This window comes from Pelophylax lessonae, assembly GCF_965119305.1.
Source record: "Pelophylax lessonae genome assembly, chromosome: 3".
In the NCBI taxonomy this organism is placed as follows: Eukaryota; Metazoa; Chordata; class Amphibia; order Anura; family Ranidae; genus Pelophylax; species Pelophylax lessonae.
The window spans coordinates 599703094-600856526 of record NC_138770.1 but is presented as its reverse complement, the minus strand read 5'-3'; the positions used below and the strand labels follow the sequence as shown (position 1 = coordinate 600856526).

Below are 1153433 nucleotides of genomic sequence, written 5' to 3'. Positions count from 1 at the left end.
CTGCTGCGCTGCTCAGCTGTTTCAGCCCGGAAGTGACGAGGGTATGGTTTCTCCACGGGGTATGGTTTTTTAACGTTACACCGGCCGACATCAGTTGGTTCAATAAAAACTATCTGACATTCGGCCAGCGTGTAAGGCAGCCAGTTGGCTTCTGTCAGACGTGCATGCTGGAAAACCAGCAGACAACTGGCTTCCAATTAGCAATCTCGGCCAATGACTGAGAGTGCCAACCTGAAGGGGGGCTGTTTCCCTGTCAGAACACAACAACACAACAGCTCAGCAGGGGAGATTGCTGTACTAACGTTGGGTCATTAGTACAACAGCCTCCACCGGAGCTTACAGTTCTTTAACCACTTGCCTACCGGGCACTTTCACCCCCTTCCCATCCAGGCCAATTTTAAGCTTTCAGTGCTCTCACGCTTTGAATGACAATTGCGCGGTCATGCTACACTGGACCCATATGAAATTTTTATCATTTTTTTCACACAAATAGAGCTTTCTTTTGGTGGTATTTAATCATCTCTGGGTTTTTTATTTTTTACAAAAAAAAAAGAAAAAAGACAGAAAATTTTGAAAAAAAAAGTTTTTCTTATTTTCTGCGAGTAAATTTTGAAAATAAATAAGTTTTTCTCCTTCACTGATGTGCGCTGATGAGGCGGTACTGATGGGCACTGATAGGCTGAATTGATGGGCACTGATGAGGTGGCACTTATGGGCACCGATGAGGTGGCACTTATGGGCACTGATGAGGTGGCACTGATGAGGAGGTACTAATATGCCGCACTGATGAGCACTGATAGGCGGCACTGATAGGCGGCACTGATGAGCACTGATAGGCGGCACTGAGAGGCAGCACTGACGGGCGGCACTGATAGGCGGCACTGGGCACTGGCGGGTGGCACTGATGGACACTGATGGGTGGCACTGATGGGCAGCACTGATGAGCACTGATGGGCAGCACCATCAGTGCCCATAGTGCTGCCAGTCAGTGCTCATCAGTGCCTAGATGAGCAGGCACTGATGGGCACTGACTGGCAGCACTATGGGCACTGATTGTGGGCACTGATGGGGGGCACTGATGGAGGGCACTGTGTTGTTTTTTTTTTTTTTTTTTTACCTCTGTAGTAATCAGGGCACTGGTGATCGGTGCCCTGATTACATTTTTCTTTGTCCCCGACGGCTGATCGGTTCTCCTCCTTCCTCACACTGCAGTCTCCGTGTGAGGAAGGAGTGCTGGCGATGAGAGATGATCTCATATGTTTACATATGAGATCATCTCTCATTGCATGGGCCGATCACGTGGTAAATTGCTGCTGTGATTGGTCATTCACCACGATCTGTGATTGGCTGTGTCCAAGGGAAACGGCCAACACAGATTTTCCCCGATGCACGCTCGCGGGAGCGCAAGGGGAGCCTGTCTCTGGTAGGCCGTATAAAGACGGCCTCCCGGAAATGTGAGTCCGCGCTGTAGCCGTCTATCGGCTATAGCGCGGATGGCAGGAGGTTAAAAACTAATATTGTGTACCATGCTTTAGACAACTGTAGCCAGCCCTCCAGGTGGTTAGCAACCCTGGTAATTAGGGTGTGCCCAGGCACACCCGGCCTGTGTGCATAAATCTGCACTTAGCGGTTGTGGTACTCGGTTACTTGGAGAGCCACAGCCTGGTCTGAATACTACGTCCAAGTTTCAGGCAAGCTGAACCCTGGAAAAATGATTCAAAACCTGGACTGTTCGGGTGAATCCTGGATAGGTGGCAACCCTACCTCCAGGGCTTGACCAAGGAGGAAGCCAGAGATGGTGATGATGGAGTGTGGGGAAGGTAAGTAAACATTTCCAATTTTTTTTAAATACAGGGCTGGATTTTAAAATACCCAGGACCAATAGAAAAAAAAATACCGGAGCTTTACTTACCCAACAATCTTTACTTGCTATCTACCTAAATAATTATAGAGTACTTCAATTTTCATCTACCCTCTAAATTATTACATATCCTATTTTGGAAAACCAAAAATAAAGGAAAAATCCTGGTGAAAAAAATATCAGTTTAATTCACAAAAATTCTTCCATGTCTGCAAAATGTTGGATGTGTCCGGTATGTGTATTTTGGATGCGCACTTAGTCCTAAAAGGTGTCACACTTTCTTTTCCCAGAAATTTGGAAGGTTATCTCAAATCTACCACGTTGCTTGAAAAACAATAGAAATTAGTAGAAGCAGAAATGATAAGAGATTTCAAACAAAAAACAGTTCTCTCAGAGGATCATATCAGTTACATTGTTTTTGCAACTTCAGCAGATACCAGACTACATTATATTGCATTTCAAAAAAGCTGTACAGTAGCATTTTCTTCTATACCTGCCACACATTGCCCTCTAGTGGAAATTTTTCCAATTGCATGACTTAAAAAGAAATCTCAGGATTTCACAGCTAAATCCTAATAATCCATTTGTGAAATTGTCAAACTTTCCAGGAGTGCTTTGATCCTGGCCAGGTGCAATATTGCCTAGGATAAGGGCACCTCTGGAGTAAAACTGTTATGCAAACAGCAGACCCTACAGATTACAAACACAGAAAGTTTTAGTAACCTAGATTGAATTTACATTGTAACTTAAAGCGTAACTCCACTTTTGTTGAGAAAAAAAAACATTCCCCTCTGGGTGATCTCTGTACATTACAAGGATTATAACAAACTTTTTTGCAGATTCCTACCTTTTGTTATTCTGATTAAATCATTGTTTGTTCCTCTTTGCCTCTGTGCTGAGTGGGTCAAATGGAAGTGGTTCTATTATTATCTATCAGCTGTGGCAGCTGCAGGGCTCTGAGGAAAGCTGCTGGGTCTGCATCCCTTTAGATGTGTTCCTATTGGGAGTATCTCACCAACAATTATATTTTTGTTGCAGGGGATGCCAGAAATCTGACTTACATCTTAGGCACACCTGTCAAATTAAGACCTGCCACTATGTTTGTACAGCTGCTGCTTCCCCATAGAGCAGGGGTGTCAAACTCGATTTCATTGCGGGCCGAATCAACATCAAGGTTGCCCTCAAAGGGTCAGTTGTATCTGTAAGACTAGATGTCCAGAACTACCCACCCCCCTTACATGAGATGTCAAGAGCACCCCCCCCCCCACCATCAAAAGTCCCTTACCCTCCCTTACATCAGAGTGCACCCCCTTACCTTGTGCTGCTGCCTGGAAGAAACTGAGGTGGAACTGGGAAGCAGAAAGTGCTGAGTCTGGAGGAGGACCAGAGGAGGGCTGGAGTCTACTGAATGCTAAGACCAGGGGAAGTGGAGAGGAGGGGGTGCTGAGGCTGCGCAGAGAGGCCCAGGATTTGTAGGAGGAGTTCTGTCTTCCTCTCTGTTGCAGACTGCTGAGACGGGGAAGGGGGGGGGGGTAGATAGGAGCCTCTCTGTGGCTGCATGGAGAAGTGCAGGATCTGGTGGAAGAGTTCTGTCCTCCTCTCTGCTGCTGACTGCTGAGACAAGATAAGGGCAACAATGAAGGAGTTGTCACAGCTGCAGGAGAGCTGCGAGGGCCACATGAAATGGCCTGGAGGGCCAGATTCCACCCCAGGGCCTTGTGTTTGACATGCCTGCCATAGAGTAACAGGAGACTTCAGCTTAAAGAATAAACCACTCATTCACATAGCTAGAGTACCTGTGTGAATGAGCACTTAAGGCTCTTTCACACGTGAGGTTGAGGGACATTAAAACCCCATGGTTGAGCTGTGCTTTTAACGCTCCACAACTACTACCCTCTTTAGCTGCAGAGACAGCGGCTGGGGGTGCGTGTGCATTGCGATGAATGGTGGTGCACTCTGTCCCGGGGACACGGCGCATCACCAATACTGGTAAAGAACTGATGATAAGGCTCTTTACCCATGTGATCAGCTGTGTCCAATCACAGCTGATCACATGTAAACAAGGAAATGCCAGTTATTGGCATTTGTTTCTTCACACTGACATGTGTGAGGAGGGGAAAGCGCCATTTCCTCACAGGGGAGATCTGCACAGAGTGCACAGTGCCCTGAATATCATATCAGTGCAGCCCCAACAGTGCCCAGCAGTGATGCCAATCAGTACCCAGCATTGATGCCCATTAGTGTTCATCAGTGATGCCAGTCAGTACTGCCTTTCAGTGCCTGCTCATCAGTGCTGCCTATTAGTGCCCATAGGTGCCGCCTACCAGTGCCACATATCAGTGCCCATCAGGGCCACCTATCAGTGCAGCATATCTGTGCCACCTATCAGTGCAGCCTATCCGTGCCCATCAGTGCAGCCTCATCAGCGCACATCAGTGAAGGCGAAAAATTACTTCATTACAAACTTTTTACCAGAAATTTTTTTTTTTCAAAATGTTCGATCTTTTTTTTTTTTTTTTTTAGCAATAAATAAAAAACCCAGTGGTTTTTAAATACCACCAAAAGAAATCTCTATCTATCTAAAAAATATGGTAAAAAAATTTGTTTGGGTACAGTGTTGCATGACCAAACAATACTCATTCAAAGTGTGATAGCCCTTAAATAGTTTTTTTTAATTATTTTTGAGAATTTTATTTATTTATTTGTTTACATTACAGCCTTGTTGGGGGACTTTGGTGAAATATCAAAGGTCTAGACCCCTGATGTCTCACTTTTGAGACAGAAAGATTGAGGACACAGATTCCTCTGTCCCTTTATTAACAACCTCAGATGCACTGCAGGTAAAAACAGGAAGCACTCTGTATAGAGGCTCCATGTTGAATCAGAAACTGAAGCATAGTAAACACAGTTTATTATGCTTCAGTTATGAATGAACACAGGTATGTTCACTGCAATCATTTAAGAAAAGAACTCCTTTTTGAAGCAATCCTCCTGTGATCCGCAGCAACTATAGCTGGCAGTGGTGAGAAGAGGAGAAGAAAGCAGTGTTGCTGGGTGAAGGGCATACAAGGGGAATGGAGTAGCGGGAAGGGATAGTGATCAGAGCCGTGAGGGGGGGGGGAGGGCAAATACTGGAACCAAACTGCAAATCCCAAGAGGCACTAGGGCAAAAAGGAGAGGTGGTTCCCTTCTGTTTTCCCAGGCTGAGGAGAAGAGGGTGGAGGCTGTTCTGAGAGGACTGGTCACCCCTATACCTAAAAAGTAGAGAGGCACAATAACAGATATTCTGGAACATCAGAGAGCACCACATATTCTGATACGGCTTGCTGTCTAATCAAGGGAAAGGTTGCTGACAGGCTATGTTTTACACAGTATCCAGAGGGAGACCACCTGCTAACACAGGAAATTGGTAAGAGGCTGCTGTACAAATCCACATTACACTTTGACAAAAGAGAGACAGTGTTGCTTGTCACAGAGCCAGTGACTTTATAAGCACATAAAGAGACCAGAGTCAGTGCCATCATTAGTGCTTAAATGGTCTTTATCCTGAGCACTGTGACATAACAGCTGGGCCCCAACGAACTGGCCAGCAGAAGAGAATATATTGCACACTGCTAAACTGTTGTAATAGCATAATAATTCTCCTTAGTTAGGATTGCCCCACTATAGGGTTTAGTAGACTTTGTTCTGTACACCTATTGCTTGTTTTTACAGTGTAGCACCACCCCCGCAGGAGCTGCTGATTATATTATTGGGTCTACACCCTGCCTAACAACCCAATCAAATTGGCTCGATCCCTCCTCAGGCACAACTGACCCAGAATAGGACTGGACTATCAAATGGATACACAGATTGAAATACAATACTTCACTATGCAACAATACCTTGTTACCTTCTTGAATGGTAGTCCTTCTGGGTGACACAATGGAACAACGCACAGGATTGTAATTAACCAAACTTAGTTTACTATATATCAAATTGAATAGGGGAGATACAATACAATACAATACAAGTCCATAAAAGGTTATTTAAAACAGCTTTAAAAAGGTAAAAGAATACCCCCACACTCCTCCTGCATTAAGGCTAGACACAGTACCAGGTAGGTGGGCCTATCTGAGTCCCTCCCCCAGAGTTCTCTTCTTTCTTGTTGATCTTCGCTAGCAAGGTTATTGAATAGAGCTCATTTGTAATCCAGATTAGGAATAAAGATCAAGAGAGAGAAAACAACGAGCTGTTAGTTGTCACCGCAGGGTGTCTGCGTAACTGAGCAATAACTTCTGCGAGAGAGATAAGCCTCTGGCGACTCCTTTACAGACCTTATTGTTTGTCTATGAGTCTCCTGAGAGAGTATGGTGATAAACCCCGGGGTTTTATCACCTCCTGCTGCGCTACCGCTATCTGTAGATAAAACTGTCTCTTCAGCAGATAAAGTCAGTTATTGGGCATGTGCCCTCTCACCAACAGAAGTTTCTCCTTCGCGCGCTTCCACTGCGGTCTCAGTCCTTTGGCTATATGCCAGCCGCGCGGGGTCCTTCTGGCGGATGACTTCCGGTCTCGGCAAACAGCAGTATGACCTCCAGGAATGTGCCTCGTGCTTGAGATGGGACGATTCCACGTCGTCCCTCCAGGCTAAAAGGCTCTGGCCCAATATCCCGTGTCAGTCCTTCACTCTCGCTCGCTGGTTCCTCAGAGTCCAGCGCAGAAAGGCCCCCCTTCGCGCGCTTCTCTCTCCTTTAAATAACCTCCCCCATAGTGCCGTGCGGTGCAGCCGTGCACCCTGGATCTTGCAAAGCAGCCTGGGAGATGTAGTTTCTTCATCTTGTGAAAAGGAAGTCACAGCCCGGGAAATTCCATGCAGCTACCACTAGAGGGAGCCTAGTTCCTGGATCTTGCAAAGCAGCCTGGGAGATGTAGTTTCTTCATCTTGTGAAAAGGAAGTCACAGCCCGGGAAATTCCATGCAGCTACCACTAGAGGGAGCCTAGTTCCTTCCCACATATCAAACAGTGTCTTTAGGCATGTTTAACCCCGCTACACACTCCCCCCACTTGAGAAACTTTGGTCCCCAAAGAGGTCAACAGTATGTACCCTAGTGCATAGGTTGGCATTATACAACAAAAACATTAACATTTTGCTGAAATAAGTCAATCTGAATACATCCAATTTTGTATTCTAATAGCAGTGCAACAGTAAAACGATAAAGTGCAATTAATAAGCAAATAAGTGATTTCTACAGTGTTAATATTGTGCTGATTTCTAGTGCTTTTATATAGTGCTCCTTTAAAAAGCACATGTGCCTTTGCAATTTCTTAAACACTTACATCTTAAAGTTTGTGTTGAAAAAAAAACATCAAAAGGTGAGAAAGAGAAAAAAACATATAGTGAGGTCAGAGCAACAAAATGTGCGCAAACATTAACTCACAAAGTAAACCAAATTGTGAACATCAAAAACTGTGCTTATTATAATGGCCAAACCCAATATCCTTATGTACAAACTTAAATGCAAACGTTTTCTACTTCAATACTTTGTTCTCATGATCTCTCACAGACCCCCCAAAACTTGGGTGGCTTGTACAGTTGTGCCTGGGGGTGAGCTAGGGTTGTCCCCCACCAAATCTACAGTGGAGGAACTAGGCTGGTCAGGAGACCTTTTGGAGATAAAAACAGCTTCTTCCGAACATTCACCCAATTGATCATAGGTCAGTCTCTTAGGTGGGTGAATGACTCTCCTTTCCCTCTGTTCCCGTGGAGGCATGCTCTCAGAGGTACTAGGATCAGGCACTTCTGAGGATTCTTCCATGTCCCCCTCCTCATGTTCCAACACAGAGGCACCTGATGGTTCAAGAGAGGTCAGTTCTTCTTCAGAGAAGGGTGCAACCTCCTCCTCAGGATCTTCATCCTCAGCTGCTTCTTCTGGAAGCATATGAAAGGGTATGAATTCAGGGGCTTCTGCCCGAAGGGCTCCTCTATCAGCCAAGTCAGACGAAGACAGGGAGGCAGGTGTGGGTTCTGGCAACTGAGATGACCACAACCAGTCGGGTACCTCCTCTTCATCTTCCAAATCTTCAGATGGAGAACTTCCCTCTCCCTCATCTGGGAGCATCGTCTGAGATCTGGTAACTGGTCTGGACCGGCGAGAAGTCGAAGGGGCCGCTGACAAGTCTTCCACAGGGGGCATACGAACCGCTTCAGAGAGAGGCAGCAAATGGTTCCGATGCCAAGCCTTCAATGGACCCACACTTCCCTCAGGCCGAATTTGGTACACAGGAAGGTTTGGCAGTTGCTTACAGATAACATAAGGTTGGGACTTCCAGCGGTCTGCCAACTTGTGTTTTCCCGGGACACCCAAGTTTCTCAACAAAACCCTGTCCCCTGGTTGCAGGTCATGGATCCGAACTTTTAGGTCGAAATTTTTTTTATTCCGCAGTCCACGTTGATCAGATGTGGCCTGAGCCTTGTCATAGGCCGCTTTCAGACTCTTCCGCAGTCGGTCCACATATCCTCTATGCGATGCTGAAGAGGTATGATCAGGCGAAATGCCAAAGGCCAAATCCACTGGCAACCGAGCCTCCCTTCCAAACATCAGCCGATAAGGGGAATATCCAGTAGCATCACTGACAGTGCTGTTGTAGGCATGCACAATGGCAGCTACGTGCCTGCCCCAATGCTGTTTCTTCTCTGAGCTCAAAGTCCCCAACATATCCAAAAGAGTCCTGTTAAATCGTTCAGGCTGGGCATCCCCCTGTGGATGGTAGGGAGTGGTTCTAGTCTTTTGAATGCCTAACATATCTAACAGTCTCTTGATCAGTCTGCTTTCAAAGTCCCTTCCCTGATCAGAATGGAGGCGCTGTGGTAACCCATAATGTACAAAGAACTTCTCTACAAGAACTTTGGCTACCGTTGAGGCCTTCTGATCCCTTGTTGGGAATGCTTGAGCATATCTGGTAAAATGGTCTGTTACCACAAGGACATTCCCCTGGCCACTCAGATCAGGCTCTAAGCAAAGGAAATCAATGCACACCAGCTCCATGGGTCCCTGACTTTGTAGATGGCCCATTGGGGCTGCTTGACGTGGCAGAGTCTTCCTCTGTATACACCGGACACAAGAATGACAGTATCCTTCAACTTCGGCCCTCATACAAGGCCAGTAGAACCTGTCCCTGACAAGCTGAAAGGTTCTTTCGGGCCCCAGATGGCCATGATTATCATGAAGAGCGGCCAGAACTCCCTCTCTGTATTTAGCTGGTAAGAACAGTTGCCACTTCTCCTCCAGATCTTCAGATGGACCTCTCCGGTAGGCCACTCCTTCTCTGATCTGTAACCGGGTCCACTCTCTATGCAACAGACGGGCCCCCTGAGGGGAGTCAGTTAGAAGCAACTCAGGGCTCTGGATCTCCAGGGCTTCCAAGAGAAGTTTTCCCAAAGGGTCTTCCAACTGCTCCTTCCGCAAGTCCCTTTTGGACAGCCGGGGCAAACCCTCCCCTTCAACTTGGGTCACCTGGCAGTAGCATTTGGGTACTCCGATAGCCGAAACCCCAATCTCTTCTGCTCTTGACCCTCCTCGGGATCGAAATTCAGTTCCCTGATATAGGGCACGCACCCCTTCTGGAGCCAAATGAGTCCATTCTTCCGCAGGTTCCTGTGGAACATGCAACCTTCTGGATAGGGCATCTGCATCCCTATTTCCGATTCCTGGCCGATACTTCAGGCTAAAATTGAAGCTAGAGAGGGCAGCCAACCATCGATGTCCTGTTGCATCCAGCTTGGCCGTAGTCAACAGATAGGTGAGGGGATTATTATCTGTCTTGACAATGAATTCAGCTCCGTACAGGTAGTCTTTCAATTTGTCAACCACTGCCCACTTCAAGGCCAAGAATTCAAGTTTGTGAGTAGGATAATTCCTTTCAGCAGGCAGTAGGCTTCTGCTCACATAGGCAACAGGTCGCAGATGACCCTCATGCTCCTGATAAAGTACCCCCCCCAGCCCATCTCGGCTGGCATCAACATGCAGTTCATATGGTTTTGTGGGGTCCGCATAGGCCAACACAGGGGCAGTGGTTAGGGTTTCCTTCAGCTGGACAAAGGCCCCTTCGCATTCCGGGGTCCACTGATCCTGGATGGATTCCTTAGCCTTCCGGGGGCCTATGGTGGACTTCGCCGGCTTTACCAACTCAGGGACATCATCTTCTTCATTCTTCAGGAGCTCATTTAGGGGTCGGGCAATCTGGGCGAACCCCTCCACAAACCTCCTGTAATAGGAGCAAAAGCCCAAGAATGACCGGAGTTCGGTCACATTTGTGGGTCTCGGCCAGGAAGCAACAGCATCCAGCTTGTCCGGGTCAGTGGCCACCCCTTCTTCAGACACGATATGGCCCAGGTAATGGACCGAGGACTGATAGAATTGGCACTTCTCAGGAGAAAGTTTCAGACCTTCTTCATGTAGCCTCTTCAAGACCTTTTCCAACCTCTCCTCATGTTCTTCTAAAGTTCTGCCAAACACGATAACATCATCCAAGTATACCAGTACCTCTATCAAATTCATATCTCCAACGGTCCTCTCCATCAGCCTTTGGAAGGTAGCAGGGGCCCCGGACAACCCCTGAGGCATGCGATTGAACTCAAAGAACCCCACAGGGGTGATGAAGGCTGTTTTCTCCCGATCTTCAGGGTGCATGGGGATCTGATAATACCCACTCTTTAAGTCCATCACACTGAACCACTTCGCCCCTGACAGACTCTGTAGGGCATCTTCGATTCGAGGAGTGGTATACTGGTCTGGGATGGTTCTTCTGTTCAGCGTTCGGTAGTCGATACAAAGCCTCAAAGATCCATTTTTCTTCCGGACTACCACTATCGGGGAAGCATACGGGCTCCTGGATTCTCGGATAATCCCGATCTTTTTGAGCTCTGCCAGCTGTTGACGTAGATCTTCTAAGTCACCTAAGGGGACTCGCCGGACTCTCTCCCTGAAAGGCTTGTCCTCACTCAGGCGGATCTTATGAGTGGCGCTCCTGGCACATCCCACGTCAAACTCGTCCTTAGAGAATATTTCCCTCCATCGAGCAAGTTGTGCCTTGGCCCTCTTCACCCATTCCGGCAGGAGGGCAGCGTTTCCAGAGCAAAGCTCCTCTATAACCGCTTCACCCTGTTCCTTTTCTTTGAAATCAATGGGGGCAACTGGGGTAGCCGGGTTGACTTGGCCCAGGAGCACTCTGGCCGGTACCTTCACTGGTGTAATAGAGGTATTTCTGACACTCACTAAAACCCTTCCACGGTTTTCCTGTAACACCTTCAAAGGGATCACCTCAGGGATCACTTCTATCCCTCTCTGTCTCTCCTTTTGACCTGATTCAAAGATAATGAAGGGACCCGGCTGTTGCCATGTGAGTTTAACAGAAGCCTTAAAACAGGCCACCTCTCCTGGCTGTAAGACCTTTTCTGCTCTATCCAGCTTCCAGAGTCGTCCAACTCCTTCTGCGGGGGTCTCTTGCTCCAACACTAATCGTTGGTAGGCCTGCCGTAGCATGGGATGGATCCTTGGCGCCTGAGCATCTTGTCCCTGGACCAGTTGTATCAGAAGGCGCCTTACCAGGTCAGTGTTTGTTCCTACGATGAGAGAGCTTTTGTTGGCCCCTGGTGGACGAGGACAGACCACCGCTAAGGTGTCGAAGGTTTCCGCTTCACCAGCCACTGATGGATCAAAGGTCAACTTGATTGGCAGATACCCGTCATAGGGAAAACTTTGGGTCCCAATACCCCATATCTCCAGATCTTCCAACTTCTGCAAAGGTAGATGGGTAAGATATTTATCATAGAAGTCTCTATACAAAAGAGTCACCTGGGCCCCTGTGTCAAGGAGGGCTCTTGTGTAAATTCCTTCCACCTGAACCGAGACCACTGGGGAGGGCCCGACCAAGTTAGTTGGGAATTCTCTTGATGTAGCCTTGTTATCTGATTCAGTTCTCTGTACCCTGGCCCTCTTCTCCTTTTTCTTCCTTGATCTAGGCCCCCGCCGAATCCGGTGTGCATTGACTTTCCTTCCCTCAGTAACCCGGAGTCTAGAACTGGGGGTGTTATATTTGGGTCTGACCCCCTGACTCAGTTTCCCTGATCCTGCACCACTTCTGGAGTCCCTTAAGACTGGCGGACACCCGGTTGACTCCTTCACCGGTGTCCTCTGAAGTTTCCCGCTGGCTCGCGAGGTTTCGCGGCAGCATTTCCTGAGCTGGGACATACCCTTCTAACATGCCCAACTCCCCCGCAGTTGAAACAAGTTAACAATCTTGCAGGCCGTGGCTCTGGATCTGTGCTGAGACTAACAGGTTCATCTGGCCTCTCCGATATACTCCCCTTGGGTAGAGTGGATACCTGACCAGTCAGGATGGACACCATTTCTATCAACTGAGACACTTGAGTCTTTAGGAGTTCAACTTGAGAGTCACCCTCTTCCACACTTATCACTCCAACCCGGGCAGTTGAGTCAAACTGCCGACTTTTCTTCTTGTTGTCCAACATGACCTCTTCCTCTCTGACCATTCGAATCAGATCGGGGTATTCTAGAATGCCGCCATCTCGACGAGTTCGTAACAGTATGGCAATGGGATCTAAAGGTTGAGCCCCTTTCAGAACCTGTCGTGCACGAGTCTCATCTATTTTCCGGGGGTCTATTCCTTTCTTTAACAGAATCTGGTGGATAATCCTATCCAGACGTTTAATGAATTCGGACAACTTCTCCCCCTCTTCTTGATAACAGTGGTCCAACTGGTAGAGAAGTTCAGCCGCGTTCTCCGTCCGACCAAACACATCTTGCAGAATGTCCAAATAATCCTGTGCAGTGCAGTTCTTCTTGCTAAGCTTTAGATTACGTACAGCCTCTAATGCAGGTCCCCTTAAACTCTCTGTGATCCTCTGCTTCTTGTGCTGTTCTGGTACCTCCCATTCCTCCAAAGCCTGAGTGGCGGTATCTAGCCACTCTTCGAACCCATCTTCTGCTGAAGGCACAGGCTGTTTCCCAGAGAATGTCCGGAGCTTCCTATATCCAGTCATCAGATAGCTCGAGGAGTCCCTGCTACATTTTGCCACAATCTCCCCAAGAACAGCACACAGTTCTGAGCTAAAAGTCGACAAAGGTGATGACTCAGGATGCCCTTCTTGGACACCTTTTTCTTGGCTGGATACCCCAGGGGTGGTGGATGAGGGACCCGCAGTAGGAACTCCTGGATGTATCAGGAAAAGTTCTGTTTGGTCAATAGTTTTTACACTGTTTCCATTGAAATAATCAGGGACCCCTTTCCTCCACTCACACAGTACATACGTGTGTGGGGCAGTGGTGTCAGTTTTTATGTCAATCACCCAGAATTTCCTGTCTGTGGATAGTGCCCTTAAAACAGGGAGGAGCTTTTCTTCAGTCCAGGCTTCTCCCTTGATTTCAACCACCAGGCCATTTTCCACTATGACATTCTCTTCCTTGCACCACTCAGCAGCAGCGACAGGATCCATTTCTGCGTGGGAGGGGATTCTGGGGCTGAGAGGGTTGTGTTGCAGGACTGTAGAAATCCCGGACGAGCCCCCACGTGTAGCACCACCCCCGCAGGAGCTGCTGATTATATTATTGGGTCTACACCCTGCCTAACAACCCAATCAAATTGGCTCGATCCCTCCTCAGGCACAACTGACCCAGAATAGGACTGGACTATCAAATGGATACACAGATTGAAATACAATACTTCACTATGCAACAATACCTTGTTACCTTCTTGAATGGTAGTCCTTCTGGGTGACACAATGGAACAACGCACAGGATTGTAATTAACCAAACTTAGTTTACTATATATCAAATTGAATAGGGGAGATACAATACAATACAATACAAGTCCATAAAAGGTTATTTAAAACAGCTTTAAAAAGGTAAAAGAATACCCCCACACTCCTCCTGCATTAAGGCTAGACACAGTACCAGGTAGGTGGGCCTATCTGAGTCCCTCCCCCAGAGTTCTCTTCTTTCTTGTTGATCTTCGCTAGCAAGGTTATTGAATAGAGCTCATTTGTAATCCAGATTAGGAATAAAGATCAAGAGAGAGAAAACAACGAGCTGTTAGTTGTCACCGCAGGGTGTCTGCGTAACTGAGCAATAACTTCTGCGAGAGAGATAAGCCTCTGGCGACTCCTTTACAGACCTTATTGTTTGTCTATGAGTCTCCTGAGAGAGTATGGTGATAAACCCCGGGGTTTTATCACCTCCTGCTGCGCTACCGCTATCTGTAGATAAAACTGTCTCTTCAGCAGATAAAGTCAGTTATTGGGCATGTGCCCTCTCACCAACAGAAGTTTCTCCTTCGCGCGCTTCCACTGCGGTCTCAGTCCTTTGGCTATATGCCAGCCGCGCGGGGTCCTTCTGGCGGATGACTTCCGGTCTCGGCAAACAGCAGTATGACCTCCAGGAATGTGCCTCGTGCTTGAGATGGGACGATTCCACGTCGTCCCTCCAGGCTAAAAGGCTCTGGCCCAATATCCCGTGTCAGTCCTTCACTCTCGCTCGCTGGTTCCTCAGAGTCCAGCGCAGAAAGGCCCCCCTTCGCGCGCTTCTCTCTCCTTTAAATAACCTCCCCCATAGTGCCGTGCGGTGCAGCCGTGCACCCTGGATCTTGCAAAGCAGCCTGGGAGATGTAGTTTCTTCATCTTGTGAAAAGGAAGTCACAGCCCGGGAAATTCCATGCAGCTACCACTAGAGGGAGCCTAGTTCCTGGATCTTGCAAAGCAGCCTGGGAGATGTAGTTTCTTCATCTTGTGAAAAGGAAGTCACAGCCCGGGAAATTCCATGCAGCTACCACTAGAGGGAGCCTAGTTCCTTCCCACATATCAAACAGTGTCTTTAGGCATGTTTAACCCCGCTACAACAGTATATATCATTCTATTGTTCACCTATTTGCAATATATGCTATAGTTTAACTATTTGCTGTATCATTGCTGTTATTTCATATCTCTTATGCTACCAGGGTACTGCATATACATCTGAAAAAAATAATCCCCACCCAGCCAGATGTGTCAGAGTGTGTGGTTCTATTTATAGAGTGGTAGGCACAGGACAGGGGACCCAAAACAATTAGTGTCTCCTTTAGGGTAAGCGTCCGAGGTGCAAACTCAAGCTTAGGAGCAATCATTTCTCTATTCTGCCATGTCACAGAAAATGGAGAGTTGGAGCTGCATGCTCCGATCTCTTTGCCCATCCCCACGCCCTGCCTAAATTAAAGCATTCGAGTAGGAACCTTGCAGGCTCTGCTTGTGTAGTGTAAACGACTGCACGAGCAGAGAGAGGGATGTGAGCTATCTACTGACAGGTTACATGTGGTGGGAATATAAAAGGGGGCACATTATGTGGCCACAGTTTTGTCAGATAAAGCATAGGGATATAGGTTGTACAGGTAGGCTAGTAAAAGGTTAAGTTTACCTGAGCATTGCAGCAGGTATTAGCCATTCAGTGTGCAGGGAAGTTTCTGGCAGGCTGGGGCAGAGGCTATAAAAAATTGGTTTGGGCTAGAGTGCTTCCTTTTGCACCGAAGAGCAGCAAGAAGAAAGTTCTGCTGAAGGAGTCCAAAAGTTTCTATCTTACCTGCTGCCATGGAGGCCCTGCGGAGAGTGCGGGAGGAGAAGCGTGGCTGAGGCAGTGTCTCTCTGTGTCCGTAGCTGAAGAGCAAGTGGCGGTGGAAGTGCATCCTGCTCCTTCACAGGCAGAAGCGACTGCAGCGAGGCCGGGTGTCAGTACAGTGCGGGAGACGCGAGCGCGGAGGAGCCGGGCCCCAGAGAGGGAGAAGACGCCGGAGAAGCCGGCTTGTGTGACGGACAGCGAGCCGCCGTGCGGTGTCATGGCGGCGAAGGTGGCCCAGGCGCGCATGCGCCGTGCATCCAAGAAGAGAACAAGAGCCTCCCTATCTCCAAGAAGGGGTGGCGGCGGGCGGGCTAACAGCTGCCAGGCGGACCAGGAGAGGGAGAGAGGGCGTCTGCCATCTCCACAAAGAAGCATCCCTGTAGTGTCCAGAATGCCTGCTGTGGGAGTGGCTACAGCGCAGCATGGGACACAAGGAGCAGCTCCCAGTGTGCTAATGGAGGAAGCTGAGCAGCAACCTGTTCTCCCCCCCAGCAGCTGGTGAGTTGTGCAGTGTACAGGATTTGTCTTCATTAATTAAGTCTTTATCCTCTCTGGTGCAATCTTTCTCTCATGTCTCCCCTGCTGTTTCTCCTCTACCTGTTAAGCCTGTTTTGTCTATTCAGCAGCAGCCAAGCTGTGAGCTTAGTTTCTTTCCTGCAGTGACTACTGTCCCTAATGTGTATGGTGTTAATGTCGCAGATATTAATAGTAGTCATAGTATATTTAAAGAGGAGATTGTTATGTCTGCGCATGCACCTTTGCTGGGAGGTAGTGGTATGCTGGAGGTATGTATGAAAGGTGCGATGCCATGCGAGATGTCACCTTTGGGCTACCACCTGAGTGTAGGAGTTAAAGAAAAAATATGGAAGGGTGATTTTGTCGATTTGTTATCATTGTTACCTGCCCACAAGGAGCTGTCGGTTAGGTCGGATAAAAGGGAAGACAAGCAGGAGGAGGAGTGGCGCAGGGGGGCTCCTAGGTCTTTCCATAACTGGCTGCAGGCGTTTTGTATATTCGCTGGAGTGATGGCGGAAAAGCACCCTGAGGCACCTTGATCATGTCTTGGAGGCGTACAAGAGCTTCGGGGGGTTGGGCTGGTACTATTACGACGAATCTTTTCGTCAGAAGCTGTCGGTCCACCCCTCTTTAAGATGGGGTATGAAGGATGTGGGCCTTTGGCTGAACTTAATGTCCCCGCAGAGGCAGAATCCTGTTAGGCAGCCGGTAGGGAACACGCAGAATGCAGCATATCGCAAAGGTTGCTGTTTCGCTTTCAATGAGAGTCAATGTCGTTGGAATGCGGCTTGCCGTTATAAGCATGAATGTTCATTCTGTTCGGGCCCACATCCAGTGAGTAAATGTTTTAGAAAGAATGCTGCTGTTGGGCAAGCTCTAAAGGATATTTTTCCAAAAAGCCTGCACGCCTGTGAGGCTGGAAAGAATGCGTCCGTGGTTGGACAGGTACCCAAACAGGGAGAGGGCCCGTTTTCTCATTGAAGGTTTCGAGAAAGGTTTCCCTTTGCCTTCATTTGTGGGAAAGGGATGTACAGAGGTGGGCAATCTGAAGTCGGTGGAAAACTTTGCACAGGTGGTTAGGGACAAGATTTTTAAGGAAATCGAGCTGGGTAGGGTGGCGGGTCCTTTCGATCGGCCGCCTTTTGACAATTTTCGTGTTTCTCCACTGGGAGTGGTCCCCAAAAAGGAGCCGAATGAATTCCGGGTCATACATCACCTCTCTTACCCGAAAGGAAGCTCGCTGAATGATGACATTGATGAAAATCTGTCGTCTGTATCTTATGCCACGTTTGAAGAAGCCGTAGCTAAGATAAGGCTTTTCGGACAAGGAGCATTGTTGGCAAAGGCGGACATAAAGTCCGCATTTCGGCTTTTGCCTATATCACCTTTGGCATTCAATTCTTTGGGCTTTCAGCTAGAGGGTTTATATTTTTTCGACAAAAGCCTCCCTATGGGATGTTCTTTGTCCTGTTCTTATTTTGAAAAATTTTCTTCCTTTTTGCACTGGGTGGTGTCAGCCAAGTCAGGTAGTGTGGGAGTGCTACATTACCTGGACGATTTTTTGTTCGTGGGCCCACCGGATTCGGTTGATTGTCTGTCTTTGTTGCAAACCTTTAGGACAGTGGCGGAGGATTTTGGGGTTCCTCTGGTGGAGGAAAAAACTTGCTTGCCCGCTACAAAAATGATCTTTTTGGGCATTCAGATTGATACAGAACGCATGGAGTTTTGTTTGCCAGTAGATAAGGTGGAGAAGTTGAAATCTCTGGTGCAGTCATTCATGTCAAGGAGAAAGGTCCTGTTGAAAGAAATGCAGTCCTTCTTGGGTTTGCTAGCATTCGCATGCAGAATTATGCCCATGGGTAGGGTGTTTTCGATACGTCTTTACCTGTCCACTTCGGGCTTGAAGGCCCCCTTTTCCCACATCAGATTGACTAGCGACCTTCGGGAGGATTTGTCGGTTTGGGCTGAATTTCTCGAAGTGTATAACGGTCGTTCATTTTTTCAGGAGGATTTCATTTTTGCCCCGGATTTTCGCTTGTTTACGGATGTGGCAGGATCTAAGGGCTTTGGAGCGATATGGCAGACACATTGGTGTTGTGCAGGATGGCCGGAGTCGTGGAGGAGTAGAAAGCTGACGAAGAACGGGGTTTTGTTGGGACTGTTTCCGATATTAGTGGCATTGGAACTGTGGGGTTCATGTTTCGCGAACAGAAGGATTTTGGTGGAAACCGACAACAAAGGGGTCTTGTTTGCGGTGAACTGCCTCTCATCCAAGTCCATTTTTGTAATTAAGGTGCTCAGGAGGGTTGTCCTTTTGTGTTTGCAGTTCAATATATGGCTGAAGGCGAAACACACACCGGGTGTCTTGAATAATCTTGCAGACGCTTTATCTCGGTTTCAGATGGACCGGTTTCACCAGCTTCTGCCGGAGGCGGACGAAGAAGGTACCGAGATTCCGAGCCGAGTGTGGACAGTTGTTGGGATTTAGTCGAGAGAACGATCGTGGGATCAGTGGCCCCGAGAACATGGGCGAGCTACTCTGCTGCCTGGAAGAGTTGGTTGTCTTTCATGGAGGCGAAGGGCCAGATGGAAGGTCGACCGGAGGAATGTTGGGTTTTGGAGTTTGTAGGTTCTTTGATGCAGCGGAAACTGTCTTATAGTCACATGCGTAAGACACTGGCGGGCATTTCCTTTTTCTGCCGCTTGAAAGGTTTTCCGGCTTGTACATCTTATTTTTCAGTACAGCAATCATTGAAAGGTTATAGGAGGGAGGTGGCGGTAATAGATGACAGGAGACCTATTTCTATTGAATTATTAGGGGATATCTGCGGTATGACTTCATTAGTGTGTAATTCTGTTTATGAAGCATTGTTGTTCAGAACGGCTTTTGTCTTGACCTTTTTTGGGGCGCTGCGCATCTCTGAGCTGCTACGTTTATCGAAAAAAGCTGAAGGGGGCCTTTTCTATGATCAGGTGGTGGTGGGCAGGGAAGATATCGGGATTTGGTTACGGCGCTCGAAGTCGGACACCTTGGGTAGAGGTGTGGGAATTACTATTAAAGCTCAGCAGAACGAGGAAGTTTGCCCGTTGAGTATGGTAAAACAATTTTTGGAAGTAAGGCCAGTTTGTGGTGGGCACTTTTTGGTTCACCTGGATTCCACTCCACTCACGAAATACCAATTCGATTTCGTTTTACACAAATGCTTAGAGAGGCTGGGTTAAAAAAAATTTAGGTTTTCCTCTCATTCATTTAGGATAGAGGCAGCATTGGAGGCAGCTAGGAGGGGATTTTTGGATAGGGTAATACAAAGTATGGGGAGGTGGAAATCTAAATGTTTTAAAGTATATGTAAGGCCTAACTTGTTTATTTGAATTCTTCAGGTTCTCAGCGAGCAGTCTGGATCCTGGGACACTCATTTATTTTCTGGGCGAGAAAAAGAGCATCGCAACGTATTTACAGTACGAATTTAGCTCTACCTCCATAGTTTAAATTATTTTGGAAAGGAATTAGAGGCCTGCAGTGGCACCAGCTGTACTTTCATTTGTCTAGATTATTTCAAGTTTGGCCTCCTCCGGCCATTGTGATTATCCATGCTGGGGGTAATGACCTTGGAAATATTAAAACGTTGGATTTATTATTTAAAATGAAGCGGGATTTGCAGTTATTTTCCCTTTCTTCCCCTGGGACTGTGGTGGTATTCTCCGAGATAGTTCCTCGGCTTCCTTGGCTTTCCTCATCACAGAGGAAAGTTATGGAGAAGATGAGGAAAAGGGTGAATAGGGCGATGGAAAAGTTTATGCCGTCTATTGGCGGCCTGTCCTATAGACATGTAGATCTGGAGGGCGGCATCCAGGGGCTTTATCGCCAGGATGGCATTCACCTTTCGGATGTGGGGATTGACATTTTTAATCTGGGGCTGCAGAATAGCATTGAAAGGGCCGCGGTGGTGGGGTAGGGCCGTCCTTGTTGCTCAAGCCCAGCTGGTGGGGACATTGTATTTCGTATGGTATTTGATTTTATTGATGCTCGAGTTGTTCTATAACTGAGCAATTATAAGTTATTTCAGTTTGAGTGTTTTTTAAAAGCAAGTAATTGTTATGAATTAATTTATTTAATTTAAACCAATAAAGAGTGCCGCGGCCTTTTCTTTGCCAAAACTGGGGTCAGTGTTATTATTTATATTAAATTAAGTATGGTTAGGCGGGAGTGTGGCCTACAATTCCATATAAAAGGGGGCACATTATGTGGCCACTTGTGTGGGATTGTGGCCACCTGGTAGCAGTTTTGTCAGATAAAGCATAGGGGTATAGGTTGTACAGGTAGGCTAGTAAAAGGTTAAGTTTACCTGAGCATTGCAGCAGGTATTAGCCAATCAGTGTGCAGGGAAGTTTCTGGCAGGCTGGGGCAGAGGCTATATAAACTTGGTTTGGGCTAGAGTGCTTCCTTTTGCACCGAAGAGCAGCAAGAAGAAAGTTCCCCGCCCCCCCTTCCCTTTGTCGCGAGCACCTTTGTGTGGTTGGGTCACCCTAGTATACTAGGGGGGACATTGTATTTCGTATGGTATTTGATTTTATTGATGCTCGAGTTGTTTTATAACTGATCAATTATAAGTTATTTCAGTTTGATTGTTTTTTACAAGCAAGTAATTGTTATGAATTAATTTATTTCATTTAAACCAATAAAGAGTGCCGCGGCCTTTTCTTTGCCAAAACTGGGGTCAGTGTTATTATTTATATTAAATTAAGTATGGTTAGGCGGGAGTGTGGCCTACAATTCCATCTGCTTAGGGACAGACCTATGCTAGTTTCTAAAACAGAAACTGGCACGGGTGGCATAGATACACCTGAAACAGACGCACTCCACTAGTGACAGTTTTGTATGCCATTATTTTTTTATATTTATCATTTTATTTTAATTTCAAGGAAGGTTATTTACACAGCACACTATCATACACAGAATAAGGTTAACCAAATACAGAGTCATTATCTAATACAACTTTTTCTTATCTCTGAGATCTATTACGATCCTTTCTCGACTCATTTTCATTCTTTTAATAGATATTTGACCGGTGCAAGGTATTGTCAAGAGAGCAAGTCTCCTTCTCTATTCCTACTCATATCGTCCTTACCTCTCTTCCCTCCACTGGACGTAAATCAAATGACCCTCAACTCTTAAGTTATCTTGTTTCCACCTCATCTTTCTGGCCGTTCATCCCCTTCCCTTCCCCCTTTACCTCCTCCACCTTCCCTCCCTCCCCTCCCTCCATTTATACCCCCTACTCATACACTTCCATACATACACCCATACTTCTCAACCAAAGCAAACACGGAAAGAAAAAGAAAAGAGAAAAAAAAATATATATATATTAAAAAAAGGGGGGGCCCCTTCCTCCTCTCCCCCTCCCTCTCCATCCACCTCAAACTAATTAGGAATTCCCATCTCCCAGGACTTCCATATTCTAAGATGACGGGCTTAACAATTGTCTCCCCACATCCGAAGCTACAAATAAATTCCACTTTCTCCATATCGATTTATATTGTTCCTGTTTATGTTGTGAGGAAAGCACTAAATCTTCCATTTTATTAATGTGTTCTAGTTTCCTTGCCCATTCCTGCACCAATGGAGCTTGTCTCTTTCTCCAATGTTGGGGTATACATGCTCTTGCAGCATTCAACATGTGAGGCAATACTGATTTTTCATATTGCTGTACTGACAATTCTGATATCTGTAACAGGCAGAAGGCAGCATCTCCCTCAATTTTATGATCTGTTATTTTTTTAACTATATTTCCGATCTCTGACCAGAATTTTTTTATCCCCGGGCAGGTCCAAAAAATGTGGAATAATGTGCCCTCTCCTTCTTCGCATCTCCAACATCTGTCTGATTCTTGCGTATACCACCTATTTAGCTTATCTGGTGTATTGTACCACCTAGTTAAGATCTTATAATTTATTTCTTGAATTTTGGTACATTTTGTTGGTCTAAATATTGCCCTGAATATCCTCTGTTTTTGTGTTTGCGTTATGTTCATATTTAGTTCTTGTTTCCATCTTTCCAGCCATTTTAATCTTGGCTGGCTTAGTGGTGTAATCAATATTTTATATAAGCTAGATAGTGGCCGTTCTACCCCCCCTGCTTTCTCACATAATTTTTCAAAGGATGTCAATGGTTTCTTAAATTTTCCAGGATCAGGTAAAGTCTCCAGAAAATGCCGTAGTTGAAGTGCCTCCCACAAACGTAGGCCATACGGTCCCTCCTCTTCTGTTAACCTAGCGATTGTGGGCCACCCCTGTTGATTCACAAAAGACTTAATGCTTTCTTGCCCTGTTTCCCTTAATTTTTTGAAATGTTGTCTGTCCAGGCCCGGTGTAAACTCGGGATTCCCTAGGACCGGGTACAGCGGGGACTCTGTTGTAATTAGATTTTGTCTCAGGGACTGCTGATAGCCTATCCTTAATGTATTTCCCATTAAAGGGTGTATCTTTAAAGTTTTAGGGAGCATCTTATAACACCAAATCGCTCTTTTCAGTGATACTGTGGTCTGGGCTTGTTCTATTTGGACCCATCTTTTCACTTCCCCCTGATGCCACCAGTCCAGAACTCGATTCAAATGAATAGCATGATAGTACCTGCGAAGATCAGGAACTGCTAATCCACCCATGTCTTTCGGTAGTGACAAGCTATTACGAGCTATCCGCGGCTTTTTCCCCGCCCATATATATCTACCAAATATCCCGTTTACAATTTTAAAGAAGCTATTCGGTATTTTGATAGGGAGCGCTCTCATTATATACAAGTATTTTGGTAGAATATTCATTTTTATTAAATTTCCTCTGCCAAACCATGACTGGAGACCTCCTCTCCATTGTTCCAGCGTTTTCTTTGTCTCTTCAATCAAGGGGATTAAATTTAACTCATAAACTTGGGTTAGGTTTACCGTTATATATGTTCCTAGATACTTCACAGCTTTCTCTACCCATACGAATCCGAAATTACTCTTTAGTCTAGCCTTGTTTACCTCTGCTACTCCTACTCCCAGCGCTTCAGATTTCCCGTAATTAATTTTAAAATTAGATAGTTCTCCATACTGTTTAAATTCCTTCAACAGTACCGGGATCGAGATTTCTGGCTCTGTCAATGTAAACAGTAGATCGTCCGCATACGCTGCGATTTTGTATTGTTCTTTCTCTACCGTGACACCTTTTATATCCGGATTAAGTCGGATTTTATTCAAAAAGGGTTCTAGTGTGAGTGCGAAGAGCAGGGGGGACAATGGGCATCCCTGTCTTGTACCATTTTTTATGCTTAAGGGTTCCGATAATACCCCGTTCACTTTTACCCTTGCTGTTGGATTAGAATAAACCCTAGATATTCTTTCCCGCATCATTTCTCCTACTCCTATGTACTTGAGTACCGACTGCATAAAGGCCCACTCGACTCTGTCGAAGGCCTTTTCTACGTCGGTGCTCAGTATAACGCTCGGTGTTTCTGTTTTAGTGACTACATGAATAAAATTTAGAACACTCGTTGTACTATCTTTGGCTTCTCTCGCAGGCATAAAGCCCACCTGATCGAGGCCAATTATTTTCGGGAGTACCTTTGCCATTCTTGCCGCTAGAATTTTTGTGTATATTTTTAAATCTGTATTCAGAAGCGATATGGGCCTATAACTTCCACAGCTCGCTGGGTCTTTACCCTCTTTTAGTATTAATGTTAAATAAGCTGTTAACGTGTCTCTAGACAATGTCCCCCCTGGTCCACTTTTGTTGAACAGTCTTTCCATGTATGGTCCCAAAATAGGGGCCAATACATGGAAGTACTGTGGTGTCAATCCGTCTGGACCTGGTGCCTTACCTTTTTTCATATTTTTTATTGTCTGCTCTATTTCCTCCTGTGAGATATGTCTTTCCAGCTCCTCTCTCTCTTCCTCAGTGATTTTGGGTATTCCCGACTTAACTAGATACTCTTCCCTTTCTTTCTGTGTTTTTCCCACTTCCGGTAAATTATAAAGTGATGAGTAGAAGTTCCTAAACTCTTCTGTTATTTGTTCTGGTATTACTTTCTTAATACCTTCTGGTGATACAATCTGTGGTATATATGATCTTGTCTTTTGGCTCTGGATAGATCTTGCTAGGGTCTTTCCGCATTTGTTCCCTGACTCGTATATAACTTTCCTTGATATTTGTGTAGCGGCTTTGGCTCTATACTGCATTAGATCTAGTATCTGCTTTCTTACCACACTCAATTCTCCTAATGCTGTATTTACCTTTTTCTTTTTATGCTCAGTTTCTAGTATTTTCAGTTTATCTAATAATGTCAGTAATTGCCTATTCCTTTCCCTTTTTATTCTTGCGCCATGCTTAATTAATATCCCTCTTATCACTGATTTGTGTGCCTCCCATAGTGTGCCAATGGTGCATCCAGGTTGGTCATTGCGGTCGAAATAATCTTTAAGTTCCTTCTGTACTTCTATTTTTACTTCCTCTATCTGTAACAAGCTTTCATTAAGTTTCCAAAATCTTTGTTTCATAGATTCGACTGTAGAAGCACTGTAGACCATAGAGATCATTGCATGGTCTGACCATGAAATACAATCTATGCTCGTACTTCTAACCGCCTGAAGATGGGCATGTGGCACCAGAAAAAAGTCTATTCTCGAGTAACTCCCGTGTGGGTATGAGTAAAATGAATATTCTTTTTCAGTTGGATGCTGAAGACGCCACACGTCTATTAATTGTTCCTTATGCAGCGTCTTCATCATCCGTCTTCCTACCACTCCAGAGGCCCCGGATTTCGTTCTGGAGGTATCCACCATGGGGAACAATGGTGTATTAAAGTCCCCCCCTAAAATCAGTTGTCCCTGAGAGAAATCTCTGAGTGTATTTAGTGTTTTGGCGACAAACCTATCCTGCTGTTTATTAGGGGCATATAAGGTTGCTAGTGTCATCCGGGTTTCCCCCATTTTTCCTTTTAAAAAGAGAAATCTACCGCTTTCATCCCCTAGTTTCTCCTCTAGCTGCCATGGTGTTTTGCTATCTATTAATATCGATACCCCTCTTGATTTTGACTGTGTGTAGGTTGCATGATAAATGTATGGAAATGCATTATTTTTCAAGTATGGTAATTTATCTGTTTTAAAGTGCGTTTCCTGTATGAACGCTATGTTTGCCTTTACACGTTTAAGTTCTGATAGTAGTATCCGCCTTTTTTCAGGTGTATTTAACCCCTTTACATTAATAGAGACAATCTTTATATTCTCCATTTTGAACTATCCGTTATGAGGCAATCAGTGGATAGAGTAGATAAGAGGTGGAAGATTCCCCACCAAGGGGTCGAGGAGAGGGTGAGAAAAAAAAGAAGAAAGAAAGAAAAGAAAAAAAAAAAAAAAAAAGGGAAAATTACACACGCACACGCACACCTCTCTTCACAACACTTGTCACCAATCCGCTAGTCACTCACTTCACCTTTTGTACTCACACTCGTCTCTATCTTTTCCCCTCCTACCCTATTCCCTATGGATCCCCCCCTCCAGGGGAGATTCAACACTCACCCTGGTCGGGGCCCACAGGTCGGATTTTAAATCCTTCCAACACACGGCATTTTACTGCCACAGGTGTGTTCTTAACTTTCTAGGGGACAATGCCCAAAACGGCCATCCATGTCCTCGCTCCTCCCTCCCTACTCTACCTATCCCTTTATATATCTTTTATCTCCAATACCGTCTTCTTTCCTCCTCCCTCTCTCTCTCCTCATTATCTTGCTTCTTCCTAGACCTTCTCCCTTGCCTTCTTTAACCTCGGTATCCTCTCTATCTTTCTCTTCTATTAAATTTCTTCCTTCTCCTCCTAGTCTATCTTGGAGCCTTAATATCTGACCATACCTTCCCCCGGGGAACACAAAATATAAAGACCCTGATGGGGGTGACAAAAAAAAAACCCAATTATATCGTATGGAAAGTACAAGCAAGCGAAGTTCCTCCTCATGTTGAAATATGTTAACAACAAAAAAAAAAAAAAAAAAAGGAAGGGAGAGGCAAAGAACAAGGGGTGGGAAACCCCTCCCAGTGTATCAGTGTGTGAGAACCCTGATGAGGGTAAAAAGCCCCAGTTATATTGTGGAAAAACAAAAAAACACCCTCCCTGTGTAATATCTGTGAAGAAGGAAAAAAAAAAAAAAAAAAAAAGGGGGGGGGGGGGGGGAAACCCCTCCCAGTGGTATCAGTATGTGAGAACCCTGATGGGGGTAAAAATAACCCCAATTGTCTCGTGTAAAAACTAGTGAAAACCCTCCCCGTGTAAAAATATGTGCAGAAAAAAAAAAAAAAAAAAGCAAGGGGAGGGGGGTCTTTGCCCCCTTTCCCTTCCTCTCTTCCCTTCCTTACCCCGCCCAGTGTGTCAGTGTGTAGCAGACCCCTAATGGGGATAAAAGAGAAACCCCCATTGTCTCATGTAGAGACTGGAAAAAGTCCCCGTGTTGGGATATGTGCAAAGGAGAAAAAAAATAAAAAAAAGGGGGGAAAACCCCTCTCAGTGTATCAGTGTGTAAGAACCCTAATGGGGTTAAAGCCCCAATTGTATCGTGTAAAAACGAGAAAAAACCCTCCCCGTGTGCAAATATGTGCAAAAAAAAAAAAGCCCCTAAGCCCCCTATATTAACAGCATTAAACAAAATTAACATTTACAGAGGAGGAAACATGTATGTCACATAAAATACGAAATTATAATAGACAGTCCACTTAGATTGATTTTTACCTCCCAATTGCCATCTTGTCTATCCCCATGTCCCATACCCACCTGGGTCCCTAATAGCTGTTGATACGGGGACAATTATCTCAACAAGAAGCCGTAGCTCAACACCCACCTTATCCATTGTCCCCGTATCAATTTCAGCCAGCTGCAACTCCAGTCAAGCAGAATCCATAATAGCCCGTCAAGCATCTCACATTCCCTTCAATACTTAAAAACTTATGTGTCTAAACTTCACTAGGGGGTCTCCTTTGGACTCCACCATATACACAAAAAAAAAAAAAAAAAAGGGGAAAAGGTATCCCAGACCCCTACATTTCATCATGAAAAAAGGAAAAAAAAAGGGTAAGGGAGGGGGTAATAAGATCCCCATCAAGCCCACATCCCTATCCACATTGTATCTTGATAATCCAAAATAAATAATAATAGACCTCTATGTTTCACTGTGTAAAAAAAAAAAAAAAAAAAGAGGGCCCCTCCATTTCATCATAGAACGAGAAAAGGGAAAAAAGGGGGGTAATAAGACCCACATCAAGCCCAAATCCCTATCCACATTGTGTCTTAATGACCCCAAATGGGTAATATACAAAAAAAAAAAAGAAAAAAAGAAAAAAGGGAAAAACTACAGAGAAAAGATTTTTTGCTTTTTCTGTTTATAGATTCCCTATGTGGGTTGCTACTCTATTCCCAGAGTCTACTAATCTTAGGCCCCAACCTCTCTCCTCCCCCTATCTATCGAGGATTTGTATATTCTCTCGGCCTGGTTCCCTCAATTCTTCCCAGCCAGTTTGGGACTTCCACCGGTGGGTTTCCCAGAAAGTCAAATAGGGCCGCTCTATCCTGAAAGCCACGCAGAGTAAAAAATCTTGTAAGGGGGGATGGGTGCGCTGATAGTGTGTTGAAGCTGCTCCCGGTATTCAGTGCTTTTGAATATAGATAAATGTATATGTGGTGTGGGGTGCGCTAAACAACAAATAAATAATGAATATATAACATATATCTATGTGTGAACCAAATCAACAAAAGTAAATATATATAACATATATCAATCTGTGAAGCCAATTAATAATGCAAATCAATTGGTGCATAAACATAAAAGTTCATAAGTGTCCATAAATATTTTGCAGGTGAGTAGAATTGTATTCTATCCGAATAATACGTGTATCCACCACCGAGTGAAATTCATCCTTACCAAACGGAAATAAATAAGGTGCAACTATATTTTCTTGTGCTGAAAAAATATCCAATCTCCTTGTGAACAAATACCACGTGTAAATCACCAAGAATTAGCCTCTTACCAGATGGTAATAGGTATGCACTTGTTCAGTGAAACCACCGCCTTGCTTCCTCTTTAAAATCCTGAAGTGGGATGTAGAACCGCTCTACCTTTCTTTCTCCACTAGATGGCAACGAGTACCAGCAAGAAACACAGCCTCATCCTTCTTTACAAGCTCACAAACCACCGTGTATTAAAGGAAAAAAAGGGCTAATAGTGTATTACCCTTGAGATTTATTCAAAAACAGTTGATAATGCACTTACAATTAGATGTCTTGTATTCAGCATAAACATAGGCATACGAATTCCTGCAAAGGCTTGCGGCCGGCTGCAGCACGGACCGCAAGTTGTGTGTGACGTGTGCGCCTCCTAATCTGACCGGTTTCTTCCCATAGGACTTCTACTGAGACAGGAGTTCTTCCCATAGGACTTCTACTGTCTCAGTAGAAGTCCTATGGGAAGAAACCGGTCAGATTAGGAGGCGCACACGTCACACACAACTTGCGGTCCGTGCTGCAGCCGGCCGCAAGCCTTTGCAGGAATTCGTATGCCTATGTTTATGCTGAATACAAGACATCTAATTGTAAGTGCATTATGAACTGTTTTTGAATAAATCTCAAGGGTAATACACTATTAGCCCTTTTTTTCCTTTAATACACGGTGGTTTTGTGAGCTTGTAAAGAAGGATGAGGCTGTGTTTCTTGCTGGTACTCGTTGCCATCTAGTGGAGAAAGAAAGGTAGAGCGGTTCTACATCCCACTTCAGGATTTTAAAGAGGAAGCAAGGCGGTGGTTTCACTGAACAAGTGCATACCTATTACCATCTGGTAAGAGGCTAATTCTTGGTGATTTACACGTGGTGTTTGTTCACAAGGAGATTGGATATTTTTTCAGCACAAGAAAATATAGTTGCACCTTATTTATTTCCGTTTGGTAAGGATGAATTTCACTCGGTGGTGGATACACGTATTATTCGGATAGAATACAATTCTACTCACCTGCAAAATATTTATGGACACTTATGAACTTTTATGTTTATGCACCAATTGATTTGCATTATTAATTGGCTTCACAGATTGATATATGTTATATATATTTACTTTTGTTGATTTGGTTCACACATAGATATATGTTATATATTCATTATTTATTTGTTGTTTAGAGTAAAAAATCGCCCATCATTATTAAATGTTACTGTGAACGGGAAACCCCATCTGTAAGAACATCCTTTTTTTCTAGCTAGTTCCAAAATAGGTTTCAGTATAGCTCTTCTCTGTAGAGTCCCTTTAGAAATGTCCGAGAAAACCTGGATAGACATCCCCTCCAATTTCCATTCTCTAGTATCTCGCGCCATTTTCAATATCAATTCCTTTTGAGCATAGTAGTGTACTTTGCAGATTACGTCCCTTGGTTTTTCCTGGTCTCTTTTCATGAAGCCTGGTACTCTATTTATTCTGTCCAATTCTACCTTGCCAGGGAAACTTGACCCTAGGATGTCTTTAAATAGCCTATTGACTGTTCCTTCCAACTCCGTGGCTTTAATGGACTCCGTTAATCCTCTGATTCTTAAATTGTTACGACGACTACGATTTTCCATATCTTCGATCTGTAACTGTAACTTAGCATCTCTTTCCTCCTGTTGTTCTATCTTTTTCTCCATCATTGTTAGCCGTTCTTTTATTGCCACGATCTCTACACCCTCCTCCCTTTGTCTAATGGATAGTGCCTGTATCTCATTTTTAATAAGTTGAATTTCTTTTATATGGGTCTCCTCTACTCGACCTACTAGTTGTTCCATGTCGGATTTAGTTGGAAGTGAGCTAATCATGGCTCTAAACTCCGCTATTTGCACTGCCCACTGGTCGTTTGGGAAGGATGTACTCTTATCTATCTGGTTTTTGGCATTAGATCCCAGCTCTCTTTCCCCTATGGGTGACGCGGCCCCTGAGTCTATGATATCACTAGAGTCCCAGTCCGTTTGTGTGTCCCCCATCTCCGCCATTTTGTTTGCTGTTGTAGATTTTTGGCTTGTAGACAAAAATTTTCTTATCTCTCCTTCTGGTTTCCCTGGATTTTTTACAGCGCTTTTTTTGGCTTTCCGTTTTTTTGTAAGGGTCATATTAATTCTTTACCTTACCACGTGTAAGCCAGAGGTGTCTGACCAGGGGCTCCACCAATCTCTTTCCACTTTCTGGGGTGCTATATCCTCTCCTGTATGTCTCTTTCTTCTCTTAATTTATATGCCTCTCTCCATACGCTCTTCACATCACTTTCAAGCTTCTCTCTGTTTTAATATTCTTGTTACGATATCTCTATCTCCTGCCGGTTCCCTCTTACTCCTTGGATAGTTCCAGAGATTTACTTCTATTTATCAGTCACCACCTCTTCTTAACTTCCTCATGTCCTTCTACAGCTGATATATCAAGGTTTTTTCTATCCACTTTGTTCAATGGCATGTTCAATGGCATATAATAGTTTCAGAGACAATATAGCACTCCACTCACAGTTTGCTCGCTTCTCTCCTCCTCGGGGGTCTCTCTCTTTAGGGGGTGTAGCCTTCCAGGTCCCTTGCCGGTATCTGGGTCTTGCTGAGAATTCCCTCTGCGTTTACTGCCCTCTTGTGGCGATGGCTGTGCCACGCAGCTCCACTCTCTTACTCCCCGCCGACCAAGAGGCAAAAATCCCCGGCGAGATCACGGCCAGTTCCTTCCAGACCTTAGCCATCTGCCCGGCGGGTCGGGGAGAGCACGGTAAGAGCCGCTATTGCCCTCCCTTTGGACCAAGTGTCTGCAGCTCTCCCGTTCCACGCCGCCTCGCTCCGCCCGTCAGCGGCGTCTCCCACTCACCGCCTCCACACCGTGCAACCAACCCGCGAGAGTGCTTCCGGGCCAGGAGGTATGCCGCGATCGGCGGACAGGACACCGCCGTCCGCTAATAGAGAGTGTGGGGAGAGGGTCCGACCGCTTGCTCCATCTCTATCCCGCCGTAGTGCGGGTTTTCCCGGCTACCTTCGGGTAAGCTCCTGAGTAGGGAGGGAGTCTGCACGCGAGGCTCACAGAACGCTACCTCACATGACCGCTCTTTGTATGCCATTATAATGGCGCAGGAGCCCAAGTTAATTCATTAGACTGTATTTAAGTATTAGCAGCCATGATAGGATTCACAGACTACACACTTGAAGTTTTTACACGTTTGGTGAGAATGGTAAAACATAAAGGTGACTATACACTATACAGGCTTATTGTACAGTTTCTATCATCTATGTCATGCAAAGGCTGCCTGATTTGATACTAATTGAATGGACTGTTTAGATGTGTCCTCTTAATACATCTTACATAGTTTTGGTTAATATAAAGGAGGTTGTGCAATCAGATTGTATAATGTACAATACGTCCATCTTTACTCTACTGATGACTGATGTCCCCTCTTCTAACGTCCAGCTGGTCACTCTATAAACATGTGTAGCACCCTCCTAGGTAGGTGCTAGAGAGAAAGTATAGTTTTCAGCTCTGTCTGCTTACCAGAGGGACTGCAGGTAAATCTATATTGTTCTCTGCCTACCAGACAGCAGGATCTGTTAGTGAGGTTTGTTAACCACTTGCCGACTGCCGCACGTCTATCTACGTCGGCGGTCAGCCCCTCACAGGCAAAGTGACGTAGGGCTACGTCGCTTGCTTGTGAGGGTCTAGGGAGCGAGCGCGCGCCCCCGGAGGCGCGCTCCCGCGTGGTCACGGACCCCCCCGCGCGTGTGACCGGCGGATCTGATGTCCGCCGGCCACTCTGCGATCGGCGGGGGAGAGGGAGAAAGTCAGGCGGCTTGTGTAAACAAGCTGCCTGTCATTCTCCTCGGTGTAAAAACACTGATCACACGGATCTACTATGATCTACTATGTAGATCCGTTGATCAGTGTCCTTACAGCTCAAGCCACAGCCAATCACAGTAGAAAGCACGCCCCTAGGGACACACACAGCCCCTCCCTCTCAAATAAAGTTAACCCCTTCACTACCAGTGTATTTTTGCAGTAACAGTGCATATATATAGCACTGATTACTGCAGTAATGTCACTGGTAACCCCAAAAGTGTCAAAAATGTCAGTCAAGGGTCCGATCTGTCCGCCGCAATGTCGCAGTACCGCAAAACAAATCGCAGATCGCCGCCATTACGCGTTAAAAAAAAAACAACAAAAATGACAAAAATCTTTCCCTTTGTTAGTAAACGCGATAACTTTTACGCAAACCAATCAAAATACGCTTTTTGCGATTTTTTTTTTTTTACCAAACATAGGTAGCATAAAACAAATTGGCCGAAAATGTTAAAAAATTTTGATTTTTACATTTTTTTGGGGGGGAATTTCATATAAAAAAAAAGTGAAACATATTGCTATTTTTGCAAAATGTACGCTCTTTTTTTGTTTATAGCGCATGATCAAATACCACCAAAAGAAAGCTCTGTTTGTGGGAAAAAAAGGACGCCAAATTCGTTTAGGTACAGCGTCGCACGACCGCGCAATTGTCCGTTAAAGTCACGCAGTGCCGAATCGCAAAATACCCCCTGGTCAGGAAGGGGGTAAAATCTTCCGGGGCTTAAGTGGTTAATTGTGCTCAAGTGCAACTCATTCTGTCTGCAAAGTGTTACACACTGGTCCAATAGGGAGGTATATTGGACAGTCGGAGGAAATCTGACAAATGAGTGCACAGGTGTTTGATACAGCCCTGTTGATTTTGCAGAGGAAAGTGCCTCGGTGCATGCTGGAATACTGTATAAAAGCCAGGAGCACATGTGCTTGGGGTCTTTTGTCTGGATATTGGAGTCCCATAGGGAGGGGGAGGTTGCCTCCTCCTCTGTAGAGGTGCCATGTGACCTCTGGTAGTCGACCCGAGGGCCTGGAGAGTGCTAGTGAGGAACTAAACCCAGAGGTCCGGTGAAACTGGCTGAAAAGGCAGACACTGGAGGATCTGATTCTGCAGTACAGTGAGTACAGATCTGTGTCAAGGGGCCTTACCTGAGGGGAGACACCCCTGCAGCAAGAAGATTCAGTGGACGGGTGTCAGTAAAGGGGATGCTAGTGAGTGTTCCGAAGATAATGTAGATTCACCAAGTCTATTGCTGGAGAGAAAAGAGCAAAGCGACTTAACCCTTTCCATACATGTGGCAGTATGGTTCATGCAGTGCAGCTGCTTCCACAAACAACCTGGTGAGGCCAAGTGAGAGCTGTACTTTTCCATTAGTTACTGTTGGAGTATCACACTATTCCCTTCTCCCATCCAAGTTCCAAAATAAACATTAAAAACCAATACCCCTGGACTGTTTATTGTGTGACGAGCCATCGGGAGTAAGGAGTGATGTGTGCTGGTAATCAGAGGAGGCCCGACAAGTCATCATACAGCTAACCCTATGGGGACAATGTTACACATATAAATTCCAGCATGTGCTGTACAGTAAGCTGTAGGAACATGCCTGTCCGGAGTTCAGCCTGCTCTGTACTAGACATTCTTCTTTCCAAAGTCAGCGCTTCATCCCGCCTTATGCAATGCTGTGATTTTCTGCCTATAACTGAGGACAATGTCTTCACGTGGATGACGATTGTATAACTTTCTACAAATTGTTATTTACTGACTGCTATACAATTCTGAACACTGCCTGGAGCTGCTGACAGCAAAACATTACAAGATTAAAATGAAGCCGGTGATTTGGTTTAGAGTGGAATGGTAATGTCATAATTATTTCTCTTGTTTGTTGGAAGTTACGGTGTTTGTCTGTGAGCACATTCACTGAAATTATTATTTCATTTACTTTAACTCCTTCATGACCAGAGCTCATTGAAGTTTAGATACCCAGATAAAATTTTGCAGTCAGTATGCACTGAATATCTTGACACCAGGGAAATATGAGTTAAAAAAAAAACAAAAAAAAAAACAAAAAAAAAAACATGCAGCTAGGGGTATAAGAACAAAAAAAAAAAAATAGACACCAAAGCAAATGGGAAAAACATACCGATTCTTAGTAGCCACCTGGTGTTCACTGCACACCCCCACAATAAGTGCTCATTTTTGCTCCCGGGTTGCAGCCCTCAGGCACACTAATGCAGGTGGCAGATCTGGATACAGCAGGTACTGTATAATCACTGGAGACACTAGAAGTATAGGGGAAAAAGTGGTTAGCAGCAGTCCAAAACAAACCAATGTCGACAATGGTTCGTTTTGGACTGCTCCCAACCACTTTTTCTCGAATACTAAGTTTATAGGGATGTGGCTGATATATGTTCAGTAAAGTGAGCCAACAAACTCTCACCTTTCTACTAGAAGTATAGGGATCACTGGAGACACAGGGGCAGGGCCGCTGATAAGGCAGTACAGCCAACCCTCCTGCACTGGGTCCAGGCCTCACCAGTTCAAAGGGGGGGCCCAGGCACTTGCCAAGCAGGAGGGCCAGTAGTACTGCCTTCTTGTTGACACGTGAGACCCTTGTGAAGTGCTCTCGGCTTCTACTTGTCTTTTCTTTCTCCGGCTACACTGTAGGAGGATCAGTTCTAGTATCTGTGCCCCATTCTCCCTGCTGTGTGGGACCTCTGTGTGCCTCTTTCTCCTGCAGTGCTACTATATTCTCTCCTCTCCTCTCCCTCTAGCAGCTGCTGAGGGCACACAGATGGATTATTTCAGGGGGGGGGAGGGGATTTACTATCCTTAATCAACACACCATCCTGAATGAACACAGTGAGCGATCAGTGCCGATCACTCACTGTGGGGTGCAGATATTGCCTCTGTGCTGCAATTCACTTGAATGGGTCTTGTTCGACGGGGTATAATTTCTGCCATGGTTGCAAAGCATAGTATCGTGGGCGTTGCATTTTAGCAAAAATCTTGTTTGATATTTTTGGGGTAGGGGGGCCCTGTCAAGTAGGCTGTATGGGGCCCACGTGATTTCAATCAGCAGCCCTGCACAGGGGTCACTGGATGCAGAGGGGCGCAGGAGTTTTGGAAGCACTGGTGTCATGATCTGGAGATAGGCTCGGAGGCCAGAAGCTATAGCAGTGGAGCAGCACTCAAGCAGGACAGATATACAAGCAGGTCACACTGGCTAGTTTATAGAACTATAACATCGTAAAACAGTATACAAACTCTCCACTGCAGTATTCTGTAAATCTAAAAGTACTGTAGATATATGGGTCGATGTACTCTCACCATTCTCTGGTCCCCAGGTTTTGCCATTGCAGATAGTAATGTACACTCACCGGCCACTTTATAAGGTACACCTTGCTACTACCGGGTTGGACCCCCTTTCACCTTTAGAACTGTCTTCATTCTTCGTTCAATTCAACAAGGTGTTGGAAACATTCCTCAGAGATTTTGGTCCATAGTGACATGATAGCATCACGCAGTTGCTGCAGATTTGTCGGCTGCACATCCATGATACGAATTTCCCATTCCACCACATCCCAAAGGTTCTCTATTGGATTGAGATCTCGTGACTGTGGAGGCCAATGGAGTACAGTGACCTCATTGTCATGTTCAAGAAACCAGTGGGGAAATGATTTGAGATTTGTGACATGGTGCATTATCCTGCTGGAAGGAGCCATCAGAAGACGGGTACACTGTAGTCATAAAGGGCTGGACATGGTCAGCGACAATACTCAGGTAGGCCGTGGTGTTTAAATGATGCTCAATTGGTACTGAGGGGCCCAAAGTGAGCCAAGAACATATCCCCCACACAACTACACCACCACCAGCAGCCTGAACCATTGATACAAGGCAGGATGGATCCATGCTTTCATGTTGTTTAATCCAAATACTGACCCTACCATCTTAATGTCGCAGCTGAAATGGAGACTCATCAGACCAGGCAACGTTTTTCCAATCTTCTATTGTCCAATTTTGGTGAGCCTGTGCAACCTGTAGCCTCAGTTTCCGGTTCTTAGCTGACAGGAGAGGCACCCAGTGTGGTCTTCTACTGCTGTAGTCCATCTGCTTCTAGGTGCGACGTGTTGTGCGTCCAGAGATGGTATTCTGCCTACCTTGGTTCTTACAAGTGTTTAATTGAGTTACTGTTTATTGTCTGCCTATTCTTTTCTGATCTCTGACATCAACAAGGCGTTTTCTGCCACACAACTGCAGCTCACTGGATATTTTCTCTTTTTTGGACCATTCTCTGAAAACCCTACAGATGGTTGTTTTTGAAAATCCCAGCAGATCAGCAGTTTTTGAAATACTCAGACCAGCCCGTCTGGCACGAACAACCATGCTATGTTCAAAGTCTCCTAAATCCCCTTTCTTCCCACATTCTGAGGCTCGGTTTGGATTTCAGAAAGTCAGCTTCACCACTTCTAGATGCCTAAATGCATTGAATTGCTGCCATGTGATTGGCTGATAAGCAATTTGTGTTACGAAGCAATAGAGCAGATGCACCAAATAAAGTGGCCACCGAGTGCATGTCTTTACTATTAGACTTGGCTACCACCACTTTGTCCATATAAATGTGGCAGCCATTATACCTTTCTATTAAGCATTGGCAAAAATCTTTAGCCAGCAATGGATCCTTCTTCCAGGACCGCTGAGACTCAGGCACCCCCAAATGTTCACATATGCCTGTCTCATAAATTTTGTGATGTTCCAATTCCAATAACTAAAACCAAGGTTCTGGAACATAAGATAATTTAAGGCCACACAATTCCTGGACATAATGCACCAGATATAGGTGGAGCCGGGACCACCGGGTCAGTCGCTGACCCCACTGTAGTCCAGGAGTCCAGGAGGCAAATAAGGTATCAGCCAGAGCCCTAAATTCCCCTCAGGCCCTGCTCTTTCACTCTAGTATCACTCACTTTTGATGTAGAGATATGTCTCCTCAGTCACTGAACTCTCCGGGGCAGTCACCAGCTCACTCTTTAACTCCTTCTGGGGCTCTGCAGCAGTCTCTGCACCCCTCCAAGTATTCCAAAAAGCTCCCAGCCAGTCCTTGTGCACTGACACATTTTGTACTGAAGACAAGTCCTCTTTCTTAGGACTCCTAGTGTACAACTCTCATGGTTCTGACAACTGCTCTGAAGATGTCAATCCTCGCTGATCATCAGATGCTCGATCGCTGGTACAGAGGTTGTGACAGCAGGTCCTCATCTTTGGACTCTCTATGGAGTAGTTTGACTCTGATTTCTTCAGGGGAGCTCTTGTGCAGAACCTCCTCCACCTGCAGCACCAGTTCTGGAAAGCCTGGATGCACCTCCCTGTTCCATATCCTTAGCAACCCTGAGAACTTCCAGGTGGTGCCCTCCTGCCACAGCACCCACCACTCACAAAGTGCCTCTCCAGATGGGAATACATTGAATAGGAAGGTTGTGCATGCTCTGCAGTGCTCAAAAAGTATCAAAGCAGACATTAGGGCACCACATTTAGCACACACCTGAACTAAGGTTTTGGTTGTCCCTGTGCAACAGCCAGTCCATGCCTCTGCATTACTCTCAGTCTAGTTTCTAGCATGACGTCTTTAATGCTTGGCATCATAAAGCATAGCAGAGCCAAATTAGCCTCAGATACCTAGCACACTGGGAAGCAGGTGAGTGTACATTCTCCTATAACCGGGACTACCCACTCATAATTGTTTCATAGGAAAGCAAAGGTGGAATCTTCTGACCAGAAAGGGGTCTGACACAACAGATGCAGGTATAAGGTGAGTCCGCATTGGTTAGCTATTGGGGCCATGTGGACCCTTCTTCTTGCATAGGACTGTCACCCACTTGTTGTTTTAGTGGTCATCTTCTGGCCTGAAGACCGCTCACACACATTCTCACCCTGAGGCATGTAACCTAGAATAAACAAATGCCCAGAGAATTTGCATTTTCATTGTTTTACTAAACAAATCTAAATCTAAAAGGCGATTCCCAATGACTTCCTCTTGTGTTTCTAGAACAGGAAGAAATAGGACATTTCCCTAATAGGAGATAGAAAGATAAAAGTGAACCAGTCTAGCAATCCCCAAAATTGGCTGAAACTTGAGCCATGGGTGTCCCTGTTGGCACCACCCAACTTGACAAAAGGCAATTGTTTATTTGATTTTTGTTTGAGGAGTCAGGTAGAAAATATTTGGCCAAACAGCGCCTGTATCCATTCAGATTCAGGTATTGTTTGGGTATTCTGATAGCCATGGCTTCGGGTAGTAAGAATACAATATCCAGAGATTAGTCCATGGTTCTTTTTAGCATGGCTGGAAGAATCTGTTAGATTTCTCACCTGCAGGCTAAACAAAAGAAATCTATGTGTGTATGGCCATGTTAACCACTTGCCGCCAGCCGCACGACTATTTACTGCGGCGGTCAGCCCCTCACAGGCAAAGTGACGTAGTACTACGTCGCTCGCCTACGAGCCTCTAGGGGGCGAGCGCGCCGCCGGAGGCGCGCTCCCGCCCCCGCTCGTTTCCTGACATGTCCGCGCAAGTGACCGGCTGTTCTGATGTCCGCCGGTCATCCGCGATCTCCCGGTGCAGAGGGAGAAAGGCAGGCGGCTAATGTAAACACAGCCGTCTGTCATTCTCCCTGATCTAACTGCAGAGATCATACAATCCTGCCATGTAGGATCGTATGTCTCTGTGGTTACATCAATAGCCACGCCCCTTTACGGTTAGAAGCACGCCCTTAGGGACACACTTAACCCCTTGATCACTAATAAAATTAACCCCTTCCCTGCCAGTGTAATTTTTACAGTAACAGTGCATATGTATAGCACTGATTACTGTAGTAATGTCACTGGTACCCCCAAAAGTGTCAAAAATGTCAGTTAGGGTCCGATCTGTCAGCCGCAATGTCGCAGTCCTGCAAAAAAAATCGCAGATCGCCGCCATTACTCGTTAAAAAAAAATCAATAAAAAATTACAAAAATCTTTCCCTTAGTTAGTAAATGCAATACCTTTTGCGCAAACCAATCAAAATACGCTTATTGCGATTTTTTTTACCAAACATATGTAGCAGAAAACAAATTGGCCTAAAATGTTAACAAATTTAGATTTTTACTTTTTTTTGGGGAATTTCAAATAAAAAAAATGTGAAAAATATTGTTATTTTTTCAAAATTGTCGCTCTTTTTTTGTTTATAGCACAAAAAATAAAAATCGCACAGGTGATCAAATACCGCCTAAAAAAAGCTCTGATTGTGGGAAAAAAAGGACGTCAATTTCATTTGGGTACAGCATCGCACGACCGCGCAATTGTCAGTTAAAATCACGCAGCGCCGAATCGCAAAATAGGGCCTGGTCTTTGAGCAGCCAAATCCTCCGGGGCTTAAGTGGTTAAGGGTTCATTCACAGACTTTGTACCCACAGATTATGCTTTAATTACTGTTCCCCAACAGAAGTTTCACAGACGCATTTAAACCTCAGCAAAACGTAATCTGTTCCATTACATATGCTTTTCTATATAGAGAATGCAGACAGAGAAATAACAATTTTTCTGAGCCTCGGAACTACTTAAAAGCGGTTGTAAAGGCTTGGATTAAATAAAAAAAAAAAAATTAACAAATATGTTATACTTACCTGCCCTGTGCAAGGGTTTTGCACAGAGCAGCCATGATCCTCCTCTTCTGGGATGCCCCCTGGCGCTCCTCCTTTTCATCGGGTGCCCACACGGAAAGCCATTTTCCCTGGGGGCACCCGTGTGGGTGTACTCCCGAGTCCTGCTGCTGCGTCCATTGTCACACTCCCATGTCACTGGATTTGATTGACAGCAGCAGGAGCCAATGCACAGCGCTGGAAAGAAAAGGGCTTAGGTAAGAAAAAGGGGTAAGGGGGGGGGGGGGCTCTGGGGGCAGCTGTAGCAAAAAAGGTTTTTCACCTTAATGCATAGAATACATTAAGGTGAAAAACTTTGAGACTTTACAATCCCTTTAAGACCCGGCCTTTTCTGGAACTCTTTCTTTAAATGTTTAAACTAATATTTTTTCCTAGAAAATTCTTAGAACCCCCAAACATTATAAATCTTTTTTTAGCAGAGACCCTAGAGAATAAAATGGTTATTGTTGCATTATTTTATGTCACACTGTATTTGCGCAGAAGTCTTTCAAACACAATTTTTATTTTTTTTTTGGAGACTAAAAAAAAAAAACAGTAAAGTTAGCCCTATTGTTGAACTAAAAAGGAGCCCCGACCAAGTATTGAGTGCATACTATACTGTACATGGACATACTTTTCAGTAAGTCAACATTTCTGTATTAGGAATCCTTTTTTTTTTTTTTGGTCTTATGTAATATTCTAATTTTCTGAGATACTGAATTCTGGGTTTTCACTAACTGTAAGCCATAATCATCAAAACTAAAAGAAAGAAATACTTGAAATATATCACTCTGTGCGTAATGCATCTATATAAAATACAGTGATACCTCAATTCACGAACTTAATTCGTGAACTGACTTTGGTCGCGAACCGAATTGGTTGTGAACCGAGGCACATTTTCCCATAGGGTTCAATGTAAATCTGGTTAATCCGTTCTGACCTTTTTTTTTTTGTTTTTGAAGCACAAAAATATGAAACAAATTACAATACACATTAGTACAGTATAGTAATGTATAAAGAGAGAACACTTACCTTGCTTGAGATGACCTCTGGCATGGAGGAAGGCAGGTGGGAGGCTGTGAAATACAATACAGTAAGTACAGTATTGTACAGTAAAGTAGTACAGTACAGTACTGTTTGTGCTAAAAAGCACACCAAAAAGCAAAAAGTCTCTTCATAGTACTCACAGTACTTCTTTCTGTGTCTCTTCTTCTCTCCACGATCTTCCTACAGGAAGTCACGACCATGATGTCACAGCCTGGAAATAGCATTAAAATGGCCGCGGCTCCTGTTCGTGAACTGAAGCGGAGTTCGTGAACCGGAGCATATTTTTATGAACTTTTCTGTTCGTGAACCGAGTTGTTCGTGAAAAGAAGCGTTCGTGAACCGAGGTATCACTGTATACGAGTTTCACTTTTTGAATTGAATTACAAAAATAAATTAACATTTTGATGATATTCAAATTTTATGAGATGCACCAGTATAATGGATTTTTTTTTTTAACTAGTAATGGTGGCAATCAGCGACTTAGAGCAGGACTACTGCGGAGGATTACCAAACACTAACTGACACTTTTGTCACTTTGTGGGAACCGGTGACTCTAATACAGTGATCAGTGCTAAAAATATGCACTGTCACTGTTCTAATGACAGTGGCTGGGAACGGGTTAGACATCTAGGCCATTCCAAGGGGTAACTGTGTGCCTAGCCAGTGTTTGTGTGTACTGTATGTGCTGCTCTTACTAAGGGAAGTTATGGTTTTTCTTCCCTGCTTTGCAGGATCACAAAATCCATCTCTTCCCTCCTGTCAGAACAGAGTTCCGCCTTGTTTACATATGCTGACTAGAGCTCCATTCTGAGTATCTGCCCTAATATCGGAGGGAGCCTGCAGACATCCAGTGACCGGCACTCACAGATCAGCTTATGCTGTGAATATTCACAGCAGAAGCAGCTGCTGGTGGCGTGCCCCCTGTAGGAGGAAGTGCAGAATTACGTATATATATATATATATTTGTGTGATTCTGCACAGGAGAAATGCCCTGTAACAGTAAATCTACTAAGGGGCAGCCAGTAATAGTCAGGGAAATAAAGCATATTAATTCAGCAGTGCGAATAGGTCCAAGACCTCGTTCACTCAGGTATAATGAATAATGAATAAGTATGTGTGTTCTTTCCTACCTTTGTGTATTTTTTCTGTGTTGTATTGAACTGCATCAGATTACTATTTTTCTGTATCTATAAGTGGTTTAAAGCCACTACAACTTTATTTGATGCATGTGTTTTGATATTTCTCTCTGTCCTCCCCTCCTGTTTAGGCCTAGTTTCTTCCATATTCCCTTATGCCCCGTACACACGTGCAGATTGATCGGCCGATTTTCGGCTTGTTAGTATGATGCTTCCGACAGCCGACAGCGCACTTTCGGACGAAAAGAATCTGTCGTGCAAGCATTAAAATTTTTGTATGCCGACACCAGAGCGGCCGATTGTTCGCCAGTCAATACAGAATTCGGCCGACAGACAGCAGATTTGCAAGACTGGGCATGCTCAGAAAAGAAAAAACACAGGGAAAGTTAACCATCACATGACATCACTTCTGCAGTCGGTTGTAGTCGGCGGACAAAATTCTTGTGCAGTCTTTTGCATTTTTCAACAGACACGACAGCCCGGGGACAAAAGATGGCCGATCGTTCGGCCGACGATCTGCACGTGTGTACAGTGTTAGCACTTTGCAGAGACAGTGCTTAGGAAATCATTGGGGTTAATTTACTAAAGCTGGAGAGTGCAAAACCTTGTGCAGCTCTACATAGAAACCAATCAGCTTCTATTTTTTTTTTTTTTTTTTTCTAAAAGCTTAATTGAACAAGCTGCAGTTAGAAGCTGATTGGCTACTATGCAGAGCTGCATCAGACTCCACTGCACTCTCCAGTTTTAGTAGGTCAACCCCATTGTCTATCCTCTGTACTACAATTATATGAAGTAAAATTGCAATGGATTTCACTTCCATGTCTTATTGAAAAATCAAGCTGCCTGTAGATGGTCCCAATTAGCAAGTGACCATACAGCCTGGACAGACTGGGTCTAAGGAGGTACGTCAATGCAATAAATGAACAATGTGAACACTCGCTTCGCATTGATAAAAATCGCCAAAGCCTATGCCTGTTCTTTATACAATAGCAAGCAGCCTAACTCACATGGATTGTTTCCATCGCATTTGTGTCTCATTATGTTGACTTTGTTCTCGCTTTCAGTGTTTGGCAGGCATTGGCAATTTGCATAGTTTGATCTCAACTAAACTGATGTGCGCCACAAATGTTTTCTAAATGCTGCTAAGGCATTTGGCACATGTTTATGGAGTGCTTCAGCAAGGATTTTCCCTTGTTTTTCTCCCCAAAATAAAGTTTTTTAAATGTCCAAAACAAACATTTAGCCGGCAACTCGATAACTTCTTAGGGCTCTTTCACACGGGCGGTCCGATCAGATCCGCCTGTCAGTTTTTTAGGCGGATCTGATCGGATGCCCCATTCAGCCCTATGGAGCAGCGGACGTCAGCGGTGACATGTCCGCTGACACCTGCTGCCATCCGCATCTGATCCTGTCTGTGAAATCCGGACGGATGGAAACCCTATTTTCCATCCGTCCTGGGGATCGGATGGGATCGGATGAGAGCGCACAGGCGGTCCGCTCTCATCCAATTCCCCATAGAGAGCAGCGGGGCTCTGACACCTCCCTCTCCGCACACAGTGCGGAGACGGAGCTGTCATCCGCCTGCTCAGCGGGGATCGGCGGATCGATCCCCGCTGAGCAGAGCACGGTCCGCACCGGAACGCGGACCGTGTGAAAGAGCCCTTAGTATTATCCTTTATTTGGCTACATCATATATACAGGGTCAATGCTGACATGTTTTGGTCATTATAATAAAATGGAGTGTTGTGCCTTTAAATAAAAATCAATCAGTGTTCAAACATAAAAACATTCAGACACATAAAAAATGTATTAAAAATTAAACAAAGAGTCCAATAAAATGATTCCATAGAACAAAAAATTGTCCATAGTAAAATCACCAATCCAGTGAGTAAACAGCAAAGCAATGGTGTCCAATCAAATGTACCGCCACCAATGGAAAGATTGCAAACTCACCAGATAAAGCAGCTGCCGGTACAGTAGCAAGTAAGCCTCAAACACATGTGGAAATCCTTTCTGGAAATCGCACGGTTGATCGCTTTCGCCAATCATTCATACCAGGATCCCACTAGGAGTAAAAAATCTCACCCAGAGCCTAGAAATGTATTTGTAGTGTAGTAAGGTTTATTCCATAAATGAAATACACACCAAGTGCAAAAAACTAAAAAAAATAAAAAGTTGCATGGGTTACTGCTGGCGACCTGGAATCGCTCAGCAGCGAGACGCCAATGCCAAATGCCACACCCCCATATGAGTGAAGCTGTAATGGACGAAACATGTCAGCAATGATCCTGTGTATGTGATGTAGCCAAATAAAGGATATTACCAAGGAGTTATCGAGTTACTGGCTAAATTTATGTTTTGGATGTTCGAACAGGGGAGTGGGGATCCCCCAGACTGAGCACCAAATCTCAGCAAATATTTCTCAGTTCTGCGGGTAGCTTGGGTATCTTCGGCTTGTATAAAGCTATAAAAATGAACTAATACTATAGGCACTTAAACCACATTAGGACCGCTCACCGCACATTTACTGCGGCAGGCAGCCTCTCCTGCTCGAACCAAAGTAGCCCTACGTCGGTCACACGCGTGGTGCTAGGGGGCGAGCGAGCGCCGCCGGCAGCGTTACCGCCCCCACTAGGCAGCAGGGATGCAGATGCACTGGGCTGGAGGCCACTATTGCCGCCGGGAACTCACGATTGCTCCCCGCTTAGAGAGAGGAGCTGTTGTAAACACAGCAGACCGTTCTTCTCTCTGAAATGATCACAGAGCACCTGTGATCCTTCTATATAGGATCACAGGTCTCTATGATCATTTCACAAGCCCATCCCCCATATAGTTAATAAACACCCCCTAGGCTCATAATTAACCCTTTGATGAACCCTAGGTTAACCCCTTCCCTGCCAATGTCATTACTACAGTATCAGTGCATATTTTAGCACTGATTACTGTAGTACAGGGTTACATTCCGGACCCACCCGCGAAAAGTGAAAGTCAGCGAAATAGAAAGACCCTATTCAAATACACTCTAGGTATGTTTTTATAAGAGCTGGTTCACATAGGGGCGACCCGACTTGCCGGGGGGACCTATGGAGCGACATGCACGGACTTCATATCATTGAAGTCAATGCCGGTCGCTCCAGGTCGCCCCGAAGTAGTACAGGACCCTTTTTCTAAGTCGGAGCAACTTGTGTCGCTCCTATTAGAACGGGTCCTGTGCTAATCTATGGCAGGCGACCCACGGCGACTTGTCAGGCGACCAGGTCGCCTGACAAGTCGCCCCAGTGTGAACCGGCTCTAACTTTCACTGTACTTTTAAAAGCATTTTAAGGTCTTTAAACACACTTTTAAAACAACAGAAACACATTTAAAAACATAAAAGATACTGAGAGAGAGAGCAAGAGCAATGGAAAATACAAAAATATTTAATTAACAATGATTTAATTAGTAAAATAATATTAATAGGTCTTACAGAAAAAAAACACAATATACCGGGACCGCAAAAACTGAACCGAGATATAACGGGGGTTTACTGTAACGTCACTGGTCCCCCCCCCCCAAAAGTGTCAAAAATGTCAGTTAGGGGTCCGATCTGTCCGCTGCAGTGTTACAGTCCCACTAAAAATCGCAGATCCCTGCCATTACTAGTAAATAAATAAATAAAAATGGCATAAATCTTTCCCGTAGTTTGTAGATGCGACAAGCCAATCAAAATATGCTCTTTGCGATTTTTTTTTTTACCAAAAATATGCAGCAGAATACAAATTGGCCTGAAAGGATGAAAAATCCTGATTTTTAAATACATTTTTGGGAGAATGTTATATAGCAGAATGTGAAAAATATTGTTTTGTTTCAGAGATGTTGCTTTTTTTTTTTTTTTGTTTATAGCGCAAAAAATAAAAATTGCACAGGTGATCAAATACCACCAAAAGAAAGCTATTTGTGGGCAAAAAAAGGACATCAATTTTATTTCGGTACAGCATCGCACGGCTGCGCAATTTTCCGTTAAAATAACGCAGTGCCGATCCGCAAAAAATGGCCTGATCATTAAGGGGGAACATCCTTCTGGTCCAGAAGGGGTTAAATGACTTTTCTCTTGATGTCTGCGTAAGCCTACCCCAAGTGTACATTTTTATGTGAATAATACATTTGTAAAAGTTTTCTACTTTGTCAAATCTTATCACTTTGAAATATTGTCATTTTTATTAGTAGCATTGCTAACTAGTATCACTATTCTGGTTGTATTTCATCACACTGAGCACTAAATTAAACTGTCACTAAAAATCGAAACTGAGGGATCTGGATACATAGCACGGAATCATTTTCCCTGGAACTAACAGACCGCATAATGAGGGTAATTAATGCAGATATTTTTTTAGCTTTGCCCTAGGTGCATTTCATTTTTCTCTCTCTGATATCTGCAGACGCAGCTTCCTAAGAACTTACCTGTCCTGCCTTTACTTGTCATGGTCAGTTCATTTGAAGATGATGTGATCATGTGATATGTCAGCAATGCAATGATTCAAAGGAGAGCTGGAAAGAACACTTGACTGAAGATCAGAACATACTTTTATCCAAAATTCCTCTGTAATTTAATAACCCAATGTGTAAATAATATTGTACTGCATGTTCTTCAGTGCAATAGCAGTGACTGGTGTATCCGGCAGCACATACATTCATAACTTAGATAATCAGTAAAGGATATGTACACCCAACAATGAACTTCCCTTATTTGTTACAATTAGGTCTGTTAAATATATCATTAAAAGTGTTTTATTATCTGTTTGATAAATGCAAAAAAAAAAAAAAAAAAAAAATTGATCTGCCTGAAACCTAGAGAGCTGATCATTTCTTGTACTGTTGAATTTATGGGTAGTTTCGTTTTTAATGGGTTAATGTTATATTACCGTGTGATTTCTCAATAATTGAAATATGAATTAATACAGCAATTTGAGCTTTTTTTTATATAGGGAGTATTATGTATTGTTAGTGTGGGTTCTAAGCTTGGTTGGAAAACAATTTTCCATCGCTCTTACAGTTAACCACTTAAGCCCCGGAAGATTTTACCCCTTTCTGACCAGGGGGTATTTTGCGTTTCGGCACTGTGTGACTTTAACGGACAATTGCGAGGTCGGGCGACGCTGTACCTAAACGAATTTGACGTCTTTTTTTCCCATAAACAGAGCTTTCTTTTGGTGGTATTTGATTACCTGTGCAATTTTTTGATCATGCGCTATAATCAAAAAAAGAGCGGCAATTTTGCAAAAATAACAATATTTTTCACATTTTTTTTTATATGAAATTCCCCCAAAAAAATGTAAAAATCAAAATTTTTTAAAATTTTTGGCCAATTTGTTTTCTGCTACCTACGTTTGGTAAAAAAAATTACAATAAGCGTATTTTGATTCGTTTGCGCAAAAGTTATTGTGTTTACTAACTAAGGGAAAGATTTTTGCCATTTGTGTTGTTTTTTGTTTAACGAGTAATGGCGGAGATCTGCGATTTTTTTTTTTTGCAGGACTGCGACATTGCGGCCGGCAGATCGGACCCTTGACTGACATTTTTGTCAGTCAAAAATGTCTCACGGATCACAGGAGTGCAGTTCGTTCTATACTTCTGTGACCCGTTTTCAGCAGACAGCGGTCTGAAGTCCACTCTCTGCTGACGTCACAGAAGACGGTCCAGGCACTGTGTCATCATGACCATGATGTCAAAATCCGCCAGGTACCTGGACCGAAACCTGGCTCAGCCGCTGAGAGCCTGAGTCGGCTGCTCCCGCCCCCTCCACAGTATAGTGCTCCAATGAGCGAGGAGGGGGAAGAGCAGAGAGCTGAGACTGACAGTCAGCAGCTCTCTGCTCGGGGAGCTGTCAGAACCGAGCGATCTGCAGAATTCAGTCGCTCACTTCTCAGTGTAGAAGAGCTGGGGGACAGATGCAGCATTGGACCGATGCTGCATCTACTTAGGTAAGTATAAATGGGGAAAAAAAAGTAATCCCATACACTTTAAATCTGGCAGAAGAACCAAAGTGGACATATACAACTAATTTAGGAATATATTGTTTAAATTAGTGTCATATTGCTTTAGTGCCTGCTGGGTATTTGTTGGGACGAAATTGGAATTGTTATTTCTAACTTCATGTGCTCCAATATTATCACATGTAAGAACTGTAAGAAATACCTTAAAAATAAAATTTGGTTGAAATCAAATTCTTTGTATGGAAAACCAAAAACATTCAGGCTGGGTTCACACATGCGAGTTGGAAGCGGGTTTTCCCCGCATCCAGTTCTCATTACAATAGATTGTGACTGGCTTTCAATGGAGCCGGTTCACACAGCCCTGGGTCGGCCGCAGTCCGCACTGGAAAAGGATCCTGTGCGTCTTTGGCTCCGTTTCAGGTCCGAATTCAGACAAAAATTTGGATCTAAATCTCATCTGAGACTGAGAACAGGGACGCATCGGACTCCCTGCTGTGAGTCGCAGCCACATCTATTGTGAACCCAGCCTTAATGGACATCTGCACTCATCAGCCACTTTATTAGTTACACCTGTTCAATTGCTTGGTAACACAAATCACTAATCAGCCAATCATATTGCAGCAACTCAATGCATTTAGGCATCTAGACATGGTGAAGACGACTTACTGAACTTTAAACCTAGCATCAGAAAAGGGAAGAAAGAGTATATATGACTTTGAATTTGGCATTATTGTTGGTGCCAAACGGGCTGGTCTGAGTAATAAAAAACTGCTGATCTACTGGTATTTTCACACACGCAACCATCTCTAGGGTTTACAGAGAATGGTCCGAAAAAGAGAAAATAGCAGTTGTGTGGACAAAAATGCCTTGTTGATGTCAGAGGTCAGAGGAGAATGGGCAGACTGGTTTGAGATGATAGAAAGGCAAGAGTAACTCAAATAGCCACTCATTACAACCAAGGTATGCAGAATACCATCTCTGAATGCACAACACATCAAAAACCTTGAAAAAGATGGGCTACAGCAGCAGAAGACCACACGGGGTGCCACTCCTGTCAGCTAAGAACCGGAAACTGAGGCTTCAATTCACACTGGCTCACCAAAATTGGACAATTTGGATTAGAGAAATGTTTCCTGGTCTGATGAGTCTTGATTTCAGGTGCAATATTTGGGGGGTAAGCATGGATCCATCCTGCCTTGTATCAATGGTTTGGGCTGGGGGTTTAATGGTGTGGGGGATATTTCCTTGGCACACTTTGGGCCCCTTAGTACCAACTCAGCATTGTTTAAACCTGAGTATTGTTGCTGACCATGTCCATCCCTTTATGACTACAGTGAACCCATTTTCTTATGGCTAATTCCAGCAGGATAATGCACCATGTCACAGAGCTCAAATCATCTCACCACTGGTTTCTTGAACATGACAATGAGGTCACTGTACTCCAATGGCCTCCACAGCCACCAGATCTCAATCCAATAGAGAATCTTTGGAATGTGGTGGAACGAGAGATTCACATCATGGATGCGCAGCCGACAAATCTGCAGAAGCTGCATGATGTTATTATGGCAATATTAGGGGATATTATGATATTACCAATAATTAAGACGTGGGCAAGATACGCAAAAGAGGAGTAAATAAATGTATGCAAAGCTTTTTTCCAAGGAACTTAACCTACAATAACGCTAGATTCATATCTGTGCGGGTGGTTCCCGCTGCTGGTCTGCACCTGTTCCTGCAGCCGCAAGCCACCCACTCAGAAAAACACACTGGATGCGTGCTATTAACTCCATCGGCATGCCGCACGCACTGGAAATTACACCCGCACTTGGTGTAAACCCGCACATTCAGTTCCTGTGCAGGCTGCAATTTCTAACATGATGCAGGGGCCTTTTCCCTGCGTTTCAGGAGGCACAGCAGGCCATTCAAATGAATGGGCTGCTGTGCCCACGCCAAACGCATATGTGTGACCATGTAAGATGTTAGCAATGTTCGGTGCTGTAGTGAGCCTGGGCGGATGTAATACTGCAGCCTCAGGGGTTGTGTCCATGACAGCCTGGGCAAAAAGATGGTGGGTTGAATAAAGCTCTTTGTCATTGAACCTAAAAGAGGAGTGCCATCTAGAGAAGGAAAGAACTTTCTGCGGGGGACAACACCGGATTGAAGGGGATTTTTATATTGAAGGCGGCTTTAGTTTATTTTAACAAACGCTAGGCAATTAATTTTTTTCACGTTTTTAAAAAAAGTCATGGAGTTCTGCTTAAAGTTTTACAGATGCTGGTAGTGCAATCAAGTTCAAAACCTGAATGGCTGTGTAGACTCTCACTACCTTTATGATATCCCCCTTGTCTGTCTCAAGATATGGCAAAAACACAGTACATAAAATATGGGGAAATGTGTGAAATGTGCAGACCACCAGGCTTTTTGCATGACGCCTGGAGCCACTAATATGTGATCTGTCACCATAATTGCATATGAATGTACATTTCTCCAGTTGGCAATGACAATTTAACCAGGAAGGTGTCCCCTATGTCCCCAAGTGGCACCCCAAGAGTTTTTGTACTGCATGCAATGAATAACCTGTTTAGCTGGTTTCCTAATTATTATTTGTTCTGACATTCCAGTAGCTGACAGACTAATGCTAGAACATGTTTATTGCAGTTTGTGACACACAGAAGGCAGTTTAGCCTGAAGTCATTCAGGGCATAAAATGAATAAGTAAATAGAAGGTGTAGACAAGGTTGTCATATATACTTTTACAGTAATCAAGGTAATGTAGGTCAGTAGAGGCATCGCTGTTTCAACTGGTGGATGCCTTCATTGGAAGGTAAAATTAAAGTTAAATAAGAAATTAATAAATTAATTTACATTTACAAGATTTGAAGAAGCACAAAGGTATAACTAGGAAGCTTTTCAGCAACGCAATAGGCAAATGTCTATTTGTAGCAGCTGTAAAGGGACAGTCTTTGGTCCTAACTCTTCAGCCAGCTAGCACTGGGGCCCAGTTGTACCATTGATGCACACAAGCATTGTCCCAGTCAAGCCTGCATGCAGTGAAATAGCTACTAGATTGCTGTATGGTCAGTTACTAAAGGGCTCAATTTCTCCAGCAGTAAATTCCCATAGCAGCAGCAGCTCACCAGTCCCAGCGATATTGCAGCTCACCATCTTGCCATACACAGCGATTAGTCCACTCTCTGCTCTGCACCCAGGTGACTCTGCCCGTCGGCAACCCCGAACTTAGCACTCTGGATCCCGCTCAGATTGCCAATATGCATCATTGGTGGTGCACACTAGACAGTAATGTGCACTCTCTGGTCTCCCTCGCAGCAAGATGAAGCTGTGTCCTATACAGCCTGAGAAAATGCAGAACTTCATCCTCCTCCTTGCAATCTCTCTCTGGGAAACACAGTTCAAAAACCCTTGATTACAGTAGGGTCTCTCTTCTCTGGACTACAGTTCCCACAGTACAATGTTGCCTTATTTAGTCTATTGAACTCTTCCTGCTCAGTAGCTCACTCCTCTTGCTGATATAGCTGTTAACCAATTCAGCACCATAGGGCAGCAACTACAGAGAGCAGCTGCTGCATGTGTTCCTCTCACTCTCCATTCTTAGCCAAGCACCTGGATACACCTTAAAAACATTTTATTTTGCCTATTCACAGAACAGCCACAACTTTATACATTGAGGTTGATTTACAAAAGGCAAATAGAGAGTGAACTTTGTAAGTGCAGTTGCACTCTGCAAGGGCGTTTGTTCCATGCTGTATTTTGTTTTTTTTTTTCCTAGCTTGTAAATGGGTATTCTTTGCAAAGTAAAGCTTCACCTCACTTACTAAGCTCTGGGGCAAATGTCCTTGCAGAGTGCAACTGCACCGCCGATGTGCACAATCTATTTGCTTTAGTAAACCAACCCTAAAGTGTGAAAATCCCTAAAACTAATAAGCAAATGCTGGGTAATTTGCACAGAACAAATGTACATGCAGTTCTGCTAGACAAATTGCTATTCACAATTTATATAAACAGAACTCTAAGTAATTAGAATGCTTGTCTATTACTTGGTGTCATTGTTTACAAAGGGCACTATCTGCATGGACTTTGTGGGGTTCATTTACTAAAGGCAAACAGACTGTGCACTTTGCAAACTGCAGTTGCACTTCGCAAGAGCAGTTGCTCCAGAGCTTAGTAAATGAGGCAAAGCTTCACTTTGCAAAAAAAAAAAAAAAAACAATCAGGTGCAAGGGAAATAAAAAAAAAAAAACAACAGAATTTTTGCTTGCACATGATTGGATGATGGAAGTCATTCTGTTCATTTACTAAGCTCTGGAGCAACTGCTCTTGCAGAGTGCACAGTCTATTTGCCTTTAGTAAATCAACCCCGCAATCTTAAATCCACAATCCAAAATCATACTGTCAAGTTGACTACAAATTGGCACCAAGAGCTGCAAATTTCACAAAAGAGGAAAAAAAAAAAGGCACCAATAAAAACCTGGCTGAGGTTCTAACCCTTCCACAATTGGCGCATATCATTAAAAATAAAATTTAGATTATTTTCAGTGAAAACTGAATGTCAAGACAACCAGTGGATCCTCCAAAATTAGAGCTTGGCAATGTCTTCACTTAACAAATTAGTCCTGATCTCCACTGAATGCGGCTTTAAATTTCATGATTTCAAAGCCGCATGTCAGTGCAACTTCAGGTGCGACTTGGCTGACATCTGTGCGACTCCATGCAGAGATGTCTATGCAAATCACACCTGAAACCACCAAAAGTTGGTTGAACAGTTTAATTGCCGACAATAGGGTGCAACTTGTAATGTGATTTGACCTTTCATATTTATATTGTCAGAATGACAGCACTGTTTGAAGGAGAATTGTTTGTGTACATTTCTCTTTTTGGTAGTAGTTAAATAGTAATTTTAAATAGTAACTTTGTATTTGAAACACAAACAAGAGAAAGATACACAAACAATTCTCCTTCACACAGCGCTGTTATTCTGACAGTAAAATCTTGAATTGAGCTTTCTCAATTTTGACAGCAGCAGCAGTAATCAATTAGAAAAACCTCGGCGCGTTTCACATTTTCCTCTGATTTGACCTGATTTGACCTTTCAAATGGCATGACAAATTGCACCGCTGTGAATGGGGGCTTAGGGTCATTTTCATTTGTCAAACAAGTGACCATTGGCAGTGTTGGGGGTAACTAGTTACAAAGTAACTAATTACAGTAACTAAATTACTTTTTTTGGTAACTAAGTAAAGTAACTAGTTACAATACTAATATTGGTAACTACACTACTTTACTAGGCTATAAGAAGTAACTACACTACTTTACTAGGCTATAGGAACGCGCTTTCCTGCGTTACCCAAGCCGTGCGATACAATCGTTATTTCGAAGAGTAGAGAGGGATGAAGTTTATGACTTTTTGTTGCACTTTGTTTTATTCTGTTTTTTCAGGTTTTGTTCTCATGTTTCCCAAAGCCTGTGTTTATACAATAAACTCTATGCAGAAAGAGTGTCGTGTATCTTCTTCTACACGGTCAATTATGAAAGAGGATAGTAAAGTAATAAGTAGTGAAGTTACTTTTCAAATGCAGTAACTAGTAAAGTAATCTCATTACAATTTACAGAAGTAAGGCTCCATGTACACGGGACGTTGTTAAAAGTCCCTTTGAATGCTGGAATTTTTAGGACGTTTGAAACGTCCGTTCAGTCGCGTTTGTACCCGCGTTTAGCGGGCGTTTAGCAGCGTTTGCGGGCGTTTGCGTTTAGAAGCGTTCCTAGAGGTCAAAAAAATTATTCCCCTTTAAAATGGAAAAACGCGAACGCTAAACGCGGGTCATCGCGTTCAGATGCGTTCGGACGCGTTTAGACGCGTTCGGACGCGTTTGTGCGTTTGAAACGCCGGGAAACACACGTTCGAACGCAAATAATTGCGTTCTAAAAACAGTCCCTGAACGCAACTGCCTGCAAATGACTGTAAACGACCTGGTGTACATGGACAGATAAGATAAAATGTAGATGGGTTCAGGGGCTTCTGAAAAAAACGCCCAACTGCTCCTAAACGGCCATTTCCAGCGTCCCGTGTACATGGAGCCTTACTAGTAACTAGTTACATTTTTTGAAAAACTACCCCAACACTGACCATTGGGCACTGCTGAAAAGAGATTGCTGGCATTTAGACGAGGTTCACACATGCCTGGGCTGCTGCTTGAAGTCAGTATTTAAAGGGAGCTTTGTTCACCAATTTAGGTGCAAATTTTTACACAAATTCACACCAGAACCGGACCTAAAAATGCACAAGACTCTTTTGAACATGGACTGTGGCCGCCCCAGACATGTATGAACCAGCTCCATTGCAGGTTGGTCTGGTTCACATACGAATTGAATGCGCATGCAATATATGTGAATTGAGCCTTAAGGCTCGTACACACTTGACAGAAATCGGACGAAATATCCTCGGATATTTCTCTCTCATGCTCAGCGTTCATAACCGTTTTTAGTTGACAGTGCATAATGTTCACAACATTTCTCGTCCGATTTTTTTTTTTTCGGGACATTTGTTCCTAGACTTCCAGGTTGTCAGCAACTTCTGATCATGCGCGGTCTTTCGTATCCGTTTTTCACGTACGTACTGCATACACATTAAACTAAAACTGGTTGTCTGGGGACGGACGATAAACATTTTGGTGTTAGTCCCTCCGTTTTTTTTTAGTTGAAAATGACTGCATCGGTTGCTGAAAGTTGTGTACACACTAGCCGAAAATCGTACGATTTTACCTCGGATGGGAATTTTCGGCAGATTTTCTACTAGTGTGTACCCCAATTTAGGCAGTGCTAAGGATAGTGTGCTGGCTAGTGCAAACAACTGATGCCACAGTAATAGCTAGTAGGGATGATCGAACGGTTCGGGTCGACCATCGGTTCGGCCCGAACATTGGGTGTTTGAGGTTCGGCCGAGTTTAGAACTTTTTGCCCAAAAAGTTCGGAATTCGGCAACCAGAACCGACCAAAATGCAATGCTTCAGGAAAGGGGCTTTAAAAGCCCGTGATTGGACCAGAACCATTAGCAAAAGCCAATTTAGGGGGCAGGAGAATGCTAGGAATGTGATTGAAGTGACTAGGGGGTCCCTAGACCAATCATTAGTGAATACGTCCCCCAGTATATAAGATCGCCCCCGCCATATTCCTAGCATTGTTATACTGGACATGCAAGAGAGTGGAAGCAGTTCTGTTAATTTTACTTTAAAAGTGTCATTTAGCTATTTATTAGTGTGAGGAAAGGGGTATCTAGTCTAGTTAGAGTGCTCCCTTACACTTAAGTTAGCTTCAAAAATTTAGTTTCTGTAGGGAAAGTGTTAAGTGTAAAGGGACCGTAGTGTAGGGTTAACTGGCAGTGACTGCTATGGCAGGGTGACAAAACCCTTCCATAGCAGGGTGACCGCTATAGAGAAATGATCATTTCTCTGAATTGCTTCGGGACAGGAATATGGCTTCTCACCAGCCAAGCATTTTTTATGCTGCAGGGGCTGCCACTGCCAGTGCTTTTTTGAGGACATGTTTGATGTCAGACATGACATCTGAACATGTGTATAGGGGGTATATATACACATATATGTCTGTATATATACCCCTAGACATATATAGGTGTGATAGTAGCAGAAATAAATGCTTGCGCTAATGAAATCATTTACAGTAATATATTTCTGCTACTATCACACCTATATATGGCTAGGTGTCTATATACATATAATTATGTGTGTATATATACCACTATACACAAGTTCAGATGTTTTGCCTGCCTCAAAGAACCCAAAAAAAATGCCAAAAAACGCTAGCATCAATAAAAAAATGCCTAGGTGTGTTTTTGCTGGCATTTTTTGGGGGGTTTTGGAGGCAGGCAAAACATCTGAACTTGTGTATAGTGGTGTATATACACACATCCATATATTTATATACACACCTAGACATATATAGGTGTGATAGTAGCAGAACTATATGCTTGCGCTAATGAAATCATTTACAGTAATATATTTCTGCTACTATCACACCTATATATGGCTAGGTGTCTATATACATATAATTATGTGTGTATATACCACTATACACAAGTTCAGATGTTTTGCCTGCCTCAAAAGAACCCAAAAAAATGCCAAAAAAACGCTAGCGTCAAAAAAAAAAATGCCCAGGTGTGTTTTTGCTGGCATTTTTGGGGGGTTTTGGAGGCAGGCAAAACATCTGAACTTGTGCACAGTACCACTATACACAAGTTCAGATGTTTTTCCTGACTGCAAAGAACCCAAAAAAATGCCTTCTATTAAACCGGCAAGGTGTTACAGCAGCGAAGCCAACCCCCTGAGCTGAAAGTTTTCTAATACATACAATCCTTTTTTTTTTATGGTTCTGGACATGCTACAGAGCTGAAACTTCACATGTACACTTTTTAGACCCCCCAGATCTGAAATCCAAAGTAAAAATTAAAAAAAAAAATCTCTTTTTTTTTTAATTTTTTTTCAATAATTAGCTTTTTTATCAAAAATTACAATTTTTAAGAACTTTTTTTGTGTGATTTTTTGTCTGGGGGGTCTAAAAGGTGTACCTGTGAAGTTTCAGCTCTGTAGCATGTCCAGAACCAGAAAAAAAAGGATTGTATGTATTAGAAAACTTTCAGCTCAGGGGGTTAGCTTCTCTCCTCGATTTTCACACCTTGCCGGTTTCAAAGCAGGCATTTTTTGGGGTTCTTTGCAGTCAGGAAAAACATCTGAACTTGTGTATAGTGGTACTGTGCACAAGTTCTGATGTTTTGCCTGCCTCCAAAAAATCCCAAAAAATGCCAGCAAAAACACACCTGGGCATTTTTTTTTGGACGCTAGTGTTTTTTTGGGGTTCTTTTGAGGCAGGCAAAACATCTGAACTTGTGTATAGTGGTATATATACACACATAATTATATGTATATAGACACCTAGCCATATATAGGTGTGATAGTAGCAGAAATATATTACTGTAAATGATTTAATTAGCGCAAGCATATATTTCTGCTACTATCACACCTATATATGTCTAGATGTGTATATAAATATATGTATGTGTGTATATACACCACTATACACAAGTTCAGATGTTTTGCCTGCCTCAAAAGAACCCCAAAAAATGCCAAAAAAAAACGCTAGCGTCAAAAAAAAAAAAATGCCCAGGTGTGTTTTTGCTGGCATTTTTTGGGGGTTTTTGGAGGCAGGTAAAGCATCAGAACTTGTGCACAGTACCACTATACACAAGTTCAGATGTTTTTCCTGACTGCAAAGAACCCAAAAAAATGCCTGCTATTAAACCGGCAAGGTGTTACAGCAGCGAAGCCAACCTCCTGTGCTGAAAGTTTTCTAATACAAACAATCTTTTTTTCTGGTTCTGGACATGCTACAGAGCTGAAACTTCACATGTACACCTTTTAGACCCCCCAGATACTAAATCCAGAAATCAAAAAATCTCTTTTTTTTTTTTTTTTTAAATTTTTCAATAATTGGCTTTTTTATCAAAAATAACAATTTTTAAGAACTTTTTTGTGTGATTTTGTGTCTGGGGGGGGGGGGGGGGTCTAAAAGGTGTACCTGTGAAGTTTCAGCTCTGTAGCATGTCCAGAACCAGAAAAAAAGATCATATAGGTGTTAAAGGAGGGTCCCACATCCCTGTTCTACTGAAAAATTATCTTTTTTTTTTTTCATGGTTCTGGACATGCTACAGAGCTGAAACTTCACATGTACACTTTTAGACCCCCCAGATACTAAATCCAAAGTCAAAATCAAAAAATCTCTCTTTTTCTTTTTTTTTTTTTTTCAATAATTGGCTTTTTTATCAAAAATGACAATTTTTAAGAACTTTTTTTGTGTGATTAATAGTTAATGGGGCATGACCCAGAACCCTAGGCACTTTTTAGGGGCATTTATTGGGTTTTAGGGCTTAAAAATTGTGTTTTTTGATTGCCGAAGTTTGGGTCCCATTGATTTCAATGGGGTTCTGAAATCCGGCCGAATTTTCGGGAAGTTCGGATGTTCTGGCCGAACCAAACTTTTCAAAAGTTCGATCATCCCTAATAGCTAGCTGTCACTGTTGAATCTAAGATCACGCATGCTTGGGAATAAAATAATACATTACAATACAATGCATTAAATCATTGCAGGAAGTTGTATTCTGTCTCATTTAAATTTCCGTAACTTTAGTAACCTCTTTATTTTTGATATGAGACTAGCATGCAAAAAAAAAAAAAAAAAAACAGACAATCATCTGTCCAATATTCTCATCCTGTGTACGAGGCTTTACAGACCTGAATCTTATGTGTTGACTTTTTGGCGATGTGTTGACTTTTTGGCACAGCTAAATATAATCTGGTGTTGATGAGCTGAGTATAAAGCCTTGTACACACGTCTGAAAATTGGCCAAGATTGGTCATTTCGGCAGGAACCGAGCAGCTTTCAGCCCATGTGTACAGCTGTCTGTTCTACAGAAGTCGGTCTCACAACCATCTTCTGTTGGATGGGCATGCTGGAAAACCAGCATCCAACCTGCATCTGATCAGCACTGGCAGCCAATGGACGCACCGATCAGTGTGTTCTGGTGAGGGGCAGTCCCCCTGTCAAAACCCAAATACATAGTGGGGGAGATCACCCCAATAACATCACTGCTGGGTTGAATGAAAATAAAACTTCTAGTGTTTACTGTTTACCAGGGGAGGACTGGGCCAGGGGGCAAGGGGGAAATTGCCCCCTGGGCTGCTCTGTTGTCCTGTGAAAAAGCTGCACCGCTTCTGCCACAGACACGCCTAAAGGATTCCTGGTGAAAAGAAATAAAAAGTCTCTCCCACTGACCTTCTGAGTGCGGGTTGAAGACAAGGACATAGTGCAGACCTCCCTCCCAAGCATGGATGGTGTAAACTGTGTCTGAGCAGAGGGCGGTTCCATGCCCCACTGGAGATTCTCCTCCCCTGGGCAGCCCCAACCGAGCTGTCCCAGCTCCCCCCAACTGCCCCCTGCTGGTCAGGTTGGGAACCCAGATTTAGCCGGTGAGTAGAAAGTACCTGGAGCAGGGCTTCAGCCTGGAATGGGGGCAGGAGGAGGACATGAAGAAAGAGAGTGGAAGGGGGGCTGAATCGCTGCACCATGGGCCTCTGGTTTGTACTTGCCCCTGGGCCGAAAGTTGCCAGTCTGCCCCTGCTGTTTACCCAGTTCCTGCCCGGCCTATGGTCAAATGACGACCAGGCGGTAACTCTCTCGTTCCGGGTAGACATTATATCACGTCTTTCCAGAATGCGCCTCGCCTGCTGCCGGCACCATGTGATCGCTGTGACCAATCGCAGCAGTACACATGACAATTGTACACAATGGATGGCTTCCATTCATCCCATGTATTGTGTACACTTGTGTTGCATGTTGTGATTGGTCAGAGTGATCACATGGTAGAGACAGGGCCAATCACAGCCCATCTGTACCATGTGATTAGCTGTGGCCAATCAATTTCATTCAGTAAAAATGTTTGGTTATAACAGTGAAATTCACTGGTATAAGCAATCATAGTGTGTAAAAAAAATAAAAATCCTGATTGCCTCCCTCCCCAGAGTAGTACAGTGTTACTATGGCGTCCTGGTCAAAGTATGAAAAAACAAAAATAAAAAAAATAGTATAAAAAGAAAAAAATGTAATAAAAAAGAAAAAGAAATATTTCAAAATTTTAAAAATGATTAAAAATATATTCTTTTTCTTTTTTTTTTTAAATTTACTTACTGTGACCATTCAGTTTCCCTGATCACCACCACACCAGTCATACGATGTCGCTGTACTGCAATGGTGAAAGTATGTAAAAAAAATAAAAGTGATTTTTTTTCCAAAATTAGTGGCAAAAAAATTACACTTCAAAAAACTCACCATGCCTCCTACTAAATACCTCGGACTGCCTACTTTCTAAAAAGGAGTAATTTTGGGTATATTTGTACTGTCCTGACATTTTCGGGTCTCATCAGGATTAATTGATTTTCAGATATATTTTCCATAATTTGTGGACTCTATAACCTTCCTACAGACAGAATAATAATTTATGAAGAATGATTATTTATGCAAAATTATACAACATTTGGGTACAGTGTTACTTGATCGCGCAATTGTCAATCCAGTTGTGACAGCGCTAAAAGCCATATTTGATGCTGGTGAACAGAGCAGGGTCTAATCTGGTGGATGGGATCCAGAACTAAGTGTTATCTGATCTGATATTAGTAAACAGAGCTGGGTCTAATCTGATATGCGGGGTCCATAACTGAGTCTTATCTGATGCTGGCGAACATAGCTGGGTCTAATTAGGTGCTTGGTGTCCAGAACTAAGTCTTATCTGATGCTGGTAAACAGAGCTGGGTCTAATCTCGTTGATGGGGTTCAGCCAGAACTAAATCTTATCTGATGCTGTTGAACAGAACTGGGTCTAATCTGGTGGATGGGGTCCAGCACTAAGTTTTATCTGATGCTGGTGAACAGAGCTGGGTCTAATATGGTGGATGGGGTCCAGAACTAAGTTTTATCTGATGCTGGTGAACAGAGCTGGCTGGGTCTAATATGGTGGATGGGGTCCAGTCAGAACTAAATCTTATCTAATGCTGGTAAACAGAGCTGGGTATAATCCGGTGCCTGGTGTCAATAACTAAATCGTATCTGATGCTGCCGGTGAACAGAACTGGATCTAATCTGGTGGATGGGGTCCAGAACTAAGTTTTATCTGATGCTGGTGAACAGAGCTGGGTCTAATTTGAAGTATGGGGTCCAGTCAGAACTAAATCTTATCTAATGCTGGTGAACAGAGCTGGGTCTAATCTGATGCTGGTGAACAGAGCTGGGTCTAATTTGAAGGATGGGGTCCAGTCAGAACTAAATCTTATCTTATGCTGCTGAACAGAGCTGGAACTAATCTGATGCTGGTGAACAGAGCTGGGTCTAATTTGGTAGATGGGGCCCAGAACTAAGTCTTATCTGATGCTGGTGAACAGAGCTGGGTCTAATCTAGTGGATGGGGTCCAGAACTAAGTCTTATCTGATGCTGGTGAACAGAGCTGGTTCTAATTTGGTAGATGGGGCCCAGAACTGAGTCTTATCTGATGCTGGTGAACAGAGCTGGGTCTAATCAGGTGGCTGGTGGGCATTTCTGATTAAAGCCTAATGGCTAGTAGGTAAAGCTGAGTCTAATATGGAGCTGGTAGGCACAACTGAGTCTAATCTCATGGCAGATATATATATACCTGAGTCTGTCGTGGTGTGTATAAGGTGAAGCTGAAATTGATAGCTGGTAGCCAGGGGAGAGACTTTCTGTTTTTTGATAGGTAGCCTGTAACATCTATTCTCGGAATGGATTCATTGTGGGCAGCACTAGATTGGAGGTGAATATTGCAGCCAGAGCAATTTAAATTCCATGACATTATTTTAGGCCTAGTCGTGTATTGGGGGGGGGGGGGCAGATGCTATGCACTGAGGTGGCAGAGGGGAAGATGTTGTGTAGTGAGTGGTAGGGGAGAAGATGCTGTGTACTGAAAAATTATTGCATGTAATAAAAGGGTTAGGGGACAGATACTGTGTACAGAGCAGTTAAGGGGGGCAAATAAAGTATACTGTATATTGTGTATGAGTATACTGTGATGTATCGGGGGGGGGGGGGGTAGAGGTAGTGCAGTGTGGTACAGCTGTTTGAAAATAGCCCATAGAACTTTAGCTGAGCTGCGCCATAAAATACCACATTATATAAAATATAATGTCACATCTTTTTTAATTATAAAATTTAAAAAATAGGACACATCCCATGTTCTCCAGCTGGAGGGGAATCGCACAACAAGTGGGAGCAGCACCTCCACATTTCAGCAGAAAGAAACTGTTATGGGGGATCCCCAGGATTGGAGGGGCGACCTTATTACTACCCACTATATATAGGGTTGGAATCCATCAACCACTTGTCGGCCATTTTGTGAAGTGAATATGGCCCTAGGACTGGATTCCTGTGGTTTTGGCCATAGTGTGCTTGGTGTACATGCTCCCCTTTTCTAACTGATGTGAGTAGGACCTCCCCTTATGCCACCGTATGGGTCCGGGTGCTTCATGTATTTTTTCTTTTTCCCCCTCATGGATTTTGTACCAATAGGATCTCCTGAGGAAGCTATAAGCGAAACGCGTAGGGATCCATTGGCTTATGCGACTTGAGAATCCTGTTTGGCCCAGATGTTCAAAAGATCATCGCAGCACTTGCGTACTCTTTTATTAGATCTTAGTTTGAAACAGGCATATAACAGGTTCCTTTGCTACATACATGGGGACAAGTGCCTACACCGCTCATGCTGACTAGGAAGGCTCCAAATAACTGTGGGTGCACACCTCGGCTCACCCCCGCCAAACTTGAAAATACCAACGAAAATGGCAGCACTCCAACAGATGTTTCACGCGTAAAGACGTGCTTGTTCACCACCTACATACATGGGGAGATACTGTTTTGTATTTTCCATACATTTTTTTATATGATATGGTTTTTATATATTTTTAACATGTTGTCATAATAAACTTATATTTTTTATCTGTTGAGTACTTGTGTTTCCTTATGGGATTACCAGTGGCTACCTTTAAAGTCCTATTTATTCTTCTAGTTCTTCTGCACTACAGTTATATGTTCCCAGGTCAGATTTCATGAATGGGGTTTACATCCACTTTAAGACCCGTGTGCAAAAATGAATAAAATAATAAACAAATGTGTTCAGAGGGCATTCAGGTTGCAGTTAGGCCACAGGTGACAATTCAATATAAATAAACTCGTTGATCTTTTGATCTCTTCTGTATACATATTTTCTTAATTAGAGGAATGAGTAAAGCTTTGTATTCATTTTTCATTGCATAATACTTCTACAGTAATAAGGAGAATAAGCTTGTCTCCCACATAAAAGATAATTACACACTACTAGGCACATGAAAGGCACCAGGATACAAAGAAGATTCCCTGTCATTGTCAGATTTTAGAAGTTTAAGGTGTGTATTTCCTTCTACTTAGTTCCAGCTTGTCTCCATCAATACATTTCCCAGCTATGAAAACGACACAATTGGTAACAAAAAATCTTTTGAATTTTGGACGCTCGCTTGGACGTCTTTGTATTAAAAAACACTTTGTAAAGTTCTTTTTTTTTTTTGTTCTCCATATGAACTATTTACAATGCAAGTGAAGCTTTTTGCAGATCCATACCTGCTTTCCTTTAACCTTCCTAGCGGTATTCCCGAGTGTGGCTTGGTGTTACATTTCAGTGCCAAAGGCGGTAGCCACACTCGGGGTACCACCAGAAGAATCGCTGGATCCTGGTAGAGGGGTTACTTACCTTGTCACCGGGATCCAGCGATGTATGCGGGCGGTGTGCGGCAGCGGATCTTCCTCCCGATGCTCCCAGTGCCCTTTCCTGCAGTTTTACTGTACTTTTTATGTATATGTATATACATACATATATATATATATAATATATGTATACGTATATATGTATATATAAATACAGTATATATATATATATATATATATATATATATATATATATATATATACATACATACATACTTTAACTTATTTATAGTCATTTATTGTATTATAGTTTATGATTTTGTGTTTCAAACTTTATCATACCCGAGATGTTATAAAGAAGAACGCACAGTAAAAAAAAAATCATATGTAAATAGTTGGTTTGGGCTGCTCATTCTCAAGAATTACATGCAAAATAATGGTACCGCTTTCAGCACCAAAAATCGGAAAGAATCATACCGCCAGGGAGGTTAAAGAAAATGGTATAGGCCATACCATGTCCTTTCTCTAACTAGTCACTTCCCACCTTTATTATCCCCTCCTGAGCAGTCTCATTATTGTTATAAGGAAATAAAGAGCCCCAAATCTCACTAAAACTTAATGTCCCATTGTGGAGGATATCTGCAAGTTGTCTGCAAGCTCCATACTAATATATGACATGAATGAATGCAGCTCTGCAATCACTGATACATCATTAAAGCAGTTGTAAACCCAAAAATTGAAGAAAAAAAAAAAAAACCTGCAAGACAAAGGCATAATGAGCTAGTATGCATCGCATACTAGCTCATTATGTATTACTTACCTTAGAACGAAGCCTCGACGCGGACCCCCGGACATCGCTGCGGGCGCTGCCATAATCCCTCGTCGTCTCTTCCAGGTTCGGCATGCGCGCGGGAGTGATTTTCCGGCAAGCTCCCAGCAAGTAAAACTGAAGGTCCCCCCGGACCTTCAGAGCGCATGCGCCGCTCGCGTGAGCGGCTGCATGCACTGCAAATATCTCCTAAACCGTGCCGGTTTAGGAGATATTAATTGTACCTACAGGTAAGCCTTATTATAGGCTTACCTGTAGGTAAAAGTGTCAAAAAGCGGGAAACTACCGCTTTAAATGTTTGTTTTTTTTAATACAAACTGTGCAAGAAGCTGAATTTGGCTTGGCATGAGTCACTTGCAGTCCATGTACAGCTGAGCTCAGACTGGGGAAGGAAGAGGCAGCACAAAGTCAATCAGGTGTGTTGGAGTGCAAGAAACATGCTGATAGAAGAGTGACATAGAGATGAGCTCATCAGTCTGCTGCTTCTCCTTTCAGCTCCCATTGACAGGTGGGGGGAGGGACAAAACTTGTAAGCAGGGCTTTTTATTTAGCTGGAACTTGGTGGAACTCAGTTCCACCACCTCTGGCTCAGGCCTTCTGCTCACCACTATCACTTGTAAACACAAAGATCTGGCTTCTGTGTTTACAAGTGATAGCTTGTCTCACAACGATACCCACAGATCTGATCTCCTGAGAAGCTCCCACTAAGTGCAGGATGGGGACAAGGGAGATGCAGTTGCCCAGGGTGCAGTGAGGATGCCGTGAGGATGCCTACACCCCTACTGGATGATCTCCCTGCAAGTAAGAGAGGTAGCGCCACCTACAGTTTATGGAGATGTACTAGAGCTGGCAGGGTGCTCAATAAAGCAACAAAAGTAAGACATATGGAATATGGTGGAGTTTTTAGGTGGGGGGAGATGATAGGGGCAGTGGAGGGGAAATTGCATGCAGAGGTCAGAGCTAAAGAGGGGTGAAAGTACAGCATGGATGGGGGATGCAGGGGTAAGCAACTGTGGAAGAGGGCTGAATTCTGCATTCTGTATGCAGCGCACCCTGAACTCTACATAATGTATATAGTACACCCCTGAACTCTGCACTCTGTATGCAGCGCACCCTGAACTCTACATAATGTACATAGCACACCCCTGAACTCTGCCCTCTGTATGCAGCGCACCCTGAACTCTACATAATGTATATAGCACACCCCTGAACTCTGCCCTCTGTATGCAGCGCACCCTGAACTCTACACTATGTACATAGCACACCCCTGAACTCTGCCCTCTGTATGCAGGGCACCCTGAACTCTACATAATGTATATAGTACACCCCTGAACTCTGCACTCTGTATGCAGCGCACCCTGAACTCTACATAATGTATATAGCACACCCCTGAACTCTGCCCTCTGTATGCAGCGCATCCTGAACTCTACACTATGTACATAGCACACCCCTGAACTCTGCACTCTGTATTAACCCCCGCCGCCCCAACCTGAACTCTGCACTTGGTACCTAATGTATTCCTGGTATTTATTGACTATTTAAGATCCTCCCACTGTTAGTGAAATTTGACCACACCCACTAATTAATGCGATTTGTAAGGTGTGTGTGTTTGGGGAAGGGGGTCGTGGTTGAGTTCCTGCACCTATTTTCTGAGAAATAAAGCCCTGCTTGTAAGTGTTACTAAACTGCAGCAAAGAAAAAGCAGGTCTCCTTCATTGCCAGATGGGGTTGCGTTGTGCGGCAAAACTGTGTAAAAATAGGGACTGCATAGACAAAAATACAAGTATTGTTGCAGCTAAAACAGATTTCTATGTCTGGATTTCATCTGTGTGTAGCAGGGTTTCCAGGCCTGTGGCCTGATGTGGGTCTGCCATTAGTACCGGAATCCTCTCCAGCCCATGTGAGCTGAGTCCCCAGGTGTGACAACTGAAGCAGCGACAACTCCGACATCTTTGTTTGTGTTTTTTTTTTTGGAATTAGGGGATGGGAGAAGGGAATGAGTGGGATACTCCTTGAGGCTTAACTAATTACAATTAGTACTTTACTTCTGAAATGCCCATTGGCGCTTCCATGACGCCAGCCGGCACCAGCCAACGCTCACTGACATTGAGAATACTCTGTAGAACAAAAGAAGTGCTGAATCCTTGACTTATAGTCCAAAAGATCCAAGACTGAGAACTGTAGAACTCCTGACACTGTTGTACTGTGAAAGTCACTGAATCTGTGAAAGTTACTTCCCCCCGCCTGGCACAGCTTGAGGTAGTATGTAGTAGAACTCTGTATAGCTGTCACTTTAAATGGCACGCTGTAAGAAGAGGCTTGCTGTTCAAAATTGTGTTTCTGTTCAATCCCGCTGGGACTTGGCGAATGTGCGAACGCGCGTGCAACATGACAGATGCTGGCGCCAAATGGGCTATTTAAACCTAGCCTTTGCTCAGCTCCAGTGCTGCTTTGTCTTCAGCCTTGTTGACCTGAACCTGCTAACCTGTATCCTGCTTACCAGTACCAGACCCGGCTTGTCCTGACTATCCTCTGCTCTCCGCCTGCACTGACCCGACCTCGGCTTGTCCCTTGACCTCCACTCCAGTCTGCTCCTTCTGGCTCCTGTATGACTGTTTGGCTTCTGACCCGGCTTGTCTCACTACGCTCCTGCCACCAGCACTAGTTGCCTGCATACCTGCTCATCCTCTGGACCTACCTGGCTATCCCTGTCTGTGGACACCAGCCTGCTTCCAGCTACATCAGGCACTCATGCTACTCTATACTCCGGCGCCTCCTGTCTGCACTATCAGGGGCCCAGAGTCAGAGGCATAAGAGAGGCCTTCCTCACCGTTCAGGCTCACCTCCAGATACGTGATACATGCTCTATACAATTCAGGGCCCAAACTGCAGGTGCCCCCGTTGACTTTGAACTCTTCAGGGTCCACTGACTATATACCCCCTCTGTAGCTTCAGGGTCCTCAACCTAGGTACCCCCTTTACAGCTAGCTGACACTGGATCCCAGAACCTCTTCTGGAGTGGTCCCCTCTAACTTCAGGCAGACCCCCAGGGGCAATCCTCAGTACTCACAACCTGTGTAGGCTTTCCTGGGACTGGACCCCTCTCTCTCTCTCCGCAGGCTCTCGGCACACCGGATCCCCTCAGCTCAACTCAGCACTCTCTGGACACTCAGGCGACACCCTGAGACATCCACCTTCCTCAGACAGGAGGAGAGACAGCCACACTCTCCTTCCTGCGACTCTGCTCACGCCAAAGACACTGTGCCACGCACTTCCCCCCAAACTTATACCCACTCCCAGAATCCTTTGCAGCCTATTCTGCCTTCCGGGGTAGTTACAAGCTGGGATGTGTCCCCTGATTGGGCTTCCTACACTGCCCTATGAGAAGCCTCTCACAGGAGCCAGTGGGGATACTTCTCCCCTCAGCAGGCACATCTGGAAGCCCTGACACCGTAGCTAAATAAATCACAGCCCTGCTGTTAGGGCAATTCTCTTTTGCTGAAATCACTTACTTTGATTTTACTGCACACTGTAAGTTCTCATATTGCAGACAAAGCCCACCTAATTTCCTGACTGGGGTAGGTCCAGTATCATCTAGTGTTTTCCTCCCCAGCCTTATTGTCCCTGGTCCACCCGTTTTATTCATTGGATTGTGCTGGGTGCTGTGGTTTTTTCAGGAGGCAATGCACAGCCCCTTGCTGCCCCCAACAACCCCCCCCCCCCCTCCACCAGCCATTGTCAGGTGTCAGGCTTCGAGACCGGTAGCTATAGCAGTGGAGATGTGTTCGCACCAACCAGTAAGATAAGTACACAGGCAGGTCACCATTGCTGATGATATGGGCTCACCCGAGTCTAAGCACTAACCAGTCTTCACCATATCCTGATGGTAAAGATGGGTTTCCCTGTGTTTTAGTACCAGGTTGCGGCCCTCAGGTTCACCCCACCAGGAGGTGAGCTAACTGGGGGCCAGTAGCAGATGTTGCAGGTAGGGATCAAGCAGAAGTGTAGTCGAGGAACAAGCCAAAGGGCGGTAACAAGAGGTAGTGGAGATACAGACAACAGCAGGAGCACAAAAAGACAACGGCTAAAAGGAAGTTAATGGAAGGAGCAAGGAGTTCAAAGTTCTCTAGAAATGAGATAGAAAGCAAGGATCCCCAAAGGATCAGGCAAGGAGCTGTCCAGTATCTCACATGGCTCAACAGGAAGAGTTACTGCCAGATGCAGCAGAGGTCCTGGGTTTCAAATCCTGGGTCCTGACACATGGAGACTTCACAGGGATGCCTGTTGCTTTGCACTGCAAGCAAGAACATGAGAGAAAGGACACTAACACAAGGTAACAAGCCATGATTTTAATACAAGTAAAACATTTAACCAGTTGCTGACTGCCCTATATTGCTACAGGGCGGCCACACTGCACAGGATCACGTATATATATATAGATAGATAGATATATACAGGGCCGGCCCTACCATGGGTCCCAGGCGGCACTTAGAGAGGGGCGGCCCTGGCCGCCTCTTCTCTTCTAAGCCTATCGCAAAAAAAAGGTCCGCGGCTGGCCCGACATGCACACTGCGCATGCGCCGCTGCCGCCACCGCCGCTCGGCAAAGCCCGTAAACGTTCGGCTATTGCCGGGAATAGCCGAGCATGTATTAGCTTTCCCGAGCGGCGGCGGCGCATGCGCAGTGTGCATGTCAGGCCGGCCGCGGACGTGTTGATGTATGGTGCCAGGCGGCGCCATTTTTAAATTCAACGGCGCCCTTTAGGAACAGGTAAATGAGACTGCACACTACCTGTCATTATGCGGGGCTGCAGGCATACTACAGAAGATGCAGTGCTGCGGGCATGGTACATGCCCACAGCACTGCATCTCCTGTAGTATGCCCACAGCCCCGCATTCTCTTGTACCATGTCCGTCTCCTGTACCATGCCCACAGCCCTGCATTCTCATACACCATGCCCACAGCCCTGCATTCTCCTGTACCAGGGCCGGCCCTACCATGGGTCCCGGTGAGACCATGGGTCCCAGGCGGCACTTAGAGAGGGGCGGCCCCCGGCCGCCTCTTCTCTTCTAAGCCTATCGCAAAAAAAAAGGTCCGCGGCTGGCCCGACATGCACACTGCGCATGCGCCGCCGCCGCTCGGCAAAGCCCGTAAACGTTTGGCTATTTTCGGGAATAGCCGAACATGTATTAGCTTTCCCGAGCGGCGGCGGTGGCGCATGCGCAGTGTGCATGTCAGGCCGGCCGCGGACGTGTTGACGTATGGCGCCGGGCGGCGCCATTTTTAAATTCTACAGTGCCCTTTAGGAACAGGTAAGTAAGACTGTAAACTACCTGTCATTATGCGGGGCTGCAGGCATACTACAGAAGATGCAGTGCTACAGGCATGGTACATGCACACAGCACTGCATCTCCTGTTGTATGCCCACAGCCCCGCATTCTCTTGTACCATGTCTGTCTCCTGTACCATGCCCACAGCCCTGCATTTTCATACACCATGCCCACAGCCCTGCATTCTCCTGTACCATACCTGCAGACCCGCATTCTCCCGTACCATGCCCGCAGCCCCGCATTCTCCTATACCATGCCCGCAGCCCCGCATTCTCATGTACCATGCCTGCAGCCCCGCATTCTCCTGCACAATGCATGCCCGCAGCCCCGCATTCTTTTGTACCATGCCCGCAGCACTGCATTCTCCTGTACCATGCCCGCAGCACTGCCGCAGCACTGCATTCTCCTGTACCATGCCCACAGCCCTGCATTCTCCTGTACCATGCCCGCAGCCCCGCATTCTCCTGTACCATGCCCGCAGCCTTGCATTCTCCTGTACCATGCCCACAGCCCCGCATTCTCCTGTACCATGCCCACAGCCCCGCATTCTCCTGTACCATGCCCGCAGCCCTGCATTCTCCTGTACCATGCCCGCAGCACTGCATTCTCCTGTACCATGCCCGCAGCACTGCATTCTCCTATACCATGCCCGCAGCCCCGCATTCTTCTGTACCATGCCCGCAGCACTGCATTCTCCTGTACCATGCCCGCAGCCCTGCATTCTCCTGTACCATGCCCGCAGCACTGAATTCTCCTGTACCATGCCTACAGCCCTGCATTCTCCTGCACCATGCCCGCAGCACTGCATTCTCCTGTACCATGCCGCAGCCCTACAGGGCACTGTGGCACTATAGACAGTAGAAAGCCTGGTGCGCTCATCTGCCCAGTGTCTACTGCTCTGTCCTGCTCCTGCTGTCACTCCGTACACACTCACACTCCTCTGACTGCTTTCATAGTCCTATAAAATGTGGGGGCATCTTGGAGGGCTTGAATTTTTTTTTTTTTTGGGGGGGGGCAGCATTTCATTCTCGGACCCAGGCAGCACAATGTCTTGGGCCAGCCCTGGATAGATAGATAGATAGATAGATAGATAGATAGATAGATAGATAGATAGATAGATAGATAGATAGATAGATAGATAGATAGATAGATAGATAGATAGATAGATAGATAGATAGATAGATAGATAGATAGATAGATAGATAGATAGATAGATAGATAGATAGATAGATAGATAGATAGATAGATAGATAGATAGATGTGATCCTGCAATTCTGGGTAGTGGTCGCGAGTGCGCACCACTCGCAACTCACTCTCACTGTGATTCCACACAGCAGGACTCAATGTCCTCCAGCACCCGCTGATTGTTTGGTTCACATGCAGAGTGGCAGATTGCTGTTTAGTCAGTAAAGAAAGCATAGATCCTGTGTTCTTGCAAAGAAGGGACTCGGATTCATGCTTTCCTCTAGTAAAAGCCTCTCCAACACTACACTTAAACACTGGCTAGGCACACATTTAACCCTTTGATCGCCCTTGATGTTAACTGCTTCCCAGCCAGTGTCATTAGTACAGTGACTGTGCCTGTGCATATTTTTAGCACTGATCACTGTATTAGTATCGCTGGTTCCCAAAAAAAGTGTCAATTAGTGTCCGATTTGTGCGCAGCAATATCGCAGTCCCCCTAAAAGTTGCTGTGTCACCATTACTAGTGTAAAAAAATAAAATAAATAAAGATTTCATGAAAATTTAACATACTGTAGTTTGTAGACACTAAAACCTTTGTGCAAACCAATTAATACACACTTATTGGGATATTAACATATCTGGATGTTTAAAGATTTGCTTCTACATCACAACAATTCTGTACATGTTGAGATTCAAGCAACGTGTTTCTTTGATTAGTCACTTTGTCAAGGATACATGCGCAAATTGAATAGCGAGTTAAACAGAAAAACAGGCATGTCTCAAGTCACAAATCATATGTACAGTACTGTGCTAAAGTTTTAGGCAGGTGTAAAAAAATGCTGCAAATTAGGAATTCTTTCAGAAATAGAAGTGTTAATAGTTTATTTTTACCAATTAAAAAATGACCACACTAAGCAGAACACAGCAAGGTCTGTTCTCTAGCTGTGCTGACACATTGTCCTGATATGCCCCTCCTGCACAGCCTTTTACTGGGAAGCTCAGTGTGCTGTTACTTCTCCTTCCCCAGCTTTTATCTTATGCACCTGAGAACAGATGAAATAGAGGGGATGTGATCACTTCCCCTCTATTTCAAGGAAAACGGTATTTAAAATGTTTTTTATTTCTATAAAAAAAATGTTAGGATTTCATTTCTATTTTAGAAGCTGAATGGGTTGCTTTACAAGGTGAACATTTTCATTTTAAGTCTCTTATTCTTGTTTCCACATGGGTGGTATGGCTTTTTGGCTGCAATTCTTCCATGAAGATCACTTCTGGCCAGACTTCTCTGGACAGTAGATGGGTGTACCTGGGTCCCACTGGTTTCCACCAGTTCTGTGCTGATGGCACTGCTGGACATCTTCCGATGTTGAAGGGGAGTAAGCCTGATGTGTCTTTCATCTGCTGCATTACCTCTCCTTGGCTGACCACTGCATCTACGGTTCTCAACGTTGTCCGATCAATGCTGAGAATTGAAATACAGGCACCTACTTATCCATCGTGAGTTCAGATGAAAGAACAATTTTATAACTAGAATACAGATTGGAATTAAATGTTATAGAGAGGGATTTTATTTTAGTTATAGATAGACTGGCGATTATTTAGAACACCTGTGTGGGTTTTTATTGCTGTCTGTGTCATCATTAGGGAGATTCACACTCTCAATTTGTCCTTGGAGAAATCTGCCAATTGGGAACTCATGTTCTGGCGACCCTCAGGACGACCAGGAATTTCCTCACTTTGGAGGGGTTTCCTTCCATTTCCTGTTGTGGCTATGGGACAGGAAGTGAAGGGAAATCTCTCCAATGGGAACACATGTTCTGGTGACCCTCAGGACGACCAGGAATTCCCTCACGTTTCCTGTTGTGGCTATGGGGCAGGAAGTGAAGGGAATTCTCTCCAATGGGAACACATGTTCTGGTAACCCTCAGGATGACCAGGAATTCCCTCACGTTTCCTGTTGTGGCTATGGGGCAGGAAGTGAAGGGAAATCTCTCCAATGGGAACACATGTTCTGGTGACCCTCAGGACGACCAGGAATTTCCTCAGTTTGGAGGGGTTTCCTTCCATTTCCTGTTGTGGCTATGGGACAGGAAGTGAAGGGAAATCTCTCCAATGGGAACACATGTTCTGGTGACCCTCAGGACGACCAGGAATTCCCTCACGTTTCCTGTTGTGGCTATGGAACAGGAAGTGAAGGGAAATTTATCCAATGGGAACTCATGTTCTGGTGACCCTCAGGATGACCAGGAATTCCCTCACGTTTCCTGTTGTGGCTTTGGGGCAGGAAGTGAAGGGAAATCTCTCCAATGGGAACACATGTTCTGGTGACTCTCAGGACAACCAGGAATTCCCTCACGTTTCCTGTTGTGGCTATGGGACAGGAAGTGAAGGGAAATCTCTCCAATGGGAACACATGTTCTGGTGACTCTCAGGACAACCAGGAATTCCTTCACGTTTCCTGTTGTGGCTATGGGACAGGAAGTGAAGGGAAATCTCTCCAATGGGAACACATGTTCTGGTGACCCTCAGGACGACCAGGAATTCCCTCACTTTTCCTGTTGTGGCTATGGGACAGGAAGTGAAGGGAAATCTCTCCAGTGGGACACCGATGACCAAAAAAAAAAACTGATGGGGGTTATGATCCTCCCTTCCCTATCCAAAATATTAAAAAAAAAGTTCTTAAGGTTAAAAGGGAGTTAAATAGGAATATGTTTTATTTAAAAAAAAAAAAAACTTTACTTGTGAGGTTACTTTAAATGATGCTATATGCAGATCAGAGGCCCCGTTTTTGATCTATGTATGAATGAAATAGTAATAAAATAATAAATACTTGAGATTGCCACCTCTCCAAGTTGCCCGTGTGTGACGCCGATCCTGCGGTTTCTGACCTTTTCTGAGGCAGTGGCCTGGAACAAGCATACATGTTGTCAAAACGAGAGACAGGCAGACTATCCATGTATTTTTTTTTTTCTCGGTACAGGTCCCCTTTAAATACCTGATTTCCCATGCAGGTCTTTACAGGAGTTATATACATACTGGTTTTACTGGTTAAAAATAAAAAAAAATAATAAAAAAAAAATAAATAAATAATAAATACAATGAAACAATACTCTGTTACATTGCATTTCCCCAATGACACCTGCATCTAAATATCCAATGTTGAAACTGATCCTTTAAGTGTAGATGAGAGGGGAATTCCCGATTTGCTTAATCAAGCCAGTCTTTTTGCTGTGTCCTTTTGTTGTGAATATTTTTGGTAGTGCGACTTTCCGTGTGTGAGATCACAACCTCTGATGACAATATCGCACAGACAGAAATGGGTGTTACAGGGTGCACACAATGACCTTTCCAGTAAACCCCATTTACAAATTAAGCAATATGTCTCCGAGCAATGGTATTCTTTTATGATCTTTACATCCCTCAGATTTAATGTGTCAACAAGTAGGTACGAGGTCAGGTAAGTGCAGGTGATTGTCTGAGACTTTGAAGAGTTCCCTGGAACTGATAATTAGCACGCTTGTAAAGTGACAGTTCTGTTGTGTTTATCCTTCCAAAAAAAAGGCTTGAAGAAACATATATGGGTTTTATAGCATAAAGCAGGTCTTTCTTTACAACTGTCTGGCAAAGGCAAACATTATAAAGGAGTTCATGCATAAAAAGTAAATAGAAGCTGTTCTGGCAATTTATATTCTAAGCTGAATTGAATTGTAGCGGAGGCGGCCACCATTTCACATAATGTGCAAGTATCCACTTTAGGACCAGGCCTTTTCTGACACTTTTTGTTTACAGGTAAAAAATGTATTTTTTTGCAAAAAAATTACTTACAACCCCCAACCTGTTATATGTTTTTTTTTTTTTTTAAAGAAGTGGCCCTTGAGAATAAAATGGTGGGTGTTTAAATTTTTTTATGTCACATGGTATTTGCGCAGCGATTTTTCAAATGCAATTTAAAAAAAAACAAGAAATACTTTTTTTTTATTTTAATGTACATAATTATGCCTAATTGGCAAAATATAAAAATTAAGTTATGCTGAGTAAATAGATACCAAACATGTCACACTTTAGAACTGCGCACACAATGCAACAACGACAAATAGCAATAATTTTACTATCCCCATGCGATGCTTTAAAAGCTTTACAGATCACCACTTTAGATTTACACAGAAGAATTGGTACTACAATCACTACCTATGATCTGACATTCGCGGTGATACCTCACATGCAAGGAGCGATCGCTGTTTGTGCGTGTGTGGGACTAGCGCATGTGGGACTAGCGCATGCGTTCACCTTTGCACGCAAAGATGGAAGGACAAGAACACTTACATTTTTTTTTCCATTATTTTTACTCTGTTGCTTTCATTTTTTTTTTTACTTTTATTTATAAATATCCCCTGCGATAGCAATCGGCAGTGACGTTATGGGGAGATCTGGGGTCTAAAAGACCCCAGATGTTTCCTCTGCCTTTAAAAGCATTTGATCACACCAAGATCAGTGTCATCAAATGGTTTCCCTATTTAAAAATGTCTCTGTTTTCATCCAGAGGTTTCCTATACCATAGCCGTTCCAGCCTCTGATTACTCCTATGGTCAGCTGGCTAGTCACCTGGGTCTCCCAATGGGACGGGAGAGCCCGAGAAAGTTGTGGAAGGTGGCGGGAGGGGAGGGACATCCCCTCCCACTGCTTGTAAAAGCAATCCAGTGGCTAATTACCTGCAAAGATTGCTTTTACAAGAAAGGTGGGTGTTGGTTCTAAAAAACAATACTAGGATAAAGCCTGCAGCTGCAGGAATCATCCCGGTGTAGCACTACCCCGTGAAGGCTGCTTGAAGATACTTGACCCCAATGGTTGCGTTAAACTTGCAAGTCTCCTGACACCTCTGACACCCTGGGTTCAGTAATTTCATCAATTGTAAAGATGATGCACAGACACCAAACGTTTGTTGAGTTTTTACTTAAGGTTGAACAATTACCAGTATTAACAGAGAGTGGTTTACCACTTAGACCCCGTTCACACTGGGGCGACGCTACTTCCCGGGCGACCTGTGAAGTCGCAGTGCACTGCTCGCACCGTGACCTCGGAGCGGCCGGCACGGACTTCATATCATTGAAGTCAATGCAGGTCGCCCCAAAGAAGCTCCGGACACTTTTTCGAAGTCGGAGCGACTTGTGTCGCTCCTATTAGAACGGGTCCACAGCTTCTCTATGGAAGGCGACCTACGGCGACCTGTCAGGCGACCAGGTCGCCTGACAGGTCGCCCCAGTGTGAACGGGCTCTTAAGGACCAGACTTATTTCTGACACTTGTTGTTTATAAGTTAAAATCAGTATTTTTTGCTATAAATTTTTTTAGCAGAGATCCTCATCACTGCCCATTCAATGCAGCCTGATCAGTGCCCATCAATGCAGCCTCACCAGTGCCGATCCAATGCAGCCTGCAATGCAGAGAGAGGAGAGACGCCAGATTACACAGAGTCGGGATCTCCTGTTACGTGGAGTGGCGACATCACCAGTGTGCTGTCTATCATTGGAGCCAGTCCAAAAGCGTGACTTCGCATGACAGCGGCCGTGCTGGGTAAGTGAGAATACCTGCTCTGTATAATCCGGCAGTGCTCGCCCCCCCCCCTTCCCCTCCCAGGTAGCCCAGTGGAACCCATGGTATGGCCGGTCCTCGCCCCCCCACCTGTAGGCTGTGGCCGCCGCGGCCATGCCCCCGTCTTCCTTCCTCCACACAGCCCCTATTCCTGAGACAAACAATGGCAAGAGTAGTGCAGAGGGAGGGGGATGTGTCAGGCTCTGCATTCTTCTTGCTGTTGCTTTTTGTTGGGAACGTACTCACACACAAGACAAGCTGCAGCTATCAATCAACCGTCTTCTTTAAAGCTGTTGTTGGATCTGTCATGGCAGGAGGGGAGGGGGTCAGATCATAGAATGCATTAAGGTGAAAAACCATAAGGCTTTAAAACCTCTTTTACTTTTGCTTTTACTAGGGGAAGGTATGGATCGGTATTCCTGCCTTGCCATGTCTCCATTACTGACAGAACAGCAATCTGCCTTGTTTACATACTATAGGCAGATTGCTGTTTTGCCTCTGAACCGAATGATCAGCGGGTGCGTGCTGCGGACATCAAATCCACGGGACCCGCTGATTGGCTCCCACTGTGTAGAATCATCACAGTGGGAGCGAGCCACTGGCAGTGCCCATATGCGCCCACTACCCAGAAGTGCAGGATCATGTATAAATATTGCCAAAAAAATGTTGCCACCAAAAAAAAAAAAAAGGTCACATACTCTAATATTTCGTTGGCTTTGATTACGGCATGCATTCGCTGTGGAATTGTTTCTATAAGCTTCTGCACTGTTACAAGATTTATTTCCATCCAGTGTTGCATTAATTTTTCACCAAGATCTTGTATTGATGATTGGAGAGTCGGATCACTGTGCAAAGCCTTCTCCAGCACATCCCAAAGATTCTCAATGGGGTTAAGTTCTGGACTCTGTGGTGGCCAATCCATGTGTGAAAATGATGTCTCATGATCCCTGAACCACTCTTTCACAATTTGAGCCCGATGAATCCTGGCATTGTCATCTTGGAATATGCCCGTGCCATCAGGGAAGAAAAAATCCATTGATGGAATAACCTGGTCATTCAGTATATTCAGGTAGTCAGCTGACCTCATTCTTTGGGCACATGCAGTAACTATCAGATATGATAGTTACTGCAGTGGAGGTCCGTCCATTGGGGGCACAGGGGCGCCGCCCCCCCATCCATGCATCCGGCCCCTAATTTTACATGCAGGGCGCCGGATGCATGGATTCCAATAGGGGATTTCTTTTTTGAAGCACGTGATTAGAGGCAGAGGCTTTAAAAAAGGGTGGGCTTGGGGCGCAGAGCACTGTGCCCTGAGCCCACCCAGTTGTATGACGATAGCGAATGAATATTCGCTATTATCACAACGATTCTCCTCCCAGCCAATCAGAAAGCAGGTCGTGAGACCCCTTTCCTGATTGGTTGAAAAGAGAAGCAATTTTACTGGCCATTAGCCAGGAAGAGAGAGGAGACATAGGGCAGACACCAAAGGAGACTCACAGCCACTCAGGTAAGGATGCTGGCTGTCCGGCTGGGCAGCCAGTCGTCCGTCCGTCCATCCTGGGGGGTGGTAGATTTGACTGCTGACTGGCCGGCTGTCCTGCGGGGGTGGTGGTGGTGGATTTGCCAGCTGGCCGACCGGCCGTCCTGGGGAGGGGGGGGGGGTGTTGGTTTTGACGCCCCCCCAAATTATCATGCACCAGCCGCACTTACTGCATGCTTAGTTTAGTTTGTTGCTTAGGTAATTCCAGGTGGAGACTTTAAGTTAAGCTTTAAATCAATCCCTGGCATTGGATCTTTTTTTTTTTTTATACTTCATTTACAAGTTTTGACTCATCCATGTTTGAGAGACGGTGTATGTGAGAAAATGTATGAAAAGCTTTGTGTGTTAGAAAGTATTCCACAGAAATACACAAAGATCTCGCCTCAGGTGACAACACAACAGCGCACTTCCTAAGAAGTGAGAATATATATCACAGGTGTTTGCTTTGCACTGGGGCCCAGATTTTATCAGTCCTGTAAAACAAGAATGTCTGACATCGATAAATGAATAAAATGTTGAAATATAATGAAATGTTGGCAGTTAAAGATGAAATATGGCCCCAAATTATTTTTGGCCATTTGCCCAGTAAAAAGAATTCAGGCCTATTGATAATTGCCCCACCTCTGGCTGTTGCAGTGTTTGTTGTGAGCACTATATTGTCAAAAGTATTGGGACGCCTGCCTTTACACGCACATGAACTTTAATGGAATCTCAGTCTTAGTCTGTAGGGTTCAATATTGAGTTGGCCCACCTTTTACAGCTATAACAGCTTCAACTTTTCTGGGAAGGCTGTCCACAATGTTTAGGAGTGTGTCTATGGGAATGTTTGACCATTCTTCCAGAAGCGCATTTGTGAGGTCAGGCACTGATGTTGGACGAGAAGGCCTGGCTCGCAGTCTCAGCTCTAATTCATCCCAATGGTCGGGTTGAGGTCAGGCCAGTTAAGTTCTTCCAGTCCAAATTAGCTCATCCATGCCTTTATGGACCTTGCTTTCTGGACTGGTTCAAACATTTTTTTTATTGGATATGTTTTTTTAGCAGTAAAAATATTGCGTTTTTTTTTTTTTTTGCATTTCTGGTCTTTTTTTATTTTCATGATAAAAATGTAAAAAAACCCAGTGGTGATCAAAAAGAAGCTCTATTTGTGTGAACAAAATTATATCAATTTAATTTGGGTGCAGAGTTGCATGATCAAGCAAATCAAGCAAATACCAGCGCAGTGCCAAATAGCAAAAAAATGCCCTGGTCGTGAAGGGGGTAAATACTTCCGGAGCTTGAATGGTTAAACTTTGCCCCTCTTCTGTCCTCCTCTCCTCTTGCTGTTACACATTAGCAGAAAAAAAAAAAAAAAAGTAATTGTTTTCATTTTTTTTTAACCTGCTAAATCCTGGTCTAGGTGAGAATTATGCAATGTCCCCCATCCCCCCCGCATGCGCACACTCTCTGCGGGTACCTGAAAGATCTCTGGCAGAGACCCTATGGCATGTGTGCCTATGTGCGACATCCTGTAAACTTTCTCCTGGCATGTGTGATTTTGCCACCACAGAAACCACAGACACGCCATGGGGGCATTTGCCAGGTTCCATAGAACTGGCAGAGACTTGTGGTGTGTCCATGCATTTGCAGATCTCCATTAAAGATGCCGAAGAGGGGTGAAGGGGGGGCTTCAAGCAAGAAAACACTGGACTCCATGGTCTATTTGTTTTCAATTTTAAGATGGGGACAATTGTTAAGGGTTTTTATTTAATTTTTTTTTTTTGGTTGGGGGGGGGGGGGGGTAGGTAGGCAGAGTGAAGTTCCTCTTTATTGATGCTACAACTTTTTATCCCCAGCACTGCACCCTAGTAGTATGCAGACAGCTCTCCCGTTACCTGTCTTTGATTTAGACATATGTCATGCTAAGATCAATGACATGTACTGTCACAATTACCCCATCAAAATTTTGCTATGGGGCCCCATAATTCATAGTTGCACCCCTGCCAAGTTAGAATTTTAGTCAATAAAAATGTCTTGTGTAAAGACAAAAAATTACCAGCCGGAGGCCAGGAGTTCATATCCTCACCCACTGTTCTGTTTCTTGGGTGTGAGGTGGAGCACCTCCCCAGCCAGAACCGAAACAGCCCCGGGTACGATCATAAATCTTTAGCTGGTATTTCATAAATCTTTAGCTGGTATTAATAGAAAAAAAATATATATATATATATATATATATATATATATATATATATAGTATAAATAATAATGATATCATAATAAATTAATAATATTAAAATAGTATTAATAGAACAAACACATGAATATTTACTGTACAGTGAAAAATCTGATTACGGAAAATCAATATTATAGATCCTCAACATACAGAATCACTTTAAGAAATATTGTATTGTGTGATACTGTATAGAACTCATACATGTAATTATGCTATCCAGTATATGAATGTCTTGTTTTTTTTTATCTATCATACCTTTCTTTAAAATTTTCTCTGTATTTACATGCAAAACCAGTGAACCAGGATGGGAAGAACATTTTCTATTTTGCAATGTATACCTAAAGATCCCTATACAGTATACCATTTTAGAATGATAAAGGAAGGTATCTTTGGTAGAACTGCCCTCTAGTGGTTAGATCTTGCAGTAAAATATTAACAAGTATATACAGTAAACCCCCCTAAATTGCAGGGGTTACGTTCCGGACCCAGCCGGGAAAAGTGAAAATCCGCGAAATAGAAAAACCCTATTAAAATGCATTGTAGGTCTTTAAACACACTTTTAAAACAATAGAAACTCATTTAAACACATAAAAGATACCGAGAGACATAGCAAGAGCTATGGAAAACACAAAAATATTTCATTTTTAATGATTTATATAGTAAAATAACATTACAAAAAAAAAATTCAATACACCGGGCCTGCAAAAACTGAACCGCGATGGAGCGGGGATTTACTGTATACCCAAAAACAAAAATGTAATCTCTCCCCTTCCCCCAGAAGCATAAAACAAGCATTAAATGAGTTTTAATGTAGTAAAAAAGCTGAACTATTCCAGGCTCTCTTTAGTAGACCCTCCCATAGTGCGAGAAGCTCTTTTGGGATCAGAATAAGAACTGGGATAAGAAGGAACTGATATCAAGGGCCTATTCATATCATACTTCATTCTTTGCAGAATGCTTCCAGTATACTGTGTAGGAGGGGATGGGTGAAGGACCTTTAGTTTCGGCCTCCCAGAAGCTCTCACACCTATTTCTGCTACACAGAGTATACAGAACACCCATTCAATTACATCAGTGGGGAAGCAGAGACACCCCTTTATGTCCTAAATGTGAGACCATGGGGATCTCCTTCACATGATATGGAGATGCCCCAAGCTCTACCGTTACCGGACATATGTTAATGGAGTCATTCCAAGGATTAACTTCCAATTTACTAACTAGAGATCCTTGAGGAGGAAACTTTGACTCCACATGCACACGTGACGTGGCAATTCTGCGCCTACTGTATATTGCATGTAAACGTATTGCTCGTTACTGGATGTCTCCTCCAATCCCAACTAAGAAACAATGGATTGAACAAGTGAACATATACTTATCTGTTAGAAGTTGACATATCAACACAGAAATGCTTTCCAAAAAATGTTATTCTTTGTGGCAGCCCTGGTTGTATGTTCCAGAACTGCACCCCACCGGCTGGTAATGAATAGACTACTTGAGGGTTGAGGTTCATTGTGGAAGAGAGCTGATCAGTCAAGTATTTATAGATCTGAGACTAGTCTGCTGTTTTTTTTTATTTTTTTCTGTTTTTATTTTTTTCTGTTTGGCTTCTTTTTTTCTGCTTCCAATACAGTATATGATACGGGCACTGTATAATTCTATCACCGCTCACATTTTAATTTTGTATGATGTTTATATTGTCATGGAATTATGCACTGTTCTATGATATACATGTTGGTTCTTACTCGATAAAACCTTTTTTTTTTTTTTTTTTTTTCTGATCAGAAAAAAAAGCTGAACTATAGGGATGATATATGTTGTGATATGTAATCTTCCACGTGCCACCCCGAGTTGCTGCCCCTCTGCATAGTAACTACAGGGGGTCACTCGCTCAGTAGGGCTGCATTTAGAGAAGGCCTTGCATTTTTCTCAGTGAGCACCAATTTTGGTCTAATTGAATGATTTAGAGATCATGACATCATCGTTCCTCCTATCCACCTCTTTTTTTTTTTTTTTTTTTAAACAAATTTTATTGGAATTTTACAATTTTACAACAAAAATACACATACATAACAAGCAATGAATCCACAGTGAGGAGTATGAACTGCTATCAACAATAAGCCACAAAGTCAAAAGATGGGATCCACCAGATAGGAGAAGGGTAAAATAGGATAGGGGGGGTGAAAACCAATATGGGGGGGGGGAATACCTTGGCGGGGGATATAAACGAGGTAGTGAATCTGGAGACAGTCACTAGGGGACACAGCTAACAGTGGAGCTTACAGCACATCAGGTAGGATTGGGGATGGCCTATCCACCTCTTCTCGTCAGAGAACACTAAATGTGAGAGATATTTTAAAGTCCAACTCCAACCAAAACATTATATTTCGTTTTGGATAAAGTAGGAAGGGTTAAAACAGCTGTCATGTTTTTAATGCTGTGTCCCTATTTGGGAGCTTTACCTTCACTTCCTATAGAACCGGAAATACTGGATAATCCCCCCAGCTGGGAGGTCTAGTGTGGAGATGAATTAGAACTTCTGACAATGTTTTTATTGCTGTCTTGGCTTCCCTGTCAACCAACCCCTCCCCCCCCCCTACTTTCCTGTCTTGGGATCAAAAAGAAAAGCAGGAAGGGAATACCTCCCTAATGGGGTCACATGTGGCTATTTGGAAACCAGAAGAGGTACTGGCATTGGGTGCCATGCTGTAGGGGGCACAAATGGGGTGACTGTCACAGTGCCGTGTTCTCCCCATGTACTTACTTAACTATTGGTTTGACAACTCAGATTCTGCACTGCATTCATTTATTATTAAACACTACGATTGTAGCTTTAATTTAAACTTTACTAATATGTACACACAAAAAATAGAAATCATTTTATTTTTAATAGCATTTTAAACCCTTGCTTTAACCCTAGTTTTTATTATTCCTTCTTCCATTAGCAATTTTTATTATTATTTATTTATTTTATTTTTTTGCAGTTTTTTTTAATGATTTTTAAGCAAACCTTTTAAATTTGTGTTTGTTTTTACACCAAAAAATAGCTTGGTACCATAAACATGGTTTCAGTGCCTCCAAAGGCTAAAAGGCCACATGCACATTGTATTCTATCTGATGACTTTTCAGCAGTTTAGCAGCAGACAAAAACGTGATAAAAAGTTGTGCTTTGCATGTGCGTTCATGCTCATTTATGTATGTTAAAGCGTTTAGTGTTAATGAATTTTATTGGTCAGAATGTTCATTTATTCTGACCATTAGAATGTATTAACGCACGAAGGTGCATAAATGCAGCTTGCATTACTGCACATTTATGCATGTTTAAGCACATTTGAGCATTTTATTTTCTCCTGAATTCAGCTTTGGTGTGTTTTTTTTTCCTGCCTCTAAACTCCTGTAAATGCCTATGTTTACATGGACACACAGGTTAAAACAAAAAAGCTGAAATGCCTGTAAATTAGGTTGTTTGAGCTGCAGTATGCATGAGCCAATAAAAGAAGCAATTTGCATAGTACCTTTCTTTTTTTTTTTTTTTTTACTGTTTGTGTATAAAGATTTACAATTTCTGTTAGTTTTCACAGAATTATAGGGCTGGGAAAGAACAAGGTGGTTGCACTTTGGCCAAGCACTGGGTCACATACAAAAATACAAACCCTGAATATTACTCCTTTAGTAAAAAAGAAAAAAAAAAAAAAAAACAATAAAAATAATTGTTCTAACCCTTTGAAGGATTAAGGTTTTTTTTCAAGCTAGCGGCTACACAGATTTAAATATCTTTTATCTTTATATTCTTTCTCCTCTTTGCACTAGAGAATTTTAGAACTTGTAATGATATATTTTGTCTAGGGTTAGGATTTCTCAGGCTTCTTCCTTAGATCTTCCTTATTTTACAACAAGTCAACATTGGTTTACTATTGTATGCCTAACACAGAAATGTTTTTACTTTCTAGGTTTATGAGTCTGCCATGAGCCCAGCTTGCACAAGATGTGACTTGTAAAGCAAGGTTACATTCTACGGAGGGAGGGACCGTCCTGTCCTGTAAGCTCATTTTTCATTATGAAACAGGATGCTAATTACAGGTAACAGAAGGCGGAGCCACGCATAATAAGATGGCACGTCACGTCTCGTATATAAGCTGTGTGATTCAGTTATTGTGGAGCAAACACTGGAAAACTCGTTTGGAACTAACTGAACACCAAAGTACGGAATTCACCAACCAGGTCTGTCCCTTCCTCGGTTCATAACTTTTTTTTATTGGATTTATTATAGTCTAGTATACTGTTTTTAGAATGGATCTTTTTGTAGTTTGAGTTGTTTATGTTTGAGCGTCCTATATTGCTGGTTGCTGTTTTGCTCCATTGTATATTTTGAATTGGAGGATTTACATAAGTGCTCGTAGTTTAGAACTGAGGACGCTATTTGGACGAGTAGCGAGACCTCTTCAACATTACAGAACAAGTCCAAATGAATGCGACCAACTACTACTAGGTATTCCATGACCTGATAAATAGGAACTATCACAGATTTATTTATCTATTTTTTTATTCAATAGATTTTAATGGCTTTTCCAAAAGTCATTTTTGTTTTTAGAGACGATAAACATGTAGAAAATATGGTTAGTCATAATACAGAGCATGAGGAACTTGACTTTGTACAAAAATAAGTGGGCCACAGGAAAATACTTGAACAAAGCACCAATTTATTTTTTAGATTTAAAAAAATAAATAAATAAATATACATATATACATTTTTTTAAAATGTATTTACTGTATATATATATATATATATATATATATATATATATATATATTTTTTTTTTTAATTTATTTAAATTCCCAGGGACACCTTAAAAAAGTCCCAACATATACTTACTAACCTAATTATAAATTAGTATTTTTTATTTTTACAACCACCCTTTTTTAAGGTGGAGTGTATATACAGCTTGACTTTTTTTTTTTATAGAGTACAGAAGGATTAAAATCTACCTCTGTCAAGCTCCTGTTGCTGTCTGTGTCCCCCCGGGGGTTGGTTATACACCTCGTTTGTAATGTTTGTGACATTAACAATAGTTGTGTGTGTGTAAAAGGAAGCTGAATACTTTATTTCAAAGACAGTGTAGGATGTGCGGTGGATATCAATGCAGCCGGTGAAGTGTAGACACAGAGCTATGATGAAAATGTACCTGTTCAGCATTTTTAAATGACGTGTAGATTTAAATATGAAGCAGCTATTAGGTACCTTTTTTTATCAGTTCAGGGTCTCTTTTTATCTTTTAGATCTAAAACATAGGGGGAGATTTACTAAAACTGGTTTACTAGAATCTGGTGCAGCTGTGCATGGTAGCCAATCAGCTTCTAACTTCAGCTTGTTCAATTAAGCTTTGACAATAAAACCTGGAAGCTGATTGGTTTCTATGCAGAGCTGCACCAGATTTTGTATGATACCGTTTTAGTAAATAACCCCCATAGTGAAGGTATTTTTATAACTATTTTTTGCTGCTTGATGTAAAGGCAGATTACGACCCCACGTTAGTGATGTGGGTGGGTCAATAAGTGCATCGCGATTCGCGGCTTACATTGCCAAGCTTTCAATTTCACAACAGTTAAGTGGAAAGGATGCAGCTGACTTACTAAGAAGTAGAATACATAAATTTTGCAAAGTGAATTTTCAAATAGCTTAGTGAATATGGTGAAGCCACATTTCTTGGAGTTGGTTTACTAAAGATAAATAGGCTACTCACGTTTCAAGGGAATTTTCCCTTAGTTTAGTTAATGAGGTGATGATCTGCTGACTTCCAACATTATTATTATTATTATTTATTTTTTTTATTATTATTTTTATACAGGATTTATATTGCATGAACAGTTTCAGCCGCGCTTGATCATCCAATCATGTGCAGCCAAATTTTTTTTTTCCCCTTGCACGCAATAGGGAATTCTATGCAAATGAAATGTTCATCATGTTCACTAAGCTAAGGGAAAATTCCCGTGCAAAGTGAACAGCCTGTTTGTCTTTAGTAAATCACATAATGTGCAAGCAAAAGTGTTGTTCTTTTTAATTTATGTTGCACATGATTGCTTATTCAAAGAGAAGATAGCTTCACTTTTTTCAGTTATTCTACTCTTTAAGTGTATGAACCCAGAGCAGGTCTGATCAAAACAAGCATAAAAAGGGCAACATTTTCTAGATGAAGGCTTGCAAGTGGGATTTTTACAAATTAAAGTACATATAAATCCTAACTGAATGACATTTAGTTTGCTAAAGTGATGCATTATAAAGATACCCTTAACCAGTTCTGGACAGGGAGGATTTCCCCCCTTAATGAGCAGGCCATTTTTTGCGATTCGGCATTGCGTTACTTTAACGGAAAATTGTGCAGTCGTGCGACACTGTACCAAAATAAAATTAATGTCTTTTTTTTGTCCCCGAAAATAGAGCTTTCTTTTTGTGGTATTTGATCACCTCTGCGATTTTATTTTTTGCGCTATAAACAAAAAAAGAGCCACAAAAAAAAACTATATTTTTCACATTCTGCTATATAACATTCCCCCCCAAAAAAATAAAAAATGTCATCCTTTTAGGCCAATTTGTTTTCTGCTACATATTTTTGGTAAAAAAGAAAATCGCAATAAGCGTTTTTTGATTGGTTTGCGCAAAAGTTATCGCGTCTACAAACTAGGGGAAAGATTTATGTCATTTTTATTTTTTTATTTATTTATACTAGTAATGGTGGGGATCTGCGATTTTTTTAGTGGGACTGCGACATTGTGGCGGACAGATCAGACCCCTAACTGACATTTTTGACACTTTTGGGGGGATCAGTGACATTGCTACAGTAATCAGTGCTAAAAATATGCACTGTTACGGTAATAATGACACTGGCAGGGAAGGGGGTTAACCTAGGGGTGATCAAAGGGTTCAGTGTGAGCCTAGGGGAGTGTTTACTAACTGTATGGGGGATGGGCTTGTGAAATGACCATAGAGACATAGGATGACATGCGCTCTGTGATCATTTCAGAGAGAAGAAAAGTCAGCTGTGATTACAACAGGTGACTGTCCTTCTCTCTCAGCGGGGAGCAACCGCGGATGCCTGGCAGCAATCGCAGCCGCTGGCCTCGTGCATTGGCATCCCCGCTGCCTAGTGGGGGCGGGAACGCGCCGCTGGCGGCGTGCGCTCGCCACCCAGCACTACGTATGCGACCGACGTAGAGCTACATCATTTCGCGCAGCCGAGCCAGTCTGCCGCAGTAAAACTGCAGCTGGTAGTCGGCAAGTGGTTCAAGAAAAACAAACAAAATACTTTTCAACCGATTTTCACCCTTTGTTGCAGCTCAGTGCTGTTATTCTTCTGCAGCCTTTTTGCAGCCTGTTCCTATCTACATGCTCTCCAGTGCTGGCCTAATGGCATTTCTCAGGGTGGGTTTCCTGATGGTTACAACAGTGGACCTTACCTGTGCAATGTACATCGGTGCAGCTGTTTGTAGCCTTCATTTAGAGGGCATGCAACAGGGTGACAACACAGGTGACCATTTGGGAGACAGGGCCAGAGAGTTGTCCCCACATAACAGGAAGTGCCTTCATGGCAGGACCACCAAGGATTATTTTTTAATGAAAGCTACAACTTTTAAAAATATGATCTGTGCAAACACACAAGCACAAACCTTATTGGCTGGATGTCATGCCATTATTGCTGTCTGTATTTAAAGAACTTCACCATGTGATATCTGCATCTGTACCAACCACATAGAGGGCAACCGGGACCTTTTTTTTAATAAAAAAGTAACTGCTAATAAAGGTTCTCTAACAGTCATTTACATGTGGAAGAACTTAAAACGAGTAGCTATTCCTCATTATTTATTGTGTCCTGGAGACACAACAGGAACTAGCAGGCAATCTCTCCAAAGTGAACAGAATTTCTGTCTCAATGGTCACAGGAACAGGAGCTCTTATTGGAGGATTTCCTCTCCCTTCTTGCTCAGATGAGAACTGTAAAATTTTGGATTTCCCCAAATTTCCCCATATTTGCTGTCTGTGCTTGGGTTGGAGATTCTGCTTCATTTCTTCTGCTGATCACAATGATTTCACCAGGACAGGAAGTAAGGGGAAATTGTCTCAATGGAAGAAATAAAAACTTCTCAATTGTTAAAATATAAATGATAAAACAAAATGTAAACAATGGAATGTAGCGAACATATAGAAATGTTAATTATTTCTAAGAAGTGCCCTGAAAATTATAGCTTTTGTCTCCAATTCCTCCCTATCTATAAATAGCACTGCAATACCTGATATGTGAGTGAGCATTGGCATTCCTGTTCTGCAGCCTAGAAGCTGTATACTTGAAATATAGGATCTAAAGTAGCCCATAGATGAGTCTGTGTGTTGAACGAAAACAACTAACTAAATTCCCCCATCCATAAATTTGAGGTTAATGGGGGAAACTTCACGCTGAGCTATTGTATTCTGACAGCAGGGAGAGGTCCCCACCATCAGGATAGACTGATCAGTGCTGCAGTCTATAGACTGCAGTGCTGATCGAGTGGAGAAAATCCAACAGGGCAGTTGTACAGAAGTCGATCGGTACATTGTACAATCACAGTGCCCATACATGGACCGAAATTCGGCTGGTCCCTGTTGCACCTGCCAAATTTCGATTCATACATGGCCGGCTTTAGGCACTGCTGACTCTGTCCGCTAGTCTCATCAGACTTGGAGTGAGATTTGATGCTGTCACCTCTCTGCTACACGCTGTTCTCCGTGTTGGAGGTTCTGACATGAAGAAGCAAAGTCCTGCCTCTACAAATGCTGGTTGCCTGACCATGTCTGGCTTTAGTTCTATTTGGGTTACAGACCAGATAAAAGCATGGTGGAAATGCGTTTCACAACATTAGGGAGACCATCCTAGATCGTCTGTACTCAGCAGGTGACATACTCGGGTGTCTGGAGTCATTTTAACAGTTTATGGACTGCCCGCCGCATTTACTGTGGCAGGCTGGCCCTCCTGCGCGAACCGACGTATTAGTGCTGGAGGGCAGCGGGGATGCCGATACACAGGACCAGTGGCCGTGATTGCTCCCCGCTGATAGAGAAGGACGGTCAGCTGTTGTAAACACAGCTGACCGTTCTTCTCTCTGAAATGATCACAGAGCACCTGTGATCCTTCTATATAGGATCACAGGTCTCTATGGTCATTTTACGGGCCCCTCCCCCCACAGTCAGTAAACACTCCCTTAGGCTCACATTTAACTCTTTCATCACCCACTACTAGGTTAACCCCTTCCCTGACAATGTCATTATTACAGTAACAGTGCATATTTTAGCACTGATTACTGTAGTAATGTCACTGGTCCCCAAAAAGTGTAAAAAATGTCAGTTTGGGGTCCGATCTGTCTACAGCAAACGTCGCAGTCCCGCTAAAAATTGCAGATCACCACCATTACTAATAAAAAAAAGACAAATCTTTCCCCTAGTTTGTAGATAACTTTTGCGCAAGCCAATCAAAATATGCTTATTGCGATTTTTTTTTACGAAAAATATGTAGCAGAAAACAAATTGGCCTAAGAGGATGAAAAATTTAGGTTTTTACATTTTTTTGGGGAATGTTATATAGCAGAATGTGAAAAATATATATATATTTATTTTTCAGAATTGTTGCTCTTTTTTTGTTTATAGCGCAAAAAATAAAAATCGCACAGGTGATCAAATACCACCAAAAGAAAGCTCTATTTGTGGGAAAAAAAGACATCAATTTTATTTCGGTACAGCATCGCACGACTGCGCAATTTTCAGTTAAAGTAACGCAGTGCCAAATTGCAAAAAAGGGCCTGGTCATTAAGGGGGCAAATCCTTCCGGTCCAGAAGTGGTTAATAAAGTTTGCTGCATTACTAACACAGTTTTGTTTTTGCGCCAAATATGTGTCACTGAGAAGGATGGAAACGTGACAGATGTTGGCAGAGGGAGTGAAGTCACGAGAGACGAGTGGGTGTGGAGGTAGACTTTATTAAATTTAGATGTGAGATGGCGAAAGCCAAAAAGTGGAGAAGGAGAGGATTATGGGAGTGGAGGAAGTTGTGAGTAAGTGGAGAGGACACAACAGACGATGCCATGTGAGGTGCAAGGATCAAGGGAATCAATCAGGGTTGGATTTAGTATTAGGCACAGCCTGCTTATAGCTATAGGAGGCAGTGGGAAATAGGTGGCTTTCCTTTGTGCATTTAGTAGTGATCGACCGATATAGTTTTTTTATTGCCGATACCAATATCGATATTTTGGTCATCGCATATCGGTATCGGCCGATATTGGCCGATATCTTCGTACATTAAAAAAACATTTTTTTTACATTTTTTTTTTGACCGCTACTCTTGTGGAGGAATCTTGGGGTCTAAAAGACCCCAAACTCCTCCTATGCACTTAAAAGCATTCAAAACGCCAAGGTTGGCTGTTTTGAATGCTGTCATTTTTTTTTTTATTTGGCGCCGAGTACCCGGAAGTCACAACATCACTTCCGGGTTTTTACAAGGAGACCCGATCAGAGCTGAATGCGGCTTTGATCTGGTTTTCTCTTCGCCGGCCGCGCAGGCTGGTTGCCTGGGCCTCCTGGTGGGATGGGAGACCCGGGCGAGCCATGGAAGGCTGTGGGAGGGGAACGTCCCCTCCCTGTAACAACGGCTATGGACGCCGGTACCGGGGTGATGCCTCTAGCCGCAGGCATCACTCCGGTACATGCACTTTCCCAAAATATCGGCAATATCGGTAACCTCAGGGGCCGATTCCGATATATCAGGGAAAGTGCAGATCAGCCCCCGATATATCGGCTTTGCCGATAATCGGTCGATCCCTAGTATTTAGTGGAAACATCATTTTAATACCATTGTCAGCAGATATACGATTATCTCATGTTGGCCTGTTTATACATTGTATACACAACCCAAAAGTGGAACTTCCGTTTATATGCTTCCTTCCCCCCTCTGGTGCCACATTTGGCACCTTTCAGGGGAGAGGGGAGAACGGGTAGCTGTTTTTGACAGGTACGCTTCCCCACTTTCAGAAGACAGAAGGGCGGAGCTGTCCCTCGGAAGTTCGGCCCCCCTCCTTCTTTCTCCACCGCGGCAGTTAGAAATGTCAGCGCGCTTAGCGCATGCGCAGTAGGGAAACAGCTGTGAAGCCGAAATGCTTCACTGCCGGATTCCCTTACCCTAAATGGCGGCGGCACCCGAGAGTCGATATGAAAATCGGCTTTGGGTGCCAACATCGCGGGAACCCTGGACAGGTAAGTTCTAATATTTAAAAGTCAGCAACTAAAGTATAAGTAGCTGCTGACTTTCAATTTTTTTCCTGGGGGGCGGAACTCCTCTTTAATGTACTCTATCTACGGTGGAGCAGCGTTGTCCCTCTAGCACAGGGCTACAGAACACATCCCCCACGCCTCATTTCCACAACATAGGTGGGAGGTGTTCTGTACTCCACAGTAAGAGCTGGAACAGTGTAAGGCTTCATGTACATTAAAGCTCCTAAACCTGAGTTTAGGAGCTTTTGCTGTTTTTTTGCCAAAGCTCCTGAACTCAACTCCATAAGACTGCATTCACACCTCAGCGCATTAAATTGCATGCAGACTTGCCGCAATTCTGGCCACGATTTAAAAGCGCCGAGATGTTAATGACAAATAGCAGAAAGCACATTTTAAATGCAATTCATTTGAATGGCACCTAAAATCGCGTTGCGGTTCTGTAGCAATTGTCGCACGATAAATCACAACAACCCGCATCGCGTGAAGCGTGTCGCCCAGAAGTAGCTCCTGAACTTGGGGGACAAGCTATACATGATGTGGGTTGCCACAATTGCAGCGTGATTTATCACCAAACTATTAAGGCAGAACTGCACTGAAATTTTAGGTACCAGTTAAATGAATAGCATCTCAAATGTGTTTTCTGGGATTTGTCATTCACACCTCTGCGCTTTGAAATCGTGGGCAGAATTGTGGCAAATCTGCCTGCGATTCAAAACGCAAAGGGGTGTGACTGCAGTCTAAAAGCCTATGGGGTTGATTTACTAAAGGGAACAAGACTGTGCACTTTGCAAAGTGCAGTTACACTCTGCAGTTGCTCCAGAGCTTAATAAATGAGCAGAAACTCTGCTGACTTCTATCATCCAATCAGGTGCAAGCAAAAATGCTGTGTTTTTTATTTTCCTTGCTCGTGATTGGGTACTTTTTACAAAGTGAAGCTTTACCTCGTTTACTAAGATCTGGAGCAGCTGCACACTGTAAAGTGCACAGTCTATTTGCCTTTAGTAAATCAACCCCTACCAGGGGCAGACTGGCAGCTTTTAGCCCAGGGGGCAAGTACAAACCAGAGGCCCAAGGTGCAGCAACTTGCCTGCCCCCCCCCCCCACTCTCCCTCTTCCTGTCCTCCTCCCCCATTCCAGGCTGAAGCTCTGCTCCTGGTACTCTCTATTCACCGGCTGAATCCCGGTTCCCGAAATGGCCAGCAGGGGACAGTTGAGGGGAGCTGGGGCAGCTTGGTTGGGGCTGCCCGGGGGAGGAGAGTCTCAAGTGGGGCAATAAACATGACTTTGGGGTTGCAGCAGTGTGAAACGCTGTGGTCTTGAGGCCCCCCTCGGTGGAGGAACACCATGGCCTACTCGAAGTGGGACCTTTGTGACTCTGGTAGTTCCACCACTGACTCAGGGACGTTTTCTCAAAGTACAAAATATGTCCCTGAATGCATATAGGACTGAATGCCAGTACTAGTGTAATTCAGCTTGATTTTTGCCAAAACGAAAATGTTCAATCTCACCTATCCACCTATCCCTACTCCCCCCCATCTTCATTCCCTGAAACTTGGGCACTCTGCCAATCCTTTGGGTTAAAAAGCAGATCATACCTCTACCTATGAAGTCCTCTACAAACACCTTAAGGCCTAGTTTACACTTGCAGTTGGATTTTTATCACCCCCTAACTGCCCTCCTAAGCTCCAAAGGCAGCCATGTGGGGGGTATGCACATGCCATGGCTGGAACGCTTTGCATCATGGTGCAGCAAATGTTATTACATTGACACATTTGACAGGCAGTACCACCCACTGAACCCAAGCCAATCCAATGACTGGGGCTGCAGTATAACTGCCCCACAACTGCATTCAATGTGCACAGTTGTAGTGCGGTGGGGCGAGTTTTTAGGGGTTAAATCAGGTAGTGAGAAGGTTTCCCACTACCTGTCAAACCACAAATCGCTCATCAGAGGGCTATTGCTGACGTAAACAAGCTCTTCCTGGGAAAATGTTATTTTATTTTCTAATAAAAAAAAAAAAAATCAAAATGTAAATGAATGTTTTTTAAAGACAGAAGAGAGGCAAACAGTACAAATCAATCAGGCACAGAAGAAAGGGAAAATAAAAATTGGTTAGTAAGATTACATACTGAGAGGGGGAATTACACAATAATTAGTGACTGCATACCGTAAAGGGGATTTCACAATCGTGACTATTTCATACCAAAACTCGGATCTCGGGACCCAAAGTGCACCGAGTTCTAGGTGACATTCTGCTGCTACACGTGAGGAGTTGTGTTTTTTTGGATCGTACTGTGTAGTAAGTCATGTAAACACAATTTTCTGTGACGTGCCTGATCGGTGAGTCACAAAGGGAATCCGAATCCATCCTTCACCTCGCTGCCTCTCCGCCATTGCTCAGACTTTCTTCTGGTGACGTAATGACTTCTCACTGGAATAAAGTAAAAAAAAAAGGTAATGTACATGAATAGCCCAAACATAAAAAAAATAAAATACACTAATACAGTATATATATATATATATAAATAAATTGCAAAGGATTATAACCTCTGTCAGTTTTGTTTTACGCTGTCTGCATCCACACTCTGCGTAGATCTCTTTTCTCCTTTGTCATTGGGATGCAGCAGAAAATCTCTAAAATATTAAATAAAACCCCTCTTAGGCAGTTGTCACTGGAACAGGTGTACTCATTGGAAGATTTCTCTCCACTGCTTGTTCTGGTGACAACCGTAAAATTTTGGAATACTTTTAATTTTCTGTGAGGTCACCAGGACAAACAGGGGGCCAAATCTCCACAGAGAATCTAACTGCTCCACACTCCATCCAAAACTTAAAAATAATTTTGCTATAAATACAATTTTTTTTTTTTAATTGTTATTAAATAGTTATTATAAACAAATGTGCGGTCTTTAGATTTAGCCACTCTGGATGGCACAGGAAGTGAAGAAATTTCTCGATTGGACCCAAGGATAGTAGTAAAACTTAACAAGAACAATAACCCCCCCCCCCCCCACTCTATCCAAATTGAAGAAAAATAAATGTTGGCATGACATACACATCAAATTCATACCTGGTCATTCTGCAATGTAGGTCCTTTTTAAGACACTTCCTGTTATGGAGTGACAAAACTTTCTCCCAAGTGTGCCTCTGCGTTGTCACATGTGCACCTGGTGCAGCCTAAAAGTGGCCTTTAAAATAAATGTTAAAAATGTACCTAAAAATGGCTATAAATAGGATTTAGAAATAAAAAAATTTATATAATAATATATATATATATATATATATATATATATATATATATATATATATATATATATATATATATATATATTTTCTTTTATAACCAATAGCAACCACCCACACAAGATGAATTCTGATTGGTAGCTACACTTTCCTAGACATTACAGATTGTCATAGTTCTTTGCTCTGATATAAAATAAGGCCAAACATGCAGATGTGTAAGAAATGCATTGACTTTACAGATCTTTGCTTTTCAGGGCTGCTAATTATATAGTAAAAGAGGAATTAGTGAGGAGCTGACGTTAGTGACGGGGAATGATAAACACTTCATAACAGATCCTTTACAAGGTCTGCTGATCACAATATTGTCACACAAAGGGATTAACTACTGACACACTTAGATTACATTGCTTTATTATTTTTTATTCTACTTGTCATGCTGTAGCAGTACATGAAGGCTTCTCAGTCTGAATTGCATCAAATGTACAATTATCCAGTAATAAATAAAGGAAAAAAAGTAGTTTTCCAGCATTATGAAGTTGGTGACGAGCACACCCTAGCCTAGTGTGATCACAATACTCCTTTATAAAACACAAGATTAAAAAAAACGAGTGTCCTTCCTTGCTTCCATGTTTCAGCCCTATGTGGACCTTAATTATAGCCATGGCAGGTCTTTATTAAATAAAAGGAATGCATTTATCATTGTACATGCAAAGAAGAAAACTGTCATATTTTGCAGCTTACCAGTCCTTAGATATAATGGCTGCATTCATTTTATTTTTAAAGCTTTTTTTCTTTAAAGTAAAAAGAATAACCAAAACTTTTTTTTTTTTTCCCGATAGAGTAAAGCAGAGTCATAACCCCTGTTAGGCTGGTCATACATGGGTCGACTTTCAAAAGGATATTCTTTCGAAAATCAGAAATTTTGTGCGTTTTGTGATCCGATGGTGCCACCATTGATTTCGAAATTTGACCAACCAAGCCTTCATATTCACCTCATATTGCTACAGAAAAGAATTTTCATGACGGGGAATCTTCTTTTCTTTCCGGGAATTTTCTTTTCTTGCACTCATGCGCATTTCTTTTTCAATTTTATTTCTCGCATGATTCTCCCATCATAGATTAGAAAATCGCTTGTTTTTTAGAAAATTTCCAACATGCCCAACCACTCAAATTCGATGACCGCACGAAAATCGGCTGTTGCTACGGTCCATTAATGGTGTGAAATTTGAACATATATTCTTAAATAAGATTCTCGAAAGAAAATGATTTCAAAATTTCGACCCATGTATGTCCACCCTTAGTTTATTTTTTGCCATCTGTGTCCCATTGGGGAGATTTTCCTTCACTTCCTGTCCCATAGCCAAACAGGAAGTGAGATGATACCCCTGCAAATCAAGGGAAATTCTTGGGGACTCCCAGGTCACCAAAGGAAGATTTCCCCTCTATTACTTTTCTGGGGAACAACTTTAGGATTTTCATTTACTCAATGATAATGGTAAGCAGGACAAATAAGAGAGGGTGAAACCCTAACAGGGGCACAGAAAACAATAAAAACCTGACAGGTGTTCTAATCACTCTCCCCTCTAGCCAACACTAAAAATAAAAAAGTTTTGCCTTCAGTTGTACTTTATTGTCACCAAGCGATTCTGCTAGTAACACATTTCCAATCCTAGGGTGACAACACTTAGTCACTGTGCTGCATCTATGGAGGAACAGTGTTGTCACCTTAGGACAAGACTACAGAACACCCCCCCCTCTTTTCTTCTCCATAACATATGGTGAAGGGGATTGTTCTGTGTAAAGTTAGTAGGTAATGATTAGAGTACAGCAGAGACAGAGAGAACAGGGTGTTATCATCTTAATGGATTTCTGGCAGGATCAGGATGTACTGTATTTTTTTGTCCCGATATCGAACAGATATAACAAAACTCTTTTAAAAGTATATTTAACAGAACAAAATGAAGCAAATAATAGAAGTCAAATATGCTTTACTTCATCCATTGTATACTAATACTTCTCAATAACTCTGTTTACAGACCAGCCTGAACATTACCCTGCATGGTCCTGTGTTAACACCCCTTCACTTTGCTGCTTGGTGAACCTGATTGAACACTTTTTGACTGAAGCTCGGTGCTGACCTGAGCGATCTGATTGGTGGCCTGAATCAAATTGCCTGTCCCAAGGCCTCACTTCTAGCCACCATGCCTCGTCTCACCTTAATCTCTGGCGGGAAAAAGTCAAAACAAATATTGCGCACAGGGACACTTAGAAAGCCTCAAAAGCTTCTGAGCCAGGACTACCAGACCTTGTTGGAGAAGAGTCTGAAAAATAAGCAGCTGTTTATTGATGATACCTTCCCTGCTGAACTGAGTTCCATTGGCAGCGGAAACCTCTTAGGAAAACTACCGCCATGTGTGGAGTGGAAAAGACCCCAGGTAAATGCACAGTGGGATTTTAAATGCATAGCAAGAACATAAGATAATAAGGACAATTGCTACAGAGCCCAGGAGTACAGGGGTTTCTTCCCCAACTCTAGTCTATAGCATCATTAGGAGAAGAATACATTGTTTTGTGAATTTTTTTTTTTTTTTTACCCTAGAGCAAATTTTATTTTTTTTAACACAGAGGAACCCTTGAAATAAGTTTCTGGTCTCAGGGAACCCCTGCTAAAAATTACTATCTCTACGACTCCAGATACGTTAGTGTGATGGTCAGTGGAAAGAATGTTCCTTACACTGGAAGAAATCCCCCCTTACAGATAGCTAAAAAGATCAATGGTGTCAGTGGGAACTTATGTAAGGGACTGAAATTGCTCATTGCTCAAGGAACCCCTAGCAACCTCTGGGGAAACTCTGGTTAAGAAACCCTCCCCTTGAGGAACCCCTAAAAAAATGTTCAGGTCTTGGGGAACCCTTACAATGGTGGTCAGTAGGAAGAATGCCTCCCTTACAGTGGTGGTCTGAATACTCCCCCCTATAGACAGCCAAAAAGATAATTGGTGTCATGCTACTGGCTCCGTTAAGTGTTGTTGACCCCAGAACTATGCAGGCATCATCAAATGGGAGGTCAGTCAGCCGCAGCTCATGCGACCCCTATGAAGGAATGTTGAGAATGTAATAAAAATTTAAACCATTACTAAGAGGTCCAAATACAACTTTATCCCAATAAAAGTTGGGGGAAAATCCCAAAAAGTAGGGCTAGAAAAAATTTAAGGACATCTCCATAGCAATATGATATCAGTAGAATATCCCCTCCTTGGGGTCATATTTAAAACCAAAAAGCCAATAGTTTCAGTTAGATGAATTGAAATGGTATGGTTTTATATTCATATTCGCATATTTGTCTTAAGTTTTTGTATATTAATTTTGATGCATCCAATAACATTTGTTACCAGTGCTGAAATCCAAAACTTGGTGTTGTTACCAGAACAAGAATAGAGGGAATACTTCTTGAAATGGATATCCAAGATGGGGTTTATCTTACTTTGGAGAGTTTCCTTTTACCTCCTGTTGGGTCTTAAAGACATGATGTAAAGGCAAATCTCTCAAATGGGGCCGTGCAGACTTCTGGGTTAAAGTGATGAGTCAATGGCAAAAAGCTGTGGAATCTGGGAAAGTCACAAAAACAGTGCACTGTTGCTATGGCTTGCAAAGAAATGAATCCCTTGCCAACAGCCCTTTAACCAGAATGTAACCCTGGGAGCAAGGTCAGGCTTCCCCATCATATGAGCGCTGTGATTGGCTATTATTGTGATCACATAATCTGGAGCCCATCCCCAGCTTTAGATTATAAATAGTGAATGTAAGCTGTTGGTGACAACTCTGTCACTGTACTGGAAGTGCCCAGCATTGATCAATGGATGCATATATGTGACAGAAGAGTATTAAAGCTAGGGATCGACCGATTATGGGCAAAGCCGATATATAGAGGGCCGATATGCACTTTCCCCGATATATCCTGAGGTTACCCTGAGGTTACCGATATTGCTGATATTTCGGGAAAGTGCTTGTACCGGAGTGATGCCTGCGGCTAGAGGCATCACCCCGGTACCGGCGTCCATAGCCGATGGTCGGCTGTCTTGTAATGATAACCGATGCGGCTGAGAAGCCGCTCGGCTGTCATTACAAGGTGCGGGAGGGGACATCTCCCCCCTCCCGCCGCCTTCCGTGGCTCGCCCGGGTCTCCTGTCCCACCAGGAGACCCGGGCATCCTACCTGCACAGCCGCCGAAGAGAAGACCCGATCAAAGCTGCATTCGGCTCTGATCGGGTCCCCATGTAAAAAACCTGGAAATGATGTCATGACATCACTTCCAGGTACCCGGCGGCAAATTCAAAAAAATGCAAGCATTGAAAACAGCCAAACTTGGCGTTTTGAATGCTTTTAAGTGCAGAGGAGAGGTTTGGTGTCTTTTAGACCCCCAGATCCCTCCACCAGAGTACCTGTGAAAAAAAAAAAAATTTAAATTGTTTTTTTAAATGTCCGAAAATATCGGCCAATATCAGCCGATACCGATATCCGATGACCAAAGTATCGGTATTGGTATCGGCACTAAAAAAAACAATATCGATTGATCACTAATTAAAGCCCACCTCCATTTATGTGTGAGTCTAGCATCAAGAGGTTACATTAGTGGAGTTGTTTTGGTCAGTTTGAGAAACAAATACCTTTCTGCTGATTTAAAAAAAAAAAATTATTTAATAGCATTAAATATTACCAAGGTAGATGTATAGCAAGTATATACCTTACAGCCAATTTTTAAAGGAAAGTGGCTTTTCCCATACTCAAATCATTAACGTTAAAGCTATGTTAACAGCAATAATAATTACAAGGACATATTTACCTCTCCTGCGGAAAATGCTGCTCTGGGCTCCCTTCAGTACCACTCACATAAGCAAAGCCTAAGCCCTTGGATACATGGTCTTGGCTACAGGGAAAAATTTGAAAGTTTGAATGTTGACATCTTTGTGTCTAAAATGTCTAACAGGTAATCTATTTGTTAGTCAAGGCAACCAATCAAATTCTGCTTTTCATTTTCACACTTACCAGAGTATGTAAGGGTGCAGTTGCATAGAGAGCCACAACAGCAAAAAAAGCTCAGAGATCGGCTATTAGAGGACAGGAAAGGGTTAGCTTTCGCTTGCTTTGCACAGTTTTTAATGAATTCAAACAAAGTCACAATGTCGGCAAACACAGAACTTTAATGCAAATGCTCCGATGATTAAAAGTCAGCCTTTTGAATTGTTTTCCACTATATCTGTATATTTTATATAACCCAAACATTCTTGCGGGATTCGGCTTTAATACTCCGCAGGGAATAATTGCGCCACGATGGCTGTTGCAGCATTTAATATTTACGGCTTTCATTACTTGATCTGGATACCGACACACTTTAATTAAGGAAGAGATCTTTGTGTAATTATTACAGTGCGGAAAGGGACACACATTTGTAAAGCCAGCCTGATATTTGTGGGTTCCTGGGAAGATAAAGTGATGATTGCACTATAAACATGATGAAAAGTCAGGCCAATTGCAATAGAATAACCTCATTTGTTTTTACAGGAGCTGGTAAAGAATCCACAGTTTTTTGTTGATGATGCCAGCAGGTTTGATCTTCATCAAGGACTTACAGGTACTAATATGTCAAAGACCCACACTTAATCAGTTTTGTATTGAATAAAGTAGAACTCTCAGTAACTTCATAAATTTGCACTTTGAAAATTTTTACAAGTTTGCAAGAACTTTACAGCCATCGGGATTTACATAATTGTGCCTTTCTAAAATGGCATTTCAATCTAGAAAGTAAATAGTGACCCTAGATGATGCATGAAAAAAGCTGGTCAGGTACTGATGTTAGATGAGAAGACCTGGTTCGCAGTTGGCATACCAATCTCTAGGTGTAGAGTAGGGTCGAGTTCAGGGCTCTGTGAAGGCCACTTGAGTTTGTCCAAACCAGACTGGTCAAACCATGGAGTTGGCTTTGTGCACAGGGTGATAGGGTGATAGTAAAGCTGGGAAAGAAAAGGGTCCAAATTATTACCACAAGGCTGGAAGTGAACAATTGTCCAAAATGTCTTTGCATGCTCCTGCATTACCAGTACTCTTCACTTGAAACACCTAAGCTCAATCATTTGGAAAGGTGTCCACATACATTTTGGCATAGGGTTAGGTGTGATGGTCAGATGACCCCAACATTTTGGCCATATAGCTAATGCCACCAACATACTGTATAATTAGCTAGTGGTTGGTTTATTTATTGAGTTTTCACCTATAACTACACTATCTGTTAATAGTGGAAGACTCACTATGTATAATTCATCATCTTTAATATAGTATTTTGCATGAAAAACAGGCTTTAATACTTTTCCTGGAAAATGCATTTGGAATTCGAACAGCCTTGACATCAGATTATCTTTTTATGTATTTTATTATTACTACTACTACTATTCCTAATAATAATAATAATAATAATAAAAATAATAATCTTGTTAATTTAAAAGAATGTTACCCAAAGGATATTTGATGTACAACTAGGAACCCCAACATTGGTGCCACCACTTTCTTGACTCTCATCTAAGAGTCACTGCTTTGTTTCTCCTCTATGGAGCAGCTCTTCTCCTTTATACGTTTATGTGACCTTGTCATCTTAAATTCTTAATAAACCGTCTATCCTTTCCAGAAAACTGCTGGTTCCTGGCTGCACTGGCCTCAGTCACCTTCCACAAGGACATTCTCACCAATGTGGTCCCTGGGAAACAGAGCTTTGACAAGAACTATGCAGGAATCTTCCATTTTCGAGTGAGTAAAGCACATTGCTGCAAAAGATTGCCATAAACTGCTATCAATAAGAGACCCATATCTCTAAAGAATATACTGATAAGTAAATTGCCTTCCATGATCTCTGAAAGAGATCTCTTGTTTTTTATAGAGTTCTTTAAAGAATAACTCCAGCACAAAACAAGACAACACGTTAAAACGGAATAACCCTTTAAAAGATAAAATAACAAAACCAGACTTTTCTACAATATTCAGTTTCATTAAACAGATGTTCTCCGTAGTACTTTTGTAGCCACAAGATGTCCTCAGTCTGATGGACAGCATCATTCAAATTCCCCTTTTTTGTGAGCCCAGGTCATTCTGGACCCTCCTTAGCTTTTGACTGGATAGTGAAAAGAGAAGCAGCACACTGATGAGCTCATCTCTTTGTCACTCTTCTTTCACCTTCTATCTTTATGTTTTTTTGTCAGCACATCAACTGATTGGCTTCTTGTACTGCTTCTGCATTTCACATTCAAGCCCTGTTGTACGGGGACTGAAAGAGGCTGATAGCAGGTCAAATTCAGATACTTACATTGTTTGCAAAGAATGTAATGATGTGTTAGGGATTACAGAACGTCTTCAGACTGTGTTATTAAAGCGTATGTTACCTCAATGCTTCATATTGCTGATATGACCCAGCTCTACCATGTACTTGTATGAGAAATTATCCTGTTCTTTTTGTATTGCTTTCTTTATGTGAAATCCCTGGTGTATCTGCTAGTTGCTAGTCCCCTTGCTTTCCTATCAAAAACTGACCACACTAAGCAGGAGAAAACACTGTAGTCAGTTCTCTAACTATGCCTGCTCTCCTCCAATGATCAGACTTGTCTTGATACACCCTCGCTGCACAGCCATTTACTGGGAAGCTTAGTGTACTGCTGCTTCTCCCCCCCCCCCCCCCCCCCCCAGCTGTTATAAAGCTGGGAACAGGGAGAATATGATCACTTACAAAAAATGGAAAAAAGGATCTTATGTTTTTTTTTTAAATCTATACAAAAAAGTTTTGCCTTTCAATTCTTTTTTAAGCTGAATGGGTTGTTTTACAAAGTGATCATTTACAATTACTTTAAATCTGCACAGTTAGATGTCTGAAGCCATCTTTTTTTTTTTCCAAACCAATCAAGCCTGGATGACATTTCATGGCTTGAGATTTCCTGTTTCCATCATAAATCTAGCTGTCCCTCTCCAAATCTTTAGTGTTCACTTTATATTACCATTACGTTTCCTTTATAACCTAGCAGTGGCGGATATTAGCCCTGCTCACATACTTGTTGTTAGATATAAACAAAGTTCTTATTTTAATGGGATCTCCTGTATCTAGAGCCGGGAATAACGCCATTGAGTCTTGTAATTGACCTTACTCCTCCGTAGTGCGCCATTAGTGTAATGCTGAGGCCCGATAATGAACAGTTATTACAATTTATCGCTGGTTGGGTTGTAGCTATTATGAGGTACAGGCTCGTGTTCGGCAATCCACATTATAATCATGAGCAGTAAATAAATAGCGGTGTTAGAGCTCGGTGCAGAGATTGCTGGCGGGAGCCAAAGAGCAGCCAGGGAATTATCTGTGTAGGAAAATTATGTGTTACAAGAAAGCCCTGACCTCGGAGCAGATCTTCTACGGCCAATGCTAGTTTCAGGGAGTTGTAGCACCTAGGGATTAGGATTGAGTGAAACTGAGAGTTTGCATTTCATTTTTATTTGTAAGAGTTTTCATTTCCCTGAAATCTCAACGAAAATGAGGAGTTTGGAGTCACCTTTTCATCATTTTGGTGAACATCTTTGGAGTTAATAGGGAAGGTCGTTCTCAAGGGTGCAATGGGTTAAAATGGTTCCTGAGTATTACAGAAGCTCATGTCATCATATCATCTTGTGTGAAAACATGGTCCCTCATTGGCCTTATCATTTTAGTTTTTTTCTCTTTTTTAACAGAAGGATCAAAACATATAAGAAAAAAATAAATAATAAACAAAAAATAAATAAATAAAAACAAAGCAATAGTACATATTTAAAGAAAAATTGCACAAAAAAGGCAAATACAAAAAAGAAAAAAAAAAAAACATAAAATCATTCCACTCATTCATCCAGCTGCTCAACTCACCCTGCACCCCTCTAACAGAAATTAGGAGGCTTATAAGTCACTGCCTGTAGGGGGGAGCAGGGCAAGCTGAGCTGCTCATTCACTATTGGGAGGGGTTTGGATGAGTTGAGCAGCTCAATTACTGCTATGAAGTGGTAGCAGAGCAAACCGAGCTGCTGGGTTGCTGCTTTAAATCGTAAATATGGTGAGATGAGCTGTCTAGACCTTGCTAGGAGAGGGGAGCAGGAGTAGCTGAACTTCTGATTCACTCTTGGGAGAGTGAGCAGAATGAGTTGAACTTCCAAATTATAACTTGGATGGTGGAGAGGGGGAATTGGGTTGCTGAATTACTGCTGGGAGCGGTGAGCAGGGGGAATTGAGCTGCTGGGAGAATGACTTAATAGGTGCTAGGAATTTTGAGGATTCCTTTTGCCATAGTGCCTACAGCCACAGAGGTCAATGAGGACTTGCTTTAAAGCCCATGCACATGTACAGCTTGTGAACAAACTGCAAATTGCAACAGGTACTTCAAAGCTAACAAAAGATGATTCAAACTGGTAGAGTCCATAATCACAGTTCTCAAAGAGAAACAAGAAAGGTGGCCACACACCAAACGATGGCTTCACGATGAAAGGCTTTATTGAAAAATAGGATGCATGGTACAGCAAATGGATGGTAGACGCATTTCACACGACCCACAGTGTCAGAAAGGGGTCATATTTGCAAAAAAAAAAAAAAAGCTTTGTCTGCCTGGATGTATCAAAACTGGTAATGTGTTTAAAAGTGATCTTGCTGACTTGTTCTCCCTGGTCAATGAACAGTGATCTAAACACCAAATTATGGGAGGAGCTAAATAATTATATAACCATTGCCTGTGTGCGAATGACACTTTTATGGTTCAATTACAGTTCTGGCGCTTTGGCGAGTGGGTCGATGTGGTGGTTGATGACCGCCTACCTGTGAATAAAGATGGCAAGCTCTTGTTTGTGTCCTCTTCAAGGAAGAACCTCTTTTGGGGCCCTCTGCTAGAGAAAGCCTATGCCAAGTAAGTGTATGAATATGGAAAAATCTGAAAAAATGGATTGTCTGTATTGAACCCAGCAACCAGACTCTCCCTTTAGTTCTCTAACCGGAAAGATTTGTTTTCTATAATCAAAGCAGAATTCAGTATCAATACATACAACACAGTGTGGTTTTGTGTTTGTCCACAAGAGGGCAGTATTGCAGTGTCTTTTCATGCCAGCCAAAAAATATAACTTGTAAAACACTTAGCATGGTTTGGTTGTGGGTTTAAGGGGACTTGTTAAGACAAAAATGTGAGAACTGCCATTGCTGGATGAAAAGACCAGAGCTTAGAGGTCACCTTCCTTTGCAACTTAGCAAACCACTGACCTAAAATATGCAAGTGCAAATCATTTCACTAGTTGCATGAAGGTGACTCACTGCATATTGAATGCATTATCAGGATGACAGGATGACAGTCCTATTAATATTACTACCCCTGACAATGCAGAAAGCCAAACCCATCTTTGTCCTGTCATCATCGAGGGTCAATGTCTATTTCCTTGACAGACATGCTGGCTCAGAAATGACACACTCATGTAAAACCTGGTTCAGAAATGTCTGACACAGCGCCACCTTGTGACTTGTTACAGAGGCACAATGTTGCACTCTGATCAATGGGGGAGAGAAGAGACTGGGGAAATGCTTTCTCCTGCGTGCAGCAGACTGATGTCATCATCTCAGCCTAGGTGATATCACTAAACTGAAGCTCAAGAGTTATTTTTTTTTTTTAATAAAAGGGCTGCCTTTTTTGTGCAAATGATACTGTTGATGAGTGTGACAATTTATTATGAGTGTGGAATTTTTTTATAAGAGCAGATTACAAAAAGGTCCGCCTCAACTTATCTGGAAGCTTGGCTGGCACTTGTTCCTACGTGCTCCGTGCTAAAATTTGGCAAGCATTCATATATTACTGCTGGCAAACTACTGCTGAACAGACAAGTTTTAGGGTGTGACAAGTTAACTTTAATTAGACATGTGGCATTTAAATGGAAATGTTTTTTGATTCTTCGGAAGTGCTGTCGGATGAGTGTACCTCCAAATTAGATGCTAAGACTGTAAGATCATGGAAATGTCATGCATCATTTTAGCCCAAGCTCCATGTCACTTGAACACAAGCTTGCCCTAGAGCAGGGGTCTTCAAACTACGGCCCTCCAGTTGTTCAGGAACTACAATTCCCATCATACCTAGTCATGTCTGTGAATGTCAGAGTTTTACAATGCCTCATTGGACGTGTAGTTCCGCAACAGCTGGAGGGCCGTCGTTTGAAGATCCCTGCTCTAGAGAATATGTCTCTTTTTGAGATTTTCATACTGCCCTCTAGTGGTTGACTGTAGGTATAATCTTTGATTCTGCTGTGATAGGCTATGTGGCTCCTATGAAGATCTACAGATTGGTCAAGTATCTGAGGCTCTGGTGGATTTTACTGGCGGGGTCAACATGAGCATCAAGCTAGAGCAAGCTCCCGTGGACCTGTGGCAGATCATGGTACGGGCAGCATATAGCGGGTCCTTGATGGGCTGCCAGACAAAGGCAGGGGTAAGTACAAATTACAAAGGCCGTCTCCTATTTTCACATTGCAATGTTAAAATGCTATCCAGTTTTCAATGGCTGTACACATAATGGCTGAAAAGGTTTTTATTTTTTTACCTCTCATATATCTCAATATGATTTATCTCAATAGTTACAGTTGGAAAATGAATTGTTCACTCTAAAGTCAGACAAACTCAGGCATGTTTCAGGCACTAAAAAAGGTAGGAGAGGTTCTCTGGCTGCAACCAGAGTTCGGTATGCGTTAGAAAGCAGGGCACTGATCACATAAAGAATTGCACCCCCAAAAAGTATCATTTATGAGGGTAAAGCAATCACATAGGGAGAGCGACTGAGCCAAAGACTGGCTGTAAATAGACATTAATTATTTAAAGGTGGGTAGTGACTGTTATAACTTCTTCAAAATAGTTTTTCCTGTCTTGGTGATAGTCCCTCCAAAGCAAATTAATATGGAACTAGCCATAGTGCTATTACATTTAAGGCTCCAAACCAGGCCTAGAAAGGACTAGAAAGCAAGACTATTGGGAACCATCATAGGAGGTCCCCTTTAATTTATTAATTGGCCTAAAGGTAGACTGCAGACAGAATTGAAAAGACAGATTACCTACATGAACACAGGTCGCTGCCCCAAATTTTATTTTTTTATACAGGCATTGCTATAATGCTCCAGTCCAGTCACCGAAATCGATAAGCAGACTTTGTACTAATAACCTCTATTTTCATAGACTTATGTCCACTTTTCTTTTACAGCATCAGAGTACAATAGGCACCAGTTTAAAGGCCCATACACCCGATAAGAAAATCGGAAGTAAAATTTCATCCTACAAATGATCTGCCGATTTTCGGATCGTTAGTATAGTGCTTTCGACAGCAGATTACGAATTTTCGAACGACAAAAACTGAATGTGCAGTCTATAAAATTTTTATCGTACGTAAAAACAACGTCCGATTTTCGTTTAATCAGTACAATTTTCGTCCAAAAAAATCATAAGAGAAAGACTAAGCATGCTCAGAAACGAAAGAATACATACAATACAATTCAACACGTTACATCATTTCTGTAGTTGAATTCTGTCCTACGAGAATTTTCGTATGAAAATAACCTCTTCACTTTCAATATGAGAATAGCATGCAACAAAAAGGACGGAAATTCGTCCGATAATCTGACCGTGTGTACGAGGCCTTAGACCCACTGCACTCAGTAATCAGCACACATCTGCCACGCCCCCTTCTCTGCAATACAAGTCTGTGTGTGGTGGACACTTGTGTTGAGGGGTGTGGCCGTTACTCAGCTCTGCCAACACAGAACACTGGAGGGAGAGGCCAGAAAGCAACATTTCCACTGAGAGAAAAAAAGATGTGTTAAAAAATTAAAATACAGTACCTGAAGGGTGTGAATAAGATTCAGGAGGGCAATATTATCAAAATGAAGCTAAAATCAAGAACATGCGGATGTGCCCTTAAATTAGTGGGGGGAAAAATCGTAAACTATGTTTAGAGGGTATTCGTTTACTGAAAGTTTAATAGATGCTTGGAACAAACTTCAAGCAGAGGTAGTCAAAGGTAAGTTAATTTGAATAGGCATTGGGAAAAACATGGATCTAGACTTTATACTAAAAATGAAAAAGTAAACAAAAAGAAAAAAAAAAAAGTAAAATCATAAAAAAAATAAATGACTAAAATGTTAACAAAAAAAGTATAAAAAAGATTTAAAAAAAGGGACACATTTCATGGACCACTTTGGTCTTTTTCTGCAATCACTTTTCTTTGTTTCTTGAATCTCATTTTTTATGCATTTCCTAGCAAAACTTTAAAACTGTATTACTGGCAGTTATTTGGTGTTCAGGGAATACTGAATTCTGGGCCTGTGAAGGTGCAGACCTTGTGCTGCTTAACTCCCCCCACTCCAGGCCTCTTGGAATATAAAGGATTTATTAATAAAAGAATTATATTTCCTGACCTCTGACCTCATCAAATTAGCCTAATAGGAGTTCTAGCATTGCAATGTAGATCGCCGAGGCGTGAGCGGCAGACAAGAGCTCTGAGCTCCGCAGTCACTGAAACCGCATTAAACAATCCTTTAAAATCCTGTCTTTTAATGTGCTGAATGGCTGCGGCTCGGGTCTTATCGCTGACCTATTTTGTGATTCTGTTTTAGCCTGAAAGGGTTCTGGAGAACGGATTAGTGGCCGGACACGCGTACACGGTGACGGGAATCAGAAAGGTAAAAATCCACAATTATAAACCCCTTTGATGAATGTCTAGCAGAGCGATAAAGCAGCCTTCTCTGTTTGTGTACGATAAATGAATCAGGTTTTCCCATCTCTTCTCTCCAGGTGACCTGCAAATCTGGAACAGAAAATTTAGTCAGGCTGAGGAACCCATGGGGGAAGATTGAATGGAAGGGAAATTGGAGTGACAAGTGAGTAAAACTTTAAAAAAAAATAGAAATCTATTTTCTTTTTTTTTTAAAAATATCTTTGTATGGTGTGTCCTGCTTCCCTCTAGTGGTAGAAATAAGAAAGTGCACATAAAAAAAAAAAAAAAAATAAGATAGCTTGTGTAACCAAACTGGTATATTTTACTAGATTGAGTACAAGAGCTTGTTCTATACAATTTCATAGGATCTAAAGCCAAACAATGTAAACAATTATAGTTAAAATGTGAACAGCTGAGCTTTTTCATTCATGTGCAGTACCCCTTAGTTCAAACAGAAACAAAACTGTACTGACTTTTGATTTTTGATGCAGACACTTCCAATTTCAGTCTGCTGTAAACAAGGTGGGAATTTATATTTCCCATTTGCACCCTCTGCACTCTATTCCTACATATACTGTCCCTTTCATACCCTCTTCACTCCTCTCCTGTACATACTGCCCACTGTCATACCCTTCAAACTGCACTCCTGCACATACTGCCCATTGTCATACCCTTTAACCATCTAGGCGGTAATCCCGAGCATGACTCGGGGTGGATTTTTCATTGCAGGATCGATAACCCCGAGTCAACGCTGGGGGTGGATGTGCAGAGAGCGCAGCGGTGTTCTCTTACCTTGTCCTGGCGATCCAGCACATACTGCCCATTGTCATACCCTTTAAACTCCTCTTCTGCACATACTGCCCGCTGTCATACCCTTCAGACTCCTCTCCTGTACATACTGCCCGCTGCCATACCCTTCAAACTCCTCTCCTGCACATACTGCCCCCTGTCATACCCTCCAAACTCTTTTCCTGCACATACTGCCCACTGTTAAACCCTTTAAACTCCTCTCCTGTACATACTGCCCCCTGCCATACCCTCCAAACTCTTTTCCTGCACATACTGCCCACTGTCATACCCTTCAAACTCCTCTCCTGCACATACTGCCCACTGTCATACCCTTCAAACTGTTCTTCTGCACATACTGCCCACTGTCATACCCTTTAAACTGCACTCCTGCACATACTGCCCACTGTCATTTGCTTCAAACCCCTCTCCTGTACATACTGCCTGCTGTCATACCCTTCAAACTGCACTCTTGTACATACTGCCCACTGTCATACCCTTCAATCTCCTCTCCTGCACATACTGCGCGCTGTCATACCCTTCAAACTGCACTCCTGCACATACTGCCCACTGTCATACCCTTCAAACTCCTCTCCTGTACATACTGCCCGCTGTCATACCCTTCAAATGCCTCTCCTCCACATACTGCCCAATTTCAAACCCTTAAAACTCCTATCCTGTACATACTGCCCACTCTTAAACCCTTTAAACTCCTCTCCTGTACATACTGCCCCCTGCCATGCCCTTCAAACTCTCCTGTACATATTGCCCACTGTCATACCCTTCTAACCCCGCTCTTCTACAGTTTCATATCCTTTACATCCCTCTCTTGCATATACTACCTGCTGTCTTTCCCCTCCACACTCCTCACCTCCTACTGTTTACTGTCATAGACTATGAACTCATCTCCAGCACATACTGCCCTCTCAAACCCTCCCCACTCCTTTATTGCATATATTGTCCACTGGCATTCCTTTTATACTTCTCTCCTACATATACTACTTTGGCATCATACTTACTCTTCTGCACATACTACCCGTTGCCATGCCCTCTGCACTCCTTTCCCACGTATACTGCCACTTCCGTTACACTCCTTTTCTTCACATACTGCCTGCTGTGATACCCTAAACACTCTACTCCTGAACATTCTGACCATTTTTATACTTTCCACACTCCTCTCCTGCTTCTACTATCCAATATCATACCCACAGCATTCCTCTCCTGCTCCTACTGTCTGCTATCATACCCTAAAAACTCCTTTTCTGCAAAACTTTAATTTCCTTCTTCACTAGAAAGTTGAACAGTTTGTTTCCACTTCCTATTGACACTTCTGTGTATATAAATATATATATATATATATATATATATACACAAACACACACACACAAATACACACTATTGTCAAAAGTATTGGGACGCATGCCTTTACACACAGATGAATTTTAATGGCATCCCAGTCTTAGTCCGTAGGGTTCAGTATTGAGTTGGCCCACCCTTTGCAGTTATAACAGCTTCAACTCTTCTTGGAAGGCTGCCAACAAGGTTTAGGAGTGTGTCTATGGGAATGTTCGACCATTCTTCCAGAAGCGTATTTGTGAGGTCAGGCACTGATGTGGATGAGAAGGCCTGGCTCTCAGTCTCCACTCTAGATCATCTCAAAGGTGTTCTGTCGAGTTGAGGTCAGGACTCTGTGCAGGCCAGTCAAGTTCCTCCTCCTCACTAAACTCACTCACCCATGTCTTTATGGACTTTGCTTTGTGCACTGGTCCAAATCATTTGGTGGAGGGGGGGGGGGTTATGGTGCGGGGTTGTTTTTCAGGGGTTGGGCTTGGTCCCTTAGTTCCAGCGAAGGGAACTCTTAATGCGTCAGCATACCAAGCCGCTTTGGATAATTTCATGCTCCCAACTTTGCGGGAACAGTTTGGGGATGACCTCTTCCTGTTCCAACATGACTGCGCACCAGTGTAAAAACAAGGTTCATAAAGACATGGATGAGCGAGTTTGGGGTGGAGGAACTTGACTGAGAGGGCCAACTCAATATTAAACCCTACGGACTAAGACTGGGATGCCATTAAAGTTCATGTGCGTGCTAAGGCAGGCATCCCAATACTTTTGACAATGTAGTGTATATATAAAACACCTCTATGCATATTATGCATATTTACACTTGCCTAGAGTTACATTTACATATTAAAATATTAAATGCATTTTTCATGAGATCATTATTACAAGAAGCTCCCATGAAATTATTAAAAGAATGTGAAAGGAGTTTGTGTCAGAATTTCCTGCGCTGACACAAAACACAGCGTGAAACTCATTTCAGATAAGCCGTGGGCAGGATCGATTGCTTGCGCTTGTCTCCGCTGTAATTTATATGATCGATCTGTGTGCCCAGTGCCTTCCAGTCATCCATTTTGTCTTGTGACTTTGTTCCAGCTCCTTCAAATGGGACCAGCTCAGCCTGAAGGAAAGACTGCTACTGCGAAAGACGCGGGAGGATGGAGAGTTTTGGTAATAATATTACAGATGCCATCTTAGCCACTTTGCATTGCACTTTTCTTGGTTCTCAGTTCTCCCAGCTAAAGCTTTTATCATAACGATTATTATGTAAAAGTTCCAGGAGGGCATGTAGGAACCAAGAGAGGGAAAGAGCACCTGTACTGATGCAAGAATATACAACAGGAAGGAAGAGGGAAGTGTTGGAATATTTTGGCAGTTGAGGTCCTGCTCTGGTTTAGTACACCTGTTCTGGTGACAAATGCGCAGAAGGGGAGTGCTCCTAAATGTGGAGAGATTTCCACTAACATCTTGTTATATCTCCAGGACATAAAGTAACTGGAAATCTCCCAAATGGGACACAGAGAGCAAACAAAATGCCTAAATAGAGCTCTAACTCTTCCCTGCTCTATAAAAAAAATATATATATATATATATAGGCTTTGGTTTTAGATATACTTTTAGTGTGACACACTTAATTGTCATTCAGCACTTTACTCATGGAAGGGACACCAAACTCTTCTTCAATTCAAATCCAAAAGTGTGGTCATGGATGAAAGTTCAAACTACGGAGGCACATTCCTCTAATTTTAGTGAAGGTTAAAAACCTTTTAGGTTGTATTATATCTTATGCAATTTTGTTTTTAATAATTGGACAGCAGTTGACAGCAAAGACCAAAGATACAGTTATAAAAAACAAAAAGCAATATGGCCACCACTAAAGGTTTTAAAGTGGACCTTGCAGCGACTATACAAGTCAGATCAGGACCTAACTTCAATATATGGATGCTTGTTCAGAGTAGAGATGAGGGAACTTCTGAAAAGTTTGATCACTTGTGGATTGACCAAACCCTTGACTAGAATTTACAAGCCAGACATCCCAAAAAGAAGTCAACGGGATGCTGGCTCCAAAAATGTTGTGTTGCAGAGCAGAAAATTAAAAGGATAAAAAAGGATAAAAAAAAGTAAAGCTGCAACTTCAAGTGTGACCGACACCCCAAAAAGCAATATTATAAATAAGTTGCGCTAGAGATTGATCAAAGCATATAAAATGAAATATATCAAACAATAAAAGTGTAAATAAATTGAAATAATAGTCCAAAGAAAAAGTCTGTGAATAAATCCAAAAATTTAAAATGTGGTTTGGGGTAACCGTGTAGATGAAACGCTTACCAGATTTCAATTTATTTACACTTTCATTGTTTGATATATTTCATTTTATATGCTTTGATCATTCTCTAGCGCAACTTATTTATAATAGCGCAGAAAATTAACCTGTGTAGAACTGTTTGGGGAAACTCCTGGCAGCCTGATCCCCTTCATTTACAAATTCTACCAGTAATACTAAGACAGACAGATGGGACTTGGAGTCAAGCTAAGGGTGCTCAGGGAACAGCAGAAAGAGGTCTAAGGTATTTCACCCAGAAATCTTTTGGGAATACAAACCATTAATATTTGGGTTATCATAATTCATGAACTTCTGTCCAAATCTGACGTCGTCCAAATTTTGGGGTCAAGAATCAGCGAAGGGTATCGAAGCTAGAGGATCAACATGGCAGTGCATTATAAAAAAAGTGGCAACCACCCCAATCTATAACTTGCCTTTGCAGCAAGGTGCACATGGAAGGGTAATGCACATCACAAACAAACAAACAAACGATTCCCCAGCACATTTAGTGCCGGTTCACACTGCAGCGGCACGACTTTGGGGGCGACCTGTGAAGTCCCGTGCACTGCGACTTCGGCGCAACTTGCACGGACTTCATAAAATGAATGTCTATGCAAGTCGCTCCAGGTCGCCCTGAAGTAGTACAGGACCCTTTTTCTAAGTCGGAGCGACTTGTGTCGCTCCTATTAGAACCGTTCCTGTACTACACAATGGACTGCGACGGTCCGCGACTTGTCAGGCTGACAAGTCGCCTGACAAGTCGTACTAGTGTGAACCGGCACTTACCCACCAGCCGAAGTGACCCTGTCTAACAGTTTACATTAAAAACAGAGAGTTTGCACACATTTGCAAATATATGCGTAAACCCACACCAAGGGACCTCTGTATATACTGTGGTCCTAACTCTAAATTTCCAGAGCCTTCATAGTAGGAGCACATATAAGAATGGATTGATTAAAAGCAGGTTTTCCTGGATGGAGCCCACCACTCCTTAAAGTCACAGGGGTGCAAGTGACGCCCAGCAAGAGCACAATGGCATTCCATGTGTCCCTGCACCCATTGTGCAAAAATGTGGCAACCACCCCAATCTATATCTGGCTTTTGCAGCAAGGTGCACATGGAAGGGCAATGCACATCACAAACAAACAGGCTGGTCGAGAAGTGTATCTAGCACCTTCAGGAAGTCACACTACGTGTATCCTTAATATGTCATGCTATCCAACCTGGTCCACTGACTTATTTTGCTTGTGGATTGTTACAGGATGTCCATTGAAGACTTCGAGGCCCAGTTTGTGGAGCTGGTTATCTGCAAACTGACTCCTGACCTCATGAGCCATGAGAATGGGAAGGAGTGGACGTTATCTATGCAAACTGGGAAGTGGGTGACTGGAAGTACAGCTGGAGGGAGAATGACATATACAGGTAAAGGCACATGTTTGATCAGGAATCGATCAGTGATTTGCAGTAATGCATACAGATGAAGCCCCTCTGTATTCAGCGAGCATAAACCCAATGTATTCACTCTAAACTAAAATCCACATCTGGTTTGAAAGGGTCATTGTATACAAATCACAATTTGATGGTACAATTTCTGCACTATCTTCCTTATAATGTATGTCAAGAACTATGTAGTGCAATATCTTGCATCAATCAAGTTCCCTCACAACATATTGTTTTTGGTAAATCTAAGAGAAATGATATTGTAATGCCTGTGTCTAGTTTAAAGGTGGAACGTTTTTGAAAAGGTTTGGGCCACCTTCAGTAGGGTTTTATTTTTGTTCATTTATTTAATGTAATTTCTATTTTCAGCAAAGAGATTTTTACTTTCAGCTCTTTTTCTTGAAAATAAGGATTATAGCAAATAGGGCTCTTTATAATACAAGCGATTAAAACTTCAAAACGAGGTTTAAAGCCATACTAAACTCTCATAGTAAAAATGAAACAAAAATTCGCAGGTAGGGTTTTTATAACAGAGGAGACTCTAGTGGTCTCTTCTGGTGAAATGCCTCTCCCAGCATGTGCAGCTCAGACCAGATTTATGGCACTTGCTGTGTGCCATGGTGAAGTGACATCATCACAACTTGGACATTCAAGTGTCTGGAGAGCATTAACTTGAACTATATGTTGGCTTACCTGTCCTTAGATGCAGTGTCTGTATTCTTTTTTTCTTTTTCAGCTTTTGTTTCCTTTTTTCATCTGGTGATCTTGCCAAAAACACACTTACTATCCTAGGGTGACAATGCTCACTCACTGTACTGTATGTATAGATCAGGGTTTCTCAACCAGGGTTCCTCCAGAGGTTGCTAGGGGTTCCTTGAGCAATGGGCAATTTCTGCCTCTCAGATAAGTTTCCAATGATATCATTGTTCCTTATAGCTATCTGTAAGAGGGTAATTCCTCCCAGTGATGACAAGAGTAAGGAGCATTCTTCCCACTGACTGTCACACTAATGTATCATGGGCAGGGCTTTTTTTCAGCTGGAACTTGGTGGAACTCAGTTCAACCACCTCTTGCTCAGGTCCTTCAGCTTAATACAGCAACAAAAGTAAGACATGTGGAAGATGGTGGAGCTTTTAGGAGGTGGGGAGAGGATAGGGACAGTGGAGGGGGGATTGCATGCAGAGGTCAGAGCTGAAGAGGGGTGAAAGTGTGATGTGCATAGGGGATGTAGAGGTAAGCAGCTGTGGAAGAAGGCTGAACTCTGCACTCTGTGTGTAGCACACCCCTGAACTCTGCACTCTGTGTGCAGCGCACCCCTGAACTCTGCACTCTGTATGCAGCGCACCCCTGAACTCTGCACTCTGTATGCAGCACACCCCTGAACTCTGCACTCTGTATGCAGTGCACCCCTGAACTCTGCACTCTGTATGCAGCACACCCCTGAACTCTGCACTCTGTGTGTAGCACACCCCTGAACTCTGCACTCTGTATGCAGCGCACCCCTGAACTCTGCACTCTGTATGCAGCGCACCCCTGAACTCTGCACTCTGTATGCAGCGCACCCCTGAACTCTGCACTCTGTATGCAGCACACCCCTGAACTCTGCACTCTGTATGCAGTGCACCCCTGAACTCTGCACTCTGTATGCAACGTACCCCTGAACTCTGCACTCTGTATGTAAACACTCCCCCTGAACTCTGCACTCTGTATGTAAACACTCCCCCTGAACTCTGCATTCTGTATGTAAACACTCCCCCTGAACTCTGCACTTTCTACATAATGCACTCCTGGTATTTAAGTGAAATTTGACCACACCCACTATTTGATGCGGTTTAAAGGGCGGGGGGGGGGGGTTATGGTTGAGTTTCTGTACCTATTTTCTTAGAAAAAAGCCCTGATCATGAGTTGTAGATTTTAAATTTTTAGCAGGGGTTCCCGAGACCAGAAATCTATTTCAAAGGTTTCTCTGTGTTGAAAAGGTTGAGAAAGGCTGGTATGCAGAACACCTCCCCTTTGCCTCTTCTCCATAACATGGGAGGGGTGTTCTGTAGTCTGAACAGTGCTTATAACACCACAGACTGCACAGTACAGCACTGCATTTCTGGCAGGATCAACAGGTATCTTTTTTAACTTGAACATATATAATATCTGTCCTTGGTTTATAATTACATATGTGCATGGGGGAAACTGAGGAATGAGGACAATGTTATTTTAGAAACGATGTCTCGCACTGTGTCACTGTATTAGGGGATTCATTTCTGTCTTCTTTATATAGATTCATACTGGAAGAACCCCCAGTACCGACTAAAGATACTAAAGGGAGACAACATGGAGAAATACACAAATTCTTGCAGCGTCCTGGTGTCCCTTCTCCAGAAACAGAACCACAAGCACCGCAACCAGTGCCCGCCATGGTTCATTGGGATCTCTGTGTTTATGGTATGGAAACTTTTTTATTTTTTTTTTTCACTTCACTTTACTCAGAAAATGTAACTTTACTTTACACTCTAGACACAAAAAAACTTTTATTTAAATCTAACCCCCAATAGTCACACAGGATATAAATCCACTTACCTTTCTAAATCAGCAGTGACATAATCACTGTGGTATATATAGCCTATGCAGGGAGAAGAGATGTAGGAGGGGCCCAGCAGACCCCACCCACTACAGGCTGCCTAGAGAAAACTACAGATGGGGGCGGAGACAGGACCAGTCAGCCTGCACAAGAAGAGAGCAGCGGTGATCGGTCAGGAAGCTTCTGGCAAATAGACATGTGCATGATGAAAAAATGTGTTTAGATTCGTTAATCCAGTTATTTAGTTTTGTTAGATTCGTTCAATTCGTATTCGGGATTTGTATTTAGAATTAATTTTATGTCTTTTTTCAAATTTTCTTTAAAATACCATTTTTTTCAATTCTAAATGTTTAAACTGATAAGTTTTGAATCAGTTGAATTTTAAATTTTTAGATTTTTTTTTCGATTTGAATACGGCAAAGTGAAACGAATCGCACATGTCTAGAGGCAAAGTTTTACACTGGATTATTGCACACATCTGGAAGAAATACACGAAGCACACTGAGAGTCATCTAAGAATACACATGGCTCTTGTAATCAGACAATATTTGTTTTATCTGGAGTTCAGGTTTAAAATGTATAGACCATACATTTTGTATGAGGTTTTTTAAGGGTTAGAACCCGGCCAAGTTTTTTTTGATGTCTGTGTTGCCACTACCCTCTCTTTTTATTGTGGGGACCATTACTACTGAGACAGATAATAATGGAGAAGAACATTTTACAGTTGTCACCATAACAGGAATAGTGTGGAAAACTTCCAATAGGGACACCTTTTGCAGTAGCAGCTCATAGGGGATTTCCACTATCCCTGTAGAGATTTATTGAGCTATCTACTTACTGGCGGAACCATGCTGACTGTGTTCCTGAGAAGCTTTCTGTGAATGCAGAATATATTCCAGAATGAATTACAAGCTTCCATAAGACATTTGGAGTCACCACTTAGATGTAGCAATGATGTAATAGAGCCAGGAGGAGGGAATTGTACATTTGACTTTGTGTATAACAGTAACTGTACATTATGATTCATTTACTATTCAGGCTGTAACATCAATGGAAGAGTATTTTATATTTTGTGATAGGTCCTCTTTTAGAGAATGCTAAATTTATGCCTTGAATGGTGCAAACTATGTCCTCCTGTAGGGGGCACTGTTACTATTATATTATACTATTATAAAAATAATCTAATCGGTCTTTATTTTTTTCTTCTCTTGCAGGTGCCACTTGAGGTGAGTACCCTTGACATTTCATAACTTACTTTGAAGAGAAAAAAATGAATGCATGCAGACAAGGAACACGCTTAAAGCATAAACAGGCAACATACTGTACATTGCACAGATCCCTATGGAACTACAATTCCAAGCAAGCCCCATGTGGCTCTTTGTATTTGGAGTGACCAGAGCTTGCATGGGGCTGTGATACTTGAGCATACGATTGTCCCCAGGCTCCTCTATAGCTGTTTTGGACATTCTAACTGCAAGCAAAGGCTCAAAGTAAACTAGATTTGCTATGGTTGTGCTACTATTTCCATCACCCTTTAAATGATGAGGTGTCATGCTGATCCTTCTGCTTCTTCATCAAAGCTGACTGGATACTGTAAGATCAGTTTCAAACTGGCAAACTAAGACTGGGATGCCATTAAAGTTCATGTGTGTGTAAAGGCAGGCGTCCCAATACGTTTGACAATATAGTGTATATATAAAACACCACTATGCATATTTACACTTGCCTAGAGTTACATTTACATATTAAAAGGTAGGCATTCCAATACTTTTGGTAATATAGTGTATATATAATTTTCAAGGGACGCAGGGCTATCCTTTAAATCCGGCCTCCTACACTCTCATTGAGCCGAGCTCCTTATTAAACAGAGCTCTGTTAGCTGAGCACTTGCAGTAATGTTGAAATCAATGGAGTAATGCATTCCTATTGCCAAAAAATTGATGCCGCTGAGCAGCTGATATAAACAAAGCATTAGTCTACCCCGGGCAGGCGGGATTGCGTCAAGCAGTTGCTTTCTTGACTCCATGCTTCAGAGCTCTGTCATCATTTAATAATAATAATTATTATGTGTAATTGCACACTTGGCTGAGGGCACAACGACGAAGGCAGAGCCGACTTGATGAACGCCACTGTGGTTGGTGAGTAAAAAAAAAAAAAAAGAAGCAATGGCAGTACTCGGAGGGGTCAAATGCAGGTTTTATTGAACAGTGAGATTAATGGTGAAGGTTGGAAAAGCGTAGCTGGTTGTAAGCCGAGAAGGATAATAAATCCTCTTATTGACCGGAATCGCTAACCGGAGTCTTTTTCATTTATATTGCATGCCTGTGATGTTGATACATATAAGAAAAAAAAACAAAATATGGTTCCCGACTTTGGGGGGCTTTTCACGTACGGCGTTGCTGTCTTCAGTTGTAATCTTTATTAATGCAGAGGAAACTTATTCTACAGTCTGGAGAAATTGGAAACCAAACACACAAAAAATAGTACAACATGAACACAAAAGGTGCCCAAGAGCTTACACTTTAAGGCAGCTTGTTGTGTTAATATCTGCCTTGCATTGTGAGATTTTCACAGTGTATTAGAACCTGCAGCAAGTCAGATAGAGCGCGTCTCATTTCATTGCTGTAGGACGTCCAGCATCATCTAGTTGTGTCCTTCCCAGCCTGACTGTCCCTAGCCTGCTCCTTTCATTCACTGGAATCATGGGGGGGGGGGGGGGACCAGGGAAGATGAAATATAATAATATAAGCAGATTAAATGTTTGCTATAACCACTTCTGGACCAGAAGGATTTGCCCCCTTAATGACCAGGCCATACTTTGCGATTCGGCACTGCATTAATTTAGCAGACAATTGCGCGGTCGTGCGACGCTGGACCTAAATAAAATTGATGTCCTTTTTTTCCCACAAATAGAGCTTTCTTTTGGGGGTATTTGATCACCTGTGCGATTTTTATTTTTTGCGCTATAAACAAAAAAAGAGCGACGATTCTGAAAAAAAAAAAAAAAACAATATTTTTCCCATTCTGCTATATAACATTCTAAAAAAAAAAAAAAAATAACTAAAAATCTAAATATTTTAACATTTTAGGCCAATTTGTTTTCTGCTACATACTTTTGGTAAAAAATGTTTTGCAATAAGCGTATTTTGATTGGTTTGCGCAAAAGTTATCGCATCTACTAACTACGGGAAAGATTTATGTCATTTTTATTGTTTTTTTTTTTTTTACTAGTAATGGTGGCGATCTGCGATTTTTTGCAGGACTGCAACATTGCAGCGGACAGATCGGACCTATATAGAAGGATCACAGGTGCTCTGTGATCATTCCAGGAAGACGAATGGTCAGCTGTGTTTACAACAGCTGACCATTCTTCTCTCTCAGCGGGGAACGATCACGGGTGTCAGGCGGCAATCAGAGCTGCCTGACCTGTGCATCGGCTTCCCTGCTGACGAGCAGGGGCGGAAGCACGCCGCCGGCGGCGCGCGTTTGCCCCCTAGCTCCCTGCGTGCGACCGACGCATGCCTACGGCGGTTTGCCCAGGAGTGGCTGCCTGCCACAGTATAACTGCGGCGGACAGTCGTAAAGTGGTTAAAATAGATTTGTAGCCAAAACATGTTTTTCTTTTTCTGTCTTGGATACAGTGGAGAATGGTTAGAACCTTTTTTTCTCCCCATGTCCCATTAATTAGCTTTCCTTTGACTTACTGTCCTGGAGACACAACAGCAAGGGAGAGGAAATCTCTAAGGTGAAGGAAAAATTCCTTCTTGAACAGTTATCATATGGGACAGGTGTCCCCATTGGGCGATTGCACTTTTTGTTCTGGTGACAACTGTAAAATTGGATTTCTCATCACTTTCTGGTCCGGTAACAATGGTCACCAGGACAAATAGTGAGAGTGAATATCCCCAACAAGAAGACGGAAGTTCTGATATTACCCAACCCCATGCACTAAAATGTCTTTTCTAGAGAAAAGCTTTAAAACACACTTCACATAGGATTGGAAACGAGGACTTGTGGAGATGCATAGTGTTTTTTTTAATTAGTTGATGTTCCGGGGATCTGTGAACCTCCTGTGTTCAACTGATGTAATGCTGCAGAGATATTCCCAAACACACCCACTGCAGCCAGGTGCATCAAAGTTCTGAGCATCGCACCTATTAAACAGATTCAAACCTGCGCTGAAAGCGCAAATACGACTAGTGACAAAAAGAAAAACCCTTGCACCTTTATAACCCTAAACCTATAACTGATCCAGAGGAAGATATGAACCTATCATTAAAGGGTACCTGTCACTTATGCATCACCAAAAAAGTAACCCTTTTGGGTTGGCAGATAGTTAAGAAAAAGACAATATATAGTTTACACTTCTGACATATCATTTAGGTATAATTGTCTGTGACTTGTAATGTCCATATGGGTCTATATCTTGTTACCTTTTCTTTGCACAGTATCAAGGTAGAAGAAGTCGTCTTCCCCAAGAGTTTTTCCTGCACAGCCGCCCTGTGAACAACAAGTGTGTCTTCATTAATGAGAGGGAAGTGACCCAGGACTTCCACCTGGTCCCAGGATCCTACGTCATTGTCCCCTCAACGGCAGAGCCTGACCAGCAGTGTGAATTCATCCTGAGGGTCTTCTCCAGGAAACACCTTCTAGAGTAAGTGAAGCCTCTTCTCCGCAAAAATAGGTGTTGTCACCCTTAGAGTGTACCTAAAGCCAAAACTTTTTATGGTTGTTTTTAATAGAGTGCGAAAAAGGCTAGAACCTATGACAGTTTTTTTGGAGATTTATCCACTTTATTTGTCTTGGTGATAGGAAATCTTTAGTTTTACAGCTGTCACTGAATTGGAGGTAAAGACAGACAGGTTGGTAGCCTCAGCTTAGACAGCCAAGAGCCTCCAGCTTGATAGGTTCCTTGAAATAAAGGACCATTTTTGTCATAGGTGAACACCTTATTATTAGTAGGAGTATTATTAATAGCATTATTATTATTATGTATTTGTTTATTTTAAGACATACTGGTTCAGGATAGTAAATATAACACACCTTTGCTTTAATTACAGAGAACACGGAGAGAACCCCAGCCCTGTCCTATGTTGCAAGGTAAGCAGAGCAGAATACACAAACACATTTATTCCTGCCATTCCATGTAACCCCTTAAAAAGCTCTTAAATTCAAACTCCGGGGAGATTTAAAAAAGATTCAGCTCCAGCAGAACTCTTCCCGAGTAGAAGAGAATCTGTCTGCTTGTATGACAGGCCAGCTTCCCTGATTGCAGACTATCCTACTGTAATTAGCATTTTAATGAAGTTTGTGCATGTCGCAGTTGACAGATGTTATATAAGGGAGGGAAAGGGCTGTGAATTACATCAGAGATTTATTTGTCATAAATGGGGAGAAAGACTGAGCTTACATTGCCAGCAAGTCCAGGATCAAATCATCAAACCCTTTAATAGGACACTGTTATCAATACACTGTACCGGTCTATTACGACATCACTGCCAATAGATGGAGTGCAGCACCTTTGTCCATCTGTAAGACAGTAATGTGTCCATACAGCAGCAGAAAATGAGTATAGAGGATACTGCGAAGAAGAAGCTTTGTTTTTACGCAGGACTGTTAAGTGACTACACAGTACAAGCTCTGTTCACAGCTAAAGCTGAACTCCAGCCTTCCCTTCAGGCTTGCATAGTTGTACAGGCTTCTCTCCTGTAAAAAAGAAAATGCTGATTTTATTGCACACTGCGCGTTTCTCACAGTGTGCTTTAATGGCTGCAACAAATTAGACCCCTGCCTGCCCCATCTCCTGGCTGGAGGCCAGGCTTACCTCCCCACCCTTACTGTCCTTGCCCCCCACCACCCCTTGCATGCACTGGATTCCAGTTTCAGCAATGGAGTGTCAACATAACATGTGGGTGTTACATAGGGTGGTCTACTTTCAAATGCAGTCAGACTAGGAAGGCCCACTACTCCAGACTGACATCCACCTATCAAAGCACTTCTATATTTGCATAACTTCCCCAAAGAACTACCCTACTGCTAAAATCAGGACTGGTGGCTCTTGAGAGGAGTAAAGAGACAGAGTGCTGTGGTGTTTTCATGGCCCAGCTCCTCTCCCCCTCCCCCTCACCACCCTAACTTTTTATGTAGCTGCCAGGAGTAGAGTGAACAGGGAATACTATAACACAGCCTTTCTCAAACATTACCCAAGAGGAATCCTTAAATAATTTGGAGGTCTTAAGGAACCCTTGCTAAAATCAATTTGTTTGGGATCAGTGGGGAAAATATCCCTTATGTTGGTGATTAGTGGGAAAATCCCTTACAGTGCTGATGAAAATGCCACTTTTACAGGCAGATAAAAAGATAATCGGTGTCATGCCACTGGCTCTACTAAGTGGCACTGGTCCTGGAACTAAGCAAGCGCCACCACATGGATGGTAATAGGCCACAGGTCAAGGATTCCCTAGACACCTGTAGAGGAACCCAAGGGCTCCACGGAACCCTTGCTGAGAATGGCTGCTATAGAGTGTCAATTGAGTGACAGCTCTTAGTCTGCTGGGGCTACTGACATTACATCCAAGATGGTGGCACCCAATAGTAGTGTCAGGGATTTTGTATGTCTACACAAGGGAGGCTTTTTCAGGTCCATACATGCATAAATATTTTACATGTACATACAATTTTATGTAAATATTTATGTTAAAATAAAGGTCTTGCAACAGGGTATCTTTAACAATTGCTGAGGTTTTAAACAGAAATAAGCAATTCATTATCTTTTTCTTCATTTCAAAACAGAAAATTGTTGAGAAACAGGATGAGCTGGAAACTGTTATCTCCAGGTATTTTGAAAAGGTAAGAAGAAGAATTACTGACTTTCCAGTTATTATTGAGAACTGTTCAGTTCACTGATAATGATATTTAAAACAAAGATCATAACATGGCAAGATAGTCCCAAATGATTCCTGCACCAATGCATGGATGTGACTTGATACACACAATGGGTCTTTGTCACAATGAGCCCAATAACTGTCAGGCGTGTGATGTTAAAATTTGGCAGATTGTGACAAATAAACAATAATTCGCAATGCATGCTCTTACTGAATTGTGACATGCGCATCAAAATAGAAAAATCTCTATTTGAGACATTTTACAGAAATGTTGCAGTTTGTGTGATATACAGTATTATTAAGACGATTGCATGTTTTGGGTACATAGAATAAGCATATACTTGTGCCAAGCAGTAGTTGATGCAGAACTCCCTATAAACTATGGCAGATATTGGATCCAATCCAAATATTTTGCAAGCGCTAAAACAGGATTGCATTATTGGGTTCAGCATGTTATCTTCTTTGAAGAGCGCTTGAGGACACCCAAGAACAGAAAGCAAAGATATTCTTATTTTGCTTAAGCTATAGAGAGTCTTGTGATTGATTTAAATAGTATCTGTATTCCCTTGTTAATGCTTGTTTGCATAAAAATCTAACATCTGGAGATAACCACAATTTCATAATGATTGATTTGGTGGTTCCTTCAGTCAAGGTGCCTGGGATCAGTAGAGGGCATATTTTATGGGGTTATCGGGGGGAACCAAAGGGAAAGGTACCTTGTGGTTCTGGCTCTTGGGGCACATTCGCCCCCTTTAAGCCATGTGAGTGGGGACTGCCCTCAAAGGACTGCCCTTGGCAAGGCAATAGGGCAAAATAGCTTAGGTTGAATGTTGTGGGGGGGGGGGGGTCACATACAGTAGGACATATAGGGGTTGATTTTCTAAAAACTGGAGAGTGCAAAAGCTGGTGTAGCTGTGCATGGTAGCCAATCAGCTTCCAGGTTTTATTGTGAAAGCTTAACTAAACAAGCTGAAGTTGGAAACCTATTGGCTACCATGCACAGCTACACCAGCTTTTGCACTCTCCAGTTTTTTTAAATCAGCCCCTGTGCTTTTAGTTAAAAGCAAAAGTGGAAGTTAAAGTGTATTGCTGACATTATTAAGAATTTAGTACCGATAAAAAAAAAAAAAAAAACGAAACTCTATCCTTTTCTTCTCTCAGCACCCAGAAATAAATGTCTCCCAACTACAGATGCTGCTGAACAAAGGAAACTGGACAAGTAAGTGTTCAAAAAGTGATATCACTTCCTGTTAGAGAATATTTTCTTTGCTGTCATGGTGCAAGCAACTGCTAGAGGTTCTGTTTATGCCAAATGAGACCATTTGAGGGAATGTTACCTGGGATTGCTGAAGGCGGCGAATCTATTAGATGAGACCAACTAAGGGGCCAAGCCCAACCCCTGAAGGCAACCCCACACAATATAATCCCACCTCCACCAACTGATTTGGACCAGTGCACAAAGCAAGGTCCGTAACGACATGGATGAGTGAGTTTGGGGTGGAGGAACTTGACTGGCCTGCACAGTCCTGACCTCAACCCAATAGAAGACCTTTGGGATGAATTAGAGCTGAGACTGTGAGCCAGGCCTTCTCCCCAACATCAGCGCCTGTCCTCCCAAATACGCTTCTAGAGAAATAGTCAAACATTTCCATAGACACACTCCTAAACCTTGTGGACAGCCTTCCCAGAAGAGTTGAAGCCGGTATTGCTGCAAAGGGTGGGCCAACTCAATAATGAACCCTACAAACTAAGACTGGGATGCCATTAAAGTTCATGTGCGTGTAAAGACAGTCTTCCCAATATTTTTAGTAATATATTGTATGTACTGTAGCTATGTAACTAATAGACAGGAGACTGCTAGGGAATCCTGTTGAGTTTGAAGGGACCTCTAAAGGTTGAATGAGAATTAGAGACCACTGTCATGTACCCTTCTTGAACACTAAGCAAAGGTTTATGTTATGTAGGTAGAAACAATGGACCAACCCTAAATTTATCAGTTCCTTAACCTCACCCTTGGTCCAACGATAATAGCCTATTCACATTGTGGTAACTGCCCGATTTAGACGGCATCCAATAGGAATTTTTGTGTTTTTGTTTATGCAAAAAAAGGGTGGGGCCTTTACAGAAGAACATCACCATTCAAGCACACTAAACATATTTTAGACCCAGTGACATCATCTCTTAGTCTCTGTGCTTCCCTATGCCATGCAGACAGATCATGGCTGGTGCGAGGGCTGGCAGGGTGCTATACATAATTTCCTGAAAACATCACAGCCCCCTGCCTCAGTACTCCTCTCAAGAGCTCTCAGTCCTGATGCAAGTAGTGGGTTGACTCCTAGGAGTTATCCAATATCAAAATGCCTTGATGGATGGATGTCAATCTGGAGGAGTGGGAATTCCTAGGATGACTGCATTTGTATGCACATCACCCTAGGTAATGCTCACATGTGATACTGAGCGCTATAACTGAAAGAACTGAAATCCAACAGAGATGGACCAGGCACAGTAAGGCTGGGGTGGTTCTTTGAACTATGAGAAGCTCACAGTGTGCAGTGAAATCAGAGTAAGCAATTTCAGTACAGAAGCGGAGCAAGCAGAGAAGTGGGAGTTCAGCTTACATGAAAAATTGGGTGGGCCTATACCAAAGAGCATCATCATGTCTTCCTACAGCCCTGCCTGAATCCCTTGTGACTCGTAGACACCAATCAAAGTTCTAAATTTATCAACACACTTATTAAGTCAAAGTTCCTTTAATTGATCTTGCTTTGTAACAATTCAATAATAGCTAATTATCTTGATTTATGAACAAACACAAGTCTCCTGGTGCCTGATTCCTGCTCCTAGCGCAGCTGTTCATCAGTCTATCATACATTTAATTGTGAGATCCCCGGCCGATGCTTCTTTTCCTTTACAAGCCTTTTATGTTTTGTTGGTTTTAAATGCGATCACATTAATTTAGCAATCATTTGTTTGTGACGAAACCGTAATGTGGATCTGTGCGTTCTCTCCTAGGTGCAAGGCAAGCTCCGGTGAAGTTTAGCTTAGACGCCTGCAAAGTCATTATGGCTCAGTTGGACGTATCCTTTCCGATTTGCGAAAATGCTTTGATTTGTGAACTCCTTACGATGCCCCAGGGCCCCGTGAAATCATTACACTGAATCATAGACGCTTTTATTTTTCTGAGAACTGAACGCAGCTTTTCATTAGTTGGGGTATTCAGAGAATGGACGGTTTATGGGATTCTAATTCAAGTATCTACTGCAGAGGGTTTTGAACTTAAGCATACACTAAAGCCATGTTTCTTTTTTTTCTATTTTTTATAAAATACTTGTTTTCATCTTATTTGCCCCTCAGTGCTGCTGATTTTCTGCAGCCTCTTTATAGCTCCTTCATACCTTCTAAAAGCTGCATACAATTTTCCAAGATGGGTTTCCTAATGGTGACAGCAGTGGATCGTTAAAAGAGAAGTATGGGATTGTTTTTTTTTTTTTTTAGAATACTTACCTAGCTGGATGCAGCATTGGTCTGATGCTGCATCTGTCCCCCGCCAGCTCTAAGAATGGGAACTGAGCAATCAAACACCCCAGATCACTCGGTTCTCAGAGCTCTGTGAGCAGAGAGCCGGTGACTGTCAGTCAGCAGCTCTCTGCTCTGCCCCCCCTGCGTTCACTGGAGCGCTCGGCTGTGGAGGGGCGGGCAACGGCCAACTCAGGCTCTCAGATGCTCACTGAGAGGCTAAGCCAGGGGCCAGTCCAGGCATGTGGGCGGATCCCAACCATATGGTCGCAATCTTTCCTGGACTGGCTTAGTGACATCAGCCAATATCGGGCTTCAGCCCGCTGTCAGCTGAAAATGGGTCACAATAGTTCAGAATGAACTGCACTCCTGTGATCCACAGGAGAAGTACTGCCAAACAAGCTTTGGCTGTACTTCTCCTTTAATGTTTCTTGAAACGCCCACTTGTAGTCTCTAGCAGAAGCCCATGTTATAGGGTGACAACCCGGGAGCACAACAGGAGGTGGGGACAGAGCTTCATCACATATAATAGGAAATTCCTGAACATGGTTCTTTATGTCAGGATCATCAAGCATTCTTTTAGTAAATGCTGCAAATTTACAAACATTGAAAACAAGTATTAAAGAAGTCTAATTTCTATTAATAACCCCCTAATGCCCTTAAAATGGGCTTTATACCTGGGAAACGGTACAGCTTCTGTATAATATGACCACTGTGATTGGTTCCCACAGTGGTCATAATATTGGGAACCCATCCCAAGGCCTCCCAATCAAAATTCTTGGTGACAGCTCAGCCGTTGTATTGGGAGCACACAACCTCATTCTATCATGGACATGTATGTGTGGTGGCTGTTTCCATGCCACCACATATAGGCTTTATGAGGTCGGCAAGAGGTTAATGTATTCTGTTCCCCCATAGTCAAAGTATATGTGGTTCTTTGTCCCATCTTTATTTGTACTGTCTAAGGTTTGTTGTGAGGTTGGACAAGGCACCCCTTCTCCCCCCAAGGCCATCTGACAACGCAGCTAGTGCCTGAAGATGGAGTAAAGTGTTGTTTATCAAGCTGTCTCCTTGCTAGCTGCGTTGTCAGACAGCCATGGAGGGAGAAGGGTGTCCTGTCTGACCTCACAACTAGCCTTATGCTGGCCATACACTAGCCGAAAAATTGTTCGAAAATCTGTCATTTGTTCGTTTTTCGTCCAGGTAATGGGCACAAATAGAAAATTGGTTTTAACTTTTCAGAGCTGAAAAATCGAGGGAACAGTTTGGTAAATTCTGCCGAATGAACGATAAATTGAATGGTTAATGTGTTTCTCGCCTAAACTGTTTGCACTAGGCATATGTGACAAAATGAAAGAAAAAATGATTGATTTATGTCCATTGAACGATTTATTAATTAAAATTTGGTCATTACATGATGGCACGATTGTCTGCTCTCACGGCCGAGTGTTCGTATTTTGAAAATTATTTTGAGCAATTTTTCGTATAGTGTATGGCCTGCATTACACTACACATAGGGGGAGATCTACTAAAATGTACAGAATCTAGTGTAGCTGTGCATAGCAATCAATCAGGGTCTAGGTGTTATTGTCAAAGCTTAATTGAGCAAGCTGAAGTTAGATGCTAATTGGTAGTGCACCATTTTTTAAAAATAATCTCCCCCATAGTACTCTGGCCCTTGGGGAACAGAACACAGACAAAAAAATGGAAGTGAGACTTCCTAAAATGAAATTAACATGCTAAAACGTATATGAGATTTTAGTGATTGGGTTTACATCTACTTTAAAGCTAGACTCCACCTTTCTACCTAGCATGTCTCTTCTGCCATCAGGAGCCTGTCTGCTCGCAATTTTTATTTGTCAGTTAATTCCACTTTAACAGGTGCTGTGTAGCCAGGCTTAGGGAGAAATTGCCCCATTATCAGCCTATTATTCATCAATCTTTCAGTAATTAATTCATTTAAATGAATTATTCACATATCCATAAGGTTCTGTGCCTTAACTCATGATACAGGTCAGCGCATCTGGGACCCTGAACATGATAGAATTTCACAACCTCTGGAAGCGTTTACTATCATATCATGTAAGTACTGTGTGTGCATCCCTAATATTTTTCAAGTGTATGTCTTTCCAATAATTGTTATTTTAATAATAATAATAATATATCATTATATCTTTTTTTTTTTTTTAAGTTTTGAAGTGAACAAGGAGTAATTTGAATCTCTTTGGGGTTTTTTTTTTGCTGTCTGTGTCCCTAGAAAGATTCACTCTATGTGTGCTGGTGACCATTACCACTAGATCAAAATTGAAAAGAGAGTCAAAATATTATATTTGTTTACCAGAACAGCAAGGGAGGGGATATCTTCCAGCAGGAACCCTTTTCTTGTGTCAACTATCTATAAAAGATATTTTCTGCTGATTTTATGGCAGATCATATTATATACAGGGCCGCTGATGGGGGGGAGGGGGGCCACCAGTCCTCATGTAGGTGGCCCAGGCACACAGGGGGGGCCCCAGCAGCACAAGGAATCAGTGTGGTCGGGCAGGGGGGCAATTACAGAAGGAAGGAAGGAAGAAGGAAGGTGAGGGAAATCGCATGCGATTCGGACAGGAGTCACATCGCAGAGCATCGGTTTTGGTATTGGGAGCCTTTTCACAAGTAAGAGAAATGCTTAGCATCAGCACTGATACAGATATAGGTATTGGTGCATCCCTTGTAGACAGGACAAATAGAGAGGGTGAATCTCCTTAAGAGGGGCACAGACAGCGATAAAGACTGACAGGCGTTTTATTCTCTCTTTACGATATCCAAAACAAAAAAAAAAAGGATTTTGCCTTTAGTTACACTTTAATAACTGTAGAGAAATAATTGTTCACTTTAAAGTTTGGCTTTCTGTTCTGATTTTTCAAGTAAACAGAATTACGCTACAGTGCCGTTTACATTAATATACCCTGTTAGCCTGCATATTGCCCAGAATGTACATTTAGAATTTTAATTACAATCATGGTACCGTTGACACCAGCCAGTGTTTATGATGCAATTAGGTAATAAATAGGTCCTTGCGGTATTAAATCAGAAGATATACCCACCACGGGCATCGGTGACATAAATAATCTTTTATCTTTCGCCCCTCGCTCTCAGAGTAATAGAGGAAGTCGAGGTTTACCCTTGTAGAACACGCAACCATCATAAGGTCAATCCCAGCTAATCTTCCCAGATGCATTATATAATGTTCTGTTTGCTCAGACTGAAATTGAGATTTATGAGCACTGCTCACTCCACTCGGAATAAAACATTTCTATTTTTAATGCGAAAAAAAGAAAGAAAAAAAATTCCAACCTTGTAATCTCATTGTTTTCATAGGAGATTTTCCAAAGGAGAGACATTGACAGATCGGGATTTCTGAAACTCAGTGACCTCCAAGTTGCCGTACAAGAGAAAGGTAAAATTTCTTATGATTCACCTTCATGAAAGTCAAACACAAGGATATGGCTGGTGGATTGGTTATGCTTCCTGCAACCAAAGGATTGTTATCTTGTTGCTGGTGCTCTACGTCAACTGTCCCTTTAAGGACTGCCATGAGAAGAATATGTGGTCTGTTATTGTTGACATCCTTAATTTAAAAAATGTATAAGCCCAAAAAATCGATTCAAATGGGTAAGCTCGACCACCAAATCATTATAGTTTCCCTTTATAGCTTTATTCCAACCCCTTTTTTTTCCCAAAAACTTCAAGCCAGTCACATGATGTACAGAGTCATCTTCACCTCTTCTCTGGCAAGGAGCTTGAAGTTACTCAATGATACAAGAGTGCTGGTAATTGGAGAATATAAGCACTGCTTTCTGCATTCTTAAATTGTGAGTGCAAGGCGATGTGGTGTCAATGACCCCCTGCACTCCATGAAAGGAGTTAAGTAAGGCTGGGTGTCATTCAACCTGGAACAGGATCAATGCTGAATCACAGAGAGGACAAATCTGTAGGTGGCAGAGCCAGAACAAAGGCTGATTATTACAACATATACAGAACTGGAATTGAGCTTTAATGTCTCATTCAGATTTCTCCAAATTTGCTTATGTCTGAAATGCTTTTCTGCCCCTTACAAGTCAATAATGAATTGCAAAGGCAAGCACTTTGCAGAACTCAGAAGCAAGGCAAAACCTGCTTATAACAACATAGAACCAAACTGCAATCAACCAAGTAATAGCAAAAATGATGTCACTAGATAAAACCAACTTTATTCCACAACCAAAAAATGTGATTGCCATCTCTATGGGAAAGCCCATAGGGGTAAAACGCGTCAATTGGCCTCTTTGCCAGTCTATTGTCAAGTATAGATTACTAGCATTGTGCAGTAGCCTTCTCCTTTTATGCCTTAAGCTTCTTTTACTTTGTATCTTTGCCAGGATGTACCTTGAGAATAAAACATTATATTAGCCCTTTCATTGCATTGGCTAGCTTTCCTGTCAATGAACTATTAGTTTAAAAAAAACTTCTGGTACTGAGCTATAGCTTTCTCCTAATTTCCCTGAGCCTCTGTTATTTTGTGTTTTTGCACTGAGGAGGTATCAGATATTTGTATCAGGTATTTTTGCATTGAGGAGGTATCAGGTATTTGTGTCAGGTATTTTTGCATTGAGGAGGTATCAGGTATTTGTATCAGGAATCGAGGAAGTGTCTTATCGGGTTGATTTACTAAAGGCAAATAGACTGTGCATTTGTACAAGTGCAGTTGCTCCAGAGCTCAATAAATGAGGGAGAGCTTTGCCGACTTCCATCGTCCAATCACATGCAAAGAAAATTAAAAAATGAGTTTTTGCTTGCACATGATTGGACGATGGAAGTCAGCAAAGCTCCCCCTCATTTACTGAGCTCTGGAGCGACTGCACTTGCAAAAGTGCACAGTCTATTTGCCTTTAGTAAATCAATCCCATCATCTCCAAGCTGCCTGTCAAAGGCCCCTGAAAAGTGATCCATCACTAATCATTCTTCAGAGGGATGATATACAACACTGCACATGTATTAAGAGGACATAACTAAGCAATCTATTTCATTAGTATCAATTCAGCCAGGACTTGCACAACATAGTTGATCGTAGATCTAAAGGAGATACCTGAATCAAGTTCTATAGTGTATGCTCAACCCAAGAATAGAAAACTTTCCTAGAGTAACTACAATTTTCAGCATGCATTTCTAGATAGAGAGGAGACTTTAATAGTCATAGGAGTACAAAATGCTTGGGCTTGCTGTGGCTGTAAGCATGAGCATATGTTACGGCTGGCTCTTTTACTATAGTACTGAATGGTCTATATTTAATAGCAGACATAGTTAGAAATAGATAGCCTCAGTCACATTATTATTTTTCTTTTTGTTATGTTTTCCTTTTATTATTATTAATTCCAACTCTCTTGCCTTCTTTTTTTTTCCTCTTGCCCAAAAGGAGTAACATTAAGTCATCAATTTTACAACCTAATAGCGCTGCGATATGGCAACTCCTCTCTGAAAATCAATTTTGAGAATTTTGTCTGCCTCATGCTGAGGATGGAGATCAATGGAGGTACGTCAAAGCACAGCATGACCATGGGACAGCATTGATCGCCCCGGGTGCTTTCTTCTCTCCTGGGATGTGGGAAGAGAAGGGGGGGGGGGGCACACTTGATAAATGGTGGCTAAGAGAAGCATGTGAATATAATTTAGGACCTTAAGTAATACTTCAGTCACTGAATACTACAGAAGAGACTATTTATTTTGGGGTGCAGATATTCAGGTTATACCAGGAATCCATGACCTCAGAATGTCAGCTTGTGAGTCGTACTCAGATACAGTAAGTGTCGGAGAGCCGTGCTTGCATCAAGGAACAATGCATAACCTATTGCAGCTAATCTGCAAACAGCTGACTTCAGCAGACTGATTGGCTGCTATAGATTCCTGCGCATACTCAGTACTCTTAGCACTGCCTTAATGAACAGTTTATTGTTATTCATCTTTTTTTTTTATTTCATATTGTTTTATTATATTTATTATTCATTATATTTTCATCATAATTTGTGAGAAGGATGATGGGTCTTAATAATGGAAATGAGTAAGAAAGGAACTGTTAAAAGTTTATTTTCTAAAGAGTAGGACTGAACTTCAGTTCAAATCAGCTAAATACTTTCCCCAAGTATAGTCTTAGAGCACGTTTACACTACTGCATATAATGCACTCATTCCAGTGCGCTAAAATACATGTGTATTGATTCCCCTTTATATAAAATAATGCTGGTAAGCAAGTGCAGTCTGTACTCCCTACTGTAGATGGCGGTTGATCGAAGAGGCAATGCAGAAGGGGGAATGATCTTAGTTCTTCTATGGGTTCCTGCGGTCACCAGGGGAACAGCTGTCTAATTGTTTCCAGCGCACACGTTGCTGTAGAAATGGCTGTGCATAGAAGTGGGTGCTAAATCGACCACCGGCTGGAAACAAGTCAGAGCAAAATAACATCACCAGCACACCAAGGATCTCCAGAGTGGATCCAGAGCTTTAATTAGCGATTACAGAGTTACAGCAGATTGGAACGTTTTTGGAGCCACGCAGGACTCCTTCATCTCATGCCTGATGAAGGGGTCCTGCATAGCTCCGAAACGTGATCGCTGATTAAAGCTCTGGATCCACTCCAGAGATCCTTGGTGTGCTGGTGACATTGTTTTGCTCCAGCTGTCCGATTGGATGCTGGCACTCCACGTGACCTCAGTGGCACGCTTAGATCAGGGCATTGCCTATTTAAGATTCTGGATCCCAGGTTTGGCACACTTTGTGCCAGTGGCTAGTGTAGGGACAGGTTCTCCGCCTGGCATGGACAACTCATAGCAGCAGGGAAAGGTTACTGAGAGGTGAGGAAAGTGCAAGGGACTACATTTTCCTCCCATTTGGGTGTAGACTCGCCAGGCCGCATTCCCACTCTTCCCTGCAAAAGCTGTCAACATCATTCCAAGATTACGATCCTCTGCTACTGTTTGTAAGTGTTTCAGGTTGGCTGAATCTACCCGCCGGGTCTGATTGTACATTGTGGATGTTCCCATCCACCTCGGTCTTTGAATGTATTTGTTGCTGCCGGGGCACCCCGCTGCTCCCTACCCATGTTTTTTTTAATAAAAATACAAACGGTTTATTTATTTCTACGTTTTAGTGCATTGGGAGGCCCATAGAAGTCAACGGCAATGCTTCAAAACACATAAAGCATGCGTTTTGATGTGCTGGCAACAGGTATATGCAAGCTTTGGTCAACGGCTTATTCTATCCTCTACAATTCAAAAATATATTGGAAAGCGTCAACAAACGTACATCAATAACTCAAGTCAATGCAGAAAGGAAATGCACGTTGATGCAGGACAATGCAGCTGCCTAATGTTAAAAAAGATCTAAATGAGCCCTCACAGTTGGTTTTCTTTAGAAAGTCTGAGCAGAAAAGAGTAACCCATGCCAGCATGCTGCAGAGAAGGACCCCTGCTCTCTGTGTGGATGCATTGGCTTCTTTGCAGAGGTCCGACATGCCCCCTGCTAGGTCTGAGCTAGTACTCTCCAATCAGCAAGAAGTATGATATTTGCTGATTGGGGCCTGCTCTGCAGCGTGCTGGCAGGGGGGAGACTTTTCTGCTAAGGATGTGGCTGTTTGCCAATTAAACAAATGTTACATCTTTGCCCATCTTTTGATTTATTGCACCTGGAATGTATTTAGCTGATTTAAACTGAAAGTTCAGCTGAGCTTTAAAATTCTTTACAGTCCACCTTCTTTTTTACTTAGCATTTAAATTTGTAGGAGTTTGCTTTAAATGACAACCTGGATATTATTTTTGCTATTTGGACATGATCCAACATTCATTTAAATTTCATATCGTTCACCTATTTGCTGCAAATCATCTTCAGTAGTCCTATTGTCTAATGAGATCTCTTGCAAGTGTTCAGTTCTAGGTATACAAAATTACTGAATTAATGGTAACCAGGAGACAAGGCCTGGAGTCTGATGGGAATTATCGTCTGCAGGCTAATGCCAGCGGTTCCATGGGGGGGAGGGAGGAGTCAATTGGGAGCAGTACTGCCCCCTGTTGTTGGCAGCTGTGCATTATTTACTAATGCAAGCTGTGCTCCTCCTCCCCTTTGCAGGGTCTCGTTCTCTTCGCCGAACCTTGTCCTTGCCACCGGCTCTACGATCATCTGGGCGTGCCTCCACCAGCCCCTACCCCACTTTGTACTATCGTCACCGCCCACCAGCGGTACAGGTATGACGTGGGGAAGGGACATTCATGAGATTTTTGGAAAATGTAGGAAATGTTAAGAGGCTTATTTATATATAAAGTGCAAAGAGCAAAGTCATGCTATTAATTATAATAGCCAATCATATTAGTCAGTTTACAGTATATCCACCAGAACCATGAAAAAAAGGGTTCTAATTGGTTAGTAATTGATAGCATGTCTTGCACTTTGTGCTTTGCCTTATTGAAGGCGGCACAGTCAAAGAGCTTATTCAATAAATCACTGCAAAGTTCAACAGTGAAGTTTAAATTACCAAAATTCATAGTAGCCAAAAATATATTTCTATGTAATTGGTTCTATCTCTGAATGGCTTCTATATTTTACTGCACTTTTCACGATGAGGTTGGACTTAGCTTTGTTTTATTGCATAAACCTACGAAATTGAAAAAAAGGGTAAACCTACCAATGATATTTCAGTCCAATTGCTTTGCTATCAAAGGCATGTTAGCCACACATCTAAAGTATGTGTGAATTTAAATGGTCAGTCTACCCAATAGTAATATTTTAGCCCCTATCTCTAGCTGCTTACAGTATACGTCTTGGGTACTCCTTCAGCAAGATCTCCCTGCCAACATTTCTGACACTCTCCACATCATGTCAACCTAGGAGTTTCTCTGTTCATGTTCACTTAGGAGTTTTGGGTATTCCTGCCCACCCTTGTACGTTCCAGTTCCTTCTGTTACATTCTCAAAAATATATAAAACAAATAATTGTGGGAACACCTCAAGAACCTTAGCTTGTAAGCACCTTGAGGGTAGGGACTGGTGTGAATGTACAAATTATATGTAAAGCGCTGCATAAATTGCCAGCACCAGATCAATACCTGTAATATCAATAGGCACAGCAGGTGTGCTCAGTGTAGATCTCACCAAAAGAGTCCCTGAGAAAAGGAACCTTGAGATGGTTTAACTCTCCAAGATGTATTAAAAACTAAAATATCAGCATTGGGTGGACTGACCCTTTACTCAACTATCCAGTGCAATTTCTACCGCAATCAATCCATCAATCTAAGCAAGTCAAGTTGTTTGGTGAATAAATCCCTGCCAATCCAAGTTAGTAAAGTGCATGAATTAATTAAACCCAATCAATCCTTCTCCTTTCTGATTAACTATATGATTGCTTGTTAATAGTAGGGTCAGATGGGTGCTTTCAGAACCATTACATCATGCAAAAGTGATTAAATGTTTAAAAGTGATCAAATGTTTTAAAGTAGCCTTTCTCAACCAGAGTTTCGGGAAGCCATAGCTGGCCATAGATGGCTAGAAATTTAGCTGGTTCACCAGGGACTGGCCAAATTTGGATTCATCTACTATATGGCTGTTTCTGCCAATCAGTTGCAATAACAGAGCGGGGCGATTCCTCCATCCAACTCAATTGCGTCTGGCTCAGGGAAACCCATCCATCTATGGCCAGCCATAGAGTTCCTCCTGTGCTTGCTAAGAGATCCTTAGGCAACCACCAATGTAAAGGGTCACTTCTATACTGACCACTAATGTAAAGAAACAGATTTTTTTTTTTCAAAATTATTACTGAAAATGTTGTATTGCGCAGGGGGAGATAAAAATGATCTACCCTGGGTGTCAAATATGCTAGGTAGGCCAGATTATAAAATTCTTTATTTAAAATGTTCTACAACTTACTGATTATGCTAATGTACCATTAGCTGTAAGTTTATTTATTTTTAACATTTGCTCCTCAAGACCTGAACATTTTTTTAAGGGTTCCCCAACAGTAAAAAGTTTGAGTAAGGCTGCTTTAAATGATTGGTACATCAATTAAAAAAATCAAACAGAGGTTTAAATCAAAAAGTTTGGGCTTTAAATAAGCTTGTATATTGTGTTCTAAATGATGGTGGAGGGTAATTTCCTTTGGTTAAAACAGGAGTTAACATGGAACTATGATTTCCATGAAGGATAAACCTCAAATGATGTACCATAAATCACCCAATCACCCATCTAACCGTCCTAAAAGCTTTGAGTAGACATTGACTCAATTTTGCAATTTATTAATTTTATTCTTTTAAGCAAGGTATTGAGTGCTGTTCTTGGGGGCCCCATAGCAACAAAGTGGCCATTGCCATTCATTGTGCTGCATGCTGTGCACCAATGAATGCTGAAATTTGGTTGATTGCTATGGATGGTTGGTCACCATTGCTGTTTGCTTTCTCTTTAATATGAAAAAAAAATCTGCTTACATAAACTTTCTCTTGATTGCAGAGATGTTTAAAAACTTAAGTCAAGATGGAAAAGGGATCTATCTCCAGGAGGCTGAGGTATGCACACTTTATTTTTTAATTTATTTTTGCAATTCTGGATATTAATCTTTCACTGGTGCTGTAGACAATGTGGAACATTGTTTTTAATGATGTGCATTCCTCTGGGGGCTCCTCTGCTTCTAGTTATATAGTCAAATGATTTCACATGCTGCCCCAAGCTTCTATGTGTGCAAAACCATAGCGCATAATAAAGCTAAGGGTCAATTAACTAAAGCTTTAGCTTAGTGTCTCCCAATTTCTGAATGTGCAAAACAGTATCCCATTAAATAGCTTTGCGTTTTTCATTTGTCCCAAATACATGACTAGGTTATGGTGTTTAGTAAAATATTTTGGTCACGAGTTTTAACAATCACTGTCTAAAAGTGTTCACTAGAACAGGAGTGTCCAAACTTTCTAATCGAGGGACCAGTTTACTGTCCTTCAGACCTTATGGGGGCTGGACTGTGGCCATTGGGAGTAGGAAATGTCCTGGTGTCAGTGGGAGGAATAGTGCCACATCATTGGTGTCCATGGGAGGAATAGTGCTACTTCGCCGGTGTCAGTGGGAGGAATAGTGCCCCATCATTGCTATCAGTGGGAGGAATAGTGCCCATCATTGGTGTCAGTGGAAGGAATACTACCACATCATTGGTTCCGGTAGGAGAATTAGTGTCTCATCACTGGTGCCAGTGGGAGGAATAGTACCACATTGTTGGTGTCAGTGGAAGGAATAGTGCCACGTTATTGGTGTCAGTGAGAGGAACAGTGCTTCATTGTTGGTCTCAGTGGAAGGAATAGTGCTCCATTGTTGGTGTCAGTAGCAAGAATTATGCCCTTTTTGGTGGTGTTAGTGGGAGGAATAGTGTCCCATCATTGGTGTCAGTGGGAGGAGTAGTGCTTCATTGTTGGTGTCAGTGTCAAGCATTATGCTCCCATTGTTGGTGTCTGAAGAAGAAATAGTGGCCAAGGTCCAAAAAAGGCAAGCAAAGGGCCGCATCTGGACCCAGGCTGCAGTTTGGAAACCACAGATCTAGACGAATACAAAATAAAACACCAATAAGGCAATAGCTTATTTAGCTTTACAGGGCCGTAAAATAAATTAAAGTGGACCTATCAAATATACAAGTCTGCATGAGTACATTTTGAACATATTACAATACAGATCAACAATATATGTTTTAGATAGGCTTCACCTAATGTCTTTAAAAAGACAAAATCAATGACTCTGAGATGATGCCATCAGTTTGCTGCAGGTAGGAGGAAGCATTTGTTTAGTCTCCTCTCCCCCAATTATCAGAGTGCAACACTGTAACATTGTAGCACATCACAAGGTGAGAGGCTGAAGCAGGGACTGATGTGTGTGTTGACTTTTGTGAATATAACCAAGAACATGCACAGTCACCAGGATTGACAAGATCATGTTATCTGTAAGCTGGCATCTTAGTCAAGGATATAGAAGGTGACCCTGGAGAATTGTCAGGGGGAGTACTCTGATCTCTGGGAGAGGTTACCAATACCTGGACATGTGAAACGTAAACATTACATAGCATGTATGAAGCCATAGTGACAATATATATTTAGTATCTGATGGTAGGTCCACTTTAATTATTAACCCTGTCAATGGCAATCAAATTGTTTCTTGGCAGCAAATGCTTTAAAGCGATTCTGAACTTTTTCTATTTTAATACCAGCTTAAAGTTTTAACTCAACCTACTGGTAATAGTATAGCGGAACATTATATGCTTTTCATAAATCCTCTAAATGTGTTTCTGACATATCGGATCATGCAAAGTAATGTAGGATATTTTAGCGATGTCACAGGAAAGCCACAAGGGCTGAATATATCCCAGTCTAAAGTGCAGAGCTCAACGGTGATTAGTGTCTGCGTGATTCATACGGTATAATTAGTGGATCTTAATAACTGTGTTTTTCTTTGACTTTCAATTTATCGAGTCAAAAGGTGAAGATGAATGGCCCTCTATAGGAAAGATCTGAGCACAGACCGAGTGTTATGTGTCTGCACAGGGGCTGTATTGACGTATTAAGGCATTAACATTTTAGCATGAATGGTTGCAGTATTGTGAATAATTTAAAGGCTAAAGCTACATGATTTGGACACTTCATTATTAGATAGATATGTCACCTCCTCGGCATCTATAGTGATAACCAGGCAAACCATAGAAATGCAACTGCTTTGGGGCCCAACACATAATATTGTATATAGGTAGCTAAACATTCAAGTAGTACATAGCAGATGGGATAGTGGTACAGTATTAGGCCTGGTATGTTACCTGTGGTGTATGGCATCTTCCAGTTTAGGTTGTAGCAGGTTTTGGTATGGCCATTCCAGGATAAGTGCAAAAGTTGGTAGGTTAAACAAACAGTGGTGTTCTAACAAGTTGACTTAAATATGAGGACCTCGAATAGATGGTAACATAAAAAGACTAAAAAACGTTTTCCCAGGTCAAATAATTTTACATTCAGAAAAAAGTGTGTTTGGGTGTGTGTGTATATATATATATATATATATATAATGTGTATATTATATATATAAAAAATGGATATATAGGTGAGGAAACAAATTGCGGTAACATCTAAAAATCCTTTTTCTGGCTCCCATACTTATTTACACAGCTCAAAGAAAATACATTTTTGGAAAAATTAGAAAACGTCTGAAAAATAACTGACAAAATCCCAACTGGAAATTGTGATTTTATTTTACAGAAGAAAAGAGGATAAATATAGTATATATAAAATTGTAAATCTAAATTAAATTTTAAAGCTAATGACTTTGACTAACAAATGTAATTATTTTTCTTTTTAGTGGATGATGTTGACTCTGTATGCTTGAGGATGACAATATGACCCTGCTCCATTCTGATCTCAAACCAGCAATATGAAGACTATTGCAAACATTTTTTTAAGTCTTTTTTTTTTTTTGCACAATTTTGAGAAACGGTTTATTGTCCGAAGACATTTCAGCAAACCAGCGATTTTTAAAAAAGATTATTATATTTGTGTTTTTGTTATATATTTATTTTTTATATATTTATTTATTTTTGGAATCACCTGATGCAGCGTGCCTTATGTCTGTAAAGGTGAGGGTTTTTCTAGTCTTTATTATTGCTATAATTTATTTAATATTTTACTAAATACTTACAGGTAGGATTAAAATCTGTCTTCTGTTAAAAGTGAAACTCCAGGCAAGCAGCTAAATACTCAGTTGAAATATATATTTTTGTAGTCTACTACGTCTTGGTTCAGCTGTACAGTTTCCTGCATCTTCCAGTCCAGGTATCTGTAGCTGGGTAAACAGTTACACATACCGAAATTCAGCTAGTAAATGTGTGAAATAGATTTAATAGCACAGCATCATTCTGCTGATGCAAAGTCTGTTTTCCAAAAATCTCTACAGTAAATGACCCTCATGTCATCATCTTCTAGTTGCACTCTTTGTGATTAAATAAAAATCTGAACCAAAAAAATTGCACTAATCTTTTAACCGCTTGCCGACTGCGCACAGTATATTTACTGCGCCAGTCAGCCCCAGCAAGGCAGAGTGACGTAGATCTACGTCGCTAGCCTGTCACCGGGTTTTGAGCCAAAAGCCGGCGAGCACGCGCCCGCTGAGGCGTGCGCCCGCCTCGGCTCGTTCACAGAGGAGTCCAGGCGTGTGACCGGCGGACCGCGCAGTAAAAAATCGCAAAAAACCCCCTGGTCAGGAAGGGGGTAAAATCTTCCGGGGCTTAAGTGGTTAAAAACTTTTGAGTTAAAATCAGAGCTAGTTCTTCCAGCCCTCTGAACTAAAATCAGAGTCATGAAACAATATTTCAGATTTGTAAGCACAAAAAGTACTAATGCTTTAGACCTCAGAGAAAAAAAAATCTGAAGTTTTAGTTAGTGCTTCACAATAAAATCAGAATTTTGAGTTAATTGTTCAGACTAGAAAGTTAAAATCAGAATTCTGACCTAAAACTTTTGACCTCTAAGAAAAAAAATCTGAATAAAAAAAATTTGAGCGCATACTTTTCACCTCTATGACAAAATCAGAATTTCGTTCTTCTGAGCTAGACATATAATGGTCATCTAATATTTTAAACTTCTCAGCTGAAATCCAAATTCTGATCTACTATTTTAGACCACTGAGTTCTAATCCAATAAATCTGGAGAATTTAGCTTTCAGAATTATCTTAAATGTCTGATGTATTAGCTCAGAATTTAGATTTTTAGCTACGAAAAAAAAAGGTTTTGCCCAGAGATACCCTTTTGGGGTCTATTTAAAGATAGTTTCACACAAGATTCACACAGCTTTCACCTAGGATGCAGTTTTAGATGAAGGTTGTGTGAAAACATTTATAAATAGTCCTTAAAAGAGGGGTTTAAAGGAGAAGTATTGGTTTGTAAAAAAACTAACATCCATACTCACTTCTGTGTTGTAACATCAGTGTAATGTGCTGTCCCACGTCAGCTCTAAGTCCGAAAACTGAGCGAACACATGACCACTAACCGCCCAGTGCTCAGTCTACTTAGTGCAGAGAAGAGTGACTGTCTGTCACCGCCAGTGTCGGCTGGTACTTCATGGGCCGGGGGGGACGGCAGACGGACCGCACCATACCCCCCCGGACCACAGCGAGACAGGAGAGAAGGGTGACAGGAGAGGGGAGAAAGGAGACAGGACAGGACCCCCCCTCACTCACCCTGCCTGGATGCAGCAGCAGGCGGCGGCTTTGGCTTCTTCTCCCTGTCTTCTGCGTCTCCTCCCTCCTCCTCCATGCCCAATGGCATGGCTTCTCCTTTCGGCCAATCGGGAAAAAAAACCCGCCTCCTGATTGGTCAGGAGGAGGATCCGTGTGATAATAGCGAATTTTCATTTGCTATTGTCACACAACTGGATGGGCTCGGGGTGCAGTGCTCTGCTCCCCAAGTCCACCCTTTTTCTAGCCTGTGAGAGCCTCTGGCTCTAATCACGTGGTTAAAAAAAAGTCCCATTGAACTCCATGCGTCCAGCGCCCCGCATGTAGATTAGGGGGCTGGACGCATTGGATAGGGGAGGCGGTGCCCCTGCACCCCATGTACACCAGTTCTGGTCACCGTTCTTTGCTGTGTTCCTCTAGTGCTCCAGGCATTGGAGGGGGCAGGCACAGTTGGCTCCTGGCTTCAGACACACGCTCAGAGGCAGAGCCAGCTGTCAATCAGACAGCTGGGTGAATCCTGGCAATATGGTCAGGATCCATTCAGAGCCACATTAGCTGATAGAGGGCAATAGCCTGCTATCAGCTGATGTGGGGTCACAGGAGAGCAAAAATGAATGCACACCTGTCAAAAAAATGTACTTTACCTTACTTTTCACTGTAACCTGTTGACACTTATGGAATAATTTAATCTGCCCACAGTATCTCTAATACCAGAGAGATGGACAGTAAAAAAAAAAGGTTTGCAGCATTTGAGGTGGACACAAACAGAATGATAAATTTGTTAACTAACAGAGGAAGCCGGCTGCTTAAACCCATCAGAGTTTAATTTGGCATATCCAAGTGTAGACTCAGCAAGGCCCCCTCATGTTTGTCATCTCCTGTGCGCCTCGGTGCTGAACCAAGCAGGCCCCGGACTCTTCATTTAAATGTTTAATGTTTGTTTTCTGCAGAAAAAAAACAAGTCGATGCCCATGAGAGTGGAACAAATGTGAAGAGCCTCCGAAGCAGTTTAATAAGTGAGGAACTGCGCAGCGACACGCAGATCACCATCCAGAAACGTCTGCTGCATTTCCAGCTTCATTAGAAGTGCAACTGACTGTAACATACATGAGAAATATGTATACATTTATGGTGTGCAGATGTACCTTATACCCAGAGAAATGTACATACATGTTATATAATGATTTCAGATATTTCCAAAGATGCTGGTTCTAGGCTATAGGAATGAGAGATTGCTTGTTCAGTTTTTTGGTCTGTTTATAATATAATTATGTACTGTAACGGTATTGCACTGTGAATTCTGCTTTTTGATTAATATTGTATTAACATGTAAGGGGATGTACTGACAGTGATCTCCAGCAGTCTCTATCTAGTACAACATATTCTCACTCACAACCACACTTGTAGCATGTCCACAGTCTCTGACCATCTCCTGTATTAGGCCTGCTGTCCCTGACTATCTCCTGTAGTAGGTTTATGATCTCTGACCATCTCCTGTAGTATATCTGCAGGCTCTGAACATCTGTTGTATGTCTGCAGGCTCTGACCACCTCCTGTAACATATTCACAGTTTCTGACCATCTCCTGTAGTAGGCCTGCAGTCACTGAATATCTCCTGTAGTATGCTCATGATCTCTGACCATCTCCTGTAGTAAATCTGCAGGCTCTGACCATCTGCTCTAGCAGGCCTACAGGCTATGACCATCTCCTGTAGTATATCGGCAGGCTCTGACCAGCTCCTGTAGTATATCTGCAGGCTCTGAACATGAGTGGTACGGTACGGTTCGGTTCAGTACGGTACGGTTCGGAACGGTACACATTGCGTTTCCACTGCCAATAGTACCCTTTCATGATAGGCGTGGTGTAGCAGGAAAGCTGTGATAGACGATTCTCTGTCAACCAATCAAAGTTCTGCAGAGTGTAGCTCCACCCTGTTGGTACGGTACTAATGGGCTTGGTACCCCTATGAAAGGGTACCAAAAAGTGGTACGGTACGGTTCAGAATTAGGGTACCATTCATAATGGAAACGGCATAAATAGCGTACCGTACCGAACCGAACCGTACCAGAAAGCTCAGTGGGAACGAGCAATAACAGGCTATGACCATCTCCTATAGCATGTTCACAGTTTCTGACAATCTCCTGTAGTATGTCTGCATTTATGGACCATCTTCTGTACTATGTCTGCAGTCTCTGACCCTCTCCTATAGGATGTCTGCAGTCTCTGACCGTTCACTGTAATATGTCCATGGCCACCGACCATCTCCTGTAATATGTCCACAGTCTCTGACCATTTCATGTAGTATTCCTGCATTATCTGTCTTATGTAATGTATCTGCAGGCTCTAGTGGCTACCTACAATAACAAAACATACCTATTTGTCTATTGTAGTCTACCTCCAATAACAAAAACCTACCTACCTGTCTATTGTAGTCTACCTCCAATAACAAAAACCTACCTACCTGTCTATTGTAGTCTACCTCCAATAACAAAAACCTACCTACCTGTCTATTGTAGTCTACCAACAATAACAAAAACATATACAATTGCGCACATTTAGAATTGTTTACAATACATTCATTAAACATATACTGTACCCCCAAAAAAACTGTGAATATATATTTTTATCTTTTTGTTTTTTTCACGCTACAATTGGTTGGTGTTTTTATTTCTGTATTATTCCGAATTGTTTGCATATTTGTTCTTTGTATCTCTTCTTTTCATGTGTTATATTTGAATGTGTCTTTTATAAGATTTAATTTATGTGTTTACTGTTATTTTGTGTCTGTGATTTATTGTATTTTACATTTAAAAGTTATTTTAATGTAATGGTGCTTCTGTATTTTTATTATCTATTTTAATAAATTATCTTTTTATATTATTTTAAGTTGTGGATTGAATTGTTTGATGCTATTAGAAATAAATACATTGTAAAGAAGGCCCCCTGGGGAGATCCATACATGATGTAATCTAGCCCTCCATAAGGTCCAATGATAACAAAACACGTAAAGCTGAAGTAGTGACGCAAATTGTAATTGTGTCTTCTGGTTTGTGTCATTGCGGTCATCATTGTCATAGCCCTGGATGGGTCAGCAATTTTTCAGTCCACTGTGTAAATTGCTAATCAGTCATTGAAATGATGATTACAGTAGAATATATATAAAGTATATGTAAAGGCCTTTAATTATTTAGTATGCAAGTGTTAAATATGCAGTAAGTTCTTTATTAATGTGTTCTTTCTGGGGAGATTTATCTCTCAATTGGTCCTGATGACCATTGTCTTTTATTACAGAAAGTAATAGTAAGTAATAGTGGCTGTGCGGGGGGGGGGGGGGGGGGTGTCAGCAAACGTCTGATCATTGGAAGACAGGAAGGCTATGCTCCCAGCACCCCCAGAAAACTGACCACACTGGGAAAAGCAGGGGGAATGAGAGGATTTGTAACTATTGACTTTTAAATTCCTTATTTGGGGGGGGGGGGGGGGACTGCTTTAACATGGTTCTAAAGGCTCAAGATTTTCACTTTCATGCATTCAATGCACGAAGGTAATAAACCTTCTCTGTGCAGTGGCCCCCCTCAGCTAATACTTACTTGAGCCCCATCGCAAATCCACGATTTGCACAAAAGCCTTTGTTCTCTAGGGACTCTCTAGGGACAGCAGTGGGAGGTAATCACAGCCAGTAAGCCAATGAGAGAGAGGGGGCAGGGCCAAGCTGTGGCTCTGTGTATGGATGGACACACAGGGCAGAGGCTTAGGAGCGAGCCTGCTTGGGTTTTCCCATAGCAAGCTGCATGCTTTGGGGTTACTCGGGGTGGGGAGGGCAGGTGGAGGACCCTAGAAAATGAGGATCGGGTCTGCTCTGTGCAAAGCCACTACACAGAGCAGGTAAAAATAACATGTTTGTTAAATAGAGAGAATCGGCTGGGGTGCTGACATTGCGGGCTCCCCCTGGACAGGTAATTGTCTATATATATATATATATATATATATATATATATACACAGTATTTGTAGCCGCTGACTTTTAATTTTTTTTCCCCCAGCTGGAACACCTCTTTAAGGTGCAGTTAGACCTCTTATTACTTGGGGGTCTAACTTTCTGATAAGTAGCTACTTTTCGGCAGTTGCACCTTACAGTATGTTGTAAAGATGATTTTTTTAAATTAAAAACAATAAACATGCTAAAAGGACCTGCTTCTATGCAAGGGTCTTACAAAGCGTGGCCCCAAACCTACTCTTATCAGGTCCCTGCCAGCGCTCTAGGCTCCTTCTCTTTTTGGTGCACCACCATAGGAAGCTGCTTCCTATAGTGGCACACCTGCAGACTCATTCCTAAGCCAGGCTCTCTGTGTCTATAGACACACATAGCGTGACTCAGCCCCACCTCCTGCTCCCTCCTCACAGGATTTGATTGACAGCAGCAGGAGCCAATGGCTCCTACTGCTCTCATTGAGTCCTGTGCAGAAAGGAAGAGAGAGCAGAGCTGGATCAAAAAAGGATTCATCACCTGCTCATGGTGTAATACTCCTCGGCCAACCCTTTTTCACAGACTGTGGGAATGCCCCCCTATCGCTACATTTTGGGATCAAGTACTGCGCTATATCTCCAAAGTCACATCTCTATGTCTCCCGACAGAACCACTTTTATGCCTTTTTAGCTATATGTCGACGGCCAAATCTTCCTCGGGAACTATCACGCCAACTCCGCAGTGGGCTCATATCTGTCTTCTTGCGGCTCGCAGAGCTATAATGCAATCCTGGATCCATCCTGCCCCCCCATGGCTGGCGCTAGTTAAACAGGCTCTTCTCAAACTTTTCCTACTGGAAAAAACTGACTCCATGACCCAGCCATCTGGAAACATGAAGAAATTTGAACGCAGATGGCGTCAGTTCATGGACTACTCTCTTCCCTCAGAGGAGCTTTCTCTTCACACATCCTCCTTCGCATTCAGTAACTGGAACACCCGTATGGACTTTGCAAGCACTCAGAATATAACAGGGTCTACTTCTCTACCTTAAGCCCCTGCCATACGGAACCCCTGTTGCATTCCATTATCCTCTTATACATTACCAATTATTTCATCGCTACCAGTCTCATGTTTGGCAGTCTATTCGTGCCTACCCAGCATCTTACTTCCCTCATTAACCCAGATACCACGTACTTTACTCGTTCAGTGTTCCTTAATTTGTTTTGTACCGATTTATGCTTACCCCATTGCGCCGGGGGGCATTAGGTCCCTAGGCCAACTGTACCATGTGTATTAACCATGCTGTTTTATATCTTTTATACCCTTTGTAAAAAGAGTTCGATCTCATGTTTATGTTTATATGTATTTTTCTACAAATCTCAATAAATATAGTATAAAAAAAAAAAAAAAAAAAAAAAATTCATGTAAGTATTGGGGGGGGGGGGGGCATTATAACCAATGGGAAATTATTTACCTTAAATTGATTGTAAACAATCAACTTGTAAACCAACCCATTCAGTTTAATATGTAAAAGAAAAGCAAAACATTTGTGTATAGATATTTTAAAAAAATGGTAAATACCCTTCTTCCCTTTTTATTTTTAAAGTGATCACATTTCCTCTGATCTCAACTGCATAAGAGCTGGCGAAGGAGAAGCAGCAGCACACTGAGCTTCCAAGTGAATGGCTGTGCAGGGGAGCATGTCAGGACATGTCTGATCATTGGAGGAGAGCATACTGAGTTCCCAGCATAGCTGGAGAACTGACCATGGTGTGCTCTCCTGCTTAGTGTGGTCTCTCTCCTTGTGCAGGGTGACTGGTCCTGTCTCCATCCCTTTCTGTAGTTTTCCGAAGGCAGCCCATAGTGGGTGGAGTTGCTGGGACCCTCCCACAGTTCTGTCCTATTTACAGATTATGCACATCACAGTGATGACGTCAACGGCACACAAAGTAGATTTTTTATCCTTTGTGGTTATTGTGGAGTCAGTCATGTAGCGTGGGTTGTCAGTACCCGGGGCAAGGCAACTAATCCACCCTACCCTGTGGACATTTACATACCCCCACCCTAATCACACACCCCCAGATACCCCCACCGTGATCACACTTCCAGATACCCCCACCCTGATCACACCTCCAGATACCCCCACCCTGATCACACCTCCAGATACCCCCACCCTGATCTCAACTCCTAGATAACCCCACCCTGATCTCAACTCCCAGATAACCCCACCCTGATCTCAACTCCCAGATAACCCCACCCTGATCTCAACTCCCAGATACTCCCACTCTGATAAAATCCCCTAAATACCCCCACTCTGATCACACTCCCAGATAACCCCATCCCAATCACACCTCTCAGATACCCCCACACTCTGATCACACCCCCAGATACCTTCACCCTGATTAAACCCCCCCCCCCAGATACCCCCCCCCCACTGTAATCACCCCAGATACCTTCACCCTGATCACACCCCTCAGATATCCCCCATTCTGATCACACACCCCAAATACCCCCACCAAGATCATACCCCCACATACCTCCCCTCTCTAAACACACCTCCAAATCCCCACCAGATACCTCCACTCTGATCTAGGGTTGCCACCTCATCCATTTAAACCAGGACACATATTAATTACACAGGTTCTGTGGCTGATATAATGCACATAAAGCACCAAGTGAGTTTAATTACCACCTTAATCAGCCAGAAAACCTGTGTAATTATTGTGTGTCCTGGTTTAAAGGGGTGAGGTGGCAACCCTAGTCTGATCACACCCCCCAGATACCCCCCCTCCCCCCTTCCCCCATTACACACACAACCCCCCCACATCCCACTGGTCCTGCAGCACCAGGGACAGTAGGGTTAGCTGTGTCCTGCACAGACATGAGAATATCTCCAGCAGGATTTCCGGTGGTGGGAGCAGCTACAGCAACCAGTGGGGAGCCTCCTCCACCCTGACCTCCTACTCCACCGGAAACCCCCCCTGGCCTGACTCCACCCGCACAATGTGGCACTCACTGCCTGCATACACTTGGGATCGGGGTGCGCCCACTGCCCCGCCATCCTCTGCATGCTTGCATCCATTCTCCCTGCTTTCTTGGTGACAGCAGCTATACAGCAGGTAAACTAAAACCTTAATGCTGCTCCTTCTCCCCTACTAGGCACACAGCCTGGAGGTGGTTTTAGTTTGTCTGCTGGCAAGGCCGGTACAAGGGGTGGGTGGAAGGGAGGGTTTGCGTTGGGCAGAACAATTTATTGTAGTTTAGCACTACTCCCTTGGGAGCTGCTTGAAGCGGGTTTCCCTGGGTTACCCATAGCAACAACTTATGAATTCCTAATACTTTAAGTGTTTGGCTCAATCAGGAAACAGTCCAGGGGATTTGGTTTTTTAATTATTATTAATTATACAGGATTTATATAGCGCCAACAGTTTGCACAGAGTTTTACAATATGAGGGAAGACAATACAGTTACAATACAATTCAATTTACATGAAAAAATATATGCACACATCTGCTGTACAAAATATACATAGAGTGCATTTTAAGAAAATGCACCCCCCGCCAAACAATCGCTGTTGCACTCTTCCTTTCACGGCAATCTCCATGTTGCTTCTCCGCACATGTGTCTCCCTCTCAGCCACACCCAAAGGAGGAAGTAATTTATGGACTTCCCTGGTCACTCTTCATTGGCTGGGCGTGAGCCATGTCTCCACCTACATTCCTTTTTTGGCGGTGGCTCCTCCTGCTAAGCAGAACTTTTCAGTACGCGCTTTCCCGCGTGATGCAGTAACCCCTCAAATGCCGCTCTCTCTCACCTCAGCCAACTTGGAAGTTACTGCAAAGTGGACCATGTCCCTAGCCAGACATGCATCCACTCCTCTTGCTTGTAGCAGGGCCCCAGATACGCCTCCATCCCCTTGAGCCAGCTGTTCCTCTTTGCCAGTCCAGACAATTTTCCCGCTGTCGTATGCACGTTTAACAGTCCCCTTCCCAGCACATGTACAAGCAAGGCCCATCACCATACTGTCTCCGAAGAAAGCTCGACTACCCTTCCCGGTAGGGCTGACAGCTATCTTAACAGTATTGACACTGTCACTATGCAGAATAAATGTCCAACTGTCGTATTCATTTGCAAAAAAGAAAAACAGGGTTGGGACTTTATATGAGAGACATGGCAGTGACCAGGCTTGCACAGTTGAAAAATCATGTTTAATGGTGTAGCATGAAATACAAACATGATAAACATAATAAAACATGATACATAATGGCAAATAGCTAAATGATCAAAAAGGAAGAAATTGATTCCTAAAGCAGCTTCGAAACAAGCCAGCATGGCATAATACACAATCTAAATGAGTAATAGGTTTATTCGTAGTAAGTTTGATCATAGCATCCATTGACTGACGCGTTTCGTGGACTTAGAATGCCACTTCTTCAGAGTCGATGCATGATTCATGTCTACAATAAAAAATGCGTATAAGAACATTGCATGAGCTGGTGGTTAATGGAAGCTGATAAAGGAAGGAAAAGGGAGGATTAGCCCCACAGTTCCAAAAACTTACATATTAGTCCTGGCACAAGCTGGCAGTGGAGGTAGGGGCATGAACCCAGGTGCCCCACCCGGGAGCTGAGGACGCATGGGGTCAGCGGCATCGGCAAGAAGCACCACACACAGAAAAGCAATTGAGTAGAGGAATAGTCTGAATGTTGATGGTAATGTATCTATATCAAATAAGTAATAGTAGCTTTTACAAATTATATGTAAATGTATATGACAAGAATAAATACAATAACAATAGATAGTAGGTATGTAGATATATATACCATTATATGACTAGTATGCTATGAGGGGAAAGAGAAAGTTGGATATAAGAAATAGTTTTAGATGCAAAAGTATCTGAATCAGGAACAAAAATGTATGTAATAATAAAGAGGTATAGATTAGCTTGCATAATATGAATGGATATGAGAGGGTATGTGTGTGAAAAGGACTGTGAGATGATGAAAAAGAAATAGTAGAGAAGAAAAAGGTGCAAGTGAAGTGAGGGAAAAAGGCACTGAAACCGAATTGTGTAAAATATGTGAATAAGTGAAGTGAAACCACAGATTATCAGTGAGAGTAAAGTTGCCATGTGAAACCAATAGAGGAAAGGAGGGAGTGAGATGTTGTACTCCCATAGGGGACTGGGTCCAAGAAAAAGAGAGAGTGGCTAAAATGGAAAGGGACTAGATAGTAGCCCGGAAGAGTAATGACGATAGGAAGAAATAGGGAGAAGTGCTAGCTGAAGTGACATATAAAGTGTGCAGTGTGTCTGCCAAGTACCGTCGGTCCTGTAGCGTCCAGCGTCACGTACAGTGCAAGCAGGGGGAGCCGTGGGGACGGCCGAAGAGGCCAACCCGTCCAACCGGCTCCCTTATGAGCACTGAAGATGGAAATCAGCTGTCGGCGTGTGGGCGTCACCCGACACCGCACGACGGCGCGAGGCGTGACGCCGATGTGCGGTGTGCGGATGTCCCCCTTTGTCCCCCCCGGGAGCTGCGATGTGCGCTGTATGCCTCAGCCCTTTCTCCCTCTCTCCTGAGCGGGGGATCGGGTGGGCGGAGCCACCGCACATCGGCGTCACGCCTCGCGCCGTCGTTGATATCTCCATTCCCAGTCGATGCCTCATCAGGGGAAACGCGTCGGGGAGGAGAAGTCTGCGCCATTACCACCCGTGGTCCGCGCTGCAGAGCGGCCACGTTTGAATTTGCATTCGCCTATTTAACCAACTTAACTGACTTAACGACTGCCCGCTTGATGGATAATATCTAATGAGGAGGAGTGAAGGATCCCGGCTTTCCAGGGCTTGTGCCATTAGCGCTTTTGACCTTTGTAATGAGGGTCATTGGGATCTGGTAAGGATCAGTGTGTGCGGGTGCCTGGTGGTGGTTTCCCTCGCTGAGGATCTTCACATCTCTCCCCTTCTTTTGGAAGTTTTTATTTATCCATGGGAAAGAATTTGAACTGTTGCTTATTATCCACTAATATCAAAGATTTCTTTGATTAATCTTACAAGATTAGCGCCACATTTGTATTTCTATTGCTATTGATCTTTCTGTTTCCAAAGATTTGTGTTGGCTGCTTTTCGCATATTGAATGTTTTATATTATATTCTAGCGCAGCAATATTATGTTTTATATAATGGTATATATATCTACATACCTACTATCTATTGTTATTGTATTTATTCTTGTCATATACATTTACATATAATTTGTAAAAGCTACTATTACTTATTTGATATAGATACATTACCATCAACATTCAGACTATTCCTCTACTCAATTGCTTTTCTGTGTGTGGTGCTTCTTGCCGATGCCGCTGACCCCATGCGTCCTCAGCTCCCGGGTGGGGCACCTGGGTTCATGCCCCTACCTCCACTGCCAGCTTGTGCCAGGACTAACATGTAAGTTTTTGGAACTGTGGGGCTAATCCTCCCTTTTCCTTCCTTTATCAGCTTCCATTAACCACCAGCTCATGCAATGTTCTTATACGCATTTTTTATTGTAGACATGAATCATGCATCGACTCTGAAGAAGTGGCATTCTAAGTCCACGAAACGCGTCAGTCAATGGATGCTATGATCAAACTTACTACGAATAAACCTATTACTCATTTAGATTGTGTATTATGCCATGCTGGCTTGTTTCGAAGCTGCTTTAGGAATCAATTTCTTCCTTTTTGATCATTTAGCTATTTGCCATTATGTATCATGTTTTATTATGTTTATCATGTTTGTATTTCATGCTACACCATTAAACATGATTTTTCAACTGTGCAAGCCTGGTCACTGCCATGTCTCTCATATAAAGTCCCAACCCTGTTTTTCTTTTTTGCAAATGAAGTTAGGGATGGAGACGCACGGCCAATCCCACCGTGCGCCTCATTTAAAGTCCCGCCCTCCCCCCCTCTTCCGAACCGAATTAGGGATGGAGAGACATGATTGCCGTGCCAGGTCTTTTTACGCTATTACTCTTTTACATTGACCAGTAGCAAGGGCTCATTCTCCTTAGCCTCATACACTGTGTCAATAACAGACTCCCTCCGGATCAGTTGGAGGCTCTGTGTATACTCAGTTAGTTACTTGCACAGGTTGATATTTAATATCTGCATTATAACCATTACATGTTTGATACATTGTTTGCCTGTTTGTATATTATATTGTGCTTATTAGCAATCATGCGGTGATCATCCTACATGGACATCCTGGCTTTGCTGACTGGTTGTTCGGGATGTCCCCCTTTGTCCCCCCCGGGAGCTGCGATGTGCGCTGTATGCCCCAGCCCTTTCTCCCTCTCTCCTGAGCGGGGGATCGGGTGGGCGGAGCCACCGCACATAGGCGTCACGCCTCGCGCCGTCGTGCGGTGTCGGGTGACGCCCACACGCCGACAGCTGATTTCCATCTTCAGTGCTCATAAGGGAGCCGGCTGGACGGGTTGGCCTCTTTGGCCGTCCCCACGGCTCCCCCTGCTTGCACTGTACGTGACGCTGGACGCTACAGGACCGACGGTACTTGGCAGACACACTGCACACTTTATATGTCACTTCAGCTAGCACTTCTCCCTATTTCTTCCTATCGTCATTACTCTTCCGGGCTACTATCTAGTCCCTTTCCATCTTAGCCACTCTCTCTTTTTCTTGGACCCAGTCCCCTATGGGAGTACAACATCTCACTCCCTCCTTTCCTCTATTGGTTTCACATGGCAACTTTACTCTCACTGATAATCTGTGGTTTCACTTCACTTATTCACATATTTTACACAATTCGGTTTCAGTGCCTTTTTCCCTCACTTCACTTGCACCTTTTTCTTCTCTACTATTTCTTCTTCATCATCTCACAGTCCTTTTCACACACATACCCTCTCATATCCATTCATATTATGCAAGCTAATCTATACCTCTTTATTATTACATACATTTTTGTTCCTGATACAGATACTTTTGCATCTAAAACTATTTCTTATATCCAACTTTCTCTTTCCCCTCATAGCATACTAGTCATATAATGGTATATATATCTACATACCTACTATCTATTGTTATTGTATTTATTCTTGTCATATACATTTACATATAATTTGTAAAAGCTACTATTACTTATTTGATATAGATACATTACCATCAACATTCAGACTATTCCTCTACTCAATTGCTTTTCTGTGTGTGGTGCTTCTTGCCGATGCCGTTGACCCCATGCGTCCTCAGCTCCCGGGTGGGGCACCTGGGTTCATGCCCCTACCTCCACTGCCAGCTTGTGCCAGGACTAACATGTAAGTTTTTGGAACTGTGGGGCTAATCCTCCCTTTTCCTTCCTTTATCAGCTTCCATTAACCACCAGCTCATGCAATGTTCTTATACGCATTTTTTATTGTAGACATGAATCATGCATCGACTCTGAAGAAGTGGCATTCTAAGTCCACGAAACGCGTCAGTCAATGGATGCTATGATCAAACTTACTACGAATAAACCTATTACTCATTTAGATTGTGTATTATGCCATGCTGGCTTGTTTCGAAGCTGCTTTAGGAATCAATTTCTTCCTTTTTGATCATTTAGCTATTTGCCATTATGTATCATGTTTTATTATGTTTATCATGTTTGTATTTCATGCTACACCATTAAACATGATTTTTCAACTGTGCAAGCCTGGTCACTGCCATGTCTCTCATATAAAGTCCCAACCCTGTTTTTCTTTTTTGCAAATTAAGTTAGGGATGGAGACGCACGGCCAATCCCACTGTGCGCCTCATTTAAAGTCCCGCCCTCCCCCCCTCTTCCGAACTGTCGTATTCATGGTCAACGTTATTCCATGTAGTCTTGACACACACGCGACCCCCTGCACACGATCCACGTGCCCTTGGCCGCCATTTTCTCCATCCACACTTGCACTTTTTCCTGTTAACCACTTAAGCCCCGGGAGATTTTACCCCCTTGTTGACCAGGGCCTATTTTGCGATTCGGCACTGCGCGAATTTAACGGACAATTGCACGGTCGTGCGGCGCTGTACCTAAACGAATTTGACGTCCTTTTTTTCCCACAAACAGAGCTTTCTTTTGGTGGTATTTGATCACCTGTGCGATTTTTTGATCATGTGCTATAAACAAAAAAAAGAGCGTCAATTTTGCAAAAATAACAATATTTTTCACATTTATTTATATGAAATTCCCCCCCAAAAAAAAGTAAAAATCTAAATTTTTTAACATTGCAGCGGACAGATTGGACCCTTGACTGACATTTTTGACACTTTTGGGGTTACCAGTGACATTTCTACAGTAATCAGTGCTATACATATGCACTGTTACTGTAAAATTACACTGGCAGTGAAGGGGTTAACTTTTTTTGAGAGGGAGGGGTTATGTGTGTCCCTAGGGGCGTGATTCTAACTGTGATTGGCTGTGGCTTGAGGTGTATGAACAGTGATCAACGGTCCTACATAGTAGAACCGTATGATCACCATTCATACACAGGGGAGAATGACAGGTGGCTTGTTTACATTAGCCGCCTGCCTTTCTCCCTCTGCACCGACGATTGCCGAGTGCACCGACAATTGCCTCCGGGGGCTCGCGCTCACTCCCTAGACCCTCACAGGCTAGCGACGTAGTACCTGTGAGGGGCTGACCGCTGCAGTAAATAGTCGTGCAGCGGTCGGCAAGCTGTTAAGCAGACAGTCCTTTTTCACGACCAGAGGCCGTTTTCCCGCCTCCCAGTACTTCACAGAGACATACATTTGGTAGCTTAAGTAGAAGATTCCCGCCATTGGTGGACACATATTGCAATTCTGACTGAAATTTCTGTGTTGCCAAGGGCAACCTTCAAGGTGCACTTCTATCTTCATCCCACTCTCCCTATCTCCTGTAAAGCAGGCCTCACACTTGGATTGAGTATTAGAAAAAAGTCCTGGCAACAAAAATGGTGTTTTTGAGAATTTTCTTGGGCCGTTGCCCTAAGCAACCAGGCCGGTAACCCATGGCGACATCCCAGACGAGCCCCGAAATGTAGCACTACTCCCTTGGGAGCTGCTGGTCACGGGTTCCCCTGGGGTACCACTAGCAACAATAGAGCAGTCTGGCATTTTTCCAAGTGTTTTACCTCAGACAAGAAGCAGTCCAGTATCTTTGGTTTTTATGTTTTATTTGGAACTTGGATAGGAGAGGGAATGAGTGGGATACTCCAACTTAACAGAACTATGCACAAATATGCTGGGAAAACTTGAATAATGCTGATTAGCGCTGAGTAACGCTGAGTTGAGCTAGTCACGGCTAGGCCGCTGCTTCACTTTGCCCTTGGCTGTGAAAGGAATTAACTGAGCTTCCTGAGGTAAACTGCATCCTAAGGCAAGCTGTAATCTGAGGTAGACCTTCCTGGCACCCCCTTTGTCCCTTTAACAAAGATACTGTATGTAGCAGAATACATTTTGGCCTAAATTTATGAAGAAATTGTTTTTTTTTCCATTTTTTTTTATTGGATATGCTTTATGGCAGAAAGTAAAAAATATTGTTTTTTTTTTTCAAAATTTTTAGTCTTTTGTCGCTTATATAATAAAAAATAAAAAACGCAGTGGTGTGCAAATAAAGAAAGCTATATTTGTTAAAAAAAAACAATATAAATTTTGTTTGTGTACAGTGTTGCATGACCGCCCAATTATCAGTTAACCGGTTGCCGACCGCCGCACGACTATATACTGCGGCGGTCAGCCCCGGCCAGGCAGAGTGACGTATCGGTACGTCACTCGCCTGTCACTGACTTGCGAGCCTATCGCGGGCGGGCGCGCGCCCGCCGAGGCGCGCGCCCGCCGCGGCTCGTTCACAGGCAAGTCAGTGCGTGTGACCGGCGGACTCGATGTCCGCCAGTCACACTGCGATCGCTCCTGTGAAGGGAGAAAGACAGAGCAGCTTGTGTAAACAAGCTGCCTGTCAGTTCTCCCTGTGTAAAAGTGAAGATCTGTCCGTTCTACTATGTAGAACGGTGGATCTTTGCTTTTACACCAATAGGAATGTCCCTACACAGTTAGAAGCACGCCCCTAGGACACACTTAACCCCTCCCTGTCCAATAAAGTTAACCCCTTCCCTGCCAGTGTCATTTTTGCAGTAACAGTGCATATGTATAGCACTGATTACTGCAGTAATGTCACTGGTAACCCCAAAAGTGTCAAAAATGTCAGTCAAGGGTCCGATCTGTCCGCCGCAATGTCGCAGTACCGAAAAAAAAAATCGCAGATCGCCGCCATTACGCGTTAAAAAAAAAACACCAAAAATGACAGAAATCTTTCCCTTTGTTAGTAAACGCGATAACTTTTGCGCAAACCAATCAAAATACGCTTTTTGCGATTTTTTTTACCAAACATAGGTAGCATAAAACAAATTGGCCGAAAAATGTTAAAAAATTTTGATTTTTACTTTTTTTTTTGGGGAATTTCATATAAAAAAATGTGAAAAATATTGTTATTTTTGCAAAATTTACGCTCTTTTTTTGTTTATAGCGCGTGATCAAAAAATCGCACAGGTGATCAAATACCACCAAAAGAAAGCTCTGTTTGTGGGAAAAAAAGGACGTCAAATTCGTTTAGGTACAGCGTCGCACGACCGCGCAATTGTCCGTTAAAGTCACGCAGTAAAAAATCGCAAAAAAACCCCTGGTCCTTAAGCAGCCAAATCCTCCGGGGCTTAAGTGGTTAAAGTAGAGAAGTCCTAAAATGGACTGGTAAAATCTTTCAGAGCTCTAGTAGTTAATCAACCTAGTGGGTAAATAATTACCCACTCTAGCCAGTACACATGGGGAATCACAGACACTGCCATCAGTGCTGGGGGTCAGAAGCGTAGAACCTTCAGGGCCCCGGTGCAAGAAACCATGAAGGGCCCCCCGGACCCCTGGTCGGGGCCCTTCTCTTCAAGCCTGGGGCACTTCCCACTGATCCTGGGGCCCTTTACTCTCGTTGTGTGGCCCTTTTTTACAGTCTCGCAGGGGGACCCTTTCACAAGTTCTGCAGTGGGCCCCCATCCTGCCATCTTGGGGCCTCCCCATGGTAGTGGAATGCCAGGGTGACCTTTACGATCCTGGAAGTTCACCCACTGGTGTCAGTAATTTTTGTTGGTATTTTAATTGTATTCTTTTTTATCTTTTTTTTAATTTTTTTACAATGTCACTGACTATGACTCTGTCCATTCAGAAAAGGAAGGAGCTGGTAAATTACATATTTACCGACCCCTTCCTGGTTCTCTATTGTGGCACATCCCCTGCAGCAGCCGGCAGGAGAATGAAGGGAGCACATTGGGGGGGGCAGCATAGTGGGGAGGGACCAGGGGAGCACATAGGGGCCCAGACACAGCAGAACACAAGTGACCTGGATAGGAGGAGTGGCGGCGGCAGCATACAGAGTAACCAATCTCCTCCATTTTCCTCCTGCAGCTACAGGAGGAAAAAGGAAGACAGTGATTTCTCTACATGCTGCCCCCGCCACCCCTCGTATCCAGGTGTACAGGGGAGCCGCATAGGCCCCCTGGAGCATGGGGCCTGGTTGCAATTGCAACCCCTGTAGTTACGCCCCTGCTGGGGGTTGTTACATATGATTAGCACTATTGCTGGGGATTATTGTTGCAGAAACTGACACAAATGCTGTGGGTTATCATTGCCTAAATTGGCTGCTGTTTCTTAAACTGGCACCAATGCTGGGGATCGAATTGTAGAAACTGGCACTGATGCTGAGGGTTATTATTGCGGCTGCTGACACCAATGCTGTGGATTGTTATTTCGTAAATTTGCACTGATGCTGGTGGTTATTATTATGGAAACTGCCATTTATACTGAGAGTTGTTATTTTCTAAACTGGCACCGATGCTGGGGGATATAATTGCTGAAACTGAGACTGATGCTGGTGGTCATTATTATCCGCTTGCTGACCGTATCCCATGTACGGTGGCTCTGCTGCACTGAATCATGTACTAGGTACGTAATCCGGGACCTCTAGGTAGGATGCAACACACATGCGCGCCACCAGCTGTGCTGGGTTAATACACAGCAGATGCCGATCAGCGTGTGCTGGTCTATAGAAGACCACCGGCACCCACTGATCATTGGGAAGAAAGACAGGACAAACCTCTCTCTATGTAAACAAGGCAGAGCTCTGTCCTGTCAGCGGGAAAGCAAAGCTGTGTTATTATTTCAAAGCACTTTAACCTCCCTGGCGGTATGATTATGTCAGGAATTACATACCAAAAGCGGTACAATTGTTTTCATGGAAATTTGGCGTTATGTATTATAGGCCTACAATTCTTAGTAATTACTGACTTAAACCTGACCAAAACAAGAGTCTAGTAGACATCCCAGATGTGATAAATTTGAAACACAAACGCGTGAATTATAATCGAATCAATAATATTATTTTATTATTTAATATATAATATATATAATAAAATAATATTATTGATTAGATTATAATTCATGCATTATATATTATATATAGATATATATGTGTGTGTATATATATATATGCATATATATATGCATATGTATATATGCATATATATATGCATATGTATATATGCATATATATATGCATATATACATATGCATATATATATGCATATATATATATATATATATATATATATATATATATATAATATAAAATGTGTTTTGTGCAACGTTTTTTTTTTTTTTTTTAATTTCCCTCCCTAGTTCCGTTCCCATGCAGCATTGCTGCTGCAGGGAACGGAACTAGGAAGTGATCACACCGATGGTGGACGGAGGAGCGGCGGGACTCTCGGCTGGCGATCTCAGCAATGAGAGATCATCGCTGGATCGCCAGGATAAGGTAAGAGAACACCGCTGCGCTCTCTGCACATCCACCCCGAACGTGACTCGGGGTTACCGCTCCTGCAATGAAAAATCCACCCGAGTCACGCTCGGGATTACTGCCTAGGTGGTTAAGTACCTCTAAAAAAAAAACATACATTTAAAATGTGTGAGCGAACACTGTTTTTATCGAATTAAACCTAATTTAATTTGTATTGTTTTAGGTATTTTCTTGTTTTGAAATGACACTGACTCTTGCTTTATTTATTAGTTTGCCATCTTAACCCTGGGCACTGGATGACCTTATCTCAGCACTGCCTGCTGAGGGGGACAGATATTTTAAAAATTCAAATCCCCAGCAAGTGTGTATTTTATTCATTTGGGTAAATATCTCCGCCTCCCAGTAAAAAAAAGAAAAAAGCGGCAAAAAAACAGAACTGAGAGTGTTAACAAAACAATTGCATGAAAGGTAATGAAGCATGCAGAGCCCTGCAGAGTCTCTGAGAGCATCTCAGTTTGAAGTGCGCATCAAGCTTTTGTGCTTTGGTTCTCTTTGTGTAATGGCGAGAGTGCACTGTCTGATGTGCTTCTTATCAGCGGGACAATCGCCGCTCGCCACGCGGCATAATACACGGACAATTCACTGGCTGCCACTTGAAGATTGTTCAGATTTCAGCAGACTGCCTCTTCCCCTCTTGTTATTTCTAACATCTTCATAGCGCCAAATACCGTTTTCTGCCTTCTTCCATGTACAGCGGGAGCATCAGACGTGTTAAAGTAGATGTAAACCGCAACCGAACGACCGTTTACCAAAGTGCCGTCTATCAGAAACCACCGGCATTTTTTTTCTAAATTGAATACCTGTTACCAGGGCTTTCTTCCCAGAGAATAGGTGCAGGCACTCCCCTCTTCCGAGTCACACCCTTGTCTCCGCCCCCTACCCACCCCCGAGCACCACCCCTTGGTTCCACCACCTACCCACCTCCCGAGCACCGCCCCTTGTTTCCACCACCTACCCACCCCCGAGCACCGCCCCTTGGTTCCACCACCTACCCACCTCCCGAGCACCGCCCCTTGGTTCCACTGCCTACCTACCTCCCGAGCACCGCCCCTTGTTTCCACCACCTACCCACCCCCGAGCACCACTACTTGGTTCCACCGCCTACCCACCTTCTAGCGTTGCCCCTTTTAGAGAATACAGAACCAAGTATCATGTATTTTTGGTGCTAAGTAGTTTATAAGGAATTTGCCAATGAAAGGCAGTAAAATAGGTCCCCTGCAGCCACTAAAATAACCCCCCCAACAACAATAGACCCCCTCAACAACAATAGGTTTCAGCAACAATAGACCCCCTTAACAATAATAGATCCCAGCAACAATAGATCCCTCAGAGCAACTATACTCCCCCCAGCAACAATAGACCCCTCCAGCAAGAATAGACCACCCCCCCCCCCAAAACATACAACAATAGATATGATGAAATGAATTAAATTTATTTTTTTTCGTTGTTTATTTTGTAATTGGGATAGAAGAAGGGAATAGTGGGATACTCCAACTGAACTATTCACATAGATGAGGACTTCTATCTTCAGAAGATCTTTAGTGATCAGGAACAGCCAGGCTGTTAATCCACACTGCCACAAGTGTAGATGGGGTTAAGTCTCTCGCTCTCTTTACTCTTTGACAAGATGACTTGGTGATTGATATCTTATCTTCAGGACACTCTCACTAGCATCCCCTTTCAGCTGATACACGTCCACTGACTATTCTAGGAGCAGGGGTGGTCCCCCCTCAGGTCAGGCCCCTTGACACAAGTTTCTGTACTCATTGTACTGCAGAAACAGGATCTCCAGTGTCTCCCCACTCAGTCAGCTTCCCTGGACCTCTGGGTTCAGCTCCTCTCTGCTACTCTTTGCTACTCTTCCGGCCCTCAGGACAACCACCTGAGGCCGCATGGCACCTCTACAGAGGAGGAGGCAGCTGCCCCCTCCCTCTGGGACTCCGCTCCCCAACGAAAGACCCCGAGCACATGTGCTCCAGGCTTTTATACAGTATCCCAACATGCACCAAGGTGACTTTACCTCTGCCAATTATCAGGACTGTATCAAAAGCCCATGCACCCATTCGTCAGGTTTCCTCCCACTGTCCAACATACCTCCCTATTGGACCAGTTTGAAACACTCTGCAGACAGAATGAGTTGCACTCTGAGCACAATGAGCAGACCTCACTAATAGATCCTGCTCTCTGGTAGGCAGAGAACAATATAGATTTACCTGCAGCCCCTCTGGAGCCCAAACTATACTCCCTCACTAGCACCTACCTAGGAGGGAGCTACATATACATAAAAAAAAGTATAATTTCCTTTAAAAAAATAATAATAATTACAATAAAACCATGACCTAACTTTTGATTGTAAAGTGATTTTCCAGCAGCTGAAAAGACGTTTACCTCCTCCTCCTTAATCTCATTTGAAGTATTTGTTGTTGATAAATAAGGAGTGTGCTGGAAATCATTCATAAATGGGGAGGCCTCTGGAAGTCATTTTAATGTGCAAGAGAAGTTTATGCAAGGCTGGCATCTTTGGATATTAAACGCCGAGCGAGTAATGGGAAAAGAAAAATGCCAAATCAACACATTTCACAACGTAACAAAATGGAGGCAGAGGCATTGAAAATGGGAAAGATGGTAATGATATTCTACAAATACAATCTCCACGGACCGGCTAGGTTGTCAATAACCAGAATTTCCATTAGATGACATTTATCAGAAAATAACTCACATAATTTGCTGTACTGCCTGTGTTCCGAAAGAGCACACAGTGTTTAAGGAGGACTCCAATGTAAGCACTTTCTAATCACAGGCTTTAGATGCCTAAATAAAACCTGTTAACCCTTCTTGTCTCTGGTAGGGATGCTAATATACAAACCCAGTGATCATCTAAATCCTAATCCCATTTGTGTTGAAGCTGAACTCCAGCCTTCTCTTCAGTTCTGCACAGTTGTACAGGATCCTCTCCTATAATGAAATTCTGCACCATGATTTCACTGCACACTGTGAGCTTCTCGTAATGTGCATTAGAAGCTGCAGCTCATTCCTGGATGAGGATACCGAGCATCATTTAGTGGATCGCTGTAGTTTAGGATCACACGTAGGCACTGACAGCTTATCATGAAGGTATTTGATATCTACCAAACTCTTACCAAAAGCCAGCTTACTGAATACATCAGGGCTGAGGGATTTTAAGAGAAGTGGGGCTGTGATGTTTTCAGGAAGCTTCGTAAAGCACCCTGCTGGTTCCTCCCAGTAGCCATGATCTGTAGGCATTACACAGAGATGCACAAAGACTCAGTGATGGCATTACTAGGTCTGAAATATATGTAGTGCCCCGTCCAAGGCTGGAAAAAATTTAGTGTAGCGCACCCCCCCAGGGAACCCGAAGTAGAATGGGATCCCCCACCCTGCACAGCCAGGCACACCAAATCCTCACAGGCACACTTGAGTCAGAGAACAAACCAGTGCTTAGTTTTTGTTATTTATTGAGGAATTAGAACTTGGATAGGGATTGAGGCATTATGGGATGCTAACTTAACTTCAAACAAATTCAGGGACAACTTTCCTATTTACAGTTTATATACACTCCTTCTCTTCCTCCAGCACTAACTTGCTTGCAGAACTCCAGCTGGCACGCTGTTTGAAGAATCTGACAAAGCACCCGAGGCCCCCTTTAAGTGTGTAGCAAAAAAAAGTCAGTGCCCAGCTTACATCCCTGTGGCTACTGATCCCAGCACCACCTCTTCAGACTGATAACGCACCAGCCCACCAGGCTGACTTCTCAGGAGAACTCCTGGATGTACGGACCTGCTCACGCTGTCCTGTTCTTGCTCCCATGCCTCCAGGAAGGCTTTCCTCCATGTGTTGAAGAGGGTCCCTCTAGCACCCGAGCCCCAGGCCTGAGGTCACCCCCGCAGGCTAGGGGGCACCCTCAAGGGCCACTGATAGCCTCCCCAGTACTCCTTCTCCATCCTCAATGTGACTGCCCCTGCTGGCATAACCCATGAGTACTTATGAGGTGTCTGCCCCCACCAACCCACTTTGCTGGGGATTGGCTGGGGCCCTCATCAATACTCAAAGCAGCTCCTCCCAGACTCCACCCTCTACTTCTAGAAGCTTCTCCAAGGTCCCAGAGAGCAGGATGAGTTACCAGAGGTGCTGCTTGCTGAGTCATCCAGCCTCCCTGAGTCACTCAGCTCTGACACAGATTCAACCCAGGCCTGGCTCTCAGCCAGGCCAAATTTTCCTACACTAACAAATATGTACACTAGCCAACACTCAAGGGTGCTACATAAGTTTTTGACTCGGTTGTACCCGGCTGAGCAGCAATCTATTATTTAGGTCTGGTCAGTTCTATTCTTAAGTCTGCTGGTCGATTGCTCCTGCCTGCCTCTTTCAGAAATAGAGTAGGAGGGTCAGTAACCGAGTTATGAATATTTAGCTGTTCTCAGTCAATCCTTGGGATGCGGCACACAGAAGGTGGCTGGGGAGAAGACAAATGTTCAGGGCTTTTTCTGTCTAGACTTATAACATACAAGTGAAAGATATAACACCAACATGCCAAAAAAAATAAATAAAAAATTAAAAACAGATTCACTGAGTTGGAAAAGGATCATCCCCTTATGTCAGTATTTTGTTGGACCACATTTTGCTTTAATTCCAGCCTTTAGTCTGTTGGGATCTGTCTCTACTTACTTTGTACATCTAGACTTTGCAATATTTCCCCACTCTTCTTTGCAGAACTGCTCAAGTTCAGTTAAATTTGATAGTGATCATTTGTGGACTGCAGTGTTCAAGTAATTTCACAGATTTTCAAGGGGGTTTAATTCTGGGCTCTGACTAGGCCATGCAAGGACATTCACCTTTTTCTCCTTCAACCACAGTGTGGGAATTTTTGCTGTGCTTTGGTTCATTGTCATGTTGGAAGGTAAACCTTCTTCCTATTAAAAACTGTCTGGCAATGGGCAGCAGATTTTCCTCAAGAATTTGATGGTATTTTGCCCCATCCATTTTTCCTTCTAACTTGTCAAGTGATCCAGTTCCCAGCTGCAGGGAACTAACTGAAGATATTGGTCAGATCAGTGAAAGGTTAGGCCGACATCCCAACATAATTGGAAAAGAGGACAAGGGTTCCCCACTACGGAATTTTTTAGGTCAATTCTTCTCAAAATACACCAGTCTTCTGTTAGAAGTTTCTAAATACACATTTTATTGAGAACAATGGTTAAAATAAATCAGGCTGATATCATGAGGCATGAACATTAAGCAAAATTATACACAAACCAATACTGTACACTGTCAATACAAGACAAGTTGTATTTAAAGGGAAAAAAAATGATGTAAGATATCACTAGATCCCACTATAGGGGTCTTTAGGATTACCCGCATGCAATAGTGCAAGCCTAGGCACCTAGGAGTTTATATATAAAGTAAAAAAAAAAAAAAAGCAATGTAGATTGCCAGTCAAACGAAATCAATTTACTGCAAGGAAAAATGTATAGACTTGCATTATTGATGGCAAGAAGGCAGCTAACATGAACTAGCTTAACGTTCCTTCATCTTTTTATATTAGCTGGTGTCTTTCGGTACAGATTGCATATACAAATTTTGAGACTTTAATGCAGATATGAGACATTGTAAATGTACATAGTATCTAGCAGAGCTCAAAATTTTTAGGGGGCGCAAACAGAAAAATGTAATAGGCTTTGCGGCAAAAAACTCTGTAAAAAATTGCTTGACTTTGAGGTTGCAAAAGTGTGAAAGGGGCCTTCAGTAAATAAGGTATAGTGAGCCCCCTTTCAATGCAGAGTGACCAGCGTGCCCCCTTTCAATGCAGAGAGACCAGCGCGCCCCCTTTCAATGCAGAGAGACCAGTGTGCCCCCTTTCAAAGCAGAGAGACCAGCGTGCCCCCTTTCAATGCAGAGAGACCAGCGTGCCCCCTTTCAATGCACAGTGACCAGCGTGCCCCCTTTCAGTGCACAGTGACCAGCGTGCCCCCTTTCAATGCACAGTGACCAGCGTGCCCCCTTTCAATGCACAGTGACCAGCATGCCCCCTTTCAATGCAGTGACCAGTGTACATGCCCACTTTCAATGCAGTGACCAGCATACATGCCCCCTTTCAATGCAGTGACCAGCGTACATGCCCCCTTCAATGCAGTGACCAGCGTACATGCCCCCTTCAATGCAGTGACCAGCATACATGCCCCCTTTCAATGCAGTGACCAGCGTACATGCCTCCTTTCAATGCAGTGACCAGCGTATATGCCCCTTTCAATGCAGTGACCAGCATACATGCCCCCTTTCAATGCAGTGACCAGCGTACATGCCCCCTTTCAATGCAGTGAACAACGTACATGCCCCCAATGCAGTGACCAGCATACATGCCCCCAATGCAGAGATCAGCGTGCGTGCCCCCTTCAATGCAGTGACCAGAATACATGCCCCCTTTCAATGCAGTGACCAGCGTACATGCCCCCTTTCAATGCAGTAACCAGCGTACATTCCCCCAATGCAGAGATCAGCGTGCGTGCCCCCTTCAATGCAGTGACTAGCATACATGCCCCCTTTCAATGCAGTGACCAGCATATATGCCCCCTTTCAATGCAGTGACCAGCGTACATGCCCCCAATGCAGTGACCAGCGTACATGCCCCCTTCAATGCAGTGACCAGCGTACATGCCCCCAATGCAGTGACCAGCATACATGCCCCCAATGCAGAGATCAGCGTGCATGCCCCCTTCAATGCAGTGACCAGCGTACATGCCCCCAATGCAGAGATCAGCGTGCGTGCCCCCAATGCAGTGACCAGCATACGTGCCCCCAATGCAGAGATCAGCGTGCATGCCCCCAATGCAGTGACCAGCATACATGCCCCCAATGCAGAGATCAGCGTGCGTGCCCCCTTCAATGCAGTGACCAGCAGACATGCCCCCAATGCAGAGATCAGCGTGCGTGCCCCGAATGCAGTGACCAGCGTACATTCCCCCAATGCAGAGATCAGCGTGCGTGCCCCTTACTTACCTGGAGCAGCGGCGGGCGGCTCCTCATCAGTGTCCCGGCGGCACGTCTCCTCCAGTCCTCCCGCTCCCGCCTCCTCCTCGGCCAATGGCATGGGGTTTGCCTTGCGGCCAATCAGGAAGCGTGTATCAGACGCGCTTCCTGATTGGCCAGGAGAAGGATCGGTGTGGCAATAGCGAATTTTCATTCGCTATTGTCACACAATGGGTGGGCTCGGGGCGCACTGCTCTGCGCCCCGGCTCCACCCTTTGCATCACCCTATTAGAGCCTCTGGCTCTAATCAGGTGCTTTAAAAAAAAAACCCATTAAGCTCCATGCATCCGGCGCCCCTGCATGCAGATTAGGGGGCCGGACGCATGGATGGGGGGGCGGCGCCCCTGTGCCCTCAATAGACCGGCCGCCACTGGTATCTAGAGTGCCAGGATGGGAAGCTGGAAAATTATCTTGCAGGGAAATACACATCTAAAGGACCAATAATGCAAAGAATATATATAATGTTGGCAATATGTCAGCAGCACATACAGTGCATGCCAGGGGTAAACAGGACAAGGGGTTGGCAGGAGGGTTGGTTGCCTTGGGCACAATGGTTTATTGCAGGGATGGGGGGGGCACCTTGACTCTAAACCTAAGGGAAGAAGGGGGCGCAGTTTGGCATCCTTGCCCTGGGCGCTGGATGACCTTGTCCCAGCACCGGGGGTAAATAATGAGTAAACATGGAACCAAAAAAGTGTCCTCATGCAGTAAGTATTACACAGAACTGTACATTACATTGCCAAGCAGATTCATACATAGATAGATCATCTTTTTTTTATAGTGGGATCAAAACCAGTGAGTACCATACCTGAAGGGAATTAGCACATTCCCGTGCTTGCCCTGGGAGAAATAATAAGAAGAAGGAAAATAAAATGCGTCTAATGTCTAAGATATGGTTCCAGAGAGAGCTTTTCCCACCAGAGCCAAACTGCTCCCTTAAATAAGGAAGTATGTGGAGGCGGCCCCATACGAAAGGCGGGAGCACACTGCCATGCCAGAGTGTGTTCTATCAAAGATCCCCTCTATCAAAGAGTGGCGCATGCCGTAACCTCACCCAAGGGGTGGGATGACTTCCGTATTGCCACTCTGCCGACACACCTAGACGGGAGGATAGAAATCCAAGACATGGCTCTCGCTGCCCCTGGCAGGATGGTCAGAGGGTGGGGAGGGGCCTTGTGATCTTACTGCTCCCCTGGTATTTGAATGGATACTGCTGCAAGTTTTTATATTTCTTGCCTGCTATTACATGTACATGGAACACTATGTAAGTAAGAAAAAGAGAGAAATTTATTGTAATGTTATTTGTTTGGTCAATTTCGTGATATTGGTGACTACATATGTATGTTTACCTCTAGAAGTGTTTCCGGTCAGACCTGCTCCACAACTGATGAAAGGATAAGAGCCTGAAATGCATCGGGTGTTATTATAGGGGACTGCCACCACACAGACCACTGTTGGATCACAACTTGTCTTGTATTGACAGTGTACAGTACTGGTTCATGAAAAATTTTGCTGACTGTTCATGCCTCATGATATCAGCCTGATTTCTTTTAACCATCTTTCTCAATTAAATTTGTATTTAGATACTTTTTACAGAAGACTGGTGTATTTTGAGAAGTATAGGCCTTAAAAGTCTCGTACTGGTGAACCCTTGTCCTCTTTCTGCTGCAGAGAAACACCCCCATAACAGGATGTTACCACCTCCATGCTTTATTGTAGGAATGGTGTTATTTGGATTGTGAGCTGTATTGGATTTCCGCCAGACATGACGTTTGGTGTTTAGGCCAAATAATTAAATTTTAGTCTCAGCTGACCACCTTAAATGCACCTTTAAGATTCTGAGGCCACATGTAAAAAGGTGTTACTGGTCCAAATCATTTGGTGGAGGGGGGATTATGGTGTGGGGTTGTTTTTTAGAGGTTGGGCTTGGCCCTTAGTTCCAGTGAAGGGAACTCTTAACGAGTCAGCATATCAAGAAATTTTGGACTATTTCATGCTCCCAAGTTTGTGGGAACATTTTGTGGATGGCCCCTTCCTGTTCCAACATGACTGTGCACCAGTGCACAAAGCAAGGTCAATAAAGACATGGACGAGCGAGTTTGAGGAGGAACTTGACTGGCCTGCGCAGAGTCCTGACCTTAAACCAATAGAACACATTTGGGATGAATTAGAGCGGAGACTGCGGGCCAGGCCTTCTTGTCCAACATCAGTGCCTGACTTTACAAATGTGCTTCTGGAAGAATGGTCAAACATTCCCATAGATACACTCCTAAACCTTGTGGACAGCCTTCCCAGAAGAATTGAAGCTGTTATAGCTGCAAAGGGTGGGCCAACTTAATATTGAACCCTACAGACTAAGACTGGGAGGCCAATAAAGTTCATATGTGTGTAAAGGCAGGCATCCCAATACTTTTGACAATATAGTGTACACAGTAACCCCTTATTTTCAGTTTGTAGAATAACATTCCTCAGCGTGATGCCCCATGCAGTGGGAATGTTAATGTACATTTCCCTTTACAGGTATGAACATGCAGCGCTGCGTGCTTCTAGCTGTAAGACCGCAATATCACTGACAGCTCCCAGCCTCTGCTACCGATCGGGAACCTGTGCGGTTTCCAATTATGTGATCTCTGTTGTAGATATGACACACTGATCAAATCGCAATGTTAGTAGACAGGTGTCAGTGACAGCTGCCATTGGATTTCCTTCTCTGCGACTTGCTGTGCACAATAAACAAGTGACTTTTTTGAAGTAGACAGTACATTTTTTTTTTCTTATAATAAAAGATTTTTTTACATGGTTTGTCAGCCAATAATACTAAACACTGTATCTGCAAGATGATTATTCAAACATACAATGAGATAATGCCTCCTCACCGCTTGTCAAATGCTCTCTGAAGAGCAATTCAAACAGAGATCATTCTTCAGACATCAAAGCACATGTGAACAAGCCCTTACTGACGTTTGCTCATGTGATATTTAAGGGTCTTCGCCCTGCATTCCCTAGTTATCCTCACCTTACTTACAATGCCGGCAGTAGCTCTCCATGGTGCTGAAATTGTGTTTATACTCCAGTAGCTTTTTGAAAGAACGCCTGTACAAACATAAGAAAGTTCTTATCAGTACATTGACTTGACTTGACAAATGTCATTTGAAAGTACTTCAAAAAAATTTGCTTTTAACATTTGATTTTGTAAGTGAATGGACTTTCCTGAATGAAAACCACATTTTACTGTTAGAAAAATTTTCCATCCTGCCCCTTCAAATTTTCTTGTCACTGCTTAGAAAATGAATGCCGATTTGACTTACTAAAGATTAAAAAACGAACCAACTAAAACTACATTTTTTCTAATTAAATTCTTGTAGTGTAAGGCCAGCTTTGAGCTGCTAAATTTTATCTATGCATGTAACCATCAATGACCTCACCAAAGGGTTAAAATCCTGCAACAATTAACAACTGATTTTGCAATATGACACTATCAGAGATGTATATAGGAGAGTCTGAAGAGTTAATATTGTGCTTATCCACTACTTCCCATTTTAGCAGCATTCTTGCTGGTTTTATATCTCAGCTTGTGTGTTGAAGATGTTTGTAGGCAGGGACCGGTATTCTTCCAAACTGTAGGTGTCTCTGTGTCATTGTTACAGGTGGAGAGGAGTCTGTTAACCACTTTAGGACCAGTCCTTTTCTGGAACTTTTTGTTTACAAGTTTAAGTTTGTATGTCTTGCTTGAAAATTACTTGTAGAACCCCCAAACATTATATATATATATATATATATATATATATATATATATATACATACACAGTGCCTTGCGAAAGTATTCAACCCCCTTGAACTTTTCGACCTTTTGGCACATTTCAGGCTTCAAACATAAAGATATAAAACTGTAATTTTTTGTGAAGAATCAGCAACAAGTGGGACACAATCATGCAGTGGAACGAAATTTATTGGATATTTCAAACTTTTTTCAAAACTGAAAAATTGGGTGTGCAAAATTATTCAGCCCCTTTACTTTCAGTGCAGCAAACTCTCTCCAGAAGTTCAGTGAGGATCTCTGAATGATCCAATGTTGACCTAAATGACTAATGATTATAAATAGAATCCACTTGTGTGTAATTAAGTCTCCGTATAAATGCACCTGCACTGTGATAGTCTCAGAGGTCCGTTTAAAGTGCAGAGAGCATCATGAAGAACAAGGAACACACCAGGCAGGTCCGAGATACTGTTGTGGAGAAGTTTAAAGCCGGATTTGGATACAAAATGATTTCCCAAGCTTTAAACATCCCAAGGAGCACTGTGCAAGCGATAATATTGAAATGGGAGTATCAGACCACTGCAAATCTACGAAGACCTGTCCGTCCCTCTAAACTTTCAACTCATACAAGGAGGAGAAGACTGATCAGAGTTGCAGCCAAGAGGCCCATGATCACTCTGGATGAGGAGGGAGACTCTGGCCATAGGACAACAATCAGTCGTATACTGCACAAATCTGGCCTTTATGGAAGAGTGGCAAGGCTCCTTGACTAAGGCTCTTCTCCCCTGATTGCTCAGTTTAGCCGGGTGGCCCACACTAGGAAGAGTCCTGGTGGTTTCAAACATCTTCCATTTACGGATGATGGAGACCACTGTGCTTATTTTTATTTTTTTTAAATTTGGAAAGATTTCAAACAAACTTCTTTCATGTTGTCATTATGGGATATTGTTTGTAGAATTTTGAGGGAAAATATTGAATTTAATCCATTTTGGAAAAAAGGCTGTAACATAACAACATGTGGAAAAAGTGAAGCACTGTGAATATTTTCTGGATGCACTGTACATTGTGGATTAAAGGTGTTGATGCCTGAGCATCTATCCTCGGGTGAGTGAGCTCATCATCCACTGTCTTTGTTTGAAGTCTCCTGCCTCCCTTCTTTCTCTCTCCTGCCTCTGAGTGAGTACACTAGGATAAGGGGGACCCAGATGTTAGGGGTGCTCTGCATGCAGACTCTGATGTAAGGGTGCATTGGGAACCCTGATTTAGAAATACCTAAATCTTTGATGTAAGTAGGGGCTTTGAGTTCCCCTTTACACCAGACCACAGTGTTCCCCCTTAAAAAACATTTTTAAAAATAGCTGTGTGTCCTGTTAAAGTGTTTAAGTGATTTGACACATCTGTGCTAACCAGGGGACTGCTGCAACTGCTCTGGAAATCAGGATGAGGATACAAAATCAGCAATGTCCCTCCTCAGGAACTGCTCCTTGAACTAAGTCTCACCCTAACAAGAAGGGTCCTGTCCCTGACCTAGCCACTATCAAAAAACACACCAAATTGAGCCGGACAATCCTACTTAAAAGGACTGCTCCACGTAAGATGGCCCACAAAGATCACAAGGGATGGCAGCATCCAATCAGATAGTTATTATCCCTGAGACAATTAAGGAGTCTGCAAAGGAATAATGTTCCTCCAGCCTCCACTCCATTACTGGATGGAAGACACCTGCCTACATGGTGGTCAAGAAATCCAAAATGTCAAAAACTGTAATTTGTCACTGTGCACTGCAACTCAACAGCTTATACTGAAAATAAATATATTTTTTCCAGTAGGCACATTTTGCTTCTTTTAAAAATGAGGAAATCACATGGCAATGTATTCTGTGTGAACAATCGGGTATTATTAGGCCTCCTGTGCTATCATCTACATCCCATAATATAATGGCCTTCAGAAAATAACATTACCAACAGGTAATTTTATCTAGCTTAATGGCTTAGCCTATACCTCCAAACTGCCTGTCATTACAATGCACAACTCTGAGGTAAATAACAAAATTGTATGTTTTAGCAAAGTTCAGAAAATTATCTGTTTCTGGCTTGTCTTAATTTCACAAATGTCTTCCATAATTTCCAAACTCGTGTTGTTTTCCCAGTTCCTGTACTTGCAACACCAGACAAGCGCAGAATGAATGGGACATACAGGCAACGAGAGTGTGGCACTTTAAAATTGAATTCAAGATAAACTCCTTCAACCCTAGTCTCCCAGCCAATCTCTTCTACAATCCCAAGGGGACCTTTGTGTGTAGTTTATGCTTTTTTTTTTATGTACTTACCTTTTTCTGATGTCTTAAGTCTGGTCATGTAATATTCAGGGTTCTCTTTCTATTAATATCCCCTCTGGCACTGAACAGACCTCTATAAACTTAAGCCTCGTACACAGGGGCCGAATGTCAGGAGACATTCGGCCCCTGTGTATGGCACCTTGTCTGTAGGACGAGCATGCTGGAAAACCAGCAGCCAACAGTTTTTTTTGTTTGACCCGCTGGGTTGAACGAAAAAAAAATACACATAGTTTGTGCCAGGCTTTAGCTGCATATTATCACAATATTGTAAACTTGATTGGGACCAGTAAAACAAACAAATGTTCTGATTGTGAATGACGTGACCCCAGCAGAAAGGTATTGCTTTGGACAGCAAAGGTTGTGTGTCCACAGGCTCCACTGTTGGAAATCTGGTCCTAGAAATAAGTAGAAGAAATGTAAAGAAAACCAGCCAGAAAAAAATGGGAGAAAAAACAGCAGAAAAAAAAGAGAGGAATTGAAAGGAATGGAGGTAGACGAAAGTGAAAGAAATAGAAAAGAAGGTAAAGAAAAGTGAGAGAAATAAACAAGAGGTAGAGGGAATGGAAAAAATGAAGAAGGGGGCAAAGGAAAAGGGGGAAAAAAAAAAGAAAAAAGGCGGGAAGAAGGGAATAGAATGAAAAGAAAGGGAGGTAGAGAGAAGGGACAGGAAGAGAGGCAGATGAAAGGGAGGGGAACGGAAAGGATCAGAGGCAAAGGGAAATTAATGCATTGGAAAGGAAGGGAGGTGAATTGAAAGTAGAGGATTGGACAGAAGGGAGGTAGAAAAAGTGAGAGGATGGAAAGAAAGGGAGTTGGACTGAAGAGAGAGAAATGGAAAAATAGGCAAATAGAGGGAAGGAAGAGAATAGGAATGAGGGTGGAAAAATGGGGAGGATTGGGAAGAAAAGGCCCTAGAGGTAAAGGAAAGAATTGGTAAGGTAGGAAATTAGAAGGATGGGTATGAAATGGAAAGGAATGGAGGTAGAGGGATAGGTGATAAATAGAAAGGAAGGGAGGCAGAGAGAAGGCAGAGAAATGGAAAGAAAGGGAAAGAAAGAGAAATAGAGGGGTAGGTGATAAGGGTGATGGGTGGAAAGAAAGGGAGTTGGAGTAAAGTGAGAGAAATGGAAAATACTGAAAAATAGGGAAGTAAGAGAATAGAAAGGAGGGTGGAAAAAGGGGTGAGGAATGGAAAGGAAGGGCACTAAAGGTAAAGGAAAGAATGGAATTTGAAAGGAAGGAAATTAAAAAGATGAATGAGAAATAAAAAAAATGAAGGGAAGTAGTGGGAGAAGTGATAAAAAGAAAGGAGGGATAGGTGATGAATAGAAAGGTAGGGAGGTAAAAGGAAGGCATAGAAATGGAAAGAAAGGGAAGTAGGGAGATAGGAGGTACATAGAAAGAAAGGAAGGTAGAAGGAAGGAAGGGAGAGAATATAAAAGAAAGGGAAGTAGAAGGATGGGTGAGAAAAAAAAAAGAAAGGGTGGTAGGAGACAGGGAGAGGGATGGAAATAAAATGAGGTAGAGGGAAGTAAAAGAATGGAAAGAAAGGAGGGTAGCAGCAAGGGAGAAGAATGGAAAAGAAGATAAGTAAAGGTAAGGGAGGGAATTGGAAAGGAAGGGAGGTAGAAGGAAGGGGGAGAAAATAGAAAGGAAGGTGGAGACAAGAAAGAGGAATGCAAAGGAAGTTATAGCAAAAGGAGAAAAATATAAAGGAAGGTGGAAATAAGAAAGTTGTAAGAAAGGAAGGTTGGTGGGTAGGGGAGAAAATAGATAAGAAAAGAAGGTGAGGAGAGCAGAGATGTATCGAAGGAAGATAGGTAAAACTATAGGAAAACTATAGGAAGAGCAATGGAGAGAAAAGGAGGTAAAGGGAAGGCGGAGAAGGAAAAGGAATGGAGGTAGAGGAAAGACGGAGGAATGGGGAAAAAGATAAAATGAAAAGTAAATAAAGGGTAAATAAATGAGAAAAAAAAAAAAACAATGTGATAGGGCTATTTTAGCAAGGGAGATAAAAAAGCAGTGTATACAACAACAGAGAAAATGGAAGGTGACCTAAATGAGAGAAAGGCAAAATATTAGATATACAGTGGTGAAAGAAAGGGAATTAGAAAGCAAATAAACGGGATCGTAAAGTAGAGGATGGAAGAAAAAATGAGGATATGTTTTAGAAAGAAGACAAAAGAAGAAAAGTAGGATAGAAGGAAGGAAACTACAGTGAAAGGATAAGAAAAGAGCAAATATGAAATGGAGGGAGGAAAATAAAAAAAGGAAATGAACAGACACAGACCACAGGTGTGTATAACATAAGATAAGATAAGGAACAGGTCAAAGAAAAGAAAGAGAAAGGAAATGGAAATTGAAGGGATCTTTGTATGAAAAGATGGGAGGTTTAAGAAGGGGACAGAAAACAGCAAAATGAGAATAAAAATATGTCCACATTTTTTTGTTTTAGATTGACTTGGAAAAAGTAACTTAAGTACTTCTATCAAATCAAATCTTTATTGTCACCAATGACCTTGTTGGGGAGTGTTCATCCCATTTCTTGTACCTGAGTAGGCTGCAGGACCATTCACAAATCGTTGCGCAAACTCACACATGAGCAGTGGGAAGCCAGCTGCGATTCCTGAGGAAGCCAAAGTCTGCTTTCCATATCCAGTATGATGGCGCCGGTGACCCATGGCAGTAAGTCAGCAGCTACAGTATTTGTAGCTGCTGACTATAACCAGTTGCTGACTGCCTGACGTGTGAGTACGGTGCAGAGTGGCTTTTCTGTGCCGGATCATGTTATCTAGTATGTGTTCCAGCACTTCCCGGTAGTGGGCACACCCGCTGTGCTGTGATTAGACACAGCGGGTGCCTGCGGTGCTGGCTGATTGGCAAGGAGAAATACAGGACAGAGCTATGTCAGTGTAAACAATACAGAGCTCCCGTGCATATTTTTAGCACTGATCACTGTATTAGTGTCACTGGTTCCCACAAAGTGTCAGTTAGTGTCAGAATTAGCGCCACTGCTCACATTACTATCACAGTCCCACTATAAGTCACTGATCGCCACCATTACTAGTATAAAAAGAAAAAAAATTCCAGTGTATATACCATAGCTTGTAGACTCTGTAACATTCGCCTAAACCAATCAATATATGCCTATTAGAATTTTTTTGACCGAAAATATGTAGCAGAGTACATATTGGCCTAAATTTATGAAAAAAAATTGATTTCCTGACAGACTCCATGGCAGCATACGTATCGGGTTTAGCCCCGCCTCCAAACCTACCCTATAGGACACCACTCCCATAAATCTTTGCACCTGTTCAGCACACATGTTCCTTTTTTGTCCTCCAAAGGATTACCTGTATCCTACCTGAAAGCAGATCCCAGTAGATGGATGACTCTACCATTCAGGTATTGAGTATTCTCCAATAAGCCCGAGCTGCTGCGGGGTATGGAGTAGGGGTGAAGATTTACTTATATGCAGCCCTTGGCCGAAAACCCAGCTGCTGCGGGTGGCCTGCCCCTAAAAATGTGAAGTCCGGTGTGTGTTCCATCCATCCCTGGTGGCTAGCGGTCTGTGAGTACCCCTTCTGGTTTATTTAATCCATGGCAGCTGTTTTGTACATTTATATTGCAGGCTGTGTGCTTACCTGTGTTTTACTGTTTTCCCTGGTGGCTAGTGCTCCGGGGCGGTCAGCGTCTTACTTCCTGACCGGCCGCCGGTTTGTTGCTACTGCGCATGCGCGAATGCCTCCTGAACGACGCTTGGTTCTCGCGCATGCGCAGTGACATCAACAGGGCGCCATATTTAAATCCCTCTGAATGTCAGCTGAGTGTGTTGTATACACACTCTGCTACTGGAAGACGTCCCTTTGCATTCCTGTCGTTTGTGGTGTCCTGTGAAAATGTTTTTTGCCTACTGCATTGCTGCTGCTCTGCATTGAGCCCACCTTGCCTTCCTGGTGAGTATTCTGGACCCCAGGATTGGGAATCCCCCCCATCTCCACTTCCTTCTCTGATCCCGTTGTCTGGCTCATCCCTGCAGGTCAGCGCCAGAATGGAAACCTCTCCGCCCTCCTGTGGTCAGCCCGCCCTTAACAGGTACTCAGGGCTTTTGGGATTGGGGTGTGTGTAGGGGGGGATTGGAGCACTATTCATCTTCCTGGCTCCCTGTCTGTGTTTTCTTTTGTTTCCCTTGTTTTTCAGCCCTTCCCGTTCGGATACTCATCACTCCTCATCGATCAGGTTCACACCACCGGCACTCTTCAAGATCAGCTCGGAGGTCCCCTTCGGGCTCCCAGCGTTATAAGAAAGCGTCCACATCAGCTGGCCCCTCACGAAAACCTGACAAAGCAGGTTGTTGGGGTTGTGGCACCCGGGTCCCTGAAAATAAGTCCTTATGTGACAAATGCTTTTTCCAGGCTGGGGGAGAAAGGGATATCTCTGATCAGCGCTTTAAAGCCCTTGTGAAGAGGGTCGTGAAGGTCTCCTTGGCTGAACTAGGTGTCGGTCAGACCCAGGGCCCTGAAGGGATTCCTCCAAGTTCTTCTCCTGTGAGAGTACAGCCTCAGGAAGATTTTGAGTCCTCTCATCTGAGTCATCAGTCAGCTCTCCTTTCTGATAGCGACTCTGAGGCAGAGGACCCTTGTCTGTGCTTTGAATTTGCCCTAGTCCCTTCCCTTGTAAAGGCGGTCAGGGAGACCTTAAATTGGGAAGATCCAGCTGTATTTCCTCCCAAGCAAAAGATGTTTTTCAAACAGCTCAACAAGGAGCGCCTTAACTTCCCCTTTGGTGAATTGGGAGAAATTATCTCAGCGGAATGGAGTAAGGTGGAGAGGAAGAACTCCATGGTCTCCAAGATGTCCAGACTGTACCCGTTTAAAGAGGAAGATGTCAAAAATCTAGAATCTCCTCCTCTGGTTGATGCAGCAGCAATTATGAGACTGGTCAAGCATGTGACCCATCCGCTGGAAGATACGGTCTCTTTCAAGGATCCTTTTGATCGAAGGATGGATTCAGATCTGAAGAGGATCTACTTGATGGAAGGTATGACCTGTAAGCTGGCCTTAGCCTTACCGGCCCTGTCGAAGGCTATGGAGTCATGGGCCGATGTGGTAGACGAATCCTTCAGAGGGGTGTCAGAGGAAGTGGCCAGAAGTTCCCCGATCCAGGAACTAAGAATGGCTTTGTCGTTTCTTGGGGAGGTTTCTATAGACCTGATCTGTCTGCTGGCTAGAGTTATGCTTTCCTCAGTTACAGCAAAGCGGGCTTTATGGCTCCGTCCCTGGGTGGCTGACCCGGCATCCAAACAAGTTTGGTGCCGCATTCCCTTTGATTGATTGATTGATTCCCTTTTAAAGAAGGGGCAACCAAGCAGGAAATATGTTCCAGATCGGGCCAGAGAAGCTCGTACCTACAGGCCTGGCTGAGAATTTGGCCGTAATTGGAGGTCAAGGCAATCCTCCTCCCGGAAGACTTCAAAAAATGTTACCTCTGGTGACCGTGAACCCACAAAGTCTTTTTGAAATTGGGCCCGCTCAGGCATGTCGGGTAGGGGCACGGCTACTATGCTTCCGTCATGTTTGGGCGACCTCGATTCGGGACCCCTGGACCGTCAGGACAGTGTCATCAGGTATGTCATTGGATACCCCATTTGATCAAGGGGTTAAGTAGGATAACAGTGCCTGTTCTGTAGACAATTTTTCAGGAATCACCTGAGGAAGCGACCGAGCGAAACGCGTCGCGATTCCACATTTACCACAAAAGAACCCCATATGTGTATGATCTTATATCATGATTTATCATGATCTGGTATATACCTTATATTAGTTGCCCTAGTCAGTAGAGGCATTTGGAGATCCAGTGGTTAACCAATTTTGTCTTATGACTTATATGCATGTACTTATCATGTTTTATTGAATACTTTTGTACGTATATATGTAATAAATTATATAATCTTTTTTTAACAAAAACGACTGTTGCATTTTGTTCCCATCAAGATCAGCACCTACCTATAGCCTATAAAGTCCCAACTTACTCGAGAGGTTGAGAAATCCCATTTGTGGGATTCTCTCATTCCCCTCCTCTCTGCTTTTACTGCCATTACCTAGGGATGGGGCAATAGTGGGTCTCAGAGTATGTCTTATTTACTTCACAGTGTCATCAGGTCACAAGTGGGTCTTCAAAGAAATCCCCAGGTCAAGATTTCTGCCTACAGCTCTACCATCTTCAGGAGAGAAGTGACAAGTACTGCTTTCTTACGTAGAGTCTCTGGTGTCTCAAGGGGCTGTTATTTCCATGCCAGAGCCCGAGCGAGGCCAGGGAATTTACTCCTCGCTTTTTCTAGTCCAAAAGAAAAACTGCTCATGGAGACCGGTTATAGACCTGACTTTCTTAAACCAGTTCATAAAGAAAGAAAGATTCAAGATGCAGACTCTTCTATCTATACAACAGGCAGTACAGCTGGCCGACTGGATGGTGTCCATCGTCCTAAAGGACGCGTATTTTAATGTCCCTGTGGCAGAGGAGTTTCAGAGGTATCTCCAGTTCGCCGTAGGCCACTCACACCTTCAATTTACCTGTCTCCCATCCGGCCTTTCCACATCTCCACGGATCTTTTCAAAAGTCTTGTTGGCTGTGGTAGCCCTGTTGAGAACAAGAGGTATTTGACTCCATCATTATCTGGACGACCTCCTCCTTCTGTCTCAAGACAAAGACCAGTTGCTAGTTCATCTAAATCAGGTTGTGTCTACCCTCCAGATGTTCGGTTGGCTCTTGAATGTAGAAAAAAGCCATTTGACCCCAACTCAGTCCCTCGTCTACCTTGGTGCTCTGTTCGACACAGCAAGGGCAACACTCTCTGTTCCAGAGGAGAAAATCGTGATAGTCAGGGACAGAGTTCGTCACACCCTCTCGTCTTCCCATCTCCAAGCGCGTCAATGCCTGAAGGTGATCAGGACCATGGTCGCAGTAGTTCCCATAGTGAAGTGGGCCTTGTGGAGGATGAGACCCTTTCAGAAGGGATTCCTGCAACAATGGGACACATGGCATCTGGATCAGCCTATCTTTCTGACTCCAGCTATGAGAGCGAGCCTTCCTTGGTGGCCGTGCCGAGATCACCTGTTGAACTGCCATTCACTGATACCAACTCCGTGGATAGTGGTGACTTCAGATGCCAGCAATACAGGCTGGGGCGCCCACTATCTCATGGAAATGGCTCAGGGCAAGTGGCGCTTTCCCTCTCAAAGGATAGTGTCCAATGTCCTGCAATTACGGGCAGCATTTCAAGTGCTGCAAGCGTTCTACCACCTGACAAAGGGTCTACCAGTAATGCGCAGACTGGACAACACCTCAGCAGTCGCTTATGTGAGACGGCAGGGTGGAACACGCAGCTGGTCCTTGCTGAAAGAAGTGGCACCTATCATGTCCTGGGCACAGAAGAATCTATCCGATCTGTCGGCAGTCTACGTGCCAGGAATCCAAAATGTCCAAGCCGATTTTCTGTCTCGTGTGGAATTGGACAACAACGAATGGTCCCTCCACGAGGAAGTATTCAGCTGGATCCTGTCCCTGGGGTTCTCTCCAGAAGTCAACCTCTTTGCCTCCCCCTGCAACCACAAGCTACAGAAATATTACACGAGGTTTAGGGATCCCCAAGCTCTCGGAGTGGACGCTCTCTCGGATCAATGGAGGTTCCACAGAGTGTATGCCTTCCCTCCAGTGCCGATAATATTGCAATTTCTTCGGAGGCTCAGGTCAGTGGCAGTAGAGATAGTAGCGGTGATTCCATTTTGGCCCAACAGGCCTTGGTTCTACCTTCTGACACTTCTCAGTGTTCAAGATCCAATTCCGCTGCCCATCAGACTGGATCTGTTATCTCATGAGTCTGTACTCCATCCGTGCCCTGCTCGTCTACACTTGAAGGTGTGGCTGTTGAGAGGAGGAGGTTGCAAGCGTTAGGTTGTCCTGAAGAGGCAATTTTTACGCTCCTAAGTGCCAGAAGAGACTCGACAAATAAAGTATACCAAAGGATTTGGGCAAGATTTTCCTCACATCTGGCTGCAAGGCCCGATCCTCAGTCTTCTATTAAAATCCAGGATGTACTGAGTTTCCTACAATCTGGTTTGGATCTCCTTCTTTCAGTGAGCTCTCTCAGAGTCCAAGTTTCAGCCATTTCAGCCTTCACGGGTATTTCTTGGGCCAGTCATACCTTGGTACGCCAGTTCTTTAAGGGAGCAGTTAGAATCAGACCTCAGAGAAAGCCAAGATTTCCCAAATGGGACCTCCCTTTGGTGCTGGATTTCTTAGCACATCGCATTCAAGATATGTCTGAGTCTCTTACCATAAAAGAGCTGACTTTGGTGACAGTCTTCCTAGTAGCCGTGACTTCGGCAAAAAGAGTGTCTGAAATTGGGGCCTTGGGGGCACAAGAGCCTTTTCTGACCTTTTTTCCAGACAGAGTGGTACCATTCCTATGTTGGATGCAAGACCGAAAGTTACCTCTGTCTTTCATGAGAATGCGGAGATTGTGTTGCCTACCTTCAGGCAGGAGGAAGGCTCTCCAGTCCACCCACTGGACGTAGGTAGCTGCATCAAGAAAAATCTGGATGCCACGGTTCCCTTCCGAAAGTCGGAATACCTTTTTGTCGCCTTTCATGGGAAAAATAAAGGCTCAAGAGCTTCCTCGAGGTCAATCTCCTCCTGGATCATTCAGGACATTCAATGGGCTTACAGAGCAAAGGGCTTGACCCCTCCAGTGGCGGTTACGGCTCACTCGACTAGGAGTGTTTCCACTTCCTGGGCAGTCTCCAGACACGTTGCTCCTGATGTAATCTGAAGAGCAGCATCCTGGTCTTCCATTAATACCTTTTTGTCCCACTATTGTGTTGAGCCAGTGGCTCTTTCTTCTGTTAATTTTGGTTTACAACAAGTCCTGTCAGTTGACAGAGTAAATTAAACTTTTGTTCAGCACCTGCCCACCCTGTCTGTGTACGGTGAGTTATTTCCCGATATGTATGCTGCCATGGAGTCTGTCAGGAAAATGGAAAATTGATATCAAATACTTACCAAAATTTTCCTTTCCTGATGGACTCCATGGCAGCAGGAGTTCCCTCCCGGATTCTGTGGAGGATAGTTACAGAACATGTGTGCTGAACAGGTGCAAAGATTTATGGGAGTGATGTCCTATAGGGTAGGTTTGGAGGTGGGGCTAAATCCGATACATATGCTGCCATGGAGTCCATCAGGAAAGGAAAATTACGGTAAGTATTTGATATAAATTTTCCATTTTTTGACATTATTAGAAATGTTTTGTTGCAGAAAGTAAAAAATAATGTTGTTTTTTTTCATTTATATATCGCAAAAAATAAAAAACCTAGTGTTGATTAAATACCACTAAAAGAAAACTCTATTTGTGTGGAAAAAAAAAACGATATAAGTTTCGTTTGTGTTCAGTGTTGCATGACTGCACAGTTGTCAGTTGAAATTATGCAGTGCCAAAAAGCTAAAAATGGCCTGGTCATGAAGGGGGGATGTAAACTTTCTGGAATTCCTCCCAAAGGATTTTTTTCCTTCTCTACTGAAGTACCTTCCAAAGGCCTATTTTTTGTAATGTGAGTCACTGCCAGGGCCGTAGATCAATTTTTGTTCTGGGGGGGTTCAGCCGTAGGTACTAAGTAAAAGCCTTTTTAAATAAAACAAATTGGGCCAAATTAAAAAAAAGCTGGTAAAAAGGAAAAACGATGTGTTGATCATAGTAAGCAATCCCATTCTTAATTCTATTTTCTCAGATCCTCTTGACAATTGAGCCTGATTTCAGTTTTGCTTTCTTCCAGTTCTTATGAACATTGCCCAGTTTGGTTGGCTATTGTCCAGTCTAAAGCTGGGTACTGGCTGAAGGAAAAAAAACTGACAGATCACTGTACTAAAACTCGCTGTGTTAGTACAGCGATCTCCCCAGCTGTGTTATTGTGTTCCCCCCCCACCAGAAGTGGACAGTGCTCTCAGCCATTGGACTGCCCACAGGGTGGTGCACTGTAATAGCCAATCTTACTGGGCAGGTGCAAAGGGCACCATCTTGTGGAAGGAAGCACTCACTGATTTTTTTGTTAACCTAGCATACCAGACAAGAGAAGTGGCACTGTGCATTGTTCATACATACAGAACATACCTGATATGACAGGGAGGAAGTGACTTGCGGCGCGCGTAGCGCTATGCAGCAAAAAAGTGGGTGTTGTAAAACATTAGAGTGGGAGGGTCTAAGGGACATGGTTAAACAAAACCTGGGCTTCCTTGTACCTATAAAATACATTGAGGCCAGGGCCTCCATAATTGCTGTTGTTTTTGCCTGTTAGGCCCTGACTTTTCACATGTAGCAATTTGGGATCTTTACTGGGCAGATGCAAAGGGCACCATCTTGTGGAAGAAAGCAGCAAAGCACACACTGATTTTTTGTTAAACAGGCATACAGGACAAGAGAAGTGGTACTTTGCGGACACCGCAGAGTCCATACATACAGAAAAAGAGAAGATACTTAGAATGCGGTGCACCCAGGAAACACAACAGTATCACAACAACAATGAAAGACTCAGCCCAGCCTTAGTTGATGTCATTAAGGCCCTGTTTTGGGATCATGGGCTGGCAGTATCCCCGTGATTCTGCCTGCAATTCCAAATCACACTGCAATGCTGGCAAAACGCAGCACCTGTGTTTGTGTTCTATTCATTTTTAGTGGCACCAAAACATGGTGTGGTTTTGGATCCTTGTGTGATAAATCGCTCAACAATCACAGCAAAACCACACCACATTTTGATGTCACTAAAAATGAATAGAACAAAAACACACATGCTGCGTTTTGCCAGCATTGCCGTGCGATTTGGATTGGAATCTAGGTGTGGCGGCAGGCGAAATCACAGGGATATTCTTCCCACAATCCCAAATTGCTACATGCAAACAGTCAGGGCCTAACAAGCTAACACAACAGCAGTGATAGAAGACTCAGCAACCAGCACCTCATTTAACAAACGTTGCCAGCAGTTCCCACAATCTCAGATACCTAGTTATAGTATGAGTCAATGACAGGAAGAAATTCTGCACTGCAGTTTTGGCCTGAGGAGCACACAAGAGAAAGAGGCACACACACACATACATACATACATACATACATATATATATATATATATATATATATATATATATATATATATATATATATATATATATATATATATATATACATATACATATATATACACACACATACATACACATATATATATATATATATATATATATATATATAAAATTTTAAACTGCGCTTGGAAAACATTATTATTGAAATCATAACAAATTGGTGATATAAGCAGCGACTCTGCTCTGCTGTGAGATAATTAACACAGAATACATTCAAATATGTAACAAAAGAGTCGTGCAAAAATAGAGTGATAATAAAAAAAACGTGATAATAATAATAATTATAATAATAATAATGTACGCGATGCGTACTAGCACATTATGCCATTATATTTCAGGGAGAAGATTTTTTTGTGGTTTACTACCACTTTAAGCTAAGACCAGTAGGCCTAGCATCGCATGGAAAGGATCAACAACTTCCTCAGCAGGACTACAATGTGTTAGGCTAGCAGCATATAGGGATTAATAACCTTCAGGGCAACATTCAAATGTAGTAGCACAGCACTCCATACAGCTAAGGGTAAATCTCAGAATGTTCCCACTGTTATGTGAATGTGCCGATAGCACGCACATGGGGAGAGAGAGCCTGTTCATTTGTAGGTCTCCTTCCTTTTTTTCAGAACCAATCATAAAATACATAACACAAGAGCAAAAAAGAAATAAATAAATCCATCCTGTCCACTGTGATTATATTCATAATGGCAGGATTGGCTTTTGTAAGAGATCATCATCAACCTTAAACCTATTTTACACTCTAATGTAGAGACTGAGGTATGCATTGCAAGCATGAAATAAGAGGAGGATAAGAAGAGATATTATGAAAGAGTTTATAAAAGAACAGAAGAAAAAAACTGAACTCCAACTGTTCTAGCAGCCCTGAACTTGATCCATGGTTGAAGTTCAGATCTAGAACACAGCACACACCTGGTGGTTATTGGTGACCTGTCCTTCTGGAGTTAAGGTTAAGGTCCAGACTCCAGCACAGCACAGACCAGCAGCACTTCAGAGAAAATTGAGATGATCCTTCCACGTGGTACTGGCAAGCAGGCAGGCAGGCAGGCAGGCTCAGCTGAGCTAACAGCACTCAGACTCAGGCTCAGGCTCAGGCAGCTCCTTCCCCAAGCGACAGCCAAAGGCAGGAAGTGGCAGCTCGAAGAGAGGAGGAGCCGATCTTTTGTGTCAGTGGGCGGGACAGGCACTACCCACTCCCTGGAAGCTTCTGTAACTGGCTGGACAAGTCAAGACATGTCTCTGGAGTCTCAGTCTGGACTAGAGAGAAGATGTGGAGGTGGAGCAGACAGGCAAGAGCACTGTCAGCCAGAGCCTTCCTCATCCCAAGCCAAGCTTAGAGCCCGGGCGGCGCTCCAGGTGGTCAGGTGGAGTAACAGCAAGCAGCAGCATGAAAACAACAATGCATTAGTGCCTGGTGCGGAGCAAAAAAAAAAAAATGTTTTTTTTTTCTATGTATATTGTACACTGATGCTCGGGAGGGGGGGGTGTTTCAACCCCACTACCCCCCCCCCCCCTTATCTACATCCCCGTACGTACCGCACTTGATAAATTTCACTCCATACTGCAAGAGCAAAATCACTTTGGACCATTGCCTCCAATCCATTCCTTCTTGATAGTAATGATAACCTGACAAGGGTTTTAACCCCTCCCTGTTTATCTGTGGAAAAAGAGGTTCAGTAGCAGTCTTTGTCCCTTGCTGCACCTACTTAATGCCTAGGCTCACAGTACTGCTGCACATAATGACCCATCCATGCTTATACCACCAGATTAAGTTTGGCAATATTGAATAATTAAATTGATATAATGCTGTGTGAACGGCTATAGATATTTTGGCTTCTGGATTTCATCCTGCAGATATCCACTAATATAATATTCTTTGGGCACTCTGGCCTCAAAAGATCTTCATATCCCCAGCGGTCCCCCTTTTCCACTTATTAGTGTGAGACTGGATTGTGTACTTGACTGGCTAAATGCGAAACCAATATAATCTACTACCTTTTTTTTCTCCTGAGGAAGTGGATTTAATATCTGGGAAAATCGTTGAGAAGTGATTTCATTCCTCTGCAATTATCAGCTGGAGAATTGAAAGATAACTGAATACTCAACATTATGAAGTAGATATATGAGCCCAGCAGGGGGGTTTGGGGATTGTAGGAGGTTATTGCTGAGAAATCTGTATACAGAGAAGTAAAGCATTGGGTAGTGGCACGCAATTCTGTAAAATGTGCTTTTAACACTATTTAAATATGAACAGGAATAAAATATTGCAGGCTTTTAAAATAATATTTTGTTAGTGTATTTAGTATTTCTAGTACCCTTAAAACCTCTATTTTTTTTAAAGACAGGTGCAGATAGGGGATTGGAATTGGACTTTAAGGCCGGGTTCACACATATGCAGCTGGGGTTCATGTCTGGGGTCCGGTGCGCCCCTGTTCACCGGTTCAGGAGCGAATCAGGTCTGAATTTTTGCTTGAATTTGCACCTGAATCGGACCCAAAGACACATGCACAGGACTCTTTTTGAATGCGAACCGGGGCTGTCCCAAACCTGTGTGAACCAGCTCCATTGAGAGCTAGTCACACTCGCCTGTCATGTGAATTGGATGCGGGAAAACCCACATTTACGAGCGAGTGGTCCTTTTCGGATCTCAGTTCTATAACTTTGTTTCTTGTGCTTTTTTTTCTTTAAATGCTCTGATCCACTTTTGTTTCTCATTGGTTGAAAGTCTTTGCGTCTCATCCCATGAATCTGGCTCTGGTTTTAATGCTTTGCAGTAGTAGTGCTATGAATAGCATAGGACAGACGTTTGGCTGGGATGCCTTTATTGCTTCTGGTGGATTTCCTGATTGAAGCCTTTTATGTCCTGGTTTCTTCTTTTAAGTATTTGAATTACTTGTGTAATTTCTTTTTCAATGTCACTTTGTTGATTATCTTTATGTGACACTGATGTGGAATTGTGAAATGTTTGTGTTAGTTCATGAAATTGTGAACACACTGAAGTTATATCGACAATTACTCTTCTAATGGTGGTTACCTTAGTTGTGTCTTGGTGTAGAATTCTGTATCTCTTCTGAGATTCACTACACCCCACAAGCACACCTTTCTTTGCATCACATTTTGTCCTTTTTTCTTTTGGGATGTGCACATAGGCTTTGCTTTCAAAAATGTTTAGATGGTTCAAATTCGAGGTCTTTCCACAATAAAAGTTTTGGCTGGAGTTGGATTTTAAAAATTAAAAAAAAATAATGGAGACATTGAAGCTCGGTTTACTATGGAAGTTCTGGAAAAAGGACGACAATGGAGAGCAAAACAGAGATTCGGAAAGGAAGTGGTATGAAATGGAAGGGGAGGAATCTGAAAGTAAACAGAATGGGAAAGATGGAAAGAATTACAAGGGCTTATTGAATAAGACAAAGTACAAAGACTATGTGCAAAGGCAAACAGCCCACAGAAACCAAACAGAATAATCTGCTACTGCTCTGCATAAAGCAAACGTGAAATTTTAATGCAATTTGTATACAAACACTTCACTCTCTGCAGACTTATTAAATAAACCAGAAAATGTGCCTCTATCTGTGGAAAGAAACGGTTTAGATTGCAAACATTACAATATTTAACCAAGAAAGAAAATTCAAGCCCTTTTTTTTTTTTTTTTTTTGGCTGTCATTGTACCTCTGTGTACCCGCCACTAACAAAATTAGGCTTTGACGAAATGCTTAAAAATGAAATGGTGTCAAAACGGCTTCTGCTTGGCTCAATCAACGCACGTACCTGCCTGGACCCCCGCTGGGCTCCTGGTTGCTATGGCAACAGACTCCTCACCTTTAACATGTAAACATTATCAGCACAAAGCAAACAAATGGAAATGGAAACAAAACATCTGTCAGGTTTGTCGCACAATCATTCAGAATAAATAAATTTTCTGCAGCGGCAATTCAATAGCTTTTGTTTTGCTTTCAGATGTAAACAAGCAAAATGTACAGTACGGTATACATTAGATGGAGAGAATGGAGCATGGCGGGCGGGTTGGATTCTAACGCTCTGCTCTGGAAATATATCTCAGATGACAAATGGGGGTATGTGTAGAAAAAAAAACATTTGTTTTAGCTGCATCAACAGTTACCTGTTTGCATATGGCAGCTGATGTAGTTTTATTTATACTTTTAAAGCTGAACTAAACCGACCAATTTAACGGTTTACCAAAACAGTTACATTAAGGCCCCTTTCACACTTGTGTAACCTAAAAGTCGCGCAATTTTGCCACGATTTTGACTGAACTTGAAGCAATGCCTGTGTAATCTTGAGGTCTATGGACCTCAAAATGCATTAAAGTTGGACAAAAGTAGTGCAGGGACTACTTTGAAGTCGCACAAATTTGAATGGTTCTCATTGGAAATCATGGAGTATGACAGTCCCAAATCGCAGGACAAGTCATGCAAGTGTGAAAGGGGTGTTAAGGCCGATTTCACAGACATCCATGCGGGTTCCTGCACAGATGTCTATGGAAATCGCTCCCCCCAAATCGCCAAAAGTAGTACACAGAAAAACAAAATTCGGTGTAACCGAAAAAAGAACTGCGCAAATGGAGTGATATTTAACAATAAATATATAAATGTGAAAAATTAGGGAATTTCTTCCTCTAGCGAGCAGCAATAAAAACGTGAAAACGCAATATGTGATAGTGAATGTGGGTTATTGCGCTCAGCAGTATACTCACAATAAAGTGCTAATGCATAAATAACATAAACATATGAACCAATTATTTAAAGGTGAATATTCCAATGAATATAGCAATAATAAAAATAATAAACATAGTCCTTGAAAAGTGCTCGGTGCAAACTTTAAGTTCCAGCAGCAAATACAATTGGACTTGATGTGAAATGCCTTCACCAATCACCATACACCCAGTGCTCGGATAAAATACTTCTTACCAAAAGAAGTTGACCCCTTAATTATAGGGGGTCATGATCGCAATGTATCTCCACAAGAGCTCCAAAATCTCCTATTACAGTCTTCACATCCAGTGTGTGATAAGCCAGAAGTAAACAGATGACTCCGAGACTCCGGACTTTGCTATAGTCATGCAGCTGTCCTCAGGTGCTGCCCTGTACACGGCCCGCTGCAGCACTGCTCTGGGATCACCTTCTTTTGGTAAGAAGTATTTTATCCGAGCACTGGGTGTATGGTGATTGGTGAAGGCATTTCACATCAAGTCCAATTGTATTTGCTGCTGGAACTTAAAGTTTGCACCGAGCACTTTTCAAGGACTATGTTTATTATTTTTATTATTGCTATATTCATTGGAATATTCACCTTTAAATAATTGGTTCATATGTTTATGTTATTTATGCATTAGCACTTTATTGTGAGTATACTGCTGAGCGCAATAACCCACATTCACTATCAAAAGTAGTACACAAACTACTTTTGTGAAATATTATAAGGAGTATGGCGCCTCCCCTGATCTTAAGACATTGTGTTAGGTAGAATGTGGAAAAAAGTGCAGCGCTAATAAATACTAGCAATATAAACGTGTATATATATAAACCAAGAAAGGTAAATACAAATAAATAGCAAAATGAATAAAAGTGAACATCAAATCAACAGTCCCATATGTGAAGTGAAAAAAACAGTCCACAACGGTGATAATTGAAGTGCTCACTGGATCCCAACACCAACAAGATATAGAGATATATTGTGCTCACCAGAACGATAGGACTCAAAATGCCATATAGCATATGAGTCAAATCAGCTTGTTGTACAATGGATGGATAATCCGAAAGGGATGACTGAGGTCACTGATGTTGAGGTGAAGAGGTAATAGCAGATATGAACCGTCACACCAGAGAGGCTCTCACTCCGTCAGATGGCCAGAAAGGAACCAAAAAACAAGGGAGCACAAAATAGTGTAACACTGCTAAAATTTTAATTAAATAAAAATACACCAAATTGCACTTACAAACATCTCGTGGTAAAGAGCGTATACAGATGCAAAGGTAGGCTGTCAGCAGCGTGGCCTTGACGCGTTTCAGCATAAATGCTTTTTTCAAAAGATAGTCTATCTTTTGAAAAAAGCATTTATGCTGAAACGCGTCAAGGCCACGCTGCTGACAGCCTACCTTTGCATCTGTATACGCTCTTTACCACGAGATGTTTGTAAGTGCAATTTGGTGTATTTTTATTTAATTAAAATTTTAGCAGTGTTACACTATTTTGTGCTCCCTTGTTTTTTGGTTCCTTTCTGGCCATCTGACGGAGTGAGAGCCTCTCTGGTGTGACGGTTCATATCTGCTATTACCTCTTCACCTCAACATCAGTGACCTCAGTCATCCCTTTCGGATTATCCATCCATTGTACAACAAGCTGATTTGACTCATATGCTATATGGCATTTTGAGTCCTATCGTTCTGGTGAGCACAATATATCTCTATATCTTGTTGGTGTTGGGATCCAGTGAGCACTTCAATTATCACCGTTGTGGACTGTTTTTTTCACTTCACATATGGGACTGTTGATTTGATGTTCACTTTTATTCATTTTGCTATTTATTTGTATTTACCTTTCTTGGTTTATATATATACACGTTTATATTGCTAGTATTTATTAGCGCTGCACTTTTTTCCACATTTTTCTATTCACAATTTTCTTGTCAGTTGTTTGGTGTAGCAGCTTTTTTATGGTTAGCGCAATATTTTTTGCATTTCACTTTTATTGTGTTAGGTAGAGCTGCCTTCAATTTAAGTGGTAATACTTTTTTTTTTAATTTTTATTGATTTTCAAAGATTACAATACAGATAAAAGGAATACGATCATTGCATAGCAAAAAGTAGTACAAAGAACAGATGTACATAGCTCGTGAATTAGCTTCATTCACCCTAGCACGGGAATTTGGAGTCACCCAATTTTAGATTGCTTAAAGTAAATGTTTACAGTGTCATGTATTTACATGTATTACACCAGTAGCAGCGCCTCACTACTTACCTTGTTTGACATTTAAGTATTATAAACTACTTTTGGGAATCGGTGTGGCACCACAAAGTCGTCGTCGCACCGATTCAGACAGTGCCATTGACGGCAATTGGCTTTGATTTGACATGCAATTTGACATGTCAAATGGAACCAATGCAAATATAGGCAAAAGCCCAACTCATTTTGTCCAGGGGTGAACATAGCCAATTGCACATTCGCAGCTCAGTGTACAGGCAGATAAAGAACTTTAAATGGTAACTTCATTTTTGTTGAGGAAAAAAAAACATTACCCTCTGGGTGATTTATGTATATTGCAAGGATTATAACAACCTTTGTTGTAGATTCCTAACTTTTGTTATTCTGAAGAAATCAGATTGTTCCTCTGTGCCTCTGTGCTGAGTGGGTCTAATGGGAGTGGTTTCATAATTATCAATCAGCTATGCAGCTGCAGAGCACTAATTAGGAAATCTGAAATCTGCTGGGCCTTTAGACGTGTTCCTATTGGGAGTATCTCACCAAAAATGACATTTTCGTTGCAGCAGCACCTGAAATTTGACTTGTATCTTAGTGCAGACTTCTGGGAAAATTGGTGAGCCAATCACACAAGTAGGAAATTATGTTTCCGGGGTGTGGCCAGTACACATTCTATGTACAGAACAGCTCCAGGTAGCCATATTGCATTGCATTTTCAGTGAAAAGGTAATTTTTAATAACATAGGAGAAATTGAACTACCCAAAAGGTGCCATCATCCAAAAAATTGAGAAACAGAAGCAATTTTGTGAGAATTCATACGTCTGGAAAACCAGATCATTTTGAATTATCACAGAAACAAATGACTGGACTTTCTAAGGAACATCATAGAATGAATCAAAATGACTCGTGTATTATAAAATATATCCACTTTATTTGTTACAAAAAATTAAAATGAGAACAAAAAATACACACAGAACTTGTCCTCTTCAAGAGGTAACAATCGACATAGATTATTAAAATCGCATAGCCCAAGACAATTTTTATCGAGATAGACCATTGGGTAACTGGAAAAGTTGTGTGGGCTATGATGCATTCATAATGCGTTCACAACAATAGTTTAACAACTATAAATTCGTATCTGATCTTTGGGTCTACGCGTTTCGCAGCGTGCTTCTTCAGGACCACATTTTAACATCAAATAAATCTTAAGAAAAAGAGAATGTTTCATTAGTACACATATAATAAAGATAGTATTATGTGATGCAGTTTGTGTGCACATGGTCTAAATAAACTCGCACCTTATGGGTGTAGCCAGTGTCTCCCGGGCGGACATAGAGGATGCGATACAGGACGATCAAGGCAGAGTTAATGATTTTAGCAATATCTGTTATAAGATCTAGAAATGTATATGAAGTATGATTTAGAACATTTGTCATTAATCAATTAATGTTAGTTGTCTTATTGATAATGCATACCTGTAATTTATTGCTGTATGTATATATAGAATAAATCTTGGGCAGTCATGAAGTGCAGCAGAGGGTATATCCCAGGATCAATAAATCTTGGTCTTGGACAGAGCCTGATATAAGGTAAAAGGGAAGGATGAGTGATTTTTTTATATAAATTCTACATATAGAATGGACAGGGTGCCCATAGATGTTTTTAATTGTTACCTTAGGGGAATATCTGTGGTAACAGATATAATAGTGTATAGAGCCTCCTGGATGTTGCTCCTATAATCCCAGGGCCCAGAGGAGGAATATCGAGCCCAATCCTATGGAACACAGGGTGATTACTATGACTTAATAGACATCTTATGAGCCATACCAGAGGGTATATATGGTGTATTACCTTATTGGTCCGGTAGTCAAAGAATCAGACCCCTGGAGAGATTTAGTGATCAAGGTGACCGGTTCAGAGATATTGTAAAGCCTTCAGTCCTAATGGGCCATATGCTTAGATTACCTTTTAGTATCTATAAGGATATATATATACAGTATTAGGATAGCTCATAGTAAGGGGCTAAAATGATCTAGCATTCTTAATGAATAAGGATATCCGGTTTAGGTAACATACCGATGTTGTATATGGGTATTGAATATACCCCTGAGGTCCGATCTGGCTGGCTGGTAGCTAGGGTCCTGGATATGGAGCCGGAGGTTCTGGCCTGTAATGTATCATAGGTCAGTTTATATTTATCCCAAAAGGGTAAGTAGTTGAGTAAAAAAGTCCTCTGTCTGTTACCTGTGCTGCCACTCTAGCACGAGTCCGCCACCATATTGAATACTCGGCGGGATGGGTCCTTAAGTATCGCGCCCTCCACACCGCCACTGGTGGATCGAGCGCCTGGGGGCGGATTCCCCAATGACGCTACATCCGGCGTAACGATGCCTACATCCGCCAACGGCGATGCGTGCGCCTCACCACACTCACTTCCGAAACCGGAAGTATTGAGTGCAGGGAGGTGATCGGGCGCCAGCTATCCACCCGTTTTTGTTTTTTTGAACACCCATACATTGTCATAATCATTTCCCTACTACACTCCCCTTACCCGGAATTGGGAAATAAAATTATATTATATACCTATTTTTTGATATCAAATATATAAGCATACTTCCAAAATGACGGACTATATGGGCACATCATGGGATGGATTTATGAAAAAAATACACAATAATGTTCAAGGAGGTCAGGGAGGTTCAGTAGATATAGAAGTTTTCTTTCATAAACTAAAAAAACTGTTGGAAAAAAAGTCAAACCTACATTGGCATACAAAATTCTTTGAAAAGTACAATGAAGAAGGCCTAAACCCCATGGGATTACGTATACAAATCTTTCCCAATATTAGGAATATCACACCTGTGTTAAAAGATACATGGGAGGCCAACCTTAATTCATGTACTAAAATAATGATCCTAATCCTGCTAGATCAATACAGAAAAGAAATGACAGAATTAAATGATGAAATTACTACACTATACACGAAACATCAGGCATTGACTCTACTCCCCGAATATACATCTAGAAATGCGAGCCTCCAGGAATACCTGGAAAAATATAACATGGACATTGTCCATAAAAAAGAACAGAAGATGATGAGAGATAGAGTAGCCTTTGGGAATAATATGGCATATAAATGGCCTATAATAGGTCCACAAAAAGGTCGTACATTTAATAAACCTAATAGAACCAATAATATTCGGGACTATGAAAGTATTGAATCAGATTCCTCTAACATGTCATCTCTTTCACAGAACTCATATACATACCAAGCTAACCACTGGAGACACCGACAACCTCGAAAAAGAACAAAACATGGTGATGGTAATGGCGCACCGGGGGGTGTGGGTAAGAAAAGAATGCTTGAACACGATGCACAATCTAACAAAATAGCATCAACACCTTCACAGTCACAAAATAGGACACAAGCACCTACGAATCGCACGGTTGGTGATAATGGTGATGGAGCAGTACGCCCGAGAAACACTTCACAACCACAGGTACAAACTCACACTAAACAACAAATGGGATTAGAGGCTAGTCACAATGAAGAGGACGGTTTTTTAGTCCTACCAAACACAGAAACACTTCAGGAAGAATTATCACAAGACAACAAACAAATAAAGGGTCCATTGGACACCCTCTTTGCCAAAATGAGCACAACACCACGAAATTAAATATTATCAATCTTTCAGCTCACATTCTCACTCCCACAGAAATAGAAGTTCTTTCACTAGGATTATCTTTCTGCCCTACCCAGGAACTAGACCATTTTGAGTTCATTAAAGACCTTAATCTCTTTGGGAGAAAACTTACATATAAGTATCTATATGACTGACAGAAAGAGGAAAAAACAGGAACTAATTGAAAAAGAGCAATGGAAAGACTTTAAGGTACGTGACTTCCGTGCTCTTAAAGACCTAATGGACCTGTTAGAGGAAAACGAAGGATTAGAGACAACTAACACTCAGCTCGAACTAGACACCAATGTAGGAGAGGCAAGTAATTATGACTTAAACACACTAATGCCAACCCCTATTATTAAAAAGAAATCAAACAAATTCCCGTCGCTGCAAACAAATCCCAATATAGCTACCTTTATAACGCACTTAACCAAACAAATCCAAGATGTAAGAACACACAAATGGGCCACCCAAAATCTTACCTGGGATCAGAAAAAAGCATTAACAAATTTAACTAACAACAACCAAATAATAATAAAACCATCAGATAAGGGGGGGAACGTGGTTATCATGAGTGTAGAAAAGTACAAAACTATGTGTCTAACTATTTTGAATAATCATGATTGGTACAAACCCATTTCAAAAGAGGAGTCGATTAGACTCCAAACCAAACTTATCCACGTAATTGGAGAAGCATATCATAAGGGAATTATAGAAAAAGCATTATATGAGACACTAATTGTAAAAAATCCACGTACACCTACGTTCTACTCCCTACCGAAAACTCACAAAAACCTTGATAACCCCCCTGGTCGGCCCAACATCTCAGGGGTTGGCTCATATACTGAACCAACAAGTCAGTTTGTTGACCTTTACCTTAGACCACGTGTCACAACCCTACCCTCCTATGTTAAGGACACACCTCATTTACTGAAACAACTTGAGGACCTACGGGTTCCCTCTAATACAATCCTAGTCTCAATTGATATAGAGGCCTTGTATAGCAGCATCCCCCATAACAAGGGAATATACATTGTTAAAGCGTTCCTAAGGGAAAGACCCTTGGAAGCGTGCAAACAAAATGGATTTGTCTTGGAGGCATTATCATGCATATTGACAGGAAATTTCTTCATGTTTGACGAGTCCCACTACCTCCAGGTACAGGGAGTAGCGATGGGGACCTCATGTGCCCCATCCTACGCTAACCTGTACCTGGGGGGGTGGGAACGTGCCATCTTTTCGGATGAGGTGATGTCACCCTATTTTTCCTCAGTCCTCCTCTGGCTCCGATAAAAAGATGATGTGTTCATGCTGTGGTCGGGGCCGGAGGAGGACCTTACCATGTTTTTGGATCTGCTAAATATCAATCATTTTAATTTGAGAATTACTCATCAATATAGTCACCAAACTATCTCATTCTTAGATATTCAGATCTACATTGATGAGGAAGGAAAAATAGGCACCACCCTGTATCGTAAGCCTACGGCAGGCAATACGATTTTGCATGCTACCAGCTCTCACCCTAAACCCCTAATTCAAAGCATCCGTTATTCCCAATTCCTACATTTAAAACGAATCTGCTCGAACCAACAACATTACCAACAAGAAGCAAATGCCTTACGTGACAGATTGCTAGCACGGGGCTATACAAAAATATGCCTCCGAAAAGCCTTCAACAAGGCCTCTAAAAGAACAAGAGAGGACCTTATTTATAAACCCAAAAAGAAAGACAACACAGAGGTAGTCCGAATTATCACCCCCTACAATCGACAACATAATATTGTTCGTCAAATATTACAACAAAACTGGCACCTACTCACTAATGACCCTATACTAAGCAAATATGTTAAAGATCATCCTGGGGTCACCTTTAAACGAGCTAAATCTATTAGGGACAGAGTGACTAAGAGCCACTTCGGTAGGAGTGAAAATTATGAAAATGAGGAAGTAAGAGGTACATGGAAATGCGGCAAATGTAATTACTGTGATTGGATTTTTGAAAATCAATCCATGTACTTACCAGATGGCCGCTTACATTCCATCCTACATCACGTCAATTGTCAGACTATAGGCATAGTCAATATTATGTACTGTGCATGCGGGTCATACTATATAGGGAAAACAAAAAGACCCTTCTGGAAGAGAATCAAAGACCACATTGGATATGGCAAAAACAACCAATTACTAACCCCGATAGGGAGGCATCTGGGGGTCTATCACAAAAATGACACCTTGGTCATCAAGTTTGCAGCGTTAGAAAGAATCTTGGAAAACCCTCGCGGAGGGGAATTTGATAAAATAATTCTACAGAGAGAGAGAGTAGATGGATATTTAGCTTACAGGCTACTAAGCATCCGGGCTTGAATGATGCCCTAAGTTACAAGCCCTTTCTATGACATTTATACACAGAATAATTTTATCTCCAACTCTCTCTATATATATCTCTCTTCCCCCTGGGCTCCACCCATATGTGCACCATAAATAGTAAACACAGAATACCTTCTGTGTAGTCGGTCATGGAAATATATTTATCATTACAACATGAGGTCTTTTAGAAATAAAGACGCCCCGTTACCTATTATTGCATTGTATTACATATATGAATCTTTATTTAATTCCATAATTGACAATGTCTCTGTATTCTACATATTGTAATCTTGAGTATAAATGCCGAAAAAAGTGTTGGTATACTATCTCCATACACTACAATTAAATTGTACTTGTGTGCAGTGCTCTATTAGGCTTCCACAGGGTGGCGCTTTTCTCTTTTCGGGCGGCATATGCGCCTCTGCGGGGAAACACCCTTGGATGTCTCCTCGATTTCGGGAGGGATCGGATGTGATCGGGATATCCTGTATGTGCCGGCGCCCGATCACCTCCCTGCACTCAATACTTCCGGTTTCGGAAGTGAGTGTGGTGAGGCGCACGCATCGCCGTTGGCGGATGTAGGCGTCGTTACGCCGGATGTAGCGTCATTGGGGAATCCGCCCCCAGGCACTCAATCCACCAGTGGCGGTGTGGAGGGCGCGATACTTAAGGACCCATCCCGCCGAGTATTCAATATGGTGGCGGACTCGTGGCAGAGTGGCAGCACAGGTAACAGACAGAGGACTTTTTTTACTCAACTACTTACCCTTTTGGGATAAATATAAACGGACCTATGATACATTACAGGCCAGAACCTCCGGCTCCATATCCAGGACCCTAGCTACCAGCCAGCCAGATCGGACCTCAGGGGTATATTCAATACCCATATACAAGATCGGTATGTTACCTAAACCGGATATCCTTATTCATTAAGAATGATAGATCATTTTAGCCCCTTACTATGAGCTATCCTAATACTGTATATATATATCCTTATAGATACTAAAAGGTAATCTAAGCATATGGCCCATTAGGACTGAAGGCTTTACAATATCTCTGAACCGGTCACCTTGATCACTAAATCTCTCCAGGGGTCACATTCTTTGACTACCGGACCAATAAGGTAATACACCATATATACCCTCTGGTATGGCTCATAAGATGTCTATTAAGTCATAGTAATCACCCTGTGTTCCATAGGATTGGGCTCGATATTCCTCCTCTGGGCCCTGGGATTATAGGAGCAACATCCAGGAGGCTCTATACACTAATATATCTGTTACCACAGATATTCCCCTAAGGTAACAATTAAAAACATCTATGGGCACCCTGTCCATTCTATATGTAGAATTTATATAAAAAAAACACTCATCCTTCCCTTTTACCTTATATCAGGCTCTGTCCAAGACCAGGATTTATCGATCCTGGGGTATACCCTATGCTGTACTTCATAACTGCCCAAGATTTATTCTATATATACATACAGCAATAAATTACAGGTATGCATTATCAATAAGACAACTAACATTAATTGATTAATGACAAATGTTCTAAATCATACTTCATATACATTTCTAGATCTTATAACAGATATTGCTAAAATCATTAACTCTGCCTCGATCGTCCTGTATCGCATCCTCTATGTCCGCCCGGGAGACACTGGCTACACCCATAAGGTTTATTTAGACAAACTGCATCACATAATACTATCTTTATTATATGTGTACTAATGAAACATTCTCTTTGTCTTAAGATTTATCTGATGTTAAAATGTGGTCCTGAAGAAGCACGCTGCGAAACGCGTAGACCCAAAGATCAGATACGAATTTATAGTTGTTAAACTATTGTTGTGAACGCATTATGAATGCATCATAGCCCACACAACTTTTCCAGTTACCCAATGGTCTATCTGGATAAAAATTGTCTTGGGCTATGCGATTTTAATAATCTATGTCGATTGTTACCTCTTGAAGAGGACAAGTTCTGTGTGTATTTTTTGTTCTCATTTTAATTTTTTGTAACAAATAAAGAGGATATATTTTATAATACACGAGTCATTTTGATTCATTCTATGATGTGCCTTAGAAAGTCCAGTCATTTGTTTCTGTGATAATTCAATACGATCTGGTTTTCCAGACGTATGAATTCTCACAAAATTGCTTCTGTTTCTTAATTTTTAATAACATTAAATTACAATATGAATGCAATAGAAAAAAAACAGAATAGAATATACAATGAAGGAATGGAATAGAAAACATTAGACTAGAATAAAATAGGATATAAAAAATAGAAAAAAACAGAATAGAAAATAACGTAACAGAATGGAATAGAATAGAATAAAACAGAATAGAAAAGAATAGAATAAAATTGAAAAGATTGGAATAGAATAGAATGGAATTGAAAATAAAAGAATAGAATTGAGTAGAAAAATAGGAAACAAAAATAGAATAGAATAAAATAGAACGAATAAAGCCATCTTCCAAAATTCAAATTTCAAAATTTCAGAAGATGGATATATTGATGCTATTTTGTTCTATTCTATTCTATTATTTTCAAATTTTTTCTATTCTTTTCTATTTTATTCTACTCCATTCTATTATTTTATTTTCTTATCTATTCTCTTCTTTTCTATTTTTTTTATTTTCTATTCTTTTCCATTCCACTCTATTCTGTTCCATTCTATTACATTCCTTTATTTTTTCTTCTATTCTATTTTGTTTTTTCTATTCTTTTATTTTCTATTCTATTCCATTTTATTCTATTTTATTAAATCCAATTCATTTTTTTTATTCTATTCTATAAAGCAGCCTAAGTAGGAATCATCATCTTATTTCACATGTATACCAATTTCCAATGAAATCAGTGATCACCATTGTCACTAAATTCACAGCCAGTGATCAATTTTTTTTCTACCTTACCGTCATCTTGCATAGATTGTTTATTTGATAGTGTGCAGGATCAGAGCGATCAGATAACAGCCTACGTGGATCAGAGCTTTAGCATGTTGTTATCATGCGTGTTAGCACCAGGTCATAGTCCTCAGGATTGCCCACCAGGTGGTGAGCAAGCCAAGGTCCAGTAGCAGATATAGCATACCACCCAACCGTCCCGGGTTCACTGGGACCGTCCCGGGATTTGATGTAAGTCCTGGCGAATCAAGGCTGAGTTCTGAAGTGAAGCCCAGTGCCTGAACACGTTCAGGCACTTGGTTCCATTGACTTGTCTGGCAGGGGCACGTTGGTTCCCTCTGCCCCGCAGTTTGTATGGAGTGTATGTGATACCACATACTGCGATCCAGTCTCGGTATTGCAGCTGACTCACATTACTGTGACAGGCAGCTGGCGGGGAGATGTCGTTTGCAATACAGAGACTGGATCATGGCATGTGGTATCACATACATGGTGTATCCCCAGTGGCTGCTCCCGCTCCCTTCTCCCTCTGGTTCCCCATATACCTTCTCTCTGAAGCCTCCCTTTGTCAGTTGCAGTGCCACCCCAGGGCCACAGTGATGTACCCTAGCCGTTGTCACTCTTCCCTGAGTGGCAGCAGGGAGCTGTCAGCAAGCTGGGTTCCCGGGAATGAATTGGCTGAGCGCCATGCCCCCAAGCCCCACTTCCTGCACATACACAGCAGAGGATGGGAAGGGAGCTGTTGGGTGTGTGCTGCCTGTGTGGGGATCTATAGAGAGCTGGGACCCTGGTGACACACTATGCATACATGCTGACTACCCTGCTCCCCTGGATGAGGTCTGCTCATGGTAGGCAACCTGATGATCTATTCTCTGGGTCTGACAGGTCATATGGTAAGTGACAGCACCCAGCTGTGACCAGGGGCAGGAGCACTTCCAGGAAGGCCAGGGTGGGAAAAGGGTGGAGAGGGCATGTCACCTGCACCCAGGGAAGTTCTTTCCTCTCGGCTGATGACATTAAATGAGAGAATTAAGCACAAGGATCAGGAGGACTGGGTTTTCTCATCCTCCCAGCCCAACCTCTGCTTCTTCAGGACTGACTCCTTACCCTTTAACGCCCCCTGTAGTAGCCCCGGCAGCATCGCCAGTACTCCAGAGCCCAGCTTGAGTCTGCACCACCTCCAAGATTACCTCCTACCCTACAACCGGAGCCAGAACATTCTGGGTGGGGACAAACAGCAAGAACCAGTATTAAACAGTTTTGTTTTTCTGGGTTTTTTTCAAATATGTTCCCCCCAGCACAATTCTGTGCCCCCCCCTCCCCAGTATGTATCTGACCCCGCAGGACAAGTCCATACCCTTCCCAAAGTCCCCACCCCCAGCATTTATCTGATCCCCTCCTCTGCCCCACCTTCTAGCACAAGTCCTCTCCCCTCCCCTCCCAAAGCACCTCTTCAGTTTATATCTTTCCCCCACTTCACCCCCCATTCTTGCACAAATCCTCTATCTCCCAAAGCGACCCCCCACCCCGCATATACTTGAAGCCTGGTTTTTGTCTAATGATGACATTAAGCCCCTTCCACTTTAACATTTTGACACACCCATTTTTTTTTTGCTGCAGCACGCTTCGCACGCAGGAGGCTTCTATCCCCCTCAAGTGTCTCTCATTCTCAAGTTTGAAAGCTGGGAGGTATGGATATAGCAGGTAGGGATCAAGCAGAAGCATAGTCGAGGAACAAGCCAAAGGTCAGTAAATGAATAGTTTCAGGTTGGGATTAAGCAGAAGCATAGTCAAGGAGCAAGCCAAAGTTTGGTAGCGAAGGTGTATGCGGCAGCAGGAGAGAGAAAAGTGAGATATTGGCTGGAGAAGGCACAATTTTTTGGCAACCAGGAAGTGCAGAGACATGGCTTAAATCAGGAAGTTTATGGGAGGAGCAAAGAGTTCAAGGTAACTAAGATTCACGGCAGGATCATTCAAGGAATTGTCCAGGGAACTGTCCAGCATTCCAGGTGGCTCAGCAAGCAGAGACATTACCAGACACAGCAGAGGTCCCAGGTTCCAGTCCAGGTCCTGACAGTATTCCCCTCCTCCCAGGATGTCCGCTGGACATCTTAGAGCCAGGTTTAAGAGGAAACCTCTGGTGAAATTCTCTTGTCAATCTAGGAGCATGAAAAATCTCCTCAGGCTCCCAAGAATTTTCTTCTCGTCCATATCCTTCCCATTGAACCAGACATTGTAATTGTTCCTAAAGATCTTGGAATCAATAATTCTCTCCACCACAAGTTCTTCTTCACCCTGTACCTCAACAAGTAGAGGAGGTGGAAGAAATCTTCCCGAAAAAGGATTTTCATTAAATGGTTTGAGTAGCGATATGTGAAAAACTGTGAATTTTCATACTGTCAGGAAGTTTTAAACAGAAGGTGACTGGGTTGATCTGAGCAGAAACCTGGAAAGGTCCAACAAACCTTTGTCCCAACTTTGCAGATGGAACATGGACCTTCAAGTTTTTGGTCCATAGTCAAACTTTGTCACCCACATGAAAGGTAGGAAGTGATCTGTGATGCCTATCAGCAGCCTTCTTGTAACATTCCTGAGACCTCCCACAAAGTCTCAATCAATTTCTCCTGAATCTCCTGCAACACAGTTAATCTGTTGGTAACAGCAGGAATTGGAGTTGAGATAGGGAGATCAAGAATAAAAACTGGATGATTCCCATTGTTTAAGAAAAAGGGTTTTTAAGAGGTTGAGCTATGTCTAGAATTGTTATAATAAAATTCTGCCGTAGGAAGATAGTTATCTTCAGGAGGACTGGGTGGACTAACAAACATCGAAGGTACTGCTCTAAAGTTTGATTGGTCCTCTCTGTCTGACCATTAGACTGAGGATGAAAAGCAGAAGACAGAATAATTGCTACTCCTAAGCTGAGCAAAAGCTTTTTAAAATTTTAGAAGTAAACTGTACTCCTCTGTCTAAATGCGTGCACAGGTCAAGCACGAGGCTATATAAAACTTTTGACCTCTTTCTTCTACCCAGGCCACCAAAAGGAATGTGATAAAAGTTCCTCTGTTTTAGAAACTCCAAAATGTCCAGCAAGTTTAGAGTCATGAATCAACCGGAGGACTTCAACCCGAGCAGATTCAGGTACATAGAGGCGATGTGCTTGAGTCCAACAGCCATTTTTGTAGTCAAGGTTGACATCCATAGGAGAATTATTGTGGAGCGAGTCCTTCTCATACCCTTCTTTGAGGAGACTCAAGAATGCCTTAGAACTTGTGGTCCCCAGGAAGTTCTTTTGAGGCAGGATTGTACATTCAGAGTTGTTTTCCTGGAAAGGTCCAGACAACATCCGTGATAAGGCATCAGTCTTACCATTTCTTGACCCAGGTCGATACAAGGTAAAATTAAACTTAGAAACGTGCTTGTTTAGAAGACAATCTTTTGGCAGAACAAATTAATTCTAGATTTTTGTGATCAGTGAGAATGGTCACAGGAGGCTTAGTACCTTCTAGCAGATGCCTCCATTCAGAAAAGGCTTCCTTAATTGCCACTTGCCAATAACTCTTAATTCCCTATGTCGTAATTCCTCTCGGCTGAAGACATTAAATGAGAGAAGTAAGCACAAGGATGAAGCTGCATCTTTTCCCTGCTTCGTTGAGAAAGGATAGCTCCCACATCAGAGTCAGAAGCATCCACTTCCACTACAAAAGGTAGCTCAGGATCGGGATGTTCTAATACTGGTGCAGAAGTGAAAATAGTCTTTAACTTAGCAAAAGCAGCCTGTGCATCAGCTGACCACACAAAGGGCACCCCTTTCTTTGTTAGCTGTGTAATCGGAGCTATCACCTTAGAGAAGTTTCTATGAACTTCCTGTAGAAGTTTGCAAACCAGACATATCGTCTAATTTCCTTAACGTTTCCAGGGAGAGGCCAATCTACTACTGCTTTATTCTTCTCAGGATTCATGCTTACTCCATATATATATATATATATATATATATATATATATATATATATATATATATGCTATTTTGTCTTTCATGGTGATCGGACATCAAATGTTTGATGAGAGGACGTGGCCATTGATTGACTGACTGTACATCAGTAAGGATGATCGAACTTTTGAAAAGTTCGGTTCGGCCAGAACATCCGAACTTCCCGAAAGTTCGGCCCAGATTTCAGAACCCCATTGAAATCAATGGGAACCGAACTTCGGTAATCAAAAAACACAATTTTTAAGCCATAAAACCCAATAAATGCCCCCAAAAAGTCCCTAGGGTTCTGGGTCATGCCCCATTGACTATTAATCACACAAAAAAAAGTTCTTAAAAATTTTCATTTTTGATAAAAAAGCCAATTATTAAAAAAAAAAATAGACTTTTTTGGATTTAGTATCTGGGGGGTCTAAAAAGTGTACATGTGAATTTTCAGCTCTGTAGCATGTCCAGAACCATGAAAAAATAATTTTTCAGTAGAACAGGGATGTGGGACCCTCCTTTTACACCTATATGATCTTTTTTTTCTGGTTCTGGACATGCTACAGAGCTGAAACTTCACAGGTACACATTTTAGACCCCCCCAGACACAAAATCACACAAAAAAAGTTCTTAAAAATTGTCATTTTTGATAAAAAAAGCCAATTATTGAAAAATTAAACAAAAAAGAGGTTTTGGATTTCGTATCTGGGGGGTCTAAAAAGTGTACATGTGAAGTTTCAGCTCTGTAGCATGTCCAGAACCATAAAAAATAAAAAATAATATCGTTTGTATTAGAACACTTTCAGCTCAGGGGGTTGGCTTCTCTTCTCGGTTTTCACACCTTGCCGGTTTAATAGCAGGCATTTTTTTGGGTTCTTTGCAGTCAGGAAAAACATCTGAACTTGTGTATAGTGGTACTGTGCACAAGTTCTGATGTTTTGCCTGCCTCCAAAAACCCCCAAAAATGCCAGCAAAAACACACCTGGGCATTTTTTTGTTGACGCTGGCGTTTTTTTTGGCATTTTTTGGGGTTCTTTTGAGGCAGGCAAAACATCTGAACTTGTGTATAGTGGTGTATATACACACATACATATATTTATATACACACCTAGACATATATAGGTGTGATAGTAGCAGAAATATATGCTTGCGCTAATGAAATCATTTACAGTAATATATTTCTGCTACTATCACACCTATATATGGCTAGGTGTCTATATACATATAATTATGTGTGTATATATACCACTATATACAAGTTCAGATGTTTTGCCTGCCTCAAAAGAACCCCAAAAAATGCCCAAAAAAAACGCTAGCGTCAAAAAAAAAAAATGCCCAGGTGTGTTTTTGCTGGCATTTTTTGGGGGTTTTTGGAGGCAGGCAAAACATCAGAACTTGTGCACAGTACCACTATACACAAGTTCAGATGTTTTTCCTGACTGCAAAGAACCCAAAAAAATGCCTTCTATTAAACCGGCAAGGTGTGAAAACCGAGAAGAGAAGCCAACCCCCTGAGCTGAAAGTGTTCTAATACAAACAATCTTTTTTTTATGGTTCTGGACATGCTACAGAGCTGAAACTTCACATGTACACTTTTTAGACCCACCAGATCTGAAATCCAAAGTAAAAATCAAAAAATCTCTTTTTTTTAATTTTTTCAATAATTGGCTTTTTTATCAAAAATGACAATTTTTAAGAACTTTTTTTGTGTGATTTCATATCTGGGGGGTCTAAAAGGTGTACCGGACAAAAGACGGCCGATCGTTCGGCCGACATTCGGGACGTGTGTACGGGGCTTATGTATGTGTTTTGTCTGTGTATTTAGCTGTTTGCTTGAAGTTCAGCTTTAAATAAGCCTGCATTTGCCAATTCCTCTCTAATTAGGTCTACCCCAGGCAGCTCGTTAACAAGGTTTCACCAAGATGCGTTGCGTGATCTCATTTGTCACCGCGCCTACGCAATAAAAAGACCTTTTAAATTAACATAATAACATTCGACTAAACACAGATTGACACAAGTTTTTATTTCTTTCCCCCATGAAATATGTTCTATTTTAATACATATTTTAACAGTGCTTTTTATTTCCCACTGATTGAGTTAATTGAATTTTATGTAAATTCATTCTGAACGCTTGTTTATACTAATGAAGATTTTTTTGCGTGCCTAATTCCTGCAGCTGAGTATTGACATATGCTGCATGGGATCTGCTTTATTCTGCTTTTTATGCCTGCCTTTTCATAGCTCATGAACTTCTGGGTAGAGCCCTTTTTTTCTTTTAAAGGGAAACTATATATTCCCTAAACAGGTTTTTAAGAGATATGTATATTTATATATACAGTATAAATATAGTATGTATATATATATATATATATATATATATACACACTTACTTTTTTTTTAAATTAGAAATTCCAATACCGAGCATTTGCATGACTATTGGTACTCGCCCAAATGCTCTCGATACCAAAACTTTCCGGTCCAATTTGTGTCAATGCAAAATGAATGGGCACAGATCACACTGCAAAGAACCACATGCGATTTGAACAGGAATTTGGTGCAATTACTGTCCGAATCGCATGCGATATTCCCCACTGATCGTGTGTGTGTGTGTGTATAGAAAGGGAAAAGCGCCATCTAGTGGGCAGTAAAAAAAAATGTTAGAACTCACAGTACATATCTGGCCACATGCAAAATAATCTACATAGGTATCCCAGTCCGCCAATGATAGCAAATCACGGCTGCTGGAAGTGCTCACAGGGCTGGAGGAGATATAGAGATGTTCCGCCCCCAGGCTGATATCATTTCCACCCTATACCCATGGGGTCCTGGAACTTCTCCTCCAGCCCTGTGAGCACCTCCAGCACCCTGATGTTCTATCATCGGCGGACCAGGACACCTATGCAGATTATTTTGCATGTGGCTAGATATGTACTGTGAGTTGTAACATTTTTTTAAACTGTACACTGATGCTTTTCCCTTTCTAGGGTCTTGTCTATATTCCCATCGCACATACAGCATTCCTGGATTATAGACTTCTCTGTAGAGGTTGTTGTGGAATGCATTAAGATAAAATAACCTTCAGACTTTACAACCACTTTAAGCCACATTCTTTGTGATACGCTACACAAGCATTGCCCTCTGTTAAGTGTGTCCTCAAGTAACTTCATAATAGCTGACAAACCATAAACATTCTTTACTGAAGTTGTTGAAAAGTAACAAATAAACATTTCACACAATAGCTTCAATATACATTCCTGTACATGTTCGGTAAGTGCCGGTTCACACTTGTGCGATGCGGGAAGGCTGTGAATTCGCAGCCTGTTCCCGCATCGCAAACGCACATCTGGCAGTTCACACTGCCATATGCGATACACAGGGGGTGTCAATTAAATGTTAACGACACCCCCAGTTTGATCGCATATCGCAGTGCGATCTGACAGTTCGCACAGGATCGGATCGCACAAGTGTGAACCACTGTGCTATCCGATCCTGATGCGGCTGAAAAAAAGGGTCATGTGCGAGTTTGGTGCGGATACAGTGCAACTTCAGCCATACAAAGTGTATGGCAGAATTCGCGTCCGCACATCAGATCGCATGTAATGAAGGAGCAGTGCGCTCCGAATTATATGCGATCGCCGCACTCGCAATAATGTGAACCGGCCCTAAGTATCCAATCCTAGTGTAATCTGTTCTCCTGGTGCCCCGAATGCCCATGAGGTAGTCATACCTTATAAAGGTACGAAAATCCTTAAGTCCTAAAGTCCATTTAGCAGTGGCATAAGTCCACATCCCTGGAACCCCAACTTGGTTCCCACAAGGGGTGGTTAAGTGCAAAAGTCATTCACCTCTTTAGCAGCATTCTGCTCCTTAAATGGGGAGACCTGGAACCAAACCTCAGGCCATCTTACTTATTGTGGCACGCTCCAGAGGTGATTTCCTCCCTTTTTATGTTTTTGCCCCAGCAGAGGGCAGTACTTCCCCAAAAAGTCCACGAAAACCTGGCCAGCAGAGTCAACCATTGCCTTTAAGGCAGTACCTCCTCATCAGAGAAAACGCAATTCAGCAGTGTAATTAACTCACATTAGAATATACCGTTTTATAAGGACATGCAAACGAAGTAATCAACCCCACAACGGTCAAGAACATATTAAAAAAAAAATATACACTGCAGTAAACCCCTTGGATGCATCTGCTTACATGCTTATCTTCTAAAGCGTCTTTTAACCACTTCAGCCGGCATGTGCTTTAAGCATCTGCTGCACATCATTGTTCTGCCTGGCTTCTTGATGGTGACAACAGTGAAGAATGCCTGTGCATTGAGTGTTGGCACAGTCGCTTGTAGATTGCACCAGGTGGTCATGTGACAGGATGACAATCTCCTTATAACTGGAAATATTTGAACATGGACCATTGTGACAGCATCCTCTGGGTAATATTTTAATGAAACCTGCACATTTAAAAAAATTGAAAACTTTTGGAATTACATTAAAGAAGTCCTCCAGCCTTATTAGGATATAAATATATAAATTACCTCAAAGGGTAACTCCACTTTCGTGGGGGAAACAAATAGCCAATCAAGAAAAAATAATATAGCGTATACAATTGCATCACAAGTCATATTGTAATTGAATGTTATTAAAAATGACCTTTCCTTTTTATTCTGCAGCCTCTGTAATTTTCTGAAAATGCAATGCAATAATGCTACCTGGAGATGTTCAATACACAAAATGTATACTGACCACCCCCTAGAAGTGTAATTTCCTGCTTGTGTGATTGGCTCATCAATTTCCCAGAAGTCTGCCTAAGATACAAGTCAGATTTCTGGCATCCCCTGCAACAAAAATTTCATCTTTGGTGAGATACTCCCAATAGGAGCATGTCTAAATGGATGCAGGCCCAGCAAATATTCTCATTAGTGCTTTGCAGCTGCTGCAGCTGATTGATACTTATGAAACCCCTCCCATTAGACCCACTCAGCACAGAGACACAGAGGAAGAAACAGTGATTTTCACCCAGCGGGGAATGTTTTTTTCTTAACAAAAGTGGAGTTACGTTTTAAAGGAGTCTGTGGGGAGGAATGGTCAGTATTTGTATAAAAGCCCCCAACTGTGATACAGATAATCTCTACCATTCGTTGATAGCTGAAAGGCTCATTGTTGAACTTATACAATTCATTAAAGTTTAGATTGCAAAAATGATCATTCTGATCAATGCAAGTTGCTAAGGAAATCTGTTTGCTTTTGTTTTAGGTAGATGCTGTAGGTCATAGTTTGCCTTCAAATATTTCAACGTTTTTGCGGTCTAAAGCTTGATATTGGTGGTCAAAACTGCTACATGTATAACCAGAACAAAGGGCACCAATGTTGAAGCTGTCAATCAGCACATCTTTGCTGTGCTTGACAAAAAACCACAGAGGAAGGAGGGCGGAGATCTGCTTTAATGTAATTCCAAAAGTTTGCAATTTTTTGAAGTGTGCAGTTTTCATTAAAATAGTACCCGGAGAATGCTGTCACAGTGGTCCTTGTTCAGGAATTTCCAGTTACAAAGAGATTGTTTTTTTATATAGTGTATGGTCATTTAAAGCCAATCCTTTTGTCCATCTTGGATAGAGTAAGGCCCCTTTCACACTGTGTGTCCGTCGGACGGACTCCGTTTATCTCAGCGTGGGATCGATCCGCCGATCCCCCGCTAATCAGGAGGATGACAGCTGTGTCTCCGCGCTGTGTGCGGAGACACAGCTGTCAGTTCCCCATACATCTCTATGGGTCCGTTCTCATCCGATCCCATCCGATCCGCTGGACGGATGGAAAATAGGGTTTCCATGCGTCCAGATTTGACAGATCGGATCAGATGTCAGCAGACATGTCTCCACTGACATCCGATGCCCCATAGGGATGTATGGGGGAACCGTTCAGATCTGCCAAAAAAACGGACAGGTGGATCTGAACGGTCCGGCTGTGTGAAAGAGCCCTAAGGGAGGGTTATTGGTCCTGTCAGTTTTTTTTTTTTTATTTGTGTCCTCATAGGGGAGATTTCTCTTCACTTCCTGACCCAGAGCCAAAACAGGAAGTTAGAGGAAATCCATCCAAATAATCAGAAATTCCTGGTTGTCATCAGGATCACCAGAACTAGTGTCCCCATTGGAAAATTAACCCTGTATTCTTGTCCTGGTGACAACCAAAAATGTTAGATTTTCTTTCACATTTTCACTTAAAGCGGAGTTCCACCCTGGATTTATTTATTTTTTTTTAAATACCCCCGGGACAGTCAGGGCTAGTACATTCCACAATGGCTAGCCTCTGATCTGTCCCGGGTTGCACTTACCTGTTAGGACAAATACTTACCTTGAAAACGTCTTGTCCAGCGCTGCCATCTCAGATGTGGGCAGCTTGAAGCCAGCGAGATCCCCTTCGGCGTCTTCTTCCGCCTTCATCGGTCCCACGATGCTCTGCGCCGGCCCCGACGTCACTTCCGGGTCGCTCGCGTCATCCCTCTACAGCTTCTGGGCATGCCCAGAAGCTGTTTAGAAGGGGATGACGCGCGCGACCCTGAACTGACGTCGGGGCCGGTGCAGGCGCAATGATTCCTGGGAGCTATGAGGTTCAGCTCCCAGGAATCATTGCAGAGCCAGGAAGTGACGACGGGCCACGGCCGAGGATGGAGGAAGAAGGAAGTAAGGTAAGTATTTTTTCTTCGCTACGAGGTAAGTAAAAAAAAAAAAAAATATGCGATTATCCATTTCTTTTTCAGGTGACCCGGAGCGAGAAGATGGAGGTAAGTATTAAATTATGGTGGAACTCCACTTTAACAGGAAAATAGAAATGGTGGATCTCTTTAACAGGGCAGCCACTCTATCCAAAACTATATATATATATATACACAGTGAGGGGAAAAAGTATTTGACCCCCTGCTGATTTTATTATAACTTTTTTAAAATGCGTTATCTGGATATTTTTGTTGTTATTCTGTCTCTCACTGTTAAAATAAACCTACCATTAAAATGATAGACTGATCATTTCTTGGTCAGTGGGCAAACATAAAAACTCAGCAGGGGATCAAATACTTTTTTCCCTCACTGTATAAATAAATATATATATATATATATATATAAATTTATCATGTGCAAGCAGCGTGAGATGTGCAAAACACTGACATCTGAAGGACTCACTCCCTCATCTTAATTACTAAAGACAGGCTATCAACAAGTAAGCAGACAATGTAAAGGAGGCATGTCCAACCCACGGGCCGCATACTGTCTGGAACCGCAGGCAATGCCGCCAACCAGCCGCTGAACTCCAGACAGTCTCCCGCCTTTGGCCGGCAGCTCATGGACACCCGCATGTGCCGTGCGATCTCCCGGCTGCCATGGGAGACTTAGGATGTCTGCAGTCAGTGACAGAGCCGCTGCTTCCTGTATAGTTCTGGCTTCTGTCACGGGCAGAGTGATATGAAATGCACTCCGCCTGTGACAGGAGCCATACAGGAAGCAGCGGCTCTGCTCTCTACTGCAGCTGCTGCTTCCTCCAGCAGTACCAGATGTCATGAACAGCAGTACCCGCATGACCAGCATTACCCGCCAGCAGTGCCAGCAGTACCCACCAGCATTACCCTGCAACAGTAACCACCAGAATTACCCACCAGCAGTACACACCAGCATTATATTACTTATATACCCTAACTATAGTATATATTTTATATGCAACCCGAGAAAATTTCTCTACACTCAATGTGGCCCAGAGAAGCCAAAAGTTTGGACACCCATGATGTAAAGGCTTCTTGCTGGAAAGCTCAGCATGCTTTGCTTACTGATATAATTTACAGCTAAAAGTGAGTGGACATCTGACTATACACCTATACGAGTGTGTCAGACATTCATTTCCAAAACCAGGTGCATAAAATAAAGCTCAAAGCCATGCAATTTCTATAGACAAACATTAGTCTACAAAGACATTTTAGACATTTGTGAGCTTTTAACCTGGTGGTAACAGTTTGGGAAAAGCTCTTTTCTGTCCTGGCATGACTGTGCCCCTGTGCACAAAGCCAGATCCAGAAAGACATAGAGTGACCAGTTTGGTGTGGAGGAACTTAAGTAGCCTACACAGAGCCCTGACCTCAACCCTACTGAGCTTTACCAAACCCATCCAAGGTGAAGTTCCATTTTAAAGTATAACTATAGGCAAAACATTTTGTTTTCATATTGGAGAGATCAAATTTAGGTTATAACCCTTGTCATATTTTTTTTTTCATCATCTTTGTCCTATTGTGGAGATTTCCTTTCTCTTCCGTCCTATAGCCAAACAGGAAGTGAGAGAAAATTCCTGTAAATCAAGGGAATTTTTGGGAACACCCTGGTCACCAGAACTAGTGTACCCATTGGAAGATTTCCCCTCTATTACTTTTCTGGGGACAACCCAAAATTTGGGGAATTTCTTTTACTTTCACTTTCAATGATAATGGTAAACAGGAAAAATAGAGAGGGTGAATCTCTCTAACAGGGGCAGAGACCTTAATAAACACTGGCAGGTGTTCTAATCCCTCTCAACTCTATCCAAAACTAAAAAAAAAAAACAAAGTTATACTTTAAGGGTAGAGCAGGTACCTGCAAAACCCACTTCCACTCAAGTCGCCTAAGAGAGAGAGAGAGAGAGAGAGAAGACTATGACACACAAGTCTGCATGGGAGGAAAGACAGAGACAGCCAGCAAGATGTAGGAGAGTGTAGCTACTCCTGATTTCCTTGCTACTCGTCTGTGTCCAGGAACCAATGTAGGAGGATTGCAGGGACATACAGTTATCCAAGAAGCCACCAAAGTATTGTAGCATCACCTTAATGGACTATCCTGATTATGAACTCTTCCATGATTGGACTCTTTCCTATGAATGTATGCTGGGGCAGCCACAAGCCTGACTTAGGAACTAAGAATGTTAGGGGAATGTCTGCACTTTATTCAAAACTGATACTTGTGATTGTCAGCATGTTAATTAATTTTTTAAGTAATGCTTTTGAAATTTTGTCTTTTCATGGTCTGCAGTTATTAAAGGGGTGCAATGTAAGTAACTGGCACATAAAGTCTACAGCTCTGGTCAATAAACACACTGGGGTATGAAGATATCAGTGTAAGGAGTTCATACAGTGTGACATACAAACAAGTGGTTAACAAGATTAATCTGCAAAGCCAGGGCCCTTATCCTGTACAAAAGGTAGGGAAGTACACGCATGGAGTCCATGCTAGGTGCACAGCAAGACCCCATACCATTACAGGGAGTGAGGAAGCAGTAATATGTTGGACAGGTGGAGACAGGTGGACATTGGCTCCCTATGTTCCTCCTAAATGCACAAGTGACTGTGTTGGTGTATATGACAACAAAGGAGTTTACTAGAGTACGTTCGTGTTTGCCATCTACGGGGTCATAAGCGTGGCTCAGGTAAAGGTACCCCATGTGTATGGCAGTGACCCTGTACAAATTGCCTAGCGAAGCCCAGAAGAACCCATCCCAGGGTATGCCTCTCATGTGACCCTTCTTTGGCACCCAATGAGGAGGGACACATGGAGGACATGACGACCACCATGTCACCCTGACCTGCCCACATTCTCCAAGATTTTGTGAAAATTCTTCCCAGAGAAGTGGAGGGGGGACTATCACAATATTATGGCCATGGTTTTGGAAGGGGATGTCCAACAGGTTCTTATAGATGTGATAGTCAAGTGCCCAAAACTTTGGCTATTTATTGATTAATCTGGTAATAAATGTTGTGCACAAGTAATGAAAAGCACATATGAAACTTGTATAGACTTGTAACACTCAGGGGGTGGAGGGACCCAAATACAAATACCCAAAATACAGACTTAAGCACAATTTTAATGTTTTCTGGACAGAATTTGCAGTTCATTGGCTGACAGACGACACATTGCCTACGTTTGCGCCTGTTTCCTTATTTAACCTAAATTAAAACAAAATATAATTTAGCTATTTCTTTTTTTTTGCGTAATTAATGAAAACAATTTCCATTTTTGGATGATGTGACTGCTTTGCAGACGCCAGAGGCGATGTACTTCATCATTAAGCTGCTGATACCACGTCTCCAAGGAAGGAGATTAAATTGATGCAGCCCGGCTAAGTGAATGAAACTCCGAGAGAGGAAAAAAAGGAGCTTTGAACAAAAGGATCCATCAGCAGAGCTGTGCGAGATGGATTTTATTCTGGTGTTCCTATCTGAAGGCAGTGCTAAGAGGATGCATTAAGAAGACAGCTTGCTTGTGCCATTAAAATAATGCATACATTTTTTACATAATGCCATAGCTGTATTTCACCTTGATGAAGCGTCTTAATATAAACTAAACTATTCGTTCTCAGAGATTCTACTAAACGATCAAGGGTGTGATTTTTGCAAAATACTTTCTTTTAAAGGTATATTCCAGGCAGAAATGAAGCTTTCACATTGAAATGCCTCTAGGGAATTGCCTACCTGCTCGTATAAAGTGACTAACACTGAAATAAAGAAATATACAGACGGAGGATCTCAGTGTCTCTTCTTCTTTTTTGTGCTTTGTTCAAGAGCTTCAGCCACCCGGAGCATCTTCACTTTCCAGGTGTGTTGGACTCCTGGTCAATAGTATTGTGACGCCCAAAGCAAAGAGGTCCTGTATGGTATTCCGTCCACAAATGTATTCCTAACAGCAGAAATACATACGGTGTCTCATGTAGGACTATTCACACATTAATATTGTATTCTAAAGTGTGAGGTACTAAAGGGAAGATCAAGGCAGTGTGTGTAACACTCCTGCGTTTTTTGTAGTAGGCTGGATTTGCAGCTGCAGAATCTCCACTCAGTAGTCATGTAGAGATGTGTTGAATAACCAGATCCAACTCTCCAGACTCATCACTGTGGGCCCGTCAGCTTCAGCATACAGATATACACACACTCAATAAGATGTTCCTGGAGTGATAGGATGTATATGATAGTATGAAGGTGATGTGCTGAAGGGACAGGTGTGAACAGTGACAGAGATGGTAAGCACTTGATAGAAATGTTCAGGAGAGTATTAGATGGTATTTAGGTAGAGTGCAGATAGGTTAGTAATCGAGTATGGTAACAGGTGGTAAGGACAGCAGATGACAAATACAGGATAGGCTAACCCAGTGCAAGGATAGATGGTAGTAGACTCAAGAGCTAGCAATCTATGTAACAGTGCAGATGATAGAATTAGTATGCATAGATAGTAACAGTCCTTAATGTGCAGAGGTAGGTAGTGTAAGTTAGGTTATGGAGGATTCCCCTGTGTTGTACTTATCACTAGTAAGGTTAGTAGTAGAGGGGTCCAGTAGTGAGGGAGTGATCCGGTAGTGAGATACAGGGATCAGTAGCGAGGTTCCGGTCTGTTCCAGGTAAAAGTAAATAGCTGGAGGTTCCGGCAGCGAGACAAGCTTGTAAGCATGTAGACACACAGGCACATAAGCACAGGCACAGGCACAGGCTCAGGCACATTGAACGAACAAGGTGAGAGAGAACGCCGGCGGTTGAAATAGCCGCTCAGAGCGGCGCTCGGCGATGACGTCATCCGTCTTAAAGGTGTATGCGTACCACCTAATTAGAAAGGTGGGACGCATATTGAAAGAAAATGGAAATTAAGGGTACCAGAGGTACCAGAATCTTACAGTACCCCCCCTTAAGGCCGGCTCCGGAAGGCCTATAGTACTGGTTTCTCCGGGTATTTCGAGTGAAACCTTCGTATAAGCCTAGGTGCGTGAACATCAGAGGTATCCAACCAGGTGTCGTCTTGGGGTCCATAGTTCTTCCATCTTATGAGATACTGGAGTCTTCCTCTGTGGATACGAGAATCCAAAATCTCCTTAATCTCATATTCTTCTCCGCCTTCAACTTGTACTGGAGGTGGAGGCAAGATGGTAGGCCTTATTCCTTGGTTAGGAACATGGGGTTTCAGTAGCGACACATGGAAGATGGGATGGATCTTGAGATCTGCCGGTAAGGTGAGCTGTACTGCAGCTTTTCCAATAAGTTTCTTAATTGGGAAGGGTCCCAGAAATAAAGGTCCAAGCTTTTTGCTAGGGATCTTTAACCTTAAATTTTTTGTCGATAGCGAAACGAGGTCCCCAATAGCATACTGAGGAGAAGGTCTTCTACGAAGGTCGTAGTACCTTTTTTGTTGACTATGAGCGTGTGAGATAGTGGTATTAGGTAAACCCAGAGAGTCTTTTATTTGGGTAAGATAGTCCGAGGCTACTGGGTTACTTGATGGTAGGATGCGTGGTGGAAGAAGTGTGGGATGAAACCCATAGTTCAAGTAGAACGGACTTTGCTTAGTAGTACTGTGAGTTGCGTTGTTATAAGCAAATTCCGCCAGAGGGAGAAGGTCCACCCAATCATCCTGTAGGTATGATGTGTAGCAACGCAGATATTGTTCTATACACTGGTTGACTCTTTCAGTCTGTCCGTTGGACTGAGGGTGGTAGGGTGAAGTGAGCTTTCGCTCAATCCGTAATATTTGACAAAGAGCTTGCCAAAATTTAGAGATGAACTGTGAACCACGGTCGGATAAAAGAGTCTTTGGAATTCCATGTAACTTGAACACATGTTTCATCAGTAGTTCCGCTGTTTGTTTAGATGAAGGTAGTCTACGGATAGCGATGAAATGTGCCATCTTTGTCAGGTGGTCCACTGACACTAGAATGGTATTAAATCCTTTAGATGGTGGTAGTTCTACTATAAAGTCTAAGGACACAACTTCCCATGGAACCTGGGGTATTGGTAGACTGCAGAGTAGACCAGATGGTTTGGTAGTGTTAATTTTGGACCTTGCACAGATGTCACATGAAGAAACAAATTTTTGTACAGACGTCTTCATATCAGGCCACCAAAACTGCCTGGTAAGCAAATTAAAGGTTTTTGTCATACCCATATGTCCTGCCATGGGCACATCATGTGATAACTCCAAGATCTTGGTGCGCATAGTAGGGGGTATGTAGAGTTTGTCGTTGTAATAGAGGAAGCCTTCTGCATCAGTACTTAGTTGTGGTGGAGGTGAATCCAATCCTATACTGTGCAAAATCTCTTCCTTCAAGGAACGAACAACACCAATAATACGTTCATAGGGTATTATAGGAATAGAAGGGATTTCGGCGCAGTTATCTTCGGTTAATCGTGATAGCGCATCCGCTTTTTTATTTTTGTCTGCAGGCGTGTAGGTCACTAGGAAGTTGAATCTTAGGAAGAATAATGGCCATCGGACCTGCCGGTGGGAAAGAGTTTTGTTAGTCTGGAGGTATTGAAGGTTTTTATGATCTGTATATATGAGTATTGGTAATTGGGTACCTTCAAGTAGATGTCGCCAATTCTCCAGTGCCAGTTTTATGGCAAGCAACTCCTTTTCACCCACTGGGTAATTCACCTCTGGGCTGCTTAGTGATTTTGAGAAGAAAGCAACTGGGTGGAGTGGTGAAGTATTTGTTGGTCGTTGGGAGAGAACTGCTCCTACTGCCATATTTGACGCATCTACCTCCAGAATATATTGGAGGGATGGGTCTGGATGGCATAGTATGGGAGCAGAAGTAAAGCTTGATTTTAACAAGCAGAAAGCTTGATTTGCTTCTTCTGACCATTTGAATGGTTTCTTTATACTTGTCAGTTGTGGGAGAGGTCTCACAATAGCAGAAAAGTTCTTGATGAACTTCCTATAGAAGTTTGAAAATCCAAGGAATCACTGTAATGCCTTACGAGTTGTTGGTATAGGCCAGTCCAGAATACAGGATATCTTGCTCATATCCATCTTAATTACGGTTTTGGATATAATGTATCCTAGGAATAATATTTCTTCTTTATGAAATAGGCATTTTTTTAATTTCATGTATAGATTGTGTGCGAGTAATCTGGATAACACAAGTCTTACATGTTTTATATGTTCAGACAGAGATCGAGAATAGATAAGTATATCGTCCAGATATACTACAACACAGACATCAAGTAAGTCTCTAAAGGTGTCGTTTATGAACCTTTGGAAAGCTGCGGGAGCATTACACAACCCGAATGGCATCACAAGATATTCGAATAATCCGTATCTGGTTCTGAATGCTGTTTTCCACTCATCTCCGTCACGGATTCGGATTAGGTTGTATGCCCCTTTTAGGTCCAATTTAGAGAAGTAAGTAGCCCCACGCACTTGTTCGATGAGTTCAGGGATGAGCGGTAAAGGATAGCGATCCTTTATCGTAATCGTATTTAATTGCCTATAATCGATAATAGGCCTAAGACTTGAATCCTTATTGCGGACAAAGAAAAGTCCTGCAGCTGTGGAAGAAGTAGAGGGTCTGATGAACCCTTTTTTTAAATTTTCATCTAAGTATTCCTTGAGATGAGAAAGTTCATCCTGTGAAAGAGGATAAACATGACCGAAAGGCAATTTGCTGTTAGGGAGTAGATCGATAGTGCAATCATAATCCCTATGGGGAGGCAACACTTGAGCATTTTTCTCAAGGAATACTTCGGACAGATCCTGATAGCATAATGGTGCAATCTCATCTGACACCACAGACAGGATCTTTCCAAAAGATGGGAGGTTACACGTAATCTCGCAATAGTGAGAAGGGAAAGTTAAAGTCCGTCGGTTCCAATCTATGATTGGTTGATGTGTGTGTAACCAAGGAAGTCCCAAAATAATGGGATAATGGGGTGAAGGTAGTATATCAAAAGTGGTGGTCTCCATATGAGACTCGTTAGCAGTGACAAGGAGTGCTTGTGTCTGGTTGGTGATTGGACCAGAAGATAGCGGAATACCGTTAATGAAACTAACAGAAACAGGTTTAGGTTTTGAAATAATAGGTATTTTATTTAAGGTAACAAAACATGTATCAATATAGTTCCCACAAGATCCTGTGTCGATCATAGCCTTGGTGGTAATCCTAGTCTGGTCCCACTGTAATGTTAAATGAACAAAGAGATAGGGCTTAGAAAAGGAAGTCGTTAATCCTCCTAGCAAGACATGTGAACACTCACCCTCTTTTTTGCGGACAAGGGGATAGACGCTTATCAAATGATCCGGGGATGCGCAGTACATGCAGAGGTTTCTGGATCTTCTTCTGGCTCGTTCAGTAGTTGATAAAGGTGGGCGTATGGTTCCTACCTCCATGGGAGTAGGGTCAACGGCCGAAATCCGAGAAGGACTAGACAATGGCATTCCCATTTTCTCAGCCTTTCTTTCTCGCAGTCGCCTGTCGATGTTGATACTGAGTTGTATTAAGGCATCCAAGGTGCCAGGTAAATCCGCTCGGGCGAGCTCGTCTTTAACAGCTTCTGACAACCCGAGTCTGAATTGAGTTCGCAGAGATGTATCATTCCACCCTGAATCAAGGGTCCATCTTTTGAACTCTGCTACAAAGTCTTCTACAGGTCTCCTACCTTGTTTTAAAGCCCTCAATTGAATATCAGAAGTACTCTGCCAATTGGGGTCTTCATATAAACTAGCGAGTTCCGCTAGGAATAAAGAATAGGAGTTGAGAAGCTGATCATTTTTCTCAAAGAGAGAGTCTGCCCAGGCCCGTGGATCACCCGTTAAGTATGAAATAACGGTACAGACTTTAATTTGATCAGTAGGGTATGTACGAGGCTTTAACAAAAAAAGCAATTGGCATGCGTTTTTGAATTCACAAAATTTTTTCCGATCACCTGTAAACACTGGAGGAGGGTTTATTTTAGGTTCAGGGGGCTGAGCAGCAGTAAGCCGTGAAAGACGGGTTACCTGCTGTGTCAGAGTTTGATTTTCTTCTTTTACTTCAGTAAGAGCAAGCATTAATGCATTTACTTGTTGTGTTAATTGTGTCACTTGAGTGGGTAATTCTGCTGAATCCATTTTTTTAGGTTCGTTCAATCTGTAACGCTCCTGCGTTTTTGTAGTAGGCTGGATTTGCAGCTGCAGAATCTCCACTCAGTAGTCATGTAGAGATGTGTTGAATAACCAGATCCAACTCTCCAGACTCATCACTGTGGGCCCGTCAGCTTCAGCATACAGATATACACACACTCAATAAGATGTTCCTGGAGTGATAGGATGTATATGATAGTATGAAGGTGATGTGCTGAAGGGACAGGTGTGAACAGTGACAGAGATGGTAAGCACTTGATAGAAATGTTCAGGAGAGTATTAGATGGTATTTAGGTAGAGTGCAGATAGGTTAGTAATCGAGTATGGTAACAGGTGGTAAGGACAGCAGATGACAAATACAGGATAGGCTAACCCAGTGCAAGGATAGATGGTAGTAGACTCAAGAGCTAGCAATCTATGTAACAGTGCAGATGATAGAATTAGTATGCATAGATAGTAACAGTCCTTAATGTGCAGAGGTAGGTAGTGTAAGTTAGGTTATGGAGGATTCCCCTGTGGGGTACTTATCACTAGTAAGGTTAGTAGTAGAGGGGTCCAGTAGTGAGGGAGTGATCCGGTAGCGAGATACAGGGATCAGTAGCGAGGTTCCGGTCTGTTCCAGGTAAAAGTAAATAGCTGGAGGTTCCGGCAGCGAGACAAGCTTGTAAGCATGTAGACACACAGGCACATAAGCACAGGCACAGGCACAGGCACATTGAACGAACAACGTGAGAGAGAACGCCGGCGGTTGAAATAGCCGCTCAGATCGGCGCTCGGCGATGACATTCAGCCTTGATTGTAACCCGGTGGAGAAAAGGACAACATAACAGCCCTGAACTAGCTAACATCAGCATCTGTATAGGGAAATGAATTTGCATTTCCAAACATCAAGTGAGTTAAATATTTTGTTCTATTCTAATAAAATATTCCTGGGCAGCTGCCAATCGTCTTACTTCTCTAAGCCCAATTACAGCATCTACTGGGCAATCTGGGCAATCATTCTTGGCAAGCAAAACCTTTATTTTTTTTTCCCTCCATGTCTTGCCATAGTACATAAAGTAACGTTTTTATTGATTGCAAATAACACGCAAACTCTTTTATGCTACATTAATTTATGTATGCCTCCCCCCACCCCCATTATAAAAGGCCATCAAATACTTTAACAACTTGTCTAGTATTGTACGTTCACAAGCTGCAAAGTGGTGGGCATTTTTTTCTGCGGTGGCGGGTAAAGATGGCACTGCAAAAGTAACCCTCTGGTGAACAGTGCACTGGTTAATTGATGTGATCTGGGCTGTCATCCAATGGCTCACATCACAGGCAGGGTATACAGAGCTGATCCAAGCTCCTCTGTACCTTGCGATCTCTGTGATTACCATTTCCAGTGAGCACAAATTTCAACATTGTTAATGTTCATATTTAAGAGCCAACTCCTTCCTTTCTCATTGGAGGAGGAAGGAACTAATGAATGAATGAACGATCATTCATTAGCTCCAGAATGCAGGCATCAGCTGATTTAGTGTAGGGAGTGAGATGTGGGATCAGTTTTTAACCATGTCACCTCCCCTTCTCTCTTGTACATCTGATCTCCATCCTCTCTCTAGTGACTGTATTCTACATATCTGCAAATTACTGCCTCGTCTGTATTCTTCCACTGTTTGTGACCTTTACATTAACCCCTTCACCATTTCCTCCCTCATATGACCTGTACAAGCAGTATCCAGTACACCATTACAAAGCTCCATGTTTTAACCACCCCAAAACCAGCATGTTTCTTCATTTCCAAAAAATTGTGGCAAATCACCTTTGGGTGTCTACTTTCCAAAAAGAGGTAATTTTGGGGATGTTATTCTGTCCTGGCACTTTTATTTTAACAGAAAAAAGGTAAGCTGTTTTTTGTCTTTTTCCTTAATACAGTGAAAAAAAAAGAAAAAAAACAGTTATTAACCAAATTTATATAAACCAAAATTATATCAATTAATTTGAATACAGTGCTGCATAAAATGTCAGTCAAACTATTCTGATACTTAAAACTGAATAATAGCCTGGAAAGGAAAGAATGATAGAATGGTACTCAAGCGGTTAAAGGGAATGATGTAATTTTTGCAAATTTTGTTTCTTTAACTTTTATGTTAAATTAGTTGTAAAGTCAAAATGTATTCTTTGCATTAAGATAAAAAGCCTTTTGTGTGCAGCAGCCCCCCCAACACTTACCTGAGGTCCCTCTCTGTCCATCGATGTCTACGAGTGTCTTAGACGTCCGAGGTTCTCCCTCCTGATTGGCTGAGACACAGCAGTGGCACCATTGGCTGCCGCTGCTTTCAATCAAAGTCAGCTAGCCAATCAGGAGAGAGAGGGGGCAGGGTCGGGTTGGGGCTTCATGTCTGAATAGACACAGGGATCTGTGACTCAGTTCGGGTGCCCCCATAGCAAGCTGCTTGCTGTGGAGACACTGAACAGGAGGGAGGGGCTAGGATCGCAGAAGAGGGTCCCGAGAAGAGGAGGATTCGGGCTGCTCTGTGCAAATCTACTGCAACAGAACAGGTAAGTATAACATGTTTGTTTTTTTCATAGGAAAAGAAAACAAAAACAAGACTTTACAATCCCTTTAAATACTAAACAAAACCTATTTTCTAGTCTAGTAAATATGAAACATTAAATATTATAACTTTATATTAATACTTTTTTCTTTGTTCATTCAGTAGGTGGACTTTTTTTCACACGTTGTGTCTTCTTACAGCCTGCTGTTTAGAGCAATCAGTAGCTCAAGCTACATTTTAACCGTTTGCCAACCGCCGCACGACTATTTACTGCGGCGGTCAGCCCCGTACAGGCAAAGTGACGTAGTACTACGTCGCTAGCCTTTGAGCCTCTAGGGGTGAACGCGCGCCGCCGGAGGCGCGTTCCCGCCCCCGCTCGTTCCCTAAGAAGTCTGCGCGTGTGACCGGCGGACCCGATGTCTGTCGGCCACTCGCGATCTCCCCGTGGAGAGGGAGAAAGGCAGGCGGCTGATGTAAACAAAGCCGCCTGTCATTCTCCCTGATGTAAGAACAGAGATCATATGATCCTGCTATGTAGGATCGTATGTCTCTGTGCTTACATCACTAGCCACACCCCTTTACAGTTAGAAGCACGCCCCTAGGGACACATTTAACCCCTCCATCACCAATAAAGTTAACCCCTTCCCTGCCAGTGTCATTTTTACAGTAACAGTGCATATGTATAGCACTGATTACTGTAGTAATGTCACTGGTAACCCCAAAAGTGTCAAAAATGTCAGTCAAGGGTCCGATCTGTGCGCCCCAATGTCGAAGTCCCGCAAAAAAAAAAGTTGCAGATCGCCGCCATTACTCGTTAAAACAAAACAATAAAAATGACAAAAATCTTTCACTTAGTTAGTAAACGCAATAACTTTTGCGCAAACCAATCAAATTGCGCTTATTGTGATTTTTTTTTACCAAACATATGTAGCAGAAAACAAATTGGCCTAAAATGTTAAAAATTTTGATTTTTACATTTTTTGGGGGGGAATTTCATATAAAAAAATGTGAAGAATATTGTTATTTTTTCAAAATTGTCGCTCTTTTTTTATTTATAGCGCAAAAATTAAAAATCGCACAGGTGATAAAATACCACCAAAAGAAAGCTCTGTTTGTGAGAAAAAAAGGACGTCAATTTCATTTGGGTACAACGTTGCACGACCGCGCAATTGTCCATTAAAATCACGCAGTGCCGAATCGCAAAATAGGGCCTGGTCAGGAAGGGGGTAAAATCTTCCGGGGCTTAAGGGGTTAAAACCCACAGCTAAATGAGTTGTCACAGTAGCTCATCTCTTATTGGATGGCTCAGTTCAATGTTATATTCAGACAAAACTAGACTCATTGCAGGCAGCTATGTCTGCCATGTATTAATTGTTTATTTGTAAATTAAAGGTTATATTGAAGGAGAGAGAGAGGGGAGCTAGGTTCAGAGAATTATTGCACTCAACTCATAATCATATAAGTGTCCATTCAGTGCAGGAGTAAGAACCACTCCCACTGCCACCAATGGAGGACGGAGGACGGAGGACCTGTGATTTAATTGGACCAGCCCGAAGAACTCAGGACAAAGGGGAAGCTTGAAAAAAAAAATCTGCTTTAAATGTAAACCCTTGTTTTCCTAAGCAATGATTGGTGAAATATCTGCCTGCCCTCACTTTCAATTTTTTCTATCTAGACCTCTAGAAATATGTTGCCAGGGGTGTATATATTCTCCTAGGTGGTGGATATAGTTTGTGATTTAGTAAATATCACATGTTGCTTGTAACATCATGCACAAAGCTACTCATGCTGATGGGTTCAGTTGTTGTGTCCTTTTCTAACCTCTTATCATTGCTGAACGCTTTTGTAAATTCTAGCCTGGCGGACTGTGCAGTCCCGCAACATATAATCTTGCGCAGTGGAACGCCGTGACAGGACATCATTTAAAGCTTCAACCCCGTTTATTTGTCCATGCTGGAAGAATGCCCTTCACATTAATCTTCTGTGCTGAGATCTTTGTCATTTCATTCTACATAGTGAGCTAGTTAGGATTCTTACTAAAACAGGATTCTTAACAAAAAGAAAACCTGAAAACAGAATAAAACGTGCACATTTGTCATCTGTTCAGTTTTTAAATCCAAATCTCTCTCTGTCTTCTTGCCTCCAAAATGGCCTCTTGTGTACCTCTAATGTACGCAAATGGGCATTATGTCCAAAAGTGATATTTGAAGTAAAAGTAGAACCTGGAGGATTTAGTATCTTCCTGGCTTCTATAGGCTTGCGTAGGGGGTGTGTACACCCCAATTACTACATGCAGTGCTGATTCCCCCTACTGCCTGGGCTTCCTCCCTGTTGCCCCCCACCTTGCAGTTCTGCTGGCTTAATTCCTCTCCTTTCTCCCCAGCTGCTACCAGGAATGTTTCAGGGTGGAGAGTGAGGGAAGATGCTAGTAAATATGTCATTTACATCACCTTCCTTTTCTAAATGAACACAGTGAATACACACACTCACTGTGTTCATTCATAACTGGAGCATAGTGAACTTTATATACTATGTCTCAGTTTGTGAATGAACATAAAGCCCCTTAGCACAGAGCACTTCCCATTCATTCACTGTCCCGTGCAACAGAGACTGTAAAGAAAGTCATGTGTGTTTGAGTTTTGGGGTGCACACCCTAATGCAATAGTCTGCGCACACCTATGCTAACTTCTGATAGATTTTCAGACTCCAGTGGTAAGACCTCCCCATCAGTTTCTGACTCTTCCCCTAATGATGAAGTATTGTGTGCTCCAGTCCTGCCTAAAAAGCATTAGAAATCCAAATGAGGAAGGTTAGTTTGAATATGCATAGCATATTTGCACATTATGACAGATTTACCTCTTAGTGACGAGAGATCACTGTTCCTTCTCGTCACTCCACCATTGCCGCAGCTATCTTCTTCTGATTGCCTTTCGGGGTCTGGATCAGAGGGCGTACTTACAGGGGTCACCATTGCGACCCAGCCTCATGCTCTAGGGGGCCCATGCAGCCCCCCTATACGACTGGATAGGAGGGAAGTGGCATGTAGAGGAACCAATCCCTCCATGAGACTACAGGAGGCAAATAGAGGCTCCTCCACATGTCCCTCCCCTCTCCTCCCTGTGCTTAAGCTGCTTCCCTGGCCCCCTGCAGCTCTGCCTGGTTTCCTCCTCCCACCTCTCACTGGCTGCTGTGGAGGATCTGTTAGTTACATAGTTAGTCAGGTTGAAAAAAGACACAAGTCCATCTTGCTCAACAAATAAAAAACAAAAAAAAACACAGTGATGAAAACCCAACCATGCAATTCCATATCCCATATACACAATCCTATACCCGCAGTTGATCCAGAGGAAGGTGGAAAAACCCCAGCAAAGCATGATCCAATTTGCTATAGCAGGGGAAAAACAATTCCTTCCTGATCCCCCGAGAGGCAATCTGATATTCCCTGGATCAACTTTACCTATAAATATTAGTACCCACTTATATTAAGTACACCAGTAAAGAATTCAGGCCTATTTAAAGCAATCTAGTAAGCTAGCCAGAACCACCTCTGGAAGGAGTCTATTTGACATTTTCACAGCTCTTACGGTGAAGAAACCTTTCTGTATTTGGAGACTAAATCTGTTTCCCTCTAAGCGTAAAGAATACCCCCTTGTCCTCTGTGATGACCTTAAAGTGAACAACTCAACACCAAGTTCACAATATGGACCCCTTATGTATTTATACATGTTGATCATATCCCCCCTTAATCTCCTCTTCTCAAGAGGGAATAAATTCAGTTTCTCTAATATTTTCTCATAGCTGAGCTCCTCCATGCCTCTTATCAGTTTGGTTGCCCTTCTCTGCACTTTCTCCAGTTCCCCAATATCCTTTTTAGGAACTAGTGCCCAAAACTAAACTGCATATTCCAGATGAGGTCTTACTAATGATTTGTACAGGGGCAAAATTATATCTCTCTCTCTGGAGTCCATGCCTCTGTTAATACAAGAAAGGATTTTGCTTGCTTTGGTAACCGCAGCTTGGCATTGCATGCTATTATTAAGCTTATGATCTACCAGAACACTCAGATCCTTCTCCGCTATGGATTCCCCCAGTTCTACTCTGCCTAGTATGTATGATGCATGCATATTCTTAGCCCCCAAGTGAATACCTTTACATTTATCAACATTAAACCTCATTTGCCACCTAGTTGCCCAATGAAACAGTGCATTGAGGTCAGCTTGTTAGTTGGAGACATCCTGTAAGGAAGTTATTCCACTGCAAAGCTTGGTGTCATCCACAAAGACTGAAACGGTACTTTTAATCCCAGACACTATATCATTTATAAAGATATTAAAAAGTAAGGGTCCCAACACTGAACCTTGGGGTACACCACTAATAACCTTAGACCATTCAGAGTAAGAATCATTAACCAATACTCTCTGAATCTTTTAGCCAGCTTTCTATCATTTTACAAAATGATCTTTCCAAGCCTGTAGACTTTACCTTACACATTAGCCGTGTGTGGGGAACTGTGTCAAACGCTTTTGCAAAATCCAAGTATACTACGTCCACAGCCACCCCTCTATCCAGGGTTTTATTTACCTCCTCATAAAAAGAAATCAGGTTTGTTTGACACCTTCTGTCTTTCATGAATCCATGTTGTCTGTTGCTTAAAATATTTTTTTCCAGCAAGAACTCATCTATGTGGTCTTTTATAAAACTCTTAATGGAGATTAGGATTAAGAGCAGGAAAGGAGATGGTAAATATGTCATTTACTGGCCCCTTCCTTGTCTTAAGAATCAGGGATACCGATCACTGACTCCCGTTTTTTTTTGTTCATTCATAGCTGGGGCATAGTAAACTGTGTTTATGAATGAGCGGGAGGCTGTGTACATAACTATTGCTGTCCATTCACTCTGTGCAGCTGAGTACAGAGTAAGGGGCTGGTGAATCTGTCCTCAGTCCCTTTCTCTGTCTCAAAAGTAAAACATCAGGGGTCGGTTTAGACCCCTGATATTTCACCAAAGACCCTCAACAAGGGTCCTAAAAAAATGTAAAGAATAATAAAAAATACAATTGTAAAAAAAAAATAAAACAACAAAAATAAAAACTACTGATACCAGTGGCAGAACTACCAGGGTCGCAAAGGTCGCACGTGAATGTGCTCTGGCTTTCTGTCACCGTGGGGGGGACCTCAAGATAGAAGGAGGGTGACCCCTGCGGGACAGTAATAAAGGGTCCTACGATAGGAGTAAAGGGCCCCAGGATCAGAGGTAATGGCCCCGGTCGGGGGCCAGGGGGGCCCTTCATGGTTTCCTGCACCGCAGCCCTGAAGGTTCTAGTTACACCTCTGGTCTGGAGTCGTCATCTTTCTCTACTAGCCAGCATGAGTTTCTATGTCCTGGCAGCTGGAGCTTAATCCCAGTGTGCTACAATTGTATCGTGATTTGTATATGTAGGCTGTCTATAATTAGGAAAACTTGTTTCCCGATAGTGAGAGAGCTTTTGTGCCAGAATAGACACACAGAGTATCTATCATCTGCCATAAAAATCTACTTGCTAAAATATTTTTTCAAATCTAGTTTAGTTCCACTTTATATTGCTTATGCTTTACCCATAGAGGACAAAGAAACAGATTCACTTAATGCTCGAAAAGAGAAGCTACTGCTCCTGCACCTGAGAAATTGCTGTGTGGCTGATTGAAAACGTATGTCTCCACTTATTCAGCCACCACATCTGCTGTCCTGCCACTCCCAACAGGTCAGAAAAACCTAAATGAAACTCTAAAACGAAAAAAATAAAACACATCAGCATGGCGCATTACCTTTGCGACATTTTATTGTTAAAACAGTGTACACATTGTACTCACAAATGAGATGAAATATCAAGCATGGTATATGTAAGAAGTCCACCAGATTCTTTACTCAGCATGGACTGCTGACTAATGACAGTTGTGGAAAAAGACTTCCAAATAAAGTTTACGTGTTTCGAGGGATGTCCCGTCTTCTTCAGAGCTGGATTTGGAGTGCAGGTATCTGGTCTTTATATGATCAAAAACCATGTGACCTCTAGTAAAAATCCCTCCCATAATGGGCGGGCTGATGGAATTCAATCATATGTTTATATATATATATATATATATATATATATATATATATATATATATATATATATTTACCTAAACAAATACACATATGTAAATCTCCTGCACTAGGCCTTACATCACACAAAAGGGCATTATATGTATTAAAAAATGTATATCCATATGTCTATTCCTAAGATAAAAAGCATAATCTAAAATAGAGGCAAATATTTTGGCTCTAGACCTTCAAGTCTCAATATACTCTATAGCATGCCATGTATACATGTGATACAAATGAATCTGTGAAAAGGAATACTTATTAACATCAAATAATTACCGTGTCTTCGCCATCCAGGATGTTCAATAAACTTGGGTACAGATGAGCCCAAACTGTTTATTTCAGAATGTAAGAGTTCAAAAAAGAACTAATGAAAATAGTGATGGGAGTCCAACGGGTAGCCTTTGAAATGCACGCTGGCCAGACCGTGTTGTGCGTTCCAGGCGCCGGCCCCGTGACGTGTGAATGTCACTTCTGGCGATGCCCAAATCGCATCATCACCGCTCCACAAGGAAACAGGAAGCCGGAACATCAGCTGCGGTGGAACACAGATGTCACCCTTGGCCTTCTTCTGCAGACCCAGAAGGCATCTGGAAGTGACACTACAAACAAACCCGCCCCCCCCCCCCCCCCGCGGCGCCACATTACATCCAGCCTGGGCATCTGTATAATGCAGGGATAAAAAAACGATGTAATATATAAATACACCTAAATAGGTATATCCCTCGCTCCACTAGAAGGAAGATAGTACTGAATCTATATAAACTACAAAGGTGGTCTCCTATGCAGGTATTTAAATGTGTGTGCAGCAGCTGGAGTCAAAAAAGATGTATGAAGAAATGTTTAAGCCTCTGTTTTATTGGCTACCTTCAGCGCTTGCCTATATTGATATTATAAACGTGTATTCTCAATCTTATGCAATAAAATGTACATAAATTACATATAGAAGTGTATAAGTACATAAATAAAATAAAACGTGACTATACTTGATCCTGTACTCTGTGACTATGAAAAATACAAATAATATAAATAAATGTATATATAAAAAATGGGTTAATTAATCATACTTAATTCAAATAAAATTATTAGGTAAAAGTAGTGCTACGTGAAGTGAATCCAACGAACCCCTAATTATAGCAAGTGATATAGCTCGTGAAATACAGTCTGTAAGCGTCCATTAATAGTCCAGTGCAAGCATGATAAATATCTTGTGCAAAATATAAAGGATTCCGTGCTGATATAAAGTGCAGGTGCTAATGGTGATCTTCCCCGCCAGCCATGTAGTGACTAGGCTTCACCGAAAAAATAAATACAAAATTGATTATGAATGGGCCACTTACCAGAAGATGTTGGTCTTGGCTGCTGTATAGCATCAAGACCATCCAGCACTTTGGTGGTCATCCCGACCAGAAATGGTATCTGATGTATTCAGTGTGGTCACTCCGACCAGGAACAGCAGCCTGTGTACAGCCTCTCCAACTTTCATTCGTTCACAGTACGAGTGAAAGGCAAAAGAAGAGAACTCCAGATAGTGTGTTACCATAAAACCTTTATTGCCCATCCATGGGCTAAAAACATCCACAGTAATAAACTGTACTTAAAAAATATTCGTGCCTAGTCACGGACCAGAGTTAGAGTGGACGGCGGTGTGACTTCCGGCGTGCGTTCCACTCACTCCTCGTGACGTCACCACGTGCATTACACTTACGCGTTTCGTCATGCAAACTGACGTCTTCAGAGATAAAAAAATTATATTGTACAGTGGATGGAAAGAAAACACACTACCACGGTTGATATTTCATCTCATTTGTGAGTACAATGTGTACACCGTTTTAACAATAAATTGTCGCAAAGGTAATGCGCTAGGCTAGTGGGCCCCCTGTGTTTTTTTCCTTTTAGGGTTTAATTTGGGTTTTCCCTGACCTGTTGGGAGTGGCAGCACAGCCGATGTGGTGGCTGAATCAGTGGCAACATACGTTTTCAATCAGCCGCACAGCAACTTCTCAGACGCAGCAGGAGTAGTTTCTCTTTTCTAGTTTCTCTTGTGGGGCTCCAGCAGCTAAGAGGCGCAGAATCCCTTGCACAAACCGTCTTTACTAGAAGTTTCATACCCATTTTTCAATATGGTTTTATCTATTGAGGAAAGACAACTAAGGAGGACTTCCCTAACGAAAGGGTTCACAAACAGTATAGACTCCTTTGAACAGCAAAACAGTATAAACTCCACTGAGCCATCCAGCAACAACTCTGAACTATACAGTCGTGAGGATGAGATGGTGTCACTATTTCTAAGTTAAAGCATGCACTAGAGAGCAAAATGATCCAATGGTGGGATATACGTCAACCACAAAAACATTTTGGAGATACAGAGAATCCCCAGAGGCCTAAGGATCACTAAACTAAGCACATTTCTAGATTAGGACCTGAATAAGGGATGGATTGATGAACTAAGAAAGTGCAATAGACTCTGGCCTAATCTCATTATCAAACAGAGAGAGAGAGGAACCTTGAAAACATCTGTTCTGTTATATCCAACCTGCAGGACAAATTGAGATTTTTCACTGATATTAAAAATTTTGACGACTGGGATAAAAATCTAAACGAACAAATTATGCAGTTTGATGTGAACCTGGTCCTGTATGCCAGGTATATTGATGATGGTCTGATCATATGAGATGGTACAGATGCTGAATTTGAGAGCTTTGAGGACCATTGTCAAAACAACCCATATGGTATCCGTTTTACTCATTTTCTAGATAGCAGTACTTTGATATTTCTGGATCTAGAGCTTAGGTCAGAGTCAGAGGGATCCATTCTTTCCAAGACACATTTTAAGCCCAGCATAGGTAACTCATACCGGCATGCCAACAGCAGTCACCATCCGTGTTGGATCAAAAATGTACCCTTTGGGCAATTTTGTAGACTTAAGCAGACTTGCACTCTCAAAAGGGATTATATAGAACAGGAAACTATCCTTAAAAGGAAATTCAAGGATAAGGGCTACCTGGATACTCACATAGAAGAGGCATACAAAAAATACCTACTCCATAATGAGAGTTCGAATATCGACAATACTCACAACAACAAACATCGAGAGAGTAGTCTGGTCCCTAGGAAGCACGGAACACAACAGGTCAATTTCTGTACCTAGTTTAACAACAATGTTTGGCAAATGCACCGGGTTTTCCGTAAGCACTGGGATATCCTTCAAAAGTAACCAATCCTAGGCAGTCAGATCCCAGGCAAGCTCAGCTTCCTCTATAGAAAACCCAGAGACTTAAGAAGTATAGTCGCTCCCAGTAGAGTACAGAAACCTAAAAAATCTCGTAACAGCCAATTGAACCAACGGTCTTTACTTTTTGACCAGAAGGGCAGCTACAGGTGTGGGGTCAGAAATTGCAGCACCTGTAACTTTATGTGGCATCATAAGTGGGATGCACTGGGAACTGATGGCAAAACACACCGCATCAAACGATTCATTACCTGTGGGACCTCATTTGTTATATATACAATTCTATGCCCCTGTGGTTTATTGTACGTCGGTCGGACATCATGTCCACTTAGGGTTCGCATTGGTGAAAATAAATGCAGTATAATTAGAGGGACATTTTAAAGAAAAGCATAGAGGGGATCCCACAGGTATGAAAATTTTTGGCATTGAAGTTATCTCTGACGAACTAGACAGGGGGAGGCGATATCAGAAACTGTGATGTCAGGGCTGGCCCAAGACATTGCCTGGGTCCGAGAATGAAATGCTGCCCCCCCCTCAAAAAAAATTCACGCCCAAGAGGCCCCCACATTCTATAGGACTATGAAAGCAGTCAGAGGAGTGTGAGTGTGTATGGAGTGACAGCAAGAGCAGGACAGAGCAGTAGACACTGGGCAGATAAGCACACCAGGCTTTCTACTGTCTATAGTGCCACAGTGCCCTGCAGGGCTGTGAGCATGGTACAGGAGAATGCAGTGCTGCGGGCATGGTACAGGAGAATGCAGTGCTGCGGGCATGGCACAGGAGAATGCAGTGCTGCGGGCATAATACAGAAGAATGCAGGGCTGCGGGCATGGTACAGGAGAATGCAGGGCTGCGGGCATAATACAGAAGAATGCAGGGCTGTAGGCATGGTACAGGAGAAAACAGGGCTGTGGGCATGGTACAGGAGAATGCAGGGCTGCGGGCATGGTAAAGGAGAATGCAGGGCTGTCGACATGGTACAGGAGAATGCAGGGCTGTGGACATGGTACAGGAGAATGCAGGACTGCGGACATGGTACAGGAGAATGCGAGGCTGCGGACATGGTACAGGAGAATGCGGGGCTGCGGGCATGGTACAGGAGAATGCGGGACTGCGTGCATGGTACAGGAGAATGCGGGACTGCGGGCATGGTACAGGAGAATGTGGGGCTACGGGCATGGTAAAGGAGAATGCGGGGCTGCAGGCATGGTACAGGAGAATGCGGGGCTGTGGGCATGGTAAAGGAAAATGCGGGGCTGCGGGCATGGTACAGGAGAATGCGGGGCTGCGGGCATGGTACAGGAGAATGCGGGGCTGCGGGCATGGTACAGGAGAATGCGGGGCTGCAGGCATGGTACAGGAGAATGCGGGGCTGCGGGCATGGTACAGGAGAATGCAGGGCTGCGGGCATGGTGCATGAGAATGCGGGGCTGCGGGCATGGTACAGGAGAATGCGGGGCTGCGGGCATGGTACAGGAGAATGCGGGGCTGCGGGCATGGTACAGGAGAATGCGGGCCTGCAGGCATGGTGTAGGAGAATGCGGGGCTGCAGGCATGGTGCATTAGAATGTGGGGCTGCTGGCATGATGCAGGAGAATGCGGGGCTGTGGGCATAGTACAGGAGAATGCAGGGTGCGGGCATGGTGCATGAGAATGCAGGGCTGTGGGCATGGTGCAGGAGAATGCGGGGCTGCGGGCATGGTGCAAGAGAATGCAGTGCTGCGGGCATGCTAGAGGAGAATGCGGGTCTGCGGGCATACTACAGGAGATGCAGTGCTGTGGGCATGTACCATGCCCGCAGCACTGCATCTTCTGTAGTATGCCTGCAGCCCCGCATAATGGCAGGTAATGTGGCTGTGGAGCAGTCTCACTTACCTGTTCCTGAAGGGTGCCTTAGGAATTAAAAATGGCGCCGCCCGGCGCCAAAAAAAAAGGTCCGCGGCTGGCCTGACATGCACACTGCGCATGCGCCGCCGCCACCGCTGCTCAGTAAAGTCCGTACATGTTTAGCAATAGCCGGAAGCCGAAGAAGAGAAGAGGCGGCCGGGGGCCACCCCTCTCTAAGTGCCGCCTGGGTACCATGGTCCCATCGGGACCCATAGTAGGGCCGGCCCTGTGTGATGATAATAGGTATTTATTTTTACAGATTCATTCAATGTATACATGGTATGCCATACAGTATATTGTTACTTGAAGGTCTAGAGCCATATATATATATATATATATATATATATATATATATATATATGTATATATAATGCCCTTTTGTGTGATGTAAGGCCTAGTGCAGGAGATTTACATATGTGTATTTGTTATATATATATATATATATATATATATATATATACAGTAAAACCTTGGTTTGAGAGTAACTTGGTTTGAGAGCGCTTTGCAAGACAAGCAAATTTTTAAAATAAATTTTGACTTGATATGTCTTGATATACAAGTAGCGTCATGCATAAAAAAGAAGAGAGGAGCCTCTAAAGTGTAGCAATATGGTTACATTTAATGAAAGTTCAATATTTAGCAACTCACATGGTTGATGATTAAAACAGGCACACCTAAGTTTGCAGGCATCTGGGGTAAAGCTGTCCACATAGACAGTCCTCCGCACAGCCATCTTCATCATCCCTTCCCCGCTGCACTCCACGAGTGATTCAAAGCCTCACTTTCAGATCACTCTACTGCAGGTTATTCTTCCCAGTCAGGATTGCAGACTGACAGTGGTGAGAGCCGGTGGTTCAGAAGATGGTCTATGTGGACATCTTTACCCCAGATGCCTGCATACTTAGGTGTGCCTATTTTAATCACACATCTCTCTTATATTCTGTAGCTCTGCTAGATTTTGCTTCTAATCCCCTTGGGAAGGCTGCATATTGTGGATGGACATTTTATGGTTACACAACCTATCACATTGCTATAATCTTTTATATAGACTATAAACTGAAGGACTTGTGGAACAAATCATCTGAGTTTCCATTATTTCTTATGGGGAAATTTGCTTTGATATAAGAGTGCTTTGGATTACAAGCATGTTTCCAGAAAGAATTATGCTCGCAATCCAAGGTTTTACTGTATATATATATATATATAGATATATATAGATATATACTGTATATATATATATATATATATATATATATATATATATATATACAGTGGGTACGGAAAGTATTCAGACCCCCTTAAATTTTTCACTCTTTGTTATATTGCAGCCATTTGCTAAAATCATTTAAGTTCATTCTTCTTCCTCATGAATGTACACATAGCACCCCATACTGACAGAAAAACACAGAATTGTTGACATTGTTGCAGATTTATTAAAAAAGAAAAACTGAAATATCACATGGTCCTAAGTATTCAGACCCTTTGCTGTGACACTCATATATTTAACTCAGGTGCTTTCCATTTCTTCTGATTATCCTTGAGATGGTTCTACACCTTCATTTGAGTCCAGCTGTGTTTGATTATACTGATTGGACTTGATTAGGAAAGCCACACACCTGTCTATATAAGACTTTCCAGATCACAATGCATGTCAGAGCAAATGAGAATCATGAGGTCAAAGGAACTGCCTGAAGAGCTCAGAGACAGAATTGTGGCAAGGCACAGATCTGGCCAAGGTTACAAAAAGATTTCTGCTGCACTTAAGGTTCCTAAGAGCACAGTGGCCTCCATAATCCTCAAATGGAAGACGTTTGGGATGACCAGAACCCTTCCTAGAGCTGGCCGTCCGGCCAAACTGAGCTATCGGGGAGAAGAGCCTTGGTGAGAGAGGTAAAGAAGAACCCAAAGATCACTGTGGCTGAGCTCCAGAGATGCAGTCAAGAGATGGGAGAAAGTTGTAGAAAGTCAACCATCACTGCAGCCCTCCACCAGTCAGGGCTTTATGGCAGAGTGGCCCGACGGAAGCCTCTCCTCAGTGTAAGACACATGAAAGCCCGCATAGAGTTTGCTAAAAAACACCTGAAGGACTCCAAGATGGTGAGAAATAAGATTCTCTGGTCTGATGAGACCAAAATAGAACTTTTTGGCCTTAATTCTAAGCGGTATGTGTGGAGAAAACCAGGCACTGCTCATCACCTGTCCAATACAGTCCCAACAGTGAAGCATGGTGGTGGCAGCATCATGCTGTGGGGGTGTTTTTCAGCTGCAGGGACAGGACGACTGGTTGCAATCGAGGGAAAGATGAATGCGGCCAAGTACAGGGATATCCTGGACAAAAACCTTCTCCAGAGTGCTCTGGACCTCAGACTGGGCCGAAGGTTTACCTTCCAACAAGACAATGACCCTAAGCACACAGCTAAAATAACGAAGGAGTGGCTTCACAACAACTCCGTGACTGTTCTTGAATGGCCCAGCCAGAGCCCTGACTTAAACCCAATTGAGCATCTCTGGAGAGACCTAAAAATGGCTGTCCACCAACGTTTACCATCCAACCTGACAGAACTGGAGAGGATCTGCAAGGAGGAATGGCAGAGGTTCCCCAAATCCAGGTGTGAAAGACTTGTTGCATCTTTCCCAAAAAGACTCCTGGCTGTATTAGATCAAAAGGGGGCTTCTACTAAATACTGAGCAAAGGGTCTGAATACTTAGGACCATGTGATATTTCAGTTTTTCTTTTTTAATAAATCTGCAACAATGTCAACAATTCTGTGTTTTTCTGTCAGTATGGGGTGCTATGTGTACATTCATGAGGAAGAAGAATGAACTTAAATTATTTTAGCAAATGGCTGCAATATAACAAAGAGTGAAAAATTTAAGGGGGTCTGAATACTTTCCGTACCCACTGTATATATATATATATATATATATATATATCTTTATTTACCTACCCATATAACTTGATTCCATCAGCCCACCCATTTTGGGAGGGGTTTATACTAGAAGGTTATTGATCATCTAAAGACCAGCTACCTGCACTCCAAATTCAGATCTGAAGAAGAGGGGCCATCCCTCAAGACGCGCAAGCTTTATTTGGACGTCTTATTCCACAACTGTCATTAGTCAACAGTCCATTCAGAGTGGAGAATCTGGTGGACTTCTTACATATACCATGCTTGATATTTCATCTCATTTGTGAGTACAATGTTTACATCGTTTTAACAAAAAATTGTCTCAAAGGCTAGGCTGGTGCACCCTCTGTGTTTTTTTCGTTTTAGAGTTTCACTTTAATGGCACTTTTCCACTGCAAGTACCGGCTAGTACCGGCTCGGCTCTACTCGGCCCTGCTTGGCCCGGTTTGCTTTTCCACTGCGGTACCGCATGGTATAGTGTCGGAACGGTTCGGTACGGTACGGTATAGGTTTGCTTTTCCACTAAAGTAGTACTAAAGTTAAGTGGGTGGGATAACAACGGGGTGGGTGTGATTCTCTGACCAATCAGTGGCTAGTAGTGACTGCATGCATAGGATTGTGGGATATGGTACCAGTTTGGTACCTGTTGGAACCACAATCGAGTAGGTACTGTTTTTTCAGAGCCGTACCGTACCGTACCGTTCAGTTCCATGCAGTGGAAAAGCAAACCTATACCGTACCGTACCGAACCGTTCCGACCCTATACCATGCGGTACCGCAGTGGAAAAGCACAAAAGCGTGCTGAGCCGGTACGGTTCTATGCAGTGGAAAAGCGCCATAATACTCCCCTGCCCAGCTCCAGATACTTTCTTTCCTTTCATTCTCTGCAGCTCCATTCTACTGTAAGGTGTGAAGAATGGCAGCCCTCTGTCTGTAAGCTTCAAACTGCTTGGAACTTACACAAGGTTAAGGATTCTCCCCAGCCATGTGATCATGCTGGGTCATGGCTTCATCTCTTAGAAGGGTTCATGCTGCCATCATTGAAAGGTTCAGGCCCTTTTTTGTAGTTAGTGTCAGGGCTGTCTTTAACACAGGGCAAAAGGGGCAGCTGCCCCGGGTCTAGTCATTGTTGTGGGGCCCAAAGCAGCTGCCCCTTGAGCCCCCAAATAGTTCATAAGTGGATTCAAGAGGGCCCAAGAAAATTTTTGCCCAGGGTCCAATCAAGAATAAAGACGGCCCTGGTTAGTGTTACATCTCTGAGAGGCCCCAGGCACTGAAAACGTGCTCATAGGCTCCCCTAAGACTATAAACACCAGCTTTGTCAGGAGATGACTGCTAATTGTGCTAATTGGCCAGTAGGAGCCTGCCCCAACAGTATCCTTTGAGACATGTACAGAATGTGTCAGGTTACAGAATGCTTTTAAAAACTCTGCCTTTGTAAAATCACAGTAGAATAAAGTATGTATAAACGCAATCACTAAAATTTAACATAGCTTTAGGCCCCTATCACATGGACAATCCAATGAGATCTTCCTATTGGTTTTACAGGTGGACCTGATCAGATGGTCCATGTATTCCAATAAATCGCTGGATGTAAACGGACTTGTGTCTGTTTACACCTGCCTACCTCTAATCCAATCCAGTCCGCTAAAAAAAAAAGGAAGGGGACCTCTTCCCCTCCATCTAGGTGGATCAGATTGGAGGGCAGTCAGGAGTAAACAGACAGCTTGTCCATTTATACTGACCCCCTACAAAGCAGAGCGGACTCTGTCTGTGTCTGCTCTGCATAAACAGAATGGACATGAACCTGTCAACCACCCGCTCTGCTCTGTTCAGCAGACAGATCCCCTGCTGAGTAAAGCGGATTCTGCCCCATGTGAAAGGAGTCTTAATGGGTCCCTATTACCAACATAAATTTAAAGGTAAAGCACCGAAAATTTGAGTACTTGCAATGTACCTCTGAACTTCCTAGAAAATTCGACTACTCAAGGAAGAGTCAATTCCTTAGGACAGTGATGGCGAACCTTGGCACCCCAAATGTTTTGAAACTACCTTTCTGGGGTGCCAAGGTTTGCCATTTCTGCCCTAGGACATCCTATTCATTCCTTGCAAGCCATAGCCCTCTCCTCTTCTAGCAGGGCTGCCAACCTCCTGCAACTTTTTTTACTGACAACACATGGAATATTTACTGACGGAGCACGTTTTTAATGACATCCTGAAATATGACAGAAACTTCTGTTATATAATCAGAAAATCAATATTTAAGCAGTATAAACGATATGTAAACATTATCAAATCTCAGAACAAATAATCTGCTGGATTTATTATGAAACATTTTAAACAGAGTGAAAAAATGTGAGCATAATTAAGATTATGAATGGCTTGGGGCACCCTGAGACAAAACAGAATAATAAGTTCTGCGGCACACGTTGCAGCGATCAGTATGCATGGCCAGATTTCAGCTAACAGTGGGAGGGGTTTAAAGGGTGATCATTAAACAGAATCTGTGCCTAGTTGCTATATACCAGTGATGACAAACCTTGACACCCCACATGTTTTGGAACTACATTTCCCATGATGCTCAACTATACTGCAGACTGCATAATCATCATGGGAAATGTAGTACCAACACATCCAAGGTGCCATCACTGCTATATACACTGCACACATAACGGCCACAAAATATTCCTAATTATTGTACCACAACTGACAGCCTGAGAAACACATATAAACCTCAGGAAAAAGATTCTTTTCTTAAAAATTAAACATTTTCAGTGCATATGCTTTTATGCACACAAAAAGGATTGACTGACTGAGCCGACATTAAAGAAGAACTTCATTAAAACCAGCCACTGTTGGGACAATGAACACCTTGGTCAGGACTATGTAATGTGTACAGAGCCCCCCCCCCCCCTACATCAGTCTACAAAGTTCTCCTTTACATCAGAGTCTGCAGGGTTCCCCTTTGCAGCACAATGGGAAACACTGTGGACTCTGATGTAAAGGAGAACTCTGTGGACTCTAATGTAAAGGAGACATCGGGGAGGGTCAATGTGATCTTGATGTAAACAGACAGATAAGGAATCTTCCGCCCCCAGACAAGGTCACCTGAGAGAAGAATTGACCAGGATCTCCCACCCTATTGTGACTCCTCCCCATTACCTGAGCATCCCCAGCCCCCACTTCACCTGCCTCCCAGGCACCAGCACCCTTCCAGTGCTCCCACCATGTGTGTATACCACTCAGGGGCTGCCTGCACAGTCAACAGGCTTTGTGTGGAAGCACAAAGAGACCCAGACAGGAACACAGTGTTGCCAGGGAAGACAATGCAGTATATAGCAGGTATGAGCACCATCTTCACACTCACCAGTTCTCTCACTTGCCCCTCCCTCTTTTCAAATCTGGCACCAACTCCCTCTGCACAGCTACTGCTTGGCCCCTGTTGGCTTTCCTGGCTTAATGTAACTCTCCTAGTGCTGGAAAGGCGGAGGGCGGCGCGCTCAGTGGGGAATAGTACACAGCCTGGGAGCTGAGGGGTTACAGGCGAAGAGGAGCGTGGGAGTCAGTCTGGGACACACAGGGGTTATGAGGAGAGCTAATCCCAGTCTAGGACACAGGCTTGAGACCCAAGTCCCTTGAGCCTGGTCAGCTTCAAAACTGCGCATGCATAGCCCCAAAGCCGACCTACGGCCACTTTTTTTTACTGGCAGCGGTCCCAAGCCCAGGAACTTGACTGGCCTACACAGAGTCCTGACCTAAACCCAATAGAACACCTTTGGAATGAATTAGACTGTGAGCTAGGCCTTCTCGCCCACATCAGTGCCTGACCTCACAAATGCGCTTCTGGAAGAATGGCCAAACATTCCCATAGACACACTCCTAAACCTTGTGGACAGCCTTCCCAGAAGAGTTGAAGCTGTTCTAGCTGCAAAGGGTGGACCAACTCAGTATTGAACCCTACAGACTAAGACTGGGATGCTATTAAAGTTCATGTGTATGTAAAGGCAGGCGTCCCAATACTTTTGGCATTATAGTGTATGTAGACAGAAAGCAGTTGCAAAGAGAGACCAGTAGCACCAAGACGCAACAAAGATGAAAAAAATGTGACAAAAATCTTACAAAAAAGTAGAGAATTATGATAAACAGTGATTTCGAAAATTGTCATCATTCCAGTCAGGGCTAAATCTCTTTTAACCTCTTCCTTGTACCCATTACAAATCCAGCTGAAGTGTCGTGAAGTTGGCTTGTCAGCCTAGATACAAACCGGTGCTATTCAGCAAATTTCTGCCCACATCTCAGAACATTCTAGGACACAGTTTAATTGCTGCTCAATCCACCTTAAATTTTTTTCTTTCCATTTGCTATTTTAGGCAGAAAACAACTTTTTCATCTTTTTTTTTTCTCCGTGCCAAGGTTTTACAGTCATGCGACTTAGTTTGTAGATGCAGATAGCTAATGCATATTCATGAGACGGTATAATTATAATCTGCAAAACCCGGAAGATTCTTTTTATTCTTGAGCTCTGATGTAATTAACAGGCTGAAAATCCTTCCTAAGGGTGTAAAGGCTTCTTGTCTCTCGTCTGACAGTACCTAAACTCCGAAGATATACCCGGATCTGTGCCAAGTATCCTGCCAGCTCCCTCATAGCGCTACAATGGCAACAATTTTAATTTATGGGATTTATATAATATTGGACTCAGAGAGAGAATTTTTTTATGCTGATAATAAATAAATCTGTATATCAATTTCACTATTGATTTCCCTGCCGCTCTGTGAGGGGCATAGTCTCTGAAATCCAACGCAAAGTTCAACAAACACATATACAGTAAAATATTGGATGTAATTATTGAGTGTTATTTTCTCTGGGAGTGTGGAAGAGGAATCTCATTTGCATGCAAATGCTGCATTAGCAAAGTAATCTTTAAAAAAAAAAAAAAAACACCCAGAGATTTAGATTAGGCTTTGTTTTTAAACCAGAGCTTATTTTATCGCATTTTGGCAAAATATTTGTTTCATTTGTGTATTTTAGCACATTTAAATAGACTGGGTTAAGAAAATTCTATAATTATAAGTTGTGATTGAATAACAGAAGAAGATATCAAAAAAGAACCTTGGTACAGAAAGAACATTTAGGCCTCATGCACACAGGGCGTTTTTACAGCTGCTTTTAGGAGCGTCAGACTTTTTTTTTTGCAGCCTAAAAACACCCCTCCATGTTATTCTATGGCCTCATGCACACACGGGCTTTTAGGAGCTGTAAGTGGCATAGGCATTTTTAAGCTGTAAAAAAAAAACCCAGGGCCGGCGCATTCTGGGGCAGCAGCGTTAAGCTGTAAAAACGCCCGATGCTGCTAAAGGCTGCATACAGTGTTAGGCCACGTCAGACGTTTTTAAGCTGTAGTAGTTGGATTTAAGGTTGGAATATAGAAGAGGGCAGAGAAAGGCTGCTAAACGCTAACGCTGCTAAACGTGGCTAAAATGTACAATACCGCCAATACAAAACGCTTCTAAAAACATGTTTTTACAGCTGCTTTTTCCTGGCATCAGAAGTGGCTTTGCAGCTAGTTTTTTAACATGCCCTGTGTGCATGAGGCCTTAACCACTTAAGCCCCGGAAAATTTTACCCCCTTCCTGACCAGGGGGTATTTTTGCGATTCGGCACTGCGTGACTTTAACGGACAATTGCGCGGTCGTGCGATGCTGTACCTAAACGAATTTGACGTCCTTTTTTTCCCACAAACAGAGCTTTCTTTTGGTGGTATTTGATCACCTGTGCGATTTTTTGATCATGCGCTATAAACAAAAAAAGAGCATCAATTTTGCAAAAATAACAATATTTTTCACATTTTTTTATATGAAATTCCCTCAAAAAAAAATGTAAAAATCAAAATTTTTTTAAATTTTTGGCCAATTTGTTTTAAGCTACATATGTTTGGTAAAAAAAATCGCAAAAAGCGTATTTTGATTGGTTTGCGCAAAAGTTATTGCGTTTACTAACAAAGGGAAAGATTTTTGTCATTTTTGTCGTTTTTTTTTTAAACGCGTAATGGCGGCAATCTGCAATTTTTTTTGCGGTACTGCGACATTGCGGCGGACAGACCGGACCCTTGACTGACATTTTTGATACTTTTGGGGTTACCAGTGACATTACTGCAGTAATCAGTGCTATAAATATGCACTGTTACTGTAAAATTACACTGGCAGTGAAGGGGTTAACTTTGAGAGGGAGGGGCTGTGTGTGTCCCTAGGGGCGTGATTCTAACTGTGATTGGCTGTGGCTTAAGGTGTAGGAACAATGATCAACGGTCCTACATAGTCGAACTGTATGATCATTGTTTCTACACAGGGGAGAATGACAGGCGGCTTGTTTACGCTAGCCGCCTGCCTTTCTCCCTCTCCCCCGACGATCGCCGAGTGACCGGCGGACATCAGGTTCGCTGGTCACACGCGCGGGGGGGGGTCCGTGACCGCGCGGGAGCGGGAGCGCGCCTCCGGCGGCGCGCTCTCGCTCCCCAGAGCCTCACAGGCTAGCGACGTAGACCTACGTCGCTCTGCCTGTGAGGGGCTGACTGCCGCAGTAAATATACTGTGCGCAGTCGGCAAGTGGTTAAAGCAGAGTTCCAGACGTTTTTGGGTTTATTAAAAGTCAGCAGCTACAAAAAGTGTAGCTGCTGACTTTTAATAAACACGCACTCACCTCATCCAGCGATGCGGCCACCCGAAGCCTCGCTTCTCTCCCTCTCCTTTCGATGGCGCTGGCATTACTAGTGTGGGCACCCGGCTGTGACAGCTTTTGGCTTCACAGCCGGGTGCGCACTGCGTGTCCCAGAAGATTGCAGGAAGAGAGGGGGAGAGGATAACTGTCACTCGAGCCTAGGCGGCTCAAGAGGAAGTGGTAGCGGGTACCTGTCAAAACGATATGCCCCACCCCTCCCCCCGAAAAAAAACATGCCAATTGTGGCATGTCAGGGGGTCAGGATTATTTAAAGTGGAAGTTCCACTTTTGGATGGAACTCCACTTGAAGTCGTCTTTTTAATAATCTGCAGGCAAGCTATTACAGTGCCTTGAAAAAGTATTCCTACCCCTTGAAATGTTCAACATTTTGTCATGTTACAATCAAAATCGTAAATGTATTTTCTTTGGGACTTTATGTGATAGCCCAACACAAAGTGGCACATAATTGTGAAGTGGAAAGAAAATGATACATGGTTTTAAAAATTTTTTACAAATAAATATCTGAAAGGCGTGGCGTGCATTTGTATTCAGCCCCCTTTACTCTGATACTTCTAACTAAAATCTAGTGGAACCAATTGCCTTCAGAAGTTACCTAATTAGTAAATAGAGTCCACCTGTGTTTAATTTAATCTCAGTATAAATACAGCTGTTCTGTGAAGCCCTCAGAGGTTTGTTAGAGAACCTTAGTGAAGAAACAGCATCATGAAGGCCAAGGAACACACCAAACAGGCCAGGGATAAAGAAAATGGAAAGGGTATGGCACAACTGCAATCCTACCAAAACATGGTCGTCCACCTAAACTGACAGGCCGGGCAAGCAGAGCTTTCATTAGAGAAGCAGCCATGAGGCCAATGGTAACTCTTGAGGAGCTGCAGAGATGCACAGCTCAGGTGGGAGAATCTGTCCACAGGACAACTATTAGTTGTGCACTCCACAAATCTGCCCTTTATGGAAGAGTGGCAAGAAGAAAACCATTGTAGAAAGAAAGCCAAAAGAAGTCCCATTTGCAGTTTGCGAGAAGCCATGTGGGAGACGCAGCAAACATGTTGATCTGGTCAGATGAGACCAAAATGTAACATTTTGGCCTAAAAGCAAAATTCTATGTGTGGTGGAAAACTAACATTGCACATTACCCTGAACACCATCCCCACTATAAAACATGGTGGTGGCAGCATCATGTTGTGGGGATGCTTTTCCTAAGCGGGTCAGAGTTGATGAGAAAATGGATGGAGCCAAATACAGGGCAATCTTAGAAGAAAACCTGTTAGAGTCTGCAAAAGACTTGAGACTGGGCAGAGGTTTACCTTCCAGTAGAACAACAACCCTAAACATAGAGCCAGAGCTACAATGGAATGGTTTAGATCAGGGGTTCTTAAGCCATGGCCCTCCAGTTGTTCAGGAACTACAATTCCCATCATGCCTACTCATGTCTGTAAATGTCAGAGTTTTGCAATACCTCATGGGATGTGTAGTTTTTCAACAGCTGGAAGGCCCTAGTTTCGAGATCCCTGGTTTAGATCAAAGCATATTTATGTGTTAGAATGGCTCAGTCAAAGTCCAAACCTAAATCCAATTTAGAATTTGTGGCAAGACTTGAAAATTGCTGTTCACAGATGCTCTCCATCCAATCTGACAGACCTTGAGCTATTTTGCAAAGAAGAATGGACAAACATTTCACTCTGTAGATGTGCAAAGCTGGTGGAGACATATCCAAAAATACTTGCAGCTGTAATTGCAGCGAAAGGTGGTTCTACAAAGTATTGGCTCAGGGGGCTGAATACAAATGCATGCCACAGTTATCAGATATTTACTTGTAAAAAGTTTTGAAAAACCATTTATCATTTCCCTTCCATTTCACAATTATGTGCCACTTTGTGTTAGTCTTTTACATAAAATCCCAATAAAATACATTTTCAGTTGTAACATGAAAAAATATGGAAAATTTCAAGATGTATGAATACTTTTTCAAGGCACTGTATTGCAAAAAAAACATACAATGTCTCTTCTGCAATAAAATACACCTACCTACTCACAGTGATTTCCATCATATAAACTGAGCTGCGCATGCACAGCTCAGTTTACAGCATGGGTGTCCAACCTCTTGGTTTCTCTGGGCCACATTCAGTGTAGAGAAATTTCTCTCGGGCCGCATATAAAATATATACTATAGTTAAGGTATATAAGTAATAAAATGCCGCCGTGCCCTTCCCGCGCCGCAGTGCCCCCAGCACTAATTTAACACAACTAGAGGATGATCAAATGAAATGGAATCAGTATACAGAGGTTTACTTATTCTGAGAGATAATAAAGGAACACTCTAACCATCATGACCACGTCAGTGATTTGAATTGGTCATGTTGGTAGGAGTCAGAAACACTGCACATGCTCGCCTCCCCCCTCCTCTTCGAGGCAGTCTCTGCCTACCGTTAGTTGGAAGCCACTGTGGACGTGCCCCTGACCCGACTTCCTTCCTCCCCAGCAAAAAAAAAATTGCCAGGGGGCAGTGGGCCGCATTGCCTGCGATTCCGGGCCTCAGGTTGGACATGCCTGGTTTACAGCATCAGCCCAATCCCTATGTGCCAGGATGAATGGCTCCTGCGCATGCCCAGGAGTGATGTCACCCCACGCCGGCCAATGAAAACAAACAATGACCAGCACACAAAGGAAGGTGTTGGAGAGGGATAGGGATTGTTGGATGAAAGCTAAGTAAAGATCCCTTTAGTTCCACTTTAAAGACACCTATTGCATATAGTAAGGTTCCCACACTAGCAAATCATTCTGTTACAGTTTTCTTATAATGCAATTTCAGATCAATACACAATATACACTGCTTAAAAAAAAATGTAAGGAACGCTTTGAAAACACATCAGATCCTAATGGGAAAAAATCTCATGCTGGATATCTATACTGATATGGACTGGGTAATGTGTTAGGAAGGAAAGAATGTCAAATCGTTTGATGGAAATTAAAATTGTCAACCCACAGAGGGCTGAATTCAAAGACAGCCCAAAAATCAAAGTGCAAAAATGATGCAGCAGGCTATTCCATTTTGCTGAAATTTCATTGCAGCAACTTAAAATGGTACTCCGTAGTTTTTATGGCCCCCATTTGCTTGTATGCATGTCTGACAACTTCGGGGCATGCTCCTAATGAGATAACGGATGGTGTCCTGGGGTATTTCCTCCCAGGTCTGGACCAGAGCATCACTGAGCTTCTAAACAGAGTGAGGTGCAACCTGGCTGCGTCGAATGGACCGAAACATAATGTCCCAGAGGTGTTCTATTGGATTTAGGTCAGGCGAGTGTGGGGGCCATTCAATGGTATCAATTTCTTCATCCTCTACAAACTGTCTGCATACTCTCGCCACATGAGGCTGGGCATTGCCGTGCACCAAGAGGAACCCAGGATCCATTGCACCACCATAGAGTCTGACAATGGGTGCAAAGATTTCATCCCAATACCTAATGGCAGTCAGGGTGCCATTGTCGGGCCTATAGAGGTCTGTGCTTCCCTCCATGGATATGCCTACCCAAACAATCACTGACCCACCAACAAACCGGTCATGCTTAATGATGTTACAGGCAGCATAACATTCTCCACAACTTCTCCAGACCCTTTCACGTCTGTCACGTGTACTCAGGGTGAACCTGCTCTCATCTGTGAAAAGCACAGGGCACCAGTGGTAGACCTTCCAATTCCGGTGTTCAGTGGCAAATGCCAATCGAGCTCCATGGTGCCGGGCAGTGAGCACAGGGCCCACTAGAGGACGTTGGGCCCTCAGGCCATCTCATGAAGTCTATTTCCGATTGATTGGTCAGAGACATTCACACCAGTGGCCTGCTGGAGGTCATTTTGTAGGGCTCTGGCAGTGCTCATCCTGTTCTTCCTTGCACAAAGGAGCAGATATCGGTCCTGCTGATGGGTTAAAGCGGAGTGCCACCCTAAAAATGAACTTTGCACCGTCCATTAGCTTAAAAAAAACGGAAAAAGAACTGGATAATTAATATTTTTTTTTTCACTTACCTTTTTTTTAATGAAAATAAACTTACCTTCCTTCCTCTTCCTCCTTGTGCGGCCACGGCCCCCAACGTCACTTCCTCCTTTGCATTGCGGTCCTGGGAGATGAGCGTCATCAATCCGGCGGGGGACACCACGGCTTCAGATGCCCACACCGGAGATGGCCGCGCTCTGCAATTTAAAGGTAAGAATTTATCTTTAATCTATAACTGTAATGTACTGTAATGTGGGGTTAGTGTTAGGGTAATTGGGGATATGTTAGGATTAGAGGGGTATTTTAAGCTTAAAAATGTATTTTGCCCTGAACTCCGCTATAAAAACCTTCTACGGTCACTCCTGGAACCTCCTCCATGCTCTTGAAACTGTGCTGGGAGACACAGCAAACCTTCTGGTAATGGCATGTATTGATGTGCATCCTGGAGGACTGCCTGTGCAACCTCTATAGGGTCCAGACACTACCAGTAGTGACACTGACCCTAGCCAAATGCAAATCTAGTGAAAAACAGTCAGAAAATTTGAGTAGGGACAAAAAATTTTGGTTGCCCCCACCTGTAAAAACATTCCTGTTTTGGAGGTCATCTCATTGCTGCCTATCTAGTGCATCGGTTTTTAATTTCATTAATACCAAAGCAGCTGAATCTGATTAACAACCCTTTCTGCTACTCAACTGACCATATCAATATCCCAGGAGTTTAATTGACTTGATGCTATACTCTGATTTAAAAGTGTTTCTTTCTTTATTTATTTATTTATTTATTTTTTTGAGCAGTGTATTTAAATACTCCTATAGTGGAAATATATGGGATTTTACTTACCTTTCCCCCAACAGGGTCTGTCTATTGATAGGCAGCGGTTCAAGTGATTGCGGCGATTCCCAGCACTTATCCAGGCTAAATCCATAGTCTGTAGCTCTGCCAGACCTCATGTTCTTATCCGCAGAGCAACATCTATAGTCAGTAAATGTGTGAGTGTTGGCGTGCCTGTGAGCCTGGACATTGTTTTTATATGTGACAACGTTGTCATGTGTTTTTTTATGGTAAGTGGTGGAGGCCTTTGGTTAATTTATTTCTGTATTTGATATTTTATTTTTTGTACTTTTAAAAATGTAAGGGTGAGACTGCTGCCTGTCCTTATGTGGACTTACTTTATACAGTAGACTCTGTGTCCTTTTTTGGTATTTTGTATAGACTCCTTCTTAGGACACCACCATATCAGTTAAAGGTGAACCCCCTCTTACTTCTTACTTATTTTATTATTATTTCTGACATTATTTTAGCATTTTCAATGTCCAGGATTGAAACCATTGGTTTTATGTACTATTTTCTGCCCATTGACCTCACCGTCATCTTCCTCTGTGTGCTGGTCTTCAGGGTGGATGGGGGAATCTTCCATGAGGAGCTATTGTATTCTGGCAGCAGGGAGACTTCCTTGCCATCAGAATACACTGATCAGCGCTGCTGGCTATAGCGGGTGGTGCTGATCGAGCAACAAAAATCTGACAGGGCGGCTGTACAGAAGTCAATCAGTAGATCAATCTCTGTATAACCTAACCACCCTGCCCATGGATCAAACTTTAGCTGGTCCCTGCTAAACCAGTCAAATATTGATCCATATATGCCTGGTTTTAAAGTACAACTAAAGGTAACTTTATTATTATTTTTTTTTTCATTTTGAATAAAGTTAGGAGGGGTTATAACCTCTGGCAGTTTTTTTTCCGTGTCCCACTGGCGGAGATTTCCCTTTACTTCCAGTCCTATAGCCAAAACAGCAAGTGAGAGGAAATGCTTCCAAAGTGAGGGTATCCCTGGTTGTCACCAGAACTAATATTACTCTTGGAAGATATTCCCTCTACTGTTTAACATTACATATTTTCTGAAAAGCAGAAGCCCTGGAGAATAAAATGTTGGTTTTTGCATTTATTTTTTAAATTAGCACGATGTTTGCGCAGCTGCTTTATCTAATACATACCGTATTTTAATGACAAAACACACGCAGATTAATTTTAGTGCACACAATCACAATATAATACCCATTTTTTTTTTGTACAATATAAAAAATTATGTTGTGTCGAGTATATTGCTGCCACACATTTTAAGACTCAATTCCGTGTGCCTGGGAAATGATGAAAAGCTATGGTACGCAAAATTTTCCATAGTTGATGATCTAAAAGCCTTTAGAGGTTATCGGTTTTGAGTTAACCATGAATTATGGCTCTAGAATTGTTGCAGATACCTCACATGTGTGGCACATCGCTGTATACATACACATGCAGGACCTATGCTCTCATTTGCATATGAAAGTATGAACAGGGAGATAGGGGTGTTTATAATTTAATTTTAATATTTTATTTTATTATATCTTTATTTTATTTTTATTAATTTTAGTAAAATTAATTTTTACCCCTTTTTTTTTTTTACTTTATTGCTATTACAAGGGGAATGGGCAGATACTCTTTATGGAGACCCTAGGAGTCTATTAGATCCCCAATGACTCCCTTGAAGCTAATCAAGCTGCTACCTTAAAAGTTCCTGCCGGACAACTTTTACTGAAAAGTCAATCACGACTGAAAAAAATTACACCAAGCTCAGCTCATTTTAACCACTTCAAGTCCAGGACGTTTTAAAATGGCCTAGGGGCATGAATTGGTTAAAACTGAATTATTTGGAGGTTCAATGCACATGGCAAAGTGGACATAAACCAATTAGAATTCACTTGACTAAGGAAACCATTAGTACAGTATAGATTCCGACTGGTAACATTTAGCACTTTGCTCCATACACCGTTCTATCAAATAAGCCTGCGTGTCTGCATTGTCGCAGATCTTCTTTGACTGTTACTCTACAACTACAAGTGAAATCAAATTATACTCCATCTGTAGACAAGGCAGCGGCGAAGCAATATGTAAAAATAATATTTGCAGAATTGCTCTGTCTTTGACATTTTATTGCTTTTATCTCATTCCGATCTTGCCTAGCTCTGCAGAAATGTTCTTTCTCCTTGCTTTGTAAATCCGGAGGTAATGTAGTGTATCTAGTTTCTGCCTATGTCAGAGCTAGAGAAAGCGAATGTTAAAGACAATGAACAACAATGGGGTGGGATATAGAAGAGGACTCCCTCAGCCGTCAAATAACCATTCTAAATGGAGTCTTTGCAGCCATGACTTTTACGTAGAGGTTATCTCTCTGACGGTACAAGAGGACTTATTAACCTCCCTGGCGGTATGATTCTTTTGGATTTTAGGTGCTGAAAGCGGTACCATTATTTTGCATGTGAATGTGCAGCCCAAACCAACTGCATACATTTATTATATATATTATATATATATATATATATATATATATATATAATGTATACAGTTGGTTTGGGCTGCTCATTCACAAGAATTACGTATATATATATATATATATATATATATATATATATATATATATGTATATATATATATATATATATACTGTATATCTATATACATAAAAAGTACAGTAAAACTGCAGGAAAGGGCACTGGGGGGCAATGTAATGTGAATTTATTTTATTTTGAATGGTATCAGTGTGTTTGGTGTGTTTTACATTTGAATTTGCCGCCGGTTCCACCCCCCTGCGAACGTCACATCGCCGGAGACGGAAGCCGGGGCTCGCAGACGATCGGGAGGAAGCTCCGCCGCCGCATACCGCCCGCATACTTCGCTGGATCCCGGAGAAAAGGTAAGTAAAACCTCTACCAGGATCCATCGATTTTCCTAGCGCTACCCCGAGTGTGGCTCAGGGTTACTGCTTTTGGCTCTAAAATGTAACCCCGAGTCACGCTCGGGAATACCGCTAGGAAGGTTAAAGCAGGCCTTGCAGAACAAAACAGGTCAGGGGATTAGATCTAGGCTCTGTTCCTGTGTATTTCAAAAATGTATCTGTAAGCAAAATTGTTCGATTATATACCTAAAGTGGTTGCAAACCCTTACATATACCCAATGAAGTGACTGGTCTCAGGTCATGTACAGAGATAAAACAAATACTCCTACATAAGTTAAACCTGTACCTTCAATTCTCTACAGCTGTTCAAAGTCCAGAATTTACACAGCATTTCTCAGCACCAGGAGGCAGGGGGCGGGAATATGAAATCAAACACTGCACAGCATAGAGTAAGGAGCTGAGTGTAATGTGAGATCTGAGTGGAGGGAATGGATACACCCCTCTTAACTGTACATAGTCTCACATGGAAACATTGATATCAAAAACAGAGTCGTGCTAGCAAGTAAATCAACTTAGCATTTCAATTGAATAATATCACATATGTGAATACAGTATTATACAATGCAAAAACCAATGTGTAAGAGGACAAAGTCCAACACGCAATATTAGAAAAGTCTAATGCGCCACATATGAAAATAACAATAAAATTAAAAAAAGAAAAGGAATCCTCTTCTTCTAAATCAAGTAGATGTGTAGAAGCATACAAAGCAAGGCTAATTGCCCCATATGGAAAGAGTACTTGCTTACCAGATGCAGGGTGACCCCCTACCTAAAGAGGTGTCATATGCACTTTATTTAGGGTACACAGCCCGAGATGGCCCCATAAAAGCTCCTTTGGTTACCTCATTCATGGATGGTGGTAGTTCGTTCTCAATTGGGCATCATCGCATATAAATAATACATTCGAGCATAGAAAGGAAGAAAATGCTCCGATAGTTTAACACCTTAATACTGCTTTATTAACAATTAAAATTACACTTACAGTTTTGAAAAGTAAAAAAGCGCTTATAACAGATTTTCACTGGCCAGATAGCAGCACCCGCACTTCTGAGAACTTGCGATGACATCAGCATGCTGTTCCGCCCTACGCGCTTCATCACACGTGACGTCTCCTGGGGCACTTTTCACATTGAAATATGCACAGCTAAGGCCCCTGCTGACCTGGTGTGTGTTAGAAGGAGTCAGGCTATCTCAAGGGATTGCTTGATGTCAGCATAAACAGAATGACTCATTCAGATAGCAGAGAAACGACAGCAGAAAGAAATCACTCTAAGTACTTTGGGCTGAAGCAAGTGCACACTATAGAAGGATACGCTTTGTTTAACTTTTATTTCAGGTGTTAACAACTTTAATAATATCAAAAGTCCTTTTTCCCATTTTGGATAGAATTGGAACTGGTTAAACCCCCTGTCAATTTCTTTATGCTGTCTGTGTCCCATTCAAAAAATTTCCCTTCACCTTCTGACCTGTAGACACAACAGTAAATGAGAGCAAATCTCTCCAAAATGCCATTTTAGTTATTGCCAGAACAGATGTTCTCATTAGAAGATTTTCCTTCCTTCTTCTCCTTTTCTTGTTCTTGTGGCAGCCCAAAATTTTCACTTTTTCCTCCACTTTCAGTCTTAATGACAATGGTTACCAGCTGTCAATGTACAAAGACAGCAATAAAAACCTGACAGGGGTTGTAGTCATTGTTAATGGCACCCCAAACATGGCAAACAGATACACCCTTTTCAATGCAGAAAATGCATCAAAACACGCAAAGCTTAATGTGCAAAAAGCTACCTGAGATACTTTGATATGTTTGTTGCGTGTCGGACAGCCTATTGGAATGAATGGGCTGCCCTATGCCCATAACATGAAATGAGATTTTGCACGCATTCTCAATATGTCTACGTGTGAATGCATCCTTATGGGTCACAGCTATCCCCAAATTGTGCTTCTGCACTGTCAACTTGTCACACTGGGCCCCAACCATACAAACTACGGACAGACACTGCTCAGGCATGGTCCATCATTGTCACTGTCATAAAGCTGGTTCATGATGTGCAGCCGGGGAGAGTGCATGTAGATAAAAAAAAAGAAAAATGTAGCTTTTGAAAAAAGCCATGACTCTTGTGTATGATACATAGTGCTTTAGAAAGCTAAACATAATCTAGTCAGGGCTTAGATATACTTTAATCGGGATCTATAATTTGTTTTGTATGTGTTTCTTTTATTTCCTTTGTTATGTTTAGCAGTAAAAAAGCAATAATCCTAAGCATGGCATTTAAATAACTTGTGTTCTTTTTCTTTTTGACGTATTTGATTGCTATGTTGATAGAAATTTTATACTTTACTTTTTCCATTGTCAGTGTTTTATTTTTGAGAAAAAAAACAATGTAAAATAATGAGTGAATCTTGCGAACCTTGGCAGCGAACCTTGGCAGCGAATCATGTTGAAGTCTACTGGATGGAGGTAAGTCTTCTTAATTCATCTTGCCCACCTGTAATGCTAATAAGCAAGCTATTGTTGGACAAATGGCATGGAAGCCGAGCACTGCCATAGGGGACATGTATCACTGTCCAAAAAGGATCTTTGGGCTATATAAAAAAAAAAAAAATTAAAGTCAGTGACTAGAAATACTGTAGGTACTGACTTTTAATAAAAGGACACTTACCTGTCCAAGGATGCAGCCCTATCCTCACCGGTCTTCGGGTTCCCGGCTCTGGCACCAGAAGGCTGAGGTTAAGGGGGGAGGGGCCAAACACCTAACATAAGTGGGAGCGGTTACCTGTGAAAATCACCCCAAAAATATAAATGTAGCTAAAAGTGGTACAGGTTGGGGGGGGGGGGGAAGTGGAACTTCCTCTTTTGGATAAAGTTCTGATTTAACAGCACAGTGGCAATACGGCTGCTGCAAGCCTACCCTTTATACAGAGAGGGGCTGTGTTTTCCATTCCTTCATCAGTACCATTCTGGGATCAAAAGTTCCACTATTGGGGGAGAATGCAAGTCCTCCTTGAAGAAACCTCCTATGCTCTCTACAAAACAGGACTTACATCCTCTACAGGTATGCTGGGGCAGCCACAAGCCTGAAGTTAGGGACTAGGGATGTTAGGGAAAAGACTGCACTTTATATTGAACTGTTACCTGTGAATGTCATCATGCTAACTTATTAATTATCATTACGTAAAACATTCAAAACATTTCCTTTGTCTGGTCTGAAGTTACTAAAGGGGTGTAATGCAAGTAACCGAAACATATAGTCTACAGCTCGGGTCACTACATACATTGGGGTATAAAGGCATCAGTGCCAGAGTTAATACAGTGTGAAGTACAAGCAAGGGGTTACCAAGGGTAACAAAGGTTTCTCTAGCAGCCCTCGTAAGCGTGTACATGTGGAAGGATGTTGTCAGCACTTCTTCTGCAGCGATCTGTCTCATATAGCAACAGGAACAGATCTGCACCGACGGTCAGAGGTGTAAATAGAACCTTCAGGGCCCGGTGCAAGAAACCATGAAGGGCCCCCTGGACCCCTGGCCGGGTCCCTTCCCTTCAAGCCTGGGGCTCTTCCCACTGATCCTGGGGCCCTTTACTCTTGTAATGGGGCCCTTTATCATGGTCCTGCAGCGGGACCCTTTCACAAGTTCTGCAGTGGGCCCCTTTCCTGCCATCTGCCAGGGCCCGGTTGCAAGTGTGACCTTTGCAATCCTGGAAGTTCACCCACTGGTGTCAGTAGTTTTTATTTTTTGGTATTTTAATTGTATTATTTTTTATCATTTTATTTATTTTTTTTTACAATGTCACTGACTATGACTCTGTCCATTTAGAAAAGGAAGGAGCTGGTAAATTACAGATTTACTGACCCCTTCCCGGTTCTCTATTGTGACACATCCCCTGCAGCCCCTGGCAGGAGAGGGGAGGGAGCACAGTAGGGGGGGGGAGGACCAGGGGAGCACACAGGGGCCTAGAGACAGAAGAACAGAAATGAACTGGATAGGAGGAGTGGCGGGGGCAGCATACAGAGGAACCAATCTCCTCCATTTCCCTCCTGCGGCTACAGAAGGAAAAAGGAGGACAGTGATTTTTCTACATGCTGCCCCCGCTGCCCCTCCAATCCAGGTGTACAGGGGAGCTGCATGGGCCCCCTGGAGCATGGGGCCCGGTTGCAATTGCAACCCCTGCAACCCCTGTAGTTACGCCCCTGCCGACGGTATACAGGTATGGAAGAGGAGGAGTTAAGAGAAGTGCACACATAGAGTCCACGCTGGGTACTTTGTCACTAGAAGGGTATTTTTTTCTCAGAGAACAGGTGCTGGAACTCCCCCCTTCTGAGTCATCCCTTATTTCTGCCCCCTAGCTACCTCTGAGCACCATCCCTTGGTTCCACCCCCCTATCCACCACCCAGTACCACCCCTTTTAGAGAATACAGAACCAAGTAATTTGTATGGAATGTGTTAATGATGACAGTAAAACAGTGAGCAACAATAGACAATAGTGTCCCTCCTAAATGCACAAGTAACCATGGTGATGTATATTGCATCAAAAGTGTTTACTAGAGTTCATTCATCTGCTCCAAGTAAAGGTACCCCATGTGTAAGACAGTGACCCTGTACAAAGTGCCTAGCGTAGCCCAGAAATATACCACCCTGGGGTAGGCCTACCATGTAACCCTTACTTGGTGCCCAAAGAGGAGGGAAACATGGAGGACATGACGACCACCGCTTCACCAACCCCCTACCCTTACAAATGCATCACAGCAATACAAAATTGCGCCTGCACCATTTTCTAGTAATGCAGCACACCACAACAAACAATAGTGTGTTACCATTTCATTGGAATTGAATGGCACTGAAATGCACTGATGCATGTATGGTGCACTACCATGCCGGACTGGCCATAGGGCACACCGAGCATCTGCCCAGTGGGCCGGGGCCATTGGGTCGCATGTCATTCTGGGTCCCAACTCCCTAGGCAGCTGCTTGGGCCGACGCTGCTCTCCCAGCCCCTCCGCGGCAGCCTCCACAGATAGGGCCGTATGTCCTTCTGGCTGGGTCTCCCTCCCCAATCCCAAAGTAGCTGGGCTGCTCCTTGGGCTGGCGCCAGTCACCCGGCTTTACTGAAGGCGGCCGGGGTGCAGTTTAGGGCCAGGCCGTCAGAGCCAGGGAGCGGGATATTAGGTGTCAACTGACTGTGAATGGGGAGGAGCTGGAGGAGACCCCTTCAGCCTCATGTCAGGAAAGGTGTCTCTGCAGCCACAGACACCAGGGCCTGGACCGCTGACAAAAAGAGTGCCACTAAGCCAGTCTTCTGTTTGCCAAAAGACTATTTTCTACAGGATTCTTGATAAAAGCATGCTTTTACACAATGTGAGTAAGGTGTCCTGCATTTACAGTGTATATCTGATTTCTTTTAAACCCTGCACTGCATTTACCCATCCAGTACTAAATATACCACAATTACAAACACATAAAAAAAAATATATACATATACAGTATCTCACAAAAGTGAGTACACCCCTCAAATTTTTGTAAATATTTTATTAGATCTTTTCATGTGACAACACTGAAGAAATTAGACTTTGCTACAATGTAAAGTAGTGAGTGTACAGCTTGTATAACAGTGTAAATTTGCTGTCCCCTCAAAATAACTCAACACACAGCCATTAACGTCTACACCGCTGGAAACAAAAGTGAGTACACCCCTAAGTGAAAATGTCCAAATTGGGCCAAATTATCGATTTTCCCTCCCTGGTATCATGTGACTCATTAGTGTTACAAGGTCTCAGGTGTGAATGGGGAGCAGGTGTGTTAAATTTGGTGTTATCGCTCTCACTTTCTCATATTGGTCACTGCCTGGAAGTTCAACATGGCACCTCATGGCGAAGAACTCTCTGAGGATCTGAAAAAAAGAATTGTTGCTCTACATAAAGATGGTCTAGGCTATAAGAAGATTTCCAAGACCCTGAAACTGAGCTGCAGCATAGTGGCCAAGGCCATACAGTGGTTTAAAAGGACAGGTTCCACTCAGAACAGGCCTCGCCATGTTCGGCCAAAGAAGTTGAATGCCTGCGCTCAGCGTCATATCCAAAGGTTGTCTTTGGGAGTGAGACATATGAGTGCTGCCAGCATTGCTGCAGAGGTTGAAGGGATGGGGCCTCAGCCTGTCAGTGCTCAGACCATACGCCACACGCTGCATCAAATTGGTCTGCATGGCTGTCATCCCAGAAGAAAGCCTCTTCTAGAGATGATACACAAGAAAGCTTGTAGTTTGCTGCAAATGCGATTTGATTTGAGCCATACAAATCCATGGCTCAAATCACACCCCAGAAACACTGCATGTAATTCACACAGGAATGTGCTGCGATAAATACTATGTGCAGGCTAAATATAACTAAAAACATAGAGAAACTGGTAATTTGGTTTAAAAAATGTTGGGCCTATTTTTTGTCCCAGTCTGGGTCTGCTTCCTTATATTATTGTAATAGGCAAATTACTGGCAATGCAAAGGAATAAGAGTCCTTGAATCCTTACAGACACTGAAAAAGATAAAATACTTTGATTGACATACAGTATACCTCATCCATCTCCTCTAGATATACAGAGATGAACTTTAAACTCCTCTCCAGATGGCATTACTCACCAACACAGCTACCCCATTTGCTACCCAATTATTCTCCCACCTTTTGGCGTAGTTGTGGACTTATGGCCTCTCATGCACATGTCTGGTGGCTTTGCCCCAAAATGCGTCAACTCTGGCATGATATCAGATCCTAATCACTTCTATTACTGGCACCCTATTACCTGATGATCCATTGCTCCCCTTTACCATGAAGAACATGGTAAAAAATCCATCATCCCCCTTTACCATGAAGAACATGCCAAAAAATCCATCATCCCTTATCCCTGTATATTGGAAACAGCAAGACATCCCTCCTTTAAAGAGATGGTGCCAAAAACATAGATCAAATCTATAACATGGAAGATCTTAGCTCTGAACTCAGATATACACAATCCTCTTTCACTAAGACTTGGGCATGCTGGCTCATCTTCAAGTCCACCTCCGGCTATTTAGAAATAATGTCTACTAAATAATCTGGCATTCTAGCCCGATCCCGTCGCCTTCAGGTAGTGTTGGACCATTTCTAGAAGATACTATTTTTTTTGTGCTTTTTGCTTACATGATTTTACCCTCCATAGGTAATATAGTTTTGGACCATGAGACAATGCACGGACTCTCCTTTTCTCTCCTATCCCCTCCTGAACCTATGTTATTTCACTCTCTCCTTTTGATCTTACCCCAAAACTTTATTTGTCTTATTCCTGCTAATAGTTCAAAATGATATGAGATTTCAATTGGAAATGTAACGGAACATGTAAAATTGCATGACATGTACAAGTTGTATCAAGAAGTTTATTTTGCCAATTTGTAAGACATGCCTACTCATCTCAATAAAAACGTATTAAAAAAAAGAGTCCTTAAATCCTTAAAGAGTCAAAGATAACCAGGGCTGACCTGCTCCCACAACATCCACTAAGAAAATGAGACTGAAAATGGTGATAATGAAAAGGGACAAGTTACTTGTAAATCCATTTTGAACAGACCCAGACCAAAAACTATCTTCCTGCTGTCTGTGAAACCTCACAAGCCATCAGAATGAATCAAGGACGGAATCATTCCAACCCAGAGCAAAGACAATGAAGAGGTAATTAGTACACCAAACACACTGCCGACAGAATTAAAGTGCTATTGACATAAAACACCTTTTATTCTTGTGTATACATGATTTAAAAGGGAAGTCAAACACCCTCGAACAAAACGAGCTTTATGGCTCAAAACACGTTTTAAATGAAATCATTACAGTCTGAAGCTAAGTAATTGCATTTATTTCATTTTCTTTCAGCTTTTGGCAATTTATTGACAAGATTTGTGGCCTCATTCATCACAAGACCGAGGAGAAAAAAACACTATAAAGATGATGTTCTTCAGATTAGAAAACAAATAAAAAAGGGAAAGTAAAGCAGTGGAACGGACAGCAATCTTCATAGCTATAGACACTAGAAAGCTTACATATCCCTTGCCAATCGATTTTTGAGGGGAAAACAATCAGATAAGGGGTGAGCAAAAATGTAAGTTTTAGTGCTTCAATAAATGCTGCCAAAAATTGGAAATAAATCAAAATTTGCCAATTATTAGAGTCAAGGATGAAGACAAAATGAAGTTGTTTTTCTGATGGTTTTTGAAAGGGCATAAGACTAAATTGACAAAACAAATAACCTCCTTCGCTCAAGATCGCTGTTCCAGCAATGGTAAACCTTAAAGTGTTTCTAAATATACCACTACAGTTAAACCAGCCTGTATATGCAGTAAAGCTTGCTTGTTATACTCACTGTGGAACCTAAGGGGTTAATCCTTTGCATTGTGTATAAAGGCTGTTTGATCCTGCATTTATGATCCTCCCCTTCTTCCACTGTCTTCAAAAAATAATCTGATTCCTGAAGGGATGGGCTACACATGCTCAGTTTGGTGTGTATTGCTAGAGTGTTTTTATTGGGAGAGCGCATGTGATCAGCACAGGGCCAATCAGCACTGTTCAGACATGTCCAGACAGAGGGAATTGAAGAAAGTCAGCGCAATTTCTGTTAGTTCATTAATACTGAGATATATTAATGTAGTGTGAACTGTGGGCTCTATTTAGGTGTGAGATAAAAATAAATCAAATAAAAAATCTCTATAAATTAAAATAATAAAGTGCAAATGCAGTGTGCCCCTCCTATATTGAAATCAATCACTTGGTATCTTGACAATGATGCAATTATCACATGTGAACGTAGCCTTATGGGTGTCAATTTATGAGCACTGATGAGGTGACTGTTGGGTGACAGGTGCAATTGGGGGGGGGGGGGGGGCTGAGGACTGTGTGGGGACCTTTACTGGTGTGCTTTAACATTCTAACAGGTACACAGAGCAGTAACTCACTGTTTCTGGCTCTGCTCTCCTCACACTGGAAACTGTATTAGGGGAGAAGAGCTAGTAACAGTGAGTTACTGCTCTGTGTTTACATTTTGTGATCGGCTGTGAATGGATTCACAGCCGATCACATAGTAAACAGTCACTGTCAGTGACTGTTTACTACTGCCGGTGACTAGCTGTGTTCCCAGGGAACACAGAGCCACCGACATGACCGTGCTGCTCGCTCCCGTTCGCGCATGCGCGGTCATCTTCTGGGCTCCTCTATTGTGATCGGCTGTGTCCTTGGAACACAGCCAATCACGTGGGAAACAGCCATGCCCATTGGCTGTTTCCCCCCTGCCGGTGACGGGCTGTGTCCCGGGGACACGCCGACACCGGCAGTGCAGGGCGCCTGCCCTGCTTGAATGGGCCGCCGTCATATGACGGCGGCCCAGAACAATGGTCGCACCGCTCCTCCGTAATCTGACGGCAGGCGGGCGGCAAGTGGTTAAACAAAATTTCAAATATTGAATTAAAATAGTATCAAAAATTACATACATATAAGTCTTTTTTATTGGTGGAAGATATATATGTGTGTATTTTTAATACTATTTTAATTAAATAGTTGACATTTTTAAGGATATTTATTATTTACTTAATTGCAATATGTGTCATGTAAAAGCAGCTTCCTTTTGACTGGTATTCCAGTCACCTTTTTTCTTTTATATGAATACATTTGCTGCAGGGACTGCACTGACTTAAGCTGAATACACACTATCCAACTTTTGTGGTTAGATTTCCTTCAGATTTCCCTTTTCTATGTAGTGCAAGGGCCTGCCAGATTGCATACAAATTGAAAGCGTTTAGGTTTTGACCTCATATTATATGGTTTTGGTAAGTCTAAAGGAAAAAGTCTTCAGAAAATCTTATAGTGTGTATGGCCCATTAGTGAGTTGGCATATTTCTATCGTTTAAACCATTTTACCTCTTTATTTGCAATAAAAACTGACAGGGGTTCTAACTCTTCTCCACTGTATCCATCCCACTGGATATTGCATGAGATAAAATACTACAAAGTTTCATGAGATAAATACCGCATATTTGGGGAAAAATACAGTGGTATTTTAGAAGCGTTTTTTTGTGAATGCCAAAAAACCTTTTTGAAAAATACTTTGTAATATTTTACCGCACGTCTTAGGGTGGTTAGGATACTGCTTTGTGAATGAAGCCCATTAAACCCTTTAATCAGAAGTAAAATCAAACAAGTACCAAAGTTGTAAAGATCTGCTTGCAACAGTAAAAAAGTACAAAAGGAGACGCCATATGTTTTAATGCATGAAAAAAAACTAAACCAAAGCTATTTCAACAGATATAAACAGATGGGAGAAACCAGATCATTCAAAGGTTAGCGCTATAAAATTCTGCATAGCGCATGATGTAATGATCTAATAATATAAAATCCGAATAGGAACCAAACACTTGAATGTAGAAAGAACTATTTTCATGGCAGAGAACTTACAATTGCTGCTGCAATGGCCAGATACAATGATTCGTAAGGGAGAGGGAAAGGATTATATGGGAATCATGTTGTCATTTGTAATATTGTGTACAATCAATTGACTATTTTGTTGTAAAAATACACACAAAATGCTAATATGTTTAATGGAAAATGGATAAAAAAATAATTCCAGCTCTTACATTTTCTATGGCGATTTCAGTCTGTTGCAAGAATTAATGAAGCAGACTCGGAAATCTTTTAAAATACTATCCTTTGTTATATTTTATATAGTGAGTAATAGTTCATGTAATCCTAAAACATTTTTTTTATTAGATAACAAAAATCATTTTTACCTGCTGTGCCTAGCGGTTTTACAGAGAACAGCCCCAATCTTCCTCTTCCCGCCCCCCCCCCCAGGTGCTCCTGGCCCCTCTCTCCTGCAGAGTGCCCTCATAGCAAACGGCTAGTGCCTAGTGGGGGCGGGAGTGCGCCGCCGCATGCTCGCCCCCCAGCACCATGCGCACCACGCGCACGACCAACGTGGGGCTACGTCAGTTCAAGCGGAAGAGACAGCCTGCCACAGTAAATGTGCAGCGTGCGGTCTTAATGTGGTTACGTTTTAAATGTAATAAACAATGGAAAATACATTAAATGCCTTCTAAATGGAACTAACGTGGTGTTCATTTTGTGCATGTGTGTATAAACAGTGGGGGAAATATTAATTTGATCCCCTGCTGATTTTGTAAGCTTGCCCACTTACAAAGAAATGAAGGGTCTATAATTTTATCATAGGTGTATTTTAAATGACAGAGACAGAATATCAACAAAAAATCCAGAAAAAACATGATACAAATGTTATAAAATGAGTTGCAGTTCAGTGAGTAAAATAAGTATTTGATTCCAGTCCTAAGGTTTCTTGGCTGTCTCTTGGCAACTCAAATTTTCAGCTCCCTCCATACATTTTCTATAGGGTTAAGGTTTGGAGACTGGCTAGGCCACTCCATGACCTTTAATGTGCTTCTTCTTGAGCCAGTCCATTGTTGCCTTGGCAGTATGTTTTAGGTCATTGCCATGCTGGAAGATCAATCCATGACCCATCTTCAGTGCTCTGGCTGAGGGACTATAAAAAAAAAAAATTATAAAATAGTAAAATGTATGATAATGGTGCTATCCTTCTCAAAAAGAAAAGAAAAGCTAAATGGGGGAGGAAAAGAAAAGGAAAGGGGAAGGGAGGATGAGGGGGGAAAGGAAAAAATGGGAGGGAAGAAAAAGGGGGAGGAGAGGGGGAAAAGGGGGAGGAGAGGGGGAAAGGGGAAAAGGGGGAAAGGCGGGGGGAGAGGAAGAGGTGGGGGAAGAAAGAAAGGAAGGGGAGAGGAAAGGGGGGGAGGGAGTGGGGGAAAAAAAGGGGGGAAGGGGGGGAATGAAATGCAAAGGGAAATGGGGGGGAGATAAAGAAGAGGAAGATGAGGAAGACTAAAGTATGAGGAATGGCTGATAGATTTTGTTAATGATGAAAGTAAGATGTAAGTAAAAAACTAACCTGTGAAGATGACCACAGGTAGAAAATGCCAGTTGGATCAATAAATTTAAATGCCATTTGTGACCTCAATAAGATGTATTCACACAATGAAAGGACACGGCTACAGGGAAGAATCAAGGGGCCTCAAAAAGCATTTGATGAACAAGAAAAAACATTGTTCTGATGTTGGAACTATAGACCCTGGAAAATTAAGATGAAAAGGGAAAACTAAATATCACCAGTAATTTGGGTGACAAAAAAATAACAAATTTAACATTGGGTGTAGATAAACTTACCCTAAGACCGTGTTCCTAGTAGTGATGACAAAGATCCACTAGCACAAGTGTCCTGGGGGATCAGCAGACCCAAAGGGCTGCTTAAATAGTCCCCTATCCAGTGGACATTTATCACTGAACTGCAATTCAATTTTTAACATTTGTATTATGGATTTTTGGTTGATATTCTGTCATTTAAAATACACCTATGATAAAAATTATAGACCCTTCATTTCTTTATAAGTGGGCAAGCTTACAAAATCTGCAGGGGATCAAATATTTTTTTCCACCACTGTATATACTGTATATTTAGAAAATAATGACAGTTAAAAAACAAAGAATTTCTTTAGTGATGTTAGTGATACAGAACATACCAGAGTCTTGGGACTCCAAGGCGCTCCCAGCACATTTCTCTGTAATGTGCAGCTACAGTCTGGGGCTCATCAGCCCCGGTGTAGTATTCGTTTTCTTGCTCTGGCCAGGATCATTTCAGCGTGGCGATTTCAAATCCTTGTAGCAGAAATGAAAAGCAAAGAGAAGAATTGGAAGGTAACAAGTGATTTATATGATATTTGGGTTCCTGCTCCATAAAAAGCCTGTATTCGTTCTGCAAGCAATAAAACTGCACAAGACTGGATGTATTTATGGCTGCTCTCTCATTTTTGTTAATGGCACGGCCAGCAGTTTTGGTAAATGTTGACCTTGTAGTGGATCTATTTCTTTCATTAGAAACACAGAGCTCTCTGAAGGAATTTATTGCAAAGTGTTGCTGTGTAGGGTCCTTCAAAATACATTTTTAGGTAAAACTTGGGTGGTTGGTGACTCTGAAACTACAAATTCCAGCATGCCCAGTTCAGATTGAGAGTCACCTGTTGTCTAGGGAAATTCCCGGATGTGTCAGTCACATGTAATGGAGATGAACAAAAGCAGACATTTTTTAAATCTGGCCTATGTGACAACCATGACGGTCCCCATAGATACAATATAATCAGAAATGAGTATAGCCCTCCCCCTTTCCCCAGAAGCCCCAAACACCCCCCCCCCCCAACCACACACACACACACAGTGTATTTTTTTAACACTTTCCATTTTCAGGTGTCTTCAAGCCAGTTATATGACAAGATGGGTATTTTTCCTCTTCACCTCTTTTCTGATCTGGGGAGATCGGCTACTGGTCTACAGAATAGAGCAGGGGTCTCCAAACTGCAGCCGATGGACATATGTGGCCCTTTATCTGGCCTTTGGGGCACTATTCCTCCCAATGATATGAGGCACTATTCCTCCCACTGACACCAAAATTGGGGCACTATTTCTTCCACTGACACCAATGATGAGATAATATTCTTCCTACTAGAAGGGGAACTACTCATCCTGCTACTGAACCCCAACCTTGAGGCCATATTTAATGATGCTGGGCCCAGGACATTTTTTCACCCCGGCTGGCCACAATATGGCCCTCCTTAAAGCTGGACGTTTTTTTTCTACCCTGCAAGGTAAACCCATAATGCGCTAGTTTGCATTGCATACTAGCACATTATGTAAAACTTACCTGAAAACAAAGCCCTCCCATGCCGGCGTGTCAGAGCTGGAGGCCGCTTCCATCTTCACCTGTCTTGCTTCTGGATTTGTAGTCTTTCGCTCTATGACTGGCCAAAGCCGCGATGACGTCACTCCCCTGCATGCGTGCAGAAGCCGTGGTTATGGCACAGTGCCAGTGATGTCACTGGCTGCACATACAGTAAATATCTCCTAAACAGTGCACGTTTTGGAGATATTTATACTACTCATAAGTAAGCCTTATTATGGGATCACCTATAGGTAAAAGTCAGTGAGGGAAGGTAACTTCCACTTTAAGTCTGAAGGACAGTAAACTGGCCCTTTGTTTGAAAAGTTTAGGGATGCTTATGTAAAAATTATAGTGCTATTTTTTTGTTCCAGTATGCTATGATGGGAGTTGTGGTGATTACCCATAGGGGGCGGGGCCATGACACCCATTTCTTCATAGTATGTCCTCAGTATGTCCTCAATATGTCCTCAGGATGGGCTTTATTCAACCCAGGAGACTGAGGGCATCTTGTGCCCAAAATAATTATTGCAGGCAACAACTCCAAAGGTGAGTATTACAGCCTGAGCTGTTGCTTTATTTTTTATCTTGTTTGGTGTCCCATTTATAAAACAAATGTCTAGAGCTCTTTTTTTTAAAAAAAAAAAAAGGAGAATACATTTAAAAGATAGAGCTAAAAACCTTTAAAATATTGATTTACAGTATGTAAAAAATATGACACACTGTTGAGTTATTTTGCCTTGTTCCTCGATTCCTGTGTATATTCTTATGGTGTCCTCGGGATACATCCCATGTCATGTACAATTACGGGAAAATAAATCACATACCTTGTTAGGTGTAGATATAAGAGGCACATTTGTAATTCTCTTAGTGATAGACTGATATACTTGCAGTCTTTCAAATAGAAATATATTAGCAAGGAAAGAGATGACTTCAGCATAACGAGATACAAGTAGCTTTTCAGTAGTTGGAAAATCGATGGCTCCCCCGTCCTCCTCCTCTAGTTACGCTCCGCGCAGCGCCCATGGAAGGGTCTGCTAAATCAACGCTCTCTGCTACCCGTCAATACAAGTTCTGCTGAACCAATTAAGTAATAAACTAACCAGAGAAGTTAAGTGGGAGAATTGCTAGTTGGCGTCTTTCCTCTGTCTCCTGCAGACCATTTTTAACCGTACCCCCCCAGCAGCCCTTGCTACAATGTATTTATTTTTACTCCTTGGAAAGCCCTGGATAAGCTTAATTCCGCAGGGCAAAGATCAATACTGGAAGCTGATGCTAGCCTGTTTTATCTGTACACTCAGCACAAATGCTTCAAATAAATTAATTCTCTGGCTTTGAGCTACTCCAGATCTCTCTTTCTTGAAAATTACTGTAACCCTTCTCAAAAGTAAAGGATTTGTTAACTCTTGTCATGTAATGTTCTGGAGGATGATGCTTGGAAGAAATCTGAAATCAAACTTAAGACCTCCACTATATTTTTCCAGACAAACCGCTAAATATGCACTTGAAATACATATATTTGAACTGGAATACTTACCAGAGGGTTTGTAATTCTATTCAGCAGGCCTTGTAATCCAGGTACCTCTGCTAAAAAAGCGTAGCCAGGCCCTACTCCTCTTGAGGCCTTTCTGTGGATGACACTGCAATGTTCACTTGGCCTTCAGAAGATTTTATCCCCTTCATGACCAGGGCATTTTTTTTGCTATTCAGCACTATGCTACTTTAACTGGCAATTGCGTGGTCGTAGATAAAATGTGCCCACTCAACAGCTAAGCAACCCAAGGTGTCACAATAAAATTTGTTATACACTAATTATACCAACAATATGTGAATACATATTATTCCTAAATAATAAATGGTGAAAAAAACCCAGGTAGCTGATGCCTTAACCACTTGCCGACCGCCGCAAGTACATATACTGCGGCGGTCAGCCCATCACAGGCAAAGTGATGTACCGGTACGTCACTAGTCTGTCAGGGCTCTGGGGAGCGAGCGCGCGCCGCCAGAGGCGCGCTCCCGCTCCCGCGTGGTCACGGACCCCCCCGCGCGTGTGAGCGGCGGACCCGGTGTCCGCTGCTCACTCACGATCGTCTGTGACAGCGGGAGAAAGGCAGGCGGCTAGTGTAAACAAGCCACCTGTCATTCTCCCCTGTGTAGAAACAGTGATAATACGGTTCTACTATGTAGGACCGTTGATCATTGTTCCTACACTTCAAGCCACAGCCAATCACAGTTAGAATCACGCCCCTAGGGACACACACAGCCCCTCCCTCTCAAATAAAGTTAACCCCTTCACTACCAGTGTATTTTTACAGTAACAGTGCATATGTATAGCACTGATTACTGCAGTAATGTCACTGGTAACCCCAAAAGTGTCAAAAATGTCAGTCAAGGGTCCGATTTGTCCGCCCCAATGTCGCAGTACCGCAAAAAAAATTGCAGATCGCCGCCATTACGCGTTTAAAAAAAACAACAAAAATGACAAAAATCTTTCCCTTTGTTAGTAAACGCGATAACTTTTGCGCAAACCAATCAAAATACGCTTTTTGCGATTTTTTTTTTACCAAACATATGTAGCATAAAACAAATTGGCCGAAAATGTTAAAAAATTTTGATTTTTACATTTTTTTGGGGGGAATTTCATATAAAAAAATGTGAAAAATATTGTTATTTTTGCAAAATTTACGCTCTTTTTTTGTTTATAGCGCATGATCAAAAAATCGCACAGGTGATCAAATACCACCAAAAGAAAGCTCTGTTTGTGGGAAAAAAAGGACGTCAAATTTGTTTAGGTACAGCGTCGCATGACCGCACAATTGTCCGTTAAAATCACGCAGTGCCGAATCGCAAAATACCCCCTGGTCAGGAAGGGGGTAAAATCTTCCGGGGCTTAAGTGGTTAATGGTATATGTTATTCCACATATTTCCATATAACACATGTGAAAATAGAATAAAAGCTGCGCTCACTGTACCAATGTGCGAAATTTCATATATGAACTGCTGCAATACATCATCCAACCATTAAAAATCATGTATCAATGTAGAACCAAAGTTCCAGTGTAAAGTGCTGATATAGCCCTAAAGTGATTAGTGCTCTATACAAATTCACTTCAATCCCCTCCAATCCGTGTGTCCACCCATGTTCCCTGTAGGGACCAGACTTACCAGAGGTTGTTGACCCCCCCCCCCCCCCCCCCCCCTAAGCTTATACCGAGGGAAGTCAATAAGCGCTTTAACATATTCCCGCTGGGTATCATGTCATCATCCACAGGGTCGTTACTCTCAGATCCACATCACCCATAGAAGGAGAGGAAGCCAAGATAAAAACCTCATAGGGTATTACATAATAGCTCTTCTAGATGATTATTAGGTTTCACTTTCACAGATCTAATAGAAATAGAATCCTCAGTGTCCAGTCTCTCCAGGAAGTAATGGAGGAGATGTTTTTTTTTTTTATACAGCCAGCTGGACACTGAGGATTCTATTTCTATTGGACCTGTGAAAGTGAAACCTAATTATCATCTAGAACAGCCTTTTTCAACCAGGGTGCCCAGGCACCTTGGAGTGCCTTGAGGTTTCTTCAGGGGTGCCTTGGCAAAATGCCTAAAAATTGCCAAAAAAATGCCCAAAAATTGTACACAAGCTAATGGGTAGATGAAACCTGCCTTTTAGTTATACAATGCCACGGGTTTTAATTTTGCACCAATACAACCCTCTAGCTGTCAACCTCCTAACACCCAATGACATTATCAGTTGATAAGCTAAGTGATGGAGAAAAACTGAGGGAGAAGAGAAACATTGGAATACTATTCTGTACTAGTTTGCAACTGTGTATTTGCTTTGGAAGAATAAATCTTGCCTAATGTTGGGTGTCCTACATGTATTGATGTTGCTGCATTATGTAAAACTATTAGAACAGTTTTTACATTTTAGAATGGGACATCTGAAGGCTGTCCAGAATTTTAGAGGGTGCCTTGAAATTGTCCATAATTTTAAAGGGTGCCTTGACTGAAAAAAGGTTGAGAAACACTGATCTAGAAGAGTAATCATGTAATACCCTATGAGTTTTCTTCTTGGCTTCCTCTCCTTCTATGGGTGATGTGGGCTATGGTAAAGGGCTTATTGACCTTCCTCGGTATAAACTTAGGGGGGAGTCAACAACCTCTGGTCAGTCTGGTCCCTACAAGGGAAAACGGGTGGACATATGGATTGGAGGAGATTGGAGTGAATTTGCATGGAGAACTAATCACTTTTTTTCAATAATCATATAGCACATATGTTTGCACTCCCGTTTAGCACCATTGCACTTTGTTTTGGACTATACCAGCACTTTTTTTTTTTTTTTTGAAAATTCTGTTTATTGAGTTTAAACACATAAAAAGACAAGGCCAGAAGGGGGCATACCCCGGCCAACAGACAACAACATAACCCAAGAAAACCACCCAAAACAACCCGCAACCACACTGCTCAGCACCCTCAATCAGGAATCAACAGTAGCAAAATAAACCAATACTTATACAGGAACACCTAGTCTATGTTCTCTCTCCCCAAGGTCCCACCAGAGATTAAGCCGTGTCAGACTCAGAGTCTCGCTCGTCGACAGTGGATTTAGAATCCACCCAGGCTCGCCAGACCTTTTCATATTTTTTAGGGCAATTCCTGGACATATAGGTCGCCTTGTATAGCGGAACCACCGCATTAACCAACCCTTTCCAAAAGCCTAGGGTCGGAGAATGGGGAGACTTCCACTTGAGGACTATAACCTTTCTGGCATAAAACAGTAATATTCCAATAAGGGTCCTCGTCGCCCTGGCCGTCGCCAACTGGTCGACCAGGCCAAGAAGACAGACCCCCACCGTCATCGGAACCGAGAAGGAAGTCAGACTGGACACAAAACGGGTCACCTCCAGCCAGTAAGAGGCAATCTGCGGGCAGTCCCAGAAAATGTGCGAAAAATCTGCAGGAGTGCATGTGCATCTCCAGCAGGAGGCCGAGACGCTAGGATAGATACGGTGCAGCTTGTGAGGAGTGTAATAAATCCTGTGTAGAATTTTAAATTGGATCAGCACGTCCCTGGTCGCTATGAGCGGCTGGAACGAGCCATCCCTGATGTCCTCCCAATCCTCATCGTCCAGACCCTCCTCCCCCGCGCTCCACGCTGCCCGCAGTCCCGTCAGCCCAGCATGGACTGAAGTATACCAGCACTTTAAAGCGGAGTTCCACCCAAAAGTGGAACTTCTGCTCAATTACTCCACCACCCCCCCCCCCCCTCCGGTGCCACAATTGGAGGTGGGAACGGGTACTTGTTTTTGACAGGTACCCTTCCCCACGGCGCCGTCCACCGGAGGCTTTATCCACCTTCTCCTTCCCCCACCACTGAGACTATGAGAATGTGCAGCATGAAGCCGTGAAGCAGGAAGGCTTCATTGCCAGTTTCCCTTAGAAAGAATGGCGGTGGCAGCACCCAGCAGCTGATCCAAAAATCGCTCCCTGGACCGGTAATCATCTATATATTAAAAGTCAGCAGCTACAATATTTGTAGCTGCTGACTTTTAATTTTTTTTTTCTCTAGGCGGAACACCTCTTTAAGGACATTTACACTAGAACTTTGGAGCTTTTATAACTTGATATATGATTTTTAATGGTTGTATGATGTTTTGTACCAGTTGATATATGAGATTTCACACAATGGTAGGGTGAGCACAGATTTTATTCTATTTTTACAATTGCGCTGTCCTGCAATGATGTACCCAAAATCAATGTTTATCATTTTTTTTTTTTCACATACCTATAGCTTTCTTTGAGTAGTATTTTATCACCACTGGATTTATTTATTTTTTTTTTTTTAAACATAAGCGGAAAAAGACCGTAACATCTGAAAACAAAAAAAAATCCACTTTCTGTTATAAAAACATATCTATTAAAAAGAAAAATCAAATTTCCTTATTAATTTAGGCCAAAATGTATTCTGCTACGTCTCTGGTAAAAAAAATCTTAATAAGTGTATATTAATTGGTTTGTTCAAAGGTAGCGGCATTGATCAGCAACTTATAGTGTAACTGTGATAGGGTGGCGGACAATCTGGCGCTAACAGACACAATCTGACACTGACATCACTAGTGACACTAATACAGTGATCGGTGACAAAACTATACACTGTCACTGTACTAATAACACTGGCTAGGAAGGGGTTACCATCTAGGAGCAATCAAGGGATAAATAAGTGCCTAACAATGTGTAATGTGTGTAGTATGTGCTGCTTTTACTCTTCCATCTGGCTGTTTTTTTCTCCCTGCTTTGCAGGGAAAAGAGACATCCAGATTGCTGATCAGTGTACAGAGCTCTGTGTGTTTGTAAACACAGGGCTCTGTGCTGTGATTGGACACAGTCAATCAGCAGGCCTCAACAATGAATCATTGGCTGGGACCTGCTGACAAAATCCCGCTGTGTCCAACTATAGTGTGGTCAGCATCAGAAAAGTATAGGTACGGGATCAGTGCCGCTCGCCCTCAGTACAACTACTGTGGTCAGGAGGCAAGTAGTTAAGTCTCCTATTAAAAAATTGTGAGCAGGTAGGCTCTTCTTTGCAGAAAAGAAATAAATCCACCTGCATTCCTGCAGTCTTCTTTAGAATTTACACTAAGAAGAACATGCTCAGCTCACTTTACATTTGGGCAGAAATCCTTTGTGCACAGGCGTGGCATCATCCCGCACCGGCCAATGTAGACAGATGCATCCTGGCATCACTGCTGATATACAATTACGCAAGCCTTGAATGCAGACAGTCCTGCGATTGGCTACGAACAGCTGCGTGAGCTGTCAGTCTCCCAATGTGTTTAATGAGGTTTCCTGCCCGCAGCTTATCACAGGGAACCCCCGCTGAGTCTTCCAATCGCAATTGGCCCCAATTGCAACTGTGAATGGGGCCGTACCAGCTATGTCTCTCCTGTACTGAAATTGCTTACTTTGATTTTACTGCATACTGAGAGCTTCTCACAGTGTGCTTAAAAGAATTACAACAAGCCAGATAGAACTCACCTCATATGTTAGCTATAGGAAATCCATGCATAATCTAATCCTTTCCTCCCCAGCCTTACTGTCCCTTTTATTCACTGGATTTCAGTTCTTTCGATCATGGAGGGTCAGCTTCATATGCAGAATATGTCTAGGGTGGTCGGCATGTATATACAGCCTGCCTAGAATTGCTCACTCCTCCAGACCGCTATCCACCCATCAAGGCATTTTGATATTTGCATAACTCCTCCCAAGAGACAGCCCACTGCTTACGTCAGGGCTCCGAGGGCTCCTGAAAAGAGTACAGAGACAGGGTGCAGTGATGTTTGTAGGAAGCTATGTACAGCATCCCGCCAGCCTTCCCACCAGCTGTGCTCTGCCTTTATTGATGGGAGGGACCAGGGAAGGAAAAATATAAGTAGATTCATGTGAATTCCCCCCTCCACTGCCACATTTGGCACTTTTTGGGGGGAAGCAGGTACCTGGTTTTTATAGGTACCCGCTCCCACTTCCGGTCAGATGCGCCCTATCGCCCCTCCTTCCCCTGGAGTCTTCTGGGCACATCACAGGTCCTAGAAGACGACAGGACCATTCACAAAGTACAGCGCGGTTCAAGCATGCTCAGTAGGAAACTGGCTGTGAAGCTGCAAGGTTTCCCATACTTAAGATGCTGGTGCCTGCACCCAAAGCCGATTGAAGAATCGACTCAGGTGAGGACATCCTTGGATCCCTGAACAGGTAAGTGTCCTTATATTAAACGTCAGCAGCTACAACAACTGTAGCTGCTGACTTTTAATATAAGGACACCTACCTGTCCAGGGATCCAACAATGTCCTCACCTGAGCCAACTTTGGGTGCAGGCACCAGCATCCCAAGTATCTCAAGATTACGCATGGGCAGCAGGAGACTTCACTGCTGGTTTTCCATACTCGAGATGCTGGCGCCTGAACCCAAAGCTGATTGAAGAATCAGTTGGAATGAGGACATCACTGGATCCCTGGACAGGTAAGTGTACTTATAATAAAAGTCAGCAGCTGCAGTATTACAAATTTTACTAGCTGCTGACTTTTAATTTTTTTTGGAGAGCCTTAGAAGCTCCTCTTCAAACATCAGCTTTAGGTGAGGACATCGTTGGATCCCTGGACAGGTAAGTGTCCTTATATTAAAAGTCAGCAGCTAGAATAGGCTCAGGTGAGGACATCATTGGATCCCTGGACAAGGTGAGTGTCCTTATATTAAAAGTCAGCAGCTAGAATAGGCTCAGGTGAGGACATCGTTGGATCCCTGGACAAGGTGGGTGTCCTTATATTAAAAGTCAGCAGCTAGAATAGGCTCAGGTGAGGATATCATTGGATCCCTGGACAGGTAAGTGCCCTTATAATAAAAGTCAGCAGCTAGAATAGGCTCAGGTGAGGACATCATTGGATCCCTGGAAGATAAGTACCCTTATAATAAAAGTCAGCAGCTAGAATCGGCTCAGGTGAGGACATCATTGGATCCCTGGACAGGTAAGTGTCTTTACAAGTTGAGACCCTCTCTTTTTGTGGAACTATAATGGCAATTACCAAATTAATTTAGATAACTGAAAGGTGTATTCTTAAAAATTTGAAACATTTTATTTACAAAAATATAAAAAAATTCCAAATGACAATTTATTAGAAATTTTATATCACTTTAAACCATTCTTGTGTAAGGTGCAGAAATAATCCATGCAGAGTTGCAATCAGTGGTACGTTTTTTCCAACGCGTTTTGAATTTGCACATAATGTAAACCTTCATCAGGGATTACAATACCACTTTGAAAAGTACAACAAACAAGTAGTAAGTTATCATATCTCAAAATATATTAATAACAAAATACATTGATTTTCAAATACAGTATACATATGTATCATTGTGTCCATGTATGTGTGGAACACCCCTGCCTCTCGCCTCTCCGCACACCTGCAACCCCCATTTGCGGCAGATCTTCCATCCAATGGAGAACTGATCAAATACAAGAGCCTTTGCGGGAACCTCTGAAAATAGCCTACTTAGATTTAGTTCTTCTCTATATGAAAGAAAATATATATTTTTTTTATTCATCCATGCATTTGTCAGAGGAACATAGGAGCCTCCTATTTAAAAACATACATGCATGGATTTGTATGAAAACATACCTATTTTTCCCAAGGGGGGGGGGATGATAAAATCAGTTTTTGGGGACAGCTATCCAGACAGTTTATTCTGATCAGGAGTTTGCAAAATCTCAGATTTGGAAAAGAGTAAGGGAGAGAAAAAAGAGGGGGAGAGAAAATATCCCCAATGATGTCTCCGTAATCATTCTAGCACAGATATAGCACTGATAATGAGGTCCATATATGTATATTTTGGAATGAATCTTACCAAAAAGACTTCCTTCCAGCAGAAGAGAGGACTAAGGGGATTTGTGGTCTTTTGGTGGATAAGCATCCCTCAATACATGGATTGGTAACCAGCCTGCAGCGCCTGTGGAGTTCCACTTGTGGGGGATGTAAACACATCCTCTCGTGGCTCCCAGCGTCTCCCTATATGCGCCGCCATCATACGGGGGCGTGATGACGTTTACACCAACACTGCTGGTTTTCCATACTTGAGATGCTGTTGCCTGCACCCAAAGCTGATTGAATTGAATCGAATCGGTTGGAGTGAGGACATCACTGGGTCCCTGGACAGGTAAATGTACTTATAATAAAAGTCAGCAGCAGCAGTATTAAAAATGTTACTAGCTGCTGACTTAATTTTTTTGGAGAGCCTTAGAAGCTCCTCTTCAAACATCAGCTTTAGGTGAGGACATCGTTGGATCCCTGGACAGGTAAGTGTCCTTATATTAAAAGTCAGCAGCTAGAATAGGCTCAGGTGAGGACATCGTTGGATCCCTGGACAAGGTGGGTGTCCTTATATTAAAAGTCAGCAGCTAGAATAGGCTCAGGTGAGGACATCGTTGGATCCCTGGACAAGGTGGGTGTCCTTATATTAAAATTCAGCAGCTAGAATAGGCTCAGGTGAGGACATCCCTGGACAGGTAAGTGTCCTTATACAGTAATAAAAGTCAGCAGCTAGAATAGGCTCAGGTGAGGACATCGCTGGATCCCTGGACAGGTAAGTGTCCTTATACAGTAATAAAAGTCAGCAGCTAGAATAGGCTCAGGTGAGGACATCGTTGGATCCCTGGACAGGTAAGTGTCCTTATAATAAAAGTCAGCAGCTAGAATCAGCTCAGGCGAGGACATCATTGGATCCCTGGACAGGTAAGTGTCCTTTAAAATTCAGTAGCTACAGTATTTGTAGTTGCTGACTTAATATTTTGGGGGGAGCCTGGAGCTCCTCTTTAACCACTTGCCGACCGCCGCAGTAAATATTATTATTATTATTTTATTATTTACTGCGGCGGTCAGCCCCTCACAGGCAGAGCGACGTAGTACTACGTCGCTAGCCTGTGAGGGTCTAGGGAGGGAGCGAGCGTGCGCCCCCGGAGGCGCACTCCCGAGTGGTCACGGACCCCCCCGCGCGCGTGTGACCGGCGGAACCGATCGTCCGCCGATCACTCGCGATCGTCAGTGGAGAGGGAGAAAGGCAGGCGGCTAATGTAAACAAGCCGCCTGTCATTCTCCCCGGTGTATGAATGGTGATCATACGGTTCTACTATGTAGAACCGTTGATCACTGTTCATACATCTCAAGCCACTGCCAATCACAGTTAGAATCACGCCCCTAGGGACACACATAGCCCCTCCCTCTCAAAAAAAGTTAACCCCTTCACTGACAGTGTAATTTTACAGTAACAGTGCATATGTATAGCACTGATTACTGTAGAAATATCACTGGTAAACCCCAAAAGTGTCAAAAATGTCAGTCAAGGGTCCGATCTGTCCACCAAAATGTCGCAGTACCGTAAAAAAAAAAAATCGCAGATCGCCGCCATTACGCGTTAAAAAAAAAAAACAACAAAAATGACAAAAATCTTTCCCTTTGTTAGTAAACGTGATAACTTTTGCGCAAACCAATCAAAATACGCTTTTTGTGATTTTTTTTACCAAACATATGTAGCATAAAACAAATTGGCCGAAAATGTTAAAAAATTTTGATTTTTACATTTTTTTGGGGGGGGAATTTCATATAAAAAAATGTGAAAAATATTGTTATTTTTGCAAAATTTACGCTCTTTTTTTGTTTACAGCGCATGATCAAAAAATCGCACAGGTGATCAAATACCACCAAAAGAAAGCTCTGTTTGTGTGAAAAAATGGACGTCAAATTTGTTTGGGTACAGCGTCGCACGCCACGCAATTGTCCGTTAAATTCATGCAGTGCCGAATCGCAAAATAGGCCCTGGTCAGGAAGGGGGTAAAATCTTCCGGGGCTTAAGTAGTTAAAATGGAGCACTCTACAGTCCCCCCACCCTAAAATTGGGCATATGTGCATTTAATAATATGCAAAGAAAGTGAACATCTTTGTGAAAACAAATTTCTCACACATAACATTACTTCCGCCGTCCCGGTCTCATCAGTATGGGTCACATGACGGTGGCCTCAACAGCTGAAAGCTGTAAGTTGCATTAAAAGCTCAGTAGGTTGGCTTATATGGTTTATTTGAAGAAAAAAAAAAAGTTATCCCAAGTCAATCCCCGACCTTTCCTGTCTGCAGTAATCATCTTCTGAAGCGTGCCACCTAAAAATAAATCAAAATACGACTGGGCGCAGCTGTGCTCCGACGTTCTTTGTACAATCAGTTACTGTTTCAATCATACGCCAATAAATGTTGCAGACCATTAAATTTAAATAAATTGAATTTGTGCTATCGGATTAAATTCCGAACTGCTTGCTGCGATATAGATCATTCACCTTATTTTATCCCGGCCCTGCTACTGACATGAAAACTGATTATTTTCTCCTCTTTAATGAACCAGCCACTGATACAAATAATTCACTTTTTAAGAACATGTTTCTCAGCCTCCACCAATAAATTCTAATAATACAAATAAAGCAGTATATGTCCCGGAGGCAAAAAAATATTTTGAAAATGTTGCTGCAGATAAGCGATTTGCACCAGCTTCACCATCATTTTCCACGGGGTATACAGAGTAACGTATTCCTGATTTTTAGAAAAAACTTTTAGAGATGTGACTTATTGATTGTTATGTGCTTGCAATGCAGAACATTACCTTAGGGCTGCGGTAAAAACAGTTAGCCCTGGCCCACCCTAAGAATACAATGGTTAGAAAACTATTGAAAAACAGACTGCTTTAAACAGAGCTATGGCATCAAAGTTCAGCGGCTCAGGTATGGTAGAGTCCAATGGAAACTCTGATAACACAAAAGGCGAACAGCATGAGATATCTGCTGTGCAGTCTATTAGTGTCTATCATAGGACATTGAAATAGATCTAACATCCAATGGATTTTTTTATGTATCATGAATGCTTGCTGCGTATTGTATCTGTCTAACACTTCCAGGTATTTATTCTACTTCTCGCAGAGATCACAGTTCTTTCTCTGACAATGCCTTTCTCAGCTTTTCTCACCTTTTTACATACTGGCATATCACCACTAGAGGGATCACTTTGGATACAAACTGCTTACAACTAGAGGGGGTGCTTTGGACGCAAGCTGTTCACCACTAGAGGGAGCTCTTTGAAAACAAACTGTTTACCACTATAGGGGGTAAGTTGGATACAAACTGCTTACAACTAGGGGGGCGCTTTGGACGCTTGCAGTTCCCACTGCACTTATACAAGATGAGGCTCTTGTGAAACAGACCTAAAGGATATACAGTCAACGACAACTTTATTACACCTGCTTAATTGCTTGGTAACGCAAACTGCTAATCAGCCAATCATATGGCAGCAACTTAATGAATTTTGGCATCTAGAACTGGTGAAGACGACTTGCTGAAGTTCAAACCGAGCATCAGAATAGGGAAGAAAAGGGATTTTAGTGACTCTGAACATGGTATGGTTGTTGGTGCCAGGTGGACTGGTCTGAGTATTTCAAAAACTGCTGATCTACTGGGATTTTCATGCACAACCATCTATCAGGTTTACAGAGAATGGTCTGAAAAAGAGAAAATATCCAATGAGCGGCAGTTGTGTGGAGGAAAAGGCCTTGTTGATATCAGAGGTCAGAGGAGAATGGGCAGACTGGTATGCGATGATAGAAAGACAACAGTAACTCAAATAACCACTCATTACAACCAAGGTAAGCAGAATATAATATCTGAATATGCAACAAATCAAACCTTGAAGCAGATGGGCTACAGCAGCAGAAGACCACACCGGGACCTACTCCTGTCAGCTAAGAACAGGAAACTGAGGCTACAATTTGCACAGGCTCACCAAAAATGGCCAATAGAAGATTTGAAAAATGTTGCCTGGTCTGATGAGTCAGATCTCAGATGCATCCTTCAAATGGTAGGGTCAGAATTTGGCGAAAAGGGTCTGGGGCACGCTTGCGCACCGCGGGCGGCCTGCTCCCGTTATGATTGGACACAGCGGGAGCCAATCAGCCAGGACACGCTGATCGCTCACTGGAGAGGCAGAACGGCGGTCTGGCTATGTAAACAAGGCAGACCGCCATTCTGTTAGAGAGGAAGATGGAGATCTTGTGTTTCTGCTAAGCAGAAATACTGGTCTCTGTCTTCCTCTAGTTAAGCCACCCCCACACAGTTAGAAAGCACTTCCTAGGAGCACACATAACCCTTTGATTGCCCCTAATGTTAACCCCTTCCCTGCCAGTGTCATTAGTACATTAACAGTGCATTTCTTTTAGCACTGATCACTGTATAAGTATCCGCAGCCCCTGTATCTCCTTCACCATTTCTGCAGCACTGCATTTCCTGCACCATGCCTGCAGTCTCTGCATCTCCTGCACCATGCCCACAGCCCCTGCATCTCCTGTACCATGTCCGCAGCCTCTGCATCTCCTGCACCATGTCTACAGCCTCTGCATCTCCTGCACCATGCCTGCAGCCCCTGCATCTCCTGTACCATGCCCGCAGCCCCTGCACCATGCCCGCAGCCTCTGCATCTCCTGTACCATGCCCGCAGCCTCTGCATCTCCTGCACCATGACCACAGCCCCTGCATCTCCTGCATCATGTCCACAGCCCCTGCATCCCCTGCACTATGCCCCCAGCCCCTGCATCTCCTGTACCATGCCCGCAGCCTCTGCATCTCCTGTACCATGCCCGCAGCCTCTGCATCTCCTGCACCATGCCTACAGCCTCTGCATCTCCTGCACCATGCCTGCAGCCCCTGCATCTCCTGTACCATGCCCGCAGCCCCTGCACAAAGCCCGCAGCCTCTGCATCTCCTGTACCATGCCCGCAGCCTCTGCATCTCCTGCATCATGACCACAGCCCCTGCATCTCCTGCATCATGTCCACAGCCCCTGCACTATGCCCCCAGCCCCTGCATCTCCTGTACCATGCCCACAGCCTCTGCATCTCCTGTACCATGTCCGCAGCCTCTGCATCTCCTGTACCCTGTCCGCAGTTCCTGCACCATGCCCCCAGCCTCTGCATCTCCTGTACAATCAGGGCCGCTGTTGGAAACAATGGGGCCATGTACAGCCTACCTGATAGGGCCCCCCCACCGAATATATCAAGACAATATTTTCACTAAAACTACTACTTATTTATTTTTAAATTTTTTTAAAATGATCTACTACAATGTTTAATTATTATTTTTTTTACAATTACTTATTTTTTACAGGACAGGAAAGCCTGTAGCGCTGCGGGGGGGGGGGGGGGGGGGGCACAGTGAAAAGCAGGCACATGTCTTTCCCTGCAGTAGCTGAAAGCTGGCAGAAGGGGGAGAAACTGCCTTTCAGCTGCTGTAGAGAGCCACACAGGGCTTCCTTCTGTAATTGCACGACCATACCAATTCCCCGTACTGTTCGGGCCCCCCTGTGTGCCCAGGCCCCCTACAGGAGGCCCAGTGGTCTCCCCCTATCAGAGGCGCTGTGTACAATGCTTGCAGCCTCTGTATCTCCTGTACCATGCCTGCAGCATTTGCATTTCTTGTACCATGCCCGCAGCCTCTGACATCTCCTGTACCATGTCCGTAGCCTCTGCATCTCCTGTTACACGTCCGCAGCCTATGACATCTCCTGTACCATGCCCGCAGCCTCTGACATCTCCTGTATCATGTCCGCAGCCTCTGCATCTCCTGTACAATGCCTGCAGCCTTTGCATCTCCTGTACCATGCCCACAGCCTCTGCATCTCCTGTACCATGTCTGCAGCCTCTGCATCTCCTGTACCATGTCTGCAGGCTCTGCATCTCCTGTACCATGTCTGAAACACACAAAAACCACAAATTGCCCTCAGAGTGTTAAAGCGTCCGAAACACGCAGGTGGCTTAGGTGTCCCAGACATACATAGATACTACAGGGCTATTGTCCACACTCACTCTAAGCTATGGGTCTCACTAGAGAAATATATGGGAGGCAGGAATTTATCCTATGCCCCATGGCTGTCTCAAGAACACAGGGGGCTGTCAGATACTACTTCCCCTTCCCCGAAGACCCATGCTCTTGTAGTTTGGGATCAAATGAATCAAATGTTAAACCTTGCCCCTCCTGTGTCCCCACTAGCCCCACTCAGAGGGTTCATGTGGTTTCCTCCCAGAGAACAAATGGCTTTCTTTGGGCCATGGGTGGATGATGGTTATGCCAGTTGTGGTAAGCTTCTGAGCAACGAAAAGCTTCTGACTTTTGAGACCTTGAAAGACCGACATGGAGGTTCCCATATGGATTTTTGGAGGTATAGGCAAATCCATCAATTTTGTGAAGTCCATGCTTGCTCTATAAAGGGATATTTCCTCCCTTATGCCATTTCAGCGCCTTTTCATAGCGGAGGAAACGATACCACATATGGTCTCTTAACTATATCAACTGCTAGGTTCTGCCACTTCAGAAGTTAAACTCACATATATACGGGTCTGGGAAAGGAACTTAGGGCTTGAGTTTACTGCGGCTCAATTGACTCGCCTGTACTAGCTTATTCATTCAAGCTCTATTGATTCTAAGACACAAGAAACAAACTATAAGATTCTGCCACGCTGGTACCGGGTGCCAGCTGATCTAGCACATCCACCCCTGAGCAACGCTGGGGATTCTGTGGCCATCAGGGTACGCTATTACATTTGTGGTGGGATTGCCCTGTGATTAGGCCCTTTTGGGCTGACATTAAGTCTCAGATAAAAGACATCCTTCTCTCCCCTATTCATTTTCTCTTGAGTATCCCTCCTATACCGATTAGTCCGTATAAGAAAAGCGCATCGCCCATTTACTAAACGCAGCAAAATGTTTGCTCCCAATCGATTGGAAGTGAGTACAGGTTCCTGGCCGAGAGGAGTGGATCCACAAGGTTAATGAAATAAGGGAATCTGAAGATTGGATAGTGATTTGTAAAAGGTACCCAGCCGCAACCACTTCTCCAGCATTTGGTCATCTTGGCTGGTCTACATTTACGACTCAAGACAGGTGTCCCCAAGTTTAGACCTGGCATTGCTGGAAAATGGCAGAACCATCTCTTAGACAACGTACCCAGCCTCAGCAGCAGTGAGATGGGGGTCATTTTTTTTTCTTTTTTTGTGGTTGACGCGACTCCTCCCATTTCCCTGCTTTTCTCTTCCCTATAGGATGTTGGGCTTGGTGTGGTCGAGGGCACTGGTTGTGAGAACAAAGGTATGTTCCTGTTCTTTCTTCTTCCTTATTTTTTCCCTTTTTTCTTTGAACAATGAATACGTTTCTCTTGTTTTTGGAATCTGATTTAAGCACTTCTTAAAGGAGTTGTAAAGTCAGAAGGATTTTTATCTTACTGCATTCTATGCAGTAAGATAAAAACCTTCTGGGTGTAGCAGCCTCCCCAGCACCTCCTAATTCTTAGTTGAGCCCCATCTTTTTCCAGTGATGTCCACAAGTCCCTCGGCTGTCTGGGACTCTCTCTAGCCATTGTTTCCCGTGGCTTTCATTTAAAGTCAGTTAGCCAATCAGGAGAGAGAGGGGGCACATGGATCTGGACACACGGATCTGCAGCTCGGCTCGGGTGCCCCCATAGCAAGCTGCTTGCTTTGGGCGCACTCGACAGGAGGGAGGGGCTAGGAGCAGCAACGAGGGACCCGAGAAGAGGAAGATCCGGGCTGCTCTGTGCAAAAGCAACTGCACAGAGGAGGAAAGTATAACATGTTTCTTATTTAAAAAAAAAAAAAAACACTTTACAATCACTTTAATAATGCACTAGCATGGCGGGCAGTCCCAGTGTTGCCACTGAGGGGGAGGCCTCCTCTCTTGAGGGTGGCACTGCTTCTCCCCTTCAGTGTTTATATTATGCTTAGGGGTGGCGCTAGTTCTGGTGGTGTGCTGGGGGGGTTAGATGGAGGCACATTTGCCCCCCCGCCCCTAGCATCTGGGCCAGCCGGGCCACTCTGTAGTTTATCTAGCACTCTCATTAGGATATGCTAGCCTAGTGCCAGACACTTGGTCTTCTTGTCAAGACTTTTTCTTATTTTTGGATTCATGTATATACACACTAGTTGGTGATGGATTAAGGGCGGCAACCCCTGATTCCCCGAGGAGAGAGCCCTATTCGTACTCTGTTATACAACTGTTGTTCCTCCTTTTATTCTCATGTTTACTAAAATTTTATACATGTCCTTAAAACTTATGTTTTTGCATAATTGGAAATGTTGATATGACATGTCACTTTGTCTTAAAAAAAGATTATAAAAAAAAAATAAAAATACCACCAAAGAAAGCACTATTTGTGGTGAAAATCAATCAATTTTATTTGGGTACAGTGTCGCACGTCCACACAATTGTCAGTTAAAGTAACGCAGTGCTGTATCGCAAAAAATGGCCTGGTCATGAACGATGTTAAACCTTCTGGGGCTGAAGTGGTTAATTGCCATGGCCTACCTGAGTATTGTTGCAGATCATGTCCACCTCTTTACGACTACAGTGTTCCCATCTTCTGATGGCTCCTTCCAGCAGGATAATAAACCATGTTACAAAGCTCAAATCATCTCACCACTGGTTTCTTAAACATGACAATGAGTTCCCTGTACTCCAATGGCCTCCGCAGTCACCAGGGCTCAATCCAATAGAGCACCTTTGGGATGTGGTGGGAGATTTGCATCATGAATGTGCAGCTGACAAATCTGCAGCAAATGTATGATGATATCATGTCAATATGGACCAAATATCTGGGGAATGTGTCCAACACTTTGTTGAATCAATGCCATGAAGAAGAAAGGCAGTTCTGAAGGCAAAAGGGAGTAGAACCTGGTACTAGTACGGTGTACCTAGTAAAGTGACTGGTTTTTCAGCACCAGAGGGTGCTCCTGGGATTGCTCAGGATCAGAGGGTGCTCTTTGGATGCAAGCTCTTTACGGAGAGGCTGTTCACCACTAGAGGGAGCAATTTGGAGACAAATTGTTGACCATTGAGAGGGAGCCCTTTAGAGACTGGCTATTTGCCATTAGAAGGGCTCTTTTAAAACAGGCAGTTCACCATTAGAGGAAGCTATTAAGAGACAAAAGGGTGAATTAACAAAGAGTGGTGCAAGAGCAAGTTTGCACCACTCTTCTAAGCTTAGAAAATGGAGCAGATGCAACTCATAATAATGAAAGGGGTGCAGGACCTTTTGTTAATTAGGACTGACCTGCTTCATGTTCTAAACTGTGTCTGTCACAGCACAAAACAGTAGCTGAAGCTGTATTCTCCAGATTCCTCTATCTGTACCTGCCTCCTGCTCAGCTGAGTATGGGATAGGGGAGAGAAGGAGGATCTGAAGGCTCTGTTTGTATGACAGAAGCTGACAGACCACCTTCTGTACACCAACTCTGGAGATGATGGAGATTTGTGGCAGGTTCGGCCGAATTTAGAACTTTTTGCCCAAAAAGTTCGGAGTTCGGCAACCAGAACCGACCAAAATGCAATGGGACAGGAAATGGGCTTTAAAAGCCCATGATTGGACCAGAACCATTAGCAAAAGTCAATTGAGGGGGCAGAAGAATGCTAGGAATGTGATTGGAGTGACTAGGGGGTCCCTAGACCAATCATTAGTGAATACGCCCCCCAGTATATAAGATAGCCCCCGCCAAATTCCTAGCATTGTTATACTGGACATGGAAGAGAGTGGAAGCAGTTCTGTTAATTTTACTTTAAAAGTGTCATTTAGCATTTATTAGTGTGAGAAAAGGGATATCTAGTGTAGTTAGAGTGCTCCTTTACACTTTAGTTAGCTTCAAAAATGTAGTTTCTGATGGGAAAGTATGAAGTGTCAGGGTGACCATAATGTAGTGTAGGGTTAACTGACTGCTATGGCAGGGTGACCGAACCCTTCCATACCAGGGTGACCGTAATGTAGTGTAGGGTGAACTGACACTGACTGCTATGGCAGGGTGACCAAACCCTTCCATAGCAGGGTGACCGCAATAGAGAAAAGCTATTTTCTCTTAGCTGACTTTCGTTTCTGTAATATGGCTTCGCCGCCGCCAGCATTTTTGGCTGCAGGTGTTGCTAGCGCTTTTTTGAGCACATGTTTGGAGTCAGAAATGACATCTGAATGACATGTGTATAGGGGGTATATATACACACCAATGTCTGTATATATACACCTTCACATATACAGGTGTGAAAGGAGCAGAAAAAACTACTTGCGCTAATGAAATAATTAACACCAATATATTTCTGCTCCTATCACACCTATATATGTCTAGGTGTGTATATACATATAAGTATGTGTGTATATACACCACTATACACAAGTTCAGATGTTTTGCCTGCCTCCAAAGAACCCAAAAAAATGCCCAAAAAACGCTAGCGTCAAAAAATAAAAAATGCCCAGGTGTGTTGTTGCAGGCATTTTTGGGGGGTTTTTGGAGGCAGGCAATACATCTGAACTTGTGTATAGTGTACCTGTGAAGTTTCAGCTCTGTAGCATGTCCAGAACCAGAAACAAAGATAATTTTTCATTAGAGCAGGGAACTTGGGACCCCACTTTTACACTTATATGATTTTTTGGGGGGGTTCTGGACATGCTACAGAGCTGAAACTTCACAGGTACACCTTTTAGACCCCCCAGACACCAAATCACACAAAAAAAGTTCTTAAAAATTGTCATTTTTGATAGATTTTTGATAGAGAGCCAATTATTGAAAAAATAAAAAAAAATAAAAAAATAAAAAAAAAATAAAAAAAATTCTTTGGATTTAGTATCTGGGGGGTCTACAAAGTGTACCATCTGGGGGGTCTACAAAGTGTACCTGTGAAGTTTCAGCTCTGTAGCTTGCCCAGAACCATAAAAAAAAAAGATCATTTGTATTAGAACACTTTCAGCACAGGAGGTTGGCTTCTCGCTTTTCACACCTTGCTGGTTTAATAGCAGGCTTTTTTTTTGGGCATTTTTTTGGGTTCTTTTGAGGCAGGAAAAACATCTGAACTTGTGTATAGTGCTATATATACCACTATACACAAGTTCAGATTTTTTGCCTGCCTCCAAAGAACCCAAAAAACTGCCCAAAAAAACGCTAGCGCCAAAAACAAAAAAAAAAAACGCCCAGGTGTGTTGTTGAAGGTATTTTTTGGGGGTTTTTGGAATCAGGCAAAACATCTGAACTTGTGTATACAGTACCACTATACACAAGTTCAGATGTTTTTCCTGACTCCAAAGAACCCCAAAAAATGCCCAAAAAAAAACGCCTGCTATTAAACCGGCAAGGTGTGAAAAGCGAGAAGCCATATTCCAGATCTATAATTGCACAAATACAAACAATCTTCTTTTTTTATGGTTCTGGACATGCTACAAAGCTGAAACTTCACAGGTACACTTTTTTTTAAATTTTTTTTTTAATTTTTTAAATAATTGTCTCTCTATCAAAAATGACAATTTTTAAGAAAAAAAGATCATATAGGTGTAAAAGCGGGGTCCCACCATCCCTGCTCTACTGAAAAATTATCTTTTTTTCTGTTTCTGGGCATGCTACAGAGCTGCAACTTCACAGGTACACTTTTTAGACCCCCCAGATACTAAATCCAAAGAATTTTTTTTTTTTTTAATTTTTTAAATAATTGGCTCTCTATCAAAAATGACAATTTTAATAACTTTTTTTGTGTGATTTTGTGTCTGGGGGTCTAAAATGTGTACCTGTGAAGTTTCAGCTCTGTAGCATGTCCAGAACCCCCAAAAAAAGATCATATAGGTGTAAAAGTGGGGTCCCAAGTTCCCTGCTCTAATGAAAAATTATCTTTTTTTCTGGTTCTGGACATGCTACAGAGCTGAAACTTCACAGGTACACTTTTTAGACCCCCCAGATACTAAACCCAAAGTCAAAATCAGAAAAATCTCTCTTTTTTTTTTTTTTTTTAATTTTTTCAATAATTGGCTTTTTTATCAAAAATGACAATTTTTAAGAACTTTTTTTGTGTGATTAATAGTCCCTGGGGCATTACCCAGAACCCTAGGCACTTTTTAGGGGCATTTATTGGGTTTTAGGGCTTTAAAATGGTGTTTTTTGATTACCGAAGTTCGGGTCCATTGATTTCAATGGGGTTCTGAAATCCGGGCCGAACTTTCGGGTAGTTCGGATGTTCTGGCTGAACCGAACTTTCGGTTCGATCATCCCTACTGTTCACCACTGGAGAGAGCACTTTTGAGACAGACTGTTCAACACTAGTAGGAGCACTTTAGAGACAAACTATTCACCACTAGAGGGAACTCTTGGCAGACAGGAGCTGTCAGGCCTCAGGCGAGGTCTCTTTCCTGACTTTCAGCTTTGCCCGCTGAGCAGGCGGATGACAGCTGTGTCTCTGCGCTGTGTGCGGGGACACAGCTGTCAAGTCCCCATGCATCTCTATGGGGAAATCGGATAGGAACGGACCGTCTGTCCGTTCTCCGATCCGATCCGCCAGACAGATGGAAATAGGGTTTCCATCTGTCTGTTTTGATGGATCGGATCGGATGTGCACAGGGGTCTCCTCCTGCAGGCCTGGACCCAGGAACACAGCACTCACTGACCATGCCTCCAATCTCTCTCACCTTCTGGGCACACCTTCCCAGGGATTGGCTAGTGTTTTATAAATATTCAGGCTGCTTACTCTGTCCTTCCTCCTTCTGTTTCTAGATTCCTCTAGAAGACAGGACAATAGCAGAGCAGTAGCCTGTGGAAAACTGAGCAGCCCCAACCAATAAGTCCCCCACTCCTCTGATTACAGGGGAGCAAAGCTAGATTTTCCTAGCAGCCTACTCTATGCTGGGAAGGTGTTACATCAGCCTGTAGAATTTTAATAGCTTGAATGTAAATGTTCAGTTTCTTTCTGAAATCCAATTGTGAATATTTCCCTTTAACTTGTTTGATGAAAAACACATGTACAGAAAAAAAGCAGCACTAATACCACTTGAATATGAAAGTGACAATAGCGTCTTGTAAATGTACAGCACATGTGGAGTGTCACCGCTGAGTATATATAAAGAACTTCCTGCTTCTCTCTGTACCAGGGTGTGAATGAGAGCTAACGGGGATACAAAGATGTGACATTTACAGTATCAACCAGAATGGAATAATTACAGCCCTAGACAATCAACATTCCTTATAGCAACATAAACCAGATCACTCAAAAACAGGTTATAACTGACTGTAAGTCGTGGCTTGAAAATGATCACATGAGGTCACTGAAGAGACTTTCATGGCCACCAAAGCTAATAATAGGCATCTTGTGGTGTCTGCTCCTAGGTGAGTCTTTCAGAAGTTTACAAAGGTTGATAGGTTTACTTTAAGGAAAAATAAATGAATGTGAATAACTCGTGCGCTGCCCAATATTAATCCCTAACCAGAATAAATGAATTCAACTACAATGTAGTAAAATAGAATAAAATTAAAAGAAAAACATTAAATAAAATATAACCAGAATAAAGTGAATTAAACTACAATGTAGTGAACAAAAATAAAATGAAAAGAAATAAAATAAAACAAAATATAATAAAATATACTCGAATAGTGTTCTCACACACTAAAATGTTACAGAAGATAGTATATAATAATGGTGTGCTGTCCCTTTAAATCAATTAATAATAACAAAGTGAATTAAAAGAGAAGTCTGGGTTTTAATTTTTTACCCCAATTATACTTACCTAGGTGGATGCTGCATCTGTCCCCTGGTGCCTCTGCACTGAGAACGGAGCGATCGAACACCACCGATCACTCATTTCTGACAGCTCCCCGAGCAGAGAGCTGCTGACTGTCAGTCACCCCTCTCTGCTCTGCCTCCTCCTCGCTCATTGGAGTGCTGGACTGTGGAGGGGGCAGGAGCAGCCGGGTCAGGCTCTCAGTGGCTCTCTGAGAGGCTGAGCCGGGTGTCGGTTCAGGCACTTGGTGGATCTCAACTTCCATTGTCGTGATGACGCGGTGTCTGGACCGAAATTCGTAACATCAACAGAGAGCTGACTTGAGCCTGCTCTCTTTTGAAAATGGGTCACCGGACTGGAAAACGAATTGCACTCCTGTGATCCATAGGAGAAATATAGCCAAACAAGCTTTGGCTGTACTTCTCCTTTAATCAACCAATAAAACACTCTTATTGTTCAAAAACCATATTGTGTCTAAATATTACATGTATAGTACATATATTACATATATAGTCTGCTAGAATAACCACTAATTATCATAAAATACTTGTGTCCTCTATAAATTAATCCCACGTGAGTCAAATTTTAGTTCAGAAATAAATGCATCAACTGTGCTAATAATTCAAATATGTCTTCAGTGACACATGTCTTTTAGTGGCATGTTTAAATATACATGCTCTAATGCCCAGTGCGGTCCTCCGCCAATAAGTGCAATGGTCGCTCACCTTTAACCATGGACCTACATTCAAATAGGTCACTTATGCTTTTTGTATAAAAAATCTGTGCGTCTCCACCTCAAGCCTTTTAGCAGCTACGTCGCTCTCAGGATCCTTTTAGGAGACCAATCCTTGTTGTACTTTGTGCACTATGGCTCAAAAGAAGAGATGAGCTTTAATAGTGCACCCCATGTAAAATAAAACAAGCTTTTATTAGGCCAAATATTACACTCACAATGTTACAAAGATCTATGAGCAGTGATACACAAACAAAGATGGCATTTCCTTACCACCCTTCTGGTTTGCGCATGGCCGGAAGTGATGTCACCGGCTCCTGCGTCACTAGTCACATGACTTTATCGGGGTATTGAGTTTTGAGGAGTCCCTGGTTGTCCAGAACTAGTGTCCCCATTGGAAGATTTCCCCTCTAATCCTGTTCTGTGGACAACCCAAAATGTGGGATTCTCCTCAGTGATAACATTATAGAGGTCAAATCTCTGAATGTCTGTCCATCGGCTTCTAATCCAGTCCATGTTATCTCACAGTATTACTTTCAAAACTTTTTTTCCTCCGACAAAGACAAAATCAGGCCTTTGATGTGCTCGGCATCAGTACTAATTAAGACTAATCCAGAGGATAAAAATTTTATCAGAATGCAGATTTTCAATTCCAGTTGAAATTAATTCTCACTTTGGTCTGTGCCGGATTTCCTTCTCATTTGTTTTCCCTTAATGTCTTATTATTGTGCTGTATATTCATCAACACACAGCAATGATCCCAGATGGGGAAAGAACATCTTTTCATGGAAAATATTGCACTCATTCTTACTTCTTTACCTCCCTTCTTCCATCTTTTCTATGTTACTTCCCTCCTTTCCCTTCCTTCTCCTCACTCTGTTTTCCTTCCTTTTCTTTCTTTCTCTCTTTCTTCTCTCACTTTCTTTCTTTCACCCTTTCCTTTGCCCTTTCTTTCTTTCGCACTTTCTTTCTTTCGTCCTTTCTTTCTTTCCTCCCTCCTTTCTTTCTTTCTTTCTTTCTTTTTTCTTCCCACTCTCTCTATGGCTTTCTTTCTTTCCTTCATCCTTTCTTTCATCCCTTCCTCCCTCCCTCTCTTTCTTTCTCTTTTCCTTTCATGTCATATCATTGTGCTTTATATTCATCAACACACAGCAATGATCCCAGATTGGGAAAGGATGTCATTTCTTGTTCAAACGTTTTATTAAGGTTTACAGGTGAAGAGAAGCGTCAGAAGAACAATGAACAGAAGAATAAATACAGCAATGTGCAGTATAACATGGTGTTACAGAAACCATAAATACAAAACCCAACTGTACATTCAGGCGGTTGTAAAAGCAAGCCGCAATTAACCAGGATGAGAGGAGGTGTGGCTGTCGCAGCCGGCCCACAGGCACCCCGTAAAGGGAACAAGCTGTGCCCGCGCTGGGCGATGCGACCTCCCACCCGATATTACGTAGATAGAGGCGACTCAGAGTCTCATATACATACAAATAAAAATATTATTGAGAAAACAGAGTGACAAAAGTGAAGTCAACAACTATTGTGGTAAAAACAGGGGTTACATATTCAGATTGAAAATGTAGACAGGAATCGTGGTGAGTGCAAAAGCATAACCATGCTATTGAGGCACATCACGTCTAGGACGTATTTAGTAAATAGATGAGTGCACGTACAGGGGGAGAGAAGGAAGAGGGAGAAAGAAAGAGGGATGGAGGGAGGAAAAGAGAGAAGCAGGGGGAAGGGAAAGAGAAAAGGTAGGAGGGGTGTCGCCGGGGGGTAGAGCACTGGCATCAGATAAGTAACATAATGAAGCTGAAGGAGGAGTATCATGGCAACAAAAGAGAGGAATCAAAATCAGGTGGGAGGAAATGTTCAACCCAAGGTTGCCAAAGCCTGTTATATTTATCCACTTTGTCCAGCAATACTGCTTCTATTCTGGCATGAATCATCGCCTTGGTGATCCTGTGTTTTACCTCAGGTATGGGTAAGTGTGGGGATTTCCAGGCCTTCGCTATAGTCTGCTTGGCTGCAGTGGTAACCTGTAGGAACAGTTTTTGTCGGGATTTGGAGACATTGTCCGGTTTCATATTCAGAAGGGCTAGAGAAGGATCTGGGGGGATGGACGTATCCAGCAGAGTGGAAAGGATGCGGAAGACAGCCTCCCAGAATTCTTGTACTTTAGGGCACGTCCACCATATCTGTAAGTGGGTGCCTGCGTTTAGGCAACCTCGAAAACAAGTCGAGGGGTAGGAGTCCAGAAATTTTGCTATGCGGGCGGATACTAAGTACCAACGCATTAGGACCTTGTAGTTAGTTTCAGAAGCCACGATATTCTGGGAGGCTGCCTTAGTCGCTTGCCAAATGTTGGACCAGTCTACATAGTCTAGGTGCAATGGCAAGTCTTGTTCCCACTTATTGGCGTAGGCGGGCAGAGTCTGGTTGGGGGAAAGGATGTCATTTCATGGAAAATATTGCACTCATTCTTCCTTCTTTACTTCCCTCCTTCCATCTTTTCTATGTTACTTCCCTCCTTCCATCTATCATCTTCTACTCACTTTGTATTCTTTGACTTTTCTTCCTTCCTTCCGCCCTTTCTTTCACTCATTCTTTCTTTTGTTCTTTCTTCACTCCCTCCCCTTTCTTTCTTTCTTTCTTTCTTTCTTTCTTTCTTTCTTTCTTTCTTTCTTTCTTTCTTTCTTTCTTTCTTTCTTTCTTTCTTTCTTTCTTTCTTTCTTTCTTTCTTTCTTTCTTTCTTTCTTTCTTTCTTTCTTTCTTTCTTTCTTTCTCACAATGGACAGCAGAAACCAATACTTGTGTTTAAAGTGGACAACAACTCTCAACACACTCTTTATTTGCACCTGGCTCCAGCCCTCTCCCGCAATTCTTTTTTTTTTCTTGTTAAAGCGTAACTCCACTTTTGTTGAGAAAAAGACATTCCCTTCTGGGTGATCTCTGTACATTGCAAGGATTATAACAAACTTTGTTGCAGATTCCTACCTTTTGTTATTCTGAAGAAATCACAGTTTTTTCCTCTATGCCTCTGTGCTGAGTGGGTCTAATGGGAGTGGTTTTAAAATTATCAATCAGCTGTGCAGCTGCCGAGCACTAATGAGGAAAGCTGCTGGGCCTACATCCATTTAGACATGTTCCTATTGGAAGTATCTCACCAAGAATGACATTTTTGTTGCAGGGGATGCCTGAAATCTGACTTGTATCTTAGTGCAGATTTCTGGGGAAATTGGTGAGCCAATCACAAAAGCAGGAATGATGTTTCTGGGGTGTGGTCAGTATACATTCTGTGTACAGGACAGCTTCAGGTAGCCATATTGCATTGCATTTTCAGAAAATTACAGCAGCTGCGCATTGAAAAGGAAAGGTCATTTAAAATAGCATTCAATTACAATATGACTTGTGTCACAGTTGTATACGCTATACAATTTTTTTTCTTTATTTGCAATTTTTTTCCCCACGAAAGTGGAGTTACCCCTTAAGCATATTCACCGGTTTTTTTTTTTTTTGCTTTGCACAGTGCAGGACTTCCTCTTTTCTTGCCCAAGGCAAGAATGGTATTGCTCTCATGGTGTCTCACAGTACATGTGTGCCCCATTTTCAATTTGGGACCTTCAGGCCCCGGCAGATACCTCTGGCACATCCTTCTATGTGTAGGCCTTTCCTTATTCATGCATGAAGACCCCACACTTATGGGGGTTTAATAGCTTACGTTGTCTGCGCATGTGCGAAGACAGCGCTTGCACAGATGTGCTAAATGTCTCTGCCAGTTCCCAAAGCCTTGGCAGAACCCTGTGGCACATGCTGGATTGGTGAGGAGGGACGATGCCAGCATTATGGGAAATAAAGCTTAAGTTTGATTTAATAATATTTGGCCTTCCCTGGTTCCTCCTCTTCTCCCTCATCCCCATGCTAATGGAATTTTTGAATGCAACCCTTTCTTTTATTACCTAATTTTAGACTCATTGATACCATCAATGGGTCTCTATATTTCTCTATGCAGTGCAAGCAGGGTGCTTTACAAAGCTTCTTGAAAACATTACAGCATCCTCCCTCAGCACTTCTCTCAAAAGTCCTCAGCCCTGATGTAAGAAGTTGGCTGGTCCTTGGGAAGAGTTATGAAAACATCAAAATGCCTTGATAAGTAGATGTCAATCTGGAAGAGCGGGCATTCCTAGGTATTCACATGCATACCACCCTAGGTAGTGCCCACATATAATGCTGTGCCTCCATGAGTGAAAGAACTGGAATCCAATAAATGAAAGGCATGGGCCAGGGACAGTCACGTGAGCGTGACGTAACGCGTAGGGCGTAAGCGGAGGTTACCAGATGTGACGTTGATACTGATATGAGTACAATGCTTGGGAATAGTAACTGGATGCTTTTAACCTAAATGTGAGTGTTGCATTTGTTCAATACATTTTTTTATCTACTACACTATGAGAGTATCCTTTTCATACCCCTATCCTACATCGTATGGTGCGAGTATCTTGAGAGACCCTTGAGAACACCAGCCATTGGCAGGGCTATTATATCATTGAGGAAAAGGAGAAAAAAAAAAAAGGATAGAGGACATCTAGTGGCAAGGAGGAGATATTGCTACTCCAATGGTGATTTAAGACTACAGGCTTATTTCAAGTATCATTGAGGTAAGATGCTAGAGAGCACAGTGGTGTCACGTAAATTAAGAAGAGCACCATATATGAATTCCATTATTGGTGAAGGGATACACTTGAATCTCTTTGTTTGCACATACTAAATTTTGTTTATCACTATGATTTTTTTTTTTTTTTTTGGAGATCACATTTGTCGATATGAGTTTTTATACCTGAGATTGTATTACTGCATGGCGCACTTTGTAGGTGTCTTCGTTTTTTCACTTTATGTCATTATGATGTTCACCAATTATCCCTTTGCGATTATGCACTTTCTTTTTTAAGGTATTATATCTTCTATAGCACTTTAAGGGCATCAAAACACTAATACCCACCATTTGCACGTTGTAACAGGTGAGGATAAAGGTTAAAGTGCTAGCAGCAGCCCCCCCCCCCCCCCGCTGGTTGTTTATTTTATTGGTTTTTTTCAATCGCTATTTTTCCATATACACTTTTTTTATACACACTGATAGCGCGAGAGTTCACAACTTATTATACATGGACCAGGGGACAGTACAGCTGAAGAAAAAAAGGGCTAGGTGATGCTGGACTGCCTCCAGCCAGAAAATGAGGTGAGCTCTGACTTGCTGCAGCTTCTAATGCACACTATGAGAAGCTCACAGTGTGCAGTGAAATCAGAGCAAGCTATTTCAGTAGAGGAGAGGAGCCGGTACAACTGTGCAAGGCTGAAGAGATGACTAGTGTTCAAATTTAAGTGGCAAATAAATGAATTTAAATATTATTTTTCTATAGAAAGGTTATTATTTTGTGGAAGCACCAGTCCCCACGTGTGTTTGGATATTTTTTAAATTTGATTTCACTGGTAACATGTCCTAATCCTATAATGTCCTGTAATCCGCAGACGGCTTCCAATTACAGAGTGATATTGATGTAAAATAATTGTAGGAGAAGTGAGCAGCCCATTAGACAATTCATTAGAACACGGAGCTCCGGGACATGAAATGTTAGATTAAAACCGCGGCGTAGTAAACAGGCGATGACACGACAAATACACCACCGCTGATTTATAAACTGCTATGGAACATTCAAGAAATAGCATTTCAATCCAATTATATTTTATATATCTCTTATTCCAAACATTCTCATGGAGCCATGATCTACCTTAAAGTAGAACTAAAAGCAAAATTTTAAGGGTCCAGTTCACAGCATAGAAACTATTGATCGACCGGTATCGTTTTTTTTACCGCCGATACCGATATTTTGGTCATCGGATATCGGTATCGGCCGATATTTTCGAACATTAAAAAAATGTTGTTTTTTTTTTTAATGTCTACAGGTATTCTTGTGGAGGGATCTGGGGGTCTAAAAGACCCCAAACCCCTCCTCTGCACTTAAAAGCATTCAAAACGCCAAGTTTGGCTGTCTTGAATCCTGTAAGTTTTTTTAATTCGGCGCCGCCAGTACCGGAAGTGATGTCATGTCATGACATTACTTCCGAGTACTCGGCGGCGCCAAATTCAAAGAAACAAAGGCCCGGTCAGACGGCGGCGGTGGAGGTAGGATTCCCGGGTCTCCCGGTGAGACAGGTGACCCGGGCGAGCTGCGGAAGGTGGCGGGAGGAGGGGACGTCCCCTTCCGCTCCTTGGAATGACAGCCGATCGGCTTCTCAGCCGCATTGGTTGTTATTACAAGACAGCCGACCATCGACTATGGAAGCCGGTACCAGGGTGATGATTCAGGGCCAGTTCACACCACATGCAGTCCAGCATGGTTTTTTTTCTGCAACAAAAACACATGGAAAATAGGGTCTATGGTTTCCAATGGCATAGTTCACACCAGTGCTAGCAGTTCCAGTGCGTTCCATCCAATTATATTTTATATATCCGTTATTCCGAACATTCTCACGGAGCCATGATCTACCCTAAAGTAGAACTAAAGGCAAAAACTTTTAGAGCCAGTTCACACTATAGAAACGTAGTCCAGATGCGTTCTGGATGCTTTTCTGCATACGCATTTTTGACGGGTCCTGGTGCGTTTATGATGCGTTTTACCACGTTCCAGTACAATTCAGGGCCAGTTCACACCACATGCAGTCCAGTGAGTTTTTTCACATCAAAAACACATGGAAAGTAGGTTATATGGATTCCGATGGCATAGTTCACAGCGGTGTTTGCAGTTCCAGTGCGTTCCAGCTCCAGAAAAAAAAGTAGAACATGCTACATTTTTCCTGCACTGGACTGTACTGGAACGCTGTAAAACGCTTCAAAACACACTGGAATGCAACAGAACGCACCTAAATGCACCAAAAACGCACTGGAACGCATCTAAATGCATCAAAAACGCGCATGCAGAAAATCCTCTGGAACTTATACTGGACTGCGTTTCTATGGCGTGAATTGGCCCTCAGTGCAGAAAAAATGCAGTATGTTCTACTTTTGACAGAACAGGTGTGAAAAATGCCATTAAAAACCATGTGACCTACTATCCATGCGTTTCCGATGCAGAAAAAAAACGCACTGGACTTCATGTGGTGTGAACAGGACCTAAGTTTGGATGGAGTGGAGAGGAATTAAGTCAGGTATTTTTTGTTGTCTGTGTCCCCATTAGAAGGATTCAGCCACACTATTTATTATGCTCACCTTTATCATTGAGATTGCGGGCTGGTTCACACCAGAATGCGGTGCAAGAAACCCATGTTCCGTGTGCTTTTCCATCATTGCATTCAAAACGCACTGTCCTTGCGATCTGCAGCAGGTGTCAGTGCAATGCTAGCGACACCCCAAACACAGGTCACAAAAGCAGCGTGTTTGCCTGCACTGAATTGCATGGTACAAAAGTACCCTGCGATCTGGTTGCAGTGCATTTTTTTTTAAGTAGTGCATGCACTTCATTTGGTTCTGTGCAGTGCAATTTCTGCCCATTCAAAAGAATAGGCTGAAAACGCAGTGAACTAGGACCACACAGGAATCACAAAGGAATGAGAGCGCGTTCCTGCACGGTTCCTGGTGTGAGCCAGCCCTAAAGGGTAAGAAAATCCCAAATTTTCGGTTGTCATCAAAAAAGTAATAGAGGGAAAATCTTCCAATGTGGTCACTAGATCTAGTCAACCCTCATTTGGAAGAATTTCCTCTCATTTCCTGTCTTCGCTATGAAAGGAAATCTCCCCAAAGGGACACAAATAGCAAAAAAAAAAAAAAAGGCAGGGGTTATCAGTGCTGGCATTATAAGGGGGCAAGAGGGGCAAGTAAACTTTTGCCGGCCATCATCTGTAAGGCCCCTTTCACACTTGTGCAACCTATAAGTCGCGCGATTTTGCCACAGTTTTTTTGCCACGATATTGACTGGACTTGAAGACTGCAGTCCACAAACGGTCACCATTAAATGTAAGCAAACTTGAGCAGTTCTGCAAATATTGAAAAGTCTATATGTGTAAAGTTAGTAGAGACAGATCCCAACAGACTAAAGTCTGGAATAAAAGCAAACGGTAGTTCAACAAAATATTGACATAAGGGGGTGATCCTTTTTACAACAGTGATTCTGTTTTTTATTTTATTTTTTTATATTTTTATATGTTTCACTAGTAAATACAGCTGGATAAAACAAAAACTGTGTCTGTCTTCATTTCAGGCTGAAAAGTAACACAATGTGATTATTTTATAGGGGGTGATTCTTTTCTTTACTGTAAGTGAGAAAATATAAATGTCCCTTAAAACTGCCCCCTGACACCTGGGATTTAACAGCTGAGCTCCTCCTGTTACCACTCCCAGCAGTGATTTGGCAGCTAAACTCAGAGGGTGAAATCTATCCCCATTCTATCGAAAAAAAAAAAAAGTTATCGACACAGAAACATGCTGAGAATGGCATGTACAAAGTTCCCAACAGTCCCTTATTTAAAGGGACTGCCCCTCTTTTGTAATCCAATCCATCTGCCCTCCTCAGTTCCCCCTCATTATAATGTGATATTGACCTCTATAAAAATGTACCATTTGCTTCACCAATGTTATTATATTACATTAAGTACAACATCTGACCTCTAAATTCCTGCCTTTGTTATTATGAAAGTTATATAAAGGAACATTAGGGATGGGGAAAGTACTTGTGCGGAAAACCTATTTTTTGGAGTATTCTTTTCTTCATGATCTGCATAACTGGGGACATAGCAGAGGTGCATCCTTTACTTACATACTTACTTACATACATCCATACTTTTCTCTAAAAGTGATCCCCTTTCTCCTCTCAGAACGTTGAGGGGTATGGAAAAAGCAAGGAGAATCAACACGTTTCTGTCTCCAACTTGCCTCCATTGGAGTGCGGCCAATGAGCGCTGACATTTTCATTTTCCTAAACTGCCTGGAAAAAATAAAAGAATCATGCGGGTTGGTTTATATGGGCAACAGCACCAATTGAGAAATAACTTCCAATTCACAATTTTATTTTTTGAGGGAGGAGATTCCCTTTATTTCACCTTTACCGTTGACTCCAATACATTATGCCAAAGTTTTACTGAATTATGCAGAAATTTCAGGGAAATGAAAACTCCCAATTTAACTTAACCCCAGTGCATGGTGAATCATGGTGGGAGGCATCAACTGGGCTTTCAATGCTCTTCTGGAAGGGTGGTGAGGCCGGTCCTAGCCTCCTGGGCACTTTGCCTAGCCCTGGGCCCCTAGGCACCTTAACTGGTTTGTGGAACCCTTACCTGCCCTCCTGGTTACTTACCTGCCCTCCAGGCACATTACCTATCCCTGGGCTCCTTATCTCCATCCTGGGCACATTACCTAGCCTCCAAGCACCTTACCTAGCCCTTGGGAACTTTACGTGGCACCAGGCTCAATACTTGGGCCCCTGGGCACATTACCCATGCACTTTACACCAGACTCCTTATCTGGACCCTGGCTCTTCAGCTGCCACCTGAGCTACTAAAAACAACTAAACTTTCAATGTAATGCATCCCTCGTAAAGAGTGAATCATGATGTGAGGCATCAGTTGGGCTTTTAATATTCTTTTGGAGAGGTTGGCGTGGGTCTCAGCAGTCCCTGGGCACCTTACCTAGCTCTTGGGCACTTTGCCCAGCTTTCGGGCTCCTTACATGGGCACATTACATAGCCCTGGGCACTTTACCTGGCCCTGGTCTCCTTACCTGCTCCCTAAGCACCTTACCTAGCCTCTGGCCACCTCACCTAGCTCTTGGGCACTTTGCCTAGCTTTTGGGCTCCTTACCTGTGCAAATTACCTAGCCCTGGCACTTTACCTGGCCCTGGTCACCCCACCCATATAGCAAGGATAACTTGCCATAAATATGTGGCAGTGTTAAATTGTAAGTCTGTTAACTTGCTGCACATTTTTAATGACAAGTTGTACACTTGCAGAGCTCATGAAGCACAAGTTCTAGACTAGTTGACTCTTTTCCAATTTGCAGCAAATTTGCATGGCAAGTCTCTAGCAAAAGCAAAGTTGCAGTGGTGAGTTTACAGCAAGAGCTCTGCGAGTCACAGTGCCCCCTGTGGTGGGATGACCATAGCACAACATAACTGAACCAGAACTTGCAGCAGACTTGCAGAATGTTTGCACAGAAAGTTGATTTGGAGTCATGCAATGCGGACTTACTGCAATTGTGCAACAAACGTGTGAAGCCTGGCAAGTCTAGCAATAGTTTAGCAAGTCACTTTCAAACTTGTAGCACGATTGCTTGCTATCTGAGTACCTGCCCCCCGAGGACCTTACCTAGCCCCTGGGCACCTTAAAGCAGCATTAGAAGCAAAAACAGGAAGGTAATATATTGCAGGTTACCAGTCTCTAAATGTGGTGGCTGCATTTGTTTTAATTTTTAGACTTTTTGTCTTTAATTCTACCTGGTGATCCGGCCAGTAAAACACTTTGGATGGCCATGCTCTGTATGGAGGAGCATTGGAGACACCTTTGGACAGCAACATTGCCATTCTTGGGAGAAAGCAATGTTAGATGTATCAGCAGATTTAAATGGGTGTGACTAACAAATTAAAGCCAAACTGCAGCTAACACTTTAAAATCACAGACATTTTTTTTTATGGATTAAAGGTTTTACATAAATACAGTAAATAAAATCTGATCATTGCAAACACCCCTGTCAGTGATAAATAGTTTGTCTCATCCCTCTAACTGCTACATCCGCAGCACAGTTTGACCTGTTAACCACTTTCTGCCTGCACTAAAGCCGAAAGATGGCTACAGCGCGGGCTTCCACTGCCGGGAGAGCGTCCCTAGGTGTCCTCCCATGATCATGTTGCTTGCACGCCCCCGAGGCGCTCAGGTGGCACGCTCTGTGATTGTTGAGTCCTTCGAACTCGGCTAATCACAGATCGGGGTAAAGGGCCAATCGCAGCACCCCTTTACCACATGATCAGCTTTAAGCCATTGACAGCTGATCACGGAAGTACGTAAACACAAGCTAGCTATGGGCTTTTTTTCTCCTCACGCAAAAGAAGAAAGCTGGTAACCGTCTTCTGTTACAGGGACATCAGTCCCAATAGTGTCCACCACTGCTGCTGATCAATGCCCACCAGTGCTGCTAATCAGTGCCTCATCAACAGTATCACCTATCAGTGATGCCTATTAATGCCGCCTACCACTTCCCATCAGTGTGGCCTATCGGTGCTGCCTATCAGTGCCACCTCTCAGTAACCTTCAGTGCCGCCTATCAGAGCCTATCAGTGCCCACCAAAGCCTCCTCACCAGTGCCCCTCATCAGTGCCCTTCAGCGCCTCCTCATCAGCACATATCAGTGAGGGAGAAAAAACTACGAAAATTTTTTTTTTTTTTTTAATAAAAAACCCAGTGGTGATTAATTATCACCAAAAGAAATATCTATTTGTGTGAGAAAAAAGTGGGAAACATTTTGTTTGGGTACAGTGTTGAATGATCGCGTAGTTGTTATTCAAAGTGTAACAGCGCTGAAAGCTGACAATTGGATTTGGCAGGAGATGGGGTAAAAGTGCCCAGTAGGCAAGTGGATAAAAAATAACAGACTTTGAAAAACAACAGACTTTTTACTGGCAGGACCATCAGGTCAAACTTAAGAAAAAAAAGCTTAAAAAGAAAACGAATGCAGCCACCGTATGTAAGAAGTTGTAAGCTGCAATAAGGTTCCTTTTTTTTTGTTTGTTTGTTTATTACTTTTTTATCTGGTCCTGTAACTTTCCCTGGCCCGCCGACTTCTTCCCTGGCCCCTGGACACTTTCTCTGGCCCCCTGCACACTTTATCTGGCCCATAGACTCCTTCCCTGGCCCCCGGACACTTTCTCTGGCCCCCAGATGCCTTTCCTGGCCCCTGGACACTTTCCCTGGCCCCCGAAACACTTTCTCTGGCTCCTGGACACTTTCTCTGGCCTGCAGACTCCTTCCCTGACCCCCGGACACTTTCTCTGGCCCCCCCAGACTCCTTCCCTGGCCCCCCTGGACACTTTCTCTGGTTCGCAGACTCCTTCCCTGGCCCCGCCGGCAACTTTCACTGGCCCTCGGACACTTTCTCTGGCCCCTGGACCCTTTATTTGGCCCACAGACTCCTTCCCTGGTCCCTGAACACTTTCTCTGGCACCCAGACTCCTTCCCTGGCCCCCGGACACTTTCTCTGGTCCGCAGACTCCTTCCTTGGCCCCCAGACACTTTCTCTGGCCCCCCCGACACTTTCTCTGGTCCGCAGACTCCTTCCTTGGCCCCCGGACACTTTCACTGGCTCCTGGACACTTTCTCTGGTCCCTAGACTCCTTCCCTGGCCCCCAGATTCTTTCCCTGGCCCCCGGACACTTTCTCTGCCCCCCCCCCCGACTCCTTCCCTGGCCCCTGGACACTTTCTCTAGCCCCCAGACACTTTCCCTAGCACCCGGACACTTTCTCTGGTCCTTGGATTCCTTCCCTGGCCCCCGGATAATTTCTCTGGTGCCCAGACTCCTTCCTTGGCCCCCGGACACTTTCTCTGGTCTGCGGATTTCTTCCCTGGCCCCCCGGATGCTTTCTCTGGCCCCAAGACTCTTTCCTTGGCCCCTGGACACTTTCTCTGGTCCGCAGACTCCTTCCCTGGCCCCCAGATTCTTTCCCTGGCCCCCGGACACTTTCTCTGCCCCCCCCTCCGACTCCTTCCCTGGCCCCTGGACACTTTCTCTGGCTCTTGGACACTTTCTCTAGCCCCCAGACACTTTCTCTAGTCCCAGACACTTTCTCTGGTCCTTGGATTCCTTCCCTGGCCCCCGGACACTTTCTCTGGCCCCCAGACTCCTTCCTTGGCCCCCGGACACTTTCTCTGGTCTGCGGATTTCTTCCCTGGCCCCCCGGGTTCTGTCTCTGGCCCCAAGACTCCTTCCTTGGCCCCTGGACACTTTCTCTGGTCCATAGACTCCTTCCCTGGCCCGCGGACACTTTTTCTGGCCCCCCAGACTCCTTCCTTGGCCCCTGGACACTTTCTCTGGTCCATAGACTCCTTCCCTGGCCCCTGGACACTTTCTCTGGCCCCCAGACTCCTTCCTTTGCCCCTGTACACTTTTCTCTGGTCTGCGGATTCCTTCCCTGGTCCCCGGATGCTTTCTCTGGCCCCCAGACACTTTCTCTGGTCTGTAGACTCCTTCACTGGCCCCCCCGACAATTTCTCTGGCCCCCGGATTCCTTCCCTGGCCCTCGGACACTTTCTCTGGCCCCTGGACACTTTCTCTGGCCCCCGAATTCCTTCCCTGGCCCCTGGACACTTTCTCTGGCCTGCAGACTCCTTCCCTGGCCCCCAGACACTTTCTCTGGCCCCCAGACACCTTTCCTGGCCCCCAAATCCTTTCTTTGGCCTCCAGACTCATTTCCTGGCCTCCGGACATTTTCCCTGGCCCCCAGACTCCTTCCCTGGCCCCCCGGACACTTTCTCTGGTCCGCAGACTCCTTCCCTGGCCCCCCGGCAACTTTCACTGGCCCTCAGACACTTTCTCTGGCCCCTGGACCCTTTCTTTGGCCCACAGACTCCTTCCCTGTCCCCCGGACACTTTCTCTGGCCCCCTTCCCTGGACCCCAGACACTTTCTCTGGTCCACAGACTCCTTCCTTGGCCCCCAGACACTTTCTCTGGCCCCCCGGACACTTTCTCTGGTCTGCAGACTCCTTCCTTGGCCCCCGGACACTTTTACTGGCCCGCGGATTCCTTCCCTGAAACCCGAATACTTTCTCTGGCCCCTGGACACTTTCTCTGGCCCCCAGACTCCTTCCCTGGCCCCCGTACACTTTCTCTAGCCCGCTGATTCTTTCCTTGGCCTCTGGACACTTTCTCTGGTCCCCAGACTCCTTCCCTGGCCCCTGGACACTTTCTCTGGCCCTCAGATGCTTTATCTGGCCCCCAGACTACTTCTCTGGCCCCCAGACACTTTCTCTGGCCCCTGGATTTCCTTCCCTGGTCCCCGGACACCTTCTCTGGTCCGCAGATTCCTTCCCTGGCCCCCGGACACTTTCTCTGGCCCCTGGATTCCTTCCCTGGCCCCCAGATACTTTCTCTGGTCCACGGATTCCTTCCCTGGCCTCCAAACACTTTCTCTAGCCCCCAGACTTCTTCCTTGGCCCCCAGACACTTTCTCTGGCCCCTGGATTCCTTCCCTTGCCCCCGGACACTTTCTCTGGTCCACGGATTCCTTCCCTGGCCCCCGGACGCTTTCTCTGGTCAGCAGATTCCTTCCCTGGCCCCCGGACACTTTCACTGGCCCGCGGATTCCTTCCCTGACACCCGGACACTTTCTCTGGCCCCTGGACACTTTCTCTGGCCCCCAGACTCCTTCCCTGGCCCACGTACACTTTTTCTGGCCCGCAGATTCTTTCCCTGGCCCCTGGGAACTTTCTCTGGTCCCCAGACTCCTTCCCTGGCCCCTGGACACTTTCACTGGCCCCCGGATTGCTTACCTGGCCCTCAGACGCTTTCTCTGGCCCCCGAACACTTTCTCTGGTCCGTGGATTCCTTCCCTGGCCCCTGGACACTTTCTCTGGCCCCTGGATTCCTTCCCTGGCCCCCGGATGCTTTCTCTAGCCCCCAGACTCCTTTCTTGGCCCCCAAACAATTTCTCTGGCCCCCGGATTCCTTCCCTGGTCCTTGGACACTTTCTCTGGCCCACAGACTCCTTCCCTGGCCAGGGCCATCTTACCGAATGGGCATGCTGGGCAGTTGCCCGGGGGCCCCACTTGCCCTGGGGGCCCAGACCCAGTCAAGCATTATTGCAGATTCCTGTGTGCATTCCGCCGCCAAACTTAGCAGGTGGGAAGCGCCTGTCGGCCCTGCGCTTGGCCCATGGAGGGGGAGCCCACAACTGTAGGAATGCCTGTCTGCCTCCACGTGAAACGGCACACACAGGACAGTCGGGTCTGACTCCCATCCCTGTGTGTGTTCACCTTACCCAGCCGCCCAACTTGGAAGCTGTCATTAACCTGGCACTGCTGTACCAATAAATATCGCCTTATTGATGATTTGCATTTTTATTCTCGTGGATGACTGTGTTGGCAGAGCCCCAGTGCACTGCATTGGCCAGGTGCCGATAATGCTCTTAAGATGCCACTGCCCTGGCCCCAGGACACTTTCTCTGGCCCCCAAATTCCTTCCCTGGCCCTCGGATGCTTTTTCTGACCCCCCGACTCCTTCCTTGGCCCATGGACACTTTCTGTGGTCTGCGGGTTCCTTTCCTGGCCCCCAAACTCCTTCTTTGGCCCCCGGACACTTTCTCTGGCCCCCAGACTCCTTCCTTGGCCCCTGGACACTTTCTCTGGTCTGCGGATTCCTTCCCTGGCCCTCAGACTTCTTCCCTGTCCCCCGGACACTTTCTCTGGCCCCCGGGCTCCTTACCTGCCCAGGTGAGCGCCGTGTACAGCGAGTATCTTAAGGTTGGGGTGCAGTGGCAGCGGTGTCCGGCAGGGGGCGCCGCTCCCCCCGTCATTCTTGTCTCCGCTGCTCGGTGTCGGTGTCATTCCTCCGCTGGTATAGCCGGGCACACAGCTCAGTGCCAGCTCCGCTCTGCCCGTCCTCCCTCCACCTGGAATGAGAGCTCCACCCTGATCCGCACACCGGGACGGGGCACACACATGGCAGGCACCGGGCATCCATGACCCCCCCCGGACCATGAGGCGGATGGCTCGCCGGCTGGTGCTGTCACTGATCGGGCTGGTGTGGGTGGCCATCCTCATCTTCTTACTGGGCGGCCGGAGGAAGTTGGAAGCCGAAGACTCGGACGGGGAAGGAGCCAAGGTAAGCCCGGGGATCCCCTCCCCCCCTCACCTGGACAGGTGTGCTGAGTCCTCCCTCCTGATGGCTGGACTCCTGTCACCTCCAACTAGACTGCCACCCATCCCTCCAACTTCTCCATCACCTAATCCCAGCACAAGGGTCACCCTCCAGGGATCAGTCCAGGGAATAGCGAAGTTCTGGGTGGAATGTGGTGGGCTTGTAGTTCTTGGGGGCTCCAGCTCCTCACCCCAGTATTACTTCACCCCACTTTGGACTTTTTAGGGACCCGAGAGAGGGACCCCAAAATGGAGACAGTGACAAAGGAGCAGAAGTTCCACCAAAAAGTCCCGGAGGAATTTGTTAAAAAAAAAAAAAAAAAAAAAAAGGTCAGTGTGACCACCAAAAACAGGAATGTGAGTTTTGGGTGGAGTGACCCCTTCATGCTGGCTGGGGGGTGATAAAAGGGGTGAGCAATGGGGGCTGTGCCAGGGCTGAGACCACATGGGTGACCCCCCCCCAGTGGGTGTATAATGCCCCCCGGGTCACATGCCTCAGCCAATCAACAATGAATTAAAAGAATAAAACAATGTATATGATTGTCAGCTCACAATGATGAGCAGATATCCAATAGGTATCATAATAAATAGTATAATCATATATCATAAATAACAAAATATATATTATAATAATATACGTGTAATATTAATAGTATAATACAGCAATAATAGTATATTCATATCATTATATATATATATATATATATATATATATATAATACAGTATATAACAGCCTAATCATATTATATAAATATAATAATATTAGTATAGAAATACAGTACAATATAATAGTATAATTATAAAATATAAATATAATAATAGAGTATATATGAGTAAATACAGTAACATTGGGGAGAGGATATAAGGAAGCCCATAGGTTCCCACCAATGGTATTCCTATGGAACGTCTGCTTATTATAACCTGTCCTGTCTTTGTATTCACTAACCTGGCCGTTCCCACTGACCGGTTTGATCAGAGATCACAGGAGACCTTGGAAAACTTTAACCCCACATCAGACTTTCTTAACAAGAAGAAACCTTTGAAATAACAATCTCTGTACAATCTATAGACTTACCAAAACCATGTGAGAAGAAACCTAAAAAAACAATTCAGTTGTTGTTTAATCAGGCAGACCCTTGCACTACATAGTTAATAGTAGATTTAAAGGGGGTTGTACAATGAGATTGTATAATGTATGGTTAGCTTTAAAGGGAACCCTAGCTTATAATAATAATTTTATCTGCAGTTCACAGGACATTAGTATAACTGCAAGGTATAGATATAATAATAAATAAAAGAATAGGGAATGTGGTGTGCATTTAAAACTCAAGACTGCTCTATATAACAAATTGATTTCAGTAATAATAGTAAGCAGATAATAATAATAAAAAACTGAAAATAAACTCAGAGCACGAACATTGTAGTGTTGACTTACATTGGTAGTCAGTGTAGTACCCTTATATCAGTGGTCAGTGTAGTATCCATTATATTAATAGATGGTATAGCACTCCTTATATAGGTGGTCATTGTAGTATGCTTTATATTGGTGGTTGGTGTAGCCCACCTTATATTGTATGGTTGGTGTAGCACCTTTTGTATTGGTGGTCAGTATAGTACCCCTTATATTGTTGGTCATTGAAGTACGCCTTATATTTGTGATCATTGTAGTACGCCTTATATTGGTGGTCATTATAGTACCCTTATATTGGTGGTTGGTGTAGAACCCCTTGTGTTAGTGATGAGTATTCTACTCCTGATATTGGTGATGAGTGCTGTACCCCTTATATTGGTGGTCGCTGTTGTACCCCTAGTATTGGTGGTCAGTAAAGTACTGCTTATATTGGTGGTCGGTGTTGTACCCCTTATATTGGTGATTGGTGTTGTACCCCTTACTTTGGTGGTTGGTGTTGTACCCCTAATTATGGTGGTCAGTATAGTTCTCCTTATATTGGTGGTCAGTGTTGTACCCCTTGTATTGGTGGTCAGTATAGTACCACTTATATTGGTGGTTGGTGTTCTACTGCTTGTATTGGTGATCAGTAAAATACTGCTTATAATGGTGGTCGGTATAGTACCACCTATGCGGGGGCTTGGTGTTGTATCCCTATTATTTGTGGTCAGTATAGTACTCCTTATAATGGTGATCAGTGTAGTACCCCATGTATTGGTGATCAGTGTAGTACCCTTTATATTGGTAGTCAGTGTAGTACCTCCTTGTTTTGGTGGTTGGTGTAGTACCCATTATATTGCTAGTCAATAAAGTACCCCTTATATTGGTGGTCAGTATAGAACCCATTATAATTGGTGGTCAGTGTACTACCTCTTGTATTGGTGGTCATTGTAGAACCCCTTGTATTGGTGGTCAGTGTAGAACCCCTTATATTGGTGGTCAGTTTAGTACCTCTTGTATTGGTTGTCTGTATAGTACCTCTTGTATTGGTGGTCTGTGTAGTACCTCTTGTATTGGTGGTCTGTGTAGAGCCCCTTGTATTAGTGGTCAGTGTAGAGCCCCTTGTATTGGTGGTCAGTGTAGAACCCCTTGTATTGGTGGTCAGTGTAGAGCCCCTTGTATTGGTGGTCAGTGTAGAACCCCTTATATTGGTGGTCAGTGTAGTACCTCTTGTATCGGTGGTCTGTGTAGAGCCCCTTGTATTGGTGGTCAGTGTAGAACCCCTTATATTGGTGGTCAGTGTAGTACCTCTTGTATTGGTGGTCTGTGTAGAGCCCCTTGTATTGGTGGTCAGTGTAGAGCCCCTTGTATTGGTGGTCAGTGTAGAGCCCCTTGTATTGGTGGTCAATGTAGAGCCCCTTGTATTGGTGGTCAGTGTAGAACCCCTTGTATTGGTGGTCAGTGTAGAACCCCTTATATTGGTGGTCAGTGTAGTACCTCTTGTATTGGTGGTCTGTGTAAAGCCCCTTGTATTGGTGGTCAGTGTAGAACCCCTTTTATTGGTGGTCATTGTAGTACCTCTTGTATTGGTGGTCTGTGTAGAGCCCCTTGTATTGGTGGTCAGTGTAGAGCCCCTTGTATTGGTGGTCAGTGTAGAGCCCCTTGTATTGGTGGTCAGTGTAGAACCCTTTGTATTGGTGGTCAGTGTAGAACCCCTTGTATTGGTGGTCAGTGTAGAACCCCTTATATTGGTGGTCAGTGTAGTACCTCTTGTATTGGTGGTCTGTGTAGAGCCCCTTATATTGGTGGTCTGTGTAGAGCCCCTTGTATTGGTGGTCAGTGTAGAACCCCTTGTATTGGTGGTCTTTGTAGAGCTCCTTGTATTGGTGGTCTATGTAGAGCCCCTTGTATTGGTGGTCTGTGTAGAGCCCCTTGTATTGGTTGTCTGTGTAGAGACCCTTGTATTGGTGGTCAATGTAGAGCCCCTTGTATTGGTGGTCTGTGTAGAGCCCCTTGTATTGGTGGTCTGTGTAGAGCCCCTTGTATTGGTGGTCTGTGTAGAGCCCCTTGTATTGGTGGTCAGTGTAGAACCCCTTGTATTGGTGGTCAGTGTAGAACCCCTTATATTTGTGGTCAGTGTAGTACCTCTTGTATTGGTGGTCTGTGTAGAGCCCCTTGTATTGGTGGTCATTGTAGAGCCCCTTGTATTGGTGGTCTATGTAGAGCCCCTTGTATTGGTGGTCTGTGTAGAGCCCCTTGTATTGGTGGTCAGTGTAGAACCCCTTGTATTGGTGGTCTGTGTAGAGCCCCTTGTATTGGTGGTCTGTGTAGAGCCCCTTGTATTGGTGGTCAGTGTAGAACCCCTTGTATTGGTGGTCTGTGTAGAGCCCCTTGTATTGGTGGTCTGTGTAGAACCCCTTATATTGGTGGTCAGTGTAGTACCTCTTGTATTGGTGGTCTGTGTAGAGCCCCTTGTATTGGTCGTCAGTGTAGAGCCCCTTGTATTGGTGGTCAGTGTAGAACCCCTTGTATTGGTGGTCAGTGTAGTACCTCTTGTATTGGTGGTTTGTGTAGAACCCCTTGTATTGGTGGTCAGTATAGAACCCCTTGTATTGGTGGTCAGTGTAGAACCCCTTGTATTGGTGGTCAGTGTAGAACCCCTTGTATTGGTGGTCAGTGTAGAACCCCTTGTATTGGTGGTCAGTGTAGTACCTCTTGTATTGGTGGTCTGTGTAGAGCCCCTTGTATTGGTCGTCTGTGTAGAGCCCCTTGTATTGGTCGTCAGTGTAGAGCCCCTTGTATTGGTGGTCAGTGTAGAACCCCTTGTATTGGTGGTCAGTGTAGTACCTCTTGTATTGGTGGTCTGTATAGAACCCCTTGTATTGGTGGTCAGTGTAGAACCCCTTGTATTTGTGGTCAGTATAGTATTCCTATTTGTGGTCAGTGAAGTACTCCATTACATTGGTGGTCAGTGGGGAAGGCCCCCTCTGATTGGTGGTTTAGAAAAGAAGGGACCCCTTACACTGTTTGCTAGTGGGAAAATGTCCCCCTCACAGAGAGATGAGAAGATCTTTGGTGTCAGTGGTAACTTATCTGGGAGGCAAAAGTTTCTGATAAAGGCTTTAGGAAGTCCTGGTAACCCGGGGGGTTCTGCAGAGTTCTGTTTAATAAAAGACTTCCCCTGACTGTTGTCTATGGACTGTTATCCTAACGAGGTGTTTTTTTACATTTCCCATGTTTTGTAAATTGCTTCCAGTCTTTATTAGGAAGAAAATAATTAATGATAATAAAAAATAATTACATGATTACAAGTGTCACTGTGTTATTATAATTGGTGATAATATTATTGTTGTTGCTGTTCGCTACATTGTTATTACTAGCAAAAATGTGCATGTTCATTGAATGGGATGAAATAATGAATTCCTAAAAAATTCTGAGTAGTATATACAATACTGTTTAATGAGTTCAACAGTCTGGGGGATAGATTGTATAATGGAATGTATTGTGCAGCATATGGGGTCCAGCAGTTTTGGGAATGGAATGGAATGTATAATGTAACATATAGCACAGCATATGGGGTGCAGTAGTTTGGGGAATGGAATTAATTGTATAATGTAACATATAGGACAGCATATGGGGTGCAGTAGTTTGGGGAATGGAATTAATTGTATAATGTAACATATAGGACAGCATATGGGGTGCATTAGTTTGGGGAATGGAATGAATTGTATAACGTAACATATAGGACAGCATATGGGGTGCAGTAGTTTGGGGAATGGAATGTATAACGTAACATATAGCACAGCATATGGGGTGCAGTAGTTTGGGGAATGGAATAGAATGTATAATGTAACATATAGCACAGCATATGGGGTGCAGTCGTTTGGGGGAATTGAATGAATTGTATAATGTAACATATAGCACAGCATATGGGGTGCAGTAGTATGGGGAAATTGAATGAATTGTATAATGTAACATATAGCACAGCATATGGGGTGCAGTAGTTTGGGGGAATTGAATGAATTGTATAATGTAACATATAGCACAGCATATGGGGTGCAGTAGTTTGGGGAATGGAATGGAATGTATAATGTAACATATAGCACAGCATATGGGGTGCAGTCGTTTGGCGAATGTACTGTATAAAGTATTATATAACACAACATATACCGTGGAGTGCAGCTGTCTGAGGAATAGAATGTATAATATAATGTATAGCTCATCATATAGAGTGAAGCAGTTTGGTGAATGAACTGTATGATGGTAATATATAACATATATAATAATGTAGTAGTTGTACTATATTATATAACTTATAGAACAGTTTGTAAAGTGCAGCAATTTGGCAAATATGAATAGCAAAGCACATACATTGTAGAAGGCAGCGATTTGTGATAATTGGTGTGTCATTACATTGACAGTGGTGGTCAGCAGAGAAGTGTACTGTTATCACAATTATGAGTCATTACTGGGAATTATATTATCATTGTTGTTGATGATGTTGCTATTGATACTGTATTTATAATATTTATAAACGTGTGCCTCTTCTTGCAACATAATGAAATACTAAATTCTTTATAAAGCTCCAATGCTATGAATGTGCAGTGCACAGAGTTCAGCAGTCTTAAGGGCCATACACACTATAAGATTTTCTGAAGACTTTTTCCTTCAGATTTACCTTTTCTATGTAGTGAAGGGCCTGCCAGATTGCATACAAATTGAAAGTGTTTAGGTTTGACCTCATATTATATGGTTTTGGTAAGTCTAAAGGAAAAAGTCTTCAGAAAATCTTATAGTGTGTATGGCCCATTAGACTGTAACATATAGCACAGCTTACATTGGCACCAGTCTGTGAAATGTGATGTATAGCGCAGCTTACATGGGGCTGCAGTGTGGGGAATGTAATGTATAGCAGAGTTTACATTAACAGCAGTGTGTAGAATGTAATGTATAGCACAGCTTACATAGGGCCTCCGTCTGGTATATGTAATGCATAACACAACTGACATAAAGCATACGTCTGGAGAATGTAATGTATTGCACAGCTTACATAGGGCCACAGTCTGGGGAATGTATTTTATAGCATTGGTTACAAAGGGCAGCTGTCTAGGGTAAGTAATGCATAGCCCAGCTTACACAGGGCTGTAGACTGGGGAATGTAATGCATAGCATAGTACAAATATATAGGGAAGCAATTTAGGTAATGTAATGCATAGCACAGCATATAGTAGTCTGGGGATTATATTGTATGGCACAATGCACACAGCACATCAGTCTGGGGAATTTAATGTTTAGCACAGTGCACATACAGCAGCAGTCTGGGGAATGTAATGTATAGCACAGTGTACATATAGCAGCAGTCTGGGGAATGTAATGTATAGCACAGTGTACATACAGCAGCAGTCTGGGGAATGTAATGTATAGCACAGTGTATATACAGCAGCAGTCTGGGGAATGTAATGTATAGCACACTTTACATACAGTAGCAGTCTGGGGAATGTATTGTATAGAACACTGTACATACAGCAGCAGTCTTCAGAATGTAATGTATAGCACAGTGTACATACAGCAGCAGTCTGGGGAATGTAATGTATAGCACAGTGTACATAGAGCAGCAGTCTGGGGAATGTAATATATAGCACAGTGTACATACAGCAGCAGTCTGGGGAATGTAATGTATAGCACAGTGTACATACAGCAGCAATCTGGGCAATGTAACAAATGCACAGAATATATAGTTTAAGCAATCTGGGAAATTAAATGCATATGTACACTACACAGTGTACAAAAGGCAGCAGTTTGTGGTACATGGTGTGTTGTTATTTTGGTGAAGGTCTGTGAAGAAATGGGCCATTATCATGATTACCTAATTGTAATAACATTTTTAATAGTTCTCTATTTATTGTTATTCTATTTGTAATGTATTATTGTTGGTGCCATGCCTGGAGTACAGTTTGTATTATAACTCCTGTGTTACATAAATGTACCGGTATCTATGCCAGGCAGGCATGTATGTGCAGAGCTCTATGGAGTATTAGCAGGCGGGCCAGCATACCACCACTGTTCCCTGTGCTAGTACTCTATAATGGTATGTACTGTATGCTCTATAATGGTATGGGAAACTACAAGTCCCAGCATGCCTTGTCAGTCACTGTGGTCAGCCAGCCTGCTCCTCTGGGGTGTAGAAGGTTGAAGCAGAGAGTGTTTTGTGCAGCAGCCAGTGGTCGGTGCTTGCAGGTAATTTTGCCGCAGGCAGATCTTACTCTGTAGAGGAAACATTCATCCCTATTTATTAAAGAGGACCTGTAAGGAGAGCAGGGACGGTGCTAGACTATTTTGCACCCTAGGCAAGACCAGCTACTTGCACCCCCCCCCCCCCAAAAAAATAAAAATTACTGCCCCCTTTCCTGTACATAATGCCCAGGGGAGGACTGGGCCAGGGGGCAGGGGGGCAATTGCTCCCTGGGCCACTCTGATGCCCCGTAAAAAGGCTGCACTGCTTCTGCCACAGACATGCCTAAAGGATTCCTGGTGAAGAGAAGTAAAAAGTCCCCACCACTGACCTACTGAGTGTGGGTTGAAGACAAGGACAGAGCGCAGGCCTCCCCCCCCCCCCCCCCCCCCAGCATTGATGGTGTAAACTGTGTCTGAGCAGAGGCCGGTTCCATGCCCCACTGCAGAGGCGTAACTAGAACCTTCAGGGCCCTGATGCAAGAAACCATGAAGGGCCCCCCAGACCCCTGGCCGGGGCCCTTACCTTCAAGCCCAGGGCTCTTCCCACTAATCCTGGGGCTCTTTACACTCGTTGCATGGCCTTTTATTACGGTCCCGCAGCAGGATTCTTTCACAGGTTCTGCAGTGGGCCCCCTTCCTGCAATCTTGGGGCCTCCCCACAGTGGTGCAATGCCAGCGTCCGGTCGCAAGTGTGACCTTTGCGATCCTGGAAGTTCACCCACTGGTTTGCTACCGGGCCCCCTGGAGCATGGGCCCGGTAGCGATTGCAACCCCTGCAACCCCTGTAGTTACGCCCCTGCCCCACTGGAAACTCTTCTGCCCCGGCCAGCCCCAACCGAGCTGTCCCAGCTCCCTTCAACCTCCCCCTGCTGGCCAGGTCAGGAACCCGGATTCAGCCGGTAAGTAGAGATTATCTGGAGCCGGGCTTAAGCTTGGAATGGGGGTCAGGAGGAGGATTGGAAGAGTGGGGGGGTGAGGGAAAGTGGGAGGGGGACGAGTCGCTGCACCGTGGGCATCTGGTTTGTACTTGCCCCCTGGGCCAAACGTTACCAGTCTGCCCCTGATAATGCCCCTCTTTTAACACTACACTTTGCTACACCCCCTTCCTGTACACACTGCCCCTGTTTAACCCTATACCCCCCTTCATATACACACTGCCCCCCTTTAACCCTACCCACCCCTTCATATACAAAGTGCCCCCCTCTCTAGAGGTGACATCAACCGGGATGAGGAGGTGACAGGTGAGGAATGTCTCATGTCTGTCTTGCCATGACTGCGCCCTAGGTGGTAGTGCGCCCTAGGCGGCCGCCTAGTTTGCCTAGTGGTAGCACCGGCCCTGAAGGAGAGCAATGTGATAGCTGCCATTGCAAACTTGGTTTTCCTAGGTGTTGTCTTTGGAGAGTCATCCTGATTGAGTCTTCGGTACTTAGTGATTCTCTCACCCCCTGTGCAGGTCAGGATAGGGATGACAGCCTCAAAACCTCTGCTTTCAAAAACCAAATTAGCAATGACTGCTCCCATATTCCTATTCTGATCCATGAGTTCTATAGGAAACCAGTACTGAAAGACACACAGAGGCGTCCTTGGCTGACCTCCTTCTGTAGATGCTCCTAGACTGGGTGCCGTGCTAATCCGGCAGCTTCAATTCTTTCTCAGTCTTTGATTCAGAACAAGCTTGGAGGTGGTGAGGTCAGAGCCTCTGAGTGCCATTTTCAGAAGAAGAGGTCAGCAATGACAGTGTACATCGGTGTTTCTCCACCAGGGTTCCTCCTGAGGTTGCTAGGGGTTCCTTGAGCAATGGGCAATTTCTGCCTCTCACATAAGTTCCCAATGACACCATTGATCTTTTAAGCTATCTGTAAGGGGGGTAATTCTTCCCAATGTCCACAAGTGTAAGGAGCATTCATCCTACTGACCATCACACTAATGCCACAAGACCCACGGGCTGAATGCAGCCCCTCGGGCCATTTCATGCGGCCCTCACATCTTTCTTGCAGCTGCAGCACCCCCCCCCACCCCCGTCTCAGTAGTTGACAGCAGAGGGGACAGAACTCCTTTGCCAGATCCAGCGCTTCTCTGTGTACCTGCAGAAATGCTTGTCTTTGACCCCCCCCCCCCTTCTCAGCAGTCTGTAGCAGAGAGGAGGGTATAACTCCTCCTACAGATCCTGCACCTCTCTGTGCAGCCGCAACACCACCTTGTCTCTACCTCCCCAGGTCTCAGCATTCAGCAGACTCTGGAAGCTGACTCCAGTCCTCCTCTGGTCCTCCTCCAGACCCTGTACTTTCTTCCTCCCAGATCCATCTGCATCTTCTTCCTGGCAGCAGCACAAGGTAAGGGGGTGCATTGTGATGTAAGGAAGGGTGGGTGATTCTTGACTTCTGAAGGTGGGGGGCTCTTGACCTCTCATGTAAGGGTGTAAGAGGCCGTGGGGTGCCCTGAACATCTAATCTTACAGATATAACCGGCCCTTTGAGGGCAACCATAATGCTGATGTGGTCCACAATGAAATTGGGTTTGACACCCCTGCACTAATGTATCATGATATGTAGATATAGTCATTTTTAGTAGGGGTTCCCTGAGACCTGAACATTATTTCAAGGGTTCCTCTGTGTTGAAAAGGTTGATAAAGGCTGGTGTACATTCTTCTTCAGTACAGGTGCCCTTTAATGCAAGGTTAGAGACTTTGGCCGGGGAATATAAAATAATTTTTAAGATATAGAACTAGCGTGACAAGTCGCGGTGGGTCGCTCGCCATTGAATAGTACAAGACCCGTTCTAATAGGAGCAACACAAGTCGCTCCGACTTAGGAAAAGGGTCCTGTACTACTTTGGGGCGACCTGCATTGACTTCAATGATATGAAGTCTGTGCAAGTCGCGCCAAGGTCGTGGTGCACGCTGTGCACCGTGACTTCACAGGTCGCCCCAGCAAGTCGTGTCGCGCCAGTGTGAATGGGCGCTTAAAGTGGACCTAACAGCAGATATATTTTTCTATGTTAAATTCACTTATGCTAGGTAAGGTGTCAGTGTAGCACTTTCAGGTATTCCCTCCCATTACCTCTGCTTTTCTCTCCAGAAGCATGGTGCCATCCTTGTTCAGGTATCACCCAGGGTCACCATATACTTTCAAGACTGAGATGACGGCACAAAAATGGCATCTGGGGTTGATTTACTAAAACTGGAGAGTGCAAAATCTGGTGCAGCTCTGCATAGAAACCAATCGGCTTCCAGGTTTTTTGTGAAAGCTTATTTGAATAAGCTGAAGTCAGAAGCTGATTGGCTGCCATGCACAGCTGCGCCAGATTTATCACTCCCCAGTTTTAGTAAATCAAACCAACAGTCATTTACATTCCATCGCTTTTGCAGTTCTGGGATTTGTTCACGCAGATCAGCCCCTGCTGCAGCCTCTTGCCTTGTCACTTGCTACCAATTACACTATTGCAGTCTGATCACTGGGGGGAGAGGAGACTGAGGGAATGCTTCCTCCTGCCTGCAGCCAACAGCTTGCATTGTCTTAGCCTTATCAAAGTCACTGGAATGAAGCTCAAGGACTCGATTTTATTAATAAGCTGCAAAAAAAAAAAAAAACTGCAAAAAAAGAAAAAAAAAGTTGATATATGTTTGGACATAACAGAAAAAGGGGATATAGGCTAGAGAGGGGGGCTATGCCGGTGCTGTTTCCACCGCCCTGAGAGACAAAAAAAAAAAAATTGTCTCTCAGGGCGGTAGAAACAGCACCGGCATAGCCCCCCTCTCTAGCCTATATCCCCTTTTTCTGTTATACATTTTTGGGGTGATGGTGCAGTTGTTGACTGGTGGAACGCTAATTTTTGCTTATATGTTTGGACGGAGTATCGGGAATGAATTCTTACAGACAGTAAAGTTACTGAATGGTCCACTTTAAATAAGACATTTGCCTTTTTTCCCCCCTAAAGCAGACACCAACAATTTTATTAATGGTCTGTCTACAACCCTCAGATGTCTTCTATGAGATAGTGTTTAGTTACAACTCGGGTTTGCTGGTACTTGTTGTTCTCCAGCAGTGGTGGCAGAGAATGCACAGCAAGTGTTAACCAATAAACAATCAGGATTGTAGTTGGGGTTATGGAGGTCGGACCCTGCTGAGTCTGACAGCGCCTATTAATACGCGGCGGTGAAATAGATGAGCGTTGTCGCCAGTGAAGTGTGAATGGCTCCCGGTGATGTATAGGGCACCGCTACAGTGACTTCCATAAGGGAAAGGTGAGGCGGAGGTGTTTGTATTTCCCTGAATGTGTACAGCGCTGTGTTATAGAAACACCTTTATAAATACATTCTGATCGTTCTATGTGACTAATACTGATAAAGATAGTAATCAATATATCAACTCCTTCCTTTACCTGCAGGCCAAACTATAGCACTGCCAGGGGTGATGGTTATCTTTTATTCACACGAGTTACATTTTTTAAATCCCAACTCTGGAAAATGTGAAAATGATGCCTTGCCTGAGGGGCTGAGCCTGCACTGCAAGAGTTAACTGCTCATTTTGTCTGCAGGAGCAGAGAAGCACTTTAACTTACTCGATTCTTTGCTACCCCAGCGGATGGCGCTACCCCACCTTCTGGCAATAGACGGTCCCTTGGTGTCATCACACCCAGTGCAGAGCTATGGACCCTGCACTGAGCTTGATCACGTTAGGACCTCAGACGACTGAAAGCTGGATACACACTATACAATTTCCTTTAGATTTTTTCCTTTGGATTTACCAAAACCATATATGAGGTCGAACCTAAAAACTTTCAGTTTGAATGCAGTCAGGCAGGCCCTTGCGCTACATAGTTGAAGGTAAATCTAAAGGAAATTAAACAACAAAAGTTGTACAGTGTGTATCCAGCTTAAGGGGAAAGGTGCTGCGGGGATGGGTCTAGGCGTCTAGCACTATGGCGGAGAGGAGTATAGGAGGATTGGGTAAGTAATCACCTCTAACAAGTCCCCTAGACCTAAATGAGCAATTAACCCATGCACTGGGGTACGCCCGCAATGTAAGGGTAATTACTCATTTAGGCCTAGGAGACTTGTGGATAATTTTTAAGTTTTCTGTAGTTGGGCTTTAAAACGTATCTAAATTCTCCAAAGTTATGATAAACAAGTCCCTATAATATAATATAATATCATATAATGTAAATTAATTGTAAAGTCATTATAATATACCAGTCCTGTTGATATAATATAATATAATATAATATAATGTATATTAATTGTAAAGACATTATAATATACCAGTCCTGTTAATATAATATGCTATAATGTATTATAATATACAGTATATTAGTTATAAAGTCCTTTATAATATACCAGTCATGTTAATATAATATACAATAATATAATATATTTTAATATACAGTATATTCATTATAAAGTCCATATAGTATAATATAATATATTATAATATACAGTATATTATAAAGTCCTTATAATATACCAGCCATGATAATATAATATAATATATTTTAATATACAGTATATTCATTATAAAGTCCCTATAATATAATACAACATAATGTAATTTTAAATAATATAATATAATTTACTACACATTATATTAATTATAAAGTCCTTCTAATATACCAGTTCTTATAATATAATATAATATAATATAATATAATATAATATAATATAATATAATATAATAAAAAGTATATTTATTTTATAGGCCTTATAATATATAGGTCCTTACCTTTATTTATTCTTTTTTTTTTTTTTTTTTTTAAATAATTTTCCCGTTCAGAGGTAGAGAAAAAAAAAAGCTAAAATATCAGTAAAAGCAGCTTTTTTGAGCACATGAAGCCTAATGGTATTCTTTACAGTCCAAAGGGGAGCAAATAATAGTTCATTGTTCGTATCACCAAACAAAAACTTTTCCTGCACCCTCAGTAGTGTTACAGGTTGTCCCAACTCCTCCAATCAGCCTGACCTGTAGGTAAATGCACAGAACAAAAAAAAATAAATTCATATACTGAACATAATCATTACACATATTCCTCTCTAAGGTACCAGAATAAAGTATTTTTCAAGATAAGGCAAGAAGAAGTCACACAGCCACAGAAGATGTATTCATAGGATATAGAAGATATATTCCGATATACAGGCTAATATCTGCCTCTGTGTGTGCAAAGATCAGATAAAGTGCGGAACAATCAGCTGACATCCATGCATTTCTTGCACATTCTGTCCGTTTATTGGACTTGTAAGATTTATTGACAGAGACCTAGGAGGCGTCATTCCATTAAAGCTTTATTCATCATTTTTTCTTGCTGAATTTACAAAGCTGACAATGTAGCTGTTTAATTGTGTCCATGTGTCAGACAAGCGGTGAGAAGGAGAGACCTCAGATAGCAGCGTGTTGCAGTGACACTGGCAGGTTTACAGACAAAGGACCCGCTATGACAGCCTGGGGCTCCCAGCTGTGCTGCCTCTCTACAATGATAGATGTATTATATTCCTCATAAAGATGGCCATTTAATTCAATATAAATTGTTGCTGATGTTCAAACACTTTTATTAAGGGATTTTTTGTTTTTTCTTGTTTTAATGAGCACCATTCTGTTTTTAAAAAAAATGTAAACTCTATCTGAAAGATATTTACTTTCCTAAAGTGCTTTTTTTTATAAATAATTGTCATTTCTTTATTTATTACATCAGTGCTGCTGATCTCAAGCAGCCTCTTTGCAGCCATGTCTACATACACTCCAGCAATGGCTGCATGGCATTTCCCAGGATGGCTTACCTGATGGTGACAACAGTGGACCGTGCCTTCGTAATATATGGTGGTCACTTGTAGTCTTCATTGGAAGCCCATGTGACAGGGTGGCAACCCAGAAGCATATTTGGAAGACAGGCGGAGAGTGTTGTCACCCTATAACAAATTGTCACCCTATAAGAAAAGCTACAGTAAACATAAAACTGGTAGTAACAGTAAATATGTATACTCTGATTCCACGGAGGACTGCAGATATTAAGGCTCCATTCACACCTGAGCGTATCCTTTTCAGGCATTTTTCTTTCTGTGTTTTTCAGGCAATTTTTTGGGTGTTTTTTAGTAGTTTTTTTCAGGTGTTTTTTGCAGATATTTAGAGACAGGCATTGACATCTAACAAAAAGGCCTATAATCTGCCAAAAAAGAAGCTCATGTATCTTTTTTTGAGCTTCAGGCGTTTTGCTTCAGGTTACAAAACGCTCATATGTGAACAGAAGCCAATAAAATGAAAACGCTCAGGTGTGAACAGGGCCTAAGGCTGCATTCACATATAGACATTTCGGATCACAGGCAGAATTGCCGCGATTCTGCCCGCGATCCCGAACTATTGCAAGTTGCAGGACACCCGTGCGATTCCTGTGACTTGCAATGGCACCTCAAATGCTGTGCGATTTTGCCACGATTGTCACCCGACGAATCACAGTAAAATCACGCAAATAGAATCATGGGACGCCTGTCGCTCAAAAGAAGTGCAAGAACTTCTTTTGGGCGACAGGGATCCTGCGATTCTGTTTGCGCGATTTTACCGCAATTTGTCGGGTGACAATCGCGGCAAAATTGCGCACATTTGGGGTGCCATTACAAGACATGGGAATGGTTCGGGCGTCCCGCGACTTGCAATGGTTTGGGATCGCGGGCAGAATCGTGGCAATTCTGCCTGTGATCCGAAATGTCTATATGTGAGCGGAGCCTAATGGCCGGAATACACGATAAGAAAATCGGCCGAAAATTTCCGTTCAGCGAACGATCGGCCGATATTCTACTCGTAAATGCCCAGCCATCAATGACCGATATCGATATTGTGAACGAAAAATACCGTTTGAAAAAAACGAAAAATTCTGTCGTCTCGTTTGCGAATGAACGATATTCTATACGTTGGTGTTAAGGTCGTTCATTTGAAATCTGTAGAACATCATCTCACGTGATGTTCTATAGGCAACGTTTTGGACCGACGAACACTATTTCCATGGTCAGCGGTCAACGGTCGGGCGATATTCGGCCCGTGTATGATGGCAAAGTTTTTGACCAACGAACACTTTTTCATAAATCGGTGGTCAAATTATCGGGCGATATTCTAATCGTGTATTCCGGCCATAAGGCTGCATTCACACCTGGGCATTTCTGGAGTAAGCAACAAAGACACCGAAAATGTCAGTTTTGCAAACAATTCATCCCTTGTGGTGCTATTATTTGTTAATGGCACTCCAAGCGCTGGTAGCAGATGTGCGTTTTGCTGCACGTTTTAAATGTACAACATTTTGCAGTGCCGGTTCACATTAGTGCAATCACAGAGATCGCATGTAATTCGGAGTGCACTGCTCCTAAAATTACATGCGATCTCTGTGGTGCAAATTCAGCCATACAGTTTGTATGGCTGAATTCGCACCGCAATCGCACTAAAAGACGCACAGGACCCTTTTTTTGGTCCGCAGCAGAATCGAATCGCATGGTGGTTCACACTAGTGCGATCCGATTCTGTGCGAATGCGATCTGATCTGGGGGTGCCGTTAACTTTTAATTTACACCCCCCGCGTATCGCATATGGCAGTGTGAACTGCCAGGGGTGGATGCGATGCGGGAACACGCTGTATATTCGTTCCCGCATCGCAAAAATGTGAACCGGCATGCAGTCGCGCAAGACCCCAAGACATGCGCACCCCTCCGAAACGTTGCCCCATGTCTTCTGTGATGCGATCATTCTTCAATAAAGATTCGCACATCTTTGGCGATCCACAGTGTGCTGGCGAATATTTACATTAAGGCCCCTTTCACACTTGTACAACCTGAAAATCACTCAAATTTTCTGCACAACTTTCCTGTGACTTTGCGCAACTTGAAGCAATGCCTGTGTAATCTTGAGGTCTATGGATCTCAAGTCGCATCAAAGTCATACCAAAATAGTGCAGGGACTACTTTGAAGTCGCTGCGACTTGAAGTCACACAGATATGAATGGTACCCATTGGAAATCATGGGGTATGACTTGTCATGAAACTTTGCAGTCCCAAATCGCAGGAGAAGTCACACAAGTGTGAAAGGGGCCTAAAGGGGTTAACATTCGCGGCGATATCTGGGTTGCAGAAAAGGCAAATGATGAATAATGTATCTTTGGATGGATCTCCTGGAATTGCTCAGGGAAGATGTCTCTTCTCCAGCGATACTGTATAATTAGAGGTTTTATTAAATCAACACTAGACGATGTTAGCAGCTCATTGAGAGCGCCTTACGCGGCGCACGTGATCGCATCGAACACGGTGATTGAAGAGGGCGCAATCTTCCAACGGTGGAAGTTTAACTCGCAGGAAAGTCATTACTCTTTCATGCCGCTGTGATTTGGCTGCATCTTCACTTCACTAAGCTCTATGATTAGTAATCACTGGCAGTAATTCTGTCTTAACAGGAGGGCGAGAGAACCCCGTGCCAAGGGATGAGTGATATCGCTGGCGGGTGCCTGAGAAATAAATAAGACATAATGAAAAACAAAATGGAACACAAGTTCGGCATATAGCACATCGATTTAAAGTGTTATCTAAACCCCAAATACTAAAATTTAATCTATTGCAGCTTACCAAGCCTTAGATGTGGTGGCTGCATTCGTTTTCTGTATTTTAGGCCTCTTTTCACCTTTAGTTTCACCTGGTGATCCTGCCAGTAACACACTTCCTGTTTCAGGTAGGAGGGGCGAACGGGGACATCTTTGGACTGCAGCATTGTTGGATAAGGGTAGTGTTAAATAGATAAATAGATTTAGATAGATATGACATAAGTCATAGCTCCCAACTGTCCCTGATTTGGAAGGACTGTCCCTGATTTGGAAGAACTGTCCCTGATTTGGAAGGACTGTCCCTGATTTGGAAGGACTGTCACTGATTTGGAAGGACTGTCACTGATTTGGAAGGACTGTCCCTGATTTGGAAGGGCTGTCCATGATTTGGAAGGACTGTCCCTGATTTGGAAGGACTGTCCCTGATTTGGAAGGACTGTCCCTGATTTGGAAGGGCTGTCCCTGATTTGGAAGGACTGTCCCTGATTTGGAAGGACTGTCCCTGATTTGGAAGGGCTGTCCCTGATTTGGAAGGACTGTCACTGATTTGGAAGGACTGTCCCTGATTTGGAAGGGCTGTCCCTGATTTGGAAGGACTGTCCCTGATTTGGAAGGGCTGTCCCTGATTTGGAAGGACTGTCCCTGATTTGGAAGGACTGTCCCTGATTTGGAACAATGTCCCTCAGTCTCCTCTTTCATCCAATTCTAAGTTGCTGCATTTTTCAATTCCAAAAGCCAATATAAAGGAATAGAAGTGGTAAAAAAGCACTTGTGAGTTTAAACAATTATTTATTTTTGTTCAATTCTCCTTTAAGGGGGCGTGGCAGGGGGTGTGTCCTATGCCTGCATACTTTTGCTAGTAGGTGTCCCTCATTCCCATCTCAGAAAGTTAGATTGTGATAAGGTTCGGTGAGTATTGGGGGGAGGGGGGCCTGCTGCATAGAGAAGATGTTTTACCTTCATGCATAGAAGGTAATGCAGAAAGGTAAAAAACCTTGAGCCTTTGGAAATACTTGAATACAATAATACATTTAAATACCGTATATACTCGAGTATAAGCCAACCCGAATATAAGCCGAGGCACCTTATTTTACCACAAAAAACTGGGAAAACGTATTGACTCGAGTGTAAGCCTAGGGTGGGAAATGCAGCAGCTACTAGTAAATTTCAAAAATAAAAATAGATACCAGGGGCTGCGGGCATGGTACAGGAGAGGAAGAAGCTGCGAGCATGGTGCAAGAGATGCAGAGGCTGCGGACATATTGCAGGAGATGAAGGGGCTGCCGACATAGTGCAGGAGATGCAGGGCTGTGGGCATGGTGCAGGGGCTGCGGGCATGGTGCAGGAGATGCAGGGCTGAAGGCATGGTGCAGGGGACGCAGGGCTGAGGGCATGGTGCAGGGCTGAGGGCATGGTGCAGGATATGCAGAGGCTGCGCAGGGGTCTTACTTACCCATCCCCAAGGCGCCTTACATTTAAAAATTGCTCCGCCTGGCGCAACACGTCATTGTGCATGTGCCGTCTGCCCAAGAATGGGCGAGTGCGTACATGCTTTTCCGAGTGACGGTGGCGCATGCGCAGTGTACTTTTTGGGCCGGCCGCCGCTGATGTTCGGTCAGTCCCAGGGATAACAGGTAAGTGACTCAAGTATAAGCCAAGGGGGGCTTTTTCAGCATAAAAAAATGTGATGAAAAAGTTGGCTTATACTCGAGTATATACGGTAATAAATAAAGAAATTATAAGTGAATAAAAAAATAAATACAGTATACATTTAACAATAATAATAATTTAACCACTTGCTGACCAGCCACCACTGATATACGGCGGCAGGTCTGCAGGTTCCAGCGAATCGCTGTACCAGTACAGCGGTTCGTGGAAGCGATCAGCTGAGAAGCTGATTCGTGGGGCTGGTGGCTGCGATTCCCGCCTGGCACAGACGATATTTCCCTGTGGGGAGAGAACAGCGGTCTGCTGTTGTAAACACAGCAGACCGCTGTTCTGTCAGCAATCAAAACAGAGCTCCTGTGTTCCTCCTATTTAGAAACACAGCTCTCTGTGTTGATTCCATAAGCCCATCCCCCCACAGCTAGAAAACACCCCCTAGGCTCACATTTAACCCTTTCATCACCCATAGGTTAACCCCTTCCCTGCCAGTGTCAATAGTACAGTAGCAGTGCATATTTTTAGCACTGATTACTGTAGTAATGTCACTGGTCCCCCCAAAAGTGTCAAACATGTCAGTTAGGTGTCCGATCTGTCCGCCGCAATGTCGCAGTCCCGCTAAAAATCGCTGATCGCTGCCATTACTAGTAAAAAAAAAATAACATAAATCCTTCCCCTAGTTTTGGAGACACAATAACTTTTGCGCAAACCAATCAAAATACGCTTATTGGGATTTTTTTAAACCAAAAATATGTAGCACAATACAAATTGGCCTAAAACGATGAAAAATATAGATTTTTAATTTTTTTTTTTTATTGGGAATGTTCTATAGCAAAAAGTTAAAAATATTGTTTGTTTTTTTTTTTTTTCAGGATTGTCGCTCCTTTTTTGTTTATAGCGCAAAAAATAAAAATCGCAGAGGTGATCAAATACCACCAAAAGAAAGCTCTATTTGTGGGGAAAAAAAGGACATCAATTGTATATAGGTACAGCATCGCAAGACCGCACAATTGTTTGTTAAAGTAGCGCAGTGCCGAATCGCAAACAAAAAATGACCTGGTCATTAAGGGTGAGAATCTTCCGGTCCAGGAATGGTTAATAGTACATTTAACACAAAAAAAAAAAAAAAAAACATTTATCGTTAAAATTCTTCAATAAAGATTTATAGTTTAAAAAAATATGTATCAAAGCAAGCATGTAAAAATGTGAAAGCCATAAGAGAAAAAAAAAATGACATAAAGACTCCCATGTAAAAAATAATCTCTTATATTTCCAGGGTAATTATCATTCCACAATTATGGACAAGAACGTAGTGGTGATATAGTGGATGGATGAGAAATCCTATTTTGTTTTTTTGTTTTTTAGTTTTTTTTTTGCTTTTTGTTTTTTTTTTTTTCCTGGCAAACGCTTTATGTAAAAAAAGAGATAGAAATTGCAGGTGCATCAATTTGCCAAATGTGCTTTTTCTCCCTTTCATGTGAGAAGTAGCTGGAAACAACATTGTTGCCGCATTTTAATCTCTTATTTTGCAGGCGCATTATCAGTGTTTACGTAATCGTTAGGAACCATTACAGTGTTTTGAAATTTTCTGCATAATTGCATCGTGCAGATGACATAAAGTCAGCTATTTTTAGGAGGACAGAACAGGCAGGACTGACGTTAGATTGCACAAAAAATATTTGATAAAAGGACTATTTGCACTAAAAAAAAAAACTAAAGGCTCCTTTAAAAGACTTTCTGCGATGCGGGAACGCTGCGAATATACAGCGTGTTCCCGCATCGCATCCGCACCCCTGGCAGTTCACACTGCCATATTCGATACGCTGGGGGTGTCAATTAAAAGTTAACGACACCCCCAGATCAGATCGCATATCGCAGTGCGATCTGAAAGTTCGCACAGAATCGGATCGCACTATTGTGAACCACCATGCGATCCGATTCTGCTGCAGACCAGAAGAAGGGTCCTGTGAGAGTTGGGTGCGATTGCGGTGCGAATTCAGCCATACAAACAGTATGGCTGAATTTGCACCGCACAGAAAACGCATATCATTTTAGGAGTGCGCTCCGAATTACATGCAATCTCTGAGATCGCAGAAATGTGAACCGGCACTCACGGAGCAAAGCAGTCCAAAGGATCCTCACATCCTACACATTGTTGGGGAATGTTGGATTCCTGTGACCCCCATCGTTCTCTGTGGTTTCTCCGTCTTCCCCCGTTTCCTGTAGTGACTTATCCCAACCGAACCCCCATTTCCCAAAACCATTGTTCAGTTTTCTTTTCAACAAATGGTGGTGACTCCTCTTGCATACCTAGCATTTGAGACTCCCAGGAAGGATTCTTTTTTAATGCTTTTCCCCCATTCACCTCTATACGGCAAAATTATTGTCAGAAACATTCTTTAGGTTAAAGTAATACTAAACTCTGGTTTACAAAATATATATATATATATATATATTCCAGTATGTATTCTCAACTGCTTTCGTACTGCCAGCCGCAGAAATACTGCGGTAAGCTGGCCCTTCTGCGCGAAACGCTGTAGGTATACGTCGGTCGCCCGCCTGCAGCTAGGGGGCGAGCGTGTGCCGCCGAAGCCACGCTCCCGCCCCCACTCGGCAGTGGGGACTCCGATGCACGGGGCAGGTGGCTCCGATTGCCCCCTGACACCCGCGATCGCTCCCCACTGAGAGAAAACGGTTAGCTGTTGTAAACACAGCTAACTGTTCCCTCTAGAATGATCACAGAACGCCTGTGATCCTTCTATATAGGATCACAGGGCTCTGTGATCATTTCACAAGCCACGCCCCATACAGTTAGAAACACGCCCCTAGGTTCACATTTAACCCTTTGATCGCCCCTGGGTAAACCCCTTCCCTGACAAAGTTCATTATTACAGTAACAGTGCATATTTTTAGCACTGATTACTGTAGTAATATCACTGGTCCCCCCAAAAGTGTCAAAAATGTCAGTTAGGGGTCCGATCTGTCTGCCGTAATGTCGCAGTCCTGCTAAAAATCACAGAAAATATGCACTGTGAGGGCTCTTTCACACGGTCCGCCTCCGTCTGCGGACTCCGTGCTGCTCAGTGGGGGATCGATACACTGATCCCCGCTGAGCAGGCAGGTGACACCTCCCTCTCCGCTCTGTGTGCAGAGAGGGAGGTGTTAGAGCCCCGCTGCTATCTATGGGGGAATCGGATGAGAGCGGATCGTCTGTCCGCTCTCATCCGATCCCATCCGATCCGATCCCCTGGACGGATGGAAAATAGGGTTTCACAGACAGGATCGGATGCGGATGGCAGTGGGTGTCAGCAGACATGTCACCGCTGACATCCGCTGCCCCATAGGGATGCATGGAGGATCCAATCAAAAACTGACAGGCGGATCTGATTGGATCGTTCGTGTGAAAGGGGCCTTACTGTAATAATGACACTGGCAGGGAAGGGGTTAACCCAGGGGAGATCAAAGGGTTAAGTGTGATCCTAGGGGGTGTTTTCTAACATGGGGGGATGGGTTAATAGAATCAATACAGAGATAGGTGTTCCTAAATTGGAGGAACACAGGAGCTCTGCATTGATACCAGAGAGAACAACGGTCTGCTGTGTTTACAACGGCAGACCGCTGTTCCTTCTTCATGGGGAGCGATCGTGGGTGCCCGGCGGGAATCGCAGCCGCTGGCCCCATGGATCGGCCTCCCCGCTGGCGAGTGGGCACGATTCTTGTGAACCTGGCGACCTGCTGCCTTATAACTGCAGCGGCTGGTCAGCAAGTGATTAAAGCGGAGTTTCAGCCGTTTTGTGTTTATTAAAATTTAGCAGCTACAAAATGTGTATCTGGTGACTTTTATTAAACACACACTCACCTGTCCCATGGTCCAGCAATGCTGTCGGCAGGAGCCTCAGTTCTCTCCCTCTTCTTCCCACAGCACCGGCATCACAAGTGTGGGCACCCGGCTGTGACAGCTTGTGGCTTTCTTAGTGGCCGGGAAATCTTCTGGGACCTGTGATTTGTCCCAGAAGATTGCAGGGAGGGAGGGGGAGAGGAGAACTTCTGCTCAAGCTGCCTAGGTGGCCCAAGCAGAAGTGGGAGTGGGTACCTGTCGAAACTAGGTACCCGCTTCCCCCCCAAAAAAATAACATGCCAAATGTGGCATGTCAGGGTTCAGGAGCACTTAAAGCGGAAGTTCTGTTTTTGGGTGGAAGGAACCTACTGTCTTTGGGGTGGCTTCCTTATAGCTTCTCTAATTTGATGAATGCAATCAAATCTTCTGAGCAGAGAGCGGGGGGGGGGGGGGGGGGCTGAACTACGTTGTGTGTGTCAATGGACACACAGAGCTGGGCACGGGAGCAGGCCCGCACTTGTGCCACCATAAGAAGCAGCTTCCATTGGTGGCACACGGAGAAGAGGGGGAGCTGAGAGTGCCAGCGGAGGACCCCAGAAGAGCAGGGTCGAGGCAATGAAAAAAAAAGGTTTGCAACCACTTAAAAAAAAATGCCTTCTATTGCTCTCAGCTTCCCCCAAATCTTCAGATTCCTTATTTTGGCTACTATAATCTGACTTCCTGTGTGTGTGCCTATGTTCTCTCTCCGTGACTCCATTGTATCCTCTCTTGCATGCTCCTGAAACGGACTATGGGATGTAGAAGAAAGGAGTTTATATATGATTTGCCACATAAAATGTCTAGTTGCCTCCATCCCTATATATATATGTAAACAAGGACAAGAACAAGAATTTGGGACTTTAAGTGAGGTCAACTAGACATAAGAATTTATCAATAAATCCATGTACATATAAAAATATTGTTGCATGAGCACATAAAGAGATATAGCATACAATAAATTGCATAGTACATATTGAATCAGCAAGAAGTATAAATACAACATTTCTAGGATCAAACAAGGATCTCTCAAGAAAAGGACTATGGGATGTGAAGTGTGCATAGACTAGTGCACATGACTGCAACTAACCTGCACTTCTCATATTGATTGTCTCAAACAAACAAAAGTGAGAGAGGAAAGAAGAGGTTCAGGAGCTCATAGAGGATGGTGCAACCAGGCAGAATACCACAGTTTTTTCATGACAAGTAGATGACAGCGCCATTAAGAAGTAGATGACAGCGCCATTAAGAAGTAGATGTGTATGGATTATTTTAGAAGAATAAGAATATGGGGGAAACAAAAGGCCAGTCTTGACAATAGCAGGCTCCACATGGGTAATTATGAAATATAAGGAAAACAAAGAAATAAACATGACAATATCTAGGCAACAAATGGGCAATTGTGAAATATGATGAAAACTAAAAAATAAACATGACAATATGTAGGTAACAAACAGGCAATCATGACAATATGCAGGCAACAAATGGCCAATCGTGACAACAGACAAACAATTATAACACTATGTAGGCAACAAATGGGCAATTGTGAAAATATGAGGGCAATAAACAGGCAATCAAGACACTTTAAGGCTCCGTTCACATTAGGTCGCTCCAACTTAGGGGGACGACCTGTGAAGTCGTGTGCAGCGCGACTTTGGCGCGACTTGCACGGACTTCACATAATGGAAGTCAATGCAAGTCGCCCCGAAGTAGTACAGGACCCTTTTTCCTAAGTCGGAGCGACTTGTGTCGCTCCTATTAGAACCGGTCCTGTACTACACTATGGGAGCGACGGTCCACGACTTGTCAGGCTGACCAAGTAGCCTGACAAGTCGTACCAGTGTGAATGGACACTGAGGGCAACAAGCTGCCAATTGTAACAATAGCAGGCAACAAATGACATTTTGTGAAAATATGCAGACAACAAATGGGCAAGGATGGCAAGATGTGGACAACAAATGGACAATTGTGACAATATGTGGGCAACAAACAGGCGGTTGAGACAATATGAGTGCAACCAATGGGCAATTATGACAATATGTGGGCAACAAACAGGCCGTTGAGACAATGTGAGGGAACAAATGGGCAATTATGACAATATGCCAGATAAGAAACAGGATTGCGACAATGTGAGGGCAACAAACAACCAGTTGTGACAAAAATGGAAACAAATGGCCATGCATGCTGTAACTAATAGTTCCACAAAGACAGTAATATTGTCTTGCTCTATAGTTGGTGTCACCACCTATTTTGTGGAATGAAAGGATCATAGACCCACCCATCAAAAGTCTTCCCTGGACCCACCATTGTTTTAAAATGTCCCTTATTTCAATTCTTGTGGGTCCTTGATGCAGGAAGTACTAAAACCGGGGGGTCAAGTATACCAGTAAGAATGGCAACTCCTGCATTCCTCTTACGTCAAGATTACTTTAATGGAATTCATAATTTTTTAACACTTTTTTTAAAATCTGTTCCATGAAAGGTAAAATGAATGCAGATATAATCTCAGCCCAGAGCCGGCTCCTTGGAGGTAAATGTCTCCATGATATTTTCTTTAAATGGATGCAGTAAACAAAAAGTTCTGATGTAAGTGATGAATGAGGCAGCCGGGGACCCTCTGCTCTGACACACACTATTATGTTGTCAAGTGTTATCCAAACATGTAGCTGGAAGCGGGAGGAGAGCATTCTTATCCATTGCTGGGCTGTCTTGGTCTTCACGCTGTGCGTCGCTGTCTCCTGACACCTGAAATAAGTAGCTGTTAGTATCAAGAGCATTGCTTTTCATTGGCTTGAAGGATGTGTTCTATAGAGAAAAGAGAGATCCCTGTTGGGGTGCAAAGAAAAAAAAAGAAAAGGAAAAACAGCAATAAATTGAAGCAATGTCTTGTTAGTTATAAGGCCAGCAACGCACATGCAGTGAAGATTATATCACAAAAAGATAACTGCCCATACCATTATAGATACCCTACTGTGTTTGACAGTTGGCAGCAGACACTGCTTTTTTTTTTTTTTATTCATTTGGAAAGATAAGGTATAAAAACAGAACCTCTGGGGATTCTCCAGCTCAAAGGTACAAAACTACAAGTAAAAGTGCAGTTGGAAAATAGAGAGCAACCATCAACCTAGAAAACCACCTGCTTGGGACCAGCAAAAAGGAGTAAGATGGCAAATGAAATGTTAAAGTAAGAGCTATAACCCTCTATGTACCCATGAAATAGGGAGGAAGAGCAACCACCGTCTACACGGTTACAGAAATGGGTAGGGAAACACAGAGGAAAAAAAGGCGTCAGTCAACGTCCCCAACTACAATCGCCAAATATGCAACTAGAATGATCACACTTCGTTAGTGGTGGGGAGTCTATCCAAGCCTTCCACACTTTAGAAAATTTGGCAGGGCAACCTCAAGAAGCATAAGTGATTTTGTAAAGCGGTATAGCCAAGTTTACAAGGGATTTCCAGAAATTGAGGGTGGGTGCGTCAGTTGATTTAAATTTTTAATACCATGGCCTTCCTGGCATAGAACAAGAGTACAGATAGAAGTTAGGCAACCGCACTCCAACTTGAGAGTTTAGGATGAATAAAATACGTTTATTGAAGATTTAAAAATCCATAGTGACAAAAATCAGAGACAGGTGGCAAACACAGTTGACGCGTTTCACGAAATCATATTCGCTTATGACTAAGCGAATATGATTTTGTGAAACACGTCAACTGTGTTTGTCCCCTGTCTCTGATTTTTGTCACTATGGGTTTTTAAATCTATAATAAACGGATTTTATTCATCTTAAACTCTCAAGTTGGAGTGCGGTTGCCTAACTTCTATCTGTACAGCTTCCGGGATTGCGGACCTAACCAGCACCCTATTTGATTGTCTGGACATTTACACACCAGAGCGGTTTTCCCTCTTTCCCTACATATAGAACAAGAGTAGACTAAGAAGAGTCTTGGTTGCTTGGCAGTAGGCTAGGGAGCTGACCAGGCCCAGAAAGCAGACCTCCACAGTCATCGGGATAGGGATGGTGGTTAAAGTAGATATAAATCGGGTGCGTTCGGCCCAGAAGCCATGGATTTTAGGACATGTCCACAACATATGGTGAAAGTCAGCACTAACGCTATGGAATTGCCAACATTCGGGATATGCTCCAGGGTAGATTCTATTTAGTCTGTGGGGTGCTAGATAGGCTTTATGCAACAATTAAAACGGAATCAGCCTATCCCTGACCGCAACAAGCTTCAGGAAGGGATATTCCCAGGATTCCTTCCAATCTTCTCCATCCATATCCGGAACATCGACCAGCCATTGGGAGTGAAGCTTTTCCAAGCCAATATGGACTGAAAGCGACAGTGCTTTGTAAATTTGGGATAAGGGTTTAACCAAGGCCTCCTCCTGCAGTAGAGATTCCAACTCTGAGTCCGAGAGATTCCAGACACTGTGGTTTGAAGGCATTCTTTTACTTTTTTTTCAAAGATTAACCAGTCAGGATGTGGGAAGTAAAGTGGTAAAGGAGTACCACTGAGTACGGTAGTACTACTGCGGCAAAGTGGCTCGTTATCGTCTGACGACGTAGTACTACGTCGTCAGACACTCCCCTTTCTCTGCGGCGCGCGCGCGCCACCGGAGGCTCGCTCCCGCTGTATTCAGTCACAGCGGGAGTCAGGCCAGGGGAGGAGCAGCGGCGATCGCCTCTGCTCTTCCCCGATCGTCGGGGATCTAGTGTGGAGATCCGCCTGCTTGTGTAAACACAAGCGGGCGGATCTCCCAAGTGACAGGCAGGGTCAGATTGCAGGGTTCAGCATAGCTGAACCCTGGATCTGTCCTTGTGTCACACAGTCACCTCCCCCCCCCACATGTCAGTAAGCACCAGGCATACATTAACCCCTCCCTCTCCAATAAAATTAACCCCTTCCCTGTCAGCGTCATTTTTACAGTAACAGTGCATATATATAGCACTGATTACTGCAGTAATGTCACTGGTACCCCCAAAAGTGTCAAAAATGTCAGTCAAGGGTCCGATCTGTCTGCCGCAATGTCGCAGTCCCGCAAAAAAAATCGCAGATCGCCGCCATTACGCGTTAAAAAAAACCCACCAAAAATGACAGAAATCTTTCCCTTTGTTAGTAAACGCAATAACTTTTGCGCAAACCAATCAAAATACGCTTATTGTGAATTTTTTTTACCAAACATAGGTAGCAGAAAACAAATTGGCCAAAAATTTAAAAAAATTTTGATTTTTACATTTTTTTGGGGGGAATTTCATATAAAAAAATGTGAAAAATGTTGTTTTTTCCAAATTTATGCTCTTTTTTTGTTTATAGCGCAAAAAGTAAAAATCACACAGGTGATCAAATATGACCAAAAGAAAGCTCTGTTTGTGGGAAAAAAAGGACATAAATTTCGTTTGGGTATGGCGTCGCACGACTGCGCAATTGTCACTTAAAGTCGCACAGCTCCGAATCGCAAAAAGTGGCCCAGACGTAAGACAGCAAAATCCTCTAGTGGTAAAGTGGTTAAACATGATCAGGGCCGCCATCAGGGGGGGGAAAGCAGATACAAATGTAAGGGGCCCAGGGTCCAGAGGGGCCCGGCCAGGCCAGGAGAAGGCAGGAGCATGATGTTCTGGAAGATAGAGAAACACGCAGCAAAACAAGTATGTGTGCTCCTTCATACCTGCAAGGTGTGAATGAAGCCTAAAACTAAGTCAAATGAATGTACCTTCTAGCTGCATGATCTCTTAAAGAGGTTGTAAACTCGTTTTAAAAAATTTTTTTTTTTTTTACAACCTGCAAGAGAAAGACATAATGAGCTAGTATGCATCGCATACTAGCTCATTATGAAATACTTACCTTAGAACGAGCCCCCGCCGTGCCGCTCTCTTACCTGTATGACGGGCGACATGACATGTCGCCCGTCTTCCGGGATCGCGGCATCCGGCCATCTGATTGGCCGGAGCCGCGGTGACGTCACTCCCGCGCACGCGCGCGGGAGCCGACGGTCACGGCACGGGGCTCTGAAGGAACGGCACGATCAGCCGTTCCTTCAGAGCGCATGCGCCAGTGACGTCACTGGCTCCATTAAAGGTAAATATCTCCTAAACGGTGCAAGTTTAGGAGATATTTACAGTACCTATAGGTAAGCCTTATCATAGGCTTACCTATAGGTACAACTTCCTGAGGAGGGTTTACTTCCTCTTTAATTAACACATAACAGCATTTATTGGTAGATTTTCATATCTGTACAAAGTTCACCTTTAAGTTTCCTGCATCTACCGAAAACTGAAAAATCACTTTTGGATGGAGTGACCCTTTTATCTCACACTGGATGCACCAGACACAGCAAAGGGAGATGAATGCAGACATAAATAGTTCTCATTGATTTGTATGGAGGATGAAAAGTAGCTAATGTGACAGGCTCCATAGAAATCAATGAGACCTATTTTTGTCTGCTGTAAAGCACATGACACCCATTGCAGGCAGAGGACAAGGTAATGAACATGTCACAGCAAACCTTCTGCAGTTTTATTAAAAGTAGACTGTTTCTACACTGTGATGTCAGTTACATAATTAGGTTGAAGAGAGATGAATGTTCTTTTTTAGAGTTGAGCATATTCTCATTTATCAGTGCAGCATAGAAAGCCTCGCAGGATTTTATTCCTGTGTACATAGGTTATGTATGCAAGCAGACTAAATATTACAGCTCATTAAAGCTTTGGAGTATTTGCAGGATTGTACCATCTTATAGCCATTTACAACTGTTAAAGTGTGACTAGTTTGTGGGTCGGGGGGATATATTAGGCAGCAAGTTAACATGTTGTCCCTAAAGTTGATGTGTTGAAAGCAGAAAAAATGGGAATTGCAGTTTGCCGAGTATGGGGCTGCGTAGCCGCAGACCGGTCAAGGTGCCCATACTGACCCGTGTCTACAGCCAAAAGCAATGGGCACGTGAGCATCATGACCGGATAGTGGAGCAGTGAAATAAGGTGGCCTGGTCTGATGAATCACATTTTAATATACATCATGTGGATGGCCAGGTGCGTCACTTACCTGGGGAAGAGATGCCACCAGGATGTAGTAGAGGAAGAAGGCAAGCAGGTGGAGCCAGTGTGATGCATTGGGCAATGTTCTGCTGGGAAACCTTCTATCCTGCTATCCTGAATAGATTGAGGAACACAAAAATGAGTTTGGGCTGTTGATTTGGCCTCCAAATTTGCCAGATCTCAATCCAATTAAGCATTCATGGGATGTGCTGGAAAAACAAGTCTAATCCATGGAGGCCCTACCTTGCAATTTACAGGATTTAGTCTAGTGGCATCCAAGCCTTGATGGGTCAGGGCTGTTTTGGCCAGAAAAGAGGTATCTATCCAATATTAGGTTGGTGGTCAATTACATGATGAGGCAGCCAGAGAGGATATGGGTCACATGTTTGCCTAATTTACTGTGTAAATTTCAGCTTGAGCTTTAGAGCTCTGTAAAACTTTAGGTACTAAGGGCTCCATATCTGCATTCTACACATTTAATTGGCTCCTAGTGCTGCCTCCCCTCTCCTAATCTTAGCTCTGTTCCACAGGGAATTACAGCAAGCTAAAGCTTCGTTGACACGCAACTCATAAAAATACAATGCCCTTTTACTGGCGTGCGGCGGTGCCATTTATTCTTAATAGTACCCCATGCATCTTTCTAATGTGTGTTCGTTCAGGTGAGGCTCTGCTGGAATAGAAGATGCATAATTAATATTATGCAACCATTTGGGTAGTAATCTGTAATACCTCTTCATTACCAGACCATTTTTTATGCAAAACTTGAGGCAAATATATATTTTGTATACACTATAATGTAGAAAGTATTGGGATGCCTGCCTTTACACGCACATAAACTATAATGGCATCCCAGTCTTAGTCCGTAGGGTTCAATATTGAGTTGGCCCACCCTTTGCAGCTTTAACAGCTTCAACTCTTATGGGAAGGCTGTCTACAAGGTTTAGGAGTGTGTCTATGGGAATGTTTGACCATTCTTCCAGAAGCGCATTTGTGAGGTCAGGCACTGATGTTGGAGAGAAGGCCTGGCTCGCAGTCTCTGCTCTAATTCATCCCAAAAGGGTTCAATCGGGTACAGGTCAGGACTCTGTGCAGGCCAGTCAAGTTCCTCCAACCCAAACTCACTCATCCATGTCTTTATGGACCACCGCAAAAAAAAAAAATCCCACAATTACATGATCAGTGTTTCAAGCTTCAGGGGTTTGTTTCCTGGGCTGAGCAAAGGGAGGAGAGCAGTTCTATAGGAAGAGAGTTTTTCAGGCACAAAAATCTATGTGCCACGCGTGTAAGGCACACCCATTGAAGTCTAGGGGGGAAAAAACCTGAATACACTCATAAAAAGCCCATGTATTTCTCTAAGCATAGGGTGTAGAGCATCCTTTCTCAATCTGGGTTTCTCCAGAGGTTGTCAGGGGCAATTAATAGTCTCTGCCTCTCAACCACTGATACCAATAATCTTTTTAGCTATTTAGCTAGTAAAGAGAGCTTCCTTCCCAATGACCAGAAATGTAAGAAGCATACTTCCCACTGTCCACCAGGCTAATATACTTTGAGCTGTTGATATCGTAATTATTGGCAGGAGTTTCCTGAAACATTAAAGAAATGTCAAGGTTTCCTCCATGTTGAGAAAAGTAAAGCTGAGCATGACTGTGAACAGGGCCAATTTAGAAAGAATTAGATTCTGTACGCTGAACAAACTCACACGTAGAGAAACAAGCTGAAAAACATTCAAGCGTGAATGGGGTCCTACTCCCCTTCCTTCAATGTGAATGGGCTGAATGTTTGTAAACACTGACAGCACTCTTGTGAAAAGTGTGATTGTTTCACAACCATCACAAGGTACATAGCCACTCTGATTGGCTCTGCACATTGTGACTGTAATCTAAGCTGTCCCATGACAGCTTATTTACAGTCATTCCCAAGTGCACTGTCTACCTCATGTGTGTTTTATGTAGCTCTGTTTTAAACAGCGCTATAGAATATACAGTGCATCTAGAAAGTATTCACAGAACTTCACTTTTTCCACATTTTGTTATACAGCCTAATTCCAAAATAAATTAGATTAATTTGTTCCTCAAAATTCTACAACAATACCCCATGATAACAATGTGAAAGAAGTTTGTTTGAAATCTTGCCAAATTTATTCAAAATAAAAAACGAGAAAAAGAAATCCCATATACATAAGTATTTAGACTTTGCTCAATACTTTGTTGAAGTACCTTTGGTTTGCCTCGGGTCTTTTTGAGTATGATGCTACAAGCTTGGCACACCTATTTTTGGGCAGTTTCTCCCATTCTTCTTTGCAGAACCTCTCAAGATTCATTAAAATGGATGGGGAGCGTCGGTGAACAGCCATTTTCAGCTCTCTCTAGAGATGTTCAGCCGGGTTAAAGTCTGGGCTCTGGCTGGGCCACTCAAGGACATTCACAGAGTTGTCCCGTAGCCACTCCTTTGTTATCTTGGCTGTGTGCTTAGGGTTGTTGTCCTGTTGGAAGATGAACCTTTGCCCCAGTCTGAGGTCCAGAGCACTCTGGAGCAGGTTTTTATCAAGTATGTCTCTGTACATTGCTGCATTCATCTTTCCCTCGATCCTGACTAGTTTCCCAGTTCCTGCCGCTAAAAAACATCCCCACAGCATAATGCTGCCACCACCATGCCTTACTGTAGGGATGGTATTGGCCAGGTGATGAGCGGTGACTGGTTTCCTCCAGACATGACACTTGCCATTCAGGCCAAAGAGTTCAATCTTTGTTTCATCAGACCTGAGAATTTTGTTTCTTATGGTCTTAAAGTCCTTCAGGTGCCTTGAGACAAACTCCAGGAGGGCTGTCTTGTTTGTTTTACTGAGGAGTGGCTTCCGTCTGGCCACTCTACCATACAGGCCTGATTGGTGGAGTGCTGCAGAGATGGTTGTTTTTCTGGAAGTTTCTCCTCTCTTTACAGAGAAACGCTGGACCTCTGTCAGAGTGACCATCGGGTTCTTGATCACCTCCCTGACTAAGCCCCCCTCTCCACAATCGGTCAGTTTAGGTGGGCGATCCACCCACCCTTGGAAGAGTCCTGGTGGTTCCCCCTTGGAAGAGTCCTGGTGGTTCCAAACTTCTTCCATTTATAGATGATGGAGGCCACTGTGCTCATTGGGACCTTCAATGCTGCAGAAAGTTTTCTGTACCCTTCCCCAGATCTGTACCTCAATACAATCCTGTCTCGGAGGTCTACAGACTTCATGGCTTGGTTTGTGGTTTATGACATGCACTGTTAACTGTGAGACCTTTAATAGACAGGTGTTTGCCTCTCTAAATCATGTCCAATCAACTTAATTTACCATAGACGGACTCCAATAAAGTTGTAGAAACATCTCAAGGATGATCAGTAGAAACAGAATGCACCTGAGCTCAATTCGCGAGCAGGGCTGCACATCGTGAATAGGAGATGCAGCCTTCTGGGACCTGTCACGTGTCCCAGAAGACTGCAAGGGGGGAGGAAGGGAGAAGAACTTCCGCTCTGGTTGCCTAGGCGGTCAGAGCAGAAGTGGGAGCGAATACCTGTTAAAATCGGGTACCCGCTCCCTCCCCCCACTCTTCAAAAGTGCTAATTCTTCAAGAGGAGCGTGGGACGAGGCCTTAAAGCTGAACTTCCCCTTTTGGGTGGAGCTCCGCTTTAAGTGGGCAGACCTAAAACCGTACCTCTGGTACCTCCGGTCATCTTACTTGCGGCACCCCCGAGAGGTGTTTCCCCCCCTTTTCATGTGTTTGCCCCAGCAGAGAGCAGTACTTCTACAAAAAGCATGGGAAAACCTGACTAGGAGAGTTAACCCTTACCTCCAAGGCAGTACCACCTCAGCAGGTAAAGCACAATTAAACAGTGCAATTACCTCACATTAGGATATACAATTTTACAGGGATATGCAAATAAATTAATCAAACCCACAACAATCAGAAAATATATTTAAAAAAAATAGACAAAACCGTAAACCCCTTGCAAGCATCTTGCATTTCAGTAAAGGTCTATTCAGTTTACACCACCTGCTGCATTACAATGCAACAGGAGGTGTGCGGTGCGATGCAGTGGGTTAGCTGCAGTGTAGATGTGCCAAATCGCAGCGCATGGCACTGTCCACTTTTTTTTTTAATATTGTTGGATCACCTCCCACTGCACTCTGTTGGAAAAAAGTACAGCTGGGCATACTTTTGTCAGCGCACACTACCAGCATGGCGGTGTGAACTGGGCACATAGGAGACAAGACAGTCCCACCACACCTGGTATGAATGGGCCATAAGTCCATGTCTGCCCTTGGACAGGACAGAAATAATCAAAATGGCTGGCATGTTCACTTTAAACTTGTAACTTTACCTGTTCTAAAAAATACATTTCAGAGTTCAGCTCCCAGAATTTAGGGTTCACTTTCATTCCTGTGTAACAATTGACCGCTGTTATCTTGTTATCTGACCGCCTCAGCCGTTTATCACCGACAATCTGAGCTGCAATTTCCAAACTTGAGTTAGCTAGTGTCTTATCAGGATCCGATCAGCCATGGAAGGTCACCTGGGAGTTGTAGGGCTCTAACCTGCCAGTATGTGAATTCTCTGACTAGTCATCCATTTAAAGAGGAACTGCAGCTGAAACAAGTAACATAGTGACGTCTTCAAATAATGATCTGTAAAATCTTTCCTTTTTCTGTGCAGCTGGTCCTTGTCTCCGTGCGCCCCTTTAATTTATTTATGGCTGCCCTAGCTTTACAGACTACTTCACACCTATGTGTATGGTAATGCGCGTGCATCATTTTGTCTTTATTCTTTAGCTGGTACTCATCCTGGTAAGGTAGGTCATTCAAATGGACTTGGTCCCTAACCAGCTGTTATTACACAAAAAATGGACCTGCACTGTTTATATATACACACATGTATATATAAATAATAATAAAAAAAAAATATATATATATATATATATATATATTATATATATATATATATATATATATATATATATATATATATATATATATATATATATATATATATATATATATATATATATATACACTGCTCAAAAAAATTAAAGGAACACTTTGAAAACACATATAAAATCTTAATATTGAAAAATCTCATGCTGGATATCTATACTTTCTATACTGATATGGACGGGGTAATGTGTTAGGAAGGAAAGTATGTCACATCGTTTGATGGAAATTAAAATGATTACCCTACACATGGCTGAATTCAATGACACCCCAAAAATCAAAGTGAAAAAATTAAGCAGCAGGCTAGTCCACTTACTTGAAATTTCATTGCAGGTACCCAGTAGTTTGTATGGCTCCCACATGCTTAGATAGATGCCTGACAACACCGGGGCATGCTCCTAATGAGGCGACTCATGGTGTCCTGGGGTATTTCCTCCCAGATCTGGACCAGGGCATCACTGAGCTCCTGAACAGACTAAGGTGCAACCTGGCAGTGTCGGATGGGCCGAAACATAATGTCCCAGAGGTGTTCTATAGGATTTACATACTCTTGTCACATGAGGCCCAGACTTGTATAAAGTACTCAAAATTTCTACTTGAGTAAAAGTACAAGTGCTCGATCAAAAAGTGACTTAAGTAGAAGTGGAAGTGCTCGCAGAAAAAGTTACTTAAGTGGAAGTACTAAAGTATTCAACATTTTTTTTACTTAAGTATTGCAAGTAGTTTTGAAAAAAAAATTCTACTCAAGTACTGAAAGTAGAAGTAGAAGTACTGTGTTATGTAGTTATTAAAGAAAGAAGTCAAAAGTTTGAACATCATATTGTTTTTTAATACTTGAATTTATTTCAAATGATTTATTCAAATGATTAACCACAATCCCTTATGGCCCGTACACACGATCCGAAAATCGGACGAAAAATAATGCTTGTGAAAGGATCGGGCGATAATCTGATCGTTAGTACACAGCTTACGAGAGGCGATCACGACAGTTCACCCGATATTATCCGGTCGTGCAAGCATAAAAATTTTGATCGTATTATAACACATCGTACGATAATCGTATTATCAGTATGTTGTTCGTCCGAAAAAAATGGTTAGCAGTAGACAGCGCATGAGCGGTAGACATCATTTACCCTCACACGCTACAACGTGGTTACGCATTCCGGAAGCTTTTGAATCATCGTCCGAGAAAATTTGTATCGTAAGTAACCTCTCCCATTTGCAAATATAATTGAGAGTTCCTAGCAACCAAACAAAAACGGACGGAGCGTCATCCGATTTTCGGATCGTGTGTACTGGGCATTAGGCTGTAACTTTTTGTAAACAAAAAACAGATAAAGTATGTCCCTCCCTTCCCCTTTTAAAGCATCCCTCCTTCTCTTCCCTGCCTGTTTTTTTTTTCTCCACAGCTTATTGGTGCGCAAAATCATATATAAACCAATGTGATATACAACAATATATTCCAATAATGAAATAAAGGAAGAGTGTATGAAATCTAAGTCAATAAAAAGTTCTAAATATTGTGATTCTTCAAATATATATATGTGACAAAACAAGATGAATATAATTTCATATCTGCTGTTAATGGGAAAGAACCTCCCAACCAGGGCCGGCCTTAGGTGTTCAAGCGCCCTGTGCGAGCTGATCCTGTGGCGCCCCCACCAGCGCCCTGCACATTTTTTCTTGCACTTTTTTTGCACTTCATTTGACTTTTCTTTTTTATGATCACTACAAACTTAGCCCCCCTAACATTAGAGACCCCCCTTACATCAGAGACCCCCCAATGGAGCCCCCCTTACAACAGAAACCCCCCAACGGAGCCCCCTTACAACAGAAACCCCCCACAGAGGCCCCACTTACATCAGAGACCCCACACACAGAGCACCCTTACAGCAGAGACCCCACAGCCCCTACAAAGAGCCCCCTTACACCAGAGACCCCCACACAGAGCCCCCCTTACATCAAAGACCCCCCACACAGAGCCCCCTTACATCAGAGACCCCCATACAGAGCCCCCTTTACATCAGAGACCCCCCCCACACAGAGCTCCCCTTACATCAGAGACCCCCCCACAGAGCCCCCTTACATCAGAGCCCCCCACACAAAGCCCCCCTTACATCAGAGACCCCAACACAGAGCCCCCTTACATCAGAGACCATCCCCACACAAAGCCCCCTTACTTTAGAGACCCCTCACACAAAGCCCCCCACAGAGCTCCCCTTACATCAGAGCCCCTCCACACAGAGCTCCCCTTACATCAGAGCCCCCCACATCAGAGCCCCCCCACACAGAGTCCCCCTTACATCAGAGACCCCCCCACACAGAGCCCCCTTACATCAGAGACCCCCACACATCAGAGACCCCCCACACAGAGACCCCTTACATCAGAGATCCCCCACACAGAGCCCCCTTACACCAGAGACCCCCCACACAGAGCCCCCTTACATCAAAGACCCCCCACACAGCGCCCCCTTACATCAGAGACCCCCATACAGAGCCCCCTTTACATCAGAGACCCCCCCCACACAGAGCTCCCCTTACATCAGAGACCCCCCCACAGAGCCCCCTTACATCAGAGCCCCCCACACAAAGCCCCCCTTACATCAGAGACCCCAACACAGAGCCCCCTTACATCAGAGACCATCCCCACACAAAGCCCCCTTACTTTAGAGACCCCTCACACAAAGCCCCCCTTACATCAGAGACCCCAACACAGAGCCCCCTTACATCAGAGACCATCCCCACAGAGCCCCCCTTACATCAGAGCCCCCCCATAGAGCCCCCCACAGAGCTCCCCTTACATCAGAGCCCCTCCACACAGAGCTCCCCTTACATCAGAGCCCCCCACATCAGAGCCCTCCCACACAGAGTCCCCCTTACATCAGAGACCCCCCCACACAGAGCCCCCTTACATCAGAGACCCCCACACATCAGAGACCCCCCACACAGAGACCCCTTACATCAGAGATTCCCCACACAGAGCCCCCTTACACCAGAGACCCCCCACACAGAGCCCCCTTACATCAAAGACCCCCCACACAGCGCCCCCTTACATCAAAGACCCCCCCACACAAAGCCCCCTTTACATCAGAGACCCCCCACACAGAGCCCCCTTACATCAGAGACCCCCACACAAAGCCCCCTTACTTTAGAGACCCCTCACACAAAGACCCCCTTACATCCAGAGACCCCAACACAGAGCCCCCTTACATCAGAGACCATCCCCACAGAGCCCCCCTTACATCAGAGCCCCCCCATAGAGCCCCCCACAGAGCTCCCCCTACATCAGAGCCCCTCCACACAGAGCTCCCCTTACATCAGAGACCCCCCTTACATCAGAGACCCCCCACACAGAGCCCCCTTACATCAGAGACCGCCCACACAAAGCCCCCCCCTTACATCAGAGACCCCCCCATGTTTCCCTCAACCAAGATGGCCGCCAGTGCCTCGATCGCACTGCGCATGCGCACGTGCCTCTACTGCGTGGCCGCCAGAATCCCCGCCTCCCAGCGCTGAGACGTCAGCGAATGGAGACAAGGAGGGGAGGAGCGGAGTGGCCGAAGGCCGCCACACATGTCAGAGCGCCGAGAGGCGCATGTGGGAGCACTCCACGCTGGCCCAGCGGAAGCCTGGAGCAGAACAACGCTATCCAAATGGCCAGAGACCAGGTACCCATGAAAAAGGGGGGTATCTTTACCTTTGCCTTCCTATAGAAAAGGGGAGGGGAGGGGGGAAGGCAGAATAGGGAGGATAATTGAAAGAGTAGGAGAGAACAGTAAGGAGGGAAACCAAACAAAAAAGAAAAAGTGAAAGGCAGAGAAAAGTAACGAGTAACGATGCAGCACAAAAAAAAATATCGGAGTAGAAGTATCGAAATCATCGAAAAAATGTAGTGAAGTAAAAGTAGAAGTAGGAGAAAAAAATTCTACTCTAGGAAAGTACAGATACCGCCTTCCGGTACTTAAGTACAGTACTTAAGTAGTTCTACTTCGTTACTATACATCTCTGATGAGGCCGGGCATTGTCGTGCACCAGGAGGAACCCAGGACCCACTGCACCAGCATAGGGTCTGACAATGGGTCCAAGCATTTCATCCTGATACCTAATGGCAGTCAGGGTGCCATTGTCTAGCCTGTAGAGGTCTGTGCGTCCCTCCGTGGATATGCCTCCCAGACCATCACTAACCCACCACCAAACCAGTCATACTGAACAATGTTACAGACAGCATAATGTTATCCACAGCTTCTCCAGTGCCATTCCGTCTCTTATATATACTCAGGGTGAACCTGCTCTCATCTGTGAAAAGCACAGGGCGCCAGTGGCAGACCTGCCAATTCTGGTGTTCAATGGCAAATGCTAATCTAGCTCCATTGTGTCAGGGTCGGGCAGTGAGCACAGGGCCCACTAGAGGACGTGAGGCCCTCAGGCCACCCCCACGAAGTCTTTTTTTGATTGTGTGGTCAGAGACATTCACACCAGTGGCCTGTTGTAGGGCTCTGGCAGTGCTCATCCTGTTCCACCCTTGTACAAAGGAGCAAATACCGGTCCTGCTGATGAGTTATGGACCTTCTATGGCCCTGTCCAGCTCTAATAGAGTAACTGCCTGTCTCCTGGAATCTCCTCCATGCTCTTGAGACTGTGCTGGGAGACACAGCAAACCTTCTGGCAATGGCATGTATTGTTCCATCCTGGAGGAGTTGGACTACCTGTGCAACCTCTATAGGGTCCAGGTATTGCCTCGTGTTACCAGTAGTGACACTGACCCTAGCCAAATGCAAAACTAGTGAAAAACAGTCAGAAAAGATGAGTATGGAAAAAAAATTGCCAGTGGCCTCCACCTCTAAAACCATTCCATTGTTGCCCATCTAGTGCACCTGTTGTTAATTTCATTAACACCAAAGCAGCAGAAAATAATTAACAACCCCCTCTGCTACTTAACTGACCAGATCAATATTCCAGGAGTTTAATTGACTTGATGCTATAGTTCCTATACAGCTGTTTATGTGCTCCCTCTAGTGGCAGAATAAAAGACAGGTACTGCAGTAAGCACACACTTGCTGAAAGATAGCTGTGGGAATATAAGCCTGTCAGAAGATAAGCCATCAGTTAGTAAATATGATCACCTACTTGTAAAAAGATAATTATGACCTCTATATAGAAGTAAGGTTTTCAATACATTACAGATCATCAATAAAAGTATTTCCATTAACCTAATTACTTTCACATATTAAAAAATATCACTGCAGGCAAGTAATGAAATTATTTTCTGAGCTGCTGTGTCGAAGTCATTAAGTCCAAAAAACTTCCATTTCACCACATCCATAGCGACGACACTTTAGCAATGCAAAGAAGCATTTCAGAATTCCGAGGACGGATCGTAATGTTATACTTCTCTGTAAAAAATGTCAAGATGGCTTTAGCCTTAAGCAGGTTTACTTTATTTTTAGCGCTAAAAGACCAAGCTGACAATTTCTCAGTTTTAAAAGAACAGAACGCCTTCTTCAGTTGGGAAAAGCATGCAGCCAGTGTTCTCTTCTAATGTTATCCAGAATACAGAAAAATTGTGGGGAGATGAGAAATGTCACTTCATTTGCTGAGTCTGCCCATGGAGCGGCTGTGGCTTCCGAACACGGCAAACCCAGACATACATCACCCTGTACAGCATTATTCACTGATATACCGCCCTGTACAAGAGCCCCAAACATCAACTCCACTTTTCCCTTCAGCCTTGCACAGTTCTTCAGGATCCTCTCCTGTACTGAATTTGCCTACTCTGATTCCACCGCACACTGTGAGCTTCTCACAGAGTGCATTAGAAATTGCAGAAGATCCAACATCATCTAGTACTTTTCTCCCTAGCCTGACTGTCTGTGGACTGTCTCTTTCATTCTGTGGATTTCAGTTCTTTATGTTTGGAGACCTAGGGGTGATCTGCATGCAAAATAACGTCTTTATACCCGGAAGGTTTTACCCCCTTAATGACCAGGCCATTTTTTGCGATTCGGCACTGCGCTGCTTTAACTGACAATTGCGCAGTCGTGCGACCATGTACCCAAAGACAATTGATGTCCTTTTTTCCCCACAAATAGAGCTTTCTTTTGGTGGTATTTGATCACCTCTGCGGTTTTTCGTTTTTGCGCTATAAACAAAAAAAGAGTCAATTTTGAAAAAACAGCATTATTTTCTACTTTCTGCTATAAAACAGTCCGAATAAAAATCTATTTTTTTATCAGTTTAGGCCAATTTGTATTCTGCTACATATTTTTGGTTACAAAAAATCCCAAAAAGCGTATACAAATTATAGCGTTTACAATCTACGGGATAGATTTATGGACTTTTATGGTGATTTTTATCGGGAATGCGAAATTGCGGCAGACAACTCTAACCCTAAGTGACACTTTTTGGGGACCAGCGACATTAATATAGTGATCAGTGCTAAATACTATGCACTGTTACTGTATAAATGACACTGGCAGGGAAGGGGTTAATACTGGGGGTGATCAAGGGGTTAAATGTGTTCCCTAGATGTGCTTTCTAACTGTGGGGGGGAAGGATTGAACAGAGGCAGAGAGAGATCGGTGAAGTTTAGGTGAATCACACAATCTTTCCCTGCCTCTCTGACAGGAGAGCCATCTTGTATTGTTTACATTCCAGACGGCTCTCCTGTCAGTGTTGCCGAAGATTGCGGGAGGCCGGCGGCGATTGAGCCCACTCCTCCCTCGGTCTGCCTCCCGCTGTGTCTAATCACAGCGCGCCGCCGGGTGCACATAATCACGTAGATTTACTGCCGCAGTAAATCTGAATGGGGCGGTCAGCAAGTGGTTAAAGGGTAACTCCACTTTCGTGTTGAAAGAAAAAACAATATAGCGTATACAACTGTGACACAAATCATATTGTGATTGAATGTTATTAAAAATGACCTTTACTTTTCAATCTGCAGCTGTTGTAATTTTCTAAAAATGCAATGCAATATGGCTACCTGGAGGTGTTCTGTACACAGAATGACCACACCCCAGAACCAACATTTCCTGCTTGTGTGATTGGCTCACCAATTTTCCCAGAAGTCTGCACTAAGATACATTCAGATTTCAGGCATCCCCTGCAACAAAAATTGTCATTTTTGGTGAGATACTCCCAATAGGAACACATCTAAAGGGATGCAGACCCAGTAACTTTCTTCATTAGAGCCCTGCAGCTGCCACAGCTGATAGATAATTATGAAACCACTCCCATTTGACCCACTCAGCACAGAGGAACAGAGGAACAAACAATGATTTCTTCAGAATAACAAAAGGTAGGAATCTGCAACAAAGTTTGTTAAAATCTGTGTAATGTAAAAAGATCACCCCAAGGGGAATGTTTTTTTTCCCAACAAAAGTGGAGTTACGCTTTAAGTCAGCCTAGGGAAGGCTCACTCCTCCAGACTGACCTCTGGTCATCAAGGTATTTTGTTATTTGCATAACTCCTCCCAAGATCCAGCCCACTGCTTGCATCGGGGCTAATGACTCTTGGTAGGAGTACTGGGGCAGGGGCTGTGATGTTTTCAGGAAGCTATGTACTCCATCCTGTAGGCCCCTCCCACCAGCCATAATCTGCCTGCAAGCCATAGAGAAGCACAGAAACCTACCAATGGTCTTAAACCAAAATGAAACTCTGCATCATTCCGATACCATGCTTTTCAGTCTGAGCAATGAGTAGTTTGTCACTTCAGGTTCCGCCCCTTCGTTTACCTGGCCTGCCAGCGGTCAGAAAAGCAGCAGATCAAACCGATCAGACGGATGCATGGGAGGCCAGAGAAATGATTTGGAAAGTTAGTTAAAAATAAAAAACAGGTTAAAATTTTTTTTTCTGCATAAAAAAAAAAAAAAAAGTAAAGCACCCCTGTCCCACCGTGCTTATGTGCAAATGCCAACACTTACCTTTCTCCTGCACACATATGTAAATGGTGATTGCACCACACACGTGAGGTATGGTGGTGAACATCAGAGCAAGAGCAAACATTCTAGCACCAGACCTCCTGTGCCATTCGAAACTGGTAACCTGTAAAGGCGTTTAAAGGGTCGCCTATGGAGAATTTTAAGCACTGTAGTTTGCCGCCATTCCACGGGCAGATGCTATTTTAACCACTTAAGGATCAGACCTATTTTTGACACATTTTGTTCACAAGTTAAACTCAGTATTTTTTGCTAGAAAACTACTTAGAACCCAAACATTATATATATTTTTTTAGCAAGGACTCTGGAGAATAAAATGGCGGTCATTGCAATATTTTTTGTCATGCGGTATTTGGGCAGCGGTCCACATGAGGAGACTCCGCCCCATGTTGAGGACATGTGGCCTGGTATGGTCCAGTATGGGGGTTGGCACTCACTCATCCCCCCTCTCGTTTCTGACCTGCTGGGCTGCATGCTCGGATAAGAGTTTGGTATAGATTTTGGGGGGGGGCCACAGCGATTTTGTTTGGCGTGGGGTTCCCCCTCAAGATCCTTAGAGCACAAGTTGTCTGCCACAAGTTGGATCAGTTGGGATGATGTTCCCAACTTCCATTCAAATCAATGGGCGGAAATCATGCCCAAGTGGGACCAAAGAAGTGCAGGAAGAATTTTCAAAGTCGGACTGACGCAAGTTAAGACAGCTCTCGTAGGGAACCATTGATTTTGACATGTCATGCGACTTGAAGTCAGAGCACATGTCGGATCAGTCTTAGGGTCCATTTACACGGGCGTTTTGCCCGTTATGCTCAGAGGGGGATTGATCCGCCGATCCGAGCTGAGAAGTGGATGACAGGTCCATATCCGCTCACTGCGCAGAGACAGACCTGAGTCCCGCTCTCCTCTATGGGGAGATCGAGTGAAAAGGGACCGCGTGTCCATTTTCATCCGATTCATCCGCCAGACTGATGGAAAAAAGGGTTATCATCCGTCTGGATTTCACGGAAAGCATCAGATGGATAGCAGCAGATGTCACAGACATTGTCACCACTGACATCTGCTGCCCCATTGGGGTGAATGGAGCATCCGATCAGGTCCGCCTGGAATACTGATATGCGGTCCTGATTGGAAAGCCTGTGTGAAAGGGGACTAAACCGGCCCTGATCCTGATTCCTCTGAGTAAATGCTTCCTCCTGCCTGCTGCAGCCTGATGATATTGTCCCGTGGGCAGCACAGCAGCTAGTTGGTCAGCCTTTCTGCCTTGCAGCACTAGGGTCATCAGTTCAAAGCCCAACCTGATGTGAATGTGAAATATACTGGACATATGTAAAGTGTTGCATAAATTGATGGATGGTGCTATATAAGTACCTATAATAGATAAATAATAAATTGCAGCCTAGGCAAACTCACTGGACTGGAGCTAAAGAGAGGTTTCTTTTTAATAAAAGATTTTTTTTCCTAAAAATACTACTTGATATATACTGTAATATGCTTTGAATGAATTATTTATTACTGAAAGGTCCACTTTACAGACATGCCAACCTTCAAAAACTAATTTCAGGGAGGTGGCACGTCGTGCCCTCCCCCCACCAATTTATCACAACTAGAGGATGATCAAATGAAATGGAATCAGTATACAGAGGTTTACTTCTTCTGAGAGATATTAAAGGGACCCTCATGGTCATGGTGGTAGGAGTCAGAAACACTGCACATGCTGGGATACATACAATTTTGCTTTACTGCAGGTTGGTACTGTTGGTGGGTACTGTTGTCGGTACTGCTGACAGGTACTGATGGTGGGTAGGGTACTGCTGGCTGGTACTTCTGGTGGGTTCCTCTGGCAGGTACTGCTGGCGGGTAGTGTTGGCTGGTACCGCTGGTGGTTACTGCTGGTGGTTACTGCTGGCTGGTATTTCTGGCGGTTATTGCTGAAGGTTACTGATAGCTGGTACTGCAGGTGGGTACTGCTGGCGGGTACTGCTAGTGGGTACTGCTGTCGGGTGCTGCTAGTGGGTATTGCTTGCTGGTACTGCTGGTGGTTACTGCTGGCTGGAACTGCTGTTGGGTACTGCTGGCTGGTACTCCTGGTAGGTACTGCTTGCTGGTGGGTACTGCTGGCTGGTACTGCTGACTAGTACTACTGGTGGGTACTGCTGGCTGGTACTGCTGGTAGGTACTCCTGGCTGGTACTGCTGGTGGGTACTGCTGGCTGGCACTGCTAGCGTGTACTGCTGGCTGATACTGCTGGTGGATACTGCTGGCGGTTACTGCTGTTGGTTACTGCTGGCTGGTACTGCTGGTGGGTATTGCTGGTGGGTACTGCTGGTGGTTACTGCTGGCGGGTACTGCTGGCTGGTATTGCTGGTGGGTACTGCTGGCTGGTACTGCTGGGGGGTACTGATGGCTTATACTGCTGGTGGGTACATCTGGTGGTTACTGCTGGCTGATACTGCTGGCTGGTACTGCTGGCGGGTACTGCTGGCAGGTACTGATAGTGGGTACTGCTTGCTGGTACTGCTGGTCGTTACTGCTGGCTGGTACTGCTGGTAGGTGTTGCTGGCTGGTACTGCTGGTGGTTACTGCTGGCTGGTACTGCTGGTGGTTACTGCTGGCTGGTACTGCTGGTGGTTACTGCTGGCTGGGTACTGCTGGAGGGTACTGCTGGCTTGAGGTAAATGCTTTGATTTTTTAAAACTTTTTATTGAATATGTTTAACCGCTTGCCGACCGCCGCACGACTATATACTGCGGCGGTCAGCCCCGGCCAGGCAGAGTGACGTATGGATACGTCACTCGCCTGTCACTGACTTGCGAGCCAATTGCTGGCACGCGCCCGCCGCGGCTCGTTCACAGACAAGTCAGTGCGTGTGACCGGCGGAGTCGATGTCCGCCGGTCACACTACGATCGCTCCTGTGAAGGGAGAAAGGCGGAGCGGCTTATGTAAACAAGCCGCCCGTCATTCTCCCTGGTGTAAAAATGAAGGTCAGACGGTTCTACTATGTAGGACCGTTGATCTTTGTTTTTACACCAATAGCAATGTCCCTGCACAGTTAGAATCACGCCCCTAGGACACACTTAACCCCTCCCTGTCCAATAAAGTTAACCCCTTCCCTGCCAGTGTCATTTTTGCAGTAACAGTGCATATGTATAGCACTGTTACTGCAATAATGTCACTGGTACCCCCAAAAGTGTCAAAAATGTCAGTCAAGGGTCCGATCTGTCCGCCGCAATGTCGCAGTACCGAAAAAAAAATCGCAGATCGCCGCCATTACGCGTTAAAAAAAAACACCAAAAATGACAAAAATCTTTCCCTTTGTTAGTAAACACGATAACTTTTGTGCAAACCAATCAAAATACGCTTTTTGCGATTTTTTTTTTACCAAACATATGTAGCATAAAACAAATTGGCCGAAAATGTTAAAAAATTTAGATTTTTACATTTTTTTGGGGGGAATTTCATATAAAAAAATTTGAAAAATATTGTTATTTTTGCAAAATTGACTCTCTTTTTTTGTTTATAGCGCATGATCAAAAAATCGCACAGGTGATCAAATACCACCAAAAGAAAGCTCTGTTTGTGGGAAAAAAAGGACGTCAAATTCGTTTAGGTACAGCGTCGCACGACTGCGCAATTGTCCGTTAAAGTCACGCAGTAAAAAATTGCAAAAAACCCCCTGGTCTTTTAGCAGCCAAATCCTCCGGGGCTTAAGTGGTTAATAGCTGAAAGAGAAAAATATAGTTTTTTTCAAAATATTTTGTGTTTTTTCATTTATAGCGCAAAAAAATAAAAATAAAACAGGGGTGATCAAATACCACCAAAAGAAATCTTGATTTGTGGGAAATATACATTTTAATTACAGTGTTGCATGACCTCGCAATTGTCAGTTAAAGTAACGCAGTGCCAAAAAGCAAAAAATTAACCAGGTCATGAAGGGGGGTATATATAAATTTCAACTGTAAATATAGCTGTTTGCCTGGAGTTACACTTTAAATGCCAAGTATTGTCCAGTATGTTGATTGCTTGACTTAACCTTCCTAGCGGTATTCCCGAGTGTGACTCGGGGTAAGATTTTAGTGCCAAAAGCGGTAACCCCGAGTCACACTCGGGGTAGCGCTAAGAAGATCGCTGGATGCTGGAGGAGGTTTTACTTACCTTTTCTCCGGGATCCAGCGAAGACTGCGAGCGGTGTGCGGCGGCGGAGCTCTCTCCCGATCGTCTGCAAGCCCCGGCTTCCGTCTCCGGCGACGTGACGTCCGCCGGGGGGTGGAACCGGCGGCAAATTCGAATGTAAAATGCACCAAACACACTGATATCGTTCAAAATAAAATAAAATCACATTACATTACCCCCCAGTGCCCTTTCCTGCAGTTTTACTGTACTTTTTATGTAAATATATGTATATATATATATATATATATATATATATATATATATATACACATATATATATACAGTATATATATATATATATATATATATATATATACACACACGTGTATATATATATATATATACACATATATATACACATACATATATATACACATACATATATATATATATATATATATATATATATATATACATATACATATATATATATATACGTATATACATATATATATATATATATATATATATATATGTATATGTATATATATATATATATATATATATATATGTATGTGTATATATATGTATGTGTATATATATGTGTATATATATATATATATATACACGTAATTCTTGTGAATGAGCAGCCCAAACCAACTGTATACATTATATATATATATATATATATATATATATATATAATATATGTATACATAATATATGTATACATACACATATATTATATATATATATATATATATATAATATGTATAATAAATGTATACAGTTGGTTTGGGCTGCTCATTCACAAGAATTACATGCTTTCAGCACCTAAAATAATGGTACCGCTTTCAGCACCTAAAATCCAAAAGAATCATACCGCCAGGGAGGTTAAATGAATGTTCGATCAGCGAATGACAGACATTTATCTTCTTTCTAGGAGAACATGAAGGTCAACCATACAAAATGTGATTTTTAGTAGCAATATTAAAGACCTGAACTTCTCTGGCATTTAAAGGCATCTTCAATTAAATAACTAAATACACACAAGAATAGTGTTTCTGGTTTGTGGGGGTGGATGGCTTATGCCCTCGGAGGACTGTGGCCACTTATCCATATAGATGTGACACTTTCTTTTATATGTGACAATTTCTATGTTACAATTTATTTTCCAACAAATTTTAATGAAAAAGAGAAACTCCCCAATGAACATGACAAAAAGCAAATTTGCATAGTATTACTTTTATGGCAGTCGGGTCGAAGTCAAGTGTGCAGTTTTCTTTTGGTGGGCAATGAAGAGTTTAAATGAATTAGGTAATTATAGGAATGGCATGCACCTTATTACATTTAATGCCTTGAGAGAGAGATCTCATGATTTTTCTGAATGCGATACTAACAAACATTAGTAATCATTCCACAGAACTTCTCAAGTCCTTGCGTTGATTGCAAAATTTTCTTCCCAGCATCATCTATCTAAATTAACATGGCTGATGCACGGTCAAGGCCATCTTACCGAATGGCCACGCTGGGCAGTTGCCTCAGGGCCCCACCTGCCCTGTGACCAAGCCCCAACAAGACATTATTGCCGATTCTCGTGTGCATCCCGCTGCTGAATTTAGCAGGTGGCAAGCGCCTGTTGGCCCTGCGCTGCTGTCAGGCCACTTGGACCGTGGAGGGGGAGCCCACAACTGCAGGAATGCCTGTCCGTCTCCATGGGAACAGGCACACACAGGACAGTCGAGTCTAAATCCCGTCCGTGTGTGTGTTCACCGGACCCAGCCGATAAATTAGGAAGCTGTCATTAGCCTGGCACTGCTGTACCAATAAATATCGCCTTATCAATATTTTGCATTTTTATTCTGGTGGGTGATTGTGTAGGCAGGGCCCCAGTGCATTGCACAGCCCGGGGGCCTTTAACCGCTTGCCGACTGCTCACAGTATATTTACTGCGGCAGTCAGCCCCTCACAGGCAGAGCGACGTAGGTCTACGTCGCTAGCCTGTGAGGCTCTGGGGAGCGAGTGCGTGCTGCCGGAGGCGCGTTCCCGCGCGGTCACTCGGCGATCGTTGGTGGAGAGGGAGAAAGGCAGGCGGCTGATGTAAACAAGCCGCCTGTCATTCTCCCCGGTGTAGGAATCGTGATTATACGGTTCTACTATGATCACTGTTCCTACCCCTGAAGCCACAGTTAGAATCACGCCCCTAGGGACACACACCACCCCTCCCTCTCAAAAAAAGTTAACCCCTTCACTGCCAGTGTCATTTTACAGAAACAGTGCATATGTATAGCACTGATTACTGTAGTAATGTCACTGGTAACCCCAAAAGTGTCAAAAATGTCAGTCAAGGGTCCGATCTGTCCTCCGCAATGTCGCAGTACCGCAAAAAAAATCGCAGATCGCCGCCATTACGCGTTAAAAAAAAAAACACAACAAAAATGACAAAAATCTTTCCCTTTGTTAGTAAACGTGATAACTTTTGCGCAAACCAATCAAAATACGCTTTTTGCGATTTTTTTTTACCAAACATATGTAGCATAAAACAAATTGACCGAAAATGTTAAAAAATTTTGATTTTTAAATTTTTTTGGGGGGAATTTCATATAAAAAAATGTGAAAAATACTGTTATTTTTGCAAAATTGTCGCTCTTTTTTTATTTATAGCGCATGATCAAAAAATCGCACAGGTGATCAAATACCACCAAAGGAAAGCTCTGTTTGTGGGAAAAAAAGGTTGTCAAATTCGTTTAGGTACAGCGTCGCACGACCGCGCAATGGTCCGTTAAAGTCACGCAGTGCCGAATCGCAAAATAGGCCCTGGTCGGAATGGGGGTAAAATCTTCCGTGGCTTAAGTGGTTAATGCTCTTAAGATGGCACTGTGCATGGTCACAGATGGATGCTTAGTATTGCCTTATCCTGCCCCCTCCTGTCCTCCTAAATTAGGGTGACCAGACGTTTCTGGGGGCAGTCCCCGGAATGATGACACTGTCCCCGGACCAAGTCTGTCCCCGGTTTTGAACAGGGGCCCAGGCACTTTCAAAGACAGTCAGTGCAGGCTTTTTAAAAAAAATTCTGAATTACACACCCTGCTTTGCCGCTCCTACTAGCTTAGGGGGTGTGTTTTTTCCATTATCTGTGCCCTTTCTGATGATCATGTGCGGGTCGAAGCGGAGGGACTATTTCTTCAGTTTCGGGCACATGCCCATTCTGCTCCCGCTCACATGTTCTTCTGCCTTGGCTCAAGTCCCGGCCAGCCGCCTGCCTTCCTATCTCCTTGCCTTCCCCGGTGGAGTAGTAGCCGGGGCCTGGAGAGTGAGACTTGTGTGACACTGAGTCTGGTTCTCTGGCATAATGGTATCATAACTCACGGGCAGCAGGCATTCCATCATGGCTCTGGCTGGCAGTGCACTGTCACAGTGTGTCACATGTAAACACAGCTGGCCGTTCTTCTCTCTGGAATGATCACAGAGCGCCTGTGATCCTTCTATATAGGAACACAGGTCTCTGTGATCATTTCAAAAGCCCCTCCCCCTTACAGTTAGAAACACTGCCCTAGGCTTACATTTAACCCCTTGATCACCCACTGTGTTAACCCCTTCCCTGCCAATGGCATTATTACAGTAACAGTGCATATTTTTAGCACTGATTACTGTAGTAACGTCACTGGTCCCCCAAAAGTGTCAAAAATGTCAGCTAGGGGTCCGATCTGTCTGCCGCAATGTCGCCGTCCTGCTAAAAATCACAGATTGCCACCGTTAATAGTAAAAAAAAACACAAAACAATGAAAATGATATAAATCTTTCCCGTAGTTAGAAAACGCTATAACTTTTGCGCAACCCAGTCAAAATACGCTTATTGCGATTTTTTGTTACCAAACATATGTAGCAGAAAACAAATTGGCCTGAAATGTAAAAAAATTTGATTTTTAAAATTTTTTTTTTTTTTGGGAATGTTATATAGCAGAAAGTGAAAAATATTGTTTTCTTTTTTTTTTTCAGAATTGTCGCTCTTTTTTTGTTTATAGCGCAAAAAATAAAAATCGCACAGGTGATCAAATACCACCAAAAGAAAGCTCTATTTGTGGGAAAAAAATGACATTCATTTTATTTCTGTACAGCGTCGCACAACTGCGCAATTGTCCGTTAAATGAATGCAGTGCTGAATCGCAAAATATGGCCTGGTCATTAAGGGGGCAAATCCTTCCAGTCCAGAACTGGTTAAAATGATTGTAAACAATCACCTTGTAAAACAACCCAATCAGTTTAAAACAGAAATGAAAGGCAAAACATTTTTGTATAGATATAAAAAGCAATATAAATACCCTTTTCCCTTTTTTATAAGTGATCACATTCCCTCTGTTCTCAGCTGCATAAAAGCTGGAGGAGGAGAAGCAGCAGCACACTGAGCTTCCCATGAATGGCTGTGCAGCAGGGGCCTGTCAGGACAAGTCTGATCATTGGAGAAGAGCATGCTGAGTTTCCCAGCATAGCTAGAGAACTAACCATGTTGTGCTTTCCTGCTTAGTGTGGTCAGCTTTAATAGAAAAGCAGAGGTACTGGAAGGAACACCAGGAATTTCACATAAAGGAAGCAAAACAAAGAGAACAGGATACTTTATCAGACAATTATATGGTACAGCAGGCACATATCAGGAATATGAAGTGTTGGAGTAACAAACGCTTTAACCGGTTGCCGACCACCGCAAGTACATATACTGCGGCGGTCAGCCCCGGCCAGGCAAAGTGACGTATGGGTACGTCACTAACCTGAGAGCCAATAGCGGGCGGGCGCGCTCCCGCCTCGGCTCGTTCACGGACACCTCCGTGCGTGTGACCGGAGGACCCGATGTCCGCCGGTCACTCGCGATCGTCCGCTGTGAAGGGAGAAAGGCAGGCGGCTAGTGTAAACAAAACCGCCTGTCATTCTCCCCTGTGTAAAAGCACTGATCTAACGGTCCTGCTATGTAGGACCGTTGATCTGTGCTGTTACACACACACAGCCACATCCCTGCACAGTAAGAAACACGCCCCTAGGGACACACTTAACCCCTCCCTCTCCAATAAAGTTAACCCCTTCCCTGCCAGTGTCATTTTTACATTAACAGTGCATATGTATAGCACTGATTACTGTAGTAATGTCACTTGTACCCCAAAAGTGTCAAAAATGTCAATCAAGGGTCCGATCTGTCCGCCGCAATGTTGCAGTCCCGCAAAAAAAATTGCAGATCGCCGCCATTACTCGTTAAAGAAAAAACAACAAAAATGACAAAAATCATTCCCTTAGTTAGTAAACGCAATAACTTTTGCGCAAACCAATCAAAATATGCTTATTGTGATTTTTTTTACCAAACATAGGTATCAGAAAACCAATTGGCCAAAAATGTAAAAAAAATTAGATTTTTACATTTTTTTGGGGGGGGGGGATTTCATATAAAAAAATGTGAAAAATATTGTTATTTTTGCAAAATTGTCGCTTTTTTTTTGATTATAGCGCATGTTAAAAAAATCGCACAGGTGATCAAATACCACCAAAAGAAAGCTCTATTTGTGGGAAAAAAAGGACGTCAAATTTGTTTAGGTACAGCGTCGCACGACCGCGCATTTGTCTGTTAAAGTCACGCAGTGCCGAATCGCAAAATACGCCCTGGTCAGGAAGGGGGTAAAATCTTCCTGGGCTTAAGTGGTTAAGGTTAAAAAACTTTAGCCTTTGGAACCACTTTAATGATGTATTAATGACTAAAATTTTAAAAAATATGCGTGGAGTCCAGCTTTAACCTATATGGCTGGGTTTAGGCTTTAAGTAAATCTCCCCAAATGGGTCAGTAATTACGTTCCCGCTACAAGCGCGGATTTACGACCATGGACTCCATCTTGCCAATATTCCTCTTTTTTTATTTGTTTGTGAGTCTCCTTCTTATCTTCTTTGCTTCTTGTTAGCCGCTTTTATTGTTTATGGATTTGACATTTATTATACAAGTCATTTTCTGTGTTCTGCTGTCTTCTATTATCTGTGATTGTGCTGCCGAGACAGAAACATTAACCAGCCCATTTTATTTGTTTCTTTGTTATGGGCGCCCGAGGGATCGGAAAAATAGCCAGAGACTTCCTGGAGATTAAATTCTGACTTTTCATGTGGAGAGAATATTTATGTTTTCAAAGATAATATGACAATGAAAATATACTTGTTTTGTGATAAAAAACAGATTATATCGCGCGCGTCCTGCCGCAGAGGTGCTGATGTCAGGATGGAAGGTCACACACAGCAGTCTGCACGTTATGCATGGTTGCGTGTTGTGGTGCCATTCATTGTCAAGTGCTCCAAAGACATGCTGGTAAGGTTAACCACTTGCCGACAGCCCACCGCAGTTTTACTGCCGCAGGCTGGCTGCGCAAAACGATGTAGGGATACGTCGGTCGGGGGCGTGGCCTGGCACGACATGCAGTAGGAAGGGAATAGCCTGAGCTCCATCGGATTTGTATCCTGTTTCACTGATCCTCTCATCCTGCGGCGCTGACACCCACCCTACCGGTCCCCGCCACTCCCTAGACACTACAGGGGCATGTCACCACCAAAAAAGAAGCTGAATCGGCCGCTAAACTGGATAAATATCGCCTCCAGGAGAAGTAGCTCCCTGCACAAGATGGCGCCGAGCCAGCTCGGGGGGGCGGAGGCATCAGCGGGAGCAGACACGGGCGTTATCCTAGAGGCCATAGCAGCATGTCAGGCTTCCCTCACTACAAAAAAAGAAGGGATACGTCGGTCACGGGAGTGGTGCTGGAGGGCGAGCGCGCGCCGCCGCCGGCGCGCTCCTGCCCCCACAAGACAGCGGGGATCGGTGGCCGCAATTGCCGCCGGGCACCCGCGATCGCTCCCCGCTGAGAGAGAAGGACAGTCAGCTGTTGCAAACACAGCTTACCATTGTTCTCTCTGAAATGATCACAGAGCGCCTGCAATCCTTCTATATAGGATCACAGGTCTCTATGATCATTTCACAAGTCCCTCCCCACACAGTTAGAAAACACCCGATAGGCTCAAAATTAACCCTTTGATCACCCCTAGGTTAACCCCTTCCCTGCCAGTGTCATTATTACAGTAACAGTGCATATTTTTAGCACTGATTGCTGTAATAATGTCACTGATCTCCCCAAAAGTGTCAAAAATATCAGTTAGGGGTTCGATCTGTCTGCCGCAATGTCACAGCCCCGCTAAAAATCTCAGATCGCCGCCATTACTAGTAAAAAAATAAAATAAATAAAAATGACATAAATCTTTCTCCCAGTTTGTAAACACGATAACTTTTGCGCAAATCAATACGCTTATTGCGATTTTTTTTTTTTTTTTACCAAAAATATATAGCAGAATTCAAATTGGCCTAAAAGGATGGAAAATTTTGATTTTTAAATTTTTTATTTTTTTTGGGAATGGTATATAGCAGAAAGTGCAAAATATATATTTTTTTTTTTGTCGCTCTTTTTTTTGTTTATAGTGCAAAAAATAAAAATCGCAGAGGTGATCAAAAAAAAAAAAGGACATTAATTTTTTTGGATACAGCGTTGCACGACTGCGCAATTTTTCGTTAAAGTATCGCAGTGCCGAATCGCAAAAAAATGGCCTGGTCTATAAGGGGGCAAATCCTTCTGGTCCAGATCTGGTTAATTGGCTTCTATTTAAATTGTCCCTAGTTGGTGTATGTGTGAATGTGAGTTGGGGACCTTAGATTGTAAGTTCCTTGAGGGTAGGGGGGGTGATGTGAATGTACAATGTATATGTAAAGCGCTGCGTAAATTGACGGCGCTATATAAGTACCTGAAATAAATAAATAAGTGCATCTATACACACCTTGGATACACATGCGTTGAAGCACACCGCAGTGCATGGTAACTGGAAAAAAAGATAACACTAATCTAAAAGTGTATATCTCCCGCGCCTAGGAAAAAGGGTTGCTAAAAATCTGTATAAATGGGTTATAAATTAAATTAAATAAATAAATAGTGTATGGCAGCAGCTGTAAAGTGAAGATGAGTGACAAGAAAAATAGCCTAGGCTATATACAGCGCTTGCCCCCAAACTAATCAAATGACTTATAAATATTAAAATACGAATAATGACAATAATTCAGTGCAATATAAAGTGAAGATTGAAAGCAATTAAAAGCATATAAAAATTAATATTGATATATTGTATAGTCCCAAAATAAATAAATTATGAAAATTGTAAATAGTTAAAGTCTCTTCAAATGGTGACCAGGTGCAAAGTGCTGCGTGCTCAATAAACAAAAGTTTGTGACTTTCGTGACGTGGATTCCTTTTTTCCAGTGGCTTGTGGTAAAATTGAATGACTTACCAGAAATATTGGGTCTTATGTGCTGTGTAGCACTAAGACCTACAGCACTTGGAGGCCTTCCAGGCCAATAAGGATCCCCTTTTGAATGCTCCTGGTGGGATGCGGGTCGGGTCCCTCTTCACCCGGTTTCAATCCTCAGGATATGGGGTTATGAAAGAAAGGCTCCAGATAGTATAAAACCGTTTTATAAAAGTTTATTTCTCAAGCAGAGTTAAAAATAGGAGCAAAGAAATAGCTCCGGAATACAGGCAATCGCTGTCTAGCACTTCCTGGCAGAGTGGCGAGCAGAGTGTTCCGGCTTTCGTTCCACGTGTGCGTAGCGTGCATAGCGTGCGTGCCGGCGTGCGTTTCAAGACCTTGATGCGTTTCGTCACTTCCTGTGACGTTATCAAAAGGTAGGAAGGCACTATGCATTGACTAGTATTTATACGAAAGACGCCGCCCTACACTCCGCCCTACAATCAACAAATTATACGTATGTTAATACGTTGTTATGGCGATGAAGACGCTGAATGAGCCAAACCAAGCGGTTATAAGTGTCCATATTGTATTATACGCTCAGATCGATAATATAAAGTTTGAATTGAGCTAAACATTAGACCCCAGACTATAGGTGAAATGAAGCAATTCCTAAATATTGATTCTCGCATATAGTACATAGATAAATATATAAAAATACATAATGGTAACCCCCCATAACAGGCCATTGTAAGGCTTCAAAAGTTAAACAAATCCATCAGAGAGATAGCAGCAACATTAGGAGTGGCCAAATCAACAGTTTGAGGAAAGAAGAATGCACTGGTAAGCTCAGCAACATAAAAAGGCCTGAACGTCAACGGAAGACAAGCCATTCACAACATCCAGAAAAGTGAAGGACACTCTCCAGGAGGTGGGCGTATCATTGTCAAAGTCTACAATCAAGAGAAGACTTCACAAGAGCAAATACAGAGTGTTCTCCACAAGGTGCAAACCATTATAAGCCTGAAGAATAGAAAAGCTAGATTAGACTTTGCCAAAAAAACATCTTAAAAAGTCAGACCAGTTTTGGAAAAACATTCTTTGGGCGGATGAAACTAAGATTAATCTGTACCAGAATTATGGGAAGAAAAAAGTCTGGAGAATACTTGGAACAGCTCAAGATCCAAAGCAAACAACGTTATCTGTAAAACATGGTGGAGGCAATGTGATGGCATGGGCATGCATGACTTCCAGTGGCACTGGGTCTTTGGTGTTGGTATTGATGATGTGACAGAAGACAGAAGCAGTCCGTGTTCTGCTGAAAACTCCAACTTGCAGAGAACTCCAACAACCAAAAACATGGCCGCCTCCAAGGCGGCAACAACTAGCAAGCAGACTAACGATGTTCACTCATTATAGCATGTACCAGACTGTATAGACTGCCGGTGTTCTGTGAAAACATCAAGTGGTCGAAATCTCGAATTATTCCTGGTATACACTCCACGGAGGTAATGTCGTCTGAGTTCTCGGCAAGTTTGAATTTTCGGCAGAACGCCGGATGAATTCTGCAGTGTTTAGAGATATACTGTCAGCCCAGATTCAGCCAAATGCAGCAACATGGATTGGACTGCGCTTCACAGTACAGATAGACCAGGATCCAAAACACACTGCAAAAGCAACCCAATGAACATTTGAAGGAAAAGAAGTGGAATATTCTGCAATGGCCGGGTCATTCACCTGAACTCAACCCAACTGAGCATGCATTTCATTAAAGGCAGAAAGACCCACAAACAAAGAACAACTGAAGGCAGCTGCAGTTAGAGCCTGGCAAAGCATCAGAAAGGAGGTAACCCTGTCTTTGGTAATGTCCATGGGTTCCAGACTTCAGGGAGTCATTGCCAGTAAAGGATTCTCAACAAAATAATAAAAAATTATTATTTAATTTCTTTCTACGGGACCCTGGCCCTTCACTTTCGGAAGCACTATGGATCCTGGACTGCTTTGTGGCCCTTTTGGGTCTACATACTAATTGGGGTAAATCCCTTGTTTTAACTATTGATCAAGGGGCTAAAAGGTTGGCTGAACCCATTTCTCCTTTGCAATGAGCAACGACTATTAAATGTTTAGGGATCAATATTTCTCCCAACACTAACGATTTTAGACATCTTAATTTGTCCCCAGCTCTTCAGTGGTGTAAGCAGAGATTGAAAGCCTGGTCACATCTCCCTTCATCCCTTATAGGGAGAATTAATTTAATTAAAATGAAAATCCTTCCAGTTCTTTTATACAGCGTTAGGAACCCCCCAGAGTGGCTGCCGAAATCCTTTTTTAAGGAATTAGATTCACTTATAGGCTCCTTCTAATGGCAATCCCAACCAGCTAGATTTAACAGGAAAGTTTTATGCAGACCTTGGATGCAAAGGGGCTTGGCCTGCCCAGACTTTCATACCTACTATTTGGCAGCCATGCTTACCCACGCTCATAACTGGCTTATCTCTGATGACACAAATGCCTCAGTAGTATTAGAAGCTGTGCATTCAGGATCCTATGAGACCCTCCGTAATCTCCTCTACAGGGGTCTTAGAGAATCTCACCCGCCCCTTACAGCCACTATGAGGGCAGTTATTAAGGCCTGGCATGCTGTCATTACGAAACCCAATATAGGGAGGGGTAAAATGTCCTCATCAACTCCCGTTTTGTTCGATCCCCTACTACCAGAATTTCATTCCTTACCAGACCCCAGTCTTTGGGCTGCTAAAAGAATCCGATACCTTTCAGATATTTGTGATGGGAGTGCACTATTTATGTTTGATAGGTTGAAAGATAAATTTACACTGCCTAATGCGTTCTTCTTCCGATTCCAGCAACTCTGACATGCCTATGCAGTGTAGTTTGGGTCCTCCGTGTTTAGATTGGAGCAGGATGATTTGGAGGTTCTCCTCTGGGATGAGGCTCTCAAAAAAAACACTTTCTGTGACCTACAAGTCACTACTTCCCTCCGTTCATGTGGAACTAGATGCCCTGCTAACTGTGTGGCTTTCGGAGGAGCAGGACTTGGACAATGAAGACTGGGAAGATCTCTGGGACAGCCCATTTCAAGCACTAATATTGACTAAAGACCGATCTGATTTTAAATAGTGCACAGAAATAATTTTACCCCACACCGACTACATCGTATATACCCTAATTCCTCTTCTTGCTGTTGGAGATGCTCTAGTGACCCTGCTGGATTTGCCCATATCTTTTGGGAGTGCCCTCAGATAAGTAGCTACTGGCGGGAAGTGACCCAGTTTATATCTACCCTAACTACTATACATGTTTCTGTAAAAGTTGCTGTTTGCCTCCTAGGTATAGTTGACTCTACGGCTGTTAGTAGGGCAATGCGTACTCTCTTGGGTCTCCTATTATTTTATGCCAGGAAGGTGATAGTGCTCAAGTGGAAATCAGACACAGCCCCTAATCTGCCCTTCTGGAAGCATTTAATCAATAAGATTGTACCCCTATACAAAGCTACCTATTTGTCCTGGGGTTGCCCTCAGTGGTGGCTGGTGCACCATGTGCCGGGGGGGTTGGGGGCATCAGACGGACCGCACCATACACCACTCCCCCCCCGGACTACACCAGGCCACACACCCCCGGACCACAGCAGGACAGGACAGGACCCCCAGGATAGGACAGGGTCACTCACCCTGCCTGGACATCAGCGGCGGCTTCTTCCCCCTGTCTTTTGCGTCTCCTCCCTCCTCCTCCTCCATGCCCAATGGCATGGCTTCTCCTTTCGGCCAATTGGGAAACGGGTCTCAGAACCCGCTTCCTGATTGGCCAGGAGGAGGATCTGTATGACAATAGCAAATTTTCATTCGCTATTGTCACACAACTGGGTGGGCTTGGAGCACAGTGCTCTGCGCCCCGAGCTTACCCTTTTTTTTTTAACCTGTGAGAGCCTCTGGCTCTAGTCACATTGTTAAAAAAAATGTAGATGTAGATTAGGGGGCCGGACGCATGGATAGGGGGGGCACAGGCCGCCACTGGTTGCCCTAGGAAATTTGAGAAGGTCTGGCACTTGTAGACAGATTCGGAGTGTACAACAGATGATCAGGAGTCCACAGACTGAATTCATTCCCCCCTGATAAAGTTTAGTTTATATGAAGAAATATATTCCTCTGCAGGGACTTCTGATACATTATTCTTCCAATACATTATCCTGATGGTTAAGAGGGAACAGGAATCTCCTTATAATTCATCAACCCTTGAAGTGATTTTATAAGAGAATGACACAGCGAGGTGTATAAAGGGTGTGTTGTTTCTCCTCCCCCCTTTTTTTTGGGGGGGGGGGGGGGGTTCTATTAAAGGAGGTGTTTTTAGTAGTTCTTTGTTTTATGTATTAGCCAGGGGAAGGCCCAAAGGCTATATTTTGCACCTATACATCTCAAGTTTTCAATAAAAAAAAAAAAAAAAATGAACATTTTATTTATGATTATATTCATTTGTCCAATTACATTTGAGCCCCTGAAAATGGGGGGACTGTATATAAAAGAGGCTGCAGTTCCTACTTGATACTTATGTTCAACCCCTTGAATTAAAGCTGAAAGTCTGCACTTCAAATTCATTTGGGTTGTTTCATTTTAATTTTATTCTGGTGGCATACAGAGCCAAAAGTATGAGAATTGTGCCCAAATATATATGGACCTAACTGTATATAAACATATACAGCATATACCTATTTTTATTTTACATATTGTCACCAAAGCAGTGGAGTGTTACCATAGTGACACTGCAGAGATGTATAGTAACTAAGTAGAACTACTTCACTACTGTACTTAAGTACCGAAAGGCGGTATCTGTACTTTCCCAGAATATAATTTTTTTCTCCTACTTCCACTTTTACTTCACTACATTTTTTCGATGATTTCAATACTTCTACTCCGATATTTTTTTTTTTGTGCTGCATAGTTACTAGTTACTATTATAAAAATTACCACTGCCAGAACAGTAGATGGCAGGTTTCATGAAGCTCAAAACATGTGTATTATCAGCGCATACAAAAATAAATGCTACTGTATGTATAAATAAAAGCTGCATTTGAAATAATAAAAAACAATATGATGTTTAAACTTTTGACTTCTTTCTTTAATAACTACATAACACAGTACTTGTACTTTTACTTTCAGTACTTGAGTAGCAAAATTAAAAAAAAAAACTACTTGCAATACTTAAGTACAAAAAATGTTGAATACTTTAGTACTTCTACTCAAGTCACTTTTTGATCGAGCACTTGTACTTTTACTCAAGTATGGGTTTCGAGTACTTTATACAACTCTGTGACACTGTACTACTACTTTTATACACTCTGATTGCTTATTAAAGGGATGATCACTGCAAGAAGCAATCTCTAACACTGTTCAATGGTTTCTTTCATGAAACCTTGCTTACTATTGTGATGCTGTGATTGGCCCTGGTACCATGTTATCTCTGTGACCAATCACAGAGAACACAACAGCTGTGTGGTGGCAGCCGAAACCAGCTGGCGCGAAGATGAGCTGTCTCCACTCTGCTTCGATGCGATGATGATGGCCGGAAGGACGTCACTCGCTTAGCAGGAACCAGGATGGAAAGCAAGCTCTGTTGCCGTGATAAAGCGCATGTGCGTGAAACGCGTAGTCACGGCAACAGAGGAAGATTGCGTTCCACCCTGGATCTTGCTAAGCGAGTGATGTCGCATCGGAGCAGAGCGGAGACAGCTCATCTTCACGCTGGCTGGTTTCCGGCTACCACCACACAGCACACAGCGGCATTTGGCTTCTGGCCATCCAGTCCTTTACGTTGACAGTACCCGTGCCTGACTCCTGACCCAGGGGGATGTATGCATATTGGTGATTCCCCCCTCCTGTTTTTATAACAATAACTGTACGATTTTGCATTGGACATCTCTCTTGTTTTCCCTTGGATTTCGGTGTATCTATGCGCTGCCATCACATGTAATTTTCCCTGCTCCAGCATTTATCCCATGCTACACGACCGGCAGCATAGCGACTCCTCTGGTGGCTTACTGGCCATTTCCCATCCTTTACTTAACAGGCACCCCAGGAGCGCCTGGTCATTTGGTTGTTTTTATGATGAATGACAGCCTTGCTTACTACTGCAATTGTGATTATGATTGGTCACAGCGATCACATAATACCAGGGCCGCTTACAAAAGATCATGCCGCTGTGCTCCCCAGGGCCCATATTTGCTAGATGCTTGGTGGTGCCTTTAAGAAATCAGAATGTGTGCCTAGAAAATGGTTATACGATTATTCAGCATGGTCATCTCATTCAAATACTGTCACGTCGTACTGTGAATCCACTGACTTGGCTAAAGCACTCTTTTCTATTTGGGAAGTGAACTGCTGGCGATTCGCGGTCTCTGTCTCTGGCGACATATCGCATTTGCAGTTGTAAGGGTCAATCAGCCAAATGTATCAATTGAACACCGCTTATTAAATTTCCTCCATGCGTCGTAAGTCATTGTGATGCCTGCTGTACAATACGCAGAGCTTCTACTTTTCATTCTCGGATGGTCTATACATAAAAAAGGTGTCTATCCTTTTTCGGCAGCCAACTGTGAGCCCGGGAGATATTTCATTGAAACTTCGTCTGTTTTGAAGCGGGATCCTTTGTACGGGGAGGAATGTGTCGGCTTTAATGTTTCTTTAATGTTCTTTTCAAAAGCTCTTTGAAACGGACGCCTTGCATAGCAATAATTTGGAGTGCTTGGATTCTGTTATCTCGCCACGAGTATTGTCGAGGAGCCTTTCACAAGTGTCACACTGAAGATCAAGACGGGTGAAACGTGAACCCTTTACTTTTTATATCGTACAATTCAGCGGCGAGAACGAGGTCACCGTGGGATTAAGTGAGTCCAAAAGAGTGTGGCAGTTAGTCTGACGCAGCACCGGAGCTTGTATGATAGGGATTGTGGGCAACATTTCATAAAAAGGATATTTCAGAACTGGAGAGAGTGCAGAGAGGGGCACCCAAACAAATAAGGGCTGTGGAGGACCTCGGGTAATAAGCAAAGATTAAAGTCTTGTATGCCCTAAGGGTTCGCTCACATGTGCGTCAGCGATTGACGCTCCCCTGAAAAGCGATCCATGCTTAGATCACTATTCAGGGGTGTTTGACAGATGGTGAGGAGGCAATGTTAGGTGCTTGACTGGTGGTGTGTAGATGCTTTAACCCTATATTTGCTGTACTACTGTGTTGCAGTCTCCTGTATCGCACGTGGTTGTGGCGCAGCTCCATAGGACTGCATTAATTGTGATCAACAGCACCGCCCACTGAAAGCAACGTACTGGTTAAGTTTTGCCACGGTTATGAAGCAAAGCATGGTGGCTGCCAGGTGTTCAGGTGGAAAGTTCTGGGGAGTAGTAAAACCGTGGTTCCAGCTCCTAATTTTACTGCGCCCCCCCACCACAGCAGGGGAACAAGGACTAATAATGAACTCCTTTGACGCTGGCCATACACTAATAATTCCAAAAATGAGCTAAACTCCCCTCCTTTTACCTTCCCAACACTGACATCTTCTAAACGGCTTCTCCCGGGTTCGGCCTCTTCGGATAACCTAATCTGCCCCGAGATGATGTAACTCCTGTGCATGCGCATGGGAGATCATTCATCCCAGCACCTGGCAATGCCATGGTTGTACAATAAGTTGCGAATACAGAGCTCAGTAATCAAAAGGATGATTATGAACAGGAATGTAAGAAGCCTTTATTGCAGAGAAGACAGAGTATATCTCTAAGCAAATTCTGATATATAAATCCTTCCTATTTTGTGATTCTGCCATGAGGACACTTCCTCTTATAGGGTGACAACGCTGTCTCTCTGTGCTACATTAGTGCTTCTGCGTTGCCACCACAAAGCTGGCCTTAGACAAATCACTATTAGATGGTTCAACCGCCCAGATTTCCATCCATCTATGGGCAGGCTGGTTGCATTGAAGTTGATCTATCAGACTTTTTTTTCATACAATCACTGGCTATAGCCGGCAGCGGTGATCATTGTATTCTGACAGCAGGGAAACCTCCCGCAGTCAGAATACAAAAAGCAGAGTGTGAGGGATTCCCCCATCAACACAGTCAATAATGGAATGATATTCTGTCCTTCAACTCATGGCTGAAGAAAACAAAATGACATAATGTATGACCAGCCTTACACATGGGCATAATATGGAGACTACAAGTAGACATTTCATCACGTATTACACAGCCATGGTCCACTGGTAACCTGCCTTGAGGCTGCATTCACACCTGGGCTTTTTGAATCGCGGGCAGATTTGCCACGATTCTGTTAGAGATTTCAAAACGCCCAGGTGTGAATGCCAAATCGCACAAAGCACATTTCAGATGCCATTCATTTGAATGGCACCCAAAAATGTGGTGCAGTTCTGCCACAATTGTTTTGCTATAAATTGTGTTGAAATCGTGGCAAACCGCATCGTGGGAAGCTTGCCACTCAAAAGAAGCACTTTTTGGCGACAAGCTTCACGCTATGCAGTTTGCTACAATTGCAGTGTGATTTATCACAGCAGAACCGCACTGCGTTTTTTAGTGCCATTCAAATGAATGGCATCTAAAATGTGCGTTTTTTTCGAGAATTGCAGTAAATCTGCCCGCAAATCAAAATGCCCAGGTATGAATGCAGCCTGACGGTCCTCGTTCTGAAACTTCCTGTTATAGGACTACAGGATTTGACTATGTCTGTCCCTGTTCTAAGATTATGCTCTTGTGTTGTCACTGGTATACATTGGCTTACATTGGAGAATACAAGTGGGCATTTGATCACATATTACACAAGCTCCACTGTTGTCACTATAAGGCTTGGTGATCCTGCCTTTAACCACTTTAAGACCGGAAGGATTTGCCCCCTTAATGACCAGGCCACTTTTTTCAACTTGGCACTGCGTGACTTTAACTGACAATTGCGCGGTCATGCGACGCTGTACGCAAAGGAAATTGATGTCCCTTTTCTCCACAAATAGAGCTTTCTTTTGGTGGTATTTGATCACCTGTGCGATTTTTATTTTTTGCGCTATACACAAAAAAACAGCGACAATTCTGAAAAAAAAATCAATATTGTGGGGGGCATGGCTTGTGAAATGACCATAAAGACCTGTAATCCTGTATAGAAAGATCACAGGTAATCATTCCAGGGAGAAGAACGGTCAGCTGTGTTTACAACAGCCGACCGTTATCTCTCAGCGGGAAATGATCCCGGGTGTCAGGCGGCAATCGGAGCTGCCTGCCCGCTGCATCGGCTTCCCCACTGATGAGCGGGGGCAGGAGCGCGCCGCCGGCGGTGCGTGCTCGCCCCTAGCCTCCTGCTCGCGACCGTGGTACATGTACGGTGATTTGTGCAGGAGCGGCTGCCTGCCGCAGTACATCTGCGGCAGGCGGTCGTAAAGAGGTTAAGGTCATTGTTCTGGAACTTTCTGTAATGGGCAGGCAACACATGGGGGTTGATTTAGGGCTCTTTCACACTTGTATGACTCCAAAGTTGCGCCGACTCTGGAGTGCAACTTTGATGCAAATGGCACTTTGGCTTTGACCAGTTTTAATGGAGAACTGTTGCACACAAGTTGCACTGTATAACATTTAGGTATGACTTTCATGCAACTTCTGAGGGTTGACATTGAAGTCTATGGCCCTCAAGTTGCATGGAAGTTGTACCAAAGTAGTGCATGAACTACTTGAAGTTGCTGCAACTTTAAGTTGCTCATATATGAATGGGTATCATTGGAAAACATGGGGAACAACATGTCGTGCAACTCTGATATCCAAAGTTGCATGACAAGTTGCACAAGTGTGAAAGGGGCCTTACTAAAGGTGAATAAACCGTGCACTTTGCAAAGTGTAGTTGCACTCTGCAAGTGCAGTTGCTCCAGAGCTGAGTAAATGAGGTAAAGCTTCACTTTGCAAAGAATACCCAATCACTTGCAAGGAAAATAAAAAATAAAAAAATGAATTTTTGCTTGCACTGTGCACATGATTGGATGATGGAAGTCAGCAGAGCTTCTGCTCATTTACTAAGCTCTGGAGGAATTACACTGACAGAGTGCAACTGCACTTTGCAAAGTGCAGTCTATTTGCCTTTAGTAAATCAACCCCACTGTCCCCATCTCCCACTTTTGCTCCTGAGATGGGACTTCATCACATTCACTTCCAGAGGAGACTGTACACAGCCATGCTGATTCTTATAGCCAGTGGCGCCCCCCCCCATCCATGCATCCGGGCCCCCTAATCTACATGCAGGGCGCTGGACACATGGATTCCAATAGGGGATTTTTTTTTTTAAGCACATGATTAGAGCCAGAGGCTCTTATAGGCTTCAAAAAAGGGTGGGCTTGGGGCGCAGAGCACTGCACCCTGAGCCCATCCAGTTGTATGACAATAGTGAATGAATATTCGCTATTATCACACTGATTTTCCTCCCAGCCAATCAGGAAGCGGGTTGTGAGACCCCTTTCCTGATTGGCTGAAAAGAGAAGCGGTTTTACAGCCCATTGGCCAGGGAGAGGGAGGAGTCGTACAGCCAGGGGAGACTCACAACCGCTCTGGGAAGGGGCAGGTAAGGATGCGGTTTTGCCGCCCCCCCAATTTTCATTCACCAGCCACCACTGCTTATAGAACAGACGTGTTCTGCCATTGTCACTATCAGTAAACCCGCCATTGGAAAAGTCACGCTGACATCACTGTAGTCCATGTAGATGGAAGTGGCTGTAAGAAGGTTGAAGAAGATCAGCAGCAATGAGATGTAACAAAGGAGGGGAAAAATTATTTTATTTAAAAAAGAATACATATGATTGCTTGGGGTAAACTGTGCTGACACAAACTAAATGTCATCCGGTTAGGGTATACATCTGCTTTAAATGAAATACCTTATGGCATCCAATCAGGCTTACGTCTACTGGAGTACTAAAAAGATTCTGAATGGATGATAAAAATAAATTTACATAAACATTACAAAAGTTTCAAAATGCTCAGAAAAAGTTCATAGGCAGTTCACACATTTGTATTCTGTGGCAAATCCTGTCTACTGGTTACTCTGCCAAACATATCGGCCGCAGGCAGCCAGGAGAGTCTCATCTGCGTCCAATCGATCAGTCGCCGTTTGGCCCCGGGGAGGAAAGGTGCGCAGGCTGCTGCAGGCCAGACAGAAAAACCTGCTGAGATCACAGAATGTGAACAATGACTGTGAGAGGATGGCAGGACCAGCGATGACAGGAGTTCTGGATGGAAGACACGGTTTATTCCTCTGTGTTTGTATTGGTGGCTACTTCCACTGCGATGCATTTTATCTGCAGTTTGTATGGAAATACTGAGCTGCAGCTAAAGAAAAATTATCTTGTACTTTTATTGAGTATGCAATTGCAATTCTAAGTACCAATAATCTACTTTTTTTCGTCAATCTGAACTTCAGGCAGATATAAAAGACACAAATATGCATCTCTGTAATCATTAATACATTATTAAATGTAATATTTACATATAAACACTGTAAGCACTTGGATTTCATCTGCTATAACCTTGTAGCAGTCTCTGTACAACAGGGCTGGAGTGTGAAAGAAAGAAGCAGTACAAGGAGCCAATCAGTTTGTGTGCTCTCATGATGCATGCTGATAAGAGGAGAGAGCATCGTGACAGAGAGATGAGCTTGTCACTGTGCCACTTTTTCTTTCACTGTACAGTCACAGGTTGGGTGCTGGTCCAGGATAACCTAGAACAGAGAATATGGGTTGAATGATGCTGGCCTTCAGACTGAGGGCATCTAGTGGCAGAAAAAAGTACTGCAGGAGAAATCTCTACTGATCCATAGGATCCATAGGCTCTATGGATGGATTAGATGGTATATAAGGGTATTTTTGAACACAAAGTTATGAGATGTTTATAGTTGTATGTTTCTTTGTTGCTATGTTATTTTACTAGGGCATATGTTCCCTTTTTACCTAACATCTTTAAATAAAATGTATACAAGTTTTAGACATGTGTATATTGGAGTCTGCCTTCAAAATCCATGAAGGGTTTCCAAATGCACCATGTTCAATCTAATTATTAACGCCTTCTGGACTGGAAGATTTTCCCCCTAATGACCAGGCCATGTTTTGCAATTCGGCACTGCATTACTTTATATAGGGCACTGGTGCTACTCTGTATAGAGACGTGAGCTATAAGGATTGGGTTCAACCCAACTGGACAAAACCCCAGTGTTGTAAATAAAAGTGACTAGTGCTGAAATATATATGTGTCCCCTTGTGTTAAATACAAACATATATTTAAACAATTCCAACAATCAATAGTAGCAAACCAATATTGGAGAAATATAAATATTAAAAATATTCCCAGTGCTAAGTGGTCAACCTTCCACCTGACAAATAAATAATTGTGCTGGGCAATATAATAATTGCCTCTAACAGATGTGAAGTGTTTTTGTGCACACTCTGGTACAGTGCAGTGATACCATCCAAATCAATATAGTGCAAAATGTATATATAAATAAATAAAAAACAGTATATAACTGTGCGCCAAAAAAATAAATAAATATATATATATATATATATATATATATACGGCGATTCGCAGGAACCTGCTGACTTGCCGCCGTATATAGGTGGCGGCTGGTCAGCAATTGGTTAATGTCTATCCACAGATAAAGGTAAATAAAGTTTTGACTTTATATCTACTATGGCCAAAATGACATATCTATGGGGGTATTGGATGAAAATGGACTGCATGTCAGATCCGCCAGACGGATGGAAAATAGGATTACCATCCGCCGGGATTTCACAGGATCGCATCAGATAGCAGCGGGTGTCAGTGGACATGTCACCGCTGACATCCCCTGCTCCATAGGGGTGAATGGAGTGTCCGATCAGGTCTGCCTGGAAAAACTGACAGGCGGACCTGATCGGAAAGCCCATGTGAAAGGGGCCCTAGTGAAATCACACAGTAGCTATGTCACTCTTTGGACAGGGCAGTCTTTGAGAAGTGTTTTTTAAATGGACATTAGGCATAGGTGTTCACAGCCTATTACATTAGGGAGTGCACCCCAAAGCTCAAACACACATGCAGGTGTGTGTGTATACAGTGTATGAATATTTTAGTGATCGACCAATATAGTTTTTTTAGTACAGATACCAATATTTTGGTCATGTGATATTGGTATCGGCCGATATTTTTGGACATTTACATTTTTTTTTTTTCACAGGTACAGTTGTGGAGGGATTTAGGGGTCTAAAAGACCCCAAACCCCTCCTCTGCACTTAAAAGCATTCAAAACAGCCAAGTTTGGCTGTTTTGAATGCTGTCATTTTTTTGAATCTGGCGCCAAATACCCAGAAGTGATGTCATGACATCACTTCCGGGTTTTTACATGGAGACCCGATCAAAGCTGAATGCGGCTTTGATCAGGTCTTCTCTTCAGCGGCCGTGGAGGTAGGATGCCCGGGTCTCCTGCGTAAGGCGGTGGGAGGGGGAGGCACGTCCCCTCCCGCTCCTTGTAATGACAACCGAGCGGCTTCTCAGCCACATCGCTTGTCATTACAAGACAGCCAACCGTCGGATATGGACGCCGGTACCGGGGTGATGCTTCTAGCTGCAGGCCTCACTCCAGTACAAGCACTTTCCTGAAATATCGACAATATCGGTAACCTCAGGGGCCGATTCCAATATATCGGGGAAAGTGCATATTGGCCCCCGATATATCGGCATTGCCGATAATCAGTCAATCCCTAGTATATTTATATACATATATCATTAGGGTCGAGCTCCATTTGTGTCATTGCGTGCCATATTCCCTTCAGAATACCATATTGAAAGCGCTTTTTAATCCACTTAATTGTAAGTGTTCTTGACCTTTAAATAAACCCTTTACTGTATGGTTTTACACTTTGTGGAGGTTTTTTGTCTTTTTTCTCTGGATATTCATTCATTGAGCATAACTGGAGAAGATTTTATCCATGTCTTATTGTGACTCAGTGGATTCCTTATTGGGTTGTTCCTATTGATGGTGGATGTGGAGTATTCCGGTGTGCGGAGAGCAGAGTGGAAATTGGCGGGAGAGATTTCAGCCACCTTCTCCCCTTCCCTACCAGGTGTATATACACCGCTGCCTGTGTTGACCCAATAGGCGTAGGCCAAACTGGGTCTTTTTGGTCCGGTAAGCCTCCTTGATGTTGGTGGGTGGTGGTTGATCTATTCACATTGTTTTCAATATTCACTTGGATCACATATTGAAGATTTACTTCTCCTCATCAATTTGGACTTTTGATTTGTGGACTTTTTTCTTCTATTTTTTTCTCTTTTTTATTTTGTAATTTTAAGAGGGTCACGGTACACTCAACATGCACCATTTACAAATTTGTAATTCACTGCATCATATATATTATGTTTCATCACTTTTATAGTTACACTATAATTTTTTGTGGTGACATTAACATTTAGGCCTCATGCACACTGGAAGTTATCAAAACTTTAGTAGAAAGCTATGGCTGTAGAATAATTTTTCAGCAGTTTTCAGCGTTTTTTTTTTTAATTTTTTAAGCTGTAGCGTTTTTTCGATTTTTTTTTTTTTAGCAAAACGAATTTCCCACAAAACCTTAAGGATCAAAAATGTTGATAAACTCCAAATAGCCGCGTTTTTTTGGCGTTTTTACAGCTGAAAAACGCCTCCTAAAACCCACTTGTTCTGTTTTTCTTTCCCGCCAGAAAACGCTCCTGCCAAACCTGCTGATAACAGCCTATTTGTGCATGGACACATAGGATAACATGCTGGGGAGTTTACTGGCTGTAGAAAAAAACATCTGACGCCAAAAACAGCCGCTGTAAAAATGTCCAGTGTGCATGAGGCCTTAATGTCAGTTATTCATTATTATCCTGTTATTTTATGCACATTTATTTCTCAATCATCAGAGATATCCTAGATATATTAGCACCGCACTATTTGTTTCCATTTTGCACACTGATTGTCTTCTGCTTTGCTGGCTGCTCACTTATCATCTCAAAGGTTATCAGCGCAGTATTATTTCGGTTTTTGTATACATGCTGTATTATCGCTAACAGATGGTATCACACATTTGTCTCACTTCTTTGTTGCCACAACAGTGAACTTTAACTACACGCTCCCTCTCCCTCCACAATAGGTGCCTCTTTCAGTTCTTTCGCATTATACTTCACAGTGAAATGGGACATTTTTCTTCCCGAGATGTTTTGTGCCGTTCTGCAATTTCGCCTTTGTGTGAAAATGATTTCTTTTCATCTTACCATTCTGCTGTTTGGTTTTCACTCCACAAATGGTAGGTTTGCAGAAACAGGCTTTGTGACTATTTTCCTTCTTTCCTATTTTTTTTAAATCGTAAATAGAGGCGCTGAGCATGAGTGCAAACAATCCTCCATCCTTAGTCTGTGCATCCTGAAGATTACTGCACCAGAGGTCTGAGATTAAGTGGTTGTAGTTGAAAATGTAAACGCTTAGACCTCATGTACATTAAACATCAAAAACTTCACTTTTAAGGGTGTTTGACTTTTTTTCTGCTCCTCCTAGTATTTCTAGCTGCAGCCATGATAATGTATCATTTGCTTCCTGGAATTCATCTGCCCTAAGTTCAGGCATGCATGCAGGAGGGTGTTCTTACCTGAGAAAGCCCCTTCTCTAGATGAAAGAAAAAATGCCAATGAAGACTCCTGGAATGTATGACATCATTTTGGCCTAGACCAGAAACCAGGAAGCAACTGAAGAATTGTAAAAATAAAAAGTAAAAAAAAAAAAATATATACCTTCCTATCTATTTACTAATGTTAGCAGCATGGCTTTTATTGGCTGAATGCTGGCACCCATAGCATTTCCACATATAGGTTTTTAGTTCAAGCGTAAAAGCCATCTTAAATGATTTTGGGTCCTTTCACACGGCCGCTCCGTGTGTCCGCAAATCATCCTATTTTTTTGCAGATGATTTGCGGTCATAATGTAAGTGAATGGCACTGCGGATGTCAGCGGAATACCATCCGCTGACATCCGATTTTCCTCCTTTCAGTTCTGTTCCGTTTTTTCGAATGGAACAGAACTCTATTTTTTCATCCGTGTAAAAAACGGAAAGGAAGGAAAATCGGATGTCAGCGGTGTCATCCACTGACATCCGCAATGCCATATACTTACATTATGTCCGCATATCATCCGCAAACGGATGGGATGATATGCGGGCACAGAAATGTCATCCGCTCCGTGAAAAAAAAAGCAGCGGACTAAAGCAGCGGAGCGGCTGTTTGAAAGGACCCTTTGAGTATTGAGATTGAGTACTAAAACATGTATTACACTCAACACAACTACTGTGGCTAAGATTTATTATTAATTTTTTTATTTATTGTTATATCTACACACATTTTTTGTGTGATATTGTGGGGGTCCAGATAACTAGCCCACTGTGTCTTTGTAAAACAAACTAGCTTCAGCCTAAAAAACAAAACAGGCCATGAATTCTAAAATTTTCGTTATTTGGTGACTCAGATGTATCCAAATTTCCAAATCCCAATAATAACGAATTTCAACGAATCCAAAATAAATTATAATGTTAAACGAAATAACATAACAATATAATGAGTTAAAGGATTGGAAAATTAATTTGAACTTGAAAAATGTGAAAATGAATTAGAAAATTCAAAAATGAATTTGAATTGGAAATGGAAACATACTGCAAACAAATACAGTAGGGTAATAAAGTGAAATAAGATGATAATACGAATAGAAAATAAAAAAAAATTGAATTGAACAAATATAGACTGCTTCTGAAACTTTAATTGATTCAAAAATAACTAATATACTAACTGAATCAGGATATATGAAACAAATCGGAATATACTAAACAAATTCCGAAAACAAATAATTCTAATATAACGAATATGATGAAACAAAATTTAACAAATTAATCTGAAACTAAAAAAATTTTTCAGTCTTGCACATCTTTAGATCAAAGCAAAGCTTCGGCTCACCACCAGCATAGGCTTGTGCCACAACAGGGTTTAAAGTTCCCGTCTGATCCAGAAGTCCAGGAAAAAGGTCACAAAAACTCAACAGTGTCTAAGCAGCCAAACAGTTCACAGCTCTCTCAGCCACTGTGTCCTGTTCCCCAAAACCCCTCATTAAAATCTGCTGACTGTTTTCTCCCCCTTTTAGACCTATCCTGCAAGTGGGTTAACCCTACCCCCTTAAAGGAACCAAAACCCAAATAACAGTGACACATATTTATCATCTAGAAGCCATCCCTGGCATCCTGTACCGTTGGTATAGCTACAATTCCCTGATCACACTAACATTCAATTAGCTGTAGATGGGGAAATTAATTTCAGGTGTACCCCAAAATCTAAACATCTTTTTCAGGGTAAAAAGGTAAGGAAATGTTATATTTAAACTGTATATAGTGGATGGAGTTCTGCTTTGAGCCTTGTGACTGAAGAAAGTAAAGGAGACACATTGATTGTGTGTCTAGCCCAGCGATCCGTACAAATAATTCTAATTTATGCACAATCTGATTTTTAAAATTGATTTGGGATTTAAGTGTTGCAGCGTTTGCCCTATTAATTTTCTCACATGGCCGCTCCCTCCAATAAAATGGTCCTTCTACAAATCAAAGCTTAATCAAAGTTACAAACTGATAATGTATTTGCAAGATCCATAAAGAGCACAGTTTTATTAGGCATAATGAATATTAAAGGGTAATCAATAGGTCAACAGTGTAGAAACTTACACAGACCGTGGCTTAACCAACTACAAATGTGGCACTGACCTTTAACATTCATCATAGTGGGCAAAAGAAGGTTCGATTTCTGTGTATTTGTTTTTCATTAGTTATACATGTGAATGTGATTGGCCTAAAGTGTATATATAAACAGACATTTTCTTTTAAGTTTTGGATAGAGTATAGAAGAGTTAAAACCCCAATCAGTTACTTTTTTTGCTGTCTTTGTCCCTTCATTTCTTTTCCTGAAAATCCAACAAGAAGTGAGAGAACATTTTCCAAACTGAGGAGAATGCCCTTGTTAGGCAGTTGTCATCTGAACCATATTAGAAGATTTCCCTTCACTTCTTGCTGTATCGCAGTGGTCTCCAAACTGCAGCCCAGGGGGTCAGATGTGGCCCTTTGCTTGCTTTTATTCTGTCCATGGGACACTATTTTTATCCACTGATACTAACAATGGGGCATAATTCATTGAGGTAGGTGCCTGCGCTCAGGTAATAAATATATGTAAGTACCTAAAAAAACACTGTGATAGTGGCTGCTGCTGATAAAAAAAGGGGGACCTTTCTAGTTGAAAAAATTCATGTGTATCAGCGCTGCTCAATAAATTAAACAAATATATGCAAATTAATGTAAATATTACGGTAAGTGCTATAAGGTGCTACAAAAATTATATAGATTGCTCTATACAAAAGAATAAATACAGTGTACAAAATAATATAAAAATCAAAGTGCCTCTTGCATCGCAAACAGTGCAGTAACTACATGTGCAAATCGCAATATATATGTATCAAAACCGCATACCATATAAATATATAAATGCAAAAATTCCAATCAAAATAAAATTCAAGAAATATAATACTATCAAATTAATCTTCCATTGAATGTGATATCAAAAACCAATCTAATAAATATAATTATAAAGTGTCCAGTGCTCAGTGCCAATTAAATGAATCCTCTTCACTATAAGACTCCATTCACACTACCGCGACTTGTCGGGCGACTGGTCAGTCTGACAAGTCGTGGTCCATTGTGTGCTACGGTAACCGTTCTAATAGGAGCGACTCAAGTCGCTCCGACTTAGAAAAAGGTTCCTGTACTACTTCGGGGCGACATCGGAGCGACTTGCATAGACATTCATTATATGAAGTCCGTGCAAGTCGTGCCGAAGTTTGCGGTGCATGCGACTTCACAGGTCGCCCCCGAAGTCGTGCCGCGTTAGTGTGAACCGGCACTAAAGTGCTCAGTGCTTGTCAGTTGACACACAATAATAACAGAAGACAGCCAAAAGTGTTTAGTGCTTGTTGATTCGTCCGGGTGCTCCCCTCTCAGTCCCCTACTCACCAGACAAAATAGGGGATATGAACCTTGTAAACAATCCTTTCCTTAATAGCCTGGATGGCGGGTAAGTACCGGGTACACAGCAACGCTCACCGCTATCTCCTTATAGTGCAAAGCTTTCAGCAGTCTCCAACTGAATATCACGGCCAAATATCGAACTCCCCATGTGGAATCATTAAGCAGAGAGAATCCTCATCGTGCAATATGTTAAAACTTTTATTGAAGCTATTAAAATTACACTTACAGCGTTCAAAGTAAAACGAGCGGTTGTATTTCCTGGATTAGGACGCCAAACATTCCTGTGCGTTCCACCCGTAAACCGGAAATGACGTGGTGCGTGAGAGCAACGGCTTGACGCATTTCGCTGTGCCAATCAGAGCATTCTCAAAAGCTTTTGATACATATATATTGCAATTTACACATGTAGTTACTGCACTGTTTGCGATGCAAGAGGCACTTTGATTTTTATATTATTTTGTACACTGTATTTACTAATTTGTATACAGCAATCTATATAATTTTTGTAGCACCTTATAGCTCTTAATATTTACATTAATTTGCACATATTTATTTAATTTATTGAGCAGCGCTGATACACATCAATTATTTCAATGGGGCATAATTCCCAACACTGACTCCAATGAAAGGACTGAATTTCTCCCACTGACACAATGGAGCACTATTGCTCCCACTGACATCAAAGATGGGACATATGTTTCTTAGGCCTTATTTCTATTTCACCAGAGCTTAGGTGCTCTTATCCTACCTGCTGTGTTTGTCGACTTTGGGCCCTACAATGTCCCCAAAACACATTATCAAGAGTAGTCCTCCATTGGCTAGCATTAGAGATCCTCCACACCAATTTCAGTAAGCACACAATAATATCTCAGCCATTCAGATTGGTGGTGGTGGTGGCGGTACTTAGATTGCATACAGTCCAAACATGATTGGGGAATAGAGAGAGACACATTACCTAGCAGGGGATTACCCAGAGTCCCAGCATTTCTCTCAGGGAGGAATGCAATCAGTCTCAGTTTCCTGGTGGGCAAATATTTCCCCACTAAGAAGAGACTCAAAGGTAGTGGCTTTCTGACTACCCGTATATACTCGAGTATAAGCCGACCCGAATATAAGCCGAGGCCCCTAATTTTACCACAAAAAAATTAGAAAAATGATTGACTCGAGTATAAGCCTAGTTTGGGAAATGCAGCAGCTACTGGTAAATTTTAAAAATAAAAATAGATACCATTATACAGTACATTACAGCACATTACGCAGTACATTAGGCCTCCCCCCTCCCCCCCTCAACCCAGGTCAACCATAAAAAGAAATATTACCATAAATAAAATAAAAATCTATAAAATAAAATAAAATATTACTGTAAATATAATATTAAATGTAATATTAAAAAAGGAAACCTTGAGTTGTGGTCAGTGGTACATTACAGCACATACATTACACCTCCAACCCCCCCCCCCCCCTCAACCCACATTAGGCCTTCACCTTACCTCCACTCTCCCCCCTCCTCTCGACCCGCATTAGGCCTTCACCTTCAACTCACATTAGGCCTACACCTCCACCCCCCCCCCCTCAACCTAGGTCAACCATAAATATTAAATAAATAAAAATATATAAAATAAAATATTAAATATAATATTAGAAGAACCTTGGGGTGCTGGATGCTGCTGATGTGCTGAAGTGCAGATGGTGGTAATGCAGGTGTTCGGGTTCCTTCAGTGCCTCGCGGCCCGGGCAGCTCACTTCTTCAGCAGCGCGGCTGTCAGCACTGGCTCCTCCCACAGTGTGACCTGCGGGCGCAGCTCGTCCACTGACTCTCCCCTGACTGTCTCCTCCGCTCTTCTGCTACAGAGGAGTCAAGCGGCGGGTCATGTTGTTTGGGCATATTACCGTATCATCGGCGGCGGATGCGAGGCGAGGGGGGTCGGTTTGTGAGATTAAAAGTAATTCCCGGTCATTCCTGATCGTTCCTGGCATTTCCCCATTTATATTTTTTTTCTCACTTGAGTATAACCCGAGGGGGTGCTTTTTCAGCATAAAAATGTGCTGAAAAAGTCGGCTTATACTCGAGTATATACAGTATTTGACCTTCTGTACACTGGCCTTTAGGACAGAAGAATAGGATGGCGCTGTTCCACTCACTGGTAGCTGCAAACCCTACAACAGCCTCTTACTTTCCTATATACTGTATATCTTTCCCAAAGGTGTCCCCCAAACCAGTAGGGACAGGATTGCTGTGAATTCAGATAGGTCCTGAACAACTTTCTATTAAAGTGTTACTAAACCCACAACAGTAAAATCAGCCTGTATATGCAGTAAAGCATGCTTGTTATACTCACTGTGGAACCTAAGGGTTAATCCTCTGCATTGTGTAAAAAGGCTGTTTGATCTTGTATGCACAGATCCTCCTCTTCTTCCACTGACTCCAAAACATATCCGGATAAGACACGGTTACTGGAGTCAGGCTGCACATGCTCAGTTTGGTGTGTATTGCTAGAGAGGTGTTTTTTTTCTTGGGAGAGTGCATGTGATCAGCACAGAGCCAATCAGCGCTATCCAGACAGAGGGTCAGGAGCCCTGGAGCCTCACAGGACAGCTCAGTGCAGTATGAAAACTCCTCCTACAAGCTTTACTAGGAACTGATACAAGTCATAAGACTGCTATATACTGCTAATGAGATAGGGTATTTAGTTTATATTTACTAAAATAATTGCATTTCCATGTTTTGTGTACTGTGGGAGACCAGATATAGTTAATGCAGGCTCCTGGGTTTAGTAACACTTTATGACTTGTACTGAAAAGCCAGGCCAGCCCCACCATGGGTCCCGCAGGGTCCATTGGACCCAGACAGCACTTTAAGAGGGGTGGCAGAGGCTGTGCTTTTTTATATCTGCCCCCGTCCCTGAAAATGTCCCTTAACGACATCCTTTAACTGAAAAATCCTGGAGCTATAGCTGCTCCGCCTCTCCACTGCCTCCTCAGCCAATGGGAACACAGTGTACCCACCCCCTTCCCCAGGAGATGCCAACTTCTGGAGAAGAGGAGAGGAGAGGGAGGGGTGTACACCACCTGCACTGTGGGATGGGCTGCAGCCTTATAGAAGAAGGTGAGCTGGAGAAGCTAAGCGAAATGTATTACTGTCAGTGCTTATCCTGGTGAGCAGGAGGAGGAGGGGAGAGGCTGTGTTTTCTCTAGCAGGGCTCCTCCTGTCTCTGAGGCTGTTACATCAATTTTCTGTGTAAGGAGCAGTGCACTGCTTCTGGAGGAAGGACATACTCTAAACTTCTGCCCCAGTCTCTGCTACATCTCCCTACTCATTATTTGCCCACCTCCTGCTCTCCTGCATTACCACATCCAATGTCTGTGAGCTGCTGTGCCAGCATGCCAGGAGATGGGGGCAGCAGCAGTGTGTACCATCAGGCTGATACTTAGATGGAAAGTGCTGGCGTGTGTGTATACTGTGTGTGTGTGTATGTATACTGTGTGTATATACAGTGTGTGTGTGTGTGTGTGTGTATGTATACTGTGTGTATATACAGTGTGTGTGTGTGTATGTATACTGTGTGTATATACAGTGTGTGTGTGTGTATGTATGTGTGTATGTATACTGTGTGTGAATATACTGTTTGTGTGTATGTATGTATACTGTGTGTATATACTGTGTGTGTGTGTATGTATGTGTGTATATACCGTATGTGTGTATGTATACTGTGTGTATATACCGTATGTGTGTATGTATACTGTGTGTATATACCGTATGTGTGTATGTATACTGTGTGTATATACCGTATGTGTGTATTTATACTGTGTGTATATACTGTGTGTGTGTATGTATACTGTGTATGTGTGTATGTATACTGTGTGTATATATACCGTATGTGTGTATGTATACTGTGTGTATATACCATATGTGTGTATGTATACTGTGTGTATATACCGTATGTGTGTATGTATACTGTGTGTATATACTGTATGTGTGTATGTATACTGTGTGTATATACCGTATGTGTGTATGTATACTGTGTGTATATACTGTGTGTGTGTGTGTGTGTGTGTGTGTATGTATACTGTGTGTATAAATATATATTTTGTGTGTATAATGTATACTGTGTGTGTGTGTATACTGTATGTGTGTATGTATAGTGTGTGAGTGTTTGTATATTGTGTGTGTGCGTATACTGTATGTATACTGTATGTTTGTATACTGTGTGTACATACTGTATGCATGTGTGTGTATATAATGTATGTATGTGTGTGCGTATACTGTATGTGTGTATGTATACTGTGTGTATATACTGATAAGGTCAGTGCGGCTAAGGTGTGCTGTGTGCGCGTTTCCAACGCAACAGGTGAACACACTACCCTTGCGATCTGCTGCATGTGGGTGCCACTGTATTGTTAATGGCACTCAAAATGCAGATCGCAAATGCAATGTGTTTACAGGCACAAAATCGCATGGTACCACAGTACTTTGCGGTTTGGTGCAGTGTGTTTTTTAAAGTAGTGCAAACACTATTTTTTCCGCAGTCTGTTACTTTTCGCAGCCCATTTGAATGAAGGGACTGTCAAAATGCTCCCCATGGTAAAGCGTGTGTTCCCGTGTGATCCTGGTATGAACTGGCCCTTAATCTAGATCCCCACTTCTGTGTTTAGTGCAGGCCATGTTTGGGTGGGCAAATATCATCATATAAAAATAATGGATGTGGGGGACTTTTGGTGGGTCTGATTTTTTTTTTTTGGGGGGGGGGGGGGGGGCAGCATTTCATTCTTGGACACATGCAGCACAATGTCTTATGCCAGCCCTGCTGAAAAGCCCACTTTAATTCAAGTTTTTAAATCTGAGGCTGCAGCAGGAGCTGATCTGTGTCAGACATTTGTGAATACAGTAAACCCCCCTCCATCGTGGGGGTTATGTTCCAGACCCACCCGCAATAAGTGAAAATCTGTGAAATAGAAATACCCTATTTAAATACACCCTAGGCATGTTTTTATAACTTTTACGATTCCTTTAAAAGCATTTTAAGGTCTTTAAACTCTCTTTTAAAACAACAGAAACACATTTAACCATTTGCCTACAGTGCACTTCACCCCCTTCCTGCCCAGGCCAATTTTCAGCTTTCAGCGCTGTCACACTTTGAATGACAATTGCGCGGTCATGCTACACTGCACCCATATGAAATGTTTTATCATTTTTTTCACACAAATAGAGCTTTCTTTTGGTGGTATTTAATCACCGCTGGGTTTTTTATTTCTTACAAAAAAAAAAAGAAAAAAGACAGAAAATTTTGAAAAAGAAAAAAGTTTTCCTATTTTCTGTGAGTAAATTTTGAAAATAAATAATTTTTCTCCTTCACTGATGTGCACTGATGAAGCGGCACTGATGGGCACTGATAGGCTGCACTGATGGGCACTGATGAGGTGGCACTTATGGGCATTGATGAGGTGGCACTGATGAGGAGGTACTAATATGCCGCACTGATAGGTGGCACTGATAGGTGACACTGATTAGCACTGATAGGCGGCACTGATGGGCACTGAGAGGCGGCACTGACGGGTGGCACTGATGAACACAGATAGACGGCACTGATGGACATTGATGGGTGACACTGATGGGCAGCACCATCAGTGCCCACAATCAGTGCCCATAGTGCTGCCAGTCAGTGCCTAGATGGGCAGGCACTGATGGGCACTGACTGGCAGCACTATGGGCACTGATTGTGGGCACAGATGGCGGGCACTGTGGGCACTGATGGTGGGCAGTAATTGACACTTTATTTACATGTTCTGTAATCAGGGCACTGATGATCAGTGCCCTGATTACCTTTCCTTTTCTCCCCTATGAGGAGGAGCCGCTGATCGGCTCTCCTCGCCTCACACTCTGACAGGGTGAGGCGAGGAGAGCCGAAAAACGGCACTTCCTCATTTACATTGGACACAGCCGATCACATGAGTCATGTCATTGACTCTACCAAGATCGGGGTTGCGCCGTGTCCTAGCAACATGGTGCGGCCATGATCGCCGCTCTGCGCGCCCCCGGGGGCACGCAAGAGAGGCTATTTTGGTGCGCCGTCATATGACGGCGTCCCAGAACAATAGCTACACCGCTCCGCCATCATTTGACGGTGGGCAGGTAGTATGTGGTTAAACACATAAAAGATGCACTATTTTTGTAAAAACTTTCAATAAAAATCATTGAAAAGGGAGAGAGAGAGAGCAAGAGCAATGGAAAACACAAAAATATTTAACTAATAATTAATTAATTAATATAATAATATTAATAGGTCTTAAAAGAAAAAAAATGCGAAATACCGGGACTGTGAAAACTGAACCGCGATATAATGGGGGTTTACTGTAAAGCTAAGATTTGTACAGGCAACTGCATTTACATGAATTGACACACTGAGCCGCCACCTTGGTTCAGGAAGCATATGAACTGCACTTCCGCGATGCGACAGAGAGGTTACAAGTTAGCTGTGTTTATTACTTGTAATTTAGGATGGCCAAATGTCCCTCACGCCTTAAGACAATTATCCTCATAATGTGAATCCCTAGGACACTTATTATGTTAACAAATCTATTCTGCTGATTCTCTTTTTTTAACCACTTCTGGAACAGAAGATTTTCCCCCTTAACCACTTAAGCCCCGGAAGATTTTACCCCCTTCCTGACCAGGGCCTATTTTGCGATTCAGCACTGCGTGACTTTAACGAACAATTGCGTGGTCGTGCAACGCTGTACCTAAACAAATTTGACGTCCTTTTTTTCCCACAAACAGAGCTTTCTTTTGGGGGTATTTGATCACCTGTGCGATTTTTTGATCATGCGCTATAAACAAAAAAAGAGCATCAATTTTGCAAAAATAACAATATTTTTCACATTTTATATGAAATTCCCCCAAAAAAATGTAAAAATCTAAATTTTTTAACATTTTCGGCCAATTTGTTTTATGCTATATATGTTTGGTAAAAAAAATCGCAAAAAGCGTATTTTGATTGGTTTGCGCAAAAGTTATCGCGTTTACTAACAAAGGGAAAGATTTTTGTCATTTTTGTTGTTTTTTTTTTTAATGCGTAATGGCAGCGATCTGCGATTTTTTTGCGGTACTGCGACATTGTTACCAGTGGCAGTACCAGTGACATTACTACAGTAATCAGTGCTATAAATTTGCACTGTTACTGTAAAATTACACTGGCAGTGAAGGGGTTAACTTTTTTTTGAGAGGGAGGGGTTATGTGTGTCCCTAGGGGCGTGATTCTAACTGTGATTGGCTGTGGCTTGAGGTGCAGGAACAGTGATCAACGGTCCTACATAGTAGAACCGTATGATCACTATTCCTACACAGGGGAGAATGACAGGCGGCTTGTTTACATTAGCCGCCTGCCTTTCTCCCTCTCCACCCGACGATCGCGGGGGGGTCTGTGACCGCGCAGGAGCGTGCCTCCGGCGGCGCACGCTCGCTCCCTAGACCCTCACAGGCTAGCGACGTGGTACTACGTCGCTATGCCTGTGAGGGGCTGACCGCCGCACGACTATTTACTGCGGCGGTCAGCCCCTCACAGGCAAAGTGGTTAATGATCAAGCCATTTTTTGCGATACGGCACTGCGTTATTTTAACGGACAATTGCGCGGTCGTGCGATGTCCATTTTTTCCCAAAAATAGAGCTTATGAGTTATTTTGAGGGGACAGCAAATTTCCACTGTTATACAAGCTGTACACTCACTACTTTACATTGTAGCAAAGTGTCATTTCTTCAGTGTTGTCACATGAAAAGATATAATAAAATATTTACTAAAATGTGAGGGGGTGTACTCAATTTTGTGAGATACTGTAGATATAGATGCAAAATACTGCTCCTTCTAATTATTACTACAGTAACAAATATAAAAATAGAGAAATATGTGGACCCCTCTTAATGTTTGAGTTCAGGTGTGCTAGCACAAGGTTCTGTTCATTTTATCAGCAGTGCTCACTCCTCTTCCTCTCGTTGTCAGATTGTCAGTAGAACCTGAAGAACAAACATGTGAAAACAAACTTCATACTGAGAGTGTCCCCAAGAATTAAACCCAGGACCCCGGTGCTACAAAGCAATACTGCCTCCGACTGCTCAGCGTGTTGCTACCAATAGTTTTCTAGGATCAAGAAAATGTTATTAGAAGTGTAATCCATCATGATACTTTTTGTTCAAAAAGTGTTTTTTTTTTTTCCTACCCAGAGTCCTTTGTTCTGCATTGGAGATTAGAGCCTGCTGGAGTCAATCTATCATCCCCAGCTCACAGCTTCAGCTCCCGTGTGCGTAAACAGCATACGAAAAGCCTTACGGTTTAGCTAGGAAGCATTACGGAGAGCTGAGGCAGCAGTATTTGGCAGCACGAGCAAGCTTTGTTTGTCTTCAAATAACTTTTTTTAAGGCAAGATATAAATATATATATATATATATATTGTATTATTAATAAATATACATTTAAAATGCTTTTTTTTCAGTCGGGTACAATTAATTTTTTGCATATAAATATTTTGTATTTTTTTTAGTCAGCAACTGGAGCTGTGGATCTCTTTTCACACATTTGCATGTCTTTTATTATCTACTTTGCATTAAAAAAAAAGTTGTTTACAGAGTTCAATAACTGAAGACTCAGATTTACATAAAATTGAAGTTCCCAAGAGGGTTCAATTTCCTCTTCCCTCATCTCTACCTTTCCCCTTCCACCGATTGTCAATTCCTTCCTACTCCCCCCCCCCCTTCTCTCTGCCATCTTTCTTTTCCCTGCCTCTGTTCTCTCTGCTTCCCTGCTCCTCCCTGCCTCCCTCCTACTCTCTGCTTCCCTCTGCCTCACTTCTCTGCTTCGCTTCCATCTTCCTCTCCCTGCCTGCCTCCTCCTCTCTGTTTCTCTCTTCCTCCTTGCCTTCATCCTCTCCTCTGATTTCTCTCTGTCTCCCTTCTCCTCTCTGCTTCCTTCTCCCTCCCTCCTCTTCTCTGCTTCCCTTTTCCTTTCCCACCTCCCTCCTCTTCTCTACTTCCCTCTTCCTTCCTGTCTCTTCCTCTCTACTTCCCTCTTTCTCTCTGCCTCCTTCCTCCTCTCTGCTTCCCTCTTTCTCTCTGCCTCCTTCCTCCTCTCTGCTTCCCTCTTTCTCTCTGCCTCCTTCCTCCTCTCTGCTTCCCTCTTTCTCTCTGCCTCCTTCCTCCTCTCTGCTTTCCTCTTTCTCTCTGCCTCCTTCCTCCTCTCTGCTTCCCTCTTTCTCTCTGCCTCCTTCCTCCTCTCTGCTTCCCTCTTTCTCTCTGCCTCCTTCCTCCTCTCTGCTTTCCTTTTTCTCTCTGCCTCCTTCCTCCTCTCTGCTTCCCTCTTTCTCTCTGCCTCCTTCCTCCTCTCTGCTTCCCTCTTTCTCTCTGCCTCCTTCCTCCTCTCTGCTTCCCTCTTTCTCTCTGCCTCCTTCCTCCTCTCTGCTTCCCTCTTTCTCTCTGCCTCCTTCCTCCTCTCTGCTTCCCTCTTTCTCTCTGCCTCCTTCCTCCTCTCTGCTTCCCTCTTTCCCTCTGCCTCCTTTCTCCTCTCTGCTTCCCTCTTTCCCTCTGCCTCCTTCCTCCTCTCTGCTTTCCTTTTTCTCTCTGCCTCCTTCCTCCTCTCTGCTTCCCTCTTTCTCTCTGCCTCCTTCCTCCTCTCTGCTTCCCTCTTTCTCTCTGCCTCCTTCCTCCTCTCTGCTTCCCTCTTTCTCTCTGCCTTCTTCCTCCTCTCTGCTTCCCTCTTTCCCTCTGCCTCCTTCCTCCTCTCTGCTTCCCTCTTTCTCTCTGCCTCCTTCCTCCTCTCTGCTTCCCTCTTTCTCTCTGCCTCCTTCCTCCTCTCTGCTTCCCTCTTTCTCTCTGCCTTCTTCCTCCTCTCTGCTTCCCTCTTTCCCTCTGCCTCCTTCCTCCTCTCTGCTTCCCTCTTTCTCTCTGCCTCCTTCCTCCTCTCTTCTTCCCTCTTTCTCTCTGCCTCCTTCCTCCTCTCTTCTTTCCTCTTTCTCCCTGCCTCCCTCCTCATCTCTGCTCCTGTTCTTCTCTCTCTCTTCCTCCCTCCCTCCAACAAACTTCCTCTCTCCTCCACCCTACCTCCTTTCACCGCTCCCCCCCTCTCTCTCTGCCTCCCCCCACCTCCCTGCCTATCTCCTATTGAGACAGGATAATATCTCCTTTCAGCCAGAGAGTCTGAAGGCAAGCATTTTCTGCTATGCTTGCTTTTTGGAAAACCTATAATGTTTTGTGAATCCTGTAAGCTAAAACTGTAAATGTAAAATGTTATTTAAATCATAGAAAACTGTCTAAAGCTCAACAAACAGTACAAAAGAAATAACTAAGGCAAGTTTTCTAACACCTATCTTTTTTACTATTCTCACAATACAAAGAAGTGACAGTTAGGGGGCATGGTGTGACGTAAGTACAGTGGGGGCTCTTTGCTAGCTCAGTGGAGGGCAGCACATGCACTGAGTTATTAGCCAACAGTGAGCAGAACAGACAGGAGTTCCCTCTGTAGTCTTAAGCCTCTTACACATGGGCTGAATGTCGGAAGACATCGGCCGATTAAAAAAAAATGGCCGACATTTGGCCCATGTTTATGTTGGACGAGAATGCTGGAAAACCAAAGGCCAACCGACTCCGAATTCCAATTGAGATTCACAAAGGTGAAGGTTAAATGAAAGACGATAACGCTTCCTTTGATGATGTTAGTAGGCTGCAACTCCTTGGAGATATACTCTATGTATGTATGTATGTATATATTGTATACAGGGGGATTGTTCTTTTTTAATTAAATATGTTCTTTATTCACTCATTTTATTTGCAAATTTCTGACATTATATAAAGCATTGTTATGTAGAGCTCTGTTGTGCATTTTATTTTAATTTACCACTTGCTTTTCCGCATACACAATGACAAAGTTCAATTTGTAATTCAAAGTCTTGGCTACAAAAATAAATAAGGTGCGAGAAATGATAGCACGGGGTGGTGTTTTGCTGCTCGCGTGTAAATCTACCTCCGGAGTAACTCTTGCCAACAAACATGCACCATCTGCGCTACTTTGCTGATTGTCTTCCAGCTGCTTAGCTGCTGTATATTCTCTTCACAGATTTTGTATACATCGTCTTTACTTTTTTTCTGGTATTTTATTTTTCCTGTCACTTTTTCAACATTTGCAAAATTTTAAAGGGCTCGAGGCACTTTAGAAATATAATTTAGTTTTAGTCAACATATTGTTTTGAATGGATCCTAAACTTAGTTTAAAGGAAAACCCATTTAACTCACATTTCATATTCTACATGTCATGTTCATATTTATATGTCACGATTATATGTCATGATTTGTAAATTACTTGTGTACAATAGGAAACATAAATAGCGGAACATGCTTTTGTAATGGGCTAAAAAGGCAGATCTATCTATCTATCTATCTATCTATCTATCTATCTATCTATCTATCTATCTATCTATCTATCTATCTATCTATCTATCTATCTATCTATCTATCTATCTATCTATCTATCTATCTATCTATCTATCTATCTATCTATCTATCTATCTATCTATCTTATACAGTGCATGCAGAAAGTATTCAAAGCGCTTCACTTTTTCTACATTTTTTTATGTTACAGCCTTATTCCAAAATTTATTAACTGCTTGCCGACTGCCGCACGACTATTTACTGCAGCGGTCAGCCCCTCACAGGCAAAGCGACGTAGGTCTACGTCGCTAGCCTGTGAGGCTCTAGGGAGCGAGCGCGTGCCGCCGGAGGCGCACTCCCGCTCCCGCGCAGTCACGGACCCCGCCGGGCACTCGCGATCTTCCGTTACACCAGAAGAAAGGCAGGCGGCTAATATAAACAAAGCCGCCTGTCATTCTTCCCTGTGTAAGAATGGAGATCACACGGTTCTACTATGAAGGACCGTTGATCTCTGTTCTTACACTAGTAGCCACAGCCAATCACCGTTAGAAACACGCCCCTAGGGACACACTTAACCCCTCCCTCTCCAATAAAGTTAACTCCTTCACTGCCAGTGTCATTTTTACAGTAACATCGCAGATCGCCGCCATTACTCGTTAAAAAAAAAAAACAACAAAAATGACAAAAATTTCCCTTAGTTAGTAAACGCAATAACTTTTGCGCAAACCAATCAAAATACGCTTTTTGCGATTTTTTTTTTTACCAAACATAGGTAGCATAAAACAAATTAGCCTAAAATGTTAAAACATTTTAAATTTAACATTTTTTGGGGGGGAATTTCATATAAAAAAATGTGAAAAATATTGTTATTTTTGCAAAATTGACGCTCTTTTTTTGTTTATAGCGCATGATCAAAAAATCGCACAGGTGATCAAATACCACCAAAAGAAAGCTCTGTTTGTGGGAAAAAAAGGACGTCAAATTCGTTTAGGTACAGTGTCGCACGACCGCGCAATTGTCCGTTAAAGTCACGCAGTGCCGAATCGCAAAATAGGCCCTGGTCAGGAAGGGGGTAAAATCTTCCGGGGCTTAAGTGGTTAAATTAATTATTTTCCTCAAAATTCTACAAACAATACCATAATAACAACGTGAAAGAAATTTGTTTGAAATATTTGTAAATTTATTAAAAATAAAAAACAAAAAAAAAATCACATGTATATAAGTATTCACAGTCTTTGCTATGACACTCAAAATTGAGCTCAAGTGCATCCTGTTTCCACTGATCATCCTTGAGGTGTTTCTACAACTTGATTGGAGTCCACCTGTGGTAAATTTAGTTGATTGAACATGATTTAGAACGGCACACACCTGACTATGTAAGGTCCCACAGTTAACAGTGCATGTCAGAGCACAAACCAAGCCATGAAGTCCAAGGAATTTTCTGCAGACATTCAGGACAGGATTGTATCGAGACACAGATCTGGGGAAGGGTACAGAAAAATATCTGCAGCATTGAAGTTCCCAATGAGCACAGTGGCCTCCATCATCCATAAATGGAAGAAGTTTGGAACTACCAGGTCTCTTCCTAGAGAGGGCCACCCAGCCAAATTGACTGATTGGGGAGAAGGGCCTTAATCAGAGAGGTGACCAGGAACCCTATAGTCACTCTAGCGTTTCTCTGTGGAGAGAGGAGAACCTTCCAGAAGAACAACCATCTCTGCAGTACTCCACCAATCAGGCCTGTATGGTAGAGTGGGCAGATGGAAGCCACTCCTCAGTAATAGGCACATGACAGCCCACCTGGGGCTTGCCGAAAGGCACCTGAAGGACTCTCAGAGCACGAGAAACAAAATTCTCTGGTTTGATTAAACAAATATTGAACTCTTTGACTTGAATGGCAAGCGTCATGTGTGGAGGAAACCAGGCATCGCTCATCACCTGGCCAATACTATCCCTACAGTGAAGCATGGTGGTGGCAGTATCATGCTGTGGGGATCTTTTTCAGTGGCAGGAACTGGGAGACTAGTCAGGATCGAGGGAAAGATGAATGCAGCACTGTACAGAGATGAAAACCTGCTCCAGAGTGCTCTGGACTTCAGACTGGGGTGAAGGTTCATCTTCCAACAGGACAACGACCCTAGGCACACAGTCAAGATAACAAAGGAGTGGCTATGGGACAACTCTGTGAATGTCCTTGAGTGACCCGGCCAGAGCCCAGTCTTGAACGTGAACATCTCTGGAGAGATCTCTGGAGAGATCTGAAAATGGCTGTGCACCGAAGCTCCCCATCCAACCTGATGAAGCTTGAGAGGTCCTGCAAAGAAGAATGGGAGAAACTGCCCAAAAATAGGTGTGCCAAACTTGTAGCATCATACTCAAAAAGACTTGAGGCTGTAATTGGTGCCAAAGGTGCTTCAACAAAGTATTAAGCAAAGGCTGTGAATACTTATGTACATGGGATTTTTTTTTTCTTGCTTTTATTTTTATTAAATTTGTGAAGATTTCAAACAAACTTTGTTCACATTATCATTATGAGGTATTGTTTGTAGAAATTTGAGAAAATAATGGCTTTAGTTAATTTATGAATAAGGCTATAACATAACAACACAATGTGGAAAAAGTGATGTGCTGTGAATACTTTCCGGTTTCGCTGTACATATAGAAATTACGTGTATATTTTGATGTGGCAGTAGAAAAGGTTGAAGACACCACTCACCCTAACCAGTCCATGTAAATTGTATATGATGACCTCAGCCAGCACTTCTCCAATGACCACACCCCCCTGACCTCTGTAACTAAGCCCCAGTGGGCAGGGCAAACATGTCAGGGGGTGTGATCAGTGGAGCAACGCTGACTAAGGCCGTTATATACACTTTACATTTACTGAGCTGGTGAGTGGCATCTTAAACGTTTTCCACTGGCACCTCTGGATGTTTGAGAATTTACGCCAGAACCACCATTCCTGAGCACCAGCAGGGAAGCATACTACACTCTTGCTTGAAGCAGCACTACAGGGTCTGACTGGTATATCTAGATATTAGATCTTATCCATTAAAGCGGGGTTCCACCCAAAAGTGGAAGTTCCGCTTTAAGGACTCCTCACCCAATTAAATGCCATGTCATTTTTTTGTGGGGGTACTTTATTTTGACAGGTACCCAGCTCCCACTCTGGGCGGCCCAAGCGGATGTTCTCCTCTCCCCCTCCCTTCCTGCAATTTCCTGGGACACATCACAGGTCCCAGAAGATTGGCCCGCCATTGAGGTGGGACTTGCGTGTGAGCAGTGCGCACCCGGCTGTGAAGCCTGCAAGCTGTAACAGCGGGAGCCCACACTTGTGATGCCGGCGGCGGGGGAAAGGCAGGAAAGTGAACATGGATTCGGGCGGCTGCTTCCCTGGATAGTGGGACAGGTAAGTGTGTTTATTAGGTCAGCAGATACACTTTTTGTAGCTGCTGCCTTTTAATAAACACAAAAATGACTAAAACTCTGCTTTTACGCATCTCTTTCTTTCTTTCTCTCTTTCTTTCTTTCTTTCTTTCTTTCTTTCTCTCTTTCTTTCCCTTTCTCCCACACTTTGTTTTTCTCTCTCCCAGGCTCTCTTTTTCTCTCTCCCACTCTCTCTCTCTTCCTCCCTCTCTCTGTTTTCCTCTCTCTCCCTCTCTTTCTTTCTCTCTCTCTCTCTCTCTCTCTCTCTCTCTCTCTCTCGTGCTCTCTTTCTTTCTCTCTCTCTTGCTCTCTCTCTCTCTTCCTCTCTCTCTCTTTCTCTCGCGTTCTCTCTCACTCTCTTTCCCTCTCATTCTCGCTCTCTCTCTTTTTCTCACTCTCTCTCTCTCTCTCGCTCTCTTTCTTGCTCTCCTTCTCTCTCTCTCTCCTCTCTCTTTTTTCTCACTTTCTCTCTTTCTCTCTCTCTTTTGCTCTCTCTCTCGTTCTCTCACTCTTTCTCTCGCTCTTTCTCTCACGCTCTTGCTCTCTTTTCCTCTCTCTCTTGCTTTCTCTCTCTCTCTCTCTCTCTCTTTCTCTCTCTCTCTCTCTCGCTCTTTCTCTCTCTCGCTCTCTCTCTCTTTCTCGCTCTTTCTCTCTCACTCTCTCTCTTTCTCTCTCTCTTACTCTCTCTCTCTCAGCAATGTCGTGCCGACAGTCACGGCACGGGGCTCTGAAGGAATGGCACCAGCAGGCGTTCCTTCAGAGCGCATGCGCCAGTGATGTCACTGGCTGCATGTAAGGTAAATATCTCCTAAACGGTACATGTTTAGGAGATATTTACAGTACCTATAGATAAGCCTTATCATAGGCTTACCTATAGGTAAAAGTTGCAGAGAAGGGTTTACTTCCTCTTTAATGGTTTTTCCCTAGAACCCAGACCCTCCACAGTAAATGGTGTTTTATGGTACCTTCATCTTAAAGTCAGTTCATATTCATATTTCAACTCAACCAGAGAAGCCGTTCATTTTCTATGTATGGCTAGGGAAGAGCGAGCAGATAAAGGAATCACTGAAGGAAGCTTGTTAACTTTTCTGTTCTAATTACGATTAATGAATTTCACCCAATTACACTTCATTACAGCACTGCATTATAACGGTGAGTGATGGATCCATTAATATTGACTGGACAAGATTCTTTCTTTCCGTTGTCTTGCTTTTTGTCGGCGTTTTATGGAACGTTGCCATGTTTTCCTCGAGCTTTGATTGAGATGCTTTTTGTTGCAATATGTGGCGGGTAACGAATGCTTCCCTGTCTGTTCAGTCGGCAGTTAGAAATGCATTATTCATAATTAAATATTCAGGGACTCGCCATGTTTATTACAGGTAGTCATTGCCTAATGAATATTTAATATCCATCCCATTTCCGGTTAATTGATGGAGGATGTGTGCAAAGATTCAGTTTCTAATGTAACCTTCACTTAACCAGTCTGCCATTCACAAAAGTTTTTGGAACAACACAGAGGTCTGGAAATATGTTTAAAATGAAAAATACTATTGTCAGTTATTTTTTAAATGTTTACCAGCCATCAAGTTTCTTCCTTCTCTGAGTTGTGACTTTCACATTTTTTTTTCGCATAATTTGTTGCTGTTGTATTGACTTTTCTAAAGGCAAGGAAGATAAGCCTCTACAATTACTTAAAGCGGAGTTCCACCCTAAAATTAAACTTTCCTCCATCTTCTCGCTCCGTGTCACCTGAAAAACAAATGGATAATTGCCTGGTTTAAAATAAAATGTACTTACCTTACTTCCTCTTCCTCCCCTCGGTGGCCACGGCGATTCGTCACTTCCTGGCTTTGCAATGATTCCTGGGAGCTGAACGTCATCGCTCCCAGGAATCAATGCGCCTGCACCGGCCCCGACGTCAGTTCCGATGCAGGCGCCGCCATACCTTGCTAAACAGCTTCTGGGCATGCCCAGAAGCTGTGCAGGGATGAGGCTGCGACACCGGAAGTGACGGCGGGCCGGTGCAGTGAATCGTGGGACCGAAGAAGACGGAAGAGGACACAGAAGAGGATCGCGCTGGCTTCAAGCTGCCCACACCTGAGATGGCAGCGCTGGACAATACATTTTCAAGGTAAGTATTTCTTCTTGCAGGTAAGTGCGACCCGGGACAGATCAGAGGCTAGCCATTGTGGAATGCACTAGCCCTGACTGTCCCGGTGGGGATTTTTATTAAAAAAAAATGTCCCAGGGTGGAACACCGCTTTAAATCAGAACTCTGGGTATTGCATTTATTACATAGGTTTAATTTGGCCCAAAGTGACTATACATATACTATACCTGTGGGATTCCTATAGAAGCTGGAATTCATTGTAGTACATACCACTACTCCAGTGATCTCCACTTGCTTCCGGGTCCCGTGCCAAACAAATGCCCTGATGCATTGTGAACACAGGAGGTTGGCTGTTTGGCACGGATGACATTCAGAGAATGCAGTGCATTTTCCCAATGAGTGCAAAGCTTTCTGTGATTAGAGGAGGTGGAGAGCATGATGTCACCTCCCCACCTCATCCAATCAGAGAATGCTTTGCATTCCTTGAGAAAATACGAAGTGTTCTGTCACCTGTGCTGCGCAGCCAACCTCGTGTTCAAAATGCACGAGGACAGGCTCTTGGCATGGGATCCGGAAGCTACTGGAGATCACTGGAGTAGCAGTGTCAACTACAGTGATTTACAGCTTCTAGAGGGATCCCACAGGTATGGTATATACAGAGTTACATTGGTCCAAGCTGAACCAATGTAACTATGGGGTTTATTTACTAAAGGCAAATCACTGTGCACTGCAAGGCCATTTGGAAGTGCAGTCGCTGTAGATCTGAGGGGAAGTTCTGAAATGAGGGTAAAGCCTCGTACACGTACCGATTGTTGGCCGTGAATTTTATCGGCTTGTTAGTATGATGCTTCCGACAACCGACTGCGACTTTTCGGCCGAACAAAATCTGGTGTGCATGCTATAAAATTTTTGTTGGCCGTCAGCAGAACGGCCGATTGTTCCTCAGTCAGTACGGATTTCGGCCGACAAAAATCAGTTGAGCAAGACTGGGCATGCTCAGAGAAGAAAAAACACACGAAAAGTAGACCAGAACATGACATCACTTCTGCAGTTGGTTGTTGTTGGCCGACAAAATTCGTGTGCAGTATAAAACACATTTCAACCAACACAACAACACTGGACAAAAGACGGCCGATCGGTCGGCCAACAATCGGTGCGTGTGTACGGGGCATAAGCTCTGCTGATTTCAATCATCCAATCATGTGCAAGCAAAAATGCTGTTTTTTATTTTCCCTGCATGTCCCCCTCAGATCTAGAGTGACTCCACTTCCAAGTGCACTTGCAGTGCACATGTAGTACAAAGTGGATTTGCCTTTAGTAAATAAACCTCACTGTATAAAATGCCATAGATACCTGGAGTTTTTCTTCTAAGCAATTTGGTCCAAAGTGTTTGGATTTTTTTCCTTTAACTTCTTTCTGTTTTTGCAAACATTAAAATATTAACAGCAGTTTTAGTTTGGTCACTTAAAACTCATAAGTAAAACAGTAGGTGACGTTGCAGTGGTGGTAGGCCAATGGAAAACTCCAAAGCTGCCATCAAGATGGCACATCTATGGCCACCATTTAACATCACTCAGTATTTAAACTATCACAGTGATACATACAGCTGTGTCTACTTGGCGAAAAATATTTATTTGATCCCCTGCAGATTTTGTAAGTTTGCCCACTTACCAACAAATGAAGGGTCTATAATAGTTATCATAGGTGTACTTTAAATGATAGAGACAGAATATCAACCAAAAATCCCCCCCCCCCCAAAAAAAAATGCAAGACTGGCTACAGTATGTGCTAATGTGTTACACAGATTAGTCCAAGTTAAGGTGCTCCTAACAACAACTCATTATGTGCATAAGACACCTGTCCACAGAATCTCTCTCTTCCACAGTGGCGGAGCCAGAGGGTTAGCTGGGGTGTCAATTGACACCCCAGAAAAAGTCCCTGCCACCCCTGTTGCCACCCCGATCCTGGCTGGCAGCGGAGGAATCACAGGCAGTGGTGGGATGGGATCAGCCGGTTCGCAGAACCGGCTGATCCCTCTAAGCTGGCGGCCAGGGTCAGGGAGCAGCAGAGCAGTGCGTCCCGAGGCCGAGCCCGCCCATTCTGTGACAATAGCGAATGAAAATTCGCTATTGTCACATGGATCCTCCTCCGGCCAATCAGGGAGCGGGTCCTCCCGCTTCCTGATTGGCCGAATGGCAAACGCCGTGCCATTGGTCGAGGAGGCGCCGGCGGGAGGACTGAGAAGATGCAGGGAGCCGCGGACCGATGAGAAGCTGCTGTGATGACCGTCCGTTCGTGAGGTAAGTAAGCTGGTCTCACGGGGGGCACGCTGGCACTCTGCAATGATTGCGGGCAAATGCTGTGGCTGTGGCACTCTGCAATAATCATTGGGGGCATTACTGTCTCACTGCAATAATCATTGGGGGCATTGCTGTCTCACTGCAATAATCATTGGGGGCAAGGCTGTCTCACTGCAATAATCATTGGGGGCATTGCTGTCTCACTGCAATAATCATTGGGGGCATTACTGTCTCACTGCAATAATCATTGGGGGCATTGCTGTCTCACTGCAATAATCATTGGGGGCATTGATGTCTCACTGCAATAATCATTGGGGGCATTGCTGTCTCACTGCAATAATCATTGGGGGCATTGATGTCTCACTGCAATAATCATTGGGGGCATTGCTGTCTCACTCTGCAATAATCATTGGGGGAATTGCTGTCTCACTGCAATAATCATTGGGGGCATTGCTGTCTCACTGCAATAATCATTGGGGGCATTACTGTCTCACTGCAATAATCATTGGGGGCATTGCTGTCTCACTGCAATAATCATTGGGGGCATTACTGTCTCACTGCAATAATCATTGGGGGCATTACTGTCTCACTGCAATAATCATTGGGGGCATTACTGTCTCACTGCAATAATCATTGGGGGCATTACTGTCTCACTGCAATAATCATTGGGGGCATTACTGTCTCACTGCAATAATCATTGGGGGCATTGCTGTCTCACTGCAATAATCATTGGGGGCATTACTGTCTCACTGCAATAATCATTGGGGGCATTGCTGTCTCACTGCAATAATCATTGGGGGCATTGCTGTCTCACTGCAATAATCATTGGGGGCATTACTGTCTCACTGCAATAATCATTGGGGGCATTGCTGTCTCACTCTGCAATAATCATTGGGGGCATTGCTGTCGCACTCTGCAATAATCATTGGGGGCATTGCTGTCGCACTCTGCAATAATCATTGGGGGCAAGGCTGTGGCACTCTGCAATAATCATTAGGGGCATTGCTTTGGCACTCTGCAATAATCATTGGGGGCAAACCTGTATCCTGTCTGTATCCTCTGATCACCACCACCTGTATCCTGTCTTTACTAGTAATGGCAGCGATCATTAGAGGGACTGCGACATTGCGGTGGACGAATCTGACACTAAATTACACTTTGTATATTGACCCCCCAAAATAATACCTAGCCACCCCTTTGCCACCCCTGTTTTAAAAGTCTAGCTCCGCCACTGCTCTTCCATTCAAACCTCTCACCATCATGGGCAAGACCAAAGAGCGCCCAAAGAATGACAGGGACAAGATTGTAGACCTGCACAAGGCTGAAATGGGCTACAAGACCATCAACATGAAGCTTTGTGAGAAGGAGACAACTGTTAGAGCGATTATTCACAAATTAAAGAATTACAAAACAACCATCAATCGCCCTCGGTCTGGAGCTCCATGCAAGATTTTTTCTCATGGGGTAAGCATGATCATGAGAAAAGTGAGGGATCAGCTCAGAACTTCTGGATTTTTGGTTGATATTCTGTCTTTATCATGTAGCACCCTACAGGGTAGGTGCTAGGTAAAAGTATAGTGGGCCTTGGCTGCCTAACAGCAGGGCCATAATTTCAGCTGGGCTGTCATGTCTCCCAGGTGTGGTTGCTGAGAGGGGAGTCTCCCCACTGGCTCCATGAGAGCATTCTCATTGGGCAGTGGAGGAAACCCAATCAGAGACACATTCAAGCCTGTATCTACCCCAGAAGGCAGATTCTGCCACAAGAGGATTCTGGGAGTGGGTATAAGTTTGAGGGGAAAGCATGACACAGCGTCTTTGGCAGGAAGCAGAGTCCCAGGAGGGAGAGGATGGCTGTCTCTCCTCCTGTCAGAAGGATTGGGTATCTCGGGTGAAGGTCCCAGGGATCCAGGAGTCAGCCAGCTGTAAAGGGGGTGCCTAGTCAGAGGACCCTGAAGTGTTAGAGGGGGTGCCTAGTCAGAGGACCCTGAAGTGTAGAGGGGGCGCCAGCAGTTGGGCCCTGAAGAGTTAATGTGTGCAGTGTACAGAGTTAAGAGTTGCAGCGTCACAAGCAGTGACAAGGAGCTACCTCAGTCAGTGAAGGGCTGAAGGGAGCTGTTCAGTGACTTTTGAGTTAAATCCAGTGTCAGGAGTCAAGTGTTCTACAGTCCTGGATCTTCTGAGTTAACAAACAAGTTGAAGTCGAAGTTCTAGCACAAGTTCAGTATAACAGTATCTTTAAACACCAGGAAGCGCTGGTCGGCATTCAGCTGCCGTCAAGACAACGCCAACTGCGTTTTTCTGTATAAAGTCCCAGTCAAATCTACTTGAGCCATTCCTTCTCCCATTCCCAAAATACAATAAACAAAACAAACCAAAGATGCCGGAATGGTCATTGTCTCAATTCTCACACCTGGGTTCACAACTTAAATATGTTGGAAGTGTCTCCGGTAACAATGGCAGATCCACATCAGGCCTAATGCCTGGAAATACTGCTACACTCATTTAAAATAGACCTATGATAACAATTATAGACCCTTCATGCAAGTGGGTAAACTTGCAAAATCTGCAGGGGATCAAATAATTTTTTTTTTGCCTCTGTGCAATGCCTACAAATTATCAGCAATATTTGCACCAAATTCAAGGAAAACAAAGTTTTGCAAAGTCCCTGCTGAAGGCAATATTTTAGCAGAACTAAGTGCATTCTTGGGACCCACAGAAGTATGGTCAAAAAAAGCTTTGGCCATACTTCTCCTTTAACCGCCTTAGCGGTAATCCCGAGCGTGACTCGGGGTTGATTTTTCATTGCAGGAACGGTAACCCCGAGTCACGCTCGGGGTGGATTGCAGAGAGCGCAGCGGAGCTTCTCTTACCTTATCCTGGCGATCCAGCGATGATCTCTCATTGCTGCGACCGCCAGCCGAGAGTCCCGCCGCTCCTCCGTCCCTCCGTCGGTACGATCACTTCCTAGTTCCGTTCCCTGCAGCAGCAATGCTGCATGGGAGCGGAACTAGGGAGGGAAATTCAAAAAAAAAAAAAAAAAAAACGTTACACAAAACACACTTTATATTATATTATATATATATATATGCATATATATATATATATATATATATATATATATATATATATATATATATATATATATATATGCATGCATGCATATATATATATATATATATATATATATATATATATATATATAATATGCACACACACACACACACATATATATATATATATATATATATATATATATATATATATAAAATTATATTATTGATTCAATTATAATTCATGCGTTATATATTATATATATATATGTGTGTGTATATATATATATATATATATATATATATATATATATATATATATACACACACACATATCTGTATATAATATATAATGCATGAATTATAATCTAATCAATAATATAATTTTATTATATATATTATATATTAAATAATAAAATAATATTATTGATTTGATTATAATTCATGCGTTTGTGTTTCAAATTTATCACATCTGGGATGTCTACTAGAGTCTTGTTTTGGTCAGGTTTAAGTCAGTAATTACTAAGAATTGTAGGCCTATAATACATAACGCCAAATTTCCATGAAAAGAATTGTACCGCTTTTGGTATGTAATTCCAGACATAATCATACCGCCAGGGAGGTTAAAGTGGATCTTCACTGCATCTAAACACCACAAAACAAAAACACTATTTAATTCATTTTCCAATATTCAAAGCAAATGTCCACTCGTGCCAAGGTGCGTTTTAGAACTTTTACCCCCTTTTATTAATTATGGAAGCCACACAATAGAAGATTTCCTTTGAAGGATAGTATTTCTGTTCCGTACTGCCATACAAGATGATCATTTTTCGGCTTCTTGGCTGCTTTACCACATTGCTTAGTCTATTCTGGCTCCCGGTCTGTTCTAGCATGGACTAAAGTTGGCAACACAATAGTGGAATTTTGATTGGAATTTTTTGTTTTAGGACAGTTCTTTTGATTTTTTTTTTATCATTAGCAGGTTCAAATTGTGGTTTGTTTTTGACCACATTGACAAGAAAGATCAAAGGAGCACACAAAACAATTTCTAACAGTGTATGTAGTTTTTGTCTGTAAAATTTTAGTTACAAAATCGAATGTGTAAAGAAAACAAAAATTTGGAAGTACATTTGAACAATGAGTCATTCAAATCCAACGCTACAATATATCATACCAAGATCAAAGTCTGTAGGATCTTATGAACTCTCACCAGATCTGGACCTGTCACATATATGGGTCAAATAAAGCCCAAGGAATCAGTGAAGTGTTTTTTCTTCTATTTTCATCACCCTCCACTCTTCCCTAGAAAATGGTTCAATCCACTGCAAGCAAATATATATATATATATATATATATATATATATACACACACACACAGTGCCTTGCAAAAGTATTCGCCCCCCTTGAACTTTTCAAGCTGTAGATCTCTGCAGTTCATCCAGAGTGATCATGGGCCTCTTGGCTGCATCTCTGATCAGTCTTCTCCTTGTATGAGCTGAAAGTTTAGAGGGACGGCCAGGTCTTCGTAGATTTGCAGTGGTCTGATACTCCTTCCATTTCAATATTATCGCTTGCACAGTGCTCCTTGGGATGTTTAAAGCTTGGGAAATCCTTTTGTATCCAAATCCAGCTTTAAACTTCTCCACAACAGTATCTCGGACCTGCCTGGTGTGTTCCTTGTTCTTCATGATGCTCTCTGCACTTTAAACTGACCTCTGCGACTATCACAGTGCAGGGGCGCAGAGGCTTGATTACACACAGGTGGATTCTATTTATCATCATTAGTCATTTAGGTCAACATTGGATCATTCAGAGATCCTCACTGAACTTCTGGAGAGAGTTTGCTGCACTGAAAGTAAAGGGGCTGAATAATTTTGCGTGCTCAATTTTTCAGTTTTTTATTTGTTAACAAAGTTTTAAATATCCAATAAATTTCGTTCCACTTCATGATTGTGTCCCACTTGTTGTTGATTCTTCACAAAAAATTGCAGTTTATATCTTTATGTTTGAAGCCTGAAATGTGGCAAAAGGTCGCAAAGTTCAAGGGGGCCGAATACTTTCGCAAGGCACTGTATATATATATATATATACTATATTGTCAAAAATATTGGGACGCCAGGCTTTACACACACACAAACTTTAATGGCATCCCAGTCTCAGTCTGTAGGTTCAATATTGAGGTAGCCCACCCTTTGCAGCTATAACAGCTTCAACTCTTCTAGGAAGGCCATCCACAAGGTTTAGGAGTGTGTCTGTGGGAATGTTTGACCATTCTTCCAGAAGCATACTTGTGAGGTCAGGCACTGATGTTGGGCGAGAAGGCCTGGCTCGCAGTCTCCGCTCTAATTCATCCTAAAGGTGTTTTATCAGGTTGAGGTCAGGACTCTGCAGGACAGTCAAGTTCCTCCACCCCATACTAGCTTATCCATGTCTTTATGGACCTTTCTTTGTGCACTGGTGCGCAGTCAGGTTGGAACAGGAAGGGGCCACCGCCAAACTGTTCCCACAAAGTTTGAAATTGTCTTGGTATGCTGACGTCTTAAGAGTTTCTTTTACTGGAACTAAGGGGCGAAGCCCAACCCTGATAAACAACCCCACACCATAGCAGAAAGTTGGAGGTTTGGAGCATGGGTTGGGATTTTAAAGGGTACCGTCATACAACCAATAAATATGGTAAATTAAGTATATTAAATAGATTTTATTACATATAATCCCTCAATAGGGGGAGAGGACAGACAATACTACAACAAATAAATCATATCAACATATATATCAACAACAAGACATATACATTTGTTTAAAATTGTCAATACAAAACAAAACAGAGTCACATCCCTGTTGTGTAGGTGGAATCATCAGAGATTACAGCTGGGCCAGGGTGAGCCGGCACCAAAATGCTCCTCTCTAATAGATCCGCTACCCACTACCCGACATGTTTCGCGGTATGTACCGCTTCTTCAGGGGCACAAGGGTATGATGCTTGCAGCAGAAAAACTGTGAAATAGTTGAAAAGAGTACATAATTAGTTACCATATACAGGTCCCTCTCAAAAAATTAGCATATTGTGATAAAGTTCATTATTTTCTGTAATGTACTGATAAACATTAGACGTTCATATATTTTAGATTCATTACACACAACTGAAATAGTGCAAGCCTTTTATTGTTTTAATATTGATGATTTTGGCATGCAGCTCATGAAAAAAACAAAATTCCTATCTCAAAAAATTTGCATATTTCATCCGACCAATAAAAAAAAAAAGCGTTTTTAATACAAAAAAAGTCAACCTTCAAATAATTATGTTCAATTATGCACTCAATACTTGGTCGGAAATCCTTTTGCAGAAATGACTGCTTCAATGCGGCGTGGCATGGAGGCAATCAGCCTGTGGCACTGCTGAGGTGTTATGGAGGCCCAGGATGCTTCGATAGGGGCCTTGAGCTCATCCAGAGCATTGGGTCTTGCGTCTCTCAACTTTCTCTTCACAACATCCCACAGATTCTCTATGGGGTTCAGGTCAGGAGAGTTGGCAGGCCAATTGAGCACAGTAATACCATGGTCAGTAAACCATTTACCAGTGGTTTTGTCACTGTGAGCAGGTGCCAGGTCGTGCTGAAAAATGAAATCTTCATCTCCATAAAGCTTTTCAGCAGATGGAAGCATGAAGTGCTCCAAAATCTCCTGATAGCTAGCTGCATTGACCCTGCCCTTGATAAAACACAGTGGACCAACACTAGCAGCTGACATGGCACCCTAGACCATCACTGACTGTGGGTACTTGACACTGGACTTCAGGCATTTTGGCATTTCCCTCTCCCCAGTCTTCCTCCAGACTCTGGCACCTTGATTTCTGAATGACATGCAAAATTTGCTTTCATCCGAAAAAAGTACTTTGGACCACTGAGCAACAGTCCAGTGCTGCTTCTCTGTAGCCCAGGTCAGGCGCTTCTGCCGTTGTTTCTGGTTCAAAAGTGGCTTGACCTGGGGAATGCGGCACCTGTAGCCCATTTCCTGCACACGCCTGTACACGGTGGCTCTAGATGTTTCTACTCCAGACTCAGTGGACTCCTTCTCCACAATCTTCCTCAGGGTCCGGTCTCCTCTTCTCGTTGTGCAGCGTTTTCTGCCACACTTTTTCCTTCCCACAGACTTCCCACTGAGGTGCCTTGATACAGCACTCTGGGAACAGCCTATTCGTTCCGAAATTTCTTTCTGTGTCTTACCCTCTTGCTTGAGGGTGTCAAGGATGGCCTTCTGGACAGCAGTCAGGTCGGCAGTCTTACCCGTGATTGCGGTTTTGAGTAATGAACCAGGCTGGGAGTTTTTAAAAGCCTCAGGAATCTTTTGCAGGTGTTTAGAGTTAATTAGTTGATTCAGATGATTAGGTTAATAGCTCGTTTAGAGAACCTTTTCATGATATGCTAATTTTTTGAGCTAGGAATTTTGGTTTTTCATGAGCTGTATGCCAAAATCATCAATATTAAAAAAATAAAAGGCTTGCACTACTTCAGTTGTGTGTAATGAATCTAAAATATATGAACGTCTAATGTTTATCAGTACATTACAGAAAATAATGAACTTTATCACAATATGCTAATTTTTTGAGAGGGACCTGTATTTATATCAAATTTCATGTTCTTAGGTTCCATAAGAAAATTGTGTCTGATGTGTCGAGTACGGAGCAAATGGCACAAGCCCCTCCATCTTACTACACATCACATATTCAGTCATATAGTTCAAAGTGCAGTACATGTAAATAACAAATTGTAACCTACATTGACATAAAAACTGAGGCAGACGTGGACATTCCATAACCCCACACCATAATTTGGACCAGTGCACAAAGCAAGGTCCATAAAGACATAGATGAGCGGCTCAGGTGGGGTGCCCCCATAGCAAGCTGCTTGCTTTGGGGGAACTCAATAGGAGGGAGGGCGCAAAACCACTGCACAGAGCATGTGAGTATAACATGTTTGTTATTTTTAACAAAAAAAAAAGCAATACTTTAGTGTCACTTTAACCCTAAACTGCGTAGAGGGTTCTTTACTGTTACAGTGGTAAGGATGTGGAACTCCCTTCCACAAGCAGTGGTATCAGCAGGGAGCATCGATAGTTTTAAAAAAACTATTAGATGGGCATCTAACGATCACAATATACAGGGATATGAGAATTATTATTGACATAAACTCACATGCCCAGGCCCACACAGGTTGAACTAGATGGTCTTTATTCAACCTTACCAACTACATGTAATTCTGCCTAAATAGTAGGGGTGGACACGAGGGCCCTGGCCTGGACTCCCATCCACATGGTGTCCACTTCAGTTGATGTCCAAGTAGCCCTTAAGCTAACCATAGATGGATCAAAAATTGGCTGGTTCAGCAGGGATCAGCCATATTTCGATCCATGTATGACCACCCCTCTTTTTCAGAAGTCGATCATTAGATTGCCTTCTGTCAAATTGTAATGTTGAAAGCCGCTAATCATTGTATTCTGACAATGGAGTCCTGCCAGGGCTGCTGCTAGAAACAACGAGGCCCCATACAGCCAACCTGACAGGCCCTCTGTCCTAGATAAACACAGTTAATTAAAAAAGATATCGGGGAACTGGAGAAAGTGCCAAGAAGAGCAGCCAAACTGATAAGAGGCATGGAGGAGCTCAGCTGTGAGAAAATATTAGAGGAACTGAAGTTCTTCTCTCTTTAGAAGAGGAGATTAAGGGGGGGGGGTGTGATCGACAAGTATAAATACATAAGGGGTCCATATAGTGAACTCGGAGTTGAGTTATTCACTTTAAGGTCATCATAGAGGACAAGGCACTCTTTTCGTCTTAAAGGGAAAGAGATTTGGTCTCCAAATACAGAAAGGTTTTTTCACAGTAAGAGCTGTGAAAAAGTGGAAAAGACTCCCTCCAGAGGTGATTCTGGCCAGCTCACTAGATTTCTTTAAAAAAGGTCTGGATTCTTTCCTAGGTGTACATAATATAAGTGGGTACTAATATATATAGGAAAAGTTGATCCAGGGAATATTCGATTGCCTCTCAGGGGATCAGGAAGGATTTTTTCCCCTGCTGTAGCAAATTGGATCATGCTTTGCTGGGGTTTTTGCCTTCCTCTGGATCAACTGTGTGTATAAGATTGTGTATATCGGATTGTATGGTTGTGTTTTTTCTTTTTTGTTTTTTATTGGTTGATCTAGATGGACTGGTGTATTTTTTCAATCTAACTATGTAACTATGCTTCAGTTATGAATGAACACAGTGAGTGATCTGTACTGATCACTCATTGTGTTCATTCACAAAAAGAAGGGGCTGGTAAATATGACAGTTTCCATCCTGAAGGACTCTTGCCTGCTTGCAGCTGCTGGCAGGAAGGAGAGGAGGGAAGCCGGAAGCACAGCGGTGATACAGGGGACTGGGGTGAGGGGGAAACGTATGGTGCACAGGGAGGGTGATCAGTGCATCGAGGGGAGAATTTACTGGAACCGATCCTCTGTTTGGCTCTCTCTGCAGCATCTGAAAGCCGGCGGTGTAGAAAGGAGGAGATGCCAGCTTTAGGCTAATGATGAAAGAGCCATACAGGTAATCAGTTCCAGTAATTGCCCCTCCCGGCACGCTGGTCATCCACCCTGCCCACATACAATTCACCCTACTGCCTGGGTTTCCTACTGGCTTGGGCCCCGTACAGGAGGACTGGTGGTACCCCCTTATACACAGCCCTGAGTCCCGCTGTCTGAATACAGTGTCTCAGCAGGGAGGATTCCTCCATCTACCTCGCTTGTGTGGATGGAGAAATCTGTGGTCATCTTTAGCCCCCAACTCCAGACTCTCCTTTATGTTGGCCAAATCAATCTGTTCTTGATCAGACTCCTTCATAGAGGCACTTGATGTTTTTGATATGCAAATGCAACATGCTGGTGACATCAGTTTAAGAAGCTTCTGAGATCAACTAAAATGTATTTCAAGTGCAGTTTTTTACATTCCCATAGACTTGTATACAGATACATAGGCCCTTGCCAGAGCCAGCCCTCCCAGTGTCACAATGTGTGTGTATGTATGTATGTATGTATGTATGTATGTATGTATGTATGTATATATATATATATATATATATATATATATATATATACAGTACATATATATATATATATATGTGTACAGTATGTATATATATATATATATATATATATATATATATATATATATATATATATATATATTGCAGTGTCATCCAACCTGGGACTTTAATTAGAAGCGTTTAAGTCTGGAGTGCCTTGTTAGACGAACTGTTTAAAGCTTCAATTTTAACCTGGCTCAGAAGAAGTGAAGAAGCTTTGTAATTCGAGCAAAGACTTACTTTGCATAATAAAAGCCTTCACATATTACTCTTAATGAAAAATTAATTTTTTTTTTTCGGCACAAAAGCTTATCGTGTTTTCTTAATAGCCTTCCGGTGAAATTGAATTTGGTCTTTTAAGCCACGGCAGGAGTTAATGGAAAAAAAAAAAAAGGCGGGGATCTTAAAACACTTATTATTATGAAAAAAAGGGCCAATAGATGGTCTCTGCGCGGCTCACACCGATATGATACCTGAGACGAACAAGGCCTTTGGAAAGTGAAGCCGTGTTATTTTAGCTGAGGGATTTTTATGAGCAGGTTATGTCAGGATAATTGGGTAGGACTGGTGAAGGTATTGATTTAGCTGTCAGTGCGATTTTTGCAGACCTCAGCGTTTGTGGAAAAAGGAAGCATTAAGGCGGGAGGGTGGTGCGTTTAGAGGATTTGCCTGTGTGCCTGTCAACATGTCACCAGAAAAAAAAAAAATGCTTGCTGCAAAGATGTGACATCTCTTCTTGGCCAACTCTCACTGCCAGATATGAAAATACACAACAGATCTACCCAGAAGATTATGTAATTCTGTTCAGCCAACAATGCGATTCACACAACCCTACCTGTATAGCCAAAACGGTGACACCGCTTTTTTCTGGTTTAGATTTGCAGCTTCATGTGTCACCTGCCTTTTGTCATGCCACTTTCAAGGTGACAACCCCACTGTACTGTATCTATGGAGTAGCAGTGATGTCACCCTAAGACAGGAAGTGTGTTAAGACTACAGAACACCTCCACCATTACTTGGGGGGGGGGTGGGGTCTCTAACCCTTAGAGAGGGCTGGGAATAATGTAACTGACTGCTGACAGCAAGGACCTTCAGTCAGGGACGTGCGGTGCGGTCAATGACTGGTGAGGCACTGGCTAATATCAGAGCCAGATACACACAGGTTACATATTCACAAGTTACGTATTTGTTTCTCATTATGTAGGCGATTGCAGTTCTACTAGTTATACTCATTTAACAAAAATATTTACTAATGCTGTTCCTTTAAGATGTTTTTTAGTCATCCTTTTTGTTGATGCTGGAAACAATTTTACTAGCAAAGATGACAATAAAGATTGTAGAAAAAATAAAACATGTCTCTTTATTTTCTGAAGCCAGAAATATAACAGTAATATTCAGTAATAAATAAACAATAAAGGGTGCAGGGTTATTTACTAAAAGGTGACAAGCAGAAGAATTTAAAACAAATGGTTAAACAGTCCAAATAAAACAATATATAAAATGTTTGGGGGTTCTGAGTCATTTTCCAGCAATAAATGATGATTTTTACATGTAGGAGAGAAGTGTCAGAATTGGCCTGGGTGGCAAGTGGTTAATTACCATAAGTAAGTAATATACAAATAATTATTATATATTGTTTTTAAGGTAATTTACTATATTTTCAAAAACTGTACTCAAGCAGGTGGCTTAACAGACAAATTACTGAAGTTTGAAGTTATAACTTCAAAACAGTAATTTCTCAGTAAATAGATACATAATAAATTATTATGGTATAACATAAAGCATAATAATAAATTATTTTGCTTGATTAAAAAAGTACATTTTCAGCAGCAGCAGCAGCAGATTCTCCCTCTCAACTGTGTGAGAAAAACATGGGACTGTGGGTAAACCTTATACCCATAAACCCATGTTTTTTCCTTGTAGATAAGAGGGCTGGGCTGGAAGGGGAAATTTGTCTTTTAGACACCCCTTCTATGACACTGCAGTGAGAGGAGAGCCTCCACTGCAGAATTTTTATTGGACAGCTTGGACCAATAGTGCTTAACCACTTCAATACAGGGCACTTTCACCCCCTTACTGCCCAGGCCAATTTTCCCCTTTTAGCGCTGTTGCATTTTGAATGACAATTGCGCGGTCATGCAACACTGTACCTACACCAAATTTATGTCGGTAGCGTCCCGGCGTCCGCTAGACAGCTGATGTGATCGGTCCGAATAGTAAGTTATCTACACTTGCCTTTGTTATTTCTACTGTATACTACGCCATTGGGGTTCCTTGTTCTTTCTGTTCAAGCACCACAGATTTGAATATACAAGGGAGGCAGCTCCTAGTGACCGAAGGAACTCCGGACTGAATCATCTTTTCTCTCTGTGGCTAATTACCATACATTCCTGACCCAGGAGAGAAATAATTGGGTGAGAGAGTGTTACCTATTGGTTTCACCTTTTGGACACCTCACTCACCACACCTTCTTTATTAATCACTATTTTCACTATTTTCCACATTCTGGAAAGTGTTTTTACATTTACCAAGTTTTTACTTGTTACCATTGAGAATTTTTATTACTGTTGGTTCACCTTAACTTGCATTGTCTGTACACTTTTCACCAGCACCATTACAGGCAATAAATTATCACCTTTATGTTATGCACCTTTTTATCTATTGATTTTATCCATATAAAAAGTCACTTCTATTTGTAGGAGCAGTCACTTATATTATTCATTTAATTGCACTGTGCACTTTGTTTCTAGGGGGTGCATGCTAATCCACCCCCTGCACCACCTTTGCATTTTTGGTTTAATGCACACACTTTTGCGTGGAGGCCATTACCCCCTCTTTTTGGGAGGAAAAACTGCTTAAACAGGTAGCGCCATATACAAACTCCCTTTCTCTCACATACAACGGGACAAAGGCCGGGGTCAGCAGGGCAGAGGATGAGGCAGCACTGGTGGGCGCTGATAAAGCTACACTAATAGGTGGCACTGATGGGCACTAATAGGCGGCACTGATAAGCGGCACTGATGGGCACTGATAGGCAGCACTGATAGGTCACACTGATACAGTAGATGGCACTGATAGACAGCACTGATGAAGAGGCACTGATTGGCAGCACTGATTAACAGTGATAGGCAGCACTGATTGGCAATGATTGGCAGTACTGATGGGCACTACTTGGTAACACTGGTGGGCAGCACTGATTCATAGCACTAATTGGCAGCACTGATGGGAACTGACAGATAGCACTGATGGGCGCTGTTAAGGCTGCACTGATAATCAAAACACTGATGATCAGTGTCCTGATTATCATGGAATTGTCCCCTTTTACCCTTGCCGGTGACCAGCTCTCTCCTTTCTTCACAGGCTATCACAGCCAATATCTGGCAAGTGTGTTTAGATTTGTGATCAGCTATTTTTAGCCACAGCTGATCATGTGGTAGAGAGCCGCTGTGATTGGTTCTTTACCCCGATCCGTGATCAGCTGTGTCCGAAGGACACAATAATCACAGATTGCGTCATGTAGGTGTGCAGGGGCGTGGTTCTGGGAGGGCATTAATAGATTCCCTCCCAGAACTGAAGGACCACGCTGTAGCTGTCTTTTTGTTATAGAGTGGTCACCTGGGGGGCATCGTCGCCCCCCTGAAAAATGCTGCCCAGGGAAAACACCTTGCCAGATATGCCCCTGGTCTAAACTACAATATATGATTTGGGGGTCATAAAAGCTGGTGAATGTAACTCCATTGGTGGATGTACAAGTGGTTTTTAGGGTTTGCTGGCGGTACATTCATTTGAAATTGGTTGCCCTAAAGTATTTGCAAACTTCAGACATGAAATATGAACAAATCCTATCCCTCTATAGTGTGTACTTGTCTCAATTAAGAGCACTAAGTGTCATTTCTGTCTCTTGCCTTGTTCCTCTGCTATCTGAATGAATCACTTCTGACAAGTATTCCTGACACCAAGAGAAAAATTGTGACAGAAGAGGGATCTCCAGCTGATTGGCAGCCACAGCTCTGTTCCTGTGTGCTGTGTAAAGGGGGGTGTGTCCCTTCCCTTCAATCAGCTCTCAGAGCTCTCTTCACCGAGCTCTGCAGAGTGTAACTTATGCTCTCCGTCACCTTTTTTCTGGACTCTCAGACAATCTTATAAATTCAGCACTTTGAACAGATGTAGAGAAGGGAAGACTGTAGATAAATAGGTACAACATATGTAGGAAGATTTGTTTCATCTGTGTGTATCACCTGAGGTCAGTCACCTCACTGGGTGTATGTGAAGGTTTATGCTAAAAGCATGTGCGTTAATGCACCGAAGAGAGGTAAGGGGCCCTTAGGTGTAACATGTAGTTTAAGCAGTGGCGGCCCGTCCATTAAGGGCACAGGGGCGCCGCGCCCCCCCCCCCCATCCATGCATCTGCCCCCTAATCTACATGCAGGGCACCGGATGCATGGATTCCAATAGGGGTTTTTTTTTTTTTTTTGAAGCACGTGATTAGAGCCAGGGGCTCTAATAGGCTCCAAAAAAGGGTGGGCTTGGGGTCTGAGCCAACCCAGTTGTATGTTAATAGCAAATAAATATTCGCTATTGTCACACTGATTCTCCTCCCAGCCAATCAGGAAGAGGGCTGTGAGACCCCTTTCCCGATTGGCCAAAAGGAGAAGCGATCTTACTGGCCAGGAAGAGGAAGGAGGCACACAGCTGGAGGAGAAGCACAGTGGCTCAGCCATCCAGCACTCTATGGCTCAGACAGGAGGAGGTAAGGAGGCAGGCCGTTCGGGGTGGGGGGGCGAGTCGTGTATTGGTTTGCCCCCCGAATTACTGAGCACCAGTCGCCACTGAGTTTAAGCGCAGTAGAAATTCTCACCTCTCTGATTCTCTACTGCTCTGCTTCAGTAAATCACACCCATTATGTTCAGGGCAAATTTTTGTTAATGATTTTATTGGCTTTTAAAATTGAACAGAACTTATTCAGGGACAATCATTGCAGCTGTGGGAAAATGACAAAAGATCATCCTTTATCCTCCAACGCATGTGGGATTCCAGTCAGATATCAGCATTGTAATAATACAAAGAGGAGCATCCACATGGAGTGTGTCCTTGCGACATCTCTACACAATGCTGCTCGGCACATTTATTGCAGTCTATCAATGCAGTTTTTTGTTTATTTTGAGACACTTTTTTGTTCTTTTAACAGTAGAAAATCATCAAGCATTGAAAAACATTTTCTTTTCAAAAAAAAAAAAAAGTTATATATAAATTTAGAACTTTTCACTGTGTTTTATTTGAATGGCTTTAGTCTCTAAATCTGAATTTAGTGCGAAGAATAGCATTTTTTCAGTCAGCTAAATATAAAAAGTAAACATTAACCCCTCATAGTCAGTATGTGGCACTTTGGTGCTAATTTCACCTTTCTATAGGCTTATTTTATTGCTTTGCTGTGAATAGCCTGTGTTAAGAACATACTGTACCTCTACAACAGAAGCTCAAAGTGTTTATAAAGGCAAGTCATTTTTACCTTAATTCATAAGCTGCATTCATGGAAAAATGTCCCGGTATTTGTATTGCTCACTCCTTATACCTTGCTCCAGTACTGTGCCCATCTGCAGCGGGCACTCGTCTCTGTTCCTCTCCCCACAGGTTACAGAGGTAGCAGTGGGAGCCATTGGGAGTTGCTGTCAATCAAATCCTGTGAGGAGGGAGCAGAGATGGAGCAGAGCCGCAATGTGTGTGTCTATGGACGCGCACAGCAGGGCTCAGGAGCGCCCCCCACACATCTGCCCCCTTAGTACACAGCTTGGCTATTATTTTAAATAAAGAAAAAAATAAACCTTAATAACTTCTTTAATTTATACTCACATACAAACACACAGAAGTCAGGTAAACTGTCAAAAAGCTAGTATTCAGTGCTGGGCTTCCTCTTTAGAAAGCCCAGAATTTTGTGCAACAACAAAATTCAACAACATGTATTTTAACTCTACCTACAACCTCCTACACACCATGAAAATATCAGACGAAGGATTGTCTTTTTTTTGCATGCTAATCTCCATATCGAAAATGAAGGGGTTACCCCAATTTACGAAAATTCTTGTATGACAGAATACAACTTGGGAAGTGAAGACATGCCGGGGGTTGAAGGAAATGATAAGCATAGGGCATACATGACAGGGTGGAAAAAAAAGCAGGCAATAGGGGGTTAAATTAGTTGTTTGGATATGGGAGGTCAGGATGCTTACCTTATTGGCAGAGCAGAGGAGGTGATGGGGAGGAGCAGGAGAGAGAATAGTTGGAGAGGAGGAGTGAAGGTGCTTCACTTGCAGACTGGAGATCATAGGAGAAACGTCCCTCCCGCCCGCGCTGGTGATGCCGTTTTCTGTTGTTCTGCTAAGGAGGTTGAAAGTTGGCGGTTGGGGTCCTTGATGAGGGTCCAAAATGTGGTGTTCAACGATAAAATGGTGGGACCTATCTCAGGTATTGTGTCCTTTGGTTGGTCTGGTTCAGTCTAGACCAACTGGGTAGTGTAAGGTGGTAGGGGTCTGTGGTCAGTTAGGATAGTCCTCAAGGCAATGTTTTGGCGGCTGGGGACAGAACCTAACTTATTGGTACCACAGACTCTAAAGTTGTGGGAGACGGTATCGTCAAGGATCTACAACCATTCTTTGATCTGGATTGGTTTGACTGTTTTATGTTTTTCTGTTAACCACTTGCCGACCACCGCAAGTACAAATACTGCGGCGGTCAGCCCCTCACAGGCAAAGTGACGTATGGGTACGTCACTAGCCTGTGAGGCTCTGGGGAGCGAGCGCGCGCCACCGGAGGCGCGGTCCCGCTCGCTCACGGACCCCCCCCCCGCGCGTGTTCCCGGTGCGTGGGTCCGCCGGGCACTCACAATCGTCCGTTAGAGCGGGAGAAAGGCAGGCGGCCGATGTAAACAAGCCGCCTGTCATTCTCCCCTGGGTAAGAACAGTGATCATACGGTTCTACTATGTAGGGCCGTTGATCTCTGTTCTTACACCTCAAGCCACAGCCAATCACAGTTAGAATCACGCCCCTAGGGACACACACAACCCCACCCTTTCAAATAAAGTTAACCCCTTCCATCCCAGTGTCATTTTACAGTAACAGTGCATATGTATAGCACTGATTACTGTAGTAATGTCACTGGTAACCCCAAAAGTCTCAAAAATGTCAGTCAAGGGTCCGATCTGTCCGCCGCAACGTCGCAGTCCCGCAAAAAAAAAAACGCAGATCGCCGCCATTACGCGTTAAAAAAAAAACAACAAAAATTACAAAAATCTTTCCCTTAGTTAGTAAACGCAATAACTTGCGCAAACCAATCAAAATACGCTTTTTGCGATTTTTTTTTTTACAAAAAATATGCAGCATAAAACAAATTGGCCAAAAATGTTAAAACATTTTGATTTTTAAATTTTTTTGGGGAATTTCATATAAAAAAATTTGAAAAATATTGTTATTTTTGCAAAATTTACGCTCTTTTTTTGTTTATAGCGCATGATCAAAAAATCGCACAGGTGATCAAATACCACCAAAAGAAAGCTCTGTTTGTGGGGAAAAAAGGACGTCAAATTTGTTTAGGTACAGCGTCGCACGACCGCGCAATTGTCCGTTAAAGTCACGCAGTGCCGAATCGCAAAATAGGGCCTGGTCAGGAAGGGGGTAAAATCTTCCGGGGCTTAAGTGGTTGATTATGGTTTTGTTTAATAAAGGGCGAATAGGCCATTTAATCCCAATGCTAAATTAGTGTTGTCATTTAAAGGTAAAGGGGGTTGGTGTTGGGTACTGATCCAGAAAATATGGGTAAACAGGTAGGATCTGAACTACCCTAGTCATGTAATGTGTTGTATTGTATTCTTACATTTTGGAGCATGCGTAGTCTTGCTATTCTGATTGGTTTTTTTTTCGGACAAAAATGGTTTTGATTAATCAAAAATTGTATAATCTGGTATCATTTGAGAAAAATGTTCACGTTTGTCTCTTCTAATCATTTTGAATGAACAGTCATGATTGGCTCTCAAACTGTATACTAACGATCAGATTATCGTACGATCACTTGGAAAGCGGCATTTTCATCTGATTTTCTGATTGTTTGTACTAGCCATTACCCCTTAGTGATCAATCTTGTTTCAATTCTGCTATGGTAATACTGTGACAACACTTCAAGAATTGGCTGCCAGATGTTCGACCAGTGTTGTCACCTGACCATAAAGCTTATCTGCGCTGGATGGAAAATAAACATTCTCACCAATCAAATGGAGTCTGAAAATTGATTGGAATCCTACCAGATGCAGTCATTGTTTGGATTTTCAAGGGTGTCTGAGACAAAAGCCAGCAACGGAGATTCCTCCATTAATGCCAAACAGTGTGGATGGAGGACTCTATGAGGGCCCTTTCACACTGAGGCACTTTTTGATGCATTCCTAGTGACTTACAATGGAAGTTGCTTTTTGGTGCATTTTTGAAAAACTGCACCAAAGATGCAGAATGTAGGACTTTTTAAAGGGCAGTGCACCTGCAGTCTGAACAGTTATATAGGATTTAAAGGGTAACTCTACTTTTGCTGAGAAGTCTGAACAGTTATATAGGATTTAAAGGGTAACTCCACTTTTGCTGAGAAAAAAAAACATTCCCCTCTGGGTGATCTCTGTACATTGCAAGGATTTTAACAAACTTTGTAGCAGATTCCTATCTTTTGTTATTCTAAAGAAATCCCTGTGTGTTTATCTGTATCCATGTGGGAAAGTGAGTCTAATGGGAGTGGTTTCATAATTATCAATCAGCTGTGCACCTGCAGGGCACTAATGAGGAAAGCTGCTGGGCCTGCATCCCTTTAGATGTGATTTCCTATTAGGAGTATCTCACCAGAAATGACATTTTTGTTGGAGGGGATGCCTAAAATCTGACTTGCATCCTAGTGCAGACTTCAGTGAGCCAATCACACAAGCAGGAAATGATGCTTCTGGGGTGTGGTCTGTACACATTCTGTGTACAGAACACCTCCAGGTAGCCATATTGCATTGTATTTTCATAAAATAACAAAGCTGCAAATTAAAAAGGAAAGGTATTTTTTTCCCCCAGGAAAGTGGAGTTACCCTTTAATTGGAGTCGTTTTTATGCCCTTTTGTCGCACTGGAAAAGCACAGAAAAAGTATACCACTATAAAAGGGGCCTTGGATCTTTACATGTATAGCTATACTAACAGCCAGGCTTCCTCACACTGACTAGTATTGAAGAGAAGGGGGTATGTGTCTGTACTGGTTTGTTTCTGAGAGCTGATTACTGAGGGCGCTAGGTTTAGCATTGGCACCTGTCAGACATCATAGTTAAAGCGGTTGTAAAGTCACTGATCACAAATCCTGGGATCTCTCTGTTACAGGATGATATACTGTGCAATGTATGTGTTTTTCTTTAATTATTCAGCTAAATAGCTTATTTTACAGCACCTATGTGCAGTCACTTGACCTCCGGGCGCTCTCCTACCCCTAACTGAGGACTACAGTGGGAGGGGCTGAGATTCCCCTCTGACATCAGCCAGGAGGAGAGGAGTGCGGAGGAAGGCCACGTGAGCGCACATTGCATTGGGAAGCAGATTATTAGGTATACCTATCTAGTACCCATAAAGAGGTGCTCGTTATCAAAGACAATACCAGTACGCTGTGGCATTCAAACTATGATTATTTAGACGCATTCAATCACTTCCAACCAGAAGCATTGACACAAGACAAGATAGACCTGTGGGTTTGGGCTGCGTACACCCTGCTGACCCTACCATCTGCATGTCACAGTGTCTGCATTGCTATAACCTCCATGTCCGACATCAACGAATATTCTGTGCCCAGTCACTTTGCACACTTCCACACTGATCAGATTTTGATGTGTTTGGGGTAAAAAACAAAAATCTAAACAAAAATGCATCCCTTTAAATCCTATGGAACTCTTTGCAACAGTGCACTGCGGGTGAGGTGCAGCTTTAAGCCTGGGTTCACACTATTGGGAACACAGATATCGCATGTGATTCGCACCGCATTGCTGTGCAGATCACATGCCATGTCTGTGCGATGCAAATTCAACCATACAATTTGTATGGCTGAACTCGTATCCCATCCGCACAAAAATGCTCCAGAATCTTTTTTTTCCGCACTGGAATCGGTTTGCTTGGGTGTTCATACCCATGCGATCCGATTCCTGTCCAAATTTGCAGTTCGCACTGTGATCTGCTAACTGATCTGGGGTTGTCATTAACTTGAAACCTGCAGCAGTTTGCAGAGGGCAGTGTGAACTGCCTGAAGGGGACGTGCGATGTAGGAACCCGCACTAGAATCGCACTGGTTACCGCATCGCAGTAGTGTGAACCCAGGCTAAAAGTCTTGTATGCTGCATTTTTTTAGTGTATGTAAAAAAAAAAAACGCACCTCCAATGAAAAGAAAATACACCAAAAACACATCTGTTTGTGTTTTTTGAGGCACATGTGCAAGTTTCACTAAGTGAAATCAATAAGTTGAAAATAAGATATGTTACGAAAATGGAAAGATTTTCTTTATCCACTTCTGGACCGCAAGGTTTTACCCCCTTAATGACCAGGCCATTTTTTTGCGATACGGCAATTGCACGGTCGTGCGACGCTGTACCCAAATACATTTTATTTTTCCCCCCCCACAAATAGAGCTTTCTTTTGGTGGTATTTGATCACCTCTGCGATTTTTATTTTTGTGCTATAAACAAAAAAAGAGCGACAATTCTAAAAAAAAAAAAAAAAAAAATACAATTTTTTTACTTCCTGCTATATAACATTCCCAATAATAAAAATTAAAAATTAAAATGTTTTCATAATTTTAGGCCAATTTGTATTCTGCCACATATTTTTGCTAAAAAAAAAATCCCAATAGGTGTATATTGATTGGTTTTCACAAAAGTTATCGCATCTACAAACTAGGCGAAAGATTTATGTCATTTTTATTTATTTATTTTTACTAGTAATGGCAGTGATCGGCAATTTTTAGCTGGACTGCAACATTACGGCGGACAGATCGGACCCCTAACTGACATTTTTGAGGGGGACTAGTGACATTACTACAGTAATCAGTGCTAAAAATATGCACTGTTACTGTACTAATGACACTGACAGGGAAGGGGTTAACACCAGGGGCGATCATAGGGTTAAATGTGGCCCTAGGGGGTGCTTTCTAACTGTGGGGGAGGTGGACTTTCTGTATGAGCACCTAAATAAGAGGAACACAGGAACCCTGTGTTTATAACTGACAGAACAGTGGTCTGCCGTCTTTTTAACAGCAGACCGCCGTTCTGTCTCTACGAGGAGCGATTGCTGGGTCTGACAGTCGCGGCCGGACACCCGCTGATCGGCTTCCTCTGTGGCGAATGGGCCCCCCCCATGAGCGGTCCTGCGAAGCGATCTACAAATACGTAGTTTCACGGGACAGAGCCGACCTGCCGCAGTAAAACTGCGACGGGCGGTCTTTAAGTGGTTAATAATGCCATTAGCATAATGAGGGGGGTAGGGATGAAGGTAGGGATGAACCAGTGAAGGCAAAAAATAAGCAGATTAGACTTCAGCTTTAATGATACACGCTTTAGCAAACTAAATGTCATCCAGTTAGGCTTTATATGTACTTTAATACAAATACGTGTGACATTTCTGTGTTGCAGTCGCCTGCATTTCTGAGCACAGAGGATGCGGTGTCAGTGAGGCTGCTGCTTGTTGAGCTTAATTCTATATCTGGCATAACATCCGATTCTCCAGCGCTGAAGAGATTTGCAGCATCTTCCAATTTACTGCTATCAATGATCTTCACAGAGCATACCAGAGAACAGATCCCTTTAATATGCAAATAAGTCAGCAATTGTGTTTTGATGATCCACATGGCTTTTCCCCATCAAGAGCAATAATCCAGCCATAAAGAGGGAAGGAATAGCTGCTAACTGACTGGTGAACGGGGCGACTTAATGACCTATTTGTATTCATGTATTTTAATGTTTGTTTGCATTCTTAAAGGACAAGTGCAGCGAACCCTGATGTCGGGATAGGGATGGGAGAGTGTAATAATGGGAATTGCACTTAAAACTGAACTTCAGGCAGATATAAAAGACAGTTTAAAAAGAATTATGGAAATTTTTTTTTTTTTTTAATTATACTTGGCTAGGTGGATGCAGCATTGGTCCAATGCTACATCTGTCCCCCATCGGCACTAAGGCATAGAACAAGCGATCAAACACAGCTGATACTGTTTGCGATCAAACATAGCAGCACTGTTGGTCACCGGCTCTCTGCTTGCCCCCCCCCGTGCTCTAGGCTGTGAAGGGGAAGGGAGCAGCCGGCTCAGGCTCCCAGCAGCACACTCAGGCTCCCAGCATCCGGCTCAGGCTCCCAGCAGCACACTCAGGCTCCCAGCAGCACACTCAGGCTCCCAGCAGCCGGCTTAGGCTCCCAGCAGCACACTCAGGCTCCCAGCAGCACAATCAGGCTCCCAGCAGCCGGCTCGGGGTCCCAGACAGCAGCACACTCAGGCTCCCAGCAGCACACTCAGGCTCCCAGCAGCACACTCAGGCTCCCAGCAGCTGGCTTAGGCTCCCAGCAGCACACTCAGGCTCCCAGCAGCACAATCAGGCTCCCAGCAGCTGGCTCGGGCTCCCAGACAGCAGCACACTCAGGCTCCCAGCAGCACACTCAGGCTCCCAGCAGCACACTCATGCTCCCAGCAGCCGGCTTAGGCTCCCAGCAGCACACTCAGGCTCCCAGCAGCACAATCAGGCTCCCAGCAGCACACTCAGGCTCCCAGCTGCACACTCATGCTCCCAGCAGCACACTCAGGCTCCCAGCAGCCGGCTTAGGCTCCCAGCAGCACACTCAGGCTCCCAGCAGCACAATCAGGCTCCCAGCAGCAGGCTCAGGCTCCCAGCCAGCAGCACACTCAGGCTCCAAGCAGCACACTCAGGCTCCAGGCAGCACACTCAGGCTCCCGGCAGCACACTCAGGCTCCCAGCAGCACACCCAGGCTCCCAGCAGCACACCCAGGCTCCCAGCAGCACACTCAGGCTCCCAGCAGCACACTCATGCTCCCAGCAGCCGGCTTAGGCTCCCAGCAGCACACTCAGGCTCCCAGCAGCACAATCAGGCTCCCAGCAGCACACTCAGGCTCCCAGCTGCACACTAAGGCTCCCAGCAGCACACTCAGGCTCCCAGCAGCCGGCTTAGGCTCCCAGCAGCACACTCAGGCTCCCAGCAGCAGGCTCAGGCTCCCAGCCAGCAGCACACTCAGGCTCCAAGCAGCACACTCAGGCTCCAGGCAGCACACTCAGGCTCCCGGCAGCACACTCAGGCTCCCAGCAGCACACCCAGGCTCCCAGCAGCACACCCAGGCTCCCAGCAGCACACTCAGGCTCCCAGCAGCACACTCAGGCTCCCAGCAGCACACTCAGGCTCCAAGCAGCACACTCAGGCTCCCAGCAGCACACTCACATGCTGAGAGGCTGAGACGGGTGCCGGTCTAGGCATGTGGGTGGATCCCGACCATATGGACGCGATCTTTCCCAAGTCTGGACCGGATCTGTGATGCTCCTGCGATCCACAAGAGAAGTACAGCCAAACTTGCTTTGGCTGTGCTTCTAATTTAATACAGCTCTGTATCTATTATTATATCATTAAATGTATTTTTTTAAATGCAAGCATTTGCATTTGATCTAGTATTAGACTCTTTCAGTCCTTGTACAGTACAGCTCAGACTGGAGGAGGGACAAGCAGCAGAAAGAGCATGATGCAAACAGACAAATAAAAAAAAAAGCAAAGTGACAGAGAGATGACCTCGTCAGCGTGCTGCTTCTCCTTTCACTGTCCAGTAGTAGATTGGGGGAGCGACAAGACCTGCAAAGCCAGCCATAGATGGATAGAAATTCAGCGGGTTCAGCAGGGATTGGCCCAATTTCGATTCATCTATGGGTGGGATGGTTGTACAGAAGTCAATCTTTTGATCGATTTCTGTACAACCTGCATGTTGGAAAATTTTTGCTCAAACAGTGTCACTGACTCTAGCCATTGGTGCTGATGAGTGTATTCTGATGGCGGGGGAGCCTCTCCACTGTCAGAATACAGTAGCTCCACAGAAGGGAGTTCCCCCATCCTGATGTGTGAATGGCAGAATCAATACATTTTCTTTTGTTCAACCTGCTGGTTGAACAAAAGAAAATGAATCATGTAGGGGCTGCCTAAGTGTTACTGACCTGCAGCAGAGAAAAATCAGGTCCTTCTGCCCTGCCAGATAGGACTGAACGGTGCTGCAGAAATCTGAGATCTGGCACACCCTCAGCTGAGTCCTAGCTAGAGCCAATCAGAAGAGAGAACAAGCTTTGTTAATTGTTGTGCTCTAACTCTGGCTCAAAGGGGCAGTGTCGTACCTCTGCAGAGAGACCACTGATTCCATACAGAGAACAAGGGTTCTTCTATGCAGCATGCTGGGGGGGAACAGACTTTTCTGCTCAGGCTGTGGCTGCTTTCCAAAGCAAACTGTAAGCCTTTGCAAACTGTTTGTTTTGGTGCACTGGAAATGTATTTAGCTTAAAGGCAAATTCCAGGAAACGTTAAAATTATCCCTTGCAGTGGTTCGCTTAGGTCTTAGGCCCTTTTCACATGAAGGATCCGATCAAGTCTGCCTGTCAGTTTTTCAGGCGGATCTGATTGGATGGTCCATTTACTCCTATGGACCGGTGGGTGTAAACGGACCTGTGTTCATTTACAACTGCCTACCTCTAAGTCTGAACCGATCCGCTAAAAAAAAAAAAATGTAGGGGATCCATCCTCCTCCGTCTAGGCATATTGAATTGGAGGGCAGTTGGAGTCCATTTACACCCGGACTCCCATAGGGCAGAGCAGGCTCAGTCCATGTGGACACATATCTGTCATCCGCTCGCTCTGCTCTGATTTGCAGGGTATCAGCAGACAAACCCCCTGCTAAAAAAACGGAGTCCGTCCCATGTGAAAGGGACCTAAACGGTACAGAAAATATCTACTATAGCCTTGCATTGGACGTAGTGACATTGAGAAATAGTCCACTGCCAGAGCATGGGGGGAGTGCTGCCTTTCCGAAAGAACGGGGGTTAAGAAATAGTGCCTCCTCTCCTCTAGACAAAACACGCAGTTACCCTTATAGTATGAGTGTACCACTACACAAGGGATCATTTTAATCACTTTACCACCGGAGGATTTTGCTGTCTTACGTCCAGGCCACTTTTTCCGATTCGGCACTGTGCGACTTTAACTGACAATTGCACGGTCATGCAACGCCGCACCCAAACAAAATTTACGTCCTTTTTTCCCCACAAACAGAGTTTTCTTTTGGTGGTATTTGATCACCTGTGCGATTTTCATTTTATGCGAAATTAATTAAAAAAAGCGACAATTTTGAAAAAATAACAATATTTTTCTATTTTGACAGTTAAAAAATATCCAATATATTAAATTTTTGTCATATATTTAGGCCAAAATGTATTTAGCTACATGTCTTTGACAAAAAAATTCTCAATGAGCGTATTTTTAACCGCTTTATGACTGGAAGGTTTTACCCCATTCCTGACCAGGCCATATTTTGCGATTCGGCACTGCGTTATTTTAACGGACAATTACGCGGTCGTGCAACGATGTACCCAAATTATATTTATGTCCTTTTTTTCCCCACAAATAGAGCTTTCTTTTAGTGGTGGTTGATCACCTGTGCGATTTTTACTTTTTGCGCTATAAACAAAAAAAGACCGACAATTTTGAAAAAATAACAATATTTTTCACATTTTTTAATATGAAATTCCCCCCAAAAAATGTAAAAATCAAAATTTTTTTATCATTTTAGGCCAATTTGTTTTCTGCTAGATATTTTTGGTAAAAAAAAAAAAAAAATCGCAATAAATGTATTTTGATTGGTTTGTGCAAAAGTTATTGCGTTTACTAACTAAGGGAACGATTTCTGTCATTTTTGGTGTTTTTTTTTTTAACGAGTAATGGCGACTATCTGCGATTTTTTTTGCGGGACTGCGACATTGCGGCGGACAGATCGGACCCTTGACTGACATTTTTGACACTTTTGGGGGTACCAGTGACATTTCTACAGTAATCAGTGCTATATATATGCACTGTTACTGTAAAAATGACACTGGCAGAGAAGGGGTTCATTTTTATTGGAGAGGGAGGGGTTAATGTATGCCTGGTGCTTACTGATGTGGGAGGGGGGAGGTGACTGAGTGACACAGGGACAGATCGCAGGTTCAGCTATGCTGAACCCTGCAATCTGACCCTGCCTGTCACTTAGGAAATCCGCCCGCTTTGTTTACACAAGCGGGCGCATCTCCACACAAGATCCCCGACGATCGGGGAAGAGCGGCGGTGATCACCGCTGCTCCTCCCCTGGCCCGGCTCCCGCTGTAACTGAAGGGGAGGAGTCCAGTGACGTAGGTCTACGTCGCTGGACGATAACGAGACACATTGCCGCAGTAGCAGCAATGTGAGCGGGGGTAAAGTGGTTAAAGCTTTCCAGGAGTTAGGCTTTAAATTGAAATTTCAGTTGAATTTAATTGTGCAGACGATATGGATCCACAAGTAGATACATATTCGCCAGCACACCAAGGATCTTGCAAAAGCAGTCCAAAAACTTTATTCCAAAGAAGATCACATCAAATGGATCCGCAATCCAGCATCAACACACATACCAAATTCGCTTGTCTGTTAAATGCTTCTAGCTGTGCAGGAAATCTATAGAAGATTCATAATTCGATGCACTTTTAGGTTCTTTTAATGCATAGTGCTTTAAATGAAGAAAAGCCTTTGAAAAGTGGGAACTTTCTTTGCAGGCAAGTGAGCCTCATTTGATTGATAGTGTTTAGTCGGGAACTTTTTTCCTAGTCTAAAAGTAACAGTTCCTGCTGAAGGAGATATAATACATCAAGCGAGCGTGTATTGTCATGTCCCTTAAATGCTTTAGTCTTCCCCCTCTATTATGTATGAACCTTCAGAGAGTGGAATACATTACGTTTTGGAGCCGGTGGGAGGACGTTCTCTCTTTCTCTCTCTCTCTCGGCTCATTTTCCATTTTCATTTAAAAAAAAATGCACACATAATATAGCTAGAAATGTACAGAATAACCATACCATTAAATGGAAGCTGTAATGGTTATTAAATTTTAATTTAGATTTTTAAAGTTGAAATGTAGTATTACCAACAGCTTTAAGGAGGAAGACCTTGCCTACATAGTAGATTGCAAAATGGTAAAAGTCTGGTATGTTATAGGCACTCGTGTTACCCTTGTCATGGCGTCTTCAAGTTTAAGTTGTGGCAAGTTTGGTATGGCCATTCCAGGATGAGGTCAAAAGTTGTTAGATTTACCAAACTGTGCTGTTCTGAAAAGCAGACTGGAAGAAAAGAAGGACCTCAGATAGGCGGTAACATTACCAAAAATTCAATTTAGCATTAAAGCAGATCTTCACTGCATCTGAGCACCACAAGCTTAAAATACTATTTAATGCATTTTTAAGGGTCCTTTCACACGAACGATCTGATCAGATCCGCCTGTCAGTTTTTCGGGCGGACCTGATCGGATCCTCCATGCATCCCTATGGGGCAGCGGGTGTCAGCGGAGACATCTCCGCTGACACCCGCTGTTATCCGCTTCCGATCCTATCCGTGAAATCCGAACAAATGGAAACCCTTTTTTTCATCTGTCCAGCAGATCGGATGGAATCGGATGAGAACGGATAGGCGTTCCGTTCTCATCCAATTCCACCATAGAGGACAGCGGGGATCTGGCAGCCCCATCTCCGCACACAGAGCGGATGCGGGCCATGTGGAAGGACCCTAATATTCAAAGGTAACTCCTCCACCCATCCATGTCTCTATGCTTTGTTTTGTTGAGAAATCACTTTAAAAAACACCCCCTAGCAATTCTGGCTGTGGCCATCTTGAGTAGCAGCAAATGATTCAGTTAGAATTTACTTCCTGGAATCCATCTGCCCTTAGCTCAAGCATGCATGCTGGAGAGTGTGCTTAGCTGAGAAAACCCCTCCTCCTCTCCTAAAGACTTCTAGGCAAGAAACCAGGAAGTAACTGAAGATATTAAAAAAAAAAAAAAAGGTTAAACAAATATGATTTACTTTCCTATCTATTTACTAATGCTATCAGCATTAGGATCACAAACAATCAATGTCGACTGGGAGAGTGAAATTCCACTTTAAGAGGTACAGCAATGACAGTAACACATAAATCTCCTTTGGCTCAATGTTCTAGGGCTGCCATGGCATAGCATGACCTAAATGTGAAGCTGTTGCCAGGCTATGCACATTTAAGTGTTTTACATATTCATAACACGCAGTAAATGAGCTTTAACACATCCCCTTACTGACCTCTGTAACTGCAGGCACTGTGGAGCAATTATTCTTTAACATTCACAGTAGAAGCTTTAGTATTCTTCATGTTGGCTCTTTTTGCAGCTCTGCTACCCTCCAACAGTGACTCAGCTGCTCAGCTCTTCCTGCTCCCCGTCCCCCAACAGTGACTGTCAGATCTTCTAGCTCTCCTTCCCAGTAGTGACTGAGCAGTTCCACTCACCCTCTTTCCCCGTTTCAGCAGTGTCTCAAAATCATAGCTACCCCTTTTAGCAATATTTCTGCTACTCTCTTCCAGCAGTGACTTAGAAGCTTAGCTTCTTCTGCTTCTTCTTCAAGAAGCTCTCCTATCCTGCACCCCCTTCCAGTAATGCCTCAGCAACCTAGCCCACCCTGCTTCTCCATCTCAGCAGTTATTTAGCAGCTCAGCTCCTTCTGCTCCTCCTCCCAGCAGTGATGCAGACCTTTAGTTCTGCATCACTGTCAAGATCTCTGTGTACTCATAAAAAATACTCTTTAAATTAGGGGGCTGCCAAGTTACTGTTCAAAAGGGGGAAGCAGGGTTAGTTAAACTGTCAAAAGGCGAAGCAGGGAGACCTAAACTCCCAAGTCAGGGGGAGTCGAGCTGCTAGGCCATTCCGAGAATATCATTTGGATCTCATCTTACACAGATATTGGCTAATAGAGGTTGTTGTATTTTACATATCATTATTTATAATGTCTTATTACATTTACATTAGCCTGCACAATTTTTTATTTTTTTTATATAAACTGTATAATATATGCTTTCTTAACTGTTGTTATGTCTGCTGTGGCATGACAGGTCCTCTTGATGACCTTGCACCATGTTCCCAGCCCGGCTCTAGGAAGTTTCTCTTTTATCAATATCAGTCTGTAAGGGACTAAACCCAATCCTTCAAATGAGGTTGTCTAACCTCCCTCTGCCTCTTTGCATGAGACGAGTTTATCTGCCGCTGCAACTTAATAGGAACTCGGCTGTTTCTTGGCAAAGTCAAGCTGCTTAAGAAGTATCCGACATGAAAAGGGATAGGTAGATCAGAGAACAACATGAAAGACAAGAAGACGTGAAGGAAATGTAAAAAAAAAAAAAAAAAGACTTGAAAGACTGAAAAAAACCCGATGAATATACGACTTTGTGTCAGAAGACAAATCCAGCAGAACCCGTGATTAATGAACCTTATTACCGATTGTCTACGCAGACTGAGCAAGGTGCCTTTGTTGCTGGTGTATCTGCATTTTGTTGTAATAAATTAAAACTCATAAATAAGAACAAAATTCAAAAATCAAGTTACAAGGTGACCCTATGAAACACTTGAATAGATATTAGCTCTTCCAGGAGGGTGGTGACCCATAACAAGCTATCAGTTGTTACTTTCATTTACTGAACTATATCGACTCCTCGTTGATTTCTGTATCATGGCCACCTTCCATGCCGATTGCACCGAATGAGGAGAAGAAGTCTCTGTCATGAAGTTGCATTCTTCATGAAGCAAAATTGTTCAGGAACTCAGTGTAAGGTTGAGGAAAGCCAACAAGGTGCCAAACTGCTGTTTTCAAGAAATCAGGAGATTATTCAGACCTTCCAGTGTTTCTCCAAAAATGTATATTTTATGTAGCACCCTCCTAGGTAGGTGCTATGAAAAAGCATATGGGTGGCCCTGTCTGCATATCAGGGGGGCCTGATCAATTTGTTAAGCTGTCATGTGTTACTCAGGGTGTCTGTTGAGTCTGGGCAGTCTCCCCACTATGTCCAATGAGGGCTCTCATTGGACAGTGGAGGAAACTTAGCCAATAGTACACCAGGGCTTGTATCTATCCCAGAGGGCAGATTCCGCCGCAATGCATCCTGGGATGGGGTATAAGTCTGAGGGGAGCACATCACAGAGTGTCTTTGGCGGGAAGCAGAGTCCCAGGAGGAGGGTGACGGCTGTCTCTCCTCCTGTCAGCGCAAGTGAGAGTGTCCTGGGCGGTCAGCCTAGAGGACGAAGGTTGAGCTGGGCTGCAGAGAGGGATCCAGAGTGCTGTGGACTGAGTGGAGCTGCTGGGCAGAAGTTTCGGGGAAAACAGTATTGTGAGTACTTGGGACTGACCAGGGGGTCTGCCTAGGAGAGGTGACCACTCCAGAAGGTCAAGGGTTTCCAGGAGCCAGCTAATCTGAGGAGAAGGTTTAGAGAAAGGGGGTGCCAGTGTTAAAGCCCTGAAGATAAGTGAGAGAAAGAGGGTGCCGGTGTTTGCCCTGAAGTGTTTAGCAGCGCAGCAGCAGCATACCTAGCTACCTCAGCAAGGAGTGCTTAGGGAGCTAAAGAAAGGACTTCTTTAAGAGAGAAAGCAATCCAAGGTCAGTTTGGGGTTAATGGGCATCAAGTCACAAAAAGAAAAACCCCCTAGGTTTGGTGTGACTTTAGAGGTAACGGTATAAATCTCTCAAGAGAAAAGGTTAAATTTAAGTATAACGTGAAATTTATTTAGAGAAAAGTGCATGTTGGCAAAGTCATCATGTCTACATAGGCATATATTCAAGAAATTGAGACTATCATAGATGATACAATACAATCACAGGTATAGAGCAGAATCCAATGCGTTTCAAAACGTTGTCTAATACAGAAATCTTCCTCAGGGAATCTGCATATATTCCTGAAAAGTATAATTAAATGTAAATTATAAGTCCCGAGAAAGGACAAACAGATATACATTTTAACAATATTCGTATACATTAAAACAAGTAGCTTTGCAGCTGCGACAGCTACTTGTTTTAATGTATACGAATATTGTTAAAATGTATATCTGTTTGTCCTTTCTCGGGACTTATAATTTAACTTTAATTATGCTTTTCAGGAATATATGCAGATTCCCTGAGGAAGATTTCTGTATTAGACAACGTTTTGAAACGCGTTGGATTCTGCTCTATACCTGTGATTGTATTGTATCATCTATGATAGTCTCAATTTCTTGAATATATGCCTATGTAGACATGATGACTTTGCCAACATGCACTTTTCTCTAAATAAATTTCACGTTATACTTAAATTTAACCTTTTCTCTTGAGAGATTTATACCGTTACCTCTAAAGTCCCACCAAACCTAGGGGGTTTTTCTTTTTGTAGTTATAACGGGATTACGGTAACACATTACCTGGAAACTATCTACATACACGTACAGTCAATGGGCATCAAGTCAGCGTTAACCAACGTCAACCGGCGTTAACCGGCATTTAGCCAGCGTCAAGTCAGCGCCAAGAAGCATTTGTAGTTGTCCCTAGCAAATTGTGCATAGTTGAGCCAAAGGATTGTCCCACTCATTCCCTTCTCCCATCCAAGTTCTCAAATAAACCTAAAAAACCCAAAGATACTGGACTGGTCATTGTCTCAGTGCTCACACTTAAGGGATTATGCACAAGGGTACTTTTGTTGCACCCGGTGGCCCAGGGGGACCCATATCCACCAAAATGGCTGGGGATCCTGCTACATTTATTTTTTACATTTGGGTGAAAATCAATTGTGATATGGAGTGAATTATATTTATTATTTTTCAAAGTTGTAAAGCCTATTTGAATGATATTTGGTTTATTATATGGACCATGCCTGTGTAATGCATGTTGAACATACCGCATGTCTCATTTGGAAACCTGTCAGATGGGGTGGCAAGGCAGGAGTAGAGTTGGGTAACAGGGACAGAGCATTGTCACCCTATAATAGATACAAGGACCTTCATGACAAGATCACCAGGGATTATTTTATTCAAAGCTGTAGATTTGAAAATGTAAGAAATGACTGGCAATTAACATGTTAAATATTATAAGAGATTGTTATGGTTGAATATACAGTACATATATGTTGAGTTTATAGTTTAAATATATAACAAATGATCCCTGGAGCTTGATAGCTTAACTAAAGAGAAAGGACAGCAGTAATTCTCTTTAGACTCTTTATCTCTAAATTAAATCTTAGACAGTGCCGCAAGGAGGGAGGGAGTGGGGGGAGTCACGGCTCTGACTCACTCACTTCTGTATGTAAATCTTAACTTGAGCTACTGAGCTCTATGGACAACAGTGTTTTTTTTTTTTTTTTTTTTTTTTTTTAGTAGGAAGTTAGTAGAAACAGGAAAATGTAAAAAAGGAGCCAAAAGTTCTCCCTGTTGATAGGATATTAGAATACAAATATTCAGTATTTCCTATTTGTTATTTCTCTTTCGTTCACATACACAGCTCCTTGGGTTTTTTCTGCCGCTTACAGGAGTAGAGCACTAGGCAGAAAAGAATTCTGGCTACACCCATGGGCAGTCCAAGGGGGTATACTCCCTCTCTCTGCTATAGCCACTCTTTTTCTGCCTAGTCAGGAGTAAGGACCTATTTCCTTGCAGGGATCTCTGGTCTTCGCAAAATCTTTTAGATAGAACATTTTTTTCTCCTGGATGTTTTCCTGTGAGGTCTACAATCAACTGCCGGACTGGGCGATGGGCTGCATAATCTAGATCCAGTGGTCACCCCAGTCTGGCCAGAGAGTGCGTGCAGACCTCAGCTCCACGCTAGGTTGACATTGTGTTGCCTTGTCTGTGTCCCAGACCTAAACATTCCAGATAGATCAGACAGACGGTGGTTTAGGCCTTTTCCATCAGGGGCCAGGTTCCTCGTTTCCCTGGCAAGGCTCACTCTACTAGGGCGCTTAGTGCCTCCTGGGCTTTCCATCCTTAAGGCATTAGTGACGCAGGTTTGCAAGGCAGCGACCTGGTCGTTGGTGAACACTTTTACAAAGTTTTAAGAAGCGGATGTGTTGGCATCTGTGGATGCTTCCTTTGGCCGCAAGGAGGATTTCCCAAGCCCTACTCTATAGAAGCCATGGTTCCCATGCACTGCACTGATGATGGCCAAAAAGCCTGAAACAGCTGTATGCAGTGTGGAATAAATGGCTGTATAATATTAGGCTGTATGTGCACTCTACACCAGTGGTTCTGGATGTGGGCCTGGCCGCTTGGGGTGTAAAGAATGGCTCTGTCCATTGTTCTGAAATGGTGAATAATGCTCTTACTTATGGGATATGTGATGGAAAGAGACGTATGAGTACCTTATGTTCTAAGAAGGCTTTTTTGTGCTGCCCATAAATCAGTTGGAGGGGTTTTTTATTCCTAGTGGAACTACATTGCATCTGAGCACCACAAACAATAAATTCTATTTAATTAGTTTTGAATATTCAAAGCAATCCATCCACGTTCCCATGCTTTATTTTCCTGGAAAAAAAAAAAGAAAACACTTTGAAAAAGACCCACCTAGCATTTCTGGCTTTGGCCATCATGAGTAAGGGCAAATGATTAATGTGGCATATACTTCCTGGAATCCATCTGCCCTTACCTTAGCCATGAAGGAGGGAGAGTTTGCTTAGCTTAGAAAACTCCTTCTTCCCTCCTAAAAACACAATGGAATGTATGACATAATTTGCCTAAGCATGGAAACCCGAAATAAAAAGAGAAAATAGGGCGCCAGGTCAGTGTGAGTGAAAAACAACACTTTTTCCAATATTCACTTACATCTGAATAACTTGCAGACTGCATGTAGAGGTGCTGTGGTATCGTGAGTGGTAATCCAAGACGGTAGACAGGGTGGGCTGGAGGGCTGCTGAAGATGACAACTGGGGCTAACGGCATTAACAAACTCCAAAGCTCCCACCCCTGAGTGACCGAAGGTAAAACTTCCCAGTAGAGAGAATTCCACACACAAGTCCAGACGCCGTATTATAAAGCAGGAGAATGGCCGTGTCACAGGCTCTGATTCACCACTATGGGCTGCAACAAGACAGGGCACACAAGCTGGGGAGGGGGCGGTCCACAAGGCTTTCCTGCTCCTTTCTATATATGCAATCCTTCTCCCGTCCTCCAAATGACTTTCCCCTGGCGATCCAACACACGCTCCATCTGGATCGCCATTCAACTCTCCTCAGCAGCCCTCCCGCCCACCCTGTCTACCATCTTGGATTACCACACACAATACCACAGTACCTCTACATGCAGTCTGCGAGTTATTCAGACATAGGTGGATATTGGAATAAAGTGTTGTTTTTACTCGCACTGACGTGGCACCCTGTTTTCTCTTTTTATTTATGTTCTCGAGGGAATCTCATACCTCAACAATGAGCTGCCATCTTGTGAGTGTTCTGTCCAGTCACCAACTGCCGTTTTTCCCATTGGCCTTCTTATTCATCTTATTCTGTGGTTCTCAGCTTTTTATGGACTACATGGACTTAAAACATCATAATATGATTTCATTATTATTTTTCTCTGTTCCTATCAGTTTGCATATTCTCTCTTTTATTTTTATATTCATTTATTCACATATAAATCTCATCTAATGTCATTGAACGCTGACTCACTTACTTTCAGATGGTCAATTGTTTGCACATGGAAACCAAGAAGTAACTGAAGAAATGTAAAAAAAAAAAAAAGGGGGTTCAAAACAAGCAAATATGATATACCTTTGCTTTTACAACATTATATATAATTGTGATTTCATTTTATATATGCATTTGATTAATCACTTTGATTGAATAATTTTTTCACTTGGCGCAGCAATATCAATTCATTTATTCGTGTTCACTGGTGTTTTGTGCTCAACACTGATTGTTTGCTGCCTTGTCGTTTATTTATTTTATCTTTTGTATTTTATCTCATTTTATTACCCATGTATATGGTTTGCACTGATTATATCACCATTTTTTAATATGATATACCTTTCTATCTATTTATGAATGCCAGCAGCATGAGGATTAAAAATAATCAATGTTTATTTTATTGAGAGAGTCAAGTTCCACCCTCCTCACTATACCGTATATGGGTATACAGTAGTGTCCAGTTTTGTGGATTAGAAGACATATCTAATTCTGAAGACCAAAGATAGCCAGGATCTACTGCATCAATACTATAGGAACTAGTTTCCTCATTATCTCCTCATTGGTATGGAGAATATCTTGTGAGCGTTCTGTCCAGTCACCAACTGCCGTTTTTCCCATTGGCCTTCTCTTTCTGTGGTTCTCAGCTATTTATGGACTACATGGACTTAAAACATCACAATATTATTTCATTATTATTTTTCTCTGTTCCTCTCAGTTTGCATATTTTTTATTTTATTTTTATTTCCATTTACTCACATATAGATCTCATCTAATGTCAGTGAGCGCTGACTCACTTACTTTCAGTTGGTCAATTGTTTGCACGTGGAAAACCAAGAAATAACTGAAGAAATGTAAAAAAAAAAGAGGTTTAAAACAAGCGAATATGATATACTTTCCTATCTATTTATGAATGCCAGCAGCATGAGGATTAAAAATAATCAATGTTTATTGAAAGAGTTAATTTCCACCCTCCTTACCATACCGTATATGGGTATAGTGTCTAGTTTTCTGGATTAGAAGACATCCCTAATCCTGAAGACCATAGATAGCCAGGATCCTCTACTGCATCAATACTATAGGAACTAGTTTCCTCATTATCTCCTTGTTGGTATGCAGAATGTAACAATTCTAGAAAATTTGAATTATGGCCAATAAGCCCAAAGCCAAAACTCCAGCTTCTTAAAGTTAGCACCAGTGCAAATAATACTATTAAAGCCATTGAATCGGCTTAAATAGATTTGATATAAAGTATTCATAAAGAAGTTAATGCAGATTGCAGCTCTGACACTTTAGGAACTTATCCAAACTTGAGTCAGATTTCCTTAATGAATCTTCTATTGCAGTTTCCTTGGGATTCGGATTGCACAGGCTGGCGGCTAGCTGGACGGGTACCAGCGGTAACAATTTCTTGGCCGGCTTCTCAACATATTTGAGCTGTGCCCTAACAGGGATCCCTTTGTTTGTGGCGTGGTTTTTGTATCCCTTGCTCAGGGCTGCGAGCGTGCCAGATAATTAGGAAGCAGTCAGACTACTATTCAAGCAATTAAACTACTGCAGAGCGGTGAAATTATTGTCCAGGTTAGCTTTAATTATTTTACTTCTTTATTCAAATGTATTGGATAGTTTGATTTGTCCTTAGTGTGACCTTACCTAGTTCTAGAGGCAGATCCTGAAGATGATATGGGAAATTTATACATGACACCAGAGTTGCACAAACTGTGTAAGCTACTGAATAAAATAAAAGCTGCACTCTAGGAAGTGCAAATATTGTCTAAATACAAGAACCATGTGTATTCTTATTGAATCTCTGTGTGCTTTGTGTATTTCTTCCAGATCTGTGCAGTAATTCAGTGACACTTTGCCTTTGTGCGGGAGCTTCCTGTAATAAAGACCGATCACTGCTGATCTCTCTCCTTGTGCTGGGTGACTGGTCTTGTCTCCACCTCCTCTTGTAGTTTTCTTAAGGCAGCCTGTTGTGGGTGGGGCTTGCTCGGCCCCTCCCACAGCTCTGCTCACTGCACAGGCTATGTACATCACAGTGATGATGGCATTGCTAGTTTTATAAAGTAATATATGGGTTTGCAAAGGCATTTGGTTATCACAAAGTAGATTTACTGTATATCCTTGAGGAATATTGTTTAACCAATTCAGCTCCGGAAAGTTTTACCTCCTTAATGACCAGGCCGTTTTTTGTGATTCAGCACTACGTTACTTTAACTAACAATTTTGCGGCAATGCATACAACCCCTCTACACAGTCCCATAGGTAAATATGCACAGCTGAGGCTGTCAATAACAAGCTGTGTGCTGGAGCCCCCCTGCCCTGTCACCCGTGATAGCTTGGAGTTGGCATAACCTGTCAGAAGTGACTGGGGCAGATAGCAGAGGAAGGGGACAGCAGACAGAAATCACACTAGGAGCTTTCAATCGTGGCATGTACATACTATTGAAGGATATGCTTTGTTTATTTTTAATTTCAGAAGTTTGCAACCCCTTTAAAGTTGACAGTGTTTACTTCTAGTATTGCTGTGATTGGTCATTACAGCGATCACATGGCACAGAGCCACTGTTCACATTACAGCCTTTCCAAGGATGATGCTGCCGTGCCATTTTTAAACAGTACTGCAGAAATCAGCATTCAACACCTAAAGTGACAAAGTCTCGTTTTATATTTTGTTTAAAATAACAACTATGTTCTACTTACCTGCTCTGTGCAATGGTTTTGCACAGAGCAACATGGATCCTCCTTTTCGCAGGTCCCATGCCATTGCTCCTGGCTCCTCCCCCCTGCCAGTTGTCCCCACAGCAAGCAGCTTGCTCTGGGGGCACCCAAGCAGATACGCTCCTGAGCTGTGGGCGTGGCTCTGTGTGTCCATTAACACGCGGAGCCGCAGCATCGACCCCCCCCCCTCAGGCTCCTGATTGGCTCACTGGCTCCCACTGCTGCCAAAAGCCAATCAAGACTGCGAGTCCCCGGAGAGGCAAGGCTCTCATGGACATCACTGGATCGAGAGGGGGCTTAGGTAAGTATTAGGGGGGCTGGGGGGCTTCAGCACACAGAAGGTAAAAAAAATATTGGACCTTTACAATCACTTTAACCGTTCGGCAGTAGGGAAGTGGTTAAAAACACTGAAAATCCTGACAGGTTCAGTTTAAGGTTCTGTCACCGACTCAGCTCCTGCCGCTTTGCATAGCAGAATATGCGAAGAAAAAGTCAGGCTGCTGCATAGGAGAACAATATTACACACTCATAATCCTGGCACAATGTTGTAGTTGCTCCACTTGCATGACCTTGGAAGACTTGTGCGGTGATTCTAAAATCACTGGAGTATGGTGTTACCCTTAGGTGAAATAACACGGAGCAGATGCTACTTGTAAAGTGTCAGCACATCCTGCATATAATGGAACATTCCGCCAGCGTGTAATTGACTCTGGAGCGGAAACAAATAGTCCTCTTCACCTTTGTAGTAAACTCAATGAGCCGTTACCAAAAAATCTACAGGCAAATATTCTAAGCTGTAAAGTTTCATAGGTTTTTGTGTAAGAGTTTTAATGAACCCGTAGATGCCGAACTCCTGTATACTCAACGGATGCATAACACAGACCTAAAGCCTGATATTGATTAATGTCCGTAGTTCCATGGTGTTACACCAGTAAAACCCTAAAATTTTAAATCACACAGCACAACCTTGGATTCTATTTCCACTTCTTCTCTGAGGCTCTGTCTGGGGCCAGAAATGCTGTGTGGTTACGTCTACCCAGGGGCAGACTGGAAACTTTTGAGCCAGGGGGCAAGTACAAACCAGAGGTCCATGGTGCAGTGACTCAGCCCCCCTCCCACTTGCCTTTACCCCCCCCCCCTCCCACTCTCCCATCCCATTCCACCTCCTGACCACCATTCCAAGCGGAAGCCCTGCTCCAGATACTCTCTACTTACTGGCTGAATCCGGGGGGAGGGGGAGGTTGGGGGGAGCTAGGACAGCTCGGTTGGAGCTGGCTGGGGCAGAAGAGTCTCCAGTGGGGCATGGAACCGGCCTCTGCTCAGATGGACACACAGTTTACTCCATCCATGCTGGGGGGGAGGCCTGCGTTGTCCTTGTCTTCAACCCGCACTCAGGAGGTCAGCGGCAGGGACTCTTTACTTCTTTTCACCAGGAATCCTTTAGGCCTGTCTGTGGCAGAAGTAGTGCAGTCTTTTATGTGGAATCAGAGTGGCCCAGGGGGCAATTGGCCCCCTGCCCCCTGGCCCAGTCCTCCCCTGCGTCTACCTGAGTGGAGCTTCTATGAATAAAAGATCCGGTTTTTGTTTACATGTAACAATCAATTTTTTGCTAGAAAATTACTTAGAACCTCCAAACAATATATATATTTTTAAAGCAGAGGCCCTAGAGAATAAATGGGTGGGTTTTGTAATTTTTTATGTCACAGCATTTTTTCCAAACACATTTTTTTTTTTTAAATAAACCTTTTTGAATTTCAATGCAAAAAAGCACAATACATAACCCAATTTTTTTGTAAAATATAAAAGATGTTACACTGAGTAGATAGATATCAAACATGTCACGCTCTAAAATTGTGAACGCCCGTGCAATGGCGACAAACAATGTCAATTTTATTATCCGTAGGTGACACTTAAGCCCCGGTTCACATTTGTGCGATTGCGGAGATCGCATGTAATTCGGAGCGCACTACTCCTAAATTGCATGCGATCTCATGTGCGGTGCGAATTTTAGCCATACACTTTGTATGGCTGAATTCGCACCGCATCCGCATTAAACTCGCACATGAGGCTTTTTTTTATTCGTAGCAGAATCGGATCGCATAGTGGTTAACACTAGTGTGATCCGATTCTGTGCGAACTTGCAGATCGCACTGCGATATGCGATCGCAACTGGGGGTGTCGTTAACTTTTAATTGACACCCCCTGCATATCGCATATAGCTGTGTGAACTGCCAGAGGTGCGGATGCGATGTGGGATCATGCTGCATATTCGCAGCGTTCCCGCATCGCACAAATGTGAACCGGCACTTAAAAGCCTTTACAGGTTACCACTTTAAATTTACAGAGGTCTAGTGCTAGAATTTCTGCCCATGATCTGACTTTCGTGGTGACGTACATGTTTTGGACAATAGCTGTTTGCGCGCCTGCAGGACTGATGCACACATTAGCCTTTGCACGCAAGCACAGGGGAACGGGGGCACTTTAATATTTTTAATGTTTTTATTTAACTATTACTTTCATTTTTTTCCATCACTTTTTTATTACTGTCATAAGGAATGTAAACATCCTTGTGACAGCAATAGGCATGTGACAGGTATTCTTCTTAATGGAGAGATTTGGGGTCTAAAAGACCCCAGCTCCCTCCTCTGCTCTTAAAAGCATTCAAAAAACCAATATCAGTGTTTTCAAATACTTTTGTTTTTTTACAAATGGTGCTATTGACATCCAGGGTAAACCGGAAGTGGTTTCAGGTCATCACGTCCGGGTTACCACAGCCGAGAGCAGATTAAAGCTGATCTGGGCTTTGTTCATCTCTCCAATCGGCTTGGGTCTCCTGGTGGGTTTAGAGAGCCTAAGAAAGCAACAGAAGGTGGTGTGAGTGGGGGGATGTCCCCTCTCACTGCTTGTAAAAGCAGTCCAGAGGCTAGTTTGGCACTAGGATTGCTTTTAAAGAAAGCCAACCGTTGGCTCTAAAAAAAAATCGTCCTGGGACGATGCCTACAGCGGCTAAATTCTCTATTAACATTAACTATTTTTCAACCTTATGCTACTAGCATAAGTAAATAGATAAGAAGGTATATTATATTTACTTGTTTTAATTTTTTTTTTTTTTTTTACATTTTTCTTTAGTTGCTTCCTGGTTTCTATTGTGTTTTTAAATATAATCAATATAATAAATTGCATTCATTTATCCAAATAAACTATGTAAACATTAATAAAAAGTCCCTTATAAACTACGATGAATGTGGTCCTATGGAATAAACCACTTCCACCAACTCCAGTTCTCCAACCACCTCACAAGTCTGCATACCAGAGACTCACTGAACAGGGGATCTGATGCCACTTTGCTAACAAAACCCTGGTTTTACTTTGGCCAGAGCTAAAAATGCTGGGGGGGGGGGGGGGGGGGTCTATTTCAAAGTAATTTCTCAACAAAATAAAGCATGGAGACATACAGTAGATGCATGGAGTTTGCTTTGAATAAAAAAAAAAAAAATAATTAAAGAGTATTTTCAGTTTGTGGTGCTCAGATACAGTTTATGTCTAGTTTAGGTATAAATCCACTTTAACCACTTGCCGACTGCCAGCAGTACATATACTGCGGCAGGTCGGCTGTGTCCCGCAAAACGACGTAACTGTATTTCGCTTCGCGTGGCCGCGAGTGGGAAGCTGATCTGCTTGTCCGGCGGCCGCAATTGCCGCTGGGCACCCGCGATCTCTCCCTGTGGAGGCAGAACGGCTGTTCTGTCAGTAATGAACACAGGGATCCTGTGTTCCTCCTATTTAGGAACACAGGTCCCTGTGTTTATTCCATAACTCCATCCCCTACATCGTTAGAAAGCACCCCCTAGAGACACATTTAACCCTTTGATCGCCCCTGGTGTTATCCCGTTCCCTGCCAGTCTCATTAGTACAGGAACAGTGCATATTTTTTAGCATTGATTACCGTAGTAATGTCACTGGTCCCCCCAAAAGTGTCAAAAATGTCAGTTAGGGGTCTGATCTGTCTGTCACAGTCACAGAAAAATCGCTGATCGCCGCCATTACTAGTAAAAATAAAGAAATTAAAATTACATAAATCTTTCCCCTAGTTTGTAGACGCCATACCTTTTGCGCAAACCAATCAATATTAACTTATTGGGATTTTTTTTACCAAAAATATGTGGCAGAATATAAATTGGCCTAAAATGATGAAAAAATTTGATTTTAATTTTTTTTTTTTATTGGGAATGTTATATAGCAGAAAGTAAAAAAAAAAAGGTTTTCCCCCCTTGATGACCAGGCCATTTTTTGCAATTCGGCACTTTGTTATTTTAACTAACAATTGCGTGGTCTTGCGACACTGTACCCAAATAGAATTGATGTCCTTTTTGCCCCACAAATATAGCTTTCTTTTGGAGGTATTTGCAATTCTTTTTGCGCTATAAACAAAAAAAGAGCGACAATTCTAACAAAAAAAAAAAAACAATATTTTTTTTTTTTTTTACAAAAAAGCGGTATTTTATTTTGTTTGCTTATTAGATCACTGTATGTGTGATTGATTCTGTCCATGCTTCGCAGTGTGGTTCCGGTTCTTTATTTCACCTGGGGCTGATTTTATTGTACCTGCTGTGACTTAGAATCTCTGTCCTTTAAAATTCCTTTTTATGCAGGGCCGGTGCTTCCACTAGGCAAACTAGGCAGCCGCCTAGGGCGCATTGCAACCTAGGGGCGCAGCCATGAGTCGGCACACTCTGTCCATCATGAATGATCCTTGTGAGCTGAGGGGAGGGGGCGGCAGTGGGGGAGGAAGAATGGACAGAGGAAGATGCCAGGTGTCTGGGGCAGTGGCTGAACTACCAGGCCCTGGCTTTCCACCACTGTTGGGGGGGGGGGCAAGAGGCAGGAAGGGAGCCCACAGGAGTGCTGCCTGCATGACGATCCTCTTTGGCTGGAGCTGAGTGGTGTAAACCCTGGGCAGTAAGTGACTCTCTGCACTGAGCTGGTGGGCAGCCATTCATTTCCCTGGGTTGGTATTAAGCAGGGAGTGGAGGAGAGCTGAACCTGACCCAAAGCTTGGCACTGGGGGGCGGCTCCTTTACTGGAGCAGAAACGACGAGGCACCGGAATGGTCTGAGGAGGTTGGGGATTAGGGACGTGCGGAGTTCTCTGACTGCTGCTTCTCCCTTCACCAGGAGCCGGTTGGAGCTGTGGTGAGCACTGTGGTCCAGAAGAGAAACCTAGGAGAATCCTAGGAGTAGGAATCAGCAGGATCACGGTGAAGGTGGGTAGAGTGCGGGCCACTCTCTTCATACCACCCAGTGAGTGTCCCCAGAACAGGGGATCAGGGTCCCTGGGTGTGACATGGAGGTTCCCTGGTGTGAAAGGGAATCAGGGTCACCAAGTGTGCCATGAGGGATAGGGGTCACCGGGTGTAACAGGGTTTCGGGGTCACCAGGTGTGCCATGAGGAATTGGGGTCCCTGGGTGTGCCATGGGGAACTGAGGTCCCCAGGTGTGCAATGGAGGAACATCAGGGTCCCCAGGTGTGACATGGAAAAACATCAGGGTCTTTAGGTATGACATGGAGGAACATCAGGTGCCCCTGGTGTGACATGGAGGATCATCGGGTCCCTTGGTGTGGCATAGAGGGACATTAGGGTCCCCAGGTGTGACATGGAGAAATATGGGGGTCACTGTGTATGACAGCATAACATAGAGGAGCCATCAGATCAGGGTCACTGGGTATGACATAGAGGAGTTTTTAACCCCTTCCCTTTTTATTTTATTTTTTTGGGGGCGGGGGAGGGGGGCGCAAGTAGCTGGTCTTGCCTAGGGCGTAAAATAGTCTAGCACCGGCCCTGTTTTTATGTTCATGCCATTGGCATAGTGTTATAAATTAAAGATGCTCCCCTTCTGCTGAGAGTCCTTCGTGATCTCCTCCCTGCCGCTCGTCTTTTGCTGCCCATTACTTTGTAACTAAAAACAACACTACTCAGCAACAAACTGAAAGTTTATTTTTAACCCCTTCCTGCTCACACAACTGTAGTTAAGTGGAGCACAGCCTTGGCAGTGTGATATTAAGTCCCACAATGCATTGCTTTAGTAAATGTCAAGTGTGCATGTAATTGGGAGCTTGGTAGTGGATGGACACAGGAGATAGCTAGCGATGGAAGAGATAATGTTTATGGAGTCTGGCAGTTTAGGACAAATTGCTGGCAGAAACGTGTGAAGGTTATGGCGGAGTACGGTTCACGAACCGCCTAGAGTTGCAGCAAATATTCCAAATTGCCTATATGTGATCGGGGACTAAAAGTATCTCTGAAAAAGAATACGTCTTATTGCACTTAGAGAAGAATTTTTAACCACTTGCCATCCAGCATACATAGTGTATATATATATATATATATATATGTCCTGGACGACATTTAGTTATACCAGGATCATGGCTGCAGCCATGGTTCTGGCATCAAAATTTTCAGCCAGTGATGGGCTTTCATATTAAAGTGATCAGAGCAGCTCTACGGCCACCAGATTACTTTTACAGAGGTCATAAGGGGGCCCCCCGCTGCCATTCCCAGGCTCTCTCATTCCACCGGGATGCACGGGACCCCTACAAGCTGTCGGGTTTTCTTCCGACAGAGAAGAATGAGGAACATGCATTCCTCCCCCTCCTCTATAACGAATTAAGACCAAAGTGATGAAAGTGACGAAAGTACGAAAGTGACAAGTACTTTGTCACTTCCAGTTTCGGTTCTTTGTATACTGGCCATTACAAGCCAGTGAAGCAGCCAATCAAACTGGTCTTGCTTTGATTGGCTGCTTTGGAAGGCAATGGAGACATCAGGGGTCTAACAGACCCCAGATCTCTTCATAAAGAGGACCTGTCAATGATCAAGGTATAACCAGTGATATTGTTCATCCTTTGTAATAGCAATGAAGCTGAATTAAAAAAAAAAAAAAAAAAAAAAGTGTAAAACAATAAATGTAAATAAATAAAAGCACTCCCATCCCACATGCTCATGCACAAATGCAAACACCCACGAAGGTTCTGCATGCATATGTAAACGGTGATTGCACCACACATGTGAGGTATCGATGTGAACATCAGAGTGACTGTAATAAATCTAGGGCCAGACCCCCAGTGTAACTCTAAACTGGTAACCAGTATAGGCTATAACAGTGTCACCTGTGGAGATTTTTAAGTCTGCTAGTTTCACAGGCATGCAAAATGTTAAATCTTAAATTTTAAATCTTGACATTTTTGGTATCGGTTTACTCTGCCCAAACACCATTTTGTTCTCCAGGGTCTCTGCTTTCTGGAAATATATATTGTTAGAGTGTGCTAAGTATTCTTTAGCCAAAACATGTGAATTTTAACATGTACAGTATGTGAAAAAATGTCAGAATTGGCCAGGATGCCAGTTGGTTAAAACCAGTGTGGCTCAAATGTGGCCACAGTTCTGCTTAAAGAAAAAAATGTCCCTTTTTTGTTTTTAGAGCACTGCTATACAAACATGTCCTCCACCTAAAGTGGAACTAAAGCCTAAATAAAATAAAGGTAGAACTTTTTGGTAGAATATATTTTGCATGTCTCTTCTATAAAAATAAATTCCCTTTTTCTCTTAACAAATTTTGCATGTTGCATGCACAGTGTGCACTCCTGGCATCTGTGCATGCAACATGCAAAATTTGAGCTGAGCATAGGTGTGCACAGCCTATTGCATTAGGGTGTGCATCTCCGAGATCAAACACATACAGTATCTCACAAAAGTAAGTACACCCCCTCACATTTTTGTAGATATTTTATTATAGCTTTTCATGTGACAACACTGAAGAAATGACACTTTGCTACAATGTAGAGTAGTGAGTGTACAGCTTGTATAACAGTGTAAATTTGCCGTCCCCTTAAAATAACTCAACACACAGCCATTAACGTCTAAACCGCTGGCAACAAAAGTGAGTACACCCCTAAGGTAAAATGTTCTCATTGGGCCCAAAGTGTCAATATTTTTTGTGGCCACCATTATTTTCCAGCACTGCCTTAGCCCTCTTGGGCATGGAGTTCACCAGAGCTTCACGGGTTGCCACCGGAGTCCTCTTCCACACCTCCATGATGACATCACAGAGCTGGTGGATGTTAGAGACCTTGTGCTCCTCCACCTTCCGTTTGCGGATGCCCCACAGATGCTCAACGGGGTTTAGGTCTGGAGACATGTTTGACCAGTCCATTACCTTTACTCTCAACTTCTTTAGCAAGGCAGTGGTCATCTTGGAGGTGTGTGTGGGGTCATTATCATGTTAGAATACTGCCCTGTGGCCCAGTCTCTGAAGGGAGGGGATCATGCTCTGCTTCAGTATCTCACAGTACATGTTGGCATTCATGGTTCCCTCAATGAACTGTAGCTCCCCAGTGCCGGCAGCACTCATGTAGCCCCAGACCATGACACTTTCACCACCATGCTTGACTGTAGGCAAGACACATTTCCGCCACACACACTTGATGCAGTGTGCGGCGTATGGTCTGAGCACAGACAGGCTGACCCCCCACCCCTTCAACCTCTGCAGCAATGCTGGCAGCATTCATATGTCTATTTCCCAAAGACAACCTCTGGATATGACGCTGAGCATGTGCACTCAACTTCTTTGGTCGACCATGGCAAGGACTGTTCTGAGTGGAACCTGTGCTTTTAAACCGCTTTATAGTCTTGGCCACCATGCTGCAGCTCAGTTTCAGGGTCTTGACAATCTTCCTATAGCCTAGGCCATCTTTATGTAGAGCAACAATTCTTTTTTTCAGATCCTCAGAGAGATATTTACCATGAAGTGCCATGTTGAACTTCCAGTGACCAGTATGAGAGAGCGAGAGCGATAACACCAAAATTAACGCACCTGCTCCCCATTCACACCTGAGACCTTGTAACACTAACAAGTCACATGATACCGGGGAGGGAAAATGGCTAATTGGGCTCAATTTGGACATTTTCACTTGGTGTGCTTACTTTTGTTGTCAGCGGTTTACACATTAATGACTGTGTGTTGAGTTATTTTGAGGGGACAGCAAATTTACACTGTTATACAAGCTGTACATTCATTACTTTACATTGTAGCAAAGTGTAATTTCTTTAGTGTTGTCACATGAAAAGATAGAATAAAATATTTACAAAAATGTGAGGAGTGTACTCACTTTTGTGAGATACTGTATGTGTGTGTGTGCATGTGTTGGTGTCAGTAGAACAGTGGACAGTAAAGAAGAAAAAAACAGAGGGTGCATCTTATCTACTTATTAAGTAGAGAAGATAGTATGGTGTCTTTGTTCTATAATTTGAAGTCAACTCTTGAGAGAGAAATTACCCAGTGGTGGGATATCCTACTACTAGAAAAGTATCTAGAGATGGGTAGAATACCAAGGGGTCTCAGGCTGACCAAAATGTGTACATGGCTAGAAGATGACTTACAAACTGAATGGCTAGGCAAGCTGAGGGAATGTAACAGACTCCTCCTCCAATCTATCATAGCACAAAGGAAAAGGAATTTAGAGAAGATACACTACCGTTCAAAAGTTTGGGGTCACTTAGAAATGTCCTTATTTTTCAATGAAAAGCACTGTTTTTTCAATGAAGATAACATTAAACTAATCAAATACAGTCTAGACATTGTTAATGTGGTAAATGACTATTCTAGCTAGAAATGGCTATCTACTAGACATAGGTATACAGAGGCCCATTTCCAGCAACCATCACTCCTGTGTTCTGGTACATTGTGTTTGCTAATCGTGTTAAAACGCGAATTGATGATTACAAAACCCTTGTGCAATTATGTTAGCACAGCTGAAAACTGTTGTGCTAAATAGAGAAGCTATAAAACTGGCCTTCCTTTGAGCTAGTTGAGTATCTGGAGCATCAGCATTTGTGGGTTTGATTAAACTTTAAAAATGGCCAGAAAAAGAGAACTTTTTTCTGAAACTCGGCAGTCTATTCTTGTTCTGAGAAATGAAGGCTATTCCATGGGAGAAATTGCAAAGACACTGAAGATTTCCTACAACGGTGTGTACTACTCCCTTCAGAGAACAGCACAAACAGGCTCTAACCAGAATACAAAGAGAAGTGGGAGGCCCCGGTGCACAACTAAGCAAGAGAAAAAGTACATAAGAGTCTCTAGTTTGAGAAATAGACGCCTCACATGCCCTCAACTGGCAGCTTCATTAAATGGTACCCACAAAACGCCAGTCTTTACGTCCACAGTGAAGAGGCAACTCCGGGATGCTGGCCTTCTAGGTAGAATGGCAAAAAAAAAGCCACAGCTGAGAATGGCCAATAAAAGGAAAATATTAAGATAGGCAAAAGAACACAGAAATTGGAAGATTGGAAAAAAGTGTTATGGACAGACGAATCTAAGTTTGAGGTGTTTGGATCACACAGAAGAACATTTGTGAGACGCAGAACAAGTGAACAGATGCTGGAGGTGGAGGAGTGCCAGATGCCATCTGTCAAGCATGGTGGAGTTAATGTGATGGTCTGGGGCTGCTTTGGTGCTGGTAAAGTGGGAGATTTGTACAAGGTAAAAGGGATTTTGAATAATGAAGGCTATCGCCCCATTTTGCAACACACTGCCATACCCTGTGAACAGCGCTTGATTGGAGCCAATTTCCTCCTACAACAGGACAATGACCCAAAGCACACCTCCAAACTATGCAAAAACTATTTAGGGAAGAAGCAGTCAGCTGGTATTCTGTCTGTATAGGAGTGGCCAGTGCAGTCTCCAGATCTCAACCCTATTGAGCTGTTGTGGGAGCAGCTTGACCGTATGGTACGTAAGAAGTGCCCATCAAGCCAATCCAACTTGTGGGAGGTGCTTCAGGAAGTGTGGGGTGAAATTTCTTCAAATTACCTCAACAAATTGACAGCTAGAATGCCAAAGGTCTGCAAGGCTCTAATTGCTGCAAAGCAAAGTTTGAAGAACAAAATTATTATTTCAAATAAAAATCATTATTTCTAACCTCATCAATGTCTTGACTATATTTTTTATTAATTTTGCACCTTTTTTGATGAATAAAAGGGTGAGTTTTCATTGAAAACATAAATTTGTCTGGTTGATACCAAACTTTTGAACGGTAGTGTACGTATAGACTTGAAAATATACAGGATGAACTAGCCTCATATACAGACATTGAGTATTTTCAAACTTGGGATAGTAGGGTCAATGACCAAATGGTCAGCTACGAAGCTGATCTGATAAGTAAATAATCAGGGAAATTGAACGGGATAGGGTAGACCATCAACAGGGGCGAGAATTCAATTGAAAAAAAAGCTTGAGCATATACCCAATAGGTAGGGAACATCTATAAAAGGGTTATACCTCTTGTCAGTGTAAATGTAGAAAATTGAAGAGCAAAGACACAGTTGAGTTGGCTCAGAAGATGAGGCAGGACCTCGAAATGCATCAGAAAGTTTCTATGGATGTATTCATCCATGATGTGATACTGTGGACACTACAGCCATCTTAATGTTATTAGGGCTGCAACTAACGATTATTTTAATAATCGATTAATTGCCGATTATTTTTTCGATTAATCGATTAATCGGATAAAATAATAAAAAAACTCAATATGCCTTTTTTTTCATTTATTTAAAATAATAATGAGCAAACAGAGTGTAAGTGCCGGTTCACACTTGTGCAATGCTGGAAGGCTGCGTATTCGCAGCGTGTTCCCGCATCGCATCTGCACAAGAGGCAGTCCACACTGTCATATGCGATACGCAGGGGTGTCAATTAAATGTTAACGACACCCCCAGTTTGATCGCATATCGCAGTGCGATCTGACAGTTCGCACAGGATCGGATCGCACAAGTGTGAACCACTGTGCGATCCGATCCTGATGCGGCTGAAAAAAAGGGTCATGTGCGACTTTTGTGTGGGTGCAGTGCGAATCAGCGCACCCGTAGTAGTGTGAACCAGCACTTAGTGCCGGTTCACACTTGTGCGGTTTGTGAGATCGCATGAAATTCGGAGCGCACTGCTCCTAAATTACATGCGATCTCATGTGCGGATGTGAGTTCAGCCATACACTTTGTATGAGCCGCCTCAGGATCGGATCGCACAGTGGTTCACAGTTGTACGATCCGATTCTGTGCAAACTGTCAGATCGCACTGCGATATGCAATCAAACTGGGGATGTCGTTAACATTTAATTGACACCCCCTGCGTATTGCATATGGCAGTGTGAACTGCCAGATGTGCGGATGCGATGCGGGAACACGCTGCATATTCGCAGCCTTCCCGCATCGCACAAATGTGAACCGAGCCTTATACCAAAACTTTTTTTTTTTTTCTTAATTAAGTTCCTATATACTGTAAATAATATAATAAATAGATAAAAGAGTTAATATTCCTTATAAGGTGCAATATTATAATAGAAAAATAAGTGAATAAAAACATCCATGTCAGCCATAGATATGAAATGGGGAGCATAGAAAGACCCCCTTTATGTGCTATATGGACGTTTTTATTCACTTATTTTTCTATTAGAATATTGCACTTTATAAGGAATATTAACTTTTATCTGGAGAAGCTTTTATTATATTTTTTGGCGGGCTTGCATTGCATGGACAGTCACAGGACACCGTAGCACTAAGCTCCACTCACGTTCTGCTGCTTCTCTCCTCTTTTCTGCCTACCTCGATATGACTCACTCCCTCACTGACATCAGCAAGAGGGCGGAGAGGAAAGGCAGAGAGGAAAGGAGGGGGGAGGAGGGAGAAGTCACGGAAGTGCAGAGCTGTGTGAGAGAGAGAGACAGTGAATGCAGCCGTCGGCTTCACAGAGCAGACAGCTCGCTGTCAGGCGGGGAAAGTTCACAAAGCAGCACAACTAATCGACGGAGCAACTAATCGATAATGACAAACGTTGACAACGATTGTCATTATCGATTATTATCGATTTAGTCGATTAGTTGTTTCAGCCCTAAATGTTATATGTCTGTATCAAGCATTTGTTTGTGAGTACCTTTCTTTTATTAAAAAAAAAATCTTTTTATCAAGGATAATGCTGGTGCTCCCTCTGTTTGTTTCTTTTTTCCAGTTATTCAGACTTCCCCAGTCTTGTGAGAGATCCTAGAGCAAAAGCCTTTTTTGGGGCCTACCCTCAAGCGCAGGAGAACTGTGTGGTGTTTCTTTTGAACAGTGTACTGTGTCAGTAGGGCAGAGATTGTTGTCAGTAGCGCAGTGGATGGTGTCAGTAGTTTTTATTTGTATTTAATATTTTTCCAAATTTTTTAGAGCCCCATTAGGGGGCTTTGGTGAAATATCAGGGGTTTAAACAGAGGGAGTTTGCGACACACAGGTCGATAAGGGTGTGCCAAGGCAACTGTGTCATTATAGCCGTTACTCTTCTGATCACAGCTTTTCATCACAACCTCTCATCTGCTTTTCCCTGAAGAAGCCTCGTTGACGAAACACGTTTGAACACTGTAATCTTCCATAGTAGTAGATTTTTGGAATCTTTGGAAATTTGGATTTGAATCTTATTTGTTCATACCTGGGACATATCTGGGACATTGACGTGTTCCTTAAATGACCAGTATCTAAACTTTCACTGCTAGGGTGAAAACATTTTTTTAATAGGGTTAGATCATATTTTACCAATACATGTGATGTATATTGGTGTAAAGCTTTTAATATTTCAGGGCCTTGCATAGTTTGTTTTTAAAACAAAACCAATTCAATTTCCAAGCACAACTACCAACCAGCCTGAGACAAAACAAATGGACCTGTCCAACAGTATGTGAAAATAAATAGGTGCGCTAAAACAAATATATGAATCCAAAATTTGCAATCAAACAAAATAATGGATAACAGGTTAATGGTGTGTTTCAAAAGTTCATTGTGAATCAATCATGAGTGTCCATATGTGATAAAAATCAAACTGGTGCTCCACAACATAAAAGATGTCTTCAACTTCAATGTGACAAAAACCCACCACCAGGTGAAATTCCTCCTTACCAGACGGAAATAAGGTGTGCACAAATAACAAATATGTCGATCACCACAAAATATAAGTGCTTCCAAGCTCCAAGTGAACCACCCAAATTAGTCCCTTACCGGACAGCAGGTAAAAAAGCGCATATGGGTAAGCTGATATCCACTTTCATCTCTTCCATATCCAGCCTACAATTTAGTAGGTTTCAAACAGCAGATGGAAGGCGCCTGTGATTCCACTGATCTCCACTACTCCCTCCTTCACTTCCAACCTACAGCAAGGTAAATCCCTGACCAATGAGCCAGTGACTTCCGCTAATCCATCCAAATGTAGCCGAATTTCTGAATTACAATAGTAACAAATGTAAATGAATCAGCCCCTTGCTTTTCTGGCTCCCACTGATTTCCTAGGTGGAGCCCTCCTGATTGCTGCACAGAGGAGGTCTCTGTGCAGCAATCTGGTCCGTCTGGTAAGGAGGAATTTCACCTGGTGGTGGGTTTTTGTCACATTGAAGTTGAAGACATCTTTTATGTTGTGGAGCACCAGTTTGATTTTTATCACATATGGACACTCATGATTGATTCACAATGGACTTTTGAAACACACCATTAACCTGTTATCCATTATTTTGTTTGATTGCAAATTTTGGATTCATATATTTGTTTTAGCGCACCTATTTATTTTCACGTTATATTATATATTCATTTGGCACTGAATACTGGTAGCAGCTTTAACCCATTACTATCAGCGCACCCCCCTACATACACTGTCCAACAGTATGTTTTAAAAACACGTTTAGTTGCACACATTTGCAAATACGTGCGTAAGCCACAGAGCCCTGGTAAGGCACCCCGTTTTTTGGGGACCTAGCTCTAATTTCTGTGAGTCTCCAACAATGGAAGCACATGCATTTTAATGGACAGGGGAAGGGAAGATAAACCTGGAAGAAACCCACCCCTCCTTAAAGGCAGAGGAGCACACTGAACACCCAGCACATAGCACTATGACAGCACAGGTGTTAGTGCCTTGCCTGACCAATATAATTCACAGTACAAACAAGTGGTCATTGCCCCCACCTATAACTTGTCACTGCAGCAAGGAGCATTGGAAGGGCAACGCACGTAAAACAAAATCAAGGAAATTTCCTAGCTCAACTTACCAACCAACTGAATTGACTTGTCCAACAGTATGCCTTAAAAACAGGGGTTTGGTTGTACACATTTGCAAATACATGTGTAAGCCTCAAAGTCTGTTTTTACTTTGTTTAGGGTGAACATAAAGATGATTTTTTAAAATCTATATTTTGTATTGTATCTTTGATCTATTTCTATCTATTGTATCCACCTTTTTAAGTCCCACATTTATTACAATTTAGGACTTTTCTTGGATATTTTTGTATATATACATGTAAAACCAGGATGTGGTGGTTCATTTTGAACCCTGCCTTTGATATGTATTGTCCTGCCCCCCCAAGGATCATAAGTGGTCATCCTAAAAATTTGCTCATGAAATTAGGAAGCGTCAAGGGATATGAAAGCCTGACTCTGGTGTACAAAACAGCTCTTTGGCCTGGCATAGGGTCAGGGAATAAAGGTTTTGTAACCTGCTAAGGCTTGGATAGAGATATTGGTGGGGTGCCAAGACTGAACCTCAGTTTAGTGTAGTGTAGGAAGGTTGCTGTGTGTTAAAAGAACAAAGCAAATATGCCAAATTCTGATTTAGAGCTGGGGATGGAATATTATGAAATATAGCTATAAGTAGGGGGGCATATTGTTCATTTTCTGAAGGCATTGTATTCTACTGTTTACTCTTCCACCCCCCATTTAATCCTTGAATGGCCCAACAAACAATCTACATGAGGCCCTCCATGACAAATTGGCACAAACTTGCCTGCAACACGGCAAAGGTGTTCATTAAATGAATTAAAACTGAAATAAGAGTTCGCTTTGGAACCACAATTGATTTTCAGCAGCTTTGGGCACTGGGAAGTTTATTATTTTGCTTAAAAGGAAAGGGAAATGAGAGGCCAACACGCTGTGGCTCCATCTTTTTATGGAACGTGTTTTGAGTGAAGGGGCTAACAAAGGCCTTGTCAAGAATGGTATCTGCCAAGGGCCACATGTGCATGAGCGAAACAAACATTACAGTACGTGCAAGTGATTTTATCCCCCGTTATGGGCTGAAGCAGCTTTTCATCAGATCTGGTGGTTTCACTGCAGCCAGTTGGCAGGGCTGGAGCTTCGCTCAATTACAGATACGAAACAAGCTTGTATCAGAAGAGGATACGCTGTTCTGGTGAAAAGGATTTTGGCTCATTGGCCAAAAGCTGTATTGCAAAAATAGCCTGTTTTGTTTATTTATTCATCTCAGGTTGTGAACGCGGTCCTCTGGTCTCCAGTGTAAATTGTAAACCAGGCCATTAAAGCAATATTAAACCCAAAACCAAACATTTAATATATGGCAGCTTACTAAACCTTAGATGTGGTGGCTACATTAGTATTCTTTTTTTAGGCTTTTTTTCCACTTTGTTTACAGCTGGTGATCTGGCCAGTAACAAACCTCCTGTATTATGCCTCGTACACAAGTTCAGATAATCGGACGACTTATCCTTCGTATTTTGTTGCATAATACTAGTATCGAACTCAACAATGCATATAAACGTAGGATTTTTTTGTACGATTCTGGAAAAGCTTCCTGGTTGCGTAGCTACGTATCGGATGGTACAAAACAAAAACAATGGCAGCCAGGCTCTTTCCGTGCTATTTTAGTGTTTCTGATCATGCGCGGTCTTTGTCGATCGATTTTTAGTGGACGCATACTGTACTGATTAAACGATTGTCATTCGCTAGGCTATCGTACAACAGAAGTTTTCCTGTTTGTCCCTTCGGATTTAGTTGGATGAACTGTCGTGATCGGCTGTCGAAAGCTGTGTACTAACGATCAGATTATTGTGCGATCAGGTCGAAAGCGAGTTTTATCGTATGATTTGTTGCAGAGTGTGATCACTGGGTGCAGCGGAGTCCATTCAGATCAGACATTGTGGAGTAAACAGGAACTGGCTTCTTTATTGGAACATAACACAGAAGTCAAAGATGTCACCTCATAGTAATAAGAACAACAGAACAGGAAGAGATAACCAACAAGTTCAGTACAGTGTACAGGATATTACAACACATCTTAGAAAATGCATAGCATATCACTGAGCATTAGCGACATCTAGTGTCCTATTTGTGAACTGCAGTTAATCTGCTAAGCGGAAAGCTGTTGTATCTCCAACACGATTATTTGAATGTGTGTACGAGGCATTGCAATGTCTCCACTCCGGATGAAGGAGCAACAGAGACACCTTCGGACAGCAGCATTGCCAGTCTGGGGGGGCAGGGGTGCTTACAATGATCAGCTTTTATTTATTTATGTAAAATCTTTATCCCAAAAGGGAAAAAGAAACAGTTTCTGTAACTGCTTATAAAGTATTAGTGGGTGTTTGGCTTCAACTTGTTAGTGTATCTAAATCTCCTAGTACATCTAACACTCCTCACCCCCCAGACTGGTGTCTCTGTTGCTCCTTTGTTGAGAGGGGGGGGGGGGCACCATAATACAGGAGATGTATTACTGACCAGGTAATCAGGTGAAAACAGAGGGAAAAAAGCCTAAAAAAAAAAAAAAAAAAGAGTAAGCTGCAATATATGACGTTTTTGGTTTAATACCACTTTAAGCACTAGCTTCGTTAGCATTTTAACATTTTGTTCTTCACTTTCTAATTTTAAACCATTAAGGGATTTTTAAAGAAGACAAATAAGCGATGAAGGAAGCCAAGTGAGAGTAATCAGTTTACAATATCTGTAAACAGGTAGAATGTTTGCAGGAAGGATATTATTAAAAATTGAGCATTACTGTGCATTGTAGTGGAAAACATCAAGCATTTGGGAGAGATTTGCCATTCATAACACAGCTACTCTTTTATATTACTCTGTAATTAAGCCTCTTTATTAAAGAAGAAAAGGTTTTTAATAGTTATTAATAATTTATCTCAAAGCTCTTCTCTATCTTTTACTTTTTATGTAGGATGCAAGAAAAGCCCCTCAAAGAATAATTTTGCTTTATCTCCACCAGGTTAAAAGGTCCACTAAGGACTATTTATATTCAACAGAACATGGCCATGTAATATACAGTAACTCCATTATTATTTCAGAAAAGAAAACAACAACCCCTTCTGAGAAATGCATTTCCTTCTTAAGTGTACTAATGGTTCTGTAATTAGCACCTATGTTTTAATTTTTGATAGTGTGGTTTGCAACTCATCGCCTTGTCATAGCAGAACTGGTCCACACTAGGAGAAGAGCTCGTCTGCCATGATCAGGTGGAAATGTTTCCTGCTTACTTTATGCTTAAGCCGTCATTTATTTTATTTTTTTTAAATTTATTTTAGGTACTTATATAGCGCTGTCAATTTACGCAGCGCTTTACATATACATTGTACATTCACATCAGTCCCTGCCCTCAAGGAGCGTACAATCTAAGGTCCCTAACTCACATTCATACACACACATAGTAAGGCCATTTTTTTTTATACAGGATCCAATTAACCTACCAGCATGTAGAACAATAACACACTGACACTTGGGAGTCCTATTATACAAAGAAATCGGGGACCCCATATTAATGATGCAATGACATTTTGGACAGCAGAACAATGACACATTGACACCTGGGGGTCCCAAACTAATAGTTTCATAGTTACTTAGTTGTTAAGGTTGAATAAAGACACCAGTCCATCTAGTTCTACCTGTGTAGGTGTTTGTATTTATGTCTCTACCGCTTCTCATATCCCTGTATATCATGTTCAATAAGATGCCCATCTAAAGTTTTTTTTGAAGTTAGCGGCACGTCACACTATACAACTTTTGTTGGTAGATTTCCTTTAGATATACCTTCAACTATGTAGTGCAAGGGCCTGCCTGACTGCATACAAATTGAAACTGTTTAGGTTTGACCTCATATTATATGGTTTTCGAAAATCTAAAGGAAAAAATCTAAAGACAATTGTATAGTGTGTGTGGCCCATAACAGTAAAGAACTCCTTATGCGGTTTAAGGTTAACCACTTAAGGACCAGGCCTTTTTCTGACACTGGTTTAATTAGTTTCTTTGCTAGAAAGTTACTTATAACCCGTACAAATTATATACATTTTTTTAGCAGAGACCCTAGAGAATAAAATGATGGTCATTGCAACTTTTTATGTCACACGGTATTTGCGCAGCAATTTTTCAAACTAATTTTTTAGAAAAAAAAAAAAATGTCATGAAAAAAAAAAAAAAAAAACGAAGGTTAGCCCGATTTTTTTGTTTAATGTAAAAAATGATGTTACCCTGAGAAAAAAGATACCTAACATGTCACATTTTAAAATTGTGCACACTTGTGGAATGATGCCAAACTTCAGCACTTAAAAATCTTCAAAGGCGAGGCTTTAAAAAATTTTAAACATTACAGAATGCAGAAATAAAAAATAAAAATTACACATGTAACAGCCAGAGATCAATGAAATCTCAGCATTTACGGGGCTGTTATAGAATGCAGAATTCAAAAATAAAAATTTGCTGTCCTATAAATTCCTTTCACCAGACACTTATTCGTCTGGGGGAATCTGATTACCTGCCTGCGTCCTGAGGCGCAGGATTTTAAGTGTAAGCCAATGGGCTGAAGATGAAGATGACATTTTTCATCTCACAGCGCTCAGCTACACTGTGGGGGTTTATTCACTAAATAATGTTGGGGTTGTATCTGGCTCTGATATTAGCCAGTGCCTCACCAGCCACTGACCTCACCGCACGTCTCTGATCCCAACACACACTGGCACTTGGGGTCCCAGACCAATGACATGCTGGCATTTCAGGCCTAATACCAATTTTGCTGTAAAACCTGGTGCCCTTTAGGACAACAATATACTGACACTTGTAGTCCTAAATCAATTCCACCTTAATGCTTGGGATCCCAGAACAATCACACATTGACATTTAGGGTCTAAGAAGAATGACAAACTGACACTGGGGATCCCAGAAAAATGTCACCTTAACAAATGGGGTTCCAGAACAATGACACACTGACATCTGAAGCCCAAGATTTTTGACATCCTGATGTGTAACCCAGTCATAGATTAAGAGAATTTTGGCCCGTTCATCAGGGGCTGGCCGAGATTCAATCCATCTATGAGCAGGTTGGCGGTACCCAAGTTAATCCATTGATCAACTTCAGTACAACCAGCCTGTCGGATTTGTTTATGTACGATTACTGCTGACGGCAGAATACAATAGTGCTGCAGGAGGGACTTGAGTTATTTTCTTTCCTTCCACCTGTGGCCTACTTTAGATTTCAGATGAATGCCACCTTAAAGTGGTTTTAAAGGCTCAAGGCTTTTTACCTTCATGCATTCTATGCACGAAGGTAAAAAACCTTCTGTGTGCAACTGACCCCCCAGCCCCCCCAGTACTCACCAGAGCTCACTCTCGATCCAGCGTTGTGCACGAGAGCTGAGCTTCTCCCAGGTCTCTCATACCTCATTGGCTGAGACAGCAGCGGGAGCCATTGGCCTCTGCTACTGCCAATCTCAGCCAATGAGGAGAGAGCTGGAGGTGGAGCTGAGCCGCGGCTCTAGGTTTCATATGGACGCATAAAGTGGGGCTCGGGAGTGAGCACTCACCAATGCCTCTAGAGCAAGCGGCTTGATATTGAGGGCACTGGCTGAAGAGGAGGAGTCAAGAGCACCTCCAGGGGACCTGAGAAGAGGAGGCTCTGAGCTACTCTGTGCACCTCCATTGCACAGAGCAGGTAAGTAGAACATGTTTGTTATTTTATTTTTTTAAATGAGCATTTAAGGTCACTTTAAAAATTGAGGCCCCACGAACAATGGCCCTGATACTTGGGGTCCAGAACAATGGCACTTTGATACTTGAGGTCTCAGAACAATGACACACAATGGCACATGGGATCCTAGAGCAATGATGATTGATTCTAAATACAAAATCCCAGTACTGCCTTAGCTAGAAGAGGGGTGGAGTGGTCCTTCCTTTGAGTCATTTGGAATTCTAAATTTTCATGTAATAGCTCCTGAAATTCAGGTCTGTTTTACAACATTAGCTATTGGGTGGTAAATATAAAACATTCCTATGTGCTATTTCATCTCTTTTTCAATTTAAAATATACAAATATAATGTAGTTGTATATATATGTGTACTAAACATAACATATAAAATAAATAAATAAATAAATAAAAACCTGATTTGCTTAATTGCTGCCTTTTTCAGAGCTGGCAAATCTCTTTATGCCAGTATAGATGAGCCAATCTGTTCCCGTGAAGTTGTTTTATTCAGCTAGACTCCTTCCCTCAACATTCTGCTTTTCTCAGCAAGAGCCTTGGAGTTTACTGCCATATGGATGCTTGATGTTAGCCTAGGCATGGAAACACATTGCTACCTGCCAGTCTGTGCCGCTCTGCTCGGTTTTCCAAAGCCGAGTGTTGAGGAATCGCTGCCTCTAACAGCGAGCATCTGCAGTGGAGCAATGAAGCTTGTTCGCCTCCAGTTCCCTTTTCAAATGCTTGTTTAATCTTTTGCTGACGCTGAACAAGTGAGTTTTCTACAATTCATCCCCGAGAGTGGATCTAAAACGATTTTCTGTTGAAATATTTGGCATCCTTGGACTGATTAGAAACCTGTTATTCAATACTGATAATCTGTTCTGGTGTTTTATAACAAGAACCCGTAGGATGTTTTGCTCACATATGTCTAAGGGGGTGTCTGAAGCTCACCGCCTAGGGAAGAAATTGATACTGCTAATGTTTTAGGATGAAAAATGACTAGTCAATGAATACTGTAAATCAAAAGGGAGCAATAGATGTAAACCTGAGCTGAATCACATATTAAACAATTGCAATTTTTTTTTACATGTTTCCATCTTTTTTTTTTATTCCTTGGTACATCTGTGTGCTGATAATTTAGTACAGCCTCATTGTAGCTACTTCCTATCTACATGCACCCCAGTGATGACTGGTGGCATTTCTCAGCGTGGGTTTCCTGATTGTGACAACAGTGGACCATACCAGTGTAATGTGTGTTGAAATAGCAACTGGTAGATGCCATTTGAGGGTGGCAATGCACAGGTATAGTTGAGAAACAGGGGCAGAGAGTTTTCACCCTATAACAGGAAGTGTCTGAACAAGGACCTTCATGCAGTGTTGCCAACCCCCCGGAGGGAAATTTACTGGCAGAACGTCCAAAATTTACGGACGGCACCAATTTTTTACTGGCACTGCAAAAATGTACATAACATAGCCGTTTTCAGTGCTAAACCGTGCAAATATGAATAATTAAGCTATAAACATGTAGATAGTGCTATTAGCAATGTGTTTAAGTTAAACAAAAGTCATAAACCATATTTCTCCATTTACATGAAGGTCAGATTAATATAACCCAGCCAGCACAGCGTTCCCCCATATATCAGAGTGTGCAGGATTCCCCTTTACAGTGTAACTCTGACGTAAAGAGGAATGCTGCAGATCATGATTTAAGGGGGACTCTGATGTAATCGGGTGCTCTGCTGACCAGAAACCACCTTATATCAGAGTCCACTGCACTCTACTTTACATCAGAGTTCCCACTTACATCAGGGTCTGCAGCATTGCCCTTTACATCAGAGCTCCCTTTTACATCAGGGTCCACAGAGTTCCCCCTTGCACTGTAAGGGGAGAATCCTGCAGACTCTGATGTAGAAAAGAATATCAGGAACTCTGATGTGGGGGGGGGGGGAGGGGGAATCTGGTGACCAGAGACCCCCTTCTGCAGATTAATTACACTAAGGTAAGGGGAAAGGGATTCCCTGCTATAAAGGGGGAAACCTTTATCTTAGTTCCCCCTTACATTATTATATTCACCCAGCCCTTACATCAGTGACCCCCCGTTAGACTGACCTGGCTGCGCTGTCACTTACCTGAGGGTGGTCAGAGGCTGCGGACATCATACAGGAGGTGGTTAGAGGCTGTGGACATGATACCAGAGGTGGTCAGAGGATGCGGACATGGTACAGGAGGTATTCAGAGGCTGCAGACACCCCCATTCCCCCCAACAGTAGTGTCCTAATCTGCCCCCTTTCACCCTCCACATCAGTGTCCACCTCTGCCACCCTTTACATCACCCTGCCACAGCAGAGTCCTCCTCTGCCCACCTTCATATACCCTCTACAGCACTGTCCTTCTCTGCCCCCCACTTCAGCCCCCACAACACTGTCCTTCTCTGCCCCCACAGCACTGTCCTTCTCTGCCCCCTGCCTTTAGCCCCCCACAGCACTGTCGTCCTCTGCCCCCTGCCTTTGACCCCCACAGCACAGTGTCCTTATCTGCCTCCACAGCACTGTCCATTTCTGCCCACACAGCACTGTCCTTCTCTGCCCCCATAGCACAGTGTCCTTCTCTGCCCCCTGCCTTTAGCCCCCATAGCACAGTGCCCTTCTCTGCCCCCTGCCTTTAGCCCCCATAGCACAGTGTCCTTCTCTGTCCCCTGCATTTAGCCCCCATTGCACAGTGTCCTTCTCTGTCCCCTGCATTTAGCCCCCATAGCACAGTGTCCTTCTCTGTCCCCTGCATTTAGCCCCCATAGCACAGTGTCCTTCTCTGTCCCCTGCATTTAGCCCCCAAAGCACAGTGTCCTTCTCTGTCCCCTGCCTTTAGCCCCCATAGCACAGTGTCCTTCTCTGTCCCCTGCATTTAGCCCCCATAGCACAGTGTCCTTCTCTGTCCCCTGCATTTAGCCCCCATAGCACAGTGTCCTTCTCTGTCCCCTGCATTTAGCCCCCATAGCACAGTGTCCTTCTCTGTCCCCTGCATTTAGCCCCCATAGCACAGTGTCCTATTTAGCCCCCATTCATAGCACAGTGCCCTTCTCTGTCCCCTGCCTTTAGCCCCCATAGCACAGTGTCCGTCTCTGTCCCCTGCATTTAGCCCCCATAGCACAGTGTCCTTCTCTGTCCCCTGCATTTAGCCCCCATAGCAGTGTCCTCTGTCCCCTGCATTTAGCCCCCATAGCACAGTGTCCTTCTCTGCCCCCTGCATTTAGCCCCCATGGCACAGTGTCCTCTGTCCCCTGCCTTTAGCCCCCATAGCACAGTGTCCGTCTCTGTCCCCTGCATTTAGCCCCCATAGCACAGTGTCCTCTGTCCCCTGCATTTAGCCCCCATAGCACAGTGTCCTTCTCTGTCCTCTGCATTTAGCCCCCATAGCACAGTGTCCTTCTCTGTCCCCTGCATTTAGCCCCCATAGCACAGTGTCCTCTGTCCCCTGCATTTAGCCCCCATAGCACAGTGTCCTTCTCTGTCCCCTGCATTTAGCCCCCATAGCACAGTGTCCTTCTCTGTCCCCTGCATTTAGCCCCCATAGCACAGTGTCCTCTGTCCCCTGCATTTAGCCCCCATAGCACAGTGTCCTCTGTCCCCTGCATTTAGCCCCCATAGCACAGTGTCCTTTTTTGCCCCCTGCATTTAGCCCCCATAGCACAGTGTCCTTCTCTGTTCCCTGCCTTTAGCCCCCATAGCACAGTGCCCTTCTCTGTCCCCTGCATTTAGCCCGCACAGCACTGAACACTGTCCTTCTCTTGCCCTGCCTTAGTTTAGCCCCCAAAGCACTGTCCTTTTCTGCCCCCAATTCAGCCCCAGCCAGTCCTCACATTAGTCTCCTCTTCTTCTTCTACTGGCCGCAGCCCGCAGCGCCAACAAGACAGTGTCACTGTCTTTTAAAAATGGCGCCAGCCATCGCCAGTTCGTCACTGCGCATGCGCCAGTCCAGCCGGAAATAGGCGAGCTTTTCCGAGCCCGACAGGCTTCGGAACGGCGCATGCGCAGTTGCGTGGCGGCCCCGTTCGGACATCTTTATTACGGGCGCCGCTGCCCGTAACGGGCATTTACGGGCAGCCCGAAAATGGGCTAAAATTCACGGGCTGTCCGTAAATCTACGGGCGGTTGGCAACACTGCCTTCATGGCAGGATCATGTAAGCTGCAGATTTAGAATTACATTTGAAATTGCATGATATAGATTATATGATAATTTATTGATTCGGTTTGGATATATTTTAGAAGGTTATTCCACCCAAAAGTAAGATTTCAGCTTGAGTCCAGTGAGTCACCTTCAATCCTTCTGTACCTCTCTACAGAAGAGTTTGCACTATCATAGTGTTTGATTTACTGTCCTACCCATCCTGGAGTTTTGGATGTTTTCCACCTATTTTGGAGTATTGGCTGTTTCCACCTACCTTTGACTTTTGGGTGTTCCCAGCCATTTTAACGTTATCAGTGTTTTTCCACCCATCTTCTGGGTTTCTCCACCCAGTTTGGAGTTTTGGGTGCTCCCATTCACCTCCAGCCTTTTAGCTGTTTCCACCCATTTTGGAGTTTTGGTTGTTCTCTCCTACCTTTTGATTTGTATGTGTTCCCAGCCATTTTGAAGTTTTTAGTGTTTTCATCCACCTTGGACTTCTGGGTGTTTCCACCCAGTTTGGAGTTTTGGGTGTTCCCATTCACCTTCAGAGTTTTAGATGTTCCCACCCACCCTGGAGCTTTGCACCCTATATTTTGTATTTTGCATTTTTTTGCAATAGAGATGTAGTGCCTTCTTATGGCGCTTTTCCACTGCATGGAACCGAACGGTTCGGCTCGCTTTTGTGCTTTTCCACTGCTGGTACCGCATGGTATGGTGTAGGAACGGTTCGGTACGGTACGGTACAGCGGCGCTTTTCCACTGCATGGAACCGAACGGTATGGCTCTCAAAAACAGTACCACCTCAATTGTGGTTCCAAGAGGTACCATACCGGTACCATATCCCACAATCCTTTGCATGCAGTCACTGCTAGCCACTGATTGGTCAAAGAATCGTTGTTATCCCACCCACTTAACTTTAGTACTACTTTAGTGGAAAAGCAAACCATACCAAACCGTACCGAACCATTCCAACACCGTACCATGTGGTACCAGCAGTGGAAAAGCAAACCGGGCCAAGCAGGGCCAAGTAGAGCCAAGCCGGTACTTGCAGTGGAAAAGTGCCATATGTTAGGCAACTAGGTGCATTTGGTTTTTGGCTCCTTCTGTAATCAAGGGAGCATGGACTGTTTTGCCCGGTCTGTTCAGGGCTTCACAGGCTTGGAATTTGATTGCTTCCCACTGCCTCTAGAAGAAGTTTCTAGAGCTTAGGAAGGGAAAATTCAAATTACCAGCTAGTATATTGATCAGGGCCTGGCCAATCACTGAGGTGTGTCCAGATGGAGGTTTGGACTATGCATAGTCTAAAAACCATGAAGAGATTCCCTTTCCCCAGGAAGGAGAGTCCAAGCCTCCCGGGGCTATTGCCCTTGAGGCAGCCTGTGGAATGTGTTGCTGTTTTGTAAAGTCTCAGCAGGGGCAGAGCTGGGACCTGTAAAAGATCTGGAGCAGACTGCAGAACTTCTCCATAGGGATCTAGCCTACAGAAGGACTCACTGGGTTGTGCCTGGAGGAAGCTGGAAGGTGGCAGCTGTCCTGGTAACTTGTGGGTAATCACCCTGAATTGATTCCTGGTGACTGCTTGCTTTTAGGCCAGTGGTTGCCTGGACTAAAACAACTCTCAGGGGGCCTCAGATACTGACCCCTGTCCTCAGCAGTGTCCTGGACTGTGAGCTTAGAGAAGAGTGTCCTCCTATACTGTGCAGTGTTCCTAAAAATGTATTGGGTGCTAATGGCTGTGCAGTGGTTCAGGGCAATCATGTGTCAATATCCACAGTTGCTCAGGGAAAACACTGTCCCATAATTGCTAAGTACTAACCATTTTGGAATATCCCATTCCTCCAACACCTCTCCTGTTACAACTTCTACTAGCATTAAATTACAGAAAGACAAACCCCTAGACTGTTTTTGGAATCGGAGTGAATGGACTGGTACTTGCGGTGGTGGGCTGCTTTGTACTTTTAGGGAAGAACCCATTCTTACCAGTGGCCCTTTAGAGGTAGTGTTTTATATATATATATGTTAGGCACACCTGTTCAATTGCTTGGTAACACAAATTGCTAATCAGCCAATCACAGGGCAGCAACTCAATGAATTTAGGCATCTAAATATGGTAAAGACAACTTGCTGAAGTTCAAACCGAGCATCAGAATAGCAGAATAGTGAAGAAAGGGTATTTACGAGACTTTAAACATGACATGGTCTGAGTATTTCAAGAACTGCTGATCTACTGGGATTTTCAGGCAAACCATCTCTAGGCTTTACAGAAAATGGTCCAAAAAAGAGAAAATATCCAGTGAGTGGCAGTTGTGTAGGGGAAAATGACTTGTTGATGTCAAGGGAGAATGGGCAGACTGATTCAAGATGATATAAGAGCAACAGTAACTCAAATAACCACACGGTACAACCAAAGTATGCAGAATACCTTCTCTGAAAGCACAAACCTTGAAGCAGATGGGCTACAGCAGCAGAAGACCACACCAGGTGCCATTCCTGTCAGCTAAGTACAGGAAACTGAGGCTTCACACAGGCTCACTAAAATTGGACAAGAGAAGATTGGAAAAACATTGCCTGGTCTGATGAGTCTTGGTTTCAGCTGCGACATTCGGATAGTAGGGTCTGAATTTGGCATAAACAACATTAAACCATGGATCCATCCTGACTTGTATCAACAGGTCAGGTTGGTGGTGTAATGGTGTGGGGGATATTTTCTTGGCACACTTTGGACCCCTTAGTACCAACTGAGCATCATTTAAATGCTATGGCCTACTGAGTATTGTTGCTGACCATGTCCATCCCTTTATAACTACAGAGTACCCATCTTCTGATTGCTCCTTCCGGCAGGATAATGCACCATGTCACAGAGCTCAAATCATCTCAAACTGATTTCTTAAACGTGTCAATGAGGTCACTGTACTTCAATGGCCTCCACAGTCACCAGATCTCAATCCAATAGAGAACCTTTGGGATGTGGTGGAATGGGAAATTCGCATCATGGATGTGCAGCCAACAAATCTGCAGCAACTGAGTAATGCTATCATGTCACTATGGACCAACATCTCTGAGGAATATTGCCAACACCTTGTTAAATCTATGCAAAGAAGAATTAAGGCAGTTCTGAAAGCAAAAGGGGGTCCAAGCTGGTACTAGCAAGGTCTACCTAATAAAGTGCCGGTGACTATATACAGTATATACTGTGTGTGTATATATATATATATATCATCTGATGGCTATATAATATTGATGTTGTGTTAACATTTCCTGGCAACGACTTTCTGTTTTTATTTAATTATTGTCATTGCCATACCAGAGTACTGGGATGTTTTTAGATTTGCTTATTAATGATTTGCTGCAGGCAACATATTAACAAGCCCTGCTGAGCTTCTGAGAGCATCTGTGTTAATTGCATTGTCTTATTAGGTGTATGCTATTCCATAATGTTGTTTAACAAAGCTCTCAACAAACTTTGCTGCAGTAAAATCTCAGCCAAATTCTCTTTATTGATCCGGTGACATTTTCTAACTTTCTGTAAATGCTAGGAAGCTGCAAAAGTTTCCTTTAATGTGAGGAAATCCAATTTTAATTGGCCTGTCTCAGGAATCTTCTAATATTCTGTCTCTCAGATCTAAAATAAGACGTTGGAAAAGGTCTTCAGACAATCTTTAGACATACAAAAGCTTTGCTTAGAGACCCAGTCATTTCAACCACAATCTACCCAAATGATTTAACATGCAATTATTGTGTTGAATGCATTTTGTTTTTCTGAAAAAGCCTGCTTTGTGTAGACATCCAAAAGTCTTGAGATTGCTGTTGGGTGTCCCCATCTTGGATGTGATGTCAGCTGTCCCAGCAGAGTCAGAGCTGTCACTCAAGTATTATTCTTTGGTATTGCCCATTTACCCCTCCCCCAGGGGCAGAGGAGCAATCAAGAGAGGAGGGATGGGTGGGGGGTGTGACTCCAGACAGACTACAAAAGATAGGGGCACTGTCTTCCACTCCGGTAACTTCTAACGGGAGTGAAAGACATGCAAACTGTCCACACTGACGTGAATCAGCTTCTGTGCTTAGTGTGGTCAGTTAACAGCCAGGAAGAAGGGGAACAGGCAGGATCAACCAGGTAGTAGGTAGCAAATTCAAGAAAAAATGAATATTATTGTATGAAAATACACAGTTTAAAGATTTAAAGTGACAGATTATTAAAATTAAATGTTTAAGGCTCTAAACACTTTAACCACTTAAGCCCCGGAAGATTTTACCCCCTTCCTGACCAGGGCCTGTTTTGCGATTCGGCACTGCGTGAATATAACGGACAATCGCGCGGTCGTGCAACGCTGTACCTAAAGGAATTTGACGGCCTTTTTTTTCCCACAAACAGAGCTTTCTTTTGGTGGTATTTGATCACTTGTGAGATTTTTTGATCATGCGCTATAAAGAAAAAAAGAGCGACAATTTTTCAGAAATAACAATATTTTTCACATTTTTTTTATATGAAATTCCCCCCAAAAAAAAGTTAAAATCAAAATTTTTTAACATTTTAGGCCAATTTGTTTTCTGCTACATATGTTTGGTAAAAAAAAAATCGCAAAAAGCGTATTTTTATTGGTTTGCGCAAAAGTTATTGCGTTTACTAACTCAGGGAAAGACTTTTGTCATTTTTATTGTTTTTTTTTTTAACGAGTAATGGCGGCGATCTTAATTTTTTTTGTGGGACTGCGACATTAAGGAGAGGTCATAGTGTATTTTCAGGAGGACAGGTTTCGAGTTATAATTATAAAGTTTAACTGAAACAAACTTTAGAAATGTTACTTTTAAAAGCTGACCTACTTATGGTGCCTAATTTACATGATGATATTTCTTATACAGATTTGTGCAATCCCAACCAAACTAGAGTCTAAACATTAGACAGTGCAGTCGACATTCTCAATGAAAACCACCTATGAGGCCAGCCACTTACACGCACTGACATTAGATGACCAGTAAAGCACAGTCACTACGTAGTACAATTAAAGTGTATGTAAACCCTAATAATAAACACATTTATTTCCTTTTGGTCTGTTAAGTATACTACCTAAAGAAAGGCCCGCAGCAAAAAAAAAAAAAAAAAAAAAAAAAAAAAAAAAATAAGCGTAGGGCCTCATGGAAGGGTTTAATGGGCTACGGTCAGTCTAGGGTTAAGGCTGTTGGTTCAAGTGGAGGTCAAGGTCAGGGATTGGTCAGTGTCAGGTAGGTGGGGTAGTTAGTGAGAGAAGTGGGGGGGGTTTACTTACGGTTGCAGCACAATTCGCTGGGAGCCAAGGTGAAAGGATCCTCTGCCCTGCTTCAGTTTGTCCGGGTTAGTGCTGTGATGGGCGATTTGGAGGCCATGATTTCGCGGTTGCGTGAGGCGGCGGCCACCCGTGGGACGCAGTGGCTGGAGCGGCATCTGGAGGCGGCTATGGCCGAAGAAGACTCAGTGAGGGGGGAGCGGCATTCCCGCGCTCGGCGGTCCCGGCCGCCGGAGCGTTACAGCCCCACGGTGTCCCCCGGAGCTCAGCGCCATACTGGGAGCCCCTGTGTGGACCCTCCAGGGTCGCCGTCCCAGCGCTCGCTTGCTGGGCGCGGTGGACCCCCTGGGAGGAATCCCCGACGTCGGCGGAGCTCCAGCGGGCGGGGCCACACTCGTGCTGCGCCTCCGGCCCCGCCCGTACGTCAGGATTCGGGACCTGTTCCGGCGGCCTGTGGTGGTGAAGACCGGCTGCCCAGGCCGGCTCAGCGTGGGAGAGGACTGTGCAGGCGCCCGGGCCAGTCGGAGGGAACGGCCGGCGCTGCTACACCGCGCACTTCCGGTGCGGCGGGTCCCCGGGAAGCGGATGATGTGACGCGGCAACCCGGAAGGAAGCGGCAGCGGAGGTCACCGGAGGTCGTCAGTTCCGGTCGTCGGCGGGGGGAGGAGGCCGAGCGGAGTGCCCCCCCTGCGCTTTCCAGCCCCATGTCCGTTGGGGGGACGGAGGATCGTGATGTCCGGTCGGAAGGGGAGCTGTCGGGCTCTGAAGAGGAGGCTGTTCCAGGACCATCTTCGGCTGTGGCTGCGGGACCCGCCGCTGCGGGGTCTCTGGCAGGTGAGCACTTTTCCCTTGACACTGTGTCTTTGCGGTCTGCTGTGGCGGCGCTAGCGGGGGTGTTAGGGCCGGAGCAGAACCGGGGGGGGGGGGGGGCCGTGGTGATTGGGGCTCCGGTGGGGACGGGCACTCCGCCTGTGGTGGGGTCGGGGGGTCCTGGGCCCGCTGCGCCGGCAGCGGCGGGGGGCCTTGGGGACTTGCTGGCGGGGCTGCGATCCCTGGTACAGCGTTTTGACGGCGGTGAGGTGGGCCAGGCTCCGGTGACGGCTTGGGGAACGGGGGGGGTCCCGGCCGTGTCAGCGTCAGGATCGGCGGCGGCTGGTACTAGTGGGGCCCCTGCGGCTCCTGTGGACAAGGCGGTGTCGTCGGTGGATCCGTCTCCTGTGCCGCCTGTGGTGGATAAGGTGGCTGTACCCAAGGCTGCAGGTAAGGATGATGGGATTCGCATTGCGGATTCGGCGAGATGTGAGGTATACGTATGTTTTGAGGGCCCCTTGGGGGCTCACCTCAAGGCGGAGGTTCGGGAGAAGATCTGGAAGGATGAATACGTCGAGATCTTTACGCTGCTTCCGCTGGAGAAGTTCAACCTGGACAGGGTGAAGCCGGAGGAATTGAAGAAGGAGGATGAAGAACGGCGGCGCTATCGGTTGATTCCGCGCACGTTTAGCAATTGGCTCCAGGCTTTTGCTATTTTTGCGAGTGTGGTGGGGGAGAAACACCCGGAGCATTGCTCCGCGTTGTTTTGTTATTTGGACGCGATCGGTGAGGCTCACCGGGTTTATGGGGGGTGGCGTGGCTCCGTTACGACGAGCAATTCCGCCAGCGTAAGGCGGTTCGCCCGTCGCTGAGGTGGGACCATAAGGACATCAGTTTGTGGATGCGCCTTATGACGTCGGCCCGGGCGGCGCCGTCGTCATTTCCGAGTGGGGTCGGCGGTCCGTCTACCTCCGGACAGTCGGCCACGAAACGCAGGGGTTTCTGTTGGCAGTTCAATGAAGAAACGTGCCGCTTCGGGACGGCCTGTAGGTTTAAGCATGAGTGCTCCGGTTGCGGGGGCTCACACCCCTTATCCCGTTGTTTCAAGCAAGGTAAGTCTCGTTCCGGGGACGCTCAAGGTAAAAGGGACGACGCCGGTGATGGTGGAAAGGATGCGGCCTTTCCTAAGTAAGTATCCGGACAGGGCGGCGGCCCGCTTGCTGGAGGATGGTTTTTCTTTTGGTTTCCGGATTCCTTGTTCCCTTGACCGGGTTCCCCCTATGGCGGACAACTTGCGTTCCACGGGACTGAACCCCGGGGTGGTGTCTGACAAGTTGGCTAAGGAAGTGCTATTGGGTCGCATGGCGGGTCCGTTTGTTGACCCCCCTTGCCTGACTTGGTGGTTTCTCCCTTGGGTTTGGTTCCGAAGAAGGAGCCGAATAAGTTTCGGTTGATTCATCATCTGTCATTTCCGAAAGGGGGCTCGGTCAATGATGGCATAGATCCGGAGGCCTGTGCGGTGTCGTACACGTCGTTCGACGCTGCCATTTGTTGGGTTCGCCGTTATGGGGAAGGGGCGTTGCTGGCTAAGACGGACGTGGAGGCCGCGTTTCGTTTGTTGCCGGTGCATCCGGATAGTTTCCGCCTGCTGGGCTGTAGGTGGCGGGAGGCGTTTTATGTCGATCGCTGCTTGCCGATGGGATGCTCTATTTCCTGTGCGCTTTTCGAGACCTTTAGCTCGTTCGTGGAGTGGGTGGTTCGGGAGGTGGCGGGGGTCAATTCGGTTATCCATTACTTGGATGACTTCTTGTGCATTGGCCCCTCGTTGTCTCCCTTGTGCGGAATTCTGCTGGCCACCATTCAACATGTGGCTGAGCGTTTCGGCATGCCCTTGGCGGCTGACAAAACGGTAGGTCCGGCGACCTCGATCGTTTTCTTGGGCATTGTCATCGACTCTGTGGCTATGGAATGTCGCTTGCCCGAGGACAAGTTGAGCGATCTGCAGGCAGAAATCGGCCTGTTGGTGGGCAAGCGCAAAGTGCAACTTCGTCGGTTGCAGTCGCTTCTTGGCAAGTTGGCATTTGCATGCCGGATCATGCCGATGGGGCGGGTTTTCAGTCACCGTCTGTCGGCTGCCACGGCGGGGGTCAGGTCTCCGCATCATTTTGTCACGCTGTCGGCAGGGTTGGTGGAGGACTTGCGGGTTTGGCACGTCTTCTTGTCGGAATATAATGGTCGTTCGCTGTGGCTGCGGGGTCCGATCAGCAATTGGGATTTGGAATTGTTTACGGACGCGGCTGGGTCCACGGGTTATGGTGCCTACTTGCAGGGTCGTTGGAGCGCTGAGCGTTGGCCCGAGGCTTGGCGGGGGGAGGGTTTCTTGCGGAATTTGGTCTTGTTGGAACTTTTCCCCGTCATAGTCGCGGTGGAGTTGTGGGGGGATGCCCTTCGGGACAGGAAGGTGCGGTTGCACTGTGATAACATGGGGGTGGTGCAGGTTATTAACAGGCTGTCGGGCTCTTCTCCACCGGTCGTTCGTCTGTTGCGTCACCTAGTTCTGCGCTGTTTGCAGCTGAATGTCTTTCTGTATGCCGTGCATGTTCCTGGTGTGACCAACTCGGTTGCGGATTCTTTGTCTCGTTTCCAGGTGGACAGGTTTCGGGCGTTGGCGCCGGATGCGGAGCAGCGGGGGGAGCCTTGTCCGTCGGAGCTCTGGGCGATTGCGTTGGGATCGCCGCCGAGTTGGTCAGAAGGTCCTTGAGTGGCGGGACTTGGTCGGCATATAGCAAGGTATGGCAGGAATGGCGGGTTTTGTTGGCGCGGACGGGAGTGGACGGGGTGAGTATGGGTTCCCGATCCCTGTTATTGTATTTTGTGTGTTTGAATTTTGAACAAGGGGTGTCAGTGGCAGCCATTAATCGGAAGTTGGCTGGCCTGGCTTTCTTGTTCAAAATGTCTGGGTTACAGGATTTCACGAAAGACTTCGTGGTGCGGCAGGCTCTGAAGGGGTACCGGAAAGGGGCCAGGCGTCCGGACGGGCGCCGGCCGGTTTCCTTTGTTTTGCTGGGTGAGGTGGTGGGCACATTGCGTAGCATTTGTTCCTCTGGGTACGAGTCTCTTTTATTTACAGCGGCTTTCGTTTTGGCTTTCTTTGGGGCGTTTCGTATAGGGGAATTGGTCAGCCCTTCCAGGACTGTGCACGGTGGGCTTCAGGATGGTGAGGTGAGTTGTTCGGACTCGGCGGTGGTGATATTCCTCCGGCGTTCCAAGACGGATCAGGTTGGTAAGGGTGTGCAGGTACGCCTGTACCGGGTTCGGGGTTCGCCCCTTTGCCCGGTTGGGGTGGTGGAGGAATTCAGGCAGGTGCGTCCGCCTGGGGGGGGTTCCTTTCTGATGCACAGGGACGGGTCGGCTTTGTCCCGGTTTCAGTTCGTGGCGGTGTTCCGGCGGTGCTTGTCCGAGCTGGGTTACGATGCCCGCCAGTACGCTTCTCACTCCTTCCGCATCGGGGCGGCCACTGAGGCGGCCAGGTGGGGTGTGGATGAAGCCACGTTGAAACGGATTGGTCGATGGGAATCTTCTCGTTTTAGGTTGTATGTACGTCCTCATTTGGTTTAGTTGTTTTTGTGGGGTTTTTTCGTGTGTTCGGGGGAGGTTGGTGGTCTGTCTTCTGTGATTTGCTACGTGTTATTTTTTTTCCTTACAGGGGGAGCCGCCTGCCTCGTCTGGATTTTGGGCCACTCATATGTGTATTGGGGGGCCAGGAGGGCGGAAGTTAGGCATGATGGGCGGCAGTTGGGGTTCACCAGGGAGGAAGCCACCGTTCGGTGGATTGGGATTCCGGGTTTGCTTTGGTGCAGGGTCCTGCCGGAGGTCACTCGTTTTGCTCAGTTGGACAGGGCCCCGGGCATCTTGCTCTTGCACGCAGGGGGCAACGACCTGGGGGTTCGGTCCATGCGCCACCTCATCCGGGATATTAAGTATGATTTTCTCCGGTTGCGTGTGTCTTTTCCCGGGACGGTGGTGGTGTGGTCGGAGATTGTGGGGCGCACTTCCTGGCGTTTTGCAAGGTCAGTCGCCAGGTTGAATAAGGCCAGGATTAAGGTCAATTCGGCGGTCAGCCGTTTTGTCATCAGAAATGGGGGTTTGGTAGTCAGACACCGGGAACTGGAGGTGGACACCTGGAGGTATCTGCGCAGTGATGGTGTCCACCTTAATGCGGTGGGGACAGATTTGTGGTTCCTAGGCATTCAGGAGGGCTTGCAGAGGGCTTTGCGAGTGTGGAGGGGCTCGCAGGCGTAAGGTTTCACGTCTGCGTGCTGTGGCGGTTGGGGGTCTTTGGAGGCGGTACAATCTGTTGTTGGTAACAAAGTTCATAGGGTGACCCATCTAGGTATGGAGCCCTCTAGTGTATCCCGGTTAATAGCGGATTAACGGGAAGTGGTAACAACGAGGTATCAGTGGTCAAGTGGGTTGTCCCTGAGCTGGTGTTTCGCGGCTGGGGACCGTTTAACGAGTTACACTGATACACAGTCAATTGGAATTTGGTGCCTCCCAAGACCAACAACTCATTTAGGGGATACTGGAGTATTTATGGTTATGTTAATATTTATGTGTTTTGGTTAATTGTGTTAATAAATGGCCCACCGGGCCACTTTTCTCCAAACTGGTGTCACGGGTGTTTCTTTATAGTTTAAGGAAGTGGTTTAGGGGTCAGGGGTAGTAGCCTTAGGAATACCCTTATTCAAGAGTTTTCTCTATATTCGTTCAATAAGTGCAAAAAGTACCCATTGCTCCTGCCAAAAATATTGGTACAGTATAAAGATATGGTATAGTGAGTATATGTTGTCACCCTAGGACAGGAAGTATGCTTCTGACAGGATCACCAGGTAAAAATAAAGGAATGGAAGCCTGAAAAAAGAAAACTAATATAGCAACCACATCCAAAGACTGGTAAGCAGCAATACAGTATATTATATTTTTGTTCCTGGGTTTAAACATACTTTAACCACTTGCCGACCGCTAGCAGTACATATACGGCTCTTTCCCGCGAAACAACGTAACCTTACATTGTTTCCCGCGACTGTTAGTTGGGGCGCTGGAGGCACGCGCACACCCGATTGGCCACAGGGGGAGCCAATCAGCGGGTCCGGTGGCCTTGATTGCCTCCGGGTACCCGCGAGCGCTCCTCGTGGAGACAGAACGGCGGTCTGTTGTTGTAAACACGGCAGACCGCTGTTCTGTCAATAATGAACACAGGGTGCTCTTATTTAGGAACATAGGTCTCTGTGTTCATTCTGTGAATACAACCCCCACACAGTTAGAAAGCACTCCCTAAGGACACATTTAACTCTTTCATCACCCCTGGTGTTAACCCCTTCCCTGCCACTCTCATTAGTACAGTAACAGTGCATATTTTTAGCACTGATTACTGTAGTAATGTAACTGGTCCCCCTAAAAGTGTCAGTTAAGTGTCCGATCTGTCCGCCACAATTTCGCAGTCCCGCTAAAAATCGCTGATTGCCACCATTACTAGTAAAAAAAATAAAAAAATAAATAAAAATGACATAAATCTTTCCCCTAGTTTGTAGATGCAATAACTTTTGTGCAAAACAATCAATATACAGTTATTGGGATTTTTTTTTTACCAAAATATGTAGCAGAATACATTCAAAATTATAAAATTAGATTTTCACATTTTTTTCTTTTTTGTTGGGAATGTTATATAGCAGAAAGTAAAAAATATTGGGTTTTTTTTCTCAGAATTGTCCTGTTTGTGTGGGGGGGAGAAGGACAAAAAACTTTATTTGGGTACAGCGTCGCATTACCGCACAATTGTCAGTTAAAGTAACGCAGTGCCGTATCGCAAAAAAATGGCCTGGTCATTAAGGGGGTAAAACCTTCTGGTCCAGAAGTGGTTAAACTACCTTGGTAGGGGAAAACAGAGAAAGGACCTCATCTGTGGGATGAAAACGAATGCAGCCAGTACATCTAAGAACAAAGCGTTCTACATGTGAAGCCTTAAAGTGGTTCTAAAACTTTAAGCTTTATCAACCTAATGCTGTTTATGCGTTAAGGTAAAAAACACTCTGTGCTGCAAAATCCCCCCCAGCCCCCCTTATACTTACCTGTACCCAATCCGATTCAGCGATGTGCACGAGAGCAGCAGCTCTCGCTGCTGTCTCCCTCCTCCCTGCTGTCAATGAAATGCTGTGCCTAGCGATTGGGGGGGGGCTGGGGGGGGCTGAGACACCCACTTTGTGTCAATAAACGCAGACAGGGGAGTTCAGGTGCCCCCATGGAAAACCGCTTTGCCGAAGAGGAGGAGCGTGGAGTGCCAGGAGGTGAACCCAAAAGAGGAGGATCAGGGCTGCTCTGTGCAAAACCATTGCACAGAGCAGGTAAGTACAACATGTTTGTTATTATTTTTTATTTTATTCCTTTACAACCACAAAAAAAACAAACCTTAAGGCCCCGTTCACACTGGGGCGATCCGACTTCCCCAGGCAACCCCTGAGGTCGCGGTGCGAGCAGCGCGCCACGACCTCGGAGCGGCCGGCACGGACTTCATAACATTGAAGTCTATGGCGGTCGCTCCGGGTTGCCCCAAAGAAGCTCCGGACCCTTTTTCTAAGTCGGAGCGACTTGTGTCGCTCCTATTAGAACGGGTCCGCAGCTTCCCTATGGAAGGCGACCTACTGCGACCTGTGAGGCGACCAGGTCGCCTCACAGGTCGCCCCAGTGTGAACGGGGACTTAATGTCACTTTAGGAATGACATAAACAAGCTATGGTACTTTAAATTTTCCATAAATTATATTTTAAAAGACCCCTACAGGTCATTAGTTAAGAGTTAACTATAATTAATGGGCCTAGAAATATTGCCGTGACTCTGGCGTGCGTGATGATACGTAACATGTGTAACACAATTAATGTTTTCATGCATAGGCTCCCTGACATGTGTGCTCAGGTTCGCATGCGTGTGTATGCCAGGGTGGAGGGTGCTCAAAAAAATTTGGGGGAGGTTTTAGGTGCTTGGGTATACCTTTTAATTTATTTTTTATTTTTTTCACAATATTTTCTTTTTCAATTTTCAATTAATTTTTAATTGATGCATAATTAGCATGTTAAGAGCCTTTAAATCTGTTTATAAAATGTTTTATATTTTAGTGTTTTTTTTTAGATCAGATCTTCCTACATGGTGACACAGTTGCAAATACACTTGAAGAACATCACATAACGTTCCTTCTTTGAACCTTTTTTCTGAACCCTCTCACGTGCCTCGATAAATCCTGAGAAACAGATTACTCCATCATTTTTCGCTCTTGTTTCTTGGCCCTTGTTGTAAATATGTGTAGGATATTTGCTCCGCTGAAAGTGATATATGTCTCCTGGGGGCCTCCTCACATACTAAGTATATTTAGGCCAAGAAATTGCCGTTCTCTAAAGCATATTCCTTCTTTACCAGATCTTGTTTCTGCGGTTTGCGGAGCTCGACACAAGAGAATAATGCCTCTGATTTTCTTTTTTCATTATTTTATTTCTTCCTTTGTAAAGAAAAATAAGAGCTTAGGCTGAAGATTAAAAAAACAAAACAAAAGCAAAAACAATTAAATAAATATATAAAGGTGAAAAGAATTTGGTTATTAAAGGGTCACTCAACTGACCCCTAATAATGTTTTTTCAGTTATGGGTAACATAGGTTAAAGCTTAAAGCGGAGTTCCGGGCACAAAAACGATATTTTTTTTTTGTGCCCGTCCGCTAGTTCAGCCTAACCTGAAAAGGAATTGGATAGTTAGATTTTTTTTTTTTAAAAACTCACCTTGTAATTGACGATCGTAAATACTCACCTCAGGGTACTTCCTCCCTCGGAGCCGCGGCTCACCCCGTCACTTCCTGCGCTGCGATGATTCCTGGGAGCTAAACGTCATCGCTCCCAGGAATCAATGCGACGGCACCGGCCCCGCTCGTCACTTCCGTGCGACGCCGCATTCCCCTGCCCAGAAGCTGTTTAGGAATGTGGCGCCGCGCCGGAAGTGACAAAAGGGGCCGGTGCGGCGCATTCTGGGAGAAGAAGACGCAGAAGAGGACCGCGCCGGCTTCAGCTTCCCACAAGAGAGATGGAAACGCTGTGGAAGAAATTTTATAAGTAAGTATTTCTTCTAAAAGGTAAGTGCGAACCGGGACAGATCAGAGGCTATCCATTGTGGAATGTGCTAGCCCTGACTGTCCCGGGGGTATGTTCATTAAAAAATGACATCTGTGCCCGGAACTCCGCTTTAACTCTGGCCAAATTAGTTTTGTTTTAAATATTGTTAGGAAAAGTTGAAAAGTATGTCAGGTTTCTGCTTCTGTCTGGGACTCCTCACTTCCCCCCTCACTTCCTGTCCCTGTAACGCAAAGACAATAAATTGGGGAGCAATTGGTATTGGGATGAGAAGGAACTAGATAAAGGGACTGGGACAGAAGTGGCAGAGATGGCAATAAAAAGTTTTATATGGAGTTTGGTTTTAACACCTTTAAGCCAGCATTAGAAACAGGGGAGGACTGGGCCAAGGGGGCAGGGGGGAAATTGCCCCCTTTGCCGCTCTGATGTCCTGTTAAAAGGCTGCACCCCTTCTGCCACAGACATGCCTAAAGGATTCCTGGTGAAGAGAAGTAAAAAGTCCCCGTCGCTGACCTACTGAGTGCGGGTTGAAGACAGGGACAGAGCACAGGCCTCCTCCCCAGCATAGCTGGTGTAAACCATCTGAGCAGAGGCCGGTTCCATGCCCCACTGGAGACTCTCCTTCCCTGGTCAGCCCCAACTGAGCTGTCCTAGCTGCCTTCAACCGCCCCCTGCTGGCCAGGTTTTGAAGCCAGATTCAGGCGGTGAGTAGAGAGTACCTGGAGCAGGGCTTCAGCCTGGAATTGGGGTAAGGAGGACGGGGGGCCAAGTTGCTGCACCATGGGCCTCTGGTTTGTACTTGCCCCCTGGGCCAATAGTTGCCAGTCTGCCCCTGATTAGAAATATAATGCTCAGCCACTGCATTGCTGTGTTGTTCTGGGCTGTGCTCAGTCGGCACCACCAGAACTTTGAACTGTCACAGCCAGCTCATGGTCAATTACCAACAATAAGGAGCTGGTAGGACAAGCTCCCGATTATGTCACCTCTGTGTAGCCGATCACCGTGATGAAATGAATAAAAGCCCCTCCTACCAGCCTCTGGTGAAGTGACCCACTCAAGGGCCTGACTCCCAAGGGCAGCCACGGGTTGAAATAACATACACTATATTGTTGCCTGCCTTTACACTCACAGGAACTTTAATGGCATCCCAGTCTTAGTCTGTAGGGTTCAATATTTAGTTGGCCCATCCTTTGCAGTTATAACAGCTTCAACTCTTCTGGTAAGGCTGTCCACAAGGTTTAGGAATGTGTCTATGGGAATATATTTTTTTTTTCCAAGAAGATTTTATTGGAATAGAAATTAGAGTTGTTTTCATACAGGGGTCAATCATGTATCAATTACAATGTGGAACGAGAAACAAAAAAGGAAAAAGAAAAGTAACAAGTCGTATCTGTAGGGCGGCACATTGAAAACATACATCATTCAGTATACAATTTACAGCAAGATTTTGAAGTTTGCAGTTTGATACGGTTGTTATTACAAATGTATTAAAACAAATAACAGTAAATGAGTAATCCCATATCTAATGTTTGATGCATCATACTGTAACATGACATTGTAGGGAAACGGGGCAATTGGGGGAGTGATGGTAAGGAATGGGGGAGAGGGGGGGGGGTGAAGTAGTCAAGGGGAGAGAAGGCATTATGTTTACATTCCTGGGGAAGAAGGGTGATGTGTATTAAGGGTTCGGGGAGAGCATGTTAAAGTTTTAATGAGGTGTAGAAATTCACACATTGGCCAATGTATTTCTACCTAACACTAAGGTATTCCAGAGAGGGCAGAAGAGAAGGGGAAGGGGAGAAGAGAGAAAATAAAAAAGGGGTGGGGGAGGAACGGGGGGTAAGGTGTTTCATCTATGTGGTTAACTCAAACTATGTGTGGAAAAAGGGTGGTTTATATCGTAGAGGGGTTTACTAGGTGGCGGAAGGCCTCCGAGGTTCGAAAGTGTATCCAGCATGCCCACGTAGATGTCAATTGGGATGGGCTGTCATTTGCAATGCAGATGAGCTCTTCCATTTCTGCAAATTTGGAAATACGAGTAAACCATTCTGACAGAGAGGGAGTATGTTTTGAGCCCCATTGAACTGGTATACAAAGTTTAGTGGTATTTATCATGTGCATTGCTAGAGATTTAAAATAGGATCTATGGTGGATAGATCTGTGATGCAGAAGAAACTGCGCTGGAGTGAATTCTAAGGTGTAGGTGGCCACCTGTAATATTATGGAATGAACTTCTTTCCAAAAAGTTTGGATTAGTGGGCAGTCCCACCAAATGTGAAGGAGTGAGCTGGGAATAGGAGGATGAGCGAGTTTGGGGTGGAGGAACTTGACTTCACAGAGTCCTGACCTCAACCCCTTTGGGATGAATTAGAACGGAAACTGTGAGCCAGGTCTTCTCGTCCACTTCAGTGCCTGACCCCACAAATGTGCTTCAAAAAGAATGGTCAAACATTCCCATAGACACACTCCTAAACCTTGTGGGCAGCCTTCCCAGAAAGAGTTGAAGCTGTTATAGCTGCAAAGGGTGGGCCAACTCAATATTGAACCCTACAAACTAAGACTGGGATGCCTTTAAAGTTCATGTGTGTGTAAAGGCAGGTGTCCCAATACTTTTGACAATATAGTGTATATTAAGTAAAAATTATTAAATCTGGATACAACTGCAGGATTAGGTGACTGAAAATCATCTGATTAAAATCAATGGTGAAAAAGGGGTGTAAAAACCACACCTGTGAAATAAAATGCAAAATATATGTACCAATATGTAAAACTAAAAAGTCTTACTATAAAAGTCTTTAGGTACAAAAGAGAAAGGAAGAGGTTAATTCCAGATGAAAGGAACCGCAAGTCCCAGCAGTGATGGTAAATCTTTAAAGTGCTTCTGTTAACTGGCACCCGTGATCAATGAGATGTATAATAGGCTGCTTACCAAATATACATGGTCATCTGCTCTCATAGACAGACCACATAGGCATATACTCTGTGGGGACCAATCCCAGTGATTTCACAGGATACACTTTTAGTAACAGACCCAGAAAAGGCTGGAGCAGGTAGAGATGTCAATCCTCCTATGCTGCCAGCAACGTCTCCTCTCTCCTTTGTGCCACTATTGGACAGTAGGGGACATGAAGGTTAGCGGTAGGAACCACACCATGCTGTGGGGACATTGGAATCTAACACGTCTGAAAGTATCAAACGTCAAGATTCTTCAGAAGGCAATAGCTCTTGAACAGAGTGAAAATTAGTGGAACGGATGGTGGGAAGGTTCTTTTTGTTGCAGGCTCTACGTTGCTACATTTTTAAAATCAGCTACAGAGTTATTTTACCCACTTTGTTATTGCTGTATGTTTTTTAACAGCAAAGTGATGGACGTTTATTTCTGCCGTGCCATGTTTAAATGCCACTGCAGAAATAGCCACCAGACAAGCAGTGCCGCCATTATTAGTTATGTACTGATCTGATCCAAACAGCTCTGTGCCATGTAACTGGTGTGATAGCCATTCACTGTGATCACAAATGTTACCATAATACTGTTTTGACATTGTTGATCCCTCCCCTTCCTGTTACAGTGAGAGTCTGATTTCAGGAGAATTGTGTGTAAGTCTAAAAGAGTTGAAAGGCAAAACTGATGGGCCAATGACAATGGGGGGGATGCTGGTTCTCTCCACAGAAAGGCCTCCATCACATGGGCAGTCAGGATGGGGGGGGGGGTTGGTGTTAAAAACAAGCGTTGAGCCCCAAATTACCCATTCTGCCCAGCTGAAGTCTACAATACAGCCATAGTGGGCTGTTCACATGCATGGTGGCCGTGGCAGATTACACAAGGCCTTTCAAACTCAGCCGTTCAACCACTAGGGCCATCCTGCATCTACAAGCAAAATGCTTGGCTCATGGTTGGGGCACATTTTATTCAGCGAAAAAAAAAAAAGGTATTCAGGAGGTATCAGGATCACTACCTGAACACCTGACAGTGGCTTCTTAGTCACACCCTGAAAAACAATCCACCAGATCGCTTTTCAGGGAGAGGGCTGGAGTGAACTTAGCCGAAATCTGGTACATGGCCTGCTGTCATTCAGGCTGGAAAGACTTATTTCTGCTGAGAACTCTGAGTTATTGTTTAATGGGATTAGCTTGACATGTAAAAATTAACTAGGCTGGATTTCAAAGCCTGTACTTCTGATATAAGCTTGTATATATAGACATTAACTATGGTGGGAACACACACAATGGCCGCAGCAAATATTGTATGAGGGATTTGTCACAACAACTAGTCAGAGATTTTTAGGGAGGGGGGGGGGGGGGTTTGCAGCTTTATCAATTTAGATATAAACCCTAATAATAGCAAATTAGTTTGCTAAAGCATTGTGTGTCTTAAAATATTATTTTCACCTTTTTTTTCCCTCTTTTGTAACATTTCAGTCCTGCTAATCTTCTGCAGCCTTTCTGCAGCCACTTCCTAACCACATGCAATACAGTCATGGATGAATGACATTTCTCAGCGCGAGTTTCATGATGGTGACAACAGTGGACCATGCCTGGGTACTATGCATTGAAACAGCCACTTGTAGTCTTCCTCAGAATCATTTATAAAATGGTGACAACACAGGAGCATATTTAGGAGACAGGGACAGGGAGTGTTGTCACCCTATAACAAGGCCTGAATAAGGACCCTCATGGCAGGATCACCAGGGAATATTTAAAATGAGAAGTTCAGGGTTTAAAAATAAACAATTACACTCACCTAGGAGGATGCAGCACTGGTATCTGCACTGAGCCTTGAGTGACCAAACATGGCTGATCGCTCAGTTTTTCCCCTCCGTTCTGAGCAGAGAGCCATGATGACTACCAGTCAGCGGCTCTCCCCTCCAGTGCTCACTGGAGTGTTGGGCTGTGGAGAGGGCGGGAGGAGCTGGCTCAGGTTTTAGCTCCCTGTCAGCTGAAAATGGATCACAGGAGTGTAGAATGAACTGCACTCCTGTGATTCATAGGAGAAGTACAGCCAAAAAAGCTTTGGCTATATTTCTCCTTTAATGAAAGCTGGAGATTTAAAAGATATATTTAGGAAAAGTAACTAGGACTTACTAGCAGCTAATAAAAGAAGACATGACCCCATTATATGGAAACTGCTACAGGTCAGCATTTGATAGTGCAGTCTGGTTCCAGTAAGTAACCCAACCCCCTTATAACAAGCCAATACGTCTCTGCATACTTCCACCTCCTCAACACTGTGATAATAGTTTTTTTTTTTTTTTTTTACCAACTCCCTCTGTGTATACATACCGTATACAAACTACCTGTAAATTCTGAGAGCTATCATCTCTTCGAGTGAGTCCGAACAGTAAAGTGTTACTAAACCCAGGAACCTGCAGTCACTATATCTGGTCTCCCACTATACACAAAACATGGAAATGCAATTATTTTAGTAAATATAAACTGCTAAATACCTTTTCTCATCAGCAGTATATAGCAGTCTTGTGACTTCTGTCAGTGTCTTGTTAAAGCTTGTATTCTTTGTTTTCACTCATCTCTGACTGTCCTATGACCCTCTGTCTGGACAATGCTAATTGGCCCTGCGCTGATCACATGCACCCTCCCAGGAAAAAAAAAAAAAAACTCTCTACCAATACACTGACTGACAGTGTGCAGAGTGATTTCAACGGCTCTGTATTATCAGAAAATGAATTGGGGATAGTGGAGGAAGGGGAGGATCAGAGTAGACAGGATCAAACAGCATTTGTCCACAATGCAGAGGATTAACCCTCTAGGTTCCACAGTAAGTATAACCAGCATGCTTTACTGCATATACAGACTGATTTTTTTTTTTTTATATACAGACTGATTTTAGTGTTGTGAGTTAAGTAACACTTTAAGCCCAACTCTAGTGGAATTTTACAGAGTTGCACAGAGTGACGTGTGATTGTTTGTAGCCCAGCGTGATAGCAGGCCACCTCGCTAACCCAGGCCGCCGCTTGGACAACCGATTATGCAAGAGTAACTAAATTATGTTAAAGGTCTCTATTAGCATTTAAATTGGAATCACATAGAAATCATTCTCAGCACATTAATAATTTCTACAGCTACGGGCAAAAAGTATTGGGCTGCTTTATATGGGCTCTCTGATTGGTTGAATACTTGGCCTTAAAGGGAAGAGGTTTTTTAGATATGTAGGAGAATGTGATCAATTTAAAAGGTACGGAAATCGTTTCTGGGACAATTTCCCATTAATGAGCTTAGAGCATATCAACAACCCTTTTTGTAAATTCACAAACATGGGACTTTTTTATATACTACACACACATACAGCTGAGTTAATATAGGAAAATGTCATTATTTTATTTTACATGGAACATTTCATTTAAAAAATTATGATAAAATATCACCATTTTTTATAATGAAAGACCTTTAGCAAGTAACCCATATTTCATCAGATATGATCACAACATTTACATATCATAAATTCTGTATTTTCCATGATAAATTCAAGCATAAGCATCTTTGTAAATCTTGAATTCATTGCCTTACAACATTGCTAGGTGGTTTACTCACTATCTATCCATATCTGTCTGTCTATCTTTCTATCTATCCATATCTGTCTGTCTGTCTATCTTTCTATCTATCCATATCTGTCTGTCTATCTTTCTATCTATCCATATCTGTCTGTCTGTCTGTCTATCTTTCTATCTATCCATATCTGTCTGTCTATCTTTCTATCTATCCATATCTGTCTGTCTGTCTATCTTTCTATCTATCCATATCTGTCTGTCTATCTTTCTATCTATCCATATCTGTCTTTCTGTCTGTCTGTCTATCTTTCTATCTATCCATATCTGTCTGTCTATCTTTCTATCTATCCATATCTGTCTGTCTGTCTATCTTTCTATCTATCCATATCTGTCTGTCTATCTTTCTATCTATCCATATCTGTCTGTCTGTCTGTCTATCTTTCTATCTATCCATATCTGTCTGTCTATCTTTCTATCTATCCATATCTGTCTGTCTGTCTATCTTTCTATCTATCCATATCTGTCTGTCTATCTTTCTATCTATCCATATCTGTCTTTCTGTCTGTCTGTCTATCTTTCTATCTATCCATATCTGTCTGTCTATCTTTCTATCTATCCATATCTGTCTGTCTGTCTATCTTTCTATCTATCCATATCTGTCTGTCTATCTTTCTATCTATCCATATCTGTCTTTCTGTCTATCTTTCTATCTATCCATGTCTGTCTGTCTGTCTGTCTGTCTTTCTATCTATCCATGTCTGTCTTTCTATCTATCCATGTCTGTCTTTCTGTCTTTCTGTCTATCCATGTCTGTCTGTCTATCCGTCCGTCTGTCTAACCTGTTTCAATCCTTCATTTAAAGTAATACTAATTGAGATAAAAAAAACAAACATGTTATACGTAACCGCTATGTGAAATGGTTTTGCATAGAGCTGTCCCGATCCTCCTCTTCCCTCACTGGCGTTTCTGGCTCCTCCCCCCTGCTGAGTGCCCCCCATAGCAAGCGGCTTGCTATGGAGGCACCAATGCATGCTCCCTCCCAAGCCGACTCTGTGTGTCTATTGATACACAGAATGGGGCTCAGCCATACCCTCTGTTCCCTCACTGGCCGTGATTGACTGTGTCTGTGTCAATGAGAAGGGAGAGTGCTGAGAGAGCAGCTGCTCTCATGCGCTTTGCTAGTTCGAGATCGGTCTCAGGTAAGTATTAGGTGGGTTGGGTGGGGAGCTGCCCTCAAAAGGTTTTTTTAAGGAAATCAAGGTAAAAACCTTTTTTTGCTTTACTGACCCATTGAAAAGCTAAAGAAGCAGTGGTTTTCATACAGTGCACTGATGAAAGAAAGAAACCTGAAACAGCTGTGTGCAATTTGGAATGAACGGCTCTATAATCTAATGTTGTGTAGCACTGTCCCCATAGGGCTTGCTGTGTGATGACTTGTTGGACCTCCTCTAATTACCAGCAGACAGTCACTTAGGGTATAGTTCACACCTTCACCCTTACTTCCAATTTCTCGTTACTCAATAAACATTTCATGGGTGTTGGTTTTTGGTATTTATTGTGTAACTTGGATGGTAGAAGAGAATAATGGGATAATCCAAATGGAACTTTTTACAGTTAATAAGGACAACTCTCACTTGGCCTCACCAGTTTGCTTGTGGAAGCAGTCACACTGCTTAGACCATACTGCCACGTGTATGGAAAGGTTTAAAGAGGTTGTAAACCCATAAAAAATATATATATTTTTTTTCAACCTGAAAGGGAAACACATAATGAGCTAGTATGCATCGCATACTAGCTCATTATGAAATACTTACCTTAGAACGAGCCCCCGCCGTGCCGCCTGCTTACCTGAATGATGGGTGACATGTTCAGTCACCCGTCTTCCGGGATAGCGGCATCCGGCCATCTGATTGGCTGGAGCCGCGGTGACGTCACTCCTGCGCACGCGCGCGGGAGCCGACGGTCACGGCACGGGGCTCTGAAGGAACGGCACCAGCGGCCGTTCCTTCAGAGCGCATGCACCAGTGATGTCACTGGCTGCATCTAAGGTAAATATCTCCTAAACGGTACATGTTTAGGAGATATTTACAGTACCTATAGGTAAGCCTTATCATAGGCTTACCTATAGGTAAAAGTTGCAGAGGAGGGTTTACTTCCTCTTTAAGTCTCCTTGCTCTTTCTCCGGCAACAGACTTGGTGAACTACATTATCTTCAGCATACTCTCTAGCATCCCCTTTACTGACACCTGTCCACTGACTCTTCTAGATGCAGGGATGGCCCCCCTCAGGTAAGGTCCCTTGACCCAGATCTATGCTCACTGTATGCAGAATCAGATCCTTCCAGTCAGCTCTACAGGACCTCCGTTTCAGTTCCTCTCTAGCTCTTTAGGCCCTCATGTTGACCACCTGAGGCCGCATGACAACTTCTACAGAGGGGGAGGCAGCTGCCCCCTCCCTCCAGGACTCCGCTCTAAAGCTGAAAGACCCTGAGCACATGTGCTCATGGCATTTATACAGAATCCCAGCATGCACTGAGGCAATTTCCTCTGCCAATCACCAGGGCTGTACTAAATGCCTGTGCACTCATTTGTCAGGTTTCCTTACACTGTCCAATATGCCTCCCTATTGGACCAGTCTGAAACACTTCAGACAAACTGAGCTGCACCTGAGCACAATGAGCAGACCTCACTAGCAGATTCTGCTTTCTGGTAGGCAGAGAACAATATAGATTTACCTGCAGTCCTTCTGGTAAGCAGAAAGTATCCAAAACGATACTCTATCTCTAGCACCAACCTAGGAGGGTGCTACAGTTGTATCAGTAGCGGTTCTTGGCTACTTTGGGCATAAAGGAATGATTTGCATGGCTCCGCCAACTGTCCTAAAATTAGGAGTAATACTTTTAGTTTTGGGATTTGTGATGGAATGAGACGTGTGAATACCTTCTGTTCTAAGAAGGCTTCACTGTGCTTCATTGACCCATGAAATGCATTGTGGTGTAGCCTCTGATTTCACTGGCTGCACACTTGTTGAAGCTTGGGGATGAGGGGCTAATTGCTGAGCAAAGGATAAGGAGAACAGCCCCAGAAACTGCACCAGGTCAAGACTCAAAGCTTCTGTACTTCCCCAGAGGTTACATGGAGGCCCCTATTTTACTGATGTGTCACCAGATACAAAACAATGCCTCTGGCAGATTAGACACCCAGTACTGTCTATACACAGAATATTTTACTGTTTTATCTGGTGTGTAAAGACAAGAAAATCATTTACTAATTAGTGCATTAAACTGTATCCTGGCTGTCTTAGGGTCCCACAACAAGACATACAATCATTTAAATTAATGCAGTCTATCCTTTTACTCTGCTTCATGTATTGCACAATAATGACAGAGTTTTGTATTAGATTATATTGGACAACATACAGTAGCTCTTAAAGTACTTTACTTTTATAATGTTATACTATAGTCTATTGTAAAATGAGCACCAGGGGGGGTTTTTGGTCAACTATAGTATTACCTAAAAGCCCCTGGAGACCAGTGTAATAGATTTTTGCCCAGGCTGCAAGGCAAAAAATGCTATCTGTCTTTCACTGACCTCCAGAGTGTGAAGAAATAAAACAGAAGTAATCATATTAGAGCAGGGACTGGCAACCTTTTCCACATTATGTGTCAACTTACAAGCATTAGCCATGCCATTCAACGATAGAGCGATATAGACCTCAGATGAACCCCAATTCCTGCACCATCAGAAATGCAAAGGTTTTACATTTTTATCTGGTGTAGCTGGTGGTTCCACTAGGAAGAGGGAAGGCGGACGGACTTCTTCAATGAATGACCTCTGCAGATGCAGGCAGGTCTATGCTGATGCTCAGAGGAGGGAAGGCACCTGAACGTCAGTGACATCTGATGAGCTTCTCTGAAAAGTCAAGGAGGTGGGTGGGCTGCAGGCACAGAGAAGCAGTCCAGGCTTCAGAAGCCAGGCTTCGATGGTAATGGCATTGATGCTGAGTTTGTAGAGAGCAGAGCTCCTTGGGTGTGCCCGGCCTGTGTTGATCTTCTTGTGCCAATGACATAGCGTTCCTTAAGCCCAACTCTAGGCAGCTAAAAAAAATAAATCCCATGTAGTGGGGCTGTGCCTACACTGCAGGGCTTGATTGCGCAATAAGATCTAGGAGAACAAAAAAAAGTTTTACTTACCCAATCCTCCTCTCCTCCCTGCTTCTAGATCTGCCCCTGTAGCCTCTTTTCCCCCATGCTTTAGTAGTCTAGGATCCTGAAGTGATCAAGACCAAAGCAGGGTCCCGCTATGTCGTAGGATCTGCTTTCCTGCAGGAGTGGAAGATCAGATGAGTAAAAGTGTTTCTCCTCTCTTAGACAAAACAAGCAATTAAGCCTTACAGTGCAGGTGCAGCCCCCACTGCAAATAACAATTTCACATTTTCCTAGAGTTGGGTTTTAAATAGAGAAAGGAAGGATTAAAACCCTATATTTATATTATTACTATGCAGAATTTATATAACTCCAACTGTTTGCACAGCACCTTACAATCTAAAGGGAGATGGTACAGTTACAATACATATCAATACAAGAATGCTCATAAGAGCTTCCAATCTAATAGGGTGGGGCAAGTGGTACAAAAAGTAATAACTGTGGGGAATGAGCTGATGAGGAGTTAAAAATTCAGTTGTTAGTTGGAGGTGTGGTTGGCTTCCCTGAAGAGATGAGTTTTCAGGTATCGCCTAAAGGTGGCCAGAGTAGGAGATAGCCAGACAGAGTTCCAGAGGATGGGAGAGGCTCTGAAGAAGTCTAGGAGACAAGCATGGAAGGAGAGGAGAAGAGAGCTAAAGAGCAGAAGGTCTTGGGAGGAGTGGAGAGAGCAGTTTGGGTAATAATTGAAGACAGGATTGGTGATGTAGCTCGAGGCAGAGTTGTTATTATTTTGAATTGAATTTGCTGGGCAATTGGAAGCCAGTAGAGGGCTAAGGTAGATGATATTGGCACCAGCGTTCATGATAGACTGAAAAGGGGATAGCCTTTGGAGAGGTAGACCTATGACAAGGGAGTTGTAATAGTCAAGGCGAGAGATAACAAGGGAGTGAATGAGTAGCATGGAGGTTTTACATATACAGTCAGGTCCATAAATATTGGGACATCAACACAATTCTAATCTTTTTGGCTCTATACACCACCACAATGGAATTGAAATAAAACAAACAAGATGTGCTTTAACTGCAGACTTTCAGCTTTAATTTGAGGGTATTTACATCCAAATCAGGTGAAAGGTTTAGTAATTACAACAGTTTGTATATGTGCCTCCCACTTTTTAAGGGACCAAAAGTAATGGGACAGATTAACAATCATATATCAAACTTTCACTTTTTAATACTTGGTTGCAAATCCTTTGCAGTCAATTACAGCCTCAAGTCTGGAACGCATAGACATCACCAGATGCTGGGTTTCATCCCTGGTGATGCTCTGCCAGGCCTCTACTGCAACTGTCTTCAGTTCCTGCTTGTTCTTGGGGCATTTTCCCTTCAGTTTTGTCTTCAGCAAGTGAAATGCATGCTCAATCGGATTCAGGTCAGGTGATTGACTTGGAAATTGCATAATATTCCACTTCTTTCCCTTAAAAAACTCTTAGGTTGCTTTCGCAGTATGCTTCCAGTCATTGTCCATCTGCACTGTGAAGCGCCAATGAGTTCTGAAGCATTTGGCTGAATAATATTCCCCGAAACACTTCAGAATTCATCCTGCTGCTTTTGTTAGCAGTCACATCATCAATAAATACAAGAGAACCAGTTCCATTGTCAGCCATACATGCCCACGCCATGACACTACCACCACCATGCTTCACTGATGAGGTGGTATGCTTTGGATCATGAGCAGTTCCTTTCCTTCCTTCCTTTTTTAGATGTTGTTTGGCAAACTCTAATCTGGCCTTCCTGTTTTTGAGGCTCACCAATGGTTTACATCTTGTGGTGAACCCTCTGTATTCACTCTGGTGAAGTCTTCTCTTGATTGTTGACTTTGACACACATACACCTACCTCCTGGAGAGTGTTCTTGATCTGGCCAACTGTTGTGAAGGGTGTTTTAGTTCACCAGGGAAAGGATTCTTCAGTCATCCACCACAGTTGTTTTCCATGGTCTTCCAGGTCTTTTGGTGTTGCTGAGCTCACCGGTGCGTTCTTTCTTTTTAAGGATGTTCCAAACAGTTGTTTTGGCCACACCTAACGTTTTTGCTATCTCTCTGATGGGTTTGTTTTGTTTTTTCAGCCTAATGATGGCTTGCTTCACTGATAGTGACAGCTCTTTGGATCTCATATTGAGAGTTGACAGCAACAGATTCCAAATGCAAATAGCACACTTGAAATTAACTCTGGACCTTTTATCTACTCCTTGTAAATGGTAAAATTAGGAAATAACACACACCTGGCCATGAAACAGCTGAGCAGCCAATTGTCCCATTACTTTTGGTCCCTTAAAAAGTGGGAGGCACATATACAAACTGTTGTAATTCCTACACCTTTAACCTGATTTGGATGTAAATACCCTCAAATTAAAACTGAAATTCTGCAGTTAAAGCACATCTTGTTTGTTTCATTTCAAATCCATTGTGGTGGTGTATAGAGCCAAAAGATTAGAATTATGTCGATGTCCCAATATTTATGGACCTGACTGTATATGTTTTATTTTGCTGTCTGTTTCCTGTTGATGTATTTTCCCTTAAAGTGGAGCTCTACCCAAAAGGGGAAGTTCCAGCACCACCACCCCCCCCCCCTCCACTGCCACATTTGGCACTTATTGGGGGGGAACGGGTACCTGGTTTTGACAAGTACCCTCTCCCACTTGGAGCTCAGATCGCTGCACCTCCCACCTTCCCCCGCAGTCTCCTGGGATACCTCACAGGTCCCAGAAGACTACAGGACCATTCACAAGGCACAGCGCAGCTTGCACATGTGCAGTAGGAAACCAACTGTGAAGTTGCAAGGCGCACTTCCTGTTTCCCTTACTCGCGATTCCGGAAGCTACAGTATTTGTAGCTGCTGACTTTTCATTTTTTTGGGGGGAGCCTGGAGCTCTTCTTTAACTTCCTGTCCCAGGGACACATGGGAGGGTGAGAAGGAAAGTCTCCAAGGTGATATCAGAGAGTCATCGCCAGAAGTGTTCTCATTGGATGATTTTCCATCTATTATGCCTGTTTCAGTTACAACTATAACATTTTAGATTTTCATGACTTTCTTTTTCAGTGGCAGTGGTCACCAGGACAAATAATAAGGGTGAAAACTTCTGCTAATAAGAGTTTTTAGCTTTATATAAATTTTTTAAAATGTAAAATAGCACTGCCATAGAGGGAGTTATAACTACAGAAATATAGAAAGTAGCACCAAACCCAAAAGATGAGGTAATCGGTGATTATTTTAATCTTTTTTAATTTAATCACATAAAGCATTCATGGCATTTCAGGGGCCAAAACACTCCTCCTTCATCAGGGTTACAATAACAAAATGAGGACACGAGTGGAATCAAAGGCAATATCTAGTAAGTCTGGCTTTGCCTCTTATTCACATGCCCTAGTACGCCCCCAATGCAGAACTTAACTTTTTCTTTGCTGTAAATTGTTAAGCATTTTCAGTTCCTGTTTATTACAGCACACGGGTTCACATACTAAAAGTGGAACTTTGGTCAGAAAATGAAGTCCTGCTAGATGACTTCAGGCTGGTCCCTTTACAGATATAGCTATGTAAAACATTAAAAATAAGCCTCTATACTGTTTAAAACTAGGGATCAACCGATTATCAGCAAAGCCAATATATCTCGGGCCAATATGAACCGTTATATCGGAATTGACCCCTGAGATTACCGATATTGCCCATATTTCGGGAAAGTGCTGTACCGGAGTGATGCCTGCAGTTAGAGGCATCACCCCAGTACCAGCGTCCATAGCGGTAGACGGTCGGCTGTCTTTTAATGACAACCGATGCGGCTGAGGAGCCGCTCAACTGTCATTACAAGGAGCCGGAGGGGACGCCCCCCCCAGCCGCCTTCCACGGCTTGCCTGAGTCTCCCATCGCACCGGCTTTATCAAAATTGTTAAGGCTCTGAGATAACTATAAACGCAATGCTTTACAATGTCTCATTTTGTTTCTTTTTTGTTTCTAAATACACTTTAATGTATTTAAAAAAAACTAAACAGTAAAGTTGGCCCCATTTTTTTTGTATAATGTTACTCCGAGAATCCTGATCTTTATTCTAAAAAAAAATTCTGATTCTCATTTTACCAGAATCATGCAGCTCTAACGTGAATACATTTATAGTATAGACTGTATTATTTGCCATAACGGCATTAGTGAGTCAGTGACTAGGGCGGCAGAAAATAGCCACTTGCACTTTTTTTGTTTTGTTACATAAGCCCAATAATGTACTTCTGTTGTACTTTTATTGGTCCTTTAATTTTTAAACACATTAAGTAATTTTTCAAAAGCCACCATGCAGGTTAATTCTTTGCTTCGGTCACACTAGGGGCTTCTCTGCCTCTTCTAGACTCCACAGGCCCGATTTTGTTTACGAGTTGCCTGACAAGCAGATGAGAATTTTTCCAGGTGTTGTCATAAAACAGCCTATACGTCTCTGGATCGCCGCGCTCTCCTGAGCGCTGGTATTTTCGTCACGTCTTGGCAGTAAACTGTTCCATTCTCAAGGAGACTATCACAGGGGTTATGGCTGCTCGTGGTGAAATAAAGAAATATTTATTATGTTTTATGCTGATGTAAAATTATTTATGAGCCTCTGGTTTCTATCGATTTTCCGGAATTTCAAGCTGGTATCCTTAATGTGTTCTCAGGCTTGCAGATAGAGAGAAGAGAAAAGCTTTGTAGCAGAGTGAAACTGTCTGCTGGCAAGAGAATAAAGCTCCGTTTTTAGAAGCCCGTGCATTAATTATATATCTATATGTACAGTACTGTGCAAACGTTTTAGGCAGGTGTGAAGCAATGCTGTAAAGTAAGAATGCTTTCAAAGATATATTTTAATTGTTATTTTTTTATCAATTTACAAAATGCAAAGTGAGCGAACAGAAACAAAGTCGTACTCAAATCAATATTTAATGTGACTACCCTTTGGCTTCAAACCAGCATCAATTCTTCTAGGTACACTTGCACACAGTTTTTGAAGGAACTTGGCCGGTAGGTTGTTCCAAACATCTTGGAAAAGTAACAATAGATCTTCTGTGGATGTAGGCTGCCTCAAATCCTTCTGTCTCTTCATGTAATCCCAGACAGACTCGATGATGTTGAGATCAGGGCACTGTGGGGTCCAAACCATCTCTTCCAGGACTCCTTGTTCTTCTTTAAGCTGAACATAGTTCCTAATGATATTGGCTGGAGTGGCGGCTGGTGCTCCATGGGCTGGGGGGGTGGCAGACGGACTGCACCCCCCCAGACAACACCAGGCCGCACGCCCACGGACCACAGCAGGACAGGACCCCCAGGACAGGACAGGACCCCCAGGACAGGACAGGATCACCCACCCTGCCTGGGGACATCAGCGATGGCGGCGGCGGCTTCTTCCCCCTGTCTTCTGCGTCTCCTCCCTCCTCCTCCTCCATGCCCAATGGCATGGCTTCTCCTTTTCGGCCAATCGGGAAACGGGTCTCAGAACCCGCTTCCTGATTAGCCAGGAGGAGGACAATAGCAAATTTTCGTTCGCTATTGTCACACAACTGGGTGGGCTCGGGGCGCAGTGCTCTGCGCCCCGTGCCCACCCCTTTTTTTAGCCTGTGAGAGCCTCTGGCTCTAATCACATGGTTAAAAAAAAAAGCCCCATGGAACTCCATGCGTCCGGCGCCCCGCATGTAGATTAGGGGGCTGGACGCATGGATGGGGCGGCCCCTGCGTCCCATATGCACCAGCCGCCACTGATTGGCTGTATGTTTGGGGTGGTTATTCTCCCTCTGCAGAATACATTTGGGGCTGATCACACACCTCCCTGATGATATGGCATGATGGATAAGTATCAGCATTGAGGACACCATTGATGAGACAATGTTGAGGACTGTTGAAATAGTGAGAAGGATTTACTAAAACTTGACAATGCAAAAGCTGGTGTGGCTCTGCATAGAAACCAATCAGCTTCCAGGTTTTCTTGTCCCCATACCCTCCCCCCCCCCCCATCTTAAGGTTCTTTTACCTTTTACCTACCTAAAAAATAAGCTGCTTATATGCACTGGTTCTATCCGGTCTGAAGTATAAATAGTAGTGGGCTACTCACTCGACAATGTAGAGATATTACACATCCCATGTGTACATATATGAGGTGAGAAAAAAGGAACCCAGGCGCTCCATTATTAGGAGGGCAGTGCCTATGTGTAAAATAATGTTTTATACCATGGGAGTCTTTATGAACTTAGAATGTTTATTAATGGCTCCAGGGAGCCAACACCGTTCAGGAATTTGCACCCCTTTCATTAGAGCTAATAATAGACATAACAACCCTGATTTAGTAAATAAAGTGAGTTTTTTTTTTCACTATGCAAAGTGAATTTTTACTTCCAATGCACTTTGTGGATGTGAGAAAGCTGTGCAGATTTCAATTATCCAATCCTGTGCATGCAAATATTCAGTTTTTTGTTTTGCTTTTTGTTTTTTTGAACATGTACACCCCTTTGTAAAGTAAAACAAGGAAACAAGCTTCATTTCCTTAGTAAATCATGGTCTCTATGTGTAATATTAGCAGTGTTAATTAAACGTCAAATTTAGATAAAGTTTTAGTCATAGTCTTTTGACTAAAATGCCATATTAGTTTTAGGTGTATTTTAGTCATCTGAATTGTTTCAGTTTTAGTCATATTTTAGTCGACTTAAAGTTCATTTAGCTTACCAGTTGGGCACAAATTCTCAAAAAACAGTGGGTCTCCTGGAACCATGAATAAACACCCTGACTTTGTAAAGACTGCCTTGGTATAACTTTCTCATTAAAATCTTAATATACAATAAAAAAAAAAATTAAATATATAGTGTATGTGTGTGTATTTATATATATATATATATATATATATATATATATATATACTGTATTTTCTGGCGTATAAGACTACTTTTGAACCTCCAATGTAATGTATTCTATTATTGAATGCAAAGCCTGCTCGGATTGGCAGAGTAACATTAACCCGCCTCTCTGACTCTGCCAATCCGAGCAGGCTTTGCATTAAATAATAGAATACATCGCTCTCCGTGATTGGCTCAGCGCGGTATACTGTATGTAGCCGAAGCTACGGTACATGCGGTATACCGGTACAGGATTCCCGCACAGCCAGCGTCTTGAGATTACATATACCGGTAATACTTATACTTAGGGTACAATGGAGATATTATGAGAGATTACATGTATTACAGTACTTGGGGTACCTTGGACATCTATAAGAAATCTGATGTTTTTCAATGGTGTTGCCTTGCTTCGGAAAGGAGGTAGTCTTATATGGAGAGTATAGCCCAAAACCTATGTTTTAACTTGAAAATTAGGGGGTCGTCTTATACGCCGGAAAATACGGTATATATATATATATATATATATATATATATGTATACTGTATGTATACATATTATTAGCCTTGATGAAGGTAATGCAGATCTCCAAAACCTGTTAACTGACTCGAAACCTTCAGTAAATATTTTATGGTATACAACATTCCTTTGAACACAAGAACCGCTTACAGATTGAGTGGAGCACTCACATTATTTTTGCGTCACTCAGTAATAAAAATCTGACCTTTCCCCACTGGTTACAAAACAAAAAGCCCTCTCTGCGTAGAGTATAAAATTCCTTTACCTTGATAAATAATATGACATAATATAGATCATTGCAAATGGCAGAGCATTAGTGTTGAATTTCCTCCCAGGTACAGTGCAATAATTCCATATCATAGTCTAGTTTCTGACTTTGTGGCAGAAAATGGACATCTTAATGTTCCATTCTCCAAAAAAATAGAACAAAAGAAAATGTCTTATTTCTTTGCGTTAACACTACCCAGCGGACAAGGATACGGTGACCTCGATCTCTATAAATTGCTTCCTATTTATTTCATCGAGGCACGATGAAGAAAAAAGCTCTTGCGGATGTTTCGCCTTGGCAGTATATTACTTTTAATGCCTTCGGGAGTTTCATAAGATCTCGCTGACCTTTGCGGCTGCAGAATATTGCCGACTGAAATTTAGATTTTCTGTCTCCTCTGCAATTTATGATGAAATCAGTGGTGCCTTTAATTATTGTTCCCCGAGAGGGAGAGTGTGAGAAAGAGAAGTGTCTTTTTTTCCCCTTGCTGAGTGTTTGCGGCCTGATTGCCAGCAGAGCATGGAGTCATTTAGAGTTGTATTTAAGAGTGACTATAAGGTTACTTCCCCAGGCGGTTGGAGGAAATTTTACTAAACCCCTTCATGACCAGGTCTACATTCTGCCATTGTGATCGGAGTGATTCTGATCAGAGGACTTTTTTTTTGTTTAAACCAAAATGTATACTTTGAGTATTCATTAACAATTGATTAACCACTCCTGGACCGGAAGCTTTTACCCCCTTAATGATCAGGCCATTTTTGCAATTTGGTACTGCATTAATTTAACTGGTAATTGCACAGACATGCAATGCTGTACCCAAACTAAATTTATGTCTTTATTTTTCCCCCACAAATAGAGATTCTTTTGTATTTGATCACCTCTGGGGGGTTTTATTTTTTGCTAACTAAATGAAAAAAGACTTAATATTTTGAGAAAAAATTACATTTTCTATTTTTTCTTATAAAAAAAATATCCAATAAACTCAATTTTTGTCATATATTTAGGCCAAAATGTATTTAGCTACATAAAAGAAATAAAGATTGCAGCGCTATATTCAAAACATAAACATAAAAATCAAGTGTTCAATGTGAAAAACACACATAAAATACAAAACAATAAAGGAGTCCAAAGCAATCAGGTGCTCATATTTTGAAGTATAATAAAAATAGTACTAGATTTCCAAAAAGTTATTCAATGTAACAAATATCATAATGTGTCCATATTAATCAAAGTGTCCATTAGATATGATAAATTGTAGAAAATGGTGCTCTATAGAGAATGATTCATGCACAATAGGCCTCCAAGTAACTACAATGCAAACTCATCAGAGATAATAGCTGTCTATATTATAGGACAGCAATTGGGCTTCAGGTCAAGTAATCTTTCATCACAGGCTATGTCAGGTCTCTCAAACATACAATCGGATACTCCGTGGTGTATCAGCTGATCACATTAGATAAAGCAGCCAAAGCAAAGAAAATTTCATAGAGTAGTATTTATTTAAAATATAAAACATAGCAACAAATTGCTGGGAATAGCAAGTTGACAATGGTATAGAAAAGGTTCAGTAACATGCAGTGATAAAAATTGAATCGACTTACATCCAATGCCACCACTCCAAATATAGAGTGATGGCTGGACCTCAAGCGGAGCATTAAAGGGTTAACTGGGGTGATTAGGGGGTTAAATGTGTACTGGTGTCAGTGTAGTGCTTGTGTACTCATGAAGGGCTCCAGGACAGAAGATTGCATAATTTCCTGTGCCTGTGTTTACATTACACAAGCACAGGACGCTCTGCAATTGATCAGAACCGATCACCAGATGAACCAAATCAGCACATCGCGGGGACGGCAGGCGCATGCCCCCTAGCCCCGTGCGTGACCGACGTACAGTTACGTTGGTTTGCGCAGCCGAGCCACCTTGCCGCATTAAAACTGCGGAGGGTGGTCGGCAACTGGTTAAAGTAGAACTATGATGCAACCATAAAATTACATATATTATACATGCTGGCCTAACAGTAAGTCTGTTTTTAGTATGCGCTGAAACATTTTGTTACTACAGTACCTGTTGATCCTGCTAATAGAACCATTAGGCAGGCACTTCCTTTAATAGGGTGACAACATGCCACCTTCTGATGTGAAATCATTGCAGTGTTATCACCCTAGGTCAGTGATGGAAAACCTTGGCACCCCAGATGTTTTGGAACTACATTTCCCATGATGCTCAACTACACTGCAGAGTGCATAAGTATCATGGGAAATGTAGTTCCAAATTATCTGGGGTGCCAAGGTTTGCCATCATTGCCCTAGGTGCAGTTATAGCTGCTTAGATGTTGGCACTGTTATTAGCCCTACTGGTGAACAGCGAAGCTTAGTTCTACCCACATACCTTTAGATTGACAGAACATTAGTGATAATTCTTACGCCATAACTCCCAGTGTTTAAAATGGGGTACCTATTGGATCCAGCAGGGTAACCAGAGGTCACCTGGGGATGGGAGCTAGTGCTGTTTTTGGGAGGTGGAGATTAATTCTTTGAAGAAATCTAAATCCAAGAACAAAAATATAATATACTGTATTTAGCACTCTATCCGCCTTAGATGTAATGGCTGCATTCGTTTTCACTATTTATAATAAGACCTTTTTAACAAGTGCAGAAAATACCAGAAATGCAGTGTCTTTGTCACTTTCATGTCAACCCAATTGAAAGCACAAACAATGTCGCTTTCCTTCTTCCTCCTACTACTTCTAATCCCCCTTATTCTCCATATAATAGAGACAAAGAGAGGAAGACATGTTTTAAGTCCAGCTTGGGTGACAACCAAGGCTGCCTCCATAAGTACAGTGAAAAACTGAGCATAGCTTCCCTAGGACAGTAAATGTGTTATTTGAAGGATGACCAGGAGCACTATATGCACTGCTCTATCCACTCTATACAAATCCCAGAGTCCATAGTTCATAGTCCATCTCAGGAGTGAGCAAGAGAGGACGGCTACGTTACTACTTACAGTGGGACCATGGAGAACGAACGCAGCCACCCTCTAATAGGTAGCTGGATCTCAGCAGCAAAAAAATAAATAAAAATTAAAAAGAAATTTGGAGAAGGCTCAGGAGGTTTCCTTTTTGAGCTAAGAATACAATACTTAAAGTGGAGTTCCACTCAAAAGTGGAACTCCGCTGATCTGCTTCCTCCCATCCTCCGGTGCCCCATTTGGCACCTTTCAGGGGGGAGGGGGGAACGGGTACCAGCCGCAGCGCTGTCCCTCGGAAGTTTTTTCCTGCGCCGCTGGGCCAGTTACAGAGCGCAGCACGCTTTGCGCATGCGCAGTAGGGAACCAGCAGTGAAGCCGAAAGGCTTCACTACCGGGTTCCCTTACCCTGGATGGCAGCGGCTGCACCCAAAAGCCGATACGTAACTTGGCTTCGGGTGCCGACATTGCGGGCTCCCTGGACAGGTACGTTCTACTATTTAAAAGTCAGCAGTTACAGTATTTGTAGCTGCTGACTGTTAATTTTTTTAAGGGGGCGGAACTCCGCTTTAAATAGACTATTTTTTTCAACCAGAATTTAGTAAATTTAGTCTCACATAAAAGTTTTTTGCTTTTGGCTTTATGGAAAATACAATGGTATTTGTTCAGAAATGTAGGAAATAAATCTATGCTTCTGTAGTTTTTATTTTACCATTTGAAAAACTGCTTCAGCATTTTTCCTGCTTGCCTAAATCACCCAAAGGGGAAAAAAAGAAAAGAAAAAAAGAAAAAGCAAGCAAAAAATATAAAAAATCAGAGCAAATTAAAATGTACACCTTCTCGCTAAATTAGCCCCATAACCTTTGAAGATGCTAGTCACCTGACTGCATATTAGCTCCCTCCTTCCTTATGGCACAAGTCATTTTGGCCACCGGATATATTTAGCGATTTCAGCAGTTTATCAAGCTAAAACAGTAGTCTGCTTTTTAATTAGCCCGGAGTTCTCCTGTAAATACCGTTAAGTGTAAACAAGCAATAAGTGAGATGAGAAATGGAAGCAATGGGAGACAGAGACGGAAATATCCGCAGTATAAAAATATTGCCTCCTCGAGCTATGCGTTCCATATTTTTTTATAATTTTGCAATCTAGGTCACACAGATGCGCTATTGTTTAGCATTTTATCACTTCTATAGGTCCCGTGAGCACTTACAAGAGGATGAAGTAGGCATGAGGAATGCAGCAGTGTCTCTGCATACTGATTCTGCTGGAAGAGCCTTAAGCCTTGTTAGGAGACGGAGAGGCAGACAAGAGCTGCGAGTTCTGAGGGCTTGAGCTCGCTGCCCAGCTGTACAAGTAAATTAGCTCCCAAGGGAGGTAGTGGGGAGTTCTGAAAGATGTGCAAGATGGGTACAGCCAAATCCCTCCATAAAAATATAAAAATAAAACAATAATGGAAAAAAGAATCCGACTGAGTAAAATCACTGTCTCCCCAAAATAATTAGAGGAGCAATTACAGTACATTTTTAGAGTGGACATGTGGCCAATATATATCAGAGAGACAAATGTTTTCCCAAAGCTGAGGCTTCGTTATTGACCAGATTGCTGAAACGCACTGTCTATTCATCATTAGTGTTTACAGAGTTTCCTCTCTACCCATACAGAGTACATCCCCACAGCACAGCTCACATACAAATGGCAGAGTCTGTGTGCATAGCTCACCTCCGTTCCGCAGAGTCTGTGTGCATGGCTCACCTCCGTTCCGCAGAGTCTGTGTGCATGGCTCACCTCCGTTCCGCAGAGTCTGTGTGCATGGCTCACCTCCGTTCCGCAGAGTCTGTGTGCATGGCTCACCTCCGTTCCGCAGAGTCTGTGTGCACAGCTCACCTCCGTTCCGCAGAGTCTGTGTGCATGGCTCACCTCCGTTCCGCAGAGTCTGTGTGCATGGCTCACCTCCGTTCCGCAGAGTCTGTGTGCACAGCTCACCTCCGTTCCGCAGAGTCTGTGTGCATGGCTCACCTCCGTTCCGCAGAGTCTGTGTGCATGGCTCACCTCCGTTCCGCAGAGTCTGTGTGCACAGCTCACCTCCGTTCCGCAGAGTCTGTGTGCATGGCTCACCTCCGTTCCGCAGAGTCTGTGTGCACAGCTCACCTCCATTCCGCAGAGTCTGTGTGCATGGCTCACCTCCGTTCCGCAGAGTCTGTGTGCATGGCTCACCTCCGTTCCGCAGAGTCTCTGTGCATGGCTCACCTCCACCTCGCAGAGTCTGTGTGCATGGCTCACCTCCGTCCTGCAGAGTCTGTGTGCACAGCTCACCTCCGTTCCGCAGAGTCTGTTTGCACAGCTCACCTCCTGTACACAGCTCACCTCCACCCCGTAGAAAGAGTCTGTGTGCACTGCTCACCTCTGTTCCACAGAGTCTGTGTGCACAACTCACCTCCAAATGGCAGAGTCTGTGTGCACTGCTCACCTCCACCCACAGAGTCAGTGTGTACAGCTCACCACTGTTCCACAGAGTCTGTGTGCATGGCTCACCTCCGTTCCGCAGAGTCTGTGTGCATGGCTCACCCCCGTTCCGCAGAGTCTGTGTGCATGGCTCACCTCCGTTCCGCAGAGTCTGTGTGCATGGCTCACCTCCGTTCCGCAGAGTCTGTGTGCATGGCTCACCTCCACCTCGCAGAGTCTGTGTACACAGCTCACCTCCATTCCGCAGAGTCTGTGTGCATGGCTCACCTCCAACCAGCAGAGTCTGTGTGCATGGCTCATCCCGCAATGGCCAATCAGAATTGTCGAAGACCGGCACCAAGAAGAAGCCAGAGAGAAGCTCTTTACGTGAAATTTTATCCCAACAGGGAAAAAATAAACTATTCCTGTAATTGCTTAAAAAGTGTTAGTTGGAGTTCAGCTTTATTAGTCACTGATTTAATACTACCCACTCCAGACAGTGCTGCTGTGCAAGGGTGACTCTGTTGCTCTTCAGTAAGGGTGATTGAAAGTGTCATTAAACCCTCCATTTAAAAAATGAAACCTAGCGGGATACTTCTGCATCTAATATATTTAATATTTGTCCTACTTGTCAGCCTGTCACCTTGGAAGATTCTCTATCCTCCAATTCTAGGGTGGCTACATTATCTTGCAGGGTTCCAATGGAGCCCTGATGTAGCCAGCCTCATGAGCATGCTTTTGCCCAGCATTAAAGAATGACACACCAATGCTCCATGCACCCACACACCAGGGTTGCCACCCATCAGTATTTTTACCTGGCAGCCAGTAAAAAACTGGGACTTTTCTCCTGCCAGTAAATGCCAGTGACAGGAAAAGGTTGCCAGTAAAAAAAATATGGCTGTGACGTTTGGTTTAGGAACTACGCATGTGAAGTTCTGGTCTGGAGCTGGCTGAGACCATCCGAGTGTCTGTTACAGTGTGTTCAGGCGGCGCCCACGGCAGGGGTCGGGTCTGGGGAGACTGTGCCTGAGCATGTCGTATGATGCCATGGTGCAAGGGAGCCAAGCGGATCAGCCAGAGCCTAGTGTGCCAGTCTGCGGGACAGGAGCAAGCTAAGCTGGGAGTGGGACTGTCAGTGCTGTATGGACTGGAGTGAACTGAAGGGACCACCGAGAGAAACTGTCACTGTGACTCAGGACGGGACGTTTCATGTCGTTGAGGTGTCATCACCATCTGTGCTGCTGCACACTGCTGTCACTATGAGAGTCAGTGTCGAGTGTGTGCCTACCCCTTCTAAATTTCACACTCTCCTGAGTCCTGTCCTTGAGCTACTTACTTACCGTACTATCAAAAAATAATAGAAAATATGTTTTTTGCCCTAATATCTACCTTAAATCACATTGACAATTGCATATTTTACTTGTTTGTAGCCTAAATACTGAAATTTGCTCTTTGTACCTTTTGGAAATGCCAGTACAAACTTTGCTGTGTCAGTAGATTTTTGGTGTCAGTAAATTTCAATCTGGTAGGTTGGCAACACTGCCACACAAGCAAACAGCTTGAAACCCCAACAATGTAAGCCAATCCCCAGTTCTTCCTCCTGGGATTGATTGACAGCAGTGGGTTAGAGAGACCAGCTTTGTGTTTGTAGAAAGAATGATGGGACATGTAACCCTGCCATAGGCAGTCATGGGACCGTTGTGTGACGTCTATAGTGCGTGCTCCCCCAAGAGATAAGGAGTAGGCGGCTTTTAATAAAGGAATTTTTGGCCTCTTGCACATGATACTGCTTTTTGAGCATCTACTTTTTCAGACTTTTTTCTTGTGTATGTATTTGCCAGTATTTACATGCATTTTCGGAAATGCGCGAAAATGCATTTGTGTGTTCTTCTGCACAATGTGTAACTGGGTATTTACCCACATTCGCGAGTATTTGCGCACATGAGGTGTAAATTACTGACCAAAAAAGCAGATTTTTCTCATTTTTTTTACTGCAGAATGCACTGCGCTTGTATATGTCTGTGTGCATTGGCACATTACAATTATTGGGCAGTATTTTAGCTCAGTAAAAATAAAAACTGTACTGAGCTTTTTCAAGATGCAGTGTGATAGAGGCCTTTAAATGACTAGGGACATATTAAAAAAAACATGCAGATGCAGAACCTCATTGTTTGTAATTACACCTGTTCACATTTCAATGCTCATTTCTACTATTCTATACCCTAGGCTCAATGCAGCACATGAGCTATTTGTTAGTTAATTCAGATATTTTTGGCCACATAGATTTCAATAGGAGTGCCTGTAAATGTACAGCAATGCGCGTTCTTGCACTTGACAAACTCCTATCCTTCTCTAAAACAGTTCTTCTCCCCTTGCTCAGTCCAGCCCAGGAAACAAATGCCTGAACCCTGATACATGTTTACAAAATGTATAAACTGCTTAAAAAACAATTTAGGAACGCATAAAAAAAAAAAAGAAAGTGTAAAAATCACCGGAAATACGCTCTGCTCAGGTGTGAATGCAAGCTTAAAGCGGAGTTCCACCCAAAAATGGAACTTCCTGTGTAAGTGCTCCTGACACCCTGACATGCCATGTCAAAAAAATGACTTGGCATGTCATTTTTTTGGGGGGGAGCGGGTACCTAGATTTGACAGGTACCTGGTCTCACTTCTGCTTGGGCAACCTAGGTCCCAGAAGATTGCCCATCCACTCAGGACACGCATCGCGACTCGCGCACAGCCGGGTGCCCACACTAGAGATGCTGGCGCAACAGGGAGAAGAGGGGGAGAACTGAGGCTCCCACAGGCCGCATCTCTGTATCGTGGGACAGATGAGTGTGAGTTTATTAAAAGTCAGCAGCCACACTTTTTGTAGCTGCTGACTTTTAATAAACGTAAAAACGGGTGGAACTCTGCTTTAACCAGTTCGGCTTTAAAACAAATTTTTGCATTTTTGTGTAGAAATCTTCTTTTTTGGCAATAAAACTACTGAAACCCCCAGAACATTATATATTTTCCGAAAGCAGAGGCCTTGTAGAATAACAATAGACATGGATAGTTAGGCGCTAATACATGAACACCTATATATAAAACTGAACAGTAAATGTAAATATTAAGTCCATGTAATGTCTTTATAAAGGAAGATGTAAGTCCACTGTGCAGGGCTGCCCTTCAGAAGGGGGGGGGGGGGGGCAGTGGAAGCTGCCTCCCCAAACATGTAAAGAAACACAGACAAAAAGCGCCTCTGAGTGTAGATATGTATGATAAAGGTTTATTTAGACACATGTAAAACTCACATGGAAGTTTGTGTGAACAAGCCTGTGGGATGATATGATGCCCAAAGCTACGTCTGGAGGAGTAGGGGCAGTGGTGCCCGTGCTGATGCTATATGGTGTCTCTCACTCGCATCCCCCGGTCGGAGATGGAACGAGATGACCCCCAGCTGGGAGCGATGGCTGAGATGCACGATGGTAAGTAAGCATCGCTCCTCTGACGTCACAAGTCCGCAACGCATTTAGGAGCATACGCAGTGGATGGAAGAAAATAATGCGCGCTCCTTTTCCAAGCCTTTTTGTCTGTTTTTCTTTACTTGTAGAATAACAAGATAATAGTTGCACATTTCATTTTTATGTTACCTGATATTTGTGCAACTGTTTATTAAACTCAAATTTTCAGGAAAAAATATAAAATTAATTTTAGTGCACACACAAAATATACTACCCAATATAAAATATAAGGTTGCTCTGAGTAAATAGATAGCTAACATGCCAAGTCTTAAAATTGCTTGCACCCTTGTATGGTACCCAAAAATCTCCATACATGACACTTTTTAAAGCTTTTACACTTCATCAGTTTAAAATTAAATAGGAGCCCTTGTGTTAGAATGATTGTTCTCACTGACATTGATAATGTGTCACATGTGTGGTGCAAACGCGGTTTACATATGCATGCGTGCCTTTGGCCTGCGTTTATGTTTTTTTTTTTTAAAGGTATTTTATTAATAGAACACACAAACACAAGTAACAAAACCGATACAGGTAAAGGAGTGCATCACAAAATGTGAGAGATCAAACAAGCCAGAATGTAGGCAGACAGAACTATAGCATACCAAATATAACAGATCAAACAGGAATTGCAGCCTATGAAGCCACGCCCCCCCCCCTGCACCCCCTCATAATAATTTTTTTTTTTTTTTAATTTTATATTATTTTATTAGAAACAAGTGGTAGTGCAACCCTTCACACAGTGCATAACTTCAGCAAAAACATATCCGACCAGCCTTGAACATAGAGCAAGTCTGCTGGTACAGCCCCCGCAGGAATAAACAGCACCAAGAAGAGAATCCCCAGGAAAGGAGAGAAAACACAACAGAAACGGTACCAGAAGGGGCTCCCCCATACACAGTCCAGAATCCCAAGGGCCTAAACCCCTCATGACTGCGTTTATGTTTGCGCATGTGTGTGGAGCATCGTGTGTTACAGCAATCTTTTAAAAAAATGTTCAAAATTCATTTTATTGTTATTTTTTTTTCAACTTTTTTATTTATTTATTAATTTTTATTTGATTGTTATCAAAAGGGGTAATAAACAATTATGTGATAGCATTGGGCAGATGACAGTCTTCACAGCATCTAACCAAGTACAGATCTGCTGTACCAGCCAGGAAAAGGTGGATCTGAAATAAGAAGTGATGAAATTTATCACTTCCGGGTTTCATTGTTTACATGTAAAAGCGAGGTGAGCCTGCAGCCCGCTGTGTAAAAAAGTGATCGGCAGCTAGGGAGCCACCATACCACTTTCACTTTCAAGCCCAGAGCCTGCTGAACAAATGGATCACAAGCTGAAGCCATCGGCTTGTGATTAACAGCTCTCTCTTTGGACGCATGTAGTACATCCAAAGAAAGATAAAATTGCAGCGCCTAGAGTGTGATTAGCAAAAATTAAAACAGTCAAAGTGGGACACAGTCCTAAAATATAAATAAAGTAGGGGCTTCCTTCAGTGAGAATAAAGGTATTGGATGGTCCTTGGTTAGCCCCTCAATGGTGAATCATGTAAAAAACATAAAATGCAACATAGTGTGACTCCGCAATATGAGGGTAAGGTAGGGGGGATTCACCCGTGAAGGAGAAACGGTTAGTAAAAGTGATGATCTTCCTGCACCCCCTATGTATAGAACACTCACCAACTCGAGGTGGAGACTAGCATATAGGGGATCAGGATCACAGCACCTCCCTCCAGACATTCATTCATGCCCCTTGATGATCGACGATTGGTTGGAAATGCGTTGGGCGTATCTGGGCGTGTCTTTCCTGTCAGTCGCGCCACTGGAGTGTCTGTAACAGCGGCGTGGCTTTGATGTAAGTGCACTTTCTGTCTAATTTTACATCTCTGCAATAAAATTGTGTTGGATTTTAATCCTTGGTCTCCTCTATCTGTCTGGGAATGCTTGGAGTCACTGGATGGCTGGCTGGTGCTCAGGAGGGAGTGTCTAATCAGCGGTCTGGTTCCAGTTCCTAGTTGCCTGCACACTGACGCCATGCTGTACCCTATGCTGAGAGCTGTCTGGAGGGAGGTGCTGTGATCCTGATCCCCTATATGCTAGTCTCCACCTTGAGTTGGTGAGTGTTCTATACATAGGGGGTGCAGGAAGATCATCACTTTTACTAACCATTTCTCCTTCACGGGTAAATTCCCCCCTACCTTACCCTCATGTTGCAGAGTCATACTATGTTTCATTTTATGTTTTTTTTTTTACATGATGCTCCAGTCCCAGCTGACGCCTCATAGAGAGAAACGCGTTGGGGGGAGCTGTCACGCTGTTACCCGGTCCGTACTGCAAGTGGCCGCGTTCTACCATTGGAACCATTTGTTACGTGTATCTACCGTTTCCATGTGCATTTCTTGTTCTTAATAAAACGTTTTTGTCATAGTAATGCACTATTGGCGGTCTTTCTTCCTACCTTTTGGGGGAGTTGCATATGTGATAGGCACCATCGGATGTACATGTGAGCCTCACATTCCATTGTGGAAGGAAGCACATCATACACCTTTAAAGTTGGAGCTGACTCCATATACCATCTCCATCTAGGAAGTCATATACCAATCTTTGGTCCCCAGTTTGCCCTCCACCACTATCTGGTAAGAATCCCATATACCACCGGGTGACACCAGACACCTTTACCACTGAAAGTGAGAGCTCTGATCACTACACCCTATATCTTAAGTGCATCTGGTAATGGGCTAATCTATTCCCCAAGCATCTTTTGGATCACATGGTGTTGGTTTGCAGTTACAAGATTGTAAGATTGGAAGACGTCACTATAATATTACTATTTAACCTATACCAGGACTTTTTTGTTGTGTGCACCATCACACTGTTTATTCACATAGAGACTTTCCGTTCAGTATCGTTTTGCACTGGTTTTATCACAGTTGTTTATTTGATGGTGTTATACCATCATTATATCTCCATTGTCACTGTGTATTATTATTGTCACTGTGTTGCACTTTATATATACATAATTTTTACATATATGTATTGGTTCATTATCCTATTCAATTTTATATAATAGGTTCTTGTTGAGCTCACTACTATTTCAATTTATCTAACTTTTTTACTTCTAGTGCTGCCACATTATTTATAGGTTAGCGCATCTTTTACTTTCATTCATGTAACTATGTATACATACGCATTCTAGGGTCAGTTAACCTACCAGCATGTCTTTGGAGTTTGGCAGAAAACCTGAGTTTGGTGTTTTGGGTGAAAACTTGAACACAAGGCGGGCAAGCAACCTCCATGTAGATAGTGTCCTGGATGGGATTTGAACCAAGTGCTGCAAGGCAGAAACCACTAAGCCAATGTGCAGTGCTGCCTTCCAGTACAGTGTTGCTTTATTTAAAAATAATCCTCTCGTACTTTTGTCTAACAAAATGCACCAGGTAACCAATATAATTGTAAAATAAAATAAAAATAAATTGTAATCTTTTGATTTTGCCATGAATAAAATATTACTGTAGGCTTCAACATATCAACTTCAACTCGGGAATAATGACATATCCCCTGCTTACTTGGTGCATTATGTTGGAAAAAATGCATGTATTTTTATAAAGCCACACTGTACTGGAGGGCAGTAAATAGAATGTGTGCTCAAGGGCTACATGACAATCTCCTGTGTAGTTCCATTAGTTCCATGTCACGGAGAGACACTGCCCTAATGTGAAAAGAGACTCAACACTACAGTCTTTTAAAGTGTTTTTGTAAGTGGTTGTAAAGGTAAAAGGTTTTCTACCTTAAAGTGGTTGTAAAGGAATTTAAAAAAAAATAACAAACATGTCTATATAATAGAATTGGACAGAGCCAGTGTTGGGGTAGTTACTCAAAAAATGTAATTAGTTACTAGTTACTTCTGTAAATTGTAACAAGATTACTTTACTAGTTACTGCATTTGAAAAGTAACTTCACTACTTATTACTTTACCTTCCTCTTTCTTAATTGACCGTGTAGAAGAAGATACATGACACTCTTTCTGCATAGAGTTTATTGTATAAACACAGGCTTTGGGAAACATGAGAACAAAACCTGAAAAAACAGAATAAAACATAAAGTGCAACAAAAAGTCATAAACTTCATCCCTCTCAATTCTTCGAAATAACGATTGTATCGCACGGCTTGGGTAACGCAGGAAAGCGCGTTCCTATAGCCTAGTAAAGTAGTGTAGTTACCTCCTATAGCCTAGTAAAGTAGTGTAGTTACCAATATTAGTATTGTAACTAGTTACATTACTTCGTTACCAAAAAAAGTAATGTAGTTACTGTAATCCGTTACTTTGTAACTAGTTACCACCAACACCTCACAGAGCGACCTCGATCCTCCTCTTCTTGGGTCCCCCACCGGCGTTCCTGGCTCCTCCTCTCTTGCTGATGCCCCCAATAGTAAGCTGATTACAATTGGGGCACCCATGGGGGCTTGCTCCCCAGACCTGCTGCTGCGTCCATTCACAAAGACAGCAGGACTCCGCCCCACCCCCCACTTCCTTGTCACTGGAGTTGATTGACAGGAGCAGGAGCCAATGGCTCCTGCTGCCATCTATCTGCCCAGGGAGAAGGGACAAAGCCAGGAGAACCGCAGAACTGGATCACTATCAGGTAAGCCCCGGTTCACACTTGTGCGTGTGCAGGGTTCGCATGTAATGTCGGAGCGCGCTGCTCCGACATTACATGCGATCGGCTGTGCGGTGCGAGTTTAGCCATACAGTTTGTATGGCTAAATTCGCACCGCAGCCGCACCAAACACGCACAGGGACCCTTTTTGGCAGCCGCATCAGGATCGGATCGCACAGCGGTTCACACTTGTGCGATCCGATCCTGTGCGAACTGCAAGATCGCACTGTGACATGCGTTCAAACTGGGGGTGTCGTTAAGATTACATTGACACCCCCAGCGTATCGCATATGGCAGTGTGAACTGCTGGGGGTGCGTGTGCGATGCGGGAACAGGCTGCGGATTCGCAGCCTTCCCGCATCGCATAAATGTGAACCGAGCCTAAGTATTTCAGGGAGAATGAATGGGGAGTCTGTGACACAGAAGATTTTTTTTTACCTTAATATATAGAATGCATTAAGGTAAAAATCGTTGAGGCTTTAGAATCACTTTAAAGTGGAGCTCCAGTTCCCCAAAACTTTTTTTTTCAAAGACTCCTCTTTATTTGTCTAAACAAGTACATTAACATTTGCAACAAATCATATGTGTGGTAGTTTTAGTTTATGTAAAAATATTTTATTACTAACCAGATCTCAGAAGCAGATATGCTCCATGTTAGCTGTAGGCATCTGAAGCCCTTCTGTCTTAATTTCCGGGATTTCTGTGCAGCTGGCTACCCAGCATGCACCTCCCTATCTCGCGCCTGCGCAGTAATGTCACTGCACGGCTCTTCCTCTTCCTGACAGGTTGCTATAGCAATGCTGGCGGAAGTTCCCACCCCATTGCTATTGCAACATGTTAATCAGAGGACAGGAGGGGAAGGTAATGGAAGTATGTTAATGTGAGATTTCATCAGTGGGGGATTCGCAAGGACTCCAGGGATACATGACGCCGCTCTCCCAGGAGCCCTTGCGATTCGCCTAGTGATGTATTTGCCCAGGCGGCCGGTGTCTGAACTCTGGCTGAAATAAGAAGAAAAAAGGTAATTCCTCCTGCCATAAAGGTCCTTGTTTGGGTACTTTCTATTATAGGGCAACAACTAGCGATCGACCGATATAGTTTTTTTAAAGCCGATACAGATACCGATATTTTGGCCATTGAATATCGGTATCGGCCGGTTTTGGCCAATATTTTTGTACTTTAAAAAAAAAAAATGTTTTCTTGACAGGTACTGTTGTGGAGGGATCTGGGGGTCTAAAAGACCCCAAACCCCTCCTTTGCACTTAAAAGCATTCAAAACGCCAAGTTTGGCTGTTTTGAATGCTGTAATTTTTTTAAATTTGGCGCAGAGTACCCAGAAGTGATGTCATGAGATCACTTCCGGGTTTTTACATGAAGACCCAATGAGAGCCATGGAAGGCGGCAGGAGGAGGGGGACGTCCCCTCCCACTCCTTGTAATGGCAGCCTGTCATTACAAGACAGCCGACTGTCAGCTATGGACGCCAGTACCGGGGTGATGCCTCTAGCTGCAGGCATCACTCCGGTACAAGCACTTTCCGGAAATATCGGCAATATCAGTAACCTCAGGGGCCGATTACAATATATCGGGGGAAAGTGCATATCGGCCCTCGATATATCGGTATTGCCAATAATCGGTCGATCCCTAGCAACAACGTTGTATCCTTGTCTCCCAATTGTGTTTCAGCGTAGTCTTAATTTCATGAGGGTTTGTGCCGGTTCACAATTCTGTGATGCGGGAATGCTGTGAATATGCAGCGTGATCCCGCATCGCATCCGCACCTCTGGCAGTTCACACTGCCATATGCGATACGCAGGGGGTGTCAATTAGAAGTTAACGACACCCCCAGATGCGATCGCATATCGCAGTGCGATCTGCAAGTTCGCACAGAATCGGATCGCACTAGTGTGAACCACTATGCGATCCGATTCTGCTGCGGATAAAAGAAAGCCTCATGTGCGTGTTTATTGCGGATGCGGTGCGAATTCAGCCATACAAAGTGTATGGCTGAAATTCGCACCGCACATGAGATTGCATATAATTTAGGAGCAGAGCGCTCCGAATTACATGCGATCTCCGCAATCGCAGAAGTGTGAACCGGCACTCAATGAAGACTACAAGTTGCTGTTTTTTTTAGCACACTTTACACAAATTTAGTCCACTGTTGTCACAATCAGGTAACCAGCAAAGAGAAATACCATGCAGCCATTGCTAAGGTGCATGGAGACAGGAAGTGGTTGTAACAGGCTACAAAAGATCAGCACCACTAAGATGCAACAAAGTATAAAAAACATGATGAAAATAAGTATTTTGTTTAAAAAAATGGCAGTTCATGATACATAACGCTTTTACAATCTATATGCAAGTCAGTTCAATTTACATCTACTTTTGAAAGGTGTTAGCATTAGTTAGGAATCACTTAGCATGATCCTAGGAATTCAGAGATGTGGGAAGGTTCTTGTGGAAGATTTTCCTATATATAATATTTAATGCCATTTCTGCTGCAAGGCTCCCTGCCGGCAGAATAAAATAAAGGGAAGATTCTTGCAGCGATAGACCTCGTGCAAATTAATGGCAAAGCCCGTACACTGTTGACAAGAATGAAGAACCTGCATAACAATGCAATGTTATTTTCTTTCCAATTGAAGGCAGCAAAGGATATCAAGCTGTCAGTCAGGCGGCAGATTAATGTCAGCAGGAAAAAACCTCTTTGCATACGTGAAAGCGCAGAGGCTCTGTTTTGATGGGTTGGGAATGAGGGGGTAGAAGGAAAATAATGGCTTCTTGCACTGAAACCTTATTTACAAAGTGTCATGGGTAAAATTCTATTCCAGGCAGGTCTCCAGAGATGGATTTATGGGGGTCTGTGAAGGTCGTGTTGGCCGCTTATTGAGGAAAGCACAATTTGACTTCCAGCGAGTTTTCAAAAATTTGTACATTAAGGTGATGTCTTATATATCTGAGCATTATTTAATCTCAGTTTGCATGTAGTAGTCTGAAGAATGTTGGATTTAACAAATATTTATAAAGTATTTACCAATTTTCTTGAAACCCTTTTATACTGTCATTCTTTTAAAAAAAAATACTTAAAGCCCAACTCTGGGCAAAAAAAAAAAAGGTTTTCCCATGCAGTGGGGCTGTGTCTGCACTGCGCAAGTCAACTACTTGTTTTTGTCTAGAGCAGGGGTCGGCAACTTACGGGCTGCGGGCTGCACCTGCCCATCAGTGCCCATCAGTGCCCACGTACACCCGGCCCGTGGACATTTTCACCACTCTCCTCTTCTTTGTAGAGAGGACAGTATCACGGGGCTTGATGGTGGCAGGAGCTGCTGGAGTTAATTTTTCACATTAAACAGCAGGTGTTGGTAACCGGGTGATCCTAGCAACTATTTACCAGTCTGGCAATGTGAAAAGGTAAGTTCAGCAGTTCCCGCCCCATCCAACCCTGTGATACTAGCCAATCTCTGCTCTGCTGTACACCTGTGTAAAGTAGGAGAGTTCTGCCTACACAGTGTGTGTTTGTGTGTGTGGTGCAGGGGGGCAGAGGACACTATGGGGGTACAGAGGACACTACAGGGGGGGGGGGTTCAGGGGACAGAGGACACTGATTTGAGGAGCACAGGAAACTGCTATGGGGGGGGGAGGGGGCAGAGAGGACACTATGGGAGTGATGTGAAGGGCGACAGGGACCTCTTCTCACCTGGGGACACGGACCCCATCTCCCCTAAAGACGGGGACCCCATTTTTCCTAGGGACAAGAATCCCATGTCCAGACCATGCTGGCTGGCGTCAGCCACCCTTGGGTGCCGGAATGGGGGAGGGGGCAGTAAAATCCAAATCCCCAGCCACATGCTTCCTCAGGGTGAACTGGCTTTGTATTAGTGAAGCACCTTAAGTGAGGTAAACCTGTACTGTTATTACTATGTTAGGATTATTATTATCTTCATTTATTAGCAGGTGGATGTGGCCCTCCATACATTCACATACATTGAATCCGGCTCCTAAGTCGGAAAAGGTTGCTTACCTCTAGTCTAGGGGATTGAAGAGTGGCGACATACTTACGTAACCCTCTGATCCTCTCCACAAAAGAATGCCTATTGACCTGCTCTGGACGTGAGGAGGTCAGCAACAGTCCACCGCTGGATCATGGGGAGTGTCATTTTCAGGTGGAACGGGGGATTGGGTGTGTATAAACTTTCTTCAATCTCCTGGATTGAAACGAGCAGTTGACTCATGCCAGTGACCCGACACAGCCCCACTGCATAGGAAAACATTTATTTTTTGTTTTTTTTGCCTGAAATTGGGCTTTTAATTATAGGTGGAGTCAGCCCCTGACTTTATGCAATATACTTTATGAACAAAAGTGGACACCATTCCAAATAATTACATTTAGGTGTTTCTAGTAAAGGGTAATGTTAATGCTACAGCATACAAAGACATTATAGACCACATTTGTCAAACACAAGGCCCGTGGGCTGAATCAAGCCTGCGAGGCAATTTCATGTGGCCCTCACACTCAGGGGAAGAGGTGGAAGTGAGATGTGGACAGCCTTTGAAAGAGAGCTGAACCCTGAACATTGTGCATAGAACACCCCTAAACCCTGCACTCTGTATGTAGCACAGTCTTCAACACTGTACTCTGTACACAACACATCCCTAGACTCTGCACTCTGTACACAGTGCATCCCTGAAATCTGCACAAAATGAACTGGACAACTGTTCGGCCGGGGGATTGGCGCGGGGGGGGTGGTGTGTGATTAAGTTCCTGCACCTGTTCTCTGAGAAAAAAGCCCTGCATACATTTTTATAGTCTTACAGATACAACCGGCCCTTTAAAGACAACCATAATGCTGATGCGGCCCACAATTAAATTGAGTTTGATGCCCCTGTTATAGACAATTGGGGGCTTCTAATTTTGTGGTAACAGATTTGATAATGCCTTATTCTTTTCCATTTTGACTGTACCCCTGTGTACAAAGCCAGCTTCATAAAGACATGATTTGACCAGCTTGATGTGGAGGAACTTGAGTGGCTTGGACACAGTCCTTACCTCAGCTCTACTCAAAACCTTTGGGATGAATAATTTAGAGTCAGGTCCTCTTGTCCAACTTTACTACCCAAACTCACAAATGCACTTTAGGTTGAAAGAGCACACATTCCCACAGGCACTCTCCAAAATTTAGTGGAAAGCCTTCCCTGAGGAGTGGGGGCTGGTATAGGCCCTAAAGGTAGCCAACTCCATAATAATGGTGATGGTTTTGGAATGGGATATCCAGCAAGCTCATATAGGTGTGATGACCAAGTGTACACAAACGCTTGGCCAAAGTATATGTCTTAGGTACTCCAAAGGTTCTCCCAGCCATAATTCCCAACTCATGTTCTTGTGCTCCTGAGAGTTTTGGGTGTCATACCTGTTGTAATATCTATAATATAATATCATTACAAAAAATCTAGCAGGAATGCTTGAACCATCTTATAAAGGGAAAGGGGCACAGCAGGTGTGCTAACCTGAACACTCATCAATAAGATTCTGAGATCTCATCAGCAGAATCCCCTAGAGATAGAGGAAAATCCAAATCTGGCTATACTATTGATTGTACAATCTCCCTAAAGTAGAAGTTCACCCAAAACCAAACTAACTCTAAACCTACTCACAGCCACATTCCATCAACCCCCGTAAAGAAGGAATCAGTATACATACCTTTTCTGAAGCTGACTGGTCCTGTCTCCAGTGACAGATGCTGTGTGCAGGAGAGAACCTACAATGGCTGGGAAGTGACTTCACCTATAGAGTTACTATGGGTAAGGTGACCAGATTTTTAAAATGAAATCCGGGGAAATATTTTTTTTATTGGCAAATGGCATAGGAATGCATAATACACAGAGCGTTGGGCACAGGACTACATAATACACAGAGCGCTGGGTATAGGACTACATAATACACAGATCGCTGGGCGCAGGACTGCATAATACACAGATCGCTGGGCGCAGGACTACATAATACACAGAGCGCTGGGCACAGGACTACCTAATACACAGAGTGCTGGGTACAGGACTGCATAATACGCAGAGTGCTGGGCACAGGACTGCATAATACACAGAGCCCTGGGCACAGGACTGCATAATACACAGAGCGCTGGTCACAGGACTACATAATACACAGGAGGGTGTAAGGCATAGAGTGCAGGGTTCAAAGTTTTGCTATGCACAGAGGACACATCTGCCCTCACATTCATAGCTCACCTTTGCACCCTTCTCTCACAGATTATCTCTACAGCCACCTCATAGTCCTTCCCCCACAACAGCTACACTCAATATCTCTCCATGCAGTTGCATCAGCTCTGACCCCTGCTCCCCCACTGCCCTCATTTGTGTACAAAATACCCCCCCCCCCCCCCCCATCTGCTCACCTCCCGGTCTCAGCCCTCTACACAGTCAATTCTTGGCTCTGCCTCCACTGAACAGCAGCAGGAGCGGCAGTGAGATCGTCCAGCAGGGGGCGTCGGCATCCAAGCCACCAGGTTGTTTCATGGGATGCCCTCTCTACGTTAATCTGGCCCTGAATCTGGGGACACAATTGGAGACAGACTTAGTCCGGGGACAGTGTCCTCAGTCCGGGGACTGTTCCTGGAAACCGGGGACATCTGGTCACCCTAACTATGGGTTCTCCGTTGGCAGCTGCCTCTCCTGCACACACAGAGAAGGTGCCGCTGACAGCTCAGCCTGGGACCACAGCGGCTGCAGAAAAGATATGTATAGTGATTTCTTCTTTACAGGGCTAAATAGATTGGTTTTAGAATGTGACCGCCAGTAGGTGTAGAGCTAGTTAGGTTTTGGGTGAACTTCTTCTTTAAATATGCCACCATCCTTGTAATGTGAGGGTTTACCAAAAAATCAGTCAGCTTTCTGGAATATAGTTTCAATTAGATCTAATCACCTACTGGATGGAATTTAGTTTGCTGTACCATAAATAATTGTCATGTTGTTTTTTTTACCTTTTAAAATATAATTGTTTTTGCATTTTTTATCCTTTGTTGCATCTTGGTGCTGCTAATCTCCTGCAGCTTCCCTGCAGCCAATTATTGTCTACAAGCACTCCAATGATGGCTGCATGACATTTCCCAGGGTAGGTTTTCTGATGGTGACGAGGGGACATGCTTGCATAATGCACTTCAGCATGGCTTCCTATGGTTCTCACTGGAGGCACATATTTCAAAGTGACACCACATGAGGGAACGAGGGACAAGAACAGAATGATGCACCCCCACAACAGGAAGTACCTGAACAAGAACCTGTCACTATATAAATCCTGTATAATTATAATTGTGGTTACCAAGATTTATTTTAGTAAAAGTTTTAAATTAAAACGATTGAAAATAACTGTTAAAGTTTATATACATTATCAAGAAATTAATACAGAAAAATAAAAATCAATAAAAAAAATCAAATAAAAAAATAGAAATTTAATAAAAAAAATAAATGAACGAAAAACTCAAAAATTAAAAGCTGCCCCAGTCACCCAAAGTGTGTTCATTAACCACAAAAAAAAAAAACTGTAAATAAAATAAATGTGTTGCGCTGTTGAAAATACATTTATAAAGAATTTTATAAACTATTGTGTGGCCTGAATACAATTGCAATTTACTTACAAAGTAAAAAAACCCAGCAAATATACATTGCATAATGACATCAATTAGTAATGATTGGGTTTTACATGCAGATTAAATTTCTTAGTGTACATGTGCATTTTTCTCGTGTATGTATGTGTTTTATATATGGAGAGGGCTGTAGTTATTTGGCTCTCAGTTCTATGCAGCAAAATTCTCATTTGTCACTCACACACAAACAATTTGAAAATACATTTAACCTGGCCTTGACACCGCAACCACACAAGCGTTCCGTGACTAACAACCTTCTTCAGACAGAAAGGAAAAATATATTGTCCTAGGTCAGCTGCTGTGTGCTTAATGTTTTTATTATTATGAAGCTCTCCTACCCACAGCAGCCATACGTCAGCCTTTATACTGTATGGTAACATGCTGGAAAATTGAACCTGAGGTGTATCTTAATCCATGCACAAAAATACACTGCCTGGCCAAAAAAAAATGTCACACCCGTTGGATCGCCTTTAGCTTTGATTACGGCAGGAATTCGCTGTGGCATTGTTTCGATAAGCTTCTGCAATGTCACAAGATTTATTTCCATCCAGGGTTGCGTTAATTTTTCACCAAGATCTTGTATTGATGATGGGAGAGTCGGACCACCGCACAAAGCCTTCTCCAGCACATTCCAAAGATTCTCAATGGGGTTAGGTTCTAGACTCTGTGGTGGCCAATCCATGTGTGAAAATTATGTCTCATCCTTCCTGAACTTTCACAATTTGAGCCCGATGAACCCTGGCATTGTCATCTTGGTATATGCCCATGCCATCGGGAAAGAAAAAATTAATTTATGGAATAACCTGGTCATTCAGCATATTTAGGTAGTCAGCTGACCTCATTCTTTGGGCACATGCAGTAACTATCCAATAGGATAGTTACCACATGCTTAATTTAGTTAGTTCCTTACTTAATTCCAGGTGGCGACTTTTTTTTGGGCCAGGCAGTTTATAATATATTGCAACTCTTCAGTCCCTAAATGTGGTGGCTGCATTCCTCTTTCTTTTTTTCGGCTGGTGATCCTGCAAGAGGCACACTTAGAGTCGGTTCACACTGGGGCGACACGAGTCCTTACTACTTCGGGGGCGACTTGTGCATTACAATGCACCACGACTTCGGAGCGACTTGCAGGGACTTCACATAATGGAAGTCTATGCAAGTCGCTCCGAAGTAGTACAGGACCCTTTTTCTAAGTCGGAGCGACTTGTGTCGCTCCTATTAGAACGGGTCCTGTAGTGGTCAATGGACCGCGAGGGAGCGCGACTTGTCAGGCTGACAAGTCGCCTGACAAGTCGCGCTAGTGTGAACCGGCTCTTACTGTCATGTTATGACATGATGTTTACTCTCTGTACTGTTTCTATGGAGGAGCAGCGTTATCACCTTAGACCAGGAAATGTGTTAGAATTACAGAATGAGAGAACATATTCTCAATGGGAGAGAGATAGGGATCCACTGACGGGGATTTTAACATTAAAAAAGTTTTGGCTTTAGGCTAGGTTCACATCTATGCAGGTTGCGGCTGATGCATTTTTTTGGCACGTTTTTAATGTGTTTTTAGACGCATTTTGTGTTTTGCTTTTTTTTGTTGGCTAAGAGGAAAATATGACAGTTCTGTTTATGGAATGTGACTTTGACGAGACTCAAATTGCATCAAAGTAGTGCAGGACCCTTTATGTGTACAAAGTCGCATGTTAGGGTTAAGGGCTAGGGTTAGGGTTACATGTTAGAGTTAAGGTTACGTGCCAGAGTTAGGGTTAGAGGTAATCATTAGGGTTAGTGTAAGCAGTAATCATTAGCATTAGGGTTAGCGTTCTAAGACTAACAATTCCCACTAACCCTAACTTTAACCCTAACCCTAGCCCTTAACCCTAACATAGGACTGTGGACACATAAAGGTTCCTACACTACTTTGATGCAACTTGAGTGTAAAGTCCTATCAAATTCACACTCCATGAACAGAACGGTCATACCTTCCGATTAGCCAAAAAAAAAAAAATCCATAACGCATCAAAAATGCAACAAAGAGAGAGAATCAAAAACAAAGATAGACTAATGAGTGAGGTGTACGACTTAGAACAAAAACAAAAAAAAAACAAACAAGGTTGATCTCAACCCCCTACTAGAGAGGAAAAAAGAGGAATTAAAAGAACTATTAGAACAGGAAATCAGACAAGACTTTAATAGGGTGACAAGAGAGAAATATGTGGAAGGAAACAAAATCGGAAAAAATTTGGCAAGAATTACTAAGAAAAAAAAAGCAAGGAATTATATAGACAAAATTAAAAATAAAGACGGGGAACTAGTCCATTCAGTTACCGAAATAGCACGGGAGTTTCAAAGATACTACAGTAACCTGTATGCGGTAAAAGGGGAGAGAAAACAAGAGGATAGTTCGGATAGAGAAGGAAAGATCAAAGCATATTTGGAAAAAGCAAAAAATGCAAAAAATTGATGAGGAAAAATTAATATTACTAGAGGCCCCAATTACAAGTCAGGAGATACTTAGAGCTATAAAAGAAACCACAGCGGGTAAAAGCCCAGGACCCGATGGGTTTACCATCAGGTACTATAAACAATATAAAGATCTCCTTATCCCAAGGCTTGAAAAGTATATGAATGGACTAGGCACCAAATTTAATATGAGTAAGGAAGCCCTCCTAGCTTCAATCACAGTTATCCTAAAAGAAGAAAAAGATCAAACGTTATGCTCTAGCTGTAGACCGATATCTCTTCTGAACGCAGATACTAAATTATTCACAAAAATACTGGCAATAAGAATGAAAAGGCTAATGAATGAGTGGATCCATAGCGACCAGGTAGGCTTTATACCAAGAAGACAAGGTAGAGATAACGGCATTAGAACAATCTTGCTGATGAACCAAATGCTCAAAAATAAAACCCCAAATGTGATACTGTCAATTGATGCTGAGAAAGCATTTGACAGGGTCGACTGGGAGTTTCTGTTTAGAACACTAGAGGAACTGGGATTGGGGCCGAGGATGATGGCTTGGATCAAGACATTATACAACCAACCCTCTGCAAGAATAAAAATAAATGGGATATTATCCGACCCTTTTGAGATGCACAACGGAACGAGACAGGGATGTCCCCTGTCCCCAATGTTGTTTGTGATCTCGTTAGAACCACTATTAGCAACAATAAGGGGATGCACAGACATCAAAGGGATAAAAGTTGGGAAAGAGGAACATAAGGTAGCTGCATTTGCAGACGACCTGTTGTTCTACGTAACCAACCCCAGAATCTCCCTGCCAAATTTAATAAAAAACCTGAAACATTATGGAGAACTCTCAAATTTTAAAATCAACCAAATAAAATCAGAGATTCTAAGTATTAAGATGAGTACACAGGAGAGGAATAGGCTAGAAAGTGAGTTCCCCTTTTTATGGAGAAAAGAAGATTTAAAATATCTAGGAATTAAACTAACCCCTTACCCAGAAAAGCTATATAAGATAAATTTCCTGCCCTTATTAAATGAAATCAAAACAGAAATAAATAGACTAACACCGAGAGCCATATCATGGATGGGAAGAGTCAATATCATAAAGATGGTAATTTTACCTAAAATATCTTATAAATTCCAGATGATACCAATATGGATCCCACAGGTATTTTTCAAAACATTAAAAGCACTCATAACCAAGTTTGTGTGGAAAAATAAAAAACCAAGGATTAAGTACACGACATTAAGTAAAAGTAAGAGAGAGGGGGGGGTTAGCACTTCCGGACTTTAAAAAATATTATCAGGCATCAATTCTTACACGGGTGTTGGAATGGGGAAAAAATGAGAGTGAAAAAAATTGGGTTATGATTGAAAACACAATGAGTGACACTGATTTAGGGAAAATGATCTGGATCCCAGCAAAATATAGAAAGATAAATATTAATACACACGACATCACATGACAGGCACTGAAAATTTGGGACATAATATACACTAGAGAAAAATGGAAATATAACTCACCACTAACTCCACTTCAGGGCACAAAATTTTTTGCACCAGGGGTGGGTAAGGAATATGGAAAATGGATGGGAGAGGGGGATGTAAGGTTAAAAGGACATCATGAAAGAAGGAAAAATTATTACATTTGCAGATTTGAAAAAGAGGAGGGACTGGAACCTCACGGAATGGAGGTATTGCCAGCTGAAACACTTCGTTAATTCCCTACCCCAGCCGATTAGAGAGGCAAATGAACTATTGCCATTCGAACAGATATGTATATCGGAGAAAATACGAAATAGTATTTCAAATGTTTATAAAATCCTTAATGAAGGTGAAGGGCTGGCATTGCCTCCATTTGCGGAAAAGTGGGAAATGGATTTAGGGGCTCATAGTCAAGGTTTCCAATGGGAAAAAAGTCTGAAACTGGTTCATAGCTCCGCAATAGACATGAGTATGGCTGAAACTAATTATAAACTGGTCTCCCGATGGTATAATACCCCAGATAAAATGGGGAAATACCATGGGGAGAACTCAAAATACTGCTGGAGGGGATGTCAAGTGACGGGTACAATATCCCACATCTGGTGGGAATGCCCAAAAATTAAAAAATATTGGCAGGAAGTCCTAGACGCAATTAAAAAAATCACCAACATAAACATTGATGAAGATCCTTGGGTTTGTTTATTTCATGGGACTAAGATGTCGATAAAACAATATAAAAGATCCTTGATTCCACATCTGTTAAACGCAGCAAAAAGTTTAATTCCCCTAAGGTGGAATGAGAAGGAACCTCCATCATATAAAGAGTGGCTCCTACGAGTGGAGAAAACGAGACAGTTGGAAGCTTTAAGAGTGTGGGGAGAAGAACAATATGAGAATAGGATAGAGATTTGGGAGACATGGCAAAATTTTAAAGAAAAAAGGGATTGTCGGTAGTTGTAAGACAGGGAGGGGATAGGGATGGGGAAAATAGGAGGGAGGGAGAATGGGGAGCTCTATGGGGAAAAACTGTATACTTTTCTTGATGAAGAATGTAATGAATTGTATTATAATTTCTTTTTTACCTTTTGTATTTGAAAATCTTTAATAAAGAAATATAAAAAAAAAAAAAAAAATGCAACACTTGTGTTTTTAGTGCGGGTCCATGAAAGTCTATTATGTGCAAAACGCAGTCTGCTACGAGTAAAAAGTCTCTGACCCTTTCCAAAAAACACGCTGGCTCAAAACGCACAGATGTGAACTAGATCCATAGGAAACCATGATAAATGGACTATATAGTGCATTCCTGAAAAACACACTAAAAAAGGCATGGGTGTGAACCAAGGGTTAGATATTGGTGAAGTCTTACTGCATACTAGCCATCACAAACCTTGATCCAATAGTTTGATGAAACGCCCACATTACTTTCCGGTTAAATGTGCCAATCATCAGTTGATTTCACGATCATTTTGATCACTTTCAATGGGTTTTATGGCCTACAGACTACAAAAGCTGTTGGACGGATTGGAAATCTCTTGATTGTTTTCAAGCCAATTTGCCATGGCACCATTTTGGAGTAAAATTGCCTATAGCGGTCATTTATTTTCAATAACCAAATAAAACAAACATTTCTTAAATCAGGAACAAAAATAATAACACAATAACAATAAACATAACAAAAAACATCAGGTTACCAATCTTTGGAGGCCCCAACTACTTACATGGTCCCCAGCCGCACCGCACTGGCTCGGGGACAACCTCACATTCTGCAGATACCTCTCAGTTTAATTTACCAGTTAACCCACCATTAACTGGCATTCCACAAGGGCTCTATACCTTAGATGGGTCCCTAATATGATAATCACCGCAGTGCAGATTGTAAAACGCCTCCAAAGACCCTAACTGCCAGGCCATCAAGTCCACGTAAAGAAGAGCTGATCCAGTTTGGGGGCATGGATTCAGTCCGCTCGTCTTCTTCTCCAGATGCCAGGAAGTTTTACGACCCTCCTACCAGACCCCTTGCAGCCCCTCCCCCAATGCGAAACCCACCCAGTAAGTGACTCAACCATTACTTTTTCTACACTTTTAACATTAACCCTCTCTTTCCCTGATTCCGCTGTCCCCCCAGTCATGCTAGCCCTATGCTATCATGTTTTGCTTCGGGCTGTACTGTGTGTGAAATAGTTGATTTTGAAATGTTCACTATCAGTTCTGGTGTACGTCATCTGTACATGCTGTACGTAATACAGGCTAATGTAATGTTCAATCTGCATCAAATGATCATTTTAGAAAGGTATTCATTTTAAATGTTTGATGACATATAGAAAAATGAATGTGTAAAACATTTTAGATCTCCCATCACTTTCTGTCTGGGTGAAAACAGTCATTTAGGACAAATTGAGAGAGAGAATTTTAAAGAGGTTCTGCATGTTGCTTAGGGCAGCACGTTCACCCCTATGTGCATTTGTCTCTGGAAAAGAAGCTCCTGCTCCTTTTCGGGAAACAAGCTTCATGCTATTTTTAAAGGCGCGGTTTGTCTGGATCGCCGCGTAACAGATAGCAGAATCGAATCGTGTTTGGGGGTGTCAACGAAGGATAATGGCACTCAGATGTGTGCCTTCCATTGTGCTGCAGTTGCCATATGATTTAGAAAGACGGGCAGAATTGCGGCGATTCTGCCTGCATTTCTGAATCGCAAAGTGTAGAGGAGCCTATGTTTTTGAAGCCGCTTCAGAAGCTAATTAAGGACTGGTTCACATGTGCAGCAGCCCTTGTCGCTCCTCTGAAATGCTATTGCTGTAAATGGAGCACCACCACAGTGCATAGTGGGGCAGTGCATCCCCATAGACTTGCATTAGATGGGTTCAGTGGCGACACATTATTTCATTTTTGCGATGGCCACAAGGCTGTTTAATTCTTACCATGGCAGGTGTACAGCCCTGAGCGGCTGCATGTCAGTGTTAAGATGCTCAGTTGAGGGGCATTAAAACCTTGACCTGATCACCAGGTTTTACTGCCCCTTGGCTGCTCATGTGAAAGAGCCCTTAATCACTTACAGAGTATGAAGCTTTATCTTTTAATACTTGCCTATGTTCCAGCTTAAGTCATGACCGCTGCCCCAGATTTCCTGTATCAGATGGCTGCTTTCTCTTGCAACATCCTATGGAGCCACCCTTGCATAAAGTGACTAGATTTGTTGTTGGCTCATACTGTGTGCAATAATGGAAACACACAGCCCCATAGTCTAGGATGGCAAAGTCTAGGATGGCATATCATGCCCATGCTCCTCCCTCCTCCTCTTTCCTTTCTCTAAGCTAACAGACTGCACTGTCCACTGTTAACTCTTTTATGTGAACGCCAGAAGTTCAGGGAAGCATCACTGGGAAAGCGGAGCTCTTTTATTGTGCTCAATGTGTTAAACTAAAAGTTACTAAGCGATACTTCTTTAAACATCAAAATGGGAAGCCACTTTTATTTCATTTGGTTTTTCTTGATGTAACTAGAAAAGCTGAGTGGGCCCTCTTAGACAGGTACTCTTGCCTCTCTTGCTCCTACATAAATTTTGTAAATCATTTAGGATGTCCTTCCATGGTGCAGTGAACACTGGCCGATCCCCTGACCTCTGCACAGGATCTGAACACATTCATTCCTGGTAGTGAGTCCCTTGGTATTTATACCGGTATGTGATAAACATTGAGCTGCACTACAACACCTGGCCAGTGAATGTAATGAAGAACCGTCCTCTCCTGACATTATTAGTTATTACTGCCGGTATGAACCTGAAACATGTCAGTTATTATTGCTCACTTTCAATCCTCTGGAAACCGTGTTTGTTGTGCAGCTGGAGATTGTTTGGAATATATTGGCTTCTTTGCTGCACTTTGCCTTGTGTGACCGAGATATTATACCTTTTATTACTGGGTCCTTAAAGGGGATATATAGTGGTTTTGTATACTGTATATTTTCTTTATTTATTATCAAGAGGGCTAAAAAAGTAACATTTTCATTTTGTTGGATCAAGTAAATATAAAATATATTTATATCAACAATATGTAGTGCTCTGTCCAGCCAGCAGATGGAGCCCTCTGCTGTTTTCCATGCGTGAAACATTGTATCGTCTCAGCTCTGCCCCAGCCATACCCAGCAACCACATTTACACAACCCCTCCCCCATATCAAGCAGCCATTATTAAAATAACCCCCATACCAAACAACTATATATATATATATATATATATATACATGTATATATATATATATATATATATATATATATATATATATATATATATGTGTATACACTACCTTCCCCATCATACATCTCCCCCCCCCCCCCCCCCGCAGGAATTTATACAATGCTTCTCCCCCACTATATATATATCACCCTCCACTCATATATACAATACACCTCCCCCACCATATATACATTACTTCCCAGCTATTCATACAATACATCTCTCCCACCATATATAAACTAACCCCCAGTCATATACGTATATGATACACCTCCCCCACCATATATACATGACCCCCACGGCCATATATATATATATATATATATATATATATATATATATACAATACACCTCCCCCACCATGCATACGTTACCCCCCAGCTATACTGTATACTGCATACAATACATCTCCTCAACCATATATACACTAACCCCCAGCCATATACGTATATAATACACCTCCCCTTTCATATATATGTTATCCCCAGCTGTATATACAATACACCTCCCCTACCATATGTACATTACCCCCAGCTGTACAATACATCTCCCCCACCATATATACATTATCTCTTTGACATATATACAGCAGGCTTCCCCCCAGCCATACTGGTAATGTATGCGTTACCCCCCCAGCCATACTGTATACAATACATCTCAACCATATATACATTAACCCCTTTTCCTCCTTCATCCATATACAATAACCCACAGTCATATATACCACTCCCCCCCCCCCCATCACAATTACACTGCACAACCACCACCAAACATACATTACCTGCTCAGCTATATATAAAATACACCACTTCCACCATATTTACAGTACATTACCCCCCAACCATATATGTAATACACCTTCCAGACATATACAACTATGGGGTAATGTACAGTATATATGGTGGGGGTGGTGTATTGTATATGGATGAACACATGATGTATATATGGTGGTAGCTAGGGGGTAATGTACATATGGTGGGCATGGTGTATTTTATACAGGGCTTTTTTTCCTACGTGAATAGGTGCAGGTACTCTCCAATCACCCCCTAGTCACCCCTTGTCTCCGCCCCTGACCTACCTCTGAGCACTGCCCCTTGTCTCTGTCCCCTATTCACCCCCTAGTACTGCTATTTTTTAGAGAATACAGAGCCAAGTATCATTTTGTGGTATTGAGTAATTTCTATGGAATTGGTTAATGATAATAAACCCCCCAGCAACAATAGATCCCTTCCAGCAATAATAGACCCCACAGGAACAAAATACCCCCCCCCCCCAGCAACAATAGATCCTTCATATCAACAATGGACTCTCTCCCAGAAACACAGTAACACCCCAGCAACAAAAGATCCTTTCTAGCAACAATAGGCTCTCCCCTTGAAACACAACACCCCAGCATCAATAGATCCTTAATATCAACAATGGACTCGCTCCTATAAACACAATAACACCCAGGACCAATAGATCCTTTCTAGCAACTCTCCCCTAGAAACACAGCACCTCAGCAACAATAGATCTGCAACAGCAGACCCCTGTTGGCAACAAAAGATCTCCCAGCAGCCAACATCAATAGGCCGCTCCCCCTGAACAATAGTCCCCCCCCCAAAAAAAAAACATAAGAACTCCGGAGTAATAATATATCTCCCACCAGCAACAATAAATCCCCCCAGCAGCACTACACCCCAGCTACAATAGATCGGCAGAATCAGCATTAATAGACCCCCCAGAACACCCCTGCCCCCTTTGCCATTATATGCGTTATGTGCTAGAGGTACTCGAACTCTGTTCTGCCCCGTTCCCGCTGAACAAATTCCCTGATTGTATATATGACTGTGGGGGGGGGGTAAAATAGAGAGAGGAATGGACAAAAGAGAGAAAAGAAAAAAAAAACACAAGAAAAAAAGAGAGAGAGAGAGGCTTTTTCCTGTTCTGGGTCAATGATGAAAATCACTAAATTCAGAGGGTCCACAGAACAGCCAGACAACTAGCATTTCCAGAAGGAGATCATCAATGGCAGCTCTCATGCCTTCTCAGGATAGGATTACGTTAATAAGTGCGTTGGAATGGTCTCTATCAGTATTTACAGCTAAGTATCTGCAATATATTTTGAGAAAATTCACATTACGCTGAACACATTGGAGCTCCTTTTTTTAATCTTCAGTTTATTTCCGACTCAGCCAAATCTTTGCCGTAAAGACACTCGCTTTAATTCAGTAGCAGAATGTTCTTTTTGCCAAAGACAGTCATCCTGTTTGAAGTATGCTGTCTAACACACTGTGCTAGGCTTGTTGTTGACACGCTCCCCCGTCTCCGGAGAATGTAACTGGAATTATAAAGTTGACACTTACATGGCATATTAGAAACATCTGTTTCCTTTGAACAATCCTCTCCATCGTGCTCTGTCCATGGTGCTGAATCTGGAATCCCCTTCACAGGCTCTTTTCAGAGAGAAGCACAAAGGCTCTAAGAGCTCGCTCACATGGGCCATAGCCCCTACCACCACTCTGAAAAGCAGGGGAGGACTGGGAAGGGGGGCAGGGTGGCAATTGCCCCCCGGGCTGCTCTGATGCTGGGTAAAAAGGCCACGCTCAGGGCTGGATTAATGTAGGGGCCAGAAACTGTATACAGCTGCTGGTCGCCGCTACACAATGTTATATTTGCAGAGCTGCAGCGGAGCGGTATGAGTGTGCAGAGTACACTCCTGCACCCGGCCGGCACAATAATAAAACACAGTCACTTCCCTGTCAGGCAGAGTGATCTCCGCCCGACAGGAGCTTCCTAGGCCCCGCCTGGAGTAATGTCATGTATTTTTGGTAAACCTCCTTTGTTGCTATTAACATTCAATTATGTTACCATATTGCATCATGTTTGTCTTGCTTCATAACATCAATATCCATTATAAAACCAGGTGGGCATGGATGGTGAGCTGATTCTATGGTTCAATGGGCCACTTGACTGGACTTGCCCCCTAGGCCTAAGGCTGCCAGCTCTCCCCTGCTGAAAAGGGTCTGGAGGTGGATCACAATTCAGAGGGTGTTTAGCAGGCATGGTTTAACCCTGAATGTTGCACCCTTCAATGCAACGGCATGTATTGCGCACGGTTGCAGGACTGTGTGGGCTCATGCACTTAAAGCAGAGTTCCACTAATTTTTTTGTTTATTAAAAGTCATCAGCTCCGAAAAGTGTAGCGGTTGACTTGTCATAAACACACACTCACCTGTCCCACGATCCAGCGATGCGCCGGCAGAAGCCTCAGGTTCTCTCCCTCTTCTCCCCGCGGCGCCGGCATTACTAGTGTGGGAACCTGGCTGTGACAGCTTGCAGCTTCACAGCCGGGTGCGCCCCGCGCGAGTGCGCGAGCTGCGCAGCGCTTTTATATTGGTCGGGCAATGTTCTGGGACCTTTGACGTGTCCCAGAAGAATGCAATCAGGGAAAAGGAGAGGAGAACTTCCGCCTAGGCAGTTTGAGTGGAAGTGGGGACAGGTACCTGTCAAAACTCGGTACCTGTTCCCCCCCCAAAAAAATGACTTGCCAAATGTGGCATATTTGGGGGAGAGGAGTGCTTAAAGCGGAACTTCCCCTTTTGGGTGGAACTCCACTTTAAATGTTTGGCCGCGGTACTATCTGCCAAATCTGGCATCATTTTTCCCATGTTATGTTATCAGTAGGGTTGAGCGAACACGGACTGTATTATTCGTGTTCGTACCGAATAATTGGATTTTTTTTACCCGAACACGGACACGAACACTTTACGGTATATTCGGGTAAAAATCCGTGTTCGGTCGTTTTATTTCCGGGTTTTGCATGCTTTGGCGCGCTTTTCATGGCGGGCTTTCAACAGCCAATCAACAAGCGTTTAACTGGTGTGCCTAAGCCATCCCAGCCATGCCTACAAATGTATCAGTAGCTGTGATTGGCGGTCTGAAGCATGTGACCAAGTCTTTATAAGTTTGAGGCAGCGCCGCTACGGCGTCATTCTGCTGCTTAGATCAGGGAGAGAGCACACATCAACGTGCTGGCTGCTGATTAGGGACAGACAGGAAAAAAAAAACATTTGTGTCCGGATAGAATTGAGGGACAGGTCGGAGTGTGTTAGGCAGGGCGAGTTGTAGGCATTTTAGGGAGAGAGTCTGCTGATTTTTAGGAAAAGTGTGTTCTACAAACTACAATCGACATTGCTGTGTGGGGTGGGGTTTGCAGTCACCCGATCTACGATCTCTTATCAATCCTGTTAGGGAGAGAGTCTGCTGATTTTTAGGGAAAGTGTGTTCTACAAACTACAATCGATATTGCTGTGTGGGGTGGGGTCTGCAGTCCCGATCTACGATCTTATAAATCCTGTTAGGGATAGAGTCTGCTGATTTTTAGGGAAAGTGTGTTCTACAAACTACAATCAATATTGCTGTGTGGGGTGGGGTCTGCAGTCCCGATCTACGATCTTATAAATCCTGTTAGGGATAGAGTCTGCTGATTTTTAGGGAAAGTGTGTTCTACAAACTACAATCGATATTGCTGTGTGGGGTGGGGTCTGCAGTCCCGATCTATGATCTTATAAATCCTGTTAGGGATAGAGTCTGCTGATTTTTAGGGAAAGTGTGTTCTACAAACTACAATCGATATTGCTGTGTGGTGTGGGATAGGAGATAGGCAGGTGTCAGTGATCCACATCCATTTTGCTGTGTGTGGGCTGCAGTGAACACAATCTTTTTGGGGTGCAGTGAACACAATCTTTGTGGGGTGCAGTGAACACAATCTTTTTGGGGTGCAGTGAACGCAATCTTTTTGGGGTGCAGTGATCGCAAACTTTTTGGGGTGCAGTGAACACAATCTTTTTGGGGTGCAGTGAACACAATCTTTTTGGGGTACCATACTCCCCCCTACTCCTCATCCAGCCTTTTAGGGGTACAAACAATAGTAATTGGGGCCTAGTGTGGTTGTGTACGTGTGATATACATACACTTTTTTTGATCATATTTTCTATTCCGCTATTTAATCAAAAACCTTTGGGGATCAGTTAAATTGGGGGATAGTCTGTGTTGGTACGTGTGGGAGAGATCCACCTTTCCAAGTTTTTGGGGTTCATCTCATACTTCTGAAGATTTGAGGGTGCTGCCTGTTCCATACTCCCCCCTACTCCTCATCCAGCCTTTTAGGGGTACAAACAATAGTAATTGGGGCCTAGTGTGGTTGTGTACGTGTGATATACATACACTTTTTTTGATCATATTTTCTATTCCGCTATTTAATCAAAAACCTTTGGGGATCAGTTAAATTGGGGGATAGTCTGTGTTGGTACGTGTGGGAGAGATCCACCTTTCCAAGTTTTTGGGGTTCATCTCATACTTCTGAAGATTTGAGGGTGCTGCCTGTTCCATACTCCTCCTACTCCTCATCCTGCCTTTAGGGGTACAAACAATAGTAATTGGGGCCTAGTGTGGTTGTGTACGTGTGAGATACATACACTTTTTTTGATCATTTCCTATTCCGCTATTCAATAAAAACCTTTGGGGATCAATTAAATTACGGGATAGTCTGTGTTGGTACGTGTGAGATCCACCTTTCCAAGTTTTTGGGGTTCATCTCATACTTCTGAAGATTTGAGGGTGCTGCCTGTTCCATACTCCCCCCTACTCCTCATCCTGCCTTTAGGGGTACAAACAATAGTAATTGGGGCCTAGTGTGGTTGTGTACGTGTGAGATACATACACTTTTTTTGATCATATTTCCTATTCCGCTATTCAATAAAAACCTTTGGGGATCAATTAAATTGCGGGATAGTCTGTGTTGGTACGTGTGAGATCCACCTTTCCAAGTTTTTGGGGTTCATCTCATACTTCTGAAGATTTGAGGGTGCTGCCTGTTCCATACTCCCCCCTACTCCTCATCCTGCCTTTAGGGGTACAAACAATAGTAATTGGGGCGTAGTGTGGTTGTGTACGTGTGAGATACATACACTTTTTTTGATCATATTTCCTATTCCGCTATTCAATAAAAACCTTTGGGGATCAATTAAATTGCGGGATAGTCTGTGTTGGTACGTGTGAGATCCACCTTTCCAAGTTTTTGGGGTTCATCTCATACTTCTGAAGATTTGAGGGTGCTGCCTGTTCCATATTCCCCCCTTCTCCTCATCCAGCCTTTTAGGGGTACAAACAATAGTAATTGGGGCCTAGTGTGGTTGTGTACGTGTGATATACATACACTATTTTTGATCATATTTTCTATTCCGCTATTTAATCAAAAACCTTTGGGGATCAGTTAAATTGGGGGATAGTCTGGGTTGGTACGTGTGGGAGAGATCCACCTTTCCAAGTTTTTGGGGTTCATCTCATACTTCTGAAGATATGAGGGTGCTGCCTGTTCCATACTCCCCCCTACTCCTCATCCAGCCTTTTAGGGGTACAAACAATAGTAATTGGGGCCTAGTGTGGTTGTGTACGTGTGATATACATACACTTTTTTTGATCATATTTTCTTTTCCGCTATTTAATCAAAAACCTTTGGGGATCAGTTAAATTGGGGGATAGTCTGTGTTGGTACGTGTGGGAGAGATCCACCTTTCCAAGTTTTTGGGGTTCATCTCATACTTCTGAAGATTTGAGGGTGCTGCCTGTTCCATACTCCCCCCTACTCCTCATCCAGCCTTTTAGGGGTACAAACAATAGTAATTGGGGCCTAGTGTGGTTGTGTACGTGTGATATACATACACTTTTTTTGATCATATTTTCTATTCCGCTATTTAATCAAAAACCTTTGGGGATCAGTTAAATTGGGGGATAGTCTGTGTTGGTACGTGTGGGAGAGATCCACCTTTCCAAGTTTTTGGGGTTCATCTCATACTTCTGAAGATTTGAGGGTGCTGCCTGTTCCATACTCCCCCCTACTCCTCATACAGCCTTTTAGGGGTACAAAAAATAGTAATTGGGGCCTAGTGTGGTTGTGTACGTGTGATATACATACACTTTTTTTGATCATATTTTCTATTCCGCTATTTAATCAAAAACCTTTGGGGATCAGTTAAATTGGGGGATAGTCTGTGTTGGTACGTGTGGGAGAGATCCACCTTTCCAAGTTTTTGGGGTTCATCTCATACTTCTGAAGATTTGAGGGTGCTGCCTGTTCCATACTCCCCCCTACTCCTCATCCAGCCTTTTAGGGGTACAAACAATAGTAATTGGGGCGTAGTGTGGTTGTGTACGTGTGATATACATACACTTTTTTTTGGATCATATTTTCTATTCCGCTATTTAATCAAAACCTTTGGGCATAAACAATTAAATTGCGTGATAGTCTGTGTCGGTACGTGTGAGATACACCTTTCCAATTTTTGGGGCGCATCTCATACTGCCGAGGATTTGAGGGTGCTTCAGTCTGCCTCCTGCCTGTTCCGAACTCCTCATCCTGCCTTTAGGGTAGAAAAAATTGTAATCGGGGCCTAGTTTGTGTTTGTACGTGTGAGATACACCGTTTTGTAAAATTTGTCCTATTCCGCTATTCAATATACACCCTGTTTGAGTGTAAAAAATTAAATTGCGGGATAGTCTGTACCGGTATATGTGAGATACACCTTTTTAAATTTGTTTGGCGCATCTCCTTCTACCACCGAGGATTGCAGGGCACTTCAGTTTGCCTCCTGTTCCCAACTCCTCCTACTCCTCTTCCTCATCCTGCCTTTAGGGTACAAAAAATTGTAATCGGGGCCTAGTTGGTGTTTGTACGTGTGAGATACACCGTTTTGTAAAATTTGTCCTATTCCGCTATTCAATATACACCCTGTTTGAGTGTAAAAAATTAAATTGCGGGATAGTCTGTACCGGTACATGTGAGATACACCTTTTTAAATTGGTTTGGCGCATCTCCTTCTACCGCCGAGGATTGCAGGGCGCTTCAGTTTGCCTCCTGTTCCCAACTCCTCCTACTCCTCTTCCTCATCCTGCCTTTAGGGTACAAAAAATTGTAATCGGTGCCTAGTTGGTGTTTGTACGTGTGAGATACACCGTTTTGTAAAATTTGTCCTATTCCGCTATTCAATATACACCCTGTTTGAGTGTAAAAAATTAAATTGCGGGATAGTCTGTACCGGTACATGTGAGATACACCTTTTTAAATTGGTTTGGCGCATCTCCTTCTACCGCCGAGGATTGCAGGGCGCTTCAGTTTGCCTCCTGTTCCCAACTCCTCCTACTCCTCTTCCTCATCCTGCCTTTAGGGTACAAAAAATTGTAATCGGGGCCTAGTTGGTGTTTGTACGTGTGAGATACACCGTTTTGTAAAATTTGTCCTATTCCGCTATTCAATATACACCCTGTTTGAGTGTAAAAAATTAAATTACGGCATAGTCTGTATCGGTACGTGTGAGATACACCTTTTAAATTTGTTTGGCGCATCTCCTTCCACCGCCAAGGATTGCAGGGCACTTCAGTTTGCCTCCTGTTCCCAACTCCTCCTACTCCTCTTCCTCATCCTCCCTTTAGGGTACAAAAAATTTGAATCTGGGCCTAGTCTGTGTTTGTACGTGTGAGATACACCGTTTTTTTATCCTTTTTCCTATTCCGCTATTCAATATACACCCTTTTGGGGTAAAAAAAATTAAATTGCGGCATAGTTTGCATATTTGACTGTGAGATACACCCGTGCGATACTGTTGTTGTTTTGTTCCGCTATTCAATAAACACCTTTCTAGGGCAAGATCATAAATTACAGAAATATGAGGAGACCGTCAAATAGGGGCCGTGGCCTGGGTCGTGGTGCTGCTGGTAGAGCTCCTGTTGAAAGGAGAGGACGTGGTCGATCTGTGCCAGCTACACGCACAAGTGAAACACCTTCCACAAGTGTGAGTAGGCGACAGAACCTGCATCAGTATTTGGTAGGGCATCATGCGCCTCTAGACGTGATGAGGCCTGAAGAAGTACAGGCGATAGTAGATTGGGTTGCTGACAGTGCCTCCGGTTCCTTCACATTGTCTCCCACCCAGTCTACTGCAGAAAGGTCAGAGTTGGCACCTGCAGCCAATGTCCAACCGTCTTTCACCACACCCCCTTGGAAATCAGGCAAGCAGTCTGAGCCCCAATCCATACAGCAGTCTCTTCTTTTTGAGGACTCTGTCAGCAGGGTTTCCCAGGGCCATCCACCTAGCCCTGCCCCAGAAGTGGAAGAGATTGAGTGCAGCGATGCCCAACCACTTATTTCTCAAGATGAGTACATGCAAGGACCATCGCAGCACATCTCCGATGATGACGAAACGCAGGTGCCAACTGCTGTGGCGTTCAGCATTGTGGAGACCGACAAGGAGGGCAGGGGTGAAGACTGGGTGGAAGATGATGTGGAGGACGATGAGGTCCTCGACCCCACATGGAATGAACGTCATACAGGTGACCTGAGTAGTTTGGAGGAAGAGGCGGTGGTCGCACAGAGCCACCAGCACAGCAGAAGAGGGAACAGGGTGCAGAAGCGGAGCGGCCGTGCCCTAGACACTACGCCCGCTACTGCCCAACACAGCAAGGGAACGGGCGCACCAAAGTCAGCTCAAAGGAGTTCTCTAGCGTGGAAGTTCTTTAGAAAATGTGCTGATGACAGGACACGAGTGGTTTGCACCCTGTGCAATCAGAGCCTGAAGCGAGGCATAAACCTTCTCAACCTGAGCACAACCTGCATGATCAGGCATCTAAGTGCAAAGCACGAGCTGCAGTGGAGTAGACACCTTCAAAACCAAGAAACGTCTCTGGCTCATCCTGCTTCCTCTTCTGCTGCAGTCTCGGCCGCTCCAGCCACATCTGTAGTGATACCGGCACCTGCCACCCCGCAAACAGACGATCTGTCAGCAACACCACCACCTGGGTTACCAACCATCTCCACAATGTCCCGTGGAAGCGTTCAGCTTTCCATCTCCCAAACACTTGAGAGGAAGAGGAAGTACCCCCCTACCCACCCGCGATCCCTGGCCCTGAATGCCAGCATTTCAAAATTCTTGGCCTTTGAAATGCTATCATTCCGTCTGGTGGAGACGCACAGTTTTAAAAACCTTATGTCGGTGGCTGTCCCACAGTACGTCGTGCCCAGCCGCCACTACTTTTCCAGGCAAGCCATCCCTTCCCTGCACAACCAAGTCGGGGAAAAAATCAGGTGTGCACTGCGCAACGCCATCTCTGGCAAGGTCCACCTAACTACCGATACGTGGACCAGTAAGCACGGTCAGGGGCGTTATATCTCCCTAACGGCACACTGGGTAAATGCAGTGGCGGATGGGCCTGAGGCGGATAGCAACTTGGCGCATGTCCTTCCACCACCGAGGATTGCAGGGCGCTTCAGTTTGCCTCCTGTTCCTAACTCCTCCTACTCCGCTTCCTCATCCTCTACCGCCTCCTCATCCGCACAGCGTAACACCTTCACCACCAACTTCAGCACGGCCAGGGGTAAACGACAGCAGGCAGTTTTACAACTTGCCTGTTTGGGGGACAAACCACACACCGCGCAGGAGTTGTGGAGGAGCATGGAACAGCAGACAAATGAGTGGTTGCTGCCAGCGAGCCTCAAGCCCGGCCTGGTGGTGTGCGATAACGGGCGAAATCTCATAGCAGCTCTGGGCCTAGCCGGTTTGACGCACATCCCTTGCCTGGCGCATGTGCTGAATTTGGTGGTGCAGAGGTTCCTTAAAAACTACCCCGATATGTCAGAGCTGCTGCAGAAAGTGCGGGCCGTCTGTGCGCACTTTCGGCGTTCTCACCCTGCTGCTGCTCGCCTGTCAGCGCTGCAGCGTAACTTCGGCCTTCCCGCTCACCGCCTCATATGTGACGTGCCCACAAGGTGGAACTCCACCTTGCACATGCTGCAAAGACTGTGCGAGCAGCAGCAGGCTATAGTGGAGTTTCAGCTGCAGCACGCACGCGTGAGTCGCTCTGCGGAACAGCACCACTTCACCACCAATAACTGGGCCTCCATGTGAGACCTGTGTGCCTTGTTGCGCTGTTTTGAGTACTTGTAACGCTCCTGCGTTTTATGTATGATGTGGATTTACAGCTGCAGAAATATTCCACTTCAGTAGTCATGTAGAGAAACGCTGAGACACCAATCCCAACTCCCAAAGACTCATCATGTGTGGATGATATCAATTCAGCAAGTAAATACACACACTCAATAAGAAGTTCCTGGAGTGATCTATGTATATAGTAGTATAGAGGTGATAGGCTGAAGAGACAGGTTCAGTAGAGACGATAGGTGACAGACACTTGAGAGGAATGTTCTTGAGAATGAGATAGTAACAGGTGGGATGCAGATAGGTTAGCAATCATGTATGGTAGTAGATGATAGGATAGCAGATGACATACAGGAGAGACTAACCCAGTGCAAGAGCAGATGATAGTAGGCTCAAGAGCTAGCAATCTAGATAGTGCAGATGTAGTAACAGTCCTTAGTATGTAGAGCTAGACAGTGTAAGCTTTAGTATGAAGGTTATTGAGGTTTCCCCTGTGGGGTACTTATCACTAGTAGCAATGTAGCAGAGGAGAGGTTCGACAAGAGCGGATGATCCGGTAGCGGGATACAGGGATCAGCGCAGCGTGGTTCCGACAGCGAGGTATGCTTGCAAGCATGAGAGCTTCAAGACAGGTTAGCATCAAGGCACAAAGCAGGTTGAACGAACACATGTGAGTGAGAGCTGGTGATTTAAATAGCTGTTCAGTCCGGCGCTCAGTGATGATGTCAGCACTCTTAAAGGGAAACACACCTATATGTGCTTCATCTATCTAGGTAGATGGAAAGCACCCGGAAATGATGTGATAGGAGGCACTGAGAGTGCCAGAACCTTACAGTACCCCCCCCCCCCCGTAAGGCCGGCTCCGGAAGGCCTCTAAGGCTGGTTGTCGATATAAGAATCGGAAAAAGCTGGTTGCCGATGTGAGAATCGGAAAAGACTGGTTGCCGATACGAGAATCGGATAACACTGGTTGCCGATACGAGAATCGGATAAGACTGGTTGCCGATACGAGAATCGGATAAGACTGGTTGCCGATACGAGAATCGGATAAGGCTGGTTGCCGATACGAGAATCGGATAAGACTGGTTGCCGATACGAGAATCGGCTAAGACTGGTTGCCGATACGAGAATCGGATAAGACTAGTTGCCGATACGAGAATCGGATAATACTGGTTGCCGATACGAGAATCGGATAAGACTGGTTGCCGATACGAGAATCGGATAAGACTGGTAACCGATGTGAGAATCGGATCACTTGTTGCCGATATGAGAATCGAATCACTTGTTGCCGATATGAAAATCGGATCAGGTTGGTAACCGATGCGAGAATCGGATCACTTGTTGCCGATACGAGAATCGGATCAGGTTGGTAACCGATGTGAGAATCGGATCACTTGTTGCCGATATGAGAATCGGATCAGGTTGGTAACCGATGTGAGAATCGGATCACTTGTAGCCGATACGAGAATCGGATCAGGTTGGTAACCGATGTGAGAATCGGATCACTTGTTGCCGATACGAGAATCGGATCAGGTTGGTAACCGATGCGAGAATCGGATTACTTGTTGCCGATATGAGAATCGGATCAGGTTGGTAACCGATGTGAGAATCGGATCACTTGTTGCCGATATGAGAATCGGATCAGGTTGGTAACCGATCTGAGAATCGGATCACTTGTTGCCGATATGAAAATCGGATCAGGTTGGTAACCGATCTGAGAATCGGATCACTTGTTGCCGATACGAGAATCGGGTCAGGTTGGTAACCGATGTGAGAATCGGATTACTTGTTATTAGGGTGTCTGCTACATGAACCCCTCACTAGAATCGGACGCATAACCATCCAAAGTAATCCTAGTAGTCCTAGCAACCAATGCTTCTTCAAACATCCTCAGATCCTTCCTACATACCACCGTGCCATTAGAAGCACGTACGCAGTCAGGTGCAAGAATCTCAATGTTTTCATTGGAAGCTAGAAATGTACTTGCAAAAATAGGAGTATCTATACCAACATCTGCCAATTTCTGGGTGTCCTTTTCTGATATAGAACGGGGACAGGGCTGGCAACAGCCTTGGTAATTTCCAGGCTGTTTTTCAGGGAAGACCGTTCGGATTCGCCTGGCCTCCATTGGGAGAGCCTTAGGCCTATGGGGTCTGGTTGGGCAGGATGTAATGAAATGTCCCCCTTCTTCAAAATAAAAAAAAAGGCCACAGATTCTCCTGTGATCTTTTTTTTTTTGTAAGGACAACTTAGTATGTACGGCACCAATCTCCATATGCTCCTCATCCATCTCTGTAGGATCAGGGTTCAAATGAGATGTGTCAGAGTGACAAGGCTGACTGTTTAAGGCAGGCTTGGACCATGACCAGGCAGGATCACCATATTCATTTGGTTTCCTTTTTTCCCTAGGTAGCCGGGGTCTGCGGTTACCTGGAGCAGGTTTAGGAGTAGATTTTTGGGAGGGGAGACACTGGGAGTGCATCGCAATTGCAAATGATTCCCAATTGTCTAGGATCAGACTTTTTTCTTGCAGTTTCTGGTATGCCCACATTTTAATTTTGCCAGAAAGCAAATTAATGGCAGCATGCACTTTAATAAAGTCATTATGATAGGTCCTAGGCTTAAGGATAAATAGGAGCTCACAATCCATACGGAAAAAAAGAAAAGAGGAACGGGAACCATCAAACCTGTCTGGTAGAAGGACAAGAGGTTCTGGGGGTTGAGCAGCAGTAGGCTGTGTCAGTCTGGCCACCTGCTGCGTCAGAGCCTGATTGTCTTCTTTTAATTCCGTAAATGCGTGTATTAACGCAGTTACTTGTTGTGTTAACTGTGTCACCTGAGTGGTCATTTCTGCTGAATCCATTTTATCTGGTTCGTTCAATCTGTAACGCTCCTGCGTTTTATGTATGATGTGGATTTACAGCTGCAGAAATATTCCACTTCAGTAGTCATGTAGAGAAACGCTGAGACACCAATCCCAACTCCCAAAGACTCATCATGTGTGGATGATCTCAATTCAGCAAGTAAATACACACACTCAATAAGAAGTTCCTGGAGTGATCTATGTATATAGTAGTATAGAGGTGATAGGCTGAAGAGACAGGTTGAGTAGAGACGATAGGTGACAGACACTTGAGAGGAATGTTCTTGAGAATGAGATAGTAACAGGTGGGATGCAGATAGGTTAGCAATCATGTATGGTAGTAGATGATAGGATAGCAGATGACATACAGGAGAGACTAACCCAGTGCAAGAGCAGATGATAGTAGGCTCAAGAGCTAGCAATCTAGATAGTGCAGATGTAGTAACAGTCCTTAGTATGTAGAGCTAGACAGTGTAAGCTTTAGTATGAAGGTTATTGAGGTTTCCCCTGTGGGGTACTTATCACTAGTAGCAATGTAGCAGAGGAGAGGTTCGACAAGAGCGGATGATCCGGTAGCGGGATACAGGGATCAGCGCAGCGTGGTTCCGACAGCGAGGTATGCTTGCAAGCATGAGAGCTTCAAGACAGGTTAGCATCAAGGCACAAAGCAGGTTGAACGAACACATGTGAGTGAGAGCTGGTGATTTAAATAGCTGTTCAGTCCGGCGCTCAGTGATGATGTCAGCACTCTTAAAGGGAAACACACCTATATGTGCTTCATCTATCTAGGTAGATGGAAAGCACCCGGAAATGATGTGATAGGAGGCACTGAGAGTGCCAGAACCTTACAGTACTCCACCAACATGGCCAGTGCCGATGACGCCGTTCTCAGCTTAACTATCCCACTTCTATGCCTCCTTGAAAAAACAATTTGGGCGATGATGGAAGAGGATGTGGCACAGGATGAGGAGGAGGAGGAGGAGGAGGATGAGGAGGTAACATTTCCAAGGCTTTCAGGGCAGTCATTCGCAAGGGGCTCCGAAGGTGGGTTCCTGCACACACAAACGCCAGGGACACAATTGTCCAGCAGGGGCACAGTTCTGGAGGATGAGGAGGATGAGGAGGAGGAGCTGGAGGAGGAGATGGAACCATGTTCACAGCAGGGTGGCACCCAGGCCAGCTCATGGCCATCACTGGTGCGTGGCTGGGGGGATACAGAGGACACGGACGATACACCTCCCACAGAGGACAGCCTTTCGTTGCCTCTGGGCAGCCTGGCACACATGAGCGATTACATGCTGCAGTGTCTCCACAACGACCGCCGAGTTGCCCACATTCTAACTTGTGCTGATTACTGGGTGGCCACGCTGCTGGATCCCCGTTACAAGGACAACGTACCGTCCTTAATTCACTCACTGGAGCGCGATCGCAAGATGCGCGAGTACAAGCGCACGCTGGTAGACGCCATGCTGCTGGCATTCCCACCTGACAGCGGGGCCACAGTGGAAGCACAAGGCAGAGGAGGAGGAGGAAGAAGAGGTCGCCAATGCACAACCAGGGCACCGCCAGCACCTCAGAAGGCAGGGTTAGCATGGCCGAAATGTGGAAAAGCTTTGTCAGCACGCCACAACAAACAGCAGCACCAGCAGCTCAGATGGAATGTCTTAGCAGGAGGCAGCATTTTACCAACATGGTGGAGCAGTATGTGTGCACACGCCTAGACGTACTGAATAAGGGGTCTGCCCCCTTCAACTTCTGGGTCTCTAAGTTGGGCACATGGCCTGAGCTTGCCCTTTACGCCTTGGAGGTGCTGGCATGCCCTGCAGCCAGTGTATTATCTGAACGGGTATTTAGCACGGCTGGGGGCGTTATAACAGACAAGCGCAGCCGCCTGTCCAGAGACAATGTGGACAAGCTCACGTTCATTAAAATGAACCAGGCATGGATCCCACAGGACTTTTCTGTACCTTGTGCAGAATAGCGATGGATACCGACCTTACCCAACCATTGTTCTATGTTTGCTCTTTCTCACTCTTTTGGGGTGTACCCTCATTTAAAATTTGTGAAAAGAAGCAATGTTGGCTACCTCGTCCAGGTCAGGGCCAGATTAACGTAGGGGCTATTGGAGCTGCAGCTCCAGGCCCCTACCTTTATATAGGCCCCGGGTTGGCCATATTCACTGTTACCGCTCTTCTGTCACTTGTAAACACAGAAGTCTGGCTTCTATGCTCGCTTCCCCAGGCAGCTCCCTCAGAACCTCCCCACACAGCATGAAGGCCGGACAAGGAGGGACAGTTGCCGATGCATGGATGTGTTTATGGGCTTCAGAGACAGCATCCCATGTTGAATTAGGCATGCATGGCTGCACCCTTCCTCCTCTGGGTGCATGCCAAGGCACGGCCCTTAAGGCTCTTCAAAATCCTCAGCACCAAGCCCATGATGCTCTTAATCCGGCCCTGGTCCTCCTCCACCGCTTTTTCCACCTACACCGCCCATAGGTGTGCGCAGCCTATTGCATTAGGGTGTGCACCCCAAAGTTTAAATACACATGCATGTGTTTGCCTACATGTACATGGCCCCGATACATTACTCTCCCTGCTGGCAAAGAGAAATGGATTAGAGCAGGTCCGAGGGAGATCTTTCCCATCTCCTCACTGCCAAACAGAGCGATAATGCTATGTGCCTTAGGTGATTAGGGTGTGCCCAGGTACACCCGGCACACCCTGTGCACACGCCTATGACACCGCCACATCCACCACCACCTCAACCTCCTCCTACTCCATATGGGCCTCGTCCTTCAGAGATGAAGAACATTGTTTTATTTTTCTGTTTTTTTTTGTTGTTTTAAGTTATTTCCCTATCCACATTTGTTTGCAGAGCACTTGCCATGCTCTTAACTACGTTTTGCTGCCATTTGCAGCACTCTAGCCCTTTCCATTGGTGTTTTAGAGCCATTTTAGTGCCTGAAAGTTCGGGTCCCCATTAACTTCAATGGGGTTCGGTGTCCGGGAAAAGTTCGGCAAAAGTCCGGGACACGGACCCGGACTTTTTTTTAAAGTTCGGCCGAACCCGCCGAACACGGACATCCAGGTGTCCGCTCAACTCTAGTTATCAGACTTGAGTGGATGTATGCCCTAGAAGACATCAGGGTTATTTTTTTTGGACAATGCAAAAGGGCGCAGGTCTTTTTTCTTCTGTGGACATAAACTGACTCCGATATAAGAAGATGTAAACTGACCTATGTCCATTTATATCTCTCTGCCTATAGACCTACATTGTGGTTCAGTTTGGATCTGCCTGAAAAATTTACAGAAGGATCCAGAGTAGACGCTCATGTGAAAGAGGCCTAACTGGTGATTTCTGGTTCTGAAAATGCTTGTTGTTTGGCTGTCATTGTTACCTTCATTTGAGTTGCAAGCCTAGAGTATGGGCTTGATTTTGAGTATCCTGATCTGCATACTTGTTCTAGGTCAGTGGCTCAAACTATTGAAGCACAGGTCAGCAATGAGAGCACTATATGGCTTCATGCACATGATTGCAATTTTGGCATACAGTAGAGCCGCACAATTAATCAGTAAAAACCGCGATCTCGATTCAACCCTCCTCCTAATCCTGCATTTCCATGATTCATGTTAAACAAGTGCAGAGCCCTTCTCTGCTCACAGACAGCTGTCAAAAAAAGGGCAGCCGGCAAAGTTTATCACAACTTTTCTCAGTGCTGAGATTAAAAGAAACATTGTATCATTTGGTTCTTTTAGATCAAAGGGATGAACTTTGGTCTGTAAATGAGGGCAGTTTAACCACTTAAAGAGGAACTGCAGTCTGCTCACAAAATTTGTAATAAAAACATCTATGCCATTCTGAAGCTTCCCTCCAACCATTTTGCATATTATTTCACATATACTGTGATTCTGTACTAACTAAAATATGCTGCAGAAATCGCCCTCCGCTAAATCAGGCTGCAGCCATTTTAACTGTGGGCAGCTGAAGCTGCTGCCTGTTCACTTCCTGGATTTACACAGACACACAGAGGCACATAGACATACACACACAAACACACACACACACACACACACACACACACACACACACACACACTGTATATACAGACACACATACACACGCACTCACACACATATATATATACAGACAGACACACACCACTGCTTGCCTGAACATTTCTGCTCATGGATCTCTGCAGTCTCTGGTTATTTCTGCCCTCATCCAGCCCCCTCCAGCTCTACAGCTCTCATTGGCTCCTCTATGACTCATCCCTTCTTCCTTGCTGGGAAACTGTCACTAGAGTGAGAGAGAGAGAGAGCTTTGCATGATGTCATTAGCCTAGGCTAATGACCAGACAAGAAAGAGGAAGTGGGCTGTATAAGGTATTTACTGCCAGAAAAAAATGTTTCACTATCTAAATTAATAACAGAAAAAAGATAAGAAAAAAAAGATGGAAAGATGAAAAAATAATGAAGGTCCACTTTAAAAACTAAGCCTTTTTCTAAAACTTGTTGATTACAAGTTAAAATCAGTATTTTTTGCTAGAAAACCCCCAAACATTAAATATTTTTTTATAGCAGAGACCCTAGAGAATAAAATGGCAGTTGTTGCAATATTTTTTTTGTACCACGTTATTTGGGCAGCGGTCTTTCAAAAGTATTTTTTGGGATAAAATATACTTCAATGATAAAAAAAAACTAAACAGTAAAGTTAGCCCAATTTTTTTGTATAATGTGAAAGATGATGTTAAGCCAAGAATCGTGATCTTTTTTCTAACCAAAAAACTGTAATTCTAATTTTTTCCAGAATCGTGCAGCTCTAGCATATAGCACACATGGAGAGTAGGTTGGCGTATGGGAGCCACAGGTACAGCAGACAGCCTCCCATTGCAGTGAATGGCAGTATGCTGCTATATGAGAATTTACACTGGTGTTTGCATAAACTCACACATGTGCATGGGTGTATGACCATGGATGCAGAATATCTGTGTCCAGGGTTGTACTATGCGCATGTACAGTATATTTCCCCCCCTTGTGTTTCTACCCGAGTTATAGGCAGCTGAAGTTATCTGTAGATCTTGGCCCACCCCATATCAACTGCCTATTGGTCAGTGAGGCTTTAAAGCATGGGTGTCCAACCTTTTGGCTTCTCTGGGCCACATTGAGTGTAGAGACATTTTCTCGGGCCGCATATAAAATATATACTATAGTTAAGGTATATAAGTAGTAAAATTCTGCCGCGCCCTTCCCATGTCGCCGTGCCCCCCACACTAATTTAGCACAACTAGAGGATGATCAAATGAAATGGAATCAGTATACAGAGGTTTACTTTTTATGAGATTATAAAGGAAGACTCTAACCACCATGACCATGTCAGTGATTTGAAGTGGTCATGGTGGTTGGAGTCAGAAACACTGCACATTCTCACCCCCCTCCCTCCCCTCCGAGGCAGCCTCTGCCTACTGTTAGTTGGAAGCCGCTGTATAGCAGAATGACAGTCGGGCAGTGGCTTTACCATCCTGGCTGGACGTCATACGATGTCCTGTCAGAAAGCACGCTTGCTTGGCCACGGGGTCAGCTGTGTCCATGGGACACAGCGAATGACTAATCAGTGTACTGGCTCACTGCCAGTATCATGTGACCACCGTGACCAATCACAGCGGGTCACATGGCAGTTGTACACAATGAATGGCTTCCTTTCATGCCATCCATTGTGTACAATTATGTTGCTAACTGTGATTGGTCAATTTGATTACATGGTACAGACAGGCCAATCAGAGCCCATCTGTATCATGTGGTTAGCTTTGACCAATCACAGCTAATCATAACAAAACAAACTAAATGAATCAGCTTCATTTGGTAAAATGCTTACATATAGTAATGTAATTTACTGCTATAAGCAAACGTAATGTTATTATTGTAATTATTGTAATAAATTACTTAATGTAATAAAAAAAAAATACATTAAAAAAAATATAACTTTTTTTTTTTCATAGTGTCACCAGTCAATGTCCCTGATCCTCAGCACACCATTTATATTAGGATGCTGTACTGCATTGGTGCCAGTATGTAAAATAAAAATAATTGAGAAAAACATTTTTTTACTTTTTTCATTTTCCAAGAAAATTATGACAAAAAATGACAACTTCAAAAAATCTGCCATGCCTCTTACTAAATATCTTGGACTGTCTACATTACAAAAAGGGGACATTTTGGGGATATTTGCACTATCTTTGCATTTTAGGGCCTTCGGAAATTAGAAAGTACATCGGAACTGATCAATTTTCATATATACCATAGATTGTGGACTCTATAACTTTCCTACAGACTAAATAATAAACACTGATTTTGGTTATTTTCACCAAAGAAAAGGAGCAGAAAACATTTGTGGCTAAATTGATGAGGAACAATTATTTATTTGCAAAATTTCATAACAAAAACTCAGAAAAATGCATTTTCTTTTAAATTTTTAGTCTTTTTTTTTGCTTATTTTGCAAAAAATAAAAAAAAGACAGTGGTGATTAAATACCACTAAAAGAAAGCTCTAGTTGTGTGAACAAAATTATAAAATTTTAGTTTGGATACAGTGTTGCATGACTGTGCAATTGTCATTCAAAGTGCGTCAGCTGAAAATTGTCCTGGGCAGGAAAAGGGTAAAGTTCCCGGGATTAAGGTGGAAGCAATGGGGTGGTGAGATAGTGTGAAGGCAAGCTTGACTTTTACAGCAAATGTCAGACATGCATATGAATATACTGCCTCTATCTCTGGATCCATGGATCTTTTTTGACACATGGGTCACTAATGATGTCCTCTACCTATGCAGTTTTCATTAGATGCTCAGTTTGAATTGCCTAGGTTTGTGATGGCTTTACTTTAAGTTTGAGTAAGTAGGGTTGCAGTTAATATTTGCAGGCAGTGAAATAGGAATGTGTCCTGATTTTGATTTGACATATACCGAACAGGCTATTTTTCCTTCTGCAGAGAGGATTATCTTTAATGGCATTTTAAATTACTTCGTTCTGCTTAAAACATTAAAGCTTTCTAAGCATGGCTCATTTAAACTCAAGGGTAGAAAAAAAAAGCTGGTTAAAACTGGGAGGTATTAATATTCTCGAGTTGGACAGCGGGGATGCCATTAGGGACCCAATAAATGTCATCGGTAATCCATCACGTCTGATGCATCCTAATGAGAGCTGGATTCTTCCTCTGCTACTCCTGCCTTGTCAATCAAAATTTGCTGTCCTCTTCTGTACATCAGTTGAGATAAAGCTGATTTCTGGGAAGCTGATTTCTGGCCCTAGTACACTGATAATAGTGGGTCACTCACTGCACACCTCCATTCAAAAAATCTCTTGCATTTTGACAAATTGCAAGGCATTCTGTGATTGGAGGAGTGGAGACTATGATGTTCATTTTCAACTACGCTTTGCATATTGTGAACAAAAATGCTGCATGTTTTGTGAATGGAGGAGGTGCACAGTTCGAGACCTGTTTTGATTAGTGCACTTAAGTCAGTACTGTAAGACTTTGAGATGGAAATTCAGTGCTTACAGTGTTGTCTGTTCTTTTGGTGGTATTTAATCACCATTGTATTTTTTATTTTTTTTGCACTATGAACATAAAAGAGCATACATTTGAAAAAAAAAACTCAATATTTTTTATTTTCTGTTATAAATCATATCCAAAAAAAAAAAAAAAATGTAAAAATCAAATTTCTTCATACCTTTAAGCAAAAATGTATTCTGCTACATGTCTTTGGTAGAAAAAATCCCAATAGGTTTATATCAATTGGTTTGTGGGAAAGTTATAGCATCTACAAACTATGGGATATATACTAGAATTTTTATGTATTAATTTTTTTACTAGTGATGGCAGTGATCAGTGACTTATAGTGGGACAGTGGGCAATCTGACACTAACTGACACTTTGTGGGAATTGGCTAACTGCCACTGGCATCTCCAGTGACACTAATACAGTGATCAGTGCTCATGATATACACTGACACTTTACTAATAATACTGGCTGGTAGAGGGTTAACATCTGGGGCAATCAAAGGGTTAAATGTGTGCCTAACTATGTTTACTGTGTGCTTTGCAGGGAAACAAAAACTGACACATTGTGCTGACAGGAGAAAGCTTTGTGTTGTTTACATACATAAAGTTCTCTCCTGTCACTCGCTCCAATGATTGGCGGGTATAATGATATCACGTACTGGGCACATGAAAAGCCATGTCTGGCGGCCATGTTGCTCAGAAATCATAGGTCAGCCATGAAGGGTTTTTAGAACAGTTACACATTGCAGCAATACCTACAAATGCACCCTCATAGCCGTTTAATTTAGCTCACATTTCGAAGGACCTGTTATCTCCATTTAGGCCAGAGATCTGGCTGAGTCTGCTAGCATCCATTTCCCACAGCTTATCACTTTCCAGAGGGGATTGGAAGTGACCTATTGTAAACCTGTCACCTTCCCAAGCTTGAGCAATTCAGAGAACTAACAGATACGGGTCGTAAATAGCTCAGTTTAGGGGATGGCCAATACACTTATCTGAAAGACTGGTTCATAGCCAAAACTCAAACACTTCAGCATATTTCATAACTCATGAAATAATAGCAGTATATCAAGAATATGGACATATTTACCTCCCTCAGTTATCATAGTAATATATCAAGAATATGGACATATTCATCTCCCTCAATTATATTAAAGTGTTTTGAGCCCAAACACCGCTACCCTAGGAGTACTGGGAATAGAACCAGCCACATTCATCTCCCAGGCAAACTGAAAATCCGAAACATGTCAAGTTTATATTCATTTTGAAGCTAAATTCATGCTGGACAATAATCTGCATGGTGATATCAGAGATATGAATACCTATAGAAAACCTTATTTGGGACATAGTCATAAACATAATGACATTCCAAAAACCACTTCTTAGCCGTCTAATTGGTCAGATGGCCTTTGTCCACACCCCTTTGATAAAAAAAGGGAATACCAGGATAGTTTGACAGCTTTCATTAACATTAAACCAAAGGATTTGTAAGAGCTACTCGTGGCTGTGGGATTCACCACCGTAGTGCTGCGTATCTGTAGGGAAATACTGTATATTGCACGCAAAATTGCATGAGGACAAAATGCTTGCAAATCCACAAGTCTAACACAGATTTCAGCACGCTCCTTTTATTTAATAGCTCCCGAAAATGTTTAGACCTGGCATACAGAGTCTATTCTGCCACAGTTCATGCCTGTAGGAGACTTTATGTAATAACATTTTCTTCAGCTCCGCAGTATCTCCCTCCTGACCGCGAGTTCACCTGGACTCATAAGTAATGATAAGTGGGGCGTATCAATTATGAATGGAGCTGAGCAGGGAATTTCTGCTTGGCGCTTTTTAGGGACTGTTGTTAAAGGGATCTTGTAAGAGAAATAAATGGGTTACAAATAATAACCTCTACTGAATTCTCCTGTAGATTGTATGGTATGCCGATGCTTTGAATATTTTTTTATCCAGCCAAAACTTTGCAAAATTGATATAGGTACTGCGGTCCTGTAATAAAAAAAAAAAAAAAAAAATGTCGATGTGTACTAAGTACGCTCTTCGGAGGGTAGCCATAAAATAATACATTTGCGTAGAGAGTTGAATTTTCACTGGAACATGTTTATGACAAAAAACTATCAAGCTCCTCTAAAAAGCAACGTATGCCAGCAAAATCCCAATGGCCACCCATCGCCAGTACCCTTCAAAGATCTGCGAAGGAGCGCTCCTTGGGGGCTTTGTTCTTTAGCGGCTGTTATTCTATATTCTAATTGTTCACCGTTTACCTCCCCTATGTGCTCGCATGAAGTCTAGACAAGTCCCGATCAATGCTCATATGTGCTCCCAGCCTATAATTAAACTGTCACGGGCGTTTTCTCTTTCCACGTAATATTGTTATTACCGCAGATCACACAATGAACTGGTTAAACGGAAACTCTCTCTCTGCACTGAGGACTGTTCATATATGGCCATGCTGAGTTAAAAGCTTTTCTTCGAATCGTTGGGGAAGGGGGGAAGGCATTTTACAGGTTTAATTAGGCTGCTCTATTAATATTTGATTTCAAAAGGCTTTTATTTTCCCATTGATTAGGGAGAGAAAGACCCTTTTGTCAAAATATGTTGACGCTAATAAGAGGCATAGAAAGCTGAATTTTATGTGATGGGTTTTTATGTTCAAACAGCAAGCTGGAAACTCCATGTTTTTGATCATCAAGCGTTGGAGGCATCTATTTTGAATGAATCTCCAAGGCCATGTCCAATCCAGCTCTGATACTTTTTAGGACGTGGAGAAAATGAGAAGCGGACGAAACGATGATTGACACAAGATGTTAATCACAACCTCAGTGTAATTTTCATTAACATGCACCTGATTTCTTTTGAACAGTAAGCTAAATGAGTGCTATTTAGTCAATAGTGATTTTCTTTTGGCTAGTCATTTATGAACAGTCATAAAGTGAATTTTGCAGTAACTGCACGACTAAATTCCTGACATGACAATATACAGCTACAATATAGGAAAAAAAAAATGCCCAGTTATCCTTAAAAAAGTAATCTTGTTCTAATTCAATGTCATCAGTCTGCTGCATGCAGTGGGAAGAACTGCCTCAGTCATCTCTCCCCTGTAATCACTGTACATTGTAACTTTGCAGCATTACACAAGTTGAGAGGCTACAGCTGGGGCTGATCTGTGTTAGATATTTGTGAACTTAGCCAAAAACTGCACATACTCTGACATTATTTATGAATATGATCTGGCATTGCAGTCCAGGAAGTATATAGTGACCCTGTAGAACCAAATTGTGCTGCTCAGGAAGATCGGCTGTTACAATCCTGCGCACACTTTCTGTTAGAGTGTTAGCCCAGTTCGTCACACAGTACACAATGTAAGATCCAAAACTCCAGACAACTGCACTCTAAGATTACCCACCTTTATTGATCATAAAAGAAACATGTCACAGCAACACAACAATGTGTGGCATGAGAAGAGTTTATGCATTTCATGCTACATCAACACTTAATCATGAGAGTCGTGATTATGCGCTAATGTAATGTGAAACGCGTAGACTTTTCTCATGCCCCAGAGTGTCATGCTGTTGTGACTTGTTGCTTTTATTACCAATAAAGGTGGGTAATCTTGGAGTGCAGCTGTCTGGACCTCTGTATCTTACATTGAGTATAGTGTAACGACCGTTCCATTTTGCATATATAGTGTCCCAGGATGATGGCTGAACATGGTTCCAGACAATAAAAGCTGAAAGTGTAAAACGTATATGTTACTTAGCTTACTATATATGCACTATACTTGAAAAATATATCTGATGCTCGATCCACCTCAAGTCAGCAGCTAATTACTGACAGAGCTGTGGATATAGCTGTAGATATCTCATCAGTCTGTCACATTGCTGCCTTTTCTCTTATGTGTTGGCCTTCAACCTTTGCCAAGCACGATGTCCCTCTCTAATGATCTTTCTCTTCACATGATGTGTTCAAAGTATAGAGTTCAAAGTCTTGCCATGGCAGCTTCCAGAAAAAAAGAGTCAAACTAGTCCAGTAGTTATTTATTTGTTCTTTGAGAAATCTGCAGTGTTCACAACATCCTTTGGCAGAACTTTAATTCAAAGCCATATTTTTTATTTTTGTCTGTCATCTTCAACATTCAGTGCAAGAATCCATATCAACAAGTTGAGCCTTTCTGCACAAAGATACATCTTTGCACTTGAAGATCTTATCTAGGTTCCTGGTAGCCATTCTCTTCAGATGATGTGTTGATGGCTTTGTTACTGATCACTAATTTGAGCTGGTTGGAGTTGTTCACCCTCGATGAAATGATGGATTTTAACAAGCATTATGATTTTTGACTTCTTTACGGTTAAACAATTCTTGCATTTTCCTAAAGCTGGGCATTTGAACCTCTCTTTTGTTCCCCAAAAAAGTTTGGCCATCAGAAGCAAAGAAAACACCCATTTCTTCCAGGTATAGAGGGAAACGTGAGTGAATCCTCTTTCCTTCCATGTCATAGAGCTAGCATTTATACCCAGTACTTTCACAAGGAGTTGGGGAGAGAGTCCTCATCCCTCTGAGAGCTCCAACTGGAGCTTACTTGCATCGGTATCTTGATGATAAGTCTGAGATGCTGAGGGCAGATTCTCTTACTGCTTAAGCTCAAATACTCCTGGATTGGAGGACAAGGAAAGTAGAGACCAATGGAGTGGCATGTGTGCCTGAGCTATGGTATCAGTATTGCTGGAACGTTGGTTGCAAGGTCATCTTGACAGCTTAGAGACACCAGATTAGCACAGATGGGATTGTAGTCAATGATGGGTGCAGTCAGCAAAAGTCAGACAGAGAAGCAGAGTCAAAGTCAGGTTGAGGTCTGCAGCAAGCAAGCTTTAGTAAACTAGACCAGCATTATAGTTAGCAGACATGTAGAAGTTGGTAACAGGGACAGGCGAACAAGCAATGAGAAACGACCGATGAGTCAATGGGGAAGCTGATGGTCAGTACAGTGATCAGGAAAAGATTCAGGTTGGTAGACTTGCAGGTAAACTGCTAAAGACCAATCAGAATTGTTCCTTGACAGACCATAGTTTTAAAGCCAATCTCTTGACAACTATAAAAGACACAAATGTATGCAGATCTGTATTCACAAATACATTCTTAATATTATTATTATTTTTTTTTTTTCAATGTTAGTGGTGTAAGTACCTGAATTTGACTTGGTATCAGCTTCTTGCATTATCTGCTGAGCACAGGCTGGAGGTTGGAGAAGCAGCAGGAGGAGCCAACCTGCAGTGCAAAGATCATGCTGATTGGGGGGGGGGGGGGGGGGGAAGAGTGATGGAGAGATTTAGCCGTTTGCCTAGAATACAGCTTTAAATAGCCTATGAGTGGATGCAAACCCACCTGTAAGTCAAGCTAGATACTAAATCAAACTTGTTGCTCTGCCCTGCTTGGGTGAAGCACATGTGTGCTTAGATGTAAACTCATTTCAAGACTAGGGCTGATTTATTAAAACTGGAGAAAATTAAATAAGTGCAAAAGCGGCATTGCTGCCAAAATAAATCGTATTTCATCTTATATTTTATGGAAAAACTAAAGGGTCATCCCCACAAACTGTATTTTTAACAATGTGACATCTAGAGGGATTAGTCATTACTTGGGTTTTAATCGTATTTCATCTTATATTTTATGGAAAAACTAAAGGGTCATCCCCACAAACTGTATTTTTAACAATGTGACATCTAGAGGGATTAGTCATTACTTGGGTTTTCATTTGTCCTGAATGCTCCTCCAGTGAGCTCTCCCAGCCATAATTCCTGACTCTGTTCTTTTCCACCTGAGAGATTTTCTCTGCCTACCCTGCTGTATTCTTTCTCCTCCTGTTACATTCCTCATAATATAACTTAAGTAAAAATCCAGCAGTAAGAATGGGAGCCCCCTTTATTTGACACAACAGTAGAGTCTACAAGAGATAGAAGAAACCTTTGGATAATTAAGCTTCCAGAATCTACCAACAATTGATTCTGACTTGTCATTATGGGCATCAGTTTTGAGCTCACTTTCTTTTCTCCAGTTTTAATGAATCTGAGTCTTTTGTTCTTGGATCTTAATGAGCAGGTGTTTCAAACAGTTTCCGTTTTTAGCCAGTAATGTAGTATTGTCATCATAAAGAAGTTTGTTAATGAGACTTCTAGCAGCCGTAACCTCTCACCTCAGTTTTCGGAATATAGTTCTTCTTTGCTAATGATTTGGGCAGTATCTAAATTAAACCAGTTTAGTGTTTCATAAATGAACTCTAATTTTTAAAGCTGAACTTAAGTAATTATATTTTTGCATGCTTACATTGGGCCAGCATGGCTCAATGTAAGTATGCATATTTGATAACAGGAGGGCCTCTGGGGATGCTGTAAATTACTGTAGTACCCCGAGATACATCTAGTGTGATCGGTGGTCGTTCTGTTTTTTTGCAAGCCGTTTCCCTCTGCATACTGGCTACAGGGGGTCCCTCACTCACCACCTCCTTGGAAAGTATAGGGTACTGAATTTTGCTGTAGTTTTGTAGGTGGGGGCAATTTTAAAGGTTGCCATGTCAGGTATCTATTTACTCATTGCAACCTCATCTTTTATATTTTATGAAAAATTAAACTATAGTGTATATTGTACTGGAAATTTTCACTTTATAAACCGTTAAGTGTGGTTGGTTTTGACAGCTCCACGAGCAGAGAGCTGCGGACTGTCAGTCAGCAGCTCTCCACTCTGCCCCCTCTTCGCTCACTGGAGTGCAACGCTGTGGAGGGGCGGGGAGCGGCCGACTCAGGCTCTCAGCGGCCCGTGGAGAGGCTGAGCTGTGTGCCAGTCCCGACACCTGGCAGATCCTGACTCTGAGGGCCTGATGACACAGTGCTTGGACTGTGTCAGGATCTGTGTCATTACATGGGTCACCTGCTGGTGGCACTGTTGTTCCTGGAACTGAGGGGCGCAGTTCCAGGGCCCACCAGCGGGTGTCTCCCAGCAGCTGGACTGTTCTTTTAATTAAGCTGCACCTGAGGAGGACTGCTGAGGGAATATAAGCCCGCCCTTCACTGAGGCTCAGTGCTTCAGTATTTTCTCTGCTAGCCGTGTCCCTGTCTGAACCTGTATCCTGAAACCTGTATCCTGAAACCTGTATCCTGATCCTGAGTCCTGTTCCCTGCATCCTGCTTCCTGTACCTGGCTCCCTGCTTTCCTTGTCTCCTGTCCCTGTCCTGTCCTGCTATTGTTTGCTCCATCCCTTTGTATATAGTTTGTTAGGTTCTATTGGGGGTTTGTACTGTTATCATTTATATTTTGTTTACTTGTTTATGGTCACTGGTGTTGGTATTGGAGTGTGTCATTTTGCTTAATAAACTTATTTACATCTTTATCCTTCTGGGTCCTGATTCCTTGGTGCAGCCAACTGATCTGATCACCCTTGCTGGATGCCTGCATGTGGTATCCCTGACAGAATACTGAAGCCACTAACGATCAGATCGGTTGCACCTGGGAATTAGGAATTTTCTGGTTGTTGCAAGATGCAGTCAGAGGAGGTCTTTTATTTTTCTTTGCTTGTAACAGAAGACAGGGAATATTGTCGCCAAATTTTGAAAACTTACACTAGCGAGCAGTTGTTGGAATGCATCCGTCTGGCCCACTCGTTTGTTGACAAAGGCAGAGTTTTGTTCAAAGAGCTTCAGCCACTTATTCAGCTCTGTGCAGAGTTGGCTTTATCTAATACCCCTAAGGGTGGTGATGATTATTCTCCTCCTTATAGTGTCTCTCAGGTGGTATCTCTTGTGTGGCTCTTGGAAGATGATAAACCCTATTTTATTGAACATTATTCAGTGTATTCTCCAGAGGCCCTGTTGGATTGCATGAATGCTGTATATTCTCTAATCAGACAAGGGGGTTGTAAATTGAGTTTTGTTCAGGCCTTATTGCAAACCTGGTCAGATCTTTCCAATTTAGCATCAGCTAACTCACACCAATCCACTTCTGCCTCTGGACACCAGTTTTCTCAAAGTTTATCCTCTCCGTTACCCGTAGCAACCACAGCTGCAGTTAGGTATGGTTTGCTTTCCACTGCTTGTTCATATCCTGGCTTAACGAGTTGCACTTTTCCTGCATTTAACTCTGTGAAAACTTCCTCTACTACTCTGTTGCCTCTAGCAACCTCTCAGAAATTCTCCTCTGTAACTGTCTCTCCTTTTCCACCATCTCCCAATACTGCCATTTCGCTTCCATCTACTTCACAATCTATTCATAGCCCTGCAACCACTAGCAAGATTTCTGTATCTAAACCTAAAAAGAAAAGGAGATTTTTCCCAACACATACAATTATACCTGTTACCCAGCCTGCTGATCCAGTGCCCGCTGATCTGGTGCCTCCTACTGAGCCTGTTGATCCAGTGCCCACTGATCCGGTGCCTCCTACTGAGCCTGCTGATCCAGTGCCCGCTGTTCTGATGCCTGTTGTTCCAGTGCCTGCTGATCCAGTGCCCACTGATCCGGTGCCTCCTACTGAGCCTGCTGATCCAGTGCCCACTGTTCTGATGCCTGCTGTTCCAGTGCCCGCTGATCTGGTGCCTCCTACTGAGCCCGCTGATCCAGTACCTGCTGTTCCGGTGCCCGCTGATCCGGTGCCTCCTACTGAGCCTGCTGATCCAGTGCCCACAGATCCGTTGCCTTCTACTGAGCCTGCTGATCCAGTGCCCGCTTTTCTGATGCCTGTTGTTCCAGTGCCCGCTGATCCAGTGCCCACTGATCTGGTGCCTCCTACTGAGCCTGCTGATCCAGTGCCCACTGTTCTGATGCCTGCTGTTACAGTGCCCGCTGATCTGGTGCCTCCTACTGAGCCCGCTGATCCAGTGCCTGCTGTTCCGGTGCCCGCTGATCCAGTGCCTCCTACTGAGCCTGCTGACCCAGTGCCCACTGATCCGGTACCTTCTACTGAGCCTGCTGATCCAGTGCCCGCTGTTCTGACGCCTGTTGTTCCAGTGCCCACTGATCCGGTGCCTCCTACTGAGCCTGCTGATCCAGTGCCCACTGTTCTGATGCCTGCTGTTACAGTGCCCGCTTGTCTGGTGCCTCCGACTGAGCCTGCTGATCCAGTGCCTGCTGTTCTGATGCCTGCTGATCCAGTGCCCGCTGATCTGGTGCCTCTTAATGAGCCTGTTGATCCAGTGCCCACTGATCCGGTGCCTCCTACTGAGCCTGCTGATCCAGTACTCGCTGTTCTGATGCCTGTTGTTCCAGTGCCCGCTGATCCAGTGCCCACTGATCCGGTGCCTCCTACTGAGCCTGCTGATCCAGTGCACACTGTTCTGATGCCTGCTGTTCCAGTGCCCGCTGATCTGGTGCCTCCTACTGAGCCCGCTGATCCAGTGCCTTCTATTCCGGTGCCCTCTGATCCAGTGCCTCCTACTGAGCCTGCTGATCCAGTGCCCTTTGATCCAGTGCCTTCTACTGAGCCTGCTGATCCAGTGCCCGCTGTTCTGATGCCTGTTGTTCCAGTGCCCACTGATCCGGTGCCTCCTACTGAGCCTGCTGATCCAGTGCCTGCTGTTACATTGCCCGCTGATCTGGTGCCTTCTACTGAGCCTGCTGATCCAGTGCCCACTGATCCGGTGCCTCCTACTGAGCCTGCTGATCCAGTGCCTGCTGTTCTAATGCCTGCTGGTCCAGTGCCCGCTGATCCGGTGCCTCCTACTGAGCCTGCTGATCCAGTGCCCGCTGTTCTGGTGACCACTACCCAGTCTGCTGACCCAGTGCTTGCTGTTCCAGTGCCCGCTGACCCAGTGCCTGCTGTTCCGGTGCCTGCTGATCCGGTGTCTCTTACTCAGCCCGCTGATCCGGTGCCAGCTGATCCCGTGCCCGCTGTTCTGGTGACCACTACTGTGCCTGCTGATCCTGTGCCTGCTGATCATGTGTCTGCTGATCCTGTGCCTGCTGATCCTTTGCCTGCTGACCCAGTGCTTGCTGTTCCAGTGCCCGCTGACCCAGTGCTTGCTGTTCCGGTGCCTGCTGACCCAGTGTTTGCTGATCCAGTGCCTGCTGAGCCACGGTCTGCCGCCCTGTTTGATGTGCCACTGTCTGTTCCCCAGCCTGGTGTGCCACTGCCGGATATCCTGCATGCCGCTGGCGCTCCCCTGCTTGATGTCCAGCTTGCCTTCAGTCCCAGTGTTGGGACATGTGTTGCAATGAGGGCAGGTGTATCCCTAATGTTACGCCTCTTCAGGAACTTGACCTGTGGGGTGCCAAGACGGCTTCCAGACCCTGGTGGTGGGGCGCATGATCAATTGCTGGACTCTGGTGGCACGCCTTCCGGCAAGTTAAAGGACTTTGGCCTAGAGAGTGCTAGAAGACCCGCAGACATGGAGGGGAGACCTTTTTGGACTTTTGGGGTAGAAGCACAATGGAGCGTCCGGAGGCCGCTCCTTAAAGGGGGGGGAACTGTCAGGATCTGTGTCATTACATGGGTCACCTGCTGGTGGCACTGTTGTTCCTGGAACTGAGGGGCGCAGTTCCAGGGCCCACCAGCGGGTGTCTCCCAGCAGCTGGACTGTTCTTTTAATTAAGCTGCACCTGAGGAGGACTGCTGAGGGAATATAAGCCCGCCCTTCACTGAGGCTCAGTGCTTCAGTATTTTCTCTGCTAGCCGTGTCCCTGTCTGAACCTGTATCCTGAAACCTGTATCCTGAAACCTGTATCCTGATCCTGAGTCCTGTTCCCTGCATCCTGCTTCCTGTACCTGGCTCCCTGCTTTCCTTGTCTCCTGTCCCTGTCCTGTCCTGCTATTGTTTGCTCCATCCCTTTGTATATAGTTTGTTAGGTTCTATTGGGGGTTTGTACTGTTATCATTTATATTTTGTTTACTTGTTTATGGTCACTGGTGTTGGTATTGGAGTGTGTCATTTTGCTTAATAAACTTATTTACATCTTTATCCTTCTGGGTCCTGATTCCTTGGTGCAGCCAACTGATCTGATCACCCTTGCTGGATGCCTGCATGTGGTATCCCTGACAGACTGACTTTTGTGATGTCAGCAGAGAGCGGGCTTCACACCGCTCTCATTTAAAAAATTAATCACAGGAGTGCAGAACAAACTGCACTCCTGTGATCCATAGGAGATGTACAGCCAAACGAGCTTTAGCTGTACATCTCCTTTAAAGAAGGGTTTGGCATTCCCATGAATGGACAAAAAGTATTGGGTACTTGGAATTGGTCATGGAATACCATAGTATACCATTTGGGTGCTCAGACTGCTTATCTAGTATCCCGATCTTAAAGTATAAACCTATTGAAATTTTAAGACTGGCAAAGCCAATGAACAAAAAACATATGTTTCAGCTTACGAGTCCTTAAAAGTGATGACTATGCTGGTTTTCCTGATCCCTGACCATAACCCTACTCAACACCATTTGAAACGTCAATTGCTAGCCAGGTCTTCTTATCCAACATCAGTACCTGACCACACAAATGCTCTTCTGGCTGAATTGGCACAAATTCCCAGAAGAGTGGAGGCTGCTATAGCTGCAGAGTAGGGCCAACTCCATATTACAATGTAATACCCAGTGGTTTGGATGTCCAACAAGCTCATATTGGTCAGGTGTCCATATATACAATATCTCACAAAAATGAGTACACCCCTCACAATTTAGTAAATCATTTATTATATTTTTATGTGACAACACTGAAGAAATTACACTTTGCTACAATGTAAAGTAGTGAGTGTACAGCTTGTATAACAGTGTACATTTGCTGTCCCCTCAAAATAACTCAACACACAGCCATTAATGTCTAAACCGCTGGCAACAAAAGTGAGTACACCCCTAAGTGAAATGTCCAAAATGGGCCCAACGTGTCAAAATTTTGTGTAAACACCATTTCTTTCCAGCACTGCCTTAACCCTCTTGGGCATGGAGTTTACCAGAGCTTCACAGGTTGCCACTGGAGTCCTCTTCCACTCCTCCATGACAACATCACAGAGCTGGTGGATGTTAGAGACCTCACGCTCCTCCACCTTCCATTTGAGGATGCCCCACAGATGCTCAATAGGGTTTAGGTCTGGAGACATGCTTAGCCAGGCCATCACCTTTACCCTCAGCTTCTTTAGCAAGGCAGTGGTCATCTTGGAGGTGCATTTGGGGTCGTTATCATGTTGGAATACTGCCCTGCGGCCCAGTCTCTGAAGGGAGGGGATCATGCTCTGCTTCAGTATGTCACAGTACATGTTGGCATTCATGGTTCCCTCAATGAACTGTGGCTCCCCACTGCCAGCAGCACTCATGCAGCTCCAGACCATGACACTCCCACCACCATGCTTAAGTGTAGGCAAGACACACTTGTATATATCCTCCTCACCTGGTTGCCACCACACACGCTTGACACCATCTGAACCAAGTAAGTTTATCATGGTCTCATCAGACCACAGGACATGGTTCCAGCAATCCATGTCCTTAGTCTGCTTGTCTTCAGCAAACTGTTTGTGGGCTTTCTTGTGCATCATCGTTAGCAGAGGCTTCCTTCTGGGACGACAGTCATGCAGACCAATTTGATGCAGTGTGCAGCGTATGGTCTGAGCACTGACAGGCTGACCCCCCACCCCTTCAACCTCTGCAGCAATGCTGGCAGCACTCATATGTCTATTTCCCAAAGACAAGCTCTGGATATTACGCTGAGCACGTGCACTCAACTTCTTTGTTTGAACATGGCGAGGCCTGTTCTAAGTGGAACCTGTCCTGTTAAACCGCTGTATGTTCTTGGCCACCGTTGTGCAGCTCAGTTTCAGGGTCTTGGCAAGTTTTTCATAGCCTAGGCCATCTTTATGTAGAGAAACAATTCTTTTTTTCAGATCCTCAGAGAGTTCTTTGCCATTAGGTGCCATGTTGAACACCAAGGACCAGTATGAGAGTGTGAGAGCAATAACACCAAATTTAACACACTTGCTCCCTAATCACACCTGAGACCTTGTAACACTAAGGAGTCACATGACACCGGGAGGAAAATGGCTAATTGGGCACAATTTGGACATTTTCACTTAGTGGTTTACTCACTTTTGTTGCCAGCGGTTTAGACATTAATAGTTGTGTGTTGAGTTATTTTGAAGGGACAGCAAATTTACACTGTTATACAAGCTGTACACTCACTACTTTACATTGTAGCAAAGTGTCATTTCTTTAGTGTTGTCACATGAAAAGATATAATAAAATATTTACAAAAATGTGAGGGGTGTACTCACTTGCTAGGTCCCTGGTTCACTTCCAGTTATACAAGAATGACATTTTCCTCCATATAATCTACATTGGCACACAATTGTTCACACAGAGCCATTGTTCATTCACAGGGCATTGCACGCTTTGTGTTAGCAAACAGAACGGTGGGCCAGGGTCACAAAGCGGCTCAAAGGAGACAGCAGCATATAAATCATTTGCCAAAGTAAATAGCAAGCAGTAGGATTCACGCCAATGTTTACACAATCAACCACAATCAAAAAAAAAAAAAAAATGTAAAATTATTTTGTGGAATACAAAAAACATACTGGATGCTGGCTTGCATTCCCTGAGAGGCAACATTTACAGATGAATTGTTCAAAATGCCCACAAGTTATTTAAATGCCTTGCAAATATGGGGCTGAAAAACACAGCGTTTGTGGGAATATTGATTACTCCTTAGAATATGGAGAAGAGGACATACAGGATTTACAATAAAAGCAGGGCTGGGAGCTTGCACCAAGGCTGATGACTAAATAAATGATACAAAAATGTTACATAGTGTTGGATAGAACAGGAGTTTCAGTATAAACACAATTATGAAAACAAATTGTGTTTGTAATGGCCTTTGCTTACCTGCTTTTACTTGTAATTTTATTTTGTATAAAATAAATTAGTGGAAAGATTAAAGGATGCTTGCATATTAAAAGGCACAGTGTAGTGTATTTTATTTTTTTAAATTCTTTATGGATGACAATATACAAAACAAATAAAATAATGCTTCCATTAATTGCATTGATTCCAGTGTATACAGTACAGTCGAACATAAGATGACAATGCTAAGCACTATGGCCACATGGAACTCAGGGGTAGACAGTTTGAAAACTATTCAGAAAGCTCTTTGTACACATATCGAAAGGATACAGTTTCCTCATTGTTATTTTTTATTTCTTTGGGGTGATTAACAAAAAACAATAGTATAGTTGCTAGAAGAAAAAAAGAGGGGAGGGAAGATAGGGATGTGGAGAAAAGTAGGGTGAGCGAGAAGGGGAGGGAAAGGGGAGCCACCCTGCCCTCCTGGCCAGCTGTCCAATAGCTCTAGCCAACATGGTGGGGTTGGGAGATACTGTTGAGAGGCTAATAGAGTTTGTTTCTTATAAAAGAAGTAAGGAGTCCAGATTTTCCAAAATTTCTACTCCTGCTCCTTCAACTCCACATACAAGTTCTATATTTGTTGAATTTCTGTTATCCTGGAAAGCCAACGCGTTTTGTAAGGAGGTAAAGGGCTCTTGAACAGTGCAGGGTTTTGCTGCAGTAAGGAGATGTTTCAGTAAGGAATTTTTGTACCTTTTATTGGAAAGCGGTGTGTCATGAAGGAGAAAACCTGCAGGATTTCCTTCGAGGGGCAAACCTATAATGGTTCTTCTGTTTCACCAGGGACCAAAAGTCCTTCAATTTCGGGCATTCCCAAAAAATATGAAGGAAAGTCCCCTCTGATTCAAAACAACGGCAGCAGGAGTTCAGAATGTGGGGGAACATGCAATGCATTAATACAAGCATCATATACCAGTGCATAAAAAACTTATAACCCTCTTCCTGGTACCTGCTTGCAAGAGAGACCTTGTGGGCAAAGAGTATGATTCTTTCCTTTTGTTGTTGAGAAAAGGTCATATTCAGGTCCTATTCCCAGCTTTGTAGGAAAGGGAGTTATTGTGGCACTCCCAGAGCAATCAAAGATGAGTAGTGTAATGAGTGCTGCAGTGGTTCAATGGCTAGGCATGTTTGCTCGAATGAGGACAGTGCCCTCACTGTCATATATTCAGTGGGTATGGAAAGTAGAAATGCGTTCAACTGTGCCCTTCTGAGAAAGTCAAGGTTCTGCAAAAAAATTGACACCATCTCATGAAACGCCATAAGCCAGTGGTTGTGGGCGAAGTGTAAGAGCCCAAAAAGACTCCTGTAGAAGTGTCACAGATTAGGGATCCTGGTAACCAGGCTGAAAATTGTTTGGCCCCAAAATTGGAATCATTGGGCTTGGGTGTGGAGAGATGGAAGTGCTTTTGAAGATGAATTTAGTCATCTGCAAAGTAGTTACCACCAGTGGGTCCTGCTTAATGGGGATTGGGATCAGGGCAGTCCCGCCAGAGTGAGCTTGATGGCAACTTGTTCCAGATGTACCCAAAGTTTTCTGTTTTGAGTTGCACACCAGTCAACCACCTATGCTAAATAGGTGGCTTCATGGTACTTTGTTGGATATGGAAATTTGGTGCTTCACCTTGCTTTAGGCACGGAGAGGATAGATCTTCATAGCCTTGCCAGATTTATCACCCATACAAATTTCAGAGAATTAGTATATAAACCCTTCAGAAATCATAAAGAGAAGTTTGATCAGGAGAGTGTGGAGTGGGTATATAAGTCTTTGTATTATGTTAATCTTTAAGATGCCCATGGATTAGTTTTAGGATTTCATATTGATAAAGTTTCCTTAGGAGGGGCGGCAAGGAAGTAACGGGGGGGGGGGGGGAGTTGTATTAGTTGTAATACCTCTTATATCTGACTTGGGTAGTCCTCAAAAAGGGTTCTAGAGTTAAAACAAAGATAAGAGGCGACAGGGGGCATCCTTGGTACTTCCCATTACATATGGGGAATAGGTCAGAAATGACCTCATTAACTTTAACCCTAGGTGGCCCGAGCGGGAGTGGGAGCAAACTATGGTCTGTCAAAACTAGGTACCCGCCCCCCCCCCCCCAAAAAAAAAAATTACATGCCAGATGTGGCATGTCAGGGGTTCAGGACCACTTCAGGCGGCGGGAGTTCCAATCTTGAGTGGAACTCCGCTTTAAGTTTAAATCAGCCAAATACATTCCAGGCCCATCAAAACAGAGGGTGTGGAAAGACTTAGAGCCGGTTCACAAAGGCGTGACCCGACTTTGCCGGGCGACCTGTGAAGTCCCGGTGCGCAGCTCGCACTGCGACCTCGGAGCGGCATGCACGGACTTCATATCATTGAAGTCAATGCAGATCGCTCCAGGTCGCCCCAAAGTAGCTCAGGATCCTTTTTCTAAGTCGGAGCGACTTGTGTCGCTCCTATTAGAACGGGTCCTGTGCTAATCTATGGCAGGCGACCCGCGGCGACCAGGTCACCTGACAAGTCGCCCCAGTTTCAGTGTGAACAATTAATTTCTTTGCAGAGTTTTGACACCTTCCCTGCTGAGTGAGCTCTCCAATTTTTTAATTTATTTCAGGTACTTATATAGCGCGGTCAATTTACGCAGCGCTTTACATATACATTGCACATTCACATCAGTCCCTGCCCTCAAGGAGCTTACAATCTAAGGTCCCTAACTCACATACATACACAGTAGGGCCAATTTTATACAGGATCCAATTAACCTACCAGCATGTCTTTGGAGTGTGGGAGGAAACCGGGGTACCTGGAGGAAACCCACACAGACACAGGGAGACATGCAAACTCCAGGCAGGTAGTGTCGTGGTTGGGACTCAAGCCAGCGACCCTCTTGCTGCTAGGTGAAAGTGCTAACCACTACACCACTTTGCCGCCCAATCAACGGGGGGCATGAATTTTGCCAGTTGTAGAACTGTGGGTTTGATTCATCAGGGGCGTGTCAGATCTCTGCACATAGACTGCTGCTTCCACATAGAGAACAAGGGTCCTTCTCTGCAGTATGCCAGCAGGGGACAGGCTTTTCTACTCAGTCTGTGGCTGCTTTCTAATGAAAATGAACTACAAGACTTTTGCAAACTTTTTGTTTTGATGCACCTGAAATGTATTTTACTGATTTTAACTGAAAATGCCCCACCCTGAGCAATATTAAACTGTAGAAGAAGCCATATCGTGTAAACTCCTAAATGGTAACTTTTTGCTCAATAGATCTCCTAGAGGGGTGGAGGCCGTATGCCATTTACGCTATATTGGTCCATGATTGGTCTGTAGGCTAAAGCTCCAGAGCCTGCACTTTTAGCAGCTCCCATTATCCTTTTCTGGAACATTCCTCGTAAGTTAGTGGTCGCATTGCGCGCTGCTATGTATAAGTTGCAACTCGACAGCCGCAATAGCAGATTATTCCTCCAAATGAACTCCACATCCAGCAGCAGGAAAAAGACGTTTCATTCTCTTATCTTTTGTTGACAACAGAATGACAGCAAGCGCTGCTCTGCTGCTTACAAATGAATTCCAGAGATAGCTCTCTGTGGATGTGTGCAGAGGTGAGGTGCCGACATTGGAAATGACTGCTAAAAGGTGAAGATACTGTAAAGGAACTGTCCTTCAAGGCTATGAGAGACGAGAGATTTTGTTTCTGAGTAAAAAATTCAGATGTTTTTAGTGTGTGACACAAAGATTTACATAGCAAGGCAGGAAAAGGATGCTAATGTGAAAAGCATAGTACCAAGTCCCTGGAATAGGAAAATTGCAGTTTTAATTTTATTTCTGAAAGTATGTTCCCCTTTATGAAAGCTAATGTACTGTATACCATGTGCCACCTAGTGTGGGTCTACTAACATCAGGAATCCCTTATCTTAGCCATATTTATTCCCAGGACTCACCAAATTGTGCAGAAATATTTTTCTATTTAATGTCTTACTATGAACTGCTATAAATAAAAGTGGAAGTACCTTGTGACCAGATTGAAGTGCTTGCTTCTGTTGCACACATCGCACTGGCTGAGGGGCAGTGAATGTGCAGCTATATGGTGGAATGCACAGCAATGTGGAATACAGAATCTATAATGTAGTACAGGCATACCCCGCTTTTAAGTACACAATGGGACCAGAGCATGTATGTAAAACGAAAATGTACTTAAAGTGAAGCAATAAATTTTTTCATTTCCTAGGCAAGCTGGCTGGCCACAAATAGGATATGTTGTAGTCCTGGGTCCCCTCACATTGCTCCCTAAGTTTGGTATCCCTGTCACTTATGGTTTGGGAGTAGTGCCATGTCAAGCTGACCAAGATTTCCTATAGACGCCAATGTTAAAAACTGGGAGTAATGCCATGCCAAGCTGACCAGGCTGTGTCCGTACTCACGAGTGTACGTAAAGTGAGTGTACTTAAAACGGGGTATGCCTGTATAGTTTAGCACTGTACAGTATATAATGTATAGCATAGTATATAGAGCAGTGTGGTGTATATATAATATAAAGCAGTGTTTAGAAGGCAAAGTGTATATTGTAGAACACAGTATATGCAGTACAGTTTAACAGTATCTATCTAAAGCTGGCCATACATGGATCAAAATTCAGCTGCTTCAGCAGTGACCAGCTGACATTCAATCCATGTGTTGTCAATGTGGTTGAACAGAAGTTGATCTACCGATTGACTTCTTTTCAACCACCCTGTTGGTGTATTCTCACTTGATCAGCTCCACAGGCTTTAGACTGCAGCACTGATCTGAGTATTGTGACAGTGGAGGAGCAGGCCCGGACTGGGACAAAAAATAGGCACGGTCATTTCAGGCTGAGCAGCCCATTTTTTTTTTTTTTTAAACCATATCACAAGGAATGATAACTCATGGGTTCTCGATGTCTTTTAGTTATATTTAGCCTGCTTCAGTCATTGTATTTAATCAATCTGCATTTAAAGTGTATATATGATTTTTTTTTAACACCGCACTTACCCAGCCAGTACACCGCAAATACACAAAAAAAAATTTATATATGTACAGTATATATATATATATATATATATATATATATATATAAATTATGTACACACACATACACATATATATATTTAGTGTGTGTGTTTGTAATTGCGGTACATTTAATACTGGTTTGGTAAGTGCAGTGAGAAAAAAAAATCATATATATATATATATATATATATATATATATATATATATATATATATATACTTTAAATATAGGACACCTTTAGGGCCCAAGAACTGTCCCTCTCTCACACAGTCTGATGCCATCACTTTACCCTTGTGCAGCATGCAGGGCCGGCCTTTGGGGTGTGCGAGCTGTGCGGTCGCACAGGGCGCCATGGGCAACAAGGGCGCCGTGCGGCCATCACAGCTCGCAGAGGATCAGGCTGAGCTGTGTGAGAGATACACAGCTCGCCTCACTGCAACAATAGGTGATCGAGGCACGGCTGCACAGCGGGAGGTGAGCGGCGACTGCGGCCTGCACAGGGTTAACACAGGCCGCGGCCGCCGCTTACCTCCCGCTGTGCAGCCGTGTCTCGATCACCTATTGCTGCAGTGAGGCGAGCTGTGTATCTCTCACACAGCTCAGCCTCCGATCCTTCCACGGAATCCACGCTGACTTCCTGCCCAGTGCCCACACATCCCCGGGAGTGTGGGCGGGCGGGAGGAGGAGAAGGGGCGGGGCGAGGAGGAGCTGACGATCTTTCCTCTGGCGTCAGTGCAGGGAGGGAGGAGAGATCGTCAGCTCCTCCTCGCCCCGCCCCTTCTCCTCCTCCCACCCGCCCACACTCCCGGGGATGTGTGGGCGGGAAGTTTAAAGAAAAAAAAAAGCTGCAGACAAAGTAAAGTAAGTGACATCTCTCTCCTTCAAAAAATGTAAGGGGGGGTCTGTGCTGTAAGGGGGGGCTCTATGTGTGTGTGGGGGGGGGCTCTGTGTGAGGGGGGCTATGTGTGGGTGTCTGTGATGTAAGGGGGGGCTCTCTGATGTGGGGGGCTATGTGTTGGGGTCTGTGATGTAAGGGGGGGCTCTCTGATGTGGGGGGCTATGTGTGGGGGGGAGCTCTGTGTGTGGGGGGGCTTTTTGTGGGGGGTCTGTGATGTAAGGGGGGGGCTCTCTGATGTGGGGGGCTCCGTGGGGAGGTGGGGTCTGATGTAAGGGGGGCTTTTTGTGGGGGGGTCTCTGATGTGAGGATGTGAGGGGGGCTTTGTGTGTGTGTGTGTGTAGGGGGTCTCTGATGTTAGGGGGGCTTTGTGTGTGTGTGTAGGGGGTCTCTGATGTTAGGGGGGCTTTGTGTAGGGGCTCTCTGATGTGCGGGGGGCTCTCTGATGTGGGGGGCTCCGTGGGGAGGGGGGGTCTGATGTAAGGGGGACTTTGTGTCGGGGGTCTCTGATGTGAGGGGGGCTCTGTGTGGGGGGTCTCTGATGTGAGGGGGGCTTTGTGTCGGGGGTCTCTGATGTGAGGGGGGCTTTGTGTCGGGGGTCTCTGATGTGAGGGGGGCTCTGTGTGGGGGGTCTCTGATGTGAGGGGGGCTCTGTGTCTGGGGTCTCTGATGTGAGGGGGGCTTTGTGTCGGGGGTCTCTGATGTGAGGGGGGCTCTGTGTGTGGGGTCTCTGATGTGAGGGGGGCTTTGGGTCAGGGGTCTCTGATGTAAGGGGGGCTCTGTGTGGGGGGTCTCTGATGTGAGGGGGGCTCTGTGTGGGGGGTCTCTGATGTAAGGTGGGCTTTGTGTCGGGGGTCTCTGATGTGAGGGGGGCTTTGTGTCGGGGGTCTCTGATGTGAGGGGGGCTTTGTGTCGGGGGTCTCTGATGTGAGGGGGGCTCTGTGTGTGGGGTCTCTGATGTAAGGGGGCTCTGTGTGTGGGGTCTCTGATTTAAGGGGGGCTTTGTGTGGGGGGTCTCTGATGTAAGGGGGGCTCTTATGTAAGGGGGGCTAAGTTATTAGTGATCATAAAAAGTCAAATAAAGTGCAAAAAAGGTGCAAGAAAATTCGCGCGGGGGGGGGGGGGGGCGCCACGGGATTAGCTCGCACAGGGCGCCTGATCACCTAAGGCCAGCCCTGGCAGCATGCAGTGTGTAAAAGAGAGATCATCAGACAATTACCAAAACCAATCTTATGAGACACATGATCAACAATTTTGTGAAAATAAGGATTTCTTTTGCAAATAGGCTGGCATCAGAGATGATCAGACAATTACCAAAACCAATCTCATGAGACACATGATCAAAAAGTTTGTAAAAGGATTTCTTTTGCAAATAGGCTGGCATAGTAGTATTCACTCACTTACCTTGGCCTGGGTGGTGTGCGGTGTGGCTGCAGAGTGTTCCCCGCTTCACGATATCAAGCATAAGACGGGCCCCTCTAGTTCCACCCCGGCAGAGGTGACTCTGCCGGGGTGGAGCTAGAGGGGGCCCCCTTCTGCTTGATATCGTGAAGAAGCGGGAACAGTGTCTCTCTCACTGCGGCCGGCTTCACGGCCAATCAGCCTTCTCTGTAGCTCAGGGGGGGTGGAAACGAAGGGGTCAGAGTCTGACTCCTTCGTTTCCACCCCCTGAGCTACGAAGGCTGATTGGCCGCGGAGCCGGTCACAGTGAGACAAGTGTTCCCGCTTCTTCGCGATATCAAGCAGAAGGGGGTCCCCTCTAGCTCCACCCCCAGAGTCACGGTCACCTGAGTTTGACCTCTTCGTTACCACCCCCCCTGACCTGAGCTACAGAGAAGGCTGATTGATTGGCCGCGGAGCTGGGCTCAGCATCAGTCTGGCTGACAGTGCCTAAGTTGGGACTGGGGAGTCTAATAGCCAGCCAGAAGGATATGCGGCCCTCTCTGCGGAATCAGCCGCGGAGCCGGCCAGCAGCAAGTGGACACACAAAAAAGTGACAAAGTGACATGATGCGTGATGTGACATGTGATGTGATGCGCCCCCCCCCCCCCCCCGTAGAGGCCTCGGCCCACTGGTCATATGCCCGGTCTGCCCTATGGCCCATCCGGGCCTGTGGGGGAGTCTCCCCGCTGTCAGGATACAATGGCACAGTGGGGAGGATTCCCCCATCCACATAGAGTGTGTGGATGGGGAAATCAGGTCAAGTTTTTTTTTTTTTTTTTTCAACCTGCTGGCTGTGTATGGCCTGCTTTACTCTTCTCTCCTCAAATACTCTGCACTGCTGGATGACTCATTCCTCTATCTAATACTCCTCTTCTGAAATACTCTGTACTGCTGGAGGACTCAATTCTCTATCTAATACTCCTCTTCTGAAATACTCTGCACTGCTGGATGACTCATTCCTCTATCTAATACTCCTCTTCTGAAATACTCTGTACTGCTGGAGGACTCATTCCTCTATCTAATACTCCTCTTCTGAAATACTCTGTACTGCTGGAGGACTCATTCCTCTATCTAATACTCCTCTTCTGAAATACTCTGTACTGCTGGAGGACTCATTCCTCTATCTAATACTCCTCTTCTGAAATACTCTGTACTGCTGGAGGACTCATTCCTCTATCTAATACTCCTCTTCTGAAATACTCTGTACTGCTGGAGGACTCATTCCTCTATCTAATACTCCTCTTCTGAAATACTCTGTACTGCTGGAGGACTCATTCCTCTATCTAATACTCCTCTTCTGAAATACTCTGTACTGCTGGAGGACTCATTCCTCTATCTAATACTCCTCTTCTGAAATACTCTGCACTGCTGGAGGACTCATTCCTCTATCTAATACTCCTCTTCTGAAATACTCTGTACTGCTGGAGGACTCATTCCTCTATCTAATACTCCTCTTCTGAAATACTCTGCACTGCTGGAGGACTCATTCCTCTATCTAATACTCCTCTTCTGAAATACTCTGTACTGCTGGAGGACTCATTCCTCTATCTAATACTCCTCTTCTGAAATACTCTGTACTGCTGGAGGACTCATTCCTCTATCTAATACTCCTCTTCTGAAATACTCTGTACTGCTGGAGGACTCATTCCTCTATCTAATACTCCTCTTCTGAAATACTCTGTACTGCTGGAGGACTCATTCCTCTATCTAATACTCCTCTTCTGAAATACTCTGTACTGCTGGAGGACTCATTCCTCTATCTAATACTCCTCTTCTGAAATACTCTGTACTGCTGGAGGACTCATTCCTCTATCTAATACTCCTCTTCTGAAATACTCTGTACTGCTGGGGGACTCATTCCTATATCTATTGCTCCTCTCCTGAAATACTCTGTACTGCTGGAGGACTCATTCTTCTATCTAATGTTCCTCTCCTAAAATACTTTGCAAATACATTTAACCAGGAACCTATAGCCTATTATATTATAAAAATATTTTTAGGTTTATAAAATAGCACTAAAAATAAATCCCCCAAATGTCCAAAATGATTAATCACCTTTTCTATTGGTCTATCGATCCTTTCCTGTAACTGTATCTGCAGAGAGATGGTAAATTGGAGTTTAAATCACTCTACAGTAAAGGCATAAGTCACAGTGTCGTGTGATATGGAGGTCCAGGCAGATATATCTATGTTTGGTTGCAGGAGAACTCAGCGGAAATGAAATATATTTTGGGAAAGAGATAAATGATAGATAGATAGATAGATAGATAGATAGATAGATAGATAGATAGATAGATAGATAGATAGATAGATAGATAGATAGATGAAAAAGAGTGAGAAAGAAAGAGAAAGAAAAAAAAAGAAAGAAAAAGAGCGAGAAATAAAGAGATGCAAAACACATAAATAATGAAATGACATCACTCTGCAGCATTCTTTTGTAAGTTCAGGGTGGTCCGCTGATGCTTCTCTCTAGGGGGAGGGTCCTTGACATTCTGAGCTCATAGGAAATTAGATAAGCAGTGGATGAGAACCAGCGCTGGATTGCAGAGTAATGCGACTGCAGGAGACATCGCAGGAGTATTGCAATGAGAGCTGCTTATTTCATTTTGGCAATGTTGGAATTCTTTTTTTTTTTTTTTTTTTTACATTTTGTTACGAATGTTGGAGTTGGGCTTTAAGAATAAAGATGCATACAGCCCCATCTGCTGGCTGGAGAGGAAAATACAACATATTCATATAAAATACTGTATATAATATTTACTTATAAAAAGTAAAAAAAAACTTTTATTTTAAGTTTTTTTTTTCAATCTTGAGAATAAAGGTGGGTACTGGGCACAGGACTACGTAACACACAGAGCGCTGGGTACAGGGCTGCATAATACACAGAGCGCTGGGCACAGGGCTGCATAATACACAGAGCGCTGGACACAGGACTTCATAATACACGGAGCATTGGGAAAAGGACTACAGAATACACAGGGCGCTGGGCACAGGACTGCAAAATACACAGAGTGTTGGGCACAGGACTGCATAATACACAGAGCGTTGGGCACAGGACTGCATAATACACAGAGCGTTGGGCACAGGACTACATAATACACAGAGCGCTGGGCACAGGACTGCATAATACACAGAGCGTTAGGCACAGGACTACATAATACACAGAGCGTTAGGCACAGGACTACATATTACACAGAGCCCTGGGCACAGGACTGAAAAATACACAGAGCATTGGGCACAGGAATGTATAATACACAGAGCATTGGGCACAGGACTACATAATACACAGAGCGCTGGGCACAGGGCTACATAATACACAGAGCGCTGGGCACAGGACTACTTAATACACAGGAGGGTGTAAGGCATAGAGTGCAGGGTTCAGAGTTTTGCTATGCACAGAGGACACATCTGCCCCCAGTCCCCCACAGCCATAGCTCACCTCTTCACCCTTCTCTCACAGATTATCTCTGCAACCATCGCTTAGCCCTTCCCCCACAACAGCTAAACTCTCCATCTCTCCATGCAGCTGCATCAGCTCTGACCCCTGCTCCCCACCTCTGTACGAACTGCCCACCATCTACTCATCTCCTGTTCTCAGCCCTCCACACAGTCAATTTTTGGCTCTGCCTCTCCTCCACTGAACAGCGGCAGTGAGATCATCCAGCAGGGGGCGACTACATTTGAGCCACCAGGCTGTTTTTCAGCCAGTATGGGATGCTCTGTCTACATTAACTTGACCCTGAATCCGGGGACAAAAACGGGTACAGACTTGGACCGGGGACAGTGTCCTCAATTCGGAATCCGGGGAAGTCTGGTCACCCTAGTATAAAGGAATAGTAGTGGTAAAAATAAAGCACTTGTGGGTTTAACCAATCATTATTTGAGTGGGGTGGGAGGGTGTGCTGCGTGACAAGGGGGTGTGTCCTATGCCTACATATTTTTGCTAATAGGTGTCCCTCGTTCCCATCTTAAAATGTTGGGAGGTATGATTTTTTGTATTTTTATTACCACGTTAATGTTATAAAGTGTATGCTGCAACCATAGAACTCCTTTAATTGCACCACAATGCACACCTACAGTGTGCTGCAACACACCCATGGTATAGCATACTGCAATGCACAGATGAAAATGGTGTGTGCATTGTATTGCCCTGCGGTGACATTTTCTTTTTTTTTTTTAAGGACTTAGTTTTTACCTGTTTTTAAATGGGGTCCATAACATTGTGTAATGCATTAGATTGTGAATAAGCCGTGTAAGAGCTCATTTGCACGTTTACCGTTTTGATACACTGTTATAAAATATTCTTTCCCTTTCCTCTGCTTCTAAATACATTTTAGAATACATATCACTTCTAATAACACTGTTCTTTTATAAGAAAATAGAGCTCCTGCAGTCCTGGTCCTTATTTATGAGAGGTCATTCCAAAGAATAAAGCTGTAGACTGTTTTCTGAGCTGAAGTTTAACCTGCAAAATGTTTTGGATCTTCGAGAAAAGGAAAATGCTGCCCCATCCTAAACAGCCCGGCTCTAGCAGTGTCAAACCTCTGCCATTAGGTTAAATGATGAACCATGGAGGTGATTATTTTCCTGAACGGTGAGCTAAAGGGCTCAGGATGATTGAAGAAGAAATTCACAGCTCAGAGTAGAGGCTGTGAAAGAAAATAATTTAGGCTGTGTTCACACATGCTGCGGCCGCGGCTCACAGCATGGGGTCCGGTGCATCCCTGTTCACTGGTTCAGGTGCGAATCAGGTCCGATTTTTAGCTTGAATTCGCACCTGAATGGGAACCAAAGACGCACAGGACCCTTTCCAAATGCGGACTGTGGCCACCCCGGAGCTGTGTGAACCAACTTCTTTGAGAGCCGGTCACAATCTCCTGTCATGCGAATTGCATGCGGGGAAACCTGCATCCAATTCGCATGTGTGAACCTGGCTTAAATGGAACCTGTTGTGGGAGACCTACGAAGGCTTTCATTGCTGAGCTCTTTCTGCAGATGTTGGTTGCCTGTCTGTCATGCTGGTTCTTTCAGCTTCAAGCCTAGGTACTCATTGCCAGTTTAATAACTTTCTGAAAGGTCATAGCATTCTCTTTGTGTTTGAATAGCAGATAATAGGCAGACTGTAGGCGGGTATGCAAGGGTCAGGAGTGAGTACCACAAGTAGGTCAGGGGTCAGGAGTGAGTACCACACATAGGTCAAGGGTCAGGAGTGAGTATCGCACATAGGACAGGGGTCAGGAGTGAGTAACACAGATTTCAAGGATCATGAGTGAGTAACACACAGGGGTCAGGAGTGAATAACACACAGAGCACAGTGGTCAGAAACGAGTAACACACAGAGTGCAGGGGTCAGGACTGATCAACACTCAGAGTGCAGGGGTCAGGAGCGAGTAACACAGAGTGAAGGGGTCAGGAGCTAGTAACACACAGAGTGCAGGGGTCAGGAGCTAGTAACACACATAGTGCAGGGGTCAGGAGTGAGTAACACAGAGGTCAAGGATCAGGAGTGAATAACACAGGAGTCAGACGTGAGTAACACACAGAGGTCAGGAGTGAATAACACACAGAGCACAGTGGTCAGAAACGAGTAACACACAAAGTTGCAGGGGTCAGGACTGATCAACACTCAGAGTGCAGGGGTCAGGAGCGAGTACCACACAGAGCGAAGGGGTCAGGAGCTAGTAACACACAGAGTGCAGGGGTCAGGAGCTAGTAACACAGAGTGTGCAGGGGTCAGGAGCGAGTAACACAGAGGTCAAGGATCAGGAGTGAATAACACACCGGAGTCAGACGTGAGTAACACACAGAGGTCAGGAGTGAATAACACACAGAGCCCAGTGGTCAGGAATGAGTAACACACAGAGTGCAGGGGTCAGGAGCGAGTAACACAGAGCGCAGGGGTCAAGAGCGAGTACCACACAGAGTGCAGGGGTCAGGAGCAAGTAACACACAGAGAGTGAAGGGGTCAGGAGCTACTAACACACAGAGTGCAGGGGTCAGGAGCGAGTAACACACAGAGCGCACAGGTCAGGAGCGAGTAACACACAGAGTGCAGGGGTCAGGAGCTAGTAACACTCAGAGTGTAGGGGTCAGGAGCAGAGTAACACACAGAGTGCAGGGGTCAGGAGTAGAGTAACACACAGAGTGCAGGGGTCAGGAGCTAGTAACACTCAGAGTGCAGGGGTCAGGAGCAGAGTAACACTCAGCGTGCAGGGGTCAGGAGCAGAGTAACACTCAGCGTGCAGGGGTCAGGAGCAGAGTAAAACACAGAGCGCACGGGCCATGAGCGAGTATTACACAGAGTGCAAGGGTCATAGGGGATCAACAGTGTATAGTATACAGAGCACAGGACTCAGGAGTGTGTAATTTACAGCCATTCTAAATGTTGGAAAAGAACCCTGAATGCAGAAAATATTAAAATAGTAGTGCCTCTATTTCAAAATGCTAAAATGATTATGAATTGGGGCAGTTAGTGTGAGGGCAAGCAGTTTTGAATGGATGACAGTCAAGTAATAAAAATAACAGGTTTAGATTTAACCTACCATCAGATATATTTTTCAAGTTAAAGTCTCACTAAACCACGATCATAAAAAAAAAAAAAAAAAAAAACATCAATAAATGGTGTATTACAGGCTGTTCATACTCAGTCACTATGAGATTAGTTTTCTGTGTTCTGCAAAACACCTGGTTGATCCTGCTGCTCTCTATTTCTACCTTCTGTTCATGTCCCCAATGCAGTTGAGCATTTTCTAGAGCAGTGTTGGCAACTCTGCACATGCTCAGTTTTCAATGAGTTTCTATGTTGAGCATTTTCTCCCTATCACATCTGAGCAGCCCATGTGACTACAGAGTCACACGTGGTGGTAAACACAATGGAGGTGGGGTATTACATGTAGATTGATAGATGTTTTACCTCCCTCTTATTCTAAGACACAGGCTGGAGGGATATGACAGAGCCTGTGACTGGCAGAAATCTGCCCACGCCATGTTATTGCCAAAAAATAATAAAAATTTCATTTCAAATATATATTTGTATGACAAGTTAAATGAGTTTATTGATAATCATCTTTTTTTTTTTAAATATATATATATTTAGGACATGTAACCAGCAGCAGAGGACTAGAAGCTCCTCCTGCTTATGTTTCCCTGCAGACAGGCTGAGAAAGAGTTGGGTCATGCGACAGCTGTAGATTGTATAGAAAAAAGGTACTTAGATGTGTTTTTTTTTTTTTTTATATATATATATTAAAATCATTAAAGTGCCATCATCCATATACAGAAGCAGAAGAGACCTTGTAAATTAACCACTTCTGGACCGAAAGGTTTTACCCCCTTAATGACCAGGCCATTTTTTGCGATAGGGCACTGCATTACTTTAACTTACAATTGAATTGTGCGACTCTGTACCCAAATAGAATTGATGTATTTTTTTCCCCACAAATAGAGCTTTCTTTTAGTGGTATTTGTTTTTAATTTTTTTGCGTTATAAACAAAATAGAGCGACAACTCTGAAAGAAAAAACAATATTTTTTACTTTCTGCTATATAATATTCCCAATAGGAAAAATGTAAAATTAAATGTTTTCATCATTTTAGGCCAATTTGTATTCTGCTACATATTTTTGGTAAAAAAAAATCCCAATAAGTTTATATTAATTGGTTTGCGCAAAAGTTATTGCGTCTACAAACTAGGGGAAAGATTTCTGTAATTTTAATTTATGTATTTATTTGTTTTAATAGTAATGGCGGCAATCAGTGTTTTTTTGCGGGACTGCGACATTGCGGCGAACAGATCAGACACCTAACTGACATTTTTTACACTTTTGGGGGGACCAGTGACATTAATACAGTAATCAGTGCTAAAAATATGCACTCTTACTGTACTAATGACACTGGCAGGGAAGGGGTTAACACCAGGGATGATCAAAGGGTTAAATGTGTCCCTAGGGGGTGCTTTCTAACGGTGTGGGGGATGGGCTTTCTGAATAAGCACAGAGACCTGTGTTCCTAAATAGAAGGGCTAACCTGCCGCAGTAAAACTATGGCGGCTGGTCGGCAAGCGGTTAAACAGCGTGTGTTTGGTATCACATTAAGGCTGCATTTACACCTTTGTGTTTCTGGAACGCACATTTTTGTTTGCGTTTCGGAAGTACACTACAAACATATGTCCTGCTTGTGGTGCAATTTATTGTTAATGGCACCCTAAATACATTTGACGAATGAGCGTTTGTCGTGTGACAAATGTGCTGCAAATACGCAAAAATGTGCATTGAAAAAAATGCTCCTTGCCCGAAATGGTTCATAAGCTTTTTTGAGGTGTTTATCGCACATAAGGTATCTCATTAAAATGGATGGTCTGCCCTATGCACAGAGCGAAGAAATGCGTGCATGGACACATAGAGGTGCTTTTCCAGGCTGACCAAAAAATGTAAAAGCAGCATTTTCTTTTTTTTTTTTGCATGAGGCCTTTTCCTATTTGCTGCCTCTTTGGTCTGGTAAATATACCTTTGAAAGTGTTTTGTTATCTCTGTTTCATAAATGCAAAAAAAAAAATTGTTGATTCTGCCAGGAATCTTGTGAGCTGATCACTTCCTGTGCTCTCTGCCTGTGCTGTCTGTTATCAGTTCCATGGTTCTCAGTAGGGATGGGCAGCAGTTTGACCCGAACTCATGCTCGGTTTGATGAACACCTGATTTATCGGTACGTTCGACAGTTTGATCGGCCCGCTGAATTACCACAATGCACTGCGCCGCTGCACAGTGCATTGGAAGCCCTGATTGGCTAAAGCAATGAAAGCTTTGCCCAATCAGGGCACAGAGCACTGTTGGAACCATGATTGGAGAAAGAAATAATGACTCTATCCAATCATGGCTCATTGCTCTTGGTCCTACCCCACACTATAAAGGTATTCTTTCAATAGTGGCCATTTGTAGTGTGATATCGGCTGGGAGAGAGATAGAACAGGGCTCTGTTCAATGCTACTAGAGAGTTAGAGTGCTATAATGTGCTGTTCTGATTATATTCTCAGGGTAGAATATTAGTTTAGTGTGAATCCAGTTATAGTTCAGTAAGGGCCCTTTCACACGGCGCTCCGTATGTCCCCAAATCATCCTATTTTTTTTTGCGGATGATTTACGGACATAATGTAAGTCAATGGCATTGCGGATGTCAGCGGAATACCATCCGCTGACACACGATTTTCTTCCTTTCAGTTCTGTTCCGTTTTTGGAACGGAACAGAACCCTATTTTTCCTCCGTTCAAAAAACGGAAAGGAAGCAAAATCGGATGTCAGTGTTGTCATCCGCTGACATCCGCAATGCCCATAGACATACATTATGTCCGTATATCATCCGCAAACGGATGGGATGATATGCGGACATACGGAGCGGATGACACAAGTGTCATCCGCTCCCATGAGAAAAAAAAAAGGACCGGAGCGGAGAATAAAAACTAATCGCCCGTGTGAAAGAGCCCTAAGTGTGAGTGTATTAAATGTTCATTTTTACATTTTGTGTGAATCTAATGATAGTTCAGTCAGTGTAGTGACCTGACCATTCATTTTCACTTTAGTGTCAGTTTATTTTGTCAGTGCAGGTTTACTGCATTATAGTTAAGTGCGTTACTGTACATTTAATATAGTATATTTCTGTGCATTACTGCATGTTTAACGCAGTATATTTCTGTGCGTTACCTGCTGTGCAGTATATATCAGTGCATTAGTGCACATTTAACGCAATATATTTCTGTGCATTAGTGCACATTTAACACAGTATATTTCTGTGCTTTATTGCATGTTTAACGCAGTATATTTCAGTGCACTATGTGCCATTTACCACAGTATATTTCAGTTCATTAGTGCACGTTTAACACAGTATATGTGTGTGTGTTACTGCACGTTTAACGCAGTATATTTCTGTGCGCTATGTGCCATTTACCACAGTATATTTCAGTGCGATAGTGCACGTTTAACGCAGTATAATTCTGTGCGTTATGTGCCATTTAACGCAGTCATTTTCTTTACGTTATTGCACGTTTACCGCAGTATATCTCAGTGCGTTACTGCACGTTTAATGCAGTATATTTCTGTGCATTAGTGCATGTTTAACTGAGTATATTTCTGTGTGTTATTGCACGTTTAACGCAGTTTATTTCAGTGCGTTAGGTGCTATTTCCCGCAGTAAATTTCAGTACGTCTGTGCACGCTTAACGCAGTATATTTCAGTCCATTATTGCATGTTTAACGCAGTATATTTCAGTGCGCTACGTGGCATTTACCGCAGTATATTGAAGTGCTTTACTGCGGGTTTTAACGCAGTATATTTCAGTGCGTTACGTTCCGTTTAACGCAGTATAGTTCTGTGCATTAGTGCACGTTTAACTCAGTATATTTCTGTGCGTTATTGCATGTTTACTGCAGTATATTTCAGTGCATTAGTGCAGGGTTAACGCAGTATATTTCAGTGTGTTAGTGCATGTTTAATGCAGTATATTTCAGTGTGTTACTGCATGTTTAACGCAGTATATTTCAGTGCGTTACTGCATGTTTAATGCAGTATATTTCTGTACGTTACTGCACGTTTAACGCATTATATTTCAGTGAATTACGTGCCATTTAACACAGTATATTTCAGTGCGTTAATGCATGTTTAACACAGTGTATTTCAGTGCATTACTTCCCGTTTAACACAGTATATTTCTGTGCGTTAGTGCATGTTTAACGCAGTATATTTCAGTGCGTTATGTGGCGTTTAGTGCAGTATATTTCTGCAGAAGTGGTATTGCCAGTATCACCAGGTGAAAATAAAGGGGAAAAAAAGCTTAAAAAGAAAGAAAACGAATGCCGGCACCACATCTAAGGACTGGTAGGCTGCAATATGGTACATTTTATTGCTTGGGTTTAGGTATGCTTTGTGCCTCTTTCAGAGGAGGATTGATTTACATCTAATGCGTTCAGCTTGGTTAACTTTCGAACTGTAACATCTGTTCGACATTCACCTTCAGAAGGAAGCTTCACATACAGTTAAGAGTGATTTCTCAAGTTATTTGCTTTTCACACCACTAAAATATCCCATATGTCCTGCTAAACCAGTAAAAACATCACTCAGCATACGACTCGTTGATCACAGCATGACATAAAAAAAAACATGACTGTCTAGAAAAGTGGAAATAAAACAAATCAAATAATTGAAAAGAAAAAAAATAATAAAAATAAAGAGTATATAGATATGTTGTATGTAGTGTATGAAGGCTTTATCCATAAACACATAGGGGTTGATTTAGTAAAACTGGAGCACACAGAATCTGGTACTGCAGAGTGCATGAGCATCATGGGAAATGTAGTTCCAAAACATCTGGGGTGCCAATGTTCGCCATCACTGGCCTAGGCTATTAGAGCGGTTCACCCCCCCCCCCCCCCCCCACAGGTCACAGGAGGCTGCAGGACCAATAACAAAGCGGCTCATACATGTGTAGTGGGAAGCCACAAGGAGTAAGCCGGCTTCCCTTGGTAAACAGGACCCAGAGACAAGCAAAGAACTGGTAAGTGTCCTTTTTTTTCAAAGTCAGCCGCTACAGTATATATTTTTTCCGTTAAAGGGGTTGTAAAGTCAAAAGGTTTTTAATCTTGATGCATTTTATGCATTAAGATAAAAAGCCTGTGTGCAGCAGCCCCCCTCAGTCCCCCTAATATTTACCTGAGCCCCATCTCTATGCAGTGATATCCACAAGCGCCTCAGCTGTCCGGGACTCTCTCTTCTGATTGGCTGAGACACAGCACCGGCACCATTGGCTGCCACTGTTGTCAATCAAACTCAGTTAGCCAATCAGGAGAGAGAGGGGGCAGGGTCGAATGGCAGCTCTGTGTCTGAATGGATACACAGAGTTGCAGCTCGGCTCGGTCGCCTTCTTAGCAAGCTGCTTGCTGTGGGGGCACTCAATAGGAGGGAGGGGCCAGGAGCTCCATCCAGGACCCCGAGAAGAGGAGGATCTGGGCTGCTTTGTGCAAACCTATCGGAAAAAAAAAACAGACTTTACAATCACTTTAACCACTTTACGTCTGCTCACTGTGCTGCTACTGCGGCACAGTGGCTCGTTATCGTCTGGCGACGAAGACCTACATCACCAGACATTCCCCTCTCTCAGCGGCGCGCGCGCGCCGGCGGAGGCTCGCTCCCGCTGTATTCAGTTACAGCGGGGGTCGGGCCAGGGGAGGAGCGGAGGCGATCACCGCTGCTCTTCCCCGATCGTTGGGGATCTAGTGTGGAGATCCGCCCGCTTGTGTAAACAAAGCGGGCGGATCTCCTAAGTGATAGGCAGGGTCAGATTGCAGATCTGTCCCTGTGTCACTCAGTCACCTCCCCCCACACACGTCAGTAAGCACCAGGCATACATTAACCCCTTGATCACCAATAAAAGTTAACCCCTTCCCTGCCAGTGTCATTTTTACAGTAACAGTGCATATGTATAGCACTGATTACTGTAGTAATGTCACTGGTACCCCCAAAAGTGTCAAAAATGTCAGTTAAGGGTCCGATCTGTCCGCCACAATGTCGCAGTCCCGCAAAAAATCGCAGATCGCCGCCATTACTCGTTAAAGAAAAACCACCAAAATTTACAGAAATCTTTCCCTTAGTTAGTAAACGCAATAACTTTTGCGCAAACCAATCAAAATACGCTTATTGTGATTTTTTTTACCAAAAATATGTAGCAGAAAACAAATTGGCCTAAAATGTAAAAAAATTTTGATTTTTACATTTTTTTGGGGGGAATTTCATATAAAAAAATGTGAAAAATATTGTTATTTTTTCAAAATTGTCGCTCTTTTTTTGTTTATAGCGCAAAAAGTAAAAATCACACAGGTGATCAAATACCACCAAAAGAAAGCTCTGTTTGTGGGGAAAAAAAGGACATCAATTTAATTTGGGTACAGCCTTGCATGACCGCGCAATTGTCCGTTAAATTAACGCAGTGCCGAATCGCAAAATATGGCCTGGTCAGGAATGGGGTAAAATCTTCCGGTCTTAAAGTGGTTAAAAATTCGCTCATTGAGAATTTTTTTGTCAAAGATATGTAGCTAAATACATTTTGGCCTAACTATATGACAAAAATTGAATATATTGGATATTTTTTAACTGTCAAAGTAGAAAAATATTGTTATTTTTTCAAAATTGTCGCATTTATTTATTAATATTGCAAAAAATAAAAATCGCAGAGATGATCAAATACCACCAAAAGAAAGCTCTATTTGTGGGAAAAAAAAGGACATAAATTTTGTTTGGGTACGGCGTTGCATGACCGCGCAATTGTCAGTTAAAGCCGCACAGTGCCTGAATCGCAAAAAGTGGCCCAGACGTAAGACAGCAAAATCCTCCGGTGGTAAAGTGGTTAAGACTGAAGATCCTCTTTAAGAACAATTGACCATGTGAGGTAATTGGCTGAGAACATTCAAACAACAGGAGAAACACTATGAGGGAGACTTGTGAGAAACTTGTGCGAATGGCCAAATGAACCTGAAGCTGCAGAGTGAAGTGAAATATTTAGCAGCAGTATTATTATCACTTGCTAAATGTGAAAGCTTCCTCCTGGTTGTTAGGGACCCAGTACCCGCCAGCTTCCTAACAACCAGTGAGGACCCCCAGCGGCACATTCATCTGTAAGATTTCCAGCTAACAAGTGAATGTAAACAAAGAACAATCTTAAATCTGCCTCTTTCACCCAGTGATCCTGTCATAAGGGTTCTTGTCAGGGCACCTCCTGTTATTGGGTGAGAATGCTCTGTCCCTGTCTTTCAATTATCCTCCCATGTTATCTCCCTGTCACAAGTGTCTTTGAAGCAGATAATTTAACACACATCAGGCAGGCATAGTCCACTGTTGTCACCATCAGTGAAATGCCATGCAGCCATCATAGGAAGTGGCTGCCAAGACCATGCAGGAAAACTGCAGCCGTAAGATTTAACAAATAACAAAAAAATGAATTACTGAAAAAAAACAATTGTTTATGATACACAATCTAAATGCCATCCAGTAGCTGCCTGCAGTTTGTTGAGGTGTCAGGTACTCTTGAATGTCACCCTGCATTCACAGGCCAGCTTTCATCACATCTTGTGCAGTCCTGACAGATGTATGCAAAGTTTTTCCCAGCTGCCGGTGGGCCGCATTCCATTAATGGCTTCTCCCGCTACAATGACAGCCGGCACAAGCTGTTTGGGGTTTGATAAGTCGCGCCTAACTAACGCCCCTGAAATGCGTCCAAGCATTTATTTAAGTAATTCTGCACATTTAAATAGCGAGTGTGTAATAGGATTCCCAGGCAATCTTGCAGTGAATTGGTGCTTTGCAGTTGCTAAATTACTGTGTATTTCCTTCACTGCCGCCGCTGAAAAACTTCCCTAAAATGTTATTTCTGTCATATAAAAATCATCCTGGAACCTTACTTAGAAGAGCTTGTGGAGGGCCAGAAAATTACTACATGGCTGAAGGCTCTGAATTCTAATGTGGCCAATACAGGTAAGTATGTGCAATCTGCTGTATGAAAGTGTATTCTGAAAATTGAAAGCCAATCAACTGAACATCCAGCCTAAAATAGCAGTCATCCTGAATCCCTGTAGTCACATGACCAACACCATCATCACACTGTGCTCAACAAACTCAGTATAGGCCCCAAGTGAGCTTTCAGATTAAATCAATTCAAATCAGCTACAAACATTCATGAAACGGTTATCTACCGTTGTAAGATCAGCGGTAAAATAGCTCATACTATTCTTCTAACATTTTTTTGCAATTCACTAAAAACGGCTACTAAGTTACCCCATGCACTATTTCTTGAAGTGATGCGGTATTTTAGTAGTGAAAACTAGCTGTGTTTTAATGGCACCCATTGGCGTCCTTAACGACTAGTGAATAACTGGTTGTTAGGGAGCTGGCACCCGCCGTGTCCTTAACCTCTTACGTAATCAGTTATAAAAAGGCTGCCAACTAGTGTGCTGGCATTGCTGGGAATGTTTTATTAGAAAGGCCACTATGCTTAGGAAACAGAGTCTAATGGAGACATTAACCACTTACCGCAAAGTGACGTAGGGCTACGTCGGCAAACTTTGCGGTGTTATACCGGGGTGATGCCTCTAGCTAGAAGCACCATCCCGGTACTGTGGTTTAGAGCCGACAGTCGGCTTTCCGTCTGTAATGACCGAAGCGGCTCGGGAGCCGCTCGATCGTTATCCGGGTGAGCGGGAGAGGACGTCCCCCCCTCCCGCCGCCTTCTGTGACTTTGGCCGGGCCTCCCGTCCCACCGGGAAACCCGAACACCCAGCCGGCGCGTCCGCCGGCTGGATGGAGTCCCGATCGAACCCGGGAAGCGGCTTCGATCGGGTCTCCGATGACGTAACCCGGAGGCCGCGTCCATGACGTCACTTCCGGGTTAATCTGCTGCAAAAGGCGGCAGATTTAAAAAAAGGCTGTATGCAAAAATGCAGTTTTCGGCGTTTTGCATACATGAAAGTGTAGTGGAGGGGTCTAGGGTCTTTTAGACCCTCAATCCCTCCATAAAGAGTACCTGTCACTGCATATTGGTGTCACAAGGGATGTTTACATTGCTTGTGACAGCAATAAAAGTGATCAGATTTTTTTTTTTTTAAAACCTGTAATAAAGTTAAAAAAAAAAATAAAATAAATAGGAAAAAAAAATTTATTAGCCGCCCCCGTCACCGTTAGCTCACACGCGACAAAAAATGTATACGGAAGTCGAGCCGCGAATGAAATCACTGTTCAAACCACACATGTGAGGTATCGCCGCGATCGCCAGAGTGTGAGCAATAATAAAAAAAAAGATCTAGAACTCTAAACTGGTAACCGTTAAAAATTTTTAAAGCATCGCCTATTGAGATTTCTATTGACCGTAGTTTGTCGCCATTCCACGGGTGTGTGCAATTTTAAACCGTTACATGTTGGGTATCTATTTACTCGGTGTGACATCATCTTTCACAATATACAAAAAAAAAATGGGCTAACTTTACTGATTAGTATTTTTTAAATGCAGTGAAATGTGATTTTTCGTAATTTTTCCAAAAAAATGGCGTTTTAAAGACCGCTGCGCAATTATCGCATGACAAAAAATATTGCAATGACCGACATTTTATTCTCCAGAGTCTTTGCTAAAAAAATATATATAATGTTTGGGGGTTCTAAGTAGTTTTCTAGGAAAAAATACTGATTTTAATTTGTAAACAAAAAGTGGCTGGGGCTTAAGTGGTTAAAAGGGGATTTACTAAAATGAGAGCACACAGAATCTGGTGCAGCTGTGCATAGTAACCAATCTGCTTCCAGTTTTTTTTGTTTTTTTTATGTCAAAGCTTAATTGAACAAGCTGAAGTCAAGTGGGGTACACACTAAAAGAAAATCGGGCGAACGATCGTCCGATTTTCCTCGTTGTTTCACAGCAAGTCAGAACCGATGAACGAAAATTGGTACGAAAATTCTCGTACGACAAAGGCCTATTTTTTTGTTGTTTATTGTTTCTGATTATGCGCAGTCTTTCTTTTCTGATTTTTCTTGTACAAAAATTGTATGAAAAAAGTACACATTAAACAAAAAACGTTGTTTTTTTCCCGTACGAATATTCTGAATCAGCTGTGGAAAGTTGTGTACACACTATACGAAAACCGTACGAAAATACTCTGGACAGTCTTTTAGTGTGTACTAGCCTTTAGAAGATGATTGATTACCATCTACAGCTGCACCAGATTCTGTGTACACCAGTTTTAGTAAATTCCCTATGTATTAAAGTGGAACTCATGATAAACAGCTAAATACTCAGTTTAAACACATACAGTATAGCCCCGCACACACGTACCGATCGTCGGCCGTCTTTTGTCCAGGGCTGTCATGTCTGTTGAAAAGTGCAAAAGACTGCACACGAATTTTGTCGGCCAACAACAGCTGACTGCAGAAGTGATGTCATGTGATGGTTAACTTTCCTTGTCTTTTTTCTTTTCTGAGCATGCCCAGTCTTGCAAATCTGCTGATTGTCGGCCGAATTCTGTACTGACTGGTGAACAATCAGCCGTTCTGGTGTCGGCGTACAAAAGTTTTAATGCTTGCACGACAGATTCTGTTCGGCCGAAAATGCGCTGTCGGCTGTCGGAAGCATCATACTAACAAGCCGACAATCGGCCGATCGTTCGGCGGCCGAATATTTGCGGCCGACAATCGGTACGTGTGTACGGGGCTTATATGTTTACTGTGTTACCTGCAAAAGGATTTGTCATTCTGTACAGCCAGTCTTGCGGTTTACACACCTGTTCCACAATGCACTGCCTGGAAGGTCACTAATCCACTGTCTTGATAAACAACCTGGAAATCAAATTTCCTGATCAGGCAGGTCCAGGAGGTGAGGAAGCCATCTTGAGCACACTCAGTTGAGCCAAAAAACGTAAACCACTTTGAAATGTGTGGGAGGAAACCGGAGTATACCCATGCCTGCACAGGGAGGACATGCAAACTCCATGCAGCCCACCCAGTGAGGAAGCATGTATACTTACATACTTACCCAGTCTGGCACATTTAGGTGGGGGGGGGGGTTACACATGATTAACTTCTTGTACTTGAGGGCAAAAAGAAGACGCTGTCCAGGGCAAAGCAGCAATGACTGCTGAAAGCCCAGCCAGCAAGGTAGCATGCCTACTTACCCAGCCAGGCTCCCTCTCCTGCTGTAGCTTCCCTGCCTATCTAAGATCTCCAATTGGCCGGTGTGTGAGCTTAGTCTGGGGGATTATGTCAGGATTTTCACCTGAGGACCCTAGTGTTGCAAGGCAGGAGTGCTAACCACTAAGTCACTGTGCTGCCCTTGCTGCTTTACACTGCTCTGTTCAGCTATTGGGCAAAAAGTGAAATACCTGTCACTTTCAAATATGGGGAGGAGGGTGAGCATGTGACTCACTTCACGCCTTGAGAAAGACATTGTCCAGGGAAAAGCAACGATGACTGATAGCCAACCCAGCAAAGGAGCATACATACTTAAAGTGATATTAACGTTTTTTTACTAAAATAACAAACATTTCATACTTTTCTGCTCTGTGTAATGGTTTTGCACAGAGCAGCCCCAATCGTCCTCTTCTGGGGTCCCCCACCAGTGCTTCTGGCTTCTCCTCTTTGGCAAATGCCCCCATAGCAAGCAGCTTTCTATGGAGGCACTTGTGCAAGCTCATTCCCGAGCCGCCCTCTCTGCATCTATAGATAAAAACGGGGTGACTTGGCTCTTCCCCCTGCTTACTCGTCACAGGATTTGATTGACAGAAGCAGGATCCAATGGCTGCTGATGATATCAATCTGCCCTGTCAGGAGGGAGAGAGCTGAGCGAGCCACTGCTCTCATGCACAGTGCTGGATTAAAATAGGGCTCAGGTAAGTATGAAGGCGGCTGGGAGGGGAAGTTGGGGGGGGGGGGGCGATTCTGTGACAAAACGTTTTTTACATTAATGCATAGAATGCATTAAGTTAAAAAAAACTTTAGGCTTTGGAACTACTTTAACATCTTGCCGACCGCCGCACGACTATTTACTGCGGCGGTCAGCCCCTCACAGGCAAAGCAACGTAGTACTACGTCGCTAGCCTGTGAGGGTCTAGGGAGCTCCCGCTCCTGCGCGGTCACGGACCCCCCCCGCGAGTGTGACCGCCGGACCCGATGTCCGCCGGTCACTCGCGATCGTCGGGTGGAGAGGGAGAAAGGCAGGCGGCTAATGTAAACAAGCCGCCTGTCATTCTCCCCTGTGTAGGAATAGTGATCACACAGTTCTATTATGTAGGACCGTTGATCACTGTTCCTACACCTCAAGCCACAGCCAATCACAGTTAGAATCACGCCCCTAAGGACACACATAACCCCTCCCTCTCAAAAAAAGTTAACCCATTCACTGCCAGTGTCATTTTACAGTAACAGTGCAAATGTATAGCACTGATTACTGCAGTAATGTCACTGGTAACCCCAAAAGTGTCAAAAATGTCAGTCAAGGGTCCGATCTGTCCGCCGCAATGTCGCAGTACCGCAAAGAAAATCGCAGATCGCGGCCATTACGCGTTAAAAAAAACAACAAAAATTACAAAAATCTTTCCCTTTGTTAGTAAACGCGATAACTTTTGCGCAAACCAATCAAAATACGCTTTTTGCAATTTTTTTTTTTACCAAACATATGTAGCATAAAACAAATTGGCCGAAAATGTTAAAAAATTGTGATTTTTACATTTTTTTTGGGGGGAATTTCATATAAAAAAATGTGAAAAATATTGTTATTTTTGCAAAATTGACGCTCTTTTTTTGTTTATAGCGCATGATAAAAAAATCGCACAGGTGATCAAATACCACCAAAAGAAAGCTCTGTTTGTGGGAAAAAACGACGTCAAATTCCTTTAGGTACAGCGTCGCACGACCGCGCAATTGTCCATTAAAGTCACGCAGTGCCGAATCGCAAAATAGGCCCTGGTCAGGAAGGGGGTAAAATCTTCCGGGGCTTAAGTGGTTAAGCTGGCTATACACTATTGATTTTTAATGGAAATTTGTGCAAAATTCTCAGTAAAATAGATGAATGTCATTCAAAAGTGGTTGAAAAATTTGTGTGCTTATAGCACTCAATTTTGTAATGAATTTTCTTGAGCGAAAACCACATACACCGTTGAGCCCACTAATGATTAAAAAATCAAACTAACTTTCTTAAAATTAAAAATTTCCAACAAAATTCTGCTAGTGTATACCCAACTTTACCAAGTCATGCTCCCTGGTTGCATATGTGGCTGCAGCATCCCTGCCTGCCTAAGATCCCCTATGAGCAGAATTTAGACTTGGGCATTATCACATACAGCAGTTTAAGTGTTACCCCATACCAGAAGCCACGCTCTGTGAGTGTAAGTCCAGGTAGGCTACGAGGGAGCATGGCTGGGAAAGTATACAGTGTATACAAAAAGTCTACACATCCGTTAAAATGTCAGGTTTCTGTGATGTAAAAAAATAAGACAAAGATAAATCATTTCAGAACTTTTTCCACCTTTAATGTGATCTATAAACTGTACAACTCAGTTGAACAACAAACTGAAATGTTTTAGGCGGAGGGAAATAAAAATAAAAAACTAAAATAATATGGTTGCATAAATGTGCACACCCTTAATCTAATACTTTGTTGAAGCACCTTTTCATTTGATTACAGCACTCAATCTTTTTGGGGATGAGTCTATCAGCATCTTGACTTGGCAAAATTTGCCCACTCTTCTTTGCAAAAACACTCCAAATCTGTCAGATTGTGAGGGTATCTCCTGTGCACAGCCCTCTTCAGATCACCCCACAGATTTGTAATCAGATTCAGGTCTGGGCTTTGGCTGGGCCATTCCAAAACTTTAATCTTCTTCTGGTGAAGCCATTCCTTTGTTGATTTGGATGCTTTGGGTCGTTGTCATGCTGAAAGATGAAGTTCCTCTTTATATTCAGCTTTCTAGCAGAAGCCTGAAGGTTTTGTGCCAATATTGACTGGTATTTGGAACTGTTCATAATTCCCTCTACCTTGACTAAGGCCCCTATTCCAGCTGAAGAAAAACAGCCCTAAAGCATGAACTTCTCTTATTTTCTCCCTTTTGGTCTGTTAAATGTTCTAAAAAGTGTTTTAATATCTATTCCATAAGTGAAAAAAATACATGTTTATTCTGCAGAAATAGGAGGAGGTGTTCTATAGTTTGTACACACTTCCTGTCCTAGGATGACAACCCTGCTCCTCCATAGATGAAGTACAATAAGTGAGTTCTGCCACCCCAGGACAATCATTTTTTAATTAAAGGATCACCAGGTGGAAATAAGAAAAACAAACTGAAACAATGAAATTAATGCCGCCTCCACATCTAAGGACTAGTAAGCTGCGGTGTATGTTTGATTTATGCTCTTGGCTTTTGATATGCTTTATGTAGGACCTGAGAAAAGAGGACACCCCTATTTTCAGAAGGAAACACAAGGGTTCGCCAAACTAAGTGTAGCAGGTTTATTGAAAGCCAATTGGCAACTTACATGAATAGTAAGCAAATAGGCATACAGTAATCCCCCGCTACATCGCGGTTCAGTTTTTGCGGTCCCGGTAATTCGCGGTTTTTTTTGTAATGTTATTTTACCATATAAATCATTAAAAATGAAAGATTTTTGTGTTTTTCATAGCTCTTGCTCTGTCTCTAAGTATCTTTTATGTGTTTAAATGAGTTTCTATTGTTTTAAAAGTGTGTTTAAAGATCTTAAAATGCTTCTACACGTACAGTGACAGTAAAAAAATCATGCCTACAATGCATTTTAATAGGGTTTTTCTATTTCGCGGAATTTCACTTTTCGCGGCTGGGTCCGGAACGTAACCCCCGCAATGGAGGGGGGTTTACTGTATTAGTATATATGTGTTTAAAGGTGTCCCGAATGTATCTGGATGTGGTCCCTGGAGTCTCAAATTTCCCAGGCCTAGTGCGCCTGTGGTAAGTGGCGCCTGAGTGAGCATCACCGGCCGGAAACCGCAATAGCCAATGTGGAATGCAGAAGGAGCCGCAGAAAGAAGTGTAAGACCAGACATGCCACAGATTCAGAACAGTTATTGATTTATAACCTTTGGTGTGGCGCTTTTCAGCCCCCAATATCAAAGACCATTTCCTGATTCCATGTACATTTCTAACAAGTGTTACTTAAATTGGAATGTTCCTTTAATTCCGATCTACAATAGTAAAATGCGTCAGTAATATCGTTATCCTGGCGAGATATCAAACCCTAGGGACGCAGGTGGTGCTTTACCATTTCACTGTCTTTTTCCATCTACTCCTCGTCTCTCACTTATTATGTATTCTGCCTGCAGGGAATATTTTTCCCCTCCAACCGCTGTCTTTAATTGTGTATTTTTAGCATTTTTCCGCTACTGAGAATGTTCTAAATCTATGCATTGTTATAATGATACAGGTCAAGGTTTAAGCAATAGTCACTGGGTAAAACTTGACAATAATCAGGCTTCCAGTTATTATTTACTTTTTCATGTCAGTAACCGTTTTTGTATTTTTATGTATTTTTTTTTTTTTAACTGCGTATTTGCTTCTAATTACACAAATGCACATCAAACAAGTAATTACATTGAGTTGATTATTTTCCTTTTTTGTTGGAAAGCGTAAAGAATCCCTACTAATTTATCAGCATGTCTTGAAAGAGTTGACACCAAATTATTGTGTTTAAGGAAAAATGTAAGAGAGAAATGTCAGGTGGCTGGGGAGAAGCAGAACAATCCGTTTGTTTACATAATGTCATTTAATGCATAAGCTGCCGCGGCAGGACGCCTTCGCTGAGAAATTAGCAGACGTGTTAGCCAAGTAGGTGTAGGCGAAGTACGAGCCGGATTTTATTGGCTGCACCCACATAGCTATCGGTGAGACAGCTGCGTGGCGTTTTTGATCCCCCGATACCACATGGTGGCTGCAGAACCAAATAATACTGGTTAGTTCTTAAAGGGAACTTTAAGAGCTTTAAAGCCCAACCCTGCGTTCTTCCCTCCCTGAGGCCCCCACCGCGGCTAATTCAAAATAAATAAAAAAAACTTACACTTCTCCAATCTGGCAGTCTTCTGATCAGACCAATAATGTCACGGGTCCTCCATCTTCTTTTGTTGTGGTAGGCGGTCCTTAATCTTGCTCGCAGATCGGGTCGTTGTGATGCCGTTTTCCCAAAGGAAGGGATTGTGACGTCATCGGCTGCATGCACTGTAAATATCTCCTAAACGGTGCATGATCAGGAGATATTTATAGCACCTATAGGTAAGCCTTAATAGAGGCTTACTTATAAGTAAATGTCAACAAAGTGGGTTTACAACCACTTTAACCACTTGCCGACCGACCACAGTATATTTACTGCGGCAGTCAGCCCCGTACAGGCAAAGTGACGTAGTACTACATCGCTAGCCTGAGAGCCTCTAGGGGGCGAGCGCGCGCCACCGGAGGCGCGCTTACGCCCTCGCTCGTTCCCTAAAATGTCCGCTCGTGTGACCGGGGGACCCGATGTCCGCCGGTCACTCGCGATCTCCCGTTGGAGAGGGAGAAAGGCAGGCGGCTGATGTAAACAAAGCCGCCTGTCATTCCCCCTGACCTAACTGCAGAGATCATACGATCCTGCTATGTAGGATCGTATGTCTCTGTGGTTACATCACTAGCCACACCCCTTTACAGTTAGTAGCACACCCCTAGGGACACACTTAACCCCTGCATCACCAATAAAGTTAACCCCTTCCCTGCCAGTGTCATTTTTACAGTAATAGTGCATATGTATAGCACTGATTACTGTAGTAATGTCACTGGTACCCCCAAAAGTGTCAAAAATGTCAGTCAATGGTCCGATCTGTTCGCTGCAATGTCGTAGTCCCGCAAAAAAAATCGCAGATCACCGCCATTACTAGTTAAAAAAAAAAACAATAAAAATGACATAAATCTTTCCCTTAGTTAGTAAACGCAATAACTTTTGCACAAACCAATCAAAATACGCTTATTATGATTTTTTTTACCAAACATACGTAGCAGAAAACAAATTGGCCTAAAATGTAAAAAAATTTTGATTTTTACATTTTGTTTGGGGAAATTTCATATAAAAAAATGTGAAAATATTGTTATTTTTTCAAAACTGTCGCTCTTTTTTTGTTTATAGCGCAAAAAAGTAAAAATTGCACAGGTGATCAAATACCACGAAAAGAAAGCTTTGTTTGTGGGAAAAAAAGGATGTCAATTTCATTTGGGTACAGCGTCGCACGACCGCGCAATTGTCCGTTTCTGTTGTTGATATATTGGCACATTTAACTCCCCATATCCAGTGTTTGGTAGATTTTTTCCCATTTGTCTCCTCCCCTCCCCTCCCCTCCCCTCCCCTTTCCCTTCCCCTATCCCTTTAGTCACCTACCAACCTGGTTACATTACTATTTCATAATTTATCCCAGGGGACGGTGCCAGCTGATTTACAGTTAGACCACTTCTCTCCATACAATCTTCTATTTTTTTGATATGCTTCAATCAGGAAAATCCTGCATTAACGCAACTACTGTAAATGCAGCTGATGATCACAGGAAATAAACATATTAGGCAAATTATAGGGGTTATTTGTAACAAATTATTACATTTGCACTGCAACATTTTTATAACTATACCCTTTAAATTCACCTTTTTTTGGTGCCAAACTCTTGCACCAGGAACAACTTACTAAACCTCCTGTGCAAGTTGGTTTGCTATTAAAATATGGAAATATTGCATTTTTAATGGATCCCCTAATAAAGAATCCAAACCAGATGATCAATAATAATTTGATAAAGATTCCAGCATTTTGCAGAGGGATGTTGATGGAGTCTATATCACAGCCCTTTCTGTAGACGGATGGTCTCATTCGATATTAGAGTTATTGCTGTTATAAAGTTTGCACAATATTTCACTAGGGAAATTCTTGTCGTGGAACTGTTTCCCTTAAAAAGTTAAATTACTGCCCTCCTCAGTGTTCAGTGTACTCCATTAACTCTCGGTGGGTGTCGCGCCAAACGCCATCATTTTCTTTTATGATCCAGGCCTCCGTTTATTTAGCATGCAATCCAGTCCGCCGCCATCCTTCACTCGGCCGAGTGAATTATGGAAAGCATTTGTAACTCTGTTCAGTTTTTTACTTTTATTTCCCGTGGATCTGAAAAGCTTTGTACTAATCCCAATCCTCAGAAAATCTGAGTTTTATTGATGTATTAATGGAGAGAGAGCACGCTGCGGCCTTATCACTTTTTTTTTTTCTTATTTTGTGATCAGGACTTGTTTTTTTAAAGAAATGCAGAGTAAAGAAAAGAGTGAATATTGTTTCAAAATTATAAGCTTTTAAAATCACTAAATGCAACCAGGGGTCACAGGATATTTTCAAAGCTCAGTGGATAGGACATCCAAATTATTAGAAGCTGAATTCCAGTATAAGCAAATATTGCCTAAATGCAAGATTCGTGTATATTCTTACATGAATCTTGGTGTGTTTTGTTTATTTCTTCCAGATCTGTGCAGTAATCCACTGTGAAACTTTTCCCCTGTGCAGGAGATTTCTGACCGGTCCCTGCTGCTCTCTCTCCTTATGCAGGATGATTGGTCTTGTCTCCGCCCCCTCCTGTAGTTTTCTATAGGCAGTGTGTAGTGGGTGGGGCCTGCTAGGCTATCCTACCTTCAGTCTATCATGAATGCTGATAATTAGCAATAAAGGTCTGCACACCACTATTAACTACGCCATTCAGAACCCAACAATATATTATTATTTAGGGTGCTTAAACCTCCCCACAGTGTATCAATAGTTTTGATTATATAGAGTAAGCACACCGCTAATAAGTTTGTAATAGGCATATACATACAATTACACAACAGGTACAGACAACCAAGTATGTCATCTAATATCAAGCATAATACAACGATATTCACTCCAAGGTTGAATCATAGCAAAAAACACGCATGCATATGGGTGCAATGAGCTACACTTAAAACATATAAGAGCTGATGTTCAGAAATACATACAGGAACTCAGTACCCTTGATAGTGTAATGAAAAGGAAAGCTTAGCCAGACTCTGGTAAAAATCGAGAGGAGGAGGAGGAAAAAAACAACGTTTCGGCAATGTAAAAAACAAATTTCTCCAGAACCTCCTACCTTCTTGCGAAAGGGAGTTTTTACTTCCCTGAAATGTTGGTTTCCAACTCCCTCGCTAACTCCTCCCATGTTCACCTCCAGGACTTCTCCAGAGCCTGTCCCATCCTCAGGAACTCCTTTCCTCATTCAGTCCAACTATCTCCTACTCTATCCACCATTAGGCAAGCCCTGAAAACTAATCTCTTTAGAGAAGCCTCCACCTAACAAATACATTTTTTATTTTCTTCATAAGCTCTTCCTCCACAGTTGTTACCCTTTTATCACTTGACCCTCTCTTTAAGATTGTTAGCTTTAATGAGCAGGGCCCCTTGATTCCTCTAGTATTGAATTGCATTGTATCTGCCCTCGTTTTGTAAAGTGCTGCACAAATTGTTGGTGCTATATAAATCCTGTATAATATTAATAATGGGTCTTAACATACCCCCCCCCCCCTACATAACTTGGGTTAATTACTTTGTATAGGATATACACTTCAACTTTTCAGCAGTCAGAGGTAACCTGAAGTCATTTGGTTTCTGCCAAGTCAACTACCTGGCCCTGCACACTGTTAGGTTTGTGTTGTAAATATCATTGCCCTGGTGATAGGGGCCCAACATTTGATATGAAAGCAGCTGTCAGGCTTCACATGACCTGTCACGTCTGGCTCTCAGGCTGAAGAGTCAGACTTAAAGAAGGTAAAGATAAATCTGCCTGCATATAGAAGTGTTTCATAAGTAGGTCTCCACAGTTATATTATTTAAAGCCCCCTCCTCCTTACTTACCTTTTTTACATTTTCTGGCAGCACTAAGTCATCTAAGGTCTTCTTTCAGCAGTGGGTTGGCCTGGATAATGCAGCGTGTGGCCCTGATGTGATGACATCATCTTTGGTCTTTGCATCTCAGGGGACAAGGCGAAGTCCACCTGTACTCACAGTCTTTCCTCAGTCTTTAGTTTAGTGATGGTGAGTGTCATTCAAACCCAGAAGACTGAGGACACCTTGTGGTGAAGTAGAGGTACTGTGATGAACATATGAGTATTGCAGCCAAAACTGCTTCTTCGGCAGAAAAAAAAAAACACCAAAGTTGAGCTTTATTGCAGAAAATTCAGATTTCTGCATAATTCTAACCCATAAATTGCTTATAAATCACAGACTCCCTGCAGAATCCATGTACTCTGGTTTGCAAGATTTTAATGTATACCACATACGTTTTTAATTTTTTCACAGATGAGTTGTTGTTTTTCTGGTATCACATTGAGGTTATGTGACCTGTTTAGATGCAAATAGCCTCTTTCTTTAAAATCCCAGCTCTATAGAACACTGCACAATCTAGATAAATTGTAGTCATCTATCAGTGAGGATTTATGATAATGGTGAGATGCTGTATCACTTAATCAGCTTGGAAACATCTCAGTATCTAATCACAGTGTGTGCGCGGCACATGTTCCGGCAATAACACCAGAATATCAGCTCATGTCGCTCCCACCGCCGTCTCATAAATCAGCGGGAGGCCAAGAGCGCAGGACCAGTGTGACCAAGATGAGACATGGTTTATGGGCTGTAATCCAGCCCGAAGTGAATTATGGGAAGGATAATAAGAACACAGCTGGCATCTCGATGCCTCCCTGGCATACACTACAATCACCAGCTTGAGTAGTTTTGGACACTAACATCTGCTGTGGGAACTAGCTGGCGGCAAAATGATGCCTCCTTCAGATGTTGCTTTATGGTAAATTTAGATCTTTTATGAGGCTTCTTCACACTCATTCTGGTATGAACAAGCTGCAAGGATTCCATATCTTGTTTAAAAAAAGGAACTATAAATATTATATAGGGTAATTGGTAATTTTTACATGCTTAGCTTACAGATTCAAAGGTAGCAAAGCTGACACAGATAGATGTAGATCTTCCATGTCATAGTGGTAAGTATAATCCTCTAAACATTCAGAGTCTTCGCCAAGGCATGCTGCAAAGCAGCTTTGGGCTTTTCTGTGGCCTTCAAAGCCATAACTGATAACATTGAAAAGCAACTGAATCAAAGTACTGTAGCATTGCTGAAAAACAGGCAGAGATTGGGGCAGGTTGTGCTTAGGCAGAGTTGTACCACAGTCAGAAAGTCAAGGCATATGGAGGAAAAAGAGCCAAAGGACAACCTTGGGTTAAATCTAGGAAAGTATGCTGGATTCGAAAAAAAACAATTGCAAGGACTGACAGGAAACTTTTGCTCAAACTCCAGAAGTGTGCTCTTGCATTCTGGTGAGGTAACCTGATGGAGTGTGCTTGCTCTGATAACCTTGTTCCAGTTAGTAATTGGAAAAAATATGCTTCTAATAATAGGGTGCCAAAGCCTACACAGAAAAAAATGGTGTTTTTCGAGTTGGCAGCTAGGGCCAAGGATGAGTTAGATTTCCACAGAAGTTGAGGGAGAATGATTGTTTTTGGGCACCCTCATTTAGATTTAGGTCCTTAAATCAGTTCTGACACTCTAGATATGAAAAGGGTGTTGTCAAATTCTATTCATATGTGTAGGTTCCTACTATGAGGAGACCGTGGGACATAGGGATTTATTCAGTGCCAAAATACAAGCCAAAAGAAAAAACAGAAGAAAATAGACATAAAAGGCATATTTTATTTATAGATTAAGATATATCATCATATCAAAACATTTGATACCAGCTAGAGATACAGTATGAAAATTATATCATTAGATGAACATGAAAATTAAGAGCAGGCGATTGATGCGTTTCGTCAAGAAAATCTTTCTCGAGATCCACTTCATATTTCAACCTTTTGGATATCCTAGCTGTTCATGAATAAAATACAGGTATTATACATTATGTTTATAACATACAAAACTCATCATTGTTCAATAAAAATCGATACGGTTTCTAAAAAGGGAGAGATAGGGCTCTTTCACATGGCCGCTCCGTGTGTCCGCAAATCATCCTATTTTTTTGCGGATGATTTGCGGACATAATGTAAGTCAATGGCATTGCGGATGTCAGCGGAATACCATCCGCTGACATCCGATTTTCTTCTTTTCAGTTCTGTTCCATTTTTTGGAACGGAACAGAACCCTATTTTTTCATCCGTTCAAAAAACGGAAAGGAAGGAAAATCGGATGTCAGCTGTGTCACCGGCTGACTTCCGCAATGCCCCTAGACTTACATTATGTCCGCATATCATCCGCAAACGGATGGGATGATATGCGGACATACGGAGCGGATGACACAAATGTCATCAGCTCCGTGAAAAAAAAAAAAAAAGTCCCGCAGCGGAGCTTTCACATGGAGCGGCCGTGTGAATGAGCCCATAGAGGGAAAAAAAGGGAGGGGGTTGGAAGAAAAAGGAGGAAGAGAAAGGGACTCTAACAGGTTTTCTTCTAAGATTGCCCTGTATTTGGCTCCAGCCATCTTCCCATCAACTCTGACCAGCTTCACTGTCCCTGCTGAAGTAAAGCATCTCCGCAATATGATAATGCCACCACCATTTTTCACAGTGGGGGTGGTGTCTTCAGGGTGATGTGTGGTGTTAGTTTTCCGCCACACATAGCATTTTGCTTTTAGGCCAAAAAGTTCAATTTTGGTCACATCTGACCAGAGAACCTTCTTCCACGTGTTTGCTGTGTCCCCAACATTTTTTCTCGCAAACTGCAAATGGGACTTCTTATGGCTTTCTTTCAACAATGGCTTTCTTCTTACCACTCTTCCATAAAGGCTAGATTTGTAGAGTGCATGACTAATAGTGGTCCTGTGGACAGATTCTCCCACCTGAGCTGTGGATCTCTGCAGCTCCTCCAGAGTTACAATGGGCCTCTTAGCTACTTCTCTGATCAATGCTCTCCTTGACCGGCCTGTCAGTTTAGGTAGACGGCCTTGTCTTGGTAGGTTTGCAGTTGTGCCACACTATTTCCATTTTCGCATGATAGATTGAACAGTGCTCCATGAGATGTTCAAAGCTTGTAATATTTTTTTATAACCTAATACTGCTTTAAACTTCTACATAACTTTATCCCTGACCTGTCTGGTGTGTTCCTTGGCTTTCACAATGCTGTGTGTTCACTAAGGTTCTCTAACAAACCTCTGAGGGCTTCACAGAACAACTGTATTTATACTGAGATTAATTTACACACAGGTGGACTCTGTTTACTAATTAGGTGACTTCTGGAGGCAATTGGTTCCACTAGATTTTAGCTAGGGGTATCAGAGTAAAGAGGGCTAAATACAAATGCTTGCCACACTTTTCAGATATTTATTTGTAAAAAAAAAATTAAAACCATTTATTATTTTCTTTCCACTTCACAATTGTGTGCCACTTTGTGTTGGGCTATCACATAAAATACCAATGAAATACTTTTACGTTTTTGGTTGTAACATGACAAAATGTGGAACATTTCAAGGGGTGTGAATACTTTTTCAAGGCACTGTAGTAAACAGTTGTAGTTGCCCAAAACCTCCAGTAGTTGTCAGCATACTACTGAACTATAATAATCTGATGTAGTGCAAATAAGACAGAAAAAAATTTTCAGCTTTCAGCGCTGTCGTAGTTTGAATGAAAATTGCGTGGTCATGCACCACTGTACCCATATGAAATTTGTAATGTTTTTTTCACACAAATAGAGCTTTCTTCTGGTGATATTTAATCAGCTCTGGGTATTTTTGCTAAATAAAGGAAAAAATACATCCTTTTTTTAACATGCTTTTCTTCATTTCTGTTAGAAATTTTTGCAAATAAATAATGTTTTTTTTTAAATTTGAACAAACTGTATTCTGCTACATTTCTTTGCTAAAAGTGACCCAAATCAGTTTATTATTTAGTCTGTAGGAAAGTTATTCATGGTTACTAAATAAACTATGTGATCATTGTGACCAATCACAGAGATCAACACAATAGTACACAACGGATGAAAGCCATCCATTGTGTACAATTGTCATGTGATCTGCTGTGATTGGTCACAGCGATCACATGGTAACTGCTGCGGCCGTTACCCTGATCAGTAATCCACTATGTCTAGCGTGTCTGGGTGTTCTGTGTCCGGGTGACAGATCACTCTGCAGCACAGCCCCTGATGCACAGGAGGCACGTTCCCAGAGAACATCATATAAACTAGTTAACTGCAGGTTTTGCTGCTATTGCTGCACATATTACTTTACTGTGTTTGGGGTGTCATTAACAATGAATGTCGCTGCATTCACAATATGTGGTTTTACGCGTTTCGTGAAAGCAAAGGAATTCATTATAGTAAACAGTGACTGTGATTGAGGGGACTCTACATGATTAAAGGTTGGGTTTAGACAGACCACTCTGATAAGTGGATTGGGTCTATTCCTAAACGCCCACTGGGGAGGCAGACTGTGGGAGGGCTTACAGTAACTGTGTCCTGGGGGCCGAGACTAAAATTGGTAAGTATGAAGTTCCCTTTGACTTGGGTTAACTACAAACCATATATCTACTGTACTTTATAGGTATATATTAACATCATGTTTACCTGGCAGAAAAACGTGAGGATGGGTTGTATAACACACGTGCATATTTGCGCATATGCATACACACACATGTAAAAATTCTTCTAGCTTTACTTGAATGAAGGGAGTTTGGCATATGCGTCTAAAAATACTGCCCGGCAATGCAGGTTTCTACATTTTGTTTATCATCAATACGCAGCACATGTTTATGCTCCTGTGTGTACAGGCACCTTGAAAACAATGGTCTGCATTTACATCTGTAAAAAAGAAAAAAAAATGCCTGTTTGCCTAAAAATTCGGCGCTTTTACATACTTCCCAACTTTCTGAGATGAGAATGAGGGACACTTATTAGCTAATGTATGTAGGCAAAGGACACACCACCTGCCACACCCCCCAAAGTAGAATTGTACAAAAAAAATGGTTAGTTAAACCCAGAAAAGCTTTTTTTACCACTACTATTCCTTTATACTGGCTTTCGGAATTTACTAATTCAGCAATTTAGAAATTGGATGAAAGGTTTAGCACTGGGAACCACTTTTTGATAGATAAGTGGTGTATTTTATATACAACTACTGTATATAGATCACAGCAAAATGAGAAAAATTTGAGGCGGAAAGAAGCTCTTTGTTCGAAATCAGGGACAGTTGGGAGCTATGCTTATAGGCAGCAGCATGCGAGAGGCCTATTTGTTTTCCAATAAGGCAATCAGTATTCCCCCTGGGGCCATTTATCATATGTTTATCGGACCACTATTGGCCCAATTGTCGTATTTCACCAGATATCCCAATTGCCTGACAACTTTTAGATTAAACCACCCTATTTGTGTCTGCTGGAATATTCTCCTCTGGCTCAGCGGTCCGATGATGCGGCACTGAAAGACCTTGAGTATATACTGTAATTCTTCACGGCTGAAGTAATATAGTGATAATTAGGACCTGTAAGTGTTATTTAATGTGTACATTTCATAACAAAGAAGTTAATGCTTTATCAGAGCACTGAGCGCTACAGTACATCCTCCTCTGGGAATGACATTTTGGCTGTCAGCGGTCCTATCAGAGCATGCAATATTTCCAAGAGCCTTGTGCTTGTAATTAATATCAAGCGCTGGAACACGTCTGAGTAATGTGCTGCCATTAACTCTAAGACTCCTGGAACAATAGAGCTTTTTTTATAAAGGCTTTAGTAGAACAAAATAATACAACTTAAAGTCACACTGATATGTTGAAGGAAATCTAAAATCGCAAATCATCTTTTTTTAAATCAAGTAACAATGTTTATTAAGATGTCATTTTCATTACAAGTAGTTAGTGCAAAATAATACAAAGATCACCATTCAATACATGTACAGTAAAAGATAACGAGCAACGTATTAAATATGCCATTTTGTACCCATCCCCCATTAATATTTCCTCTCCAGAGCCACCCGTATCCCAAGGCATGAACATAGAGGCAACTGAGAGATGAGAGTGAATGGACAATGCCAACCGTTCTAACAAATTCCAAATGTCCCCAACAAATATAAAGTTCAGAGAATTAGTCTCTCCATTACTAAGTCTTCTGGCGCCAGACCCCAAGTAGCTAGCCAGTTACACCACACCTTTTAAAATTTAAATGGAGTGCCCCTATGTTGGTATATAAGTTTTTCGAGGAGCAATATATTGCCCATCTGGCCAAGCCACATTTTTGATGTAGCAGGGTCAGGTGAGATCCAATGTATAAGTCTACGGGCCTGGAATAGGGCCCTTGCTACTGCTTCTTTCAAAAATGTATCCTGAGTAACAGTGTCGAGTATACCTAGCACACACTGTTTAGGTTCCATTGAAACGGATATCTGTAATGCTGTATTTATTGTGGCTACTACTGTTCTCCAATAGCGGTGGAGTTTTGGATATCTCCACAGCAGATGGATCAGATCTCCTACATCTCTTTCACACCCCTGGCACATCTCGTTTGGGCATAAACCCATAGAATGGAGCTTAAGCGAGGTACGGTGAACCCTAATGCCTCGTACACACGCAACGATTATCGGCCGACCGATTGTCCGACTTTTGTCCAGAGTGGTGTTTTGTTGGTTGGAATGTGCCTAGACTGCGCACAAATTTTCTCGGCCAACAAAAATCTACTTCAGAAGTGTTGTCTTGTGCTGGTTTACTTTCCATGTGTTTTTTCTTCTCTGAGCATGCCCAGTCTTGCTCATCAGATTTTTGTCTGCCGAAATCTGTACTGACTGACGGAAAATCGGACGTTGTGTTGACGGCCAACAAAAATTTTATAGCCTGCACACCAGATTTTTTTCGGCCAAAAAGTCGGAGTCGGTTGTGGGAAGCATCATACTAACAAGCCAAAAATTCACGGCCAATTATCGACGCGTGTGTACGGGGCTTAAGAAGTATATAAAGCTGAGATACACATTGTGACACATTTAGTGAGCATAACCGAATAGATTCTAGGACTTCTTCCCATTGCTCCCCTTGTATTTCACCTACGTCTTTCTCCCATTTATTGCATGCCAAACTAGGGAAATTCTCTAGGTATACTCCCAAGAGAGTGGGGTAACAGCTAGATATAAAGCCTTTGGTTGAGCTTGTTTGTTGCATAAGAGAAAAGACTGGGGTAGGCGAGAGCTCTATGTTCTCCAATGGCTTTTGGCCGATATAGCATGTTTCAATTGCATAAAATAGAATAGCATATTTGTGGGAATATGAAATCTATTCTGTAATTGTGTAAATTACAATAATACACCATTGTAAAAGATATGTTGGAGATGTGTCACTCCCAAGGCGTGCCACCTTGCCGCACACTGTAATTTAATGAGTGCAGGATCGGTATGATTATCCCAAATCGGGCTGTAACTAGTATATACAAGTACTTTTTGCAACTGTTTGGATTTATTCCATACCTTTTGAAGGAGTCTATATGTTGGGTATTGTTTATTGGGTTTAGAAAATAGTTGTGCTTCCAGTCCCTCCGCTAGTATGGGTGTTTCACAAAATTGAAGCATTATAGTTAAGGTGGAATTGTAAGGTGTCACAGATAATCCTCCCACCATATGTTGGAGTTGAGACAGTATATATAAATAGATCCATGGGTTCGGGAAAAGCCAACCCCCCCCCTATCCTTGGGCTTCTGTTGTTGATAAATATTACCCTCCCATTTGAATTTATCCAAACCATTTTCTCAGTGCCCCTTAAGTATTTGTCTTTCACCCCCAGTGACGGTGTGTACCATCACAAAAACAAATGACAATAATAGATGGAAGATGATAAGGGTTTCCCTAGGAACCCATGGACAGTCCATAGGATGGTGTGAGATGCGTATAGTACCAACCAAAGGAGTTGTACACTATATTACCAAAAGTATTGGGACGCCTGCCTTTACAGGCACATGAACTTTAATGGCATCCCAGTCTTAGTCCCTAGGTTCAATATTGTTTTGGCCCACCCTTTGCAGCTATATCAGCTTCAACTTTTCTGGGAAGGCTGTCCACAAGGTTTAGGAGTGTGTCTATGGGAATGTTTGATCATTCTTACAGAAGCGTATTTGTGAGGTCAGGCACTGATGTTGGACGAGTAGGCCTGGCTCGCAGTCTCCCCTCTAATTCATCCCAAAGGTGTTGTACCGGGTTGAGGTCAGGACTCTGTGCAGGCCAGTCAAGTACCTCCACCCCAAACACGCTCATCCATGTCTTTATGGACCTTTTTTGTGCACTGGTCCAAATCATTTGGTGGAGGGGGGATTATGGTGTGGGCTTGTTTTTCAGGGGTTGGGCCTGGCCCATTAGTGTCAGTGAAGGGAACTCTTAAGGCATCGGCATATCTAGACATTTTGGATAAGTTCATGCTCGCAACTTTGTGGGAACAGTTTGGGGATGGCCCCTTCCTATTCCAACATGACAAAGACATGGATTAGTGAGTTTGGGGTGGAAGAACTTGACAAGCCTGCAAACCAAATAGAACACCTTTGGGATGAATTCGAGCAGAGACTGCAAGCCAGGCCTGCTCGTCCAGATCAGTGCCTGACCTCACAAATGCGCTTGTGGAACAATGGTCAAACATTCCCATAGACACACTCCTAAACCTTGTGAACAGCCTTGCCAGAAGAGCTGAAGTTGTTATAGCTGCAAAGGGTGGGCAAACTCAATATTCAATCTTATGGACTAAGACTGGGATACCATTAAAGTTCATGTGCGTGTCAAGACAGGCGGCTAAATACCTTTGGTAATATAGTGTATCTTTATCCAGATATCATGGGAAAAAAAAAAAGGAAAAAACATACAAAAACAAAGATAGCAACATCCTATCTCCTAAGGTAATTTGCCATATGCAAAACCTTGCCAGTAACCTTCAAACATGGATAAACTATAGGGCCAACAATGCATCAGAAAATATAAAATAAAAAGGGAGAAAAAAGGGGAGGGGAAAAAAGAGAACAAGTAAAGAAAAAGGAAAGAAAGAAGACAAAGAAAGAAAAAAGAGAGAGTGAGAGCACGCCCGTCCAGAAACCTATCCGACCACTAATCCGATGTGGACCTCAAACCTCGGGACCTGTAGATGAGATTGCCAGGGGGTCCATATACCCTTTCAAATAGGGGTTGTTTATTCTGCAGGACACTGGCAAGTTTTTTGTGTAACATGATACAGGTAAGCTTTTGCTTCATTAGGGCTAAATCAATCAGAGGACTTTTCCAAGCAGTAGCAAAATCTATTTTAGTTGCCAGGGGCATGTACTATATTAGAGTCTGTGTGGATCTCAGGATGTTTTCCATGGGTTCGTGGAGTAGTGTGATCCGAGGGTCTTATGTAATGTTAACCATAGTGACTGAGTAGGTTAAGGAATGTACCCGTATCCAGAAATGCCAGACCTTGGGCAGGTCCGTCCAACGTACATGGAGAATGGAACCTACCTGGTCACAGCCTCTGAGATCTGAGATCTCCCAGGTGTGCTCTAGAGTTGTCGCCCTGTCACATGCACATGCAATGGAGTCACATATTTTACAGGCATTTTTACTGTTGTTGCCAACTAGAAACCAGTCCACAGCAATGGCAAGCATCTGCCCCCAGAGTAAGTGCATGTAGAGAGGAAGCAGCTAAAAGAAGTTGAGGGAGATCAGCAGCACAGAGATGCAAAAAGGATTAAAACCGGTGACAAGTATTTTCTAAATGTCAGTTCTTTATTATTCACATTTCTTTGGGAAACTAAATGTCATCCAGATAGGGTTTACATCTACTGTATTTGATTGGGTCTTTCCACTGATAATACCCTAATATTTCAGTTATGTGTGGATACTGATAGCATCACTAATTGCACCATTTAACCTCCACAAGATTCTGTTTACTTATAGTCCAACCATGGGCACTATGGAGCCAGGGAGAGGCTTTGGTATGCTGCTGCATTATCTTTATTTTTGCCTTCCCTGGTTTCTCCCTGTCCCCTATCAACATGCTAAAGGTTTTTTTTTTTTACTTTTTTACTTACAGATCTTATTGACACCCGCTGCTATCCGATCCTGTCCGTGAAATCCAGACAGATGGAAACCCTAGTTTCCATCTGTCTGGAGGATTGGATCGGATAGGATCGGTTGAAGATGTGCAGCCGGTCCATTTTCATCCGATCTCCCATGGAGGAGAGTGGGGATCTGGCAGGTCGATCTCAGCACAGAGAGTGGAGCTGGACCTGTCATCCACCTGCTCAACGGGGATTGGCGGATTGATCGCCGCTGAGCAAAACAAAGTTCGCCGTGCGGAAAGCCCATGTGAAAAGCCCATGTAGTCGGTACACCTGTGCAAGACTAGAGAGAAGGGTGGAGTTAAACTTTAATTATGCTGCTGCATATCTTCTTTTTGAGTACACCCACCTAGAGGCTGATGAAGCAGAAACTATGGTATGTCATACCAAGGGGTATTGAAATAAAATTCTCGGAGATCCGGCCATTAAAATTTTCATCCAGCAGAGGTCCGAGTTTCATGTTTGTTCTATGACTCAGTTTCTTCAGGTTAAAGGTTTTTTTTTTCCAGGACTGATTTAAAAAACAGCCCCTTTAAGTTCTGCATTGACAATACACTTTTCCTAAACGGATACATTCCCATTTCCAACACGGCTCTGTAAACACTCTCATTTAAAAAAAATCTATTTATTGTCAGCATTCAGTGACTGCCGACTGCTTAACAGCGTTCTCCCTCATAGACTCATAAATAGAAAGTGTCATTGACGCTTTTCAGACTCTTATTAACATGATAAATGTGCTGCAGCAAAGTGAATAAGAATCAATTATCGGATAAATATCACACTTCTCAAAAGTTTAAACTTTCTTGCGAGAAATGCAATGGAACAAGTGCATGGAAATTCATCACAAGGTGCTTCTCCAGCTTTATTAGTTGGGAGACACAGAGAGCACCTTTATCTACTTGTTTTACAGATCTCTTTATGTGGTACAACAAGTAGAAGCTGCTCAGTGTTTGCTTAGAGAAGTCGTTCTCAACCAGGTTCCTTCCAGAGGTTGTTAGAGGTTCCAGTGTATTCTTCTTGCTGGCCACCATGGTAAGGGCATTTTTCCTGCTGGCCACTAGGGATGATCGAACGGTTCGGGTCCACCATCGGTTCGGCCCGAACATTGGGTGTTCGAGGTTCGGCCGAATTTAGAACTTTTTGCCCAAAAAGTTCAGAATTCGGCAACCAGAACCGACCAAAATGCAATGCTTCAGGAAATGGGCTTTAAAAGCCCGTGATTGGACCAGAACCATTAGCAAAAGCCAATTGAGGGGGCAGGAGAATGCTAGGAATGTGATTGGAGTGACTAGGGGGTCCCTAGACCAATCATTAGTGAATACACCCCCCAGTATATAAGATCGCCCCTGCCAAATTCCTAGCATTCTTGTACGGGACATGGAAGAGAGTGGAATGCTGTTCTGTTCTAATGTGTTACAAAGTGTCATTTAGCTATTTTTAGTGTGAGGAAAGGGATATCTAGTGTAGTTAGAGTGCTCCTTTACACTTAAGTTAGCTTCAAAAATTTAGTTTCTGTAGGGAAAGTGTTAAGTGTATGGGGACCGTAGTGTAGTGTAGGGTTAACTGACAGTGACTGCTATGGAAGGGTGACAAAACCCTTCCATAGCAGGGTGACCGCTATAGAGAAATGATAATTTCTCTGAGTTGCTTCGGGACAGGAATATGGCTTCTCACCAGCCAAGCATTTTTCATGCTGCAGGGGCTGCCACTGCCAGTGCTTTTTTGAGGACATGTTTGATGTCAGACATGACATCTGAACATGTGTATAGGGGGTATATATACACATATATGTCTGTATATATACCCCTAGACAGATATAGGTGTGATAGTAGCAGAAATATATGCTTGCGCTAATGAAATCATTTACAGTAATATATTTCTGCTACAATCACACCTATATATGGCTAGGTGTCTATATACATATAATTATGTGTGTATATATACCACTATACACAAGTTCAGATGTTTTGCCTGCCTCAAAAGAACCCAAAAAAATGCCAAAAAAACGCTAGCGTCAAAAAAAAAAATGCCCAGGTGTGTTTTTGCTGGCATTTTTTGGGGGGTTTTGGAGGCAGGCAAAACATCTGAACTTGTGTATAGTGGTGTATATACACACATACATATATTTATATACACACCTAGACATATATAGGTGTGATAGTAGCAGAAATATATGCTTGCGCTAATGAAATCATTTACAGTAATATATTTCTGCTACTATCACACCTATATATGGCTAGGTGTCTATATACATATAATTATGTGTGTATATATACCACTATACACAAGTTCAGATGTTTTGCCTGCCTCAAAAGAACCCCAAAAAATGCCAAAAAAACGCTAGCGTCAAAAAAAAAAATGCCCAGGTGTGTTTTCGCTGGCATTTTTTGGGGGTTTTTGGAGGCAGGCAAAACATCTGAACTTGTGCACAGTACCACTATACACAAGTTCAGATGTTTTTCCTGACTGCAAAGATCCCAAAAAAATGCCTGCTATTAAACCGGCAAGGTGTGAAAACCGAGAAGAGAAGCCAACCCCCTGAGCTGAAAGTGTTCTAATACAAACAATCCTTTTTTTTATGGTCAGGCTACAGAGCTGAAACTTCACAGGTACACCTTTTAGACCCCCCAGGAACGAAATCACACAAAAAAAGTTCTTAAAAATTGTCATTTTTGATAAAAAAAAGCCAATTATTGAAAAAATTAAAAAAAAAAAAAAGAGATTTTTTGATTTTTACTTTGGATTTCAGATCTGGGGGTCTAAAAAGTGTACATGTGAAGTTTCAGCTCTGTAGCATGTCCAGAACCATAAAAAAAAGATTGTTTGTATTAGAACACTTTCAGCTCAGGGGGTTGGCTTCTCTTCTCGGTTTTCACACCTTGCCGGTTTCAAAGCAGGCATTTTTTTGGGTTCTTTGCAGTCAGGAAAAACATCTGAACTTGTGTATAGTGGTACTGTGCACAAGTTCTGATGTTTTGCCTGCCTCCAAAAACTCCCAAAAAATGCCAGCAAAAACACACCTGGGCATTTTTTTTTGGACGCTAGCGTTTTTTTGGCATTTTTTGGGGTTCTTTTGAGGCAGGCAAAACATCTGAACTTGTGTATAGTGGTATATATACACACATAATTATATGTATATAGACACCTAGCCATATATATGTGTGATAGTAGCAGAAATATATTACTGTAAATGATTTCATTAGCGCAAGCATATATTTCTGCTACTATCACACCTATATATGTCTAGGTGTGTATATAAATATATGTATGTGTGTATATACACCACTATACACAAGTTCAGATGTTTTGCCTGCCTCAAAAGAACCCCAAAAAATGCCAAAAAAAACGCTAGCGTCAAAAAAAAAAATGCCGAGGTGTGTTTTTGCTGGCATTTTTTGGGGGTTTTTGGAGGCAGGCAAAACATCAGAACTTGTGCACAGTACCACTATACACAAGTTCAGATGTTTTTCCTGACTGCAAAGAACCCAAAAATATGCCTGCTTTGAAACCGGCAAGGTGTGAAAACCGAGAAGAGAAGCCAACCCCCTGAGCTGAAAGTGTTCTAATACAAACAATCTTTTTTTTTATGGTTCTGGACATGCTACAGAGCTGAAACTTCACATGTACACTTTTTAGACCCCCCCAGATACGAAATCCAAAGTAAAAATAAAAAAATCTCTTTTTTTTTTTTTTCTATTTTTTCAATAATTGGCTATTTTATCAAAAATGACAATTTTTAAGAACTTTTTTTGTGTGATTTTGTGTCTGTGGGGGGGGTCTAAAAGGTGTACCTGTGAAGTTTCAGCTCTGTAGCATGTCCAGAACCAGAAAAAAAAGATCATATAGGTGTAAAAGGAGGGTCCCACATCCCTGTTCTACTGAAAAATTATCTTTTTTTTTTTTCATGGTTCTGGACATGCTACAGAGCTGAAACTTCACATATACACTTTTTAGACCCCCCAGATATTAAATCCAAAGTAAAAATCAAAAAATCTCTTTTTTTTTTTTTTTTAATTTTTTCAATAATTGGCTTTTTTTTATCAAAAATGACAATTTTTAAGAACTTTTTTTGTGTGATTAATAGTTAATGGGGCATGACCCAGAACCCTAGGGACTTTTTAGGGGCATTTATTGGGTTTTAGGGCTTAAAAATTGTGTTTTTTGATTACCGAATTTCGGGTCCCATTGATTTCAATGGGGTTCTGAAATCCGGGCCGAACTTTCGGGAAGTTCGGATGTTCTGGCCGAACCGAACTTTTCAAAAGTTCGATCATCCCTACTGGCCACCACTGTAAGGGAATTCTTTCTACTGGCCACCATGGTAAGGGCATTCTTCCTACTGGCCACCACTGTAAGGGAATTCTTTCTACTGGCCACCATGGTGAGGGCATTCTTCCTACTGGCTACCACTGTAAGGGTATTCTTTCTACTGACCACTAATGTAAGAGCATTCTTCCTACTAGCCACCAATGTAAGGGACATTTTTCCTGCTGACCACCAATAAATTGGTTGTAGCAGGGTTTCTCTTACATCTGAAGACTGCAAGGGTTCCTCAGGGGTAAAAAAGTTGAGAAACGCTGGCTTAGAGCATATATTAATCCATTATCTATGAGAAGTCTGCTCTAAAAAAATGTTAAACGTGTTACAATAAACTTGACAGCGGCTGTGTGAATATCAAAGAATATTTTTATACAATCTAATGATTTCATGTGATATAGCACTTAGTGCTGTAAACATATCTAATGTGGAAATATCAAAAAAACTATATTAAAAATAAGAGAACTGTCAGTGCTAAATAACTGCTATAAAAATATTCAAACACAAACTTATATCACCCAGTTCTTAGCACTGGGAATATAACAAATCTACAGATGGCAATAAATAATTATATTAAATATCACTAAAAATATTAGAAATATAATCTAATTATGTGCAAGCACAATGCATAAAAAGGGCCAATAGGCAAATATGTGAAAACTCTGACATAAAAGATGATTAGTCTCCACTCTGCACAATGGGAAAGTTCACAAAGGTGAAAAAAAAGCTCAAAGTTCAAAGCACCAATCTTCACAATTGTGAATAATGCTAAAACATAAAGATGTTCTCTTGTTCCTTCCAAGGTTAATATTCAGATCCACCACCTTGTTGATACTATGCAATAAAAACCATACCTGCAGTTCAGCTTTAACTCCAGTTTATAAACATCTAGTTGTTTACACTGCTCAATAGCTAAAGTTGAAACTTACAGTAAATACATGAAAATTAAAGTATTGACTTCACCCCTAATATTTATTTACAATACAACAGCTGTATATATAGTTAGTAGGTTAAAACAGATACAAAATGTATATTAAGAACGTAAAACCTAGAAACTAAAATAACACCGACCGTACAAACCATTATTGAGGCCTTTTAGATGCCTACTGAACCTTAATATGGAAGACTTCTGTTAGGTATTATTTGTGAATATTCTGCCTATATACCAACAACCTTGTGAACAAACAATATTTCTTTATGATTGGTAGGAAAATAATTATAGTTACGTGTGTTTCTTACAGTTCGACTTGACAGGTGTCAGACATTCTCAAGATGGGTTTGAAAGCTAACGCTGTCTTGTGGATTTTTGTTTGTGTGCCTGCAGGATGCGGATGTGGATTGGGATGATCTGTGGGACCAGTTTGATGAACGCCGTTACCTGAACGCCCAGAGATGGAAGCCTGGAGAGGACCCCTACAGGCTGTATGCATTCAACCAGCGGGAGAGTGAGCGGATACCAAGTGACCGTGCCATTAAAGATACCAGACATTACAAGTCAGTCCACATCAACTTCCTATGGTTTAATTTGCCTCCAACTTTTGTTTTTTAAAAATTCCAGGTTTGCATGGAATATACTGTATCAGCTATGTATGGTGAGCACTTTGATTGATCTTGTATTGTAAAGTTATCTAGAAGAAACTTTAGGGTGATACTTTTATTAGGGTGTGATATTGGAGGCCGAGATCATCAGCCAAGCATGTTGGTAAGAGCAATTAGTCTTTATTTCTACAAAACAGGCAACACAAAGTAGCTTCCTTCAAAAAATCAGTTGTCTCCTTTTTGACCAGAATACCCTGGGACCCCTCACCCTTAATGGGTGAGAACACCCGAGTACTCAACAATTTCTTCAAACCAGAACTTTAAAGGGACCACATTCTAAATAGTGGGAAACATACCTGATGTCCATGACCTTTCCCTGACATTCTGTGTAAAGGATAAATAAGTGAGGACTGCAAAGCTAGGTTCGCACAGGCAGCAGAGGAGCAGTAAAAGCAGGTAGTTGATCCATGTTTTTACCATCCCTAAATCCACCTCCAAATGAACCTGACAGGTGCTTATATTGCAACAATTTCAAACTTGTCGAATTTGACAGGTGGCATTGCCTATCAAACTTGCCCAGTGAAACCAATGGGGCTGTGCAGCAACCACAAACCAAACATTTGACCGGAAATGAGGTGCATTATTTTATTGGAAACCCCCTACTGGCTGGAAAAAATTTGAGAATGAGACAAAAGTATCACCTCCTCAACCAAGAGAAACAGGTGTATAGGCACTATGACCTCCCCACATAACTGCTCCGCCCAGTGCTCAGACCTTGAGGCTGCTGACACCTCCAACGTACCAGAGTAAGGAAAGGGATGGACAGCACTCAGGATAACATCCAAAAGAATAGTATTACTTTATTCAGTAAACATGTACAATGCTGTAAAACAGTCTACGTGTTTTGGGCATTCGTCCTTAGTCTGCCTTGGTTTACTGAATAAAGAAACACTATTTTTTTTGGATGTCATCCTGAGTGCCGACCATCCCTTTCCTATTACCTCCTCAACACCTGCAAACAACACCTGAAATGTGAAAAGGAGGGGCTGCCACACTTGGAAAGGGTTCTAAGTCAGACATAGCATCCAGCCAGAGTAATAGCTGTGAGAAAATACATTTTAGGATTCACAACCTAAACTGTATATTTTTACAGGGGACATTTATTGATAGAACAATATCCATATAATACTTCCATTTTTAATTGTTTGCTTTTTTGTTTGACTTATACTCAATATAAAGATATGTATGTGTGTAGCATATTGGCAGTGTGATAGCTGTGAGAAAATACATTTCAGGAAACACCAAATAAATTGTATATTGTTTGCACTGGAAGTCTGCCAGTAAAATTTTTATATTATACTTTGCTTGCAATGGTTTTAAGTTTATAATTTTATATAAGAATATGAAAGTACTCAAATAACTTGCGGTATGTCAAACATAGCATCACAATAGTGTAACCGCAGTGGGAAAATCAATTGCAGGTTATGCCACCTAAATGGTATATTGTATCCATTGGAAGTGTAAGTCCATAGACTTACTATGAGAAAATAGGACCAGAATATATAATATGTGCTGTACTACAAGACTACGAGTATAGCATAAATATGTAATAAGCAAATACAGATATATATATAAAAGAAACAATGGTTTTAAACTATTACCAAAATGTAGAAAATATTATTTACACATGGTTGCACACATGGTTGCATGCAAAGCCTTCATATCAGTTCAACTTCAAACTTTCAACCTGAAATCATTGCTTTGGAACCTGTCTTTTATTAGTAAGCTAGTTTGCTTAAAGTAGAACTATACTTAAGCCTCGTGCACACGCATCGATTATTGGCCAGGAATTTTCGGCCAACGTCCGATCTGCCGATTTTCAGCTTGTTAGTATGATGCTTCCGACAACCGACTCCGACTTTTGGGCCGAAAAAAAACTGGTGTGCAGGCTATAACATTTTTGTTGGCCATCACCACAACGGCCGATTTTCCGTCAGTCAGTACAGATTTCGCCAGACAAAAATCTGAAGATCAAGACTGGGCATGCTCAGAGAAGAAAAAACACACGGAAAGTTAACCAGCACATGACATCACTTCTGAAGTAGATTTTTGTTGGGCGAGAAAATTCGTGTGCAGTCTAGGCACATTCCAACCAACAAAACACCGCTCTGGACAAAAGTCGGACGATCGGTCGGCCGATAATCGTTGCGTGTGTACGAGGCATTGGAACTTATACTATACTTACCCAATCCTTCGATCCTCCAGAAAACAGCGCTCCAGCAGTGGACTGTTCCTGTTGTCCTTATGTCCAAAGAAGGTCTGTTGGCATGTGGCGGGGCAGAAATGACAGGGAAACTTTTTTATACATTTTTGGTCATGTTTCAATTGTTTTGGAAAAAAAAAAAAAAACCCAGTGGTGATAAAATACCACCAAAAGAAATCTTTATCTGTCTTAAAAAAATTTATAAAAATGTAATTTGGGTAGAGCGTTGCATGACCGCGCAATTGTCATTCAAGGTGCGAAAGCACTGAAATCTGGCCTGGACGGGAAGGGGGTGAAAGTTAAAGTTTTTGTGCCCAGAGCTTTGAAAGGCCTCTTCCCTGTTAAAGTATTACTCTTTCCGCTCTGGCAGCCCATCTTCCTCCCCACCCGCTTTCCAGCACTGCAACCATTTTAAGTCTCTTTGGCATTCCATACTTCTAGGAGTGTCGGATGCCAGCGTACCCCAACGCACTGTGATTCCATCCTCTGGCCCGTATGTCACCGCTATGTCCTGTATTAACATAGGGAGTGGATGGATAGAACCACAATGTGCAGAGTTGGACCATTACAGCCAATAAAATATTTCTGGATCATATAATAGTTTGGCACTCTTCTTTCAATTGCTGTCTGTGTCCACATTAGAGAGACTTTGGCTCACTTTCCCAGGGAACTTTCATGTTCGGGCTGAAGCAGTGTATGTGCATGCGTGGGTGAAGCACTGATAGCTTCCGGGTTAGGGTTTACCTGCGCATGCACATACACTGCAAGCAATGGCACGCACAACCATTCACCTGTATTGGTGGCTGTAGGACACGTTCAACTCCCAGGGTGCCAGAAACAGGGATGTTGCACCTGAGCACAATTTTGTCTGGAGTTGTTCTTTAAGATGGATGTTCCTGTTTATAGCCCTTTCTGCAACCAGACTTGACAGAAGCCAATTTTTCTGTGTGAGATGGTAGTGCATATTTTATTACACGCACCTGCGCCTCGGACTACACACGTGTTCTGCTCGGCAGCTGCGGAGACATTGCCAATGCTAATTCATTCTCCGGCTGCAGATCTAATCCCTTGGATATGTCAGAGAGAAGCCTCTGTGCTATGATGGGAACACCTCCGCTGCACAGGCTCTTTAATTATTCCCTACCAAGTGGAATTTTTCACAGCCCTGTTTGGAGGAAGGAGGCCATCCTCAGCAAGCAGCCCTTTGATATTCCAACATAAAGCAGAATTATGCAATAGGAGCCGACTTTCTGGAGAGAGAGATATATTTAAGCTGAGCTTCAGGCAAACAGTTGAAATATATATAGGGGAGTTGCTTCCACAGGAGTTGTTTTTCTGTCCATCCTGTCTGGAAATTTACACAGTTCTGCCACACAGAACAGCCCTATCTGGGAGAAGAGGAGACCTGATTTTTTTCTGTTACAGTTTAGTAACACTAAGGGCTAGTTTACAAAAATGTTGTTTTCTGAAGAGGGATCCACATTCAGATCACTCTTCTGAGGGCATGCAGTCGTGGGTCAGTTGTGGGCGCCCCCATTCAGTTAATAGGGTCACATTCAACAGATGGTAGTGCCTGCTGAATGCGATAGCGAGAAAAGTTCTTGATGTGCCGTGATGCAAAGTATCACTGCTGCGGCATAGGTCCTGACTTTGACAAAGCGCGGACCGCGAAACATGTTGTCATGGTGACGGGATAGTTGGCATTCTTGCTGTAGGAGTCGCAGGCTTTCCCCATCTCTTCTTCTGGTTTCTTGCTGGCGTGGCTGAGTGACGTCATCTCCCGTGCCGCTGCTGCTCGGATCAGATGTCCTGTGCATCGACCTCCGCATCGGTCTCTGCACCGACTGTCTACTTGGAGCCCTGTCACATCTACTGCTCACCCATTCAAGTGACAGCTCGGACGCCTGCTCGCTATGTCGCCATGTTACTTAAGATTTAAGAGCACCTGCTGCCATTTTTCTGCACCCCAGTTCATGTTTTCATGGACAGTTGAGTCACTTAGCTTTGTTTTCATGTAGTATGGCTTTTTGGCCACAATTCTTCCATGAAGATCACTTCTGGCCAGACTTCTCCAGACAGTAGATGGGTGTACCTGGGTCCCACTGGTTTCCACCAGTTATGTGCTAATGGCATTGGTAGACATCTTCCGATGTCAAAGGGAAGTAAGCATGATGTGTCTTTTAATACCAAAAAATAACCACGCTAAACACACTGTGAAAAAATGTATATATGTGCTTGATGAAATATACACAACTAAAATAAAACTAAAAGTCAAAGCAGCAGCTGAAGTGGGAAAACACCAATCAGAGAATATATAGAATAGAAGCCGCGCTAATTTGAGACATGCAAATTTAAAGCATGTAATTAAATAAACAATCAAATAGTGAATCAAATAATCAAATAATACAGAGGTAGTGCTTGTATAAAACAATCAAAAGTAAATATTAATTATATTTTATTATATTATCATATTATATTAATAATATGTGAATAAAGAATACAGTCCAAAAGGTTGTGCAAAGTGTAGAAACAGGAATTCCTTCACTGTGATGGATAGCTCTTCAGTCTATAATAACTTAAGGACCACGCTATGCGCTTACCGCATATCAGATGTAATCAGGCCCAATAGTAAATGAAGACAGCCAAGACAGAGATTCATTCACCACAGTGCTTCAAATCTGTGATGACAAGTGAGGGTAACACTATGCGCTTACCACAACTTAGATGAGAAAGAGCCCAACTTAATGCATAGAAGGTAAGCTTCTGCCCGATCCAATAAAGATGGAGTGATCCCTCCAACTGATGCAGCCTAGCAGGAGCGCCAATCAAATGAAGGACTAAGGCACGAACCATCCGAATCAACCTCACTCCGGCATCAGTCACAAAGAAAATAGGGGCCACAATAGTGAAGTACGCAGGCACAGTTTTATTAAACAAAGGTAATCAACTTACATGTAAACAGCAAACAAAGCGCTTTACTCGGCAGGATCCGAAGATGCAGCCGCCCGACTTCCGGGTAGTACGTAGGTGACGTCAGCACGCCTTCCCGACACGTTTCGTCATAGATTACGTCTTCCTGGGGACCATGATGTGTCTTTTGTCTGCTGCATTAGGTTTCCTTGGCTGACCACTGCATCTACGGTCCTCAAATTTGCCTGTTTGTGCTTCTTCTAAAGATCTTAAACAGCACATTTTGAAACCCCAGTCTGCTTTGAAATTTTTGCCTGAAAGAGACCTTGCTGATACAGTATAACTACCTTGTGTTTTGTTACTGTGCTCAGTCTTGCCAAGGTGTATGACCTGAAATATACAGAGCAGATAGGCGTGTGCAACTAAACCGGCCTAGGTCCCCTCCCCAAATAATGTACTAGAAAAACAAAAAGGAAAATGTCCCAAGGAGATTTGAGTGGACAGGGCCGATCAAGGGGTAAAGGGAGTATATAGGAATGGAGAAAATGTAATAGGATAAGAACAATAATTTATTGAACAAGATTAAAAAATATACATAGAACATGTGGTACATCTAACAGAGTCTCATAATAAAAAACACATAGCACAATACCGCGCTTATATAGGTTTCGCTCAGGTCTGGCACATAATGTCAATGTCAAGGTGGAACGGCTAATCAATAATGCAACAATAGACATCCCGACATGTTTCAAAATCTAATAATGATTTCTTCCTCAGGGGAAATTCAGAGCATAGACCTGTTAGACCTATGAAATACAATTGTACAATAAACATTGTTTTAGGGGTTCCATTCAAAAAAGTATATATAAGCTTGAATATTACAAAGGCAATATGAGTTTACTAATGTAGAATATAGAGACCGCATGTCATACTTATGGCATGTGTGATTGTGTTGCATATGATTTCAGCAAGAATGGGGATAAAATCAAGGCTATGTTGGTCCCAACAGCAACAACCCATCTCTCAGAAGAAAGGAGGATGTTCACAGGTGAAGAAACATAGAAATTTGGGGCAGTAGTTCAGTGTAGGGGCATGTTCTGGTGAGTCAGTCCAAGATTGCCCGGGATTAGGATTGCAGTGTCCCTGCTCACAGGTGTGCCAAGAAACGCTCACGAGGCTCGCTAAGAATGGAGGACAGTCTGAGGGCCGGTTCACACTATAGTGAGTGCGGCGATTGCATGTAATTCGGAGCGCACTGCTCCTTCATTACATGCGATCAGATGTGCGGATGCGAATTCAGCCATACACTTTGTATGGCTGAATTCGCACTGCACCCGCACAAAAGACGCCCAGGACCCTTTTTTCCAGCCGCATCAGGATCGGATCGCACAGTGGTTCACACTTGTGCGATCCGATCCTGTGCAAACTGTCAGATCACACTGCGATATGCGATCAAACTGGGGGTGTCGTTAACATTTAATTGACACCCTCTGCGTATCACATATGGCAGTGTGAACTTCCAGATGTGCGTTTGCGATGCGGGAACAGGCTGCGAATTCGCAGCCTTCCCGCATCGCACAAGTGTGAACCGGACTGAAAGGAAAAAATAAATAAATAAATAATATATATATATATATATATATATATATATATATATATATATATATATATATATATATATATACATATTTAAAATAAAGTATATTCAGTAAAAAAAGGGGGGAGAAAGAAAGAAAAAATATGGAGCAAATATAGAAAAAATGAGGGACAGGGGGTCCCCTCCCCCGTCCCTCAATTTTTCTATATTTTTTCCATATGTTTTCTTTCTTTCTCCCTCCTTTTTTACTGAATATACTTTTTTTTATTTTTTTTTCTTACCTTCAGACTGTCCTTCTCTTCTTGGGTCCCTCTTTGGCTCACCTGGCCTCTCTCTCCTGTTAGGTGCCCCCACAGGAAGTAGCTTGCTATGGGGGCACCCACGCCGAGTCACAGCTCTGTGTGTCCAATCAGACACGGAGCTACAGCCCGCCCCGTCCCCTTTTTTTTCTCATAGGTTGACTGACTTTGAGAGCAGCAGGAGCCAATGGTGCCACGCTGCTGTCTCAGCCAATGAGGCAGGGAATCCCAGACAGCCGAGACATTCCTACAACAACGCTGGAGCTAGAGGGACTTCAGGTAAGTATTAGGGGGTGCTTAGGGGGGCTGCTGCACACAGAAGGCTTTTAATCTTAATGCATAGAATGCAATAAAATAAAAAACCTTCTGCCTTTTCAACCCCTTTTAAGCCGGTACGAAGCTCATTGCTGCACTACTTGTCTGCTATGCTGTGGTAGACAAGTCATTAAAAGTGCTTTAGTGGAAATAGCCCTTATTCCATATAATGGGGGGGGGGGGGGGGCATCCTGTTCATATATTACAGCATCAGAACTTTGTTTTCCACCCATTGGGGCAAACAGCTGTGATGTTCCATTCAGTCTCTGATTGTTCTCTGAAGTTTTCTTAAACCCATAAAACTTTCTCTTTTTGCCATTATACTTATATGTTATTATGTAGCCATTTATCTTGTCTGGTAAAGAACAGTTTATTGAATTTTTCTCCTGGCATCCGGAGATTGCTTCATCACTTGTCACTTCCACTGGCTCCCTTCCCTCATCAGATATGTTCTTGTGATATTGCTATTTATTTCTTTGTGCTTTTCTTTGTTTTATCTTTCCTCTGATCCTGTTTTTATATTAAAGGGCTTATTGTGTTTGTGACAACATATTGAAATACAAATATTTCTGGTCCAGTCCAACTTTGTTGGTTTTGGATAGATTAGGGAAGGGATAAGGGTCCTTTCACACGCCCGGTGGACCATGTTTTGCTCAGCGGGGATTGATCCGTCGATCCCCACTGAGCAGGTGGATGACAGGTCCATCTCTGTTTACACTGTTTGCAGAGACGGAGCTGTCAGATCCCCGCTCTCCTCTATGGGGAAATCGGATGAAAACGAACCATCTGTCTGTTTTCATCCAATCCTATCTGATCTGATCCTCCAGATGGATGGAAAATAGGGTTTCCATCCGTCTGGATTTCACGGACAGGATTGGATCGGATAGCAACGGGTGTCAGCGGAGATGTCACTGCTGACATCTGCTGCCCCATAGGGATGCATGGAGAGGCGGACCTGATCGGAAAGCCCATGTGAACGGCTGGCCATATACAATTGTCTGATACAATTTTCCTTTAGATTTACCAAATCCATATAATATGAGGTAATATGAGGTCAAACCTAAAACACTTTCAAGTTGTATGCAATCAGGCAGGCCCTTGCATTACATAGTTGAATGTAAATCTAAAGGAAATTGAACATGAAAATCCTATAATGCATGGCCAGCCTAATGCCTCGTACACACGCAACGATTATCGGACGACCAATCGTCCGACTTTTGTCCAGAGTCGTGTTTTGTTGGTTGGAATGTGCCTAGACTGCACACAAATTTTCTCGGCCAACAAAAATTTACTTCAGAAGTGATGTCATGTTCTGGTTTACTTTCCGTGTGTTTTTTCTTCTCTGAGCATGCCCAGACTTGCTCATCAGATTTTTGCCGAAATCTGTACTGACTGACGAAAAATCGGCCGTTGTGCTGACGGCCAACAAAAATTTTATAGCCTGCACACCAGATTTTTTTCGGCCGAAAAGTCGGAGTCGGTTGTCGGAAGCATTATACTAACAAGCCGAAAATCGGCAGATCAGACGTTGGCCGAAAATTCCCGGCCAATAATCGATGTGTGTGTACGAGGCATAAGAGTATTCTCTGGGATAAGAAAATATTGTCTAAATACAAGAGGCATGTGTATTCTTATATGACTCTTGGTGTACTTTGGGGTTGATTTACTAAAGGCAAATAGACTGTACACTTTTCAAAGTGTAGTTGCCCCGGATCTCAGTAAATAAGGTAAGGCTTCATTTTGCAAAGAATAACCAATCATGTGCAAGGGAAAAAAAAAATGCACAGCACTTTGCTAACTTCCATTGGATGATGGAAGTTAGCAAAGCTTCTGTTTATTTAACCACTTTCCCTCTGGGAGATTCACCCCCCTTCCTGACCAGGCCATTTTTTGCGATACGACACTGCGTTACTTTGACAATTGCGTGGTCGTGCAACGCTGTACCCAAATAAAATGTATGTCCTTTATTCCCCACAAATAAAGCTTGGAGGTATTCGGTCACCTCTGCGGTTTTTATTTTTTGCGCTATAAACCAGGGACGTGCAGTCAGGGGAGGCAGAGCCTCAGCTGCCATGAACATAAAAAAAAACAAAAAAAAACAATCGAGCTTCGAGAGTCATAGCTTGGTGACCTGGGGTCACAGAGACCCCAAATTTGGGGGGTATGTACCTCAAAATTTAGGGCTCCTAGAACCTATGTTTCCGGAGATACTGAGCTTCTTCCGCAGCCTGTCAGAAGCTGTTTGTGGCATAGTAAGAGGATGAGCTCACAGTGCCTCTGATTTCTTGTCGGAGGCACTGAGCTCAGTGGAAAGCTTGGAGCCTTGGACCAATGGTAAAGCACCATTGGTCCAAGCTGTCCAATAACAATGCTGCAGTGGAGGCTCTCCTCTCACTGCAGTGTCATAGAAGACAAAGAAAAACATGGGTTTATGGGTATAAGGTTTGCCCATAATCCCATGTTCTTCTCAGTCAGTTAAAGAGGTTGTAAACCCATAGATTTTTTTTTTTTTTTCGCAACCTGAAAGAGAAAGACATAATGAGCTAGCATGCATCGCATACTAGCTCATTATGAAATACTTCCCTTAGAACGAGCCCCCACCGTGCCGCCCACTTACCTGTATGAAGGGCGACATGTCCAGTCGCCCGTCTTCTGGGATCGCGGCATCCGGCCATCTGATTGGCCGGAGCCACGGTGACGTCACTCCCGCGCGCGGGTGCCGACGGTCACGGCACGGGACTCTGAAGGAACGGCACCAGCGGCCGTTCCTTCAGAGCGCATGCACCAGTGACGTCACTGGCTGCATGTAAGGTAAATATCTCCTAAACGGTACATGTTTAGGAGATATTAACAGTACCTATAGGTAAGCCTTATCATAGGTGTCAGAGGAGGGTTTACTTCCTCTTTAAGAGGGAAAATCTGCTGCTGCTGAAAAGGTACTTTTTTTAATCAAGCAAAATAATATATTATTATGCTATATATTATACTATAATAATTTTGTATCTATTTACTGTGACATTACTGGTTTGAAGTTATTAAACTTCAGTAATTTGTCTGGTAAGCCACCTGCTTGAGTATTTTTTTTTTTTTTTAAATATAGTAAATTACCTTAAAACAATATATAATAATTATTTGTATATTACCTACTTATGGTAATTAACCACTTGCCACCCAGGCCAATTCTGACACTTCTCTCCTACATGTAAAAATCATAATTTTTTTTGATAGAAAATTACTCAGAACCCCCAAAACATTATATATATATATATATATATATATATATATATATATATATATATATATATATATATTATTTATTTAGCAGACATTCTAGAGAATAAAATGGTGCTCGTTGCAACTTTTTATGTCACACAATAGTTGCGCATTCTTAAAAACAGAAAAAAAAACTGTTTTATAAATAAAAAAAAAAAAAAACACTAAAGTTAGCCCCATTTTTTTGTATAATGTGAAAGATGATGTTATGCTGAGTAAATCGATACCTAACATGTCATGCTTTAAAATTGCGCACACTTGTGGAATGGCTCCAAACTTCAGTACAGGCATACCCCGTTTTAAGTACACTCACTTTACATACACTCGCGAATACGGACACAGCCTGGTCACCTTGGCATGGCACTACTCCCGGTTTTTCACATTGGCGTCTATGGGAAATCTTGGTCAGCTTGACATGGCACTGCTCCCAAACCACAAGTGACAGAGATACCAAACGTAGGGAGAACTGAAAGGGGACCCAGGACTACAACATATCCTATTTGTGGCTGGCCAGCTTGCCTAGGTAATCTACTATGTCATAGTCCTGGATCCCCTTAACATGCTCCCCAAGCTTGGTGTCCTTGTCACTTATGGTTTGGGAGCAGTGCCATGTCAAGCTGACCAAGATTTCCTATGGAGCCAGTGTTTTTACATGCATTGAGAAATTAAAAAAGGTATTGCTTCTCTTTAAGTACATTTTCGTTTTACATACATGCTCTGGTCCCATTGTGTACTTAAAAGTGGGGTATGCCTGTACTTAAAAATCTCCATAGGCCATGCTTTAAATATTTTTATAGGTTACCAGTTTAGAGCTACAGTTAGAGTTCTAGTGCTAGAATTATTGTTCTCACTCTAACATTCACGGCAATACCTCACGTGTGTGATTTGAACTCAGTTTACATATGCTAAAACAAGTCCCTATGCTGGTTAAATTAGTAAACAATGAGAACTAATGAAGGTGCCAAAAATAATCTATATAATCAGAGAATGGTTCAGGTTCTATTATTTTATTATTTAGATTATATATGACACTTTTATTCGTTTTCACAGTTTACTAATTTAACCAACATAAGGATTTGGTTTAATAAATTCAGGACTGTTGGTAGCTGTATAGAGCACAGTGTAAATTTTTTTATTTTTTTTCTGCATTCTGTAACAGTCCTGTACGTGACCAGTGACATCTCAGCATTTACAGGGCTGTTACAGAATGCAGAAATAAAAATCTGCTGTCCAATAGATTCCTTTCACCAGACGCTTATTTGTCTGTGGCAATCTGATTGACCGCCTGCATCCTAACGCTCGGATTTTTAAGCGTAAGCCAATTGGCTGAGGATGAAGATGAAAATTTTCATCTTACAGCGCTTAGCTAAGCTGTGGGAGTTTATTCACTAAATCGTGAAGTGGGGGTTTCTTCACTAAATAATGTGGGGGTTGTATCTGGCTCTGATACTAGCCAGTGCCTCACCAGCTACTGACCTCACCGCACGTCCCTGCTATAAAAAAAAAAAAAGACAATTTTGAAAAAAAGCAATATTTGTTACTTTCTGCTAAAAAACATATCTAATAAAAAAAATGTAAAAAAATGAATTTCTTCATCAATTTAGGTCAATATGTTTTTTGCTATATTTACTTTTGGCAAAAAAATCCCCAAAAAGCATATATTGATTGGTTTGCGCAAAAGTTTTAGCATCCGAAAACTATGGGCTATATTAATGGAATTTTAATTAATTATTTTTTTCTACTAGTAATGGCGGCGATCAGTGACTTATAGCGGGACTGCGATATTGCTGCAGACAAATTGGACGCTAACTGACACTTTTTTGGGCACCAGTGATATTAATACAGTGATCAGTGCTAAAAATATGCACTGTCATTGTACTAATGACACTGGCTGGAAAGGGGTTAATATCAGGGGGTGATCAAGGGGTTAACCGTGTGCCTAGCTGATGTTTTACTACTGTGGGGGAGGTGCATTTATTAGATGAAGGCATAGATCCATGTCCCTGCTTTGCAGGAACACAGGATCAATGCCTTCCTTAGTGACAAAATAGTGATCTGCCTTGTTTACATAGACAGATCAGAGTTTTGCCTGTGTACAGAATAATTAGCGGGTGTCAGCGGACATCGGGTCCGCGGGACCCGCTTATTAGCTCCTGCTGTGTAAAATAACAGCAGGAGCGAGCCACCAGCGGTGCGCACTTGCGCCTGATACCTGGATGTGCAGGATCACATATATATACTTAATCCTGCACATAGCCATAAAACTGCTATAGGGCGGTCTGCAAGTGGTTACTAAGCTCTGGTGCAACTGCACTTTGTAAAGTGCACAGTCTATTTGCCTTTAGTAAATCAACCCCTTCATCTCTGTGCATGAGCTTACTTTAATAAATTAATTTATTCTGGCCATTGAAAAAAATAAATGCTAAATATGCCTAACATTGAGGTGCATACAGACACATTTACACATGTTTAGGCACAAAAGTTCCTCCCCTGAACGCAGTTTTGGTGCATTCCGATTTCTGCCTCTAAATACCTGTAAACACCTATGTGTACATGGATATACAAGCTTACATAGAGGGGCATTAGGAGGCAGAAAAAAAAAAAAGAAGTAAAACACCTGTAAATGGGCGTTTTGACAGATGCAGTGTGCATGAGGCCTTATAAAATTTTTCTACACAGTCCAGATGGAAAATCTGATTGTATAGAAGTAGATAGATAAATATGATCGTGAAGTGTATGGTGCATTGGATGTTTTTTTTAGATCATCCAATCACATTTTCCTCCCAGACAGCAAATCAATTTACAACACAATCATATAGCGCTACCCCCTCAGGAGCCGCTGAGTATGAAGGGACCCCTATTCACTTCTGAGCCCTGAGTTGGACACAACCCCTGCTGACACCACTGTAAAGCTGTAACACAGGGTTTCTCAACCAGGGTTCAGTGGAACTCTAGGTTTCCTCCTGAGGTTGCTTAGGGGCTCCTTGAGCAATGGGCAAATTCTGCCCCTCAGATAAGTTTCCAATGATATCATTGTTCCTTTTAGCGATCTGTAAGGGGGTAATTCTTCCCAATGATGACAAGAGTAAGGAGCATTTTTCCCACTGACTGTCACACTAATGTGTCATAAGTTGTATATTTTTAAGTTTTATCAGGGGTTCCCCGAGACCAGAACTTTATTTCAAGGGTTCCTCTGTGTTGAAAAGGTTGAGAAAGGCTGCTGTAACAGATGTCACCTTGGTTATCACACATAGGAATAAACACACCACTTTGATGAAGAAAATATTTTGTTTATATACGATTCAGATGAGTAATATGGGCACAAAATCAACATCTGATGTACACAAAGGAGAATCGCATATAACAAAGCAAGCAATAAAACACTGAACAGTGCCACGTTAAATAGACCCAATTGTCCTTCAGGAATCAGAATTTACACGTAGCCCCCCTACTGAGAGGATTTTTCCCAAACAAGCAAAAAGGGAGAGAGCAAGGAAAGTTAGGCTAGCTTGCTTGTGGGCTCCCAGTAACCAGAGCCAGAGTTAAACTCTCTGAGGGGTTTGGTAAGAAAAATGTCCCATATAGAACCCATGAATGTCCCATTTATCACACAATGCAGGAAAAATACTTCTGGCAGCTTGATGGAGCTCTCTAAGTTGGTGCACAGTGGAGCTGTAGTCCCCTTTTTAATAGAAATGACACTTCCCCGAAAATGGTGACACAGCAAGCAGAGTCAGATTTAAAGTCGGAGTCACTTTAAAGACGTCAGGAGGTTATAAAGGTTATTTAAGCTGAGGAGGAGTGGGAACTGAATTTTACAGAAGTCTGACTTGTGGATCTTGTTGCCTCCTTGGATAGAATAGGCCTGTGGTAATTTGCATTTATAGTTCTTGCCTATCAGGCAAGCAGAGAGTATTAAGGCTTGTATCCTGTGTGCAGTACATCCATGGGAAGCTAGTGTAGATAGGCCACAGCACTGATTGGGTGACAGAGTCTGTGTCTCTATGTGGAAGTATGTGTTGTAAAAAATCCTGGCCTTAAAGTGGAAGTACATCCTCCTATCATTTTCAGCCAAGGAAGCAGCCATCTTGGCCTCTATTTAATCGTCAACTGTCATGATGCTGCACATGTGATCAGTTTTGACACCAGCAATTGCATAGTTTGACAGGTTGTGCATGTGCCGGGAATTTAAGTGTTTTTTTTTAACTGTTAAATTTAATAGGTTTACTTCCGCTTTAAGTAACTGGCAACGACAAATAAACTTGTAGCATGTGGTGGTGTGGTACGGGTTAGGAACCCTCTCACTAGGTCCTTTATTGTAGCGGTACAAAGCGATTACCTCGCTGCTGGGGGGGCCTTTCTCACTGTCCTCCTGTGGAAGTAGTGGTGCCAATGGCGATAATCCAATCTGTCTGCCTGCAGTATCGACTATTCTGCCTCTCAGTAAGATCAGCAATCTGGAAATCGCCTTCTCTGCTCTCCGGCTCAATCCAATCGGACTGTGGTCTCCTCAATCAGCACTCCCTTTTCTTACACGTCCTGACTCTCTCTCTCGGTCTTCTCCTCTTTTTCCGAGGCTTTTCTTTCTACAAGTTCACTCACTTGGGATCTGTATTTCTATTCCAGCTTAACCTAATGAAGAAGTTCTGCTTGCAGCCTACACGTCCCAACATTCTTAGCATTGCTAAACGAGCTCCTGTACCAACTGAACTGCAGAACACTGCCATCTTATGGCCATTTAAAAACCTGCAATCAGTAACAATGCAGATTTTTTCAATTGTATGTTAAATCAATGCTCCTGGCCACTTGCCTAATGCCCCAATAGCAAGTGGCTTGCTATGGGTGTACTCGTGTGTGCTTGCTCCCGTGTGTGCTGGCTCTCTGTGTCCATAAGACACGCCTCACTGGCTATGATTGACAGCAGCGGGAGCCAATGGCTCCTGTTGCTGCATCATAGCCAATCAGGAGGGAGAGACCGGTAGAGCCTCAGCTCCCATGTACATTGTTAGATCAGGATCGGGCTTAGAAACGTGCTAGGGGAGGCTGCACACTGAAGGTTTTTTGCCTTCATGCAGAGAAGCCTGATGGGAAAAAAACCTTCAGCCTTTACAATCACTTTAACATGCAAAATGAGATCTGATGCTAGATTCACTTTAAATAATTTAAAGGGAAAAATCCATGTCTGTGTGCAGTATATACTATATTTTTTCTATATACTTATGCCATTTGTACACTACTTTAACCTAAAACCTGACGTTCACAAGCTTGAGACACACTGCAGTCTCCAGGGAGTGTTTTAGATTTTGCCCATACAACTCAATCAATATATACACAGTGCATACAAGAAATTCTATTCATGTAATACTGCAGGAAAATGCCCCAAAGCTACAGAATAGCTCAGTAAATTAGGTATAATCCAGGCTCTGCTCCAGTAACATTGAAATGGTCTTATGGTTATCCATATATTAGTGGGCGTTAATATTTTATAGTAACGGGATGACTTGAGGCGAATGCCTTTCACATACTGCAATAAGTCAGTCACCGAAGAGATGGATTGATGATCCAATGGGCAATGGAGGATGAATAATGCAGATGATGAACTCGTCAGTAGAATCCTATATTCTTCCCCAGTGATAAAAGAATAAAAAAAATTGAACTTTTGCTCAGGAGTCAATGAGGTTTGGGTTCGGCATTATTTAACCTCTTGCTGCCTTTGTAACTCATATGTGAGGGTGACTTTAACGACCACACGCCACACATATGCATCTATAGGCAGGCAAGATTTCTGTTAGTGTGCTCACTGCACCCCCCTAACACAATGACCAAGCTCCTAGTCCCTAATAATGATTGGAAGCTAGAGGGATCGGCTCCCGATCATGTGACCTTTGATGGCCAATCACAGTGGTCAAGTGATCGGTCAGTCCTTCTTGCTCCCTGGTTGTAAAGACCCTGTTAAAGAGATGCAGGAGATGGGCTGGAAGGGGTTAAATGGACAATATCATTTAATTTAGGAATATTATATAATTAAAAAAAAAACAGAACTTATTTTTTTCTTTTAAGATTTGCTAAAAGTGTATGTAAACCATTAACTTCTCTAATTTGCTCCCCTTTTATATATTTCATCAGTGCTAAAATAAAACTGTTTACCCTGCCAGAATCTTGTGAGCTGCTAATTTTCTGCAAATAAATATAGAAGAATCCATGTTGCGGCGTGATAAACATCAGGTAGCATACATTACCCACATGGATAAAAAAAAAACAGATAATGTGCAGCGCCACTTTAGTGCAAATAAAATAAACCAGTGCACGAAATAATTCAATCCTCATATAAAGATGAAGAACTAAAATCCTAATTAAGCTGTATAGAGTCTAAAGTGATAAAGTATATCAAGCAAAGAAAACACAACACCTTCACACGTAAAAAAAATTCTTCGGTGTGTGTGTTCAGAGGCCAATCATCATCTCCCTATAGAGTCAACACTCAAGGAACTGATGGCTGTCATTACAACAGCATATACACCCACAACATGTGTTAAAGCATCCATAAGGTGCATATACAGTAAGCGCTCCCCATATCTGCATCAGGTGGCAAGAGGTGGCAGAGTTTCTTGTGCTGACGTCATGCCACTGCGCGATTCCGGGTTGGCAATGGCTGTTCATGTAAGTGCCCCAGGACAACGTCAGAGTGTGACGAAACACATTGGGTGGAGCGACGTGCTGACGTCACCCTGTTCACAATTCCCGAAAGGATGGGCTACTACACTAAGCCGACCAGCTTGTACATTTTATGCGTGTTTAAAGTTTCTGTCTGTAAGTGTAACTATTTTTATGGAATAAATATCTAAAGGGTTTTTATGCTATGGCAAGTTTTATCTCTTTTTGGGGATCTCCTACGATCAAGTCCTCTTAAAGTTGTGGATTCTCCTATCTTCAACTTGCAAGTCCCCCTGGAACCTGGCTGGGTTTTTGAGCCACAAGCGACATTGACCTTCCGTAACAGGGTGTCCCCACTAGTTGGTAAGTGAAAACTTTATAAGGTGGAGGTGTTCACTCAGGATCATGCACTTTTTCTGGGGCTGGATGGTGCACTAACCGTTTGAAGGACTTTTTAACAATTTGGACTTTCTTTCTTTCTATTCAATATTAATCACAACTTTAAAAGGGTATTTGTTCATGTAAGCGCTCTTGCTCTTTCATCATTGATTTTGCCATACATCAATTTTCCATTAAGATACTGTACTGTTGGAGATTATTTTCTGGCTCTTTTGTGTGCTTTATTTATCCCGGCTACTTCCCATTGAGAGATGCCACCTGATGCAGATCTGGGGAGAGCTTACAGTATATGCACGCTATGGATGCTTTAACACATGTTGTGGGTGTATATGCTGTTGTAATGGCAGCCATCGGTTTCGGTGAGTGTTGACTCTATAGGGAGATGGTGATTGGCTTCTAAACATATTCACAGAAGAATTTTTTGCACGTGTGAAGGTGTTGCGTTTTCTATACTTGAAATTTTTCATCACTTTGGACTTTATACAGCTAATTGGGATTTTGTTTCTTCATCTGTTTAACTTTATATGCTAATTGAATTATTTTCTTTATTTTATTTGTACTATTCAGAATTTCTTAAAGTGGCACTGCACATTATCTGTTTTTGATAACTTTCTGGGCTTTCTGTCTCTGCCACATTCCAAACATTTACATTATTCCCAGCTGTCCCCGAGGACTGCAAACCGCTGTACCCTGTGCTCTTTGTAGCCCTATCCTAGGGTGACAAAGGTGCTCCTTCATAGATAAAGTACAGTAAGTGTGTTGTCACTTCAGGACAGGAAGAGTGTCACTGGTAGAATCACCAGGTAAAAATAAGGGAAAACAGCCTAAAAAAATAAAACTAGTGCAGCCGGCACATCTAAGGACTGGTAGGCTCCAAAATATTTAATTTTTGTTTCTGGGCTAACTTACACTTTGATGCTGAATTCCAGGTCGATATATAATGAAAAATTATATTGCTGTAAAGGCAGTTGAATGTATGTACAAATAGTGCAAACAGATAAAAAAGGAGGCGCAAATGCCTAGTGCCCTATGTGGAGTAGGACACATCCTTGTGCTTGGACTCCTATGTGGAGTAGGACACATCCTTGTGCTTGGACTCCTATTTGAAGTAGGACACATACCTGTGCTTGGACTCCTATGTGGAGTAGGACACGTCCCTGTGATTGGACTCCTATGTGGAGGAGGACACATCCTTGTGCTTGGACTCCTATGTGGAGTAGGACACATCCTTGTGCTTGGACTCCAATGTGAAGTAGGACACATCCTTGTGCTTGGACTCCTATGTGGAGGAGACACGTCCCTGTGCTTGGACTCCTATCTGGAGTAGGACACATCCTTGTGCTTGGACTCCTATGTGGAGGATGACACTTCCCTTTGCTTGGACTCTGATGTGGAGTAGGACATGTCCCTGTGCTTGGACTCCTATGTGGAGGAGGACACGTCCCTGTGCTTGGACTCTTATGTTGAGTAGGACACATCCTTGTGCTTGGACTCCTATGTGGAGGACTCCCTGTGCTTGGACTGCTAATGCATTTCGGGAGACAAGCTCCCTTCCTGCAAAACATTCTCTGTGTTTTGTGAGCATGTTTTTGACTTTTTAATAAAATGTTGTAAAGATGTCCAAAGGTGATGCACTAGGTGTTTGCGCCTCCTTTTTTGTCTGTTTGCGGTATTTTGGAGTTTCTCCACTTGAGGAGAGCAGCATACCATTGGTTCCTAACTAAGTGAGCGCTTAGGTTTTATAGACGTTTGGTATATACAAACAGCCCGAGAGCCACAGCTAACTAAAATGTACCAATTTTTGTTTACATTGTTTATATTTTAATACACTCCGATGCTGAAAGACCTTATTCTGCACATAAGCTGTGTTCACATCTGGCGATTTGGGATTGCAGGCAGAACCAAAGGATGCTCCTGCTCCTTTTTGGGCAAAAAGCTTTTTGTGATGTGTTTTGATACGCAATTTATTGAATGTCCGACAATTGCAGCAACACCGCAGTGCATTTGAAGTGATATTAAAAATGAATGGCACCCAAATATGTGTGTTGTTTTGCCACTATTGCTGTGCGATTTGGAATCATGGACAAGATCATGGCTATTCCAAATGTGCCAGCGTGATTCTGCGCGTTATCCCAAATTACCAGATGTGAACGGGACCTGAAACCAACAGCAGGTACCCACAGCTGCACATGTTGTTGTGTACAGTACGTATATAGTAAGAATTTACAAGATACGTTCTGGGTCCTTAGCTGGTTACAAACCTTTCTCCCCCTTCTTTCCTGGATCTGTGTGAGATAAAAACACTTTTGGCATTAATTAGCTGCAGGTCTAAATCTAATGGATTTGCAGACTCAGATCCTGCAATGTATACTTATTTTTCTAAGAAAAACAAAAAATATGAAGGGGAAACCCCTTCAAAAAAGAATAGGACTTCAAAGAATATGAAACTTGTCACTGAGGTGAGCACATGCACTTTTATTTGAATAAAAATAATTTTTATTATACAAAAGTAGTTAAAACAGTACAGTTGAGTTTAAAAACATGACAAAATATACAGACAATAGTATAACGATTTGTACCCGTGCACATTCGAGGTTACAGTAAATACATTGATTTGCTTCGTTTGTACATTGTAGTCCAACACATTTCACAGAAATAATTCTCTGCTTCTTCAGGGAACTCCAATGTACTGTATATCAAATTCAACCACAATATCAATGTCTGGATCTCCCAATGTGTGAAAAGAGTTATGGACTATGAGATGAACATTTGGCCCACGGTAAATTTCCAGGACCAAATCTGATGGACATTGGGCCACACAGCCAAGAAAATAGGCAGATATGATTTACATCCCACAAAGGTACTGTAGTATGGTAAGCAACGGGTTAAGTTGCTGTCTGCAAAATGTTACAATTATGTATATGTCTGGGAGCTGGGTGTGGCTGAAGTTTAGTGGCATGCGTGATGTTCAGTGAATAAAGAAGCAACCTGTACAGCCTGGTCCGTGTTAATACACTACATTTTGGCGACGAGGATGGCTAGCTTTCTGGATTTACCGGCTATCGGACCGTTTGATGTGTCTGGAGACCACACTAGTCTCTCACAGCGCTGGGACAAGTGGAAGAAGGGATTTCAGCTCTATGTTATAGCCACAGGAGTGACTGCACCTGCTCAGAAGAGAGCCATGCTGCTGCATCTAGCTGGACCTCAAGTTCAGGACATTTTTGAAACCCTGGGAGCAACAGGGGAAGATTCAGACTATGAGACAGCCATGAATAGACTGAGTGAGTACTTTGAGCCAAAGAAAAATATTCCCTATGAAAGATATAAGTTTAGACAGGCTGTGCAAGAGTCGGGAGAAACCACAGACAGTTATGTGACTAGGCTGAAATATCTGGCAAAGTCGTGTGATTTTGAGACTGTAACTGAGGAGATAATCAGAGATCAGGTCATAGAGAAATGCACATCTGTGCACCTCAGGAGGAGATTATTGAGAGAACCTAGTCTCACACTTACTAGTCTGCAGGAGATTGCAAGAGCCATTGAACTATCTGAGCTCCAGGCTCTGCATATTGAAACCAAGGACACTGCATCTGTCAATACAGTCTCCAAACCTACCTATAATAATAGGAATATCTGGAGTAGGAAAGAGAGTTTTCCAAAGAGGACTTTACATGTAACCTGCAGTAAATGTGGCAGAGAGGGACACACAAGTCAGGACTGCACTGTGGTACAGAATAAAATGTGCTATGCTTGTGGAAAGACAGGTCATTTTGCAGCTGTGTGTAGAAGTACACCCAGAGATAACAAACCCAAAGGACCATCAGCACAAGTAAATGTTATAGCTGAGGATAAAGAGAGTGCTCCTGACTGTGAATTTATATTCTCCCTGTGTTCTCTGCAAGCTGGGGCATTAACCATTAAGATTGGAAATACAGATGTGTCAGTGTTGATTGACTCTGGAGCTACATGCAATGTTATGGACTTAGCTTCTTGGCACAGTCTTAATGGCAGAGAAAATCACCTTAAATTGTGTAACACCACTAAACAGATTTATACTTATGGCTCCAGTACACCACTACAACTTAAAGGCAAAAAAATTTTATACCTCTGTTCAAACACATGAGACTGGTCCTCCATTGCAGACCGAATTCTATGTTGTAGATGGCACAGGGTCGCCTCTGCTTGGTCGTCAAACCGCAATGGCACTAGGGGTGTTAAAGATTGGCCGTGATGTAGGCAGCGCAAGAGTGAATATGGTGTCTCCTGCTATTTCTGCATTGACAGAGGAATTTAAAGATTGCTTCTCTGGGTTTGGAAAATTAAAGGATTTTCAGTTGGAGCTTCACATTGATCCACATGTAAAGCCTATTGCACAGCCAGTACGCAGACTTCCTTATAGCCTGAGATCACCTGTTGAGCACAAACTGGCAGAGCTGCTAGACCTTGACATTATTGAACCTGTAGAAGGACCCACTCCGTGGGTATCGCCGTTAGTTGTTGTACCAAAGGGCACAGATATTCGGATTTGTGTGGACATGAGATGTGCTAACCAAGCTGTGCAGAGAGAGAGACATCCAATTCCCACTATTGAAGATGTTCTACATGCAATGAATGGGGCAAGTGTCTTCAGTAAACTGGATTTGAAATGGGGTTATCATCAGATTGAATTGACCCCAGCATCTAGAGTCATCACTACATTTGCAAGCCATAAAGGTCTTTTTAGATACAAGAGGTTGATGTTTGGAGTATCGTCAGCACCGGAGGCCTATCAACATGTGATTCAGCAGGTGCTACATGGTTGTGAAGGCACGCATAACATTTCTGATGATATAATTGTGTGGGGAACAAACACACAGGAGCACGATGAACGTCTCCGTGCAGTGCTAAATCGCTTGAAGGAGAAAGGGTTAACATTAAATGAGAAGAAGTGCACATTTCAAATGAATAAAATGACTTTTATGGGCCATGTGCTGTCTGACAGGGGCATTGGTCCGGAGGACTGTAAAATTAAAGCTGTGCCTGATGCCAGAAATCCTGAAAACCCTGCAGAAGTATGCAGTTTTCTTGGGCTAGTGAATTACTGTGCCAAGTTTATTCCAGATATGGCGACTGTCAGTGAACCTTTGAGATTATTGACTCGCAAAGCAGTCCCTTGGAACTGGGGCCTTTTGGAACAAGGTGCATTTGATCAACTTAAGAGATGGCTGACTTGCGCCACAACTTTGGCTTATTTCAATCCTACTGCACACACCCAAGTTATTGTCGATGCTAGCCCTGTGGGGTTGGGCGCCATCTTGGTTCAGAGACAATGCACAGGTGATTACAGGCCTATTCAGTATGCAAGCAGATCCCTTACTGATGTAGAGAGACGTTATTCTCAGACCGAGAAAGAAGCTTTGGCTGTTGTTTGGGGATGTGAAAGGTTTCACACCTATCTCTACGGCCTTGATTTTGAAATCATCACAGACCACAAGCCTCTGGAAGTGATATATTCGCCACGCTCAAAACCATCCGCCAGAATTGAAAGATGGGTTCTCAGATTGTTACCGTATCGATTTACAGTGCGGTACAGACCTGGACCGACTAATGCGGCAGATGCACTTTCCAGATTGCCTCAGTCTTCAGCACCTGTTCATAACCTAGCAGAAGAGTACATTCGTTTTGTGGCTACTAACGCCATGCCTCAGGCATTGACACCGCGGGAGGTTGAAGAATTGTCATCTATGGATCCGGAAATTGCTCGGTTGAGAAAATGTGTAAGACAAGGGGTTTGGGTGGATTGTGACCCAAGCTATCACAGAATCAAACAAGAGCTGAGTATTGCAGGACAACTAGTTTTACGTGGCAATCGTATTGTGATGCCTAAAGACTTACGGAAACGTACATTACATTTAGCCCATGAGGGCCATCAAGGCATTGTACGCACCAAACAAAGATTACGTGAGAAAGTCTGGTGGCCAGGAATTGACAAGGATGTGGAACGTTTGGTTTCTTCATGTCGAGCATGTCAGTTGGTGGGCAGCAAACCTAAACCAGAACCAGTAACTCACACTGTTCTACCTGAGGGACCATGGGAAGATTTAGCCATTGATCTGTGTGACATTCCATCTGGACACCATCTTTTAGTTGTTGTGGACTATTATTCAAGGTGGCAAGAGGTGGTAGTTCTCACTAAAGCTACATTATCAACTGTAATTGAGGGGTTGGAGAGCATTTTTGCGTCTCATGGGTTGCCTAAACGGATTGTGAGTGATAATGGTGCCCAATTTACTTCTCAGGAATTTCAGGATTATCTGAAATCAAATGCTATTGAACATCATCGTACAACTCCATACTGGCCACAGGCTAACGGGGAAGTGGAACGCCAGAATCGAACCTTGCTGAAAGCTTTGCAGATTGCTCATTTAGAGAGAAGAGACTGGAAAAAGGAACTGTGGCGTTTTCTTTTGGCTTATCGCACAACTCTGCATACTGTCACTGGAGTTAGTCCTGCGGAACTTCTTTGTGGTCGCAAATTCAGGACAAAATTGCCAGACATTGGGGGTCCTCTTACGAGTCAGAAACCTTTTCGGCATATTGATGAGGAAAGGAAGATCCGGGCTAAACAGTATGCAAACCACCGCCGCCAGTGTCAACCTAGTGGCCTTCAACAGGGTGATAAGGTGTTGCTTCAAAATGATCGGTTTAACAAACTGGCTCCGTCCTTTGAACCTGAGCCTTATGTTGTAAAGGAGAAAAGAGGTACTCAAGTGGTTTTAGAGGATTTAGATGGACACACAAAAGTGCGTAATTCCTCATTTGTGAAGAAATTTATTGAGTCAGAAGGTCAAGTATCGGAAGACGGCGAACAGGCAAAGAGTAGTGATGATACTGCCAGTGATCCAGACTTCAATCCACAACCATCCACATCGGAATGGCCAAGAGAAAAACGAACAACTAATCCACCGGCCTACCTTAAGGACTATGTGTATAGTCAGGAGTTTATAGTTTAAATTTCTAGTTGTTCATCCATGCATTTGTTAATCTTATTAATACGTTGTGCATGTTATGTTTTATTCAAAGAGAGGAGGGAATGTAGTATGGTAAGCAACGGGTTAAGTTGCTGTCTGCAAAATGTTACAATTATGTATATGTCTGGGAGCTGGGTGTGGCTGAAGTTTAGTGGCATGCGTGATGTTCAGTGAATAAAGAAGCAACCTGTACAGCCTGGTCCGTGTTAATACACTACAGGTACTTGCATCCGAATGGTAATCGAGTGGCTATAATCCCCGCTGGAGCTATGTCCTAGCTATAACCTCATTGTGCAAGAGTTCAAGCCGCTACGTTATTGTCTATATATCTTGGCCTGTTTTTATACTCAACTGTACTGTTTTATCTACTTTTGTATAATAAAATTATTTTTTATTCAAATTAAAGTGCATGTGCTCACCTTTTTGAAGGGGTTTCCCCTTCATATTTTCTGTTTTGATGCACACCCAGGATTTGGATATGGGAATTTGTCCCTAGAACTGGTTAATTACAAAAATGACTTATTTTTCTAAGAGTCAGGACAATAAGGTGTGGTGGGTAAAGTGGGTGTAAACTTCCCAAAACGAGACATGAACAAAGCATATCTTCTATGGTGTGTGGTTGCCTCAATCCAAAGCACTTAATGCGATTTCTCTCTGAATGAGTCACTTCTGACAGGTTGTCCACACCTAGCAATCACCACTCAGATCTCAGATTACACTCAGCTCTGTGTTCTATGCTGTGCAGTGTGTGATGTGAGATTTTCACCCCTTGCCTTCTAAATCTGAGAAATGCTATGTAAACTGTGCCCTTTGAAGGGTTGTAGAGGATAGATGGCTTCAGATAAACAGGTACAACTCATGAAGGAGAATTAATTTAAAGGGTAACTTCACTTTTGTGGGGGAAAAAATTGAAAATATTGCCGTTCCTTCAGAGCTCAGTGCCGTGAACTGCTGCTCACGCACGCAGGCGCGGGAGTGATGTAATTGCGCCTCCAGCCAATCAGATGGCCGGAGGACGCGAACCCGAAAGCAGGACGGCCGGACATGTCGCCGTCCTGTCGCTGAGGTGGCGGCACGGCGGGGGCTTCGTTTTAAAGTAAGTACTACATAATGAGCTAGTATGCGATGCATACTAGCTCATTATGCCTTTCTCTTTACAGGGCTTTTTTTTCTCGTTTTTTTGGGGGACTTTACTTCCTCTTTAAGCTTTCCCTTATTTACAAGTATCCAATCATGTGCAAGGAAAAACAAAAACACAGCTTGCTTGCACGTGATTGGGTGATGGAAGTCAGCAAAGCTTCTGCTCATTTCCTAAGCTCTGGAGCAACTGCCTTCAGCAAATCAACCCCAAAGTGTAACCGTGAACTTTTTGAAACCTCATTGCCTCTCCCAGCTCCCCCTCCTGTGTCCTGCTATTCTGAGCTGTCTAATATAGTTACCTGTAGAGGTGACATCTGTATCCAATTCATCTTGTCACTTGGTAAACCTCATGGAACAGATCTGTGAATATGGATGGGATTCCTTATTTAATAGATGCTGTATGCTGTAATAGGTCTGCTACAAAATCCGTGATTACTTGGCTGGAGCCCATCGTTCATGTTTTAAAAGGAGAACCCTGTCATGTAAAATTACTTATTGATTTTTAAAGGGCCAGTGTACCTAAATATGTTACCGATTATAAAGAATATCCATAAATACTTAGTATGAACATTTATCTGTAAAGAACTTTAAATCTGACCTCCAAGCAGAAAAAAAAAACACAAGTAATGCAGCTATTTATTCACTGATAAACACTAGTACACTTTTTGGGTTGCAACTAGAATACATACCTGAATTTATTTTGGTATCAGCCTGTTGCGATCACCTATACAGTAGCACTTACACTGGGAGAGGGAGGGGCAGAACTGTGAGCCAATCAGATGTGCTGAAGATGAACAAGTTGATAGGAGCTTAGATCAGAGTGAGCAGAGGGAAGACTCATCAGTGTTGTGCTGCTCCTTCAATGCCCAATCAACATAGTGACGGTGATGGTTAATAGACACCACCACTTTATTTCTATGTGTAACCAAGAAATGGTGTTAGCTTTGTCTGTATTGTGTGGCAAACCAGTGTGAATCTCAGGACTGGATGAGCATAAATTGGCTGGTAAAGCAGCCCCTTATATGTATTTTATCTGTGTATTTGGATGTTTGCCTTTAAGCAAACTATTCATGATTGGGCTTATGCAAAATATCTCAATACTCTGTCTGCAGAGTTATAATTGATTTATATTCACCCCTTATTTATATCTTTAGCCTGATGCTTCAGCATAAAGGCTATATACTGGTAATTTGTATATGAACGTTCATATGAAAAATATTGTCAGTACATTCGTCAATGTCATCAGAGTACAACATTGCAAAGATTTTAACAAGCTTTGTTGCAGATTCCTATCTGTTTCTACTTTGAAGAAAAAGCTGTTTGTTCTAGTTTGTGTATGGGTGTGACTAACGCATTTTAATCAGCCGGTGCACATTCAGGATTCTGATGAGAAATGTTACAGTGTCTGCATACTTAGAACCAATTACCCTTTAACCACTTAAGCCCCGGAAGATTTTACCCCCTTCCTGACCAGGGCCTATTTTGCGATTCGGCACTGCGTGACTTTAACGGACAATTGCGCGGTCGTGCGAAGCTGTACCCAAATGAAATTGACGTCCTTTTTTTCCCACAAACAGAGCTTTCTTTTGGTGGTAGTTGATCACCTGTGCGATTTTTTGATCATGTGCTATAAACAAAAGAAGAGCGACAATTTTGCAAAAATAACAATATTTTCACATTTTTTTATATGAAATTCCCCCCAAAAAAATGTTAAAATCAAAATCTTTTAACATTTTTGGCCAATTTGTTTTCTGCTACATATGTTTGGTAAAAAAAATCGCAATAAGCGTATTTTGATTGGTTTGCGCAAACATTTTTGCGTTTACTAACTAAGGGAAAGATTTTTGTCATTTTTATTTATTTTTTAACGAGTAATGGCGGCGATCTGCGATTTTTTTTTTGCGGGACTGCGACATTGCGGCGGACAGATCGGACCCTTGACTGACATTTTTGACACTTTTAGGGGTACTGGTGACATTACTACTGTAATCAGTGCTAAAAATATGCACTGTTACTGTAAAAATGACACTGGCAGGGAAGGGGTTAACTTTATTGGAGAAGGAGGGGTTAAGTGTGTCCCTAGGGACATGCTTCTAACTGTATAGGGATGTGGCTGTTTGTGTAACAACAGAGAAATACGATCCTGTATAGCAGGACCGTATGATCTCTGTTATTACACAGGGGAGAATGACAGGCGGCTTTGTTTACATTACCCGCCTGCCTTTCTCCCTCTCCACCCGATGATCGCGAGTGACCGGTGGACACCAGGTCCGCCGGTCACACGTGCGGGGGGGGGGGAGGCCCCGAGAACGAGCGGGGGCAGGAGTGCGCCTCCAGCAGCACGCGCTCGCCCCCTAGAGCCTCACAGGCTAGCGACGTAGTACTATGTCGCTTTGCCTGTGAGGGGCTGACTGCCGCAGTAAATATACTGACGGCAGTCGGCAAGGGTTAAGCTAGGTTCTCAGGTTCGCATGTGCAGTTAATGTGTTTTTCGGCACCTTTTACAGCACATTGTGTATTTTTTTCATGCTCAGTTTTCATACGTTTTCCATTTTTTGTTTTGGCCAATGGCAAGCTACACTATTTTCAAAAGTATTGGGATGCCTGCCTTTACACGCACGTGAACTGTAATGGCATCCCAGTCTTAGTCCGTAGGGTTCAATATAGAGTTGGCCCACCCTTTGAAGCTATGACAGCTGCAACTCTTCAGGGAAGGCTGTCCACAAGGTTTAGGAGGGTGTCCATGGAAAAGTTTGACCATTCTTCCAGAAGCGCATTTGTAAGGTCAGGCACTGATGTTGGGCAAGAAGGCCTGGCTCGCAGTCTGCACTTTAATTCATCCCAAAGATGTTCTGTCGGGTTGAGGTTAGGACTTTGTGCACTGGTGCGCAGTCATGTTGGACAGGAAGGGGCCATCCCCAAACTGTTCCCACAAAGTTGTGTAGCACTACTCCCTTGGGAGCTGCTTGAAGTGAATTCCCCTGGGTTACCCATAGCAACAACTTATCAATTCTTAGTGCTTTAAGTGTTAGGCTCAGTCAGGAAACAGTCCAGGGGATTTGGTTTATGATGTTATTGGTTTATTGTAGAACTTAGGATGGGAGAAGGGATAAGTGGGATACTCTAACTGAATGAACTATGCACAACTTGAGGACTTCTAGCTATGTTGAGTGCGGCAAGGTCGCTACTTCACCTTGCCACTGTAGTGTCGTACTGGATAAGTGAACTGTATAGTGAATTACTCTTTAGGGCCCCCCTTGGTACCCCCTTTTACCCTTACTCTTCAGGGTTCTACACGGCACCCCCTTTACTCTTGCTTACTGTGGAAGCTGACCTTCTGTCCTCTGACCTACTGGAGTGGTCCCTCTTCCTGGGCAGGCCCCTTGGCAAGTCCCCTGGTACTCATGGATGCTGTTATTCCCAGTTGACTTCTGCCTGCAGCTCTACCGTCAGCTTTCCAGAACTCTCAAGGTTCAGCTCCACACTTGGCTCACCAGGCCGATTGCCCATGCCCACTTTCCTCAGGCTGCAGGAGGGGAGACAGCTGTCACCCTCCTCCTGGGACACTGATTCCCGCCAAAGACGCCCTGTCACATGTGCCCTCGGCTTTTATGGTCAATCCCAGGATGCACTGCAGCGGTGCCCTCCCATTGGGACTGCCACAAAAGCCCGTTTGCCACTGGCCAGGTTTCCTCCACTGTCCGACAGGCTCCCTAATTGGATACAGTGGGGACACTCCCTAACACCTGGTGACTCATACCTGGACACATGTAACAGGCATAACTAACAGATCAGGCTCCCCTGATAAGCAGATGGAGCATAACAGTGCTTTTAACCTAGCACCTATCTAGGAGGGTGCTACAGTTGGGAGCATGCAATTGTTCAAAATGTCTTGGTATGCTGACGCCTTAAGTGTTCCCTGAATGGATGTTTGACCAAACTGGTATGATGTAATTGCCCGCCCTGATTAATATTTGCTGCTATAATGGTGTGTCCTGATGTTTTCCTATTTGAGGTTGTAAAGTAACATTTTATAACCATTTTGGACTTGTCTCAGTTATTTGTGGCCTATCTAGGATAGGTTAGCTGGTCCATCCAGGAAGCAAGTGGTGCAGAGTGTGAGCCACTGGACATGTGCCTGTGCTAGTAGAGGTACATGTAATGGCATCCTTTAAGAGGGAGGCTTCACACCAATGTAAAGCCGGCCAAGAGGCTTGTCATTGGTACCTGAAAGAGAAATGTCATGCCCAGGTTTAGATGGCCCTGCCTACAAGTGCTCACATGCAGAACTGAAATTGGCATTGTCAGCAACTTTTGGAAGTAATAATGTCACTCCTCCCAGGTAAAAATAATGTGTTTGGCTTAGTGATTGGCTGCTCAGCCCAGGCACCATTAAAGCGGAGAAGGTCACATGCCCAACCCCCTATTCCCGCAAATGCCAAGAGCAGGAGGAGCAGGGAGCTGTAAATCAGTGCAAGTAAGTTGAGGGTGCTGGGACAAGTTCTTTGCAGAGACACAGCCATAATGCCCAGCATGGGCAAGGCGGAAGTGTCTCCTTAAATACAATCCACCATTTGCGAAATTCACTTGGTAACCATACATTTTGGGGATAGAGCCCAGCATCCCAAAAAATGGTGGTCAAGAGCGTTTTATTGAATAGGTAAGTCCCAAGAACCCCTTTACCTTTTCAATAGTGAGCAAAAATTCTGCCTGAAATCAACAAGCCCAGTCTGCAGCGATTCCTAGTTCAGGCTCATTCGCAGTGTCTTTTCTCTTGAACACTAAATTTACTTATCATAGACATCTCCACCTTCCAGTTTCCCATTCCAGACCCATTCTAGCATGTGCATGTTTATTAACGTAGAATTTAACTCTTTTAAACAACGTTGACTATTTTTTAATCCATCTGCTACTACCACTAGTAAATAGATAGCACAGTATATCATATTAACTTGTTTGTTTACATTTCTTTAGTTACTTCCTGGTTTCCAGGCCTAGGCAAATTATGTCATCCATCCCAGGCAGTCTTTACGAGGGGATGGGGGGTTTTCTCAGCTAAGCACACCCTCCTCCCTACATCCCTGAGCAAAGGACAGATGGTTTCCAGTAAGTAAATGTTAATTGAATCATCTGCCTTACTCAAGATGGCCACGACCATAAATGATAGGGGTTGTTTTTAAAGTGATTGCTCAGTAAAATAAAACATGGAGACTTGGATGCATTGGGAAGTTTGCTTTGCTTTGTGTTTTTGGTTTGTGGTGCTCAGATGCAGTGAAGATCCACTTGAAATTAAGCATGAACAGCTATAGCAGATTTCATAGGGAAAGTTATCGGTACATAACTGAAAATTTTCGACACCCACAGTTTTCTACCTTGATACTCACATGGACCCTCTGTGTAGCCAATGTCTTACCCTCAACAGTTGGTAAGGGAGAGAAAGAGTAATTGCACTGAGCCAGTGAAAGCTCTTTCTGGTTGCTATTCTATAATTGTACAATATAATAGCAAAAGCATGTAAAAGCAAACTTGTAAAAATATGAAAACAATAAAAAACTGCCTTAAGTGGGTTACGCACTATAAGAAAATCGGGCGAACGATCGTCTGATTTTCCTCGTTGTTTCACAGAAAAACGGAACCGATGAAAGAAAGTTTCGTACAAAAATTCTCGTACGACAAAGGCTGTTTTGTTGTTTATTGTTTCTGATCATGCGCACTTTCTTTTCTGATTTTTCTTGTACAAAAATCATACAAAAATGGTACACATTAAATGAAAATCGTTCGCTTTTTTCCCGTACGAGAAAAATTTTGAAGTTTGTCCCTTTGAGAATTTTCTTATGACAATTCTGAATTGTCTGTAGAAAGTTCTGTACACACTATACGAAAATCGTACGAAAATTCTTTGGACGAAAATGTTCACCCGATTTTCTTTTAGTGTGTACGAGCCTTTAAAGCCCAACCTGATATTCAGTTTTAATCAGCTGAACACATTACAGGCCCATCAAAGCAGAAGGTGTGTAAAGTCTAAGCCTTCGTTCACTTTGAATTCGAGAGAAGAGGCCTGGAGAAGGATGGGACAGTAGGCAGAAGGCCGGACATTACTAGGTTAGCAGCATAGGCTAGTAGGGACTTAAGGGGTTAAAATTAAACAACATTTGGAGTAAACATTAGGTCAGCTTTGATTGGAGATAGATAGGGTGGGGCAGGGTGGAGTCAATGGGGGAGAGAAGGGTGGTGCTGGGGGTCCTAAGGTCATTCGGAGCAGCGTGGTGTTAACTTCTCCCTCCCTCCCTCCCTTGTTAGTGGTTATGTGCTTTTGGGGACTTCTGTAGTGTTTTCCCTTTTCGGGCCTGTGGTTTCAGGGGCTGACCGGGTTGGGGCTGGACGTAGGGGCATGTGTGCCTGGGAATTTTCGGTTTGCGGGGACTTTTGTCATAGCAGTGGGGCAGGGGTCTTAGGGTCTTGGAAGGCTGGACGTAGGGGCATGTGTGCCTGGGAATTTTTGGTTTGCGGGGACTTTTGTCATAGCAGTGGGGCAGGGGTCTTAGGGTCTTGGAAGGCTGGAACGGTTATTAAAAGGTGTAAAAGGAAGGGTGGGGCCCATCTTAAGTATGGGTGTACCTACCTTGGTAACAATTTAATACGGTAATGGCTAAGAGTCATTTGGCTGTATCGAGGGTATCTTAATCTTAATAGTCCTCGAGCCGGTGCAGTTGCGGCTGAGGGCCTCGGAGGCTATTTTGATGGTAGATACAGCCAGTTGGTTAATAAGTTGCCTTCCAAGACCCTAGTTGTTGACTAGGTTAGTTGACATGGTTTAGTCAATGTACTAATTTTGAGTCATTTACTGTTCAGTTAAATTTAAACAATTTATTATGTAACAAAATGTATTTGGTTTAATAAAGTGGCTGCTATGGCCTTTTCTAACCCAAGAAGTTGGTGGTGTCCTTTTGTTTGGTGGGTAGATGGGCTTTGGGTTGGTAAGGTACAGCAGCCGTGAATGTCGGCTATACCTCAGTCATGTGATTTTGAAGACATATGTGCAGCTTCATACACAGATGTCTATGCAAGTTGCACCTGAAATTGCTATAAGTAGCGCAGGGACTACTTTTCAAATCGGCGCGGCACTGCTTTGAACAGTGCCATTGCCAAAAAGAGGGTGCAACATGTCATGCAATTTGACCTGTCAAATCGCATGACAAGTCACTCCATTGTGAACAAGGACTTAATGTTAGTTTTTTTTTTTTTTTTTTTTAGGGCTCATTCGCACATGCTGTACTCTTTGAAGAGCAATCCTCTTTCTGATTGATTTTCAGAGATCATTTGACAGGCAGTGAGGAGAAGTTGCATCCCCTCCTCACTACCTGCTTTACCTCCTTGAACTCGCTACACACACAACACACGGTTGCAGCGTGCTTGCAGAACAGCCCCTTTCACGCGAATAGGTCCCGTTTGGCAGGCGCTACACGCACTAACAAAAGCAACAGGGGGTAGACAAACATATATTGCCAAAGCATCATGGTCCTGGCATGTGTACATTCCTGGTTGCTGCCTCAACAGCTGAAGGGGGTAGTGGTTGGGGGTGGTGAAAGCGCAACCACCCCCCCCCCAACGTCACGTGTGAACGAACCCTTAGAAAGCTGCTACAGTAGAGAAGAGTAGAGTAGAGAAGCCAGCATGCTACAGAAAAGGACCCTTAGTTGATTTAAACTGGAAGTTCAGTTTAATTTAAATATTGCAGTAATGACTCAATATACAATGAAAAATGATTTAATTGGCATTCCAGTTTAAGTCGTGATGTATTTATATTTTATGGGAGATAAAAGTCATTTTAGAACAGAAGCAGTAAAGGCTAGATTAACACGTCACACCGAGTGTTATGCAAATCACAGGGTGACCCTCGGGGTAAGAAGGGGTTACGATGGAAATAAAAACAGACAATATAACATTTCTCTTTAAATAACAGAACTCATCCATCAAAGAGCGGCACTGAGTAACCGCATGAGGAAACCGCCAGCCGAGAGACAACTCTCTCATTTGCAGCCAAGAATGTGTCAGGAATAGATAGCGAAATAAAAAGAAATGAAGGTGAAAAAAAACATTTTTCTTTTTTTTTTTAAGATTTAAAGAGGCACTGTCTTCACTTTCATTTAAAAAAAAAAAAACATTCCCCTCTGAGTGATCTATGTACCTTGCAAAGATTTTTGTTATTCTGAAGAAATAGCTGTTTGTTTGTGTCCATGTGCAGAGTGAATCTGTATGGGGTGATTTTATAATTATCAGTGAGCTGCTGCATCTGCAGGCTTCTAATGAGCAAAGTGTCAGGGTCTGCATCCCTTTACTGTGATTTCCTTGTGGGAGTATCTCACCAAAATTGACATTTTGTGTTGCAGTGGATGCTCAAAATCTGACTTGTATCTTAGTGCAGACTCCTGAGAAAACTGGTAAGCCAAGTACACAAAGCAGGAAATAACATATCTGGGGAGTGTTCTGTATACCATCTGTGTAATCCACATTCCCAGGCCACTGGGATCAAGAAGTGGAACACAGCCCTTCCTCTAGGGGGCTCTGCTGGTATGAAAGGCCTTTGTGTCTGTTGGCTGTAGGTTGATGGGGGTTTGAGAAGGTTGTCCTTTTTTCCCACAAATAGAGCTTTCTTTTGGTGATATTTGATCACCTATGCAGTTTTTATTTTTTTGTGCTATAAACAAAAAAAGAACGACAACTTTGAAAAATAAAAATTAAAAAAAAAACATATTTTTTTACTTTTTGCTATAAAACACATCCAATAAAAAAAATGTAAAAAATCTAATTTCTTCATCAATTTAGGCCAAAATGTACTCCGCTACATATTGTTGGTAAAAAATAAAAAATCCCAATACGGGAATATTGATTATATTGATTGGTTTGGGCAAAAGTTATAGCATCCAAAAACTATGGGATATTTTTGTGGAATTTTTATTTATTCATTTTTATTACTAGTAATGGCAGCGATCAGCGAATTATAGTGGGACTGTTATATTGTGGCAAACAAATCAGACACCTAACTGACATTTTTGACACTTTTTTTGGGATCCAGTGACACCAATACAGTGATCAGTTCTAAAAATATGCAATGGTACTGTACTAATGACACTGGCTGGGAAGGGGTTAACATCAGGGGCGATCAAGGGGTTAAATGTGTGACTAGGTACGTGATCCAGTGCAGGAGAGCCTTACTGCCGTACTGTACTGTATTTGGTCGGCCGGCAGATGGGTAGGTAGATTTTCAGGATATTGCTTAGACACAATTAGTATATCTAGATGTTCTCTGTAAGATAGCATATCTTCCCTTTTATAATTGTACATTCAAGGACACACAATATAATGAGATTGGACACTGGCAAACAAAGCTGTAAGGACATTTGAGTATAACTTCTCCCAGTTACAGCTTTGTTTGCTAGTGTCCAATCTCCTGAGAGGCAGCTGCATAACCAGTGGTGGCTTGTCCACAAGGGGGGCAGGGGTGCTTCCCCCAGCCTGCGGAGCTGACCTCCCAGCCTGTACTATCTGTGTGGCCATGCACTGTGCATGGCATGTGACCACATCCCCGAGGCCCCAATTGGCCAGTTTCACATTGCCCTCCCACCCTGCGATACCAGCGAAACAGCTTCCAGGCCAATCGGGACAGGAAGACCCAGAACCTGGAAAGAAGACCTGGTCAAGACAGAAGCCATGGCGCCAAGCACCAGGGGAGCCGTGACAGCTGGAGGGCTCCGCCGTAGGGTGAGTGCAGACCTCAAGGGGCCCGCCCGCACCCCCCCAAAATCCTCCAGCACCAGCTGCCACTGTGCATAACCCAATGTACCTAAAGTACATCCTTTGTCCCTTTAAAGTGGTTGTAAATCCCAGACTTAAATTATGAACAAAACATTTTCCTCTATAGTGTGTGCACTTGACCCATTTAGGAGTACTGCGTGTGATTTCTGTCTGCTGCTTCGTTCCTCTGCTATCTGCATAAATCACTTCTGACAAGTTTTCCTAATACCAAGAGAAAAAAGGTGACAGGGGAGGGATCTCCAGCTGATTGACAGCCGCAGGCTCTGTTCATGTGTGCTGTGTAAAGAGGGGCGTGTCCCTTCCCTCCAACCAGCTGTCAGATCTCCCCTCAGTGAGATCTGCAGTGTGTAATTTCAGCTCTCTCCGCCCCTTTTTATGACAGCTCAGACAAGCTTTATACATCTGGCACTTTGAATGGATGTAGAGGAGAGGGGACTGCAGATAAACAGGTACAACTTATGTAGAGGGATTTGTTTTATCTCTGTGTATCACCCGAGGCCAGTCACTTCACTTGGGTATATGTAAGGATTTACAACCACTTTAATGGCTTCCTGGAAACTGATTTTACAGTAAATAGAAAAATCCTATTTTTAGAGATGAGGTTCACTTTATTAGACTACCCCCTCCTCCCCCTTACCTTTTGATTGCTCTCATTTGTCTGCTAGAATTAAGGGCAGTGCTCCTTATCTTGGAGAACTGAAGAATGACCCCCTAAGTAGTGTGATAGGCTAACATTTCTCTCAGGGTCTTCTCCTAGGGTGAAAAAAAAAGTCCCTTTTGTCTTTTTACTAATTATTGCTAAACTTAGCTCTAGGTGAGAGGGTTTAGGCGTGTAAGATACCCAAAAACAGCACCATCTGATGATAGCATTAGTAGCCCTTTAAGAACATCCTTTTGATCATTTCTGGTCCTGTGAGAGCAGCCTGACAGATCTACGAAATTGAAAGGCGCAGTCACAGTCTTTTGAGTTGTAGTGAGTCTCTCTAATAAATCTGATTCTTGACCCTCTAATAGCACTCAATGATACCTTGACTGATGGGCGGGGAATTCTTCTTACAATTGTACTTTTCAGCATAAAAACTCTTTATAAGCCCAAATCCCTCCAGATATTAGCTCCAATAGGCAGCATGGGCCTCTGGCACATGCCCCAGGCAATGCCCAAGTAGAGATCATTCTAGATAAAGGAAAAGGAATTGGCAGCACTCCAGGTTGAATTAAAATCCAGATTTATTGATTGGACATCCAAATATGACAATCGTGACAAGGTAGACGCGTTTCACACACTGACTGTGTGCTTAATCATTACGTAATGATTAAGCACACAGTCAGTGTGTGAAACACGTCTACCTTGTCACGATTGTCATATTTGGATGTCCAGTCAATAAATCTGGATTTTGACTCAACCTGGAGTGCTGCCAATTCCTTTTCCTTTATCAAGTTTTCACGGAGGCGAGCCGGGGCATGCACCAGTGTGAGTCATCAGGCAATTACACCACCTTGAGCAGTGAGTTCTTGTCTCTTCAATAGAGATCATTCTAGACATAAATCTTCTCCAGGTAGAAGCCCAGTAGATAAAGAACACTCTGAAATGGTGCTCCAAATATTTATTACCTTGTCAACCTATACCTCTGAATAAGAATGCCCCTGTGATTAGTTACATAATTATTCATAACTGAGTGATTGTCCTTCCCACTGATTACTGGAATCTCTATCACAGTACCAGGCAGAAGCAATCAACACACCAGATTAGGAGAGCCATCAGAGCCTAGAAAATTGTAACCAGTGTTTAGGCTGATTACAGCCTAGAAGCATTCCATACTAAATTTAATTAGGGACACACCAGCCTGAGACTGGCCATAGATGATTTTTCTTTTATTTTTTTTGATCAACCAGTGGGCTGATTGAAAAAAATGTACTGATTCTCCCTTCCACACAAGCGAGGTGGATGTATTCTGATAGCAGGGACTCCTCAGAATACACTGAGCAGCGCTGCAGCCACTAATCAAATGAGAAATTTCCCATTCATCATCGTTAAATGGACTTTTGTTGGGCAGGAACAGCCATAGATGGATCGAAATTCATTGTTTCAATGCTGAACTTGCAAAATTTTGATCTATCTATGGCCAGTTTAAGGCAGCAGGGTCCCTACACAGGTAAAAAAAAATCCTTATGCAAGCTCTAAGTCAGTCTTGTTACAGCTTACACAGGGCGAAGAACAATAAAAAGGTAATAAACAAGGAAGAGTAAAAAATTCATAAAAGAATGACAAATATCCATATCTAGACAGCATAAGGCCTGATAAAGAGGGAGTTCCAGTACCCCCAAAATGTGTTAGATGCTCTACGTTCTCCTGCTTTGAGCTGTTAATACTAAAATATTATGGACTCTTTAATCATTTGTCTGTCACTCTTATTAGACTGTTTACTCATTAGCAATGAACTAGTTACTAGTTTTCCTTTAAGGCTCCGTGTAGCTGATCCCTTCCCTATTACTGACCTGGCGAATCGTGTTCTACACTGTGTATCTGCGTGGAAGCGGCCATCTTGCTATGGGCAGGATTTACCTTCCTTATGTTTGAGTCTCTAGCAAGAAGAACCATTAGCAGCACAGTCGTGACATCATCAAATCTAATTTTGTAATCTTCTTAGACTAATAATCAGAAGAAGCAGTGCATTGGATTCACAGGAGAGGAGGATCTGCACTGCTATGATATATTCCAGAGGAGGAATTCCAGACAATAGGTAGATTTTCCAGGGTACTGCTTCAGCGCTATTTTTATTAATTTTTTTTAATATAAATTTTATTAATTTTCAATTCAATAAATACACAAAAAAAAAAAGTATTTCAGATATTTCTAAGCAGACTATTTCCCCCTATATCCCACTACCCATATACCCTCCCACTCCCTTTTTTTTTTTACCACTTCATTCCTTTGTTGTACTCCTTCTCCCATGTCTCTATTTATAAATTCCAGACCCCTCTGTCTCTGGTCTTTAGTCGGCTGCCTAATCCGCCCATATTTCTATGTAATTGTTTGTCTTTATTTATTAGAAAAACCAACTTCTTGTTCCTCGTCTCTACTGCTCAGATACTCCATGTTTTATATATATATATATATATATATATATGCCAAGTCTTCAATTCTTTTTCTAGCTCTCTACCTACTTCCTGTCAAGGCCTTACATTCGCCTTCCTGTTAGTAGCCATCTTGGACATGTGCAGACTGCTCCCTCTTATAGACACTGATTGCACCATCACTTCCTGCTGCCTGGGTGCCACACATTGATGATGCTGCACACCTGACTATATCACCTGTTGGGTTGCAATCCTTGCCCTTGTGTATGTGCTCCAAGGTGCATCTCTTCTAGCAGTCTTCTGTTCTCTGTGTTCCTCCGTGTATGACCTGGCTTTGCTAACGACTCTCCTGGCTTTCGACCCAGCATCTCTTCCTCATTCCTGCTGTGCGATTATTGTTATTTTCTCCAATAAACTGCTTTATTTTACCTGCATCCCAAAGGTCTGGTTTCCTGGCACCATGACTGTACACAATTCATGACGACGCAGGTGCTCCTACGCTCCCCTTGCTGGTTACCAGGCTCGATCAACGGGATCACCTTTTGGGTCAGTTCTCTCAGGTGTTGAAGACGTTGCTTGCACGCACAGCACACCTTGCTCCTGGTGCTGCTAGGCTGGTGGTTGCTCCTGCTGTTGCACCAGCTGCTGCTCCTGTTGTCACTCCTGCAGCTGTAGTCGCTGTTACCACAGGGATGACTGGTTCAGCCCCCCTCCCACAGCACTATGGGGGTGAACCGAGTCAGTGTCGTGGGCATTTATTTTGAGATGGTTCCTCAGTTGTTTCTCTCTGACAGGTCCAAGGTGTGCTTCCTAATCTCATTGCTCTCAGACAAGGCCTTGGCCTGGGCGAATCCCTTATGGGAGAACATTTATCCTGTGATATTCGATTACCCGAGTTTTGCTGCCTCCTTTCATAGGGTATTTGATCTGCCTGCTCGGTCTGCCTCTGCTGCTAAGCTGCTCTTTTCCATTTAACAGGGTATACAAACCATTGAGTACGCCATTGGATTTCATACCCTGACAGCAGAGGTGGGCTGGAATAATGATGGCTGTCTTCTCTCATGGTCTTTCCGATGCATTGAAGGACAAGATTACGGCCAAGGATCTCCCTAACAAGCTCAAGGCTCTCATTTCTTTCCTGATTTTGATCAATATCAGGCTCAGGGAGAGACCATCATTTAAGGAGCGCCTGATGAGGCCTCCTACCAGATTGGATTCTATGTTTTCTTTCCCACCCATTCCTCCCTCACCTCCCATGCCTCCTGGGGATGGTGCGCCTGACTGTGAACCCATGCAGCTGGAGTTCACTCGCCTTTCCGAGGCTGAGCGGGCCTTTAGGAGGAGGGAGGGCCGGTGCCTGTATTGCGGCCTTGGTGGGCATTTCCTGAAATCTGGTCCTACCCGCCTGGGAAATGCTTGCATCTAAGGTCCTGTCGGGGGCAGATCATAGGTGGAATTTCATCATCCCCGGTTTCCCGTAAAGATAAACCGCTAATCACAGTTGTCCTCTCCTGGGCAGCGGGTTCGGTGGTTACTCAGGCATTGGAAGACTCCGGTGCTGACAGTTACTGGCGGTTACTTTATTGACAGTACGTTTGCTGCTGCAAATTCCATACCCTTGCAGCCCTGTGTTGCTCCACTAGTTATCGAGGTGATTAATGGCACACCCCTGCAACTGGCACAGGTTACCCATGAGACTGTTCCGGTTGATATGGTGACTAGTTTCCAGGTTATATTGTCCCCACACTACTCCATTGTTTTGGGTTACCCTTGGCTTCAGAAACACCCTACCCTGCCTACTGAATATCGTGAGTATCAAAATGTATTTGACAAGGTGCGAGCTGGTATTCTTCCTCATCGTCTGTATGATTGTGCCATAGACTTGCAACCTGGTGCCATTCCCCCTCGTGGCAGGGTTTATCCTTTCTCAGTTGCGAGGAATAAGGCCATGGAGGAGTACATTGGGGATGCACTTGCTTGGGTGCACATTCACAAGTCCACTTCTCTAGCGGGTGCTGGTTTTTTTCTTCATAAAGCAAAAGGGGGATGAGTTGAGACCTTGCATTTATTATAGGGGCCTTAATCAAATCACGGTCAAGAATGCATACCAGATTCCATGGACACAGTTCCATTCTCACCCGGCCATGGATTTTTTTGTGGAACTTCCCCCATCTCGAGGTTACACGGTTATCCTCATGGTTGTTGGCCGGTTCTCCAAAATATGCCACTGTGTCCGGTTTAAGCAGCTGAATATTGCTCAGGAGCTTGCCTCTGTGTTTGCCAGGTAGATCTTCCGTTGCTACACGGGTTGCTACACTTAGGCTACACAGGTTGCCTAAGAAGATTGTCTTGGACCGTGGGAGCCAGTTTGTCTCCAGGTTCTGGCGCGCCTTTTTCTCCCAGTTAGGTAATTGGCTCTCCTTCTCCTCGGCCTACCATCTGCAGTCCAATGGTGCCGCTGAGCGTTCCAACCAATCTCTGGAGCAATTTCTCTGCTTCTATATTTCTGACCATCAGGACAATTGGGTTGATCTGCTACCCTGGAGTTTGCCAGGAACTCTGCCATCAACTTGTCTTCCGGAATGTCTTCAATCATGGCCAATTATGGATTCCAACCCGCTGTGTTGCTCAAGTCATTCTCGGAACAAGAAATCCCGGCTGTGGAGAATCATCTTCGTGCCCTCTGTTCCTCTTTGGTGCAGATTCAACAGTCTCTGCACAGCGTCCGAAGCTCCAGGCAGACGGGTGTGGTTGTGGACCCGTAATCTCAACCTTGGGGTGCCCACTCCAAAACTGGCACCCCTGTTTTGTTGGGTCTTTTCACATCCTCCGCCATAAGGTGAATCTGGTGGCTTTTGCCCTTGATCTTCCCCCTGGCATGCATATCTATGATGTCTTTCAGGTGTCACTTTTGAAGCCACTGGTTTGCAATCGCTATACTCGTTACTTCCCCGCACTCGTCCCATTCCTGTGGGCAATCGCCGACTGCAATTTCTTGCCCCCCCTTCTTGCCCCCCCCTAGCGGAGTGGGGGAATGGACGCCTCCTCTGAGAGACCTCTGCCAGATTTTAGAACTGGGTTCAGAAGGGGCGGCGACATCAACAAATATTACTGTGGACTTAGAGCGACATTGTTTCCCCTCCCCTTCTCTGCCTTTGGCATGGTGTTGATTTGACCATCTCCTGGTCTTGTAGTAGTAGGCGAATTTACCCATTTGCACTCCCCACCCTCTACTCCTTTGCCTTGGGGTGATGCTCTACTTGCCCGCTTGTGAGCTTCCTTCTCCCACTCTCAGGGAAAGATGTCTGAGCCCAGCTATCTAATGCTCTCTGTCATCTTCCTGTTCCTTGCACAGCCCCCCACAGCTCCCACCCCAGCTACCCCCCCAGCCCATTCTTGATCTGCTCCAAAGTTTAGTTTTTTTTTTTTTTAGGCTAACCTCTTCTTGTGTTATCTCTTTTATATCAACCTCATCAGACCAGCCTGGTATTTTTGGTATAGGAATATGCAATTTTCCACAGAAATCATGAGTTTCCTCTTAACTACTTCAGCCCCGGAAGGTTTAACCCCCTTAATGACCAGGCCATTTTTTGGGATTCGGCACTGCGTTGTTTAAACTGACAATTGCGCAGTCGTGTGATGCTGTACCCAAATACAATTGATGTCCTTTTTTCCCACAAAAAGAGCTTTCTTTTGGTGGTGTTTGATCACCCGTGGTTTTTTTGTTTTTGCGCTATTAACAAAAAAAGAGCGTCAAGTTTGAAAAAACACAATATTTTCTACTTTCTGCTATAAAACATTCCCAATAAAAAAATTTTAAAAATCAAATTTTTTTATCAGTTTAGATCAATTTGTATCCTGCTACATATTTTTGGTAAAAAAAATCCCAAAAAGCATATAATAATTGGTTTACACTGAATCACACAATCTTTCCCTGCCTCTCTGACAGGAGAGCCGTCTTGCATTGTTTACATTCCAGGCGGCTCTCCTGTTAGTATTGCCAAAGATTGCGGGAGGCCGGGGGCAATGTCTAATCACAGCGGGAATGCAGCGCGCGCGCGCCACCGAAACCGCATGGACATAATCACGTAGATCTACGTGACAATGCGCAGCTGAGTCGCCCTACCGCAGAAAATCTGTTTGGGGCGGTCGGTCGGCAAGTGGTTAATCTTGCTGTACGGCCATCTCTTCTCCCTATCAGACAGGCTGGGAAGCCCCAGTTATAACTTATTCCTTGTTTTTGCATCGAATCCACTAGATAGATCTGTGAAAATCTGTATATTTGCATTTTCATACTTTTATAGATGGCTTTCTTTTCAGATTCTCCCAGATCTGGGCCTTTTCTGAGTAACTCTGGAATTTTATGATAACTTCTCTGGGAATATCCACTGGAATATGTTTTGGTCTCCTGAACCGATGTACTCTCTCGATCATTATCTGGTCCGCTTCTCCTCTGCCCAGCAGAGGGTTAAAAAAAGTTTTCATTTTTTTTTTCAGCTAAGTCCTCACCGTGTGTCTGTTCTGGTAGACCACGTATTCTCAAATTCTTCCTCCTACTCCTATTTTCTTGATCTTACATTTTAAAAGCAAGATTTCTGTGTTCCATTTTTAGCTCCTTCACCTCTCTTTTTAAATCCCTTATTGTCTATGTGCAGACTTGTATAAAGTACTCGAAATTTCTACTTGAGTAAAAGTACAAGTGCTCGATCAAAAAATTACTTGAGTAGAAGTGGAAGTGCTCGCAGAAAAAGTTACTTAAGTAGAAGTACTAAAGTATTCAACATTTTTTTTACTTAAGTATTGCAAGTAGTTTTTTCAAAAAATTTGCTACTTAAGTACTAAAAGTAAAAAGTACCAGTAGTTTTGAAAAAAAAATTCTACTCAAGTACTGAAAGTAGAAGTACAAGTACTGTGTTATGTAGTTATTAAAGAAATAAGTCAAAAGTTTGAACATCATATTGTTTTTTATTATTTCAAATGATTTATTCAAATGATTAACCTGTGTTTGTTAGTAGTTTCTTGATGCACTTTAAGCGCTGTAGCACCATTTATTTGTTTGTTTCATATTTTCTTGTTATTGGAAAGATTTGGTATAGCAGCTTTTATTATACACAGCCTTTATTTTCGTATGCGCTAATTTACAAATGACATTATACACATTTTTTTGAGCTTTATGCAACCTGCCATCTACTGTTCTGGCAGTGGTAATTTTTTTAAAAGTAACGAGTAACTATGCAGCACAAAAAAAAAATACTTGAGTAGAAGTATCGAAATCATTGAAAAAATGTAGTGAAGTAAAAGTAGAAGTAGGAGAAAAAAATTCTACTCTAGGAAAGTACAGATACCGCATTTCGGTACTTAAGTACAGTACTTAAGTAGTTCTACTTCGTTACTATACATCTCTGTCTATGTGTAACTGTCTTGTCTCTTTTCTAGGTTTTCAACTCGTGATAATAAATGAGCCAAGTCTTTACGAATTGTCGTTAGTTCTATTTTTAGGGATTTTTCTAGTGCTGCTAACATGACAGCCATTTCTCCCTTTGTGGGCAATTGGTTGCTTGATGTTTATTTAGCATTTGTTCTTTTCTGCGTTTGTTCTGCGTTGCGGTCTAGTCCGACATTTACATCTGATTCTTGATCTGGTCTAGTTTGCTTCGGCACTATTTAACATTCTAGATATTCCATATACCATAGCAAATGTTCAATTTTTGAGTCTAGTTCCACTTTAAAGCGAGTTCAGAATGTATCAGGGATAAGGATGCTAAGTTTCTCGTGCTACAACACTGGGACTGACCATGTCATCGTAACAAGCATATCTTCCATTTATCATGCTACAAAATGTTGCAGGGGCCTGTTTTAGTATCTATAAAACAGAAACAGGTAAAAATCTATAGGTAGGTTTGTTAAAATCTAATGTATAGGTAGCACCCCCCAGCTAGTGTGCTAGAATAGGTTTTATTAGTGTAGGAAAAATTTTTGACTTGGCTGGCAGCCAAGCCTGTGTTTTTTTTTATTTTTATCTGGGTCAGGGGAAGGACTCAGGGAGGCTGGTATGTCTCACAGGCAGAATCTTTGATACCTCCCCCTTCTTCTAGAAACTTGGAGAAGTTTCTAGAAGAATGGGAGTGGAGGTTAGGAGGAGCTGCTTAAAGTATTCATGAGGGCCCTGAGCAATCCATAACAGATGGGGATTAGTCTGGGGGGGGGGGGGGGTAGATGACCTCGGGCCTGGGCTCAGGTGTTGAAGGGACCCTCTTCTTGACTCACAGAGGTGTCCTGACTGGAGGCACGGGAGCAGGAGGACAACAGGAGAACACCGCTGGGCAAATCTCCAGGGAGGAAGACAGCGAAGAGGGCTGGTGAGTGTTAGAGAGGACTGAGAGGCATGCCTGAGAGGACTGGGAGAGAGCAGTCTGGGATGAATGCAGAGTCAGTCTGGAAAGACTGTGGAAGAGTAGCCAGGAGGGCTAGTGAAAGGGGCAGCTGCAGCCAGGTGGGCTGGCAGTGCCTGAAGGGTGAGGGGATCAGTAGCCACAGGAAGAGGACAGCTGGGTACTAAGACTTTGCTGCACAAACAAGGGGCCCACGGTCCTTTTCTTTAATGGGCTTTTGCTTTTAATCTGACTGAGTCTTTTGTCAGATCATTCCAACAGTTCCAGCTGGTCCTGGGAGTTGTGGTTCTGCAATCAATCTATGTGCAGGAGGCAGAGGAGAAGTGTATATACAGACTATAAATAGTTGTGTCCCTGAAGAGTTCTACTGCTTTGATCACGTGGACATCCCATAATATCCATATCCACGTTTATTCCTCTCAATAAAGCATAAAACAAAGCATTGGACTGTTCTTTGACTCAAGTGTGCTGTGAAAATGCGGTATGCCTGGCTGTGCAGGGGGGGTCCCTTTCTACTTGCGGCTCCTGAGGGAGTAAATATCTAACCTTTAGATGAATTCTTATTTCGCACCATACATGGAGTTTCATTTTGGACCGCACACACATTGTAATTGGTTTCCTTTGCGTACTTGGAGAACTCTGAAAAGTATTATTGCCATGGAGTGCCAGTGAACATTATGCTAACAAACAAAATCTGCTCGGCAAACAGATCCCAGACTCCATATGCGGAAAACTTCAGGTTTTCTAAATAACAGCATCTCCATCGCCTGCCACGGGCCCATGTTCTGTTGTGATAATAGGCGAAACAGAAGAATCATGTACAGCCGGTTAAACCTTATTAATTCCAAGTTAGTCAGCCCCAATTAAATTTTTATTAAAGCTGAGTTTGAGCTGCTGGAAAAAGCCCTAATGAAAAAATGTAATTTCCAACACTGGATATTTTCTGTATCATTAAAAGGGAACAAAAAACAGAGTTAGACTTTGGCTGAGCCGGTAGATGACGGAATGTTCGCAGTGTTGAATGCCAACTAGCCCAGAATTCTACATGAAAAGTCCATTTTAAAGGGACAGAACTCCTCCTTATAAACTGTAACTTGCACGATTTGTAAAAATATATAACTGATAGTGATAATTGGAGATGTCTCTTGAAATTGGAATACTATCAAACTTAACTGTATTACTGGAGCCAGTTGGTAAAATGGTGCCCACATCCCTAACTAGAAACAACAAAAACACAAGAAATTCCCTCTAAATCGGATTTTGCGGGGGAAAAGTAACCGATGTATGAATATCAAAGGGGTTTGTATTACAAAAATATTATCAGATTTATTACAGAAATTACAAATACAAAAAACACATTGTAGTGTACATGAATTAAAATGCCAACGATTCAATCAGCATTTATGGCCCGCGTTCATATAAACTGTTCACATATGGACAGCAGCAGACCCAATGGGTTTTGAAGTACAGAGACTATTTCTTCATCAGGGGTCTATGAACACAATATAAAGCTGCATCTTGAGTTGAAAAATCAATTGATTAGTAGAACCGCATTATCCAAAATCAGAAAGGAGATGACACTCATCACCACATAAAGCCGCATCCACCTTTGCCTCCACAGATGTCCCACATGGAATTGCAGACAGGCCTCCACATGTGGCAATTGGGGCACAGACTCCCACCACACTGCAATATTGCAAGGATAGTATCACTTTGGTCGTTTACAATACTAACAATTATGGAAGAATAGTTGTCTCCTTAGAGTATTGCACTAGCATGTACAATAGGCCAACTGACTCAAATTGTGAAGGTCCCTCTGAGTCCAACACAGTCAGTGGTCTATAGGTCAGTGCATTATGGTTCATCCGCCATCTATAAAAAAAAAACGCCTGAAAAGCTCCTAAAAACTTATTACTGTACCATTAAAATCAATGAATGCTTTCACACTAGGGCGGTGCGCTGGTCGAACGGTGAAAAAAATCCTGCAAGCAGCATGTTTGGAGCGCATCAAAAACGCCCCTCTCCATTGAAATGAATGGAAAGTGCCTTAAAAGCAATTCAAAAGCACATTAAAAATGGTTCTTGAAGCAGTTTTTGAGTTGCGTGTCCTTAAAAAAAGCAAACCGACAATGCCTCAAATGCGCTGCAAAAGCACTCAGCGTTTTATGCGCAGTTTTCAAGCACCTCAACGTGAAAGGACTCTTGGTTGCAATCCCGGCACCTGCACCCGAGGCGATGGACAATCGGCTTAGGGTGCCGACATTGCGGAATCCCTGGACAGGTAAGTGTCCTTATATTAAAAGTTAGCAGCTACAGTGTTTATAGCTGCTGACCTTTAATTTTTTTTGTACAGGCTTTAAGATGAACACAAAATTTGACAAAAATACAAATACCTCTCTGCTTATTATAGAACTGTTACATTTCCGACCACTTAATGCAGTTTAAATAGTTCCAAGTGATCTCATGGTCACAGTACCCTCTAAATATAGAAAGATGATGATGACTAATTACCTTCTGGACTCTTAATTTTAGCAGATTGTCATTCATTTGCATTTGGGAGATTTTTAGAACGTCTGTGCCCCATATGCAGAATCAATTTTTGTGCTAAAAGCAGAAATAAAGTTAAAAAAAAAATGCACATTTAAAGTCTTGTCAGCTCCTGCAAGGATCTGTACTGTATATATTTCTGGACTGTGAATCATTACTACTAACAATGGAGGGACAAGGTGAAGTCTTTTCCCTTTCAGCTTAAGTGGCGGTTCACACTAATGCGATCACAGACTTCGCATATGATTCGGAGCGCACTGCTCCTAAAATCACATGCGATGTCTGTGCGGTGCAAATTCAGCCATACAGTTTGTATGGCTGAATTCGCACCGCAATCGCAGTGAACTCACACAGGACCCTTTTTTTGGTCCGCAGAAGAATCGGATCACACCAGTGCAATCCGATTCATGTGCGAACTGTCAGATCGCACTGTGATATGCGATCTGATCTGGGGGTGTCGTTAACTTTGAATTGACACCCCCAGCGTATTGCATATGGCAGTGTCAACTGCCTGTTCTGTGGATGTGATGCTGGAACACGCTGTATATTCAGTGTTCCCGCATCGCAATAGTGTGAATCGGCACTCAATGATGATATCATGCATACTGTATGTGTGAGCAGCATGGTGTCAAGCTTAAAGCCCAACTCCAGGCAAAACTTAATTTTTTTACATTTTGGTTTGAGAGGGAAAGGGATATGGGTAAGCTGAGGCTTTAAAGCTGGACTCCAGGCAGACTGTTAGGGTTGATTTAAACATGTAATCTCCCTTTCCTCTAAAGTCCAATCTTCATTTGGATAGCAATTCAGAGGCTACTGACAGGTGGTGATAAAGTGATATGACACCTGTTTTAACCCCATTTTTGCAGACAAATGCGCTGCAATAGTGTGCATTGCAACAGAATCTGGGGCATTTGCAGTGTTTCCCCATTTGATTGACTGTTTCTGACTGCTGCTCGTTTGTAGCATGAATGTATCATGAATATGTTTTTGATATCTACCATGGATTATATAGAATAAAGTTTTCATCTCCTGCAGTCTGGAGTGCGGTCATCTCCTCTTGCACATTGGATCCCCATTTGATTGACTGTGTTGCGTTTGCCAGGCTTGCCGTCTGCCAAATGCTGCTTGTCGGATGAACTTTGCTGTGGGCACAAAGCGAAGCATCGTGGCTGTGGCATGTAAACATCCGACTATTGCAGCTTAAGGGGGGTGGTTGGTGGTAGGGATGCACTGATACCGGTATTGGTGACGATACCAAGCATTTGCTTAAGTATCGGTACTCACACAAATGCTCTCTATACTGAAACCGATACTTTGATGTGAGAATGCAAAGAATTGCATGTTATTTGAACAGGAATGTGGTGTGATTTCTGTCTGAATTGCATGCAATTTCCCCCACTGCTCCTGTGTGTGTGTAGAAAGGAAAAAGCGCCATCTAGTGGGTTACAACACACAATTATGGCCACTGTAGGTGCTCATAGGGCTGGAGGAGATGTAGAGGTGGTCCACCCCCAAGCTGATATCACTTCTGCCCTATACCCACAGGGTCCCGGAACTTCTCCTCCAACCCTGTGAGCACCTTCAGTGGCCGTTATTTGCTATCATCGGCGGGACCGGGACAACTATGAAGATTTTGCATTTGGCCAGATATGTAATGTGAGTTCTAACATTTTTAATAAACTGTCCACTAGATGGCGCGTTTCCCTTTCTATACACACGTAGAAGCAGTAGGGGAAATCATATGCGATTCAGACAGGAATCGCACCACATTCCTGTTCAAATCATATGCGATTCTTTGCAGTGAAATTTGCGCCAATTTGTTTTTGTATTGACGCAAATTGCACCGCAAAGTATCGGTGCTCGGTATTGGCAAGTACTTGACAGAAAGTATTGGTACTCTGTTACAGTCCTATTAATTACAGAATACCTTGTGATAGCCTGTTAGTCAACTGACCAGCTGCTAGCACTTTAAATAGTAAAGATCTCCTCTTGACAATAGAATAAAGTAAAATTGTGCCATGCTTATATGTATATTAAAAATCTCTATCTCTAAATTTTCGCAACTGTGTATTCAAGTGAAAAATCCCAAAGTAACTGGTATACATTGAAGTGAAAAGATATGCCATATCCATATATCCAAGTATCGATAAAGCATCCCAAAATTAGTGCACCACTACAAAAAAGTAAATCTTAAAGGGTAACCCCACTTTGGTGTGGAAAAAAATAGCAAATAAAGACAAAATAATATAGTTTATACAAAAAGTCATATTGTAATTGAATGTTATTAAAATGTCCTTTACATTTCAATCTGCAGCTCTGTAATTTTCTGTAAAGTGCAATACAATATAACTACCTGGAGGCATTCTGTACACAGAATGTGTACAGAACACCCCCCAGAAATATTATTATTATTATTATATAGGATTTATATAGCGCCAACAGTTTACGCATCGCTTTACAACTTGGAGGTAGACAGTACAAATACAGTACACTTTAATACAGTAGGATTCAGAGGGCCCTGCCCGTTAGAGCTTACAATCTAAGAGGGAGAAACATAAGGGAGGAACAGAGGGAGAAACATCATTTCCTGCTTGTGTGATTGGCTCACTGATTTTCCCAGAAGTCTGCACTAAGATACAAGTTTCTCCTGCAACAAAAATTGCGTTTTTGATGAGATACTCCCAATAGGAAATCAGGCCCAGCAGCTTTCCTCATTACAGCCCTGCAGGTGCTGCAGCTGATTGATAATTATGAAACCAATCCCATTAGATTCACATACCACATGGAGAAACACACAGGGATTACTTCAGAATGACAAAAGGCAGGAATCTGCAACAAAGTTTGGTAAAATCCTTGCAATGCGCATGGATCATCCAGAGGGGAATGTTTTTTTCCCAACAAAAGTGGAGTAATGTTTTAAACAGTGTTCATGTAAAAGTGCACGGGTTTACTAAAGGGAGTTCTTGTCAAACCAATCTGTAAACATTCTACGAGGAAGTGAGCTGTGAGCTAGATAGGGGGAGACCTGTGGATGCGGTGTACCTGGATTTTGCTAAGGCATTTGATACAGTTCCCCACAAACGCTTACGGTAATTTACAAAATAAGGTCTGCAGGCATCGACCACACGGTTTGCTCTTGGATAAGAAACTGGTTAAAGGGGCATGTCCAAAGGGTGGTAATAAATAACGCATACTCAGACTGGTTTGGAGTGATAAGTGGGGTCCCCCAAGGCTCAGTCCTGGGACCAATTTTGTTCAATTTATTCATAAATAGCATTGAGGACGGGATAAGTAGCTCAATCTCAGTTTTTGCAGATAATACAAAATTAGGCAGGGCAATAACTGCACATCATGATGCAGAAATCTTACAGAATGACCTGAACAAAATAACAGAGTGGGCAACTACATGGCAAATGAGGTTTAAGGTGAAGAAGTGTAAGGTATTGCACTTGGGGACTAAAAACATAAACGCATAATTCACTTTAGGGTGGAGGACCTCTGGGGGAATCAAAAATGGAGATAGATCTGGGAGTCTTAGTAGAAGATAGACTAATGGCGCTTTTCCACTGCATGGAACCGAACGGTTCGGCACGCTTTTGTGCTTTTCCACTGCTGGTACCGCATGGTATAGTGTAGGAACGGTTCAGTACGGTACGGCGGCGCTTTTCCACTGCATGGAACCGAACGGTGCGGCACGGTACGGCTCTGAAAAAACAGTACCTACTCGATTGTGGTTCCAACAGGTACCATAACTGGTACCATATCCCACAATCCTTTGCATGCAGTCACTACTAGCCACTGATTGGTCAGAGAATCCCACCCACCCCATTGTTATCCCACCCACTTAACTTTAGTACTACTTTAGTGGAAAAGCAAACCATACCGTACCATACCGAACCATTCCAACACCGTACCATGCGTTTCCAGTAGTGGAAAAGCAAACCGGGCCAAGCAGGGCCGAGTAGAGCCGAGCCGGTACTTGCAGTGGAAAAGTGCCATAAGCAATAGCATGCAATGTCAAGCGGCAGCTGCCAAAGTATTCTGTAGTATTCTGTCCAGTACTGGTCTCCAGTCCTCAGAAGGGATGTGTTGGAACTGGAGAGAGTACAGAGAAGGGCAACTGAACTAGTTAGGGGATTGGAGGACCTTAATTATGAAGAGTGCTTACAAGCGCTTGATTTATTCTCCCTGGAGAAGAGACACCTGAGAGGGGACATGAAACCGATTTACAAATACTTCAACGTTGACCTCAGCATAGAAAAAAAAAACTATTCAGTTGCAATGAATGCAAGAGGACACGAGGCCATACAATGCGATTAGAAGAGAAGCGATTTAACCTCAGGCTACGCAGGTTTTTTTTTACAGTAAGGGCTAAAAGATTGTGGAACTCTCTACCACAAATGGTAGTAAATGTGGGGAGTATGGCTACTTTTAAAAGACTCTTGGATGCACAGAACATCTCAAAGAACAAAACATTCAGGGGTATGAGAAATGATTACGTCTGCACACACCTACACAGGTTGAACTGGATGGACTATCGTCTGTATTCAACCTCAACTAATATGTAACTATGTGGCATTTCCCCGCTGAGATATCCTGTCTTCCCTGCTGTCTTCCCCGCTGAGATATCCTGTCCTTCCACCCGAAATTGGCTGCCTTACTGGGACCTGTGAGTGCAGCTGCCGTGTCCCTGTGTGGATCGTGCCCCTGGATGGCCGGTCGCAAGCGCCACAACACCCAATCTTTCTCCTGCTGTCCTGCACTTCCCGCTCCACCCCTGCTAACCTCTGCTGATGCCATTTTACCCACGAGGCTCCCTCTTCCCCCTATACTGTTTCCTGCTTGTTCATTTGCCCACTGACTACCACTTTATGCCACTTTATGAGCTTTTCTACTGTTTGCGCTCATTGCATGTTTTTTCAGTATTATATTTTCGTGACTCACAGCATTAACTTTAAATGGTTTAGTTGCAATATTACCTTCAAGAGCTCCAGTTGCCTTTTCCAATCCAGACAGTATGTGGATTTATCTTTTTTTTTTGCCTAGGCTGGACGCTGTTGCCCGTCCCACCTTTGCTAGGGGGGTGTCGATCCTGGTTCATAAAGCCTTTCTGTGTGTAGTTGAAGAAATTCATCCTAGACCCCCCAGGGTAAATATGTGATTATGGTTTTCACTCTCTGGTCACAGAGATATGTAGTGGTATCGGTATACGTCCCCCCTCCCTTTTCTCCTGCTTTATTGTGTTTGATTTTAGATAAGATCGCCAAATACTGTCTGGCTAAGGTGCTAGTTATGGGAGATTTCAATGCCATTTTATCACCTGATCTTGATAGACCAGTCCCTCCCAAATATTTCTGCTCGGATTTGTCCATCTGGGCAAGGTCAGTGGGATTGACGGAGGTTTGGAGGTGGAAACTGCCTCTTACAAGACCGCCTCCCGTATTGATTTGGCCTTTGCCAAACCAGAGCTCCTGGTGGTTGTTCTGGATGCAAGCTATTTACCCAGTGGACTTTCCGATCATAACCCCCTGGCTTTGGTGTTATGCTTGCCCTCTTCTCGTAATGCGTCTCTCTTGTGTCTTGGTCCTCAGTGGGTCACCCACCCGGCTGTGGCGGATAGGGTCTCTCCACTGCTGACTGAGTTTTGGGAATTTAATGAAGGGTCCTCTTCTCCAGAGATGACATGGGATGCCTTCAAGGCATACACCAGGGGCCAATACATGTCTTCCATTGCTGTGGTTAGGAAGGAATTGACTGCTACTACCCACCTCCTCCAGCAAACGGTCTTGCAACACACTGACGTATACACTTCAGCTCCTACAGTTGAAAACTTTGATTTATTGTTGGCTTCTCAGCGGGAGCTACACTTACATTTGTCTGAGATTACTAGATTAGAGCTTTATAAGAATAAACAATGTTTTTTTGAGCAAGGGGATAAGAACGGTCAGTTGTTGTCCATGTTGGCCCAGCATGATCATCCCCCTACTGTTTGCCATAGCGATTGAGCCGGTGGCGGAAGCCTTGCGCACCTCTCAACACATTGGGGGTCTGAAAATTGGATGGTTGGAGGAGAGGGTAGCCCTGTGCGCTGATGACATGTTGCTATTTCTTAAAGATGCTGGCCCTTCATTAAGGGGTGCCCTTCAGGTACTTATTTCCTTTTCCAAGTATACTGGTCTCCGAGTGAACTGGTCCAAATCGTTGTTGTTCCCCATTGATCAAGATGCTAAACTTACAGCTTTTCCTCCTCTACAATGGGTGGATACCTTTAAGTATCTTCGGGTGATAGTCTCTCGTCAGGCCTCGGACTTTATCTCTTTGAACCTGACCCGGTTCTACAGAAGGTGAGGCAGACACTGTAGGCATGGTAGAATCTTCACTTTTCCCTTTTAGGCTGCATCAACTTAATTAAAGTGAAAATAATCCCTAAATTCACTTATTTATTTAGGCACTCCTCACAGTGGATACCCAAATCCTTTTTTGTAAAATTGAATCAAATATTTTCGTCCTTTCTTTGGGGTCCCTCGCCACCACGTTATAAGTTGAGTACCCTGATGCGCCCGTGCATTTAAGGCGGATTGGCCTTTCCTGACTGCCATAAATACTTTCTGGCTACCCAACTGGTGACAGTGGCATGGTGGTTGAACCCTGATCTGCTTAATCCTTCCACTCTTCAGTGGCCCCCAGGCCCCATATGACTTAACCCCTTCCATGCAAACGACTCTCCGGGCCTGGAGGGCTGGGCTGGCCCATAAAAATTATCCTAAATCAGTGTTATCCCCAAATGCCCCTCTATGGCTTAATCCTGCTCTTTTTCATTTTAATACGATCCCGGAACCTTATGCATGGACTAAACACGATCTAAAAACAGTCTCTCAAATAGTGTCACAAAAATCATTAGTCCCTTTTTCCTATCCTAATTCTACTTATAATATTCCAACGTATTATTTATTTTGATATTTACAAGTCTCCCATGCCTTCTAAGCTCAGTTTTCACACTCTCCAGGTCACATTGCGCAATCTACCCTGGATTTGGGTTCTCCGCTTGGAGTCCGGGGCTAAGCACTCCTCCCGTCTCTATTTCCATCTGATTTCCGTGTCCCTGCCCCCCCTAGCTGGACTTCGATCTCGCTGGCAACAGGACATTCCGGAACTTGATGACGAGGATTGGGATAATATCTGGTCTCCTTGCGAGACCACTTCATTCAATTCAAAATAGCTCATAGGGCTTATTTTACCCCTTACAGACTCCACAAAATAAATCCTTCCCATTCTTCTGACTGTTGGAGATGTGGGGCCACCCCAGGAGATTTCTCCCATGTTTTTTGGTCTTGTCTGAAAAAAGCCTGTTTCTGGAGTGAGCCTTTAGATTTAATTAATTTAGTTATGTCTCTTTCCATTAGACCTACAATGGAGGCCTGTATATTGGGCATGATTGAACCCTTTCACCGACTGGAATGGAGCGTACTTTGATTGGCCTTCTTCTTTTCTATGCCAGAAAATCTATTACGATGCAGTGAAAACGACCTTCTCCACCCTCCCTTTCTTTCTGGAAACATCTTGTAAATAAAAATCTACCACTTTATAAAGATACATACACTTACAGGGGATGTCCGAAGAAATATGATAAAGTATGGTATAAGTGGTTAACGGAACCTTCGACAACTTCTGATATGTCCTCGGATGCTTGAGTTTATGGATGGTGTTTTTTATTTTTTTGCCATTCCTTAGCTCTTTTATGTTTTTCGTTTGTCTGTACTTGACCAAGTAATGTATGTACTATATAATCGTAGGTCCTTTCTTGCTTTGCTGCAATGTAACATATTACCCATGTCTTTTTGCGGTATTGTTAAATTTTGTTTTGTATTGTAGTTTTTAATGTTTTCTATCAATAAAAAAAAACAAAAAATTAAAAAAAAACAAAAACGATGTAACTATGTATAAAATGCACCTTTTTTTAAATACAAGCAGCATTAGTAACTAAATTCAACCTCATACCAGCCCCTATACAGCAGAGCTCAGACTGGGAGAGGAAAAAGCAGCACAAGGTGCCAATCAGTTGTACGTCAATGTGAGGAACATTCTGATAGGAGGTGAGATCAAAGTAATTGAGAGGTAAGCTCATCATCCTGCTGCTGCTTCTGCTTTTACTGTCCATTCACAGGTTAGGGGAGTGACTAGACCGGTAAGTGTCACTGAACTGCAGCAGAGACAATTCAGGTCTCCTCCATGGACAGACAGGGCTGTACTGTTCTGTGTGGCACAGAAGGTCTGGATGGGGAGAATTACAAATACTTTGGCACACAGATCACCCATATATATATGTAATAATCTGTGTATTTAATTGCACTATCATCAGCTATTCTCTGCGTTGTGGGCAATGTACAGATCCATCTTAAAGATAAATGAGGTTTATAGAGCACTGACAGAGGCTATGATGGAACCATTATTATACAGCAAGGCTGTGGCCATTGGAACTGCAGGGAATAAGGTCCTCTGTGCTAACCTTCATATTAGTTTGTTTTACATGTTGAACATTTAAAGAGGATTGATCATCGCAAATCAATGTTTTCTAATTAAATCGTACATCATAACCTGTCAATGTGCCACGCTAGACATTTTTTCCCCTGCCAGTGCCTGCGTCTTTTAATTAACCTTTTCACCCAACTCCTCCTTATTATTGCTGCCTGCATTGTATGCAAATGAGGAGAAGGTGCTGGGTTCAGCAGCCAGGAGATTAGGAAGGATCACACACTTTTGTCCTTGTCATTTTGCAGGAAGGATGGGAATCCAAGTGTTGGAATTGTGCTGGGGACCCGATTTGTAATGTTTTGTATATTGCCCTACTGAGAGTGGAAACTTGGTTTGCCAGACCTTGTTGGACACCACTATCACTCTTACTGAGAGAGGTAAACTGGTTGTGAACCTCTGGAATGACAAACAAACAAAGCATATCCCTCTATAGTGTGTACTTGCTTCAGTCTAAAGCACCTAGTACGATTCCTCCCTGATCTCACTTCCCTCTATTATCTGCATGATTCACTTCCAACAGTCTACTTGACCCCAAGGAATCCCTGGAGAAAATCATGCTTCCCTCCAGCACACAGGATGGGTTTGACAGCCTCAGCTACGCATGTTTCTCTGTGAGACTGTGTAGAGGGGGTGTGTCCATTTCCTTCATTCAGGTCTCAGATTACACTCAGTTCTCTCTATTGTGATGTGTGTCACATCAGATCCCCACCCCTGCCTTCTGGACCTGAGAAAAAGCTTTTGATCTATGTATTTTGGAAGGCTGTGGGTGAGAGCATGCTACTGATATACAGGTACAACTTATCATGACTGGTTCATCAACATTCATAAGGGCTGAATCAGGGTGTTGTGATGTATTCACAAAGCTATGTATAACACCCTGCCGGCCCCATCCTAAGTCATGATGTCACAGTTTAGCCTGCAATTTTCTGCCTGTATATTTCTTATCTCCTTGCTACAGTGGTTCTGATAGATCTGTGATACTATTCACATGTGTTATTTGGTTTATCTGCTCAACTAAGTCTGTGGCCTGCTATACTGTGGGTTTTTCCATTCCATTCTATCACTTCCTGCCCCGCCTCCCAGTTTTCTTCCCTATATAAGACATGGCCAGCGCAGTCAGTGTTACCTGAGCAACTTCCTAGGTCTCTGACCTCCTGTTTGCCTAGTGTTTAGTGTATTCAATGTCTGACTTCCTCTGTACCGACTTCGGCTTTGTCATCCATTTGTGCTTGCCTACAGCCCACCCTGACCTCAGCTTGTTTCCAGGATCTCTTTCTGCCTCCTGCTATCTGCCCATCTGCACACATGAGTGGTCTCTGTATCGCCAGCTGGGTGTACCTGGGGGCCGTGACCTGGTTCCAGCTTGCTGCAGGACCACCTCCACCATCAGGGGCTGTCAAGAAGGGCATGCCAATAGACAACATGGGTCCCCTAGGCAGACTTCTGTACCTCTTTATAGGCTAATTCATGTTCTCTCTCATTCATGTAGGCATTTAGCTAAAACCTATGTGCATGCACAAACACATATGGACACACGCAGAGGTCCCCACACGTGCCCATACACCTGCCCATTAGCGTGTTTATGCGCAAATAGCTGACAGATGTTGCTGCTAAATGGGCTATATAAACTGTGACAGTGCTCTGGTTCAGTGCTGCTTTGTCTTTCAGCCTCCTGTGTTTCCTGTGACCCTGTGATTCTGTATCCTGATTCCAGTTGCAGACCCGGCTTGTCTGACCACTCTCTGAACTCCACTTGCATCGACCCTGGCTTGTCCCCTGACCTCCGCTTTTGTCTGCTCCATTTGCTTCTCTTCCACAGATTGGCTCCTGACCTGGCTTGTAGCCAGACCACACTCCTGCCTGCTCCTCTGTACCCAATCTATCCTGCCAGTGTATAACCCAGCTTACCCAACTCTGCTTCCTGACACAGCCTGCTGTGCCTGCTGTTCTACAGTCTGCTACCAGTGCATGCCTCACCTGCCCACTGTTGCCAGTACCAATCTGCTTCAGTCTGCCATCCACCAGCTGTCTACCAGCCTGTCTGCTTTGCTGAAGACTACAGACGACTCCTCCTGCCTGATGTGAATACCCATTCTGCTACTAGCAAGACTTACAGGCTCTCGTGCCACTATGCAATCCTACGCCTTCTGTTCACACTACCATGGGCCTTGAATCAGAGGAGTAGAGGAGGCCTTCCTCATCATTTCAGGCTACCTGTAACCTGGCATGTAACTTTCCTTTACTGGCCTCTGGAGGCATGTAACTTTCCTTTACTGGCCTCTGGAGGCACTGAAACCACCTTACTTTTCTTTGGGGTTATGCTTTTTTTCTACTTCGAGGGGCTATGATGTTGGGGTGTCTTTCCCTCGTTGTCACATCTTATAAGAAGCAGTCATCTATACTTTGAAAGCTGCATGAGATTATGGTTGGTCTATATTCCTGAGAGAAAGGGGAATATCATCAATACACAGTTTAAGGCATGGATCTTGAGGAAGCACATTGATTATGAAATGCGTTGGTCTTAGGAGCCATATCCAGACTATTTTACTCTGGTATTTTACATTTGGTACTATATTTTTTAAAGATTGCTATTGTCTCTATAAGAAACATTTAAAGTCACTTTTTTTTTCCAAACTATTTTATCAATTTTTCTTTTTCATACCTCTCCAAATCTCCATACCGCCAATTTACGTTTTGGGGGCTGGAGTGGATATTGGTTACTAATTGGATGAGGGATGGTACCTATGGAGAATTTGGTACAAAAGACATAAACCTGCACTAAAATTTAGTTTTGCTTGATGTTATAATGCCCATCGGGTATGAGATGGACATACAGTATGTACATTATATACATAAAGAAGGACTACTGTGTACCAAGAAAGTCACATTTGTGGAACACTTTGGTTGAAGTAAAAAAACAGCTTTATTGAAAAATACCATATTACACTCAAATGCCATCCCTATCTAATTATAAAGGGCTTAAGCTGTTCCTAGACCTGGTCCAGAAAGACCTGTAAAAGGTCAACTGGAATTGGTGTGGTCTTGACAACCTGGCCAAAGACCAACAACAAGCTTCAAAAGAACTGTAAGAAGCCCCAGACTTGATTGTGAAAAAGAGCGATAAAGGTGGGAATGTGGTTCTCACGAGTGAATTTATATATGAGATTGAGGTCTTGAGACAGCCTAATGATAATACAATATATAAATAACTTTCAGTTAACCCGTTCCTTGCCCTTGTAAATTGTAACGCTCTGGGTTCTTAGTTCAATGGGGCTGGATCTACAGCTGCAGAATTCCACTCAGTAGTCTTGTAGAGATATGTTAAATCACCTGATCCAACACTCTTGACTCATCATAGTGGTTCAGCCTGATTCAGTATGCACATACACAAACACTCAGATAATGATGTTGCAGGAGTGATAGGTAATTATGCAAGTAGCAGTGAAATGTTACACTGAGGGTATAGGCTTTGAAGAGTGACAGTAGATGATGATAAGCACTCAGATAGTGATGTTGCAGGAGTGGTAGTAGATGATGATAGGTAGAAGTAATAGTTACACAGGTATGTTAGTCTCTTTGTAGGTGTGTGGAGGTAGGTTGGTAACTGATGTGAGAATCAGCTAGGCTGGTAACCGATGTGAGAATCGGATAGGGCTGTTAACCGATGTGAGAATCGGATAGGCGGGTAACCGATGTGGGAATCGGATAGGCTGGTAACCGATGTGAGAATCGGATAGGCTGGTAACCGATGTGAGAATCGGATAGGCTGGTAACCGATGTGAGAATCGGATAGGCTGGTAACCGATGTGAGAATCGGATAGGCTGGTAACCGATGTGAGAATCGGATAGGCTGGTAACCGATGTGAGAATCGGATAGGCTGGTAACCGATGTGAGAATCGGATAAGGCTGGTAGCCGATGCGGTGTTCAGAGGTATGCACAAAACAGAGTTGCAGGGTAACAGATAGCAGTAGACACAAGAGCTAGCAATCTAGTTTGGTAATGCAGGTGATAGGTAGTAGCAAGCGGTAAGCACAAGAGCTAGCAATCAGGTTTAGGCATTAGGTAGCAAGTGTTGTTGATAAGGTGGGGCCCCCTATGGGGTACTTATCCTCATAGGAGTGAGCAGCAGCTTTTAGCAGAAGGCAGAGTAGCTCCGGTCGGTCCAGCAATGAGGTACAGGGTTACAGGCAGAAGCTCCGGTCAATCCAGGTATAGGGTATGTAGCTGGAAGATTCGGCAGCGTCAGGATAAGCCACTGCTGAGAGCGGTTGCAAGAACAATGTGTGAGTGCAGACTGTCAGTTGAAATAGCCACTCAGTGCGGCGCCTGATGATGATGTCAGCACTCTTAAAGGAATACACACCTATATGCGTTCCACCTACTTGAGTGGTGGAACGCAACCCGGAAGTGAGGTGATAGAAAGGCAATGAGAGTGCCAGGATCTTACATAAATGCACTTAATCACAAACAAAAACTGGGACTAAAAGTAGGCCTAGTCTCCAAAAAAGAAGAAGAATATCTGATGGAGGGTGAATATATTATTCCAACTTTCTATACTAACCCCAAACTGCACAAGTCACTGATAAAACCTCCTGGGAGATCAATTGTGTCAGCAATAAAAGGTCCCTTGGAAAAAATAGGGAAACATGTGGATTCCTTGATTAAGGGAATGGTCTACCATCTTCCTTCTTTTGTCAAGGACACAAGGGAAGTATTTTTTAAACTACTTCACCTAACAGTACTTGCGGGAGCCCAGCTAGTTCGGATAGATGTAGAGACTTTATATACATTGATTCCCCAAGACTAGGGGCTAAAAGCAGTAGCCCACTTCTTAGAAGTAGAATACCCCCTGTTGGGTGCCCATAATGAGTTTGCTGGACTTTATGCTTAACCACAATTACTTTCAATTTCTTGGTGTGGGGAGCTATCAGCAGGTGAGAGGCACTAGTATGGGGACACCGTGGGCCCCGGCCTATGCATGTCTCCATCTTGGCCTCTGGGAAGAAGAGATAGTGTACAGGTCCTCGATGTACCTCAGCCACTGCCATCTGTGGCTGAGGTATATTGATGACGTGCTCATGGTGTGGAGTGGGACAACTGAACAGCTAATTAATTTCATGGAGGAACTGAATAAAAATTAGAGGAATGTCAGAATTACCTACGCCCACAGTGAGAAGACACTTCCCTTTCTTGATTTACAAATTTCTATTAAGGGATTCAAATTTACAACCAAAACTTTCCATAAAGAAACAGCGGCTAATACCCTCTTGCTAGCCCAGGGTCACCATCCAAATGCTCTGATCTGTGGAATTCCAACAGGTCAATTGCTATGGATCAGGAGGAATTGCTCCAAAAATCATGACTTCAGCGTAGAAGCCACTGATATGTACAAATGTTTTAGGGAGAGAGGTTATTCACATAAGATCATAAGGAGAGCGAGAAAGAAGGCAGGAGAATTTGAATGGGAAACATTACTTGGTAAATCTAAAAAGGCGATTAACTCTAAGGGGGAACATCCTAGCATTATCACAAGATATGGCTCACAATGGAATCAAATAAAAAATATCTTGGAGAGGCATCAGCATGTTTTAACAGTGTCCCTGCTGATAACGGATATAGTGGGACTACAACCGCTAATGACAGCACGTAGGGCTCGCAATCTTAATGATTCCCTGGTCCACTCGGAATATCAGAGAACACAGACAAAAAATTGATTAACTGACATTACCCCTATTTGTGGAATGCAAGCCTGTGGGCACTGCCAGATCTGTAAATTTGTCTTAAAGACCGATGTGTTTGCCAATTTTGATGGGACTAAGAAATTAAATATTCATCAGTTTAATAATTGCTCTACAACTAGGGTAATTTATACGCTGATATGTCCCTGCAACAAGATTTATGTGGGGACAACAAAAAGACAACTCTGCATCAGAACTGGCGAACACATTGCCAGTATCAAGAAGAAAGATGATGAGCGACCCCTGGCAGTGCATTTTGCCCAGTTCCTTCAGAGTGATCCTAAGGGTTTAAAAGTTAAAGGTATTTATTTGCTAAATTTACCAACCAGAAGAGGTTATTTTGACACTATTATCCTTCAGAAGGAGAAAATGTGGATATATAGATTGGGTTTCCTAATTCCTAATGGGTTGAACCATGAATATAATCTACTACCCTTTCTGGAGGCATTATTTAAATATCCTTTTTCCCTTGGAAAACACCAGTCGGTTAATGTATGCCCTTACCAAAAAACAAGTCAACTTAGGATCTTCCTTTTATATTGTTATGATATTTTTTGTACTTCAAAGGTGGAGAGGATATATTCCCCAAAAAATTCCTGTCGCTCTTATTCTTTAATGTGTTCCTGGTTAGCTCTTTTGGTCGAATTTCATGCACTTGTACTCAGTGGTATAGTTTATCTTTTTAAATGTTCTGCTTTTGCATGGTGACTGAAGAGGGAGTGTGAGAATGCATCACATTTAGTGGTGAGTGGCTATTATCACATTGACTTAAGAATATTTAAGCCGCTGTCTGCAAACCCCTCCTCGCGCTGAAGAAGTTAGCGTAGATTGGCTAATGAAACGCGTCAGTGTGTCATCATCACGCATGAAACAATCTTCTTGGAACAGCAGCTGTGAGCATGCGCAGATGGTGAGGTGGAAGCTGAAAACACAGCATGGGCTAGTGAATGGTTAGATGCTGGTGATGAGTGGATGTGAGCAAAGGGGTAACTCATGAAATGGGAGATGTCTGCATGCACGAGGTGGTGAGCAATTCCTCCAACTTTATCCTCCCTAGAGTCCATCCCTGTCTGGCTCAATCAGTGTCTACACCCTACAGCACCCTGACCACTGCGTTTCCACCACACATCTAGGAGCAATTTCCTGGAAGAAGAAGAATACAAGGAATTGCTGTATAGCATACTTATAATTGGAAATGTATTGAATTTCTGTCCAGTGATGACAACTTAGGAATCTCCTATACCCACCTGCTATTCCATCTGACACACAACCATACCTCAAACACTCTGCTAATTGAGAGCTCCGGACCAGTACAATACATGATCTCAGGGATAAACTTGAGCTTTGCTTGTTATCTCAGATGAGGAATGGTGCCATTCTTACCGCAGGAACACCTCTGCTTGAGTCCTCAATTCTATTGAGAGTGACTGTGTGTGTGAATGATTGCATGCTCAGCTGCTCACCCCCCTTTTTAGACAAAGTTGTCTTTATTTTATTTAGCTGGGCCAATTTACTGTTGACTCTTGTTTGTAATATGGTATTTTTCAAAAAAGCTGTTTTTTACTTCAACCGAAGTGTTCCACAAATGTGACTTTCTTGGTAGACAGTAGTCCTTCCTTATGTATGCTTGTTTTGGTCACGTGGACTACACTGATTTACTAACAGACGTTTCTGTTTTTTTAAAGGAGAGGTTAGGACAGCGGAGACAGTTTCCAGTAAATTACTGTAACTATCACTTTATTAAGCGGTTGATCTGAGATTGTATTTTCTATTTATTTTTGCTATAGTATGTACATTGTGCCAAATGTAAATTTTCCGATCGTTCCTGGGGTGCAGCTTTAAATGGTTAAAGTCTAGTGCTGGGTAGTATGGTTTGGAAGCAAATGAAAAGGACATACAGTATAAGCAAGCACGTGCTTGACATCAATGGACCAAAATTTCCTCTTATTAAGTTAAAAAGTTGTGATCAAATCTAATATTAAACCTTAATTTGTTTAAAAGCAATAGTTCCTCTTTAATAAAAAAACAAGCACCTTATAGGGATTTTTTTTTCCTTTGTAATTTTTAGACATCCGTGATGTTCTGTTTTGCTGAACTGGAAAACTTGCAGTGAACACTCTTTCTTTATTGTTCTGTTTAATCACCGGAGCAGCTGGTAACAGCTCTAGAGCCATACTCCATTCTCTGCCTCCTCCACCTACATCAGCTGTCACCTTCTATGTTGGGAAGATGATGATTTGCTCAGATGTGCGATATCTCCGCTGTACAGAATTGTAAAGCCTCTGCCTCCCGGATTAAAGGGAGATTCTTTCTCCCTGGCACCAATTACATTTATACACTACAGATCGTATTAGCTTTGCTTGACTTTTAGACGTATTATTCCTGCTGTGTGTACATACTCTTAAAAATGATGACACACGGTTTAAATTATTTGCTTAAAGTAAACCTGTGTCTAAAGTTCCTAAACTGCTGATAAATCTCAAAAGATGCCTCTCCGGAGAGTAGACTGCCATTGCCAAAAATGCAAGCTGCTTGGTTAAAATGGTTGGAACAAGGATGTGGATGAGGACCTCACTCTGACCTTACTGTTTTCAGTTTGGGGTGACTCAGGAAGTATTACAATCAGGCAGCTAGTATTCTCAGAAGATGGCTAGTAAGGCAGTCTCACTATTTCTTCCAGGACATCTTTCTTTTAAAAGCAGCCTTCTGAAATGTGATTGTACAATGTACAATGTACAATGTGATTGTACATGTGTGTGCCCTGGAAGCCTGAAACCGGGGATGCAAGTCTTCACTACAAAGTGAAGGTCTGCCCCTTCCTGTTTCCAAAACCTCAGCATTGGCCTGCAAGACTGCCCATCACAGCTAATGTAACCCTTTTCCACCAGGGGATCCCAAAAACTTAAAGGCTCAAACTTTTCATCCAAAAGGAACCCCAAAAATAATTTTCAGATCATTGGGAACCCTTACTAAAACCAATTCATTGGGGTCGTTGGGAAAAATGCCTCTACATTGGTGGTCATGTAGAAGAATGCAACCCTTATGGTGATGGTTAAATAGACACCCTTTCAGACAATTGATCTAATGTTGCCCGTTGACCTGGAAATTATGTGCATACCATCAAATGGGAGGTAAATCAGCCACAGCTTAAGGAACCCCTAACAGAGGAACCCAAGAAACCCTGACTGAGAATGACTGCACTTTGATATACAGTACACTCCCTGACTTTCTCAGTAATAATGCACAGGAGAGCTTTTCTCCACCCACAGCATTTTATTTGCAGACTCGAGTTTCTGGATAATCAGTTAAACTACTAGATCTCTGTTGCAACCAGGCTGGGTTTGCACATTTGTGCTTCAGGAATCTGCAGGTTACTGCGGCACATGAAAAAATGCATGTTGTGTGTAGGTATGCTGCAGTGCCATTCATTATTAATAGCACCCCAACAAAATTGTGTTTTAGTGTACCACATGTGTACCACAAGTCTGTACACCTTTTTTGCATTTAGAGCATTAGGGGCTCATTTAACCACTTAAGCCCCGGAAGATTTTACCCCCTTCCTGACCAGGGCCTATTTTGCGATTCGGCACTGCGTGACTTTAACGGACAATTGCGCGGTTGTGCGACGCTGTACCTAAACGAATTTGACGTTCTTTTTTCCCCACAAACAGAGCTTTCTTTTGGTGGTATTTGATCACCTGTGCGATTTTTTGATCATGCGCTATAAACAAAAAAAGAGCGACAATTTTGCAAAAATAACAATATTTTTCACATTTTTTTATATGAAATTCCCCAAAAAAAATTTAAAAATCAAAATTTTTTAACATTTTAGGCCAATTTGTTTTATGCTACATATGTTTGGTAAAAAAAATTGCAAAAAGTGTATTTTGATTGGTTTGCACAAAAGTTATTGCATTTACTAACTAAGGGAAAGATTTTTGTCATTTTTGTTGTTTTTTTTTAACGAGTAATGACGGCGATCTGCGTTTTTTTTTTTTGCGGGACTGCGACATTGCGGCGGACAGATCGGACCCTTAACTGACATTTTTGACACTTTTGGGGTTACCAGTGACATTACTACAGTAATCAGTGCTATACATATGCACTGTTACTGTAAAAATGACACTGGCAGTGAAGGGGTTAACTTTTTTTGAGAGGGAGGGGTTAAGTGTGTCCCTAGGGGCGTGATTCTAACTGTGATTGGATGTGGCTTGAGGTGTAAGAACAGAGATCAACGGTCCTACATAGCAGAACCGTATGATCTCAATTTTTACACAGGGGAGAATGACAGGCGGCTGTGTTTACATTAGCCGCCTGCCTTTCTCCCACTGTAACAGACAATCGCGAGTGCCCGGCGGACATCGGGTCCGCCGGGCACACGCGCAGGGAGGGGGGTCCATGAGCGAGCGGGAGCGTGCCTCCGGCGGCGCGCGCTTGCTCCCTAGAGCCTCACAGGCTAGCGACGTAGACCTACGTCGCTTTGCCTGTGAGGGGCTGACTGCCGACATAAATTGTCGTTAGGCAGTCGGCAAGTGGTTAAATGATGCTGCTGCTGTCTTAACCTAACAGTAATACACAACAACATACTTTGTGTTAATGCACTGCAAAGGTGTGAACCCAGCCTTTAAGTAGGGCTATAGGCAAAATTTGCCATCTGTATCCCATTGCGGAGATTTCCCTTCACTTCCTGTCCCATAGCCAAACAGGAAGTGAGAGGAAATCCCTGCAAATTAAAGGAATTCCTTGGGGACCCCTAGGTCACCAGAACTAGCGTCCACATTGGAAGATTTCTATTAATTTTAAGGGACAACCAAAAATCTAAGATTTTCTTTTACTTTTACTTTCAATGATAATGGTAAAAAGGACAGTTAGAGAAGGTGAATCCAGAAGAATTATATTCATATAAAATAAAAAAAATGTTGCCTTTAGTTATATTTTAAGTTTATGCACTGCTGTTAGCCACACATTATGTCTCTGCATGGGCATTGTTATTATCCCTGCTCACTTAGTCCTGCCCCCAGTGTTTCCCTCACTGCCTTCTAAAGTTCCCAGGAATGCCTATTGGTTGTCCAACTTGATGGGTATCCTCTGTCTCCGGTAAGGAGTTGAGGGAGGTGGGAGAGGGATAGTCATCCTCTTTTGCCAAAACAGTCAATTCTATCACATTAGGAACATATACACAACGTTCGACCTGCGCCAGTGAAAGAGTCAAGTACATTCGATCTTATGAAAAAAGTTTCAACTGTGGCTGTAGGTAGTCTTTTTAGGAGGTATGCAGGATAGTTCAATCCCTGGGGTTAGTGGAGATGGATGGTGGAGGTGGCTGCAGGCTTCATACAGAGTTAGGGGGACTCTGCAACAGACAAAAAGGGTTAGGAGAAGAAAAGCAAGGTTATTTATTACATAAAAACAATGTAGTAACTCACACAGAGGAAAAAGTGATGGTGATGGTTCATCTGCAACACTGCAAGGATGTTAGGGAAGTACACTGTGGCGGCCGTGGTCCTGGCTGTGCCGGTGGAGTCCGACATTTCCTGTGTTTCTGGCAGCGTTTAGTATCCAGGCTTACATCCAATAGTGGCAGGGGGGTGCTCGTGTTCGGAGCATGCATGCTCCTTCCTCAGGCTCCTCATGCTCCTTCCTATCGCCATGCATGCTCCGAACGTGAGCACCCCCCTGCCACTATTGGATGTAAGCCTGGATACTGAACGCCTGCCAGAAACACAGGAAATGTCGGACTCCACCGGCACAGCCAGGACCACGGCCGCCACAGTGCACTTCCCTAACATCCCTGCAGTGTTGCAGATGAACCATCACCATTTGCTGATCAACTATTTCCTCTGTGTGAGTTACTATGTTGTTTTTATGTAATAAATAACCTTTTAATCTACACTGAGGCGGCGCTGCTTTTCTTCTCCTAATTCTAGCACATTAGAGCACCCTAAAATTAGGAATCCCGGAGAGCCCTTAAAACTAATAAAAAGGTACATACATGCATTTGATTCTGCATTGTAAAGTAGATGTTAACCCTAACCCTAAATTAAAGCTAAGACTGTGTACCATTAACAACTGTCATGTTTTCATTTAAATAAAATACTAATTTTCAACTTTTTTTTAACTTGAATTTTTTATTAAAGGTAAAGCAAAAATACATGCAATAAAGGTACGACTATAGAGATATCTTTTCCATAAGTATATAGAAGTAGAAGAAATATATCAGGTGCTGTAGATTATAAGTGAAGAAATTACATTGAATTCCGTAGATACACGTTACATCTGCAAAATAAACATCATTAATATTTGACTCATAGTAAAGGGATTACGCATTACACATTATAAAGAGGGTGTTGGGAGTAAAGCCCACCCCTGCCAATTACATAGTTGTCGTTGCTGGGGATCGGGCAACACGCCACTGGTTTTTCCTCCTTTTGTAATTTCCAACTTTTTTCTTTTTATCTCAGTGCTGCTGATCTCCTGAATCTTCCTTGAAGCCACTTCCTGACCACATGCACATCAGCAATGGCCACATGGCATTTTTTAGAGTGGGTTTACTGATGGTAAGAACAACGGATCATCTCTGCGTAATGTCCAAGTGGCCACATGTTAATCTCCTTTGGAAGCCCATGTGGCAGGGTAACAACACAGGAAAACAATTGAGAGACAGGGATACCCTATAACAGGAAGTGGTTGAGTAAGGACCTTCATGGCAGAGTCACCAATTAAAATACTTTGAAATCAAAATAATGGGTTAAAGCATAGATAAGAGCTTAGTGATTGAGTTTACATACACTTTTTTTGTAGTATGCCAGAAGAGTTAAAGTGATACTAAATACGCACTGTTTAATTTATAATATTCCTTCTCTTGCTGTATGTGGATGATGGCAATGTACTTATTTTAATGAACAAGAAAATCAAAACAAGTACCTTTTTACTAATCGATATATAGTTGTTACATGACCTAGATCTTCCCCAGCCTGTCTGCAGAGACACAGTGGCAGGGGGAGCTTCTAGTCCTCTGCTACTGGTCATATGTTGAAAATAGAAAAAAATAAAAAACAGACTGTTTTAAACTGTCATACAAATATATATTAGGAATCAAATCTTTATTATTCTTTTTAGCAATAACATGGTGTCTGTGTATTTCTGCCAGTCACAGGCTGTGGTGACACTTCCAGCCTGTGTCTTACAACAACGGGGAGGTGAAGCCTCCATCAATCAAGATGTAATACCCCACCCCTATTGTGTTTAGCTGGTTAGTGGGCATGGAGGAGGGGATAGGGAATAGGCTGTCATTTACCACGGTGTATACGCCCACATGTGTGACTATATAGTGAAATGGGCTGCTCACATGTAAAAGGAAGGAAATGCTCAGCATAGAAACTCACTGAGAACTGCGCATGTGCAGAGCTGTCAACACTGCTCTGCAAAATCCCCAATTGCAGTGGGGACAAAGACAGGAGGGGGAGACAGAAAACTGCTGGATTAACCAGTTTTTTTGCAGAAAACAGAAAACAAATCCTATAGTGACTGAGTGAGTGTGAACAGCATGTATTACACCATTTAGTGATAGTTTTTATTAGTTTTTATTTATACTGATACTAATGCATTAAGGTAAAAAACATATACTATTGCTCCCCCCCCCAATCCCTGTGTGAAGGGAAAGAGAGGGTAGAATAGATCCTGAGCTGTGCATGGCTGCATCTATTCTCCTCCCTCTTCCTCTTCACACAGCACTTGAGCAGCAACAAGAGCCAATGGCAGTGGAGAAGAAGTGGGGGGCGATGCTCCATAGACACACAGCACAGGAGCTTGCAGACACTGTGTGCCCCCATAGCAAGCAGCTTGCTATGGGGACACACAAGGAAGAGGAGGAGCCAGGAGCGCTTCTGATGGCCCCGAGAAGAAGAGGATCAGACCGCATTCACACTGAAGCGGCACGACTTCGGGGGCAACCTGTGAAGTCGCGTGCGACGCGACATCGGCACGACTTGCACGGACTTCACAGAATGAATGTCTATGCAAGTCGCTCCAGGTCTCCCCGAATTAGTACAGGAACCTTTTTCTTGTGTCGCTTGTGTCGACTTGTGTCGCTCCTATTAGAACGGTTCCCATACCACACGACGGACCACGACTTGTCAGGCTGACAAGTCGCCTGACAAGTCGTATTAGTGTGAATGGAGACTCAGGGCTGCTCTGTGCAAAACCATTGCACAGAGCAGGTGAGTATAACATGCTTTTTATTTTGTGTAAAAAAAATGTTTTGACTTTAGTAACACTTTAGGTTGAATTGAATATATACCAATGAAACCTTTTCTAATCTCCCTTGCCATCCTGATGAAATAAAAAAAAGAATACACAGATCTTAGATGGGGACCGTTTTAGTGGTCAGTAGTGTCTTGTGGTGACCTGTCCACTTGAAGCCCATACAGTGGTCCACAGGACCTGGTCACAAAGAATAGTGAGCTTCCTAGGTACATGCTGGGTATGTCTGGGCTGTTGCTCTACAGAACAGCATTGAAGAAAGAGATGACATTATGTATTTATGGCTTACAAAAAAATATATAGTATAAACATTTTAATAACTGTATCAAACTTGGAGGATGTCGGGGAAAACAGCTCAAAAAATGCATTTCTGATTGTGCTGGTAATTATCAGTCATAAAGTTTCTATTAAATTGCCATATTTTAGAGCAGAATTAACTCAGTATTTTTATTGTAATAGTCTGGCAAACAATGAAAAATTTAGCATGATGCGTAAGGCAAAACAGAAACAATGCTTTTTATGATGTACATCACCATTCATTTTTATTACTCTTGTTGAAATCCAAACATCTTTCCATTAAATGCAAAACAGTCAAATAACAATGTCAAATAAAAATATTGCACAGCCTAATTTAGAAAAATGTTAAGTTATTACAGTGCCAGGGAATGGGATTCGGCTGCTGATGTTTTGTTTGTGCCTCTAAGAAAGACTGCCAGTTCCATATGCTCCAGAGATTAAAGTGAACCTGATAAAAATACGAGGGGCTGCTGATGTAGCCCTTCAGAAAATGCTAGTTGCCTGGCTGCCCTTCTGGCTTGAGCATAGGTGTGCATAACCAATTGCATTAGGGTGTGCACCCCAAAGCTCAAACACACATGCTTGTGTGTGTGTGTGTGTGTGTGTATATATGTATATATATATATATATATATATATATATATATATATATATATACACACACACATTAGTGATCGCCCAATATAGTTTTTTTATTGCCGATACCGATACCGATATTTTGATCGCCGCATATCGGTATCAGCCGATATTTTTGGACATTTGAAATTTTTATTTATTTATTTATTTATTTTATTTACAGGTACTCTTGTGGAGAGATCTGGGGGTCTAAATGACCCTAAACCCCTCCTCTGCACTTAAAAGCATTCAAAACGCCAAAGGTTTGGCTGTTTTGAATGCTGTAATTTTTTTGATTTTGGCACCACTACCCGGAAGTGATGTCATGACATCACTTCCAGGTTTTTACATGGAGACCCGATCAGAGCTGAATGCGGCTTTGATCGGGTCTTTGGCGGCCGTGCAGGTAGGATGCCCAGGTCTCCCGGTAGGACGGGAGACCCGGGCGAGCCACGGAAGGCAGTGGGAGGGGGGGGGGGACGTCCCCTTCCGCTCCTTGTAATGACAGCCGAGCGGCTTCTCAGCCGCATCGGTTGTCATTACAGGATAGCCGACAGTCGGCTATGGACGCCGGTACTGGGGTGATGCCTCTAGCTGCAGGAGTCACTCCGGTACAGCACTTTTCTGGAATATTGGCAATATCGGTAACCTCAGGGGCCAATTCCGATATATCGGGGAAAGTGCAGATCGGCCCTCGATATATATCGGCTTTGCCGATAATCGGTTGATCCCTAACACACATATACACACGCACTTTTATAAAAAAAAATGTAAACAAACATTTTAAATGTAGGGCACTGGACGGTGTCAGTAGGGCAGAGGTTGGTGTTAGTCAGAAGAGCAGTGAACAGTGTTAGCAGAGCAGTGAATGGTGTCAGTAGAGCAGAGGGTTTTGCACTAAAACTTGTCAGAAGTGAAGAGTAGAGTAACGAAGCAGCAGACAGAAATGACACTCAGTGCTTTGGATTATGTACACACTATGAAGGGATATGCTTTGTTCATATTTCATGTCTGAGGTTTACAACCACTTTAACTGCTCAAGGACTGCCCCACATACATTTACTGCGGAAGGGCGGCCCTTAAGCACAAAATCATGTACCTGTACGCTTTTATCGTTGTTGGCTCTGAGGTGCACGGCATGTGGCCAGAGCTGCGTTTCCGCTGTGATTGAACACAGCGGCAGCAAATCAGCTGGTCCAGCTGCCACAATGATCGTTCGTAGGAGAGACAGAGTGGTGGTCTGCCTATGTAAACAAGGCAGACCGCCGTTCTGTCACAGAGGGAGAGAGAGAGAAAGATCTTGTGTTCCTGCTAATCAGGAACACGGATATCTCCCTTTCTCCAGTCCGTCCATCCCCGACACAATTAGAAAGCAATTATAGGGAACACAATTAACATTTTGATAGCCCCTGATGTTAACCCCTTCCCTGCCATTGTCATTTATACAGTGACAGTGCTTTTTTTTTTTTAGCACTGATCACTGTATTGGTGTCACTGGTCCCCAAAAAATGTCACGGGTAGTGTCAGATTGGTCTGCCGCAATGTCACAGTCCTGCTAAAAATCACTGATCGACGCCATTACTAGTAAAAACTATTAAAAAAAGTCCCTAAATCTATCCTATAGTTTGTAGACGCTATAACTTTTGCACAAACCAATCAATATATGCTTTTGGAGATTTTTTTTTTACCAAAAATATGTAGCTGAATCCATAATGGGCTAAATTGATGCAGAAATCTTAATTTTTTTACATTTTGATTTTATTGCATATGTTTTATAGCAGAAAGTAAAAAATATATTGTTTTTTTTTTTCAAAATTGTCAATCGTTTTTTGTTTATAATGCAAAAAATAAAAACCGTAGAGGTAATCAAATACCAGCAAAAGAAAGTCTATTTGTGGGGAAAAAAAGGACATCAATTTTATTTGTGTATAGCGTTGCACAACCACACAATTGTCAGTTAAAGCAATGCAGTGCCGTATCGTAAAAAATGGCCTGGTCATTAAGGCAGGAAAAAAACGTCTGGGGCTGAAGTTGTTAAAGGTTATGTAGGTATGTGAGGGTTGGGGTGGAGGACCCTGGTGTAAAGGGGCCCCCTAGAAGGTGCACCTACCCCATTCAACTGTTTCGAGAAACAACAAAGTCTCTTTATCATGTCTGCATGCTTTGTGAATTTTTTATTAAGTAGCAGCTATATGATTTGCTGTGTGTGTTAGGAAGCAGAATACCCAACATAATAGACATAATATATATATATATATTTGTCCTGCTGAATTGAAAAAGGAAAATCAGATATGCAATCATTGGTTTCCTGTCTAATAAACGCATGGCAGTTTTTCATAATATATTCTGCTGGGTAAACTAGCTAATGGGCCTGCGTCTGCCCAATACGCCAATTATCAGCAAAGTGCTGTGTATCATACATAACCTTCTGTGTGCAGGAAGTGTCTCAGTGCAGATATCAGTATACCGCCTCTGCCCTCCAAACACTCAGCCATTTCCCCATCAGATATCAGGGAAAGATAAGGAAAAGAGAAACATAAGAGAGAGGTATCTATAATATTAATAGAATGCAGAAAAGCAGATATCTTCAAGAGAATTTATTTATTTATTTTTCCTTTATTCATTTTTAAGGTTGAAGTATATTCTTCCTATATTGTGCCTTCTACTGTTCCTCCTTCCCTCCTTCATCAACATGCTACTAAAAAAATACACTTTTCTGTTTTTCTTTTTTCACAAACGAGGGTACCTAACCCTAACCCACTGCACCATAGCCAATTGGTCTAAAACATAACCTTTATTAACTTATACACTATATTACCAAAAGTACTGGGTCGCCTGCCCTTACACACACATGAACTTTAATGGCATCCCAGTCTTAGTCCGTAGGGTTCAATATTGAGTTGGCCCACCCTTTGCAGCTATAACAGCTTCCACTCTTCTGGGAAGGCTGTCCACAAGGTTTAGGAGTGTGTCTATGGGAATGTTTGACCATTCTTCCAGAATCGCATTTGTGAGGTCAGGAACTAATGTTGGACGAGAAGGCCTGGCTTGCAGTCTGCACTCTAATTCATCCCAAAGGTGTTCTACCATGTTCAGGTCAGGACTCTCAGGCTCAGGTTCTGTGCAGGCCAGTCAAGTTGTTCCACCCCAAACTCACTCATCCTTGTGTTTATGGACCTTGCTTTGTGCACTGGTCCAAATCGTTTGGTGAAGGGGGGGGGGTTACCATACCAAGGTCCATAAAGACATGGATGACCCTACAGACTAAGACTGGGAAGCCATTAAAGTTCATGTGCGTGTAAAAGCAGGCGTCCCAATACTTTTGGTAATATAGTGTATATAAAATAGGGTGTGTAAGAATGTATATTATTCCACTTAAAGGGGAAAAATCTTCTTGAGGTGTTCCCCTTTAAGTGGATTAATATATATTGTTACACACCCTATTTTATATATAAGTTAATAAAGGTTTAGACCAATTGGCTATGGTGGGTTATGCACCCTCGTTTTGTGAAAACAGTAGTGTCTGCTAGATTTGGCGCCTAGATATTAGGTCATTGTTAGTTGCCCTTTCTGTGTTTCATTACATGGCTTATTTTAGATGCAGTGATGTCATATCTAGATCACTATACTTCTCTATGCAATGCAAGCAGATCACAGTGCACAGTCTCTTTACTTTAGTAAATCAACCCCTAAGCCTCAATGAGGAATTAAAGCAGGCTCTATCTACTTTGCTGCAGCTTCCAATGCACACTGTAAAAAGCTTACAGTGTGCAGTGAAATCCTAGTAAGCAGTTATAGTACAAAGGAGGAGCCTGTACAACTGTCCAAGACTGAAGGAAAATCTGGAGTTCAGATTTAAAGTGATTGTAAAGTCTCGTTTTTTTTTTTTTCTATTAAAATACCAAACGTGTTATACTTGCCTCCTCTGTGCAGTTGGTTTTGCACAGGGCAGCCCCTCTTCTCAGGTCCTTGGCAGGAGCTCCTGGCACCTCCCTCCTATTGAGTTCCCCCACAGCAAGCAGCTTGCTATGGGGGCACCCGAAGCGAGTCACAGCTCTTTGTATCCATTCAGACATGGAGCTTCGGTTCGGCCCTGCCCCCTCTCTCTACTGATTGGCTAACTGACTTTAATTGACAGTAGCAGGAGCCAATGGCGCCGCTGCTGTGTCTCAGCCAATCTGGAGGGAGAGTCCTGGATGACTGAGGCATTCATGGACATTGCTGGATTGAGATGGGGCTCAGGTAAATATTAGGGGGGCTAAGAGGGACTGCTGCACACAGAAGGCTTTTTATCTTAATGCATAAAATAAAAAAACCTTTCTGACTTTACAACCACTTTAAGTCAGCTAAATATCAAATAATTCATATATATTTCTCATATGGATATTTTCCATCCAGCAGGTGGAGATCTAGGCTCTTGTGCAAATGTTTAATAGGCTAGAGCCCTCTTACCCCCCCCCCCCCCAAAAAAAAAAAAAAATACTGGTGGATATCTGTCTGCTTTTGCACTTATTTAAAAACACCTTTCAGTAAAGTACACAGCACTTGTCACAACTCTGAAAATTAAATCTATCCAAAATTCTTGAAATGAGTCTTTAAAAGTCAGCTGTAAATATTTTACATTTTTATAATGATGTTGCTATGTGAAGAAAATAGATACAGAACAGAGATACATCAATGATACAGGTTTCACAGAAGGTTTTCTAAACAGAAAGGGTAGCAGAAACTGTATACCGTCAGGTTCTCCCTTTTCCTGAATAAACCTCTATATTATAACCCTGGAAAGAGCAGGGAGGGGGGAGGGAGGAGTCATTCCATGGGCTCATGTAGTTGTGTATAAACTGGAGCTTGAGTTTTTGAGCTCTGTAAACAGAGTTTCTTTCAACAATAGACTGGTCAACTTACGAAGAGGAGTCTTGAGTTCCTGTTGCTGGCTGTAAATGTAAATATGAATTATTAAAATGCACTATTTCATATTTAGTAGCTATAAAAATAATACATTTTTACAATTTATTTATATTCCTTAACATACTAAATAAACACATTTTTTATTAGTCACCCAGAAATGCTTCCATATTTACATAATGTGATCGGCACTGTCTGCAGTACAGTTCTGATTAATTGGCAAATGAAATCTCTCTCCATTAATGTGTCCCCCTCTTGCCTCATAACAGAGGCTGTTAATAGCCTCGGGCCCATCCAAGCCCGTACTCACTGCCCAAAAAAACTTGTGCGACTGTAAAAACAAATTACAAGGCAAACTATCCAAAGAGCTGTAATCTAGCCGAGGCACAGATGGACATGCTCCGATCTCATCACTACACGGGAGAGACTATAAAATCTTAATTGCAAATCTGCAAAATGGATTTTTCTGAACACAGAATAAATTAATGCAATATGACAAGCACGCAGCGTTTATTAGGATTAAACCATGTACAGTAATGAGCAGAAATAGTGCAACGGATGGACTGCAGGGGGGAAATTAGACTGTAAGCTCCTCTGGATGAAGGGGCTGAATATGGAATATTATCTATACTGCAAAATGTAAATAATAATGAAGTAAATGTATTTTTAAGCCTATGGCTCCTTTCACACAGGCAGCCAGGGGGCAATAAAAACAGGCTGTTGATCCGTGTTTTTACTGGCCCCCGAATGCCCACCTACAAGCAGACATGGTGCTGCTCAGAGCAGTACACATTGCTAGCAATGCTTAGCAGCATGGTGCGAAAATTTTAACCCACATGCAGACTTTTAAACGCTGCTATGGAAGTGAATGGGGCCGCACTGCAACCATGAGCCAAGCACTTGCTCGCAGTTGTCGCTCAGCAAATGTCGCTCTGCAATAAAATAAAAAAAAACATAGCATCGGGAGGTGCCAGTATCACCTTCTAAACACCTTACCTTCTTTTATCACTGTCTGAAAATAAATCCACCGCGTGGAAGGGGTAATGGTACCACTAGCGTGAAAGGATAGAATAAAAAACAACTAAATCAGTTATGCAAATTATAAGTGAACTTCTCTAAATTGTTCAGTTTTGCTCTGTTAAACTTTATCATCTTGTTCTATCTGTTTATTACATGCTAAACATTACTGGTTGATCCTGCCAGAAATCATGTCAGCTACTAACTTCGCTGCCTGTGCTGACTGTTCTCAGTTACATTATTTCCACTTATCTCTGAGGACTACAGAAAAGAAGAAGAGCAGAGGGGTGAGTCCTGTCCTAGGGTGCTCCTCTATAAATGCAGTACAGTTAGAGTTGACACCCTATTACAGGAAGCGTGTTACTGGCAGGATCATCAGTTGAAAATAAATGAAAAAAGCCTTAAAAAAAGAAAAAAAAATGCAGCCATCACATCTGACTGGTAAGCTACAATATATTACACTTTTGTTTTTGGTGTTACATATTACTTGACCTTTAAGGCCTAACTTCTAGCAATCTTATATTATAATATATATATACATACATACATACATACATACATACATACATACATACATACATACACACACACACACACACACACACACACACACACACACACACACAGAACAAACTTATAAACGCAACACTTTTGTTTTTGCCCCCATTTTTCATGAGCTGAACTCAAAGATCTAAGACTTTTTCTATGTACACAGAAGGCCTATTTCTCTCAAATATTGTTCACAAATCTGTCTACATCTGTGTTAGTGAGCACTTCTCCTTTGCCGAGATAATCCATCCACCTCACAGGTGTGGCATATCAAGATGCTGAATAGATTAGTTTTTTTACACAGCACAATGCCACAGATGTCGCAAGTTTTGAGGGAGCGTGATATATACCAACACACTGCTCATTAAAGGAACACTTTGAAAACGCATCAGATCTCAATGGGGTAAAATATTATGCTGGATATCTATACTGATATGGACTGGGTAATGTGTTAGGAACAAAAGGATGTCACATTATTTGATGGAAATGAGAATTATCAACCTACAGAGGGCTGAATTCAAAGACACCCCGAAAATCAAACTGAATAAATGATGCAGCAGGCTAGTCAATTTTGCTGAAATGCAATTGCAGCAACCCAAAATGGTACGCAGTAGTTTGTATGGTCCCCACAAGCTTGTATGCATGCCTGACAATGTGGGGGCATGCTCCTAATGAGATGATGGATGGTGTTCTGGGGTATTTCCTCCCAGATCTGGAGCAGGGAATCACTAAGCTCCTGAAAAGACTGAGGTGCAACCTGGCGGCGTCCGTTGGACAAAAATATAATGTCCCAGAAGTGTTCTATTGGATTTAGGTCAGGCGAGCCTCGGGGCCATTAAACTGTATCAATTCCTTCATTCTTCAGGAACTGGCTGCCTACTCTCGCCACATGAGACCAGGCATAGGGTCTGACAATGGGTCCAAGGATTTCATCCTGATACCTAATGGCAGTCAGGGTGCAATTGTCTAGCCTATAGAAGTCTGTGCGTCCCTCCATGGACCATCACTGACCCACAACCAAGCCGGTCATGCTGAACGATGCTACAGGCAGCATAACATTCTCTACGGCGGGCATCACTAAAGGGCGGGCCGCGGGCCGTTTCCGGCCCAAGCTGCTGCTCCATCCGGACCGCCGCGATCAACTGCTGGTTTTCTTCCCTGCCTCTTCTGCCTGTCATTAGCAGAGCAGGGCAGATGGCCGGAGGCAGGACTGGGACTGGGGGCGGGACAGGCATTGAATGGAGGGAGGCAGCTGCCTGAATTAACATTTCAGGCTGGAGATGATTGGCTGCTGGGAGGCGGAAGGTGATTGGCTGCTGGGAGGCGGGAGGTAATTGGCTGGGAGGCACACAGTCGGCTGCCTCTATGCATGCGGTGCTGCTGTTCCTCAGGCTTCCTCGAGATTGTCCCACCTCCTGCTCTCCCTCTGTGTAAGGTAGGAGAGTGAAGGGAGGACAGGGTTGTGAAGTTGTGAAGGATGATTGGGGAGCAGAGATCATGTACAGGGATATTATGGGGGGAGGTAAAGGGGGCAGTGCTGTGGGGGGATATGAATGGGGCAGTGCTGCAGGAGTGATATGTGAAGCGAGGCAGTGCTGTGGGTTGGGGGTTATGAAAGGAGCAGCACTTTGGGGGGTGATATGTGAAGGGGACAGTGGTGTGTGTGGGGGGTGGTGATGTGAAGTGGACAGTGGTGTGTGTGGGGGGGTGGTGGTGATGTGAAGGGGGACAGTGCTGTGTGTGTGTGTGGGGGGTGGTGATGTGAAGGGGGACAGTGCTGTGTGTGTGTGCGGAGGGTGGTGATGTGAAGGGGGGACAGTGCTGTGTGTGTGGGGGGATGGTGGTGATGTGAAGGGGGACAGTGCTGTGTGTGTGTGTGTGTGGGGGGTGGTGATGTGAAGGGGGGACAGTGCTGTGATGTGAAGGGGGACAGTGCTGTGAGTGGTGATGTGAAGGGGGATAAGCAGCTGCACAGAAAATGTGCAGGGGTACAATTGACTCTTAAATGCAATGAAATACAAGGTGCGGTTTCCCACACATGGAAATTGCATGGTACATACGCACCATGCAGTTTCCATGTGACAGCGTTTTTAAAAAGGTGCCAGGGCCTTTTCCCAGCAGAAAACGCAGACACAAAAGCCCATTCAAATGAATGAGCTGTCGTGCCTGCACACCTGCGCTGTGATGTAAAGAATCAGAGTCATAACGCAAAAATGCAATCTGGACCTCTGCTGGAGGAAAATTTTACTAATCGAACCTCCGTGAATTTTAATTCAATACCCCTGCTCTACGGCTTCTCTGGACCCTTTCACGTCTGTCACATAAGCCCAGGGTGAACCTGCTTCCATCTGTTAAAAGCACAGGGAGCCAGTGGCAGACCTGCCAATTCTGGTGTTCAATGACAAATGTCAATAGAGCTCCATGGTCCCAGGCAGTGAGCACAGGGCCCACTCGAGGACATGAGGCCTTCAGGCCACCCTCATAAAGTCTGTTTCAGATTGTTTGGTCAGAGACATTCATACCAGTGACCTGCTCGGGGTTATTTTGTAAGGCTCTGGCAGTGCCCACCCAGTTCCTACTTGCACAAAGCAGCAGATACTGATCCTGCTGATGGGTTAAGGACCTTCTACGGTCCTGTCCAGCTCTCCAAGAGTAACTGCCTGTCTCCAGGAATTTCCTCCATGCTCTTGAAACTGTGCTAGGAGACACAGCAAACCTTTTGGCAATGGTACGTATTGATGTGCCATCCTGGAGGAGTTGGACAACCTCAATAGGGTCCAAATATCGCCTCATGCTACCTGTAGTGACACTGACCCTAGCCAAATGCAAAACTAGTGAAACACAGAAAAGATGAGTGGGGGAAGAAAATGTCAGTAGCCTCCACCTGTAAAACCATTCCTGTTTTGGAGGCAGTGTCCTTCCATTTTACATTTACATTTTTGTATCACTTTTGCTACAATATTCTGACTGATAAGTAAAGCTTTGCTGATCTTCTTGTAGCTTTCAACTTTGTGTATAGCAATTATTTTCTTGTGACATCTCTTTTCCATGTGGTGCCATTGCTGGCAGCATGAAATGGAAGGACTTTTCTTTAAGTAACTCCCTTTTATAATCAACTGTCTGCTGGACTCCTGTTTAATGAATAATTAGACTCACCTGTAGTTGAATTCGTGTTAATTAAGATTTTGTTGTCTAATTTAGCTTTGCTCCTAAGACTTTCATTTGGGTGTATTCATTTTTGCATGGTCTTAAATAAATGTGTTAGGAAAAATACTTTTTTTTTGTGTGTATAAATTAACAAATCTTGGTTGCAATCACAACGGCCCCCATTTGTGGGAGAATTTTGTAGCATAGAGTCCCAAGAAAATGTTGATTTTGAAAGGAAAGTAAAGTTTTTCTGACAAATCTGTTTGGGTGTACTCATTTATGCTGAGCACTGTGTGTATATATATATATATATATATATATATATATATATTGCTCAAAAAATAAAAGAAACACTTTTTAATCAGAGTATAGCATCAAGTCAATTAAACTCCAGGGATATTGATCTGTCGGTAAAATAGCAGAGGGGTTTTCTAATCAGTTTCAGCTGCTTTAGTATTAATTAAATTACCAACAGGTGCACTAGATAGGCAACAATGAGACAACCTCCAAAACAGGAACAAACTCTCTGTTTGTTTCCTTTTTCCTACTTATACATTGACATATTTTATGGATATACCAATTCTCCAATGTTCTTATTTTTTTATACTATTATCAAGGTCTCCCATACCCGCTGGTGAGACATTTTTGATGATCCTGCTTTCTCCATCAGGCATACTTTGCTCTATGGTGACTTCAGGTAATATGAACATTTCTCCCCATATATATGGCTAAATGTCTCTGATATTGCATAATTGTTTATGAAATTATTTCTCTGGCTTACCTAATTTTTGCTTTACTCTATAGAATCGTTTTTTTTTAAATTGTTGTTTCTCCTGAAGAAGCGGCTCAGTCCGCGAAACATGTAGAGAAAAAATCGTGGAGACATTCCGACTACTCTCCACAGTTTTGTTAATTCCTAAACCATTATTAGTCATTTTGATTGAATGTAATTGTTGGCAATTTTTGTCATTATGCATATTTGTTGGTTCTGTTTTTATACCAAATAAAAGATATGTCTTTTTAAACAATGATAGCTTAATTTTATAACCATTAGTTATTGGTACCCCAAAATCCAGAATATTTCCCACTCTCCTCATCCCCTTTTCCTATTGAGTACCTCTTCAACTGGGGAGTTTGAGGTCTCTCTTATCCCATTACCCTGTTTTTTGATATTGCCTACTATCTGGAAGTTGGTACCATTTATAAATGGATTATTCTAGGCATTCAATACTACCTTTTTTCAAAACAGTTGGGACACTGTACAAATTGTGAATAAAAACAGAATGCAATGATGTGAAAGTTTCAAATTTCAATATTTTATTCAAAAGACAACATAGATGACATATCAAATGTTTAAATTGAGAAAATTTATCATTTTAAGGAAAAAATAAATTGATTTTAAATTTCATGGCATCAACACATCTCAAAAAAGTTGGGACAACAAGGCCATGTTTACCACTGTGTGGCATCCCCTTTTCTTTTTATAACAGTCTGCAAACGTCTGCAAACGTCTGGGGAGAAGACAAGTTGCTCAAGTTTAGAAATAGGAATGTTGTCCCATTCTTGTCTAATACAGTCTTCTAGTTGCTCAACTGTCTTAGGTCTTCTTTGTCGTATCTTCCTCTTTATGATTCGCCAAATGTTTTCTATGGGTGAAAGATCTGGACTGCAGGCTGGCCATTTCAGTACCCGGATCCTTCCTCTACGCAGCCATGATGTTGTAATTGATGCAGTATGTGGTCTGGCATTGTCATGTTGGAAAATGCAAGGTCTTCCCTGAAAGAGACGACGTCTGGATGGGAGCATATGTTGTTCTAGAACTTGGATATACCTTTGAGCATTGATGGTGCATTTCCAGATGTGTAAGCTGCCCATGCCACACGCACTCATGCAACCCCATACCATCAGAGATGCAGGCTTCTGAACTGAGCACTGATTACAACTTGGGTTGTCCTTGTCCTCTTTAGTCCGGATGACATGGCGTCCCAGTTTTCCACAAAGAACTTCAAATTTTGATTCATCTGAGCACAGAACAGTTTTCCACTTTGCCACAGTCAATTTTAAATGAGCCTTGGCCCAGAGAAAACGCCTGCACTGCTGTATCATGTTTAGATATGGTTTCTTTTTTGGCCTATAGAATTTTAGCCGGCAACGGCGAATGGCACGGTGGATTGTGTTCATCGACAATGTTTTCTGGAAGTTTTCCTGAGCCCATGTTGTGATTTCCATTACAGTAGCATTCCTGGATGTGATGCAGTGCCGTCTAAAGGCCCAAAGATCATGGGCATCCAGTATGGTTTTCCAGCCTTGACCCTTACGCACAGAGATTGTTCCAGATTCTCTGAATCTTTGGATATTATGCACTGTAGATGATGATAACTTCAAACTCTTTGCAATTTTTCTCTGAGAAACTCCTTTTTGATATTGCTCCTCTATTTTTCGCCGCAGCATTGGGGGAATTGGTGATCCTCTGCCCATCTTGACTTCTGAGAGACACTGCCACCCTGAGAGGCTCTTTTTATACCCAATCATGTTGCTAAGCGACCTAATAAGTTGCAAACAGGTCCTTCAGCTGTTCCTTATATGTGCATTTAACTTTTCCAGCCTCTTACTGCTACCTGTCCCAACTTTTTCGGAATGTGTAGCTCTCATGAAATCCAAAATGAACCAATATTTGGCATGACATTTCAAAATGTATCACTTTCAACATTTGATATGTTATCTATATTATATTGTGAATAAAATATAAGTTTATGAGATTTGTAAATTAGTCCATTTCTTTTTTACTCACATTTTATGCAGTGTCCCAACTTTTTTGGAATTGGGTTTGTATAACTAAAGGCCTTTAACACCAATACCTCCAATTAGGCACTGTGGCACAGTTCAATTGCAGGGGGCACCGATGAGCTGACTTGTAAGTCATAACACAATCTGGCTTGAGAGAAGAAGCGCCAACGCATCTGTGGAGTAGTGGCTTCCTGGGGCGCGTGTACAGACGAATACACTGATGGTGAAGAAGTCTTAAACCCACCACCTATAAGGCAAATCAGACCTATCTAGCCTATCTCTTGGCCCCTAACCTGACCATAGGCTATCAATGCTATCGGGCCTCTACCTATCTAAATGGCCATTAGAAGCCTATCCTGTCACTACGCTGAGCTGTTAACCATTCCCTAGGCTATTATTAGCTAGGGACCCCCCCAGACCAAAAAGGGACACTGTCGCTTTAATGAAGTGGCAGATATACACTTCAACACAAACCAGTCACTTGAAAGGTTATAATAAAATGAGCTTTGGTCTCATACACTTGAGAATAGCCCAAGTATATTGCAGTGTGCCAATATAAATTTTCAGTGAATCAGAGAAGCCTCTAACAGATATCTCTGATAGGTTTACCACCTCATCCCTTTAAACCTGGGCACACATTAATTACACAGGTTCTGTGGCTGATTAAGGTGGTAATTAAACTGACTTAGTGCCTTATGTGCATTATATTAGCCACAGAACCTGTGTAATTATTATGTGTACTGGATTAAATGGATGAAGTGGCAACCCTAATCTCTGATTCCCACACTGGAGTGCTCACATGGGAGTGACAGTAATATACAAAACAGTGAGCTTCCCAGTGCAGTTACACTTGTACCTTTTCAATCTGGATTAGATATAACACAAAAACAGCCTTCAGCACCTCTGGCTTGCACAGCATGTGGCTGGCCACCTCTCTTCTCCACTTCCTGTAAGACATCATATATATATACAGTATATATATATATATATATATATATATATATATATATATATATATATATCCCCTCAAGGGGTTTCCTGACCCATAAGCAGGGGCAGGAAACAAACTCTTAACAGGAAGAATCTGTTTGTAACAAGAACTCTATGGTAGTTACCAGGCATGAATGTGAACAACCTCGCAGACAGTGTACAAAAGAACACTTCCATACAGGTGGACCAGTGTAATAGTGGCATGTCCTGGTAAAAGGTAGGTACTGAGCTGGTAGATTGTGCTCTATTTATGGATTTAAAGGCTTTGTGTTTCTATCTAATGGAAGGATACCTTTGTATCCTGTCCAATGCACCATGTACATCTGGTTCTGACAATAGTCACCATCTTCATGACATAATAACATGGACAGTAAGGTGCAGATGATGATCCCTCTAGTAGTGTAGAGTATTTCAGGAGAGGAGAGTTCAGCTGCCCATACACTGTTCGAAATGTCAGTTTAGCAGATATTGACCAAATTTCAACCAGTGTGTGGATGTTCCTTTAGTGTCCTTTAACACAGGCTTTCCGATCAGTTCAGCTGCCAGTTTCTCAGGCGGACCTGATTGGAGCCTCCAGTCTCCCCTATGGAGCGGCAGATGTCAGTGGGCACATGTCCGCTAACACCTGCCACCATCCGATCCGATTCTGCCCGCAAAGTCCAGATGGATGGTGGTCCTATTTTCCATCCATCTGGCAGATCGGATATGATCGGATAAAAACTGACAGGCGGTCCTTTTCCACCCGATTTGCCCATAGAGGAGAGTGGGACTGTGTCCGTGTCCTGTCTGCATAGCAGAGCAGACAGGACCTGTCATCTGCCTGCTCAGTAGGCATCAGCGAAGCGATCCCCTGCTGAGCAAGCAGAATCCGCAAGACGGAGGCGCCTGTGTGAAAGGGGCCTTAGAAGTTGATTGTTTGAACAACTTCTGTTGAAGGGACAAGTTTGAAGGTTTTTGTCTCTCAGTGGCTGCAGCTGCTGATCAGTGTATTCTGACAGGTCCCATGGTCAGAATACAGTGTCCTGGTTGGGTGATTTCTCCATCCATCTCATGTAAGTTTTTCTTGTTTAGCCCACTGGAGCAGAGTCCTCCAGCAGTGCAGAGAATTTCAGGAGAGGAGAGTTAGATAAAGGAAGGAGCAAAGTCCTCCAGCAGTACAGAGTATTTCAGGAGAAGAGAGTTAGCTAGAGGAAAGGAACAGAGTCCTCCAGCAGTGCAGAGTATTTCAGGAGAGGAGTGTTTGATAGAGCAAGGGACAGAGTCCTTCAGCAGTTCAGAGTATTTTAGGAGAGGAGGGTTAGGTAGAGCAAGGGATGGAGTATTCCAGCAGTGCACAGTATTTAAGGAGAGTAAGATAGAGGAAGGGACAGAATCCCCCAGCAGTGAAGGGTATTTTAGGAGAGGAGAGTTAGATAAAAGAAGGGACAGAGCCCCCCTAGCAGTGCAGTGTATTTCAAGAGAGGAGAGTTATATAGAGTAAGGGAGAGAGTCTTCCAGCAGTGCAGGGTATTTCAGGAGAGGAGAGTTAGATAGAGGAAATTGCAGAGTCCTCTAGCAGTGCAGAGTATTTCAGGAGAGGATGGTTATATAGAGGAAGAGATGGAGTCCTCCAGCAGTGCCGAGTATTTCTGGAACACATGGAATTCAGCCACAGAACAATGTCAGAATTCATTTTCCGATGTATATACCATTGTTGCTCTCCCAGTAATAATAACTGCTCTCTGGATATACAGATATGGAATATTAGCACACTAACAGAAATAAGCTACTGACATGAGCAATTTAATGTCATCATTCTCCATAAATGAAAATATAGCATTCTATTCACATCCCACAATAACCTCTTTCCCCTAACGTGTAAGTATTGTCAGCAGCTCATGTAATAAATTTGTCCTTCACAGTGAGAGGCTGCAGGCCGCGTAGCCACTATAGAAATAATGACCGTTTTAACAATAGCGCCGCGCACAAGACATTTTGTGTTGTGTTTTCTCTCTGCATTGTGTTGCTTGCCAGCCTTGAAGCTTCTGCATTTTCCTTCCTTCTGAGAGTCGGGCTATTTACACATGAAAGCAGCTTTATTTTATCAGAAGCTATAATTGCAAATAGCTACGGACATCTGGAGCGGCGCAGGCACTTAGACAGCTTGGCAAAACAATTGCGTCCCCCCAGTACTCCACGTCGACTGCCTCGCCACTAGACTTAATCTTCCTTGCTCGCTAATTACAAATGCACACTTGTTCTTGTTATTTAGACACCGTCTCCAAGTCGCGGTCCCGTCTTTCACAAAAAAAAGTGCCCTTTGGGAGTCGGATGTCACTTGGCAGAAACTCAGTTCCAGGAATGACTCGTGGTAACAGGATATTCAGCGCTCAGTGGCATCGCCATTATTCTAGGGGTCTTTGTTGTTGATAAAAGCCTAATGGCGCATTCAAGTGCTTTGCCTGACAATGGAGTCCCGATGAGTAAAAAGTGCAGACAGCAAACTTTTGTGCGCAGTTTAGAGGAACAGCAAGGAAGTGTTATAAAAAAAAAAAAAAAAAAGATTAATATTATTAAAAGTGCATTTATGTACTATATTTGTCATAACAACACAGTTGAGTACAGTCCATGATACTTTTTTGTTATTTGCGCTAACAGTACATTTCTTTTAGGACAACCTTTTGGAGTGTACCTACTTCTTCTTGCTCCAAACAGTAGACCAATAGGTTAGGGGTAGGCCCCCAAAAGCTTTCCCTGGAAAATGAATTGTCAAGGCAAAAAAAAAAAGACTATAATGTTGCAAATGCACCAACTATGCATCCTTACCCCTTGATTATACCATTTTGTAGTAATACAGTCCCAGCAAAAGCCAATCCCCAGTACTGATGTTACAAACTACATTGGGCCAGGTACCCCTTTTCTCGTCTAAAAGAGTTCAGATTATGCATGTGCACATTTCTTTTTTTTTTACCATAGACTTTAGTGAAGATTTAGTTTTGTAAGTATCTTCATGTTTCTCCAGTTATGTTAAAGAGCCACACATGTACAGTTCTGTGGATCCTGGTGGCGACAAGTGGTCCTTAGTTTAGACTACAACTTCAGTACAATGTTATTGTCTGATCTAAGGTCTAGGATAATAAATAAAAATGGGTTGTCAGGAGTGCTAGGGGACTCATTTGGGTGGATAGTGTACTAATCCTTTAAGTTACCGTGTTTGGGGAAGTGTGTGTGGCCAATGTTTTTTTTCTGTTTCAATAGTTTTTATTATTTATTAAAGCGGAGTTCCGGGCACAAAATCAATGTTTTTTTTTTGTGCCCGTCAGCCAGTTCTGCATAACCTGAAAAGGAATTGGATAGTTAGGTTTTTTTTTTTTTTTTTTTTTTTTTTTTTTAAACTCACCTTGTAATTGAAGATCGTAAATACTCACCTCAGGGTACTTCCTCCCTCAGCGCCGCGGCTCCGCTGTCACTTCCTGTCTCGCAATGATTCCTGGGAGCTGAGCGTCATTGCTCCCAGGAATCAATGCGACGGCACCGGCCCCGCACGTCACTTCCGGGCGACGCCGCATTCCCCTGCTAAACAGCTTCTGGGCATGCCCAGAAGCTGTTTAGGAATGCGGCGCCGCACCGGAAGTGACGAGAGGGGCCGGTGCGGCGCATTCTGGGAGAAGAAGACGCGGAAGAAGACGCAGAAGAGGACCGTGCCGGCTTCAGCTGCCCACAAGAGAGATGGAAACGCTGTGGAAGAAATTTTATAAGTAAGTATTTCTTCTAAAAGGTAAGTGCGAACCGGGACAGATCAGAGGCTAGCCATTGTGGAATGTGCTAGCCCTGACTGTCCCGGGGGTATGTTTGTTAAAAAATGACATCTGTGCCCGGAACTCCGCTTTAAGAAAACAAGTAAAAAAAGAGAGGGTGACATTTAGTAGAGCAACGAAGAATTCTCACGTACTCCGCACACGAACCATAAAAAGAATTCAAACAAACACATATGTGGGGTTTCATAGGGATTGTTGGAGACCATAACACGCAGGTTAGGTCTACTATGAGGATCTTGACACACTAAACCTGGCATAAAAGTCAAGACAGTAACTGAATATGAACTACTGATAGAACATTCAAATGTTCTGGTCAGTGCAAGATCAACACCTAGCTAACCACCCACTACAATGTATATGTGCTAAGCATTTTGCTCACAGGTATGCAACTTTACCAGAATATATCACAATAGGTTAACCTATGAGGCAATAGAGCCTCCATCCCACATTATTTGGTAAAAGAGGCGCTGTCCTCTGACATGCTTTACATCATTCCCTTGTAGGGGAGCTTGCATCCAGTACTATTCTCAGATGTAACTGGGTGAGGGGGGAAAGAGGGGGAAATAATAAAGGACATAAAGGCCTAGTACCAAGGTTGGCATTAGTAAAAGAGGAGAAAAAGATAAAGGAAAGAGAAGCAAAGGTGAATCCATCCAGGAATCTTCCATCAGAGCTACAGGTAATCAAATCTATGTGTCAGGATCCTGTAGGTATGTTAGCCAGGGATACCATATTTTCTCAAATAGGGGTTATTTGTCATGTAGAACACTCACTATTTTATCGTTCAGCATGATCCACGTGAATTTACGTTTCATCAGTGCTATATCTTAAACAGGACTTTTCCATGCTGAGGCAAAGGCTATTTTGGCCACTAAGAACATGAAATATATTAACGTTTGTGTATTTCTAGGGGTATTTTCCACTTGCTTATTAAGTAGTGCGATTATTAGCTAGGGTCTTTATCTATATTACCACTGTAACCGAAAATATAAGCGAGTGGACCCTCATCCAAAAACAGTGAGCTTTGGGGCACGTCCACCACACGTGCATTGGCGTGCCCACCTGAAGCACGGGGGCCGAGGTACCCGGATACATTTTGCATAGGCGCTCTGGCACTAAGTACCATCTGGCGTGTACCTTATATTCCACCTCGATCAAGGCAACATTAAGTATACATGTATTTGTGAGCTCCATTTACTCCATTCCTTCGCCCCAGGGGTCATGTCCAGGTCCCTCTCCCATGCCAACTCTTATGTTAGTTTAGTTGAGGGAATGACGAACTGTTTATAAAGCATGGAGACTCCTTCCAGGAGAACGGCATCCTGCATGCATCTGTTTTCAAACATAGTCAGGTCTGAACCGTCTTTTCGCAGTGATTTGAGAAAATGTTGAATTTGTTGTAGACGTAAGCTCTCTGTGGTGGGCATCTTCAAGTTGCCCATGAAGTATGAGGAAGGACGTATTCCCCTGTGGTCCAGATAGTCACCTATTTAATACAATCCCTTGTTCACCCACCAACCAAAACCATTGGTGTGTAAACAAGTGGAGTCCATAGGATGAGTGGAGCCACTGAGGTATGTGCTGAACGTAAAGGCCATCTTCTACAGCTCGTTTCCCATATGTGTAGTGAGTGAGAGAGGGTTGGGCTCAAAATAGCTTTGCGGTATTTTAAAGGAGTCCATAGGATGAGGTCCATTGCAAGTGGAGAGTAAGCCTGGGCCTCCGGTGGGACCCAGTCTTGGTGATAGTGTCAATTTTGAAGTTGGCATAATTGAGCTAGTTGCGCAGCTATGTAATATTTCTGAATCTCGGGCACTCCCATACCTCCCAGATCTTTAGGGGCATCAATTGTGGCCTGAGCTATTCTAGGACCCTTGGACCCCCATATGTAATGGAGGATTTTGGATTGAAATCGGCACATGACGTCTGCTGGGATTTGAATAGGAAGAGTCTGAAAAAAATACAATAATCTGGGTAAAACTGTCATTTTAACAGACGCTATTCTCCCGAGCCAGGACAAGTTCGCATCAGACCATACCTTGACGTCTTCTAGTAGTTTAGTAAACAAAGGTGGATAGTTAGCTTCATACTGTGAGGCCATATTGGAAGTAAGTCAGATTCCCAAATAAGAGAGGGATGTCGGTTGCAATAGAAAAGGGAATTGGGACTTGATAGTCTGGAGCATTGGGGGTGGCAAGTTGACATTCAGCGCCTCCGACTTATCATGATTGACTAGCAGACAGGAAATTTTCCCATATTGATTTAGTAGCGATAAGAGGTTTGGTAAGGGTGTATGGGGGGACGTAATAAACAAGAGGTCATCAGTAAATAAAGCACATTTATGACTCTTCCCTCTGCTCTCTGTGGCCAATGTTTTGTTTTAAAGGAAATAGGACTTGTGGGTAAAATACATTTTTTCATTGTAAATGTTAGGTATATGTCCAACTTACTGAATTCTTGAAATGGGCCTGAACCTGAAAAAGTTTAGCTTTGCTATTTTACGGGGAACAGCTAGAAATGATAACTCTGCCCAAACAGAACCCTTTGTCAGGAATTGTCAGAAATTCCTCCTATACAAATAGTAAGATACTTTCTTTGCCTAGGCACCCATGTTCTATAGTCTCATAGCTATATAACCGCAGTGTAAAATCATCTAAGGCATTGTTTCCTCTGACTGTTAGTCTCATCAGATATGGAGTGATATCACTAATGTGCTGCTCACCGTTCTCCTTGCTGGAGAGGAAGCTGTACCTGAGGATCCGCAGTGCAAGGATCTCCTTGCTTCTGCTTAATTCTGTGGATCTTTGCTTCCTCCACCTCTCCTAATGGTTTTTGATTAGTACCCCACTAGTAATTAGATCTTTATTCTTTAAACCTTGCTCATACAAAGATGGCTGCTTCTACACAGAGCCAGGAGGCAAATAAGCCATAGTAAGTCAACAAAATGGAAAGCTCAAATGCAGGCAGACTAAGGCAATACTGGTGATTACTCATTTGCCATCTGCTTGCCTTGCAGGGCAACCTTTCGTATACAGATCAAGTATTAAATTAAATTTCTGAACCACCAAAAAATAATATCCTTTTAAGCTCTGGGTATGTAAAAATGACATTTACCCACATATACCCTTTTAGAGAGTTTTATTTACATATTTTCATATTGAATTTTTGTCCGTTACATGTTATGTTCTCTTTGTGTTCTTATGTTTGTAAACTGGAGCAGATCAATGTTCTTTGCTGTAAGTCAGTAAATATTTACAGTGGAAGGATGTATTGATTGCTTCCTGATTGTTACGTGAATTAGTTGCTTGACAGAAAGTTACTTTGGGAATCTTTAAATGCTATTGATTTGCTGATAGCGATGACCGAACGTGAGAAGGTGGTGGAATAGGTCCTTCAATGAGGTCACGTTTCTATGTTTTATCCCTGGCTTCCGGCAGTGCGAGCAATTTAACATTGTTCAGACCAATAATCAATGCTCATTAACCTTTTTTCAAAGGCGTTGTTCAAAAATGTTATTTTCAGTGTTGGACAATGCTGTATATACACAGTATATGGACTTCAGATGTAATGCATTTGCAAGGCAAAAATTTTAGAATCCCTTTCGTTTTTTTTTTTTTTTTTTTTCTATTGTTGTCTGTGTCCCCTTACCCTCTTTATTTGTTCTGGTGACCATTGAAACCAAGATAGAAAGTGATGGGAAATCTAAAGTTTTAGAGTTGTCAACTGAATAGGAAGTTTGGGGAAATCCTTTGATGGGGGCATCTATTCCGGTGAAAGTTGTCTAAAGCTGGCCCTACACGCTTTGAATTTCTATCTTTCAGCCTGCTGGAACTCTATTGATTCCCCCATCCATGGCTACTAAATACCCGAACAGTGCTTGTATCTGATTGGATGCAGGATCTGTTCAGCTGTTCAGCTGAGAAAATTTATACTGGCTACTTAAACAAAAAGTCGATTGACTGTGGAAGCTGACAGGGCCACCCACAGCTTGGATTGGCGCTGATTCATCAGGAATCAGTGGAGTTCCCCTCCCTTTGTAAAGACTGCCTCTCATTTTATGGGACAGAATGTGAAGAGACACCTCCCATGCACTGCAGAAAAAAGGCTGACAGTGATTTAAAGTGGTTCTAAAGCCTAAATGTTTTTTTTTTTTTTTATCTTAATGCGTTCCTTGCATTAAGGTAAAAAATGTTTAGACATCAGTTTCCCCCCTCACTCCACCATTTTAATTAGCAGAGCTCTCATTCGATCCAACAATGTGCCTGTCTGCAGTGGCTCTCTCCTCTCACTCCCTGGTCTCTGGGGCCTTGCCTATGCCAATGGCTATCAATCAAAGCCAGTGATGAGGGAGCAGGGGGCGGGGCTGAGTCCTGCTGTCTGTTTTAATAGACATAGCAGCAAGGCTCGAGAGCACAACGGCATGAGTGCCCTCATAAAAAACGTCTTTCTATTGGGGGGGCAGTTGAAAGAGGGGATGAGCCAGGAGCACCGGCGGGGGACCCAAGAAGTGGAGGTTCAGGGCCACTCTATGCAATGGAGTAGTATAAACAGGGTTTCTATATTTATTTTTAAATAAAAAGAGCATTAAGACCCCATTCACACTAGCGCAACTTGTCAGGCGACTTGGTCGCCTGACAAGTCGCGGTGGGTCGCCTGCCATTTATTAGCACAGGACCCGTTCTAATAGGAGCGACACAAGTCGCTCCGACTTAGAAAAAGGGTCCTGTACTACTTTGGGGCGACCTGGAGGCGACCTGCATTGACTTCAATTATATGAAGTCCGTGCATGTCGCGCCAAGGTCGTCGTGCACGCTGTGCACCACGACTTCACAGGTCGCCCCAGCAAGTAGCATCGCCCCTATGTGAACGGGGTCTTACAATCACTTTACCACTTCTTTATACAAAACAAAAAAAAAGTTTTGGCTATAAAAACACTTTAAAGAAAACCTGACTGTCAGCTGTAACCAAACAGTGGTCGTCTGTATGAGCCTTAAGTGTAATGCAAGGCATGGTCCTATAAAACAGTGCTTCTCAACCATTTTTTTAAGGAATTCTTAAAAACTGTGCAAAATCTCAAGGCACCCTTGACATAAATTACCTTTAGTGGGAGATCTGAGCCTGAAATTATGCACACAGCCCCCTTGATGAGATTAGCTTTATATCAGAAGCCCCCCTTCACATCAGGCGTCACCTCCATCATGTTAGAATCCCCACCACTACCATCACAATCACATTAGCAGTATTCTCTCATCACATCAGGAGCCTCACCCTTCCCATCAGAATACCCCCTGTACATCAGGGTCCCCCCATCACAGAGTTCCTACTTTACTCCAGCAGCATGGTAGAGGGGGGGGAGGTCAAGCAAATCTAGATAGAGCTGCATTCCTTTCTTTTCTGAATGCTGGGGGCAGCCTTGCATGCCATGTGCCCTGGTTTAGCGTCACACATTGCCATGGTGTGATAGGACACAGCCTGTCTTGGCCCTAGAGCGTCATTGGTTGTTATGGTGCTGGTGGTCAGCCCACACCATAGCAGTCCATGATGTGTCCCATGTTCTCCTCACCCTAGGGAACCCCAACAACACCCCATTAGAGGAACACTGTTCTGAACCATGAGGAGAGTAGTAGGTCTGAAAAAAACAAAAGCCAAACTTATTTTACTTCCAAAGTTACCAGACTTGTAAGCCGCTAGAGGCCTCTTCAAGTACTGTTTGAAAAAAAGATGACAAAATCAAAGAGTTTGTTGGGAATTGCATATCTCTGGAGATGAAATGTGTCACTTGTGCAGAATTTAGTTAAGCACTCCGGCAGACTAAAGCTTTGAAGCAACAAGGGTACATCCTGCATCCTAAACCCTAATTGGGCTTGTACACTTCTGTAAGACGGTTCTACATATTTATTACATAGTAACCATAAAGATTGTAAAAGCAGAATGATGCCATCATCTTATCTTAGTTCTCAGGTGGGGGTTGGGAACATTTTTATTTCCTGATTGTAATAGTTGTGTATTATTCATGCTTCTAACACAAACCTTTTGCCTAGATCTTTTCTCTAAATTTGAAAATGTATATCATTTTGTGTATTTTTAAAAACAGTTATGGTATGCATTCTTTTATATCTGTGCCAGTTTTAATGCACTTTCTTTCTACTGTATTGAGTGTTCTTACGCTATAAGTGCACTTCTCTGTCAATGCTGTCTGCAGTATACAGCTGGGAGCCACTTATATGTGGACACCTTTGTGTAAACTCAAGGGTAATTTATTCAATTTATTTTGCGTATATTATGTTCTGTGTTCTACCATACATTTATGTGATATTCGGAATTAAATCAATGTATTTTTATCATATAATCTTAGGAAAATATGAAATATTGGGTATTATTAATATATTGGCCAATCACTAACCGGAGGTCACAAGGTGTGAGATTTGCTTTTATATCTATAGTCAAAGTAAGCACCTGACCATCACAAAAAACAAACAGACAAGACGGCGCACACACCAAGTGCATTACCAAAAAAAAAAAGCATTTATTCAATATAAAAGCAAATAAAAGTGAATATTCACATAATAGTAACTAGAAATAGCCATCAGGCCATGCAGTACGGACACCAAATTTCAAGAACATCAAAAAGCTGTAGAGCTGACACATTTCGGAGGCGCACCCCCTTCCTCTGAGCTCTAAAGAAGGGGGTGCGCCTCCAAAAGGCGTCAGATTTACACCCCTTCGATGTTCTTGACATTTGGTATCCGCACTTCATGGCTTTGTGTGGCCTGGTGGCTATTTCTAGGTTTTATTTTGTGAGTATTCACTTTTATTTGCTTTTATATTGAATAAATGCTATTTTTGGTAATGCACTAGGAGCGTGCGTCTTCTTGTTCGCTTGTTTTTCGTAGTACCAATTGGATTACCCCGTCTGATGGGGGCTGCATCCACCTACCACCTCGAATTACCATTGTCCTTCCTGCTTTCCACTACAGAGGACCTTATAGCGCTGGAAGTGTTTGCTAGTTTGTGTGTTACCTGACAATCACACCTATATCATTTTGTTGGACATCAAAACCTAAAGCATTAAAATGGAGTTGCCCCACTTTGTGGCCATAACAGCCTTCACTCTCCTGGATGGTTTTCCACAAGATTTTATAGTACGTCTGTGAGAATTTGTATCCATTCAGGGAAAAGAAAATTTTTGAGGTCGACTACAGATGTTGGATGAGAAGACCTGGCTCACAATCTGCATTACAGTTTATCCTAAATGTGCTAAACATGGTCAGTGTCAGGGCTCTCAAGTTCCTCCACACTAGACTTATCAAACCATGCTTTTATGGATCTGGCTTTGTGCACAGGGGCACCCTTTACCGGAAACAAATGACCTCAGTCATTAGGAGAGGTGTTCACATACAGTGCATTTGGCCATATCATAGATGTTCATATACTGTACTTTTGGACATATTGTGCATCTGGGAATAGACCAGAATAGCCTGAATCATGATTAAATCTCAATAGCAGAATATCAAATTAAATACCGCTGAATTTACAGAGTGATACACTGCCCTTCATCTGTCGTAATAGAGAAGATGCCTAACTGGATTTATTTATCTGCAGGGGAAGTCAATGAGTGCAAATGTAGCGCTGGGATTTCTTAAAAGACAAGCATGCATGCCATGCAAGCAGTGTTACATTAAGGCTTCGTTTCCACTATTGCGACTTGCTGTGCGACTTGACACATGTCAAGTCGCACAGCATGTCAAAAGCCATTGATTTCAATTTGGCCCGTTTTCACTGCCGCAGCTTGAGTTGCGGCGACTTCAAAAGTAGTTTGTGCACTACTTTTGGGCCGACTTCAGTGCGATTTCCCTCTATAATGAGGGACAAGTCGCACTGAAAGCCGCAAACAACTTTTACTACGAAGTCGCGCTAGAAGTAGCACGACTTCATAGCCGCGGTAGTGGAAACGGAGCCTAAAACAAAACACTCTATATTAAATGTTTATTTGTAAAATTATTATTTATTTTTTTTAATAAGAAAAATAAAATGGCAACAAATCATATTGTTGCTTTTTAAAATACTTTCATTAAGCCTAAAATGTATCCTTGCTTTGTAATATTGGTAACACCAAAACACCTAATTCATGGTCTGTAGCAGTGGAAACACACCCGTCATATGGTCTCGCCAAGGAGATCTTGTAAAACTGATGTCCAGGAGGGACCTCTCACACAAAGGCTACAAATAGGTACAAGTCAACATTTTTAGCAGTGTGGGGGCTGAAATTCTTAAAAGGATCCTATGAAAATGTACATTAAAAATTGCACAAAAAGTATTACTGATCCATAATATTGATAATACTGCAATATTTTGCTGCTAAGTTCATGTCAATGCCAAGGCACTGGCCATGTGGTATACTGCAGGAAAGGGCAAGCACTTTACGAAAACTTGCATTTTTGCAGTATGGAGACTGAAATTTACACTGCCAGGGAGGGCTACTAATGGGGTTCTTTGGAACCATTACTACCTTTATCGACGTTACCTTGTGTGTGGCTATAGTGAGCAGCTGAGCTGACCCCCAGGAAATAGTGACCTTTAGGGCAATACGATACCTTTTGTCTATGAGTCTCCCCAATGTGGGTGGAGACCAACCCCCTGTCTACCCTCCTGGCTACACAGCTTTGCCCCCTGAATCCCAGGGGTTCCAGACATTGACCTCCCCTTCCTCAGACCCGATGGCCAGGTGACATCTGTAAAACTCTCTCTCAGTATCTTCAGTGCTGAATTCTGACCAAATAAAGGTGCCACAAAGCTAGAAGTGGTTAATGTTCTTTACTTGAAAGCCTCAATCAATCACATAGCTTCAATGGGTCACAGATCTCAACACAGTCCTAACAGTAAACGGACCCTTGGTTCCAGGCCCTGCTGGTGGTTTCTCGTGTCCCTGCAGAAGGTACTCGCTTCCTGTAGGCCTGATGTTCTTCCTAGGCTAAGGATGGGAGAGAGAGAGAGAGGTATGCCAGCTTCCAATGTTTTTTTCTTCTCTCTCTGGGACTAGGATGGGGGACCCCAGAGCACCCTGCCCTCCCTCAGGAGTTGGAAGAGCTGGAGCTCGCAGACAGATATTGCCTCTTTCTCTTCCTCTACAGTCTACCCCACGTCCCTCCCTGGTCCTGCCTAAACTCCCAGCCTTCTCCCAGGGGGATAATGGGGACAACAAGGTTCTAACCCTTCCCACACATTAACCAAAACCAAAAAAGGGACTGGAGACTGTTAAGACCTCCTTGGCCTTTGCAGCTAGCCAGCTGCAGTAGACTTTGGACCTGCATAGTGGTATTGGCAAAGTATGGGAGAATGAAGGGGGGTTTTAGAGGGGATATAGATCCTCTCAAGATAGTTGCAATTACTTGGCTCACAAATTACTGAGGTGCATAAATAAACTTTATTGGTGATATCAAAATATAGCAGAAAACAATTAATATGACATATAAAATTGAAAGTAGAAAGAGATGACTAAATATGATCATCTATTATTTTTTTTTTTATAAGCTGCCCCACCGGAACCGGTCCAGAGAGCAATGTTTATAATAGATGATCATATTTAGTCATCTCTTTCTACTTTCAATTTTATATGTCATGTAGCGGGGTTAAACATGCCTAAAGACACTGTTTGATATGTGGGAAGGAACTAGGCTCCCTCTAGTGGTAGCTGCATGGAATTTCCTGGGCTGTGACTTCCTTTTCACAAGATGAAGAAACTACATCTCCCAGGCTGCTTTGCAAGATCCAGGAACTAGGCTCCCTCTAGTGGTAGCTGCATGGAATTTCCCGGGCTGTGACTTCCTTTTCACAAGATGAAGAAACTACATCTCCCAGGCTGCTTTGCAAGATCCAGGAACTAGGCTCCCTCTAGTGGTAGCTGCATGGAATTTCCCGGGCTGTGACTTCCTTTTCACAAGATGAAGAAACTACATCTCCCAGGCTGCTTTGCAAGATCCAGGGTGCACGGCTGCACCGCACGGCACTATGGGGGAGGTTATTTAAAGGAAGAGAGAAGCGCGCGAAGGGGGGGGGCCTTTCTGCGCTGGACTCTGAGGAACCAGCGAGCAAGAGTGAAGGACTGACACTGGATATTGGGCCAGAGCCTTTTAGCCTGGAGGGACGACGTGGAACCGTCCCATCTCAAGCACGAGGCACATTCCCGGAGGTCATACTGCTGTTTGCCGAGACCGGAAGTCATCCGCCAGAAGGACCCCGCGCGGCTGGCATATAGCCAAAGGACTGAGACCGCAGTGGAAGCGCGCGAAGGAGAAACTTCTGTTGGTGAGAGGGCACATGCCCAATAACTGACTTTATCTGCTGAAGAGACAGTTTTATCTACAGATAGCGGTAGCGCAGCAGGAGGTGATAAAACCCCGGGGTTTATCACCATACTCTCTCAGGAGACTCATAGACAAACAATAAGGTCTGTAAAGGAGTCGCCAGAGGCTTATCTCTCTCGCAGAAGTTATTGCTCAGTTACGCAGACACCCTGCGGTGACAACTAACAGCTCGTTGTTTTTTCTCTCTTGATCTTTATTCCTAATCTGGATTACAAATGAGCTCTATTCAATAACCTTGCTAGCGAAGATCAACAAGAAAGAAGAGAACTCTGGGGGGAGGGACTCAGATAGGCCCACCTACCTGGTACTGTGTCTAGCCTTAATGCAGGAGGAGTGTGGGGGTATTCTTTTACCTTTTTAAAGCTGTTTTAAATAACCTTTTATGGACTTGTATTGTATTGTATTGTATCTCCCCTATTCAATTTGATACATAGTAAACTAAGTTTGGTTAATTACAATCTTGTGCGTTGTTCCATTGTGTCACCCAGAAGGACTACTATTCAAGAAGGTAACAAGGTATTGTTGCATAGTGAAGTATTGTATTCCAACCTGTGTATCTATTTGATAGTCCAGTCCTATTCTGGGTCAGTTGTGCCTGAGGAGGGATCGAGCCAATTTGATTGGGTTGTTAGGCAGGGTGTAGACCCAATAATATAATCAGCAGCTCCTGCGGGGGTGGTGCTACACGTGGGGGCTCGTCCGGGATTTCTACAGTCCTGCAATACAACCCTCTCAGCCATAGAATTCCCTCCCACGCAGAAATGGATCCTGTCGCTGCTGCTGAGTGGTGCAAGGAAGAGAATGTCATAGTGGAAAATGGCCTGGTGGTTGAAATCAAGGGAGAAGCCTGGACTGAAGAAAAGCTCCTCCCTGTTTTGAGGGCACTATCCACAGACAGGAAATTTTGGGTGATTGACATGAAAACTGACACCACTGTCCCACACACGTATGCACTGTGTGAGTGGAGGAAGGGGGTCCCTGATTATTTCAACGGAAACAGTGTAAAAACTACTGACCAAACAGAACTTTTCCTGATACATCCAGGAGTTCCTATTGCGGGTCCCTCATCCACCACCCCTGGGGTATCCAGCCAAGAAAAAGGTGTCCAAGAAGGGCATCCTGAGTCATCACCTTTGTCGACTTTTAGCTCAGAACTGTGTGCTGTTCTTGGGGAGATTGTGGCAAAATGTAGTAGGGACTCCTCGAGCTATTTGATGACTGGATATAGGAAGCTCCGGACATTCTCTGGGAAACAGCCTGTGCCTTCAGCAGAAGATGGGTTCGAAGAGTGGTTAGATACCGCCACTCAGGCTTTGGAGGAATGGGAGGTACCAGAACAGCACAAGAAGCAGAGAATCACAGAGAGTTTAAGGGGACCTGCATTAGAGGCTGTACATAATCTAAAGCTTAGCAAGAAGAACTGCACTGCACAGGATTATTTGGACATTCTGCAAGATGTGTTTGGTCGGACGGAGAACGCGGCTGAACTTCTCTACCAGTTGGACCACTGTTATCAAGAAGAGGGGGAGAAGTTGTCCGAATTCATTAAACGTCTGGATAGGATTATCCACCAGATTCTGTTAAAGAAAGGAATAGACCACCGGAAAATAGATGAGACTCGTGCACGACAGGTTCTGAAAGGGGCTCAACCTTTAGATCCCATTGCCATACTGTTACGAACTCGTCGAGATGGCGGCATTCTAGAATACCCCGATCTGATTCGAATGGTCAGAGAGGAAGAGGTTATGTTGGACAACAAGAAGAAAAGTCGGCAGTTTGACTCAACTGCCCGGGTTGGAGTGATAAGTGTGGAAGAGGGTGACTCTCAAGTTGAACTCCTAAAGACCCAAGTGTCTCAGTTGATAGAAATGGTGTCCATCCTGACTGGTCAGGTATCCACTCTACCCAAGGGGAGTATATCGGAGAGGCCAGATGAACCTGTTAGTCTCAGCACAGATCCAGAGCCACGGCCTGCAAGATTGTTAACTTGTTTCAACTGCGGGGGAGTTGGGCATGTTAGAAGGGTATGTCCCAGCTCAGGAAATGCTGCCGCGAAACCTCGCGAGCCAGCGGGAAACTTCAGAGGACACCGGTGAAGGAGTCAACCGGGTGTCCGCCAGTCTTAAGGGACTCCAGAAGTGGTGCAGGATCAGGGAAACTGAGTCAGGGGGTCAGACCCAAATATAATACCCCCAGTTCTAGACTCCGGGTTACTGAGGGAAGGAAAGTCAATGCACACCGGGTTCAGCGGGGGCCCAGATCAAGGAAGAAAAAGGAGAAGAGGGCCAGGGTACAGAGAACTGAATCAGACAACCAGGCTACATCAAGAGAATTCCCAACTAACTTGGTCGGGCCCTCCCCAGTGGTCTCGGTTCAGGTGGAAGGAATTTACACAAGAGCCCTCCTTGACACAGGGACCCAGGTGACTCTTTTGTATAGAGACTTCTATGATAAATATCTTACCCATCTACCTTTGCAGAAGTTGGAAGATCTGGAGATATGGGGTATTGGGACCCAAAGTTTTCCCTATGACGGGTATCTGCCAATCAAGTTGACCTTTGATCCATCAGTGGCTGGTGAAGCGGAAACCTTCGACACCTTAGCGGTGGTCTGTCCTCGTCCACCAGGGGCCAACAAAAGCTCTCTCATCGTAGGAACAAACACTGACCTGGTAAGGCGCCTTCTGATACAACTGGTCCAGGGACAAGATGCTCAGGCGCCAAGGATCCATCCCATGCTACGGCAGGCCTACCAACGATTAGTGTTGGAGCAAGAGACCCCCGCAGAAGGAGTTGGACGACTCTGGAAGCTGGATAGAGCAGAAAAGGTCTTACAGCCAGGAGAGGTGGCCTGTTTTAAGGCTTCTGTTAAACTCACATGGCAACAGCCGGGTCCCTTCATTATCTTTGAATCAGGTCAAAAGGAGAGACAGAGAGGGATAGAAGTGATCCCTGAGGTGATCCCTTTGAAGGTGTTACAGGAAAACCGTGGAAGGGTTTTAGTGAGTGTCAGAAACACCTCTATTACACCAGTGAAGGTACCGGCCAGAGTGCTCCTGGGCCAAGTCAACCCGGCTACCCCAGTTGCCCCCATTGATTTCAAAGAAAAGGAACAGGGTGAAGCGGTTATAGAGGAGCTTTGCTCTGGAAACGCTGCCCTCCCGCCGGAATGGGTGAAGAGGGCCAAGGCACAACTTGCTCGATGTAGGGAAATATTCTCTAAGGACGAGTTTGACGTGGGATGTGCCAGGAGCGCCACTCATAAGATCCGCCTGAGTGAGGACAAGCCTTTCAGGGAGAGAGTCCGGCGAGTCCCCTTAGGTGACTTAGAAGATCTACGTCAACAGCTGGCAGAGCTCAAAAAGATCGGGATTATCCGAGAATCCAGGAGCCCGTATGCTTCCCCGATAGTGGTAGTCCGGAAGAAAAATGGATCTTTGAGGCTTTGTATCGACTACCGAACGCTGAACAGAAGAACCATCCCAGACCAGTATACCACTCCTCGAATCGAAGATGCCCTACAGAGTCTGTCAGGGGCGAAGTGGTTCAGTGTGATGGACTTAAAGAGTGGGTATTATCAGATCCCCATGCACCCTGAAGATCGGGAGAAAACAGCCTTCATCACCCCTGTGGGGTTCTTTGAGTTCAATCGCATGCCTCAGGGGTTGTCCGGGGCCCCTGCTACCTTCCAAAGGCTGATGGAGAGGACCGTTGGAGATATGAATTTGATAGAGGTACTGGTATACTTGGATGATGTTATCGTGTTTGGCAGAACTTTAGAAGAACATGAGGAGAGGTTGGAAAAGGTCTTGAAGAGGCTACATGAAGAAGGTCTGAAACTTTCTCCTGAGAAGTGCCAATTCTATCAGTCCTCGGTCCATTACCTGGGCCATATCGTGTCTGAAGAAGGGGTGGCCACTGACCCGGACAAGCTGGATGCTGTTGCTTCCTGGCCGAGACCCACAAATGTGACCGAACTCCGGTCATTCTTGGGCTTTTGCTCCTATTACAGGAGGTTTGTGGAGGGGTTCGCCCAGATTGCCCGACCCCTAAATGAGCTCCTGAAGAATGAAGAAGATGATGTCCCTGAGTTGGTAAAGCCGGCGAAGTCCACCATAGGCCCCCGGAAGGCTAAGGAATCCATCCAGGATCAGTGGACCCCGGAATGCGAAGGGGCCTTTGTCCAGCTGAAGGAAACCCTAACCACTGCCCCTGTGTTGGCCTATGCGGACCCCACAAAACCATATGAACTGCATGTTGATGCCAGCCGAGATGGGCTGGGGGGGGTACTTTATCAGGAGCATGAGGGTCATCTGCGACCTGTTGCCTATGTGAGCAGAAGCCTACTGCCTGCTGAAAGGAATTATCCTACTCACAAACTTGAATTCTTGGCCTTGAAGTGGGCAGTGGTTGACAAATTGAAAGACTACCTGTACGGAGCTGAATTCATTGTCAAGACAGATAATAATCCCCTCACCTATCTGTTGACTACGGCCAAGCTGGATGCAACAGGACATCGATGGTTGGCTGCCCTCTCTAGCTTCAATTTTAGCCTGAAGTATCGGCCAGGAATCGGAAATAGGGATGCAGATGCCCTATCCAGAAGGTTGCATGTTCCACAGGAACCTGCGGAAGAATGGACTCATTTGGCTCCAGAAGGGGTGCGTGCCCTATATCAGGGAACTGAATTTCGATCCCGAGGAGGGTCAAGAGCAGAAGAGATTGGGGTTTCGGCTATCGGAGTACCCAAATGCTACTGCCAGGTGACCCAAGTTGAAGGGGAGGGTTTGCCCCGGCTGTCCAAAAGGGACTTGCGGAAGGAGCAGTTGGAAGACCCTTTGGGAAAACTTCTCTTGGAAGCCCTGGAGATCCAGAGCCCTGAGTTGCTTCTAACTGACTCCCCTCAGGGGGCCCGTCTGTTGCATAGAGAGTGGACCCGGTTACAGATCAGAGAAGGAGTGGCCTACCGGAGAGGTCCATCTGAAGATCTGGAGGAGAAGTGGCAACTGTTCTTACCAGCTAAGTACAGAGAGGGAGTTCTGGCCGCTCTTCATGATAATCATGGCCATCTGGGGCCCGAAAGAACCTTTCAGCTTGTCAGGGACAGGTTCTACTGGCCTTGTATGAGGGCCGAAGTTGAAGGATACTGTCATTCTTGTGTCCGGTGTATACAGAGGAAGACTCTGCCACGTCAAGCAGCCCCAATGGGCCATCTACAAAGTCAGGGACCCATGGAGCTGGTGTGCATTGATTTCCTTTGCTTAGAGCCTGATCTGAGTGGCCAGGGGAATGTCCTTGTGGTAACAGACCATTTTACCAGATATGCTCAAGCATTCCCAACAAGGGATCAGAAGGCCTCAACGGTAGCCAAAGTTCTTGTAGAGAAGTTCTTTGTACATTATGGGTTACCACAACGCCTCCATTCTGATCAGGGAAGGGACTTTGAAAGCAGACTGATCAAGAGACTGTTAGATATGTTAGGCATTCAAAAGACTAGAACCACTCCCTACCATCCACAGGGGGATGCCCAGCCTGAACGATTTAACAGGACTCTTTTGGATATGTTGGGGACTTTGAGCTCAGAGAAGAAACAGCATTGGGGCAAGCACGTAGCTGCCATTGTGCATGCCTACAACAGCACTGTCAGTGATGCTACTGGATATTCCCCTTATCGGCTGATGTTTGGAAGGGAGGCTCGGTTGCCAGTGGATTTGGCCTTTGGCATTTCGCCTGATCATACCTCTTCAGCATCGCATAGAGGATATGTGGACCGACTGCGGAAGAGTCTGAAAGCGGCCTATGACAAGGCTCAGGCCACATCTGATCAACGTGGACTGCGGAATAAAAAAAATTTCGACCTAAAAGTTCGGATCCATGACCTGCAACCAGGGGACAGGGTTTTGTTGAGAAACTTGGGTGTCCCGGGAAAACACAAGTTGGCAGACCGCTGGAAGTCCCAACCTTATGTTATCTGCAAGCAACTGCCAAACCTTCCTGTGTACCAAATTCGGCCTGAAGGAAGTGTGGGTCCATTGAAGGCTTGGCATCGGAACCATTTGCTGCCTCTCTCTGAAGCGGTTCGTATGCCCCCTGTGGAAGACTTGTCAGAGGCCCCTTCGACTTCTCGCCGGTCCAGACCAGTTACCAGATCTCAGACGACGCTCCCAGATGAGGGAGAGGGAAGTTCTCCATCTGAAGATTTGGAAGATGAAGAGGAGGTACCCGACTGGTTGTGGTCATCTCAGTTGCCAGAACCCACACCTGCCTCCCTGTCTTCATCTGACTTGGCTGATAGAGGAGCCCTTCGGGCAGAAGCCCCTGAATTCATACCCTTTCATATGCTTCCAGAAGAAGCAGCTGAGGATGAAGATCCTGAGGAGGAGGTTGCACCCTTCTCTGAAGAAGAACTGACCTCTCTTGAACCATCAGGTTCCTCTGTGTTGGAACATGAGGAGGGGGACATTGAAGAATCCTCAGAAGTGCCTGATCCTAGCACCTCTGAGAGCATGCCTCCACGGGAACAGAGGGAAAGGAGAGTCATTCACCCACCTAAGAGACTGACCTATGATCAATTGGGTGAATGTTCGGAAGAAGCTGTTTTTACCTCCAAAAGATCTCCTGACCAGCCTAGTTCCTCCACTGTAGATTTGGTGGGGGACAACCCTAGCTCACCCCCAGGCACAACTGTACAAGCCACCCAAGTTTTGGGGGGTCTGTGAGAGATCATGAGAACAAAGTATTGAAGTAGAAAACGTTTGCATTTAAGTTTGTACATAAGGATATTGGGTTTGGCCATTATAATAAGCACAGTTTTTGATGTTCACAATTTGGTTTACTTTGTGAGTTAATGTTTGCGCACATTTTGTTGTTCTGACCTCACTATATGTTTTTTTCTCTTTCTCACCTTTTGATGTTTTTTTTTCAACACAAACTTTAAGATGTAAGTGTTTAAGAAATTGCAAAGGCACATGTGCTTTTTAAAGGAGCACTATATAAAAGCACTAGAAATCAGCACTATATTAACACTGTAGAAATCACTTATTTGCTTATTAATTGCACTTTATCGTTTTACTGTTGCACTGCTATTAGAATACAAAATTGGATATATTCAGATTGACTTATTTCAGCAAAATGTTAATGTTTTTGTTGTATAATGCCAACCTATGCACTAGGGTACATACTGTTGACCTCTTTGGGGACCAAACTTTCTCAAGTGGGGGGAGTGTGTAGCGGGGTTAAACATGCCTAAAGACACTGTTTGATATGTGGGAAGGAACTAGGCTCCCTCTAGTGGTAGCTGCATGGAATTTCCTGGGCTGTGACTTCCTTTTCACAAGATGAAGAAACTACATCTCCCAGGCTGCTTTGCAAGATCCAGGAACTAGGCTCCCTCTAGTGGTAGCTGCATGGAATTTCCCGGGCTGTGACTTCCTTTTCACAAGATGAAGAAACTACATCTCCCAGGCTGCTTTGCAAGATCCAGGAACTAGGCTCCCTCTAGTGGTAGCTGCATGGAATTTCCCGGGCTGTGACTTCCTTTTCACAAGATGAAGAAACTACATCTCCCAGGCTGCTTTGCAAGATCCAGGGTGCACGGCTGCACCGCACGGCACTATGGGGGAGGTTATTTAAAGGAAGAGAGAAGCGCGCGAAGGGGGGGGGCCTTTCTGCGCTGGACTCTGAGGAACCAGCGAGCAAGAGTGAAGGACTGACACTGGATATTGGGCCAGAGCCTTTTAGCCTGGAGGGACGACGTGGAACCGTCCCATCTCAAGCACGAGGCACATTCCCGGAGGTCATACTGCTGTTTGCCGAGACCGGAAGTCATCCGCCAGAAGGACCCCGCGCGGCTGGCATATAGCCAAAGGACTGAGACCGCAGTGGAAGCGCGCGAAGGAGAAACTTCTGTTGGTGAGAGGGCACATGCCCAATAACTGACTTTATCTGCTGAAGAGACAGTTTTATCTACAGATAGCGGTAGCGCAGCAGGAGGTGATAAAACCCCGGGGTTTATCACCATACTCTCTCAGGAGACTCATAGACAAACAATAAGGTCTGTAAAGGAGTCGCCAGAGGCTTATCTCTCTCGCAGAAGTTATTGCTCAGTTACGCAGACACCCTGCGGTGACAACTAACAGCTCGTTGTTTTTTCTCTCTTGATCTTTATTCCTAATCTGGATTACAAATGAGCTCTATTCAATAACCTTGCTAGCGAAGATCAACAAGAAAGAAGAGAACTCTGGGGGGAGGGACTCAGATAGGCCCACCTACCTGGTACTGTGTCTAGCCTTAATGCAGGAGGAGTGTGGGGGTATTCTTTTACCTTTTTAAAGCTGTTTTAAATAACCTTTTATGGACTTGTATTGTATTGTATTGTATCTCCCCTATTCAATTTGATACATAGTAAACTAAGTTTGGTTAATTACAATCTTGTGCGTTGTTCCATTGTGTCACCCAGAAGGACTACTATTCAAGAAGGTAACAAGGTATTGTTGCATAGTGAAGTATTGTATTCCAACCTGTGTATCTATTTGATAGTCCAGTCCTATTCTGGGTCAGTTGTGCCTGAGGAGGGATCGAGCCAATTTGATTGGGTTGTTAGGCAGGGTGTAGACCCAATAATATAATCAGCAGCTCCTGCGGGGGTGGTGCTACAGTCATATTAATTGTTTTCTGCTATATTTTGATATCACCAATAAAGTTTATTTATGCACCTCAGTAATTTGTGAGCCAAGTAATTGCAACTATCTTGAGAGGATCTATATCCCCTCTAAAACCCCCCTTCATTCTCCCATAGTATTATTACAGTTGCCTGTGGTTCCTGGTACTAAACACACCAACAAACTGAGATATCATATCCATATGGATCCGATATCATGATCACACCTATTCCCTGGTATTTTATCCCTGTCTTGTATTGGCAAAGTACATGCACTAACAGTCTGCTTCAACGTTTTCAGAAATATTTTAAACTAAGGCAGATAGTCTCTCAACTTCTTTCCTAGCACAGATGCTGCATTCTCATGGACTCATTTGGCAAATTTGTGTATGTTTTCAATGTGCGTTAGAAGCTGAGCTGCTAAGTATTGCAATTATTCACACTATTTTACCAGATTGTATTTTACTTGAAGGCTGGTAACTGGGGAATTTGTGTTAATAGAGAGATAGACAAGACAGATTGCAAAACATTACGTGGAACGCCGTCAGCTTAATGCCGGCTCCAAAACACAAAGTCCTGCATTAAAAAAAAAGGACACATTTCCCACTTAATGAAGAAATCTGGTCTGATTACAAAAACCAAATTGTTCTACAAAATCAATGGGGTGCTGTTGAAATAACTAAATCTTGCTTGTAAAAAAATGTTGCCTATGTAGCACTACCCCCACAGGTGCAGCTGGATTGTGTGGGTCTATATGCCCTGCTCCAGTGATGATGTGTCCTGTACCTGGACTTGAAAGATATTGAAACACTTGGAACTGTTGGAATCAGCTTTATTAATAGAAGAAGCCCTGTAAAATCCTGCCCCCCTCAGCATCAGATTACAGCACAAGAAGGACCCTATATTGCGATCAATAGATGATACGTGTGGTGCTGCTCATAAGCAGAAAGGAGCTTCTTCCCTAGGTCCTCCAGAAAATGGGGTGCTGGCATCCATGTACTAATTCAGAGAGTAGATCATGTGTATAAAGAGGATCGCCGCTCTCCCATCCAGTTCTGAGTGTCAGAAAGTTTGATGCGCCCTTAGCTTAAATGTGTCAACAACTCAACCCCCCCAGGAGTAGTCCTATGACTAAGCCCTGGTGTGTGGGGCAAAATGCATCAAAGGGCATGGCTTGGCAGAGACATCTAGGCAGAGGCTGCTCCAAACATTCTGACTGCAGGGGCTGGGTGGGAGAGCGGCGATCCTCTTCATACAAAAAGGGGTCCCTAGATCTCGGTGGAACACTGGCTTCCCGAATAGGAGATTTTTAATCAACAGAGTCAAGAAATTAATTTGAACAGAATTCCTCTCTTATCGTGCAATGTTAGATACAATAGCTGAACCAAGGTGGCCAGTAGGCCTCTCACCACTCCTGGACACAGTTTGTTCTGTCAATGGCCGCTATACTCTGGATGGAAGTAGATCAAAGCTAGTCCACAGCTCCTGAGTGGAATCAGGCATACATAAAGTAGCCTGCCAGGCTCTGGGCCTACCTTTCAAGGCTTGACTTCCCTGCAGTCTTTCCGTGCACAGTTCTGGAAAGCAGACTCTTGGCCCCACAACTTTTTCTTTCTGGGAATCCGAATATTCGTTGGAAGACCTGAGTTATCCATTGCAGCTCTGCTTCCATCAGGCAACCTCATAATCCAATCCTGAGGTATCAGGAATGATTTTTTTCCCTGCTGGAGCAAATTGGATCATGCTTTTGCCCTTCTCTGGATCAACTGTGGGTATAGGATTGTGTATATAGGATTGTGTCATTTTCTTTTCCCTTTTATTGGTTAACCACTTGCCTACAGTGCACTTTCACCCCCTTCCTGCCCAGACCGATTTTCAGCTTTCAGCGCTCTCACACTTTGACTGAGAATTACTCAGTCATGCAACACTGTACCCATACAAAAATTGTGTCCTTTTTTTCACACAAATAGAGCTTTCTTTTGATGGTATTTGATCAATACTGGGTTTTTTATTTTTTGTGCTATAAATAAAAAAAGACTGAAAATATCGTGAAAAAACGCATTTTTCTTTGTTTCTGTCATAAAATTTTGCAAATTAGTCATTTTTCTTCACAAATTTTGGCCAAAATTTATACTGCTACTTATCTTTGGTAAAAAAAAAACCAAATAAGTGTATATTATTTGTTCTTTGTGAAAGTTATAGAGTCCACAAGTTATGGTGCTATTCATTGAAAATTGATCACACTTGATCACACCTGATGTACTGAAGGCCTATCTCATTTCTTGAGACACTAAAAGGTCAGGAAAGTACAAATACCCCCCAAATGACCCCTTTTTGGAAAGTAGACATTCCAATGTATTTAATAAGGGGCATGATGAGTTTTTTGAAGTTGTAATTTTTTCCCACAATGCTTTGCAAAATGAAGATTTATTTTTTTTTATTTTTATTTTTTTACAAATTGCCGTATTAACAGGTTATTTCTCTCACACAGCACATGTATACTTGCAACTACACCCCAAAACACATTCTACTACTCCTCCTGAGTATGGCGATACCACATGTGTGAGACTTTTTCACAGCCTGGCCACATACAGAGGCCTAACATCCGAGTAGCAGCGTCCGGCATTCTAGGAGCACAAATTACACATATCATTTCCTGACAACCTATCGCACTTTTGAAGGCCCTGGAGCACCAGGACAATGGAAACCCCCATAAAATGACCCCATTTTGGAAAGCAAACAGCCCAACGTATAATTGTTGAGGCATAATGAGTCTTTTGAATATGTCATTTTTTTCCACAAGTTTTTGGAAAATGTGGAAAGAAAATGAAAACACATTTTTTTTACACAAAGCTGTCCATTTATGCAATATTTCTAACACATCGCATGTACATAGCAAAACTTGCACCCCAAAATACATTCTGCTATTCCTCCTGAGTATGGCGATACCACATGTGTAACACTTTTTCACAGCCTGGCCACATACATAGGCCTCACATCCAAGTAGCGCTTTACACAAAGTTGTCCATTTATCCACTTTAAGACTGGGCCTATTTTTGACACTTGGTGTTTACAAGCTAAAATCATTTTTTTTGCTAGAAAACTACTTTGAACCCCCAAACATTATATATTTTTTTTAGCAGAGACCCTAGAGAATAAAATGGAGATTGTTGCAATATTTTTTATCACACCATATTTGCGCAGCAGTCTTCCAAATGCGATTTTTTTGAAAAAAAATCACTTTTTTGAACTAAAAAATAAGAAAACAGTAAATTTAGCCCAATTTTTTTCCATAATGTGAAAGATAATGTTACGCCGAGTAATTAGATACCCAACATGTCATGCTTCAAAATTGCGCATGCTCACAGAATGGTGCCAAACATTGGTACTTAAAAATCCCCATAGGCAACATTTTAAAAATTTCTGCAGGTTACTAGCTTAGAGTTACAGAGGAGGTCTAGGGCTCAAATTATTGCACTCGCTCTAACGATCACGGCGATACCTCGCATGTATGGTTTGAACACCGTTTACATATGTGGGCGGGACTTGCATATGCGTTTGCTTCTGCGCGTGAGCTAACGGGGACAGGGCGCTTTAATTTTTTTTTTTTCCTATTTATTTTATTTATTATTTTTTTATTTTTACACAGTTTAAAAAAAAAATGTTTTGATCATTTTTATTCCCATTAAAAGGAATGTAAACATCCCTTGTAATAGAAATAGGCATGACAGGTCCTCTTTATTGTGAGATCTGGGGTCAAAAAGACCTCACACCTCACAACTACACTAAAAAAGAAAAAAAAAAAAAAAATTGTTGAAAGAGGAAAAAAAAAAAGCGGCCCTTTAAACCGGTTGCTAGGCAACGTCTTTTGACGTAGCTCCGGTCCTCCAAGACCATAGAGTTGAGTGAGGGCCATCTTGCCCTCACTCGACTTCCTGTCTCTGAGGATCCGGGACCGGATAGTTTTCCCCGCTGCCGGCGGGTCCGGTAAGCTGGGAAAACGTCTGGGACGCGGCAGGAGGGGGGGGGGCACCTCTTCCCCTGCACCGTAAGGGTAATTCCGCGGCGAATCCGCCACTGGGACCACCCTTATCTGAAAGCCGACCGCCCGCCGTTTCAAAAAATACCGGGGTTATGGGGGCTATCTGCTGCCATAACCCCAGTATTTAGCTTTTAATGGCCGACGCATATAGTCGTTAGGCGGTCAGTAAGTGATTGCATGTATATGGCAAACAGGTGACGATGACTGACGGGGTGACAGGTGACGATGACTGATGGGGTGACAGGTGACGATGACTGATGGGGTGACAGGTGACGATGACTGATGGGGTGACAGGTGACGATGATTGATGAGGTGACAGGTGATGATGATTGATGAGGTGACAGGTGACGATGATTGATGGGGTGACAGGTGACGATGATTGATGGGGTGACAGATGACAGTCACTGACGGGGTGACATGTGACGATGATTGATGGGGTGACAAGTGACGATCACTGATGGGGTGTCAAGTGACGATGACTGATGGGGTGACAGGTGACGATGACTGATGGGGTGACAGGTGACGGTGATTGATGGGGTGACAGGTGACGGGCGATGGTCACTGATGGGTGACAGGTGACGGGCGATGGTGCACGGTGGTACTGATGGCAGTCTCTGGTGACCGATGAACTTTAGGCTATGTTCACATGTGAGCGTAGCGATCACGGGCAGAATCACTGCGATTCTGCCCGTGATCCAGAAATCATTGCAAATTGCGGGGCGCCTGTGCGTTGCCTGTGATTTGCAATAGCACCCCAAATGCTGTGCGATGTTGCTGCGATTTCCGCCTGCCGAATCGCGGTAACATCGCGCAAACAACGCATGACGCTCCAAAGAAGCTCTTGTACCTTTTTTGGGCACCATGCGTTGTTTGCTTGATGTTACCGCGATTCGGCAGGCGGAAATGGCGGCAACATCGCACAGTGTTTGGGGTGCTATTGCAAATCAGGGGTAACGCACAGGCGTCCCGCGATTTGCAATTATTTCCGGATCGCGGGCAGAATCGCAGTGATTCTGCCCGCGATCGCTGCGCTCACATGTGAACGTTATGGGTGTCAATTTCTGGGCACTGATGAGGTGACTGTTGGGTGACAGGTGACATTGGGGGGGGGCTGAGGACTGTGTGGGGACCTTTTATTAGTGTGATTTTTACTTTCTGACAGGTACACAGAGCAGTAACTCACTGTTTCTAGTTCTTCTCCCCTCATACTGGAAACTGTATGAGGAGAGAAGAGCTAGTAACAGTGAGTTACTGCTCTTTGTTTACATTTTGTGATCGGCTGTGAATGGATTCACAGCCGATCACATAGTAAACAGTCACTGTCAGTGACTGTTTACTACCGCCGGTGACAGCTGTGTTCCTACGGAACACAGTGCCACCGACATGACCGCGCTGCGCGCTCCCGATCGCGCATGCGCGGTCATCTTGTGGGCGCCTTCATTGTGATCGGCTGTGTCATTGGAACACAGCCGATCACGTGGGAAACAGCCACGCCCATTGGCTGTTTCCCCCCTGCCGGTGACGGGGGTGTCCCGGGGACACCCCGACACCAGCAGTGCAGGGCGGCGCGCACGCGATCGCGCGCCTGCCCTGCTTAAAGTGCCGCCGTCATATGACGGCGGCCCAGGATAATGGTCGCTCCGCTCCGCCGTCATATGACGGCGGGCGGGCGGCAAACGGTTAAACTAGATGGCCTTGTGTCTTTTTTCAACCAGACTAACTATGTAACTATTTAAGAATACAATTGAACTTATAACAGAACCATCTTGGTGCTGCCAATTTAATACAAAATAATTAAAAGTTTGCCTGCCCTGGCTGGTCGACTGAGTTTGATTGTATCCGTTTCTGATTCAATCATTTTGATAAAATTGTGCATCGATCAGATATAGAAAATTAAGCATGCATCTCACCTTTAGAGTTAGTCATCACTCAGTGCTAAAAGCTATCAGCACCAATTGTGTGTCTTTAAAAGCAACCCATATTTGCAGGAACCTCTTTACTTTTTATCCCTTTTACTAATATAAAAGAAGGTTGAGATTGGTAGTGTATTTCTTTTCCCCAGAAGCATGATGGTTTGATTGCTGGCACAGCTGTTTAAAAGATACATGATGGATTTGTTATCAAGGGTTGTATTTATTTTTTTATCTTAGGCATCACTCTTCCCCGTCTCATATTTCCACTGCAAGTACCGGCTCGGCTCTACTCAGCCCTGCTTGGCCCGGTTTGCTTTTCCACTGCTGGTACCGCATGGTACGGTGTTGGAACGGTTCGGTACGGTACGGTATGGTTTGCTTTTCCACTAAAGTAGTACTAAAGTTAAGTGGGTGGGATAACAACGGGATGGGTGGGATTCTCTGACCAATCAGTGGCTAGTAGTGACTCCATGCAAAGGATTGTGGGATATGGTACCGGGTATGGTACCTCTTGGAACCACAATCGAGGTGGTACTGTTTTTGAGAGCCGTACCGTTCGGTTCCATGCAATGGAAAAGCGCAGCCATACCGTACCGAACCGTTCCTACACCATACCATGCGGTACCAGCAGTGGAAAAGCACAAAAGCGAGCCGAACCGTTCGGTTCCATGCAGTGGAAAAGCGCCAGTAGTTGGACTTACACTTTGTTGTCTACCGCTGACGTCAGATGAATCAGTTATAATGTATTCTGCCGCTACCTGATATTTTCTTGTTGCTTCTCCCGTTCAGTTTCTCCTTAAACAACCCCGTATGCTGCTGCTGTTAATTGCTTTTCCCTCCCATGTAACACTTGACATTAGTTTGCCATTTAGTTTCCTATTTTACAGCTGGAGATTTGTGATGCAGGCAAAGTAATTTGTACTTTTTGATAGGTTGTAAAACTCCATTACTGTCAAGTCTTATGTTCATTCCAATTTATTCCAATCGGCTGAAAAAAGGTTCTTTTCTAGACGGCATACAGCTGTCATGAGGAAGATCTCTGACTCATAGGCTTATGTGTCAGGGCACCCCAACACTTTGTGACACCCCATTGCTGCAAGCTAAACCGTCCTGAGTTTTCTATCAAAAACTCAAGGTAGGTATTTCAAGTTCAGTTAAATACAAAGTTACAATTTGTACTGTATATTTGTTCTGGATTTGTAATTCTTATGTGCTAAATCTGAATCACATTAGTAATGCATTTTAACAAATTCAAAATAAATTCTAATGAAAACAACAAATTAATTTATATTTATTTGTTTCATTCAGATGCCATAATGTGATAGTTTGGCCCTTTTTTAACCATATATGGCACTGCGTTACTCTAACCGACAAGTGTGCGGTCATGCAACACTGTACCCAAAATGTCCTTTTTTTGTCACAAATGGAGCTTTCTTTTGGTGATATTTGATCACCTCTGCCATTTTTATTTTCTGCGCTATAAACAAAAAAAGGCCGACAATTAAAAAAAAAAAAAAACACAATTTTTTACTTTCTGCTATAAAACATATCCAATAAAATTTAAAGCAAATCAAATTTCTTCATCAATTTCGGTCAAAACCTACTCTGCTACATATTTTTGTTAAAAAAATCCCAATAAGCCTATATTGATTGGCTTGCGCAAACGTTATAGTGTCTACAAACTATTTATGAAATTTTTATTTATTTTTTGCTAGTAATGGCAGCAATCAGCGACTTAAAGGTGGAATGCGATATTGCAGTGCACTAATCAGACACCTAACTGAAAATTGTGACACTTTTTTGGGAACCAGTGACACCAATACAGTGATCAGTGCTAAAAGTATACACTGTCACTGTACTATTGACACTGGCTGGGAAGGGGTTAACATCTAGGGCAATCAAGGGGTTAAATGTGTGGCCAACATGTGTAACTGTGTGTGCTGAGTGCTGTTTCTACAAAGCAATGGCCTTTTTTTACCTTCCTGCTTTCCAGGAAGAAAAAAACAGCACATTGCTGCGGTCAGAGAGCCCTGTATTGGTTTACCTGCACAAAGATCTCTTCAGTAGTGTTCAAAGCCGATTGGCGGGTGCCAGCGACCAATTTTTATACATAAGTGTTTACTATTCGTGTACTACAACAAGTTTATTTGAATCTAATCACTCAGTTCCTACCTGAGTATTATCTATAAATGTGACCCCCCCCCCCCAGCCTCTGGGGGTATTACTCTATCCATAATAGATGAGAGTTTGTGGGTGGGAACCTCACGCACACGCCCTGGAGTGGGAGGGACTCCACCTAATTGTATCTAATCCACTGAGTCTTTGTTCATTGTTCATTATATAAAGCATGAGTTTAGACAAGGAAGAGGCGCTGCCTCGAAACGCGTAAGCCTGTACAGCTTCAGGGGACGATCCAATCCCGATCTCAATGCTGAGGATTTTATACCTTATTTGATGTGCTTTTTATCAAGAAACTCGTTTGTGAGTATTTTTAATCTATTATTTTAGTAAACCTACTTAAAAGATAATGCACTAGGCCGGTGCGCCCTTGTGTTTGTTTGTCGTTTAAAGCAGGGGTCACTCAGCAGGAGGGATGGGCCAGGAGTGCTGGCGAGGGACCCGAGAAGAGGAGGTTCTTGACTGGTGTGTATAAAACCACTGCAAGGGGCAGGTAAGGATAACATGTTTGTTATTTTTAAACAAAAAAAAAAAACATGATTTTAATATCACTATAAGGCCACTTTTACACTTGTGCGACTTTTCCTGCGACTTGGGACTGCAAAGTCGCATGACAAGCTGTACTCAATCATTTCCAATGAGCACTGTTTGTATCTGTGCGACTTCAAGTCGCAACAACTTCAAAGTAGTCCCTGCACTACTTTGGTCCGACTTTGATGCATTTTAATGTCCAAAGACCTCAAGATTACACAGGCATTGCTTCAAGTCTAAAAATTGCGTCAAAATTGCGCGACTTTTAGGTCGTACAAGAGTAAAAGGGGCCTAAAATGGCTCCCACCTGCTTCTAACTCCTATTCTAACTGCCTTGTAGAAGGAAGATGCTTATACTTATTCTCAGGGCGCTCTAATCTGGTCATGGGATTGGCACCAAGTACCGGCTTCAAGGGAGAGGAGGGACAGCCAACAACGGATACCCCATAGTCTATGGGTGACATAATCGTTCATACATTTCAGAAGTTGTAGGCAATCTCTCCTCTTCACTGAAGCCATTGCTGGGGAGATCACATGATTGGACCACAGCGCCCTGAAAATTGTTAAGTAGAGGCATCTTCCTTCTATAGGGCATTAAGAATAGGAGTTAAAAGCTGGGGTGAAGCAGTTTTAGGCTTAGTTAGTTACAGCCTGAAATTCCACTTTAAAAAAGTGTAAGGGCTCTTTCACACGGCCGTTCCGTGTGAAAGCTCCGCTGCGGGGACTTTTTTTTTTTTCAACGGAGCGGATGACATTTCTGTCATCCGCTCCGTGTGCCCGCATATCATCCCATCCGTTTGCGGATGATATGCAGACATAATGTAAGTCTATGGCATTGCGGATGTCAGCGGGTGACACCGCTGCCATCCGATTTTCCTTCCTTTCCGGTTTTTGAACGGATGAAAAAATAGGGTTCTGTTCCGTTCCAAAAAACGGAACAGAACTGAAAGGAAGAAAATCGGATGTCAGCGGATGGTATCCGCAATGCCATAGACTTACATTATGTCCGCAAATCATCCGCAAAAAAATAGGATGATTTGCGGACACACGGAGCGCCCGTGTGAAAGAGCCCTTAGTTGGATTTTGGTTTAAAAAAGAAGCATGAACTTTGAAAGAAAAACAAACATCCATACTCACCTCTGTGCTGCAGCTGGCCCACATCAGATCTAATGCCAAGAACTGAGTGATCACATGACTGCTTGTGGCAGAGAGCAGTGACGGCCAGTCACCGGCTCTCCATTCTGCTCCTCCAGTGCTCACTGGAGTACCAGGCAGGGGAGGGGGCAGCCTAGCTGTCTCACGCGCTCAGCAGCTACTGACAATATTGTCAAGATCCTTTTAGAGCCTGGAACCACTCTGTGACACCTTAGCTTATAGAGGGCAACAGCTAAATCTTGGTCACCGGGGGGACAAAATAAGTGCACTCCTGTGACCCACAAGATAAGAATGGTCAAAAAAGCTGGGATCATACTTCTATTTTAAAGTGACACTACTAAACCCGGATACCTTCTATTGCTCTCTGCCTCCTGCAAATCTCATTTTTTTTTTCCTTGCTGCTGTGAACCGACTTTCTGTTTAATGGTGACTATGTTCATTCTCCATGGTCCCACTTGACATAGAAACATAGCCAGTAGATCAGGGTTTCTCAACCAGGGTTCAGTGGAACCCTAGGGTTTCTCCTGAGGTTGCTAGGGGTTCCTTGAGCAATGGGCAATTTCTGCCTCTCAGATAAGTTCCAAATGACACCATTGTTCCTTTTAGCTATCTGTATGGGGGTAATTCTTCCCAATGATGAGAAGAGTAAGGAGCATTCTTCCCACTGACTGTCACACTAATGTGTCATGAGTTGTAGGTTTTACATTTTTAGCAGGGGTTCCTCGAGACCAGAATTTTTTTTTCAAGGGTTCCTCTGTGTTGAAAAGGTTAAGAAAGGCTGCAGTAGACTATGGACTATGTAATATGTAGTGTGCATAGATCAGTGCACATGAGCACAACTACTGTGTATGGTTCATTCCAACACAAAAGGTTCAAGAGCTCACAGAGGACATTACAAGGAGTCAGAAATACAGTAAGAAATTATTTATTGAAAAATAGACTACTATTGTTTAGTGTCACTTTAATTAGTTTGTCTAAAGTCTGTCTAAAGCTGGCCAAATTCAAACCATGGGTGGCCCTGTTGGCACCACCTGGCCTGAAAAAAGTCAATTTATAAATCAACTGAGCCGGTTGCACAATTATGGACCAGTGCTGGATGAGATGCAGTCACTGTTTGCATAATCTAACAGCCACAGGTACTGCGGCTGCTGGGTACAATAGCTAGCAGTGGCGATTACTCCATCAACAGTGGTGGCATAGGTGAGGGAATCAATTGGTTTTCTCTTGTCAAGCTCCCAAGCTGAACGAAAGTAAATGAGCTGTATATGGCTATCTTCAGCGGAGTTGTATAAAGTACTCGAAACCCATACTTGAGTAAAAGTACAAGTGCTCGATCAAAAAGTGATTTGAGTAGAAGTGGAAGTGCTCAATAAAAAAGTGACTTGAGTAGAAGTACTAAAGTATTCAACATTTTTTGTACTTAAGTATTGCAAGTAGTTTTTTTTTTAAATTTTGCTACTCAAGTACTGAAAGTAAAAGTACAAGTACTGTGTTATGTAGTTATTAAAGAAAGAAGTCAAAAGTTTGAACATCATATTGTTTTTTATTATTTCAAATGCAGCTTTTATTTATACATACAGTAGCTTTTATTTTCGTATGCGCTTGTAATACACATGTTTTGAGCTTCATGAAACCTGCCATCTACTGTTCTGGCAGTGGTAATTTTTATAATAGTAACGAGTAACTATGCAGCACAAAAAAAAAATATCAAAGTAGAAGTATTGAAATTATCGAAAAAATGTAGTGAAGTAAAAGTGGAAGTAGGAGAAAAAAATTATATTCTGGGAAAGTACAGATACCGCCTTTGGGTACTTAAGTACAGTAGTGAAGTAGTTGTACTTAGTTACTATACATCTCTGGTCTTCAGACTACCCATCCCACAGAGTGCCGTACCATTGCCCTCAGAACAGAGGCGTAACTAGAACCTTCAGGGCCCCGATGCAAGAAACCATGAAGGGCCCCCCAGTCCCCTGGCCGGGGCCCTTCCCTTCAAGCCCGGGGCTCTTCCCACTAATCCTGGGGCTCTTTACTCTCATTGCATGGCCTTTTAATATGGTCCCGCAGCAGGATCCTTTCACAAGTTCTGCAGTGGGCCCCCTTCCTGCAATCTTGGGGCCTCCCCACAGTGGTGCAATGCCAGGGCCCGGTCGCAAGTGTGACCTTTGAGATCCTGGAAGTTCACCCACTGGTTTGCTACCGGGCCCCCTGGAGCATGGGGCCCGGTAGCAATTGCAACCCCTGCAACCCCTGTAGTTACGCCCCTGCCTCAGAATGAACATCGTTGTCACCCTATTACATGTAGGGGTAAAAAACGTAGATCTACTGGCAGGATCAACTACTAATGATAGTATTCTGTAATACAAGAGGAATTGCCTTCAAGATGCAGATTATAGAGACGGGGGGTAACCTAATGGTTTTGTCACACATAATGTGGTTTTGGCCTTGAAATCCTGTAATGAAAAAATAAATTCCTTTAACTCCTGTGAAAAAAAGCAAGAAGTCCTTCTATGTGTCAGTGAAAAGTGTTCACATTTTCTCAACCCTTTCTGAGGAATTGCTGGAGGACGAAGTATGGGTCTGTGAAAGAAGCATTGCTCTCTTGGTGCCATATCTGTTATATGGTGATAGAGATTTAAACTATCGCTGACCTTGGATGGGGAAGAAGAAAGATGATAGCGGAGTGAGAGAGGAAGAGAACAGAGACATCTCGGGAACAGAGCTGTCACTCCACACTTCCTCTCCCACCGACAGACTGATGGAGATTGACTTCCGGGAGAATTGATTTTTACCAGAAGCTATTGAACGCCTCTCCAGCGTGCGGACTGTAAGTGTAGAGCGCTGCGATCTAACATAACAGAATAGACAGCAGGAAAAGGCCATCCACAGCGAGGATCTGTATTTAGACTTCTGAAGGAAATTTCTGAGCCTTCTTTATATCTGGGCTACAATTTCTACTATAATTGTTGCTGGAATTTTATGTCCACTGTCGCACTGTGAAGGATGATAGCTTCGTTACATGTGCTCATACCTCCCACATAGTTATACAGTTTATTTCCAATATTTCTTATCCTAATTGTTATGGATTATTAATGTACTAGAATAATTGCGCTTGCAATGTTTTAATTGAGATGCCATGAAGGTAGGATTTAAAGCCGAAATAAACTCTTTCATTTAGCATTAACTGTTTTTCTTCCTTATGCTGCCAGCATTGCTACAGTGCTTTGAAAAAGGATTCATACCCGTTTGAAGTTTTCCACATTTTGACATGTTATAACCAAAAAATGTAAATGTATTTTATTGGGATTTCATGTAATAGACCAACACATAATTGTGAAGTGGAAGGAAAATAATAAATGGTTTTCAAAGATTTTTACAAAAAAATATCTGAAAAGTGTTGCGTGCATTTATATTCACCCCCCTGAGCCAATACTTTGTAGAACCACCTTTCGCTGCAATTACAGCTGCAAGTCTTTTCGGGTATGTCTCCACCAGCTTTGCACATGTAGAGCAGGGGTGTCAAACTCAATTTTATCATGAGCCGCATCATCAGTATGGTTGCCCTCAAAGGGCCGGTTGTATCTGGAATGCAGAGTTCTGGAGTTTGTTATTTACAGAATGCAGAGTTTAGGGGTGTGCTACGTACAGAGTGAAGAGTTCAGGGGTACACTACACATAGTGTGCAATGCCAACCAACCAACCAACCACCCCAGCTCCCCCCCCCAAAGCTTCCTTGCATCTCTACTCTCTCATACCTGGTCCGTCTCTAGTTCCTCCCTGTGTTGGCGGCTCTACTACCGGTGTAATCGGTTCTGGTATCTCCCTGTGTATGCGGCTGTGCCTCGCCTTGCAGGGAGATCGGTCCCCGTAGTGAGTGCGTGCAGGCAACTGTTAGATCCTGGAGCCACTGAGAGCACTGAGAAGGCTTCTGTGTTCACAAGTGACAGCAGAGAGCAGAGGGTGAAAGCTGGAGGTGGCGGAATGGAATTCTACCATGCTTCAGCTGTAAAACTGGGTGTGAGGGCCACATGATAAGGCCTGGCAGGCCGGATTCAGCCCTCGGGCCTTGTGTTTGACATATGTGATTTAGAGAGTGTAATTTTGGCCCATTCTTCTTTGCAAAATAGCTCAAGCTCTGTCAGATTGGATGGAGTGGGTCTGTGAACAGCAAATATTAAGTCTTGCTACAGAGTCTCAATTGGATTTAAGTCTGGACCTTGACTAACACATGAATATGCTTTGATCTAAACCATTCCATTGTAGCTTTAGCTGTATGTTTGGGGTTGTTGTCCTGCTGGAAGATGAACCTCTGCTCCAGTCTCAAGTCTTTTGCAGACTCTAACAGGTTTTCTTCTAAGATTGCCCTGTATTCGGCTCCATCCATCTTCCCTTCCCATCACCTCTGACCACCTTTCCTGTCCCTGTTGAAGAAAAGCATCCCACAACATGATGCTGCCCCCACCATGTTTCACAGTGGGGATGGTGTATTCAGAGAGCTGTGCATTGTTAGTTCCTGTCTGATTCACATGTGAGTTATAGTGTGAACCGGGGCTAAAAGAGGAAAAAAGGGAGTAGGGAAGGGGAAGGAAGGGTTAGGCACAGCCACTGTATGTGCAGTCCAGCAGACAAACTGGGGGGAATTCAATAAAGCTTCTGCGCCACTTTCCTGGCACAAGTCACTCTTGTTAATGTATTGTGCCAAATTCATGAAGCATTTGGTTCACCCATGATGTTAACCCCTTCCCTGCCAGTGTCATTATTACAGTAACAGTGCATATTTTTAGCACTGATTAATGTGGTAATATCACTGGTCCCCCAAAAGTGTCAAAAATGTCAGTCAGGGGGCCCGATCTGTCCACCGCAATGTTGCAGTCCCGCAAAAAATTGCAGATTGCTGCCATTACTAGTACAAAAAAATGTCATAAATCTTTCCCGTAGTTAGTAGACACGATAACTTTTGTGCAAACCAATCAAAATACGCTTATTGCGATTTTTTTTTTTACAAAAAATATGTAGCAGAAAACAAATTGGCCTAAAATGTTAAAAAATTTTGATTTTTACATTTTTTTTTTAGAATGTCATAAAGCAGAATGTGAAAAATATATATTTTTTTTTTTCAAAATTGTTGCTCTTTTTTTGTTTATAGCGCAAAAAACAAAAATCGCACAGGTGATCAAATACCACCAAAGGAAAGCTCTATTTGTGGGGAAAAAAGGACATCAATTTTATTTGGGTACAGCATCGCATGACCGTGCCATTGTCCGTTAAAGTAACGCTGTGCCAAATCGCAAAATAGGGCCTGGTCAGGAAGCGGGCAAATCCTTCTGGTCTTAAAGTGGTTAAAATACCAGGATTAAAGGCACAGGGGGGATAGACACCCTGTGTGCCAGGGGCCTTATTGTACAGGTTATGTACTGTATGCTACAATGCAGATTCTAGCTATAGTATTTAAAGTGCCATTATGCTTCTTTCAAATGCAATTCCCCCAGAAATAACAAAAAAGCCAGTGAGTTTTAAATTGCAGTATTTCTACTGAATTTTAGTCTCTGACTTCCAGGTGACTTCTCAGTTCTCTGGAAAATCAGCTGAAATGTGCCGACTGGGAGCGCCGTCACGCCGGGCTCAGCCGCTTAGAAAGATAATTATGTAAAAATGCAAAGTGTTGAATTTATCGTGGCACGGGAATCAGTTTTTGGAAGGTAACTTTATGGAGTGTTGAAGGGACTTTTCTGTCACACCTAATAAAACCAGGCTTAAAGATGAGGTTAACCTCCTGGGAGAGCAGAAAGCTCTTGGGTAATGTCAGAGGATAGCATTTGGCAACAAAGTGCTTGATACAGGAACAGAGAATTTCACACTGACATCCTATGATATCTGACTGTCAGGCCCAGACCACCTGCTTCTTAAAGCCTTATTTATTAGCCTTAGAAAGAATAAAATATACAGTACAATGTACCGTAATGTAAAAAATAAGGGTCCATTGATAAATACAAAAGAAAGTAGTACAGAGGGCAACCAAGAGCAGCAGACTAAGGGCCCTTTCACACGGGCGTTCCGCATATCCGTATATCATCCTATTTTTTTGCGGGTAATATACGGACAAAATGTAAGTCAATGGCATTGCGGATGTCAGCGGATGACCATCCGCTGACATCCGATTTTCGTCCTTTTAGTTCTGTTCCGTTTTTTGGAACGGAACAGAACCCTATTTTTGTTCCGTTTAAAAAACGGAACGGATGCAAAATCAGATGTCAGCGGTGTCATCCGCTGACATCCGCAATCCCATAGACAAACATTATGTCCGTATATCATCCGCAAACGGATGGGATGATATGCGGACATACGGAACGGATGACACAAGTGTCATCCGCTCTGTGAAAAAAAAAAACAAAAAACACCGGAGCGGAACAAAAAAACTGAACGCCCGTGTGAAAGAGGCCAAAGTATTTTTTTTTTTTTCCTAAGCCCTTTATTTTAATTTTTTTACCCCAGCAAGGCTGTTAACACAGCTTTAAGTCCTCATTTGAGTCTATACAAAAAATAGGCAGACAGAAGGAGCTGCCCTAAGGACCATATACAGTGGGTACGGAAAGTATTCAGACCCCCTTAAATTTTTCACTCTTTGTTATATTGCAGCCATTTGCTAAAATCATTTAAGTTCATTCTTCTTCCTCATGAATGTACACATAGCACCCCATACTGACAGAAAAACACAGAATTGTTGACATTGTTGCAGATTTATTAAAAAAGAAAAACTGAAATATCACATGGTCCTAAGTATTCAGACCCTTTGCTCAGTATTTAGTAGAAGCCCCCTTTTGATCTAATACAGCCAGGAGTCTTTTTGGGAAAGATGCAACAAGTCTTTCACACCTGGATTTGGGGATCCTCTGCCATTCCTCCTTGCAGATCCTCTCCAGTTCTGTCAGGTTGGATGGTAAACGTTGGTGGACAGCCATTTTAAGGTCTCTCCAGAGATGCTCAATTGGGTTTAAGTCAGGGCTCTGGCTGGGCCATTCAAGAACAGTCACGGAGTTGTTGTGAAGCCACTCCTTCGTTATTTTAGCTGTGTGCTTAGGGTCATTGTCTTGTTGGAAGGTAAACCTTCGGCCCAGTCTGAGGTCCAGAGCACTCTGGAGAAGGTTTTTGTCCAGGATATCCCTGTACTTGGCCGAATTCATCTTTCCCTCGATTGCAACCAGTCGTCCTGTCCCTGCAGCTGAAAAACACCCCACAGCATGATGCTGCCACCACCATGCTTCACTGTTGGGACTGTATTGGACAGGTGATGAGCAGTGCCTGGTTTTCTCCACACATACCGCTTAGAATTAAGGCCAAAAAGTTCTATTTTGGTCTCATCAGACCAGAGAATCTTATTTCTCACCATCTTGGAGTCCTTCAGGTGTTTTTTAGCAAACTCCATGCGGGCTTTCATGTGTCTTACACTGAGGAGAGGCTTCCGTCGGGCCACTCTGCCATAAAGCCCCGACTGGTGGAGGGCTGCAGTGATGGTTGACTTTCTACAACTTTCTCCCATCTCCTGACTGCATCTCTGGAGCTCAGCCACAGTGATCTTTGGGTTCTTCTTTACCTCTCTCACCAAGGCTCTTCTCCACCGATAGCTCAGTTTGGCCAGACGGCCAGCTCTAGGAAGGGTTCTGGTCGTCCCAAACGTCTTCCATTTGAGGATTATGGAGGCCACTGTGCTCTTAGGAACCTTAAGTGCAGCAGAAATCTTTTTGTAACCTTGGCCAGATCTGTGCCTTGCCACAATTCTGTCTCTGAGCTCTTCAGGCGGTTCCTTTGACCTCATGATTCTCATTTGCTCTGACATGCATTGTGATCTGGAAGGTCTTATATAGACAGGTGTGTGGCTTTCCTAATCAAGTCCAATCAGTATAATCAAACACAGCTGGACTCAAATGAAGGTGTAGAACCATCTCAAGGATGATCAGAAGAAATGGAAAGCACCTGAGTTAAATATATGAGTGTCACAGCAAAGGGTCTGAATACTTAGGACCATGTGATATTTCAGTTTTTCTTTTTTAATAAATCTGCAACAATGTCAACAATTCTGTGTTTTTCTGTCAGTATGGGGAGCTGTGTGTACATTCATGAGGAAGAAGAATGAACTTAAATGATTTTAGCAAATGGCTGCAATATAACAAAGAGTGAAAAATTTAAGGGGGTCTGAATACTTTCCGTACCCACTGTATGTGAACTTTGAATAATATCACAAACTCATTTGAGTCTCTGCCTAATTTAAAAGATGGTAGCTTCCATGTTCTGGATTTCTCAGTCTGGGGTTCTTCTATAACTGTTCAGCTCTTTAAAGCATTCAACTGTGATGTTAAGTAAGTCCACCTAAAACTGATATTTTAGATTTTACTGACATAATCTTTAAGGATCTTTAGCCAGATGTGGACATTGGACATGCTATATATGCCCTAAAAATACTTCACTATATATGCCCTAAAAATAGTACACAGGTCATGCGTTGTATACCCTGTCCTTCTGCCCTGCTGCTGCTTCAATTCCTGTATCTGCTTGATACAAATGCTATGAGTTGTGTAAATACAGAAGCTATTTTAGCTGCTGCTGACAAAAAAAAAAAACAGACCTAATTTCAGAGTGTTTAAAAACACTGCTCAGAAAGAGGATAGTGAAATCCAAAATAACATTCATTTGCAGATCAAAGGGATATGATGTTAGTTAAACCAACCTATCAAGAAGAAAAAAAAAGTATTGTTTTGTTGTTTTTCTTAATAACATTTGTTTCTATTTAGTTCCTTCTTCTCCTTTTTCCTTTAGCTGTTTTTTCCTGCTGATTTATTTTTATTTATTTCTGTCTCATCAAAGTAGAAGAAAGTGTGCTTTTTAGTTTTGTTGTATTTTTATTTATGGATTGCATTGAAATTAAAATTATTTGGTATGATAATGATGGAATTTCTATTAAAATAACAAATATGTGATACTTACCTGCTCTGTGAAGTGATTTTGCACAGAAGCCCAGATCCTCCACTTCTCGGGTCCCTGGCTGGAGCTCCTACCCACTCCCTCCCGTTGAGTGCCCCCACAACAAGCAGCTTGCTATGGGGGCACCCGAGTCGAGTTGCAGCTTCGTTTATCTATTCAGACACTGAGCTGCCATTCAGCCCTTTCCCTGCCTCTCCTGATTGGCTGAGTTTGATTGACAGCAGTGGGAGCCAGTAGCGCAGCTGCTGTGTCTCAGCCAATCAGGAGAGAGAGAGAGTCCTGGACGGCTGAGGCTCTTGTGGACGTTGCTGGATAGAGATGGGGCTCAGGTAAGTATTAGGGAGGCTATAGAATGCATTAAGATAAAAAAAACCTTCTGACTTTACAACCACTTTAAGTAATGACAAAGTTGTTGCTGAATAAACAGGCCAATAGCAGAAATGTAAAAATTGTTCTGGTCCATAGAGGGTGTACAGTTGCAAGAAATAAACTGGTTGACGACTGTACTGATTAAAGACAATAGACTGTAGTGCAGGGTTAATGAACCAGCGTTCCATGAGAGGTCCCCATGAGTTTGGTTAGATTACCGTTAATGTGGATTAATTTCCACCCAGTTGAGCCTTAAACACTCCAGTGCTGGATACCACCCAGCAGATTGATATCAGCCTGACAGTATCCTTTGAATTTTGATGCCTAACATCATCCTTGGGAGCCATAGGTGTAGGATAAAAGGAACAGCTCTTCTCTCTCAGGTAAGTATCTTAAGACAGCTAAAGTGTCATTATTCCGTCACCCCAATGCAGTTACTGAACTTCATTGCAAAGTTAAGCTGGATACACACTATACAACTTTTGTTGTTAGATTTTCTTTAGATTTACCTCCAACTATGTAGTGCAAGGGCCTGCCTGATTGCATTCAAATTGAAAGTGTTTCGATTTGACCTCATATTATATGATTTTGGTGAATCTAAAGGACAAAAATCTAAAGACAATTGTATAGTGTGTATGGCCCAATAGTGTTTAATGTGATTCTCTAATTTGGATATTTTTTTTTTTTTAATTAGTGTTTGTAATTTACAGGTTTGATCCAAATTTGAGTGTGCTGCAAAATCAAGCCTAGATTTCACATTATGAGTTACATTTTGTTATATATTCTTGTTGGAGTTTTGTTATATTCTGGGTATATGAGTGTTAGACAGTCACTGGCTTTCTGCTCTCACTTGAGCGCTGGGCTGTGGAGGGGCCGGGAGAGACTCATTGACAGCCTGAGCCAGCTGCCAGTCCAGGCTTCTGGGCGTATCCTGACCATATGGTTTGCATATTTTCAGAGCATAGACCGGCTCTGTGACATGAGCTGACAGCGGGCTTTAGCCTGCTGTTGGCTGAAAACAGGTCACAGGAGTGCAATACTAACTGCACTCATGTGACCCACAAGGTAAGTATAGCCAGAAAAGCTGTGGCCCTACTTCTGCTTTACTATTAAACCTTTTACTGCCAATTACATAGGTAGTATCTTTGCTGTACTCCACTGCAGTCCGTCAAAGCCCTCCGAAATACCCACTATTTTGGGTGTGGGGAGCATGTAATTCCTCCCCTTTCTCCAAGAATTCACTGCTTGGCCCGTAGCAGCCAATCGACAGGTCTGAACACTGTCAAGTAAGGTAGGGAATCAGATCCTTAAAGCTTAATTACAGGCAAACGGCTAAATATAAAGATTAAATTTGTGTATAGCCAAAGTCACCAGTCAAAAAATTGGTATTTCTCTATTTCATCCAGTCCTGGGATTTACACAGCTTTGCCACACAGCCCAGCACTGCTCTGCTTGTCAGAGGAGGGGCCTAATATTTCTCTGCTGCAGTTTTACTTTCACTTTCAGGTCTCCTCTCCACACTCACCGTTTAACTGACAAGTGAATGTGAAGGCAGGTGGAGGCTGCAGTACTGTCTTCACACCTGTAGGTGTCACTTTGGCGCTGCTACAGTTGGAGAGGGGATTGACAACGGAAATGTCTCCATATGGACTTCATCAGTCATCTTGGGGAAGAAAGCTGTCTGAGTGGATGCTGAAATCTGTCAAGATTTGAGGCAGCTATCCAGATAGAGAGACCTGATAAAAGTGGCGCGTCTACATCACTTGGGTGCGCCTGCAGTGTGCGTAAGACTAGGAGAGATCCCTGCTGGGTAGAGACAGAACAGGTGTAGTGCAAGGAGAGGTTCCGGACCAGAAGGGACAAAATAAGGTTCCCTTGCAGTGTGCAACTTCATTCCAGAATCCGGGTCAGGATTTTTGGACAGCCTCTAAGGGCCGGTTTACATTTGTGTGATGTGGGAAACCTGTAAATCCACTGTGAGTTCCTGCATCGCACCTAACTCGCAGGCAGTTCACACTGCCATATGTGAACCACTAGGAGTGTCAATACAAAGTTAATGTCACCCCCAGATCAGTTCGCATATTTCAGTGCGAACTGTAAATTTGAACAGGAATCAGATTGCATTGGGTGTAAACAACCATGCGATCCGATACTGGTGCGAACAAAAAAAAGGGTCTTACACGAGTTTGGTCCTAATGCGATGCAAATTCAGCCATACAATCTGTATGGCTGAATTTGCAACACATAGACATTTGGAGATTTGCAGTGCGGTGCAAATCACATGCGATGTCTGAGATCGCTATAATGTGAACCGGCACTTACAGCACAAACCTACATAAGCATTGCCAGCTAGCAGTGCCACCCACCCCAATGATACACTCCTAGGTAGGACGTATTTATGCAGAGGCTTAACCCCTGCCTACAAACGGGTGCTCTTTAAAGTGGTCACTTCTTCCTGCCATGCATCAACTCCCAAGAACAGAGGTTGGAGTACAGTAAATAATGTGTTCTATGGGGGATTACAGGGTTGCATGTTCAGGGTTTTTTTGTGCATCAGCAGATAGAGAAGTTCGTACCTAAAAATGACCTTGCCAAATCCATCAGCATTATTAAGGGAAATGTATCAAAATTGGAGCAAGCAGAATCTGGAGCAGCTGTGCATGGCAACCAATCAGATTCTTTATTTCATTTTCAAAGTTTAACTGAACAAGCTTAAGCTATAAGCTGATTAGTTGCCCCGCACAGCTGCACTAAATTCTGGCTGCCTAATTTTTCTCAAATTCCCCCCCATGTCTTTATTTAAAATTGAGACCGGCAATATTTTTAACTTTTCTGTAGTTAGGAAGAAATCTGGCTCCTTTGTGCATACATGCTGGAACGCTGTGGAAGCACAAATCTGTTTTATGATCCCCGCAGAATCCGCACGACTTGCCCTGGGGTCACAGAATGAGCTGACAGCACGATTGAAATCTGTACCCATTCTAGAAAGTCATCTACGTCTCCTCTTGTGGAAGTTTTATTAGCGGAAAGCGGCAGAAGGAAGATTGGACAGTGCAGTCTATGAATGGTGTCATTACCGGGGAGCTGCAAGGCTTTCTTTTAGGGGAAAGCAGATATGAAACAAAATGACTTCAATTCCACGGCCACTAAGCAGAGTCTGCAGGATGTGATTTATGTGTTGAGGTCCAACTGGCTTTCAGTGTCAGTTCAATTTCCGAGAAAGATGAGAGGGGAGAAATTGTACCGCTGACCTCGGTTACAACCAGAGTGGACACAGCTGAGACTTTTAAAGTTAAAACATTTTTAGTACAGTGCCCACATCTCTATAAGATTCTATAGGGTACCACCCATACCCATACATGTTTTTGTTTTTTTTGCAATGTTTTGTTTATTGTAAAGGATAAGTGCACAAAACAAAATACACTTATCTATTTTGCCCCTTCTCCTAACCTAACCTAACCCAACCTAACCTCCCCTGCCACAGATACTTACCACAGTTCTGCTTGTAGGTACCTTGTTGGAACTCACAGTTCGCTGCGATTGAGCGCCACCTGCAGTGGAAACAGTAGACTGCACCTGCCTACATGGTGTTAGTTTACATCCAGTTCAATGGCTCTACACCAGGGATCTCCAAACTACGGCCCTCCAGCTGTTGCAGAACTACACATCCCATGAGGCATTGTAAAACTCTGACATTCACAGACATGACTAGGCATAATGGGAATTGTATTTCCTGAACAACTGGATGGCCATAGTTAGTTAGAGACCCCTCCTCTACACTGTCCTTGTCTGTCCTGCGCAGTACAGTATTTTAGACTTCTATGGGACTATCTCCAATTGCCTTTGGCCTCAGTACACAGCCACATAGAATTCTATAGGGGTACTAATGTGCAGGCATGGCCAGCGGAACCACAGCTGTCAAGGAGGATTGGTTTAATTAGGTCAGGGAAAGGGGAGGAAGAAAGACAAATTATATTTGTTTTAGGGCTTATGCACACAGGGGTTTTGGGCTTTATAGTGTACAATTTGGATGTAGCTAAAAAAAATCTCATAAACCGTGCTTAGGCAATAAGAAAAGTCGCCCACACAATATCCTGATATGCAATATTTGTTGATTAGTATTGTTGGTGCTATGCTAAGCTTATTTCCAAATTAAAATAAACTATCATCAATATAAGGTATAAAACTATATAAAAAAATCAAATCTAAACTACTCTAATGGCAAGTGGTTACCTGTTAAACCTGCCAGTCTTCTTATTGTGACCTCATTTCCTATGCTGGGCCAGCAACGCCACAGTCCCGCTGCTGAATTTGCAGCGTTGTTGGCCCTTGAATCTGTTCCTCCTATTTAGCTAAATTTTAGCACCATCATGTTGCTGCATCCATCACAATGCAGGTGTTGTTGGCTTGGTCTACTCGTTCTCACAGACCTGAATCGAATTAAACACTAGAGAGAGCTGACGTAGTAGCTTCTATACCCTTGGTTCGCAGCTATGCATTTATTAGTGCGTTTTGCAGAAGCACACTGCTGACCATTTGAAATGGTCTCCAATGGATCTAGTTCACATCTGTACGTTTTGAGCTGGTGCATTTTTTGGAAAGCGTCAGGGATTTTTTTTTCCTGCAGCAGATTGTGTTTTGCGTGTAATAATAGACTTCAATGGATCCGGACTAAAATCGCAAGCATTGCATTTTTTATGTGTTTTGCATTTTTTTTTTTAATAGGAGGGTATGATAGTTCTGTTCATGGAGTGCAACTTTACACTCTCTGGCAATCAAGTAGCATCAAAGTTGCATCGAAGTAGTGCAGGAACATTTATGTGTCCAAAGTCGCGAGTTAGAGTTAAGGTTAGAGTTAGGGTTAAAGTTAGAGGTAATTGTTAGGGTTAGAACCCTAACAATTACCGCTAACCCTAATGATTACTACTAACTCTAACCCTAACATTTAACTCTAGCCCTTAACCCTAACCTTAGCCCTTAACCCTAACTTTTAACCCTAACCCTAGCCCTCAACCTTACCATGCGACTTTATAGACATAGAGGTCCCTACACTACTTAGATGCAATTTTGAAGCTATGTGAGTGCCAGAGAGTGTAAAGTTACATTAAAGTTGCATCAAAGTCCAAATCCATGAACAGAACTGTCATACTTTCCTATTCACCAAAAAAACCCTGCAAAATGCATCACAAGCGCGTTTTCAAAAATGCAAAAGGCATTGCGAAACACGCCGTAAAAAATTGCATCAACCTGCAAAGATGTGAACCTCCTAGCCTTAGTGTCACCCACTGCCTGGACAGGAACAGGAACTTGTGATTGAAAATAATTAATATGCTAAGGTACTGACAAGCAATTTTTTAAGAAAATTTAATGAATCACTGAATATTTATTGTTTGGACCTTGCCTTATATTTTATATAGTGGTGTTAAACCCAAAACCAAAAATGTAATATATTGCAGCTTACCAATCATTAGATGTGGTGGCTGCATCAGCTTTGTTTTCTTTGGCTTTATTACAAAGAAATTACAATTAGGCTTTAAAAACTTCCTATAAAGAGAACTTGGCTTAGTAGAGACAAACCATGGGCTCACTACTTCTTTTTCTTTTTTCCAGGTAAGGTGGACATAGTGTTTCTATTTACTACTTATAAACCGTTCTGTTATTTTCAATTTTTTCCATTTTCCCTGTGGCGTATATTTATGAGGGTAGTTCTCATATGTAATATGTAATGTAACAGAAATGGCTTTCACACCAAGGAACATTATTCTATGTCTATATAAAATGTCAGGTGGACACTGTGATGTGCAACATAGAAAAAAGAGTCCTATTTACTCCATATGTGACATCAGATGTCACAACAAAGACCTGGAAATGATGGCTGTAGCTGCATTAAAATCCAACAAGTTGGGAAAAAAATGAACAAGCTTTTTTTTTCTTTTTAGGATTAGTGGTACATGATACTGAAAAAAAAATGTTTTTGTTTTACTCTTACAGCCAAACTGTATTTTATATTAGCTGAATATTTTTCTGGTGTATTAAAACAAAAAGTTTGCAAAGCCTTAGGGCCAGTTAACACCAGTACATGGTGCAGGAAAAGTGAGTTCCTTGCGCCTTTCCCACACCTCGCTCAAAACTCACGGCCTTTGTGATCTGCTGCTGCCACTGTAATGTTAAAGGCATTCCAAATGCTGATCACAAAGACAGTGCATTTTCGGGCACCAAATCACATGGTACCGCAGAACCATGTGATTTTTTGTGGCGCGTTATTAAGTATTGTTCAATTGGGATTATAGCCCATTCAAATAGGCTTCAAAATTGCACCGCACGGGAACACACATGAATCACACAGAAATGTGTGTCCTGTTCCGGTGCAATCCCAGTGTGAACTGGCCATTACAGTCAGTTTCCTTTAGAAATCAGCCACAGGCTGAATAGAAAAGCCAGTCTTTTCGCATTCTGGACAGAAGGACGCTTGCTCTTAGTGTGGAAGCAGGGAGGTCTAATACGTCACAAATGAGTCAAAGCTAGAGCTATCCAATCAGAAAGGAGCTTAGGCTTTTGTGAATGTATAGGTTTTGGTCTGACTGATAACCCCCACCCCCTTAAATTACCCCACCTCTTTCTTTCCAATTGTCCTTCCTAAAGTTGGGAGAGTTATAAAATCAGGCCTTTCATTTTTACGACAATCAGTCATTGAGATGGCCCACCCCCTGGATAACCCAACAAGCATCTAAGACAAATTAAAATACAAATAACCAAGATGCACCATTTAATTGGCATATATTTTCATCCCAGCAATATAACTAATACAGAAATCTGTGTAAAGCCTCGTACACACGCAACGATTGTTGGCCGTGAATTTTCGGCCAACGTCTGATCGGCCGATTCTCGGCTTGTTAGTATGATGCTTCCGACAACCGACTGCGACTTTTCGGCCGAACAAAATCTGGTGTGCATGCTTTAAAATTTTTGTTGGCCGTCAACAGAACGGCCGATTTTCCATCAGTCAGTACAGATTTTCGGCAGACAAAAATCAGATGAGCAAGACTGGGCATGCTCAGAGACGAAAAAGCACACGGAAAGTAAACCAGCACATGACATCACTTCTGAAGTTGGTTGTTGTTGGCCAAGAAAATTTGTGTGCAGTCTAGAGCACATTTCAACCAACACAACAACACTAGACAAAAGACGGCCGATCGGTCGGCCAACAATCGTTGCGTGTGTACGAGGCTTTACACAGAGCCAAATCACTGAAGAAACTGCAAAATACAACTGATTTAAAAAAAAGTTAAATGTAATATTGTAAAAGATACAACTGCATCATGAGGTCAGTGTGATAATTGCCCAATGTGTCTGCATCACATTTACACTGAAAACGGAGTAATTATTGGGTCTCCTGGCCACGGATGTATAGTGCTAATTAGCAAATGATGTGTTAGGAAGATAAACACGAATCCTGAAATAAAAAAGGTAAAGATCATGGATTTAAATGTTGAATGAGGAATCATTTTAAAAGATTTCTTCACAGTTGTATCTGAAATAGGATCTTTTAGCGGACTTCATGTCATCATAAGATATTTTTGTGGTTACAACTGAATGGTAACGGGTGTTTTTTCCAAATTTCCTAAATAGATTTATGAAGAGAAATCTGTCTAACAGTACATTGCGCTCATTATTATATCTGTTTTCTTCCAAGCCTGTGATGTCTACTTATGAACTAGACAGTCCAGTTTTTACCACTGAAAAACATTAAAATACAGTATACATTGCACCCTTAAAAATAGAGAAAATGAATCAACGTGCAAAGCCATTGCCTTACAAAAACATATAATTGTACAAAGGACTCATCCCACACATTTTGTCATTGGATTTCATCAGGGCAGTCATTGGACTTCATTTAAGCTCCTAATGAAGTGCAATGATGAAACGCGTTGGGGGTGCCCTTATGACATCATCACTTTTTTTACACTGTCAGCTTTTACTATTATGTCTGCCTCACTAGTTTGCCTTATGCTGTATATTGTGAAATATTCAACAATGACATTTTCTTCAGTCTTATTTTTATTGAGATAAGTAGAACAATTAATACAAAGTATTCAAATTAGAAATTACAGAGTAAAAGGTCATATACAGATACAGATGTCTGTAAGGTAAAACATATCTTAACAGTTACAGAATAAAACATCAATCATTGACACAGTCTTCCTTAATGTTACAGTTTGTTTCTTTTTTTCCATCAATAAGTTTTTATTGAGTTTTAAAGGAAATACAGAAAAAGAAAAACCAAAATAAACATGAAAGCAGGAAGGACAAAAAATACATCTGAAGTTTTATACATTCAGTATAACCATGAGCATAGAGAGCTGTTAGCTATGTAAAATAATTCTCAATGTAGCAAAAATAATAGTGTAATGGAACTAGCCCATCTAAAGAACCATGGATATAAAGTTGAGAGTAGTGGGATCAAATGTTCCCAGGTCTTTTTAAATTTGGGAAGAGTGTTGGAACCAAGAGCCAGAATTTTTTCATAATTAAGGATCATATTGAGGTGCATGGTAAGCTCAGATACATAAGAAGCTTTGTTCGTTCTCCAAAGTGTAGTAAGAAGAGAGTTGGCGGCCAGAAGGATGAGCACTATAGTTGTGTGAAAGTTTTTGGGAAAGCTTTCTATAGCTAAATAAAGAAGCGCTAGCACTGGGTCTGGTTTGATTATTGTTCCAGTAGTTTGTGAAATTTGTTGAAATACTTTGTGCCAAAAGCTAGTTAGGCCTTTGCACGTCCACAGAATTAGAAGGAGGGTACCTGAATGTCCACATTCCCCTCCAGCAAAGGTGGGAATGATTTGGGGAAAATTTGGAAAGCGGTTTGGGGTTAGGTACCTCCGAGACAATATTTTTTTGTGATAGTCCCCAGTGGTTAATGGGTAATGGACTGGGAATAGGTGATAGCTTTTGACCATTAGTCTTCTGAGAAGACTCAATTGAGGTCTTGTTCCTATTTAGGCATGGGTGAGCTTTTGTTTAGGGTTGTTTTGTTTTGTAACAGTGAGTAACATAAAGTAATACCCTTTGGTGTGGGGTTAGTGTTGTTAACAAATTGCCAAATCTTAGGGTGTATATATATGTTTGGTTTAGGGTAGGCTGTGAGGAAAGCAGACATGTGTAAGTAATTAAATATACATTTTGATGGGATTTGGTATGATTAACAAGCAAAAAATTGGGGGAGCAAACCCTGAACATGTATATCTAAAGCCGGTGCAGCTATGGACCAAGCAACATGTATATTAAAAAAGAATAGCGCAACCATGCAAAAGAAATGACTATCAAATATGGAGACAATCCATAAATAAAAATGGGGATTTAGTTCCACCATATGGCCATATCGTGCTCAAGCCCACCACTGCGTCAAAGTACCCCATAATGGGGTACTTTGACGCAGTGGTGGGCTTGAGCACGATATGGCCATATGGTGGAACTAAATCCCCATTTTTATTTATGGATTGTCTCCATATTTGATAGTGATTTGGTATGATTGTTGGAGTTGCTCGAAGGGAAGGGGTTGGGTTTCGGAGAGTAGGTCCTCCACCCACTGAATACCAACTGCAGTCCATTGTTTGGTAGATAAGTAAGGGATGAGAAATTCCAGTGTGGATAGGGGAATGCATAGTCTTACTTTACGGTCTATGTGTAATTCTTGGTTGCATAGGTTTTTCTAGGCAATTAATGCTGATATGATAGTAGTGGGATAGGCAGATATGTCTATTCTTTTCCATTTATCGGCTAGTAATAGATTCTTAAGGTCTATGTTGTAAAAAGATGACTCTATGTCTACCCATAAGTTATCAGGTGATGGGGAAAACAATTGTTTCAATTGTGATAGTTGTGTGGCAGTCCAGTAGTCTGGAATATCCAAAAGTCCTACCCCTCCAGCTTTCTGGTGTTTGATGAGGTGAGAGTAGGCGCAGCAAGCTTTTTTACATTTCCAGATGAAGTTTTTAATAATGGAGGAGAGGGATCGTATGTATATAGGTGGTACAGGAATGGGCAATGTTCTAAAAATATAAAGAATTTGTGGTAGTATCATCATTTTGGGTGTAGCTATTCTTCCTATCCAGGAAATCTCACAATTGGAACAGTGTTGGGATTCTGTTTGTAGTTTACTGATAACTGGTTTGTAATTGGCTCCTCCTAGATGTGTGGTCAGGTATGTTAGGGTAATTCCCAAGTAGGAAAGGGCTTTGTCTGCCCAGGAGTAAGGGAAATTGTTCAATAGTCGTAATTGAGACTATTTGGAAAGTCCCATGTCCAGGACTCGTGATTTGGAAAAATTCACCTTATAATATGAGATAGTACTGAATAGGGTTAAGACTTGGTGAGCGTGGGGGAGGGAGTTAGTAGGGTTAGTGAGCATTAAAATGACATCATCTGCAAAAAGATTGATGACATGAGGATGAGTATGGTAACAAAAGCCTGAGATTTCCAGATGGGAATGAATGGCTTTGGCTAATGGTTCTTTGATTAAGTTAAAGATAGAAGGGGATAGTGGGCATCCTTGCCGAGTTTCATTAGGTATGGAAAATTATTTGGAAAGAAGGCTGGAGGAGTAGACCCTTGCCGATGGTTTAGAGTGTAAAGATAATATAGCTGATACAATTGTACCTGTATTTTTTTAATTCATAAAAGTGTATTTTTCCCAAAAAAATTGCGTTTGAAAGACAGCTGATGTAAAATAATGTAACGACCGCCATTTTATTCTCTAGGGTCTCTGCTAAAAAATATATATATATATATATATATATATATATATATAGATATATATACACAAAAATACTGATTTTAACTTGTTACGCAATGTCAGAAAAAAGCCTGGTCTTCAAGTGGTCAAACATTACTTTGTCACTGACATTGAACCAACCTACAAGTCAGGAAGGAGGAGAGAAAAGTCCCTCTCTGTGTATTTGTTCTGGGTTACTTAAAGCGGTTGTATCCCCTGTGTAAAAAAAAAAAAAAAACTCTGCAGGACAATGGCATAATGTGCTAGTTTGCACATTTTGAAATACTTACCTTAGAACGAAGCCCCTACACGGACACTGCTGAGGGAGCTGACATGTTCCTTCGGCGTCTCTTCCGGGTTCGGCGGCTCTGGCGCTGCGAGTGGCCGGAGCTGCGATGACGTCACTCCCGCGCGCATGTGCCCGGGAGTTCACTTTCCGGCAAGGAGCTCTGAAGGTCCGGTAAGATACGCCGAACCTTCAGAGCGCATGCCCCGCTAATGTCAGTGGCTGCATTCAAAGTGAATATCTCTTAAACCATGCAGGTTTAGGAGATATTAGTTTTACCTACAGGTAAGCCTTATTATAGGCTTACCTGTAGGTAAAAATTAAAAAGCGGAGTATACTACCGCTTTAAAAAAATAAAAAATATTAAATACGTTAATGCATATGTAAAACTTCTACCTTACTCCATGACTACAAAGGGAGCTCTTTTACAATGAGTTGCTGATGTACCTAATTTAAAATCCTGCATTGACCGCAAACTTACAAATCCTTGTCACCAATGTTCCATATATGATACCTTGGGAGAGCAAGTTGTCTCCCATTGTTCGCTCCTACACCTGTTCGGCTTAGTTTAATTACTCATGAGAGACTTGCTGAAATGCAGCTAGCTACAGCTCCACAAATTACACGAGTACTTGATTTATGCCCGCACCAGCCAAACATTTTCAATGGTTATTGCTTTGGATCAGATACAAATGAGAACATTTTGGCATGTGGCTGAGAACATGTAAATCTTCAGTTTATTCTGAGAAAATCAACTATCTCTGCCAGACTCACTTGTGCTGTATGGCTTAATGCCTCCTGATGCTTGTTCTGTACACAGTTTGATTTGGGGTACTGAGCCATTTATATATGTAATGGAGGTTTTTATTTTATTTTATTTTATTACTCCTGTATAGGGGAATCAGGTGGAGACACAAGGCTAGAAAAGATACTAAACTAACACAAGCTTGAGGAATCCTCGACACGTTTTGGGATTTTGAACTCTGCCTGTTTGTGAGTGACCTCTGCCTATAAAACTTGGCACATAAAAGCTCGATATTTCCGGTTGCATATAATCTCCTTAGTGTTCCACGGCTCCATAATGGCAGTTAGGCCCCTCCAATTGCACTCCGTGCGGAGTCAGCGGTTTAGACAGCACTTGCCGGAGGTAGTAAAAACCTCATCACTAAGGGGATTTTGTTCATTATTATAACGCTTTTCCAGCTAAAAGCTGCAATTTTCACTTGTGGAGAGGTATTAAGTTGCAATTACTCTGGATGTAATTGTCACACACAATAATTATGAGTATGCTGAATGAAAGGCTAGAAGAAGCTTCGGTTTTAGCAATAATGCAAAAAAAAAAGAGCTTTCTTGTTGCTTAAAGTGAACCTCTAGCATCAAAAACTAACAGAAGAATAATGATACCTTACGGATCAAGATTACTAATATCACTCATACTGGAAATTCAATGTAATTGATGGAAATGGAAATGGAAATGTAACTAAAGCTTTATATGAAAAAAAAGTTAGAGGTTTTTTCTTTTGGATGTGTAACTGCATGCAGAGTGCAATGCAGGCATACGTGCGAAGGTGGTCATTCTAGTTCACACTAGTTATCGCCTCTTAGGGAGTTCTGCCACCCAGCTCATAACATTTTTTGTCCCATTCAGGGCCGGGACAAGGGGTGGGCAGTTGCCCTGGGAACAGTGAAGCAAACGGGCAAAAAAATGGATGCAGGATGGTACACCTATTCTACTGCATGTATAAATAGTGGGAGGGGGATGCATTTCTGAAACCTTGCCTTAGATGCTGGACCCTTTCCCAGTACTGGTGCCATCTATTTGCTTATAGGCTTTTAGACCCCTAACTTTTGCATTGCTTTGCTCCTGCCTTCAGGGCCTCTGATAAGGCAGTACAGTCAGCCCTCCTGTACTGGGTTTGTACCCCATCAGTTCAAAAAGGGGGCCTGGGCACCTGCTGAGCAGAAGGTCCAGCTGTACGGTCTTACAGACACCGATCCTCTTCTGCCTTCTCTTGCAGCACCACCAGCTTCTCTTCTTCTTACTCCCTCCAGCTTCACTGAAGGGGGATTGGTTCTAGCACTGGTGCTGGTGCCATCTATTTGCTTTTAGGCTTTTAGACCCCTATCTTTTGCATTGCTTTGCTCCTGCCTTCAGGGCCACTGATAAGGCATTACAGTCAGCCCTCCTGTACTGGGTTTGGACCCCATCAGCTTCACTGAAGGGAGATTGGTTCTAGCACTGGTACTGGTGCCATCTATTTGCTTATAGGCTTTTAGACCCCTAACTTTTGCATTGCTTTGCTCCTGCCTTCAGGGCCGCTGATAAGGCAGTACAGTCAGCCCTCCTGTACTGGGCTCGGACCCCATCAGTTCAAAAAGGGGGCCTGGGCACCTGCTGAGAAGAAGGTCCAGTTGTACGGTCTTATTATAGACACCGATCCTCTTCTGCCTTCCTTTGCAGCACGCACCACCAGCTTCTCTTCTTCTTACTCCCTCCAGCTTCACTGAAGGGGGAGTGGTTCTAGCACATACACCCCCTCCATCTGTTGTCCAGGGCCCCTTTCCCTCCGCAGTGCTGCTAGATTCCTGCCTCTCCTCCCTGCTGTGGGCACACAGGGGGATGTTTCAGGCTAGAACAGGGAAAGGGGCAGGTAAATATGTCATTTACTGGTCCCTTCCATTCCTGAATGAACACAGTGAGCGATCGGTACCGGTCACTCCTGTGTCCAATTCTCCCTGATGCATATTAAACTGTGTTTACTTTGCTTCAGATAGTGAATGAACAGGAAACCTCAGAGCACTTCCTATTCATTCAGCTGTGCAGCTGAGTCTACAGTGAATGGGACTGATAAATCTGTCCAGTCACTTTTGGCCAGGGAAGGGGGGCCCTGTCAGGTAAGCTGTATGGGGCCCCCGTGATTTCTAACAGCAGCCCTGCCTGCATTTAAATATATTCTTAGTATGGTGTGGCCACTAATGATGCCCTCCAAACCCCGGCACGCAGGGACATCTAATGGTAAGCAGCGGAGATATAGGGGCATTGCGATGTGTCTGCTACTGCAACTGGCACAGTGTTAGTAAGGTCCCTTTCATACTTGTGTGACTTGTCCTGTGACTTTGGACTGCAAAGTCACATGACAAGTCATACGCCATGATTTCCAATGAGTACCGTTCATATCTGTACAACTTCAAGTTGCAAAAACTTCAAAGTAGTCCCTGCACTACATTGGGCTGATTTTAATACATTTTGAGGTCCAAAGACATAGGCATTGCTTCAAGTCCAGTCAAAATTGCAGAAAAATCACGCAACTTTTAGGTCGCATAAGTGTGAAAGGGGCCAAAAAGCTGGCTGCCTGCTTGCTCCTCCTACTTAGCTGCTATATATTATCTGGAAGTCATTTGAGGTCTACAGTAATAATATTCTCTAATTAACTAGTTGTGTAAATGTATTGTAAATGTAATATACTGTATGTGTATTGTACATATCATTTAATACAAAGGAAATGTAAATTCTGTATTGTGGATGCTTTAGTAACCAATTTGAGATATCCAGATCTCTAAAACTGACGTTGCAAGGTTCTCCTATGTTGTAGCCCCCCCACCCCCAGACTAAGATATGCTCAGTGAAAGCTATGAAGGAACAACACATTTAAAGAAAATTGTAAAATATACTTACCTTCCTGTAGGTGCTGATGATGTCACTTGCGCTGACCCGAGAATCCTGGGAGAGCTGAGAATCCCAAATCTCACATGATGAGGCTCCAGAAATTTGCAAAAGCTTATTCTCATGAGATTTTGAACCCTCAGCTTTTCCAAGATCCAACAAGAAAGCCAAGTGAAGCCCTCTTGCCTAGTCACTTTTGGTTTTTTTACATTTTCCCTTTAGTTTTTATATAGCTTTCATTAAGAATTCTTCATTTCAGATGCTGCAACATTCCCACGTGAAGTCAACTTTAATCACCTTGACAGTCATTTTTCAAAGTATTTATAAAAACACAATCAACTGCTGAACTAAAAAGTTGAACTGGACTTTGATGGTTGTGAATAGAAGTGCAGAATATATATTGTATTGTTAAAAGTATTGGGACGCCCGCCTCTACACACACATGAACTTTAATGGTATCCCAGTCTTATTCCATAGGGTTCAATATTGAGTTGGCCCACCCTTTACAGCTATAACAGCTTCAACTCTTCTAGGAAGGCTGTCCACAAGGTTTAGGAGTGTGCCTATGGGAATGTTTGACTATTCTTCCAGAAGCTCATTTGTGAGGTCAGGCACTGATGTTGGGCGAGAAGGCCTGGCTCGCAGTCTCTGCTTTAATTCATCCCAAAGGTGATTTATCAGGTTGAGGTCAAGACTCTGTGCAGTTCAGTCAAGTTTCTCCACCCCAAACTCGTTCATCCATGTTGTCAGGGCACAAACACCAGGAGAAGGGCTCTAGGACCCAGCAGCGCTATCAGCACTTTGGCAGGAGAAGGAATTTAGGACCCAGCAGCACTACCAGCAATTTACCTGGGCCTATTTAAGGAAACCTGCCAGTGATTTTAGTTGCTGGTTGATCTTCAGCTCCTCCAGTGTGTTATCCCTGTGATATTCCAGTTCCTGTCTCCTGTTACCAACCCGGCTTGTCCTTGACCTGTCTCCTGATTGCTTCCTGTGTTTGACCTCGGCTATCCACCTGACCACGCTTGCTCTGATATCCACCTGGCTCCTGATCTCGGCTATCCACCTGACCACGCTTGCTCTGATATCCACCTGGCTCCTGATCTTGGCTATCCACCCGACCACGTTCCAGTCTCAGCATTATCCAAGTCCTGCAAACACCTCACGGGCGCCACCTGTCTGCTGATTCCACTCCAGCACTCCAGCTGTACTCTGGATCCTCCTGCACACAATCCAGCAGGCGACCCGTGCTACTTTGGGCCTGACCTCTCCTGTTCTCATCCTCAGGGGGGTCTGGAACTTAGCCGCAAGGGAAGCCCTCTCTCTCCATTGGCCTCTAGCACCAGGTACGTGATAGTATCAACCAGCCAAGATGTCTGAGGCCGAGAGAGGTGCTTCCGCATTAGAGGCCCTATGTCAGCAGATTACAGTTCTTACACAAACAGTCCAGAGCTTACAAGATGGCTACTTTCAGCTGGAAGGACGCCTTCACCCTCTCAGTTGTTCTGCTACAGCCACACCTGCTATGGGTTTACCCCCTCCGGAGCCCAGAGTTCCCACTCCCGATCGCTTTTCAGGTGACCGACGGAAATTTAGAGCTTTCAAAAATGCTTGTGACCTTTACTTTGCCCTGCAACCAAGGACTTTTTCTCTTGAGACTGTCAAGGTGGGTTTCATCATTTCACTCTTATCTGATGAGCCACAGTCCTGGGCTCATAATCTCATTGAGCAAAAGAACTCAGTCCTGGATTCAGTTTTCACCTTCTTTGAAGCTATGGCTACCTTATATGATGATCCACAACGGACGGCCACCGCAGAGTCGGCCCTTCATGCTCTTGTACAAGGCAGACGACCTGTGGAGGATTACATTGTGAAATTTCGCAAGTGGTCAGCTGATACTGGGTGGAATGATGCCGCCCTAAAATACCAGTTCCGGCAAGGCTTATCTGAGTCTCTCAAGGACGAGTTGGCTAGGATTGAGGCTCCCGCCTCACTAGAAAGTCTCATCCAAGTCTCTATCCAACTAGACCGATGGCTGCGGGAGCGAAGGTCCGAACGCACTCAGACCCTTCGACCCACATGGATAATGCCAAAGGTCCCAGGACCAACACTCCCAGCCTCTATTCCCCAGTCCATGAATATGTCCGATGGGGAACCCATGCGAACTGGCCTACTCCGCCCTGCTTTAACCCCTGAAGAGAGAGCACGCAGAAGACAGGATAACTTGTGTCTCTACTGTGGGACTTCGGGCCACTTCCTTCGCAGTTGTCCTGTTCGCCCAAGGAAGTCCAGCCTTCCACGCCCCTCTTACCTTCAGTTGTCTGGGACTATATCCACTCATTTAATTCTCCCCATCTCTCTGCAGGTGGATGGAAAGGAAGTAAAGCTGCAGGCGATCATTGACTCTGGAGCCTGTAGTTGCTTCCTGGATATCAACCTAGCCAAGAACTTGCGCATACCCCTGAAACTGAAGGAACAAAGACTTGATGTACATTTAGCAGATGGCACTGCTCCTAGCTCTGGACCAGTCACTCAGGAGACTATCCCTGTCCTTGCCACAACAGAAGCAGGCCATCGGGAATTCCTCCGCTTTGATGTCATCAGGTCTCCTATTTTCCCAGCCATCCTAGGGATACCCTGGCTACGGGCCCACAACCCGCAAATTGACTGGCCCAAGGGAGAAATCATCTTCTCATCTTCCTATTGTCAGCAACACTGTGGCGTCCCCACGCCTGTCAACTCTTCAGTGTGTCTCTCCGTTCAACCTACACCGGATCCCTGTCATGCTGTTCCTTCAGCCTACCTTGACTTCCTTGATGTGTTTGACAAAAAAGGTGCCGATGCCTTGCCCCCACATCGGTCCTACGACTGCCCAATTGAGTTGCTACCTGGAGCAGAAGTCCCCTTTGGGCGCATCTTTCCGTTATCCGAAGTGGAGCTGGAGGCCCTCCGACAATATATAGATGAAAACCTTGCCAAAGGATTCATCCGCCCTTCATCGTCACCTGCTGGAGCTGGCATTTTCTTCGTCGAGAAGAAGGATCGTTCTCTCAGACCATGCATTGACTATAGGGACCTTAATAAAATTACTATCAAGAACAGATACCCACTCCCTCTCGTCCCGGAGTTATTCCAAAGATTCCGAACAGCCCAGGTTTTCACGAAGTTGGACTTGCGGGGGGCCTATAACCTGGTTCGTATTAGGGAAGGTGATGAGTGGAAGACCGCCTTCCGAACACGCTTTGGTCACTTTGAGTACCTTGTGATGCCCTTCGGGCTATGTAATGCCCCCGCCACATTCCAACATTTTGTGAATGATATTTTCAGAGAATACCTTGACCTGTTCTTAATCGTCTATCTGGACGACATACTAATTTTCTCAGCCTCGCTTGAACTCCATCGAGAGCACGTCAGAAAAGTGTTAAAGACCTTAAGAACCCATGGCTTATATGCTAAAGCAGAAAAGTGTGAGTTCGAGAAACAATCTATCCAGTTCTTAGGACTCATAATCTCCACAAAAGGGATTTCCATGGATCCTCAGAAGGTATCAGCAATCTTGGAGTGGCCTGCACCTTCTGACAAGAAAGGGGTCCAGAGGTTTGTGGGCTTCGCTAATTTTTATAGGAAATTTATTCGGAATTTCTCAACTATTATTGCCCCGATCACCCAGCTCACTCGCCTGCACTCACGCTTCTCCTGGAACCAAGATTCTCAAGCGGCTTTCGAAAAACTGAAGGCTCTCTTCACCTCTGCTCCAGTGTTGCAACACCCTGACCCAGCTCTTCCCTTTGTCCTTGAGGTGGACGCATCCGAAGTAGCTACAGGAGCCGTGCTCTCGCAGCGTCAGGGCCCAAAGGCCCTGCTCCACCCAGTAGCCTATTGCTCCAGAAAGCTGAATCAGGCCGAAAGAAACTATGACGTGGGTGACAGAGAACTCCTGGCAATTAAAGTCGCTCTCGAAGAATGGAGGTACCTCCTGGAGGGCGCTAACCATCCAATTATGATCTTCACAGATCACAAAAATTTGGAATATTTAAGATCTGCAAAACGCCTAAGACCTCGACAAGCCAGGTGGGCCTTATTCTTTTCGAGATTTAATTTCCACTTGACATACCGCCCAGGTTCCAAAAATGGGAAAGCCGATGCCCTGTCCAGGATGTTCCCCGAATCTGCTGAATGTGCTCCTCCAAGCACTATCTTATCTGCCCAAAATTTTTTGCTGATTCAACCTAACCTAAAGGCATCCATTGAACAAGCTTCTGTATCGTGCCCCGAATCCGAACATGACTCGTTAAGGAGGCAGGGTGGATTACTTTGGCACCAGGACAAAATCTTTGTACCTCAAGAAGCTAGGTCTCTGGTTCTCAGGGCATTCCACGACCACCGACTTGCAGGGCACTTTGGGGCCCGTAAAACTAACGAGCTCATTCAGCGGTCCTTTTGGTGGCCTAACCTCAGTCGGGACTGTAGATCCTACGTCAAGTCATGCACCATATGTCTACGTAGCAAAAGTGACAAAGTCAAAGCCTGGGGGTTATTAAGACCCTTGCCTATCCCTAATCGCCCCTGGGAAATGATTTCTATGGATTTTATTGTTGATCTTCCTCCCTCTGAAAGATTCACGACCATCCTTGTTGTGGTAGACCGATTATCAAAAATGGCCCACTTCATTCCAATGATTGGTACTCCCTCTGCAGCGGAAACCGCTCACATGTTTATCAAGGAGATCATAAGACTTCATGGACTACCAAAGAACATTGTTTCGGATCGGGGGGTGCAATTCACCTCTAGGTTTTGGAGAGCCCTTTGTAAAGCCTTGGAAGTGGAACTCTGCTTATCTTCTGCCTACCATCCCCAAAGTAATGGGCAAACGGAGCGTACTAACCAAACCCTCGAGCAATACCTCCGATGCTTTTCAGCTTTTTCCCAAGATGACTGGGCATCCCTGCTTCCGCTGGCGGAATTTGCCTATAATAACTCTGTCCATTCAGCTACAAATCAGTCCCCATTCTGGGCTAATTATGGATTCCACCCTGCTGCCCTGCCTGAAATTATGCCTGAAACTTCTGTACCTACCTTGCAGGACAGACTTGTTTTCATTCAAAACAATTATCAGGTCCTCCGGGAGTCCATACAGAAAGCCCAAGTGGATTACAAAAAACACTTTGATCGGAAACGGAGGGGAAATCCTTCCTTCAAGGTTGGGGACAAAGTGTGGCTGTCTACCGCCAACCTGAAATTGGCCTGCCCTTCACGGAAGCTAGGGCCAAGGTATATTGGGCCTTTTCAGATCAAACGGGAAATTAACCCAGTGGCTTACGAACTATCTTTGCCTGACTCATATAGGATCCATCCGGTTTTTCACACCTCCTTGCTTAAACCAACTGTTCCAGATCCATTTCCAGGGAGAGTGGAGCCACCTCCACCGCCAGTGACGATTGGTGAGGACACAGAATTCGAGGTGGAAGCAATCCTGGACTGCAGGAAGAGAGGGAGACAAACCCAATTCTTGATTAAATGGAAAGGGTATCCACCCGAAGAAAGCTCATGGGAACCCGAAGCCAATGTACATGCCCCCAGACTCCTCCAAGAGTTTAAGGACAAATACCCAGAGAAAATTTCTCAAATAGGCATCCGGAGGCTGCCCGTCAGGGGGGGGCACTGTCAGGGCACAAACACCAGGAGAAGGGCTCTAGGACCCAGCAGCGCTATCAGCACTTTGGCAGGAGAAGGAATTTAGGACCCAGCAGCACTACCAGCAATTTACCTGGGCCTATTTAAGGAAACCTGCCAGTGATTTTAGTTGCTGGTTGATCTTCAGCTCCTCCAGTGTGTTATCCCTGTGATATTCCAGTTCCTGTCTCCTGTTACCAACCCGGCTTGTCCTTGACCTGTCTCCTGATTGCTTCCTGTGTTTGACCTCGGCTATCCACCTGACCACGCTTGCTCTGATATCCACCTGGCTCCTGATCTCGGCTATCCACCTGACCACGCTTGCTCTGATATCCACCTGGCTCCTGATCTTGGCTATCCACCCGACCACGTTCCAGTCTCAGCATTATCCAAGTCCTGCAAACACCTCACGGGCGCCACCTGTCTGCTGATTCCACTCCAGCACTCCAGCTGTACTCTGGATCCTCCTGCACACAATCCAGCAGGCGACCCGTGCTACTTTGGGCCTGACCTCTCCTGTTCTCATCCTCAGGGGGGTCTGGAACTTAGCCGCAAGGGAAGCCCTCTCTCTCCATTGGCCTCTAGCACCAGGTACGTGATACATGTCTTTATGGACCTTGCTTTGTGCACTGGGGCGCAGTCATGTTGGAACAGGAAGGGGCTATCCTCAAACTGTTCCCACAAAGTTGGGAGCATGAAATTGTTCAAAAAGTCTTGGTATGCTGACGCCTTAAGAGTTCCCTTCACTGGAACTAAGGGGCAAAGCCCAACCCCTGAAAAACAACCCAACACCATAATCCCCCCTCCACCAAATGATTTGGACCAGTGCACAAAGCAATTCCCATAAAGCTGATGATGGACGAGCAAGTTTGGGGTGGAAGAACTTGACTGGCTTGCACAGAGTCCTGACCTCAACCCAATAGAACACCTTTGGGATGAATTAGAGTGGAGACTGCGAGCCAGGCCTTCTTGTCCAACATGAGTGCCTGACCTCACAAATGCTCTTCTGGAAGAATGGTTAAACATTCCCATAGACACACTCCTAAACCTGGTGGACAGCCTTCCCAGGAGAGTTTCGGCTTTTATAGCTACAAAGAGTGGGCCAACTCATAATTGAACCCTACGGACTGGGGTACACACTATAAGAAAATCGGGCGAACAATCGTCTGATTTTCCTCGTTGTTTCACAGTAAATCTGAACAGATGAACGGAAATTCGTACGAAAATTCTCATCTGACGAAGCCTTTTTTTTTGTTGTTTATTGTTTCTGATCATTCACAGTCTTTCTTTTCTAATTTTTCTTGTACACAAATTGTACGAAAACCATACACATTAAGCAAAAATCGTTCATTTTTTTTCCCCTTCGAGAATTTTCGTATGTGGAAAATTGTTTACACACTATATGAGAATCGTACGAAAACTCTTTGGACGAAAATGTTCGCTCGATTTTTTTATAGTATGTACGAGCCTTAAGATTGGGATGCCATTAAAATACATGTGCTTGTAAAGGCAGGCGTCCCAATACTTTTAACAATATAGTGTATGTAAGAATTGACACTTTTCTGCAAATAAAACTGGTGGAATGGAACTCGGAGATTAAAGGAATTGAGATGTATTTGTTCTGCAGTTTCAGTCTAAGGCAACTGTCAACATACTTAACAGTCTTTCAGGGATGAATAAATAAATAGTATCATAAGGGCTAAAACACTTAACCCCCCTGGGAGAAAACGCTGCTTCCATCTCCCTCCAGTGCTGCTTACATAACCAAAGGCCTAGTGATAATTGGTTGCATTTTGACAGTTCTGCTCCTAAAACATGACCTGGCTCCTCTGCTAGATCAGGGCTTTTCTTTGGAAAACCCATATTATTATATTTCTAAGCTGTCTAATTAATAAATTCTACATCAGTTACAACAATCTAATTTCTAGCGTGTGACCTGTGCATAATTGCAGGGGAAAAGGCAATTTGGATGGAATTACTACAGTCAGCAAGCAGTACTCCCAGGAGAGGTTCGGCTGGGATGCAGAATGTGCTCTGAGCCAAGAAAATGGGGAGAAATCACTGAAACGGCATTTTAATATACATGCTAAGTCTCATGTATCTGCGAGGGTTGTTCACTCAATGCTTGACCTAGTTTAATATCAGCTAGTAATTGCCCGAAATAGAGCTTTGGAGCATCTGCCTAAAGTGGACCTTTCAGTAACTTTAAGGCCTCGTGCACATTTGGCTTCAAAAAATGCTGCTTGTAAAGGCGTTTTACTTTTTATTTGTAGCCTATAAAATTTCATGTGTGTCCATGCACACGTAGACGTTTACAGCTATATTGCAAGAGGAGCGTTTACAGGCTGAAAAAAAAAAAACATCAAAAGTGCGTTCAGGAGAGGAGTTGAAGAGCAGAAAAATACTGAAACACACCTAAACGCATCTAAACGCTAGATGCATTTAGGAGCGTATGAGGGTTAATGCATTCCAATATCCAGAAACAATTACTATTCTGGCCAATGAAATTCATTAATGCTTAAAGGGTAACTCCACTTTCGTGGGGGAAAAAAAAAAGCAAATAAAGTAAAAACAATATAGTGTATACAATTGCAACACAAGTCATATTGACATTGAATTTTATTAAAAATTACCTTTCCTTTTAAATCTGCAGCTGTTGTAATTTTCTGAAAATGCAATGCAATATGGCTACCTGGAGGTGTTCTGTAGACAGAATATGTACTGACCACACCCCAGAAACATAATTTCCTGCTTGTGTGATTGGCTCACCAATTTTCCCAGAAGTCTGCCTAACATACAAGTCAGATTTCTGGCATCCCCTGCAACAAAAAAATGTTATTTTTGGTGAGATACTCCCTAAAGGAACACATCTAAAGGGATGCAGGCCCAGCAGATTTCCTCATTAGAGCCCTGCAGCTGCCACAGCTGATAGATAATTATGAAACCACTCCTGTGACGCGAGTCACTTTGGTTGGGGTGTATAGATCTATACACATACTTTTTCTCTTGGCGCGAGTGATCTACCACTTATCACTTTGGTTGGGGGTGTTGTGGACCCCAGATTACTTTAGAGAGGTTGGGAAACTCCTTGTCCAGCTTCCCCGGGCCCCTCTTATGTGTAAGTCACCCTGTGTCCATTAGGGGCACAGGGGTGTCCAGAGTTCTGTTACAACTCCCATTAGACCCACTCAGCACAGAGGCACAGAGGAACAAACAATGATTTCTTCAGAATAACAAAAGGTAGGAATCTGCAACAAAGATTGTTAAAAATCCTTGCAATGTACAGAGATCACCCAGAGGGGAATGTTTTTTCCTAACAAAAGTGGAGTAACGGTTTAAGCACTTGATGTGCGTAAAGTTGCCTAAACGTGTGTGCAAAACACTTGCAACGTTTAAGAGATATTTACTGTATACTGTGCCGATGACATCACCGGCGCATGCGCTCTGAAGGATGGCCACCTGTGCTGTTTCTTCAGAGCTCTGTGCCATGACCGGCGGCTCCCGCACGCATGCACGGGAGTGACATCACATGGTTCTGGCCAGTCACACAGTCGGAGTATGCGGACCTGGAAGGAATACGGGTGAAGATGGATGCAGCCTCCGGGGGGGGGGGGGGGGGGGGGGTGGGGGACTTTGTTTGCAGGCAAGTGTCACATAATGTGCTAGTATGCAATTCATACTAGCACATTATGACTTTACTTTGCAGGTAAGCAAAAAAAGCAGAGTTTATTTCCTCTTTAAGCAGCTTTTTTCCTGCCAGGCGTAAAGCCTAGTACACGTTACGTTTTTTTTTTTTTTTCAATCAACCCAGCGGGGCTGAATGAAAAGAGAGGTCGTAATACTAGCTATGCAATGTTAGCACACTGATCTCGTCCCCCTGCCAGAACACACCGGTCATCGCTCACAGCCATTGGCTGCAAGCATTGATCAGATGCCGATCGGCTGCTGGTTTTCAAGCCAGTCATTAGATCGGCTTCTGCCGGAGGGGCAGCTATACAAAAGGGTCGAAAGTCAGTCGGTTTCTCCTGTAACGGCTGCATTCAGCTGATATTCGGCCCATATGTATAGGGCTGTAGGGGTTCAGAGGGCCTGAACAAATGCCCTGTGTGCATTAGGCGGTCTACATGAATAGATTTCTGAGATGCTCCAAAATACACCAATGAAATATTTTTTAAAGGCTCCACCTTTTATCATTCATTTCTATGACTTCACTTAGGTTAAAGCAGTAGTAAACCGCAGGCTTATAAAAAAAAAAAAAAAACCTGCAAGGCAAAATTATAATGTGACGGTCTTCCTTCTGGGTTGACGGGCTCCAGTCCTCTGATTGGACGAGCCGTGATGATGTACACTTTGCATGGATTTGGGAGCTGCTGTTCATGGCACAGGACTCTGAAGGAACAGCACGAGTATGCCATTCCTTTAGAGCACATGCATCGGTCACATCACCTGCAGGTTTGCAAGTAAATATCTCCTAAACGGTGCATATTTACTACCTATAGGTACTCCCACTTTAAGAAAATGCCATCAGTCTGCTGCACGAAGGAGTTAGCAATCTCTTTCTCCCCACTGATCAGACTGCAACATTGTACCTTAATGGTATGCCAGATGATAGGCTACAGCAGGGGTTGATATGGATAAAATGATATATGTATAAATTAAATATGCATGATTTACCTTAACACAAAATAATTCTGCTTTAAAATTGAACTCTTGTTTAACAGCTCTACTTAGCAGTTCTAAGAGCAGGACTTTGTGGTGCTGGGAGCATATACAGACACAGGAGAGACACTGACATGTCCCTGACCATTTCCCATTTAACTAACCCTACCATCTAAAGTGGACCTGAACTCAAGTAGTGAAGATTTACCTTCTATGGCACATGTGTCAAACACAAGGCCCGCGGGTCGAATGTGGCCCTCCAGGCCATTTCATGTGGCCCTCGCACCTCTCCTGCAGCTGCGGTAACCCCCTCATCTCTGTCCAAACCTTGTCTCAGCATTTGGCAGCAAAGGGGAGGACAGACTTCCTCATACAGATTCTGTGCTGCTGCAGCACCCCCTCGTCTCTGCCTCCCCTGGTCTTAGCATTCAGCAAACTCCAGCCCTCCTCTGGTCCTCCTCTAGACCCTGCACTTTCTGCTTCCCAACTACATCCACATCTTCTTTCAGGCAGCAGCACAAGGTAAAGGGGGTGTACTGTGATGTAAAAGAAGGTGGGGACTTTTGACCTCTGATAGCGGGAGGGGGGGGGGCTCTTGACATCTGATGTAAGGGGGGGAGTAGGGTGCTTTGGAGAACTAGTCTTACAGATGCAACTGGCCTTTTGAGGGCAACCATAATGCTGATGCGGCCCGTGATGGAGTTGAGTTTGACACCCTTGTTCTATGGGGAACACCTAGATCTGGTGTGCCTTTGACTGAACCATAATTTTAAATATTTACATTTTGTCTTGAATTTCCCCTGAAAATGATCATTGCACTTCCTGTACCTTGAGCCCATAACTGTACAATTAAAGTGTGGGATCTAAGGCATTACTTGGACTGCTAATTTCTCCAGATTTTGAGTGAGATTTTGTGATATCACTACAGTACAGCTCACTGTTCTTCTTGCTGGAGAGGACGCTGTACCCAAGGACCTGCAATGCAAGGATCTCCCTGCTTCTGCTCCATCCCTTCTGTGGATTTGTGCTTCCTTAACCCCTCATGCTGCTTCTTGATTATTCTTCAACCAGTTGTGAGATCATTGGTCATGAGTGGGTGAGTGGGAGTTACTCTAACATGTGAAAGCATAGTCCCACATCACCAAGATGGTTGTCTCCACTAAAAGATGCAGTAAAGAACAAGGCATGGAAAGTCAGTAATGGGGAAAAGATCAGGTGCAGAGTTCACTGGCAATACTGGTGACTAGACCTATGTCCTCTGCCTGCTATTTATGGACACAGATTCTCTTTAAGATAACTTCAACTCTTCCAAGGTGGTACTGAATAAATGGTTAGTAATGGACATCTACAGATCTACAAACCATGTTTGCCTGATAAGACACCAATATTAAAGTCTTTGGGAAGCCCAGTTATTTATCTCCATGGTCTGTAATTGCATAATACGCAGTGACTTGAGAAGTTCATAATTTATATTACATTTTATGAAGACAGAGAACTGGTCTTAGATAAACTTTCATTTGTTCTCGCCTTCTGTTCCTACGTTCCTCCTGATTATAGCCTAGATTTTTCTTCCCGTCAAAAATAATAAATCTTCTGTTTTAATACATTTCAGTGTGCTAAGTCCCGTTAATGCATCTTTATTTCCTCCCTTACACTGCCTACTCTATAACCTTTTTTAGTCCTTTCTGATTCTACATCATCCATTCTTTTATAGTAAATATAAACCCAAGCAGTACAGTTTCATATAAGCTTTCATATTAGTTTACATCTTCCTTGCAGCTTCCATTAAATAATACCTTGTGATCCTGCCATAAAAGTCCATGTTTATACACTTCCTGTTATGGGGTGACAACTGTCTCCTGATCCTCCTCCTGGTATACATTGGCTGTGCTGACACACGTCGGTCACATTGTCACTATCAGGAAACCCCGTTAAGAACAAACATGTGCTGCCATTATTGAAGTGAGTGCATATGTACAGGAATCTGCTAAAGAGGCTGGAGGAGATCAGCTGCACTGAGAGGGAAAATAGGAGAAAAAAAAGTGAAATTAGTATTTTATAAAAAATAAAATATGGTAACTGTTTATGATACATGGATCTTTGGAAAATGAAATGTAAACCAGTTAGGGCTTAGGTCTACTTTAACTTCTAATAATCTCCATAAATATATTTACTCTAATCACCCTTTCTGGTGTTCTATTTATTGATAACTGACAGTAGCTAGCGGTGTCCAAGCCCACAGCATGAAGACATTACATGAATAAAAGAGTTACCACTGAAGTAACTAAATCATACCTAACATGGAATTTCTTACCAATTTATTGTAGTTATGATAGGCATATATATCACGCTGACAGTTTATGCAGTGCTTCACATACTGTACATTTACATCAACCCCTGCCCTCTAGGAGCTTACAATCTAAGGCCCCTATCCCATATACATAAATACACACATACTAGGGCCGATTTAAACTTTAAACTTCCTTTACACTGCTGTTTAGCCGCATTCACAAGATTCTATTGGCAAGAATCAACAGATTCTTGCAACTGGAATGACAGGTGCATGCAAATAGAGACAACTACTCATCCTGTACAGAGTATTGAAGGGCTAATAAAAGCCGTTGCTGTTTGCATGTAACTGCACACCAGTTACCTGCAGTTAGGTTTTGGTGTCTGAGCCTGGACACAGCCTATTAATACTTTGTTCAAGCTGAGCGGCCATAACTATTCACATGCACCAGTCATTCCAGCTGTAAGAATCCACTAATTCTTGCCATTGGAATCTGGTAAATGTAGCTAAATGGCCAATCCGATGCTGCATCTGTCCCATACCTCCACTACACTAAGAACTGAGCAATCAAAGACCACTGATTGCTTAATTTCCAGTCTTCAGTCAGAAAAGAGCTGGTGACTGTCACATCCCACGAGGCATTGTAAAACTCTGACATACAGAGACATGACTAGGCATGATAGGAATTGTAGCTCCTGAACAACTAGAGGACCATAGTTTGAGGAACCCTGATCTAAACCATTGCATTGTAACTCTGGCTGTATGTTTAAGGTCGTTGTCCTATTGGAAGGTGAACCTCTGCCCCAGTCTCACATCTTTTGCAGACTCTAACAGGTTATCTTCTAAGGTTGCCCTGTATTTGGCTCCGTCCATCTTCCCATCAACTCTGACAATCATAGCATTTTGCTTTTATGCCATAAAGTTCAATTTTAGTCTCATCTGACCAGAGCACCTTCTTCCACATGTTTGATTTTTTCCACATGGCTTCTCCCAAACTGCAAATGGAATTTCTTTTTTTTTAATGGCATTTCTTATGGCTTTCTTTCAACAATTTTGATTTGTGGAGTGTACAACTAATAGTTGTCCTGTGGACAGATTCTCCCACCTGAGCTGTGGATCTCTGCAGCTCCTCCATAGTTACCATGGGCCTCTTGGCTGCTTCTCTGATTAATTCTCCTTGCCCGACCTGTCAGTTTAGGTGGACTGGCATGTCTTGGAAGAATTGCAGTTGTGCCATACTCTTTCCATTTACGAATGATGGATTGAACAGTGCTCCGTGAGATGTTCGAAGCTTGGGATATTTTTTTTATAACCTAACCCTTCTTTAAACTTCTCCACAACTTTATCCCTGACCTTTCTGGTGTGTTCCTTGGCCTTCATGATGCTGTTAGTTCACTATGGTTCTCTAACAAACCTCTGAGAGCTTCACAGAACAGCTGTATTTATACTGAGATTAAATTACACACACGTGGACTCCTTTACTAATTAGGTGACTTCTGAAGGCAATTGTTTCCACTAGATCTTAGTTAGGGGTATTAGAGTAAAGGGTCTGAATACAAATGCACGCCACACTTTTCAGATATTCATTTGTGAAATATTTTGAAAACCATTTATCATTTTCCTTCTACTTCACAATTATGTGCCTATTTGTGTCGGTCTATCACTTAAAACCCCAATAAAAAACATTCACGTTTTTGGTTGTAACATGACAAAGTGTGGAAAATGTCATGGGGTATGAATACTTTTTCAAGGCACTGTGTCTAAAAAGCCACTATATTACCTTTCATGGCAGTGTTCCAATGTATCACACTGTATTTAGTGAACTCTATCGGCAAAACCAAATTTTTAAATTCTTGTCAAAAGCCACTTTATCATCATTATCCCGCCTGTTAAAAAATGTCTCATAAGGTAAGGACAGCCGAGCTTTACCAAGCTGCAATAGTATGTGGAAAGTGGAAAAAAAAAATCATAAAACGATAAGAAAAGAGTCTGAATGGATGTCATTATTCACACTCAGGTAGAACTATTTTTTTCTGCAGCGATTATGACACATTACATTATAATGCACGGTGATCACTTATCCGCAGACTTAATAAGAAACAAGCTGACAGCTCCCTCTTACAATACGTACATTAAAATGTATAGGAACGCACAGCACAATGCCAAGACTTGCAGCTGTAACAATGTTAACAATAGGCATTGAAAGCTGCATAAATATACAGTGGAATTGTAGCAGAATGCAGTGTGAATTTGCTGCGATCAAGGAAAACGGTGATAATAAAAATATAATGAGGCTTTGTCGTTTAACAAATTAGAAAAAAAATAAAAATCTTGGTGACACATTTATGTAACTGTCAGCGAGCGCAGAGGTAATTCCGCTTGTAAAACAATCAGCGGGAATGGTTACTTTTCTTTAAATACATCATACTGATGAAGGTTTAAAGCCTAACGGTTTATTTGCTGCAATAGCTGGGCCAAGATGACAGGGAACTCAGGATTTTGTTTTGTGATGGAAAGGGGGATACAAAAGATTACAGTCAAGGAAGTGGTACAGGATCTTCAAGAGATTTGACTCTACTTTCCCACTGTGGAGATTCTGTACTCTGGTGGGAAATGTTCCAGAGTCTGGGAAAAGAGCTTCTGTTGATGAGGTGTGGAGGTCATTCATTGGAAGCAGCTTAGGCTGGCCATACACTATACAATTTTCTTGTTCAACTTTCCTTTAGATTTACCAAAACCATGTAATATAGGGTCAAGCCTACAAACTTTCAATTTGTATGCAATCAGGCAGGCCCTTGTACTACATAGTTTAAGGTAAATCTAAAGGAAATTGAATAAGAAAATTGTATAGTGTATGGCCAGCCTAAGTAAGAAGGATTCAGTTTTGAGTAGAAAAGGAGAGCAATCAAGGGCAGCCATATGTGTTTGTGGCGATTCATCTGGAAAATAATGGTCATGCAACTAAAAAGGTGGACATAGACCATTAACCACTTAAGCCCCTGAGGATTTGGCTGCTAAAAGACCAGGGGGTATTTTGCGATTCGGCACTGCGTGACTTTAACGGACAATTGCGCGGTCGTGCGACACTGTACCTAAACAAATTTGACGTCCTTTTTTTCCCACAAACAGAGCTTTCTTTTGGAGGTATTTGATCACCTGTGCGATTTTTTGATCACGCGCTATAAACAAAAAAAGAGCGTCAATCTTGCAAAAATAACAATATTTTTCACATTTTTTTATATGAAATTCCCCCCAAAAAAAAGTAAAAATCAAAATTTTTTAACATTTTCGGCCAATTTGTTTTATGCTACATATGTTTGGTAAAAAAAAATCGCAAAAAGCGTATTTTGATTGGTTTGCGCAAAAGTTATCGCGTTTACTAAAAAAGGGAAAGATTTTTGTCATTTTTGTTGTTTTTTTTTTTTTAACACGTAATGGCTAAAATTGTGTACCTGATCTGCTGATCAAGAAGTTTTTGTGATCTGCATTTCAAGCGAAACGAAACCCTTATATCGTTTTCAGCCAAGAAACTTCTTGACTTCTGTTTGATCTTTAACTGCCACGATGCTGCTCATGTGGTCAATTATGACACCAGCCTTTTGATGGTTTGACAGTTTAATTGACAGCACAAGCAATGTGACAGTTACAGTCCTGCTTTTTGCAACAGTTTAAATCAATGGGCTTAGTTCCACTTTCAGTAAAGTTGCCAAAGAGACACTGCCACTTTGCACATTCAGGACAAGATATACTCACCCATCTCATCGCCTTTCTTCCTCACTTCAGTTCTGTGATGAAGCAAAGCTTTCATATATTGGTAAGCAGGTGCCCTACCCTATGTGAGGGTGCTCAGGCCTGAGAAGGCCAATCATCAGGCCTATACACTTTCAGGCCATCAGGCTGCCATGGGCAGTGACAGCATCCATACTGGTAAGCTTTAACACCAGTGCTTTCCCAAAGTAGACCCCTGCATTAGAGGCGGTGATGGAGCATGATTCTCTGAGTATCAATTCCTCAGTGGAAGGAGAGGGATAATCTGATGGGGGGCACTCAGACATCTGTGACTTCATTGTTTCTAGCTGTACTACCAAAATAATCTGTGTAGCAAGAAATAAAGTAAGCTGTGGTTGAGAAGGCTGGAAATGTGGGTGCTAGGTGTGGTGTGAAAAGGCTGCCTAAATGCAGACAAACCAGAAGACAAAAGGGGGTTTCCCTGGTTCTAGGCCCTGGGAAGGGGTCAAATATGATTGGAGGAGGATGCCTCAGGCTTTTTAGATTGAGCTAAGAGACTCAGGCATGAAGATTAGTTTGTGTCTGCAGAGGGATGGAGCTGAGACTTATATACCTCGCTCAGAGAACCTACTGAACGTACTGGAAGTTCCCAGTGCTATGAGACTTGTCTAAGCTCTGAAGATGTGTGTTATGTTGTCCCCTTCACTTTACATATGGCCTTTTGAACTCATCATCGAACATCTCTCACTGTCAACCAGGTCTTACAACCAGTCAAAACAGGAATACCGGTTTCCAACATTTAAGGTTGAACCTCAACCAAACATTATTTTATTTTGGATTGAGTGGTGATGGCGCATAACAAAGGCTTATCTCACCTTGCTGCAACAAAAAGGTGGCAGTACATCAGCAGTACTGAGATGCAACATAGAATGAAAATAGGTGAACATCATAATTTTATTTTTTAAAAATGTCAGTTTAGGATACACCGGGCTTTTAACAAGCTAACTTTCATCTAGTTAGGGTTTACATCTACTTCAAAGAAAAGATGTGGAGTCAAAAATAAACCTCGACTCCCCAGAACAGTACTAATGTGTGGCAAACTTTCTGGTGGATTGGGAGTACCCAACTTTGCCAAAAATTACCAAGTGACTGGCCCAAGTCATGCTGTACCATGCCACCAGTGAGTCCCCTCTATGTGTAGGACTCGAAGTTATAGATATAGACCCAGTAACTGTTGACAACCTTCCTCGGCTCAGATGGTCGGAACAAAATTTATGCTAAATAGTACAGCATTTCTGGGTTGAGGTCTTTCAGATCCTTTTAACCCTAATGGGCATTCCTATAGACCCGAACCCAACATTTGCGCTGCTAAATTATTGCTCTTTAAATCCTACGAGAATCTTAAAATTGAAACTTTCCCTGCAGGTCACAATGGCATCTAAGCAAATCTTTGCCAGAACCTAGAAAACCCCAGCACTATGAATATTGAAAACCAAAAACAGAATCACACAAGCCATGATTCATAGAAAAATTGAGGCACCCTTGCTTGAAGTCTCTAAGCATGTAAGGATTTGGCAGCTATGGGTAGATAACTTAATACCCCCTGGCTTTGATTCCACCTGGCTGTAGTCATAACTTCCCTCTCACCTACAGGGCTGTAGCCGTCCCAGATGTGTGCAACTGATTTTCTTCTCCAAATTCACAATTCCTTATTTACCCCCACTTTCTCTCCTCTATTCCTTGGTATATATCACTTGGTTGTTAGTGTTAATTATGCACCTTGCTGATTTTGGAATGTCTGGTTTATGGCATATAAAGCCTCGTACACACGCAACGAATTTCTGCCGACCGGTCGTCCGTCTTTTATCCAGAGTGGTGTCTGTTGGTTGGAATGTGCTCTAGACTGCACACAAATTTTCCCGCACGACAGAATTCTACTTCAGAAGATATGTCATGTGTTGGATTGCTTTGTATGTGTTCTTTCATCTCTGAGCATGCCTAGTCTTGCTCTTAAGATTTTTCCCCATCGAAATCTGTACCGACTGCACAAAAATCAGACGTGTTTTGACGGAGGACAAAAATTGTATAGCCTGCACACCAGGATTTTTTCGGCCGAAAAGTCGGAGTCGGTTGTCGAGAGCACCATACTAACAAGCCGAAAATCGGCAGATCGGTCGTCGGACGAAAATTCCCGGCCGAATTTCCACTCGTGTGTACGGGCCTTTAGTGTCTGATAACCATCACTGTTCTTGTCCTATAGGGCGTGATGCCCTTGTTGCTAATGTTCTGTAACTTAAAATGTAACACTATGTAACTCTATGATCTGAATCATTTAACTGTGACTTGTGTAGTAATGTCGGTGCGATGCCCACTTCAACCTGTAAAAAGACCATCTCCACCAATGTTTGTACAATGCTTGCTTGTTCCAAAAAAAAAAAGATTGAACAAGAAAGTGGTGAGAGAACCTTCCAAAGTTACCTTCTGTCCTTCTGATGTCTAAATATTCACTAGACTGGCAGCCTTTGGAAATAAGCATAACATTCACATTGCTACTGACACACAGCATCAGTGGAATCCATTATACCATCTCATGTCATAATTAAAAAGTTGCTGATCTTCCTTGGTAAGACACTGCCGCATTCGTAAAGTCATTGCTTCACAAACGAACTGATGAAAGTAATAAAATATTTAAGAGAATTTTGCTTTGTGTAAAGAAGATTAATTTGGCTGCTCCATACAAAAAGCTTTGATGTGAAGGAAGTCAATTTTAGACGCCGAATCCACAAAGCTTTGAAAGAGCGTTAAATGAAAACTTTGATGGTTATACAACGGATATTGTCACCGGTTGGGGCTGACACCTACCCCCACCAATCTGGGGGAATCGTCTCACTACTTTCAGTTTTTCAGTTAGATTTTGAAATGTTTTTTTTTCTCCTTCATTTTTTTACACCCGCAAACTATGTGAGCATTGGCATCAGAGCTGTGAGGAGAGATGGAAATACATTTCATCACCTGCATGAGGTGGAAGCAGAGGTGATAGATTCCTCTGCTCAATCTTGTAGTAGAAGTTTGAAATCAAGCCAGTATTTTTTACCATTGGGGAGAATTTCTTAACTCTTCCTGTCATGGGAACAGCAAAGTAAAGGAAGTGTATTCAATGAAATGGTAAGGATTAACCACTTGCCGACCGCCGCATGACAATTTACGGCGGCAGTCAGCCCCTCACAGGCAAAGCGACGTAGGGCTACGTCACTAGCCTGTGAGGCTCTAGGGAGCGAGCACGCGCCGCCGGAGGTGCGCTCCCGCGCGGTCACGGAATCTACCGCGCGTGTGCCTGGCGGACCCGATGTCCGCCGGGCACTCGCAATCGTCCGTTACACCGGGAGAAAGGCAGGCGGCTAATGTAAACAAAGCCGCCTGTCATTCTTCCCTGTGTAAGAATGGTGATCAAACGGTTCTGCTATGTAGGACCGTTGATCTCTGTTCTTACACATCAAGCCACAGCCAATCACAGTTAGAAACATGCCCCTAGGACACACATAACCCCTCCCCCTCAAAAAAAAGTTAACCCCGTCACTGCCAGTGTCATTTTTACAGTAACAGTGCATATGTATAGCACTGATTACTGCAGTAATGTCACTGGTAACCCCAAAAGTGTCAAAAATGTCAGTCAAGGGTCCGATCTGTCCACCCCAATGTCGCAGTCCCACAAAAAAAATTGCAGATCGCCGCCATTACGCGTTAAAAAAAAAGCAACAAAAATCTTTCCCTTTGTTAGTAAACGCAATAACTTTTGTGCAAACCAATCAAAATACGCTTTTTGCGATTTTTTTTTTTTTACCAAACATATGGTAAAAGAAAAAAATGTCCCAAAATGTTAAAAAATTTTGATTTTTACATTTTTTTGGGGAATTTCATATAAAAAAATTTGAAAAATATTGTTATTTTTGCAAAATTGACGCTCTTTTTTTTGTTTATATCGCATGACCAAAAAACGCACAGGTGATCAAATACCACCAAAAGAAAGCTCTGTTTGTGGGAAAAAAAGGACATCAAATTTGTTTAGGTACAGTGTCGCACGACCGCGCAATTGTCCGTTAAAGTCACACAGTGCCCAATCGCAAAATAGGCCCTGGTCAGGAAGGGTGTAAAATCTTCCAGGGCTTAAGTGGTTAATAACAACTTCTTGTTAGAAGAATATGGAAGAGTTAGAACCTCTGTCAGTCTTTTTTTCTTTTAATTTTAATTTTTATTTTGTTTATTGAACTTAAACAGCACAAGTATGAAAGTATGTGAAGTTAAAGACGTACAATGGGTATGTGAAGTCATTTGGATACAGACATGCATACAGTAGTTTGCCAGAGGCTTGCTTCCCTAATCACTGTAATAAAGGGCACCTTGACCCCCTTTCTCCCAGGACAATTTTCAGCTTTCAGTGCTGTTGCACTTTGAATGACAATTGCGCAGTCATGCAACACTGTACCCAAACTACATTTTTATTATTTTGTTCACCCATATAGAGCTTTTTTTTTTGGTGGTATTTATTCACCACTGGGTTTTTATTTTTTGCTAAATAATCGAAAAAAGGATGAAAATAAAAAAAAAAAGTGCTTTTCTGAGTTTCTGTTATAAAATTTTGAAAATAAATAATTGCTCTTCAAAAATTTAGCCCAAAACGTATTCTGCTACATTTCTTTGGTGAAAATAACCCAAATCAGTGTATATTATTTAATCTGTGTGAAAGTTATAGAGTCTACAATCTATGATATACATCTGAAAATTGATCAATCCTGATGAAAACTGTTTTGTTGTGATTAGCTGTGATTGATCAAAGCTAATCACATGGAACAGATGGGCTGTGATTAGCCCTGTCTGTACCGTGTGATTAAATTGACCAATCACAGGCAGCTAGCAACACAATTGTACACAATGGATGGCATGAAAGGAAGCCATCCATTGTGTACAACTGTCATGTGACCTGCTGTGATTCGTCAAGGTGGTCACATGGTACCGTCAGCGAGCCGGTACTCTGATCGTTCATTGGCTGTGTCCCTTGGCCGGTGACAGATTGCGCAATAGGTGCTTTCTGACAGGATGTCATATGACCTCAAAGGCTCAAAGACATTGGATACTACATCTGTCAATCACAGCCAGTGAGAAGGGAAGGGAGGTGGGGATGAGCCACGCTCTGTGTGTCTAAGCCAGTTCGGAAGGGAACCCGCACAAATTTCCCATAGGAAGCGATTTGCTATGGTGGGCACTTGGCAAGGGTAGGCCAACGGCGCCGATGGGGGACCTATAAGTAGGAGAATTGGGGTTGCTCTCTGCAAAATCACTACACAGAGGTTTTTTATTTTAAAAAAATAATGATAATGGTTTACAATTACTTTAAAGCAGAATTGCTTGTGGCCAATCACTAGGGGCTCACTCCAGACTGGTATACTGAATACATGCAGTGAAGTTCCTTCTTCCCCTCACTGGGTACAAACAGGAGTTGTCTATGATGTCCCTAGACTGTCCAACCCTCCCTCCAGGCATACCTGCCCTTAACCACTTTACCACCGGAGGATTTTGCTGTCTTCCGTCCAGGCCACTTTTTGCGATTCGGCGCTGTGCGACTTCAACTGACAATTGCACGGTCGTGCGACGCCGTACCCAAACAAAATTTACGTCCTTTTTTTCCCACAAACAGAGCTTTCTTTTGGTGGTATTTGATCACCTGTGGGATTTTTACTTTTTGCGCTATAAACAAAAAAAGAGCGTTTATTTTGAAAAAATAACAATATTTTTAACATTTTTTTATATGAAATTCCCCCCAAAAAAGATGTAAAAACCAATTTTTTTAAAAATTTTTGGCCAATTTGTTTTCTGCTACCTATGTTTGGTAAAAAAAAATCGCAATAAGCGTATTTTGATTGGTTTGCGCAAAAGTTATTGCGTTTACTAACAAAGGGAAAGATTTCTGTCATTTTTGGTGTTTTTTTTTTTAACGCGTAATGGCGGCGATCTGCGATTTTTTTTGTGGGACTGCGACATTGCGGCGGACAGATCGGACCCTTGACTGACATTTTTGACACTTTTGGGGGTACCAGTGACATTACTGCAGTAATCAGTGCTATATATATGCACTGTTACTGTAAAAATGACACTGGCAGGGAAGGGGTTAATTTTATTGGAGAGGGAGGGGTTAATGTATGCCTGGTGCTTACTGACGTGTAGGGGGGGAGGTGACTGAGTGAGTCATGGACAGATCGAATGTCCAGCTATGCTGAACAGTCCGATCTGTCACTCCCTGTCACTATGGAGATCCGCCCGCTTGTGTTTACACAGGCGGGCGGAACTCCACACTGGATCCCCGGCGATCGGGGCAGAGCAGCGGCGATCGCCGCTGCTCCTCCCCTGGCCCGACTCCCGCTGTGAATGAAAACAGCGGGAGCGAGCCTCCGGCGGCGCACAAGCGCCGCCCAGAAGGGGGAGTGTCTGACGACGTTAATACTACGTCGTCAGACGATAACGAACCACTTTGCCGCAGTAGTACTACCGTACTCAGACGGCAAGTGGTTAATCTATTCATTCTTATATGTGCTCTTACTATGGGGGCTTCTAAAATTTAGAGTTAGGAGCACAGTATATACAGAAGTCCCTTGGCGTGGGCAATGCATATTTTTACAAATGTGAGCAAACAAAACCCTCTGTTTTTAACGTAAACTGTTAGACAAGGCCAATTTGGTTGTTTTGCAAGCTGGTCGGTAAATGTGCTGGGAAATCTTTTGCTGGTTTGTGATGTGCATTGCCCTTCCATGTGCACCTTGCTACAAAGGCCAGTTATATGTTGGGGTGGTTGCCACTCTTTTGTACCCCAAGATGGTGCCTGGAGTTCATGGAGACACACTAGTGCCAGGCCTGACTTCCCCCTAGAAGAAAGAACAAAAGAACTTAAATTAAGGAACTAAGGACATGTGGGGGGCTTCTAGTGGTGAACTTGGCCTTAACACCCTGCTAGAAGATTTTGTGAAACTGTTAAATACATGCATTATATGACATAATACAGAGGCAAACATACACTGGGTATAAAAGCTGTCATTTTGACCAGGAGGTCCACGTCTTTCAGATTTACACACACACACACCACACACAAACAGGGTCTGTGTTTTTTTTCTTCTCAGCAAGCACAAAGGAGTGTATGATATCTAGAAGGAAGAGGCTGGATTCATGTCATATAGTTATTGTGTTCAGAACTGTGTGATATATAAATAAAAGTGGAAACACTTTTTATTGAATACAGAGTTGAGGAGGGTTAGGACTTCTTGATGATTATTTTTGCTATCTATGACAACTTTGGAAGATTCTACACACCTGCAGTCCCAGTGACACAACAGGGAAGGACAGGAAAAATGCAGCATGATTGCACCGTGTCGCGATGGCTTAGCACATTATGCTGTGGTACATTGCTATTAATGAAGTGTCATTTTTGTACACTTCAAATAAAGTTTGTACAAAAAAAAGGGACCTGAATTCTGCACCACATTGCCCCCTATCACAACCTCCAATGTAGTGGAATGGCCAGGCAGGAGCATAGGTCACTCTCTCTGGGGACAACCAATCATAGGTCACAGGGATATCCAGTGTATAACCATGGAAATAAAAAGGGGAAACACTCCCATAGTGCATTACCAATGTATAACTTTAATAAATAAAAAGGGATGCACTCACATGTAAAAACTTTGTATGTTAGCGGAACAAACAATAACATGCAGCCACAGCGTTCCTGCAGAACATTCCTCCTCGGATGGTGGGTCACCCGGCAGTATAGTGGAGAGCTAACGCTGATGATCCATCTAAACACCAGGGACCAATACGAACTCTCACACCGTCAGGATAAACCACTACATGTTTCGTGATAACTCACGTCCTCTTAAGGACCAACCCCCAGAGGGGGTAATGCACTATGGGAGTGTTTCCCCTTTTTATTTCCATGGTTATACACTGGATATCCCTGTGACCTATGATTGGTTGTCCCCGGAGAGAGTGACCTATGCTCCTACCTGGCCATTCCACTACATTGGAGGATCTCTCTTTCATATGAGCGTTCAGCCCCCTATAATCTAGTGGCAAGAGCTATTTGATAAGGAGCCATCTCTCACTATATTGTCTGGTGGATTCATTTCTACTCCTGGGCACACCTGATCTTCACCTTTCTTCATTTGTTTGGAGCTTTTCCTTTCCTGGGAATCTGTTTCAGCCAATACCTTCCTTTGTGGCCTTCAGTGTTCATTTTTTGGACTGTATATGTTAACATCATACTTTGATTCAGTATAGGTGTTTGTCATTCATAATTTAGCGCTACACCATTCTTTTTTTATTACTGTATAAATTCAATATGTTGGAGGAAAGCTGGAATCAAAATTTCTTCACATTTTATCCCCAAGTCCAAGGGTCTCCAAACTTTCCAAACAGAGGGCCAGTTTACTACCCCTCAGAAAATAAAGGGGCCAGACTGTGACTTTTGGGAGTCAAAGTAAATACAGCCTCAGGCTTGGTGGTCAGTGGGAGTAAAACAATTACATAGCACCTGTGGTCAATAGGAGGGGAAATAGTGTCCCGTGATTGGTATTTGTGGGCGGAATGGTGCCTCCATCATTGGTGTCAAGGGGAGAAACAGTACCCCATTACTGGTATTAGTGGGAGAAATTGTGCCTCATCATTGGTGTCAGTCAGGGCCATCTTACTGAATGGGCACGCTGGGCAGTTGCCCAGGGGCCCCACTTCCCTGGGCGCCCACCTGCCCAGCGACCCAGCCCTAACCAAGCATTAGTCCCAACTCCTGTGTGCATCCGGTTGCCAAACTTAGCAGGTGGCAAGCTGATGTCAGGCCACTTAAGCCATGGAGGGGAGCCCACAACTGCAGGAATGCCTGTCTGCCTCCATGGGAACAGGCACACACAGGACAGTCGAGACTGACTCCCATCCGTGTGTGTGTTAGCCGAACACAGCCGCCGAACTTGGAAGTTTTTTCATTTGTCTTGCACTGCTGCACCAATAAATATAGCCTTATCGATAATATGCATTTTTATTCTGGTGGGTGATTGTGTAGGCAGGGCCTCAGTTCACTGCATTGCCCAGGGGCCTTTAATGCTCTTAAGATGGCACTGGTGTCAGTGGGAGGATTAGTGCCTCATATCAGTTAGTGCAGTGGTTCTCGACTCCGGTCCTCAGGACCCACTAACAGGCCAGATTTTAAGTATCATCTTGGGGAGATGCAGACTAGAGTACTGCAATCACTGAGCAGCAAAATATATCACCTGCGATGTATTTCAGTTATCTTGCAAACCTGCCTGTTAGTGGATCCTGAGGCCAGGAGTTGAGAACTACTGAGTTGGAGGAATAGTGCAACAAGTGCCGGATAAAGGCAAGCAAAGGGCCGCATCTGGCCTGCGTGCCACAGTTTGGTGACCCCTGTACAAATGGCCTTGGAATGCACAATTCTGTTATGTACGTAAGCAGCTTTAGGCCCCTTTCACACATATGGTCCATTTAGATCCGCCTGTACGTTTTTCAGGCGGATCTAAATGGATGCCCCATGCATCTCTATGGGGCATCGGATGTCAGCGGAGGCATGTCCGCTGATATCCGTTCCGATCCTGTCCGCCAAATCCGGATGGACGGAAACCCTATTTTCCATCCGGCTTGTGGATCAGATTGGATGAGAACGGACAGGCGGTCTGTTCTCATCCGATTCCCCCATAGAGGACAGCGGGGATCTGAAACCTCCGTCTCTGCTCAGCGGAGATCGTGGATCGATCCCCGCTGAGAAAAACGGAGTCAATAAAGTGAAACGACAAACTACACTTTTTCTTTTTAATTGGATATAGTGGAGAATAGTTAGAATTTTTGCTTTCTGTGTCCCTGTTGAGGAGATTATCCCTTACTTATTGTTAAGGTGAGAAATAGTCATGAAACAGGAGTTTAGGGGGAATCTACAATTTTTTAGAGTAGATTGAAAAAAATGTTTGATCTCTCTAGGTTTTTACTGCTATCTCTTACTCCTTTGGAGTCATTTTTCTTACTTCCTGTGCTGGTGATAATTGTCACCATGGCAGGAAGTGAGGGTGAATTTTCCTAAAGGGGAGACAGAGAGCAATAAAAGCCTGATAGATTTTCCATCTCTTCCCTTTTCTACTAAAATGAAACAACAAAAAAGTTTTAGGGCTCTAAGCACTAGTGTAGCATATTAAACTTTGGCTTTACCAACTTAAAAAAAAAGTAAGAAAATTGTTTCCTTTCAAAGAAGAGGACGCTTTACTGCTGAGAGATAAATGGGACTTTAACTAGTCAGAAGTTATGTTTGAAAATGATGAGCTGTAAATCTGTGATGGCTTTGCTTACAGCGTAATTGCTTTCTCTCTCCTTTTCAGATGTACAGAATTGCACTACTCATCGGATCTTCCACCCACAAGCGTCATTATAACTTTTCACAACGAGGCGAGATCGACGCTTCTGAGAACCATCAGAAGGTAAGATTTATGTTGCGACAAGAGGGTGCCCTATGCTTCCAAATAGCGAGGCACATGAGAAACTTTTATCGAAGTTACCTTTCTCAGAGGTGACACTGCAGGCTATCGCTTGAAAGGCTGCTAATTAACACACATCATGGGAAAAAGAAAAAAAAAAAGAGAGAAAATGCTACGCGATGACAGTTAGGTTGAGGGTGGTGGGGAATGTGACAGTTTGTGAAAAGGATCAGGTGACATTTTCCCTTGCACTGTCTGTCTATGCGTAGGGAGAAAAACTGAGCAATTAGCGCAAGAAAAAAAAGAATGGAAAGAGCAACAAAGTGAATGTAAACATTAAAAATGCTGGAGCGTACCGTATATGATGGAGGCTTTAAATATAACTGTACACAAAGAAATGTAAAGACTGCCATTACCAATCTCACTTTTAAGGTAATAACCCATAGTTGCCAAGTGTCGCGGGCACTGCGGAGAGTAGCAGCAGGGTGCCAAGTGCTGGGATGTTCTGTTATCCCAACCTGTAATTATGGCAGACTGTCAGGCAGAGTGATCCTCAGCCTGAATGGAAGTATACGTAGATCCAGCTTTTAGCAAAGGGCAGCAGTGTGGGAACTTTCTAATAGGTAAGTAACTATGAACATCAACAGTATGAAGTTTATTTGTCACTGAAACCAATGACAAGAGCTAATTTATCCAACTGACACCAACTAGATAGATAGAACTTATTATATCCCAGTGACAACAACAGTGAGACCTATTTTATCCCACTGACACCAACGATGAGGCATTTTTATCCCCCTGACACCAACGATGAGACCAATTTATCCCACTGACACCTGCATAGGTGTGCACACAGGGTGTGCCAGGTGTGCCCAGGCACACCCTAATCCCCTGTGCAGCACAGATTCCCCCTACTGCTCTGGCTCCCCTCCTCCTTACCCCCACAGCTCTTCTGGCTTCCCTCCTCTCCTCTCCAGCCGGCTGTTGCTGTGGGGAGGTTTTAGGATGAGTGGGGAAAGGGGTCGGTAAATATATAATTTACCGGCCCCCTCCCTTTCTGAATGAACATCATGAGGTGTGTTTGAGCTTTGTTGTGCACACCCTAAGGGATTAGGCTGCACACACCTAAGGACACCTGCGATAAGACTTATTTTATCCCACTGATACTTACAATGTGACCGTTTTTTTCCCTCGAACACCAACAATGGGACTTCATTTTTTCCACCTTCACCAGCAATGGAACTATTTTAAACCACGGGCACCAATTCTGGGGCTTATTTTTCTCCCACTTTCTCGTTAGTGTATCCACAAGCCCTATTGTGTCTATTTTGTTCCTATTTTGTCTTCTCAACCAGTTCTGTAATGGATGGTCAGTCCCATCAAGCTATGCTTTTTCTCCGGTTGTTAAGCTGGTCCCTCACCGAATCCATCACGTACACAGTTCTAGATCAGTGGTAAAGTATTGCACATGAGGACATTAAGGGCCTTGCTTAAAGTGGTTCTAAAGCCTAAACATTTTTTTACCCTAATGCATTCCCTGCATTAAGGTAAAAAATGTTTAGGCATCAGCATCCCCCCTCACCCCCCCTTTTCTTACCTGAGCCCTCATTCGATCCAGCGCTGTGCACGTCTGCAGCTTTTCTCTCTCCTCACTTCTAGGTCTCAGTGGCCTTGCTGGGGCACCAGGAGCCATTGGCCTCCACTGCTGTCAATCAAATCCAGTGATGAGGAAGTGGGGGGCAAGGCGAGTCCCGCTGTCTGTGTCAATTCAACATCATGATTGATGTTGGAGCTTACCACGGGGGGACATTATTCATTTTTAATAAAGGACTTGTCAAAAACTGCCTCTTGTTTTTTTACACTACACTGTTTTTTTTTTGGGGTGAATGGGTAGGGGTAATCTGTACTCATTCACATAGTGGGGGGGGGGGGGGCGAGATCTGGGGGCTTCCAGATTCTGATAAGCCCCCTGCCCGCAGACCCCAAAAACCACAGCCCAGAGTTGTAGGAAGAGAGCCTTGTCCCGATCAATGGGGGCATGTAGCCTGGTATGGTCCGGGGGGTGGCTCTTGCTCTCCCCCCCTTTCCTGGTATGGATTTTGGTAGGCACCTTAAACATTTTTTTTTATTTTGGCGTGGTGTTTCCCCTCAAAATCCATACCAGATCTAAGGGTCGGATATGGATTTGGGGGACCCCACGCCATTTTGTTTTTAAATTTTGGCTTGGGGTTTCCACTCAAGACCCAAGTCCCATCTTAAAGTCAGATCAAAATTGGATCCTGTTCATTAAAGTTGCATAGCAGTTAGATAGATGTTGGACCGCTGTCGCAGGGCAAAGTCGGTCTGACAGTCGCACGACTTTCAGGTCACACCAGTGTGAAAAGGGGATTTCCTGACAGACTCCATGGCAGCATACGTTTGGGTAGCCCCGCCTCCACTCCTACCCTATAGGACCCCACTCCCATAAATCCTTGCTCCCTTTCAGCATCCGTGTTCTTTTTTTGTCCTCCTCCTGCACCTGTTTGGTGCTGAATTCCTACATTTTTTCAATCGTTTTTCTAAGAAGACAGAGACGCAGGGACAATGAAGTCAGCAATATCTTGAGTCCCCGATAAGCCCTTGCTGCTGCGGGGTATGGGGTGGGCAGACTGAAGAGGAGCCTTAGATGCCTGACTAAGCAGGCCATATGGCATGGCCGATTAGCCCTGCTGCTGCGGGTGGCCGTTTGTGTTGCCCCAACGATGGATTCTGTGTCCTGGTGGCTGACTGATATCTTCCCTGGTGTCTAGTGGTAAGCGCCTGGAGGGGTAAGTGCCTTATTGTTATTATTCCCCTGTGTCTTACCTCTTAGTGGGGAAGTCTCCCTAGTGGTCTAGTGTGCGGCTGCTCTTTCCACGGGCTTCCTGGTGGTCCGGGAGGCTCACTGGTCGCTGTGGAACGCTGTGCGTTCCATCCTCGGTGATTCTCGGCCGCTCTGCGCATGCGCGCCGACCGGACGGGAACGAGGCTTGGTTCGCGCATGCGCAGTAGCGGCAATTGCCGCGATTTGCGCATGCGCAGTTGACGCGGCCGTGACGTCACGGCCGGCGCCAAATTTAAAGAGCTGTCAGTCCCACAATCGGTGGGACTGACTGTAGAATCGGCGTTCCCACGTCTGACTGACTGTTTACACAGGTATGTGAGTCTGCACAATAGGGGGGCTTGCCTTATACGTATACAGTGTATTGTGCTGGCTATTAGCATGTCTTTGCTCGCTCTCTTCCAGTGTTTATGCTGTTTGTCAATGGACACTGCACCGCTCCCCTGCGACCAGCCCTCTCTTAGGTAAGCACAGGGCTGGAATGGGGGGGAGCAGGACATTTGTTAGTGTATGCTGTATTCCCTATATGTTTTTCTTTGCAGCTCCTCCTCTAGGTCCGAACAACCTCAGGGCACGCGGGAAGATCGCCATGCTAAATCGCATCATCGCTCTTCCTCCAGACATGGCTCATCCAAGTCCAGATACCGTAGTAAAGACCGGTCACCTCCTAGGTCTTCACGCCAATCCAGCGAGACAAAGTGCTGGGGCTGTGGTATCCGGTTACTGGACGGAAAATCGCTATGCGACTCCTGTTATTCCCGGGCAGCGGGTGAAAGAGGAAGTTCTGACCAGCATCTTGAATCTATGGTCAAACGCATAGTCAAAGACTCCCTGGCTGATCTTAATAAGCGACAGTCTCCAACACCAGACCCACCCGCCTCTCCTATCAGGGAGTCCACTGGCGGACGGGCCCTGGAATCGTCTGAGCCTAGCCATCCCTCTGTATTTGAGTCTGACAGCGATTCGGACCAAGACGAGCCTAGCTTGGGATTTTCGTTCAATCTGGTTCCGCCATTAGTGAAGGCCGTCAGAGAAACCTTAAATTGGGAAGACCCAGCGGTTTCCGCCCCAAAGCAGAGAAAGTATTTTAAGCAGCTGAGCAAGGAGCGGCTGAATTTTCCATTTATTCCCGAATTGGGGGAAATTATAACGGAAGAATGGAGCAAGGTGGAGAGAAAGAACTCCATGGTCTCAAAATTGGCTAAACTCTATCCGTTCAAAGAAGAGGAAGTCAAACACCTGGAATCTCCTCCGCTCGTGGACGCGGCTGTTATGAGGCTAGTAAAGCATGTCACTTTGCCTCTTGAGGATACTGTTTCCTTTAAGGATCCCCTTGACAGAAAAATTGACACGGATCTGAAGCGTGTCTATCTTTCAGTGGGTGCTGCTTGCAAGCCGGCCCTAGCCTTGGCATCCCTGTCCAAAGCCATGGAAGTATGGGTGGACAATGTCGATGACTCCCTCAGAAGTTTCTCTGAAGATGCAGCCAAGAGTTCTCCTATCCAGGAGTTGAAACTGGCATCAGCCTTCCTGGGGGAGGCGTCTATCGATATGATCCGCCTGTTGGCTCGAGGGATGCTATCATCAGTTACGGCAAAGCGTGCACTTTGGCTACGCCCTTGGTTAGCTGATCCTGCTTCTAAGCAGGTATGGTGCCGCATTCCCTTTGAGGGTTCTTCCCTCTTTGGGAATAAGTTGGATAGCGCCATCTCGAAGGCTACTGGTGGTAAGTCGGGCTTCCTTCCCCAGGATAGGCGCCTTCTTGGTCAGAAAAGACTTCCTCCTAGAAAACAAAGTACTGACCGTGCCAGGGAGGCACGTAGTTATAGGCCAGGAAGGGAGTTTGGAAGAAATTGGAAGTCCAGGCAGTCTTCCTTTCGGAAAGGCCCCAAGAGCAATCCGTCTGGGGATAGAGACACCACAAAGTCCTTTTGAGATTGGGCCCGCTCAGGCCAGTCAGGTGGGAGGTCGTCTCTTTCACTTTCGGCAGGTCTGGGCGGCCTCAATCCGGGATGCTTGGGTCGTCAACACGGTCTCTGCAGGTCATTCTTGGACCTTCACCAGTATTCCCGGAGACAGATTTGTTCCTACCTCCCTTCCGCGGTCAGGAGACAAGAGAGAGATTCTCTTATCCTACGTAGACTCGCTAGTCACTCAAGGAGCAGTGGTTCCAGTGCCAGAATCAGAAAGAAGACTCGGAGTGTACTCCCCTCTGTTCATGGTGCGCAAGAAGAGCGGCGCCTGGAGGCCAGTGATAGATCTGACTCACTTGAATCGCTTCATCAAAGGAGAGAAATTCAAGATGGAAACCTTGTTCTCCATTCAGCAAGCTGTTCAACCGGGAGATTGGATGGTCTCAGTAGACCTGAAGGATGCATATTTCCACGTACCAGTGGCAAGAGAGTTTCAGCAATTTCTAAGATTCTCGGTCGGCCAGCGTCATCTGCAATTTGTATGTCTCCCCTTCGGGCTTTCCACGTCGCCTCGTACCTTTTCGAAGGTCTTGTTAGCGGTGGTAGCGTTGGTGAGACTGAAAGAGGTCCGTATTTATCACTACCTGGACGACCTCCTTCTTCTGGCTCAAGACAAGTCTGTCATCCTGGAGCATCTAGCTCTGGTCATCTCGTCTCTAGAGAGGTTCGGTTGGATCCTGAACAGGGAAAAAAGTCATCTGATTCCTACCCAGTCTCTGGTCTTTTTGGGCGCTCTGTTCAACACCAAGAACAGTACCATCTCGCTGCCAGAAGAAAAGATTCCGGTAATCAGGGACAGAGTGTCTCTGGCTTTGTCGGCATCCCGTCTCACAGCCAAACAATGCCTAAGAGTAATTGGCACCATGGTGTCAACAGCCCCTATGGTGAAGTGGGCTCTCTGGAAGATGAGGCCTTTTCAGAGGGGTTTTCTTCAGCAGTGGAATGGAGTCAGCAATTCTCAGCGAATAGTAATAACCGCAACCATGAAGAGCTGGCTTCCTTGGTGGCTACAGCTGAAGAATTTGCACAATTGTCACTCCATAGCCCCCATATCTTGGGTGATAGTGACATCAGACACCAGCAGCACCGGCTGGGGCGGTCATTGCGGAACAGAGATGGCCCAAGGGAAATGGGACTTTTGGTCTCGCCAGACTGTGTCCAACATCTTAGAACTACGAGCGGCCTTTCAAGTGTTACTAGCCTTCGGCCACCTCATTCAGGGCACCTCAGTCATGCTGAGGTTAGACAACACGACTGCAGTAGCCTATGTGAGGAGACAAGGCGGAACTCGCAGTGCATCCCTGCTTCGGGAAGTAGAGCCAATAATGACCTGGGCCCAGGAAAACCTGGTCAATCTGTCGGCAGTTTACATACCAGGGGCTCAGAACACACAGGCGGATTTCCTCTCGAGAACACAACTCAACAACAACGAGTGGTCTCTCCACGAGGATGTGTTCAACTGGATCCTGTCCTTGGGGTTCATCCCAGAAGTAGATCTATTTGCCTCCTTCAACAACAGGAAGTTGCAGAAGTTTTACTCGAGGAACAGAGATCCCAGAGCATTCGGGGTGGATGCCCTGACAGATTGTTGGAAGTTTCACAAGGCTTATGCCTTTCCCCCAGTACCAGTCATCTTTCAATTTCTGCGGAGAGTCCAGATGGAGTCAGTAAAAGTGGTTGCAGTAATCCCGTTCTGGCCCAACAGACCGTGGTTTCCCCTATTATTCCAGCTGAGCTACCGCGATCCAGTCCCTCTTCCTCTCAGGGCAGATCTGCTGTCCCAGGGCTCCATCCTTCACCCATGCCCAGCCCGCCTGCACCTTCGGGTCTGGTTTTTGAGAGGGGAAGGCTGGAAGCGTTAGGATGTCCTGAAGTAGCCATACCAACTCTTTTGAGTGCTAGAAGACAAAGCACAAATAAAACCTATGAAAGAATTTGGGCTAGGTTTACTTCCTTTCTGGAATCTATGGGAAAGTCCTGGTCATCTCCTTCCGTGCAAGATATTCTGTCTTTTCTTCAATCGGGATTGGAGTTGCCTCTTTCAGTGAGCGCCCTGCGAGTTCAGGTTTCAGCCATCTCCGCTTTCACAGGCATTTCCTGGGCTGCACATCCTTTGATCAGGCAATTCTTCAAAGGGGCAGTAAGGCTAAGGCCACAAAAGAAGCTGAGATTCCCCAAGTGGGACATGCCTTTGGTCCTTGATTTCTTATCCTCAGTTGGCTCAAGTCTTGAAGATCCTATGTCTGTGAAGCATCTCACCCTCAAGACAGTCTTTTTGGTGGCTATCACATCTGCAAAAAGGGTGTCAGAGATTCAAAGTCTGGGAAGTAAGGAACCCTTTCTGACTTTCTTCCCGGATAGAGTTGTACTTATTCCAATGCTAGGAGCAAGGCCTAAAGTCACGTCGGTCTTTCATGAGAACCAAGAAATTGTTCTCCCTACTTTCAATTCATCGGCCGAACCTCCGGAAGTCCATCCTCTGGATGTGGGCAACACGCTCAGACAGTACTTGGAAGCTACAGCCTCTTTCCGGAAGACAGATTATCTCTTTGTCCTATTGTCTGGGAAGAACAAAGGTATGCGTGCTTCTTCAAGATCAGTTGCCTCCTGGATAGTAGAGGCGATTCAGTGGGCTTATAGAGAGAAGGGCTTGGTTCCTCCTAAAGCGGTGACTGCGCATTCTACTCGTGGTGTCGCTACTTCATGGGCAGCTTCAAGACATGTCGCTCCGGATGTGGTCTGCAGAGCAGCGTCTTGGTCGTCCATTCATACATTTATGTCACATTATTGTGTTGAGCCGGCGGCTCTTTCTTCTGTTGGTTTTGGTACTCAAGTGTTATCTGTTGCAGGTGTTAATTAAAATTTATCAGCATCTGCCCACCCAATTGTGTTTTGGCGAGTTATTTCCCAAACGTATGCTGCCATGGAGTCTGTCAGGAAAACGGAAAATTTATATCAAATACTTACCGTAATTTTCCTTTCCTGATGGACTCCATGGCAGCAGGAGTCCCCTCCCAGTTCCTGAGTAGGCTAGTTACAGAACACGGATGCTGAAAGGGAGCAAGGATTTATGGGAGTGGGGTCCTATAGGGTAGGAGTGGAGGCGGGGCTACCCAAACGTATGCTGCCATGGAGTCCATCAGGAAAGGAAAATTACGGTAAGTATTTGATATAAATTTTCCGTTTTCCCCTCATGTTGGAGAGAAATTCTCTTACTTCCGGTTTTGTTTTTTTGTTTTTAAAAGAGAAAAGGTTTCTTTTAACCTGTCTGTTCCTATGGTAGGTAGGTGCAGTCCAACTAAAAAAGGCAGAGAGGAAAGAAGAGGGAAGGAGTTACTCCTCTGAATCATTTAGCTGTGCGTTGTTAGCTTATAAACAAATGGAGAGTTCAACGAAGGAGCTAAGAGCCTGAAAAGCATAACAAGTAGACAATATCCTCGCCTGGGGGCAAAATATGAAAAAACAATATATCCATGAACAATATATAAAGTGGAAATAAACTCAAAACCAAAAATGTATTTTATTGCAGCTTACTAATTATTAGAAGTGGTGGCTACATTTTTTTTTACTTTTTTTTTCCCTTTTTCCCTTCTCTTTTCACCCGGTGATCTGGCCAATAACACACCTCCTGTATTAGAGTGCCCCTGTTCTATCAGAATACCGCTACCTATTAGATTCTGCAACCGAAAGTGACGTTCGGACGAGAACAACTTACTGAGCATGCGCCATGCGTTCCAACATGGCCGCTATGCGTTCCAATAGGTTTCCTAATATGACAGAACACAAAGCAGTATATAAGCACTCACTTTATATAATGAATCACAGTATTACATTTGTATCGTTATTATATTCTAGTAAGTATAGTGAGAAACCTGCAGGTATAAAGTGGTGACGTCCATCTTGGTACACCCCGAACTGCTCAGCGACAAACTGATTATATAGTGAAATAGACTAATTTACTCGGCTGCGGTGAAATAGTCTATTTCAGTATACAAGGTCCGTTTACTGCTAAAATAAATGTAAAATTCAAGACTTGTGTGGGTGTAAGAAGATGTCCGCCGCTGCTTCATGTTCTGTCACATTAGGAGACCTAATGGAACCCATAGTGGCCATGTTGGAATGCATGGCGCATGCGCAGTAAGTCGTTCTTGTCCGAACGCCACTTCTGGTTGCAGAATCCGATAGGTAGCAGTATTCTGATAGAACACGCCCACTTTGGATTAATGAGCACAGGGGGCACATTTGGACAGTAGTATTATCAGTCTGGGGGGTGAGGAGTGTTAGATGTACTAGCAGACTTAGATACACTAACAAATTGAAGCTGAACTCCAGCTAATACTTTATAAGCAGTTACAGCAAACTGTTTTTTTTTTTTTTTGGGATAAAGATTTTACATAAATAAACAAAACTGATTATTGTAAGCACCCCTGTCAATGTTAAACGATTTGTCTCATCCCGGCAATCAATACATCTTGCAAAAGAGTTTGTTCTTTTGCAAAACAACAGACTTACTGGCCAGATCCATGTAAAAATAGAAAAATATAATAAAAAAAAAGAAAACAAATGCAACCATTACACCTAAGAAAGGGTAAGCTGCAATATAATATATATTGTGTATGTCTCAGGGACTGCAGTAACAAGATGTGCCCATAGGTAGAGAAATGCCCAATAAACATAAGAATATTATTCAACTTGCCAGCAACCACACAAAACCAGATTTTTTTTTTTAATGGGATGTTTTTGCCACGTTCTCCATTTTTATAAATCACCTTCTATCGTTTAGCCATAGACGTTGCACAGAGTTCAGCCTACCTTTGTTAATAAATGTAATAAAATATTCTCAAGGAAAACTACTTTCTTGTACATTTCCCTGGTGAGTTACAGAAAATAGATTGCAATGTACCATTTTTCTGGATATAGCCTTTTCTCTCTTTACATATATTCTTTCTAATATAAATACATGTCTAGCGATACAAATGAAAGGGGAACAAGAGGTAATTGGAACACACTATGATTGAACCTCTACCAGTGTATTACACCTAATATAGCCTCAAAAAAATAAATAAATAAATAAAATAAATAAATAAATATATTATATATATGTATGTGTGTGTATATATATATATAAATAAATAAATATATATATATATATATATATATATATATATATATATATATATACATACATACACACACATACATATATATAATATATTTATTTATTTTATTTATTTATTTATATATATATATTATACACACGGTATATATAATATGGAAAAGCTGCAGAATATTAATAAATTCACAGCAGCACTGGGAAAAAATCTACAAAGCGATACACATAATATTACAAGAATAGCAAAGAGCGTGCCTACTCCGCAGCCAAGGAAGAATCATTATCGCCTGACAGCGCTCTGCTCATGGAAGAGAGTTACTGACCACAGCACACATAAAGACCTGCAGAAAATTGCTGTTCAAGGACACTGGCTAAAATGGAACACAAAATAAACATATATAAAATATGGCAATAACTGTGATATTGGAACAAAGAACATCTAGAAGAGGAACCAATTTTTTTAGAAGAAAAAGTTTTAAGGTTTGTAAAGTAGCGCATGGTTTATAGTCTATTCACATTTATACCTTATTGTAACATTCAGTATAATGCATGATTTAACATGTATTACCGCAACACACTGTGCACAACAGTGTGATGAAGTTACTTTTTTTTTTAACGCCACCACAAAGCATTGTTACTGTAGTGGGCAAAGCTATTTTGCATGCCATGCGTTGGGGGGGTTAATTAATAAATGAGCTGCTTTAAACCAAATATATTTACATCTTGAGAATTCCCAGTGTGTTAAATGATGTTTCGGGGTGTGATGAAAGACCCTAATGTGCAGAAGATAGAGCCTGATATTTTGTGTCACTGTTACTCCCCACCACAAGTGCGCTAAAGTGCCTGTAAGCAGGGGCAGTCTACTTTCTCCACTGTAGATGGCGCTCGTCTGCACCGCAGCAGCATTACAGTTGGAGAGGGAGTCAAGAGGAGCATGGTTCCTCTATTGGCACTTTTCCACTGCATGGAACCTAACGGTTGGACTCGTTTTTGTGCTTTTTCACTGCATGGTACCACATGGTACGGTGTTGGAACGGTTCGGTACGGTACGGCGGCGCTTTTCCACTACATGGAGCCGAACGGTATGGCTCGCTTAAACAGTACCACCTCAGTTGTGGTTCCAAGAGGGCCGTACCGGTACCATATCCCACAATCCTTTGCATGCAGCCTTGACTGTTTGTCACTACTAGCCACTGATTGATCAGAGAATCATTGTTATCCCACCCACTTTACTTTAGTGGAAAAGCAAACCGTACCAAACGGTACCGAACGGTTCCAACACCGTACCATGCGGTACCATGCAGTGGAAAACCAAACAGAGCCAAGCAGGGCCGAGTGGAGCCGAGCTGGTACTTGCAGTGGAAAAGGGCCATATGGTTACCTGGGCCACTGGGGAAGCTATCCAGTTGGATTCTGCCACCCCATGTGACTAGCACCCATTTTGGATCAGGCAGAGCCTGCTTAAGGTCCTGGCTCCCAGGTTTGGCTTGCATTTTGCGAGTGGGTAGAGTAGGGACAGGTACCCTGTCTTGTAGGGACAGAATTAGCGGCAGGGAAAGGCTCCTGATATGGAGGGAAAGCGTAGGGCTCGCAACATCTCTGAACATCTTCTTGCTTGGGCACGAGATGGCCAGGCCGCATTATGCCCCACCTAACCAGCGCTATCAGTCCGAAACCTGCTATCATGCAGTTGGACCCGTGAGTGTTCCAGGTTAGGCTGTCTTGCCCCTGGACTTATTATGAAATTTCTTTGCATAATTCCAATACTAGTTCTTCATTGCACATGGACTGTGTGTGTGTTATTACCGCTGCACTGCGCTGTATCCTATCTACATGCCCACTCTACTAGACTATGTTACGTGCCCCTAATGTGTACAGTCAGCTCCTCTATTAAAGAAAAAGGAACCCCAATGTGCATAAACACAACCCCTGCTTGGATTGCAGAGAATCCCCCATCCCAGAGTGCAGAGAGATTCCTCCCCACCTCCCAGTGTACAAAAAGTCTTCCCTCCCAATGCGCACAGAGAAAGAAAGAGAAAGAATTTTTTCAACGACTGAAGTCACATGTCAACATATTTTCCCGCGTTTGACAAATGTAGTTAAAAATGTCGCCGCAAATTTCTCGCTTGAAAATTCTGCCTTTTTATAATAGCGAATGTGTGCAGATTAGAAAAATAATAGATGGTTGTTAAGTGAAATCTAATCATAGTTCAGTCATCCATAAGAATTAAATTACATTTTTTTTTCTTTAACCCTAATTTGATTCCAGCTTCCACTTTATCAAAATCCTGATACAATTTTCACAAATAGAAGAACATAGAGTGGAGCGGTGCTGAAATGAGACCTTTAAGAAAGAGCTTAAAGGGGCCAGGGACATTTGTGACCAAAGGAGTTTTGATGCCCACTGGGGTAAGGGTAGAGTTATAGGGAATAACCACTTGTCTACTGGCAAATTTTTAAAGTTTTTGCACACATGATAAAATATGCATTTGTTACTAGAAAATTACTTTAAACCCCCAATGTAATATATGTAGGACAGGGGTCAGATGTCTGTATTGTACATTGGCTAGGGGTCAGGTGTAATGTGCATAAGGTAGGGGTCAAATGTGTGTAATGGACAAAGTACATAAGGAAAGGGTCAGGTGTCTTTAATGTAAATAAGAAAGGGGTCAGGTGTGTATTGTACATAGAGCAGAGGTCAGTTGTATGTGACAAACTCAGGGCAGGGGTCAGGTTTGGGTTTGGGTATTGGCCATAGGACAGAGGTCAGTAGAGTGTAATGTACATAGGACAGGGATCAGGAGTGTGTAATGTACAGAGTCCAATGTATGAAATTTACATATTGCAGGGGTCAGGTGTGTAATGTGCTGTATTTAAGATAGGGATTAGGTAAGTATAATGTACAAAAGGAAGGGGTCAGGTGTGTGTAATGTCCATAGGACAGAGGTGAGGTATATGTAACATACACATTGGGTCAGGTTTGGGTCAGGTTTGTATAATGGACCTAGTTCAGAAGTCAGTTTCATTTTAAAGTACATAGGGCAGGGGTCAGATGTGTATAGTGGAAGTGCCAGGTGTATGTAATGCATATAGTGCAGGGGTATGGGAAATGTACATATTTCAGTCAGGTGTATGTAATGTACATAGTTAATGGTTCAGAATATACCACCCTATGAAAAATATTAGGGGCATGAACGCTGCTCTGCCCCCCTCTAGCCCGCAAGACAGCACAGCCACAACAATAGCATCAATCTTAAACCCTCACCACAAATTTTAATTCTTCAGACACAGCCCAGGCAGCATTGGTTGTACAGTCTGTGCACAATACACCAAGCAGTCCAAGCACCCTTTCCAACAGTCCAGTATAATACCATACTACTTACATTTATGCTTAGACCAGTACTGAATCTTCTTCTGATCTCTTCTTCTGTGAGCAGCTCAGCAGGCAGCACCATGCTGGGCACACTGCTAGGAATGGGAAGCACCTATTCTTTAAAGCACTCCTGTTCCCACCAGCAGGAACATACACTATATTGTCAAAAGTATTGGAACTCCTGCCTTTACATGCACATGAACTTTAATGGCATTCCAGTTCGTAGGGTTCAATATTGAGTTTCCCCACCCTTTGCAGCTATAACAGCTTCAACTCTTCTGGGAAGATTGTTCACAAGGTTTAGGAGTGTGTCTATGGGAATGTTTGACCGTAGGAAGTGCATTTGTGAGATCAGGCAGTTGGACGGGAGGTTAGGCAGTTGCATGAGAAGGCTTGGCTCGCAGTCCCTGCCCTAATTCACCCCAAAGGTGTTCTATTGAGTTGAAGTCAGGACTCTGTGCAGGCCAGTCAAGTTCCTCCACCCCAAACTCGCTCATCCCTGTATTTATGGTCTTTGCTTGGTGCACTGGTCCAAATCATTTAGTGGAGGGGGGATTATGGTGTAAGATTGTTTTTCAGGGGATGGGCTTGGCCCCTTAGTTCCAGTGAAGGGAACTCTTAAGGCATCAGTATACCAAGACATTTTGGACAATTTCATGCTCCCAACTTTGTGGGAACAGTTTCCTGTTCCAACATGACTGTGCACCAGTGCACAAACAAGGTCCATAAAGACATGGATGAGTGAGTTTGGGGTGGAGGAACTTGACTGGCCTGCACAGACTCCTGACCTCAACCTGATAAAACACCTTTGGGATAAATTTGAGAGCGGAGACTGAGAACCAGGCCTTCTCATCCAACATCAGTGCCTGACCTCACAAATGTCCTTCTGGAAGAATGGTCAAACATTCCTATAGACACACTCCTAAACCTTGTGGACAGCTTTCCCAGAAGAGTTGAAACTGTTATAGCTGCAAAGGGTGGGCCAACTCAATATTGAATCTTACAGACTAATACTGGTATGCCATTAAAGTTTATGTGCGTGTAAAGGTAGGTGTCCCAATAGTTTTGACAATAAAGTGTATGTAGGTGGTGCTGGAGGAGGAGAAAATGATGCAGCACCAACATTTCCCTGTCACTCCATCCAAAAAACTTCTGTTTGCTGAATAGTGAGTCCTTCTTCGTTGGCCCCTGTGAATACACATGGAGACTGGCTGTGGCTGGGCAATGTTGCCCGCAGCAAAAATGACAACTTGGGGTGTAGAGCCTTGGAAGCTCTGCACAGTGGCAAAATTTTGAAGTGAATTGGCAGGGAGGTGCAGATGCGTTGAGACCTGGGGCACCCAGCAGGAGATACAGGGCACGTACCCCTGGGGCTGGGTTATCTATTCCCTCAAATTATTGGCTTTTGTGACTCTAACAAGGGAAAGGCTATTCACTGCATTATGGGCTGTTGCCTTTTTCTTGCAGCATACAATATCTCACAAAAGTAAGTACACACTCACATTTTTTAAAATATTTTATTATATCTTTTCATGTGGCAACACTGAAGAAATTACACTTTGCTACAATGTAAAGTAGTGAGTGTACAGCTAGTATAACCGTGTAAATTTGCTGTCCCTTCAAAATAACCCAACACACAGCCATTAATGTCAACAAAAGTGAGTACACCCTTAAGTCAAAATGTCCAAATTGGGGCCCAAAGTGTCAATATTTTGTGTGGCCACCATTATTTTCCAGCATTGTCTAAACTCTCTTGGACAAGGAGTTCACCAGAGCTTCACAGGTTGCTACTGGAATCCTCTTCCACTCCTCCGTGACGACATCATGGAGCTGGTAGATGTTAGAGACCTTGATGTCCCACAGATGCTCAATAGGGTGTAGGTCTGGAGACATGCTTAGCCAGACCATCACTTTTACCCTCAGCTTCTTTAGCAAGGCAGTGCTCTTCTTGGAGGTGTGTTTGGGGTCGTTATCATGTTGGAATACTGCCCTAAGGCCCAATCTCCGAAGGGAGGGGATCATGCTCTGCTTCAGTATGTCACAGTACATGTTGGCATTGATGGTTCCCTCCATGAACAGTAGCTCCCCAGTGTCGGCAGCACTCATGCAGCCCCAGACCATGACACTCCCACCACCATGCTTAAAATTTCCACAACACTCTGTACTCCTCCTCACCTGGTTGCCACGCCACACGCTTTATACCATCTAAACCAAATACGTTTTCTTGGTCTCATCAGACCACAATACATGTTTCCAGTAATCCATGTCCTTAGTCTGCTTGTCTTCAGCAAGCTGTTTGTGGGCTTTATTGTGCACCATTTTTAGAAGAGGCTTCCTTCTGGGATGACAGCCATGCAGACCAATTTGATGCAGTGTGCGGCGTATGGTCTGAGCACTGACAGGCTGACCCCCCTCCCCTTCAACCTCTGCAGCAATGCTGGCAGCACTCATGCATCTATTTCCCAAAGACAACCTCTGGATATGACGCTAAGCACGTGCACTCAACCCCTTTGGTTGACCATAGCGAGGCCTGTTCTAAGTGGAACCTGTCCTATTAAACCACTGTATAGTCTTGGTTACCATGCTGCAGCTCAGTTTCAGGGTCTTGGGAATCTTCTTATAGCCTAGACCATCTTTATGTGGAGCAACATTTTTTTTTTTCAGATCCTCAGAAGGTTCTTTGCCGTGAGGTGCCATGTTGAACTTCCAGTGACCAGTATGAGTGAGAGCGATAACACACCTGCTCCCTATTCACACCTGAGACCTTGTAACACTAACGAGTCACATGACACTGGGGAGGGAAAATGGCTAATTGGGCCCAATTTGGACATTTTCACTTAGGGGTGTACTCACTTTTATTGCCAGCGGTTTAGACATTAATGGCTGTGTGTTGAGTTATTTTGAGGGGACAGCAAATTTACACTGTTATACAAGCTGTACACTCACTACTTTACATTGTAGCAAAGTGTCCTTTCTTCAGTGTTGTCACATGAAAAGATATAATAAAATATTTACGAAAATGTGGGAAAGTCCAGCATAGAGAACAGGCACATAGGATGCTCAGTAATTCTTCGTATTACCCTCTATTTAAATCCTACTGGGCGATATGTTCTCCTTCCTTATCATTATAAGCAATGCTCAAATCTTTCACATCATTTGCTGCTATAAAATTGCATGTCTACCAAAGACCCTGACAGTGACGTAGATAAGGATGCTGACAGTTAAATGCTGTCAGTGACCTCGATATACACATAATAGCTCCTCACCGATGGGCATGCCTTTTCTAGCTCCTTGTAAATCTCAGGTTCGTCAACTGACTATCGATCAGGACTTCAGAAACAGGCAAATTATTTTATTTGGCAGGCCATATAATCCACCCTGCTAAGAAATACAGCAGAGCAATTAGTGTGTACAAACAGTCGGCCACAGAGAAAGTGACTAAAAGAAATAATATTTATAGACAACAAGTGAATTACCGCATCAGCATGGAAGACACCAAGGGTGCTAATACTTCTCTCCCATTGTTCCCATAAAAAGGGAATTTAATTCTTCGATTGATATTGTTATTAACACGGCACATTTGCATAAACAGCATCTGTTCTGAAGCGATCATCTGACAGTATTTCATCCCAGCAAATCACAGAGGAAAGATGTGGGAGGACAAATTATCCTTCTCGGTTTAAAATTACAATATGCGCTGCATAAACTCATCTCCCATTTTTCTCCAAATTGTCAGTTTATGTCTCCATTTATTTGACAGCTTTTAAGGAACCGATAAGAAGAAAAAAAAGTAATTAACCTTTGTACAAATGAGGAGGTCAGTAGATATTTGTTTTATGTTTTTATGGATGTATAGAAACATTTTTTTTTCCGTTTTGGATAGAGTAGGAAGGATGAGATCCTCTGTTCGGTTTGTGTAGCACTACCACCATAGGAGCCGCTGGTTAAGATAGGTCCTCTGTTCTTACCCTCAACCTCCATAAGAACTTCAGCCACTCAGACACACCAGGTTAAGTGTATAAAACATGCAATACCACAGAAATTCACTGGAATTAGTACCTGGTAACCAGTAATATTACCATGTCCAAGAAAACAGGCACTGAAACACTTAGTAAAAGCAAACTTAATATATTGTCACCTGATGATGGTGGGTAAAGAGGTAAGCATGAAAATGGATTAACAAAGGCAATAACACAATTTAGTTTACAGAGTGATTCGTTAAAAGGACTAGGCATAAGATGACACTTGGCATCCAGCTCAGCATAAATATTAGCAAGGTAACCTAAAGTGCAGCAGAGGGCAGTAATAAAGTTTGACTTACCGAATACAGGAGGCTATACTGCCAAAATGCATTAATGGTGACTATGCTAGGCCTAGACTGACTGGACGTGCAGTATCCCAAAAAATTAAATAAAGGTGGAGAAGGGATCAAAAGGAACTTGCAGCATGGTTTTGCTGGAGGGGCAGTCCTTTATGTTGCTCTTCTTCCGGCTATCGTTGTACCCTTTAAAATGTGGTGGTGTACTTAACAGAAGTTTTAGTAAGCCAGCGTGCAGTATAGTTGCAGTAAAGAAGCAGTCAAGGTGCGATATAAGTGTGGTACACATGCAGTCTGGATGTGGGTCAAATGCAGTTTGATATGGATGCAGTATAAGGTTGGTATGGGTGCAGTATAGATTTGGTAGAATTGTGTCCTGCTCTCAGGGGCTCAGTCTATGTTAGCAGTGTCAATAATGTGCAGATAACCATCTCGCCAGATCCCAGGATGCGGTTGTGGATGCTTGCTGTAGAATGATGGCCCCCCTTAATCTCTCCCTGAAATCCTTTGTGATCAGTGATGCAGGATCAGTGATGTGGGCAGTGCTTCACTGCCCCTGGCTGTCCTCACTCTCAATCTTAGGCCCGCAGCCCCCGCTGACAGGTAAATACTTGGATAGAGATGTTCTGCTCTCTCTCTGCTCTCTCTCTCTGCTCTCTCTCTCTCTCTCTCTGCTCTCTCTTTGCTCTCTCTCCTCGGTGTCAAGTGGAATAACTGTCTCAGGCAGTTCAACATCAATCCTCTCTCCACTACACTACTGCCCAACCTCCATTAAGATCTGTAGTCGATATAGTCTATGGGTCCCATTATATGCTGCCATCCATAACTGCAACTTCTAGGATTCTCAGTGGTCTGCATAAAAGTCTAAGGGCTGACTTGGCTTTACCCCCCCCCCCTGCCGGCCAAAGGAGAATGGTTCAGCATAACATCAGTGTATCAGTAGAAAGTAAACTGAATGTCTCCTTCTCCGTGTTTCTGTAGTCCAGCACCTGGTTACATTTATAATGCTTTAAGGGGGAAATTCCTTTAATTAATTAATTCATGGGTTTTTATTGTTTCCAAAGAGAACAACTGTCTAAGAGGGGAGAGTAGGAAGGATCAGATTCCAGTGGGGATAGCTGTCCTCTGTTGGGTTTTTATGGCTTGCAATGGGGACAACTGGCTAAGAGGGGAGAGTAGGAAGGATCAGATTCCAGTGGGGATAGCTGTCCTCTGTTGGGTTTTTATGGCTTGCAATGGGGACAACTGGCTAAGAGGGGAGAGTAGGAAGGATCAGATCCTCTATTGGGCTTGAATTGCTTTCTGAGTCTCCAGTGGTGAAATTCATCATTTCTATTTGGACACCAGAACACAAAATGATGATAAATCCAAATTTTTACAGTTGTCACCAAAACAAGATAAGATAGGAACTAGTCTAATGGAGATATATACTCTCCTTTCCTGAGAGGAACAGGGGTTTTCACCATTTCCTACTATCCAAAACTGAAAAAATATGATTATGCATACATTTGAAGGCTAGCCAAGATACTGGTTTGTTGATCGTTTTATAAACTTATTAGAGACAACATTGAATGTTTAAGCACCAATAAGACAGCAATAGCTCTGGAGCTTTCACAAAAGGGCAATGGGTATTAGGATTCCTGAAACACACACAGCTGGCCATTTGGTACTGATTAAGGCCAGTGTCCAGCTTCAACTGCAGATAGCATAGAGTGCTAGAGGCTTTTTGATGTTACATTAAATGTGTAGTATGTATTTATTGTAGCTAAGTGCTGGGCTACAACAACATTGAGAAGGATTCATTGCTCTTAATTTGCCTCTCCCTCTATGGTGATATTAATGTTAAGATGCATCATGCTCCTCCAGCCATCAGGGGGAGAGCTAAAGCCAAGAAAGCCCATAGACTTCTATGCAGAACGCTAAGAATGCTGGGTGTTGTATTTTGAGATGGCAGCCATATAATGGTTACACTATAATGGTTACACTACAGATCCTAATATGCACTGTGCAGTAGGAGAAGTGGAGAGAGGATTTTTAATAAACTGCCCAGGAAAGTTCTCTTTCTTAGCACTGAGGGAGTTGCCTTTGTCTGGATACTTACCTGTCAGCTGCAGATCATGCTAGCAGCACCCCCCACATTCCACTCACCCTCTGCTACCCACTGCTGATCACTTAAAGGCTTTCAGAGAGAGACTGAGGCCCCCTCCCTCCCCCTTCTACAGCAGGAAGTCACCAGGGACCAATCAGAGGACTATTCACCTATTACTTAAACTGTTAGCAGGGACTGAGCCACTGAGAAGGGGACACCAAGTGTACCCAATCTTTACTGCACTCTATACCACACTTATTACAAACTTAGGCTGCACCTATACCAACCCTATACCACATTATACCAAACCTTTGCCACATGTGAACTACCTTGTTCCTGTGCCAAGACTAAACCATACATTTACTGTGCCTATACTGCTTTCAGGTAACTGGGACTGTTGTTAAAGCAATAGTAAACCACTAGAAAAAAATTTACTAGCACATTATGACAGACTTACGTGGACACAGAGCCCTCCCACGCAGTGCTGTCTTGACTCCCCGGTGCTTCCATCTTCACCCAGTCTTCCCTCCGGGTTCACGTAGTCCAGATCTCTGAATGGCCAGGGCCACGCAGGCGATCCAGTGCAAGTTTAGGAGATATCCACTGTACCTTCAGGTAAGTGTTATTATTGACTTACCTGTAGGTACAAGTTAAAATGTGGACTTTACTTCCACTTTAAGTGCAAAGATGCTCTTAAAGGGCCCCATTGATAGCCAGCAGAATAACATCTCCTTCCAGTAATAATTATTATGCAAGCCTGCTATGATCCCAGGCTCCCTCCTCTACCATCCTCCTTTTATTTGGGACAGTGCATACCCAGTCAGTCTAGGAGTAGCATCGCCACTTTAAAGCACTCTGGCAGTGTAGTTCCAGCACTCAGTAGATTAAACTTTACTTCTGCTCATTGCTGCACTTGAGGTGGCTTTGCTACTGTTAATGATGATCTGGGTGCTAAATGCCTAGTCCCTACTGTTATTCACTTTGTATGCTAAATTGTGTTATTACCATTGTTAATCCATTTTACACTTGCCTAGTTAACAACCATATTGGGTGACAATATATTGTTTACTACCTGGTTTGGTGTCTGTTTTCTTTGATATAGTACTACTATTGGGTACTACCTATTACTTTTAGAGGTTTCTTGTGTGTTTGTACACTCAACCTGGTGTGTCAGGGGGCTGTGGTTCTTGAGAGGGTTAAGGCAAAGAACAGAGGCCCATCCTATTCAGTGGCTCCTACGGGGTAACGCTATATTATTATGATTTGTATGTGTGGTTTTTGCGAAGACAGTGTTTTATGTGAAGGATGAGATGTCTTTTATTGTGAGAGGGCTGCATCTGTGTTTCATTTTTATCATTTTTTTGTAAAAACGATAATACATTTTTGATTTGGGGAAAAAATCACTTGTTCCCTACAAATACAGACAGTCAATTATAAAGCCTTGCCTGTCCCTGTGCACCAGCAGCCCATTCACCTCATTGTCATTGCAGGGAGGCTTATCTAAAGTCATTGGTGTTCAGGTGCCAACCTTTCTTCCGGTACCAGTGTAGGCCCACCTGGAGCTGTGGACATCATTACATGAAGAAGTCTGCTCCTCTTCCTCCTTCAAGTGGAATCACCAGATACACATGTGTGAATGTAAAACCCCTGTGTTTCTGTTGGTGCAGGAACTGGGGCTGGTCTGAAGACTGAGGGTGCTGGGACTGGGGCTGGAATGAGGACTGAAGGTGCTGGGGCTGTTCTGGGGACTGAGGGTGCTGGGACTGGTGATTGTCTGAGGACCGAGGGTGCTGGGGCTGGTCTGAGGACTGAGGGTCCTGGGATTGGGGCTTGTCAAAGGACTGAGGGTACCAGGAGTGGGGCTGATCTGTGCTCTAGGGTGCTCTATTGCTCACTTACTTGTCTAATGTCCTTAAATTGTGGAAAAAGATTGATGACCCCTGATCTTTTGCTTGTAAAAAACCCCAAGCTCCCTGCTTGTTTGTGGCTAGAGGCCAGCTGTTGAGCGGCATCATAGAAGTAAGAAATTTTACGACAGCGATTTCAGACTAAAAGACAGATTTTTACACCTAAATAAGCAGTTGATGAAAGATGTATATATTTTAAGCGTGAATTACAAGTTCAACAACCCCCGCCGGGTTTGTAATCCAGGAAAAATTCAAAGAGTTCTGCTTTGGAAATTATGTAATATTTACATCCATGCAGACCGAAATATAATAAAATGTGAGTCAAATTTATACGTCCCCCGTGCGCTATAAATTTCTTCCCGCTCTGTTAATGAAATGCAGTGGAGCTTGTGTTGTTTTCGCTTCTTACTTTGGCAACGTAAGTAATCGGAGCAATTATGTGCGGTGTACAATTACAGACTCAGTTGCATTAGTGATGGATAGAAGAGTGAAGTTGGATTATGAGATAAATCAAAATAAGATTTTTCTTGGATTGGGGAAATCTTGAATTACTTTAGCCCAGGTATACATACAGTGGGGAAAATAATTATTTCATCCTCTGCAGATTTTGTAAATTTGCCCACTTGCAAAGAAATGCATGGTCTATAATAATTTTCATAGGTGTATTTTAGATGATAGAGACCGAATATCAACCAAAAATCCAGAAAAAACATAAGATACAAATGTTAGAAAATGTAGTTGCAGTTCAGTGAGTAAAAAGGTATTTGATCCCTAAGCAAAACATGACTTAGTACATGGTGGAGAAACCCTTGTTGGCAAGCACAAAAGTAAGACATTTCTTGTAGGTGATGACCAGGTTTGCACACATCTCAGGAGGGATTTTGGTCCACTCCTCTTCATAGATCTTCGCTAAATCCTTAAAGCGGTTGTATACCCTGCTTTCTTATTTTTACCTACAGGTAAGCCTATGATAAGTAAAATTAATATCTCCTGAACCTGCACAGTTTAGGAGATATTCACCCTGCAATCAGCTGCTGACATTAGTGGCGCATGCATTCTGAAGCTCCAGCGAACAATGCCAGAACATCCGAAATTTTTACTGGAACCAAGGGCGTGACGTCATCACTAGTATGCGATGCATACTAGCACATTATGCCTTTTATCTTGCAGGTTTTGTTTTTTATCCAGTGGGTTTACAACCGCTTTAGGATTTCTTGGCTGTCGCTTGGCAACTTAAAGTTTCAGCTCCCTCCACTAATTCTCTATAGCAGGAGTTCCCAAACTGTGGGTCGGGACCCACTGGTGGGTCGCGAGCTGTGTTTGAGTGGGTCGCGATGAGCCAGAAATCACTAAGAGCGGACCCGCCTAAATTGTGCTATGCAAGCCTGCGCAAATTACAGAGAGCCAGAGCAGTCATATCGCAATGGATTTAGGACCCCACCAACGCAGTTTACGGAGGCTGGTCTGCATTTCCCACGAGGAGGATACTTGCATCAGTGAGTATGTATGTGGGCTGTTATGTAGGTTATTTTCATGGGTTGCAGAGCCAGCTCCTCAGTCCTGCTGGTGGCAGCGGTTGTGGCTTGACTGGCGGCGGGATTCTCTCAGCTATAGCGGGCAGAGACAGCAGCCTCTGTGTCATAGAAGGACCAGGTGGCCCGGCGGTGTCAGGAGTTCATGGCAGCTTCTGTGACCCCGGAGGGTCTGAAGGAGAAGAGCCAGGACACCAAGACCAGCATAAAGCTCCCCATAGAAACTCTGGGTGAGGGTTGCTGGGCCCGGCAGAGGGCAAACAGGGGTTTCACCTTCACTGTGGACCGTTGGGAGAGGAAGGAGGGTGAGTGCCATATAGCCTTATATTTATCTACATATTAATTAAGTTTATTCAATAAGAAATTGAATAGTAGTAAATTGATATTTTTATTTTAACATCCCCCCTCCCTTTAAAATATGCATTATTATTATTTGCATTTTTTATAGCGCCAACAAATTCTGTAGCGCTTTACAATATTCAATTACATGTAAAGATATGTAAAGAGAGAGCTGCGCTAAACTGATATTCCTGCTGGGTAAACAGGATAAAAAACCACATAAGCTAAATATTAGCAAATATCAATCAAGAATCAGTGGTAACCATTGGATTTGATATTATGAATAAAAAGTTCATATGATAAAAGAATTCATCAAATATAAGAAGTCCAGTCAGAGGAATAACTAAGCAAAGAAGGTGTCCAGTGTGGAAAGGAAATCCTTCACCGCTGTTAAGTGCATATATCCACAATCCGTGCTGCATGCATAGGTCTCACACCCTGCTTACCGGAGCTCAATAGGGAATGAGCATATCACAAACTCCATCCAATGTGAATATCTGGCCGATGACACTCAATCGACATAGCAAAGAACCTCACTGAAACGATGCCTCTACCTCCACAGTGTAGCCACTTCCAAAGGAATACATTCACTCACACCGATCCGCGGACCCGATGGAGAAAAGGGAGGCACAATAGCGTAGTACGTATATACAATTTATTGAAATATCGGTTAAAATCACTTACATATATAAAAGAATACAAGCGCTTGTAACATATAAGTCCGCTCCCGCCCGACTTCCGGGTTGCGTCGTGGTGACGTCAGCACGCCTTCTCTACGTGTTTCATGATAGGTCCCGTCTTCCTGGGGATGCGGGCGGCGTGCTGACGCACCACTTAAATAGCAAACAACTAAGCAGAGAGGCCGCCCACCTCGGTATCACTCGAAGCCAGTGCCGCCATCTTGAAAGAGGGAACCGCCAGACCAGATGAATAAGTCATGGCTAAAAATTCAAAGCGGCCAAATCTCAAGACGGGAGACACCGAGAAAGGCTACCCCGCTTGGATTATAAACCCACATATAAAATAACAAATCATAACTCTATATATAAATATCGAATTACCCATGATGCTGTACAATTGATTACATAAAAAGGTACCGAATACAGATTAGGCTGATGCATAGACACCGCACTAACAGGTCATAACCCGGAAGCCAGTGACGCCATCTTAAGTCCTGGAGGACATATTATGCTTACATTCAAAAAAGAGCCAAATAAGCAAAATAACATTGGAAAAAGTCAGCAAATGACAAAACCAATGCAATACAAAATTACAGTAAACACCTATGCAAATATGCCTAGGAGCTAATAGGAAATAAATAAGAGCATGAAAATATATAAAAGATATACTATATATAAACCCCAAAACACATTAATATAGCCAATGTGCAATATATGAATAGGTATCCTAGATAGAATGATTTTAAAACGCGCAGGCATGTATTACACTGCGAATATTAAATGTACAATTAATCCAATGTAAGGCCAATAGGCCTAACCAAAATCAGCATCATAGATAACCAATATTGATTGGCATAAATGCATAAAATACTAAATTAATACATAAATAAACACAATAAAAACAAAGGAAAGCTAAAAAAGCTGACCTCATCACAATAAAAATATCTTATCAGTCATAGCAAAATTAAAAGACTTAATCGCCACAAAATAGAGGCACAGGACGGGAAGCATTCACGAATTGTCAATAAACGCATTCACGTCCGTGTCAATATTCACGCACGCTTGGTCCTGCCAATATATTGCATGCCGCACGGGCACTGCAGCAAATATACTACACCTGTTGTTGTACAAGAGATACAAGGCTTGATGGGAAATTTGATACCCAAACTCGTAGACACAACTTCTCTAGTGTTCCTTTGTTTACATGCATTATAGGAGCATGTCTGGCAGCAGTTGCATTTATAATAACCCTTAAGCTGACTAAAGAAGGTTGGCTTCGGCTCAGGAGGGTCTAAAATGTTTGGAGCCAGCTTATCTCGCAACGTAGTGGCACCTCTGAAAATGACTTTAGGTTTTTCAGGTAATACCTCTCTTAATGTCCTATCATTTCTCACAATGTGCCAATGGCGTTCTATAATGTTTTTAATATTCTTGTGTTGCGTAGAGTAGGTAGTTACAAAAGGGGCAGTATAGGAACCCTGCACGCTGACCGGCCGAGTGGTGTTAGAAAGCATACAGGACCGATCCATGGCCTCAACTTTCTCAAGAGCATCAGTCAGGAAAGGCCTATCATAGCCCTTGTCTAAGAAACGGTCAGTGAGGACCTGGGCCTCTTGCACAAAGTCCTCACGATGAGTACAGTTCCTTTTGAGCCGCATGTACTGCCCTTTAGGCACCGCTTGCAACCAAGGGGAATGGTGGCAGCTACCTATAGGAATGTATGCATTCCTGTCCGTGGTTTTAAAATAGGTCTTGGTGATAAATTTGGCATCATCACGGGTAATCGTCAAATCCAAGAAGTTGATAGCTTCCTGACTGGCCTCAAAACTCAGTTGGATCTCTCTAGTATTGCAATTCAATGTTGCCATAAATGCATCAAGCTCAACCTTAGGTCCATCCCATAGGAGGAGGACGTCATCAATGTACCTAGCCCAGAGCAGAATATGGGGTTTGGCATCCCCCCTCCCTTTAAAATATGCATTATTATTATTTGCATTTTTTATAGCGCCAACAAATTCTGTAGCGCTTTACAATATTCAATTACAAGCAAGTGGGTCCCGAAAAATAATTGTATTCAGAAGTGGGTCTCGGTGAAGATCTTAGCAAGGCCTTGCATACTGGACATTGTTATATCATTGCTCTTAAAGGGGACACATTACTGGTATCTACATTACCTCTTCTCTCATTAGGATACAGGTATTATAGGCCGGCCCGGGGTTCCCCTTTCATAAAAGCTTTCTGAGAGATTCATTCAGTTACTGTAATATACTGTGTACATTTGGTGTATTTACTTGTTGATATAACTTGTTATTCACTGTCCTTTAGTGTTATTTCAACTGAGCCCTGACTGTTTATCCAGGGCCTAGTTGATTTTTCAAGCCCTTTTCTTGAGTAAAGTCAAGCTAAGGAGTTTAAACCTATGTGAATTGTGTCAGTGTGTCATTTAAAGGTATACACAAATGTCTGAACCTAGAGTGTCAGGAGGGCTGGACGGATTACAGGGTAAAAGCGGCACAGAAGAACATACAATTACAAGCAACCCCAAACCAAGGGGGCAGTGCTACATTTGTTTCTTTATACCCAGGCCGCCACCCGAGACACCCCCTTCCTCTGACAGGAGGAGAGATAGCCGTACTCTCCCTCCTGGGGCTTCCCGCCAAAGACGCTGCGTCATGCGTTCCTTCAGAACTTATACCCACTCCCAGAATCCTCTGTGGCAGAATCTGCCTTCTTGGGTAGATACCGGCCTGAGTGTGTCTCTGATTGGGTTTCCCCCACTGTCCAATGAGAATCCTCCCATGGAGCCAGTGGGGAGACTCCCCTCTCCGCAGACACACCTGGGAGACATGACAGCCAGCTAAAATCATGGCCCTGCTTTTAGGCAGCCAAGGCCCACTATACTTTACCTAGCACCTACCTGTAGGGTACTACACTACTTTTTTTCTCTCCTGATCTATACTTGTGGCATGTATCACAATCCTGCCCCGTTCACTTAATTAGCCAATATGTAAAGCAAAGAGACATGCAATGTTCATCGTTTAGTGGATAAGGCATAGTAGTTATACAACTTCTGGAAAGCTAACGTGCTACCCTTTTTTCTTTTCCTGCTTGTTTTTTTGTTTTCTCTATGATGTTATATGGGTACCAGCGTGTTCCTCTAAAAAAAATTGTTGTCATGTGATCTTTTCCGCAATAAAAGTTTTGATCTGCAATGCACGATCTATGGTGTGCTGGCGAACATGTAAATTTATCTGTGATATATATAGTGTCCAGCTGGTGATCGCTGCAGCACCCACTACAGATGGGCCTTTAATTCAGGAATGTGTGTGATGGGAATATCAACAAATCTAAAAGAAAAATATTCTGTTTGACATTGTGTACCTGTACTATATCTAATCTTTAATAAAAACTAACTGAAGGAAAACGCAGCAAGAATGCATCAAAATTGCACCCGTGTTGCATTTTTGATGCATTTTTTGAGTCACAAGACCTATGAAAAACACGCCTTAAGCACAGTAAAATCATGACAAAAATCACAATGAAATTGCGGGCGTTTTAAGCAACCATTATCGGCACCTTTTTTCCTTTCGTCTTTGAGTTGAGGAAATACTGGTGCATCACTAGTATTTATGGGTGTTGCTTTGGAAACCACTGTATGTATACAGTATATATTGTATCCTCCTTTGTTTAATACCCAGTTTTTGAATCTTGAGGTCACAAAGATTTATGATCATAGGGGAAGCACTGTGAAAGTGCCTAATGGGGGGGGGGGGGGGGGGGGACAAGGGAGGGTATCTGAAAGCTGAATTTCTGTAGTCTTTAGACAAATCTAATTTTTATAAAATCAGCCAAAACGAAATTCTTAATCATAACTGTGCAGTCCTATTATTTCCTGGGGATTAGAAATAACAAGAAGACAATAATACCAGGCATATGTTTCTCTGAGAGCATGTAAAAATATAACCCCCCTAGGGACTGACAATCTTTCATCAGCCACAAATAGAATAATGTAAATCTCGCCCATCCAGTAACCTGCGTCCCCTTCATTTTGAGATGTGTGGAGGAATGACGTCACTTGACAGCTCACCGACCCATCAAAGCAGATGGTCTGTCTCAGCTCCCCGTCTCATCGCTGCGTCCTGTAGGGCCGACAAATACGCACCGCCATCTGATGTGTGCTCTGCGAAGCGCTGAACGAAAACATCAAATGGATTGAGCAATGAACAGCGCAGCATCTTTTTTTCCTTTTTTTCTTTCAACTAAAAGCTTTCTAATTACTTTATAAACAATAGACAAGGCTCACTGCTGGGTTCTGCCGGCGAGGACAAAATGACAGAGATTTAGAATTTGTGTTTAAAATGAGCTTTAAAGGAGCTTTGAACACCAGGAAAAAATCTCCCCATTTACCGTATCTAAAAGATGATGACATTTAAAGAGCACCTGTGCTAAAGGAAGAACCATATTGCTGTGATGGAGATGGATAGGGTAGGTAGATATTTTTGACACATTTACGAGGGGAGGCCAATAAGTTCTTACCCTTACCAAGATCCAGATGTGCTAGGGATCTGAAATTTAGTTCACTGACTCTTCCTTCTCTACATATCCACCTCCTATGGTTACACACTTCTCACATCTGTGGAACAGACCTTTAATACCATCTGGTTAGAAGTATGCAGATTTGGAGGAAAACCAGCTGACAACATGACCTTGCTGGATGAATGTTGCACCTTAGCCTTTTTGGGGGTGGGTGATGAAGCATGTTTTCATGTTCTACCCATTTCTTTAGTCTCAGGATCATATGGATAATACCTAGCTTTCATCCATGGTCACTAATCTGTTTAAAAAGTCCTCCTCATCTTTGTGGTACAGGTTCAAAATGCTTTGTGCACATTTCACTCAATGCTGTTTTTGGAAAGGTGTCATTAACCTGGGAACCCATTTCTCTTGGCTCTAACTATAATTCACCACAACCTACAAAAACAAATTGGCATGCATATTACTAAGATATCCACCTATAAACTTGCAAAATTTCAGCTCCCTAGCACATCTAGATTATGATGAGGGTAAGAACTTATTGGACTCCCCTCGTGGTAGCGACTGGCGGATCCATAGGAGCCCATTTAAGTTTTTTGCATTGCGTTAACAAACGTTTTGTTGCATGTTAGCTTGTTTTACATTGAAAATAAAGGGCTGCCAATACACCAACACCTCCTAAATATCAAATGCAACATTGGTAACATAACGCACCACTTTGTACTATGATGTGTTGCGGCACACTGCAGCACATGTGCGTTACTTTATTACATTGGAGTGCCTTTTAAAAAGAATGCCAGTGCAATGCAGCAGGTTTTTTCTATTTATTTTCACTTGGTAATCCTCCCAATAACACATTTCCTTTTCTAGGGTTACAACACTCACACATTACTGTATCTATGGAGGAGCAGTGCTGTCACTGTAGGAAAGGATAGAACACCTCCACCTCTCTTCATCTCCATAACATAGGAGAATGGTGTTGTGTGGTCCACAGAGGTAGCTGGGAGCAGCACAGGCAGATCGTAAAAGACATTATTAGCTGACAGATAGGTGTATGCAGCCTATTGCATTAGGGTGTGCACCACAAAGCTCAAACACAGAACAGAGGCAGTGGCAAGGGGTGTACACATGGCACGGCTGCTATGCTATTCTTTACAGCCATGGCAGACATTAAAGAGAGCAAAACACATGTGAACAAGTCCTTAATTTTGTTAAATTATTTCTTAGAATTGTAATATTTATTTATTCTTTACATTTTTTAACTGCCCTGTTAGGGGGTTTTGATGAATAATCAAGAGTCTAAACAGACCTCTGAAGTCTGACATTTATGATTGGGAAAGGGGCTTAGGGCATAGATTAAGGGGAAACTCTCTGAGGCTTCCTGTTCATTTACAAGCTGAAGCATTGTAAACACAGTCTACTATCCTTCAACAATTAATTGACACAGGAGAGATTGGAACTGATTGCTCACTGCAGTGGTGTATTTAGGTTTTGTGCTGCCCTAGGCCTGACTAATCTCGTGCACCCCCTAATTTAAATATGATCCACCCCTTCCTGTCAAGGCCACACCCCTTCCTGTTTAAGACCCACCCTGTCATCTGCAAACCACGCCCCTTCCTGTTTAGGCCCAACCTCTTCCTCTCTGTACATTAAAAGTGGGTACCAAGTGCCTACTTGTATATTTTATTGTTTTGTATTTGTACCCTATTTTCCATCCATCCAGCGGATCGGATGGGATCGGATGAGATCGGATGAGAACGGACAGACGGTCCGTTCCCATCCGATTTCCCCCATAGAGATGTATGGGGAACTGACAGCTGTGTCTCCGCACACAGCGCGGAGACACAGCTGTCCTCCTGCTGCTCAGCAGGGGATCAGCGGCTCGATCCCCCGCTGAGAAAAACGGAATCCGTCCGACGGATGGATAGTGTGAAAGGGGCCTAATAATTTCACAGCATGTAAAATAAAATTTACCAAAAAAGAACTGGCTCTTTAACTGGAATTTCAGTAGCGCAGGGATGGTGACCGTGATGACGTCCCACTATAACACACTGCCAAGTGCCAATACAATGTGAATACTCAAAATAACTGGATCTGATAAGATGCATAAATATGAGATAAATAAATAAAATCACATCAATAAAGTCCATTAATAAAGTGCATAGAGCATTTCAAGGTGCATTCATGAGGAGTCCAAAGTGCAATCATGCAGGATCAATGGTGTGAATTATAGGACCACCCTTGCATGCCACCACCTTCAGTGCCGCGACAGCCAGGTGGTGGCATGCAAGGGTGGTCCTATAATTCACACCATTGATCCTGCATGATTGCACTTTGGACTCCTCATGAATGCACCTTGAAATGCTCTATGCACTTTATTAATGGACTTTATGGATGTGATTTTATGTGATTTTAATGATCTCATATTTATGCATCTTATCAGATCCAGTTATTCTGAGTAATGTGGAGCCTGTGGCGGTGGGAGGCAGCATGGGACAGGTCAGGGAGGGACAGGGTGGGGGCTTTTTTGTGTGGGGGGGCTGCAAAAAATCCCTAGAACATCCATAGGCCTGGCCTGGGCCTTGTCGGCCTAGGCCAAGATACAGGCAGCGTAGTAATTAGAGCATATTTTGCAGTACATTTTTTTTTTTCAGATTTAATTTTTTTTTTTTTTTTTTTTAACAGTACATGAACCTTAACAGAATGTAAACTGTTTAATGATTTTTCATTGATTTCAGCATGCATGAAACACTTGATGAAATCACAATGCAACATCATTAAACAGTTTACATTCTATTAAAATGTACTGCAGTCAGTGAACAGCTGCAGGCTGCAGCACAGTACCTGCTCGCTGCTCCTGCTGTCCTGGCCTGGGGGTTCCCGGGTTCTCCTCTGCTCCGTGCTCTGAGACTGCTCTCACTCAGTCTCAGACTCTATCCCCTGCAAAGTAGTGCTGTCTCTCTCGGTCTCTCCTCGTCCTCTCGGGAATGCATGTGCAGGGATGGCGGCCGCGCAGAGGAGGGTGGGCGGAGAATTAGGCTCCGCCACACCACCTAAATTAGGAGAAGCATCTATGGGGACCGTGACACTGTCCCTCCCCTCCCTCCCCTCTGGCAAAGTACGTCGCCGCGACGCCGCCCCTTCAGCAGCTTCAGACTGCAGCGAAACAAGCCGCAAGTGTGTTTACTTATTCAAGCCGCCGGCCGCATGGGACTGTCTGTCACTGCTTGTGTGCGGCAGAGGGCGGCCGCGGGAAGGATGCAGAACATTGCCGGTACCCGGCGGGTCCCGGGAGGACGGGTTGGGGGGGAGTTCGTGCAGGGGGGGCTGCTTTTTTTCCGCCCCCCCCGCAAAGTGCCGCCCTAGGCCTGGGCCTTGTCGGCCTAGGCCTAGATACAGCGCTGGCTCACTGTGTTCATTCAGAAAAGGAAGGGGCCTATAAATTACATGTTTACCAACCCCTTCCCCTGTTCTCCATACTGCCTACAGCAGCTGCTGGTGGAAGAGGAGGGAAGCTGGCAGCACTGCAGGGGAAAGGGGCACACAGGGGATAAGGGGGCAGATGCTAAAACTGATCTCTCTGGTAGGGAGAGGCGGAGAAGCCAGAATCCCTTCAGCGGGGAGGAGAAAGTCAATTGGTGTCTGCAGTAAGGAAGTACAGCCAGTCTTCCTGCTCGACAGGTGCCCCTGCCCTCCTTTTGAACTGATAGGGCTCAGGCCTGGTACAAGAGGGCCAGCTGAACTGCCTTATCTGTGGCCCTGGTGCGTAGGGGAAATCAGGGTGTGCCCAAGCATACCCCCGGCATGCCCTTTGCGCATGCCTATCAACAAAAGAATTTAAATGGTATATTTAACAAACCAAGTGAGAGCAAATAAGAGTAGCACAACCCCAGGAGAAGCCACTAGATCATTTGAGTCCTCTAACTCTGTATGTTTCAATAGACTTTATTAAAAGGAATAAAGCCTATTAAAAGAAACTGGTTAAGCTGGTTAAGCAAACAATTGCAATGTCAGTTTACAACACAACAACACAATAGACATAAAGATTACATGTCTATGAGCAAAAGGCTCTGTGTACTCTGTATACTGCCCAGTGGAACAAAACTTATAACCCAGTTTTGCTGGCATTGGGGCCTTGATCTTTACGATGTTCACTCAATTGAAATAAGACAGACTGAGATGGCCAAGAGGCCATGGAAGTTGGTCTCTGGATCTCAGGCAGTCCCTGGGTACTCAGCAAAAGGTCTCATCCCTATTGAGCCAGCGTTCTGTAGCCACAATAGATGGCCCTCTCCACAGAAGGTCAGAAGTAGCTGCAACTCTTACTGGATCTCAGCTGCAGTCTTTCATCAGCTCTTAACTATAGACTCCCAGCAGATCTCAGTCTATGCACTCCAGCAGCACTCCTCACAGCAGCACTCAGGCTCCAGGCACGCTGGCAGCAAAGTCCACTCTCCCTGCACACACCAATATCCAACAGCAGGCTTACACCCCTGCCGTCCTTTCCCCATTGATAGGTTTGCCCAAACTGTGGCTGCAGCCAATCAGAAACGTTCTTCCTCTCTATTCCTCCATACACTGTCCATCGCTGGAGGGATGGAGAGCAATGAGCTGTGCAGGGCAGAAAGAAACATTTTGTCTAGCAGTTTAATATTCATTATGAACAAATAGCCTTGATAGCCATGCTTAATAAATGTAGAGTTTTAATTAAAAATGTATATATGTTTTAGGAAATCTAATTTTTTTATAATGACATATACTGTATACAGTGTATGAATATATGTTTAAACTTATGTCGCACTTTCTGTCATCTAATTAGTTTCCCTGGATAATTTAAATGTGCCTATTGATTGGTCAGACCCAGTCATTTTTATTATCTTTCTTAGGTTGAAAATACCGCTTTTGGGAATAGAAGGTATTCAAAGCGCAGACAGAAAAGGTTGGCTTATCGCCAGTAAATGTACATGATTATTTCCTCGTGCTGAAATTAAAGTCAACTTGGTGTATTGCTTATCACGGTGCTGTTCTAGGGGAAGCAGATAAGGAAAATTGCCTATTTTAGCAGTCATCTTGGCTTTGTTGTTCAGTACAATTAATATTTCACATATCTCACACCGGCACTGTGAATGGGTAAAGCAGGAGTTAGGTGGCTAGAGGCAAGTTAAAATTAATTCAGTTGGAAAGTTGATCTGCTAATGTTCAGAAATGTACAGGTTTGTGCATTCATCACATGGCACTGAGAGCCTATACTTAGGACTATAAGATACAGAATGGAGTTGGTGTGATTCTGTACACCATCAACTAACCATTACCCATAGCTGCAAAAAGACTATAGGGATAAATCCAAATAATTGTCTTTAGGAGAAAATCGTTTTGTTTCCCATCTCAAGAAATTCTTCCTCTTTTAGGTAGAGACTGGTAGAGGTAATTATACTTTGGAGTGTATGTATTCTTCCCAAGCGACAACATGTAAGCAAAGGACTCCAGTTATATGAGCCATGTAGAATTAAAATGCAAGGAATGATTGGTTAAATCCACAAGTGTTTTTCACTACTTCTCGTTTTTATTTGAAGTGACTTTGTAGAGTAATAAATTGAATAATTTAGATGTTGGACGAACTGTTTAGGATCCGTTCACATCTGGGCATTTTTGGGCAATTTTCTGCTCTAAGCTTCGGCTCTAAAAACACCCAACAAGACAAAGCCCATTCGTTTTAATGGTCCCTGTTCACATCTGAGCGTTCTGTTGCCGTAAGCAAAAGGCCCGACACTCAAAAAAGTACATGAGCTTCTTTTTTGGCAGATTACAGGTGTTTTTTTCATTTTTTTTCATGGGTCACTTGTCAACCTAAAAACGCCTGCACAAAAACGCTGCAGAAACGCCTGTAAAACGCCTGTAAAATGCCTGAAAAAACACCTGTAAAAATTGCAACACCTAGATGTGAACGTAGCCTAAGGGTGGTACATAGGTGTCCACTGTCCTGGCAAACAGGACATATTGCCTTTTATACAGAATTTTATACAATCTATGGCCCAGGTTCACAGAATCAATCCTTTTTGAGTTACTGCTAATCTGAAATAAGTAAAAAAAGCATTAATTGCGAAGATTTGTGTTGGGAGTAGGCAGTCCCAGAAAGCGTATGGATAAAATGTGGACTGTGGGTGAGGTTAACAATGTCCCGGGATCTGGGACCATGATGCTGATAAGTATGGTAGTGTAACACTTTCAATGAATAAATAGACTTTTTTCATAGAGGTATAAACATCAGACAAAAAACAACAGTAAGGGTTATAGCGCTATAGAGTTAAGGAGTGTCGTGTCAGGCAACACTCCTTAAGCGCCCTGTGGGATGTTTTTTTTCTTATTTTGTACAAGGCTAAAATGGGGAATTATCACTTTTGACGCTTTGCAATTGAATCTTAAACCTAACGCAAATGCCATAGGTGCATTTATGGCGCACTTATAGTGAATTTTAATAGAAGGGAATGGAGGCAGTTGCAAATCATCAACACCTGCCAAAAGAGTTCCAGAAAGATAGATAAAAATATAAGTATAAAATAATAATCCCAGTGCTATATGTGAATCCTCTTACAAGGACAACACAATGTAAGAAAAACATCAGTGTCACTTTAAACAAAATAAACATAATAGTGATAATCAAATACAATAAACCACCACTGTGATAACTCATGTCCATGAGTAGATAATATCATCAATATAAGCTGGTATCAGGTAAGCATATAAAGCATAGCAGAATACAGTCCAAAGAATCAAAGGGAATTTGTGGGTCCTGTGTAGACACTCAAAAACCACCTCCAGTGTCCCTTCACCACCACTCATATGTGCTCACCTCCACTTTGAACCTAATTCAGGTCACCATGCGCCTTTCCCCTTTTTGTCCTTGTAAGAGGATTCACACATAGCACTGGGATTTTTATTTTTATGCTCATCAGGGTAGTGTTGTACCATTACTTATACTTTACTTGCCGAACTTTGCAAGCAGCATCATTTTTGCCTCTCAGCAAAGTGAGCCAACGCTAATGCTGCAGTGTGAACACCTCCATCTGCTCCCTCTTTTAACAAGGTTGAGTGGCAGTAATAGGCATTCGGGAAGCGACCCAACTGCCTTTTTTCAAAGCCTGTTTGAAAGAACCCTAAAGGCCCCATACACACTAGGCATTTAGCCCAGGTGCATGAGGCTCTTGCTTTAAGGTGCAAACAAAAGGCACAGGTGCAGGGTCCAGTGGCAGCCTGTAATACTCTATGAGAGGCTGACAGCTGCTGTGGCTGGACCGGGGGAGGATGGTGCATCTAGGAGTATATATATTTTAGGGCAGTATGCACCCAGGAACAAATGCCTGGGGCTGCAATCAGGGTTAGTGTTAGTTATACAGAGAGGGATAGATTGCAGTGATTGTAAAGTCTAGTTTAAAAAAAAAAATAACAAACATGTTATACTTACCTCCATTGTGCAGTCGGTTTTGCACAGAGCAGCCTGGATCCTCCTCTTCTCGGGTCCCTCATTGCTGCTCCTGGCCCCTCCCTCCTATCGAGTGCTCCCGCAGCAAGAAGCTTGCTATTGGGGCACCCAAGCTGAGCTTCAGCTCTGTCTGTCCATTTAAAAACTGAGCTGTCATTCGGCCCCACCCCTCTCTCCCAATTGGCTCACTGACTTTGATATACAGCTGCGGGAGCCAATGGCGCCGTGACTGTATCCCAGCCAATCAGGAGGGAGAGTCCCAGGACAGCGGAGGAACTCGCGGACATCGCTGAACAGAGAGGGAGAACAAGTAAGTATTAGGGGGTGCTGGGGGGGGGGGCTGCTACACACAGAAGGCTCTTTATCCTAATGCATAGAATGCATTAAGATGAAAAACCTCTTTAAGGATTAGAGTAATTTTACAACAGAGGTGGTTAGTGTCAGGCTTAGTTTAAGGCTTACCGCAAGGTAAAATGTTTATCCCTTATAGAAGGGAGCACTTTATCATCCTTTCAGATCACATAAGGAGACTTTTAGGTATATAGCAGTAGACCCCATCACACTTTGTATGTTTATTTAGGTATTGTGTACATAGTAGTGCAGGGGATCAGGCACTTTTCTGCATAGAAGGTTATAATTAGTTTAGAGGAGGTGTCAGAGTATGATTTAGTGTTGATTTAGTGTTGTGGTTACAGAGAGACAGTGTTAGGGGTGCGAACCCAGTTATTGTGAGAATTAGGTTGGCCATACATTATATAATTTTCTTGTCCAATTTACATAGTTACATAGTAGTTGAGGTTGAATAAAAACAATAGTCAATCCAGTTCAACCTGTGTAGGTGTGTTTGGACGTATTAATTTCTCATACCCCTAAATGTTTTGTTTGATCTTGGAGATGTATGTCCAAAAGTCTTTAAAAAGTAGCCAAATTACCCGCAGTTACCACCATTTGTGGAAGAGAGTTCCACAATCTTATCGCCTTTACTGTAAAAAAAAAAAACCTTGCGCAGCCTGAGGTTAAATAGCTTCTCCTCTAATCGCATTGTATGGCCTCGTGTCCTCTTACATTCCTTGCGACTGAATAGTTTTTTTTTTCTATGCTAAGATCACTGTTGAGGTATTTGTAAATCGCTATCATGTCACCTCTCAGGCGTCTATTCTCTAGGGAGAAAAAATCGAGCTCTTGGAAACGCTCCTCGTAATTTAGGTCATTCGAATCCCCTAATTAGTTTAGCTGCCCTTCTTTGGACTCTTTCCAGTTCCAGCACATCCTTTCTGAGGACTGGTGACCAGAACTGGACAGAATACTTCAGATGTGGCCGGACCAGAGTTTTATAAAGTGGTAGGGTTATAGTTTTATCTCTGTAATATATCCCCTTCCTTATGCATGCTAATATTCTGCCAGCTTTGGCAGATGCCGCTTGACATTGATAGCTTTTGCTTAGTCTATCTTCTGCTAAGACTCCCAGATCTTTCTCCATTCTTGATTCCCCCAGAGGTTTCCCCCCCAATGCATATTTTGCATTTATGTTTTCAGTCCCCAAGTGCAATACCTTACATTTCTCCACATTAAACCTCATTTGCCACGTGGTTGCCCCCTCTTTTATTTTGTTCAGGTCATTCTGTAAGATTTCTGCATCATGATGTGAAGTTATTGCCCTGCCTAATTTTGTGTCATCTGCAAAAACTGAGATTGAGCTAATGATCCCGTCCTCAATGTTATTTATGAATAAATTTAACAAACTTGGCCCCAGAACTGAGCCTTGGGGGGATCCCACTTACTACCCCAGACCAGTTTGAGTATGCGTTATTTTTTACCACCTTTGGACACGCCCCTTTAACCAGTTTTCTATCCAAGAGCAAACCTATTTGTCTAAGCCTGCAGACCTTATTTTGTAAATTAATCGTTTGTGGGGGACTGTATCGAATGCCTTAGCAAAATCCAGATACACCTCATCCACAGGTCTCCCCCTATCTAGCTCACAGCTCACCTCCTCGTAGAATGTTAACAGATTGGTCTGACAAGAACGACCTTTTGAAAACCCGTGCTGATTACTGCTGATGATACTGTTGACTTTAGCAAATTCTTGCATATAGTTCCTTATCATCCCTTCCAGTAATTTACATACTATTAACATCAGGCTGACTGGCCTATAATTGCCTCGGGATATGCCTCTGTCTTTTTTTGAATATTGGTATCACTTTAGCTTTCCTCCAGTCACCTGGTACAGTTCCTGTCAAAATACTATCTGCTAAAAAATGTATTTCCCATAGGAATGCACTGTGATATGCTTTTGTTTAATTTATGTTCCTAAAGCATTCCCATTTTTTCCTCAGTGGTCAGTGTTCCTAGGGTTTGGTCCCAGTTTGTATTCTCTATTATGGAGCACAGTTTAGGAAAGTTTGCCCTTCTGAAGTTTAGGGTTCTTATATTCCCCTCTTGCCTTGCTATCTTGTGATTTACGTTAAATGTGATCATCCTGTGACCGCTAGAACCCAAGTTGTCCCTGACTTCTACAACTGAGATTAGATCTGTGCCATTAGTAATTAATAGATCTAGCGCTGCATCCTTTCTAGTAGGAGAATCCACCAACTGAGACATGTAGTTGTCCTGTAGGATATTCATGAAGAGATGGGCCTTTAGTGAGTGTGCAGTCCCCTCTTCCCAGTCAATGTCGGGATAATTGAAGTCCCCCAATATGATGACTGGCCCCAATTTTGCCGCGTTACCCAACAGTGATAGAAATTCCAGCTCAACCTCCTCCCTTTGGTTGGGTGGCCTATAACATACCCCCACTATTACTTTCCCCTTTACTTCTTCCCTATGGAGTTCTACCCACACGGATTGCACCTCCGTACTCATCCCTTCCATAATGTCACTCCTTTCTACCACCCTTACATTATTTTTGACAAAGAGACATACCCCTTCTGATACACAGAATACCCTTGGACATTGGCCAGCCAGTTGTGTGAGGGGTCGCACCAAGTTTCTGTTATTCCCACAAGGTCTATGTCCTCCTTATGTATTAACAGTTCCCTTTTCTACCATAGGCACCACTGAACTATGCACTTCCCCTTCCCTAGATCCTATATCCCTAGGTTCTTCCATCCTCTCCTTCCACTAGCATTCGATGACTTGCACCAGTCACTTTGGCAGCATTGGTCTGCTCACTACCTCATTCACCATGGAACTGAAGTCATTGGTCTGCACATTATCTGTCATGTGCCTTGCGCTGTTTTTATTTAACCTTATTTTTTATTTATTTTTTTGTGTCTTTAGATTTTTAGGCTATATTGTTAGTGTTATCTGTAAGCACCGGGAGTCTAAGAGTAACGTAATTTCGATTTTCTGTATATATGTATTGTACATGTGGAAGAATTGACAATAAAGTAGATTTGAATTTGAGTTCCAACTCATCCATTTTATTAGCTCGGCTCCTGGCATTTGCGTATACCCCTCTTAGTTTTGTATAAGTGGATAGAGAATTGTACTTAAGTTTATTCCTGTTTGGTTTGAGGTTTGTCCACACAGACACCCCCCAGTGGTTGTTGCTACGGTTCTACTGTCGCTGCTGACCCCAATAATACCTTCTGTCCTTTGCTCCCTGCTAGCTGACTCTACCTCTGAGCTCTCTCCCCCAACACCTAGTTTCCTTTAGATTTACCTTAAACTATGTAGTGAGAGGGCCTAAATGATTGAATACAAATTCAACGTGTTTAGGCTTGGCCTCCTATTTTATGGTTTTGGTAAATCTAAGGGAAAAATGTACAAGAAAATTGTATAGTGTATGGCCAGCCTTAGGCCCCTTCCACATGGGGTGGACTCTGCCAGGAGTCCGCCTGCTCATCTCAGGATCTTTCCGCTGATACCCATTGAGCAGGTGGATGGCATGGTCATGTCTACTCCGCTTATGCAGAGCAGACAAAGACACAGCCCACTGTCATCTATGTGCAGTCTGATGTATACGGACTGCTAGACAGATGGGGGATGGACTGATCTGTTTTTTATCAGATAGAATCGCATGTCAGAGGGTGTCAATGGACACAAATCTGTTGACACCCACCACTCCATAGAGGGTAATGGATGGTCCAATCGGGTCCACCTAAATGATGACAGGTGGACCCGATTGGTCCACCCATGTGAAAGGGACACTACACTGTGGTTTAGTGTGTTTAAAAAAATGTCAACCACCCCAATGTATAACTAGTTGTAAACAAGGTTTAGTGTGTTTGAGTACAAGAAACTTTTGGCACGGCGCCTCTCTCTAAAAAAACTAACATTGCAATATCTTCCCAACACTAAAACCCAGCATACCATGAAACTATGCACATGTCTACTACTACTACTGATTTTGGTATTTTGAAATGAAATAACAGGCTTCTTTTTTTTCTCTTTTTGCAGTGTGTTAAACAGAACACCTATGCACCTTATCCATGAAATAATACTCGTGGATGACTTCAGCGATAATTGTAAGTTTAATGTTTTCATTGCTCCATCTAAAAGGCCTAAAACATGCATTATGGTATGGTGCTATAATAGTAAAAGAAAGATTCTGCTACCAGCTCCTAGGATTAAAAGAAATTCTCAAAGTTCTCACACATTCTGTAGGCACTCCTGATACTTTGCCAATGCCACTAGTGTCACATAAAATCTAATGTTGAAAATGAAGTCCAGATCTGTACAGGAAACACATCCTACCTGCGCCCTTTTTTCCTTATATGCATGAGAAATATTCCCAAATACACCTACTGCAAGCTCTGTGCTGACCTATCAAAATATGTTAGTGCTAAAACATTTGGAAATGGGAAGAATGTCAGTCGGCTGTCTGTGCTCTGCTGCATTAATTCATTATTGCTTCATGTTGTGATAAGCTGGCCATACATTATACAATTTTCTTATTCAATTTCCTGTAGATTTACCTTCAACTATGTAGTGAAATGGCCTGCCTGATTGAATTGAAAGTGTTTAGGTTTGACCTCATATTATGTGGTTTTGGTAAATCTAAAGGAAAACTATAGAAGAAAACTGTATGGCCATGGCCAGCCTTACGAGAGAAAGCTTTCCAACAGGACCACAAAAGCAATACAAATTCATTTTGTTAGCATTAAAATCCTACTCAGATTTTTATTGCTGCCAGTGTCTCCATTGGGGTCTTTGCCATCACTTACTTTTGTGCCAAACAGAGACAGGAAGTGATGGGGAATTCTCCCCAAATAGAGACAGAGCAATAAAAAAAATAAATAAATAAATAAAACCCTCAAACCTATTATACTTAAAGTAGAACTATACAAAACTTTTTTTTTTTTATAATTTTGGACAGAGTTATGGAGGGTTATAAACCCTTTCAGTTTTTTTTTCCTATCTGCATCCCATTGGGGAGATCACTTCCTGTCTCATAGCCAAGACAGGAAGTTAGAGGAAAAGCCTGCAAATTAAAGGAATCCTTTGGGTCCCCCCAAAACTAGAGTCCCCATTGGAAGAGTTTCCCTCTATTACTTTTCTGGGGACAACCCAACATTTGGGATCTTCTTTTACTTTCAAAGATAATAGTAAACAGGACAAATACACTGCTCAAAAAAATTAAAGGAACACTTTGAAAACACATCAGATCTCAATGGGGAAAAGTATCATGCTGGATATCTATGCTGATATGGACTGGGTGATGTATTAGGAAGAAAAGGATGCCACATCATTTGATGAAAAAGAAAATGATCAACATACAGAGGACTGAATTCAAAGACACCCCGAAAATCAAAGTGGAAAATGATGCAGCAGCCTAGTCCATTTTGCTGAAATTTCATTTCAGCAACTCAAAATAGTGCTCAATAGTTTGTATGGCCCCCATGTGCTTGCGTGCATGTCTGACAACATCGGAGCATGCTCCTCATGAGACAACGGATAGTGTCCTGGGGTATTTCCTCCCAGATCTGGACCAGGACATCACTGAGCTCCTGAACAGACTGAGGTACAACCTGATGGCTTTGGATGAACTAAAACATAATGTCCCTGAGGTGTGCTATTGGATTTAGGTTAGGCGAGCGTGGGGACCATTCAATGGTATCAGTTCCTTCATCCTCCAGGAACTGGCTGCATACTCTATTCACATGAGGCCGTGCATTGTCATGCACCAGGAGGAACCCAGGACCCACTGCACCAGTGTAGGGTCTGACAATGGGCCCAAGAATTTCATCCAGATACCTAATGGCAGTCAGAGTGCCATTGTCTAGTCTGTAGAGGTCTGTGCGTCCCTCCATGGATATGCTCCCCAGACCATCACTGACGAACAACCAAACCGGTCATGCTGAATGATGTTACAGGCAGCATAATGTTCTGCACGGCTTCTCCAGACCCTTTCATGTCTGTCACATGTGCTCAGGGTGAACCTGCTCTCATCTGTGAAAAGCACAGTGGCGGTTTTTCCAATTCTGGTATTCAATGGCAAATGCCAATAGACCTCTATGGTGCCGGCAGTGAGCATCTGGCCCACTAGAGGACGTCAGGCCATCAGGCCACCCTCATGAAGTCTGTTTCTGATTGTTCGGTCAGCGACATTCACACCAGTGACCTGCTGGAGGTCATTTTGTAGGGCTCTGGCAGTGCTCATCCTGTTCCCCCTTGCACAAAGGAGCAGATATCGGTCCTGCTGATGGGTTAAGGACCTTCTATGGCCCTGTCCAGCTCTCCTAGAGTAACTGCCTGTCTCCTGGAACCTCCTCCATGCTCTTAAGACTGTGCCATCCTGGAGGAGTTGTACTGCCTATGTAACCTCTATAGGGTCCAGATATCACCTCATACTACCAGTAGTGACACTGACTGGAGCCAAATGCAAAACTAGTGAAAACCAGTCAGAAAAGATGAGTAGGGAAAAAATGTCAATAACCTCCACCCGTAAAACCATTCTTGTTTTGGAGGTTGTCTCATTGTTACCCATCTAGTGCACCTGTTGTTAATTTCATTAACACCAAAGCAGCTGAAACTAATCAACAACTCCCTCTGCTACTTAAATGACCAGATCAACATCCCAGGTGTTTAATTGACTTGATGCTATACTCTGATTAAAAAGTGTAACTTTAATTTTTTTGACCAGTGTATATAGGGTGAATCTCCCTAACAGGGGTGTAATAGACAGCAATAAATACCTGGCAGGTGTTCTAATCTCTTTCCACCCTGTCCTAAAATAAAAGAAAATGTGCCTTTAGTTATACTTTTTAAACTTCTGTCAGGTTTTTAATGGAAAAGAGCTTACCTCATTTTATTCCCATATGATGCATGTCAGACTGAACTCACCTCATCGATTGTAATATTTCTTGGTTAGCAATGTGTTAAACTGTGAGCAGTACAATTTGAAAGACTCATCTTAATGCATGGGTGCACTACCTGTGGCCCTCCAGCTAGTGCGGAACTACAAGTCCCATCATGCCACGGCCTTTGGGAGTCATGCTGTTAAATGTCAGCCATGCAATGCCTCATGTGACTTAAAGTTCTGCAACAGCTGGAGGGCCACAGGTTGAGCACCCATGAGTTAGAGTCTGGACTGGCTCAAAATGGCTTAATAAAACAATTTGATATCTATGGTTGTGGGTATTGTCACAGTTAGGTCAAACTTTCCTTTCTGTGTAGAACCAAGTAATTTTCCTAATCAAATAAATTGGCACAGAAGAGCAAGACATTTCTCCCTTGATGCCAGAAATGCTAGAATGTCACTACAGGGGCAGAACAAATCCTCAATCATCTGACCAGCAAGAGAGTGATGCATAGAAACAAGTATGCTGAGCATAGACTTGGGAAATTTTGGGGCAATTTCACTTTCGAGTAGGTTTTGAATAATGACTAAGCAGATCAAGGCAGCTTTCCAATAACAGTTTTTGGAAAAAATGTCAAGAGAATTAGTGGTTGAACTGAAGTATGGTTAATAATTGCTACCAAGCGTTCTGGTTCATGACCATCATTAGAGTGAATGGTAAGGATAGGTTAGAGAAGTGACTCCAGGGGACAATAGCTTTATAACTGCTTGGTTTTGATTCTGAAGGTACAAAGCTGGGAGCCTCCCAGTGCAAAAATTTAATGAACCAATCTTAACTACACTAGATCACCAAAAGTATTGGGATGCCTGCCCAGTCTTAGTCTGTATGGTTCAATAATGAGTTGGCCCACCCTTTGCAGCTATAACAGCTTCAACTCTTCTGGGAAGGCTGTCCACAAGGTTTAGGAATGTGTCTGTGGGAATGTTTGACCATTCTTCCAGAAGCACATTTGTGAGGTAAGGCACTGATATTGGATGAGAAGGCCTGGCTCATAGTCTCTACTCAAATTCATCCCAAAGGTGTTTTGTTGGGTTGAGGTCCAGACTCTGTGCAGGCCAGTCAAGTTCCTCCAACCCAAACTCGCTCATCTATGTCTGTATGGACCTTGCTTTGTGCACTGGTCCAAAATCAATTGGTGTAGGGGAGATTATGATGTGGGGTTGTTTTTCCAGGGTTTGTTCCAGTGAAGGGAACTCTTAAGCCATCAGCATACCAAGACATTTTGAACAATTTCATGCTACCAACTTTGTGGGAACAGTTTAGGAATGGCCTCTTCCTGTTTTAACAGGACTGCACGCCAGTGCACAAACAAGGTCCATAAAGACATGGATGAGCGAGTTTGGGGTGTAGGAACTTGACTGGCCTGCACAGAGTCCTGTCCTCAACCCCAACACCTTTGGGAGGAATTAGAGCAGAGACTGCGAGCCAGGCCTTTTATCCAACATCAGTGCCTGACCAGAAAAATGTGCTTCTAGAAGAATGGTCAAAGAATCCCACAGACACATTCCTAAACCTTGTGGGCAGCCTTCCCAGAAGAGTTGCAGCTGTTATATATATGGGTGGACCAACTCAATATTGAACCTGCAGACTAAGACTGGGATGCCATTAAAATTCATGTGTGTGTAAAGGCAGGCGACCCAATACTTTTGGTAATATAGTGTATTTCCAGAGGCAACTTAGTTGTAAGCCTAAGAAACTACTGCAAAGAGATGATTTGGAGGAATGCCTGAAAATGAGGATGTACAGTAATAGAAGGATAGAAATAGTTAGATAAAGTTTGGCTCATGTTGGATGTTTCCTGGATTTGGTATAGGTGTCATCTATGCGGTGCCATACAGCCTACTCAAATATACATTTGTTAAATTTATAAATATAGTTAATTGTAGCAACCAACCATTGTTCCTCTGTCATATACATCAGCAGTAAACTGCAGTCGAATTGGATGCAATGGGTTACTGCACATCGTCTGTAAATCAGGACGAAATCAGGACAGCTAAAATAGAGCACGAGAGACATATAGCGGAAGAGAGTAAAAAGAACCCCTAGAAATTCTTTAAGTATATAAACAGTAAGAAAGCGAGGCCAGAACACATTGGCCCCATAAAAGACGATAAGGGAGTTTTGGCCACAGAGGACAGGGCAAAGGCGGTAGTGTTAAATAAATTCTTCTCTTCAGTCTTCACAAAAGAATCAGGGGGCTACACTAACCCAGCTTGTAAGGCCAAACTAAACAACACACCACAGGAAATACCGCCATGGCTAACAGAAGATAGACTTAGAACTAAACTAGAGAAACTTAACATAAATAAATCACCGGGACCGGATGGCTTGCACCCGAGGGTTATTAAAGAGCTCAGCCAGGTGATTGCCAGACCATTATTCTTGATCTTTAAGGATAGTTTACAGACGGGTATGGTGCCAGCTGATTGGAAAAAAGCCAATGTGGTACCAATATTTAAAAAGGGGCCGAGATATATCCCGGGTAACTATGGGCCGGTCAGCCTAACATCAGTAGTCTGCAAGATTTTGGAGGGGTTGTTAAGGGACCACATACAAGACTTTAGTAATGAAAATGGTATTATTAGTAGTAATCAGCATGGATTCATGAAAAATCGTTCTTGCCAAACCAATCTATTAACCTTCTACGATGAAGTGAGCTGCCACCTAGATAAAGGTAAGCCTGTGGATGTGGTGTACCTGGACTTCGCAAAGGCCTTTGACACCGTTCCCCACAAACGCTTACTGTTCAAACTAAGGGAGGTAGGTATGGACCATAAGGTGAGTACCTGGATAGAGAACTGGCTCTAGGGGAGGTTGCAAAGGGTGGTGATTAATGGGGAGTGAAATATAAAATACAGCGCTGAAAATGAAATCCTATGCATATATGGAAAAATAAATACAATCGAAAATAACGATAAAATTCTGGAACAGTCCAATCCACCCATGCATCATGGCAAGTGAAGAGATCCGTCTAATAGGTGCTTGAAAAAAGTGAGAACCTCCACCACATGTATAGTGACCAATTGGCCTCTTACCGAATACAGGTGACCAATGCTCTCACAAAGGTCAACAACGCTTTTGCTCAAGGCAGGACGACCAGATTCCCAAAATGATGACAGAAGCTCCTAGATTTCTTGGATCTCCTTCCAAGGATAGGATCTATCATGCAGTGTCCCTCTCAAACATGGAATAGAGACAGGGAAAGACCATGGTGCAGTATGTTCCAAGTAAAAGCGTTTATTTAAAATAAAATGCACTCACCACACGTAAGAACATGAGGGACCTTAAGAATAAATTTCAATGATCGCTGGCGGGCGATGCATTCAAACCGGCTTGTGACGTCGACGCTGACAGCTCCGCCTACATGTTTCGCAGGCAACTGCGTCATCAGGGGGGGAGGGAGCAGCGTAATAGACGTCTTATATAGGTCGATGGAAACCGGAAGTGCAAGCGGTCAATCGGCACGCCCTCCGAGGTCACACAGGAAGTGAAACCACGTATGGACCGCATTGCGACACCGGAAGGGGTTCTCAGACCTTAGAGCTAGAGGCTGATGAACCGGAAGTGTGCCTTCGTTCCGGAAACAAAACAAATGGTAATCTCCCGGAGAGATACATCCACCTACCCCGGGAAAGATCATTAGGCAATAACTCATTAAACATGAATAAAAAAGGGTATATGTCCACAAATGGGAAATATTACCAAAAGTATATCAAAAAAAATTAATTGTTGTAAACAGCCCCATAGACCATCCAAGGACCCATGGGAGCTAGTATGTAAAACCGGAAGTAGATCTCCAAACCCAAAACTGGGAAGAGATACAAGATTTAAAATCAAAAAGAGTCGAGGTCACAAGCCAGAAGAATTATCAATATAACAAACATATACAATGGTGATATAAAAATCCAAAAAGTATATAATAACTCAAAGCATACAAGTTAAAAGGATGTGTACAGTCTAACACAACTTGATATAAAATTCAGAATCAGAAAATGATTGTATACCAGCATGTTAATCCATAACAACATAGAACACAATGTCCAAGGTTAACTGTTATTAATGAATGAATTAAGATCCAGGTCTACATTCAAACCAGATGGCCTAAGGCATTTGAGGAGATAAATCCATCGGGTTTCTAACTGTGAGATGCCTCTACGTAGGTGGCCACCCCGCCAGTTAGATTGGAAAAGATCAATGACCATAAATGAGGTCCCTGTAGGGTCCCTCCCATGGTATTTGTCATAATGTTTGGATAGGTTGTGCTTCGGAAAACCCCTGCGAATATTGCCGATGTGCTCATTCATTCTCACCCGAAACTCCCTAATGGTACGCCCTACATAGTGTAGCCCACAGGGACAGGTGATTAGGTACACTACATTTTTAGTGCTGCATGTTGCAAAACATTTGATGTCATAGGTTAAACCCGTCGCATTGCACAAAAATTGAGTGTACTTCCGCTGTTTCAAATGATTAATTGAACAGACGGCACAACGTCTGCAAGGGTAAAACCCATCTCTGTCAAAAAAGAATTTAGGTCTAGTGGGAGGATCAATGATGTTCGGTGCTAGCCTTAACCTTAATGGGGGGCACCCCTAAAGACAACCGGGGGCTGGTCTGGAATTAAAGAACCCAGAACCCTATCACTCTTCAAAATGCCCCAATGTTTGGTCAAAATTCTTTTCACCAAAAAATGGTGAGAAGAATAGGACGTAAAAAAGGAAAAACGAGGTGAAAACCCAGTAGTCTCCCCCACTGGCCCGTTAATAGATAAAACCTCCCTCTCAGGGTACAAGATTAGATTCCTATCCATCTCTGCAGTGGCACGAATGGCGGAGTCAAGTTCATCTGATCCATAACCTCTGTCCAGGAATCGTTCTTTTAGTATCTTGGCCTCCTCAAGGAAGTCCTGCAGCAAAGTACAGTTTCTCCTGAGTCTCCGAAACTGACTTTTAGGGACACCTTTTAGCCATGGTCTATGATGACAACTCTCTAGGCTGATGAACCCATTACGGTCCGTTTCTTTAAAAAACGTAGATGTGATTAGTTTATTGTCCTGGACCCGAATCCTCAAATCCAGAAAACTAATCTCCTCACTACTGATGTCATGTTTCAGGGCTATGCCGCGATCATTGTTGTTCAGAGTGGAAAAAAAGGACTCTAGAGAGTCCCTATCTCCACCCCAAATCAACAATATATCGTCGATATAGCGCCCCCAATATAGAAGTTCAGGGATGTTCTGTCCATAAATGACTTCACCTTCCCACCTGGCCATGAAGAGGTTAGCCATTGAGGGGGCAAATTTCGCCCCCATGGCTACACCTCTGCACTGCACATAGTGGGTACCACTATAATATATTATTTTAATAAACGCTTTTACTTGGAACATACTGCACCATGGTCTTTCCCTGTCTCTATTCCATGTTTGAGAGGGACACTGCATGATAGATCCTATCCTTGGAAGGAGATCCAAGAAATCTAGGAGCTTCTGTCATCATTTTGGGAATCTGGTCGTCCTGCCTTGAGCAAAAGCGTTGTTGACCTTTGTGAGAGCATTGGTCACCTGTATTCGGTAAGAGGCCAATTGGTCACTATACATGTGGTGGAGGTTCTCACTTTTTTCAAGCACCTATTAGACGGATCTCTTCACTTGCCATGATGCATGGGTGGATTGGACTGTTCCAGAATTTTATCGTTATTTTCGATTGTATTTATTTTTCCATATATGCATAGGATTTCATTTTCAGCGCTGTATTTTATATTTCATTTTCTGATCACACCGTGGTTTATGACAGCTGCTTACACTGGTAGCGCGGATATTCAGTTTGTTTGTATTCTTTTGTATGGTTTATTCTGCTGCTTCCCACATTAATTTTTAATATGGATATCTTTGAGTTTAGGGCTTCGCATACCATTATTACAGATGATCTGTTTAATGGGTCTAGCCCCCCTGCTGATAGCAACGATAATATCAATGGTATCTTTTTGAGGTTAAAGAATGTTTTGACTAGCGAATTACATCTCAACTGGGACATTGTCTTGCTGGAGAAGTGTATCTCTGACAAGATAGTGCCGAGGCATTTGAGATGGGAATTAGCCCCCTACAATGGGGATACCGATATTGAAGAGTGGTTCCAGTTCTTTAACCAAGCTGGGATCTCTCTTCTCAATTTTTTGATTACTAAAAAGAGGAGAAAATTGACCAAACTGGATGAGGAGGTCACTAAGATCAAGGGCCAATTAGAGCCCCTTAAAACTCAGGATGAGTATAAAAAATGTTCTGATGACCTCCAGAAATATTTGGAGAAAGAGGAGGCCGATCAGAGGAATAAAAAGAGGAAAAAGTACCTGAGAGATACTGACGATTATAGGAACAACAAAACTTTCAAGTGGCAGGCTAAGCTTGAGACTGCTTCTGCTGAACCCCCCTCTGTGCCACCACTACCTAATCGCGGACTGGTCCCTCCTCGGACCGCCTCGCCTATGGTTCAACATGTCCCCCTCCCCGCTCCCCCACGTCGTGGAAGATCGGGAAGGGGCAGGAGAGGTAGAGGGAGGGCACCTAATAGAAATCATTCTGTTCCCTCAAACCGTTTTGAGGTCCTTAGAGGATTTGAACAGTCACCTGGTGATCGCTATATCACTCAACATCCCAATGAGGGTTGGAACAGACAGGGTGATTTCCAAAGGGGTCAGGGCGATTATGGTCCTCCCGAAACCCCCCCTTATAGAGGTACCCCGGATTTGAGGAGACCTTACCAATATGATTATAGAGAAGAATGGCCCCAACAGGATGTAAGGTCACATGCCCCCTCGGGCCATGGTCAACAGTTTTTTCCCGAGGGAAAGAACAAATTCAAAAGAAGGTTAGACCAAAACGAGGGTCCAGGGGGGGTAGAAGACTCAGGGCAAAAAAGAACAAGGCGGGCCTAAGGGACCAAGGTCTTTTCAATCTGAGTAATTCAACATTGAGTGAGGAGGAGAAGCTTGTTCTTGGCGCGGGTATGAAGTTTGTACCTCCTCGCAGCCTGAACAAGTTTAATGTATTTATAGATGTACATAAATACGTCAGGAAGTTGCATGTCCAGAGATACTTAACTTCCAACCCTATTAGAAGTACCATCCCTAATTCAGATGGCTTTAGACATTCATCTCTAGCCAATGCATCACTTTTCAATCCGCCAGTGAATCTTCCACCCACTCTGAATGTGTTCAGGGATGTGGTACTGACGGATTTAGAAAAGGTGAATTGCAAGAGGGTGTACATGGATCCCAAATTTAAAGTGGGTATGGATTCCCTTAAAAAACGTAATGACATTGTGGTACGCCCGGCGGATAAGGGCGGAGGGGTAGTGATCTTGAATAAGGTGGACTACTGTGCAGAAATGCACAGGATATTGTCCGATCAGGACACCTATCGCCCTTTGCCCAAGAATCCCACTGCTTCTTATAAGAAGGATTTGGTCTCACTGGTGGAGGAGGGTTATAAGCAACAAATTTTGAATAAAAAGGAGAAGGAGTTCTTGATTCCTGTGGCACCTCGTATACCCATCATGTACTATTTGCCCAAAGTCCACAAGGACCCTCTCCACCCCCCAGGAAGACCTATCATTAGTGGCATAAACTCTATCACATCTAAAGTAGGGCGCTATATAGATCATTATCTCCAACCCATTGTCACCACTATGCCATCATACATCAGGGATACCACCCAGGTGGTTAGATCTCTGGATTCTTTTGAATGGAGAGAGGGCCTTCTGCTGGCAACAGCGGATGTGAATTCTCTCTACACGATTATCTCTCACCATCATGGACGAGAGGCTGTACAATATTTTCTTCGGGAGGATGCGTCTCTTCCTAGAAAACAACAGGAGTTCATACTTAACCTTATGGATTATGCGATGGGGCATAATTTTTTCTGGTTTGGTGGTACCCACTATGTGCAGTGCAGAGGTGTAGCCATGGGGGCGAAATTTGCCCCCTCAATGGCTAACCTCTTCATGGCCAGGTGGGAAGGTGAAGTCATTTATGGACAGAACATCCCTGAACTTCTATATTGGGGGCGCTATATCGACGATATATTGTTGATTTGGGGTGGAGATAGGGACTCTCTAGAGTCCTTTTTTTCCACTCTGAACAACAATGATCGCGGCATAGCCCTGAAACATGACATCAGTAGTGAGGAGATTAGTTTTCTGGATTTGAGGATTCGGGTCCAGGACAATAAACTAATCACATCTACGTTTTTTAAAGAAACGGACCGTAATGGGTTCATCAGCCTAGAGAGTTATCATCATAGACCATGGCTAAAAGGTGTCCCTAAAAGTCAGTTTCGGAGACTCAGGAGAAACTGTACTTTGCTGCAGGACTTCCTTGAGGAGGCCAAGATACTAAAAGAACGATTCCTGGACAGAGGTTATGGATCAGATGAACTTGACTCCGCCATTCGTGCCACTGCAGAGATGGATAGGAATCTAATCTTGTACCCTGAGAGGGAGGTTTTATCTATTAACGGGCCAGTGGGGGAGACTACTGGGTTTTCACCTCGTTTTTCCTTTTTTACGTCCTATTCTTCTCACCATTTTTTGGTGAAAAGAATTTTGACCAAACATTGGGGCATTTTGAAGAGTGATAGGGTTCTGGGTTCTTTAATTCCAGACCAGCCCCCGGTTGTCTTTAGGGGTGCCCCCCCATTAAGGTTAAGGCTAGCACCGAACATCATTGATCCTCCCACTAGACCTAAATTCTTTTTTGACAGAGATGGGTTTTACCCTTGCAGACGTTGTGCCGTCTGTTCAATTAATCATTTGAAACAGCGGAAGTACACTCAATTTTTGTGCAATGCGACGGGTTTAACCTATGACATCAAATGTTTTGCAACATGCAGCACTAAAAATGTAGTGTACCTAATCACCTGTCCCTGTGGGCTACACTATGTAGGGCGTACCATTAGGGAGTTTCGGGTGAGAATGAATGAGCACATCGGCAATATTCGCAGGGGTTTTCCGAAGCACAACCTATCCAAACATTATGACAAATACCATGGGAGGGACCCTACAGGGACCTCATTTATGGTCATTGATCTTTTCCAATCTAACTGGCGGGGTGGCCACCTACGTAGAGGCATCTCACAGTTAGAAACCCGATGGATTTATCTCCTCAAATGCCTTAGGCCATCTGGTTTGAATGTAGACCTGGATCTTAATTCATTCATTAATAACAGTTAACCTTGGACATTGTGTTCTATGTTGTTATGGATTAACATGCTGGTATACAATCATTTTCTGATTCTGAATTTTATATCAAGTTGTGTTAGACTGTACACATCCTTTTAACTTGTATGCTTTGAGTTATTGTATACTTTTTGGATTTTTATATCACCATTGTATATGTTTGTTATATTGATAATTCTTCTGGCTTGTGACCTCGACTCTTTTTGATTTTAAATCTTGTATCTCTTCCCAGTTTTGGGTTTGGAGATCTACTTCCGGTTTTACATACTAGCTCCCATGGGTCCTTGGATGGTCTATGGGGCTGTTTACAACAATTAATTTTTTTTGATATACTTTTGGTAATATTTCCCATTTGTGGACATATACCCTTTTTTATTCATGTTTAATGAGTTATTGCCTAATGATCTTTCCCGGGGTAGGTGGATGTATCTCTCCGGGAGATTACCATTTGTTTTGTTTCCGGAACGAAGGCACACTTCCGGTTCATCAGCCTCTAGCTCTAAGGTCTGAGAACCCCTTCCGGTGTCGCAATGCGGTCCATACGTGGTTTCACTTCCTGTGTGACCTCGGAGGGCGTGCCGATTGACCGCTTGCACTTCCGGTTTCCATCGACCTATATAAGACGTCTATTACGCTGCTCCCTCCCCCCCTGATGACGCAGTTGCCTGCGAAACATGTAGGCGGAGCTGTCAGCGTCGACGTCACAAGCCGGTTTGAATGCATCGCCCGCCAGCGATCATTGAAATTTATTCTTAAGGTCCCTCATGTTCTTACGTGTGGTGAGTGCATTTTATTTTAAATAAACGCTTTTACTTGGAACATACTGCACCATGGTCTTTCCCTGTCTCTATTCCATGTTTGAGAGGGACACTGCATGATAGATCCTATCCTTGGAAGGAGATCCAAGAAATCTAGGAGCTTCTGTCATCATTTTGGGAATCTGGTCGTCCTGCCTTGAGCAAAAGCGTTGTTGACCTTTGTGAGAGCATTGGTCACCTGTATTCGGTAAGAGGCCAATTGGTCACTATACATGTGGTGGAGGTTCTCACTTTTTTCAAGCACCTATTAGACGGATCTCTTCACTTGCCATGATGCATGGGTGGATTGGACTGTTCCAGAATTTTATCGTTATTTTCGATTGTATTTATTTTTCCATATATGCATAGGATTTCATTTTCAGCGCTGTATTTTATATTTCATTTTCTGATCACACCGTGGTTTATGACAGCTGCTTACACTGGTAGCGCGGATATTCAGTTTGTTTGGATTAATGGGGAGTACTCGGATTGGGCGGGTGTGGAAAGTGGGGTCCCCCAGGCTTCTGTCCTGGGGCCAATCCTGTTTAATTTATTCATAAATGATCTAGAGGAGGGGATATCGAGCAAAATCTCAGTATTTGCGGATGATACTAAACTAAGCATGCCAATATCTTCAGGGCAGGATGTGGAAACCTTACAAGCGGACCTGAACAAAATTATGGGGTGGGCAACTGCATGGCAGATGAGGTTCAATGTTGAAAAATGTAAAGTAATGCACCTGGGTGCCAGAAACCAGAAAGCAAGCTACTCACTGGGGGGGGACCTCTGGGTGAGTCTAGGATGGAAAAGGACCTGGGGGTACTGGTAGACAACAGGCTTGGCAGTGGCATGCAATGCCAAGCCGCTGCAAGCAAAGCCAACAGAATACTGGGATGTATAAAAAAGGGGATTCACTCCAGAAATAAAGAGATTATTCTCCCACTATACAAGACTCTGGTCCGGCCACATCTGGAGTATGCTGTCCAGTTCTGGGCACCGGTCCTCAGGAAGGATGTGCTGGAACTGGAGAAAGTCCAGAGAAGGGCAACAAAAATAATTAGGGGAATGGAGGACATCAGCTATGAGGAAAGACTACAAGCACTGAACTTATTCTCTCTGGAGAAGAGACGATTGAGGGGGGATATGATATCAATGTACAAATATTGTACTGGAAACCCTAGCATATGGAAAAACCTATTCAGAGAAAGGAAATACAATAAGACGTGTGGCCACTCACTAAAACTAGAGGAAAGGCGGTTTAACCTTAAAATACGCAGGGGGTTCTTCACTGTAAGAGCAGTAAGGATGTGGAATTCTCTTCCGCAAACAGTCATATCAGCAGGGAGCATTGATAGTTTCAAAAAACTATTAGATCGGCACCTTAGAGACCACAACATACAGGGGTATACAATGAATGGTTAACAGTAGACACACACACACATCATAGGTTGAACTGGATGGACTTATGTCTTTTTTCAACCTCACTAACTATGTAACTATGTAACTATGTCTGTTGCTACTTTCTGGTTTTATTAAATTAGCCAGAAAAATCTCTGAAATAGCAATTTATCTGTAAGCTTGCTAGCCATCTTTCCCTCCTTTCTTCTGGTCTCCAATATATTTCCTGCTCCGAGCTGGAGAAAGAAAGGTAATAATTGATTACACTTTACAGCTATAAAAGATCCCGACAATTAGAATTTTTAGCTACATTTAACCAGTAAAAGATTGCAGGACTATATAGCAAACTATGACAAATGTTCCTCTGAAGGAAGATGCTGAAAAATGGATGAGTTTAATAACTTTTAATGAGTTCATTAAATACCTCTTAAGTCTGTGATGAAAAGTCATGAAAGTCAATGAACAGTTATGCCAGTGTTTGAACCACAAGATATTTCTCTTTCTCTCTGCCTCTTTCTCCATAAGGGAATTGGTAAGGATACAGGCAGGGCCAGATTAACGTAGGGGCTATTGGAGCTGCAGCTCCAGGCCCCTACCTTTATATAGGCCCCGGGTTGGCCATATTCACTGTTACCGCTCTTCTGTCACTTGTAAACACAGAAGTCTGGCTTCTATGCTCGCTTCCCCAGGCAGCTCCCTCAGAACCTCCCCACACAGCACGAAGGCCGGACAAGGAGGGACAGTTGCCGATGCATGGATGTGTTTATGGGCTTCAGAGACAGCATCCCATGTTGAATTAGGCATGCATGGCTGCACCCTTCCTCCTCTGGGTGCATGCCAAGGCACGGCCCTTCAAAATCCTCAGCACCAAGCCCATGATGCTCATAATCCGGCCCTGGATACAGGGCCATGTTTATTATATGGTTATGTAGAAGACTATGTATAGTATAAAGAGGAACCTAGAACAATATTGAGTTAAAGTAGTTGTAAACCTCAGACATGAAATATCTATAGTGTGTACCTGTCCCAATTAAGAGCTCTAAGAGGTGGATTTACTAAAACTGGAGAGTGCAAAATCTGGTGCAGCTGTGCATGGTAGCCAATCAGCTTCTAACTTCAGCTTGTTCAGTTAAGCTTTGACAAATAAACCTGGAAGCTAATTTATTTAAAATAATAAAATAAAAAAAAAAAAAAATAAACAGATTCTGCACTCTCCAATTTTAGTAAATCAACCCCTATATGTCATTTTGTCTACTGATTCATTCCTCTGCTATCAGCATGGGTCACTTCTGAAAAGTTTTCCTGACACCAAGAGAAAAAAAGTGACAGGGCAGGGAGCTCCAGCTGATTAACAGCCTCAGCTCTTTTCCTGTGAGCTGTGTAAAGGGGTGTGTCCCTTCCCTCCAATCAGCTCTCTCTCTGCAGAAGGTAATTCCAGCTCTGCGCCCCCTTTTTTTCTGACAGCTCAGACAAACTTTATAAACTCTGCACTCTGGACAGATGTAGAGGGGAGAGGGCAGCAGAAAAACAGGTGCAACTTATGTAAGAGGATTTGTTTCATCTTTGTGCATCACCTGAGGCAAGTCACTTTACTGGGTATATGTAAGGGTTTACAACCACGTTAACCACTTTAAGACCGGAAGGATTTGCCCCCTTCCTGACCAGGCCCTATTTTGCGATGCGGCACTGCGTTACTTTAACGGACAATTGTGCGGTCATGCAACGCTGTACCCAAATGAAATTTACTACGTCCTTTTTTTTATCACAAATAGAGATTTCTTTTGGTGGTATTTGATCACCTGTGCGATTTAAATTTTTTGTGCTATAAACAAAAAAAGAGCGACAATTTCAAAAAAAAAACTATATTTTTCACATTCTGCTATATGACATTCCCCCCCAAAAAAAAAAAAAAAAAAAATGTTTTTAACATTTTAGGCCAATTTGTTTTCTGCTACATATTTTTGGTAAAAAAAATCTCAATAACCGTATTTTGATTGGTTTGCCCAAAAGTTATCGCATTTACTAACTACGGGAAAGATTTATGTCATTTTTTTTTTTACTAGTAATGGCGACGATCTGCGATTTTTTTTGTAGGACTGCGACATTGCGGCGGACAGATCGGACCCCTAACTGACATTTTTGACACTTTTGGGGGGACCAGTGACATTACTACAGTAATCAGTGCTAAAAATATGCACTGTTACTGTAATAATGCCATTGGAGGGAAGGGGTTAATCCTGTGGGTGATCAAGGGGTTAAATGTGAGCTTAGGGGAGTGATTCTAACTGTGGGGGGGGGGGCGTGGCTTCTGAAATTACCATAGAGACATGTTATCCTATATAGCAGGATCACATGATTTCTATGATCATCCCAGGAAGAAGAACGGTCGGTTGTGTTTACAACGGCCGAGCGTCCTTCTCTCTCAGCGGGGAACGATCGCGGGTGTCAGGCGGCAATCAGAGCCGCCTGACACAGGCATTGGCTCCCCCGCTGACAAGCCTCCTAGACTCCCGAGAGCGAGCGCCGTACATGTACGGCGATTCGCCCAGGAGCAGGTGCAGTAAGTGGTTAAAGGAAAAAAAAAATCTATGTTTTTTACTTACTGTTCCCCCTTTTATCGTAGGTTCTCGTCTCTTCAATTCACCTTTTTTCTTTATATCCTCCCTTCTTCCCCTCTTCTCTCTTTTACTCTCCTCTCTTCTACTTTCTTTTTCTTTTATATATTGCTCTTGCCTTCACTCTTTTCTATTCTCTTCTCTTCTACTCTCCTTTTTTTTTTTTTTACACCCTTCCCTCCTTTTTCTTGTAAATCCTTCCCTTGCTTCCTCTCCTTTCTACTCTCCTATTTTCTACTCTTCGTTTACATCCTCTCTTTTCTATTCTTATTTTATATCCTCCCCTCCCTTCCTCTCTGTTTTATTATCCTTTTCTGTTATATCTCTTACTTTTTGCTAATGTGCTGATCACTTTTCTATTCTTCTTTTCTTTTTAAAGCAGAACTACACTGTATCTGATCACCACAAAGTAAAAATGCTATTTAATTAATTTTGAATATTCAAAGAAAACGCCCCCATCCATCCAAATCTCCATGCTTTATTTTGCTGAGAAATCACTTTGAAAAACACCCCCTTGCATTTCTGGCCGTGGCCATCTTAAATAAGGGCAGATGGTTCATGTAGCATTGACTTCCTGGAATCCATTCGCCCTTAGCTCAGGCATACAAGCATGAGGGTGTGCTTAGCTGGGAAACCCCCCCCCCCCCCCTTTCAGAAGACTCCTGGGATGTGTGACATTATTTGCCTAGGCAAGAAACCAGGAACTAACTGAAGAAATGTAGGCGAAAAGTTAGTTCTACTTTCCTATCTATTTACCAATGTTAGCAGCATAAGAATTCAAAATATTCAATGTTGATTGAGAGAGTGAAGTTCCGCTTTAATTACTCCCCACCTCTCCTTTCCTCTTCTATATATTCCCCACTCTTGTACTATCCTTTCTTTTTCTATCATCCCTTTCTCTTTTTTCCTTGCTGCTTTTTGCTCATCTTATATCATCCATTACCTCCTCTCCATTTCCTACCTCTCTTCTTTTTTACTTGCCTCCTCTCTTTTTCTTTTTCCCTCCTCTTCTGCTTTTTTGTCTACTCCCCTCCCCATTCCCTCCTCTTCTGATTTTTTGTCTACTCCCCCCCCCCCATTACCTCCTCTTCTGATTTTTTGTCTACTCCCCTACCCATTCCCTCCTCTCTTTTTGTCTCTACTTCTTCCTCCTCTTCCCCCTTCTCCCCTGCTCTTCCCTCCTCGCTCTTCATCTTCTCTCCCTCTCTCTCCCCTCCATTATCTTTTTTTACTTCCTCATTCATTGAGGATCCCACTTTTAAGGCTGTTGGGGATTGTGGGAGCTTACATCACAAATAGCAGGAATCATTCCCCGTTAACCTGCAGCTTTAAAAGCGGGACTCATTGGATCACACCAGGCAATTCGATTTTAATCAAGGGACAGGGAGCCTGTTCTTCTTGGGAATGTGGGCTTGTTGTCTGATGATCAAAATGCTCTCTCTTTTTTTTTGACCAAAGGGAACTTTGTACCACTTTTTACCAGTTTATTAAAGCAGAACTACACTATATCTGAGCACCACAATCCAAAAACGCTATTTAATCCATTTTTAGTATTCAAAACAAACTCCCCCATCCATCTGTGTCTCCATGCTTTATTTTGCTGGGAAATCACTTTTAACCCCCCCCCCCTTGCATTTCTGGCTGAGGCCATCTTGAGTAAGGGCAGATGATTTATGTAGCATTAACTTCCTGAAATCTGACCTTAGCTCTGACATGCAGGCAGGAGGGTGTTAAAAGAGAAAAAAACTGCGCTAATAAAAATATAAATCAACATTACCTAAAGCAACAACTCAGCTGTGAGGTATGCACAGTGAAAAAGTAAACAATTGTGTAAAGAGCTGAACACACATATAAATAGTGTTATATTAAAAAAAATCAGCAAATTTAAGACATTCAAAAATAATCCCAATAATGTGATAGTCCCAAATAAAGGATAATCAGTCCTTGTAGATAAACACAAATGATTATCACAACAACCGTATTACAAATTATTACAAATGTTGAAAAAAGTAAAAATGTAGAAAAGGAATTCTTCCAGTGCTAGGATATCCAATCACCACAAATCGAGTGCAACCTTCACCTTATAAATTGCACGCTTACCGGATGGTATGGACCCCCCTATCACAGAGGGTCAAACACACTTTCGGCTAATTCCCAGCCAGGGCTTTTGATTGTGCTCTCATGGTAGATGGCCTCAAAACCTCCTCCAGATTCCCAATGGGTCAACACAGCAAGGATGGATGCCAGGATTATCCACAGAACACTGAAGGCGAGGATCTTCCCACAAACAGTAGATCTCATAGGATTTCCCAAAAAGAGATAATGTTCGCCATAGTGTAAAACCAAACTACTTTATTCAGATACAGTGCCTTGCGAAAGTATTCGGCCCCCTTGAACTTTTTGACCTTTTGCCACATTTCAGGCTTCAAACATAAAGATATAAAACTGTAATTTTTTGTAAAGAATCAACAACAAGTGGGACACAATCATGCAGTGGAACGAAATTTATTGGATATTTTAAACTTTTTTAACAAATAAAAAACGGAAAAATTGGGCGTGCAAAATTATTCAGCCCCCTTAGGTTAATACTTTGTAGCGCCACCTTTTGCTGCGATTACAGATGTAAGTCACTTGGGGTATGTCTCTATCAGTTTTACACATCGAGAGACTGAAATTTTTGCCCATTCCTCCTTGCAAAACAGCTCGAGCTCAGTGAGGTTGGATGGAGAGCGTTTGTGAACAGCAGTTTTCAGTTCTTTCCACAGATTCTCGATTGGATTCAGGTCTGGACTTTGACTTGCCCATTCTAACACCTGGATATGTTTATTTGTGAACCATTCCATTGTAGATTTTGCTTTATGTTTTGGATTATTGTCTTGTTGGAAGACAAATCTCTGTCCCAGTCTCAGGTCTTTTGCAGACTCCATCAGGTTTTCTTCCAGAATGGTCCTGTTTTTGGCTCCATCCATCTTCCTATCAATTTTAACCATCTTCCCTGTCCCTGCTGAAGAAAAGCAGGCCCAAACCATGATGCTGCCACCACCATGTTCAACAGTGGTGATGGTGTGTTCAGGGTGATGAGCTGTGTTGCTTTTACACCAAACATAACTTTTGCATTGTTGCCAAAAAGTTTGATTTTGGTTTCATCTGACCAGAGCACCTTCTTCCACATGTTTGGTGTGTCTCCCAGGTGGCTTGTGGCAAACTTTAAACAACACTTTTTATGGATATCTTTAAGAAATGGCTTTCTTCTTGCCACTCTTCCATAAAGGCCAGATTTGTGCAGTATACCACTGATTGTTGTCCTATGGACAGAGTCTCCCACCTCAGCTGTAGATCTCTGCAGTTCATCCAGAGTGATCATGGGCCTCTTGGCTGCATCTCTGATCAGTCTTCTATTTGTATGAGCTGAAAGTTTAGAGGGACGGCCAGGTCTTCGTAGATTTGCAGTGGTCTGATACTCCTTCCATTTCAACATTATCGCTTGCACAGTGCTCCTTGGGATGTTTAAAGCTTGGGAAATCTTTTTGTATCCAAATCTGGCTTTAAACTTCTCCACAACAGTATCTCGGACCTGCCAGGTGTGTTCCTTGTTCTTCATGATGCTCTCTGCGCTTTAAACGGACCTCTGAGACTATCACAGTGCAGGTGCATTTATACGGAGACTTGATTACACACAGGTGGATTCTATTTATCCTCATTACTCATTTAGGTCAACATTGGATCATTCAGAGATCCTCACTGAACTTCTGGAGAGAGTTTGCTGCACTGAAATTAAAGGGGCTAAATAATTTTGCACGCCCAATTTTTCAGTTTTTTATTTGTTAACAAAGTTTGAAATATCCAATAAATTTAGTTTCACTTCATGATTGTGTCCCACTTGTTTTTGATTCTTCACAAAAAATTACAGTTTTATATCTTGTTTAAAATACACATGGATAAGAAAAGCCAGTCGATTGCAATAAAGCGCCTGTCCTTTCGAGTAAATATTATACACTTTCCAATTTATTTACTATTGCTAGCAGCAAAAGGATTAAAAATAGTCAATATTGATTAAGAGAGTCAAGTTCCCCTTTAATATCTTTGGGTGATATAAATATTAGCCCGGTGGGTGAATAATGGTCATGGCTCTCCGTGAAATTCTGGATAAAGTGCTGCAGCTGTTTTCCCAGTGTGCTCCTTATTTAGAATTTGGAGTTTAGTCTTCTTCTTATGGCAGTGAAGCTCACAATGTAAGCAAAAAGTCTCTGGGAGTTAGTTATTCTCGCTTTGGGACATTATACAAGGAAGTCCTCCAGGGTCTCCTGTCCTGATCACAGTCTGTTCATGGGGTTGTTGGTCTGTCTCTGCTGCCCAAATTCACACTTTCTTCCTGTCTTTCTTTTTCTGTTTTCACCCTCTGTATATTCAACCAATATCTAGTTTTCTGGCCATAGGGAACCTCCAGTTCTATTGGATTATTTTTAGTTGTACCACAACATAGCTAAAGGTAATCAAGGTATATTTTATTGTGCAGAATATTAACAGCTTCCGGACCGCCTACGGCATATATACTGTGGCAGGGTGGCCCGACAGCGCAAAATCACAATTTTGTGCAGGAGATGTCGGTTGGGGGCGCACGTCGCGCGTCGCTAGAGCGCCCCTCCCTTCGTGATTGGACACAGGGGGAGCCAATCAGCAGGTCCGTTGGCCACAATGGCCGTTGGGACCCACCGATCGTTCAGCATTATGACAGATCTGGTCTGTCTAAGTAAACAAGGCAGACAGCCATTCTGTCACAGAGGAAGAGAGAGCTCTTGTGTTTCAGCTAAGCTGAAACATAGATCTCTCTTTTTCTTTAGTGCATCCACTCCCCCTTCAGTTAGAAAGCACTCCCTAGGAGCACACTTAACCCCTGGATCACCCCTGGTGTTAATCCCTTCCCTGCCAGTGTCATTTATACAGTAACAGTGCATTTTTTTTAGCACTGATCACTGTATTCGTGTCACTGGTCCCCAAAAAGTGTCACTTAGTGTCAGATTTGTCCGCTGCAATGTCGAAGTTCGGCTAAAAATCGCTGATCGCCACCATTACTAGTAAAAACAATAAAAAAAAATAAAAAGACTATAAGGCTGCATTCACACTGGAGCGTAGCGATTTTTACCGTGATTTTAACCGCAATTTTACCGCGATTTTTCAGGCGTTTTTGGAGGCAGGCATTGACATCTATCAAAAACGCTGGTAATCAGCCCAAAAATAAGCTCATGTACTTTTTTCAGCTACAGGCGTTTTGCTTCAGGCGTTAAAACGCTCAGATGTGAACAGGGGCCATTTAAATGAATGGGGTTTTACTTGTTGGGCGTTTTGGAACGTTTTTTTTGAGCGTTTTTGGAGCTGAAATACGCTCAAAAACACCCAGGTGTGAATGGAACCTAAAGCTATCCCAAAATTGTAGATGTTTTAACTTTTGTGCAAACCAATCAATATACACTTATTAGGATTTTTTTTTATGTGGCAGAATACATATTGGTCTAAATTGATGATTTTTTTTTTTTATTGGGAATGTTTTATAGCAGAAAGTAAAAAATATTGTTTTTTTTTTTTCAAAATTGCGTTTTTTTTTTTGTTTATAGCGCAAAAAATAAAAACCACAGAGGTGATCAAATACCACCAAAAGAAAGCTCTATTTGTGGGGAAAAAAGGACAACAATTTTATTTAGTTACATGGTTACATGGTTGCACGACCGCTCAATTGTTCGTTAAAGCAACGCAGTGCCGTATCGCAACAAATGGCCTGGTCATTAAGGGGGTAAAACCTTCTGGAGTTGAAGTGGTTAAAGTGGCTGCAGTTCTGCGGTAATCCTGTCAATTTATTATCTAAGCTGTGCTCATTATTAGTTGGAACACTCTGGTTTTTATGTTTCCAGCTATAAATATATACAATTACAACTTCTTCTAATTAACTTACTTGGGAAAATGTGTCGCATATATTACTGAGCACATAGCAGGGATTTTATAACATAAAAGTGACAGAATTTTTATTCCTCATTATTCTTTGTGGGTTGTGGAGCAGTTTTTTTTAGCTGTTTAGTATAGACTAGGGGTACTAAGTTAAAATTCACCGGGTTCTGTTTGTAAAATTTTCTTCTAGCGGAGGTCCGAGTGTCAAATTGGTGCTATGAGACCTGTGTTCTTCTAGTGCAGAAAAACATAGATATCTGCACAAGTGAGAAAAAGCCCTTACATCAGTGTCCTCAGTCCCCCCTCAAAGCACATGCCCCCTTTTACATCACAGACCATCAGAGACCCCCCCATCCTATTTACAGACCGTCCCATCACAGACCCCCCTATCACAGACCCCCCTCCATCACAGATCCCCTCCTCACAAAAGACCCCCCTCAAACACAGACCCCCCATCACAAACCCCCCTCCATCACAGACCCCCCCTCCATCACAGATCCCCTCTATCACAGATCCCTCCATCACAGACTGCCCCATCACAGACCCCTCACAACAGAACCCCCTCAAACACAGACCCCCTCACCACAGATCCCCCCATCACACAACCCCCTCCATCACAGACCCCCCTCCATCACAGATCCCCCCATTATAGATCCCCCTCCATCAAAGACCCCCTCTATCACAGGCCCTCATTCATCAAGGACCCCTCATCATAGACCCCCCCATCACAGACCCCCTCCATCACACATCTCCCATCACAGACCCCCTCCATCACAGTTCCCCCTCCATCACAGACCCCCCTCCATCACAGATCCCCTCCTCACAAAAGACCCCCCTCAAACACAGACCCCCCATCACAAACCCCCCTCCATCACAGACCCCCCCTCCATCACAGATCCCCTCTATCACAGATCCCTCCATCACAGACTGCCCCATCACAGACCCCTCACAACAGAACCCCCTCAAACACAGACCCCCTCACCACAGATCCCCCCATCACACAACCCCCTCCATCACAGACCCCCCTCCATCACAGATCCCCCCATTATAGATCCCCCTCCATCAAAGACCCCCTCTATCACAGGCCCTCATTCATCAAGGACCCCTCACCATAGACCCCCCCATCACAGACCCCCTCCATCACACATCCCCCATCACAGACCCCCTCCATCACAGTTCCCCCTCCATCACAGACACCCTCCATCACAGACCCCCCCATCACAGACCCCCTCCATCACACATCCCCCCATCACAGATCCCCCTCCATCACAGACACCTTCCATCACAGATCTCCCTCCATCACAGACCCCCTCTATCACAGACCCTCATTCATCAAGGACTCCTCACCACAGACCCCCCATCACAGACCCCCTCCATCACACATCCCCCCATCACAGCTCCCCCACCATCACAGACACCCTCTATCACAGAGCCACCATCACAGATCTCCCTCCATCACAGACCACCTCCATCAGAGACCCCCCCCCCCCATCACAGACCCCCCTCAATCACAGACCTCTCACCACAGACCCCCTCATCACAGATTCCCAAAAAACAGACCCCCATCGCAGACTTCCCTCAATATTACAGACTGTCCCTCTCATTACATTGCAGCACTCCACCCTCCCCACACTGCCCCACCTTGTTCACACAAGAGAGGAAGTATGGCAGGTCCAGACAAAGGGCGGGACTTTATATGTTAAAGGCGGGTAATTGATTGCTGGGACTGCCCCGCTGCCTAGCAACCAATCACCCACTTCATAACTTGAAAGGTCCTGCCCTTTGTCCGGCCCTGTCGCACCACCCTGTGAATAAGGTAGGGCAGTGTGGGGAGGGGGAGGAAGAAGGAAGTGCTGCGATGATGAAAGAGACAGACCTGCTGTGCCTGCCTTGTAATTAAGAAAGATATCGGCAGCAGCGGGCAGGCGAGCCTGCGGCGGGGAGAGGACACTCAAGCAACTATTTGGTGAGGCTGCGGTCAGGATAGGACTGTTACTGGGTCTGGATCTGGACCACTGTCTGCCATTTAGTGATGCCTGGTCTAGACTTTCTGTTAAATGGCCTAAGACTCTTATGTGAGAATGTGCATTGTACTCCTATGTAAATAGGGACTATAATACAAGCTCACCCAATAAAGATATAGTGGACACTTTTGTCCCATTTTTTTAAAATTGGATTGGGAGAGTGTGCTTATTTTGCATCAACTTTTAAATGTATGATAAATACGTAATGTAATTTGTCATAGGAATACACATTAGCAGGGCTGCTGTTACAAATCACGGGGCCCCATACAGCCTACCTGACAGTTGTCTCCCCACCACTGCAAAAAGTGACTAAGGACATAGTTTTATTAATCCCTTTCTCTGCAGCTTCAGCTGCACAGATGAATGAATAGGAAGCACTCTGAGGCTTTCTGTTCATTCACAAACTGAAGGATGTTCCAGTGAGAAAGAAGTGATTGGTACTGATTGCTCACTGTGTTCATTCAGTAAAGAAAGAGGCCAGTAACTGACATATTTACTGACCCCTTTCTTTGCACTCCATTCTGAAACATCCCTGTGTGTGCCCATAGCATCTGCCAGTGGGAGAGGAGGGAAGCCATAAGCTCTTTGGAGAAAAGGGGCACATGGGGGTCCGGATAGCATATGAAAGGGGCACATGTGCCAGGACCAATCCCCCTGAACTGCAGCCAGTGGGAGGGAGAGGAGGAGAAGCTGGCAGCACTGCAGGAGGAGGCAGAAGATGATTGGTGTCTGCAATAAGACAGTACAACCAGCCCTCAGCGGGTGCCCAGAACCCCCTTTTGAACTGAAGAGGCCAGAGCCCGGGCCCAGTACAGGAGGGCTGGCTGTACTGTCTTATCAGTAGCCCTGCACATTAGTGGTATCTATGTTAGTTTGTCTTCTTGGTTATCTAAAAATTTGGATTTGAGGGTACCTCCCCTAACATATATAGGGATTAAAAATCCCTATAATTTTACAATTTGGGGTTCCTGGGCATACATATTTTATATTTTTATGAACATACTATAATACATTACAAAATAATATTGTCAGTGTATTTTGAGTTTGCAGCGGGCCCATTTACGGTTAAATCTGCATACTAACAGCACAGTATAAAGGAAAGTGTTGCGGGATCTCCCAAGATCTTGAATCCTCGAACAATTGGTTTCATTCTGAGATGTCCTAGTTTCCATGCTCCTGAATTCAACAGACCTAAAGGTGTAACTAAAGGCAAATCCTTTCACTCTCTCAAGAAAAAAAATCTCTCTAGCAATACACACCAAACTGAGCATGTGTAGCGTGTCTCTACTAACTCTGTCTTATTTGGACATGTTTTGGGGGCAATTCAAAAGGGGGAGGATCAGAAAAGACAGGCCCAAACATCCTTTTTACACAATGCAGAGGGTTAACCCCTTAGGTTCCACAGTTATAATAACAAGCATGATTTACTGCAGGGCTCAAAATTTCAAGTCCTGAGCTACTAGCCAGGTCTTAAGGGTTACTCACCACCAGTTTCCCCACCTAACCCCTACCCTGCCCCGCCCCTAAATGCGCCCTCATAAATTATTTTATAAAATTACACTGTTAAATGTTTTTTCATGAATGCAGAAGTTGCACAAATATTAATAACAACTTTATCAGTGCCCATCAGTGCAGCCTCATCAGTGTCTATCAGTGCAGCCTCACTAGTGCCCATGAATGCAGCCTCACCAGTGCCCATCAATGCAACCTCACCTGTGCCCATCAATGGAGCCTCATCAATGCCCAACAATGCCCCCTCACAAGTACTCATGAATGCAGCCTCACCAGTGCCCATCGATGCAACCTCAACTGTGCCCATCAATGCAGCCTGATCAGTGCCCATCAATGCTGCATCGTCTGTGCCCCTCAATGCAGCCTTACCCATGCCCATTAGGCAGCCTCATTAGTGTCCATCAATGCAACCTCACCTGTGCCCTTCAATGCAGCCTGATCAGTGCCCATCAATGTCGTATCACCTGTGCCCATCAATGCAGCCTCACCTGTGTCCATCAATACAGCCTCACCTGTGCCCCTCAATGCAACCTAACGTGTGCCCCTCAATGCAGCCTGATCAGTGCCCATAAATGTCGTCTCACCATTGCCCATCAATGCAGCCTCACCTGTGCCCATCAATGCAGCCTCACCTGTGCCCCTCAATGCAGCCTAACGTGTGCCTCTCAATGCAGCCTCACATGTGCCTGTCAATGAAACCTCACCTGTGCCCATCAATGCAACCTCACTTGTGCCCCTCAATGCAACCTCACCTGTGTCCCTAAATGCAACCTCACCTGTGCCCCTTGATGCAGTCTCACCTGTGCCCCTAAATGCAACCTCACCTGTGCCCCTCAATGCAGTCTCACCTGTACCCCTCAATGTAACTTCAACTGTGCCCCTCAATGCAGTCTCACCTGTGCCCCTTAATGCAGTCTCACCTGTGCCTCTCAATGCAGTCTCACCTGTGCCTGTCATCGCAGCCTCACCAGTGCAGGGGAAGAGAGAGGAAGAGGAAAGGCAGCCGGATAATCAGAGCGGAGATCGCTGCACGTCACACGTAGCGGCGGTGTTCTGTCTATCAAAGGAGCCGAAACATGAGGCGGGACTGCGTGTGAAGCTGAGCACCCGGCAATTCAAATGAAAGATGTTACAGTGCAGCGATCCCTGCTCTGATTATCCGGCCGCCTTTCCTCTTCCTCTCCTCTCTCGCCCTCAATCATTTTCCACTCGCAAAATGCGAGCAGGCGAGTGGAAAATTTGAGGGCTGCTTTACTGCATATACAGGCTCATTTTGCTGTTTTCAGTTTAGTAACACTTTAAGTGTAAGTTTACTTTGCTTTTGTCTGTGTTTCTAATGGATAGATGTCTTAGCACTATATAAAACATAAAAAAATGTGTCTCACCTTGAGATAAAGAATTGAATACCTGTTTTCTTTTATGTGGTTCCTTTTGTTGAAGTCATGGCTGTTAAAGCAGAACTTTACCCCAAATAGTTTGATAACAAGGAATGTTCTTTAACAAAAAAAAAAAAAAAAAACATATATTCCACATTAATAATTATGCTACTAAAGTTAGTGTGTGCTGTAGCTTGGTCCCATCATTGCTCCTGGTACTTCTTGCTTCAGGCTGCCATTTTGTTGAAGCCCATAGCATTCACTTCCTTATTGAAAACTCTCACCCTCTTCTTGGTCTCAAAAACTGTATATCACTTTCTGCGCATTTCCAGCCTAGATTGTATGTCTTGATTCAGCTAGAGAGGAAGGCTGCAATAGTTGACAGTATTCAGGCTCAAACTGTTGACGGAGAGAAAATCAGGATAAGATAAGACACTACTGTATACTTGTAAATGTAACTCTTTTTGTCTCTGTCCTGTCACCTCTCCTGCTTTTCTTCTTGCTCTCCATAATCTGTGCCCCTATTGCATTGGCTGTTTTATTATTGTTGCTTCCTCTTCCCTTCCTCAGCAGCAGTAAATCTTTACACTGTCAAAAGAGCGGCCTTTTGCAGAGCAGGGGGAGACAGTGCCTTACTGGCACTTATTGTTAATGTTTTACATAGCTATACCTAAAAAAGGGCCGAGCATGAAGTGATCTATCCAAACTTAGTTGTCTGACAAAAGTTCCACTTCAAAAGAATAAGAACCTTTTATAACACAAATAATTAAATAAAATAATAATAATGAATGCACATCTTTTTTGCTGGCAACAAACTGTGCATTTATTATTTTGTTACACCGGAGCCTGTAAAGCATTGCACCTGCAATTAGCAGTTTTCGAGTGCAATGCCAGGATCATCTGATATAGGCAGAAAGTTAATAAATTGCAGGAAGAATCATTGGATTATGAGGATGCTCACCAGAGCCCTCTCAGTTCATTAAGAACTACAGACATCAGCCTCGGGGGTTGAAGGTAGTTGTAGATCATTCACTCACAGAACACTATGAATAAATGATGATGCCATGTGGGCGTAGCCTCACATGGCCACGCTGTTTTTAGATTAAGACAGCTGGTGCAGGGAAAGGATCCCCTTCCTGCTGTCACACAGAGGGGGTCGGGGGAGAGGATGCAGAAGTATTCAAAATAGGGGTGGAACATGTAACATGTTCCAAAGATTAACTTAGCTTTTACACTACTCAGACATGCGTAAAACTGAAAGTTGCATGGATAAAGGAATCTACACTGCTGGCTATTGTATTTAGAGAACTGCAGCACCCACAGATGCCTGAATACCTGATAGGATGCAGTCACTGTTCGGCCGACATTATTCCATCTAGGTCCTTTGATTTTGAAATTGACTTTGGCTGATTTAGCAGGAAGCAGCTGAAATTTTTGTCATGTATGACCAGCTTTAAAAGAAAAGTGCAGGATCCTTAAAAATTAAGCATACATGCTCACCTAGATGGCTGCAGCATCAAAACCAGCTGCAGCTGTCCTCTGCCTGTTCTACACCAAGAACTGAGTTATCAAAGACCGCTGATCACTCAGTTCTCGAGTCCATCACTGTCAGTCACCACTCTCTACTCTGCCCCCCCCCCCCCGCGCTTACTGGAGCACTGGGCTGTAAAGAGGAGAGGGAAAGACTGGCTCAGGCTCTTAGCAGTGCACTGAGAGGCTGAGCCAGCTGCCAATCAGGCATCTGGGGGATTCCCGACATTATTATCGGGAACTCTGCAGAGCCTGGACTAGCTCTGTGATGTGAGCCCATAGCAGAAAGAACCAAGTGCACTTGTGCATTTGTAAGGTATGTACATTATTTTCAGACAGGAAATATAAAAGAGATCAATTTGATCCTTGAAATGCTCTGTAAAAGTCTTTAAAAGACTTTTCAGCAAGCTTATATGCACAGTCGAAATTAGAAAGTGATTATCTAGTAGAAAGAGGCAAAATATTTTAATAATTAAAAAAGATACATTCGAAAATCTATAATAAGTTGGCTTGTGGAGGCAATTCTCAGACAGACATTTCTTTATATTTTAATAATTTTACAGTCATGTTTGTAAGTCTAAATTATTTAAAATATTCAGAAGAAAATTATCCAGTAAGTACACCTTTAAAACTGTTTATTATCTGAACTGGCAGTAGCCGGGATTGGTAATGGCATCTTGGTAAATGCGGTGTATTGACTCACCAGTGCCTAAAGCCTTGTACACAGTACATTCTTCCTCCAATTATAATACACATGCTGGGACCACAATGAAGACCTGGTTGGATTGGTTTGATAGGCAGGGTCACAGTTTGGAATATTTTATTGTATGTGTAAATGTGGTACTGGCATTAAAAAAAAAAATAATATATATTTATTACTTTCAGGCAGCAGTTGGTGAGTCATATGCACTCTCTATGCTCCCCGACGTCTTTCTATAGCTTTGGTGCAATAAATAGACTAGCGTGACACAAAGGGGGGACAGCTGACATGACTCAAAGGAGGGACATAACCTCTTCCTCTGTACCAATAGGCAAGATACAAAAGAGGAAAAGACCCCCTCAGTCTCTGCCAGCAGCCATGACTCAAAGGATGGACACCCTCTGTTCTGCCACACTTTAATGTATTTTTAGGTCTTATATTGAACTACATTAAGTTATCAGCTTACAGTTGGATGCTGGACATAAAGTGGCGGTTTCTGGCCACTACAACTTGTTTACCATGTGATTTTGGTATCTTCCTCTGTCCTTCCTTCCAGTTCAGTGCTAGTTAGTTTAGCCCTAGGTAGACTGTCCCCACGTTCTCCATATTCCCTCAGTGTTAGTATTTTACAGAGACAGGGCTCAGGAAAGTCATTGTCTTCTTCATTGTCCTTCAAAAGATCTGTACTGCAATTAGCTGAAGTTAAATTGTGTTGGATTCAACTTCTTTGTCTTACTGAAGAGTTAATTTGCCTGTGGATGGTGTTAAGTCAGGTGACCACGTCTAGACAGATGACTGGGCCTAAGAGGTATGTCTATGCATAAAGTGGCATTTGAAATAGAACATACTTCTCCATCTCTGTAAGTAGGCATGACACAAAGGTCAGTCAAAGAATTGGCACATCCCCTTCTTTACCAGCAGGCATGACTTAAAAGATAGATACACCACCTCTATCTTTGACTGCAGGCATGACTTAGAAAAGAGATTTGCCCTCTCCATCTCTAACCAGCATACATAAATCAAGGAAGGGGCACACCCCCTCCTTCTTTACCAGCATACATGACTTAAAGCACGGGTGTCAAACTCAATTTTCTCATGGGTTGCATATGCATTATGACTGTCCTCAAGGGGCCAGTTATATCTGTAAGACTATATACATTTTATCCATGTTTTTTTTTTGGAGAATATGTTCAGGGGCTCAACCAGGCTCGCACCCGCCGAACCGCATGGAACGGTGTGTGTGTGGCAAAATTGCACTAACAGTGGGAGGATCTTAAAGGGGCAATATATTCCAGGAGTTATGTGCAGAGTTCAGGGATGCGCTATGTACAGAATGCAGAGTTCAGGGGTGCGCTACATACAGAGTGCAGGGTTGAGGAGTGCACTGTGTACAGAATACAGGGTTTAGGAGTGACCTACATACAGAGTGTAGGGTTTAGGGGTGTGCTATGCACAGTGTGCATCTTTTACAGATTGTCCACATCTCATTTCCACCCCTCCTTGGCTCTGAGCTCTGCCCCACTCTCCCCCATCCCCCACCTCTGCACACATCTCCCTCCACAGCCCTCATCTCTCAACCGCCCCTGCACCCGCACCCGTACCCACAAAAAAGCTTCACACGTCCCACCTACCCGGCCTGTCTCCAGTACCTCCTGACAGTATAGGCAGCTCCGCCTCTTTCACTTGCAGGGAGATCATTGGTTGGAATCTGTGCACCCAGGCACAGATGGGGATCACAGTGCAACTTACCATGTGATGCTCCATCCCACGAGTGCAAGGCAAACAGGTATCTGTGAGAAAGTCCAAAAAGAAAAAAGTAATCTTTCTGCGCTTATGAGATCAAACACAACAGAAATGATTTCTTAAAAATAAAAGTGCAAAATTATATAAACTGTTAGCTGCTACATATATCATCCAAAACAGTGACATGTGTATAAGTGATCAATCAAATAATCGAATACGTGAACAATAAAATTCAAAAATACTGCCGCCAAAAATATATTTGTATATAAATATGAAAAATAAAAATAGTACAAAAAAGTTAATGAACTAAACTGAAAATCCATAGTGATAAGTATAGATATTAAAAAGGAAGGCGACCAGCGCTATGGAATATATGAGATAAATAGTTATATATGTACAGGTGTAAGCTGCCACCAACCACCCCTGGGATGCAAGGGTCAAGTGTAAATGAAAGGTTGGAAAAGGTTGGAAAAGGCGCTACCTATTAAAAAGTGTATGTTACAAAGATCCTATAGATACATACTTATCATAAGAAGGATCAAAACATATAAATAAATAATCCACTGGTGATACTAAAAGTGCAAGTGCAAAATTAGAAACTATGGTTGGGCTAAGTATCTAAGTCCCTATAAAAGTGCTCAGTGCCCAAAATGTTTGTTGTTTACCTTAAATAAAGCAAAAGTGCACAAATTGTAATAAAATTTATTGATACAGTCCTAGTAGTGAATTATTCAGTGCGAGAAATAAATAAATCAGTGTAATGGGTAGTCGGTTAATAATTGTTTCATTTTTCACAAAATAACAATGTGCATAAAAATAAACAATTAAAAAAGAAAAAATAAGGAAAAAAAAGAAAAAACCCCTTTTTTTTTATTAAAGTGCTGGGAACAGTGCCCATGAAAAATTTAAGAGGTATGTAAGTGGGTAAACACTTACATGTAAGTAAACAAAATTCAACTTGAACTTGGTAAAGAGGAGAGCTGAGTGCAGCACAACCAGTGAACGGACAAGTGGCTGTCATGCACAACATTTTGGACCCGCCAAAGGGATGTAGACACAGCGGAGTATATGGTCTCCTAGGACCAAGACAGCAGGCATGGGGGATTAAAAGGGATGTATACAACGCGTTTTAGAGGCCCTGCCTCTTTTATAAAGATACCTAGATGCTTAATAATGGAGGCAGGGCCTCTGAAACGCATTGTATATGCCCCTTTTTCTTCCCCATGCCTGCTGTCTTGGTCCCAGGAATCCGTAGACTCCGCTGTCTTCACATCCCTTTGGCGGGTCTGGAATCTTGGAGTCTGGAAACCTGCTGGAAGGCGAACCTCCGCCCCCAGTCTCAAGTCTTTTGCAGACTCTAACAGGTTTTCTTCTAAGATTTGCCCTGTATTTAGCTCCATCTTCCCATCAACTCTGACCAGCTTCCCTGTCCCTGCTGAAGAAAAGCATCCCCACAACATGATGCTGCCACCACCATGTTTCACGGTGGTGATGGTGTGTTTAGGGTGATGTGCAGTGTTAGTTTTCTGCCACACATAGCATTTTGCTTTTAGGCCAAAAAGTTCAATTTTGGTCTCATCTGACCAGAGCACCTTCTTCCACATGTTTGCTGTGTCCCCCACATGGCTTCTTACAAACTGCAAAATGGGACTTCTTATAACTTTCTTTCAACAATGGCTTTCTTCTTGCTACTCTTCCATAAAAGCCAGATTTGTGAAGTAATAGTTCTGTCCTGTAGGCAGATTCTCCCACCTGAGCTGTGGATCTCTGCAGCTCCTCCAGAGTTACCATGGACCTCTTATCTGCTTCTCTGATGAATGCTCTCCTTGCCCGGCCTGTCAGTTTAGGTGGACGGCCATGTCTTGGTAGGTTTGCAGTTGTGCCATACATTCATTTTCGGATGATCGATTGAACAGTGCTCCGTGAGATGTTCAAATCTTGGGATATTTTTTTATAACCTGCTTTAAACTTCTCCATGACTTTTCCGTAAATTGTCTGTTGTGTTCCTTGAACTTCGTGATGCTGTTTGTTCACTAAGGTTCTCTAACAAACCTCTGAGGGCTTCACAGAACAGTTGTATTTATACAGAGATTATATTACACACAGGTGGACTCCATTTACTAATTAGGTGCCTTCTGAAATCAATTGGTTCCACTAGATTTTAGTTAGGGGTATTAGAGTAAAAAGGGCTGAATACAAATGTACACCACACCAGTGTTAATTTTGGCAGCAAATTTCACTTAAGTTTTAGTCTTAGTCTTAGGACTAAAATGGCATTTTAGTTTTAGTCCCATTTTAGTCTTCTGCAAGTGTTTTAGTTTTAGTCGTATTTAGTCGACTAAAACTCCAGTACATTTTAGTCGTCTATAATCGAATGGGCGTAGTTCAATTGTAATTTGTAATGCATTATTTAAGCATTTCTCTACAATTTCCAAACTCATTATATACTACTGCTGGTCCTGGAGTGAAAAATCTAATATGTTTTTTTATGGTATTAAGCTTTGAGCATGCACCAGTGTTAATTTTGGCAGCAAATTTCGATTTAGTTTTAGTTATAGTCTTAAGACTAGGGTTGAGCGAACACCTAGATGTCCGTGTTCGACGGGTTCGGCCGAACTTTAAAAAAAAGTCCGGGTCCGTGTCCCGGACTTTTACCGAACTTTTCCCGGACACCGAACCCCATTGAAGTCAATGGGGACCCGAACTTTAAGGCACTAAAATGGCTCTAAAACACCAAAGGAAAGGGCTAGAGTGCTGCAAATGGCAGCAAAACGTAATTAAGAGCATGGCAAGTGCTCTGCAAACAAATGTGGATAGGGAAATAACTTAAAACAACAAAAAAAAAACAGAAAAATAAAACAATGTTCTTCTTCATCTCTGAAGGACGAGGCCCATATGGAGTAGGAGGGAGGTTGAGGTGGTGGTGGATGTGGCGGTGACATAGGCGTGCGCACAGGGTGTGCTGGGTGTGCCTGGGTACACCCTAATCACCTAGGGCACATAGCATTGCCAGTGAGGAGATGGGAAAGATCTCCCTGGGACCTGCTCTGCTCTATTTCTCCTTGCCTACAGGTACATGGCCCCGATACATTACTCTCCCTGCTGGCAAACACATGCATGTGTATTTCAACTTTGGGGTGCACACCTTAATGCAATAGGCTGCGCACACCTATGGGCGGTGTAGGTGGAAGCGGCGGTGGAGGAGGACCAGGGCCGGATTAACAGCATCATGGGCTTGGTGCTGAGGATTTTGAAGGGCCTTAAGGGCCGTGCCTTGCCATGCACCCAGAGGAGGAAGGGTGCAGCCATGCATGCCTAATTCAACATGGGATGCTGTCTCTGAAGCCCATAAACACATCCATGCATCGCCAACTGTCCCTCCTTGTCCGGCCTTCACGCTGTGTGGGGAGGTTCTGAGGGTGCTGCCTGGGGAAGCGAGCATAGAAGCCAGACTTCTGTGTTTACAAGTGACAGAAGAGCGGTAACAGTGAATATGGCCAACCCGGGGCCTATATAAAAGGTAGGGGCCTGGAGCTGCAGCTCCAATAGCCCCTACATTAATCTGGCCCTGAGGAGGAGGACGAGGTAGCCAACACTGCTTCTTTTCAAAAATTTTAAATGAGGGTACACCCCAAAAGAGTGAGAAAGAGCAAAAATGGAACAATGGGTGGGTAAGGTCGGTATCCATTGCTATTCTGCATAAGGTACGGAAAAGTCCCGTGGGATCCATGCCTGGTTCATTTTAATGAACGTGAGCTTGTCCACATTGTCTCTGGACAGGCGGCTGCGCTTGTCTGTTATAACGCCCCCAGCCGTGCTAAATACCCGTTCAGATAATACACTGGCTGCAGGGCACGCCAGCACCTCCAAGGCGTAAAGGGCAAGCTCAAGCCATGTGCCCAATTTGGAGACCCAGAAGTTGAAGGGGGCAGACCCGTCATTCACTACATGTAGGCGTGTGCACACATACTGCTCCACCATGTTGGTAAAATGCTGCCTCCTGCTAAGACGTTCCATCTGAGCTGCTGGTGCTGCTGTTTGTTGTGGCGTGCTGACAAAGCTTTTCCACATTTCGGCCATGCTAACCCTGCCTTCTGAGGTGCTGGCGGTGCCCTGGTTGCGTTGGCGACCTCCTCCTCCTCCTCCTCTGCCTTGTGCTTCCACTGTGGCCCCGCTGTCAGATGGGAATGCCAGCAGCATGGCGTCTACCAGCGTGCGCTTGTACTCGCGCATCTTGCGATCGCGCTCCAGTGAGTGAATTAAGGACGGTACGTTGTCCTTGTAACGGGGATCCAGCAGCGTGGCCACCCAGTAATCAGCACAAGTTAGAATGTGGGCAACTCGGCGGTCGTTGTGGAGACACTGCAGCATGTAATCGCTCATGTGTGCCAGGCTGCCCAGAGGCAACGAAAGGCTGTCCTCTGTGGGAGGTGTATCGTCCGTGTCCTCTGTATCCCCCCAGCCACGCACCAGTGATGGCCATGAGCTGGCCTGGGTGCCACCCTGCTGTGAACATGGTTCCATCTCCTCCTCAAGCTCCTCCTCCTCCTCATCCTCCTCATCCTCCAGAACTGTGCCCCTGCTGGACAATTGCGTCCCTGGCGTTTGCGTGTGCAGGAACCCACCCTCAGAGCCCCTTGCGAATGACTGCCCTGAAAGCCTTGGAAATGTTACCTCTTCATCCTCCTCCTCCTCCTCATCCTGTGCCACATCCTCTTCCATCATCGCCCGAATTGTTTTTTCAAGGAGGCATAGAAGTGGGATAGTTAAGCTGAGAACGGCGTCATTGCCACTGGCCATGTTGGTGGAGTACTCAAAACAGCGCAACAAGGCACACAGGTCTCGCATGGAGGCCCAGTTAAATTAAATAGCGGAATAGAAAATATGATCCAAAAAAAGTGTATGTATATCACACGTACACAACCACACTGGGCCCCAATTACTATTGTTTGTACCCCTAAAAGGCTAGATGAGGAGTAGGGGGAGTATGGAACAGGCAGCACCCTCAAACCTTCAGAAGTATGAGATGAACCCCAACAACTTGGAAAGGTGGATCTCTCTCACACGTACCAACACAGACTATCCCCCAATTTAACTGATCCCCAAAGGTTTTTGATTAAATAGCGGAATAGAAAATATGATCCCAAAAAAGTGTATGTATATCACACGTACACAACCACACTAGGCCCCAATTACTATTGTTTGTACCCCTAAAAGGCTAGGAGTAGGGGGAGTATGGAACAGGCAGCACCCTCAAACCTTCAGAAGTATGAGATGAACCCCAACAACTTGGAAAGGTGGATCTCTCTCACACGTACCAACACAGACTATCCCCCAATTTAACTGATCCCCAAAGGTTTTTGATTAAATAGCGGAATAGAAAATATGATCCCAAAAAAGTGTATGTATATCACACGTACACAACCACACTAGGCCCCAATTACTATTGTTTGTACCCCTAAAAGGCTAGGAGTAGGGGGAGTATGGAACAGGCAGCACCCTCAAACCTTCAGAAGTATGAGATGAACCCCAACAACTTGGAAAGGTGGATCTCTCTCACACGTACCAACACAGACTATCCCCCAATTTAACTGATCCCCAAAGGTTTTTGATTAAATAGCGGAATAGAAAATATGATCCCAAAAAAGTGTATGTATATCACACGTACACAACCACACTAGGCCCCAATTACTATTGTTTGTACCCCTAAAAGGCTAGGAGTAGGGGGAGTATGGAACAGGCAGCACCCTCAAACCTTCAGAAGTATGAGATGAACCCCAACAACTTGGAAAGGTGGATCTCTCTCACACGTACCAACACAGACTATCCCCCAATTTAACTGATCCCCAAAGGTTTTTGATTAAATAGCGGAATAGAAAATATGATCCCAAAAAAGTGTATGTATATCACACGTACACAACCACACTAGGCCCCAATTACTATTGTTTGTACCCCTAAAAGGCTAGGAGTAGGGGGAGTATGGAACAGGCAGCACCCTCAAACCTTCAGAAGTATGAGATGAACCCCAACAACTTGGAAAGGTGGATCTCTCTCACACGTACCAACACAGACTATCCCCCAATTTAACTGATCCCCAAAGGTTTTTGATTAAATAGCGGAATAGAAAATATGATCCCAAAAAAGTGTATGTATATCACACGTACACAACCACACTAGGCCCCAATTACTATTGTTTGTACCCCTAAAAGGCTAGGAGTAGGGGGAGTATGGAACAGGCAGCACCCTCAAACCTTCAGAAGTATGAGATGAACCCCAACAACTTGGAAAGGTGGATCTCTCTCACACGTACCAACACAGACTATCCCCCAATTTAACTGATACCCAAAGGTTTTTGATTAAATAGCGGAATAGAAAATATGATCCCAAAAAAGTGTATGTATATCACACGTACACAACCACACTAGGCCCCAATTACTATTGTTTGTACCCCTAAAAGGCTAGGAGTAGGGGGGAGTATGGAACAGGCAGCACCCTCAAACCTTCAGAAGTATGAGATGAACCCCAACAACTTGGAAAGGTGGATCTCTCTCACACGTACCAACACAGACTATCCCCCAATTTAACTGATCCCCAAAGGTTTTTGATTAAATAGCGGAATAGAAAATATGATCCCAAAAAAGTGTATGTATATCACACGTACACAACCACACTAGGCCCCAATTACTATTGTTTGTACCCCTAAAAGGCTAGGAGTAGGGGGAGTATGGAACAGGCAGCACCCTCAAACCTTCAGAAGTATGAGATGAACCCCAACAACTTGGAAAGGTGGATCTCTCTCACACGTACCAACACAGACTATCCCCCAATTTAACTGATCCCCAAAGGTTTTTGATTAAATAGCGGAATAGAAAATATGATCCCAAAAAAGTGTATGTATATCACACGTACACAACCACACTAGGCCCCAATTACTATTGTTTGTACCCCTAAAAGGCTAGGAGTAGGGGGAGTATGGAACAGGCAGCACCCTCAAACCTTCAGAAGTATGAGATGAACCCCAACAACTTGGAAAGGTGGATCTCTCTCACACGTACCAACACAGACTATCCCCCAATTTAACTGATCCCCAAAGGTTTTTGATTAAATAGCGGAATAGAAAATATGATCCCAAAAAAGTGTATGTATATCACACGTACACAACCACACTAGGCCCCAATTACTATTGTTTGTACCCCTAAAAGGCTAGATGAGGAGTAGGGGGAGTATGGAACAGGCAGCACCCTCAAACCTTCAGAAGTATGAGATTGTGTTCACTGTACCCCACAAAGATTGAGTTCACTGCACCCCACAATGATTGTGTTCACTGCACCCCACAAAGATTGTGTTCACTGCACCTCACAAAGATTGTGTTCACTGTACCCCCCAAAGATTGTGTTCACTGCACCCCACAAAGATTCTGTTCACTGTACCCCACAAAGATTGTGTTCACTGCACCCCAAAAAGATTGTGTTCACTGCACCCCAAAAAGGATGTTGTTCACTGCACCCCAAAAAGGATGTTGTTCACTCCACCCCAAAAAGATTGTGTTCACTGCACCCCACAAAGATTGTGTTCACTGCACCCCAAAAAGATTGTGTTCACTGCACCCCAAAAATGATTTTGTTCACTGCACCCCAAAAAGGATTTTGTTCACTGCACCCCAAAAAGGATGTTGTTCACTCCACCCCAAAAAGATTGTGTTCACTGCACCCCACAAAGGATTTTGTTCACTGCACCCCAAAAAGATTGTGTTCACTGCACCCCAAAAAGGATGTTGTTCACTGCACCCCAAAAAGGATTTTGTTCACTGCACCCCAAAAAGATTGTGTTCACTGCACCCCACAAAGGATTTTGTTCACTGCACCCCACAAAGATTGTGTTCACTGCACACCAAAAAGGATTGTGTTTAGTGTTGAGCGAACACGGACTGTATTATTCGTGTTCGTACCGAATAATTGGATTTTTTGTACCCGAACACGGACACGGACACTTTACTGTATGTTCGGGTAAAAATCCGTGTTCGGTCGTTTTATTTCCGGGTTTTGCATGCTTTGGCGCTCTTTTCATGGCGGGCTTTCAACAGCCAATCAACAATCGTTTAACTGGTGTGCCTTAAGCCATCCCAGCCATGCCTGCAAATGTCTCAGTAGCTGTGATTGGCCGTCTGAAGCATGTGACCAAGTCTTTATAAGTTCGAGGCAGCCGCAGCGGCGTCATTATGCTGCTTAGATTCAGGGACAGAGCACACATCAACGTGCTGGCTGCTGATTAGGGAAAGATAGGCAGGAAAAAACCATTTGTGTCCGGATAGAATTGAGGGACAGGTCGGAGTGTTTAGGCAGGGCGAGTTGTAGGCATTTTAGGGATAGAGTCTGCTGAATTATATAGGGTCAGTGTCTTCTACAAACTACAATCGATATTGCTGTGTGGGGGGTGGGGTCTGCACTCAATCCTGATCTACGATCTCTTCTCAATCCTGTTAGGGACAGAGTCTGCTGAATTTTAGGGAAACTGTGTTCTACAAACTACAATCGATATTGCTGTGTGGTGTGGGATTGGAGATAGGCAGGTGTCAGTGATCCACATCCATTTTTCTGTGTGTGAGCTGCAGTGAACACAATCTTTTTGGGCTGCAGTGAACACAATCTTTTTGGGCTGCAGTGAACACAATCTTTTTGGGCTGCAGTGAACACAATCTTTTTGGGCTGCAGTGAACACAATCTTTTTGGGGTGCAGTGAACAAAATCTTTTTGGTGTGCAGTGAACACAATCTTTGTGGGGTGCAGTGAACAAAATCCTTTGTGGGGTGCAGTGAACACAATCTTTTTGGGGTGCAGTGAACAAAATCCTTTTTGGGGTGCAGTGAACAACATCCTTTTTGGGGTGCAGTGAACACAATCTTTTTGGGGTGCAGTGAACAAAATCCTTTGTGGGGTGCAGTGAACACAATCTTTTTGGGGTGCAGTGAACACAATCTTTTTGGGGTGGAGTGAACAACATCCTTTTTGGGGTGCAGTGAACAAAATCCTTTTTGGGGTGCAGTGAACAAAATCATTTTTGGGGTGCAGTGAACACAATCTTTTTGGGGTGCAGTGAACACAATCTTTGTGGGGTGCAGTGAACACAATCTTTTTGGGGTGGAGTGAACAACATCCTTTTTGGGGTGCAGTGAACAACATCCTTTTTGGGGTGCAGTGAACACAATCTTTTTGGGGTGCAGTGAACACAATCTTTGTGGGGTACAGTGAACAGAATCTTTGTGGGGTGCAGTGAACACAATCTTTGGGGGGTACAGTGAACACAATCTTTGTGAGGTGCAGTGAACACAATCTTTGTGGGGTGCAGTGAACACAATCATTGTGGGGTGCAGTGAACTCAATCTTTGTGGGGTACAGTGAACACAATCTCATACTGAAGGTTTGAGGGTGCTGCCTGTTCCATACTCCCCCTACTCCTCATCTAGCCTTTTAGGGGTACAAACAATAGTAATTGGGGCCTAGTGTGGTTGTGTACGTGTGATATACATACACTTTTTTGGGATCATATTTTCTATTCCGCTATTTAATCAAAAACCTTTGGGGATCAGTTAAATTGGGGGATAGTCTGTGTTGGTACGTGTGAGAGAGATCCACCTTTCCAAGTTGTTGGGGTTCATCTCATACTTCTGAAGGTTTGAGGGTGCTGCCTGTTCCATACTCCCCCTACTCCTAGCCTTTTAGGGGTACAAACAATAGTAATTGGGGCCTAGTGTGGTTGTGTACGTGTGATATACATACACTTTTTTGGGATCATATTTTCTATTCCGCTATTTAATCAAAAACCTTTGGGGATCAGTTAAATTGGGGGATAGTCTGTGTTGGTACGTGTGAGAGAGATCCACCTTTCCAAGTTGTTGGGGTTCATCTCATACTTCTGAAGGTTTGAGGGTGCTGCCTGTTCCATACTCCCCCTACTCCTAGCCTTTTAGGGGTACAAACAATAGTAATTGGGGCCTAGTGTGGTTGTGTACGTGTGATATACATACACTTTTTTGGGATCATATTTTCTATTCCGCTATTTAATCAAAAACCTTTGGGGATCAGTTAAATTGGGGGATAGTCTGTGTTGGTACGTGTGAGAGAGATCCGCCTTTCCAAGTTGTTGGGGTTCATCTCATACTTCTGAAGGTTTGAGGGTGCTGCCTGTTCCATACCCCCCCTACTCCTCATCTAGCCTTTTAGGGGTACAAACAATAGTAATTGGGGCCTAGTGTGGTTGTGTACGTGTGATATACATACACTTTTTTTGGATCATATTTTCTATTCCGCTATTTATTCAAAAACCTTTGGGGATCATTTAAATTGGGGGATAGTCTGTGTCGGTACGTGTGAGAGAGATCCACCTTTCCAAGTTGTTGGGGTTCATCTCATACTTCTGAAGGTTTGAGGGTGCTGCCTGTTCCATACCCCCCCTACTCCTCATCTAGCCTTTTAGGGGTACAAACAATAGTAATTGGGGCCTAGTGTGGTTGTGTACGTGCGAGATACATACACTTTTTTTGATCATATTTCCTATTCCGCTATTCAATAAAAACCTTTGAGGATCAATTGAATTGCGGGATAGTCTGTGTCGGTACGTGTGAGAGAGATCCACCTTTCCAAGTTGTTGGGGTTCATCTCATACTTCTGAAGGTTTGAGGGTGCTGCCTGTTCCATACTCCCCCTACTCCTCATCTAGCCTTTTAGGGGTACAAACAATAGTAATTGGGGCCCAGTGTGGTTGTGTACGTGTGATATACATACACTTTTTTGGGATCATATTTTCTATTCCGCTATTTAATCAAAAACCTTTGGGGATCAGTTAAATTGGGGGATAGTCTGTGTTGGTACGTGTGAGAGAGATCCACCTTTCCAAGTTGTTGGGGTTCATCTCATACTTCTGAAGGTTTGAGGGTGCTGCCTGTTCCATACTCCCCCTACTCCTAGCCTTTTAGGGGTACAAACAATAGTAATTGGGGCCTAGTGTGGTTGTGTACGTGTGATATACATACACTTTTTTGGGATCATATTTTCTATTCCGCTATTTAATCAAAAACCTTTGGGGATCAGTTAAATTGGGGGATAGTCTGTGTTGGTACGTGTGAGAGAGATCCACCTTTCCAAGTTGTTGGGGTTCATCTCATACTTCTGAAGGTTTGAGGGTGCTGCCTGTTCCATACTCCCCCTACTCCTAGCCTTTTAGGGGTACAAACAATAGTAATTGGGGCCTAGTGTGGTTGTGTACGTGTGATATACATACACTTTTTTGGGATCATATTTTCTATTCCGCTATTTAATCAAAAACCTTTGGGGATCAGTTAAATTGGGGGATAGTCTGTGTTGGTACGTGTGAGAGAGATCCACCTTTCCAAGTTGTTGGGGTTCATCTCATACTTCTGAAGGTTTGAGGGTGCTGCCTGTTCCATACTCCCCCTACTCCTAGCCTTTTAGGGGTACAAACAATAGTAATTGGGGCCTAGTGTGGTTGTGTACGTGTGATATACATACACTTTTTTGGGATCATATTTTCTATTCCGCTATTTAATCAAAAACCTTTGGGGATCAGTTAAATTGGGGGATAGTCTGTGTTGGTACGTGTGAGAGAGATCCACCTTTCCAAGTTGTTGGGGTTCATCTCATACTTCTGAAGGTTTGAGGGTGCTGCCTGTTCCATACTCCCCCTACTCCTAGCCTTTTAGGGGTACAAACAATAGTAATTGGGGCCTAGTGTGGTTGTGTACGTGTGATATACATACACTTTTTTGGGATCATATTTTCTATTCCGCTATTTAATCAAAAACCTTTGGGGATCAGTTAAATTGGGGGATAGTCTGTGTTGGTACGTGTGAGAGAGATCCACCTTTCCAAGTTGTTGGGGTTCATCTCATACTTCTGAAGGTTTGAGGGTGCTGCCTGTTCCATACTCCCCCTACTCCTAGCCTTTTAGGGGTACAAACAATAGTAATTGGGGCCTAGTGTGGTTGTGTACGTGTGATATACATACACTTTTTTGGGATCATATTTTCTATTCCGCTATTTAATCAAAAACCTTTGGGGATCAGTTAAATTGGGGGATAGTCTGTGTTGGTACGTGTGAGAGAGATCCACCTTTCCAAGTTGTTGAGGTTCATCTCATACTTCTGAAGGTTTGAGGGTGCTGCCTGTTCCATACTCCCCCTACTCCTAGCCTTTTAGGGGTACAAACAATAGTAATTGGGGCCTAGTGTGGTTGTGTACGTGTGATATACATACACTTTTTTGGGATCATATTTTCTATTCCGCTATTTAATCAAAAACCTTTGGGGATCAGTTAAATTGGGGGATAGTCTGTGTTGGTACGTGTGAGAGAGATCCACCTTTCCAAGTTGTTGGGGTTCATCTCATACTTCTGAAGGTTTGAGGGTGCTGCCTGTTCCATACTCCCCCTACTCCTAGCCTTTTAGGGGTACAAACAATAGTAATTGGGGCCTAGTGTGGTTGTGTACGTGTGATATACATACACTTTTTTGGGATCATATTTTCTATTCCGCTATTTAATCAAAAACCTTTGGGGATCAGTTAAATTGGGGGATAGTCTGTGTTGGTACGTGTGAGAGAGATCCACCTTTCCAAGTTGTTGGGGTTCATCTCATACTTCTGAAGGTTTGAGGGTGCTGCCTGTTCCATACTCCCCCTACTCCTAGCCTTTTAGGGGTACAAACAATAGTAATTGGGGCCTAGTGTGGTTGTGTACGTGTGATATACATACACTTTTTTGGGATCATATTTTCTATTCCGCTATTTAATCAAAAACCTTTGGGGATCAGTTAAATTGGGGGATAGTCTGTGTTGGTACGTGTGAGAGAGATCCACCTTTCCAAGTTGTTGGGGTTCATCTCATACTTCTGAAGGTTTGAGGGTGCTGCCTGTTCCATACTCCCCCTACTCCTAGCCTTTTAGGGGTACAAACAATAGTAATTGGGGCCTAGTGTGGTTGTGTACGTGTGATATACATACACTTTTTTGGGATCATATTTTCTATTCCGCTATTTAATCAAAAACCTTTGGGGATCAGTTAAATTGGGGGATAGTCTGTGTTGGTACGTGTGAGAGAGATCCACCTTTCCAAGTTGTTGGGGTTCATCTCATACTTCTGAAGGTTTGAGGGTGCTGCCTGTTCCATACTCCCCCTACTCCTAGCCTTTTAGGGGTACAAACAATAGTAATTGGGGCCTAGTGTGGTTGTGTACGTGCGAGATACATACACTTTTTTTGATCATATTTCCTATTCCGCTATTCAATAAAAACCTTTGAGGATCAATTGAATTGCGGGATAGTCTGTGTCGGTACGTGTGAGAGAGATCCACCTTTCCAAGTTGTTGGGGTTCATCTCATACTTCTGAAGGTTTGAGGGTGCTGCCTGTTCCATACCCCCCCTACTGCTCATCTAGCCTTTTAGGGGTACAAACAATAGTAATTGGGGCCTAGTGTGGTTGTGTACGTGCGAGATACATACACTTTTTTTGATCATATTTCCTATTCCGCTATTCAATAAAAACCTTTGAGGATCAATTGAATTGTGGGATAGTCTGTGTCGGTACGTGTGAGAGAGATCCACCTTTCCAAGTTGTTGGGGTTCATCTCATACTTCTGAAGGTTTGAGGGTGCTGCCTGTTCCATACCCCCCCTACTCCTCATCTAGCCTTTTAGGGGTACAAACAATAGTAATTGGGGCCTAGTGTGGTTGTGTACGTGCGAGATACATACACTTTTTTTGATCATATTTCCTATTCCGCTATTCAATAAAAACCTTTGAGGATCAATTGAATTGCGGGATAGTCTGTGTCGGTACGTGTGAGAGAGATCCACCTTTCCAAGTTGTTGGGGTTCATCTCATACTTCTGAAGGTTTGAGGGTGCTGCCTGTTCCATACCCCCCCTACTCCTCATCTAGCCTTTTAGGGGTACAAACAATAGTAATTGGGGCCTAGTGTGGTTGTGTACGTGCGAGATACATACACTTTTTTTGATCATATTTCCTATTCCGCTATTCAATAAAAACCTTTGAGGATCAATTGAATTGCGGGATAGTCTGTGTCGGTACGTGTGAGAGAGATCCACCTTTCCAAGTTGTTGGGGTTCATCTCATACTTCTGAAGGTTTGAGGGTGCTGCCTGTTCCATACTCCCCCTACTCCTCATCTAGCCTTTTAGGGGTACAAACAATAGTAATTGGGGCCTAGTGTGGTTGTGTACGTGTGATATACATACACTTTTTTTGGATCATATTTTCTATTCCGCTATTCAATAAAAACCTTTCTAGGGCAAGATCTTAAATTACAGAAATATGAGGAGACCGTCAAATAAGGGCCGTGGCCTGGGTCGTGGTGCTGCTGGTAGAGCTCCTGTTGCAAGGAGAGGACATGGTCGATCTGTGCCAGCTACACGCACAAGTGAAACACCTTCCTCAAGTGTGAGTAGGCGACAGAACCTGCATCAGTATTTGGTAGGGCATCAAACGCCCCTAGAAGTGATGAGGCCAGAACAAGTTGAGGCGATAGTAGATTGGTTTGCTGCTGACAGTGCCTCCAGTTCCTTCACATTGTCTCCCACCCAGTCTACTGCAGAAAGGTCAGAGTTGGCACCTGCAGCCAATGTCCAACCGTCTTTCACCTCACCCCCTTGCAAATCAGGCCAGCAGTCTGAGCCCCAAGCCATACAGCAGTCTCTTATTCTTTTTGAGGACTCTGTCAGCAGGGTTTCCCAGGGCCATCCACCTAGCCCTGCCCCAGAAGTGGAAGAGATTGAGTGCAGCGATGCCCAACCACTTATTTCTCAAGATGAGTACATGCAAGGATCATCGCAGCACGTCTCCGATGATGACGAAACGCAGGTGCCAACTGCTGCGGCGTTCAGCATTGTGGAGACCGACAAGGAGGGCAGGGGTGAAGACTGGGTGGAAGATGATGTGGAGGACGATGAGGTCCTCGACCCCACATGGAATGAACGTCATGCAGGTGAACTGAGTAGTTTGGAGGAAGAGGCGGTGGTCGCACAGAGCCACCAGCACAGCAGAAGAGGGAGCAGGGTGCAGAAGCGGAGCGGCCGTGCCCTAGACACTACGCCCGCTACTGCCCAACGCAGCAAGGGAACGAGCGCACCAAAGTCAGCTCAAAGGAGTTCTCTAGCGTGGAAGTTCTTTAGAAAATGTGCTGATGACAGGACACGAGTGGTTTGCACCCTGTGCAATCAGAGCTTGAAGCGAGGCATGAACCTTCTCAACCTGAGCACAACCTGCATGATCAGGCATCTAAGTGCAAAGCACGAGCTGCAGTGGAGTACACACCTTCAAAACCAAGAAACGTCTCTGGCTCATCCTGCTTCCTCTTCTGCTGCAGTCTCGGCCGCTCCAGCCACATCTGTAGTGATACCGGCACCTGCCACCCCGCAAACAGACGATCTGTCAGCAACACCACCACCTGGGTCACCAACAACCATCTCCACAATGTCCCGTGGAAGCGTTCAGCTTTCCATCTCCCAAACACTTGAGAGGAAGAGGAAGTACCCCCCTACCCACCCGCGATCCCTGGCCCTGAATGCCAGCATTTCAAAATTATTGGCCTTTGAAATGCTGTCATTCCGTCTGGTGGAGACGCACAGTTTTAAAAACCTTATGTCGGTGGCTGTCCCACAGTACGTCGTGCCCAGCCGCCACTACTTTTCCAGGCAAGCCATCCCTTCCCTGCACAACCAAGTGGGGGAAAAAATCAGGTGTGCACTGCGCAACGCCATCTGTGCCAAGGTCCACCTAACTACGGATACGTGGACCAGTAAGCACGGTCAGGGGCGTTATATCTCCCTAACGGCACACTGGGTAAATGCAGTGGCGGATGGGCCTGAGGCGGATAGCAATTTGGCGCATGTCCTTCCACCACCGAGGATTGCAGGGCGCTTCAGTTTGCCTCCTGTTCCTAACTCCTCCTACTCCGCTTCCTCATCCTCTACCGCCTCCTCATCCGGACAGCGTAACACCTTCACCACCAACTTCAGCACGGCCAGGGGTAAACGACAGCAGGCAGTTTTACAACTTGCCTGTTTGGGGGACAAACCACACACCGCGCAGGAGTTGTGGAGGAGCATGGAACAGCAGACAAATGAGTGGTTGCTGCCAGCGAGCCTCAAGCCCGGCCTGGTGGTGTGCGATAACGGGCGAAATCTCATAGCAGCTCTGGGCCTAGCCGGTTTGACGCACATCCCTTGCCTGGCGCATGTGCTGAATTTGGTGGTGCAGAGGTTCCTTAAAAACTACCCCGATATGTCAGAGCTGCTGCAGAAAGTGCGGGCCGTTTGTGCGCACTTTCGGCGTTCTCACCCTGCTGCTGCTCGCCTGGCAGCGCTGCAGCGTAACTTCGGCCTTCCCGCTCACCGCCTCATATGTGACGTGCCCACAAGGTGGAACTCCACCTTGCACATGCTGGAAAGACTGTGCGAGCAGCAGCAGGCCATAGTGGAGTTTCAGCTGCAGCACGCACGCGTGAGTCGCTCTGCGGAACAGCACCACTTCACCACCAATAACTGGGCCTCCATGCGAGACCTGTGTGCCTTGTTGCGCTGTTTTGAGTACTCCACCAACATGGCCAGTGGCAATGACGCCGTTCTCAGCTTAACTATCCCACTTCTATGCCTCCTTGAAAAAACAATTCGGGCGATGATGGAAGAGGATGTGGCACAGGATGAGGAGGAGGAGGAGGATGAAGAGGTAACATTTCCAAGGCTTTCAGGGCAGTCATTCGCAAGGGGCTCCGAGGGTGGGTTCCTGCACACGCAAACGCCAGGGACGCAATTGTCCAGCAGGGGCACAGTTCTGGAGGATGAGGAGGATGAGGAGGAGGAGGAGCTGGAGGAGGAGATGGAACCATGTTCACAGCAGGGTGGCACCCAGGCCAGCTCATGGCCATCACTGGTGCGTGGCTGGGGGGATACAGAGGACACGGACCATACACCTCCCACAGAGGACAGCCTTTCGTTGCCTCTGGGCAGCCTGGCACACATGAGCGATTACATGCTGCAGTGTCTCCACAACGACCGCCGAGTTGCCCACATTCTAACTTGTGCTGATTACTGGGTGGCCACGCTGCTGGATCCCCGTTACAAGGACAACGTACCGTCCTTAATTCACTCACTGGAGCGCGATCGCAAGATGCGCGAGTACAAGCGCACGCTGGTAGACGCCATGCTGCTGGCATTCCCATCTGACAGCGGGGCCACAGTGGAAGCACAAGGCAGAGGAGGAGGAGGAGGAGGTCGCCAACGCAACCAGGGCACCGCCAGCACCTCAGAAGGCAGGGTTAGCATGGCCGAAATGTGGAAAAGCTTTGTCAGCACGCCACAACAAACAGCAGCACCAGCAGCTCAGATGGAACGTCTTAGCAGGAGGCAGCATTTTACCAACATGGTGGAGCAGTATGTGTGCACACGCCTACATGTAGTGAATGACGGGTCTGCCCCCTTCAACTTCTGGGTCTCCAAATTGGGCACATGGCCTGAGCTTGCCCTTTACGCCTTGGAGGTGCTGGCGTGCCCTGCAGCCAGTGTATTATCTGAACGGGTATTTAGCACGGCTGGGGGCGTTATAACAGACAAGCGCAGCCGCCTGTCCAGAGACAATGTGGACAAGCTCACGTTCATTAAAATGAACCAGGCATGGATCCCACGGGACTTTTCCGTACCTTATGCAGAATAGCAATGGATACCGACCTTACCCACCCATTGTTCCATTTTTGCTCTTTCTCACTCTTTTGGGGTGTACCCTCATTTAAAATTTGTGAAAAGAAGCAGTGTTGGCTACCTCGTCCTCCTCCTCAGGGCCAGATTAATGTAGGGGCTATTGGAGCTGCAGCTCCAGGCCCCTACCTTTTATATAGGCCCCGGGTTGGCCATATTCACTGTTACCGCTCTTCTGTCACTTGTAAACACAGAAGTCTGGCTTCTATGCTCGCTTCCCCAGGCAGCACCCTCAGAACCTCCCCACACAGCGTGAAGGCCGGACAAGGAGGGACAGTTGGCGATGCATGGATGTGTTTATGGGCTTCAGAGACAGCATCCCATGTTGAATTAGGCATGCATGGCTGCACCCTTCCTCCTCTGGGTGCATGGCAAGGCACGGCCCTAAGGCCCTTCAAAATCCTCAGCACCAAGCCCATGATGCTGTTAATCCGGCCCTGGTCCTCCTCCACCGCCGCTTCCACCTACACCGCCCATAGGTGTGCGCAGCCTATTGCATTAAGGTGTGCACCCCAAAGTTGAAATACACATGCATGTGTTTGCCAGCAGGGAGAGTAATGTATCGGGGCCATGTACCTGTAGGCAAGGAGAAATAGAGCAGAGCAGGTCCCAGGGAGATCTTTCCCATCTCCTCACTGGCAATGCTATGTGCCCTAGGTGATTAGGGTGTGCCCAGGCACACCCAGCACACCCTGTGCGCACGCCTATGTCACCGCCACATCCACCACCACCTTAACCTCCCTCCTACTCCATATGGGCCTCGTCCTTCAGAGATGAAGAAGAACATTGTTTTATTTTTCTGTTTTTTTTTGTTGTTTTAAGTTATTTCCCTATCCACATTTGTTTGCAGAGCACTTGCCATGCTCTTAATTACGTTTTGCTGCCATTTGCAGCACTCTAGCCCTTTCCTTTGGTGTTTTAGAGCCATTTTAGTGCCTTAAAGTTCGGGTCCCCATTGACTTCAATGGGGTTCGGTGTCCGGGAAAAGTTCGGTAAAAGTCCGGGACACGGACCCGGACTTTTTTTTAAAGTTCGGCCGAACCCGTCGAACACGGACATCTAGGTGTCCGCTCAACCCTAATTGTGTTCACTGCACCCCAAAAAGATTTTGTTCACTGCACCCCAAAAAGATTGTGTTCACTGCAGCCCAAAAAGATTGTGTTCACTGCAGCCCAAAAAGATTGTGTTCACTGCAGCCCAAAAAGATTGTGTTCACTGCAGCCCAAAAAGATTGTGTTCACTGCAGCTCACACACAGAAAAATGGATGTGGATCACTGACACCTGCCTATCTCCAATCCCACACCACACAGCAATATCGATTGTAGTTTGTAGAACACAGTTTCCCTAAAATTCAGCAGACTCTGTCCCTAACAGGATTGAGAAGAGATCGTAGATCAGGATTGAGTGCAGATTCACCCCACCCCCCACACAGCAATATCGATTGTAGTTTGTAGAAGACACTGACCCTATAATTCAGCAGACTCTATCCCTAAAATGCCTACAACTCGCCCTGCCTAAACACTCCGACCTGTCCCTCAATTCTATCCGGACACAAATGGTTTTTTCCTGCCTATCTTTCCCTAATCAGCAGCCAGCACGTTGATGTGTGCTCTGTCCCTGAATCTAAGCAGCATAATGACGCCGCTGCGGCTGCCTCGAACTTATAAAGACTTGGTCACATGCTTCAGACGGCCAATCACAGCTACTGAGACATTTGCAGGCATGGCTGGGATGGCTTAAGGCACACCAGTTAAACGATTGTTGATTGGCTGTTGAAAGCCCGCCATGAAAAGAGCGCCAAAGCATGCAAAACCCGGAAATAAAACGACCGAACACGGATTTTTACCCGAACATACAGTAAAGTGTCCGTGTCCGTGTTCGGGTACAAAAAATCCAATTATTCGGTACGAACACGAATAATACAGTCCGTGTTCGCTCAACACTACTTAAGACTAAAATGCCATTTTAGTTTTTGTCGTATTTTAGTCATCTGAATTGTTTTAGTTTTAGTCGTATTTTAGTCGACTAAAATTGTGTTAATTTAGTCAATGAAAACGTTTTAGTCGACGAAATTAACACTGCGCCACACTTTTAACATATTTATTTGTAAAAAATGTTGAAAACCATTTATCATTTTCCTTCCACTTCACAATTATGTGCTGGTTTGTGTTGGTCTATCCCATAAAATCCCAATAAAATTAATTTACGTTTTTGGTTGTAACATGACAATACATGAAAAATTTCTAGGGGTATGAATCATTTTTCAAGGCAGTGTATATAGTACTGTATAGTATATGCATCTAATAGAGGCACCTTGGAAGTGCTTTTAGTAAAATATAAAGCCATAGGCTCCCTTTGACTCTTATCTCTCATTTGGCTTATCTCAGTTCTCAATGTGACAGGTTCACTTTAATTATTCAGTACAGCCAGCGGTATCTTCATACACAGTAGAAAAAGATGAATAGCAAAAGGCAAGTATTTTATTGAAAGATTATATAGTCACATTGTATTGATATCAAATTATTCATTAAACACAAATGTGGCTGGTCGTTTCATACCATGATCCTGCAGGACCTCTTGGTATTACCTGACCCCTTGTAGTATATCAATCATTACAGAAAGATTAGAGCAACCCTAGGGTGTTTTATCTGTCTATTCATGGTAAATAGGTACGTTTAATGTATTCGGTATTCATACGTTGTATTGTGCGGCTGACTGCGCTTGGGAGCAGTAAAATTGCTTTTAATCCTGCAGGGTAATAGAACATGTGTGCAGCATTCTCTATATATTTTTCCCTGGACCACCAACGTCACACACTGAGTTTGGAAAGCATGACATCTGCCTGGATCGCTGACTCCATCTGCACAGAACAGCTCAGAAACAGATGGAGACCCTGGGCGTTATGGCAGAGCTCTTGCCAACTGACCCGTCCGTACTGGCAGCACAGAAATTTCACGGCTTGTAGATGCCTGTACAATCATATTGCAGATAGACTGTCTATAGGGCTGGAGGTTATTGTAGAGGAAACTGGTATGTTTAGGAAGTGAAGTGATCAATCCAACATCTACGTTTCTAAAGCCACACGGGAGCCCTTGATGGCTCAGATGACCCAGCGCAAGGCAGGATTTCAGCGTACTAGGCTTAATCAGCATAGGAATGATCGATCTGGTCAGTAGGTGACAACGTTGGAATACTAAGCGTAGGCAGATGTTAAAAGTGTAATGTAAAAATGTCACTTACCCTGAAGTCGTTTCTACTCATGGAGAGGCTTAAAACACTCATCTCATTGCCATCAGTTCAGCCAATGTATTTCCCGGACATCTGTCTTTATATATAAAGTTACGCTACATTAGATAATATTATTTTACTATTCTGTCCTAATGCAAATGTATCCCTTCTTCGCTTTCGGCTTCATTCACATGTCAGCGTAGCGATCGCGGGCAGAATCACTGCGATTCTGGCCGCGATCCGGAAATCATTGCAAATCGCGGGACGCCTGTGCGTTGCCCGTGATTTGCAATAGCACCCCAAATGCTGTGCGATGTTGCCGCGATTTGCGCCTGCCGATGCGTGGTAACATCGCGCAAAAAAAAATCACGGGACGCATGACGCCCAAAAAAAGGTTCAAGAGCTTCTTTGGGGCGTTATGCGTCCCGCGTTTTTTTTGCGCGATGTTACCGTGATTCGGCAGGTGCAAATCGCGGCAACATCACACAGCGTTTGGGGTGCTTTTGCAAATCACAGGCATCCCGCGATTTGCAATGATTTCCGGATCGCGGGCAGAATCGCCGTGATTCTGCCCGCGATCGCTAAGCTGGCATGTGAACGTAGCCTAGCCTGTTTTGCGTTTGGATCCTCTCCCCAAAACATACCGTACTTATGTCAGGATCCCATTTCCAAAAAATCTTCAGTACTGTTTTATCGCGGTAATGTGATAGTTTACATTTTTGGGGTTTCTCGAGATGTTAAAAGAGAGATCACACAAACACTTGTAGGTGACATCAAAATGTATGTAACATTTAATTAACCACTTGCCGACCGCCTTGTGGCAGGCTGGCTTGGCTGCGGGAAACGATGTAGCTTTACATCGGTCACACAAGTGGTGCTGGGGGCGAGCGCGCACCGCCGGCGTCGCACTCCCGCCCCCACTAGGCAGCGAGGATGCTGATTCACAGGACCGGCGGCAGCAATTGTCGCCGGGCACCCGCGATCGCCCCCTGCTGAGAGAGAAGAACGGTCGGCTGTTGTAAACACAGCCGACCGTTCTTCTCTCTGAAATTATCACAGAGCGCCTGCGATCCTTCTATATAGCATCACAGATCTCTGTAGTCATTTCACAAGCCCTTCCCCCAAACAGTTAGAAAATACTGCCCTAGGCTCACACTTAACCCTTTGATCACCCCTGGGTTAACTCCTTCCCTGCCAGTGTCATTATTACAGTATCAGTGCATATTTTTAGCACTGATTACTGTAGTAATGTCACTGGTCCCCCAGTGACTGGTCCCCCCAAAAGTGTCAAAAATGTCAGTTAGGGGTCCGATCTGTCTGCCGCAATGTCACAGTCCCGCTAAAAATCGCAGATCACCGCCATTACTAGTAAAAAATAAATAAAAAATATTTTTTTTTAGTTTGTAGACGTGATAACATTTGCGCAAAATATGCTTATTGTGATTTTTTTCCCCAAAAATATGTAGCAGAATACGAAGTGGCCTAAAAAGATGAAATTTTTTTTTTATTTTAAAAGTTTTTTTTGGGGAATGTTATATAGAAAATTATGAAAAATGTTTTTTTTTTTTTTTTTTTTTTTTTCAGAATTCAAAAGAAAGCTCTATTTGTGGGAAAAAAGGACATCAATTTTATTTGGGTACAGCGTCGCACGACCGCACAATTTTTTGTTAAAGTAACGCAGTGCCGAATCGCAAAAAATGGCCTGGTCATTAAGGGGGCAAATCCTTTCGGTCCAGAACTGGGGGAGAAAAAAAGCCTATAAAAAAAAAAGAAAATAAAAACGAATGCAGCCAGCACATCTAATGATTGGTATGCTGCAATTCTATTTTTGGAAGGGAAGGGATAGGGTTACGTGTTCTAATTAGGTAAACTGTGAGGGAAACATTTTAAGTGTTACCTTAAGGATATTCATTAATTTAAAGATTTAGCTTAAAAGTTACCAGTTGGGGATTGGTTTCGGATTAATATTCAGGGTTAAATTAGTGTTATGTTTCAGTGTTATTGGGATGGTGGCAGGATTACCAGATATTATTATTTCAGATAAAAAAAAAAAGGTGAACTAACACCCAACACCCTCCCCACCCACCCCAGTCCCTGCTGCACTTACCTTCATGGGTTATTCAGTTTCACCATCCACACAGCCCAGTGGTTTGAAATCATCCACGCTATTCTTCCTTTTCTTTCCTGGGACACCAGGACAGATCAGAGAGATTCTGATTGGTCAGCGCCAGCATGTATTTTATTTTTCATTTGTTTAGTTAATTTATCTCTAGGCCAGGCTATTCCTCATTCGGCAGCACAAAAAATAAATAAAAGGGTGGGATTGTGGTGATGTCAGTGCCCTTATATGGACGTAGAAGCGGGTTGTACTGGCACGGGCAAACTGATCAGGTCCGCCTGTCAGTTTTCACGCGGGCCTAATCAGACCCTCCAGTCTCTTCTATGGAGTGGCGGATGTAAGCGGACACGTGCCCGCTGACACCCGCCACCATCTGATCTGATCTTGTCCACCAAAAACAGAATGATGGTGGTCCTATTCCCCATCCGTCTGACTGATTGGATTGGATGGTATAGGATGGAAACCGCCATGTGGTCCATTTCCATACAATTGCTCCATAGAGGAGACTGAATCTGTCCTGTCATCCGCCTGCTCAGTGGGGATCAGCAAAGAGATGAGCGCTGAGCAAGCAGATTCCACTTCATGGAGTGAAAGGGGCCTAATTAAACTAGCAAAATCTTTTTTTTTTTTTTGCATTGTTTCATAAATCAGGTCATTTATCCAGTACAGAAACATCCTTCTATTGGTTTGACAGAATAATGACTGACAGGTGTAACAAGTAATTTCACCTTGATTTTCCCACTCTCTGACTGCAAGCAGAGGAATAACCTGATAAGGGATCCTAAGAACTGCATTAATAGGCAACTACCTTTGCATGTGTACTAGACTATAGACATTTGAGCACATAAAAACCTCTATTTTCATTCATTTAAAAGAAAAGTGTGAGAAAAAAAAAAAAAAACGTATTCACTCACCTGGATAGCCGCAGCATTGATCTGATGCTGCAGCTGTCCCCTGCCGGTGTCCTCTCAGAATAGCTCTACCCATCAGAAAATGTAGCGGAAGTGACGTTCTGAGCAAGAAATGCTTACTGCGCATGCGCCATGTGTTCCAACATGGCTGCTTTGCCTTTCAATTGGTTTCCCAATCTGACAAAACATGAAGGCATAAGCAGACATCTTCTTACATCCACGCAAGTCTTCAATTTTACACTTATTTTATCAGTAAACTCTTGTTATATAATTAAATATATTTATATGTTAACACATTTTTATGATTATAGTAAATACAGTGATAAGTCTGCAGTCAGAGGGTGGCGACGGCCATCTTGGTACACCCCGCACTGCTCAGCGCCAAACTGATTATATAGTGAATAGACTATTTCACTTGTTTGCGGCAAAATAGTCTATTTGAGTATATTAGGTGAGTTAACTGCTAAAAAAAAAAGTGTGAAATTGAAGACTTGTTTGGGTGTAAGAAGATGTCTGCTGCTGCCTTCATGTTCTGTCAGATTAGGAAACCTATTGAAATGAATAGCGGCCATGTTGGAATGCATACTGGCCATATTGGAACGCATAGCGCATGCGCAGTAGGCAATTTTGTTGGCAACGTCACTTCTGTGGGATTTTCTGATGGGTATCGGTATTCTGATAGAACACCGGCTCTACACTGAGAAACGAGCAATCAAAGACCACTGATCACTCTGTTCTTGGATCCACTCTGAGCACAGAGAACTAACTGTCAGTCACTGACTCTCTGCTCTGCCCCTCCAGCACTTACCGGAGCGCTAATCTGTGGAAGGGGTGGGAATGACTGGCTCAGGCTCTTAGCGGCATGCTGAGAGGCTGAGCTAGCTGCCATTTAGGCATCTGGGTGGATTCCGACATAATTGTTGGGATCCCCGCAGAGCCCTGATCGGCTCTGGGCTGTCGGCCCACAGGGACCTTTAGTCCACTGACAGCTTAACCTGGGTGACACGAGTGTAGAACAAGGGGAGTCCTCTGACCCACAGGAGAAGAATGGCCAAAAGAACTTAAGGCCCCTTTTACATGGGTGCACCGCCCGACGGAGTCCGTTCTGCTCAGCGGGGGATCGATCTGTCGATCCCCGCTAAGCAGGCGGATGACAGCCTCGTCTGCGCTCTGTGTGCAGAGACGGAGCTGCCAGATCCCCGCTCTCCTCTATGGGGAGCTCGGATGAGAATGGACCGCCTGTCCCTTCTCATCCGATCCCATCCAATCCTCCAGACGGATGTAAAATAGGGTTTCCATCCGTCTGGATTTCATGGACAGGATCAGATTGGATAGCAGCGGGTGTCAGCGGAGATATCACCGCTGACACCCGCTGCCCCATAGGGATGCATGGAGGATCTGATCAGATCTGCCTGAAAAACTGACAGGCAGGTTGGATTGGATCACCCGTGTGAAAGGGGCCTAAGGGTTCATGCACATAGAATGTTTTTGCAGCTGCTGTTTTTTTACTGCCTCTGAACTCTCCTCCATGTTAGTCTATGTGTCAATGCACACTTAAACTTTCAGAGGAGTTTGGAGGCGAAAGCGTTTAGGCACTGCCTGTGCGTCCTGGAACAGAGGCTGTTTGGCTGTAAAAAACGTGAAGCTACAAAAAATGCGACTAAACGCTGTAACAAACTTTTAGCCATATTTGGCATTTTTAGGTATTTTTACATTTTAGGGAATATTTTTATTGTAAAAATGCTCATAAACGCTATTTAAAAAATGGCTAAAAGCGCGTTTTTAAAGCTGCATTTTCTTTACAGCAGCGCTGGCGTTTTTCTAAACATCCAGTGTGCATGAGCCCTAGGAGCTTTGGCCCTTCTTCTCCATTAGTTCTGTTTTGTTCATTTGAAAGCTGTACTTTCATTGGATGTAAAACACCATCATTTTGTATTATCTTGCTAGCTCAGGTGAGTTTACAGATTTATAGCGTGTCTGCAGTTAGTCCTGCACTGCGTTGGCTGCCGATTACAGGACAGAATGTTTACAAATTTTGGGCACTTTTTGTGGTTGGATGCTTTCCCGCATCTAAAAATGCAACCTGAAACGCGTGGTAAAATCCAGAGGTGTAACTAGAACCTTCAGGGCCCCGGTGCAAGAAACCATGAAGGGCCCCCCGCACCCTGGCAGGAGAGGGGAGGGAACACAGGGGGGTGGGGGGGTTGGCAGCGCAGTGGGGGGGACCAGGGGAGCACATAGGGGCCCAGAGACAGCAGAACACAAGTGAACTGGATAGGAGGAGTGGCGGGGGCAGCATACAGAGGATCCAATCTCCTCCATTCTCCTCCTGCAGCTACAGGAGGAAAAAGGAGGACAGTGATTTCTCTACATGCTGCCCCCGCCGCCCCTCCTATCCAGGTGTACAGGGGAGCAGCACAGCCCCCCTGGAGCATGGGGCCGGTTGCAATTGCAACCCCTGTAGTTACGCCCCTGGTAAAATCCGTACTGTTATTTTCAGTGGCACTGTTCATACCAGCGTGTTTTAGCATACTGCTTTTTTGGACTTTCCACGTTAGCTGATAATCACGATTGTTTAACAGAGCATCCTATAAAACATGTGAAAGATACAACATGTAAAATGCAAGTATAGTCTGGAAATACGCATTCCATTTCCTGTACGTGTACACATTAATGCAAGCCAATACTCATACCAGCATCTCTAAAACTAGCACGTTAAAACATTTTATTTATTTTTTTTTTTACATAAAAAATGTATCTATGTGATACCCGTAAATCATCATAAACGTTGAATGTTCCCCTAATACACCTAACAACATTTCCACTTCCTACACCTCTTCCATTGTAACGCCCAGCAGGAAATAATAAAATGCTCTCGCTATATAGGAGGAGGACGTGATTTATGAGAGTCATATAAAACAACTTTACACTGCGTAATAAATCATAACATGTAATTCTATATAGCTGGAGGTGCTAGTGGAGTCCTTGCTTTGTTCAGGAAGAAATGCTCTGTAGCGGATTTATAGGTCTATAACAGGTTAAACAGAACCAAAATTCTAATAATATAAGGATAGATACGAATGTATGTTAAAGGAGAGGAATCTATAGACAAATAGTGATAATAGCATTCATTTACACCTTTCATATTTGTCACTCCAGCAGCTCTGTGCTCCTCCAGGCTCACTAACACTGCATGTTTGCAGGAAAAGGTGTCACTTTTTTGTGCATTGTTTTGCTTCACACAAAGGGCAGACTGTTCATTTCAGCGGGCTTCCCTATGTGCGACAAACGAAACATAGAAACTCTTTCACCCTTTTGAACTTTTTTGTGCGTTTTTTAAGCAAGCATTTTGCCGTGTGTAAAAATGTACGTCTTGCTTGCTGTGTTTTGGGTGCCTTAGTGCAGAACACATTTTGTGAATGAATGCAAAATCTCAGTGTGAGCGCAGCCCTTCACCACTTCAATACCGGGCACTTTCACCCCCTTCCTGCCCAGGCCAATTTTCAGCTTTCACATTTTGAATGACAATTGCACGGTCATGCAAATGCTGTACCCAAATTAAATTTGTATCATTTTTTTTCACACAAGTAGAGCTTTCTTTTGGTGGTATTTAATCTCTGCTGGGTTTTTTATATTTTACTAGAAAAAAAAGATAGACAATTTTGAAGAAAAAAAAAGTTTTTCTTAACTTCTGTCAGTAAATTTTGTAAATAAGTAATTTTTCTCCTTCGCTGATGTGCGCTGATGAGGCTGCACTGATGAGGTGGCACTGATGAGGAGGCACTAATATGCTGCACTGATGGGCACTGATAGGTGGCACTGATGAGCACTGATAGGTGGCACTGGTGGGCACTGATAGGCAGCACTGGTGGGTGGCACTGATGGGCACTGAAGGGTAGCACTGATGGGCAGCACAGATGAGCAGGCACTGTGATGGGCACTGACTGGCATCACTAATGGGCACTGATTGAGGTCACTGTTGGCACTGATTGGTGTCATTGATGGGCATTGATTAAGCACCGTTTGGTGTCACTGATAGGCATTGATTGGGCACTGTTTGGAAAGTGTTTTTTTTACTATATTGTACTTTACTGTAATCAGGGCACTGATGACCAAAGTCACATTTCTGTTCGGCTTCAGGGGCTACTTCAAAGACATCTGTGAAGCTTCATGCACAGATATCTATTGAAATCGCCCTCAAAGTCACCAAAAGTAGTGCAGGAACGTCTTTTGGAAATTTGTGGGGCGATGCAAAGTCGGTGTTGCACTGATTAGGGCTTTCCTATTGCTGGCAATAGGCTGCAATTTGACATGTCAAATCGCATGTCAAATTGTGTCCATGTGAACGAGGGCACAAGGGGGTGTGTCCTACACCTACATACTTTTGCTAATAGGTGTCCCTCATTCCCATCTCAAAAAGTTGGGAAATATGCCTTAAGTGGTATAATATAAAAATTCAGTTTTTTGTTAATTAAAAATAAATAAAGCTGTACAGTCAGTTTATAAATCCTATATTTGGCTTCCCCCTCATTAGGGTTCTATTTATCTGTGTTTTCATCCAACAATTACACATTTTTTGACTGTGTAAAAATCTTGGGTAAAAGTTGTGATTATCTTGGGTAAAAAAAATGATCAATATAACTGTAGGGTAGGGCTTAGAGGTGGCCTGTTGCAATTCGTATTTTTACCACTAGATGTCCCTATAGCCATTTGTCAGGGAAAGTTCAGGAGTTGTTGGGGTTCAGTGCCAGCACTGCACCTGTTAAGAGAAGGGCACCTGGGTACAGATATATTAGGAAGGCAGAGAGCCTCTTGGGTTTCCACAAGGACTGAGATTACAGGTTTTTTTATTGGTACAACATCTTGGAAAGAAATATATATCACGTAGCTTCCCCTCGGGGGGATCTGAAGTGGTGCAGTTACTGTATGCATTTTACGGGTCTAGTCATATCCCCCTGCTTTGGGATGCTGGACTCTGAGACACCCCTCCTGTGTGTTGCAGGCCTCTCATCTCTCTTCTCATGCCACACCTCTCTGAATTATGCTAGGGTGCAACTTAAAGTGGATTTAAACTGCATCTGAGCACCACAAACTGAAAACACTATTTAATTCATTTTTAATATTCACAGCGCTTCACCAAATCCACCCATGGCTCCATGCTTTATTTTGTTAAGAAATCACTTTCACAAACACCTCCCTATCATTTCTGGCTGTGGCCATCTTGAGTAAGGGCAGATGACCCATGTTGCATTTACTTGCTGGAATCCATCTGCCCTTAGCTCAGTCATGCATGCAGGAGAGTGTGCTTAGCTGTAAAAGTCCCCCCTCCAGTTGAAAGAAAATGTTCATGGAGACTCCTGGGATGTATAACACAATTGTGGCCTAGGCTAGAAACCAGGAAGTATAACTAAAAAAGTTAAGGCAATTATATAAACAATACATTATATGTAATATACCTTTCTTTCTATCTAATACTAATACTAACAGCATACAATTTAAAATAGTTAATGTTGATTGAGAAAGTGTACTTCTGCTTTAAGCTTAGTGATGCAACCTTCAAGGGATGACTGAAGTACACTATATTACCAAAAGTATTGGGACACCTTCCTTTTCATACACATAAACTTCCCAGTCTTAGTCCGTAGGGTTTAATACTGAGTTGGCCCACCCATTGCAGCTATAACACCTTCAACTCTTCTGGGAAGGCTGCCCACAAGGTTTAGGAGTAGGAGTGTGTCTATGGGAATGTTTAACCATTCTTCCAGAAGGCCATTTGTGAGGTCAGGCGCTGATGTTGGACGAGAAGGCCTGGCTCGCGGTCTCCGCTCTAATTCATCCCAAAGATGTTCTATTGGGTTAAGGTCAGGACTCTGTGCAGGCCAGTCAAGTTTGTCCATCCCAAACTCACTCATCCACGTCTTTATGGACCTTGCTTTGTTCACTGGTCCAAATCATTTGGTGGAGGGAGGATTATGGTGTGGGTTTTTTTTTCAGGGGTTGGGTTTGGCCCCTTAGTTCCAGTGAAGGGAACTCTTAACGTGTCAGCATACCAAGACATTTTGGACAATTTCATACTCCCAACTTTGTGGAAACAGTTTGGGTATGTCCCCTTCCTGTTCCAACATGACTGCACACCAGTGCACAAAGCAAGGTCCATAAAGACACGGATGAGCGAGTTTGGGGTGGAGGAACTTGACTGGCCTGCACAACAGAGTCCTGACCTCAACCCAATAGAACACCTGTGGGATGAATTTGAGGGGAGACTACGAGCCAGGCCATCTCGTCCACCTCAGTGCCTGACCTCATAAATGCACTTCTGGAAGAATGGTCAAACATTCCCATAGACACACTCCTAAACCTTATGGACAACCTTCCCAGAAGAGAATATAAATGTGGGTAATTGGCGCTGCCTTAATAAATATTGACGTATGAATCACTGCGTGTTATATGTGCAAAAAAGGGGGTTTCTATCTCAGTGGCAGTCTGTGCAGATTGTATGAATAAATAAATAAAATCACATATAAAAGCAGGAATAAAATAATAATAATACAATCAACATATACGAAAATTGGTAATAAATCCCAGTGGTGAAAGGTGCAATCAAGTGGTATATATAAAATCTGAATAAAATAAGCAATATAAGGTGCCAAGTGACAAATAGTGCTATATCATGTGCAATAAATAAATAGTACCTTAAAAAGATCACAGCAAAAAACAATTTTGTGCAAAGGCCAAGTATATCGCGTATCTATATGATGTCTAGCTCAAATAAATATATATATATTCATAATCAAAAAGGCCAATGACGATTCTGTGAATAAAGTGCTAAAGGTGCCAATATTGTGCAATAAAGTGCAAAAAAAAGAAGGTGCCGATATGGTGCAAAAAGAGCAATAAATAATTTGGGGACTACTTTAAAGTTCAAAAGAGTCCTAATGGCCAGTATAAGTAATAAGAAGTAGTCCAAATAACACAGGAAGATCCAGCATGAATTGGTGAACTAAATAAAAGGGATCCGTGGATAAATCAAGACAGGTTGCAGGTGACCCCATGGTGGGCAGCTGGCGAGGTGCAGGGGGATCCCACTAGTAAATAGCCTACTAACCAGAAGTAGTCACCCCACACAGGGTTAACGGGCGGGTGTTTAGACAGTAGTCTGAGCTCCTTCCCTTCACTCCTAGTGGTAGTGGAGGCCGTCCCTGGGGGTCCCGGGTGTCACCGAAGCAGGAAAGGGGGATCTTTAGAGTCCACTTCAATGGGGATGTTAGTATGTACCAGATCCAAAGGTAAAGGCCGGCCACTCAGCAGTAAAAAAAAGCAGGGTACTCACAATGTAGTAGAAAATATCGAGCGGGGTAATAGCGTCCCGGAACGCACTGCGTTCCACCAGAAAGTCCGGAAACCGGAAGTGATGCAACGGCGCTGTACGCGTTTCGTCATCCGCTTTTTCATGGAATAAATAAAAGATTAGTTTAACGATATCACACTATCAAGTCCTTTCTTCTGCCCTGTATATATTACTGCTGAGTGGCCGGCCTTTACCTTCGGATCTGGTACATATACTATATATATATATATATATATATATATATATGGTACGATATACTTTGCCTTTGCACAAAATTGTTTTTTTGCTGTGATCTTTTTAAGGTACTATTTATTTATTGCACATGATATAGCACTATTTGTCACTTGGCACCTTATATATATATATATATATGGTACGATATACTTTGCCTTTGCACAAAATTGTTTTTTTGCTGTGATCTTTTTAAGGTACTATTTATTTATTGCACATGATATAGCACTATTTGTCACTTGGCACCTTATATTGCTTATTTTATTCAGATTTTATATATACCACTTGATTGCACCTTTCACCACTGGGATTTATTACCAATTTTCGTATATGTTGATTGTATTATTATTATTTTATTCCTGCTTTTATATGTGATTTTATTTATTTATTCATACAATCTGCACAGACTGCCACTGAGATAGAAACCCCCTTTTTTTGCACATATAACACGCAGTGATTCATGCGTCAATATTTATTTAGGCAGCGCCAATTACCCACATTTATAATCTCTTTTACACAGTCATTTGATTGTAGCTTAGGGTAGGCTGCAGCCTTTTAACATTCTTAATATATCCGTTAGATACCCATAGAGCGGATCTCACTTTTCACAACTTTCCCAGAAGAGTTGAAGCTGTTATAGCTGCAAAGGGTGGGCCAACTCAATATTGAACCCTACGGACTAAGACTGGGATGCCATTACATTTCATGTGCGGGTAAAGGTAGGCGTCCCAATACTTTTGATAATATAGTGTATGGAATTGTCTTTTCTTTAATAAATTCGTAAAAGGCATTCTAGGATGTGGGAGTTTCTCATGGAAACAAAACTTGTGCTGAAGGGGCACAGCGGGGTCCTTGGTGTAAGGCCTGAAGTAGGAAGATAGAGGGGGTCAGTGGGTGCCGGAGGGGGTCAGTGAGTGCCCGGAGGGTGTCAGTGGGTGCCGGAGGGGGTCAGCGGGTGCCGGTTCAGTTAGGATGGGTCACCTTAAAGGCATACACACAAAAACACACACACCACTGTTAAGACAAGGTGACTATCCCTAGGTCTGGGGAGGAACAGGTTAAAGAATGGATGCACTCCCCACTACATAACACACCGCTAAAGCAGGCCATAGATTATGCAGTTTTCCTTCCACTTCCAGCACAGGTGGAAGGAAAGAAAACTGCTTGATTCCCCCATCAGCACAGCAGTGCTATTGTGTTTTGCCGGCAGGGAGCATTCCTTTCCAAAAAAAAAACACAATGATTAGTGTTGCCGGCTATAGAGGGTGGCACTAATCATTTGGGAAAAGCCTGACAGGCCAGCTGTACTGTCCATGTTTAGCCTGGGGATAGAATTGGGAGGAATACCCACCTATTACTCACTCAGTCCTGCAGGCTTCCTCCCCACCAGTTTTGATAGTGACAACTGGCCCTACAAAGTGGACCTTCCTCTTCTGTGGTCACAAGGTCGCTCGCCAACCACATCACCCACAATGCAGGACCAGCGCCCACGTGTCATTTTTATAAGCTGCCTGGATTCCAGCTCTAAAGTTTATCTGAAGGCAATTTTCTTTAACCACTTGCCGCAGATATACTGGGGCAGGCTGGCTCAGCTGCACAAATCGCCAGGCCCATATGTCACTCCTCGGGAGCAAGCATGGCGGGCGCCGATTCACAACAGCGGAAGCTGATCTGCAGGGCCGGTGATCGCTCCCGGTGGAGACAGAACGGCGGTCTGCTGTTGTAAACACGGCAGATCGTTGTTCTGTCAGTTATCATCACAGGGCTCCTGTGATCCTCCTATTTAGGAACACAGATCCCTGTGTTTATCCAATAAGCCCATCCCACCACAGTTAGAAAACACCCCCTTGGCTCACATTTAACCCTTTAAACGCCCCTGGTGTAAATCCCTTCCCTGCCAGTGTCCTTATTACCTTAACAGTGCATATTGTAAGCACTGATTACTGTAGTAATGTCACTGGTCCCCCCCAAAAGTGTCAAAAATGTCAGTTAGGGGTCCGATCTGTCCGCCGCAATGCGCAGTCCTGCTAAGAATCGGAGATCGCCACCATTACTAGTATAAAAAAAAAATTAAAAATTACATAAATCTTTCCCCTAGTTTGTAGACACGATAACTTTTACGCAAACTGTATCAGAATACGCTTACTGGAATTTTTTTTACCAAAAATATGTAGCAGAATACAAATTGGCCTAAGATGATGAAAAATATGATTTTTATATATTTTTTTTATTGGGAATGTTACATAGCAGAAAAAGAAAAATGTTTTTTTTTTTTCTGAATTTTCGCTCTTTTTTGTTTATAGCTCAAAAAATAAAAATCGCAGAGGTGATCAAATACCACCAAAGGAAAGCACTGTTTGTGGGGAAAAAAAGACATCAATTAAATTTGGGTACAGCGTCGCACGACCGCGCAATTGTCAGTTAAAGTAACGCAGTGCCGAATCACAAAAAATGGCCTGGTCGTTAATGGGGTAAAACCTTCTGGTCCAGAAGTGGTTAAAAAGTTTGGATAAAGCAGCGAGGGTTTAGAACCCCGGTTAGGCTTTTATTGCTGTCTGCATCTCTACTGAAAAGTTTCACCCACCCTTTTTTTTTTCTGGTGGCCGCTGTCCAGTGGCGGCCTGTGCATAGGGGGCGCCAGGGCGCCGCCCCCCCCCCCCAAAAAAAGAAAAGAAAAAAAAATTAAAAAAAAAAAAAATTACAAAAAATCGATAAAGTTTTCAAAAAAAAAAAAATTGTGTTCGCCGGCCTATGTGGAGGCTGTGGGGGGGTGGGGTTTACGACCCAGAAGAGGCGCCGATTGGCTGCCTTCTGGGGCGTAACCTGGGCGCAGGGTACAGCGCTAGGAAACCCCCACTTTCGGAATGTCCTGGCTGTGATTGGTCCAGTCTCCAGCCTGGACCAATCATCATCCAGGACATCCGATGCTGACCCGTGACCCCGCTGACGTCGCGTACGTCAGTCACGAGTCAGTGCGGTGGACGGATGGGCACAGCAGAGCGGAGCGGACTCAGAGTCAGCGGAGACTCGGAGAGCAGACCGGACACCGGAATCGGCTTCAGAGAGACGGACGACCCGACCAGGCAGTCACCTCACCAGGCCGCAGCCGCGCAGCGTCTCCAGAGGAGTGGAGGTCATCTGGACTGGAAGAGAAGACTCGATCACCACCGGTAAGTGAGCTGTGGCGCTCTGCAATCATTGGGGTACAATGCTGGCACTCTGCAATCATTGGGGGACAATGCTGTGTGGCACTCTGCAATCATTGGGGGACAAAGCTGTGGCACTCTGCAATCATTGGGGGACAAAGCTGTGGCACTCTGCAATCATTGGGGTACAATGCTGTGTGGCACTCTGCAATCATTGGGGGACAATGCTGTGGCACTCTGCAATCATTGGGGGACAATGCTGTGGCGCTCTGCAATAATTGGGGGACAATGCTGTGGCACTCTGCAATCATTGGGGGACAATGCTGTGGCGCTCTGCAATAATTGGGGTACAATGCTGTGGCACTCTGCAATCATTGGGGGACAATGCTGTGGCACTCTGCAATCATTGGGGGACAATGCTGTGGCGCTCTGCAATAATTGGGGTACAATGCTGTGGCACTCTGCAATCATTGGGGGACAATGCTGTGGCGCTCTGCAATAATTGGGGTACAATGCTGTGGCACTCTGCAATCATTGGGGGACAATGCTGTGGCACTCTGCAATCATTGGGGTACAATGCTGTGGCACTCTGCAATCATTGGGGTACAATGCTGTGGCACTCTGCAATCATTGGGGGACAATGCTGGCACTCTGCAATCATTGGGGGACAATGCTGTGGCGCTCTGCAATAATTGGGGGACAATGCTGGCACTCTGCAATCATTGGGGGACAATGTTGTGGCGCTCTGCAATCATTGGGGGACAATGCTGTGGCGCTCTGCAATCATTGGGGTACAATGCTGTGGCACTCTGCAATCATTGGGGTACAATGCTGTGGCACTCTGCAATCATTGGGGTACAATGCTGTGGCACTCTGCAATAATTGGGGGACAATGCTGTGGCACTCTGCAATCATTGGGGGACAATGCTGGCACTCTGCAATCATTGGGGGACAATGCTGTGGCGCTCTGCAATAATTGGGGGACAATGCTGGCACTCTGCAATCATTGGGGGACAATGTTGTGGCGCTCTGCAATCATTGGGGGACAATGCTGTGGCGCTCTGCAATCATTGGGGGACAATGCTGGCACTCTGCAATCATTGGGGGACAAAGCTGTGGCGCTCTGCAATCATTGGGGTACAATGCTGTGGCGCTCTGCAATAATTGGGGGACAATGCTGTGGCGCTCTGCAATCATTGGGGTACAATGCTGTGTGGCACTCTGCAATCATTGGGGGACAATGCTGTGGCGCTCTGCAATCATTGGGGGACAATGCTGTGGCGCTTTGCAATAACTGGGGGACAATGCTGTGGGCGCTCTGCAATAATTGGGGGACAATGTTGTGGCGCTCTGCAATCATTGGGGGACAATGCTGTGGCGCTCTGCAATCATTGGGGGACAATGCTGGCACTCTGCAATCATTGGGGGACAATGTTGTGGCGCTCTGCAATCATTGGGGGACAATGCTGTGGCGCTCTGCAATCATTGGGGGACAATGCTGGCACTCTGCAATCATTGGGGGACAAAGCTGTGGCGCTCTGCAATCATTGGGGTACAATGCTGTGGCGCTCTGCAATAATTGGGGGACAATGCTGTGGCGCTCTGCAATCATTGGGGGACAATGCTGTGGCGCTTTGCAATAACTGGGGGACAATGCTGTGGGCGCTCTGCAATAATTGGGGGACAATGTTGTGGCGCTCTGCAATCATTGGGGGACAATGCTGTGGCGCTCTGCAATCATTGGGGGACAATGCTGTGGCGCTCTGCAATCATTGGGGGACAATGCTGTGGCACTCTGCAATCATTGGGGGACAATGCTGTGGCACTCTGCAATCATTGGGGGACAATGCTGTGGCGCTCTGCAACCATTGGGGGACAATGCTGTGGCACTCTGCAGTGATTGGGGTACAATACTGTGGCGCTCTGCAGTGATTGGGGACAATGCTGTGGCGCTCTGCAGTGATTGGGAACAATGCTGTGGCGCTCTGCATTGAAAGGGGCTCGCACGCTTAACTCTGCATTGATGGGGGCACGGAACAGTTGCATTGAAGGGGGCACGCACGCTGAACTCTGCATTGTGGGGGCACAGAACAGTGTTTATTGCATTGAAGGGGGAACAGCACAGTGTTTATTGCATTGAAGGGGGCACAGCACAGTGTTCATTGCATTGAAGGGGGCACAGCACAGTTGCATTGAAGGGGGCACAGCACAGTTGCATTGAAGGGGGCATGCACGCTGAACTCTGCATTGTGGGGGCACAGCGCAGTGTTCATTGCATTGAAGGGGGCACAGCACAGTGTTTATTGCATTGAAGGGGGCACAGCACAGTGTTTATTGCATTGAAGGGGGCACAGCACAGTTGCATTGAAGGGGGCATGCACGCTGAACTCTGCATTGTGGGGGCACAGCACAGTGTTTATTGCATTGAAGGGGGGCACAGCACAGTGTTTATTGCATTGAAGGGGGCATAGCACAGTGTTTATTGCATTGTGGGGGCACAGCACAGTGTTCATTGCATTGAAGGGGGCACAGCACAGTGTTTATTGCATTGAAGGGGGCACAGCACAGTGTTTATTGCATTGAAGGGGGCATAGCACAGTGTTCATTGCATTGAAGGGGGCACAGCACAGTGTTTATTGCATTGAAGGGGGCACAGCACAGTGTTTATTGCATTGAAGGGGGCACAGCACAGTGTTTATTGCATTGAAGGGGGCACAGCACAGTGTTTATTGCATTGAAGGGGGCACAGCACAGTGTTTATTGCATTGAAGGGGGCATGCACGCTGAACTCTGCATTGTTGGGGCACAGCACAGTGTTCATTGCATTGAAGGGGGCACAGAACAGTGTTTATTGCATTGAAGGGGGCACAGCACAGTGTTCATTGCATTGAAGGGGGCACAGCACAGTTGCATTGAAGGGGGCACAGCACATTGTTCATTGCATTGAAGGGGGCACAGCACAGTTGCATTGAAGGGGGCACACACGCTGAACTCTGCATTGTGGGGGCACAGCACAGTGTTTATTGCATTGAAGGGGGCACAGCACATTGTTCATTGCATTGAAGGGGGCACAGCACAGTTGCATTGAAGGGGGCACAGCACATTGTTCATTGCATTGAAGGGGGCACAGCACAGTTGCATTGAAGGGGGCATGCACGCTAACTCTGCATTGTGGGGGCACAGCACAGTGTTCATTGCATTGAAGGGGGCACAGCACAGTGTTTATTGCATTGAAGGGGGCACAGCACAGTGTTTATTGCATTGAAGGGGGCACAGCACAGTGTTTATTGCATTGAAGGGGGCACAGCACATTGTTCATTGCATTGAAGGGGGCACAGCACAGTTGCATTGAAGGGGGCATGCACGCTGAACTCTGCATTGTGGGGGCACAGCACAGTGTTTATTGCATTGAAGGGGGCACAGCACAGTGTTTATTGCATTGAAGGGGGCACAGCACAGTGTTTATTGCATTGAAGGGGGCACAGCACAGTGTTTATTGCATTGAAGGGGGCACAGCACAGTGTTAATTGCATTGAAGGGGGCATATCACAGTGTTAATTGCATTGAAGGGGGCACAGAACAGTGTTTATTGCATTGAAGGGGGCACAGCACAGTGTTTATTGCATTGAAGGGGGCATGCACGCTGAACTCTGCATTGTTGGGGCACAGCACAGTGTTCATTGCATTGAAGGGGGCACAGAACAGTGTTTATTGCATTGAAGGGGGCACAGCACAGTGTTTATTGCATTGAAGGGGGCACAGCACAGTGTTTATTGCATTGAAGGGGGCACAGCACAGTGTTTATTGCATTGAAGGGGCACAGAACAGTGTTTATTGCATTGAAGGGGGCACAGAACAGTGTTTATTGCATTGAAGGGGGCACAGAACAGTGTTTATTGCATTGAAGGGGGCACAGCACAGTGTTTATTGCATTGAAGGGGGCACAGCACAGTGTTTATTGCATTGAAGGGGGCACAGCACATTGTTCATTGCATTGAAGGGGGCACAGCACAGTTGCATTGAAGGGGGCATGCACGCTAACTCTGCATTGTGGGGGCACAGCACAGTGTTCATTGCATTGAAGGGGGCACAGCACAGTGTTTATTGCATTGAAGGGGGCACAGCACAGTGTTTATTGCACTGAAGGGGGCACAGCACAGTGTTTATTGCACTGAAGGGGGCACAGCACAGTGTTTATTGCATTGAAGGGGGCACAGCACATTGTTCATTACATTGAAGGGGGCACAGCACATTGTTCATTGCATTGAAGGGGGCACAGCACAGTTGTATTGAAGGGGGCATGCACGCTGAACTCTGCATTGGGGGGGCACAGCACAGTGTTTATTGCATTGAAGGGGGCACAGCACAGTGTTTATTGCACTGAAGGGGGCACAGCACAGTGTTTATTGCACTGAGGGGGGCACAGCACAGTGTTTATTGCATTGAAGGGGGCACAGCACATTGTTCATTACATTGAAGGGGGCACAGCACATTGTTCATTGCATTGAAGGGGGCACAGCACAGTTGTATTGAAGGGGGCATGCACGCTGAACTCTGCATTGGGGGGGCACAGCACAGTGTTTATTGCATTGAAGGGGGCACAGCACAATGTTCATTGCATTGAAGGGGGCACAGCACAATGTTCATTGCATTGAAGGGGGCACGCACGCTGAACTCTGCATTGAAGGGGGCATGTACACTGGTCTCTGCATTGAAAGGGGGCATATACCATCTCCTGTACCATGACCCGTGACATGCCTATACCATATCTGTGCCATGCCTATACCATCTCCTGTACCATCACTTGTGCCATGCCTGTACCATCACCTATGCCATGCCTATACCATGACTTCAAAGTCACGCAATTTTTTACTGCGTTTTTTGACGCAAAGCAATACCTATTACATTTTTCTTTTTGCGCCCCCCCAAAAATTTTGAGCACCAGCCGCCACTGCCGCTGTCCCCGGGACAGACTACGATGGGAAATCCAATTTATGGGATTACTAGGATGAGAAAATTTGATTTATCACTAGAACCGGGTTAGAGTTTGCATTTTCCAGTGGGGACATATGGAACAATATATTGTTGGCTGGGCAATATATTGTTACCTGCTCCTCATTTAGACCTGCGATCGCAGCATCTTGTAGGGCACGGTTCAAACCTAAGATTGGGACTCTGGGTGTGGGAATCACAGCGATTCCCACACCCGCAAATACCCACATGTAAAAACGCAATACATTTGCCGGTGCAGAAGCCACAGGGGAATTGCATGGTGAAAATGCATGCACCTTTTTCTGCAGAAAACGCAGGCACGGCAGCCCATTCAAATGAATCCGCTGCCTTGCTTGCACAAACACGGGCCATAAAATACCACAAATCTTTAATTTGCAGCTCTGAGATGTTATTCAATCAGAGATCTGCAACTAAAGGTGATGCTAAAAGATGTGTCACAATAAGCCATGCCCTTTAGGATCACCCAACTTTCTCCATGCCCATCAATCAATGTGGCACTATGACATGCTTTGTATGGCCATGGACAGGGGCAGACTGGCAACTTTCAGCCCAGGGGGCAAGTACAAACCAGAGGCCCATGGTGCAGCAACTCGCCCCCCTCCCACTCTCCCTCTTCCCAGCCTCCTCCTGACCCTCATTCCAGGCTGAAGCCCTGCTCCAGGTACTCTCTTCTCACTGGCTGAATCTGAGTTCCCAACTTGGCCAGCAGGGGATGGTTGGGGGGAGCTGGGACAGCTGGGTTAGGGCTGGCCAGTGAAGGAAGTCTCCAGTGGGGCATGGAACTGGCCTCTGCTCAAACACAGTTTACACCATCCATGCTGAGGGGGAGGCCTGCACTTTGTCCTTGTCTTTAACCCGCACTCAGTAGGTCAGTGGTGGGGACTTTTTACTTCCCTCTACCAGGAATCCTTTAGGCATGTCTGTGGCAGAAGCAGTGCAGCCTTTTTACAGGACATCAGAGCGGCCCAGGGGGCAATTGCCCCCCTGCCCCCTGGCCAAGTCCTCCCCTGGCCATGGATGACAGAACTCTGTCTCTGCCATGAAATGGCTAGTTGGCTGTGTTTGACTTTCTAGCCCAAGGTTACCAGCCCTCCCCTGACTCTAGGAGTTTAAAAGGTCTCCTTGCTGGGTCACTTGAATGGTTTGCCCAGCAGATATGGGATCCTTTGTAAACATATGCTTACCATGGATTTCCCCGATCCCAATCCAGACTGGGCTAAATCAATCAGATAATGATTATCACCATTCAAACATCACTTACAAAAGAGTCAAGCAGCTTTCTTGAAGCCCTCTAAGCACCCTTTAGTTCCAGTGTGAGAGTGTTGAATACAAACGATAATGGAAGCGCTGGCCGTGACAAACATTTAGTCAGCTTCAGCAGTCATTTAGCAAGCTCAGGGAGACTGATGCTTACTAAATGCTTAGTAATTGCCTACTGAAGCTTATTAAATACTTGATGAACATTGATGTCATCAGACTACGTGCAGGAAATACCCTTAATGCCCAATTGAGGTTTTAGGGGAAGTGCTTTATATACATTTGGTGTGCAGGGAATCAGTAGGTTCCCAGTAACTTACCATTCGTTTCTTTGTAAAGCAGCTCAAGTGAAAGTAAGAAATCATGTGCCGTGCATGACATACCAGTGAGAAGGACAATGGAAGCAGCCACATACCAGTGAGAAGGACCATGGAAGCAGCTGTCTCTCTATGCCCCCAACTGAGTTACAGTTAGAACCCACCAATCAACAAGGACAACATGTTTTGCTAATTACTGGGCTCTAGCTGTGACTCAGAAGGAGATATGGTGGAAGGTTGCAGAGAGACTACTGCTTCCACAAAGAAAGCTTTGGTTCTTCTCTACAGCATAGTGTTCCACTAGGAGTAGAAGGGACAATCTCAGGTGTTCTGCAATGTCCATACAGTAACAGTGAAGAGTGCCAAGAGGAGGATAGAGCAGAGTAGTGACCAGGGACATGACTCATCAGTGTGTTCTCTTATTAGAAGGTTGGTGTGCTCATGACCAAGCTGTGATGCTGCTGCAGTGGAAGTCAAGATTCTGGCTGTGCTGCCTGTTAGGGGTGCCTGGTTCACAACTAATTGTACAGAAGTACAGATCATTTGGCAGCAAAAGCTATTCCCATAAATGGATTTTAGCTGTGTGTTTAGCTGCTTGCCTTGAGTTTAGCTTTAACTTAAAAACATATATGAAAATTTAGATTTTTAATTTTGGTTAAAATGACACCTGTCAGGTTTTTATTCCAGTCTGTGCCCCTGCTGGGGCAATTCACCCTCTGTGTTGGTCTTGGTGATCATTATCAGCAGTACAGAAAGTGACAGAAAATCAGAAATGATTGGGTTGTCACAGGAAGAAGAGGTAAGGGGGGGATTTTCCAGTGCAGAAAACTTGGTATGGTGACAACAGTCAAAGAGGAAATTTTCACTCGCTTTAAAGAGATCTCCTCTTACTTACCTGTTGTATCTCTTGGGGAGGAATCTTCCCCAGAAGACACAGACAGCAAAAAAACAAGGTTTTTAATCCTTCTCAACTCAACGGAAAAAAATGTAAACAAAAAAGTTTTGGGTTTACAATTAAATACACTTAATTTAATGGATTGACTTTCCTGGTTCCTCTGAGCAGAATTTTAATTTGTGCTCATTTTTACTTAAAGCGGAACTTCGCCTTAAAGGGTTTTGGTAGGTACCCACACCCACTTCTGGTTGGATAGCCTAGACCAGGGATTCCCAAACTACGGCCCTGCAGCTGTTGCAGAACTACACATCCCATGAGGTATTGTAGTTCCTGAACAACTGGAGGGCCATAGTTTGGGAGCCCCTGGCCTAGGCAATTCCACCAGAATGCTGACACCCTGTCCGCAACCTCTTGGGACATGTTATAGGTCCCATGAAACTGCAGAACCATTCACACATCCCAGTGGCTCATGGGGTAGAGTGGCAGTGTGAAGCCACAAGGAGTCACAGCCATCTTCCTGCATGAAACGTGCCGGGGACCTGAAGACCAGCGAAGCACTGGCCCGAGCAAGAACGGCACTGGATCCTTGGACAGGTAAGTGTCCTTTGAATAAAGGTCAGCTGCTACAGTATTTGTAGCTGCTGACCTTTATTGTTTTGCATACAAACTGAATATCCTCTTTACTCCAAGTAGAGTTGCTCCCACAAGGTAGTAGAATTTCCCCATGTATGAACCAATAAAAAACAGGGGAGTTGGGACTTTAGATGAGGTGCATGGCAACAACTGGTCAACATGTAACATAAGGCGCTTTTCCACTGCATGGAACCGTACCGATTCGGCACCCTTTTGTGCTTTTCCACTGCTGGTACCGCATGGTATAGGGTCGGAACGGTTCGGTACGGTACGGTATAGGTTTGCTTTTCCACTGCATGGAACCGAACGGTACGGTACGGTACGGCTCTGAAAAAACAGTACCTACTCGATTGTGGTTCCAACAGGTACCAAACTGGTACCATATCCCACAATCCTTTGCATGCAGTCACTACTAGCCACTGATTGGTCAGAGAATCCCACCCACCCCGTTGTTATCCCACCCACTTAACTTTAGTACTGCTTTAGTGGAAAAGCAAACCTATACCGTACCGTACCGAACCGTTCCGACCCTATACCATGCGGTACCAGCAGTGGAAAAGCAAACCAGGCCAAGCAGGGCCGAGTAGAGCCGAGCCGGTACTAGCCGGTACTTGCAGTGGAAAAGTGCCAATATGGTGGTCTAACATATTCTAGGCAGATCTGCAACGGATCTCAGCATAACCAAGAATAACATTGCATGAAGGCAACGTTTATTAAAATGCATCAATAGATGATACAAAGTACACATTGATATCACACACAGTCAATGTTGCGGTTGTAACACAACAAATATTGTATTGTTGAATAAGCAAACAATTAAATCAAACAGTACAATGTAAATGAAAAGATCTGCCAAATTTCACATAAAAACAATCACATCACATGATCAATGAAGAGAAATGCATCCCAAGTAGCTCTGAGTAACTCTTAGGCTCCGTTCACCTATAGGCATTTTTGATCATGGGCAGAATTGCCGCGATTCAGCCTGCGATTCCAAACCATTGCAAGTTGCATGACACCCGAGCAATTCCCGTGACTTGCAATGGCACCCCAAATGCGGTGCGATTTTGCCACGATTGTTGCCTGACGAATCGCTGTAAAATTGCACAAATAGAATCGCGGGATGCCTGACACCCAAAAGAAGTTCTTGTATTTTTTCTGGGCTTCAGGCGTCCCGTGATTCTGTTTGCGCGACAAAATCGTGCTGCGTTTGGGGTGCCATTGCAAGTTACGGGAATCACTCGAGCATCCCATGACTTGCAACGGTTTAGAAACGCGGGCAGAATCGTGGCAATTCTGCCCATGATCCGAAATGCCTATATGTGAACAGAGCCTTTATGTGCAATTTGGCAGATCTTTTCATTTACCTTGTACTGTTTGATTTAATTGTTTGCTTATTCAACAATACAATATTTGTTGTCTTTCAATGGCACCATTGACTAGTGCAGCTACTGTTTGTGATATCAATGTGTACTTTGTATCATCTATTGATGCATTTTAAAAAACTTTGCCTTCATGCAGTTATTCTTGGTTACACTGAGATCCGTTGGAGATCTGCCTAGAATATGTTAGACCACTATATGTTACATGTTAACCAGTTGGTGCCATGCACCTCATAGTCCTAACTCCCCTTTTTGCTTTTTATACAAATCCAGGGATGGAGGCATACAGCTCCAACAAGCCAAATGCCTCATTCAGTGTCCCACCCCCCTTCATGTATGAACCAATGAACCTTCCCTGTACATCACTCTCCATGGTTCTGAAAGTACTCCGCTCAGACTACCGATGGATACATTTTTTTCTGTCACCCATTCTCTAGGAAGACAAATAATATTATTATCATCCTAAACTAGCATTAACCACTTCTGGACCGGAAGGTTTTACCCACTAATGACCAGACCATTTTTTGCGATACGGCACTGCGTTATTTTAACTGACATTTGTGTGGTTGTGCGGCGCTGTACCCAAATAAAATTGATGTCCTTTTTTCCTCACAAATAGAGCTTTCTTTTTTGGTGGTATTTTATCATCTCTGCGATTTTTATTTTGAGCGTTATAAACAAAAAAATAGCAACAATTCTAAAAAAAACAAAAACAATATTTTATACTTTCTGCTATAAAACATTCACAATTAAAAAAATTTAAAAATCATATTTTTTTTCATCAGTTTAGGCCAATATGTATTCTGCTACATATTTTTGGTAAAGAAAATCTCAATAGTGTGTATATTGATTGGTGGTTTGCAGTTTGCACAAAAGTTATCACGTCTACAAACTAGGGGAAAGATTTATGCCATTTTTATTTATTTATTTTTTGACTAGTAATGGTGGCGATCTGCAATTTTTAGTGGGACTGCGACATTGCGGCGGACAGATTGGACACTTAACTAACAGTTTTGAAACTTTTAGGGGGGATCAGTGACATCACTACAGTAATCAGTGCTAAAAATATGCACTGTTAGTGTAATAATGACACTGGCAGGGAAGGGGTTAACACCAGGGGCGATCAAAGGGATAAGTATGTCCCTAGGGGGTGCTTTCTAACTGTGTGGGGAATAGACTTGCTGCATGAACACAGAGACCTGTGTTCCCAAATAGGAGGAACACAGGATCCCTGTGTTCATCACTGACAGAACAGTGGTTTGCTGTGTTTACCTCTGCAGACTGCGGTTCTGTCTCCATGGGGAGCGATCGTGGGTGCCCCGCAGACATCGCGTCCGCCAGACCCACTGATTGGATCCCCCTGTGGCCAATCAGCGTGTGGGTGCACCTCTGGTGGCACACGCACGCCCCCACTAGCTGTCTCACGAAGCGACGTACAGGTACGGGACAGAGCCAACCTGCCGCAGTAAAAGTACAGCGGCTGATCGGCAAGTGGTGAAACTGAAGAAAAAACCCATACTTGTTACAGCAGTACATTAGCTTATTGTTAACCAAGTCAGCGCTCGTACCTGTATACCCCTTACAGAGCAGAGCAATTTTTGCATTTTTATTATGGATTGGTTTATTTGATGATAACTTTGTCATTATCTAAAATAAAGTAATAAATATGTTGCTTTTTTTTTTTTTTTTTTAGACAAATAAAGTTTACTTGATTTTGTCATTAAAATTATTTTTTCCATTTTAAAGATGTAACAATGTAACCCACTCCACCTCACCCTGCCACACACACATATACTTTTTTTCTACTTTGATCAGTCTTAGTTTTTTTAATAGTGTTATTGTAGATAAAATATACATTTTATTCTCTAATTTGTCCAGTATATAATAACATACATTCGGCTCTGATCGGGTCTTTATGCAAAAACCCGAAAGTGATGTCATAAGTGACATCACCTCTGGGTACTGTCTGGCGCTAGATTAAAAAAAATTACAGCATTCAAAACAGCCAAACTTGGTGTTTTGAATTCTTTTAAGTGTAGATGAGGGGTTTGTGGTCTTTTAGACCCCCAGATCCCTCCACAAGAGTACCTGTAAAGTAAAAAAAAAAAATTTAAATGTACAAAAATATCGGCCCATATCAGCCGATTCCGATATGCATTGATCAAAATATCGGTATCGGTAACGAAAAACTGATACGTGGCGATCACTAATAGAAACCAATCAGTTTCTAACTTCCACTTGTTTAATTAAACTTTGATAAAAGACATGGAAGCTGTAATGGTGTCAAGTGTTCGGACACCATCTTGTCCTCTTGACGTCCATTTTGTTTAGTGACCCAGGCTCCTTGAGCGAAGTAGCCCCCACCTTTCTCTAATCAGTGGAACCAAAAGGCACTCACTCACCCCCACACCACCAGGTTCCTGCTAAGCTGACATTTTTCACACCTTTACTATACACAAGATTTGACCAAGCAGACATTCAGTCTCCTCATGCTCTAAGAGTTAATTTGTAATCTGAACTCAGCATATGGCTATTAGCTCATTCGGAAAATGACACAGTTGACCATGAAACTTCATATCTTTTTAACTGAACATAACATATTAACAGAAAGTAGATATTTGGGTGCCCCATAAAATACCGATCAAATTAGTACCAAACATGAACCCCCTCATGCCTAGTAAAGACAAGCTAGCGATCAGATGCCTTACAGGGCAGAGGTTAGTCCGAAATACCCCATGTTAAGTGTCTAAAGATAGGACATTCCAAACCGGACCATAAGATATCGGTTTCAAGCGTGTAAACCGTTTCAATTCTCAAGATATGAGTGCTTTTATTAATCTGTCAAACGGGGAGATCCCGTAGCAGTTTAGAAGACTCAGAGCCTATTGGCTAAGTACTTCTGGTGACACCCCCTGGAGAGTCAGAGAAAAACACAGGAACTGAGAGAGTTCTGAGTTCTCTTCCTAACATCGAGGCCATAACACCGCCCAAGGGGAATCAAGCATACCTGTTCAACTCTGAAACCAAGGTAATACCAGGACCGTTTTAATGCAAGTATTTTCATTCTTTTATTCTCCTATTTCTTAATTGCTGTATTGTGTCTCCATTCCTTTGTAACCCATTTTTCTGTAAATATTTTTATTCGCACCAATTTTTAACCTTTCTTATAATTAAACCTTATTTTGAAAAGTGTTAAACTTTGTCTCTAAGCTCTTGAACGCAACTTGACCCAAACGAATCTGCCTCCTGAAGAGCGCTATTGTGTGTTATAGACAGTTATTTTAAAGTCATAATTGATATTTGTACTGTTTAGGCTAACCTATCTGAAACATTCTTGTCAGGTGACAGTTTGTGTTACAGACAGTTATTCTAAAGTCATAATTGATATTTGTGAAATCAGGAGCGTCCGCTAAGCTCAAAACGTAGCGGTGGTGGTAGCGAAAAGGTTAATCGTTTAATTAACCCAGTGACAATCGTTCTCAGTCTGCTGGCATCTAGATTGTGGTCCCGCAAGCTGGACAATCTGTGTGCTGGGTGCAGCTGAGAGTAGCATTGTTACGAAAGTGACGGTAGGGTGTGAGATTGCTTGGTCTTTGGTCACGAGGTGGATGAGAAGGCCAGGGGTCTGATACCCGCCACCGTCACAGAAGCTGCTTGGTTTCTATGCACAGCTGCACTAGATTTTGCACTCTTCAGTTTTAGTAAATCAACCCCATTGTCTCGGATGGGTTACAATCCAGACGGTAAGTGAGAATTGCCATAGCAGCACTGGCACTTTTGCTTTCTGTATAAAAATAAGAAGGAGCCCTCATTGGTGTGTTTATGGTATGTTTAGTATTCTTATGCATTACAAACAGGTATGTAAAAGGGGTTCCCTGAACACCAGATTGCTGACCAAAATAGTATAGTGGCCTGGGCCACTATGGCAATATCTGAATAAGAAAATGAAGGTCTGAGACGGTAGGCTGTGTTCTCTATACAAAAGCTTTATTTTCAAGTGTAACTGGATTCTATGTTTACAGCATAAAATTTTATTTTATAACATCAGCATTGTACTAGCGATACAAACAATAGTTATTTTTGATCATCCAATTTAAGCTTACTTGGAAAACCTCCTTTCATGTTCCCAGATCTGCCTGTCTACTGTCTCTTTCCACAACTTCCCTGCATGCTTTGCAGCTACACATCTGCGTTTCACTTTCAAGGACTATATATCCCATGGTACCTTGCTGCCTGCAAACAGAGATTCCTGTACTGACTCTGCCACCACTGACAGGGCCGCTGATAGGGGGGGACCACCAGCCCTCTTGTAGGGGGCCCGAGCACACAGGGGGGCCCACACAGAGAGGGGGATTAGTGATGGACAACAAATACAGAAATCTTCCTCTAGCACCTGAATCTGATCTCTGTCCCTCTCCCTGCTATCAGCTTTTATCTGCTGAGAAAGAGACAGTTATCCCTCACTAATCCCCCTCCCTGTGTGGGCCCCCCTCCCAGCACTGGCTCTAATGTTATCTCTGCTCCTGAGTTTATCTGTAACTTTGTTTCTCTCCCTCTGTCTCTCTGATCCCTGAGCTCCAACTGCCCAGCCTGTATATTTTATTCATCTCATCTTCATATTTATTTAATAAAATCGTTTTTTCTTTTAGATTTAGCAGGAATTATGTGAGTTAAGTTGTATTTGTGTCTGCTAATAGTGATTTTGTTGTAATTTTAGCTAAATATATCTTTAATATTTTCTTGAGGGGGGGCTGCCAGGTAGTCTGCCAGGTAGTCTGTATGGGGCCCCACGATTTCTAACAGCAGCCGTGGACACAGTAGTGCCTATATATATATATATATATATATATATATATATATATATATATATATATATATATATATAAATGATTGATGACCTGTGGATTCTTAATTGATAGTGAGCATATATAAGCCTTTGTATTTGTATAGAGATTTAGATGTATTTCTGTATGAGGAAGGACGTTAACTTTGAAGTCCGAAACGTTACTAATTGAAATACTGGTATGTACTTTTTGGAAGTTTTCCAATAAAAGAAAGAATATTTGTGCAGCAATCCCTGTGGACTCTTTCTCTTATATATATATATATATATATATATATATATATATATATATATATATATATATATATTTTTTTTTTTATCATTGAACTACGAACATCTTTCTCTTCCATAAAATCTTGGCAGGCATCTGTGGATAAATATGTTTGCAGTGTACTGAAGATAACCCCATATCCTTCCACATATCCTTCCACTAGCTCACCTATTTCTGTCTATTTCTGTCTTGACAGCCGATGACTGCCGACTTCTCTGCAAGCTACCCAAAGTGAAGTGCTTACGCAACGACCAGAGGGAAGGTATGGGCTCATCACCAAAAGGATTTCATGGCTTTACCCGCAGAAGAAAGATTAGATGAATGTGGGAAAATTGTTCTGGAGCCGTTGATTAGCCCAGAAGCATTTCTATCCTAGCAGGAAGTGTTTGGAATAATTTGTCTGTCTGAGTACATAAACAGCTATAAAATGACTTTGAATAAAAATGTAACACAGTTTTATTAAAGCAAAATCCATTAATAGCCCATTAATGACGGTTCACACATATGCGATGTGAGACATCGCATGTAATTTGCACCGCACTGCTCTGAAAATCACCTGCAATGTCTGTGCGATGGGAATTCAGCCATACAGATCGCATGGGTGAATTTGCATCGCATTCAGACCAAAGTCGTGCAGGACCCTTTTTTTGGTCCGCAGCAGAATCAGATCGCATGGGTGTTCACACCTATGCGATCCGATTCCTGTCCACACTGACAGTTCGCACTATGCAAACTAATCTTGGGGTATCATTACCTTGTATTGACACTCCCAGCAGTTCGCATATGGCAGTGCGAACTGCCTGCGAGTCGGGTGTTATGTGGGAACCCGCAGTGGATTCACAGGGTTCCCACATCGCACCAGTGTGAACTGGCACTAAAAGATAAAGTAAAACAAAGAAAGACATTTTGCTGCAATGATCACCTTCTATCCAGAGCTGTCCCCCACAGTACTTCATTTCTGCAGCAAGACATCCTCAGTCCCTGACCAGCATTATTCAATCCACATTCTCTGAGCCCAGGTTGTCAAGGACCCACCCAGCCTGTTACTGGACAGTGAAAAGAAAGTAGCAGTAGCAGTAGCTTCTCCTATCAGCATGCTCCTTGTCAGCACATGAACTGATTGGCTCCTTGTTCTGCTTTTTTCTTTCCTGCTTTGAGCTCTGCAGTTCAGAGCAGGAGGCTGATACCAGGCCACATCCAGGCACTTACATGCCTTACATTTAAAAAAAAAATTAATAGAATTATCAATAAAAAAAGAGCTACAATCATTTGGGCCTTTTCTGTTTGGAGCTCAGGTCATGAAATAGTTCAAGTGGACCTACAGTATCATTAAAATTCACCCTATTCATTAAAACCACTTCCCGACTGCCCCCTAGCAGATTAAATGCTACAGGGCGGCCTCTCACGCAGAATCACATATACACTAAATCAGCCCTCAAAAATTCCACTCGCCTGCTCGCATTTTGCAAGTGGAATGATGAGGATGGCGAGTAAGGGCTGTGCTGTATGGGGAATGTAGTGCCTACCGCAGGCAGCGCTGTTCACAGCGCTGCCTGCATTGTACTGAGTGCATTGTTCTTTAGAAAAGGGTGGACCCGGGGCACAGAGCAGTGCGCCCCGACCCCACCCATTGTGTGACAATAGCGATTTAATATTCGCTATTGTCACAAGGATCCTCCTCCTGATTCTCCTGGCCAATCAGGAGGCGGGTCCGAGACCCGTTTCCTGATTGGTCGAAAGGCGAACAATTGCCATTGGCCAAGGAGGAGGAGGGAGACGTGGAGGATTAGGAGAAGGGGGCACGTTGTGGGCACTCTGCATTTAAGGTGACACACTGTGGGCACTCTACATTTAAGGGGGCAAGCTGTGGGCACTCTACATTTAAGGGGGCACGCTGTGGGCACTCTGCATTTAAGGAGGCATGCTGTGGGTACTCTATTTTTAAGGGGGCACGCTGTGGGCACTCTGCATTTAAGGGGGCACGCTGTGGGCTCTCTGCATTTAATGGGCACCCTGTGGGCAATCTACATTTAAGGGGGCATGCTGTGGGCACTCTGCATTTAAGGGGCATGCTGTGGGCACTCTACATTTAAGGGGGCACGCTGTGGGCACTCTGCATTTAAGGGGGCACGCTGTGGTCACTCTACATTTAAGGGGGCATGCTGTGGGCACTCTGCATTTAAGGGAGCACGCTCTGGGCACTCTACATTTAAGGGGGCATGCTGTGGGCACTCTACGTTTAAGGGGGCACGCTGTGGGCACTCTATATTTAAGGGGGCACGCTGTGGACACTCTACATTTAAGGGGGCATGCTTTGGGCACTCTACATTAAAGGGGGCACGCTGTGGGCACTCTGCATTTAAGGGGACACGCTGTGGGCACTCTGCATTTAAGGAGGCATGCTGTGGGCACTCTGCATTTAGGGGGGCACACTGTGGGCACTCTGCATTTAAGGTTGCACGCTGTGGGCACTCTGCATTGAAAGGGGGCACGCTGTGGGCACTCTGCATTGAAAGGGGGCACGCTGTTGTCACTCTGCATTGAAAGGGGGCACACTGTGGCACTCTGCATTTAAGGGGGCATGCTGTGGGCACTCTGCATTGAAAGGGGGCACGCTGTGGTCACTCTGGCGAGGGCGTGTTTAGAGGCAGAGCAGGGTAGGGTTTGGGTGGGGCAACAAGTGGCGAGTAACTCTTAAGGCCTGGCTAGTAGCTCATGACTTGACATTTTGAGCCCTGCGCTAAATTTTCAAAAGTATTGGGATGCCTTCTTTACACACACATGAACTTTAATGGAATCCCAGTCTCAGTCTGTAGGGTTCAATATTGAGTTGGCCCACCCTTTGCAGCTATAACAGCTTCAACTTTTCTTGGAAGGCTGTCCAGAAAGTTTAGGAGTGTGTCTATAGGAATGTTTGACCATTCTTCCAGAAGCGTATTTGTGAGGTCAATCACTGATGTTGGAAGAGAAGGCCTGGCTTGCAGTCTCTGCTTTAATTCATCCCAAATGTGTTCTATTAGGTTAAAATCAGGACTCTGTGCAGGCCAGTTAAGTTCCTCCACCCCAACTCGCTTGCCACTTGCTATGGGGGCACTCATGTGTGCTCACTCCTGAGCCCCACTCTGTGTGTCAATATGAAATACAGAACACATATCAGTCATGCCCCCTGCTCCCTTCTCACTGGCTGTGATTGACAGCCAATGGCTCCCACTGCTGTGCCAGAGCCACTGAGAGGGAGAGAGCCGAGAGAGCCTCTACTCTCAGGCACAGCGCTGGATTGAGATTCGGCGGGGGGAAGCTGCTTGCAGAAAGTTTTTTACCTTAATGCAGAGAATGTATTAAAGTGCTAGTAAACTCTGCTTTGTGATTTTTAGTTACAGGTAAGCTTACAGTAAGGCTTACCTGTAGCTAAAATAAGTATCTCGTAAACGTGCATTGTTTAGGAGATATACGATTGATTGGCAGCCGGTGACGTCACCTGCGCATGTTCTCTGAGGGAACGGCATACTTATACTGTTCCTTCAGGGCTCTGTGCCATGGCCGAAACTCTCACGCGTATGCGAAGGATTGACGTCATTGCAACTTGGCCATTCTGAAAGGAAGACTGGGTGAAAATCAGTAAAAATCAGTCTGCATATGCATTAAAACATGTTTCTTATATCCACTGTTATACTCACTGTGGAACCGAAGGGGTTAATCCTCTGCATTGTGTAAAAAGGCTGTTTGATCCTGTCTTATTTGATCCTTCCCTTCTTTCACTGTCCCTAACCCATCTGCTGATAAGACAGAGCACTCTGCACATGCTCAGTTTGGTGTGTATTGCTAGAGAGGTTTTTTTTTTTTACTTGGGAGAGTACATGTTATGAGCACAGGGCCAATCAGCACTGTCCAGACAGAGGGTCAGGGGTCCTACAGCCTCAGGCCCCTTTCACACTTATGCGACCTAAAAGTTGCACGATTTCACTGCGATTTTGACGCAATTTTGCCATGATTTTGACTAGACTTGAAGCAATGCCTATGTCTTTGGACCTCAAAATGCATTAAAATCGTCCCAAAGTAGTGCAAGCCCACTTTGAAGTCGTTGCGATTTGAAGTCATACAGATAGGAACGGTACTCATTGGAAATTATGGAGTGCGTATTGCCATGCGACTTTGCAGTCCTAAATCGCAGGGCAAGTCGCACAAGTGTGAAAGAAGCTTTAATTTTGGCCCCAATATTGGCGTTTTGAATGCTTTCAAGTGCAAAGGAGGGATTTTGGGTCCCTAGACCCCAGATCCCTCCATAAGAATACCTGTCACGTGCCTATTGCTGTCACAAGGATGTTTACTTTCTTTGTGACAGCAATAAAAGTGATTAAAAAAATAAAATAAATCAACAGTGCAAAAATCAAAATATATATATAAATTAATAATTAAAAAAAAAAAAAATTAAGTGGCCAGTACCTGTGTGCTAGCACACAAAGGCGAACGTATGCGTTGCTCTCTAGCGCACGCAAACTGCGATCATCCCACACATGTGAGGTATCACTGTAAATATCAGATCATGGGCAGTAATTCTAGTGCTAGACCTCCTCTGTGCATCTAAAGTGGTTACCTGTAAAGGCTTTTAAATCATCGCCTATGGATAGTAAAATTTACGTAGTTTGTCGCCATTGTGCGGGAGTGCGCAATTCTAAAGCGGGACATGTTTGGTATCTTTTTGCTCGATGTAATATCATCTTTTATATTTTACACAAAAATTAGGTTAAGTATTGTGGGGTTTTTTTTGCATTAAAATATAAAAAGTGTATTTATTTTCCCAAAATCTGCGTTTGAAAAACGCCTGCTCAAATACGGTGTGACATAAAAAAAATTGCAAAACCTACCAATTTACTTTCTAGGACCTCTGCTTTAAAAAAAAATATATCATTTTTTGGGAGGTACTAACTAATTTTCTAGCAAAAAAAATCAGATTTTCACATGTCATCAAAAAGTGCCAGAAAATGCCCGCTCTTCAAGTGGTTATTAATGACCATCAGAATATTTTTTATCATCACATAATTGTTGGTAATCCTGCACACAATTACTCTCTAAACCTAGGGCTTGTTCACACTTTCTTTGATCTCTGAAGAGCGATTTGCATCTCTCTTTAGGGAGTATTTGACAGGCGAAGAGCTGTTTTATTGACTCCTTACAGCCTGCTTTTCTCACTTGAGTTTTTAGAGTACCATTTCGAAATAATGCAGTTTTTGTTAAGCCAAAGGTGTTTAAAAGGGTCATTGTAATTGTTTGATGAAGATTTTTCTTTTGTTCATTTACTTTGTCACATTTAAATAGAAAAAAATAAAAAAAATAAAGTTTTTGATTCGACTGATTCAAAATTTATCGTTTTGAACTTTCCAAATCGAAAAAATCAGTAAAAAGACATAAAACGAATTCCGAATACGAAATCCAAATACGAATACCAAACACGAATTGAACGAATCAACCGAATTTAACTAAACTAAATAACTAGATTAGCAAATGTAAACGAAACAAAGCTAATTTTTTCATCATGCACATATCTAGTGGAAGCTCTCCTTATCGGTCTCCTCCCCCCCTCCAGTGGGGGGGGGGGGGGGGAGGAGACAGATACCTGTTCCCACTTTTCTTCCCACTTCTCCCACTGATGTCGGACTTTGGCGCAGCGAGGTACGTCAGAAGTTTGGCCCCCCTCTTCCTTCTCCACCGTCAGGCCATTTAGAAAGTGCAGCGCGCTTCGCTCACGTGCAGTAGGGAATCGGCTGTTAAGCCGCAAGGCTTAACTGCCAGTTTCCCTTACAGGCGATAGCGGTGGCTGCACCCGAGTGCCGATAGAAACATGGGCTGGGGTACTGATATCGCTGGATTCCAGGACAAGTAGGTGTCCTAATTAGGGATGATCGAACGGTTCGGGTCGACCATCGGTTCGGCCCGAACATTGGGTGTTCGAGGTTCGGCCGAATTTAGAACTTTTTGCCCAAAAAGTTCGGAATTCGGCAACCAGAACCGACCAAAATGCAATGGTTCAGGAAATGGGCTTTAAAAGCCCGTGATTGGACCAGAACCATTAGCAAAAGCCAATTGAGGGGGCAGGAGAATGCTAGGAATGTGATTGGAGTGACTAGGGGATCCATAGTCCAATCATTAGTGAATACGCCCCCCAGTATATAAGATAGCCCCCGCCAAATTCCTAGCATTGTTATACAGGACATGGAAGAGAGTGGAAGCAGTTCTGTTAATTTTACTTTTAAAGTGTCATTTAGCATTTATTAGTGTGAGGAAAGGGATATCTAGTGTAGCTCCTTTACACTTTAGTTAGCTTCAAAAATTTTGTTTTTGTAGGGAAAGTGTGAAGTGTCAGGGTGACCGTAATGTAGTGTAGGATTAACTGACTGCTATGGCAGGGTGACCGAACCCTTCCATATCAGGGTGACCATAATGTAGTGTAGGGTGAACTGACAGTGACTGCTATGGCAGGGTGACCAAACCCTTCCATATCAGGGTGACCGCTATAGAGAAAAGATAGTTTCTCTCAAGTCACTTTCGCTGCAGTAATATGGCTTCGCCCCTGTCAGCTTGCTTTTTGGCTGCAGGCCTCTATAGTGATTTTTTGAGCACATGTTTGGAGTGAGGCATGACATCTGAACATGTGTATAGGGGGTATATATACACACCCATGTCTGTATATATACACCTGCACATATATAGGTGTGAAAGGAGCAGAAAAAACTACTTGCGCTAATGAAATAATTAACACCAATATAGTTACGCTCCTATCACACCTATATATGTCTAGGTGTGTATATACATATAAGTATGTGTGTATATACACCCGTATACACAAGTTCAGATGTTTTGCCTGCCTCCAAAGAACCCAAAAAAATGCCCAAAAAAATGCTAGCGTTTAAAAATAAAACAACGCCCAGGTGTGTTGTTGCAGGCATTTTTTGGGGGTTTTTGGAGGCAGGCAAAACATCTGAACTTGTGTATACGGGTATATATACCACTACACACAAGTTCAGATGTTTTGCCTGCCTCTAAAGAACCCAAAAAAATGCCCTAAAAAAAAAAATGTCTTTGGATTTAGTATCTGGGGGGTCTAAAAAGTGTACCTGTGAAGTTTCAGATCTGTAGCATGTCCAGAACCAGAAAAAAAGATCATTTTTCAGTAGAGCAGGGATGGTGGTACCCTCCTTTTACACCTATATGATCTTTTTTTTCTGGTTCTGGACATGCTACAGAGCTGAAACTTCACAGGTACACCTTTTAGACCCCCCAGACACAAAATCACACAAAAAAGTTCTTAAAAATTGTCATTTTTGATAGAGAGCCAATTATTGAAAAAAAAAAAATTAAAAAAAAAAAATATTCTTTGGATTTAGTATCTGGGGTGTCTAAAAAGTGTACCTGTGAAGTTTCAGCACTGTAGCATGTCCAGAATCAGAAAAAAAAGATTGTTTGTATTAGAACACTTATAGAACAGGTTAGTGGCTTCTCGCTTTTCACACCTTGCCGGTTTAGTAGCAAGTGTTTTTTTGGGCATTTTTTGGGTTCTTTGGAGTCAGGAAAAACATCTGAACTTGTGTATAGTGGTATATATACCACTATACACAAGTTCAGATGTTTTGCCTGCCTCCAAAGAACCCAAAAAAATGCCCAAAAAAACGCTAGCGCCAAAAAAAAAAAAAAAATAAACGCCCAGGTGTGTTGTTGCAGGCATTTTTTGGGGGTTTTTGGAGGCAGGCAAAACATCTGAACTTGTGTATACGGGTATATATACACACGTACTTATATGTATATATACACCTAGACATATATAGGTGTGATAGTAGCAGAAATAAATGCTTGCGCTAATAAAATCATTTACACTAATATGGTTATGCTCCTATAACACCTATATATGTCTAAGTGTAAAATACATATAAGTATGTGTGTGTACACAAGTTCAGATGTTTTGTCTGCCTCCAAAAACCCCAAAAAAATGCCTGCAACAACACACCTGGGCGTTTTTTGTTTGACGCTAGCGTTTTTTTGGGCATTTTTTTGGGTTCTTTGGAGGCAGGCAAAACATCTGAACTTGTGTATAGTGGTATATATACCACTATACACAAGTTCAGATGTTTTTCCTGACTCCAAAGAACCCAAAATATGCCCAAAAAAAACTCTTGCTACTAAACCGGCAAGGTGTGAAAAGCGAGAAGCCACTAACCTGTTCTAAAAGTGTTCTAATACAAACTCTTTTTTGTTTCTGGTTCTGGACATGCTACAGTGCTGAAACTTCACAGGTACACTTTTTAGACACCCCAGATACTAAATCCAAAGAATTTTTTTTTTTATTTATTTATTTATTTTTTTTCCAATAATTGGCTCTCTATCAAAAATGAAAATTTTTAAGAACTTTTTTTGTGTGATTTTGTGTCTGGGGGATCTAAAAGGTGTACCTGTGAAGTTTCAGCTCTGTAGCATGTCCAGAACCAGAAAAAAAAGATCATATAGGTGTAAAAGGAGGGTCCCACCATCCCTGCTCTACTAAAAAAGTATCTTTTTTTCTGGTTCTGGACATGCTACAGAGCTGAAACTTCACAGGTACAGTTTTTAGACCCCCCAGATACTAAATTCAAAGAAGTTTTTTTTTTTTTTTTTTAATTTTTTTTTTTTTTTTCAATAATTGGCTCTCTATCAAAAATTACAATTTTTAAGAACTTTTTTTGTGTGATTAATAGTCCCTGGGGTATGACCCAGAACCCTTGGCACTTTTAGGGGCATTTATTGGGTTTTAGGGCTTCAAAATTGTGTTTTTTGATTACCGAAGTTCGGGTCCCATTGATTTCAATGGGGTTCTGAAATCCGGGGCCGAACTTTCGAGAAGTTCGGATGTTCTGGCCGAACCGAACTTTTGAAAAGTTCGATCATCCCTAGTCCTAATATTAAAGTACATATTAAATAATATGTAAAGTCAGAAGGTTATTTAACTTAATGCATTCTATGTCACAATAGCCTAGAAGCATCTCAGCAGCCAATCAGCCCACAGCACAATTGTGTCCTGATGCAAACAAGGACACCCTCTGGCTGCTTCCTGATGTTTTAGGACCTCTGTTGCAGGTGGGTTAACCCTTTCAGGTACAAGGTACCAATATAATCAGGGTTTGAGGCTCTTTCCTACCCATGATCACTACAAGCTTCTGGATTCCGGGACCCATATCAGGGATTAATAATACTAGGAAAACTGCAAATCAGTTTTTCCTCTTTAGAAGATCACCCTGGAACCCCTCACCCTGCATGAGTGAGAATCCCTAAGTACTCAAAAACTGCTTCTTTTGTCGCCCCTCCTAAAGGGACCATAACCCAAACAATAATGCCACATATCCACCATCCAAGATCCGTCCCTGGCATCATGTACAATATATAAATACAAAAGAAACATTGATTAAGACACATTGATGAGATTATCTAATAGGTAACTAATTATTGACAAATAATACAGTAATTAAGGCTGATCTCCAATTTAGGAATAAACCAGATATTTGGCACATATGTAAAGTAATAAGAAAATGCTTGTTGCAGCATATAATGGCAATTTAGATTCAGGCAGTCTCGAGGATCTGTAGCCCTCGCTTATCCTGCTCCTGTTTTGTCTGATGAACTCTAGTCTGTCCCAAGCATGCACTGGGGATGAAGAGAGACAGGGTCTCTCTGGCATGTCGACCCACAGTGGGAATTTACCCATATGTCACCAACTCTACCTCCCAATATAATCACTGGCCACTAGGGGCAGCCAAGGATAAGGAGAATGGAAGTGTGGCAGGTAAGCTTAAAATGCACCCTCTGTCTCCTCTCTGATTGCCCTGAAAAGGCAGGGTGACAGGGTCTTTTTTAAGGTTTTAGTTTTCAGTGCTGTGCTAGTTTGACTGACAAATACATATCATTTTTATATCATTTTTTGAGACAGAGCGTTCTTTTCTTTGCCTATCACAGGACACAGAGCCATACATCACAATATTTGGGTTATAGCCACCTTTAGGTGAAGGATACTGGCAAGCAATCAGAAAGGATGCCCCCTATATATTCCTTCCCATACAGGAAGTACCTCAGTTTTTTCACCAGTGTCTAAGATTATGGAGGTTCCGGAAAACGAAATTGTTGTGGAATTTTTCCTCAGGTACAAAATACCTGTTACCTGTTAGTCAGTGATACCAAATCAGACAATATATAGCTATATATATAATGAGATCAGACAAGACTCAAGATGGCTGAATCATAGTGACCTGATTTATTACAGCGTTTCTGGAGTTTATATATACTCAAAAATGGGTTTGTCATTACAATCTGACGTACAAGAAATGGGTTGTTATTAACATCTTTTGTCCAATCAAAGTTAACAACTAATTATAGTACGCATTATGTCAATCTAGATCGTGATTCTCTGTCATATGGGAAATTTCTTGGTGACGTTCAATAAAAGTTCCAAAGGGGCTTTTTAGAAGATATTATTGGCTTTGTGGTCAGCTGTCCAGACAGAGTTGATATTCTGAGAGATAGGGAATTTCCACTGTTTCGGTCATCTGATATATTCTTAGCCTTTGCAAGCTCAGTGACACATGTAAAGAAATCAAAGTAAAATGAGATTAACTCAAAAGACATTTTGTTTAAGATAACCATTCTAAATGCCAGTCAAGGCATCCTGTAAAGGCCAATAAGGTATCCAGAAAATGCGAGATAGGTATGCCACGACAAAAGGTTAAGGGGTTTTTACTCAAACCTGTTCATAATCCCGAAACCAAGTGGGGATGTGAGATGTATTCTGGATCTCAAAACTCTAAAACCAGTTTCTGAATGTTCGTACTTTCTGCATGGAGTCAATTCGTTCAGTCATAGCCTTCCTGCAGGGAGAGGAATTTCTAACATCCAAAGACATCAAGGATGCATATCTTCACGGGCCTATATTACAGGGTCAGCAAAGGTTTCTACTCTTTGCTTTAGAAAACCGTCACTTTTGGTTTGTGGCCCTGCGCTCGGGTTAGCCACAGCTCCAAGAGTGTTCACAAAGATCCTAGATCCAGTATTGGCTTTTCTAGGGGTACAATCCGACAATGCCACGGCCACTGCTTATATCAACCATCAAGGCGGCACAAAGTCAATCAGTCCAGAAAGAAGTGGATATCATCCTATCCTGGGCAGAGAAGTTTGTGCCATGCCTGACAGCAGTTTTTATTCTTAGGATAGAGAACTGGCAGGCAGATTTTTTTTGAGCCATCAACAGATGTTTCCGGGGGAATGATCCTTACATCCCGAGATTTTTCAATCAATCTGCCTAATCTGGGGGGTCCCCAGACGTAGATCTGTTGTCTTCCAGGTTCAACAACAAGTTGAAGAGATTTGTGTCCAGGACCAGGAATCCACTCTCAGTCAGAGTGGATGCTTTGGTGACTCCTTGGGAGGAGTATTCCCTGATTTATGCCTTTCCTCTGGTGCAGCTGATACCACATCTGTTACGCAGGATCCAGCTAGAGGGGAAACCAGTAATTCTGGTAGCTCCGGCATGGCCGAGGGGGTTTGGTATGCACAAATCCAAAGGTTGGCAGTGATGAGTTCTTGGGCTCTTCCACTGCATCCGGACCTACTCTCTCAGGGTCAGATATTCCACCCTGCTGTACAGTCTCTAAATTTGATGGCTTGGCTATTGAAGCCTTAATCTTGAAGGAGCGGGTAGTATCTGGCCCTGCTGATAAATGCCAGGAAATCGCATCCCCGCAAATATATAATCAGGAGAATTCTAGCGTTCCTTCAAGCAGGGGTGGATATGAAAGTAGTCTGGAGCACTATTAAAGGGGAAAATTTCAGCCTTATCGGTTTTCTTCCAAGAACCGATCGCTTCTCATGGTTCAGACCTTCGTCCAGGGAATGTTACGTTTTCTTCCCCCTGTGAAGCCACCATTGTGTCCTTGGGACTTAATTTGGTGTTGACAGTGTTAAAAAAAAAAAACGCCTTTTTGAACCTCTTGGACAGGTTCCCCTGGTTCTTTTGACCAGAAAAGTGGTCTTTTTGATTGCGATAACTTTGGCTAGAAGGGTATCGGAACTAGCAGCTATTTCTTGTTAAGAGCCATTCTTGATTTTCCATCAAGATAGGGTGATTCTAAATCCCCACCCAGGTTTTTGCCCAAGGTGGTGTCCGCATTTCATTTGAATCGGGACTAGGGTTGAGCGAACACGGACTGTATTGTTCAGGATCATACCGGACTTTTGGGTGTTCGGTACCCGGACACGGACCCGAACATTTTACTGTAGGTTTGGGATACAATCCGTTGTTCGGTAATTTATTTCATGTTTTGGCGCGGTTTTAATGGCGCGGTTTCAACAGCTGCAGGGCAGCCAATCAACAAGCGTTTAACTAGTGTGCCCTTAGAAGCCATCACAGCCATGCCTACTAATGGCATGGCTGTGATTGGCCAGTGCAGAATGTGACCCAGCCTCTATATAAGCTGGAGTCACGTAGCGCCGCACGTCACTCTGCTCTAACTACTGTAGGGAGAGGTTCCTGATGCTGCTGAGGGAGATTATTGTAGGGGCAGGCTGGAGATTGCTTTCAGGGAAAGAATAGGAAGAATATTCTTTAATCAGATAGCGACAACAACAACCAGGAGCTGTTTTTTTTTTTTAAGCCCGTGGGGTGTGTGAACACACTCAGACTATCACCCGGTGGGTGCATAAAAAAGTGCACAGGGTGTACACATGGTCCCTGACCCTGATCCCCCGGGGCACTTACACTGGCTAACCTGGCTGAAACCAGGCAGCCCCGTTCTTTAGGAGGTCTGCTGAAACAGACAACCCCAAATACTAGGTGGGGCTCTCCCGAAGAGAGACCCCATGAGAGAGGGCGAACCAAGCCAGAAGGCCATATCCACCCCCTCCCAAGATTTTCAGGGACAGGCCTAAGGACCTACACCCTACTAATCACTCTGTGCAAAATAAAGTGTACCGCCACAATAAAAAACATAAAACGTGAGACACGCAACACATAAAAGTGGGGAAAGGGATAGTGGAGAAGTGCAAGGTTAGTGCCACGTTGCAATACTATGGCAGTCCCTTCGGCCAGGAATAAAAAATTCCTCTGGTCCTGACTCCTGACCAAAAGGCCCGGCCCTAGAGGCAGGTGTGAAAAATGTGTGTAGGAAGTGCAGTGTCCTTGGTGCCATACTCATAGTGTTGCCACCGTAAATTATGGCACCCCTGGACTGCCACTCCAGGGGCACATACACCACAGGCTTTTCAGAATCCCAGTCCCTGGCAAGACCAGTGCAGCCCCGTCCCTACCAGAAGGCCTCAGAACTTAGACAGCTTTGGGAGAGCCTGGCCCACAACCAGGGACACATACCTTTTCCAAGGCCAGACTCAACCCAGAAGGGGGAAAAAAAACCCTGCCGCCGTCACCGTTCCTTGCCACATACCATATACAGTTCCTTACCGTTCCTTATGTACTATACACGTACTGAATGACGGGTCTGCTCCCTTCAACTTCTGGGTCTCCAAATTGGGCACATGGCCTGAGCTTGCCCTTTACGCCTTGGAGGTGCTGGCCTGCCTTGCAGCCAGTGTATTATCTGAACGTGTATTTAGCACGGCTGGGGGCGTTATCACAGACAAGCGCAGCCACCTGTCCAGAGCCAATGTGGACAAGCTCACGTTCATTCAAATACACCAGGCATGGATCCCACAGGACTTGTCCGTACCTTGTGCAGAATAGACATGTATATCGGCCTTACCCAGCCATCGTTATTTTTTTGATCTTTCTCACTCTTTTGGGGTGTACCCTAATTTAAAAATTGTTGGCTACCTTGTCCTCCTCCACCGCCGCTTCCACCTACACCGCCACATCCACCGCCACATCCACCGCCACCTCAACCTCCTACTCCATATGGGCCTCGTCCTCCTAGATCAAGATGATTATTTTTTATTTGTATGTTTTTTATGTTATTTTAAGTTGTTTCCCTTTCCACATTTGTTTGCAGAGCACTTGCCACGCTCTTAAGAAGATTTTGCTGCCATTTGCAGCCCTCTAGCCCTTTCCATTTTTTTTAGAGCCATTTTAGTGCTCAAAAGTTTGAGTCACCATTGACTTCAATGGGGTTCGGGATCGGGGTAAAGTTCGGGTTAAGTTCGGGTCACGAACTCTGACTTTTTTTTCAAGTTTGGCCGAACCCACCGAACACGGACATCCAGGTGTTCGCTCAACTCTTATCGGGACATTATACTACCTTCCTTTTTTCCAGATCCTCACTCAGAGGAGGAAACGTTATTGCATTCTCTTGAGAATGATTTCTCTAAGCATGCACTTAAGTTTTACTTCGAGAAATCAGCTCGGATTCGTAAGACCGAGAGCTTGTTTGTGGTGCCAGAAGAGCCCAGGAAGGGGTTGGCAGCATCTAAGTCTACAATTTCCCATTGGATAAGCCAGGTTATTACCCAGGCGTATGGTTTAGAAGGGAAGGTTCCACCTTTTCCTGTAAAGGCACATTCTACCAGAGGAGAAGGTGCCTCTTGGGCACATCACCATCAAGCCTCTATGGCTCAGATTTGCAAGGCCGCGACCTTGTCGTTGGTGCATATGTTTTACTCGTTTCTATTGAGTGGATGTTGGGACCCAGGAGGAATCTGCATTTGGCCGCAGTGTTCTGCAGGCAGTGGTGTAATCCTTTTTGTGGTCGGATGGCAGTATTTTTTGGTGTCCCCCTCCCCTCAGATGCATTGCTTTGGGATGTCCCATATGTTGTGATTTATGGCTCCATGTCCCGTGATGTACAAAAAGAAAAATGTATTTTTTAATACAGACTTACCCGTAAAATCAATATCTTGAAGTACATCACGGGACACAGAGGTCCCTCCCCTCCTCTATGGGGCCGTTATTGCTTGCTACAAAACTGAGGTACTTCCTGTGTGGAAGTGGTTATGTAGGGGGGCATCCTTTCTGATTGGTTGCCAGTGTCCTTCACTTAAAGGTGGCTATATAACCCATATGGTGTGATTTATGGCTCTGTGTCCCATGCAGGACTTCAAGAAATGGATTTTACAGGTAAGTCTATTAAAAAATCAATTTTTGGTTGAGATTTATTAACTACTGTTTTTAAAAAAATATATATATATATATACATATACATAAAGAAAAAAAAGACTAAAACATGTGGGTGTGCTTACATATATCTTTCTTTACCTTGGTCAGTGAAACTTTAAACACCCCTTCTATTTAAAAAAAGATCCCGTCATCATTGGCAGTCAGTGGCCGCTTAAGATACCCCATCTATACCTTCAATCCCATGATCATTCTTCCTGCTATGTTTACAAACATTCAGCCTATTCACAGTGGACTAAATGTTTGTAAACGCTACTAGTGGCTACACTTGTGATGTCTGTGATTGTTTCACAGTGATCACAAGCTACAGAGCCCCTCTGTTTGGCTCTGTACCTTGGTGAATGGGACCGTCCAATGACAACTTACAGTAGTTCACAGCCATTCAAAGGCATACTGGCTTCCTGAGTTTTCTGAAGTGTCATTTATAAACAGCACTCCTGAAATACACATCCAATTCTCTTTTAATTGAAACAACCCTGTGCTGGTAATAAATAAATTTTTTGAATATTATTTTCTGATTATTTCCCCATTTCTTTTGCTCCTCCACACAAGAACAGGAAGAAGCCACATTCCCGTCCCATGAAATGAATGAAGACCACTTATATCTTTTATCTTCCTGTTAGGGCTTACTGGTGGAAATGAAGTATGGGGAATTTAGCAGTGTATAAAATGTAATTTGCACTGTATATCTCTCATTCCATTATGCGGCGAGGCTAAAGCACCCGCTGTAAAATACAACGCTTTATTCCTCTTAGAGGTTTTGGATCATCCATCAATTTCCGGGCCCCTGATATAAAATCAATTCCCTTCTGTTTCGGAATAAACAGCGCTAACAAGCCGGATTGGCTGTAATAGAGCAGTGCCGGGTTTCCTGTTAGTGTGTGACATTACGTCGGCCCGCTTTACCCTGTAATGCGAAATGAGTGAATGTCTGCAGCGGATTTCATGCGTATCTGTCATGGCGAGGAAGAAACGCAGGCTGATGATTCATGTAGAGACAAGATCAAAGCTGTCGCCGGATGATCTAGCCCAGAGTAAAAACAATTTAGACGGCTAGAATTCAATTCTTCCAACAGGCTGGAAAGTAATAATTATGCATGTAAACATAAGTGACAGTTGTTTGTACATTATCGGTCTAGTCTCGAGCAGCGCCGCCTTTGTTTGGGGGGGATGCTTGCTGCACAGATTAGCAGCAAAGATTCAGCAACAGTGTCAGGTACATGGAACTATTAAAATAGATGTAAGAACCTACCTGAATGATATTTGATTTGCTCATGACATTGCCATGAAAAACTTCACCTTTTTTTCATTGCTGCTCACCTCCTGCAGCCTCTTTACAGCCACGTTCTGTCTAATTACATCTGTTATAATGGCTTTTCTGATGGTGACAACAGTGGACTGTCCCTTTCCAAATTAAAGTCTTTAGAGTTTATCCTGAATTTTGTATGACATTAAAGCCCAAATTACCTTTCAGATTTATTCAGCTAATTAAATTACATGTGCATCCAAACAAAAGGTGAGCAAACCTTAGGCTATGTTCACACCAGATGCGGTGGGACTGCATTTGGCGAGTATTCCAGCACTGTCCCACTGCATCACAAGGCAAAATGCATTGTCTCCCTGTCTGCCCAGTTCATACCACTGTGTTTCAGTGATGTTCAGGTGGTGTGCATTGAACAAAAAAGTACTACATCCTTTATTCCAGCACAGTGCCATGCGGCCAGCAATTGAACTGTATGAGATGTCTCTGTGACAACTCCATGAAGTTTGTTTTTAAAAAAAAAATAAAGTAACTGAGCAATCCACCGAGATCACTGCATTGATTTTGGAAAAGCCTGACCCCTGCCAGCATGCTGCAGAGATGGATCCTTTTTTCCTGTGTGGTCTCTCTGCAGCTTACTGACACTCCTCCTGCTGGGTTAGAGCTAAACCTCTCCAGTTAGCAAGGAGCATGATTTTTGCTAAATGACTCAGCAGTGGATGTGGTGGACCTCTGCGGAGGGTGAGCGTGCATGTTTGCATTATTATACACACACACGTTTATATATTTTATTTATTTTATTACAGGTACTTATATAGAGCAGTCAATTTACGCAGGGCTTTACATATACAGTATATTGTACATTCACATCTGTCCCTGTCCTCAAGTAGCTCAATCTAAGGTCCTTAACTCACAATCATACGTATGCATACTAGGACCAATTTAGAAGGAGCCAATTGACATACTAACATGTCTTTGGAGGGTGGGAGGAAACCGGAGCACCCAGAGGAAACCCGCAAAGGCACAGGGAGAACATGCAAACTCCAGGCAGTTAGTGCTGTGGTTAGGATTCCAACTGGCGACCCTAGTGCTGCCAGGTGGAAGTGCTGTGTGTGTGTGTGTGTGTATTTATATATATATATATATATATATATATACATACAGTATCTCACAAAAGTGAGTACACCCCTCACATTTTTGTAAATATTGTATTATATGTTTTCATGTGACAACACTGAAGAAATTACACTTTGCTACAATGTAAAGTAGTGAGTGTACAGCTTGTATAACAGTCATTAATTTCTAAACAGCTGGCAACAAAAACTAGTACACTCCTAAGTGAAAATGTCCAAATTGGGCCCAAAGTGTCAATATTTTGTGTGGCCACCATTATTTTCCTACATTTTCTTAACCCTCTTGGGCATGGAGTTTACCAGAGTTTCACAGGTTGCCACTGGAGTCCTCTTCCACTCCTCCATTACAACATCATGGAGCTGATGGACCTTCTGTTTGAGGATGCCCCACAGATGCTCAATAGGGTTTAGGTCTGGAAACATGCTTGGCCAGTCCACCTTTACCCTCAGTTTCTTTAGCAGGGCAAAGTTCATCTTGGAGGTGTGTTTGGGGTCATTATCATGTTGGAATACTGCCCTGTGGCCCAGTCTCCGAAGGGAGGGGATCATGCTCTGCTTCAGTGTGTCACAGTACATGTTGGCATGTTTCCCTCAATGGACTGTAGCTCCCCAGTGCTGGCAGCACTCATGCAGCCCGAGACCATGACACTCCCATTACCATACTTTACTGCAGGCAAGATACACTTGTCTTTGTACTCCTCACCTGGTTGCCACCACACAAGCTTGACACCATCTGAACCAAATACGTTTATCTTGGTCTCATCAGACCACAGGACATGGTTCCAGTAATCCATGTCCTTAGTCTGCTTGTCTTCAGCAAACTGTTTGTGGGCTTTCTTGTGCATCATCTTTAGAAAAGGCTTCCTTCTGGGACGACAGCCATGCAGACCATATTGATACAGGGTGCGGCGTATGGTCTGAGCACTGACAGGCTGATCCCCCACCTCTTTAACCTCTGCAGCAATGCTGGCAGCACTCATACATCTATTTCCCAAAGACAACCTCTGGATATGATGCTGAGCATGTGCACTCAACTTATTTGGTTGACCATGGTGAGTCCTGCTCTGAGTGGAACCTGTCCGGTTACACCACTGTATGGTCTTGGCCATCGTGCTGCAGCTCAGTTTCAGGGTCTTGGCAATTTTCTTATAGCCTAGGCCATCTTTATGTAGAGCAACAATTATTTTTTTCAGATCCTTAGAGAGTTATTTTCCATGAGGTGCCATGTTGAACTTCCAGTGACCAGTATAAGAGAGTGAGAACGATAACACCAAATGCTCCCCATTCACACCTGAGACCTTGTAACACTAATGAGTCACATGTCACCAGGGAGGGAAAATGGCTAATTGGGCCCAATTTGGACATTTTCACTTAGGGGTGTACTCACTTTTGTTGCCATCGGTTTAGACATTAATGGCTGTGTGTTGAGTTATTTTGAGGGGACAGCAAATTTACACTGTTATACAAGCTGTACACTCACTACTTTACATTGTAGCAAAGTGTCATTTCTTCAGTGTTGTCACATGAAAAGATATAATAAAATATTTACAAAAATGTATGGGGTGTACTCACTTTTTTGAGATACTGTGTGTGCATATGTATATATATATATATATATATATATATATATATACATACACAATATAGCATTTATGTCAATACCAAAACCGTTACATAATGTAACTTTTTGTTTGGAGGGGTGTCATAAAATCCTTGGAAATAAGTAGGTCTACTTAGTGAAGAACTACAGCAGTTTCTGCTTTACCAATTTATGCAGAAAGTTATCTTACCTAATCCAATGTATCTGCCCGTCTCTGCTGCTTCTGTAGGCAGGGGAAGTTTGAAAGGAACTTCTTTTGACGGTTCGCGATTTTTGCCTCCGATGTGCAGTAAAGCAGATCACAATCTGCTTAAAATTCATAGTCTGATTCTTCTCAGTGGAACAAGCTAAATTAGTTATCAAAATGATGGAGGCCTTCTCCTGCGCTTCTATGTTCTCTGGCAAGTGTCACTTTCATAGCTGGTGTTTTATTGAATGAACAGGCGTAGGTTTCAGATAGCAGATTTTATTTATTTTTCTGGAGATGTCTTGTGCGTATTTCAAGCGTCTAACAGAAAGATTTAAACTGGCACTGAAGCCAAAACTTAAAAAATGTTTTTTTTTTTGTAAAGAATAGGAGAAGTTTGGGGTATTAATTACTTAACTCCATTGCTGCCAGAGCTGTTTTTGTGTTTTTGTTTTGTTTTATTTTTTTGCACATTATTTTAGACCTGAAGATTACTTGAAAAAACCCAAAACACTACTTTTTTTGAAAGCATAGGCCCTGAAGGATAAAATTGTGGTAGTTCCAATTTTTATATGTCACACTATATTAGTGCAATGGATTATCAAGTGCAAAATTTCAGCAAAAAATACACTAAAGGTAATTTTAAGGCAAAGAAATGCAACATATTACCCAATTTTTGATAAACAATAAAATATCAGGTTGTGCTGAGTAAATATACATCCAGCATATTACGCCTTAAAATTGCTCTCACTCTACCATGCAGGATGATGGGGGAGATTTACTAAAAGTGGCGCACAGAATCTGGTGCAGCTGTGCATAATTATCAGCTTCTAGGTTTTAGGCCGGATTCACACTGCTCCGACGCCGAAGTCGTGTGACTTCCGATTTGACTTTGCCCACCGACTTCATGTCAGACTTCCATGCGACTTTAATGAACGGGATCCGACTTTGAGATGATTGCGACTTGTCCATTTACCAATCAAAACATTTTCTTTGCTTCTGGTATAGAGAAAATCTCACGCCAAATTTATTTAAAAAAAAAAAAGGCATGGGGTCCCCCCTTAGATACATACCAGGCTCTTTGAGTCTGGTATGGATCTTGAAGGGGAACCCCACAGCAAAATTAAAAAAAAAACTGGTGTGGGGTATCCCCTCCCTTTGGTCTGGTATGGATTTCAAGAGGAAACCCCATGCCAAAAAATAAAAAAACAGCATGGGGTCCCCCCCACGTCAAAATCCACACCAAACCCTTATCTGATCATGCAGCCTGGCAGGTCAGGAAAGGGGGGGGGGGGGCGAGCATCCCCCCCCCTCCTGTAACATACCAGGCCACATGTCCTCAACATGACGGGAATTGGGTGCTTTGGGGCAGGGGGGGCTCTGCCTGACAACCCTGGGTGGTGGTTGTGGGGGTCTGCAGGCAGGGGGCTTATCAGGATCTGCAAGCCCCCTTTAACATTCACTATGTGAATGAGTTTGGGGTACATTGTACCCCTACCTAATCACCAAAAAAAGAAGTGTAGTGCTACAAAAAACAAGAGACAGTTTTTGACAAGTCCTTCAAAATAAAAGAAGAATATTTCCCGTCGTAGCTCCAACGTGTATTTTTTCTCCAGTTTTGCCACCACTGTCTTCTTCCTCTAGTCTTCTCCTTTGTCTGATGTCTTCTTCCACTGGTTTTCTCCCTCTGGTGATGTCTTCTCCCTCCGGTGATGTCTTCTGCCACTGCCGACACACTAACAATAATAAAATGAAAAGATCTTCCTGACAGTTTTTATATAGCTATGGGTCGTGGCCATCCGGTGATGTCATCCGGAGACCCTTACAAAATTCTCTGGTCTGATGGAACAAAAATTTAACTCTTTGGCCTGAATAGCAAGAGCCATGCCTGGAGGAAACCATGCACCACTCATCACCTGGCCAATACTATCCCTACGGTGAAGCATGGTGGTGGCAGACTAGGAGACTAGTCAGGATCGAGGGCAAGATGAATGCAGCAATGTACAGAGACATCATTGATGAAAACCTGCTCCAGAGCGCTCTGGACCTCAGACTGGGGTGAAGGTTCATCTTCCAACTGGACAACGACCCTAAGCACACAGCCAAGATAACAAAGGAGTGGCTACACGATAACTCTGAATCAGTGTTAATTTTGTCGACTAAAACCGACTAAAACGTTTTCGTCGACTAACATAATTCAGATGACTAAAATACGACTAAAACTAAAATGGCATTTTAGTCTTAAGACTAAAATACGACTAAAACTAAAAGGGCATTTTAGTCTTAAGACTAAAATACGACTAAAACTAAAATGCCATTTTAGTCAAAAGACTATTAACTAGTACTAAATGGAAATTTGCTGCCAAAATTAACACTGGTGCATGCTCAAAGCTTAGTACCATAAATAACATATTAGATTTTTCACTCCAGGACCAGCAGTAGTATATAATGAGTTTGTAAATTGTAGAGAAATGCTTAAATAATGCATTACAAATTACAATTGAACTACACCCATTTGATTATAGATGACTAAAATGAGTTTTAGTCGACTAAAATGTAGGGCATTTAGTCGACTAAAATATACTGGAGTTTTAGTCAACTAAATACGACTAAAACTAAAACACTTGCAGAAGACTAAAATGGGACTAAAACTAAAATGCCATTTTAGTCCTAAGACTAAGACTAAAACTAAATTGAAATTTGCTGCCAAAATTAACACTGCTCTGAATGTCCTTGAGTGGCCCAGCCAGAGCCTAGCCTTGAACCCGATTGAACATCTCTGGATAGATATGAAAATGGCTGTGCACCGAAGCTCCCCATCCAACCTGATGAAGCTTGAGAGGTCCTGCAAAGAAGAATGGGAGAAACTGCCCAAAAATAGGTGTACCAAGCTTGTAGCATCATACTCAAAAAGACTTGAGGCTGTAATTTGTGCCAAAGGTGCTTCAACAAAGTATTGAGCAAAGGCTGTGAATACTTCAGAACATGTGATTTTCTTTTTTTTTTTTTAAATAAATTTGCAAAAATTTCAAACAAACATCTTTAATGTTGTCATTATGGGGTATTGTTTGTAGAATTTTGAGGAAAATAATGAATTGAATTAATTTTGAAATAAGGCTGTAATATAACAAAATGTGGAAAAAGCGAAGCGCTGTGAATACTTTCCATATACACTGCCTCACCCATGCCGAGATGGGCCCAACCCCTCACTCACCACGTACTGTTTTGGCCATGCCAACCTTCAAAAACCTTAGACCCCTGCCTAATGCTTTGAAAAAAACAAACCCACCAGCAAAAAACAAAATATCAAAAACCCTGTAGCACCTGTAACCCACCTAGAGGAAATACAATACATAAGACAACCCATGCAAACCACATAATAAAGTAAGGGGAGGGAGGGTAGGCAAGTGTCTTGCACGCTGACCAGGCTCCCACTGACCCTCGATCAACCCCTCCCATCTGCTGGATCCTGCTGCCACACCCAGCCCCTTTTTGGCTGTCCAATAAGAAAATGCCTTAGGCCCCTTTCACACGGGCACACCGCCCGGCGGAGTCTGTTCTGCTCAGCGGGGCATCGATCCGCCGATCCCTGCTGAGCAGGCAGATGACAGCTCCGTCTCCGCTCTGTGTGCAGAGATGGAACTGTCAGATCCCCGCTGTCCTCTATGGGGAGATCGGATGAGAATGAACCGCGTGTCCGTTCTCATCGGATCCCATCGGATCCGATCCTCCAGACAGATGGAAAATAGGGTTTCCATCCATTCAGATTTCACGGACAGGATTGGAATCGGATAGCAGCGGGTCTCAGCGGAGATGTCTCTGCTGACACCTGCTGCCCGATAGGGATGCATGGAGCATCCAATCAGGTCCGCCTGAAAAACTGACAGGCGGATCGGATCGCCCGTGTGAAAGGGGCCTAACACTCCTATTTTACAAATCCACATTCTAAACTGCCTTACTACAGCCTACCCAGCAAACTCTGGCATGCAGGACCTCCACTTAGGCTACACATTCAGATCCTAGCCTTTACTGGACAAGTGGCTTTGACAATGTCTACTCCCTCCTCACTACATCCTCTTTGCCCAATAATCCATGATCATCCATATAGTAATAAAGGACTTTTTCAAAAATGTATATGTAGTAAAAAAAGAAGTGTGAGATCAATTAAATGGAAGCTTCAATTGATTCAAGAAGAATCAATAAATATGTATAAATGTAAATATATAAATGTATAAATAGGTATTTTTTAGGCGAGTAAGAAAAAAATAGCGGCTCATATAAAAAAAAAAAAAGAAAACAACAAAGTACTTTTTTTCTAAATACTTTTGAACATTCAGCATTGAAAAGTGGCCACCAGGCATTCCGTCAACTAAAAAAAAAACATATTTGCATAACATCAATAAGTGTATTATAATAATATGCTCAGAAATAAAAATTCATATATGAACAATTGCGTTTGAGGTTTTACAAGCACTTTCAGCCAGCGCAGTGCCTTATTTTCCCACAAAACGCAGTTTATACATTAAATCTCCATTACGAATGGTTGAGATGAAAGTTTTGAATCCCTCCTCTCCCTCAACTCCTGCTGAGACGGCAAAGTACAGGAAGAAAGCGTATTACCTCCGAACCTTGCAAATTCTGAAATTTAAAAGTCATTTTTATGTTCTAGCAGACAATGTTTCATAGCTCCCGAGTTGTTTGTATAAAATACACCTCGATAAATATGCTGGAGAACAGTCACTGTAAATACACGGCTTACCGCTTGGGTCTCTGTTTTATAATGTTATAGTGAACACAGAGAGATGAATCAAGGGCTTAATTATATGTGAGTGCTATGGAGTCTAGGAGTACAGGGGAAGCGGAACAGCGATAAAACATGGCTTCCATTGTGTCTGTCCTGCTCATGTAGCAAAGGCAGCACAGGAGTTTAGGGCATAAAAAGGAGTTTTGAAGAAAAAGTATGAGGCAATGCGCAGTCATGCACATAATATAATTTTCATTTTGAATAGCATCCCACTGCACTAAGACAACGCACCAGCGCATGGAAGCGCATCGTCGTGTGCTTTTTTTTTTTTCAAATGTGTGATTTTAAAGTGGGTTGTAAACTCTTACATATACCCAGTGAAGGGACTATCCTCAGGTGATACACAGAGATTAAACAAATCCTCCTACATAAGTTGTACCTGTTTATCTGTGGTCTTCTCTTCTCCACATCCGTTCAAAGTCCAGAATTTATAAGCTTGTCTGAGCTGTCAAAAAAAAAAAAAAGTGGAGAGCTTAAGTTACACTCTGCAAATCTCAGTGAGGAGAGCTATAGGAGCTGATTGGAGGGAAGAGACCTCCACTTCCCTCCAATCATTTGCAGAGTGTATCTTCAGCTCTCCACTTTTTTTTTTTTGACAGCTCACACAGCACACAGGAACAGAGCTGAGGCTGTCAATCAGCTGGAGCTCCCTCCATTGTCACCTTTTTTCTCTCGGTATCAGGAAAACATGTCAGAAGTGATTCATACTGATAGCAGAGGAATGAAGCAGCAGGCAGAAATTACACTTAGTGCTCCTAATTGAGACCAGTACACACTATGAAGGTATATGCTTTGTTCATATTTCATGTCTGAGGTTTACAACCACTTTAAGCATGATAAGATGCATTGGCAGCCGATTCATTTTGGATGGGTTGCCTTAACCCAATGTGTGTTCACACATGACGTTAAAGCGAAACTAAAGTCAGGGATACTCACCCGTTTTTCAGTGCTCCTATGCCGCATCTTCTCCCTGGCTTCTTCCTGGTGCCGGTGCCTTTGGCCAGAAATGTAAACAGAGCTGCGCAGGCCACATGGTATATTTTACAAATTTTTACAGGCCGCAAAACAATTCACATCAGAGGCCCCCTTTACATCAGGGTCCCTATCAGCACCCTCCTTTACATCAGGGTCCCCATCAGAGCCGCTTTAATGTCAGAGTCCCCCCTTACATATTAGTCCCTCTTACATCAAAGCTCCCCTTACATCAGAGTCCCCATCAGAGCCCCCCATTACATCTGGATCCCCATTAGAGTCACCCCCCACATCAGGACCCCCATAAAAGTCCTCCTTACATCAGACTCCTTATAACAAATCCCCCCTTACATCAGGGTCCCCATGAGAATCTCACATTAATACATATAGGTATGCAAACGCTGTATGCACTGCTTACACAGCACTCTGCACAGTATATAAAATGCCCATAAGTCCATGTGTAAAGCTTTCCAATGGCAATTGCAGTGGGAAATGGAATGGGTGGATGTAAATCGCAAAAATCCCCCGCAACTCCTGCAACTGTTCTGGCAAGGAGAATCTCAATAACAGTTTATTTAAAATAGCACACTTATGTAGCGCTACCCCCATAGGCAGGGCTGCAGTTAGAAAACATGGGGCCCCATACAGCCTAATCATTATTAGCAGACACAAACGTAACAGTGCAATTTTTATATTTTGCGCTATAAACAAAAAAAGAGCGACAATTTTGAAAAAAATAACAATATTTTTCACATTTTTTTTATATGAAATTCTCAAAAAAAATGTAAAAATCAAAATTTTTTAACATTTTAGGCCAATTTGTTTTCTACTACAAATGTTTGGTAAAAAAAATGGCAATAAGTGTATTTGGTTGGTTTGCGCAAAATTTATTGCGTTTACTAACTACCTGAAAGATTTACGTCATTTTTATTGTTTTTTTTTTTACTAGTAATGGCGGCAATCTGCGATTTTTTTTTTGCGGGACTGCGACATTGCGGCGGACAGATCGGACCCCTGACTGACATTTTTGACACTTTTGGGAGTACCAGTGACATTACTACAGTAATCAGTGCTATACATATGCACTGTTACTGTCAAAATGATGTGTCCCTAGGGGCGTGATTCTAACTGTGGGGGGGGGCATAGCTTGTGATGTAACCACAGAGACATACGATCCTACATAGCAGGATGGTATAGTCTCTGCACTTACATCAGGGAGAATGACAGACGGCTGTGTTTACATCAGCCGCCTGCCTTTCTCCCTCTCCTGCGGGAAATCACGAGTGACCTGCGGACATCGGAGCCGCCGGTCACTCGCGCTGGGATCTCAGTGAACGAGCGGGGGCAGGAGCGTCCCTCCGGTGGCGCGTGCTCGCCCCCTACAGGCCGCTGAGCGAGTGACGTACCCTTACGTCACTTTGCCCAGCAGCGGCTGCCTGCCGCAGTATATCTGCTGTGGGCGGTCGTTATGTGGTTAATAAAAATTTGATAATTTATTTTAAAAATGTTAAAAATGTTTACAATTATTTTATTTTACAATTTTTTAAATTAATCATGTGCAAAAAATAGAGTTTTTTTTTATTTTCCTTGGATGTGATTGGGTATTCTTTGCTAAGTGAAGCGTTACCTCCTTTATTAAGCTCTGGAGCAACTGCACTTGTAGAGTGTAACTGCAGTTTGCAAAGTGCACAGTCTATTTGCTTTTAGTGAATCAACCCCTATGTCCCCTCTACACCTGCTGACTTGAGCATAAAAAGGAAGGCAACGGCACCCAGTCTCTAGGATCTCTCATACCAGTCTGTACTCACTAATGTCCGTGGATTATTGGATGCCTCCTTCTAAAATCTTCCAGACACTTTCACACCGTGGTACCAGACTGGATCCTCAGATGACAGCCCCTCAGTCAGCTTCAAAAAACTCTCAGCAATGTAGGCTTTCAGCTAGCTGATTAGACTCTTCCTGCCCACTAACTTCCAGAACAATTCTAGACAACCAGGGGGAAGCAGTCAATCCTGCAGCCACTGAAACTGAAACTCAGAACAGACCAGAACAATCAAACACAGCTACACTGATTACACCTATCTAGGAGGGTGCTACACTTACATGGAAAAAAAAACTTTATATCCAGCCTTGAATGGACAAAGGAAAAGGCAGCAAATGACTTGTATGAATGCAGACCGCGGTCCATAGGTGTGCACAGCCTATCGCATTAGAGTGTGCCCGCTAATGCTCAAACACACATGCGTGTGTGTGTGTGTATATATATATATATATATATATATATATATATATATATATGTAGCAGGTTTTCCAGGCATTGGGCCTGATGTGGGTCTGCCATTGTTACCGGTTACCTCTCCAGTCCATGTGAGCTGCGACCCTGGGTGTGAGAAATGAGACATTGACAACACCGGCATCTTTGTTTGGTTGTTTTATTGTATTTTTAGGGGATGGGAGAAGGGAATGAGTGGGATACACCTTTGGCTCGACTATGTACAATTCTGGGACTTCTATAGCAGAAATGTCCGTTAGCGCTGTCTTGACGCCAGCTGACGCTAACCAACGCTTACTGACGCTTGAACACACTGTATCTCTGAAAGCTGTGCTGGAACTCCGACTTTAGTCCAGAAGATCCAGGACTGTAGAACATTTGACTCCTGACACTGCTTTAGCTCTCAAAAGTCACTGATTACTCCCTCCGGCCTTTCACTGGCTTGAGGTAGCTTGCTGTGGATTCCTGTATGGCTGCAACTCTCAACTAATGCACTCACACTGTGCACTAACTCTTCAGTACCCAAACTGCAGGTACCCCCTCTATCACTTCAGGGTCCTCTGATCAGGTACCCCCTTTACCGCTAGCTGATACTTGGATCTTAGAACATTCTCCGGAGTGGTCCCCACTGACACTAGGCAGACACCCAGGGTCAATCCTCAGTACTCACGACCTGTGTAGGCTTTCCTGGCACTGGAATCCTCTCGCTCTCCGCTGGTTCTCGGCACACCGGATCCCCCTCAGCTCAACTCAGCACTCTCTGGATTCTCAGGCAGCACCTGAGACATCTGCTTCCTCTTACAGGAGGAGAGACAGTGGTCCTCTACCTCCTGGGACTCTGCTTCCCACCAAAGACTCTGAGTCACGCACTGCCCTGAAACTTATACCCACTCTCAGAATCCTTCACGGCAGAATCTGCCTTCTGGGGTAGTTACAAGCCTGAAAATGTCCCTGATTGGGTTTCCTCCACTGCCCTATGAAAAGCCCCTCACAGAGCCAGTGGGGAGACTCCCCCCTCAGCAGACACACCTGGAGGCCATGACACCCTACCAAAAAGAAATCATGGCCCTGCTTTTAGGCAGACAAGGCCCACTATACATTTACCTAGCACCTACCTGTAGGGTGCTACACATATATATATACTTACTGTATATGGCAGTGGACAGTGTCAGCAGGGCAGAGATTGATGTCAGTAGTTTATTTGTATTACTTTCTTTATTTTTTATTCTTTTTTTTACAATCATTTTATTTATTTATTTATTTTTCAAAATTTTTTAGGAGCTCCATGGAGAACGTTATGCTGCCTGTAACATCGTTCAGCGTGACTGGTTTGGTGGTTGGTCAGTGATGGTCTGGGTAGGCATATCCATGGAGGGCTGCACAGACCTCTACAGGCTAGACAATGGCACCCTGACTGCCATTAGGTATTGGGATACTATCAGAACCTACACTGGTGCAGTGGGTCCTGGGTTCCTCCTGGTGTACGAAAATGCCCAGCCTCATGTGGCGAAAGTATGCAGCCAGTTCCTGGAGAATGAAGGAATTGATACCATTGAATGGCCCCCACGCTCGTCTGACCTAAATCCAATAGAACACCTCTGGGACATTATGTTTCGGTCAATCCGGCGCCTCTAGGTTACACCTCAGTCTGTTCAGGAGCTCAATGATGCCCTGGTCCAAATCTGGGAAGAAATACCCCAGGACACCATCCGTCGTCTCATTAGGAGCATGCCCTGAAGTTGTCAGGGCAACCATATAAACTACTGAGTACCATTGTGAGTTGCTGCAATGAAATTTCAGCAAACTGAACTAGCCTGCTGCATCATTTTCTCACTTTAATTTTTCAGGGGGGCCTTTGAATTCAGCCCTCTGTCGGCTGATAATTTTCATTTTAATCAAACGATGGGGCATTCTTTAGTTCTTAACACATTACCCAGTCCATATCAGTATAGATATCCAGCATGATATTTTTCCCCATTGAGATCTGATGTTTTCAAAGTATTCCTTTAATTTTTTTGAGCAGTGTATATGGATGTTTTTTATCCTTTAATGGGCTAAATATTTTTATCTTGTTATTTTTGGCTCTGCTTAAAAATTACTTTTGTGGTTAATAATAAATCAGTATTGGGTTATGGTAAATCTCTGTCATAAATTTAGCAGTAACAAAGGTCCAATGGTGCCAATGTATGTCACTAGTACAGGACATAAGAGGAAATCTCTCTATGGGGACACAGACCGAGGTTTTTATCCTTCCGCACTCTAAGGCTGCTTTCACACTGATCCCTTTTTCATTCTGCTTTTGCATTAAGAAAGTAGAAGAAAAATGCTTTACCATGAAAGCCTATGGAACTACTCACACTGATCAGTTGTGGGTCCACTGTGTTTTGTAAAATCCTGCTTGCTGCATTTTTGGTGCATGTTTGGTACAATAAAAAAAACACACAAAAAATTCACCCCCTAATAAAATTAATAGAAACCGCATCAAAAACACGTCAAAAGCGTACCCTCTGTTGTGTTTTTGGTGCAGTTTTTGAGTCACATGTCTTTTTTTACACAGGTGCAAAACACACCGGAAATGTTACAAAAACTTGGTAAAAACATGTCAAAAACGCCTATGCATTTTCACCGCATTTTTGCAAGGCAGCATTGTAAAAGTAGCTTAAATCTGAAAAAAAAAATTGTCAGGAGATGAATTTAACTTTAAAGTCAAACTCCAACCAAAATATTTTTCTTACTCTCTGTGCGCATGTTGGAGAGATTTTGGTCACTTCCTGTATTGGTGACCCCACTGCAAGTAAGGGAAAATCTCTTCAATAGCTATGGAAACAACAATAAAAACATGACAAAGTTTACAAGCCTTTCCCACACTATCCAAACAACATTCAAAACGTTTTGGCTGCAGTTGGGCTTTAAATTACCCCTTATGTTACATGGTGCAGACCTTGCTAAGTGGAGTTTTCTATTGCACAGGTTTGATCCGATCCCGAGTGCGAGGGGCAGACATTGCAAAGGCCGGAGTTCTTACTTTTCTGGACAGCCACTGTGAAGTGAATAAGGACTGGCTCCCTCCTCTCCTGCAACGTATTAAAGAGGTGAGAAAAAAAGAGGTCATCGCTAAGCTCAAACCTTCTCTCCTGGCCTGCAGAATTCTACAGGCTCCTCTCCTGGACTGAAATTGGCTACAAAAAAATGGCACAAACCTGTCTAAAAATAAAATATGAAACCAATGATAAGTGTCTTCCTTTCATTTTCCAGTCTGCCCCAGAAACATAAAATAGTCAAGCTGATTGGTTGGTATCAATTACACAGACAGTTCTTATTACATCCAATATAGATAATGAAGGAGGTTCTGTGTCACACTTGTCCATATTAATCAAAGTGCTTGAAAGAAAAACTGTCTCACCTACATAGCAAAAAAACAGCCTGTCCCATTTATGGTACCAGTGTTGAGTAGAAAAAATTAAAAAACGTTTCTGGGCAACATAAATGGTTCTTCCTTTGTATACTGTGTTCAGTGAGGCACAAAGTGTTGTTGCAATGCTGAGTTCTTATAAATGTATTTTTCTGTTTAGAACCCGACCCGTGTGGTGAGTCCTGTTATTGACATCATAAATCTGGACACATTTGCCTACATTGCTGCATCTTCGGACCTAAGAGGAGGTGAGATAAATTATACATATGCAGTCATTGCTATATAACAGAATAGTAGCATATTTCAGTAGATCTGACCCACCCCTGCATTGTGCTAACCCCTCCCACAACAGAGTTCCCATCCACAAGGAGCTATGCCCTACCTCCTCTGTTTTTTAAATCTGGGACTGTCTACAACTGAGCAAATTATGGTTCTAATACTCTTTCCTTCCAGCTATTGGGCAGTTTAAACTTTTTTTTCTAAGTTCTAGATGCAGTTTGAAAGGATTATGCTAGCCATACATGTATCGATATTTGTTTAAAAATTTTTGTTTTAGAAATGTTCTTTCAATTTTCTAATAGTTAGTGGGGTCAAATTAATGTTTGTTTTCGACCACGGTCATGAGAAAATTTGAAGGAATAGGACAAAAACATGTCTCAGACGAACATATATAGTATATGTGGTTTTTATTTATGAATTACATTCATTTTAAAATCAGAAGTTAAAAGCAGGTGAAATTTTCAAACGACATTCATCAATTTATTGAAAGAATTTTCATAGTAATGTTCATAGAAATATTCTCTTCCGAAAATCTACTAGTGTATGACCAGCATTAGAATCAATCTCTGCCCTTCTCTTTCGCTCTCCCTCTTTTCTCTTTATATTATATATCAGATAGGAAGGTTTGCACAGTATTTTTTTCATTAATATTTTACATAGTAATTCATTCTCTAGCGTCATGCTATAATAATTTAATACCATTTCTGTTTAATTGACTGGACTCCTAAAACCATAAAACTTGTTTCGTTAGTTCTAAAGCACGTATCTATCAAAAACATAAAATTCCCTCTGTAATAGCTGATTTCATTTTACAGAGATTTTTTAAATTCTCTTTGATCTAAAACCAGCATATTCAGATTAGAATATTAAAAATAGCATACTCATTTTTAAATCAAAATGACTTGCTACACAACCATATATGAATACCTTGTTTTTAAGGTCCCTGTAAATGGATGCAGTAGTGCTAACTCCTAAAAATTGGTTTGTGTAGTATAGCACATTTTTTTTTCATGATTTTCTATTTGCCAAATTATAATAAAAATGCTTAGGCATCTTTTGCACCCTCTAGTGTGCAAATAGTGTACAGAAATGTGTTTTGTTGACACATGGTAGTTGTGTTAGACTGATATTGGGCCGGGTTACTCCAGGTCAGGCTGGAGGGTTCCACAGGGCAGGTCTATTGTACCCCCCCCCCCCTTGGCTTGGAGAAGCTTCTAGAAGTTAGCAGGCGGAGGCCAGGAGGTCCTGAACTGCATACTTGAAGGAATCTTGCCAATCCCCAGGAATACCCAGGCTGGATCAGCCCTTAAATATCTTGGAGCCTGGCCAGCAGGGTAGTCAGTGGAAGATGGAGTGCTGAGGTTGCTGTCATTGGGCCTGGGGGGGGGGGATCCTGGGGCTGGAGGCTCTGCCTCCAGGCTGGAGCTGAGGAAAAGGAGAGGAAGCCTAAGAGAGGGATCTCTGTTACCTTTGGGCCTTTTCAGAAGATGCCCTGGCTTGCATGGGAGGATCTGGACAGTTGGAGGCCTGAACAGAAGTTTTGCCCAGTTCAGCAGGAAACAAGGAACAGTGTGAGTACCTCAGCACACCCAGCGTGCTTGCCAGGCATAGCAAACTTTCCAGGGATGGTGTTGAGCTAAATCCCAATCCCTACTCCTAGGCATTCCTCAGAGCAGCCAGGTGGGCTGGTAGTATTTGCAAGTGTCAGAATTGTGTGAGATTCTACTATGTCTGGATGCAAGATGAAAAAGCATATTGCCTGACTGTGAAGGAATAGGGGGACTCAAGATCCAGCAGCTTCTGCGAGGGTAGCGTTGCACATGATATTTTTAAGGTGCATCTACAGCCAAAACCTGTTTTTTTTTTATTTTTGAGTTTGGAATAGAGTACTGTAGGTATTCATTAGGTAGTATTATTTTTTGAAAGTAACAACCACATCATACTTACATGTTCTGTGAAATGTTTTTGCACAGAGCAGCCCTTATATTCCTCTCTCTGGTCCCCCTGCCAGTGGTCCTGGCTTCTTCTCTTCTTGCTTTTCCACCAAAAGAAGCCACTTCCTATCATGGCATACCTGCGTGCTCGATCCCAGGCCACCTCTGTGTGTTTATAAGACACTCAGAGTGTTGCTTGGCTTTGCCCCTCCCTCCATCCTCACTAGCTGTTATTGACAGCAGTGGGAGTCATTAGCTCCCACTGCTGTGTCTGAGCCAATGAGGAGAGAGAGAGAGTCGAGAGAGCCTCTGCACTTGTGCACATTGCTGGATCGAGATCAGGCTCAGGTAATTATAAGGGGGGCTGGGGGGAGCTGCGTCGAGAAGGTTTTTTTACCTTCCTACATAGAATGCCAGAAGGTAAAGAAAACCTTATGCCTTTACAACTGGTTTAAGAAGGGGAATGCAACACTGTCCAGGCTCATAAAAACCCAAAAGGTGTTCTATCCCTTCTCCACGCCATCTAAATTGATAAAAAAAAATTGGGGTTTACATACACTTTAATAAGGCTTTTTAAAGGACACTGATCAACCACACTCCAGATTTTGTATTCCTGTAGTTAAATACAGAAAAACGAATCGTGAGCTCTTTAGACTAGTGGTTGGAAGGCATTCCCCAACCATCCCTCCATTATCTGCAATGGCAGTGAACAGGGGTGTTCATATGCCATGGTTGCCAAACTTTATTTTACTCCCACTGCAAAAATGATCCATGTCATAACTCGTAAGCGCGCCAAGCCTTTCCGAGGGCAACCTATTCAAGTGAATTGGAAGGCACTGCAAACGCCCCATTACATCGCCTCCTCACCACCTGTCAAACACCTCTGAAAAACAATCAGCACGCAGAATTAGATGCAGGGCTAAACCTAGCAACAATCTGCATACTTGTTCTAGGCCAGCTATTAGGAAAGTATTGAATCCATTAGATCAGCATGATAGGGTACTACTAACACTTTCAGAAGCTGATATCAACAGTCCATATGCAAGGAAAAATTAGTAATTAGGAACATGCTTGGTGGTTGTGTTCCATATGATAGCTGCTTTTACTGACCTAAACATACTGGCTCTGCAGCTTTACTCCTGACATTGGCTTCTCCACATAATGAGATACTGACTTGGAACATGCATGCAACCATTGAGGTGGAGAAGGTGTGAACATTACATAAGCTAGTTCCAGTATAGCAATTCACTAACTAGAGAAGCCAGGGTCAAAATGACAGTCCTCAAGACTATGAACTTTAAAATGAAGTCAGTGCAAACAGACTCAATATTACCTTGCTCATAAACTATATTTTATGCCATAGGTGGGGCTCTCCTTCAAGTCAGCAAGTTTTACTGATTTGAGAAAGATTTTGTTTTTAATCAAATGCTTCAATGAACTCTGGAAGCTGAGGGCAAAGCTCTCACACCTGCTCCCAACAAATGGTGTATATAATAACCTGAGAGCATAGAGATTACAGAGGAGCTGGACACAATTTGTAACTGACTTGGGAGCAGAGAGAGAGAGGAAAAGAGAGCAAGAAAAAAAATGATGGGGGAGGTGGTAGGGCAGAAAAGGGAAAGCAAAAGAGGGCACCAAAAGGGAGGAAGGAAGAAAAAGTTGGGTGACAGTGTCATGTAACTGACTGTGGAGCCTGGTATGTGTGGCCTCTTGCGCAATTCCTGTCCAAGCTCCCCTGGTAGTGGAGATAGGGACTTCTAGGGTAGGTACCAGGAAGCTGGGGTAGTGAACTTAAGCTTGGAAATGCAAAAGTCCTTCCAGTAGTGGTGTAGAGTCAGGTCACCAACTTTTTTCAGTAGCAGCCAGGCAGACAGATGTAGGGTCATGATCAAGTTCAAGGTCAGGAACAGAAAGGAGTCGGTAACGTGCTGGCAGCAGGGTACCAAGTCAGTGGTGAAATCATGGTCAGAAGTCCAAGCTTCGGTTGGTAACACAAGTGAGCAACAGACAAAACAGGCAGGGGTTTTTCAAGAAATGTGTCAGACATAGCCGGGAGCATTACCTGGATAATTACCTGGATATAGAGGCACAGGAGATCTACAGCTTGTATCTGTTGGCGATCCATAGAGGTGTTCACCTCATAAAACCAGTTTTAAGGCGATATTTCTCTCAGCTTCTGGTGAGTGGGGAACCGAGAGGGGAGCACCAACTCACTAGGACTGAGCACCGGCACTTTATTCATATATTTATTGAGCACGAAGCACTTATATGAGCACAAGAGACTTGCACTTTATTCAGTTTGGAAGATTATAATTGCTATGAACTTTTAATTTTATATTTATTTTGATATATGATATGTTACACATATGAGATTATTTTTGGAATATATTTATATTTATGTTGTTATTTATATTTAGTGTGACACTAAATTTGTATGCACAGTTGCACAGTTATTTATCTGCACGAGCACTTTATGATGATATTTATTAATTAGTATAATTGATGTTAATGGTTTTGGTTTAAGCAGCGCAGGTACTTAGTTTTTTAGGAACAAGGTAGCAGACTTGTGATACAGGAACTAGAGCTGAAGGCAATCCAACACTGAGGCTAGACAGACCTTGGTTTTAAATAGGCTGATGCACACAGGCAAACATATGCACCAATGCTCATGTGCGCGTGCATTCTTGCTTGTTTTGTTAGTTTTCTATACTCATAACCCTGCACATGCGCATGAAGATGAGCGCTTGACCCGTGGGAATTAGCACTTGCTGCATAAGCGCCCTAACAGGGAGTGGAAGACAGAGGGTGGGCATTAGGTGAGATACAAAAAGACAAAAAGTGAGAAGGGAGAGATAGAGAAAGGAAAGGGGTAAACAAAGGAAATTCTCCAATATCTAATAGACACCATTTGCATCTCCAGCCCAAAAAATAAAAAGGCATTTAGTGATGGGGAGTGACACCAGTGCCAAGTGAATGACTTGAGGCAATAGTGATGTCTAGTTTCAATTACCTGAAGCTTGTGGTTGCAGGAATCAGTTGTGGGTCAAAGAATAGAAGGTGTCACTTGAACACTGTATAGGAATCTTGTTTTGGACCAGGATCAACAGCTTGAAGACAAGCCAATGGTGGCAAGCAGGATCATTGTTGAAGTACAAGCCTGGCTCAGCAACAGGCAGACAGATCAGGAATAGGACAACAAGCAGAAGTGTTGTTGAAGTTGTATGCTGAGGTTGGTACCGGTAATAAAACAGCAAGATCATAGGCAACAGGTAGGTCAAGTTTAATAACAGATAAGAAGAATATAAAGAAGGTCCCAAGGCAAGCTGGGTTGGTAATAGAGGGGCATTATTGTAGGTCAGGTTCTGTTAGCAGGACTAGGCCTTGGGGCACGCATTAAACAGATGTGTGCCCCGCAGTGACTTTAACACATGCATGTCGCGCACGTCAGCCAGAAGGACCATCCTAACAGGAAGAGTCAATAAAGAAGAGACAGAAAGAGAGATGAAGTAACGGGAGAGATGGAAGGAAGCGACCCAGAGAAAGCTTAAAAGATAGCAAAATAGCAAAGAAATGGAGAGAATAATCACAAATAAAAGAGGTGGAATCAAGGTTGTCAAATATAAAAAAAAATCCTCAACAGCTACCATCCCTCAATAAACTCATGTAAAAACAAAAATCTTGGGACTTTGAATGTAGCAGTGAGGAACACCCAACAACAATTCATACAGTAAAATATGTATCCATTTGGAAATTGCATACAAGGGTGTATTTTACAGGATGTGTTTAGAATAAAATACATATTTTATGGTACATATGTGATACAAATGTTCACATACATTGCTGTGGGGTGTTCCTCACTGCTAGATACTAAGTCCCAAGATTTTTAGTTTTGCACGTCAAAGAAACCAAGAGTAAAGAAAAATTAGAGAACGACAGAGGAGAAAAAGGAAGAGTAAGAGAGAAAATACTCTTTAAACATTTAAAGAGAAAAGCTCCATTTAATGTGCACCAAAGCCAAAAAGGCATAAGGAGCTTTAAAATGGTAATAAACCCAAAACCATGTACTGTATACAGTGCCTTGCGAAAGTATTCGGCCCCCTTGAACTTTGCGACCTTTTGCCACATTTCAGGCTTCAAACATAAAGATATAAAACTGTAATTTTTTGTGAAGAATCAACAACAAGTGGGACACAATCATGAAGTGGAACGAAATTTATTGGATATTTCAAACTTTGTTAACATATAAAAAACTGAAAAATTGGGCGTGCAAAATTATTCAGCCCCCCTTAAGTTAATACTTTGTAGTGCCACCTTTTGCTGTGATTACAGCTGTAAGTCGCTTGGGGTATGTCTCTATCAGTTTTGCACATCGAGAGACTGACATTTTTGCCCATTCCTCCTTACAAAACAGCTCGAGCTCAGTGAGGTTGGATGGAGAGCACTGTATATTGAATCTTACCAATCATTAGGTGTGATGGCTCCATTCGTTTTGTCTTTTTATGCTTTTTTCTCTCTGTTTTCACCTGGTGATCTGGGCAGTAACACACGTCCACTCTTGATGAAGAAGCAGAGGGGGGCACCTTTGGACAGTAGCATTGTCAATCTGGGGAGAGGAGAGTGTTAGATGAACTAGCAGATTTAGATACACTAACAAATAGAAGCCAAACTCAAGGCTAAGTTAGACAAATAGCTACAGCAATAGTTTTTTTTCTTTTAGGATAAAGTATTTTATGAATAAATAAATGCTGATCATTGTAAGCAGCCCAGTCAGTGTTAAATGGTTTGTCTCGACACTCTGAGTGTTACATTTGCAGGAAAGCTTGCTCTGTCGAGAAACAACAGACTTACTGGCTGGATTACCAGGTGCAACTTAATGAAAGAAAGCCCAAAAAAGAAAAGTAATGCAGCCACCACATCAAAGAATTGGTAAGCTGCAATATAATAATTGTTTGATTTTGGGTTTAATGCCACTTTAAAGTGAACCAAAAGGAAAGGGAAATTCAATAAAGCACACATGATGTGACATAGGGGGTCCTTTACATTACCTACAGTCACATGACACTATGGAATTAAATTCAAGACCACTCCCATGATCCAAAACCTGACTTCACCCCCTTCTCTTACACTAATGGCTGGAGAGGCAATTATCATAGTGATGGATAATTACTATTCATGCAGAACATTGAGACAATATTCAGAGCGATTGGCCTGCAAGGGGACGTTTTACAGCCACTAAATAACATACAGTATGCCATGGAATCTTAAGAAATATTGGAAAGGGGGCTAAATTAGCCCCTCTTTCATATGGGATGGTGGAAGGGTTAAAACTGAAATAGAGCAGGGTTTTAGTTTAGTGAATGAGGTCCATAGCTCAGCTAGTTTTCCCGCCAGGATGAGTTACCAGGCAGGTTTAGTGGGGTCTTTTAGATAAACAGGTAGTTGTCAGGCAGTTTAGTGGTTCTCTCAAGGGAATTAGCGAATGAGCCCCTCTCTCCGCCCGCTCACCTCAGCCTATGGGGTGGAGGTTACCTCAGGGAGAAGCATATTTAAGGGGCTTCCCGCCCCTCAGGGGCTCAATCTCCTCATACCTTTCATCTGGATTTCCCCTCCCCCCCTCCCCTGGTTTGTCGCGGCTTCTAATAAATTGACTGGTTTGGGTCACCTCTGTTTGAGGGGGACGTGTACTTTTATTATATTGGTGATTTATGTTGGTGATGTATGGTGGATGTTGATCAATTGTTTTGATCTTCTGTGAATGACAACCCGAGTTTTTTATGACTGGGTTGGTCTGTTATTTATATTGATATTTATAAAGATGGTTATGTTATTTTTGAATACCAGTCAATAAAGAAGCCGCGGCCGTTTTATCCAATCTGTAGTCCGAGTGCCTTTATTTAAAAAAAAAAAAAATAATGTGTTTTTTCATACAGGTTAAGGTATGGTATATAAGGTTATTTAAGATGGGTTGTTAGATGACCAATTCTCCTTCCTACCATCCCATCAGCAGTATATTGTAAAGCTGGTATAAAATCAATATACAGTTTGTGTCATGCTTGCCATACTTGGAAAGAATCATAATAAGAATATTATTCTGCTCTGTTTTTTTTTTTTTTTCAGGATTTGACTGGAGTTTGCACTTTAAATGGGAACAACTCTCAATGGAGCAAAAAGCTAAACGATCAGATCCTACAGAGCCAATAAGGTGAGTCAGATATCTCTGGTATAAAAGAATTATAATCTAAGACTTTGTGTGATTCCGAATCCCTAAAGGTTAATTCTAGGTGAATATAGAAAAAAAAAAAAACATTTATTGCAGTTCTTTATTCATTAAGAAAATATTATATGTATGTAGCACCCTCCTAGGTAGGTGCTAGGTAAATGCATAAAGTGGCTCTTTCTGCTTATAAGGAGAGCCTGATCTGTCAGTTTGGCCTGTCACATGTTCTCAGGTGGGATTCATTGGGTCTGAGGGAGTGTCCCCACTGTGTCCAATGAGGGAGCTTGTTGGACAAGTGGAGGAAACCTAGCCAGTGATGCATCATGTTTTATGGCAGTCCCAGTGGGAGGGCATTGCTGCAATGCATCCTGGGATTGCCGATAAATACGTAGGGAGCATGAGACAGGGGTCTTTTGACAGGAGCAAAGTGCCAGGAGGAGGTGGACGGCTGTCTCTCCTCCTGCAGAGTGAGGAAGGTGGTCCAGGCGGTTAGCCTAGGGACCAGGATTGGAGCTGGGCTGCAGAGGATCCAGTGTGATGACCAGTGGAGCTGTTGGGCAGAGGATTTTGGGAAAACAGGATCGTGAGTACTGAATGACCTGCCCAAACTTTTACCTCATTTACTAAGCTCTGGAGCAACTACACTTGCAGAGTGCAACTGCACTTTGCAAAGTGCACAGTCTATTTGCCTTTAGTAAATCAACCCCTATGTGTCCATCCATGTACACGTAGCATTTTAGCAGAGTTTAGGAGCCGTCGGGTTTAGGTGAAGTTTAACCGCCCCTCTCCTGAACACGAAAGAATTGCATTCAGGAAAAGAACGTTTTGATTGCGGGCCGCAGGAAAACACAAAACGCGGCAACACAGCAGTGCATTTCCCCACGGCCGCAGTAAATGTAGGCAGGGTGTACATGAAGCCTAATAGAGAAGGTAAGATCAACTACCTGGCTGTGCTGTGTGGCAGAGCTGTGTAAAGTTCAGTACTTACTGGACAAAATCTTAGCAAATCCTTTGACGAAAAAACCCCAGCTATAGATGTAGAGTTTATCAGTTGTGTATTTTTACTGTGTATTCAGACTGTGTTTGCCTGGGGTTCAGATTTAAAAACCCTACAGCAAGCGTAATTACATGCCAAAATCGCTTTAAGACAAAATGGCGGATAGGTTCACGTTCACATCTAAGCGTTGCTATTTTTACAGGCATTTTACAGAAGTTTTTTGCAGCGTTTTTGTGCAGACATTTTTAGGTTGACAAGTGAACAATGAAAAAAAATAAAACACGTGTAATCTGCCAAAAAAGAAGCTCATGTACTTTATTGAGTGACAGGCGTTTTGATTAAGGGGACAGAACGCTCAGATGTGAACAGGGGCCATTGAAATGAATGGGATTTGTCTTTTTGGGCGTTTTTAGAGCTGAGGCTTAGAGCAGAAAATCGCCCAAAAACGCCTAGATGTAAACGGAGCCTTAAGGCAACCAAAACAATGCAACTGGGCAGTGCAGGGTGATGCTTGGAATGTCTCAGGTTTTCTCCCAGTTGACTGTTCTTTCTGACATGATCGACTGATGCAACTTCTTGCCCTTAAATCACAGGACTCCTGTCATAGCCGGAGGTCTATTTGTAATCGACAAATCCTGGTTTATTCATTTGGGGAAATATGACACGGCCATGGACATCTGGGGAGGAGAGAATTTTGGTAAGAAACGAATGAAACCTTATCCATCCAACCTAATTCAAGCATTGTGTTTTAATTATTTCTAGCCTACTTCTATTACTTATCATTTTGAATTATCATATATACTGTAACTATTGTTTGTATTGTTATTACAATCATAGGTGTGCGCAGCCTATTGCATTAGGGTGTGCACCCCAAAGTTTAAATACACATGCATGTGTTTGCCTACATGTACATGGCCCCGGTACATTACTCTCCCTGCTGGCAAAGTGAAATAGAAGTGTGTGGCACTTCTCTTATGGCAGAGCAGGTCCGAGGGAGATCTTTCCCATCTCCTCACTGGCAAACAGAGCGATAATGCTAATGTGCCCTAGGTGATTAGGGTGTGCCCAGGCACACCCGGCACACCCTGTGCGCACGCCTATGATTACAATGCTGGTGTTATAAAACAAAAGTGTATGCTGTGTCCATAGATTTCCTTTAATTCTTAGTAGAAAGGAAAGGACCCACAAGTCAATCTGTTAAAGCAGAGTGAAATGTAAGGAGAATCTGTGGTCATTATAGCTGTCTGCCAGTGTACAGTGTAGTGTAGACACCTCCAGGTACCTACTTGCACCCTTATTTAATTATTAGAGGAACCTGGTACTCTGAAAAGGTGAATCACTCGGCAAGGGCAACATTGATCACAGATGTCATGCTCAGACTCTGGCCAACTCCTTTCCTGATCCCAATAACCTAAACACTATTCCTAAACCTAAAAGTACAACTGCACTTTTCAAAGTGCACAGTCTATTTGCCTTTAGTAAATCAACGCCTCTGACTCTCTAAGATGCCCTTTTTTATACCCAATTATGTTACTGACCTGTTTCCAATTACCATAGTTGCAAAATGTTCTTCCAGCTCTTCGTTGTTAGTACCACTTTATTTGCCAGCTTTCTGTGGCCCTATCTCAACTTTTTTAAGACGTGTTGCTGCCATCAATTTCAAAACAACCTTATTTTTTTTCATTTTTTTATTTTATAAAATGGTACAGCTTATCAGTTTCAACATTTGATACGTTTAATATTGTGAATAAAATATGGGTTTATGAGATTTGAAAATGATTCCATTCTGTTTTTGTGCCCATTCATACCAGTTCGTTGATCTGCATTTTAGTGCAGCTATAAAACACATATCAATGGAAGGACATCTGAAAAACAATCATTTCCAATGTGTCCTGTTCACCCCATAATACTGTGCATGCATTTCAACAGATATTAAAATGTATGTCAGCAGACATCAGTGCACATTAAAACGTGACTAAAATGGATGGAAATGTACATGCATTTTCCATACATTTTAGTACAAGTCAGTAGCAATTGCCCATTTATGTAGATTATGCACAGTGTTCCAACTTTTTTGGTGTTGGGGTTGTATACCCCTCTGTTGTTAGCTAGTGGGCACTATGCTGGTATTTGTAGTGTAGAATGGAAAGCTGATTTTTTTTTCATATCTATCTTGAGAACAGAAAGGCTCTTAGGTACGATACAACTTAGTAACTGTAACTACTGTTCTACTTTGCAGAGCAAATTGCAGTTTAACAAGAGTAATCATAGTCTGAAGCCTGTAAATATGCAGACGTAATATAAAGTTATTCAAAGCTCTCGTAAAAAATGAATTATTAAATATTCATTCCCTGTCTCGTGAAAGCTCATTAAACAGATTGCTATTTACCAAGAGGTACGTGGGAATTTTACAAGTATAGAAAATACATAAATCATGCTGTTGACTTTATAAAAAAGGTAAATCAATTCAAATGGCTTCTTATTTTTGGCGCACATTAATCAATATGTTTCCTTGGGGCAATCCTGAACTGGTTCGCTAATCTCGCTGCGATAGAAAATGGTATTGACGCAGATAAAATACAGCTAAAAAGCCAGTTATGGTAATATATGTTTCAGCATGCATTATGTCATCATTAGGAAGAGGAATATGTTTCAGTCAATAATTATTAGACAACTATGCTTTCCTAAATATCAAATGTGACAGATAGCAAACTTATTGTCAAGCGGAAGCAAGACCTTTTGGCCTAAAGTGGGGAGTTTGGACTGCAGAATTGGAGGGACTTTGTCATATGGGCATAGCAGATATTTAGCACACAGCTGATACAGGTATGAGGGTCTTGGATTTTAGAAGAACATGCACTGGTCAGCAATCATTATCAGCAAGCTGAGATTGAACAGTAAGTCCAGAAAGCTTATGTACAAAGCAGTCAATGGAGTGAAGTTTGACAAGGTAGGAAAACTGTGTCACCGGCAGGCGCTATAAGACTTTACAAGAGGTACAGACTCTTCACGGGCCAGACCTTTCCCCGAACCCCTGATGTTGAGAATGGGTTTGGCCAAAGGGCAAGTTCCCACTACTTTCCCCCATTGTAGTTTGTTGCATGCACCAACAGAGGCTTTATCTGCATGTTTCCCAACTGTTTCCAATTTCACGGGACTGTCCCTTATTTGGAACAAAGTCCCTCTTTCCTCTTTATTTGTCCCTTATTTTGGTCTGATCTTTATAGTTGTATATAAAATGCACTATTTATCTTTCAAACAGTGTTTTCCAGTGCCAAAACCTTTTATCCAAATTATAAATCGCTGCGTTTGTCAATTTCAAAAGACAATCTAAAGGAATGGTAGTGGTAAAAAAAGCACTTGTGGGTTTAACTAATCATTTTTTTGTATAATTCTCCTATAAGGGGGCGTGGCAGGGGTGTGTCCTATGCCTACATACTTTTGATAATAGGTGTCCCTCGTTCCCATCTCAAAAAGTTGGGAGGTATGTTTATCAGGCCGAAGTGGATAGTGGTTGTCTACCCAGCTGTTGAAGACGGAGGTTAGAATAACAGGCAAAACTTTTTTTCATTATGGATAGAGTAAGGGAGAGTTATAAGTTACCCCTGTGAGTTTGTATTTTTTTTTTTTTTGCCATCCGTGTTCAATTGGGAAGATTTTCCATCACTTCCTGTCTCATAGCTCAAAGAGAAAATTAGAGGAAATGCCTGTAATTTAAGGGAATACCAACACTGATGTCCCCATTGCAAGACTTTGCCTCTATTATTTATCTGTGAACAACCCAAAATTTTGGTTTTTGTTTAATTTCAATGATAATGGTAAACAGGAAAAATAGAGAAGGCGATTTTCCCTAACGGGGACAAAGACAGCAATAAAAATCCAACAGGTATTGTATTCCCTCTCCATTCTATCCAAATTTTAAAAAAAAAAAGTTTTGCCTTTACTTATACATTAATATTATTCCTTAAGGCCAGACCCTGCCTCAAGCTTGGAGAATTTGCTGAACTGAAATTGAGGAAAAAAAAAAAAATCACCGGACAAATAAGCATTAACATTACTAGATTGTAAGCTCTCACGAGCAAGGACCTCCTAACCCTCTTGTATTGAATTATATGGAAAGTGTACTGCCTCCCTTTTATTGTAAAGCACTGCACAAACTGTTGGTGCTATAATAATTTCCCCAGGCAGGCCAGGCAGTGGTGAGTTATACTTTCTCCAAAGAACGGTTATCTGTTTGGATTGGTTTATTGCTGTGGATGTGGAGGGGTAAACTTACTTTTTAGCCTAGGATACAACCTATCCCATCAATCTCACTTAATCCCTTTGCCAACCGTATATCTTACCTATACGGCAGAAAGACGGTTCTGTTGCACAGGATAACATACCTAGTATGTGATCCTGCACTCCTGGGTCTGGGGCACGCATGCGTGCCACCGACGACCCACTCCCATACACAGCAGGAGCTGATCTGCGGGTACTGCGGTCTCAATGTCTGCCAGCACCTACCGATTATTAGACAGTATGTAAACAAGGCAGATCGCCATTCTGTCAGTAGGGAAGGCATTGATCCTGTGTTCCTGCAAAACAGGGACATAGATCAATGCCTTCCCCTAATACAAGCACCTCCCATACAGTACACAAGTACTGGCTAGGCACTAGGTTAACCTTTTGATCGCCCCCTGATGTTATCCCCTTCCTAGCCAGTGTTATTAGAACAGTGATCACTGTATTAGTATCACTGGTCCACAAAAAGTGTCAGTTAGTGTCCAATTTGTCCGCCGCAACGTTGCAATCCCGTAGTACCATTACTAGTAAAAAAAGAAAGAAATAAAAATTCCAAAAATACATCCTATAGTTTGTAGATGCTATAACTTTTGCACAAACCAATCAATATAGGCTTATTGGGATATAAAAAAAAAATTACAAACATGTGAGGGGTGTACTCACTTTTGTGAGATATTGTACAGTGAGTACACCCCTCACATTTTTGTAAATATGTTATTATATCTTTTCATGTGACAACACTGAAGAAATGATACTTTGCTACAATATAAAGTAGTGAGTGTACAGCTTGTATGAGTCCCCGTTCACACTAAGGCAACCTGTGAGGCGACCTGGTCGCCTCACAGGTCGCCGTAGGTCGCCTTCCATAGGGAAGCTGCGGACCCGTTCTAATAGGAGCGACACAAGTCGCTCCGACTTAGAAAAAGGGTCCGGAGCTTCTTTGGGGCGACCCGGAGGCGAGCGCCATAGACTTCAATGTTATGAAGTCCGTGGCGGGCGCTCTAAATTTGCTGTCCCCTTAAAATAACTCAACACACAGCCATTAATGTCTAAACCACTAGCAACAAAAGTGAGTACACCCCTAAGTGAACAGTACAAACTGGTCCCAATTCGCCATTTTCCTTACCCGGTCTCATGTGACTCGTTAGTGTTACAAGGTCTTAGGAGTAAATGGGGAGCAGGTGTGTTAAATTTGGTGTTATCGCTCTCACTCTCTCATACTGGTCACTGGAAGTTCAACATGACACCTCATGGCAAAGAACTCTGAGGATCTGAAAAAAATAATTGTTGCTTTACATACAAGATGGCCTATAAGAAGATTGCCAAGACCCTGAAACTGAGCTGCAGCATGGTGGCCAAGACCATACAGTGGTTTAACAGGACAGGTTCCACTCAGAACAGACCTCGCACATGCTCAGCATCATATCCAGAGGTTAACTTTGGGAAATAGACTTGTGAGTGCTGCCAGCATTGCTGCAGAGGTTGAAGGGGTGGGGGGGGGCAGCCTGTCAGTGCTCAGACCATGCACCACACACTGCATCAAATTGGTCTGCATGGCTATCGTCCCAGAAGGAACCCTCTTCTAAAGATGATGCACAAGAAAGCCTGCAAACAGTGCTAAAGACAAGCAGACTAAGGACATGGATTACTGGAACCATGCCCTGTGGTCCGATGAGACCAAGATAAACGTATTTGGTTCCAATGGTATCAAGCATGTGTGATGGAAACCAGGTGAGGAGTAGGGTTTAGGTCAAAACAAGTGTGTCTTGCCTACAGTTAAGCATGGTGGTGGGAGTGTCATGGTCTGGGGCTGCATGAGTGCTGCCGGCACTGGGGAGCTACAGTTCATTGAGGGAACCATGAATGCCAACATGTACTGTGACATGCTGAAGCAGAGCATGATCCCCTCCCTTCGGAGACTGGGTATTCCAAAATGATAAAGACCCCAAACACACCTCCAAGATAACCATTGCCTTGCTAAAGAAGTTGAGGGTAAAGGTGATGGACTGGCCAAGCATGTCTCCAGACCTAAACCCTATTGAGCATCTGTGGGGCATCCTCAAATGGAAGGTGGATGAGCGCAAGGTCTCTAACATCCACCAGCTTTATGATGTCACCATGGAGGGGTGGAAGAGGACTCCAGTGGCAACCTGTGAAGCTCTGGTGAGCTCCATGCCCAAGAGGGTTAAGGCAGTGCTGAAATATATTGGTGGCCACACAAAATATTGACACTGTGGGCCCAATGTAGACATTTTCATTTAGATGTGTACTTACTTTTGTTGCCAGCGGTTTAGACATTATTGGCTGTGTGTTGAGTTATTTTTAGGGGACAGAAAATTCACATTGTTATACAAACTGTGCACTCACTGCTTTACATTGTAGCAAAGTGTCATTTCTTTAGTGTTGTCACATGAAAAGATATAATAAAATATTTACAAAAATGTGAGATACTGTATATATACAGCGGGTAAAATAAGTCTTAAACACGCCCCTATATTTCTAGATAAATATATTTCTAAAGGTGCTATTGACATTCAATTTTCACCACATGTTGGTAACAACCCATGCAATCCATCCATACATAAAAAGAAACTAAAATAAATATGTTCAGAAATGAAGTTATGTGTAATAAAATAGAAAAATAATAAAATGGAATGACACAGAGAAAAAGTATTAAACGCGCTAATAAATTTATTTAATACATCATACAAAATCCTAAGTTGGTAATGACAGCTTCAAGATGCCTCCTGTATGGAGAAACTAGTCACTAGTTGCTCAGGTGTGATTTTGGCCCATTCTTCCACACAGTCTTCAAATCTTGAAGGTTCCGTGGGCCTCTTCTATGAACTCTGATCTTTAGTTCTTTCCACAGATTTTCTATTGGATTCAAGTCAGGTGATCGGCTGGGCCATTCTAGCTGCTTTATTTTCTTTCTTTGAAACCAATTGCGACTTTCTTTGGCTCTGTGTTTGGGATGATGGTCTTGCTGAAATGTCCACCCTTGTTTCATCTTCATCATCCTGGTGGATGGCAGACATTTTTTTGTCTTGGTACATTTTTCTATTCATCCTTCCTACAATTACATGAAGTTTGCCAGTACCATATGCTGAACCCCCCCCCAACTATTATATTCCCACCTCCAAACTTCACTGCTGGTATGTTGATTTGGGGTGATGGGCAGTGCCAGTTGACCTCCAAACATGGTTTGTATTATGGCATCCAAAGAGTCCAATTTTGGTCTTATTTGACCAGACTATATTCTCTCAGTATTTCACAGGCTTGTCTAAATGTTGTGCAGCAAAATTTAAACAAGCTTCAACATGCTTTTTCTTTAGCAATGTAGTCTTCCATGGGGAGCGTGCATATAGGCCATGGTCGTTGAGTGCATTACTTATTGTTTTCTTTAAATTAATTTAATTAAAAAAATTAATTTAAATAATTTTGATAATTGTACTTTCTAATTCTAGGTCTTTCTGAAGCTCTCCACAAGTGGTCCTTGGCTCTTGGGCAACTCTTGTAAAAATGATTTTCATTTCTCTGTCAAATCTCTTGCGAGGAGCACCTGGTCATGGCTGGATTATGGTATAATTCTCCAACAGTGCTCACTGGAACATTCAGAAGTTTAGAAATTCTTCTGTAACCAGAGGCATCAAAATGTTTTACAATAAGGTTGTGAAGGTCATGAGAGAGCTCGTTGCTTTTACCCATCATGAGATGTTTCTTGTATGACATCTTGGTAATGAGACACCTTTTTTATAGGCCATCAGTTGAGACTGAACCAGCTGATATTTAATTGCACTGACAAGAGGCAGGATTGCTTTTTAATTACTGATAGATTTCAGCTGGTGTCTTGACTTTCATGGCTTTTTTCACCTCCCTTTCTTCATGTGTTAAATACTTTTTCCCTGTGTCATTCATTTTGATACGGCTGAGTGTATTGCACACAATCGGCGCCCGAGACTACTTCCAGTTCCGGTCTTGTGTGGACGGAAATTACGTCACGGACCACGGCAAGATGGCGCTGTGGGCGGAAGTGACGTTCCACCCACGGCATTTAAAGATCACAGGGGGAATGGAGACACAGCAAGGCACAGAAGCCCCAATAGGAATGGCACTAGCTGGAAACATGTCGGGCAAGGCCACCCACTGAAGAACTGTCTGCACCACTAGCTGGAAGGAGTATAGTGTTCTTTAATGTGAGCGGCTACTTTATTTGCTGTTTGTGCTTTTATCATATAATAAATGTAATTTTCCATTTTACTGCGCCTTGATGGTCATTGATTGCTGAGAGATTTTGTCAGTTACCTTGGTTGAGGCTGAAGTGCTGAGAGGGCTTCCCTTGCAGTTCGATACGGATCACCCCAGGAGGTGAAACAGGAGATGACACGTCCCAAGGAGCACTGGATGCGGGTGACTTCCGGATGGATGGATGGTATGGTGTGGACACCCAGGACCGTTTCCAGAAGATCTAGAGATGCTCAGTGAAAAAAGACAAAAGGTTAATGCCAGGCCGAGGGTCATACACAGTTAATCAGTCCGGAAGTAATGGAGGTAGCAGAGGGGCAAGACAAGAGAGAGAGAGTCCGTGGGATCCAAGCCAAGGTCTGTACACAGAAGATCCAGCAGAGGTGTTTAGAGCAAAGAGTGGTCAGGCAAGCCGAGGTTGATCAAGGGAGAAGGTGCAGATAAGTCAAAGAAGCAAGTCGGGTCAAAACAGGAACACAGGTAAACGGACAGGTCACGGGTACAGGAGCTGATGATAAACCAGCACCGGAGCATAGCAGGAGAGTGTCTTATATAGGGCCAGGATGGGCGTGATGACGCACACGCTCTGCGCCGGCACGCCTACGTGCACGCGCCGGCGCGCTCCAGCGCAGGCGTACCCGCCTCCGGCATTGTTATTGTTGCTGAATGGCGCTTCCTTTCCTGACAGATTTGGAGAAGACCCTGTGGTGTTTTGTTTTGCTTTGTCCTACCAAGTGCATACTGAAAATCCAGCCAAGCCGTGTTACTATAAGCGAGTGATCTCTTGAGTTCTTGTGAGTTTGCACTGCATGAGGGGTGAAGGAAGTGTGCACACACCTCACTGTGTTAACCCAACACTGGTGTTACCCTCCTTATACATGTGCTATGCACTGGTTTTGATGTACTGCACCATGATCTTTCGCCTTTTCTCTCTTTGCATATGCTTTCATGGTCTCTACATTTGAGGATTAGATTCTTGATTAACATCAGACAGATTCTGTTCATGGAGGTGTTGCAATACTCTATATCAGGGGTCTTCAAACTTTGGCCCTCCAGTTGTTCAGGAAATACAATACCCATCATGCCTAGTCATATCTGTGGATGTCAGAGTTTTACACTGCCCCATGGGATGTGTAGTTCTGCAACAGCTGGAGGGCCGTAGTTTGAGGATCCCTATTTGATGTGAGGACTGGTGTACCTTTTATTGCTGGCTGCTTCTATAGGAAGTTGTGCGCTGATCTTTTATTTATTGTTTATTCATTTTATTACACATAACTTACTTTCTGAACCTATTTGTTTTGGTTTCTTTGTGTGTATGGATTGCATGGGTTGTTACCCACATGTGATTCAGGTCAATAGCACCTTTAGAAATAAATTTACCTAGAAAAATGGTGACGTGTCCAATACTTATTTTACTTGCTGTATTTTCATCTATCTAAGTTGTAGGGTAGCGAGGGGGTCACTTACTATATACAATTGCGCATTTAGCTTTTTGCCTGCAGTTCTTAGACTGCAGTTATTTTTTTTTTTTTTACTTATCTGCATCTACCAAGAAAAAATCAAAATATAAGTTTTGAATGGATTGATTGTTTCTTGTACCTAATAAGACTCCTGTGACATGCTGTATAACACTGTTAACGATGTAGATTGTGACATGTGTAAGCTTAGAATATTAAAGCAACTTCCAGCTTTATTAATGTAACACAGCCTTGACTCACCCCCTGCCCTCTGTGAGTTTCCGTCAGAAATGCTTGGCGCGTTCAGCAGCCGATTTGCGTTTGACGTTTTAGCAGAGCTCGGAGATTTAATGAGATGGAGATGAGGTGAAAATTCAATAGCCGCCCATATCTGTCGGAGAGAAGTGACAATACAAATGGAATTAGTGAAAAACAGAAGCGTGGCTCGTGTCAGGATGAGAGGCCTTGCATGACTGAGCCAGAACAAGCCGGGAGTTTAGACGCTGACACATTCCATTATATGGCGGCTCGCGCTGGTAACATCGCTGCAATTGCATTCCGAGAGCCATGATAGGTGCCATTTTTTTTTCTTTTTTTTGCTCAGTGGCTCAAATCAGATGAAGAAAGCCATTAATAATGGTAAAAAAATGAAACAGCAGCCGAAGAGAGGATTTATCAGGCTTATTTAATAAAACAAAGAACAGCGTGGCAGCACAGCGGTTATAGTCTTACCGATCTTACTGTGTGTAACTGAGGTCCTGTTTTATGATAGGAGGAAATCTTCCTCCAATTAAGTGAATTGGTACTGATTTTGTGGGTGGAGAAAGGGTCCTTTAGAGGCTGTCTTGAGAAAATAAAAACCTTTCTGTGGCTTTGCAAATGATTCGCCCTATAGCCTTCTTATCTGTTGTGCTCTATTGGGGGGGGGGGGGCAGGGGGAGTTGAGCTGCTGAAATACTGTTGGAAGGGGGGAGCAGGGAGAGCTTAGCTGCTGAGTCACTGTTGGAAGGGAAGAACAGGGTGAACTGAGCTGCTGGAAGAGGGAGCAGGGAAAGCTTGGCTTTTTAGCAATTTCTGGCAGGGTGAGATGTGTTTAGTTTACCTCTTGGTCACAGCTAAGAGGAAGTAGCAAGGTAAGTTTAGCCACCGAGGCACTGCTGGGAGGGGGAGCAGGGTGAACTGAGCTGCTGAGTCACTGTTGGGAGGGGGGGCAGGCTGAACTAAGCTGCTAAGTCATTGCAGGGAGGGGGAGTAGTGTTTCGTTTTGCTACTGGGCCACAGCTAAGAGGAAGCAGCATGGTAAGTTTAGCTTCTAGGTCACTGCTGAAAGGTGGGAGCAGGGTGAGCTTAGCTGCTAAATCACTGCTGGGAAGGAGGAGAAGGGTGAACGTGGTTGCCGATTGACTGCTAGGAGGGGTGTCAGAGTTCAGTTTAGCTACTGGGTTATAGCTAAGAGGAAGTAGCAGGGTAAGGTTAGCTGCTGAGTCACTGCTGGGAAGGGGGAGCAGAGTGAGCATAGCTGCCTAATCACTACTAGGAGGAGGGTGCAGGGTGAGATGAGCTGCTGAGTCACTGCTGGAAGGGAGAGTAGAGTTAAGTGGATCTTCACTGCATCTAAGCACCACAAACCAAAAACGATATTTAATTCATTTTTGATATTTAAAGCAAACTCCCCCATCCATCCATGTCTCCATGCTTTATTTTGTCGAGCGATCACTTTGAAACAACCCCTAGCATTTCTGCCCATGGCCATCTTGAGTAAGGGCAAATGATTCATGAGCATTTATTTCCTGGAATCCATTTTCCCTTAGCTCAATTATGCATGCAGGACATTGTGCTTAGCTGAGAAAACCCTTCCCCTCTCCTTCCCTTTTGAAGATTCCAGAAATGTATGACATAATTTGCCTAGGCAAGAAACCAGGAAGTAACTGCAGAAATGTAGAAACAAAAGTTTAAAACAAGTGTATATGATCTACTCTCTTATCTATTTACTAATGCTCACAGAATGAATATTACAAATAATCAATGTTGGTTGAGGGAGTGAATTTCCACTTAAACTTTAGCTACTGGGTCACTGCTAGGAGGAAGGAGCAAGGTGAGTTTAGCTTCTGGGCCACTGCTAGTAGTTGGAAGCTGAGCTATTAAGTAACTGCAGTGGGGGGGGGGGTTAAGCTGAGCTGCTAAATCACTGATGGATAGGAAGCTCAACTGCTGAGCCACCATTGCTGTGTTAGCACAAAAACATAGAAAGGTGCAGGCTCAGAAAAAGGAACAGTTTAAATCAATAAAACCCAAATTCCAGATGAACAACTAAATACATATAGGTATACATGAGCTGTTTAAATTCTGTTCAGCCAGTCTAATAGCTCACATATCTCCAGCTCACTGCACAACCAAGCAGGTGACATTACTCTTCAGCTTCCTGGGTCACCTGTCTGCTCCTTGGATTATAGTGTGACAGTATGATAACACCGGTTCATTGCACAGTGAACAGACTGTAAAGAGGTGATACAAGAAGCTGCAAAGATCAGGAAATTGCAGAAAAATCCTGTGGATTGTGTCAGAAATTCAGGGCTGCCCTGTGCATACTTCTAGTGTTAACTCTAATAGTCCTTATAGCTCTTAGTATAGGCTTTAGCCTTTATGTGGTAAGGATCTGAGCATGGAAGGGACTGAGTAGTTTAGCATAAGTCTCAGGACAGCGCTAATATACGAAAAGTGCAGCCCTGAAAATGATTCTATAAATATATGACTACCGATAAAAAGTGAAATATTAAATGATGCACATATATAAAACTTGAAAATGTGATGCACTTCCACCTCAATTAAATTGTGCAAATAATAATATTTCAAATTATATAAAAGAAATCATATGAAGTTAACGTATGTCTCAAAGAGCTGAAGGGAAAGGTGATCTTCCCAAACAATAGCATAAAGCAAGTATGGGTCTCAAAAGCCTTCAGATCAAATCAAATCAGCACAGCACACCACCCCAGTGCAGCAAGCGGGGGGCTTACCAGAATGGAATGACCCCCAATCAATAGTGGTCAAATAGCCCTTGATATACTCCACACATGGCAATCACATCATTGTGTGATATCGCAGCTTGCAGGCACCAACCGCATTGTTTCCACATACTGTCACTCTCACAATGGATCCCACTGGTAAGTAAGTTGGTTCAGTAAACAAGCATCATGAAAGAAAGGAAAGACTCTCTATAGTGAAGGTCAATATGGTACAAAAAATGTATTTGATGTATGCACTTACAGTTAAAAGGAGATAAACCAGCTCTTCATTTCTGCAAACAACTTCCCAATACCAGGATCAAAGATGGCATGTGTGGTGGTGTGTATTCCGGATCCGCCCTAAGCGTTTTGTCACAAATGACGTCTTTGGAGCATGGAACACATGCCACCACTTTATATAAGGACATGTATGAGTAGGACCAAAATGTGATTGGACCCACCGACACTAGGCGAGACTGCACAGTTATCTCAATAGTGCTGTTGAGTGGCTGATACCGCTCGTTCCACAAAAATGCTGTGTGTATGGTAAGCCCACAACAGGACTTAGAAGCTTTGTGTTTTTTTTAAAGAATAAAACCTGGACATGCCCATGTATTGCAAGAACGTATGGAATATATATTTCTCTAGCGCTCATTGACAGACGTAGTCCTCGGTGATACACCACCTTCGGGTCATGTTGCCTCCACAGGAGCAGGACTAGACAGGAAATTAAAAAGCTCTGGCCACACCCTAGGGGCAGTCCCAGAGGGTATATCCTCTCTCTCTCTGCCTCAGCAAATCAGTTATTTTCTGTCTAGTTAGGAGTAAGGACCTAGATACCTTGCTGGGATCTTAGGTCCTGGCAAGATTTTTTTCTTAAAGGATTTTTTAGACAGCTTTTTTTCTCCAGTGTTCCTGTGAGATCTTCAAGCAAGAAAGCTGAACTGGGCGACGGGCTGGATGTTGAGATCCGGTGGTCACCCCAGTTCAGCCTACGAGCGCGTGCAGGCCATAGCTCCGCGCTGGGTCGGCCGCGACAAAGTCCCATTAAAGGACTGACCCCGCGAGTTAAACGTCTCGCTGAAACGCCAAAGACCATGAGTCACGGCGTCCATATCGGTCGACAGCCCTCCCGCCCCGGTGGAGAGGGGTACTGTCAGGAGTTGGTGCCTGCCTGGTTCCGGTATGGTGAGTAGTATGTTCCCCCTTTTCCCCTGACGGGTCTTGTGGTGAACGCGGGCCCCTCTCTGTATGGTAAGATAGAGTCCCTCTCTATCCTATAAATGACACAGATCCTCCTACTTTGAGTGTGATTTTATGTGCAAAAAGCCAGGAGGCTTGGTTTGGGAGCTAACAATCTAATTGTATACATGTTAAAAAGATTATAATCTATGGCATTCTGGGAATCTTACGGTGATAAGAATAAGCTACCTACCAGTCAGAAGCCACGGACATGTAGACTGCCTTCCTAATCAGATCTCCAGCTATTAGCAGGCCTCCCGAATGGCCATGCGGTCCGCCAGGGCCGGTACCGCCAACCACGCCAAATCCCCATGCAGAGAGAGTGTTGTGTGCCCTGCAGCACACCGCTATTCAGTACAGGCCGCCGCCATTTTTTTTTGCTGGATCGCACGAGCCGCCATTTTGGCGTAGCCTCGTGTTTCCAGCATGGGGGCGGCCATGTTTGAGGTGATCCAAACACCTCGTGGAGCTAGGGGAGGCGCCGAAAGGGTAACACTAAGGGGCTTTTTGTGGCGCTGGGGGTCTGAAAAAAAAAAAAAAAAAAAAAAAAAGTTTTTTTATTTTTGAATTATATTATCCAGGAAGTGACTGGAATTATCATGGACCCTGCCACACATATTCCCCCACCTGTTTCCCTCGAGGGGGCCACGGGAACCGCCGGTGCACAGAGTGTAGAGTCATTTACAGCAATTTTGGAGTCTATGGTGGCTCGGGTGGAGGCGGCCTGTCAGGGACGGGGGTCAAGGAAGCGACCCCCGCCTACCCCTATACTATCTGACACCTCTGACTCTGATTCAGAGATGGTCACTGCAGTTGCAGGTTCCTCTGCAAAGGCTGTTATCCCAGGTAAAGCCCCCTCAGACAGTGAGGAGGACGCTTCTTCTCCTGCTATAATTCAGGAAGAAGCATTGGTGGACGCACTAGTTGTGGCAGTGCAGGAAACCTTAAAAATTGAGGCTTTACCGGCAGAGGCAACTGAAACAGAGATTCCTTTTGGTACTAATAAGCCCATCAAAACGGTGAAGGTTTTTCCTGTACCCAAATGTTTCGGTAATCAGATTAAAGGAGAATGGGAGCATTCTAAACGTACCTTTACTATTTCCTAGCGTATTGCTAGACGCTATCCGTTTGAGGAATCCATCATTAAGAAATGGACGGTACCACCAGTGGTGGATCCACCTATTTCCAGGCTGAATAAAGCCACGGTTATCCCAGTGGAGGACACTTCGTCCTTTAAGGATCCGGTGGATCGAAAGATGGAAGCAGAGTCCCGCACCATCTTCTCTCTGATAGGGTCAGCATTTAGACCAGTAATTGTTATTGGTCTAGTTTCCCAGACACTTACGGAATGGGCGAAAATGGTACGCCAAGACCTTAGGGGAAAAGATATTCCCCAGGAGACATCTGATTTGATGGAACAGATTATACAAGGGCTACAGTTTTTCTGTGACGCAGCCTTGGACACTACTCCCTTATTAGGGCATGCATCTATGTCAGCGGTCATCCTCAGACGTGTGCTGTGGTTAAAATGCTGGTCAGCTGACCTAGGTTCCAAAAAGACCTTGACAAATCTCCCTTTTCAGGGGAATCGTCTATTTGGGGCCAACCTAGATGAAATCATCAAGGATGCCACTGGGGGCAAGAGCACTTTTTTGCCACAGGCTGCTAAAGCTAAGGGACCTCGCAACAAGCGAGGACCTTTCTTTACCGCCCATAAAGGGCGCCCGGCTGGTACTAGCGGGAAAGGCAAGACTCCTCCAGGAGGGTTCAAGAAGGGCTGGTCGGACAAGCAGAGGACCAACCCAGCCAAACCCGAAGCAAAGGAGTACACAGCCTGAAGGTGTGCCCCCACCCGGTTTCAGGGTGGGGGGACGTTTTCACCGGTATTCAGGACATTAAATCGAGCTTCAACCACTACTACCGGTGCGATTCTTCCCTTCCAACATTTAAGTACTACAGGAAGCGGTAGTTACCGTTCCCTGAATAGATCTTTTCCTTTACCTTTTCCTAAGATTAGTCCCTATACCTCACAGGAATCGGATCTGGTTGACCAGATAGGCCTAGTAGCCTCTAGTCGGGTGACTTCGGTCCCTGAGGTTCAACCAGAAAAGATCACCCTTCCTGATAACAATCAGGTATCTGATAAATGTGTGGGAACAGAAAACGACCAGACTTTCTCGGATGGTCGGGGCCAGATACCTCTAGGGACGCCTGGTTCAGATTCTATCAGCGCCAGTGGTCCTAGAAATTCTAGGCTGGCCTCCTCAAGCCGGCCTGGCCGACTTGGACATGCTAGTCGCAGACGTTCCGTGGGAACTTCGTCTCAGGGAGTGTCTGTGGTCTCAAGGACCAATTTACCATCATGCTTTACAGTCGCTGGGTTTAATGGCCTGGCCATTGAGACCCAAGTACGGAAGGACAGAGGTTTGTCTACTTCAGTCATTCCTACCCTTATTAAAGCAAGGAAAGCGACTTCCAGCAAGGTCTATTATCACACATGGAAGACTTATATTGCGTGGTGCGAATCTTTAGGATTTCCTCCACGTACCTATTCGGTGACTCGAATATTGGCCTTTTTGCAACAAGGGGTTGAGCAGAAGCTAGCCTTGAGCACCATCAAGGGTCAAGTTTCAGCATTAGCAATCTTCTTTCAGAAACCTTTAGCTACCAAGTCCTTGGTGCGGAATTTCATCCAGGGGGTGCGGCACCTGGCTCCTCCAGTCCGCGCGCCCTTACCGCCCTGGGATCTTAATTTGGTTTTGTCGGTTCTACAGAAACCTCCCTTTGAAAACATCAGGGAGATTCCCTTGCTTACTTTATCCCAGAAGGTGGCCTTCTTGGTGGCTATTACTTCTGCTCGCAGGGTGTCAGAACTGGCTGCATTATCATGCCAGTCCCCATACCTAGTGATTCATAGGGATAAGGTAGTACTTCATCCTAAGCCATCTTTTCTTCCTAAGGTGGTTTCAGATTTTCATCTGAATGAAGATATTGTACTACCTTCCTTGTGTCCTCAGCCCAAGCATCATCGGGAACATGCGTTGCATTCCTTAGATGTGGTTCGGGCAATCAGGGTATACCTGAAAGCTACGGAATCATTCCGTAAGACGGATTCACTTTTTGTGATCACGGATGGCCCCAGAAAGGGTTTGCCTGCATCTGCCGCGACCATTGCCAAATGGATTAGACAAACGGTGGTACAGGCTTATTCTATTAAGGGTCAGAGTCCTCCGTTCCCTGTTAGGGCGCACTCCACTTGAGCGCTCAGTACTTCCTGGGCCTTTCGCCATCAGGCGTCAGTGGTCCAGGTATGTAAGGCGGCCACCTGGTTGTCGGTACATACCTTTACAAAATTCTATAAAATTGATGTGACGGCATCGGCGGATGCCTCATTTGGCCGCAAGGTTTTGCAGGCCGCAATTTGAGGAGACCGGTGGTCTACCTCGAGGGTTTTTTTCTGTTTGAAAAAAAAAAAAAAAAAATGTTTTTCTCTTTTTTGTTGAGTCTCATCATTAAGGATGAGCATTGTAAACTTCTAGTTGGCACCGGTTGGGCCTTCTAGATTGGGATTTGATTTCCATTTTCCCACCCCTCATTTGTGATACTGCTCTGGGACGTCCCGAAGGTGGTGTATCACCGAGGACTACGTCTGTCAATGAGCGCTAGAGAAAAATGGATTTTTGTAAACTCTTACCGTAAAATCCTTTTCTCTTAGCTCATTGACAGACGTAGTCCCCGCCCCTCTGTTTTTTGAGTTGGGTTGGGTTAAAATCTCTAAAGACTGCTTTTTCACATAACTGATTTGCTGAGGCAGAGAGAGAGAGGATATACCCTCTGGGACTGCCCCTAGGGTGTGGCCAGAGCTTTTTAATTTCCTGTCTAGTCCTGCTCCTGTGGAGACAACATAACCCGAAGGTGGTGTATCACCGAGGACTACGTCTGTCAATGAGCTAAGAGAAAAGGATTTTACGGTAAGATTTTACAAAAATCCATTTTTTTTAAACCTTGACTTACACATTTAATGCTCTGTTAGTTAAATGGCTTGCAGGTATGCCATGGATGTGCAGGGCTCCCAAATGCTGCACAGTGGAAGTGTGCATGCCAGATTGACAATACTGTTGCTGTATGCAGGGCAACAAAATGTTGCGTTGTCATCTTTAGGAAGTCCTTGGTTTAGGATATTTTGTGGACAAATTGCTCACAATAGGGAGTTTAAAGACATAATACAAAGTAGCAACATATTGTTTTTCTTATAAGGATACACTTAAAAAAAAACTTTTGTTTTTCAAATATTTAAAAGCCATGGATTTACTATGATTTCCATGCCTGCTGAGTACCTGTCACCAACTTCTAACGCTCCCATATCTCGCCAATGTATGATAGGTTGAAATGTTTTTCTGTAGAACTTTGTAAATAAAACATGTCTTGTAGTTGCAGATATTTACACATCTCACTGCAGTGATGTGCACTGCCTGACTAATGAAAATAGGCCACTGTCCTCGTCACAGGCAGCAGACATATTGAGAGTGACAAATTGGTTTATAGAACAGCAGAATATATGAAAATCGCAGCCCTCCTAATCAGTTTTTACCTCCTGCATTTTTTTTTTTTTCCTAGAGAATTTATTGACTCATCAAGTGAATGTGTCCTCCTCTGGGATGCAGAAAGCTATTATGTATGTGTTATCTGGAGCTAGGCCCTCGCACAGTCAATATTCTGATTGAATTTCAGGCCTCTGGCGAGAACAGTGCTCCTTTTTTTTTTTTCCACCTTTGTTTTTCATTTTTCTTTGCAGAAGTCGGCGTCAGATATAAGAAGGCTCTTTTTTCCTTCTACACTATCACACTTTTCAAAGCATTCCAAGTTTCTCATGTTTGCTACTTTGGTTTGCTTTGTTCTATCTGGAGGAGATAACACTATTTCTTTTATACTTTTTAGGGGTACCAGTTAAAACAAAGTTGCATTTGGCAGAAGGTGTGAAGCACAATATAGTGTTTTCTAAAAGTATGCCTAGTCAGTCATTTGTGTTTATGCCTTTGGAAAGGGGCAGGGAGGGAAGTAGGAAACAGACTTAAGCAACCTAACCTAAGCGACCTAACCATCTTTAGACCCCAATAATCCACGTAAAAAGGCAGAATTAAGGATTAAACAAAAATCTGATATTGGGAATGAAAATTATGTTTAAACCAAGCAAAATCCTGGGAAAGTTGAGGATTCCAAATCAAGCAAGGAGCTGCTCCCGCACAGTCCAAGGGGCTACTACTGACCGCCAATGTAAAAGGGCAATTCTCCATTAACCACCAAGGCAAAGGGCTCTTCTCCACTAACGATCATTGTAAGCATGCTCTTTCTCTACTAATCAACAATGTAAGATGGCAATACAACACTGACTACAAATGTATGGGTCCCTTCTCCACTGACCATCAAAGTAAGGAAGCTCTGCTCAAATGACCACCAATGTAAGATGGCAATACAACAATGATTGCTAATGTAAGAGGAAGTGTTTCAACACTGACTACCAATGCAAAGGAAGGCCTTCTCTACCGACCACGAATGCAAGGGGGTGCTTCTCTATTGACAACCATTGTAAGAGTCCCTTTCCACTGACTACCAATGTAAGTATTCCTCTTCCACTGACCATTAGGGAAGGAGGCCCTTCTCAATTGACCACCAATATAAGGGGCCCTTTTGTCAAAAATAGATTTGTGCCTAGGCATTCCAATATTAACACCCTATATATTGGATATTCAGTATGCTCCTAGAGGAATTTCTGAACCCTTTCCCTTAGTGATCCACCTAGACTTTAAGGTCCCTACTACTTTGCCCAGAGCCCCCCGGAAACTCAATACCTTCTGTCTTCTTTCCCACTCACACTTCTATTAAACAAGCAGTTTCAGAATGCATTACTACACATGAACAGCACCTGAACATTCTTCAGAGTTGGAAAGCATTCAAAGCTTTCCTATTACGTGTTTTTATTTCAGAAAATACTTGAGTGAAAAAGTAAAAAAAAATAGAGGGCCCTTTTTCATTGACTACCAATTTAAGGGCACCATTCTTCACTGACCAATAATGTTAAGAGGCCATGCTGTCTGACTACAAATGTAAGGGGGGCCCTTATCCACTGACCACCACTATGGGGGGGGGGGTCCTTCTCCACTGTCAACCACTATAGGGGGGCCCTTTTCCACTGACTACCAATGTAGGGAGACACAACAGGAATTGAGAGAAAATATCTCCAAAGTAAGGAGAATTTATTTTAAAGCGTTTGTTACCCAAAAAAAAAAATAAAAAAATAAAGATCCTGTTTCCTTAAAGCATGCTATATGTTATACAGCACAGTGCTTGTGCTGTGTCATTTGGCCCCTTGTAACACCTACAAAACCTGGCTGAGTCTGCCAGTTTCTACCCATCCTATCTGTAAACTAACCATGGTATATCAGGGCTGCTGAGCCCTGACACCATGATTAGTTTACGTGCCTCTGTCATCTGCTCTCCTGCACTGTCCTCCTCTTTGCTCCTCTTCACCCTCCCCTCCTTGCATGTCTGCTCATCAGTGCCTGCCCCCTCCCCTCCTGCTGATCTCATATTTATTTCAAATCATCGAATCCCCTCTGTAATATAACAATAACTGCCCGTATGTATGTGTTATAGAAATAATTTACGATCTATGACTAAATCAGAGCGGCTCCCGGCGATCACATGCCGGCTCGGCTCTCTCTCTCTTCTCTTCCCCTCCTCCCCAGCTAACGTCAGTGCTCAGGCCCCACCCGCTGGAGCTGTCATCCGGGCAGAGGAGAGAGCCGAGGGGTCAGCTGAGCGCCGGGAGCTGCTCCAATTTAGGTACAGATCACATTTTTTTTCTATAACACAGACACAGGGATACTTATTGTTATATTACCGAGGGGTGTAGATGACTTCATATAAGTGGCTTATCAGCCACTTTAAGATAGTTATCACAGAAAAAGTGTCTTCACAGGAAGATTCTCTATTCTTGTTCTGGTAACAACTCAAGTGTTCGATTTCCTATTCATTTTTGTCCCATTGACATTGGTCACAAAGACAATCAGAGATGGCGAATTTCACTTACATGGACACAGACATCAGTGAAAAACCTGATAGTGGTTCTAATGTCTACCTGCCTACCCAAAGCATAAAAAAAATGGTCTGGGCTTGAGATACACTGTAAGGCTTCATGGACACGGGACCTTTGAAAACCTCTCCCGAACGCTGGAACTCGATAGCTAGTAACCAACGGTTAAAAATGTCAGTTTATGCGTGTTTAGCGGCGTTTACATTTATAAGTGTTTTTACTATTTAAAATGGTCAGAAATGTAACCCATTAAAAACCTCTATAAACAAAGCGCTTATAAACGCAAGTTACCGCGTTTAGACGCGTTTGCACGCTGTTGCAAGCATTTGGCACTTCAAATGCCAATATTCTTCCGTCCTGAACACAATTTTTTGCTTTAAAAAAAATGCCACTAAACTTAACTGCCTCTAAACGACTAAAATGCTCCATTCACACCTGAGCGTATCATTTTCAGGCGTTTTTTCTAGCTTTTTTTCAGGTGTTTTTTCTAGCTTTTTTTCCAGGCATTTTTTGAGGCTTTTTTCAGGCGTTTTTTTGCAGGTGTTTGGAGGCAGGCATCGACATCTAACAAAAACGCTTTTAATCTGCCAAAAAAAGAAGCTCATGTACTTTTTTGAGCTTCAGGCGTTTTGCTTCAGGCGACAAAACGCTCAGATGTTAACAGGAGCCATTGAAATGAATGGAATTTTGCTTGTTGGGCATTTTGAGACTTTAGAGATGAGCGTTTTACGAGCTGAAATACGTTTGGGTGTGAGCAGGACCTAAGGCTCCATTCACACCTGAGCATATTTGGTTTCAGGCGTTTCTTTGGGCTTTTTTTGGGCGTTTCTTTGGGCTTTTTCAGACGTTTTATAAGGCGTTTGTTTGCAGGTGTTTGGAGGCAGGCATTGACATCTAGCAAAAATGCTTGTAATCTGCCAAAAAAGAATCTCATGTACTTTTTTGAGTTTCAGGCATTTGCCTCAGGTGACAAAACGCTCATATGTGAACAGAGGACATTGAAATTAATGGGATTTTGCTTGTTGGGCGTTTTGAGACTTCAGAGATGAGCATTTTACAAGGTGAAAAACACTCAGGTGTGAACAGGGCCTAAATATCTTAGTAAGTATACAGTGAAATGTAGACCGCGCTCACATAAATTAATCAATGACAAACTCATAATTGTGCAATTAGTGATTGTACCGCAATAAATTAATCCACAGTGTCACAATAAATATTTAAAGTGGAGTTCCACCCATTTTTGGAACTTTAGATCTATGTAATCCCCTTTAAAATGGCTTTTACCAATGGAAACTTTTTTTTTTGCTAGTAAATACCTTAATTTCGGCTTTATTCCTCCTCTCCTCACTTCCGGGTCCGATCGGCGATGACGTCATTCGGCGATTCGCAGTGTCTGCTGGGATGTATTCTATTCCAGAAATCTCGCAGTAGCTGTATCTGTACTGAGCCGTGCCTGCCCCGCCTCCGCCCCGCCTCCTCTCATTGAGTTGTATTGTATGCAATGTATTAAGGCTGTTCTCTGCCCCGCCTCCGCCCCGCCTCCTCTCATTGAGTTGTATTGTATGCAATACAACTCAATGAGAGGAGGCGGGGCGGAGGCGGGGCAGAGAACGGCCTTAATACATTCATACAATACAACTCAATGAGAGGAGGCGGGGCAGAGGCGGGGCAGAGAACGGCCTTAATACATTGCATACAATACAACTCAATGAGAGGAGGCGGGGCAGAGAATGGCCTTAATACATTCATACAATACAACTCAATGAGAGGAGGCGGGGCGGAGGCGGGGCAGAGAACGGCCTTAATACATTCATACAATGCAACTCAATGAGAGGAGGCGGGGCGGAGGCGGGGCGGAGGCGGGCGGAGGCGGGGCAGGCACGGCTCAGTACAGCTCAGCTACTGCGAGATTTCTGGAATAGAATACATCCCAGCAGACACTGCGAATCGCCGAATGGCGTCATCGCCGATCGGACCCGGAAGTGAGGAGAGGAGGAATAAAGCAGAAATTAAGGTATTTACTAGCAAAAAAAAAAAGTTTTCATTGGTAAAAGCCGTTTTAAAGGGGATTACATAGATCTATGTATTCCAACCTATTAAAAATGGGTGAAACTCCGCTTTAAAGTGCAAACGTGCTGGAACAATTAATAATCCTGAGGGGATTCAATTAAAATAAATATGTGCAATATATGGGCATCAATAAATATATAAGTCTCTATTTAATGTGGACCCAATCCTTGTGTGGGGTCACCCGTGCTCACACAGATCTTGTACAGCCTCCACCAGATACAGGAATTTCACCCAAACTTGTGAGATAACTGGCAGCTTACCAGATTGACTTGACCCCTATATCAGGTGGTCAAATCAAGCCAAAGGATTGGAGGAAGATCTTCCTATGGCTGTTCCTCCGGTACCTGAATGATTAAAGCTCAACAATCAGGCAAACAATTTAGGTGCAGGAGAGACAATAGAAAGGATTATCATAGTGTAGTAAATTTAGATTCCAACTTTATTTAGCATATTAGTAACTTACAATTGAGCAGGCCACATCAGACCGGTAATCCGTTACAGTAGTGGTATTCAGCAACCAGGGGATGCCGCTTCTGCGTTCCACCTGCGCTGCGGATGCCGGAAGTGGCGTATGGCGATCTCACGTACCGATGCGTTTCGTCAGCACGCAACTGACGTCATCAGGGGTCATCTAAATCTCTTAGTGTACGTTTATCAGCAGCAGTGTACATGAGGCCTAAAGTGTGCTAAACTGCACATATCAATCTTCAGTAAATGTAATTTAGCACTCCTTTAGTGTTATTGTAGCTTGATGAGTCAGGGCCAATATACTGTATGTTATTAGGAATAATAGGCCTGGTGAAAGAGCCCACTAGCACGTGGCTTGAACCTATCTAGTGATAATTGGTTGGTGTATGGGTTGAGATGCAAAAGAGATAACAATCATTTGCAAGTTATGAACAACTAAAGATTTTCATTATTATATAGTAGTATATCTACTGTCATGTCATATCAGAATAATATAAAAAAATAAATAAAATGGCATTGACTATCTCTATCGCTATTCACTATCTGCCCTTTCTATCTGACTTATTATAGCCTTGTATTATACAGCAGCCAATGTACTGTATGCCACCAGCTTACAGAAACATGTTTTCATTAATGGAAGATTTTCCCCCCTCTGACTTCAAAGGAATTTTGCTCTTTGATACAATGTTTGAGCGGAGGAAGGGGAGGAATCATTCTGTGTCTGTAGATAAGGTGTTATTGCAGTCAGGAGGGGACGCCGCCTCAGTGACTTTCGTTTAGCCGCGATCAGGATTGGCGTATGTTACACAACCTTCTTAATCCTCGGTACACAGGGATCTGATATTTTTCTGGCTCTCCTAATTCGAACAAGACACGGCTGAGCTTAAGTAGCAACTAAAAATCACTATTTGACAAAGACCGCGTACATCTCGGTTAAAGTGGGCCTGTCTTGCGAAAGCAGGCACAATGCTGCAAGGAAGTGAGTAGGGCTGGCAGACTCTGGACATAGAGCAGAACTTGTATTATAAAATGATTTTCCACTGAAATAATTTACTTTGCTTAAAGTGATTCTAAAGGCTGAAGGTAAAAAACCTTCTGTGTGCAGCAGCCCCCCAATCCTTACCTGAGGTCCCTCTGATCCAGCAATGTTCACGGCTGTCCCGAGATTCTCCCTCCTCATTGGCTGAGAGAGCAGTGGAAGCCCATTGGCTCCAACTGTTGTCAATCACAGCCAGTGAGCCAATGAGGTGAGAGCGTGGTGGGCGGTGCTTTATATGTCTTGTGGATGAATAGAGCAGCGACTCGGGAGGGGGGGGGGGGAAGCTAGGAGCACCAGCGGGGAACCTAAAAAGAAGTAGATCTGAGCTGCTCTGTGCAAAACCCTGTGCAATAAAATAAAACAAAAACTAAGCTTTAATACCAACTGAAACAGGTTTTTAATGCAGTCTGAACAGTTTTTAAATGCTAGAGGTTTTTTAGGGTTTAAATAAATGTGCAGTATGAATTTTAATGTGATGTATGTATTGTTTTTATGACGATAGTGTCCATGTAAGGTTAGTGATGCCTTTTATTGTGAGGAGGCTGCATTTAAATTTCATTTTAGGACTTTTATTGTAAAATGATGATATATTTTTCTGATGCTGATTTGTAAAGTAACCAAAATATGTAAACCTGTATTGTGTTCTTATCAGTTAGGCGTTCTGCATGTGGCAGCATGAAGGACCGGTCCCACCAGAACTTTTTTTCCTCTAGGAATAGGTGCAGGAGCTTCCTCCTTCTGGGTCACCCCTTGTCTCTGCACCGTTCGTTGGTTCCACCCCTAACCCACCACCCAGTACCGCTCCTTTTAGAGAATACAGAGCCAAGTATCATTTTGTGGTGCTAAGTAATTTGTATGGAATTTGTTAGTAACAAGAAAAGCAGTAAAGTTGATCGCTCCACCCACTCAGCAAAAATAGATCCTGCACCACCAACCCAGCAACATTAGATCCCCACCAACCGAAGACCCCTCACAATAAAATACCCCCAGCAACAATAGATCCCCTCACAAAAGAAAAACAACCCAGAGTGCTTACCTCGATTGCTCGCAGGAATATTTATTTTTACCCCAGCAACAATAGATCCATCACATCAAAACATACATCCTGAGAGGATTTGTCTGTCAGATACAACATACCCCCAGCAGCCAGCAACAACAGCCCCCCTCTATCAACAGTAGATCCCTCCCAGCAAACATTTCCCCCACCCCCAGCAAAAATAGATCCCTCACCAGCAACAATAGACTCCCCCAGCAACAATAGACTCCCCAGCAGCCAGCATCAATCAATAGACCATCTAGCACACTTCAGCACCTCTTGCCATTAAATACATTCAGTGCTGGAGGTGCCGGAACTGCATTCCCCCATGTTCCTCGTGAAAAACAACACTGGGTCCCACCCATTCTCTGATGCTGTGGCATTGAGAATGCCTGACTAATAGGACAGCCTAGGTTTCCTGGTCAACTTCCAGTGTATATTTATCAGAGAGCTCCTTTCCCCCCAGCCCTGAGCTGCGCAGATCCCTTGGGTCTTTGGGATCTCACAGGCAGGGAGGGAAAAATGAACCCCAGAAGTGACCTACTGTACTTTTATACAGTTTCTTTATATTCAAGTATGGAGGCTCCAGAATACAGTTTATGTAGGGAATGCACACCATTTGTGGACCAGAGAGTTACACCACTGACTCTGGTATACAATGATGGTTCTGTAGAAATAGATTAAAAATGAGGGACACTCACATCCTAAAATCTTCTTTATTGCTGATTCTGCATTACAAGGCTATGAACATACCCATCTAATGCTTGTTCAGTTATCATGTGTAGCACCCTTACAGTTAGGTTGTTAGGCAGATGTAGACACAGAAGCCGAAATTGTTTAGTACAGGTTATTTAGGGTTTCTGTTTGATTATTAAGAAAAAACTTGCGCCACGTTTATAAGTCTATAATCCTTCCACTTTATAAAACTCTGGTCCGACTCCGACCGCATCTGGAGTATTCTGTCCAGTTCTGGTCGCCAGTCCTCAGGAGGGATGTGTTGGAGCTGGAGAGAGTCCAGAGAAGGGCAACTAAACTGATTAGGGGGTTGGAGGACCTTAATTATGAAGAGCGTCTGCAATCGCTTGATTTATTCTCCCTGGAGAAGAGATGCCTGGGGGGGACATGATAGCAATTTTTAAATACCTCAATGGGGATCTCAGCTTAGAAAAAAAGCTGTTCAGTCGAAGGGATTGCATGAGGACTCGAGGGCATACAATGCGATTAGAGGAGAAGCGTTTTAACCTCAGGCAACGTGGGGGGTTCTTTACTGTTAGGGCTACAAGATTGTGGAATTCTCTACCACAAGAGGTGGTTTCTGTGGATAGTATGGTGGCTTTCAAAAGACTATTAGACTTACATCTCAAGGATCAGAACATTCAGGGCTATGTGAGATGATTACAGCCACACACACCTACACAGGTTGAACTGGATGGACTATTGTCTTTATTCAACCTCACCTACTATGTAACGTTGATAAGTATGTGTATGTGAAACTTTAGGGTTGCAGCTGCCACAAAATTCCACCAATGGGGGGAAAACAGTATATATAATATCTTGAAGTGTATCTTCAATTTAAGCAGCGCATATATCCCAATCCTGTAAAGTGCTGTATACCACTTCTTGAATACAAAAATCATATGTATACCAGTCCTGTATACATAAATTCTCTGAACAATATTATAAATGAATAAGGTGCATACACTTCAATCAATAAAGTGCTCAAGTGACTTATGCAGGGTGCTCCCCTTATTGTAATATCAATCCTTATCAAACTTAATAAAAATATTTTAAAGTGCATATATATAAATCCTGTAAATTGCTATATACCAATTCTTGACTAAAAATTTTTTTTTATATATGCCAGTCCTGTATGCATAAGTTTTCTAAACAATATTATAAATTATTAGGGTGCATACACTTCAATCAATAAAGTGCTTTTGTGCTCTGTGCAACGTATATAAATCATTCAAAAGTCCAGTGCTTGTATAGCATATATTGTCCCAGTGAGGTGTTCACAACCATGCAGGGTAGCAATAATGGTGGGTGTCTCCTATTCACTCATGCAGGAATGGGCAGAGTGTGAGCTTACCAGATGGATCTGATCCCTGTTACCTTATGGCAACCTGGATCCTAAAACGCTTAATTGTAGGTAGATGTCAGGAAGCCCTCTTGTCCGCTCTCCTCAATGCCAGGGTCACCTGTATATCTCGGGATGGGTGTTTAAAGCAAAAACAAGGGACTCCTCATAGTGTAGTATTTTACCAAGCCATTTCATTTATTTAATTAAAATAGATTAAAAACATATACATGTCAATAAAAATGTATATCAATGCCATAATCGGCAGCCGCATGCACTATTCTGTTTGATTACCTCCTGCTGTCTCTGGAAGAAGCTTCCTGGAACTTAGGGCAGTAGGATTCAAATTCCTGGCCTGAATATTTAGCAGGGCCTTGCCAATTCCTGAGGAGGTGTGCCCAGACGGTGGCTGGGTTACTGTTAAATACTGTAGGCTAAAACCCTGTTCTCTCCTCCTCCTGGGGGATTGATCCAGGAGGTTGAGGAAAGGGGGATTGCTTGCCTTTGGACCCCCCTTCCTGAGATGGAAACTGGGCTACTATGCTGGAGATTGCCAGGATCTGTCAGTAGTAGGGACAACCCCACCCCCTGTGTGCAGTGCTTATGCTCATTCACACATGCATTTAGATCAGGTCTGCCTGTCAATTTTTAAGATGGACCTAATCTGAAGCTCCATGTCTAGGGGCCGTCTGATGTGAACAGACTTGTGTCCATTTTCACCCGCCTACCTCCGAGTGCGGACCTACACATGATAGATTGGAGTTAGTCTAATGTACACAGACACAAGTCCGTTTACATCCAACTTTCCATAGGGTCATCACAGGTCCACCCCATCTTCTGTGTAAATGTGGACGCAAACTGAACAGGCACAGATGTAAACAACTGACATCCACTCCGTTCAGCTTAGATTCTACTCACAGATCCTCTGCCGAACGGAGTGGACAAAGCCCATGTGAAAGGGCCCTAAGGGGTCTATTAATGTTTTTACCCAATATTCACACAACATTATCCCAAGATTCCCACTTTTTAAAATAAGATTACATTGGGAAAATGTGTTACTCTTGGGTAAAAGTTGGGTAAAGCCGTATTAAACCCACAAGCAAAATTTACTATATTGCAGCTTATCAATTCTTAGATGTACAGGCTGTATTTATTTCCCTATTCAGGCTTTCTTTCCTTTATTTTTACCTGGTGATCTGGCCAGTAAGTCTTTTGTTTTGCAACCGAACAATCTGTTCTGCAGATGTAGCAGTTACAGGATTGAGACACACCATTTATTACTGCCAGGGGTGCTTGCAATGATCAGCTTTTATTTATTTATGTAAACCATTTATTCCAAAAAGTAAAAAGTTTGTTGTAATTGGGTATAAAGTAGGGCTGGGCGATAAATCGATTTAATCGATTTATTGATTTTTTAGTTTGGAACGATTTTTTTTTTTTAAACTCAAGTTTTTTTCTACAATACTTTTTTTCTGCCTCGGACCACCGCCGCGCCTGGATGTGACGTCAGCTGCGGGGCGGGCGGTGCGTCTGTACAGGCCGCGGGCTTTTAGCGTGCTGTGCGGATCCCGGAAGCGCTCGGCTCATTGGTTGGCCTGAAGTGACATGTAGCTGAGAGGCGAGGAACATGTGGGTTTTGCGATGTCTGTTGTACTGCGCATGCGCTACTCCTGGTGAACCGGTATCGCAACGGTTCAGGATGACGGCAGTCCTCAGTGGTCGTTGGATATGGAATCCATCAGACTGGAAATCCAGAGACAAGACCCCACCGTGATCTCTGTGATCGTGGCCCTTGTGGTTGTGCTGGTCAGCCTGGGTGAGTTCTATACAGGAGTGTCAGGATACATGTGTCAGTGTACCAAGAGAGGAATGTATGGGAGGCACAGGGAGCATCGTGACGATACAATTACCTCATATATGTACTAATAGGCTGTTATTTCTTTCTTTATTTTATTTTACATATTTTAATTACTTTTTTTTTTTTTATTTAACTTTATTACTATGACAAGGGAAGAAACACATCCCTTAGGATAGCTTGGGCAATGACAGGTACTCTTTATTGAGACATCAGACCCCTAACATCTTCCCTGCAATTCATCTGGTGAAACACTGATCGTGTTTGTAGCAGCCAGGAAATGATGGCACCAAAATCAGAAGTGATGAAATCCTTGTCACTGCCAGCCTCTCACCATAGAGGAGATCAGGCAACTGATCCAAACAGAGTCAGACACACATATACAGCGCTTCTCCTTCTCCTCAGGCCTCCCTCCAGACTCTGCAGTCATTTTTTAAGTGCATTGGAAAAAAAAAATCGAAAATTGAATCGAAATTTTTTCTTTAAAAATCGAAGATTTTTTTTTTTAGGCAAAATCGCCCAGCCCTAGTATAAAGTATTAAAACTATAAACAATGCTGCACTAAAATTAGAAAATTACATTGAATGGGTTTAACATGTGCTATAAAACATAATAAAATTGCAAAAATCTGATACAAGTAGCATGTAAACGTGTAAAAAAGAAATAACCAAAGTGCATAGTGCAAAAGTGTGCAAAAGTATTTTGATATAAATCCAATAATGCTTTCACCTTTCAATGAAAAAAAGTGCAACAGTGCAAACAAAATCGCAAAAATAAATAAGTCAAAGTGTCCAAATCAAAATAATGAAATCCATATATAGGAAAAGGAGTTCTGTGATCCAAAATGGAAAAAGGAAAAGACACCGCCAGTGCTTCAATCACCAAATGAACAAAACTTGGGAGCACTTACCAGAGATAATGGACTGTAATGCCAGTGGCAAAGAGTCGCATGAGCATTAGGCATAGAAGCCTTGCTTCTATATCTATAATACAGTATTTTGGTATTGTAGTGCCAGCAGCTTGTTCAGGAATATTTTTTAGTAAGCGCAATAGTTAATTTATATTTACATTTCTGGCTTATAAAGTATTAGCTGGAGATAAGCTTCAATTTATTAGTGTAACTACCTCTGCTAGTACATCTAACACTTCCCTACCCCAGATTAACAGTGCTGCTGTCCAAAGGTGCCACCTGTGCTCCTTCATCCAGAGTGGGAGCACTCTAAGGGTCCTTTCACACGAACAATCCGATCAGATCCGCCTGTCAGTTTTTTAGGTGGATCTAATCTAATCCTCCATGCATCCCTATGGGGCAGCGTATGTCAGCGGAGACATGTCCGCTGACACCCGCTGCCATCCGCTTCCGATCCTGTCCGTGAAATCTGGATGGATGGAAACCCTATTTTCCTTCCGTCCAGGGGATCGGATCGGATGGGATTGGATGAGAGTGGACAGGCGGTCCGCTCTCATCCGATTCCCCATAGAGAGCAGCGGGGAGCTGTCACCTGCCTGCTCAGCAGCAGGTTCAGTGTATCGATCCCCCCCGCTGAGCAGTACGGAGTCCACCGATGGAGCGGACCGTGTCAAAGGAGCCTAATACAGGAGGTGTATTACTGACCAGATCATCAGGTGAAAACAGTGGGAAAAGCCTAAAAAAAAAAAAAATAGTAAAACTAATGGAGCCACCCACATCTAATGATTGCTAAGATGCAAATATATATTTTATATTTAGTTTTGGGTTTAATACAGCTTTAATCGTGAGTGAAAACATTGTCACAATGACCTCTTAGTGTACGGAAATCCTACCTGATTGGCGTTTAGTTTACTGTTATCATCAAAAGTGAAAGTAAAATAAAAACCCACCTGGTTGACACCCGAATGGTCATAGAGGGGCAATCTTCCAGTGGGGATACTAGGTTTGGTGACACCCCCAGGGTTACCTAACATTGGGGGGATTTCCTCTCACTTCTTGTTTTGGCTTTGGGGCAGGAAGTAAAGGGAAATCTCCCCAATGTAAGACAGGTTGAAAAAAAACTGACAGAGATTATTACCCTATCTTACTCTATCCAAAACGAAAAACTGCTCCCCCGCCAGAACACATCAGTCAGCACTCACTGCCATCTGTCAGACAGGCTCCTGTACACACGGACTGAATGTTGGCCAGTTTCTGTTGAACCAGCAGTACAGGCTGATATTTGGCATACCAGGCTTAAAGTAGTTGTAAAGCTCAGACATGGAATATGAACGTAAATCCCTCTATAGTGTGCACTTGTCTCAATCCAAAGCACTAAGTGTCTTTTTTGTCTGCTGACTCCTTCCTCTGCTATCAACATGAGTCAATTCTGACAATTTTTCCTGACACCAAGAGAAAAATTATGATGGGGAGGAATCTCCAGCAAATTGACAGCCTCAGCTCTGTTCCTGTGAGCTGTGTGGAGGGGGGCGTGTCTCTTCCTCCAATCAGCTGTCAGAGCTCTCCTTACTGAGCTCTACAGAGTGTAATTTCAGCTCTCTGCTCTCCCCTTCTTTCTGAACTCTCAGACAAACTTAAAATTCAGCACTTTGAACAGGTGTAGAGAAGAGAAGACTGCAGATAGGTAGATACAACGTATGCAGAAGGATTTATTTCATCTCTGTGTATCACCTGAGGATAGTTACTTCACTGGGTATATGTAAGAGTTTACAACAACTTCAAGGCTTTAAGACTGTGCAATGTGTATTGGCCATTGCCTGGGAAATTACTGCAAATACAAATTGCATGCCAGATTATTTGCTGATCTGCTGCATAAGATAACAGGGTCTATTGGATTCCTTGCCCTTTAATTTTGACATCTGTGTTATTGACTGGTTTATAAACGCTTAGTAGTTACTGTATATAGCACAGCCCATGGGTTTATAAGACTGCCATGATGTCATTGCTGATATTTGGGCTATATGTGAAATTTCTAAATCGACAATAAAGGCGAACCAAAGACCCCTACACTAATTCACCAAGCCCATCCCTTCCAGGGTTGCCAACTTTCAGTACATTTACAAACAGTTTGAAAAATGTTTAATTTTTGTATCTTTCAATAATTGTCCGTTAGGTGCATGCAATCTGCCTGTTCATAATGGACATTCACAGACAGATGCAAAAATGACGGATTTTACAAATTGTTCATAAATTTACTAAAAGTTAGCAAACTCTGATCCCTTCTCCTGGAGGTCACTGACCTGTGATGAGTGCACATTCTCGGCTGGAAGAATTATATGTTGGGAAGTGTTCTTCTAGTACTGAGCTACCAGTGACCAAGAGACTTCATACAATGGTGTGGCCTTCTATGCCCTAGGACAGTGGTCTCCATAATGTGGCACGAGGGCCAGATGTGGCCGTTTGCTTGCTTTTACCTGGCACTTGGGGCACTATTTTATTTACTGACACCAATGAAGGGCACAATTCCTTCCAATGACGCCAACGATGAGGGCACAATTCCTACCAAAAACATCAACAATGGGGCACAGTTCCTCCCAATGACACTGGGGCCCAATTATCCCAATGATGGGGCGCAATTACTGCCAATGACACCAATGATGGGGAAATGTTTAGTCCCACTAATGCAGGGACATTTTGTATGCTCATTGGCCACAGTCCAGCCCCCTGAAGTTTGAAGGACAGTAAACTAGGCCTTTGTTTAGAAAGTTTGGAGACTCCATGCCCTATGATCATCAGGAAGAAAAACACAAACCCTGGACAGTTAGACTGTATCTATAAAGGTGGATCTTAGCAAATCTGCATGAATTTTTTGCTGGCATGTCACAATATACTGTGCAGCAATAGTCTATTAAAAAATCTCTACCAGTTCTCATTTAAAAGAAAAAATTGAGCTTTAGTCCAGTGACTTTGCCTAGTTTAAGGGCAATCAGTCTGCTGCAGACATGAGAAAGCATTTCCTCAATTTCTTCTCATTTAGTAATTATACTTGGTCATAAGGTAAGGGACTACATGTGGGTCAAAGCAAATAATCCCCATAACTAAGCTCTGAGGGCAGAAATACATTGGGGGGCATGGCCTGGCGGGAGCTCAGGCTGAGGTTTTCTCTCTAATTCCCACCATTGGACTTCGTGGATGTGTGGCACCAGGGATCTTTCCTCTCTTCCTTCCAGAAGCTGTCAAAGCAGACAGCCAATCATAAGCAGCAGATGAGGCATCCCCCGCACGTATACCCACCCCCTTGTAAACGTCACCTCTGATTGGCTGTCCGCTTTGGGTTTGTACTTTTTTCCAAACACGAATAAGCTCATCACTAAGCACAACCAAGAACTGTACAGGCACTGGGGCTTATAGTGTGTCATCTCTGATCTGGCATCTCAGTCCTAAAAAAAGGTGGTGACCCTAAATGAAGACTCAATAAATATGGCACAGCCCTTCTGGAGACCCAAGTAGATACAGGCACTGTTATGGCAAGTACTGTAATTTGTGTAACAAATATTTGGAAGTGTTACACTGGCAGACTATATGGAATACGTAGACTTAATCTGAAAAAATAAATCTGGTGACAGGTCTGCTTGAACATGCTCTGTATTGAATTTTAACTAGAATATATCCTTAATATCTTTCCAGAGATCTCATTCCGTGTGTGGATGTGCGGGGGAAGCCTGGAGATCATCCCGTGTAGTCGTGTGGGTCATGTATTTCGAAAGAAGCATCCCTATGTGTTTCCCGAAGGCAACGCCAACACGTACATCAAGTAGGTACACTACTACCTCTGCCTGGTAATGAGCGGAGCGCCCGGGGACGCAGCTGTGTAATATTTGCCTTTGCAGGCGTGTGGCATATCGCTGTGTCGAATCAGCTCTGAAATTGATTTTTCACACACTGTGACATTGTTAATTAAGAAGTAACAGCATCTAGAAAACAATTTCTTCTGCTCTTATCTCGCCTTACAAGATTAAAATCAATACGTTTTCATAAGGCCACTTGACAGGGGTTAAATACATCGAATCACTTCATATCTGTCTCCTAATGCAAATATTCTTGTCTTTATTTACAGTCACTTTCTTCAGCTAGTAAAAGAATACATAGACAACAGCAGCAAAAATAATAATAGAACATAGCATATTTACAGTGAGGAAAAAAGTATTTGATCCCCTGCTGATTTTGTATGTTTGCCCACTGACAAAGAAATGATCAGTCTATAATTTTAATGGTAGGTTTTTTCGAACAGTGAGAGACAGAATAATAACAAAAAAATCCAGAAAAACACATTTCAAAAAAGGTATTATTTGATTTGCATTTTATTGAGTGAAATAAATATTTTATCCCCTACCGGTCAGCAAGATTTCTAGCTCCCAGGTGTCTTCTATACATGTAACGAGCTGAGATTAGGAGCACTCTCTAAGACCCGGTCCACATTAGCGCGACTTGTCAGGCGACTTGTCAGCCTGACATGTCGCGCTCCCTCGCGGTCCATTGACCGCTACAGGACCCGTTCTAATAGGAGCGACACAAGTCGCTCCGACTTAGAAAAAGGGTCCTGTACTACTTCGGGGCGACCTCGGAGCGACTTGCATAGACTTCCATTATGTGAAGTCCATGCAAGTCGCTCCGAAGTCGTGGTGCATGGCAACGCACAAGTTGCCCCCGAAGTAGTACAGAGTCGTGTCACCTTAGTGTAAACCGACTCTAAGGGTCTTTTCACATGGGCTTCCCGCCCGGTGGACTCTGTTTTGCTCAGTGGGGGATCGATCCGGCGATCCCAGCTGAGCAGGTGGATGAGAGGTTCGTCTCCACTCTCTGTGCAGCGATGGACCTCTCAGATCCCCGCTCTCCTCTATGGAAGAAGATCCATTGTCATCAGATCCAATCCTCCAGACGGATGGAAAATAAGGTTTCCATCTGTCTGGATTTCACGGACAGGATCAGATCGGATAGCAGCGGGTGTCAGTGGACATGTCACCGCTGACATCCGCTGCTCCATAGGGGTGATTGGAGCATCTGATCAGGTCCGCCTGAAAACTCCTGATCAAAAAGCCTGTGTGAAAAGGCCCTGAAAGGGAGTGCTCCTAATCTCAGCTTGTTACCTGTAAAAACAGAAGCAATCAGTCAATCAGATTCCAATCTCGCCACCATGGCCAAGACCAAAGAGCTGTCCAGTGATGTCAGGGACAAGATCTCACCTCGTGGAGTTTCAATGATCATGAATGGCAAGGAATCAGCCCAGAACTACACAAGAGAATCTTGTCAATGATCTCAAGGCAGCTGGGACCATAGTCTTTAAGAAAACAATTGGTAACACACTACGCCGTGAAGTACTGAAATCCTGAAGCGCCTTCAAGGCCCCCCTGCTCAAGAAAGCACATGTACAGGCCCATCTGAAGTTTGCTCATGAACATCTGAATGATTCAGTGGAGAACTAGGTGAAAGTGTTGTGGTCAGATGAGACCAAAATCAAGCTCTTTGGCATCAACTCGCTGTGTTTAGAGGAGGAGTAATTCTGCTTATGACCCCAAGAACACCATCTCCACCGTCAAACGTGGAGGTGGAAACATTATGCTTTGGGGTAGTTTTTCTGCTAAGGGAACAGGACATCTTTGCCGCATCAAAGGGACAATGGACGGGGCCATGTACCGTCAAATCTTGGGTGAGAACCTCCTTCCCTCAGCCAGGACATTGAAAATTGGTCGTGGATGCATATTTCAGCATGATAATGCCCCAAAACACACAAAAAGGCAACAAAGGAGTGGTTCAAGAAGAAGCACATTAAGGTCATCGAGTGGCCTAGCCAGTCTCCAGACCTTAATCCCATAGAAAATATGTGGAGGGAGTTGAGGGTTCGAGTTACCAAACGTCAGCCTCGAAAACCTAATGATTGGAGAGGATCTGGAAAGAGGAGTGGGACAAAATACCTCCTGAGATGTGTGCAAACCTGGTGGCCAACTACAAGAAACGTCTGACCTCTGTGATTGCCAACAAGGGTTTTGCCAAGTACTAAGTCATGTTTTGAGAAGGGGTTAAATACTTATTTCACTCATTAAAATGTAAACCAATTTATAACCTTTCTGAAATGCGTTCTTCAGGATTTTTTTTGCTGTTCTCACTGTCTCACTGTTAAAATAAACCTACCATTAAAATGATTAACTGATCATTTGTTTGTCAACTGACAATAGAGCTTTCTTTTGGTGGGTTTGAACACCTTTGCATTTTTTATTTTTTGCGCTATAAACAAAAACAGGCTGACAATTTTGAATTTTGAAAAAAAATCCCAATAAGCGTATATTGATTGATTTTCGCAAAAATTATAGTGTCTAAAAACTATGGGATATTTTTGGGGAATTTTTATTTATTTATTTTTTTTACTAGTAATGGCCCTGATCAGCAGCTTACAGAGGGACAGTCGGGACATTGACACTTTTGACACTTTTTGGAGACCAGTGACACCATCAATACAGTGATCAGTGCTAAAAAATATGCACTGTCACTGTACAAATGACGCTGGCTGGGAAGGGGTTAACATCAGGGGCGATCTAAGGGTTAACTGTGTGCCTAGCCAGTACCTAACTGTAGGAGGCGTGGTACTAGGGGAACTAGTCTACCAGGAACACAGGATCAACGTCTTCCCCGCTAAAAGAACGGCAATCTGCGTTGTTTTCATAGGTAGAATGCCGTTCTGCCTGTGAAAACAATTATCGGCGGGTGTCTGCGGTACCCACTGATTGGCTCCCGCTGTGAATAATTACAGCGGGAGTGGACCGCTGACGGCGCGCCTGCGTGCTCAGAGCCCAGACATGCTGGATCATGTACTAGGTACCTGATCCAATGAAGGAGAGCTGCCTTGCCACCATCTATATACAGTATACAGTCGGCAAGCAGTTAATCACCACTGGGTTTTTTTTTATTTTTTGCTATATAAATGCAAATATACCTGAAAAGTCTGAAAAAAAAACATGTTTTTCTTAGTTTTTGTTATAAAGTTTTACAAACAAGTAGGCTTTTTTTCATAAATTTAGGCCAAAATGTATTCTGCTACAGTTTATTGGTAAAAAAACAAAAACCAAACAAATCAGTAAATATTTTTTCGGCTGTGTGAAAATTTTAGATTTGATAAACTATGGCATATACAGTATATTTGAAAATTGACCAATCATAATGTACTGACAGACTATCTTGTTTCTTGAGGCCCTAAAATGCCAGGAAAGTACACATACCCCAAAAATAACCAATTTGGAAAGCAGACACCCCAAGGTATTTACTAAGAGGCATGGTGACTTTTTTAAAGTTGTAATTTTTTTGGAAAATGAAGAAATTTAATTAAAACCGTATTCACGTTTTTTTTTTTTTTTTTTACTGTCGCTAGAGCAGTAAAGTGAGCAGGGACACTGACTGGAGATAGTATGTAATTTTTGTTTGTTTTTTTTTTTTTTTTACATACTGTCACCGCAATGACACTGTACTGTTCTCGGGAGGTGATCAGGATTCTTTTTTTTTTTTTTTTTTTTACACTATGATCGTTAATTACAGTAATGATCACTGTATAAGAAATCATTTTTACTTTGTGAATGGCATCTATTCATGTGCCTGTATGTACAATTGTGATAGCTGTGACTGGCCACAGCTATCACATTCAACAGGTCTACAGTGATTGGCCCTTTACCATGTGATCACTGTGACCAATCACAGATATCGTCACAATAGTACACTGTAGCTATGAATGAAAGCCATTATTTACAACTGACACATGATCACTTTGATTGGTCACAGCGATCACATGGTACCAGGGTCATGCACAGCAGCCCGGCACAACAATCTGTGTACAACCAGACACAGCAAATCACAGATTGCCTTCCACCCAGGATAGCAGTGCTCCTATCTGGCCATATTATTATAATAGGCTGGGTGGGAGGTGGTTAAAGGTGAACTCCAGCCTTCTCTTTAGTCTTGCACAGTTATACAGGTTCCTCCCTTGTACTGAAATTGCTTACTCTGATTTTACTGCACACTGTGATCTTCTGACAGTGTGCATTGGGACCTGCAACAAATCAAGTAGAGCCCACCTTATTTCCTGGTAGGGGGACATCCAGCATCATCTAGCACATTTCTCCCCAGCCTTACTGTCTCTTGCCCGCTACATTGATTTATTGGATTTTATCTCTTTTAATCATGAAGGCTCAGTATCACATGTGGATGCTACCTAGGGCGGTCTGAGTTCAGATTCCGTTTGCCTAGGAATGCCCATTCCTCCAGACTGACATCCACATATCAAGGTATTTCAATATATTTGTATAGCTCCTTCCAAGAGCCAGCCTACTGCTTGCATCAGAGCTAAGGACTCTTGAGAGGAGTACTGAGACAGGGTGCTGTAATGTGTTCAGGAAGCCATGTACAGTACCCTGCTGGCCCCTCCCACCACCCATGAGATCCCAGCTCTGCATATTGAAGCTCAGAAACCCACTGATGACATCACTGTGTCTAAAACAGGGTAGGTAACAAAAACAGAAATGTTTTGAATTTTATAAATATAGCACTCCATTCATTTGTGCATAAAATCAGCTTAAGAGTCGGTTCACATTCATGCGGCTGCGGCGTTCGCATGTAATGTCGGCGCGCACTGCTTCTTCATTACATGCGATCGACTGTGCGGTGCGAGTTTAGCCATACACTTTGTATGGCTAAATTCGCACCGCACCCGCAGCAAACACGCACAGGACCCTTTTTTGCAGCCGCATCAGGATCGGATCGCACAGTGGTTCACACTTGTGCGATCCGATCCTGTGCGAACTGCAAGATCGCACTGCGATATGCGATCAAACTGGGGGTGTCGTTAAGATTACATTGACACCCCCAGCGTATCGCATATGGCAGTGTGAACTGCCGGGGTTGCTTTGCGATGCGGGAACAGGCTGCGAATTTGCAGCCTTCCCGCATCGCATAAGTGTGAACCTGGGGCTTAATGTGATCTTTTGTCACCCTGTCCTTAAAGTGATTCTAAAGGGAAACTTTGTATTGTTTTAAAAATAATAAACATGTTATACTTACCTGTTCTGTGCAATGTTTTTGCACATAGCAGCCCCATTCCTCCTCTTCTGGGGCTCCCTGCTGGTACTCCTGGCCCTCATCCCTGCAGAGTGCCTCCATAACAAGCCACTTGCTTGTGCACATCACCAGATTGAGATCAAGCTCAGGTAAGTATTTAGGGGGGCTGGGGAGGAGGATCTGCATGCAATAGGTTTTTTACCTTAATGGTTAAAATATTAAAGGGTAACTCCACTTTTGTGGGGAGAAAAATAGCAAATAAAGAAAAAACAACATAGCGTATACAATTGTAACACAAATCGTAATGTAATTGAATGGTATTAAAACTCACCTTTCCTTTTCAATCTGCAGCTGTTGTCATTTTCTGAAAATTGAATGCAATATGGCTACCTGGAGCTGTTCTGTACACAGAATGTATACTGACCACACCCCGGAAACATAATTTCCTGCTTGCATGATTGGCTCACCAATTTTCCCAGAAGTCTGCCTAAGATACAAGTCAGATTTCTGGCATCCCCAGCAGCTTCCCTCATTAAAGCCCTGCAGCTGCCACAGCTGCTTGATAATTATGAAACCACTCTCATTAGACCCACTCAGCACAGAGGAACAAACAATGATTTTTTCAGAATAACAAAAGGTAGGAATCTGCAACAAAGTTTGTTAAAATCTCTGCAATATACAGAGATCACCCAGAGGGGAATGTTTTTTCTCAACAAAAGTGTATTTACGCTTTAACCTTCCTAGCGGTATTCCCGAGCGTGACTCGGGGTTAGATTTTAGAGCCAAAAGTGGTAACCCCGAGCCACACTGATCCTGAAAGAGGTTTTACTTACCTTTTCTCCGGGATCCAGCGAAGAATGCGGGCGGTGTGTGGCGGCAGAGCTCTCTCCTGATCGTCTGCGAGCTTCCGTCTCCGGCGACGTGACGTCCGCCAGGGGGTGGAACCGGCGGCAAATTCAAATGTAAAACACACCAAACACACTGATACCATTCAAAATAAAATAAAATCACATTACATTGCCCCCCAGTGCCCTTTCCTGCAGTTTTACTGTACTTTTTATGTAAATATATATATATATATATATATATATATATATACATATATATATATATATATATACATATATATATATATATATATATATATATATATACGTAATTCTTGTGAATGAGCAGCCCAAACCAACTGTATACATTATATATATATATATATATATATACATAATATATGTATACATATATATATATATATATATATATATATATATATATATGATAAATGTATACAGTTGGTTTGGGCTGCTCATTCACAAGAATTACATGCAAAATAATGGTACCGCTTTCAGCACTTAAAATCCAAAAGAATCATACCGCCAGGGAGGTTAAGGTAAAAAAAAAAAAAAAAATACTTCCGCCTTTAGAACTACTTTAACCACTTGCCGACCGCCGCACGACTATTTACTGCGGCAGTCAGCCGCGCCTGGGCAAACCGACGTAGGGCTACGTAGAGGCGTGCTTCTGCCCTCGCTCATTCACAGGGATCCCCGCGCGTGTGCCCGGCGGCTCCGATGTCCGCCTATCACTCGTGATCTCTGGCAGGAGAGGGAGAAAGGCAGACGGCTGATGTGAACACAGCCGTCTGTCATTCTCCCTGATGTAAGTGCAGAGACTATACGATCCTGCTATGTAGGATCGTATGTCTCTGTGGTTACATCAAAAGCCATGCCCCCCCACGGTTAGAATCACGCCCCTAGGGATACATTTAACCCACTGATCACCAATAAAGTTAACCCCTTCCCTGCCAGTGTCATATTTACAGTAACAGTGCATATTTATAGCACTGATTATTGTAGTAATGTTACTGGTACCCCCAAAAGTGTCAAAAATGTCAGTCAGGGGTCCAATCTGTCCGCTGCAATGTCGCAGTCCCACAAAAAAAAAAATTGAAGATCGCCGCCATTACTAGTTAAAAAAAAATGACATAAATCTTTCCTGTAGTTAGTAAACGCAATAACTTTTGCGTAAACCAATCAAAAAATGCTTATTCTTTTACCAAAAATTAAGTAGCAGAAAACAAATTGGCCTAAATGTTAAAAAATTTTGATTTTTAAATTTTTTTTGAGAATTTCATATAAAAAAATGTGAAAAATATTATTTTTTCAAAATTGTCGCTCTTTTTTTGTTTATAGCGCAAAAAATAAAAATCGTACAGGTGATCAAATACCACCAAAAGAAAGCTCTGTTTGTGGGAAAAAAGGATGTCAATTTCATTTGGGTACAGCATTGCACGACTGCGCAATTGTCCATTAAAATCACGCAGTGCCGAATCGCAAAATAGGGCCTGGTCTTTGAGCAGCCAAATCCTCCGGGCTTAAGTGGTTAATGCAGCTCTGCATGCATACCCCAGTTACGTGAAAAAATTACAAAAACAAGCGTCCTTGTTCAAATATTATGTTGGTACAGATGGTTGAAAAAACTAAAAAGGACAACTTTTTTTGAGGCTCTTTCTCCTGACATAGCTCTGCTCTCTAGCCCACCTGCAGAGGTTAGGAGAGTGGGGAGAAGATATTATTATGCATAGATTGCATGGCAGGTGTTGTGTGTGACACACTGGAGCAAGTGTTCTGCCATCTTCCCATATCCCGCCATAATTAATTTCTGAGAGAGTGAACAGCAGGTGCATGCCTAATGAAGAAACACTCATTTACATTCCTACTTCCAGATCCCATGCAAAGTTTTCCTACGTGTGACGGAGAGGCTCCACCGCCTTCCACCATTTAACATATGCTACACGTTGTCAATATTTCTTCAGAAATATTACACTTTGTCTTAAAACCTAATTAAAGTCTCACACCTTTTGTTCTCTGTTTAGTCATGTACTGCTCTGTCTTATAATTTTGAATATGTTTTAGCTTGACAAAAGCTTAAAGTACCTTTTTCTGTCAGCAGAAAAGAGGCCCTGCCCTCCAAATCCAGTGCCCTTTCATTGCGGAGCTGAGTGACAGCCACACCCTTGTAGTGCAGAGGTAGAGAGGGGATGTGTCTGACCAGATCTGTTAGGCTACATTCACACAGGCGATTACCATACCCTGCAAATTTCCAGTTGCACAGACCAACACTTTTGTATCATAGCAGCCAAGGTGTCTGCACAGTGATTCAGATAAAGTGGCCTTTCTCAACCAGGGTTCTCCAGAGGTTGTTAGGGTTGCTTGAGCAATAAGCAGTGATGGATTGATCTCCTATCTGATGGTCTACTCTTTGCTTAGTTCTGGCACCAATCTCACTCAGCAGAGTCAGCAGCATGGGGGCTTTTCCAAAGATCTTTTCCTCTTGTTTCCCAGGTACGTTACTGATGACACCAGTGATCATGGGGGCCTTCTGACATCACGTGACGTCACATGCTTTTGTACACTTTTTGATGAATGGGTAGGGATAAGCCCCCTGCCCACAGACCCTAAAAACCACAACCCAGGGTTGTGGGGAAGAGGTCTTGTTCCCATCTACATGGGGACAAGGTGCTTTGCAGCAGGCGGGGGGGGGGGGGGGGGTAGAGCCTCCCCACCCCAAAGCACCCACCCCTCTATGTTGAGGGCATGTGGCCTTGTATGGTTCGGGGGGGGGGGGTAGCGTTCGCTCATGCTCCCCCCTTTCCTGACCTGCCAGGCTGCATGCTCTGATAAGGGTCTGGTATGGATTTTGGGGGGAACCCACGCCTTTTTTTTTTTACCGGCACTTTTTTTTTTTTTTCAGCTGTCAGCAGGGAAACCCATTGACAGCTGATGACTCATTGGTTGTTAAGGACGCCACGGCCAACCAACTTTTTACACTGCGCCCTGACTGGGCAAAGCTTTGCCCAAACAGGATGCAGAATGCACTCTGCAGCGCTTAGTGTATTGCAGGGTGTTTGCCAGGGTGAACACCCTGCAAATTGGGGTGTATGGGGAACGGCCGAACAGGCCAATGTTTGACCCAAACTCATGATTGGGCCAAACCGTTCGCCCATCCCTACTCACCAGCACTAGAATTTGGTGATCATTGCTCATCCTCAGAGCAGCCTGTCTTAGCAAGCGGCCATTATTAGTGGAGTAAGTGAATATTCTGTGTATTCCTTTGGAGCATCTACTATAGTGTAAATGATACTGGATTTCTATTTCTTGTGCCCTCTAGTGCAGGGATTCCCAAACTATGGCCCTCCACTTGTACAGGAACTACAATTCTTATCAAGCCTAGTCATGTCTGTGAGTGTCAGAGTTTTACAATGCCTCATGGGATGTGTAGTTCTGCAGCAGCTGGAGGGCCGTAGTTTGGGAATAGCTGCTCTAGTGCATTCTGCACAGGGATATATGAGGGACGTGGCAGTGATAGTGGTACAATAGCTTGGCTTAAACTGGAACTTCACTCTCCCAATTAAACATTGATTATGTTTAATCCTCATGCTGCTAGCATTAGTAGATTGATAGGGAAGTATATCATATTTACTTGTTTAAAATGTTTTGTTTTACATTTCTTCAGTTACTTCCTGGTTTCTTGCCGTAGGCAAATAATGTCATATATCCCAGGACTCTTCTGCATTCATGCTTGAGCTAAGAGCAGATGGATTCCAGGAAATAAATGCTACATGAATCATTTGCCCTTACTTGAGATGGCCGCAGCCAGAAATGCTAGGGGGGTGTTTTTCAAAGTGATTTTTCAGCAAAATAAAGCATGGAGACATGGATGGGTGGGTAAGTTTGCTTTGAATAATAAAAATAAAATAAATAGTGTTTTTGTTTTGTGGTGCTCAGATGCAGTGAAGATCTGCTTTAAGTTCCACATTAAATGTGTTTGGAGGATTTTCCTGATGGGGTCCTTGGCAGCTTTAAAGACACATCTAGGTTTTGAACACTCCTTACTCCATCCAAAGCAGAAACATCAGCCTTGGGATGGAGTTACAATTTATCCTAATCTTCAACAGAGGACATTCTGGATTGTGGGGAGCTGCTAAAATTTCTTATTCTAACTGTGACTCTGTTTGTGATTTTAATGCTGTCTGTATTCTGCAATGACAACTTTGACACAGAAGGCAAACATTACTGATAAGTGCTTTTCTGTCACCCTTCAGGAACACCAAACGCACGGCAGAGGTATGGATGGATGAATTCAAAAACCATTACTATGCAGCACGCCCGGCCGCCCAAGGGAGACCCTATGGAGAGTATGTATCTACAGAGCTGCCAGCCTCTTTTATAGAATAAAGAGTAAGACTCCTAAGTATTTATTCAGTAAGATGGTAAAAAGGACCTTTATGTTTTATCCTTCAAATCAGACATTCAAATGTCTCTAGCTTTTTGTTACCATGGTACATCATTGCTTTTGTTACAGCACCGTATTAAAAGTAATGTCATTTAAGGATTCACGGATGCTTCTGACCCTACTGCATTGTAAATGAGAAGACCCAAGTAACTGTTTAGCTGTCCTTAGAAGCTCAATGGCCTAAAAAGACCCTGTCAATCTCTAAACAGTCTTAATACGCTCTTGTAAGAAAAGAGGTATTATATACATGTTTCCAGGAACATGGGTCTCCTGCCTTCCCTCCATACCAGTGCTGCAGCCTTTATCTGCATTTAATGCAGCCTTCAACAAGCTGCACATTGTGGTTCCATCCTCCGAACCATAGGTCACTACAGGGCTCACCCAAAGTGTTGAAGGACACAGGCACCCTACACTTCCAGAATTGTTGAATGCTGACTGGTGTTAAAGAGGATAAATCACTTGGAACAAAGGGAAGGAAGGAGACATGGACCATCAGAGAAGCAAGTATATTACCTTCTCCAATGCACAGGGGGTGAAATTTGTTGGTCTCCTTAAAGCATATCTAATACAAAGAGCACAAAAGTCCCACAGGTATTTTAAGGGCATAGGCCAGCCAGAAAGGTAGGTCCAGTAAAAATAGTATAATATACTATATACTGTCTACTATTTTTACTGTACCTACCTTTCTGGCTGGCCTATGACCTTAAAATCCCTGTGGGACTTGTGTGCTCTTTGTACGGTATCATTTTGGGATGTGGCAATTGTGCCGCCATTAGCCTTGACACCTACTTACTTGCAACTGTTTCCCTTAAAAGCATATCTAAAAACAGGAACAAAAATGTAATATATGTCAGTTTAAAAGATATGAGCAAAGACAAAGACATGTTTGTAGTGACACCCTGACTCTCTCCAAAGATACAGTGGAAGAGTGAGTGTGGGCACACTGGCACATGAAATGTTATTTGCAGGATCACCAGGTTAAAATAAAGGGGAAAAAAGTCCATAGAAAACAAATGCAGCCGCCGCATCCAAGGGCTGGTAAGCTGCAATATATTACAGTTTTGTATATGAGTTTAGATATTCTTTAAATGAGAAGTACAACCAAAACTTGTTTGGCTGTACTTTTCCCAGATTACAGGAATGCAGTTTGTCCTGCTGACGTCACAGAGCCGGTACAGGCTCGGGCAGATTTGCGACCATAGAGTTGGGTTCCGCCCACATGCCTGGACCGACACCCGGCTCAGCCTTTCAGCAAGCCACTGAGAGCCTGAGCCGACCACTCCCACCCTCTGCACAGCCCAGCACTCCAGTGAGAGAAGAGGGGGCAGAGCAGCTCTCTGCTGACTGACAGTCAGCAGCTCTCTGCTCATGGAGTGGTGAGAACTGAGCGATCAGCAGTATAAGATCGTTGGGTTCTCAGTGTAAAACCTGGCGGGGGACAGATGCTGCATCCACCCGAGGTAAGTACAAATCTAAAAGAAAAATCAAGTCCATACTTCTCTTTTAAAGGCCCCATCAGAAGGACCTGACTAAAATACTTTCTTATTACACAAGAGTTAAACAGCTACATTTTATGGATAAGCAAAGTGATTTAACTGAAATTGATTTCCAAAACCATTTACACAATTTGCATTAATGCAAACTGCCTAGACAACGTTTGCTTGAAAACAAAATCATATGGCTTAGTTTAACATGGTGATTGATGGCTTTGTTGTTAAATAAAGCTATGTCAATGACATAAAAACTTTTTTGTCCATTTGTATGAAGGGTTAAGGCTCTTGTTCCTCAATTTATAACACTGAGTTCCTAGCTAACAAGGTGCCTTTTTCGTCTCAAGCACATGTACTGTAAGAGGATGAAAGCCTTAGGGGTCTGCTTAAAGAAGCAATCCTCAAGCAGACTGCACATGTCTTTTCTTCATATTGAACTCTCTTGTTACAGAACTGTAAAAGTGCCATACTGTCTATATAGATACTTAGGGGATTACTATTGCATTGTCATACTGTTTTTAATTATTTGCATAAACTAGAAAATTAATAGAAGATGTTTCGCCTAGGGTCTTTTAATTACTGCCACCCTGCTCAGCCCACAAACAGGTACAGCATAGTAAAAGTAGCTTCACTAAAGCTCAGGAGTCATGTGAAGCCAATTTTACCCTTAAAACCCCTCAAAACAACCTTAATTTCTTCTTTATCATGGACTCCAATGGTTTTCACCAAGATTTTGGTGAAAGAAAAATTGTGTTTCACTCAGTCCAACTAAAGACACAGTCAAAATTCATATGTGAACTGTTTTGTCTGTCAAATTATCTGGAGTTCTCTGAACCCCGTAAAAGTTTGCGTTCAGTATTTCCTTGACATAAGAAGACAATTGGCCAATCAACTTTGGTTAGCCATCAGCCTGTATGGTTACACAGGTTGGTGGGCTAGCACAGCTGGAATTTCAGATTTTGATGATATATAAAATAGATATTGGGGATCCCTGGCAATTGCCATTAGCTAGAGAACCTGCTTCCCCCTGTTTCTTCTCTACCTCACCACACTGGCAATCTCCCACCTAACTACTTCTTAGGATTCAAGGGTGGTGAAGCATCAAAGCAGTAGTTGCAATGGTTACAAGTTACAAAATGAATGAGCAAGATTGAATACAAAGGGCCTTTAAAGTCTTATGCTATCCATACACAGTTAGCTTTACATGGGTTGAATGAGAGAAAATCAATAGATTTCTACATCCACATTAATTGCATAAATGGAGGATGGTGCACTGTCGGCTAATGTAGTCAGGCAACCATATCACCTGCGACTTCTTGAATACAAGGCCACCAACAGCTCAATGTTTAGAAGATTCAGCAAGAATCAGCCAAAATATGATCAACCAAGTCCAACACTAACCATAGATGGGCAAATCTCTCAACGAGAACAATTGGCAAGAGGAGGTCTACTTATTCTTGACAAAATTGCTTTAATCTGGGCCCTATGCATGAGTTTTAGCCTGGCTTAGCATAAAATTAACCTATATTTTGTTTGTGTAAGGCAAAGCAACAGATTTGTTTTAATTCCCTGTCACCAGTAGCAAATATTCACTTTCCTTTCACTTCGCCCACTGCTTGTTTTGCCACCAAGAGTCACCAGAGGAAGCTCTGTGTAAGCTCTCTGTCACTCTAGTCATTTTTTACACAAGACTGAAGACCCGTCATCTGCCCACTTTGCTCAGCTCAGCAGGGGATCAACAGACAAGGTCAAACAAATACAACACATTTGCAAGTACATGCGTAAGCTACAGGCCCCGTCAAGGCACCCTATTTTCTGTGGTCCTTAACTCTAACTTCAGTGAGTCTCCACAATGATAGCACATGCATTTTATTGGATAGGCCGAGGGCAGGTGGACCTGGAGGGAGCCCACCCCTCCTTATAGGTACAGGGGCACACTAAATACCCAGCACATAGCACTATGTCAGCAATGATACGGCCACTGCCACAGTGGCCACTACCCTACCTATAACTGGTATTTGCAGCAAGGAGCACTGGTTGGTAAGTTTAAGCTTGGAAATCTCTTTGTATTTTTTTTACATTGCCCTTCCAGTGTTCCTGGCTGCAAAGACCAGTTATAGGTGGGGCAGTGGCTACTTGTTTGGATCAACAGACAGGGACCTTAAAGCAGACCTTGCAGTAAAATGCAGATCCGTTCATTGTCCTGGCCCCCTCCCTTTCAAAAATTCACTTTTATAAGTGGGTTTAAAATGTACCTGTAAAGTAAAAAGTTAGGGTTTATTCTGACCTCATCCCTATCTTCTGCCCATGACACAAGAAGATATTTGTGCAATGGACTGGATTTCCCAGCAATCACCCTGAAAGAATGGCAATGTCAAGTCCAGGGATGCAGAAGATAGAAGTAAAGACATATATAAAACCGGACTTTTTATATAAACCGGCAATATGAGTGAGGCTCACTTTAAAATGCGATATGTGCATGATATAAAGTTTGTCTCCTTTTCTCGATAGAAAAGGAAACAGTCAGAAAGCGACTTTCCAGCATTTCTGATAATCCCTGTGTGCTGTAATAATCACTTTAACAGCTCATTATTGCAGTCTACTAAACCATTCTGTATCCCAATGATTATCTCCATTGCCACCACAGTCTACAATACGACTTTCTTATACCAAGACCCTTGTGATCACCTTTAATACATTTTATTGAGAAAAAAACAATTGCAAGGATTTTAGCAAACAACATTGCTTCTTGCTAACTTCTGTTTTATTTCCCCATGATGCTCAACTACACTGCAGAGTGCATGATCATCATGGGAAATGTACTTCCAGAACAACCAAGGTTCGCGATCACTGCACTAGATGTATTACCCAAGTGCCAGCAAAGATCAAAGTCTCATTGCATCTTATTTTCTAGAGCATTGTGCTAACTCTCAGGAAAGAAGTGAGCTGCTGAAATTTACTATATACTTTTGAAAGGGAGAGTTGTGGACACTGACCTTGTTTCATGTTACACCCTAAGTAGGGGTGTAACATGACACATAATCCAAAAGATGGAGTTGGCATTTAAATGTCTCTGGGTTGTATTCACTGAAATATGGACTCTAAAGGCATAGTCTACCTTTGGGGTGTAACATGAAACATGGTCACATTCACCCACCTTCAAACTGCCTTCTGGAGTTTTCGGTTGGTGGAATTTAGCATAGTTGTTGGTGGCTCTGCCCGTACAGCCACGTCAACTAAATGGTAGTTTGTAGCATAACATTTACTTTCTCTGGCCCCATAACAGAATGTCTATCTGTATAGACCTTGGGCAGCGATATACTCAATGCAGGAGCCTGTACATTGCACCCATGACACTCTGACCACAATTGAAATGCTCTGCAGGCTTTAATGTAAACAGGTAATAAATGCACATTTTTTTTGTAACGTGGGTGAATTTATTACATTTCTGCAAAAGGTGGACTGTGCCTTTAAGCAATAGCTCTCAAATTTATGCTGTTATATTGTTTTATGTCTACTCCATACCCCATAATGCATTGCTGTACTTTGCCCGCTCCAAGGTATTGGCGTGTGCTTCTAGTCATCAGCGCGGTATGAAACGAAGACAAACAGCTCCCATTTACCGTATTACATGATTTAATTGTGCAAATTGCTCCCAGGTAATAGAATAAAGCAAGAGAGCCCATATTCATAAATTAGATGGCAAGGCCAATTATCTGTGAATTACATCGCTGGTAAAAGTATTTGGAATGTTGCAAACAATCAGGTTGTAACCCACTTACAGCTGATGTCTACATTAGATTTAATGGACTGTGTTCATTAAGCTTCACACAGTTGAGCAGAGCTTAAAATACTTCATAATAACTTCCGACGGGGAACAAAAATATCACCCTTACTTCCTGTTGTTGGTGTTTAAGGAATTCAATGGCACAAAAATGATACAAATTATGCTTATATATTTGTTGACCAAAATGTATTTTTTTCACCCAGAATAAAATCTTTGCACTAATTTAACTAAAAGGGTCAGTCTGTCCAAAGTCAGTTACTGGGTTCTTATACGCTAAATAGGAGAAATGTTTGTGGACACATGACCACCAAACCTATATGAGCTTGTTAGACATCCTATTCCACAACCACAGGCATTAATATGGAGTTACCCACCCCATTTGCAGCTAAACAGGCCTCCACTCTTTAGAAGGGAAGATTTTGGAGTGTGTCTGAGGGATATTTTACTTGTGAAGTCAAAAGAGCATTTGTGAGGTCAGGTATTGATGATCTCGTTCACTATTTATCCCAAATGATTTCAGTTGGGTTGAAGTCAGGTCTGTGTGCAAGCCTCTAGAGCGCCTTCACTCCACATAGGTTAGACATTGGGGTTGATTTACTAAAACTGCAGAGTGCAAAATCTGGTGCAGTTGTGTGTGGTGGGCTGGTGGCCAATCAGATTCTAACTTCAGCTTGTTCAATTAAGCTTTGACAAAAAAAACCTGGAAGCGGATTGGTTTTGTCACGGAACCATGAACCAGACGTACAACAACAGATAAGTGAAAATAAGAAGGCTTTATTGAAAATCAAGCTGTAAAGCAAAAGTCCAAACGGATGGCGAAACCGAGGCAGAGTCCTTGCGAAGCCAGAGGTCAGGAACCAGGAGGGTAGTCAGACGAAGCCGGGATCAGGAACCAGCAGGGTAGTCAGACGAAGCCAGGATCAGGAACCAGCAGGGCAGTCAGACGAAGCCAGGATCAGGAACCAGCAGGGTAGTCAGACGAAGCCAGGATCAGGGACCAGAAGCAGCAGCAGTCTTAGAAGCATGTGAACACAGGAGGACCAAGCAAGGAACTGAAGCCACAGACCTCCTATATATATGAGCTAGGCATCCAGCTCCTCCCAGTGGGAAGGAGGAGCCGCAGGGTGGGAGGCTACAAGAAACCCAGAAACCAAGATGGCCGCCAGCACATGTCAAAAGAAGGAGAACAGCAAGAAGGTAAGACCATGACAGGTTTCTATGCAGAGCTACACCAAATTTGGCACTGTTCAATTATAGTAAATCAATCCCTATGTCTTTACGGAGCTGGCTTTGCACAGAGGGACACAGTCAACTGGGGACAAAAAAGGGCCTTCCCCAAACTGTTGCTATTAGGTTGAAATCACACTATTCTCTAAAATGTCTTTGTATACTATAGAATTGAAATGATCCATCAATGGAAACAACTGAACTCAGTAATCTGAAGGGATGTTCACATACTTTTGCCCATATAGAAGTTGTAATGATCAGGTGTCCACAAACATATGACCATTTAGTGTGCCCCAAACCTTATTGAACACAAACCATATTGAACACACTTGCTCTGTGTACAAGCCATGGCCAGGGAGACACTTTTGTGTCTCTTGGGATCTTTACTCAAAATTTAAAGTACCGCTTAACCTCCTCCTCCCCCTCTCCCCTAACACAGTCAGATTTTTTGGGGGAGCGAGTACTTTTTTGACAGGCAAGAATGATGTCCACTTGGCCGTTTACTCCTGAAGCCTCCTGAGACTCATCAGATGTCTCACAGTGAACCAGTGCTACAGTGCTGCCATGCCTCATACATGCGCAGTGGGGAGCTAGTTGTGAGACATCAGGAACTTACAGCCAACTCTCAAATTCAAAATGGCGGTACCTAGCAAAAAATCGACTGCGGGGAAGAGAGCACTGAACTCCATGGATGGCAAGTGTTTGTGTTTAAAAGTCAGCAGTATTTGAGGCTGCTGACCTTAATTTTTTTTTTTTTTTAACCAGAGTGAAGTTCCTATTTAAAAATGTTTTTAATGGGCTTAAAATAGCTCCTGAAAGTGTATTTGTTTCTTAATCATACATTACAGGACACAAGATCATGTTCCCAGGGGTTATACAGCTATCTTTAGGTGATTGGATACTGGCAAACAAAGCTGTAGGGGCAGATCTAGCATAACCCCTCCAACTTCCAGCAAGCCTCAGTTTTTTGGTAATGTCCCTAGGTAAACAAATGTCTTCTCTCTGCTCTAGGCTGCTCTAAAAGAAGCAAACCTTTTTTTTTTCTTGTTATTGTATTTTTTCCTTTGATTGCATGAAGATTTTTCTATAAACACCACAAGCTATTCATAGCCACTGTGGCTTTCACCTTGCAGCTTGCTGGATCAGTTGACTATTTGGCTGCACCTTGGGACAATGTATCCTGGACTACACCTGGAAGAAGATGTTGGGATGGCCTATAACAGTACTTTCAGCACTGAATACTGAGTTTTGCTCTCACTTAGGTGCACAGTACAACATGTTATGTGTAGGGTGCTGTACAGGTCCAGGGCCATGGTCCATCTACTGGTGGAACCCTGTGCCTTTACACACCTCACAGGGTATAAACACTGGGAGGCAAGGACCTCCATGGGACTTAGTCCCTAACATCTGTTCCTCAGCTGATGGGTCCACAAGTCCTTAAGAGTAAGTCAGGGCTGTAGCACTATCTAGGTAAACTCCAGTCGCTGTGAGGTTATTATGGAGTACTGGGCTGCGCCGTGAAGCCCGTGAAGGAAATAATCAGACACCTACACTGAACTTTTGAATTTGGCACCATTTTTCCTTCTCTCTGTGTATTCCTCACTCCTGTGCAGGTTGGGCTGCCTCTGAGCCTGTGTTGCCTCCTTCTCTGACTCACTGCACATGCATGCCATTTCTTTCATGTGAGTATGCATTTGGCTGGTGCCCCTGTTCCCTGCCTCTCCTGACTACACAGTACAGTGATACTTGGACATTCTGGGTCTTGCCAAGGACTCTTCACTGCACAGACCTAACTAAACGTCCCCAGCCTTGGTTACTTCAAAATCTCTTGGCCTGCCAAAACATTTCCTGTACACTTACTCCTAGAGCCTGTTCTTTATAGTGACTGGCCTCATCCTGAAAAACGTTGTCCCTCTCAAGCACTTTGCTTAGCAATACAGCAATACCTTCTTTAGAAAAGGTTCTTAAAAAAATGGACAGTCCCTGTCATGGACCCAGCCATTTCCTGCCCTCACAAGACCTCAACAGTCCATTTTGAAGATGTCCTTGTTTTCAAGGACCCTGTGAAGAAGAGGTTAGAGACTACTCACAAAGCATTGTTTTTCGCTAGCTGGTTCTGCTATGCAACCTTCCATTGTGACTATGTCTGTCAGACATTAGCTGTCTGTTCTAAGAAAACTGTGCAATATTCATGCTAATGGAACTGTCTGTTCTTCTCCCAATGGAGCTCTTGCCTGTATCATTGCACTACTGTGTGGGTGGGTTGGCAGATACAACTTGCCAAATATCCAGGATTATCCTCCTTTCAGTGCACATGCGGAAGATCCTTTGGCTCAAGCACTGGTCTGCAGAACTTCCATGCCCTTTGAAGAACATCTGCTTAGTGACTTCTTAAATACTTACATGAAGGAAGTTATAGGAAGTAAATAAGTAAGTAAGTGCCCTTTTACCCCTGAAACAGAAGGGTAAACCTCCTGCAGGCATGCTTTTGATTCCTCAGACAGAGAAAAAATTCCTTTCATTTCTCTTAAAAATCAAATCTCATTTCTGATGTAAGACCTAGACTTCCAAGCCCGTAAAGTCTAGGAACAAACTCTCCTCATATTGGGGAGACATTTGTTGGTCTTAACTGACTTTTGGGCACAGGACATTTCAGACTTTGTATCCAGGGGCTACAAACTGGAGTTTCGATTCTTACTTTCACCCTCTAAAATTTGCTGCCCTTTCCACAAAAGTGGACAGACCTCTATGCTGCTGTCCAGCAACTCCTCTCACCGGGGCTCTTTGCCCCAGTTCCATGAAAGGGGTTGCAGGGGTTCTACTTCAACCTGTCACAAAGGCATAAGCTGGCATTTGCAGATTCTCAACAGGTTTCTTTAATTTCAAAAATTCCATATAAAAGCTGCCAGGTTAGTCATATCTTTCCTCTTGATGGAGGACTTTCTGGCGTCTGTGGTCAACAAGGATGCCTACTTGCACATTTCTATCTAACCCCTGCATTAACATTATCTGTGCTTTGTGGTGGGCACACATTTGTTACTCTTCCCTTTGTCCTATTAACACTACGTCAGGTCTTTCCCAAGGGTTGTCTCCTGTCTTAGCTCTGCTGCATTCTCAGGGTATCCTCACTGTGGGATACCTGGATGACCTCCTGCTAGGTAAACAGTTGGTCCAGGTCTTTTCAGCCAGTGTCCATGGGACAGTGTCATCTCTGCAGAGGGTAAAATGGATCTTAGACCTCCAAAGTTAGCCCTGGAACTGACCTACCACTTAGTGTATTTGGACCTGATCCTGGACATGACCCTGTCCAGGCTTTTACATTCAGTCTCTGGGCCATCCCATAAGTCTAACCAGCAAAACCAGGGTTGCTAGTATGCTGGATTTCCAGTCCTGGATGCCCTATTTTGCAGGTGATTGGGTAGTCAGCAAAAGCCTGTCTTTTGATCAGCATCTTGAAATTCAGAGTATTTTAGTTGTACCTGCAACACTAGACCTCTGGACAGTGAGGTCACCTGACCCAGATTCAGTCTGACAGTGCCACAGCCGTGTCCTACATAAGAGACCCTCATTCTAGATTAGAGGGAATTCCACATTCTGGCCCTGTTCGCAGTACACAATATAGGCATGGAAAATTGGACTTTCTCCGTTTTCAGCGTATGGATCCAGTGGACCATGTGGGACCAGTTCAACTTGATCTACGCATTTCCCCCTACTAATGCCTCTTCCTTGTCTGATTTGCAGGATTGAGAGGTAGGACAATCCACTGATGGCCTGACTCCTGGCAGTCTCTCCATTGGCCCTTGCAGAAAGTTTGCAGAAAGTTTTCTGCAGTTTCAGCCAGTCCCTACAGAGTTTTTGTAGTGCGGCTTGAAATGTGACGAGAGACTGCTGGTATGAGAAAGGAGTGTGTCTGTCGCTGTATCTGTCTCCCATTTTATGATCATCTTGACAGCATGTTGTTTTGTATTAGATTCACCTTACTATTATAGCCCAGCGCCACTCATTTTTTCTGTCAGGAGTCTGTGATAGTGAGCCATTTTAGATCACCAGCTCAGGATTCGCCAGGGCGTGGAGTCTAAGACCCAGCTTGCTTCTTCACCAGAGCCCCTGATGGTAGGGATAGACTTGCAGCAAGCTGTAACCAGGTTGCGGCCCCCAGGTAGGCCCATTCGAAGATACGGAGATCACTGGCATGTGCAGAGCACAAGCAGCTAACGAAAGGATATCCAGGAGATAAGGAGATACGCCGAGCAGGTAGCGAACAAACACAGACGGTAAACAAAGCTTGGCTCGGTAGATGGCTAATCCGACACAGTAGCCAAAGAGTATGCAAATGGAAGCTCAGAGAACTGTGAAGTTGCTCAGGTAATGAGGGTTACACTGAGCATGTTTTGTATAGACTAGGAGGCAGGCCAGGAAGTGATGGAAGGGACAGGAAATAAAAGCTCACAAAATAGCAGATGCCCATAGGTGAGCACAGCCAAACCACACATGTGAAAGGAAGCAAGGTTGAAATACTGCAGTAAGGAGGTAGGAGTATAGAAGCAAAAACTGCAGGCTAACGTGTGACAGTACCCCCCCCCCCCCTTTTATGGGGTCTCCCCACTCATTTAGGGCCAGGCTTGAGAGGAAACTTCTGATGAAAAAGTTTCACTAAACGAGGGGAAGAAACATCAGTAGAAGGAATGCAACACCTATCCTCAGCACCAGTCAATGAGATACAAGAGCCTCCCCCAGGAGAATTTGGAATCCAAGATTCGCTTGCTTTCATACTGATCCGAAGTACTGACTGATCGGACATGAAAACCTATTGATGATGTATGGTCTAAGAAGAGAAACATGGACAACATTAAGGATTCTTAGATGTGATGGGAGACGGAGCTTAAAAGTGACAGGGTTAACCTGGCAAAGAATTGTAAAGGGAGCAAATTTGCTAGAAGGTACTCTGAGACGGATATTCTTGGTAGAGAGCCAAACCTTATCCCCAGGGAGAATTTTGGGACTCACACAGCGATGACGATCTGCCGCTACTTTGTACCTGGAAGCTGCCAGATGTAAATTCTTGGAAACATCTGCCCAGATAGAATTGAGAGATCGATGCATCTCTGCGGCCGCCGACACCTCAGTAGAGATCAGAACAGGAAATGGTACTGAAGGATGGCGGCCAAATAGCGTGAAAAAAGGAGACTCACCAGTGCTGGCATTAGCGTGGTTATTGAGGGCAAATTTTGTCCAGGGTAAAAGGTCTACCCAATCATCCTGATGGGCAAAAAATGAAGGCACAAAGATACCGTTCCACATTCTGGTTAACCCTTTGCGTTTGTTCGTTTTGGCTGTGGATGAAAAGCTGTGGAGAAGTCCAACTTGATTCCAATGGATGTGGCCAGAGCTCTCCAGAAGCGGGCTGTAAACTGAACTCCTCTATCAGAGACAATGTGTGAGGGCATACCATGGAGACTAAAGATTTCCCTAATGAAGATGGAAGCCAAAGTGACAGCAGAGGGTAGTCCTGGAAGTGTAGTTAAGTGACACATTTTAGAAAACCTGTCCACCACCACCCAGATAGCGGTGGAGCCCAGCTGAGGGGGGTAGTTCAGGGATAAAGTCCATAGAGATGCAGTGCCAAGGTACATCTGGAACGGGTAGAGGTTAAAGGAGACCTGCTGGAGCAGACGTAGAGGACTTAGACTGCACAAAAATGGAGAGAACCTGGATATAATCTTCAACATCCTTCTGGAGTGAGAGCCACCAGTAGTAACACTGCAGGAAGGCACAGGTGCATTGCACACCAGGATGTCCAGAGAGTTTAGAGTCATGTGCCCATTTGAGAAGCTTGAAGCGAAGAGAGGGCACCACAAAGGTCTTTCCGGGCAGGATACGTGGAGACTGAAGACGAGTGGAGGCCAGGAAACAATTGGCAGAAATTATAGGTTCAGGTTCAATATGACACTCAGAGTCATCAATGTCAAATGACCTGGACAAGGCATCAGCACAAGCATTCTTGGAACCGGGCCGGAAGGTGATGTCAAAATTAAATCTGGCAAAGAAGAGAGCCCATCATGCTTTCCTGGGATTCAAACGTTGGGCGGATTGCAGATACTGGAGGTTATTATGATCGGTATAGACCAGGATACGATAAGGAGATCCCTCCAGTAGATGTCGCCATTCTTGCAGTGCCAGCTAGTTCATCCTTTCTATGATCCACAAGACCTTGCCAAAAGGTTGCAGTAAGAGCCTCATTATTCCATGCCAGTTCTGAAGCCAAGGTGCGAAACTGTCAAGGTCTTACCCTGCCTTCCTGTTAGCAGCCATCTTGGACATATGCAGACTGCTGTCTTTTATAAACTCTGTTTGCATCATTACTTCCCTGCTGCCTGGGCATCGCTCAGTGATGATGTTGCATACCTGACTATATATATCACCTGTTGGCTTGCAGTCCTTTGCCCTTGTGTTTGTATTCCAAGGTGCATTACTGCTAGCAGTCTTCTGTTCTCTGTGTTCCTCCGTGCATGACCCGGCTTGGCTGACAACCTTCCTGGCTCTCAATTCCACATTGGCAGAAGACCCTGCATCAGCAGACGACACGGCATCGGCAGACTACCCGCCTCTGGACTCAACCCCGGCTTGGATGACTACCCGCTTCTAGACTCAATCCCGGCTTTGATGACTATCCCCTCTGGACTTGACCCTGGCTGTTCTTGATTATGCTAATTGCTCTTGCTGTGCATTTATTGTTGTAACTGCTTTATTTTACTTGCATATTCATGTGATCTGGCTTCCTAGCACCCTGACAAAAACTGAACTGCAAATGGACTAACGGTCATGTTTCCTTGACGAAGTCGAAGAAGAGCTCCAGAATCGGATGAGGCCCTGCCAGGCACATGAAAGGTATTACGGAAAGCTTGCAGGAAGGCAGAGATACTGGAAACAGTAGGATCTTGACGCTCCCACAGCGGCGAGGCCCAAGCCAGAGCTGGTCCTGAAAGGAGTGAAATCATGTATGCCACCTTGGAACGATCAGTAGGAAAATAATGGCGAGCTAGCTTCAAGTGGATTGAGCACTGATTGATGAAGCCCCGACAGGTTTTGGGATCACCAGAGAAGCTAGGCGGTGGAGGCAGCTGGAATTTTGAAGGACTGCCCTCTGCTGGAGGGACAATGGGAGCTGAAGTGGCAGGGGTGGACACCGGAGCCGGAAAGGAAAGTGAGGGGGTAGGTACAACCTGCAGCTGATCCAGATGGAAGGAAAATGCTTGCAGACACTGCATAATCTGTTCTTGATAAGCCTGCTGAACGTCAACTCTCTGTGCCAAACACTGAATCTGATCCAGAAGGGGCTGCGGTGTCTTCGAGGAGCTCATGGCCTAAGAAAGCTGTCAGGAGTCTTTAATAGTGAGCTCTTGTAGATTGCCAGCTCTGAACTCCCCAGGATGCAGAGTCTAAGCCCCAGCCTGCTTCTTCACCAGAGCCCCTGATGGTGGGGATGGACTTGCAGCAAGCTGGAACCAGGTCTCAGCCCCCCCAGGTAGGCCCAGCTGGGGATGTGGAGACCACTGGCCGGTGCAGAGTGCAAGCAGCAGACGAAAGGATATCTGGGAGACAAGCCGAGGTCAGGGCAGGTAGCGAACAAACACAGACAATAAACAAAGCTGGGGTCGGTACACGGTTAATCAGACACAGTAGCCAAGCAAATGGGAGCTCCGAGAACTGTGAAGTTGTTCAGGCAATGAGGGTTACCCTGAGCATGTCTTATATAGACAACCCAACTAGGAGGCGGACCAGGAAGTGATGGAAGAGACAGGAAATAAAAGCCCACAGAAAAGCAGACAATGCCCATAGGTGAGCACAGCCAAACCACACATGTGAAAGGAAGCAAGGATGAAACACTGCAGCAAGGAGGCAGATTAAACAAGCAAATACTGCAGGCTAACGTGTGACATTTTCTCAGCAGCAGCTCTAATCTTGCTCCTATTCTTCTCCACAGCTCATCCCACAGTTATGTAGGAGCTGGGAGCAGAGAGTCATGCAAAAGCAGGGAAATCACTGCAATACTTGTTCTTCTTGCTATTAGTATTGTGTTTTTTGTATTTTGTCAAGTGTGTCTGTGAAGTGTACACTAACCCTGACAGAAAGTGTGCCCTGGCAAAGACAGGGGAGTTGTCCGCTCCCATCATGGCTTACCCTCTCAATTTCATAAACATGTCTGTAAGTATAGGGCTCATGGGGAATATAGCTCTGCCAGGAGCTCTGCTTGGAGCTCTGAACAGGGACAAGCTAAGTCAAAAAAAAAAAAAAAAAAACAGAGGGTAGTACAGAGGTATAGATCCAGATGGAAGTCTAGCTTAAAGCGGAGTTCAGGCCTCAAAATCGCTTGCTAAGGGCAGCCTGAAAAAGAAATGGATACTGGCGATTTTCTTTTTTGTCACTTACCTTATTATAGAAGAAAATATACTCACCTTCCTTCCACTTCCTCCCTCTGCGGCCGCGACCCGCGCCGTCACTTCCGGTTTGCGATTATTCCTGGGAGCTGAACGTCATCGCTCGTCACTTCCGGTGCAGGCGCGGCATTCACTGCTAAACAGCTTCTGGGCATGCCCAGAAGCTGTGCAGGGATGCCGCGCCTGCACCGGAAGTGACGAGCGGGGCCTGTGCTGTGCATTGTGGGACTCCGACGTCACGGAAGAGGACATGAAGAGGGACGCTGCGGCTTCAGCTGCCCACACCTGAGATGGCAGCGCTGGAGAAGAAATTTTCAAGGTAAGTATTTCTTCTTACAGGTAAGTGCGACCCGGGACAGTTCAGAGGCTATCCATTATGGAATGTACTAGCCCTTACTGTCCTGGGGGTATTTTTAGCTCAAACTGACCCCCGAGGCCGGAACTCCGCTTTAAGGTTCTGACTGGAATTCAACTTTAAAGGATAATTTTTTTAAAGTAAATTCCACCTAAGCTAATAACACAGATTTTTTTTCGCTAAAAATGTATCAATGTGAAATTAGTAATTGTACAGCCAAATCTATCTTGCTGCATCATTTATCTCATCTCTAGTGATGATCAACTGTTATTGAGATACCTCAGGACAACATTCCAATGCCAAGCTCTTTCATCAAGAACCCATGCACATACTAGTATCCAACATGTACATGGGGGTATACTTCACCAGTCTATGGCGCTGATCCTGAGTCCAATCCCTACTTGTTGTATGTTAGCATGAAATTTATCCTGGTCGCTGCAGCTCCTCTTGCACTCCACTGGGGGGAGGATATAAAGCAGGTTCCAAACTGTAAAGAAGGGAAGCGCACGCAGACCTCGGATAATATCGCTTTAATGAAGGACAATACAAAACAATAAAGTTGCACTCACATTTTTGTCCTTGCAGGACAAGCACTTCAGCACATCAACAGTAGCTTCCAGCTCCTCCCGTCCCTCCGGGGTAACCTCCGGTCTCCTCTATCGCAGCAGACGCCGCTTTGAGCCCGTTCACTATCTAGAGAACGGGCTCAAAGCGGCGTCTGCTGCGATAGAGGAGACCGGAGGTTACCCCGGAGGGACGGGAGGAGCTGGAAGCTACTGTTGATGTGCTGAAGTGCTTGTCCTGCAAGGACAAAAATGTGAGTGCAACTTTATTGTTTTGTATTGTCCTTCATTAAAGCGATATTATCCGAGGTCTGCGCAAGCGCTTTCATAACCTCCTTACAGCTGATTTATAAAAGTTAGGTGGAGCTAAGATTTTTGGAGGTGGTGGTTGACACCTGAGTCTCTACTTCGTTGGTTAGACCAGTGGTTTTCAGTCTAGAAAGTATAATGTTCAACATACAGTATGTCATTCTAGAGAGGACTGCAAAGACTACAGGCATACTAGAGAAAATGATAGCATGGGTGTAAACTGGAGACTATCCTTTAAGTTTGGAGATATTCTTCAGGAGATAATGAGAGACTGGGGCAGGTTACATGGAGCTAATAGAGATAACTGCTATTAGCTCTTTACAAAGCAATGCTCATGCTCTCATTACAGACCACTGGGGTCCAAGCGCCATGCAACAAGTAGCAAAGAGACCGCATGTTGCATTTAGGCTGCAGGATGGGAACCTTAGGGTTAGTCCCTTCCATAAGACCTTAAGTTATCATAAAATTACAAAAGATCATTTCCAGCTTAACTTCTGTTTTCATTGCAACATACTGGTATTTAATGTATTACTCCCTCTTTGCCTTTCTGCTGCAGATAAATATACTTAATTCCTCGCTGAACTAGAATCTTCTGCACTGATTATTACTGTCCCTTCTGACCACATTATCTCTTTCAAATAGTAGGGTGCAATGTAGCTTTACTTCCAATTCTTCTTTTTTCCGTCACATTGCTGGCAGCTGTGACAGCATGAAACTGCCTTTGATGAATAATTCAGGTGTATTGAAGGCACACTGCATTTGACTATATATGATCAATGATCCAATCTGGTGCATTACACACATTTACAGTGACATGATATATATTGTATCAAGTCACATCATGGATTTAAGAGAGTTCTCAGGATTTAAAGTCAATATTCTCTGTGGATTTAGGAGAATATAAGATTATAAATGGCTTTAGTTGTCCCCAGCACTTCTTTTGCTAACAAGGTAATACTGTTTGCTATCTCTGAATTCATTCCCAGAATCCCCTTCTACCAGAAAAGACACAACAATCCTGCAGTAGGTTAAATGTGGAGTTATTCCTTTGTGGACTAAACACATGACTATCCTGCAGGAGGCTAAACCTTCAACTATGTGTCTTCCATAAAGTATTCATGTTACTAAAAGGAAGCCAAGCATTCAGTGGTGAGGTGACTACTCCATATAGTAGACACATGACTATCCGACAGGAAGGGAAATATTCAACTATGCCTTTTCCATAAAGTATAGACGTGACCAATCTGAAAGAGGCTAAACCTTCAACTATGTGTCTTCCACAATGTATTCATGTAATTAAAACGAAGCCAAACATTCAGTGGTGACACACTCCTCGACTCCATATCATGGATGTTTACCCAAAATATAAAAGGCTCCACATAGCGTAACTTGTAAATATTTATTGTTAGGTAAAATAATATATTGCAGTTACAGAATAGAAGTTTTAAAAAAGCCTAAAATCGTGTGCGTAGGCTGGCACACACACAATAACCCATCCTTTCGGGACTCATGTGAATCATTGACGTCAGCGCATTGCTCCGACCTAGGCGTTTCGTCATACGTTGACATTGTCCAGGGACACGGGTGGCCTGCTGGGTCACCACTTAATATGCTCTATAAAAAAAAAACACGCCTCGTTCTGAGCCTCGGATGGCTCCAACATGGCCCGAATGTTATGCTAAATTATAACCAAGCCTCAATAACAAAGGGGAAGTCAGAATTACTTAACCCCATCTAACTTTCTAATTGAATTGTAAAGAGTGAAATCTGGTGGACTAAAACTATATAGCTCCAAGACCAACAATTTGCACCCTGGTCTAAGACCTATAAGCAGCCCATACTGCAGCTCATTAGTGACCTCCAATGGGCAGCTAAAAAATAGCTAAAAATTTGCTTTAACTTAAGCCAGAAAACAGGAAGTGAAGGGTAATACATCAACAGTGTCATATCCTTAGACTCAGGAGTGACATCTAGTCTAGAGACATCTAACTCATATTACGTAGCTTCGGTAAATGTAAATTTGACTGTACAGTCAGGTTGTATTATATATGGTAGGCTCTAACCACTCTGTCCTAAACTAGAAAAAAAGTTTTGGCCTTAGATGTTTTTCAAGTTACGCCTATACAATCTCGGTGGGCATGTTGAGATCCACTTGAACTGCTCACATTACTCTAAATCTGGAGAAAATGCATTCCTTTGTGCTGCTTTGCAATGTATTACATTTACATTGCCTTGCTTTGCCTTTCAAAGCTTGTATACATGAGTCCTTAAAAGCCGGGGAAAAAGGTGAATAATGGAAAGAATGGAGGATGGATGGAAAATATTTCACAGGTAGAAAATGTTATAGGACTGAAGTGACTCTTAACACTCCAGGCTTTATAGAACAACAATCCAAGCCTTGACAATGAATGACATTTCTGAGTTATGGAACAAATTAATTCATGCCGCACAGAACTGGCCATGTCCCCAGCAAATGTACTCATGCTCCTGATAAAAAAAGGAAAGATGTATCATTTGGATATGTTTTATACTTCATTTAATTGACTGAAATGAACTTGAAATAAAACAGCAGATGTACGGTATTTATTCTCACTTTTATATGCCAGCGAGATCGACTCCCTCATCGTTCTTGGAATTTTTAACCATTTGAATATTTTTAATTAAAACCCGTACAGGCAATAAATAAATTATTCAGCATCCGCTGTTCGCATTCTCCTGAGACTGCTATCACGTTTAGCGCGGAGTCGCGGTGGTAATATTATTATGCATTTTAGCCAATTAAGCTGTCTTCTTAGTAACATGTAATGCTAAATAGCATGCTGTATTTTTCATCACAAGTCAATTACCGAGATAACAATCAGCAAACAAACTTAATTTCACCTTGGCATCGGTGGTTGTTTTACGACCAATGAGTCTTCAGGAGCATGGCAGGCTGTTATAATTGTAAATATCCCTCGTTATGAATGTCTCTGGTGTCCTGACCTAAATGTAGCACCCTCAAGTGCCACAGACATAGATTTTACCTATATCTAGTCTCTCCACCTATAATACATTGAAATTCAGTCTGCAACCTTATACTTTACCCAGCTCCACCCAATCCCTTGTGTTATACCTGCCTCTGGTGCTCCAGCATGTATAATAATAGCCAACAGTGGCCAAGAGTTGATTAAAATAGTCTTTGGTGCTCCTAATGCTAGCCACCAGTGCCCCAGCATGTAATACACCATCCTTAATGGCCCAGTAGGGCTCATGTCCATGGGTGTTGTTTTTTTTTTTTTTCTTTTGCATTCATTCAAGGTGCGTGAAACGCACATTAAATGCAGGTCAGCAAAATTCTTTCACTTCAGTTGATCAGTATGCATGGCAGTTCACAGGCTGCGCTTGGCTTTGCATTCTACTACATTTCTATTAGAGTGCATCGAACAGCAGGAAAAGCAAATCGAGTGCAGTCTTTTCACTTCAAATTCTGAACTTTCCATTTAAATGCAGCTGCAAGTGTTCAACTGGAAGATGCAGCGTTTGACTACAATGCTCAGCAGCATGCAGCTAAATGCTAACCACCAATTCTTTGTCAAGGTTGACTTTGGTGCACCAACCAGTATAATAGTAGCCACCTGTTCCCCAGTAGGTATTGCACCACCCTCTGGTGGCAGTGCCTGTATTAGGGTATTGCCTGGTACACACAATGAGATTATTGGACGAATGATCATCCGTTTTTTTTTTTTTGTTTTTTTTTTGTGCATGCTAGTCCCATATTGAAAATGAAGAGTTTACTGAAGTTATGAAAATTCTTGTACCACAGAATAAAATTTGGGAAGCGATATCATGTGCTGTAGTGTATTTGTATTGTATTTTCAAATGACAACTGTACTGATTACCCCCTTAAGAACCAGAAGGTTTTACCCCCTTAATGACCAGGCCATTTTTTGTGATACGGGACTGCATTATTTTAACTGACAATTGCGCGGTCGTGCCACACTGTACCCAAATAAAATTCATGTCCTTTATTCCCACAAATAGAGCTTTTTTTTGGTGGCATTTGATCACCTCTGCGGGTTTTATTTTGCGCGCTATAAACAAAAAAATAGTGACAATTCTAAAAAAAAAATTTAAAAAATATAATATTTTTTACTTTGTGCTATAAAACGTTTCCAATAAAAAATCTATTTTTTTATCATTTTAGGCCAACTTGTATTCTGCTACATATTTATGGTAAAAAAAAAAAATAAGTGCATATTGATTGATTTGTGCAAAAGCTATTGCGTATAAAAACTAGGAGATAGATTTATGTCATTTTATTTATTTTTACTAGTTATGGCGGCGATCAGCGATTTTTAGCGGGACTGCGACATTGCCGCGGACAGATAGGACACCTAACTACACTTTTGACGGGACCAGTGACATTACTACAGTAATCAGTGCTAAAAATATTCACTGTTACTGTTCTAATGACACTGGCAGAGAATGGGTTAAAACCAGGGGCAATCAAAGGGTAAAATGTGTGAGTAGGAAATGCTTTCTAACTGTGTGGGGGATTTACTCACTGGATGAGCACAGAGACCTGTGCTCCTAAATAGGAGGAACACAGGATCCCTGTGAGAATGTCATATAAAAGAATGTGAAAAATATTGTTTTTTTTTTTGTTTTTTTCAAAATTGTCACTCTTTTTTTGTTTATAGTGCAAAAAATAAAAATTGCACAGGTGACCAAATGCCACCAAAAGAAAGCTCTATTTGTGGGAAAATAAGGACGTAAATTTAGTTTGGGTACAGCATTGCATGACCGGGCAATTGTCCGTTAAAATAACGCAGTGCCGAATCGCAAAATAGGGCCTGGTCAGGAAGGGGGCAAATCCTTCAGGGGCTAAAGTGGTTAATAAATACAAGTTATCACTACTCCATAAGAAACTCAATCACTCTGTTCCAGATCTTTCAAAAATGCAGAAAAACCTTTGGAAGGCCCTTTTGAGCCTAAAGTACGAGGGCACGCTGAGTAACATTCAATGTAAACCTTGCTTTATAAGGAGTTTTATTGAGTTTTGCTAATTAAATACCAAGAGATAAAAAAAAATATTCACGAGGGGGTACAATAAAAAAACGAGAGGAAGAGATAACAAAGTTACAGCACATAACACAAAGACATAAGAAAACGCTAAAACTGTCACATAACTAGACTCCGAGGGCAAGGTCAAATAGTTTGCTAATTCAATACCGTGGGGCACATAACGCAATTCCATAGGAAAAAAGTGTTGCCTGTGTAGTTGTACACACAGGGGGGGGGGGAGGGGGGGATAAGGAAAGATAAATAGAGTAGTGAATAAAAATGGGGGGAGAAGAAGAACAGGAGGAGAGGAAAAGAGGGAAACCTGGGGAGCAGGAAAGGGAGGAGGTGTGAAAAGTATCCTATGTGGTTCAATCTATCATGCACGCCAACCCAGAACAGGTTGCAGCAAAAGTTATATTGACACAAGGAAGCAATCCAGACCCAAGTGGTCCATAAAATGTATCCAAGGGTCCCAAACCTTTTGAAGCTTGGCATGGATATCCGGAAGGATGGACCTGAGCTACTCATGCACCATGCCCATGGGACACTGTTTAACCAGCAAAATTAGGAGACCACTGGTGCTAGGCCTTAGCTATGGTCTGCCGTGCTGCCAGGAAGACAAATCCCCCCAGCGTCCTCTGGCTTTGGTCAAGGGTGGGTGCATTAAACTTTGAAATTTTGCTTGTATTGCGACTAAGTAGACTTTGGCAAAACATGGAACTCGACAATGGCAACTGTAACACAGGTCAAAAGAAAAATGTCCTGGCATGTAACAAACGAGAAACTCTCAGCTGTAATTCAAGTTTCTATGCATAAACTCAAAAAATCTGAATGCCCTGGATAACTTACTACATGCCCTCTGACTTTGATTGAATGCTGCTGCTTTAGTGAGTCATGGAGTGGTGTGTTCTTGGAGTTGGGTCTCCCTAGGCATTTCCCTTGCATCCCCCCCGAATACTTCATGCTGCACTACCTTCTCTTATGTCTTCTCCTGATCACTTTACTGGTTCTTACTTTGCACTTTGGTAGTGAACATTAATATAGGTTTATTGCATTACATAGAAATAATCAGTTTCCATCTGCATACTGTCAATATATAAGATTTATGAGCAATTTTAACTATGCCCTTTAGTTCCACTATATATGTAAATGATTGTTACTATTTTCCTGTACTGTTGGTTCAATCATTGGTTTTAACTTATTCTGGGTAGTGCTCTACTCTGCATATTACAATGAATAAAAATTATTGGATCCCATACACCCATCTATGGTGTTCCAGCTGTTCCCAACCTCCATGTTATACTAACCTAAAGCACCATGGGCAGCTTAAAAACAATAATCCGTCAGAGTCCTTTCGAAGAATAAGCTTCATTTTTCTTAGTTGTGGTTTTGGATTAATAAGCACCATTGTCTTCCTATAAATAATGATCCTGTCGATGTGGTCAGAATGGTGGAATGAACTATTTGTAATGTTTTCTGTGCAACTGTCTCCTGGCCACATACTAATCATTTTCCCTCCCTGTCTCTTTTCTGCCTCTCATACTTTCTTGCGGCCTTTCTTTTTTCCCATACTGTCACTTTATCTCTCCTGCTTCTCCATCTCTCTCTTCATCTTTTTTCTTCATCTTTTTTCTTATCACTCATCTATCTCCTTCCCCCTGCCTCTGAATCCCCATCTGTGCTTTCCCACCTTTTATTTCTTTATTTTCCTCTCCCCTTACACTGTCTTCCTCTGTCTTATTGTCACTTTCCCCTTTTCTCTTCTTCTTTACCCTCTCTCCCCCTGCTCCTCGTTGTCTCCCTTTTCTATGTCTATTTCTTTCTCTGTCTACCCCATCACTCTCCCTCTGCTTCACTGTGTCTCCCTCTTTTCTGTCTATTTCATTCCTTCTCTATCCCATCCCTCTCCATCTTTGCCTCTGTGCCTCCCCCTTCTCTGTCCCCCCATATCTCCCCTTTCTCTGTTTTCCCTGTGTTTACCCTCCCCCCCCTTCCCATGTCTTCCCTTTCTCTGTCTGGCCTGTGTCCACCCCTTTTCTGCCCCTCTTGTGTCTCCCTCTTCTCTGCCCCTCCTGTGCCTGCCCCTTCTGTCTCCTCTGTGTCTCCCCTTCTCTGCTCCCCTTCTCTCCCCCTTCTCTCTCCCCCCCTGTGTCTCCTCTTTTTCTTTCTCTCCTGTGTCTCTTACTTCTCTGCCTCCCCATGTCTCCCCCCTCTCTCTTCCCTGTGTCTTCTCTTCTCTGTCCCTCATTTTTCTCTCCCTTCTTTGTCCTTCCCGCGTCTCCCTCTTCTCTGTCCTTCTTGTATCTTCCCCTTTTATGTCTCCCCTGTGTCTCACCCTTCTCTGTCCCCTTGCGTCTCCCTCTTCTCTGTCCCCTTTGTCTCCCCCTTGTCTCTGCCCTGCCTGTGTCTCCCCCTTCTCTCTCTCCCCTATGTTTCCCCCTTCTCTGTCTCCTCCGTGTCTCCCCTTCTCTGTCTCTTGTGATTCTCCCCCTTCTTTGTCCTCCCTGTGTCTCCCATTTCTCTGTCCTTCCTGGATCTCCCCCTTCTCTGTCTCCCCCTTATTTGCCTCCCCCCTCTGTTTCTCCCCCTTCTCTGCCCCCCATTCCTTTGCCCCCCCTTCTCTTTCTCCCCTGTTTCTCCCCTTCTCTGTCCCTCTGGTGTCTCCCCCTTCTCTATCCTCCCTATGTCTCCCACTTCTCTGTTCTTTCTGTATATCCCCCTCCTCTGTCTCCCATGTGTCTCCTCCTTCTCTCCCCCCTCCCGTATCTCCCCCTTCTCTTTCTCCCCTGTGCCTCCCCTTCTCTGCTCCCCCGTGTCCCCCCTTCTCTGACCCTCCCCCCGTGTTTCCACCTTCTCTGTCCTCCCTGTATCTCTCCCTTCTCTGTCTCCCCTGTGTCTCCTACATCTTTGTCTCCACTGTTTACCCCTTCTTTGCCCCCCCCTTTCCTCTTCTTTGTCTCCCCCTTCTCTGTCACCCTGTGTCTCCCGATTCTCTGTCCCCCTCTGTGTCTCCCCCTTTTCTGTCCCCTCCCCCTTTTCTGGCTACCTCCCCTACCCCAACTATCTCCCTCTTTCTCCCTTTGCATCTCTCCTCCTTTTTCTTTCTCTTTTCTTTCTTTCCACCTTTCCTTTCATCTTTCTCTCTCTTTTTCTCCTTTTGCCCCTCTGTGCCTCTAACCACCCCCATCTCTCCCTCACTCTTTCTCCCTCTCATTCTTTCTACCTCTGCCTGTCTTTGTCTCTCCCCGCTTGTCTCTCTCTTCACCCCATCTCTCTCTCTCTTTCTCTGCCGGCTCTGCCCCACTGTCTCTCTCACCCTTTTCCTTTCCCTTCTCTTCCCTTTCCCTTCCTCTCTCTCTCTCTCTCCAGCATTCAGAAGAGATTGTCATTGCGGAGAAGCTTAAAATGCAGACCGTTTAAGTGGTATTTGGAGAATGTTTACCCGGAACTCCAGTAAGTCCATTTGATTACATTCACATTGATTTTGTGTTGTATGGAAGAGGTCACTGCATTTTGTTGACGATTAGCCGTGTTTATTGAAGCCCAGCTATAAATCTTGTATAAATCAGATTTGTGTCTGCAGCTAAAGAGCACCTGTCACTCAGCAGAGGAAGCCTTTAGTGCAGTTACAACTTCAATTTTACTTTTGGGTGACTGCTGCCTTTGTGATGTTGCTAAGAGGTTGATTGTGCCCAGCAGTTTCCACGCCAAAATTATTATTTTTTGTTTTGGGTGGGTTTCGTTTTTTTTATAAAGAACAAAGACATATGTAGATTAAATAATACAGCAGGATAAATAAGTTCAGATGCAGCCATTACAGTAAATATTATTAGCAATTATCTGCTGCACATATTCATGGTTTTAGATATTCTAGATATGGAGCTGGCGGCGTGTTTTTAAACTAAGCGGACTCTCTGTCCACATTAATAACAGTTCAGTGTCTGCCTGGTGCTTGTACTCTGCGCTGTTTTCAGTACATTATTAATGGCGCCAGTTCAGTGACCTGTAAAATAATATTCCTGGATGTACTTTATTGAAGCTCTTGCATTTTTCAGCAAGGCCACATTCTCATGATGAGAACACCAGTTTCAGGGAATAAATAGTTTTTTTCTTTGCTATATTAGTGCTAAACCATAAAGTAAAACATAAAAATGCTGCTTTTTTATATTTTTATTTAAATAAATATTAAGTATTGCAAGTTAATGATTCATGATTACCATTTGCATTCAGCAGCTGGCCATAGGCAACTTTCTATAGCCTTTAAAACCTGCTAATGTTGTGAAACAAACATGGAAAGCAGGGAGATCACTTTACACATTGGTGGCGAATGACTCAGAATCAGGACACACTCTTCTAGCAGAGGCAGGGGACTCGGTCTTAGGCTGGCCATACATTTTACAATTGTCCTTTTGGCTGCGTTTACACATGTGTGAATTGGATGTGGGCTTCCCCGTATCCAATTCGCATGTCGGGAAACTGTGTCCCGCCCTCAATTATTAGTGGAAAGGTGTCGCGCTAATCTCAAGAAAAACAGGATCAATCTGACAATAAAGACTCCTCGTGAGAAATAATGTCCAAATAATGTAGAAGTGTAGAGAAAGAAGGATCCACCACCAAATAGAATCACTAAACACTCTTTTACCAGCAACTTAGACCCAGAAGGGTCAAACAACGCCCAGAGTGTATGTGTGTGGACGGCAGGTGAAGTCCAATCCCCTCTTTCAACCTCCTATTGCTGCAGTCTGGAAGCACCTTCAATCACCTTACCGTTCTCAGGAGACATAAGCAAGAAGGCCCCTCATAGTGTTGTAATTCACAATGTATTTATTGAAAGATAAAGAAAGCAGCTTACATAAAAAATCAGAGTGTCAGCGTTCAGTGTAACACATAGACGATCCTTGGTTGGTTTCCCCACCAACAAGATGGCTGCCGCGTCCCTCGTCTGCGCATGCGTCAGCCATCAGCCAATCCCGACGCGTTTCGTCATACAGTGACGTTAACAGGGGCCCTCAATTAAGCCGGTTCCCATCGCTCCGGGATGGCTGTAAAGCGGTTTGCAGAAGGGACCAGAGCATCTTCTGGTCCATTTCAGGTCTGTATTCAGCCAAAAATTTGGACCGAATTTGGACCTGAAATGGCAAACAGGGACACACCGGACCCCCTGCCTCGAGCCGCTCTGAACACAGTGCGAACCCAGCCTTAGATTTACTAAAACTGTGTAATATGGGGTCAAACCTAAACAATTTTTTTTATGCAATCAGGCAGGACCTTGCACTACATAGTTGAAGGTAAATCTAAAGGAAATTGAATAAGAAAATTGTATAATGTATGGCCGGCCTTAGGCAGCCAATAGATTATTCAATTTAAAAAAAATCACTTGATTCCACCATCAAAACAATCAGTGTTGATGGGGGAATCCCTCCTGGAGTGCCAGCAGGAGGGGGCGCAGGGAGCCTTCCTGGCCGGGAGGGTTCAATGATTACTGCTAGCGTGTAGATGGGGTGTGGCGTGGTGTGGCAGCAATAATTCACACCATCAGGTGCAATGAAAAGCTTGTTTTTAAGTGATGCAGCAACAGTTCATACAACAACCTGGTGGGACCGCTACCCAGATGGACACACTCACAGTTTTGGGGGACATGAAGAAGTAGGTTCCAGCCGAACTGACAGCGTTTGCTGAGAGGAACAGAGTGCAGCCTGGCCATCTCATGCCCAATCAGGCAGGTATACAGCAAAGATTCAGCCCTACTCTTTCTCTCCTCGTCAAGAATCTTCTTCTCACTAGCACTGTCTCTAACAGATGGGGGTACCTTTCACTACACTACCCACAAGCATCAAGAGCGCCAAACCCAGGTCTTAAATAGACTCTGCCACACCTAAGATGGCCACCAGAGTTACATTGGCGCCCAGCATCCAATCGGATAGCTGCCCCAGTGACTCAGGAAACCAGAGAGGAACCCTGTTCCTCATGACTTCATCTCCCTCCGCATTGCCGCTGCAGTTGAGCGCCAACTGCAGTGGAGACAGCAGACTTCACCTGCAGTATTTGCACTTGTCTACAAGCTGCTATAGCCGCCAGCAGTATTTGCATGTAAAAAATTCAGACAGGCTGGTTGTACCCAAGTAGATCGATTGACAACCTACCCATATATGGATTGAAATTCATTTAGCCCCTGTCTGAACTGCGTGAATTTTGATCAATGTATGGCTGGCTTTAGTCAGTCATTAGTGATGGGCTGAACACCCCCGGTTCAGTTCGCACCAGAACTCCCGCACATTGAAAAAGTTCAGACCCAAACCACGAACCCTATTAAAGTCTATGTGACCAGAACTCAAAGAATAAAAAAAATCCCCATTTTGAAGGCTTATATGCAAGTTACAGCATGGGGTCCCCCCAATCCATACCATGCCCTTTGGATCTGGTATGGATTTTAAGCGGAACCCCACGTTAAAATTAAAAAAAACGGTGTGGATTCCCCCCAAAATCCATGCAAGACCTTTATCCGAGCATGCAGCCATACCAGACCACATGCTTTCAACATGGGGGGGTGCTTTGCATGTTGATGTGGGCAAGGGCCTCTTCCCCAAAACCCTGGGTGGTGGTTGTGGGGGTCTGCAAGCAGGGGGCCTATTGAGATCTGGAAGCCCCAAGACCCCCCCCCCATGTGAATGAGTATAGGGAATATTGTACCCCTACTTCTTTACCAAAAAAGTGTAAAAAATAAGTACAAAAAAGACGCCCAATGCCAAACCTGGGTCGGTGACATCACATGGGGGTGATGTCCCCAGGTGACCTTGCCAGGTGGCCCACCCCCTAACTATTTAAGAACTGTCAGATGTCAGAGCAGGCAGTCGGTGGTTAGCCTTTGTTTGGGCTTTTTTTCCCCTTTTATTGGGTGCGGCGGTGTGATGGGTGTTGTAATTGATGATGGATCTACATTGGGGGACATTGTTTTTTATTTTTAATAAAGGAATTGTCAAAAACTGTGTGTGTGTTTTTATTTTGTCACTTTTTTTTCTGTCAGTGGGGAAGCCCGCTGACAGCTGATGACTCATCCGTTGTTAGGGACACGGCGCTCCTTAACAACCGCCAGCTATTCGCTCTGCGCTCAGTGGGATGTTCGGCCCAAACAGTTTGCCCATCTCTATCGGTCATACACAGGAGAACAGCCAGCTTATAGGACATGCTAGCTTTGTTATTAGAAAAAAGGTTTTGTTGAGGAAATTAGGGATTGGGGAAACTTTATATATGGTTAGCATGTCACGACGAACAGCGCTTATTGCTTTCTCCTTCAAACTTTCTTCACTCTCATCTTGTCTCTCATTCTTCTCTTCCTCTCTGTCAATGTAGAGCTAATCCAATCACAAAAATCCTATAGAAGCTTTAACATGATTTTGTCATTTCAAAAGTTTTCAATCCTTCTAATTCTGCATCCTTCATTCACCTTTCCCGCTGTCCATTTGCATATATGCGGCCTCTTGGCAGGTGGGCTTTAATGCGGAATGGCCGTATATATGTATCCCAATTGTAAACATTTCTGTGCTGAGTGGGCTCCCAGCACAGTTACCAGCGGGAAACAGAAATCTCCCAAAGCCTACTTGTAATTGGGAGCTTTGTGATCATGTGACTGCCATGACAGCCAATCATAGAGGTCCCAAGACTGAAATGCCTGCCTCCTAGCATTTGGAAGCTCTTACAGAGTCGGCAGGCGGCTGCAGGAGGGGGTTAAATTGTATGTAAACCCTAACAATTACCTTCTATTTTTTTTTCTCCCTAATTATGTCATTTAATGAGTTTTGTTATATCTGTTTGATACGTACAAAAAAAGATCTTGTCACAAACAGTACTGTGTCCTACACACACTTCCAGCGTTATTTAAAGAAGTCTAGTTAGCCCTCCTACTCCTTGTATTGGTACCAGAGAATGAATAGCCTTTATGTTGGGGAGATGGCAGAGTAGGCGGGTTTGAGAAGTTTATTAAAGACAACTAGGGAGGACTGACACCGCTCAGTGTATAAACATGCTGTGTGTTGTCAGCTTACAATAGAAATTATCCGCTGAGTGCAAGTCTGGAAGATCAAGGGGTATTTTTGTGTACTTGCAGAGTTTTTAAAGGAGAAAACACAAGGAAATGTGCATGAATTGCCAAGATATACTGCATTTTGTCCCTATTTTGCCTTGACATATGCACAGATTACCTGACAAAATACCTGGTGATCCCACCATGATGGTCTTCATTCTGGCATTTTCTGTTATAGGGTGACAACTGTCTCCCATTTGTGCTTCTGTGTTGTCACTTTATCACATGTGCCCCTGATGGAGTCCACAAACATAGCGCAGGCATGATTCACCATTGTCGCTATTAGGAAACCCATCCAGAGAAGGAATGTGCAACCAACATTGAAACAATTACTTTTGGGGATAAGGAACATTGTTTTTTTTTGGGGGGGGGGGGATTCCCCAGGATGAACTGTGCTTTACGGTTCTGAGGATGCAGGGATTTCATTGTACCTTTTTTCTTGTCTTCTGGTTCACCTTGATGGACATATGTCTTTTCAGCTTGACTGTGTAACTATATTACTACTTTAAACTGGTTGTAAACCCTTACATATACCCAGTGAAGTGAACAGCCTCAGATGATACACAGAGATAAAATAAATCATTCTACATAGCTTTTAACTTGTTTATCTGCTCTCTTCTCTTCCCTACACTCCTTCAAAAGGGCAGAAAAGTATTAAAGTCTTTCTTCACCTGTCAAGGCACAGAGGGTGAGGGGGGGGGGGGGGAGACTGCAGTTACAGTGTGTGAGAGCTGATTGGAGGAAAGGCACAAACCCCTCCTAGAGCTGCACAATTAATAGTTAAAGAATTGCAATCTTGATTCACCCCCCCCCCCCTCATGATTTTAAAATAGCATTTCCTTGATTCATTCAGAGCCCATTCACATTGAGGCAACACGACTTTGGGGGGCGACCTGTGAAGTGGCGTGCACCGCTGTGCACCGCGACTTCAGCGGGATTTGCAGAGACTTCACATAAAGGAAGTCTATGCAAGTCGCTCCGAGGTCGCCCCAAAGTAGTATAGGACCCTTTTTCTAAGTCGGAGTGACTTGTGTCGCTCCTATTAGAATGGGTCCTGTACTACTCAATGGACCGCGACATACCGCGACTTGTCAGGCTGACAAGTCGCCTGACAAGTCGCGCTAATGTGAATGGGCTCTCAGGGCAGAGCTGGGAGATAACTATAAACACAATTTTTTACAATGTATCAATCCAGTTTAACCACTTAAAGACTAAACCTTTTTCTGACACTTGTTGCTTACATTATATGTATATATATATATATTAGCATATATATATTTTAGCAGAGACCCTAGAAAATAAAATGGCAGTTGTTGCAATATTTTATGTCACACTGTATTTGCGCAGAAGTCTTTCAAACACAATTTTTTGGGAAAAAATACACTTTAATAAATTTAAAAAAATAAAAAATAAACAGTAAAGTTAGCCCCATTTTTTTGTATAATGTGAAAGATGATGTTACGCCGAGAATCGTGAGAGAATCAGAATCATGATCTTTATTCTAAGCAAAAAAATAGTGATTCTCATTTTATCCAGAATCGTGCAACTATACCCCCTCCACACAGCAGAAGAACTGTGTTCTAAATAAACAAACTGTCTGCTGAGCTCCGTCCGAACCCCCCCCCCCCTCCCGACAGAAATGTATTTAACGTGTCTAGAAAACTTCTCAGAAGTGACTCATGCTGATAACAGAGGAAGGAAGCACCAGAGAGAAACCAAATAGTGCCAGTGAATGGATTTGCTCCCCCTGTACATTAATGGTCAACAGATAGGCTTCCCCCTTACATTGGTGATCAATGGATAAGCTCCCCCCTTACATTGGTGATCAATGGATAAGCTCCCCCTTTCTTTGGTTATCAATGGATACATTCCACCATTACATTGGCGGCCAATGATAAGTCCCCCCCTTACACTAGGGGTAAGTGAATAAGTTCCCTCTTTACATTGGTGGACAATAGATGTGTTCCCCCTTACACTGATAGTCAATGGATAAGTTTCCCCCTTACACTGGTGATCAATGAAAGAGTTCCCTTTTTATTTCGGTCATCTTGGGGAAAATGGCTCCTTACATTGATAATCAGTGGAAAAGTGCCCATGTACATTAGTCTGTGCAGACAGGAGACCAATTCATCACTAGAGATGTCCCGAACTATTCGCCGGCGAACAGTTCCCGGCGAACATCGCTTGTTCGCGTTTGCCTCGGCGGGCGAACATATGTTCAGTCCACCTCCTATACATAATCATTGAGCAAACTTTGACCCTGTACCTCACAGTCAGCAGACACATTCCAGCCAATCAGCATACCCTCCCTCCCGGACCCTCCCACCTTCTATAAAAAAGCAAGGACAGGATCCATGTTAGATTCATTCTGAAGCTGCAGAGTTAGTTAGAGCAGGGAGAGTGCTGCTGCTGCTGAATTGATAGGGGAATCATTAGCTAGGCCAGTGTTCTGTGTCCACTCCTGCTGTAAGGACAGTGTCCTGACAGCACCCCAAAAAGCCGTTTTTAGGGCGGGTATATCAGTCTGCTTTTATTTATTTTTTTCTATATATATACAGACTGTACTGTGTGCACACCACTCATATAGGGTGGCACAGCACCTTGCAGATAAAAAATTAATTTAATTTTTCCTCTGTAATATAATTGCAGTTGCCTGCCAATGAGTGTCAGGTCCACAGACTGTACTGTGCCCACTGCCCACCACTCATTTAGAATGGCACAGCACCTTTCAGATAAAAAAGTAATTTCATTTTTTCTCTGTAATATAATTGCAGTTGCCTGCCAGTGAGTGTCAGGCTCACAGACTGTACTGTGCCCACTGCCCACCACTCATATAGGGTGGCACAGCACCTTGCAGATAAAAAATTAATTTAATTTTTCCTCTGTAATATAATTACAGTTGCCTGCCAGTGCCAGTGAGTGTCAGGTCCACAGACGGTACTGTGCCCACTGCCCACCACTCATATAGGGTGGCACAGAACCTTGCAGCTAAAACATTCATTTAATTTTTCCTCTGTAATATAATTGCAGTTGCCTGCCAGTGAGTGTCAGGTCCACAGACTTTACTGTGCCCACTGCCCACCACTCATATAGGGTGGCACAGCACCTTGCAGATAAAAAAAGTAATTGCATTTTTTCTCTGTAATATAAATGCAGTTGCCTGCCAGTGAGTGTCAGGCCCACAGACTGTACTGTGCCCACTGCAAATGGACTGTTTGCGGTTGTTTGCGGTGCATTAAATGGGAAGTTTGGTCTGTCAGAGTTTGGTCTGTCACTGTGAAGCGGGCGTAACCCTTACACTACCTGATCGATACAACATCATACCTGATCGTATTCACACACTGGATGTTTTAAAGCACGTTATTCCAAACAATTTAGGAATGTTAGGTGATTTATGCCCTTTATGGATTAAAACCCGACTCTGCGTCAACTACGTAATTTTCCCTGGGATTTTTGCCATGGATCCCCCTCCGGCATGCCACAGTCCAGGTGTTAGTCCCCTTGAAACAACTTTTCCATCACTATTGTGGCCAGAAAGAGTCCCTGTGGGTTTTAAAATTCGCCTGCCTATTGAAGTCTATGGCAGTTCGACCGGTTCGCCCGTTCACAAACATTTGCGGAAGTTCGCGTTCGCTGTTCGCGAACATAACATCTTATGTTTTCGACATCTCTATTCATCACTGCCCGCTGTTTGCTGCTCAAGGAACTTCTAGCAACCTCTTGAGGGACCGTTGGGTTTCTTAGAACCTTGTTGGAACAAGTCTGGTTTCAATCATCAATATTAAAGCAGTCTTTCTTTAAAAAAAAGGACGCCCACAAAGCAGTTCACATTATAAACATTTTAAACTAAAATTGTTCTGTGTGGTTTCCGTTTAATAGTATCATTTATATCTACAAAAAAGTTTTGTGAGGAAGGTTTCACTCAATGCAGCCCTAATGTTTTCCTACAATGCACAAAATATTTTAGCTGCTAAAAATCGGTAAAGGCAGAAAGAGGCCGGCATTAAATATTCATGTGATACAGTTGTAACGTTAAACAGGAACACTTCAGAAAATGAGTAGAATCCAGAAGTATCGCTGGTAAATGCATACAAAATAAAGCTGAGAACTGTAAAGCGGATATGAAGCCTACAAAAAATAAACAGCAGAATCAAGATTACATGTGCAAATTGAGCCTGTCAGCCATTTTAAACTTTTAAGAGCAAAAGTCCTGTTTAAAGAGGTACTGTCACATTACCCATGTAGAGATGTCTTTTCCCAGCCCCTGCGGTCTGTACATGTTTTTATTTTTTCTTGGATTCCTGGATTTACATTACCTTAAAGCCACCAGGGTTTTGAAATGAAAAAGAGGGCCACCGTATGAACCATGATAACTTTTATTGGGAATGAATCAGGGGGTGGGAATAATAGCATACCATGCCAAATGTAGAGTGTGGCCAAATTGTGCTAACAATGGGAGGGGCCTAAAGGGGTATAGTTTAACCACTTCAGCCCCAGAAGGTTTTACCCCCTTCCTGACCAGGCCCTATTTTGCGATTCTGCGCTGCGTTATTTTAAGGGACAATTGCGCGGTCATGCCACGCTGTACCCAAACTAAATTGATGTCCTTTTTTTCCCCACAAATAGAGCTTTCTTTTGGTGGTATTTGATCACCTCTGCGATTTTTATTTTTTGCGCTATAAACAAAAAAATAGCGACAATTGTGAAAAAAAAAATAATACTTTTCACATTCTGCTATAGGACATTCCCCAAAAAATTTTTTGAAAAATCAAAATTTTTTAACATTTTAGGCCAGTTTGTTTTCTGCTACATATTTTTGGTAAAAAAAACACAATAAGCGTATTTTGATTGTTTTGCGCAAAAGTTGTTGCGTCTACTAACTACGGGAAAAATGTATGTAATTTTTATTGTTTTTTTTTTTACTAGTAATGGCCGGGATCTGCGATTTTTAGCAGGACTGCGACATTGTGGCGGACAGATCGGACCTCTAACTGACATTTTTGACATTTTTGGGAGTACCAGTGACATTACTACAGTAAAAAAATATGCACTGTTACTGTAATAATGCCAATGGCAGGGAAGGGGTTAATCCTGTGGATGATCAAATGGGTTAATGTATGCCTATATGCTTACTAACTGTGTGTGTGTGTGTGGGGGGGTTCTGTGACAGGCACAGACAGATCACAGTTTTAGCTTAGCTGAAACTGCTGATCTGTCCCTGCCTGTCTCACAGAAGATCCGCCTGCTTTGTTTACATAAGCAGGCGGTTCTTCTCTCCGTTTCCCGGATGATCGTGGGAGGAAGGCGCGCATGCGCCGCCGGAATCACATGCACTCCAGTCACTTAGTACTACGTGACTGGATGCAGGGGAGCCGTTCTACCACAGTAATATTACTGTGGGCGGTCGGCAAGCGGTTAATAATACCTTAGCCTACTTTATTCTGGGTCAAGAGTGCAAGCCCAGGTATGAGTATAGGCCACCAACACAAGCAAGGACAAGGCAGCAAATGGTCCACATCCTTATTTCCTGCAATGAAGTCTGCAAAAGCCAAGAGATAAGGGACTGTGAAGACCACGGAATATCAGCATGACATCATCAATGACCCTGGACAAAGCTGGGAGCAGACACACCCCTCTCTATCCTCCTCCTGTTCCAAATTAATCATAGAACTGTTGCTAAAATGGATTATCCTGCAGCTGCCCAGGCTGGGACACTATTATTAAAGCTGGAAAGAAATTGGGGACACACATCAGGATTTTTTTCTCTAAAGTTGGGGACTATCCCCTGAAACCTGGAATGTCTGGTCACCCTACATTACCTGAAAATCACTCTGTAAGGGAGGCTGCAGAGTTTTGTGTCATGGTGTTATGCATGGTGTCTTGACTGTATTGTCACCAAACAAACCCCAGATTGGCAAGTTTTGCAGGTGGCTTTCAAACCCACCCAGTAAGGTCAATGGGAGCATGCTGCAATACTAATGTTAATACAGAATCCCCTTGTTTTTGGTAGAAAATCTGGATGAATATATTTTTTTATTTCTTTCATTTTTATTCTGAGTAAAAAGTATCAAATCAGACAAAATTGCATTTTTCTGTCATTTTTCCCAATGCAATGTTTACCTAATTTGTGCTTCCCCATATATTTACAGCAAAATATAACCAACAAAGTCTGCTCATTAAAATATCACATTTGTCTGATTAATGCAATGTAGCAGAATGGAAAAGCTCTAAGTGTATGTATGCATTTTACATTTAGGAGAGCTTTATTCCCCTTTCAATACTACAATGTGACGCACACAAGGAAAAGAAACGACTTGCGTAAATTGTAAGTGCAACATTTAGATAAAATTGATGAGGGCATAAATTAGCATGACAGCTATTTTTTCACAGGTTTTGCAATCACAAATTACGTTGCATTACCTTATGTGAGCATTTGATGCTTGCAGTGAACTCAAATGTCATCCAAATCATCTGACATTATTGTTGGGACCTGGGAATTCATTTAGTAAAACTTCTATTTATTTTTAGTATTTATTTTTACACCAAACATCCATAACACTATGATGTCCTACCTAATATTGAGTAGGTCCCTGTATCAGTTGTGGATATTTTTTAACTGATTCGTGACAAATGTTCCCATACATGTGTAATAATATCTCTCACCCACAGGGGGTTTGGTGAGCTTTTACATCATGTGTAAAGATGGCTGCCGCATATCCAATTGACCATGTGGTTTTGGGGGGAGGCGCAACCATGTCTTTCTGAATTCACTCACAAAACAACCTGTGAGTGGTCAAGAGGAATGATTACATCCTGTGGTTGGTCTCTGGTCTACAGGACTATAAATAGAGTCTCTATCATGGATGAAGAAAGGAGGTTCACTGTTTGGAGCTGTAGAAAGATGCAGCCAGAACCTCATTGTCCGTTTCCAGTTCCTCCAGATATCCAGTGTAAGCTGTTGACATTCAACTACCAGAGCTAAGTATTATTTACATTTTTCTTTGGGGTATTATTGGACTTTTTGGAATATTGGGATTAGGAGTGTATGTTTAAGTCTTGTTATTTGATGTATTGTTTATGGTAACTTTTATGTGTAAGGAACTTTATGTATTTTGATGTCCTGTAAAGTTTTGTTTTATGTTTTTCATCAAAACTGCTCTTGGTTTGTTTGTTCATTTTAAATATTCTCTAGATATTTTAGTGGCTGTCCAGTATACCTTCATTAAAAATTTTGTTGTTCCCAGATTTGATACAACTAGCGAAGTTCGGCAGGATACTGCATGGTCACTAAATATAGAATATTTGGATGAAATATTGTGTTATAGAGGGTGTATGAGTATTATTCATTGAATTGCTGCTAGAGTCAGCCATTTAGTGAATAAGCCCTTAGCACAGTCACTTTGAGCCAGGACAATACATAAAGATTGTGATTGTTGTTTATGCCTGTGGGTTCCCCCTGAGAGTAGAGATGCATACTCTGTTTAAAAAAAGCAAGAGAGCGGGAGGGAAGGAATCAGCTTCTAAGTATGGAGCGATTCCAACATGGGTCTGGTCTGGGTAATGGAAACCCATTGCAGAGGAATTGATTAAAAATGCTGTTCCAATATATCCAGACCTTGGTACTGAACTTGGTAAGCATGATTTTGCGTTTAGATTTGAACGTATATTCTAAGAAGGAGTGGAAAGCTCATGCCACTACTGGGTGGTTAGTTTGCCGTGAGGTGCAGAAGAATGAAGCGCTTGAGAAAGAGTTGCAGGAATTGAAAGAGATGTTGGTTATGACCAAAGAATATATGCAAAGTAATGCATGTCGAGTATTTGCCCTAGAGGAGAAGTGTAAAGTGAGAAAGATGATTGCAGATCCCACATGGAATCCTGAAGACATGCTCCAGTCTTCAGATGAAAAGTATCTGTCCTATTCTGATGATAGGGATGATTTGGATGAGTGTCAGGAACGTCCAATATTCACACAACTAAGAAAAAGGAAACTAAAAATTGTGAGCATGGTGGAGAGAATTGTTTGTGGGATATTGCTTGTGATGAACTAAATTAGATGGTAAAGGGGTATAGCAACAAACGGTCAAGAGGGAAAAGAACCGCTCAAGTGAGGGGATAGTTCCAAACACATCCAACCCAGGTGCAGGCACGGATCCGCAGTCCTGATAGCAGCAAATGGAAGAGCACAAAAAGCCGCACAACCGGTTGAAGATGCAAAAAGTTAAAATCCAAATTTATTTTGCAGGCAAAAAGATAAAATCATCCAAGATGAAACCAAAACAGTCGGAGACATGGGGGGGGAAAAGGGGAGCACGGCGGTTGGATTTTAACTTTTTGCATCTTCAACCGGTTGTGCGGCTTTTTGTGCTCTTCCATTTGGTAAAGGGGTATACCCAAACTGTGCTCCAGGAGCAGCTTCCAGTGGTGACCGAGTGTTTGGAAGACACTGCAAGCAAGACTAATGATTTAGGAAATAGGGCATTTAAAGTTAAACCTGCAGTGGCTTTGAAGTGTGTTCAAACCTCTGTAGGCAGAGTTGAAGATTTGAATGAGAGGTGTGCGGTCCTCATAAACATGTCCAATGATGCCCTAACAGAGGACAAAGGCTCTAAGCCTGTAAGCAAAAGTAGGACATGTGACACTGTTACTTCCCATAAGTGGGAAGCTGACGATCTGATCAGCTAAGGCCAAATTGAGTCAGATACAAGGAAGGTAAGGCCTATGGTCTCCAGGAGACACACATGCACTGATTTACATAGGGCTGGGGTCCCTAGAGAGGAAATAGATGGGGTTCCTACACCAGCGCAATGCTGGTGTAGGAACCCCATCTATTTCCTCTCTAGGGACCCCAGCCCTAAGTAAATCAATGCATGTGTGTCTCCTGGAGACCATAGGCCTTACCTAACCTTGTAAGAGGTTGAAGCAAGTGGTTGGGAATGGTAGATTCAGTCACATTAAGTGTTTTTGTTGTCATAGAATGGGGCATTTTGCTAGATACTGCCATGCTGTGAAGATTGGACAACAGCAGGTTAGTGTTCACAGGACAGCATGGAGAGACAATCAGATTTATTGTTTGCGTTGGAAGTCAATGCCTTTCCGTGAAAGTGTTTCAAGGCAACAGTGGGCACTCTACAATAATTTTGCAGTTAAAAATGGGTAGATTGAGAAATGTGAGCAGTGAGCTATTTTTTGGCACAGGTGGAAGGAACATACAATCTGCTTTGTTTCTTACTCTTTTAAGGTACTGAGCATCGAGTGGTGGAGCAGGCAGAGCAGATGACTAAGCCAGATGGGATGATGCAGACCAGAAGATCGAATGAGAGCCTGAGGAAGATGCGGATGATTTCCTGATGGTGGCTAAATTGGAGTTTACTTTCATCTGAGCATTTCCTTACGACCAGGAGGAGGACAAGGAACTTTCATCATCTGGATTTTCTTTCCACAGACTGCCAAGGACATTTCTAACCCTGCTCAAAGTAGCGTTGCAGCTTCCGCTGACTTTGTCTGATTGCCCAGAACATACGGGTGTCGAAAGGGAAGTTTTGCCTCCCATTTACAATACGAGGGGTTTATTTCACCCTTTCCTGGAGAAAGGCTTTAAGTGCTATTGAGAATTCTATAAAAAATCAAGAGGTGGAATACGTTGCTATAGATATTTGATGATTTTATAGCAAATGTTTTTGTTAGTTAGATTCTGTGTTAAGAATCCCACCACCATTGATATTCAAATAAACCAGTCCGATTGGTTTAGGAGCTAAACAGAGGAACAAGAAGTATGGGGAGGTGGTGTTTAGGACTTTTGAAACAAGCATGTGTTCAAAACAAAGGAGAGTTGTGTTTGGAACACAAAAGGAACAACATGTCTGCTTTAAACTTAATCTGAGGATTTTGGAGAAAGAAGTCCATCTCCATAATAAGAAGTTGATTAACTGTTTAGGATATTTATTGCATATACATTGTACATGCATAAGATAATTAGCTTGCGCATGTTGTAGGCAGTTTTTTGTAACTATGAATTGTGTGATGTCTATAGGGAAAAAAGCATTGAAAAAAGCTAGGCCCCTACGAGAAGTAGAAATGTATGCATTGTTATTATTGCCTATGTATGGGATCAACAGGTGGATTGTATCAGTTGTGGATATTTTTTAACTGATTCATGATAAATGTTCCCATACATGTGTAATAATATCTCTCACCCACAGGTGGTTTGGTGAGCTTTGACGTCATGTGTAAAGAAGGCTGCTGCATATCCAATTGACCATGTGGTTTTGGGGGGAAGTGCAACCATGTCTTGCTGACATCACTCACAAAACAACCTGTGAGTGGTCAAGAGGAATAATTACGTCCTGTGGGTGGTCTCTGGTCTACAGGAATATAAATAGAGTCTCTAGCATAGGGTAAGAAAGAGTAGCTGTTTGGAGCTGTAGAAAGATGCAGCCAGGACCTTATTGTCAAGTTCCAGTTTATCCAGATATCCAGTGTAAACTGTTGACATTCAACTACCAGAGCTAAGTATTATTTGACCTTTTCTTTGGGATATTGGAGTATTATTGGACTTTTTGTGATATTGGGATTAGGAGTGTATGTTTAAGTCTTGTTATTTGGTGTATTGTTTATGATAACTTTTATGTGTAAGGAACCTAATGTTTTTTGTTGTCCAGTAAAGTTTTGTTTTATGCTTTTTATCAAAACTGCTCTTGGTGTGTTTATTCATTTTAAATATTCACTAGATATTTAAGTGGCTGTCCAGTATACCTTCATTATAATTTTTGTTGTTTCCACATTTCCCATCAACATAGGGACAAGGTGCTTTGGGGCAAAGGGGACAGAACCAGAGGACACTTTCTAGCATCCCCTAGTTTGACACCTGTCCACTGACTCTTCCACTAATGGGGTGGCCCTCACATGACTGGCCCAATGATACAGATTTGTACTTACTGTAGGCAGAATCAGATACTTTCCAGTGTCTCCCCTCCAGTCAGCTCTGCAAGACCTCTGGATTCAGTTCCTCTCCTCTCCAACATGCTCTCGACCATCCAAAGCCCCATAGCAGCTTCTACAGAGGAGGGCCCCTTCCCTCCGGGACCCCGCTTTCCAGCTGAAGACCCCGAGTACATGTGCCCTTGGCATTTATCCAGTCACCCAACATACATCAATGCACTTTCCTCTGCCAATCACCAGGGCTATAACAATGCCTGTGCCTTCACTTGTCAGGTTCCCTCCCACTGTCCAATATGCCTCCCTATTGGACCTGTGTGAAACATTACAGACAAGCTGAGCTGCACCTGAGCACCATGAACAGACCCTACCAATGGATCCTGGTCTCTGGTAGGCAGAAAACAATATCAATTCTAGCACCTACCTAGGAGGGTTCTACATGTATGTATATATATATATATATATATATATATATATATGTGTATTTATATATATATATATATATATATATATATATATACACACACAATATCTCACAAAACCCTCACATTTTTGTAAATATTTTATTATATCGTTTCATGTGACAACACTGAAGAAATGACACTTTGCTACAATGTAAAGTAGTGAGTGTACAGCTTGTATATAAGTGTAAATTTGCTATCCCCTCAAAATAACTCAACACACAGCCATTAATGTCCAAACTGCTGCAACAAAAGTTAGTACACCCCTAAGTGAAAATGTCCAAATTGGGCCCAAAGTGTCAATATTTTGTGTGGCCACCATTATTTTCCAGCACTGCCTTAACCCTCTTGGGCATGAAGTTCACCAGAGCTTCACAGGTTGCCACTGAAGTCCTCTTCCACTCCTGCATGACGACATCATGGAGCTGGTGGATGTTAGAGACCTTGCGCACCTGCACCTTCCATTTGAGGATGCCTCACAGATTCTCAATAGGGATTAGGTCTGAAGACATGCTTAGCCAGTCCATCACCTTTACCCTCAGCTTCTTTAGCAAGGCAGTGGTCATTTTTGGGGTGTGTTTGCAGTTGTTATCATGTTGGAATACTGCCCTGGGGCCCAGTCTCCAAAGGGAGGGGATCATGCTCTGCTTCAGTATGTCACAGTACATGTTGACATTTATGGTTCTTTCAATGAACTATAGCTCCCCAGTGGCTGCAGCACACATGCAGCCCCAGCCCATATCTTCAGCAAACTGTTTACGAGCTTTCTTGTGCATCATCTTTAGAAGAGGCTTCATTCTGGGAGGACAGCCATGCAGACCAATTTGATGCAGTGTGTGGTGTATGGTCTGAGCACTGACAGGCTGACCCCCCACCCCTTCAACCTCTGCAGCAATGCTGGCAGCGCTCATACGTCTATTTCCCAAAGACAACATCTGAATATGACCCTGAGCACATGCACTTAACTTCTCTGGTTGACCATGGCGAGGCCTGTTCTGAGTAGAACCTGTCCTGTTAAACCGCTGTATGGTCTTGGCCACTGTGCTGCAGCTCAGTTTTGGGGTCTTGGCAATGTTCTTTTAGCCTAGGGCCCTAGGCCATCTTTATGCAGAGCAACATTTCTTTTTTTTTTTTTTCAAATCCTCAGAGTTCTTTGCCATGAGGTGCTATGTTGAACTTCCAGTGACGAGTATGAGAGAGTGAGAGCGATAACACCAAATTTAACACACCTGCTCCCAATTCACACCTGAGACCTTGTAACACTAACGAGTTACATGACACCGGGGAGGGAAAATGGTTAATTGGGCCCAATTCGGACATTTTCACTTAGGGGTGTACTCACTTTTGTTGCCAGCGGTTTAGGCATTAATGGCAGTGTGTTGACTTATTTTGAGGGGACATCAAATTTACACTGTTATACAAGCTGTACACTCACGACTTTACATTGTAGCAAAGTGTCATTTCTTCAGTGTTGTCACATGAAATATATAATAAAATATGTACAAAAATGTGAGGTGTACTCACTTTTGTGAGATATTGTATGTATATATATATATATATATATATATATATATATATATATATACATAATTTTCTTATTTTTTATTTTATACCAATAAAACTAAAAGGGGCCACAGGAACTGCTAAGACCAGTCAACATTTTAACACACTGCTGGTATGGCTGTGGAATAAACAGACACTATCCGTTTTGAAATGGCAACCAGAGGGCTCAAGTGGTCAAAGATTAGCTAATTTGCATATTCACATCCATCCCAATTCCGAAAGATGAGTTTATTTTCTTTTTTTTAGTTATCTAAAGTGCTCTAAAGTGAGGTTTGTTTAGATCGGAGCCCATCCTCCTTGTCTATGAGAAATAGCACCTCCAGCTATAGTTAGTTAGTAGGATCCATCAAAGGAATTGATCCAGTGAATTAATATGACCGCCACTGATCCAGGAAATTAATATGAGTGTCACTGTTTGAATCAAGAAGGGTTTTTTCCCCACTGAGAGGATAAATTGTCAGCTGCATCATTTGGGCTTATGTTTTGCTGCCTTCAAAGAAATTGTAACAGCATCAGCATTAGAATAGACCGACATTGGATGTTTTGCTTATTTTAGCCATACTGGATATGCTATGGTATCATTGATGGATTTGTTAAATAAAGGGCAGCTGTATTTATATCATTATTGGGGCTGTCATTGCTTATCTCTTTCTGCAAATGCTAATTGCCTGTCTTTCTCTGAATACATCATTTTCATTAACCTTGAAAAGGCATGCAGCTCGTTTAAGAAAAGTTAGAACTCTTCACCAGTATACTTGCCTTGGATCAGTGACTTGGAAAGCATGTAGCTGGCATACTACCATAGAAGCAAGAGAAGTAGCATTTACAGAAAAGGATGTTAGCCCCCATCATAGGGTTTTCTTCAAAGGACAAAGTTTGTAATTTATAGAAATCTATTGCTTAGCCCTTGTTCACATTATAACGATTTCACAGGTCAAATCGCATGACAAGTCGCAGACTATTGCCTGCAATGGCACCGTTCCAATCACCAATTCGCAAGAGTAGCTCCTGCACTACTTTTGACGATTTTGAGTGCGACCTCAATAGACATCTGTGCATGAAACCAAACAGATGTCTTTCAAGTAGCACCTAAAATCGCGCTGACCTGCTACTTTGAAATCATATTGATTCCATGATTTCAAAGTAGCATCAATGTGAACCAGGGCTAAGTGTGATGGTTATTTACCGTTATTTTGTTTATTTGTGCAGAACAATGAACATTGCCAGCTTATTTCCATCATCTGATCTATAAGTCCCGGTTCACATATGTGCCATGACAGACATCGCATTGGATTTGTAGCGCACTGCTCTGAAAATCACATGCGATGTCTGTGCGATGCAAATTCAGCCATACAGATTGTAAGGGGGAATTTGCATCGCATTCGAACACAACTCACACAGGACCCTTTTTTGTTTCCGCACCAGAATCGGATCGCAATGGTGTTCACACCTATTCGATCTGATTCATGTCTGAACTGACAATTCGCACTGCCATATGCAAACTGATCTGGGGGTGTCATTAACTTTGTATTGACAACCCCAGCGATTTGCATATGTCAATGTGAACTGCCTGCGAGTTGAATGTGATGCGGAAACCCACAGTGGATTTGCAGGGTTCCCACATTGCATATATGTGAACTAAAGGTTGTTTTAATAGATGTCAAATGCGGATCAAAGGTTGCTCCTTTGACTTGCACAGGAAAAAAACAGAGGTAATACAATAGAACAAGGTTTTATATCTTATTTCTCAATGAAGCTTTCACTTATCGTATTTCTCAGTAAAGTTTTTATTTTACATAGCAGTGTCTGCTAAATTATTCTTTTTATTTATTTATTTATTTATTATAGGTATTTTATATAGCACCAACAATTTATGCAGCACTTTATATGCACATTACATTTACATCAGTCTCTGTCACTCTAAGGGTCCTTTCACACGGCCGCTCCGTGTGTCCGCAAATCATCCCATCCGTTTGCGGATGATTTGCGGACATAATGTAAGTGAATGGCACTGCGGGTGTCAGCGGAATACCATCCGCTGACACCCGATTTTCCTCCTTTCAGTTCTGTTCCGTTTTTACGAATATTTTTCCTTCCGTGTAAAAAACGGAAAGGAAGGAAAATCGGATGTCAGCGGTGTCATCCGGTGACATCCGCAGTGCCATATACTTACATTAGGTCCGCATATCATCCGCAAACGGATGGGATGATATGCGGGCACACGGAGCGGATGACAGAAATGTCATCCGCTCCGTGGAAAAAAAAAAAGTCCCGCAGCGGACCTTTCACACGGAGCGGCCGTGTGAAAGGACCCAAAGAGTTTACAATCTAAGGTCCCTATCACACAAGCATACATAAACACACATACAAGCTAGGGCCAGTTTAGACAGAAGCTAATTAACCTTCCAACATTTCTTTGAAATGTGGGACAAAATCTGCAAGAACACGGGGAAAACCTCATGTAAATAGTGTTCTGACATGTGTTGCAAGGTATAAATACAAGCCACTTAGCCACTGGGCTGTCATTTTCAGAAAAAGAAGAGCAGCGGTAGCTCCCGCCATGGGGTTTTCTTTAAAGGCCAAAGTTTATCATCTATGTGCATTCATTGATGAGTTTGAAAGCACACACCCTTTATGCTACATGATCATCATAAGGGCCCTTGTGAATGGGTCTTTGTCAATGGCATTCGGAATTTATTGACAGGACTATTCGACCTTCAATTGACAACTACATTTTGTTTTCCTATATCAGAATGCACAACCAGAGGCAAAACTAGAACCTTTAGGGCCCCAGTACAAGAAACCATAAAGCCCCAGCCCCCCACCCTTCCTTCTATTCGAACCTCTGAACATTTATATCCTCCCAGACTCCTAACTTGTGCGTGCCCCCTAGGAAGCACATCCAGCATACTCTGTGACTGCTGTGTCCTTCGGAAACAGCCGATCTCAGATCACGGTAAAGAACCAATCACAGCAACCCTTTACCATGCGATCAGCTGATCATATGTAAACAGACTTTCCGGTTATTGGCAGTCCTTTCCTCCCACGCTGTGTCTGTGTGAGGAAAAGAGAGCCATTAACTGGCAAGACTGTCAGTACATTGTTTACACTAATAATCAGTGCCCTGATAATCGGTGCAGCCCATCAGTGCTGCCTATCAGTGCTCATAAATGCCGCCTATCAGTGCCCATCAGTGCCACCTATCAGTGCTGCCCATAAATGCCAACTCTCAGAGCCCATCAGTGCAGCCTCACCAGTGCCACTTATCAGTGCCCATCAGTGCCGCTTATCAGTGCTGCCCATAAAAGCCAACTTTCAGAGCCCTTCAGTGCTGCCTATCAGTGTCATCTATCAGTGCTGCCTATCAGTGCAGCTTCATCAGTGCCTCCTCATCAGTGCCCACCAGTGCCACCTCATCAGTGCCCATCAGTGCCACTTATCAGTACCCATCAGTGTCCATCAGTGCAGCCTATCAGTGCCCATCATTGCAGCTTCATCAGCGCACATTAGTGAAGGAGAAAAATTACCTGTTCAAAATTGTGAGAAAGAATTTGACAATGAACCACTTGCCTACTGGGCACTTTTACCCCCTTCCTGCCCAGGCCAATTTTCAGCGCTGTAACACTTTAAATGACAATTGCGTGGTCATGCTACACTGTAACTATATTACATTTTTATCATTTGTTCACACAAATAGAGATTTCTTTTGATAGTATTTATTCACCGCTGGGTTTTTTATTTTTTGCTAAACAATTTGTTTCACTGATGTGCACTGATAGGCTGCACTGATGGATACTGATGAGGCAGCACTAATGGGCACTGATAAGTGGCATTAATGAGGCGGCGCTGGTGGGCACTGATGAGAAGGCACTAATGAGGCGGCAGTGATAGGCAGCGCTGATAGGTGGCACTGATAGGCACTGGTAGGAGGCACTGATAGGCAGCACTTATAGGTGGCACTAATGAGGAAGCACTGATAGGTGGCACTGATGAGCACTGATTGGCAGCACTGGTGGGTACTGATTGGCAGTGTGGGGAAAGAAAAGCTGATGACCGTCTAATGTTTACGTCCTGTGATCAGCTGTCATTGGACACAGCTGATTACGTGGTAAAGGGCCACTGTGATTGGCGCTTTACTCCGAATTGTGATCAGCTGATCACAGACCACGCCATGTGTAGGTAACGCGATCATGGGAGGACGTCTATGGATGTCCTCCTGGAAAACTAGGCCGGCGCTGTAGCTGTCTTTCGGCTTTAGCATGGGCAGGAAGTAGTAAAATCCTAATTTTTATTTTATGTGTATTCTGCTGTTTGGGGTTCAGCTTTTGGGCCATTGTCACTAGACTTTTGTTCATTCCAGAACTGTGTTTTTCCCCATACAAGTCCATGGGAATGCAAAAGCAGCGTGAAGCAGGTGAAATTCGTGTTAGAAAGAAGTCAAATGCACTTATGAATTTGTCAGAATGAACTCAGAAGCATCTTGAGCTCATTTTAAAAGCAAACTGTGTTTGCCTATCAACACAAGCCAAAAGCACTTTGATGGAGGCCCTTAAACATACTGACACGTTTGTTTTCCGTTTAACAATGGACTAAATTTCACACAAGGTTATATGGAACATTCCTTAACTGACTTTAGGAATATTGCTGTAGAGTTGTGTATTATTCATATTGCTCAAACAGAACACTAGGCAAACTTGTGCCATGTCTGGCTAACCTCACAATAAATTTCTTTCCTCAGCACTATCTATAGCTCTTTATGTGACTTGTTTGTTTTGCAGAATTCCAACAGAACCTTTATCAAAATCAGGATTAATCAGACAGAGGCAGCGATGTGTTGAGTCCCAGAAGACTGGAGGAGAGGATGTTCCTACTCTAAACTTGGTACCTTGTAGCAGCCTTAAAGGGGTGTCCGAAAAATCTCAGGTACTATGTTTACTATCTTATTTAAGAGCAAAATAGAGTTCTGGTATCAAATGAGTTGAACCTTAACCGCCTTAGCGGTAATCCCGAGCGTGACTCGGGGTTGATTTTTCATTGCAGGAACGGTAACCCCGAGTCACGCTCGGGGTGGATTGCAGAGAGCGCAGCGGAGCTTCTCTTACCTTCTCCTGGCGATCCAGCGATGATCTCTCATTGCTGTGACCGCCAGCCGAGAGTCCCGCCGCTCCTCCGTCCCTCCGTCGGTACGATCACTTCCTAGTTCCGTTCCCTGCAGCAGCAATGCTGCATGGGAGCGGAACTAGGGAGGGAAATTCAAAAAAAAAAAAAAAAAACGTTACACAAAACACACTTTATATTATATTATATATATATATGCATATATATATATATATATATATATATATATATATATATATATATATATATATATATATATATATATATATATATATATGCATATATATATATATATATATATATATATATATATATATATATGCATGCATATATATATATATATATGCATGCATATATATATATATATATGCATATGCATATGTATATATATATATATATATATATATATATATATATATATAATATGCACACACACACACACATATATATATATATATATATATATATATATATATATATATATATATATAAATTATATTATTGATTCAATTATAATTCATGCGTTATATATTATATATATATATATATGTGTGTGTATATATATATATATATATATATATATATATATATATGTACACACACATATATCTATATATAATATATAATGCATGAATTATAATCTAATCAATAATATAATTTTATTATATATATTATATATTAAATAATAAAATAATATTATTGATTTGATTATAATTCATGCGTTTGTGTTTCAAATTTATCACATCTGGGATGTCTACTAGAGTCTTGTTTTGGTCAGGTTTAAGTCAGTAATTACTAAGAATTGTAGGCCTATAATACATAACGCCAAATTTCCATGAAAAGAATTGTACCGCTTTTGGTATGTAATTCCAGACATAATCATACCGCCAGGGAGGTTAATTAAATCAGCTAATTCTGGCATTTGCTGGAAACGCATGTGTCGTTTAAAGTGGTGGGTGCTCCTAGGGGCTGGTTAACTGCACTTTAAGCCAAACTGTTTGCTTGATCCACCCCTGAGCATGTCTTTACCACCAGGAACTTATTCTACGAGCTCCGAGCAGATCTTCACCACTAGGAACTTTACCACTTCCCTGAGCAGATCTTTACAACAAGGAACTTTATAACTTCCCTGAGCAGATGTTTACAACAAGGAACATATTTTACTACTTCCCCAAGTAGGTTTTCACCATCAGGAACTCATTTCACCACCTCCTTGAACAAGTCTTCACCACCAGGAACATATTCTTCCACCTCCCTAAACAGACTTTACCACCACCCTGAGCAGGTCTTCACCACCAGGAACTTAATCTACCACTTTCTTGATCCTAACGAGGAGATTTCTGCTGTGATTTGCTGCGTTTGGAGACGCATGTTAGCTTGCATGGAAGCCCGCAGTGAATACAGCATATCTTTTATGGCAGATTCGGAGATAGGGTTCCCCCCTGTGGGGTATGAAGCAAAGGGGTCTGCTGGAGGTGGTGGCTGAGGCATAGGTGTAGAGTGGGGATAAGCCACTTCCATACCTGCACCCGTCTGCGAGCGTTGTGGAGACTCCCTCCTTTGTTTGTTTTTGGCCGGACTTCTGGATGAAGGAGATGGGGGTGATGGGGACCCAAGGATTGTCCATTGTCCGGGTTTCCTATAATGCGATGCCTCGGTGGGCGGATGGCAGTGGATGCAGTTTGGTGAGTGGAGCCTCTCCCAGCTTGTTTCGATGTGTTTTTCCCGGGCCGCCGCCGCCATTTTGGAGAAGACCAGGGCTTATTCAGCTGTTCGGTTTCTTTTTTTCCTGCGGGTCATGTCGGCGCTATCTGCGGGTGTTCACAGAGTGGAAGATGGACCTCTGGGCGTCGTAGTTGCCTTAGATGCGGCATTTGTATAGGGTGGCCGTGCGAAGCTGGCTCAGAGTGCTGCCATCTTCTGCGCCGGTAGCCACACCCTCAATCTACCACTTTCTTGAGTAGGTCTTCACCACAAGGAACCTATTCTACCACCAGAATTGGAGAGCAAGCAGCTAAATATGACAAACATCATTTCAAAGCTGGCTGAGATCCCCAAGAGCTCCAAATCCTCTCAAATCCTACAAATCTTAAATGCAGTTCACAACTTATATACTCCCGCACCCACCCCTGTTTTTTACACCCCAATGGTTCCTTAAGAATGCTAGACAGTCACACTTACCATTAGTTAGGTGGGACAAGGCCAGATCTCAACTTTCAACACTTTTAAAAGCTCCCCAGGTTTTAAGAGCGATCAAATGATTTGTACAGGTGCCTCTATGTCCCTGCTCTCACTTTGCATGTGCCATTTAAAAAAAGACACAGGGTTTGATTTAGGAAAACTGAAGATTGAGTGCAAACTTTGGTGCAGCCGTGCATGGTAGCCTCAAAACCAGGAAGCTGATTGGTGTCTACGCAGAGCTACAGCAGATTTTGCACTCCAGTTTTAGTAAATCAATTACACAAAGTCAGTGTGGTTCCTGACCATGTGATCATCAAGAGAGCTAATCACATTGAACATATGATGCGCATATACAAAAATATGCATGCCATCTTTAGCGGTTTCCATGCCTTATACAGTGAGATTTACAGTGACAGCTGAAGCCAGCACGCTGCAGCTGTCACTGTGAATTACACTGTTAAAAAATTAAGAAACAAAAACATTGTTTTTATGTAAAATAACCAAAAATCTTTTTTTTTTTTTTTTAATAGCGTGCCAGCTTATAATATAAAAATGAGATTTAGGTAAACAAAAATGCCAGAGTTATTGCAAAGTACACTGACACAATCTAGGACCACTACATTTGGTCTGGGCATCTTTGCTTCAGGTGTAAAAAGGCATGAGTGGTTTGTCAGTGACTGGGGTATGGATTAGGCAGCTTTTATCACTTCCCTGAACCTATGTCCATTTCTATAAATCCATACACTGCTGGGTAGATAAACAGTCCAGATATAGAAGGAATATTGTGTCTTTAAACTGGCCGAGAAACTGCTGATTCTGCTTTATTTCCCAAACCCTTTGCGTGGTGTACTGCTGTGTTAAGGCAGAATTAGAAGGTATACTTATCAAAAGTGTTGTGCTGCATCTCTGTCTGACACATAATGTGAATCCGCAGCTCAGCCTGACCTCCAATTATATCATAAAATGGAAAATATATTGTGTCAGCATTACATCCTCTATTTACTAACCTGCATCAGACAGACTTGTTACTGCCATACGTTTAATTCCAGGTTCCCATTACTTGCAGCTGCAGATGAACAGATTGCCTGGCTCATCTGAGGTGCGAGCTTAAGGTCAGCTGCAAACAGACGCAGAGCGGTTCAATAAACATTTTTATTGCTTTGTGTGCGTCTGATGGATCTGCCGCGATGTTCCTTTTTGATAAATGCTGTTTCTGCTCTGCTACGATGTAACCCCCATGTGCAGCAAGATAGATACCCTGACCAGATCATTACCTTTAAAATTAACTCTGGGAAACTCCATTTTTAAAATCGCTGGTCTCATTTTAAAGAAAAAACATACCAGTCTTTATTGATGTGTCCCCACTGGGAAGATTCACCATCTTTATTTGTCCTGGTTACTATTTTCACTAAGACAGATTGGGGGAGATTTATTAAAACTGGTGCACTCCAGTGGCGGCAGGTGCTCAAAATGTTTTGGGGGGGCACAAACAGAAAAATGTAATAGTCATTGCTTTGCGGCAAAAAACGCGGCAAATAATTGCGTGACTTTGAGGTCACAAAAGTGTGAAAGGGGCCTTCAATGCAGAGTGACCACAGCGTGCCCCCTTCAATGTAGAGTGAAATGGCTCTAATCACGTGCTTCAGAAGAAAAAAAAAACCCATTGAACTCCATGTGTCCGGGGCCGGACGCATGGATAGGGGGGTGGCGCCCCCAACTCACCAGCCGCCACTAGTGCACTCAGAATCTGGTGCAGCTGTGCATGGTAGTTAACCACTTGCCGACCGCCGATCAACGTCGGCGGTCAGCCCCTCACAGGCAAAGTGACGTAGGGCTACGTCACTAGCTTGTGAGGGTCTAGGGAGCGAGCGCGCGCCGCCGGAGGCGCGCTCCCGCTCCCGCGTGGTCACGGGCCCCCCGCGCGAGTGACCGGCGGACCCGATGTCCGCCGGCCACTCTGCGATCGGCGGGGGAGAGGGAGAAAGTCAGGCAGCTTGTGTAAACAAGCTGCCTGTCATTCTCCCCTCTGTATGAGAGCTGATCATATGGATCTACTATGTAGATCCGTTGATCACTCTGCATACAGCTGAAGCCACAGCCAATCACAGTAAGAATCACGCCCCTAGGGACACACACAGCGCCTCCCTCTCAAATAAAGTTAACCCCTTCACTACCAGTTTATTTTTACAGTAACAGTGCATATATATAGCACTGATTACTGTAGAAATGTCACTGGTAACCCCAAAAGTGTGAAAAATGTCAGTCAAGGGTCTGATCTGTCCGCCGCAATGTCGCAGTACCGCAAAAAAATTCGCAGATCGCCGCCATTACGCGTTAAAAAAAAAAATAACAAAAATGACAAAAATCTTTCCCTTAGTCAGTAAACGCAATAACTTTTGCGCAAACCAATCAAAATACGCTTTTTGCGATTTTTTTACCAAACATATGTAGCATAAAACAAATTGGCCGAAAATGTTAAAAAATTTTGATTTTTACATTTTTTTTTGGGGGAATTTCATATAAAAAAAAGGGAAAAATATTGCTATTTTTGCAAAATTGACGCTCTTTTTTTGTTTATAGCGCGTGATCAAAAAATCGCACAGGTGATCAAATACCGCCAAAAGAAAGCTCTGTTTGTGGGAAAAAAAGGACGCCAAATTAGTTTAGGTACAGCGTCGCACGACCGCGCAATTGTCCGTTAAAGTCACGCAGTGCCGAATCGCAAAATACCCCCTGGTCGTTTAGCAGCCAAATCCTCCGGGGCTTAAGTGGTTAATCAGCTTCTAACTTCAGCTTTTTCAAATAAGTTTTGACAGTAAAACCTGGAAGCTGATTTTGCACTCTCCAGTTATAGTAAATAGCCCCGATTGGGATGAGAACTCAAAACTCTTAAAGCAAAACTTTACCCATAACTACTTGATAAAAAATAATGTTCTTTAGCAAGGAACATACATTCCACATTATTACACTGAACAAAATGATAAATGCACCACTTTTGTTTTTGCCTCCATTTTTAATGAGCTGAACTCACAGATCTAAGACTTTTTCTATGTACACAGAAGGCCTATTTCTCTCAAATATTGTTCATTAATCTGTCTAAATCTGTGTTAGTGAGCACTTCTCCTTTGCCAAGATAATCCATCCACCTCACAGGTGTGGCATATCAAGATGCTGATTAGACAGCATGATTATTGCACAGGTGTGCCTTAGGCTGGCCACAATAAAAGGCCACTCTAAAATGTGCAGTTTTAATGTATTGGGGGGTCCAGGAGGGTCCAAAAACCAGTCAGTATCTGGTGTGACCACCATTTGCCTCACACAGTGCAGCACATTTCCTTCGCATAGAGTTGATCAGGTTGTTGATTGTGGCCTGTGGAATGTTGGTCCACTCCTCTTCAATGGATTAGCGAAGTTGCTGAATATTGGCAGGACCTGAACATGCTGTCCTATACACCGATCCAGAGCATCCCAAACATGCTCAATGGGTGACATGTCCGGTGAGTATGCTGGCCATGCAAGAACTGGGTTATTTTCAGCTTCCAGGAATTGTGTACAGATCCTTGCAACATGGGGCCGTGCATTATCATGCTGCAACATGAGGTGATGGTCGTGGATGAATGGTACAACAATGGGCTTCAGGATCTCGTCACGGTATCTCTGTGCATTCAAAATGCCATCAATAAAATGCACCTGTGTTCATTATCAATAACATACGCCTGCCCATACCATAACCCCACTGCCACCATGGGCCACTCGATCCACAATGTTGACATCAGCAAACCGCTCACCCACACAACGCCATACACGCTGTCTGGCATCTGCCCTGTACAGTGAAAACCGGGATTCATCCGTGAACAGAACACATCTCCAAAGTGCCAGACGCCATTGAATGTTAGCATTTGCCCACTCAAGTCGGTTGCAATGACCAACTGCAGTCAGGTCGAGACCCAGATGAGGACGAAGAGCATGCAGATGAGCTTCCCTGAGATGGTTTCTGACAGTTTGTGAAGACATTTTTTGGTTATGCAAACCGATTGTTGCAGCAGCTGTCCGGGTGGCTGGTCTCAGGCGATCTTGGAGGTGAAGATGCTGGATGTGGTGGTCCTGGGCTTTTGTAGTTACATGTGGTCTGCGGTTGTTAGGCCGGTTGGATGTACTGCCAGATTCTCTGAAACGCCTTTGGAGACGGCTTATGGTAGAGAAATGAACATTCAATTCACGGTCAACCGCTCGAGTGGACATTCCTGCAGTCAGCATGCCAACTGCTCGCTCCCTCAAAACTTGCGACATCTGTGGATTTGTGCTCTAAAACTGCACATTTTAGAGTGGCCTTTTATTGTGGCCAGCCTAAGGCACACCTGTGCAATAATCATGCTGTCTAATCAGCATCTTGATATGCCACACCTGTGAGATGGATGGATTATCTCGGCAAAGGAGAAGTGCTCACTAACACAGATTTAGACAGATTTGTGAACAATATAAGAGAAATAGGCCTTTTGTGTACATAGAAAAAGTCTTAGATCTTTGAGTTCAGCTCATGAAAAATGGGAGCAAAAACAAAAGTATTACGCTTCTAATTTTGTTCAGTGTAATTATGCCAAAAAACTTAGTGTGTGCTGTAAATTGCCTCCCACATTGCTCCTGATTCTTCTTGCTGGAGGCTGCTGTTTTGCTGAAGCCCAAAGCCCCTGAACAGCAGTAATTTATAAAGCCGAACTAACCCCATTGATTTAACAGTTTCAAAAATGTTACATTCTTGGAATGCCGGGATTGCTAAACCCCTGTACACACGCACAGATTGTTGGCCGTAAATTGTCGGCCAACGTCCGATCGGCCGATTGTAGGCTTGTTAGTATGATGCTTCCGACAACCAACTCCGACTTTTCGGCCGAAAAAAATCTGGTGTGCATGCTATAAAATTTTTGTTGGCCGTCACCAGAACGGCCGATTGTTCCTCAGTCAGTACAGATTTCGGCAGACAACAATCAGATGAGCAAGACTGGGCATGTTCAGAGAAGAAAAAACACAGGGAAAGTCAACCATCACATGACATCACTTCTGAAGTTGGTTTTTGTTGGCCAACAAAAGTCCAGTGCAAGTCTCTAGAGCACATTTCAACCAACAAACAACACTGGACAAAAGACGGCCGATCAGTCAGCCAACAATATGTGCGTGTGTACGGGGCTTTACAGTCACATTTTCTTGTTTCATCAACTATCATCAAATGTCTGGTATCATAACTGACATTTTTCATAACTGATCACAGATGCAGATTAAACAGAAGCTTCCTTGGCTGTAAAGAATAGGTTTAATTCCACTTTAAGGCTGTCAGCAGATTGGTCTCTGCAATCTCAGCAGTGCCTAAACATACCTAAAATGGATAGCAACTGAGCATGTGCAGAGCAGGGTGAATTTTGTGTACTATTGGATTTTAAACAGTATAGACACTTATTTTTAATGTTTTACATAGCTATACCTGCAAAACGGGCCCCTCTGGAGAGATCTAGCAGAACTTAAAGAGGAAGTAAACCCTCCTCAGACACTTTTACCTATAGGTAAGCCTATGATAAGACTTACCTATAGGTACTGTAAATATCTCCTAAGCATGTACCGTTTAGGAGATATTTACCTTACATGCATCCAGTGACATCACTGGCGCATGCGCTCTGAAGGAACGGCCGCTAGTGCCGTGACTGTCGGCTCCCGCGCGCCTGCGTGGGAGTGACGTCACCGCGGCTCCGGCCAATCAGTGGCAGAAAGGGAGAAATAAATCCTTCTGCACCGTAAAATTAACCCTTTAGCTGCCAGTCCATAATCCAAAGGCAGCAGGCAGGCAACCAGGCTCCTCCAATGCAATGTGGCGAGGTTGGTCTCATCACAGTTCTAAAGGCAGAAGATTTTTTACCTTTATGCATTCAATGCATGAAGGTAAAAAACCTTCATTATGCAGCTCCCCCCCCCCCCCCGTCCCTCTAATACTTACCTGAGCCCCATCACGATCCAGCGATGTGCATGAGATCGGCTGCTCTCCCAGGTCTCTGCCTCCTCATTGACTGAGAGACAGCAGTGGGAGCCAGAGAGGGGCTCGGGGATGAGCATTCACAAGTGCCCCCATAGCATGCGGCTTGCTATGGGGCACTTGGAAAAGAGGAAGAGCCAGGGGCGCCAGCGGGGGACCCGAGAAGAGGAAGTTCAGGGTTGCTTTGTGCAAAACAATTGCACAGAGCAGGTAAGTATGACATGTTTTTTTTTTTTTTTAAACCTACCTTTAGCCTGGTTCACACTGATGCAGTATGAATTGGGTGCGAATTTAAAGCAGTACACGGTGCAAATTCTCATTGCGATATTTTTTACATCCCAATGCAAATTCTGCTTAGCATAGGCAGTTTCCATGCCGAATTTGTGAGGGGAGTGAACACATCTGTGATTTTATTTGCTATAAAATCTAGGGAAAAAAATAATTTGCAGTGATGTGAACACTGGACTGCAATTTCAGTTAGATCCCATAGAAGTCTATGGAACTGAAACTCACACCACACCGCACTAAACTCGCACAGGACCCTTTTTTGAACCAGATCAAATTTGCACTGCATATATGTGAACAGCCTTCCTTCATTGGAAATAATGCTTTTTTACAGGGCATGTAAATCTATACTTTTCAGATCCCATCTGTTTCGCATAGAATAAAATAAAATTGCAGATGTGACCACTCCCCTCACAAATTCATGCTAAATTCACATGGAAATCGCACATGCTAAGCGGAATTTGCATTTCGATGTAAAAAAGTTGCAATGCAAATTTGCACCGTGTACCGCTTTAAATTCGCACCTGAATCGCACCGCATCAGTGTAAACCAGGGATTAATATCGCTTTAAAAGGTCAACTAAGCCAGTGGTTTCACTTACAGCACTCCGACAGACACACGTACCAGGTTAACTCTGTAACCTTTGTTTTTGTGGGTAGTTTAATAGAAAAAAAAATATTTTATACTTTATTCCAAAAAGGTGGGCATTGCGTATATACAAAATATAGAATGTTAAAAGAGTTATAGATTTTTTAACTCTTTAGCAAGCTAAAGAGTTGTTTAAAATAGTTTAGATAAAAAATAAGAAAAAGATTTTCCAATGAAATCCTTGTTCCGGGGCTCAGAGAAGATTTGGGGAACATACCTCAGTCAGTAACTTGACCCCTAAAATATGGACAGTCATTGAATTTCAGCAATCAGTCTTCATACCGTTAAAGATCAACGTAAAATGGCCAGCTTGCACCTCCCTCCAGTCAGATGAGAGGGGCCCTCAGCTGCATGCTAACCTAATGCTGTCATTATGTTTAAAATGGTAAACCTAGATAACCGGTGGAGTTTTGCAGCACCAATATGTTAATATGGTTAAAGGGTAACTCCACTTTCATGGAGAAAAAAATCAGCAAATAAAGAAAAAACAATATAGCGTATACAATTGCGACAGATCATATTGTAATTGAATCTTATTAAAAATGACCTTTCCTTTTCAATCTCCAGCTGTTGTAATTTATTGAAAATGCAATGCAGTATGGCTACCTGGAGCTGTTCTGTATACAGAATGTGTACTGACCACACCCCAGAAACATCATTTCCTGCGTGTGTGATTGGCTCACCAATTTTCCCAGAATTCTGCCTAAGATACAAGTCAGATTTCTGGCATCCCCTGCAACAAAAATGTCATCTTTGGTGAGATACTCCCAATAGGAATATGTCTAAAGGGATGCAGGCCCAGCTGCTTTCCTCATTAGAGCCTTGCAGCTGCCACAGCTGATAGATAATTATGAAACCACTCCCATTTGACCCACTCAGCACAGAGGAACAAACAATGATTTCTTCAAAATAACAAAAGATAGAAATCTGCAACAAAGTTTGTTATAATCCTTGTAATGTACAGAGATCACCCAGAGGGGAATGTTTTTTTCCTCAACAAAAGTAGAGTTACGCTTTAACCATTGTGGTATTCATTTAATTACATATAGAGAACATATGTGGATATCAGATCCTTTATGGTCCCAGAGAGAACAAATATATAATGAACCATATCCCAAGGCTTTCAGGACATTTTTTTTAGGCTGGGTTCACACCTAATGCGGATGCGGCTCACAGCAGGGGTCCGGTGCATCCCTGTTCTCAGGTTCAGGAATGAATCAGGCCCGAATTTTGGCTAAATTCTGACCTAAAACGGAGCCAAAGACGCACAGGACCCCTGTAGCAGTCATGGAGGATGTGTGAAGCGGCGTCATTGAGAGCCGGTCGCAATCTCCTGTCATGCGAATTGGATGCGGAAACCCACATCTAATTTGCATAAGTGTGAACCCGGCCTCATACCTCTCTGTACAACCAACCATTTGCAATATAATAAGGGTAAACTTTATGTTACACCTTACTTTAATATAGCTGATCTGAACAGATCTTAATGTTGCTCCACTCCATGTGTCATGTGATTATATGAACAAATACTGCTACAATTCTATATTGAAGGCAGCATGGAGTGTGTTTCATACATCTCACTCAGAGAAACTTTTTAATATACAGACCCCCCTCTCTTTACCACTTTCTTGCCTAATTTAGCCACCAGATGTACATTTTAATGCTTAATATCTGCCCCCATCCCTTTTCAATGTGCCTTGTTTATTCCCCCCCCCCCCCCCCCAATAAATATCTTGCATCTGCTTTGAGCTGTGAGTATTTCTGCTGCTCAGCGACAACATGTCCCACTAGGCATTGGATATTGATACTGTAGCAGGGGAGTTTGGAAAAGGTGTGGTGTGATGGTGTAGTGAGGGGTGGAGTAGCACCAATTGCTTCATTTCCACCCAACCCCAAGAGAAGGATGTCAATGCCTGTGTCATGGTGTCACTCCTGTAGTTATAAGGAGTCATTGGATGGGGGGATTACACCCAGGGCCAAGAGAAATAAGCTGTAAGATGCTGGGGGCCACATAGCTGGAAGTGAAGAGAAGCCCATTTATAGCACATTGCAGCACAGGAAAATATGCTTCCAAAAGAGCATGCTCTGCACTACTGCAGGTATTTATTGTTATATTGGGACTTAATAATGCCTCCTTTAACCCTGCCCTAGCCCAAGTGTCCTATTGGTTAATGCAGCTCTAGTTAGAGTATATAAAGCCATTTATGTGATGGGTACCAGCATGTCCAGACCTACCAGAGGCGTAACTAGAACCTTCAGGGCCCTGGTGCAAGAAACCATAAAGGGCCCCCCGGACCCCTGGCCGAGGCCCTTCCCTTCAAGCCTGGGTCTCTTCCCACTGATCCTGGGGCCCTTTACTCTTGTTGTGGGGCCCTTTATCACGGTCCCGCAGCGGGACCCTTTCACAAGTTCTGCAGTAGGCCCCCTTCCCTGCCATCTTGGGGCCTCCCCATGGTGGTGGAATGCCAGGGCCCAGTCACAAGTGTGACCTTTGCGATCCTGGAAGTTCACCCACTGGTGTCAGTAGTTTTTATTTTTTGGTATTTTAATTGTATTATTTTTTATCATTTTTTTTTTTTTTTTTTTACAATGTCACTGACTATGACTCTGTCCATTCAGAAAAGAAAGGAGTTGGTAAATTACATATTTACAGGCCCCTTCCTAGTTCTCTATTGTGACACATACCCTGCAGCACCTGGCAGGAGAGGGGAGGGAGCATAGTGGGGCGGGGGCAGCACAGTAGGGGGGGGGACCAGGGGAGCACACAGGAGCCCCGAGACCGCAGAACACAAGTGAACTGGATAGGAGGAGTGGTGGGGGCAGCATACAGAGGAACCAATCTCCTTCATTTTCCTCCTGCAGCTACAGAAGAAAAAAAGGAGGATAGTGATTTCTCTACATGCTGCCCCCGTCGCCCCACCTATTCAGGTGTACAGGGGAGCTGCATGGGCCCCCTGGAGCATGGGGCCCGGTTGCAATTGCAACTCCTGCAACCCCTGTAGTTACGCCCCTGAGACCTACCATATGTGCAGTTGCACAAGAGTCCCTTTAGGGTATAAGAGCGCATGTTAAATTTTATGTGGGTGCTGAGTTCCCTCCTCACTGTCACGTTAACTTGGACACTGCTCAGGTCAACCGATCTGGTCATTTCATACACGGCAAATAAGGGTTATACTTGGCCAGTAGTTGAATGGGGGACACAAAAATGAGTGTTTCCCAAGGGCCTCTTGGTGACTCTGTTGGCTACTGTCTACAAGAATACAGATGTGAGAGCTATATGGGATAATGAGACCTCTTTATTCTTCCTAAGTGTATTCAAGTTTAGCAGACAGCCTCTCATTTCATTCCCTCTGCACAGATGTAAATGTAAGCCGAAGTAATGCGTACCGTGCGGAGATATCAATGTGAAGAATTCATTTCAGTAAATGCTCCTTCATTGGCCATTTATCACAGTCATTCCCGAGAAAGCTGTCACATTTGTAAGATAGCAGCAGCCATTGTAAAACCTGAACTGACAACACGGCAAATAAAACGTTTCGCAATCCTCATACGGGGAAATGAGACACTTTCCATAGAGAGGGAGAACTCACACAGGACCTACGTGAAAAGATATTCTGAGTACTTATAGATGGGAAAAAATGAAAAAATCCAAACTAAAGTTTAAAACAAAACTTTGATTGGCTTATTCAGGGGGAAAGTGTTTGCTTTAATCACATACACCCATCCCTGATAGAACATACTTATCTTTCCTTCATGTGACTAATGGACCAATGGTTGCTGTCCATAGTTCTTTTTTACAGGGTTTTCCTTGAACTCTTGAAAGATGAACACAGTTTAATGGGAGCAAGAAGAAAATGTATGTACTGCTGGGGAGTTCTGCATTAGGCATCATCCAATGCATACAGAGAGGGGGTGGCTGAAAATATGCTGGGCGTAAAATTCCAGGCGTTTTACTATGGATCCTATATACAACCTACTACAGGCGGTCCCCGGGTTACAAACATCCGACTTACAACGACTCCTAATTACAAACAGAGGGAGACAATGGGAAGTGAGGAGAAGTCTACCCCTAGGAAGGAAAAACCCCTCCTGTAAGAGTTCTCATGGGAAAAAGGTGTCTCTACTGAAGCTTTATCACCAATCCTTGTTTCCACAACAACCCAAAATTTTCAAAATCCAATTGTCATAGGGACAGAAAGTGAGGGGAAATCTTCTGAACAGGGGTACAGACAGCAAAACAAATCATACAGGGGTGTTAACCCTTCCTTATGATATCCCAAAAACTTTTTTGGCTGGGGCTACACTTAAAAAATGTACCTGTTCCGACTTACAAACAAATTCGACTTAAAAACAAACCTACAGTCCCTATCTTGTTTGTAACCCGGGGATCGCCTGTATATAAGCAAATGGCTGTACAGCTGTGTTCTTGTAAACGTCAATGCTTCTGTTCTTTTTTTTCTTTTTTTCAAAAGGGCTTTATTGAAAATGAAGGTTAAAAATGACAATTCAAATAAACAGGTGAACATACCGATCAACATTCTCAGTACTTATGGTAACATCAAAAAGTAGAAAGAACGTGAACAGATTGACATGAGTTTTTGCTTACAATATAATATCACGGACAATGAGATTACAATGAGGATTTACCATGGAAAGCTTACACAAAGTATATAAAATGAGTGTTTGAATATGAGATGATGTTATCAAATGATGATGATTTTTTGGATGAACTCCTGTAATAACCGATAAGTGTAATGTGGGGGTGGGGGAGGGGGGCTAATGTCCAGCATCAGCTCTCCCTTGGTGGATGGAGGTGGGGACAGGGGAGGGAAGTAATAGTTGGTGTGGATTCTGATATTGAGAGACCAGGTGTTGAAACGGGCCTAAAAGTATAAGAAAGGTGTTGCGTCAGATATCTTCAATAGTTTATATGGAGGGGGTAGTATTAACTCATAATCTGAATGTAGGCATTCTTTTTTTTATGAAGAGACCAAGGATTCCAGGTTGTAGTGAATTTAGTGGGCGTGTTGTGGGAATGAGTTCTTCCATTTCTGCAATCTTTTCAACTTGATTGAACCATTCTTTCATGGAGGGTGTTTGGGGGGAACCCCAATGTCTTGGAACACATAGTCTGGCTGCGTTGATTAAGAACATGGTAAGAGATTTGCAGTCTTTTTTATTGGCTGAAGGTAGTAGATGGAGAAGGTATGTAGTGGGAGAGAAGCTAATGTGATTATTGGTGATTTTTTGGATGGTTTCATGGACTTGTTTCCAAATTTTTTTGATGTGGGGGCAGTTCCACCAGATATGTAAAAGGTCGCCTTCATTCGTGAGGCATCTCCAACATTTGTTCTCTATAGCTCTATTCCACTTGTGAAGCATAGCTGGTGTTCGGTACAATCGAGAAAGGAGTTTGTAATTGTTTTCTTGGGTAGAGACATTGACGGACCCCTTATGAGCTGCGTAGCTTCTGTTCTGTGTATCAACGTTTACCAATGTACTTCCTGCACATGAAACTTCTGCACTCGAAAAATACATTGCATAAGCATAAACAACCTCTCAATGACTATTGTAACAATGTTAATAATTGCGCAGTAAAGATACCGTATGTATTGCACAGGACGCTGGGGCTGGGTCCTAGAAAGCATGCTATATTTCCCCTCTGTTTGGACTGTGGTCCTTTTAAGCAGTGGTCCTCAACCCTGGCCTACAGGGCCCACTAACAGGCCAGATTTAAGGTATTACCTTGGGGAGATGCAGACTAGAGTACTGCAATCACTGAGCAGCAAATTATATCACCTGGGATGTATTTCAGTTATCTTGCAAATCTGGCCTGTTAGTGGGCCCTGTAGGCCAGGGTTGAGGACCACTGCTTTTAACCTCCTAGGCGGTAATCCCGAGCGTGACTCGGGGTTGATTTTTCATTGCAGGATCAGTAACCCCGAGTCACGCTCGGGGTGGATTGCAGAGAGCGCAGCGGTGTTCTCTTACCTTATCCTGGCGATCCAGCGATGATCTCTCAATGCTGAGATCGCCAGCCGAGTGTCCCGCCGCTCCTCCGTCCCTCCGTCGGTCTGATCACTTCCTAGTTCCGTTCCCTGCAGCAGCAATGCTGCATGGGAGCGGAACTAGGGAGGGAAATTCAAAAAAAAAAAAAAAAACGTTGCACAGAACACAAAACACATTTTATATTATATATATATATATATATATTATATATATATATATATATATATATATATATATATATATATATATATGCATATATATATATATATATATATGCATATATGCATATATATATATATATATGCATATATATATATATATATATATATATGCATATATGCACACACACACACATATATATATATATATAAAATTATATTATTGATTCAATTATAATTAATGCGTTATATATTATATATTATATATATATATATATATATATATATACACACATATATCTATATATAATATATAATGCATGAATTATAATCTAATCAATAATATATGTAGCGGTGTTTAATATGCCTGAAAGATGATTGTTTGACATTTGAGAGGAACTCGGCTCCATCTAGTGGCCAAAACGACACACTGCAGCTACTATGGAATTTCTTGTGATGTGATTTTCCTTTCAGGAAGTTGAGAGACTTCATCATCCATAGTGCTCTTGGACTACCAGGATGCACTGCTTCACCGCACAGCCTTCTGGGGGAAGCTTTATAAAGGAAGGGAGGAGCCAGGCTCAGTCTCTTGGGAGAGACACAGTGAGACAAGCAGGAAGCCAGCGCTGTGGGCTGATGCTGCATGCTAGGCCGAAGCCTCTGGGCCTGAAGTGACGACGCTGAAACGTTCCATGCAAAGCAAGAGACCCTTCCCAGAGGTCCCATCGCTGTTTGCAGAGACCGGAGCCATCCACCCCAAACACCTCGCGCGGCTGGGGACAGAGAACAGAGACTAAGACAGCCGTGGAGAGTTCTAAGGGAAAATCCTGTTGGTGAGAGGGCACTTGCCCAAACCTGACTTTATCTACCAAAAGAAGTAACGTTATCCACAGATAGCTATAGTGTAACAGAAGGTGATAAACCCCGGGGTAGATCAGCATACTCTCTCAGGAGATTCATAGACAAACAATAATATCTGTAAAGGAGTCGCCAGAGGCCCATCTCTCTCACAGAAGTTATTGCTCAGCTACACAGATACCCTGTGGTGACAACCAACAGCTCACTGCTCTTTTTCTCTCTCTTGATCTTCATTCCTAATGCGGATTACAAATATATCTGCGCAGTTATCTTGCTAGCGAAGATTCAAGAAGAAGAAAGAAGAGGACTTTGGGGAAGGGACTCAGATAGGCCTATCTATCTTGTACTGTGTCTAGCATCAATGAGGGAGTAGTGTGGGATATTTCTTTTATCTTTTTAAAGCCGATTTAAGTAACCCTTTAAAATGACCGTATTTCATTGTATCTCACTTGCTTAATTTGATATACAGTAAATTAAGCTTTGGTTAATTACAATCCTGTGTGCTGTTCCATTGTGTCACCCAGAAAGACTACCATTGAAGAAGGTAATAAGTCACTGTTGCATATTGAAGTATTGTAGTCCAATCTGTGTATCCATTTGAAGGTCCAGTCCTATTCTGGTCAGTTGTGCCTGAGGAGGGATCGAGCCAGTTCTATAGGGTTGTTAGGCAGGGTGTAGACCCAATAACATAATCAGCAGCTCCTGCGGGGGTGGTGCTACACGTGGGGGCTCGTCCGGGATCTCTACAGTTCTGCAACACAACCCTCTCAGCCACAGAATCCCCCTCAACGCAGAAATGGATCCTACCGTTGCAGCCGAGTGGTGCAGGGAAGAGAATGTCGTAGTGGAAAATGGCCTGGTGGTTGAAATCAAGGGAGAGGTCTGGACTGAGGAAAAACTCCTCCCAGTTTTAAGGGCACTGTCCACAGACAGGAAATTCTGGGTGACTGACATAAAGACAGACACCACCGTTCCACACACGTATGCATTGTGTGAGTGGAGGAAGGGGGTCCCCGATTACTTTAAGGGAACCAGTGTAAAGACTACTGACCAAACAGAACTTTTTTTAATACATCCAGAAGTCCTTACTGAAGGTCCCTCATCCACCACTCCTGGGGGATCCAGCAAAGAAAAAGGTGTCCAAGAAGGAAGTCCAGAGTCACCACCTTTGTCTACCTTTAGCTCAGAACTGTGTGCTGTTCTCGGGGAAATCGTAGCAAAATGTAGTAAGGACTCCCCAAACTATCTGATGACTGGATATAGGAAGCTCAGGACATTCTCTGGGAAACAGCCTGTGCCTTCAACAGAAGATGGGTTTGAAGAGTGGTTAGATACCGCCACTCAGGCTTTGGAAGAGTGGGAGGTACCAGAACAGCATAAGAAACAGAGAATCACAGAAAGTTTAAGGGGACCTGCACTAGAGGCCGTACGTAATCTCAAGCTAAGCAAAAAGAACTGTACTGCACAGGATTATCTAGACATTCTACAAGATGTATTTGGTCGGACGGAGAACGTGGCTGAACTTCTTTACCAGTTAGACCACTGTTACCAAGAAGAGGAAGAGAAGTTGTCCGAATTTATTAGACGCCTGGATAAGATCATCCACCAGATCCTGTTAAAGAAAGGGATAGACCCCCGGAAGGTAGATGAGACTCGTGCACGGCAGGTGCTGAGAGGGGCTCAACCTTTAGATCCCATTGCCATACTGTTGCGAACTCGTCAAGACGGTGGCATTCTAGAATACCCTGACCTGATTCGAATGGTCAGAGAGGAAGAGGTCATGTTGGACAACAAAAAGAAGAGTCGGCAGTTTGACTCAACTGCTCGAGTCAGAGTGATAAGTGTAGAAGAAGGTGATTCGCAAGTTGAACTCCTAAAGACCCAGGTGTCCCAGTTGATAGAAATGGTGTCTATCCTGACTAGTCAGGCATCCACTCTACCTAATGGGAACATATCAGAGAAGCCAGATGAACCTGCTAACCTTAGAGCAGATCCGGAACCGAGACCTACAAGATTGTTAACTTGTTTCAACTGTGGGGGAGTAGGTCATGTTAGAGGAGTATGTCCCAGCCCAGGAAAGGTTGTCTCAAAACCTCGCAAGCCAGCGGAAAACTTCAGAGGGCCCCCGGTGAAGGAGTCAACCGGGTGCCCGCCAGTTTCAAGGGACTCCAGGAGGCTCACTGGTTCAGGGAAACTGAGTCAGGGAGTAAGATCTAGGTACAACGCCCCTCGTTCTATACTCCAGGCTACTGGGGGGAGGAAAATCAATGCACACCGTGCCCAGCGGGGACTGAATCCAAGAAAAAAAAGAAAGAAGAAAAGAGCTTGGGTGCAGAGAACTGAATCAGACAACAAGGCCACTTCAAGAGAATTCCCAACTAACTTGGTCGGGCCTTCCCCTGTAGTCTCCGTCCAGGTAGAAGGAATTTACACAAGAGCCCTCCTCGACACTGGGGCCCAAGTGACTCTTCTGTATAGAGACTTCTATGATAAACACCTTACCCATCTACCTCTGCAGAAGTTGGAAGATCTGGAGATATGGGGTATCGGGACTCAAAGTTTTCCCTATGACGGGTATCTGCCAATCAAGTTGACCTTTGACCCATCAGTGGCTGGTGAAGCTGAAACCTTTGACACCCTAGCGGTGGTCTGTCCTCGTCCGCCAGGGGCCAACAAAAGCTCTCTCATTGTAGGGACCAACACTGACCTAGTAAGGCGCCTCCTGACACAACTGGTCCAGGGACAGGATTCTCCAGCGCCAAGGATTCACCCCATGCTACGGCAGGCCTATCAACGACTAGTATTGGAGCAAGAGACTCCTGCAGAAGGAGTTGGAAGACTCTGGAAGTTGGACAGAACAGAAAAGGTCTTGCAGCCAGGAGAGGTGGCTTGTCTGAAAGCTTCAGTTAAACTCACATGGAAACAGCCTGGCCCTTTTATCATCTTTGAATCAGGTCCACAGGAAGAGGAGAGAGGGATAGAAGTAATCCCTGAAGTGATCCCTTTGAAGGTGTTACAGAAAAACCGTGGAAGGGTTTTAGTGAGTGTCAGAAACACCTCTACTACACCGGTGAAGGTACCGGCCAGATTGCTGTTGGGCCAAGTTAACCCGGCTACCCCAGTTGTCCCATCTGATCTTAAAGAGGAGGGAAGTGGTGAAGTTGTCATAGAAGAGCTCTGCTCTGGAAGCGCTGCCCTCCCACCGGAATGGGTGAAGAGGGCCAAGGCACAACTTGCTCGATGGCGAGGAATATTTTCTAAGGATGAGTTTGACGTGGGCTGCGCCAGGAGTGCCACTCATAAGATCCGCCTGAGTGAGGACAAACCTTTCCGAGAAAGAGTCCGGCGAGTTCCCTTGGGTGACTTAGAAGATCTACGTCAGCAGCTGGCGGAACTCAAGAAGACTGGGGTTATTCGAGAATCCAGGAGCCCATATGCTTCTCCGATAGTGGTAGTCCGGAAGAAAAACGGATCTTTGAGGCTTTGTATCGACTACCGAACACTGAACAGAAGAACCATCCCAGACCAGTATACCACTCCTCGAATTGAAGACGCCCTACAGAGCCTGTCAGGGGCGAAGTGGTTCAGTGTGATGGACTTAAAGAGTGGGTACTATCAGATCCCCATGCACCCTGAAGACCGGGAGAAGACAGCCTTCATAACCCCCGTGGGGTTCTTTGAGTTCAATCGCATGCCGCAGGGGTTGTCAGGAGCCCCTGCTACTTTCCAGAGGCTGATGGAAAGGACTGTTGGGGATATGAATTTGATAGAGGTACTGGTATACTTGGATGATGTTATCGTGTTTGTGCAGGACTTTGGAAGAACACGAGGAGAGGTTGGAAAAGGTCCTGAAGAGGCTACACGAAGAAGGCCTGAAACTTTCTCCTGAGAAGTGTCAGTTCTATCAATCCTCGGTCCATTACCTGGGCCACATCGTGTCTGCAGAAGGGGTAGCCACCGACCCGGACAAGCTGGATGCTGTCTCCTCCTGGCCGAGACCTACAAATGTGACCGAACTTCGGTCGTTCCTGGGCTTTTGCTCCTATTACAGGAGGTTTGTGGAGGGGTTCGCCAAGATTGCCCGACCCCTCAATGAGCTACTAAAGAACGAGGAAGATGACGTTCCTGAACTGGTCAAGCCGACGAAGTCCACCATGGGACCCCGGAAGGCTAAGGAATCCATCCAGGATCAATGGACCCCAGAATGTGAAGGGGCTTTCATTCAGCTGAAAAAGAATCTAACCACTGCCCCTGTGTTGGCCTATGCAGACCCCATGAAACCATATGAACTGCATGTCGATGCCAGCCGAGATGGGCTGGGTGGGGTACTCTACCAGGAACATGAGGGTCACTTGCGACCTGTCGCCTACGTGAGCAGGAGTCTACTACCTGCTGAAAGGAATTATCCTACCCACAAACTTGAATTCTTGGCCTTGAAGTGGGCAGTGGTTGACAAATTGAAAGATTACCTGTACGGAGCTGAATTCATTGTCAAGACGGATAATAATCCCCTTACCTATCTGTTGACTACAGCCAAGCTGGATGCCACAGGACACAGATGGTTGGCTGCCCTCTCTAGCTTCAACTTCAGCCTGAAGTATCGGCCAGGAATCGGGAACAGGGATGCAGATGCCCTATCCAGAAGGTTGCATGCACCACACGAACCTGATGAAGAATGGACCCATTTGGCTCCAGAAGGGGTGCGTGCCCTATATCAGGGAACTGAAATTCGATCCAGAGGAGGATCAAGAGCCGAAGAGATTGGGGTTTCGGCTGTCGGGGTACCCAAATACTATTGCAGGGGGACCCAGGTTGAAGGGGAAGATTTACCCCGGCTATCCAAAAGGGACTTGAGGAAGGAGCAGCTGGAAGACCCTCTGGGAAAACTTCTTTTGGAAGCCTTGGAGATCCAGCGCCCTGAGTTGCTTCTAACCGATTCTCCTCAGGGGGCCCGCCTGTTGCATAGAGAGTGGACCCGGTTACAGATCCGAGAAGGGGTGGCCTACCGAAGAGGCCCATCTGAAGATCTGGAGGAGAAGTGGCAACTGTTCTTACCAGCTAAATACAGGGAGAGAGTTCTGGCTGCTCTTCATGATAATCATGGCCATCTGGGACCTGAAAGAACTTTTCAGCTTGTCAGAGACAGGTTCTACTGGCCCTGTATGAGGGCCGAAGTTGAAGGATACTGTCTTTCTTGTGTCCGATGTATACAAAGGAAGACTCTGCCACGTCAAGCAGCCCCAATGGGCCATCTGCAAAGCCAGGGACCCATGGAACTGGTGTGCATTGATTTCCTTTGCCTAGAGCCTGATCTGAGTGGCCAAGGGAATGTCCTTGTGATAACAGACCATTTTACCAGATACGCCCAAGCATTCCCAACAAAGGATCAGAAGGCCTCAACGGTAGCCAAAGTTCTTGTAGAAAAGTTCTTTGTACACTATGGGTTACCACAACGCCTCCATTCAGATCAGGGAAGAGACTTTGAAAGCAGACTGATCAAGAGACTGTTAGATCTGTTAGGCATCCAAAAGACTAGAACTACTCCCTACCATCCACAAGGGGATGCCCAGCCGGAAAGATTTAACAGGACTCTTTTGGACATGTTGGGGACTTTGAGCTCAGAGAAGAAACAGCATTGGGGCAAACATGTAGCTGCCATTGTGCATGCCTACAACAGTACTGTCAGTGATGCTACTGGATATTCCCCTTATCGTCTAATGTTTGGACGAGAGGCTCGGTTGCCAGTGGATTTGGCCTTTGGCATCTCGCCCGATCACACCTCTTCAGCATCGCACAAGGGATATGTGGACCGACTGCGGAAGAGTCTGAAATCGGCCTATGATAAAGCTCAGGCCACATCTGATCAACGTGGACTGAGGAATAAAAGGAATTTCGACTTAAAAGTTCGGATCCAAGACTTGCAACCCGGGGACAGGGTATTGTTGAGGAACTTGGGTGTCCCGGGAAAACACAAGTTGGCAGACCGCTGGAAATCCCAACCTTATGTTATCTGCAAGCAACTACCAAACCTCCCTGTGTATCAAATTCGGCCTGAAGGAAGTGTGGGCCCATTGAAGACTTGGCATAGGAACCATCTACTGCCTCTCTCTGAAGCAGTTCGCATGCCTCCTGTCGTAGATTCGCCAGATACCCCTTCGACCTCCCGCCTATCCAGACCAGTCACCAGATCTCAGTCGACACTCCCAGATGTGAGGGAGGGAAATTCTTCATCTGAAGATCTGGAAGATGAAGAGGAGGTACCTGACTGGATGTGGTCATCTCAGTTACCAGAACCCACACCTGCCTCCCTGTCTTCATCCGAATTGGCTGAAAGAGGAACCCTTCGGGCAGAAGCCCCCGAATTCATACCTTTTCACATGCTTCCAGAAGAAGTAGTTGATGATGAAGATCCTGAGGAGGAGGTTGCACCTTTCTCTGAAGAAGAACTGACCGCTCTTGAAACATCAGATTCCTGTGTGTTGGAACATGAGGAGGAGGACATTGAAGAATCCCCAGAAGTGGCTGGTCCTAGTACCTCTGAGATCGTGCCTCCCAAAGAACAGAGGGACAGGAGAGTCATTCACCCACCCAAAAGACTGACCTATGACCAATTGGGTGAATGCTCGGAAGAAGCTATCTTTACTTCCAAACGATCTCTTGATCAGCCTAGTTCTTCCACCGCAGATTTGGTGGAGGACAACCCTAGCTCACCCCCAGGCACATCTGTACAAGCCACCCAAGTGTCGGGGGTCTGTGAACAGAATTACCTTCCCTCCCCTGACAATTGGTGGGAGGTTCCTATGTCGAACCTGTGTTGTAATATGCAGTTGTTGAGTTTGAATTCTGCTTATGAAAAGGAAGATAATTCCCTGTTATGCATATGTTAATGTTTTTGTTGTGTACTGCCAACATATGCACTGGAGTACATGCTGTTGTCCTCTTTGGGGACCAAAGTTTCTTAAGTGGGGGGAGTGTGTAGCGGTGTTTAATATGCCTGAAAGATGATTGTTTGACATTTGAGAGGAACTCGGCTCCATCTAGTGGCCAAAACGACACACTGCAGCTACTATGGAATTTCTTGTGATGTGATTTTCCTTTCAGGAAGTTGAGAGACTTCATCATCCATAGTGCTCTTGGACTACCAGGATGCACTGCTTCACCGCACAGCCTTCTGGGGGAAGCTTTATAAAGGAAGGGAGGAGCCAGGCTCAGTCTCTTGGGAGAGACACAGTGAGACAAGCAGGAAGCCAGCGCTGTGGGCTGATGCTGCATGCTAGGCCGAAGCCTCTGGGCCTGAAGTGACGACGCTGAAACGTTCCATGCAAAGCAAGAGACCCTTCCCAGAGGTCCCATCGCTGTTTGCAGAGACCGGAGCCATCCACCCCAAACACCTCGCGCGGCTGGGGACAGAGAACAGAGACTAAGACAGCCGTGGAGAGTTCTAAGGGAAAATCCTGTTGGTGAGAGGGCACTTGCCCAAACCTGACTTTATCTACCAAAAGAATTAACGTTATCCACAGATAGCTATAGTGTAACAGAAGGTGATAAACCCCGGGGTAGATCAGCATACTCTCTCAGGAGATTCATAGACAAACAATAATATCTGTAAAGGAGTCGCCAGAGGCCCATCTCTCTCACAGAAGTTATTGCTCAGCTACACAGATACCCTGTGGTGACAACCAACAGCTCACTGCTCTTTTTCTCTCTCTTGATCTTCATTCCTAATGCGGATTACAAATATATCTGCGCAGTTATCTTGCTAGCGAAGATTCAAGAAGAAGAAAGAAGAGGACTTTGGGGAAGGGACTCAGATAGGCCTATCTATCTTGTACTGTGTCTAGCATCAATGAGGGAGTAGTGTGGGATATTTCTTTTATCTTTTTAAAGCCGATTTAAGTAACCCTTTAAAATGACCGTATTTCATTGTATCTCACTTGCTTAATTTGATATACAGTAAATTAAGCTTTGGTTAATTACAATCCTGTGTGCTGTTCCATTGTGTCACCCAGAAAGACTACCATTGAAGAAGGTAATAAGTCACTGTTGCATATTGAAGTATTGTAGTCCAATCTGTGTATCCATTTGAAGGTCCAGTCCTATTCTGGTCAGTTGTGCCTGAGGAGGGATCGAGCCAGTTCTATAGGGTTGTTAGGCAGGGTGTAGACCCAATAACATAATCAGCAGCTCCTGCGGGGGTGGTGCTACATATAATTTTATTATATATATTATATATTAAATAATAAAATAATATTATTGATTCGATTATAATTCATGCGTTTGTGTTTCAAATTTATCACATCTGGGATGTCTACTAGAGTCTTGTTTTGGTCAGGTTTAAGTCAGTAATTACTAAGAATTGTAGGCCTATAATACATAACGCCAAATTTCCATGAAAACAATTTTACCGCTTTTGGTATGTAATTCCTGACATAATCATACCGCCAGGGAGGTTAAGGGAACAAAAGTGTTAACTCACTGGTCAGAGGAAGCAGGTTTTAAAAAAGACAGGAAGTTGTAGGGTGTGGTATGGCGGAGTATAGAGGAGACTGTGTGTGGAAAGTGGATGGTGGATTTGTGTACAGCTGTGAGGGTGCATGTCAGTATCCTGCCTGGAAATCTGTTGGCAGGGGAAGTTACCCTCTCTAAAAGTCGGGCCTGTTTACTGCAACAGCAGTTCTGAACTCTTCAAGTCGGTGAGACTTATCCTTTGTTGTGTTTTTTTGCTCCTGTGAAGCTGTCCAAGAGGAAGTAAACCCTAAAAAAAAAAAAAAAAAAAGGAGAAAAAAAATAAACCTGTAAAGACAAAGGCATAATGAGCTAGTACTTACCTTAAAACGAAGCCCTCGCAGTGCTGCCCGCTCAGCGACAGGGCGGCCGACATGTCCGGCCACCCTGCTTCCTTGTTCACGTCCTCCGGCCATCTGATTGTCCGGAGACGCGATTACATCACTCCCGCGTATGGGCTCTGAAGGAACGCAACAGGTGGCCGTTCCTTCAGAGTGCATGCGCCGATGATGTCATCGGCTGCATGCACTATAAATATCTCCTAAACGATGCATGTTTAGGAGATATTTACAGCACCTATAGGTAAGCCTTAATATAGGCTTACCTATAGGTAAACGTCAACAAAGTGGGTTTACAACCACTTTAAGGTTAATAAACATTCCTTTAATTGCAACGTCTGTGTCCTGCGATCCAGCTGATTCTCCGAACATTGCAGTATATGTGTGTATAGCTGCTAGCACAAACAGTGTAAAACCCGTTAGATTGTAAGCTCTTCTGAGCAGGGCCCTCTTAATCCTCTTGTATTTTATTGTATTGTAATTGTATTGTCTCCCTCTAACATTGTAAAGCGCTGCGTAAACTGCTGGCGCTAAAGAAATCCTGAATAATAATAATAATAGTTATAATCAATATAATCAATATTATGAAAAAATCCACAAACATCAATATCACCAAAGTGAAAAATAATGCTATAAAAAATGTAAGATATTTAATAACATACACAATGAATAGTGAAAAACTGCAGTAAAGTAATGTGTTCAAAAGTAAAAAAAAAAATTCCATGACATAAACAGTGATCAGAGTGGCTACTAGTTGAACTCAAGATGAGTGACATAAACCTCCGATGGATTCCCCCAAAGGTGTGGTCTCACCTGGTAGATTGAACCTCACAACAATGGCCAAACTCGCATAAAGGACAAGATTCCCAATTTAGCCAGGTGGATTCAATCTGTGCACAGCGACAGTCAGGATGTCAGTCCCCAACAGCTCCTCTAAATGTTCAGTGACTCATATAAACTCTGAATCTTTTAGATCCATATAAATCTAAATCTATGAATCAAAAGCTCCATAAAAGAAGAAACTCCATAGTGCACACTGATATAGTGCCGCTATATATGAAGTACTGCTCAGGGATGGCTCACTCAGGCAGCCCGCAGTATCTCCAGCTCTCTCTCTTAGACCAATACGCTCTTCCATACGCGTTTCATCATAGTAACATCGTCAGGGGAATGAAACTCTTTGCAAACCTGTGTGTGCAGACCAGCTCCCGCTGTCAAATTTGCATTGTGTTCTGCTTGAGGTGTTTCTACTATAGAAGTCACGGGGCAATCTGTGTGTGCTTACCTGACTTCATACATGTCGAGTTTGACAGTGGGAGGTGATCCACCCACACAGATTTGCATAGAGGTGATGCTCCTGAATTTAGAGCAGTGTTGTCAATCTTATAGGTTATGCCTGTTTGCATGGTAGTGTGATGAGACAATGTTGAAGAGGGCTTGTTTATCAGCATTGTCACTGCTGATTCTCATCCCTGTAGCTTATTACTCAGCACCTGGACACAAGTAGTCCTGCTCCCTGCTTTCTGAATTGACAGCACTGTCTTTGTTGCTAAAACATGTCCAATGTGATATGCAGTGTCTGGAAGGGGGAGAGTATGAGACACAAATGAAGAAAGATTTGTCTCCCTGAGGAAAGGTAAAGGACACTTTTTATTTTATGAGGCCTTCACATCACTTAATAACTTGATTTGGTACAATATAGACTGAATGCGGTACTGATGCCCCCTGCTGCCTACCCCCCCCCCCCATAGTGCCGCCAGCTGCTGTGGGAAATATTTCAGGATGGTCAGCAGGAGAAGGGGTTGATAATTATGTCATTTACAGGCCCTTTCATTTCTTGAATGAACACAAAGAGTGATAGGTGCTGATTGCTCTTGTGTCCATTAATAACTGAACCATAGTAAACTGTGTTTACTATGCTTCAGTTTGTAAATAAACGGGAAGCAGCTAAGCAAAGAGCGCCTCCCATTCATTCATACATTGTCCAGTGCAGCTGAGGCTGCATAGAAGGGGACTGGGGGATCTCTGTCCTCAATTCATTTTTCAAAAGTGAGACATCAGGGGCCTGTTTAGACCTCTGATATTTCACCAAAGCCCCCCGATTGGGATTCCTACAAAATTGTAAAAAAAAAAAAAAATGCCAAAAACAATGTTGTAAAAAATAATAAAAAAATCTGTAAAAATAATAAAAATAAAAAATTTCACCTTCCACTGCTCTACCGACACCATCCATTGTCCCCAACCTCTGTGCTATTGACACGTCCACTGCTGTACTGACATCATCCAATGCTCTACTGACACTGTCCATGTTTCAATACATTTTAAAATGTTTGTTTACATTTATTTATGAGAGTGTGTTAATGTAGCACTGCCCCCTAGAGGACTGCTGAAAATTACACCTTCTGGATTCCCCTGGGTTACCCTTAGCAAGGGACAGCAGATAACCGCATTAAAAGTTCTTGGCTCGGTCAATAATCAATCCAGGGGATGTTGGTTTTTGTGGTTTTATTGAGAACTGGGATAGGAGAAGGGATGAGTGGAATACTCCAACTATTACCTATTCACAATCTGAGGGACAGCTTACTGTAGAATGTGGCAAAGGCTGCTGCTTCACTTTGTCACTAAATGAAGGTACTTTAAGTGTTCCTGTGTAAATATTCTCTTCAGGGTTCTGAAACTGGCACCCCCTTTTCTCTCAATGCCTGTGTGCTGACACCCCTAGCTTCTGGAGTGGTCCCCTTCCTGGCAGACCCCTGGGCAAGATCCTCTGTACTCACGGCACTGTTTTTCCAGAGTCACTGTTGCCTCCAAACTCCACTTGTCAGCATCCACTGGACATCTGGGTTCAGCCACACCGTCAGGTTCACCAGGCCGACTGCCTGTGACCATCTTTCACAGCTGCAGAAGGAGAGACAGTTGTACCCTCCTTCTGGGACTTGGCTTTCTGTCCAAAGACCCCCTGCCACATGTGCCCTTGACTTTTATAGCCTATCCCAGGATGCACCACTGTCTGTGCCAACCCACTGGGACAGCTGTGTCACTGGCTGGGTTTCCTCCACTGTCCAACAGGCCTCCCTATTGGAGACAGTGGGGACATTCCCTCAGACCAGATGAATCACACATGGACACATGCAACAGGCATAACTAATGATCAGGCTCCCCTGATAGGCAGACAGAGCAAACTATGCCTAGCACCCGTCTAGGAGGGTGTTACATCTATATACTATAAATATATATATATATATATACATACACTGTGCCTTGAAAAAGTATTCATACCCCTTGAAATTTTCCACATTTTGTGATGTTACAATCAAAAACGTAAATGTATTTTATTGGGATTTTATGTGATAGACCAACACAAATTGGCACATAATTGTGAAGTGTAAGGAAAATGATAAATGGTTTTCAACATTTTTTACAAATAAATTTGTGAAAAGTGTGGCGTGCATTTGTATTCACCCCCTTTACTCTGATACCCCTAACTAAATCTAGTGGAACCAATTGCCTTCAGATGTTACCTAATTAGTAAATAGAGTCCATGTGTGTGCAATTTAATTTCATTATAAATACAGCAATTCTGTGAAGCCCTCAGAGGTTTGTTAGAGAACCTTAGTGAACAAACAATATCATGAAGGCCAAGGAACACACCAAATAGGTCTGGGATAAAGTTGTGGAAAAGTTTAAAGCAGGGTTAGGTTATAAAAAAATATCTCAAGCTTTGAACATCCCACGGAGCGCTGTTCAATCCATCATCAGAAAATGGAAAGAGTATGGCACAACTGCAATCCTACCAAGACATGGCCGTCCACCTAAACTGAATGCCCCAGGCAAGGAGAGCATTCATCAGAGAAGCAGCCAAGAGGCCCATGGTAACTCTGGAGGAACTGCAGAGATCCACATCTCAGGTGGGAGAATCTGTCCACAGGACAACTATTAGTTGCACACCCCACAAATCTGGCCTTTTTGGAAGAGTGTCAAAAAGAAAGCCATTGGTGAAAGAAAGCCATAAGAAGTACCGTTTGCAGTTTGCGAGAAGCCATGTGGGGGACGCAGCAAACATGTGGAAGAAGGGGCTCTGATCAGATGAGACCAAAATTTAACAATTTGGCCTAAAAGCAAAACGCTATGTGTGGTGGAAAACTAACACTGATCATCACCCTGAACACATCATACCCGCCCTGAAACATGGTGGTGGTGGCAGCCTCATATTGTGGGGATGCTTTTCTTCAGCAGGGACAGGGAAGCTGGTCAGAGTTGATGGGAAGTTGGATGGAGCCAAATACAGGGCAATCTTAGAAGAAAACCTGTTAGAGTCTGCAAAAGACTTGAGACTGGGCAGAGGTTCACCTTCCAGCAGAACAACGACCCTAAACATAGAGCCAGAGCTACAATGGAATGGTTTAGATCAAAGCATATTCATGTGTTAGAATGGCCCAGTCAAAGTCCAGACCTAAATCCAATTGACAATCTGCGGCAAGACTTGAAAATTGCTGTTCATAGACACTCTCCATCCAATCTGACAGAGCTTGAGCTATTTTGTAAAGAATAATGGGCAAAAATATCACTCTCTAGATGTGTAAAGCTGTCAGAGACATCCCCAAAAAAACTTGCAGCTGTAATTGCAGAGAAAGGTGGTTCTACAAAGTATTGACTCAGGGGGATGAATACAAATGCATGCCACACTTTTCACAGATTTATTTGTAAAAAATTTAAAGAACATTTATTATTCTCCTTCCACTTCACAATTATGTGCCAGTTTGTGTTGGCCTATCACATAAAATCCCAATAAAATACAATTATGTTTCTGGTTGTAACATGACAAAATGTGGAAAGATTTAATAGGTATGAATACTTTTTCAAGGCACTGTATATATATATATATATATATATATATATATATATATATATATATATATATATACACACACACACACACACACACACACACACACCTATGTGTAATTGAGCTCTTGGGAGCACACCCCAATGCAACAGGCTGCGCACACCTATGATAGACTGATATACAGAAAGCTTTACTGTAGATCTAGATTAACGAGGACATTTTAATGACAAAAGGTGGAGCTTTTTGAAAATGTATATATTTGTTTATATTTCGACATGTCAGAAATGCAATCTTGTATCTTTGTAAAGTTTTTAAAAGGACAACTTAAATAGACTTTTTTTTATATAGCTTTGCTTGGAGTTGAAGGTCATGTTTTGGGTATAGGCAGGTTATAATTGATCCAAAATTATACAAATATTGTTTCATTTCAAGGGTCTTCTGGCTGATCTAATCATGTAACAGCTCCTTTCAGTAGTACAGTAGGTGGACCTAGCAGCTATGAATGGTGCTTACAAAATGACATGTCAATTCCCTACAGTGAAGCAGTAGTGGGCCCAGGCAGCGTGTGTGACTCAGAGCCATAGGGCAGGTCTGTGGACTGTGGCATCCTGTTCTAAAAAGGAAATGGGTTAAATGACACTGGTTATCATTCAACCCTAAAGACTGGCTCCATCTAGTAGCAAAAAATAGAATAATGATGGGACGCATCTCTTGACTGAATGTATTTCAGCTAAAGCTATTGTTTTGTATTTTCGTAGCCTTTTTTTTTTGGGGGGGGGGGGGGGGGGTTCTGCCTTTATTTCCCCTGAGAAGCTGTAGTTTCATCTTCTTACACCCTCCTTTGATAATATCGACACTTTGGCTTTAATTAAAGTATGCTTCAATCTTCCATGTGACATAAGTAATTCTCATCGACTCACAAATCAATTAGAAAAATAGCTCAGCAATTAAAGGTGGCATAATAATATCGATCACTGGGAGATTAAATTCAATACACTTTTAAATGACACAATTTACCTATTCCTAATGATATTAGATATGCACATAGCTAAACATCATTCTGGTCTTAGCGCCAGTTCACATAGGAGCGATGCTACTTTCAGGGGCGACCTCCGAGATCGCGGTGCGAGCAGCGCGCCGCGACCTCGGAGCGGCCGCCACGGACATTAATAACATTGAAGTCTATGGCGGTCGCCTCCTGGTCGCCCCAAAGAAGCTCCGGACCCTTTTTCTAGGTCGGAGCGACTTGTGTCGCTCCTATTAGAACGGGTCCGCAGCTTTCCTATGGGAGGCGACCTGCGGCGACCTGTGAGGCAACCAGGTCGCCTCACAGGTCGCCCTAGTGTGAACCGGGACTTACTGTTCATTGTTACTCCTTCTGTGTTTATTTCAGAAAAATGAAGAGAGGTTTAACCCACTATACCCATAGCTCCATACAAATCATAGTTCAGGGGGAACAAACATGCAAGATGGTATTGACTTTTTAGGATGCAAGCACACTGGGGCCTGTTAAACTGAACCAACCCCGAGTTCAGTCCTTCCAACTCCCCCATTGGGCTGCACTCACACTCAACTATGAAAGGAGTACTTACACTTACAAGTGTTCCCCCGACACCCTCTCCTGATAAACAGACCAGTAATCCCTGCTTCAGTACACAGCTCTCTATAGAGAGAACTGTGCTTCAGCATAGTTTGCACTCACTCTAAAGCAAACTGTACCAGACCACATGTGAACTGAACCCGGGAGCACCTCTTTCAAGTGGCCCCTTGGCCCGGTACAATTAACCAGTCCTGGGGGTGGTTCAGAGCACTCATACCATACAAAGGAACCAGCCCAAGAGGCAAATTACTAATGTGAGTTCACCCTTAGCCTTCGCTGGCAACATTCCTGTCCCCGGATAGTAGCTGATTAGGTACTGAAGCTTCGATGACAGCTTTAGAACTTACAAGACCAAGCCAGCAAAGGCAGAGTTCAGATTTATATTCTGACAGGTCCTCTCTACAGTAATGCTCTTTCTGTTCTTTAATCAGGGGAATCAGCCTGTTCACAACCTCATAGTCTAGGAGTTCCATGTCCTTTAAGAATGCCCTTTTTTCCCCTTCATTAACACACTTGCCCTTTGAAACCCTAATTAACAAGCCGTAACTAGCACCACTAGCAAATCTAGCAAATGTTGTAGGAGCTGTTCATGGGGTGCTAAATCCATCCAAGGAGGTCTCCACGGTGCCAAATCCACTCAGGGAGGTCTCCACAGTGCCGAACCCACCCAGGGAGGTCTCCACAGTACCAAATCCACCCAGGGAGGTCTCCACGGTGCCAAATCTGCCCGCTCGAGCTCGAGCTGAAGCCACCCAGGAATCACTTCATAATGCTGAGACTGCCCACTGATGCTCTCAAGAGTACAATACCGAAAGACAGTTTGTAGCACTATGAGGGGAAAAAAAGAAATAAATTATTAAATAAACAAATTTAAAAAAATAAAAACAGCTGCCCTGTGCGGGAAATAACCAGCCCAGCACACCAGGAATGCAGGCTTGTATCCCCAAGGAGTTCCGTATTACTTATTGCAGTAGATTAAAAATAATGATAATGATGATGATAATAACAAACTAAAAAAATTACTTTCTGTGTATTTTGCAGGAATGGATCTACACTCAGGTTCAGCAGATAAGCCAGCAGGGTCTATGTCTGTCCGTGCACACCTTATTTCCAGGAACGCAGGTGGTCCTCTTGCCCTGCAAAGAGGGAGATGGGAAGCAGGTAATTTGCATCCAGCATGCCAGATTTTTATTTCTCTATGATGGCCTATCTTAAAAAGAAGGCGTCACTTTGCCAATAAATACTTGTGTAGCACCCTCCTAGGTAGGTGCTAGGAAAAAGCATCTATTGCTCCTTCTGCTTATCAAGGGAGCCTGATCTGTTAGGTTGCCTGTTGCATGTCTCCAGGTGTGATTCATTGGGTCTGAGGGAGTGTCCCCACTGCATCCAATGAGGGAGCTTGTTGGACAGTGGAGGAAACCCAGCCAGTGACACATTAGCTTTTATGGGAGTCCCAGTGGGAGGGCATTCTTGCAATGCATCCTGGGATTGCTCATAAAATCAGAGGGGACATGTGACAGGGCGTCTTTGGCGGGACGCAGATTCCCAGGAGGAGGCAGATAGCTGGTCTCTCCTCCTGCTGTGTATGAGGAAGGTGGTCTTAGGCAGTTGGCCTAGTGAACCAGGTGTGGAGCTGAGATGCAGAGGATCCAGTGTAGCTGATGGTGGAGTTGCTAGCAGAGCCTCTCAGGAAAAACAGTGTCCCTGAGTACTCAGGGACTTGCCAAAGGGTCTGCCCAGGAAGGGGACCACTCCAGTGAAGCCAGGGGATCAAGGAGCTAGCTCACACAGAGAGAATTATAGTAAAGGGGGTGCCGTGTAGAACCCTGAAGAATATGGGTCGCCTAGTTGGGCTCTGAAGAGCGATTCACAGAGTAATACAAGTCCAGTAAAATTCTTCTTCACTGCTAGTGACAAGGTGAAGCACTAAACGTAAACGTAAAAGGTAAACGTCCCAGCAAATTGTGCATAGTTTATTCAAGTTGGAGTATCCCACTCATCCCTTCTCCAATCCAAATTCTCAAATAAAACTATGAAAAACCAAACCCCTAGACTGTTTCTTGACTGAGCCAAGCACTTCAAAGTCGCTAAACTATTGTGTTGTTGCTATGGGTAACCCGGGGGAACCTGCCACCAGCAGCTCCCAAGGGAGTAGTGCTACACTTGGTAGAGGGTCTAGCCCTTCATGCCTCCACCCAAAACTATTAAAAGTTTTGCCTTTACTCTTTAAGCAGATCTGCTAATCCCAGGCCTTACTATACAGATGCCCACTAGAGGGTGCGTTAACATATCTGTGTGTACAAATACAAATATCAGAAAATGAAACCGCAAGTAAAAATGTGACAGGCCTGTCAAAACTATGAATAAATATTTCAGTGAGAATGACAAAAGTGTATTTACTGAAAATACATTGAAGTTTCTTTCTTTTTTTTTTTTTTTTTTTTTTATAAAGCCTGGTAAATAGTAAGTGATTTGATTTTTAAACTGAGAATTACATGTGTCCTGTGGCAAAACACTCCGTGCAACGGTAAATGATTCAGAATTTTATCTTGTATTCTGTTCTTTCCTTTGAACAAAGGAAAACGGAAAATTCCTATCATACTTACCGTAATTTTCCTTTCCTGATAGTCTCCATGGCAGCCTACGTGTGGGTTAACCCCGCCTCCACTCCAAGGGTATAGGACCCCCCTCCCATAAATTTCAGCTCTCAGGTACAGCAGGTGTTCCATATCTTAGCCGAATCCAAGACGAGAGGGTGGGTACTCCGGCTGCCATGGAGACTATCAGGAAAGGAAAATTACGGTAAGTATGATAGGAATTTTCCGTTTTCCTGTCTGTCTCCATGGCAGCCTACGTGTGGGAAATAACTAGCTCACTCCACACGGGTGGGAATGCTTTAGCAAAGAAAATTTTAATTCATGCTATTTGCAGACAAAACAGTCAAACCAAAATTAACTGAGGACAGAGAAGCAGGCTCTACACAATAGTGGGTCATAAAAGTATTGACTGATGACCACGAAGCCGCTCTGCAAATCACATCTGGAGCCACGTGCCGCGAAGCCGCCCAGGAAGTAGAGATACTCCTTGTAGAGTGCGCCGTCACCGCCTCCGGAGGAGCCAGCCCCTCAGCTCTATAGGCCTGTTGGATAGCTGCCACTATCCATGAAGCGATAGTCCTAGATGAAGCAGGTTTACCTCTGTTCTTTCCCCAGAACAGGACAAAGAGGTTGTCAGACTGCCTGAATGGTGCAGTTGCTTGAAGATAGGCTTTTAAGGATTCTCCTACATCCAACGGATGAGGATTGGACTCATTAGATGAACGGAAAGTAGGCAGGACAATCTCCTGATTCTGGTGAAACACTGAGGTGACTTTCGGATTTGAATTCAGCCTGGGTATCAGTACTACCCGATCCGGAAAAAAAGTCAAGAATGGTTCTTTACATCCGAGAGAACTTAATTCAGAGACCCTTTTAGCCGAAGTAATGGCTACCAGGAAGACAGTTCGGATGGTCAGGTCCTTGATAGAAGAAGAGGAATCTATGCCCGATTTGGAGAGGGCATTTAGGACAAGAGGTAGATCCCATTTCGGGAACCTAGGTCTTCTCTGAGGATTGAGCCTGATTGCTCCTTTGAAAAATTGTTGAATTAGTGGGTGTTGGGCCCACATGACCCCGGAGAAGGCCGATAAGGCCGAAACTTGAACTCTAAGAGTTGCCACTGAAAGGGGCATATCCAGACCAGCCTGAAGAAAACTTAGTATTTCTTGAATCCCAGGGACTGAGGAAGACATACCTTCAGGATATGCAGACTCCATGAATCTTGCCCAGATTCTACAGTATACTTTATTAGTACTTGGTCGTCTAGCATTCATCAAGGTGGAAATGGCTGTAGATGGGCAGCCGAGCGATTCCAACCTTTCCCTCTCAAGAACCAGACCGTCAACCGGAGAATTGCAGGACAGGGGTGCACTGATGTTCCCTGAAGAAGCAAGTCTGGTCTGAGGGGAAGAGGGACCGGGTCCCGGTAACTCAGTTGTAAGAGTAGCGGAAACCATGGCCTGTTCGGCCAGAAAGGCGCCACCATCACTATCTCCACATCTTCCGCTTGAAGTCTTTGCAGGAATTTGAGAATGATGGGTACTGGAGGAAAGGCGTAAGCCCTGCTGAACTCCCACCTGTCGGTTAGTGCATCTGTCCCGTAAGCTTGAGGACACTTGCCTCTCGTGACATACTTCTCCAACTTGTGGTTGCAAGGGGAGGCGAACAGATCGACTTCGGGAGATACTCCCAACGACAGAATCCATTTGAACGACTCCACATGGAGCGACCATTCGTTGTGGTTCAACTGGACCCTGGACAGAAAATCCGCTTGAACATTCTGTGAACCTGGGATGTAAACTGCCGAGATGTTTACTAGGTGAGTCTGGGCCCAGGACATGATCGGGTCTAATTCTCGTAGCAGAGAGAGACTCCGTGTCCCACCTTGTCTCTTCACATAAGACACTGCCGTGGTGTTGTCCATCCGAATCATTACAGATTTCCCCTCTAGCAGGTGTTGGAAAGATCGAAGACCCTGGTAGGCTGCTCGGAGTTCCAGTATATTGGAGACTGGAGTGTGTCTCTGAAAAGACCATCTCCCCTGTGTCATCTCTGTCAGACAATGAGCCCCCCAACCTGAGTTGCTGGCGTCTGTTGTGATTATAGTCCATGAGACTGGAACCAGAGAATGACAGTTGAGCAGATTCCTGCGTTGCAGCCACCAAAGAAGACTGTATCTCATGCTGGAGGAGATATGAATGTACTGATCTTTCTCTTCTGTGTTCCATTGTTGTAGGAACCCTTTTTGGAAGGGCCTCATATGCCAGAGAGCCCATTTGACCATTGGAGCCGTGGACACCATGGTGCCAATGATTTTGAGGCACTGAGAGGCTTTCAGCCGAGGAGAGGAAAGAGCCGGAAGGATTCTCTCCCTCACTACCGGTATCTTCTCTAATGGGAGAGAGATTGAATTCTCGACGGTGTCGAATTGCGCCCCAAGATAGACTAGGCGCTGAGTGGGCTCCAGCTGACTCTTTTGTAGGTTTAGCAGCCAGCCAAACTCTTTGAGGGTCGATATGACCTGATCTCTGTGTGCCAATAACTGATCCTTTTCTTGAGACAGAAGCAGAAGATCGTCTAAGTAATGATGTAGACGTATACCTTTCAGTCTTATGAAGGCTACCACTGCTAGAAGAACTTTGGTGAATACTCTGGGTGAGGTAGACAGGCCGAAGGGTAGGCAAATGAATTGCAGATGCTGATTCCGAACACAGAAGCGAAGATATTTGTGGAAGTCGGTTGCCACAGGTACATGAAAATACGCATCCTTTAAATCTATTGAGGCGAGCCAATCTCCCGGCAGTACTGCCCTTTGAATAGTTGAGAGTGTTTCCATCTTGAATTTTTCGTTCTTTATGAACTTGTTCAGGTATGTGAGATCTATAACAGGTCTCCAGGCCCCATTCTTCTTCTGGACTAAGAAGAGGGGTGAGTAAACCCCTTGAAATTTTTCTTGTTCCGGAACCGGAGCTACCGCTCCTTGAGCCACCAAAGCGTCTACATAGGCGAGCAAGACTTCTCTTCTCTCTTCTAGACAGGGTAAATGAGTTGAGATGAATCTTGGAACTGGATCTGCCAGAAATGACCATTTGTGGCCTGTAGAGACCGTCCTGACGGTCCAAAAGTCCGTGATTGAGGCCGCCCAGACATGCTGAAAATGTGCCCACACCTGACATGCCTGGACGGGCCCAATCTCAAAAAGATTTAGTGGAATCTTGTCCAGCAGGCGCTGGATTTTTTGATGACCTCCGAGTAGAGGATTGACCACCTCTCCAGTTTCTTCGGAAATCTCTATTAGGCTTGTAAGAGCGTGCATCTCTTGATCTCTCCGTGTATTGCCTCCTAGGTTGAGGCTTCTTCTGACCAAATAGTCGTCTGTCTTGCGGGAGGAAACCTGACTTTCCGCCAGTAGCCTTGGCAATGGCGCTGTCTAGTTTGTTTCCAAAAAGGGAAGTACCCTCAAAAGGGATCTTACACCATGCCTGTTTAGAAGCTGGATCTGCAATCCACGGGCGAAGCCACAAGGCCCTCTTTGCTGTTACTGAGGATAGCATCGATCTGGACAGAAGACGCAGAACATCAATAGATGCTTCTCCTAAAAACACTGAAGCCAGCTTGAGTTCGTGAATAGGGGAACTTTCTACGGCTTCTTCCGAGAGACTTCCAAGTTTGGATTCTATATCGGAAACCCAGACTTCCATGGCTTTAGACATTGTTGCTAATGCCATCACAGGTTTGCAGGCCGCGCCGGCCGTCACAAAGATCCTCTTTAGGTCCAGATCTATCTTCCTATCCAAAGGGTCTTTGAAAGAGACCGCGTCATCTAGTGGCAAAGTGACATGCTTTGCTAATCTTGTAACTGCCGCATCCACAAGAGGAGCAGATTCCAGACGGGCGACATCTTCAGGTTTAAAGGGATATAATTTCCCAAGTTTGGAGGATAAGGAAGACTTACTATCCCCTTTACTCCATTCTTCAGTAATCACCTCTTGTAATTCAGAGAGGGAAGGGAAGTTGATACGCTCCTTACCAAGGTGCTTGAAGAACTTCCGCTGCTTTTTCTGAGGAGACACAGGATCCTCCCATCTGAGAGCTTCTTTAATGGCTCTGATCAGGGGTGAAACTAGGGCGAACTCAAAGCCGCCTACAGCCCCTTCTTCTTCCGAATCACTGTCAGATGACTTTGCAGAAGTAATACTCGGTTGAGAGGGGCCTTGATCTTCCTGCACTTCCCCTGGAGAACTGGATGTGGTGGGACCAAGTGGTGGGACTGTACCCCATTCTTTCAGGGACTGTTGTACTATTCTCTTCACTAGAGATTCCAATCTTTGATCCTTTTGCCCCCTCTCACCGGCTGCATGAGCAAAACATGGCTCACATAGGGACTTGTCCTCCGGGACATGCGCCCCACAACCCCAACAGGCTCTCTGGTGTGTGCGGTGACTCTGGTATCGTGTATGGTGTCTGGGGGAGGAATTAGAGCGTCTCCCTTGCTGCCTACTCCCTGATGGAGATTCACGGCGTTTAGATCTGGAGGATGAACTCCCACGAGGTCTGACAGGGTCTCTTTCTTGTGGTAAATCAGGCCTGGGAGAGCTGATGGAAAAAAGAGAAAATCGGGGAGACACTGGATTTAGCCATGACCTAGGGACCAGCAAGCCCTCCCCGCCCCCCCCTCTGAAAAATGCCAGCACCCACCTGTTGTGAGAGGGCTGGCCACAGGAGGGCGGTGACGCAGGATCCATACTTCAGGCCAAACAACCAGACTGATAAAGAAAGGTAATACATATCAGACACCATGTCAGTGATACATTGTGAGGTGACAACCCTCCGCCCCCCCCCCCCCCCCCTCTGCAGTCAAGTCTCCATTGCACATACCTGTAGCAAGGAATCCAGAGACACTGGGAAGCTGCCGCAACGCCCACAGTACATTCCCAAAGTACAGGGGAATCGTCAGCTGTTTAAATCTCCCGCCGGAATGACGTCAGCGGTGATGCGGCCGCGATCGCTAATGCGCATGTGCGAACCAAGCCTCGACTTCGCTCGCGGCGCACTGCGCATGCGCGGGACCACGAAGCGTCTACCGATTGGACGCTAGAAGCAGAGGAGGAAGAGGAAGGGTTTGTTGGAACGCAGGAAGGGTTTGCTGGAACGCAGGAAGCGTTCCAGCGCCATTGGGCCAAACAAACAAATTTGTACAGTGATAGGAAAGGAGACAAACAAAGTGTACATAAATAACAAATACCGCTGCCATGAAGGGAAGCAATGCGAATCTTCAGACCCATGTCAGAGAATGCCAATCAAGCTTCAGTCAACCGCAGAGAGCAGGGGATTTTAAATGTCACTCACCCGCCCGTGGCTGGGCTCTGGACATGCAGACACCATCCAAAGTATCCTAAGGTAAGCTGGACGTAGTAAGACATCAGAAGTGTAGGTCCTTGGAGGAGGACAAAAAATGAACACCTGCTGTACCTGAGAGCTGAAATTTATGGGAGGGGGGTCCTATACCCTTGGAGTGGAGGCGGGGTTAACCCACACGTAGGCTGCCATGGAGACAGACAGGAAAGATGTTTTCAGTGGACACAGTGCGTGATATTCCCATTTTTGTCATTGAAAGCTGCTTTAGAAATATAGATCGCAAAATGAATAATTTACTTACATGTCACTTTATACAGAAACTGTATTATTTTTCAAAAAGATGTAACTTTAAGAGTCGGATCACACCAGGGCGACTCAAAGTCACCCCGACTTCATCGCGGCTTGCAAACGACTTCTCATAATAGAAGTCAATGCAAGTCGCTGCGACTTCACCCAGAAGCAGTGCAGGAACCTTTTTCTAAGTCGGAGCAACTTGAGTCACTCTGATTAGAACGGTTCCATTGCGCAGAATAGAGCGCTACTTGTCAGGCGACCAAGTTGCCTGACAAGTCAGAGTAGTATGAACTGGGTCTAATGCTTCATGCACTCTAGCGTTTTCCTGTCTGCTTGCACTAGATTGGTTGCATGGCATTTTTATGGGTTGGTTTCCTGATTATGTCAGCAGTGGACAAGGCCTCCATAAAGTGTGATGACCCCTGTAGCTTCCAGGAAGCCTGTATTCCTAGTGTGACAATGCAGGAGCACATTTGGGAAAGAGCATTGTCACTCTATGACAGGAAATATCTGAGCAAGGGCTTTTATGGCAGAATCACCAAGTGTTATTTTATTGAAAGCTGCAGATTTAATGATATAGAGGAATTGGTTATAATAAATTTGTGGGACTCTGGGTGTGGTTGCCACCATATTTTTATCTAAATCTAGAAAACCAAAATTACTCTTATTAAGACTTTGAAGGCAGCTTCTAATTAATAGGAAATGAACAAAATAAGATTAAAATATCAATGTGTATTATTCCAAAACAAAAATGAGAAGGCGAGACTTTATAGGATATGGAGTTGTCATTGAGGTGAACACATACACTTTCTTTAAAATAAGAAACTATTTTATTGTACAAAAATAGTTAAAACACAACAGATGAGTATAAAAACATGCCAAGATATACATACAATAGCATAGCAGCTTGTACTCTTGCACATTTGAGGTTACAGTAAATACATTGATTTGCTTCATTTGTTCATTGTAGTCCAACGCGTTTTGCAAAAATAATTCTCTGCTTCTTCAGGAATGAATGATGTGGTCATTTTTGGGTTAGCCACCCTATGTTTTTGTCTTTACATGTTCTATATATGTGTTCTTTGTTCTTTTATTATCTTTGTAATAAAATGTATATTTTTTATATAAAACCATTACTACTATTTTTTTCACTGCTACTTTAGCAGCAAATGATTGTCTAAGACCTTAAAAGTCCCATTGGGGGTTCTCCTCTGGCCTTTTTTGTTTCGGGATGCGGTCTTAACCATTAACTCCCTATTTCACCAACCAATCCCTTTCTGCATACTCCAAATATGGCCGGACCAGAGTCTTGTAGAGTGGGAGAATTATTGTTTTATCTCTGGAATGAATCCCCTTTTTAATACATGCCAATATTCTGTTGGCTTTGCTTGCAGCAGCTTGACATTGCATGCCAATGCTGAGCTTGTTGTCTAATAGGACCCCCAGGTCATCAATTTCCCCAAGGGCTCTCTCACTAGTGAGTAGCTTGCTTTCTGGTTTCTGGCACCTAGGTGCATTACTTTACATTTTTCAACATTAAACCTCATCTGCCATGTAGTTGCCCACCCCATAATTTTGTTCAGGTCCGCTTGTAAGGTTTCCACATCCTGCCCAGAAGATATTGGCCTGCTTAGTTTAGTATCATCCGCAAATACTGAGATTTTACTCGATATCCCCTCCTCTAGATCATTTATGAATAAATTAAACAGGATTGGCCCCAGGACAGAACCCTGGGGGACCCCGCTTTCCACACCCGCCCAATCTGAGTACTCCCTATTAATCACCACCCTTTGCAACCTCCCCTGGAGCCAGTTCTCTATCCAGGTACTCACCTTATGGTCCATACCTACCTTCCTTAGTTTGAACAGTAAGCGTTTGTGGGGAACGGTGTCAAAGGCCTTTGCGAAGTCCAGGTACACCACATCCACAGGCTTACCTTTATCTAGGTGGCAGCTCACTTCATCATAGAAGGTTAATAGATTGGTTTGGTAAGAACGATTTTTCATGAATCCATGCTGATTACTACTAATAATACCGTTTTCATTACTAAAGTCTTGTATGTGGTCCCTTAACATCCCCTCCAAAATCTCGCAGACTACTGATGTTAGGCTGACCGGCCTATAGTTACCCGGGATATATCTTGGTCCCTTTTTAAATATTGGTACCACGTTGGCTTTTTTCCAATCAGCTGGCACCATACCCGTCTGTAAACTATCCTTAAAGATCAAGAATAATGGTCTGGCAATCACCTGGCTGAGCTCTTTAAGAACCCTCGGGTGCAAGCCATCCGGTCCCGGTGATTTATTTATGTTAAGTTTCTCTAGTTTAGTTCTAAGTCTATCTTCTGTTAGTCATGGCGGTATTTCCTGAGGTGTGTTGTTTAGTTTGGCCTTACAAGCTGGGTTAGTGTAGCCCCCCAATTCTTTTGTGAAGACTGAAGAGAAGAAATTATTTAACACTACCGCCTTTTCCCTGTCCTCTGTGGCCAAGACTCCCTTATCGTCTTTTATGGGGCCAATGTGTTCTGGCCTCGCTTTCTTACTGTTTATATACTTAAAGAATTTATTGGGGTTCTTTTTACTCTTTTCCGCTATATGTCTCTCGTGTTCTATTTTAGCCACCCTGATTTTCGTCTTTACATTTCTTATTACACCCTTTGTAATACTCGAATGCTGCCAATGACCCCTCAGTCTTGTATTTTTTGAAGGCCTTTCCTTTAGCATTAATATGCATTTTTATGTTGGAGTTTAACCACCCAGTGTTTAGTTTTCCAATATCTTACAGACTATTGATTTTAGGCTAACCGGCCTTTAGTTTCTCAGCCCTTTTTTAAATATTGGTACCACATTGGCTTTTTTCAAATCAGCTGGTACTATTCCCGTCAGTAGACTATCCATAAAAATTAGGAACAATTGTCTGACTATCACCTGGCTGAGTTCTTCAAGGACCCCCTGCTGTAAGCAATCTGGTCCCGGTGACTTATTTGTGTTAAGTTTTTCAAGTCTATTTCTGAGTCTGTCTTCTGTTACCAAGAGGGTGCTTCCTGTGACATGTTATTAACTTTAACATTACAAGCTGGGTTAATGTTGCCCTCCAATTCTTTTGGAGACTGAGGAGAAGAATTTATTTAGCACATTTGCCTTCTCTCTGTCCTTTGTAGCCAGATTGTCTTCGTCGTCCTTTAGGGGCCAATGTGCTCTGGCCTCACTTTCTTACCATTTATATACTGTATTTATCGGCGTATAACACACACTTTTTCCTCCTAAAAATGGAGGGCAAAACAGCAGTGCGCTTTATACGCCGATATATTTAAAAAAAAAAGGCCAGGCTGAGAGGCAGAGGGGGCGGGCCAGGCCGAGCAGAAGGAAGGACGAGCGGTCGCTGTCATAGCAAGTCCCGCCTCCTATGATAGACAGCACAGTGGCCCAATGCCCGGACGTGTGACATCTATCATAGGCGCCGGGACTTCAGATGACAGCAGCCACTCGTCCTCCCTTCTTCTCGGCCCGGCCCACCCTGTGCAATAGCACTGGCAAGGCAGCAATACTGGACAGGGCGCTGGCAAAGGCTGCATTGCTGGACATGGCGCTGGCGAGGCTGCATTGCTGAACACTGCGCTGGCGAGGCTGCATTGCTGGACACTGCGTGGCGAGGCTGCATTGCTGGACACGGCGCTGGCGGTGCTGCATTGCTGGACACGGCGCTGTCAAGGCTGCATTGCTGGACACTGCGCTGGTGAGGCTGCATTGCTGGACACAGCGCTAGCGAGGCTGCATTGCTGGACACAGCGCTGGCAAGGCTGCATTGCTGGACACGGCACTGGCGAGGCTGCATTCACGGGCACTGGTGAGGCTGCATTTGATTTAAAAAAAAGGTTCTGAGTTCAAAGCTGTTTATTTTAAATTTAAGCTTTTTTTCATAAAATTTTCCTCCTAAAATTGAGGTGTGTGTTATACGTCGGTGCCTGTTATACGCCGATAAATACAGTACTTTAAGAATTTTTTTTACTCTCTTCCACTATGTGCCATTCGTGTTCTATTTTAGCTACCCTGATTTAGCTCTTACATTTCTTATTGCATTCTTTGTAATTTTGGAATGCTGCCAATGACCTCTCAGCCTTGTATTTTTTGAAGGCCTTTTCTTTAGTTTTCTTTAGTTTTTTTATAATTTTTATAATGGAGTTTAGCCACCCAGGGTTTATTTTAGCTATTTTAAACTTATTCCCCGTTGGAATGCACTAGCCAATACCTTTATTTAGTATTTTCCTAAAGCACTCACATTTTTCCTCCGTGTTCTTTGTTCCTAGGATTATATTCCATTTTAATATCATCTAGCATAGAGTGCAATTTAGAGAAATTGTCTCTTTTGAAATTCAGTGTCCTTGTATTACCCTTGTGTTTCCTATTTCTATAATTTATACTGAAACTAATTGATCTAGGATCACTGTTTCCTAAGTTGCCGCTTTTTTCCACATCCGTAATCAGGTCTGTATTATTTGTAATCAGAAGGTCTAGTAACGCATTGTTTCTTGTTGGTGCATTCACCATCTGACCCATGAAATTGTCCTGCAAAACATTTAGGAAATGGCGAGCCTTAGATGAATGCGCAGTTTCTTCTACCCAGTCTATATCCGGATAGTTGAAGTCCCCTATTATAACGACATCTCCCAGCCTTGCTGTCATTCCAAGCTGTGATAGGTTGGGGGGCCTATAGCATACAACCAATATTACTATCCCCTTACTACCTTCCCTTTGAAGCTCTACCCATTAATTACAATTTACATATAGCAATCCAAGCATCATAATACATTCAAAGGCTTACATGACCATGTTACACTGATTTTGTATGGAAGGAGGAAGTGCAGATAATATTTTACTACAGACACACACAGAGTGATATATTTCAAGCAATTTCTTTCTTTTAATTGGGATGATTATGGCTTACAGCTAGTAAAAACCCAAAATTCATTATCTCAGAAAATTAGAATATTACATAAGACCAAAAAAAAAAAAAAAAAGGATTTTTAATACAGAAATGTTGGCTTGCTAAAAAGTATGTCCATGTACAGTATAGTATGCACTCAATACTTGGTTGGGCTCCTTTTGCATGATTACTAAATCATTGCGGCGTCGCATGGAGGCGATCAGCTGTGGCACTGCAGAGGTGTTTTGGAAGCCCAGGTTGCTTTAATAGCGGCCTTCCCATTTTTGGGTCTGGTGCCTCTCATCTTCCTCTTGACAATACCCTACATATTCTCTATGGGGTTTAGGTCAGGTGAGTTTGCTGGCCAATCAAGCACAGTGATACCATGATCATTAAACCAGGTATTGGTACAAAGTAGGATGATACATAGTAGGATATAAGTGTCCCAGATCTCTTTATTTAGGCATCACTTAAATATGTACAATACTGTATTTATAGGGAAGCAGACCCAAACTCAAAAATAATTGTGTGTCTAATCTCAAATTTTAAGACATGGAACTGATATACATCATATTTTAGCTGTAAGGAAAGATACCAAAAGCCCCCCTCTCTTTCCTAGCACAACCCCAAGATGTACTCAAACCTGAAGAGGAGTGGGGGGGACCAAATGAGAATCAACTAGACAGGCAGTATTAAAAAAAAATGGTCAGATATTAAAAATACTACTTAAATAAAACAAAAAGATACTACGACTATGACATTGTTCCATGTATATTTGCCATCCACTTTCCCGTATAGTAGATTGTTTGTGAGATTCTAATTTAGAGTGGCCCTGGGAGTTCCTTATATAAGGAATTTATTTGTGTCAATTAGCTAAAACACATTATTCCCTACTTCACCAAACCCTTGGGAGTTGGGGATCTGGATCGCATTTCCCTGTCACAAGACCTGGGAAAATAGAGTCCACTGCGTGGTCTCCAGGGTCTCCCTCACCGCATATGCGCAGCCATCGGACATGGCCTCGTCATGTCCGGCCCCTGTAGATGTCCTTTCCAGAGACCGAGCGGGCCCCATGTTGGAGATCACCGTTGATACGGAAGTAAAGCCCACACTCCTGGTCACAGCCAGTGTGACCCCATAAATAAAAAAGAAAGAACCTCCCGCAATGCATCGCATTAGCAAAGAGGATCATCCAATGTCACTGGGTTGGAGGCCCTACACTGAAGGTTGTCTGGGGGGCCCGTCTGTGTTGGGCATACAGAAAGGGGGTGTCTCCAGCCACAGAGTCCCCTACGTCTCTGGACATCCTGTAGTTTCAACAAAAACAATTTACGAAAAATTGTACGATCATTATTTTATTCAGATCCATGTGGAGTTTCTCCATGTGGATCTGGACATCCTACTTCCATACAAAATCCGTGTAACATGATCATGTAAGCCTTTGAACGTTTTATGATGGTTGGAATATTTATATGAAAATTGTAATGTAATATATTGGATAGCAAAATATTATATATATTCCAGAATGGTATCTTATCCCTGAGGAAGATCATTTTTAGGCCCAGGCTGAGTGGGTCAACAAGCAAGCCCAATGATTGTGAACTAATCATCACCAGCTATAGAGGATACCATCTGGATCTGTAATCAATGATGTTGCAATCCACTCTTGAAAATATTTTTTTTATTATGTGATGTAAATATATGTGGTAAAGTCTTTTTAAACTGGAATACTAAACATTGATATTTTAATCTGATTTTGTGATTAAAAGTTGCCTTCAAAGTCCTAATAGGAGTCATTTTGGTTTTCTGGATATAGAGGAATTAGTTTTGAAATGATGTTAACATGTTAATACCTCTAAGATATTTTAGTGATTGGGTTTACATGTACTTTATTATGTACAATCAGCGTGTACATTCTCTGTTTAGTTAAATCTTTCTTTATTCCTTTTTTTTGTCAGCGATGGAGTAAAGTGGGCTCTCACATTGAACATATGGCTTCCCACTTCTGCCTGGATACGGAAATCATTGGCGACGCAGATGAGAACAACCGCGAGATCGTAATCAACCCGTGCGAGACCACGGCCATCAGTCAACGCTGGGAGATGGTCCTTCAAGACTTCCACTGAGGGTGATGAAACCATCGCAGTAGAAAATTGAAAAGCCTTATAGCGAGCTCCATAATGTTGCGCTGCTTGGAGCCAGTGAAGCTCTAGGCATACATGCCGTAACACAAAGCCGAAAATTACGATAATAAAATGGAGAGAAGAGACTGCAAAAAATCCAAAGGGAAAAGAAAGATCTTACTGGCAAATTTAATTTCTGAGGGAAACACAAAATCCGTAAGAAATTTTTAATAATGGGATACGGTATGCCTGGGAAAAAACAACAGATACATTTCCAGAAAAGCACAAAAATAATCAGTCTGCAGGAAACTGATATTTTAGGATGAAGTGGATGGGGTTTGGTCTTTTTATATCTTTTGGAGATTCTGGAAGTTATATCTCTGTAATAGAGTTCCCAGCTTCACCCGCTTCCCACCAACCATTATGAAGGGATCCTATTCGCTTACTTGTTTTGGTAGATTCAGTGGTGGAACCGCTAACCAACCTAGCTGGGTGATCTTGTCTCTGCCATTACCAAAAGGCAGGTGTGTGATTCAGTAATATTTCAGTTTTGCATTATTGCAGGGTGATGGAATCACATGAAAGCCTTCCATATCTTTCATGGAACATGGGGGCAAGAATACCTAACCTGAACTAGCAGTTCTATTCAGTTACCAGATTACACTACCTTAATTTGTCCAACCTAATGAAGTATAAAGAGATATAGTATGTGGTCAATATTTGTGGACACCTGACCATCACATCTATAGGAGTTTGTTGAACATCCTATTCTAAAACCATGAACTTTTATATGGAGTCGTCTGTGGGAATGTATGCCCATTCAGTCCAAACAACTTTAGCGAGATCAGACACTGTGTTGGACAGGAAGACTTGACGCACTATTCATCTCAAAGGTGTTCACTAGGGTTGAGGTCAGAGCTCCTGAAAAGCTTGCAAGTTCCTCCACACCAAACTCATCAAACCATGTCTTTATGGACCTGGCTTTGTGCACTGTTATCTAGAATGATTTTGTACGCTGTGACATTAACCTTCACTGGAAGCACCAGAATCCAATTTGGAGTAGTATCAGTAAAACCAGTGACTTTTGGTTTTATAGTGGTGTGATGGACAGGTGTACACAACCATTTGCCTACATAATGCATATAGGATTTCAGCTTCATGAGAGTGATATCTTCATCATGGACTTCTAGGAATGGGCAAAGACATAAACTACTGTTGAGAAACCTCACCAATGGAGTCTTGGAAAACAGGAAGCTAGTGGGTGTTTTAATCCACAAGTGCTCACCTAAAACTAACATATGAACTGTAGAATGGGCCTTTAAAGTACACCTGTGCTTTCCCCATGCAGGGCCAACCAAAATGGTTTATTTTATTGATAGTCCCACCAAGTGCATATACTCAAGTTTCCATCACTGCTAGGCTGCTCCATAAAGCCCCCAGAAACATCTAAATATGGGGGTCATGTGACTCACTATCCCCCCTTTCACATGATTGGTATTTTAAGCACTGTCCTATAGGGCCAAGGAGTGATTTCTTAGCCTTATGTACGCTCTAAATTGCAAACTGGAGCCTACACAGTGGCCAGCCCAAGTGGCAGGGTTGCAAAGTAAAGGTAACCATTGTGGCTAGAAAATAGACTTGCATGAGAAAAGCACAGGTTTACTTTAAAGAGGCACTGTCACCTTGTCCATGCAGGGAAAAGGGACAATGTATCTGCAAAGAACCCCTTCCCTACCTATACTAACCATGCCTCTGCTTCTTCCTCCATCCAATGTGGCAACACTACCCATAGATTCCAATATGGGGGAGCATATGACCTCATTTGTGACAGTGCCAAGGCTTAGCAGCCAATCACTAGACCTGAGCACTGTCACATGACTGAAGTGATACCACCACTTTTCCACAGCACTGACACTACTAATGTCAGAACATACCATGATGGAGGAAGGAGGCAAAGGCAGTGCAGATAAAACGATGGTAAAGGTGACAATGTCTCTTTAAGGAAGAAGGAAGGCCTGAGATTCGAAACACAGACATGAGCTTACAGATGAGGTAGCCATTTTGCCTACATTTCCAATATCACTTAACTAAGAAATAACTACAGGCTTTAGAGTTCTTAGTGAAAAGGCCGGCCTAACTGTAACGGTTAACCCCACACTGCACTTATGACAAGTACACATTGCTGTACATTCCGAAATTCTGGAATCTTTCCATTTGTATACATGTTATAGGTCAGAGCAGAGCTCTGAACCTCTTGTAGGCTATATATATAATATATATTTTACTGGTATTATTTATGAAACAAAGACTAATATATAATGAATTTCTGTGGTAATTGAACTGTACTCAAAAATCAAACAAAAAAAAAAACACAACCAAGTAAATTCTGGATGAAATGACAGATCTCTCTTCAAATAAATGAAAAAAATGGGCACCAAAGTTTTTAATAAAAAAAAATGTAAAAAGCTCTACAAAATCAACAAGGTGTGATTTTTGTCACACTAATTGTATCATCTCTCAGAAATAAAATCATTTTCCACAGTTGTCTTTTTTCATTTTTCATTTTTTGTGGACCTCAGCTGGTGGAAAGGAAAGTGTTTGTGTTGACCAAAGCTGGGAGCAGTGTAATAGTAAAATAGATTTGATAGTGTTTGGAAGGGATTGATCCAGTGATGTTTTTCTATGGATGGTTATAGTCACAGATTTACCCATCATTCCCTATGTGGAAGCAGTGGTCTCTCTACATAGGTCCAACATGCCACCTGATGATTCAGAGCTATGGCTCTCCAATCAGCAGGGAGCTTGAGCTCTGCTGTTGCAGAATTCTAGCTGTGACTAAGCAGGGGGTAAATCGTGCCTCTGCAGAGAGATCTCTGCTTCCACAAAGAGAGCAAGAATCCTGCATGGCACTCTGGCAGGAAACAGGCTTTCCCATTCAGGCTGTGTCTGCTTTCTAAAGAAAACAAACTGGAAGACTTTGCACACATTCTGTTTTGATGCACCAGGAATGTATTGAGCTGATTTATACTGAAAGGTCAATTGGGCTCTAAAGTATATTTTTTCATATATACAACCTAAAAAAAAAGTACTTTTTTTCATTTTAAATAAATAAGAAATCTAATTTAAAGCAAGATGTGCAAATGCCAGTTCGATTTACCCACTTTCTGGATTAGACCGGAGTCGCACAGGGCTAACAGTGACCTTTCTTAAATTATTCATAACATTTACATTACGTTTTCAGTATGGCACTGCACGCTATATTAATATTCCACAGTTGTGCTCTTGTGTTTTATTTAACCTGGCAGTTTGACGGACACAGGAGAAGACAAGCCTTCTCCTACAGGAGAGACAAGCCCATCCACATGAAATTGACATGCTTCTTGAATAATTTATCTTCTTCTAGACAGAAGGGACATGTAAGTGGAAATATGGCCCCTGCTGATTGACGGATGTCACATGGAGAAAACAATTCTTTCTGCAAGTTTGCACAAATGTCTAATTTGTAGAGAATTAGAAAAGCAATTGGGCATATTCAGCAAGGTAGAGCAAACCACAGTGTTCACGTGCACGGTAACCCATAGTAACCAGTCTGCTTTCCATTTATTGCACTGATCAGTAAACTAATAAGTAAGTATTAATATCTGTCATGATTTGGATATTTGCAAATGTCAATGATCTGCAAGACATATCTGTGATAAGAGGGCCTTAATCATGTAGCCCCTGACACCGGCCCATATACCTGCCATTATTGGCTAAGTGTTTCTATAGAAAGGGTCCCTTAAGAACAGTGTAGGTCCCCCTTTCAAAACACCACCATCACCAAAGAGCATTTGGGTCTTTCACACCTATAAAGAACTGGCAAGGAGGTTCCTCTGCGTGGAGGAATATGTGTAACTTACCCACCTGCTGCCTTGGAGAACTATTAAAAGGGACTGTTGGACAACTTACCTTTTTCATTGCAACGCCAAAATTAAAGGTTAACTCCACTTTCGTGGGAAAAAAAACAGCAAATAAAAAAGAAAACAAAAGAATATAGCATATACAATTGTCATATTGTAATTGAATGTTAATAAAAATGACCTTTCCTTTTCAATCTGCAGCTCTGTATTTTTCTGAAAATGCAAAGCAAAATGGCTACCTGGAGGTGTTCAGAACGCCCCCAGATATGTCCTGCTTGTGTGATTGGTTCATTAATTTTCCCAGAAGTCTGCACTAAGATACAAATCAGATTTCAGGTATCCCTGTCATTTGTGGTGAGATACTTCACGTCTAAAGGGATGCAGGCCCAGCAGATGTTCTCATTAGTGCCCTGCAGGTGCACAGCTGGTTGATAATTAAGAAACCACTCCCATTAGACTTACTTTCCCACATGGGTACAGACAAACCCAATCTGCAACAAAGTTGCTGGCTATGCTGCATACCTGAAATAAACATTAAAACAATGGAACACTGTTGTTGAAGCCCATCCAGTACACCAAGTACAACTGGAATATCTGTGGAGACCCAAAAGTAGTGGCTCTGCTATTTGGAATGCAGCTTGCATATGCAAAGTATTGTTTTTACATATGTAAATAAGACAGTCATGCAGGAGAGTCCCATTGCATTCAAAAGAAATGGTCACTACAACAGAGTTTGATTCCAGGACAAAAAAGCATGGTACATCAACCACTTGTTGACACAGAAAAGGTATTTTGCCTCCACCTCACATAAAACCCAGACTGATGAAAAATTTTGGGAAAGCAATGAGCAAGGAAGGTGAAGGTTTTTGTTATTTGAGACAACTGTTTCCAAGAATAACTAATGTCAAGATTAAGGAAAGCATTTTTGTTGGTCTGCAGGTCAGATACATCATCAATACCAAGTGGTTAAAGGATCTGTAAATGGATGGAGAATTTTGCCAGGAATGTGTTTAAGGATGTCGTTGAGAATTTCCTTAACAGCTACAGAGCACAAAATTACATTCAGCTGGCTGACAAACCTCTTGCAGCATACATGACAATAAAGTGCAACGTTTCACCGGAAAATTGTTTGTGATAACAGATGCTGGAAACAGTAGCGAGCCAACTGCATCAGCAGGAAAATGCATTTGTTGAGAGTTTGTATGCAAGAAACTTCCATAAATCATTGAGTGACATTGTTACTGGAAATTTTAGGTATCTTTATTAAAAAAAAAATACATAAAAATATTTTTTTAATAACTTACTGCCAGGATGCCAACTATGCCAATGGAAACCCTCTAGCTCTAGCCACACTGTTAAGAGAAGTGGTAGGCTTACCCGAGAAATGTAGGCTGACCATTGGTTCATTGTAGAACAGGGCGCTGTGGGACAGGTTAGACCTGGGAGCTAAATTATCAGAGTAGAAGCCACCCTGGAGCATACAGAGTGAGATCTTGTAAATGGGATTAGGATCACTCTGGAACAGATAAAAGCCGGATGTTAGAGCCAGTTGGTATCATCAGTTACTCTTCACAGAGATGTGGGCATTGCTGTGTGCTGAACACAGGTACTAAGTACCTCAGAGCAGGAGTTAAAGGCCACTGAGAATAGTCCAGAGATCAGGGCTGGCTGTGGACATGAATGGTCAGAAGCAAGCCAGAGGTCAGAGTGGCCAACAGACATGGATAACCAGGAACAAGCTGGGGGTCGGGATGGGTAGCAGAGATGGATACCTAGGAACAAGCTGGGGGTCGGGATGGGCATCAGAGATTGATAACCAGGAACAAGCTGGGGGTCGGGATGGGTAGCAGAGATGGATAACCAGGAACAAGCTGGAGGTCAGGGCGGGTAGCAGAGATGGATAACCAGGAACAAGCTGGTGGTCGGGGCGGGTAGCAGAGATGGATAACCAGGAACAAGCCAGAAATTGGAACACAGGAACCAATATAGGATACAGGCTGGATAACTGGAAGGCATACCAGAGGTTTGACAGCTAGCTTTTAAAAGTATTACTCTGTCAGCAAGCCAGAGGTCAGAGTGGCCAACAGACATGGATAACCAGGAACAAGCTGGGGGCCGGGATGGGTAGCAGAGATGGATAACCAGGAACAAGCTGGGGGTCAGGACGGGTAGCAGAGATGGATAACCAGGAACAAGTTGGAGGTCAGGGTGGGTAGCAGAGATGGATAACCAGGAACAAGCCAGAAATTGGAACACAGGAACCAATATAGGATACAGGCTGGATAACTGGAAGGCATACCAGAGGTTTGACAGCTAGCTTTTAAAAGTATTACTCTGTCAGCAAGCCAGAGGTCAGAGTGGCCAACAGACATGGATAACCAGGAACAAGCTGGGGGTCGGGATGGGTAGCAGAGATGGATAACCAGGAACAAGCTGGGGGTCAGGACGGGTAGCAGAGATGGATAACCAGGATCAAGTTGGAGGTCAGGGTGGGTAGCAGAGATGGATAACCAGGAACAAGCCAGAAATTGGAACACAGGAACCAATATAGGATACAGGCTGGATAACTGGAAGGCATACCAGAGGTTTGACAGTTAGCTTTTAAAAGTATTACTCTGTCAGCAAGCCAGAGGTCAGAGTGGCCAACAGACATGGATAACCCGGAACAAGCTGGGGGTCGGGATGGGTAGCAGAGATGGATAACCAGGAACAAGCTGGGGGTCAGGATGGGTAGCAGAGATGGATAACCAGGAACAAGTTGGAGGTCAGGGTGGGTAGCAGAGATGGATAACCAGGAACAAGCCAGAAATTGGAACACAGGAACCAATATAGGATACAGGCTGGATAACTGGAAGGCATACCAGAGGTTTGACAGCTAGCTTTTAAAAGTATTACTCTGTCAGCAAGCCAGAAGCTGCTCCTAGTTTAAATGAGCCAGGCAGAGGGGAAAAAGTGCTGCGATTGGTGCGGTGGTTAGACAGGAGGTGGCTCAAATAGATTGCTACTATGACAGGAAGATGAACCACTTGTGATTGCTTGTGGCCAGGCAGCAAGCTAATTGGTGCTGCTGTGGGTGCTGTCAAAGGGTGGTTGCTGCTCTGATTTATGCCATAGGTGATACTCACTTGAGGAAGGTAGGTAGCACTGACACTTTCAATTATAAAATGTTTTGCATGTAAACTAAATAAATCTTTTTTAGTGTTGCCAAGTGGAGTTGTCCTTTATAATGACTATATACTCAAGGATTCCCGTGTTCAAGAATTACATTGAATATCTCTTTAAATGATAATAAAAATAAAATAGTTTCCCCCTATAAATGGTAAAACACTCAGTGCTACAGGTCCTAAGAAGTTTGAGATGTTTTTTCTTTTTTTTTTTTTTTTTTAACTGTGGCTCATCATCTGCTGTGAATGCTGTTAAAAACAAACTATTAATACATTATATTTAATAGTGTAACAGAATTATTATTAGCACAGTAGAGTCTTCTTAGAACTAAATTTATTCACACATCTCATTCATCTCAATCAGGCGGCAGGATCCTTAATGACCAATGAGCTGACTAAAAAGAAAAAAAAAAAAGTTCCGGTATTAAAAAAAAGAAAAAAAGGCGTGGGGTCCTCCCCAGTCTATACCAGGCCCTTTGGGAATTCAGAGAGGAGCCCCATGCCAAAATTGAAAACAAAAACGGTCTCTATCCGAGCATGCAGCCTGGCAGGTCAGGAAAGGGGACGAGCAAGCCCCCCCCCCCAACCATATCAAGCCACATACCCTCAACATGGGGGAGTGGGTGTTTTGGGCAAGAGGGCTCTACCCCTCACCACCCCAAAGCACCTTGTCCCTATGTTGATGGGGACAAGGGCCTCAACCCGAAAACCATGGCCGGTGGCTGTGTGGGTTTGTGGGAAGGGGCCTTATTAAAATCTGGAATCCCCCTTTAAACACTTCAGCCCTGGAAGGTTTTACCCCCTTAATGACCAGGCCATTTTTTGCGATACGGCATTGCGTTACTTCAACTGACAATTGCCCGGTCGTGCGATGCTGTGCCCAAATAAAATTTATGTCCTTTTTTCCCACAAATAGAGCTTTCTTTTGGTGGTATTTGATGATCTCTGCAATTTTTTTTTTTTTTTTTGCACTATAAACAAAAAAAGAGCGATAATTTTGAAAAAAAAAAAAAAACTATATATTTTACTTTCTGCTACAAAACACATCCAATAAAAAAAATAAAAAAAATCTAAAAAATCAAATTTCTTCATCAATTTAGGCCAATATGTATTCTGCTACATATTTTTGGTTAAAAAAATCCCAAGAAGCGTATATTGGTTGATTTGCGCAAAATGTTTTGCGTCTACAAACTATAGAATATTTTTATGAATTTTTTCTTTATTTATTTTTTTTACTAGTAATGGTGGCAATCAGCGATTTTTTTTTTTTTTAAATCAGGCAAAAACTTTATTAAAGATGTCAAACAAAACATCAACACACAAAAAAAAAAGAACAGAAATACAGAGTCCAGAATACGTACAGTACTCAAGTGCATGAAAAAACTTGCAGTAATAGCATACCTATTTACCAACATAGATCCCCATATGTGACAGGAAAACATACAATAGTCCGACCCAACTGCCCCGCACCCCCACCAGATACAGCAACCTCAAGCAGAGCAGACAGTGATCTTTCGTGTAACAATGGTCCCCGGGCCTCACCTCACCCCCGCCAAAAGATTGTTCAGAACCAACTCCACCGGGGCAAGCCCCGGCACAGCCAGCCACGGAGCCCACAGGCGGTCAAATTTACCCACGCTGCCCCTATGTTGATATATATACTTCTCTAATCTAAGTGTGTCACCCATAGCCGCAACCCATTCCTTAACCAGTGGGGCCCTTGGTGAAATCCATCGCCTCAGTATCAATTTCCTTGCCTGAAACAGAGCTCGCCCGATGGCCTGCAGGGCCAGCTCCGGGGCCTGAACTCCCCCAAGAACACCCAACAGACAAACCTTAGGGTCCTCCGGTATCGTAACCCCGAAGGCCCCCGAGAGCGTCGAGAGTACTCCCTTCCAATAGACATGAAGTTTGGGGCAGCGCCATAGAAGATGCATTAAGTCTCCGTGGTCCCGCATACACCGACCACAGGTGGGAGAATCTCTCCTCCCCATCCTGAACAGCCGGGCTGGTGTGTAATGAGTCCTGTACAAAATGTATAGTTGAGACAATCTCTGAGCCACATTCAGAGAGCTCAGCTGCACAGCCTGTAGAGCCTCCTCCCATTGTTCATCCTCAAATACCCCCACATCCGCCTCCCACCGGGGAACCACTCGAAGAGGGTGTCGATCCATGAAGGAGCTCATTAGTAGAGAATAACAATGGGAAATAAACCCCCTAAAATCAGAAACCGTAGACATAAAATGAAATATCGGGGCGGGAAAGTGAGTCCAAAGATCATCCCCCCCCTGGGCCTTAACGGCATGTGCCAACTGTACATAATAAAAGTGCATGGACCTGGGGAGACGAAATTCCTCCCGAAGTGCAGCAAAAGATCTGAGCACCCCACCGCTGAATATATGTGTCATATGAGAGATGCCATGTCCCAGCCACTTAGCTCCGTACGGCAATCCAGCCAGCTCCGGGTATCTGGCATTCTTCCAGATAGGGCTATAGTCCGTATATCCCAGTACCTGCTGCAGCTGACGAGCCTTGTTCCAGGTCTTTTGCATAAGGACATAGGTCGGATAGCGCTTACTAGACTTCCCGAATCGCAAGGATTCCAATTGGGCCGCCACATCTCCCCTGCCCACAATGTGGGCCACAAGGCCTGCAATTGACCCCTCTCCCTTCTCACTCATGACCCGTGCAATATGCTGAAGTTGGGAGGCTAAGTAGTACAGCCAGGGATTTGGAACTGCTAGACCCCCAAGCTCCTTAGGTCGCTGAAGGTGCTCCAACTTTATACGAGGGCTCTTGCTCAGCCACAGAAATGATCTAAAAATGGTATTGACAATCTGGAACAGTCTCAGGGGGACCACGACCGGGGAGTTGTGAAGGGCGTAGAGCAGCTGGGGCATGAGAATCATTTTTATGAGGTTGGCCCTGCCCACCAGTGACATGCGCAACCTCGACCAGACCTTTATCTTATCCCTAAAGCGGGCGAGGAGGGGAGATAGGTTAAGACGGGCAAAGTCTAAGGGTTGTGGGGTCACCTGCACCCCCAAGTAACGAAACTCAGTGGAGACAGGAATCCCCGTTACCCCCACTTCCTGGGAACCCTCGGGATCATCGAGCAGCATCAAGGAGGATTTGGACCAATTAATAAGCAGGCCCGAAAACGAGCCAAACGTAGTAATAACCTCCATAGCCTCCTTCAGAGAACCAGAGGTATCGCCTAACAGAAGCATGGTATCATCCGCGTATAGCATGATCTTTTCCTCCAAGGGGCCGTATCGGAATCCCACTATGTTCTGATTGGACCTAATCAGGGCAGCTAGAGGCTCTATCGCCAGGGCAAAGATTAAGGGGGACAGGGGGCACCCCTGCCTAGTTCCCCTAAACAAGGAGAAGGGATGGGACACCCTACCACCCTCCCGGATAGCGGCCACCGGGGCCTGGTACAACAGTTTTACCCATGAAATAAAGTTCTCACCAAAGCCAAACTTGGACATGACCACCCACAAGTAGTCCCACTCTACACTGTCAAATGCCTTTTGCGCATCGAGTGATAGCAATGCCCTACTGCCCCCATTGTCTGCCGGGGATTGTATGTTCAGGAATAAGCGGCGCAGGTTAATGGACGTCGACTTGTGCGGCATAAAGCCCGATTGATCAGCATGTACAATAGAAGCAACTACCCGGTTAAGTCGCAGCGCAAGAGCCTTCGCCAGGATCTTAATGTCACTCTGCAGGAGCGAGATAGGACGGTAGGACCCGGGGTCCAGACCGTCCTTCCCCGGCTTCAAGAGGAGGATAACATTAGCCCTACACATAGAAGGTGGCAACCTCATATTCCGCTTGGCCTCCAAAAAGGCCTCCAGAAGATGTGGCAACGTCTCCTCCGCATACTCCTTGTATACCTCCATTGGCAGCCCATCCTCCCCCGGAGCTTTACAGTTAGGGAAGGAAGCCGACGCAGTCTGAAGCTCCTTCAGGGTAAGGGGAGCCTCCAGTTCAGCTCTCTCCAGATCTGACAGGCAGGGCAGGGAGATGGCATCTACATACTCCGAGAGTTCAGCAGCAGTGTGTCCCTGTCTAGACTGGTATAGGGTAGCGTAAAATGCCCTCAACACCTCCATAACCCGATCCGGGGTGTTCACAACCCGGCCCCCATCACCCATGAGTGCCCCAATGGAAGGCGACGTTTGATGAGAGTGGGCAATCCTGGCCAACAACCTGCCCGTGGTTTCCCCCTCCTCATAGTACGCCTGCCGTTGAAAAAACCTCCTACGTTCAGCCCCAGAGGAATTTATACGAACCAGAGCCTCCTGAGCAGCCAGCCAGCCCCCTCGGTTAGTCTCAGATGGGTCCGCAATGTAGCGGGCCTCCAGCTGAGTCGCCAAACCCTCAGCCTGCTCCCCCAGAGCCGCCGTGTTCCTCTTGATGGCCTGTACCTCCCTGATGAATAAACCCCGTAGATAGGCCTTAAAAGCTTCCCACTGTACACCCCGCCCACCCGCAGCATCATGTACCTGCCAGAACTCCCGCATAGCCTCTCTAAGCCTATCATGTGAGGGGAACAAGTGCAACCAGAAGGCATTAAGTTTCCACGGCGCCCTCTGCAGGGTAGCGGAGGGGCGCACAGCTAGACACAGCACCAGAGGGGAATGATCTGAGACCCCCCTGGGGGCATATTCAACCTTGTCAACATATCTAATGGCAGAGGAGGAGCAGAGGCACAAATCGATACGTGATAAAGAGGTGTGGGTTTTGGAAAAGCAGGAGAAGACCCTGGTCCCCGGGTTGCGGAGTCGCCAGATGTCCGTCCAACCCACTTCCTCAGCGAATTTCGCCAAGGCCGATCGGCCCATGCCTCCACTCCCCAGTGCAGAAGAATGTCGGTCCAGCTGCGCGTCCAATACACAATTAAAGTCCCCCAGTACATAGACCGGAACCTCCGGGTGGCTCAGAGTATAGGATACAAGCTGACGAAGGACCTCCCCATGGAACGGGGGAGGAATATAAATAAAGGCCAGAATACAGTGTAAGGTATACAATTTACAGTATAGAAATACAAACCGTCCCTCCCTGTCAACTAGACTATGATGTTCCTGAAAGTCAAGGGACCGATGGACTAACACACTCACCCCACGAGAGTAGGAGGTGTGCGTGGAGTGGTATTCCCAGCCCGCCCAGGCATAATGCAACCAGGATCGCGACTCAGCATCCAGGTGAGTCTCCTGTAACGAACAGATGGCTGGAAAATGCCTGCGCAGGGTCGAGGAAACCATGGAACGCTTAAGTGGGTCCCTCAGCCCCCTAACATTCCAGGAAATAACCGGGACAGCCGTCATGGTGGGCGACAGAGCAGCACAAGCCCTGGCGGGGCTGGGACACCGATCAGCGGACATCGTACAAGACAGGGTACAAAATAGGGATCTTGGCTGTCACCAGGTAAACACATAGTAAAGGTACAATTCGGACTCCAATTCAGGGAGGTCAACAGGACCATCCAACTAAACAGTGCAAAAAACCGAGCACCGTGCCGAGGGCGCCCCAACCAGCCACACAGAGTCCAACTGCCAAGGCCCTCGGACACCGGTGTCGCAGACATAGTCCCTGGGGAGCACCCCAGCTCAGCCTCCCCTCCCATGTAGAGGACAACAGGTCTCATCCACACTGGTGAGGAAGTCATATACTGTCCAAAAGGGGATGAGAAAAATTACCCCCCACAGAAAAATAAAAAAGGGAGGTGAGGGAGAAGGAAAAAAAAAAAAAAAACCAAAGAAAACCATCCAAAAAGGGGGAAAGAAGTCACAAGTACTTACAGGAACCCAAGTTTCTGCGGAATGGACAGAACCTTACAGCTCCAAGCTAGCAAACAGTAGTTCGAGTCCCAACGGTCTCCAGGATATTAGCACCTGCAAAACAGGGGTAGAACAGGGGAAGGAAAAAACAAAAACAGGGGGTAGCAGGAGAGAGGAAAAAATCACAGGTACTTCCATCTCCAGGCCGGGGGCAGAGCCCCCCAAACAGCATCCACCGGGTCATCATCGCAAAAGGGCACCTGAGAAGAATCCTCAGGCCACACCATCTTCCGGAGGCATCTGACGAGGACGAAGGGAATGCTCATTGTGGTCAATCCACGAGGAAGCTTCCGACGGATCCTCAAAGAAATGATGTTGACCCCCAGCAATAATACGGAGCTTTGCAGGATACAGCATGGCATAAGAGGCATGTAGTTTCTGCAGACGCTGTTTGACCGCGAAGAATTTCGCCCTGCTCCTCTGCACTTCAGCGGAGAAATCCGGGTAAAACGAGACCCTCACCCCATTGTACTGTATATCCCGCCGCTCTCTCGCCAGTCTCAGGATAGTCTCTTTGTCTCTATAATTAAGCAAGCGGGCAAGCATGGTCCTCGGCGGGCGGCCCGGTTGCAGGGGACGAGGGGGAACCCTGTGGGCCCTCTCAACGGCATAAAGAGGGGAGAATGCATCCCCACCAAAGGTTTCCTTGAGCCAAGAGTCCACAAAGTCCGTGGGGTCTCTCCCCTCCACTTTCTCAGGCAGACCCACAATGCGGACATTGTTCCGCCGAAGGCAGTTCTCAACATCCTCAGCCCGCTGTTCTAGGGCCCTGGTCATGCCAGCAGTATGGCGGGACTCCCTGGTCAGGGGGGGTAGCTGGTCCTCCAAGTCACTCACTCTCCCCTCCACAGCCGTGGTGCGCTCCCTGACCTTCTGGAGGTCTTGCCGAAGAAGGGACACCGCTTCTGTCAGGCCCCCAAATTGCTTTTTGAGGTGGTCTACATTGTTGTTGCATCTGTTTACTGCCCGCAGGATATCTGCAAGGGTGGGCTGCTCCTCCACTTCCCCGTCACCCTGCTCCATCTCCTCCTCACCCTCAACAGCACAGTCTTCCACTCCAGGGCCACCCACACCTGGGCTGACAGGGCCAGAAGCACCCGCACTGGTACTGGCATCTGGGGGTCTCCCTTTCCCCACCGAGCCAGGGGACTTCTGTGCATAGTAGCGCATATCGCGCTGCGGCTCTTTGGGTGGGTGTTTCGGGGGCTTGGTGGACTTACTGGAGGTGGCGGGCTTCTCGGATCCTCTCGTCCGCTGCGGCAGGCCGTGCGCGGCGCCATCTTGGGGCCCAGACATCCCGGAGTTCTCCCGCAATTTGCGGCGGAGCATCGCCCGAAGGCCAGCTGGAGGGAGCACAGGTGTGTGCCCGACGGTACAAGGATGTTGTCGGTACCCGGTGAGCAGCTTTGGAGACCGGGGAAAGGATCGGTGTTCGGATCAGAGCGGGAGCTCAGTGAGATGCGTCCTCTCACATGCCGTTCCTGGCCACGCCCCCCGGCAATCAGCGATTTTTAGCGGGAATGCGACATTGCGGCAGACAAATCGGACACCTAACTGACACTTTTTTGGGAATCAGTGACATTATTACAGTGATCAATGCTAAAAATATGCACAGTTACTTTACTAATGACACTGGGGTTAATATTAGGGGGTGATCAAAGGGTGTGGGGATGCTCTGACTGGTTGAAGACAGGGATTTGTGTTCCTGCTTAGCAAGAACACAAGATCTCTATCTTCTTCCCTGTCAGAACCCTTGTTTACATAGGCAAATCACGTTCTGCCTCTCTGGATAGTCGGCGGACATCGGGTCTGCAGGACCTGCTGGTTGGCCTATGTCCAATCAGCCTGCGCTCACAATCGTGCCCTCCCCCTGGTGTCTATTGCACGAAATGATGTACATGTATGTTGTTTATCGCAATAGAGCCAACCTGCTGCAGTAGTGAGGAAGACAGTCAGCAAGAGGTTAACAAGGAGATCCCCCCATGTGAATGAGTATCAGGTACATAGAACCCCTATCCATTCATCAAAAAGTAATAAAAACAAGAGACAAGTTTTTGACAATCCTTTTATTAAAAAATAAAAAAATAGTGTCCCTCGAGACCACCACAACCACCGGCCACGGTTGTGGGTCAAGGCCCTTGTCTCCATCAACATGTGAACAAGGTGCTTTGGGGTGGGGGGGGGGGGGGAGAGGGGGGCCATGTTGAGTGCATGTGACCTGGTATGGTTCAGGAGGGGGGCGCTCGCTCTTTCCCCCCCCCTTCCTGACCTGCCAGGCTGCATGCCCAGATAAGGGTCTGGTATGGATTTAGGGGGGGGGGGGACACACACTGTTTTTTCTTTTAAATTTTGCAGTTTTTATCTTTATCTTTTTAGGGGTGCTGGCAATTTTTACTTGTTTTTTTTTTTTTATTTTTTTTTTTTTGCTGCAGGATGTTTTATGCATGCTACAGATACGCCACTTTACTTTATTAAAGGGGCCACCCAGGCACTATGTTTAACCACCTCCCACCCGGCCATTGTACATATACGGCCGGGTGGGAGTCTCGTCCTTCTGAATGGACGTTCAGGAACGTCCTTCAGAAGGAGCGAGATCGCCCCACCGCGGGCACGCGCAGCGGCGCGATCTCGATGTGCCTGTGTCCCTCGGACACAGCGCAACAAGATGCGTCAGGAGGGCCCTGTGATTGGCCCTCCTGATCACACGACGGCTGTGTCCAATCACAGCCGTCATGCAATGTAAATACAGCCGTTGTAACGGCTTCGATCTCTTCTCCTCCCTGACAGATCCTGTCAGGGAGGAGAAGAAGAGGATCGATACTGGAGCTGGGGTGATCAGTGAGTATTTCAAACTACTCACTGATCACAGGGGGGGTCTGTGCTGGTAATCAGAACATTGATTACCAGTGCAGCCCTGGGGGGGGGGGGTGCCACTAGAGCCACCAGGGATGCCCACCCATGACCACCAGGGATGCCCACCATGGCCACCAGGGATGGCAAACAGCCTGCCAGTGGTGCCCTCCTATCAGTGCTGCCCACCAATGCCATATATCAGTGCTGCCCACCAGTGCCCGTTATTGCCATCCACCAGTGCCGCCCACCAGTGCCCATTATTGCCCACCAGTGCTGCCTATCAGTGCCCATCAGTGCCCCCCATCAGTGCCCCCCATCAGTGCCAATCAGTGCCGCCCATCAGTGCCGATCAGTGCCACCTATCAGTGCCCATCAGTGCCGCCAATCAGTGCCCATCAGTGCTGCCTATCAGTGCCCATCAGCGCTGCCTATCAGTGCCCATCAGCGCTGCCTATCAGTGCCCACCAATGCTACATATCAGTGCTATCTATCAGTGCCACATATCAGTGCCCATCAGTGCTGCATATCAGTGCTACCTATCAGTGCCCATCAGTGCTGCATATCAGTGCCATCCCATCAGTGCAACCCCATCAGTGCCACCCAATCAGTGTCTCCTCATCAGTGCCTGTCAGTGCGGCGTCATCAGTGCTCATCAGTGCATGAAAAAACGTATCTATTCACAAAATTTTATAACCTAAACAAAAAAACTTTTTTTTTTTTTCAAACTTTTCAGTATTTTTTTATTTGTGCACCAAAAAAGAAAAAACCTGTCAGTGATCAAATACCACCAAAGGAAAGCTCTATTTGTGGGGAAAAAATGACACAAATTTGGTTTAGGTACAGTGTTGCATGACTGCGCAATTGTCATTCAAAATGCAACAGCGCTAAAAGATGAAAATTGGTCTGGGAAGGAAGGGGGTTTAAGTGCCCTGTATTGAGGTAGTTAATGGAATTTTTCATTTTTTTTTTTTGTTGCACTTTTAGCAAAATGAAAATCACTGCTTCTGTAAATCCTGAGTACCCAGACCCCATACCCGTTTTTTGGCAAAATACTTGCATATAAGCCTTCAAAATGGGTACTTTTGATTTTTCCTGTTTGGCTTTTATAGACGTCAATGGGATTCGCCATTTTGGGAATTCTGCCGTGAACTGAACAGGGGGGTGTTCGGCCCATGTCTAGTGTATAATGAAGTCACTGCTTAATATTGCAGATCTATTTATTCCAAACTGCATACTGATTTTTCTGGCTTGCTGGCCATCATCCTTATTAAAAATACACTTAAATAAAATACAAAAAAATATATATAAACACATATATATATATATATATATATCACAAAAGTGAGTACACCCCTCACATTTTTGGAAATATTTTATTATATGTTTTTATTTGACAACACTGAAGAAATTACACTTTGCTACAATGTAAAGTAGTGAGTGTACAGCTTGTATAACAGTGTAGATTTACTGTCCCCTAAAAATAACTCAACACACAGCCATTAATGTCTAAACCACTGGCAACAAAAGTAAGTACACCCCTAAGTGAAAATGTCCAAATTGGGCCCAAAGTGTCAATATTTTGTGTGTCCCCCATTATTTTCCAGCACTGCCTTAACCCTCTTGGGCATGGATTTCACTAAAGCTTCACAAATTGCCACTGGATTGCTCTTCCCCTCCTCCATGACGACATCACAGAGCTGGTGGATGTTAGAGACCTTGCGCTCCTCCACCTTCCGTTTGAGGATGCCCCACAGATGCTCAATAAGGTTTAGATCTGGGGACATGCTTAGCCAGTCCCTCACTTTTACCCTCAGTTTCTTTAGCAAGGCAGGGGTCGTCTTGGAGGTGTGTTTGGGGTTGTTATCATGTAAGAATACTGCCCTGTGGCCCAGTCCCCGAAGGGAGGGGATCATGCTCTGCTTAATACTGCCCTGTGGCCCAGTCCCCGAAGGGAGGGGATCATGCTCTGCTTCAGTATGTCACAGTACATGTTGGCATTCATGGTTCCCTCAATGAACTGTAGCTCCCCAGTGCCGGCCGCACTCATGCAGCCCCAGACCATGACACTCCCACCACCATGCTTGACTGTAGGCAAGACAAACTTGTCTTTGTACTCCTCACCTGGTTGCTGCCACACACGCGTGACACCATCTTAACCAAATAAGTTTATCTTGGTCTCATCAGAGCTCAGGACATGGTTCCAGTAATGCATGTCCTTAGTCTGCTTGTCAAAAGCAAGCTGTTTGCGGGCTTTCTTGTGCATCATCTTTAGAAGAGTCTTTATTCTGGGATGACAGCCATGCAGACCAACTTGATGCAGTGTGCGGCTTATGGTGAGCACTGACAGGCTGATCTTCCACTCCTTTAACCTCTGCAGCAATGCTGGCAGCACTCATATGTCTATTTCCCAAACTCAACCTCTGGATATGACGCTGAGCATGTGCACTCAACCTCTTTGGTCAACCACGGCGATGCCTGTTCTGGGTTGAACCTGTCCTGTTAAACCACTGTATGGTCTTGGCCACTGTGCTGCAGCTCCGTTTCAGGATCTTGGCAATCTTCTTATAGCCTAGGCCATCTTTGTGTAGAGCAACAATTCTTTTTTTCAGATCCTCAGAGAGTTCTTTGCCGTGAGGTGCCATGTTGAACTTCTAGTGACCAGTATGAGAGAGTGAGAGCGATAACAACAAATTTAACACACCTGCTCCCCATTCACACCTGAGGCCTTGTAACACTAACGAGTCACATGACACCAGGGAGGAAAAATGGCTAATTGGGCCCAATTTGGACATTTCCACGTAGGGGTGTACTCACTTTTGTTGCTAGCGGTTTAGACATTAATGGCTGTGTGCTGAGTTATTTTGAGGGGACAGCAAATTTTCACTGTTATACAAGCTGTACACTCACTACTTTACATTGTAGCAAAGTGTCATTTCTTCTGTGTTGTCACATGAAAAGTTATAGTAAAATAATTACAAAAATGTGAGGGGTGTACTCACTTTTGTGAGATACTGTATATATATATTATATATATAATACACTAAAATAAATGAAAGTATAATTTAAAAATCAGATTTTTATTTACTATAGATACCCTTAAAGCATCTGCTGCAGGAATCTAATTTGTAAATGGCAGCTTAATTTAGCCACTTCCACTCTTGCAATGGAGAAGAGTCACACAGGGCCAACAATGACCTTTCTGAAATCACTCATAACATTTGCATTAGGTTTTCATTGTGATAGTTCATGGTATATTAACATTTCACTGTCATGCTCTTGTGTTTTAACTTGGCAATTTGATGGACAGAGCTGGAGTCTACCCTTTCCTATGTTGTGTTCCTTTCAAACAATAGAAAGGCTATCTCTTGTAAATGTTTGTTAGGAAATGAAGCTTTGTATGCAATACCAAATAATTTTCAAAATGAAAACAATAGAGTGCAATAATTGTTAGATCTTAGAATGCAGGATGACTTGTTTTAAAGTGAACGTTTATTTATTTATTTATTTTTAGCACCAAATACATTAGTGAAATGTAATAATGTGTACCCTGTGTACTGCAGGCTGCTTCTTGTAAAACACCTTCATGCATACTGGCTTCATAGCCACCAGATATTACCGTAAACTGCTATCTTCCGGTGCTGTATGGATAACTAGCAGCCGCTGCTTGTGTGAAGAGTTGCACCTTCTGCTCACTCTGACATTCAGAGACCCTATACTACTATTCTACCACAATGCATTGTATTCTGTGAATGGGCGGTGGAGATCCTGTCATTCATCCACTCTCCCTCTATAAAAGAATGCAATGCATTTTGGGAGATTACATTGTAATCGTACTAGAACTCAGAATGCATAGAAGAAGTCAGGAAGTGTGTTACTGGAAGGATCAACAAAGTTAACATAAATTTGAGGTTACTATCTGCTGCAGACACCCACATCCCTGAATAAAGCTATAGAAAGGAGGTTTCCCCGTTTCAATGAGACTTTAAAGGCCCAGAGAGTGATCATATACCATAAAAAATATAGTTTTATTTATAGAATTACATACAAAAAGTTGTAAATGTATCAAAAATTAGTAAAAAGTGGTACACATTTACACAATGCAAAATAAAATATTGTCGATATTTATATCTACATGCAGAGGTTGCATAAGCAAATCCGACTCGTTTCTGAGTCACTTGGCTCCTTCCTCAGGAATAGCTCTGCAGGTAATGTGCATATGATAAAGTGTATGCTGAGCTGGCCCAGCTTGGCTTGAGGCTCCCACCCACCCCACCTACTCTACATTCAGATGGAAATATGCTTTTTATGGATGCGATGGCAGTTAAATAACTTTGATGTTTTTATTGGTGTGACCGGTAGTTTCAGAGTTTGGGGGACACTTTATCATATCCACAATACCTGCAGAGTTATCCCTGGGGAAGGAACCAAGTGACTCCAAAACGCGTCGGATATGCATATGTAACCAATGCATGTAGATATAAACATTGACAATGTGTGATTTTCTATTGCATAATCGTGTACCCCTTCTTTTTATTATGTACTCATTTTTGATACATTTACTATTTTTTGTATGTAATTCTCTAAATAAAAATACAGTATCTATGATACATAATCACTCTCTAAGCCTTTAAGGTCCCATTGAAGGGGGGAAACCTAATTTCTATAACATAAAAATAAAAACGTGGAAAAAAAAAATACACCACATTTAAGTACTTGAAAGCTGCAATAATTTACAGTTTTAAATACCTGAATTTACTATTATATATTTGCTTCCTGTATACTCCTGTACCATAGGACAGTGCAGGATTGGGGGTGTAGCAAGATGATGTGTGGTGATGCTGCTTCATTGTCTAACTGACAGGCTTGGGTGAGAGACCAAGCTTTATTGCATAACAGCAGTGGCGAAAAGTAGGGTCATTGACCTGGCTATGCGGACTGTCAGGTGCAATTGGATCACAAAACTGGCTTAACATAGAAATGTTTAATATAAGAATGACAATGTAGATGTTTCTGAACAAAAAATAAGAAATAACTTATCATGACCCAACCCACCAACAACAGGCATTTGGGCTGGAATACCAGAATGTTCAGTTCTTCCCTATGCCCAGTTCTTCCCAATATTGGATACGTTCTGGGATAGGGTATAAGTAACAATAAGTTATCACATGAAAACCTAAATCCTGCAGGATGTAAACTCGTGTAGCACCCTCTAGTGTGTGCTAGAAGTAATGTTAGTGTAGTTATTTGTGTAGGACATTTTAACTTGGCTGTGGGCCAAGCTTGAGCTATGAAGCTGGGTCAAGGTTCAGTGACTCAGGGGCTAGATGACTCATCAGGCAGCTCTCTCTGGCACTTCCACTTGGTCTGGAAGTTGCAGCCAGGTGGGTTGGCAGTGCCTGAAGAGGTGGTTCTGGGATCTGTAAGCAAAGGAGGGATGCAAGCTGGACACTGAAATTCCACTACATATCTAAGGGCCCATGGGTTCCTGCCTGTAATGGGCCATTGCCTCATCTGACTGTCAGATATTTACAGGGCTCTAGCTGGGTTCTGTAATCGAGTGCTGGAGGAAGAAGAGAAGCTGTCTATAGAGCTGTATATAGGAAGAGTTGTGACCGAAGTTTGTTCTGAAGTCAAGTCATCCCATAATCTCCCATCCCTATCCAAATTATCATCCCTCAATAAATTAAAAACAACAAAGTCACAAACTGTTCTCTGACTCAAGTGTGCCTGTGAAGATTCGGTGTGCCTGGCTTTGCAGGGTGCTGGGTCCCTGTTACTTGCGGCTCCTTAGGGGGTGCACTACAACTGTATATTTCTAATTATTAAAGAGGTTGAAGAGACGAATGTCTGAATCTGCCGCTAAGTAGAAAACTGCTTTAATCACAGCACTATCGGTATACAAGTCTAGTAAAATGTCCTATTATCATTATCCTTATCTTCCTTCCATCATTTAGCAGGCAGGCAGTAAAACTTGAGCCGTCGGAAATTAGAAAGAAATTACATTTGGAAATTTCCCTTCAGCTATGCAGGAATTAAAGTTGTCAGTCAGTTAATTGTGTCGACTCTAATTTATGTATCACCCCGTTACATCGTGCTCTTTCATTCAGAGAACTCAAATGTTACCGACTTACAGGATTGATTTCTTGCTCGTCTTTAGCAGCAATCATCACACTGAAGAGACGGTTGGCTTTGGTGGCTGGCTCCGGGTAATGATTGCTCTTTTGTTTCGGAGGATTGAAAGCGCGCTCTTTGCATTTTGCTTTTGGTTGCTGTCAGAGGCAGGACGGAAATAACCCGAGCTTACCACATTGCTACATTAGTGATTATCTCTGGTCTTAATGAAAAACTTTTCTATAGTTTCTCAGCTTTTTCAATCCAAATATAAAACTAGATTGCCTCTTTTCTAAATACGGAATGGCTGCTAACATGCTTTTTGGGCAGGAGTAATACCGTTTTGTTTTTGCTTGATGCGTAATCTAATGAAATAAAAGGAAACGCATCAAAATGCATCTCAATGTTTCACACATGTAAATACATCGTAATGTGCATCAACGTATGGACCTCCCTGTACAGGTTCAAATCCTGCCGACTATACCACGTGTGGGGAGGTGCAGCGTGGTGCGGCGGCAGGAAACACTCAGAGTTCAGACGGAATGACAGAACTGTATTGTAAATGTAGGAAAAGGAAGATCTACCCCTCTTTCTCCCTCAGGAGAAGTAGGGGTAGAGACAGAGGGATTTGAGGGTGCCAGGCATAGATTGACACGTAGACAATATTAAAAAACAATTCATTTTATTAATATTAAAATATTAAAATTGAATAGCTTCTTGAATATACATTTTTTTCCAAATGATATATTTCACTAAAGACAATCAGTTACAGCAGATGTGGGTAATTCTGGACCTACATGTTTCGCCCAAACGTAGGGGGTTTTTCAGGATCCGAAACAGATGAAATAACACCACTTCAGTCTTTAATGAAATATTTTGTTGCCTGGAAAGTGAAAATTACAACCAGGTATGATTATCCAAAATTAGGTCCATCAAAAAGGATATATAAAATCAGTGCAAAAAAATAGCAGTCTGTGATTACAGACCGATTGATGAGCAGTTTCCTAGAGAGGAAGGCATAGAGAAACAATGAGACCAAAGGATATTGAAACGTTTTCCAAAAGGTATATATGTATAGATTAATTGAATATTAATTGGGTCAGATAATTCCCCATATATCACTCATTGTGAATAGCATTGGGGCTGGGTAGTCCCCATAGAGAGGAAAAATACAAGTTTAGTTGTGACAATGGTCTGTTTTGCTGACAAGCCAGTACACACGTCCTCCCTCGCCGCTCTCAATCAGCCGACTGAGATATTGTATTGTAAATGTAGTCCAAACCAGTAAAACTACGTGGCAGGATGCCAACCTGATCTCACCCATAGTATGTTGCAATGAACAGTGTAGCAGCAGGTCTCAGATGCACTGACAGCTTCTATCTTGAGGGATGGAATGCGGCTTGGTTGGTCTGTGCCCAAACGGGGAGGTTTCCAGGAAAGATAGCGTGTTCTGCTTTTCCCTACTCGTCTGGAACCTCTTCCTACCACTAATATTGCCCCTGACAGATGGGTGACCTGTCCCTACACTACCCACACGCAAAGTGCACACCAAGCCTGAGAGCCAGGGTCCTAAATAGACTTTGCCTGACCCAAGATGGCCGCTAGGGTCACATGGGGTGACAGTATCCAACTGGATCGCTTCCCCAGTGACCCAGGAAACCACAGAGACCGCTGTGTGTGAACACCACCTGCAGTGGAGAAAGTAGACTGCACCTGCCTACATGCCAATTTGTGGTATGATGCATGTTGATATTCAATACAAAGTGCATTACAACGTGCAGTAAAAATGTGTATCATCGGGCACTGACATGCATTTTGATGTGTTTCTTTTTAATTCAATGGAAAACACATCAGGTGGGTGAATTATCACACTAACAATGCCTCTCTCTTTTGGTCTGGTAACTATACCATTAAAAGAAATGTGTTATATCTGTTCTATAGGTGCACAAAATACCTGTTGATCTGCTAGAATTCTTGTGAGCTGATAACTTCCGGTACTCTCTGCTTGTGCTGACTGATATCAATTTCCATTTTTCCCTTAAAGTGTTACTAAACCCACAACAGGAATATCAGTGTGTATATGCAGTAAAGCATGCCTGTTATACTCACTGTGGAACCTAAGGGGTTAATCCTCTGCATTGTGTAAAAAGGCTGTTTGATCCTGTCACCTCTGTTCCTCCCCTTCTTCCACTGTCCCCAATGCATATCCTGTAGGAACAGAGTCAGGGGGAAAGCTCAGTTTGGTGTGTATTGCTATAGAGTTTATTTTTTCTTGGGAGGGTGCATTTGATCAGCACAGGGCCAATCAGCACTGTCCAGACAGAGGGTCAGGGGTCCTGTAGCCTAGCAGGGCAGCCAGGGGAGAATAAAAACTCCTCCTACAAGCTTTAACCAGACACTGATAGAAGTCACAAGACTGCTATATCGTAAAAAGAATCAAATCAGCACTAAAGCAAAAAAAAATAAAAACAGCATATAAATAACATACAACAAATAAGGACCATCAAATAAATGCTAGTGTTCAAGTATATAAAATGTGCATAAAAAATAGAGAGCAAAACATGCTTAAATAAAAGCACAAGTGAATAATTAAACCCACATTAGGTAGTGCAATATAAGTGAAAGAAAAAAAAAAACAAAAAGTATAATAAAAGTCCTTTAAAGTTCATGAAAAAATATCAAAAATGTATATAAGTCCACAAAAAATAAGTGATGATATTCAGTGACAGAAGTGTCATCAGTGCAGAATCCCAGAAAAAAAAAAAAGCACTTATCCACCAATGATCTACTTAATAAAGGTTAATATGCGCATTTATAATAAGCAATCTAGTTGTAAGAATTCCTCCATAGCAGTAAAAGATCAGCTCATGAAAAACAAATAGACATCTCCATGGGGTAGCATGTAAAAGCAAGGTTTAATAATAAAAGTAGTAACTTACAAATAAATAAACTATTTCAGGTAAGTATCAGGTAGAACCACGAGGTCCCTGGGACACACAGCATGTCAAAATGTAAGCTTCCGGTCTCGGCCGAAGACTGGAAGTGATGTCACGCGCCTCCACCCGACGCGTTGCGTCACAAAACACGTGACTTTCTCAAGACTGCTATATACTGCTGGCACCACCACTTTTCATGACTCTCAGGTATTTGTTCTCGGAATTATTCTACTTTTCTCATTTGGAATTACAAAAGCTCTGTTTAGTAGCGCTCCAACGTAGTCTTGGGCCCCAACACTAGTCATTGTTTGTTATACCACTAGCCAATGGGAGGGTGATAAGGGTGGACTATGACTTTGAACCCCCAAGTGCATATATCCTAAATTTAGGGCACTCCATTAGCTCAGGACCTAGGAGGTAGAGACTTTTCCCTCCTTAAACCAAGTTCTGGGTACCCATTATAAATGTTTTAGTAATATCCTGTTTGCAAACTGTGTTTTGGTGTAATGGTTCTTTGCCTCTGTTTTACATTGTTTGTTATTAGTGTTGCTGTTATTCACCCAAATAAACACATGGAACCAGAGAACCAATACATCAGAGTTCCTTCAGCCCCGGTTCACACTTATGCGATGCGGGAAGGCTGCGAATCCGCAGCCTGTTCCCGCATCGCACACGCACCCCCGGCAGTTCACACTGCCATATGCGATATGCTGGGGGTGTCAATGTAATCTTAACGACACCCCCAGTTTGATCGCATATCGCAGTGCGATCGTGCAGTTCGCACAGGATCGGATCGCACAAGTGTGAACCGCTGTGCGATCCGATCCTGATGCGGCTTCCAAAAAGGGTCCTGTGCGTGTTTGCTGCGGCTGCGGTGCGAATTTAGCCATACAAAGTGTATGGCTAAACTCGCACTGCACAGCCGATCGCATGTAATGAAGGAGCAGTGCGCTCCGACATTACATGCGAACCCCGCACTCGCATAAGTGTGAACCAGGGCTCAGAGTTAAGGGCTAGATGCACGAAATAATGCGTGTTGTAATTCGCATTAAAATGCACGTTGACACAAAAAGTCTGGCTGTGTTTTAACCACTTGAAGACCAGGCCTTTTTCTGACATTTGTTGTTCACAAGTAAAAATCAATGTTTTTTGCTATAAAGTTACTTAGAAACCCCATACATTATATATATATATATATATATATATATATATATATATATATTTTTTTAGCAGAAACCCTAAATAATATAATGGCGGTCGGTGCAATATTTTATGTGACACTGTAATTGTGCAGCGGCCTTGCAAATGCAATTTTTTTTAGAAAAAATACATTTTAATGAAAAAAAAAAAAAACAATAAAGTTGGCCTAATTTTTTTATAATGTGAAAGATGATTTTACACATAGATACGTACCATGTCATGCTTTAAAATTGTGCATGCTTGTGGAATGGCGATAAACTATGGTACTTAAAAATCTCCATAAGTTACACTTAGGTCTTGTGCAAGAATTATTGCTCTCGCTTTAACGATCGCAGGGAAACCTCACATGTGTGGTTTGAACACCATTTACATATGCGGGCGCGACTTACGTATACATTTGTTTCTGTGCACAAGCTCAGAGGGATGGGGTGCTTTACATTTTTTTTCTTATTTATTTTACTTTTATTTTTACACTGTCCCTTTTAATTTTTTTTGGATCACTTTTATTCCTATTACAAGGAATGTAAACATCCCTTGCAATAGAAAGAAGAATGATGGGTCATCTTTATTGAGAGATCTGGGGTTAAAAAAAAAATAAAACCCCAGATCTCTCATTTATCTTTAAAAGCAAAAAATAAATTTCAAACATTTTTTTTTTACTTCAAGAAAAAAAAATTCTCTTTAAGCCCGAGAGGCGGAAGTGAAGTCAGATGTCGCTCCGGTCCTCCAAGAGCTTAGAGCCGAGTGGGTGCTATCTAGCCCTCACTCAGCTTCCTGCCCAGTTATCCAACAGATCAGATCGGATTTGGGCTTACCGACAGTTCTGGCAAGCTCGGAGTAGACATGTGCGGTCCGTTTTAATACGAATAAATAAATAAATTTTACCAGATTCTCTGAACGAAATGAAATTCATCCGCATTTCGAATTTAAATTAGACTTGAACTTTACATGGAATTTCATTTGAATTCAAACTATAAACATATTGTTGAAATCAAAGACTTATGTGTGTTATTAGAGTACCATTTCGAAAAAATAATGCTGTTTTTGTTAAGCCAAAGGTGATTTAAAGAGTCATTGTAATCATTTGATGAAGATTTTTCTTTTGTTCGTTCACTTTGCAAGTGTAAAATTGATAAAATTGAAACCAGTAAAATTAAAATATTTAAAAGAATTTGTACTTGACATTATTTTTTTTCTCAGCTGGCTAAACATTCTGCACAGTATTGTACATAGTACAATGTTGAAAGTTAGATACTGCTTTTATTTATTAGAACACTTTGCATATTTTGAATAAACGTATTATTAATACAAACAGGATCAATGTGCATAACTAACAATCAGATGTTTGGTTACTCGGCTGCCGCATTCGAATAAGAAAAATAAACATTTTCGATTCGACCGATTCAAAATTTATCAATTTGAACATTTCGAATCGAGAAAAAAATTGGTAAATTCAAAGAAAATTCGAAAAATATATAGAACGAATTCCGAATACGAATCCCAAATACGAATTAAAGGAACCAATGGAGTTTAACAAAATGAAATAACTAGATTAGTGGAACTAATCTAAACAAAACAAATGTTTTCGTCATGCACTTGTCTAGTTTGGAGATGGCCAGGAAGCGGTGGGAGGGGAAGGGGGGCACCTCTCCTGCTGCCTTTATAAGTGTCGCTGGCACCACTTTATATGAAAACTGGCCACCTGCTGTAAGTAAAGATACCAGGGTTGTGGCAGCTAGCTGCTTCCATAACCCCTGTATTTAACCTCTTCCGGACGGCCCGCTGCCTTTTTACTGCAGCAGGGCGGCCCTCCTGCGCAAACCGACGTAGACCTACGTCAGTCGCGCGCCTGCAGCTAGAGGGCGAGCGTGTGGCAGTACCACTTCAATATAGGAACACAGGTCTCTGTGATAATTTCACAAGCCACGCCCCCCCACGGTTAGAATTACTACCCTAGGCTCACATTTAACCCCCTGATCACCCACAATGTTAACCCCTTCCCTGCCAATGGCATTATTACAGTAACAGTGTATATTTTTAGCACTGATTACTGTAGTAATATCACTGGTCCCTCCAAGAGTGTCAAAAATGTCAGTTAGGGGTCCCATCTATCCACCGCAATGTCGCAGTCCTGCTAAAAATCACAGATCGCCACCATTACTAGTAGAAAAAAAAAACAATAAAAATTACATAAATCTTTTCAGTAGTTAGTAGACACAATAACTTTTGCGCAAACCAATCAAAATATGCTTACTGCGATTTTTTTTTTACCTAAAATATGTAACAGAAAACAAATTGGCCTAAAATGTTTAAAAATTTAGATTTTTCAATTTTTTTTTTTTTTGAGAATGTCATATAGCAGAATATGAAAAATATTGTTTTTTTTTTTCAGAATTGTCACGCTTTTTTTGTTTATAACGCAAAAAATAAAAATCGCACAGGTGCGACATCTATTTTATTTGGGTACAGCATTGGACGACCGCGCAATTGTCCGTTAAAGTAATGCAGTATCGAATTGCAAAATAATGCCTGTTCATTAAGGGGGAAAATCTTCTGGTCCAGAAGTGGTTAACGTCAAAGTAATAACATACATTTACAGTTCGGCAGTCGGCAATGCCTTTCTATTGAATTCAGTGAAAAGCACATTAGGCAAAAATGCACAAAAACTTAAAGGAATGTTTCCAGCTTTGGTTGGTGTTCCACTTTAACTACAAGACTTTTCTTTTGTATAGGAGCATAGTTCTTCCTAAAGTCCTCTGACAACCCCTAGCTTAATTTCCCTGTATCAGATTTTACTGGAGATTTCCTCTGAGCTTTTCACAGCTTTTCATCTGCTGGAGGCTTTTCATCTGTCATGTTAGATGACATCTTCTATGATCTGCAGTACTTATCCCAGGCATTAAACAAACACCCCTCTCCCTCCTCTCTGCCTGCATTGACATCACACAGACTTGTCACTCTCTCGTGTCCTCCCAGCCTGCTCTCTGCATGCAGGAGACAGATTGCATCCAACCCTTGTCTATCCTTTTGAAATTCTTTCATACTGTATCTCTTGATATTCTGTCATAATTAAAGTTGAACATCTCCGGACTCTGAAACATTAGAGCTATTTTTCTTGGACCTGTGCCCATAGCCAAAATACCTACGATTTCAGGTAGCATTTATGCTCACTTTATCTCTCTGGGTCATTTAGGAAAAAACTGAAAATTGAACTATTTTACGGCTGTAATGTTTTTGTCATTAAAAATATAAAAATAGGAAAATACAGTCCTTAATCACTTTACCACCGGAGGATTTTGCTGTCTTACGTCCAGGCCACTTTTTGCGATTCGGCGCTGTGCGACTTTAACTGACAATTGCACGGTCGTGCGACGCTGTACCCAAACGAAATTTACGTCCTTTTTTTCCCACAAACAGAGCTTTCTTTTGGTGGTATTTGATCACCTGTGCGATTTTTACTTTTTGCGCTATAAACAAAAAAAGAGTGTTTATTTTGAAAAAATAACAATATTTTTAACATTTTTTTATATGAAATTCCCCCCAAAAAAGATGTAAAAACCATTTTTTTTTTTTACATTTTTGGCTAATTTGTTTTCTGCTACCCATGTTTGGTAAAAAAAATCACAATAAGCGTATTTTGATTGGTTTGCGCAAAAGTTATTGCGTTTACTAACAAAGGGAAAGATTTCTGTCATTTTTGGTGTTTTTTTTTTTTAACGCGTAATGGCGGCGATCTGCAATTTTTTTTGCGGTACTGCGACATTGCGGCGGACAGATCGGACCCTTGACTGACATTTTTGACACTTTTGGGGGTACCAGTGACATTACTGCAGTAATCAGTGCTATAAATATTCACTGTTACTGTAAAAATGACACTGCCAGGGAAGGGGTTAATTTTATTGGAGAGGGAGGGGTTAATGTATGCCTGGTGCTTACTGACGTGTGGGGGGGGAGGTGACTATGTGACAGAAGGACAGATCGGATGTCCAGCTATGCTGAACACTCCGATCTGTCACTCCCTGTCACTTGGGAGATCCGCCCGCTTGTGTTTACACAGGCGGGCGGATCTCCACACTAGATCCCCGACGATCGGGGATGAGCGGCAGCGATCGCCGCTGCTCTTCCCCTGGCCCGACTCCCGCTGTGACCGAAAACAGCGGGAGCGAGCTTCCGGCGGCGCGCAAGCGCCTCCCAGAAGGGGGAGTGTCTGACGACGTAGTACTACGTCGTCAGACGATAACGAGCCACTCTGCCGCAGTAATATTACTGTGGGCGGAGGTAAAGTGGTTAAAGCCCTACGGGCCAGCCTGCAGCCATGGGGCCACATGCAGCCCTTCAGCACGTATTGTGTGGCTCCTAAAGATAGTAGTCTGTGTTTTGCTGCTTACTCATGCCTGCAAAAGAAAACATTCTTTAAGCTGGCTTCTAGTTGTTAAATTGTTTGGTTTTGGTGTGTGCCTGTTCCATTAGAGTGTGCACCTCAAAGCTCAAACACACATGTCTTTCTCTGCTGCCTCAGCTGCACGGGGCAGTGAATGAATGGGAAGTGCTCTGTGCTGAGTGGCTTCCTGCTCATTCACAAGCTGAAGCATAGTAAACACCATTTACTATGCTTCCGTCATGAATGGACACAGTGAGCGAGTGTATTTACCGTGTTCATTTAGAGAAGGAAGGGGCTGGTAAATGACCCCCCTTCTCAGTGGGAGAAGAGAGGAGGGAAGCCAGCAACACTGTGGGGCCAGCAGGGGGGGGCTGGGCAGTAGGGGGAATCAGCACCGCACATAGTGATAAGGGTGAGCCCAGGCACACCTGGCACACCCCCTGTGCACACCTATGTTTATATTGTAACAATGACTTCCTAGGGAGCTGCTGGATGAATGGAACCTTCTGAGGCTCCAAGTGGTGACCCATCTGATCTGAACCCAAACTCACAACACACCAGTAGCATAAAGTGTGCTGATTAACTTCTGTACAAGCACCCTGTTGGATTTCCCCCACTCGATCAGCGCTGCAGGCTAAAGCCTACAGCGCTTATCCGTGTATTTTGACGGTTGGGAACTCTCCTTGCTATCCACCTCAAATGTGTGGTTGGGGGAATTTGGCCAACTCCCTGGATGAATGAAAAAAAAAAGACTAATGAATGGGCTGCCTTACTCTTGACCACAGCACTCTTTATACTATGTTGTATATTACATAGTCCTGACTCCTGACCAAAGTGTTCATTGCCTCAATAGTTGCTGATTTCAAAAAAGTTCTTTTGAAAAGCGAAACTACACAGCATCTGCACATAACAAACCAAAAACAGCATTTGTTTGATTTTTAATATTCAAAGCAAACTCCCCCATCCATTCATATATCCAGGCTTCATTTTGCTGAGAAATTACTGTAAAAAACACAATATCTTAATGGGACTTCCTCTGTGCCACATCTATCAAATAGAGGAACATTCCTGTTACAATATCAGATTTTTAAGGTACATCATACACCAAACGTTTATGCAGTTTATTCGCAAGTGTTTTATTTACTCAATTAGTAATTACCAAAAATATACAAAACTTGTTAAAAAAGACAAAATGTCAGAAATAACAACATTCCTAGACGACAGGGACAACACCTCAACAAAGAATGACAAAATCGTTTACAAGCTTTCATAGATCAATGTTGAGGTATTTAGGAGAGCGTCCTTCCCATGTTAACTGTCAATGCCTTTCCCGGCTAGCGCCGCTTCCTCAGGGCAGAACAGTTGTATTATAGTTCGCTAAACATAATCAGAAACAGAAATAAAATAAACATTTTCTCACATGTCATGACAGTGCAATAATTGCACAATAATCTCCCGGACAGACATAGGGGCATCAGGGGCCACAAAGTTCAACAACCACCGAAGACAGACAAAGCCTACAGAATGATGGCATCTCAATGGTATAAATTATCCACATAAATAGCAGACACAATCTATCACCCCAAGATCGCAATCAAATCTACATACTCTCTGCTTACAGAGGAAAGGGAGTTTTAATCCTCTCCCTACCTTATCCACCTTCTAATCTACTGGAAGCCATCTTCAAAATAAAAAGGAAAAAAAAAAAAACATAACCAGCTAGAAACTAAAATAAAATTAGGAAAAAAAATCAAATAGACCTAGGATCCATAATGCCTTCCTACTGAATAGCTACATTTATATAGAATAAAATAATACATAAGTTTAGAAAAAGGGTAACGGGGGCATACTTTTTTTCTTGGGTGTATTTGTTTTTTTCATAATACAATAAGGCAGCGCTAAAAAATGATAAAACTATAAGACGATCAATACAAAACAGATAAAATAAATGTCCATATCAGGAAAAAAAGAGGAAAGAAAAAAATTCCAGTCCTTAATCCAAGATCCCATATGATAGGGGGTGTAAAAGAAAGCAGCACTGTGTTAGTCCAACTCCACACCAATAGTGTAAACACAAACTGCTTACCGGACAAATTTGACCACTAAATTATAGGTGGTCAAATGCAGCACTGGTAAAAATAATTGTCTCCCCAAAACCATACACTCAATGTCACCACTTAAACTCGTTCAGTAAAATGGATATGTGGGGAGAAGCAGACAGACACTTCAAAGCGTAATAATGTATGAAATCGATTAATTGATAAAAAGGAAAAGCACTTTCAAACTTCCAATAAAATCAGCTCATATGTGGAATAGTATGTGTAGAAGCATCCCTTCAGATCTCCCTCCCAACTCTCCCGTCAAACAGACCAATCATAGAAGCGTATATGTGATGACGTCACTGTAAGCCCCACTCTACGCGTTTCATCAGATATAAAGTCCTCTAGGGATAGGCTGAGATGGCGCATCATCACGTAGGCCGATTATATATAGAGCTACGGCGCCATTTTGACTATGTGGACAGCACACGCTCAGAGAAACAGTATGCCAGCAATTAAATGTTTGTCAATGAAAAGACTTGCAAAGATAGAAAAACAGGACCCGCATAAAGATATATATAGCGCCATCTAGTGGAAATACATAAAACTACCTGTGATAATCTAAAAATAAACTATGAGAGTCAGGAGAAAAATAGACCCGCAGGAGTGCCGCATCACATACAATTTATAACAAATTGGAACAATTTAAGCATTGTTTATAAAAGAATGAAAGTCCCAATCAACATTCAGGCCATACGAAACGTAAGATTTCATATCAAATATCCAGCGTGTCACAAGCCTGGACATGGATCTAACCATATTTATTCCTCTCCAATGAGGCAATATTTTATCTATGGCAAAAAAAAAAGAGGTACCGCCTGGATTTTTTCCCCGTGATATTTAGCATAATGTCTACATAAATTATGTTTATCAAAACCGCGCTTAATGTTATCAACATGTTCAGCTAAACGCGCATGTAACTCACGTTTCGTATGTCCAATATTCAATATATTGCTTGGAACATGAACATTGAATCATATAAACAACATATTTAGGGGTACATGTGAGGAATTTGTCAATATCATAAATATTTTGCATCTGCGTAGATTGAAAAGTCAAACACTTTCTTCCTTTAAAGTTGTTAATCTGGAAAATGTTACACCTCCTACATGGAAAAAAGCCTTTTATAGTTTGAAAAAAGGAAATCGTTTTTGGAGGATCTACGATTTTAGAAGTGACCTTATGCCGCAAAGCTGGAGCACCCTTGATTATAATAGCCGGGTGATTTGGAAGTTGGGGACCAAGCAGCCTCTCATTCTTCAGGATGCTCCAGTGTTCCTAAATATATTTTTAATAGAAAAATGTTGGTTAGAAAAGCCAAATAATCATTGCCCAACCAAATGTATTGTCGCTAGATCACTCTTTGTTCCTCCTCTCTCCACATAACATAGATTCCCTGTCCAAATTACCTAATCTTAAAATGGTATCATCAATGTTTGCTTCAGAATAACCCTTCTCTAAAAATCTAAATTTCAAAACAGCAGACTGTTGATAAAAAACTGTAATCTCTGTACAATTACACCTAATACGCTGAAATTGGCTCTTAGGCACTGCATTTAGCCAAGACACATGATGACAACTGGACAATGGAATGTATGCATTCCGATCCGTGTCTTTAAAATAATTTGTGGTAACTAATTGACCATTTCTAACCAGGATATTGAGATTTAAAAAAATGTATCTGAGAACTACTAGTTCATATTGTAAAGAAATCCCTCCATCATTCTGATTGAGATTAGAAAAAACATCTCCAGCGAAGATAGATCTCCCTCACACAGGAGGAGGACATCATCGATATACCTCCTCGAGCAAAGGAGGCCCTCTGGTGGATGGGTCACCAATCACCTCCTTTTCCTACCAGGCCATAAACAAATTTGCTAGGCTCGATTCAAATTTGTTTTTGCACGTCTAGCAGCAAAAGCCTTAATAATAATCAATTTTGATTGAGAGAGCAAAGTTCCACTTTAAGGTAGGCTCAGTTAGACAAAGTAAAGTATTTTTGTGTGCAGAAAATCCTATGTAATTGAAAATTTTATATTAATGTGAGGTTTATGTGTGTTTGTCACTTTTGTTATAGTGATGAGTAGTTTGTGGGTACAAAGATTGTGTCATAGGCATGCAATGTATAGAGTACAGAAACATATTTTGTTTGCTAAAAACAAGGCACCAAGAATCATTCCTTTGTGTTCACCACCAGATGGCAGTGGCTGGTCAGAGTCCTTCATTGGGAATTAGGTTCTTACTTTTTGTTCTGGTATCCTTAATCTCATAGTTAGATTAGTAATGCTAAACAAATGCCATATTCATATTTAGTATTTGATTTTGAAGGGAATCTCTAGCAAAAGTGCAAATGTCTTGAAAACACTTGTGATTTAGTATGCTGGGACTTGCATTACACAGGGGATCATACTCCGTTGACTGTATAGTTAGAGCTGGACAGGCTAAGAGGTATTGCATGTTTTTTTTTAAGGCTGAAACTACTATTTACATTGGATCAAATGTTGGACGCACAGTAAACCTGGTTACCTCTTAATACCTGCCTTATATAAATGTCAGGGCCACTGAGATAAGTGCATCACAAGGGATTATCCTCACCTGCACCTTTTTGAAGTCCATCGTCTACAGAGCCAAAGTTGCATTTTTTTATTTATTTTTTTAACCACGGTTGATATTTACTTACTGGAATAGGGCTCCTAAAAATGTAGATATTTTTAAATTCATTTTAGAGGGGAAAAGGATTACAACCTCTGTTTATGTGTGTCAAGAATACAAAAAAACAATAAAAACCTTAGAGGAGTTCTCACCTTTCCCTATCTTGGTTTACAATTGTGTTTCTTATTCTGAACATGTCCCCACTGGAGAGATTACCCGTGTTGGTGACCAGCATATACGGTACAGGGAGTGATAAAATATTCCTCCAATGAGGACACAAACTACAATTAACTGAAGACCTAAATCTTCTCCATCTAAACTACAAAACATTGTTTGGGGTTCTACATTAAAGTGGATGTAAATTCTCATATACACCCAGTGAAGTGAACAGCCTCAGATGATACACAGAGATGGGACAAATCTCCCTACATGCGTTTTATTTGTATATCTGTTGTCTTCAGCTTTCTACACTGTTTAGAAAGTGAACATCATTTTAGAATTCTTTCTTCCCATTATAGTGCTGGGTATGGAGACTTGACATACATTGTGTGACAGCTGATTGGAGGAAAGGCACCCCCCACACCCCCCTTCACATAGGCAGAGGAAGGAAGAAACATGAACAGCTGTGCTGTGAATAGACCAGCTCTCTGCTAATCTATCTCTATGCACCCACCCAGACACAATTTTCCAGCTGCTTTTATCACCTGTGTCGGCGAACTTGTCAGAAGTCATTATGCTGATAACAGAGAAATGGAGCAGCAGAAAGACACAGGACTTAGGGCTTTGGAGAGAAATAAGTAAACGCTACACAGATATACAGTATGTGCCCAGGTCAGATTTCATGAATGGGATTTACATCCACTTTAACTAAACACTAAAAGTTTGATCCACTCATATTTTACTTTCCATGGTTCCTTATTTTCCCCCCTCATCAACATGCATGGTATTTCTAAAATAAAACCTTTTCTTACATACCTTTTTTTAACCCACTGATGTCATAACTGGATCTCTGTGCTTCTCTATGCAATGCATGCAGATCATGGGTGGTGAAAGGGGCTGACAAGGTGCTGTACATAGCTTCATAAAAAAAACACAGAACCCTGCCTTAGTAATACATCAAGACTTCTCAGCCCTGTTGCAAACAGTAAGCTGGCTCCTGGAGGAGTTATGCAAATACCAAAATGCTTTAATGGGTGGCTGTCAGTCTGGAGGAGTTGGCTTTTCAAGGTGAGCTACATTCAGTGTTGGGACAAGGTGTGGGCAGAAGGGCCGGCTGCCCTAGGCGCAGCGTGTATTGTAGGGATGGGGGGCACTGCAGGTTCCTTCTGCTATATGGCTGACAAGAGTAGTGACAGCGGAATCACTACTTCTGTCAGCCCAGCTCTGGAAGCAGCAAGGAGAGGAGGTGAATGGTGGGAGGAGGTGTGGGCTGTGCTCTCTCTCCCCCTCCTCCCCATAAACTCACACATAATGAAGGGGGGGGGGGCATAATTTGCCATCCTTGCCCAGGGCAATGGATGATCTTGTCCTGGCAATGGCTACATTGGCATGCAGACCGTCAAAGGTAATGCCCATATGTCAGGCTGTGCCTTCATGAGTGAGAGAACTAAAAGCCAATAAATGAAGGGGGCAGGCCAGGAAGTCAGATTAGGAAAGAAAGAGGGTTGGATGATGCTGCCAGGAAATGAGGTGGGCTCTGTATGAATGCATGTAGCTTCTAATGCACCCTGTAAAAAACTCACGGTGTGCAGTAAAATCAGAATAAGCAACCAAACAGAAAAACATGCATATAAATACATACAGTGGACATACTTTTTTTTTCTTTTTACTATAGCTTTGCTGAAGTACTCTAGACATTCCCGTGGTTTTCATTTCTCAGTCACCACTAACTTCTTGTTTCAGGAACACTTAATCCGAGCCCAAAGTTCTGGTCTGAGATTTCAGGCATTGTCCATAGTATTGGTACATAAGTATGGTGTTCCAGAAGACTGCAAGGAAGGGAAGAAGAGAATTTCCACTTGCATCACTTAGGCAACCTGAGCAGAAGTGGGAGGGGGTACCTTTCAAAACTAGGCAACCCCCCCCCCCCCCAAAAAAAAATGTGCCAAATGTAAAAGAGGAGGGGGGGAATACTTACAGCAGAACATCCCTTTTTGGGTGTAGTTCTGCTTAAGGGTAGGTAGACCTATGGCTTTTTACTCAAAGAATAGGTGCAGGCACTCCCCCCTTCGGAGTCACCCCTTGTCTCCGCCCCCTAGCCACCTTTGAGCATGTCCCTTCGTACCACCTCCTAGCCACCTTTGAGCACGTCCCTTCGTACCACCCCCTAGCTGCCTCCCAGTACCGCTCCTTTTGGAGAATACAGAACCAAGTATTGTGTATGGAATTTGTTAATTATTACAAGAAAAGTAGTAAAATAGATACCTCCAGCAATTACAGACCCCAACAAAAGGTCGCACAGCAACAATAGAGACTCCCACCAAAATAATAGATCCACGTTAGCAACAATCGACCTCATTAAGCAAAAATATATCTCCTAACAGCCAACATCAAAAAATCCTTTAGCAGCCAGCAAAAATAGACCCCACACTCAACAGTAGATCCACCACAGCAATAGACCACTCCCTCAATCGTAGATCCCCAACAACAGTAGATCCCTCCATAGATCCCAACAACAGTAGATCCCTCCATAGATCCCCAACAACAGTAGATCCCTCCAACAAAAGATCCCCCACCAGCAACACAGACCCTCCCAACCCCTTCCAGCGACAATAGATCCCCAGCAGCTAGCATCCATAGATCCTCCAGCATATCCCAGCACCCCTTGCCATACATACAGTGCTAGAGGTGCCAGAACTGCGTTCCCCCGTATCCTCGCTGAAAAAAAAATCCCTGCCTTCAACACATTTGAGTCATTGGGATTGATTTGCTAAAACTGGAGAGTGCAAATCTGGTGCAGCTCTACATAGAAACTAACCAGTTCCCAGTGTTTTTTTTTTTTTTTTTTGTCAAAGCTTAATTGAACAAGCTAAAGTTAGAAGCTGATTGGCTACCAAGCACCGTTACACCAGATTTGCACTCTCCAGTGTTAGTATATCTACCTCAGTTTGTAGCTACTCAACATGGAAAAAGCCTACAAACATTTCCTGAAGTTCTGAGATGCAAAGTTATGTGAGGATGTGTAGCCATTAAAAATTGGGGAGCACCTGGGACCTCCTTTACCTTCATTCCTAAATCAGATGAGACCTACAAGGAATTATCGAGAGGTAGAGGACGTATGCATGCCTGCATTACACACACAGCACCTGCATGCACCAGCAGCCCCTCCCTTATCCATAAATTACCCTATGATCTTTTATTTTTGATAAGTCTTCACAACTTGAACACTGCTGTACTTCATCACATTTTTATGAGATGAGAAAAGAAATTTAATTCTAAGTTGGATGGCGTTTTTGATAGAAAATCCAATTTTCATTGACTTTTTTCTTTCCTCTACATCCAGAAAGGAAGCCCTCATCTTCCGACCCGAACGTTTTTATGGCAAATTATTTCTCTTTATGGTGTGATATAAAACGAACAAGACACAGTTACACACAATTTCCGCGGTGGAGAAATGGTTTTGTCTTTGCAGCATCATAACTTTCTTATCTTTTTGGCCTGGGAACACTTTAAAAAAAAAAACAACTAAATGATATAAAAATACGACAGAACCCCTGGGGGCTTTTTACAAAGGTTCACCATGTGTACAGAAGTTGAGATATCTGTAAACTAGAAAGCCATCAATCAATATTGGTATGGGCAGGGCTTTTTTTCTCAGAGAATAGATTCAGGTGCTCCCCCATGCGAGTCACCCCTTGTCCCCGCCCCCTAGCCACCTATGAACACCGTCTATTGGTTCTAACCCCTACCCACCTCCCTCTACCATCGTTTTTAGAGAATACAGAACCAAGTATCATTTTGTGGTGCTAATTAAAGTGATACTAAACACACAGTGTTTAATTTACATTGTCTTTTCTATTTCTGTATGTGGATGATGGCACGGTAATTATTCTAATTAAAAAAAAAAAAAAACTATATGTACCTTTTTGCTGATTAATATACAGCTGTCACGTGACCCAGCTCATTCCCAGCCTGTCTGCAGGGAAACATAAGCAGGAGGAGCTTCTACTGCTGGTCAGATGTTCAAAAAAAATCAGCCTTTGGAATAAAGAGTAAAAATAAATAATATCAATAAACTGTTTTAAATTGGCATACAAACATATTTGAAATCAAATCATTATTATTATGTGGAAATAACATGGTGTTGGTGGATTTCTGCCAGTCACAGGCTGGGTTATACCCCTCCAGCCTGTGTCTTAGAATAAGAGGGAGGTGACGCCACCATTAATCTACAAGTAATATCCCTCCCCCCGTGTTTATCTGGTTAGTGGGCATGGAGGAGGAGAGAGGGAGTGGGCTGTCATTTACCACTGTGTATACACCCACATGTGTTACTCTATAGTCACATGGGCTGCTCAGATGTGATAGGGAGGAAAAGCTCAGCATAGAAACTCACTGAAAACTGAGCATGTGAAGAGTTGCCACCACGGCTGCAAAATTCCTAGATGAATTCGGGACATAAACACAAGGTGGTAATAAAGAGCAGAAGGATCAACCAGGTTTTTTACAGAATACAGAAAACAAATCTCATAGTGACTATGAGTAAGTATGAACAGGATGTTATACACCAATTATTGCTAATTTTTATGATGTGGATTTAGTGACACTTTATTGTGCATGGAAAGTGATAATGATAACAAGAAATACAGTAAAATAGATCCCCCCAGCAACAATAGACCCTCCCAGTAACAAAAGACCCCCACCAGCAGCAACAGATCTCTCAGTAGCCAGCATCGGGAGACCTCTCCCTCAACAGTAGATCCATCCTAGCAACAATTGCCCCACCCATCAACAATAGCCCCCCCCTACAACAGTAGATCCCCCAAGCAACATAGATCCCCTAGCAGCCAGCATTAATAGAACCTCCAGCACACCCCATCACCACTTGCCTTTACATACATTGAGTGCTGGAGGGTTCCCACTGAGAAAAAGTCCTGGGCATGAATGATGAGACACATGGTAATGATACTGTTTATACTGTTAGGAATGAGGGGGTCTATTCCCAATCAGGACTCTGAAGGCAATTACGCTTAAATGGGCACGACCATGACTTTATTGGATTGAATCACCATATTTGTTTCTTTTCAACATTAAACTATCTTAACAATCTAACCAAAACATCATTCTGAGCTGTGAGCACTGAAATCTCAAACTAGCTTAATTGCTATTCTAATTATCAGTCCCAGACAGGCATCTGGTTACCCAGAGGCCCCAGAGGACATGAAGCAAGTAACCTCCTGACTTCTGGCAAGGTAAGCCAACAAAGCTGTGCCAAGAGAGGGTAGGATGAGATGGAACTTGCTAGGAGATACGTGAATATAAAATTTTACATAAATATAAAAATATATTTAAAAAAAATCATGGATACACAACTAAGCAGAAAACTAGCTTTATTGGTAGTAAAGTAAATTGTTAAATTAAAGAAAACTAGGATGTCTGATGAGGTTCCAAACAGTCAATTAGGGTGCAGTTCACACATTCATCCTTACTCCCAATGGCTTGTTCCTCAATAAACAGTCCAGAGGTGTTGGTTTTTAGTATTTATTGTGGAACTTGGAGGGGAGAAGGGAATAATGGGATACTCCAACTGGAACTATGTACATTGTATAAGAATAACTCTCACTTGGCCTCACCAGGTTGCTTGTGGAAGAAGTCACACTTCTTAAACCTTCATGCCACGTGTATGGAAAAAGTTAAGTCTCCTTACTCTCTCTCCAGCAATAGACTGATCTACATTCTCTTCAGGACACTCTCTTGCATCCCCTTTACTGACACCCGTATACTGACTCTTCTAGCTGCAGGGGTGACCCCCCTGAGGTCAGGCCCCTTGACACAGATCAGTACTCACTGTACTGCAGAATCAGATCCTTCCAGTGTCTCCCCTTCCAGTTAGCTTTACAGGACCTCTGGGTTCAGTTCCTCTCTATCTCTTTAGGCCCTCAGGTCAACTACCTTCGGTTGCATGGCACCTCTACAGAGGAGGAGGAGGCAGCTGCCCCCTCCCTCCTGGACTCTGCTATCCAGACGAAAGACCCCGACATGTGAGACATGTGCTCCTGGCATTTATACAGTATCCCAGCATGCACCAAATTACCCTTGCCTCTGCCAAATTATCAGGGCTTTATTAAACGTCTGTGCACTCATTTGTCAGGTTTCCTTCCACTGTCCAATATGCCTCCCTATTGGACCAGTGTGAAACACTGTGCAGAAAAACTGAGTTGCACCTGAGTACCATGAACAGACATCACTAGCAGATTCTGCTCTCTCGTAGGCAGAGAACAATATAGATTTACCTGGCAATCTTTCTGGTAAGCAGAAAAGATCCAAAATTATACTCTGTCTCTAGCACCTACCTAGGCGGGTGCTACACAAGCAAATCTTGCGTTTCATGCATTTCAATGACAATAAACTCTGTTGTCCTTGGGGGTGACCCTGGATATGACCGGCTCCACAAATTTCGGCCCCTCGTAAATCACTTCAACCAAAAGTTTTCAGCCTTGTATACGCCCCAACAAGTTGTCTGCGTTGATGAGTCCCTGATTACATTTTCTGGCAACCTTGTTTTCAAACAGATTCTCCACAGCAAGCGTGCCAGATATGGGGTCAACATGTATAAGCTCTGTGACAGGACAACAGGCTATACATGTAGTTTCTGGATTTATGGGGGAAAAGATAGCAATATAGAGCCCCCCGACTGCCCAGACTACATGGGGAGCAGTGGGAAGATTGTTTGGGACTGGGTGTCACCCTTTTTCGGAAAGGGGTACCATTTATACGTGGACAATTATTACACAGGCCTGCCACTTTTTAGTCACCTTTTTGATTCTGGAATTGGGGCATGTGGCACCATGTGACCTAATTGCCAGGGCTTCCCCCAATGGCTTGTAGATGCCCGACTTAGCCGGGGGGAGTGAGCCTGCTTGAAGTGTAATAAATTGCTTGCAGTGAAGTGGAGGGACACTTTCGTTTTGTCTTCCATTCACGTGTGTAAATTGTTGATTTCACTCCTCACTACCTATCACGGTTTCGGAGGCCATGAAATGCTAGGATAGCACAACCCCTCACCCCCCCTTAAATGACCCCAAGATATTTGCTAAGAGGCATGGTGAGTATTTTGCGGCTCTTATTTGCTTTGGAAAATTAAGAATGAAAAGGAAATTTTTTTTTTTTTATTTCTTTTTTCAATTTTTAAAACTTTGTGACAAAAAGTGAGATCTGCAAAATACTCATCTTGCCTCTCTGCAAATAGCTTGGGGTGTCTACTTTCCGAAAAGGGGTCAATGGGGGGGGTTTATGCTATCTTGGCATTTCATGGCCTCTGAAACTGTGATAGGTAGTGAGGGGTGAAATCAACAATTTACGCCCTTGGAAAGCCTGAAGGCAGTGATTGGTTTTCGGGGTCCTGTACACGGCTAGACTGGCAAAAAGTCTCACATATGTAGTATCTCCTTACTCAGGATAAGCAGCAGAATATATTTTGGGGTGCAATTCCACATATACCCATGGCATGTGTGAGCAATATATCATTTCAATGACAACTTTGAGTAAAAAAAAAAAAAAACATTTATTTTTTTGTCATTCCTCAAACACTTGTGACAAAAAAATGAAATATTCAATGGGCTCAACATGCCTCTCAGCAAATTCCTTGGGGTGTCTACTTTCCAAAAAGGTGTCATTTGGGGAGGGGGTTGTACTGCCCTGCCATTTTAGCACTTCAAGAAATGAGATAGGTAGTCAGAAAGTAAAAGCTGCGTAAATTCCAGTCCAAACACCATAGTTTGTAGATGCTATAAAACTTTTGCGCAAACCAATAAATATACTCCTATTGAGATTTTTTTTTATCAAAGACATGTAGCTAAATACATTTTGGTATAAATGTATGACAAAAATCAAGTTTATTGGATATTTACTATGAGAAAAATATAAAATGTAATTTTTTCCTCAAAATTCTCGGTCTTTTTCGTTTATATCGCAAAAAAATAAAAATCCCAGTGGTGATCAAATACCACCAAAAGAAAGTTCTATTTGTGGAAAAAAAGAAAATAAATTTATTTGGGTACAGCATTGCATGACTGCGCAATTACCAGTTAAAGTCACGCAGTGCCAAATTGCACAAAATGGCCTGGTCATTAAGGGGGTAAAACCTCCCGGTACTTAAGTGGTTAAGGCTCATTCACTCCATCTGAGTTGACCAGCTTATTCTTCACAACAAAATGCAGACTGAATGTTAGGACAAAGAGAAAACACTTGTTATTGCTAAGCCTCGTTGACACCAAAATGTGGTGAAATGTGACGTGCTGCAAATAAATGGAACATGTCTGCATTTTTATACATCGCAACTCACCACACGCATTTCACCGTCATTTTGTGACACCTCAATAAAGTAAACAATAAAAAATAGAAAAGGTAAACAGTGCCTTGTGCACCAAAACTGCCTCTCCACAATGGGCACCAGCTTGTTGGTGTTTTAGATTGCAGGCTGGCCTATACAAGCCCGTGACACGATGTTCACACTTATGCGACCTGCACTCTGTGGGTAGGTGACCCATTCATTTCAATGCGATGCCCTAACCCAAGAAACACAGGGAAATAAGTGCCTGCCTCATATTTTACTAAAGTAATGGTTTAAAATCACGCCACACCAAGTTGCTTTTTCAGATATGTGGGGGGGGGGGGGGGGGGCATTAAGATTTAATGGTCCTCCCCTGTGTCTACTAAAGAGCAGCATGTTTGCCTTGGGGTCAGGAACACGTGCGATTTTGCGAGCATTCCCAAATCATACACGTTTGAACCTAGGCTACTTAGGAAATAAAGCCACCATTTTAAACTGTTTCAAATAACAGTTATTTTAACTGTCACAGTTAATAGTATGCTTATGTTTGCTCTCAACCAATCTTTCAAGCCCTCCAATGGCTGGTGTCCTTGCTGATCACATGTGCAGCACCATGGCAACTGCAGAGGCTAAGGTGGCACCTTACTTGGCTGTGGGATAGGAAATAGGAACATTGAGTTTGGCTTTACTGGAGAGGTAAGCAGAAAAAGTATTCAGAAAATTGGCAGGGTTCAGAATAAATAGTGTTGTCATTAAGGCTGGGTTCACACTTGTGCGATTACAGACATCGCATGTCATTCGCACCACAATGCTGTGCAGATCACATGCGATGTCTGTGCTATGAAAATTCAACCATACAAACTGTATGGCTGAAATCGCAAAAAATGGTGCAGGACCCTTTTTTTGGTACACACTGGAATCGGATGGCACAGGTGTTCACACCTATGCGATCCGATTCCTGCACCATTTGACAGTTTACACTGCGATCTGTGAACTGATCTGGAGTCATTAACTTTACATTGACACCCTCAGTGGTTTGCAGATGTCAGTGTGAACCAGTGTGCGATTCAGGTGCGATGTGGGAACCGGCACTGAAGCGCAGGGTTTCCCGCATCGCACCAGTATGAATCGGGACTTAAGCTGGCCATACATGGATCAAAATGTGTCAGTTTCAGCAGGGACCAGCCGGATTTTGATCCATTTTTGGGCAGGGTGGTTTACAGAAGTCAATTCACTGGTCAAATAAAGCCAGCAGTGCTGATCATTGTATTCTGCTGGCAGGGAAGTCAATACAATAGCTCTTTGGGAGGATTCCCCCATCCACATCAAATGTGTGCATGGGGGAATCGAGTCAGCTTTTTTTTTTTAATCAACCCGCTGGTTGAACAAAACAAATATTATGGGCTGCTTAGCAGTATAAAGCGTGTAATAACTAAGCAGACCCATAAAGACCATTGTAAAGTTGATTTTAGCCCTGGTTCACACTGAATGCGGCTTTCAAATCGTGCAAATTTACTTGAAATTGCACAATTTTAAAGCCATATGTCAGTGCGACTTCAGGTGCGACTTGGCTGACATCTGTGCGACTTCATGTACAGATGTCTATGCAAGTCGCACCTGAAATCACCAAAGTAGTGCAGGAACTACTTTTCCAAATCGGTGCGGAACCACAAAGTCGGCGTCGCACCGATTTAAATAGTTCCATTGCCGGTAATAGGGTTCAAATTGCCTGATAAATTGCACAGGTGTGAACGGGGGCTTTATGTTAACCTCCCTGGCGGTATGATTGTTTCCAATTTTAGGTGCTGAAAGCGGCACCATTATTTTGCTACCGGTAGTAATTCTTAAGGACGAGCAGCCCAAACCAACTATTTACATATGATTTTTTTTTTTACTGTGCGTTCTTCTTTATAACATCTCGGGTATGATAAAGTTTGAAACACAAAATCATAAATTGTAATATAATAAATAACTATAAATAAGTTAACCGGTTGCCGACCGCCGCATGACTATATACTGCGGCGGTCAGCCCCGGCCAGGCAGAGTGACGTATCGGTACGTCACTCGCCTGTCACTGACTTGCGAGCCTATTGCGGGCGGGCGGGCGCAAAATAAGCTCGCAAAATAAACAAGCTGCCTGTCAGTTCTCCCTGTGTAAAAGTGAAGATCTGTCCGTTCTACTATGTAGAACGGTTGATCTTTGCTTTTACACCAATAGGAATGTCCCTGCACAGTTAGAATCACGCCCCTAGGACACACTTAACCCCTCCCTGTCCAATAAAGTTAACCCCTTCCCTGCCAGTGTCATTTTTGCAGTAACAGTGCATATGTATAGCACTGATTACTGCAGTAATGTCACTGGTACCCCCAAAAGTGTCAAAAATGTCAGTCAAGGGTCCGATCTGTCCGCCGCAATGTCGCAGTACCGAAAAAAAATTGCAGATCGCCGCCATTACGCGTTAAAAAAAAAAACACCAAAAATGACAAAAATCTTTCCCTTTGTTAGTAAACGCGATAACTTTTGCGCAAACCAATCAAAATACGCTTTTTGCGATTTTTTTTACCAAACATAGGTAGCATAAAACAAATTGGCCGAAAAATGTTAAAAAATTTTGATTTTTACATTTTTTTTTGGGGAATTTCATATAAAAAAATGTGAAAAATATTGTTATTTTTGCAAAATTTACGCTCTTTTTTTGTTTATAGCACGTGATCAAAAAATCGCACAGGTGATCAAATACCACCAAAAGAAAGCTCTGTTTGTGGGAAAAAAAGGACGTCAAATTCGTTTAGGTACAGCGTCGCACGACTGCGCAATTGTCCGTTAAAGTCACGCAGTAAAAAATCGCAAAAAAACCCCTGGTCCTTTAGCAGCCAAATCCTCCGGGGCTTAAGTGGTTAAAGTATATATATATACGTGTACACATATTATATATATATATATGTGTGTGTGTGTGTGTATATATATATATATATATATATATATATATATATACTGTATGTATATATATATATATATATATATATATATATATATATATATAGATATATGTGTGTGTATATATATATATATATATATATATATATATATATATATACTGTATATATAAAAAGTACAGTAAAACTGCAGGAAAGGGCACTGGGGGGCAAACTAATGTCAATTTATTTTATTTAGTAATGTAATCCAATAGGATTACAATATATCAGTGTGTTTGTGTGTTTTACTTTTCAAATTTGCCTCCAGTTCCACCCCCCCTGCGAGCGTCACATCCCAGGAGACGGAAGCCGGGGCTCACAGCATCGGGCGGAAGATCCGGCCGCCGTAGGCTGCAGGGACACATCGCGGGATCCCGGGGACAAGGTAAGTAACCTCTACTAGGATCCAGCAATGCTCCCTGGCGGTACCCCGAGTGTGGCTCGGGGTTATCGCTAATGGCGCTAAAATTCCACCCCGAGCCACTCTCGGGAATACTGCTAAGGAGGTTAATGAACTGCTATTCTTGATAATTTTAGATGTTCTAAGTGTTTTTGGTCTCCCTTTTTACTTTGATCAGGACAATGCCAAAAAGGAAACGTGCCCCCAAGGGTAAAAGGATAACCCTTAAAGCTGCTAAGAACGCCATCCGGATTACAGTTGATGGCAAGAAAAGGTTGACTCTATCTAAGATGGGAATTTCAGTATTTCCTAAATGCTTGTTGAAGCTCTTGGATTTGGCAGAGCTGGATCTTAGTCGAAACTTAATAAAGAAAGTGCCTGATTGGATACAGCAGTTTCAAGATCTTCGCTTGTTGGACCTCCATAGCAATCAGATTGAGAAACTTCCAGAATCTATAGGGCAGCTTCAAAATTTACATTACCTCAATGTTAGCAACAACAAACTTACAGAGAAAGGTATCCCAATGGAGCTGAACCAGCTGAAGAAACTTCGTCAACTTAATCTTGGTCTTAACGCTATTGATGTTCTACCAACTACAATAGGTGCCCTCAAAGATCTTGAAGAGGTAGGCCTTTTTGACAACAAGCTTACTAAAGTGCCCCCTGGTGTCCTTGAATTGCCAAAATTAAAGAAACTGAACACTGAGAGAAATCCTATATTACCAACAAAAGAAGAATTGGAGGCAGAACAACAGAAGTCCATCCAACGTGTTGAAAATCTTCATCTTGTGAGCGAGAAATATTTGTGCAAACCCTGTGTCGCTAAGTGTCAAGCCCAAGGGAGCAAGATGGATAAATGGAAGAAAAAAAAACCTCTCTTCACCAACCCAGTGACCCCAAACTCAATCGCCAAAAAATTTGAAGCAAATGATTAATAAATACATATTGAATTGGCATCGTGTAACAGAATACTGAGATGTACAAAAGACTTGACATTTTTCTACCATAGCGCCTTAGTAATAAACTATTATCTACACAACACATAATAGTACCAGAGTCATTTTCATATTAAGTCCTATTAGTGATTTATAATATATATATACACACTATATATTATAAAGATCAGATGCACTGTTTGGATAAAATGGGGTATACAAAAATTTCAGCTGCATGATTAACCACTTCAGCTCCGGAAGGTTTTACCCCCTTAATGACCAGGCCGCTTTTTGTGATTCTGCACTGCATTGCTTTAACTGACAATTGTACAGCGTGCGCCGCCATACCCAAATAAAGTTGATGTCCTTTTCTTCCCAACAAATAGAGCTTTCTTTTGGTAGTATTTGATCACCTCTGCGTTTTTTTGTTTTTGCGCTATAAACAAAAAAAGAGCATCAATTTTGAAATAAACAACAATATTTTAAACTTTCTGCTATAAAACATTCCAAATAAAAAAATTTAAAAAATCTAATTTTTTTATTAGTTTAGGCTAATTTGTATTCTGCTACATATTTTTGGTAAAAGAAAATCCCAAAAAGCGTATAATAAATGGTTTGCGCAAAAGTTATAGCGTTTACAAATTACAGAATAGATTTATGGGCTTTTTATTTTTTTATTATTAATGGCGCCGATCAGTGATTTTTATCAGGATTGCGACATTGCGGCCGACAAATCTGACACCAAAGGCCCATACACACATACCGATTGTAGGCCGTAAATATTCGGCCAACGTCCGATCGGCCGATTGTTGGCTTGTTAGTATGATGCTTCCGACAACAGACTGCGACATTTGAGCGGAACAAAATCTGGTCTGCATGCTATAAAATTTTTGTTGGCCAACACCAGAACGGCCGATTGTTCGTCAGTCAGTACAGATTTCGGCCGACATAAAGCAGATGAGCAAGACTGGGCATGCTCAGAGAAGAAAAAACACACGGAAAGTAGACCAGAACATGACATCACTTCTGAAGTTGGTTGTTGTTGGCCGACAAAATTCGTGTGCAGTCTTGAGCACTTTTCAACCAACATGACAGCACTGGACAAAAGACGGCCGATCGTTCGGCCGACAATCGTTGCGTGTGTACTGGGCTTAAGTGACACTTTTTGGGGACCAGTGACATTAATACAGTAATCAGTGCTAAATAATATGCACTGTTACTGTATAACTAACACTGGCAGGGAAGGGGTTAACACTGGGGGTGATCAAGTGTGTTCCCTATTTGTGCTTACTAACTGTGTGGGGGGATGGATTTAACAGAGGCAGAGAGAGATCGGTGATTCAGCTTAGGTGAATAACACGATCTTTCCCTGCCTCTCTGACAGGAGAGCCGTCTTGCATTGTTTACATGCCAGACGGCTCTCCTGTCAGTTTTGCCCACAGGGTCAGCAGCGATCGAGCCCGCTCCTCCCATGGTCTGCCTCCCGCTGTGTCTAATCAAAGCATGTGCACAGCTCCGGGGACGCACTTGCCGCTGAAGCTGCGTGCACATAATCACGTAGATCTACGTGATTATGTGCAGCTGAGCCGCCCTGCCGCAGCAAATCTGCCTGGGGCGGTCAGCAAGTGGTTAAATAACTGGAGCCAGGACACAGCTACAGTTTAAAGTGAACATGTCGTCAATTTAAAGGCATAGTTCACCTTTACTAAATAAAAACTGCATATGACGGTGAGGGGTGTCTGTAGATCAAAACAAACTGTGCAGCTTTGACTAAAGCTGAATAATACCCTTGCTACAGGTGCAGGCCATTAACATACCTCATAAAGCCTGACTGGAATACTCCCAGGACATTGCTAAGGATGTTGCTAAGAGAGCCTCACATACTCTTTCTCTCCCCTGATGCAGTAGGTCTGAGCTCAGTGTTGGAGAGCTCACTCTTGTGATACTGGAGGTGAACAGTAATGGCTAGGCCTCAATAAGCAACATCCTTTTTCTGTCAGGCTTCATGAGGTATATAAATAGCCTACACCAATAGCAAGGGCATGATTTAATTTTATTCAAAGCTGCACAGTTTGTTTTTATTGACAGATGCCACTTATCTGCATAGACTATTTTTGGTAAGACCCCGTTCACACAGGGGCGACCCGATTTGCTGGGGCGACCTGTGAAGTCGCGGTGCACAGCGTGCACCGCTACCTTGGCGCGACATGCACAGACTTCATATCATTGAAGTCAATGCAGGTCACCTCCAGGTCGCCTTAAAGTAGTACAGGACCCTTTTTCTAAGTCGGAGCGACTTGTGTCGCTGCTCATAGAACGGGTCCTATGCTAATCTATGGCAGGCGACCCACGGCGACTTGTCAGGCGACCAAGTCGCCTGACAAGTCGCGCTAGTGTGAATGGGGACTAAAGGTAAACTAATCATTTAAGACAAATAAAATGACAGAAGACTTGGAAAGCAATTGAATAGTGGCACACACCAAGAGGCCATCATTGTAGTTAGCAGCTTAACTGTCCAAAAGTGAAGCATGGACGGTGATAAAAGATGGGCCAAAATTCAATTTCAGGAGCTGAAGTTGCTATTTGATTAATGGGTTGCTCCAGATTTTGGCACTGTTTAAGGGATGCTCTACAAAATATGTACATGCAGGCAGGCACCTCTAGATATCTACTGGAGGCTAATGCTCCTTTCACACTTGTGTGACTTGTCATGCGAGTTGGCACTACAAAATCGCATGACAAGTCGTTCTCCATTATTTCCAATGAGCCCCATTCATATCTGTGCGACTTGAAGTCGCACCGACTTCAAAGTAGTCCCTGCACTACTTTTGGCATGATTTTGATGCTTTTTGAGGAAAAGACATTATCAGCCCAGTCAAACTCGCATCAAAATCGCGGCAAAAAGTTGCAGTAACATCGCGCGACTTTGAAGTGGCACAAGTGTGAAAGGGGCCTAAGTAGGACTATAATTTATAACAATTACTAACATTAATAACAATAGAAATTTACTATATTCATAATATTTTATATCATAAGTGGTATGCAAAGTGATATGAAGAAAATTAAGTGAAGGAAAAAAAATATTTTTAAGAGAAGCAGGCACTCTCACAGGGATGGATTCCCATCACTGGAGCCCAAAGGCATGCAATGGCTGGCACTGAAAGCAGTACTCCTCTGCTATGCAAGAACATTTTCTTATTCTGCTGTGTCCAACCTGCCTTAGAATATAATGAAAATGTGTAAAAAAGGTTTCTAGGAGATGATTGCATTTCTACTTAAATTCTGAAAAAGTGTGACCGATAACTATACAGAAAAAGCTACTTCTGCCGACTAATAGGCACAGCTCCACCTAATGTACTCTCCTCTAAGGTTGAACTCCTGGCAGACATAACTTTATGCAGCGCTGTATTTATTAATACATTAATAAATGTATTTTTTTATTATTAGCCCTGTGATGTATTTGAGGATGCCGAGGGGCCGTCCACAGCCCAGTCACAGGAACAAGAGGAGAGCACTGAGGCCTGCAGGATTGAGGATTAAGGTAAGTAATGCAGCCACTGCCTCTACCCCCAAGACTTAACAAGTAACTAAACCTTGCAGTGCTAAAGGGGGGCAGGGAACTTTTTTGTGCCTAGAGTTAGACTTTAAGCATAAATCACCTTCAATTTTGTAGCTGTATATATATATATATATATATATATATATATATATATATATATATATACACACAGTCAGGTCCATAAATATTGGGACATCGAAAAAATTCTAATCTTTTTGGCTCTATACACCACCACAATGGATTTGAAATGAAACAAACAAGATGTGCTTTAACTACAGACTTTCAGCTTTAATTTGAGGGTATTTACATCCAAATAAGGTGAACAGTGTAGGAATTGCAACAGTTTGTATAAGTGCCTCCCACTTTTTAAGGAATCAAAAGTAATGGAACAGATTAACAATCATAAATCAATACTTGGTTGCAAATCCTTTGCAGTCAATCACAGCCTGAAGTCTGGAACGCATAGACATCACCAGACGCTGGGTTTCATCCCTGGTGATGTTCTGCCAGGCCTCTACTGCAATTGTCTTCAGTTCCTGCTTGTTCTTGGGGCATTTTCCCTTCAGTTATGTCTTCAGCAAGTGAAATGCATGCTCAATCGGATTCAGGTCAAGTGATTGACTTGGCCATTGCATAACATTCCACTTCTTTGCCTTAAAAAACTCTTTGGTTGCTTTCACAGTATGCTTTGGGTCATTGTCCATCTGCACTGTGAAGCGCCGTCCAATGAGTTCTGAAGCATTTGGCTGAATATGAGCAGATAATTTTGCCCAAAACAGTTCAGAATTCATCCTGCTGCTTTTGTCAGCAGTCACATCATCAATAAATACAAGAGAACCAGTTCCAATAGCAGCCATACATGCCCACGCCATGACACTACCACCACCATGCTTCACTGATGAGGTGGTATGCTTTGGATCATGAGAAGTTCCTTTCCTTCTCCACACTCTTCTCTTCCATCACTCTGGTACAAGTTTATCTTGGTCTCATCTGTCCATAGGATGTTGTTCCAGAACTGTGAAGGCTTTTTTAGATTTTGTTTGGCAAACTCTAATCTGGCCTTCTTTTTTGAGGCTCACCAATGGTTTACATCTTGTGGTGAACCCTCTGTAATCACTCTGGTGAAGTCTTCTCCTGATTGCTGACTTTGACACACATATACCTGCCTCCTGGAGAGTATTCTTGATCTGGCCAACTGTTGTGAAGGGTGTTTTCTTCACCAGGGAAAGAATTCTTCGGTCATATACCACGGTTGTTTTCCGTGGTCTTCCGGGTCTTTTGGTGTTGCTGAGCTCACCGGTGCATTCTTTCTTTTTAAGGATGTTCCAAGCAGTTGATTTGGCCACACCTAATGTTTTTGCTATCTCTCTGATGGGTTTGATTTGTTTTTTTTATCAGCCTAATGATGGCTTGCTTCACTGATAGGGACACCTCTTTGGATCTCATATTGAGAGTTGAAAGCAACAGATTCCAAATGCAAATAGCACACTTGAAATGAACTCTGGACCTTTTATTTGCTCCTTGTAAATGTGATAATGAGGGAATAACACACACCTGGCCATGGAACAGCTGAGCAGCCAATGGTCCTATTACTTTTGGTCCCTTAAAAAGTGGGAGGCACATATACAAACTGTTGTAATTCATACACCTTTCACCTGATTTGGATGTAAATACCCTCAAAGCTGAAAGTCTGCAGTTAAAGCACATCTTGTTTGTTTCATTTCAAATCCATTGTGGTGGTGTGTATAGAGCCAAAAAGATTAGAATTGTATCGATGTGTGTCCCAATATTTATGGACCTGACTGTATATGTACTGTATGCATTTAGACAGGTGCTGCTTGTTTAGCTGCAGCTAGGAAATTATGGAGTAGCATTTCAGGGCAGAGAAGTGAGACTGTGATTTTAGGCTCACTCACTCACATCCTTATTTGGGAAGTAAACAAAGCAGTCAGGTGAGCTTTGCTTACTTCTGTTGCTAGGGAAGCCTGTTAGAGTACTAGTATGTCCTCTATATAGGACTCCCAACGGCTATCTTGGGTTCAGCCTTATGCCCTATTGAAAAACAAGGTTTTCCAAGATTTCGGCGACCATCATGGACCCAAAGAAAATATATAATTCTCTGCTAAGGCATTTTTGGGGCAGCTGCAGTGTGGGAGAAGGTAGGGAGGTGATCCTGTCTTTTCAGAGACAGTTGGGTTTAGGGACTGTCTGGATCCTGCTCTTTTGTTCCTGGACCAGGTGAAAAGCATCCAAGCTTCGCTGTTTAGATACAGTTCAAGGGCATTCTCACACATCAGTGAAATAAGAGAGAAGCTAAGATACCTCCTTCCTTGGTTTCTGTTGTCTGGCCACAAGGGATTCCACTTAGGGAAGCAAGCCTCCAGCAGCCAGCCTGTTCATAAACTGCATAATTGTGATATTCTGTATTTTGTTCCCTTGCCTTTAGGGGCTTGCCTTTGAAAGTCATTTTAACATTTGCTGTAATGTAGTGCCCCTGGCCAGGTGGGCTAAATCTCGTTTTTTGGCTCTGCTGTACCAAGCTGAGCAGCAATTTATTTTCCAGGTCTGGTCGGGTCTATCTCTAAACCTGGTGGTTGATTGCTCCTGCCTGCCTCTGGAAGAAGCTTTCAGAAATAGGAGGCATAGGAGGGTTAGCGGCTGGGTTATGAATAGTTATCTGACCTCAGTCAATCCCTGGGAGAGAGACCCAGAATCAGAGCTCTTTCTCTCTTGGGGTCTCCACCCCTGGTAGGCAGTCTGTGTGTTACAGGTAGAGCTGTTGCTGTTGGGCCTCAACATGTGCTATAGACAAATATTTATACAGCGCTATATAAAATCAAATAAAGTGACAATGTGCATCATATAAATCAATAAACTCGCTTACAGTGCAATATATATTCCTCTTAGGTGCAATATATAATGTCAAAAAAGTGCATTCAAAGTAAAGTGCATAAAAGTCCACTAAAATATAAATATAACCGTGGTTTAAAATTCAACAAAGTGCTTGATAGATGTTTCCATATAAAAGGGCAAGTGACACCACCACCGTTTAGCCACCAGATGGCCTCTCACCTCACTGAAGCATTAGACCAGCATTGAATGCTCAAAAAATGCCACTTCTTGGATCGATCTCTCACCATTCCATGGACATGATATGTGAATAAAGATAATGAGGCATCTAAGTGTACACTGCTATTATCCTTTAATTGATTCACATTCAAAGTAGAATTGCACTCACATGAATCAGCACAATGGGCTTATGCGGACCGTACATGCCAAAAACAGTAGCTGTTGGCAGCCGTGCTGGTGGGTCGCCGCTCGTCCGTCCAGGTCTCCATCCCCTATACGCGTGGCGTCTTATGCTTTCGCATCACGACTTCCTCAGTAGGGGGTCAACATGTGCATGGCTGATGGGTCTTGGCAGAACCTGCTGGAAGACATCACCTGTGGAAGCTGGGCTAGAGAGGGAATTCTTTCATTGTAGAGTGTTGCAATGAAGCTGGTTGGGGAGGTGCCTCTGGACATTATGAGTAGAACCTTTAGCTTACAGCTCCAGGTGTGCAAGTACATTGAGGGTTAAAATTCAGTTTGCAGCAAAGACTGTGACTGCTTGCATAGAGTCTTAGATAAGCTGGACCCCTCTACTTCCAGCATTACTGGAGGCTGCTACTGAAGGGCTAAATTCTGCTAGAACAGAACTTTGATTGCAAATTTGTTCTATGGTACTTGCATATGTTCTTGCAGTATCCCGAATCCTCATCACTCTACCCGCATGTGTTTAAGTACTGCAATACATTTTCAAAAAAAGACTACCCCTAGACTGAGCCTGAATTTTGTTGGTTGCTCTGGACCTGGTACGTAGGCTGGCCAACTCTGGATTGGTAAGGAAGACCTGGTTTTCAGTGGCCCCTCCGGGGTTTAGTGCTACTGTAATTATAATTTCCACTGCTAAATATTTGGAAGAGTAAAGCAGAAAAATTAAGAAGTCATCTGATCCCTCTGTGTCATAGCCACACCAAAACCCCACCCACTTTCATATATACAGTATATATAAGAAAGTGTCTCACCTGCTGTGTTGTATTATACTGTAAGTTCAGGATTATGAGTTAAAATTAATTTGGATAACAAATATGAATGCGCGATGAGACAGAAAATAAGTCTGGCATATTCTTTATATCAGTATAAATATATATTTAGATTCTAAATCCATTCTAATAATTACTATAAAAACTATTAGTTCATGAAAAAACGAATCGTTTTATCATATTGTATGTATAGAGCCTCTAGAGAATAAAAACATTAAAAACCTTACCTACCTGCTTGGAAATTGAAAGGTTTATACAAAATCTGGAGTCAGGGTATACATTGGAAATCCAGGCACTAATATAGGATTTGCAGCAAATCACTAAAGCAACTTCGAAAATAACAGAAGTGACCGCAAAGCCCAAACCAGTCCACACTAAAATGCATTTCAAAACACAAGGCTTAGGCTGGTCATACATTATACAATTTTCTTACAATTTTCTTTAAATTTACCTTCAACTATGTAGTACAAAGGCTTGCCTAATTGGATACAATTGAAAGTGGTATTTAGTTTTGACCTCATATTATATAAATCTAACAGAAAATTGTACAAGAAAATTGAACATGTATTGCCAGTCTAGTTGCAAACTCTGTTTTTATTGTGTGACAATTTTGAAAACTGGTGTCACCGTATTAACAATAGAATACGAGAACTCCCTGAGGCAAAAGGCACAGCAGCCCTACTCCCCACAGTTAAAGTCATTGTTACTGAATTAATAAGGCACCCAATGGACTTTAAACTAGATCATGTTTACAGAACGCTTGGGCTCAAAAGCACCATTTTCACCAGACCATGCAATATTATATTCCACATACATTTTTACAGTAAAAGTAAGACATCATGCAGAAGGCACATGAAGAGGGGGTCAATCAATTTTGATGGGGCTCACATCTTGAACTTCTGCAGGTACAGTATACTATCTACCACAGCAGGGCCTTGAAACCTGTTTTTGATTTACTGAAACATCCGTGTAGGCTGAGATTCCCATTACAGCACAAAATCCATAAAGCCGGCAAAATTTAGTTTCTGTCATCAGTTGGCTAGAAGATTACAGATAGACCTTCAAATTTTACCTAACCCAGGGGACCTCGCAACTCTTGCTCTAGACCTCCAAAGGAATCGTATTAGGCCTTCAGGTCCCAATATTCCTTCACCATAACCGTTGACAAAAACACACAAACTGTTACAGCTGTGCATGAAGACTTGTCATTGACATATCACCGAGTAAACCAATGCTTTGCGCTTTCTAACAACCTGATGCAACACAGATTAGAGCCATTCCTGGGGTGAATGGGAGAGCATAACAATGGACACTCAAAGAGAACACTGCATCTATAATTTTTAGCAGATTTGTGTCCACTGATCCTTCAGGATACCTGCTAATTTAAGGAACATATGTTCACATTCTTCAAAATATAAAGAAGATGCCTTGCCCTTACGACCACGTCACTATTGCCCCACCTTGGGGCCCTCCAACTACCCACTTCCACAGATCAGGAACTAGCCTGCTACACTTGAATGCCTGTCTTCCCTTGAAGGAACTGTCCACTAACAGAAAAACCTAGAAAGCATGCTTTATTCAGGCTTGAATACCGGGTGCACAATGGTGGTACCAATGCTTCATGCCCCGCATCCTAATGCTTATGTTTATGTATTAAACCTTTTATGAGATTTACCTGGTGAAACTATGCTTCTGCTCCCCTACAACAACCATGTTCACCACACAGCTATCCTACCAGTCTGCCAGAGCTGTGTCTAACATTTTACCCTGAACACTAACTAGCACAGCTTAAACCCGTATAGGGAGGTTACTTTCTTTTCCCTTTACTCACTGTTTATCTTACTTTTCCCACACATCTGCTCAGTTGTAAAAGCTTCTGCCAGGGCCATGGGAATGGGGTAGTCCACCTCACTGAAATGAACCATATTCAACACCAAAGGCTTGCAAAGCCCTTCCAGATTTAAACTCTCTACAAAAAGACAAAGGCATCATCCTTTTTCAGGAGACCCATTTCGAAATCTCATAATGTACATACATGCCACAGCAAATATTATATCCACTGGATACAAAGCTCCAACCATGACATGAAAGCAAATTGAGTATCCATAGTCTTTCATAAATCTTTGCCCATTCACCTCCCTGACACCAAACTAGATCCAGATGGTCGCTATCATTTTGTTAAAGTCATACTATGGAACAAGCTTTATTTTCTAGCCAACCAGGGCCTTTTGTTCCAAGAAGCAAAAAAGGCGACTGCCTCAGGAGGCACTCATGGATGGAACTCTACTGGGTGGCACTGAGGCCAGAGTGCCTAAACGAACAATCCAACATCAATACTGTCCAGAAAGGCCAAGCCTGGAAAAAATCACATTGGCACACCCCTGCACAGAGCTATAAGACTTCAGATGGGTTTTAATGAATGATTGTGGGTGAGGATACTGTATATATCTGATTTTTTGAACAGTATCCAAAAAATACAGAAAAGTAATTGTTGATCTGCCTAAAATCCATTAAGCGTCTAACTTCCTAAATTGAGCTGCAGTGCTGCCTCTGCAGCACTGAAATCAGTCCTGCCTGATTTCTTCCCTTTTGGACTACATGAGACCTCCCCTTATGTTATGGAGATGAGGATAAGATAGGGTGTTCTGTAGTCCTGCAAATAATTATTTGGCAGGGCTGACAACATTGCTTGGGATTTCAGTGCAGCAGAGAAAACATTATCTGTTCACTACAGGAGGTAATCAGATCACCGGTTTTCTGGCCAGACCGACAAGTTTGTGTACTTGCAGCAATTTAAAAAGACAAATCATGGGGAAATGCACATGTATGGCAGAAATGTACTCAGTATCTAATTTTTCTATTTAGTACATACATATGCATTAACAGTCTTGTTGGTCTTATTATGTCTCTGGTGCTACTGCCTCCTTTCATATTCTCATTCAGCCAGTGCTCTCTAAAAACCTACATTATCACAAATGGAGTAATTTGTCTGAGAAGCAAATTATTATTAGCGCTTTCACATTTCAGCACAGCCCCATACTTTGTATCTGAGCTGGCGGCCACATGCCCATTAGTCACTTAGGAGGGCGACATATTAAACCTCTGCTCTTATGCAGATGATAGGGTATTATCCGAGGTGGTTTGGGGGGAATTATCCATTGTGTGTATTTTTCTAATGACACTCAGCAAGGCTGGACATTAAATAAATGGTGACAAAGCAAGTCAAACAAACAGTCTGCGTGGTAATGAGGTTGTTTTGCGGGGTTGCACTTGTGGAGCTTTGTTCTTGTTAATGTGACAATGATGCGTTCTGTCATTCCGTCAAAATAAAATCTCATATTACAGAGCTGCAGCTGTCACGCTATTATCGCTGTATTTGTTTAACTTTTTTATCCCTTGGCCCAAGCAATGTTTTATCATCCAATAACTGTTTGTCAATTAGCTTCTTATCAATAAACAAACAACATAATACAAACACAGGGGCTAATTAAAAAAATATTCATAAGATTTAGGCCCCATTCACATCATTGCATAGCAGGAACGAGCATTTCTGCAACGTGATTTTGTTGAGTGATTTGCATGTGATTTTGGGTGTCACATAGGGCCAGTCCATTCACTCCTTTTTTTGGCGATAAGCCTTAACACGATTTTAAAAGGTGCAGTTTGCCACAATTGCCACTTGATCCTGCTGCATGACAATTGCGGCAGAATCGCATCGAGTTTGGGGTGTCATTAATATAATGACATCCAAGCACACATTGGGGGAGATTTAGAGCCGGTTCACACTACTCCGACTTGCCATTTGACATGGTCGCCTGACAAGTAGCTCCCAATGCTGTGCAATGGAACCGTTCTAATCAGAGTGACTCAAGTCACTCCGACTTAGAAAAAGGTTCCTGCACTATTTTTTGGCGAAGTCGGAGCGACTTCCATTGACTTCTATTATGAGAAGTCGTTTGCAAGCCGCGATGAAGTCGCCCCAAAGTCGGGGCGACTTTGAGTCGGATTAGTGTGAACCGGCTCTTACTGAAACTGATGCACTCAGAATCTGGTGTAGCTGTGCATGCCAGCCAATCAGCTTCAAACTTCACTTGTTCAATTAGGTCCCTTTCACATGGCTCCGTTCTGTCAACTGAGCCATTCTGCTCAGTGGGGGATCGAACCGCCGATCCCCGCTGAGCAGGTGGATGACAGCTCCATCTCCGCTCTGTGTGCGTGGACGGAAGTGTCAGATCCCCGCTGTCCTCTATGTGGGAATCGGATGAGAACGGACCGCCTATCCTTTCTCATCCGATCCAATCCGCATGGAAAATAGGGTTTCCATCCGTCCAGATTTGACGGACAGGATCAGATGTCAGCGGACATGTCTCCGCTGACATCCGCTGCCCCATAGAGATACATGGGGCACCTGTTCAGATCCGCCTGAAAAACTGACAGGCGGATCTGAACGGTCCGCATGTGTGAAAGGGGCCTTAAGCTTTAAAAATAAAACCTGGAAATTTGAAGTAGTTCAAGTATCCTCTACCTCGATCCTCAGTGACTACTCTTCTCCTCCCTTAGCTTTCCCTCACTCTTTCCCCCTTCTTCAGCTTTCCTTTTCTCAGTTCCCTCCCTCTTCTTCTCTATTCCCTCCCCATGTCATATATTGCAATGCTTGTGAAAGTCTATGTGTTCCAATGTTTTTAGCTTGGGGTACCCACGTTTCGACCTGAGATGTTCTTTTCTGTATATTGCTACTGTAAACCTACTCCATGTGTTATTTATATTGCACTTATGTTCTACAATTGGGACTGTCCCCCCTTTTATATTCTGTTCATTGTTTATTGTTCTTCTATTTTTTTGCAATTTCAAATAAAAACATATTTGTCTCTAAAAATAAAACCTGGAAACTGATTGGTTTCTATTCCCAGCTACACCAGATTTTGCATGCTCCAGTTTTAGTCAATCACCCTCAATGTGTGTTGTGCAGCGATCAGCCACACTCCACAATTTGGAATCATAGGCAGAATTGCAGCGATTTTCCCTGCTATTCCAAATTGCAAAGTGTGAATGGAGCCTCCGCCCCTTTGCATGGTGTATGAGACTCTGGCATTTAAGTGCAGGTGAAAGGCACAGGCGTATTGTCCAGCCCTGGCAGCCTGTTAAACTCAAAAAGAGGCTGACAGCTGTGGCTGGACAGTGCACCAAGTGCTACTAATATTTACAGCAGTATACAGCCAGGGATAAATGGACTGAATGCAGTCTTCTTGCATTTTGGGCATTTGTAACTGAGCCCATACTGTCCAAAACATTAGAACCACTTGATGCACCGTCCAGTCACATCAGCTGTCAGCTTCTCACAGAAGTTAACAGGTACAGCAGAGCTGGACGATGCACCTATGTCTTCCATCAGCACACAAAACTTCAGAGTTTTATACACTGGGGCTTAAAGCTCAGCTTTCCTAGGGCCTAAGGTAAGGTGACCAGATTTTTCAAATGAAATCCGGGGACATATGTTTTTTTATTGGCAAATGGCATAGGACTACAGAATACATACAGTGCTTTGCAAAGGACTACATAATACACAGAGCACTGGGCAAAGGACTGCATAATACACAGAGCACTGGGCACAGGACTGCATAATACACAAAGCGCTGGTCACAGGACTGCATAATACACAGAGAGCTGGGCACAGAACTATATAATACACAGAGCGCTGGGCACAGAACTATATAATACACAGAGCGCTAAGCACAGGACTGCAAAATACACAGAGCGCTGGGCACAGAACTCTATAATACACAGAGCGCTAGGCACAGGACTACATAATACACAGAGCGCTGAGCACAGGACTGCAAAATACACAGAGCGCTGGGCACAGGATTACATAATACACAGAACACTGTGTACAAGACTACATAATACACAGAGCACTTGGCCCAGGACTGCATAATACACAGAGTGATGGGCACAGGACTACATAATACACAGAGCTCTGGGCACAGGACTACCTAATACACAGAGTGATGGGCACAGGACTACATAATACACAGAGCGCTAGGCAAAAGATTTCATAATACACAGAGCGCTGGGCACAGGACTGCATAATACACAGAGCTCTGGGCACAGGACTGCATAATACACAGAGCTCTGGGCACAGGACTACATGATACACAGAGCGCTGGGTACAGGACTACATGATACACAGAGCGCTGGGTACAGGACTACATGATACACAGAGTGCTGGGCACAGGACTACATAATATACAGGAGGGTGTTAGGCATAGAGTGTAGGGTTTAGAAGTTTGCTAGGCACAGATGACACTCCTGCCCCCACATCCATTGCTCACCTCTGCACCCTTCTCTCACAGATTATCTCTGCAGCCACCTCTTAACCCTTTCCCCACAACAGCTAAACTCAGACATCTTAAGTCTCCCGCAAGTCGCGGGAGACTCCCGCTTTCCGCCCTGAGCTCACGGACACCCGCAAGCTCAGGGCAATATCCCGGCTCTGTGTGTGAGTCACAGTGAGTCTGATGACTCATCGATGCAGGCAGAAGAGTGTGTCAGCTGTCAGCAAGCTGAGCCTGCACAGAGAAATCATGTCAGAGCCAAAGTAGTTCTCACAGAGGGAGTGATATGAGTCATGCACTCCGCCTGTGGGAGGAGCTGCAGAGAGCAAGCAGTGGCTTTGCTCTCTACTACAGCCACATCTTCTACTCCAGGAGGCATTTTGGCGCGCGCGGGACCAATCATCGTGACACCCCACTCTGTGACAGACACAGTGACCTAACCTGAGAGCAGCACCAGTACGAGCACCAGTGACCAGGCCAGTACCAGCACCAGTGACCAGGCCAGTACCAGCACCAGCACCAGTGACCAGGCCAGTACCAGCACCAGTGACCAGTACCAGTACCAGCACCAGTGACCAGCACCAGCACCAGTACCAGCACCAGTGACCAGGCCAGTACCAGCACCAGTGACCAGCACCAGTCCCAGCACCAGTACCAGCACCAGTGACCAGGCCAGTACCAGCACCAGTGACCAGCACCAGTACCAGCACCAGTGACCAGGCCAGTACCAGCACCAGTGACCAGGCCAGTACCAGCACCAGTACCAGCACCAGTGACCAGGCCAGTACCAGCACCAGTGACCAGGCCAGTACCAGCACCAGTGACCAGTCCAGTACCAGCACCAGTACCAGCACCAGTGACCAGGCCAGTATCAGCACCAGTGACCAGGCCAGTACCAGCACCAGCACCAGCACCAGTGACCAGGCCAGTACCAGCACCAGTGACCAGGCCAGTACCAGCACCAGTGACCAGGCCAGTACCAGTACCAGCACCAGTGACCAGGCCAGTACCAGCACCAGTACCAGCACCAGTGACCAATACCAGCACCAGCACCAGTGACCAGGCCAGTACAAGCACCAGTGACCAGGCCAGTACCAGTGACCAGGCCAGTACCAGCACCAGTGACCAGGCCAGCACCAGTGACCAGGCCAGTACCAGTGACCAGCACCAGTGACCAGGCCAGTACCAGCACCAGTGACCAGGCCAGTACCAGCACCAGTGACCAGCACCAGTACCAGCACCAGTGACCAGCACCAGTACCAGCACCAGTGACCAGGCCAGTACCAGCACCAGTGACCAGGCCAGTACCAGTACCAGCGACCAGCACCAGTACCAGTACCAGCGACCAGCACCAGTACCAGCACCAGTGACCAGGCCAGTACCAGCACCAGTGACCAGGCCAGTACCAGCACCAGTACCAGCACCAGTGACCAGGCCAGTACCAGCACCAGTGACCAGGCCAGTACCAGCACCAATACCAGCACCAGTGACCAGGCCAGTACCAGCACCAGTGACCAGAACCAGTGACCAGCACCAGTGACCAGCACCAGTACCAGCACCAGTGACCAGCACCAGTGACCAGGCCAGTACCAGCACCAGTGACCAGGCCAGTACCAGCACCAGTACCAGCACCAGTGACCAGGCCAGTACCAGCACCAGTGACCAGTACCAGCACCAGCACCAGTGACCAGGCCAGTACCAGCACCAGTGACCAGGCCAGTACCAGTGACCAGGCCAGTACCAGCACCAGTGACCAGGCCAGCACCAGTGACCAGCACCAGTGACCAGGCCAGTACCAGCACCAGTGACCAGCACCAGTGACCAGGCCAGTACCAGCACCAGTGACCAGGCCAGGACCAGCACCAGTACCAGTGACCAGGCCAGTACCAGCACCAGTACCAGCACCAGTGACCAGGCCAGTACCAGCACCAGTGACCAGCACCAGTCCCAGCACCAGTACCAGCACCAGTGACCAGCACCAGTACCAGCACCAGTGACCAGGCCAGTACCAGCACCAGTGACCAGGCCAGTACCAGCACCAGTACCAGCACCAGTGACCAGGCCAGTACCAGCACCAGTGACCAGGCCAGTACCAGCACCAGTGACCAGTCCAGTACCAGCACCAGTACCAGCACCAGTGACCAGGCCAGTATCAGCACCAGTGACCAGGCCAGTACCAGCACCAGTGACCAGGCCAGTACCAGTACCAGCACCAGTGACCAGGCCAGTACCAGCACCAGTGACCAGGCCAGTACCAGCACCAGTACCAGCACCAGTGACCAGGCCAGTACCAGCACCAGTGACCAGGCCAGTACCAGTACCAGCACCAGTGACCAGGCCAGTACCAGCACCAGTACCAGCACCAGTGACCAATACCAGCACCAGCACCAGTGACCAGGCCAGTACAAGCACCAGTGACCAGGCCAGTACCAGTGACCAGGCCAGTACCAGCACCAGTGACCAGGCCAGCACCAGTGACCAGGCCAGTACCAGTGACCAGCACCAGTGACCAGGCCAGTACCAGCACCAGTGACCAGGCCAGTATCAGCACCAGTGACCAGCACCAGTGACCAGCACCAGTACCAGCACCAGTGACCAGGCCAGTACCAGCACCAGTGACCAGGCCAGTACCAGTACCAGCGACCAGCACCAGCACCAGTGACCAGGCCAGTACCAGCACCAGTACCAGCACCAGTGACCAGGCCAGTACCAGCACCAGTGACCAGGCCAGTACCAGCACCAGTGACCAGCACCAGTGACCAGCACCAGTGACCAGCACCAGTACCAGCACCAGTGACCAGCACCAGTACCAGCACCAGTGACCAGCACCAGTACCAGCACCAGTGACCAGGCCAGTACCAGCACCAGTGACCAGGCCAGTACCAGCACCAGTACCAGCACCAGTGACCAGGCCAGTACCAGCACCAGTGACCAGTACCAGCACCAGCACCAGTGACCAGGCCAGTACCAGCACCAGTGACCAGGCCAGTACCAGTGACCAGGCCAGTACCAGCACCAGTGACCAGGCCAGCACCAGTGACCAGCACCAGTGACCAGGCCAGTACCAGCACCAGTGACCAGCACCAGTGACCAGGCCAGTACCAGCACCAGTGACCAGGCCAGTACCAGCACCAGTGACCAGGCCAGTACCAGTGACCAGGCCAGTACCAGCACCAGTGACCAGGCCAGCACCAGTGACCAGCACCAGTGACCAGGCCAGTACCAGCACCAGTGACCAGCACCAGTGACCAGGCCAGTACCAGCACCAGTGACCAGGCCAGTACCAGCACCAGTGACCAGGCCAGTACCAGCACCAGCACCAGTGACCAGGCCACCACCAGTGACCAGGCCAGTACCAGCACCAGTGACCAGGCCAGTACCAGCACCAGTGACCAGGCCAGTACCAGTGACTAGACCAGTACCAGTGACCAGGCCAGTACCAGCACCAGTGACCAGTACCAGCACCAGTGACAAGGCCAGTACCAGCACCAGTGACCAGGCCAGTACCAGCACCAGTGACCAGGCCAGTACCAGCACCAGTGACCAGTACCAGCACCAGTGACCAGCACCAGTACCAGCACCAGTGACCAGCACCAGTACCAGCACCAGTACCAGCACCAGTGACCAGGCCAGTACCAGCACCAGTGACCAGTACCAGCACCAGTGACCAGGCCAGTACCAGCACCAGTGACCAGTACCAGCACCAGTGACCAGGCCAGTACCAGCACCAGTGACCAGGCCAATACCAGCACCAGTGACCAGGCCAGTACCAGAGACCAGTACCAGCACCAGTGACCAGGCCAGTACGAGCACCAGTGACCAGTACCAGCACCAGTGGCCGGTACCAGCACCAGTGACCAGTACCAGAATCAGTGTCCAGCACCAGCATCAGTGTCCAGCACCAGTGTTCAGTACCCGCACCAGTTACCAGACCAGTACAGTACCAGCACTTATAACCCCTTCCTAACCAGACCAATTTTCAGCTTTCAGTGCTCTTACTTTTTGAATGACAATTACAATTAGTCACGCAACACTGTACCCATATGAAATTTTCGTCCCCTTGTTCACACAAATAGAGCTTTCTTTTGGTGGTATTCATTTATTTAAAGACCGAAAATTTTGTAAAAAAAAATATGCATTTTTCTTTTTTTTCGGTTTAAAAATTTTGCAAATTTAGTCAGTTTTCTTCAGAAATTTTGGCCAAAAGTTGTACTTCTACATATCTTTGGTAAAAATAACCAAAATAAGTATATATTATTTGGTCTTTGTGAAGGTTATAGAGTCCACAAGCTATGCTGCCAATCATTGAAAATTTATCACACCTGATGTATTGACGGCCTATCTCATTTCTTGAGACACTGGGCCATACACACTATAAGATTTTCTGAAGACTTTTTCCTTTAGACTTACCAAAACCATATAATATGAGGTCAAACCTAAACACTTTCAATTTGTATGCAATCTGGCAGGCCCTTGCACTACATAGAAAAGGTAAATCTGAAGGAAATCTAACCACAAAAGTTGGATAGTGTGTATCCAGCTTAAGGGCCCTTTCAAACACGGACCCAGTTTTTCTCAGCGGGGGATCGATCCGCCGATCCCCCACTGAGCAGAAGGATGACAGCTGTGTCTCCACGCTGTGTGCGGAGACACAGCTGTCAGGTCCCCATGCATCTCTATGGGGGAATCGGATGGGAACGGACCGTCTGTCCGTTCTCATCCGATCCGATCCACTGGACGGATGGAAAATAGGGTTTCCATCCGTCCAGATTTGACGGATCGGATCGGTTCAGATGTCAGCGGACATGTCTCCGCTGACATCTGATGCCCCATAGAGATGCATGGGGTGAGCGTTCAGATCCGTAAAAAAAACTGACAGGTGGATCTGAACAGTCCGCCTGTGTGAAAGGGGCCTAACAAGCCAGGAAAGTACAAATACTTCCCAATGGCCCCTTTTTGGAATGTAGACATTCTAATTAATTTAGTAAGAGGCATGGTAAGTTTTTTGAAGTTGTAATTTTTCACCACATTTTTTTGCAAAATGAAGATTTCTTTCTTTCTTTTTTTTTCCACAATATTGTCATATTGTAAAAATAAGTCGCGCTATAATATGATCAATGGAGATATAAAGTCCATACAGTCCAAGCATAAAGTGAAGATGTAATCCAGGACCAGGAACCCCAAAGGGTGTATGCTTACCAGATTGAGGTAAGGTAAAGGCAGATTCTTTGGATAGAACTTGTCACCTTGATAGTAGATCCAGGTCCACGTGAACGGTTAGCTCAATGGTCATTGGATCATGGAAGTAAAGGTAAAAACGCAATAGCGTAAAACCTTACAAACTAAATTAATTAGACACCACAGTGTTCTTGAAAAATAAGTTCAATTGTGTGAATGAATAAACCCCCACCAATAAGGTTGATCACTAATAACAGTGAATAAAAAAAACCATGCAAAAAATAAAAATATAAAAAATGAATAATAAATGTGATGGGTACCCCTTACCAAAGGTGATAAGGGTAAACATCAAAAATAATATGACGTGTTATAGCTGAAGTCGCCTCTTACCGGACAACATTAATTGAATAGCCAATAAAGGGAAGGCAAAAGTGTGAAATTTGCGTGTTGAACCACCACCTTTTGTAGCTAGATTCGCCTCTTACCATATGAAATAAGGATTATAGCAAATGTGCAGATCACAATTTAGTGTGAACCCGGAGCCAATAATAAGATACACCAATAGGGGTCGCCTCTTACCAAATATAAATAGTAGTTGAGCCTGTATGATGATCGAGCATCCAAGGACCCGACCCTTACTCTGGGGTGCTGTTTCCTCAAATATCGGAGGTATTGCAAGTGTTCACCCACATGAAGAAAAAAAAAGGCTCCCATAGCGTAAAACCATTAAAATTTATTCTCAAATAAAAGCAAAAAAACTTACAGCAAGACCAGGAATGAAGGAGCAATGTTTGTCAGCCGCCGGCCGGACGGCTTCGCTCGCCCGCACTCTCCGGTTGCAATCCGATGACGTCAGTACGCCGTGACCCGACGACGTTTCGTCACAGATGACGTTTTCAAAGGTGCGGACGGCGTACTGACGCCATCTATTTATACGAGAAGTTGAGCTAAATGACCGGAAGAGGGTGAGGATCATCCCGCCATCTTAAGTGGGGGAATTCGTAACCGGAATGGTAACCCACACACCAACCCGCAAATAGCAACAACAAAGGGTTGTACATAAACAAAATTAAAAAGAGCATCACGCAAAACAACTATATTTTATACTCTTAAGAAATAGAACAAAAATTAGCAAACAAATAATCGTCATATCCACCTAGAATGGGTCAATGGAGACACCATCTAGTGGATATTTAAGGATATTACAAGTTTAAATGACATATTGATTACAACTGGACAGCACCAATCTCAACCATCATAAAAAAGAGAGAGAGGAAGGTTATATATGAAAAGAATTGATGATGTGAACAAAAAAATCCTTTCATTCTTAGATATTGATATATCCAACCCAATCAACCCCTTATTTAATAATTAGGCCCAACACAATGCTAACAATTATAATAAAATTGTCACACATATGTCAAATATAACTGATTGGTGTTGTCCCATTGTATTGACAATTGGGTAATAGGCTTAGATAGGAAATCAATAATAAATTAATTTCAATATATATATTAAGAATATATTTGAAAAATTAAAATAAAAGGGTATTAATAAGTTAAATGCTTTCATAGACAAAACCTATTTCAATGTCAACATTGAGTCCAAACGGTACGTATGTTTTGGCCCGATGAATCCAGTTCATCTCTAATTTTGAGATGCCTCTAACTAGGGGTTCACCCCTCCAATGGGGTACAAATTTGTCTATCCCTAGGAATAAAGTATTCCTGGGATTTTTATCATGGACAAGGGCATAGTGTTTGGACACTGAATGCTTGGGAAAACCTTTAAGTATATTTGATATATGTTCATTGAGTCTTACTTGCAATGGTCTTTTAGTTCGTCCTATATATTGAAGCCCGCATGGGCACTGGAGCATGTAGACAATGCCAGTGGTCATGCAGGAAATAAATGGCTTAATAGCGTGAACTCTACCTGTAGCTGTAGACGTAAACTCTTTAACTGATCTACATTTATTAGAGCTAAAAGAACAGACACGACACCTGTTGCATTTATAAAACCCAGTCAACTGACTTAAAAAAGTAGGTCTGGGGGCTGGTGGTTCTAAAATGTTGGGTGCCACTTTATCTCTCAAAGTCGGGGCTCCTTTAAATACCACGCGTGGTCTATCCGGCAGAGTGCTACCCAGGACTGGATCATTACCAAGAATGTGCCAGTGACGACTGACAATATTTTTAATAGTCATATGCTGACTTGAAAAGGAAGTAACAAAAGGTAAATTATACGAAGAATTTTTTCTATCCGTTTTGGACTCATTATTCAATAGTTGGGTTCTATCCAATCGGCTAACCTCCATAAGTGTTTCGTTGAGAAATTCCTCACTGTAACCCTTATCGAGAAACCTCTCAGTGAGAACACGGGCCTGAGTTTGAAACTCATGGAATTCACTACAGTTACGCCTAATACGAAGGTATTGGCCTTTGGGTATAGCCCTCAGCCAAGGTGCATAGTGACAGCTATCGACAGGAATATATGAATTCCTGTCGGTTGTTTTGAAGTATGTAGATGTAGAAAATTGTCCATCTTTAATGCTTATGGTGAGGTCAAGGAAATGAATAGTAGACTGGCTACACTCATAATTCAGCTGGATACCCCGATCATTGGAATTCAAATATTCCAAGAAGGATATCAGGTCACTGTGGCGGCCATCCCAGAGGAGGAGCACGTCATCTATGTACCTAGCCCAGAGCAGTATTTGTGGCCTGCGGTGGGCATAGATGACGTCCTCCTCCCACTGGGCCATAAACAAGTTGGCGAGAGACGGGGCATATTTAGCGCCCATGGCCACCCCAGTGACCTGGCGATAAAACTGCCCATTGTACCAAAAATAATTATGGTGAGTAGCGAACTCAAGTAGCTCCATAATAAAGGATATCTGAATTGATGGTAAATCAGAATCCCTATTAAGATACATATTGACCGCGTTTAACCCCACATTGTGTGGGATAATTGTGTAAAGAGAGGAGACATCGGCTGTGACCATCCAAAGATGGTCACTAGGAGTTAAACCTGTCAAAAGGCCAATGACATGTCTCGTGTCTTTAATATATGAAGGTGTGGTTTGCACCAATGGCTGTAAATAAGAGTCAATATACTTCCCCACCCGGGACGTCACAGATTCGATGCCACTGACAATGGGACGACCCGGGGGGGAAGTTAGACTCTTATGCAATTTAGGTAAATAATAAATAACCGGAGTGCGAGGGCACTTGGGGATCAGAAACGCCTTTTCTTTTTTATTTATGATGTTTTGATCATAACCCCTCTTTACAATACCCTCCAGAGTCTTTTTGTAAGAGACTTTAGGGTCTTTGGGAAGTGGGACATAGGTTTGACTATCTCCTAAAATGCGTTGCATTTCTTGATTATAATCGCTACGATCGAGTACAGCGATCCCACCGCCCTTATCTGCTGGCCTAATGACCAGATCCTTATTTTCACACAAGGAATCTAATCCCTTTTGTAGGTCAGCAGACAAGGAGGAATTGTGTGGTTTGATCTTATCTAGATCCCTTAATAACACATCCCTAAATACCCTCAGTGATGGGGCTAGGGATCCCGGTGGATTGAATAATGAAGCATTAGAAAGCCCGGAGTGTTGGATTTCAGAGCTAACTAAACGATTATCTTTTACAGGATTACTTGATATGTATCTTTTAATATTTAGTTTCCTTACAAATTTATGGATATCCATATATGTATGGAACTTGTCTAAACGCTTCGGGGGAGCATATTTCAGGCCCTTATCTAATAAACGTTTCTCAGGTTCTGATAATACAACCTTACTTAAATTAAACACCCCCGCCCCTGCTAGGTTTTTACTTTTTTTAAGTTTGATGCGCCTGCCTCCTCTACTTCCTCTTGAGGCTCGGCGGGGCGCTTGGTTCCTTGCGTAGCCCTGGGAAAAACCCAACCCGGATAACTCTGACCAGTGGAGTTCTGAGAAGTTGCATTATCAGAAACTATCTCCCTCGGGCGCTGGGATGCGCTTTGATTGGGGAGGGGTTGATTGATGTTGGGACCCTCATTATCTTTTAAAGGGTAAAATCTATTTTCCAATGGGACATTATATTGATAATTGTCCTGTCTGGTGTCAGATCTATTTTGCCAATAAGGCTCCCTCATTGGGCCCCTACCTGATCCTGCAGGTGGATCATACCAATGAGTATCAGGTCTGGAAGGGCTATGGTCATATCTGCTATAGGGAGGACGTTGATAACCATAATCCGAACTGTGATCCCTATAATGATAAGGTGGTTCTGAATGGTTATAAGGTCCCCTTCTCCATTGTGGGGTATTAGGGTAACCGGGAGTATGTGTATAGTCCCCTTGATGGTAATTAGGAGCATTAGGTTGATTTCTCCCACCTTGTTGCCAATTGGCATTATGACCTTGATTATTATATGCACCATTGGGTTTAGATTGATTATGGGGTTGTTTACCCTTTTTGGGGTTTGGTCCCCTATGTGGTGATTTATATGAAGAACGTCTCATATTTTGATGAGGGCCCTTCTTTTGTGGTTTCTTAGTATTATTTGCTGGTTGTAAGGAGATTGATACCGCTCTACTTGTTTGAGCTGTGGAGATCTCCATGACCTCTTCCTCAGAACTTAATTCTGCCATTAGCCGTTTTTGCCACTCAAAAACGCCGCCAGAATGGTAGTCCTGGAGATCTCTATTGAACTTCTTGCGCTTCTTGATTTTCTGATCTCTCTCTTCCTTTTCAAGATTTTTTAAGAGATCATCTGTGGAAGATTTGTACTCTTCACTTTCCTTATAGGGTGCTAATTTCTCTTTGACCAGTTTGATTTCATCATCGAGTCTGGAAAGTTTGGCACTTTTCCTGCCTGACAAGAAACGCAAGAAGCTCACCCCTGCCTCATTAAAGTATTTATACCAGTCCTCTAACTCAACCTCTCCGGCTTGAGGACACACTTCCCACCTGAGGCTCCTGGGGACCATAGTTTTCTTGATATAGAATTGTGATCTGCACGTTTGCTATAATCCTTATTTCATATGGTAAGAGGCGAATCTAGCTACAAAAGGTGGTGGTTCAACACGCAAATTTCACACTTTTGCCTTCCCTTTATTGGCTATTCAATTAATGTTGTCCGGTAAGAGGCGACTTCAGCTATAACACGTCATATTATTTTTGATGTTTACCCTTATCACCTTTGGTAAGGGGTACCCATCACATTTATTATTCATTTTTTATATTTTTATTTTTTGCATGGTTTTTTTTATTCACTGTTATTAGTGATCAACCTTATTGGTGGGGGTTTATTCATTCACACAATTGAACTTATTTTTCAAGAACACTGTGGTGTCTAATTAATTTAGTTTGTAAGGTTTTACGCTATTGCGTTTTTACCTTTACTTCCATGATCCAATGACCATTGAGCTAACCGTTCACGTGGACCTGGATCTACTATCAAGGTGACAAGTTCTATCCAAAGAATCTGCCTTTACCTTACCTCAATCTGGTAAGCATACACCCTTTGGGGTTCCTGGTCCTGGATTACATCTTCACTTTATGCTTGGACTGTATGGACTTTATATCTCCATTGATCATATTATAGCGCGACTTATTTTTACAATATTCTACAGGGTGTGGTCACACTAGAAGTTGCTGCTGTTTATTATATTTTTTCCTTTAGCGCGGTTAATATTTTTACATTAATATTGTCATATTACCAAGGTTTTTCTCACACATTCTTGCAATTACACCTCATAATGCATTCTGCTACTCCTCCTGAGTATGGCGATACCACACGTGTGAGACTTTTACACAGCCAGGCCACATACAGAGGCCCAACATCCAAGTAGCACCTCCAATCGTTCTAGGAGCATAAACTACACATATAAATTCCTGAGGACCTATTACACTTTTGAATGCCCTGGAGCACCAGGACAATGGAAACGCCCACATAATTACCCCATTTTAGAACGCAAACAACACAATACATAATCTAGGAGGCATTATAAAGCTCTGTATACACGCACAGATTGTTGGCCGACCGATCGGCCGTCTTTTGTCCAGTGTTGTTTGTTGGTTGAAATGTGCTCTAGACTTGCACTGGACTTTTGTTGGCCAACAAAAACCAACTTCAGAAGTGATGTCATGTGATGGTTGACTTTCCCTGTGTTTTCTCTTCTCTGAGCATGCCCAATCTTGCTCATCTGATTTTTGTCTGCCGAAATCTGTACTGACTGACGAACAATTGGCCGTTCTGTTGTTGGCCAACAAAAATTTTATAGCATGCACACCAGATTTTTTTCGGCCGAAAAGTCGCAGTTGGTTTGCAGAAGCATCATATTAACAAGCCTACAATCGGCCGATCGGACGTTGGCCGACAATTTACGGCCAACAATCTGTGCGTGTGTACAGGGCTTTAGTCTTTTGAACATGTCATTTTTTTCCACAAGTTTTTGGAAAATGTGGAAAGAAAATGAAAACACATTTTTTTTTTACACAAAGTTGTCCATTTATAAGATATTTCTAACACATAGCGTGTACATAGCAAAGATTACAACCCAAACTGCATTCTGCTACTCCTTCTGAGTATAATGATACCACATGTGTGAGACTTTTACAAAGGCGAGCCACATACAGAGGCCCAACATTCAGGGAGCACCGTAAGGTGCTCTAGGGACATAAAACTACACATTTCATTTCCTGACTACCCATTACACTTTTGTGAGGCACTGTAGGGCACAGCTAAGCACTGATGTGGCATGGGTGAGGCATGGATGAGCACTAATGTGGCATGGATGTGGCACAGATGAGCACTAATGTGGCACAGACAAGCACTGATGTGGTACGGATGAGCACTGATGTGGCATGGATGTGGCACAGATGAGCACTGATGTGGCATGGATGTGGCACAGATGAGCACTGGCGTGGCATAGAGGTGGCACAGGTAAGCACTGATGTGGCATAGATGTGGCACAGATGAGCACTGATGTGGCATGGATGTGCAATGAATAAGCACTGACGTGGCATGGATGTAGCATGGATGTGGTATGGCTGTGGCACATATGTGGCATGGATGAGCACAGATGAGTACTGATGTGGCACGGGTAAGCACTGATGTGGCATGGGTGAGGCATGGATGAGCACTAATGTGGCATGGATGTGGCACAGATGAGCACTAATGTGGCACAGACAAGCACTGATGTGGTACGGATGAGCACTGATGTGGCATGGATGTGGCACAGATGAGCACTGATGTGGCATGGATGTGGCACAGATGAGCACTGGCGTGGCATAGAGGTGGCACAGGTAAGCACTGATGTGGCATAGATGTGGCACAGATGAGCACTGATGTGGCATGGATGTGCAATGAATAAGCACTGACGTGGCATGGATGTAGCACGGATGTGGTATGGCTGTGGCACATATGTGGCATGGATGAGCACAGATGAGTACTGATGTGGCACGGGTAAGCACTGATGTGGCACGGATGTGGCATGGGTGAGCACTGATGTGGCACGGATGAGCACTGATGTGGCACAGATGAGGCACGGATAAGCACTTATATGGCATGGGTGGCCACAGATGAGGCATGATTGAGGCACGATTAAGGCATGATTGAGGCATGGATCAGGCATTATTGAGGCAGGGATCAGTCATGATTGAGTCACGATTGAGACATGGATCAGTCATGATTGAGGCATGGATCAGGCAGGGGTGAGCGGTGTTGCAGTCTCTCTCCTCTCCTCACACTCTGTATCGATCACTGTGTACAGAGTGTGAGGAGAGGAGAGAACTGAACCAGACATGCGCTAGGTTGTTGACAACTGATTGCTCCATCATTGCTGTTTTTGGCCCTTACCACAATCTAAGGATATACTGTAGTAAAAAAATAAAAAATAAAAACAGCGCCTATATGTGAATGACAAAAACAGCGCTCATATGTGAATGACAAAAAATGTCCCCTTTCATAAAATAAAATATTTGTGTATAAATTAACTCAGTGTCCTATTCCACCGAATAGGCAAATCAATATTAATAACACAATAAAAATGAATTATATATAAAGTGATTTGTGCACAATTGGATAAATATAAAAAAATATAAAACATATCTTATATAATAGTGCAATAGTAACAGTCCTTGTGCAAACAGCAAACACTAGCTGTGTATGCTAATAAAGTGATAGTGCTCCAAACGGTGATAATATTCAAGTAAATTCCAAAAAACTTTAGTGGGTATCTGGAGCGTGAGTATCCTCCACCTTATACGCTTCCCACTTACCAGATGACCCATTGGGGTCTCGCATAGGTAAGTGGTCTCTATGGGTCAGCTCCTAGGAGTCCCTCTACTCAGGATGATACACCAAGGGTTGTTGTCCTAGGATTTGAGATATCCTTAGAGGGGGTCCGCTGTGTCCCTCAGTAGAGAGCGCAGTGGGGGCTGTGTTGAGATTCCTCTATTCGCCACTCTTACACTCGTTAGTGGTAGGGTATCAGCATAGAGATGGAAAGAGTAGTAGGGAGGCTCACAGTGTAGTATTCAATATAATATTTTATTCAAAAAAAGTAGTCACTTACAATTCAGTTTGCAAATACCGGCACAGCGTTCCCCGACATTTTCTTAAACATCACCAGAAGTCATCTTTGGGCCTCATGGTTTGGATCATCGAATCCATCCCCAACACTTTCCCAACAGCAGAACACTTCAAATGCCTCACTCAGAGGTATTGCTGCTCCCCAGTCTGCCATGCACAGGGATCTGGTTGGACCCCGCAAACATGGACGCTTCCGTGTGCGCAATTCTGGGAGGACGTCACTACAGACAACTCTCCTTCTCTTCTCAATAACATACAGTAGAGGAGAAAGATTATGTAGACCTCAGATATAACTGCAAACAATGTAAGAGACAAAAGTGCAGCACAGGCACAAAACACAAGAAGTCATCAACTGAAAAGATTTCTGGTAGGATCAATAGTTTTTTTTGCATCTATTGACAAAATATAACACTATAAGGCTCCATTCACACCATGGCTTTCCGGGTCATGAGTGGAATTGCCGGGATTTCAAATCGCCGCACATCGCGGGACGCCCTTGAGATCCCAGT

General features: G+C 43.3%; 3 protein-coding genes across 3 annotated transcripts; all 3 read left to right on the top strand.

Moving 5' to 3' along the window:
* Positions 1 to 83884: 83884 nt before the first annotated feature.
* On the top strand, positions 83885 to 140355 carry CAPN14 (calpain 14). Its single transcript, XM_082252139.1, has 22 exons — positions 83885 to 83947; positions 96292 to 96690; positions 99817 to 99886; positions 100934 to 101052; positions 104062 to 104198; positions 105581 to 105755; positions 107926 to 107991; positions 108104 to 108189; positions 111249 to 111323; positions 113738 to 113898; positions 116192 to 116355; positions 117706 to 117717; positions 120940 to 121145; positions 121552 to 121591; positions 123284 to 123340; positions 124537 to 124594; positions 126388 to 126452; positions 128905 to 128973; positions 130255 to 130333; positions 132329 to 132445; positions 137396 to 137451; positions 140258 to 140355. The coding sequence occupies exons 2-22, from the start codon at positions 96457 to 96459 to the stop codon at positions 140282 to 140284; spliced, it is 2073 nt and encodes a 690-aa protein (XP_082108265.1). The 5' UTR covers positions 83885 to 83947; positions 96292 to 96456; the 3' UTR covers positions 140285 to 140355.
* A 164146-nt stretch (positions 140356 to 304501) lies between these two features.
* On the top strand, positions 304502 to 1077515 carry GALNT14 (polypeptide N-acetylgalactosaminyltransferase 14). The gene is made up of 15 exons (XM_082252551.1): positions 304502 to 304793; positions 607709 to 607878; positions 775924 to 776022; positions 816618 to 816685; positions 897955 to 898020; positions 928085 to 928206; positions 928687 to 928774; positions 936857 to 936941; positions 938547 to 938650; positions 972422 to 972548; positions 982932 to 983024; positions 1007704 to 1007787; positions 1030152 to 1030296; positions 1062980 to 1063099; positions 1077069 to 1077515. Exons 1-15 carry the CDS (start codon positions 304668 to 304670, stop codon positions 1077234 to 1077236), a joined length of 1665 nt encoding a protein of 554 aa, XP_082108677.1. The 5' UTR covers positions 304502 to 304667; the 3' UTR covers positions 1077237 to 1077515.
* Positions 1077516 to 1124426: 46911 nt separating this feature from the next.
* On the top strand, positions 1124427 to 1125179 carry LOC309550633 (leucine-rich repeat-containing protein 18-like; the record flags this gene model as incomplete). The annotated part of the gene is made up of 1 exon (XM_082250971.1): positions 1124427 to 1125179. One exon carries the CDS (start codon positions 1124427 to 1124429, stop codon positions 1125177 to 1125179), a length of 753 nt encoding a protein of 250 aa, XP_082107097.1.
* Positions 1125180 to 1153433: the final 28254 nt, after the last annotated feature.

Coding starts and splice junctions, on each gene's coding strand:
- GALNT14 (XM_082252551.1), top strand. CDS start 304,668: ATGAGGCGGATGGCTCGCCGGCTGGTGCTGTCACTGATCGGGCTGGTG. Junction 776,023..816,617: donor CTTCTGAGAACCATCAGAAG/GTAAGATTTATG, acceptor CTCTTTTTGCAG/TGTGTTAAACAGAACACCTA. Junction 816,686..897,954: donor GGATGACTTCAGCGATAATT/GTAAGTTTAATG, acceptor CTGTCTTGACAG/CCGATGACTGCCGACTTCTC.
- CAPN14 (XM_082252139.1), top strand. CDS start 96,457: ATGCCTCGTCTCACCTTAATCTCTGGCGGGAAAAAGTCAAAACAAATA. Junction 123,341..124,536: donor TCTCCAGGTATTTTGAAAAG/GTAAGAAGAAGA, acceptor TTCTTCTCTCAG/CACCCAGAAATAAATGTCTC. Junction 132,446..137,395: donor GAGGATGGAGATCAATGGAG/GTACGTCAAAGC, acceptor TCTTGATTGCAG/AGATGTTTAAAAACTTAAGT.